This window comes from Onychostruthus taczanowskii, unplaced genomic scaffold (assembly GCF_017590055.1).
Source record: "Onychostruthus taczanowskii isolate IOZ18803 unplaced genomic scaffold, ASM1759005v1 scaffold67, whole genome shotgun sequence".
Classification (NCBI taxonomy): Eukaryota; Metazoa; Chordata; class Aves; order Passeriformes; family Passeridae; genus Onychostruthus; species Onychostruthus taczanowskii.
This window is the reverse complement of record NW_024504455.1, coordinates 4791039-5944471: the sequence shown is the minus strand read 5'-3', so window position 1 is coordinate 5944471 and position 1153433 is coordinate 4791039. Positions and strand designations below refer to the sequence as shown.

Here is a 1153433-nt window from a genome sequence, read left to right as displayed (position 1 = left end):
ATGGAGATGGAGGAATGTAGATTGACCATGTGACATAATAAATCCATTGGGATTAGTGACGATGTATATCACTTTCATGCTTGTGAGAGCACTGACACTGTGATATTACTCATTGATAATGATCCAGCATCTGCACCTCATTTCTGTGGAATATTTCTCTACATCAGCTTTTTCTACTAACTAGAACAACGGTTTGAGGGTTGTGTTTCCAGTTTTCTCCTGTTATTTTCAAAGTTACACACAGTTTGGGGAATGCTTCAGCCAGCAGCCTCATCATACTGACCAATATTTCTTTGGCTTCATGTTTGCTATATCACAGCTTTCATTTTATACTTGATGTGCTATGAATCTCCCTCTGCATATGTGACCATGTGGGCTTTGATGATAGCACTCTACCAATTACTGCTCACAGCTGCAGATCTTTCCCAATGGCATTTTCTTGATGCACAGCATCTTAGGCTCTTTTTCAGGGCATGCCTCACACCAGTTGTGTTGCAAACATGTTATAGGAAGAGCTAATTGGCACATCCCAATTTTGGCTAATATTTCTCTAAGACTTTGCCAGTTGCATCACTCTTTTTTATTTATTACAATTACATGTCATAAGGGTCAAGAAGAGGTATGAGAAGGGTATTACAGATAATTCCTGTTTAAGTAATTTACTGGATTTGCCAGTGCTCTCTTTACAGTAAAGCATCATTGATGGGGACAAGAAAAAATAGCAGGTCATGCTATTTTTATGGTCATGTGTCAGGCTTAAGCCCTAAGATGAAGCATAGGGGGGAATGTGAGGATCTGGTCTTCAGTGATTTCTGTCAAAGAATTCACAGTATTTGAGGAGATTGAGGGCAGACCTTCAAGTGATTGTGAAGAGGCAGCACCCCTCAGCCTGTTCCCAGACTGACTCTCCTCCCAGGCCTTACTGAAAAGACAGTTCCTTGTTTCAAGTTAGGAGATCCTGAGTCCCTGATTCCAAGCATATTTGTGTTAACTGTTTTCAGCCATTGCCAGAGGGGTAACACATGGGACATGAGACAGCTTCCTGGCCTGTCAGCCAACATGGGTACAAGGCAGGCAAAGCTATGGCATGGTTTAGCTCCTTCCAGTAGTCAGATATCCTCATATATTTACATCTATAAATCTCAGGTGTTGTCCTGCTAAAGGAACGCTGATTGTCTCAAAGCAGGTTGTAGAAGTATGTATGGAAGACCTCTCTGAATAGGCATGGTGAAAGAGCACAGATGAAATGCATGTGAATGGTCTGAATTTTCACAAGCGAGCTTTAAGAGTATGGGCTGTGATGTAATACATAAATTCACAAAGAAGAAAAGAACATATTGTTAGAGAAAACACGTATATGCAAAAATAAAATTGACAAGAAGTTTTATTCTGTCAGTTACAGAGCACCATTGGCAGATTATGTTATGGGAGAAAATGCTTCACTAATGCAGTTAATGTGGTATTATCTCAGATGTATCTAAATTGCTGTCATTATTCTACACCACACAGCCTGAATGCTCCTATTTTGTCATGTCCTTGTTTGCTGGGCTGTTTTCAGCTTGCAGCCAGAGAGACCAAGAACTAGAAATGAAATTCTCAAACATGTGTAGATGTCATGTAAGAAGGTGTAAGCATTTTCTCCTGCTAACAACTGGGTATTTTTATATTAGCTGGATTTGAAGAATTATTTAGGTAGGTATTTGCAGTCCATTCAAGGTAGCTGGTGGTTGTCCTTGTTCAGTATCTGAGTATTTCTAAGATGTATTTATTTTATAATATCCAGGAAAGTAATGAGTCTCTATGAACCCTTATTTAAATACATTGTACAAGCTTAAACATTTTGTGCCACCTACAGTGGATTAAAAATCTTTTGTCCTGTTTTATTTCAACTCTGGTTCTTCATTTCTTATTTTCAGGGTAATTTTGTTTCAGCTGAAGCTATTGTATTCCAAACTACAGCAGGAGGTGGTACAGAAGCTCTATCAGACACTGGATAGAAAGATCTCATAGCTCAGAAGACAGGTAGGAGCATCAGTGCTTCAGCTTCCCAATACTGAATAGCTAAGGAATCTGTTCCAATGGCATAATGCAAATCCTACCTGCTTCTAAGCTGTTTTAACCTCTAATTATAAATCTGCTCTGGGTCTGAAGCTATAGAGGGACGCACTGAAAATACAATCATTTCAGAATTGAAATACCTTGGAATGTAGGACTGAGTCTTTACCAACGTTCATGGCCAATATTTTGGAAAAGCAAGCAACCCTTTACCACTCTTACCTTTCCTTAATCCAGCTCCTGAGATGCACAAAAGGGTTGTGTAAGCAAGCCCCCAGCTGAGAGGGGAGCTGGTGGTGGGAGAAGTGCTCCTGCCTTTCCCTGTCTGCCCAGCTGCTTCACACCCAGCTCTGGGAGCAGAAAACCAAGACTGAAAATGGCTCCAGGTGTGTGGTGGTGAAATTTTCTTCAAAGACACAAACAGGAAAAGAAGCATAGAGCCATAGAAACCCACTAGGCTGCTTTTTCCTAGTAGTTTTTAAAATTTCTTTTAGCATCTAAACCAAACAAAGTAACTTTCTGATGCCTTACATCTGAGGTTGTCTCTTACTGCAGCATGGCTTGCATTATATTGCACTGGTTTAGTCACTTATTTATCAGTGTTAATCAGTTTCCCCACTTATTAAGTAGAATTTCTTCACCTGCCTTGCAGAGGAAATGGTGATTGGGTTGAAAAGGGGGAAAAACCCAAACAACAACAAACTCAGAGCCACTACTGTATATTTATTTAGAAACAGAAACAAATGTTGCCCAATTCCAGTACACTTGGTGTTTACCAAGAACACTGACGCCTCAGTTCAGTTGTTTGTGTTACTCATCTTTGTGCACTCATTAAAACGAAATATGGTAAATGGATGCAAAGGCAGCCCAAAATGACAGCTCATGTGTGAGGAAGGGTAATTGACCTTTATGCCTTAATCCCTCATATATGCATTTAAGGGGGTGTCTCCCTAGATACTAAGTAACCATTGTATGGCTCCTTATCATCACATCCAGAGGATTTTGTTAATTTTGAAATCTTCTTTACCTGAAGAATCATTCTGCTCTCCCTTTGTCTTTGAGATAATGATATTTATCCCTAAACCCCCTTGGTTTAATTTCTCACTTTGGTCTGTATCTCACGGGACCTTTTTTCTTCCTTTCCTTTTTTTTAATTTTTTTTTAAACTCTTTTATTTAGAAATAGTTATTGGCCTATAAATTAACAGAATCTTAAACTAATCTAAGGATTCTGAAGATACCAATAAAATAAACTACTAATCATTTAGGTCCTATAAAGAAGACTCCTTTGCTCATTTCTCTTTTATAAAAAATTCTGTTCTATGAAATTAATTTCTATTGTAAACTTATGTATGAACAGTGTTGTAACAATGTACAATTACATTGCTATGTACAGTTTTTGTAGTAACAGAGATTTGTACACTGTATCACAACTCTGCCTAAAAGGTTTTAACCTTTTCAAGCTATACATAGGTCATAGTAAAACCCTGGATTTTTAGTCACTGGATAATAATTTAAACTTTTAAATAGTGTTACTCTCACTGTGGATCTTAGAAGTATTCAAAATATTAATCTTTTTGACTTTTGGGTTTTTACACCCATCTAGTTGGAAAATCACCAAGACCCTATTACAGGAAAAAGTAGATTATTCACAGAATTGGAGGACAAAAATCTTGTAACTGAAAAAAGTTATCTGAACCTACCACCCCAAATGAAATTATTATAATGTCCAAGTCCTGAGAGCTGTGAGTCATGTGTCTAATGACAGATTTGCATTAGTTTGCTGGTCTGGATTTGACCCACAGAGTAATTCAATAGTCCTCCACTTTTTGTTACAGAAAATTTATGAGTGTAGGATGAAGGGGTATTAGATATCGGCATTTATCCCTCTGGTGGTTTGGGATCTATTTTAAAAGACCCTTACTGCTGACATTATTAGTGAATTAATTGCTTCTACTTAGTCTCTTCTTAGACAATTATGTAGGATTGCCTCTCAGAAGTCTGTAATGAAAGTAGTGATGAAACCCCAGCACTGCAAAAAACATTTTTCTGGTTTTGAGCCAAATGACAGAGCGTTTTACATGTGAAGGAGGAGCTTTGTGGGGCTTACTTTTAAATTTAGAAAATTGTATATTGAATCTATAAAAAAATATGTTGGAGCTAAACAACCAAGCAATTCAAAACTCAGCTTTTTTTTTTATTTATTTATTTTTTTATTTTTTATTTTGGGTGTTGCATGTACACACATGCATATATATTTTACAGATTTTGAGCTACTATCAATATTTATGAATATTCTGTACATTTATTGGAGTAATAGTATAGTTTTTCTACAGTTACAGAAAAAAAAATTCTGAATTGAACCATCTTTTAATTACTAATCAAAACTCATAGAGATTATTTCTAGTAGGAGGACACCTACAATGAACATAGCCCAATAATATCTACTCTTCTTAATGTGGCAGTTCACTTCATTAATGTGCCAAAACTAGATGAAACATAGGTCTATAATTATGCTATTAAAGACAACTAGAAGTGGATAGATCATGTATGCCTCAAAGACTCCATCTTTTAAAACAAGGAGTGGGAAAAAAAGAATACAATAAGATCAGAGTATGTTAGATAGAGAATAATCTTATAGTGCAAGTATCCACAGCTGAAGGAAATTGAACAAAAGCAAGTATTTTTCATTATTCTATCATGGACACTGGAACCTTCATAATCCTAGTGTGGTGCTAATAAATTAATAAAAAACATTTTTAAAATGTATCCAAGAATTATTTTTTTAAAGTTGGAAGTGGGAGTAAAAGAAAACATAAAGGAAAGAAGCACAGAAGAAAGAAAAGGAAACAAAATTTGATATCCACAGTAGCAGCTGGATAGAAGATTGTGAAAAATTAAATGACCAAAGGCAGCTTCTAAATGAGAAATTATAAAACTGCAGGCTTGATTCATAAATCTAGTCTGTGAAATCAAAATAATTTAGCCGTAAAGTTTAGTTTGATATTCATTATAGTTAAGTTTGATATTCATTTATGAAAAGTTCTGAATGAAGGTCTCACTAAGGATAATAAATAGGACTAGAAAGAAACCATGATTAGAAAAATAAGTATTCTTGAAAGGAAGCAAAAGGTGTACTGAAATAACACAGTAAGGAGATTGTGGAAGAAATAAAGGAGAATTTAAAAAATATGGTATGTATAAGTTCAGCAAAAAGGCCTTATGCTATGCTTGGAATTACCCACCAGCAAAATGTTTGGCTATACGGCTCCCCTGATGCTAAAAAATCACTTTGCATGGGAAAAAAAACACAAAATAAGAGAAAAATCAATCCCAGATAGTAGAGGAACAATAATAAATTCAAAATAGGTCTGTCTCTTATGTTAAGAAATCTCTGTAGAGCTGTGAAGAAATAAAGAAGCTTTAGTTCTAATAAGGATAAAGCTTTTTAAGAAAAAGCTGATGACTGAGAAAATGCAGAGAAGATGCTTCCCTCCCCAACTTCTCTGAAAACCCATTCAAACAAAATAAAACCTGATAACGTGTAATATTTCATAAGGGATGTTTACACACCAGAAAAGGGACACAGCTTACATCTCACATGTGACAGATCCTCGAGAACCCATACGTGCATTTCCTGTTTATCTTCGAGATGCGGCAGCTTGGATGGGAAAGATAACATCCGGAAACTTTGCTGGCTCTATCAGAACCTGGCATAAATATGAACGGCTTCAAAGGCTTCAGATGACAAATAAATTCCTCAGGCAAGTGAACAAGGTACCAGGATTATCCTGTTAAAGTCTTGGGGCACGTCTGTGGTTGTCATGGTCTAACCCCAGCTGGCAGCTGAGCCCCACCCGGCCACTCTCACTCTCCCCTGGTGGGATGTGGAGAGAGTCAGGAGGGTGAAAGTGAGAAGTCTCGTGGGTGGATTTTAATAGTAAGGCAAAAGTCAGGCATGTAAGCAAAGAAAAATGGGAAATTCATTCACCACTTCCCATGGGCAGGCAGGTGTTCAGCCATCCCTAGAAAGCTGGGCTCTAACACATATAATAGTGACTTAGGAAAATGAATGCCATCACTCCAAACATCCCACCCTTCCTCCTTCCTTGTGAGCTAAGCATGATGACATATGGGACATCTCTTGGGACAGATCAGGTCAGCTGTCCTCACTGGGTCTCTTCCCAATTCGTTGTCTTCACTGCTGGAGTGGTGTGAGAAGAGAAAAGGCCTTGGCTCTGTGTAGCCCCTGCTCAGCAGTCAGGAAATATTATCAATACAAGCACAAAAGGAAGTATTATCAATGCAAATCCAAATCACAGCCCCGTGCTGGTTACTGTGAAGAATCTTAACTCTATCCCACCCCCAAACCAATAAAATTGTACATTGCAAATGGAAATATTTCTCCAAATTAATTTCTTTAGATTCTCTGTTGACATCTTGACAAAAAAATTCTGAACCGTTTGATAAACAGTGGTATATAGATGATATAGGTCTTTCAGGAGAATCTAAGTGGAATTTTCAGAATCATAGAAATTTCTACTTTAAGAAAAGTTATTTGGGCCACTCCTGCTAAGAACATTCATGACTAAGAAGCAGAGATTCACATAACTGAATACCTCATTCTAGTAGAGAAGTGACTGTCTGAAAGTTTGTTAACAGGAGTAACAAATACCTGTCAACTACTGAAAGAGCCACATGTACGGATAATGATTAATAATCATATATTATAAAATAGAGAAATACATAAAAGAGCTAGGTGACTAGTCAGTTTTTCTACCACATTAATAAAACTAGTTCATATTTTTGCACAGTATTCTTGGGTGAATTTTGGGTGTGAGTTTAAAAGAAATCAACAAACATTAGATGAGATAATGCAAATGGCTAGAGCAGAATAATTTAATAATATGTCTTTGCAAAATAGCTCAAATTATCTCATTCCATTTCTCAGAAAGAATTCTGGTAAGAATCTGCAGATTTTTAAAAGGAACAAAATAGGAACTCTGAAAATCCATACAATTTCAAAGTGATAGAGAGCTTTTCTGAAGTTTTCCTTTTTAATCATACTGTTATGTGTTACAGAAGACACTTTTTTTCTCTGTTATATTTTGTGGGATACAGATTAAAAATTTGCAGGAGACGGTTTTGTGCAAAGAGCACTACATTTTCTTCCATGCACCTTGCCTTTAAGGTTGTCCTTTTTCCTGGCTGAAGAACCACTCCTGAAAACTGCCCATCTCAACACCAGCTCCAGTTTTCAGCATGAAACCCTGGGCAGCTGCAGAGACCCCTCCTAGGGGAGGGTGGGAAGAATCACAATTTTATTAATTAATAAATATTAACGATCATAATATTAATGTTAACATGATTATATATATGATATTTTAAGAAATGTACAGCCACCTATCAAACAATTGGATGATTAAATATATATATATATATGAAGCCTGAAAGGAATATATTTTGAAAAAGGGCAGCAGGAAACAAAAGTAGTGACCATGTTTCGCTGCCAGCAGCATCAAGCCTGTGTGATTAGAAGGTCAATATGTCTGTAGCAGCAAAAAAGTATATATTGTGAGAAATTATGGAAGCTATGTTGTCATGTCAATCCCCTTCACGCAGTGAAAGGTCAGTGATGCACTGTGGAAGAAAGATGACAATTTCTGTGTAAGACTGACTGACAGCACAGGTGCTGTTGGACATCCTGTCTGGTGTCAAAAGACCAGCGGACAATAAAGCAGTTTTAGCTTTATTTTAGATTTTAGAGCCAAGAGCATAGTAAAGTCATGTTCGACTTTCAAGAAAAATGGCACCTGAAACATTTTGTTACATATTTATAACCCCTAATAACCCTTGTGATTAACTGTGTCAATAACCCTTCCAGAGGAAAGGGACAGGGTTGCTTTCTGCGCACAGTTTAGTCCTGCAGCTTTCAGTGTAGCTATTGACAGGCAAGAGGAAAATCTGTGGCTGTCAGAGCAGTTTACATTGGCCAACTGGAAGGGAAAGGAGTAAATGTGAGCAATAAGTAGTATTGTAATGAACCATACCATGTCCTGCTTTACCTCACTTTCTGTGTGTTTGGGGTAGAGGGATTTGATTTCACCTGTAAATTTCTGAAGAGCTTGTTCTCCGAAACTCAAAGGTCCTGATTGTCTTTAGATGAATAAGTCACATGACAAGTAATGCAAAATAAGTTTAAGGAGAATCAAATCCTTACTTTCCAGCTGTCCCCGGCACTTGTATAAAATGTAGCTCAGAATTCTCTTTTACCTGTGAGTCAGTCTCACAAACACAGGGCCTCTTTACTGTCCTTGAGGAATGTTTTAGAGCTCCATCAGGCTTATTCAAACAATGCGTAAGAGTTCTTAAGCAGAACTCAATTACTGTTCAAGTGGAAGAATAGGTAATTGGACAACACTCATCAGTTTTGGAATAAATGATATTAGGTGCCAGATCTGAAAAGCAAACCTTTGGGTTATACTAGAAAAGGGAGATTAATTTAATGAAAGACAAAAATTTCCAGTTCTCCTAGGTTAGGAATAATGAAACAAAAACTTTTCACTGTATTTCAGATAGTAGTAAAAGAGAAAGTGCATGTACATTTGGCATTTTAAATTATCTAAGCTGCTTTCAAATGAGAAAAGGAACTATGGTTAGAAGTTTCTCAAATTATTCTTGTATCAAAAAAGGTTTCATCCCTATGTAACCTTTATCAAACTATGACTCAGAAGAAGTATTAATATGAAGTTTTATGAGTGCAGATGGGAAACTGAAATCTATTCACTAATTGTATTCTACTTTAATTTCTAAATAGAAGCATCGGTACAAACATACATGAATGGAGGCGTGTGTATATATTTTCTCAAATGTACTTTTAGTGTACTGTACATATTTTCTCAAATGTACTCTCATTACAATGTGTAAAAGTAATGAGGACAAGTGATTTTCAGATGAAGCAAAAAAAATAGGGACTCCTAAACTGTTTATAAAAGGAAGAGACAAAGTTATAAGAGAAATATAGCCTATATTTCCATATTTAATCTATATTAATCTATAATCTATATTTAATCCATATGGTTAACATATGGTTACTAAAATAGAAGGGATATGTTGCATGATTATTGCTCCTTTTAAATATACTAAAACTGAAATGTTAATCAAACCACCCAAAATATGGAATATGATACCTGAAGTAACGTCAGTTCACATCTTGAAATACAGTAATAAAATATTTCAAAGGAAGCTGAGGTTAATGAAAAGTAGTGGTGATATGCATAAGGTCACAGCTAATTTTTGTGAAAATAAGATTCTGAATAAATACAAGATTCAGTGTGCAACTACATAATCAAGTATATTTGGCTCTGTACTTTTTACTCAGAAAGAATGCAGCTTCTAAGGCATCTAATTTACTTTTTATGAATTCACAGTCCCAATGGAGCCATGTTGCCAAGACTATATACTGTGTGTATATATATATAATATATAATCAAACTTTATAGATAAATGTTTGATATAGATGGGTGATTTATATTTTCAGATATAAATAAAGACACTAATAATTAAAGACAATATAAAAGCTATGGGTAGTTGAAACACATACATTTTACAATAATCAATTAAGGAGCCCACAAAATTGATATGGTCAAGTGTTTAAAAAAAAAAACCTGATAAAACCACAATAAATACATTAATTTAAAGGATGATTCAAAATAGTGCAGGCTCCTTTTTGCTGTTGCAGATGTTGTTACATTTCATATGGTATAGTAAAATATTAATTTCACTATACCATCCAAAATGAGGATAGGATAGTGAAACAAATACTTCACTGAGGGCTGGATGTGACCTTGGAGTCTAATGACTTGTGCAGTTACCCAGGATGAGGAAAAGTGGGGTTTCAGTTCCTGCACTAATGAATCTTCGTGTTCTATATTCAACAATAATTGTACAAAATGCATAAATATTCATAGGGTTGAGACTCTCTCTCCTTTTAGATGAGTGTTCTCATGCTCAGGTGAAAGCCATGCTCGATTTTCTTGTCAGTGTGTGTGATTTGACCTCATGGTTTCTCTGGTGATGAGGTGGGAGAGGTCAGTGCTTTGGCAACTCCTGAGTTCACTGCTCATTTCAATTGGGCTTTGTTAAAAGAGAAAATGCACACAGATTTACATGTACCCTCTTCCTTAATATGTTATTCCATCCTAACAGGATATTGTATTTCCAATACCCTATTGATCCCACGGTACTTTGGGAATTTAAAGGTATGGATCAAATTTTAAGAGAGATCCAAATAAAGAAAAAGAAGGCACATCAGAGGAAATATATTCCTGTGAGTGACATAAAGACCAAATCAGAATGTTCACAGACCAAGTATATGTTGCATTTCATCTATTTTCCACAGTACAGAGTTCCTTTTGAAAACTGCAAGTAAAAAAAAAAAATAAATAAAAAATTCTGGTTTTACTGGAAGAAAAACTGAAGTAAAAATTCCTAACTTTTTGTCAAGTTTACAAACCACTTTCCCCTGTACAAGTACTGAGAAAGCAAGTTACAACTTTGCTTTTACTCTCTTCAGAACAGAGGTTTCTGAATAGCAAGTTAACTTTAGCAGCAGGGTCAGTAACATTGCCATATTGATCAAAAATGGTGTCTCACTTCTTTTCGTTCCTCTTTTTATTATCATTCAGCAGAGACACTCCCCATCCATTACATTTTTCACAAAAATTGTTTGCTGACTGTAGCAAGACACACATTTGTGCACAATTCGCCAGTACAATCCCTTGGAGATGCTGCAAAGGCTGTGAGAAACGGGATACACCCCCTTCATGTTCTCTTTATTTTAGTCTATTTTCTAACTTCCCCTTCTAAAGATCCTCTACCAGAGTTGCTCTCTTAACTGATATCAACTCCCTCTGCTTCTTGTATTTGGTTTAATCTATCCCCAGTCTCTCTTGCCAGCTGTAAAATGTTCCACGGTTATTTGAGAATAGCAAGTTTAAAAGAGGGATGGAGAAGGTTAATTACAATAGCATAATTAATATAGTTCCTACTGAAGTAAATGGCAGTTTTGTCATTTTATGTAACACAAGCAGGATTACACTAATTATAATTTCATAATCTCCCCATTAGAGAAGCACAACAGCAACTCCATTAAAACATATTGCTTAACATTACATTCCCTGCTGACAGGATCCATAAAATAGGACTTTAGATGTGCAAAACATGAGATATGTAACATAATCCTATGCCAGGCAATAGCCATGCTCTTTTGGAACTATTCTAATAATTCCCATTATGTAAAATTCATACTTTTTCCTAATTTAATCTCAAAAAAAAAAAAATCACACCATATCTCAACTCTTTTCCTGAATATACTGTGTGGAATTCTCAGCTTAATTTTTTCCCTTTGTAGTGTAGGAATTTAAGCCTAATAAGAGAAGAAAGAGCTCAGCATTAATTTGGCATGAGCAATTTTGCAACTGTGGGGATAAACATACTGAAAAGTGCAGTCTTCTAACCCATTACCAATTATTCTACTTTTTTTAACCCTATTTCACCCCCTTATTTTACATAAATAAAAAAAAAGAAATCAATTTATTATTATGGCATTTGGAAAACAATCCTACTTCCAGGGCTAGGCTTTGCATTATTCATGTACAAGGAGGCCTGTAATGCCCTTTCAAAGCACTGCACAGCTTTGATTTCTAGATCTTTCAGGAGGTACATTTTCACTGAAGTTAACAATGCTAACTCAGCACAAAACTTGATGACAGATTCCAAACACCTGTGGAAAGTAGGTCAGAATTAGAACTCACATGACCAAAAAAAACCCAAAAAAAACACCACCCAACAAGCAAATCCCCCTCTCTGCAAACCTCATTTAATTATGTCAGCTACCAAAGTGATGCCATAAGTAGAACAGTCCTTATAATGTTTTTTTAAATCCAAAAGATACCGTGGAGAGATTGTCAGGAGATGGATCAACCCACCTACAGTAGTTTCACTTCAATGAAAATTTGCCAAGATCTACAGATTTAGAAGGAACCACATATTTTTTGAGGCATATAACCATATAAGAATTTCTCCTGTTCTGCTAGTTCATCACATTAATTCAATAATATGGATATTTTTACACAGATTTTATTCCCTCTTTAGCTATGGCATCAATAACATATTTTATATTTTCCCTGCTAACCTGGATTTAGCACTTTTGTTCTTTGTATTCAGAATCATAAGGTTTTACAAACATAACAGGTAATTTAAAAATAAAAACTGTCAGGAGTTTTGTAGGTAGTCACTGTTTAAGTATTTATTTTTTGCCTACATTCTACCCCCTAGACTTCTGTGCCTGGTTTTTACCCTCAATTTTACATAAAGTTGATGAGACGTAGATATTCACAGAACAAAAAAAACTCATATAAAGTGAACCTGTATTCACTATATGCTCATAATTACACTTTGGCTCACAAATGCAGAGGGTTCTATGACTTAAATGAACACAGTCTAAGTGCATCTTAAAGCAAATGGTGATGCACCAATGTTGAGAGTTATTTTTGGAAATCTTATTTCAATGTTGTGTCTAATAAAGTAAAATGCTAAACAGAACTGAGTTACAAAATAATTAAATGAGAACATTAACATCATATAAATATTCACATTAGTTCATCACCTTGAAAAATCCCTGAGCTCTCAAAATTTCTAAGTTTCTACAAATATTTTTAATTTCTACTCTACAGTTTTCTTTAGCTTTGTCAAAACCTGCTGAATAGATGTGCAAACATGGCTCAAAATTGGCATCTGAAGACTAAATTCTAAATAGTAAATAAAGTATATGTATTTACCCACATATAAGTGTATTACATATATAAAGACTTACAGCAGGCCCACTGAAGTTATATATATTAATAAAATAGTAGCCTAAACCATTAGTACACATTTTTAAGAATGTCAATACATACTTAGACTGAAAATACTTGAAATAAATTTCCAGAGAAATCAGATTCTTTCAGAATTTGCTTCAAATAGGGTAACTCATGCCTGGCTGAGCACAATCCTGGTCACAGTGAAGAGCTGGGCTTCTGTTCAGCTTCTCTGCTGAGGACCCCTCACTCAGCCAAGGGCAGAAACAACAGATCACCAGAGAAGCTTTTAGAATTTTACTATTGTAAAATATAGGTTTTTTTTCTTGATCAAGAGGCAATTTCACCTCTGTGTATGCAGTTTCTAGGGAGGTTTATTTTATTTTAATTTAGTGAAGAAAGCTGAAAACTACTAACAGTGTTCATAATGGAACCATATGCTAAACTAAAAAAGAAATAAAATGTGTAATTGCATCACTATGTCTGAGATTCACCAAATGTTTCAAATTCATTTTTTTAATGTGCAGAATGTTAAACTCAAACCCTGTACATCAGTACTGAAATGTTTAAATACATTATTTTCATATTTATAGCTTAGCACAAAGCAATAGGAGAAATTTTGCAATGCATTACCCACATATGCAAGCAAACCACAGCATGGAATCAAAGGTGGGTTTTTTTTGCCTGTTTACTTTGCAAAATGAGTTCATTTGGAGAATACAGGACTCTGATGAAACTTTAATGATGAAAGGGACACTTGGAAATTGAAAAGCTGTAATTTCTCCCTGTAAATATATGAATCCTGCTATAAGCACTCCTGGAAAGCTGCAGCTCTTTAGGAACCCTGTAACACTCCAGGAACATAAAACCATGGGACCTCTTCCTCTGCATTGCCAAAATACGCAATTCTCGGTAATTAAAAACCAGCAAATCTGTTTATTGTTAGTGGCACAAAAGAAGTAAAAAGCCTGCAAGAGCATGGGCAGGAACTAAAAAGCCTGCAAGAGCTTTCATGTTGGTGCCTGGCAGAAGGAGATTGCCAATGATAGAAGTTACCTGTCTTTCAGAATCACAGAGCGAGATAGGTTTTAGTGAAAGCTGAACATTTAGATAACGGGGAAAGTTGGCAAGGCAGCCCTGGGGGATTGCTGTTACTCAAACCTATCCATCCATCCATCCACCCATCCATCCATCCTTTAAATCCCCTCCCTAAGCAAGTTACTTAGCAATAATCTCATAAATTCTGCCAGACTACAGTAAAAGTAAATTGATGTCTTACTACAGCTCCCCCACAAGCAAAGGAAATACTTCTCTGAGACTGTACCTTACAAAAAAATCCCATGTTTAGAGTCTGGCATGCAAAGAAAACCTATTAATGAAGATTCTTTTAATTAAATGCTCTCAAAGTATCATGGGAGAGTAAGAGAAAGAGTTTGAAAAGCAAATAACATCATAGCTTGGTCACATATTTAAGACCAAGACCAAGTTTCATTTCTTGTGTTGAGTTATGGAAAAAAGGTCTTGGACTTGGCTCCTTGACATCTCTGGTAATATCATCTCTGGTAATATTCATGATATGGTCACCTTAGTTTCCCTCTTTTGCTGACTTACCACAATTAGCTTCAAAAAGTGAAATCTCAGTTAGTTGGGTTGGCTTTTTTTGGTTTTTGTTTGTTTGTTTGTTTGTTTATTTGTTTTGGGGTTTTTTTGTTTGTTTTTAAATTACAAATATATGTTACCCAACCTTATTAGTTAGTTCAGTGGAATTTCAGAGAGGCTAAACTTAAACTGACAAATAGAGTTGTGGAAAACGATCTCTCTCTTGATAATGTTATCCATTACAGCTCTCACCATGACAGTCCTGTGAGTATTGCCTACAGGATGTTTTCTGCCTGGCCAAATATAATTCATTTGTATGTTGTTATTGAAGATATATTATGAGCATCTGGTAATATTTATATGTCTAATTTTTCTAACATATGAATTGCGTTTAAAAATAAAAAGTCTACCTTAACCAGAAAAGCTCCTTTTAAATACTTCCTGTTATCTCTCATCTCTCCCCATGACTCTCAGCATGCTTTTGTGGTGGGCTTTAGATCTAAAACATGTAAGTCTTGAAAGGCAAATTTATGTGCATTCATAACACTAAGCTGTGCATAATTAGATTTAAAGAATGCAACTGATAAAACACGTCTACTTTCTATGTTGTTGTGGATATTTATAGCTGGCACATGGAATTAAATATGGATCATTACTCTCTCTGGATTTTATATATTAGCTATGGTTATGGTATTACCCCAGTACTTCTTGATGTAAAATATTTTTGAGCTGTACATATTAGAAAAATTATTTTCATCACATTTGTCTTACGTTAATAGAAGAAGACAAAGTTTTACTTCACCATAGCAATGCATTATATCTGTCTTTTAATATAATTCTAATATCAGGCACAACACATCATTTCTATTGAGCCAACCATCTCCAGTGTGGAAACATCTGCAAACCATTCATGGATTTTAAACAGCAGGCTGTTTGTGTGTATTGCTTCATAGCATTTCATGCCACCATTTATTTAAGAACAAGCCCTCAAGGTGAATTAAAATATTATTTCATTTAAAAGTGATTCAAACTCAACCCCCCATCCACTGACACTGTTTGCATCATTTGTAAGCACTTGAATTTTAAATAGTATTTAATCTAGCCAAGCTAAACCACTATGCTACATTTTTAAGATCTCATCTTTGATAAATATTATCCTTTTTACTGTAATCCTTCAGAGATTTTTGCCCATCTCTTAAAATTTTAAATTTAAAATATATTACCAAAGTCATTGGAAATAGTAACATTGATTAATAAAATATAGAAAATATGCTTTTAAGACAAAAGTATTCACATGGATGTAACAAGATTGCTATACTCCTAAAAATATAACCTCTCCCTAAATACTTATAACATCTTAGAATTTAAATATATCCTTCAAAGATTTTATTTAGTACACTCTCTAACCCATTGTTAGAGAGATGCAAATAAATGTTTTTTACCTTCTCTGAATAACCAAGGATTCTTCTTTCTCTAAGACTCACTTAAAAGAGGGACTCCATCTTTTCCATAACCCCACAAAATTTTATATTAGTCTTTTAATGTGGTGACAAATTTTATGTTTATTCTTTGTTATACTAGATATTTTTTATGGTATGAAAAATTATGGGTGAACAGGGTCCAGAAATCTTCCTACTTGACATAGTCCTCAAAGTTGCATGTAAAATGAGGGAAAAAAAAGAGAGAGAGAGAGAATAAAAACCTTCAACTCCTTAAGGCTTAATGATATATGTGCTATACTAAAGACTTTAACATGTTTTCTTTTCAGTATGCAGCACTGAATAATACTTTCCACTATTTAAAAGCCTAAGCAGTGTGAAAACTGTTGAAAGAAGAAAATACACAAAGCTAACTAAGCTGATAAGGCTGTGATGACTGAAAGTATCAATAGAGAGGAAAAATTCCCATCTTAGTAGCGTGCCTTATAAACACCATGCATTTTTTCCCACATGGGTTCACTCCTTTTAACTAGAAAATAGTACATAACTTGCACTCATCTCCCTCCTAGTCAGACTTGCTCATGACAGAAATATTCAACTTGCTTGGCATGCAGTAGTCCTGAAACTGATATAAATATAAATATTAATAAAAAAAAAGCTAAAAACTTTATTTAGTCCAATAAAATCTGTGTAAACATCAGTGATGATTCAAATAAATTTTTGTGAATAGTGTTCCTTAAAACAAAACAAAGAAGTTTGAGGGCTGTTAATATTAGATGCTAACAACTTTTCCAAGCTGTGAACGTATAGTAGTGACAGAAATTAAAAAGCAGATGTCCTCCCACGCTGAAATTCCCCCCAACTTACTTCAAGATTACATGGTTGATGAAAGTACAGCAAGTTCTAATTTCTAGGGGGAACAATGACTTGTAGTTGCAATTATTTAAGGAATAATGTACCCCAACTGTACTTAATAAGGCCGTTACTCCATCAAAGCCTTCCAGGGATGTCATAAACCATGAGAGTGAAACTCAAGTGGTTTCTTCATGTCACCAGAAGGCTGAGATGGAAATACAGTTTGAATTTATATTCATTTTGAAGGAGACTTATTTAATATTGCACATTGATCATGATAAATGCCTTTGGAACTGCCAAAAACTATTAGGGGTGTTCATGGTCTTTTGAAGCCACCAAAAGTCAATTATGCCACTGCCTAGTGGTTCTCAGCAATTCCTTTATTTTAAAGATGTGGTTTGGCCAGCACAAATTGTTTAAGCATGCTAACATTAACATCAATTTGGTCATATATTTTTAATACTTTTCTTCTTCATATTGAACGAAAGTGGGAAATATTTCTTCTGTCTATGTGCATAGCTCTTTATAGAATTTCATTGCAAACTAAGGGGCAAATTAATTGGAATCATTTGGCTAATTTAGCCATTGAGCATCATGGAATGCATATACTTTTATTAAACAGATTTTTCACTTAAATGCCAATAATATGTCCATATCCTATGTGAGCTAACTGAATAGGGAGGAACTTTAGTAACAGGAGAAATATATTTTTTTTTTTCTGTAAGACTGCAGGTAATCTGTTTTTAAATGAAGGATTGTATGGAACAGCTCAGAGAGCCAGAGATGAAAAGCTGTGGAAAAAAACAGAAGGGGAAATCTGGCTCTTAAAAAATGTGTGAATCAAAGTTCCTAGAGGTGAAATAATTTTGAGGGTAATCCTTCAAATTTCTGTTATTCATTTTTGGACTTGACACTGCTGTCTGCCTCCAATTCCTTCCCTAGGACAGGAATCCCAATGCCCATTTCTTAAAGGACAGCTACTCAAAAATGTGGTGTGTTGTGATCTCCTGCTGAATATCCTTACTTGCCTAAGCATAAGGACTTAGTGTCTTTGGGATGCCCTTTGGTGTGACCTCTGGACTCAAGATTTTCCTCTCCTGAAGTGTGTCCACAGTTCCAATGTTTTGTTCCAATATTTGCCAGCTGCTTGTGGATTTCTTAGATATCACAGGGGATCTAATACAGCAGAAGATGCCTTTATTTAGATAATGGCATTAAGCCAAAACGTTTACATGTGTCAGAGAACCTGCCATAAAATGTATTTCCCCGGAGATGACAGTGTGTCAATTTCTGAAATTCCTAGTGCTGAGTAGCTGATTTGATTTACACTTCTGAACAGAAAACACGTCAGGGTAATCTCAGCTCCTCTTTACACAATATATTCCAAGTAGAGGATTTATTTGTAATTTGTTAAGATCAGATACAGATAGAAATAAGTCACATACAAATCCTGTTGAAAGTCTTTTGGCCAATTTCTAAGATGATGGTGGAGCAAATTGATCTTTAAAGCCAAAAACATGACAGCATAGTAATCAGTTACATGGTACTTTTTAGCAAGATAAATATATATTCCATACCCCAAGCTTAAAAGGCATCATTAAAATGTAACAAAAAAAAAATGCAGTGTTATTTGCTTCAAGTACAACAATCCCATTTGGCTTTCGAAGGAGATTTTCTCAAACCCAGGGTCCAATTCTAAATGTTGCCTTGGGAAAACCACAGCATGGAAACCCTCTGATCCTTGTACGGACCATTAAAACCATTTAAACAAAATGGAATACAACAAAAAGTCAAACTAGATTGGGTTAGGTTTTCACATGATATGTGAAGAAATGTCCCTTGGCATTTGATGTTTTGAATGCTGAGGACTCAACATAGGATGTTAGAACAAATGAAAAGAAGAAAAATCCAATCAGGATACCGGCTGAGAAATTCTCAGAGACAAAAATTTTTGGAGGCTGAGAAAAAGTTCAGGTTTAATGCTATAGGGGTGTCTTGTTCACACTTCCCTTGGCTTTTGGTTTTGGACAAAGTCATATGAACTTTTTGTCTGCAATAACCCAAGAGTGGTGATGGTAGCGTCCCTTTCCCCACAGCAAATGTCAAACCCTGGCTTTGTTTCCTGAGATGGATTGAAAGTTTTTCAGTTTTTATATGTAACATTTGCAATTAATGCCAAATTACTCGTATATGCCATCCTTTCCATCAGGAAAATAAGAGTATTTCTGTAGGTCTAGCTGAGACTTATAGGTCAAAATGAAGGTATTTTAATTTGGTGGTGATTCTTTTTCCCTCCACATAAATCCAGCTATAAAAAAATGCATTGTGGGAGGTATTCTGAGGAAAAAGTATATTTGTGTGTAAATATATAAATATATAAATATATAAGTGTAATAGACATGCATATCTGTGTACACCTGTACAAATATAGCTGCACACAGTGGACCAATAATAACAAAGTATGATGTGGTGACATTCTGTGTGATGAAAAAAATAATTAAATTCATGAAGGAATTATAGACATGTTAAATCTTTGGTACAGAGGATTCACAAGAAAAGGAAAGAGTGGTGTGAGAGGATATCTTTGTTATACCTCTTTCTAATAAAAGTTTTCAAGATTTCTAGTTAATTGATCTCTGGAGAATACAGAGTAAATTGTTTTATACTTCCCACGTATTTCAACTTATTCTAATTGAGCACAAACAGAGAGAAAACACTTTTCCTCTCTCACACTCTGTTACTTGTCTCAAAGGGCCACCACCACAGATAAAGGACCTTTGAATCTCTCCATCAGCTCAGTCTTCTCAGGGCATCATCAGAACCTGTTTGTACAGACATAGACATGTCTCAATTAACTGATGAACTCAATCTGGAACAAATACAGCTGGCATCTCCTGGACCCTGTGTAGCTCACTAACTCAACACTACTCCATAAAATTCCTATTAAAGGACACCCATTTGGAGCTCACACTGGAGTTCCAGCCTGCCCAGTACAGCAAGCACTGGCCATGCGCCCCCAGTGCTGTCCCCAAAACATTCCCAGTCCCAGCAGAGTGGGGTGATCAGCAGCACAGCACTGCAGCAAGAAGTGAAAGCAAAAATCAGCCCCTAAAAAGCACCAGACTCAGGCAAAGGAGCCCCGTGGCAAGCACAGGAGCTGTCCATTAATAACTGAACAGAAAAACAGCTATGGATTCTATCCAGCACATTCCAATCTGATCTGTCATTGACTTGAACCCTTTGTCACACACACTGGGTGCCCAAAAGGGCTCTCGTGGTTTAACCCCAGTCAGCAGCTCAGCCTCACCCCACCAGCAGGGTGGGGAGAGAATCAGGAGGGGAAGAGCTGGAAAACTCATGGGTTGGGATACAGACAATTTAATAGGGAAAGCAAAAGTTCTGCACACAAGCAAAACAAAGCAAGGAATTCACTCCCCATTTCCTGTGGGCAGGCAGAGGCTCAGCCATCCCAAGGAGAACAGGGTTCCCTCATGTCTAGTGGGGATTTAGAGTCACAAATCACTCTGAAGGTCACCCTGCTCCTTCTTCTTCTCCCAGCTTCATATGCTGAGTGTGGTGCTACATGGTCTGGGATATCCCCTGAGGTCACCTGTCCTGGCTGTATTCTCTCCCATCTCCTTTTGCTCCTCCCCGAGCCCATTTGCTGAAGAGGTGGGAAGCAGAAAAGGCCTTGGCAATGTGCAATTGCTGCTCAGCCATAATGAAAACATCCCTGAATTACCAACACTGTTTCCAGCAGCCAGTTATCAGCTACTGTGAAGAAAATTAGCTCTACCCCACCCAAAACCAGCACAATATCTCATGTAAGTGCTTAATCCATCTCTAAAAATATTAGTAGAACTTTAATCCCAACTGAGTGAACAAAACTGTCATTAACATTCACAAGGATGGAGTTCCTGAATGGCTAAAGGAGATCTCCTGTTTAATTTAGAAATATATGTGTAACTACAGTTCAGTAAATTCTTCCTATGTATTAGCAGATTTTCTTTTTGTGAGGGTTAGGTATTTGAGATACCAGTGATTCAAAAGGAGCTGGAAGATGTCAGAAATATATTTCCTAGCAAAATATAGATCACTGAGGTGCTGATTTTTTTTTTTAACCCTGCCTTTACTCTTGGAACAGATCTCTATTTTTCATTAAGTGCTTTCTAGAATACCCAGGAACTTCTTTTCCCTGAGTGTAATGAAGCCTGAGGCGTCCAAGGAGGTGTTGGTAAAAAACATAAACTACAATTAATTTTTCAGGTGTAGCTCTCTCAACTGTCATGTTCTGTTTTCTTTATTTGTGTATGAATCACAATTTCCATTAGTTTTTCTTTCTTAATATGAAACTGTTTTATACATTTAAAAAAATTTTGGTTTTTTTTTTTTTTTTTTTTTGTTTGTTTTTTTTTGGGGTTTTTTTTGAGTTTTTTTATGGTTTGAAATTGTATCATAGATTCAGGGGAAAAAATATAAATTACTTACCATAAGACAGTGCCTTATGACATAATAGGTATATAATTCAACTCTTGCAACTGCCTCTTCTTTTTAATTTTTTTTCCTTGCCATAGCTTTTTCCTCTCATTCTCCCATAACATTTTCAACTCAGAGTATAACCCTTATATAATTTCCCTCTAGATTTGAATCCAATGGCTGGACAGATCCATTAGTACAGAAAGCAAATTTCCACACCTTTCAGATTAAGATTTGTAAAGGCTTCTTATTGACAACATCATTAGATATTAGGAAAAAAATTATGTAAAGATTTCTTCAGTGACACTCCTTGAAAAAAATCTTACTAAAAGTTTATTTCCTTACTTGCTCCATCTAATCAATATTTCTGATGATCAGAGTCTGATTCAGGATATTGAGCCCATTTTTTTTTTTGTTGCTCTGTACATCCTCAGCTTCTGGGATACTGAAAAAGCTGATATGTCTCTGACACCTACAAAAGTGAAAGAACAGAACATGTCTTTTCCTCCACTCCATCCAGCCCCCCATTAATTACATATCACTCCAGTTATTTGGGTTTTTGTGATTTTCCCCTACTACATGGGAAACACAGCACTTACAAATGTGGGCCCATGCTAGGCAGGTGATAGATGGTCCCTCTGCCAGTGTCCAGACTGAGAAAATGCACATTTCCTACTCACAGAAAAATAATAATACAAAATAAAATAACAGAAAAAGTTGATGATTTTTCACAAACCTTCCCAAGCCTTCCAGTTTTCAGTAAAACTGATGTCCTTGTCAGATTCATTGTTAAGAGCACTGGATATTTGCTCAGCTGTAGAAATCTGGAGAAAAAGATTGTAGGTTCAATGAAATAGCATTTTCCAATTAAACTGTGTTTTGCTGGAAGTTCCCCAAGCTCTACCAAACACCATGGTTATACATCCTATGTAAACTACAGATTTGCATCATTTTTGCATGACAGATTTTTGAATACATACGGCTTGGGAGAACAAAGCTTTGCAAGGTGAACATTGCAAAATGCCCAGTGATTTTTTCTTTCTCCCACAGGTTTTCCTGTAGGCATGCATAATAGGGACATTAGTTATTAAATTGGCACTGGGTCTTTCTCTATTTCTCTATCATTTTCAAACAGGTTAATTAAAGCTCATTTATATGCCAGTTAAATAGAAGGTAAGTTGAGTCAGAGGAAACATCAGCATACATTTTATTATAAATCCTCCTGAACTTATAAATGACCTTCAACCACTTTAAATATCTGCCTCTTGAATGGTACAAACACCTGCTTCTTCATTTTTTTTTCAAAACCAAACAAAAAAAAGGAAATATTTTAATTTTTGTTTTAGATGGGACTTCCTTTTCCAGAATCCTGTGTAGCGACTGTCAATAAGTTCAAAAGAAGAAATTATTTTGCACAGTTACCATTCATGAAGTGTGAGAAGGAAAAATAAAACACTCTCCTGACATTAAAAACAAAATAACTGCTTACCACGTAGTTCACTGGCTGATGTGCAAATGCACCAGCATTGGGCACTTCAATGTACTTTTATCCTAGGTGATATGCAGGTGAACAAAGCAAGCATTTCATCCTCAGCCTCTCAGTTCCTTTGGAGACAGATGCTGACAAAACTGCAAGTGGAATTTCTGTGTACAGATCTAGCAGAGATCGAAAGCCCCAGGTACTGCTGGTATGCAAAAAAACTAATTAGCCACAAGTACACAAAACTTGGTTGTATCTGTTTGTGCTGCTCAAGGCTCAAAACCAGAACATCAGGGCTCGCTTATATCAAGGTGCATTTCTGTTTCCTCTGTTTGTGCTCTTTACCAACAGCAAAACAAGACAAAACCACATGGCTCAATCTTCTCTCACAGTTTCAAGCTTTTAGATATATTTTAATGTGAAGATGTACATAACCATTTTGGAGCATCAGGAGCAAGGGGTATTAACTTTCCAGGCAGGGTGCTTGTAAACACTCTTCCAGTCATAAAACTCTTTCATTCTACAGATCTGGTTTTACATATTTTCTTAGATTTCTCTTTTCCCTTTAATCTGCTAAGCTCCATGAAACTCTGCCACTGAAAAATCATAAAAATGGTGTGTCTGTGAAGCTAATAACCAGATTGTTTTTTTGCTATGATATCCCCAAAGACTCTCATAGAATATTCTAGAATAAAACAACTTGGATCATATGTAACCATTGATTTTTAGTCATAGTTCCTCACTGATTTCAGTGGGGAGTTCTTATTAGGCATCCCTGGCATGAAATGGCCACTTGGATTAGATTTTTTTTAAAAAAAATACACAGTTGGCAAAAATAATAGAAACAGGCATGCAGAAATTTGTCCCATATTGTGAGCAATCACAGCAATGAAGTTATCTATCCTGCACCACAGAATAATTGCAGCATAAAAGAAAACAAAACTTTTTCTTTCTTTTTCTTTCTTTTTAAAAAAATTTATTTAATAAACATCAATCCTCAGGAGCTGAAAGTGGACAGATTAAACCATATTATTTGGGATTAGCTTCTGAAGAATTAAAAAAAGAAACCTTCGGAGCCTGGAGTTTCTCACTGTGGGAGCCATCTTGTGGAGGGAAATTATTTTTCCCTGTGATAGCTTAAAAGCAGATTTGCTTTCCTTTAATTGGAAAAATATAGATGGGATGTAAAAGGCACACAGTCATAAGTATATCTTCCTTTCACAGCTTTAAAAGAAGAAAAAATAGACAGATGACTCAGGATAATGTTTTTGGGTCTTTTTATACCCATTATTGGATGTTCATTCCCTAAAGGGTTCTGTGCATGATCCCAGATATACTAGAGGGAAAATGTTAAATTCCGAGGTTAAAAAAAAAAAAAACATTGCTTTTTTTTTTTTTTTTGCTTTTTTTTTTTTTTTTTCAGAAAAACACATGATGTTCACTCTTTAGAATTAGGATATGAATGTTTCTTATGCCATATTACAAAAAATCTCATGACATGCAGCTCATTGCTTTTATCACTGTCTTATTTTCTGAAGAGTTTGTTATACCTAAAGGACATTTTTACTCACATGTGGCAAGTTATTACCTGTCCCCATTTCCTAGATAGCAAGGAGGATTAAAATAGAGCATATAAGAAATTTGTGGAAGAGGCTAGACTCAACCTGGAGAAGTTTTCCACTTCTCAAGCCACAAGCTGAAACAATGAGCTGCGCTGTTTTCCATTAGCAATTACAATTTGTTTATACAATTCCTCAATCTGTTATTCCCTCAGCAATATAACTTAACAATTTATGAGCAGCACACCTGATCTGGCTGGCAGTTCTGGCTGCAGGACTTCACAAGCTCTTTTTCTCTCACAGCAGGGCTTGGAGGTGCTTCTTTTCCCAGCCAGTTGAGCATCACTGATGGGGAAATCACATCAGTCCTGGTTGCCTTTGCTCCAGCCAAAGTGTGGATTTGATCTGAACATCTTTTATCTTGATCCTTCCTTTTGCTGGTGAGTGCTTTGCTTTTTCAGTGAGCTCGTTCCAGCTGTGGTTTTCATGGGTCATGTTTGGTATCTGAGGTTGTAATTCAGTCTGGCGAGCTGGAATCCACTCCTGCAGAAAAGGCAGCACCATTGTCTCACTTCTGTGCTTGCAGTTAATTTCTTTAATGATCTGACCATTGTTCTCCTTCGTTTCTGCCTCTGCAAGCTGACCTGGAGCCTCACTGCTGCTGCCTGAGGAGGGAGAGAGGGCCCTGCTGCCTCTGGAAGGAATTGGGTAAGAATGGCCACTGTTAGGAAAACAGGTTTCTCTTTCTGACAGATTATTATTTAGTCCTCCCTTTTATCCTAGGTGCATTTATCCCATCTTTCTCACCTTACAGAGATGGGCTCTTCATAGGAATTTTTACAAAGAATCATGAGGTATTGCTCTTTTGGCTATTCTGCTGCCTCTGACATTGTCTTTCTAGAACACTCAAAAGGTTTTAGAGTCTCTTTCATCTCCAGATTTTGTTCCATGTTGTCCATAGACTTAAAAATTTTAAGTGCGAAAAACAAGACCAGCAGTCACAAAATTCAACTGATTTCCCATGGGGCCATACCTAATCCCATTATGTAGCACACAGGAATATTCCAGACCACCTCATTTTTGAAAATTAGCAAAAATAGAATCATTGGAAAGTTTTACAAAACTATAAAATAATATGAAAGATGAGTTCAGTAGTGTTCCAGAGAACTGAGTTTTGGATTTTTCTAAGTTTTTGGCAAGTGTTTTGTGCTTGGTGCAATGTCTATTTTCTTTTTTATATTATACCATCAAAGCAACTCAATTTCACAATATCTTCTTTACTCCTTTGGTCTGTCACTGACTTTGATATTCTCATTGTAGGGTCAGCTCTAAGAAGTCAGAGCTTTCCCCTAAAGACAAAATTTTATCATTTCTACTAGGTTTGCTGACCCAGAAAAATTCTAAACCTGCAAGTAATATGAACAAAGCAGACATTTAGTCCACCAAAAAAAAAAAAAAAAGTACAGATCCCAAGACAGAAATGCAGTCAAGGACAGAGGCATTGCTAAGGAACAAGGAGAAAGGAATTGCTGGGAAAAAATTACGTCCAAAACTGTCAAGACCTGCAGATAAAGCAGGGGGTGAAGTAAAAGAAGGGATATTTTTTGAAAGATTTCATCCCTGCACCTTGCACCCATATTTTTCTTTAATGCTGCAAAATAGAATGTGGTAACAAAATACACATGAATCTTTCATAAAAAATATCTATGACCAAGCAGAAAAGTCATTCAATAATGTCTATGTTCTTGAGATATAGATAAAGTGTTAAAAATTTCTTCCCAAACCTTGTAATTTCTGCTTCAGTGATAAAAGCGACACTGATGTTTTCAGTTTTCCTGTTAACATACTCAGTTTGAGGCAGCTTTCTGTCCACTTGAGTTCTTTCAAAGTACCTTTGGTTTTGTTTAAACAGCAACAGAACTCAGGCATTTCTTACATATTTAGTTATGTCGTATATGATATTCATCATGTTAAGCAGGCTACTCACTCCATTTAAAGAATGTTGTTGATTTTTCAGTGTTTGTGCAGCCATAGTAGAGCTGACCTAAAACTCATTTAAATGAAAGACGTCTATTGAATCCATGGACTTCAGGGCATAAACCAGTCAGCCTTTCACTGACTCACTGAAATGCTGTAGTCAGATATATGATTCATGTTTCTTTCCAATGCCTTGGACTTGAATGTGGTTATTCAAGGAGTTAGTAATCACAAGGCCAGTGTTTTATAAGCTGTGAATGTCATACGAATGCAGATATATCAACTCAGTACTGTTCTTTCTGAAAAGGATGATTTTTTTTAACAGTGCAATACAGATTCAAAAAGAAATGTAAGGAAAAATTTCAGAAGGACAGATAAAAGCTGTGTTAAAATTGCTGTTCAAAACTGGAATTTACAAGTGTTTGCTTTCACAACAATTGATATTAGGAAAACAATAAAGGTAGATAAGGTGTTTGCTTGCATAAACAGATAACTAAGGAAGTGTCAAAGGGATTTAAATAGAGAAGAAATCTATGGAGCACATTTTTTATTACATTGCTGTTTATTGACATTACCACTAGGATTTACTAGCTAGATTTATGTAAAATGGCAGTAGATTTGGTAAATGTGAGTGTAGATTATTTTGAGAATGTATACTAATGGGCTATGTAGAGGGCAAAAACCCACCAACCACCAAGATAATTATCCCAATTATATAAAATCTGTCATTATTTTCAATAAATAAATTGATAGTTTATCTAGTTATGGCTATATGAGGACAAATATTAATGAAGGACAGACATTAACTTGCCTTTTACTGATTTGTCACACTCTCCCTCCAGTTTACTAGAAAAATACATTAATATTTTTCCTAGTTATTGTTAATTAATATTCCTTTATGTATTCATTAACTAAATTACTAAATTTAGCAAGAATTAATTAATATAAAAATCCTGCTTTTAAATACAGGCAACAGATTTTAGAAAATGGTTACATTTTTTCTGCCTGAGTCTGTGTTTATCAGTTGTTACCTAAAGTGCATCATTCAAGAGTTTTATGTTGTTAAACTAAATCCTAGCGCTGAAAACATTAGTAGAGTTGCATAATATATGTGATAAGCATTTCCCTGGGAATTATTACAGAACACAAGAAAGTTCTTCTTCTTTTACTTGGCTTTCAGGAATTTCACTACGGTCCCCTTAACTTTGTAGAGGGAATAGAAAGTTGAGTTACAGCCACAGATAAGGAGGCCTTCAAGTTTATAGAGCAGATTTCAATCCTTCCTTGCTAGACAACTAATGTGAGGAATGATTGCCATCTGTGAAACCTTTAATCTGCACCACCAAGAGAAATAAAAAGGGAGCAATCAAAATTTTCAGGATACCCTTCACACAGTATCACCCATGGCCAAATTACCTGTTTTCATAAGATTAAACCACACTTTAGGATATTTCTGAAAGGATGTGATAGAAACACACTGTACAGCCAGGGTATGAAGCACTGGTATTTCAGACTTATATAGAGTAAAGCTTTAAACAGACATTTTTTTCCCTGTCAGAGGAAGGAAATGATGAACCAAGAAATCTGTCTCTGCAATGTGTCAGAAGGTGATCCCAAGGGGGAAAAGTATAAGTAGAAAAAGGAGCTCTGCCTTAGTTTCTTAGATATATAAAGCAGCAATGCTAGAGGACAATTTCATGCCCCTGTGAAGAAACCTGAGTTGAAACTCATGTCACAATTAGCAGCAGAGTTTCTGTGAATTGCTCAAGTTGCAGCAAAAGGAACTACACTTGGGCGAGTGCTCTTTCCACTGGAAGCAAAAAGGACTCTTGGATTCTACTTTCCTTGGAAATCTTGCAAATTTTTCAAACCCAGCCTGAGCTTTCTGCGTGTGACAGAATAATTTCCAGACAGTCCTTGTTTCGAGGCCACTAGGTGATGACTTGGCTTCTGTCACTGCCATGCAGGTGACAATCATTCTTACTCCTTGTTTTTAAGCAGGTAACACCACAGAAGGCCAAATCCACACCCAGTGATAGGTGTGTGTCACAGAAAACCCCTCATTCCTAATCAGCCAGAATGGCACTGTTGGAAAGGTTCCAACTGTGCCCAAAATTCCTTCCAGAAAAGGAGCTGCTGATCAGGAGGGGAAAGGGCTGGAGCATTCCCAGATCTCACTTCAAGAAGGAGTTTAGGGCATGAGGTTGGACCTGAAGGCTCAGAAACAGAGAGGTGGACAGCTGAGATATAGTCCCACAGTCTGCAGGATGGTGACCTATAAATCACTTAATCCCTAAAAATAGGATAAAAATGTGGTGCTTTCATAGTCATATATTAATAGATCATAAAAGCCCTTTCTGTCAATTCTCCATGCTCAGTACAACACAAAATTGCAATTTTTAAAAAATATGTTGGAGACTTTGTGAAATCAATTATTGCTACTAATGAAGTAGAAGGTAAAGGTTTCAATTGTCTTGTTTTGTTATGCTCTTTCCTGCAAAAATATGTATTTTGAATAAGACAAATTGAATATTTATGTGTTTGTGTATATATATATACAAAAATATGTATCAAAGGTAGATATTTCTTCTTTTTGTTGATGAGGAATTGTAGAACAGAGAGTTGACACATCGCCAGAGTGTACATATAAAAATCACAATATTAGCCTTCTCAGTTCCAAGAATCCAATGTCACCCTGTTGTTTATCCCTAAAATATGCAGGAGAACATTATTGTCCCATATATGAATCACTATTTGCTCCCCACAGGACCTCACTACCACACACTGTGTCCCTTCTCCACCAAGTCAGCATGCTGGTCACTCTGTGCTGGTTTGGTTTTTTTTGAACTTTGAAGCAAGATGGAGAGTTTCTATGCTGTAAAATAACAGACTAAAATGGCTGAAATGTTTTTATGTGTAGTTACCTGGCAGTTTTTTTTCTTTTAGCAGGCTAGGCAAAGATTATGAAGGTTAGAAAACAGGACAGAAATAATAATAAAAGGAAAACTAATAATTTTATGAGTTTTAGAGGACTTGTAGTGATAGTGTGCACTGAGATATCCAGTACATACCGAAAATCATAGTCAATGGCTAGGAATACATAATATATAACATTTATATAGTGTTACACAGCTTCAAAAAACTATACAAACATAAATTAATTAATCCTCAGGATTTTAAGATCTCTATTTAGATAGGTAGATTCCTCTCAGAAAGTTCTCTGTAACACAGATGATTACATCTACTTACAAAATAGGACAAACAACAGCAATAATATCACTGGCTTTGTGATTCAGTTAAGCACTGTTATCCCTCTTCTGCTGATGGGAAAGCTGAGGTTTAGTTATCAGGAAATTTCTGTGAGGCATGCCAATGAGAGAGCTGAAATTAAATTTTTGGAATGGCCTATCTTTTGACTCTTATTTTCTGCCTGCTAGGTAAATGTAAGGAACAATATAGCTTAGTGATGTGAGACAGATAAATAAATTTAAATTAAAAAGTTTAGAGTTACGATATTTCTTTTCTCATAACATTTCCATCCCAATAGTGCACTTTGGTGATGTTTTTGAAAATTACTTCAAAAGTAATGTTGGGGTATGGGAAAAGATATAGGAAAAATGTTCAACATAATATTGTCAGATTCTGACCACTACCAAAGAACAGACCTTTTAAAAGTTCTCTATTAACTTATCATTGTGATGTCTCTGAAAATTCATTTCTTTATTGTCCGTTGTTTCAGATTTTCAAACACAGCTAACACATACATGTTCAATAAAGTCTGATGTGATGCAGAAATGTCCACCAGAGTCTGTAGAGATCCTGTAATAACATTGATCCCACTTAGGAGTTAACTCAGAGGCCTGATGATAATTAAAAATGTCAACATCATTACATACTGTGTTTCTCAAATATGAAAGAAGAGGTTGAGTCTCATATTTGCATAATTTACATAACAGCCATCTAATTTTGGTGATTGAATTGGTGACACCTGGGATTGCTAAGCCTTTGGGTTTTTTCTTTCTACAAGTCCACAGTGTCATACCCAGAGAACTTCTCAAATCCTATCAGTGTATTGAAGTTCCACTACGGGTACTGAAATCCAAAAAGCCTGAGAAATAAAATCTTATTGGGGTTGTTCACATCATTTGTTTTAAATATGATGGCAGCTGATAGGGATGGAACTCAGAGAGCTTTTCTCACTTTATTGTTCTCGCTTGACTCCTGCTAGGAAGATAAATGGCAATGTTGTCAGTCAAAAATATTTTAATATTAAGTTTTGTCTCTCAAGTGGGACCAAATGATATTACAGCTTTGCATCAATTATCTTATTACTAGCTTTTAGGAACTGTAAATTGTGTTTTCCAAAATGAACTCAGTTCCACAGAACCAACCATTAATATTGCAACCTGGCTACTTTCTGTCTTACTTTAATTCATCTCTAATTTTGGTAAACTAAAAATAACCAAGGAGTACATCCAAGAAGACCCTTCATGATTTAGGTAACTAACTTAAATTCCATTTTGAACCTTTGCCACATAATTTACAATGCTAAATCTTTCAAGGTTTACATTATAAATGTTTTTCTGGTGTTATCAGCTGGAGTTTTGTGGAGGGAGGCAGTTGCCCTTTATTTTTACATTAATATTATAATATATAGATGGAGAGTGTTTATATTAAATACTAAATTGTTTTGTTAGCGTTGCTGTAAAGAATTAAAAAACCACTATGGCCTAGGGTAATATCTCACCTCATGGGAAATTCAGCTGTCAGGGGACAAGAGGGGAGGTCTTCTCATGAATAGCTTAAACAGTAGGATTAAGTGATCAGCTTCAACAAAAGTAGAGGTTTAACAGCAGAGTCCCTCAGGGAGCTCTGCTGGGATATCTGCTGCTCAACATAAATGATCTAGAAAAAAGGGAATAATGAGGTGACTAAATGTTCTGGTGACATAAAATTGTTTAAAATAATAGTGATGAAAACTGGCTACCAGGAGTAGCAGTGGTTTTCAAGGTATCAATCAACTATGGGACAAGGAGCAAATGAACATCACTGTGGATAGGAGTAAGATAATGTACATGAAAGAGGGAAAATCTCTTTATTATAGATACAGAGTGATGGTCACTAGCCAAGCTGTTATCATTCTGAAGAGATATTTAATTGTCATTGCCCATAATCCTAGGAAAACATTAATAGCCTGACACTCAGTGACAGGCAAAGGCTGAGAAGAATAAGAAAAAAAGCATTTAAGGGAAAGAATAGAGAGTAAAAGAAACCACCATTATGGCATCACGTACAGTCATGACACAGTCATATAGTGAATTACAAATTCATTTCAGTTTCCTCAGTTAAAAGCCAGGATTGTCAATGAAATACAAGACAAAGATTTCAATTGTCTCATTTTTCTATGCACTTTCTGGCAAAAAAATGTAGTTTGAATAAGATAAATTGAATATTTTTGTTTGTGTGTATATATATAAAGGCAGGGCTAAAAAAACCCCAAAAGTCTGGATTGCTCTCAGTACTAAATAAACCCTGACATACTGGTTTGGCAAAGTGAACCCTTAGACATTTAAAATCATGAATAAAGAATGATTATTTATATTTTTTACATCAAAATTACAAAACCCAAAGTTAGTAGACAGAAGCATTAATACCAAAATACATACTTTTTCAGTGTAATTGTGGAGTTTGTTGCCATTTGTTGCAATGCTTTGGATCTTCAATGGGCTTAAAATCTGCATCATGGAAAAGGGGCCCCAGCAGGCTACTCTTAAAATGCTAAATTAGTGCCTTCAGCTGAAATGCCAGGTCAGGAAAAGAAATAAATAGGAGGAAAGGCATAAGAAATATCTGGAGAGGTCCTACTTATGCATCAGGAGCAAAAGGTTGGCTTGATGAAAGTTTCAGTCAAAGTGGTTTTATTATCTTGGGTGGTTTCTTTCTAATTACAGCATGTCTGCTTCCCATCTGTGAAATGGGGCTAAAAATACATACTACTCTTACTTTGGAAGCATGTTAAAATTTGTGATTTTCTGTGATGTCTTTAAAGGTGCCTAAGGTACAGAAGTGGGGGTTTTGTTTGATTGCAAAAATACTCTGACATTTGCTTGTGATTAAATGATTTTAAACATCTTCTAAATAGCTTGGAGACAACTTCATCTAGTTATAGTGACTTCTAAGGAGAAATGACTTTGAGTAGAAATTGTATTGACATGCTCATTCTGCACTCCATCCTTTGTGTTTATTGAGGTGAGGCTGTTAATGTTCTCTTTGGGCCAGCCTCTGCCTACATATGCAGAAATCTATAAAATCACAATTAGACTGCATTTTGGTATAAAGAAATGGCAAGCATTCTGCTATTCCCAGGACACTTTAACTCGAGCATTTTTCAGACTCCTGTTTCCCCTGTCCTTAGCGCAGAGGTGGTGGATCCTAAAGACTCTCTCTCAGCTGCAGCATTTTCCAAAGCCTCTTTTTGCAGCAACTGCTCAAATATCTGCCTGATGAATTTTTTTCTAACTTGCCTGCTAATGAAGGAGGTGGAGAAAAGCCATTGTGTCTATTACTTGGCATGCAAGCACCATTTTCAAGGGAGTGGTGCCTTGACCTGCAAAAGTAAGATTTCCATATTCCCTCTAAAATGTGATTGCTGCCAGCCTTGTTCAGAGGGATTCATCTCTGCTAAAAACTTCTGGAATTTACTCTCTGGGCAGCTGGAAGGCTATAGAACAAAGGGGTTTTTTAATACATCATAATTACGCAAACACCTGTGTCGAGCAACCTTGCACTGAGTTCCCCAAATTTTTTTTCAGCTGTTCATCAATGCTCAACACTCCTCATCTGCAATTTGGTGGTCTAATGGCTGAGCACAGGATGCAGTGAAGTACAGATGTGACTTCTAGATCCAAGACATTTAGAGAAAAGTGCCCAGAAATACCTGCTCACATTATTGATTTTGATATAGTTTTACAACTTGCTTTGTAACATAAAACTGCTTAATTTCAATGTAAGGGCAAAACTAGAACTAGACATAATGTAATTTACAGGTGCTCTCTTCAGATTAAGTAAAAAAACCTTAAAAGATTATTTGTTTGACTCAATATATGAGTGCCACCCTGCACAGTACTGTGTGCAAAGTGTCTTTTTAAAGATTTTGTTTACTTTTCCAGATTGTTCAAGTGGCTTTTAGAATCATACAAATTTTAGAGTTTCCAAATCTCAAAGCTGTTCTTTACCAAAGATATTCCTAGTATCACATTCTTTTGTGAAGTCATCTTTAAAAAGATAAATATTCAACACTGGATTTGAAAGTTCATCACAGTGATTTTTTGAGAATGTATTTAGTGATCCATTTTGTCTTCAGCCACTAAATAGAATTCATTTTAGATGGGCAATAACTCTTTCCCTATGTCTGAACTTCTCTCTAAAACTTGCTAAGAACAGGAACATCTTAACAAATTAGTATATTCTTAGTTTTTCTCACATTAACATTATCTGGTATCATCAACATAGACTAATCAAACACTTTTAACATTATTAACACAGGAGACTTCCTTCTCTTCACACTAACTTACAGCATTTTTTTTTTACTGTGATTCAAATTATTTGAAAATCGAAGCCTACTAATGAGCTTAAACGTTGAGATTTTTTAAAGAACAGGATCTTTCAATTCAGCATTAATGTAATTTTCTTTTAAGAGCAACACTAGTTCTGGAAATCAGAATGTTCAAAATTCTCACAACATTAAAGCAACTAAAAATCTGTGTATTGACATAAAGTTTTTGACCTGAAGCTGGCGTGAAATTGGAGAGATTAATTTGAATAATGTCAGAATTTGTGTGAGAAACTGTAGGAATAAAAAAACAGACCATCCTGCCCAGATTTCTCTCTACAGCAGGGTATTCCTCCAGAATACAAGTCCAAAACCAGAGCAATAATTTTCCAGGGCACTCTTACAACCTCCTACACCACAAAGGATTTCCAATGCTAAGGTGGTCCCTTTGTACTAAGCATGCTTAATTTAGTTTTTTTTTCACTCAGATTTGCCCAAGTACTTTTTGAATCCATGAAGACATTCAGCATTACCTTTTAGAAAATTAGGAGTAATCACAAAGATTAGAGGTTTGGCTCAGTTTTTTCTGTCTTGGTTTTTAATCTGTTTAGTAAAGAATCTGCCTACTACAAATCATGGGGATAGGGAATATCATTACAAAAACCCAATCTGTTAAACCATGAGGCTGACAAGGGATTAATTCCTAAAGATTGCCTAGGGCTTGCAGAGGATTTTAACAGTTTGGAATTAAAGACTGATGGAGTGGTTGCAGCTCAGCCATGATGTGTTTTGTCCCAGAATGTGACTTGTGCCCAAACAAGCTGCAGTCAGAGAAGGGTGACACTAAGCTAAAGCAGAAGAGGTCTCTCTCTTTAAAGTTTTCTTCTAGAGTTTCAGGTCTCACAGAAAGTCAACTTTCCCATTCAAGTCAGAAAAAATAAGCAAAATATTTCTATGTTGTACTCACTGTACTTAACAAAGACAGGCTTTTTCATACATGTGGAGGAAACTGAAAACACTCTTTGTCCTACTTGTTCTCACAACTCCTTTTAGTTTTGGCATGCTGAATTCAGTTTTACTGTTCTCTGCATCCTTTACTTTTCATTGAAGTACTCAGTGATTGTTTTAGATTACTACATAGGCACACATTTTTCATAATTCACAAGAACTTGTTCTGAAAACACACACCTATTCAGACATAATTCTGGAATAAATAACATCATTCACAGCACTATCCAACAATAAAACAAAGCAATACTCAAAATTGGACTATGGGGGTTTGCATGGTTGGGGTTTCTTTAAAAAACAAGCCTTCAACCAAAAGTGTTATGATTTTAAATATATATTTGCAAAGAACAAAATTACTGTGTATGAGAAATATTATGGCATTGACCTAAGAGTTATGTTATTTAAATTAAAAATGCAGTTATAAGATTTACCTTTTTTTTTTTTTTTAATGTTGGATTTTTACTTATCTTATTCTCATATTAGCTACTTAACATCACAGGTAAAATACTTTTTTCTCCTGGTAGAATTCTAGTCCAGACACTTGATTTCCAGTTTGACATTACTCTGTAGTAAGATAGCTACACCTGTGAACTTTCACTTGAGTTATATATGTTTTTCCTTTAAATGATAAACCTCTTTGAGCACAGTTCTCCTTGCAGATTTTCTCTTCTTCTCATCTTGCTACTATTTGACTCTCAAATGTAATAAGTTTGAAGAATCTGCATATGGTACAAAAAGACTTAATGATTAATATTTAATTCAGAATCTTTTGTAGCATACAGAAACAGAAATATTCTTCAATTTTATCTCTCAAAGTCAGATATTTTCAATACCATTAATTCACTTTCTTACTTTTTTTAATCTTCCCTGTGAATTATCCTATGTCAGTACTGGCATTGTATGTACACATAGTACAGTAAAGAAATTATATTTCCTTATGACAGTGAAACTTTTTGGTTTGGGGTGTTGGAAAGGTATTTTTTTTAATTCATTTTATTTTAAACAATGATACAATTAATAAACTGAAAAAGATCTGTTGAGCTTTAACATTTCATTCCATCAGCTTGCGTTTGACTGGAAGGCAGTTATTGAAATAGACATCTCCTTTCATTAAGAGTGTTCAAAAGTTAATTCATGTGTAACCTGCAATTAGGCTATAAAAGATGCTTATGCTCACAACAGGGTAAGATTTTCTGAGTAAGAATCCTTCATTTTGCCACTGATAGCTGTCTAGGTTTTAGGGACCAGCACTTTGTGCTGCTTACTGGTGGGAAAAAAAATAAAATTACTCATAAAGGAGAAAACCAGAATGAACTCACGTCTATGACACTAAAATTTTCAAATGAAAAGACCTATGAAAAAATGAAGATGTTATAGATATAACAACACTGTTGGACATTGTTCCTTTTTCGAATTTAAATAGTAAGTCTTTCTAATCTGACTGAAGGGAAGTGATGATGCTTTTAGCAGCAGATGGGAAAAGACAGAAGACAGACAATAGTATTTCAAAGCAGTACAGCTTGTTCTGTGTGCTTGCAGCACAGCTTGTTCCACAGCACTGGGGGCAAATAGTTCTACATCTAAAAGCTCTTCAGCCCTTTAGGGGAAACTTGCCAGATCTCCAAGAAAAAGAAATTGCCTGGGAAGAAATATGTTGGGGTGTGGGAGAAGCAGACACAGGTCAAATAATCCAAGATGAGGGGGAAATCTGTGTGATTTATCCCTTCTATAGTGAGAATATCCCAAAGACACCAGATAACTACTCTCTGGTAAGTTGTATTTATAAATTTTGTCAAAGTAAAACATATCTGACGCCCTTGAAAAACAGCACAAATGTTAAAAATAATACAAAAGTCACTACAGGGTTACAAAACTGAAGAAGTCAGTGAAAAAACTGTATCACAAGTTTTCTGCCCATAAAAATATCCTTTGATCATAATTATCTTCTGAATCATCAACATGGCCTTATATTTAGCAACAATTTTACAAAATATAATCATGCTTTAAAATCTCAAATTTCATACCAACAAACCTTGACTGGCAAAAATTAAAGTACTAGAGGGAACGAATACCATGTACTTGGAATCTGTCACAACTTGACAGACATTTCTGTAAGACAGATATATTAAACACAAAGTCAGATTCATTTCTCATGAGAACATGGACACAAAATTAAATAATTTGATCTCATGAAAAGGACTACAGCACAATAAAAATAGGTATCCCATTTCAAAAGGTAACAAAATCCTCCTTACAGAGTCTGCTCTAAACTAGAAGAAATTTAGTAAGTTGTTTTTTATAACTATCCTTGCTGAATCATTATTAAACCATTGCTTACTCTCATTAAAGGGTTCAAACATATTCTGACTACAACACACTTTCTCCACCGTGTCATTTGAGGTCATAACACATTAATTTATGCCATTTCTGTAAGCAATATTTAGGCTAGGAGAATTAAAGCTGACAGAAGTCATCCTCTCATAAAATGCTTTTGAGGAGACTGAAGAACGGGATCAGATCACATGCAAGGCTGTCTAGAAAAAAAACAGGAAAGCTGTTTCTTTTCAATAAAATTTAGCCAAAAAAACCTACATTCTACCATTTTGCATAAGTCAGATTTTCTACAGAGCATCCTTGTATTTAAACCAGTAGAACCAAACAGTACAATTAACAGCCTGTTACATATAAGCTGCATTTCAGTTGCCTTTGATTGACCAACACATTTGACCTATAAATTGTCCTGAGTTGGAAGGAACCAAGCAGGGTCACTGAGTGAATCTCCTGGCCCTGCACAGGACACCCCAGGAGTCACACCACGTGCCTGAGAGCATTGTCCAAACATTTCTTGAACTCTGTCAGGCCTGGTGCTGTGCCCACTTCCCTGGCGAGCCTGTTTCAGTGCCCAACCACCGTCTGGGTGAAGAATCTTTTCCCAATATCCATCCTAAACCTGCCCTGACACACCCTTGTGCCACTGCTTATGTCACCAGGATGCAGAACAATTAATTTTAGAGGGGCGGTATAATTATGAAACAGCGACACATTTCTTTCTTATTTTTAAACTGCTATACAAATGTATAAAGTATCCGAGAAAAGAACTTGGGAAAAATTCAATCTCTACAACAATGACATTAAGAGCTCCTGTATTTGTAAAGTGTAAGTTATAAATATTAGAGTTATAATTCCTTTATTAATCATTAATTGCTGTTAAATTAGTAACCAATTAATAAACAACTATTTTTAATAATTATCATTAATAAGTCTTAAATATTGATAATATTGTGGTTTGCTTTTTTCCCACACCTTTGCAAGACTATCACAGAGAAATAATTGCTTGCAAAGGACCCAATTACAAGTTTTAAATCAGATGAAATAATTTTGAGGAAATATCAAACAGCATATGTTTGCATTTCTTGAATTCAAATTTGTAAAACAGTTCAACAGTTGGATGGTTTAAAAAATTATTCTGAAATACGTAATTAATATGCCCTGGGTTACACTCATGGAGTTCAAAACATAATTGCCTTTCTAGAAGTGAGAAAAGTGTGGGATGGCATAGGAAGGATACAGAAAACACCTTCCATAGCTTGGGAGGAGAAACAACCAAATATAACTATTCTAGTTCAGAATTTTGTACTTCAGAGCACATTGTCTCTTCCAGTGGAGTACTATTTCCTTTTCAATGGAAGATTTGTAGTATGGAATCTGCATCATATCTTACTGAACTGGGACTCTGGTTCAAATTAAACATTAGTTAAAAGAGATCATGTTATACTGAAAGGAGCTAAAAATGCAGTTTTGAAGGGATTTTTTTGTGGTTGCTGTTTGAGTGTTTAAAGGTCTAAAAAAATCATTAGAAATATGTGTTTTAATGACTAAGATAGTTTTGCCCTCAGTAACAGCAAAGGAAAAGCTTTGCAAACTAGAATTTATGATGAATGAGTTTGTAACCAATGACATTTAAACCTCTTGTGAGTGAATGATATCTCTAGCAGTTAATAATTGGGAGATCTTGGAGAAAGCCTGTTAGTAATAAGTAAAACTTAATGAGAGAAGTTATGGATGTGATTCCTATCCCTGTATTTAGGCATCAGTCACAATAAATTTAGTTTAAAATTCTTTACTCAATGACCTGCAAAGCACAGTTTGGTGTACTCTATTTCTATGAACAAGAAGTTGAAAAGTAGAAATTGAATTATTTGAAGCAACTAGACTTATCTTTCCTCTAACTGTAAGCACAATAAACAGCCATTATAGCCCTTCATTAACGCATTAATATTATTTATTATTTCTATGTATCACTTCACAAAAATATAGCTTGTTTTATATTGTTTTGTTAGTGCAATGTTTATTCCCTGTATCTTGAGTTACAAAATATAAATGTATTTTAGTAGTACATTGTATTTTATCTATGCAGTAGAGGGATTTTATTGAAAGTATATATAAATGTTATTTCTTTTGTTGGTTATGGCTTTAGAAATTGTTGATATAAAACTTGGAACCTGAATTTTAGGTGCACATGCTAGTTCTTCCATTACTTTCCTTTCTAGAGAAACTTTCATTTGTTCAATGTACTACAGGAGACAGATGAAATGAGACAATGCCAAGGTAAAAAGAAAGGAAGAAATGTAAAATTAATTAAGCAACAATTAATTGTCTGTTAAAGTAGCCACAAATGGGAATATTTTATTTCAAAGCAAAGTTTAAATTTATTTGCAGAGAGTTTCAGTCATTCAATAGCAGGAAATTAAAAAAGAGGGAACCTGGATGCACCTCTGAAGACTTCAACTGTTCTTTGTAAGTTTATAGTTTCACTTGAAAATTGTCTTACTGAAGTTCATAAGGAGTCACAGGATGAAAATGTAAACCCTCAAGTGTGTCAGGCATACTAAGTAGTGCTGTAATGACAGATTGCATTTTCAAACTAAGTTTTTTTCTTTATCCTTACAAGTTAAACCTACTAGAGGTATGTAATTTCATAGAAGTAGAAAAAAAACTTCAGTTGGGCAATTAGATTAATACAGAATAGTATTTACTTCTATTGAAATATACTGACACATTGAAGTTTAGCTTCTCATATAATTTTGCTGATTCAGGAATTAGATATTGCATAATTTATCAGTCATAATTAAGATTTTCATAGCTGCTGAGGAGATTTAGTCACATTTATTTCCCTTCCATGTATGTCTGAAGTCCCTCAAATAGCATTAAAAGCATTTTAAAAAATCTGTCAATGCCTAATTTATGCGTATGCAATGGTCCAAACAAGAAAATGCAAATAGATGAAAATATCACACTCATTTGCCCTTTCATGTATAAGTCTTGTTCTATACAATTGCATTTATTTTATGGTATAAAGGTTATGTACTATCTACTAAAATACAGTTAGAGATTCCTGAATAGCTGGGTTATTTTTCAATTAAATCTCTTAATAATATGCACAAAGCAAGCAGAAATGTTTATTGTGTTATTGAAGGGAGATTCAGGGAGGTGATTTTCCCCCTTTACTCAGCCCCAGTGAGGTCATGCCTCAAATATTGTATCCAGTTCTGGTCTCCACAGTTCAAGAAAGACAAGGAGTTACTGGAGTGGATGCAGCAGAGGCCACAAAATGATTAAAGGGCTGGAGCACCTCTCTAATTAGGAGAGACTGTGGGAGCTGGGCCTATTCAGCGTGGAGAAGAGAAGCCTGAGAGGGGATCTCATCAATGCATATAAATATCTCAAAATCAGGGGCGAAGAGGGTGCTGCCAGACTTCTCAGCGGTGCCCAGTGACAGGACAGGGGGTAAAAGCCATAAAAGAGGACTCAAGATGTTTCATGCCAACATGGGGAAGAACTTTTGTATATTGAGAGCTGCAGAGCCCTGGAATAGCTGCCCAGGGGGGTTGTGGGGTCTCCCTCTCTGGAGACATCCGAACCCACCTGGACGTGTTCCTGTGTCACCCGCTTGAGGTGACCCTGCCTCTCGGGTTCCCTAACATCGGGATGACCCCGAGCCAGCCTGATGGTCAAAGAAAGAGTCAGAGTTCTTAGTTTGTAGTTCCCAAGGTCGTTTATTGTTGCTTATCTAAGATGTTTTTTCTCCAGCCCACCACAGGCCTGTCTGGCAGGTCGGTCTGAGGCACACTACACGCCTCACGGGCTGGTGCTATCTTTTATACTAAAAACTATGTATACTATGTTTACAGTTATTTTCCAATACCTATCACCTATGTTAGACAGTGACTTTCTACTCTAAACCAATCTGTAAGTGCCAACATCATCCTGAACATGGATGCCAGGGAGAAGAAAGGAGGAGGACAGGGCACACCCAAATCCCTCCATCTTGGAACCCCTGACCCCCATGTACAGAATTTCAAAACCCCCTGTACAAGGTTCTAAAACCCCCTGTACAAGGTTCTAAGCCCCCCTGTACATGGTTCCAAAATTTTCCCTTCACTCCATGCTTACTACTACAATGCTACTTAGACTTTTGTGACCTGTGGCTCTTCATACAAGGTTGGTAATTTCTCCCAGGGGCTAAGATTGAATTCCCAAGTGTTTTTTGCCTTCTGCCAGTGCTCATCAGCCCCCTGCCAGGGGCCCAAGACATCCAGGTCACCCAGAGGGGTGTCCTCGGCTCCGACAACCCTCTTGGCAGAGGGGCTGGGCTGGATGATCTCCAGGGATCCCTTCCAGCCCCAACTATTCAGTGATCCAGCTTCTGAGTGTTAAAGCGGGACAAAGATGGACTCAATTGGGAAGGCACGAACCAGAATTTGCAAAATCAGCAGAGTTTCACTGCCAGGTGTAAATGAAGCTGTGAGGCCTCAGTTGCCACTAGATCACAATTGAACTTCTGGAGTACTGACGCGTGAATTACTCGGAGCAGACCATCATAAGAACAAAGTGGAGCTTGACTCTCCTGTGGGTAAGTGGCATTTGTAGTAAAATCAATAAGAACACAGTGAGTTTCATTTTACATGAGGTGCTTTTGCAGCGCTATCAGCAACTGTTCAAGCACTGTGGTTTCCAGAAGGGCCACTTACAGGAAGGACAACCAGCTACGCGGCCGTGAACAAAGAGAGAGTGCCTTTGACTTTCCTACTTAAAAACAATTTTTCTAATGAATTATTCTAAATGGGAAACAATGAAATTACTCTAAATGAAGAGAATAAACAGAAAATTAATGCGACTTGCAATATGCTGATGCACAACAAAGAATGACTGATAAAATAAAATTTTGCATGTAAATGGCATGTAATCTAGCTATATACATAAAACGTGTGCAAGTATATAATGCTCAAATTTGTTATCAATTTGTTTAATTATGTTTTACTTGTTCTTCATATATTTTCACAGTTTAAAAAACTAATCTTATTCTTTACCAGGATAAAGTCAAGACATTTTCACAAAGAAAATTTGCAGAAAATCCCATCCTAAAATAACTTCTAATTTAGCATGTCACCAGAACTGTATGTACTGAAACAGCAGTGTTCGTTTTTCCTAACTTTAACAATCAATATAAAATGTACAGTTTAAGCTACTTGGCCAGAATTCAGGTTTTCAGCAGAAAGACTATGTTTGCACGACTCTCTCCACCCTTCAGAACTGAAGAAATACCTTTCTATTCTGATTAAAAAAGAAACTCAAACTAAGCCATTTTAGTTATTACATAAATTTTACTTCTTAATATTCCTTATTTACATTTTTCCTCATCACCAATTTCAAAGACATCCCTCAAATTTTAATTACTGTATACCTGGCTTTTTATGTGTATATGTACATAAAAAAATAATATATCTGAAGATATATATCTCTCAGATAAGCCAGAGGAATCAATGATTCTCCCTGCAAGTATGGACTGTGCTTATGGATCCTTCATTTTTATACATTTTTTCTTCAATTGTCACTCTCCATGTTTCTGTTAATGGGCCAGGACTTGTCATGTTAGCCAGAAAATGAGTTTTCATGCATTGCTTTGAAATCGTTGAAAGTACAATCATTGACTGATATTATGTACAGGTTTGGAGAATTAAATCTGCCCATTTCTTGAGACCATCCCTGCATTTCAGTTTAGTTTTAGTTTTCAGGTATTACTGCTTATCATATTTATAACATTTTCTGGATGCATAAACCACTATAGAAATCCTTTTCTTTAGCATTGATTCAAACATTTTTCTTTTTCTTAAATTAATTGACGATGAAATGACCATGGGTGTGCAAAGTCATGTTTCAAGAAAACAATAAAAGTGAAGCTACAATAATAATCCTACAACAAATTTCCAATCAATAAACCACTTTTCTTCCAAGCAAGCATTAGCACTAAACTGGCACAGCCTTTATAGTTTTTTTTATTATAGCTATAACCCTTTTAACTAAGGCTTATTTGCTCTTAGTTGACCATTTCTTCTTCCATGTCAGTAGAGACAACCTTTGAGTGTGACCAGAAAATATCTCATATACAAGAAATACTGAATAAAAGAAGCTTTAGACACAGCTTGTTTTTTATTTAAAATTATTCAGCTTTTCAGCTTAACAGAGTCACTTGCATAATTGTCATAACTGGAAAAAAAAAATAACCTCAGAACTGACAGGTTTGAGGCATTGGCCACCTCTCTCTCTCCTGGGAGCCTGTTCTAGTGTTTGACCATTTTCTCTCTAAATGAATGTTTCCTCTTGTTCAGTCTGAGCCTCCCTTAAACAACTTTGAGGCTCAGCACTTAAGGCTTCTAATACAGAACATATCAGGAGACACTGAAATTGGAAGTTTTCTCTGCATGGTTGATTGACTATCAGTAGGGTTTGAGAAGGGGAGGGAGTCCTAGTGACAATTTTTTGGGGGGAGGTTATTATTTGCATTTAAAAAGGTGGTCATTAACAAAATTGTAAGGCAGATTTACTTGGCTTGGAATAAATGTGAAGGGATAGCTCTTCTGTGAACAAGACTTTTAGCTAGCACATATTATTTGAGTTTGAATATGTGTTCAGTTAAATAAAAAGTAGAAGGTGGATGATAATGTGTCCTTGGTATTATTCAATAACCTTATTACTGGCCTGCAGTACATTAAAATAAAAAAGCCAAACAAAAACAGGGAACACGTCAGCCTTTTTCGTAACAGTGATCTTTTTTCCTCTGTGGGCCAACTTTCCTATCTTCCCCTCTCTTGTCCTTCCCCAAAAGGGATAATATGAAAGAAATCATGATACTATAATTTTATTCCAAGTATGCTTTTTTTTTTTTTTTTAGCACTTCTATGTGATTAGCCTAAGGGGTGTTTTCACACATGCCATGAAAGGCAAATCCTACAAGGACTGTAACAAACATACTGCTAATTTTGAGGATTTAATTTTCTTCATCCTACAAGACAAATCTCCAGCCCAAATACCAGTCAAGTATCCACACACCATTCTGCAAAGCCCCACAAAAGTAATTTGAAAAATCCACTAAAAACATTATGCTAAAACAATGCAGTTCTATGCCATATAATTTACAACCCCCAATCAATTATAAGTAATAGAAAAGAAATGAAAGGGCAAGAGAAATCTTAAGCTGTCTAATGTTAAACCTGCATATTTTTCCACAAAAAATGTAAATTGACACATATTTTACTCTCCCATGCTAGGGCAGATGTGATTTCCCATAAGTAACACTGCTTGTCACGTTTTCTTAATTAAAAAGATAAATTTATCTTTCCTTTACTGAGTTACTACTAAAAAAACCCCAAAACAACCACCCAACAAACAGCTATTCATGTTAATCTGAGTTTGTGTTATCACTTATTTATGAAATAATTCATAATCCTATCATTCTTTAGCTGGATTTTACGACTTGTTTCCAAAATATCCTGTTGAGATAAAAAAATGGGAAGTAGTTATGAGAAAACTAATCAGCAATAGTAATGTCTTCCACAACTACCAATTTCTCAAAAAAACTATGTAAATCTCAAAAGGTGTCTACTTTTTACTGTCAAAATCATCAAAATATATTCTGATTTCAAGCAGATTTTGGGTTGTTTTTTAATTTTAAGCAAAACATTTCTCTTTGTTTGATGATTTGAGCTTGACAAAGTTGGTGTAGACAAAAGGTTCTAATTCCCTGAATTCAGAATCATTCAAAAGCATAGGCACTGTATATAGAAATATTATTTTGCAGTACTTCAGCCCAAAAATTCTGTAACAGCATGACCACATCTATTTTTTATGACTGAAACTGTTTCCAATGAGATCCATACTTAAATAGTCCTGCACTACTCCAGAGAAAGGAGAATTGGATGTTAAAGTAGTGCCTGGAATTCAGGATGCTCACCTTCTTGGAAGTAAAGAATTTATTATTTATTACTATTATTTATTTAATATTCAATTAAATAAAGGGAAGAAAGCCTGATAACACAGCTAATCACACATTATGCAACCTAGATAAATTTGATATAGAGATGTACAGCTTGCTAAGGCTACTTTCCCATTCATTATCTAAGCCATTATGGCTTTATAGTTTCATCATGAGTAAGGGAGTCACTGATTGCTAGTTTTGGAGGAACACACTGAGTGATATTCCCTGGTTAAAGAAGGGAGTAAATACCCAAGATACATCAGGTGTATAAAGCAATGAGAACTTTCCAGGAGTAAATCATGGTTCAAACAATTTTAGCCTTTGTATTAAAGTTAGAGGAGGTAAGTTCAATTATTAGAATTTTAAGAAACAGAAAACTGGAATCTATCAGTTAACAATTAAAAATAGCATGGGTAAAATTCCCTGTATATTCAGAATTCCCCATAGTTGAAAGTATAACTTTCATTATACAATAAAAAAATTTTAGTAGTGAGGCTCAAAAGACACAGTCTTTCTCCCCAATTTGTTTTTTTGCCACAAAAAAATTCACCAAAGTAAGAGAAGCTTCATGTTATTTAAAATTATTGAAAGAGGTTTGTTTATCAGTATTAAACATTGGAAAACTTTGAAATATTTATTTTTTGAATGCTTGCCATGGAGCAGAAAGTGGAACAAATATTTTAGAGGCAACAAGCCTGTAGGAATTTACATGAGCTCCTGGACTGTATAAACATATAGATAAATAAATAAGTTATAGCAAGTTCTAGCAAAGTGAAACCTGAGGGAATCTCCTCAGAGCGGAAAAAAACCACCCCGAGACAGAATTAATTTAACACACAGTGAAAAAAACCCACTTTATGTAAATAACAGGTATGTGCTTTTAGTTAATACGAATGCAGAAGTCTTGGGTTTAGATGCACTGCTCCTAAAACACGTTTATAATAACTTTCAGTCTCAACAAGGACCATGATCCATTCACAGCAACTGCTACCCTGTTCTTCTGTACTCACTTTAGCTGCTGTAAAGAACTGACTGCACAGCAGCAGACTAGGCATAAACTCTCCATTAATTCCACACCTCAAAGCTGGAAGCAGTTTCATGCCTCTCTTCTCCCTCTTCTTTCCACAGAGTGGAAAGGCAAATGACAGTAACCACAGTGATAAATTATTTTTTGTTGGGCTCTCTGCACGAAATCTTTTAAAATCCTAGAGTTTTGAAGCTCTTTGCTGTCTCTTGTCATGCACACCAAATTAGAAAATTTCCTTTATTAAAAGCTGCTATCATAACCACACTCTGACCCTGGAAATTAAATGAATAAAATACTCATTAAAAAATGAGCTTCCTACATGGGTCATTCATTTTTACTGTAATCTTGCTATAATATTGGAGCTGACAAAGTTGCCTGACTTCAGAGTACCAGTCCTGTTAATGCTCAACCTCTTGTAAACAATTATAAAACTTAACATTATTAATGAAATAATATACTTAATATAGATTTTATATCACCATTTTAGTTCCATTAGGAAACACTCAAAAAATACCCCTTCCTAGGAAAATTAACATGCAAAAAGCCTAAAACATGAAGACCTATTTTAAGTCAGAAAGCTATCAAAATGCTCCTATAGGAGCTATCAGAATAGCTCCTATTAAAAATTCCCATCTAAATCCATACTGACATATTTAAAATTGAATGCCACAAATTCCCCTAAAAATTAATGTGTTATTCATTAGCCTAGGTATCAACAAGCAATAATTTCAGAAAAAATAATGCAGGAGCCTCAGTAGAACTTCTGTCAGTATCTGAGCTTTCTGGCATCCTAGAGATAGAGGGAAAAAAAAAATTGAAAGACATTCTGTCTAACCATGAAGCAATTTGATCTAATATAGAAGTGCTTGGGTACAACTGAAGAACAATTCCATTCATCCTGCTAATAGAAACAGACTAGATTTTCATCCATATCTGTGGTAAGGACATGATATAGATGAAAAAATCTTAGAGAAGGTCATAGCCATGAACATAGAGTAAAGCAAAACTGCTGTCTTCTGAGGGCTGAGGCTTTCTGTAATAATGAAAAACTGGCAGCTGGACTGGTGCTATGAGAGACAAAAGGTTTTGTGGGGATGCAAATAAAAGTGGGGAACAAAGGCATGAAAGCAAAAGTGCCGAATACTGATTGAAAGTAGCCTGATCACTTACATTGTTGCCTCAAGACTCTCCACCTGCAACACATTTAGTATTTACTGAAACAATAATGTTTACAACAGGAGCCATTAATTCCCAAACTCTCTTAAAAAAAAAAAAAATATATATATATATAAGGACCCAATGTTCAGCTGTTGAGGTGCGCTGGAAACTATTTATCCCTTCCTCATATGAAATAAGAAGAGTGTCTAGAGTTGTCTACATGAATTTTTTTCAGTGTTTTCAGAAAACTCCAACTGTAATTTTGTGGTGGCTAAATCCTATTGGAAAAATGTTCAGTATGCCACTAGTCAATAAAAAAATAATATTGGTTACAGAACAGAATCTAAACTAACACAGGAAAGATAGAGAGTGAGTTTTGAATTTTATCAATATAAATCAATATATATATCAATAGATGGTACAATGAGAGGAGAAAAAAATAAAGGGAGTTTATTTATTTATGGGCAAGGACAAAGGGAAACAATACAGAACTGGTTTATAGAAAAGACAAAAGGGAATAGACATAATTATTTCATTGAAAGCAAACTGAAGAGGTTTTATTCAGAATAAGTAAGCAACATGCAGGAAGAGGTGATAAAGAGGATATGGAAGTCCTTGATGAGAAAGAAAAAAAAAAAGAAATTAAAAGAAAGAAACAGCGTGGTCTCTTCTCCTCTCATTTCTTGAGGACATTTTGTGCTATCAGTTTACATCTTCTGCTGCCTATTTTTCCTTCAAATACAAAGCCCTGAATTAAAGAAGAATGATATTTCAACACTTAAATTATTCATAATCAAGGTGAAGAGAGGATAAGTACAATAGGCATGGGTGATATTTTGCTTGAGAGATGATAAAAAGAACTTAGAACAAACAGCCCTAATTCAGTGAATCTGGCAGGCACATATTTATTAAATTCTTTCAGAATCCAAGAAAAATCTTCCATATTTATTTATAATTGCTGCATATTTTGTGCATGCTTGTACATACTTCAGGAAGTTCAGAATGAAGTTTGAATTCTTAAATGATGTAGGCACTTAAAAAACTTTCTGATGGGTTTGACACTTCTGGATTTACAAGGCTGTCTAAAAAAATTACAGAAATGACAGAAATCTTAGAAGCACAGATATGAAGAAGTGAAGGGAGCTACATTTGGCCTGTACCACATGGACAAAAGTTCCAACTTTGTTTCTTCTTATAACTAACCAATATTTAAATAATGATATTATAATACCATCTCCAATCCATTACTTTACTTGAGGCTTTAGAACCTTCGACATCTGCTCCAGCAATGTTACACAATTTGAGCTTTATCTGATATCTGAAAAAATATATATATATTATTTGCAGGATCACAAAGTAAGGGAAGAGGAAATAAAGTACAGCAAGCAAACTTCAAAATAAGTAATTTGAAAAAATGGCCACATTAAGTAATTGGATTATACTTTAGGAGAAAATCCACACCTACATACTGGATTCCAAAAAATCTCTATTTGCCACCAGGCCTAGAATACTAAATAGCAAATGGTCTTAAAAATTACACCTAAATCCTACAAATGACATAGAAGACTGACGACATGCCTAAATTGCCAATAGACTCCCTATTTTAAATAATGCATGGAATATGCTGCCTTGCACAAGCTGCCTGATAACTGTTAGGATATGACAACTTGATAACTTTTTAATTATATTGATCCTTAAATATTTTGTTTCACTTTGAAGAAACCTGATCTGCAATAGCAAAGTATACTTCTCACAGAGGTCGAGATGGTGACAATGGACTTTTCAACATCCAGGTAAAACAGGGGGAGGCTATAAACTGATACAGCCCATCTACAAGGTGGGGTGGCTACTCAAATGCATGTCAAAAAGGAGTGATCAGGAGTACAAGCACCAGCTGCTGTCAGGAAACCACGAATCCTCAGCCAGCCTTTATTAAACATGACAGGTCAAAGTTTAGACGTAGTAAAAGAGTTCTGATCAGAAAAAGAGGCATTCACTGTTAACTTGGTTTTCAATAAGTAAAGGACTTGCAGAGCTCAGTAACAGAAGAAGGTTTATTAAAATTAGGATTGGGACATGGCAGGCAGATTGCATTTCTTGTACAGAACAAATGCCTTATTCTTACCATTGTATATAATCTCCAAAACTGGACACTGGGGGCATGAGTACCATGCATAAGTAATGGTGATTTTTTTTCCCCCTTCTCATTTATAAATATGTAAACACTTCTGCCTTAAAAGAAACTGAATTAAACAAACAAAACCAAAAATTATTAAGGAAATGTGTATAATACAAACCGTATCTAAAATGCTCTATTAAATCATGAAGCCAGAAATAAACCCAAAATAATATTATTTCACAAATTATCAGTCCAAGACAACCTTAAGTGTGTTTGGCATAGACTTGGATAAAAATTTCCTTATTGGTTTGCAACAATATTTACATCTAGGGGTTCCTTGTCCAGAGTTGATTCAAACAACTCTCCAGGACATTTTAATGACTATTAATCAGCTATTCTGGAACATTTGTAATCAGGGGATTTTTCTGTATTTAAAAAATTTGGGATAAATCCATCAAATGTGCTAAAATAAAATGAATAACTTTGGTGTGTTAAATCCCTGTGTAGAGGTGCTAACTAGAAAATAACTTAGTTCATGCTGCACGCATTTGTTCACTTGTCTCAACTTTCACACATTTCAGATTCTTCTCCTTACTGAAGAGGTAAAAGAGAAGTAATTTCTATCACTATAAACAGATTTTTAGGCAGAACAGTCTAAAACTTTTCCTTAATGAAGAAAAGAAATAATGTTTGCAACTTGCCACATACCTGTGATAGGTATTCCAGGATTTCAATAAATACAGGAACTGTGAAAGAGAAATCACCACATTTATAAATTCATTTGATATTACCAGCAGAATAAGTCTTGGAACTGTTACTTTAACCTTTTTTTAAAAAATGACATTTCTGAACCTTTTGTCTCTGTAAGCCTACAAAACATAGTTTGGGGGGGAAGGGGGAATAACAAAAACCCAAAAGGGTTGGGGCAAGGGGGACATGTAATTTAAGGAAAAAATATTGAAGACATAACCCTTCACAATGTTTCAGTCTCTGGAAATCAGTGATTTCATACTGAATCTGAAGATGTATTTAAAAATTAAATATCCCAGGCAAGGATAAATGGCATTAGGCAGTTTTTGCCAATAGGCTTTTCTAAATTGATTGTGTTATACTCTAAAGTGAAATTTCTCAAGATCTTTACAGAAGTTCACCTATTTCTGAACACTTTGGTAGACAAACATAGATGAAAAAAGAGAAACATAAAAGCCTAACTTTCACACGAAAGAAAAAAAAAATTAAGGAGTTGGGGAGGGAATTCACCTTCATTCTTCACACTGTAGGAATGATACTGATGCGTTACACAGTTGACAAAATAAAAGAAAGGGAGAAGAAAAGAGAGAGAAAAGAAAGAAGCAGAATAAATTCTAAGGAAGCTCTAACGTTTAAAAACCATAAATCAGTTAGAGATCCATTGATTCTGTGCAGAACCCATCATGTGCCCCTCCACATCTGCTGGAATGATTTAAGAGTTAGATAACAGCTCGATGTTTTACCACACCAGTGCAGAGTCTTAGGCAGTAAAAATTCTTAGTTTCCTTGAAGTCATTAGGTTCGTCATGTTTAAATCCTACTGCACAACCTTATACTCTTCCTCCATGTAACAGTTGTAACAGAAAACAGAGAAGGTGCCTAACTCCAATTGTAAGGGGAAATGGGCTTTACGTCACTAATTCCTTTGAGTTTTTCCATAGTATCAATATGCTGAACAAACCTGTACTAACTAATGAAACAAAACTCTTAAATTATGTGAGCATAGGCCATGTCTTCTATTTCAAGCATTGATAATTCCTCAGTTTGACTTAAGCCAAAGCCAATGAAGATAAGAGCAATCAAGCAAAGTCTGATGAGTTGCAAATCTTGCAATATGCAGAGGGTTTTTTAAAATTTTTAAGTATTTTTAAAAACCTAATTCCAGAAATGACTCTACTCAAAATGTCTCACCTCTTCCTTGGCACTGGTTTGCTGTGGGCCCCAGGTACATGAGTGATTAGAGACCAACGCTGCTGCACCTCAGGTAAGACACCCACCCCCTCAGAGGGAGCTTCATTAAAAGTCAAGAAAAAAATCATGAGGAGTCTATGCCTAGCCCTACTTTTTCAAAACTGCCATTTTTTTCAAGTTCTTTACAGAGTTATGAAGAAAAAATAAAGACTGAAAATTAGAAATCAAAATTTTGCTGAAATACATTAAGCAGGACAGTCAGACTTCTAATAAAGGCCTACAGCTATGTGGTATTGAGGTTCTGATTTGATAACGTTTTACATGACTAACATAGATAACTGTGAGAAATTGCAAAGTGCTAATTTGTAGGGAAAGGTCCTCACTTTTCTGTCAGTGTTGTGGACATATGCAGGATGTGCAGTGACATTAACACAGAAGGAATTTTTTTTTCTTCCTGCAAAAAAGTAGTAAGTGCAATAGATTTTCAAAATTCAAATTCTAGACAAGTATCTTTTATAATAAATAATCATCTGTTGTTTGAGATCTACAGTTAACTAGATTTACAACACTTGGTACAAAATGCAAATTTTTACAAGCAAAAATATTTTGATAAATTGAATGTTTAACTATAAATTATTTTTGTTCAAAAAGCAGTCTGTTCCCCTGTTTAGTTTCAGAGTTTCACTAAAGAAACAATAACCTTGAATACAAAATGTGAACATCAGAGATGGCCTTCACGTGTCTGTTATCCTTTCCTGACATTACAAATAAAAACATAACAAATTTACATTTCTTTGTCTTGCCATGCTTCTAAAGAAGAAATGTACACTCAGGCAAAAATTAAATGCAGAAAAAATCCATTGGATACACTGCTGAAAGAAGTCAAGCTGAAGAGATTAGACACTTTGCTTAGGGAGGGTTCTCCCTTTGCATCTTTAAACTGACCTAACTTTGGGCTTTCTAGAGCACTGTTTAAAGGGTTACCTGAAAATTATACCTTGAAGAAAAAACAGCACCATAACATCCATGTGAAGTAAGAATTCCTTTTGGAAAATATTAAATACCACAGATATGAGCAATTTGTCATTCAGTTTCCATGCTTCAAGGTCCATTTTATTTATTGGAAGAAATATTTTGTGAATATTTGACTTTTAGAAAAGGAAAGTGAAGAAAACATTCCTTTTCTGCAACAAGAGTTCTCCTGCTTTCTCCCCAAGAGATTTTTTTGTGAAACACCTCAAGTGCTGTTACAAAGGTTCCATGTTTGATCAAGCATTGGACATAATTTAAACAAATGGTGTTATGGATTTACAGAGAGCTGAAATGGTTTGCCTCCTTTGAAGGAACAAGGGTGTGTCTCAGTTGATAGCAAGATACCTCTAGGCATTGTGAAAACAAACAATATGCTGGTACTCACACGAGTATTATTTACTGTTCAGCTATAGTGAAGAACTGAAATAACCACAGACAAGATACTCTAAAAATGCAAATGAGTAAGTGTATCTGCATTAATATATCTATAAAAATAAGGAATAGATGGACATATTTCAAAGACAATACATTTCACTATTAATCAAAACATTTTCACTTCCCACAAATATGTGTTCTACAAGGCTTTTTGCTGCTTTTTTTTGTGGTTGTTTGTCCTTTGGCCATCAAATCAATTATTCCCCATAGCCTCCAAACACAAAGATAGATTAATTGTACTAATCAATGTTACAAAATGGGCATAGGCTAAAGTAAAAAATATCTTTAAAGTTACTTTTCCCACAGAGATCCATCCTCTGGGTATTCCAGGGGAAGTGCTAAATGCTTCACATGCCTGATAGCCAGCCAGTCCCTTTTCTCTGGTACTGAAATACAAAGAAATTCGCACAGCTGGGAGGCAAATCGCTGTGGAGTCACTGCATTTTTTCCTTTTTGAACCTTTTTTCCTAAATGTTTTATGCATGTTGTGTTTGTTAATAGTGTTGGTCTGATAGAAGAGATCCATTTTATTTATGGAAACATAAAGTTTCAATCATGGCTGTACTCTCTCTCCTAATCTATTATTACACATCAATCCAGGTGGCTTGAGGAATTAGTTTTATCTCCAAAATCTGTTCAGTTGTTTTGCCTGGTGTTGCCATCTCTGGTGCTGTACAGTGCCCCTCATGCTGTTGAAAAATTTAAGCACTGACATTGCCTGGAACTGAGCCTACTTTATTTTCAAGTATGAACAATAAATGTTCAAAAGACATCTGAACATGGCACTTGGATACATGGGTTGGACTTGAAGATCTGAGAGGTTTTTACCAACTTTAATATTGCGTGATTCTAATAAACCATAAACTTTTTATTTCTAGGAGTTGTTACTTACCATTTTGTGGTCAATCATACCTGAAGCAACTGCAGTACTTACCACCTTATACATATGCACATAAGTTAAAGACCACACAGCTCCAAAAAACAACCTTTCCATGGAATTTTGGCCAGCAGATAAACTGAAAATATCTATAAGACACTTGGCATTCCAATATTTCACCAACCCATCTGCCATTAATTTTACCAAACTCAACTCTATGGATTAAAACTGATTTTGCCAGTGACAGCTTCACACTGTGAATTTTTAGAAAACATAACTCAAACCAGTTTGGCAGTTCCTGAAAAGAAGAAACCAAGTCCTGCTGCATGTGTTAAATAATTCACTCTCTGCTCATTTTCCCCATAAATTCAGTGGGAAGTGTTTCCATGCTGGAGAAATAGACTTTGCAGTTTAAACCACTAGAACGGAAGACTGTGGTTTGCACTTCATCCATCCACTTAAATATTTTACCAGAACAAGAGAGAGTTTCTGAAGCATCTCTCCCTATCACCCACGTACTGTGCCTCGTGTCAGTCTGTGGAGAGGTCTGGGAGTAAACAAACTGGATTCCTTACAGACAAAAATAAATTTTTAGATGTGTTACAGGAATACATCAGATATGCTCCAAATGCTAATACTCCCTCAGTCTACATTCCTGACTATAGCTGGTTTGAAGAAAAACTCCTGAAATATATATGAAATTGTCATTAAATTCAGTTCCCCAAAAAATCTGCCATCCTGCTCTGTGTGACTCAGAATCAAGTATTTGCTTTTAGCATTCACAGACTTTTTTCTAAGTCATGAGCTGACTTTTTTAATATGAGCTGGCTAAGAACACAATCTTAAGGTAACAGGAGCTAGTAAGAGACTTATAGAGAAGAAAATAAATATCATAATGGGTCTTCTTCCCCTTAGAGCTTCAGCAAGCTAAAATACATAACTTCCCAAAGAAATGAGGGAAGTACCCTTTTTCATATTCCCCATGATATGACAGTGATGCTCAAAAGGTAAGCAAGAAACATTCTAACTTTAGTCAGAAAAAATAAGAAGGAGAAATCATTCTTTAAAATCTACAGGAAGGTTGCTGTCTCTCCAAAAAGCTACTCATTTCTGAAAATGGCAGAATGCAACCAGTCATGAGGCAAGGAAACAGTTACAGTTTTAGCAGTTATAGCTCAAATTGTAAAGCTTTGTTTGCTTTGTTTCATTTTTATTTGAACAGACTGTTTTAACCAAAATCCTATATGCATAATGACAGCTGCATAGGCACCATGGACTAAAACAGAGAATAAACAGAAAAAAAAATTTAGCCAAGATTGCCCAGCCAGCTCTGTAAGTGAACTGAGAATTTTGCAGAGGGAAGAGGATCCTGGAAGACAGAGATTACCATTGAAAAACTGTATCCAAAATTCATATGAACCAGAAAGTAAATTTTAATTATGTAGGCTATCTCAATTTTGGCTTACAATATTTCACAAGAATTTCAAATGGACACTTCTTTTAATGGATCTGTCCTGACCATGGAAAACCCCTTGATCATTTCACTCTGCATAATTGCTTTTCCTCTACTTGATGAACTGATAAAGTACACCTTTCTTTGATAGAGATTTTGTTACACCTTTTTTAAAGTGTGTTTAAAATATTGCCAGATATTTCATAAGAATGCTTTTTAATTTGTTCTGGTAAAGATCTTTACAATATTAACATTTCCGAGCATGGAGCCTCTATGGAGATCAGCTGAACCTGTTATCTGCCACTTAAGTTTACTAAAGTCTTTTTCTCTGCTTTTGCACCACACTAAAAATCAGTGATTTCTATAAATGCTCAGCTTAGATTTGCAATGTCAGCAAGTAGTCTGTTTTCATCTTCATTTTTTTTCTTTTAACACATGAGTGAAGGATAGTGTATATTTGCACATTTCTTAATTTATGGTAGGTTTTCTACTCCTCCTGTCTCTCATATCATCTTGCTCCCTGAGGAAGGGGGAATAAATGAGTAAAATAAAACCCTTCAGTAGGGTAAAATACATCCATGCCAGGAATCATTTGGATTTTCACATCTGTCAGAAAAGTTGACAGGACTTTTAACACATTTGTTCATTATGAATAGAAAAAAGAGTTTTATCACTCAAAAATAAGAAAAGGGGGGGGGGGGGGGGACCAAATATAAGCTGTTTTCTGACAGGCTTTGACAACTATGAAGAGATAAAAACCTAAAAAGTGAGAAGAGTATTTAGCAACAAAAATAAACATACCAGTTTGAGAAAATTTGTCATAAATTTTTCAATTTAGAAAAAAGTGGAAAGTTTTTATTTAAACTGGGAAGCAAAAGGTAAAAAGAAAAGCAGAATGTAATTTGTAACCCTTTCCACAAAAAATTACAGAAATCATCATCAAAATAAACCTATTGAAGTACTACAGATAAAACCAGATCTGTCTCTGATTGGAAGGAAAATATCTTCTATTTTATCAAGTTCATGTTCTAAGGCATTATCATATAAACTAATTATAATAGTTCTGAACACCAACCGCTATAAAATCATGAAGCATTCAAGTTTTTCGCATTTCCAAGGCCTCTACTTTTTATGTCACTGCCTATCCAAAAGAACAGCTACAATTTGTCACCTCTGAGCTTCTCCTAAATTGCAGCATTTCGTTCACTCGAACAGTCACACACAAGTGTGAAAAATTAACATCAGGACAAAGGGAACCTCACACTCCAAAGACAAAATTGCCACGTGTCAGCTTCCTTCTTATCCCACTGCTTTTTTTATTCCTCTTGTTACTTTTATGAAATACTGCCATAGACTTTTTAAATACTTGATACATCTGAGACCAAAGTTTTTATATGAAGTTAAAGCACACATTTATATGCACTTATATATTTTATATGCATTGTATATTAATATAAAATTCAAAAGATATATATTATACACAAACATATCAAGTGTATAATAAAGAGAAACCTTTTTCATAAACTGTTGGTTTGTGAAAAAAACAGGCACATAGGTCTTTGCAACATCTTAAACATTCAAGAAGTTTTCTCACAACAGAGGTTTTTGTAGCTCTTTTCTTCTAATATTACCCATGAAGGAAGATTTATATGGTCACATAGTGTTTCTTAAAAGATTAATTAATATATTTACTAAAAAGAACCCTCAAAGTTTGTAGTTGCAAAATTTTACTCTTTTCCCAGGTTAACAGAAAAAGTAGAAATTTCAAAATATGAACAAATTTCAAGTAGTTATTCTAACTTTACCTTTGTTATGTTACTCAAACTATTTTTGTCACATTGGGAAAAAAAGAAAATTAGCAATCTTAGGATCTCTAAACTGTTATTCAAACCTGGAACTGTAAAATATATCATTGCTTTGGTTATTTTGGTTTGGAGTTTGTTTTTTGTTTGTTGGTTTTTTTTTTTTATTATTATTTTGTTTTTGTTTTTGTTTTTTGGGGTTTTTTTTGGTTTTTTTTTTTTTTTGTTTTTTGGTTTTTTTTTTTTTTTTTGGTTTTTGGTTTTTTGGTTTTTTTGGTTTTTTTTCCCCCAGGGCTAAAACAGGTCTCTAGTTATGCACAGTGCAGGAAATTTGAAAACAAAGTTAATGTAAAAACTTACTCCTTTCTTTCTTCTGCTCCTACTTTCCCCTTTTAAGAACTCTCCTAGCCAAGATGTTGATTTTCCTTTTGCCTTTGATTTCTTGGGTAGCTTGTATGCACTTGTAGAACTAGTGCTATTACTTCAACTTGTCTTGTGATTGAAAGACTTTCATAATAGCTTAAAACACCTGTTTTAAACCACCTCTGAAGAAAACATCAATATGATTCATTCTTTGATCAATGATACCAATTAAATCTCAAACACAAAAGACATAAGGGAAATAATTTCTTCACTTGGAGATGTTAAGTTCCTGAAGGTGTTATTCCTGCTGTTGACACTACTGGGGTGCAGAGGCAAGGAAATGAGAAATAGCTGCTCCTGTAAGCATTACAGCATGAGTAATTGCTCCTTTATTGCTGCTTCACTTGCACTATATATCCCAAAACATCATTCTCTGAACAGCTGTTTTCACCCTGGGTTTTGATCTATTTAAGAATAAAGTATTGTCTAAGATATTAGACACTGTCATTTTTACTATGTTCCTGTTGCACCTAGTTCCAGTTGGTCTAATCTATTTACATTTAGTAGTCAGGCAGGCTTATTCTCCCCTCTGTAATCTTTTCTTTGAGAAACTTAATGAATTGCAGCTCTTTCAAATCTTTTCAAAAGACTTTGACATTTCTTTTGCAACATTTGACCCTGAAGTAGTGAATACTTTTCATCTCTTCTGACAAAAACAGACTTTTGCATGTTGAAAGATGGGAATAACAAACTGATGTTTGGCTGTTTGGTTTAATCCTATTTTTTCTAATAAGCAACAAAAAAAGGGGAAGACAGCCTTTTCACTCAGCCTAAAGAGTCAAAAAGCAACAATATGTCAAAGCTACAGTGGAAAAGAATTGAGAAGGTAGGTGACATCTAATTAAAGCCAAATCCAACCACAACACAAGTCTGTAACAAACCCTTTCATCAGTAAAATGAAGCTGAGTGAACACATTTAAATGGTGCTCACAGTGGTGGCAGCAAACACATAGAGAGCTTTTCATAGCTAGAAAGGAAAAGGAGACTGCTGGGGAGGTTATCAGACAGTCTGCCACAGCTGTGGGGCACATGAGAAATGCCAGGAAAGTGTCTGTCCAGAGGTTTAGCAGGGAAGAGATGGCAAATAATATTACTTACAAGCTGGGAACCAAAAGTGATTTCTCAGAACTGGAAAACAAGTTTATAGGAAGAGAAGAGTCTTAAGGAGCCTTGAAAGTAGAATCAAAACACATGATATGTTAAAAAGGGAGGCAGAGTGGAAGAGATGTAAGAGTTCTCACAACTAATCCAATCAAAATTATAAATTAGGAAAGGGATCCTTGCTGTGGAAGTCAGGATGAATATGAGTGAGGCAAAAGTGCCCTTTACAGGCTCAAAAAGAATACAATTACTAAGGATGTTTCTGTTACTGTGTGAACAGTAGTTGTTAGATGCATTGAAAATTCACTTCTGTGAGTGCAGGTAAACTGAGGGTTTGAAACCAATGGCGGAAAAAAACAATCCTGATTTTCAGTGCTTGGCTGTGCTCCTCTTCCAGAACAGCCGCAGCTCGTGCCTGTCACTGCACACGCCTCCACGTGCTCGTGCTTTCATACCAGCACATCCAACTCTCAGAGCTGATGCTCTGCAAAGTTCTCTTTTGTTACTCAGATCTCTTCCCACTCCTCAGCTTTCTGCCTCCTTGGGTGGCACGGACAAATGTGTCGCTCTCTCGGCAATTAGGATCGCGCAGCCGCGGTTTTCATTGGCTGCTATTTTTCACTTCTGCTCTAAAAAAGGTATTAGCCTTTTTTTTATTGCTGGGTAGTTTGGTTTATGTTTATGCATGAGCTTGTACATAGCCACATATGCTGAGCTAAAAAAGTTAACTCGGTGCTTGTCACTCCCTAATTGAAGCTTAGCAAGTATTGCTAGAATTGGAATGTCTGAAAACAGAATACATCTGAAATAAATATGCGTGCATAAAAAGGGAAAATAAATGGATACAGGAGGGCAGTTGCTCTGCTGTTCCATTATCTTGCTCAACATTTCAATTTTTTTTATTTTTCTGTGACACAAATGCTGAAAACTTCTAACACTTTTTCTTAAATCTTGAGGCCATGAAGAGGTGTATTTCCCACTCTGCAATAACCAAGAACTATAAAATATTTACTGACCAGGTGGAAAATCTTTCTTCAGTCTATTTCTTGACTTACTGTCAGCAAAATCAATGCTTAACCTTCATAAAAATTCTAGCACTAAATTTACCAAAAAAAAAGTGTTGCCTTAAAGATACCAACCCAAAATGGTGAATTTGAAGAAAGTTTTCACAACCACATTGCACAACTTATGAAAACCACCTGATGTGTATGAAGTTGAGGTTCAGTTCCAGTTTTGAATTAGAATGAAGAAATTGTCTATTTTTTTCCAAATCTTGTAGCAGTGCATAATAATTACTCTTTGGAATTAGTTCAGATCAATTATATTTACCTACTAAGGTGTACAGGCCACAGACAAAGAATTCAGGTAGCTCTGCTCTGGAAACCTCAGCCTGGGCAGTGTAATGTCCACCTGAACTTTCAAGGACTAAGCCATTATCCTAAACTTGCTCAGTTCTGCAATACCTCTGTCTCTGCTTCTCTATCTTATGAGCAGAAATTCCACCTTGAATGTGAGAAACTACCACTACTCCCATTTGATCTGTACAAATGTTTTTCCCCCAAAACAGCTTTGCATTCATTAAATAACATTCCCATAAAAATAAAAAATATATGCTGCAAAGAAAAAAAGTCATAGAACATAGTAGAACACTTATAAATGGCTGAGAATATATGAAGTATGGTTGATCTAACTTTTGAAACAAAGTTGATTGTTGTTCTATTTGCTTTGCATAAAATCCACAATCCTTTTGATGCATAGAATCAAATTCTGTGTTTCATGTGCTAGAGGAATCACTAGAGCTGTAAGGAGCAGCTAATTGGCAGCTACTGTCCCTGTTACCAAGATCACTAACTCTTGCCAGTACCCAAAGAGACATCATGTCCAATGATCCTTAAGGCTTCAATTTTATGTTTTCCCAAAAACTCAAAAAAAACCCCAAAAAACAACCAAAACCAAAAAACCTGCTTTTGGCTCTGTTGTGCTCTGTAGCACAGAGCAGAGCTCCAGCAGGATGTGCTTCCCTGCTGTCCTCACCCACAACGGGTAAGCCAGCAGTTGTTCTCAGAGCCTGCTCTAAAAATCACTCCCTGCTCCAAGAACAACACTTGATCTTGCCATCCCAGTGCTCCTTACCCAGTTCTTTCTCTTCTTTCCTCTGTCATTTATTTCTGAATCTTGAAATAATTTTTTGGAAATGAAGACATTTCAAGGAAAGGCTCTGAAACTGTTTTCCCATATGCAAGACTTGTCTTAACCTGGCCATTAACACAAGCTATAGTAAGAGATTTAAGTGACCAAATATTCAGGAAAAGAGTGGAAAAACATCCAGAGAACCCACTGGTATTAAGGATGAAGGGAAAGGGTTGGAAAAAAAGTATCACATACTGTTCTGGCCATGTTTTGCAGCAAACATGACAGCTGCCATGCTGTTTTGTGAGAGCTGTGCCCTTGTCGTGGTATGTTCTACATGCTCTGACTGCACCTCCAGGATTCCATCCCTCAGGGGAAGCTCATGCAGGAAATACAATATTGTTGAGTCTCGTGATATTTGAGTGTGAGACAGCAGTCTGTCTCAGCTGGGCGTTTGATTCCCTAGGCTCAGATATTTCTGAGATGCTATCTTTATATCTCGTGCAGAGAGAAGAGAGCATGAGCTTGTTCTGCCATGCAGATTAAAGCCCAAAACACTGAACTTCCAGTTCAGAATGCATCAAACCAGGTGGGGGCTTGACAAGTTAACTGCAGCAACAAAAAACATGCACTCAATGCAAGTAATACCCATGTCACAGAGGGTAAATGACAGCTTGCTTGGAAGGCAAAAAGAGATGTGGAGCTGTGTAGAGGATATTTGTTTGAACTGCACTGTGCTGATTCCTTCAGGGCAATATGGGAGAGGCTGAGGATAGCATAAAGCAAGTCAGGGGACTGTAGTCTCCAAGGTTATACCCTCTGGGACAACAAGAAAGAATGTGGATGGGTATAAAAGAAACTCACATTTTCCTTGTTTCCATTTCTTCTCTTTTTCTTCCTGTTTCACACAAGTGAAGCTGTGCAGCGCCATCTTTGTATCATGGCTGTCATCATACAACAATATTTCCTGAAGGACAAATGTCCTTTTTGAAATTCCAGGGAGTTCAGTAGTCTGTGTTTCAATGATAAAACATACAGCAAACTACTTTCAGACTTTTCACCCAACATATACCTGCCTTGCAAACAGAAACCCCAGTATGCTTGTGGACTTCTTGAATTTGCAACAAAATTTAAGTTCTTCCTCACTGTTTTTTTTTTCAAATTCTTTTTAAAAATATAATTCGTCCAACAAAAAATGACTTTTATATCATATACTCAGTCAGAGTTTAACAATCCACTTGAAAAGCCAAGAACTGAGATTTGACTGTCAGACTAAAAAACTGTGTGACTGAGAGAACATTTCATAGGCAAAATTCTGTTTTTATCTTGAGGGCTAGCTATATCACGAATATATAATTAGGACACACTAGGAAACTTTAAAAATCTTATTCTGTGGTCAAGTCTTAAAAAAAAGTTAAGAATCTATGTCCTTGACAGCAGACCACTCATCACAGTTGTCTTAGTGGTAATATTTCTCTTGCTTTGGTCATTGTCACAGACATCTTTCCTTTGAAAGATGGATTTCCTTTCTATGAGACATAGAAACCATTCCCCACCTATTCCATCTCCAACTCCCTTGGCCAGCTGCAGAAGCAGGCTGGTGGTTTAGCAGCTCCCACACCAGGAATCTGTCCCACTTTTTGTACTGCTGGATGAGATTTTGGAAAAATAGGCATTAGAAACATGCAATGTCATCACAGTTTGAGGTGTTTTGGTGACTGTACATTTTTGGTTCAACATTTGAGTAGGAACATTTGAAGCCTAGAAAATAAAACCCCTAAGCTCTCTCTGCACTAACCACAAAAATTATTTCACACAAGAATGTCTGCTGTAGCTACTGCTAAATCTGGCCTGAATAATGGTACTTAAAATACTTGGGGTTTTTCTTAAGCTGAAGCCACCCAGGCCAAGAAAGTATGAAATAACAATTCATTCTCTTTTTGTATGTCTCCCATTGCTAACATATCAGTTCAACAACTTTCTTCACTATGCATGAAGAGAAATATCTCTCCATACATTTTGAAATCATCATATTCTCTTTCATTGCTGGCAGATTCATACTGTGCCACAATAAAATCTATAAATGCAACAATAAAATAATGCATCACCACCTGTGATGTGTGTTCAAAACAATTTTATAGTAGATTTACTGCCTAGATTCTGGGTTGAAGAATTTTGCTGAAATATCCAAACAAAATTTAGGTGTATTATTATTACGCATGACAATTACAGGCATATATTATACATTAATTACATACATTTATGATATATTGCACATGACTTATAGATTATATAGGCAGGTATATATACTTCAGTCTTTATTATTTATATAAAAACAGAAAGATCTTTTTCATATTTTCAGGATTCAAGAAATTACTCTATTGATGACATAGGTTTTGCCTGTATGCTCAACAAACAGACCTTATTCATGAGGAAAAACTTATATACATGACCAAGCAGGCAAAATATTTAAAATTAATTTTAATCTTAATATCCTTAGACTTATGATCAATATATTAGTGAAATTATCTAAATTTTTTTTTACATATACTTTCTGAAGATTACCAGAAACTACTTTATAAACTAACATGAAGAACCCCAATATAATTTTAACATAAAGTTTTTACCAATTTATTTGTGATTTTGCCAGGTGTTGAAAAGTGATTGCAGCCAATTTTCTATCTGAGATGGCTGCTCAGGATAAAATAGTCTTATCTTTTGAGGGGGCTATTTGATTAACAGGAGTCACTGAGCTAATTGCAGTAATTTTGGGGGCATTCTTTCTTTTATCCTGGATGATTTCCTTATTTTAAAGAGAAATAAACTCCCTTTGGGCATGAAACTGTATTTACTTTGATGTAAATATGTTTATAAAGGAAATAAAAGACATTTTGTAGTCCGCATGGTGCTCTAACAATAATTTGTATGTCATGTTTTGAAATACACATAAAAGTAAAGATCACGTTAATTTTTATTAATATTTTACATGGAATCTTTAAATGAAAATGGTAAATGGTATAAATAATAGCATGCGATCCTAAAAGCCTTTTATGAAAAGAAAAAGAGATGCACCACTTAGGTTACCTTCTGCAAAACTAATAATTTTTTTTCCTCATAATATTTATTCAGTAGTTCTATTTTAAGTAAAAGCAGTTGTTCAAATTCAAGCAGATTTTAGCATGGATAATTCAGAAATATAAAATTTGGGGAATATGCTAACAAAAGCTATAAACATTACTGTAAAAGCAGAGCGTTTTCACCATACATTTCAACTAAAAATAATCTTAAAACAATCATAAGAATCATTATATTTCAGAGAATGCCTTATATGAAGGCATTGAAAGCATCCACTTCTTTAACATTAAAGGATTATTTTATCTTTGGAAGATATTTAGGTTATTGCAATCACTTGTTCTTTCTTAATGGTGAAAAAAAATGGAAATACATAAATATTCAAGTCTTTGGAAGATATTTAGGTTATTGCAATCACTTGTTCTTTCTTAATGGTGAAAAAAATGCAAATACGTAAATATTCAAAGCATAAACCTCTCAAGTGTTACACTTAGAAACATTTTGTATGTAAATTCAGATAACTGGTAATAACATCTTAATATTGGTGCTATGCAAGCAATAAAATATTTTATATTCCAGTATGTAGGGCAGTGGCTGCATTACAACTGGTTGTGAGTTTAAAAAAGCTATTTGAGTATAAAGCATTTGTCTTAATTAGGAAGATAATTAGGTATTTAGAAATGTGTAAGTAGCTTAGTGCAAAAGCAAAAAGAACAGAAGACAATGATCTAAAAATTATTAAGGAAAAGAAGGGCTTCCTGAATGACTCTGTGCAGTTTATAACTTGTTTAATAAGTTAAGTTCAAAAAGTCTATTTTCTGATCAGGTAAACTATTCAAATTAATAAAATTTTCTTGAGTTCTGACAAATACTGAAGGGTTTCCTCATTAAATGTACATACCAAGATTATGAAACAAACTGTAAATATTTGAGGTGTTGTTGCAGATTTGTCCCCAAAAAGAAAAAAATACTGATGGTTTGCTTGTTCATGAGCTGATCCTTCTAATACCACATCCCATACTGTCATTTTATTGCATTTTCCATTTGCTTTTTTTTTTCTAATAACTTTCTCCTTCCAAACCAAATCTGAAGCAATTTCTTATTGAACCTTGAAAGTATGCATTAAATAAATTATTCTGCTTTTATTTATTTCTTGTTGGTTGGTCTAGAAAGGTCATTTTTGTTGAGTTTGGCGAGGAGAGAGGAGCGTTACTGGTTTTCTAGACTAAAGCTCTACCATTTTATGCAAAAATCAATATCCTTCCCACCTAATAACCCTAACAGTGTACACAACAAGAGAGTCTCAAGGGCTCAATGGCAATAACCCCCAAATCTGATCCAAACCTTTATTAAGAATAACACCAAAGTTAACACAACTGCAAATTATGCATACTGCAGAAAAGAACCACTTGCATAAGTTGTCACATGAGGTCAATATTCACAAAATTAAAATGCCTCTAATGTTCAGCATTAGCTCTGAAGAAATAACTTTCAGATTTCCCTTCTCACCAGTAACAAAATCACCTGGACTAGAGCACCCACCAGTGAAACAAAACTTAGCATAGCTAAAGGAAAGAAATGTCTTTTGTTCTTATAACATAGTGTATTCAATAGAAAATCTAAATTCTGTTGTGTTTAGAAATTTAGGACAATAACTGTGTCTTACATAACAGTGTCAAATTACAAATCTTCAAGTTAGGTTATGCTGGCAAGGACGCATTAATTAATTTTGGTAAACAGAGAGAAACATTTGAACTTAATTGCAATTCAAGGCTATTTTCTACTCCCTAATTGTTTGTTGCAAGAACACACATTTAATGACTTCTTTTAATTAACTGGTCTAAATTCTTTATTTGGTTACATGGACTTGATGAGATGGCTCAGTAGTCCACTATACATTTTCTAGGCTATTCTTTGTAAATTGAAGAGAATTCTCCACCCATTAAACAAAGCTCTTTAGCCCATGAAGAACTTGAGCTAAATTGTCTGAGGCATAAGAAGACAGGATACATTGATTTCAGAGAAAAATTTTCTTTAAATTTAATTTACTTACAAAGGAGATACTCGACTCAATGTATTCTTGCCTCTAAAGATGATATATCCTTGTTGATAACAAAACACACAGGTGAAGAAAACAGCATTTACTCCTTGTGTTCCTGTTGCTCTCCTTTTTCCTGCTTTTATTGGAAGTCATTACAGCTATTTTGCTTGTCTTCACTTAGATTGTTCTCTAAGACAGCAAACATTAATCTAATGTGAATAAAATACTGAGACACATCCTCTGTGTGACTCAAGGACACTATTTTTGAGCTTTGCCCTGTGTATTTCCTGATATTTTAGGACCATGCATATTAGTAATGTCAGAGCAAATCCTTTGGAAAAAAGTTTGCCTGTAAGGGATTTGACCATGTATCCATAGCCTCTTTGCAACTTATTGTTCAGTGCTCTTATTTTTTTCCTGCTGCAGCACAAAACATAAATACACCAATATTTTGTTCAGTTCACAAAGAGAAATCTTTCAAACAGGTTCAGGAAATTTAATATTGCTTGCAGGAGGCAGAATGAGTGTTGAAAAAGAGCAGCTCGAGACATCATTCAAGGAAGACTTCAACAAGCTCTTTCTAAACTGAAGAAGAGTCAGATGTACACACATAGAAACAGGGTTATTTTGTGCTCTTCTGCCACAGTTCATCCAGGAGGGTCCCATAGGAGGCATTTCTTCCCAGGGATGGCTTTTTTTGGTAGCAAAATCTTTTCACCACACCTTCACTTTTTCCTGATGAGAAAATGTAAAAATCTCTTGTTCTCAACAAAGTGGGTGTTGTGGTGGTAAAATGGATTAGTATTTCTGAGTACAGTTTACTTTCAATACCTCAGTAAAGTGCGCAGCTGGAATTTTACTTTACTTATTATATCATGTCCCAGTAAAGCTAATGCTGAACAAGGCTCAAGGTCTTGGTCTTTTGAAAAGAATAAGGTCTTCAGCTCCTTCATTAGTGTAAAAGAACAAGGTTTGCTGACTCCAAAATGGTAAAATTAACTTTCTAAATGTCATTTGCACTGGGTCTGGGTCACCCCCTTCTTGTGGCTCTTATCCAGAATATTTTTCCTCTCAGTTTCAATATTCAACTTTTCTTCACCTTAAATTTCTAGAGGTCAGATTGTACTCATTATACTGCAAAGTATATATTACAAAAAAAAAAAATAAATCCCTAAAACCTACAGAAGAAACACCCAAAATTCTTCAAAACCCCCCCAAAAAACCCCCACTCAACCAAACAAAAAACCAACCAAACAAAAAACCACCCCACATATGTACAACCCAGTTCCTAATGTTTGCTTGTCACTCTGCAGAAAAATACCAGGAATACTGATAGCACTACTACAAATTTATTGAAAAATAAGCTTAAGTTCCTGTCTTTCAAAGGTAACTACATTTAGTGTTTATTCCATGGAAAAATCTCCTGTGCAAAAACAAATTAACTCCAAAATTCAAAACCCCTGGTATTAATTGATGTTTGTGTGTAACACATATAATTATGCATAACTGTTCTCTAGGATTCATATGTAAGAGAAAAAAAAAATTAAATTAAATTGAAATAAAAAAGGTTTTCAAACAAAGAATTTTCCTCATAGTTGTTTCCTTAGTACTTACATGTATCTGGTGTGGTAATTTAGTCTTTAAAAAGTAACAAAATTAATTTTTCACATTTTTAATGTTGTTTCCTTGCTTGAAATGCCGTATCCCAAAATTTTTGTCTGAATTAGGAAAAAAGAAAAAGAGAGAATACAGACATTTATTCTGTATTTACAATTTTACTGTGGGACAAGCTAAAATTACGTGACAACCAGTGCAGATGATCTAAAATTCTGTCCTACTGCATTGTAATTCAGCATCGAGATGAGAAATTTACTACATGTGAAAACTAGAATGACTTTCAAAACAATATTTCTTCTTTTAATATTAAAATGAAGTTTATCATTGTAGGAGGCACTCTTTGTCACTTTAAAGCACTAACTGACAGGTATTAAAAAGAAGCAAGTAAAAATTGCAAGCAAGCAGGAGATGACAAAATATTTTCACAAAACGCTGTTTAAAGATTTGAAAGTTCAAAAGCAAAAAAAAATTGGTACTGAAAATGACTAAGAGTAACACATAAGGTAAATTTTAAAATAAAGGTAAATTTAAAAATAAAACCCAAGGTAAATAAATAGAATCAGATTAGTTTTGTGATACAGACCCAAAAATAAAACCAACAGTAAATAGATCGTGTTGGAAAAAGGTAAAGAGGGAAATAAGTCATCTTTAGTAAACATTTTTGAGGAAAAAAAAGCTGTTAGAAAATATAACAAACAATGGGAAAAAATCAGCATTACTTTTAAAGTAGCATATGTTTAACTGTTTTGTTTTTTTTTAAAAAAAAAGTTGAATTGATAACACAGTCTAGAGAAAAAAACATCTTTTACAGTCATTCATGCTTTTATGCCTGTGCTTGTCTTAATCATCCCTGTGAAGAAATCTTTCACCCTCTGCTTGCAAAGAAGTGTTCCCAGATTTCTAATAATCTATCCCAGAGCCATCTTTACTTTTGAAGTAGAGAAAATGGAAACTACACAACATCATGTCTACATGCAAAGAGTGCATGACAGAATTATAACACTGTAATTTTCTCTGCTATTTTAAAAAATATTTTGATGTTTTCATATATTTGTTTTATGTGATAGCATCACCATACACCAAGGAGACTTTTTACTGAAGTAAATACAATAATTTGCTTATCTGTTTGCTGTTTGTGTTTTTTTTCCACTCAGTGCCCTTAAGCTATTTTTCTAGTACAAAAACTTGTATGAATAGATTAAATTATTCCTGTGCTTGGGTATTTTCACGCTTGTATCAAAATCCAATTGACAATTATTTTTATTAAACATTTCAGTTATGTTTGTGATTCTTCCAACAGTATACAAAATTTCCTCTAATTTCACTTATCTAGAATTTTATCACATTTTCCAGTCCTAATATTATAGATCTTGTAAAATATATTAAATTACATCAAATTTTAAATATTGGGCAATTTTCCATCATCAGGCTGTATTAAAAGCAAACAAAATCACACAAAAAAACCCTCTCCCCCAGAAAAAGAATCCACTTTTCTTATTACTTGGGCAATTTTCCATCATCAGGCTGTATTAAAAGCAAACAAAATCATACAAAAAAAACCCTCTCCCCCAGAAAAACAATCCACTTTTCTTATTACATCAATTTTTGCAATACTTTACATATTTAGTTTCCTTGTCTTAAGCAGCAGTTAACTCTTATTTTAAAAATTTAGGCCCAATTTCACACCTACATATTTTATCAGCTATTAATGCCACAGTGATATATTCACACTACAGAACATTAAAAACAGCCTTTGAGAGATAAAAAGTAAAGTTTCTATGATGGATTTTGTGGAGCATTTTGCCAGAGTGCCAATGTGGATTACTATTAATACCTTTGAATATACCAATAAACTTTTTTGTTGATATAATCACAGTATTTTGGTATGTTGAGGGTACCTCTTCACTTTTAGATAGCAACACTGATTTATTCCTATAAAATTGCCCTGGATCAAATTAAACCAACTTTCTTTTCTCAACTAAGTAATTCTATACTTGACTAGGGCTAAATAGCCTGAAGTTACCCAAGCACCAAGCATGGCAATTAATTAGAAATTTTGATTATATAGCAAATTTCTTTAGATCCAAGAGAAGTCTTTTATTCTGATACAAAATTTTAAGAAGTCTTTTGAAAAAGTTGGTGGAAACATCATGTCTCGCTTAGCCAAGACTTACCTGTGTGAGCTTTGCGCCATGTGTAACATCCACACACGTGGGGGAAACCAGGAGTTTTCACGGTATGGAATAAGAGCTTTACAGTCTCCATTTGTGTTTACATGAGGCAAGAGTTTTGACTCCTCTTAAGGTTTGGTCTCTGTTCCAAAAACACCTTAGTCCCTTGGATATAATCAGAGAGGTAATTCCTGGCCTAGACCAAGGACACTTGGCTTCCCAATTTCACAGACAGCTGTCACTGCAAGAATGCATCAGCCAAAAATCTACAGAAAGATATTTTGGAAAAAAAAAAAAATCAAACATACTAAATATTTTCTCCTGGTTTACTATCTTGACAGCAGGCTCTGTTCTCACAGCACTGGGAGGGGCACAGTTGCATGGCCGGGGTGAGGAGTGAGGAGCAGAATCCTTCCTTCAAGCAGCTTTTAGCCACCATTTTAGCTGGTGAAATCAAACAGCACCATAAATTAATTCCAATAAGGAATCACTTTGCCTTTCAGATTGTTTTTCTATTGCTTCCATCTGGAAAACCTCTTATTTTATGCAAAACAGGTGTTAAATGGTACCAAATGTAATCGTACTTGTACTGTTACACTCACTATGAAATGGAATAAGCACCTATACAGGCTGCAAGGAAGTAGAGATCTAAATTTATTTAAATTAAATGTATGTGAACAGAATGTATCCTGCATTCATGTCTGCAGCTCGTCTTTACAAAACACCACCATACTCTTTCAAGTGTGCCAAAGTTTGTTATTTCTTTTCACTCACATGAAACATTTTTAAAATAAAGCTCTCCTTTAGAATTGTGAGCAGTTCTTAAATATTTACTGCAATGTACTCTCACATTTAGGAGCCCAGGGTTTTTCTGGGCTCAGCCAGATTATCTGACTCTGGGCTCTGTCATTTATCTGACTCTTGATAGTGACTTCAGTACTGCCTTGCTGCAATTACTGTGGATGACAACCATGCAAGGATTGTTTAGACTGAAGCCATTGCTGGACATGTCCATTGCTTTGATTTGCTGCCTTGGAAGAAAAAGGGACATACATTGATTCCTTGCTGAAATTAAAAACTATTGCACTAACTTCTTCATTAGCATTGTGACCTTGTTTGTTGCAGAATTGTTTTGCCTCACATTTCCTCCAAGAGTTATATTCCATATCAGAGAAATGAAATAAATATGAGCCAAAAAAAAAAAAAAAAAAAAAGGAATTGAGGAATTAAATGTTAGAAAATAATAGCTCACTGTTTGTGTTAAAAATAGTTAGGGCTTAAAAAAATTGTTGTTTTCTGTTGATATTTTCTGGTAAAATGGTGGTTTCCCTCTAAAACTGAATTTTTCTCTATTCACTGAGCTGACAACTGACTGCTGCAGCTTATAGAAGTGGGCAAGACCTACACTTATAGCCAAAGAACTTTAGGTTCTTGCTTTCATGAGACCAGAATTCAGTTAGGATACACTGTTGAGTCTCTGACTCTCTAATACATTTTTCTAAATAATTTCTTTCAATATGCTTTCCTATGTTCTTGTTTGGTTTATTTTCTTTAATTGATTTAGATATATTTGTAAACTCACATAGCATAAATATGTCCTGCAATACAACATGAAAAGGAAACAGGAAAAAAAAAAGGATAAAAAATATAATATTGAAAATAATATATTAAAAGGAAAATATATATTAACAAATGTTATATTCTAATTTATACCATAAACTCCATATCTTATCTTTCATTCGAAACAATTATTGTACAGGAACTGTGGCTCACTGAAAATCTGAAATTCCTAAAATAAAAAGAATATCTTAAGAGAAAACTAACAAACAAACCAATCAAAAAAACAACTCCCAGCAATACAAACCAGACTCTACAGACATTGTTCAGTGCAACATTGTAATTAGCAAATATAGCTGAAAAACACAATTTTGATTATCTGTAATTTGAAAATTAAATATGATGTGGAGGTTGTGAAATACAAATTTTTATACATTGTTATCTCAGCTCTGATTGTAATTTAGCATCCAAAATAGATTAAAATTGGATTGGTCTGTAATAAAAAGTAATAATTCCATACTGTGTTCACTTCAGAGCCTGTTCTGCAATGTAAATCTTGTTTGTCAGGTCCATACAAATATTCTGGGCTATAGGATGTAGTTACCATCATAAGATGATGGCTAGAATGATGAAGGAGGACCTGTGGCCTTAAAAACAGAAAGCATGGAAATTCCAGGAATTACACACATGAAGTGAACATAAGGAATGAGAGGAAACTGCTTCATACAAGCACAGAGTTTGAGCTGTGAGAGAAGTTTGGTTCTGCTCTGTGAGAACTGTTAGTAAATTCTGTACCAGCCCCGCTCTGCCAGCACTTCACAAGAGAGAAGCTGCTCTTGCTGTGGTGCTCCCCTGTGCACAGCTACAACCACCAATTCCGACTTTTAGATCTACCAGGCAGAGATGTAGCATACAACAAATTTCCTCCAAGGACACATTTAGCCCTTGTTTTCAGAAACTCCCCAAGCAACACCGAGTTATTTTCAGTATATTGTCAAACACTGATACGAAGTTTGTTGATTTTCATGTTCCATGTAGCATAAAGGATGCTTCTCAAAAGAGACTTTCCTCTCTGGTAGTGGAGCTGTTATCTGTCACAACAAGGCTGAAATACAAGTCTGGATACGACACTTTTCTTCTCCAGCATTGCACAAAACACACTCAAGGTTCATACAAACCCATCTGCGGCTGATTCCAGACCAGATGCCCTGATTCTTCTTGGATATAGTGCTACAGTTTTTCCCACGTGTAATTGCATGGAAGTTCATTGCATGCAGTAAATGGGAACAGCAGCAGGGATTAGACCTGATCTTAATACAACCACTGAAATGTAAAATGCATTTCTGCTTCTGTAACATTGTCTAAAGACACAGACACATCTGAGATTAGAGCTAAACTCCAAAAAGGAATGGGAAAAGAGATGGAGCTAATCCTCAGTTATCTTTTTATAATAACTGCTAGGAGAAATGATTTTCTGGAACATTCATACGAGATATGTGTGAAAGAAACTATACATTTCTAAAGTCTCATGGACTATAACATTTTATGGCAGCCATTGTACCTAAGAGCACTTATTATGGACTGTGAATTAGTTTGTATGGTGAAACTAGTCCAGAAAGTGTATGAATTTTAATACATGAAAGAAATACAGTTTACAGTCTAGGAAGCTATAGTTTGCAAACCAAGAAACACAATTTTAAGACTTAAATTTCAAGGAAAAATGGTTGGCAAAAATTATAATCTAATACTCTTAAAATGCATAAACAGTTGAATGATAAGCAGGCTTAATCCAGCAATTTTATCTTCATTAGTAGTGGTGGTGAAGGTGACCATGGAAAATGACATCCAGCTGCACCTGCCTAGTTTCTAAAGTGGACACTTAAAACATGGAGTGTGTATCACACTAATGACTAATGAAAAAAAAAATAATGGCAGCACAAAGATTTACACTTTTTGTGAAATGACACAGTGATGAAAACTTTGAAAGACTTGTGACAGATCATAAATATTTATTGAGGAAAAATGATGCCTAACCATAGCTTTTTAGTCCAGCAAAGCGTCAGGCCAAGAAGCTGTGGATATTAAGGTTAGGCACATGTAACTGGTGCTGAAATAGTTATCCATCAGAAGAAGCTGCTTTGCAATATTATGGATTTTCCCAGTTGTGATGACTTCCCATCAAGTTTAGAAGTCATTCTAGAAAACCTGGGTTTGCTGTGTACAAATTATTGAACCTAATATTGTGTTAATTACATGAAAGCAGATGGCTTTTTCCTACAGTCACACTAGTCTTCCAGTAAATCTATATATCCCTCATTTTTTATGAATTCAAAACAGAAAGAACAAAATGATCAAAGAATGCTGTCTGAGGGAATATTTTCATTGACATGAGAAAGCAGTGCTATCTGGTTAATTAATATTATTAAAATTCTTTCTTTGGCTAATTGCTTTCCTATAAAGGATACAGTAAGACACAGTAAGTGCAACTGCTAAGTTACATTTCCAGTTTAAATATATCTTCATTTGATTTGGACAAACTATTGCAGGTAAAAGACATTAAAACTCTAGAACTACTATCTCCCTAGCTCTGGATGATATCTGAAATCATATTTTGTAGCAGCTTGCTCAAACAGGTCTAATTTAGCTCTATGTAGTTGTTTCAGGCAGACTGTATGTACTTCTCACAGGCCAAAAAAACTGATGTTTTTAAAATTGCCACCTTCTAAATCAATATTTCTCGTTCTTCATTCTAACACTTTATAAAGAATTAGAGATTGCAACTATTTCTTCTTTTAATAAAGGGGATATAACTAACTAAAAAAGAATATTTCAGTCCTCTATTAAAAACATGATTCCTACATCTCCTTTTACACAATGTATCATAATTCTGCTAAAACCCCACATGACTTACATGGAGTTTCTGTCATTAAACTTGCTGTTGGCTTCATTTCTACTCCTATATCTTCTGCCAGTCACTACGATTTAAATTGATCATCTAGGTGTCTAGGTGATTTTTTTTTTTTTTTTTTTTTTTTTTTTTTTTTTTATTGTGAGCAGGATAGGAAAGTTAATGACACATGGAGTTTTATTCTCTCAGGTATTGGGCCAGGTACCAAGCCTGGATTCTGAAAGCTCATAAGCCCATGCTTGAATCCATTCCTATGCAGAACATTAAGCGAGTTGTTCCACCTGGGAATGTTTTCATGTGTCAGTGCCCAGGCCATTTATTTTACAGGGAAGGGTGTTATCTACAAGGAGAAAATCTTAGATGTGTCATATTAAGTCAAAAATACAGTATGTCTGGAAAGAAGCCTCCCAGTGCTCTACAAGCAGCAACTTAAAGGTAAAGAACTCCTAAAAAGTAAAGAATATCAAATTAGACATTTTTCCTGATGCTATCAGAAAGGTCCTGTGCTACCAAATAATTAATTTTGAATGCGTATAAGTAGGATTTTTTTAGTTGAATTATATAGCTAGAGTTCAAATTGAACTCTTCTAGTTAAAGGACTAGCAAAATATATTATTATAGCCCTTCTCTCTTAGGCTGGCTCTTCTGCCCAAAGTCAAAGTGAATTTCAAGAAGGTTAACTAAGGCTAAATTCAGACACTCCCCTGGTTCCCAGGGCATAAGTTACTAATCAACTTATTATTTTGTTTTTCAAATAAAAAATACTACTTTTCTGTGCTCACGGTTCCTGGGAGCAGAGTTTTAGGATACCCCACGCTAGGGTGACACTGAAGGAAAGGAGCTGGTTTTCAGATGTGGAAATTTTATAAAATAATGCACAATATTACTATAATTATCTAAGTGTAGAATCAGTACTTTATTCTGCAATCACCAGAAAAAAACACCTGCCACTATTTTTCTGGTAAATATTAAATAATTACTAAAACAGGCTGAATTTTAATTTTACTATGTTCTCCTACTAGGCACTGGACTTTAAAAGTACAGTTGATAGAGCAAGAAAATATACAATTTTAGAATTATGACTGTCCAAAGTTTTTTTTAAACTGAATAATACCTCTTAGGTAGGCTAAACATTTATTATGTGTTTACAATCCAATAAAGATACTTGAAAATTGTATTCTTCAATATTTATCAAGATTAGATTCATTGGGACTCTGAGCCCTTTCTGAGTTTTTGGGAAAGATATATAAGCTATAAGGGTTTTATAAAAAGTTATGTAAGAGCCTAGAGCTCATCTACATTGCATTTATTCATCTCTAATCCATACAATTTTATTAATATTAGCCAGAGACACTTGTATTTCATTTCTTAATTAATTAATATCCCCTTACATCTTTATCCTGGTTATCATACAATACTTGCTCTTCATTTTAGATGCCAGGTCTGGTCTTCTCTAATCTCCAGAAGAAGTGATTCCAAATGAATCAGGATTTTTAGTAGCATCTCTGTTCTTTTGTTTGGCCTCATGGGAGGATTTGGACTTTGCTCTTCCTGCAAACTGCAATTCTACTGAGAAAAAAAAAATCTCTTGTATCACTGTATAAACACTCAATTCAGAAGAAATTTGACATGCATGCTCTAATTCCCCTGTTCAGGGCTGTGTTCTTTTACAAACTATCTGATTTTGGTGCTTTTTGACTTGATAGATGCACAAGTGCCCTCATTGTCAAAGATATTTGCCGGATCTGGCATAATATGGGGTTGTTGTAGTGTCCATATCCAAAGTTCCTGATGGATTATCTGTCATCATTCATTTCCTGAGAGCCAGAGTTAGAATCAGTCTTTTTATGTGGTACTAGTCTTAAAAATCCTGTCACCCTACTTGAGAAAATGAAGAATAATAATTTTGATAACATACAAGAACTGAAAGACCTATTCCAGTTTTCAGTGTGTGAACTCATTGGATGCATGGGTGTAAATTTGTGCAGCAGTTATATTAGAAATGTCTGCGTAGGAATCCTGTTATTATTTAACACCCACGTTTCTTGTAAACTAATAACAGGATTTGTGTTGTCTTCTGTACACTGTTCAGAAAATTTACCCTACATCCTCCACTTTACCCTTTAAAAATTTAATCAAGCATCTGTCATTTCATAGCCTTCTCAAAGCCCTCTATGTTGCTGCAAAGAGTCCAGATAATTCCGTGATTATTAGGAGGAACAGGTTGCCTCTCAGTTTAGTTTGCCTCAGCATGAACAATCTCTCATCTAACATCTGAAAATACAATAAATGTACCATGTGTGTATATGTTTAAGGGGATAGATGAAAAGAAAAGAAGAGATAAAAAAAAAAAAAACTATAAACCTTTTTGCTATAATTCCTTATGCTTTTTTTTCCCCTCTGTATGCTAAAAGCATCATCAGAACGTTGATTAATTTTTTCTCCCTAGTAGGCAAGTCTGGATAGGCTTGATCATATGACTAAACATTACCCAGATGAGTGATCTGAAGTTATCTTCTTGCATAATCTAGGGGATTTTCATACTACCCTTCCAAAATGCTCTCTACCTTTTCACATGTCAAGCATGCCTGAGTTGGCATGGCTGCACAGCCTCTCATTCCTACTATATTGCATATAGCCATAAGTCCTCTCCATGCATATTTCCAGGATTTTCAAAACCAAAGTCATGTAAGAAAGGGTTTCCACTTCTCGACACACTGTGGAGAGGATGTGGGAAAATTATCTGCTGAAAACCATGATGATAATTTAGAAGTCAATGAGACTTAAGTAGAAGCAGCTGTACTACTAGGGTTGGTGACAGGATCCAGAGAGATGAGCAGACACCTGCTACCCACCTCGCAAGATATTGTTAGACTTAATTAGTCAGTGTTGAAAAGCACTTTAAAATCTACTGAAAAAAGGGCAAGTATTATTAATTTTTATTGTAATTACCATAATTATCTCTATTATTGTTATGCAAAATGCACTGTGTGAGAAGGCACAAGATTACAACAAGTGCTTTTCATAGGAGATACAAAATATTGGTTTCAAAATTCTCTAAATTATAGCCATGTCTACGCTGTCAATTTGGCTAATGTCTCATTTTAGTCTTTGGTCCCACTTCTCTGTTATTCTCATTCATGAGAGTTTGCTCCTGGGCTGGTGTTTGAAGCAAATCTTGTGAAAACACGTTGCCAGCCACATCAACTCAAAGCTCAGAAGTCCCTGAAGATGAGATCATTAATGACAACTGCCAGCCAGAGGTCTGGAGCAGCCTGGCTTGCACAACCAGGGCAGGACCTTGGGGGCCATCACAAAAAAGGTTTTGTGGCAAATGCTCAGCCTTCCTAGTGTCTGACTGAGGGCAGAAAGCAAGGCGGGAAGGGGCAGGGGGCACTGGCTGTGTTTGGGGAAGTCAAGGCGTGACAGGGAGCAGGGTGAAACAAGCAGGGCACAGGGGACACAAGGGAACAACAGCTTCTGTACCTGGCAGCCTCCCATCACCAGCTTACCTCTCTGCCTCCAGAAAGCAGGTCTGCATGACAGAAAGCTGCATCACAGCTCTGGCCAGGAGCAGAGAGTGAGACTGATAAACCACAGCCATACACATTTCTGAACATCAAGAACAAAGAGGCATCTACAAACAGTGCAAAAACATAAGTTGCCAGGCATCCACTCTGCACAGGTCAGAGAGCAAGTGCAACTTTCACAGTGACACTCAGATACTCAGATGAAAAAAAAAAAAAAAAAAAAAGGGCATTCACTGAGTTTTGAAGTAAAGGACTATGCTCCTGAGACTGTGCTCACTGGATTTACAGAGCCCTAACATCTGCCTCACACAATCTTCCCTCTCTCCCTATTTTCCTCTGGTGATATTCCAGGCTGAATGATATCGTATCCTGACTTCTCTTCTCTGTCCCCCTGCCTCATAAACACCCATTAAGGTGCAGGTACACCACTGTGGCTATCCCATTCTGTGTTTTTTTTTCCTCTCAGAGCTTGGAATGGTTGGTATAAAGTCACAGAAGGATCTCTGATTTGCCAAAATGCAGGGGAAATTGTATGTTGAGGCACCCAAACATCAAATACCAGGGCAGCCAGTTATTCCACTCATGACCTTCCCTGGCAGTCTCTGACTTCCTGCTTCATATAAAGGGAGGGTGAGACATTTGAGCTTTTATAGGGATACCACATGGGAATGTAAATCCCATAGATAGCCACCGTTCTTCAAAGCCCTGAAAGGCACCTGGAGAAATTGCTGATGAATTCTACTCATGGATCAGGCAATCTGGTGGAGTTTTCCAGACCTCTACTCTGGTCACACCTGTGAAGAAATGATTTCACAGTAGCCAGTAAAATCTGTGCTTGGCAAGCATCAGAGGTTCAGCAGTGAGCTTTTGTCGAGCTGTCATTAGGGCCTAAGAGAAGGATGCACTCCACCTTGATTGTGATGCTCATCCTGACACAGAGTCTGAAATGTGATCCTCTGCACATAAAAGATGCACACACAAATTAATTCTCCCTAGAGTTTTGTCCCAGTGTCTGTAAGCAGGATTTCCTCCCATTTTGGAAGGTCTCCAGAGCAGAGGAGGAAGCGGCACACCCAGTGATGTGCTCAAGATGATGCCCTGACCACTTGAGCAACAACAGCAGCAAATAAAAGAGTAGAGAGGCAGCAGAGAGTAACATTCAGGGCTCTGAATTAAACAGGTTTGTGAAGGGTGCTGATTTCTCTTATAGATCATGACAATGCAGAGTGGGAGGAGGAAGAGCATGTCCAACACTGTGTGCCTGTTATCCCACACAGGGACACCCCTAGTGAGCTGCAAAGGGCTGTGGAGCAGCTGCTGAGCCAGCCAGGATTAGGGAGAGGAGGCAAGGCCTGCCTGTCAGAGGATTTGTCTTCAGCAGTGTGAACACAAGCTGTTCCATATCTATCACTACAGCAATGGAAATCTCTCTTGTATAAATTCCATCCCTATGGCCTAAATCCCCTTAAATATCACCGTTTTTCTCCTTATCTAATGCCTCTGTTCGCTCAGATTTTAATGTTATTTGATAAAGTTATCAAATAATCAAACATTTCCAACTGGCTAGCATATCAAAACTTCATGACTCATGCATAAAATCTTCTAGCAATTACAAATTAGAGAGTTTGAGGGAAAAAAAAATCTATTCTTTTTCTAAAAACGAACCAAAAATACCTCTTTGCAGAAGTCCGTATTTTTAACTGGGCTAGCTAATGAACAGCAAAGTATATATGCAGAATATATATATATATACACACACACACACACACATATATATATATATATATATACACACATATTTATTTATTGTGGAAGGCTCTACCACAGCAATCAATCAAAATGTTAAGCACCCACTGTACCTAAATGGAGTGATAGTTAAAACCTACCTGTTATTTTCTCCCCCAGCTGAATGAGAACAGACACATCTAGAAAGTTCTCCAAATTATCATCTTTTTAAATGTACCTATTGGCTTTCATTACATGAGAGATTCCCAAATCTCACCTTATACAGTTTAACTACTATTTAAAATTAAGGTAAACCAAATAACAATCAATTTTCTTTAAGTTATTCTTCCAAACAAGCAGCTAGTCAGGCTTACCAGCACAATAGTCCTTGCCAGCTAAGGCTAATCTGTACTAGCAGGCTTCCCACACCATCTCATTCCCTTAGGAACTGTGATCATCTAAATGTCAGTGTTCCAGGCTCTCACAGTGGGATTGTCTCCTGCCTGATAGTCTTGATTTTTTTCTCCTGTCTAAAGACTGAGATAGAATTATGAAAACTTGTAAGTCAAACAGTGACCAAATATTTAGGCCTGAAATACACAGATGCAAAATTCACTGTTGCAATAAGCTGAAAGAGAACATAGAAACACATTGTCATCCTACATAGTCTTTCAGGATCTTAGGTCTGCCTGCAACATCACACTGTAAAGTACACTGGGCTCCAGGTATGAGCCTTCACTTGGACAGGTTGGGGCACAAGAAGCAGCAAAAATCAATCTAACTGCTACTTTTTAATTAAAAATGCAAAATGCCCTTTAGCATCTGCATAGCTGAAACATGGAAATAAACCTTCTTTAACAGAATAGCCAGGGAATCTGAACTGTCTGCTCCTTATGGGATGATAAGTGAATATTTTCCATATTCCATACCTAAACAGAGTTACCAGGCTGTTACATGGACCAAGCTCACCTGTGGCTGAGCTTGGTCCATGTAGTCTATGATAATGTCTCTGGAAATGACTGACAGTGATGATTTAACCAGTGAAGATTATTTAAATAGAGAATAAAAACAGGATAGCGTGATAGTTCCAATATTGGCAGCCTTGCACCCCAACTACCTGAGACAAGGATTTTTCTGAGCTAGAAGAATATCTTTACCATGTGTTTGAATTTTCAAAAAGTATTTTATTCCGCTAGTTAATTTCATCATTTTTAAAGTGCACTTTGACATATATTACATTTTGGGGCAAATGTTCTGGGATTAATTCTTACATTATGCAAAAAGAAATTATCTCTATTCTGTTTTAATAAAATTAGAGAAACTGCAAATTGTCTTTGCTCAAAACTAGGATTCAGGTATGAATTTCCAAGCAGAGAGTGTAACATACTGGAACAGTTAAAAATTAACTACCAGAATTTGTCAGGACATTTCAGTCACAAACACATACCAACAAACTACTTCTAGTGTCTCTTTAGGTTATGATTCTCATAGAGCAGTCTACACTTCTGTAAATCCTTTACTGATAGGCATTTTAGAAACACAAAACTGAGGAGTTTTTGCCTTAAAACAATAAAGAATATTTAGGATTTCCTTTTATTTCAATGTACTTATCCAATCTATCTGATTTTGCAAACAGCTACTTTGACTCTGAGGCTACAAAAACTGCATATTAATTTAGTAAATTATATAAAAACATTAGGGGAATGTGTCATATCATCATTATTACATATTATAACCAGGCTGAACTTTGATAATATATTAAAACAATATTATCAAGTTGGTAATTAAGAGGTTTAAAAAAAAAATATTCCAAATCCATCACATAATTTAAAAAAAGTACAAGACTGTCATAAATTCATTATAGAAGTTTTTCATATTCCCCCCTGAGCAGTTCTGCAAAGTGAAACTGCAACACTCTTCATCATGAAATGAGGTTTTAAGGGGATGGGATGTCACATGTGTTGGTGAATGAAGGCAGGAAAAATCAGTGTGCACCCTGATGCTCTGAGCTCTTCCTCCTACATTTCCCATGTCAGAGTCCTGCCAGCCAGGGCAAATGGCAACCCTCATCCCCAAGTCTTTTCTTGTTGAGTTCTGCACCTGCTTTTCCTCCTGGGTGCAAATCTGTGAAAACCAAAACCCCCTGACTGCTCCTGCTTTGCCAGTCCAATTTTCACCAAAAGGAAAAGAGTGAAACAGCATCTCTGAGGAATTGCTGCACCACACGTCTGGAGAGAACAATAAAGAAGCAAGACACTTTCATCTGTACTTTAGCTATTTATATCAATGCTTGACATGTATCTTAGGGCTTGATAATACCCACATAATATTTAAGAGATTTATTGATACCTTTCCTTATTGCAAGCATCAGTCTATCCTAGAGTACTTTATTAGAACTTTATTTTTACCAGACTTCCTTTGTGTACCCTCACAGATGCAAGAAAGACTGCTTTTAACAAAATTCTGGAAGTACAGGTAGGAAAACCTGTTATTAAGACTTTTCTTCTTAAACATATGATTTTAAGTCTATGTTTTTCTATACCATGACTTTGTAGTTTAATTTCTGACTTGGACTTTGTAGAAATATGTATTTTGCTTTTTTAGGTCCTGATCTCATGATCTGAAACTTTTAAAAAAAATGCATTTTTTCTTATGGAATCCTGAGAGAAAATGGAACTATTTATTTGACATTAAACTGCCAGTGCTTCAAATTAATTATTCTAGCTGCCTGTACTAAGTTAGAAATGGTAGTCTGTAATCCTTCAAGGCAACAAAGCCAATCCACACTCTAAACACCGAACTGAATATATTGCTAAAAATCAAACCAAATCAAAGCTTGCTACTCATCAGAGCTGATGCTCATGAAGCATTAGCTGTTCATGCTCTTGTAAGGTTCACAGACACTCACGTCATCATGTCTAGGAACATCCCTCAGATCCAAGGCTTTGGATTTAATCTCACCATACTTTGAAGAAATTCAGATTTTTCAAAGCTTGCCACTTTTATGGTTGTATGACCTAGTTATGTTCAAGTGACTAAAAACATGCTACTCATGAAGAATTTAGAAGCCTCCGTTGAAAGAATCACTGCAACTCTTGGCTTTGCCCCTAATTTTATTTGCTACAGAGGACCACAAATCTCAACTACAGCTATATTTGCATACACAGCTCTCTGCCTTGGAAGAGTGATAAAAATTGTGACTATAACAACAGCTGACATCCTTGGAGGTTGATTTAGATTTTGGGTTCTGTTGGTGAGTTAATTCAGGCCATCTGAAAAGAAATTTTCTAGTGCTTATATCAGCTTTTGACATTTACTGTTGTACACCAATCTAAAAAAAAAAAAAATTAAAAAAAAATCAAGTTTTGGTCACTTCCAAGAATAGGCCTTAAAGACATTGTTCTAGGAGAGGCTTTTTTTTTTTTTTTCATAAATTTTTGACAGTTTCAAAATGAACACCAATACGAGCATAGGCATGGGGTTGTTTTATTAGTGCTGTTTTGCAGTTTTTTTACTCTAAATGCATTGCAAAATATATTTCCCTTTCTAAGATTCCACTTCTTACATTGCTGATTCAAGTCACAGAGATATTGTTAGGTTTTTTGGGTTTGGGTGTAGGGTTTTGTGGGTTTCGGTTTTTGTTCGAGAATTCAAAACTGTCCATTTTCATTTGGTGTCTAATCCATTTCTCTCTCCAGAAACAGAAGGTAATATTTGTTGCAATATGGACCTTGATGTTAGAAAAAGAAAAGCAAAGTAAAATAATGTAAAGAAATCAACTTCACTCTTTCTTAAACTGATTTTACAGTTGAATAACTTCAAATGTAGTGTAAACAAAGCTCCATGACAAATCTATCATCTGCCATAATGCTTTATACAAGTCAATGTACAGTAAATCTAAGTTATGTGGGAAAAGTAGTAACTATTTTTTTTTTGGAGAAATGACAGGTACAGATGTTAAAATTAACAAATTTATAAGTAAAACTTTTTTTTTTTATTGCCTTGTGTTCATTGATGAACATCAAAAAGGAATGATACCTGATATTGGTACTTAAACACAACATGACTCCTTGTGCAGAAGACTCTAAACTTCTAGCCTGTCCTTCATGAAACTGCACCATAACAAAAGATGTACATTTTGTGATGCTGTTTCAGTAAAAATCTTTTTAATATCCCAACCTACAAGAAAATACTATTTGGAAGAGCAAAATTGAAATAAATTTTAGAAAATAAATACATGAGATAGCGTAGTATGAAAAAGATAAAATTAACTCAATAGGTATTTCCTTTTTAAAATTTACAGTTAGACCCCAAGATCCTTCAAACCTTATTTAATTTGCATTTCATTCATAGCCCATCTGCTGTATTTCCAATTTCTTCTTTGCCATCTGGTTTTCTAATGCTGTATCTACCACATAAATTTTTCTGCATGTGAGGCCTCTAAATTGTAGCTGATTGATTAAAACATATTACAAAATAAATATGTTTAGGCTTCTTCTAAGAGCTAGCTCACTACTTAAAATTAATTACACACCCTAAATCACCCTTGGTAGCTGATAAGGTGAATAATGACTATAGAGTTGACTCCTACAAAGAACGGAAGAAAAGAAGAAGCTACAGCAAAAGACATAACCAGAGAAATCAAAGGAGAGGTCCCAGAAAGGTTATGAAAAGAAAAGATAAATCCCAAAGCAGTCCAGCAGAATGGAGATATTGATGAGAATACATGACTGGGAGGAAATTTGACAGTCCCAGAATGTGTCCTGCAGTGTGATAAGAGAAGCAGAAGCAGCTGGTGCATGTTAAACAGCACTTTACTCTGCAACTGGTCCCACTAATTTTAATAGGATAGATTTCTATTCACTGATGTCTCATAATCTCTCCTTTGTGATGAATCCAATAATTTTGCCTCTTCATACACCCCAGGACTCTTAGACTGTTTTAGTTGTCTGTCTCAGCTGCTGTGATTTTTGTCTAACTGTTGCTTGCTTTCCCCAGCAGACACTCCAAGTCGTTCAATCCAACAGCTGCTACAAACACTTCTATTTTTGGCACAGCAGCCCAACAGTTTCAAGAGGTTTACTCAAAGAGTAGGTGGGTCAGAATCTATATTTCTGTAAAATGTGCTACACATCTGATCTTACACAATACTTGGGATACAAATGGCTCTTCTGTTTTCTAAGGGTCCTGAAAACATTTTAATTTTGGCTGTTATATTTTCATTTCTATGAAGGTACTCACCCAAAAAACGGGTAAGTCATTGCAAAGTGGCATAAATACATTATTTGCCTGACTGGGCATGTAAATAGGCAATGGGATAGTGAACAGGCTGTCAGCTTGATTTCTAGGAGTGTTAAATGAAAATAAAGCTCTGAATTGAGAGGAACACAGTGCCACACCAGTAGTTACCCATTGTAAAGATACTTAGGAAGGAAGTAAAGGAGCATTATAAAGGTTAAAGAGTCCAGAGATGACATAGAAAAACTTTTATGGGAAACATTCAGAAAAAGCACTTAATGTAAACATCAACAAAGGGGTTTTTTTTCCCAGAATTAGGCCAGTTGCTCTAGAAGGACATATTCGGATCTCTGATTTCTACCTCTCACTTGAAAAGTACTAAAGCAAAATCCAAAACCTCCTCCTGTTCCTCATTGCAGCACTTCACCAAATTCCATTTAGCTGTCTCAAAAATGAAGCTAAAACTGCTCATTTCAAACAATTTGCACTCCTAAAGAACATCTTTCTGACAAGAAATGCTAATTACAAAGTGACTCCATTCAACTACCTTTTCTCATGTTACTTAGCACTTTGTCAACAATCCCTGCTGGAAGTTTTTTCATGGAGAGTATGAGGACTGTTTTTAAGAGCTTTTATTTCCTCCTGATTTCTTCTGTGATAAAAATACATACAGCTTACAGCAATGCAGAAGGCCACACAAAATATTAAACAAGATTTTTTTTCACTAAATCTCAAAAAATTTTAGATATTTTCTTACTTGCAGATCCTAAGCAAGAAAAAGAGATAACGATCTAAATTGCTCCAGGAAAACAGCAATCATCATATGACACCTACTGTACTCATCCTAAAGTATTTTTTTCTACAGCAATCAGTTCATGCAAGGATGCTGACATCAGAGGAGATGCTCATTTGGACTGGAACAGCACTCTAAGGCAGATACACTAAAAGCACAATAATTCTGGTTTGGAATGGGAAAATTAGTCAAAAAAGGAAGGAAATATTTCTGCTCAGTGACAGCATAAATTTGCATCAGGATGCAACAGAGCTCAGTGTTTCTCAGTGTTTCAACCTATCCAGATGAGACGTGCACTGGAGATCTTCCCATTTTAGGGAATGGAAAAGAAAGGGGCAAATTGAAATACCTCAGTGATGCTAAGCTGCATCCTTCAGACAGAATTACATCTGATATTAGGAGACCTTGACAAAAACTTTAATCATGCTGAGGTGTGTTTTCATTAGCGTACACACACAGCTGAAAGTTTCTTTTAATTGTCCCTTGAAATTCAAGTAGTAAGTCACAACATAATTTACTACGTAGATTAAATTAAAATACTTTCAGCAAAATAACATGTAAAAGTTACCAGGCTACTCCATAGTCCATGGACAAACCACCAGCACATTATTATTTTTATTTGCAAAGAAACACCTTGCTTGCAGAGCAACTATACACTGTTACTATGTTCTTCTTTCAAATTCAAAGCATCAATTTTAGAGCACAACTACAGTGTTAAGTACACAATACTTTCCTATTGGGCTGGGGAGAGACTGATTCTTTTTGATGTCAATGTACTTCTGTTTAATGACTTGGCATTTGCCAAACATTCACCAAATATATTCAGGAGTGGAAGAAAGCAATAAACCTTAAAATTCAAATAAAAACCAAGTTGCAAAGAGATGCATAATTCTATAGGAATTTCATGGCTTGGAGACTTGATGTAATAAATACACTTCTGGATTACATTCTTGATTAAATAAATTAAGTATCCCAAACTTTCTTGCTCTTGTATGAAAATGATAGGCATTCCCTTGAAACATTTGTTTCCTTACTCAGAATCATTTACCCAGAACACAGGACCTCTCAGTACATGTTCATCCTCATCTAAAATCACACACAAATTAACTTTCACATTCATGTTCCAGGTTAGTTCTGTCCTGATTAATTGTCAGAAACAAATAGAAAGAGGTGCAAGTACAAAAACTAAAATATTATATATATTTCTACAGACTTCTACTGCCATTTCCAGAAACAAATTTTTTCAAAAACTTCACCCTCTTTTCCAATTTGTATAATGAAATAGACTGGTACAGACTGGAAAACTGAACTTCACTGTCCCACTGGCTCACAGTTTATGATAAAGAGTTCCCGGGACACTAATTAATTCTCGGATGAATCTGATCACTGCATCTTCTGGACTGCAGACTCTTGTCTTGTACAACTGAAAGCAGAAAATACAGGATGGGATAATAAAATGCCTTATTTGCGTTCTCCTCCATTCAAAGATATGGATGTGTCATCCAGAACAATTTGCTACTTATCTCTACTGATATCTTGATACAGGTCTACTACAGTTTCTACAGGCCCATGACATGTGAACTAATTTATAAATAATAAATCATATTAAAATGCATTCAGGTAATAAATGCACATTTTTACATAGAAAACACTTGCTAAAAACCACTAAATACTAGCAATAAAATTATATTGTCCGATTTTTTGACAATATCTGGATCAAAGAAAATTCGCACTATGACTAAACCCCTAATTTTGAAGGCTAAAATGGATTTGACACTAAGGGCAAATCACACCTGGCACTTGTTTACTCTTGAAATCTCTTTAACAAGATACAATCTCTGCTGCCTCTAACTTCTTCACTATTAGAAACTCCTGCGCTGCCACAGTGACTGCAACATGTTCATAGTTTGTCGAGACCTAAAATCTCTCAGTTGTTGTTCCTCTCATTACATTGATTGTTTTTCCTCCCCATATTTTCAATGTCTGTCCCCTCATTACATGAAAATGTCTTCTGTCATAAAATCTGAGTGATCTTTAGAATGGCCAGATTACTTCAGGGGGATGGAAATTTCACTCCTAGTTATCACCAAAATTCAGAAAAAATAATTCTGACTCCCTCGCACTGCCTATAACTTCACTGTTATTGATTAGTTGGAATCTTCATGGCAAAGGTTAATTTAACAAGGACAGAGAGAGCAGAACTGCATCTTCATTGCCTAGTCTAGAAAATAACTGAATTTTCCTGGGTATGACAATTGGATCATGCTGACAGAGGCTGCCTTAAACTGGCTTTGTTATCAAAACATGAAGAAACAGGGAGAATGATAGCATGAAAACAGAGGAGAAAAATCAAAACATGCTAAATTCAATGTAAACAGATAGTGCAGTTCAGATCAGCTCCCTGGCTAGAGGTGCTGAGGGACAGATGTCTGAATTTGGCTGATCAAAATGAAGGAAATTGGCACAAAGAGCAAAATGTCTGAAAAGTATAACTGATCTAGGAGCAGAATTCTGTGCATTAAAGGCATCCATTGGAGGGTATCAAAGCCTTCTTTCTTTCTGTTACTGCTCCACCTTATAATCCCAGCTGATATGAAGTAAAGTGCTGCTATTAAAAATTAACTCATTTATTCTGAACATATTCCTTCCTTCATATTTGTTTTTAACATTGCTATTAAAAGCTTTAGCATACTTTTTCACTTGACACTAAGCTTCCATTTCCTCCCTCCAGGCTTATGGCAGGTCCCCATGTGATGCACAGATATGTTCAAGTCAGTGCACGTTTTGAAACTGCAAATCACAGAATGCAATGCTCTTAGCACATGCTTTCCTTGACACTTTGCTCTTGCACATAAAGTAGAAAGCTCCCAGGGGCTATTTTTGCCATTGAATATCAAAAAAGGTTACTGCTACGAGGGGAAGAAAACAACAACAACAACAAAAAAAACAACACAAAACTCCCCGAATTATTAAGTTACAGACAGCATAAAACAGAAAACAGTGTCACATATCACGAAATGATGATCACAACTTGTGTGGGAAAACTGTCAAAGCAGTTTACTGAATTTAGTGAAAATTTCAGTACAGTTTATACTAAATTTCAAACTTCAAGCAATTTATTTAGTTATTTAAAATATACATTAAAATGAAAATCATTCAGTAGCAACAAAGACAAAACCATAGTTTTCACTGAATAGTGACTTTCCTTGGGTTGTTTTCACTAACTTATAGATTTTTTTTATCTTTCTTAAAAATATATTGAAATTAAAATTAAAATCCCCTCAAATAGCTCTGAAATTCAGTACCTAAAAATTTATATATACCTGTGCTCTTCAACACAAAAAGATGCTCAAATTCACTTGCTACTAAAATTGAGTTACATCATGCTTCATAAAATCTTGTGATCACTTCAATAACTTTTTCATTTTATTTTAGAAACATTGAAACAGAATCCCTACTGCACAAAAATTTGGGTTTCACTTTCATGCAGAGGATCCAATACAAAGATAGAAATTAGAAAATTAGCATATTAACAAATCAGCTACTTTGCAGAGTGATTGCACAAAGCACTAGAGGATCAAGTTCCACTCAACAATTAATTTTCAATTTGGTGACAAATCATATACAAATTGTGTACAATTCCTTTTATATCACATTTTGATTTCAATCTACCTACACTCACAGAGAAATAGTGATGCTAGAAATATGTAGGATCAAAGTTTAGATGTGCACATTGGTACAGGAATAATTTGATACATATATTTATTAGAGGAAAAAAATGCATATGTTTGCAGTAGTGACGGCAAACAATGTGCTTTTGTAGAAAATTCTTGCCATCTGGAAGGGTGTTAAATGAACTCTCTTTTAGGTTATTGTTTTGTTGATAGCCAGAGCATTTATTTTCTATCTTTGGCATTTATTGTTCTTTGCAAATTGCTTTCCTCAGCCACTATAACAATAAAATTTAACACTACTTAAAATATATTCTCACTTGTAGTTGGAAAACATTGACAAAAAAATGAATAAATTAATCATCACAAATTCCCAAAAGTCATTAGGATGGAATTTAGTCTCCTATATCAAGGGTTCAGCTGTCTACTAGAAATATAGCAAGTAAAATTTAGCACAAACAACTTGAAACATTTATCTTTTGCTTAATAATAATGTTTAGAACAGATGACACACTGTTAATATGGTAAGTGGGTCATTGTATTGATTACAAAATGAAGCACAGAAAATTCTATACACTTACACAGATTTCTTACAGATACCTGTATTTACATTCACTCTTAAATGTTTTCCATGGAAAAGAATAAATTATTAGGGAAAAAGAATCATATTAAGGAAAAATTAAAAGTTAGATAAAAAAAAACCCAAAAAACAAAAAAACCCCAAGTTATGATAGATGGCACACACACCAAAGTTATTCACATGGACACACTTCAGATCTGATTGTGATCTTTGACCAGCACAGCTTGGTAGAACACCAGGCCAAATTTGGGATTTCAAGCCGAAGAACAACCAGATATATTTTTATTCTTTCTTTTCTGTACAGAGCACACAAACTATGCTGCTTTACCATTTTCCCTCACAGATATGCATGGTATTTAGCTCTTTGTGCAATGATACAACTTCAAATGCAACCCCTTACCTAAGCACTTAATTTTAAGCACACCATTGATCTAATTGGAACCAAATGAACATCAGCACATTTCAGCTTAAATGTTTTAATAAATCCTTTGTTACTAAGCAGAGAGTTTCTGCAATGAAGTGGACTACCAGGAAAGGAACAATATAAATTTACATCCATTTATCTGTAGATTTGGTCCAACATAAGTTGGACCAGCAAGAGCTGGATTAAGTTTTCCACCCCTCCTGTTATGTTTCCCACTCAATTATGCAAGGAGTTCTGATGTCTCAAATCTTAGTGTAATAAATCAGATTTGCAGTTTGATTACAGTAAGTGGCTTCAAATATAATAAATTATTTCACAATTAGCAGAGTTAATGAAACTTGGTGTGTATTTCATATAAATTTATCTGTCCATGCACAGGCATTCTTGTCTCAGGGATTCACAATAACATCATACTCATGGTATAACCAGTTCACATACAATTCGTTGTTTTATTAAGTCAGATTAAAAGCACAGGTACCATTTACAATTGCAGCTTCTGTATATTTAGGATTTAGAACAGATTATGTTCTCCTTCAATGACAAGTAGTTATTTTCTACGGCTGTTTCCTACTCTGAAGTGAAAATGCTGTAAAATACAACTGGACCAATAAAACCCAAAGATACAGTACTACTGCATGTTTCCAGGTGAAGTGTAGCATATGCAACATCAGCAGTAAAAAAATCTATAATTCTACTATGTCATACTATTATATGTATATCAAGATATAAATACATGATGTCCTACTTATGTCTTTAAAATAAGACAAAAATTGTTAACGTTCTAAAAAAATACTTCCAGACTGCTAAAATTTATAAAGTTTTACAACTGAAAATGGGGTTTAATGAAATTATTTTATGTAGTTTTTAATTATATTCTGAAATGGTATAGCACTTACTTTGAGAAGAAGGATAATCTACTATGCAGCTGCAGTAATTTTATATCTGTCACTAGATATAAGAGAACTATTCAAATCTGTCTGGAAAAAAATTCCCTTTTGGCAAAATTCTAACTCTGCTTTATTCCTATTCATGCTGTGGAACACATGAGAAAGTAGAATAAGGCAAGAAATTAAAAAACAAACAACACAACTTTGTATTTTGAAGTTCTTCGTCACTCTTGTATCTGTACAATTTGTACCTTGAATTTATCAAAAATCTGCACTCAAAATACTTTTAATAAAGATGAATCAAAAAAACCAAATCTTCTACTATCCTGAACTAAATTCTGAAATATTTTTGGGGGGGATTATTAGTTCTTAAAATTGTCTTGATTTAAACTATTCATTAGCATGAGCTTGAAGAGCTAAAAAAATGGATCTATAAACAGCCTGTAATTTTTTAACATAAAATATCTTTGGGGCTACAGAGTTTTCCTCTAAAAAAATGACATGCCCAAATCTTATGACTGTTAGAAATGTATTGCTCGTTTAACTAAATATTAACTCTATTGAATATTTTCTGCCCCAAGATAATAAACTCTGAGTAACCATTACTACTTGGGATACTCAATTTTTCTCCCCTCTTTAAAGCAGGCAAAATGGTTTTCAGTCTTCTGTGTTTCCAAGTTGAGTATTGAACATTCAGCCTGGCCATGTGAAAACAGACAATATTGTAGTCCATGAGCAAATCAATATGGCTGTTCTAATATGGAAGGAAAATTGCTTTTTCAGCAAGGACTGAGAAAGAGGGCAGTCTTCACACACCCAGAGGAATGGAGGATGTGGTCAAGTCACTGCCATGAATTACCTGTCCAGACAATGAAATCAGTTTCAGTCATCCCAAGATAAACGCACACATCATCCTACTGTTAGTTACCTGATTTTCCATAAACCTTGTCTATTTTGGACCAGGAATTCCAGCCTGAAGTGAAACACTGAGTTTTATTTTCTTATTGAATTTCTTTAGAGTTTTGATGTCATTAATTTGCATGTGAGAATGAACATTTTCTGTTAAAGCTGTAGCATAAAATCCATTGCAGGACAATTTCACTAACTCTCAAAACTGAAACCAAACTTTAAGTTAATTTAGCTTGAACACCAGCTATGATCTGAGCAACTGGGAGCCAGATTCTGCCTAGATTCCCAGTAAATCAGCACCAAGGCAAGGTTCCAACTTTTCTATGTTAATTCAAGGTAGTTGAACTTCTATTCAAACATTTTGTGAGTTTGCAGAAATGATCATTGTAATAGGCATGTGCTAGAGATTTACACATCTGAGCTGCAGAAAAAAAATTTCTATTTTAAAGCAGAGATTGTGAAATTTTCATGCCCTGTTAAAAATGAACCTTTTGGCCAAAAAAATCATGACAAAAGTTTTATTTAAACTAGTCAACTGAAGAATGGGGAGTTACTTTCCTATCTCTGACTGTGGCTGATACCATATGCTCCAGATACCTGATAAGAAGAAAATTTGTTTGTGCAGTTTTGTTTTCATTCAGTTGTTTAAATTTCAGTGCCAATGGGAATTATTTCCTCCGTGGTGATAATAACTTTTTCATATCAGAGGTATGAAAAAATCCAGTCACTCCTTCCAGTTAGGATTTTCTTACATCTGTAATGTGAATTACATTACCTGTCCATCTGCCTATTCATCTAACCTTGTTATTACTTCAGAATGTTTTCAGGATTCATTATGCTTGACTACTCTCAACAATTTAGTGTCAACTCTAAATTTTTTCTTATCTGAAGGCCTTTCTTCAGTTTTCACATGTCATATAATTATCTCAAAAAAATGTGACATGGGAAATATCCTAACAACTGTTAGCCTTTAGATGAACTAAAGGTGTGATTTACACTCACATTTTCTGGTGTCTGCTTTCCATTTCTCATTTTTAATCATCACCGTTAATTTAGTTCCAGTATTTGACAGCCTTCTCCAAATCAACCCATGGAAAGATTTAGCTCTGAAACAGTTAAATTATTTGATTTTTTTAAACACAAGCATATGGTCATCCTGTAAGAGTTTTAAAGACACTGTATCTGTATCTAAACACAAATACAAGCCATATTTCTTACGTTTTAAAAATGATAGCTTTACCTCTCCTTCCTTGGAAGCTGCTCACCTTTCATGTATGTGTACAAGTACACACATGTATACACATATAAAAATTTAGCCTTGTATACTTAAGATCAAGGTCACACAGTCCTTCTGACAGGAAGCATGCAAGTCCCATCCTCTCCCAACTTTTTTAAGACGAACCAAAATCATATTACCCAATGGGAACCCCTGACCATCTCCATTTTAATGTATTATTTTACTTATCCATATTGATATGGACTCAAATATGCACATCCAACAATAAACAAGGCAGATTTAATTATTATAGCCATATAGTGGACTGAAACATGAATTATTGATGATAATTGAATGTTTTGGTGGGTGTTGAACTTCTGAAGGTAGTTATTTAATCACCTTGTGAGGCAGTTTTTTGGGCTTTTTTACTTTTTTCTATTCAGTCTCAATTTTCTTGACTTTCACTTGATCCAGTGAAAGTCCATAGCATGGACTATACCATAGCATGCTAAAATTTTGTTAGGTCTGAATATTTCCTACTTAAGTTTTCCTATAATGGAACTACAATTCCTGCCTAACCTTTTACTAGATATTATTTGTACAGTACTTCTGAAGGAAATGATCTTTTGAAACCTGTCATTTAACCATTTATTCTCTCAAGTTTTAATCAAGTCTTTATGCTTTTGCTAATAGACTTAACCTTCCCAAACCTAAGAATTTCTAGTTTTGCATTTCTCTTTGATACTTATTTATTGAGGATTAGACTTAACCTGTTATTTACTCATTTTTAATTCTTGAACCTCCAGTGTTCTATTTCTAGGTTATTTTTATATGTGCACAGTTTATCCACCAGTAAGATAAACTTAATTCTATTAAAGCCATCTCAACTGCTACAAGCAAGCGTTCTTTGAACTTTCATGAGCATTTCTTTATAATGCTATAAAATTTAAGGAGTTGTTTTCTTATATAACTTGATAAAAAAGTGAATAATTTCCTTTTAGTCAGAGCCTTCTAGGAATGACAATCAAGTGACATTTGAAGCATTTTTAATGTTTTTTCAAGTTCCTTATTGATATTAACTTGTATTTTCTTGAGCAAAATTCAAGCTAGACAGGACCCTCTGTGTTTTGGAATCTACTCAATATGCAGTACAAAGATGGAAATATTAGAAAATTTGACAATACAGTGCTCTAGATGGAATTATTTAAGTCGTGCAGTCTTCAGATTGCAGTGAAAAAAACCAAAACTTAGAACATCTAATTTGGTTTGTACTGCTGGTAGAACAGCCAAAGCCATGAAATGCTTTCTTTGTTTACAATCACTTTTAGCCCAGGAAAAAACAACAAAAAATGGGTGATTTTATAAATTCTATAATATGGTCAAATGAGATTTGTAATTAGTATGTGAAGAGCCTTGTAGGCCATCCTACACTCAGACCTTGAGAAGAATGAGCAGTTCCACACATACTAAACCCTGAGGGATGTCTGAGCTCACCCAACACAACACACACACAAACACCCCCACATTTCCACTGCAGGGCATGCCACACAAATACCTGTAGGTGCCACAGAATTCTGTTCTCATTACAAAAAGTTCTTTACTACAGCTGCACTAAGGGAGCACTTCAGAGAAAATTTGAAAATAGCAGAGGTCACAGTACATTAACAAAGATAAGCCCCATGAGGTTATTACCTTTTTTTTTCACTGCAGCCTAACAGGACATACACGAAGCTTAGATCCCATTTCATAATGAAATAACAAGGTTGTGTTATAGCTGCTCAGAGGGAACACTACAAATGTGACCAAACTGCTAATTCTGCTATAACTGCCCAAAGTGCCTAAAGGGCCATTTATTAAAAATAAAAAATAAATTGCTTCTGCCACTGAATAAATCCCCAAACATACAAGGTCTGAGGGCAGCATTTTGAAGGAGAAATATTTAAATGTTAGAAGCAAAATTTACTTAATGAGAAACATTGGATTTTCATTTGTTTATAACAGAGCTACACATGCCCATTTCAAATTATGATATTATGCTGTTGAAGTCAAAAATGAGTATCATAAAACAAAGTCCACAGTACATCAAAACACTGTACCTAGACACACTCCATTTGCAAAGTACTTTATTTATTACAGCTAGTGATAATCCCAATTGCCAAAGGAGAAAAGATGCTTTCTATTGAAAAATTCCATTCTCTCAGTTCCACATTGCAGCTAAAGCATCAGATAATAAGAATGATTACTTGGAAATTTAAACCATCAATTCAAGTTGGTTCACTTTTTTTAACTGAAGATTGGAAAACTACAAAACCTTCTAGTGATCATTCCACTGCTGTCAACTGACATAGTTTCTTACACTGTAAAAGGTTACTTAGTGCAGGACAAGTGTAGACCAGACTGCTTTGATTCCAAGTTAATGCAATTTTAAAGTACTTACATGTAACTGATTAAACATACACAATATTTGTGCTAAAAATTGCAGAAGTTTATAAATTAATCCCTGTCTTTGTAGCTGCATTGACATTTATAAAAATTAATAATAATATATTAAACACAACCTGGTGATAAACATCTTACAAGTGTCTATAAAGAAAGAAGTAAATAAAAAGAACATTTTAAACACACAACAGTATCGTCACTATTCCCATGAAATACACACAGATCTGTTCAGCCCTTTCTCTTCTTTTCAGTGTCATAAATACTATGCAGTGGTATTTTGTTATAGTAGCACTTCTGCTTTTGTCAAAAGAGATTATGTGTTGTGAATACATGTGGAAAGACAGCTCCCACTCCAAAATGACCTCATATATTAAAAGCCAAGGTTTGAAAACTTATTCCCCAGTCCCAGTTCTGTCATCCAGCAAAAATGTTTGCCTTTTTTCCCTTTTGACTGTTTTAATTATAAAGTTATTACAAATATACTCACAAAAAATAGTCACAGTTATGTTCCCTTCCAAAACAAAAGGAAATGTGATTAATATGAGTACAGAGAGAAGACGAAAACACAGACTAAAGCCTCTTTTTCTGTAGCAGTCCTAGGGTCTGTACACTGCATGCTGAGGAGCTCTTAAAGTCAAAGAAAGGAAGAAATACCATTCTATTTCTCAAAGATTTCTATAAACCACATTTTGCCCTCTCTCAGTTGCTTCCCTTTTACTACTTCTTCCTACAGAAAAACATTATGCTGGATTTGTGACACAATTTTCATGACTGCAATGCCACACATAGGATTAGGACTTAACCAAAGGATCAGGGAGAAAATAAGCTGTGAGGGGAGGCTGTGAGCTTTTCTGCTGGATTAAAGAACAAATCTTCAACAGTAGTGCAAAGAACATCAACACTGCTAACCAAGAATGTTGCTTTTACTATGAACATTCTCACTTAGACTTGCTCCACTATGACAGCTCACCTGATCACCATCCAGACAGATAAAATTAGAAATGCCACAGACAGCCTGAATACATCTATTTTTTTTTTCCTTTCTACATTTTTTGACCCATCTGACAAAGGACAGTTCCTGCTCTGCAGGACAGAGAGACTCCTTCACCTGCCAGTTCTTACTTTACCTTGATAACAATGTACAGTTGGGATCTTTAAGCACCTCCCATCCTTGTACTTCACTGCAGATTAAAAACTGGACTTCAGCATTGGATAACTAATAAAGAAACCATAGCAAATTAACTGTCTGCCTGTATCATTTGTCAAAAAGTAACAGTCACACAGAGATTTAAATATTTACCTCTGTCTTTCTTTAAGAAAAAAAAAAAATCTGAAGTCTTCATTTGAAAGTGAAAGCAAGCTGTGCTCACAGATAAGAATGTTCTATGTTATGAATACCCGTGCAAGTGGTTAGAGAGACTTTACACATCCATTATTCTCTTTCTCAGGATTGAGAACAGAGGAGCCGTGGGTCCAGAGACACTTTCCCAGGCTGTTACAAACAAGAATAGATGCTGACATTGAAAACTAGTGCTTTACAAACTACAACATTTAGGTTTAGTATGAGTTCCCATAACCTGCATTGTCAGTGTCTCAAGCAACAAGGACAGCACAGTTCCACTTTTACTGGTATAATCTTCATGTGCAAATGACTGCTTATCACACTATGAAATAGTCTGCAATACTGAGAATTTAAAAAGAGATGCCCAATAACAAGCTGAGGGGTTTTTTGCCATGTAGGATTACAGGTGCATTGGAATAGAGGAGGCTGAGCGAGGTGATAAAAAGGAGAAAAAAACCTACAGAGAAAAATGGAGATAAAATGCAATGTTGGATTTCATAATACATGTTCTGAATCCATGATCCAATCCCAAAACATTTCTTCAGTGACAATTCAACAGCTGGAGGACATTTGTTAGGGTTATTTTTATTAGATTAAGAGGCAAAATTTAAGGTAGCTGCTTTGTAAACTTTCAAGACTTCAAACCACCTAAAGAAGGTAATATCAATATGGCACAAAACTGTCTGCTTTTTACTAAACTGCTATGGGAAACTTTTTTAGGAAAGTCACCGTCACTAGGCAGAGCAACAGTACTACAAATTAACAACCCTATTGTTAAATTCACATTTGGAAGAAATTCCAATTCTGAGATAATAGAGTCAGTTGGAAATCATCAAAAACTGTGAAGTGCTGCAAAGGAGAAGAGGGTTTTTTTCTCTACCCCTTACCTAGTACCAAGGAAAGTAAGGTCTCCCCAAAGAGATATTCATAGATTAGTGCTGTGAAATGAGTCTTATTTAAAAGGAGGTAAACTACTGTTAGAGCTCCTAGGGACATTCTAAAAACCTCAGACAAAAAAACTCACAGTCAATTCTAAAGGAACCACCAGCAGAAATAAACTCATTTCAAGTATCATGCAGTGCATGGGTAAGTAGGAAGGAAAAATGGAGAAAGAGGAAATGATTACCCCTTGAAAATTACAGTGAGCAAGATGAACAAGTTGACCTCCTCTAAAAAGATTCATTGTTTCTACAAGGGGACAGATATTAGAACAATAATCCTGAGTTTATGCACCTTAGAATTTCAAGATCTTAAGAATCTATTAAAAAAACCCAAACAAACTGCAATAACAACAACAAGATATAAGAATTGAAAAATTTCCTGTGAATAGGAATACATGCTTTATAGGAGTTTTTCATTTTGGTTTCAAGGATGAAGAGTCCACAGCAGCTTTTATCCAGAAAGAATCTCAAAGTTATCCTTGTAAACATTTAATCACAAGGGGTTCTAAAAGTCCAGCTACAGCAGCTCAAAACAGCAGCTAATTTCCTCCAACCATGACCTTTTCCATCTTATTGTACACAGATATAACATAAATGCACAGCCTAAAGGCTTTTACTGCATCTTCCTCTTCCCAAAGGTTTTGGCAGCCCCAGCTCAGGACTAAAAGGAAAAAAGACACAAGAGCAAGCAGGTGAACATTAACAAAGTCCACATTCCTTCCCTGCGGTCTGCTTTTAAACTGAAGCTCTCAAGATTGGCTTCACCTGTAGACAATACACTACACCTGTGTTGCAGACTTAGCACACCCCAGCATTTCCCCATCCATCCATCCATCCATCCATCCATCCATCCATCCATCCATCCATCCATCCATCCATCCCTGCCCCTGACCCACAGAGTGGCTTTTCCTTGGATCTGTTTCATCACTCTAACCTTGCCCTCCACTCTGGAAATGTGTCTGACCATTCCCTCTCCTGATGCTGTCCCAGCCCAGGGGCTGCTTTTGGAGCTGAGCCCAGGCCATCAGCAGCCCTGGCCCAGCCCAGCCCAGCCCAGCCCAGCCCAGCCCAGCCCAGATTCCCTCCCTTGACTGGGGAGGATGGGCACTGCACTGTCCCCAGGCTTGGCACAGCAGCCCATGACGTGGGCCTGGCACAATCTGAGCACTGTTCATCCCCAAACCATCTTCTGTCATGGTCTGAAAATGCCCCTAACTGACAACACAAAAACTGAAAATAAGAATTTTGCAAAGATTTCAGATTTATCCCTTACAAAGAGGAAAGGTCTAATATCCCAAAAATATTGCTCCTTAAATCCCTGTGGATATGTATGTGCCTCATTCAGCAGCTGGACTGACAGGAAACCATTTTTCCACTTTCTTTCGTATAGAAAGGGTGCCACTGTCATAAAACTGATAAATCAGGATTTATTTTGTTTTATTTCATACTTAACCAAAATTGCAGACCTAATAAAAGCCACACAGATGTACTTCACAGGATGATAGTGAATCAGTGCACCATTCTCCTACCTCCAGGAGCTTGAGGGAATGCCACAATCTTAAGCTGCAAGTTAAATGAGGACAGTGAATTCATCCTTGTCTACTCTAACTCACATGATGCATTTCTTCTTGTACAGCTATTTAAACTCCTGTACCTCCATCAACTTCAGTAGATTTCCTCCAGAATCACAGTGGAGAAGGGCATATCTAGGCTGTAGGATTGAACAGAAATATCAACAAATGCGGTCACTGTAGCCAGTATATGAGGAAAGAGTTCCCAAGGACAGTGTTCAAAAATGGGATGCAATGGCTCATTTCATTGTGGTGTAAACTAGAGGGCATTCAGTTGGCATTAGGGTTGAATTTTTCTGTCAGATTTAGAAAATTATTCAAAGAAAGATGATGTGCAATTGCTGAAAGACATTGCTTGTAATTCCTGAGAAATGGAGTGATGCTGATCTCACCACAATTTATCTGAAAGAAGAATTTGATCTGTAACTTCCACAGATAATAAGAAAAGCATCACCAGTAGCTATTATATTGCAGCATTTGTTCCCATTAATTTAATGAAACAATTCATTATAACACATCAAATAAAAAATATATCCAAAAGCTCATATTTTAAAGCGTAACTACTTTTAAATAGACTTACAATTTAATTCATGGGAAGAAATTGTAGACAGATTTGACATGCTAGTTAAAAGGTAATTCCATACAGACAGCCTTTTGGTGCTAATATGCCATTTAAAACACATGCTCTATACACTTCAGTAAGACTGGGTTTTGAAACAGAGCACAGGCATTTTGTTTTTCTTCCAATTAACCTTTTATGTAGGTATTTGGTTGCAAAGCTCAATATGTTAGAAGAGTTTTGTGTCTAGAACAAGATAAAATAAAATGGCAGCAATTATATATTTAGAAATCAGTCTGGATGACGTCAAATTAGTTAAGGAAAATATTGTACTGCTTTTGGGGCTAATAAGATTGATTCCAGGCAATCATGTCTTATGTTTCATTGTAGAATGAGTTGTTTTTCCATGCTGAGTCTTTGCACAAAGTGTGTGAGATGCTGACACGATCAATAGTCTTTTCCCTACAAAATATAGTTCAAAGGCTCTATGTGAATAAAATTATCCTATATTCTCAAAATCCTTCCTAGCATCAAGTAGTATGGCCACAGAAAGGGATTCCAGCTGATTTTTAACATTGAAAAAAAACAATTTATGAGGACTCAGCTGACCAGCAGGTAGCACAGAAATGGCACACTCTTTCCTGAAACTAAATTGGCTAAAGTCAATAGTCTCAGATAATTTAGGGTAACTAAGCCCTTACTTTTTAGCAATAATTCTTGATCAGGTCTTCACTCCTAAAAGACCAAGTAACATCTGTCATCACCAATAAAACAAGAAGGAAGGAAACCTGTTTCTTTTTGTTGGATTTATTGTGGGTTTATGGGGTATTTTTTGTTTGTTTGTTTTCTGATGGCAAAATAAATAATAAAAAAGCATAAAAATAAATTTCCTCTGGTCAGTTTTTTTTAGTGTATGCACTCAATTTTTTCTGTCAATACTTTATATTATAGTATTTTGGTTTGCTGTAGGATTTTTTCATTACTGTTTTGCTATAATTTTTAATTAGACATGTTCTAGTGTAACTTTTGATCTGAAGAAAACAAGTGCTTGCTGATATACCCCTGTGTACATCTGGGCTTAACTGCTTTGTGACTGTACATGGGCTGATATTCCAAGTTGAATAGGTCAATATTTAGTCTAAGTCTAAATCCATATGCTCCTTTTAATGAAAATATTTTTGCCATATTCATTACTAAAGCATGACATGATTTGTCTAATGAATTTTTTTATTGATTTCATTAAAAAAAGATGATAAAGAATCATCTAAAGAAAGTTTCAAAGCTATTTAAAATATAATACCATTATTTAGGAAGAAAAGGAAAGAAGGAAATTTCTACCTATGGAAGATTTGATTTGTTTGAAATTTTTTCTTTCCCTCCTAAATAAATTTTTCATGTTTTCAGTTCAACAGAAACATAAAATTAGACACAAAAGTTCATTTTTAGACATAGAAATTACACAATTTTTCACTGCACATAGTGATGATTGTCAGTAACAAATGACAATTATGTCTACAGCTGAAACTATTTTAATGATGATGGGATGGATACTTTATTTGGGAGTTTAATTTTGTGCACAGGTATAGCTACTCCTTCTCTATTCTTATATTTTTCTAAATAAATAGAAAGACAACCTGGACTGAGTTGCTCAGGGAGAGAATATTTCAGAGACCAAATGATTGAGCAGGCTCAGATCAAGATGCTTTTATTAACAGGGCCTTGAATGGGACATGAAGATCTTCTTAGAATTGAAAGGGAAATGGGAACTCTTTGTTGGAGATTAAAAATCATTGATTTCCTGAAAGCAAGGATTCATTGGGCTGGGGAAAATTGTACATAATCCATTATTACTCCAGTTTTCTCTTCCCTAATAGATGAACATTCTCTGTTTGAAAAGACTAAATAGTCAACCTAATTTTCTAGCAAAAATTTTTAAAGTATTTAGCAAACCTTTGATTTTCTAGGGGACTGGAGACACAACTTGACATACCTTTCTCAAAGCTTTGACTTAGGTATTACAGGAGTTGCAAAATCACATTAGAAATAAGAATCATTAACATTTTAGTAGCTCTTTCCAAATGAATTCCAAGGCCCCAAACAAATTCCAAGGTCCCAGAATAGTTTCAAACCTAAAATAAGCTTTCTCAGTATGTGATGTCATGTTCTAGCCCCAGCCAGCTGCTCCTTCACTCCTCTCTGGTGGGATGGGGGAGAGAATCAGAAGAGTTAAGATGAGAAAATGTGTGTTGAGAAAAAGACAGCTCAGCTGGCAGATCAAAATCCATGCATGCAAGTGAAGGAAGGCAAGGAATTCATTCACCACTTCCCATGGTCGGGCAGGTGTTCCGCCATTCCCATCACTGGGAAGACAAATGCCATCACTCTGAGCCTCTCCCCTGCTTTCCTCTTGTTCCCCCAGCTGTATACCCTGAACACAATGCCATTATGGTCTGGGACATCCCTTGGGTCAGCTGGGGTCACCTGTTCCTTCTGTGTCCCTTCCCACCCCTTGTGCCCCCCCAGCCCACTGGCTGGTGTGGTGGAGTGAAGGGCAGAAAAGGCCTTGGCACTGTGTAAGTGCTCCCCAGCAGAAACAAAAATATCCCTGAATTATCCATGCTGTTTCCATTAAAAATCCAAAGCACAACCTCATACTAGCTACTGTGAAGAAAATGAACTCTATCCCAGCAAAACCAGCACAGATGACAAGTACTAGAACTAACATGAAGTTTAAAAAAAAAAAATCCACCGAAACTCAAACAAACAGAAAAAGACCAAACAGAGCTAACACTACTTTTCATATCCAAGCTACAAAAGCTGTGTCACATCACTTTCAAAAACAAAATTACACAAGACAGCTTGAGCCAATCTAACACCTTGTCACTGCTCCCTACTGCATGCTGTCTCTGTTTACCTTGCTTTAGCTGCAACATATATCAGGCCTCTCCATGAGCCAATTTCAGATGGTTTTCTGCTGGGATAGTGCAATCAGTCTTTTGAGCAATGATCTTGGGTAGAGCCTAAAAAGGAGCAGAATGACACCATGTAAGGGAGGGAGGAAGAGCTGTTCCTGCAGCCACAGAAGAGGAAACCTCCCCATCTAGCAGTGGTGGGACCAACTTGGGATCTCACATGGCTCCAGCTGGAGAGGAATCAGGTTACAATGGTTTTGGCAACTTTAGTGCTTAGGATTTGCAAACTTGAGAGAGACTTAAATAGGTATAATGGTGTTGATATAAATAGTGATGTAATGATATAGATATAACGGATATATTGTTCATTCTTTAGATGACTAAATTATGTAGGATTTGTCATTTTACTGGCTGATCCTAGTGTACAGAAAGACCATCAGATGTCAGGTTACACTGCCAAAATTTCAAGAACTCCTGAAGACTGCTGCTGGTTAGGAGTAACATGGCACTGCTGATCTCAGAAGTGTAAAAAGTTATTTGTTATGAGAGCATAGTAGAAATTGTGCTGCCTCTTCCATCAGCAAATCTCAAAGGGCAAGAGCCTCCTCTGTTTTGTAACCACCAGACTGTCTCAGGTGCACAAACAGTAGGTTGAACTGCACTCTTGCAATGCCACAATGTACAACCTCTGCTATCTTCCTACAGTTTTATACAGAAACCCAGCAGGGGAGAAACCATGGGAGGAATTAAATTTAAAAATGTGCTAGTAGAAAGAAAAAAATATTGAAGAAAAGAATATCTATCTGTAGATATTTATGTCTAGATATGTCTTTAATTGCTAAATTGTCAACATTATTTTTTAAGATTATATAGATTTTTTGTAAGTGAAAACAAAAATAATTTATAAGATGTTATGCAAGTGCTGTATTTATTATTAGTGAAATCACAGTTTTATTGAAGTTCTATTGGTACAGGGAAGGTGAAATCACTAAATTCATATGACATTATTTAAAAGCTCTTAAAATATACATGATTAATTTCACGGGAGTTTAGGTTCAGAATTTTAAAATGTTCTTATAGTATAGAAAAGCTGCAACAAGCCAAGACTTGTTGGATTTCACTGAAGAGGTTAAACCACAAGTTCCCATATTAATTTTTTTACCTCATATCAGCACAGCTGAGGGTATACCTCTTTAGATTATGTCAGATCTTGCATATCACAAGAGCAAAGCCTCTCTCATAGACCAGATGACTGATCTTTTCAAAAATGCAAAATAAAGTAACGTGAATATGTCTGGGCATAGAGTGGGATAAAGAAGACAGTAACTGATGATGGGAAAAGTAATTGTAACTATGCATTTTTTCACTTTCTCAGTGGCTCCCTATTAAGATATTTGCATGCTGAAATGAAAGTAATGGAAATAAAGTTACTGAAATACAGTCAGATTCTTTAATGTGTCCTTGTTTTCTGAATCTCATTTTCATTGGGATGCACACACCTCATTCTAGAAAGAAAAAAAACAACACCCCAAATACTTGATTTCTAGAAAAAAAAAATCTAATTTTCTCTATGCATAACGGCCTTGGTCCCATATAAATCCAAATAATGTCCCCTGGAGTAGAGTGCAGAAACATTTCAGAGGGAAGGTCACCTTTCATATGTGACTCTTGGAGATATACATAAAAAAAGACATGAAGAAATCTCAAAATCCTCTGCCTAATCAACCATTTTGCTTCACAGGAACAATCATGTCTGAAAATCATCATGTTTATTTTCACCAGGTGGATGTGGCAGTTACCAAAGGCAGAGCCACTTCTCTTTCCCTCCATGGAACTCCCTAACATGCAGCACAGTTTCCTGCCATAAAACTCCAGAACATTGTGACACAGGCATATTTGTGAAAATGAAGTAAACCCCACTTCCCAGCTGGGAAAAACAATTTCATCGCTTTCAGAATTATACAAAGGTTTTTTTCCTCATTTAAAGCTGTAAATAACTAAGTACACATCCATCTTAGCAAGTGGAGGCTTTTGCATTTTTTTAACAGCACCTGCAAAATGAAAGAGAAGAATGACAAACTAAAGTATGTGTGGGTTGATCACATGTTAGAGGAATGGTTTTACATCCCCTATATGATTTTTAAAAAACGAATTCATGTTGATTTAAAGTGATAAACATTTCTTTCAAAGAAAACTTTGACAGAAAATATCATTTAGGTTTCCATGTTTTAAAGTTGTTTTACTCTGAACTACTTCTCTGCAAAGTTAATGCAAACGGCATTTTACAGTAACCTAAACTAAAATATTTATTATATGCAACTGATAGTTTGTGACCTATTTCTATATAGGTCTTCACTTTGTTCACCTATCATCTTAAGGTATATCAAGATTTTTTTTTCCTTTCATCTTTCACTGAACATGCCCTAAACCAAAAGGCACTTATATAAATCAGAATGATCAAGAAATGTGTTTGAAGTTTAACAATTTTAGCATCTCTGACATAGTTTGTCCATATTAATATTAAAATGAAACAATCTCAGTGAACTACAATTCAATTCATGGAATAATTTAACTCCATAAATATTTTAGCAGACACATTATTAGGTCTCATATGTACCTTATGTATTTATGTAATCAAAATAATTCTAATGCTCTGGGAAAATCCGTGTCCTCCTGAACTGAATGATTGGTCCTACTTGATATATTTTATGTTATGGAATTATAATCATATTATTTTGTCCCTTAAAAGCAAAGTAAGAATTCACTGCCAATATGCAATTCCTTTGCTATGTCAGAAACCTAAATCTGAAACATGAATTGCTCCAGATATTTAGCCCACAAAGTTGGTCTAAATCTAGAGCATGGAGTATAAAATATTCAGATGGAAAATTTCTGATGTACTAGACTGGGAGTTGAGAGATTCGGGTTCTGCCTGTTTCTACGTCACTTCAGATGCTTTCCTGATTTTTTATGTTTCTTGCCTGACATGTCCTCTAAACATATATGATGAGTCATGCTAGCTCATCAGGAAGGAACCCTAATATGATTTATTATTGTTTATTCCAAAATGAGCTCCATATCTGAGTGTTACACAAGCATCTCAGATATATAAAAAAAAAAAAAAAGAGAAAAAAAACAACCAACAAACCAAACATTCCAAAAAAAGATCCTGCAAATCTAAATCAAAATGTGATATCTGTTCAGATATCATATTTTATTTTACATTGTCATATTTACCTTTCTTCCATAAGCCATCATGCAATCAATAATTAAAGAGATACATAAACAGTATTTTCTTGTAAGTGAAGCATTAGCTCATTACACTTTTTTAAACTTAATTTTAAAGTCTGCCACCACTTGGCAGACCTGCTTTTTTCTTTCGCTATCTTCAGGCTCCTAAGTATGTTTCCTTCATTTACTGATCTATGAAAAAATAGATACTGTGATAATTGTGAGGATACTCCAAGGAAAGAGCATGAATTCCAGAACAAAACAGCAGGGTAAGAACTCCTAAGTATCTGTCCTGCTTAATGTCTTTGGCAATAAAAAGGAAACATTACAAACCAGAAAATGTTACTACAGGATTTGTTGGTTTTTGCACAATGCTTTTGGTTTCACTCACATTCCACATCCTTTCCTAAAGCTGTCCTCAACTATTTAACATTTAAGTGCCACAGTCCAGTTCCAGACAGCCTGCAGCATCATAGGAACATAGAATGGTTTGAGCTGGAAAGAACTTTAGAGGTCATCCACTCCCAACCCCTCTGCCATGGGCAGGGATGCCTTCCACTAGCCCAGGTTGCTCAGAGCCCCATCCAACCTGTCCTTCAACACTTCCAGGAATGGAGCAGCTACAACCACCCTGGACAACCTGTTCCAGTGACACTCTGCCCTTTCCACAAATACCTTTTTTCCTAACATCTGATCTAAACCAACCCTCTTTCTGTTTAAAACCATTCACCCCTTCCCCTACCACTGCAGGACGCTATAAAAAGTCCCTGTTTGGCTCCCTTTTAAGCCTACTTCAGATACTGGAATGCTGCCTTAAGGTCTCCTCTGAGCTTTCTCTTCTCCAGGGTGAACAGCCCTAAGTGTCTCAGCCTTTCCTGGCAGGAGAGATTCTCAAGCCCTCTGATCATCTCTGTGGCTTCCTCTGCACTCACTCCAACAGGTCCACATCCTTCCTATGCCAAGGATCTCAGAGTTGGATGCAGTATTGCAGCCAGGCTACTCATGAGAGCAGAGTAGAGGGACAGAGAGCTGCTGGTCACACTTCTGTCAGTGCCATTAAAAAGTCTCTTCAGAACTGGAAAACCTTCATCAGTGGCAACAATCCAAAATATATCATCTTCAGACGCAATCATTGTGGAAGATTCTCCTCACCTAGTTAATAGTCATTCCAAACTTCCCTTGACTTATTAACTTTGTGGGGTTTTTCTCAGGGGCTGCCTAAGAAAGGTCAGTTCCTGCATCTGACAACCAGCTGTTCAGCAACAGAGAACAAATGAGATGGGCTTAGCTGGCTCTTGCATGAGTTATCCTGGAAGTAAACTAGAAGGGAAGAAAAATGGCTGTAATTGGTGTGCATAAAACACTTCTGCCCATCTATCCTGAGTGATGGAAAAGGAGGAAGGAAAACTCTGTCCGTTCTGCAAGGCTGAATTGTTCTCCCACCTCCTTTGCCCAGCTGAGGAACATCTCAGTGCTGCCAGTGCTGCATTGCAGATGGCAAGGGGAATATTAAGTTGATTAATAAGTTGATTAAGGAGAAGTTCCCACTTCTCCTCCTCATGCTGGATAGTGAACTTAAGCCTAGACCACCTCAAAGTACCTCAGCAAGACTGTGTGTTGCACCCATTGCTGTAGCCTTCCTCAGAATGGATTTTAACAAAAAATGCAGCAGTCATGCTGCGCTCCCACCTTGGAAGTATTCATAGTGGATCTGTGGTAATGAGAGGTTTTCCAGAAGCTCTAACAATTGTTTTCTTTATGTACAGCAGCTGATGGCTCGCCTAATCAATTCCCTGTCAAACACAGCTCTGTGAATAGGATCTTACTTCAAAAGTCACCAGGAAAAATCTCTCTTACTTGGCTTTAAAGTTTCTCTGGCAGCGAAGGCTTTTCTCTGCATAGTATCTCCAGCACTTGTTACACAAACAGGGTCACTGATTGATAAGACTTGACTTATTAATTGTGCAAAGGGACCAATTATAACAGATTATTAGGGTGAACCTTCGTCCCTGAAGATGTTAAGGCTAGAATCACAAGAAGTCAAATATTATGACAACTATTCTTTTGGGTTTGGATAGGAGCTTGAAATTTATTGAAATAAAATATCAATGTCTAGACATGCATGTAATATAATTAAATGTATTAAAACAATGCAGAAGTTCCCAAAATATGAGTCACACTTCCGAGCTACTAACAAAAGAAAAGAAATGCTGCTGCTGGAAGGAGCAGTTGGCAAAAAGAGCTGATATACAAAAGTAACCCAAATAAATAGATAATCTTCTCAAACAAGAAAGCATGCAGCTGGATTCTCCTATTACTTTATGACTAAGTAGCATAATAGGGATGAGGAATGTGATACAGAATTCTTTGCTTATACTTCAAAATCTTAGGAAGGATTTCAAATACTGAAGAGATGTTGCTGAGATGAAAGAAGACAATGTTCTGTACTATCATAACGCATCAAATAAAAAAGTTATAGGCTATTACATGTCATAATTAAACCAATCCAACAGCTCACCTGACACCTTGTAATTGAATAAAATATCACTAATATACACTGATTTCTCTACATGTAATTCTTAAGTGTGTAGAATCACAAACCAGTGTGTTTCCAGAAAGTATGTTCAGTCTGTAACACTGTGACCACCTAATGTCAAGCAATATACAAAATATTACTCACAGTAGAGTGTTGTTTTGATGCAGAGTGTGCATTAATGCATTTTTTAAATTAATGAAATAATTTTAGTGTATATGCCTTGCCAATGCTGGTGTTTCAATGGCTCAATATGCATTTTTCTTTCTTTGCGTCTGCATTTCTTCTATTTAGGTGACACTTCATGGATACACAAGTCCAAAAGTAAAAGTTTTTATGCATAAAACTCTGTGATGGACAACCAAAAATATATTATCTCTAGGGGAAAATAGAAAATGAAAGCTAGAAAGATGGAAATATAGTCAGAATGTGGCATAAATTTATTGGAACTCGCTATGTAATTCCTGTCAACAATTTGAACATACATTCCAATAGTATAAATGGTCCAGTAGCAGCATCTGGTTTTAACTGTTTTACTCAATAGGCACATAAATGCATTTCTGAATAGGAAATTATGAATATTTTCCTCTTATCTTTTCTCATATGCAAATAGTTCTGAGAAACAGGCTGCATTCTGAAAATAAAATTTATTTAGTACCTTGTAAAAATTCTCTATAAAATGCAAAGAAAGACTCTAATTAATCTTAAGAGGACTTATTAATATTTTCCTAAGTATTTTTCTTTCTCATTGCTAACCGTAAGTTTTAGTGACCATAAACCATTCGTCTAAAAGAAAAGCCTTAAGGTTGCATATCCCCAGTTTTACTCTGACTTACAATTTTATCAAAATTGAATTTGAAGATTTCTGAAGAAACTGCATGGAGACAAATATAGCAGAAACTTTTATTAGAAAATGATAATGGATATAGTATAATCTTATCTCATTCTTCTTGAAGTTCTTGTACCTTTTTTATGTTGCCATGTATGTGACAATTCTCTTTTGTTATTGCTGGTGCTGTGAGTAAGACAATAGAGGTCACTGCTGACGGTGTAAGCTGAGAGTTGGCCTGAGGTTCCCTTCTTGAGGAGACACTATCATCTGTCCTTTTCAGAAAAAAGGAAATGCTGACATTTTGTAAACAAAATCAACTGGCTAAGCTGACAGCCCCTACAGTGCTCTGTATTCAAAGATGCTTAAAAGCTATTATCTGATGAACATTTGTGGAAAAAATGAACATTACGATACGTAGCATTGTTTTACCATTTTAGTGAGGATATTTGCATGTGGCAGAGACGGGGAGGTTTGTACACAATGTGAAGCTGACATGTTGGCATCACTGAAAAGATAGGGACTAGTCACTTTTGAAAGGTCATTCTTCAAAGGAAATTATTTTCCTCTGTTATCTCACACAAAATTGTTTAGTTTTCAAACTTTCCAAAGGCATTCAGATTTCAGTATAATCACAACAGTGCATTCCATTAACTATGAAAAAGATTAAGAATGACCTTTCATCAGGCAAAAGACACAGAAAAACTGGCAGCTTTATGTATTTATTTTCAATTAGATATAAAAATGCAGCAATGTTCCAATTTTCAGCTACATTCTTGCACAAAGGCAGGTATTTCAGACTTATGTAGGTACTAAGAAAGTGTGAACATTGAATGAAAAATAAATGTATATGAAAAAAAGAGAAATATTTAAAGAAAGAAATTAAAATTTGTTGTGCCAGCAGTGAGAAGACATAGTGTATTTAAACAAACAAAGAAAGAAAAGAAAGTAAACATCTATTTATGGTCACTGCCTGCAGAACTTGCCCTTTTTCATAAAGGTGTTTCCTTGTTTATGCCTTTTTTAGGTACATGTAGCATTCAAATAAGAAAAGCCAAGCCTGACCCACAAATACCCTTTATTCATCCTCCATCAGAGCACAGGCTTGATTAGTCATGGTATCTTCACAAAGTGTGTCAGCTGGTCATAAAATACAGTTTTGGTGAGGTGTGGGCTGAGGGTTCCCATCTTGGCACCTTGATCTGGATGACCTCTTCTTGCCCCCCAGGATTTCTTTGCAGTTGATGCCTGTGGTTGTGTTCAAGGGTCTCCAGGACAAGGGAAGAGATGAGAATCCTGACTCCATGTTTCAGAAGGCTGATTTATTAAATTGTGATATTTTATTATATTAAAATTCTATACTAAGACTATACTAAAAAGAATAGAGAGAAAGAATCCATCAGAAAGATAGAAAGGAATGGAAAGGAATGAATAACAAAAACGCGTGAGTCTCAGAGAGTCTGACACAGCTAGATCGTGGTTGGTCATTAAATAGAAACAATCCACATGGATCAATCAAAGAAGCACCTGTTGGTGAACAACCTCCAGACCACATTCCACAGCCATCAGATAGTTTTTGTTTACATTTCTTTTCTGAGGCTTATCAGCTAGAAAAGGGGAAAAATACTAGCAAAGGATTTTCATAAAAATATCATGGTGACAGATGTCTGTCTGGGACAGGAACAGAGTGGGGAAATGGAGGAAATGGTGCACACACAGCTTTTGTCACAGAGGTGGCTGGTCACAGCTTCCAATTTCAGGATGTATCTGCAGAGCAATAGTTGCTCTCAGTCTGCTCCAAAACCTCTGAGATAGCACTGGGTAGTCAGACAATTAGCTGTGGTGGCATGAAGTTCCTCCTAGGCAATATTCAAAACTTCATTGATCTTTGCTCTACAATCAGCTATCTCTGCAGCAAAGACATACTAAAGGGTTTGGTTATGAAATCCATCTGGATCCCATCAGATTAATCTCATCCAGTGTGCAGCTTTCTCTTCCTTATTAAAGAGTTCAGCCACAGGCAGGGTAAGGAGATTCCTTGATTAAAATATTTTGGGTTGGTTTGTAGCTCCAAGCTTTTCTGGAAGAGACTCTACAACAATTCAAAGAAGAGAGTATTATTATTATTAAATAAATCTCAGTGAAGCAGTGGTCAAATTGAATCTTGAGGCACAAAAGCGTCACATACCATGATCTGCACGGCAGGAATGACCCTAAACCTGAACTTGTTTGGTGAATACCCCCCTGAAGACCATCAATGGCCTGTGCATGGGGCTCTGCTCATTGTCTTTGGGTTCATGCAAAGAGTGACGAGCACACTCTGTGACAGGGGAGCCAATGCCAGCCAGGTAGGACTTGTTCACTGTTTCACTTAATCCTGCAACAGGCTGAGATTTACCTCATGATAGAATCATTCCTCTGAAGTCATCATTCTTTATCAAATTCTAAAAAATCAACTGTGATATACTGTGAGTATTTTTCATTATTACTATCATAATACCAGTTTCGGCAGAAATATAGGATTACAGCTGATTCAAAAAGCAGGAAAAATTCGTCTTATCTTGAGGGATTTGTTTTGTAATAACTTCCCTTCTTTTCTGACAGATATCCCACAGAGAGGAATTCAAGTACGTTTTAAAGGATGTCTGTCAAAATTAAACTGATAAAAGCAATACTGAATTAGCCTGTTTCCTGGATGACCTAACTTTATTTTTTCTTTTGTCAACTCTGCCTATTTGTAGAGCACTGAAAAGCTGTTCTGACACTGTGGTTGTGTTAGTATTGTTAGACACATGCAAAAATATGTGGTTTTCTTTGTAAGAATGTCCTAACTTGAAGGACTGGAATTCAACCTGTTTATACAACACAGAATTCTGAAGGAGGTTGGTCCCTGGAGTATTATAGCCAATGTCAATATCCTCATTATGTTATCATCCAGCACTAACACAAATTAATTGCGATTTATCAGAAAAAAATCACAGATATACAAGTCCTATATCAGACTTTGGAAAATTTGGTTTTTGCATATAACTATAGTGGACAATTTCAGAACTCGTATTCTAAAAGTTTCTACATCAACAAATGTACTCAGGAGAAAAGAATAGATTAAAAAGAACACAAACATAAAAAAAAAATCCCAGTGTCACTATCCCAGCAGTTGCCAGACACCTTCTGTATAAAAGGAACATCTGAAACAGATGCTGGCTTTCAGTCTGGCTTTTCACTATTTAAACCTAAGAGCTTCACTTGAAGGAAGCTTTTGTTAGAGACTTTTTTTTTTAATTTAGTTAGCTTATTTGGTGAAGAAAGGGGGGAAATTGCTTGAAATTTGCAGGTTGAAGTGAGTGACAGTGCTAGCAGCAGCAAGGCCTCATAGGAGGTTTTGTGTGTGCTCCAAAAACAAGTCAGAGTGGATTCATGTAGGGTCCTGGCAGAGTGCGTTCCCTGGCAACTTCTCTTTGACTACAAAATAAATAAAGAAAAGAAAGTGCAGTGAAAGCCTTTATACTTTTAAATTTCTACCTCTGCATCCATCAGCATTAGGTGTACTACTTAGTCAGGATAAACAAAATAATGTGTTCAGCCATTTTAGAAGCTCTGCAGAAAACTTTCTTGGTTAAAACTACAGGTAATAATGGACTCTGATGTGTCCTAGAGACAAATTCCTTGCCTTGTACCAGACCTTTTGCTGTAACAGTTTGATGTTTCCTCCAGTGGCACAAAGCTGGCAGGGCTGGATGGCTCCCTGCCCTGGGCTGTGCACTTTGGGGCACAGTAACCAGGACAGCACAAAGCCCTGCTCTGCCAGGGCAGCCTTGGTGGGGTGTGAAACACATCCACTGGGGGCCTCAATGGTCTGGCAGTATCAATAATAGCAGTATTATTATTATTATTATTATTATTATTATTATTATTATTAATAATAACAATAACAATAACAACAACAACAACAACAATAATAATAATAATAATAATAATAATAATAATAATAATAATAATAATAATAATATTCTATATGAAAATGCAGCGGAAATTAAGGTGGGACAGCCAGCTTCTTGCACGCTCACCAGCTCTTCCCAGACAAAAAATTACTCATGGCACATTTTGCAGTGTTCAAACATTTTTATGCTTATTTGCAAAAGTGTAGCATAAAATGCTCTTGCAGCGCTGTCTAATCTTTTGTGTATGTGTTAAGGTACAGAGACTTCTGCCCAGGCATTTATCAGTTCTCCCTTTTTCCTGTCTTCCTTTCTTTCTTTGTCAAGCTGAACTGGAATTTGATGATTCTTTAGGAATCCATGTCCCCGATCAGGACTTTGGAAACGTGGCTTATTCCTATCATAACACCAAATTTTTTATTTTTGTGTCCTTGAAATACAATTTTTCCATATTACTAATGGGAGAACTCCTAGTTAATTCCACATTGTGCTCCATCAAAATGATTCTGGAAATATTACAGTTTCTACCTATGTAAAATTTTCATTTATATTTATGCAATATTACTATTTCTACTTATATACAATTTCCAAACATTCTGAAATCTTTCCCTCTGCTTATCATGGCTTCTTATCTATCAAAACAGGATTGAAGTGCTCAATTTCCCTCAAAATGCCTATTCTACTGGTCTTTTATTCAGAAATCCAATAGTTATGTCCTACATATACATTCACACACACACAAGGATTTAATTACTCACTCTTGCTACTAGTTTACATATTTGTGCAAAATAAGTGGTACATACGAATGAGTAGAATTGGCATATACACACACACGCATACACAAATACACACATAAACACACACAAATACACACATAAACAAAAAAGGAGAATCAAAAAGACAATACTTAGAAAATGTGCAGGAAGATATTACCAAGGACACAGCCACCTTATCTAGACTGATATGAAAGGACCCATCAGAACTAGCTAACAAAGACATTTATAACAGTAATCCTAGTCTAGACAAGGTCTTATAATTTAAAAGAAGATTTTCAGAATCATCTAAGAGCTATTAGTCCTCTTAAGTCTCAAGATGGGATCCCAGAGGCACCAGTTTCAGGTAAGGGCAAAACATGACAAAACAGTTTAAAGAGGTCAGTCATAGAAGAGACAAAATGAATGAGATACTTTTAGCTGTGTGCTAAACTCAATAATACAAAAAACCCCACCCAAACCCAAGCCAAAACTTGAAAGATTTAAATATTGTTAAGAAATTGGATGTTTAGAAAATCCTTGATATGTGTAAAAAACTTGCACCTGTATTGAAGACTATTGAAAACAAAAAAACCCCAAAATTCTTATAGGAGATTTATTTTCCTAAAATAGATTAAAGCAAAAATCCACCTGCATAAATCAAGTTAAGACTAAAGAAATTATGAAAGACAATTTTTTTCCTATAAGTAAGTTGCCAGTGCCTGACAGCTTTCCTATTGATTTTTATTTTAGAAACTGCTTAGTTCCCCTCTAGCAGTCACAGATAGAGAGAGAGATCTTATTCTCAGGATGCTTCCTAGATGTTTTTTGCTTCTACACTATTTTTTAAAAAGGCAAATATATCAAGGAAAGCAATTCCTATAGGCTGACACCCACAGTTAAAAGAAAATCTGCATTCTTGCTAAACTAAATGACACCATCAGAGACTTCTGTTTCTGGGAAGACCAGGAGAGATAAAAATTACTTTATTTAAAAAGAGGCTACTCACATTAGATGGACATAGAAGATGATTCAATCTCCCCTCTATAAATGCATCCCTAGACACACTTGATGTAAATCTTACAGAAGATGAAAGAGTTATTGAAAGTTTTGTTAACCACGAGGTTTTCTTCAACACCTGAGCTAAAATGTACAAAGCACTGATGAGTTTCAGAAAATCTGGTAATTTTAATAGTAACTGAGACTAACAAGTGCTGTGGTTAAGGATGGGTACAAACAATGTGCAGAAGGAAGGAACCAAGACAGAGTTTGGTCAGGATTTGTATCTCATCTTTTTGCTGCTCTCATGAAAAATGAGCATACTAGACCATTTTTTTCTGTCAGAAGTTTCTTGCTGCCACCTTGCTTTATAAAAGTACATTTATTTAGTCAGGCAGCTGACCTCAGGAGAAGGAGAAAAGACTTGTATATATCCAAGTGTGAGGCAAATATTCCTTCTCTTATATTCCATAAAATATTTTCAACAAAATATTAAGTGGATGAACTTCCTCTCAAATTATATTTTGGATAACACACTAATTTCATTGTGGTGCCCTTCACATTCCATCAGTTTATGCTATGTTGAATAGTAAAACATTAGGCATAGGTCATTTATTTCAACAATAATCATCTGTGTAACAGCTGAAGAGAATGTTACTTCTCTAACAATAGCAACAGGATAACACATCCCACTTCCCTTTCATTTGGCTGCTGAATTGTTGCTCTGCACTAGAAGGATTAAACATCGCATAATAATTGCAATATCAAGATAAATGTGGCTAAGGCAAGGCACATTAAGGCCGTTTCAAGGCACATTTTGTCATTTAATCTTTATACAGAGACTCAGAATCTTGGCTCTTGTAACACATAAAAAACTGGGAAAGTTTTTGGTGCAGAAGATATAAATGCAAAATTTGCACTATTGCATGTTAATTCCGGACATGCAAGCAGCCTAAAAATAATTTTTTTTAAAAAAAGAAGAATTAATTAAAGACTATTTTATCTTATTTTATTTTATATCTGGGAACCATGTGTTATTTTTGTATAGTACCTGATTTGATAGAACTGGAGTATTAATTGCAAATTTTTTGATCAGTCATCAGTTCCCAGAGATAAGCACTAGTAAAGTCAGAGGATTATATACTCCAAAATTTTTGGATCTTGTGTAGCCTATTTCACAAAATACTATTCAGTGGCTATTTTTTCTCAAAAATCAGCCTTTGAATTTTATTTAAGTTCTTATTTGAGCAAAAATTACTCCTGCATCTGAGATTTTCAGTAGGGTCAATATAATGATGATATCATTGATAGGTTATTGCATTTCCTTTCCAACACCTTTTTATCTAAAAAATCCAAATTTTCCCCCGTTGGCCCAACAGTTACATGTTGCATTGTTGAAAAAATTGACTGTGGTGTTTATGTGACAGAAAACCCCACTTTTTTCTTGCAATCACATCATGCAAATAGAAAACCAAAAGTGAGAAACCTGTTGAATCAGAATTTTTGCAACTGGATACAAGACATCTGATTCAAATTTTCTTTAATTAAAATGACTGTAATCTTGACCTACTTAATCCAGTATATGTTTGAACAAAAGTATAAACCACAAATGTAGCGAAAATTGTCAAATGAATGATGCATTAATGAGAGAATACTAGCAAGATGACAATCTTGTAAAAATCACAATTGGTGTAATTCTGAACTATTTTTTTCAAATTATTTATTCAAAATGTTAGATTAAAACTTTAAAAATCTACCACATAGGAATACAACATATGGGAATGCTGGTCATTTTGGTCTTTTTTTTCCTGTTAACTATTTCACTATATACACTCATGAATATTGGTTTTTGTTGCTTTTTTTTTTTTTTCCTTTGTGAAGAGGGAGAATTCTTTAGGACCTGGGGAATTTCATTGTTACAAAATTACAAACTTGATATGAACTTGGAACTATGATAAAATCCAATAGAGACCAACACTTCTGTTAGCTAGGAACTTGGAATGTTTGATATTGTTGCCAGGTCTTTGGAAAATATTTTTCTCTAAGATCAAAAATTCCTTTTCCTGTAATGCATCAGCGCTGAATAATTTCACTTAAAATATGTGCCAGTTACTTCAAATATAACCATGACCTTTTTCTTTTCAATACCTCTTCAATACCAAAACCTTCCATAGCCAGTCCTGCATAACTTATTTCTATGTATGTCAGTTCTGAAGAAAAAAAATAAAGTTGATAGCAGACGTGCTAAGTCACCTGTAGGAATTTTAGGGGGTTTTGAGGAGGTTGTGATGTGGAGAACTTGAGAGTCAGAGGACAAAACCAACCCCTGGTGACAAGACCATGATGAGGAGCTCAACACCAGCAGGGGACCCAGGAAGGACTTGCCTTCAGGAGAACTCGTGGACACTGGGGAGTTTGCTACAGTGCAGAAAACACCAGCAATGAAGGACTAAAATGAAGTGCAGGACCCACAAGAAGACACAGGGGGTAGAAGGAGAGGAAGGTATGCGTCCATTTTACTCTGATCTGGTCAATTTTAAATTTGATATCTTACTTATTTTTATAGGAACAGTTGACTTCCTGATTTTAAAATCTCTTTTTTCTTCCTTGGGGATCCACGACATCTAGTTCTGTTCGTCTCAAAACAGGGACAAGTTTCCCATCTCAGCAGGCTGTGTGTTTGACAATTTCTGGAGTTTTATTTCTATAATGTTTTAGCCTTACTTTCCACTTTGTCAAGGAGACTATCTCCTTCATAATATAAATCCAGGAAGCAAAATACTCTTAAGCTGTTTGCCAAGACTTTCAGAAAACTGTTCTAGTGTTGCAAGATGGCACAGAGACATTCTTCTGTTAATTATTAACTGTAAATTAAGAGAGGTGGGAAGGAAGATACTAATATTAAACTATTTCCATCTATGAAATTTAAATATATATATGCCGAATTTGGGCTAGACTTTTATTTGGTGTGATCAGCATAATTCTTCTGACTTTCCTCCAATCCATCCAGCATGTACAAGTTGATTTGCTTCATTAGTTTTCTTTTCCATGATTACATCTGCCAAAGACAGACTCCAACCACAGCCTCCATGCACTCCATGCTGGGTTATTCCCTATTCTCCAAGACTGGCCATGTAAACCTCTAAGCTATATCCATCAGTTTTGATGAGAAGTCACACAGACACAGGTGTCCTTGTGCCCAAATGTCTTTCTGGAGCAGGAAGAGATTGTATGTTTATCCTTTTCAAAGCCGATACTTACCAAACTCTACAGATTGAGACTATTTTGTTTTTCAGAGCAGCCCTTGTCACATTCGTCAAAGTAACCAACTACTTCTACACTCTTTCATTCATCTTTTTCTGTTTTCCAGATTTTCATTCCATTGTAGCAGTTGCAGTGGATCAGAGCCACATGGCTCTGACTTTTAACTGCTGCAGCAAGCTGCTCTACCACCTGGCAAAGGAGTGATGCCGACGCTGCTCCTTATTTCCAGAAATTCCGTGTCTCCTTTCACAATGACTAGGCTTTTCACAAAGCAGTGAAAGGAAAGAATTCATCTGAACCCACTTAACAGAAGACATACAAAATTTTATATTGATATTTATTGAAAATATGTATCTTTGAAGACTGCATGCAGTACAGGAATTAATTTCTTTTTAATGTCTTAACAGTGCAAAAGTCAAGGATAAATGTAATGATGACCAGAATGTGCTTTGTAGATTTTTCAAGTAATCTTGCATCCAAAAGCAGATGTGTCATTTGATCTTCAAATACCACATATTTCAGAAGATCAATAGCAATGTCTTGAAAAAAATAAAAAAGAAAGCCCTTTTCTTTTTTTTTTATGTTTTTATTTCTAAGACAGTGTAATAGAACCAATGTTTATCCCTTCACCTTAGCTACCTTCCCATATAGCATGCAAAGGTTAGACCATGTGGTCTATCTCAAAATATTCAGTAATGTTTACACTTTTTTTACCCTTTACTACTTCTAAGTGAAATCCATGTGTCATTAACATTTGTACTGTAACCGAGGGGTAGCTTGAAGATCCACATGAAAAAAGAAACCCACCAAAAAAGACCACAAGAGCTCTTAAAAAAAAAAAAAAAAGGAATTAAATACAAGCTCAGTATCTTTACTTGAGGGTGCACTTTGCTGCACATGGAGCAGTGGTAAGCTTCACAAACAGCTTAAAATGTATAAAGTTTCTCTACATGTGTTATGATGCCAAAGCTTCACATTCATCAACACCAGCATTTTGTGGAATTGCATTTTCACCCTTGGAAAATCTGGCTGATCCTTGTTTTTATATTATGCAGATGCCTTGGGGCTTATATTTTTTGCAATTCATTGGTCATAACCTAAAGTAACTGAGTAACAATCTTATTGATTGAAATGCATGTCGCATGAAGAGGAACTATTTGTTTGTTCTCAAAGATTCAACACAACTGTCATTTCTTGTGAGTACGAGAATACTTGGTGAGGACATCCTCAAGGAGTTGAAGGTGAAGGTGAAAATGTTCAGTTAAGATAATTCCTCACATTAGACCATAAGTCACTGACTGCATATGTTTTATAACAAGCCATTTGGGGAAAGGAGGAAAAAAAAAAAAAAAAGAAAAATGAAACATGGAAAGACAGAAAAAGCACTATGGAACAGAAGGAGTGTGAGGATAAATAAGGAAGGCAGGAAGGAAAGACTACAGTTTCAAGAAATGGAGAGTATTGGCTTGCCTGTTGGAAAGGGAACTGTTTATGTTCTAGAGTCTTGGTGAAGGAACAGAATATGGACTCTGCTACAAGCAGTTTCATATAACCACACACAAATGACATTACAGTGACTTCTTACCTCTCCAGGAAACTGGAAATCCTTAAAAGAAAACTTTGTAAGATTGGAGGAGGGGTGCAGGACAAGTTAAACTTATAAGAAAATTATGAGCCCAAATGATTCTGATTAACAACCCATCTTTCACTACTGCTTTATCATGTGCTACTAAAGACCCTTTTAAATTTCACTGGATTGCTGCCAAGTTATAGCATGTTTTAAAGGAGATTTTGACTTGAGTGAAGCCAAACAAACTGAGAAATGTAGAACCTCTTTAAGGTACAGGGGAGCTGCATTACATGCTGTTGCACAGTGAGTTTCATCAGCTCCTCATGATGTGCTGTTAAAGGACACAAAAAGAACTCAGGGGCCTTTTATCCTCTGGAATCCAAGCTAAAATCCAGTATCTTCATGACACCAAATAGAAATAATTCAGTAGCACTTAAGAAGTGGATACTTTTATCTGCTGCTCTGACACCTTCTGGTCATAAGTAGCCTTGACTTGCAGTCCTTGTTGATTTGAAGGGGTTAGATACTGACCACTTCCACTGTGACAGAGGATGAGCTTTTTAGAACTTGGTATTAGTCTTCAGCACTGAAAAATGCCTATTTTAATGATGTCCCAATGGAATGGACTAGGCAATTAAAAGTTTTTTGCTGAAAATCCGGCTATTAAATTATTAACAAGTGGAATTCACAAGGAACAGTGTTATAAATTACCCTGTCCAGCACCTGACATTGACTTCACATGCACAACAAGTTATTGTACTGTGTCATTCTTTACTCTGATGCTTTCATTGTTAAGGAAGACGACTCACAAAACAAAGATTTCCCTCTTTTGCTCCACTTCCAATTTCTTACCTCCCCCATCTTACTCCCCTTTTCCAGAAGCATCAGATTGATCCAGTGTACAAATGCAACACACAAAAGACAAAGAGAGCTCAGGAGCAAAGACTGAATACCTGATTCATTTACACTTGCTCATTAGCTATTTAATTGGCAATTTAATAACTATTTAGCTAATTTCAGTATTTGTGATTTCTGTTGTGAACTAAATTATTGTCATGGTTACCATGCAGTTGATACAATACACACACCCCTTGATTTTTTTACAAATTTTTACCACATCTGGGAAAGAATATCAACAGTAATGGATTGGTGTTCCAATTCAACATACAGAAAATCCCCCAATACAGAAATACTTCTCACGTGGATTATCTTCTAGAATCTGGTAACTACCCCACTTGCCATATTCAGTGACCAAATTATACGTAACAGATGATTTTTCAAAGCATGAAATAGGTTCCTTCAAATGTATAGGCCAGAGATATGTTTGAAAATAATGGGGAAAAAATGCAGTATGCCCAAATGACAGAAGAGGCTATTTGTATATTAAAAGGCAAGAATGAAGTATTTATGGGAAGCAAATGAAAGTTCTGCCATAACTGGGAAAAAGTGGGCAATGATAAAATAAGGGTTTTTTATAAAATCTTGGCACTATTATCAAAAGGAGGAAAAAAGATGCAGTAACATAAGTTAAGGATGCATGATGGTCACTGAACTCTAATTATGGTGTGCTTTTTTTTTTCCTCCTTTTTTCCCCTGTTTAGGCAGAGAGAAACACACATGGCAAATGAGAAGAACATACATTTATTTAGAGGATAGAAGTTAGAAAATACATGTCTAAACTTACTGACGCAGGCAAAACATTAGGTGTTCATGCACCTCTCTGTTAGCATAAGAGTTTGGTTTGGATTTTAAGAGCAGGTTAGTGTAAGTATTTTAAAGGAGACATACATTACTTACTCCATTCAGCTACAGCTTTAAATTGTAGAACATGAAAGCCAAATGATTTTTTAACATCTCGATGTCACTATAGCACTGACTTATGGTAGCAAACTGACAGATGAAAAATATACACACTTGCCTGAGTCAGTGAAATAAGGATATGATAAATATTAAAAACTATAGCAACTTCACATAGGCATGGGTTTATGGGTCCTTGATCAGAAGGGAGGAGAGGAAGTAAAATCACCCATTTGATTATTAATATGACAATACACATTTTGAAATATAAAAGGAATAAAACCTTCACCTTCAGAGATGGCTTCAAAGTGAGCCTTATTCTTGTGTGTCCAATAAAAAGCAGATGCAATATAATTTAAAACATAAGCTTGTGGTCTTGCATTATTATCATAATCAGCTGCCTTAAGAGACTGTGAGGGTTTTTAATCATCCAACATGAAACAAATTGGCTCCTTTATTTTCTTGCTGATCAATGCTTTTCCTTTCAGTGTCACTACCGCAAATGTTTAAAATTTCTCCTTGCTATTGCTTAGATTAGTGCACAAACCAAAAAGATAAACTATCCCTTTCTGAGAGGCTTTCTGCTGGTTTATGAGTTCCAGGTTCATACTCTGATGTAAGGAAAAGCTTGACTGTCATTTTCTGGAGGTATCCCACTCTTTTTTCCTGGTATTATTGAGCTGCAAAAGCAGTTAAAAAAATTTTTTTTACCCTCCTTCCTCAGACAGCAAAAATTTACTTCAGTACATTTACTTTATACAGTTCTTCTTTCTGAATTTTTCAGCATTTCTTCATACTATATTGTTCCTAAGCTAGTTATTTGGCTAGTTATTGTTCCTAAGCTAAGTTAGTTTTTGTGGCCTGTGTTCTCATAACAGTGGAGCTCTGAACTGAAACTCTGGGAAGGTTCATAGATGGAAGATGTGCCTGTCTTCTCAGATAACTTCTATATCCTTCATTCATGTCCACAAAGATCCCAACACTATCTTATTGGATGGTCATATCCTCAATCTTCTTTTTTTTTTTTCCCTTAGATTTTCTCAGTGTTTTCAACTTTTTTCTTTTTATGGGTCTTGCTAAGTTACCTTTCAAAAATCTTGAGGCAGACTTTTACAAAATAATCCATTGGGCAGCTTTGTCAACAATATCCTTCTTTTTCCAGAGAGTCTGTCTTTGAATCTACTGATTACTCAGGAATTAAGAGTTACAAAACATCTTCATTTTTGGGAAAACAACTGCTGCTTGTCACACTCAACATGAGACAGGCCTTTGAAATAATATCCAGCTTATCTCACATAGCTTGCTTTTGAAAAGAATAGAAGACAGACCTGAGGGCCATGTGGAGATTGATCTCATCTTTATTTTAAGGGCACATAAAGAAAAATTAGTATGCTTTTTGGTCTGGAATGTAGTTTTCTGAATACCATGGAATTCTGCATTAAAATTTCCACATGGAGATACAAAAAATTCTATCAATAATTAAAAAAAAATCTTTTAAAACCAAGATAATGTTAAAAATTTAATAGATTTTTTTATATATTGAATATATATCATCTGTCAATAAAAATACCTTCTGAATGTAGGATGGGGCAAAGTTTTTTTTGGTGAAAATGGTTTTGTATGTGCATATTTAGTACTTCAGCACGACTGCATTCTCTCTTACCAATGGTTAGTGGTATGACAGTTTGAAGAAAGTCAAACATATTTAGAGAAGAGGGAATTTGCCAGCTTTACAAAGTGTAAGCTTGTTTTGGCAAAGGTCCACACAAATGGGCATGAATTCACCAGCTTTGTTAAAAAAAGTCACCTAATGAATCAGATATGAGCAGATCAATGGCTCTTCTTCCCTTTTTGATAAAAATCCAAGCTGCCACCGGTGCCAGGCTGGCTCTCACCTAAGCAATCTGCCACCTAGGGCTGGGAAGGGGATGTTCAGTGAGAGGGTAAGGAAGATCCTGCTTTGGAGTTATAAAATTATGTTTTTCTCACCACCAAAAGACTTAGCAAAAAGTGAAATACACAGTACAAGGAGTGCAATGTGCATTGAAAGAGAGCTGATGGACAGCACACAACAATTCCTGCAGTAACCTATTGCAGGTTATATGTGAATTTAACCAGATCTTCCTCAGATTGCTCATCTTCATTAAAACAGCCATTCAATAATTTGATATGCATTACAATTTGAATATTACCCCTATCAATCTTACTTATCTCTCTGATATCTAACTGCTGTGATCTGCACAAAGCAGAAGCTGAGCTATTGTTTGAACAAGAACAGGTCTGGATTTGAAAAAATCCTACATTGGCACCTTTCCATGTTTTTCAACTTCTCTTAATTGCAGGAGTACTTACATAAATCATAGAATCATGTGATCAACTAATGGACCATATCAAGGATACATTTTGAATACAATCAGCTAAAATCTTGTTCTGTCCTGTCCGTCAAGGCTTTTCCTTTCAGAATGCAAGCCCTCACATGTGTTGGAACACCCTGCTTATTATTAAATTTTATAAGTTAATTTGATAGGAAATTTTTCCAATCGTATTTATTATCCACAGAAAAGTCATGTTTCTTCTCCCCCCACTTCTCACCCTAAGGATGAACAATATGACAGATAGATAGACCAGGACATAGTCTACATCTGGAATAAAATACAGCAGCTGCAAATTATTGCTGCTAAAAGTGTGTTGATTACGCTAAACCTCCTCAATGCTTAAAGTAATAAGTAGACATCTTCTCTTCCAGCCTAGAGGGATATCTTTGCAAGCTGATCTGTCTGTGAAACCTCACGGACCATGCTCAGCTTCCAAAACAGATACCTAAGATACTGATAACACACACACAAATCCTAATCCAAATTTGCCTCAACAATAATCACGTTAAAGAGCACTTTCTGTAAATAACCCAGTTAGACGCACAGCTACTCCAGTCAATGCTACCTGACAGAACACTCCTTTGAAGACACATGGGGAAGTAATCATTTGAGCCAAACAAATTAAAGGGAATTAGACATCTTAGAAATCGGTAGGAATTAGTGTTCGTGCCATTACTGTTTAAGGTTTTTTTCCTGCAAGTGTTCTACATTCAGTGGAAAAGGGGATTTATTTGTCAGCCTATAGCATCAAGGTTCCTCTGTCTGTGAATATCTAACAGAAGATTGATTACAGCTGGATGTACAGACTCATTACAGAGGGATGTTTAAAGAGAGTGGTGATGAAAAAAGTCACTCAGAACAAACAACAAAGCTGGAGAAAGAAGGATGTTAACAAAGTAACCCACAGAATGTAATTATATGGGCACAAAAATTAGAGGATCACAAATACAGAAATTACTTTCATGTGTTGGCATTCTTTTAAACACCAGTCAAATTAATCCCTAATTTCCAACTAACTGTGCAGCTTGTTGACACCAGGTGACTCTGTGTAAGTGTAGGTGCTTTTGCCTGGCCAAACAGAGGTTAATACCCTGAGGCTGAAACTCTTACATCCACATTAAGGATTTTTAAATCATATGAAATAAATTATGCAGAAAACCTGGGAAAAGAAAAAAATAAAAAGGTGGAAATAAAAAGCAACCAGCATTTTCAACACATTAAGTACATTAAATTTCAGTAGATGATGACCAGAAAAGCTAAAAAAGGGGATTTTAAAATGTCACTCAAGATTTGAATGATTTTAAATGTTCTGCATCTTTACCACTGTTTAAAGACTGAAAAGTACCTAGGATATCATACAGTTATTTTCCCTATTTAACAGAGTTAATTATTTAAGTCTGATACCCTTTATCTTAACATTATTATATTATTGAAGTAACACTTTGAATTCATAAGACCTCTCTGGTACAAGGTCTCTCTCAACAGGAGAATGTCAAAAAACTGAGCCTACTTAATCAACATTGCATTACTAAAGCTTTATTCTGTATTGAAAACTATCATTTCTGCAATCAGGAGAATGGACAATGAAGGAAGGGACACTAGATGTCTCAGAAAAAAAGTAGCATTTGTCATGACAAATTTTTCAAAACAGATAATAAATGCAAACTTTGGCAAGACTGGATGCTATTAAACTTGTATAAACCAAGGACTTATGAACTAGATGGGTTAGTGTAAAAGTTTGTAGTTATGTAGCTAAAACCTAGATCACAGCCAAACGAATCTTAAAATGTAGGAGGATTTGTTAATTTGTGATTTTTGGTCTTTCTTGCAAATACAGGAATTTCATAGTAAGTAAGGTGTCTGAAATTGAATATCATGGCTGCTTGTATTATCCAGGAACTTGAAAATACAAAATATTTCCTTCTTCCATAAAGTCCTTCGTAAAATACTGTAGAATTTACTGTGTCTATTATGATTGTCTGTTTAAAACAACATAAATATAATTGTAACCATTTGGAGAACTGCAGGAGACCAAGTTTTACTGACCGTCCTTTATTTACACATTCTGAGAAGCTAATTATAGTCAAGCTTCATATTAAAAATACCTCACATTCCCCTCTTAAAGGTAGAAGGGTTCAAAATACACATATGGGCGTGTCAACAACTATAAACATATGGACAACAGTTTCTTCTCAAAGGTGAATCAGACAATAACTCTTAGAAAAATGCAGGTTTTCAGTCTCTAGTTATTAAACAATTGTGAGCCATTGTCTCAAACAGCAATGCCTTTCATGTGGTCAGCTCTGTACTATTAAAAATTGTTGGGAGCTCACACTGAGGCAATTACTGAGGATTACCCACACATCCATCAGTAAACTATTGGAGCTCCCAAAACAGACTCTCCCATCCTCTTAGCTTAACTGTATCAGGTGCATTTGGCTAATTTATGGATATTTCCTAATATTTGGTCTTCTATCCAAGTGACCAGATTTCCCTGCCTTTATACTAAGTCTTACCCCACGGTTCTTTATTATCTCTGACCATCACCAGCAGGACTGTGCATCATCATCTGGATCACTGACTAAAATATCACACAACAAACAAGCTCTGATGTCTGTGAACCCTAGGTGATAGGATTCTCTACATCCTCCTCAACAGCTCCATCATGGTATCTGTCAAGATTTTAATCCATCTAATCAATTCCCTATGTGTGTGTATATATATATATATATATATATAGATATATATATATATATATATAAAATTATGGACTTTCGTATCACGTAGTATCAAGTTGAATGTCAGAAAAATCAAACACTGGATTAACACATTTTCTTTTATGAATCAAACTTCATCTTGGTGGAAAACTTCACACTTCTGTCTAACGTTAATTGTAATTTGCCCACTCTTTGTTTTGTTTACAGGCCACAAAATTATGTTTTCATTTTATGTGTCAGGACAATCTTTCTTGTCTGTCTACATTCTTTTTAAGTACTATTACAAGAGTAAATAATTTTCTGGTTTTTAAAATGTAGTTTAAAATGTAGTTTGATTCAGATCATTTCACAGGTGATTCTTTAATGAAATTTATGTGAACCTATTTATTTTAAATTTTTATGGTTTTTTTTTTCTTGAAATTTAAACAGCTATTAGGAAAACTTTTTAATTGACTCCAGACACAAACAAAAAGGCAAATAAAAATGAAGTTTTATGCTACCATGTCTACCCCTCATCAACCACATCTGAGCTACAAGTATTTAATTTCAAGATGAAAGGAGAAGTATCCAATATAGGTCCATAATTCAATTGCTGCAATATAAGTTTATAAGAAATTTGTATGAAAATTGTGCATTTACTCCTTTTTCCAGCATTACATAGGAGGAGAAAGTGGTAACATTCCCAGCTCCTTTCATAGTAGCAATATTTAGAATACATTCAAGATATGGAAGACACTGTGAAATAACAGAATATATTTAAGCCCAGGTCTTCACCCCTCACCACTATAAAGAGCTTTATAAATTTTATTCCATGACTTTTGATCTAATAAATCTTTCCTGTTCTTCTGCTAACCAAAATAACAAGCAGATGAGAATAGAAAGTATCCTCTTCCTGTCTCCTGTGCAGACATGAAACAAAGTATAAACTGGTGATTGGATATCTGCCTAGAAAGAAAAAAATTGGAGTTTGGACACTACATCTTCTAAAGAGACTAAACTTTTGCACACATGTGATGCCTATTCTGACTAGGTGAGACCTCTTGCAGGATTCAGAGGGGCGAACATCTATGTCAGGAGCATATTTAAGTACTATCTAGCTCAGCACCAAAAAGACTGAATCAGTTTTCGGTCTGAAATGAAACTCTGCCTAATCCCATTTTACATTAAAAAGTAGATTATGTATCTGTCTATCTTATCTCCCCCATTTTTAATCTGTGCCTTCAGATTAGGCTGTAGCTTTATTTGCTTTGAAATCAGTACTAAAATCCTTAGACTGTATTATTAACCTAAAATTCAACTAGGCCAATAGAAGACATAGCAATTTACACCCGATTTTCTGATCTTACATTATCAAGAATTCTTACTACACTAAAAATGTTCTCTAAGTATAAAGTGGTTTTAGATACATATTTTTCCTTGCAATCCGAAATCAGAAGAAAGCCATTGGTTATGAAGCCACAAGAATAAGGATCACATTTATCTCAGACATAAATTCATTCATTTATATTTGGCTTCATATGCTCTGTCTCAACAGTTTTTTTAAAGAACCTCTCCACTGTCTTCCATATCCCCAAAGAAAAGCATCATTTTGTGAGCAGGGGGTAGATTGCTTCCACACGGAAAAACTAGTGAAGCCTCTCGAAATTGCTGATTCACAAATTGTAGTGATTGAAAGTTAATCTCAATTATAGTACTGAGGTGTATTGTTGCACAGTGTGATAATGGTATTTGCTGCCTTAAGTGGATTTTGATTCAAACACCAGCTTCAAATAAAGAAAAGAGGAAAAAAAAAAAAAAGAACCAGACATTTACTATATTCTCATTGTAAACCTAGTAGACAGGGGTTTTTTTAATATTTACAGAAGGTAAATATTAAAAGGACACCTGCACAGAGAGCAGAAACTTGTTTAATTTTTCAAGGTATTTTCTTAAACAGCAATTTTAGATACTTTTAAGAAGGACATGTTGCCATACTAACTTGAAACTAGTTCATTGTCATATAAAAACTGTCCCGGTTAATTATTTGAAGAAACAGAAAATTGTCTACTGATAGCTTGACAGTTGTTTACAGGGGTCAAATAGAGGAAATAAAAATAAAAACAAGACTATGCTCTAAGCAACATGTAGTTTCTAACTCCAACAGAAAAAGTTTTAAAAAGGAGAAAACCCATGAGCAGTTCAGTAGTATTTCTTTGCAAAATAAGAGTTAAAATAAACAAATAAGTGTTGAAAAGGCATAATCTGGAAATAATGGAGTACTATAAAGTTTACTACAATAGGAAATGTAGGAAATATTGCTGCACTCCAGATACAGTACCTAACTCACAAATCCCCAGAGTAAATGGTCAAATAACCTACTATAAAGAACAAGCATTCACCTATTTTTGGCCTTTTTCTCAGAGATTTTCTTTTGCAGTCACTGTCAGAGAAATAGCATGGTTCTTGACATGTCTTTGGTTAAAATAATTATTTTACTGGAATATTTTAAGCTGAGCATGAATCAAGTGTAACATTGCTTTTTGACATTCATTAGAGCACATTATATTATTCATCTTAAACACTGCCAGCAGAGCCTCCTCCTGTCTTCCAAAGCATTCCTGTCTTTCCACCTTCTGACTGAGTTTTTCCTCTTCATAAACAGATATTTGGTACTTTTGAACTCAGTACCAGACAGTGACAAGATAACTTGCTTAGACCCAAAGTGTCTCTCTGCAACACTACTGCCACCATCAATGCTCTCGTACATTAGCAGGCTTCAAAAGAGGAGCACATGGTAAGTGAATTAGTAGAAATTTCAAAAGATGGATTTGTCTTCAGGTGAGCAGCCAGTGTACTAAGCACTCTCTGAATTCCTCTGCAAATATGAGTTAAGCAAGAGAATGGAAAAAGAACGGTTTCAACCAGATTAATTCTGCTGGATACTGAAGTAGCTCCCAGCAATCCGTCAAATGAGGCTTCATTTCACCACATGAGGATCCATCCCCAGGAATACAAATTTAAGGTACTTTAAATGTTACAACAAGGAGAATAAATTTGCAAAGGACAGAAGGGCAAATCATGGTCCAGAGAGAGAAGTGAGCCAGGTGTTTGAATTCCTGCAAAGGAGGCCTAATTATCCAGAGCAAGGAGCTTGTCTTAAATGTCAGCGTTCATAAACCTGGGAAGTCTGTGACTGAGGAACTTTTTAGAAGTTCTGCAGCTGAAATGTATCCAGAAAAATGTGTCTGGAGAACTAGATGTCATTTTAAACACAACTATATAGTTGGGGGGTGTAGGGGAGTGGGGAAAGAATTGCTGTTTATAGGAAGTTAAATACTAGAAAGTCTAATGTGATTTTTGGTCTGTTTTGATTTGTTCATTTTAATACCATTATTCTATTTTTTAAGGAATAGCAAACAAAATAATAAATTCCATTGTTCTTAACAGAGAAGGATATAAAATTGATATTCCTCCCTGAATTGAACATATTGTAGGTGATTATCACTGCCAGGCTGAAATCTGCATTATTGTTATAAGTAGATACATGTTACCTTACACCTTCACAGAAATTGTGCAGATAAAGAAATCATATTTTACAAATTATTTAAATAAAGAAACATAAGGGTCTAATAGAGATTGTATAACAAATATCAGAATTAATTACAGTGATGCAGCCTTCACTTGCCCTACTTTGCTAAGCCATGGCATTGTTGGGACATGAGTCACATTCACAGTTAGAGTCAACGCAGCCAAGGTCAGAGATCCAAAATTCTTATGCAGAAAGGCAGTGGAATTGTTTGCAGAAGTCCTGACATATCAGAATCCTGCTCCTTTTCCTGCCTTTATCATGGATAACTTCACCACATTTTAAATTTGTCAGTGAAATAGGGCAGTACTAGGCTGGATCTTCCCAATTCTTTAATTGTAATTATAAGACTACAACAAGGCCATTTTCTTAACTAAGATGATGTTTGGACAACAGCTAGAGGGACAGAATGTCCTTTCTGAATATTTAGGTGTGCATAGACTACATAGGAAACCTAGTGGAGTTTGGCAGCATTTTCTCTGAATCTGGCTGTACCAAAGCCTTTGGTAATGCAGCAGCTTTAGTGAGGCTATGATGCTCAAAAAGATCTTATCAGCCTCCAATGATGCTCTACTAAGCACATGCTAATTCTGATTTTCAGAGGTTTATACCCCAGCCAAATCAAAAGGAATCTTCTTAGAGATAGAGAAACTCTCTTTGACCCAATGATTATTCATCCAAAAAATTTTGGCCATCTACTGCAAAGCTAAAGAATCACACTTCAAAGAAATTATTTTACAAAAATCTGATACTGGCAAAGGGTCTACTTGGCTTAAGCTAGTGGAGAAAATACAATTGTAAACTATAATGACACAGGTGGGCATATATTTTTACGTCAGTTAACAATTCACTGAAAATGGAAAGTTTCAAGGCGCAAAACTGTCTGCAATTTCATACTCAGCTTCTCCAAAAAAAAAAAAAAGGGGGGGGAAAAAGTTAAACTCCAGTAATCTTTTAGTATTTCCTTTTCCCTTTTGATTGATAGCTTTCCATTTTCATTTTGGGAATGTTTAAAGTATAGTCTGTGTTTAACCTCAAGCTTTAAAAGTAGGTTGAAGAATATTAAATAATACAAATATAAAATTAAAATAGCTGGTTCTTAGTTGAGTTAAAAATCAGTTCGAATAAACCCCACAAAATTTTAATTTCTAAGAAGAAAAATAAAGTTTCAATTCATCCTCTAGTGTTTCTTTCTTTATTTATTTATGTTATCAAGGAAGTTCACAATCTACATTCTTGACACCTGTACTAGTGCCTTGGTACATAATTTCACCAGGCACTGCAAAATACCTTCTCTCAAAACTACCAAGAAGTTGAGATCCTTTCCGTGTTCTTAAACATGTTGTTTACCTTATGCTGGCTCTAATCCTTGCCAGACTGCTGCACTACTCCATTCACTTCACTAAAACGGCATAATACAAACAATTTGGGCTGGTTATGAAAGGTTATGAAAAATAGTGGTTTCCTACTCATTTAGTATATAAAAGAAACCATCACAACTGCTGAGCATGTAAGTTTAGGGTTTTTACATTTTTTCTGAACTAATTAAATTATAAGTTAAATTATATACATCCACTTGTAGATAAGTAAATTTATAGAACAAAAAAATGAAATTCCAGGTAAAAAACAGGGTTATGTTTTCTAAAAAATGTTTCCCAGAAAAACATGAAGCAAGTACTTATTTCTACACTTTGCCAGAAAATTCTTTCATATCTACTTAAAACATGCAAGTTACACATTATGCTAAATGACAGCTCCTAAGAACTTTTTATATTTCTCACATTTCCACTACACATTTTCTCAAACTGAAGTGTGGCAAGCCTTTTTACTTCACTAGGTCTTAATTTCAGACACTTTATTTTCAGTGATGAGTCTGAAGGATTTGAATTTGACGTGAATATCTGGCAATGGATGCAAACAATCATATGTTCATCAGCCTGAACCAATAGCAGCAGGCACAGTGTTGTGAATTCACCAGATTCTGCAGTCTCAAATGAAAGGTCTCTGTGATGAAGTTGAGATAATACACTGCAAGAACCACTAGGGATGATGAATGCTCAAGTGAGCATTTGCTGTTGGCCTTGGACTGTGAAGCTGCAAGAAACACTGGTATGAACAAAGCTAATGCAATTTCTGCTACTTTAGGAGCATTCAGCTGTCTGCTGATGTGAGCAGAGAGCTGATGGACACAACAATCTCTGGCTACTTGCTCCCAAGAGGCAAATAAACTTTACTTGCAGTTCTTTATTGTCCTAAATTTTTAATCTGAGAGTAGTGGTATAGTCCAAGAATCCCCTGGGGGATAATGATTGAAAGTGAAAAAAGTACAGCAAGTTTATTAATTGTTCAGCTGAGCTGGGATGGTTTTTGTTGTAACTGTTTTCTTACATACAGAGTTTCCAATGAGTAGAAACGTGACAGATGTTTACAGGGGCTGAACAACACCTCTTGCAATAGTTTAAAATTAAAGAATTCATCATGAAGTTGTTCCCACCTGAAGTACAGCAGCACTCGCTGTGTCTTTACTTTTGGCTCATAATCCTGGCAGCTGGAGGTTCAGGGTTCAGAGGATTAGTCCCCAGTCAAAGTCTTAAGAGAGTGTGCTCCTTTCAGCAGCACTAGAGAATCTGAGAAAGTCCAAAGCCTAATTGCATTTAGGACCTCAGCATCGTTATCTTCTTTCTGAGGGAAGAATGGCTGTCTCAGGCTCCCACAGGTGAGTCCCACAGACAATGCAGTCACACAAACAATAGTCCCACAGACAGCACTCACCAGGCTGCAGCACAAAATCCATGCTGAAAAGGCACAGAAACCATTCAGGCTGTCCCTCCCAGAAAGGAGCCCTGAAGAGCCAAGTTTTCACAGTTCCAGCACCAGCAGAGCCTAGCTTTTCCCTTTTACACTCTCCCAGCAGTCTTGATTTGTTATAGGAATGGTTCATGAAAGCAATTTGAATTCGGAAATATATTAACCTCCATGTGACTGAAAACTGTACATACATCATTAGAAACATTTTTGAAAATGTCAATTCTTCCTCACTTAATGTTTTGTAGGTGCATGGGTGTGCTGCTTGTGTCCATCAGATGAGTGAGCAACTGATAAATAAATTATTTTGTTTTACTATTTTCCCCTATAGAAAGTCTGTCTTGGACTGTGTTAAGTTTTAGCTATGGAGCAGACTTGCTTGGGTTATTTTTTCACACGGTTTAATTATTGTTCACAAATTATAGGTACGAGCCATGCACCAATATAGCCAAAAGATGACGATGCCTTTTGATGAAAGAGGAGATTAATTAGTGCTTGATGGCTGCTCATGCAGCTATATCAAAGTCCAGTTATTTTTAGGATTTTAGAAAAGGATTTCTTGTCCTTTGGTTTGGAGATTTTTATTCAACTAAACTATGAACACTGAGCTCTTGTGTGCCTCTTGCTACTTTTACAATTTTTCATTTGTTTTCTATTTTCACCCTATTTCTTTCTTTCTTTCTTAATTATATGGGTGATGTTGAAGCTGGAAGGACAGAAGACAAACATGAAGACACAATAAATTGCAAAGTGACCAAAACAGAGTGGAGAAAGACCATCTGCAAGCAAGGAAAAATTTGGCCTTAGTAAATGTAAAACATACTGAGAGGAAATAAATAGCAGAGATACAGAATTAAAGGATATGAACAAGCTGCAGGAACAAGTGGATTTTTTTTTTACTTTCTTTTCTTAATTCTGTTTTAGTAATGTTTTTTCATGTCACCAAACACTACAAATCACAGGTAAAAGTGGTTTGTGGTCATAAAAAGTTTTGTTCTTTACTTTATGTGAGAAGAAAATACAGAAATAACAGAAGAGTTCACAGATTTCAGTACTGGTTGAGATCTAGAAATTCATTTTTAATCCTGCAATATTATTTGTAGAAAACCAAAGTTCACAGTTAGGACACTTTTATCAGTGTGTTATTTTTTTAGATATAAATAGCTTTCAGAAATATACTGCATTTGTACAAGTATTCAGAAGTTACATATAACAGGAAACCTCCTTTCCAGGCATTTCCAACATCATTCCATCTGTACATCCCAGGTCAGCAGGAACAGCGTTCAGGCACCAAGTTCATCAATTTTGTGCCTATTATACATACTTGACAAAATTTCTGTCATTTCTGTGGTGCTGTGATAAAATGAATATACTTCCAGTGTGCAATATATTTATCTCAAATTTATTTACAGCATAGACGCTGGCAAACAGCTTTCTGATGATAGCAACATTTTATTCAATATAGCCTTGTAAAAAAGGTTAACAGCTTCCAGATAACTCAGTGGCATTACTCCAGCAGATCTTGCATTCCAGGGGTTTATGAGTGAGTTTAGTAGATTTAAACTAGTACATTTTCCTGGCCTTTCCAATATGTACTTTATCACACAGATGCCTTTCTTAGATGTCCTCATTTACATGCCCTTAGTCATTTGGGCTCAGCATTGCAGTCCCTGGAAGTAAAGACCCTAAGCAGCCTGATAGTGGTTTCTCCTAATGCCACTTTACACCCTTCTAATAGCAACAGAGCCATAAAAATGATGTAAATATAAATTACTCCTGTTTTAATGTCTCTTTGTATTACCAGAGTGATGCGAAGTGCCCTTCTCACAAATGAGAATGAGGCCTCGGGAGCCTGGATTGATGGAACTCTCATGCTGATGGGTGAGATGGGAACAAAGCAAGCAGATTTAAATCTCTCTGTTTTCCTCAGGGCTGGTTTGATGAGCACCTTCTTGTATTTCCTTTGGCTCCTTGGGCAGTACCTCAGATGCCTTCATGCTCAGACAGCTTCTGAAGAGGATGGATGAGGAGCGTGATGAGATGAGGAGTGTGATGAGATCTTCACCTTTAAACAGGTTATGATTCCAGCCCAGGAACCTCCTCCCCTGCCACATGTCCCAAGAGCAAAGCTGACAATGAGGAAGTGCAAATATTCTGGTGCTGAACCCAGGGTTTGCCTTTCCAGGAGCTGTGAGATGGGGAAGAAATGCAGGGCCTCTGTGTTCACCTGGTGGTGAGCTGTGATTTATCTATCCCCTGAGGGATAAATCACTGTTACCTTCCTCAGAACCTATTCTATCATTACTTCTATTGAGAGAAATTGAGTTCTTTGCACTACTAAGAGCAACGCTTTGAGTATATGTGTTACAATACTCACTTTGCCAACATTCACCCTGTGTGCTTCTTGTTTAAACATTTCAAAGACAGACAACACATTTGGTCAAAAAGTGGTCTATAACAATATCAAAGGATGGCTGAGTGACTATTGAGCTGTAAATAGAAAAATGCAGGTATTTTAACAAAGTAATTAAAGATTTTATTTCATGCAAAGCTTTCCATTCCAAATACAAGTTGCTATTAAAAGTTTATTAAAGCCAACCACAAACGCATAGGAAAACAGCAAATTTTGACATTTCTGCAAGTAGTGAAACTTTTTTTTCGAATCTCACAAATTTCAAAAGCTTCATACTTGTAAGTGTTGGTGAAATATCAACATGTATTTTGGTTATCAAATCTACTTCCACAGTGTAAATATACATAATTTATTATATATTAGTATTAGCCATCATTATAATCCCTTAAGAGATAAAAGCCCAGATAAATCAAGTCTGGCAAAGTAACGAACAGATACCATCACTTTCTCTGTTCAAACAGAATAAAGAATGATATCACATCACTCTAATGTTACAGAAATGTTTCCTCTGAAATTGCCTGTCATAATAATTCTTTGAAACTCTTTTTTTTTTTTTTTTCATAGCAATGCCCTGTGGTGTCACCACAATCTGCCTGGTATGCAGAGAGCAGCTCGGGAATCAGGGAACTTCTGTGCTTTTACCACATTCCACAGCTTTTACACAACAAGTTCAATATCGCAAATTAACATGGCCTCTTTAAGCATTGTAATTGAAAAAATTGGATTCATACCAACTAATGTTATCTTACCACTCTTCTTTTAAGCAGTCACAAATCAAGAGACAGCTATTCGAGCACATTATTTGGGTAAAGAAAAGCTCCTTTCTAAAAACTGTTGGTCTCAGTTCAATAATTTTAAAACATTGTTTCCATAAATCAAGTTATCTTTTCTTTGAAGAAATGTAGTATTTTTAGTGGACAGTACTGAAAGGTTTTTGTTTTTTAAAGCATTCTCCATGGGGCTGCAATTCTGTCATTGTATCATGCAAAATATGCTGGAGTCAAATGGAGTCAGTGTTCTTAAGGTTAGGTGAGTGTTTAATTAAATCAAAACATGAGGTACAATGTTACAGTTTGCAAGGCTGTGCCTCATAGACATGCTAGGAATGCAGTGTTCATCTTATTTGACTATTTAGGAAAAATTCTAATGTAACTACATTTACCCATATTAACAGTGGTATCCTAACGATATCAGATTCATGGTAGGGAAACAGCAGAATTTCCTGCACTCAATAAAAAAATTAGAGCAGACTTGGGTCAGTCTCATTTTTCCATATTGTATTCAATGTCTGAAAAACTCATAAAATATGCTTGTCTTTGTATCTCTGCAAAGACCAGAAAAGAAAGGCCACATTTCTATTTTGTGACTGTTGGCTCTTCAATCTGATCCAGAGAATACTGTGATGAACCTTTGGGCTGCTGTAAGAGGTATTTTTATGATAAAAAGTAAAATTCAATATAAATGAAACATATTCTGAGATTCTAAATTGTCTGTGTCTCTAAAATGCCTTGAGCATGAAGTGTTTCACCTTCAATTTTGGAGATAGCATGTAAAATATTTAGGATGTAAAATGAAGACTAATTCTGGTTACTGACTGCACTACTTAAACAATTTACCATCTGATGTCAGTTTTTAATTGGTCTCCAGATATGTCAGTCTGTATAATGATATGGTAAAAACAGGGAAGTGTCAAACATGGAGAGCTCATCTGGAGACGTTTCAGGTCTAAGGCCTTGACAATGCAAACTTGTGCATTAGTAATTCATGAATATTTGAAACTGCTCTTTGGCACCAAGGCCAACTGGAATGGAGCAGACATTGCAGCACATTTTAAAGACCCCCAGCCTCCACAGCAGCCTGGATGCCTCCAAAGTGTCATTTCAGAACATTTCCTGGTCCAGGCTAACGCCTGGGCTGTGCCTGGGGATAACTAAGGAGGGTGCTACATGGACAGGACCAAAACCTCGTTAGGGACAGGTTACAAATAGCATTGGCAGCTGAGATTCCCACGATCAAAAAGGTTCCCAGGTATTTTTTAAATGGCTCTTATAATAATAAAAACTTATGCCAACAGCTTTACTTAAAGCCTTGAAGAGAACAAAGAAGGTACATTTTATATGGACATGTCTGAATCAATTGTTTAATAAAATTGCTGTTTAACTTCTCTTTCATAAAATATGTAAATTATATTCCTTGGTTCTTTCATTTTAAGATACATTTCCCACTTCTGTAATCATTGTCTTAGCTTCTTTTTGAAATTTTCTCAGGCTACTGAGGTTTTTTATTTTTTAACTGGAATCAATGAGAAATAAAAAATTATTCCTGAATAATAATTGCCAGAGACAAACAAACGAACAACAAATCCCAAACAAACAAACAAGCAAGCAGAAAAAAATCAAAGGAAGGGAATATGGCTTTCATACAACTTGATATCTCTTTCAGACTTCTTCTCAGTTATGACATTGCAGTTGGAACTTGAGTTCAGTTCAACTCATTATTTATCATAAATGCAAGTTTTTTGCAGAGTTTCCATCTTCCAGATATTGTTACATTTTTTTATTCTTAAAAATACAGTTTTACATTATGGCATACTAAAAAATTCGTTGTTCTTTTGCAACCATGACACATTTGTCCTCTTTATTGCATGCTAGTCCTCTGATCCTTGTCCCATCCAGAGATGTTATCAAGAATGATATTTTCTAAATAGTTGTTCAAATTTTTAATTGTGTAAAGAAACTAACACAGTCTTTTGGGTCTTCAGTAGAAATAGGCCTGGAAAAATTTTTAAAATATTAAAAACCCAGGGATATAATTTAGTTTTTCTGGATAGGACATGACCTGTTTATTTCCTTGTGACAGAAATTATTTGTTGAAGATAGAAGTCATATGTATTAAAATATATGCAAAAATATTTATGTATAAAAACTATATGTAAAGCTTCTCCATTTCCAGTTTCTACATCTTGAAGCAATAGCATTGATATCAGCTGCAAACCTCACCAGAATATTATGTGTTATATTTCACACAGTTAGTAAAGGAGAAGGTTCAATCTTGTATTCAACCTAATTTCCATATGCAGAATAAATTGAGGACATTCTTCAGATTATTTTCAAACAGGAAAAACCATAAAATCTATACTGAAATCTGATATTTATTTTAATAGTGTGTTGCTAAGAAAATTACCTGCTGACATTATTTTTATGAGATATTATGGAAAATAAATTCTACTTCGTTTTTTGTTTTTGGGGTTTTTTTTTTTGTGAAAATTGCAAAACAAAACCAAGAAAACCACAGGTTTTGAATGTGTAAATAAGGGCTATAATTTCACCACATGTGCCACACAAGCTGCTCCATAGGGGAAGGGCAGCCAGGGGACAATCAGGACAGGACTGAGAGCACCCACAGCCAACCCAGAGCTCAGTGTGGGTCAGACTCTGGGGATGAGGAAGAGCAGAGGGCAAGGTAGTTGCGTGGGACAGGGGCAGAAATGAGCACAGGGGAGGGGGGGCACATCTCTCTCACACAACACTGAGCCAAGGCTGAGGAGCCACGTGCCAGCACTGACCTTGAGCAGGCAGCAGAGGAGCAGACGTGACCTTGACTCGGGCAGCAGAGCCTTCGGGAGGTATTCTGGATCTCCATAAGCAGTATAGAGAAGACAACTCTATTTTAGTAGGGAAAAAGGCTGTGGGGATGCAAGCTGTGTCATGCCACTTGCCCTCTGGTGCAGCAATTGGTCACATGGAACTTACTGGCACAGAGAGAGCCTGCAGTAGCTGTTTGCTGAAAAACTTGCACAGCAGAGCTCATGCTTAGTCTCTATCACAAAATGTACAACCTGCCAATTAAAACAAGGTCTGTCCGGGTCCTTGCTACAATTTCAGTATGCAGAGCACCTATCTGATCCATTGAGCAGATTTAATTCTAGCACACAGTCAGGAGAAAAACCTGCAAAAAGATGAGGTAATCATTCCATGGATTTCTTGCAGTGTGTTACTCGTGGGATTTCTTTAATGAAATGCCTTCCGAACAGTTTGCCTTGCTATCCAGATGGACACGACTGCACTGTTCGTTTCACATGCACTTGGCAGCTTACCTAAGGTGAAAATAGATATCTCAAGATATCTCACACACCTCAAGAGATGGATGCATTGACAAAGAGAAGATGCTGAAAGGTACAATACCTTTTCATACCTCCACAATCTGTGATTGTCTGTTTTTGTCTCTGGTTTTGATCTTCATTGTCATGTACCATATTGAGCAAGAAGATCAGCAAAGAGCAAGTGGTGCATGGCTTTCATCAGCACATATCTGCAATTTGTCAGTGTTAGCATTTCAGGACTCATCTCTCCTCCAGGTTAATCTGATTAGACTGTGTGTCAAAGCTTCCTGTAAGTCAGCTTGCTGCTAATAGACTACAGCCATGGAAGACTTCATTCCTGCAAAGTGTTCTGCTTCTCTTCCAGCTGGAGTTCCAGTGTGTCATCATTGACATCAAATCAGTTTTCTTCTCCTCTGGATAAAATTCAATAATGTGCAGAAATAATCACATAAAACTTGCCAGTTTCCGCAGCAGAGTTTCAGTTTTAGACAAAACTTGGAATGGTTTTGAGCACACAATTCTTTGAACATTTCCATGCTTTATGTTTTTTCTGTTATACAGCTGTTGTGAATGGTCTTGGGCAGATCGAGCAACCTGTGTATCAGTCAGCTGAATCACAGCAGAGATTTACGAGTCACTCCCATGGGTGATGAGCAGGCACAATGCAGACCTTCCTAATCCCCTTTGTCTTGGCTGGCTGCTGGAACATGGTGCTGGGTCACAGCTCATATGGGAGATGATCAGGCAGATAACGCTGCCATCGGCACAATCTGCTCCTTATCTGCTCAGAAGGCAGAAGGCCCTGTTCCCCATATGCCCACTGAAGCCTACCAGAATGAGAAACCCCTCAGATATGAAGACATCCAGCTCTTGTTATACAGACTTTCTCTTTTCTCTTCCAGGACTGACATATTGCAGGAATTGCACCCAAATTTAAGAGGCACCCTGCAAAAAATAAAGATCATATGCATTCGATGATGATTTATACCTCAACATATTTTTATGATGAATTTTTGCTTCCACTAATTAATTTCTTTCCATTTCAGAAAGCCAGACACTGGAAGATTATGTTCTTTAGAAGTGATTACCTCCACAACAACTTCATGCCTATTCAACAAGTTAATTTTCCATAAGTATGATAATTTTTATTGCACTTGAAGCTTGCTGTTTGCCAGGGAGGTACAGAGATTCAGCTGGTTTTGGACTAACCAATACTCCTTAGACATTCTAAGTCATGCCAGTTACTTCCTTTGGTCACCTTTACATCTTATATTTGGTTAAATCACATCTTTATGTACATAGTGCATTATCCTCTTATTCCAAGTACGCTATAATATCTTCTTCTTTTTTTAATTAAGCTTACAATTCCTTTTAACTATTAACATTATACATTAAAGTGCCTAAAGGAGCAATAACATTTTCTAAATGTAAAATTATTTCATTTCATGAAAAAAAACCAATAATACTGTGTGATAGATATAGGAAAAATGATGAAATCACTTTGAAATGTAAGATAGAATAGAATTCTAGAAACTATTGTAATTTTTGGTGATTAATTGCTAAATTTATACCAAATTATAAAACAAGAAGTAAGTACTTTCCTACATTAACTGTTCTCTATATATGTGTGTCATTTTTCCCAGTGTGGGGCTGATCTCATTCTCATCCAGATCAATAGTAATTTTTCAACTTAGTTCAATGGGTGTTAGATAAGCTTTTCTAGGAAAAGTACTTTCCACAAACCTATAGAAAACAAAGGCATTTTCCATATAAAAAGAAATCTGCATGATTATGCATTAAAGTAACAATGCAATTCTTACATTACAGGTCACAGTTCTAAGGACTTGCACCCAAAGAAGCTGCATTCTCTTGAGACATATCCTCTGCTTTTTGCAATGCCATTTTCTAACATTTCCTTGGCCTAAATGTACAAAAAATTTAGCAGCAGAAGTCACAGTCCTAGAAGCGTAGTGAACACATTTTAGGGTTTTAATGGTGAAGTACCATTTTGCTTCTCAGTGGAGAAGCCACTTCAGTATATTCCATTATTAATTTAAAAATTAATTCAGATCAAGACATCTTCTCTGAAGGACTCTTAGTTGAAGCTATAAATTGGGGGCTTGTTACATCTGTTAAGAAAATATCACTTCACTTTCATCAATTTCATCTTTCATAAAGAATATTTTTGGACTTAAGAAAGAGAATGGAAACTTATCTCTATGTATAAGTCATCTCCTGGCATGTCTAGTACATGGGTTTGTAAAGCAGCATTTATCATAGTTTTGAGTTAGAAGGAACCTTAAAAATCACCCAGTTCCAAACCCCCGGCCCAGGACAGGGACACTTTCCCCCAAACCAGGTTGTTCAGAGCCCTATCCAGCCTGGCCCTTAAAACTTCCAGAGATGGAGTACCCAGAACTTCTCTGGGCAAGCCCAGCTCTTTCAGCCTGTCAAGTTCTTCTATCAACCTTTATGCCATGCTAATATCCAATCATAGACCCACATGCTGACCTGATAGTAGACTTGAATACAAGACTTTGGTAAAGTCACTGCCTTAAAATGAAGATGTAAGAGTCAAGACACTGACAGATCCTTCGTGATGCTCATGTAAAAATATTTGTAGTTGGATTTAACTATAATATAATCCCAGTTTCTGATGCTTAAACCTCAGGAAGTTTTGTATCCAATACCAGGAGGGTGATCTGGTTTTGTTTCTTATGAGTCAAAAATTAAAACACTCCACTATCTCTCCCCAGATGAAAAGGGAGAGTGATAAAATGACTTTGGCAGGCACCTGGTGTACAGATAAGGTCAACCCACCACATTCCTTAAAACTGGAAAGCTATTTGGGACACTCTGTCCAAACTCCTCTAAGTCCCAAACTCTCCTGAGCCCATCCTACTGTAGACCACAAGTCTGAGCAAATTTATTCTTGGATTACTGTACCATTTTTTTTAATCCAAAAAGAGGGAGAAATACAGTTTTCTTTGTGTTGTGTCTGAAATAATATTTTCAACTCAATTCAGTAACACCAAAGCTTCAACTTAATTTTCTCATTAGCACCCTGACTCAGAGGGGTAGGTTCAGTTTTTAGATCAGGAAACTGTGAAACCAAGGATTATAGCTTTGTTTATGGATTAACTACTCCTGTACTTAGTGTGACATGAAAAAGGCCTTTGTGAAGTTAATGATTCATCCAGTGATTTCTGAATCACAGAACACCACCGATAAGCACCTAAGAAACGACAGTTCCAGAGGATGAAGGAGTATTCATTGTGTAATAAAAAGCAGAGTAAAGTGCAGTTTGGGGGCTTGTGTAGTGATATTTCTGTTGATACTGCCTCTTCAGTGCTGAAACCCAGCTCCATAATCTATAGCTCCTTGAAGGAGCATTTTTTTATTTGGCATTTCAGTTTTGCATTCAATTAACAGGCCGTTTTACCCAAAAGCCAGACAAAGTCGAGGCATTGTCTCTGGAACCTGCAGGTTTTGATGTGATATATTTGATCCGACCTCCATTCCCCAAGCAGCATTACCCTTCTGAAAACAAAACAATCCAGAATCACGTACATGACAGAGAGACATTTTCCTCTTATAATAAAAGTGCACATCTTAAAGCTTGCTGAGATGCTATTTGGCATTGTGAAAAAAAAAAAATAAACCCAACACTGTAGCACAGTAGGCATCTCAAAGAGAAAAGGGACATTGAAGGGAAGAGAAAACTGTCTACAAAATCAATGAGACGAAAAGATAAACACTCCACCGAAGCACTGAACGTTCAGAGTGTCTTATACAATTCTTTTAATATAAAAACAGAAACTGACATTTGATTTAACTGAGGAATTAGATAATTTTGACTTCAAAGGAGGAGAAGAAGATTGAACTGACAGACGAAATCAGCTACAAAAGGGTGTTCTTTACCCATCATCAGTAGAAAAGGAACTGAGGATTGAAATCCCTTCCCAGAAATCACTGATGACCAGAAAAACCCAGTTTATTAGGAACATTCTGATTTTGAAAGCACCCTGGTGTAATGCTTAATCTTATTAAAAATATTATTTAATTCTTTTTCTTTTTTTTTTTTTTTCCTTTTTCCTAAATTAGGACTGACACCTCCACAGCTGTATGTTTTTGTCTAGTTCTAATGCAATCTCTCTGTTCATTTCTCTAATTTCCAAAAAGCATTCAGCACCTAGCAGGTATCTACCACAAGCTTTCTTTACCTGTCTCTGAAAAATGAAGAGTCTTGAAATTCATGAAAGTCACTCAGTGAGCTGTTACATTATCAGAATAATTATAAGAAAGTCAGCATAAGAATCCAATTTTTTCTATGCATGGCAGAAGTAAGGAAAAGTTAAATTCCCTGAGACATTTGATTTGCTGCAGCTGTAATGATTCTTAGCTAGAAAAAAAAGGTATAGGATTTTTGTGTTTGGCATCTACTTAGAAAACAATAATGCTACTTCAATTGACTTTTTAAAAATATTATTGCATTTCCAAGTCTTATATGAGCAAAAACAGGCAGGAGGGAAAGACAGATAATTTTTTTTTCTTTATTGTGACTTGTGGGTTTATTGATTTTACTTTTATCTAAACACATGTACTTTCTTTTGATGCAAAAAAACCCCAAATTTCCACAAAATCTTGGGAACTGATGCAGTGATTCAAAAAGAGCTGTATTTTAACACATGCAAGAAATAATTCTACCTTAATTTTACAGGAATGATGGCTAGTTGGCTTATATTTTCTATTTTCATGGCAAGCAAAGCACAGAATATGTTTTTCTCCACAGTTTCGCTGACATCTGCTTTGCATGCATCACATCTGTGCATCTTTTTGATGTGTCATCGTTCTCCTCCTTGTCAGAGGTGAATAAAGGACCTGACCACAAACTTAACCTTAATATCAAATAACCTTAAATATTTGTGCCAAGAATCCCTGCTCTGATTTCTGAGCACTGGAGCGACTAGTCCAAATCCAGGTCTTTTGAAAAGCAGTGCTGATTGTTCCCAGGCTGCAGAGTGTCAGGGCTGTTTGCCTGCCTGACACTAAACAGCAGTTATGCTTTCTTCTGCTTCTATTAAAAAATAATGAGATCAGAAGGACATAAAAAGCTTTGTTGTTCTAAATTGCTTCTAAAGTATTTCCAGAACAGGCCATGTGAGAAAGCCTTTTAGCAGCAGAAATATTGGCATTTGAGAACCTAGAACCCACTTTCCAGAGGTGGTAATGACATTTCCCAGAAGAAAGAGAGAAAATGTCTGAGGAAATTTTCCTAATTAGATGAGAGATAATGAGCCCAAATTGTTGGGAGATAATTTGTGTGGGAAAGGGAATGAGAGAGGAGAGAACAATCCAGAGCAGGTACAGAGTAACTCAGATAAAGCATTTCCTCCAAAGGCTCTCAGAAGTTAGAATTTGAGATCTTGTATTATCTACGCAGGATGCAGGAGGCTTCCCACAGCTCTTTCTCAATGGAAAATAGTTGGGGAAGATTTGATATCTCTATCTTATCTTATAAAGAAATAATTACTTCCTGGGCTGTATTTTGGGCACTAGAGAAGAAGAATGGAGTGCTTAATTTTACTGATTAGAAACAGATTTATTAGTTATATTTAGAATTATTTTCAGCTGGTTTTATGAAAAATATCTGACAAAGAATATAGATGTTAGACTGGAGATGCATATGTTCTGTAATAAAAATCCTACATATGATAATAATTCAGGTTTCTTTAACCTTTAATTTCACACTAAATAGATAAGAGTATTTCCTTATTTGGCACTGAGTAGTTTTACCAACAGCAGCAATGAAAACAGTTCAGAATTTTCTTCGTGTTAAACTACTGTCAAACCAGAACAACTCTGGTCCATCACCCAGTCTAATTCATCCAGTGAAATTAATATACAATATTTACTCACAGCAGTTCTGAATTTTCTGTATTAATTTTAATTAGAAAATCAGAAGTGAAGACAGATTCTTCATGATGTAAAGTAAACTGACCACAGTAATTAAGAAAACTGACATCTTATGCCCCATGTACAAGTCACAGAGGATCACAGAGAGAAATCCTCCTTAAAATAAAACTGACAGAAGAGGCTGTAAAAGAATGTAATAAAAATATAGGAAACAATGAAAGAGCGTTGTGCATCCTTCCCAACAGGAAGAAGCTGCTTCCTGCAGATCTTCAATTATATCTCAAAACATAGTTCTTCAAGAAGAAGCACACTTTGAAAGATCCACAGAGAATGTTTCTGAGGGAAAGGATATACAACATCAAAGTTTTGTCTTCATAAGTGAGTCTAAGAACACAGATAAGGATCTACAGGCAGAACACATGATTAGAAACAATCCTGAAGGTAAAACAAGCCACTATATTTTGTTATGGGTGTTAATTCAGCCATTCATGATAAAGGAACTAGGATTATTTTCAAACATTTACAGATAAAAACCAAATATCATGTTTTGCTGCACTGTTTCTTGTCATCCTGAAAGTCTCATGGGGTTGTAAAAATTGAAACCATCTGGATCCATGATGAAGGAAAAAACCTCTTACATAAAATAACCCAAAAAAACAGATAGATAGATAGATAGATAGATAGATAGATAGATAGATGGATAGGTCTTTGAATTATTTATTTTTATGATAATGAAAGACCAGGTTGCATACAAAGAATGTTACTCTCATATTTACTTTCAACATTTTACTACCAGAACAGGCAGCATTAACTCATACAGAAGCAGTGTTTGGCTCCAACAATGCTGACCACTACTGAGATTTCCAGACAATAAATAGGAACATGGTTTCTGCTCATAGGGTGAAAAGTGCAACTCTTTCTTTGCCTGGCTGACGACTTTTATTTTATATTCACAAAACATGAGCATTTTCATGATGTATAATTTTACTTTTTCTCAGTATGGCATGTGCTAATAATTCAGAAGAAAAGAAATAAGAGCTTTAAAAAAAACACAATCACAGACTAGTTTGGGTTGGAAGGGTCCTGTGGATATCACCCAGTCCAAACTTCCTGCCATGAAGGGTCACCTCAAGCAGGTGACACAGGAACGTGTCCATGTGCATTTGGAATATTTCCAGAGAGGGAGAATCCAGGACCTCCCTGGGCAAGTATTCCAGTGCTCTGCCACCGTCATGGAAAATTCTTCCTTTTGCTGAGATGATGCTTCTTGTGTTTTATTTTATGGTCATTGCTGCTCCTTCTGTCCCTGAGCACCACCAAAAAGAGTCTGGCACCAAGCTCTTGGCACCCACCTTGGAGACATTTATGTGCATTGATGAGATCTCCTCTCAGGCATCTCCAGAGGAAACCAGACAGATTCCACAGCCTCTCCTCACCAAAAGACATCCAGACAAGGATGAGTTTATTAATTTCTGTTATTTAATTGCAAAGCTTATGATATTAGGGAAACTGTGCTAATTTTTTCAAAGTTGAATGCTCACAGAAGAGCCTATTTTTATCAAAACTCAAACTATTCATGGGAGAAAGCAATTTTAGGCCTCTTCTTTTTTTTCTTGTGTTCCAAAATGACAGTTCAAAAGTGTTCCCATCTTGATACATAAAAATTATATTAAAAATGTCATCATATTTTAAGGAATATGATTTTGTTTCTTGTGGGGGAAAAAAAAATCATATTTCGATATTTTAAATTTGCACCCTGAAGGGAACAACGAAAAGGCAGCTACATGGAAGGAATTCATTGGACAAAGATTTCCAGGGGAATTTGAAGGAGGTATGCAAGTGGCTCCAAACGAAGTTAGGATTCAGAAGCCCTGGGGCTGGCAACTTCCAAAGAGGTTGGGTCTATGAGAGATTCAGGAAACTCAAAGTTCCTTTCTTAAACAGCATTAATTCAAATACAGGAACAAATACTTCAGGTTAATTTCATAGAGCTCTATCAAGGAAAGCTATTTTCAGACAGATTAATTTGGGCACATAATAGCAGCAGAAACACTGTTGGTAAGTCAATGATAATGGCAATTACGCTGCCTTGACTCTTGTCACAGTTCACTACCTTTTGTACAACTGCAATATGTCAGTCTCCTCACTAAAACAACTTTCACTGTTCTGTGCCTTACTGACCAGAACTGTGCTGAATATGAAATGAAAACAGGGTCCATGTGGAAGTAAAGAAGTGGCTGTGGAAAAACTCCAAACTGTGTTGTTACTAAACAAATGACATTATCGTAGTGAGTAAGAATATAACAATAGCTTTTGTTTCTGAGGATTAAGCTATGTGCAAGTTTGTTACTATGCTTATATTGTGTATCTACAGGATTTAAAACAAATGCAGCCTTGCAGGATAGCTAGTGAAAATTACTTGTTCCCTGCTCTCACTGCAGGATGCAAAACATTATCAGCTCAGTTACATAAATATATCTTACATACCCAACCAGATCCCAACATGGGTACAAAATTATCTCCTCTGTTTTAAGGTTCTTTGTTTCATTTTCAGTATTAAGAGTCCAGTTTGAAGTATACATACTGTTCTTAACACCAGCAAATGTCTGCAGCAGCAGGCACAATTATAGAAATGTATTGAGAGAAGGGTGTTTCAGAGCCAAATGCACTGTTTCTTAAAAATGTCTGGTTGCTGGATCAAGGTTTTATTGAATGCATCTCTCCTCAGTATTGAATCTGATGACAACATAACCTAATAAAATATAGTTTACCCATTAATGGCATAAAGATTAACTGACCAGAAAGGAATTTCCTTTATAGTTGCTAATTTATTCTGAAGTAAGAGCTGGCACTTCCAGGACAGCTGAAGTCATGGCATGTTCTGTGCTGTTCCACAGATCTGACGGATGTAGATGACCATAACAGCACGTGCTGGATGCACCATGGTTGCACAGGGAGTGGTGCAGCCTTCTGCATCACGCTCAGCTGCCCACATTCTCCTAAAACCAGGAACATTTATTCTCAAGCACCTGAAAATGGCACATGTCCACACAACAGGTTATGGCAGAGTGAAAAGGTACCCAAAGATACAAATGGGCTGCTCCAAAACCATCAGCAGCCCGTCTGCAGCACTCAGTAGCTCACTGTAACTGAAGTTATCCTTTTTGTTTCCAGACATTTCCTCTGAAAGCTCATAGAAAATCAAAGTGTCTCAGAGACATTTGCTTCAAAACAAACCATCTCCTCACACAAAGATCAATATAACATAAAGGAAGGAATGAAATCTTGTTTATAGGTACCAAAGATTGAATACGTATTTCTGTCTTTGCTGTATTTAAGGCACTCTTGCCAAGTTCTGAAAATCAGTTTCCTTCATTACTGGTTTGGGACTAAGGACTAATCATTGCAGGTTCTGTGCTTGTGGCTGGCAGAATCCTTTCTAGACTTCATGGGTCGAGAGATTTTATTGTTCTAGTTCATACCTATTTCACCAAAATATGAAAGCCTTTGAAAATAATTAAAAAAATATTATGTGTGATAATTGGAGTACTATTTTATTTGTATTTACTTTCACTGCAGTTTGAAAGGCCAAATAACATTTGAGGTTTTCCATATTAACAAATTCAACATATTTGGCCTGGATAACAAGGAGCACAAAATAAGGCAACACTGATTATGGCCTGGCAGATGAAAATGCCTTGAGCTGCCTTCAGCTAGAATAGTAAATGGTTGAATAGCCCAAGGTTCCGTTAAACAAATGACCAGCAAAACCTGTCAGCACAAGTATTTTCAAATAATTTTATTTTCAAATAATAAAGTATAGCAAAACAAAAATCAGTGGACAGGTATGCAACATTGTTTTCTTGATATCTTCAAAAGACCCAGTAAAAAAGGATTGAAGAGAAGGAAGAAGAAACAATGTATGGTCTTCAGAAACATTCAGCAGCAAAACAAAAATTTTGGGAAAAGAATGAGAGCAAGAGTGAAAAGTGATTTTTGTCCAAATGTCAGTCATGTGTTAAGAGAAAATATAATAACAAGTGTCCAAACTTCAGTTTATTTTTAACTTCAAGTCTGTGAAGGGGGAGAAGATCACAATGTGAGATAGAACTGTTTGCTAGGAAAAAAGTTAACAATCAATCTGCAATAATAGTTTTCATGGGCTACAACTGAGAAACTGCTATCCCACTTGCAGCATGTTTTCAAAAAAAAATCTCATTATGTCCTTCAGACAGAAGTATTGTACTTAAAACCCAAGACTGAACTCTTGAAGCATATAAAAAAAAAGTGCAGAAAGGGGACTAGCATAAAAATGGATGGTTGGATGAACAGATACACATCTTTCCTTTTAGTCCTTCATGTGTATCCTTCTATGTCAAGTACATACTTTCAGACCAAATGGGATTTCAGTCTTCAGTCTTTCTATCCAGTTCATAGTTCACCAGCTGCTGGTTTTTGTTTTAAGGGAGAGCAAACAAATGAGCAGACACAGAGCAGAATTATGAATTTTTTTATTCACTGAGGGTAGTGGTCAGCTTAAGATTAGTAGTTTTACATGAGAAATATCTTGTATTGCCCAATGACTCTTAATCCTCCAAAACAGTGAAACACAAGAAGGGATATAGAACCTTGCTTCTTTCATGTTGAGTTACCTGTCTGGATGGGGAAAAGCCACTCATTACAGATTTTGGCTGTGTGGAACCCATGAAGTGTTTTTAAAAGAACCAATTAATACTTACTGAGGGCAACATATAATTTGTATCATAATACTAATAATAGAGAAAGAGAAGGAAGAAACCAGAAATTAAAAATAAAATAAAATAATCATTTTAAGTGGGCATTATTCCATTGAAAGCCTATGATGATATCTCTAGACTTTGTGTTCTTGTGTTATGAAAGAAAATGTTTATAACAGCTAGTAAAAAAATATGTTAAACTTCCTTTATTACCCCACCAGCTTTTATACTGACTTTTTTTCTTGCCACCTATTTTTCACTGTTTATGCCCCTCAAGAGTGATGCCTCAAGGTCAAAGCAGTACAAATTCATGCTCACTTCAGCCCCAGTTTTGCTCTTCCAAGCAGTTCAGAGTAAGCTCCAATTCTATTTCCAATTTGTCTCTTGTGGGAAGGATGTTGAGTGTCATTTTTTTTCTCAGTACTGTGATGTGAAATAGATATGTGCTGTCATGCTTCTGAGAGATTTGAGGAAAGGAAGCAACTGATTTTTAAACCAGACTTGTGCATTTATTACCCATCAACATGAAAGTCACAGGGAAATAAATGGGAAATTACAAGATATTGCTGTCCTTCAAAAATGCTGAAAATTCGACACACTCCTCACAAGAATTTTGTGGTTTCCACCCAGTTAGTTGGTATCTTATGATTTCCTGGCTTTTTTAATCTAATAGATATTTGGGGCAGATACTGTTTTGCTTATTTTTGTGCAAAGGCAGTTGTTTGGTTTGAGCTTTTTAAGAATTTTTCTCAGGGCACTGTTAATTTATTAGGTGTTTAAATGTTGGAACTATCATCAGCCATATGCATAAGGGAGATGGGTACTTTCCCTTTTGCTTTTTACTCCCCTTCTTTCTCCAGTATATGTTCTTTTAGGCATTTTGCTCTTAAATGACCTCTGTCTGTCTTTCTCCAGGAGACAGCACAAACAGGATTTCCTAAGAAATGGAAAATTATGTGAATATGGCCCAACAATTCATTCAGTCCAACAGGTAGGAAAATCATCACTCTCCAGGGTAATAAAAAACTGTCTTTTGGCTTCTGTGTCAATAATGAAATGACTCTAAAAAATCAGCGTCAGGAAGGAATCTCATGGGATGTTCATGAATACTGATCTCAGTGTTCGTTTTTTTTTTTTTACTGACTCCTTTTAACAGCACAGCCTTATGCTCCTTTAAATGTTTTGGACAGAATTTACTCTAAATCATGGCACCTAAAAAGCTAAAAAAGGATAGAAAAGGAGACTTCAGGGTATTGGTAGGCAGCAAGCTCAGCATGAGCCAGCAGCATGCCCTGGCAGCCAGAAAAGCCTCCAGCACCCTAAGCAGCATTAACAGGAGCACAGCCAGCACAGCACTGCCTGAAAAAAAAACCCCAAGCATTTATTACTATATCAGGAAAAGAGAAGGGTTGGCAATAGCACAAGACAGTACATTCCACCAGCAATTTGCTTTCTCAAAAAGCCTTCTGGTTGTAAATGTTGCCATGTAAGACACATCCCATGGATCATGTCCTTCCTGGTGCTCTGCTTTGCTGTTTCACCTGGTGCAACCTCTGTATTTAGTTGAGGCATTTTAGTACAAGAGTTAAATAATGTCACATTTACATGGCTATTCTCACACATGTTCTTTACCAAATGAGCAAAAAGAGCCATTATGATACAAAAGGAAGTCATTTCTGCTGTTAGCATATATAGGCAACAAAGAAGCTGAGAGTATTGGATCTTACTTTTTTTTAGCTAGATCAGCTTGGATAGAATGGGAAGAGAAATTTGAATAGACAGAAGGTACAGCAATTGCAATTTGTATGTCTTTTTTTTTTCAAAAATATTGTAATGTATTTCTCATAAATAGAATATTACATAAAAATAGTATGAACTGATAAAATACAGAAAAGCTTTATCCTAAGATAAGAGATTCAGACAGAAATATCATCTTCCTCTGGTTTCCAGCACTAGCTTTTCCAGATAGGATGCGTGACAGAGACCCAAAAGGGGCCCAGAAGTATCTACACAGGCCAGTGAGGTGAGCTCAAAAGCCATAGCCTAATCTCTTAAGGAGATGTTAAGATACACCAGTAAGAGTTCCTACCTAAAAATATTTTATAGTTTACATTAAATCCAACCAAAAAAGCTCCAAGGACTGAACTGGGACAACTTTTCAACCCTTACTGGGAGCCATTTCTGGTCATCTGGCTAATTATGATGATAGTACAGAAAACCCTTGCCTTTTTAATCAAGTGTAAAACTCACAGTATTTTGTAGACATAATTTTCTGGAAAGAAAAGGAAGCACAGTCAGCAGTGATTGCCATTCAAACTAAAAGTGAAACAGCAGGAAATATTCAGGCCATTATGAAACATCCTGACAGCAAAAATATCTGAAAATTGTTGTAAATCCAGGCATGCCATTAAACATATATTTGTGATAAACACAGTGAAACAATTACAATTTTCCATTTTAGAAGTGCCAGTATAATTTCTTTTTTTTTTTTTTTCTGCACTGTCAGATTACAAAGTTCATCTTCTCAAACTATTACTTTGCAGTCTGGTTTTAGAGTTAAATCAGAATCTAGTCACAGTGACAATCTCACCACAAAATTTTTTAAAGACTATTTTAGCAAAGGATCTTAAGCAAATGTTTATCTTGAAAAAATATTAGAAACCATCATTATTTCCAAGAACCTGTATATTCTAAAATGGTTTTAAGGAATATATTCTTGCAGACTGACTTCTGCCTCCTAAAGACATGCACATATGGAATGATGTCTTATACAAATACCAGATTTGTGTGCACAGATGAAGCCATGTGCATGTCTACAAACTCAGATCTGTCTTCAGTTTTCAAAAATTCAGCATTGGAATTTGAGCACCTGATTGAACCTTTCCTGTTTCTGACATGCAGGGTTTCATTTCAGAAGTGGTTTTGTTCCTAGACCATTGTTCCCCAAAAAGGTGTAGTGGTGACATAAGTGCCTCTTTCCTCAGGCACATTTCTTTCTTAGGAATAATTTCATGGATGCAATGTCTAGTTTCCCACTTGAATCACTGGTACTGAGAAAGTGTGGAATGAAATATTGTTTCTGGAGCAGTTGTCAGCGACCCAGAGCCTCTTGAAAGACTCTGAAAAGACTACCCACAAGCTATAGTTTTATCCCAGCATACAAAGACAACTTCCTGTTCACACCATTATGCATTCTAGTGCTTCTTGACCTCTTCCTTGTCACCTCAGCTCTTCAGATTGATATGATTCTATGGATAGAGAGTTTGCTTGTCTATTCCCTTATAGATGGAAGAAAGAATGATTCCATGACTTACATCTGCATGGCAGGGCTGGTGGTAAAGTAGGGTCTGCACAGTCAAGTGAAGAAGTTTCTTATTCTCCTGTCTCCTTTGTGAAGATGATCAAGACAAATCCATTTTATTTAGCTTGCTAGAAAATAAGTTTGTTATAAAGCTTGGCCAGAAATACCATACTTTTTTCTATTGTTTTCCACATTTTTCCCATTTTCCTTTACCCTTGCATTTCTGGTATTTTTCAGTTTCCTAAATCCCAAACATACACCATAACACAAAAGGAGCTACAAATGCTCATACTCATATGGTCATCTGGTGTATTTCTGAGCTAAAAGCAGGTGATGCTACTAAATAAGAATAGAAAATTGTACTATAACAGTTTCAGGAAAGTAAAGACATGGGACATTAAGGAAATTCAGTGGACAAGGATCGAAGCTTGCAGCTGGATGAGCAGGGTAAATTATAACTAGCTTTAGTGAAAGCAACACTAAACAACAGCCTTCACCAAGGAAAATATATTCTGAATGCTGCATATCAGCAATGAACAAAGTCACAGAACAGATTATCCAGGAGTTTAACAACAATGAAATTAGCTTTAGAATCTCCAGAGCTTTACAAACAACATTATAATAAAAACAAAAAAACACAGATAAGGTATTTCTGCCTGCATATAAGGAAACAATGTTATACTACTTCTTTCTTTAGTGTAGAAGTTATGATTTATTTGTAAAATAAAGATAGAATCCATATTCATGGAAGTGCAAACACTGCTATGCATATTGTGAGAGAGAATTTGTTTATTTAAATGGTGAAAATAACAATCAAATCTTATGCATGTAAGACATAAATGTACATTGATAACTACTCAATATAGCACATGCACCCAAAACATCTGAACCAAACAGAATAGTCTTTGCTGGTCAACTCATTCATTTTTGTGGGAAGATATTTTTTAGTACCAGATCCTGTTGATTCTCACTTTAATGTCCTTTCAGGTAAACTAATTCAAAATGGAATAACAACATCATCAATCAGGACAGTCTTTTAACGCCTCTTTTATGGCCCATGTTAACTCTTTGTTGATCTAAAAATATATATAAAAGACAAAAACTTGTGACCAACTTCCATTGACTGTTGGGCAGTTTATCTTTACTCACACGGTACTTTGCCTTCAAAAGCAAAGTACAGGTTAATTAAAACCTATACAAGACCCCACTTAATTCTTGAGATATTGGTAATTATTCCAATAGAGCAGACCTGAGACTCACCAGTACAAAAAACCCCCAAAATGTCATTACTTGAGTACAGTGTACTAATTAAATAGAGAATTATGCTTTCCACAGCTGTTCGTCCAGTGCCTTTCAATAGGACATTCAGCTCAGGTCTTGTAGAGAGAAATAGCTACCTTCACAAAATATGGTACTTAATTTCAGAAAAAAGTGATTCAAATATGTAGAAAAAATTAACTGTCCATTTGTATGATTATTACCACAGGTCTTCAATGACAATAAACCAAGATTATTGGCAGAAGCTTGACTCTAGCTTTGAATTTTTTTTAAATACTAATCAGATAAAATTTCCAATTTTCCCATCTTTTAATGTGAAATATGATTTCTTAGCTGTGAGGTGGCATTTAAAATTTTGCCTTTCACCTAGCTCACTAATGTTAGTAAGTTTAAAGTGTTTCAAAATAAAAGAATGATTGTCACTTGAAAATGAGACTTTTTTGCATAGTCATTGTCCTTTTTATATGCTAGACAATCTCATTGTGATATGATCACATCTTCTCTTCAAACTTTTCAGGGACACAAGATGATGTTAGTAAATGCTTTCCATTTCAGTGCTGCAAAGCCAAGTCAAAGATACAGGGATAAATACATGGAAGCATAATAACACTCTCAAGGCACTAAACAACAGCAGGATAAGAGATCTTAGAATATTAACTGTTTCTCTTCAACCCAGAAGGAATATTTTTTGAAGGAGCCATGTTCTAAAAACATACATCTTGAGAGCTTTTCTGGCTGAATTTCTAGCTTATCTAACAAAGGGTCTTACAAAAAGAATATTTTCTAGGACACAAAAGAGAATTGAGGACTAAAAAGTGAGTAATTTGTTTGACCTTGCAGAAATCTTGAATTACTTTTCCAGAAAACCTGCTTTGTAGGAAGTTTTCACTTACCTCATTACATACAAGGAAAGAGGCATCCTTGTTCTGAATTTCATTTATATCTGAAAACATCATTCATAATTTTCTAGAAAAATACTCTCTCCTCATCAAATCAGGGTTATAGCTGACGTTACTTGTGCTTCCCCAGTTATTTGCCTAAAATAAAAATTTGTAAATGATTACAGGAAGGTTGTAGCTGAAGATGTGACCACAGAAGCCAGGAAAAAAAATGAAAAAGCAGAAAGTGAAGCAAATCAAAATTAAGTAGAATAAGCAGGCTGGAGTCACAGTGAGTCTTTCAGTTCTAGACTGAAAAAGAAAAATATTTTTCTTTCTTTCTTATCCATGGATATTGATGAAGACTTACAGTCAATTTCATTTTTCCTTTGCATAAAAATGGAGATTAGACCAAATCAAATAAAGATAAGGGGAAAAAGTCACAAAAGTAGTTTACAGTTACTGCTGGTTTTGTCTCCTAGGTTAAAGAAATCATTAGGTATGGAAATATTATGGTGAAAAGGACACAGTTCAAGTGTAATGGAAAAGAAAATTAATCTCCCATGAATTTTGTAACAGGAGTTCTGAAAAGTAGAGTTGCTTAAATGTTTCCCCACTAGGTTTCATTCCCAATACTACAAAAATATATCTAGAATATATCTTATGTCTTTATAAGTTGAAGTCATATAATACTATTAATAAACTCATATACTTTCCTTTATAAAATTTAAAAAGCAACAGAAGGAAACAGCTTGCTAATGGAGAAAATAAATTCATTATATTCTTAAGGTTTTTTTCACACACATATAAAACCCTCTTATTCCTTTAAATGTACTTGGTTTCAGAATGAAAAAAAATCATGATTTTAAATCTGACAGGCAAGAAATCATACACAGCTTTCAGGACCTAAAACGTTACCCAGTCTGAGGCTGTATAGAGATCACCACCTCCCTTTTGAGATGGTCCATGTCACAAAGCCTGGATAGAGTCCAAACTCTCACAGAAAGCTCCTGAGGATCATTCACCCTGTTTAGGAAAAGTTATGTGCGGCACGGAATGTTCTCCAAAAAGAGGCTCCATTTGGGATAAAAAATTAATTTTTTTTTTTTTATAATACAAGAGGATGTAGGACACACCACTTTGAGCAGTCAATAGATACTGCTAATTTTGATTTTTCACCTGTAAGAGCCAACACATGATTATATTTTCTGTTATTTCAGAGCAATTTGATTTTTCCAGACTATTTGCCACTTGCTCAGATGATAAATTGTTGTTGCAGTTCCTTGTTTATGCACCTCTTGGTGGTATCTCTGGGTGTCTCTGGCATCTAGATTCCCACAGCTGTCATTCACAGTTTCCAGACGTACTTTTCGAGAAAGTTTCTGATTCACAGCACTACCTCCAGCCCCCAGCTTCCAAACTGAGAGGCCTCCCGCTGTCACTATTTTTCAGGAGATCTTTTCCCTTGTAATTTTACCTCTTTAACCAGGCCACCTTATTCCTGCTTACATCAACATGTTCCAGAGAGCTTAAGGGTTATCTTTGAAGCATTTTCTGCTGTCATCACTACTTATGTAGCCATAGCAAGGTCTGATCACCTAAGACAATCCAGAAAGACTAAGAGGATAAGAGAAAACTGAAAATATTTTCAATTCAAGGTGCACAGATAACGTAAAAGAAAGTCCTTCCCACACTGAGCCATTATTACATATTTTTCTTTTCTTTTCAGTAAAGACTTCAACCCTCAGCATTTGATAGTGAATTTTAATAAATTTGAAAATCCCACTGAACCAGAGAACGGCCTATCAGAAAAAATCTGTGTCAGCAAGTTTGAAGAATGAAACTTTTTTCTTTCTATAATCATCTGAGAGTTAACAGATGCACGTTTGACAATTTGCAGACAGAATAAAAGACTAAGGAAATGGAGAAGCAATTGGTCTAACCATGCAGTCATTTACCCAAGCAAGCTATTTCCATTTAAATCAAAAAGCATTGCTTACCTGAGCAAGTATTTCCCACCTACATAACAACTTGCAAAAATGGAATCGAAATCATCCCAGAAAAGTATTACTTCTGAGCAAAGGGAAAACAGATGAATAATCTTTCAATGAGATAAGCAAAATTTTAACCAAATTTTATATTTGACAGTATATTAAATGTATCACAGAGCAATCCTCCTGAGGAATCAACATTTGAAATAATCTCCAGGCAACAGAGCATTTTCTCCTTGCTGTAGTTATTGTAATGTCTGGTTTTTGAGTTGCAGTTTGTTTGTTTGGACAATTTAATTAAAGAGCTGAGTTTGAAACAAACTTTTCTCCATTGTGAATTCTGTCTAGGATACGATTCTATCCAGTTTTCTTGCCTTGAAAAATCTACTTAGGAACATAGCTGGCATAAACATGTATATACCTTTTAAGTTTATCTAAGCACATAGATGTTCACCTACTGAAGAGTCTCTAATGCTAGGGAAAATCATTTGTGTTCAAACAGAGAGGTAAGGACGGATGTAATTGTGAATTTTGGCAAGAATGGTGTTTCTTTTTTAATAGAATTCCCACAATAGTTGCCTAATTAAGAGCCAGTTTGAGACAAAAGGTACTAATATTGAAAATATGGAACCTTAGGGGTTTCAGGCATAGGAACATTATGATATACTAGCATCGAGGGATGAAAGCATATCCTTTTCACTGTCTTATTTTCAGGAGGTTCAGGAAACCTGAGGGCTGCTTCTGGCAATTCACCTGGATGCCCTTTTTCCCTTTTATCAGTTTCATTGTGTTTTACAGAATGTACAACGGCCTGTGGTGGCATAAGATCACCCACAGAGCCTAAATCTGAGTCTAGCAGTGCACAGAATGCACATATGCAAGGCATCAATCTCAGGAGGGACAGAAAATAACTTCTTCAGAATTAGAAGTAGAAAAGCAGATTGTGACATTGGCCTGCACTGGAGGGGGTATGAAATGGTATTTTCTTGTGGGAAAACACTCTGAGCCTTCCTGATTTCCATAGGAGTTCCCAGTTCATTTTAGTGTGCTTATACCATCATGCCCTGGTATTTCAGTCAGCTCTTCCCCATATATCAAACCAACCATAACATCAAAGGAAAGCAAGAACAAAGGACAGCCTGAAGTGGTGTCACACACACAGGTGGCAACAGATCCTTTTTGCCTTCTTCATTCCTGTGGGTATTCAACAGGGCCAGGAACAATCTGTTGTTTCTCAGGTTCAGCTACACAGGTTTTTTTATTAAAAAAAAACAAACCTTACCTACTTAGAAATAAACCACAGCAAACTAAGTCACCATGAACTTTTTACATCTGTTCAATACATAATAATGAAGTGCAGGCTCATGGAATTCCCTTATTTTGCCAAGTCATTAGTTACATTGGCAAAGATGATTTCAGGGAAAGGCAGTGGTATTGGACTGAAAATGATGTTTACTCTCTTGTTCTGTTACAGTGTTTTATTATTACCAAAGTTTCTAAGCCTCAGATTTCTGGTGTCAGAAAATGTACATGGACAAGCGGGATGGAGGAGTGCCTGTTGTTCCTTGGGAAAATAGGGTCTTGCTCCCACTGCAGAATGAAAATGTTGAGAAGAAAATTAGGTAAATATGCAACACTGTGGAACTTCATGTTAGCAAATTCAGGAGGTTTAAAAGTAAGCTGGCAAAAGGTTGGTACCTTAAACAACCGTGACTCGCTGGTGAAAATTCTTGACTTTACTAATGATGCTTCCCACTCTGCAAATCAGTCATTTGTCATTTTATGGTAAAAAACCTGATGCATTTTCACTCAGAACACCAAAAAAACACACACACACACAAATTGATAAACAACAAACAAGTGAAAAAGCATGTACACAGCAAAGTGCAGAACAAAGAAACCATGCAGTTGTAGCTGCTACCACCTTATTCAGAAAAATAGAGGTGGAATCCACTGAAAGACTTTTCTGAAGAGCAGGGGAGCTAAAAAAATTGGCAGATCTTTAAAGACAACCTTCTCTAAGCACAGGAATAGTCCATTCAAACTAGTAATATAAATAGTAGGCATTATGAGTTGTCGTTTGATCTGTAAATTAGTTCTAACAGAATGGATAATAATTACCTTTGTATTATGTAAATAACCAATCTAATCAAGGGAATGACAGAAATATGGAAAAGAAAAATAAAATCTCTAAATCTAAAGAAAGAACAACTACTCCCATTCTACAAAGGAAGAAATGTGGACTTTGGATAATGCTACACCCTGGCTCTTTTCTCCAGAATATTCCCCAAAGAAACAGAGTTAAACTCTTCTAGCAGTAACTCTCCACCTTTTTTTCCCAAAGTTTGCTCTCACTGCTGTGTTCCTCACCACCCCTATACCCACACCTGAGCTTCTCCACTCTTCCTGTGCCGTTGCTGTGACCATGGGTGCTCTCCCAGCTGCTTGTCCTGGCCCAGTATCCCAGACCACTGACAATCACTCCACAGTGTTACACAGCATGCCTACAGGTGAAGTGTGGCTCCTCATCCCAGAACTCCTCTTGCACCCACCACTGTCTTCATAAGAAGTTGCATCAAACAAGTTATTTGCACATTCAAAGTAACTAAAATTGACTGTGTGCTCTTTCCAATCCAAATATGATGAAATATGTCAGATTCTGTAAACAATCTCCTAAACACGTTGCCTTTGTTCAAATGCCTTCCAAAACATTTGGGGGTTTTTGTGTTTTGATTAATTGACTTTTTAGGTCTCTGGCTTAACACTGACAGCTGAGACAAATTTTATTAAGCATTGGACCCAAGGAAGACCAGGAGTTGTAAAAGACTTGTTGATAACATATTTTTAATGGATTGTCACTTACATTATTTTGCTATAGGATCCTACAAAAGCAGACTTAAATGGGCACAAGATCAAAATTTCTTATATGATGGCCATTACAGCATTATTAATAAAATGACATATTCTTATTTTTAAGTCCCAGGAAGAGCATATTACTCCTCCCATATATTCTATATATAATACATGTTTAGGTGAAATATATTTTATATTTATATAGTTTCAGAATTAAAATGTGTTCTCCATCTGAGGAAATTTGCTCTAAAGGAATGTATCAATCAAAATAAAAATCCACACAAGAAGCCAGCCACAGCACAACTGATACACTGTTTGGAGCTGTTGTCTTTAAGTAACAGTAACTTACCTGGATTAAGAGTTGATTTTTAACAACAAAAAGAATCTTGGAAGAAACTGTGAGAAGTATTTAAACTATTGAACTACTCTTTTTTAACTATAAAATAAAAATTCCCTATCACAGAACTCAAGAGGGAAAGCAGCACAGAAATTTTGTAAGATGGTTTACACTGGGAAGAGGAAAGAAGAAGGGGCTAAGAAGTTAAAGACAGAAGAACAAGGTGCTGTGACTCATAGACCTCTTCCTCCAAAATCCATATGTTTGATTCCTTCAGTTCCCTCTCGTCCAGGGAGAAGATAATATTCCATACTATGCAAGCACTATGAGCCCAATAATAACATCCATTGTCCTGGCCAAGCTATCGAGGCAGATGATGACAGCAGGAGCAGGAAGGGAACAGCACTGTACATAAATCATACAAGACTAGCAGAGAAAAACAAATTATTAAGGGATTTGTTGCAAATTCTGTGCACTGACTTCTCTCCCAGTAAGGGAAGGATGAAAGCTGGGATCTTGGAACTGGTTCTGATATTAACAGAAAGGGCAAGAGAGAGAAGTACAAGTCAAGAAACAAGGTGCTGCAGAAGTTCCATCAATGGAGGAACAAGCTTCAAGAGTAGCAAAAACCAAAAAAAAAAAGCTATTCAAAGAAATTGAACTGTTCTATGTATAGCATGATAGCTAGAGAGTTTAGCAAAGTGTTGGAAGAATAAATGTTTTTCCCTAAAGCAGAAATGTCAGTGTATCCTCACTAGACCTAGTTGTGTGCCAAGAGCTTCAGCAGTTCCAAGAAAGTGCATGACAGTACACAGTCTATCATTTTAAATATAAGAAGGGATTTTCAATCACTGAGGCCCAATATTATAATCTGAAGGTCAAAAGATTACAGAAAAAAAAAAAAGAACATACACTACTGCAGGTAAGAGGTCTGAAAAGGAAACACAGGGAGTGAAGAGAGAAAGGAACAGCACTACATTGATTGTTATGAATTTTCAGTATGAAAACACTAGTGAAGAAAACACAAATTTATCTTAGAAGTTCTCTGTGGCAAAAGTATTCTGCAAGGCAGCAAATAGATGAAAGGTGTTTTTGTTGTGAAAAAAGTTTACAGCCGAAATATTAACACTGTATTGTGTCAAAAGCAAACATTATACAAGTCATATGAGTTAACAGGAAAGACCATAGATAATTAATTTACTCTGGATATTAATAAAAGACTAAATATTCATGTATGCAAATTATTAATATTAAAAAAACATGTTATAACCTGCTTAATTATCATAGATTAATCAATGATAATTAACAAGTGATTAATCAATGGATCTCTATAGAATTGAAAGAAAACAAGTTCCTACCTGAAAACAAGAATGTAGCTAAGCAAACTTCCCAGAAACAAGTGAGTGTACAGAGATGGCTTTTGGCAAGAAATATAATTGAGCCCCAATCCACAGGCAAGTGTGAAGACTGACATCCTTCCAGAGATCTGTGGAGTGGAGAAGGCATGGCAGAGGCACTGCCAGAGCGCCAGGAGGGCTGAGATTGCACAGAATTATATCAATAATTCTGAGAGCAGGGCAGTGGAGACCCTCATGCCAACAAAAGCTTAGACATTTAAATGTGAAATTCAAACTACATGACCCAAATGGATGTCAAGTGTGCTCAGTGGTACAGTACAGTGGTGACTGCGACTCATTGGTCAAAAAAGGCACAAAGAGTTCAATTTCCAGACAAATTTCTACTAAAAAAAAGTATTCAGGTTATGCCATAATATCTGCTGAAGCGGCAAAATGCCTTCAGATATTCAAAATAGGTGCAGGTGCACAATTCAACAGCTTCCCTTTGAGGTGATACAGATGGTGCTTGGCAAAAACTCTGGCATGGGAGGCCAGGGGTCAGGCAAGGCCAGCTGTCAGCACACAGCAGCCCCAGGATGCAGGGGACACGTGCACAATGCCAACACCAGCAGGCAGGGAAAGCCCTGGGTGTTGGAAAGGGGCAGCAGCTGACCAAAATTGCAATTGCTCTGGGGAAGAACACAGTCCTTAGGGAGCTACACCAGAGAAATCTGCAGCTGTGATGAAGGCACAGAGGAGCCTAGGAGTCAGTGCCAAATCAACAGCAGCCAGCTTACACTGCACCTCCTTCTGACCAAAAAAACAAACAAAAAATGTTCCTTATGCAAAATACAAATCAGCAGGAGAAACCTGAGTGAGTCAAAATCGATCATCTCAGTGACAGCCATAGCAAACAAAATACAGAAATCATATTTTTACACATCCAAATATCTTAATAACAAACCATTGTATGAATACAACAGCCACCACTAAGGTGATATGGCATGGTATGACATTCAAGTTGCTATTCAGTGTAAAAGGTGAGCAGGTGATGCCCTGGCAAATGAAGCTGAATTAGAGATGCAGCCTGCTAACCTGCAGCACATCATTTGGCAGATCCTTTGCATCTCATCTGAAGAAAAGGGGAATTTTCTTCGTGCTTTTCCAGAAGGAAGCACATGAGGTCTTAAAGGACTGCACAGAGTGAAAGTCATAACTGACAAAATTCCCAAGTATAAATTCACAAGTCAGCAATACAACAAAAAAATTCATAGCACTGCCTCAAAGTATTGTGTTTGCAGACTACAGCTGAGTCTGCAGTCATGAAAAAGCAAGAGGGAATCACACACTTCAAAAACGTTTTAGGAAAGAGAGATCAGACACGAAGCAAGATGAAGGGGAAAATAATCAGCCGATTTCCCAAGACATCTATAATTTTTTTAATATTTTGGGAGAGAGTTAAAATGCCCAGTGACATGAATTTTTCATGTAAAACTTGACATTTGCAACAGCATCAACACTCAGTTAATGAAAACGCCTAGAACTTGCGCAGTTTCTGTGTCCTGTGGTCCAATGAATATAATTCTCTCTCCAGGCCTGTGCTCCTTACTTTTTGTTACTGCTATTCTACACATTGTGTAAAAAGCAAGGGTTGAAGGCAGAAATAACACTCACTGTGCACTGCTATAAGAGTGACTTCAAAATACCTGGTATGCTTTGGAGTAAAAGGAAATCCCAGAACAAATTAACTTTTTTAGGCTCCTCCTGCAGAAAAGACTATTACAACTGTGTTTTTCCAATGTATAGAAGCTTAAAACATTTCAAAGTCAGGAAATTTACAGAATTGGGATTCTGCTGTTGCATGATTACTTTTCAGAGTCTTCATTTCTACTATATTTTAAATCTAACCCCTATGCTTCCTAGATTAAAGAAAATAGATTAATATGTCAGCCCTAAAGAAGATTTTCAAGCTTGTAAAATCCCATTAAATTAAACAATCTTTTCCAATATATATCACAGTATTAGTAAGTACAAAAGGAAATATTAGTTGCTATGCAATAGATTTCAAATAATTTCAGAGGCTATAGAGATTAACATAATCTTTATGAGCAAATCCATCATTGAGGGTAGCCTTAAAAACATCTGGTTGTGAATAAAAACAGGAAAAATAGTGGTTTTTCAGTAAAAGAAAAAAAAAGATTTTGAGGAGAATTTGGTTTCTTCCAAAGGAAAAGCATGGATTCATCATCAGCATTTTCTGGGAAGATGAGGAAGTTGACAAGGAATAATTTTCATTTACAGCAAAGACATATGTAGGACATCAGGAGAAATATTTTCTAACAAGAAATGTTGAAATACAAAAACAAGTCCATAGCTTGGAAAAAAAAAAAACCCACAGAGATGGATTAGATAATTTTTTGCCATTGAATAGAATAAGATAATATCTTGAAGCAATTTTGAATCCTGTGTTACTTTAATTCCCAGAAGAAATTCTGGGTTTGTTACATTTCTTTCATTTAATAATTAATCTTTTAATAAGTAATTTCTTTTTTTTATATTTGGGGATTTTTCCCTGCAACTGATTAATGTTCCCCCTTTTTAGCTATATATTGAAGCGGAGATTATATTAGAGATAAAAATATATATTTTGTGACTTTTCATGGTTTTTTACCACCAAATTACTAATAAGTAATTCTACTTCTAGGTTTTATTTAAATTAGAATGATTTGTCAGCCAAATCTTAATCTACTGCACCTTTGTTAAAGGTATAGTATTCTGTACAGATTATATCTACTCATCTTTGAGTTCTTCTCAATTTCAGTATTACAGTCATTCACTCTGAGTGTAAATTTATTTTAATGAATTTATTTCAGTGATATAAATGTATATCTAGTCTTAGAGCCTTGCTACTGCTGATCTTTGTTTTTGACATGCCACAGTACTTTGCAGAGTACTGGCACTGAAAAGAAACTTATCGAGGCAATTTTGTCTTCTTTATTTTCTTTTCATATGTAAAACTTGTAGAGACTTGAGAGCAATCTCACTTGCAATAAAATTCTGGAGAGGAGGATATAGCCACAAAATAAAAACTTTTTTGGAGTAGTCTAAGTAAGACCTTGCCTCCAGAGGAAAACAGAGAGCAAACACATCCTTGTGCAGAGAAGGATGGCACCAAAACAACAAATTCAGCAAGAACAGCTGTTATCCAGAGTGAACAGCAGAGTCAACACACAGTCTAAATCCATAGGAAACAAAATGTTAAAAGAAACAAAAGTGTTTGCAGAGCCAAGGCTATTTTTCAAGACTGTGAAAGAAAAGAAATGGATTAATAGTAGGTTACTACAAATCATACTTAATGCTTTATTCTTCCCTATATAGAAGACTCTCTGGAATATGATGATGAAGCAATTGAGTGAAGGATTGTGTTATCTGTGTATTACGTAGAAAGAAGAATTTAATGTTCTATGAATGTATGAGATTATTACCAATAGAATACTTGGCATGCTTAGGGCAGGTACAACCAGTACTGGGGCATGAACAGCTTCTGTGCTTGTCACAGGGGCTGGAGTAGCCACAAATAGTTTCCAAACCCTAAACAACATTTGAACCACATCCAAAAACATGCTGCTTCCCAGCAATAAGGCCATGCTGTTTTCAACAGTCCAAGGATATTCAAATTTTACAAATTCTCAAATGCTATTGCAATTAGCCTGAGAAGAAGGGGCACATAAAAAGAAACATTTCCTATAATACCTAAAATTATGATAACTTCAAACAATGTGCTACAGAATGGCAAATCCTTCAAGATTTAAACCTAATGAAATCAAAGCTACATAGGCTTAAAACTACTGTTCACATTCAGTCAGCCATACTATTAACTTAGTTGGATATTTTTCATGTTGAATAGATTCTGCTCATAAATGTCACCACAGGGATGTTTGTTCACCAGAACGTGTGTTAGCAATTTCAAACCTTTGAGCAAAGGTTCCCTGTTGTGGCACTTCTGCTGCATTCAGGATGTCAGTGGGTTTTGGGATTGCAGCTAAAATCCTGAGTGGAGGTGAAGATTCATTTACCAGTTTTTAATAACTCAGGAAGGAAGAAAAGACTGACAGAAAGAAAGAGCAACTAGCTTTCTTCATCCAGCAGAAAGCTATTCCTTAAACCAGTGGACGCATCTCAGTAGAATACACTGAAGTCCCTTGCCTCAAGCACCTTTCATTTTAAAGCCAAATGACCCAGATACCCCACCATAAATTGGAATTGTCATTCAATTAATAATAGGTATAAAGAAGCATAAGACTGTATAACAGTTACCACAATGCTTGATTTGTCTGATTTATTCTTGCTGTTTTCTAGTCAGTGTGGAATGGTGAATGCTTTCTTTTCATTATTGTCTGCTTGAAGTTATGCTTCTAATTTTCTCTCTTGACAAAAGGTGAGAATTCATGTTTAGCACAATTGAATTATCAAAAAAAAATCAAACATGATTTTTAACTATAGATGAATGTATTATTCTTCTTTATTCCTACCTTCTTTCCTCCTATGAAACCCTGCCAGCCCTTCTCCCACAATGACAGCACCTTCTTTGCATGAGCAAAATACAATAGAATTAGTTACAGACTTTTTTTTTCTTTTTTTTTCTTTTTTTTCTTTTTTCTTTTTTTTTTTATTTAGGGGCATTTCTAGTTGCAGAAATGCTTAAAACAACTGTTTTAGACTTAGGGTTTAATCTGCTGTGAAGTTTATGTATTAAAAATTCTAACATGAAAGAAAAGGGTGATGTTTTGTCCTTTGGTCTGTCTTTTCTAGTGATTTCACTGGATTATAAATTCTCTCACAAAGATGATATTTTTTATTCAAGGGACCCAGTAATTTGAAAATTATCTTGTCTTACAAATAATTTTATCTCCTGTCTATGTGTGATTTCACAGGGAAGGCTTCATGCAAATTAGGTCAGTGCAAAACCAGTTTCCAAATTCTTCAAGTCAGCCTAACTAATGATTTTAGTCTTGATCTTTTGCTGGGCTTCATGCAATGAATTCTCGGCATATACCAAGCCCCATCAGTATTAGCACTGGCTTTGGGGCTGTACTTGTTCTTCAAATCATTGTGCACTACTGCCAATTAAATTCACTGGACTGAAATCAAGATGGCATTTCGGGAAGTTGGTATGGTTTTCTGTGCTTCAGAAACCAAGTGAGAAATTCTGAGAAGGGAAAACAAATGAATAGAATGCAGTGTGAGCAGCAGCAGTATTCATGATCTCCTCCTTCAGTTTTTCTCTCGGTGTTTCTACAGCGTGTCCAAACTCCCACATAATCCCTCTTTGACTTCAACTTTTCTGCCAATGCTCCCAGACCATGACATCTTTTATTTTATCAGTTCAGTCTCCAATTTTTGAAACAGAATATAATACTGGAAGCGTAGCTTCAGTTTTAAAGGAAACAAAGGCAAATTATTCCTGCCTTCCTAAGAAAACCTCAGTTACCCCTTTAAAAGAAAGCAGAGTTGGAATTTGTCTGCTTAATGCCAGGGTGGCTTTGCTTCTGCTGAAAGCTGCTTACAGGACAGGTAACCTTCTGTGACTGTGCCTCTCAATGTGTCTGCCAGCTTTGTTGGAGAGGTTGCCAGGGCTGGCTTGCAACAAAGCTGGAGGAAAGAATCACGTAGATGTCAAAAGTTTAGGGGACATTTCCACTACAATTTCTTGAAAGGGAATCCTTTAAGCTTTTCCTTGATTATTCTGCTACAGTTTAGAAGTTTTGAACCCCTCTCTTAAAATCAGCATGTTATAGCTGCAAGTCCCCTGTACATTTCCTAAGGTGCCCCTATGCAAATACATTGATAACTCCATATAATCAATTATACTGTTTGCCTCTTAATATAAACATATACATTTAATTAAAAAGTAGACAATGTGTATTTATTACTAACTAACAAATATGTAGCAAGAATTCATAGTGTCTTTCCAATCTCCATATCCATCCCAGCTGTTTTCCAATTACCCATGTCCACCATAATCTTTCTTAGTCTCGTTTGCTCAGTCCTAGGCACAGTATTACAGCATGAGTTACTCTTCCTTTTCGCTTGTAGGACAGAGAGATAGCTACTGCCTTTTGATCTACTTTTACCATCTGCTTCTAAAAAGTTCTTCTTTCAAAAAAGTTCCCTTTTTGAAACCATAATAGAAGTTAAAGGTTCCACCTTTGGGATGATTTAAACATCTGTAACTGCTGTCACTGCATTAAGATGTGTGACTGCCCCTGCTATTCCCTAATTGTTGTCCAGGACTATCATCTCTCCACCAGAGAGTGACCCAAAAACAAATGCTGCTGACAAGAAGCCCTTATTTAAGCATTTATGTATTCAATTACAATCTTACAGGAGGCACAAATACAAACAGCATCATGGCTTCTAGAAAGAGAGATCTCAAGAAATTTCTTCCTATTCTTTCAGTGAAAGAAGTCTGTCTCAAGATATAATGGCCAGATGTGAGGTTAAGAACCCAGAAGCAAGCATACAAATGGATTACAGCCACCTTGCCAGCATCTGTGATGTCTCACCTTAAGGGGAATGGAGCACTCATCATTCATAGATGCTCAGGGTTGAAAGGAAAAACAGAAGTCATAGGGTTCCCAATAACTCACAAAGTTTTGTTATCAAATTACACATTTGGCATGGAAAATGGTAGGTTAGTCCCTGAGATGCTATATAAGGGGTTTGGATAAAGGGATAGGGCAAAAGTGAAAGAGAGTAAGGGAGAAAGAAAGGGCTTCAGGGGGTTCTGGTGGTCTTGTTGCCCCCCTACAGTTCATGCCTACTTCTTGATCTGATGCCTTAGGTTTTAGCTTTTATATTTTTCAGATTCTGTGCTGCTTTAGTGTGTAGTTCTGAGCTTCTTATTAAAGGATGGTATGCTCTTCACAGAGTAGCTAGAGAAAAAAATATTCCTTCTCTATCTGGGGACCAAGGACAATCAATTCAAATTTCAGGCCCAAGCGCATAAACAACTGAAGAGAAAAGAACAAGAAGGATGGGACTTCATAACCTAAAGCTGTAATTGGACAGTTAACTCCAATATGCAAATGGACCAAAACTTATAAAAGTGAGAGACCCCGTGACCAGTCATCCTTTTTTGTGACCATTTTTGTGACCACTTTGGGTGTTGCCCTGTCTAGGCTCTTTTACTCCCCAAGGTGTAGCCATTGAGGCTTTTTAATAAAATGCTACTTTATTCTTTAACTATGTCTAACCTCTGTTCTAGGTCAGCCTTTACAAGGCATCAGATCTCATTCCTGTGCCTGTACTGTACTGTGCTGTGCTTATCTGTAGGAACAAGAACAGCGTGTTTGTCCCAGAAAAGTGCTGCCCTACCTCCCAATGGCTCCTTTCTCCACCTACATCCTGCTCTTTCTCACAGTGTGCTATTACCAACAATCCTTGCCTCTTGGTGCCAACAATTCCTGTTTGGCCTCACAGCAATCCAGCTATTGCTGTTTGAGACACACACAAAAGTCCCTTATCGTTTGGGCTTCTACAACATCTTAACAAGATACATTGGTATTGAATTGGTATTGAATACCAAAGAGAGTGATGATGCTTCCACAAGAATTGTCAGTCTTGACTTTTCATATGATGTATCTTGCAGGCAGGTAATGTGTTTACATACACACTCCCACATAGCGAGCACACCATGCGTGTAACGCAGTCCTGGAATTTAACTGAGGTTATATGCCAGCTTTTTAGCAATGCACAGTATCACTATGAAAGCCATCTGTTAAAACTGTGGTAAGATTATAGGCAGTTAAACTGCTAAATGTTATTCGTCCGTCTTTTTTAGTCCCCTTCTGTTCACTGAGACTCACTGGAGCATGTGCAGGTGCTGTAACTCCCCAATATAAGAGGCACTGCAATCAGACTAGTCTCCTATCAGGGGAGCACAATCACTGTGTCATTTCTTCTAAGAATTTTCCTTAAGTCTCAGAAAAATTAAGAATGATGCTACCTGCAGATTTCTAGTCCCTCCAGCAATGGCCAGCTCAGAATTTGAGAACTTACATGGCATTACTCATCCCAAATGCATGCTTGCTCTTCAGGTATGAAAAAGACAAATCTGAACTGTTGGATATCAATTCTGCTCGTCTCATTAACATTTTATTCGTATGAGAGTTCTTTAGAAAGACTGATGTAATCTCCTTCAAGGAACTGGGTGACCATCTGCTAATTAATCAAGGTAGCTCAGCAAAACCAAATCAAGTTGGAAAGAAAGCAGAACTTCAAGAGGAAGGTAGTGCAATTCAAAACCATCACATTATGAGTTTTCTTCTCTGTATCTCAAAGAAAAACTCCAAAAACTAGAAAATAAAAGTTATGCAGAGAAGTGGTAGATTTAAGGCTAAATTGAATGATATCTCTGAAAACCAAGGGCGCTTATGGAAATTGCTGCACCTTTCTCGCCTAAGAAACTTTCAGAGGTTTTATTTGTTCCCCAAATAAATTACACTTGCAAGAAGTCATCACTTTGAAATGTTCAACCCATCCGATGCTTAATCTTAAATCCATGCTTCTGTTTGGATTCCTCTACAAGGTATGTAAAACATTCTTAGAAAACTGAAACCTCATTCTCTTTCAAGATATCAGCCAACCAAACTATGAGGCCTAACACAGTATACATAGTTTGCAGGTAAGGTATCAAATGTTACCTCACCAGGACAGGCTGTAAAATATAAAGCCCCACATTTTGAGTGCCATAAGTAAGTATTTTTAACACTACTAGCAAGTTGTTTTTTTTTTTTTTTCCAAAAACTCAGTATTCCAGAACTGAAAGTTAATGCAAGTCTGCACAAAATTCATTGAAAGCTTAGTTTTTAAGTTTTTAATACAGATTTTAAAAAAAGGAAAAAAAAAAAAAGAAAAAAAAAAGATTGCTTGAATTCATCTTCTTTTTAACTATGGGAGGAAAACAAGAATAATGTGAAATAAAAACATGGCTTCTTAAGCTAATTTCAGATTGCTCTAGCTACATCTTCAGGTGCTGCATACACCAGCTTTGCTTCAAATGTTGTCTGCAAATTACTTTTTACAATTAGGTCTTCAAACTGTTTGAAGACACTTCCACTAGAAACAGACCAAAAAAGGGAGGTTATATCTACATTCTATTTGAGTCCTGTAATAAAGAGGCACCTACAAATGTAAGTCACTAAAACAAAAGAGTATTTTCCAACATGGTCACAGGATTTTCACACAGACCTTGCCAGTTGCTACAAACCCAAGGTCCTAATCCCTCAAATTTTAACACATAGTCTCAATTTCACTGCTGTGCATTCCATTGAATTGAGTAATGCTTTTTAAATTGGGAAGCAGATGCATAAATACTCACAGGATTGTTGACTAATTCTGCACAGAACAACTTGTTAGATAGGGAGAGAAGGAAACAAGCACCCTCGTAGTCAAATCTAGGCACAGAAAGTGGTGACATATTCCAGCAAACTCCTGAGAAACATATAGTGACACATCCAAGATTTACAGAGTCCCTAAAAAACCACCAGACCTGTTTTCTGACAACCCAAATAATAGGCTTAATATTTGCCTGAAAAGGACACGTATGGAATCTGAAAGTAAGCACTAGAGTTGAACAAATTGCATATGTAGAGGGATTGGCAGGGTCTGTCTGTCCACTAAACTCCATGGAAGATACAGCAGAGGACACAGATCTCCTGACTTTGTACAAAGATATTTCTTTATGTAAGATGAGTCAGACGAATTCCAACTGTTTCAATGAGAAATTAAATTCTTATATACCCTATAATTTTTGGATAAGAAAGTATCCCAGAATTCCTGGGCAACTTTAATGATTAATGTTTGTGATGTCTATACATATACCTCTCAAGGGCAAATTTTCTGCATGGTTCATTATTAATGGAAATTGCATGCCTAACTCCCCATACACCATGCAGAAAATGTACTTCTTTATGACTATCCTGATACAAAAAGTAGGAAAATATTTATTTTCCTATTTTAAAATTATATTCAAAGTATCTCTGATAAGAAGCTAATAAATATGCAAAACAGCTGGAGAGAAAAATAAGCAAAAGTGGAAAGAGGTTCTAGCAACAATTTATTCTTAACACAATAAGATTATTTCCAATATCTTAATGTAAATAAAAACATTCTTAAGGTTGTATCTCCTTATACCTGCACAAGACCGAGTATATTTACTTTGTTTCTCCCTTAGTAATTATAGAAGGTTGTATAATGCATATCATGTACTTAAAATTACTACTATAGAAGCAAAGAAAAAAAAATTGCAAACTTTTTTAAATGTTACTGAAACATGAGAGCCTTTATAGACAAAGAAAGGTGTAGAACCTCAGCAGCTTATTAAGTCTCAGTGTGAAGGAGTCCCCTATATTTAAAAATATTGACGCTTGGATTGGACAGGTTCCCTGCAAAATACCAGTGATTTAAATGTTCAGTTTCTCAATAGCATTACTGAAGTCCAAACCAAACCTTCTCACTGGCTTACATATGAAAAAAAAAAAAAAAAAAGTGAATAAAAACCCCATAGAATCATAAAATATCTCAGGTTAGAAGAGACCTGTAAGGATCATGATGTCCAACTCCTTGTTCCTTATAGGACCCCCTAAAAGTAAATCATAAACTCATAAATCATAAAAAGAGTGTCATCCAGATGGTTTTTGAACTCTGAGAGCTTAGTACTGTGATAGCTTCCCTGTAGAGCCTGTAGTAAAATAAATGTGAGGTAAGTGCCACCAGGTAAAAGAAAGTGTAATTTAACTGACAGAAACTGCAATATCACAGAACATCTATCACAATATTAAGCAGTACATCAAACATATGGCCTGGGAAAAGAGTGGGTTTTTTTGAAATTAATAAAATATTGTCTACAACAAGAAATACATACAAATATACCATGAAAATAAGATAAATGACAGTAGAAGACAGAAAAAAAATCCCCAAAAAATAATATTGTAGCAGAAACAAAGACTGAGAAAGTGGGATACTCCAAGACTAACAGGAAGCAAACCATGGTTACTATTTGCTTATGGAGGATGGGATGGGAGAATGATGTGGCAAAGCCCCTGTTGTTTCAAAGTAGTCAGAAGAGGCAAAGCTAGAACAGATTCCTAACAATTACTGCAAACCTACTGCCTACCTGATTCCCAAGCTACTTCCAGACATTTGAGCATCACTGCCCAGAGGGTGATTCTTAAAGCTGCTAAGGATGATTCTGTTAGATGTTAATTAAGGAACCTCAGTGTCATCTTAGCACTCTCCTATGAAGTTTCCAGCTCTGATAAGACCAGGCTAAAACCAGATGTTTTAGCAAAATCAGGGAGGAAAAGGGAAAAGGAAAATAACTTAAAGCTCTCATTAGGGGTTTGTGTAACAAAATCAAGTAGAATGCAGTAAAATGTATAAAGTCATTGATCTGCTCTGAACCAGAATAAATCAGTAACCATGTCTTGTAATAAGCCAAGTTTCTGGATGGTCTCTGGATGTCATGTTATGTCCTATAAATTATGCAATCTTGAAAAACCCAAACAAATCCTAGGCTGGCATTGTTTTCTTCCTCTCTGGACATCCAAACACTGGAATTATTTGCTTTCCCTTTTTAAGTGACCTCTGGTTATGCAATACAAATGAGAAAGTTTGGTCATAAATTCCTCTAGTTTGGAACTTAGCACTTCAAATACTTCCACAGAAGACAAAATTAATTCAAACTGTTTATTTTGACTAAACCCATATAGTCATTTTTCATCAGCTTTTTTTTTTTAACAGAATTAAAATTCTGTTTGTGACAACTTCTAGGAAAGTACTAAGCAGGATGAAATTAAACAGCAGCTGTAACACTCATGCAAAATTTAATATGCAAAAAGTTGAAGAATCTGATCTTTCCATTTTAATTTCTATACCAAAAAGTAAGCATGGTGGTTGAATTATGAAGTAATCTGGTTTGATATGGAAAAGATAAACATTTCTCCCTGTTTCTCTTGAGTGTTTCATAGTTGTGAAAGCAGAAAAAAAATTACTGAGAGTTTATTATTTTATCTAATTTTTCTCTCTACTACTCTTTGTCAGAACCTTGCTTGAAGTATGGTCTCTTGGTTACATGAATTTATTTTTTGGATCTAGAAGATTTGGTTGGCTGAGAGACACTGCAAATACTTATGCCAGATTCTCTGCACAACCAGTCCTTGGTTATCTAGAGCCTCCATTCAGATTAACACAGGCTACACACTGGATTTCTGGCTGCAATAAAGTTTAGCACATCAATATTTAAAACAGCCCACATCCAGCCCACACCTGTAGCATTTTTCTGATTGGATTTCCCACATACATCCCCATCAACATTAGGACTTAAATGCTTTTAAATCCACACCCCAGTCCTGACCACTGCTTGGTCTTTATCTGGTGCAAAGAAAAATACTCCTCAGAGGCACAAGATGGAAAAGTAGCAGCAATTGCAGAACCCATATTCTCCTGGCTCTGGTTTCCCACTCCCCCCATTAAGTTCAGCCTGGTTGGTACAAAGGGCTTGAACTCCACCTAAGTGGGATGAGGATGAACACTCCAAACAAGCACCCACAGCCACAGAAATCAGCATTCTTTTTCCTGACACTTAGGGCCCTGGAAGCTCTGCTCTTCTGCAAAATCTTTGTCTCAGCATCAGCCCTGGCCTCACCCTGAGCCCAGGGACACCTCTTAGAGCAGGTCCCAGCACTAACCCATGTCCCCAAGGGCCACATCCACACAGTTGTTAAACCTCTTTCTGAACACTATTCTGTGAATGAAAAAAATGTACTGAATTATGTACTGCATCCATGGATGCATCACAGATAATGCTGAAGAAATTTCTCTGCAATAGTATAATTTCAAAACTGTACTTGAATATTTTTTAGAGTCCTTATCCCTTTCACTAGAACTAAGAAATTGTGAAGGAAACCACTGGGATGCAGGGAATCAAAACTATTTTTCACTCAAATAGGTAAGAAAATTTACATCTTACTTAGGAAAAAAACCTTAAAAATCAAGAAAATAAAGTATCAGCTAGTGTAGTAGCAAACCAGATGAATTTTCTATTAATAATCTCCTTTCTGCCATGTACCACTTCATGACAGTGGCTCTAATTTTTAGGCAATGCTTCCTAATGAGTAGTCCCTTCCTAATTGTAGGGCTCCTAAGTAAGAAACACTGGATACTTGGTTTAGAAATGCATAATTTGCCCCAGTTTATTATTATTATCTTTGGAAAGTAATATCAGTACCAAAATCAACAGGAACTTTTATCACTGAACACTAATAAGATAAGTTTCCTGACACTGAATTTTTAGACTACAACACTATTGTGCATCATTTGTAGGGCTGGAATTTTAACTCAACACATTCCTTCCACATGCTGAGATTCTCAGATGAGGAGAAGACAAATTCTCAAGAAGCATAAAAGAGCAACTTCATAGCAAAAAAGTAATTAAACACTCAAAACCAGATGGGAGAGAAGCTGGTAAATCAAAATGACAGCTTGATCATGGACAAATGTACACCAAAAGAAGAGAGCCTAGCAATTTCAGAGAAATTTCTGATTGTTTAAGCATGAACCTCAATGAAATCGTGTGTGGAAGGTGGATGATACTGTGCATCGCTGACTGTATTGCCAAGCCTTTTTCAAGTGGGACAAATAGTAAATGTCAGCTGTATTATACAACAGCCACATTCAGGACATGCTTTAACAACACTATTCCATAACAAAAGGTCACAGAGACATCACTTCAAAAGGGAGGCCCTTCTTAAAACATTGTAGAGAAAAATCTACTCTGTCGATAAAATAGACAAACAATTGAGTTGCACTGTCCAGTGTGAAACAATGGTGCCTTGTGCACCTAAGAATGCAAATGTTAAGCATTTAAAACCAGAACTACATGCCCATAACAATTATTTCCTTCACAAAACCCCTCCCAAAAAAAACCCAAAAAAACACCAAAACCAAAACAAAATAAAACAAAAACAAAAACAAAACAAAACAAAACAAAAAAAAACAAACCCAAAAAAAAAAAAAAATAAAAAAGAACCCCAAAACCAAAAACAAAACAAAACAAAAATCTCTGAAATAACTTATATACACGGGGAGTATTACCAGGGAAGTACAGAACAACTCAATTGCTCAGTTTTGGACTATTTATTGTATCCTATCCAGTGAATGTTTCTCACTATTATTTGTTACTGAATTCAAATATCTGAAATGTAATTTTATTGCTTTAATGTAAGGAAAATTTATCATCTTAACTTCTCAGTAGAAATCACATACTACACTGAGGTCAATATATTTCAAGAAAATTATTTTACTTCATATTACTGTATGAGCACTTTCATGTCAAAATTCCTGCTTCCAGAAATCTGAAAATTTGAAAGAAAAAGAGCTGTATACACATTGCAAGGCTAGATTTTCTTAATGAAAAATCTGTATTTTCCACAACAAAAGGAAAAAGAATTCCACATCTTGACTTATTAAAATTATTCTTAAAATTGCAATCTGAGATGTTTTTCTGTTGCTGATTTAATGAGGTTTGTTTGGATTTGACAGAAAAGACTTATGGGCATATCAGCTGGTCCACTAAGTTGACCCAAGTGTGTGGCAATACCGTGAGTCTCTGAGAAAGAGAAATTAATTTAGAAGCAGAGAGAGAATGTGCACCCTAACAAGTATTTTGTAAATTCCTCATTGGAGTGTCAGTCAAACCCTGCTGTGAGGACTGTCACAATTTCTGCAGCAATAAGAGAAAGACAGATGAGAGACACAGAAGGAGAGACAATCGCCACCTGAGCTACAGATCCTGTTGGGTACTGTTTTCAGGAAATAAATGACATTCCAAGCCAGAGGATCACAGAATTCCCAGTGTAACTCAAAGGGGGCTTTTCTCCATTCCTTGGTAAATTGAAGAAAAAGTATTTTGCTTAAACTGCTCTGTGCCACAATATCAAAGCTTCCACCCCAAAACAATCAGCCAGGATCATCCCGTTCCCTATGGGAAGAAGCTGAGGTGAAAACCAGCACCAAGCAATGTGTGTTTTTCTTATAAATATTCAGTACTTTCACTTTAGCTTTAAATTCTTCCTCTATTGAGCTATTATGGCCACATATCTATTATTTGTTTGCTCTGAGTGATATTTGTTATAACTCTGTATATTAGTCTGAATACTTCCTTGCCAGTTTGCAGGATTTTAATCAGCTTTCCAAGACACTCTGCTTCTGGTCAAGTGATAGTTTTCTCCAAAGAGGATGCCAAGCAGATCTTAGTCACAACATGGTCATGCAAAAAAAAAACCCAAAAAGCAACTTTCCAGATCATGATGACCCAAGCAGCACAGTGAGAAGAGGGAAAAAGCTTAGGCTAATTTCATTAGGTGAAGTAGCAAACCGTTTTCCTATGGAGTCTGACATGAATTTGAGCTGCTACATGGAAAAATCCAGGACCTGATAGTTGTTGATTTTCCTGTGTTGAAAATAAGGAGGCGTTTAACTCATTTACAAAGTCCTATGGTTTGTGAAAAAATAAGAAACCAAGGAAAAACATGTTTTGAAAAGAAATTAATTTAATACAAGTAACCTTCTGAAGGAAAAGTTCAACTCACAATGAAGAAAGAAAATTTCCTACTAGGTCCCACAAAAATCTTTGCAAATCTAATGCTTTTTTTGTTCCCCCCTGAATTTCTAAAAAGCACCAAAACCCCATTATGCTTTCAATAATGAAATTTATACAATTCTTTTGAAAAAATCCCTGTAAGTAAGGATGGGGTTATGCCACCAAGCAAGAAAACAAAATAAGAATGGCTCTGCAGAACAAAACCATTCATTTTGAAAATAAGCACATGGGTGCAGGGGGGTTCCTTAGACTAACTGTAATCTGGTTTTGTGTATTAAAAAGCCCATGAGGTGGTGAAGTGTGTAAACTCCATTCTCAAGCTTGCATTGTGATTTTTTTTCATAAAGAAGAAATCCAGCTTTTATAATCCCATGACCACTCTCTGAAGCTGCACAGAGCACAGTAACTATGGATGATCTGGAGGTTCACACAGGATCAAAAATGAAACAAATCAGGGTAAACACACCCTAATGTTTCCAGAAAGTCAGAAATTAGAGAAAGGTCTGCATAGTTTTAAGTACATGAATGGTCTCAATAGTCTTAGAAAAGTTTGGCTGAGTTTATAACTATATGCTTTGTTAAAATACATATTCAGTTGGTTAAAATGGTTTTTACATTGCAAGTCCTAGTAGAATTTTAACCTAAATTATAACTTTTGAAATTCAGAAACATCCTACCCTTTCTTAATATTTCTGTAGAACATTCAGTTACCCAGCTATTTTATTTCCTTTACGGTTCAGAAGTACTTTCAGGACAGAGGTCTTAATAAAAACAAGTATGGCAACATCCTCCTAATCTTCCCTCAAAATTGTTAAAGGCAAAAGACATCAAAATATTTCAATTTCAAGACACTCAGGGAATGAGATAAGTTTATTTTACTTCTCATTTTTTCATCATCTATAGACCCCTGTGGACTATCACAGCCATCAGGGAGTATAGTCAGGTAACTGTACGATTCATTTCAAAATGGTAACATTCTGCTGATAGATGTCTGCATTCAAGTCTCCAGTTTTGCTACACCAAAAAAAAAAGTGTTGCTTTATACTACTGATCCATATAGCTAGACAATGAGACTATGGGAACACTACAAAATGGAAATAAAGACTGAGAGTGAGCCATTTCACGGTCACATTTGGAAGTGCAAATTATGGTCTTTGAAGACAAACAAAACACTTTTATTGGCATAATTCAAAGTGTCAGACACTTGATTTCCATACGCTATGACACAATAAAAATTGTAAATCTTCAGCCTTACTCATGACTGTAACCAACAGTGAGTGACTAATGATAACACATTAACACCACAGTTTCAACTCAACTGACTTTATATGATAATTTATGTAGTTCAGATAAATGTGTTGGCTAAATGTAAATCAATTGTTTCATGGAATTAGTCAAAGACCTAATGCTCACTGGAACTTGCAAAGTCTTATCTGGGTCTCCTTTCAGAATACTGTCAAAAGGATTGTCAGAAGACCTTACATATTTTTATCAAATTAGACTGTCTAACCTCTCAAAGAGGTGGTGAAGTCCAACAGTCACAGGCTAGAGAGGTTAAAGAGATTCCTTAAACAGTAAGAACTGCAAAACCTCACATAGCAAATATATCCCAATAATCCCTGGAGAAAATCAGGCCAAAATATAGTAAGCATAGCTCTCCTGAGGTCAAACTAGTGAGCATAGCTCTCCTAAGGTCAAACCCCTGGAAACTATTTTAGCTTTCTAATTCTGTTACTGTTCTTAGTATAAAAGAATAATGAATGATGTACTTAAACTATCTAAATCTGCTGGATGTGATAACACAAAAACTTAGAAAAATTATGTTTTTGAAAATATTTGGCTGTGAAGGCCAGGCAATTAATGAACATGCTTAAGCTAGGAGAGAAAACTAGACTAGCAGCTACAGGAAAATATGGACAGCTTAGCAGCTGTCCCAGATTGTTCTGGTGCTTTCACTTACAGAGTCTTTAGGGTCATCTTGAAATAACAGAGATTTCAGTCTTGGTCTGTCCCTGTATTTTGTTAACACCCTCAGAGTATGCTTGCAAACGGGAGTCACAAAAGGAATGTCTCACATCAGACCAGATTCTGATGAGTCATTTAGTAAATTTCATTCCCATTCACAATCCATTATCACTTGTGGAAATGTATGTGAAACCAGTATGAAAAACAGAGAGAATCCCTACTCCATCAGTTTAATCTTATTAAATATCGTAAATAAAATTAATTATTTTTAAAAAAGTTTAAGTGTGGGATTCATAATGTTATAATGATAATTGGTTTTGATGTGATGAAGCATTTTCATATATTACCTGAAGTATGAATATTGGAAAAGTGTCCAGTCTTACCTTCTATTTTCCACATATAAAAGATGCCTTAACAGAACCTAAGAACTGAACATAAAGTTTTTTATTTTTCTTCTTCAACTTACCTTTTATATAGTAAACAGTTATTGTATACTGTTAAAGTGAAATATTGAAATTATTTAATTAACCTTTTTTGACCTCTGCAAAATGCAAAAGCTATAAATATGGAGCAAATCAAATTGAATCCTGCTGTAGGCAAGAAACCAGCCTCCAGTGGATTGCCTGCTGCTCAGATAGCATTTGCTAATTTCAGTCTTTATACTTCCACAGAAAAAAACTGAGGGTACACACTCAGTACAGTTGTGTTTAGTGATTTTCTATAGTTTGGTGATATAAAAATCATTCTGGTCTTAAGGAGGCATAGCTTAATCCAATTAATTCAGGTAGAGTTAAATCTCTGTTGTAAGTGAAAAGTTTCAGACAACTAAAATCCAGAAGAATTTTTTAAATGACATTTTGTATGTGTGCCTACTTACCACTATTTCCATACACAGCCTCTAGCAAGGGGTAATTTTCAGCTCATTCTAATCTTATCATCTGTCACTGGAAAAATCACTGACAATAGGCTACAACACAGTACTGATATTAATAAAAAAAACTCAGGACCCATAATTTAGAGCCATAAGAACCAAAAATCTTACTTTACTTGTCATTATTTTAAAGTTAGTACCATCTTCTAACAACTGAAGTATTAATGGCAACTGAATGCACTTGCCAAAACCCATTTTTTTTATTATTAGAGAATTTAGATTTGCTTTAACAAGTACATGCACCTTGAAAACCTTTTTATGGTATCTTTTGCTCCTCTGTCATAAATATGTTCCTTTAGAACTCTTGTATCTCCCTGCTTTAGAAACTTGAATTTTGGATGCTAATCCATTAAACCTTCTGTATAAAAGTTTTTTATGGCTGCAACATAACTTTTTTTAAATTCTTAATTCTGTTTTTCACTTAGGAGCAAGCTCCGATTCCATTGTCCTGTATCACAATGACAAGTGATAGAATAAATCACTTTACAGCATTGCTATGTTTTCAAGGCATTAAAAACTATGCTGTTTCACTTCTTAATATGCCATGTTCATTAAACAACGTATTAGCAGGCCTAGAACCACATTTCATAAAAGAAAAATCCAGAAAACTTATAAATGTTTGTATTCCATATATTTCTGTGATTCACATGCATTTCAATGTGATCCTGAATAACGACATTCTGCTTTAAAAAAAAAAAAAAAAAGGTTTATTACATGCAAAATAATGTAGCAATTACAGTAACAAATACCTCTCACCTACTCTGAAACAACAGTTCAACAGACTGACAAGTTGTTGCATTTTGCATAATTCCTTCTGGTTTTCTTTTCCAATATATTTCCACTATTTTTTTCCAAAGATGGGTGAAGTCAATTCCACAGTTTGAGCCAGTAACAAACTGCAATGTAAGTCATTATTTACCTTAGTAGTCATAATGTCTGTGTCCGTTTGTGATTTATTGGATTAATACAAGAGATTCGCACTCCTCAGGGTAAAAAAAAAAGTCCTGGAACTTTCACTGACTTCATTCATGATGATTATACTTCTGAGATATAACAGATTTAAAGTGTTAGGCAAATATTTCAGAAGAGCAACTACATCAAAGCTAGTAAGCTAATAAAAAAAAAAAAAGTAAATAACTGAATCTTAATAAATGGCCAATAGGTATACAAAGCCATGTTAACATCACTAAAATTGAAAAATCAAAGGCTTAAGAAATGCCAGGATTCAGAACTGCCTATGCATCTTTAATTTGTCCTCGTTCTGCAGATACATTATAATGAAGTATTTAATTAAGATTAATGTCAAAGGTAACCACTAATTCCAAGTGGCCAATTTTCATTACACAGCTCTGCGTGTTCTTAGTCCAGTTTGCACCGGCTTTAGGATGTCTGCAGCACTTCACATTTCTGCAGATAAGACTCTTTGGTATGAAGTTAGGAACTGAGAAAATGAGCATTAATATCAATTTATTAGCACTGTAAAAACATTTGGTCTGAGTGACTTACCTAACATCAGAGAGGAACTCTGAGGCACAGTGAAACATAATCCAATTCTCAAAGGCCTCATTTAGTTACTCAGAGACCATCTTTTCCTCTTTTGTCATGCCTCTGCCATATTGAATACATATTTTCTGGTTTTTCTTCCGTTAATGAATTAGAGGATCTATCTATCAGTGTCTTCCTTCTCCCCAGACCCATGAATCATCCCCAGAGCCTCTTCTTGGGCTGACTGAGCCCAAGGCCTTGTGTGTTGTGGAGGAGGGGTAGAACAGGACAACAGACGGACAAGGCAAGGAAGGAAACAGAAGGAAGAGCTGCCAGGCAGTTTTAGTTCATCGTATAAAAATGCAAAAGCAACATAAAGTTTGTATAACTAACAAGTTCATTTCTTTCATTATGACCATTTCCTAGCTGTAAGATCTTTATGTACAGTAAATGTACGTATTTCCCTAAAATTTATGGAAGTGAATGAAGGAGAAAAAATGTTCTCACATTGATATCCATATAGAGCCTTTAAATCCACCAGACATCTTTTCATTTGCGCTCATCAGTTAAGGAGTGGTATAGAAAATTACTGTTTCCTAGAGGAGACAGTAACTTCATAAATACTTGATCATGAATCTCAGGTATTTATTAAAAGTAGATGCATTATGAAAGTGAGATACAATGAGTTTCAGGCCCTGCAAAACAATTTGGATACTGACATTTCTTTCTTTTATTTAAAGTCTGAAGTTTTGTTATTCTCCTTGTTTGTCTCATCTATTAGTAGCCACTTTTATCATTCCCCTTTCCATTCCTCCAGCTTCTCATCTCATGCTTTCGAAGTTGTGCCATTTAAATCTTGATTTTTTTCTATGTTTTGTGTCATCTTTTTTCTGCTCTCACCTTTTTTTATTGTTGGACTTTATTTTCTGGTTTTTCATCACCACGCAGTTCCCTTTGTTACCTGTTTTCTGGTCTTGACTCATGCTCCCCATCCTGGAGCTCCTCAGTCCATTTTCTGGACCCAGGAATTCAAAGTTCCTATTTGAAGCTTTGTTCTGCCTTCAGATTTATCTTATCCTTCTTATTTCCCAGATAATCTGCTGGTCCTAAATTCCTCACCTGGAGGACCACAAACTCCTTCCATTCTGGGGTCTCAACATGTTCTCATCACCTTAGTTGTCCTTACTAACAATTTTTCTTCCCTCAGATTTCAACCTCAGCATTATGCCAGCCTTTTTCATACATTCAACCTATAAAGTCCTAATTTTACCCTGACCTCCCATCACACTTGTACTTTTCTAGAGCTAGTCTCCCAAAATAATTTGTCTGAATATACTTTACCTTGCTCCCTAGTGGATTTTTCCTCTGCTCTTTTTTTTTTTTTTTTTTTTTTTTGTACCACATGACATCCTTTTGATTCTGCCTAGCGTCAGCAGATCAAAAGATGACACAAATCTCTGAAACCAAAGACCTGGATCTATTTCCAACTCCTTGGGAACTGTGGTCTCTCAGACTACATCTGCTGGGAAATAACAAGAGCAGGGCTGTTTCCTAAGGAAAGGTGAGCCAGCCCATGAGGACAGAGGCCTCAGCACCCACAGTTCAGTCTCACAGTGCTGGAACAAGGACAGACCCAGAGGTTACCGCAAAGCCCAGCCAGGAGCCCAGGCTGAAAGGCAACATCACAGCACTGGAGCAGGTCAGAGATCACACTGAAAAGGCCAAGGTTAGGATCAGTGCTCACAGCATCAAGCAGTCAATTGAAATCTGGCTCAAAGTCTTCCATAACCAAATAGGAGTAGGACTAAGCTAGAGACATGCACTCTCCTAACACAGCTCAGCTTAAACAGAGCTCCTGAGCCCATGGGTGTGTGTGGAGACCCCAAGTGAACAGGATCATGAGAGGTTACTAATGTTCCTGACTGAACAGAAGAGAAAAAACTGGAGCACACAATTTCTCATATTCACTAGGTTTTTTTGTTTCTTTGTTTGTTTGTTTGGGGTTTTGTGTGTGTGTGTGTGCAAGCCAGGACACAATGAAGCAGGTCTTCAATAAGGGTGGTTGTGGCATCAGAGCTGGTTAGACACAGGTCAAGCAGAGTCTGCTCTTTCTGTTCCTAATTGTGGTACCTAACACCACCCATCTGACAGAATTACAGTCTCATTCCCATTGCTGGAAAGAGCACTGGTAATCCAGTCTAGCTGCATTTCACTGCTAGATCATCTAATTCTTAGGAGACTGTTAAGCAGAGACAGAATACATAGAAATAATAAAGGCTATAATCTTTAAAGTCAGTTGTGTGCATATTTTTATTTCCCTGAGGCTTATGCTGTGGGCCAATTTTCATAAAGATAACAAAAGAGATGCTCTTTTCAGAAAGGTCCTCTGAATTCTTTGAGCCTTGTTTTAAAAAGCATGGATGTGCTCAAACAAATATTTTAGGAGTTTTTAGTAAGGGCAAACTGATGCATTTGTTCAATTCTATGAGTCTTACTCCGGATCAGTTAAAATACTTTGACTTGTATTTGAAAACATTTTCAACTTAGGATGCACTAATATAAAAATCTTAGTCTGAAAAACCCATATGTAGGATTTAAATGTCTAGAGCCTCCTTTATACTATCAGAACATGTGAGAAAATCATTGTACGATGTTGGTAATCAAAGCTGTTCAGAAAGTAAAATGGATGACATGATGTTCTACAGAAGGAACAATTCCCTTCTTACTGAGTTTTTGAATACTTTTTTGTCACTTCAGCTGAGTTCAAGAGAAGTTTTGTGCTACATATCACATAACCTCTGTATAAGTAATAAAAGGCAAAGCAATTAAAAATTACAAAATATTATGAATAAAAAATAATTAGATAATTGGATAAATACTTATTCCAAAGATGTTAGATGTATTCTAAACTATATGCAAATCTGTTCAAACATATTTAAAACACAATTAGTGTCTACTTAATTCCATGAATTAATATGTTTTTATGGCCAACTGTAACATGCATTACACAGAATCATAGGAATATCCTGTACTGGAAGGGCCCCACAAGGATCATAGAAGCAGAAAATCAGAAAATATCCTGAGTTGGAAGGGTGCCATCAGGGTCATTGAGTCCAACTCCTGACCCTGCACAGGACACCCTAAGAGTCACCCCATGTGGCTCAGGGACTTGTCCAAATGCTTCTTGAGCTCTGTCAGGCTTGATGCTGTAACCACTGCCCTGGGGTTCCAGTGCCCAACCACCCTCTGCATTTCATAGTGTGGCTGGAATATTTTAAAAATCATAAGGGAATAATGTTATAAAAGCTGTTAAGGTTGTATAACTCCCCAGTTCTGTCATTTTGGGTAGGGAAGTAACATTTCTTCAAGTAGCTGCTTCTTGGCTGAGGGTGAGAAGGCATAGGAAAGCACACACTTCTGCTAATTATCAAACACTCTAGGAAGTGGGAGACCTAACTAGAATATATGGAGAATCATGTTAACAGCACCATTTTTTCTGTGTCTTCATTCCACAAATTATATGGATGAGAGGTCAGGTAATGAATAAGATAATTCTGCTTCCACTCATCATTGGTAATTCTCTTCTGCAATTATATTCACCAACTCAAAATGTAGATTAGGTATTTTTCAATGAGAATTATACCAGTGAGGTTTGACCTTGGTTTACTTTGCATTGGCATTGCATTGACAGGGTTGTTTTATAGACTTTTTTCTACTCCAAAAGTCTGTGAAATATCTCACATTTATAATTGCTTTATAAATGGGACTTCATCCCACACATATTTTATATGTAGTATTCACAGCATGCAATTCCTTTTACTTGCTTCATCTTACTAACTAACACAGAACAAAAATTTCACTGAATTCATAATATTGCTCTGGAACTGATACATTCTGTATATTTACCCACCAATATGTTTTATGGAAATGAACACATTTCTTCTCTGGAGCATATTTTCAAACTTCAATTGCTCTTTACTGAAGCCAATTTTTTTTTTTTTTCAAACAAAAAAAAAAGTGCAATGCGTTTCATGTCTATATATTTTTATTCACGCCAATATATTTTCACAGTTGGATAGATTTAACTAAATTAGTAGTTACAGTATTTGTTCAAACCATTGCATTTTTGCTGGCATCTGGTAAGTAAATGTTATCTGGGTTTTTTTTTTATTTTAGTAATCAGCTTCCACCAAACCCAAACCATTAAAAACAACAGCGACTTACCTCAACCACTCAAAATTTCTCACCCCAAAGAGCAACAAAAACAAACAAAACCCCAGTCCTTCTGCTGCAGCTGCTGAAACACGGTAAAGGCAGTGTAGAAGGGAAATGCACAGACTCCAGGGATGAGCTCTGGTGCTCAGATTTCCACATAGGCCAGGAATGGTGCACTGGGCAGGGAAATGCACTTCCTGTGATCCCTCCTGGATCTACGGACCTTCCACAAGAGGGAAGCTCATGGTGGGGCAAATGGAAGCATTTATTAAGGACAAATGCAAGAGGCTGCTATACAGCCAGAAATTTCTTCAAGGCGAGGGGGCAGCTGCAGTGGGGTTTTCTCACAAGTTTTTTTTCCTACCGAGCCATGTAAATAAATCTTACTTTCCAAACTGCTGTTTTCAATGTGATCATGAGTGATTAGCACTTTTGCAACTCATGATAGAATCTGTCTCTAACTTGGATCACTAGCAGCTTACCTTCTCCTTATTTCCTGTGGGGTTTTTTAGTTGGTTTTGGTACTCTGAACCATATGGTGACTACTTCTTTGCTACCCTCTTGATTATACAACATTCACTTTAAAATATATATTATAGGACATAGCACAGAACAATTGCTTCTAGAGCTATGTTTCCCAGCTTGTAACACCGGAAGTTTCTCTCTCCATAAATTTTCTATACATCTTCCATTTTTTGATGAATTCAACAAAACCATAATATTTTGCCACATATATGTTTTCCTTGGGTTTCCCCTCCCTAATCACTGACCACTGATGCTATCAAGGAGCATCATTAAAAAACAAGACTATCCCTTCAGATTTTGTTTGTCCTTCAGGGCAAAATCTAGAGGTATTCTAACCCAACACAGATGGGTCCATTTAGAAGAAGTGGAGTTTAGCTGTTCTCTTGGGGTGATTTTATGATAAGTTGGGGAACTTGTTTTACCAATTCAGTGAAAGGAAATACCTGAGGACTCTTTCTGAATCGTGTTTGGGGATTAAACTATGTTGCTTTGTTTAGCATCAGGAATATTTTTACATATCAACATTTGTACACGTCATCTTGGTGAATAACAGGATAATGCAGAAGAACATTTTTCTGCTCCTGATAAAATGTTTGCCCTCTACATCTGATCTTCTCTTCTACATCTGATGTTATCTCTTGGTATTTTAGGGTATTACTCTTTCCTCTGTTCTGAAGTGTGTTTTCTGAAGAATCCCTCTTGCTCTTTTGGTCTGGAAGCAATGGAGCTTCTGGCCATGCTGCTCTGCAGACCAATTGCAAAGTTAGTTTAGATGTCACAAGATGTGCTACTATGCTGACAGAAACCATCAAATTAACAAAGCTGAGTTAATCAGAAGTATGGCATCATATCTGGCAGTTGTAATAATTTTAATCACACATTTTTCAGAAATGTAGTTAGTAAAAAAATCCTGGGGACTTTTATTGGGATTCTTTTTTCCTCTATCAACGCATTGCTAGCTCATTTCAGACCCCCTTGATCCAGAAAAGAATGGCAAGAACCAGTATTTCTGGTTACGCTCCTATGAGGTGTGACATGATGTCCATGTCACTGAATCCTGGGAAGAAAAGGTCAGCTGGTGTTTCTAAACACTCAGATCAGCTTCCCCAAGTGTACTGATATGGCAAAGACTTGAAACAGCTACGATGTACAGACAGGCACTTCGTTCCTAACCTGCCAGAGGACTCCTTTCTACAGCTTTTAATCACTAAGCTAGGAAGACTCTTGTATCTTTCCTATAATGTTTCCTGGAACAAGACTACAACCAAAAGTATGTCTTGTCAAAAGTACAGAGCTATCAGCTGTCATAATTAATGCAAAAGCACTTCAGGATGGATTACAGTCCTGCCTTAGTGAAGGATTTGTGGGAATTGTTTTTTAATTTCCTCCACCACCAACCAAAAAAAGAATCCACACCAACATTTGCTGACATTTAGAGGGGTGCCTTAAAAATGATTACTTGATCCTTTCTGTAAGTCTTCTAAAATATTTTGATAATCATTCCCCATTCATTACTGCTGCACCTGCACTGGACCCTAAGAGAACAGTTGTAAAAACTTTGCATGTTGCGTCTTTTTTTCACTAAGAAAAAATCCCAAACAAACAAAACAAAACCAAGTAAAGCAAATATCTACTCATGCATTAAAGGCAGACTCCAAATGGTTCCCTGTTCTAGGGGACATTCCAGTGCTACATCCTCTATAGTGTTAACATAACCCTCCAAAGGCATGGAGATGGATGTGATGGTCCTTTGCTACCAAACCATACAAATGCTAGAACTTTAAAAGGTGATTCTTTGATTTGATTGTGTATTTTATGTGAGCATCTTTGGGAGACCGGGGGAACTTGGTATAAATCCTGATGCAGTCTCAACTGCTGCCAGGCATAATCATCACTTGCTAATGAACAAAGTGGAGGATACGACTGCAGAATGCAAAACCTCTCCGATCCCACTCCTGTGCAAGCTCTTCAAGGTGAAGTTGACAGCTGATTGCATTTCCTTGACGATCTGAGACCATGCCCCCTTCAGAGAAATGAGCTTTTAAAGAGCTTCCCTCTCCTGTAGGGAAGACTATTTCACCACTTATCTCAGCAAAGCTCTTTGCTGTCAAAGCCAGGGACATCAAGGTGGAAACTCAGAGAGTTACTGTGGGAAACATGCTGCATGGTGTTGGAGAAAAAACCTCAACAGGAAAAGGATGGAACCGGAACTGGAGAAATGCCTGATCATTATTTGGGTGCAGGTGAATCCTGCTTTCTATGGGATAAGGCAACACAATTCCTCCACAGGATGTTTACAGACACATCCAGCAATTTCAAACCCTGGCATTCTGATTTCACTTGTGCAAAAGGTGGCTCATACTGTGCTAAACCCCAAATACACAAACGAGAGGTGGCTGCCTGCCTTCTTGCATTTCTCGTGGCACTCAGCGCTTTATCTTTTGGAACATAAGCAATTCCGGACCACGAGCCGAATGCCACCAACCCTCCCAAGAAACCCTCCAAAGAAAAAGCTTTCTCCACGCCATGCAGAGTCCGGCCAACACCGCCCGGAGTCCAGGAAGTTTTTTATCGCCATTGCTCGGGGGCCGACCTCATCGCCACCGCCTCAAGGCACCTGCGCGGGATTCGTCCCCACGAGCACGGAGACGCAGCCAGCCCTCCTTTCATCCGCTGTTTTCCTGAGGAGGAGCAGACGGAGGAGAAGGGGTTTCAGGAGAAGGGCCGGCCGAAGGGGCCGTGCCCCCGGCAAGCCCCGGGCCGGGCCCGCGTCCCGCGGCGCTCCCGCCCGGCGCCGCCGCCGCTTCAGCACCGGCCCTGGACAGCGCCCGCTCCCGCCCCGCCCCCGCCGCTCTCGCCGCCCATTGGCTGCGGCGCCGCCGCGCGGCCGTCGCTCCCCGCGATTGGCCCGGGGCGGCTGTCACTCTGAGGCGCGCGAGGCGGGCCCGGCCCCCGAGCTCGCCCCTTTGGTTCGTAACGCGGCTCCTCATTGGCTGCCCGGGCCACTCCGGGCTGCGGCCATTGGGCAGCGCCACGCGCCAGTCACGCGCCCACCCGAGGGGCCGGGCCCGGGGTGAGGGGCGGGGCCTGACCGGAGGGGGCGTGTCGAAATGGACCGTGGGGGCGTGGCTGCGGCGCAGGGAGGGTCGGGGTGTGGCTGGAGGGCGGGATAGGGGGCGGGGCCAGGCACAGAAGGGGCGGGGCGAGCGGAGGTTGCCCTTGTGTCTCGCGCCGGGAAGCGGCTGGAGCGGAGCGGGAGCAGAGCGGGATCGGAGCCCCTGCGCATCCCCCCCGCCTCCGCCGCCCCGCGGCGGCACGGCACGGGACAGCCTGGCATAGGCGAGCGGAGAGGCGGACGGGCGGACGGACACGCCGGCAGGGGCAAGGGGAGCCAGCGGGGGCACCTGGCACCGCTCCGCGGTGGGAACCTGAACCTGCCCAGCAGCGCCGGAGCCAGCGGAGAGAGCCGCTCTTTCCTCCTCCTCCTCCTCCTCCTGCTCCCTCCCCAATCCACCCCCGCGACCCTGGTCCTCCTCCTCCTCCTCCTCCTCCTCACCCCACTGGATACAGCGAGGGAGACACTGCGGCGGAGGCGGCGGCGGCGGCGGCTCCTGCGGGGGGAAGGAAGCGCCCGGAGAGCGGAGCGGCGGGAGGCTGCGGATCTGCGTGCCTGGCGCCCACCCAGCCCGAGGGGAGCCCCCAGGATGCGGCTGAAGCCCGGCGCGCTCCTGCGCTTCTACAGCCTCTGCGGGATCCTCGTACAAGGTACCGCCTCCTCCCCACCCCTGCCCCACGCGCGGGGAGGGAGCGACGCCGGGGGGGCACCGCTGCGGCCCGGGGCATCCCAGATTTCCCCCCCGCCCCACTCCTGACCCTCTCCCTCCCTCTCCCCTCTCCCGGCTTTCCCCCCTCGCCGTGCGCCCCCAGCCTCCCGCTCGGGTAGCGCTATCCAGCGCTGAAGCGCCGCACGGCTGTTAACCCTTCCCGCCCTCCTTCGCCCTCCTCGCTTCTTCCCCACCTACCCCTCACCCCGCCGCCGCCAGCCGCTCGCCGACCCCCGCAGCCGCCCCGCGACTGGCCGTCACCTCCTCGCCCGCCCGCCCGCCGCGAACGTGCCCCCGAAAGTGCGAGTGCAGCCGCAGCAGCGGCGTGTGCGCTGCAACAACATCCCGGGGAAACGTGCGGGCTCCAGCCGTGCCCCCCCGGCGGGGGGCGGCGGGATGGGGGGGTGCCCGCGCCTCGCTGCGCCGCCGCCGCCGGGAGTGCGTGTCTGTGTGTGAGGCATCAAATGTGCACGTAGGGTAATCGGATGAGCCGGGGGTTGAGCGGCGGATCCCTTCGCCATCCTGCTCCAGGCGGCTCATCCTGCAGCTAGTTTCCAGACTGGATGTATTCCCCTCTCCCTGCTCCCCGCCGCCGCTCCCCGCCGTTCCCGTTATCCGGCCAAGTGGGATGGAGCGGCCGCCGCGCAGGGAAGCCCCGCGACGCGCTGCGAGGTGACCGCCCGCCGCGGCCGCCTGCGGGGAGCCTCCCGCACACCTCTCCCGCTCCGGCGGGAGCCGAGCCGACAGCCAAGCCCGCTAAGCAGCGCTGCCGCCGGGAGTTTGTCCCCTCGCTCCCAGAGCGGCCCTCCGGCCACCCCGCTCGGCGGGGACCCCACGGTGCGAGGCGGCGGGCGGGAGCGGGCGGCGGCCCCGGCCCGGCGGGTGCGGAGGGGGCCGGGAGCCACTCCGCTGCAACTCGCTGGCGGACCTCCGGGAGGATGCGGGGCATCTCCCAGCCCTTCCCTCGCTCGGCGTGCGGGGTGTTTCGGTGTGGGAAGGAGAAGCGAAGAGTCGATTAAACTAAGTGGCCTTGTAGGTTTTGGTTTTTTTTTTTTCCTTCTATTCCCCCCCCCGCCCCGCTCGCCTCCGTCATGCCATTTCACGTCAAGTTTAATATATTTCGCGTTTCACATGGCTGCGTCATGTGTCGGGCGATCTCTCCGGAGGGAGCCGCGGCTGGCAGCCTGGAGCAGGGGCACCGGCAGCAGCCCGGGTTCCCGAAACACGGGAGCCTCACCGCCTGCCATCCCCATCGCCCAGACACCCCCGAGTGCCCCCGCTCCACCTCGCGGGGAAGTTCCCGGCCGAGGACGCGAGAAGGAATGGGAGGGGAAGGGAGTGCGCTGGGCAGCCGCGAAGGACGGGTCCGTCGGGCGGATTATTTGTATTCTTTCCCGATGTTTATGGGTTGCCCGGTACGTCACAGCACAAGGAGCTGCTGTGTTGGTGCTATACAGGATTATTTATGGGGGCATGTGCAGCGCGCTGCACCTGGGGGCTGGCTCCTCTCTGCCTTTTACATTTCCCTGTGAATTGTCAATTCATTGCCCTGCAACGGAGCTGGGGGTGGGAAGCCTCTGGACTGACTTTCTGTCACCAATAAAATCGGGGTTGCTGCTGGAGGAGGAGGATTTGATCTTTCCTAAGATGCAATCAGCTGCATTCAGCGCAGCGCAGCTTTAAGAGTAAACCAGTGATTAAAAACAGTGATGTCTTTCACTGCAGTTTAGAGAGCGTGCCAGGCAGAATGTAACTCTGTGAACTGCATCAGGTAAAAAACGTGTTGCAAACAAATGGGGTGTAGTGCAAAATCTGACTGTGACTGTGTGAAAATAACCAGATTGGGCCTGTCCTTGCAGATGGGGAAAAGTGATGCCTAACACATTATCCATCTTGCCCTCTGCATGTGTAAAACATCTCCCCTCTCTTCAGTTTCTCACACAATTATTTTTTCAGCTCCTGATTAAAACTTCAATCAGAAATACTTAGGCTCTCTGTGTACCACACTTCAGCAGAGCGTTCTTTCAAGGGGATGTAACGAACCTGTAACACTCAGGCAGAAGTGAGAGGAAGTAATTTCTCCAACCCTTATTTCCTGAGGTAAAGGAGAATGGAGGAGATGAATAAATATATTCCAATAGACTGTCCTCAGTGGCAGCTGTATCCAACAGAATATCAAATCCCTTCAATCCACCTTAAAGTGCAACTTCATAAATGTTGTTTTGTTAGTTTCTGCCATTTATTTTGACAGAAGTAGCAGACACAGTTACCATTAGACACATTTCTTGTTGATAGCTTAATAGCTGCATTTAAAAGTAGTTTTTCCTTTGGCTTGATTTACTTCCCCAAACTGTATTGTGAAGTGGCTCAATGGATTTATTAGATTCCTTCAATTTTTTGTTTGTGGGCCATGGGACATGCAGGTTTTTCTGTCAGCTCTGATGGGAATAATGTCTTTGTCCTGAGGATCTGAAGCACTCCTGAACTGTAATTACTGATGGTTTCTGATGGTGAAACTGAACCTAATTAAAGACAAGATGACAAAGAGTCAAGCTGACATGTGTCCTGTATGGAAGTTTGCCTTTCTGGCAAGATCTGTGGGGAGATTTGCTTAAGGAATCTGTCCAGGCTATTGATGAAGCATCAGCTGAGGGAAGAGGACATAGAATAATGCTTCTCAGCTTGTGCATGGAATAGCATTAGCAGCAAGCAGTCCCTTCAGAGAGGAGGCAAACAAGAAGTAAAAGAGCCCAGTGTCAGCTGCTTGCTGTGAAAGGGGAGCCACGGAGGTGGGAGAGGGAGTAATAACATGTGGAGCTGGGAAGCGGTTTGTCAGCTGAGTTCAGGGATGGTATTCCTCTGCTCTGCCTTCTCCAGCATTTGCTGTGAAAATAGTGGGATCTCTGGCGCTGCTGTTCTTAACTTGAGCGCTGTAATGAGCCTGGAGTACATAAATGATGTCCCGAGGGGTTAACCTGTTATTTATGTTTACAGACAGCCTTGCTTTTTTTTTTTTTTTTCTTCTTTCTGTTCTGATTGTCTTTTTACTTCACGAATGTAGTCTTAGACAAAATTTAACAGTTGTACGGGGGGCATGTTTTTAGAATAACTCAAGTGCTTCATCTGTGCTTTTTTTATGCAACCTGACGGGTAAGGTCGTTATTGTCAAGAGTCGCCACGTGAGAAACTGTTACAATAAAAATAGTTCTACTGGATTCATAGGATACGGATACAGGTTAGGATTATCCTGGAATTGTAGCTGCTGTAGCCCCCTGCTGTGTGATAATGCAAATGGCATCTAATGCCTTAATGTGCTCGGCTCAGAGAAGGCACTGGGTAGTGCCATGTGTGGGAGCAAACGATCCATTTCCAAGATTTTGCCAACACTGGACAAATCTTCTCAGTGCGGTTGCTTCAGACACTTCAAATGTGTGCAACCTGTCTACTAATGAGAGTTATGTAGGGACTCTTTAATTTGTCAGAAACTGTGGCCACTGATGCAACAAATCAGCCAAGACAGGTAATTGCTTGTGGGTGAGACTCTTTTCATTAGCCCGGATCTGTTACAAGCAGAATAAAAAAACCTGCAAACAAACCTGGACAAACATGGATATGACTACTTACGAGATCGCCTAAGCTGATTTAAGATGAAGTTGTTTCACATTACTCAATATCTTGTGTATTTAGATCTTGTTTTGAATTTCCACTTGGATTTCTGTTAGCAAAACCTTGGCAACCCAAGGCTGCCTGCACAGGGGTTGTCTTGACAGCTAAGTGTTCATATGCTAATACAGTGTACAGCCAGTCAAATGCATGGAGTTTTAATTCTGTAGGTACTGTGAGGGCATACACAATTGCATAATAAAAGACAGTAGTTTTAGTACAGTCTCTTTTAGACACAATTTGAAACATAAAATTTTTCACTTTACTTGATGGTGTCTGTCTTTATAGGATTTCCATCAATTTAATGAGGGCTTGGTAGGCTTATTAGCTGCTTGGTTCTCGGCTAGTTCATATTTTATGAATTATTTTGCTTGATTTCTTCATGACTTTTTATTGTTAGTTATTCTATAGTGGTTCTGGTTTAGAACATGAAGTAACTAAAAAATCCAGATTCCCATTGATGCTGCCCCACAACTTCCCTGTGGAGTACATGAATAGGGATTACTCACTCAAATATTTATCACTCTGGCACTCAGTTTATCAAGTTTCTCCCATGCAATCAACAGTAAACAGTTTTGAAGTTTGTCACCAAAGAAGTAACTCCGTGGAAGTGCTGATCAACAGAAGCACCTCTGCTGAAGCAAATGCATTTTTCTTTTTTCTTGTCTACTTTCCTGTTAGTTTTGTTCTTCTTTTTAAAAATTTTTAGTTCAGAAATGTAGAACAGAGAATCTGCCTCTGCTTTCAAATTTACTTTTCAGTTGCAATTTCATGATAATGTACTACAAATGTCTCTAAGTTATAGTTTATTATTACAGAAGCTTTAGCTCTTATAATTAGCTTTCTCATCCCTCTGGCCTGATCCTACTATTGACAAAAGGTGTTGAATGAGATTACCCTTACTCTTTCTACCAAATAATTATTCTCTTAATAGGAGTTATTCTCTTAATATTGCTATGTAAATTGAAGCTTGGATTTTGAGGTGTTTTTGATTTTTTTTTCCTTTTTCTCTCCTGTGCATTACAAATGTTGGTTAAGTAACTGGTAACAGCAGTTATGTATGGTATGGACGTGGACATCAGGTGCTTGCCAAAAAGAACAGCAGTATAACCAACCAGAATGTGGTTGACTGAGCTAGAACAGTGACTCCCTCTCCATCTTACATTTAAAAATGTATAAATGGGAGGTGTTGTCATCGTCCTCTTAATGCCTTCTCCAAGAGAAAGGATTACTTCAATTTGGTTTTAATTGAGTTGAACAGCAGGCAGAAACTCCTAAAAGTTTGGGCCTCTCAAAACAATGCAGGATCTTCTGTAGAGAGATTGCCCCTGACATGCTTTTTAAAATACACATCCTAAAACAAATGCAGAATGGTAAAACTATTAGACACAGTTTAGTGTATGTATCCTCTGGGATTGCATAGATATTAAGTATGATCTAAATGAGCATATCCCTTCTTCCCAAGGAGTTCTTGAGGTGTGTTTGAAAGGAAGAAAGGCAAATATCACGTTCCAGTGGCAAGGAATAAATTGTAAAATCATTATTTCTCTCAGGAATTTGCCCTTGAGCAATTATCCTTCTACATAATGGAAACATTTTGGAAAGAACTGAGTATTTTCAGAAATGAATGTGGGTGTCTTTGCAAGGGTCCTTAATGTTGTGGGTTTCTTTTTTTGTTTGTTTTTGGTTTTTGTGGGTTTTTTTTTGTTTTTTTTCCCCTTTTTTTTCCCTCTGAACCTATTTCAGGATCTTTTCCCTTCATTTTATAAATGAAAATTAAAGAAAAAGCCCAAATGTTTGCAGTTTCTTTTATGTTAATGCATACTAAGCTCAGGATGGGTGCTTTAAATATCAATGCATAAGCCACTATCATAATAGCATCTTAAGGGGGTTGAAAGAAGGAGAGAACATTTATTTCAGGGACAAAACACTGGGGGCTGTGTAGCTGTTCTTCTAGTGCTCTCCTTTAATGCTGGAATTTGGTGTGTAGGACTTGTTAGCATGTGGAACTCAGAACAGCTACAGAGGGGTTAGTGAACAATGTAGGTGGTTTGTCTACCTGTTTTCCCATCTCCTTTCCCTTTAATCTGTAAATGTGAGGGAAAAAAAATCATACTTACATCCTTTTCTATAATTTTATTTGCAAAATAGAGACATTGGGACCTTTGTAAGTCTTATTTAGGAATGCTTTTGCTGTCTTGACAAGTTTAGGATTTTTGAGGGAAAGACAAATTCCTCCCAACAGTGACTTGTGTTTACTGGTTTCTAGTTTAATCAAATGGTTTTTGGAGGCTGTGAGTGCTTTTTATAACTTTTGCATTTAAAGTAGCAGCAAATCAATTTTAATATAGTTTTACATTACTATGACTTCATGCATTCATCTTTTTTTCTGGTTTGTAATACTCAATTTAGATTTATCCTTTTTTTTTCTCTAAATAGCTAGTAAAGATTATTAACTGTCCATAGGCAGCTGCTCTTCAGTTTCAGAAAAAATAATTATAGTGTATGTTCCTCCATTCAAACCCCTAAAGTTCTTTCAGAGCTGAAAATTTTGCTGTATAAGTTTTGTTCGTGTGGAGATACATTCCTGAACCACTCTACAGCTTTCCCTTTGTTTTGTGAATGGGGTTGGCAAGGTTTAGGTTTTTTGTAAAACAGCATGTGTCATCACATATCCAGTATGGAGGTTGTTTAAATAGCTAGAATATCTATTCTAGGGAATAGATATTCCCTCTATCATCATCTTTGTGTAAGCAGTTTGTTGGGAAGGATAGTGCAGGAGAGATTGTTTTCTTACGTTAGAGGTAAAAATATCCTGGTGATATTTTAAACCTCTTATATGCCACAGTATTAATCAAACAACGGTTCTAATCATGGTAATTCAATTACTAAACGTTAAGTGAAGGAACCAGAGTCTGCTGCTACATGCAAAAAATATCTGTGACCACTTATGAAGATGCAGTTACACCTTTATCATCAATATATGATGCACTCCATTATTGCTGCTGCTTCTGGCAGAAGCTGAGTAGGCAGTGCAGCTGTACAGACCCATTGGAGTCTTAAAACTCTTGTTTTTTCCCAAGTTCAGCATTGGAGATTCAAGAACTGCCACTGACTGACAGCTCTGAAGAGAGTAAGACCAAATTACTTCACAGCAGCAGTTGTAGTAGGCACGGGCACTGTGGTATTTTCTGTCTGTTCAGATATTTATCCTAAACTGACCTACATCTGCTGGATTAACAGTGTAGCTTGACCTGCTTTTATTCCTGCTATGCTGTAAGGCAGAAAGGCTGTTCTGGTTAGTCCCTAACCAGGGGAAAAGCTGTACTAGTTGAAGCAGAAGCAATCAAATTTATTTTAATTAAAAGATTGTAAAAAGTATGTTCTGGCATCAAATTAATTTCATATTTATCCCTTTGAAAGTGGTTTTTTTTTCTTCTTCCCTGATTGTCAATATGTTTTTATATGTGAAGTTAAAATCTTGACATGCTAGTTGGTGCTTTATTGTGGTACACTGAAGAACAGTGAAGAATTCTCCATTGATTTGCTCAGTTTATACAGAGAAAGTAAGACTTAATTTCATAAACGAAAACACTTATTTTCGCTCTTGAATTTATTTCAACCAAATGAGATTTTTTATGTCTTCAGATACACAAAAACATTGAACTGCAGCCATTTGCAAATTGGCGAATAAATGCAGTGATTAGAAATATTACTCACTAAACTGATTACTAATTAAGGATTAACAAAGTATCCCAAATCTGTGACAGGTCATCAAATGGTATAACATATTGAAGTATTCCATTTATATGAATTCTTTTGTTAGCAACTAAGATAATCATAGCGAGAATGAAAGAACTTCTTGTCTTTGGAGGATACCTTAAGTGGCTAACATGCCACTTCTGAAATTACATGTGAAGCATCTTCTTGGCATTGAGTTTTCTCTTAACTTTACAGTTATTTAACTTTTCAATTGCAGGTTTCTAATAATGTTACTGATGCCTTCAGTAACTGATGCCCTTGAATTTTAACTTAAAACCAATTGTAGCAAAAATGGTAACACCTAACACTGAGGAGCTTTTCAGAACTTAAATATCAAGTCAGATAATTGACAGGACATTGTATATTTAAAAAAAGTTTGTCTCATCTCTTGGTATAAAACCAAATTAGCAGTGAATTACCTTTAAACACTGTGTTTTCTCTGAAGGCTGGAGTCCTCAGGCTAATGTCTTACGGCAAAACTTGACTGCTCCTTATGTAAACACAGTCAAGATGGTGTGGTTTTGAACATAGGCAGGGTATAAGTAATTTAAGTATGGGTTAAAATGACTATTTGCCATTCTTCTTATTATATGGATTTTTTGTTAAGTATGTGGCATGTCACTCCTCAGTAAATGTAAAGTTTGTGGTTTACAAACTTCTGGTTAATGCTTCTTTTTGGTGTGTAAAATGCAAAATTGGTTCTTAGAGTGAATAAATCTCATAAATTCCTTAAATATTAGTCCTAAGCTCACATAATTTCAGTACCTTCCCCATAAAATAAGCCTGAGATTTAGAATTAGACCAGAATAAAATTAAAATGTTTTCAGTTTCCTAAGCCATCTTTGTTTTGCAAATTATAAATTATTACTGCTTTGCTGCATTCTGAATGGAGAATTTGGGAGCCACTGGGAAACCGTATAATCAATAGAAATGTATGGGCCATTTGTTTTTATTTATGATAGATAAAAAACCTCACTGGCTTGTAAACTTATTTATGGGACTGCCACATGCTTAGTACATAAGATTAATGTAATTTCAAAATAGCTTGGAATATAACATTGGTTTAAGAGATTCGGCTTTTATACATTTTGTGGAAGCAATGTCTGGGGGCAGGGGGAGGAGAAGAGTTCTTGAAAACCGTGGGGTTGTAGAATTTTCCAAGCTGTCTTTGGATTTTGAGTAAAAGAGTTATGCCAGATTTTGTACAGATCTGCTTTTGTCTGTTAGAAGTGATACTTCTGTTCTATAAAAGAACAATTTCTTCCTGATCTGATGCAAAATGGAATAACAGGAAATCTGGATAAAGAAGGCAGTTGAACATGTGCTATGAAGGGTATTCTTCATTTACTGTGATATCTGTACCACAGGATTTGGAAGTGCAGATGCACTTAATGTTCATTAGACTATGTCTGCTGCAAACTGAAATATACAAGAAATCCCAATAGGAAAACAGAATCTAGTAGTCTTTATCATTTCAAGTAAACAAATGAAAAGATTTTTGTTTAAAATTAATATCATAGGATTTTTTTTTCCTTTTAATTGGTTGAACTTTTTATAGAAAGTAAATATCTCCAGAAGTAAATTTCAAAATATGTGACTGGCTGGCCACAGATAAATGCAGAATAATCTCCCTCTAGGCCTTGTCTGCACAGGATACCTGCCAATAAAAAAAAAAAAAAGAAACCCAAAAATCTTCCTCTTTTTTGCTTCTGCTTGCTGCTTCAAGGTTTATGGTGAGGAAACAGCAGTAGCCCTGCTCTGTATGCATGAGGGATTTGCTTTCTTAAGATTGTGAGGATAAAGACCTCAAATTTGGATCCTGTCTAATCTGTTTACATTGATGTGTCAATTCTGCAAGGAGTGAGCTGTGCCAGGACAGCGCCTGGGTGTTCTTCATGGATGGTACATGGAGATGTGGATGGAGGGAGCACAGGGCATGTGGAGAGCTCATTTTCTCTAGGAATGAAACATCCCTTCTGGAGTTAACACAGAAGCCTTTGCTGTGAAGGACCAAGACATCAGTGAAGATCAGGCTGGAAGAAGCCCTGTATGACTGCGGGTTTGCAGGATGCAGAGGGACTTTTCACCTCTTCCCCTCTGCAGGAAATGGAATGAAACAAGTCAAGATTTTAGGGGAAGTGCATTCTGTAGAAGCTATGAGAGGACATCCTTCTTCCTACTTTGAGGAGAGACTACCTGAGATGGATGTGATAGCAGGGTTAGAATTTTTTTTTTTTTTTTTTTTTTTTTTTTTTTTTTTTTAGCGGGAGTTTGGTTTAGTTTTATTTTTAATTCTTAGTGTTTTCTACCCACTACTTCTCTGCCTTCCTCAAATGTGTACTGACAGAGGTGAGGAGGAGAGCCAGCTGGAGTCAGTCCCTGGCACTGGAGCCTGCCTCCTGCCAGGGACACTGGTTTCAAATGCTTTTTACAAGGGTGGTCATAAAGCTCCAGTCTCTTTTGTCCATTCATCTGATTTTTTTGGTGTCAGCAAAACATGGAAGACTTCCTACAGGCATAAGTAGGACAGGGTAAATATGAGAGCTGAAAATACTTCTGAAGTCACCATAGGAAAACCAGGAACTGAGATGAAATTTCTGCAGATTGGTACAAATGTACTGCATGAGAGCATTTCAGCATAGCCCCATTTAATTTTCCTCATTCAGAGTTAAGAGAAATCAATTGCTTGATTTGAGCATCTCATTCAAATGCAGCTAAAGCACTTTGTAGGTGCAGTTAACTCCCATTTTCTCTCTAATGTTACAAGACAAGCCATTTCACTGTAGAATGCAGTGCGACCCAGAATACTCAAAGTATCAATGTCACTTGTACTCTGTTTGAATTAAGAGGCTTACAGAAAAGATTCAGTGAAATGTATATGAGTATGAGAAATTGGAGTTGACTTATGAATATCAATGTCAAAACAGAAGATATCTTCAGAAATACTGTTCCACTGCTATTATGTCCTCTTGATCTGAGTGAGAACTTAGGAATCTAGCATGTCTAGAAAAATGGAATAACTTCTCTGCATGTGTAGCACCGTGCTTGTCAAATTTAAACACTGGCAGCCACGCTACTACAATTTGGGTAAGATGTTTGAATAGTAGGAGTAGGCAGTTTCTTGGGTGCTGCTCTTGCCTCCTGGTAAACTTCTGGATTGTCCCAATCCAGCACTCATTCAATTCCCCTCTAAAAGGGGAATTTTTCACATGAAAACTTACAGTTCAGCTAACACCTGAAATATCTACTCCATTTCTAAAAGGCTTCTGCTGCTTGCAGAATAGAGAAGTAACTACGAAACAACTGGCCAAAAGTTTTTTAAACACATTTCTGAGGCTCTGGGGCTGTCTGTGTCATGAATATATTTTTTGTATCTGGAACATGTGGAACTCTATCAAGTGTCAGACTATTGTACAGGGGAATCAATACAAACACAGTGTTTGGCTAAATTAGGGAAATAGTACCAAGAGTAGAATTAAGAAAAGATGAGCAATCCATCCAGTGTTTCTGGTGCTTCAGAATAAGATTTGGATTATTGCAAGTCTCTGCCATTCTTGCATGTGCAAATTGTTTTTGATTTTTTTTTTCACAGTATAGCCTTGTAAAGCATCTATATCAGATGCTTTAATAACTCCTGACAAACTTGTTAGTATTGTTTCCTGTGGCAGTGTGACAGATTTTATTGCAGAATACACACGCATATGTGAATTTAGATTACAAAAATAAATCAGTGGATGATGATATTTGAAAACTTTTAAATAGAGAACTAGGTGGTGCTGTTCTTTCATCTTTGTTGCTTAGCTGAATTCTTAAGTATGGACTGAGAACACCAGGCTACTACTTTTCAAAAATTAATTTAGCTGTCTTAAATATTAGAAGAAGTGGTTGTTTCATATTTCATTGAGAATGCTACTTTAACAGCTAATAATGGCTCAATGCAACACTTTTTACTTCACGGAAAAGAACTTTTGCATTGAATGAATGGTGTAGTTTTATTCAGCCTGCTGATATACTGCCTTTTATTTTCAGTTCAAATGACTTTGGAGTTAATTCAAATAACTTTTTAGATTCAGTACTTGGTGTTATATTTAGCATTATTTGTTCTAATCAGTTTAACTTGTTTAGATGTGTGAACCTTTTTAATCCTTTTCCACTGTTGGTTTCTTAAACACTTGGGGACTAATTTGCTAACAGCACAATGAGATCATCAATAATTGCTGGAAGAAATTTGTTGTAATTCGGTAGTAGCAGTATATAAACCACAATTAATTAAACAAGAAAACCAATTTATTAAGTTTTATTCCATTTACAAAAAATATAAATTTTTAATCACTGTCTTGTCTCAATGCCATTAATGCTGCAATAGGAATAGTGAAGCTAGATTATAATGAACTGCCTAAGAGCAAGATAGATTTGTTTTATTAGTGTTCAGTGTTGCAGCAGAATAATAAATGTCTAATTAGACTCCAACTCCAGTATGTAGCACTCCGGTAGAGAGTGCCTCTCATTGACCACTGCTTAAACTCAAACGGTGAAAGAACAGATGGAAGATAAAGAAATAAGGGGAAAATATACTTCTGCACTGAAAAAGAAATGAAAATGTGTTCTGGCTAGGTCAGAGTTTTAAATGTGTTTGCTCTAAGTATGTAATTACTTATACTTGAAAAATAAGCTGCAGCTGTTAATGGAGGCGTGTGAAAACTCTTTTTTTCATGGAATTTGTTTCCTCTATTCCTTCTATAGTGCTGGAATCTCAAACAGAAAGTTGGGTTTGTACTTTATGCTTAATTATAAACAATCAAAAATGCTTTTACTTAACACAAATTAGAGATTTAGTTAAATATTCAAATAATACCCATACAATTGGAAATTCATATCTACCAATGTTAAAATCAACAATTCATTTTATGTTGATTTTTGTGAGATTTTAGTGTCATCAAAGTAGCTATTCCAATGTTCGAAAAGCAACAAAAGATGTTTCAATTTATTTCTGGAAATAGGGAAGAAAGCCAAAACAACTCCAATTCACAAAGAATTTTTTAAAAATCCCTTTTTATTCCTGACAAGCAAATACTCTTAGCCTTGAAGCAGAAGTCACATTTATTATGCTCTGTGTGGTAATGGACTTTGTACAGTGTTTTTTGTTTTAATTTTTACCGTTAAAAACTACTAATAAAAAGTCACTGCCAGAGTTACTTTAGTTCTTAGCACTTGTGTATTGCAGAATTGCATCTCAGAGATAGTGGTCCAATTTGCATGGGTTAGCAGACTATTTACTTTTAAAAGGGGTGTGTTAATAGATTTAGTGTTCCTAACTATAATTGGGTACAAGTGTGCAGAAGATTTCTGAATGCATATTGTAAATTTAAATTTATCAAACCAGCTACCTTCAGAAGTTTCTACCTTCTCCCACAGCCCATAGTTTGGCCTGCAGATCAGCACATACTCAAAATTATTGCAAGTACTTAATTTTTACAGTATATTCCTCTTTTTCTCAACAAGTGTTGGACCACTGAATCAAGTCATTCTATGTGCAAGTGATCTCTTAGAGAAATATTTGACTGGAAAGAGAGAGAATTTATTATAAATAGTTAATTCTTTTCAAGTGCTGTGATTCAAAACCACTAAAATTGATCATTTATGTACTGTGTTGGAGGTGGGCTGTCAATAAATAAATGAAGGACCACTTATATATCTTTCTGCACCAGCCCACTCCTTTCAAAGCAGCTAAGCATGAGCATGTGAAGGAGTGAGGTGTTAGAACCAGAGCTGCTGCTGTTTCACTGATTTTTCTAAGTTGCAGATGCTATTTAAGAATCTAATTTAAACCAGGTGCAGTGAAAGTATCCTGTGATTTCTACAACATTCTGCAACACTCCAAAATAACTTTTAAAAAATAGATGCTCCTTGATCCTTAGATCTGAGGAAGGGAGAGGGATATTATTGTTTCAAAACAGAGGAAATATGATTAAAATGGTCTTTATTTCTTTTGTTCTTTTTAGGTTCTGGGATTCACATTGATTCCAAAAGCATGAAAGGTGTCCTTGCCCATGGCAGGGAGGTTGGAAATAAATGATCTTTCAAGTCCCTTCCAACCCAGGCCATTCTCTGTTTCTGTGGTTCTGTGATCACTAAAGCTCAGATTTGCTTTCTTAGTACATTGAAATAATACTAAGTTCTTTTTTTTGTTTTCCCCCCCTAGTGAGTGTTACCAGTATGGGGAGAGATCTGAACAAGGTACTGAGTTTTAAGTAACTTCTGTTTGAAATCATTTAGATTGGCACAGTAGGTTTTTTCCCTTGGCTTACATTGCAATGAATAATTCATACCTGAAGTGCAAGATGACACCATATATAAGGTTACTTTTCTAATCCAGGAAAATGCCACAATGTAAAGGAGCCATACAATACTTGGCATTCCTATTTGTGAGAAAATTATATTATTTTTTCCAACATTCTTTGATTTAGGTTTTGTATTCCACTTTCAGGTTTTCTTCTCCTTTAATCTGTGACTTTATATATTCTTTCTCCATTGTCTAAGCTTTTACATTTTTGTTCTGTTTTGTTCTTATGGCAGTTGCCATAAGTCTTGATATTTTAAATTTATTAAATCAGCTGAAAAATAATTCTGAATAAACATGAAATTGCTGCATGTTTTGGGCCAAAAGCATGAGGGGCCCATTGTCACCTGTTACCAGAGTGCTTTTTTTTATTTTTATTTTGGTGTTTGTTGGTTTTTTTTCTCTTTCTTTTGTTTGGATTTGAGTAAGGATAATGTGGTAACACTAAACATTAATGTCTGATTTAGTAAAATAGACAACTACATCAAACTTAACTTCCATGGTATCTATGGAAGGGTTGTAAGAAGGGGGCAATAGAGAACTACCTCGTTTTGTACAACATCCCAGCTTTTGCTGCATCTGCACCACTTTTAAGATCTTATATACTTTCTTCTGATATTTAGTAGTACTTTCCCTTTGTTTTCATAATGTTTCAGTTGCCACAGTTACAGTAATTGTTTTATTTCAAATGTAGTCAAAGCAAGACTCTCTAGTATGACTCCAGTGTAGGGTGTGACTGGTTTGTTTCTTCAGCACGCCTTTAGACGGCTCACACTTCAGAGCTCAGATGAAAACTAAACAGATATGTAAATAAAGAGAATTTAACCTGAAGTCTTTCTTACAAGTATGGGATTTAGAGGAAGTAATTAATATTTAGAGTAAACAGTGCTTTCTCTTTTTTTCTGATAGTGGGATCTCAGAAACTTTGAATTTAACTTTTTAAAATTAACACTAACTAAACTGAGTTCAAAGGCTACTCAGGCTAGTATCATGATAGTGATACAGTTTTTTTGAGAGTTGTTTCATAGTATTTGTCATGATTAATTAATCTTGAAAACCTCTATCTGTGCATAACATTGCAAACATAGCAGAATTAAATGGAAATTATCAGATAGGCAAAGAATTATTTGTGTACATCTGTTTATATCCATACTGAAAATAAGTGATCAAGAAGATAGGGCAATTATTGCATGATATTTGATGAACCTAATTCAGTTATGTATCTGACTCTATGAAAATATTCCAAGCACCGAGAAAAGAAATTTTTTTTGGTGTTTCTTTTTGCCAGCCACCCTTCTGTCTCTCCACGTCCCTGAAGAATTTGAAGTGTTCATGAAACTTACCAACAACACTTAAAAGTACCAATAAAATTCTGAAGTCCAGCTCTTCTTTCATGAAACAAGTTGTTTAAGCTGAAGCAAAGATTATTGTGGTTTTCATCTCTGCGGGACTGTGTTATTTGGGATTCTGTTCATTTTCATTGCGAAACACATAAGTAATAGGTATCAGTTCTCAGATAATATCAAGGTGATTTTTTTTACTGTAATTTGTGTGTTCTCTATGATTTTTTACAGTAGGAATTGTAGACATGCCCATGTGTCTGCTCTGTGAAAATTCAAAGGTGCAGTCACAGCATGCGAAAAGTCATTCAGTCCCACAAGTGTGTTGGCATTTTTTTCAACTTGCTGAGTGTATAAGCTGTAAATTTTAAGTAATTGCCATGTAGAAACCTCATGCATATAACAGGACCATTTTATCTATGCCTATTTGTCAGCAGCTGCATCCCAGAGTGGATTTGTTAGATAAGTACCGCTGTTCTGCAGTCTGCACTTGTACGTGCTTTTAAGTTGCCTGATGATCTCAGCAAATCAAAAACTCTTCCCCCACCCCACCAAATAGTCTTCTGAGATTGTGTAAATACTAAAATTTGTTCAGAAAAGTGATATAATAAGTGAGGCATTCAGCCACCTAAAGTGTTGGCTAATTTTTTCACTGTTGGTTCATTAAACCTTTTGTCTTGTTGCTGGCACTGCTGGCAAGTATCTTTGAAAATCTTCATTTTTGGGGCTTTCTCATCACAAAATGCCATGACAAACAAAGTACCAAGTAAACTGAGCTCTTCTTTCTGCACTAACCCTTTGAGTTGAGCCTGTCTTACTCCATGAGCAGCTACAGTTCAGCAGCTTATAGCAAGGGTAAGGGGCTGAAAGAGGAGTTCTCCAAAGAAGTCCTTGAGCTGGAAACATCATGGGGCTGTGGCTGGGCTAATTAGCCTTGTGTAATTCATTTTCAGTACATTGGTTTTCCTTACTCTTCTCTTTGCAAACACAACCATTTAACTTTTTGTTAATACATGTCCCATTCTTCTCAGCGAGAGTTTTTAGTATCATCTCGTCCTAGCACTGTACTAAACCGGATCTAGTCATCAGTCTTGGTGTAGACTGCTAAAAATGCATCTTGAAATCCAGAGTTTTGTGTGAGATGTAGTCCACTTAAAAATGCCACACCCGCTGTGGTCAGTAGAAATTCATGTTCAGAAGTTTGGAAAAAAGTCAGGTTTCATTTTCTATTATTTAAGAAAAAATACATGGTATAGACATTGTATTTATTTAATATGTTTTAACTATAATTGTAACTATATTTGTGCATAAACATCTAGAATAAGTTTAACTCTATGTAATCATATATATATATATATATATATGTATATATATAATCACTTGATTTGCACTGCATTCAAAGCTAATAAATTAAATATCCATGCCTGAGTTGGATTCTGATGAGAAAGCTGCCCAAAACAAAAGACAACTTACTTGCAATAACTGAAATGTTCTGAAAGTGAAATGTGACAACATCCCACCAAAATGTGTGTTTTTGCTCTCTGTAAATAGAAGCCACATCAAAAATGTGTACTATTTTTTATTATTTTTAAGTGTTGATGTCAATGCAGCTGAGTTATGGAAGAGCTGGTACTGGCTTGCTCAACAGGGTCAGAATTCTGCTGTTCCAGGTCATTGTGGGTCATCTGGTTAATGCTGGATGTGAAAGGCTGTGCTACATTCCAGCCTTTGTCCTACTTTCGTGAAACAGATGCTCTTCACTGAGGAGACACAATTAATTTCTATGAAACGGATGAGTGTCCACTTGCCATTCCTTAAATGCAACTATTCTGTTAGTTTTGGTTAAATTTTTTGCTGTTTTTAGCTGCAGGAGTTCATATTTTGAGGTTGTGAATTTCTTAGACTCCAAGAGAAGCTGAACAAATGGAAATACAAATGCTTTCAGTGCTTTTAAGCTTTTTGCTTATTTTGCAAGCAGTTGAGTTTATTAACCCTAAAAAAGTAATCTGAAATGGTAACAAATATAAGTGTTAATGCAACCTCCTCTTTCATGAAAAGAACCTGAAATTTCCCACACCAGGTCACTCAAAATACCTCTAGCTCCACACTGAATGTGGTTTAATGAACGCTTTCTTTCTTTCTTTGAGGGTTTTTTGTTAAGCAGTAATTCTCCTGTAGAAGATTAAGCTATTTACTAGCAAGAATAAAAGGTGATACATCTAAAAAACATGAGAACATGAATTTCATTGTGCATGTGAAGCGCATCCACTAAATTTTCTGAGGCAGATGTGTTGTTTTTATTATTGGCTTCCATAGGCTGGAGTGAGGGGAGCTGCCAAACATGATCTTCTGTGGGCACCACCTCGCTGATCCTGGAGTTTCAAGGCTAATCTCAAATCACCTACAGGTCTGAGTGTGCACATTTAGGTGGGGGAAGCATCCAGGCAGGATTTGCAAGGCTGGGAGACACCGGTGTAGTCATGTGGAAGAGGCTTCAGATGGAATCCAGGCTTGGGTTGGTTTTGTCTCTCCTGGGCAGCACAAAGCTGGATTCACACAGCAGCTTTGGTAGGATGTTATGGTGAGCCAGGAAATGGGGAAATGCAGAGAGTTCTGAAATGCTGGATAGAAAGGAGGGATAGGACTGATGTACAATGATAAGGTAGAAGGGAGAGAAACAGGACATGTGATTTGAGGCATGAAGGGTGGACTGCCTGCTGTAAACTACAGGGAAATAACACAATTTCAGATGTGGACAAAGATCCCTGCCACGTGTAGCTGGTTCAGCCTCGCTACACAGTTCAGTCCTAATCAAATTTCAACTTAAAATGTGTTCTAAGTTCTTCATTAAAATTAAGTTACATGTCTTGAACATGCTTCAGCTTTGAATACTTTCTGTAATAAAAGAATAAAATAATTTTCAGGGTGAAACATTAAATATCAGTGTAATGGTATTAAATACCAATGCTTATAAATTGATTTTTCTTACAAAAATATTGTGCAAATTCATATTATCTCATTTATTCACCTTCTTTTTTTTTCTCTCTGTGGCATCTCTTCAATAATGATATTTTTGTTCCTGTGGTTGGTTCTTCCTGTGCCTGATTTCAGAAGAGCAGCTTGAGTGACTTCCTCAATTCAGTTTTTATATAGTGACAAGCATCTCATGCTTCTAATCCAAATGCTGTGTGCTTGACTAGCCTCAATCCAGAGGGTGAATATCCTGCTATGAACAGAGCCTATTCTAATAGTTTTCAGAATAAATATTAGCACTTTTCTGCTATTCTAAGCTGCCACATGCTATAGTCCCTTTTATGAACCAAGGATTCATTTATAAATAAGATTAGGAATTTATTGTTACTAATCCTTCCATATTTTTAATGTCCACTGCTGCTGGGTTACTCTGCTTGTCATTTACAGGAACTGTAATATTTGGAACACACTTTTTTTTTTTTTTTTTTTTTTTTTTTTTTTGTGCTTCCAAGTCTTAAACCAGAAACTTGAAACAGGAAACTCTCTATATCATGCAGGAGGAATGAATAGCTACCATTTCTCATTTTGGACTGCTGTATTGGTCCAGTATTTTAAGTCATGAAATTTTTTTAGATGTTAAATTGTGCTTTTTCTCTACAGTGATAGTTCTACCGAGTGTATCATCAATCAATTCAATTAGCACAGTCCTACCTATTTGGTAATTGTTGCTTATGGGAATGTTAAATTAATTTTATCCAAAGATCAAGCTTAGGTTCTCCAGAAATAAGCAGAAGCTAGTGGAGTTTGATTTCCATTTCATATATGAGATATTTATTGTCTTAGGAAGATCTGAGAATATTTGGTTCCTACCTTCTATTTGTGTTAAAAAATGATAGGTTGTTTTTTTTTTTTAATTTATGTGACCAACATTGTAATTATCACACTATATAAATATTTGTCTTCTGATACACAACTTGAAATTTACTTTCAAATCAAAGTTTAATTCATATTGCATTTAAAAAAAAATATACAGATGGAAATATTTTTCCTTCTTCAATCTTCCTTACATTTTTGTCGCAAGACCTTACTTGTAAACTGTTCTTTTCATCCTCCTTGTAAGCATTATTTTATTCTTGCCTTGTTTCATTTTTATGATTTCATTTTTTGTAATGTATTCAACAGGTTTAGGTGAAAATTGATCAAAGAGGTCTCTTGTTGTAGCTGTCTATTCATTAAAGTCAGAAGCTTCTCAATAGGTGTTTGGGTTTCTGCCCATGGATTATGATTGTCTTTCCAGAGAAACTCTTGTGAAAGTGCTGACTCTGAGTATTTGCTGCATTTAATTGTAGATGCTTCAAGTCTTCATTTTGTCTTTCTGAAATGAAAAGTTTGATAGTTTTTGTTCTAGTTCATCAGAAATGTTTTTCTAGTTGTGCAGTCCAAGGTTATGTATTCTGGCCTCTGATTTAGCTTCTTGACAAAGCAACGTGTGAGATAATATGAAGTCTAGTTGATGCTTTGTGGCAAAAAACCCCAACAAATAAATCCCTTCTCAATCAGATTTCTGTATTCCCAGTACTGGTACTCAATGTTTTTGAATGTATATCTGTAGAGTTGAAAATGTATTAATTTCTAGTGGTATCTGCTGACAGACCAAACCCACCAAGCAGTCAAAAGAGACTGAATTTGAAAAGGAAGCTTTTCTACAGGACTTGCAAAGTTCTTCTGGGGGTTGAAGTCACAAAAGAGAGAAAACAGTTTGCATTTTATTTTTACTCTTCAATTAACTATAAACATGTAAAAACATGTATAAACATGTATAAACTTCTGCCTTTGAATAATATTTTTAAATATGGCTTTTGCAGACCTGCAAAATTATGGCTTTGGAATATCATGTAAAGTTATTTCACAGTAGAATAGAGAAATCACTGCTTAGTATAATTTTAATCTTTTTACGAAACCAAAGCTCTTAACCTGAAATATTATTTTGGCATTTCATTCATTTAACAAGAGTTCATTGATTCTTAGTACATATAGTTCTGAAATTGATTCTTGACTATCTGTACTTTGTGTAAAAAAAGTTGAGTTTTAAATTTATAAAAGCGTCTTATGACAGAAATTGCATTAATCTGGTACATATATTTGTGTGTGGTTAGGAATGTGTGGTATATTGAATTAAACTTTTTTCATTTTCACTCTTCTTGAAAAGGAAAATATGTCTTTGAATCTCTTTATTCATGGCTGTTTCATGTAATGTGACCAAGCCTGAAGTTTTTTTGGCTTACATTTCTTCCCCTAAAAGTTCATGATGGTTCATTAAAAGTAACTTTTAGAAAGCAGGTAGTGGACTAAAGTAACTTAAATAACTCTTAAGTGCTTGTGCATCTTCTGTAGCATACAGAAATGAAGTGTGCATACATATGTAAATTCTTTAGAATATTTTGCAGGCATGTTATTGAACATTTAATTTAATAGGTATTCAGGAACAGTCTTCTGTTTCTGCTTTGCTTAGTCACACTCCTAAAGTGCTTCCTCTGCAGAGCCTATTACAGCAAATCTTTTGAAGTGTTTCATCAGAAGCTGCAGGTGCCTAAGACAAGTGAGACACCCGAATGGCTGCCTTATGAGATCTGCTCATCATGTGATATTCACACAGATTCATGTTTGTTTACAAGTCAATTTAAAATTCAGTTCTTGCAGTAAGCACCAAGACAATGGTTAAAGATTTATTCCCATCATAGTTACTGAAGAAAGAAAAACCAATAGGATCAGCTAACTGATCTATTTTCACTACACTCTTTTCAAAGGTTCACTTTACTGTTGGAGCAGATGAGGAAGCAATAGCTAAAAAAGGCTCAAAGTTGTCATTATTTGCTGTGTTTACCACAAAGGGCACATGCTAAAATCTTACTAAATCCAGGTGCACATTTAAGAAGTCACTTAACTTATTTAAATTATTAAACTGGGGATGACAAATTAAAAGACTGATTCGTTGTTTATTTTCACAGCATCAGTTGCCAGAAAAATTGCCATCCTCCCCCATTGTTTCTAAACATTTTTGCTTGGGAGAGTGACCAAATTTTTCATCATTTCTGACTTTGCCAGGATGCATTTGTTCTGCGACTTAAAGCTGTTAGATATGCTCTAAATACTCTGAAAATTACAGATCGCTTGGATGGCACTGTTAGTCAGCATCTTCAGCTGCCGTGTCTCCCAGAAGCTGTTTCAGGGTGATGGGTGGAGCACACAGCCGTGCTCAGCTCTTGGGTTTGGCCCTGTGCCCTGGTGGGGATTTTCCTGCTGGCATCCTTTGTGTGCCTGGCAGCTCTGAGGAACACAGAGCTATCCAGAGGGAGCAGCTTGCTCCATCTCTGTCCGTTGGATCCTCCATCTCTGTCCCTTGGATCCTCCACTTGCCCATATGCAGCTGGGGCAGGGGGAAGGAGGGTGGCACAGCTGCTTTTGGGGGCTTGGGAAGGGTGGGAGAGGGGGTGTTGGGAAGAGGAAACATGATGGTGCCTGCAGTAGAGGAAAATGGAAGAGGATATGGCAGCAGGACGGGATGAGAGCAAGAGGGAAGAGAAGCTGCAGGAGGGTGTGGTGGGGAGACCAGGCTCTGTGGAATATAACGAGGAGGAGGAGAAAGAAATGGCCACGGGCCTCTTTAGAGAAAAGCAAAACAAATCTCTCAGGCACTGTGCTTAGAACCCTGCTCCATTTGTGTGTTCTCACACTGTTGTCAGCAGCATTAAAGTCATTCAAGCAAGAACACACACAAAGGTGATGATATCTCCTTTGTTCTGATGATGTAGCGACATCACCAGATAATCCTGGAAGTTTAATCCCTGACTTTGGAGTTCAGGACACAGCCAGCCTGCTGCTGTCCTGTGAGTGTGTGTCTTTGCACTTGGAGATGCTTCTGGGACACTGATGGTTTTGCTCCAAATTTAGGACATCCTAAAACGTCTGTTTTCCTGGTAGAACAGTTTTACAGCTGCCAACATTTTCAAGCTTGACAGCATCATAGAGTTTGTTTCACTTGTGAATTAACTTCTAAAGTGTATCCTAACTAGAAACACTAAAAGTTTATATGTCTGTATGTCCTTATTTTTTATTTATTTTGAATTGTATTGTTTAGACTGTTCCACACATTGCAAAAAAATTCAACATAAATTAGAAGTATAGTTGAATTGAGACTTTGGTAGTGTGCCAAATATGACTGAGTTAAAAAAAGTTTCAAATATGGATATTGTATTAATTAGAAAGAATACAATATATAAAACAAACCAATATTATTGTTTCATTAATGTATGTATAGAAATAGATTGTCTAAATATGTATTTATATAAGATTCTGAGCCCTTATGTTGTTCTAAACTGTGCAGCAAACACAGTCATCCTGCAAAAATCAGGAAGAGTTTCTGTCTAGCTCTTTTCTCATCTTCACGTCTGGCTTTTGCATGAGCTAAGAATTCTCTTTAGTTATCCGTCCTTGCAGCCTGTCTGAAATTGTCCATTTTAAAAGTTAAAAAAACCCCAAAACATCCAAAGCCCAGAGCCCTCTCCTTCCTTTTTTGCATATCTTAAATCATTTAAGTGAAAGTGAAAAATACAACAGTAGAAGACAGAGCAAACTCCTGTCACTGATTTTTCCCTCATTTATCAGTGTGATATTTGGGAGGGGACAGAGGGAATCTTCGTGTATCCTTCTGTGAATGCAGCTTCCCCCTGGCTTATGAGAACTATTTTGCCAGGTTTATTTCTTCTTTTAGCTGTCTCCAAGTTTATGGCCCATCTGTTGGACATAAACAAGCCAACAAGTTGTCTTGGGTTGCAAGAACTGCCTGATTCAATGGCAAATTGAAGCAGAGCACGCTGTTGGGCAGGGAGGATGTTGCATGCAAGGATTAGACGTGTGCAGCATTGAAGAGGCTTTTGTAATATAACAGGTATTGGGGAGTAGCAAATTTGAGTGACTTGTGGCTGGAGAAAAGGAAGAGTGACAGATTCTGCTTAGAGCTTCTTCTTGCCGTGGTCTGTTGTCAGAATCTCTAAATCAGCCACATGCCAGCATCCTTGAAAATGCTTACTATCTTTAAGGTCCTGCATAGAAATAATTGAAATATTCAGTTTCAGGGCATCAGGATTCAGCAGGTTCATAAGTTTTATGAAGTCAGAAGTTCTCTGCCATCAGTCCCTGATGTAAGGAGTTGTATGGATTATCTGGAATTCAGCTGCAGCTCCAAGGCCCTGTCCTTCCCCATGGTGGCCTTGCAGATAGGTGTTTTGATGCTGAAAGTGTCAATGCTCCTTCTGCTGCATCTGTTGTCAGCTCCATGTGCCAGCACATTACTGGGCTGTAATGCAAGGCTTGGAGAGTTTTATTTATGAAATAGCCCAATTTTAATATCTGTGCTTACTTGGTTCCAAAACTCTCAAATTGTCTTTTGAGAACGGTGTTTTTTACATAGTAAAACTGCTACAGCAGAGTAGTTTTATGTCAGAATATACTCCATATTTGTAAGGACAAATGTATTCAGTATATTGACAATGAACACTATTAGCTTTGGTAATAAACACTTTTAGCTTTGTTGCTGGGCCCCAGTGGTTATAGACGATCTTTTTGGACATTAAGCTTTTATGTATTGGAGTTTTATTAAGCTTTCATGGTTTTCTGAGTCATCTTAAAAAGTGCTTCAACCTGCTGTCAGTTGGTCAAATAAAATACAAAAGAGAGATAAGTAAATTTAAGTTAGTGCATATCTGGAACTTGCAAGCCTGGGACAGAGAGGTCAGCATTTACATAACCTAAGAAATCAGAGGTGCCTAAAGAAACGTGTCGAAAACTTACTCTTGCATGCTAGGATATGCACTGATTCTCATCATTGTGGCTGAATTTGTAAAATTTGATTTGGTGAAATGTGGGCAGAACTATTTGCCTATTCATACAGAGGCAATCTGATGTTAGTACAGTCCAGAAAAATCATTGCTTTAGGCTGATGTGCTCATTTTATCTACAAGTTTGAGGCAAATTCTGTATATCAAAACGTCCTTTATTTTCATTGGGGTTTTTTTATTTATTTGTTTGGGTCGCTTAATTATTTTCACTCTTCTGAGGAATTTCTTCCTAGCAGATGTAGTATTTAAGCAGATAAAAACTAACTAACAGGGACACTGTGGAGTCTTGAGTTTTCTGTGCAAACCAATTTTTTTGACCCACTTCCCAAGTAGTTAGATCTCTTCTTTTAGTGTTTTCGGGGTTTTGTTTATTTGTTTGGGGTTTTGTTTGTTTGCTTTTTTTTTTTTTTTTTTTTTTTTTTTGTGGTTTTAATACTTGGCTTTCACTATTCTGTGCTATCACAGCAGCACTGAGAAAATTTTTAAACCACAACTTGCCAAAACAGAAGATCATGTTGATGGTTAAGGACAGAAGTGGTCTCTGATCTTGCTACTGTCAAATTGGTGTCTGTAATTGTGTATCAATTCACCTTTCCAGATTTTGATATGAAATTGACTGTGTAGCATTTTGAGTTGCTTTCTTCCATTCACTTCTATTTTCAAGATTCCATTTAATTACTTGGCTTAGACTAATACATGGTTTTGTTCTTACATCCAGAAAGTATAGTTTTACTTTAATTGTTGTATCTGATTTCACATTAGTGTGCTGTATCCTAGCAACTTATTTCTGTGGTAATTTTTCTTACTTTGTTGTTATTATTTCTGCAGTTTGACCAACCTTTTCTTTTTATTCTGTTACAATGAGAATCTAAACATGGTTCTGTCTAATCTGCCATTCATTTCTTCAGTAAAATGGAGAATATGCAGCTATAAGAAATGGAGTGTAGATTAGTCAAGTCTACTGAAAAGTGATGCATTGTGGATCTTCTTGCTGTGTTAATGGATTTCTATTTTTTATTGTACATTCAGATGAGGTAAATGCAGCTTTTTGCCCTGAAATCTCTCTCGACCCTGAAAAACTGTTTTTTAATCTTTGCTGCATACAGAGTTACGTTTTGCAGAATTGACATTCACACTGGAGAAGTTGTCCTGACAAGTGTGTGTTTATATCTCCAAGGCTGTTACTTTGGGAAACTAAATGGAAAGAACTCTTATTTCTGCATATGCCTGATGTGGTAGCAAATGGGTTCTGCTTATTGGGTAGCTGTACAGGTTTCTGTTAGACTGTATTTTCATTTTGGGATTTTTTTTCTCTTAGATTTTGCATGTTTGTAATGATTGGTCATGTCTATTGTTGAAGTGACATATATATTATAATTTATTTAGCATCACTTTTCTTCTGGGTAGTCCCCTTTATCAGAGTACTTTTTGGAAAGAAATTTGTTTATGTTTTGGGGCCTTAGAAAACAAACGTCATCCTGGATGTAAGATTAACATCAAGCTTGGAGAAAATAGGATTGGAGTGCTGTGCAGCTGGAATTATTTGAAAGTGTATTGGGCTGAGGAATTAAAGGACAGATGTTCTTCCATGTAAACTAATATGGATGTATTAAATATGAGAGTAGTGTTCACATATTTATAAAAATAAAAAGTACACTATATATATATCTCTTTATACTGAGAAGAATTTTGAACCTTTTCTGACATTACAAAGTTAAACATCCAAATAAATAAAATTCGTTAAACCTATGCATAGTATTTTGTTACCAAAGTGCTCACTAACATGGGGATCATCTTCAGAACTGTAGCTTGAATTGCTGAATTTCACTCTTTGGCTGTGAGGAATTTGTAAGTAACAAAGGGGACTAAGCTATTTCTGGCAACAGGGAGAATGCCTATGCTACTTGATAATGTTTGATTAATAAAATTCAAAATGTCTTTGGGGAAAAGAGTGCCTTGTTAGAAAAGGCACTGCTGTAAATACCTGTTACCTCAGTATACTTGTCCTAGAGGCTGTAAAGTCAGAGACCCAAGAAAACTGGAGTTCTTGAGAATCCCTGTGGTCAGAAGTAGATGTACAGAGAATTCCAACTGCACCTTCTGGCTGCTGCTGGGCATTGGAAGTCCTTGGGGAAAGCAGTAAAGCATACTAAAGTTCATGTCACAAATCTGCTGTGGAAGGGATAAGGCACTGCTTCAGCTTGAGCTCTGCAATTCTGTGCTCTGCAAACATAGACATGACTATATTTTGCCTTCCCTATATCCCCACTTTCCTGAGATTCTGGATTTTTATCTTTGTATATAATATTTACTCAGTAATTAATCTTTTCAGTTGTTGGATTGAATGCTTGTGCCAGTTAATGAGCAAAGTAATTTTTTTTAAATCACCCCAATGGAAGATTCCTCACCAGTCCCTTCTCCTTATGCTTTCAGTTCTAAGAGTGTTAAGAAAATGTGTAGTTATTATTAGAATTCCCATGAAAAGAAAGAAAAGTTGATCTGCATGTTAGATTAAGGATAGAAAATACTCAAGTGAAAAAAAATTAGTAATCAGGATATTTAACACTTCCTAAATTGTAGCTCTTACTAATGAAATTTGATTTAATGTATCAACATATTTTTCCAGGCACAAATGAAGAAAAATAGAGATCCAGTTTGTTTTAATCAATTTTTATTAATTTTGCCCTGAAGCTCTTCATGATTTCAGCATGGAACACAAACATGCAGAGCAGCAGACAGAGGGGAAATCTGTCTCATTAATCTCTTTTGGACAGAGCATGGTGGAGAGTCATTTAGGATGCAGACAGGTTTTATGGATAACATGCTGTCTGTTTCCACCCAGGCCAGAAAGGCTTTTCTGTCCTGGTCCAAAAAGGTGCCAAGCTGTGAGGACAGAGAGAACAGTCAGGGAAGGGGTGAATAAAGTTTCCTGTCTTCATCTTGGGAGGTGGGGGGAAAAGGCCAAGGTCTCAGGATTTTTCTTCTATGAAAGGAGTGATTGATATTAAACTATGTAACTATGTCTTATCAGAGGCTTCAGTGCTAGTTACAGGCATCTTTATTTCCAATTCATGAGAAATATTTGTAAAACTGTAAATAGCTGATTTTAAAAGGTTTTTTTGTTTAAGTTTTGGTTTTCCAATTTGAGATTAAATATTTTCTCATGTTTGCTTTTAGGATTAAAAATTCCAACAATAATTGAAGAAATAAGTATTATGGGAAATACCTTTAAAAAGACAGAAAATCAAACCCCACACAGACCCTCACATCTGGAGGAAACAGTAGTCAGTGTTTTAATGAATAGCAGATTTTAATGTGCAGCAGATGGGAAGAACTTGATGTGCTGAATAGTTTGAGGCTTTTCAAGGCAGTTTGCTCAGAGTTATCTACAAACTAGAAATCTCCTAGTTCTTCAGCCAGGAGCTGGAATTCTTCATGTACCAGGCTCCAGCTCTGAACTTTCATGTGCTCTTGAGCAGAGGCACTCTGAGATTTCAGTGCTCCAGGGAAAAGAGACATGGGAACTTGGGCACAGAAAGGCTGTTCCCTGCCAGTTCTCACAAGCTGATAAATAATTGCTGATGTGATGGCACCATGTCCAGGAATTGCCAGCAGGGGAAGGCAACCTCCCCAGCTCGTGTGCCCTGAAGTTTCTGATTTCATAAAAGGTTAATCAGCTTTGAGACATTTTGATAGTATTTAGCATTTTCCAGAAAACCATTAGAAAATAATCAGCTCTATTTAGAATTGGTATTGAAATGAAACATATTACGGCTGTGCTAAGTGAGGTACTAGCCTGTCTCTCCAATGTGGAATACAATTTATATATTACATTTTATAAGTTATTTTCCAAAGGAAACTAATATATGATTAGCTACAGAATGCCTATGTTCTGTAACAGACCTCAAAACTATTCCTGTTCTTACAGGGAAGCACAGATTGAAGTTTTGTGTATTACTGGCCATACACTCTGTATTCCTAACCTCTGCCCCCCAAAAAGTAGCTTTGCTTCATGGAGTGTTAATTTTATTTAGTAGCATTTTTTCCAATCTTTTCAAGAGAACAGATTAGGAGAGGAAAAATCTCAGCTGACACCTCCCTTTTAGTTTGGCTTGATAGATTATAAACTGGTTCTTAAGTATCTGCTTGTTTGTTTCCCTCCTCCGATATTACTGAGTTTATTTTTATTTTTATGAGGGAGTACAGTATGTACAGTATATTTTAATGAGTACAGGAACAGTGCCTAGTAGTTATAAAAGTAAACCACTGAGGAATTACATGGAAATTTGCAAAGAATTTGCTTTTTTTTTTTTTTTTTTTTTTTTTTTTTTTTTTTTTTTTTTGGTAGTGTGTCTGAGTGCTAAGTCACCATTTTAAACCCTATTTACTGCGACTCTTCCAAAAAGTTAATGTAAAGGAGGATTACAGCCATCATCTTTTGATGTTTCACTACATAATATTGTAGAAATTGTCTGTCTGGGTTCCCAAAGTGTCTTTCCTGCCAGATGAAAGTCATCAGGAAATTATCAGTATACTTTTTGGTTTAGTCTGCTGCCATCTCCTTTTGGGCAGGAAACTCAAGCCCAGGCTGGTAGAACAACACTGGAGTAGGAAGGAAATGTCTGAGGGGTGATCTGTAGCTACTTGTCCAGGAGTCTAGATATGAAGGAAAATCAGAGTGCACTAAATGAGCTTCTGAAACACCTCCTATTGTACAAGAGAAAGGACCACCACTTTCATATCTCATCATCTCTTTCATGCCAAATCAGAGAGCAGACTCCCCCCTCAGCCGTCAGGGGCTCCTGGCAGGTGTCACCTGTCTGAGATAAGTGCTTTAAGCAGAGGGCTTGGAGAATGCTGCTCCATGAGTTCCCTCTCTAGAACAGCAGGTAATAAAGTGTTAGCTACTCAATGTTACAATTCTGATAAGAGTGTGAAGTAAAATAACTTACTTCACTTGCTAAAAGAGCTTAATATTCCCTTGGTGAGACAGGATGGATTCAAACTCTTCTGTCTGAGTAGTGACTCTCTTCTTTACCATTTTTTGATTATTTAAACCACTGCACTTTTGGGATTCCGTACATCCCACTTAAATGGTAGTGGATCAGCAATACCCTGTTCCCTTTGGCTTTTTGTGATGGTTATTTGAAATACAAAAAGGTTCCTCATTTTTTCAATTCCATTTCTAGTGATGGCAAATTCTAGACCTGCTTACTTGATAATGTTAGATTCTAAAGACAGATGCTTAAACCTCCAAGACCTGTGGAATGAAGTGTATTCTGTCATCCAGCTTGTATATTTTACTCTAAATTGCATTCTCTGCTCTTAAATTTTTTCTGCTCTTAAACTCTTTTCTCTGAATGTTCTATGCAAATTGGACCCTTCCTGTTGACTTGGGTAATAAAGTCACTTAAATAATTGCAGTGTAAATGCTGAGTAACATTACTCTGAAGTACTATAGTTACCTGACTCTGTTAAAGATAGCTTTTGCAAGATTTAAATTTTTAACTATTTTATTTTATTTGAGCTTGAGAAGTTCTTCATAATGTCTTCATAGGCTTCTCAAAATCATACATTTTTCACATTTTTTTTTCCTGAAAAAGCTAATACCTGCCAAAGGAAGTGCTGTGATTACTCATCACTGCTGGAGAAAAGAATTGGCTCAGTTCAGTGCAAACCCCAGGTAATATTTGTACAAAGAGAGAAGCAACAAGAGAAATCAGGAGTTATGGTAATGGCAGTTCTGAATGGCATTTGAAAATTCAGTCTACAGCTGGGATGTATTGGGAAAAACAAATTAATTTTCCATAGATCCTGCTGTAAGGATATAGGTCTTTTCTTCTGACCACCAAAGTGAATGTTCCAGGCTTATGTTACAGCATGATTAACTCACTGGAATATAAATTTGCTTGTAGAAGTATTTTTAATAGGTGCTCACAGCCTAAAAATTACAAACCAGTTTTAAGTGAGATTTCTGTGAAATTTTTCATGGTTCAATACCTTCATTCTCCACAGCTTAGCTGTCCACCATGGATTTGTGCACAATGGAAGGACATTGAGCTGAAATTGAGCTAAATGAGAGAGAAAAAAGAGGTTCTATGATTTTTCATTGACAGGAAAAAAATTCCTGTCCTTTGGAATTATTCCTCTTTTCCTTATGAGGCTCCTGATTGCAAAAAACCCCCTTTTTCTAGCCATGGCATTTGAAGGAAGCAGTCAGTGGACTTCTGAACTAAACTCAGGGGACTTATTTCAAGGATACTGTCATTATTGTTCTCTTTCTTATGTTTTCAGCAATGAACATTTGTCAGTATGTTTCAATTGAAATAATTTAACTGACTGTTAACTTGAGTCTTTTCTAGGTGTTCGTATTGGTGACTTTCACTAACTTACTGATGTAGCTTTATTAGAATTATATATATTTTGTAATTCCATTTGATCTAGATGTATTCAGAACCCTCATAAACAATATCTTGGTATCCCAGTTGGCTGATTAAAAATAAGTATGAATGAAAATTCTGTCACTCTTCTCATATCCTTAATTCATACAACATTCTAAAACCATTCACTTCCTAAATATTTTTTAATTAGTTGGAACTTGTAAATGGTGTGTTAGGTTTATGCAATAAAGTCTTTTATATTAGAAATACTCTATAATTACATTTTTTCAGTCATGAAAAATGAATTAGTGCTGCATTTTATGTGATGACAAATTTTCCTGTTTGTTCTAATTTTACTGAATAGCATGCTGTAACTTCTTGGCACAGCCTAGAATAACTCTATTTAGCCATGAAAGTAAGAACTGTTCTTAGTACCAGAAAAGGCCAATATTGTGTGTAAACAATTAACTTACATGAAAGCAAAGCAAAACTGCTGTGAGAAGGATGGCCCAAGGAATTGGCTATCAGACACCAGTACACCAGTTTGTCCAGACAACTGGGATCAATGAAAGTGCTTGAAATGGAGCTTCAGCAGGACTGAGGGGCAAGTGCAGACATTTTCTCTTCTGGGAATATCACTTTATCCCTGTCTAACTTTGTTTTGATAGTAGAGAAGTAGGAGATGGAGGACATCAGGGCTTTTTTTTTTTTCTTCATTGCTGAAAAATCTGATGAGAGACATAACCAAGCTTATGTTTTATTTTGTCCTATGGGAAACAGTTGTTTTTGTTTTGTCCATTCCAGATGAAAACGGAAAATACCCGAGAGACAAATTCTCGAAAGAAAACACATTTCGGTTCTGTCAAAACACTTTGTTTGGATAAGTGTGCTCTCCTGCTTTATTGTTTTTAACCTTTATTAAAGATTGGTAATCAGGTTGCCTGCTATTTGATGTAGTCTCTCTAGCCATTCTTCTTGATGCTTCCTTGGTTCTTGTGAAGTGTCAGATGGAGCCAACCAACCATGGTCTTGTTGAACTCCAGAGAATTGGAAACGCGTCAAACAAACAAACAAACCCACCCGTCTGGGTCCACCCAATCACCTCCTTTTCATGCAGTTTTCTGAACTAGATCCAACTAATAAGTGAAAAGAAGGATTTTAGACAGGAGAGAGAGAGAGATAATAATAACTATTAATCTGATTCCTGAATTAGATTGCTCTTCTAGTGCTGCCGTCTAATGTTCAGGTTAATATCTAGTTATTTGCTTTTCTTTCTGCCATGTGTATGCTTTTTTGCCATTGAGAATCCCTGCTTCTTTGTAATACACATAAAAAGTTCAGAATGCTTTTTATGTTATAACTAATGTAATAAATGCATTGTTCAAATAGGACAGAATATTCCATGCTTGTGTATATTATTTGCGATGCCAGATGAATCTCTTGAGTCACTTAACTCAGTTTTTACTTGTCAACTGGAAGGCTTCCTCAGCTTTTAAATCTGAATGCTGTGTCAGACGTTCAAAAGCTTTCCAAAAGTCAATGTACATTGCATTCACTGTGCTTCCCTTATCTGCATAGACAGTCACTTTGTCACAGGGGGAAATTAGGTTGGTCGAGCATGATTTGCTTTTTGTGAATCCATGTTGACTGCTCCTGATTGACCTTTTAAAGCATGTTTTGAAATGGATTGTGAGGATTTACAATCTGTGGCTTATGCCTTTCTTGTTATCTCAGGTGGTTTCCTGATTTTCTTTTAAAACACAACAAACCCAAATCCCATAATGAATGATTTTGGCTTTGTTTAAAAGCCTTTGAAAATCTTCGTAAATTCCTTAGATGGAACATCATTAACTTATGCTGTTGTTCCTCACAAAACTGCATTATTTTTCCAGGCTTTTCTTCAAAAACCCATGTTGACTCTTCCAATATAAATCACATTTATCCACACATTTCACTAACTCTGCTCTCTTTGTGTTCCTTGCTGTTTTGCCTAATGTAGCGATCAGGAGCCTGGACCTACAGCTCCCTTCATAAACCATGGAACCATTTAAAGATTTTTTTATAATTATTTTTTTAATAACTGTCATTTCCACTTTATAGTTAGGAAGGTAATTTAAAATGTGATTTTATTGTGCAAGCTGTGATGTAATGCACAGCAAGCAATACACTGTGCTAGATGGGTGGTTCCCTACCAACTTCAGCATTTGTGGGAGTATCTTTGCTGGGTTTTTAAGAATTTTTATATGGTTCAGACTGCCTTGAGGATCCATTATCAGTTCCTGGCACTGATCAAGACATTAATTTGATCCTGGCTAAATATGATTCTCAAAAAGTAGTTTCCATCCTAATTTAGCAGCTTCAGGCTGTTCCTCAAGGCTTAAGGTGAAATGTGTGATGCAGTTATCCAATATTAGTGACCAATGGAGGACAAAAAGTGCTTTGGACAGGAAAGTTTATGATGTTCTGACTTTTCCCAGACCAGAAGAGGTTGTTGACACATCAGACACCAGGCACTACAGAAGCAGAAATCTTCCCAGCACAAAACTTGTCACAAAATAATACAGCAGAAGCAATTTTGTAAATATACTAACTGAAACAGCTGTCTCCGTTTTTCTAATATGACCTCTCTACTAATATACACAGTTTAAACTGAGTCTAAATGAATTGGATAAGTAGCCAAATGATGCAAGCAATCTGAAATTCTCTAAGTGTTGCAAAAGCAGTCTCACTGCAATTAGGTGCCTGCCTTGCCCAAAGTAAGACACTTTTTTTCATCTTTAAATACTTTTTTTCCCCTTTAAACAGGATGCATATTTCTAGCTGAGTTTAATGGTTAGTCACTTGGGAATTTGTGCTGCTCCAGCTGATGTGAATTCCTAAGCAGAATCTGTTGGTGGCTTTTCCATATAGAATGTAAGACTGGTTGCGCCCACAACAGGAGTAAAAAAAAAAAAGATGGCAAAAGAAAGCAAAAAGCAAGGTGAACATCTTTGGTGGAACTTCTCCGGAATATTATCCTAATCCCCGATAAATTGTGTTACAGGTGATATTTCCTCTTTAATTAGGTGTTTGGTTCATGTTCAGTCATCTTATCTTCAATAGCTGACTTTAATCAGCAAACTTGATTGCTTTCCTATTCATCTCTTCTTTGAGATAATTTAATAATGGACCATCCAGTTACTATCTTAGAGCACTTAATTGAATATCTCCAATTTCAGTATCCATCCTTGCAGTGACTTCTCCTTGCTGTGAACTGTGACCATGTGCTACTGCACTTCTCCTTAGCCAGATATTTTCTCCTGCTGGATTTTACACCTGGAAGCAGCTTTGTTCCTTTAAGCACCTGGGGAAGGGGCATTTTTGAAAGCCTTTTGTATAAATACACCCCTGTCCATAGCTTTTTAACACCTTGGCAAGACCAAAATAGCTTTCTGAAGTATCAGTCCCCTTTACAAAAACCAGGAATGCCTGGCTTTAAATTAAATTAAACCTTCTACCTCAATTTTAATACCAGTTTCTATTAATCTACTCAAAAATACATCAAATTCATGGAGATATAAGGGTTTGCTTGCCTCTATACTGTCTGCAAAGATGCACTCTTTTGAGCTTCCTTTCAGCTGCTTTTTTTTTTTCTTTTAAATCAAATGTTCTTGTTCCTTGACAATTAGCCCAACACGAATATTGCTGATAAAAGATTAAGAAAAATATGTAAAGCACTATTTCGGTACTAATCCTCATAGTTCATCTGCTTAATGCTTGTTGTGGTGTTTAAATGGCATTTTATTTCAATACTAATTAAACCCTGGTGGACAGAAAGGTCCCCGTTTAAACAAATTTTGTCAAAACTCACTTTAATTAGTGGTGAGTGGAATAAGCTGAAAAAAATCTGTCGGGGGCCCCAAGGACACTGAGAGCCCTTGATTGCCCTGAGCAGCATCACCTGGCACTGGAGCCTCACCCTCTGCCCTGAGCCATGGGCTCCATTTAAGCTCAGCCCAGGCAGCTGATCCTGTCCTGGGTCTGTCCCTGGCTTTGCTCCTGAGCATTAGTGGGACTTCCCTGCTTGTTCCTGGCTTATTCCTTTCCCTGCTGCTCCCTGGGGTGTGTTGGTGGCACCTTGACCAGCACTTTGTGTCCCTGCTTGCTGTGTTCAGGCACTTCAGGACTCTTCGCCTTTTGTGCTGGGATCATCCACAGCTCCTTGCCTGGGGAGTAGCCTGGCTCTTGCTGCTTCCTGTCAGTCAGTTTGGTGAGTTTTATAGATTTAAAGCAATTGAACTGCCATTAAAGGTAGGGGTTTTTTTTTTGTTGTTGTTTTTGGGTTGTTTGTTTGGTTTTTTTTTGTTTTTTTTTTTTTGGTTTTTTTCTTAATTATGAAGGAAGATAAGCTCAAAAAACAATGATGTAGTGCATTTTGCAAAAAAGCAGCAGTGGCAGAGTGTTCTGTGACTTCATGAGTCCCGTTTCCCTGATTTCCCACCTGCAGCCTGTGGTACTGAAGCTTAGCATACTTTTAATTTTTTTTATGGAGGTCTTGTATGTCTATTTTGGATTTGCCTTCGCATTGTTACAATATTTTTTTTTTCAGACATTTAATTGCAAATGCTTCATAAGTGTATCATTTTCAAGGACCACTAACAAGAGCTTCTAGTTTTGGGCTCTCATTTTTCTTCCTTTTGTTTTCTGTATTTACAGTTTCTGTAGCTAAATCAAAAGGTTGTTGTGATATTCCCTCACAAACAGACAATTATGTTCTAGGTTGTTCAGATAACAAGCTATTGGACAAGAGGAAACAGCCTCAAGTTTCACTGGGGGGGTTTAGGTTGAATATTAGGAAAGCTTTTCCTTGAAATTTGGTCAGACATGGGAACAGACTGCCCAGGGAAGTGGGGGGATCCTTGTCCCTGGAATTGTGCAGAAAATTGTTGATGCTGTGCTGAGGGACACGGCTCAAGGATGTACTTGGCAGTGTCAGGTTAATGGCCAGGCTGGATGATCCTGGAGCTCTCTTCCAACCTAAATGTTTGTATGTTTTTGTTTTTTTTTTAATTATTTTTGATGTTATTTGTTTTATATCTTTTCGTTTCACCTGTGAAGGTTTAGTGGCTCTAGGCATCACTGAAAGTCCCACCTGATGTGGGAAAAGCAGGAATGTGCTATCCATGACGTCCTGGTAGCTGAACAGTGAGAGCAAGAGTTTCAGCCCTGTCCCTTATTGAGAAGAGGTGATGATCCAGTCTGCAGGATACCTCCAGGCCTCCTCTGTTAGTGCAGGGCAAGGACTGTTTTCTTCTTCATAAACACACCTCAGAAAAGCTTTCTTAAAAAAAAACAAAACTTAAAACTTATTACTAGTGTTTTTGACTTAAGGTGTTTTTTTCTTAGGCAACACTGCATAGATTAAGTTTCTGTGTTCTGTATATGATACTGGGTTGTGTCGTTAATTAAATGGTGTATATTGTGGGCAGAGATGAGCTAGACTTTCCCTGCTCTTAAAACCAGCTGTAAACAATGGATGTTTAAATTGATGTATCCTGTGTTTCAGCATGAATTACTGCTTTTGGTCTGACATTGTCCATCTGCTCAGTGGGCAGAGCTAATGCTGTCAGAGGAAATAGGTTCATATCTGCCTACAAAAATCCATTCTAGGCTGGATGGTTTGAATTGTGTTGTAAAAGTTGGCAAGGCATAGTGAGTCAATATTTTATAGTAATTAAAAAAAACACTTGGGTTCTGTCATGATTGGTGCATGCTCAGAAAATGCTGGAAATCATGTACAGCTGCAAAAAAAAAAAAATTGCTGCTGTTTGAAACATACAGGTGAGCAGCTTGGATGTGCAAACATCTCTGTAATTGAATAAATGCAGAATTAGAGGCAGTAGAAGATAATTGAAAGATGATGTTCCTTTTTACCTTTTCCCTCTATTTATTTAGTTTTCAGCTTGGCAAAAGTTTTGCCTGAGTTCTCTGAGAGCTAACTAGATCTGCTTCAATTTGGGAACAATCTGCTGCTTCATCTTGGTACCGAGCTCCTCCCCTGGCTGCCCGTGCTGCTGCTCTCTGTGCTGCGTGAGAGCTGTGTCTGTGCAAGCAGGATTTCACAGCTGCTCCAGCTGAATGTGAGCAGTGCCTGTTGGGTTGTGTTTGCAGCAGCTCCCTGCAGAGGGAGGTTTCACAGGCAGCAGCAAAGAAGTTTCTCTCTGAGAAATTTTTTGCTGTGAATAATTCAGAGTAGTCCTAACTCAATGTGGAGGCTGTTGGTGTAGTTGCAGGCTAAAAATATCTTAGTCTTTTATTGTGCACTGAACAATCTCCTTCTGTTGCTCTCAAAAGTAATGAATCAGTCCAGGTTACTGTAAGGGCGCTGTTTTTGAGGTAAGTTTTGTGTTTTAGGCTTGATATATTTGAAAAGAGCAAATTTTGTAGGCATGTCACACAACTGCCACAAGAACAGACTACAAAGAAGTTCACTGTTTAAAAAGTTATATTTGTCTGAAATCAAGGAGTAAATTGATCTAAGAATAAATATGAGGTGAAAATAAATGTATTAAAGCAAATATGCAATTAAAGAAATACATTTAAAAACACTGCAACTTTAAGTGAGGTCTGTTTCTACTTGTAGGAGCTACTCTCACATGAACAGCTCTGCTTTTGAGTGCTTAGACACCTATTGCAATTCACATCACTTTCTAACTATGGCTCTGTCAAACTTCAAGTGGGATTACTCAAGATGGATTACTTAGAATAGCAGGGTATTTTCATTTGTTTTCCTTCCACATGTAGTTGTCAGAGCTTCTCTTTGCATTGCAACCTCTGGTGCTCGGAATTAATCTGTGCCAATTATTAAGGATTCAGTTGCCAGCAGGAACTGAAGTTAAACTGGTGTTGCTCCCAGTCATTCACCAGACTAGGGTCTGGCATTCTGATAAAAGGCCAGTGGAAGATTTAGGGAAATTGAGTAGAAAATGTGACTTCCTGCACTAAGATGTGAAGAACTCTCTTAATTTATTCTGGCATCACCTCCTTTTTACTATTACCTACATTCTTCTCCACCTCCTTACAGCTGTAGAGAAATCCCTTCTCAAGCAAACTCACTTTATTTTATTTGGTATAGCTAGGGATTTTGAAAATACGGAATTATATTGTAAAATACTTTCTCTCTACAAGCTCTTTAGGTTTTAGTTCTTATTTCAGCCAATGACTGAAGTATTTACAATCAGTACTCAGTGATGCTATATTTGTTTACATTTTTTTTAATGCATGAACTATTTAATTTTTTTTTCCAGAGTTTACTAAACTTCCCTCTTCAATGGGTGCACATTTCAGTAGATGTGCAGTAAAACCTTGTAAAACCCATGCTTTGTTTCAGCAGTGAGCCACAGCTCCTACTTATCTCAGACTGTCAGATGTGCTAATACTGCAGCTATGTAATTTTGACATGTATGTTTCTTGGAGGCTCATTCAGAAGCGTATTTGGGTTTGGTGCATGGCTCAGGGCTTTAAATATAAAAGGATAGAATCTGGCAGCCTTTGCTTCAAAGACAAATGAAGTGATTTCATGTTTATTAGCCGTTGTTTCTTGGCTGTCACTGTTGTGATGTAAAATACTGTCTTTGAAGATTATTTGTTTTAATTGAACAGTTCTTCCCCTTCTCTTGAATAGTTGTTTGGAAATCTTTAAACCTGTCGTTGCTGGTTGTTTCAGTGGTTTCTTTGGTTTAAAGATGCTTGGCTTAGATCTGTGTGTACAAACAGGACGACCGAATTTTCTGAGCATCAAATTATGGGTGAGAAAATTTCTTACTTTGTATATATTCTTCAAGTTTTAAATGTAGAAAAGTATATGTTTCTTGTTGTCTTGCATTAATTAGAAGAGCAAATGCGATCCAAAGAAATACAGAGTTAAAATGGAATGTGGAAACTTGCAAAAATGTTATCTATAAAGCTGCCTTTTTTTCACTGCCTTCACAGACACAAGCTTTTTTCCAAGTACAGTGGGTTTTTGTAAGAAACATTTTTGGTTGGTGGTCCAACAGCAAGGCCAGAGAAAGTGTTTCTGCGATGGCACAGGTTCTGAGAATTTGCAGATTACAGCTAATCATTCTGCTAGGTTATTTTGTGCATGGATCCCTTCCACAGTCCAGAAGCCAGCAGTCAGAGTGTGGGTGGCACAGCAGCAGGGATGAACAAAATGGAATTACAGGGAGAGATGAAATTCCTTCTTTCAGCTCCTTACAGTGTCTAAATTGGTGTGGAGTTACAAAGTAATGGAGACAGACGAGCTTATTTGACCTGCCAAGTCAACACTTTTGAAATGTGGGAATGCCTTACATTTCACCTTATAATTTTATTTCTTTCTGCCTTTGAAGATTTATGTAGAAATACTTAAATTTTCCTTTGGTAAGGGAGGCTGGCGGCTTTCAATTTCAAACATTGGCTGAAGGTGTATTTCAACACCCAATACTTGCAGTTAAATTAGGTTTTCATTTGCTCAGGCATGAGTGAAAACTTGGGCATGTTCTCCTCTGATTACTGGTTGGTGTTTTTTATTAGTTTGTTTTATTATTTCTACTTCTTTATTTAAACAATGCAGCTGCATTTGAATTGTAAATACTCTGGAAGACATCCAATTGAAGCAGATGTTTCTACTGTAATCTGTTTAATTACAAAAAAACCCAGTTTAATTGATTTTTAAATTTGGGAATTCTGAAGTTTAAATTGGCCTGGTCATAGTTATTTGCAAATACTTCGATTTAAAAAAAAAAAAAAAAAAAACCAACAAAAACACCAACCCACTTAAAACTGGGAAATATAAAAAAAGAGACAATTGAATATTTCTTGTTCGTTTTCACTACTTTAATGAGACTACCGAAGAGAGGATGTCATTCCCTTCAGTTAGTCAGCAATTTCAGTTTATTGAATACTTGTAAATAAGAAATTACTGTATTTAGTCATACTAAAAATGTTCTGCTCCTTGGGTATTGCAAGTTAATGGATAGATGACATTTGATTGAGAAAGTATTTTATACCCACAATTTCTAATATGCTAGCACAGGGTAGTATACTTCCACTTGGGAGGTTCCTTTGGAGATTTCTAACTCATCCCCCTGCTTTCAAAGCAGCATCAGCTGTAAGGTCTGACCAGGTTACTCAGCTCTTGATCCAGTAGGATTTTGAAAACTTCCGAGGACAGATTGTCACTGTAGCTGGTTTGAACCTCCTTTATTTCAGTTTATTCCCATGGTCTCTTTTGTTCTAGCAGGCAGCACTGGCTACTTTGGGCATCTACCTGCTCTGCTTTGGGAGCCTTCCTGGGCTGTGGATGGGGATCTCCTCCCCTGTGCCCTCCCTGGGCTGCAGAGGCACGACTGCTTCACCTGGTACTGTTGGGTACCAGGGGCTGCAGGGTAATCTCAGCTCTGGCACCTTGGAGCACCTCCTGCCCCTCCTTCCCTTGCTGTCTGCAGAGTTGTTCCTCTCTCTCACTCCTCTCTCCCACTGCTGGTTATACTGTGCAGGTTTTCCCCCTCCTTCTCAAATCTGTTGCCTCAGAGTTGCTGCTGTTCCTGACTGGCTCAGCCTTGACCCCAGTGGGTTCACCTTGGACTCAGCAGAGCCTGGCATTGGCTCTGTCACACATGGGGGAAGAAGCTTCTGGCAGCTCCTCGCTGCAGCCACACCTGTAGCACCCCTGGCTACCAAAACCTTGGTTTTGGTACCCAACACAGGCAGCTATTGCTTGGTTCTGGCCAGTTGTTTTCCAAAAGGGGGTAGCTTGATAAAACTGAAGTCATTTGTGTGGGTAGTGCTGCTAGGTCTCAATGTACATCAGCCAAGATGGTGTGTTGTTTTTCTAAGGATATTTGGTGGTTTCTGTGAGTCTCTACCAGAGTTCTGTGAGGATGAGAACAAGAGCAAACTGCTGTGATTGTAATAATGGGCTAAAGCCTTGAAATAGAAACCAGAATGGAGGTTGGCAAATTATGCAAAAGAACCATCGAAAACCAGTTTTGTGTATAAGATTGTCACAGCCTCTGGGCAGGAGTTGTGTCTCCTGTCAGAGTATCTGGTGCACATTGCTTTTTAGAACACAGCTGTTGCCTTGGAACTCCAGACAGGAATGCTTGAAGCTGTACCATAGAGGATGAATATTTTATTTGCAAGGACCCTCATGGCAGGGAGGAATGATGGATCTGACTCATGTTCTCAGAGGGCTAATTTATTATATTACTATATAATATTAAAGAATACAGAAAGGATACTTACTAAATGCTAAAAAAAATAATAATGAAAACTCACGATTCTTTCCAGAGTCTCGGCACAGCTTGGCACTGATTGGCCAATGAGTCAAAATATCTCACACCAGAATCCAATGAAACAATCTCCAAACACATTCCACATGTGAGCACAACACAGGAGAAGCAAATGAGATAAGAATTGTTTTCCTTTTTCTGAGGCTTCCCAGCTTCCTACGAGAAAAATCCTGGGTGAAGGGGTTTTTCAGAGAATGTGAATGCCGCAGAGGATCACAAGCAGGCTTACTGCTTCCACAGCTGGTGCTTGGAAGATCAAGTGGTGTTATGAAGGTGGATTAATGAGGATGTAGTGTTGCTCTGGTTCTCCATTCCTTTTGCCTAGTAAGGCAGCTTTGTAATAGGACATCTGACTGTGTAGCAGCACTGTGGCCCCATGTCCACATCAGGGCCATGGCTCTCTGTGTTTGTCAGCATTTTGAAAGATAGCTGCTATTTCTAAAGTGTTATGAAAAGTGATTTAAATAAGCTTTTTCAAGAAGCTATACTGCCCATTCAAAAGAAAAAAAATAAAAAGCGTGACAAATGATTGTCACGATTTTACACAGAATTTTTGAGATTTATGTATCTTGTGCATTAACTCTTTTGAAAAGCGAAACTCTAACCTAAAATATAAGCAGTCAAATAGATGATGGTTATATTTCACACTGCTTCATTTTCAAGCTCAATAAAAAATTTTATAGCAGGTTCTCTTTATAAGAAGTCAAGTTTAGTGTGGATTTTTTTTGTTTGCTTTATAGTATTCTGCCACTTTACACTTTTTTTACAATCACTTTTTTTTCCCCACTCTTCCATATATGCAAAATTGCATTGCCTTAGTTGTTTCACACAGGATTTCTCAATGAAAGTGATCTCTGAGGAGTTATTGAGTCAAAAAATGTCCCAAAAAAGGGACTTCAACTTGAAATCAGTAAGGTTAGTTGGGAAAACAAGTGTGATCATTGAAGTTTAAAGTATTTTTTTTTTTTTAGTTTCCTTGCCTTTTCAGTGGAATTGGATGTATTTTTGGATGATTATCTTTCAGTATTATTGGATGGTGTGGGAGCAAAGTGTATTTCAGTCCCAGAGATAAATTTTGCACAAGTTGATTGATATTGGACTGTTGCTTTTGGTCATAGAGCGATAATTTGATTTCTTTGACATAAATCCAAGAAAACCTCTGTCACTTCTCTCAGCTACTTCCTAGTGGGCAGTTTTTCAACATTTTTGTACTGGATGCATGGTTCTGGGGTTTGAGTTCCATTTTTTAAATTTGCTTCTGACAGTTTTTAAAGTGGTGTCTTCTGCTAAAATTGCTGAGAAACAGCTTTTTAAGGAATAACAGGAGGTAAGAGAGGCAAAAGACAACTAGGGAAGGGGAGTCCTACCCCACTGCAACACTTGTCCAGATCTGGAAGTGGCTGTGTTTTCCTAAAAGCCCTACCTCTGCTTTTGCTGCCAGCATCCGTGGATTTATGGCACTTGGATCTGTCAGCCTTCTTTATCAGGACTTCAGATCCCTGCCAGCAGAAAGGAAAAGGCTGTGTGGAGTTAAACCCTCTGCTAGGAGGGTATTTAGTTCAGATGAGCCTGTGCGTGTCAGAGCTGCCCTGGAATCCTTTTGCCTGCTCGTGACCCTGAGTGCTTTGGGGAGCTGCCACTGCCAGGCTGGCTGCCCAGTCCCTGCCTCTCCACAGGGCTGGGCACAGCCTGGCCTGTCTGCCACCTGGGAATAGCACAGCAGTTTGCACCTCAGACATCCTGGTGGCATTGCCCCAGAAAATTTGTTCCTATCCGTGGAACAAGCGGCCAACGATGAACTTCTGTGGATGCCTGGGGAGAAATGAAAAGCAGGAAAAGGGAAACAATGAGCACAACACTTTCAGTATCACTTGATTCTAATTGGGATGAGTTTTAAATTTTACAGAAACGCTGGGAGAGTTAAGTCAAGGGTGAGCTGGTGACATCAGGTGTAGGAGCCTGAGCCACAGTGCACAGGGGGTGTCAAGGGCACCTGCGGGGTGGCCAGGACTGCCCTGTGCTGGCCCAGCTGAGCTCACAGCCACCGTGGTCATGCCTCGGGGACAGCTGGATCAGGGGAGGGTGGCACTGCCTGGTGGTGAAGGGAAAAAGGTGAGGAACAGCTTTGAGAGCCCCAAACACAGGGACAGGGAGAGCAGGAGATGCATGAGCAGGGATTCCTCTGCAGATCCCAGTGAAATTGTTGGGGGGCAAATATTCCCTGGCAGCCTGTGGACAGGACCATAGCAGAGCAAATCCCCCCACTGCATCCATGGCCCCAGAGGAATATTTTTATCCCTGCAGCCAGTGGGTGGGTCCCATGCTGGAACAAAGGAAAAGTGTAAGGAGGAAGAAGCAGCAAAGAAGAGCTGGGGACTGACCTTAAAATGCTGTCCAAGCTCCTCAGGGAGGGTGGAGATTGAGGAGCCAGGAATGAGGGAGCAGAGGTGAGCAATGAGGAGGAGATAGGGTGTAGTTTTGGTCTTTTTTCTCACTGTGTTACTCTAGTTTATTTGGTAATAAATTAATTTTCCCCAGGAAGAATCTGTTTTTTGTGATGCTAATTTGTAAATGATCTCTGTCTTCCTCTCAACTCATGGGCTTTTCCATCTTATCTTCTCCACTGGTGAGAAGGGGGAATGAGAGCAGCTGGGTGGGTGCCTGGCAGCTGGCCAAGGTCACCTCATCAGGAAGTTAAAATCCATATGTGCTCTTGAGGGTATTTAGCACAAGGGTTTAATTTCAATTGCTTTCCTATTAAAGCATTTTCATAATTGGTGTGTTCAAATGTAGCTTATCTGTGAGATCAGCAAAATGTGAGTGATGTTTTATTTAAAATTTTGAAGAAGCTCTTGAACAGTACATCCTTTTTCAGCTATGGCATGGAAAAGGCCATTCAGTTCTAGGGTGCCATGCCAGTTAAAGTTTGTTCAATAGAAGCAGCTCATGTGTTTTCATAGCTGTTTCCAACGAGATAAATTAATATTTGGCAAATGGAAACAACTTGATGTGGTAAATAGTAAGCTTCTGGAGAGGTTTGAAATAAATATTGTAATAAAAAATATGTTGAGAATTGTCCTAGAGTGTCTCCATTTACAGAGAACAGATGGCCTGGAGATTATTAATGGTATACAAAGCTTTTTACCTCTTGGTTGTGAGTTTGAACTGCCATGAGGCTGGACACGACTGAAAGTTGTGGCCATCTGTCTAATGGCCTACATGAAATGAGTTACTTGTCTAAATCCAGTTGCTAAAGAGCATCACCTTCATCATCACATCGATATCACAAAAAATATCCATTTTTTTTCTTTGATCAGTTTGCCTTTTGAAAAGGAAACGGCTTTCAAAAATAGCCAAATCTCCTATGGTTTGCAAATTTATTTTTGCCATAATTTAAATTTGCTTTGTTTTTCCACAGATATGTGACTGAACACATTAATTTAAAATATCCTGGTTTTAAGGAAATATATTCATGTGCTGGTTTATTGTGTTGAAAGAGGCATTTTATTTCTCTTGGCAGCTGCCAAGAGTCTTAATCTGACTCTGATCCCACAGTTATGCCACTGCAGTACCTGTGCTGTGCTCTGTTTTCACACAGATGGAGTGTTCCAAAGGTTTTAAGGCCAATTTTATTAATTTTCAACTCAACATTCTGGCTCTCTAAAACTCAGAATGATATTAGCAAACTCCGTGCGTGGTTCACCTTGCAAAGCAAATGTTGCTGTTTTTCTTTTGGATACTTGATTGATGTCAAACAAATAAAACCTTTTTTTTTTTAAGCAGATGTTTGTAAGAATGCCTGATATGAAAATCTGAGCCTTTTCATTCTTTAGCTTTCAGATCATAGACTTAATTTGCAGAGAGGAAAAATTCGTAAATGGGGGAAAAAATACTGCCTTGAGAAGAAATGAAAAAAAAAAAACCTTTGCGTCCCTAACTGTTGTCTTTGATGTGCTTACTGTATGCACTGTTGAGAAGAATTTTTTATACAGAGCTGGAAAGTTTATTAAGATATTTGATGTATTTCATTATAAATAGCTTTTGGAAAGGCTTGAAATGCTGACTGCTTTCTTTTAGAGGATTATAAAAACACCACAGGTCATGCTGAGGATTCCTATCCTCTGTCTGGAATGCTAATAAGCATTTGAAAGGAATCAATGGACTTCACTACTCATGTGCATCAGTACTTATATGTTTTTCCTGTTTTTTTAGTGACCTGCTTCTTAGTAGGTTACCACACAGTGAAGGAAAGAGAAGCTATAAGGGGATAGGAAGATTAATCTAAATCCACTTTATCATAGCCAGATGTTTTTATTTCACTGGAAATATTTGTGAGTACTTGTTTTATTTCTGTTGCATTAATGAATAGAAACCACAACTGAACTCAATAGATAGAATCCCAAGTAATTTGTTCTTTTACAGTTTGATCCTAACTAGCTTGTGCTTTTTAACTCTCATTAAGATTATTTTGTAAAATATGTGTAGCATACTGGTTTTGGCTAGATAAGTTGATGCATGCACTGGCTGTGGAAGGAATTCTGAAATAACCAGATTTTCTGCACCCTCAGTGTCTTCCCTTGTTTAGAGATTAACTTGTACCATATCCAGTGAAAGGGAGGCTTTTCTGGTGTGCTGAATAATAATTGATTCAAATAATATTGCTTCAGATAATAATAACACTCCAGATAATATTGCATGTTCTGTAGCCACTCTGCATTGTGAAGAATAGTGGGAGAGCTGGGGATGAGCTGGCTTATATCATCAAAACTAAAATTCTTGCTGGACAAGACATGGTGAAGCAAGGGGTAATTGAGTGTTTCCCCCTGAAAAGTTGAAATTCAACTGTTCTCTGTATTTCCAAGTTGCCATTACTTCAAATGGGGAAGAACGCTTATTACAACCTGGGGAAGAGTGATAGCTTTTTGCAGTCGGAAATCCCTTTTCTCTATTTCTTCTTTTGGTTGTAAGTCGGTCAAAAAACCACTAAAATCCGTGGAAGAAGAGTTTACTGAAGTTATAAAGAAACCCTGCTAAAATTCTGTTAGTTACATCCATCCACTTCCTCTGAAACCATTCTGAATATTCAAGATCATGGAGAGGCAAAATACTATTTATTTGCTCTTAAGTAGTAGACTTGTTAGCTGCAGCACCATAAAAGGGCCACAGTGATGTGCTGAGATCCTACAGGGAAAGAAATGAAATAGTTTATTTTTATACCGAATGAAAGCCTGTGGTGTCACTGTCATCTTTCTTTGTCATGATAGTCATGGTCAGAAATGTTGGTTGTACTTTCCTAGTGGTTAAAGTACTTCAAGTTTTGCTCTGGAATTAACATGAGAGGGACATTGCTTGGGGGACATCCTCCTCTCAACTCCAGAAGCATCAGTTAAATTGTCACAACAGGACACTTCTCCCCTAGTCCATAACAAAATAAACCCTGTGTCAATTGCCTAGATCTAATATTATCAGTACATTTTGTTTTAATGGTGTATTTGCAGATCAAGTCTAGATGCTGTTCAAATGTTTGCTTTTTAGGGGTTATTGATGCAGTTACAGGCTCTGTTGCAGACTTAGTGAAATTTTGGCATGTTATGTGAGGGAAGGCAAATCTTAAAGGATTCATTTGGTTTGAGCATGGTGCTAATAAGGCCAGAGTTCTGGGTTTGATCCCTGTATGGGCCACTCACATTACAGTTGGACTTGATGATCCTGGTGGGTCTTTTCCAACTGGGAATATTCTGTGATTTGTGGCAGGTAAACCTCCCAAGCGTGTATATATTCACTTTTCTTTGTTTACTCCTCCTGAGTAGAACGGTGAAAGCAGAGTTTCCCTGTGATCATGTGCAGGATTTCTTTAACTTGGCACTGACAAAGCTGTGTGTCAGTAAGAACCAGCTGTTGAGTTTGCAGGAAGGAAATGTGTGTCATTATCTGGGGATGTTTTATGAGGCTTCTGAAGCAACGTTGGGCAGTGCCAGCCAGCGCCATTCTGGTGTGCTCTGCGCTGTCTGCGGTGTCAGTGCTGTTCTGAAGCTGCTGAAAGTGTCAGGCTTCAAACACACTGCGACTTAAGCTGCTGCTGGGATGGAAATAACACGGTTTCGTTTTTGCAGATAGAATATTGCCCATTAATATGCAAGCAGATACCCAGTTATTATTTGTCCTGCTGTGTGTGGTTCAGGCAGACTGTCAGTGTTGGGATTGGAAACAAGCTCCGTGGTGTGAAAGGTCTCTCTGGTTTGAGAACAGCTCTGACATGCATGCTGACTTTGTAAGGCTTCTTCAGTCATTAGACACTGTTAAATGTATTGCTTTTTTGGTAATTTTGAGGGTGTTTAAAAATTAATTTTGCTACAGCATTTGAAATGGTAGAGCTAATATCTTTCAAGATACTTGATGTATTGCTATTTTTTTGAGGTGACTTGTAAAAGTATGCTGATAAAATTAATATAAACTAAGAACAATAAAAGATTCTCAGGTAGTTGAAAAATACAGTTGGGTTTTGGCTGAGTCTAAAAGCTACTTGATTAGAAGTAATGCAAGATAATATTTTACAATTCCATGAGAGCTGTGTCTACAGAATTATCAGCTTCTGTAAAAATGACTAACTAGGTGGTGCAGAAAATACAGGTTAGCTTATTAGAAAAAACTAGTGGGGAAGAAAGGATCAGATGCTAAACAAAAATACTTAGTCTTGGTCAAAAAAAGCACATGTAAAAGTTTTCTGTGTATTCTGCTTCATTTCCAGTCTTGAGCTGAACTAGATGCATGTGGGCTTTTTTTTTTTTTGGCATGTTTTTTTACTTTGTTCACTGGTTTCACTGATGATAAAACCTGTTTCCTTCGTGCTAGCAACAGATTTACTGGATAACAGAACCAGCCTTGTACTTCTGTACATCTAGAACTAACTTTGTCCATGTTAGAGGACTTCAGGCAAAGGTAATTGTTCATTTTAAGTTCTTCAAATAACTTTTTAAAAAATATTACTGTATTGGCTTAAAACAGATATTGATTTTTTTTCTTGATCAAGGATAAGAACTGTAGCTACTAAGAATGTTTGTTGCTCCTCTGTCAGTCCTTGTCTTGGACAGAAATGCCTGCCTGAGAGGATGTTTAGAGTTTGAGATATTTTCTGCCTAAATGTGCAGCAAGATGTGAATTTTTCTTCCTGAAGAAAAGGTGGTTAATATATTTTACTTGGAAAGGAAGCTGATATGGCACTGGTAGTCATTACAACTCAATTTATTCTTCTACACAGGGATCCTAGTAACATTCCTCTGGCTGATTAGTTTTGTTCTGAAAGAGTAGTTTTGTGGCAGAAGTTTGTTGTGGTTTATTACCACACTTTCACAGAAGCTTTGAAGGGCATTTTTTATATTTTGGGTTGATCCTGGATGATGACTGAGGCATCTGTTTCTGTGATTAAGCTTGCCAGACCTTCGTGCTAAAGTGTATTTGTACTATCTTGCTTTGCTGAGGAGATGTACTTGCTGGGATTTTCCAAGGTCTTTGAAATTTGAGATTAAATAGATTGATAAATAATTTTGGAGCTGAGGCTCTGCTGGGTTTTCTGCAGCCCTTACTGAATTAATGGGGACTTTGTTAATTTTGAATTCCATGGAAGCAGGTAGGCTGCTGTTTGAGAAGGAAGTATCCTGTTTGAGAAGTACTCCCAAATGGGTCTAATGTTTTATTTTGAGTAGAGTGGAGCATCATCTGCTGTAAGAATGCACTAAGGCTATGGGCTTTCACAGTTCATGATGCTCTTTATGGTCCCCAGGTAGACCCTTAAAGAATTTTATTTTAAAGGCAAAATTAAATAACATCATTTTCTTTCCTCTTGATGACTTTAATTCTTGTTAGAGCTGTGAAATGTAACCTTCTGCTAAGAGATGTTTGATGTTAATCTGCACTCTTGATCACAGTATTTACAGCATTCCCAAACTATTTATAGTGAGCAGATCTGTTTATCACATTCTGAAGTGATATTTTTCGTTATCAAAGAGGTTCTTGAGGTTTTGTTGTAAGTGCAGCAGGATCAGTAAGTGCAGCAGTGAGATAGTGAGGAACATTAAGTTCTCTCCCACCAAATATGTGTTAAGGTGTTACCTCATGTATATAAAAGGTGGTTAAACAAATTTGGCTTACCATGGTGAGGTTGGCCCCATTTATATTCTTACAGTTTTTGAATCATCTTTTGGCTTCAGATGAAGCGGAATGTTAAATTTAGCTGTGAATATCTTCTGAAATGTGGTAAAATCCAAGTGATAAAAGACACTTTTTTGGTGCCTTTTTTGTGGCTACATCCTTTTTAAGCATAATGCCCTCTAATTTGGGGATATTTATAAGGAAAATGTGTAAAAGATACCACTACACAAGAGCATGAATGATGAGATTATTTCTTACTTCATTGACTCAAGGTGTTGTTTTTTTCTTTTTAATTTTTGTCCTTTGTGATGCTGCTTTTTTTCTGAATTCGTTCAGAAACTTAGTTGTGTTCATAGAATGCAGGTCTAACTTAGATCCTGAATGCTATCTGATGATCTTATTTGATTTCTTTAGTTGCTCTCATAGTACTTAGTTAAACTGATACTTTTAGTAGTATTTTTTTGAATCCCAAAATAGATTTAAGAGTCAAGGGGGAAAAAAAAAAGAAACTATATCATTGCAGCTTTCTAATTTAGAGAACTCATGAGTGGTGGTCTGATATAGTTCATAAATCTATAAATATATAATTATAATAATATAAATACTCTATTTAAATATTAATATGGAATAATATAATATTATATATTGTGATATAATCTATTTATAATGTATTATAATACAATACATGTAAATAGAAATATTTATATCATCTGTTTATGTATAATCTATATCTCTAATGTAATATATTATTCTTATAATATTATAATAGATTCATGTTGGTCTAAATTTCATGTCACGACATGGCATTGTGACAGAAGGTGCACCTGTCTCTCTAGGCTGGTTCTAGATAACTACAGCATTTCTGACTCCAGTCCTCTGTGGTGAAAACCTTTCCATGGCTATTCTGTTTAAGCCTTGCAATGAACAGCAGACATCCTTAACTATCGCCTTTGTGTGGCTGGCATCTTTACCTACAGTGTTTTCCCCTGAAAGATTAATTTCAAATGAATTTCAAAAGAGGTGAATCATGTTGAAATTGGGAAGGATTTATTTTCCCTATTTCTATTGTGCTGTCTTGCTGTGGACCAAAAGGAATTCACAGAGTGTAGACAGGGCCGACAATTTACTGTTAGTCCCGATAACATTTTTAACAGTCTAAAATCCAAACTACCTAATTAATATAGAAAAATCTCAAATGCTGTCTTCATCTGTATCCATGTAACCAGTAGCCTACATGTATCAGAAAACCAGAAGTGGATTTGGTTTTGATGTGGTAAATGAATCTTCATCTTGCAGCTCGTTTAATGAGGTTTATTTTGCAATTTGTATGCTGCACTTATGGGCTGGGGCAGAGAGGATTGAGTGATTCTGGGTTCTATTGAAAATTTATGAACATAACAAAAGAGGGCTTGTGCTACTGCATTAGCTGCAGCTCAGTGCAGCAGACATCCATATTTGAGGGAAGAGGAGAGATGATGGAAATGAAAGACATGCAGACACAAATTGGGTAGCTGCTCAGGTTCAGTCATTCTGCACCCACAAAACATAATTTCAGTGTGTGACTTACTAAGCAGGTGTTACTTCATGGGAGCACACCTTATTTGGATTGTATTGAGTCAGTTTAAAGTAGCTTTTCAGTTTCGATTTAAGTTAAAAAATTTGTAAATATCATGTTTTGGTTTGTTTTTGTTATCAGACTCTTAAATTTAACAAGGTTAATGGTATGATGAAGAAATCCCATTCTTTCAACAGTGGAGACATCAATATGAAAAAGGACAAAATGTTTGTATTTTTTTTTAAACAATCCAAAATATAATTGAAACCTGTGCCAATGTATATTTCTGTTTCTTCATTGAAAAAGTGTTTGCACAATAGGTTTAAATTACTTGGAATGTTGTGCCCTAAGCTTGTTAGTTAAGTGAAATTAATCAACCTTTGTCTAATGAATCCCTTGGCAGCTGTGCAAGCTACTTCTTTAAAGAAGGAATTAATATAAGAGTGGGATCTGAATCTTGTTGTACCTCCATTATTTAGGAGAGTAATTTACTAAACTTGTGGCAGGCCTTTCAAAAGCTTCATTCCTCCTGTCTGTTGTGACCCAGGTGGATGTGAATTTCTCTGTAGCTCACCAGGATATAAAGGAACTTTTGAAAAGTAATAGATCTTGCTAGTTCTGGACTATGTTTCTGCACTAATATAAAACCAGTAAGAGAAATACTGGTTTAATTTCAGCTTGAGCCTTATTTTTCTTTTGAGACTTAGGATTTGTTCTTTCTGTGGTGGTTTTTTTGACTTCTAAAACCTGCGTTTTATCGTATGACATTCCCCAAAACTACTCATGTTCATATGTGTTTATGTACAGTTGTTGTGTTTTCAGTCAATGGTTGGAAAAAAAAAGTTTAATTCCAGCAGTGGGCAAAGAATTATTAGTAAGAAAAAAAAAAGAAATATTCAAATTAATTTCTGTAGTTTTTAGAAATAATTTTAAAAGGGAATAAAATGGTCTGAATCAGAGGGATCAAATGGCAGGAGCAGTGGTGTGAGTTGGGGAAGAAAATAAAGAGTTCAAATGTGTTGAACTATGTGTGTTTCAGATGTTCAGGTGCACAGCTTTACTTTTCAGTTTCTGAAGTAAAGATAAATTATGCAAATTGAAATAACAGGGATCAGCAAAGGAAATGCTAGGATTTTTGAGCTATAAAGAGTTCTCAAAATAAGGCTTTTGTATGAACTTTGCTGTAAGGGAAATATTGTTATGGGTGGTATTATGCTGATTTGGAATTTATTTTTATGAAGCAGTGAGAAATACTTGCTGAGATTTAGACTTGTGAAAGAATGTGTAATGACCAGTATCTACCCAGACAGTGGCATCGCACTCTGAGCCTTAAAATTTAACAGGATCAGTGAGTGTGAATACTGAATTTGCGAAGGAGAGCTGGCAGAGTATTTAATATATAATTGTTGGCTACACTTCTTGAAGCTCAGGGACACGCTGGTTTTGTTGGCTGTTAGCCTGCAGCCATAGTTAAGGTGACAGTAAGCACTCAGGAAATGCAGAGAAACTTTGTTTGCTCATCAGATAACACGCTCTGTAATCTGTGCAAGTGTGCTGCACTGAAAATCAGATCAGTGCTGCTGGCACCAGTCTGTCAGGCAAGCACAGAGAACACTGACAGAGCTGGTACTTGGAGGCAGCTGCTGACTTGCTGCTTCATCTGAAATTTAAGTGAGTCACACCAAGGAAAGTGTTGAGCATGTAGTTCTGTAAAACAGCATCTGATGATGGGCTGCAGCGTGCTGGAGAGCAGCTTCACAATAGAAGGTTCAGCATTGTATTACTAAGCTAAAAATGACAAAAGATCAACCAGTCCAATTGCATAGTTAGCTTTCACAAGAAAAGTTGGTTTCTTTATGTAGAAGATTTTAGACCATTTTCTATTTAAATAATGGTTAGAGACTTAGTTGACAAGGATGCTCACATGAAAACAAGACTCTGTTTGGCTGTGTTCTGTCTAATCAGACTTGTTACTAATAATTGGAGATGGCAAATTTCAGTCTGGATCATTCAGTGAATCATGCTTCAAATGCCTCCTGATGGGTTGTTTGCTTTATTGACTAAAAACCTGAATGTTGACTGAATCTGGTTAGCAAAAAATTCCAAGATCCTTTACGTATAACAAACAACATGCACCATTGTCTGACGATTGTTGCACAGCAAAAGTGATGGTGTGCTTAAGGCTTAAAGGCAAAGTTCAAGTAATGAAATAGTTTTTCTCAGTTGGAAAAGGTGTGAAAGAGGTCATACTCTTCCTTTTTTGTGTGTGATTAGGTCATAATAAAATTATTACAGCTGAGATACTGGGTGGGGACTTCATAAATTATCCATGCTGCTTGATATTACATCTTGAATTGTATCAAGAAATTCTAAGCAGAAAGAAAGGAAAGCTGATTTGATGTAATTAGTGACTACTAGAGAATGCTCATTGAAAAGTTACTGTAGTACTGCACCTACAGAAAATCTCTGGAACGATTGCCAAGATTGCAGATATTTTGCTATGAAAGAAATGAGCCTAATGAGGGACTGTCTCAGCTGACTGAAACAAAGGAAACTTCCCAGCGGGTAGCAATTGAGACAAATAACCGGGTTAACATGTGAGAACGTGTGGTAAGGTTTGCTGGGTGAAATGAAGCAGTGCAGTCTATTTCTGATTTCTCAGTTTCCGAATGTTAAGGTGTGATATAAAAGTATTGGATTTTGCTTATCCACTAGGAGAAGTAGTATTTGTCTGGATACAGTGAAGCATTAAGTACTGGAAGTAGTTTCTAAATTTAAAGAATGTGGAATTCTTACGTATCCCTTTTTTTCTGAATTGATATGGCCACAATGCCATCTAAATTAGGAATATGTTACGGAGTTGTCAAAAATGCTATTATTAATTTCTCCCACTTTTTCAGGTTTCCATAAGTTTTTTGTTGTCTTATATTGAGCTAATAGTAGGAAACTTCAACAGAGGGTGTCTTTAGTTCCAACTGTGTTGCCAGGTTACACAAACATACAAGGAAGCAGAAATGCAAAAATTCAATTCAACCTGCAATTTTCCTTCAGCAACTCATCCCAGAGTTTTATCAAGCCAGCACAGTCCTTCCACATCTGCCTCTTCCTTTATCTGGAAGATGTGAAAGTAGGGCTTGTTAAATAAAAATTTGACCAAAAAGATATTATATTGTCATAGGAATGTTCTCTGTTCTCTTTTTTCCAGAGAACCTATACAACAGGTCTGAAGCAGTAAGGATGACATAAGTGTTCAAGGCCATACTTAAATGTTTAAGGAAGAAAGTTTGCTGGGCCTTCCTTCCAACCAACAATGTGTTTTGGAGTAATTCTGGGCTCACTTCAAAAAAAGATCCTCTAAAACAGAAGGCAAGCAAACTGACAAACTCTCTTTTGATACGGTTCAAAAAGAGTTATAGGTTTTTTTCAGATAGATCAGGTAAAGCTCTTTGGTCTGAAAATTGTGTGGGGTTTTTTTTGGATTAAGACAAATTGTTCTGTTTGTTGACAAGGACTAAGAAAGCAGCTATTTGGTGCACAAGGCTGCTTGATGATTTGTAAATACTAGCAAACTACAGAAGCTGAAAATTGTTTGCTTTTTTGATTTTTACCTCACGTAGGGCAGTTTGTGGTTGAAGTGGCACATCAGTCTGTGTTTCACTTGAGACAGCAGCTGATGCTGATTTACAGCTTAAGCTTTTCATCCTGCTTTGTGGTCCTAACTACCAAAGTACAGAAAACTTTGTAACTCGCATGCAGAAGAACACGTCTGGACTGAATCAGGCTTAAAGACCATAGATCATTCTCCTCTTTCCAGCAGTGAACACAGTAGCCCAAGTATTTATGACACTGCCCTTAATATCCCTATCTTAATTTCATAAATTTTTAGAGCCACATGTGGGGGTTTACGTAATTGGCTACCCTCTTTTGATTATTATTCCAAGAATTTGCCTAGCCCCTAGTGTAATAGTGAGCTTTCACTTATCTTCTTGCAGGGAGTATGGTGGGTTTATCTCCCATTGCAGGCAAACTGCTTCCTTTTGTTTTAAATTACAAATTGATTTTGATAAGTACTGGCTAACATAGTACAGTGTACAGTGATACTTAACTGCTCTCTGTGCCATGGGTGACTATGGAGAGTTGTAGTCATGGCTTTTAAATGAATTTGCTACTGCTGCATGATTTTGTCATTGCTGTTGCTCATGGGGTTTCTCCCAATATTTTTTCCCCCTGTATCCTTGTAGATGAGGTGATCAGAGCTTAACACAGTAGTCAAGATGCTGATAAATTTGGTTTAGACTGTAGTCCAATAATTACTTCTGTTTTCTTTGGTTTGTCTAATAATCATTCCATTTAATTTATTGGGAGTAAAAAAAAAAAAAATATTGGCTTGATTTTTTTTAAGAGCATTATCTAGCATTATACAAGAGCCTCATTCCTGAAGGGAAATAGTCAATTTAGCCTCCAAAAGTGCATTCGTGAAGTTTAGGATTTTTGCCATGTTTGTAATGACTGGTGCTGAAATTCATGTACTGTTTCACTGGAAGTCACAAGGTCTCATTAAGAGAATTTGCAAGTCTTCATTTGCCTGTTGTACTTGCTGTTGAAAGTAATAGCAACATGTGTTTGTGCATCTTTTTCTAGATAATGTGTGTATTTTGGTTTACTGCTATCTATAAACTTTGCTTTTATAAACCCTGGGATTAGAATTGTCACAATGGTAATTTACTAACTATTTATGGCATGGGTCTCTGCCCGTGGTGTCAGAAAAAACATATTTCCTTTTGTTTGTTAAAGTCCCTGAGGTTGTTCCTGCTCAATATCAAGGTTTCTCTTTGTCCTTTATACTAAGCCAGCTCCATTTCCTGGTTGTTTGCACTTATAAACTTTTTCCCTCACTGTTCTTCAGGTGTCTGAGCAGCTCTCCATCAACATAAGCCAGCTGTGTCACAGAACTACTCTCAGTTCCACATAAATCCTTTTCCAGTGACTCCTGGAAAAACAGCCTTTGACTAGTTTCAAGTCATTACATCTTTATTCAGCTTCTGTGAAATTGCACTGAAACACCTCTGCTTGATATTCTGTTCCTTTCTCCTCAGACACCTCCTTTTTTTTTTTTTCTTTTTCCCCCCGAACCTTTTTTTTTTTTTTTTTTTTTTTTTTCTTGGAGACGTGCTAAATCAGTAGGCATCATAGTAGGAGCTTGGTCTGTATTTTGTGAACTCTACTGCCACAGGCAGATGAAGTTATACAGAAAGCAGCGGCTGCCACTGCATGTAGGGGAAGACCTTCTGTAATCATGTGCATTAATAAGGGTGCTTACTGTAGTTATGGGAACTGAGATTCTAATTTTATCTCTGTTGTGCCATTCGGCTTTCAGGTGAAGTTTAAAAAAAAAATCAAAACAACTAAGTATTTATCTTTTGCTGATTTGTTTCCTAAGACATTGTAATGTGAATTATGAACAGTAAGCATGGTAGGAGCTGGGTTTTATTTTCCTGCGCTCTTGTTTTTGGGGGTTGGCATTTTACTTGATCTGAATGCTTAAATTATAATAGGATCCCTGGAAGATGCCACGTTAATTTGTAAAGAAATTCAGCCATCTGTGAGGTGTATGTTGAAGAGAGGAAGCAGTTGGGTTTCAGTGAGGCTGCATTGATGTTTGAAGTCAGGTTAGGTGATGGGGTGCTCTGCATTTGGGTGAGGAAATGGGCCTGCTGTGCTCAGCTGAAGTGGGAAGTAGGAACGTAATATAGAGGGGGTAAGCCACTAGGAATTGAACCAAGATTTTTATTTGGTAATGATCATCTTCATTAGGGGAGACAGATGCAAAAGGTCTTGAACTTCTTGAAGAATCTGGAAGTGAATCCAGAATTCCTGAGTCTCAGACTTGGTCAGGTGTTGGCAAGTAGCCATGAAATCCACTAAGAGCAAACACGTGCTCCATTTCTCTCTTGCTGGTTCACACAGCTGCTGCAGGTTATAATCTTTGGTCACTTAGGACTGTCAGCATTCATGTGACTTCTTCAATTTTAATTTGCCCCCCATTCTCCCTCTGAGTATGTATTATAATTGTCTTTAATTACACGTTCACACACTGTCTTTCATTGGATTCTTACTCAATTTAATGGGTGGTATTTGGAGAATGAGAGCTGTACAGTTAATGAAGCTGTTGTCTCTAGGGTTTCTGCTGTAGCTTGGTGTAGAGATAAAGTCATGTAGTGAATGAAACAGATGAATTACGGAGAAGAAAAATAATGGTCTACCAGTGTGAATTATTCCAGATCACGTTTCTCATGGCTTCCTATTCTGAAAATTATTAAGCTTCCTATTCTGTTTAAACCAGTTTTTCATTTGTCTCCAAATCATTGCTCACAAAAGTGACTTTCGTTCTTGGCACTTCCATGGAAGGCGTCTTGGAATGGCTTTCCTGACACACTAGCACAGGAAGGACTTCAGTTACCTCGCTTGGATATCTGAAGGAAGAAAATTCTTTGAGCTCACAGCTACAGATGGTGCTGTGTTGTGCCAGGGATCACAGTCCTAAACTTGTGGGATGCTGATGAATCCATATTCTACTTCAAGAGGGAAGGGGGCTTCAGAGATTTCTAAATCAGGACTGTGACTACTTTTTCTCTTTTTTCCTCCGATCAGTTTTGAGGGAAACTTGAAAGTGTGCCCCATCCTGTTCTAAGCTGGTCTGTCCTTAAGTTGTTTTTTCATATAAATCCACTGGAAGGAAATGAGAAAACACAACTGTTCACTACTCTGTTTATTCAGTAATAGAGGGTATTTGATGCTTTTGTACTCCTTGGGAAATAAGTCTATCTACAAGAGAGTGGCATGAAAGCTAAATGGTGGATAGAACGACTCTTCTTGTCAGTGACAGCAGACTTATGGTATGAGCTGCATTTGCATGGTAAAAACAGTCGTATTTATGTACTGAAAATAGATTTCTTGATATCCCTTGGGCATTTTGTAGCAGCTGTGCTTTTGTGCCAAAATCTTAGATTTAGAAGTGCACAGGGCTGCCCAGCATTGTTCCTTGGCTCTAATTCTAGAACCAAAACACTGAGTCTGAAGCCTGGGTTCTCCAGCATGGATCCCATCACTCTGGGGCTTTCTGGCTGTAGGACACTTGTTGCCCTGGCACAAAGTCATGCCGTGCTAAATGGAAACACAATACCCTTCCTCACCATCTGTGTCTGATACTGGCTGAATTGAATGGAGCTGTGACTAGGCTGATATCCCCGCATGAGAGGAAGGCAAAATAAGAGTGGACTGTAAATCTTGCATGCTGTGAAATGTTGTTGCATTTAAACTAGTCACTGATTTTTTTTTCTCACTTTTGGTAAATTATATTTTTAAACAGCATGTGGAAAAGCACCTTGTAACTAATCAAGCAGTTGTTAATCTTCCTGAAATGACCTTCACAAAAACCTTTTCTCTGGCAAATTGTTCATCACCAAACACTGCTAGAAATGCTAGCACATTTATACCATCATAACCTAAAAAAAGTTAAATCCAGGAAGAGGTTTGCTATGAACACAGAAAATAGTTTCTCTGCAGTGTTTGTGTGCGGGGGATTGTTGGTGGTTGTGAGGTTACAGAAATTTTAATGGGCCATTGTAAACATCTTCTCCAATTGTAACTGTGATGTTTTATTTTCCAAATCTTTGAAGAGAGTTATATCAACATATACCTTTACTTAATGGGAATTTTTTTTGTAAAAATAAATCATAAATAAGTGAAATGTTTCTAGAGTGCTGAGATATATTGATGAAGATGAATGAACACAAGTCCTTAATTCACAGAAAGACAGTTATTTTTTCAGTAAGTGATTTTTAGGAATGCATTTAAGGGTGAGGACAGTTCTAAGGTTCATCTACTTTATGGCCTGAACTTTCAAGGTTTTCTTATGTAATAGTCTTCTATTTTTAATAGTCTTCTTTTAATGTGTTATATGTAACATACGTAGGTGTAAGCCTTTTTAAGAACTTTCTCTCTAAATTTTGACATTGGGTAGTTAGGCTTGATGATATACCATTATTGTAAAAGGAACATTAAAAGAATATATACTTTATGGTACCATATTATTTTCTTTTTGATATAATTTAGAGAAGAAATAAGTAACCCCCCCACTTGTAGGTGAAAAACTGGGGAAGTTTTGCTTGCCAATTTTCTTTTAAATTATTTTTTTTTACATAAAATTCTCAACTATTTTTAACAAAGTTGGAACAATAGCACAATAGACAATAGCACATGGAGAATAAAAGCAATAAAACAGAATGTAAATTTTAAAATGTTTACACTGATTCCAACTGCTCAGTTATTAGGGGGCTTAGAATTCTTGAGGATGACCTTTAGTTAAGTTGTTAACCAGTTCTATGCAGTTTTCTTCTAATTAAGTGAAGAGCACTTACAACCTGATATTTCCAAGTGTGAGAAAATCAAAGCTAACCTTTCACCTTGTTTTAGGCTTATTTTTTTATCATTAATGATTTTTGCTTTTCTCAAATTGTCTTCTGAATCACTGGCCTTGTTTCAAAGTGATAATACCATTGTGTATTGACAAACTGATTTCAACAGAGTTGGTGTTAACCTGCTATTTGTTAAAAGTTTGAGGAAAATGAACAGAATAAAGGAAGGGGCTGTGGCATTTTGTGGAATGGAGCTTATTTTAAGTAGGGAGCTGTACTTTTGCTAGGATTTCCCTCTTTCCCCCCCCCCCCCCCCCCCACCAAACAGGAGTATGTTTGCACACCCTGTCAAATACATGCATGGCAAACTTGGCTGTGCTCAAACTTTGTGCTTTCGCTGAAAAAAATGTCTGTAAGAAAATTCTCAAGGATTGCTTATAGTTTAGCTTTTTTTAGCACAGTTAGTCCATTTCAATTCAATTAACAGGAGGCTCTGGCCACGATAACCACACTGTGTACCTGCAGGTCCCCTGTGAAGTTGGTGCCATGGGGCATCAGCTCCTGTGTCTGCACGACCATTTCCAGCTGGAGCTTTCAAACATCTTCGTCCTCATTAGCACAGCTCTCTGATGCAGCTCCTGGGGAGATGGGAAGGGATATGTGTCATTTTCCTCAGTATATTAGGAGTATTTTCCATGTATATTAGGCCCTATATTTTAATTTTTCTGCAAGGCTCTCCCAGAGAACAAGTGCTTTGCATTTTGTAGCTACCAAAGGATGCCTTATCTGATAGTGTGCTGTTTTCCAAACCCTAAGTATTTATGGGGAGAAGGGAAGTTTATTATTTATTCTTTAACTCGGAATCCTGTGGTGGCCTTTTTGGGTCTCTTATGTTTTTCAGGCTGAAGGGTCAGTTATTTATTCCACACAGATAATTTGGTACCTTGTTAGTCTGAAGTATATTTCCAGCTCAGCTGCTGGAAGAACAAACTGAGTTAAGACACATCTAAGCTGGTTCAGATTTTGAGTACAAGTAGGGGGAAATGAGATTTAAGGCTTACCAATACCTTTTAGGTCCAGCTGAAATCAACCATCATAAAAAATATATTTGTCTTTTGTTTTTCTTTCACCCATCCTATTCAGGATATTACTGTGAATCCTGATCTAAGCCTTATCCACTGTGAACCAGATCCTAATGTGGTAAGACTGGATCTTTAGAGTTTGAATTTACCACAGTAACAGATTGGAAACAAGACTGTTATTTTTGATCTGGAATTTAGTTTAACCTTGTTGCTTTACTGCCTGTGAAAGACTGAATTTGCCACTCAGTACATTTGACTTCCTTGGCTGAAGGTTTCTGAGATCAACATATGTCATTTAAAACCCTTCACAGGAGTGAGAATCTAATAACCAGTGAAGTCCATAACAATCAGGATTTTTACTGAAAAAAATACTGCTGTACTTAAATGCCTGAGAGCGTTTTGATTTGTGATGTTTTAGGAAAAAATAGAGCACAAAATATGAGACTGAAGTGCTTTGTGATTCTGCAAAGTTGGTAAACATAGACACTGTAGTGCTCCTCCTTTTTGAGTAGCAAGAAAACAGAAAGGGAGGTTAAGGCAGTAAAGTTGTGCAGTTGCTAGTGGTTTGTTGTCTTTTTTTGTTTTTCCCCCTAGAATTGTAAGATGAAATTTAAGAAAAAATTTGTGAAATTATTCTTCATCTCTATTCCACCATTGTTGTCATGTTTCTTTCCAGTTCATGGTTTGCATTAGGACCAACAATTCATAAAAGTAAACTATTTCCCATTTCAACATTTAGAAGGCCTCTAAACTGTTAGAAACTCAGATAAACTTTGTAGTCTAACAGGACAAAAAAGAGGTTTTAAGTTTGCATGCCAACTTCAGCTTTCTGGCTTTCTTGTATTGTATTAACGTTTCGCTCTCCAGGTACTTGAGAGAGGTTAGGTGTTCAGCAGAGCCTCATATCCCTGTAGCATGTGTTGGACTATGAGGTTGTCTCTTCTCAGCCACCTTTTTCTTCTAAACATCAGTGTAAATATTGATTCTGGGAAGATGTATGTGCAAAACAAAATTTATATAACATTAGGAATCAACTTTGAGGCAGGCTGGTAATTTTCAGTAATCAATCTGCTTTTAAAAATTAAACTGTAACATTTCTTCTATTACAATTCTTTGGTTTTGTTATGTTTTTGTCATGGCTCTTCTGCTCAGAAATATTTTCAGTGCTTAAAATTATTTTAGTGAATCTGCAATTGAGCAAGTCAAATTTATCTCTTGTCCTGCAAACCAATTATAGTAAATTACAGTCATTCAGAACCTAAAAACTGTAATAACTCTGACAGAATTATGAGCAAACTAATGGGTCATTTATTATCAGATAAGTTTGCTTTCATTGGAAATGAATATACACTTGGCTATTTTTCCTTCTAACTCAAGAATGGCTGTTAAACAAAAAAAAACTTGAATGAAAGCCTGCTATATTGCTGTAGTACAGTTCTATCTCATACTGTGCTAACAAAGATCTATTAGATTGGAATGATATTTCACCACTAACAGAACTGACCAAGTTAATTTTTATTTCAATGGAGCACTTGTTAACACTTGATAGTTTTCTGTCAGCCTGGATAATAGTACCCAGGGGAAAAAAATATGAGCCAATTTTATTGTTGCTAAAAAGAGTATTCATATTAAAGACTCTTCTCACCATTTCAAGTTGTCTTGCTCACCAGAAAGGAGAGGTTGTTTTTGTTTAGTAACTTTGAAGTGTATATCTGTAGAGTGAACTTTCAACATCAAAGCAGTCCTCATGGAGAGAGTTGGGGGTTGTTCCCCAAAAATGTGGCAAATTAAACTATCATTGTGTTTGTAGATAAATTTGAGGATGCATATATTGATATCAGGTATGAGTGATTCATTGTTTATTATACAGCAGCAGTAGTAACACATGCAAATCTGGATATGCGTTCTGTAAAGTTGGTTTGGTTTCTGTACAGAATGCTAAAACACAAATAATTTAGGTTCTGAGTAATGCCAGTGTTTTTATCCACGTTGCTTTTTGGGTTATGGACTTTCCTAGGTACATACTGGTCTGTTACTTGCTCTAAAATTCAAAAGTCTCTTAAATCTGTGATGCTTCAGATACATTTCAGAGAAATGTGACACTTCTTTGATCAATATATCTGATCTAATTTGAAATTTAGGTTTGAGCTTTGTGTTTAATTGTGTGCTTAGGAGGGCAAGAACATCAGTTGTCTATAGCTAGAGGCAGTTTTGAGAAATGTTTTAATAGGGTAATCGATTGATGTGATCAGCCAGCATCATCTATAAAATCTCAGAGAGATGGAAGAGGCTTTTTTCATAAAGGTTTAGAAGGGTTTAAAACCAAATGATGAATATCAGTAAGTGGCAGGAGAATCTAAGCCTCAAGAGTGCCAAGGAGATAGGCTGTTACTTCTGCTGAACTTAATCCAAGGGGACTTCAGGCAGGATGATAGAATTTGGAGTTAATAATTTTTTTAATTCAATTTATGAGACCGCAGGAAACTAAACAAAGGGTGGAGGGAGACATGAAGGTGTAAGTAATTGAAATACCTTATTTTCTTCCAAATTATTGGAAGAAATAAAATATCTGGAATCACTAAAACACTGGGCATGGAATAGTACCCAAACAGTGCTTGAAACTAAGGTGTCTCACAATCACCTCCCTTCTGTGTAAGGGCAGGTACAGAGAAAATGCAAAACGTGGTTATTATTCACTGTGGCACTGAGACATCCAGCTTGGAAATGTGGTGTGGTGCTGGATGTGACAGTGCCTTTTCCAATGTAATAATTTTGTGTATTGCTGATTAAAAAACTCAGTGAGCCACTGTCAGTTTGCCAAGATGAGGGAAAGAAAAATACCTCCTAGGAAAAGTAAATTTTAGGAGATGAGAGGCCTATGGGGAAGAGGTCTATGGTGAAATTGTATTTATCAGCTGGGCTCTTTAGTTAACTGAGGTCTCATTTGAACCTCAGTTAACTTAGGCAGAGTGATTCCTCTGGTACAGGTGTATTTGCAGTTCAGTTTTGCTCAAGTTCTCTTTCTCTTTTTGTCTTTTTTTTTTTTTGTTGTTGTTGTGGTTTGGGTTTTTTGTTGTTGCTTTGGTTTTTTTGTTGGCTTTTTTTTCTATTCTGTTGCCCTTCAATACTAGGGCTCTTGAGCAGCTATAATGTGCGTAAATATATATTTCACATACTGGTTTGTGATTAAGAACTTTTTTCTTCCTCTTAGTTTTGTGTGGCAAAGTAACCTATATCAGTGTCATGTTGTGGTAAAGCTTTTTATATAAGTCTGCATTTTTATTTTAGCACATTGTCGTTTTTAATGACATCTTTAGCTGTTAATTATGTTTGTGGAAAAAAAATCAGGGAAGTTAGCTGGTATTAATATTTAAATATTTTTCATAAAGGCATGGGAAAAAAACAAGTTACAGACCACTTTAATAAGCAATTTTATCTTTGAAAGAGAAAATGAAATGGACAAAGCTTCAAAATTGATAAATTCAATCTCCAAATAAATATGAAACACCAAACTTATCTGTGGTTAAATTCTTTCTTGCTGATAATTGGATATTTGCAGCGGTTTGCTGATTACACATGAAATTAATTGGGCTGTAACATTTAGATAACTCTATTTTCTGCAATGATGATGAAGCACTACCGTAGTCATCATTTAGTCATTCCAGTAATTATTATGTAATAGTCTGTATCTTCTATACAAAATTCATAATTTAGCTTATAATGAAGGAACAGGGGGGTTTTCTTTTCCTTTTGGCTCTTTGGAGTTCTGAAGTATTCTTAAAGTGTTTATTTAATTCACTGATTAAAATACCTTAAAGCAGCATTTCTGGTTCTTGACACTTAGAGCTTATGATTTTTGGGTATTAGTTTTTATTCACGAAGAAAACAAATACTAAATGCTATGCAGTTGCAAAGTGGGTCTTGAGTTTCGTTGGCAAATCATTTACTGAAAGGTCTGCAAAAAATTTAGTCCTCAAATGCACTGTAAGCCACAGGAGAGTATAAGCTTGGTTTCTTTTTCTAACCTTTAAAGGAAGGCAGGAGGAATCTGTTGCTGAAGACAGGTTTTTAAAATGATGAGTAGGTAAACTGACAAGAATTCTGCTGCTGTAGGGACCGTGGGCTATAATGAAAATATATCAATGTATTAAATAGATGATAGCAGGTGTGAAGAGAAAATTAGGCTGCAAAGGAAAGAAGGGCCCTTGCCAACTCAGACTCTTAGGTTTTGCTCTTTAGAATTGTGCAAGCTTGTGTTATCTAATGATGAAAATGCTGTATAGTTGAATGACAATTGAAGAAGATGAAGATATAAGAAATAATAATATAAGAATTAATTGGATAGGAAGAATTTAAATTATTGCTAAGGACTTAGGGTTTTTTACTGGACATTATTTCAAGTTTTTGAGAAGAACAAGAATGTAGATGCCCACATGGTATCAATGTTATACATGTGTTCTTATGTTTTAGTTCATTTAATTGCTGACTTCATTCAGAGTCCTTTATTTCATGGTTTTGGGAGACTGGGTGAAGTATCCCCCATACTGTAATTATTTTCCCACTCTTGTTATTATTATATTTATTTCTATCTATATACATAAATAGCTAGATGACCTTTGTCTCTGTGGTGAAGAAGCTAAGATAATATTCCAAGCTAGAAATAAGAATGTGACTGTCTAAATTAGAAATCCATGGACCAAACACTGGTGGGTCAATGCCATCCCCATCAGTGTTTGAGGCATTTGGAAAATGCCCTAAATAATGTGTTTTAATGTTTAGTCACCCTGAACTGGTCAGGCAGTTGGACTAGGAGGTCCAGCTTAAAAACTCTTTTCTATTCCAATTAACATTGTTATTATCTAACTCACAGGCTGAGAAGAACATTTTTGAGCCATGAATTACCTTTAAAAACAGAAGGGGATGAACAAACATGCTGACATGCCTCAAAACGCCTCAGGCTTGCTTAGTTTTCTTTCTTACCTTATTCACAGTATATTTATAAGTAGTAATATCATTGTATTTGACTTAAAATGACAAACAATGCTGTTATTGAACTTTTTTTTTTCCAATCAGAACTGCTTGCCGAGTGTTACTATAGCTGATGGTCACTTTCTCCTCAAGCTGTCTTGCTTTTAGAATCTAAAATCCTTAATTGCAGGTTTTCTGCCTGACAAAAGGCATACTTAAAAATGGAAGAGGACATGGAAGACTGTCACTAAAAGCACATAACAAATAGCAATTATGATTTCTGTGCTTTTAGTTTAAAATAGAAAGTGAACAAGTCTGAGATGCCTATAGACAAAACTTATTTTAAGGCAGAAGTGTAGAACTTTATTCCCACACTAGATCAAGGCACAATCAGAATCTCTATTGTTCCAGTACAATCCACAAGTAGAAAATTCTTTCTTAGTCTCTTCTGTTTCACTGTAAGCTGTTTTACTTTTTATACATGTCAGCAAATCCTTTGAGATACCATGCACCCAATTACATTTTCCTAGACTTCTTGTACTCTTGTTTCTTTTTCAGAAGTTTTTTCCCTCATATTTTTGGAGGTCAAGTAGCATTAAATTGAACTTAATCGTTTTGATGATAAAATAGTTTTATTTAGTCAAATAATTTCTATTTAAAATATTCCCTTGTGGGTTTCGCTATTACTGTGAACTGTATGCAGCCTATCAGTAATTGATTACTTTTGTCTCACACTGAAATAAGTATTACTCTTTTTTTGTTATTCAGTAAAGAGTTAGGGCATTTTACAGTCAAAGGCAAAAAGGAAAAGATTCTGTTAAGTCTTGTTTTTTGTAGTGATTTGCTGAAGTTGGGCAGGACTTGTGTATTTAAAGTTCCTGGCATCATTCTTACCTTCCTAGGTGTGTGCCATTGACTGGTTAAGTATTTCCAATGAACTTTGGCCTGTGGATAAATTGTTCTCTTTATGTGAAATATTTTCAGTTTATTATATGGTGTTAAGAGCTTCAAACTAACTTTCTTTGGTCAGATCTGCTATGAAGCAGAAACATTGATGTACCTCAGATGGTTACTTCAGTGCGAGTTTAAGGCAATTATGCAAGACATTAAGCTCTAGTTTACACCAAAATGCTGATCATAACATTGTAGTAAGACTATATTCTGATGGCCACAATAAAAGCAGCTTCTGTTAGTCAACCACAAAATATTTTTAGAGAAAATATTTTTAGAGAAAAGAAAGATGCACATTTAAACAAAGCCCGAGTCCCAGGAGAGATTATGTGCATATAGAAAGATCATCTAATCTTTTTTCCTTGAGAACAGTAGATGGGATGTTTTGCAAGAAACAGAAACACTAACTTTTTAGTGCCTTTCATAGTTGATATACACTAGTTAAAAAAAAAAAAAAACTGTAGAAAAAGAACATGATGACTGTGCTTTTACTTTTTGTATGTTAATCTTGTTTAATTTTAAGAACTGAAGTATCATTCTGTAAACATGGAAAATACTGTATTCACCGTTTGGGTTCTTACCTAAACTTTTTTCAAAGCAAGTCACCTACCCAAGTAGCTTTTGATTTCTCTAGAAGATGGCAAAAGATTCAAGGACTCATGGCAAAGTACACAAGTGGTGAGAAAGAATGGCTGCTGCTAACTGGCTGCGTGAAACAGCTTTACTGAAAGATGTTTCTATGAAGAAGCTGATGCCTCCTCCTGTGAACATTTGGTTACCTGGATAAATGCCCATTCTTTGCACTTAAGGCTGCAAAACTTGCAAATATATTTAATTACCCATTGATAGCCTCTAATGGTTATGCTAATATGATTAGTGAGAATTTGAAATTTTAGGGTTTTTTTTAATGTTTTTTTGGCAGGGTTTTTGGGCTGGTGACTCACATGCTGTGACTGCATTACTTTTCTTTGGTTTGGACTCCTTGAGAGGTCTCTGGATACACAAATTCAATGTGTTTGATTTTTTCAGGTCCCCTTTCCATGTGTGTTTTTCACAGTTAACAGTGTGATGTGACCTTTGGATTCCTGCACATGCTGTTGCTGACACTGTTTGGGTTTCTCCTAGGCTGTTCTTGAGTCTCAAGGATTCTGCATAGGTAGCAATTCTCTCTGGAGTATGAAGTGTGTATTATTAGCCAACAAAGCATGTTTGTCTGCAAAGTCCTGACACTTTTGCACAGTCAGCCGTTTTATTTTTTCCTTTGACCTGTCTCTCCACTGTGCCTTAAAAGAGGAGCTTAGAACACAAAACTGCTGGGTAGCACTACCTTTGTGAAACTCGCTTTGTAAGTTGATTTTTTGCACTGTTTAGCTGTATTTTGTATTGGCTTGCTTTGAGATCAGTTTGTCTGGATCTAGACCATTGTTTGTAGCCTGCAAACCATTCCTGTGGAGCACAAGTCCTGTGTGGGAGCTGTTCACATCATGTCAGCCCAATATTGGTCTGAATTTACTGCCCTGTGGAGTAACTGCAGGTGGTTACCTGGGGCATTGCCTTTGTCATGGGATTTTCAGGTCAGAATTATCTTGTGTGAGCATGGATGTGATTACATCATAACCAGATGTAGAACGAGTCCTGCCAAGGAACCCATTTGAAAAAAAATTCTGATTCTGAAGCAACTGAGATTTTGCTAATTTTATGAGGGCAGTTAATGTATTTCTATCTGGTGTATGTGTTATAGGAGATCCTGAGCTCAAGCCTCTTGTTGCCTTTAATCCAAATACTCAATATAATTTCTGCCCTCTCTCCTGAATTTCTGGTCGGTTTTGCATGGGAATTAGAGTACTACAGGGAAAACATACTGAAAATAAGTTTGTGTTAGTCTGATGCATAGTGTTCCTCCTCCTAAATTACTGTTTTTTGCTCCAAAGCACACTAACCATGTTGTCTTACATACACCCATGTCTCTTCTTCAGAGACCTATATCTTATGTCCATATTGCCATTGACCTGTCTTTAAGAACAATTGTGAGGCTTGTTGTAACAAAGGCAAAGCAAGTACAAACCCTGTAGGCTGTGTTTTGGGAAGGTTGTCAGCTGCTGTTGTGCTTCAAAACAGATGTTGCTTCAGCTCTTCTGAAAGAAATGCCTTTAAAAATGGAAGTAAAATGAAGTGCTTCAGGTGGGGAAAAAAAAAAGGCAAAAAAAAACCCACTAAGCTCAATGCAGATATGATGAGTTTGCCTGAGAGCACTAGGAGGAAGCCAGGCATAAAAATTAAATGCCTATCTGCTTTTTGTCTTGGAGAGATATCTTAAAAGCTGGTGTGGTGGAAATGACCAGAAAAATGGTCCAGAGCCTCACTACATTCTTCCTAAGAGCTGCTTTTCTAAAGCTCTGTTAAATTTTATCTTCTGTCATGCCTCAGCTGAAGTTCTAAATGTGTCAAGTATGTGGCTTCCTTGGTTCTCAGCCTCCCACAAATGTTCCCTGCCTTGTGCAGAACTGTGACTTGTTCAGGGAAACAAGATTTTCTAGGTGACTTTGTACAGACCTCAAGCTGATATTTAGTTACATATAAATGTAACTAGACCAAGAACTTACAGTACTTCAGGAACATCTACCAAGCTGGTCTTTACAAGCCTTGCTTCAGTTTTGTGGATTCAAAAAAAAAAAAAAAAAATTGTTACTCATGTGTAACATACCTTACAAAAACCATCTTGTTGAATGGCTTTACACTCTGTCCATTTTAAATTTTAGATTTCCTCTTTGTCTAGAGCAAATGTAAACAATTTTCAGATTCTTGCAGCTATAACTATCTGTTTCATAAAGGATGAATCTGGATTCTTCTGTAGTCCTGTGCTTCTGTGTGTGGTGACTTTTAGTTGGTCTTGTCTGCGATGAACTCTGCAGACAATATACAGCAAAATGGACATTATGGTCAGGGAATTTGTACATCCAAACTGAATAGAACTAACACACATGGTAGGTATGAGTACTACCAGAGCATTTCAGGTTCTTAATTCTTAGCTGGATTTTTATTGTCCATGATGTATGAGTTGGAATTGCCAGTGAGATGACAGTGTGGGGAATGCACTCAGATTACCTAAAAAACTTGTGCAAAGCATGTTCCACACATGACACTGAAATCCAAGGTAATCATTATCACAAAGGCTTTGCTTCAACAGAAACTACAAAAAAGAAAAAAGCAAAGAAAAAACCAAACCTGGGTAATTAGTAAGGGGGTTTTTTTGGGTTTTTTTTTGGGTTCTTATTTTGTCTTGGTTTGGCAGTATCATTTTGCTAGTACTTTAAATGTGATGGGGTTTTATTTGGTGGAGTTTTTTCTTTTTTTTTTCTTTCTTTTTTTTTCTTTTGGAGAGGTACACTACAAGTTCAGTTCTTGCTTCTCTAATGGGCTGTAGTTCATGAGAAGAAAACTGGTGCAAGGGTAGCGCCACAACACTGAAGAGATGGGGGAGGACCCAGTCTAAACAAAAAAACCCCTTTTAATTGTTGAATATACTCTAAAAAGTTATGACACCCTGATTAAGCATACTTGTATTTACCTGAGAAGCATCAGATGTGGTCTGCTGTGAGACGTGGGGAGTGCCTAAAGGTTATTACCTTTAAAAAAGGGAGGAGAGGGAAGAAAGTAGCAGAGGATGAGGAGGGTTTTTCATGTACTCAGTCTATGTGCTACTACACCAGCACAATGTGATCTGTGGTGATCTGATTAAGTCTGAAGAACACTCCTAGGCAGATGAGGAGGAAAGTCTACAAGACCATAGTGAAGACCAGCTCTAAACAGAGATTAGGACTGGTAAATGGAAGTTCTGTCTCCAGTTCAGAAGCTTTTGTGAATATTGGGTTTTATAAACCTGTGAGAATTTGTGATAAAAATTAACTGGGAGAAGACCTCATCAGTTGCTTCTGTTGGTAATGGTTGCCCATAATATCTACCTGAGTAAATGTATGCAAATTTCTTCATTCAGGGGCTACATAGTGTTGGAAAATGCCCACAAATGTGAACATGTATAAGAATATTCCTCCCTCACTTTGGTGACTGATGAAGAAATTTTTTTTTTATTACTGATAGTGGCTGCGAAGATATATCTAGTGCTCAGCATGAAACCTGAATTGGTCAATTACACTGTAAAAGTTTTCTGTGCTAAAGATATTTTGAGGTAGTTACTTCATAAATTAGGGTGCTAGAACACTGAAAACAGTCTCATTTAATTTTCTATTTCCGGAAAATATGCAGAAATCCAATATATTTCCTTTAATTCACTTTAATTTTTTTTTTTTTTTTTTTTTTTTTAGCAAGATCTGCAAGGTAAATTATCTTTCTATAGTGGACTAAAGCACCACTTTAGGTATTGAAAAGATTCCTATGTGTTAAGTGGACAACTTTGATTCAAAAAGTAGCAAAACAGCTTACAAGTTTTTGAGTAAGAAAATCTGAAGCTCATTCTGAAGAAAACAAGTCCAAGGAAATCTCCATTTAGTATATTTTTGTAGTTTGCTTGGTTTTTGGTGATAGTGTGTTGTGGATTTTTTGCTGTTGACTTTTTTGATGGGAGGGGGCTGTGAGATTTTTGCTTGTTGTTTTCTTGTTTGATTGTTTTTAGTTTTTTGGTTTTTTTTTTTTAATCTTAGTTTGGATTACACTACATTTTTTCCAATTCTATGTAGTCTGTGAGCCCTTGACTGTCTCTTCTGGCCAAACTAGACATTACAACGACCAAGGAGAAATCAAGTAGAGACACTTTGCTCTTTCTTTATTCTGCTGGAAAGTGGGCCTGGCAATTTTTTAAGTCATTTCCCAGCAGAGTAAAATGTCCTTGCTACTGTCCCTTCCCAGCCTTTGTTTTTATTTTTAGAGCTTTCAAAATTTTGTACATTCTGAGGTTTTGTTTTTCTCTTTCAATAATGAAGTAATCAAGTGAATTCTTTTACCATGAGTATTGTGGATGCAGACTAAAATTAGCAATTTTTGAGAACTATTATACTGTTAAAATTACAAATACTGGTGTAATGCTTGTAATTTTTAAGCGTTATCAATCTCACAAGTTTCCACTTGGAAATACTTAGTCTTTCAGTATTTGAAGTTTTGAGAAACTGGAAAAGACCCCAGAATCACGGTAGTAAATGTGTGAATAAACATGTGAAGGAGATTGAAATCATGCTTAATTAAATTCTGTGACTTTATATTTATGGAGAGGATTTGTTGACGTTAATTAGTTCATTTGCAAGACAGTCATATTGGCAAATAATTCCTTTCTTTTTAAAAGGCTAGATGTTAAAGTAGAAATAGGTGGGGGAAACCCAAGACTGCAACAGTGGTTTAGCAGACCTGATGTCAAGTCCTGGTTCTGTGCATTTACTGTTAGCCACAGCCCTGTATATTTTCCAGGCTGTGCATTGTTTTGATAGTGACCTAATCATTGGAAAACTTTCCTTTTTTACAAGTAAAAAGTTGAAGACAGAGGTGAGTTCTGATATGCTGAAAAACAAAAGCTTTCCTCATTCTGTGCACACCTTATGGAACATTTGTACCAAATTCGTGGCATCGGATTAAGAAACTGTGGGTATAAGTTTATCATAAAATAGGAATAAACTGTTTCTCAGCTCAGTTGTAAATCATTCCTAGGCTGCTGGAGGGAAAGGAACATGCCTCCTAATTTTGGGGTTTTTTCCTCCCATCCCATGATGTTTTAAAAGTGGGGTAGAGTTCTAGGGAAAAGAAGAAACAGGTTGCTTATCCCTTCATTTGAGACTTAGCACATTTTTCCTTGAAATTAATTAATATGTGTGTGTTAGTACAAATGGTTATTTAATTTGCCTTCCTGCCTTTCACTGAGCCAGCCTGAAGTGCTCAGCTCGGAAGATGCAGACCTAGGCTGGCCTTGAGCTCCACTGAGTGCATGGCTCCAGTCTTACAACCTAAACCAGCCTTTTCCAACTCAGCTCTTGTGCATTCCTGCTTTGCAGGAATTTGCAGTGGTAGTTTTTGGATTTGGGGCAACAAACTGAGGAGTTGAGTGTTTTTTTTTTTTTGAAATTAAACTGAAGGTAAGTCAATCCCCTTCTTTTCTCACCATCTTTATTACTTTTGTTTTTTGTCTGGAAAGCAGTGTTCTCACATTGATCTCTTCCCTCCCCCTGTGAACTCAATATCAAGTAAATAGCACAAGCATATGTAAAAGAAATGTTGTGTTGCAGCTGTTTCTTCTTACTCATTGATGTAGTTATTCCACACCAGAGAAAATGAGATTAGTTAAGCAATACTATGTTATCAGATCTGTTTTAATTTTGAATATGATGGCCATTTATCAACATCCCTTTTTTCAATAATAAAGCCATGCCTTTTTTTTTTGTTGTTGTTTTGAGCCTTGCTGAGAGTCTGAAATTGTTTATCAGCACTTGTCAAAATAGTCCCCAATTCTGAGGCAAAGAGGTGATTAAATGATTGAGCAAAGTGTCATGCTAAGTATCTGCTAACAACAAATTCCTGTCTTGGGCACTATATGCTCTTTCTTCATTTAATGCATATAAATACCAATTTATTACTGGAGATGAGCTCAGAATACTGGGCAAGAAAATCCCCCTAATAGAAAATGGAAGATATGTACATTTCTGTGCTGTCAGTGCTTTAAAAGGAGGGATGAATAGAGGCAATTCCTGCTAAGACAGAAATGGTGTTTTTAAGCACAAGTGAAAAGATGTAAAGGTTTTTCTCAAACTGTGAGTGGTTGGCTTGCTTTTCAGAGCTCAAACCTGCAAGGCACAGTGACTTGTAGAGCCGGGGCTGTTGAGTGCCACCACTCAGAGCTGTTCAAGCTTGGGAAGGCCTTTTCATGCCTGGATGAAGCTGGATCTAGCTGTTAACTAGTTAAGTATGAAGTATCAGGTTTTCTGTGCAGTGCACAGGCAGAAAATGGAAGTGGCCGGAAGCAGGTTACATAGCATCAGCAAAAGCAAGTTCAAATCCAAATGGCCAGTTTAAAAAAAAAAAAAAAACAAAAAAACAAAAAAAAACCCAGTTAAAAGAAATTTTGAGCTTTAGGTAGGTCAAAAGTAGGGTGGGAAAAGAGAAGGAACCAGAATGAGCAAGAGAAAAATGGATGGGCTGCCATGTGGCCACTAGGCCCTCAGACTGAGGGGAGGGGTGCATGAGGTAGCCTTGCTCTGCTCTGTGATTGGGCTGTGATAAAGGTATAATTGGCCAAGTACCTTTTTTTTCTCTTGTTCCTTCCATCATTTTGACCTGGATTGACATTCTCTGTGTGAAACTATTTCTTGTCACCTGCAGGAGTTCAGAATGGACAGATCTGGTGGTCCTTTCTGGGCTTCTAATTATAAAACTACCTTATGTCAAATGTAAATGTGCATAAAACAAATTAAGGGCCCTCAGTGAGATTTGAGAGTGCGCTGCTGGTTAAAGTAAGAGTAAGTATTGAATGTGGATGTTTTGGCTAGGAAGCCTCCTGAAATGAGATCTGTTGTGGGTTTAGTGCTGCCATCTTCATGGTTCTGAACTCAGAATGGCCACACAATCATTCTCAAAATAATTGTATGTCACAAAGACCTAAAAACACTGTACTGTTAGTGTGTGTTTGGGGAGACTTTTCCTTGTGTGCTGCTGGGAAATTCGGTGCACGTCTCGTCTCAAGGTTGTGCGCCGCAGCCACCGCTCTTCCCCGGACTGCAGGGAACAATCCTGGCTATACGTCAGGGTTCCCATCCTGCCTGGGGATGTCTCTCTGAGCAGGGCTGACTGACAGCTTACACAAGGTCATTTCAGGTAGAGCTGGGAGGGAAGCCAAGCCGTGCTGCATGCTGGCAGAGCGTGGCTCTGCGTTACCCCTCGGCGCTGCCGATCAACGCGTGACACAGCTGCTGTTCCCCTGCAAGGGGATTTGTTTGCTCCTTGAACCCACGTCCACTCCTTGACTTACCTTGAGCAGAGCTGTTGTGTTACGTAGCTGTGACAACTGAGCCGTGGTTCCTTCCAAGAGCAGAGGGAAATCCTGGAGTATATATTATTTAAGGTTTAGTTGCTGTGTGTGTTTGTTTGGCACCCTTTAATGTAAATCGGTGTTTTTCGTGCTCTCCGAAGGGAAGAGCAGGACAGGTGTTTGTTGCTGCCTGGAATTATACCTGTGCATAACATGATGTATTTACACATGGAAGTGTCAACTTTCATGCTATAGCTTTAATACTTTCATGCTATAGCTTTAATATACTCTGTTTTATCTTGTGGTGTTTTATTTGCTAGTGTTTTTGGGTTGCGTTTTGCTTGTTTTGTTTCTTTCAGGAGTTGTTTATTTCAGTTGTTGTTTTCCCTTTTTTTCTTTTTTTTTTTTAGGTCAAGTACAGATGAATGTTTCACTCTCTTGGGTTCTTTACCATGAAGTCTTTCAGCTATAGCCAAAATGATTTTACTATCTTACTTTCATAAGATGGCAGAATTGTTGTCTTACACACTTAACTAAGGATGGGGAAACAAAAGGTGATAATAGGGCACTTCAGTGGCAGCGATCTCAGAAGAGTGTTGCCACAGATACAAAAGCAGTTGAAAAATGTTCTTGGGAGGCTCAGATAATGTAGAGAACAGAGTCAAAAATGGCACTTAGATGATAGGAATGAATGACTGGGAAGCAGATTCAAGAGGGCAGAGAAGGAACTCACTATTTTCTCCTTGTTTTTTTCTGACAAAATAAGTTGGAAAATAATATCTGTTCCATAGGAAATCCTGTTTTTTATTTGTCTTACAAATTTAGGGCCAAAATTTTGTTAACCAGGGAAATAATACACCAATAATTTAGTATTGGGTGTATTCAAGTCTTTTTCACAAACTGATGTTGAATCATTCCTGTTTAATTTTGAAAAAATCAAATCATTATAGACTGAAATACATGAAAATTCAAACAGAAAAGTCCCGTTTTAGCAAAACTAAAAAATCCTAGTCAAGTGTTTTGAAGCTTAGAAAACATTTTCAAGCTGTACTTGAACAAAACCAATTTTGACAAAAAATACTTTTTTGATGAAAAAGTGTGTAACTTTCTCTTACTGTTTTTAAGTCCTGTAGGCTGTATCACACAGAGATGAAAATGAGGTAGCTGAAACTGTTATCAGACACTTGTAGCTAGAAGAGGTGGGAGGCTGAGATGGCATCCTGCTTCTGCCACATTCCCGTGTTGCTGCTGAGCATCAGAATACCCATTTAAAAAGGTACAACAGTTCTTGTATGGCTCACAATAGACATCAGCTCCATGTTTTAAAGGTCCAGACTTGTCATGTTGAACTGAAATTTTCTTGTCACAGCAAGAGTTTCAATGGATGACAATCAGGCTGTTGGTAGAGAAGTCCACAGGGTTAGTTTGCATTTGTTTGTCTGAAACAACTCGAGGTGAGGGAGTTCTTTTTTTGCCTAAGTAGCTTTTAAGGGATTAATGTAAGGAGATCTCCTGCAAAGCTCGCTGGAGAATTGACACAGAAACAATCAGTTCTATGTTTGTGTACTTTTGCATGGAGTTGTACTGTCAACAAAAGCAGTAAAACAGACTTTGCAAATGTCTGTAATCCCTGAGGAATGTGCAGAAATTGTACAGGGCTGGTGATACATTTAATGATATAGGTGTAAATGCAAATAGGAGGAGAGAGTTTTGTATCCTTGCTGTAGAAATAGCAAAACATGGGTGGGCAACAAACTAACAAAAAAGCAAGACCAAGAATTCCTGCTTCTTGTTTCAAAACAAGTTTGTTTGTAGTACATGAAGTCTTTAGGCAACAGTGAAGAAAAATGCTTTAGAACTTCTCGTAACAGGTCAAACTTGAATTTGTAGAGTGGAGCTTCAGAATATATTTTGGGGTTTTCTGTATGTGTTTCTTTTCTTCTGTGTTGATATTGTTTGCCAAGATTCCTAATGGAATACATTGATGGGAAATAAACCATCAGGTAACACTATGAATGCTCTGTTATCTGCCCATTCCAGTGTGCTTTCATTAATATTTCTGCACTTAAATTTTAGGATACAATTTTTGGTAACTGTCATTATACCTTGTAACTTAAAGATATGACACTGACTCCTATATAATGAGTGTATGTGATTTCAGCCCATGTAACAGCAATCAGATATGATTGCAGAGATATTGAAGTGCCCACAAGTACTGGCTTCCTTGTAACTTTGTTGTAGGTATTGTATAAGCAAATAACTTGAGATAATGTTGATAAACAAGTACTGATTGTCTTTTATCTTACCTAAGAGAAAAAAATAGGCTGGTAGAGGCTTATTTCCCTAATTTGAGAGCATGTGCCAATTGGTCTGAGTGATTACCAAGCCTTTATGAAGTAGTAAGCCAAATCAAAGAAAGCATCAAATCCCAAAAGTTGAAATATATTTCAAACGTTGAAATGTACATAAAGTAACACAGTCTTTAATGTAATTCAATTCTGTATCAGCTTTTTAATGTGTTGGTATCTGGGGGGGGGGGTTGTATTGTGCTTTTTGTTTTATCAGTGGGTCTATGGTTTGATTTGTGATTTAGTATTTTTCCTTGGTGCTGGTTTTTTCTTTTGTCTCCACCCTTTTCCCAGAAATGTCGTCAGCTGGTTTCTTTTGCTCCAAACTGTACCCTTTTCCTAAGACTGTTTTTCTTCCTTGGAAGCTTATTGGTTCGCTCCTGTTATTCCCCGCCTGGGTTTTTACTCCCAACTCTCCTGATTTGTTGGAAGTTGGGTCTGCCCCTGCCTTTCCCCTGAGATATAAGTCTTTGTCGGCCCCTTAGTCGGCGTAGTCGGCACCCAGGAAGAAAGAGGGGAAGAAACACCATCAAATAAAGTTTCCCTGGGACCCGTGTGCGCTGCCTGTGTTTTATACTGCGCCGAATTGACTGACAGCTGGGATTCAATGGAGCTCCAGGGGGAAAAACTGCCGCCCCCCACTCTCAACATCAGCTAGCCAGGGGAAGAGAAGCGGCAGGGGGGTTTCATGGTAATTCGGTGTTTTCTGTGTTTGGATTTCTGGAGTTTATATTGTGGGTGAGGAGAGTAGTATTAAGGTGGTGGATGATGTTTTTTTCTTCTCTAATTTCTCCTAACTTTAATAAACTAATATGTTTACCTAGAAAAAGACAAGCTGCCAATCCTTACCAAGAAGACAGTGATGCTGTATTTGTAGTTTTTTATCAAACTCTAAAGATACGTAAAGGTCAAAAATATTGTTTTGCCCTGGGAGATATCTTTATGTATTATGTCATAGGCGACATTACAATTCTGATCTTTCAGTAAACTCTTTGATTTCAGTAGAGATTATACTCATTTCAGGAAGGAAATACACTATTAAAAAATATTTATGTAAGTATGTATTAAAGAAGTGGTGCTTTATTCTGTTTTCTCAATAATTAGCCAATTTTCCCACTCTGAAGCAGAATGTTACTAAATTGTTCCTGGAATACTGCCTCTTACTTTCAAACATTTACGCTCAGTGTATTGTTCATTTACATAGCTCTTGTTCATTCATGGACAATCTCTTAAAATTTAATTGCTATCAAATAATAAAACATGCTTTTTATCAGTTGATGATTTGTAAGTAAGAATAACATTTATTTCTGAGTTTATTTAGAGTGAATCAAGCAACTTAGGAAGCTCTTAATAGTCAGCAATTATTGTAGAGTTAGGGTCTGTGGTTGTAGATTCCTGGAATACGAAGGAGCATTTATCTCAGTCTCTTTGACTGCTTCATTTTTTGTTCAGAAATTCAATTTTAGAGAGCATGTTTTTCTGAAACATTCAGCTGATTCTGCAGAGATAATTTATTGATAATCCAAGTCCTATTCCTAGTGGACTTTTTTGTCTTTTTTCAGTGTGAAAACCTTGATTCTGAGCAGAGGTTTGACCTTCCTGCATGGGAGATGTTGAGTGATTCAGCCACAGTCTGACTTTTATTTTCTCAAGAGAAATAAAACCCTTAGGTAAATAACAGGAATAGTAATAATATATTGGAAAGCTCACTAATATTTTTGGATTTTTCTGAACCTTAATATTTTGAATAGCCTGGCCTTCAAATGGTTTTCATACTGTCTAGTTATTATGAAATTCAAGAGTGTTTATCCTGTGTATATATTTTTACATAGAAATATGTAAATTTTTTCAGTGTGATTGTCACACTTATTAAGTAAATCAGACCTTTAATTGAAGTTCCTATTCACTGCCAATGCTGATCTTTCTAAGAGATGTGGAGGCAGAGGAGAAAGTTTGTTGTAGATCTTTTACTTCCTAGGATAGGCTGTATCAAAAGGACAGTTTTAGATGTATTTTGCAAGTAAATCCTTTTAATTTATTAGCTTTTACCTATTTTGCTTGTTCCACACCCACACCTGTATTACCACAAATATACTGAATGTGTGGAAAGCGCTAATATTTTGTGTGTCTTGGTTTTCGTCCTTTAATTGTTTGTTTACTGAGTCCCAGTGCAAAATTGAGCAGGACCATTGAATTGTAGTTAAGGTGTGACACATTTGTGGCCTTGTTGGCGATGCTGCTGAGGGCATTGTGCTGCCTGAGAGGTCAGACTAATGTGCTGTGGTTCTGTTCAGGTGACCCGTCAAGGATGAAGGTGGTTGGACTCTGAGAAGACAGAAGTAAACATGTTGTTTCTGCTGTACCTAAATTGCAGCATTATATATATTTATTATTATTATTACTTCATTATTATGTCTGAAAGTGACAAATATATCATAGCTAGATGCTCATCATGTGGGAAAGGACATTCATGCTGGAAAATGTGTTTTTTGCAGAATATTTGGAAGGAACATTGTACTTTTGCAGTCATGTTTTTTTCTTTTGTTATGTTAGCAACCGGGCTTTCTGCTAACTACAGAAACCTTTAGATATTTTTCTCCTACTTTACTAGAATGTACTTGTCTGCTGGGAGGTGGAGGTTAACTTGATTTCTGACTTGAATTGAAAATCAATTCAACTACCCCTTAGTCATAATGCTATAAACTACATTTGAGAAGCTGATCTAGTGTTGAATTATATGTGAGTTTGTGCTGGGAATTGAGTCCTAGCTTCCTGAAATGGAAGTTTTCGTACAATGACAGGCTTTTTTTCCTCTTTTTTCTTTTAAAAGCATCTGCCTTTATGAGAAGAAACTACAAATTATATTTTACCAAAAGATGGAGGGTGTAGAATTTCTTGACTGTGCTTAGTTTTCAGGTTTTGGAGTTTTAGTGATTTTTGGTTTTGATTGTGTGGATTTTGCTTGCATGGATACAGAATAATGCCCTTTTTTTTTAATCTGTGTGTGTGAGAGAGTTTTCTGAGGGTCTTTTCATTAAATGCTTGTGGTCAGGTAGCAGCTCATAGACAAATTAAGTAAACACGCAGAAATGCTAAATGGAAGAATAATGCTTGGTTGTCCATAACACAGACATTATAAATTCTTTTGGGGTGTTCTTGTTTTGATCAGGCTTTGTTAAGGTGAATTTGTCAGAGACTAGTTTTCCTGATGAAATCTCTTGTTGTAAAACAAATCTAAAAAGATCCATTAGTTCTGTTAGGGTTTGTTCTTTCTTCATTCTTATCTGCCAGTGACTTTGGAAGTGAAGTTTATTCAACTCGGCCATTTGAGTCCTTTCCCTTTCATGCTTCACTTGGACTTTTTGGTCACCTTGTGAATTGGCGTAAACTTGAGAGAAAATAAATACTCCCCTTAGTTTCAGTAGAGATCATAGTTGTTCGCTGTATTTGTTGCTGGCTAATTAAATCTATGATTCTACATGATTCAGCACATCTTTATTTTGAGTTAACTGTGGCAGGCAGCTGGTGCTGCAGTTCAGGGTGTGATTATGAGTGGTGGAAGAGACAAGGATGATATGGAAGCTGGTGGGAATAAAGTGTGTTCATGTGGAAGAGTTCATAGAAGAAGTTTTGGTTTTTTGAGTGGAAATACAGGGTTCTAATCCTGAGGAGGCTGAATTACTTGAGTTTGATGGCTCAGCTTGATGTTGTGTGGTTTACACTTGGGTGGAACTGTGGACTACCTCTGGAGAAGTAACAGAGAAGTCTGTGTGATAGTGGGCATCTTATGGTTTGGGTGCTCTTCAAAGTGTCTCATTTTTTATGAATATGTGGCAGTGAGAGGCACAGAGCATAAGCATGAACAGCATGGGGAGCCTTAAAGAGAACAGTGTATTCAGTTTGCTCTTTAATTACGTCATGTTTGTATTAATATAAATCAGTCAAATTTATTGAAAAAATGGCAGTCTTTATTGACTTCATGGTGGTCTTCAAGGATATGTTCTCAGTTTTATGCTTAGGTGTATTCATAGTCAGCTATGATATAGAATATGAATTCTTGTTGGTTTTTTTGGGGGGGAGGAGAAGAGAACAAAAACCTCAAGCACTGATGAAGTTTGCAGCCTAGTGTTTAGGTTTTTTTTTTCTGATTTCTTCAACCTGTGATCTGGAAACTTCGAAGTTACCTCATAGATCATGGTGAACTCATGCTATTAAGAAGAACCACACAGCAGTATTGTCATTACATCATGCTGTTGAATGGATCTGTTTTGTTCTAATGTTGAAGCTGTGACAGCCAGGAATTTCTTTTTGTGAGGTTTTATTACCACAAACTCAAGTAGGTACACATTCTGTGTTTGAAGGCACCAGAAGTTAGGCACGTATAAACTACTGGTATAGCACTTCTTTCCCAAAAAAACTCTCAAAAATCTACCAAACTGGCCAAAGTGGAAGACCAAGAGATTATTTTTTTTAATTTTAATTTTCTAATGGCTGTTTTGTCTATATTAAGTTTTTGCCCAATCTCTTTTATGGTCAATTCTCTTGTATTTTTTGTGAATTTAGTAGCAAGAGGTTAAAAAAAAATAGCTTGCCCAGATTTGTTGAGGTGATTTGCTTTGATCTAGTAAAGACACTCTGATTTGATATGTTGTAAATGAGACAATTTGGTCCTCATTTACAACATATCAAATGTTCATATTCTATGACTAGGAAAAAGCCACTTGATTTTTTTTTTTTTTTTGGTTTCCCATCTGTTAAGGGATGACTGCTGCCTTTTATCACCTGCAGGACAGTAATACTTAAAATATGTCCTAAAACCTGTGCTTGTAAAGTATTCTATGGGCTTTTGTTATTTCAAGCACGATAAAAATGCAACTTAGTTATAGTAGTTATAAGAATGAGTAGTAAATATATGTATAATGTCAATAGCATATGATTAATTTAGAGCAGTGAGTAGTTTCAGTTCATTAAATGGATTACAGTACTCACTTGGCATAGACTGTGTATTATCCACCTCTTCTGTAGACAAAACTTTGTGCAGCTACATGAAATACAAAGGCAATTATTTCATCTTGGCCTTTCATGAGTTTGTTCATGTTGGTGAAAAGCATGACCATATCTCACTGTTTTTCAGGATAAGAAAAGCCTTGATGGAGTAGTTTTAGTTTGTTGTTTTTTTGGGGTTTTTTTTTTTTGGGTTTTTTTTTTTTTTTTTTGGTAGGTTAGTCAGGACTTTTTTGGTTGCTGTTTCTCTTGTCTTTGCTGAGTTGCTTCCATGCAGCTGTGAGGTTCTCTGGGCCTTAATTTTTGTGTACACCACAGTTTTGATTGGAAAGCCCTTTCCTTTCATGAAATAAGAATAAAAAAAGACAACTGATATGTTACTGTATATTCTTGTCCAATAAAAAGCAATTGTATTGGCACACAACCAGTGTAATGACTTTCTGCTTTATTACCTGTTTTGGCTCAGTTATGTTCATTCTATCCCCATGCAATCTACTTGATTGTCTTTTTAGGACATAGAATAAACACAGAAAACCATTTGCTACAGAGCTTTACAAGACAACACTTGTGGTAGCAGTACATAATACCAATTGAAATACTGTTTACTGCATAAAACACGATTTTTTTCTTTTAAATCTCATAGTAAGTAGAAAATGTATGATAAAGATACAATTTTGTAATCACTTAAATCAGAAAGTGACAAGTTCTAAAAAAGACCAAATTTTAGGATTTTTATCCAGGATGTGTTCTGAAATTTTAAAACAGATTGTATGCAATTTGAGCCTTTGTGGTAGAACTGAAACAAATGTCAGTGTTACGATTTTCTGAAGTTTACGTGCTTTTAGAGGAGTTATCTTCAATATCTCTTTTACTTTTGTTAATGAAAAAAATCATCTTAGGGTTTGGTTGTTTTTTTTTTTTTTTAATTTAAGAATGGTAGTCTCCTTTCTCCCAAACTGTAGAGCCTACTAGGAATTGGAAGGAAGAAAGCAGTCTAGCCTAAGTAACGTCTTCTCTCATATGGTTCATGTGAATTCTGATTCTTTTGTCCCAATTATCAGTGACAATCAATGACAACAGGAGTCAAGTTAGATTACCTTTTGGAAAGTGGTGGGGGGTTTTGTTGGTTTTCTTTGTTTTCTTTCTTAAAAGAAAATGTAGTCCATTTTTTTTTAAATTAAAAAATTAATGCAAAATCCACTTGAGCACAATGTGCAGTTGTGTCCTCTTAATTTCAAGCAAGATTTGGTGAAATTGGAGAAAATGGGGAGAAGCTGGTATATTATCAAGGGTGAGGAGTAGCTGCCAGTGAAGAGAGGAGCCTCAGTTTTTTAGTCTGGAGTGAGGAATAGGGCTAAAGTTAAAAAAAAAAAAAAAAAAAAAAAGAAAAATTGTTTAAGTGGTAAGGCAAATGCAGAACTGATTGGGAAATAATGTCAGTACTGGGGACATCTGATGAAATGAGCAGAGATGTGTAAAACAGATGTAAAAGTATTTTTATTTACACTGGTTTGTGCCCTTCTGGAAGTTGCTGCCACAGGATGTTTGTGGGAAATGGTACCAGTGTGTTGAAAGAAGGATATGATGAATTTGTGGGCAACAGAGGGATACCAAAAGGCCTAGGCAGGAGGATATACCTGTAACACACCACAGAATCATCAGGTTTGGGAAAGACCTAGTACAGCTTGTGACAACACCATGCATGTAAAGCCACATTGTGAGGTTATGTGGTTACTTGGTTTTTGAACACTTCCAGGTGAGGAGTTGAGTATGCGAGACAGGAACTCTGGGTAGAGGTTAAGTTGCTGTGCTTTTAGTGCTGACAGAACTGGGTTAGCTAAGCTATTGGCTTGATCCAAGGGAGGATTTCATAGGTAACAATGAATTCATAGCAGAACTTTGAGAATGAACACTAATTCTTTTGTCTTTAATGATTTACAGAAAGTTTTTCAGTATGAGGCTGCATGTTCTGTCATTTTGAATGCTGAGACACCTCAAGCCTTAAAGGAAAATTGCTAATGTTTGGGACAGAAGTCTCTGAAACAAACCAAACCTGCTACAGATTCTTTAGGAAGTTTTCTAAACCTCTTTCTTGACAATCCTACTTGGTAAGACTGGGGGATTGGGGGATTTTTGCAGTAGTCATTGTTGAAGTTCAGGTATTGGGAGGTCAAATTACTTCTCCCTCTTTCCTTCTCCTATTTTGAGGCTTTGATTTGTGAAATCTTGGAAAAACCTTGAAACCCTGTGAGCTTTTATTTGTCAGTGCAGTAAACTAACCAGTGTGGGGAGACTTCTCCTCTTAACCCCAAACTGCAGTATTCTTACAGTACGTGGCATGTTCTCCTTTTGGGTAGTTTGTTTTTGTAGAGGTGTTGTGGTTTCACCCCGGTCAGCCACTTGCTCACTCCCCTACCAGTGGGATCAGGGAGAGAATCTGAAGGGTAAAAGCTGGAAAACTCATGGGTTGAGATAAAGGCACTTCAATGGGGAGGGCCACAGCTTCACACACCAGCAGAACAAAACAAAGCATTGATTCCCTTCTTCCCATGGTTGGGCAGGTGTTCAGCCACCTCCAGGGGAGCAGGGCTCCATCACACATAAGGGTGACTTGGGCAGACAAATGTCATCACTCCAAATGTCCCCCACTTCCTCCTTCTTTCCCCAGTTTGTATGCTGAGCATGTTGTCACATGGTCTGGAATATCCCTTTGGGTCACCTGTCCTGGCTGTGTCTCCTCCCAAGCACCCCCAGCCTCTCTGCCATCATGGCAATATGAAAATCAAAAAAAGGCCTTGGCCCTGTGCAAGCTCTGCACATCAACAACAAAAACATCGCTGTATTATCTACCCTTGTTCAGCACAAAATCAAAATACAGCCCCATACCAGCCCCTGAGAAGAAATCTAGCTCTACCCCAGCCAAAACCAGCACAAGAGGCCACACCTTTTCCTGGGTATTATGAGGGCAACAGCCCCTCTGTGTTCCCTTCCCTATCAGATTAATTTTGGATCTAATAAAGCAGACCGGTTAGTTCCTCCATCGCAGAGGAATCCAGGAGTTGCAGAACAGGATAGAAAGAGTTGTTGCTGGGATGGATTAGCAGTAGGCTATTTATTGATTGGTGCTTCCATGTGGTACCTTATTTAAGTTAAACTGCATCCATACTATTGTCTGCCAGTGTGGTGTTCAAGGCAATGACTAAATTGAACCACTTACAGATATGTGGTTTGAATTTATTAGCAGTGTTTTACTTGAATATAAAAGGAATCCTGACTCAAATATGCTTTGTTTGAGAAGCTGTGTAACTGTTTTGTTTGTCGAACAGTACATCCTATTTGACTTTATTTCCTTTCAGTGTCTTTTGAAAACCTTTTCAGGTGTTCAGTAGGAACACAGCCAAATCCACAACGGACAGGAGCAGTAGTTGAGTGCACTTACCCTTGTTGTTGTGTGCAGTACATCAAATATAATGAGAACATAACAATGTACTGTTGTATACAGTGATTTTTTTTTTTAAATCAGCCTCTTTAATAATAACTTGTAATGTTATGGTTTTCACAACTTATAGTTTGCTGTACTATTCTTTTTACAAGTCTAATACTTGCTTCCCCATAATTTCAAGAATTTGAAATTGCATTCTGTGTGGTAGGTTTTTTGGGGTTTTTTTAAACAAAACCCTCTTGTGTGAACTAGTCATTAAAATTATGGATGTAGGTGTGATTTATTAGTGTTGTCCCTATTTGATTTAGTGGCTTTTTCATATTCCAAGTGCCTGAATGTAAGTGATAAAGGAAAAAGATTATTTTTGGAAGAGGGTTTAATAATGCCATTCTTCTGTTAGAGCCATGAGATGCTGCAGAGGAGAATTGACATCAGAACTGTGGTAGGTGGCTGCTTGCAGGGGGGTTACTGCACAAGTGGAGCCATAATGTTTATTCAGTCTTCACTTTTTCTTGTATTACATGGGTTTATTATTTAAGTCAAATGTCGTTTTTCTGTGTTCTGTGTCAGGCACTGTCAAAATCCATTGTACATTAGTGTAACACTTTGCTCACTTCAAAGCAACTTGCTTTGGGGACTAGCTTTTTTTTTTTTTTTTCATCAGTCTAGACCACTACCACTGCACACTAGTGTGGACATTGAATTTCCATCTCTTTAATTTTCCTAGAATTGATTTTGGATGAGTTTTCCTTGCTGCTTCTTAATTAACGTTTCCTTTAGGTTTCAGATTATGTTTTTCCTTGTTTTGAGATACTTAATTTTCTTTGAATTGGTTTCACAACAGAGGCATTCAAAAAGTGTTTCTAACTGTCTTGCTTGAGATTTACCAGAGGGACCCTTAGTTGTGGAGGGATGCCATCAATACTAAGCTGTTTATTTCAGGCTGGATTTTAAGGTTTGTTTTTATTAAAAGTAGAAAAGTAAGATTACTTATATCCATTCCTCTATTAAATATCATCCAACATTTAAATAAAAGACCAAGGTGTGTTTGTGTCACTGAGCAGGGGGTAATTTAGGCAGCTTGGGTGGGAAGTAACCTGTATGTGCCAGAGATCCCAAAGTGGGACTCTGGCTGTGGCCTTGGAAGGGGATTTCTCTGTCTCTTCCAGAGGCATAACTTTCCAACGGTGTGTGAATTGTAGACTTCAAGGGAGTGGTCAATTACAGGCAGAACTGCTTTGATCTTTTTAACTGGAGGACTTTTCTCTGAATACCACAGTTCTGATGTGAAGGGGAAAACTTTCATTGTGTGATAAACTAAATTCTGTTAGTGTTGAGACCTTGGGTACGTAGTAAAGCCTTAAGGCAGAATCGTGAAAAGAATGGACACAACTCAGAAGTCAAAAGAAAAATTACTTGGTTTGGCATTGTGTCATTTTTAATCTAATCAGGAAGTTAGACTACTGGGAAAGCTGCAAAATTATTAGACCATGGGAGTCTTAAAATATTACATTACTAAAGCAGAAACAACTCACACTTGCTTAATGGGATTTATTTTTGAGTCATGCAACCCTTACACCTGATTTTAGGGGTGGTCCCAAGGTGGACCCACTGCTGGCCAAGGTTCAGTCCCTCAGCAAGGGTGGCAGCATCTCTAGGATAACATATGTAAGGAAGGAGAGGTAAATAAATCATGTTAAAGTAAGCTTGATAATAAGATATTATAGTAATCACAGTCTCTAAATTAGCTACTGTTATTACTTGAGGGAAACAAAAACCAGCCTTATGGAGCCATTACAGATAGTTGTCCAAAAACATCAACATTAGCTCCTCTTACTCAATTTCAGAAGGGAAATGGAATCAAGAACAAGAGAGGAAAGATCAGAATGTCACTACAAATTCATGAGCAACACTATCTTGGAAAGCCATAAATTAAATTGGGGAAGTTGCGCAGCAGGATAGCAAAAATGTTAATTTTGGAAAGGTTTCCATTTCAGGTGAGATTAAACATACTGGTGTGCACTATGACCTGGAAGAGAGGCAATTGAGAAGGGTGTAACAGTAGCATGCAGCGATGAAGTTCATGGAGAAGAGGAACAAAGAAATTTTATTCACAAAATAATAGCTATAATAGAAATTAAATCTCAGGCAACTGGCTTAAGTTTACAAATGCCTAGTCACAAATTAAGCAATTATTGTTAATTTCACAGATTCAGAATACCGTAGTTGACCAAACAAACTCAGAAAGCTTTTACATAAATTAGCACACACATCTACTTAATGAGTATTCATACCAATTACATGCGTGTAACTGAACAGAGAGTTAATTGGGGATAATGCAGATCCCTCTGTCGCAAAAGAACCCTGTGTTTTACCTTATTTCTTCTTTGGGCACCTGTCAGGGCATGATTGAGAGTGTGGAGATTGGTTTTCAGTCTGTTCCTTGTGGAGGAAATTATGCTACTTAAGAAGAATAACTGTTGCTCTGAATTCCCGCTTCACCCATACTTTGACCACTTAGTATAGATTGGTAGCTATTCAGAAGCAAAATCTGCCCATTACTATACATTCACAGTTTTGCAGGACTGTGGTACTTGAATTTTCTGTGCAGGAAAGCCAAGAAAGCTCAAGAAAAGTTATCAAACTCCCAAGGCAAAATAGTATATGAACAGCATCATTCAGTTGTAACCTGGTGAGCAGGACTGTCAGCCTTCAAAGTATTGCTTAATGAGCCTTAAAGTAAGTTGTTTTTCTTGTACTAGATAAATCTTCAGTTGGTTTTATAGTTCTAAAGCATGCTGTAGTAAAAAGAAAAATTGAAAATTTCATTTACTAAGCAGATAAAAGAATCATTTGCACTAAGTTTGCCTCAAAAAATGGTGTGCTGGGTGAAAAAAGGTGGTTGGTTTCTGCGCTTTAGTTGACTGATCTACAGTTGAAGGTTTATATGACATAGTGTAAGATCAACTGCTCTAGCAATCTTAGTTTTCATCATTGTTTCTGCATCTTTCTCTTAATGAATTCAGCTCTACGAAGTATTTTCTCAATTGAAAGGTCACCATGTTGTCTATGCACCAGCTTCACATTCTCAAGTGCTAATAAAACCAGAGAGCCCTTCAGTGTAAACACAGCCTTGCTGTTGTGTGCTGGTACAGAGCACAGCTATCAGCAGCATCAAGCTCCCTTCCTAAACTTCAGTTTCAGGAAGAGCTGAAGTTCAGCGAACTTGAAATATTGGCAGAGCATATAATCTCTCTATGAGATGTGAGTCTATAATAACTCACTTCTTCAATTTTACGTATCTTAAAAATAATTATTTATTTTGATGTAGCTCCTAGAGATCCTGAGAAGCCTCTTCCTGAATATAGAAGAATACATTTTCTTTGCTCTTTTTATTCTTAATTTTTGTGATATGGAAATGTTTATAAAACCTATAATGTTAAAATCTGAATGACATTTGCCCGTCTAAGTGATCAGAAAAAGCCTTATAGAATACAGGAACATTTTAAGGCTAGGAGTGAGGTATTAAGAAAAAATAGGTGGAGTGCTTTTTGAAATTGTTTGGCATCTGTCTTGTTAGCTTGAGTTGCTATGATAATGGTAAGAAAATATAACTAAAAGTATGACGTTTTGAATTCCTGCAGCTCTGAGAGAAATCTGCCTGTAAAGACCAAAATTTTTTTTCATCGCATTTCCTTTAAAATGTTTTTTGCTTTGTTGTAGAAGGGAACTTGCGCAACTCAGTAGGATTCACAGGAGTAAAATTCAACTTGCAACCAAGTTCTTAAAATGGAAGGAGGAATAAATTAAAGGATTCAAAAATTTAACTGATTTCAAAGGTCATCATAGTGGTAAACGATCTTCCAGTTTCAGTGGGCTTAAGATTTCATCTTCAGCCCTTGTGATAGTGGCTATGTTCTAACAAATCAAACTTGTACTTGTGTTGATGAAGTTTATTTGGCATTTTCAATATAGTGAAAATCCCAATGATGGCATAGCTGCTACTGGTAGAACATGTGATATGCTTTGCTATAGCCAAACTTGTTGTTCTTGTTCTTTTTTGGTCTCTTAAGTTGAAAATTGGAAAAAGGGAGAAAATTTAATAGGCTTATCAGAATGAAGGAATGATGTGACTGTGTTTTGGTATGCATACAAATTTTCACTTACCACTGATAAGACTTGGTAGGTATTTTTAATATCCCTGCATTTCTGGAGGTAGTGTTTTGTGGTTTTTTTTGTAGTTGATAATTGGAATGTATAATGTGTTCCTGTTTAAAAATACAAAATTAATTCAGTTGAATTATATAAACTAGCAGTTGGAATATGTTTTCAAATTGGTTTTATAAATTTTTCATATGTTGTAGTTTGCAAAAGGTGATCCGTAAAGGTTTTTTCCAGATGATACAAACAAAAATTATTCTTTCAAATTTAAATATTTAGCTTAGCACAAGTTGCATTGTGGATAGAGGCAGAGGATTAAAACATTAGAGATTAAAATCTGTCAGATTTGGTTAATCAACAGACTCATTTATTGAACCATGAAAACATGTTTATTTTCCATGACAGAATCGCTCATTAAAATTAACGTTGTACATAAATAGCCATGTCACACAGAAAACTGTAAAATGTTTGTTCATTGTGTAGTGTTCTGTTCATAATTGTAGCATTCAGTCAAATATCATATTACAGTATAATTCCAGAAGAAGCACTGCTTCAAAATGTCTTGTATCCAATGAATATTCCCACTCGTTTACAAAAAGGCTGTAAAATGAGTTATCTCCTGTTATATATGCATACACACATATTTACATATGTTTTCAAGAAAATAGAATGCAAAATGCTAGGCAGTATAGTAAATTAATACAAAACTTTCAATCACTATTTTTTGAAATCATATAAATGTTTTTTATGCCCAAGATTAATAGGTATATGGAAATGTCAGTGGAACAGTATATATTTACTTTGTCAGTAAATAAGCTAATAATTAAAGATCATATCCCCTAGTTGGCCTAGGGTAATTAAGACAATCCAGATAATACCAACTCCTTAAACAAGAGATGCCAAACAAAACAATCTACCCAAACAAGCAAACCAAAGCAAAGAAAAAAAAAAGGGAAGGACAACAAAATTCAAAGCCTTGCAAAAACCAGAAACCAACCTCCAGAAAATACCCTTTCTGTGCTGCTCAGTATCGATTTGATGGTTAATCAAGTGGGCCTCAACAAACTACTTTGGTCAAAATTCTCATTTAATGTATTATGAAAACGAATGACAAAGAAATTGTTCTGATTTTTGTTATTGCCTGTGTCTGGGGCTTTTTTTTTTTTGTGGCGTGGTTTTATTTTTTTTTTGTCTTCTCAGAGTTTGTCATCAGTGATCATTCCAGGGCATTCTGAAAACACTTGTTCATAAGTCATTTTCATTAAGAAGATTGTTTAGTAACTTTGGAAGAGAAATTGAAGAAATGGAGAAATGGGACACTTGTTCATAAGTCATTTTAATAAGATTGTTTAGTAACTTTGGGAGAGAAATTGAAGAAATGGAGAAATGGAGACTTGGGGCTACCAGGAGCTGCTTTTGTTAGCTCAGCACTTCACCCCTTGTCTCATGGGTGTTTCTGGTGTCACCTCTGAAGTTCAGCTGTCATTGTGCAGAGAGTCCCAGGTCACTTTTGGAAGCTGATTCAAAATGCCTTTTACTTTGTTTTTGGACAAACCAAAGCGGTGAAGAGCCCTTAGATTTGGGAGTTCTGGGTGCTTCTCTGTTTTCCTTTACAGAGAGTTGTGTGGCAGTCAGAGAGATGTATGGGAGAGGGTTAGAAGAGTGAGGCTCTAGGGGAGGGAGCTGGGGAAGGCACTCTGAGTGATAAATGCCTGAGTGGGAGGCTATTCTTCAGGGTCTGCCTTTCTTGTGTGTTCACCAGACTTGTGTGTGTGTCTAGTGGTGTACTGCCTTTCTTCTGATAAATCCATCAGTGTGTACATCCACCAGGACCATGTTTCCAATATTTGTGGAGCAAGGGGGGCTTAAATTATTCTTATTTGTTTTTATTCATTGCCTCACTGTGTTGGAATTTCAGGTGCCAAACTCTGCAATCTTGATTCAAATCAAGACTTCTCCAGGAGTTATGAGGAAAAAAGTTCTTCATAATGTAAAACTATATTTGTATTGGATTTTTTTTTGTTTTCTCATGAAAGGTGGCAAAATAGCACATTTCTCAAAAGTAAGCACTATGGAAATTGTGGCATTCATTCATCATTACTAATGTCAACATTACAGGTTGGAATCATGAAGCTGATACTAAAATAACTTTGGTAATTCTTTTTTTGTTAAAAACTGCTGGGTTTTTCCCCATCTCAGAAATTAGATAGCTTTGAACTTGTTAAAAGTAAAAGGAAAACTGGCTCTTAAAGGCAAATATTAGGTATAATCTGTATGGATCTGCTTTACCACTATTGATAACATTTGTTAATTGAACTACAACAGCGAGATGGACAGTGTCCATTGTAATTCCATGCTTGACTGTCAGGCACTACTGTAGAGATCTGTACACTTCCTGTTTGGTTCCTTGGAGTTGGGTGCTTTAATCTTTTAGAGCATCACATGCATGTAATGAAGAATCTATTAAAAAGAATGCTTGGGAAATTCAAAGGAAAGGAAGGTGTCACTAATTGTCTGTGGAGAAGATAAGAGGTTACCAAGTCCTGTGACGAAAGAAATTAGGGGTGAATTTTCCTTTACATACAAGACCTGGTGAAACAAGAGTCATCCAAGTCAACAACTTCGTACCTCTTTAGTAGTTCAAGTAAAACTACAAAACACAACATGTTATATGTGAAGTATTAATCAGTAGAAGTAATTCAGTATCATAACGTGCCTGATTTTGGTGTCAATTGTGTTAACATATATATGAGAAATTTGTACATGGGAGCAGATCTCTTTTCCTTAAGATGTTGTGTAATTTTATAACACTAAAACTATGGATGACCTTGTGTACCCAATTACATAATATTATTCTGCCCAACCTGTTAATGGGTTTTGCTTCTCTAACATTTTGAGCCCTATCAACTAAGCCAGTAGTGTCTTATAAAAGAAGTGTGATTCTTTTTCAGTACCACAAATATGGAAGCAGTAGCAAGAAGGTTAAATGAGATGAATTTCAATATCTAGAAAACCCCATAACCCATCAACAAGAAAAAATAACCAATGAACAAAAGCCTACCCAAACAAACAAAACCAAGAAAACCACAAAAAATAAAATAATCCCATACAAGTAAATCTGACTATTTAAAGTATTTCAGGTTAGTTAAAAATAGAAATTTTATGTGATTAATTAGCAGTACAAACACAAAAGATAATATTTTTATTATTGCTTCAGACTCATTAAAGAATTGTTGTCTTTGTTTTAAGAGAACAGTATTTGTGTAATTTAGCAGAAAAACAACAGAATTTATAAAACTCAAGTTCAACTTTTTTTCTTTAACTCAGTAGCATTTGTGATTTCAAATGTTATGTATTGTCTGACTTTGTTTAGAAAATTTCACATGGTACTTTACCTGTTAAAATTGCTTATTAAAGGTAGTTTTACTTCTGTAAAACTTTACTTTACTTGGAACCAGTGTTGTGTGCTTACAGCTTGCAGGTCCCCTGTAGGACTTGAATGTTTACTATTTTGGTAGTATGTTTTTTGCTCCCTGTGTAAAACAAAAATACATAGTAATTGGAATAATTCACCATGAAACAGTTTTTAATTTTTGGGGTTTTTTTAAATCTCAGGACTCTAAAGGAATGTGAATTTAATTTTAGGCATGATGAGCCTTTGAATTGTCTGTCATATCAATACGTTAATGCAGGTAAACTTCTAATTTGAAGTCAAACAAATGTGTTTACTGAAGCTTGTTCTCACCTGTTGTAGTTACTAAACCAGAAATACATTAAATGCCTGCATGCTAAATGGCATAAAGACTCTGTGATAATGATATTCATGGAGTTTAACTCTTGAGCAGGGTGAGTGCTTTGCATGAAAGGCGCAGGTGCGAAGAAGGTGTGTAACATCAGCTTTGCTCTGTTGCAGTTGCTGTGCACTGCCTTTAACACAGGAAAAAAAAAAGTGATCTGTGGAGCAGTCAACACAGCTAGAAATCTATATCTGGAATATTATGAAGGAAAAAAAAAACTCTGCTCACCTTTTTGGGATGAGAAAAATGACTTTCAAACTTGGAACTGTAGAGGGAAGTTTTTAGGGACTTGGTGTTTCTACAATTCCTGTAAAGAATTAAGAACAGCATCTAAGTTGAGATATGTAGAAGTGTTACTTTAGACACAAAAAAGCCTGTGAAGGAGTAGAACCTCTTCCACTGAAAGTCAATTTTAAAGGAATGTGGGAAAATATGGTTAAGAAAACAGAAATGTAGATTTTATCTAATACATGTAAAAGTATTTCTGCATATTTTGATTCCATGCTTTTAATTTTCCTCAAATACCATTGCATTAGGAATAAGTGTATATGCCTTGATTTCTGCTGTCATTTGGTACATAAAATGTTGATTTCTTTCAGCAGACATTTCATTATACATGGAATTAAAATATTATGTTTATTACTTTTGAGTCATAGAGTATCTTAATAACTTGCAGAAATATTAAACAGAAGAAAATATCAAAATTTAGACTGAATTATATTTTTAAAATCCATGTTTTTTTTAGTAAATTTTAAGTGGCTTGACTGTTAAAGGGTAATGAATTTCTGTTGGTCTACTTGAATTCATTTGTTGGTATTCAGGGATTCAGACCCATTCAGTCTTAAACTGGCTCTTCCCTCTTCCCCTATGGCCTTTAGTTCTAAGGCTTCTCCTTTCAAATAGTGGAAGGAAATGAGAATTGGAAAGGCAGTGATTAATTTATTGCTTTACTTCATGGTTGAACTGTTGGGGATTATAGGAAGTTGGCATCATTGCTTGTTTTCCTGGAACTGTGGATGGTTACTAATTCAGTTGATTCTCTACGTTTTTTGTGTGCATCTATGTATTGTCAGGGAATTTTCAATTCAGATTTTCAAACATGTCAGAATTTTTCATGAATTTGGCAGAGAACTAACAGTATTTGATCATGTTCCACTGGCACAATTCCACCCTGAGTTAGAGACTTTCTAAAAGAAAACTACTGTCTTCTCTGGTTTTTAGCTATACTTTATCTCTGTCTTTGGAATCTGTGTAGACATTTCAGAATGGAAGCTTGTCATTCTTGCTTTATTTTTTTAAGTATCTTTTTATATGTACAAACATGCATATATATTTGTAGTCTGAAGATTCCTTTAGTTCTTACTCAGTGTTTGTTGAAATTTCAGATTATCAGTTCTTGACAGAGGTGTTTTTTGTAGGTTTTTTTTTCTTTTTGTGAGAGGCACAATGTTATGAATAACTTGGGATGAAATGCAGGTAACCATTGGAGAGTCAATTGTTTTTAAATTGCTGCCCTGGTTGTCTTCTGAATATTGTCCTGTAACTGCCAGAGGAACAAAATGCATTTTATTATTAGCTCTCAGGTCTCTTGAGGGTCATAAATTATGCTGTCTTCCCTGTCTAATTGTGGGATCATGTCATGTTTCATGCCTAGGTGGGTCCCTGAACCAATTTCTGAAGTGGTGGTTCTGAAGTCCTGGCTTAACTGCTGATGCTGAAGTTTTTCTCCTGTCTTTATCAAGGTGTTGTTTGAATGATTAGTCACATCAAAATACAGTGATGTCGATGAAGGAAACCTGCAAGGTACTATTTACCAGAACTAATAAGGATGCTGGAGCTCTTCCCTTGGAATGCTCAGTTACAGGAGCTGTGGATGCCTAGGTTTTCCCTACATTGACTTGCTTCTTGGCAGGGCACCAGAGAGATGATGTGCTGGCCAGCTTTGGGCAGTTGGTTCCTTTTTTGTTCCTTGTCCAGAATCCTTTCTTTGACTCCAGATTTGTGTTTTGCTTGGTCTTTAGTGTGATCTCTCAGGCATGGGTTTAAATATCCTTGTCTATAGCCCTTAGTCAATAGGCAGAAAAAATGAAACCTCGTTTTATCAGTAAATATTTTTCTCCTTGTTGACTAACAATTCATAAAAGGGATTTATGAGTCCAGGAATTTCAGAAGCTTTCTACTAATAGTGATTGAGGGAATGAGATCTGTTCCAATGTATGTAGAATTCTCATTGTTTTAGAAACTCACGCAAAAGACCTAGATTGCCTTTATTCACTTTCTCTCTTTTGAGTGATTTTTTTGGTTTTTTTTTAATCTTTTCCCATGTAGGAAAATATTTGATAGAATGTGAAGTCATGATCATGTTTTAGGTTAGACTGAGTTTCTAGCCTGAACCGACCCTACAGCTTTTTGTCCTGTTGTGTTTCACCCAAAAAAATAATAATAATAATAAAACACAAAACAAACAAAAAACAAAAAAAAAAAACCCCAAAAAAAGCCCTCAAGAAAATCCTAAAGACTCAAACCCATGTGAATGCATTTTTCTGACCGCCTAGAACTCTTGAAGTATCATTAGAAAAATTATTAAACCTGATGAAATTCTCAAGGTGATCTGTCAACTCTTCATACTATATTCAGTAACAATAAATAGAAGAAGTTAGTGAACATTTTCTTCACTAATGAAATAGTTCACTAAACTCTGTATTGAATAATAGATATACAATTTAAACATCTGCATGCTCAACAGTAGCCTCAGAATATGAGATCAGCTGTGCTGTTCTTACATGTGCTGAGTGGTGTAGCTTGCCTGCTGTGAGTTCAGCCACTTGATTATACTTCAAGCCTGAGTAATATGTCCAGAGTAGTTGTTATAAATTCATCTTACATTGTTTTGACTGTATTTTGCCGTTTAGTGAGGCAACCATCCTGCCAAGCAGCCTTTCCACATGGATATTTTAGCGACTCCTTTGAGCACTTTGATGTGAAAATGCCCAGGATTTTAAGCTTAGAAAATGTGCTTACTCTTTTGTTATTTTTTTGATGACTTTCACAGTGAGGTTTTTTTTACTACTCCAAAATGAAGCCTGCAGAACTGACTTGAGCCCTTTTTTCTTGGTTTGGCATGGCAGAAACTTGAAGGTTATGTCAAGTTGCGTTTTATCTGTGATAAATAAGCGCTTAGAAGTTTTCTGTTCGGCTGTAGTACAGGGGACTTTCTAACTGGACACGTGGCTCATGCAGAGTGGTTTCTGGACAGCATTTGTTGGACTTGTCATGAAGATAAAGCTTTGAGTTCTTCCCCTGTGTGTGTGCTACTGGAAAAAAAAAAGAAAAAAATAATTGATCTGAAAGTCTCTAGCCTAAAAGCTACCATCCCCAACCCCACAAAAGTTTCTCCTGCTCTAAGGAAGTTCTAGAGGAATAAACAAACCACTAGTAAAGGCATCTGCGAGAGGAGCCAGAAGCAGTGTAGCAGGTTCACAGATTTAATCTAAGGCTTCTAAGTCTCTGGTGTGACTCTTGAAACTTTCCCACTATTATTAAACTATTTTTTTCCTACAATAATGGCTTTTAGGAGTTTTTTGTTTTTTTTTAAATCTGGAGACTGTATGTTACACACACACTATGTGTTATATGGATCCAGATCAAGTGACTTGTTCCATTTTTGCAGGTGATGTACTGTGGCAGAAATGAAATAAAACAATCAGCTGGGCTGCTTTTTGTGAGAGGCAGATGTGGGACAGGGAATAAACCAGATGTTTGGTCCAAAGAGTCACTGCAAATGCAGTGGAAGAAAAGGTAGAGCTTTTACAGTAATTATATGAGAGTGCAAGTAAGGATGCTGGTAGTGACAAACCAGTTTAAAATAATTAAAATGCAGAAGAAAGCACTAAATTTTAGATTTCCGTTAAATTTGCATGTAAGTGAAGTAAAGGAAAAAAGGATGAGGTGCTGCTTGTAAGTGGTGACTTTGAGCTGTGACAGGCAGCAGTGGGACAGAACCTCCTTCCTGAGTAGATGATTTTGCAATTCTCTTTCTCTAGTAACTTTGGTTTATTTTTCTGGGAGTTCTCTTGCTGGGTTTTATTGGATCAAGATTTTATTTCAGCCTGTGCTCTTCTTGTGGAGTGCTAATTCCTTTAGATTGAACATAGAGCTTGTAAACATAGCAAGAAGAGAAAAAATTTTGCCAATTAAATCTGTTAGCACAACTCATAGATTGCAACACATTTATTTTGGAAAATTTACAGGATAGGCCAAGTCGTCATGTACAATCTGTGGTGGTTCTTCTGGGGAAGATCTGGTTTTATATTTACATTTACCCATTAAGATCTTCAATTCAAAAGATCTTAAAAGTAACCTGGCCAGGGATTGGAACCCAATTTTAACAAGAGGAGGATGCGAGGAGTAGCGAGGAGGAGGGGGTGTGACACTTATATCAAGAATTTGGACAATAGAAAGGTGCAGAAATGTTTTTAATTGGAGAATAAGGAGTAAAAGGTTAAGTGACAGGCATACTTGTTACTTCCACATACAGCAAACTACCCTTTTCCTAACTGACTCACCAAACCGTACACAAATTAGGAAATTAATTCAGCAGAAAGGCAGGTTGTTTCTTTTTCTTTTTGTTTTAAAATTAGGTTAGATCCATTTAGTCATGTATTTTCAAGAATTTGTACATAACTGAACTGTTCATATGTGAAACCATTTGGAAGAAGGACCTCAACATTTTTTTCTCATTATTGGGAAAAAAACCCCATTTATCTGTCTAAGCTACTCTCTGTATAAAAAAAACTATATAATTTGGGTTTTTTATGGCTGTTGTGGTCCTATATGGAATTGCTTGAAAGGGTGTGAACTTGATAAAAAGAAAACCCAACACAAACAGAAGAGCAGCCAGCATATCTGGGCCTGCTGTGCTGTGGAAATGGTCAACAAGGAAATTGGGGCTGATCTGTGTAAAAAGGCATCAAACCAACAGCAGTGACACCCAGGGCTGGCAGCAGGATTGACATGAGCAAACAGGAGCAGTGTGATGTCTGTGAAGATTTTACTGGATTAATAATAAATAGCTATACATAAATAATTAGTTTTTTGACAGTTTCAATGACAAGTCATCCAAGGGGAAAAAACATCTGCATATTTGGAGTTGAAAAATGACAAGTTGGAGATGACAGAGGGAAAGAGGTTTTTGGGAACAGAGACAGGCAGCTTGTCTAAATATGTGTAATGCTAAATGCAGGTGATTATTTTATTTGAAATTAAAAATAAGCCTTTGATTCAGTTATTTTTAAATTGTTAGGCCTTCTCAGCTGCAAATTTTGCCAGGTGCTAGAAGTTTTAACACCAAGTGCATAACTTATTACTTAAAAGTGACATTCCTGGGCATCAGTGAATATCTTTCTACTAATGAAATGCTGTTTAATGTGGTGAAAAGGAAATTTCCCTTTTTTCCCCCATGTAATTAAGATAATTTGTGGAACTGTGTGTTTCAGAAGCAACAGCGAGGTTTTTAAAATATTGCCTTTTTCAAATTAATATATCACTCAATTGGGTAACTTGTACGTGCTATGGATTTTTTTTTTTTTATATCTAGAGCTGAATGAAGGAACACTCTTTTTAGCTTGCCAACAATGCTTTAAAATATCACAGCCTCAGAGAATATCCATAGTTGGAAGGGACCCACAAGGATCATCGAGTCAAACTCCTGGCCCTGCACAGCACCATCCCCAAGAATCACATAATGTGCCCAAGAGTATTGTCCAAGTGCTTCTGTAACTCTGTCAGGCTTGGGGCTGTGCCCACTTCCCTGGAGAGCCAAAGAATCTGACATAAATTTGTAAATATTACTGTTTCCCATTGTTTTATCTCGGCAATCTCACTCACCTTACTGAAGCTTAAAGTGCTGTGTAAATCAGTAGGCAAAAAATAAAAACCTATACTTCAAGTTGACACATGACTCCTAAAAAAGAAAAAAAAAAAAATCTAAGTACGTACAGGACACTCTAAACATGTAAAACCCCCTTTATTCCCTCTTTGGTCTGTTACCAGTGGGATGAATTGATCATTATTGGAAAATTAAGTCAAGAAAGCCTCAGGAACTTGACAGGAGATGCAGTTGTTGAGGTCCGATGTCTGTGCTGTCATGGAGCCAGAAGAAGGCAGGTGTTGGAGCAGTGGTGGTGGTTGCAGGTGAATCTGCTCCTCATTATATTACTTTATAATGCCCAACTTTGATGAGCCCAGTGTGAGTCTGACAAAAAAGGAGGAATATTTTATTGCTGTCTGGAAGATTATCTTACCACCTCTTGTTGCAGGAGGTGATGGTAAGAATCCTCTTCCAAATTTATTTTTGAACTCAATTTCTTTTTTTTTTTTAATCTTGGTATTGAAAAAATAAGAGGCTTGTAAAGTCTATAATGAAATAAAGAATATCTTATAAATTTAAATACTTATGAATTTGTAAAAAGTACCTTTTAGGTAATGATGGGTGAATTTTTTACCACTGCATAATGCAGTATTCCAGCATCTCATCTTAACATACTGCTCTCAGTTTTGGTTTGCAGCAAGTGAAAGAGGTCTAATACATTATCTGCAAGCTATTTATCTGCTCAAACTTTTAGTAATGACTAGACAATGCTCAGCTTAGGTAAGCTTGTTTAGCTATCATATGTGTCAGGCCTCCAGTTAGCTAAGGATTACTTCAGGAGGCTTGTTGTTTTACTTAGAGATGTGTCAAAAATAAACCTCTGAAGACGATACTTCAAGAGCCACCACCCATAAGCTTTAACATGTTTTATTTTTGTGTCTTGATTTGAAATGTTATATGATAAATACTAAACTTAGGAAGGAAACCTGGGCTCCCTTTTAATCTTTGACTTTAAATGCTGTCAACTTTCATAGAGCAAAACCTATTGAATCTGTGTGTTGTGGTGTGATGCTGATCTCACTGTGGTTGTCACTAGACTAAAGGTTTTATTCAGTGATACACAGATCTTTAAAGTATCAGATCTGGTGTGTTTTAAAGAATTCCTCTGTAGCACTGGGTGTGTGTGTTTGTCTGGCTGTGTCTGAATATACGTGAGCGCTTTTATATTTTTATATTATAGAGTTTGTTTCCAAATAGATTTTGACAAAAATGTGAGAGCTTTGATCAATGCTTAAATTTCATCATATATTTGATTTTTTGATAATTGCAGTTGCTTTCTAGTATACTCATATCCATATTGTGCAATAGATGAAAGAAGCACACTGTGTTTGGAAAAGACAGCACAAAAATAGCCTTGTATCTCTTAAGATTATTATGCAAAATATAAGGAGCTAATTCTTGACAAAATTGTATTTCTAAATAGTTCTGATTGCTTTTAAGCAATTCTTGGAAGGAGTTTTGATGTTTAGAAGGTGAGTTCATGTAGCTAAACTGAAAAACTTTCAGCTTGGGATGAGTTTTAACTAGAGTGAAGTTAGTTTTTTATTTTAGATTTGTGTTGATTTCTCCTACCACCTTGCAAAAACTAGATGAGCTTTCCACAGAATGAGTTAGCTACGTAATGAGTTTACATTTTTTGACTCTGTCATTAACCACCAGCTTCTTGTCCCATAATCAGATCACCAAAATGAAGCTCATTTGTCATGGCCCACAGCATGCCAGGGTTTTAGTTCCTGTCATGCACCTCCCTGCTTGAGGGTCTTTCCTGCTTCTCAGGGCAGTGGTCTGTCATTCCTGCTGCTGCTGTATTCCATATATTCTGAATATCCCGTAAAACATGGCAGCAGTGCTGTTGTGGATCTTTAGCAGGTTTCTTGCATGAGTGAAAGAAGCAGTACAGCTCTAATGGCAAATACCTGTTGTTTACTCAAAATTTTGGGTTTAGTGTTTGATGGAAAACACTTAGTAGTTAATGAAAAAATCCCATCCTTGCTCCTGGTTGCCATAAAAATTAGTATTACAAGCAGATGAAATCAATAGTTAAATTATGCTTGACCCAAGATGACATGCCAAGAGATATTATCCATTTTGGAAGAGCATTGGTGTGTGCAAGTTGTGTGAAGAATGTCATTGCTCAGCCTTTTGTGAAGGATATATGTTATCTAGGACAACTAAAATGATGTTCATTTGTCTTTAAATCATTAAAGTTTTCATTAAGCTTAATTGCACTGGAAGTTTGAAGAGTCTGTACAAAGATAATTGGAAAAGAAATATACCTCAATTTTTTGCAGTCTTATAAAGAACTTACTTCAATTAGTTAAATGATTTCTTAAATATCTAATTGACTAGAAAGTTTTTGGGAATTAATCTTTGCCATTAATATGCAACTGTCACATCATTTTTCATATATAGCCAGCTGAATTCTGGCTTTAGGTGTGCACCTCAACCTAAATTCTGGATTTTTCTACAATTGAAGGCCACATAACATGGAGTGTTTTCTGTTTAAATTTTCATGTAGATTACATCATCTGTTGAGTAGGTAACATTTCTGTCTTGTGCACTGAGCAGATGCTTACAGAAGGTACCCTAGTGCTTTAATGACTTCTTGAACTGCCTCTATGCTTTATGTGAAGTTTAAACTTACAAATTGGTACCTGTTAAAAAAACACCTGTTTGTTTTTGACCTAAGTTACAGCAGAGAGGGATTGTCTGCCTTGCTGTGTCATACTCTGGTTTTACTCATAGTGTGATTCCTTGTCTTTTGTGACCTGGATTTTGAGCAAGACAGTGTACTTAAAAGATGTTTAGAAGCAAAAAACCTAAAATCCTATACTTTAAGTAGTCAAGTGAAACTTAAAGGATCTGTGTTGTTGGAATTAAGTATATGTTTCTTTGCTGTTTCTTTTAAATGCTCAACATTTACTAATAGTGACCTTTAAAAATTATTTTAATTTCCTTTTAAGGAAATACATCTGTTTGCCTTAAGCTGTTTCAAGTATCTTTCATTTGAAAGCTAATTTTAGCTCTCAGAGTGGAATTTATCATTATGGCTATAAGATTAACTGTAGATATATGTCTCTTCCTTCAGTGAAATTAGACAAGTAGTATTTATTTACACACAGGAACACAAAGAGAACTGCTAGATAGTAAAAAAAAAAAACAAAAAACCAACAAACCACAAAACCAAAACCCAACAACTTTTCAGAGAAGTTATGTGATGCACCTCTCCTCTCTAAAAAGTAACACAGATACAATTTTGTGCTATCAATTTTTTAAATCACTTGCCTGTTGTCCTACTTGCCAAAGAAGGAAAGAAATAAAATTAGTCATTTGTATCATATTCTGTCCCTTCTCCTCCCCATCACACCAAGCCACACAATGTATTAAAATTCTGAAGAAGAGTGAAGTTCAGCCAGCTCTCTGGTATTTTTTCTTTCTGATAGGTGCTTTTGGAATTACAAAGCTTTTATGTAGTATTCCAATTAAAAATTGTGTGGACAGTTGAAATTTTCATGTGTAGTTATCCCATACTATAGCAATGCAATTGCTGTGCATGCACACCCATAGCATTACATTTTCTTGATGATCTTGAAATTTTTTTAATATTTCTATCTGGCTACACTTAAGTTCAGATTTCATGTATAGTACCACATACATTGGAAAGTAACACATGAGTACAGAATTAAAAATGAAAAAAGTTAATTTTGAAGTATAATTTAACTTTTTAATTGAAGTATGATTTGGTTTAGTCAGGAGCAATCATGAAACAGCAATTGTTCTGGCTGTCAATATTGTACAAGACAGTCTCAAGGTCACTTGAAGAATGTAAACCATTTTATTCACTGTTTTTGACTAATGACTACAATTTGCTGTCACATTAATAGTCTGACACTGGGAAATCACAAAAGCATAACGTTGGAAAATGCAGTTGCTTAGAAGATTTTTCACTGCAGCGTTGATGTAATTTGAAGGACTTTATGAAAGAAGTTAGAGGGCTTTAGTCTCTAGATTAAATTACTGTATAGCAATTGATTTTAAGAGTGATTTTTATTTAAAACAATAAAAAACTATCACCTCTTAATAATATTGCATCAACAAAAGCAATGTAGCATATGTTAGAACTTCACAACCCCTTTCTTTGCTGGTGAGTGATGTTTTCTTTGCCCTTATGGAAACTGGATGTAGAGCACACTTCATGGTTTGGTTTCATAATAAATTTGATGCATAACATTAAACCATGTGGTAATGGTGAATAAATATTTTAAATGATTTTTTCATTGTTTTTCAATTGCTTGTTAAGGAAAAAGCTTTGTCTCACTAGTGCTTTATACAGCTGCCATTTAATGTTCTGAAGTTAGGTAAGCATTATCCTTGCAAAGAGATTACAAATACTGCTACTTTGGAATGTAAACTGGAGGAGTCCACAATTATGCATGAACTGACAGCACTTGAAGGACTTCTTACAGGTAGTATTAAACAAGTTATAAGGAGTAAATAGATGGTTTATGGTTGCTAGTTTAGTTACCTTTACCTGATACATTCAGGAGTTCCACAGCCATCGGCAGAAATTAATCCTCTCTGTATGAACATGGGCAAGTTTTGTGCTCAACTGGATTATTACCTGTTCAAGAGAGATACTCAGGGCTTCATTCCCTGCATTTTTAAAACTTGCTTAAGAATTGCTTGAAGTTGTGCCAAGTGAGTTTCAGGGTGGATATTTGGCAGAATTGCTTCACTGCAAGAGTGGTGAAGCATTGGAACAGATTGCTGAGAGAGGTGGTGGAGTCACCATTCTGTGAAGTGTTCAAAAAATGAGTGGATGCAGCAATCCATGATATGGTTTAGTGGCCATGGTGGTATTCAGTTCAAGGCTGGACACTTGATGATCTTGGAGCTTTTTTCCCTACCATAATGTTTCAATGAATCTCTCTTGGACCTTCAGCCATACATTTTTTTTTCTGCAGTGTCGTCTTAAATGGTGGAATGGTGTGGACCTGATCTCGCTGTAGACCCAACTTATGTACTTAGGTCTTGGATCTTGAGATGCATCATTATGAACTTCATTAAAGAATATCTATTGCCCTGCAGGAGTACTTAAAATTTCAGTCATAAAACATGCTATGTACTTTTTCATATGTTTACACTATTCCACTCAGTAGTTATGCACTAGAGAAATGTAAAATAAAGAGAAAACGGCTTTTCTTAAACCTTGCATGTGTAAGAACCTACAGTGGCATCTAAGAGCAGCTGGGATATAAAGTTTTGTTAGGTTATCCACAGTAAGACAGTCTAACCTTCTGTTGATGATATTTACAAGTTTTTTTGCTGAAGAATTTGTGCAAGAGACCTGTGTTTGTACAATGAAGGGTGGCAGGGGTACAGCAGGACCAGTTTTAACAGTACTCTCCATACCACTGGAAATTCTTGTGGATTATGCAAAGCACCAAGTAATCCTCCTTGGTCTGGACGGCTTTGCATCTCACTTTCCCTTCAGCAGTCTGGGTGCTGAAGTGAGCTTTGTGGGATGCACTGAAATGTGGAAGTGTGTCACTAGTGTCCCCTGAGTGGGCAGCTGGGATGTTTGGGGCTTCATGAGTGACATTTCTGAGGAACTACATTTTAGATTGCTTGTATTCCACTAATGGAACACACTGCACTAATGTGGAGTAGGTAGGTTTTTCAGATATGCTCAGTTTCTAGCAACTTCCAATTTATTACAGCCTTTGAAGTTTAATTCATTGGCAAATCTCCCAAATTTGAAGGCACAGCCTTTCCTGAAGCTTATGCAGTTTTGTGTAACATACTATAGGAAGATATTAATGTTCTTGGTCAAGATTTTGCTGGGTTTTTTTTTCTGTCTGTTGTAAACATTTGAGATCTCAGACCTTTTTTGATCCATGTAGCTTATATGTATACACTGATGAAGAAAACTTTTATTCTGATATTCAGTTGTTTTCCATTCATGCTGCTCATTAATAATTGCTGAATTCATTAAATCTCTGGAAGAACATATAATCGTTAATAATCATTTGGCATTACTTACAGCACAGTGTGTTCACCATTCTGTTAAAGAGAGAATACTGTAAAATATATAAATGTGCCAGTTCAGAAAAGTTGTCTTAATTTTATCAGGCAAAACTTCAGATCTTCCCCCAGCTTCAAACCATGAAAGTGATTATGGTAGTCACAAAAGTGAATTACCTTTGTAACTGTGTTCTGTTAAAATCTTGCTTTAGGCAGTGTATTCTGAACTCAAAATCTTTATCCATTTTGGTTTTCAAAGATTTTGGCACTCCTCTTGTCATAGCAGAGCAGAATTGTGGCAGTGCTCCAGCTGAATGAGCTGCTTGGATTTTACACAAATGCAACTTCTACCAAATTGTCGTTTTGTCATCCTCTTTGCTGTGAAACATTTCCATCTCCACCCTTTAAACTTGCATTCAAAGACATTTTAATTCAAACATCTCATGAACATGGAAGCTAATGTACTTTCCCAATTCACTCTGTCATGTTCTTCCTCCCACCAAGTGTGCTTATCCCTTTCTCTTATTTTTCCTAGGTGAGTAACTGAAGGTTAACAGAATTCCTGCTTGCCAACAATGCTCATTGCTTTTTTGTAGTATGTGGTGGGTAAGTAAGAAAGATACCTTTTAATATTTTGTTGGTTCTTTTTTTCTTAATGAGCACACAAGCAAAAATGAATCATTTGTAATAACTCCTGCAATGGCATTTTAATCCTTATTGGTGTGTGCCACAATTGGCTGCTACATTAACATGGCATAAAAATGTGCAGAAGATTTCAAAATATGTTTTACATGGGGAAGCTTGGCTTGGATTGGATACTCAGTTTCATGGAGTTGTCTGTCTGTGATGTGTTGTTGAAAATATGTCTATAGGGCAGGCTTGCAAACTTTTAGAATTGTAGATGTGAAAATGGTTTGTGTAGAAACAAGTGGTCCATGAAAGACTAAGATTCACAGTCATGAAAACTAATTCAGAAAATTATTTCACAGATTTAGATAACTGTTTTGGGCTTATGGCTGCAAAACTTATGAATAAATGTGTTGTATTTTGAATTTAATTAATGTTTAACGTTATGCTTTGGAGTTATATTTCCTCTGCAAAAGTTATTAGGAAAAAATTTGTTTGGAGGTTAATACTCAACTTATATATTTCTTCATTTGGATTTGCATAATTTATATTTTTTCTAACGGGAATTTATTTTTTTTCTGGAAGACTTTCAACCAAAGTGTTTTGCCTATTCTGGATTTACTTTTTATCAACAACTGAATGTATGATGGAAAAAAATGGCAGTTAAGACTTTTGCTGTAATCCCAGCCTTACTAGGTTGCATTGTACATTACCAGCAACTCTGGGGGCAACAGTTTTCATTGGAAATGTCTGTTATATCAGTCAGAAATTACAATTATTAGAAACATAGCTTTACAAAAAATACACCTAAACATTGCCAATGCATAAAAACTAGTTCTGACTTGACATAATTTGGTGTTTATTTAAATGTTAGTTAAAATGCTTTAGTTTGTGAGATTTGAGTTTTTTCCTGCTAATTTAGTGGTTCTTTTATGTCTGAAAGTGTGCTATTGACATGGATGCTTAAATTGTCAAATGCCCAGTTGGTTTATAAGATGGAAGGAGGAGGAAGTGTTTAAAATAAGCCTCAGACATGGTTCCAGATTCTCCAGGAAGCCTGGTATGTGTTCTAAACGGAGTAGGGTTTATTCAGTTATACCTGTACAGTGATACTTAGGAAAGATGAAAAGAGCATGCTTCTAGGAAATGAGACTTTTGAGGGGGGGGGTTTTAAGCCTGGGAAACTTAGAAGTTTATTTTTAAAATGCTGAGTAGTCCCATGTGATGCATGTCTTGTGTATAGAAGGATACCTGAGAACAGCAAACAGCAAAGAAGCGCTCAACAATCATGAATTCAAAACCTCAAGGCAGAGGATTTATATTAAAAATGTAGTGAATGGGATAAATTCAGGATGCCTCATAACCATTTTGTTATGGCTTTCTTATTTGGGCTCTACAATTTTTTGCCACAACCATGACTTATTCAACTGTTAAAGTTTTTCTTTAAATGTTTAAAAACAACTTCTACAAAAAGTGGAAGAAAGGTTATAGATGTTTTGTCTGATTTTATATTCTTAGGTAGCAGGTTAACTTTTCAAGAGCTATTAAAACAGCCTTGAAATTCAGATGTCTTGCAGAAACAATAAGCAGTGTTTTCCTCCAATTTGGAGACTGTGTTTTTGTAAAACTTATGCTATCAAATCTCAAACTGATTGCTTCAATTGAGATACAGAGAAGCCAGTGATAAGCTTTATGGAACTGAATGGAAATCTTGATTTTGAGGGTCAGTAATTCATCCTGTAGGAAAGTATTCAGTGGTTTTCATTGTTTTCTTTATTTTTCATTCAGTGATACCTTAATAGTAGCTACAATGTAGAGAATATGGATGGAATAAAAATTGTTTCAAAGGTGACAATTTGTAGACTTTAAAGGTAATTTTGGATACTTTCCAACTGCCTGGGTGTCTAAAGGTACCAAATGAAGTAACTAAAGTATGATTTATTGTTTGCTCTCTTACCAGTTCTGTTGTTGGGAGCTAGTCACAGTTGCATGGATCTTATGAACATACTTAAGGCAAGTTCATGGAAGGAAATATGAAGGCCATTGATTTCTGTTCTAGGTTGGATTCCATTTAGAAGCATAGCTTTGAATATGGTACTACTGGAATAAGAAAATTAATAAGGAACAAAAATCTTCCTTATTCTATGAGTAATTGCTAACGTAAAAGCAGGACTTCAAAAAGCCTGGAATTTTTATGTCAGCATTAATTCGCTACCAGAGAAGCCTCTGATAGTATAAGAATAGATCCAAATATTGGTGACTTACATCTCTTGAATGTAGAGTAGACTGTATTGATCTTATATGCTGTATAGAAATAATGTGAATTGCATTTAATGAAGTTGAAAAGCTAAGCAAAATGCAGTGAAACTTCAACATAGATATGTTAATAAACAGTATTAGGAACAAATCAGTTGCAAAATACCAGTGCCATTTTCATTTTAAGCAACTACTAAATGTGGATGGATAGTGTGTGCAATCCAAATAGAGAATTTTATAAATAAGCTGAGTTGCATTTTAAAATAATAGCTTCCTTTAAAAGTTTCTGCAGGAATATCTTCTGACACCTTGATTAATTACATCAGCTTTGCTTACATACTAAAATTGGTCTTTATATCTTTCTATGGGTAGACTTCTGTTACTAATTACAGCAGTAATGGCTTTTTTAAGTATTGTCGACCCCCTATTGTACTATTTAAAAAAGAAAATACAGTTTTAACTCCCATTTTTGTAGCCAGGTTGCCATTTCTTTCTAATTTATGTAGAGCTTGATGTGAACCCTTCATTGGCTTGTAGTTAACGGTGCTTAGATCTTTGGTTCTGTAAACCAGAGCATATCCATCCTTCCACCCTACTGTTCCTATTCTCCATCCTCCCCATGGCATTTAGGTTTGGCTTGTGGTATTAATTGAACCATAAAATGCCTGAAAATGAGAATAACCGATGACAACAGCAGCATGTTCCGAAATCGTTTGATGAGCAGATTTAAAATTCAGGTGAAAGAGAAGCAGGCATAGCACTTCTTCTGAAAACCCAGAGGCATTGCATTCATGCTGACTCCCCTGCAGCTACAAAATCAAGGTGCAGCCAAACTGCACAATTCCTGAAGTACCTCAACAATTTGAGCACTCAGGACCGTGTCTAATAAAGGTGTGTTTCAAATATATACCTTGATAAAGGATTTTCTCATCTGCAGGTAACTTTAATGCTTCATTATTTGCCCCAGTTTGAGATGAAATTTGAATTTAATAGGCTTTTGAATACTGTGACTGCACCTTGTTTTATTCTGACTGAAGGGAAATTAAACTGCAGAAATAATGTTTTGATAACCTGTTACTTGTTTTCCTCTTGGAGCTAGCTTTTTGTTGTTTTTGTTTGTTTGGGAGTGGTTTTTTTGTGTGTTGGTTGGTTGGAGTTTTTTTCCCCACACTTCCAAACAAATGGGCATTGTGAATTTAAAAAAACCTGCCCCCCGCCCCATTTTGTTCCTAGGGCAAACAACTTCTTTATAATGCCTGCATTGTACTTCGAAGTGAAATTAGAGAATAGAACGTCTAACACTTCAGACTTGATAGGAGTTTTTTTAATATATGCAAGTGCTACTTGTGGAGCATTTCTGAGATCTCAGCAATTACAAAGTTATTTATTCAATTGCATATACAAGTCCTTTGAAACAAAAATCTGTTTGAAGCTTCTGTGCTTTATATACTGTGTAAAAGACTATTTTGACACGAGTTTTGTTTGGGTATCCCTAAATAAAAGTTATTCTTTGGGTGTGTTTTTTAAATGCTTTTTTGCTAGTACATGCATATACAGAAGAGGGGTTTTGTAGAGTGCTTAAAATCAGATTTTATTCCTTTCAATTGCTGCGTTCTACGTTTAGCATGGTTCTCTGTGGTTTTTTTTATTTGTTTATTATCTTGAGTTTTGTATATACACTAGATAGAATATGGTAATTCACTGTGTGGACTAACACACCTCAACTTGCAGGTGGTTTTGTGGCTTTCTGTTGAAAGGTGACAAATCAGCCTTTAGCTGATGTGGCTAGATTAAGATGCTTGGAGATGAGCTGTTTGTGTAGTATTCCTTATTTATGTGAAGTTGACTCTGTCTAGGGTTTCATGTACGTGATATAAATGATATAAATTACTGGGGCCAGTCATGCTGGCCTGGGAAACATGGAATAGAGCAGCTGATCTGAACAACAAACTGAAGAACCATTCAGTCTCAAACTGAAGGGCTGAAGTCATGGCAGTCATAAATGAAAATGCATCAGCTGATGGACAAGATGTGAGGCTGGAAAGCTGGGACATCCAGAATGGCAGCATGAGGAATAGAAGCAAGCAAAGCTAGAGCATCAGCAGCTGGGTTAGGAACAGGGCTGGGCGCTGGGGTGGATGTGGCAGAGCTGAGGATCAAAGTGCAGAGAAGGTGCAGCAGGAGAAACTTAAGCCAAGGGATGAGCTGCCCTCTGCAGAATGGGGAATGAGGCAGCTCCACATGCCTGAGGGGCTGGGAATGCCTCCAAGGCTGATTCTGACCAGCAGCATGGGATGACCTCCAGCTTGTTCCCAGGTGGACCAGGCAGGAGCAAAGAGCATGTGGAGCTGGAGTTCAGAGAGGAAAATACACCTCAGTGTTTATAATAGCCCTGCTGAGAGTTTGCTGGTGCAGCTTTGTGCATAGGTATATATGACACTAAATATTTTTCCATATCAAAGCTACCATCTAAAGACAACATGAATTAAACAGGGTAATTACCAAGAGAAACTTCAAGATTTGTCATGACTGCAGCATTTTTCTGTGCACTGAATGGGAGGTGTTGCTATGGGGCATGATGTACTTTGTCTGTGATCTGCGGCTTAATTGAACATCTTGTTATGTTTTTGTTTGATTGCTTACAGTGCAGGAAACATGCAATGTGACTTCTAAAATGAATAAAATTATTTTATCCTTCAGCTTGCAAGATGCAGTGTAAGGAAGGAGTAAGGTGATAAAAAGAAACCAGGGCAGGGAGTATAAATGAGGTGGTGTTCATTGGGAGCTGAAAGTGTGTGTTGATAGAAGAACTCTTGATTTGATGTTAATGGAATAAATAAGTAAAAATCCTTGAGGTTTTTTTATTTCACAAGTTACACATCTTCCAGAAGACAGACGTTAACCTGGTGCCTGTGTTAGCTCAGGAAAGGCAGCAGAATAATTAAGCTGCCACAGAATATCTTGAATTGAAGTTGCTACTCGAAGTTCTTGCAGGTAACTCTAGTCCAGAATTCCAACACAGTTTGTGCTATTTATCAGGATAGGATGAAAACTACTGATTAATGAAGCTGCCAGAGGGTCTTTCTGGCTACCTGCATGCTGTTTTTAATGGTGCTCATACTTTTTTTTTTTTTTTTTTTTGCAGTGGAGGCATACAAAGCCAAACTGTCTGATTGATAGGACTGTGATTGTTAGGTGTCTGTTCAGTGACGGTCAGTGAGCTATTTGCTCACCTTCCTAACTCCAGGCCTTTTCTATTCTTTTTTAGCTTTCATCTACTAAAACCCATTTTATGCCTTCTCAGTTGCCTCCCATGCCTTTGTTTATATGCACTATTTACTTGGCTTTGTTTGTTTGCTTGTTTTTGAGGATTTTTTTTAAAGGAAGGAAGCATAAATTCTCTTCTGAAAGAAATGAGAAAAGACTTAGTTTATTTCTGTCCAGAAATTTCAGTCTCCTCTCTTTTTGTATAGCTAAAAACATGTGAGACCACATAAGAAGATGAATCAGATGAAGAGTTTAGTAGTTTCCTTTTTTTGCATTGTGTGTGGAAACTCTGAGACAAATATAATTTTTTAGGAAGTGCCAGGTGCTTCTAAAGGAATGAAAAATACTTTTCAGAGAATAGAAGTTCCAGCCAATCTGTGTGTGGATATCTGAGGTTTTAATGCCCTCCTATGTCCATCAGAATAGGAGCCAAAACATGGTTTTACAAAATTCAAGGTCATGAGCAACATGGTGTTAATGCTGGCATGAAGTAGTTTTGTCTGTGCTTTTGGACAGTATCGTGGTTTGATGAAAACTGACCAAAATCTAGTTTTAATTAGAGAGGAATTTTTCAAACTGCTACATTTTCCAGATAATAACAGCAGTAAAAATTATTAGACTTCAATAAATAGTAATTTTTAATGACAAGCTAATGGCTAATTCAATTCTCATACTCCAACAACAGTAGCAAGATTCTGCATGGAGTTTATCTTCCTATGCTACTATGCTATAGATACAGTATATGGAGTATTTTATATCTCTTGGCTTTTTAACATTAGAACGCTTCTTAAATATTTTTACTCCTAGAATATTTTAGACTTTTCCATACCATTTTCAGTTGCTTACCTTGGATTTTCTTTTTCTTTTCAGGCTTGCAACCATGAGCTATAAGTAGAAAACTATAAGCAACTTAATTTTGTGTCATTGAGGTCCCCGATTCCTTGCACATAATTTTTTCTAAAAGGCAGCTAGGTACTGTCTTGTTCTAAATAGTTAAAATGTATCTAGTGAGCATGACTGTTAAACCATAGTCAGTGAGATGAGCTTTAATTTATTGGCAAATCAATTACATATTTGTGTTATGTAAGCTACTCTTCAGGTTTATAGAACTTCCAGGAAAAGAGAATAATGAAAATCACTATCCAGTATTTAAAAGAAAGAGACCTATGCTTTTTACTCATGTACAACAGACTTGTTTAAGATTTTTTTTTTCTCTGATGCAGGTCAGCAGGGGTTTGTTGGTGGTTTTTGGCTTTTTTTATTTTGTACTGTTATGTGTCAGGTGGCTTTACTGACTCTTTTTGTCCCTGCTGAATAACCTGAATAAATGACATCGTTTCACTTACTGCTGTTTTAGGGATGTAATAACAGGTTTCAGATATGATTGTGGTCTCTTGAATATAGTCCATTAAACAGAATGAAAACCAGGGCCCTTTTTTGATAATATTATGGTTTATTAATAAAATGTCACCCCTTATTGTGAATTTATTCAGGAAAATTGTCTTGAGCTCAGTCTTGTTGAATAAAAACACTGGCACAGCTTCAGATGCATTTACTGAACTGGATTCAGCCTAATGAACTCCTGAGGTTTTGTGGGACAGATAGGCAAAAAACCCAAGTGTCTCCTTGTAGATCCAGTTTGTAATTAATTGGTATTATTATAGTTCATGTACTTATAGTTCTTACTGGTTGGAGGAGGTTCTTTTTGAAGTGAATTATTATTACTCCTCCTTGTAAGGTAAATTATTCTAGGCACTTCCTGTCTCTTCATTTATACATTCACTATTTCATTTTTGTCTTTGGAATGACTGCACTTGATGCAGTGTTAGAAATTTATATTTTGCAATTATATTTTCTTGTGACATGTTGTAGCTTCTCAATCCAGTGTCTATATTCTATTTTCTCTGTACAAATTCTGACACACACATCCTTAGCTTTCTGAGCTACTTCTTTTATGCTTTGTAGCAATGCTCTTTCTGCTATTTATTCAGTATTTCTCCCTAGCACATTTTAATTTTCCTTTCTCCTCTTGTATATGTGGTGGCTTTATTTTTCTAGACCACTTTGTAGTTTCAGCAGACAGTGAGAAAAAGTAATTGAGACTTTGATCCTGCATTAAGCAATTCTCTCATTATTTGAGGGGAAAAGTGACTCAGTACAGAATAAAGCTGCATAATATTACATTTATTTCATGGATTAAGTAGTGCTGAAATGTTAACTGTGTTAACACTAAAGATCACTTTTAAATTCTTAATTATTAACTTGCTTAGTCCAATGTCAACTGCTATCATGCCTCTATTTTTAAAAATTATTTCAGCTGCAACAATAATATTGGGACAGTTGGCAAGTCAAATCTATCTTGAAATGCTTCTCAGGACATTTTTGAGACAGAGGAGATACATTATAGAACAATCAAACCCAGAAAATTGTAAGATAAGTCTTGCTTTTGAAGGTCTTCTGGGTGGACAAAGTTAGTCACTATGAGCTTAAAACTTTTTTCTGATCAATTATTGTTTCCTTGAAAGTAGAATAAGGCAAATTCTTTAAAATTACAACAGGAAGATGATGTTTTTATTAATGCAGCCACTTATTGGGATATTTGCTTAGATAGCCAAAGCTTAACACATGGATTTTACTACTCACTATCAGCCAAGGCACACAGTTGGCAAGCTCAACCCATTTTAGGGTGCAGATGGATTATTTCTCTAGAAGTTAAATGCAGTTTTTTTAAATGTCTGCCACCTCACTGGTGATTAGCACTTTTGCAGATGAATTAACAGGATGTCTGAATTTTTGTTCCTTAAATCAGAGTGCAGCTCCTAGCAAGTCCAAATAACTCTGTGCTGAAGTGGCCAGACTCTGTAATGAGCATCTGGAGGAGTAAGTTTTCAATCATCCCAGCTCACTGTGCCAAAATTCATCTTTCTATGCCCTTAGTCATCGATTTTGCTGGGCTTTTTGCTCATTGACTCATGGCAGTGTTGCAATAGAAAGTCCTGACTGGCTAAATCAAAACCCTTCTTAGATAGGTAGTCGTGGAATGACAAGATGAAGGAAAGAAAAAAAAAAGATAAATTAAGGGGAATCTGAGAGAGGGCAAAAATGCTGGTGTTAAACTCTGGATCAGTTTCAGAAAGGAGCCAGACATCAATAGGAGCTTCAAGTGCTTTGAAAAACCTCTGCATCCCCCTCTGGTTTGTTTGATCTGGACTAGAACAAAAGTGCCAAAGACAGAGCAACCATTCCTCAGATCCCAAAAGATGACTGAGTGGCATTCTTCCTCATTTTAGACATGTTTTCATCAGTGCCAGCCTGGAGTAATTTTTTTCTGTTTACACCTGGGACAGAAAGCCAGATTTACAATACGTAAAACCTGTCCTACTCTTTCCTCCCTTCACTCACTACTTAGGTCACATTTTTTTCACACTTGGATCATGGATTTTTGCTAGTATTTCTGTTGTTGTTGTTGCAACCACTTTTCTGTTAACTCAGACTCAATGGTTTCAATAGGAAAAATTCAATCTATCGTTATTTTATTCTGGCTGCTAATGGAGAATTTTGACAAGTACAAAAGTGAATAGCACAGGTTAAAAGCAGCCATGCTAGTTCCCTGTGAAGTGACTTTCTCTACCAGCTTTGACAGGACAGTGCTGTGCATTCACCTCACGTGGCATCCCAGAGATAAATGATACCTTTCTCTTGCCTTCCTTTTCTTATAAATGAAGATTTATTCCACAAATAAAGTCAAAGGAGTCTGATGCTTTCCCTGCCATAGTGAACTCTTTCAGCAGATTGTTCTCTTATGCTCTGATAATCTGTTTTGGATTAGATATTCAGTAAATAGTCTCTAATGCATCATACAGTTGATAATGTCGAGTGACTTTTCAGCAGTTGGTGTTTTCTGTCCCTGTTGTTAGTCTGGGTGGGTTTTCTTTGTTGGTGTGGGTTTTCTTTTTTTTTTTGGTTTTTTTTGAGTTGTTTTTCTAACAATAATTCACTATTTGTGGGACTGTGAACATGCTTTATATCATCAATACCTGACTCAATCTTAAATTTTGTATAAATGCCTACTATAAATTTGCATGTTCCTATGCACCTGTATTCTGTTCAGATTGCAGTGGGCATTTTCCTCTCCTCTCACTGGAAAAATCTCCGTTTTCTGGGACATTGTTACTCAGGAATTCCACAAGACTTGGAAATGTGAGGGAAACTAATATTCTTAAATAAGGCAATTACCAAATTTAGCCTATCATTGATAGAGAAATCTTGAGGTGTGGATTTTTTGCTTTTACTTATGAACCTATGTCTGTGGTGCATATGTATGTGTAATGAATTATACGAAGTTTCTTTTTTTTGAGGGGACTCTTTAGTCTCTTTTGTCTCCTAATTTGATGTTCTAAACATAGCCTAAAACACCTCTTATGTTCTTTGAGGTTGGTTTTCTTTTGTTTTTAGTAAATGAAAGAGAAGGAAGTTGGATGATTTTGCCAATGCTGTATTGAAAAGTTAAAAAAAAATTATAACTTTTTGTGGCTGCAATGTTGTACTTCCACTCCATTGCATGAAAGAATTGCTGTCCACTGCATGGATGGACTTCTCAGTTACTTAAAAAGCTGAGAAAACAATTTCCAGGTGGCTTCCTCCTTTAAGCACTTCCATGCACTACACCCAGGGAGATTGTTCAGCACACAGCGAATGCTGCAGTTCCTTGCAGGTGTCTTCATTTAACATCCAGCACAAAAGAACCCAAACAAAAAACCCCAAAAAACTCTCAGCAGTTTGACACATCCATCCAAAATTAAACTTCTTAAATACAAATATATGTCTGAGACCTCTTAGTGACTTCAGGATACATTCAGTTTTGGATGAGTTGGTGCTGTTATGGTCTAAAAGTTGCATTATTTGCTGTGTCTGTGAGAGAACTTGTGTGTTGATAGCTACACACTGAAGCAATTTTTTACTAATCATCTGAAAGAAACTTAGTTCAAAGGCAGGTGATTTATAGATTCTAAATATCTGGGGAGTCCTTAAGTGTCATGGTCAATACATCTCAGTCCTATGGTTCAGTTTGTGAAAATCAAGGGGATGTTAGGACAGCCTGAGGTCTGCTGACTCTGTCTCCTGAATAGGCTTTGTTGTAGTATTTGGGAGATAAAATTGTCTGGAAAAATGCCTCAAAAAATATCTGAGATGGAATGAAAGGATTCATCCAAAAATTGATCTGGCCCCAAGACTTGTTTGTCCTCCCAATGTGGGAAAAAAGCCAAATTATTTTGTTCTTGCAGAGTAACTTATTAAAGAATAGCAGAGCTTGGGTATGTGGGGAAAATAATTTTCAAGTGAGAAATTTCTCAAGAAATATTTACCTCTGATGGCTACTGAATGTAGTTTTAAGCTCATAAGATGTGTTATAAATAATTGTTCATAAAGAAGAGAGTATAAGAGTATCACTAAGAATTTTCAGTACTAAAGCAGCTGAGAGCCCTCTTCTTAAAAAATAATAATGTTTTTATTGAGCAATGAAAATTATTTCTGTGTGCAGAAGGTAGGTAGGGCACTATTACCTTTTTTTATCCTTCTTGGAGACCCAGCTGTTCTGGGTGGTCTTTTGGTTAGCAGTCCCCATTTCCATTAAGGAAAGCAAAGGAAAACTTCCCATCTCCCTGTGCCCATACTTGAGGCATAGAATCCTTTTGCAAGCAGTAGAAAATGTGTCTGAGGGGTGTTTCCCTGTGGGATTTAAAGGCTGTTCCAGAGCGGATTGGCAGGGAGCAATAACTGGAGCTCTAGGGGGAGGTAGATTGAAGACCACTCACTTTTGCTCAGCTAAGGTGTTTCTGCAGCTATTCCAGGTGCAGGAGTTTTACTCAGAGAAGTCCCTGGAATACTTGCAATTCCTGAGTCATCGAACATTGGCCTTGCTCTGGTAATCCCTCGGGAAATCTAATTGCTAGCAGCTTCTTAGAGGTCAATATTATGGATTGCTTTTTACAGAAAGATCAAGGAAAAGATCAAGCTGTACTTCTTGTTTGAAGATGGGAGGGAGGAAGGACAGGTAGGAAAGGGCAGGGAGCTCAATAAGAGAATGTGATCTGTGCACTGGGGCACTGAAGCAGCTTTTCATTGTAACCTTGTATTTGATTATGGTGCTTCAGAAGTAAAGCCCAAGGGTGAAAACAGGAGGGAATGATTAAGCACCAGCTCTGTTAAACAAATAATTTCCCATGGAGAAAGAGTTGAATGGTGAAACTTTTTTATTATTCAAACAATTTTATTTTTGTTTTCTGCAGCCAAATTGTATTTTCAAGCTCAATTACTATAATTTTTAATTAAAAGCAAATTAGATTTTGTTTTTGAGGAAGGGACTGTACCATCTCAGTTCTGTTTGATGTGGCAAATATAGGACATAGATTTATTGAACATATAGATTTATATAATAGCAAAAATGAATTTAATTTTCTTCCTGTTATAAAATTATGAGGAATACCTTATTCCATAAGTCAGACATGGACTTTGTCTTATTTTCCTGTGTAGGTTTTTTTCTTGTTTTATATCTCTTCTGAGTTTTTCAGTCCATATATTGTGGCAGTGCTTTAAGTAACCATATGGGTTGAACACAGTATTGAGCAGTAGGGGCAAGCAGATAAAGTGAGTATGCAGCATAGATAAATAAGGCCACAGGAGAATGGTTTTTAATGTTAAATTGTTAATGAGTGCCTTTACTTCTTATCTGAGGCTGCATTAAAAGGCAAACCAAGTAGCAACCTGAAGCTATGAAATTAGTTGCTTTGCAGAATCTGTTGGCTGATTGTTTCAAGAATAAAATATTAGTAGGTAAATATTTCAATTTATATAACCAAAATGCAAAAATCATCATCTGCTCAATAGAACAAAAAAGCAGGTGTGATACCAAGAGCACAGACTCTTTGAGTTCTGCTGCATGACCAGGCAAGCTCTTGGTTGGATTTCAGTTGAATATGTCTGAAGAATGCAAGAAAAACTGAATTTCTAAACTCCATTTTCTGTCTGAAAAAGAGTACTTGTAGAATGGCTTGATAGACCATAGATGAAGACGATCATGCTTCATTTTGGGTTTTTTTTTAGTTTTTAGGGTGAGATAACAGAAGTTGATCTAGATTTAGTTCACATTTAAGGGGGACTATTTAACCTAGAGGCCTCTTTTATTGTCCATGTAAGACAGCACTGGACACCTCAGCAATAGCACTGTAGTATCAGAATTCTGTACGTATCATTAATAGTTTTGGTTGTCACTGCACTTTTGAGATAAATAATCCCGGGTTTAAAATGCCCCTGTCTGCAATATCTGGCCTTTTATGCCTGATTTCTTTTGTTTCCCCACAGTCCAGCCTGGAGTAATTAATGCAGCAGCTTCTCCTTTGCAGTGAGGAGCTGGAGACAGATCCACTGCTCTGGCATCATTGCCTGCCTGGTTTTTCCTCAGAGCTGTGTCCCTCTAGCTGTTGTGTGTTTGGGACTGAGCTCCTGAGGAGGGAAGGAAGAAAGGAGAGGAGGGTGGAATGTGATTAATTGGGGAATGTGGTGTTGGAGACGTCAACAGTATGAAACATTTTCAGTTTTACTTTTCAGTACAGTGTTTGGTCAAGACCTCACCTTCATCTTTTATAAACTGCCCAGTGAAATTAGTTATACCATGCTCCTCTTGAAATTCTTCAGAATTTTTCTTAATATTGAGGCATGCTATTCAAGTTTGTGAGTGACAGTGAATTAAAGAATGTAAAGAAGTATAATTTTTCAGTATGCACCTACTTAGATCTGGGAAACTTAAGTCCTCAAGTATCTCATAACATGCAAAGAAGTAAAAGGTGGTAGGTTTAAAAGGGTTCACAGGACATGTCACCAGACAATACCACAGCTCATCAGTGCTCTACAATCAACTTTATTGAAGCCTGAAAATCAGGAATGTAATGGGACAGCAAGGGAAAAAATACAAAAGACCATCATTGGTATCTTGGGTCCCTGCAGAAGCAGGACCCTGTTAAGCAAATTAGAGCTCATTTTAGCAAGGATTGAACAAATCTGCAGAGGTGAGTCTGTTCTGCCTGAACCACAGGGGGATGAATGCAGGAGACCCCTGATTTTTGTGCAGTTGTAATTTCAAGGGTTTCCCTGGATGTTTGCTATGCTTTGCTTTCACAGTTAGCAGTGTGCTGTCTTGCCATCCCAGGCTTTATAAAATCTTTCCTTGAGTGAATGTTTTTCTATTTGCCATTTTGTTCCAATTATCTTTGAACAGTGCATCTTAAATAATGCTCCTCTGTAAGACAAATATTATTCAGGTACAGTGATCTGTCAAAAAATGTTAGGATATCATAGTGTAAATTTTATCACAGGTGTCCTACATCCTGGCTTAACTAGTTTAGCATTTATTGTGCTGTAATGATTTCCATTTTCAGCTTGTTCAAATAAGCCTTTGTATTTCATGCATCTAAGTTCTGACACTGGATATTTACTCTAATATGCATTTTGATAAAGTATAGAGCAATTAGAAGGAAGATGACACTTATGAGAGAAGACAAGTAGTTTTCACTAGACAATATAATTTATCATGCTTTTATTAGAAAAAGATAGAAAAGCTGTGTACAGTTCTGGACTGAGGGCAGTGGAGTGTAGAACCATGTGCCCCTGTCAAATTGATAGAGTAAAGATGTTGAGGGAGATAATGGAAACTTTCTATTCATTGAGGAGTGGAATAAAGAAACCATTTCTAGTTGTTCTTCAGCAGTGATTGCCTTCATGCTTTAGGCTTAGATCAGAACTTGCACATAATGAAGAGAAAGTTGAACAAATATGGAGATCCAGTTTGGAAAACATACTTAGATGAAGCTGATCTTTTGGTGTGGAGACATCAGGAAAATATTTAACACGGAACTTTAATGGAGGTGGTAACTACAGTAGTGATAATACAAAGGAAAAAGCTGCAGACAGCAGCACTAATAAAATGTGAAACATTTAGTGTGTAGTGGAATCAGTGGTCTAGTGAAAAACATATGGTTCCATATCTCTGCTTTGACCTTATTACAAGGCAACAAAGCCACAAAATAAACCTACACTTCAGCTGTGGCAGTTCATAGCGGTTGTGTATTTGGGTATGTCAGGATTCACTTCAGTTCTGTTCACACCTGGCTGTACCAGTCAGACACTTCAATGTTCTACAGCTGCTTGTACCTTGCCTCTGCAATCACTGAGGCAGCAATTGGTATATCAAATTAATCACTTAGCAATTTTATTATGCAACCTTCTGAAGTTTTAGTGTACTAATATCTTCAAGCAGTGTCATTATGGTTACCTGCTGGGGCATTTTATGTGCAGTTTTTATGATGCCTTGGTATTGATTATTTGTAGTTTAGGGTTGTCCAGGAGACTGGATTTTGCTAGGCTTAGTACAAGAACATAGGAGCACAAAGACTTGGAGTCAGAACATCTGAAAGCAAATGACAGAGAAATAAGCAATCAGAACAGCTGTTGCTGTAACATGTTCAAGAATTTGCTGTTCCTGCATCACGCTTACATTATTTGCAAAATATTAATTACTATCAATTGACACTGGTTTTATTAGCCTGGGTCAGGAATGTTCATTACAGTAGAAGTGGTGATTGCTGTTGCTGAGAGTAACTTAGAATTTCTGTGAGTCACACAGTGCAGATTTCATCAGTCTGGAATTTATTCTTCCACAGGACAAAAAAACATGTGTGAGTTGGTGTATAAATAGAACAGAAAACCACCATAGTATTATGCAAAATGTTATGTTTTTTCACTAAAGGGTGGGGGGCTTGAAGCAAGATTAGAAGACAAAATTGCAGGTAGTTGGAAGAGTTTTTCACCAAAACGTGTTTCTAAATGGAGAAGGCTGTAAACTATAAAAGGGCTTGAAGCAAGATTAGAAGACAAAATTGCAGGTAGTTGGAAGAGAGTTTTTCACGGAAACGTGTTTCTAAATGGAGAAGGTTGTAAACTATAAAACAATAAGAACAACACAAAAAAAAAAGGAAATGTTCATCAGCATGTGATCTAAGGGTGAAATAAAAGTTGAATTATTCAACTTTTCTAATTCTTCTGAACTATTGGGTTTTTTTGTGATTTTTCTTTTCCTTTTCTGTCATTGTCCTCCTCTTACACCTGAAAAGTTGTTTTAAAAAATTGTAGGAGATACCGAAATTATCCATAATTCGGGATTTGTTATTTTGTAATTGGTTAATTTGTTAGTATGTTCACTAATAGATCTATTTTTGTTATTTCAATGTGATATTGGAGGAAGTAAGGTAGAGAGGTTGACCGTCAGAGAGGTTTCATTAATGTCTTCTCTTCTTTAGCCTACTATTTAATGAGAAAATACATCATTTGGGTCGATCTGATTTTTACAGCACACTTTAAGTGGTTGTTACCCATCAAAGCTGCTATTTAAAGTGTCTAATTCCCACTTTTTAGGACCAGTTATTTTTATTCCTTGCTTCAAGTCAGAATTGGCTTGTATACTGTTTTTCCTGCATTATTTTCAGTATTTGCTCTTCAACTTTGCAACATTTTTAATGCTTTCATGTTTTGACTTCCAAGGTTTCTTGTCTAAATTTTAATTTAAAAATATAATGTTTTCAATAAGATTCAGGCTACTGCAAGCAAGCAGTATTTACAATATTGCTTAAACATGCAAATATCAGAAGGGAGGAATTTTCTATTAAAATCTCTCATTGTAACAGAACTGGCTGTATTATGGTAAAAAACCTGTTTCCTAGCATGCTTTCCACTGTCTTGTTAGGTATTCCCATCAATTAATATTGTCATATGCTAGGGTATCTCTGTTTGTGTAATGAAAGAATGAAAGATATTAGTAGCCTAAATCTAATTAGTTCCTGTATCTAAAATCTGCTTGAGACGAAATTTTTTTAAGTGTAAAATAAGCACTGGGAATCAGTAGCCTTTTAAGCATTGTTATGAATCATGGCAATGGGACCAAATATTTATTGAAGACATGATAGAAATACTAAACAAGTGGGAACATAGTAATGGGATCCAGTGTATTAGCCAGGAATATCCATTATTTTTGCTTTATAAAATTATTTTTTCTCAAATACCTTCATGCATTTCAGCCCTGTTGTCTTGTTTACCTGTTGCTTTAGTAGCATGTCCCTTCTACACTAAAGATCTCTCTCTGCAAGAGATTCATGAGGTTAACCTTCATATAAGCCTAATTTGTGAAAAAGGTATTAATCTCCCATTAAAACAACCAAAATACATTAAGGAATAATATTTCATATTTCAGGTGTTTTCATTTAATAACTTTGTTGGAATGTTTCATAATATTTCCAAGAGTGATGGCAGTTGTTAATGTTGGAGTACTAACATATATTGAAGAGTAAAGTATAATAGAAAAAATGTTTTATGAGATACTTGGTCTGATTTTGATGTCCTTGAGATACAAAGAATCAACTTCCTGGAATTTTTCAGTGTGCAAGATGGGAGAACTTTCAGTGCCCAACTGGGGAGACTTGTTATTTTTAATTTTATTTTAATAGCCATTCAATAATTAATTCAGTTGCTAACAGTAAGAAAAACAGCCAGAAACAAAAACAGGGAGGGAGAAATGGGGGGTGGGGAGAAGTAGCAACACAATTTTATTCTTGTAGTAATACTAGCTTTTTCATCCATTTAATGACTTTTATTGGCAGGCCTAATGTGTTGTGATAGTCTGAATACAGTGTGTCTGCTGTTTGTAATGACCATTACACCTGTCACCGTCTTAAATCCGAATTGTTAAATGAAATCGAATATCTTTAACATAGGTATAAAGGAAAAGTGTATTTATATGCCAATATAGGTATTTGGAACACAGGAATAGGAAGACAGACTTACTGAATTCTGTTTTGTTTAGTTTTGCCCAGAGGAGGGGAGTACTGAGTTGTTAACAATAGGTTCTGTGAGAGTTTTAACAACTTAATGCTAACAGTGTTTCTTAGTGCTAAACTATCTCCCCTTGATTTGAGGGAAGGTTACTCTGACAATCACTTTGAGATCTCTGAACTTTATCTGTTTCTAAAAAATTGGGTGAAAAATGCATTTGCTGACCTCCACTAACTAAGATGTCATTTGGCTTTTTCTTTTTGATTGTCTTATTTTGATGGGTTTTATAAACTACCAATTGTATTTTATTGGATTCTCATCTTCCATTTACCCTATTTTCTTTTATTGGACTTTTACTGGCCTGTCATGATCTTTATTGGATTAAATTATTTTTAGCCTGAATGCTTCACTGTTGCTGAGGAAGCTGGGAAGATGGCACAGGGAAGAACACTTTTAGCAGGATGAAGAGATGTGTCTTTGTCCTGATGTGTTGGGCTCTCCTGGGGCAGTAGATCAAAAGGAAGCTGTTTATGTGAGCTTAGTAATTTCCTGACAAATAATGAAAAGTTAGCTCTCTGATGTTCAGCAGAGCACACTGTCAAGTCCTGAGCTTCTTGTGACTTGTAAAGTCACGAATGCTCCTTGCCACCAATCTTGATGTGAATTGAACTTCCCTTTCTGGGGGAACATGTCAGCATATTCCACTTAATTGTTATTTGGGAGTTCGACTATCAGAATACTTCATAAGACTTGAGCTGTTCCTTTATTAGCTTGCATAAAGACTGATTACCTAAAATTTACTGTTGCTGTTCTGTAGTTTTGGGCCTTTTATTGGCAAAGGTGACTGAGAGAGGGACTTCTTTAAATAACTGGGGAGATGCTGGTAGCAGTCTGTAATTGTGAGAGACATCTGACTTAAGGTTTTTCTATCTCAATTTCACCAGCATCTGAATTTGTTCATCTGCCTGAACACAAGTTCACTCTCTTCCTTCCCTTCTCCCCATTCTCTCCTGCCCAGCACATGTAAATACTCTTCATGTGCTGTTGAGGAACAAGTAGTTTGAGAATTTTCTTTGTTGCAGGCAAATTGCTTTGTGTTTCTACTCATTTAATATAATACAGACATGTATTTAATGGCAATTTTTAATGGATTTGAGTAGCGACACAAACTTCCGAAGAAGAGAAAGGGCAGACTCCTTTCAATGTGAGGAATTGATAGTCTGGATTTGAGGAGAGGGGAGAAAAGTGGCTTTCATATGTGTGCTGTCAATCTGGGTATGTTTTCAGTGGGTAATGAGTGACTGTTGTTACCAGCTGATGGCTGTGTGGTGACCTGGGTGAAAGCGATTGCAATTGTGTTTGGTTTCAGGTGCCGACACTGCAGAATAAACCAACAGAACTGACAGTAATTGGCATTGGATTCAGCAGGCTCTGCAAAGGGTCAAGGACAATCCAGCATTCCAGGACATTGCTGGGGCAGTTTGGAGCTGTTGTCTGAGCAAATTTCTGTGATTTTCCCAAGCTCTAACTCCACTGAGGATCAAGAGAGTTTTGGTTTCCAGGAATGATGAATGTCAGTTCCACAGTCTTCAGAAGGACTGTATTTCCTTTTAAAAACACAAATAGTTGAAGAGAGGAGGGCAAAATAATAATCTCATTACAAAAGTATTAATTACTTTCTATAAATACCCTATTGGAAGTGTATCTTTCACTTTCCATTAAATGAAATTGGAAATTAGCTTCTAATAGTGGTTTTGATTTCCATCTTAATAAAGAACAATGAGATTTAATAGCTGGTTTTTTGAACATGTGTGTGTATGTGTGTAAACACACGAGGGTTTTATGTACAGCAATTAAGCTCAGCATATTGTGTGTAATTGGTGATTTACTACAGAAAGTAGCACAATTAATAACAATTAAATGCCAATAAATGCTTAATTGCACCTTATGCTCTATATAACTGCTCAGTAGTTTCTTTTTGTGTTTACTGAAGATTCAGCTATCAAGAAAACTTCTAAAGTCTGTCATGCACCTGTGTATTTTGTGGGTATGAAGTGATTTTGGGTATTTTCTTTTATTTGTGTTGGAGGGTTCTTGTTTTGAGTGTGAGTTCTGAAAGATGATTTCTTGGTTATTTTGATTAGAGAATAAATTAGGGGTTTTTAGCCTCACCCTTGTTGTCTTGTTCAGTGATAGTTCAAGAAGTGGCAGCAGAAGTTTGCTATTTTCATGTTTACATGTTGCTGTGTTGGACTTGTGGCAAGGACAGCTGGAAGAGACTCGTCTGGTGTTTAATGTATTGTTCTGCCTTCCAATATTTTTATTCTTTGGAGAGAAAGACACTGGAAAGAGAAGTGAGGAATTTGCTTCTGTCCAGTATAAACCCAGGTGTTTGAATGAATGATTACATCAGGATGCTGTTAACCCAGCATCTTGCAAAATGATAAAGCCTGGGATCTTTTCAGCTGAGAAAGTCTTCCTCTTTTCCAGGTGTTTGGATTAGAGCTGATCCTAATGTTTACAGCCCCTCCCCCTTTGTGCAAGACAGTTATGGGTGCATTCCTTTCTCCAAGAATTTTACCGGATTAAATTCATGTGACATTTTAATAGCATCAGCAAAACAGATATATTAATTAATTCATTATGCATTTTTATTTTTCTTTTTAGTGCTGAGTACCACAAATATTTAATCAGCTAGCTGTAAGTACTCTTTAAATCAAAACTTGTGCCAACTCTTAAAAATCAAAACATAATTTCAGAAAAGGAAAAAAACCCCACACCATTGGAAATAGAATTTATATCTATCATAAATTATTATGACAGATGATTATGATTATCTTTTTTGGTTTATCTTTCCTCCACAATTTTAGAATCCCAGAGGTTACTGCTGAATTTGCAGGGCTCTTTAAAAGTCCTTTTACGTTTAGGAATAAAATCCATCTGTCTTTCTACTGTCGTGAGTTATATTTGATGAATTTGTTCATCACATAAGTTGAAGATTTTAACTTGAACATTTAGCATATAATTATATGTTTATAAATAAAAGTATTAATACATAGTGCTAAAAGATTAAGCTTTGTCTGAACCAGCATTTAACTCTGAAGAGAATTTGGTATTTGAGTCCTTCAGGTGCCTTGCATGAATATTAATGTAGCCTTGTATTAATTTGGAAGCAGTAACTTCAATTTTTTTCCTCTCTTTTTTCTCCTGGATCTTTTCTGTCTTTGTCTTCCTTCTTTTCCCTTTGCACTTTTTAACTGTAACACAGAAACACTGGTGGGCTTTTGTAATGAAATAGTGTCATTAGAAGAGATTTTATTAATTTCTAGTCCCATGGCATAGGAAACAGATATTTGTGCTAGATTGCAATTGAAGCAGTAAAGCAATTTTGGCTGGATTGCCAAAGTCTGGATGCTTACTCAACTTCCCAGACCTGGCATGAATTTTATTTGTTGTTAGTTTAGACAACTTAGGATGAAGACACAGTACATCCAGGTACTTCTAGCTGTTAAAGTATTCACTGAGAAAGTATAAATAGCTGTAGGCTGTCAATGTTATTAAACTGTTGATGCATCTAATTCAAGTGATTCACATCAATGTTCTCTCTCTTTGTGTTTCAATGCTGAGCAATATCTTATTTTTGTTACCATGCATTTACATAGAACCAATAAATGCCTTCCAGAAGTATATTAATGCTGTGGTTTTGAAAGAGAGAGCAAATTCTTAAGATATCCTGTTATGAACAGCTTATAAACAAAACAAAGGTGCATGAAAGACAAGTATTTTCTCTGGATGTTAGTGCCTGTAAGAGATCTATTTTGAGCTCTTTAAGACTGACCCTGGGGTACAAGTAGGAAAGGAGAAATGTACTGATGAATGAGGACAGATATATTTCTAGAAATGTAAAGCAGTGCTCTCATGGCAGAATAGTTAAGGAAAATGAAATATTTGGGAAATGCATGGAAAAAAATCATTGAAAGAAAACTACTTTGGATGCATGTCCAATCTGGGTTGTGTGCAGAACCAAGGCGATAGAGAAACTCCATTTCAGGGCTCAAGAGGAGGTTTGGGAAGCTAGGATGGACTGCAGGGTTTGGATGGTGGAATAGAATTCCACTCCATAGCAATTCAATCAGAAATAGCATTTTGGGAAGGGAGTAAAATAAGACTTTGTTAAATTGTTTTACTTAAATGATGCATTCAGAAGTCTGAAGAGCTCACCCAACAAGAGAAGCTAAGGCATGCTAATCTTTTATAGGGGCTATTGGAGAAGCAAGTGCTATGATCATCCTTTGATTTCTCCAAAATAGAAATCAAAGTTCAAATAGCCAGGCTCTCATTCATGTGTGGATTAAAAAGGAATAGTTTTTCACATATGTTCAGAACAAGGCTGATGCATCAGTGACTTTGTGATGAGATGCATTAACTGTGTGTTACTGATATAAAAATGAGTTTAAAGGTAACCCAAATGTATTGCAGCCCTTTCTAATTGAACTGTGTTCGCAGAAATTTCAGTCACAAGAGAAACAACACTCTTCTGATTATGAAGTGGCACATTATAAACCTGTCATGGATCAATAAAAAGTAGTATGCAATATAATTTGTAACTATGTGATCTATCATCACATGTAAGTGTTAAAAGAGAGCATCTCTTTGCTTAGTCTTCGCCTTCTTTATTTTTGTCTTGAAAATTTAAAAAGTTGTTTTAATGTTGAGCAACCTCTTTGCTCAAATAAGAGGGTTTTTAGATTTTTTTCGTTTTGTATGTTTCTGTGTTAGTTTACTTTTGAGTCTTTCCAGTTTTTTTCCTTTGCCAATTTCTTTTCTGTTTCTGACAGCGGACTTGATATGTAGCTTGTATTTTTACATATTTCAATGGGTTGGAGGAAGCCCAGGTGAAACTCATTTTACTGCTTGCATGCAAAGGCATTTTGATTCTTGTTATATCCCTTGAATCAATTGCATGTTTTTCTCTGTTTGAATTTGATGCTACGTTTTACTATAATATTTACAGACGATCTAAGATATCTTTGATCGGTATCAATTTTGTTCCCTTGTGGAGTGGATTCCAACTTCTCTGAATGTACCACAAAATCAATCATTAAATGAAAAATTGTTCTTGGCTTTTATTTTATGATGAGGGAAAGGTTCAGTTTGTCACAATATGAGACAGACCTCATGACACTGAAAACTTGGTTATGGAGGATGTTTTCCCCCTTCTATTCATATGGAAAGATGTTATTGTGGAAAAAGTAGAATCTGAGTTTAAGACTAACAGCTTTATAATTTTTAAATTGCTCTCTCCTATTGTAGTAGAAATTAAGCATTCAGAGTTATATCTGTAGATGAAGAGATTTTGGTTCAGTTGAAGCAGCCCAGCCTTTATTACGAGTCATCCTCTCTTTTGTGGTCTCTGGTGGGAGATAACCCTTGTTGAACTGGTGTTAGAGCTGAACAGACAAGAGCTGCTCAACAGCCCAGAAGATGTGTGAAGAAATTTATTGGTTTAGTAGCTGGATATCAAAAAATATTAGGATATTTTTCCTGTGCTTTGCTTTAGAAATTGGCTGCTACTTATTTTTGTTTTACACAAGTGGTTCGATTTACATGGGTTTAAGTGGTATGGGGCTGGAGAGAAGAGTCAATACTGCCTTTTCTCTGCTAGGCAGCATCCTTAGGGGAAAAGCCAAACTTCTGAAATCCATTGACTTTTGTCTGAGGTTTTCCATTTAATTTTATTAACTATATGTTTGATTTGTACTTTGGATGAAATATCGCATGAGAAACTTATGATGATTCCTCATCTTTTGTAATTACTGCGTGTGAAATTTCAGAATGATTTACAGCAAGAAAATAAATCTAAACTACAGGGGTTTTTTTAGGCTTCTTCATGCAGTATTTGAAGGTGAGTTCAACAGCTCCTTGTGCTGTTTGCACATCTGAGTGTACACATGTGCAAATATATATATATATATATGTGCACGTATATATATATATATACGTGTGTCCTACTTCCTAAATGGCTGGAAGGCTATAGAAGTATTTTTGTAACATCAAGTAAAAATAAAATATGTCTTTAGAACATATGAAGGTGATTCCATATATATTTTATTGATGCTTTTGACTGTAACATTTTATGTGTAAGGCCCTTGATCACCTTCAATGATGTAAGATATATTAAAGGTTTAGGACTTAACTTTCCTCAAGCAGTGCCACTTAAACGTGAAATGTACTGCAGACATTGCTAATTAGTCATTATTATTCTCAGATATTACTGCCTTTTAACTACAGCAATGCTTTGAAAAATTGTGGTTTCCCCAGTACAGTCATCCCTCACTTTTTATGTATCATCTTTTTTCATTGCAGTTTATTGTGACATATTTACTGGGATGTCTTAGTTTTGATTGCTATCATGCCCTACTTGTGAGATGATAGATTTTATTGCACTGAAGATTTTTAGATTGGATGTTATAAAATATTAGCTTCTATTGAAATATCTCTTGTTTCAATTTGCATTTTTAATGTGAGTGCTTGATACTCTGAAGTTTGGAAACAGCTGTTTGCAGGAAAGGACATTGTGCTTTGGTTTCTTTCAAGACACAGCCCTCTAACTTCCTGACATGACTGCAGTCACTCCTGCTGTGAGTGTGGCTTTGGCCCAGATAACTTCTGAATGTCCCTTCCAGTTTAGTCTGTCATCTTCTCCATCCTCAGAGAGTTGCCAAAATCCTTAAGGAATTTAAGCTTGTAGATACTCCTGTCAGTAAGAGTAAGGGGAAAAGCTGGCAAAGGAATTCTTCATCTAGTCAGTGCTCATTCGTCATCCAGGGCTGTGCTCAATTGCTCTCACTTCTAGCTCTTTTCCAAATTCTGTGGAATGGTATTGTTTAATGCAGGAAATGTTTACCCATGAGAAGTTCTGCCATTTTTTTTCTTTCGTTCTTCTATATATTTGTCAGGATGATTCAAATTTTGGAGGGAGTTTGTTGTTTCACTGCTGTGATTTCTGTTTTATTGTTTCTCAGTTCATTGCTGTGATTGTGTATGGGACTCTGAGGAAAAGTTTAAAACCTAAAATAAAGCCTGACTTTTAGCATGTGACTTTTTTCCTCCCTGCTAATAATTTTTGAAGTTTGAAACATGAGTTTCCTGCCCAAAATTTTAATTTATGACACTTAATATTTTATAGCTTTTTTAAACTTATCTATATTTTATTTACAGAGTGGTTAGTGTAGCTGCTGTAATATGCTAGGCTCACTGATTGAGAATTTGAAATCTAAGATTCCCTTCATGGTCCATTTTAAAATAAAAATTGTTGGAAGATATGATGGTCACTGCAATTTATTTTTGACAAATAATACTTATTATAATGAGCTTGGAGGTCATTGTGTGTGAGGTACAGTGCTATATAAATGTCTACTATTATTTTTTATTACCGAGTAATTTACAATTCCCTTGTCAGTCAGTGACCCATGTAGAAGCACTTCTGTATACCAGTCAAAGCAGATCTTTTCTTTCACAGGAAAAAAAAAAAATCCAGTTCTCATTGCCTTACAATATTTTCTGACAAAATAAGTTATCATGAAATAATTGATTGTGCTGGAGAATTACAAATGTTGCAGCACCACCAGGGTCATCTAAACCTCAGCAATGTGGGTTATGATAAGAGTGCTTTGTTCAGAAATATTTCTATTGCAAAATGGTTTAATAGTAGCACAAAGAGGATGTTCAGAATTTGAAAAAAGCCATGCTTTGAGAGAAATGCTGCCCAGAAGCAAAACCCATCCTGTCAGTGGTAATGGTTTAGTGGGATGCCATGGGTGATAAAAATGCTAATGACTAGAAGTTAAGTATCCTATAGGAAGTCCATGCAGTTTGCAGTCTGATCTTTGCCTTTGGAAACAACTTGGATTTTTGAAGTGTGTTCCAGGAGCAGAACATGTGATTAAGCTTTCTAAATCTCAAATATTTAAATTCAGTGTGCCAATGATTCTAACAATAGTCTGATGACACTTAAGAGGTCAGAATAACTTTGTTTAATTGGCAGGATTTCTGTCATTCCTGAGTAGATAATTTACCCTAAGTATATTGTAATAGCAATTCAAGCTGTGGCAGATTCATCTCTCTGTCTGTGGCAACAGAGAGCACAATGATTGATTTTAGTTGTGTCATTAGAATGTACTGATAAAAAGAAAATGGTATAACCAGGATAAACTTGGTGTGCAAAAGCATGTGTCACAGAAAACCAGAGGAGCGGTGATCCAATTCGTTTATTTCTCTGTTCAAGAGAATATGTCTACATTCCATATACTTACACTGTGCTTGTGTGAAAGGAGGGTATTGGGTTGAGAATTAATGTGTTAGAGGGGATTTGAATGTTAGAGGACTGGGGGGAGGAGGAGGAGTGTTTTGAAAGTGTTCTATTGTGGATTGTTGTGTGTGTGTAGTAGTATTCCTCTTCCTTTTTGTGTCTGTGTAGATTAATAAAGTGTTGGTTTTTTTCCCCTCCATTCCCAAGTTAGAGCCTGCTTTGTTCTCTTCCTGAGTCACATCTCACAATGAACATTTTGAAGGATACACCTTTCATGGGGGCACTGGCACTGTGCCAGAGTCAATCCATGACAACTGGCAAATTAATTTAGATTGGAAAGAATATCCTTCTGTGTAACTAATACTGCTACTGCAATGAGCAACTCTAGTGGGGTCCTGATTAATGTAAAAATACATTAGCATCCAGAAACTTTTGCTGATAGATGGTGCTTTCATTCCATACTTTCTGCATCAGGAGCTTCAGTAGTTTTGAAATCAAGTATTATTACATAATATTTTTAGGAACCTTATTTATGCCCTTAGGACTACTATGCATTGATCTTGTATCCAACAATTAATCATTTTCATTGAGCAAATTTCAAAGCTGAGTTCTGAATTTGTTTCAGAGCATGTATTTTCACCTTTAAAGATCTGAAACCAGCTTTTGCAGCATGTAATCTGCAGAATCTTTCTGAACAGAAATTATATCACTCTCTAGTCCTCATGTAAGACAATATGTACGTGTTCTGATGTTCCTTCACTCACTCATTTGTGAATCCCATAAATCCCAGTTTGTGGGATTCATGTTCATCATTCATGTGGGTTATCTCTTGGCCAGTGCTGTGGAGGCCTTGCTGATTCATTTGCAGTCTTGGTGGGTGTGGAGAAGAAAATACGAGGGCTGAGTAGAACTTCTTTAACTTGATGTGCCAAATGCTCCATTGCTTGTTTTGCTCACATGAAAACTTAAGGTAGCAGGTCTCTTTGGGAATGGGATTTTTTTTTTTTTTGGTCATTTATGGCATTGAGAAGCTTTGTCTTATTGTGGGGGGTGGGGGGAGGGGGGGAAGTGAGTAAACAGATCAAGCCAAGATACCAAGAAACATGACCAGACTGTGAAGTTAAAGTGTAAAGCCCACATGTCTGAGCTCTTTCTCTGGTATAAATTACTTGACTCTTTAAATTGCCTTTATGAACAAAACTATAATCCTTTAAAAAAAAAAAAAAAACCATTATCAGCATGCAGGTTGAATTTCTGTTATGAGAGATTTGACAGCAATAGTGGGTTTACATGGCAAGAAGTAGTCTTAGGCTTGAGGCCTCTGACATGATTTCTGATGGAAGTAATGTTTGTGATACACAGCTAGGTAGCAGTGGTGAGTGGGTGGTCACACATGACCTCAGGATTACAGCAGTTATTGTTGGCAGGGTCTGAAACCACTAATTTTTCTGTTTGTGTTGCTATCCATTCCCATTGCATAAGCCTTCATTCCTCCTGATCTTCTACCTTGTAGGCTGTGGTTTGAAATTATAAATTTTATAAGTAAAATATTTTGATTAGCGAAATCTTAAAACTCTGATCAGCATTAAAGGTTATTAGTGTTTGGTCCATTGAATTTCTAGTAATATGTTTTCAAACTGCTGCTACTGAAATGCTGTGGCACATCTACTCACATCAAACAGTTTCTGGAGGTATGACAGATGCTTATTTGAACAATTCAAAATCTGTGCTGGAGGGGGATTACACAACAATATTGAAAACTGAAGGGACAGTAGGATCAAGAGACAGTTGTGATTAAGGACAGAACAAAGAATCACAGAATGGCTGGGCTTAAGGAAGGGACCTTAAAGGTCATCTTATATTGACTCACCTGCCACGAGCAAGGACACCTTCCACTAGACCAGATTGCTCCAAGCTCCATCCAACCTGGCCTTGAACATTCCCAGGAATGGGGCAGCTGCAGGTTCTCCAGAACCTCACCACCCTCACAGTAAAGAATTCCTAATATTTAACCCAAAGCTACTTTTTCATTTTCAAGTCCTTTCTCCTTGTTTTGTCAATACATGTATTGCAAAAATTCCCCCTCTAAATTCTCTTGTAGGTCCCTTGAGATAATGGAAGGTGCTTGGAGGCCTCCCTGCGAAATCTCTTCTCCAGGCTCAGATGTCCCAACTCCCTCATCTTCAGAGGAGAGCAACTCCAACCCTCTGATTAATTTAGGCTGTGTTTGATTACTAGGCTTTATGGTTTTATGCCTAAGAGAATATGACAAGTGGTGGTTTTATTCTTCACAAGAACTGTTCACTAGTTGATAGTATTTTGAGGTAATCACTAATACTGTGCTGCCGTCTTCACTATGGCATTTTAAATGACAGTCATTTCAGTCAATTTTAGTTTCTCACTACTCTGAACAAATTTTGATTTCGTTTGGGTATTTGGCGCTGTCAAGGGTAGCTGCAAAGAAATAAAAGTTATGCTATCATAGGAGGTTTTTTTTTTAGTTTTTTTTTTCTAAGTATAACAAGAGTGAATACTAATTCAGAGACTCATCTCCATCAGTGTGGGAATGTCAAAGGGTCACTGCCATGTGGTGATAGCTGCAACCAATGCTACATTGGTTACATATAATGAGGTATCAGGTGATAACTTGAGTTTGCAATGAATGACTGGAGTTGAGAAGTCATTTCACTGACTGGAGCTGTGTAGTATTTGAAGGATAAATTGCTTTTTTTGTTTCTTGTCATCTTTAATTTACTTTCTAAATGCTGTTTTTCCTCATATATCATCCTTGCATAGTTAGAGAGCTACTCAAATTGAATTCTCTTATTTCTCAAATTTTAATTACAATAGAAAATTGAAGATTTTCTTGTAGTTAATTATAAAAAACCTCTGTGGATATTACTTGAGGTTTATTTATTTTCTCTTGTTAGGTACAGTTTTGCTCTTCTGCCTGTTCATCCTCCTCTAAATAGTCATTTGTGTAGCTTCATCAAAATTATTAACTTTATCTAACTTCTTGAATATATGTTCATCTTTACTTTCACTTAGTAGAATTTTGTTCTTTTTCAGTTTGAGTTGAGGGCTCAGGTTTGAAGTTAAGGGTAGGGATGGCCTGCTCTGTTGTCTCAGGGTTGATACAGGGATTACTTTTTAACCTAATTGTGTGGGGTCTCACTATCATTGTCATTTACCCAAGTAGGGTGAGATGCGTTTCTGTCAGGTGTGTATTTAGCAAACAGGTGAACGGATTTTGGTCAGATGACCCTATAGCCAGTCCTGCATCCTTCTTCTTTGAAGGGTGGGTGTAGGACATTGTGGATTTCAGTTTCCTTGTCAGAACTGCTGCCTGCAAAGCTGGTCCCCTTGCTAGCTGTGTGTTCCTCTGCTGGCCAGCCACACTTGTCATTTAATGCTAGAATTTCTGGTCTGTTTTCCAATATTAGGTCACTTTTTGGATTTTGGTAAAGTTTTTGGTACCGTCTGTCACAGGATCCTTCTGGACAAAATGTCCATCCCCCAGCTGGATAGCAGTTGGCTATCATGGGTTTGGCACAAAGAGTTACAGTGACTGGGGTGACAGATTGGTGACCTGCCACCAGTGAGGTTCCACAGGGCCCCATCCTCAGCTCTTCAACATCTTCATAAGCAACTTGGACACAGGACTCAAAGGTATTGTAAGAAAATTTGATGATAATACTACACTGGGAGGAGCTGCTGTCTCCCTGGAGGACAGGAATGCCCTGCAGAGAGGCAAATCACTTGGCTGGGCAGTCACCAGACTTAGGAAGTTTAGCAAGGGCAAGTGCTGGATTCTGCACCTGAGATGGGATATGCCTGGATGTGTGAGGTACCGTGGGGAACAAGAGGCTGGAAAGCAGTGGAAAGGGACTGGGGGGTCCTGGGGAGTCAGCAGTGCCCTGGCAGCCAGGAGGGACATCCCTGTCCTGAGGCCAATATTATTTCCTGCTTTCATTTTTCTACAAAACCTTTACATACTCTTAGAAAGTCTTAATCTGAATTGTTATTCTGTCCTTTTTCTTTACAGTGATTATAGATATCTTTCTTTAAACATCTTGACCCTATAAGTTGGATCTTCATATTTGTTTTAACTTTGATGTTTAATCTTATTTGATTATCCCAAATATCATGAATCCTTTTTAAGACATTTCCTACTCTTTTTTTTCTGATGAGCTAAAATTTCTAGAAGATATAACTCTGAAGATTGTTGTCTTTAGTTACTATGCATGTTGACTGATTATATATTATTTTCTATATTATTATTCGTGGCAGTGCTTGACACCAGTTACTGTGAACACTGAGGGAGCTAAGCCTATCTTTTAAGAGATGACCCAATACAACATATGTCTTCATATGTAGTGACCCACTGGAGTGGAATTTCATCCTCTAGTATTCTATGGTTACACAGCACTTCCCAGAGTGTTTTTCACTTTTTTTCTGGAGTGTTCAGTGGGAATACAGCCTTGCTCATTGCCCTCTTGCGAGAAAGGCTTTCAAGTGAAGATGGCTTTTCACAACTAACAGAAAGCAATATTGCTTTTGCCCTCAGTATCACTGAACCTTTGGCAAAGAATCAACACCTCTGAGAAGAGCTGCTAAACATGCTTTATCTTCTGCCAGAAGACGAAGGGAAAGGGTAGGAATTGTCCAGATTGGTTGAAGCTCCTTAGGAATGAAGTCCACATCAATAAGACTGGGGAATCTCCTGCCATCTAGCAGGTGGTGAAAGTCTATGCCAAGCCATCCAGATGACCACATGGACCCACCTTTACCAATGCCAAGTCAGTGTGAGTTTTGTGGAGTTAATTCTGTGTTTGTTCTGCATTTCTTAAGGAATAGCAACCTTTGCTGAGTCAGACTCAAGGTTTCTAAAGAGCAGCCTTTGTGAGCTCTGTCACTCAGTTTCACATCAACACCTGTGGACTTCTGCCTTCCTCTACTCTGAGTGCTCAATCTACCACATCAGAATAAAGCTGTCCTTTATGGGGAGAAATGCCTCTGAATACACTTAAACAGTGTTTCTTTTCTCCAAACAGTTTGGGACTAGAAATAAATGACTTTTCAGAAGCTGAAATCTGTTGATATTGTACTACAAAGCTTAAGCCTCTATTGTGACTTTGCTTTTTCCCTTGTCTTTCTCTGCAAGCTGCCGGAAACCCAGTGAGTTTGCTGTGCTACATCTGCTGATAGGCCACCATCCTTCCTTGTGGAGGACCAAAAGCTCCCACTACAAACCTGACACTTGGCCATTTGCTTGTCATGTTTAACTAAGCTTGTGGAACAAGGAAAAGTTACCAAAACACAATGTAGCTCCTAGCCTTGAGGTTAATTCTTTTCCCAAAAGGTGTTTTAGAGCAAGAAAACCCTTTTGAAATAGACTACTGACAGTTTGCTTTTTTTATTGGAGCTTATTCTTCCTTTTTGCAGAGACAGGGAAAGGTTTAAAAGTGTCTGTAGACTGACACAAGAACCAGTGTTAAAAATGTTTCTCAGAACTTCAAAAGAACCTTAACATACTGCCATTCAATAATATAAAGCAGAGAGTCACTTTTAGTACAGACAGCTGTTCCAGAAGTGGTAGTGTGTCTGTTGTTCATGTTTTCTGTTTTGTTAATGTGAGAACTATCAACTTGTCTTAAATTCTTCCTTTCCCTTAATATGAGTGAGAGAAGAGTCACAAAAGGTGACTCATATATTCATATTCATCTGTACCTTACCTGGAGTGCAGTAATTCATCCCAGAAAGAGAACTTCTTTCTTATAGGATGTTTACTCAGTAATTGATACAGTGTTTTCAGAGTCTTAAAAACCTAAAAAATACTGAAATTAAAAATATAGAATGCAGTTTTAAATTAAGTTTTAATGTTAATCAAAATTGCTTACATTTTGGCAATATACTTACTTTCAGTGAATGTAGAAAAAGTTGTGTAAGACCCATTCAAGGATTTTTTTTACACATTACATACAATAAAATAGTAATCTCTCCTAAGCAAAGATTAGTTTCTGTAATAAAATTCATGTTATATGAATATAATAGCTTTCATCCAAAGCAAATTATCACTTGTCTAGAGAGGGGGACAAGAAAATGGGACAAAAGAAAACCTGGGATGCAGACAAAAATAGCATTTAGACCATTTTATCTGATTAAGAGAATATGAGAACCTGTTTCCTGAGCTGAAATCTGCCATCAGTGAAATAAAACCCCTGTACATGAACTACAGGTGCATCCCCAAAACTGTCAGCTCACATGTAACAGGTGCTTCCAGATACCTGCTTCTCAAGGAGTAGGGAGAAGTGTTAATTTCAACTTTGCAGGACAGAAGTCAGCATAGATCGTCTTTAATGTAAAGGGCAATAGATAATGAAAATTTACTGATTCAGAAATCCTAAAGACTAGGAGGGAAATGAAGCATTTTCCTTTCTCCTGTGCAAGTTTCACTCTAGACAGGTTTTGTTCCTGTGGTCTAGAAAAAATGAATGTCTCTCTGGTCTCCTTCCTTTCTTCTCTCTCATAGTTGTGCTCATTTAACAAAAAAAAATCTGAACTTGCCAGTAACTTTTCACATTCATTTGAAATATAGCTGGATTCTGTATTATTTAGGTGCAGAATTTTAATTCACCCATCTCCAAAACAGCAATATGTAAAAGCTTAGTTATCTGTGTTATAATTTGATATAATGGACAGTTTTTAAGGAACAAAATATAATTGAGCCAGGATCTCTCATGCAACATGTATCAGTTGATGAAAATATTTTTTGTGTATGGAAGCTTTTTGTGACCCACAAAAAGGACTAATTTGTATTTTTTTTGTTCTCATCCTGTAAGTGACATATACTGAAAAACATATTGCGGAGAGTTTCAGGTTGGTTTTTCCTTTTTTTTTTTTTTTTTTTTTAAAGAAAATTGCTGGAGTTTTCCCATACTGTATGAAACATAAAAGCTAGAAAAAAATACCTGTCTAATGGAAAAAAAAGGTCTGGGTGTTTTTCCAACATACTTTAATTATTATATTTTGTAGTCAATATACTGTAACATGATGAAATCTTTAGAATATAAAGGCATAACAGTGAAGTGGTGGAATATGCATTATGTTGATGTTCATATGCCTTCATATAATAGACATATAATTTTCATTCTATTTCTCCATGCATCTCAATTCAGAGTTTCACATATTTTATATCAGGATAAATTGCCTAAAGTAGTGATTTACGGCCCTTACTAGCTATGATTTATTTCCCACAAATTTCATTTCAGTGGAATGATGTGCTGTAATGTGGCATTTAGCGTCATCTAAAAGACCTGCTTTATTTGGGTTAGAAAAATGATGTTTTCTGTATATGGACTTCCATTTTTAATTTTTTTTTTTTTGCAGTAGCTTAAGTGTTAAAGCCTGAAAGGATTTAGAAAGCTGCAGTGAATGTGTTAAGACTGTTAATGAAGCCTCTGAATCTAAGGACAAAATTAGCTCTCACACCCACACTGCGCAAAGTACAGCAACTGTCTGATGGAATTGCATCATGACTTTTACCTGGGGACACGGGTATTATGTTCACTTGAAATGATGGAATTGGGAAGACAGATGTCCCCAGCGGACACTTTAAGGAGTTTGTACCTACATAAATTGCTTGACAAAAATCCCTGAAATTTGAACATGAAACCTGTGCAAAAATGCTTATTAAGTGTGAGCAGTGGGTAATGCATTCCCTCGTGCAATATCTGCTTTTAAGTGTGTAGAGGAATATACTTTTGATACAGAATAACCTGAGACAGAGAACAAAAGGAACTTTTGACAGCAAGGACTTTGAGCTGCTTTATTTTGTTGGAGGGAAAGATAAATCTGCCTATGAGACTCTGATTCATCAGAATCAAGCTCTAGAGAATGAAAAAGGAGCAGATTCGCATTTCCTCCATTTCAGTGAGTGGGAAACATGCCTGTGGCTGTAGTCATGAAGAAGGACAATCTCCAAGATCTAGAATATCCTGTTCTTCTCACCTCTCAGCCCACACAATCTCCTTCTTTCAGGTGTAGCACAGCCATCAGGCCCGGGAGATGGTGAAAAACAAGACCAGGAGAACAGCCTCTGAGAGCACATTTCTAGTCCTGTGTTGCTGATTTGATGTGTTGCTTGTTGATTTTATATAAATTATTTGTGCAAGATCATGACTGAATAGCAGTTGGCACAATGCTGCAATGTGGTCTTGGAATAGGATGTGAGAAAACACTACAGCAGGAAGCAGGGAGGAAGGAATAGGATCAGATTCCCAGAGAGAGCACTGAAGTCAAAATATTCTGGCTAGAGGTCAGTGATGGAAAATAGGTACAGATATGCCAGTGGATGTAGCTGGCAGTATAAAAGCACAAAGTAAAATTGCTAATTACAAGAGCAAAAAAATTACAATTGCAATGTTTGTACCTGAAATTCTTTGCAGTAAGTGAAATCTCTTCATTCACTTTACCCAGAAATATAGGAAGTTATCTGCAGATCAGATGTTTGCCAGCAACACAGTGGTGCTTGTTGTCAAGAAGATAACAGATAAGCAGGACTTATAAACTCATTTTTTCCCTTCTTTTAACAGAAAATGTCTTTGAATGGGAGTCTTAAGCAGGCAGTAATTGAGAAGAACATTAGTATCAATGAAAAAAGAAGGATATTTGCAGGCAATTAATAAAATTAAATGAGTAAGCTTGAAATTGTCAGCCTTCAAGATTAAATAGAATTTCTTCGTAATGGGGTACTGAGTGTGCTGATGATGAGAAGAAAGCACTTCATAAAGAAGGGTTTGGGTATTTCTTTATGAAGTGTGTTGACTCCAATAGCACAGAACTAAACCTTTCTGTATCATGCCTCTTCACATATCTCTAATTTCCACAGTACTGGAAAACCCACTCACTGCTTCCTTCTTGAAAAGGAAAACATGTTATTTATAATAAAACTGGTTGTATTTCATGTCCATTATTATATTAATTCTTACAGAGAGTCTTATGTGTATCAAGATAATATCAGACCTTTGCTTTATTAAAGTGAATATTAGTAAAACTGCATAGTTCATCATGGTGAGACTGGAGTTTTATATCTGATTTTTGTGGGTCTTCTTAGAACCCTGTGTAAAATTAAAGTGTGTTTGGAGATACTAAATGCTATTTGCAGTCTTCAAAATTCAGGGTGATTTTGCATAATGTAGTAATATGAGGGCTTCAAGGTTTAGAAATTTATTTTGGAAGAATTTTAGAAATGAGGAGTTTAGGGTATGTGAGAACTGATATTTTAGAAGTGGTTGATAAATTATAACTGTTATCACTACTTTTTAGATGCAGTATTTTATAAACATGACAATAAGTTGAAGTCAGCTAAAAATCTTCACAGATCCATTTTACAGCTATGGGTTAAGGCATGTGCACACAAAATCCTAGACAAATTACCAAATATAGGAGATCACTTGCCTGGGATACTGAAATCAATTTTAAGTAGGTCTCTTTGACAAGGCAAATTGAGAAAAAGCATTTATGATTAGCAAATTAGTAAGTTAAAATCCTGTAAAATAATTAATAGTTTTCAGATAAAAATCAATAAATTGAATAAATGAAAAATGCCTTTTAACTACATGTACAGTCACACAGGAAGGTGAAATTATTCCTTATTTACTATTTACTCAGCAATTGACATCTACTATGACTTTTGATATTTACCTTTACAATTTCTGTCATGAAGGCTGGATCTCCTTTATGTTGAAAATGGATTTGTTTGGTCTTAACTGCATTTCTATAGAGCTACAGTATCCTACAACTTGCTCTGAAATCCTGTCAGTGGTCATACAGATTAATTTCCTGGCTAAACCTACTTTTGCTTTCTCTGTGGAGCCTGAGGCTATAGTCCTTACCACTTTTTAGTCATCAGATCAGTACTTGGCAAGGCAGTGTCTACAACAGCACTGCCTGTCACTTCTAAAATGCAAGAAGCTGTGAAGTAAATGTAAAATACCAGGAAAAAAAAGCAAATGTAGTACTGAGAATTGTATACAAATTGCAAAGGATATAACAGAACAAATACAGAGCATATAGCTGTAAATTAAGTTGGTAAATAAAGCTTACTCTTTGAGTTGATTCAAAAACCTACAAAATTTGGGGGAGGCGAATGCAGAAGAAATCAATGTAGTAATTTTGGTTTTTTGCAAAAGCTTGGCTGTTGCTTTGCTAAGCCTGACTTGCAAAATTAATTCAAATTGGCTTGGATAAGAGCACTGTCATGTGGATTAAAAGCTGGCTGAAACACTACAAACAAAGGGTGTCTTGAGGGTACCACAGGGATCACTGCTAGAACCAGTCATTTTTAATGTCTTCATTCATGATCTGGGAGAGAGCGTTTAACAACATGCTAATAGAATTAACGTGTAATACTAAACTATGAGGAGATGGAAATACCTGAAAGTTTAGAAAAAGGAAAAATATGCCAGGTCCACAGAGAGACTAGAAACACTGCAGAAGTGCCACAGTGAGCTTCAGCTTCAAGGAAATGCAGTCCAATTAGATCTCACGAGGAGAATTTGGGAGACGGATAACATAATTAAAGACACTTGGAAGCAGTTAGGTAGGGGGAAAGACAAAAGGCTGAAAAGGAAGAGTGATAATCAACAGCAAACCAAATGTGCATAAACCATGTAAGTGTGGCAAAGGAGGCTGATGGCAGCTGGAGCAGCCCAGGGGACCCTGGGGCTGTGGGTTGGGCTCTCAGCAGCTACATTGAAATTTTTAAGTTTGTTAGAGCAGGCAACTGGTAAATGTTGCAGTGGGGAATAGCCATAAAGTGACAGATTAGTTGTTTATGTGTTTTCTTCCTACTTCCTTTGGATCTGCTATGATGTTCTAAATTGTGCATTGCTTAAATATTGCAGCTGTGCAGTATGAGCATTTGAGCTAATAGTGAATAGTGATGGAGTTAAACTTTAACTCCTAAAGTAGCAATGGTAAGTATTTGGCAGAATCTTCAAGTAATAAATCCAATCACAAATAAATAATGGAAAATACAATAGTATTGAATACCTCTGGGAGTGAAAGCAATTTTGTGCACATAGAGCAGCAACTAAACAATCTTGAGATCTCAAGAATTTGATATTTCTGTAAGTGAAGTACAAACACTTCTTGTGTCAGAATAAATGATGACTGAGTCATGGTTGCATGACATACTTAGTTCTAAATTCTTGAAGAAATAGATTGGTTTTCTATATATGTTATTCAGATCACCTCAACAACTAATGAACTGCTTTTGGAAATCTTCACTTGTGGCTTACCAATTTACAAGTCTTTAAAATTGTATTGTAAAAATATCTCCCCCCACTTCAGCTGTGTTAGTGTTAACAGGCAGCTTTTGTTCTATTTTACTACATACTTCTAAGATTGATATTTAGAATTGGGAAAAATAACCTAGTGTTTTGGAGGCTTAACTATCATATAAAAACATGCCATATAAATTATTATATCTACATTGATCATTTAACTAATAATGTCTTTATTTGAGACCTTAATTTTTATTTAAATGAAATTCTACTTTTTTTCCAGCTGGATTAGCTTGCATACACACTGATAATGTGCTTTGCTTGATGGGAGCAGGTGCTTATTGCTGGTTGTTTTCTTAGTTATGTTTAAGGAAGGTTTTCCAGACTGCTTGTTTTCTCTCACAGAACTCCACAAAAGTTTGAGCATTCTGGATTCTCCTTATTTGTAGCCTTTTCAAATCTGAGAATCAACCCATCTATGTTAGGAATCAATCACATAAACGTTTTAAAAATACTCATGTTCTTATTTGTGTTTGAAATAATCTTCCTAACAAGTTGTCGAGTTGCAGTAAAAAGAATCTGTGTAATTCTTTAGCAGTGTTCAGTTTGGTTTTCCAGCTTCCAACAGCTTATGGGAGGCAAGATTTGCTGTGGAAATGTGTGAGACACAGATAGCAGATCATCTTTGCCAGCTGTTTCTTCTTACATATTTGCTTCCAGTTGGCCCACACTTCTTGTTCTGGACATCGCCAAACAGCCCACATTGTTGGAAAAGCATTTGCATTGATTTTGAAGCTGTTCATTCAGGAAGAATGTTTGAATCAGCAGTGATAGGCTGGGAAACCTTTACTGCCTTTATTGTTTGTGGAAATAAAGGTAATAGACTTTGGAAAATTGATCTGTCTGAACAGTAATTTTTTTTTTTTTTTTTTAGTTTTAAAGCAGTTTATGTAGCATGGTTATGCATGAGATATGGCATCAAGCAGTGATTATCTCTTGTAGCTCTGTTGCTTAATTGAGAGGAAGTTGGAGGTGTCTCTGTCACCTCTGATGGGATCTATATCTGTAGCCTGAATTGAGGCTTTTTGGGGTACAGGGATATAACTAAGCATTTTTTTATCACATGAATTACTGTGAAATAGTGAACAGAAAGTAGACAAGAAAATGCTAGGAAAAAAACCCACAACATGAGTGCTAACTCATTTATCAGCTCTTTGTAAAATAGCAGAAGTTTCCATCTTGCATGAAACCCTGAAAATGAAGTCGGCACCGCTCAGAGTGGTGTTGGTTGTGGTTCCAGTAATCTCTTTAGTATTCTCCTGAACCCTGGGGCTGTCTGAGTGCCCTCTATCAATAACAAAGGCTCAGTTGTTTTATTTGTTTAGCAGTTTGCGCCAGCTTTAGTCAGCACATTGAAATCTACATTTTGAGTGCTTTTCTGAAACATTAGTGAAATAGATTTTTGCCTTCTGTTGATGATTAAGGTAACATGGTACAGTTTCAGACTGCAAGAAAATGCAATGGGTTTTATTTGTGATTAAATAGATGCAAATCTGCATATATACTTTTCCCCATATTTTTTAACTTCAAACTGTGAGGCTACTTGGTCTATGGGAATATTTTTTCCACTGTAGTACTGGTATAAGCAAATAAAAAGCTGGGCATGAAATTAGATTTTGATCAGAAAATGGAGTTCTGCTTATGTATTTTTTATGTGTGCAGTAGTATTATAGATTTACAATATTTGAGGGGACAAATATAATATGCATGCTAATTTCCAAAGACTGAAGTATATCTTTGTCACACCTGTAAACATAAACAAATTGAGTTCATGAAGTGAAGTTTATAAACAACTCAAACTTGCAAGGTCACTTTGCAAGTCTTTTGGAAGTTTTTAATCTTTTAAAGGTTTTAAAATAATAGCTATCTAATCCTTTCAAAAGCTCAGTGAGGAAAGCAGTGAGTACAGTCCCACCACTGAGCTCCAGACAGAGTGAGGTTCCACTACAGCAGCCAGGAGCTTGTCTAACTCTGGATTTAAGCCCTGGCTCTGAGTTGGTCTAGGCTCACTTTGGCATGGCAGGATTTTGAGGAGATTGCCTGATTTTGGAGCTTGCCTGACTCTGGATTCAAGCCTGTGCCCTGATTCTGAGTTGATCTAGGCCCACTTTGGTTTTAAGGAGAACCAGTGCTCCTCACAGATGGCAAACACCATGGAGCATCCTCCAGAGAGCACCACAAGCTCTTCCTTCCCTGGAGCCTCATCCTGGCTTAAAGTTACCCAGAGCAGATCAGAGACAGCCAGTGAAATGAAGTGTCATTATTCCTGTTCCAATGGGGAGGGTGTTTTTATCCAAGTGTTTAAGCAAGGAAGCAATCATTAGAATGTTCTGCTTGTTAACAGCAGTGATTGCTCTTTCTTGAGGACTGTGTATTGCTTATACTTATTGACATACTCTAGAAGTATGACCTGGTATTAATGAAAAGGCACTTGGCAGAATCAATTAACACAGATGTTTGTTTGATTTATTATTGTTGCTCTTTGCTGTTCTATCAGTTATTTGCTGAACATGATTGATTAGCCTGTTCTCCTTTGTTTCCATTTAGTAAAATCTTCTGAAGAGCTTGTTTAAACCTTTCATTTTGACACATAAAGCTAATAAAACTAAGAAGATGCACTGTGCAAGATCTCTTCAGAAAATTCTCTGCAGTGTAGTAGTACAGAGTTGAAGAAGGAAGGTTAAACCATCTGATTCTGCATTTAATTCACAGAGGAGTGTGCTAGACATTGGTGGTTGTCTGGAGAACTGATGATAAAAACAGGATGATATTGCAACTGATGTGCCAGATAAAATAAAACATAGGAAGACCAAGACTGGCATCTCTAGAAGGGAATACAGATTACCTAGCTTATCACTGGAAAAGACACCATTTGTTTTCTCTTTTCCCTGCAAAGAGGTAGGAACGTTGTACTTGTGGGTTGGGTATTTATAGTTTTATATATGTGAAGAGTTTTTTTGCCCCGCCTGGTGTTTTTGTTGTTGTTGGGTTTTTTGTTTTTGTTTGTTTGTTTGTTTGTTTTTTAACATGAGAAAACATCAAGCCTCAAAAAGGGAAAAGAAAAAAAATGACAATTGCTTTAGGTGAAATTGGTAATAGAGCACTGTTTTGATGATTTCTGTAGCGTGAAGACTTGTACTGTGGACACGCAGGTGCCAGAATCATTTTGGATTTAGGGAATTTTTATAGCTTATCCATTGTGTGCAAGGTGTGTTGTTGCTTTTAACAAGTTTTCATAGGTTTTGCTGTTTGATAGCATTTGCTAGTAATTTCCTACAGTTGAAAGAACTGTGTAGCGTAAAACCACTTCATATTGTATCCTTTAATTGACTGTAATCAACAATTTACCACACATTGTTTGAAAAGGACTCTGTAATCTCAGCTAAGAATATTGCTTATAGGATGAAGCTCCTGCACAAATTGCTGTCTCAAAATTATAATCAGTTTTAAATATCTACAACAAATTTTGTGAAATTATGTGGTATTGTGCGCACTATGTTATAACAGTACCTTATTTAAATGAGTGGGATATTTGAATATTGATAGCACCTCGTGGGGAATTTTATTACAGAGTAGTTGAGAACTTAAAGGGTAAGTGGTATTTCAAAATAACAATTAAGATACTGTCAGAAACAATGGCTATATTTGAAAAACCATCTAAGTTACCCACATGGGTAACTTGTGGGCAGCCCTGTTATCCATAGGCTGCTCAGGCTATGGGTTATGTGGGAAGGACTAGAAATATTCTTTTTTGGTCTCCAGCCTGTGTTTGCTACCTCCTGGATGCTGCTGGACCAAGGGGCACCAGGCCTGTCCCACGGTCAGGTTCTCTCTGGAGGGTAGAACTGTGCTGAGGCAGAGGTGGCTGCTCCTGGGGGAGAGCAAACAGCAGAACAAAAATGTTTTAAATACGTTTAGGCTTGAAATAATGAAATGCAACAGGATTTAAGTTGGTGGAGAACCAGGGCAAGTCCAGCATTTTGTGCTTCATTCACTTTACAGGGGTCATGTATTCTTTTTATGAGGGTAGGTGAATATGAAACAAAAGGCAAGGTTTTCAAACTTAGAGGGTGAGTTTATATTAGATATTAAGAAGAAATTCTTCACTGTGAGGGTGGTGAGGCACTGGAATAGGTTGCCCAGAGAAGTTGTGGATGCCCCATCCCTGAAAGTGTTCAGGCCAGGTTGGATGTACCTCTGAGCAGCCTGGTCTAGTGGAAGGTGTCCCTGTCCATGACAAGGGGTTTGGAACGAAATTATCTTTAAGGTCCTTTCCAGCCCAAACCATTCTATGATTTGTGTCCTGTTTGAATGACAGCTGCTCGTGAGCCCTTGGTGGTCAGTACCAGCATAATAGCATAATTTTATAACCAGTGCACTGTAAATAAGAAGGGATTTTTTTTTTTTCCCCTTCAGGACTTTGTTTCATTGATTCCATTGGTCCTGTCATGCCACAACAGGCAGTCCCATAAATTTGTCTGTTCCTCTTGTGCATGTCTTGGAATAAGAGTAATAATACTCTGAACCCTAGATGAGGAATTATTCATTGCTCCTTGCCACCTCCAGCAGCCTTTGGTAGAATGTTGCCTTCTCCATCCACTGTGCAGCTCCTTGCTGCTGCATTCAGTAACAAGAGATTCACCAGTGACTATTTCCTTCTGCCGTGTTCAGCAGCAGAACGATTACTGCTGACTTTTAAATCGTTATCGTTTTGCGTTTTCATTAGCACCTGCTTTGACAAACAGGATGGGTTCACACCTCAGAGTGGCTGTGTCAGCCTGTCTGCAGCCCTCTGCAGGTACCACTGCAAACCAAACCTGTTATTGTCGCTGTCTCTGACGTACAGACTGCAGAATTTGGGACTGGCACAGCTAAGGCTGTGCAGTGCAGTTGTGAAGGAACCTAAACTAGAAAGGATAATTAAGAAGGGCTTTTCTGCAGCTGCGTAATTGCTTTGTACAGCAGGTCATGGCTGTGCTGCAGTAATAAATTGTAATGTTGTCCATGCCTTTTAAAACTTTATCTTTGCTTTTGCATGCAAGAAAATAACAAATAAGATGTATTCCAATTTGCAGGTAATCCAGCTCATTTAATTCTAGTTTGCATGCATCACATTTTAGTTGAATTTGTCACCTCGTAGAAGGCAAAGTCTGACTAATTCTGACTAATCTTGGCCATGGCGCAAGCAATGTTTTTATTTACATTAGGTTTTGTTGCCATGTCTAACTTCTCAATTTTTTAAAAAATAATTATTAAAGGGGTTTTTTTTTTATATTTATTTCTGCAGCTTATAGAATCAATCATTGTTTCACAATAAACCTTATTTTCTTAGAACTGTTTTCAAGATATTTGGGAGCAGTTCACTAACAGAATGTTACAAGCATAAACCTATATGGTTCCATGCCACCCATGGCAGCATACTTTTAGCAATAAAGAATTCACTATAATTTGAATTATTTTAATACATATTTTAGAATAGTCTTACTATCACTTATATCACTTCTGTGATATTTTTCTTTTCTAAAAGTGAAATAGTTCCTTTTATTTTAATAGAGTTTTAACTATTTAACAAATGCTTTTTCTTATTACTGAGCATTTGATTCAAAGCTTTTGCTTTAGTCTTAAAGATAATAAAGTTCTGAAATAACTGAATTTAAATGTGAAATGAAATTTCTTAATACATGGCCATTGAGTTTTCACTGAAGAACTATATACTGGAAAAGTAAATATGCTGAAATATCATCTGTAATTTAAAGCCAAATCCAGCTATAAGTGTTGTCTTGTGGCATTTAATCATCAGAGCTAATGTCTATGCATTTCCCTTGGCAAACTGTATCAGAAGAACCAACAGGGACTTCTATCCAAGCATGCAGGAAGTGTTTCTGCTGAGAGGGGCAAAAATAGGGCTGTGTTGGGGTATTTTTTGAGTTCTTTTTTTTTCACATACATGTCATCACTCTTTTATGTCCCATTATTAATTTCAAGTACCTAGTAAAATTTTTTCTGTTGTTGGGTTAGAATGAGCTTTTTCCCACAGCAAGGGAACCTCAAACCTTTATTAGAGTGAAGCAAAGACTATATGTATGTATTTGGTTAAAAAAAATGAAATAAAAACCCCCAAATTGAGATGCAAGCCTTTCCAAATGGATAAATGACTGCTTGGGGTAAATGGGAGCTGGTTTGCCTAAATACTCAGCATTGTGTGGTAACAAATAATGATCATTTCTGCAGTTTGATAGCATGGGTAGGCTTATCACTGTGTAGATGTAAATGTGTCACTGTCATATGTTTCTCCTGTACCTGTGCTAAGTCTTATCTCTCTCTTAAAAATTAAATTAGACAATAACCCAAGTTTCTTTTTTGGACTTCAAAGGAGCTCTGACCTTTTTCCTTGTCTCCTTAGTATCCAATGTTCAAATGTTTTAAGCTTGCATGTTTTCACTAGGCAAGTGAAAAGCAAATTTAATATGAAAACATGAGATTTGGTGTCCATTCTTGAAGTATTTAATGGATTTAGCAACTCTGCTTCAGACCGACTGCCCATTTTCCAGTGACTTCTGTATCAACTTTCTTTCCCCCTCGAAGGGCAAACACAACTTTTCATTCCTCCCTTGGCAAAGACTGAAATGTAGGTGCTTAGATTCAAACTGTTTTATTTGTTGTTTTGTGATTGTTTTTTGGGGTTTCTTTCCAGCAGTTTTAATGAATCAAATATCTGTTTGAGGTGTCCTGCCCTGCTGTGGTGTCCAGGTTTTCCCAAAAGTTGATGGATATCCCTCTTGCCAAAGAAATGCTCATTTATTAAATTGATGGTTAATTTGTTTCCTTTGTTACAATTATTTCAGAAAAAGCCTCATCTTTTAAGAAGTGCCTTTTCTGTGGATGAGGGTCAAATCAAATTGCTACTCTGCAGGTAAAACTGTCGGTTCATCTACGGCTTAAACTGTAATGCCAGGAACAGAGAACTGTGAAAGAAAACAGCATTGTTTTCGTCCTCCTGTTGTTCCTAAAACTTTCTGTTCCTATATCTACTCACTACACAATTTCAGATGCTGAATATAGGGGACTATCTTCCTTCACACTAAGAAATAAACAATTAATTTTTTTCCAGTTTGTATAGTGACTGTCACTGAGTAATTGAATCTGAATTATTCATATACCAACTAGTGACATGAAGTGTGTTACAAGTTTTCCAAGTATACATAAAATATATTTTTCCAAGCTGTATTGTATTAATTTGTGGTGAAGGTAACAAATTCAATTTGCCTCACTGAGAAAGCAAACCCGAAAGTTAATTCCGTTTTCAGTTAGCATGTGAAATCAGCGGAATAATAAAACATAGGAAGGAGAAGCAAATCTAAAAACTTGATTCAAAACTTGAGGAAATAACCGAGGAACACAATTTTGGGGTCATGCAGCTAGAGCAAGTTTATATCCGATAAAATGTGTGGTATATAATGGGGGAAAATAAAAAGTGAGGGGATCTTGGACAAGGCATTTGATGCCCGCGGTGCTGGGGCTGCAGTATTGGGGCACATGGGGAAGTGAGAGCAGCCCAGCCCATCTGTGTGGCTGCTGGGCCGCATGTGTGGTGGCCAAGGGGTGCTGAAGCAACACTTGAGAGTCTTGGGTTGTGATTAAAACAAATCAAAGACAGAAGCCTGAGAAAGAACTTGTTTGGTCCGGAAGAAATGCCGGAAATACTGATTTGGAGAATGGTGTAGATAAATGTTAGATAGTGTTTAAAAAGTCAGATATGAACTACATTGCTGTTGCTCATAAATCCTCTTTTTCTCCTTAATAATACCTTATAGGTCCTATTATGTAGTTGTTTTTAACGACTCGTCTCTTTCATAGAGGGGAAAAAACCCAGCTTTGTTGATCCTAGGATTTTTTGTTGTCTTACTTAGTTTCTTGGACAAAGTGGAAGAAAGGGGTAGTTAACAATGTGCCAGAGTGAAATGGGCTTTCTGAACTAACAGAATTGATAGTGTAACACACACTGAACATGGGGAAAAGGGAGTCTCAGTCAAAACCAGTGAAAGTCTGACAAAGAATCAATGCATTTGCAAAATACTTCAAGGACGAAATGGATCTGGATAGAGGGATCCATTCTTTCGACTAAAGAACAGCACAGATTGTTCCAGTTCCTGCTGTTGGGGCTCTGCAGACAAATATTTTGGAAGGCCTGTAAGGCCAGATAAAGAACAAATGATAATTTATATCCAAATTGTTTCTCCTGCAGATTTCTCTCTTAAAAAATGCTGGGGGAAAAAAGTTAATTTAAGCTGTGCTAGGATCTTTTTCACAATGATTAAAGAAGAGAAATTCCCAGAGTAAAGAACCTCTGGTCAAAATTGAGTTTTAAGTCAAGTTTTAGACTTCTGTCTAAGGAAATGCTTGTTTTTGATAAGTGGACAGCAGACTATTAGGAGAGATACTTATTTAATAAGCAGAAAGTTGGAGACATACTAAAATGAAGAAAATAACTGCTTTCATCATCAATGAAATCTAAAATATAAATTGTTGCAAGAATTTCTTTATTTTTCTACCTGTTTTTCATGTGTGAACCTGAAACTTTGCAAATGTTTCCATTTTCCTGTCCGTTTAGGCAGGCAGGTATTTAACAGAAGTAAGAAATTAAGCAAACCAAACTCATTCAATACCGGATTGAACGCTTTTGTGCCTGTCTCCTCTGCAGCAGCTGAAGTAAAGCAAATGAAGTGTTTCTGGTCGCACTCAGTTTGTCAAGCATAACAAACTTGTATTTCAAGTAAAATCAAGCTGGCACCAGAACAACATAAGCTAGGATGGTGCTTGTCTTGAGCTCCATGACATTAATTCTAGTCCAGAAGCATTGTCAGTTCACAGCTCCTTAAAATAACCACTTTGCCTGTGTCTTTGACTGGATAAAACTGCATCTGCTTATTAGTTTCAGCACAGAAAAGCGAACAAAAGCTCATCCAGAATTTGTTTTGGTAGCTAGTTGTGAAACGCTTTGACTTTATTCTGCCTTCCCTCCACCATGAGCACTGCTGGGAGCTGAGACATCTTGATTGCAAAACTCCTGAGAGAGTATCAGAGGTCAGGTAGACCATCACATCAAATTCAAGGTAATTAGCATTTAAGAGGTAATAATTTTTGTAACTGCACAGACCATTTATTTGTTTTGTCAGTGGCTGTATGAGGTGTAACAGATATTAAAACCATCCTAGAAAGTGAATGTGATTGACTTGACCTTAATCTAACCCAGTGGTTAAAGTGGAAGTTGAGTTCTGTACCTTGCCAGGTGGTGACTGATGGGACAAGCAGGCTTGTCTAAGTACAAGAAATCTGCCCAAAATACTCAAGGCAAAGTAATTGGCATTTCCCTCTGTCTGCTCAGTCTTGTGACTGCTGGGCCCAAAGATCCATCAGCACTAATGCAATTATGTGAATGCCTGGAATCCTTTCTGCCCAAAGTGGTTTTAATCAGCATGCAAATAAGGTAAATAAATGCAAACCTGAACCACTCAAGAAAAGAAGCGTCGCCACACCTTTTTTTTTCCCATTATTTTATTGTTATGCCTGTTTTTATGCCATTATGTATCCATATCATACCATTCCTTTATTCTTTTTGATTTTGGATGCTTTAAATTTGGCAAGACAAGTTTGTGCACAAATTGCAAAACCAGTATGACCTGAATTAATAAATTTTCCATGAGCTGGGCTCACTTTCTAACTTAGCTGTAAGAAATCTACTCAAAATATGCTTTTTTTTTTTAGTGTGTTGTGCTAAATGTAAGCCTTTGATCAGACAGTACATGAATAAGGAATGTTGTTTTTCTGCAATTAAGTGGAAATGAGGCCTAAGGCAGCCTGCTGTTAGGATCATAAGTACTAAATAAAATATGAACTAGTTAAACTTTGCAACCTTCCAAGGACAGGCATAAATTCATATATTGAAGGAAATCTTATATAATAAATCAAGTGATTTATTTTACATCATGTCATGTACGTGTAGTTACAGCTTTAAATACAATATGGAAATTTATAAGTGCTACAGTCTTAGAATATAGAATTTTTAAAAACATGTACTTCCTCTCAATTAACACTTTTTTTAAAGTTGTCACAATATTCTTTTACCCTTGTATTTTTGCTCTTCATTAAAGAAATGCTTTGTAGTTCTACTTGTATTTCCTTCTTCGTGGCCTAAAGGCCTAAAAAAAAAAAAAAAAAAAGAAAAAGAATTGATTCCTTATTCAGTATTATTTGTTTTTTACATTCTTTTTTCTTTTATTTCCTATGTCTTGCTGCTACAGCAAATTGGAACAGAGATGTGTCTTGAAGATGTGATGACCAAAAAGTGAATGAACTATTTAGCAATATTTTTTCACATTCTTGGAATTATTATGATTTTCAGCCTCCATTAGGTACCTCCATATGTACCATTCATACTCTTCTCTTGGAATTCATCACCTTTGCATTTTTTGTTTTTCTTAATATTCCTCTGCTGTTGGTTTTCTTCCTCCTGTTTCATGGTCTTTATATTTGTTTTATAATTTCTCAATTTATCAGCTATGTTATGTGCATCTAAATTTTGGTTACAAATCTAAGATTTTTGAACTTTGATGTCCATTATTCCATAACAGTGACAAGAACAGAGCAACTATTCTGTACAGCTCCCCACTCTCCCTCCACATGTGACCACAGACAACACCTGTTTTGTTTTGGTTTTATTTAATTTTATTTTCCTGGGCATGCTTAGCTGGATACATGCCTTCAGTGTCTGTCTAGGCTTGCACAAACGAGATGTCACTGAAATCCCTGAAGACAAATTTCTGTTTGTCTGTTAGACTGTTTCTTTGGCTACTCAGGTTTCTGGAAGTATTCTGATTCACTCTTTGCGGCCTTGTTCTCTCATGTGGACTTATTGTATCTTGTATTAGGTGGAAAACTGATGGAACATTTTAGGTGCAGTTTTGTAGTTTTTTAGCAGCATTCGAAGTATGTCTGTTCATTAAATGCTTTATTAGAAATATTTCATTCTTAGTACAAAACTTTCAAATTAATAAGTAGAAACTGCTCCAGGTGTTCTGGTTCAAAACTGGGGATAATTGTCTGTAACTTTGTGTCCTGTTTTTATTCTGTGCACTATTTAGGTAAATTATTGCCCATTATGCACGTCTTATTTTAAAAGATCAGTAAATATGTGTAATATTTTCTTGTGCTGCATTATCAATGGCAGTTCATAGAAGCCATTTCTCATTTCTTATTGGAGATTTTAAAGTTTCAGCCTCCCATGAAAACGTAGCCCATAATATTGTAGCTCATATTAAGTTTAGTATTTTTTCTAATGACAGAGATGTTAAAAGTTTTTCATTTGCAAAGAAGCTTTGCTTGCTTAATCTAATAATCCCACCTTAATAAAATACAAATCCATTTGAGACAGGGCTTCATCACTTAAAGGAAAATAAGATGGCTTAGGTATTGATTAATTTTCCTGTGTAGTTGTCAATAATGCCACAAAATGAGTACAAATTAGCTTAGCATCTTTAGGTATATCTGCCATTTATTATGTTCTCTGAAACTGCTACCACAGCCATTTTATTTTATTTCAACATTATTACAGTCATTACACTCTGGGAGCTTTGCTGTATGTAGAGAAACAACACAAGTGATTGCAAAGATGGTGACAATGACAGGGCTGCTTGACCTTTCTGCCCAGGACCTCTCCTGCTGCTGCTCCTCTGTGGAGTTTGATACTGTGGTGATGGAACAGCATGGGGCAGGTGATGAGGAGACCAAAACTTCTACAGATTTTCATTAAAACCTAAAATACTGCCTTAATTCATAATTTTGATCTTGTTCAAAGCAGTACACACCAAATTAAAGCAGTTTAAACTGGTTCAAATGGTTGGATCTGGTTGAAACCTGTTCAAACGGACTGGATCTGGTCGAAACTGGATTGAATTATTCAGAACTGGTTGGATGTGGTCCAAACTGGTTGTATCTGGATCTGGTCCAAACCTGTAGAACTGGTTGGATCAGATCAAAACCATTTTTGAACCAGTTAGAACTGTTTTGAACCAGTTGAAACCTGTCTGAAGCAGTCAGAAATGGTCAGATCCAGTTAAAACTGGTTTCAACCAGTCAAAACCAGTTTGTTCCAGGCTGAACTGGTTTGATCCTGTTTAAAAACAGTCTGAACTGTTTTGAACTTGTTTAGAATGGTCAGAACTGGTTATATCTGGTTGAAACTGTTCAGTTTTTCATTACTGATTCCATTGGGAAGAGATGTAGTTCTTGGCTGCTGTTAATAATGTGTGTCTTTTAAGGAAGGTGTTCTGGAGAGCAGCCATCAGCTTTTTCTTCTAATTCAATTATTTGTAGGGTCAAAAGGATAAAGATGCAAATTAGGCTTCTGGGCAAGTTTTTCTCATCTCAAGCCACAACTTTGCATCTTAACTATAATCTTTAAGGGAAGGGTATGTGTCAAGCACCCTGTGTTAGTGTGGCCTAAAGAAACACACTGTAACTGCAAAACCAGCATTTGTTGTTAATCTCATTAAAGTCTTAAGTCTACTCAGAGAACTATTTGTCTTGGTATAATGATATTAATTCTTATAGACCAAATTATGCAACTGTTACAAGTCATTCCCAAAAATGGGACAATCAGAACTGATGGAAAGAGACCTTCTATATGTAGTCCTTTCTACAAGACTAGAAGTGTTAACCTTACCTTTCATAAAAAGTCTTGGCAAAAAGATTAATGATGATAATTCAGTAGAAAAGCAGTATGGCTTTATGGGAAGTGGTCAGCACCTCACACTCTACGCCAGAAATCACTGATATTGATCATTCTTTCTTCTCTTGGTTGGGAAGAGTGGGATGTCGACTTAGAATGCTTCTTCCTCCACAGTTGGAGGCTGCTTTGGTTCATTTATATTGTATGGCAAACACAGTTTATTAACTTGATCTTTATTGACTTGTAAAACCATTCTTTTTTTGCTTCAGCTCACAAACCCATGCTCCCTTAGCGACTATAATTGACCATTTCTGATTTGTGTTTGTAGCCTTGGCAGCTTTGCCATCATCCCTTTTCTCTCTTTCATGGCATTTGCTGTCATCTGGTGTTTGTATTTTTGGGAAACCTCTGCTTAAATCTCGTGGTTTTCTTCAAGGTGTATCTTTTTCTGGTAGTCTGAGTAAGGTGTCAGTAACACAAACTCATCACATGTACATCTTTTGTTATAACACCATGAGAAGGACCAATCTATTTGTGCCTCAACATTTGTTTACATATATGTTACACGAGCTAAAAGCCGATGCCCACAAAGAGCTGGGTTTCTTGTGGTAATGCTGTCCCTGTTTCTTTCCCTCTCTCTCTTTTTCCTCTCTCTTCTTCTTTTCTCCTTTTCCTATCCCCCTTTAGTGAGAATGCTTACCCCCTTTTTTTTCAATAAATTGTTCTCAGATGTAATATTGTCGCGTTTACGCTTTATTTTCATCCGAAAAACCTAATAAAAAATTATCCTCCCCAACTCCTGCTTTTATAGTAGAATGGGACACCCCAGTAACAATCCACTTGACAACAATGACGATCTGTTAGAAGACACTCATCCACAAAGTAATATGAAGCCTCAACAATATTTTTGCCATGCTCAAGCCATGCTGTTGTTAAAGGGAATGCACTTGAACCACACCTTTAATCTTGTCTCTCAAATGTCTTTGCTGGTGTTTAGCATGGCAGAGGAAGTGCCAAGACAGAGAGCATGGGAATATGGAAAAGGCTTCTGACAGTCACAGGGAACTGTCAGCAAGAGGAAAGGAGGGGTGGAAGATTTTGTGCTAAGAAAAGTTTGAAGCTCTGAGATGACTTTGAGATGCATTGATTTATAGGAAAGCTATGAACAGTGAGAAGTGAAATAGAAGAGTAAGAAATGCCATGTGAAAATATTTTTTTTGTTTTTTTTAGTAGCAAGGGGATAATTTTGTGCATGTGTTTTTGTTATTTTTCTAGGTCCATATATTCCTTTATGCTGCTAGGTAAAGCTGTACTGGGTTTTATAGGTACTGTGCTTTCTTTCACCCTGAATCTAAAGTAAATGTGGAACAGAAATTCCGGTATATTATTAGAAATAAGGTCAACACTGGTCTTGGAGGCCTAAAACAGTTTTACTTTTGGGCTGCTTTCCTGTCGAATATTAATAGACAGATGTCACAACCAGGAAATATGCCAAGAGGCTCAGGATTGAAAAGGGGGACAGATTAATATAGTAATCTTGTACACTGCAAGACAGCTTTGGAGTTGGAGGCATTGTAGCTTCAGACATTTTATCTTCAGACAAAATTATGGGGTATACAACTTGACCTAAGTAGCTTTGCTGGCAACAGGGCTTGCTGGCTTCTCAGAGCACTGGGGGATGGCATCGGCTGTGGCCTGATCATTCCTGCAGAGCTTGTGTGTGAGTTGAACTTGAATCGGCAGAAAGACACCCACTCAGTGCCTGCAATCCACAGAAACTACAGCGACTCTGTGCATAAGACATTGCACAGGAACAGCTCATCCATCTGCTCTTTGTGTTAGAAGTTATAAGAAGAAAAGGGAACAAACAGAGTTCTTGTTTGGTTCTGTTCAGTACTTCCAGCTTGTACAGGTTAGGCAAACATGGTTGCAACAGTGCAGTTGAACTATGTCTTCAATCAGCTCTACATAAGCTTTGTTTGGGATCAAGGAGCCTTTAAACGTTTGGGGTATTTAGTTTTTCTGAGGAAAATTTTTGGTGCTGGGAACTTAATTTGTAAGCTACAGATTGAGGTGCAGCTCGAGCTCTGGGTGTGGGAGCCCAAGACAAAAGGCCTTGAGAACAGAGGGCATGAACCTGAGTGTCCAGCCAGGTGGATGTACGCTGGGAGATAGAGCAGGAGAGGGGAACTTGGGAAGAAGAGTAAGACCATGGCATGCTTGTACTGTGAGGGGATAAAGCTCAGGGGTTTCTTTGGGATCTCTCAGAGGGGCCATCTCAGGCTGATTGTGTCTTACTGCAGCTTTATGGAATGAGATGTGTGGCACTCTGCTTTGGGAAACATGGGATCAAGCTGGTGAGGAAACCTGGCCTGACTGTGAGTGGGGAGACCAGTGGGAACCCACCAGGTCACTGGGGCCACCACTGTGGAGGGGCTTTGGTCTCAGCAGTGAAAATCTGTGACATTGGGAGTGTGGCTGTCAGGGAGTCTTGTGAATGGTGACACTTGGAAGTTTCCTTTACAGGTTTTTTTTTGTGGTTTTTTTTTTTTTTTTTTTTTTTTTTTTTTTCAAAAGCAGAAGGATTTTTAGCATTTTTTCAATGTTGATGTGGTCTGAAAGCTTTTTGTAAAAGCTGCTCCTACTTCAAAATTTGAACTTGTGTGTGTGAAGTGACTCACTCTGAACAGCCTGGCTTGTGGCTGTCCCTGTGGGACAGAACCTCTTCTCCCCACTCACTGCTTTGAACCACAGCAACACCAGTAATTGTGGGTCACAGTGTGAAGACCTAACATTATAACTGTCTTTGCATGTAGAGTGATTATAACTGAGTCACAAGTAATATTGGGAGTGTACTTGAATATTTTTCTGAGAAAATGACAAAAACTGTCTGAAGGATATGTAAGGAACCTTTTGTTTTTATGCTTTGGTAAATTCTTTCACTTTCTTCTTTTCTTTTTTTTTTTTTTTTCTTTTTCAGACATTTTGATTAGCTGGTGTTAAATGGGACTCGGTGTTATTTTTTGTGTTCACTCACTCAATATCTTTCAGACAAGTGTTTTAAAGTGCATCACACATTTGTGGCAGAACCCATGACTGAAACTCAAATTTCCTGGCACATTTAGCATCTAATTAGTGGCCTTGGTTTCAAATGGATGCATATGGGTAGGATAATACACATGTATTAAACTCTGTAGAGTAAAACAGAACTGAGCTGAGTATTTACATTTGTACTTGTAGGAGCAGGTTCCAAATTTGATTTTATTTTCTCAAATATTGCATAACAGCCACTGAGAAAAGGAGAAGCAATTAAATATGATTAACCTGTCATTGTGTTAATTATGTACAAGGTGCAAGGTTGGGATGGCAGCAACAACTCATCAGTTTTGTTTCCAACACAAGTCTTCCTGGCAAGTGAGGATTTAGTAAGTTTAATTCCATCACACATGCTGAGGTTAAGCTCAGTTGGAAGAACTTTATCCCTGAAATTTTTAGTCAAAGCTTAATCACTCGATTAACTTCCTGAAACTAGAGGATTGACCTCAAATCCTCATCCTTAATAAGAACTTTGCAGTAGATAAGATTCAGTAGAAAACACTTCACTATCTCCAGAAAGGCTTTTCTTTACATTTTTTAATGAAACTGGAATGATGCAGTTACCCTTCCATTATCAAATCAACCTTCGCTGAAATTCAGACTTCATGACTGGTGCCACTGAAATTGTAGTCCACTTGTTATTTGGCTTTTCAGACTTCTTACTTCTTCTCAGTGTGAAAATACAATTACTTATTTACTTGTTTAGTTAATGCTGCCTGCCTCATTTCAGTTCAAGGGATGCAGCATCCACACTGCTCTTAGTCACCAGTTTCTTGTTGAGACGGAAACATTGCTATGAGTTTCTTGTGGTGCCCTACAATATTCATAATGACTGAGCTTTGGGATGCTTTTTGTGGGAAAAAAAAAGTCAAAACTATCACCCGCCTTCAAAAAATGTGTCAGAATAGATCTTTGCTTGTATTTTGTATTGTTATTTCCTCAGCTAAAGTGATTCTCCAGGGTCAGATGAGGATTTATTCAACTGGAGCTTTTCCAGATTTGATGGCATGCCTGGAATGCTCCTTCATATTGACACTTGTGGAGTAGGATGATGGAGTTCCTTTGACAGTTTGGTAAATGATTACTTTGTTTACAAAAAAAGCAGAAGGGTAGCTTGGCTTGAGTTGCCAGTCAAGCAGTTTTGTGGTAGCTTGGCTTGAGTTGCCAGTCAAGCGGTTTTGTAGTATCTAGATTTTCCCTCTCCATTATCCTTGTTGGTTTTGCTTTAGTTTTTGTTCCGAATATTCTTGCTATTTTACCTAAGGTTAAAATTTATTCTTAAAAGTACTTTGCAGTTGGTTTTAAGTGCACTTATGTTCTCTTCTTTCCCCTCTCTGTAAAACATTTACTGGATCTTTCAGGTTTGATGATCTGTTGCTTCTAATATGCAGCATGGGAGAACAAGGTCTCTCTCCTTTGTTTACTTATCCTACTTTGGAATTATACTGGCAGCTTTTTCATGTCATTCTTTGCAATGTCGCATAACATTTGGAGTGATCAAAAATCCCTAACTGTTAGGTGCTTGGATTCCACTTAATTACAGTGAGATTTGTATTCCTAAATCACATAGTACAGATTGCCACATGCCCGGGCGTTAACACAAAGCAGTCAGCATACCTGAAGAAGCATCTACTGGGCAAGAAATTGGACTTTTTCCAGCCAATTACCAAATGCTAATTAGTAGATGAAGTAGGTCAAATGAGAATGGATAACTTCTTGTGCTCATCTTTGCTCAAGTTCTTTGAGCAGGCTCACAGGCAAGGCTTGGGAGGTATCACAGCTTCCACAGGCAGATGTTCTATGTGCCCTGGCTCATTTCACTACAGCTCTTCTATACCATGTGCTTCCTGTCACTAGGGCTCATCTAATTGCCGTGTGATTGATAATTCCTCCCAGGGTCCCTTAATTCACACTTCTTTGTAGTGTGGTACTGGTAATTCCATAGGTTGTCACATTCACTTTTTCTGAAAAATCCCTTCGCCCAGGATTTTTCTCCTGCAAAGCTGAGAAACCTCTGAGAAAAAGGAAAACAATTCTTGTCTCATTTGCTTCTCCTGTGTTTTACTCACATGTGGGATGTGTTTGGAGATTGTTTACCCACAGGTGATTGTTTCATTGGATTCTGGTGTGTGTTTTGTCTCATTGGCCAATCAGTGTCAAGCTGTGTCGAGACTCTCAAAAGAGTTACGAGTTTTCATTATCATCTTTTAAGCACTCTCTAAGTATCCTTTCTGTATTCTTTAGTATAGTTAGTTTAGTGTTCTTTTAATATAATATGATAAAATAATAAATTAACCTTCTGAGAACATGGAGTCAGATTCATCATTCCTCCCTGCCATTGGGGATCTCTGTAAATACAATAACAGGTCATTCCTAAATGCCTCCTAAAAGTTGAGCCAGACCGGAACTGGTATGGGAAAGCAAATTTAGAGCCAGTAGAAAATAACATCTGAACTTATGTGGTAGTAAATGAGACAAGGAATATGCTTCTATGCTTTGTGAGCTATGTACAGTTTTAGGAAAATCTTCTTGATCCATCCAGTGAATGGTATTCAACAGTGCAATTTGAAGTGTATAATACTGAGGGTGCTATAGAATTTAGGGTGTTTAAAAGATTTGATGTTTACAGGTGGTCTAGCTGTACAAAAAACTTTGAATTTCACTCATCTGTATTTATGGAGTGAAGGAGTGCAGAAGATGTTGGAGCTCTGTGAACAACTGAAGCTTTCAAGATGTCTAAAAAGTAACAAAAAATGAGAGTATGTTTTCAAGCTTTAGTTTAGATTTCAGTTTCTGAGTTTTATTTTCAGTAGTATAAGGTCGTTTTCTGCTAGTTACTACCTATGTAATGCCATTTCAATAAGTTACACCATTTCTACAGTGTTTTCCCACTTTTATTTATGATAACTTTTTATACTCCTCAGGAAGGCCAAGACCTCTCCCTCCCAGAAGGAAAAAATGTAGGTTTTATTTTTTTTCCCTTCTGCTTTTCTTGAATCCTGATCTTATGAATTCTTTTGGATGTTGTGGTTTTATTTGTTTTTTTGGGTTTTTTTACATTTTAAGTCTAGTAGTTCTAACAGATAGAATTTAAACTTGGTCAACTTTATAACAGTATTGAAAAAGAGAGGTTTTGAAGGGAAAAATGAAGCAGACATGAACATGTTAAATTTCAAAAATGCGATAATTTGACTTTAATTTTTTTTGAAGAGAAAGAATGACATCTGGTAGGTGCCTGGAGCTGGGAAGACATCTCCCCTTGAGACTTTCTTATATCTTCCGAAACACCTTATTATGTCAATGTCACAGATGGAGCATCCTATTAGGCTTCTTATACTGTAATTTTTGTATTTTATCTATGAAGTGCAACTCTAAAGGAATCATGGCAGGAGAAAAAAAAGCACATCTTGAAATACAATGAGCTCATCAATGAGTAAGCCTTTAATAAGATTAGAAATATGCATAAATATCTTCCTGAGTAAAGTCCGTGGTATGTAGAATAATGTAAAAATCCTACTGAAATCCTTCCTGCATGAATGAGAGATCACTTTTTTATTTAGTGCTTGGCATTTTATTTCTTTGCTTGACACTGTAGAAATATCTATTTTTTAATTTGAACACTTTTTAAATGGTAGTATTTTGGAGCATTTTGTTGTGTTAAAGTAGGCTGAGAAATTATTCTTCCTACAAGTTCTGTCACAACAAAATTATGGGTTTTTTGCATCTGGAAGTCTAAAAGCAAGGACTGAAGCTTTCTACTTTTATGATGAAAGGCAAATGAGTTGTTATTCTAATTATAAATTTAAAATATCAATAGAAGTACTCACTAAGTAGCAATAAACATCTCTCTTTAAATTTCTTATTCTATCGATTGTATCTTTTATGATAACCCATTAACTGATTGCTGTTGATCAGCAAAATGAAGTGAGATTAGATTTATTGCTTTTCACTGGTGGCTCTCATAATAGATTATTATGGTAAACATGAAAGGCAGAAAGGAGTAATTGCTGCTTCATTTATGTTAATTATTCATTATTTTTAATATCAAACTCTTAAAACATATATATGGAATAAATTAAATCACCAGTTTATTATTGTACAATTAAAATGCAACAGTTGTTTGCTTGTTTGAGGCTTTGAAAACAACTGATTTATGTGATTTTGCTCCCTACAGTTCTGCAGCTCTCACGTTACAGGATAGTTTAACTTATTCCTATGTCAGGAAAAAAATGCTAAGAATGATAGTGTGGCTGCTGTTCATATGTGTAATTGCTGACCTTGGTGACACTTTCGTTTTGCATTGACAATTCCGGCTTAGAAGGTCAGCCTGCTGATTTCCAACACAGACAGAGCATAGACTTACTTTCAGCTTTCTGAGCTACTTTATTAGCAGGCTGATTGGTGGAAGAGGCTCTGTTGCCTTGATGCATCCGTTTTTCTGTTTTGCTCAGTCTATTTTACGTGCCATTGCTGTTGTTACAGTCTGCAGAGATCCTTATATTACCCTCACCTCTGTCACCTGAATGTCACCAGTCACATTGCCAGAGTAGCCTGTTTTCCAAGCACTGAACTAATGCAAATGCAAAATAATAAAATATTTGCCTGGCTTTTTGTGCTTGGGTCAAATTCAAATGTCCTGCGTCTGGCAACAGGAAAATAAATGACCAGGCCATAGTGAATTTAACTCCAGATTTCAGTGTTGTGCACTCATCTATGTCTCATGTATCAATAATCATTTTATGTACTGCAAATTACCATATTAATAAGATATTTTAGAACAGAAACCAGTGGCTAGGTCTTCATTGCCATCTGAACTGGTTCTGAAGCTTTTCACAGTGAGCACTAAAACCATTATTTATGTCTTTATCTTCCATTGGAACTAGATTATCTTTAATGTCCCCTTGAGTTGTATGTAAAATTGAAGCATAATTCCTATATTTCACAATGTAACCAGTGTGCCTGTACCTTTCTGACAAACAGAACAAACAAATAAAACTATCACTTATGTTGAATTAGCACTTACCCCAGTGGCAGCCAAAGGTAAGTGTAGTTTTATGTCAGCTCTAGGAAATCCCTCTCTGTGTGAACAGCAGTACACCATGGGCTGTAATGGGAATTTTACAAAACCCTCCCTGCAGGGGTTTACATTGTCAGTAGTCTCCTGCATATAATATGCTGTAATTGAAAGTCAGGTTTTTTCCTCCAAATTATACGATAATATTGTTTTACATGTCTTGTGAAAGTATGTGTTTTTATGGTTTGTGTATATATACTTTCAGCAAATCAAAGTGGTGGTAATTTTTTTGCTGTTTTTGTTGCTAAGTATAGTTTGTTACGTCTTAAACACTGTGTTTCATGCCATGAGGTTGTTTTCCATAACCTACGTGGCAGTCTAGCTTAGTCAGAAACAGGTATAGCATTGAAACCCAAGCTGGCTGGACTGAAAAGAATGGACTATCACACAGCTAATTTTTAGTGAAGTGTGAGTCCATGTCTTTTACCATGCATTTATTTCTGGCAGAAATGGATAATTTCTGTGCTGCTGATGGAATAATTGTATTTCTTAAATAGCCTGAATTACATATACTCACAGATGATAAAGGTGTCTAGAAAACTGGGTAAACCAAAATGAGAATTAAAATGGTAAAAAAATACTGTAGAGGTTGGAAACCTTGACATATTTGTGGTGATCACAAAGATTGAAATCTTGGGTTGGTCTATCAAGGCAAAATCATCTTGCAAATTTAATAACATGTTCTGAAAATCGAATCACTGATGGGCCCCATGGCCCTTGTGGTTTGTCATCAGTAATTTCTGTAACAGGTTTTTCCAGCTGCTGAAACCCCAGAATAATGTGAAATTTGCTCAGCCTCCAAGAAGGAAGCAAATCTCCACAGTACAATCTATCCACACACTTCTGAGGGCAAAAAGATTGAGAGCCAAGCACTGGGAAGTCATCCCCAGCAAGCTGTGGTGGTCTGCAAGCATGGGATAAACATCAGAACATCCTGCAGGAATACAAGTTGGGAAGATGCTCCACAGCTCTGGGCAAAACCCTCTGGTGCCAGATGTGGCTTTGAAATTTGCTTTCACAACAGCAGAGTTAAGGAGAAGTGATGTTGACAGGATGCCATTGTTGTGTGAACCACCTCAAGGGCAGCTGAAAGGGGAGAAAAGAGACACAGAAGACCTGAGGAGAAATTTAAAGTTTTGATCTTGGAATTTTACTATAAGAATAGGTAGGAAAAAAAAAGGTCAGATCTTAGACTTCCTCCTGGCTTGTCAATAAATGGTATAGATGACAATACAGGAAACAAACTTATCGGATGGCTGAGTAGCTTACCCCTTCCTTTCTGGGTTACTCAGCACCTTGGAGTTCCATCAAGAGTCTCCTCCAATGAGACTCATCCAATGAGGTTGTAACTGTTCTGCTGGATAACCAACTGTGAGCCTCTGACCAGCTTTAATTGTATGATATATAAGCTGAAGGCTGGTAGATGGAAATTAGGAAGGTAATGTTGATTTTGCAGATAACTGCTAAAGCAGTTACTGCCATAATATACCTATTTTTCAGTGTCTATTCATAAAAGTCTTAAGGAGCTGGAAAGGTTGAACAGACTTACAGGATGTTTTAGGAATAGAATTCATTCAACTGCAGTCTAAGAAAACTCCATACTCACAGTTTATCAAGGGAGGGGACAAAACATTGCTTTTATAACAATTGTTCTATGTATTCTGTGGTGCTGTCTGTGTAGACTGCAGTTGTCTCCCCTAAGGTTTTCTGAATTTTATTTAACTCAAAAAGACCTTGCGGCGGAAAGAAGAGTATAAAACTATCTGGGAGTATTTCTTGACTGTTAAGGTGGGCTTCTTCTTGTGTGTAGAAATTGCCTGTTGAAGGCTGAGGGGAGGTGTTTGTAAGTGTATTAATGAAATAATTTTGGAACAAGAAACATGCTGACAGAGGGCTGGAAGCTACAAGATTTGCTCTGTCATTCCTCATCTGCTTCCCTGGTCTTCTTCACACCTGTGTTGTTTACCCTTAATAGCAACATTTCAGTTTTTGTACCTAAATGGTCAAATTTTCTTCAGCAGTTTATAAGTTGATGTTACTTTTTTAATTTGTTGACTTTGCATATAAGATTCTTTTTAATGCAACACTCAAGGCAAAGAAAATACAACTTGTTTTTTTTTAACCCTTAAGAGTTCCATTTTGTTCAATTTTAGATTCAAGTTTGTGATTCATGTAAGGGAGGCCTTTCAAAAAGTCTTCAAAGTGGACATTTCATATGCTATACATTTCTATAATACTTCTCCACAGGGACTTGTTTTCAGATTGCATCAGTCTCCTTTAAAAATAGGGAATCTCAAAACCATAGAATCATGTGGGGTTACAAAGACCTTTAAGATCATTGTGTCCAACCATTAACCATATCCACCAATAAACCATGACCAGAATTGGCATGTTTGTACATCTATGAATGCCTTCAGGATTGGTGTTTAGGACCTCAGGACTCACCCCCCTCCCTTGGCAGCCTGTTCCAATTTTTGACAACATTTCTGGTGAAGAAATTTTTCCTAATGCCTGATCTAAGTTTCCTCTGGCACAACTTGAGACCATTTAGTCTTGTTTGTTACCAAAGCGTCACCCCATGCTGAAAATAGGAGTGTTGAGCAGTGAAGCAGTACAATAATTTATATTGGGAAAAAAGTAGAAATTTGAACTCAGCTGGATATGACTTAGCAAAGCCATATTTCTGTTCTAAAATGTATTGTAAGAATAATTGGATTTCTGGACTTTAATTAGTTAAATTCACAACAGAACAAACAACAACAAAAAAGTTTTTAGCTCAGATACAGGATTATAAATTTTTAAAGATGAGTTGGCATATCTTGTGCACTTACCTCAAGACTTGTACTCCAGTAAAGGAGACCCACTATTTTTTACCCCAAAGTAAAAATAAAGCAGAAGTTGTGGTAGGTTTTTAACAGTGTTTCATAATCTTAGAAATAAGAGGATTGTGATACATTTTCTACAAAATCTGTATTTCCTCACAATAAAGTTTTTAATATACCAGTTTTTAATGTATTTTATATAAACTCCTTTAACATAGGGATTACTTTAAGCACAACAGAAAATGAAAATGCCATTCATATTTTTCAAACACTGGAGTGTTACACGTTTTATTTTTAAAACGGTATTAAATGCATGCTACAAACAGAAGCAACTTCTAAAATGCTGAAATGTGCAATCACAGAGGAAAAAAAAACACAGGTTTTTTTTGACATCCAAATCTTTCTTCCTCGATGCCAGGAACAGCCAAATTATATTGGTAGGAGACCTTTCCATATTTTTCCCTCACGGTCTGCTGTTTTAGGGCTAGACTAATGTGGTGGCATGCCAGGCAGTCAGCAAGAAAACAGCGGATAACAGAAAAAAACCTTGAAAATACCCACACTGTTGGGATGTGCAGCGCAGCCCAGCATGGAAGATGTCATATGGGCCCAGCTTATTAGTGCTGGCTCCTTTCCATGCCAGCAGGACCCAGGCTGGCTCCTGCTGGCTCATCCCCCTGTTCCCTCTGTGTTTTGGATCCAGAAGGAGCTTATTAGCTCAGGTGCGTCGCCTTGCCGGGCCAGGTTTTGCCTGGGATTAAGCAGAGGCTAATAGGAACCCGGAGCTCCCCGGAGTCAGCTGGAGCCTTGCCAGGAGCAGCTGTGCTTCTGATCTGGCCCAGGCATCTGCTCAGGACTCTGCTAAACCCTCCTCCTGCTCCGGGGCTGCCTCTGCACGCTGCCAGCTCCGATGGCTCAGCATCTGCGGTGCGTGTCGTCCGCGGTCCGAAGGAGCTGTCTGCGGGTATTTCTGGGCTGAGGGTGTTTTTTTTAAACACCTTCAAACACCACTAAACCATCTCTGGCTCTTTGGTGCCTTCCTCTTTCTCCTGTTGGCAGTTTGTAGCTTGGCTGGGAGGGCAGTGAAGGTTGAGCTAGGATCAGGGAGGCTCTGGTCAGCACCTAATTACCAGCTAGTTCATAATTACTCCAAGCCTGTCTCTAGCTGGGAGTGCTTGATGTTGCTTACTCATGTTTGAGGCATTTTGGAGGCTAAAATTGATGTCTGATCTGGGTATTGCCATGAGCTGTCTGCTCCAAACCATTTTAAAATCAATAAAGTAAAGGTGTATTCACCCACAGTCTGCTGAACCACGCACGGTGTGTGGATTAATGTACCCACGTACCCTTCTGATATTGTAATAGTTTGTTACTTCAGTAAACGTGTCATTCGGAAATTAAACCTATCTTGCCACTTTGGTCAACTGGGCAGCTCTCAATGTTGGATGTTAACAGAGAGAAGAGCAAATAACAATGTTGCATTACTTCAAAAATGAAAAAATGTTTTCTGTTCCTTCAGTGATTTACAGTCTTCCTATCATAACATTATGTATTTTTATTGGCATAAAATAATAATATTGTATATTATTATTGATGCCTAATAATAATTACTAAAACCAAGATGCACTAGAAAAGAAAAATCAAAAAAAAGCTTATAAGTATGTTAAAAATTAGTTTTGTTTTTCTTTTAAAGCTCTATGAAAAACAGCTGGAACTTACTAGTTAAGAAGTAAGAATAACCATTTTTACTCTCCCCAGCTTCTCTTCCACATACCATTTTCCACTTGCCTTTAGGGAACATTAGCTTTAAGAGTGATTTCCTCATTTTTCTCTGCTTTCTGTGCTTTTGAGAGTACCATGAGACATTAAACACAGGGTTGATCACAGCAGTTAATGTTTATATTGGTGGTTTCTGTTGTCCTGCCAAGTCTTGCTGAATCCACAGGTGGCCTTCAAGTTTGGACAGTTTTAATTTTTTCCCAAATTCAATATTTTATATTAATGAATGCATAACATAATGCAATTAGATATATTTTGTGAATTATTATCAGCATCCTGCTTATTTTTGTTTCCTCAAAAGATGCTTAAATTTTCAAAAGCATGTCTAAAAATAAATATGCCAAAAAAGTATAGTGAGGGGAGCCAAGTCATTATTTTTCTTTGATATACAGATTTGCTTTATACAAATTGTTTTCTGTTTCTGGTCATAACCATGGGATTCTTACAAGGGGAATCATCTATGTCAGATAAGATGGTAAAAAACTCACTTGTTTTTAAAATTAAATTTTATTATTCTAGACACCAGTACAACTCTCATTAGCAGATCTTCAAACCAATTTGCCCATCTTTGTTTTGTGGACTCCTGTATGTTCTGGTTGTCATTATCAGAAATTTTGGAAAAAAATCCTTTGAAAAGGAGGGAGGAATTTTATTTTAAAGTGGGACTCCTAATAACATTTCTGTGAGTTTTTTCCTCCTTTTTTGATTATCTTCTGATGTTATACACTTAATATAGTCTAAGTGCCTGTTGCTGCTTCATTCTTTTCTCTCCTTTTTTGATTATCTTCTGATGTTATACACTTAATATAGTCTCAGTGCCTGTTGCTGCTTCATTCTTTTCCTTCCACCTTTCATTATCTAGTCTGCTTTTGTAAACATAAATGTCCCTCCCTGCAAAAGCAGTCCTGTCAAAACACTTCCTACTAGCCACTGATCTGTGGTGGGATTCTATTGCAATCCAAGGGATTGCTCTTTTAAGAATCTCATTAAAGTCTGAACAAATAACATGAAATGAAAAATCCTTCCCCAAGGCACAGAGGCTATAGACAATACTGCATTGCAAAGCTAGATAGGTGAGATGATATTAGACAGGAGATAATGAAAATATCAGAAAGATTTCATAGCTAAAAACGTGTAACAGTTAAGGCCAAGGAAGTGGCCCATGTTCTGATTTTAAAATTTAAATATCATTCAGAGATGAGAAAGCATAAACACACAAAATCTTTCCTGATAAGGCATTGGTCAGAGGTGACATTTCTCACAGAATTTTTTGTACATCTACTCAGACTTTTACAGTGATCTTTACATTAAATATCCCCACCAAAAAGATCACAAAAGTTGGGTTTTAATCTTTTTTTTTAAAAAAAAAAAAAGTTCAAACAAAAAATGTCATTATACTAGTTTTTAAAGTTCACATTCTATAACTATTAATAATTAGGTTGGTTTTTTTTTTTTTTTTTTGGGGGGGGGTGGTAGGGTGCTGTTTGTCTCCATATCCCACTAATGTGTAATTTCTGGATTTACTCTTAAGACATTAAAAAAGGTTATATCAACAGATTTCATTCACTGAAAGAGGAAGGTTCAGCTATTGACACACTGTCAATTAAGACAAATAGTTATTGGCTGGTGGGAAGCTAGTGAGCAAATAAATACAAGAGATGTTCCCTGTTGAACCACCACATATAATCCATCGGATTTCACATTATGTGGATTAGGCTGATAAATTGATTTTCATTGTTTGCACCCAGAGCCCTTTAAGGGCTCTTGCACTTTTACAATTTTGTTTGCTTATGCAGCTGGGGAAGATTTTTGTTTAAATTAATTTAAATCATTATGAAGTGACCTGAGAAAATTATATGGAATCAAAGCTCCTACTTAACATCTGGCTGAAGGCTGGGCTGCCCATGTGTGGCTGGGAAATGCCATTTGCTCCCATCTCCTGTAGACCAGAGCAGGGACTGCAGAATAATCAAGAAGTGGTAATTGCCTCTTTCCAATTAATTACTTACCAAGTAGCACAAGGCAGGAAGTCCAGGGAAGGCAATTCCAAGCCAGGGGCCATAGGTGAGTCAAAGCAGGCAGTGACTTTCTCAAAATCCCAAGGTGGTTTACTTTTGTCTGCTGTTTACAGAGAAAAGGTGTAAGTAGGGTTTTGAGTCCGCACTGTGAAGATACAAGTTTTCATGCCACACATCAGTTTAAAGATTCTGTTTCCACAACCAAACACATTCAAGTGATTTTATATCTTTAAAAAAAAAAAAAAAAAAAAAAAAAAAAAGAACCTAGAAATATTGGCAATATTAAAGACACACCGGTCAGAAAAATCCCGGCAAGTACAAAACTGTAAATTTTTTCTATGCTCTGACACAATTTTTTTCCTATTTAGATAGAAATCACTGGCCATGTAGAATTTGGACATAAGCACGTCAACAATCATTATCAATCCCATAGAAAAGAGACGAAATGATGGTATTAACTGTTTTAGTGCAGAGGTTATTTCTTTAGTGTTCAATGTTGGAGCTATAAATGGAAGTAAAAAAGAACTTGTGTGCATTCATATTGTAGAATAAATGGAGTAAATATTAAAGACAAGAACTTGAGAAAACAGAGGACAAAAAAAATCAAGTGACAGTGAATGGATACATCTGGCACTATTGTGTTAAAAGTAATTGATTTTTATTTGCAGTTGCAAGTGAAAACCCAGACACTACCAGTCAGTCTTCTATGTGACTGCTCACAAATCTCACACCATGTATGAACACAACATACAGGAAAAGGAAATGTGTAATTATATGGTCAGGATTAGGAGAAGTCTTAGGCCAGACTAGGGCCTTTGCACTTTATTTTTTTCTTTTTAATCAGTGTTTAGAGATTTGGGGACAATAAGGAAAGGAGAAACACAGGCAGAGACTTGTAGCACACCTCTTGGCTTCAAAGGGCTGCTTTATTTTCCATAGATATCTTGGATGTTCCTTTAGGGAAAACAAGGCCAGCTGTGTAATCCATTCATGAAGCTGAACTTAAATTTCCCTGTGGTTCATCCTCTGCTTGCACTGACAGGAGCAACAGTGAATAGTGAAGTTTGCCTTGATTCAGGGCATATTCACCCAAACTGCTGGGGCAGTTAATCCTTAATGGCCTAATAATAAAGTTTGAATTGTTTCTGACTAACAGAAACAATTCTGTAATTTCTAATTGTTACGAACTCGTTCCTCTGTGGTTTTTGGCTGCAATTTTTTTGTTTGTTTGTTTTGTTTGGTTGGGGTTTTTTTTGTGTTTTTTTTTTACGATGTCAGGTCAAACTGTGGTGTCTTGTTTAGATGGAGATAATTTTTTGCCTTTTTTTTTGCATATGTCTGATTAGGAATACATGAATAAGGGCAAATACAGAATTGCTCTTGTTCTATTTTGTAATAAATCTGTTTCAGGAACATTATTCTGAACTCTGTGGGCCTTATAATACTGGATTATTTGCATGGTATACAAAATATCTGAATTTTTCTTAACAAGACAGAAATCCTGTGGGCTGGATCAACATGTCGCCTTTGATTTAAAGGGGTGATTTTCTAAAAAGAGAACTTACAGAATGATCCATCTGTGTAGGCATATTTTGTGTCTAATAATGCAGTACAGTATCAATATATCTGATTTTTAGTGAGGATGAGCTGTACTTTGTGTTTAGACCAATCTATAAATCTTTCTGTCTGAGCTGTCCTGTTTACTGTGGGAAGTTGGGTTGCATAAATGCAGTGCAGTCCTTGCTGGATCCACCAGCAGGCCATACTGAAGCAGTTTGTGGCTTCTTGTTTGGAAGTTTTGGGGGTTTTTTTGTGTTTTTTTCTTTTTTTTTATTCTCTTTTAAAAATTTTTTTAAGGTTTTTTTTGTTGTTGTTGTTTTTTTTTTTTTTTTTTTTTTTTTTTTTTTTTTTTTTTTTTTTTTTTTTTTTTTTTTTTTTGTTTTTTATTTCCTGGATGAACTGATGCAATTTGGTTGAGCTGTAGAAGCACCCGGAACTAAAAGGTACCAAACACTGGATAAGTGAGAAATGAGGTTGTTCATAACTTTGAGTGAGACTTGTTAAGGTTTCATTATGATGTTTCCAGGGCTTTTCCTGTGGTTTTGGGAGTCTTGGCTGATTTTAGCTCTGGAGAAGCTGAAACTGGAGCCTTGTTACAGAGGAATTTGCCACACTGATGATTAAATTTAAGGCACTCTGATATTGTCCTAGGATGCTGAACCACCCCAGGACTTTTCCCTGCCCATGTTTTGTTGAGCACATTAAAAGATAACCAAACACATTTTCCAAAGGTGTGACAGCAGAAACATGTCTCCTTTTACTGTAGATATTTACATTTTAAAAATATTTTTATGCATCAGGCTACTTTTCTTCCCCTCCCCACTCCCCAAGAGTTATATTGTGGAGTGAATTTGGGTATAACATGAGTACATCATCAGTGTGTTGTTCAGTTGTTTTAAATTAAAACCTTAGTCAGTCAGATCTCATTAGGCATCTTACATGTCGTTAATCTATAAAGAAAATACCACATGTATTAAAACATAATTCTGGTTAATGCATAGCAACTAAAATTATTCATGATTTTTTTATGATAGCCATTTCTTTTCAAACCTCTTTCTTTGTGGAAATTTACAGAGGCTGAAATAGCAGTGCACTGTATGAACTACAATATCTATCAGAAATTAGTGAGGATGTGCCACAACAGTGACCAACATCTGTGATAAAGCTCCACCATCTCTGTTTCTGCTCCAACAAAGCAGGCAAACTTCTGTAGACTGCTTTTGGTGCATTTATTTAGATGTGTATGAGAGTAGAATGCTTTGCACATGACTATACAGGAATGCATTTAGGAAAAACAGATGAAACTTGGACTGCAGTTTGGTGGAAAATAGGTTGATGGAGAAGTATGCGGTTGAGGAAAAAAATTACTCTATTCCAGAGTGTTGCCATCATAGTTCACTCTGTGAGGTGTAAATTCAGTTCAGATTGAAGCTAATAGATCAATAGATATAAAAAGATATAGAGATGGCAGCTTGCAAGAGCTGGGGTTTTCCATTAGTAACAAGTAAAATACAGAACATCCTGTCCTTTATGTGTAACCCCTTGGATTGTTTCAAAATTTTTCATTGTTGCTTTGACCAGGCTCTGTTCTGTACATTCTGGTGGAGGTGTTGGTAACATCATCACTGACTTCAGCAGTCCAAGTGACATCTCCTGCCTCCTGTTTGGAGATAAAACATTGTTCCAGCTGCTCACTTGGAACCAGGAGACTGCTTCTGCAAAAAGAGGCTATCAGCATTTATTATCATGGCATTCTTTGCAAGCCTAAGACAAATGAAACATTTAAAAGGAATGGAGAGTGTTGGGTTCTCTGAGAGGGAGAAGATGCTTTTCTCTTTGACTTGTACATAGACATATATGTGCTTCCACCTATGTGCAGACCAGGTAAAACTTCATGTTTACAAATCAAGGTTTCCTTGTTAGTGGGTTTTACTAACTCAGAATTGTTACATTTTAACACTTTGAGCTTGACCGTGGTTTTGAAATTAACGGTTCATAACTTTTGGAAAGAAAGCGAAGGGAGTTTATTGCCTTAATTGCACTGTAATGTTCATATTAAATATATTTATATTTTAAAATTCCAATTTTAAGGAGACTTTAATAGAAGCTGGAGCTGATGAGGCAAAGCAATTGAAAAAGACTGTTCCAGATGGCATTCATCCAGAGGGACACATTTGTGTATTGACAACGGTGGAAATATATGAAAAGAGAAATAAACAGTGAATGTGAAACTAGTGAATAGAATCCAAGTGAGAATAGTCCAGGACTCAATCTGTTGTTGCAAGGAAAGGAGTAGCAGTATTCTCTGCATGCTGTAATCGAATCACAGGGAAAGATACTGAAAATAGTATTTCAGTCAAGCAGTAGGGAATGGAGCAGTGAGTCAGCAGGACAGTCGTAGCTGAAATTCCAGAGTGGGAGAATAAACTTTTGCAAAACTGGGAGAAAAGAGGGAAGATGAATTTATAGTGAAAGTCAGTCCTGAGGTGATGATAGAGATATAAAGATAATTTTTTATGGATTAAAATCCAAAAAGGCTACATTGCGTGGGGCTTTAGTTACTCTCATGGCTAATTTGGTGAACCAGGGGTATAATCTGGCATCATGGTGATTCTTCCTTGTGTTGGAGGATACTTTTCTTCAAGGAAACCTCTCTGAAAAGCAAAATGTTTACATTTGACTTACTGCATGTAGTTCAAAAATTTAATTGAAAGAAATATAAAAAAAACTATATTTAGTGCTTAAAGTCTTTCCCATTCCTTTTTCATGTTGTTTAAAGTGACACCACCAATTCTAGGAAATACCTTATAACTAGCTCAGGCAAAGGTTAGAGCTAGATATTGTGTCAAGGAAAGCAGGCTTTTTAGTTAAAAGCAAATGCCAGCTGCTGCCTTTGATTTTAGAGGAGAGTTTTCCTTGCTAAATGCCTCATTATAGTGTTGTGTATCTGCTCCCCTTCCATGCAACGTTTGTTCAGGCTTCCTTTTCTGAAGCTCCTTCAGAATTTATTATTCAATTTTTAACCCAGTGCTATTTGGATATTTTGCTTTAGGTGTTAATTTCTTCCTCATGTGCTTATTTTCCTCTGTGCTGTAGAGAGTCTTGAGTGTCATGCCATAGGCACAGTGCACCAAGGGATGAATTTTTTCACCTCCCCAGTGACCAGCCAAGCAAAGGCTCCCTGGGAAGACTCCTGGGAGCGTGGAGAGTTTCATAAATTGCAGATTAATTAAGAATTGCCCTGCTTGGGAAAGTAGATGTGCTGCCTTGTATTTCTATAGCTTCCATCTGCTGTCTCCTATCCACCAGGAAAACATCCTCACACTGACTCTGCTGCCCAGAATATTGGCCTCTGCTTGGCTGACCAATTGTTCTTTAAAATTCAGATTAAAGGAGAACATGGAGTTTTTTTAGTCACCTTCTGATAGTAATAGAGGTTTTTGTTCTGCAGTGGAAAGTAGGTTGACTTGTTGAATTGAAAATTTAAAAGAGTAAACGCAGTGAATTAAACTCTGCTGTTTGTAACTTGGAACTTAAATATTGGAGCTTCTTTTTACTCTTTTCCAAAGAGTTGCATCCCTTATGAAGTTAAAGCAACTGTTTTATAATGAAAATTGTTATGAGATGGTAGGGACATGGTTCAGTGGCTGTATCATTGCCATCTTATCAACTTTCTGAAAGTGCTATCCATCCATCAGCTGCTGATTCATTTTTCCCTTATTAAAATGACACACAATGCAAAAAAGACACTGATACATTAAAAAAAAAATCTGCTGTGAGAGTGGTTTTTTTCAATCAGAAAATGTGGGCTTTGTGTTATCCTGGTTTATTGTAGTGTGTGTTATATTGTATTCCTGAATTTTTAGCACCTTTCCTTAATATGAGAAATATGAAATGCAGCAAGATTTAGTTGCCAGAGTTTTTGCAGAGAATGGACTGTTTGAGAAACCATTCTGAGCTGTAAGGCAAGGTGTAAACTTAATGCATTGAGCTTTTGAAGGGGAAATTCTTCAAGGGCACAAAGGGAAGGGAAGGAGCTCAACTGTCCTGCCATCAAAGGGCTCTGGTTGAATGGTGTGGGAGGGTTGCAAGTACTGCCCCAAGTCCCACATGTGCTGGGAAATTGGGAACCCCAGGGCTGCTGGTGGACCAGACATGGGAAGGAAAAAGGAGGGTAAAAAACATTATCCAGTATTAGTGGAGAAAAAACCCAAACGAAAAATATTTTTGTTGATATTTGCTTAAACGGAGCTGTTTCTTAGAGGTTTCTTCAGAGTCATGGCATATTGGATATGGTTTTCACTTTACACTGATGTAAGCTGCAGGGTCTAAATTATTATTGCTTCGCTGTATAAAAAAGGTGGAGCTGCCCTCTGAAAAGAGCCTACTAATACAAGCTTGTAATTTCAATTTTTCACGCATTTTTCATTCTGTGTTTCACTAAAAATCTAATCTACCCAATCATTGCTTTAGGCTAATGGCCTGTAATACAGTATAGTGTCAAAAATGCCAAACTTAATAAAAAAGAGGAATCATAAATATTTAGTGAAACCACTTCTTTGAATACTTTTTTTTCAGAAGATCTAGGTTTTGTGGAATATGTACTAATCAAATCTAAAATAAAAAGGGAAAAGTGTACAGCCATGAGATTCTTCTATGGCTAAGGTATGTATTAAAGCTATAAATCTATATAATATAGTTTTGGGAAATCATTGACAGAAAATCTAGTAGAAGGTTTTATGCTATGCATGTCAGATACATTTCACTGTGTCCTTGTTGGGGCTTCTACTTGACCTTTTTCAAATGAAAACCTGAAATTTTTCACCATCTGTTGGGCAAGGTGGTTGAATTCTTTGCTATTAAAACACTTTAAAATTTCTGTTGGAAATTTAGAAGGAGAGAAGGAGTAGATTCTACAGTATTCATGCTATTTAATTGCAACAAATAGTTTAATTACGTGACTCATCCGACTATGACAAACCCCTGAAATCTCTGAGGTGCTATAATGGTCCATGTGAGATGAAACACCTGCATGTCAGTAGTTGGGTCCATTTGCATAACTCCCTTAAACAGGGAGGCCATGGAAAATCAGCAGCAGTGATTTAACAAGTCTTTGTGTTCATTGCTGTCCTTCCATCTCTCCCATTAATATTTGTTTTGTTTTTCTCCTTCATGCTACAGCAGTAATGCTGATGATGCAACCCCAGACAGTCATTTCTGTGTAATAGCTTTGGGCATGAAATGCTTGATTTGCGCTCCTGAGCAGCTACCACAGGCTCTGCTCCCCAGGTTTGGATGGATGAGGCATCAAGGAAATGAGCAATTTTCATAAACCTAAGAGTGGAGGATGTAATGCACAGGGTAAAAAAGGAAAAGAGTGAAGGAATAATGCCACCACAGTGCAGCTGAAAACAGGAATAAGAAACTTTCTGCTCAAACTAAGAGATTTATTTTATTCAACTTTTGGATGAAAATAAACCAGTGTAATACAAAAAAAGAAACAGATTATTCTTAGTCTACCCTACCATAGCTAAAAAAAACAAAAAGAAAAAAAAATCCCAGACTGTAAAAATAAATAAAGAATAACATTTTATCTTCTGGAGGAGGACTGTCTGGACTTGTGGCAGCTTTCTCCGTAGTCATTTAGGTAGTAAATGTGGAACAGATTAATATATGTCAATATATTAAATATTCTACTTTTGAAAACTCTCAGAAAGGTCAAGAATTTATAGCATTGATAATTCTGTTTTTTCTTTCATGTAGTATTTAACAACTTCCTCCCCTTCCCCCTTCTCAATATGTGTTCAAGAGATTTTAAAACTTTCATTTAAATCCTCTGTAATGGTCTTAACTAATGCAGTAAATGTCAAGCATCTTTGAAAAACTTCTGAAAAACTTCTGTCACAAAACGAAATTGAGGCTGAGCAATTTGAATGTTTTTTCTGTTCATGTAATTGAACTTCAGCGGAAAAAAAAAAGTTCCATAAATAAAAATTAAATTTTCTGTTGCAATACATAAAATCATTTTACCTTGATGAAAATTAGTCCATGGGCAGAAGAAAGAACACCTGTCATTTTACTCATTATCTTGGCATGATAACCAAGAGTGTGCTAGTAAAGTATATTGCTGCCTTTATGCCAATTTACTCCTCTATCAATAGATTGCAAAATGTGCTGTATCCCTAAAGTGCCCAAATCATCATTCAGCAACATTTAGTCAGATTTGCCCTGTTGTTTGCAATTTTTTTGCCAAAAGGTCGAGGTTGGTATTTTGAAGAATAAAATAAGTGGAAATGTTCAAGCCATGGGAGTAACACAGTATACAGACATCACTAATGTCAGCATTCTCCACTGATGGCATTTCCAAATGCACTTTGTTTCTATGTAACAAGGCCAGAAAATTACTCTGTTTTCACTTTACTTGGAAGAAATATCCAGACTTTGGTCTTGAGCTTGGTTTTATGAGCTCATCTCCACCCCCCATCCCCATCATTAGTTCATCACTAATTGGGAGAGTTGTGAAAAAGTCACTGATGAGGTTATTCTTAACCATCTGCCCAAAATGTCTCTACCCTGGAAGTTCACATGTGCATGCAACCAAGATACACACCACAGGGTCACTGTCCTTCTGTAACAAGCTGCTTAGGCACAACTGAATGAACAGGATTAACTGCATTTCTCTACAGACATTTATTCGTGCTTGAAGCTAGATGCAAAATAAAATTCGTATATTTATGAATTTAATTCAGTACTACTGGATTTCTGCAGTGAAAAGTTTTTGTTTGCTTTAAAATAGAGCTGGCTGCATTTTCTGCAATTTAAAAAAATGTTTTGATTTGGTTAAAGGGCACACTTTTGAGTAGGAATTTTTTGGGAGGACTACTGTTCCAAGAATGCTGCTTCATCATATTAAGGTATTCTATCTTCTTAACCAACAGGCTTACCTGTTAAATAACTAAGTTTATAGTCAGTAACCTACCAAATAAGTGGCCTGGTTTTGGGTTTTAATGACAGATTTCCCTTTAGCCTTTGCTAAAAAGGGAGGGGGTTGGTTGAGTAATTTCTACACCTTTCAGTGTATTAAACTCTTAGCAGTGTTACTCAGATATTGTTTTAGAGCATTGCTTATGGTAGTATCAAAATGTTATATTCATTAAGAAGTGCCTAATAAATTCTTTTGACTTCAGGGAAAGTCAGGGTGACTCAGCATCTGTGGCAAACTGGCTTTAAGACGTGCCTGTGGCTGTGTATTTGTGTATAGGATGTCAGAAGCCTAATCCATGCCAAATCCATGAATCATTAGATGATGGTATTTTAACCTATTTTCTACCAATTAGGACATGAGCATTTCTAAATGAAATGCATCTTTTAAGTGAAATCAATACACCAGAGTCTATTATAGGATGCCAAAGGAAAAAAAAAAGAAAGGGATTTGTTACGCTGGGTTTTTTGTTGGTTTTTTTTTGTTTGTTTGAGAAATTGTGGTCTAAAATGAAGAGCCTCTTTCCAATGTAGTACTTTGTAGCAGGAATGGGGAAAAAAAAAAATTGAAAGAACTGGGATGTTCATGTTTTGACTGAACCAAAACCTTCACGTTTTTTGTAACAGAAAAACAAAAACAAAAAAAACCCTAGTGCAAATAAAAAGGAGTTTGATTCTAATAAAAATTTTAATATTATGCTTCAAATCCTTATCTTTTAAAACATTAATTTAAGAAAATTTCAAAAAGAAGTTTTATTTTCATGAAATATTTGTCTTTTTTCTTACGTTGATATGAAAGGCTAAAAGCAAGGAGTAACTTTCTGTTCATTAAGGATAATGTAATTCTCATCAGAAGTATCTTAGTCTCAGGAGGCAAGTACAGTTATCATTGAATTCCTGACTGTGCAGTTCTTGAAGAGTGTTGATGCTCTTCAGTTTACTCCTTTCTAATTCTTAATGGAATTTCTTTCAGGTATAATCAATGTATATATGATGACACCATACACAAATCTGTTGCAATGTAGAAAAAAACTGAAAATAGAAATAGCTAATTTTTTAAATTTTCCATAGCCATGAACAGTGGTAACAGAACAATTAAACTGTGGTATCAATAGTGTATCCAACAAAAGAACCAATCAAAGGTTGATCAGCACTAATATGTTTGTATGTATATTGTCAGTGTTTCAATTGAAATATGAGAATTTGTGTGTGTGTGTGTATCTCCTTACTCTAGGAGGGCATTTTTGCACTGCAGCCATTGTGTTGTTGGGAAAAACATCTGAAATTAAGTTGGCAGGTGTGGAAGTGTTCAAAACCTGTACTAAGTAAATAATTTTACTTTTCAACAAAAAAATAAGCAAACAAAAAAAAAGGCAAAATAAAACCCGAAAACACCCACACAACCCACCATACCATTAAAAAAAAAACCAAAAAACAAGCAAAGAAAAGTCAAAACAGTTGGTGTAATGATTGTACAGTGTACTGATTAAGTTTCCTTTTAAATATGGACTCAAATGCAGCTTGAGAATGTCTTCAGTTCTTTTTTTTCTGAAATCACTGTTGCAAAGACATAGATTTTTCCGGCTGGTTCTTGTGTTGAAAAATATTTTTGAATTAACTTCTTACAGAAGGGTGTGAATTATTCTTAGATTTGAATTAAGTTTGGAATGAAGAAGAGGGAAGTTAATTTACTGTCTAAAGTACAAGATGCAGAATGTAGCCTCTGTTGTTTTATTTTTTTAATATTAACTTACATGATATGGTTTTACTCAATAGCCATGCCAAAAAGATGCTATTTTATAGCTATTTAGAAGTCACTTTCCAGTACTAAAATCTTGGTACAGAACCACATAATTTCAAGAACAAAGGCTCATAAGTGCCATGGCGTGTTCTTTCCAATATGTAGGTTGCATAAAATGTCAAATTATAAAATTTTATGTATTATAAAGTATATGTTACTAAGTAAAAGTTATAAATATACCCTTTTGATGTAGGAGTATCATGATGTGGGTGTGTTCTGGAGGATAGGAGTGATGAATTTTTTTATTTGGTGCACTGGTGATCACTGAGTGGGAGATTTGAGGTGAGATTAAGATGCTGCAATGCCTTTGTGTGTTTTGGGGTGCTGGAGATTTTGGTTGAGGTGTCCCCACCCTTAGATCAATTGAGTTATTCTCCTACAAAAGTGTTGGCAGAATATGAGTTTAAAGACAGGCTGAGATGTATTACACAAATTGCTAGTACTTTTACCACCATTTAAATCAATTAAAGAAATCCAGTGCTTTTGAAATTCTGTTCTTCTATTGATTTCAGGGACATTGGTGAGATACTATGCTAAAAAAAACCAAAAACAAACAAAAAAAAACTCCAAAAAACAAACTGGGAATGAAACCCAAATATATTCAGGTGCTTTTCCCTTTTAAGGATAAGGTATTTTGTCATTTGAGGGATTAAGACAAATTTCTTTATTTCACTCAGGTCTTCACTTGCATCATCTAAAAGAGAAAGCATTATAAATTTATTATATCTGTGAAGAGACATTAAATTAATCAGTAATTTCTCTATTCCATTACAATCATTTTATTTCAACTATGTTTTAACCTGAAATTTAATTTTTGAATAAGTAAATAAACATAGTTTTTTTAAGATTTGTATTTTTTGTGTGTGTGTTTGATGCAATATATTTCAAGACATTTTGAAGGGCTTGGGGTTTTTTAATTTTTATTTTTCAGAGAGTGTTTTCAAAAATACATGCTACATGCCCAAATGCACATAACAAATGGATGAGAAAAATTTTTACTTTTTAATGAGAATTGGCTGTGAAATATTTATAGTTAAAGATTTTATACCGGGCATGCACAATGTGGTGGGTTTTTTTCTTTGTTTGTTTGTTTGGTTTTTTTTACTTTTATCAAATATGTAATGCACTAAATTTTTGGTGTCAGGAATTACAAAAGACCAGACATCATTAGTTTGACAAAAATGGCAAACTGTGGGCTTTGGGAAATCTTCAGTTCTGAGGAGAAAGATCTTCTTTACAAAGAAGTGGAACTAGTTCTGGGAAGAATGATCCAATAGTTTCTTCTCTCCTGGACTTTCCCTGTTTGATAATTTGGGTGATTTTAAGAAATTAGAGTCTGTATTACAGCATTAGAATTAGGGAAAGAAATTGTAGCATAACATCAGAAAGCAAGATGATTGGGGGGCGGGGGGAATCTTAGATTAAGCGAAGAAACTCGGGATTTTTTGCACATTCTCAATTCTATCTGTCAGCTTCCTAATTCTGGTGTGTCTTCTCAGGTGTTGCTATTTGTTGCTATTTGTATTTATTACTATTTATATTGCTTCTCAGGTGTTGCTGTTTATTTCTATATTGCTTTATAAACATAAAGGCTATGTGCAAGTTGTCTGAGAAAAAAGAGAGGAGGCTGAAGCTGACACAGAGAGAAAGCATAAGTAGACTATAGGATAAATAAACAGTTTATGTGCTCTGACATTATATATGTAGAAACAAAGTCTGTTTCTGTAATCTATGAACCTGAATAGTTAGAATAGTGTTGAATCATTCAGAGGCTGATTTTTTTGTTTCATAATAGCACCCTGTTTTGTATGAATTCTCATTCTCTCTGACCAGTGCATTGGTCATTCGTTTTTTTGAGATTTAGCTGAGATAGACAAAAATGAACGGTGTTAGAAAAATATTGGAATTTCAGGTTTATAGAACAGCCTGTGTAAACTCCACGAAGATTAAAGTTGAAGAAAAAATGTAAATCCTAATCAGGTTTCATCCCAACATTTTCTGTCTATGGTAGAAATACTGAGAAGCATTTTAAAATAATGTTTTAGTCTTGTAGCTGCCCTCCAGTCTCCTGAAGATGAATTCTGAATATAGAATACTCTTGCTAATATTAAAGTATTGATGCTGTTATGTTCAACAAAGAAATAGTTTGGGCATTTTCTTCTGGTTGTAGATAGTTTAGAAATAGCATGTTCAGGCACCATTCTACCTGTACCTCAAGTTTGCTTATAAAAAAGTACAGAGCAATTTTAAACTATGAACTTGTACGATCTGTTGGACACCTTTTTTTCACTCTGTCTTCTCTATCTCCTGTTTTCTTTTTCACGTGTTTGTTCTTTTCTGCCTGTGTATCCTTCAGGTCAAGCTACATTAGAGTGTCTGCTAGGAAACATCAGAAGAAAATCCTGAATGCTTGTTGAGTCAGATTAAAGACTGTTTCCGTGGGGCTGCAGTAGCCTCAGGTCAGCTCCTCCTGATGAGATTTATAGGATGGTTTTCCTGAGCTCGCTGTGTCCTCTCATTAAACCCGCTGTGCTGACACGGTGTCATGGGTACAATTGAAATGTGGGTGTGCGAGAGCCACCACAGCTGTTTTGTGTCTGAAACTCACACTTCAGCTGGCCCTAGGCATCCCTCCTGTGCTCCTGAGGTGTCTGGGCAGCAGTGAGACAGCGCTGGGCAGACTGTGGCCATTGGGTGGATTTGGCAAGGAGTTGCATGCTCTGGCTCCTGGATGGAGAAGCTTTATCTTGTTTTAGCTGACAACTTTCTCTCTGCTTGCATAATCAGAGTAATTAACTGGGTGCCTGCTTCAGAGTTTCAAGACTGCCTCTTGGACTTTAGCTATTTTAAAATTTGGGATCTAGCAGAGGGACAAAATACCAGCAGAAAGTGGTGTGGTCGCTGCAGTGAGTACCACATCAGTTGTCATTGCCATCACCATCCGCTAGCGTGTGGTTTCTGATTTTGTAAAAGCCTTTTCATGTGGGGTACTAAAGTCAGCACCACATGAACTGCAGTAAGAGGGAATTCTAACAGAAGGGTATGTGATAATAGATATCTAATTATGCTAGTAGTGTTATCTGTAAGAGAAGTCTTGAGAAATCTTGTCTTCTATGTACATTTTTTTAATGTAAAGGTTATTTCTAAAATGAATTCTCATGGTTTTATAGATCAGGGAAAGCCACTTTGTAGAATTAGCAGGGTATGAAGAGAGAATTGTTACATCAAAGGAGAAAAGAGAAGCCTCCTTTTAGTAGCTATCTTCATAAAATAAAATTCAGTACTTGAACCATTCTAGTTTCAAGCTACACCCACTCAACCTATGCACCATACCCTGATAAATAATTTTCTGTGTGGGTTTGCTGGTTAGGTTTTTTTTTGGTTTTGTTGTTGTTGGGTTTTTGTTTTGTTTTTTATTGTCTATTTTTTGGGGTTTTTTTTTTTGAGTGAAGACATGTTTGTGTCTTCTGTAGGAGAAGACTTAAGGAATACAAAATATGTCTTAAATCAGTTTTGCAGAGGAAGGAAATTTCAGCTGTAAGAAATCTGGGGTACACAGTAACCTGCAAGTCTTGACAGAATTAAATCTGTTTGATGTTCATATTGAGGATTAACGTTTCTGTTTGCCATGAAATAATTGTGTTACTTGCAGAAAAGGAATTTTACTGTCTGCATCTCAAAATGAAATACAGTACATATTGTAGTGTTGAGCTGTGTTTATTTTTCATTCCAAAATTTAACATGGAAAGCATTTGTAATAGTTAAGCATCAAAACGTTTACGGAAGCTGCACATTCAGATCTTGTCTTTTCTCAGTAGGCTGGTATCAATGGAAAATCCCATAGGTATCTGTCAAAATTAAACTTTCAGGGACATGAGTCATTACCAGCCAAGAATCTTTATAGCCTTTGCAGTCATTTCAATCTGCAGTCTTAGTTCTGCTTTACTCAATATCATACATATATTATTTAACATATACCAAACAATTTCTACATTTATTCTTTGTTCTCCCCAGTTTCTCATTTTCTCTGAAAACAAAGCATTGCAGGAAAAGTCTTTGAGATAAAACAAAATAACTATCTGGGAGAAATGATGCCAGGTAAGGCGAAGAGTGTCTCCAGGCTAACAGTATTGATTAGCATTTTTAGAGTTTGATAGATAATAGTTTAACTTTTTTTTAGCACAAATCCTCTGATTTAACATGACAGCCACATTATTAATTAACAGAGATTGGAATGAGCGACTTCAACTAACTGCTAGATGCATAATTTATTAATTTATATACAGTATAAATAGTTCTGGGTGTGTGCCAAAGGAATTAATAATCATAGGAAGAATATCACGAAACATTCATATCAAGGAGACATGGTAATGCTTTATTACGACGTTTGAATTAATGTGAAAAATTAACATCCTTATTGTATGCTGTGTTTATTATAATTTAGAGAGAAACTGATAGCGTTACAGGCCTGGAATTAGGAGACTGCAGCTCTGGAAAACGCACACAAATTTAAAGGTTGCCTTTCACTTTGCAGTTGTGGAATATGTGTAGTGGAAGGAAGCCTAACATTATGTTCTTTGGTTGGATGCCTGGTGATTAAAAAAGAAAAAAACACAAAACCAAAGCAAAAACTAAACCCAAGCCTGCTATGAATGGCCTGTATTTATACCTTATTGAGCTCTTATGTATCTCATAATTTTGTGAGTATTAGGGAAGAAAGTTAATATTTTGCCACACATGCTTAGCTAATAATTATGCTAATAATATTTGTTATTTAACGATGACGGGGTGATTAGCATATTTTTGTTGTGTTTCGCATTCTCTGATGTTTGAATCTGTGACACTTGAATATTCTAATGAGTCCTGGTTGTTAATTTCTGCTGTCCAGATTTAAACAACTCACTTTTGAAGTACTTTGCCTGTTTAATTATTACTTCTCCAAGTAGACTATATGTAGAAACAGGACTTATTGAAGGCAGACATCACCTGGGCTTTTACTCTGTGTTTTGTTATATTAAATCATTATTTTGCTCTCCTTTGATGGCACACAACAACTTTTCACATTCTGATTTTGTCTGCTCTGCTTCTGGGCTCTCTCATATGGCCACATCAGAAGCCAAAGAACAGAGCTGAAACTATATATTAAAGCTGTGTTTTGTCAGCATCAAAATAATGGCAAATAATGGCTGCCAGAGCAGTCCTAGGAGGGTTATGAACTATCTGTGGTCAGAACCAAGTCAGTATGTGATGATATATTTATAATCTGCTTTTGAAAAGTTGTGTGTATATTGCTTTTCCAGCTATTATCTAATGGATGGGTGAGGTTTCTTTCTAAGAATGGACTTCAAAGTTTTCATACTGAGTTTCGATGAAATTCCCATTCTGAGGCATCTGTGCAATCTTTTTCTTAAAAAAAAAGAAGTCTTGGGACTTTCTTCTCTAGTCTCAAGAAAGACTTGAGAAATCCATCCTTATTAGGCAGATTTGATTTTTCAAATACAATTTCTTCTGCAGAACAAGAATTTTGCCTTTTCTCCTGTTATGTTGTGATTTTACTGTGCACTTTTTTATAAATTTTAGTTTATCTCCATAGATGAATTACTTTTGTTTCAGATGTGTTTAGTGTTGTATTTTAACTGCACTATTTTCTTAGTATTAATTAAATCCTTGCATGGAATGTAATTGCAGCAATTTTGTGTGAAGTGTGTGGATTTCCAAGAGTAGCAAATAAAATAGCTTTTGTTACTTGGCTGTCTCTTAAATTCCCTCAGACTGACAATATTAGAATTCATGTAGAGCACCAAAGTCCTACAAATTTCAGGCAAAAAAATTAAAAAATATGGAATTGTTAACAAAGAATCAGGTGTGGCTCTTTTGTTCAGAGGTCTGGTGCTGAAGATGATAGGAATAATCTGAGAGGCATTCAGAAGGCAGCAGTCTATTTCTCAGCTAAGTCAGGAGCCAGGACAGCACACAGGGTGTTGCTCCTCTGCATGACTCACTCACACCTATTTATTAAATCATCAACAGCTTTGCCATTAAAAAGACTTCTAAAGGACCCTTTGCTTAGTTAATCCTCATCTAGTAAAAAGCAACACTAAAGACTGTACAGCCCTTCTAATCTTCCTTTTCTGGTCAATTTGTTTGGCTTATTCCTTCTGATGATCTCAGAATTATAGAACAGCAGTTTGGAAGGGACTTGGGACATAACCTTCACAGAATTAAAGAATCACTGGGTTGGAAGAGACCTCCAAGATCATTGAGTCCAACCCAGCCCCAACACCTCAACTAAACCATGGCACCCAGTGCCACATCCAGTCTTTTTTAAACACATCCAGGGATGGTGTCTCCACCACCTCTCTCATCTCCTCCAGTGTTTCTTGGCAAAAGCACAGCCTAGATTTGTTGGCTCAGCCTCTTGTCCAGCTGGATTTTAAGGATTTGGCGTTGAGGAATCCAGCATTTCCCTGGGGAGATATTTGCAGCAGCTGATTGGGCTCTTTTTGAATAATTGGCCTCTTGTGCCCAGCTGGAATGTCCCCAGAAGTAACTCACACCCATTACCCTTTATCTTCTCTGTGGGACTCCCTGTAAAAAGAGAGTTTCCTTCTTTTTAGGTGCTCTTTGAGCCTGGTGCCAAGGTCTGCTCTAAGCCTTCTTGTCTCAAGGCTGCTCAAACCCAGTTCTCTCCCATGCCAGCCGTCTCAGGCCTTTGCTCATCTTTGTGATTATGCTTTTGTCTTTGTGATAATGTATTTTTTTAATGTGATCAGAAGGATGACTTTATTTTTGCTCTAGAACAATGCTTTTGACTAAGCATTCAGCAAAATGCTATGTGTTTTCCATGGGTTTATGTTTTATTGCAATTACTCATTTTGTTCTGATGAGTATTTTGAAGCTTTGAATATCAAGTTTGTAAGTGAATATTGAAATAATGAAATAGGATTTTTTTTTGAAATTTCTATAACATGTAAGAGAATTTTCTATTAACACTCGTAGAAATAAATATTATCTTGGTGCTTCCCTCTGGTTGTTTTTTTTTTTTTTTTTTCCGTTGCAAAGAACTTGAAGTTGTAACCTGAAGTTTGCCTCTCCTTCAGTATGTTCTGTGCTACTTTTAGACAGGTAATCACAGAAACAATTAGGATGTTGTCCTGAGGCTCCTGTACTGCAGGTGCAACTGTGTGATTGCTGTTTTGTAATTGCTGTATAATTTTAACCACGCATATGCATCAGATAAATTGTACAGTGTACTTCAAATAAGTGAAAGCCCCTTTTCAAGCTCAAGCACTTAATAATTTAGGTTGCTGTGTTATTAAGTCTCAGATCTACTCCTTGGTATGTTTTTTTTAGTTTGTGAAACTTGGAGCTAATGGAGAATTTGTCATGCAATTGGTTAAATTGTTGCAGAAAACTGTTGAATAACAGTGCTGATTAAAACACTGAAATTAAAATTCCTTGAAATATGCAAAAAAGCTTTAAATTATTACAGAGGCAATGCCAACTTTAGTATTTTTGTTTTTGAAGTCTTTGAAGTCTGACTTTGCAGAACAGATTGTGAATCCCTGGCCCATTACACACCTGCAGAGATTTTGGTGTTTTATTTCTCTTGGGTGAAACAGCAGAAGCCCAAACCATGTTAATCACTGTCAGAACCACTTGTATAAAATGCCAAAATGCATTGAACCAGGAACTTCATAATAAATATGACAATACAGTTTAAAGTGTTGTTTTGTTAGGCTTGCAATTTGTTGTAATTTATCACCTATGATAGTACTTGAAGAGGAAAATATCTGGGACTTTCAAGTGCTCCTTTCTCTTGGAAGAAATGTTTCTGTATCTGTATGCTGTTATAAAGATGAAGGAAGGAAAAATGAAGTGCAGCTATGAGGTATGTAACACATGTAGTTTTAGAAACATAAAATTAAAATGCACTACAATTACCTATTAATATCTACTTAACAGATGGGTTCTGTTTGGGATAAGATAGATAAGTTGCATCTTGTTTATGGAAAGGGGCCTATATCCTATTATCCTTTTAAAAGCCATCAGATTTACCACATGAGAGTATTGGATTTTATATTGCAAAAATGACACCACTAAAAGATGAAGAGAGGAATGGTGCTCAGGTGCACAAATAGAATCTGCTATTTTTTGTTGTTTCAGTATCTGTACTGCTCTGTTAAGTGAATTATTTTATCAAAAGTTACTTCTCAATGTACTTTCTGAGTAAATTTATAAAATAATTTTCAGAACATCTTCTGGAAAAGAAATTGCTCCATTTCAGCTGCCTTGACAGGGAGTGACAGTGTTGTTCTAGAACAGAACAGGATTGTTTTCTCATTACACTGCCATACATAAAAGTACAGTTCTTATCCTCTGGCCTGGAGAATTCCTGGGTTACCCAGGGTTTACTCAGGGGTAAGTTTTCCAGTGATGGCAGATTGCTCTAAAGCATTTAATTAAGAATACAGATGCATTATGGCTGATTCTAACAATTTAGATTCAGATTCTGATCTTTAACATGCACAAGTTTATGCAGATGTTTAACTTAAAGCACAGGAGTAAGCAGGTTTACTTCACTGGAGCTATATCTAAATAGGTAAAACTTTGCCAGATTCAATTTCTAATGTACTTTTCCTCATGCCTTTGCTGTTGTCTGTTGGCTACACATTCCAAAGGTACCTTGTAGGCAGCTGTGGAAGGTTACTCATTCCAAAGGTACCTTGTGGGCAGCTGTTGAATGTTCTTGCTTTGTTCCTGCAGGAAATTTTCACTGCTTCTGGCATAGTCCTAGTGGAACTGCTGACCACAGAAGTTTTGCCTCTGGCTGTGTCTCTGTTTGTTGCTCCTCCTGCTGTGACAGCTTCTTCCATCATGTAGCTGTATTATGCTCCTGCTGAATCCCTCTGCCTCTTGGTCTCATTGTAGCCCCTGAGTTGGGTCATTGGCAGTTTAAACACTAGGGTATGACATAATTTCAGAGGTACTTGTAGCTCCTGCTCTCAAATAAGTGATCAATTACATGCTCTTTTAAGTAATTTTCAGCAGGGAATCCTGACACAATAAGAATAGGGTAAACATGCCTTGAGGAAGAGTACACATGATCTCCCTGGGAGGGAATCAGAAGAAGAAAAATCACCCAAAACCTACCCCTGAAATATTTTATCAAGTTGGATGATTTTCCTGGTTTTTGTTTCTTGTTTTGTTTTCGCTTGAGAAGGTTTTCTCAGTCAGTGGTATGTAACTATGTTTGTCTGCAAGGCCCATTTTTTTAAATTGTTATAATTAGTTGTTAATTGTTGAGCTACTAATTTCCATAGACTATATCCCAAGTGGAGCTTTGAAATGGATACAAATTATTTATTGCATCCTGAGTTGGCTAGGAAGGATATGTCCCTTGGAAGAGTGGTGAAATAAATTCCCCTCTCTATCATATTTCCCAGTGGATCTGTATTAGTCATGTAGTAGAATCAATCACTCTTCAAAACCTCAGGCAAGTCCTTCACATGGAGCCATAATATTATTTATGATACTTAACTGAGTTTCTTGCTGGGACTCACCTGAAATCATTGGTACTTGATGAAAATATGGATAAGAGTTCGCACTGTGAGCATTCTTGCCAAGTCCAAGTTCAGAATTTTAGGTCAAAAAACAATGTAGATTGAACAGTTGGCCTCACTTAACTATATTTGAAATCTACAACTTTTTCAAATATATCTCTATATTAGAATAACCCATTTGGATTACTGTCTAAGAGCTCTGGCTTTTAATGCATGAGATTGAAAATATATTTGTCACATTCCATTCTTGAAAAAATTTCCCCTCATGAGAGCCTAATGTTCTCAAACTTTTCTTGATTTTTGAATGTTGTTAAGTTCAAAACTTTCTTCTCCCACAAGAATAATTGCAACAGTGCTGAGTTTCTCTAGGTCAGTCCCTAGAGAAGCAGTCTCTTTTCACTAAGGAATGGGCCAAGATATTCCCTGTGAGGAAGCCACTGCTGTGATCTTACTCTCTGAGGCACATGGCTTTTATCCAGATCCCCCTTTTAGTGTCACCCATTATTATGACTTTTAATAGTTTCCTTCCTTGAGAAATAAGTACTTTCTAAGCCTATAATTTGTTACCAAAAGTACCTGAATTTGCTCTGAACAGGCAAAGTTTTGATTTTAGGAAGCTTTCATATTCACAATAATTTCTTCTTAGGTTTCCTACTAAGGGTGAGACCTACCCTTACTTCATTCATGATCAGACTAATGAAAGTAAATTGCATTGCTGTTGTTTTGCTGAAAATCTTCTCTCCTAACATAATAATGGGATAGAGCATTCTTATTACCTGAACATCTGTTCTGGTATGGCAGGTTCTTTGTGATTTCTCCTGAAAGCCCCAGAAGATTTTGCTGTGAAGTAGATCTCTGCTGAATGGATCTGAGTTGTAACAAGGTCTCAAGATAGTGACTTTAATCTGGTTCCCTGTTTGCTTCTTGTTATCTACTTTTATCTCCCATTTTGTCAGAGGTGTGATTTTTTTCCCCTTTTTTCTGTTACATCTGCTGCACCTGTGTGATAAGGTCTCTTATGTTTGTTTATCTTTTGATGAATGAGTTCTAAAAGTCTTTTGCTTGAAAGTCAAACAACAGTCTTGTTTGAAAGTGCCTTGTCTGAAATACCATTTTGGGATCCTGCTGTTCTCTTTGAATTTGGCTTTAAATGAACTCAGGAAAGGATTGAATATCTATGTGAATGGCTGACTGACTTTTTACTTGCCTTTTCTGAGCCTTTCACTGTGAAAATCCCTCACTTCAGGGGGGTAAAAAAAAAGGTCTGTGTGACATGCTTATGAAGTAAGTAGGATTTACATGTTTAGGTAGTACCCCTGTATGGCAGAAAGCATGAGCCTGTTAGGCTCTATAACCAGGAAAATGAAAGGGGAAATGGCCATAAGGTAATGGGGTTGTCTAACTTGAGCTCCTCCTCAGGAATCTCCCTCTTTCCAGGGGGTTCCTGCCTTAGCCTGGGCTATAGAAGTGAAGCTGAATTGCAACTGTACAGCAGAAATCTGTCTTTAAACCAGCACACCACTGGTGTGAGGAGCTCCTTGGTGCAGGATTTTGTATATGTCAAAGGTTTGTGTAAGTTAAAAAGGCAGCAGTTGAGTTAGAGATGAGAAAGGACTCTCAGGGCCATTAGATTGAAAGATACAAGCATTGGCATAGCATATCCTTGAGTGACACCTTTCTGCATGATACCTGAAAATTCTGGGAAAGCTTAAACATTTAAATTCTTATTCAAACAAAAGGCATTGTTTTCATTCTCAGGTGTGTCTCCCTGTATACCTCTGGAAATCTGCAATGATGGTGGGAGTGGTCCTGCTTAATTTTCAATGATAAGTTTTAAACACAGGATCAATTCATACCAATTAATGAAGTCTGGCTTGTGTTCCCTACTATCCAATAATAATTCAGTAAAAAATAATTTTAAAATGTAATTATTTACAGTACAGTATGCAAAAATGGATTTAATTTATTCTGAGTGAATTAATATATATGAAAGAATCATCCAACTGAAGACCAATTTGAATGTATTCTTAAATTTGCATCTTAGTTCTGACTTTCTAATATGATATTAAAGTGATTATTAAAATACAATTTTTAATTTTAACCACATGTCTTGAACACTGTTAATGTTCAGGTTTCTCACCTGCACTCCAGTCAGGGTTTATAAATCTACTGTTGAGCTGTGACAGGACTATTGTGCCCTTCACAGGCCACCAGCTCCTGATAATCTCATTTTATCTTTGGAGCTTGTGTACAAGAAGGATCACATAACTCTGGTGCTATTGAGTGATGCCATGGCTGCTGAGAAGGAGGTGTTTGGGGCCGGGCTGGTGCTCCAGCAGAAGGGTGGGGAGCCCTCCTGTGTAAGGAGGGCTGAGGTAGGAGGCTCCCCAATTGCTTTTTAGGAGTTAATTCTTTCACTCAGGCTGTCTCCCTGCACTCCCAAAAGGCTTCACATACACGGTATTTCTAATGAACTTCACAGCCTCTTTGAGGTCAGCCTGTGCACTTTTCCAGCAGTAATAATGCTGGAGTGTCTGGTCACATTAGTCTGAAATTATTTTTCTCCTTTCTTAAATGAAATTTTAATGTCAGTATCACCAATAATAAATTGGCCGTTGTTGATGCTCAGTGCCAGTAACAGTGAACAGCTGAGAAGTCTGGGCTAAAATAGTTTAGCATCAATTAGTATTTCAGCGTGCTGTATTTGTTTATGACTTGAGAACATCTTAAACTCTAAAACTTGGTACAGAGAGAGCTGTTGAGTGAAGGGAAGGGAAGGTGAGAAGAGGTTGTCAAAGAATAAGTAAGAGCTTAAGGCAACTAAAGGTAAAAAATACAGTTTACTTGGGTGGAAAACTAAATTTAGATTAGTTATAGCATTCAAGAGACTGGAGATTTGATGGACTCAGTTATTTTTTTTCTTGCTAATCCTTTGCAAAGCATTTGTGTAACAAAAGTATTGTTGGTGTAGATGAGGTGTAAGACCTAAGCACATGTCCACATAGACGCTGAAACACTGGTGGCAGGTCAAGTCTATCTAATACTGTGGTTTTAAAGGAGTATTTGACAGTTTATGGGAGTTGATAGTTTATAGTTCTTGAGGGAAAAAAAAATGAAGGCCATTACTGTGGCTCTGGAATCAGAAAGAAACAGGAGTTATATCCTCATAGGCCCTCAGTCTAGAGGGGGAAAAAAAAAACCACAACCCAAAAAACCCCAGAAAAAAAACCAACAAAAACTTAGGGGAGGAAAAAAAAGAAGAAAAATAAAAAATAGTAGGGGTAAATGCAGACCACAACCAAATTTTATCCATCAATTTCTGGGTAAAGCAAAAAGCAGAATGACATATATAGGTTGTAAAATAGGTGATGTAAACATCTTTCAACCTTGAATTAAAAGCAGAGCAAACAAAAATCCCTATTCTGTAAATATTAGACATTGAGTATATAATATATTAAATCTCTCAATCAGGGAATTTTTTTCATGTATTTTCTCCGTTATGCTCCCTTGACACTATAATAATGAACAAGTTATTTAGTTAATGAAGAAAGCATCTTGTATTTAAAGATCTACATATTAATGTGACCTTCCTTTGTTCATGGCTGTTAATATTTATTGCCTTTTCTCATTGAGATTTTATTTGGTGTTCTGTGACAAACAAGAGTATGATTAGTGAAGCTGTAAAGTTCTCATGGTGGCTGCCTGTGTTCCCAAGATAGCAGCATTAGTGTCTGCAGAAGCAGTTAATGCTGTTTATCATTAGTGACAGAGGCTGGGAAGGACCTTCTGTAGCTTTTATCTTTCACCTTGCCAACAGAAGTTGATGAGCTCTGTGATTTAAATGCATAGGTGTTATTGTAATATTTATATTCATTTCACATAGGCAGGAGCACAAGTAAACTGATCTTGTTGATGGAGATTAATTAAAACCACGTTACTGTACAACTGGACAGCTATGAATTGTTATACTTGGGGAAAAAGAAATGGCCATCAGCTCTTCATTTACTTTTCCTTTAATTAAGCTAAAGTTTTCAGAGTTTTTAAAAATATACATACAGGTTAGGATTTTATACCTGTTCTTCCACTGGTTTTGAGTTTAGAATCTTGAACTCTGCATCTCACATCCACAATTTAGGATAAAAAATTTTTGCAACTTGTTGCAATGGACTCTACTTTGGAAAATAGACAAAATACCATGTAAAATTATGTGCCTTATGGACCTTCATATTCAGAGCTCCTTTTGTATGTACATGTCTGAGTACCTCACATTTCCTCTGTTTCCAACTCCATGCAGGATATTTCAACATTCAGCTTTCTCAATATTTAACTGTGCATATCTGGGAAATAGATGATAAACACGGTTGTTGTGCCAGTCTCATCATACAATTCTCCTTAGAGAAAAAGCTGTTATTTTCTGAGACTTGTATTTTACTCCTGAAATTCCATTTCAAAGTAAAGTAAGTTGGCAGTCTACATTTTGTGGGGTCTCATTTTCAAAGGAAAACTTGTAATAAAAATTAAAAAAAAAAGAAACCCCAAAACAAACAAACAAACAAAAACAATAAAATCCCACCAAAAACTGAAAACACCTTGGATAACAAAAATTTTTTGCATTATTTGTATACATGTTAATATAGACTTTAAAACAATCCTCTAGCTGTTTCAAAAATGCTTCTTTGGAGAGGAAAATTCAGGAGGTAGCCGTTCAGGACTATTGCCCAAAGGAGGTAGAGACTGCTAACTTTGCTGTGATCCTTACTTGTGTTTTGGGAATAATAGGGTATTTTATTGGTTCCATAGTAATCCAAAAAGATAAAAGGTGATATATAGGTGATAAAAGGTGACACTATCCACAGGAAATGTTCTGAGATGAACTCCTTACTAAAAGCTAAGCATAAACCTGTATGAAGTACATGGGCCTTTCCTATCAGCTCAGAGAATAAAGTGCCAGGGTATGAGTTACCTTTTGTACAAAGTACCTTGTTTGGTGATAGTTATCACCAAAGTACCTTTTTTTGGTGATAGTTATACTTCTTTTTCTGGCTGCAACTGCTTCAAGCATTGATGATTTACAAGTATTTATAGTTTGGTGATTATAATAATCCAGAGTATGTCTTGTGCTCTTTTTCCTAATTATTTTAAACAGATTACAGATTAATTATTTAACCACATTAATAATGTATAGTTGCCTATAAAATCTTTGTATCTAGATAGCTGTAGTTGCTTTGATAGTCAAGGTGAAAAGGAATTAAAGTGGTGCATGGGGTGGAGGATTTAGTGATATATCAAGCAGCAGCTACTTAAAAATGAAAAATAATAGTAATGTTTCTTGCTAGTTTACATTATTACAATGTTTCTGAATTTGTGTGAAGGACCAAGTTTAAGGACCAAATATTACATCTTTTTGTAGCAGCTTAGTTTCACAAGGCAAAGTATAATGAAGCAGTATTGCAAAAGAGAGGTATGGGATGAAATACACACCAAAATATAATTGCTTATGTACTGGATTATTTCAGATACTTTATATTAATTTCTTCTGGCTTCAAAGTGCTTCTTGCTTCAAATATTTTAAGAGTTATGTTTTAATTGCCTGTTATTTGTAGCTTTCACAAGGTAGAAATCAGGCTGGGTGATCTTCTCGTACATCCCATGTCAACTGCAGAAGCAAGGCAAGCTTTCCAGCTTGACATCCATGAATTTGAATCTGATCCTTGCTTAGACAATGTAATTCTTATGTTTGAGGGGGGTGGGGGGATGTGGGAAGTTTTCTACTTTGCTCCTTTTGCTGTTTGATGTCTTCCAACTTTTACACTATTTGTAAGGGTAGCTTAGGCAAGAAGCAAAAGTATTTTTGCAGAAGCTCATTTCCACGAAGAATGCCACTTCCTGCACTCCTGTTGTAGTCACTGGTGAAGTAGAAGCTTCTCCATTGAATTACTTAAAATATTTGAGTTATGCCATCACCTGAATAGCGTCTTTTTTGGGTTTTTTTCTCTTTGGGGAAGACAGCTTAGTTAACCTGTCACTGTATTTAAAACTCATAGCCGAGAAGAGAATGATGCTTGCATGTCTTAAATATGTTGATAAAACATGTAAAGGCTCATAAAATACACGTAAAACAAAGAGTGCATTTGCATGGATAGTAATCTATCACTACAAGGGCAGCCAGAAAGCTTAAAAACTTCATATTCTAAGCTTGGAAATTTACCTGGAGGATTACTGCCAGATGACCTTCTGCTAAGGGAAGTGCTACCAACCTCACCTAAATGGACAGATGAAATTGCAAAGAAGGTATTAAAATATTTGCAGATGAAAACCTTTGCTTTAATCTATCTTTAATGCAGGAGGAGCAGAATATCAAGGGAAAGCCTATTTTAATGATTATGTCACTAATATGAAATTGTCTAAATTTTATATACGAGGCAACCCAATGTTGCTAAGAGAAGCTTTTACAATGAGCACCTTGACTCAGTCAGCTTTCCTGCAGAAAATTCCAGTTTGATTTTCATTTTGGTTCTTTTGATTTCTGAGGTTTTTTTCAGTGTTCCTTTTTTTTTTTTCTGAGCCATCATCTATATTCTTTTTAATCTCTTTCCAGTGTTATTTCGTGCTGTCTAATAAGCCAAGGATGAAAGATTGAGGTTAAGAAAGTTCTATGCTGCTCTGCAGTTTGGTTTTTCACACTGAATCTTCTTCTAGACAGAAGGTGAGGGGAAAAATCTCGGTCACAATTACCTTTTTTTGAGTACCCCCACTTATGGACTCATAGTGTCATGAATCCAGTACCTACAGCAAAAGTAATTTCTTTCCAAGTGGTAGAAGATCTTTGATCACCCCAGCCACTTCCTTCAGCTTGCATGAAAAGACCAGTATTGATAGAGGCTGTTCTGTTCTTTGTTTGATATAAAGAGGACTGAGGATTCCTAATGGCTAAGAATTAAAAAACCATTATGATAATTTGTTGAGCTTTGACTGGAAAGTGAATTATTGGCATTTGCAAGTTTAGAAAATGGTTGAGTTAACTGAGGATAAATAAATGTAATAAATTTGCTGCATAACTCATATAACTAATAATAGCTGTAATATGAAATACCCATCTGGAAGAAAATATAGCATACTCCTATTACATTTTCTCACAAATATTTTTCATTAAGCTGAAGATAAAAGTCTGCACCCATATGCCACAATACATTTAACTGCCAAAGGTTCCAGGTATTTTACCATCCAGAGCAGAGGCAAATGAAAAACTCTCTGGTCTCAAGTTCTTCTCCCTGTTATAACATGGAGACATTTGATTCTATCTCTTCCAATGAACTGGATTAATAAGGGTAATTATTTTATAAAACATTTCCATAATCGGTGTATTTCACCTCCCTATGCCACACAAACAAATCTTTGTTTCTTTCCTTGTTCCAACATTGAAAATCACGTAAGTTGCTAAACTTTGCTCAGTCATATGACTGAAAGGGTTTATGGAGAAAAAGTTGGTAATTTGATTTTCATGTAGAACTCTTTAATCATTTTATATTCCATTGTTGTAACATGGATTTAATGTCTTTAATTATACAAGCTTTTTTTTGGACTAAATTACCTCTGCTCTAATCTAATTAATAGACTTTATGTGGTTGGTGGGGGATTTGTAGATAACAATTAGTCTAGGTAATACCAAATTTAATGGTAAGAGGAATGGAATTCTTTAAGTTCAGTGCTAATGCTACATTAGTTATGCCTGAAATTGATACATAAGGGGAAAACACTGAATTAAATGAAATTTTAATGTCAGTTACCACCAGTAATGGATTGATTGTTGTTGATGCTCAGTGCAAGTAACAGTGAGCAGCAGAGAAGTCTGGGCTAAAATAATTTAACATCAATTAGTATTTCAGTGTGCTGAATTTGTTTATGGCTTGAGAACATCTTAAACCGTAAACCAAATACAAGGAAATTTTAATTCAGCAAGGAGAAGGCAGGAGGTTGATGCTTAAGCTTCTCAGCTTCTACATTTATTTAACTATTTTTCATACAATCAGGATTATAAAGAATGGTTCAAAACCAAATTTATACATCATATGAGAAAAATCAATGCTATGAAGGTGATACTTACATTTTTCTTGAAGTGCCAGCCTACTCTTTCTCCACAGTGAAACCAATATGTAGCTTATGCTGCTTTGTTTGAAATTCTCATTTCTTCACCTGGCAATCACTTTGGCAGTACATTGTAGGATGAATTTCATCTTATTCACTTCTGTTTGTTTTGTGAACACCTCTGTCACTTTTCCCTTTTTCGACAGGCTCCAAAGCCCTGCTAGAATCCAAACTGTCTTTTTTTTAAATATAGTTATATGGTGCTTTTAGTGTACTTTCTACATCTCTATTTTGTATGAGGTGTTGTAAATAACAGCCTGCTGCTCCTTAGCTGTTTTAAGGAAGGCTCTGTGGAAGCCTCCACCATCCAACCTGGAAGAGCTTGTGCTCACTTCCCTGGTGTGTTTGCTCAGGTCACTGACCTGCTGTGGAGGAGATGGCAAAGCTCTTCTGTCCCAAGAAGCTGCTATTGATATAAATGATTTCCTACCTAAAATGAAAATAAGGTGCTGGTAAATAGAGGAGCATTTGTGGCTTGGAGTCTAAGGAAGTTTCTTGTTAATCAGTTCAGTTTTATCAGGATTTGTTTTTTACTCATGTCTTCATGGGACTGACTGTAGCACTTATTTAAGGAGTTGGAGAGGAAGGAGGAAAAGAACTGTCCATTATCAGATATTAGTAGGGTTGGGGTTTTTTTAAAGTTTTTAGACATAAATGGGAGAGAAAGATGAAGTCTCAGTGAGAAAAATGCATTGTATTTGTGAATGTACAAAATTGCCAAATTGTTGCTGTTTATGGTAGGATGTGCTCCCTTTAAGAGGAAGCTTTCTTCCACATTGAACCAGTCTCTTACATTTTTTTTTTCTGCTAATTCTCCCCAGGATACTCTTGGAACAATGATGAACTTTATTTTTCTGTTAAGTACTTTAAACAATTTCCTTTGTGCACCGGATTAGCAGAATGCCAATTAGAAAGAGTTCTTCAGAGGGAATCTTTTCTTTTTCCCTCTGCATCTTTTTGAACCTGTCATTGCCCAAACACAGCTGCTTTTTGATGTAAATACCTTTTGTTTAAAATGATTGTATAAAACTGCCAGTCAGCAACATTGTGATCAAAGAATAAACCTGAGCTCTGGGTTTTATTCCTGTCATCTCTTTGAATGGCAGATATGAGTAGCTTCAACCAGTTCTGGATGCTGATTTTTTGTTTGAGAAATGTGCTTCAAAATCAAATACTTTGTAATTTTCTTAAAGTTACCATATAGTACAGAGGAGGCTTTGTATTAGCACACATTAAATTAAGCAATGCAAGGTATAGTTATATTTGATTTGGTTATATCATGTGTTTGACTTTGTCATGTTAAGAAATAAAAATTTTTCAGAGCCATATGAACCACTTGAGGAAAAGAGACTGCAGAATTGGATGCAAGATAAAGACTTATAAATGACTGTAATCCTCTGGTCTGCATGGAGTATAATTCATTTTAACCATATGAGACTATTTTGGAAATGCCTATAATTTATATATATGTATATATAACCAAAGCTGACTCGTTGGTTTGTATTTTGGAAGTGAAATAAATTTGTAGTAACATACAATTTTTCAGAAGCTGATACCAATACATTATTTGATGGTTTATCCAACTAATAGATAGATAGAATGATATTAGTTGGAAGGGGAAATCTCAGGAGGGTTCCAGTTAAATCTCCAGCTCAAGCAAGGTTGCTTATGGGGTCAGACCTGGCTGTTCAGGGGTTTCTGTAGTCTGGACTTCTCAGGCTGTACAACCACAACCTCTTTGGGTAACCTGCTTCACTGTTTACCTGTCCTCATAAGTGATTTTTTTTTTTTTTCCTCCCTACTAGATGGAATTCCTAAATTAAAATGATGCCTTTTGGGAGAAAAAAAAAAAAAAAAAAACAAAAAAACCCCCCAAAAAAACCAAAAAAACAAAAAAAACAAAAACCAAAACAAAAAAAAAAAAAAAACCCCACAAAAACCAAAACCCCAACAACAACAAAAAAAAAACAAAACAACAACAACTAAAAAAATCCAACAAAACAAAACTCAGACATAATTAAAAAATCTCATATTGAAAGTCTTTCTATTTAATGTAGAAGTGAAGAATGCAGGAATCAGTTCTAAGGATACGTGGAGTTTGTTTAGGGTTTTTCTTTTTTCTGCTCGTGGTGTTTTTAGTTTGTTTGTTTGTGGTTTTGGATTTTTTTTTTGTTTGGTTTGTTTTGCTAGTTGTGTGTTTATATGAAAAGCAATATTGTACTTTGGTGAGACTGTATAGAGTACAAACCTATGGATGTAGATTTCTGTTTGCTCAATGGAATGACCTTTTGGAACCGTTTCCTCACGTTTCTTGATGACCAAATAAACACCCTCTAAAACCATTTAGGAATGTCTTTCAGTATATTTTATTTTGTATTGGTACAGCTAAGAACTTTGCTGGTTCATTACAGTTCATAGGCTGGTCCTTCCGTGTTAGAAAGCTTTGGTGTATGTGGGAGAAATGATTATTTTAAAGACAGTAAACATTTCAGACATCTCAGTATATTTTAGGATTCCTGGTGGAAATCAAATGGTAAATAGAATTAAATGAGATTAAGCTGTCAAAAAAAAAATTAGAAACTCATGAATGAAACTGCTGTTTATTTGCTAAATGGTGGGGGAAGGGTTTATCATGATCATATTAGGCACAGTTTATTTTATTTTTTCAATTGTTTGTGGCAATTTTTATTGGTTTTCTTACTGTTTGTGAAGACTTCTTTGACTATTATTTAATATTAGAAGCAGAAGGCATCTCATATAATTAGAATTTGGGTTTTTCCTCTGGGGTGTGAGGAGGTTGAAACAAAGCCAAACTTGCTTTTTTTTCTCTCCTAATAATAGGGTCATGATATATCTTGGGTGAAGCCAACAGCTATAATTCTCTGACATTAGTTCATTCATTTGAAGCCTAAACACTGTCCTAGTTTTTCATGATGATCTATTCGCTGTCTATACTGAATTTTATTTCAGTGTATATTTTTTCTCAATTAGATTCAGATCATTTGATCTTGAATAGTATTTATGGATCTGTTGTACCTATGGCTGTCTGTTTTCTGGAATGCATGCCTAAAGACTAACCAAAACAATTAAAACCATAAGAAAAATAAGTACTGGCAGTCCCTCTGAATTGGAATATAACTGTTGAAGAGTAGCCTCATATTTAAAAGTGCTCTCTTCAAGAGAGAAAAGTGTCACAGCTTCTAAGTAATAATAAGTGCATTCAGGTATTATATATTGCCAACCAAAAAGGCTGCTGAACGTTCCCCCTCATCTCCCAAATGTGTGCATACACCTGTTATGGTAATGTAGCCAAATGTAGAGGATGCTTAGGAAATACCAGGGGAAAACAGTCAAACTGGCATCTGTTTACAAGCTCAGATTTCTGGGATGATGCAGTTTAGGATCTTCCTGAGGTAGAGAACATTTGCCTGCACCATAGCCTTGGAGAGATTTTTATGCCATGACCTGAAGTCGATTCTCTTATGGAATTTGTGTCTGTTGTTTGTCATCCAGAGCTGTGTGAATGACAAAGATTTGTAGAGTTGGGCTACACATTGTGTAGAAAAAGGACTGACTCCCTCCCTCCATTACTTGTTGATTTCTTATAATGGTTTCCAGTTTTGCATTGTGAGCAATAGTGAGTTGCTTATTTACTCATTCAGTAATAAAGATGATATACTCTGCCATATTCATCATTAAAAAATGTTAAAAAAATAAAAGAAGCTGTTTTAAACATACCAGGACTTGAAGTGTGAAGACCTTCATCATATGAAGGCTAAGTGTAAAGGAAGTTTGCTTGATTATTTTTGAAAAACCAATTTATCTAGTTTAATATTGTTATGCATTGTTTTTATACAATGGTGATCTCAGCAAAAAGTGTGATTAACTCGAAGCTGACAACCATTATTTATATGAAAATCTACTTGTATTCAAGAGTGGTATCATCTCTCATTGTTCCTGGGATAAGTGCTGCTTCAGCAAGAACTCAGCAAATGAGAATTTCCACAGTTTTGCAAAGTACCAGATGCCCATTGTAGTGGTTGTGCTTTTGTTTCTGCTTGCTCTAACTGTTCAATTAAATGAGTTTACATTTGGAACAGGATGAGATCTTGTACCCCATCAGTTGCAAAGCTCCAGGTGACAGGTGGTAATTTCTGAAGCAATAGGAAGCTGAGTGCCTTTGATCCATAACCTTTGCTTCCCTGACTGCTGCAGTCCTTGTTAGAGTCCTCCCAACTTCGGATGTCTATAAACCACCCATTTCTCATGCTAAAATCACAGTCTACCTTTCCCTGACCAGCTGTGCCTGGACTGTAAGTCCTTACGTACTATGCAAAACGTATTCAGAAAGTCTAATTTTGGGTCAGGACTGCTTCTTTCTGAAGGATTGCATTAAGTAAAAAAATTATTTCAAAGGCTAAACTATCTATTAGTGAGACAAATTATTTTGGAGAAAACATATCTTGAAAAGCAAGGAAAACCAAGGAATCCTAAATCAGTCTGTACAGCCACCAACACCTAAACAATGACCTCTTCTTAAAGAAACTGGAGAAATTGAAGTACAAGGCTATAGGGGTAGCTGAATATCCAATATAACTAGAATTAAGAGACACATCTCATGATGTCTTAACTTTTTCCAAGCTTCTTCAGAGTTTTCCCAGGTCAGCTTTTCTTTCTCAAAATTGACAAAAATGTCCTTGAAATGTAATTCTCCTTCCTTACAAGGATTTGTATACTTGAAGGTTTCTCCATCCTTATGCTTTCAATCTAGCAAAAATTATTGGTTTAATATATAGCTAAGGAAAATGATGTTGTCTTTCAAATCTGTGCTTGTTGTTTTATTGAAAGAGGTGGCAATGTCTTCCTGAGCAGATTGCATTCATTTTAAGAATTATAGGCATATGGTGAGCATCCCAACTGTTTTAGCATAACATATTTAAACCAAAAGTGTTGGTGCCTCATCATAGTCACAGAGTTATCTCACAGACTACATTCACAAAATTGTTATATTTCAATATTCATAATGCTGCTACAATTTCCATATCCATTATCTTTCTATATAATACAATTTACAGGAATCTGTTTTCAATGTCAGTGGAGAGGCTTTTAACATTTCTGATAAAAGTATAAAGGTAAAATGAAAGTCTAGATTTATCTTCATGGAACTACGCAAGACAGTCAAAAGAACTCAACAAAACTAGGAGGAATACAGATTATTTTTCTTTTCAATGAGAGGGAAATCTTTAAAAATTTTAAAATGCCTTTTTGGAGTGGGAGACAGTAAAAACATCAAACTATACTTGGTTTTATAAATTGGCTTTAGTTATATTTCTTAGGGGGCATGTTTCTGATTGGAACTAAGCCTACTGAAGCTTTCATTGCAGTATAACCTGACCTGTGGCTGCTTCTCTGGAAAGGCTGGAAGGGTGAGAGCTCCCTGCAGTCCTTTTTTCATGGGCAACAGAGGGCAAATCCCAGGCTGGTGTGGGCAAGGCACAGGGTGCTTGATGCCTGCAGTTCAGGCTCTACTTCAGGCTGTTTGTCAGCAGTTCATCTCAAGAACATTACCTGCAAACATTTTTTTTTAATTATTTTTTCATGTTGATGTTTACAACACAGCACAGTCCCTCCCATCCTAATTCACTGCAGGAAAACAGAGAATATTTCAGCAAGTTACTCAGTTGCAACAAATGTACACAGCAGATGTCGTGTGAATTTTCACAGAACAAAAAGAGGTTGTCAAGTTTATACAATCATAGTATCTTGTAAATGACCTGTAGATGGATGGGTTCAATTTAGAAGTGTGTATCAACTTTAAATATCCCATTTCTTCCTTATAGAATAATGCAATGATTCTGTTCTACATTAATTACCTGTGTATTTATCCAATGGTTTCTATGTTAACAACCTACACCCTATCAACCATTAGGATTAAAAAAAAAAAAAAAAAAAAGAGGCAGGAAAGGCTTTTGTAATTTTAAGTCTTGTGAAGGGTATGCAGACTTTGGCCTAGTCAAAATTCTAAGCTAGAATATTTGGGACTCTTTTAGGACAGGGATCACCTCTGACTGATTGGGTGATTTAAAAGGAGTCAGGAGCAGGGATTCAACACATAGAACAAATTGCTGGGGCAGAAAAGAAAACTTCAAGTGTGTCAATATTTGCTATGGAAACCTCAAGAACCAAGAGGAAGCTTTGTGTCATGACAACTGCTTCGCACAGAAGATGATTTCTTAAGGCATGTCCCATCATGTTAAGCATGATTGTTGAGCACATTTTTAGGCCCTTTACAAATAAGAACAGTTATTGCTAGGTACGCATCCAGAAGTGGATCACAACAATGTTGAACCTGAAAAGCATGTAGACTATTTCATTATTTCTTGTTTCTGTGCCTCTTTGAAAAGCAAAGCAGTGCACAAGTCAAAAGTGAATTGAATCTGACATTGCTCTCCATCCTCCTTTTTCTCCTTAAGTCTAGATCATGGGAACTATTGATGCTCAGAAAGACCCTGCAGATCTAGTTCAGACATTTGTGAAAACACTGCAGAGTGCTTTCTCTTTAACTCACCCAGAACCTTCCAACAGTAATGCAAAGGATATTTGAAACTTGGAACATCAGAATTGAATCAAAGTTCTGAATCAAGCTGTGGTTGCTTTCCTTCCTGCTTCGTCACTGGGCCATCACCACTTCATTGGCGACTGTGAGCAGAAGTTAGCAGCATCCTTCTGGAATTAGAGCAGTGCTGTTGAGCAGGGTCCTCTGAAATGCACAGTCTCCACCGGTCTCTCAGGAGTGTGTTTAAGAGAAGGTTTTGTTGACAGTGACTGCATTCATATTCTATTCCTTTAACTTTTTCTAAAGCCATGAGACCAAAGCACTGGACTTCATTAGTGAGGGCGGCCATTGAGCTGAATGGAAGATGTGAGGCAAAAATTGTTCCCGAAGAATTTCTAAAGGGGAGAGGATTTAGGAAAATAGCATTAAAGCATAAGTTCACACCCCAGTGTCCTCAACTGACCACAATGCTTGAATTGACAGCATTCAATTAAGGTGATCATAGACTTTTGGTTATATTATTTCAAAGTTCTCTTCTTTAGATCCCCATGAGTGACATTTTATAACATAGAGAAGCTTAAGTGAAGTTTAGAATCAAGGTTTCTGTAAGTATATCAAGCTAGATCCTACAAGATTCCTTAGAGGAGTACAACTTTTCCTGTCTGGACTCCTGCTGCTCCCTCTGTGTCTCCACGTGACAGTAGCATAGCCCCAGTTCAGAACACAAGATATAATTTCTTCCTTTATACCAAAGGACATATGATAATTAGCATGATTTATGTCACAGTTTAATTTTACCCCCTCAGCTGTTGCAGATATGAAGCCTTACTCCATTACAAGAGGGAATTTTTAAAGGGTTATTAACCTTCTTACTACTGCTGTGCTATGTCTCCACGACTCCTTTTCCCATTCCTCCTTTTCTCCAATCCCATGGAACTCACCACCTTCAACTTCCTCCTCTGGGTGCAGTAAAATAAAAAATCCTAGATCAAGCAATCTACAACCAAAACAAAATCAACCCAAAACAATCACTGTGGATGCTGAGTGGGAAAGGGGGAAGAGAAACGTTAGGAAATGGTAAGGGTTAAAAAGGAATATGGAGGAGGAATATTCTCCTGTTGAGTCACAAAGTTCAGAGTAGACCCCTGGGCTAAACTGAGCCCCCACCTGGCCAACAGTTTATGCCTAAAGTCCCAACAGCACTTAAACCTTACCAGGAGTGGGGGAGGTATCAGCCCAGGATCCACTGAAGTCAAAGGAAGGTAATGCCTCATTTATGGAATTGATTATTTCTGCAAAGCATTTCCCATGCTGCTGTTCACAACCTCCACTTAGCTGACAAAAATTCTTTCTGGCGTGCCAGTTTTAAGAAAATAGCTTGAAAATTCTGTTTGTAAGTGGTAATCTCGTCTGGTGTTTCTTGGAAGTCTAGTCCTAGTAGCTCGTTTGAAGAGACCCTGAGATACAGATGGTGCTTTGAAACTGAGAGCAGGAGAACTTTCAGATACACTGTTTGGTGTGTTAGGAATTAATTTCATTATGTCAGAAAAATAAAACTTTGAAAAGAGTACATTGCAAAAGGCATACTTAGGAATTCACAAATGGATGAATTATTGATTATGCCTATCAATGCAGAAAGCAAATTAAAGATAAAGGGAAAAATATTTGGAAAGCGTGTTCATTCCAAATTCATTATAATCATGGTGTAAATACTTAGAGAAAAGCACAAATATTTTTAAAAGGCAAGACAGTCACACTGCTTCAGATCCATCTTTCTGGCAGTTGTTAAGACAGCTGCTATACATGAAAATGCATTTTGAAACGGTGCGTGGATATCTGACAGGAGAAAAGGCTTAATGTTAAAACACAGAATACAAGGCTATGGGAGTCTAAAATTAATTAAAAGTGAGAAGAAGGTGGTTCTTTCTAAACAGGCATGCATGAGAACAAAATGTGTTTGCAGCTTTCAGTCCCCAAAGAGTTTGGTTATGGAAAGAGGCAGGCTATGAACATTTGAAAAGTGCACTCTGCAAGTGATGCCAGTATTCACTGCAGTGTGATGAGGCCCACTCGGGAATAAAATAATTACAGAGGGAAACTACACCAGTCCAAAGAAAAATGGTAACCTCCTCTCATCTATTATTTGAAATAACTTGCTGAAGTTCCATCATCAGCACTTTTTTTTAAAACTAAATATATTAAGTGAAATATTTTTAATATAACTGACATAGCTTCATTTTAGTGCTGTATGTTAAATAGACATGTCATTTATAATTAATATATTGGGAACAAGTCCTCCTTTTTACAGTCAAAATGTGCTTTTAAACATGTCCATTTGTCTTACAAAGTCTTTCTAAGCAATGTCAACTAAACTGATTTGAAATCTTGTCAAAAAAGAAAATACCTTTAGTCTGTATTTAATTTAATTCTATTTACACAGAAGCTGCTAGAGCGTATGATGGCTTCAAGAGTGGGAATTTTATAACACATCTGCAAATTATTATGCATAAAATCCATCTCTTAACTAATTAGCAGTCTCAACATGTCTCCTGAAGTATAAATGAATTATTAAATGTTGGCTCTGATGAGGAATGATTGAAAAGAGATAATTATTTCTTTAGCCATTATGAATGAGGATCAGAAAAAAGACAAGCTAATTCTACATCAATAAATAAATAAAAGGAAAAGTGTAGATCAGTTTGATTTTGTTGATTTCCAGCTGTGCTTCCCAAAAGAAGCATCCTGCATCTGTCCCTTTGACAATTCTGCCCAAAGAAAGGAAAGGTTTCACACAGAAATAAAATTGCAAAATTCTGAGGTAATACCATAGCACTCATTTTTACATATTTTCTCTTATACATTTAACTTTTTATAAATCCATGTGGTCTTTTGAGTACAGAGAGTAATAATTTGACTGCTGCTACTTTTTTGACAATATTTCAGAGGGCAAAATATGTAAAACCTCATAGCTTTGAATTTTGTCTTTATGGTCGTGCTGTGCAAGGCTGTGCTCCGTGTTTCCTGCTTGTTTGGTCAGGGGAGCATATTTTTCTCAATGAAATGCTGAGGTCTGGCATAAGATTATGACTTCATTAAATACATGAAATGAAGGGCCGGACTGTGGCAGGGAAACAATGTCAGAGCAAACTGTGGCTTTACACTTTGGGCTGGTATCTCACCAGAGGTTGCTGTTAAGGCCCAGTTCACCTCAAAATTCACACTGGGTTTGAAGTAACATCACTTGATGTCCTTGCCTGTACCATAGCTCTGATCCAAAATCTCTTTGTCACCATGTGTTTGATGAAACAATCAATCTGAATCCCTTGAGGGGTGATCTTTGGGGAGAAATGGTGTTCCACCACCAGTAAAGGGAGTTGTAAATGGGTTTCAAATGGGTGTTGTTCTAGGGCAAAGAGAAGAATTCACCCTGTAAAAAGCATTTATGCTGAAAAATGCATTGCAGGAGAGAAAGATGTGTTAGGAGGCATAGTGTCAGTATTGTTATAATTTCAGATAAAGACTGTATATTTTAAGGTAATGACTATTGGTGTGAGTTGCACTGCATATTTTAATACATTATTCTTTTTCTTACTAAACTTACTTGATACTTCATCTTGATTTGGTCATTTATTGTTACTCTCTTTAATCTGCATCCTTATGCTGTTTATCAGAATTGCTTTTATGTATGATTGACTTTAAGGAGAAGCACTGGAAGAAACTCAGTTCCTCTAAAGTAATTGTATCATTAATTATGAATCTCACAAAATTCACAGCCTTGCATTTTTAACTTCTTTGTTACCTATATACTTTCAAGTAAACAATATATAACCTGTATTCATTTTGCATTGTTTTGGATCAGCTGAGAATGATGGGAAATCATCTTACTTGAAGGAGAGACTTGTAGAGAATTTCTCTCTATTTAATATGGAGAAACTTAAAGTTTAAAGGGGTATTGATATAAATCATAAATTTTAATTTTCTTCTTGATTTGATAAAAGGATGTACTTCATATTTTAGCAACTTTTAAAGGTGCAGGAGGTCTCTAAAGAATAATGAAGTAAATGTAAGTAACTCTTATTTTCAATCAGTTCTGTCCTATTCTCTGTGAATCAGGAATAATCATCTAATGCCACTTAAGCATCAAAGCTTAGTTAGGAAGAACATTATCTGAAGTAGAAATACAGTGTAGCTGTCAAAACAATCTTACTGCTGGTCTTTGAAAAATAGAACTTTTTGGATTGTTTAATATTTTTGGTCATTTTCCTTTCTTTATAAATCTAGACAGTAAATGCAAAGTATTTTTATTTTTTCTCTTATATTAAAGACTTTTAATGCATTTTTTCAGTTTATAGGTTCTAGCCAACATTTAGCTTCCTTTTATATAATTGTGAATGAGGATTATTAAATATGCTGGTGGGCCATAGTAGAAATTGATTTAAAACATCAAGCATTCTTCTAAGTTTCACGGTACCTTTTTTTGTTTCATGTTTTTTCTTTTAATAATTATATTTGGGTTTTGCACTTTATCCTGGTAACAAAGTTTTGATTACTTGGCTGCTACTATATCTAGCCAGCAGAATATTGCAATTTTCTCTTCCTTTTCCCATTTTCAGCTGGAAATCCCTCTGTATTTTGGGTTAGCAGTTTCAATAAACTGCTGTGCCCTGGTTCTGAGTGTGAGGTGTTCAGCTGCCTGCCAGGTTAAATTACCTCAGTCCTTCCAGGAGAGTTTTCTACCCCAAAGTGAATAACTGGGCACTCTGAGGAGCTCCAGGTGATGCTGCCATCCCAGCACCTGCTTTGTCATCCTCTGACCTGGTTTGTCATCCTGTGGAGAGGGTAGGGGAACACAGCCATGGAATTTTTTCCAGAATACAACAGCACAGATGCTTCTATGGAGGAGTCATTTTGTCAGTCCTGGCCACATTTATCACTAATTGTTGAATCCAGCAGTATCACGTTGAGATTGATACAGGGCTGTGCTGTCCACAGTGGAAGAAAATAGAAGAGTGTTCAGTTTGGCCTGTGGAAATCCTTAATGTGCAAGCTCTAAAATATGTACCAAAGGTACCACAGATAACAAAGTGGTTCTGTCTCTTGTTCTGTTATTCACACAAGCTACTCACGGAAAGAAAGCAATCAAAATGGAAAAAAAAAAAAACAACCAAAAAAACAACCAACCAACAAAAAAAGGCATGAGCAATCAAAATGGAAAAAAAAAAAAACCAAAAAAACAATCAACCAACAAAAAAAGGCATGGGTGTAGTCCCCATTATCATAGACAGGGCATGTTTTCACATTTTTCTTCAAAGGCATTGCATTGAGTGCTTTATTTTGGTGAGCTGAGGTGAAGTGTTTGTAGGACTGTGGCAACAGCATGTGTTCATTCAGGAGAGAATTGCACAGCATTTTGTGTGGTTTGTCCACTCAAGAAATAATTTGGCTTTTGACCAGCGTTTGTCAGATTTTTTTTTCAGGGTTTTTTTACATTTGAAAATAAATTCTCAGCCTTAAGAAATTTTTTGTTTTGTTTTTTCGAGACAGAAGGTAAACTGATGATGAGGCTTTCCCACAGCCTCATAAAAGTTGTCAGATTTGGGAACCTCAGGACAAAATGTAATTTTCTTGTAGCTTTTAAGGTATTGCTGTTTCTCTGTAAGCTGTATAAACCAAAAAGCAAAATATCTTTTTGAATTATTTTAGTTTCTAATGACCAAGGGACTATAAAATATAAATACACCTTTTATTTAAATTGTACAGTTTGAATTAGGAAATGTAATCATCCCTTAACAGGAGCAGATAACAGTTATTTTTACATTAATAAGTTTTGTTTGTTTAGTTTGGTTTTAATTATGTATTAGGTACATTCTGTAAAATCTGAGGTAGAATCTTATTTCTTTATACATTTTCATTTCAGACATTTGAATGCTTTCTATCTAGGGGAATAGATTATATTTTTTTTTAGCTTGTGCATGACCATTAGTTGGCAACTCTGTTCCTATTCCTTCTCTTCCTGAGCTCATTAGGTTATATTTGGCGGCCCATGCCTCTGTCTACAAGCACTACTGGATTGGTGAGGCTGGTCTCAATTTAGGACATTCAGGTGAAAGTGTGCTTCCCTGAGAATTTTTTAATTACAACACGAAAGAAAGCTACAGCAAAAGAAAATAATAAAGATAATTAATTCTATTTGAAAAAAAAAACAACCGAACAAACACCAATAAAACCAAAACCAAATAACAAAATTCTGTGTACATATTTTCAGAATTTCTTCTGTGATATGTTTATACAACAGCCACACAAAAATTAGGGTAATTTTGTGGCTTGTGGATCTTCCTCATTTTAAATGATGTAGTGAATCAGGATAGGTTTATGTGCTTTATCAGCACACTCCTGTCTTCAGTAAGAATTTATGATACAGCTGTTGAACCACAAGCTCCTTGCAAATTTCCCTGAATAAAGGATTCGTTTTTGTGGTGGAAGTTATTCCATCCCAATACAAGCAAACCTTTATTCAGTGATTTTGTATGTGTAGCTCTTCATAAAAGATTTTAAAAAGTTTGCTGAGAAATCTTTTGGGATAATTTGCTTTTTTTTTCATCTCAAAAAGCTGCAAAGTTCCTGACTGGAGAGGAAGCACCCCCAAAGCAAAATGCTTCTGATTAATTGGTTTGTCTCAGTGAACTGTTTCAGGAGTGGGGGAGGAAATCAGCCTGCTGCAAGGGAGAAGTTGTTCTTTTCAACCAGTGCTTAATGTGACACTCTATCTCACCATCTGTTTTTTGAGCAGGAACTCCAGTAAAGCAGATTGTAAAGGTGGGGTGTTCAGGGATGTAAAAAAACCCAAAAAAAACCAAAAAACAACTGTTAAGTTTTGATCTCTTGGGGACCAATCTTCAGATGCTGTGAAATCTGTTTATTCTTTTGACTTTAGTGGAGCTCTAAGGATGTCTATCAGTTCAGGATCTTGTTCTCTTCCCTGTCTACATTTCGACCAAGTCAAGTGAGAAATAAATCCTTGCTGGAGAGGCAAGCAATTCCCTTTTACTCCTCTCTTGATTTGGATAAGATCTGGCACTTTGAAGAATTTATTAGATTTATAATGTCCTTTGGTTCTCTTTTTATGTATGGCAAAAAAGGCATCATTTCACCTCTGTTCCTGTTTCTGTAGGGTTTTTTGTTATAAACAATCTGTGCACTTATTAACAGATTAAATTTAACCTGAAATGAATATTTTTCTGCCAGTCTGTTCTGTTGGTCAACCAGTGTTCAAAACCAGAAAAATCCTCATCTAACCTCTAATTTAGGAAAGAGGAAATAATGTATAAAGAATTGCATCAAGCACAAAACCTGCTTTGGCAACAAATTATTCCTAACTGCAAGAGTCCTATAATAAGTTTTTCCACACTGCAAAATGTATTCACAATTAAAATTATGTAGTTGGTCAAAGTAAAAAGCTAGCCTTTACATTCAGGGAGGAAAATGATAAAAAAAAATTGGTTAAATACCAAATAATCTTATTTTGAAGGGAATATATGGTAAATGTTTATATATTCTCAAAAAAAAAAAAAGGCAGAATTTTCTTTTGACAGGATTAATTTAAATATTTTTTGCTTAAAATAAGGTGTCTAATGCCATTTAAGATGCTTTAATATAGCCAAGAGATGCGCCTGGAGTAGATCAACATGACACAAATTTTTGTGAAGCTTGAGACTGTCTGGTCAAGGTAGCCCTGGCTTGTTTTATGGCACAGGACACTTGTGTTTGAGTAGCAGAACCACTCCCAGAATAACTCAGCCACTGGATAACCCTTTGTGCAATCTCTGCATTTTAATTAAATATAACTAAATAGTAATTTGTGTGGTTTTAAATTAGTTCAGCTTTTAAGACATATTCTAACTTTCACTTTCTTTTAGTCCCAGAGTTAACTTATAAAAGCTTTGGAAGTCTGGATTTCTCAGAAACCTGGACTATAGAGGAAGCTGTTTTGATAAAAGAAAACACACAGTTGAAAGCAATAGTATCAGGACAGGAAGGCACAATAAGCATTGTATCAAACCTGAGTGAGCTGATTATAGTGCTCCCTGTGATGGGGATAGCTCTTTGCCAAAAAAAAACAAAAACAAAAACAAAAAAAAAACCCTAAAAAAAAAAAGATATGAGCCCTAAGATGTGTTCTGGTATCAGACAGACAGCGGTTCCTTAATATCTCTGTTAAGATACAGCTTTCCAAAAAAATCCTAGTCCACTTCATGAATTTTGAGTTTTACAGGCAATTTTCATGCTGCTTAAACGTTGTTGTTCATTCATTAATTGAAATGTGAAAACCAAACTACTGCACTTTCAAATGAGAGATATTTTGCTATCACTAATACTTTTGATGTCCTAGAAAGCATCACAAAGTTTCCTGTCAGTTTAGACATGTGAGAAATGTCTATTTACATAGGAAGTGATAGATCATCTGCATTAGCTGTAGTGGAACAAGAGAAAAAAGAATAAAATGAAAAAAAAATAATGTCAGACAGATGACTGTCAAAGCAGTCTCTCTCCACATAAAAATCAGGGAAGTATGTGAATTATAGCTGCTTGATGGCATGTGATTGGGTCTGGACAAACATTTTGGAAGGAGTCATATTTTAAATATTGAGTGCTATCTCTCTCCTAGAGGAGAGGTCCTACTACAGTCCAGCTGTTCCTTCCTCAGAGCTTGGTAATATTAGCTCCCCTCTACAGGTAATATATTCTAAATCTGTTTTTCAGTTCTACAAAGCATAATTCTTATAAAACCTGGCACTTTTTTCCCCCAAAACATTTTCTTCTAAAGGTATTGTTCTACTTCTAATAACTGTCATTTGTTTCTCATGTAAAATGAAAATATTCCTTTCCCTTTATATTATGTTGAAATATTGATGAAATAGTGTTCACTGGAATGCTGACATTTCTTCTTATAATAGTTTTAAGTTTTCGTAGTTTTAGTCAGAACTTACTGTGTCCTCCCCTAATATTTTATTATTTTCAGAAGAAAGAAATAAGACTTAAGTCTGGTTTAAAGCAATACTTTTCTGAAAATGCATTATAAATTTTCTAATTTGTTTTAAGATAAACCAGGTAATATTTTTGCTTCTTTGGTCATTAAAAAAAATGCATGTATTTGTGTCTAGATGTGAATGTGTGAGCCAGCATGTATGTGCATGAGCAACCGGAATTGTGCCCACTCTCTGTATCCTGGTATCCTCTGTTTTGTTGACTCTTCATTCATTATGTGCAGTCAAATAACAAGGGAAGTTAATTAACTAACTGTCTGTAGAGAGTAATTATAACAGTGAACAGGAAAAAGAAATAGAAAGGTATATTTTTCATTCTTCAACTACTGCTTGGCACCGCTTACCATTCCTCTACTAAACATTTTTATTTTCTGTTTTATCTTCAAGTGTAATGTTTCTGCAGAAAATGATTTTGGATTGCCTTATGTGTAGTGGTTATTATCCACCTGTCTCTCTTCTGCCTGAGCAGATAGATTTCAGAAACATGTTTGACTCTAAAGTTTTTCCTACAAAAGCCTTCACTCTTATTTGTAACCCGGCCCAGGAGCTTTAATTTTCAAGTGTCTCTTGGAGACACCTCTTTTACTTTGGGTTGCCTTGGTCTTACTGTATTTCCTATGTTGTGATATTTTATAGATTACATCAGACTGCATCACAGAATCAATTAGGTTGGAATAAAGCTCTGAGATTATCATAGAGTCCCACCCATGGCTAAACACCCCATGCCAATGAAACCAAGGCACTGAGTGCCACGTCCAGTCTTGCCTTAAACACCCCCTGGGACAGGAACTCCAACACCTCCCTAGGCAGCCCATTCCAATATCTGATCACCTTCTCTGTGAAAAGAGAAAGAAAAGAAAAAATTCTTCCTAGTGTCCAACCTAAACTTCCCCTGCCACAGCTGAATATGATATCCTGTCATCCTGATTTTCTGACAAATTATCAATTCTGCTTTAGGAAAGTGTTTGAGTAACAAGCACAATAGATTTCTCATGCAGAATGGAAAAATGAGGAAAACAAACTGAATTTCTGACACCTTCGGATATGGTTCTGAAGATTCACATGCAAGCCTGGAGAAGTACATAGGGAGCAGTACATTGTTTGAGCATCAATCTCAGGAAGCCACTGAGACAGACAACTAGCAAAGAGTATAAACCCAAGGGAGTGCCAGGGACTGCTCATCCCTTGATGATTTATATTTCAGAAATGAATATTCTGTCTCTGCTTGGCATCTTTAGTCAATTCAGTGCAAATAGCCCATGAACATGAGTATGCAAGACTGTATATATCTACATAAAGCCTTATGAAAATGTGCCCTGCTCCTTCTTCTTCTTTTTTTTTTTTTTTTTTTTTTTAATAATACAGTTTATGCCTTTAACAGAATAGAGAAAAAAGGTTCTTTATGTATCTTTAATATGCCTTCCATTTTAATGTTGTAGCACTAACAAATGCTAGCAATCCTTCTTTCTGGAAAAATGATAGGCAAACCTATGCAAATCTTTCTTTGTCACTCTCTTTGGATCTTTCTGGTTTTTGGGTTAACAAACAGGGCCATTTCTTAGCCTTGTCCTTTATTTTCGTAAGCTGTTACCTTTGTCTTGATTATTAAGTTATTTTAACCTAATGTACCTTTATCAACAGCAAGTATCAATAATTCCTCTGTCACTTTGGCCTTGGAGACACCAGTGCCAGGGTCTGTAGTCACCAACTGAGCAACTTCTCCTGGCTTCAGCACCTCAGGTCCCCAGAACATGTTGTCACAACTGTGCCCTGAAAAATTATTTGGAGCACCCCATAGCAATGATTTACTAGGAATTATGCTTGAAAGAGGTCTTGTTTACAAAGAAGATTGTGTTCAGAACTGAGGGAGTCATCACAAGAAGAAATATAATTTAGGTGTGAGGGGCAAAGGTTTCTGTCCTATCTGTTCCAGCGATCTGGGGAAGGTTGGAGAGATGTTTCTCATAAAGTTTATATTGTTTTTCCTCCGGACCAAGGTGATTGTTGGCCTGATAACAGTTCTATGGTACGATTTTTAGAGTTTATATCACCCCTTTGTACCACTAGCCTTTTCAGAGTTTATCCTTACATGTGTGCACGCCCCACAGCCCCTGGGGCTGACACCAGAAAATCCCTTTGTTGCTGAAGTTCAATTTCCAAGGAAAGAGCATTTCAGACTACAAGGCCAGTAAAGTCCATCTCCTTCCTTCCTCAGGCTGCAGAAAGGCCATGAAAGTGATAGGAAGGAAATATTGTCCCACAGCTCTGTCAGCTGTGACAAGGGAGGGCTTGTTGATGATTTGACAGGTCTTGCAGGAGCTGATAGATTTGACGCAGGTCAGTTCCCAGCTCAGACTTCAAAGTTCTCCAGACACCAGCACTGCTTGATGGAGGAGCCTGAAAGAATTCAGCTCAAAAAGAAATCAACCAGAACAAGTTTTCAGCCTACAGGGTGGCGGGGGGAAGAAAGGTAAATACTGAGAGCACTCTCTGGAATGCACTTGGTTATTTCAGAAATATGAAGAAATGATAACACTAATTTAGCTTCTGCTTTTCAAAGGCAATTCAAAATTATGCTGCAATCTGGAGGATGGATTTATTAGGTAAATTGAAAAGTAAGCATAAAATTTAACACGTGTTAAGCAGGGGGAAGTCTTTATCAACTCCTTCAAAACTGAGGAACTATGTGTAAGTTTTGCCTGGGTAATTAATAATCATTCTTTTTAGCCATTATGGAAGAGTGAGTTTAAGGCAGTGAATACAGTGAATTTAAAATTGGGTGTTGAACAAAGCAGATGAATCAGTCTTTGTAGTCTAACCCTACAATTCAGGTTGTTACAATGCTACACAGAGGGTCCAGCTGTGGGAAGCTTTTGTTGAATACATTTTCTTTAAATTGTAATCCTACATGAACTCCCAGCAAACTGTAATGAGAATAGATTCAATCATCAATTATTTGGAAAAAAAATACACTCTTTATTGGTTGTCTGCTGGTCATTATTTTGTCAATAATGAGCAGGCATGAAGGAAAGGGGGTAATTTTGATGCCAGCATTCCGGTAGTGCTGCAGCCTGTCTTGCTGTGCATGGCTCATGGCTGTGAGCTGAAGAGGTTAACATGAAAAACAAATTACTGTGCTATTCTGTGGTCTCCATTAATGATGTACTTCACCAGAAAAAGAAAGTGACAACAAGTGGGAATGGTACCAGCTTTGCAGGCTGAATTGGTATTCTGCTGTGCATGGTGCTTTTTACTCACTGGCAGAAAGAGGACTTGTTTTTTCCAATTTTTGGTGGTAAAGGGTCAGGAAACAGCGTTAACTAAGGCAAGTGATTAGAAAGAATTAAATTGAAAACTTTTCTCTGCCCAGCAGAAGTCAGCACGAAAACTTTCTTGCTTTGCTCAAGACTGATTTATCATTTCTTCCTCTCCCCCAACCCCGCGATGATAAAACCCAAGTGCCACACACACACAAAGGATCTCATTTGATCCTCAAAGTTGTTGCTTTTTATTCAGGTGGGAAAATGTTTCTAAACATATACTTTGAGGTATTTCAAGTGTTCATTTTCGTATGTGCAATAAGCCTTGCTCTAGCCCTTGTAATTTTTAAGGAATGATGTAATATATTTAATCATTCCTTGTATATCTAAAAAAATACGTTTTCTGACCTCTATATTGTCCAATAACTCAGCATTCTGAAGACTATTTGGGGAAGTCAATATGGCAGCAGATACAGAATAGCAGAATTGGCTTTCTTATTATTATAGTATTTCTTTTCTCTCCTCAGTTTTTCAAGACTGGCACAAAATTTTGTGCTTTCTGTCCTCCTGACAGTTGGTATCAGACATTTTCAAGTTTCCATTGTCTCAGATCCTCTTTAATGATAGTCCTTTTAGAGAAAATCTACAGAAAGTTTCATCATTTATTTTTTCAGTAAATGTCAGTATTTTGTTCTTCTCTTTATGGTGTAAAATGCACAGGTGATTTACACTGGCTTTTCCAAACTTGACTGTTCTTGTGTAATGAATGGCAAAGTTAATAAGAAATATTGAATTAATGCCAATGAAACCTTTTGAAATCTTTATAAGGCAGGTTTTATTGGGGTGAAAATTTCACCTTTACAAATTACAGTATTTTGATTTCTCTGTTTTGTAGGAAAATATTGTTAATGGAATTTTTCTCATTTAATTCCCATGTTTCCATTTTTTGGATCGTGGAAGGAAGGGTATTTTTTGCCTTTTCCTTCTATTAAGATTTTGGTTTAGTATATGCTGAGGTAGACAAGTAGTAACCAGATCAGCTCTTCTAAAATTCAGTATTGAAACAACTAATCTGTTTGTTTTGTTCTTTGGGTTTTTTTAACTGACTACACTCTCTGCCTCTAAAATTGTTCTCTTGGGACCCACCACCCACACACGTGCCCCAAATGCATATTTTACAAAATTAAAGCATACAATGAAGCAGTTAATCCTGTCAGTTTTAACATTTTCAAGAACATAAAATTATAAAGAACATTTGTGCCATCAAATACAGTCCTTTTCAGTAACCATGGGAACTAGAACTGTGCAGTATTCCCCTTAATGCATTTGGGGGTGTCCACTATGGGCAAAGAATAGATAAATAATAATGTATGTTTGTTGTTCTTTCAGGAAAAAAAAAACCCACATTGCTATTTTTTAGGTTTATTTTTTTTTTTTGTTCAGAAGAGTCCTCAGAACATTTGCTTCCCTAGTGATTTTACAAATTAAAATTTTCATTTGTGAAAACTAAAATCAAAATTCTTAACAGGATTTTAGGGAGGAACTTTTATACTGTGACTGGGAAAAAAACCCCGCAAGTTTTCAATTCATGATGAATACTTATTTAGAAAAAATGGCCTGTACACTTTCTTTGGGTTATAGGGGTGCTTTCTATAAAAGCACATTGCTGTAAAACCATCTGTGTACTTTCAGAATTGACATCTATAGATTACTGAAGATGTTGTTTCCTTATCAGTTTTTCTGTATAATTGACCAGAACTTGAAACTTGAAGAGATGATTTTATCAAAACCTGGTCAAAGAAACATTTTTACAGACTGTGTGCTGCATATGACTCTGTAAAACATGAGTACATTCTTTAGAAAATAAGATTTTACCAGGCTGTCTTTTAATGGTTTTTTTTTGTCACAGATTGGTTTTAAAAATGTAAAACTTTTTTGCTGGTTTGTCTATTTATAAATACATTGCTCTTAAAAATCCAAAGCTGAGGAACTTCATCTCCTCCTAACTTCTGTTTTATCACCAAATATAACCTACAATGGATTCTGTATTGTATATTTTTATAAAGAAATGTTTCCAAGCAGAGCATGTCACCTCATTGATGCCCAAGCTCACGTCAGACCTTATTGCTGCCAGTGGAAATGGGACTTTTTCTTGCTGTTTATACTTTGCTTTCATTGTTTTGCTTACTAAGGGGTTCCTGGACACCTCACAGGCACAAGTATATAAAGGTAAATAGAGAGGGGAGTTAGTTAATGCTGAGTTCCATTTAAACTGTTTCCGCCTGTTAAAATTGGAACCAAGTGGTAAAATAAATTCAGCAGAGTGCTTCTGGAGTATTACATCTTGCAATTAAACTGTGAGATTTGTTAAGACTTGCAAATACAATTGATTTTCTTTTACTAGCACATATTAAGGGCTTTTCTATTACCTTGCATTTATTAATAAGCCAGATGACACATTTCTAATAAGATTTTGCATCTTATAAATTATCCTCACTGTGCTTAAACAAACTACCTCTAAATGGGAAAAGCACTACAAGTTTCAGAAAAGAATGCCAAACCCAAATTTGCTCCATTTCCCCCTCTGTCTCTTGAGACCCTTGATATCTGCTCTCAGGCACTTAAGCCATTTTTCTTTCACTGTTTTGCCCTATTTAAAGAAATAAATCACCTTGCACAGACTATACAGTCATGTCATTTAAACTGATTTTTTTTTCTTATCTAATGTTTTTAGAATTTAATAGAATTATCCACTGGGTGCTTTCCTGAGAAAATTAAATTCTGGGAAGGCTTCCAGTTCTTGTCACCTCTTACTTGTGGTGGCTACCACTACTGAGAAGAAGGATAACATTACTAAATTTGTGCCAGTCTTGGCAGGCTTCCATTAGTTCTAATGTAGTCATGAGATTGTTGTGGATGTATAAGCTGTTTTCTTATTTCTCTTTGTAGTCTTTTGCTCTTGGAGCCCATTTCATTCCTCCCTTCCTTCTTTCCCCCCCCCCCCCCCCCCCTTTTTACGTCAGGTAAATTCAAATTATAGCTATTATGATATTCAAGCTGTGCTTTTCTGGTGACCATGTCTGTTAAACTGTTCCATTCAAAACTGCCACATGCAAATCCATCCACAGTAAAATTCACACATTTCCCCATTATGGAAATAATTTTTTCTAGATTACTTTATCTAAGGATGTGAAGATACTAGAAAGTTGACATGTTTTCTTTGGCAATCTGACTTTGTGATGCAAGTTTTCATTCATGAGCTGCAGGTGTAAACAACATTAGTCAAATTAAGTATGACTTTTCTTATGCAGTCACTACAAATATTTTCTTCTTCAGGCATTCTAATTTTCCAGAAGTTGTAATACTTATGAGTTTAGTTTGATTCATAATGCCTGTATTCCCAACCCATACTGGTTGTTAAAGAAAAAAAACAACAAAATAGTGCCTTCCTTATGTGTACTTGTTTTGTCATGTAAATTGTAAATATTATCAGATAGTGTGGAAGATACAGAGAAATGGGTTTTGTAATGAGCTTGTAGAATTTCTGAAGTAAACCTGAATTTTGAATATATATTTGTAATTTTAAAATATTGTTAGTGAAATACGCAGAGCTAAATTTGGAAGCAAAGTTTTAGTCTGCCTCTTTTCCAGTGTGTTCTGCATGACTTCCACATCTTCTGCAGAAGACTGAGGGACATGAAAAAATTTCTTAGCCAATAAGGTGAAATTTTTTTTGTGACTTGAGAGCTCATAGGGACAGATATGCACGATTTCAAATGTATACAGACTTTTAGAGAAACTTAGCTAAAAAGATATAAATATTTATTTTGAATGAAAAAAGAAACCTAACAGATTTTAGAAAAAGCTTTTCCATGATATCTACTGCAGCAAGATAATGCATCATGTTATTTTAGAGTATTTGATTCAAAGATAATTATATTTTGAGACAGTGTTTTGTTGATCCATTTTAATCTCCATTTTAATCTCTTAAAATCAGTTCAGTGATTTGGATGTTAACATTCTATGCTGCTATTGTGCAGAAACTGCAGCATCAGGAAAGTTATCAGACAGGTGAAGTCTGTGGTTAGAGGTGGAGATTTTTTCCAAAATTAGATCTGGATCACAAGGTGATAAACAAGCTGAAAAAAAAATTTGAAGTTATCAAAAAATTAAAAATTAAAGCAAAAATCTACTGCACTTTTGTCTGGTGTGCTGAGAAATAAAGGAAGAGATTTAAGGCGTCTGTACAAGTGTGATTGCACTTTATCACCTGCTGGTCCTAGACAGAGTTCAACAGGTAATTAACACTTAGCAATAACATAAAGTGAGCTTTTGGAACTGTGTTTGGGAGGAGGGTAGGAGCTGAGTTAACACAGAAGTGACAAACAGTGGATTGCAGTTAGTTTGAAACTCTAATTTATGTCTCTTTAAATTTTCTCAAATATGCTTGAGCATGAGGTTCACCCACCAAGTAATAATATGCATATAAGAAGAATAAGGTAAATTAAACTGTTTTTTCCCCCAGCTACTCATCCAAGTAGCTTTTTTTTGATGCTACAGTGGCTATAAACTTGCACAGAGTAAAGTAAGATCTATCTCCTTAGAGGTATCAGCTCTTCACCTCATCTTAGCAGAAAGCTTCTGTTTCCCTCTTCAGATTTGTTATCATGTCAAGGACTCTTAATATTTAGAAATGTCTTCACTTCATACAAAATTTTTGCCCCAAATGTATGACAGGTCTGTAATGCTATATAGAAGAGACAAAAGAAACCCTGAAAAACCAAACAACAAGAAACAAAAAAAAAAAAAAAAACCAAAAAAAAAAAAAAAAAACAAAAAAACAAAACCAAAACCACAACAAAACAACAAAAATAGTGTGGATAAATAGTGTGTTTTTATGTTACTACTTTTTTTTTGTTTGTTTGTTTTTGTCAGGTGGAGTACAGATCTGCAATAATGAAATATAAATTATTTTCTAAACCTACAGTATACAAAGAACATCCTGGAGATAATCTCATGAATAAAGGTGATTCATGTATATTTTTGTTACACCCTTAGGAAAATGCATTGCACAGGCATCCTTCTAGAAGGAAAAGTGCAGCACTGCTTAATGAGACTTTTGAATATACAGACACAGCATTAAAATAAAATAGAAAGACTGTTAACATTCCCTGCTTTACTTCAGAGACAGAATAATGATACACTTTAAGCCATCATCAAATACACATTTTCTGTTTGGCAGCTGGAGATATCAGCCTGTGTAGAGCTGGTGTGGTGCATTTGGGAGTGATTTGTCTGGGTGTAGCAGCCAGCTTCACAGCCAAGGGGGGTTTGTGGCTGGAGAAAAGAGGGAACTGGGGGGCAGGACCAAAGCCTGGTGAGCAGGCAGGCATGGGGGAGATGGAAAGGTTGCTCAGCAACTTAACAAAAAGGAGATGCAAATGTGATGATGAAATTCATACCCCATCAAGAGGTGGTGCAAAAAGAGTGGATGAAAAGTTGGTTGCTGTTCCTGGAAGTTAAAAAAACCCACATTATGCAATTTCTTTAGATATTTCTAGTAACAAATGAAACTGTTAACATTCCAGAATCAAATTACTGTGCTTGTTTGTGGAACTGAATTATGCCATATAATTGTGTTTTGGTTTCTATGCACTTAACATGAGTTAAGTGCATAGAAAAAAATCTATTGTCCTGTCTGCAGAGTAGATGATATCCTTCTCTTGAAAAATCCTTGTGAAACCTAACCTACTTTCTCCTTAAGAATCCTCTGGGTTTTTCAGTAACTCTCATATTTATAAATTTTCTGCCCTTTGGGAGATATATAAAATCTTTTTTGGAGGACAGTTATGGGAGAATGTTTCCTACTCACTGTTCTCAGTCACAGCCGGGCACTGTTATGTGAAATAATGTTCAGCCTTTGGACAGCTCCAAATGTTTGCCTGCAATGGCAAATTACCTATCATTATAGATGCCTCTCTGTTAAAATTGTTGTGGGAATACTTTTATTTGTGGCATTACAAAAGTATTGGCTATAATGTGCAGGTTCAAGTGTGATATTGGAACAGATTAAAGTTTGTCACTGACATTATGCCAGAGTTGCTTTTATTCTGTTTTTCCATACAGTATAGCCACACTACATTAAGCAGTTCCTCACTTTGCAAATGGTACAAGGTAAGGATAAAGCATATCTGTTCCGGTTTATACAAAACTTGAATATTTGCATCCAGTGAAAACTGTTGATAGCTTCAGCAAACAGATTTAATACAATATTAATTTGCTGTAATTAACTGGCTACTAGCCAGTGATGAAAGCAAGAGATCAGATAGCTTACAATGTTAAAATTTTTGCTTTATTTCAGTTAATAACTTTGGTAAACAAGCATTTTATACATCAGTTTAGGACTCAAAATATTTTCCTTATTTTTTGGTGCTTCACAGCCTAACAGGAGATTCATGACGTTGCTTCCTTCCTCTAAAAAATAACAGTTCTTTTTGACCCTGCTTTGTATGTTCTTCCAAAGTCTGATATGTAACTGTTTTGATGTAATTGCATTCCTTTACTGCCTGAACATGTAATCCCTTTCAAGACTCTAATGGGAAATATTGGGGCTGGATTAGTTAAATGGTCACGTGTATCATCACATACTCTTAGTATGCAATCTCTTGATTGGCACCAAAAATTGGTACTGGAAAACAAATATCTAGAGATAAAGGATGAAATAAAACAGTATGGAATTGTAATTATCTGCTCATGACCCTGAACTGTGTGTTCTTGTCTCTGAAGCAGGAGATCACTGCATTTATGTTATGGTTTGTATGGGGGTGTTTTCTGGAAACTGCAGGGATAAAATTGAAGTGCTTTGAAGAGTGGATAGTGACAGAAATTAATTTGTTTACTGTGGGACAGAATAGAGACCTGTCCTTACCAGCTGAGAAACAGGAATATTCCCAAGCTTCACCTACAGTGGGTGACATGGGATTAGGACATGTGTGACTTGCAACTCACTGTCATCTCCTGTGCTGGGTGCCTCTGTCCCTTTGCTTAAGTAGCTCTGCAGCAGCAGAGCTCTCTGAGCTGCCTGCTAGTCCTTGTGGCTCTTTCTACAGCTGCAGCAAAAATGCAAGGTGTTGAATTGTCCTTTTTTTTTCCTCTTGTCATACCCTCTATATGGAATGTCTGGGGTAATGCCTGCCTGCCTTCCTTGGCTGCTAAAGAATCCCTCCTGTAGGAGATCTCATTTTGATTATGCAGTAACTTCTTAAAGCAAGCAGCATGCAAACTAACCCCCTCCACTTTCCCTAAAACCTGAAAGTTGTTAACAAGGTATTGCTCAGCAAGTTGTCTCATCCATACATGTTACTGGAGGACAAAATATTCTCTGGAGTCTTCTTCCCATCAGTTTGGATTTCTACAAAATTTCCCACAAAGAAAATGAGACTTCAGTTGCAGAAGAAAAAACAACCCAACTTTTATTCAATTTCTGGGATTTTTTTCTTTTAATTATGTATTTTCATGGAAAAATGATCAATCCTAATGATATTCAGGCATCCAAAATCAGCCCCACATTTCATCTCAATTATGCCAATTCTGTTTTCAGTACCTCTGTCTGAACCCCTTAATAGAGTTTTTGGAAATCCCAGGTCACTCAGGCTGCAGAAAGCCGGGGCATAATTGTGACAACGTTTTTGTGACCATGTTTGAGGTACCCTTTTACAGTGCCTGTAAGATCTCCTGCCGGGTATGGAGATCTGATAGTGGGAGCACAAACCAGGGTTGCACATGGTTCCAGTATACACACAATTACAGAATTAGGAAATTGATTTCCCAACAAGATAATTGTTGTCCAAACTTCTGCCTATTTTGTCTAAATTAAAATCCATTTAATATGCAAATAATTACAATATGGGAATACTCTGTAAGTCTGAGCTTTTGCTTTAGCTCCAGATCACTAAAGGAGTGACCTTGAAAAGAAATAAATCTGCCTAATCTGTTCTCCTCAATATTCCATAAATATCTGAAGGAATAAAATGTCTGTCAGAGATACGAGATTCTATCAGCAGTATAAAATGCACATAGAAAGCCAGAAAGGAGTTTTTGCAGCTTTGTTTTTGCTGCCTCCTTTGCTTTTTGAGGGAGTGAGTGGACTGGTTTTAACCCTGATCTGTTCTGCAGGATGGTTCACAGTGGGATCTTAGTGCTGTTTCAATTCCTTTTGTTTGATAGTCTTGCACAATGCCTACTTAAATTATTTTTTAATGGCTAATAAAAAGCATAGTATTTAAGATTTAAGTATTGTTTTTACTCTGATGTAGATTTTAAATGATTAATGCTACTTTAACTGGATCTCTGCATAATGGCGTGAATTCAGAATGAGCAAGGAGGTGAATTTAAAGTTCAACATCTATGCTGCATTTACAAGGTAGATTAACCCAAACTACACAAGGTGCTTCTAGGTCAGAGTAAGAGCTGTGAGCCATGAGCTCTGTTGATTCCTGCTGAGCAGATAAGAAGTATCTGGCTGGTGTCTGTCCTTCTTGTCCCACATCTGGCAGTTTCTTTCCCAGGAGTGGGGTTGAGGGAACAGTGACATTTCTGCTCTAGAGCCATGGTAGTATTTAGGTAAACCAAGGGACATTTCAGTTTATATATGAGACAATAAGCCATGGCACCTGAGAGGGCTGACTTACAGTCCCTGCAGGATTTAGCTGCAACAAGGTAAGAAATTAAGTTCTGTGTCCTCTTCATTTGTTTGAACTCTCTGATTGGGATGGGACAGTAACCTCTTCAGCTGCTGCAACTTAATCAGGCACGAGTCATGAATCAGAGCCACAGAGCTGCTCAGCTGGGAATTAGGGAAGTGGGGTTCATTTACATTCTGGTTTATTCACCCAGCCTTCCTGTTTGACACCCTTGGGTGAACTTGCCCCGGATCCACAGTACCAGGTTGCTGGCTCAGGGAGCAGTAGCTCCCTCATGAAGCAAAACTTGCTAGCCTGTCATCCATGCCAGATTCCAGTCCTGCAGGAGAGAGGGATACAACTTGTACCAGCTTCAGTGGGCCAGGAGCAGGCACACAGTGAGAAGGGGACAGTCTCTGTATCCCATGGTTTTGAATTCTCTGGGTTCTCCTGGAGGGGCCTGTGGTTTGGTCTGAGCTTTGTGGGAGATCAGTCACACAACCATTTACATTGAAAAAGACCCCTAAAATCATTGAGTCCAACCAGAACCCAGCAGTGCCATGCTCACCTCTAAATCACATCCCACATCTACACAGCTGTTAAATGCCTCCAGGGATGGTGATTCCATCACTTCCCAGGACAGCCTGTTGCAATGCCTGATCACCCTCCAGTGAAGAGATTTTTTCCCCATACCTAACCTGAACCTCCCCTAGTGCAACTTGAGGCCATTTCTTCAGTGACCAGGCCATTTTCAGCTCTGACTAAGTTATTGACTGCCTGCCAGGGTTGAGTGAGACTTGTTTCAGAGGAGCAGTTCAATGGAGAATCCTTAAAGAATGATCTTCTATCTGTTGTAGAATGACTTAAGCCTACAAAGTGGTTTTCTTATTCTGTACATGCATGCTGCGTGTGTCTGAAAGAAAGATTTGTTTAGAAATTCAGTGTTTGGGGCTTTTTTCTTAAATATTTTGTGTTGTACAAAGACAATATAAGGACTCAGGTGCTGTAAGTTTCACATCACATGGTTCTGAGATTGAATTTCTCTTCTGTATCATCCAAACTTTTTTTGAGTGCGAGTAGATGGGTTCTTGACATGGCATTAAGGAAATGTCAAAGTAGACATCTATTCCTAGTCTATAAGTCATTATTTAACAACTTCAAAGGTTTGACAACTACAAAGAAATGAAGCACAAACACCTTGGTATTGATTTTGTCTTTTGCTTTGTATCTACTCCATTAAATTCTATTGGCATTGACAACTGCTGAACTCTTCTTCAAAATTCTGTGAGCTTTCAGTCTTTAAGGACAGCTTTATTTCATTTTCCACACCTTTTTCCTTCTAAAAATCTCTCTGTCATTAAACTATTACTGCAATATCAAGAAGAATTCTTTGAAATGAAAACTCTTGAAGATTATCCTTCCCTAATGTCTGTGCTGAAAGATAATCCTATGGTAACATGTCATTGTTGAGTTTAAGGGTGCTTGCTATCAGTGAATATTTGACATTAGATTTAGTTACCCAATGTAAGGACTAATAATGTGTCACAAATGTTCAGTTTCATATAAAATAGATGATAATAAAGAACAGTTCCTTAAAAAAGATGCTTTCAACTGTATTCCAAAGTGCATATAATAATACTAGCTGGGAGGAAAAAAACCAGTTATACTTAATTAGAAATCATTATAGTAGTTTGTAGGTTGCTAGCTGGGATTATATTTGATTTTAAAATGAAGAATAAATAAATATCATTAAGCAGTTTCAGAAATATCATCTCACAGTGCAAGATGACCATCAAAAACCAGCAAAGGCCTTGTACACGCTTCAAGTCACTTTGCTCTGGGTCTCTTCCACAATTTACAGTGTCTGAATCTATAGAGCTGGTTTTTTCCTACTTAAGGCCCCAGTGCATAAAATATCAAGGCTCTTTTCACTGACCAACTTTTTACTTTGTAACATGAATATAAAAGTGATGCTCTGTGCTGTGGCTGGACACAAAATGTGCCAAGTTGGTTTTGAAAGGTTCTCTTGGGTGATGGGAGGCAATTGCCTCTGATGTCACCTGTGCTGTGTCCTGAGAGCAGAGCTGGGAATAAATTCTCGGAAAAAAAATGGACAGACGTTTTACTTTGTGTATAGCTGGGTTGTTCCTTCCAGAAGAGAGTCTGGGATAACAGTAACAAGCAGTGTGAGCGAGCAGGGATGATTCAATGCTCAGTGTCACTATTAGACATGTTTTATGTTCAGTGCAGGTGCCCCTTCAGGGAAGCCTACAAACAATTTTAATGTGGAGGCACTCAGAGAGTGCTGCAAACTATTGATAAAACAAGCATAAACTAGGGAGAGTCTGGAAACCGTGGTTGTATTTTATTTATTCTTGTTTTAGAAGAAACTAGAGATGGTTTTGCACTAAGCATCTATCTCATAATATGCATGTTATTTCCTTGACCTCTATAAACAGGAAACCCCACAACATTCTCAGCAAGTTTTCTCACATTGCCCACTTTTGGAATAAGGAACATAGTGCAGAATGAGTGGGAAAACCTGAGATTACTCATTCTGAGAGGGAGAGAGAGATGAGATGTATGTTAAGGTGAGCAAAAGTAATATTTCTTCTTGGGGGTTGAGAAGAAAAGAAATAGCAGGAGGTGGTATTCACAGATTATATTTTAACTGCCGTTCAAGAACTGTGACTGATTTTAATTTTCCCAGCCCTGGAGATACTTCAAATCATCTTTCTCTAGTTTTGTGAATCCAGACCCTTACTGCCTTTGCATCCATTTTTCACATTTAATTTCATATCAACTGGAACATATTAGGAAGGGATAAGCCTTTACTTTGGAAAGGTTAGGATGAGAAGAAAAAAATTAGAACTTTTAAACCTAAGTTTGATCTGATCAAAAATTATAATTGAAATTTTTTTATTTGTTTGCACATAAAACAGTATTAAACAGAGAGCTGCTTATTGCTATAGTTTCAAAATGCCTTCCAAGTTTCTTTTGGGTCAAGATTTAAGTGCTCCTTATGACTTTTATCTGTCTGTTTATTTTATGGAGCAAAGTTGGAGTCACTGAGAAAACACTGTAGAATACTACAGTAAGCTGTGTTCTGAATTACAAAACAATTTTTAAAGGGGTTGTTTTGTGATAATAACATTTAGCTACAATAGAAAACACTTGAATTTCAGCCAAGTACTGAATGTATTTCAACATTCTCCAGCTTTAAGGAATGTAAGCATTTTCATTTCTGTTTTAGGTGAAGTTTCAGTGACTGTGGATAAAAAAGCAATGACTTTTTTTTAAACTGTGTTTTACCTGCATTCCAGCCAGAATAAAACAAAAGTAATTGAATGAACGCTATAATGTCTCTTTTACATATCTACCTACGTAATTAAAACACTGTGAATGAAAAAAAGACCCTGCTTATCATTTGTATGGAAATGACCATAATTCTCCAGTTCCTTGATCCTTTCCAGGTAATACTCTGTAAGGGGTCAATGAATTTCTTAGCTGACATTTCTCAGAATAAATTGTATTGGATAGTGAGGTGTCAAAAAGTCTTTGAAATGCTTCTAATAGTTTAGGACATAAATATTTCTGTGTGCATTTTATTACATCAAATTGAGTAAGACAAATAGTTTTAAATCTATTTGAAACCATTGGCTTATATCAGATTTTTTTTTTTTATTTCTGAAAAGAACTGCTAGCAAACAGAATGAAGTTGCTAGTATTGGAGGCTCTATGGAGAGTGTAATTTTTTTTTTCCAGTTGTAGAGGAGAATCTGATAATCTTATTTTGCCTGTTTTAATTATTCTTCAATTTAATAATTGATAAAGTGACAAAATCTAATTTGGATATTGTCATGAAGTAATAAGCAGTTAAATCATTCTGCCTAATTCTTGTGTCCTTTAAGAAGGTGCCATTGTTTGGGTTTCCAGAAAGGTGAGAACAATAAGCTGAGAAGCAGAAAATTTTTCAGCTGTCAAATTGAAACCTACATCTAACATCACTTAGGCCAGATTCAGAATCATTTAGGTAGAAAGGGACCTCTAAGATCACCAAGTCCAAATAAATCTAACACTGTCCAGTCCACTGCTAAACCTCATCCCTAAAACCATCACTTGAGAAACACCAGTGTGGAGGTACAAAGGCAGATTGTCATGAAAAATGTAGCAAAGTTTAGAGTTACAAATATAGGACCTAAAAGTAAATTTAATTTGACTTTGTGTTTTCAGGTAGTTAATTTGAAACTAACCTGTAGGAATTAAATGCTTTCTCCCGGCCAGATGAGAGTTCTTGTCAAGTTGGCTGACCAGTTAAGTGCTGCTTGTTTTGGGAGGCAGGAAGGAAGAACCTAACACTAAGTTTTTAGGGGGCTGATTTAGCTTTGCTCCCAGCTTGTCTCAAATTACAGGCACTTCTGTGTTCATCTGGCTTGAGTTACTGCTCTCTACTTTCACCTAAACTCCTGCCTGCATCTCATTCTGCTGGAAAGATGCAGAATTTGCTTGCAAGCAATGAGCAACGTGAAATTGGCTCTTAAAGCAATTTTGTTCTGGCATTTACTTTTTAGGGACCGGGGGGACAGATACTAATACATGTCACAGCATCTAGAAAGTAGTTTGCTAGTTCACACACTACTTGATAGACTACCTCATCAACAGGAACTTCGGCTGCTGTTTCTCTAATGAGAAGCATCATCTCTTCTTAGAACCACAATCCAAACTTGCAGCAAGACTTGTTTCAGTTCCTTTAAAGCACGTAGCTTTGCACTTCTCTCTCATACAATGTTGACAATCAAAGAAATGTTTTTTTCAACCTAAACAATTTTTATTCTAATTGCACATGGATATTTTCTGCTTATGGAGCCTGAAAGAATAGCATTAAATGTTACTGTGCTTTATTTTGGTATCACAGAGGAGTTTTTTGGTTGGGGTTTTTTGGGTTGTTTTTTTTTTTGGTTTTTTTTTTTTGGTTGGTTTTTTTTTTTTTTTTTTTTTTTTTTTTTTTTTTTTTTAATGGACTCGGCTGCCTGTAGAATTACAAAGGAATAGTCTTAATTAAGCTGCTCAAAATATCAGCCCCAATTTTAACATTCAAAAGCTTCCTACAGTTTTCTAGTACAGAAGGCAACCTGATATCATTACAGAAGAGTCAATAAATCCAGGCTAAAGGGACATTCCGTTTCTGAGTCAAGGGGCTTTGACAGTGAATGCCCTTTTAGGAGGTCCCACTTCACTAAATTGACAGAACTCTAGCACAAATTTCTCTGCACGACCATCACACAACAGAGAAAATGTCCCTCAAGTACCCTTTTTCTAGTCATTTAAAGGTCAAAACTAACTCCTTTGGTTTCATTTGAAAGCCCACAGGTGTGGTAAGCAGCTTAGGTTACAAAGCTAATGACTGATAAAGTTGACTCTGCATGACAGAAGGAATACAGAGATTTCTCAAACAAGCTTTAGTTTGTTATCTCTATTGCTAGCCCTGCTATTTTGACCTCCAGTAATTATGTGACAGCCGTCCAGATTTGCTAACAGATGTGTGAAAGTAAAGCAACTTAATGCACTTAAGACTTGGCTATTGAAACAAGGCAAGGTTGTGGGGAGGATTAGGGAAGGAGCTACCACTTTCTTTCTGGCTATAAATAGGTGTCATACAAAGTTGTGCAGTGCAGAAAGTTTTCCTCTCCTCCATCTGGGCTTCTCTGTTTTCTGTCATGGTTGGATTGCCACAGGGCCACTCACCATGGTTTTGTTTCTCAAGTTTTATCTTAAAGAAAAAAAAAACCAAACCAACAAAACAGTAATTCTTAGAATAGGGAAAGAAAAGGGAAAGCATGAAGAAGAGGAAACCTTTCTGTAAAAATGAAGTGATTTCTGGTCCTGAGTCCCCTGGCTGCTGGGACACCTGAGCACCTCAGCTCTGCACAGCCGTACGAGGCTCCGAGTGGAGCTGACCACTTCCACTCTGGCTGTCAGCAGAGCTGTGGGATTTTTAGAAGACTGGGAAGTGAAATTCCGCAGGGGCTGGATAGACACACTGTCAAAGGACCAGAGAGGATAACTGTCAGGAATGGCCCAGCACTGTATTTCATTTTGACAGCTGAGTACCTTGGCTCGGTTGTGACGGACCTGCGGGGTCTGGTGGGGAAAGTGTGTGGTGGAAAATCCATCACCAGTTCCAGCAGAGGGATAAATAGGTGGGGAGGGTTCCCCACTTGTAGAAGTGGTAAATCTGCAAAGCCTCTCCCCTCTCTCTGGGTATAGTTGTGCTGTAGAGCCAGTCAGGAAAGGTAAGATCTCACTAAAATTTGCTGGGTTACTGGTAGGCAGGAAGGGTACAACAAAATTTCACCTGGCAAGCAAGTTCAATTTTTAATCAGGGATTGTGCTTGAAGAAATCTGTTAAAAGTAGTCTAAGCTAAAGGCAAAAAGAGGCAGAAGTTGCTTGGTGAATGGATGAAAACAGAGGAGGAGAAAAGAGCTGGAAGAGGAAGGCTTCAGGGAGCATAAAGGAGAGCCAAGCTGCAGTTAAGGAGGCAATCTGAGTCCTACCTTCTTGTCTCTTTGTATTTGCCTAAAAAAATGCTTCTTTGTCCTTTAAAAGTTATTAGTCTTATTTTTTCCAATGTATTACAGCCACTGAAATGGGGTGGCACACACTGAGTGCAGAAACTAATCTTTCTAGTAATTTTCCAATTTTTTAATGCTTTAAGTGATTAACAGACTACTTTGTTTTCCCAAGATGGTATTTTAAGTTGAATTTATTTTTATTTGAACGTGGCTGATTTTTTTAATATTAAATCCTTTTGTTGCTGGTGGTGATTGGACATTTGAGATTAAGAAACTGCAATAACGGTGTCACTTTTTTCCTGGTTAGTGTCATTGTTTTTTTATTGCAATGCAATTTCATTGAGGGTACTTGCTTAGAATTGTGACCATCTCAGATGATCAATAACCAGATGTGGTGACTGACAAAATTGACATATAGAAAATCACAATATTGTAAATACATTGGAGTATTCTTATCATGGGAGGTCTTTAAACATAATAAAATTACTCAGAAGGCAACAGCCAAAAGCACCATAGTAAATTAAAATGTGGCATTAACAAGAAAGTGTACCCCAGAGCTGTCTGTATGGAAAATCAAGACTCACCAGAGCAACACTAACCACTTTAATTTCTCCTCATATATTTCTAGCATTAAGATATGACAACCAAATTGTTTTCACCACATTGTTTCTGAGTGTATAGATGCTTTATCCTTATCTGATAAGCATGAGGTTGAGAGGGAAACAACATTTTTACAGCTGCCTTTAGTAGGTGTGAAGACTTCAGATCCATTATGCTTTAATACATATATATATATGTGTATTTCCTACTTTTTTAATATGCATTTTGTTGTTGGTGGTGGTTTGTTGTTTTGGGGTTTTTTTGTTGTTTTTGTTGGTTTTGTTTTGTTTTGGGGGTTTTTTGGGTTTTTTTTGTTTTTTTTTTTTTTAATATTCTGATAATTCTTTGATTCTGAAAGAGAAGTGTGAGAAACACCACAGAAGAATTTGTTTCCTTATATTTAATTTATTTAATTCAAAGGCCTACAGTCTATTGGAGATGTTCTGATTATGGGAACATCAGAAATGATTTAGTGATGGCTGGGAATCCCATATGAAACAGAACACACACAGTGTGGCCTAGCATTCTTATGTTTGCACATAAATTAGATTTTTGTTGAAGATTGCAGTGTAAGTAGAATGATGTGGAAGATAAGAATGAATGTCAGCTGAAGGTAAGAAAATTAATAAATCTTGGTGAAGATCATGGAATAACACAATTTTTCATATGCTACTCTGAAGCATATATGTGAGCATGTGTGCATGAAAAGTTTGTGTGCGCTATCCTATTAATGTGTATCAGAAATAGATTGAATGCCAGCACTTAGAAAAGCAACAGTGTTGTTTTTATAGTGACATTAAAAGTCACTCTAATGACTTTTAGGGATCAGTCAGCCTTTATAAAGATTTGTGTCTCTAGGCTGAGCTGCAGTATTCTTTCTGTTCTATTCCTGAATTAAGGCAGGGGAAGGCTTCAGCTTTTTTTAATTTCCTCTCCTCCCTCCCTTAGCATTGTTTGCATTGATGTTCAGCATCTCAGCTTAGGAAAATCCTATCTGGTCTGTATGGTCATGACACTTGTTCCAAGATGATTCATTGGTGCCTTTTCTTGAAGAATATCTCTACATCTCTATTTTAGCAGAGCTGGCCATCCTACATTGTCTTTCCTGACAAATTCTCACTTCTGATGTAAAACCAGCTGTTTCTTGACCCCCACCCCCGCCCCCCCCATCCTCAATTCCAAGGACTGGGCTGCTGTCTGGAGCCACGCTGACTGAGGCAGACAAGGTTGGACAGGAATATATCTCTTCAAGCGAGTGTAGGTTAGCTGGACAGCAAAGCATGGAAAATGAGTGCCAGAAGCTCTGAAGAAGCCAGAAGCAGAGCTCATCAACATGCTGCTCATCAGGGGGAGTAGGGGTGGCCCTGCAGCTCTTGGCTTACACCAGAACTGCCAACAAAGGGGATAATTGTGATGAGCTCCTTGATGGGATGAACTGTCCACCAACACCAGGGAACAAGCAGCTGCCACACAGGAAGTCTTTTAGGTAACAAACACCTGTGGCCCCATTTGAAATTACAATTAGCTGCATTGTTGGGAAGTGCTTCCTAATTCCAGAGGATATCTACTTCCTTTTTTTCTACAGTTGCGGGCATGTGGTTATATTATGTAATTTTTCTGTAATTTGTTGTTGCTTATCAATGCATGCCAATCATTTACTAGGTCTGCTTTTGAGGGACTAAGAAACTTTTTTCTCTGGATGTTGAACTTGGGTTTGATTTTTCAGCGGCATAGCATGAATGGAGATGTATTTTTTTGTTGTTAGCATGTTTGAATCCTTTCTTTTCTCGGGCCATGAAACATTAGTATTTGTGACAGCATAGTTTCATTTCAGAGAATTAACACATTTAAAATACAATAAGAACATACAATAAACTGTAAGCAGGCTATAAGCTTTCTGTTCTTCTCATTGCAATATCTACAAAAGGAAGAAAGCAGGGAAGAGAAAAGCAACATTTTCTTTCCTGCAAGGTGTACCCTTTAAATAAGGTCCAAACAAGAAGGTACAGTAGCTGAAATATCCACAATTCTGGCACTGAAGGGGAAACAGGTGGATTTGAGAAACTGTAATGAGAGAGTTTGACAATTAGATCAATTGACTTAGCAATATGTTTGTTTGGTTTGGAGCTGTTGCTGCCATTTTTCCATTTGATGTTTAGTGATTTGTTAAGATCCAAGGAATTTTCTAGCAAGGAAGCATCTCTCCAGGTGGTGAGATTCTCTTTTGCAGGGAAAACTTGGAGGTCCTGTAAATCAGCTGCATAACCTGCTTGAATCAGTACCTGAGAGCAACAGCTAATGTGAAATGAAGTTTGATCTCCTATTTCCTCATCAGCTTCTTAAATGAACTCAGAGCTGTCTCAGAGTTCCCATGCAATTTCTTGTGCATTCCTGAGTGAGGTGTGGCAGGCTCTGTACCTAGGCGGAGCTCAGTGGGATCTTGGAGCTCTTAAGGCTCCCAGTGAGGAGCTGCAAGCAGCCATTGAATACAGATAGAGGAAAACTCCTCACTCTGAAACTCATAGAGCTTCCAAAAAGATTTTTTTTTTCTCTCACTGGGACAAATGAAGCCTTTTCAAAATCATGTGTGTGAGTTTATGGATAAGTAATTTCTATTTTTGTTTTGTTTTGATATGAAGGAAGAAAATTAAGGAAATTTTCTGCTAGAAGTGTGAGTTCATACAGCAGAAATGGTAACAAATGTTCACCCAAGTTCCTGTCTTAAAAACTGCTTGCTTGCTGACTAGATGTGAGTGTCCCCTTTCAAATTTGAGCTTGTTAATCATTTGGACATAGTAACAGATTAGTATTTAGAAGATCAGAGGTATTAAATAAAATAATAATATAATAATTCTTCTATAGTAGAAGTCCTACTTTAAAAAATGTGGTATTAATCCAAACTTAATAATGGTGTGGATCATAAAAAGTTCCTTAAAATTAAACTTTTTTTGTGTTTTAAAGCAAATACAATGCAGTTTTCATGTTGTTTTTATCTCTGTGCTCTGTCTTTGGGGAAAGAAAGTGGAAAACAAACATGACAGTACCTTAATTCATTGTTTCAGTAAAAGATCAGATACATTCAAAATGCACATTTGTTTTCCTTCTTTGACTTTATTCAGTGCAATAGGGGAAAAGACCAGCTTTCTGGTAGTAGATGAATGTTGCAAGTACATAATAAACCCAGATCTCTAAACACATCAGTCATGTGTCATCTGAAATATGCATTGTGTCTCACATTGCAATTGCTTCCCCAATATTCATGAAATATTCATGCTGGATATATGCAGTACGTGCCACATGGATGGATGTGACACGAAGCAGCAGCAATAATCAAGGCTTTGGTAGAAGGAGGCCAAAGCAGAAGCAGAACAGCTTCCATTTCACCTTTGCATAAGGAAGAAAATGGGTCAGAAATGAAGTGGGAAAGGCTTCCCTTCTTACACCTGTGTGTGAACACACCAACACACAAATACAGGTGCACAGAGGGGCTCTGTCTTCTCTGTCAGTCAAGTCAGTGAAGAGTTCAGTGTCTAGTAAATGTTTTTTTCCCTTACTAAAAGGGGATGATGTGGCTCTCTAATCATGGAGCAATCTTGGTTATTAATGGTGAGTTTAGCTTCTTAAGCTCATGGAGCAATTGGATGTAAAAGAACATCCACACCTTAAGCCCACTATTTGAATTACAACTCTCTTTTCCCTGTTCACTTGGTCTGTCCTGTTTATTTTGCTTGGAAGCTGAAAAGAGAAATGAGTCTGTGCTATGTTTTGTCATCACCCATAAATCCTCGGGAGGATGGAGTAATAAATTTCATTTCATAGGTAGATGGTGGAGTTTGTTTTTATTTAAATTATTTTTATATAGCTTCATGCCTAGATGCCAGGCACATTTGGATGACCTGAAAGAATTTCCAGATGTCAAGGTCTGGTCAGATTCTACAGACAAAGCCCAGGGGAGCTCGACTCAGCCCAGAGGGGATGCAATCTTTGCAGGTGTTTTCAGTTGTAAATTTCTTGTTTTGTTTTAGAAAACCAGAAAAGAAATACTAACATAATGAAAAAGGGCTCTGAGTCATGGCATTTCATTATCCATAGTGCAGTTGCCTTCCTTGAGTGTTCAAATATTTTCTCTGGTTTTATCAAGTGATCTAGGAACTAGAACTCTGAGCTACTTGTGAAGTACTTGAAATGATTACACCCCATTTTAATCCTTTTTGCAGCTAAAAGAGTGAAATGGGATAGGACTGGAAATGTCTCTAATAGTGACAGCTGATGGGCACCAAACATGAATGTCTTAAAAGAGGCTTTGAAGCCATCAAGGGTGACCTTCCAGAAGAGCAATGCAACACTTCCTAAACCAAACTTTTATTGATGGCACATGGCCTTTTGAATACCAGGTAACATGGAGGGGGACCCAAGATTTTAGCCGTCTGCATTGAGCAGTCCTTGTCCTCACAGCACAAGTAATGCTAAGCATAGGTTTTTGACACAGTCTATAATCTAATCCCCAAATCCACATTTAATAGAAATTATTATAGATTTTACCTTGCAGCCATGGATAACAAAATAACAAATAATAAAATACTTGTGAAGCACTACTTCAAAAGGAGAATTATTTTTTTCAAAGGGAAAAGTATTAGTATGACTTTTTCAGATTTATTTTATTAACCCAGCCACTGATTTTTACTCCTACAGTGGACAAAGCAAAAGAGATATTTGCTCATTCATACCACTGAATTCATAGTAAGGGGCTTCCTTCTATGTGAAGAGAAGTTTTCTAAACGGTGAGTGCTTGTCATTCTTTAACTGACTTAGAGAAGGCATTATTTTGAAAATTACCATGTCAATTTAACTGTGACAGTAACAGAGGCAGGTACCAGCAGTTTTCTTCTGATTATGTTAAAATCTCATCTATTATTTAGTTTGAAACTGACAGCATATATTAAGCCTTAATGAAGGCTTTCAGTAATTTAAAAGATGAGATTTATCTTTGCAGATTTTGGGATGTTTCTGTCATTTATGAGCTTTAGGATTCTAACAAAAGCTAATCTTAGGAGGAGTTTCAGCCAAATTATTTTTACTTTGAAATAAGGAACTTTGAATTTCTTAAAAAAAGAAAAAATAGTTTTTTGAAAATTACTACCTCTAGTCTTGTTTAAAAAGTCACCAAAATGGTGGTATTTTTTATCCTTTCTCTTTTTTTTTTTTTTTTTTTTTTTTTTTTTTTTTTTTTTTTTTTTTTTAGGAATATATTAAAATAACATTAAAAAGTAATAGAACATCATGAGCAAAAGTTGGAAGCTCAGACTGGTTTATGAAAATGAATCTTCTACATAGACTTCATAGTGCTCATTAAAATTGACTGAATTTAAATGAATATGTCGCCTGGAGTAAGGAGAATTTTTGAATTTCATACTTCTGAAGCATAGCTCAGAGGCAAGACAGTTTCCATTTTATTTGTTAAGGTAACAGTGAGGTTTTTTGCTTGGTTGGTTTGGGGTTTTTTTAGTGGGGTTTTGGTTTTTAAAGGAAGAGTTATGCAACTTTTCAGTGTGACTTTGCATGGCTCTGTCTTCCTCTGAAAAAATCCAAAGCATTTGGCTGATTTCAGTCAAATTTGACAGAAGGCTGCAGGTCCCCAAGGTAATTACGTTCGTTTCAATTTCATAAAGACAGTCAGAAAAAAGAATGAGTTTTGAACTATAATAAATTTGCCTCAAGAACTTTTGTTCTTGTTTTGGGAGAGCAATTTTAAGGAAATAGGAAGAAATTATATTGGGAAAAAAAGTGAAATGTATAAGCATATGCAAAATTGATGAAAAATCTTTACACGATCAAGTGAAAATGAAAACCAAACAAAAGCCATAAAGTGTTAGGAAAGCAGGGCTTTTTCTTTTCCTTATTCTACTGCATTGCCTTATTTTAGCAGAGGGAAGGGAAAAGTTAGTGCAGCTGCCATAAAACATCATTAACTCATCTTATGAGAGAGATAAGAACTGAGATATAGAGAGGATGACTTTTTTATGAACTGCATTTCTAAACTAAGGCAGTACTTGACAGAAAAATAAATTCCGCTTTTGAAGAGTGTTATCTTTTTTCAAACACTCAGAATTCCATATTTTTCTAATTGCATACTTTGTATGATGGCAGACATATGTATTAATCTTTAAAATTGAGCAAGAATTATGTTTCGTATTTAATTTTTGCTGTCAGCTGCAGAGAAAAGGAGCCACAAGTGGTTATGAATCTTTAAGTACTTTTTATAAATAAGCAATTTCGAGATTAATATCTGGGAAGAAGTGAAACCTGCATTTATGTTGTTCTTCTGCATATATTCCTGCCATTAGCATTTCCTCTTTTGCACAGCAACACGCAGCTGAATTTCAACCTTATAGACAGTGATAAATCATCAGAATTGACCTTGCAGGATGGGTTTGGAATGTTACAATTAATGTGTGGCCAGCATACTTCTTTCTTTTTTTTTTTTTTTAGTTTTTGTAGTCTCAAACCTTGGAAACAACCAAAAGCCATCCAAACATGGCTCTGAGCAATTAGCCCCAAGTTGAGCTTTTTGAGGCAAGGGATTGGTCCAGATGACCTGCAAAGGTCAAAGAAATTCTGTGATTCTGTAAAACTATATATTATGTAGTTTTTCCTTCCCTTGTCACAGTTTCATTTTTGCTATTAGTCGGGGAAAGACTCAACCATAAAATGCTTGGAATATTTGAGATTTGAAAGGGAAATAGTAGCAGCCAAGAGGAACTGGGGCTTGTGATGTGGATCGTGTAAGGTCATTTGCTAATCCTGCTGGTAGCAGGTATCTGGGATGGCAAGTAAATATGGGTCAAATATGTTGAAATATCTGTAGAATGAATGCAGAAACAATGAGTTTCACTCATGTGGTAAGGAAGTATGTAGGGCAGATATTGCATTGATCTATTTTATCTTATTTACTTTACATAATAAAACTTCAAAGTCCTATGTTTCAATTATTTTGTGAAATCAAAGAGTTGGTTAATAATTGAGTTATTCTCTGAAACTTCTTAATGAAGGGCAACCCCTTTCCCAGAGGTGGGAATATCAGCCACTGCTGCTCACAGGTAGCATTCACACCATGCCAAGCTTCAGTGAGATGGCAGCTCTCTTTCCCAAAGGCTCCCTGTGTCTTCTGAGGGATTAGGAGAAATAAAAAGGATGTCATCCTGGTAGTCCCTGCCAAAGTTGCCTGTGGACAAGCCTTTCGTGATCATAGAGAGGAGTGGAATAATTACAATTTCAAGAAAGTCAAAATTCTGGCTATAATAAGGAAAAAATATTTTTAATTGTATTTTTTACTAAGTGCATTAGTTATTTCAAATTATGTAGAACACTGGAAAACTAGCAATTTGTTAGTGAAAGAAATAATACAGAAGTGAGCAAGTGCAGAAGCCCAATTCTTATGAGACCCTGTGTTTAATTATGTTTAATTCATAAGCTAAGTGACAGATTTAGTTAAAATCCTGAGAAAATTCAATCTTTAATTACAGTGTGTCCTTTGAGCGGAGAAGGTGTTATAATATATCCTTCAAATAAAACGAAGAGGATAATTCCTTTTTTTTTTTTTTAATACAAATATCTGAAGTCAATCTTTATACAGGGATTGTTTATGTAATATGACATTAAAAGGAATGAAAATTAACATATGCCAAGGCTACTTCAAGGTGGCGAGGCAAGCTCTGGCAGCCTAGGAAACACTGATGAGGATTGCCTATGCAACCCTGATTTGTCCCCTGCAGGCAGGGACACTAATACAGGCTTTAATTACCTGCTCACCTCACAGCATTAACTTCTGCTGAGGACTGCATGAGCTGCTATTCAGAATTTCCTTCCAGCTTCCCCATGGCCTTCCTGCATGTAATATTTACAGCCTCAGTCCAGCCTTCACACTGAACACAGACGGAATTATTGATTTCCTCATCTGCTTTTTTTTCCAAGTATTTCAGCTTTTATATCTTACAACTTGATCCTCAAAGGGATGGAGGTATTTTGCCTAATTTGTAGGTGTCTGGCTCTCTGCTTAGCTTGTACAACCCCGACTTAAATTCCCTTTTCAGCGCATGGACGCCTCGGGGTATTGCTGCTACAGGCTTTTCCACAGAGCAGGGAATCCTTGGCTTGGTTTAAGTGACAGGAATACTTGCACTGGTGCAGGCTCATCCGCACACATCCAGCTTCCTCTGCCATCCTTGGATTTAGCTCCTGGTGCCCATTGAGGGATTGGGAGGCAATCCATCGCTGCATAGGTTGACCATTGGTGTTTGTACATATAAGGGATGCTTTTGTGTTGGGTCTGAACCCAGGTGTCTTTAGCTACTCCTGGCTCATTGACAGATAACAAATCCAGGGCTGAATGCCTAAAGCCTTTATTGGTTTAACAGATTGCCCAGGGAATTTGTGGACGTCCCAGCCTTGTCAATGTTCAAGGCCAAATTATTTAAGACCTTGAGCAAACTTGTCTGGTGGAAGGTGTCCCCAGCCATGGCAGCAAGGGTTGGGGCTAGATAATCTTTAAAGTCATCCTTAACATTCTGTGATTCCATTTCTGTAAGAAATGGTCCTGACTCTTTTCCTGTGGAGATGTTAAAACCTCTGTCCTCTTGCTCTTACATGACGGCTCCTAGTTAGAAACTCAAATTGCAGGACACCAAGGTTTACTTCTCACCTTTTTTGGATGAGCCTTCTTATGTGCAAATGCAGCCTTTTTGGGATAATCTCGTTAATAATAACCAGATGATGCTGGAGTGGGAGCCCTGCCAACACCTCCTGCCAAGTGCCACCAGAGCTCACTGCTGAACCTGAATGGGGCTGGGTGTCACTTGCAGCCTGGGATAGGGTGGGTGTGGTAGTTGAAGGACATAAACAGGTGGGCTGGGGATTAGGGTCTGGGGGATGCTTGGGGTCAAGCCTGATGGTTCTGGGGTTGAGGGACAGCTCTGGGTCACAGCCCCAGGACTGGGAGCAACGCAGCAGGCAGGGCAGTGCTCTCAGCAGCGGTAGCCCTGTCCCACAGCAGCCATCTGGGCAAGCCAGGCAGGTCAGGGGATAGTGGGAATACCTAGCCAAGGGATCATGTGCTGTGGCTGTAGGAACCAGGAGGGACAAGGCTGGGTCGGGTCAGGGTCCGGCTCAGCAGGAGTCATGGCCAGGAACTGGCAGGGTTGTGGCAGCACAGCTCAGACAGGGATCTAGGATGAGAGGCTCAGCATAAAAGCAGCTCTCAAGGGAACGGGGAGCCTTCCCAGCTGAGGTTTCTTCTCTCTTTCTTCACGGTGGCTGTCTCCAAGGTCACCAGCTGTGCTTTGTGTTGGCTTTGAGTCTAGCTAGACAAAGCCCCAGGAGGTGAGATGCATTTGGGGTCCTGACAGCTTTGTTCAGCCTGAAAAGCTTCCAAGTGTCAGAAAGGAGAGGAAAGATCATGAGCACGTCATTGATTGCAAGGAATCAAACCCGAGTTTTTCTGTTGCAAGAGAATTTTATTGTAAAATACATGTCCATGTGACAAATCCAGTTTTAAAGTTCCTCTGTGGTTTGAAGCCATATTAATATTATTCTTAAATTGTGCAAGGCAAACAGAGGCATGGACAATGTATGTCCAGCAATTTAAAAGCATCAGTTGGGTCTTCATTTGGACACTCCCACCATGTGTGTAGAGGTTTATGTGTTGATAGTAGCATTCTCTTTCTTTGTGGTGTTGTTGTGAGTGCTTGTGTCTGCAGATTATATCCCAGGTGCCTCAAATTAATTGCCCCCAAATACAGAATGGACAATTAGCAGCCATGAGGAGCACTTTGATTTAATATTTTTTGATTACAATGTAGAGGTAGAATAGACTGCTGCTTTCAGCTATAAGACTATTCTTCTATGGTTATTGCTTCTTTCCTTCTCACTGGACAGCTGCGAGCTCCCTTATGGATGTGATGTGGATGGTAGAAGTTCAGTCTTTCCCAGGTGATAGTTCTGCTGTAAATGGGCAGAATTCCATGCAGGGAATGGATGACTTGAACAGAGGCAGTCCAGCTCTCCAGGGAGCTGGACCATGACTGACCAAAGGAGCATAGTGCTGGTGTTTAGGTCAATAACCACATATTGTTTAAAAATAGTTGTTTTACATAGCAGTAGGTAATGTCTTCTGTCTATACCAGCAATCTGTTCCTGTTTCATTATTGATATATTTTTGGGGGGAAATTATATAAAGAGACTTATATACTTCTACATATATAGAGAGAGAGACAAAGACATATAAAGGAAAAGAAAGTTTTAAAGTGCAAACAGAAGATTCACTCATCACCAAGACTTACACACCCCCACCTGCATTTTACAGGCCAAAAAACATAACCTACAGCTCTGTCAAGCACTGTCTGGAAAAGTCTGAGATGATGTAAAAACAAGGATTTTCAGAGGGGTTAAAATGTTAATTGCATTACAATAAGAAGGGAGAGTGAGAGAATTGGAAATGCCCTAGGTACGTATAATGAGTAAGTAATGGGAAAGACTGAAATGCATTAATATTAAACCTTCACTGTATAACTCATCCTTATTGGACACAGCTGTCGATAAAATATGCCCTTACTCTTGACAAGTAACTCCTGTGTTTTGCTTGTAGATTAGCTTGCAGCCCTGCTCTGTATTCTTTATCTTCATCACTGCACCAGTCCTTTAATTAGGCAGTGAAATCTTCTGCATGGTGATTAGGAAATCACAGTTAAGAAGGTGTTACAAAGAGAGCCCCTGGAAGCTGCTCAAAATAGCTTTCAGCTTTGGAAATTCCTCCATCTACTGTGGGAAGGAAACACATGTAGGATCCAGAAGGGTGTGAAAACGAACCTTTGCTCAGTTGCTGCAGAGAATTGTCGGCCTTTAGTATAAAGATATCATGCTTAATAAAAAATTATCTTCATATGAGGAGCTAGCACTTGCTCACTCAGAAATAATTAATGTTAGAAATTTTACTGAGATTGCATATAGGAATTAAAGATGTGTTTAACAGCTTCATGCTGATGAAGATTTTTTGATTTCAAGAGAAATTATCTGGCATTCTATCCAAATTGATTCAGAGCTTCAGCTGTTGGCACTTAAGTAAAATCTAGATTTGTTTTTCACAGCACTGCTTTTGGTAATGCAACCCACTGTTATTGGTTGGTTTTATTTTTTTACTTTTGAGAACATTTGTACTTCAGCTCCTGGCAATTGGCTTGTGTTACCTTTGAGAAAAAAGGCTTTCTAACATACCTGTGTGGGGGCAGAAGATGATGGAGATCATCTGTTGAGGGAGAGATTGACGCTCTTGCTATATGTGGAGAAAAAGAGGAAGCCACCATTTTGCAAGGTATCAGGTATCTCCTGCCTTGCTTTGTTTCATGTTCTTATATCTACATGTAACATATAAATGTCTGCCTTTACCCTTGCTCGTATTCTGTGCCAGTATATCTTAAATCAGAAAATAGAATGCTAAAATGCACATTTCGCAGTAGAGAATTCTGGGGTTCTCTTCATTAATCATATCTGGGATGAAACATATACTTTGCCACATAAAGGTGTTCTAAATTCTGTCACATTAAATGGAAAAGTTGGACAATACAGAGTCAAATTAAAGGAAGCAACATGCTGAGCAACAAAGTATAGCTCAGGGTCAATGCATAGGACCAATATTTCTATGTTGAAGAGGAAAATATGAAAAAGAGTTGAGTGGAATAGGAAAAAAGGAAATGGAGAAGGTTCTGATATTTTTCTCCATTCCTGGTATAAGTGCCAACTTGATGACTCCCTCCCTCCTTCCATTTTTTCTTTTCCTTCCTTCTCTCCCTCCTTTCCTTTTCCGTTTTCCTTCCTTCTCTCCCTTCTTTCCTTTTTTCCTTTCTTCCCTTTCCCTGAATTATTAGATATACAGTAGGTAAGTTGCATGTCATAGAAAGTGCTCATTTCTATAATTTTCCAGAGAACATGCTGTGCTTTTTTTTTTTTTTAATATTTCTAGTAAAATATATAGCAATATAGATACCAAGAGTTATGAACCAAGACTTTATATTTAGGTTTCTGAATAATAGTGATTTTACAATAACAAATTGGATCCTCCAGAAAATGTTGATTTCTGGTAATATTTGCATTTGATTAACAGAGTGTGTGTTGCAAAACTTAAAAAAAAAGACAAACCACTTAACAAAGGCAAAAACAAGCCCTGATTTTTGAGGCCGGAGCTCATAGTACTCCTTTGACTTTTTCTCTAATTTTACACTATAACTTGTGGCAATTCTACCTTTTGTTTTTGTGAACCTCATTCACCTCTGGTAAATGTTTAACATTCACCAGGAATGTTAAACACCTGAAATGTCTTAGTGTGGGCATAGGGCCATAAATAATGTTCTGTTGATTTACAGCTTGAAAAGGTAAGATGTTGAGATGTGATGGCTTTGCCAAGAACTGATTTTTCACACTTACATTTTAGGATGGTAGTTTCTTTTTGAAAAGAAGATAGTCAGTGCCAGACTGCCTGAAAGCTTGATTGCCTGTGTGGAGTCTGCTGCAGGAAGTATAGGGCAAATGGGGTAGGGTAATTCTGTATACACTACATGAAAACACTCATAAGTTTTTCCTTTGGAATAATGCATTAGTTGGATAACCTGAGAGTATGTTTTTGTGTTGCTGCTTTACTTTAGAAAAAACATTAGAAAACAAATGAAGGAACAGTTCATGGCAATGTAGGTTTCTGTGTTGAATTAATTTCACTTTCTCTCTGAGATTGAAAAGAAATAGATAGTGGTAGTGTAGCCTTGTAACAGTTAGACATATATATTAACAAAAAAGAAACTCTGAGAAATCCAATATTCCTGAAAAAACCTTCCTTGTATTGTCATTGAATTAATGCACAAACAGATTTTCTTAAGCATAACATTCACACTCACATAGTCACAAATATGTTCTAGGGCTGTGGTTTTTTCCACCTTTCCCATCAATATTGTTCCTTTTGAAGTTTGTCTCACCTGCTGTTTTCTTTAGTAGATACTTGTGTGGGGTGAGGATGAAAGAGCCTGATCTTCTCATCTTCCTTTTAGGACGCACACTAGACCTTGATGACATTAGTCCAAATTTGATCACATTTCTAAGCCAGCCTAATAAAAACATTTTTTGCTACTCATTTATCTTGATAAAATTCAGTTCTTCAAATATAATAAAACCACATTGTCTACAGCAGATCTTCCATGCAAAAGATTCAGTTATGTTGTAGCACTCATGTGTAGCAGTATTTTATTTTAAAATTTATACGTCCTTTTGAACGCACGGTGTGAAACATAATAAATGCCTCTTAGTCAGGCTTTGCAAAGTTCAAATTTTCCCAATGACAAAAAAAAAAAAAAAAAAAACAAAAAAAAACAAAACGAAACAACTTCATTTGCACTCTAAAAAAATACTAAATTGAAGCAGTCAGCTGGTCTGCTGAGTCATAAAAAATGATGTGAAAATGCTCTTTGGCCTCTAGCAGGCAATAGTGGAAAATGAGTTTGTCACTCAATGAATTGAGACTTTTTGCCCCAAGACAGAAGTATTAGGTGTTCATTTTGCCTTTGCAAAGGTGCCTTTACACCTTTGAGGTTAGGTGCCCTGTCACTTAATCCTCCGCTCCTTTCTTTACTAATGGCTGTAGTGTACAACTTCAAGTCTACTTTTTAAACTTTCATTTCCAATAGTTGTTGTTGTCCAGCTTTATTTGCCTGGTTTTATTTTTCCAGTTATTTAAGTAATGGCATTATAAGTATTTTATCTCTATATGTCTTGACAAAGTAAACGTAGCAGGAAAAAACCCCATTTTTCTTAAAAAACTCAGTTAAACTAATTAAAAATAAGCCATATATATATATGTATATATATATATATAATTTTTTTTTTTAATTGCAATGTGCCAGACACTGCTGTTTCTCATTGCTGTACAGCTCTTCTAGATAAAAGATCCACATGGCGTAGTCATCAGGCCACAGTACGTGGAGGTTTTAGCACTGCAGGATGCACTGAATAGCTTAATAGCTTCTGGAGAATGCTTAGGGGCACTTTCAATAGTGCCATTGAAATAATTTTATGTTTAAAGTGAATTGCACTCCACACATCAGATTTTAACCCTGAGTTGCTCCCACACTTTGAAGGTAAGCCTGTTTTGAAAGCCTGAAGCTGGACAGTGGAGTTTTTTTTCTTGGATCAAGTGAAAAGCATTGGAGATAAAGGCAAGTCATTGTGGAGGAATTATTTTCAATAGATCATGAGAAAGATGTGAAAATTATGGTAAAAAGAAAGGGTGGTGAAGGAGAATGGATGATGCCACAACTATTCATAGTCCTAATTCATAGCAAGTGTATAGTGGACAAAATGGGCAGAACAAGTCAGTAAAATGGCTTTCTGGTGGATTTAACTCCTTGCCTAAATCTGGAGGTGAAGATGTTGCATAAATGAGGAGAGTAGATAATTTATTTGCATATTTTTAGCAAAGTGGTTTTGACAATTAAGACTGGAACTAAGTGCAGCTGAAATTAAATATTCATGTACATTTAATGGCTTGATCATTATTGTTACAGAAATTATTTAACCCTTGGGATGTCAGGTATTTCTGGCATTTCCATTACTAGCCAACAGCAGGAGAGTCAGCTGCCACTGCAAAATATTTGTGTGCCAGAGATAGGATTTATTTGGTGCAGACATAAATATCTAGGAGTCACTTCCTTGGCTTTTTAGGTAGGTGGAGACTTCTCTAACCACTGAGATATAAAAATGCAAGCCTAAGTTCTTTTACTTCGTCCTTCCCCTTCCCCCTCCCCACAGGTACTAGTTCCCTATTGATCATTGCAGAATGAATTCAGATATTTTGAGTAATGTTCATTTTTAACCATAAACAGAGAACCTTGGCTGTACAGAGATGCCTAATAAACATTTGCTCCTGGAAAAAGCTTAACCACATGGTTAATGGCAAAGCATCTCATGAGGCACCCTAAAAACTTTCTTTTTATTCCAGGTGTGGTTGGTATATGTGTCCAAGTCATAGGCAAATTAGAAGTAGATTACCTTGAAAGCATATTAGGGGTCATTTAATGTGATGTACCTCTTAGTGTCTACTCCATGCTACTAAATCACCCCAGAAACCATTTGGGGTTTTCTGGAAGAAAAAGCACTGCACTATTAGGTGTAGATGTGTCTATACCATGCTGGAGGTTTTGTGCTGCCAGTTATTATTTCTCAAACCTGGTAACTTTTGTTATAACCTCAACTGCTGTTTCCACAAGCAGTTTCTGTCAACGTGAGGGCTACAATGGTGAGATAAACAACAATAGAAACAAGTATTTGCTCCCAAATGCCACCACATTTCTTAACAATTTTCCTCTTCAAGCACATAAATCCAAATCAAAGTACTTGTGCAGATGTACTTACAAAAGGAGTACTTAAAGAAACTAGCATGTGTCCTGAGAAAAACAAACTTTTAACACTGGAGAGAGAAGAAAAAGAAAGAAGAATAAATTCACTGCACTGTTTTTGTGTCCTGAATATAATTATAATTCATTAAAGTGCTCTCATGGTGTATCATGGTGGCATTACATGCGAATCCCAGATATCTATAAGTCTATAAAACACACAGTCTGTATTCACAAAGACACAATTCCACAGTCTGGAGAAGGGAAAGGGGAGAGAAGAGACAAGGTTCATCATCATGGTGAGATTCTTGGGGTGCCCTGCATGAGGCCAGGAGTTAGACTTCATGATCCTGATGGATCCCTTCCAACTCACTGTATTCTATGACTCTATGTTTTCAAAAATCTGGGCCAGTGAAAAGAAATAAAATCAGCTGCTAAACTAGGAAGAATTTTTTTTTTTTCTTTAAAAGCAGTATATCCAAAACTATTAATGCTAGAAAATGTATCGAGAAAATGAGAACATAATCTTTAACCAACAGCCAGCAAGGACAGTCCAGAAGGAGTTTAAACATAGGAGCAAAAGGAATCCTAATGATTTTTATTATAAATAGTAACCTGTTAAGAAGGATGTGGAAGAGATACAAGGACTAGATAATGCATTTGCATTTGGGGGAGGAAGAAAAGCAGACAGCTAATGCAGTCACATTACATACTGCTGAAATACTTTGTATTCTAGGAGGTAAGGGATGCTAATGGCTGTGAAAGCAAAACCATGCTGAGTATTGCTCCAAAGTGCCTTAAGAGGAGATGGAGGTGAGTCACGTAGTTGTGGAACCAGTATTTCTCCCTTTCCTTCATTACTGGGCTGCTTTGCTCTATGAATTCAGCCTAAGAAGATCTCCAGGTCCCTGGAAAAAATCAGGAATCTCTCTCTCTCTCTTTCTCCTCTGCACACTTGTTTTGTCCACCTCTGTGCGAGTTCATCCAGCTTCTCCAGCCCCAGCCTGGATCTGAAGGAGCTGCCTCTAATTGCTGATTAGCTTGCATCTATCAATCTTATTATTAGGAGGATTGACAGTTGGGGCAGATGTCCAAGCTTAGTCAATTAAAGTTCCAGTTGCATCCTTTGCCAACCTTATGTCAGGTCAGTCCCTTCAAATGCAATTTGCAAGGCTTCAAGCAGAAGCTTTTCACATAAATTTCCAAATCTGTTCTTTAGAAATATTTTTTACAATTTTCCCTTATTTTTTCTGAGTGTGGTTGGAATCTAATTTTAATTTTATCTTAATTTTGTTCTGTGCTGGTCTAAAGCATAGACTCATTATATTTTTGCAGCATGAACTCACTTAAGTGTGCCAGGTTAATGCGTCATGATTCTGTAGTCAATATCCATAGATGGCATTTCCAAAGGTATTATTGCCTACTGCAGGTAAACAATTCATTTTATTTATTTTTAAATTCAAATCCGTTATATGAATCCCACAAAAGAGATTAGTTTCTCATTGAAATAAATGAATCTCTAGCAAGATAAAATCTACTTGCAGTGTGACTATTAAGGTGATGAGTAAATGCCTTTTGTACATAAGAAGGATTTCATTAGCAAGTCAGAAAGGGCATTTTGACTTGTTTCCAACTTGGTGTAGGTCTTTTTCATTCTCACTGATCAACACAAAGACAAGCAAGAGATTTTTCTTCATAGTGTTTCAGAAAGCCACAACAAAAAGATGTGTATTTTTCTTTTTTTTTTTTAATTACACTGGAATGGGGGTGGAGGATGAACCTAGCTGTTTTGTCTCCTGAAAAATTTTGAATTATTTCAAAAGCACTGGAATTCTTCTGCAAATGTTTTGTTACAAGTGCCCTCATGAGCAGTCTATTGATGCCATTAGCCCTCTTTGTGAGCTGGAAGGAAGCTGTACCTCAAAAGAAGCTGAAAAGGATTAAAAATGCTAAAAGAAAAATAAGTAGAGATTAGAACATCAATGATTCTTCTTTCTTTGTAGAATGCTGGAGTGCTACAATTGATGAAAATAAAAGATGCAGCATAGCATTTCATAACTCTGAGGGAAGTGATCTAACAGGTAGCTGAACTGAGAATAATAATTTCTTCCAGAGGCGTGCAGATCACCATTTTAATTTTTCTTTCTTGTGTTCACTGTAGCACCATCACATTGTTATATTTTCAGAAACAACAAAAAGCCACATTTTGATTCAGTCTTTTTGCCCTCTTTTCTACTGTCCTTTCTTCACTCAAAGGGGTTGCATAGCAGTGGAGAGCCTGTATATGTAAATTATTTTAAGGCTTTCAGTGTCCAAAGGAAGGGAAAGGAGTTGAGAGAGATATTTAATTTCATCTTTTTACTGGTACCAGGCAGTTCAGCTGTATCTGTAAAGCAGTCACTGGCATGCCTCTGTTGGATAATTGAAATGCTCAGTGCAAAATTCCCTGCACAATGTATTTGCAGGTATTTCATTTTACTTCATCACATTTCCTTGAAAATCCGATTTCATTTCATGTTGGTGTTCTAGTTTGGGTTTATGGGTATATCTGCTTTTTCTTTTATGTGATACAAGTGTTCTATTTTTGGAGACTCATTTTTCCTTAGACTGAACTGGAGCTCTAATTGGTTCCATAGCTCATATCTAGCATCATCTTTCAAAACTACCACAGAAGTTATGACTATATCCTACAATGCTGCCCGCTGGACTTTAATCAAACTGAATTTTAAATATATTAAAAATACAATATGTATCATGCCTTAAGCCTATTTAACTTTTCAAGTTGTATCAGTAATAATGCCTGGATGAGTTAAAAAAAAAAATAATTCCTTCCTTGTTGATACAAGTTTTTTTTCTCATGAGAAGAAGTTTTTTGTGGGTTTTTTTTTTGCTTGGTTCTTTTTTTATTCTTCACTTTCAAAATAACCTTGAAAATGTATAGGCTGAACAAGCAGGGCATACTTACTGACAGTGTTCAGGGTCAGAAATTGAAAACTCATTGCTTTATAGCATCCCAGGAGTTTACGTAGAAGTTTTATGTCTTCCTTTATTCCAGGGTACACAAAGCCGCCTGAGTTTTCTCTTTTCTGCTACAGAATAACAGCATCGGACTTTTGTCCTTTTTTTATCCTTGTGTACAACCAAGGCCTCAAAAGCAAAGGAGAGTTTTTGGGTTAGTTTTATGAAACACCATGAATTGGCTTACCTGGCTACTTTGTGCATGTGTGTGTTGCTTCTAACCTTTTCCTGTGATATTCACCATTTGCATGGGTGTTGCGTTTGACAGGCAGTACCTGGCTAGGGACAGTGAAGAGGTTAAAAAGCTCATTGGCATTTGAATAGGTCCACTTGGGCACTACAGTGGATATAGGGAAGAAGCTGGCCAAGCAAAGCAACAGCTTTGCCAAGTGGGCCAGCGACCAGCTGAGGGTTCATCTAGCGTGCTTTGACAAGAGGCATTCTAACAAAACTGACTGCCAGGTTATTTGACAGGGACTGGACACCCACAGCTTGGGGAGGGAGAATGCTGGACACAAGCAGAGGTGCTAAGAGAGCCTCCTGTCTTAGGATGGAAGCCAGGACCTGCACCAAAATGAGGAGAGTGAGCACATTTACTGATTTTGACCACATACTGCACTGCAGCCGAGGGTAATGAGTGACGCCAAGGAAGCACTTGTAGATGTGCCATGGTTTGACCACATCTGAGCAGTAGGGCTGCATTAAGTACAATTGAAAAGAGAACATCTGAAAATTACTTTTAGGTTCAGTAGAGGCTTAGAAAATTTAGCTACAAACCTAGAGCTCTGATTTGTGGTGCTTAGTTGGCCAGGGCTTGTAAGTAAATACAGGAGAGACCAGAAAAGGTATTGCTGTTCTTTTTTTTTTTTTTTTTTTCCCTTTGATATGGTGAGAAACTGGAAACTTTTTTTTTTTTTTTTTTTTTTTTTTTTTTTTTTGGTAGCTTTATTTTCCAAGAGAATTTCTTCTTAAAAACTTTTCTGGAAATCCCAAAATCAGAGGCTGCATCTGATCTCTTTTCACACAGAGGAAGCTTAGCACTGGATCCTGTCTGGGACACAGGCATAGCAGCACAGCCAGATTCAATCACAGGAAAGCTTTACTAGAACTAATGTCAGGCAGAGGCGGAATTAAGCTGCTTGTTTCAGCTCTGGAACAGAACATTCTGAAACTCACGATTTAAGACTTGTCGATTCCCAACCTGAGTTGAGTCACTTATTTTATTTTATCCAGTTACACTCAGGGCATTCTAACTTCAAAAGGTTTATTGGCACAGCAGAGCAGCATGCTAATGTGGCTAGGCTGCTTCCAGAACAGGACAGATCATTTCCAGCAGTGCTGTGTGGACTTGCTATTCTGGGACCTCTCTCCTGATCTTCCTTCCGTGCTCTAATTACGTAGCCACTAATTCGTCTGCATCCTTCGTTCCGAGAAAGCTCTGTCATGCCACTAATTTAATAATATGCACTGCGTCCTTATAGTGTTTAAGATGCATCAGTCAGTACTTCAGAATTTAAGTAACTGAAATTAGTTGCTGTAACTAGAAACCTGATCATTTTTAATGGTTTGGGGTTTGTTCAGCTTGGGGCTGGGAAGGACGGTGTGAGGTGCTGCTCAGTTTGCATTTCAGCAGATTAGAACTGCAGGTGGTCAGTCTGTTGATACACAGGTAACAAGGAATAAGGTTCTAGGAATTGAGCTTCAGGCCCTGTATTTTGTATTTCTCTGCGTCACTTTTTTTTGGTCAATTATAAATGAGAACACAATGACGTACACTGGAGCGTTACTGCCAAATTCAGGGATACTTTTCAGTGATAGTGACAAGTAGCAAGAACAGTGTCTAAGTAGGCATATATAACTTTTGAGCACTGTCTGCTCTTGTAGAACAAGAGGGCAGTTCCATTGCATGAACTTGCGTTTTAGCTAACACTATGTACAACTAAAGTTCAAGAGGGTTCCAGTCACCACTGACTGGGTGGTTAATGGCCACATGGTAAAGATAACATTAATTTCTCTCAAAAAAATCATCAACATAGTCTTTAAGTATGATTTTAGTTCAAGTGAGGGAGAGTACATGTATCTGAAATAAGGGATATTTCTTTTGTAAGCAAATTGAGTTTTTCTCCCTTTTTCTTCAGACTGCTTTAGAGTTCTTACAATATCTTGCCACCAATGAAATATCTTATTGAAAAAAAATACATGGATGGAAGAGTGGAATTTGGAAGGATGGTGCCAAGATCATTTTGTCTCCTGTTATCCAAAAGTTTTTGCACTGCGCATATGATAGAGTTCACAAGTAAAAAGTGAAGCACTTCACCTGTGATGAAAATCTGATAAGATTGAACTATGAGCTTCTGGGTTTTTGTGACTCAGCTGGGCAAGAGCCAAAGAAAAGTCTTGTTTTGCACTTATTTCTACCTACTGTTCATAATGCCAGCTCCACAGATCCTGTGAAGAGAACTGTGTAAATGGTAAAATGTTAATGGTAGGGTGGTAAAAGAGGCTCTTGTGTCTGAAAAATTACACTTTTTATAGTGGAGATTGCCAAATGTATAGGATCACGCAAGTTTGAAACAAGGATTTATGATTGCACTGTTTTTAAAAGGACAGTATTTTGAGGGGAAATGTATTTTCCCTACTAAACCCAGTATCTCTTGCTGAGTGGAAGTTTTCATTTACTTTTGGTCCATGATTTATACCCAGATAGGTAAAAGACCAAAAAAACAAAAATTGGAGGGCTTCCCTTAAAGGTGATTGTGGATAGGTCCTTGAATCTCATTATGGTAATTTTCTAGTTAACAGAATTTTCAGCAAGCTTGTGTTGTGAATGATGTTTGGTAGAAGTGGCCATTACTGAATGTCTGTGATCACTTCTGCTTCGGTCCTGAAGAAGGCATAGTCTGTGCCAGCTTTACTGGATAGCAGAGGAGGTTTGACTCCTTCAGAGTTTCTGGCTCTTTTTCAAATAATTGCACACCCACTTGTTCACTATATTCATTCCCCATAGAAAGTGGTTGCTCCCTCACCTGCTCTATCTCTACATAAGGACTTGCCTTGAGTTGGAGGGAGCGTTTATGAGGAAAAGTTGTGAGCAGAATACAAGGTTGCTTTGCAGCTGAATTAGTTCTTCCCTGGTATTCAGTCTGCAGCCACCAAAGTGCTGGTTGTATACAAAGTAAGTGGTGTTATGGGGGCCAGAAGAAACAGGAACAGCAACTCCTTTTGAAGAGTTAATTGGGGAAAGAGCAGTTTCAGCCATCAGACTACAAGGCTTGTTACTATATTAATTAGTCTCTTGTTATTACCTTTTTTTTTTTTTTTTTTTTTTGGTCTTCTTAAAAGGGCGCTGCAACTGTTCTTTTCCTGAAGTCTGGCAATCTGGTACTGGGGGTTATCCATTTATCCATGAATCCTCATTGTCTGCTGACCAAACCACCTCCATGTATTTCTGAGGTGGCTTCTGCCTGATTACTCACTAGTTCTAGTGATCCTTCTTCAGCACCTCCAGAAATCCAGCTTCTTACCATAAGCTCCTGCTTTACTTTAATATGTCCAGACCCTCTCAAGAAACAAAAATTGCCTTTGCTTCTGCTTCTTTTTCTCATTTGGCTGCAAAATTTCAGCCTTTCCTGAAACCCACTCCTCATTATGCAAGTTCAGCCTGCTCATTGCCTCAGCCTCTCACCTCAGCTAACAAGCTGGCATCCATTTACTCCTTAGACACCTGCAGCTTCCATTTGCTCCATCCAGCACAGCTTGAAGCAGTTTGTTTTGCTATAAATTGGAGTTTATGGTAACATACAATGCATTTGCAAATGTCACAATATTTAAATAACAAACGTACATAGTCGTAAATAACTGAAAGAACTAGAAGCAGTGGTAACAATAGGACTCTGTTTCTGCTGTCTTAATGATTTACATAGGTCTTTGTAACTGGAATCTTTTTAGGAAACCATAAACTTTTGATTTTTGTCTTCGGTCTTAGATCAGGCCATATGGTTTTAGACAGGCTTCCAAACCACCCACCCTCATCCATCTTCATCTCCTATTTGTTTGTATTGTGACAACTTCAAGTTACATTTTTCCTATTTTATTCTCAGAATTTACTTTGCTTCTACAACAATCTCTTTAGACAAAGTATTTGCAAAGAAACAGATGGTAGTCTTATTTTCTGTGCTGTGAAAGGGCAGCGGTTCTGAGTTTAGTGAGAGAGATCCTTGTGTATTTAGAAGTTGCATTTAGAAGGATAAATCAAGAATCAGAACGCAGATAATCCCTTTTCCATTAATCACTATAGCACCAGCTATATGTTATTTCTGCAAAACAGCAGAGTTGCATCTTGCCAGTTGATACAAAGCGAGAGTCAGTAAAGCCACATTGTTCCCACTGACCACTAAACCATTTTCAGAAGAGAAAAAAAAAAAAAAAAAAAAAAAAAAAAAAAAAGAGGATATTTGTATTCAGGAACCACCACTAAAACTATTCCATTTAAACTGAAAGAGGACAGATTAGCTGTCAGGGACAAATTCTTTACTGTGAGGGTGGTGAGCCACTGGAACAGGTTTTCCAGAGGACTGTGGCTGCCCCATCTCTGGAAGTGTTCAAGGCCAGGCTGGATGGGGCTCTGAGCAACCTGGGATAGTTGAAGGCATCCCTGCCCATGGAAGGGGGTTGGAACTTGATGATGTTTAATGTCTCTTCCAATCCAGTCAATTTCATGATGATTTATGACTCTTCCATTTCCAATGCTGGGAGCACAAAGCATAAAATAACAGTTTACCATTGGGTAAAGCACCTTGTGGTATACGGTATCTTTGCAGATGAGTGGGTTAATTATTTTATTTTCTTTATCTTAAATTTCAACTAGGAGAATAAAGATCCCTCTGATCATGAAATATAGATCAATAAGAATGCTATTTCTGAAAGTCTTGTTCTATGGGAGGAAAGTCTAGAGAATGGAGATACTTGATCCTTTTTTTCCAATCAAATCACTTAGATGTTTATTCATACTTAATAAACTATGTTACAGGGTTTCTTTCTGCTTTTATTAACTGTCATTCCACATCTTGAGGTGATATGCTTTCTAATAACTAGGACATGGTCTTTTTTTATTTTTGCTTTCTTCTGAAGAGTGTCCCTCTTCATGATAACTCTCAAAAATGAAAAGGCAAAATGCTCTTCATGTTTTTACACATATATAATGATATATGAAAGCCTAACATATCTATTTAATTTGGTTTTGGGTGTTTTTTTGTTTTTTTGGGGGCAGATTGAATGTTTTAGAAGTCACACTAAGGGCAGCTTATTAAGTAAAATGCAGTTCCCAAGTGTCTGAAACTTAAAAAGAAAAATTAGGACAAAGTCTTTGTTTTTAAAAAGAAATATTTACAACCAGCTAAAAGTTAAACATGAGTTCCTGGGATGGTGAATGTGAAGTTCAATAACTGCAGATGATAAAAATAATAACTGCTTTGCATAGTTATATGTGATGAGAGACATGGTAATAAATATCCCAGCACATTCAATAACAACAGTACTTGTTATTCTTGGAATAGCTACTCCTTCTTTATTCAAGGTGAGATTTAAGAACAGTGTAAATTTGAGTTAGTGCAACAAAGAACTGTGCTTGCTAACCCAGAAGATGTGTTTATGTCAGTGTAAAGTCAGTAGGATTTTGTATTTAGTTTCAGTAAAGATCTTGAAAGGGAAATTTTGCAAAATCATGGCTTATGTCTTTACCAGTTCTGACTAGTGTAGCATATCCGATAAGCACTGCAGCAATTGCTAAACATGATATTGAACTGAAATATATTCACAATGGTTTATTTATTTCCTGTTTGCAGATCATTTATTTCTTTATATATGTCTCCTTTCCTTTTTGTTTATAATTCAAGACTGCTGCAAGGCAACAGATGCATTTTAGAATAGACATCTGATTTTTGTTCTTATGTTCCCAAACCTTATTACTGAGTTTGGTTCTTCTGCTGAATTTAGCTGACAAAATTATGGGGTTGTTTTGTTTTTTTTTTGGTCAGAACTATTTATACAGACCCAAGTGCATGTCTAGATTTATAGTAAAATTATTCTACAGTGCTCTGCTGCCCCTCTACCTGAGCATTTGCAGAATAACTCCTCCAATTTTTTTTTTTTTTAAGTTAACCTATTTGTGTAGTTATGGACTCTAGATTTCTATACACTGCTTCCAGTAATGGCTGGATAATTATTTCTAAACATGTAGTTCAAATGCCCATTGACAACATAAGGGAATAAGAAATAAAATATAAAATAGCTTGGAATTTTATTTCATGTTTGTCTGCATGGTATTAATTACTCATCTAAAATTGTTGACAAGTTATCTTTTCTGTCTGACAGCAGAAATAAAGCTTATCTCAGGCTGTGTATACTGCAGTGCTAGGTACCAATGAGAGAGCTGTAGTCACAATCAGCCCGTGAAGTCACCACTGTTCTGCTGCCTGTATTTAACTGCCTCTTATTTTAAATCATTTCATGAAAGCATATGTCAAATAACACTTAATGCAAAGTCCAGCAGTGACAAAGTGGCAACATAATCACCTCGTTATAATATATGGTGTAGCTCCTGGCTCCAGGAGAAATGCAACCAGTTAATTTGCTTAATGTATTTTTCTGACAAAAAGATCTGCAGGAGTTCTGCTAAAAAAACTTAGGAATGGTAAAAGGTGCTAAAAGATCACAGAAAATGAACTCGGTGCCCTTGGGATCCTGAAGCTTTTGTCAGCTAGAAATATGATGATATTTACTGTAACATTTTTTTTCTTGACCATCTTTTACATTTCTGGGAGTGAACTTGATTTGCCAGTCAGCAGAACTGCTCGAAATGTTACCTCGAGATGTGTGTTTATGCACTTAGAAAAGAGGCATTGTATGAATATTACCAAGAGGATGTAGACAATTTACTTCATAAAGTAGAAAATTGAGTACATATTTGCTTCTTTTATGCTACTTTATATTTATACAGATGTGTGCATATATCCACAGTGTTGCTTAGTAAATGCATTATGTTTTAAAAGAGGGAGAAAATAGACTATTTTAATGTATCAGTGGTTTTTTTTTATAAAATGTATTGATACATTAGTAGTTAATAAAACAGTATTTCTCAGAGGAAAGTGTTTAAAATTATTTTTTGCAGTCTTCTGCCTTTACCCAGTTGTAGTTTTGAATATAATAATAAATTACCTTGTACTTATTTTGTTCAGTATGAAAATATAATTTATAATCTTCTGACAATTAGCTTTTCTCCTTAGTTGTATTTTGGAGGCATTCATTGCTGTTCTAAAAACTATTAAGAGAAGACAATACAGACTGTTGGACTTCTTTGCTTAATTTTCCTTGAGAATATCACACAGTGCTTCTCCCAGTAAGCCAGAAGGAGAGAGAATGTAATTTGTACTTTCCAATGCTTTTGATTTGAGCTGATTGGTATATTCTTTGCAAAAAAAGCTGAGTAAGTACAAACACGACCTTCAGGGAAAAGTTAAAGACAACTTTACCCAACTTCTTTCTCAAGCACTCCTAAAGAAACATTTGAGAAATGGCTGCGCTCATCTCCTCAGGTAAGCAGCCCTTGGTTGGCTGGTACTGGCGTGGCCACTATTATCAGACAAACAAGAACACACAATCAACAAATTAAACTGAAATGCCGGAATTAAGATGTCGCTAGTTAACTTTTATGGCTAATGAGGAGATTTTTGTGGTCACACTGGTAGTTGCAAGTGGTTTAATGGGATCTTTTCTGGGGTTTTATAGTTACAAGATCATGTGGTTAATTTATTTCAAGCATGTTAATGTGATCTTCATTCTTTTCACCTTTCACACGAGGAGACTCATTACTTTTCTCCAGGGATCCAGTATGATAGACAAAATGTCAGAAATAATTAAAACTGATGATCGCCACAGAGAGAGAAATGTTGAGTAGGAATTCAGTCTATCTGGCATCAAGAATTCCCCCTGGAAATTTCAAATGAAATTCTTCCCAGTTGAATTTGGAGGCTTTCTCGTCAGCCTCCTGGTTTCATCAGTTTGATAGTGTGGTACTTCTTTGGCATCCTGATTTATTGGCTTATGGGAAAGAGGTCAAACACTTTATGGCCTTGCATTGTTTAGGCTGTTTTTATAACTCCCTGGATAGAATGATTGTTTTGTAACAGGAGTGCCTCCAGTTTAAAATTCAGCATCCTGAAATTTGTTGTCATGGTCCCCAGGTCTCTTTGGCAATAAGAACTATGTTTCTCTGTGCTGTAACTTGAAGTGGCTTTTATATAAAAAAAAAAAAATATGTTATTTTAAAACATAAATTGGGATTATTTGCAATTCTGACTCATTGTATGTACTCCAGAAGTTTTACCTTCATTAGGGTCTGGGCAGATTTCCATAACAGCCATATAAGCAATAAGGTTTTCTATAATACTAAGTAGTTACATCATAGCACTCCACATATACAAAATCTTGACTCCAGATGTTCTATTCAGAATATGAAGGAATTATAATAAGATATTGTCTTCAAGTGGAATATGAGCACTCGGCTCTTAGACTTTCAAAATCTTTCCCTGAAATTGCTGATTCCCTTTCTTAGCACTGCTTGTAGCTTGGACAAGCTGTGATTGGTAAGGGCAACTGGATTAATAAAACAAACCAAAAAACCCCTGTGAATTGATAATGAGAGGCTCTGCTGTTTTTGGGTGGATATGCTGGGCAAAGGCCATTCACTCACAGTCAGGGGCTCCTTTTATTTGCACCTCTTAGTTTTTCCTCAGCTATGAGGGACATATGCCACTTCATTTGGTCATGGGATAGGGGAGAGCTGCAATTTACAGCCAAGGTTTTCAGGACATCTGCTTGTCTGGCACATCTGTTTGCTTCAAGCCTGGCACCACAGCATGGGCAAGGAGTGATCCAGCTGTGGAACTAGGGATGGGAGAACGAAAATATCAAGTTCTGTTGATACCTTGAGGTAAATTGTGTCCCTCAAATTGTAAGTGTTGGATGCTGTAGTTAGATTGATTTGGAATTAATACTAGCAATATTAGCTGCATCTTTCAAATCATAATTGTTTCAGGATCTCCACTGGAAATCTTGTTTCTGTAATTTTTTTAGCTAATGTGAAAAGTCTAGGAAAAAGAACTAAGCATGGTAATACTTAAATATTGGTTTTGAAAATAATGTTTACTTTAGCTTCTGAATCTCCCTACTCAGGGACCAAAATTGAGAAACTCTAAATCCAAGTGAAATGGTTACAAATGTTCTTAATTCCAAATGCATGAGAATCTCTGAGTGCATGTCTATTTCTGTCTTTTTAAAATTCATTTCACCTGTTTCATATGAGACACATACAAAGAAAGCTCGGAAGGTGGAGTATTTTGAAGACTGAAATATTACCGACTTGGTTCCTTGCATACTTAGACTTCTTATTTGTAATATATGTCATTTTTATTGAAGACTTATTAATACAAGTGAAGTGAGCGTTAAGAATGGTCCTTGCTTCACCTAGAGCTATCAGGGCTCCTTTCCTTTCCCAGTATCAGGAGTAGTGCTCATTTATCTTGTGATGCTGAATCCCCATCTTTCACACTTGATGAAGCCTTGCTTCAGGATAAATCTTGTGTCATGCTACTTCGTCTTTCATAAATGAAATGCTGTTAATAAACCAAGTGCACTCAGGTTGCATGGCATTGCTAGCAAACTACCCTATCTACCTGCGAGTTTAAAAGATGTTACTTTTAATTTTGCTTATCAGATCTAACTTATCTCCCTGTCTTTCTGATGGCTGTGACTGCAGTGGAAATTGATTCTAGCTTTTAAGATCACTTCGTCATTAGGTTTGAGTTGCTATATTGAAAAAACACAGATAAAAGGGGCTGATGGACGAGGTGCAAGGATTAAAACTATGCCCTATTTGTGTTTCTGTGAGGCAATAGATCTGCAAGATTGAGTTTATTTTCTCCTTGCTATTGTTAATGCTGTTCTGGAAGATGAAAATAGAACCTGCTTCTTCTTCAGTATTTTTTTTTCTTAAGTGCATTTCCATTTGTGAGAATGTTCACCAGTGCTAACACATCATGCCCTATTTTTTTTTTTTTTTTTTTTTTTTTTTAAAAGAGAATATTTATATCTGCAGAGCACTACCAGTGAAATGTAAGAGAAAATACAGGAAGAATACATGAAGTTTTACACTCAACATGGAGGTGAAGCACCAAGCTTCCAAAAAAGAAAAAAAAAAAAATTAACAGTTAAGCTTTGATTAGAGAATATACAAAAACCACTAAGCATTCCTGACAGGCTAAATAGCAACTTCCACTTTCACCCACACAAAACTATGAGCCAGCATTGGTTTGTTCTTCTTCCATTTGGAAACCTGAAGTCTTAACTCTCTTCGCCTTCAAGTAAATCTTTTGCCACTGCAGTGCTAAAGAATAGATTGTGGGATGTGGTTGAGTTCAGACCTTGAAAAGAAAACAAAATTGCTCAATTAGACCCTCCAGAACAGGTTCATTTGTTGTAGTGAATTACACTGGTCACTGGCTACCAGTGGGAAAGGAAAAGGGAAGGAACAAGGGATCACACGTTCAGAACAGGTCAGATTAAACCAGACAGAAAGGTTCATGGTGTCATAAACATTGCAGAGAGTGAAAAAGGACTTTGATAGCTGATAACTTAATTATCTGCCACTATCAGTTTGGAAGGGCTTTTAAATATGTCCAAAGTGTCTACCAAAATTTCCAGCAGGAGTGACAGCAGATTTTTAAGTAAGGATAAAAATGCAGCAGTCTTTCTGGAATAAGAGTCTGGCAGACTATGATGAATTACCTTATTATAGTTGTTCGCATGACAAATGTACTTGATCAGTGTTTCTTCTTGGGAATAGTTGAGCTTATCCAGAGGCAAACGTTGAAAGGAAATGGAAGCTAACTAGTAATCCTAAGTGTAATACATCAGAATTTCTAGCAACAGAAGCTGAGAAACCTAATCAATTATTGTGTATGTCAATAACAAAACAATCTTCGTGTCCCCCATAGTGTTACTTCTTCCTTCATCTGTTTAGTGTTATTGATAGAAATTTCACAAACACATACTTTTATAATTGACTCAGAGGTCTACTTAAAGCAAAATGCTGGATAAATAGCAGGATTTAGCCTTTTTCTCGGCTACAGGAGCAGTCACAGCACTAACTCAGAGTGCCTGTCTTGTGCACAGAGACTGACAGAGGAATTGAGATGGGGCACATCTGCCTGATGACAAATTACAGCTGATTGTGTTGCCCAGCTTCCCCAGAGAATTTTCAGCCTTGTGAGCCCTGGTTATGAAGTCAGTCTGGGGTTCTGCAGGGGTGCAGGTGCCCAGGCTCTGGCAGCCAGACCTGATCCTTGCTGGACACAGCAGGATCCAGCCGACCCAGAGCAGGGCACAGCAGAGCCCACAGCCAGGAATGTGAGGAAAAATGTGACAGAGAGTCCTGAGAGTCCCAAGGGGAGAGCAGGAGGAGGTGATCCAAGTTCCCCTCCCTGCAGACCTCATGGAAAACTCCATGCTGGAACCAGGGTTGAAAGCATGAGGAGGAAGGAGTGGCAGAGGGGAATTGCTGTGGATTGACCGCAGCTCACATTCCCCAGCCTTGCTCCAGTGGAGGAGGCGGAGGATTTGGGATTGAAGAAGTGAGTGCTTTGTGCTTTTTGTCTTTGTTTCTTACCATACAACTCTGTTTCAACTTCCAGTAAATTAAATTAGTTTTCCCCGAGTTTTTGTTTGTGGGGAAAAAAAAAAACAACAAAAAACAAAAAAGGCATTTTCCTCTTATTCTTTCATTCCTGTCCTGTTTTGGACACCATCAGCTGGGGGTTGGCATCTGGCAGCCAGCCAAGGTCACCTCACCACAGCTTCTCTGGGTTTTCATGTGTCTTGCTATTGTATCTCAATCCAGGCCTATATCTAGCACACACATATTTCCTCTTATTATTTCCCATGTGTTTCTACATTAACATAAGGCATTGTGTGTAATTTAGAATCATATTCAGACTTTGTAGCTGCCATTTCTTAAAGTAACTAAAGTTGGTATATCAGTATAGATGGGACACAGTAGTTGTTACTGTTTTAATTTCTACATCATTTCAGAAGAAACTCATGGCATAGGACCTAATACATCATTATTAGAGCTATCCTAACCTGTAGTTTTACAATTTGCCTACCTCACAATTTAAGCATGAAAGTAGTGGAGAGAGATCCTACTCCAGAATTCAGAGTTTGCAAATAAGCTTTTAAACATTGATTTCTCTAAAGGTTTAAATTAGGCTGTTACCCCAAATTACAGTTGAGAGCCTAATCTGGCCCATCTGACTTTGAGAAACAAGGCTACAATCCAGTCTGTCAGGACACAGAATCTACAAAATAGAAGTGTGAAGTTCAGGTGGAAAAAAGTCCCAGTATTTTTGACCAATTAGATACTTTGGGTTGACTCTACTTTTTTTTTTTTTCTTTTTTTTTTTTTTTTTTTTTTTTTTTTTTTTTTTTTTTAACTTGGCATATGCATTTAAAACACTCTCAACTTTTTTGTTTGGTTAATCCTTAAGCAAAGAATATCTGGTTCTGATATCTCCTAACACTTCTTACAAGATCGTGCCATAGTAAGTTGATTAATATACTGAAGATACATTTTTGTGACCCTTATATCTTTGATATGTGTTTTTTTCTTAATATATTATTGCTATTCCTCTGAATTAGTCATTGGTAATGCTTTTTCTAGCCAGCAGTGTGAATTGGGGGTATTTTCCTTTGTTTCTAGTTATATATAATTATTATGTTCCAAGGCATGATTTGAAAATCAACCATGCGTGCATGCAAAAAAAAAAAGCTTGCACTGTAGTTTGTCTTAGCTTTAGAGGACAGATAAGTACATCTGCATCCAAGCTCTCAAAACTTGTCAGAAAATCATTTAATAAAGAAGAATTACTTCTGTTAATGCTTACATGGCAATTGTGGAAAATAGACATTTGTTATTGCATGTGCTTTGCAATACTGAGCACATAAAGTGCTAAGCAAACTTCAATGTCCTTGATCACATTAAAATAATATAGTTAATGGGAGATGTAGTCAGCTATTTTGAGAGCAACATTGATGGCATAACACATTTTTTCTCATTGTTTTCTTTGATTTGTTCTAGTGTTTCTGTGATTTAGAGGACAGGAGTGGGACAGTATTTGGATCAAAAGACATATTTATTTATCCCTATGAGTATCTTTCCAGACTTTGTATGAATATGATTGCTCTGAGAAAATTGGCACCTCTCACCTTTGCCAGGAAGTGGCAAACTATAGGTTTTACTAAGTTAGCTTGATTACTGGAAGAATGTCTCCACAACTATAAGGAATTCTACTTATGTGGGAACATAAGTAGAAAGTGTTTGCTAAAGCACATTGGGTTTTTTTCCTTATGGGGAGGAAAAAAGAAAAGGAAGGAGCAAAGCATCTTTTTCTCCACAGGACCCCAGGCTGATCACCACCTTTCTATAAAAACATACTCCTAAAGGCTTATTGATCATCTTCTTTACACTCACCCATGTTTTGTCTTAGTGCTTTTCCTCTTACTCTGGTGGCTTTGAGAAGTGAGTTCTTGCATTATTTGGTTAGGAAAGTACACATGCAGTAGCTGTCATCTCTACTGAGAACTTAGTACATATTTACTAGTAATTAAAAAATCTGTCTGAAAATTAAAATGCTCTGTAGTTTCCATACCAGCATTTGATTGGTTCTTTTTTGATCCATCTGTATCTCAAGCAGCATTTAAGGTGGAAAAATTGATTGGATAGAGAAAGCAGGTGGGGGTTCCTTGATGTAGCTGAGGACAAAGCTGCAGCACTTCACCCTGATTAGGACTGGTTTCATGTCATATTTGGGCTCACATGTTATTTGGGTTGAATTCTATCAGAGTACAACAAAAAAAAAATTGTTAGTTTCTTGCAAGGTCTTCTATGCCTTTTCCCCATGAAGACTTTTATAATTTATACATTTGCTCCTTCTTTTAGTTATTGAATATTTTTCTGTCTCTTTATGAGGGGATTTTTAATATATATTTATAAAATAACAACTTTTAAAATTGACAGTAAAGAGCAAGTGCATACATTTGAAAGTAAACCAGAAAAAAATTGAATTTTGTTTGTTTGTTTTTACTAGGTCTTGTTGTGCAGAATTATTTATTTTGTCCTTTATTTCAGATATTTATCTTACTGATGTGTGTAGCATAAATTCAGTCATATGGTACTTCTGTCGAAATTTTGACAAAGCAGTTAAACAGAAGAGTGGGTAAAACTGCAAATTAATTGAATGGATATACTTGGGTCTAATGCTTCTTTAGCTGTCATTTGCTTGTTTTGTTCTGCTTAATTTAGCTGCTTTTCAGCTCATAAACTTCAAAGTCAACTCAAAGTCGAGCTCAAGGAGAATTCATATGATGCAAACAGGCCTGATCAGCCTGAGAGCTGTGAGCAAAGCTTGGATCTGTGCAGTCTGCATAACTCTGGTGAAGATGTAAATATTTATGTTTTTGTATTCTACATTTGAGCTCAAAGGATAAATTTATAATAAGAAATTAAGGAGGTTGCTAAGACTGAATATATAAAATCACTATTTAAAAATTTTAAATGTCATCTGTTTTAAGGGAAGGTAATTTAGTAGTTTGACTCATTAGTAGTGATCACAATCATGAGTTTTTCCCATTACTCTGGATTATTTTATAATGTATTTTCCCAGCTGGGTTTTTAGAGCAAAGTATCTGTTTATTCAAGGCTACTCTTGTACTCTGCTATTGGTATAGGACTGCTGTTGATTTCTATTTGGTCAGATATTTGTTGAACTCAGCTTGTTCCTGGTTCATTGATCATAAAACTTTCAATTTAAACCTGAATTGTAAACTCTGATCTGTCTAAATAATACGGAAATTAACTCTAAACCTTTATAAAAATCTCCAGTGGTGCTTTTCTCTTACGCCATTCCCTGTTTCTTCAGGGAATTGTGTTCTTTCTTGTGTACATGACACAAGATTCTTCTTTGGTCTACTTTTCTCTGTTCCCTGTGTCAAACCAGAGCATGCCAGTGCCATTTTGTTATTCCACACTAAAGCGACTTTCTTTACTAATTATTACATTAAATCACTTGTTGCTCATGAACATCTGCTGCTTAGTTTGACAGCTGAAAATACAGGGTATAATATTATACCCTATTTTTTTTTTCTTTTCTCTTACATGTGTCTCAGCTACTAAAACCTGCAGATGTTTTGGTATTTCACATGACAGCAATAAATCCCTGTATACACCTTTAAAATCTGTTTCTCTTTTCCAAAGACCATTTTAAGTTTTCTCTCACACAACAGGAAAAAGACCATGCTGGTGGCTGCAGTTGTGAAACAGAATAGAAACAGAAGAATACACATAAATCCTAAGTTAAACTCATTTTGGATTCTGCAGATTGATAAGAGGAGTAGAAAGGAAGAAAAAGAGTTTAACTCTGGGGCTCCTCTTTTTCTGTCTTAGACAAGTGGCATGGCCACTGAACAGGGAGGATTTTTAGAACTTTGACTACATTGGCAAAAGTAGGAATTTCGTGTGGCAAAGCCTTCCTTTCTCAGAACATGCTTTGCATGCCCTGATGTAAGTCAATTTTTTTTTTTTAATCTTGAAATATTTTCATATGACAGCACTTTTGTATCCTTCCTGAAAGTGTTTCACAATCTCTAAATGAAATACATTAACATTTGAAGATCTAAATACTTTGTTGTTTAACAAAACCTAAGAGTTTATATTCTTGCCAGAATATTCTATAATTCTTCAAGTGTAGTAAACCTTTACTGGAATTTGTGAGGATGAAGCCAAGCAACTTTTCTCTAGAATAAAATCTGATAGACACTAGAAACCATTTACCATTGGGAATGTTATTTTTTTTTCCCCCTCCTCTCTACCCCAAGACCGTCACTCAACCCAACTGAATCAAAGAAAATCAAAGAAAATCTACAAAAATAGCTAAGTTAATTATTAAGAAGATAATGAGCTCAACAGAGGGAACAGGAAAAGAGTTTGTTTTAAAGAAAGCTCTGTTCCACAGGTTTCAATAGCAGAGGAGAAAAAAACCCAAAAAAGTTAGTTTTTCTATCCCATAGCTGTTCACTGAGAAAACCACTTAGATTGCCTAATGGATAAACAGAATTAGGTTAAAGGAAAGGTTGGGATCATCTGCCAGCAAAGCTTTCTCCACTGAGAGTTATCACACTCTCTGTTGTGCCATTTCAGGCATTGCTGTTACCAGAAACTAACCCAGACCTGTCTAAATGATCTAGTTTAAAAAGTAAACAGAAAACTGTTTTTCAGGTTTAAATGGTTTGAAGTTTAGAGTGGGGAATGTCACCGAGAAGTTTTGGGTCAGTGCATGGCTGCACAAACAGAGCATGAAGAAACTGCAGCATCTGGGGGGAGAAAGGAAGAAGCAGATCCACACTTGATGCTGGTATAAAAATGTACCCAACCTGTGCTTGCTGGATGTGTCAGTGATACTGGGCCAGGACCAGTGAGAAATATTTTACTGGTGGATTTTAAATAATCTGAAAACTATTGTGTGTTGAAGACATGAATTGGCTGGGTTTGTGTTCATTTTTGCTGTGTTGCTCATAAGCTAAACTAAATGTCAAACCTAAAATTTAAAATCATAAATATGGTAGTTGATGGTGTATGGCTGCAACTCTAAACTAAGAGATATTTTGCTTCCTTTTTGTCATGAGGAAAACTTCGGTGAAAAGTTAACAGTTCTGTGGTCTTGGTTGAGACTCCAATAATCCACACAAGTGTTAATAAATAGCTTGTAGGAAGAAACTTTCAGTTGTTACAGGAATCCTTATATTCCATAGTTCAAGCAGTTGAAAGAAATTTCCTTGTTGTTGGCATTATTAAGGTGACATTACTTTACTTAAAAGAATGTGTACAATTTAAAGGTTAAATTGCTTGAAAACGTATGTATTTACTAGTTTATAAACACTTGATGAACAGAAAATGCCGCTACTACTTCAGACATTCCTTTAGCTTCAAGGTTACTTCTGACAAAATTTTATGGGACATTTGTCATTGTTGAAAAAGAAAATGGAAGACAAAATGAAACCAAAGTATTTCTTATAGTATCGTTACGCCAAAAAAACAAAAAACCCACACAAACAAAAGAACAAAACAAAACCAAAGAACAAAACTCTGAAGAGTGAGGTTTATAGAAGTCTTTGAATTTCTGCTTTCAAAGAAAAACTTGTATGTGCATGTACACGTGGTGCACGTTAACCAAGTTTGAAAGTTAAAAACCTGAATCACACCAAGATAAATGCAAACATGGAACTTGGATTTTACATGGCTTTTAACCTTCCTTGATGGAAAATACAGAGATTTTAATCATCTAAGGAGAGAAAATGGCAAATCTTCTGTGAAAGAAGATTATGCCAAATATCTTGGATTTATTTAATACTAAAGACCATTTACCACTATAGTCTAAACTGAATTTGTTGGTTGTATGTAGTTCATTTTTCTTTAATTTGCAAAATGTATGATTTGAACAATGCTATGAATTAATCTAAAACAATTTCTCTTTTGTGTTCTAGGTAAGAGAATATCAGGTTTCTCACACTATAATCAGACTACAGCAAGGTAACATATTTCAGGTATCTGAAGTCTGTGATGAGGATAAAATTGTGTGTGTGTGTGTGTGAACACCAGATCCCCTTCCATACGAAAAGTGTCTGAATCAGTAAAATATTTGATTTCCAAATGAGAAGTAGCCAACCTTAGCAGATATTTAACAAACCTTGAAAATATATTCTGAACTACTGTGTCATATATATAGATACTGTTATAAATATATATATATATATTCTGAGCTACTGTTCTTCTTTTCTTCTGTGAAAACTATTTAATTCATGTTGTTACCATACTGGATGTATTTTGTGTGTCTGTATATTTACAAAGCAAGGATAAGACAACAATATTGTCACTTTGTGAAATGATTTTGAAAATTAAAAGGAAAAAAGGAAGGAAAAAATTGTTTGATGCAAATAGTAACAAAGTATGGAGTTGCATGTGTAGTTCACAATATCAAGATTAATGTCAAAAGATCCTGAAATACTATTGTGCCATAAGGCTGCTTCATATTCATTTCTGCTTGTAGATGGTCTTTATAGGCTGACATTTTGCTAGGAGGTGGGATTGGCACAGCTTGACAGTGCTGCGTGGACTGATGTGCTCAAGCAGCCAAAATATTTTTTATTTGATTATGTGTTAATATTGGATGTGGACAACTCAAAAAAGAAACCAAACAAGCTTGGTTTCCTTTTACATCCTTGGTGTTAATCAACATTTATGGATATTACTTCTGTAAAAATCTTGTATTTTAAATAGACAATGGAATCGTATTTATTTTTTAACCTGTGATTATTGACACAAAATACAATGGATTACAGTAGCTTCAGCCAAGATCCAGTACTAGAATGTCTGTCATCTACAGCCTTCTAAGAGTCTCCTGGAAAATGTAATTAAAATTGTTTCATGTTTTTCCCCTCACCAACAACCTGTGCTTTTGTGGTCCTTTCTGTGGCTGTTTTCCAGCAAGAATAGAGTATAGCCTCTTGAAAAATACTGGAACATTTCAGAGGTCTTTGTTTCCTTGATTGCATCCTGCCTCTAAAAATGCACCTTTAAAATGAATGATAGTACTGGGGTATCCTTAATAATGTTGAATTCACATTTGAGCAATGATTTTTTTGTTGTTGTTGCTGCCAGTGTCTGCACTGTTGGATACTGGGATGCATAAAATCCTGCAGCTACACAAAGACAAGTAAACAACATAAATCCTTTACTGCTAGACAGAATGGTGTGATGAATCTAAATGGCTTTTTAAAGGTAAGGGTTGCTGAGGTGTCCAGAGGTTTCAAGATTATTTTGCTAAATCACCCAGAGTTCCATGAATAACTTTGGGATAGGAGGACCTTTCCTTGTCCAGCTGCATTTTGAATGCCTTGTCAGTGCCACTGGATCAGCATAAGATTGATAATTATTTGGTGTAGTAACATCTGTTTTTTCTGCAATGTACTTCCAGCAGGTGCTCTTGCTTTAAATGTAATATGCTTTTTGTTTTAATCTTGGAGCATGTTACCTGTAGCAGGTAAATGGTACTAAAGCTGAGGTGCAAGTTTGAAACCATGAATTGCTTATCTCTGATCAGATTGATACCTGTAAATTGTGCAGAGCATCATTAAGTTCGATAAGGACAGCAGTTGGATCAGTTTCTGATTTATTCCTCAGATTGGCACACAGAATCCTTCTGACTGTAGGGGAATTTATGCTTTCATATTTTCTTTTTATTTCCTTCTCTCCCTTCCATCTCTCCCTGCCCCCAGTAGCCATCCTTTTTTTAGTTCCTGGTGAATTCATGAAACTGCATAGGCACAAATTTGTCACTGTTTTTCCCTCTTACGCTGTATGAAGAGTTGTAATGAGAGAAATGTGAAATGCTCAGATCTGTGACCTAATTGACTTTGCATGTATAGCATGCTGGCAAGTGGTCTAGACTAAGATCATTTTAAGATAATCAGTGTTTCCTTCTTTATGTAAATGCATGATAGCACATATTTATTTAAGATAAAATGGGGATGACACCAGGCATTTCTGTAGTAAAAGGAAAGTTTTGTGTAAAAAAAAAAAGATCCTTTTCCAGCGGGAACACTTCAACTAGAATATTTTACAATGCAATGCTCTTAAATAAGTTTGCACAGCAGGCATCCCATGTTTCTTAGTGTTAACAAGTCCACTTGGAAGTACCATTTCCTTTTTTCCAAGGAGTGGCTTGCTATTACTTGTATGCAAATCCTGTTTTCTGTTGCAGAGTTACAGCAATCAAGATATTCTCACGTAATGATGGCATCTGCTGAATGTTGTTAAAATTCTTCATACAAGCACAGACAAAAAATAGAAAAAAAGAAAGGGTTGCTGTAGATACTTCTTTGCATGTTGCTGGCTATTTCATCATTAAGCAACCTGAAGTTACTTTCCTGTTTAAATTTTTTAGTGACTGAAAATTTCTTAGTCATAATAAGTCTGCATGATTGTGTTTTACCCAAAGAGAATGAAAGAAGTTGTATAAGGCAATTTAGCAGCTCCTTTTCCTGTGTCTTTCTCCAAACTGAAGTCTTTGCTCAGTACACTTGCAATACCTGTGTTGAAAATTTGATCTCTTTTAGGGCTCTGTGTGGAAGCAGAAAATTCTGGAATTTCTTTGACTGTAGGAAGCTCAGTCCAGGCTTTATATGGGGTTTAATTTTGTTGTTTGATTTGGTTTGGTTTTGGCTGCTGTTGGATTTTTTTGTTTGGGTTTTTTGGGTTGTTGGGATTTTTTTTTTTTGTTTGTTTTTTTTTTTTTTTTTTTTTTTTTTTTTTTTTTTTGTTTTTTTTTTTTTTTTTTTTTTTTTTGTTGTTTTTGGTTTTTTTTTGGTTTTGTCTTTGGTTTTTTTTGTTTTTTTTTTTTCCCCCAAATATTAACTCTGCTTCTCTGTCAAATAGATGATTATGTTATAATAGCTGTCTTCTTGGGCTAAATAGTCATCTACCATGTTGTGGTCTAACCCCAGCCAGCAACTAAGCACCAAGCAGTCATTCATTCACTACTTCCCTCCCTCCCAGCAGCATGGAGGGACAGAAACAAAAGGGTAAAAGTGAAAAAAGTCAGGGGACTTGAGATAAAAAGAGTTTAATAATTGAAATGATATAATAATAATCATCAGATCATTTGTAAATAAAAGGGAAATGACAGAGAAATAAACCCCAAAGAAGGCTAGTGACACAAACAAGAGCAGTTGTTCACCACCACCTGATCGGTGAATCCTCTCCCAATTTCTTGTGCATCCCACCCAGCCCTCTTCCTGGGGTGGGAAGCAGAAAAAGCCTTGGCTTTGTGCAAGCTGTGCCCAGCAGGAAGGAAAACATCCCTGCATTATCAGCACTGCGTCCAGCACAAATCCAAAACACTGCCCCATGCTAGCTACTGTGAAGAAAATTAACTCTATTCCAGCCACGAGCAGCACACCTGTACCAAAAGAGATGCTATTAAAGTTCTTAGGAGATCTCTTGCTTTGGGTCCATTAAGATTAATAGAGGTTTTGAGCAGTTTGATGAAATAGCATATTAATACAGTATAATGTTATATAAAGCTACATGATGCTTAACCAAAACTACTCAGGATAATTTGTGACAAAGACTATTATAATCCATTAGCCATAATTTCCAAGGCAATGTTTAGTCACTTTTAAGTTGTGACAACAGTTTGCGCTGTAAATTGTTATATGAATTGCAGAGATTCTTGGGTTTTTTTAATATCATTTTCACATACAACTATGCTATAAGCACTGTGTTTATAGGTGAGGTTACATTAGGGCAACTTGGATTTTTGTCTCTCTACCTCTTGTGAATGGAGGTATGGTCTCTTTGTGATAAAAATGGGTAGGGATAATGGAAAATCCTTCCTTTTAAGCTGCATCTCTAGTTTAGGGAAAAAGTAATTAAATATAAGACTTAAATTCACAAGTAAAATAAATTACCTTCAGTCTATAAGATTTCTTGCCAGTGCAGGGCTTAAATGAAATTTAGGACTATAAGTAGATTTATGAGGTTAAAAGCACATGGAATTTCCCCTTGCTGTAAACTGCCTTCGCCATGAATGAAGAGGGAGTTGTGCAGAAACACTAATATAAGATTAAACTGTTAAAGCACACACCTGTATTAAATATGCATGTGATATCACAGGGAAGATTATGTGGAAATTGTGGGCTTCTTTTTGCAAACCTTCTTTTGGTACTTAATTTTTCAAAATTTAACATTTTGCGTGATGGTTTCTGTGTGTGTTTCTTAAATCCATCTCCAAATTTAGTTTCTCTTACAGAAGATGAACAATTAAAAAGGAAAAGAACAAAGTTCTAAATTGCCTATGATATCACTTACAGTGAGAAAAATAATGATATCTTTCAAAAGTGTTATTCCACAGAATCACAGAATAGTTGGGGTTGGAAGGGACCTCTGGAGATCATCCAGCCCAGCCCCTCTGCCAAGAGGGTCACCTCAAGCAGGTGACACAGGAACCTGTCCAGGTGAGGTTTTAATGTCTCCAGAGAGGGAGAATCCACACCCTCCCTGGGCAGCTGTTCCAGTGCTCTGCGGCTCTCAATGTAAAAAAGTTCTTCCTCATGTTGAATGGAACTTCTGGTGTTTTATTTTATGGCCATTGTTCCTTGCCCTGTTGCTGGGCACCACCAAAAATGTTTGGCAGTGTCCTCCTGATGGGCAGTGATCTCGAATGGTCTGTCTGCTCCTTAGATTGCTGGCAGGGTAACCCCAAATCCTTGGCCAGAATTCCTCCACAAGCAGTGCCCCATTGCATTGTCCTTGACAAGGGTGACATTATTGTATCACATTTTAGCTTTTAGTGAAAGACCATAAAATCCTAATCAATGTGCACACAAATCAAAAACAAGCTGAAGCAAAGCTCATTTCTATAGTGGTCAAATCAGTCAGTAGAAAAGCTGGCAAAATTACTGTAGTGGTGTGCTAATAAAGAAAAGCATATTACTTTACAAATTGTACCATTTTAGTAGAAATAAAGCTAGAAAGCTAAATCAAAACTGTTTCCACATCAATCAAACACCAGTTAATTTTTAATGAGATTATTTAAGAAGAAACCTTCAAAATTAAGCTTCTATTAATGCATTAAAAAGTAAATGCAAATATGTTGCTTTCCAGATCATAGGGTTTGAAACCAAATAGCAAATTCTAGTGGAATGCAGTCAACTAATTTTTCCTCATCTGAGTAATTCAACTTTTCATCAGCGCTCTTTTTGTTCCCCTTGATTTGACTATTCAAAAATTCCGTTGCTGTCACCCAGTCATAATTTTTGTGTTCTTTTTCTCTTTTTTAAAATTTTGTTTGAAGAAGTTCAGTGTGGTAAGGAGCAACACCATGGTGTGTTTTGTCATGACTGATGGGTGTTCCCACACAGGTGACACTATGATTGAAGGCACAGATCTCTGATGAGACTGCTCAAGCCAAACATGTAATGTTGGTGGGCATTTTGGGTTTAGATCAATACAAAATTATTTGTGAATGAATGCAGAAAATATCTTAGCAGTCTTGTCTAAGGATGTTTTCTGTACAATTATGTTGCTCATGTGGAAGATGAATTGGACAATAAAATGACTTACAAATAGGAGAATAAAATGCTCTAAGAGACACAACACATAACTTCTTAATGTTATATTTCAGTATCTAAATCTGCATACCCGGAGCTTTTGTTTTCAGAATATTCTTGCTATTTCTGTTGAAAAATTGGCCAAACATTTCAGTTATTGACCAGAAATATATCAGCCTCCAGGGAAATCTACCAATAATTCTTGTATTGTTAGAAGAAAATCTTATTAGTTTATCAGTATTACCACTTGAAGAAGTAAAAGGGATTTTTTTTTTTTTTTTTTTTTTTTTTTGGTCTATGTTCCGCTCTAAAAATCCCAGGAAGACTCTCTGCTGAAAACTCTTCTGTGAAATGCTGTTCATTTCTTCATTTCTCTTTGGAAAGAATTCATCTAAAAAGAGTTGCGTTCTGGGATAATATGAAATATCAAGGAATTGAAACCTGCAAGGTGGCTACTACTCATTCAGATGAAAAATATGTATTGAGAACTAATAGCAAATGTTTGACATGTGGTGCAAAACTCCTGAAATAGTTCCACATTCCAGTCACCTTTCTTCATTAAGTATTCTTTGTTGGTATTTGCAGAGCAGAGTGATCCTGGCCCTGTGCAGCTTCAGCACTGACAAAGGAGCGAATGACAGCTTCTCAATGATTTTCAGTTAATCAGTCTAATTACCTTTCACTCCCTTGCAGTGGCAACATCAAGCTTGTGAAGGAAAACTCTTCCAGAAGTGTCCAGGTTTCTCCTGTTGTGTTTTCTGCAGGCAGGCTCTGTTGCAAGAATTCATTTTAGCATTTACTTCATCCACTCCTCAAGGTCAGAGGAGGTACCAGCTTGTTCTGACATCCTCTGAATGGATGGAGCTGGGTACTCAAGAGCTTCCCTGAGCTGCAGTCTGGTAGTGAGGATGGAATTAAAACCTTTGCTTTGCAAGCCATGAGCTTCAGTGGGCCAGTACAGGATTAGAGAATCATAGAACATTTTGAGTTGGAAGGAACTCATAAGGATAATCCAGTGCAAGTCCCTGCTTCTCACTGGTGTCATCTTGTCTTCATGTACCCTTATCCTCACAGAGGCTGAGCCTTTGGACAGTGAGGCAGTCTGGCATTGACCTGGCACATTTTAAATTCAACCACCTGTAATTTAAGTCCACATTTTTACATTAGACTTGCCCAGAGGTGAGGAGGGAGGGTTTTCAGAATCCATGGTGTCTGTTCTGGGTTTGGCCATGTTTCATTTTTGTGGATGCTCACAGTGAAGCCTCACATGGCAGCCATTGGTTAATATGTCTGTAGCTGTATTATCTGTGTTTTATCTTTTTTCATATAACTCTACAACCTTAATTAGAATCTCCTGGTTCAGAGACAGCTCATAAAATTTTATTTTGTTCTTTTTTACTTCTGTGGTCCTCACTCTTCTTTTATGATTCTGGCAGATGTTTGTGTATTGCTCCCTTAAATCTGTTTTCTTCTGTCATTTTAATTTTGCTGTAGTTCAATTTAGTGATAACAGGTAGAAAGGAAGTAAAATTTTTGTTAACAGTGCAAACCATCAGAGGATGAAAGCTGCTCACAATAAACACAATTGCATAATTTGTGATATTCAGACAAAAGTTAGAAGATTAGTAAATAAGCCTGAAGTCAGAGATCCTTCTCTTTATCATTACCTGGCCTTATTTGGATAGTTAGTTTGGGGTTTTTTAACATTTGTTTTTGAAAATTGATTTTCTGGATGACTAAAAAAGCCTATGCCAGAAACCAAATTATTTGTTTTCTCCTGAGTGATGTATTAGATTCACATTTGTCCCCATTTGTGAAGTCTTTGCTTTGACCCATTTATTTTGATTCTCTTCTCAGCATGTTTTCACAGGCACGTAAACAATTCAAATAACAATAATATGTGTAAAGAAAGTACACCAAGATACCTCAGGTGCTCTATTTAGATAGAATATGCATCTAAATTGATTCAGAAGTAATATGCACTCTGGCAAAGTGCCATGATTTTCAGACTTATCTGTAGGAAGAATCAGCAGTGAAACATAATCAAGACAAAGAGAAGACAAAGAAATCCAGATTGTCTTTTTGTGCATGCTGAATTAAAAAACAAAAAACAAAACAAACCATAAAAAACACATGTGATTATATATATGTGGTTATATTTTATATTAAATATATAAATATATATTTTATATGTATATATAAAATTATACACTATTGTATAATTTTATTGGAAATGCAGAATGATGCAAACCAGCATATTCTGTTAACCATCAGCAATACTAATTCAGGCTCTTTTTGTGATGCCTTCTGTCCTCTGTATTTGAGTCAGTGGTGGTCAGTTTGTACATGTAGATGCAGGGAAGTCTGTTTGGACTATGCCACCCAGCCTACTGGTTGTGCACCACACTGGACCTTGCATTTCTACCCTCAACAATCCCATAATTTCCAATTAGAAACTCAGGATGGTGCCAGTCCCACAGTCACCATGTGCTGGATCGGTCCGTGTCTCACAAACGGGATGGGACTCTGGTTGCAGACCTAGGATTTATTATCTGTCTGTATCATACAAGTAAAAAGCAAGAGAGACAGGAAAATAACAACATCCATGCAAATCCAGATCAAAGACAAGATGGCAGCTTGTGCAAAACCTTTTTCTACATATTCTTTGAACCAATAGCATAAAAGAAAAGGTGAAAAGTCATTATACTCTAACCAATAAGAAAGGAACCTACGTGGGTTTAACATTAACAAAAGGACTTCTATAAACCTCAAACAATACACAATAATTCATTATTTAAGATTAAAACTTTTTCTATCTTTGCAAAGCATATATCTAGAATTTTTCACATCTTGAACTATCAATATGTTCTTGTTCTTTCTTGTTCGTTATGATAAATATAAATGTATTCACTTGGTTTTTAACTTCCTAGTTTCCCATAAGAAGGTTTAGAAATTTCCCAGGCTTTCTTAGTTTTTTGTCTACTTTCTGAGGCCTTTTTGTGCTTTCTAAAGTCTTTTACCTCTTTATATTCCTACAATTCCCCCTCTCTCTTTCAACTTTAAATAAACTATCTTTGACTTGTTAATTATTTACTACCTTGTGTTATATAGCTTCACTACTGTATATATTTCTTACCTTAGGAAAAAAAATGCTATAAACTTTCTATATGAAGGCCATGAGAGAACAACTCTGCAGCCCAGGGCTCTGCAGCCCAACAACTCTGTTGCCCCTGTGCCTGTTCATAAACTGACTCCTGTGATCACATTCTCCCAAGGGTGTTCAGCACCCCATGGCACGGACAGCTCTCTGCCTTTCCTCAGAGACCCTCCCATTCCATCTGTTTTTTACCTCCTTGGGGTAGAAGGTAAGCCTTTGCCAAAACCTGGAGGATTTACCTGCCACTGTATTAAAAGAAGGAGTGAGTCTTGGAGAGCACTAGGAAACCTGAGAATAAAAATCTGTCAAAAGAATAATGTTCTTTTTAAAGAGCTCTATCCACATGACAATGTGATAACTTGCTCTGTCATGCACATTTGTGTATATTGTCTGTCATATTTGTTATACACCTTAAATCACACAGGACGCTCTTGTCTCTCAAGGCGCTCTTTAAAACACTAACAATATTTTTAATTTAAAAGTGTTTGAGATAAAACCCCATAGTTTAAGTACTATATTCAATGATAATATTCTTAGCTTTGCAAGGCCTCTTAATTCAATATAAATTCATAAATGCTACTTTTTTCCATTTTATACATTTGTGTAACTCCACAAAAAATCCGGTAGATTTTTTGAATGCTGTTGCATCTGCCAAACATATGTGTCATAAACAGTGCAGAAGGACAAAATCTCAGTTTTTATTGATTGGCACAGCTTAAGTGAAGGTAGAGGATGAGTGGCAGCATGGGGCATGGCCCAACCATTTTAACAAAACAACTTGTATAAAAATTGATGGATCACTTCTCTTACTGCACAGTCAGTATTGCTGGTGTTTTAAAGCTGGGTATAATGTACTTCAGTCACTGATCAGTAGACAAAAATAAAGCTCCTTAGTTTTTTGCCTTCAAAATGAATAATGTAAAGGATTCTTCTGATGCTCCTTTTCTTCCTTTTTTATTTATTTTTTTTTTTTTTTACCTCACTGTTGCTGTATTTTACTCAGTGAATAGTAAGAGTAATGGTTACAGTCCATACAGCTGCAGGATATCACTGGGAGGATATCTGTATCTTGAAGTATTTTTCAGTCGAGATTATTACCTCTAATTTATGATTTTTACAATAGTTGTCAACTACAAGATAGATAAATATTAACATGAAACTAGGCTATAATTTCTAAGAAATTTTAAAGGATTTAGATAATTCTTATTTGCAGCTATGTAATTCTGAAGAAATTAACTCAGAGATCCTATTTACCTTTTTTAAATGTCGTTGAGTACCTTGTGTCTTTAGTGCATTTTCTCCTCCCCTAAAGGTAAAGCCTGATAAAAAATGGAGTAGTGTTCATTAAACTTCTGTAATGAATTGTTTCTCTTGAAAACAAGAGAAAATTGATGTGTCCTGAATACAAATTGCATCCTACATTTATCGAAACAAGTTTAGATTCTATCAGAGGTTTCACTCCAGTAATTTTTTTCATTATTCAAGTTAGTGAAGACTTCAAGTGTTGGCTTTTTTAATAAATACCTTTGTTTAGCTTTAACAGAGGTCAGCTGTCTTGTCATTCTGGTTTCCAGGCTTGTTTGTTGTTGATGCTTCTTTCCATGTGTGACCTAAGAGACACCCTTTCATTTCTGGAACTACTGAATAAATCAATTCCTCCCATGCAGAGCATTTAATGCATCACATCTGCAGCTTTGGCAGCAGAACTTTTGTTATTTATAAAGAAAATTAGTTTTATATTTTCCAACTTTTACTGCCTTTTTTTTTTCAGTTATAAAGTGCCCGTGTGCTCATGCAGGACATGCATATTCCCTGTTCTGTGTTTTATTGGCCACACTCTGCTCCTTTGACCCTTTTAACCCTGAAAAGTGGTACTGTGTCCTGGGTACTCTGTCCTGCTCTGCAGCGGGCATGCACACTCAAGAACACATTTTTATCACAACTGAATAATTTACCTTTTTTTTATAGCATTCAGCTTTCATTCAATAGGTCATTTGTTTCTGTGTTAAGGCTGGCACCAGCCTTTAGTGATAAAAGCAAACTGAAGGTGAGCAATCAAAGAAACACAGGTGCATGTAACTAAAGCAGCAACTTTGTTCTCTGAAAAAATGATGTGACTTTGTAATAGGAGATTTGGCATGTCTCTTGAGTAAAACAAAGTGACTCCTGCAGTGCTAAGTCCTCTAATGGAAATGAATGATGTTTGCTCTTGAGGGCTCTTTGGTTTGCACTGTGGGGCTAAACTGCTTGTTGAAGTACCCAGGATGGCTGAGCACCTTGTGAGTGCATGCCTGCTCCGGGGGAAGGACAGGGAGAAGGAAACAAGAGTCTGCTGAATGTTTACTTCATTTCCTCAGTCAGACTTTCTATGGAAGTGTTGGAGGTTGAGCTATTCAGACCTTGACAGGTTATATATCCCCTCAGCTCCCATTTAATTAACGGAAAAGAACTCCGAACAATATTTTGGTTTGAGAACCTTCACAAGAAGAGGTCTCAGAAGCCAAGCCTATTATCCACCTTATCTGCTCTCTAATCTTCTGTCTCCTCTGCTCATCAAGCACAGATTCAGTGCCTCATCATTCCCTTTGGCGCATCCTTCTGACCCATAGGGTCTGCTTCCATCCTGATATGGGTCAATCAGTCATGGATGGATTGCTGACTGCGCTGCAGGAGGTTAAAATGCTTCCCAGGGTTCAGTGGTGGGATGAGAGAGAGGAGGCAGGGGAAGTCTCATGTAACATACATTAGTGCAGAATTTCACTCAAAGGGGTGTTTTAATTTAAATACTTCTATTAAGAGTTTAATAGAGTTGTAGCTTCTATCCCCACTGTGCTGACACATAACTATTTTTCTCCCCGTCTCTTCACAAAGACATTATTTACACTCATTTCTCCAAAAATGTCTTTTTCCTTGGATTAATAGAGATATACTGGAATTGCTGTATATCTCTTGTAAGAATTCGAATTATAACAGGAAATATTTTTGCTTTCAGAAACAAGCATGTGGAAGAGTGATGCTTAAAAATGAGAGGATTTTGTAGGCTTCAAGGACAACTCTGTGAGTGCAAGCAGTATGCAAAACTGTGTGTACTAAAAGGAATAGAATGAAAGTAGTAGAGACAAAGTTAAAGAGTAAACATGCCTCACACCTCCTTGAAGATAGTCACATATCTCTCATTGAAAAGAAGTCTGAAATTAAATTGAGCTTTGCTGTAAAGTAGATAGCTGAAATGATAGGTAGGTACCGCAGAAAACATGACTTGGAGGTAACAGTGTGGTAGTATGGAAATGTAGAGCAAAATACTGGCAGAGAAGTATACATTTTAGGAAATAAGTAGAAAGAACCTAGTAAAGAAGTCTGTCAAAGTGTCACAGAAACACTTGTACCATTACTGTAAGCAGGTTAAAACAATTCTGCAAATTAGTATTTCCTGGTATGTTCATGTTTTCTCAAGACCAAATCTAGGATTCCTGTTGTGTTCAGAAAAAAGAATTTTCCATAGGCTCCTTGTACATATAAATGACTTCTCTATCAAGTAAATAGTGATTGGATCCTCAGCTTCCCCTCCAAGCATTAACTGTCTGGAAGATCCCGAGCCTTCACTGACACTCTGACTCAGATCGATCAGCAAATTCCTAAACACATGTACATTCAATTACTGTTTTCAAAGTTTATTTTAGCTGTTAGATAATCTCATCCATAAACTTTATGCTTATACATACACCTGTAAAGTACTCTTAAAAAGAAGTTATATGTGAGAGGCTAAATTTGGTCTTGTTCCTGTAAGCATTCTGAAGCAATTCAACTTCCAAGTGCCTTTCCTAGTGTATCTAGCCAAATTCTGAACAATTATAAGGCATAACATGCTGAAATGGGGCATTTAGAGTAATTTACTTTGTGTCTCTGTAATGTTTCAGTGTGATCAGGTAGATTATAGAATGCAGTTTTTCAGTCTTCTGCCTTGTTTGATGCAGGTTGTCAAATATATATCATTAAGGACAATATGTTTATGATATAAATTTGGTGAGTATTCATTCTACTAAACCACTAGTGTCCCTGGCATGTTGAGACATAGGAATTACAGGGCAAAGTCCTTCTTCTGCCACCAGGAGGGAAATGAGGGTTGCTCATTTTGAAGCAGAGGAATAGTGGTGCAAATTGTTGTACAGACTTGGGCCTTGCTTTTAAGCAGACTGTTGGCATAGAGTGTTTGCAGAAGGAGCTGTGCATGCAGTTGTGAAGAAAATATGGAATTTTTCAAAAGATCTACAAGTGATGTTGAAACACCAGGTCTCCTACAGGTGGCCTGTTTTTGTAGGCACTTCCTGCTATTCTTCAACCTAAAACTTGCCTTTGTTTTTCTTTTTTCTTTTTGTACCTCCCTATAGTATTTGTTACCTCTTTACTCATTTTTCTTATTTCTGACAATAGTATTTTGACTTGTAAAGAAGTTCTGTGTGTATTATGGGAATGTGCACATGAGAAAAATCAATACTCTTGAACACCCTGTGCAAAGCCGAGCCCATGCAGTTAGCACTATAGCTCAGCTCCAGCTGGCTAAAATGTCTGTATTTATGTGAATTCATACAGCATGTTAGAGTTACTGTTTCCCAGCTTTATGTTGCATCTTTAATTAGTCCTGGCTCTCTTAATTCATAAATTAAAGGCTGCCCTTTCTTCTGTTGACAGGAGCACCAGTTACAAATTTTAGTAGCTGAATCCTGTTGCACTGTAAATCAACATTAGGCAAATAGATTTTCAATTATTGACTGATCAAATCAGCTTATTTTTCTTCAATGTATTGTTTCACACACTGGCAGCATCATTAAATTGGAATTAGCTGGTAGCCTTGAAACTCCTACTGCTTAATTTGTAAATGTGACTTTTCTGTGGTATATTTTATCACAGCCTGGACAGTGTTTTTTATTCATTATTCTTGGTAGATGTGTTCATTTGCTGTCTCTATCCTGTATGGAGCCCCATGCCATGTTTACCTTACATTTCTTGATCTGCAAAGTGGCCAAAGGGTAAGATCCTTTCCTCTCCACCAGGGTTTCAGTGATCTCCATGGAATTCCATGTATGCTAAGGGTATGTCTCACTCCTTTTACATGATCAGACCTGGAGTTCACCCTTGGAGAACACTTTGGGCATTGTAAGAGCATTTCCCTCTTCTGGAGGACAGATCAGAGGCTGCCTTTGCAGCTGATATATAAGGAGCTCCGTAGGTCCCCTACAGAATGCTGCAGTCTGGTATCCTCTGTGCTGTGAACCATGGAGGGGGAAATCATTAGCTCGTGCTCAAGCTAAACTGCTGCATAAAACAGCAAGAAATTCAGGGCTTTAAAATCTTTCTCTGCCATGTGTGTGTATATATATGTACACACACCTACACATATACATACATAGATAGAGAAATATAAGAAATGGAGTTCATTATGTCCTCAAGTATGTGGAGTTCATTTTATATTTACAGACGCTCACATTTTATATGCAAATGACTCATTATACTTTAGAAAATGAATATATTAATTTGATTAATTTCTTACCTTATTTAAATCTTTGGAAATGTCACCTGCCATTCAATCTACACACCAGTTATGACAAAACAACAAATATGACAAAGAGGTGAAGCATTAAATTTCTCCTAATCACAAGACAGACATGACAGGTCTCAGTTTATGCACACAGACATTGCTGAGTGTGCTGAAAATACAGAGATATTTAGCTCCCTTTACAAAACTCATTAGAATAAAACCTTTGGTTTTAAATCTGTAACTGAAAATTGGTTTTTTCTGTCTTGTGGAAAACAAACACAGGATTCTACAATTTTTTTTAAATTTTCTGGTGAGACTGTGAGATAGATTTGAGGGGTTTTTAGATAAGGGAAGATATACATGAACTACTGAATATCTGGAAAGTTCAGGAGGGGATTGTTTGGTTTGAAATTTTTTATGTTGATGCTTTTTTGTGACTTTTTAGAAACTTTGGGTTTGAAGTTTGATGTCTACCAATAAGAAATAAATTCCTCTGTGCCTTTATTATATAGTAAAATACTGTACCATTGTGTCTTTCCTGGAGTATCCAGTGGGTAGCCTGTCAGTTCCATTATTGCAAGAAGGCTTAGCCCAGCAGTCATTAGCTATCTCTCATACTTTGCTGTAGAATTCTCTTTAAAACCTCTTGAATTCAGCATCTTCTCTGTAAGAAAACCATATTTTTATGTGTTATTACAATATTTAGAGCTTTAACATCTAGATTCAGTTTACCATACTGGTTTGAGACAGGGCCTATTAACTGTTCTATTCCAAAGCTTTATTACTATGGCATAAATTATTGCAGCCTTTTTAGGAATTTTGTGAAACATAATGACTTTTAATGCTTTCAAGTTAGTTTATTTTCTTTTAATGCAAGTGATGCACAATTCTAGTGTGATAATAGTATTGTTGTGATGTTGTGTTTGTGTTTAGCACCACAAACTCCACTGGAGATTTGTGGTGCTAAACCTCGCTGCAATCTTCTGTTCAAGATATTTGCATCACCAGATGTTTCCTGAGACTGGCAAAATCCAACATGAGCTTGCATTTAAGTTTCATACATGCATGTAGAGATTTCTAACCACATATAAAACACAGCTGCTAACTGAAACAATCTCAGAGTTTTTGAGAAAGTGATTCTCAGTTTGAGTGTTCTATGCATTATTTTCTTTCTTGAGCAACTTACTTATATCACTGAAAATATGAGAAGTTAAAATGACCTTGAGTAGAAAATATGCAGTGTTTCCTTAGTTAAATATGCATTTGAAAAAGTTTACTTCAAAAACTACTCCATGTGAAAGTAATGTCTACCTACATTAATAGTTTTATTATTAATGGCTTTGGACTATATTATATCATTTAATTGGTGTTTATAAATAGCTTCCTTCCCTGTGGTTATGAAATATAACATTTACCAAACTTCTTCTTTGATGGAATTTACATATGGCACATCATGATGATTAAAAGCCAGCCGTCTTTTCACAGCATGGCAAGAAATAGGATTTGATTTATCTTCGTTGCTCGCCTACCACTCGCTGTGACTGTACTTTTGAAATTTTAATATTCTCATTTCTCAAAAGGAGCTTGTTATGTAAAGTATTATGTAAATATCTTTTATGCTTTGTTTTTGCCTTTCTGTGTAAAAAAATTGAAATTTTAATGTGATGAGCAAACAAAGCATGAAGGTGGGAATGAAAAGTCTCAGCCAAAGAGATTTTGTGTCAAAAGAGGCATATTTATTTATACTTCGAAATCTGAAATAATTTAAGTACAGTGTAATGTCAGCAGTGTTTTAAATCCCTTTCGTATGAACTATTGATCCATAATGAGTTGAAATGTGTCACTTCCAGATTCCCAATCCTTTTATAGATTAGTATGGGTACAGGGTGTTTTTCCAAGACAAACAAGGGAGTACAAACCTGTTGTGTGTGGGCAGACAGATTCCTTTTCCTGCCCTCCTTCCTCATGCTCCCCTCTCACAAATGACTCCCCAGCAGTAAACATGTGAGTCCAGAGCTCAGGCTGGTCAGGCAGTGATGGGATGACCTTTATGGGGTGGAGGTGCAGCAGCTCCATCTGCATCTGCTACAGCAAAACACATTTAAAAGAGCAGGGATTGTGTGTTCCTGTTGCATCTGCTCGGATTTTAACACTCCCCTTTTTAATGTTGGCCTTTGCAATGCAAGAGATTTGATCAAGGTGTTCTTCAAAATTCAGTGCCACGCTGGGAAAGTCTAGTATAAGGCTGTTGTCTGTCACCTCCTAATTCTTTTTAAGCAATTAAGCACCTGCTGATTCTCTGAGGTTACACCAGGATTTTTACTTTGATTTTTCTCCATATTTTAGCTCAGTTCTTTTCTTCTTTTGCTTGGTTCAGCAAGGGAGCTAAAACGACTTTGACTCTCCTCCTTTCCCTTCTTGTGAGACAGCCTGTGCCTACTAAACATCTGTTCCTTAGAAAAATTAAAATAAAGATGAATTAAATGCACTCAGTGCTACGGTTTAGAAAACTGAATACAGAACTATGTATCCAATTCAAATAGAATATTGTCTAAAACTGCACACAAGAGAGAGAATTAACCAACACCTGTACCAAAGCTTTGAAGCAGGAGGTGCACAGTGGGTGGTTCATATCAAATGCAGCCCACAGATAGATTGGGATGGATTTTTTGTTTGTTTGTTTTCAATGGGTGGGGGTTTTTTCCTGGGTTGTAAGGTTTTTGTTGTTGTTTTTTAGTTTTTTGGGTTTTTTTTTTTTGGTTGGTTTGTTTGGGTATTTTTGGGTGTTTTTTTATTGTTTTTTTTTTGTTTGTTTGTTTGTTTGTTTGGTTTGGGGGGTTTTTTTGTGGTTTTTTTGGGGTTTTTTGTTTGTTTGTTTTTTTTTTTTAAATTAGAGAACCTCCTAAAAACTTTTAAGGTATTTGATCTGTCAAGGAAGAAGGAATAAGTACACCAAGGGTAAATTATATATATACATATATATATTCAATATATATAGTTCTGATGGTTTGAACTGGTAAAGAAAAAGAAATACTGTCCCCTGTAGAACACAGTCCTACTCTGATACACCATTAGAAAATAAGAGGAAGCAATCATATCCCTCTCCTAATTTTTAATAGAATATTTAATATACTTGTCAGTTTTCTTTGCCAGTTTTTAGAAATTAGTATGGCAGAAGAATGAGTAATTATCAGTTCTAAAAATAACAGATAAAATCATCCCAGAAGTGGAGCCCTGCTGGGGCTGTAAAGCTGGTTAAAATGGGGTTTGTCTTGGAATGCTCTCAGGCCCTGCCCCATGAGATGTACGTCCTTAAATCCTGTTGGATCTCAGTGGTAAAAGGGATTAAATGTTCTGCAAGGCACAGTAAATGACTTCCAGTCTCAGGAAGAAAAAACATATAAAAGTAGTGCAAAATGTATTTTTCTTGCTCTGTGCATTGTTATAAATGCTATTTGTTGTGATAAACAATATATACAAATAGATTGTAACCACATTCCCTTGACTGAAACTTGTTTGCTAACTATAGAAGAAAAAAAATGAGGATTAGGTAGGACTCCTTAGGATTTAGTTTACAAACTGTAAACTGTATCAAATCTCCATTTTAATAATTCTTGAAGAAAGCATGACACTCAAGAATTTCAAATTCAGAAGTTTCTCACTTGGTAGATGCGTTAGCAGTAGTAAATTCGTGATGTTTCCAAAGAAATAAAAATGTTAAGCAACAGGCTGCTCTGTCTTGAATACTAAAGGCTTCTAATCTTTCAGATGGCAATTTCAGACACTTCAGATACTTTTTTTTTCTATATCTTTTCACTTAAACCATGGTATAGAAGACTGTAATTAAGCAAAAACCTATGACCTGAATATTTACTAATTAGACTAATAAATATATTGTCATTTATTGTCTTCAACACACACTTTCAAATCATGGTGAAGACTTTCAAGGTGTTGGTTGTGTAATGGTAAATTAAAAGACAAATAATTTTCTGTGTCCAAAGGATGTGCTATAATGGAAATAAAACAGTATAAATGACCTATGGCTGATCTTTTGTAGCCTTTAAAGAGTATTGTAACAAGTTAGAAAAGCCTTCCTTTTGTGTCCATTGTAGTTTTATAAGATGACTGTTAGGATGCTGAACTGGCAAACATTCAATTTCTGTTCAGGCATTTCAAATGTTGTTATATAATCCTAACATTTAAGCTGGGATAAATATCTTTTTATTCCAATCATATATTCATTTTTTGTTGAAACATAAAAATGAGCTTATCTTCTTCTTGCAGAACAGAATAATTTGTATTTACCATTACTGAGGAGGGCTGTAATTACACTTGTGCAGATTAAGACACTGATGAAAAATGAAGGGCCTTTTCACTGCACATACCAGGTAGGGCACAGACTACACAAGCATGCTGACAGTGTTCCACTGCTGATCTCAGCCATGCCCTGCTCCAACAGAGGATTTCTTCTTCCTACAGAAGAAAAAATAGGTGCTGCAGCGTGTCTGATAATTCTGTGTTTTGTGCGTGGGAAACAATGAAGTGTACGTGGTCTCACAGCGGCAGGAATAGTAACAGACAGATGGCTTTAGTTTACCCCTGCAGTGGCTACCCCGTGAGCACAAGTGAGTTCTATTTGGCCTTGTTTTCATAAATCTGTTTCACTGCATTTATTCAAGATGCGAGTTGGCTCAGAACAGCAGTAACAAGTGTATAAACAAAGCAACAAAACAAAACAACCAAAGGACAACCCCCAGATCTATTATTTCTAATTGTGGATTGTTAAATGATTGTAAAGATGTGGACAGTACTTTTCAGGACATCTGTACAGTACTACTAAAATATGAGTATTGCCTGGCTTAGTCATGGTGTGGATTCATGGTAGGCATCAGCTATCCTGACACCTGAATGTATCCCTCAGGTGTAATGAAGCGTTTTTACATTTCATTGCTTTGCTTTGCGATTGAAGCATTGAACGTTCCGACCTTACAGACACTTGGTTCAATCTGAGATGTTTAGCTAAAATGAAAATGGTTTGTCCTGTGGCTCAGCTTACAGGCAAGTGCATGCCATAGAGAGCTTAGAATTGTTTAAAAGGTAGGGAGAGGAAGGAGGAAAAATACTTTCCCTGCTCTTGGAAGCATGTGAGACACAGGTAGTGTCTAGCAGTGTTTCTAAATCAAGATTATCTCTGGCAATTTGTCGTAAGAGTTTTGCCTTGCAGTCTCAATAGTCATATGTGTTAAATGGTGACACTTCCTACACCTTCTGCTGTGCTCTGATGGGACATTTGCCATCCCCTATCTCTCTGGGGCCCTGACAGGTTCAGGCAGGCTTGGAGGGAAGAGTGGGTTGCAGTGAGTCACCAGCGTTCTGTGCCCTTCACTAGGACAAGTATATTATAAATGCTTTGTTTCCCCTCTCACTAGAGTTCATTTGAGGCTGATAGAACTTATTGCTGCAACACCTTATCCATTTTTCCACTGGTTTACAGTCCCCCATTCCATCCTAGCTGTCATGTTTTACAAATACTGTATTTTTGTTTTTTTTTTTCTTATGATCCAGATCTCAAAGTTGTATTTGTTAGTGACCAGTAATTGGTTACCAAATATTTTTTTTCTACAGTCCTGGGTGTTCTGTCTGTACTTTCAAAGCCTTTGCTCTCATTTAATGACTTCACTCCTCTGTCTGCATTTTTATACTAGATTAATAAGTAGTTTGCTGGATGAGGACTAACAACTAGCTACTGTTTTGCATTATTGCTAAAAATATTTCAGGGTATCAAAAACAGTGGGGTTTACACCCCACCACTGTACAAAGCTAAACCAAACCAAATCAAGTGGGAGTTACCTGATTATGAGAGCATTGCTGTCACTGTTTATTATGCTAAAATAATGTTCTAGGTGAGCCTAAAACAAGCCTAGACAAAACTTGTTATGTCCTTGCAAAGTCACCCAGCAGTGGTGACAACTTTACTCGGTTAGAGAGCTGCACAGCAGCTTCATGACTTGATGCCATTCAGTACTGCTATTCACATTATTTCACCAGGAAATCACATAATTATGTGTTTTTTGCCTCCTCCCTCTTTGTAATTTTTGGGGTTGCTTTTCTGCATTTGGAATTTCAGATTGTATTAGGCTAGTTCCCTCCTATTCTGAAAACACTAGGTAGCAAGTCAGCCTAGGAATATGTTTGCTGTGTCTTAAATATTTCTGGGGTTTGTTTGGTTTTGTTCTACTTCAAAATAGTATATTACAAGCTAAATCAAGGCAATAATACCTTGAAAAGGTAGTCTCTCCCAGTAACCTCCAAGAAATAATAACTGGAGGTTGCCTTCTCAAGTTTTGTCAGTTGCCTCAAGCAGACTGTAAATTGAGCTACATCCCTTCTCCTTTTCCCCCCAAACAGGCCAAAAACTCCCCCTGTGGAAATTCTCTTAACATGTTTGTCAAAAAAAAAAAAAAAAAAAAAAAAACAAAAAAAAAAAAAAAACAACCAAAAAAACCCCAAAGAACCAAAAAACAAAACCAGACAAAAATCCTATCCTCAGCCTTCACTAACACAGTTTAAGTTGCCTAATTTCATCACATCTCGGGACGTAGTTTAGTAAAACGCAACACCAGGAAGAAAAAAGGGCTAAGGCAAAAAATAAAATAAAAACAAAACAACTTTAATTCTGTGCCTCTTGAAGTTAATAGGAAGTACCTATGAGCAATCCAGCCTCACCTGTGAGGGATCCCAGTCCAGCATTCCAGGGGGCAATTACAGCAGCCTGGCAAATTAGGATGTGATAGGAAACACATGAGAGTGTGACACTTAATGCTTTGTATGGTCACTACAAAAAGGTGTGTGCCCCTAAAAGGGATTCGTTAGCTCTTTTTTAGGGCTGCTTTGTGTGTTTTGGGCCAGGGGTTGAGCCTGTTGTCATCTGAAGAGCTTTCTAACAATTAATCTCTGCGTTCTGGAGGTTGAATGCTTGGTAAGTGAAATTACAGATTTAATATGGATTGTGTGCTTATGGGCAAGGAAGGTGTAGAATGGGGAAAATACTTGGAAAATATATTTTCTGTAGAATGGGCTGGAAATGAATGATGACTAAGGAAGGATCTGTAGCAGAGAGGAATATTAAAATAGTGAGTCCTTAAAAAAATCGTAATGTTAGAATTAAAATTTATGGTTTACTTTAGGTGCTGAATGATGATTTCTTGGTTATTAACAAATAGGTAAATTAGGAAAAAAAAAACCCCAAAAGAGCATACTTTTTTTCAGATTAAAGTAAAAAACTGTTACAACTTGTTGCTATAGAGTAATGTGGATGGTGAAAATCTGGCTGTATTGGAAAAAAATATAAACCAGATAGATAAATGGAAAATAAATCAAACAACTCACCAGGGGTTTCTTAACAGTTCTTTTTTCTGGGGACTTCTTAGACCTCAGACTGTGTGGAAGCTACTAAAAACTATTTTATTCTTATAGTCCTCCCCTGCTTATTACTTGCAGGTGTCTACAACTCACAGCTCCTTGTTCACATGGGGAAAAACTGAAATGCAGAGAGCTGTTCTGGAAGGGGCCTGGGTGTCTGTCCACCAAGGAGAGGGAAATATAGACCTTAATATTTCCCACTCTTTATTTTTTAACCTTTATTTATCCTCTCTTCCAAGATTTATTCTTTATTCCTTGACCCCTAGTCCTTCTCCGTAGTAGCCAAATTCACCCATAGTATCTGAGTCCTGCCTCTCATTTCAGCTTTCTGAGTGCCCTTCCTTTTTCACCTGCCTGTGTTCAAATACTAATTCATAACTGTATAAATGAGAGCTATACTGTTGCAAATAACTTAATGAAAATTAGCCATGGTTTCTTTGAAAGAAACTGTGTGGACCCCTTATTTTAAGGGGAAAAAAATCTGCAAAACATTTGTGAAGTAAGGTCAGCATTTTCTCTCAAAACCAAAAAGTCTTTCATCAAGACTTGCAGAGTATTTTCACAGGGGCTGAAATCTGTACAAGCAGGTTTTCAGTCTTTGGCACCTGTTGCAAGATTTATGAGGTAGGTTTCTATTTCATTTTAGAAATGACTGCCAAAGGTAAGGCTTGGGTAGAAACATTTTTTTTTTCCCCCCTGAAGTAAGCTGGGACACATCAATCTGTGTGGGTGAAGCAATTTATACTATTAAACTTTTATACAACAGCATTGAAAGTGAAAGAATTTTGAGGCACACTATTTTTTTTTTTAAATTCTGCCATAGGCCTCCTTCTTTTGGTAATGAGCAGAATCTGCTGCAATCAATGAACTTGTTAAAGAATAATTATCCACATCTGTGTTAATGTAATTTGAGTTACTTGTGTGTTTGTTATAGGTGCCACAGTATTGATGTCTCTACTATATTAAACACAGGAAAACTAAAATAATAGACAGCATTTTAACTGTATTGAATTGGAATTTTGCTGACATCAGGAGAGCAGAAAAATCCTCCAATACAGTGATAAATAACAAGGCATCATTACTGTGTATTTGAGGGCTGACAGTTATTGTTTAGACAATTATTATTAGAGGAGTACATTATATACTGTAGGAGTTAACTTGTCAATTGCACGTACAGCACATTACTTTTGCTTATTACTTATACCAAAAATAAAGACAGAAGGAGCAGTAAATGTCAAGTTAGGACTTTTTTGCAACTATAAATTGGTTTATATTTGGAGATATATGCAGAGATTTTGCATGCTCAGCTTAGGCACAAAGCTAGTCTGCTTAACCCGCTTCTACAGATGATGTATGTGGACTATCAAATGATTGGCTCTAAGTGAAAACACTAATCCATCAAATAAAAGGCCTAATTTTCTAAACAATAAACTTTTTTTTTTTATCTCCCCTTGCTGGCTGTTGTTCACAGATAGGCATGGCTGCTTGCAGAGGCTGTGTGGAAAAAGTGAGAGGAAGGGAACCATACTGCCTGTGTGGGTTTGCCAAGTGATTCTTCTTTGCACTTCATGCAAAGCTTCTAACAAACCAAGGTTTATAAATGTTGAAATGTCTAAGCTGTTGAAAAGTTTGTATCTAGCTGGACAAGTAACTTTGAGTCTTTTGTTTGTGGATTGAGGTGTTAATTATGAATGCTGTTTTAAGGTATATATAAGTAGAGCAAAACACCTTTTCCAAATCAAGAATAGGAACTAATCTTGTAGTATATACTTGCTTACCACTCTTAGAAGTTTGAACCCAGAGCTGGAGCTAAGAAATTGCTTGTGTTACCCTGTGGTATTTCTACATCTTGGAGCTTGTGGAGTCTGTTCTCTCATGCTAAGAGAGGCTGTCAGCCCATTAAAAGCAATTTCTTTGTGTAACTTTTATTACTATTATTGATTTGTTTTATCTTTTGGGCTCCCTTTTTGCAAAGATAGAGCTCTAAGAGCTCCTAATGATGTACTGGGCAAAGTCGCTGGGAGTGCTAAGTGTGTCTTTGTTGGCTGTGATAGTTAAGCATAATCTTTAATGATGGGGTTAGTATGTTGTCATGCCTTTTTCTTATAGCTCACACTTAGATTTAATTTTTTTTGAAGTCTTGTCTATTGACAAAGATAGCTTTGAGTAATGGCCATGATATTTTTTTTTATATGGGGGACACATATGTTATTTGGAATCAAGGTATCTGCTACCTGCTGGCTCATGCTATGCCCAGAACTCTTTGTGGAGATCCAGTATGAGGCCTAAGAATGTCAGGTCTTGGTAAGCAGCATTGTTTACCAAAGGAACTGAAATTTGCCTGAAATAGGGGTTTCTTCTCAACCTAACAGAACAGGAAAATGTTGGGGTTGATGCTTGAGCCACTGCTTCTAGTTGGATGTGTCTGGTTCCCCAGAGCTCTCTCATTGCTCCTCTGCTCAGCAGCTGGGTTTCTGACTGGGTCAGTTTTGCCTCATTACTGCAGCCTCTGCCTCCAGGTTTTTCTGGCCTGATTGCCAACTCACACATCTTGGTCTAATTTCACACGTGAACACATAATCTCAACTTTTGTACATCCCTTCCTTTTCTCTCTCCTATCTACTTATGACTGCAGCAATTTTGAACAAAAGATGATAAATTCCATGAAAGGAATTTCTAATGTTTATTAATTTCCTCTATCTTCTAATCACAGCAGACTACAGGAAAAATGGCTTTTTGTGTCATCATCTGTTCAAATATGTAGTTACTACTTGTCCTTCCTGTTCTTGCTCCCTTAGTTCTGAATTGTCTGGGTTTATTTATGACCGTGTGCTCTGTGCTGCTGTTACAACACATCCAGGCCCTTCAAGGGATCAGCCTGTGTTTGTACATCTGTTGGCACAATCAGGATACAGACCTGGTCAGAGCTGTGTGCACTGGCAGAATGTAATCTGGTAGGCAGGTTTTTCAGGCCATTTTTCTCAGCAAGATGTTGAGTGAATAAGTAAGTCAATTGTTTTTGTTTCCCTCAATGTGTTTTTCAGCTTTTCAAGTCTTTAACTGTATAATGGAAAAATGGAGGGGATAAAGCTATGCTGATATTGAATGTGTCTTGCACTCTGAGATTTTGATAAAACTGTACACAGAAGAGTATTTTAATAAATCCAATCTCAGCTGGATTGCATGGTAGGTGATGGAAAAAAAAAATCAGAAAACCGCAAACAACCCAAATAACATTTAACCTGCTTGTTATGTTGAAGAATTTCAAGGAATATTAAAACAGAACTTAGCATTTACTTTTATTAGGCAGCAAGTAAAACTGTGTAGTGCTAAATAGTTGAAAATTTTAAGTTTTAAGCAATTGTATTTTTTAGTAAAAACCCAAGACCTAGTCTCATTGAGATGTTGCTAATGGCTTGACCAATTGTTCTTATCAGCTCAGTAAATATTTTTTACTCTCTGACTATCTCAAGTTATTTGCTACACTTCGGTGCCCAGCATCAGAATAGTGCAGCTCCAGATATGACTGATAGGAGCTGAAAATTGGTTTCAATGAGTTTCATCAATTTAAGGACACTGGTGTTTTGTCTGACAACAGAGGAACATAAATTGACAGCTATAATTTCAGCTATAGCCCACTAAGTTGCTGAACAATGAAATCCTGCAGAAAGTTAGTTACTTTATTTTTTTCCCCCCTCAACTGGCTTTGCTTACAATTTTGAGTATTATGAGAGTGAAATATATTTCTCCAACTCTAATTCAGCAGAAGCACAGAATAAAACAAACTGTGTTAGATTGACAAGTCAAGTTACCAGCTAAAATGATTCTGTGGAAAGGCAGCAGAGCTATGCAGTTCTAGCAAGGCTCATATCTGCTTAAATGTTCTGGGTGTTTGTTGTTTTTGTTGGTAGGTTGTTTTTGTGCTTGGGGTTTTTGTCGGGGGTTGTTTGATTGTGGTTTTTTTTGGTTGGGTTTTTTTTTTTTTTTTTTGGTTGGTTGGTTTTTTTGGTTGGTTGCATTTTTTTTGTTTGCTTTTAATATTTGGTTTTCCATTTTGTAGAAATGTTCCACCTGGAATATCAGGACAGAGAAAGACCACCTGAATCTTATTTTTCTTAGGTATTTTTGCTAAGGCTTTGTCTGAAATGAATGGGTAGATCTACACAGCTTTACAGAATATACTAGCTATTGAACATAAATATGAATATTGCATTGTAGGTATGTCCAGAATGCAAATGACACTTAATGCAATGAACATAGATCATGCTGATACAGTACCTCATATTTTATTAAAATCTTAGACAAATGGACTTAATGAGTACTTCTTTTAAAATTATCAAAGTGTGCACTATTAAAACAAGGAAGTTCTGCTAGAGAGAACGCAATACTAAATTGGCTTTCATCAAAACTGTGCAAAAAAAGAAAATCAATTATAGCAATCATATTATCTTTCAAGTATGTCCAATGAAATCAGTTAATGGATATAATTTATTCTTTATGGAATTACTCTTTAAATGTACTGGAAGGCACTTAAACACAGGAAACACTAAGGCAATTAAGATTTCACTTTGTATGAAATTCTCAGTTTATGAATGCATAAACAGCCTAAACTGGTTTTAAGAGTTCTACCAAAGTAAGTTTTTGGGGTTTTTTTCTAAACAAAGGAAAAAAAAAACCACACAATCTGTAGCTACGACTTCCTTTGCTTGATTAAAGATCCTTAATTATTATATATTGCCTGAGGTAATAGATTTTGACAATTTTTCCCACTTGCACTCTTCTCAGTCTTCCTAACTTTTTCCTGTAATAATGCAGTAGAAGTGTATTTATAAAAGTATGTCAGCCAGTAAATTACTTAAATCTTCTGCAGTTGTTTCCCCTGCACCTCTTTTTCCAGGTGAATTGGGATTGAAGTGAAATTAGGCACCCTCTTGTACCAGTCATGTTTGCATTGGAAGCTAGGAAGTAGATGAGAACTCTACCTACTCTCTGTTGGTTTTTTGGGGGGGAAGGTGTTCAAACTGATTCTTTGCTTAGCCCACTTGAAATATTTTCTGGCTAGAAGAAGAGTTGTGTTAAGGAGTGTGCAAAATTAAGATGTCACGTGAAGTGACTGCTCTTGGCAAGTGAGATTCTGTTGTGTGAACAATAAGGTCAGATAGCTGAAAGGCAAAGCTTCAGCAAGGAAAAAAATATTGAAAACAGGCTAGGGGATATTGAGAAATAGAAGGGAAGAAGGTGGGACGTGAGACAAGCTCATCAGGCTGTAAGTACGAGTAAAATGATACCATGTCCACTTTAACTTCCTGTTTTTATATTCATGCTTTAAAGCATATATGTTCATAATTATAAACAAATAATAATACATGCTCTCAAGCAGTGAAATCCAAACTTCATGAAAAGATTACTTTTTATTATTATTTTATACTCTGCTGAAAATATATGCCTGACACGGTCCCTTATGCAAAAGGTAAAATGGCAAACACAGAAGAAATGCATTAGTTCAACTTTTTCATTCTTCTGCTGGAATGTATCACTGCTTCTGCTCCATTCCTGGGAGCTCTGCAGTTCACAGAAAGGCCTTGATACCTGTTCATGCACAGAAGTTTGCCTGGAGATTTACAAATCAAGATAGGCACTGACATTTCCAGCCTTAGAAAATTGCTGCTCTATGTCCATGTGAATAAATTTTGACCTACTTTCCAAGAACAATCTTAGTCCAATGAAGCAAGGGTTTTATTCATGAATACACTTCATTGCTGCTCAAGAAATATGCCTACTGAAATAAGGGCTATTTGGTTGATATTTCAGCTTTTTTATCCTCATGTGCTTCTGTAATGTGCTGCTGACTGCAAAAATCATGTAAAGCTTAAGGGACAGGGAGAAAAAATAATCTGGTAAATAAGTGTGGGTTGTTTGGGTTTTTTTGGTTTGTTTTTTTTTTTTACTTCTATCAAAGTATATTTTAAATTTGTTTCTATCCATGTTCTGCAGTATAGATTACTTGTTGAATATATTTATATTACCTTTTCAAACTGTTGAGCAACAAGGGTGTATAGCAACAAACGAGTCTTTGAAGAGAAGCTGGAAATCAGCCCCATAGTTCGGTTTTTCTTCACAGTAGATTATTACTAACACATTGTCCTAGCATTAAATATAAGAATTTAAAAATTAAGGAAATATAATTGCAATTATAGCTTCTTGGTGGCTTTGTTTTGTGTTGTGGTGTTTTGTGGGGTTTTTTTTATGTTTTTTGGGTGTTTTTTTAGGTTTTTTTTTGTTGGGTTTTTTTTTTTAATTTTTAGGGGACCATGGTTTGTATGAGCATTTCTGGACAAAGCAAAGCATGTAAAATATACAACTGGATAAAGAAGAATTTTTCTTCTGTTTCAGTAGGCTTAGTATTCTGTATAAGGCCTTCATTTTTTACTATTTGCAGTAAAATATACAAATAAACTGAAAGATGTTTACAGTTCCTCATGTAGTGTACAGATGGCATCTTTACCCCAATCTGTATCCTTGTCCTTTCAAGGATATCCCTCTAGGTACCTTGCCTTCATAGAAACCAATTCATTTTTGGAAAGAGATGGTCTTTAAAATTTAATTTTAATCAAAATAAACTGGATCTCTTGAGTACAAAATGTTTGCCAGAAACAATTTTATTCATTTCTCACTTTTTTTTTTTTTTTTTTTTTTTTTAATTTTGTAGCCAGGCCTGTTTGCAAAGGCCAAGTAAACAATTGCTAACTGTGCATGATATATAAGAGTTACTATTTCTGCCTTGGCTGTGGAGTGTTTTGGCCCTCATCTTCCCATGAATTCCAAATAGATGGACAGCTATTTCCCCACAGTAGAAAATGAGCCTGGAGGAAAGTGAGGTTGAGTTACTTACAGTTAATTTCTGTGTCATGGTTTGTTTTTTGGGTTTTCTTTTTTTCATGTGTGGCTTGGCAAAGTTGGGTTTGCTTTCTTTCTCTTTTATTATCCTGTGATGATGTGGTAATAGATTTTAATGGTTGGAGACTCTGATATCCGAAGGTTCCTCTCAACTGTTTTTGGCAGGATGCAGGTCTGTAAATTTGACTTCAGTTAAGTGAGGAAATAGGATACAACAGGAGAAGCAGCTAACCTCTTTATTTAATAGACAAATATTTATTAGCTAAAGCTCTTTCATCCATAGGAGAAATAAGTTTTGAGCTGTGTTCTGGTCTGCTGCTGGTTGAAGTGACAAAGACCAAAAGTTGATGAATTTCTCAAAGGGATTAAATCTTACCTGTAATACTTTGAGTTCATGTCTGCACAAGGTGCAAAGATACAATGGCAAAAATGCTATGATTGTGACTTCTGGGACTGTGAGAACTTGTTTCAACCAGTGATAAAATGCCAAACAAGAGAAATGTTTGTCAAGGAAGGATCAGCAGGCCTACAATGTTGAGTTTTAGGGAAAAATCTTATACCTACCAAATGTATCACATGCCTGCTTGCCCCAGTAAAAGACCAAGAACTATATGTGGAAGGAAATACTAAGAGTGGAATTGTCCAAGCCATTATCAAGACAAGGAAGTAGGGTCAAATAAGTGGTGAAATTATTACTATTTTTTTAATAACCATCTTTTTTTTTTTTTTTCAGTTTCTGCCACTAACTCTTCTCAGCAATTCAGGTTTATTCACTGAACTGTGTTTCCATTTTTGAACATGTCACTGATGAGGAAAATGAAGTTGCTCTCAGACACTTTCTTGATACTGAATACATCTGTAATAATCAGTGTACCCTTAGAAAAGGGTTTAGCATGTAGCTTCTGTTTTCTGGAGCAGTATTCTCTGACCTTGTTGGAAGTGCAGTTGCTGCTGATGTAGGAATAGACCCTGTACCGTATATATTCTTTTGCCCTTCTGAATAATTTAATTTTTCATTAAGTAGAGTTTGTTAAATCAACTTGGCTTTTTATGTGAATGGCAATAAGGTCCTATTTGAAGAAAATTAGCCCCTTTATGCTGAAAGAAATTAGGGTGCCAGGAGATGAAATAATAAATCTGCAAACTCTACATGAATGCTTATGTTTGTGCACAACCATAGCACTGCAAAACTATTGAAAAATTACTTTGCTGCAGAACAGATTTCTCCCACTATGATTTTATGTATGTTGTAGGAATATAGTTATTGAGATGTAAAGGCACAAACCCCTCAGCCCAACCAGACAAACAGCACTAATAAATCTATTCAGCTTTTCTTCTTTTGGAACTGTTCTGTTCTCAGTTCTTAAAGAGAATGGGCTTCACACTGAAAGGAAACTGGGCATCAAAAGCTGTGGGCTGGTCTGGAGCTCTTGGGGTTGATGTCTTTCATGGCTGGGATAAGTGGAAGACTTACTGTGGGCTTGATAATTTTCTTTCTCTAGAGAATTAATGCACTAAAAAAAAAATTGTCTGTGCCAGGAGACACAGAAAATCTTGGATGGACTTTAGTAAAACACTTGTGTTTGCATTTATTTATTTGGTTGATGCTGCTCTGAACTATCCCACAACCTTGGCATAGATGTTTGCCTTTGTTACTGTTCTGTTTTCACATACTGAGATCATATTATAGGGTTGTGGTGCTTCTTTTGTTGTTAATGCTTGTTTGGTTTGGCGCGGTGTTTTGTTTTGTTTTTAACTGAATTGTCAAATGCAGTTTGGATATGGCTTAGTTTTGGGTTTTTTTTCTTCTTAGTCAAAATTTGCACCAGGAAGCCTTTTACAATATGAAGCTTTACACATTTAGTGTTTGTACCATATATGTAATGTGTAGGTGGTTTTGCATTTGACATGTTATATTGGAAAATTATTTTGTGGGAAAAAATCACACAGGAAGACACATCAATAAAGGGCTGGAGTTTCAGGCCCTGTGGCTGCAGAATATGTCAGTACAGTAGGCATTTGTATATTTATAATATTTGGGGTTTTTTAGTTATTTTAGTTGTTTGTTTGTTTTTTTTTTTTTAACACACGGATACCAAAATTTTTTTTTGTCACTCAGGATGTTAGGCAGCAGAAGTGAGTTTTCTGTGCATTGAAGCAAAGGCCAGTGATGCCTCTCTTCCCTTCCTTTTTTCCCCTGCATGCTTCCTGCACAGCAGCTCTGGGATCAGTATCTGGCACACCCTAATGCAAAAAGGGATTAGGACCTGCTGCTGCTTCTCTTTCTTGACAACCTTGGAGTAACAATTGGTTTATCCAAAAAAAGTCCCTTCTGAGAACTGTAAACTTCACTGATTTTTCACTCAAACTAGCTCTGACTTGCTTAAGAAAGGAAGAAGCAGCACTGCTGGATGGAAGGAGGGTGGAGGGAAAGATGCAGTGTGATTTATCTGCGCATTTCCTGTTTTAACTGACAAAATGCAGAGGCAATGCAGGTGCAGCTGGAGATCAAGTGCCCATTCCCTGATAGGATCCTATTCACTGGTCTAAAGAATTTTTTTGTGTCTGATAAGATGCAGACTCCCATCAGAGTCCTGTTTCTCATTATGTTTTCTTGAATTTTCTACCAAAAGAAAGTAGCAAATTCAGGATCTACTTATGGGAAAAATCAGATTTCCTGTTGTCTGTGCCACCCATTAGGTGTGTCTCTTCATTATTGGTCCTTAGGATATTCTAAGTTGAATCTTCTTTCATCATTCCTGTTCATCTTCTGCTTTTCTCCGTCCTCAATTGCCTTGCAGTTCCAGTGTTCTCTGGAGACAGAGACTGAGGCTCTTAGCAATTTGGAATCACTTTTAAAATGTGGGTACAGCAGAGGAAAAATTCTGTTGTTTTTCCAAGGCTATATAAAATTACACAAGTGAGTGTAGATGTTGTAATATCTTGGGCACAAGGTCTGTGGTGGTGACCTGAGAGAATGCTGTGGTGTCCTGGGTGTGTTTTAGGCTGTAACACTTAATGTATTTTTACTTATTGCCAAACAAAAATGGTTATTCCTGTCCTTGACAGTCAAATATCAACTACAAAATAACAAGAACCACTTCTAGGGAAGGCCTTCTATCTGCCACACTTTATCTATAATGTAGAAATTGAAATAATAGGGCCATAGTTTGGGACAGACTGAAAATATGAAAAGTAATGCTGGATATACAGAACAAGTGAGGTTTTTGGGGTTCTGTCTTCCCTTGTTTTTGTAGTGCCAGTTTCAGTATCCTGGAAAATTTTCCTTTGAGAGCCTGAAAACAGAAGTACAAAGTACTTTCTGGGTGACTTGTTAAAGTCCTGTGATTCTTACAGTGTTTTCCTGTTAGAAATTATAAAAGTGTTCAGAAGATCTGAGTAAAAGATGCACCTTTAACAACCACAGAGCTCTTCAAATTTAAAAAAAAAAAAAAGGCAAGGAAAAACCACTGCAATAGTTTGCTGAAACTAAGTCCTAACTTTTTACTTCTGAAATGTAGATGTATTCAAATCCTTCCAGAGTGTGTGGACAGAAGTTACTGGAAGAAAGAAAGAAAAAGCAGCTGCTTGCCTACCTTCTGTTATCTCTGAAACTTTAGTTTGAGACACACAAAATACGGTGAAACACAGCTGGTTGAAGGAGGCATCTTTGTCTTGGCAAGCTGTCACCTATCAGTTGGTTATCAGTGAAACCCCTGCATTCTGCTGTAGGTAAACGTGTTTCAGTAAGTAACTCCTGCAGATGGGGGGAGTCTGAGGCAAAGAACACAATTCTGGAAATCCACACCTGTTCCTCTCCCAGGATGAAGGTGTGGTGGCAGTCTAATGGGAATATGAAGTACAAGGCAGTGAAATATTGCTTAGAAAGAGGGTCTTTACTGCAGACTGTACATAAACAAATTTTTGACACCTTGTGCAGTTGTTTCCATTTTGATCAGTCTGTTTTGTCATTATAAGAAAAACTCAGCTCCAAAGAACCTATCTAGAGATTTTCAGGTTTTTTTTGTTTTGTTTTTCAGTCATGCATTATCAGGCAATCTAGAGGAAGAGCACTCTTTTTCCCCCTGACAGTTGTGAATCAGCAAATGTGACCTTAGAGCAGGAGAAAGTACTCTTACTGCTAGAATCTCCTGTGAACTTGTTCAGTTGTTTGCTATCTTTACTCTCAAATACAGTGGATAAATGATGTATACACCATAAGGCTATTAGCTTGATTCATTCTTCAGACTGGTTGTTACAGGCTTTTGGAGAGAGTAGTGTTTAAGCCCTTGGTAAACTGAAGCAGTCAATGGATAGTGTTTCTTGATGTGAGGGGTTAGATGTTTGTATCAGGAAGGCAAATCTAAGAGAAATCAACAATGCAGAGTAAAGTTATTATTTTGTATATGGAAAAATCATAGATCCTCTGAGACAAATATTTAAACCTGCCCAGCCTCTAGATTTTCTTTCTTTCTTTCCAGAGTAAATGTGAAATGCAGATAATGAATTCTTTATTTAGCCGTGTTTTCCAAAGAGGCCAGATGAGCTCAATCACTGGAAGGCAGTGCTTGTAATTTCTGTCAAGATGTTGCCTGAAACCTGTGGAATTTTAAATGATTCTTTGCTGGCTGAAATGCTTCCTTCCTTTGCTTGACATGATAGAAACAAAGGTCAAGTGATGAGCTGGCAGTAACCATCTCTTCATGCATCATATGAAAAAGCAAAATGCAGGGTTTTTTTTTTTTCTAATGAAGGCGTGGTTTTCAACTCTGCCACCTCTCTTCTGTGCTTGTCCATATAATTGCAAATTTGTTTTTGCTTCAGACTGTTGTAAAACATATCTTTGGTCTGAGGTTTATACATGGTAAGAAAAGAGAGAAGATAATACCCTCTAGAGAACCTGCCCATAAGGAATTTTTTTACTAATTTTTATTTGGTTCCTCTTCTACCTTCTTAGGAAAAACAAATTATACAAGATTGTCAGTGGGATGATTATAAAAAATACAAATTCAAGTATCCATATGATCAATGAAAAATCATTGGATACAATCAAATATGCATGAGAATGTAACAAATACCAGTAGCAGAGCATGGGGGGAAGAATTCAGATTTCCTTTCTTATTCTCCTAAGTGCAACTGATACATTCAGTCTTATAATGTAGAGGTAGGATTATTTTTGTGTGTGTGTCTGGTTTTTTTCCTTGATAATTGCTTTCTCTTTTAGGGAGCTTGAAAAATTAATATTTGCTCACTTGTGCTACTACCTAGGTCAGATAGCTTGACCTTCTTAGTAACTTACTAGTGGAATATATGTTAGCAGTATACCAATTCTCACATAGTTATTTTAGTGTCATGATGAACATGGTTTGATTCAAGGCCACCTCAAGTACAAAAAAATCAGTCACAAACTGCAGACAATGAAAGTTTTTTGGGTTTTGATGGTTTGATTTTGTTTTGTTGTTGCTGGGATTGTTTGTTTGTTTTTGGCTTTTTGTTTTGGTTTTTATGATGAATCATTTCAGGAGCTTGTCTTTGGGCAACAGTTGTAGTGGACTTTCGTGGAGGAGAAGGGAAGGATTTTCTTAGGTTGTAACTGTCATAAATAGGTAAAAGCAATCATTTAGGTGAAGTTGAGGAGGCTGTAAGAATTTAAGGTATTTGACAGTTTCCTAAACTTCCTAATATACTTAAATAATTTGTTTGAATTCATGTGTTTTGATGCATATTAGTTGGAATTCCTTTTCACAGCTTGTCCTATGTTCTATTTAGCAATTAAATTGTATTAAATGCATCATGAGAAAAATGCCTGAATAGAAATTTAAAAAAAAATTCTCTTAATATAAGCAAAAATGAATTAGTTGTATTAAAATGTTCATTTTGGCCAATGTCCCAGTTTAATTTGGGGAAATGGCTCTTCCTTTGGTGATCACCAAGCCTTGGTTTCCATTTTTCCCGTGCTATGTACTTGAGGAACTCCAATGTAGAGGACATAAATGAGAAGGTGGAAATTGGAAAGCTTTTCTGTAGGACTGTGTAGAAAAGGCCAAACTGAAAATATGTGCACATTATTGCTGTGAGCTCCAAGGCCATCTCTGCCTTATCAATTGGCATTAGAGAAAGGGGGCAGTTGATTGAAGGGCTGGTGCTGAGGGCCTGCTCTTGCCTTTTTGAAAACTTGTGTTGTATGGACTGGAGCATCTGGCAGGCTGGAGAGAGCTACAGGTGCTCATGGAGTACATCCAGCTCAGTTTCATCTTCAAGAAGTCTATGTGTGCCTCTCAGGACTGCTGATAGATTGAACCAAAGTGTTGTAAGTGGGAATGATCAGATTTGTTCTGAGAAAGTGCTGCTCATATAAACTAACACAGTTGCATAGGACTCACCCGGAGATAGGCACATAGGAGATTTGATTCTAATCCATTTCTGTACTCAAATTACGAGCAACTTCTTGTTAAACAGGTGAATGTCTGAGTTTGAATTTCTGTCTGAAGGAAGCAGATTGCTAGCCAGAATATTTTCTCAGCCCATCTAGATAAAGACCACTTCTAGAAGAATTGTGCTAATCTTTTTAGTGCTTTGAGCGAGCAGTTAGCAGAGGAAGCTCAGAACAAAGGATGTAAGCCTGACTTTGCCCAAGTCAGCTATGAACTATTATTGACTTGAGAGGCATGTTCTGAGGGATGAATTCTGCCCTTTCCCCATCTGCTGTGGTTTCAGCTGCCAGGAAACTGTCCTGGTGTCTGACTGGCCCTATTTCAGATGTTCTGGGGGTTTTACTTTCACAGTCCTGATGGAATTAGGGAACCATTCCTCTTGTCTGCTAAAATCTAAAATTTATCCTTCCCCTTGCATTTCTAAACTTTAAACAATTTGAATTTACGTGCTGTTATTTCTACCATTTTTCATTTTCAGTCTTGGCTTTCTTTTTGCTCTCCCCTCTTCTTCTCCTTCTCTGTTTATTATTAATGAAATTTTTTTGCTAAGGGAAATGTGCTGTGGTTTTGGGCTTGTTTCTTTGTTTTTATTTTTTGTTTTGTTTTTGTTTTTTGGGTTTTGTGTTTTGGCGTTTTTTTAAGTGGTTTTTTTCCCTTGGTTTTTTTGTTTTGTTTTTGGGTATTTTGGGGGCTTGTTTGGTTTTTTGTTGGGTTTTTTTTTTGGGGGAGGGGGGGCGATTTGTCATTTATTCTGTGTTTTTTTTATCCCTGGAATAAGTATCAAATCTCAAAGACAGTGTAATTAGATAAAGCAAAAGTGCTGTCCCTGTACTCTGTGACAGTTTACGTAGTGCAGGAAGAGATGATTAGAGGGAAGAAGAGGCTTTTGGCTTCTTTACCACTTCCTATGTTTTGCATCCAATTTTGGCTACATCAGGACTTGTGGAAGTATGAAATGCATGATAATGGAGAAGAATCTGCTCCCACTTTCCCTGTCCCAGGGCAGAAACTGAGCTCAGGCAGGATTGTTCCAAGTAACGCTTGACCCAGGGACCAGATGATGTAAGGGATATTTCTCAGGGCCTCAGTTTGATGGGAAATTGTTTCCTCTGATTATGGGACTCACTGTCATGTCACACATCAATGACTATCATTGGATCAGTCTTCTTTTTGAGAGGAGATAATATCGGGAAACTTTAAAATCAATCTTCTTTAGTTCATTACCCAAAGTATTTAGGAAGAGTGGATTTCCTTCCAATTACATCTTCTGTGAAGAAAGTGTAAAATTTGTATCTCTGAATACAGAAGGCAAGCAGTTGTCAGCCTGAGCATGCTTCAGGGAGGCCTTAAATTCACATTTTGGTTCTACAGATTGGAGGAGCCTGCAGAAAGTCAGTCTCACTGGGTGGTAATATTAAACAGTGGAGCCTACAAGCGTGCTGATCTCCAGAGACAACTTGAAATCCACAGGGAATACACCCAAGTTAGCTGCATGACAGTGCCAATTGAATCTCTGTCAAAACTGCAACTTGCCAGATGTTTGTATCTGAAACACACCCCTAAGACACCAGAGTGATTATTGTGCCAGAGCAAAGGCCTTTGCAGGACATGAAATATGCTTTTATCATACAGGTAGAGGTATTTCAAGGAAGAGTAACTAATTGAAGTGGGGTAAAGTTGCATTTTCTCATTTTGTAGGGAGGCTGGCAGTGGAAATGGATGCCCTCTAGAATCAGACTCACCAACTAAGAGCCGACTTTCCATGTATTATGAGGTGTGTGCTGCTGACATGGTTTGGGACACATTGTTTGTGATGTGGAGACTTAAATGGAGTGTCAAACGATTGGATTGTATGTGCTGACTTTTACACATTAAAGGATTTCCATGCCTTGCAAGAGGACAGGTGATCTGGCAGAGAAGGTGTTCATGCCAGCATAAAGATTTTACCCAGAACATGCTCATCCTGATTTCAGGGTTTCAGGGTCGCCTGGGCCATGCCCATTTGTATGTTTTCTTTCAGAGTCCCTTTTTCTTCTTTTATGTGTACCCTCGGAATCTTAGATATCCTTAAGTTTAACTGAAGCTGTTCCCTCTGTGTGTCTCCAGGAGCACTTTCCAGAGTTTCCACCCAGGTTTTTGTCCTGGGGAACCTTCCATCTGCTGCCCCTGTGCTGGCTGCTGTCACTCACCCATCTGAGTGCTGTGGTGCCATGACAGTGCTTTTTTGGTGTTGGTACCATGACTAAAGACTGGGAACTGTGCTGGCTTTAGCAGTGATGATGAGATGCCCTGGCAGCAGCTGGCTCTTTCCTGGGGACTCCTGTTGCGGGGTTTTGAGGCGGCTGATTGAGTTTGAGGATCAGATTCACATCCCTTCTGCTTCACTTGTGACAGTTGTGCTCCTCCAGGCTTTCTGTGGGGTGGCTGTGAGTAAGAATACTTTCAGTCACACAGGTGAAATGACTCAGGATCTGTATAAAACCTGGATGCACTGTAGGGAAGAGGTAAGCTAATGGAAGATGAGAATGCCTCTCAGTGGGTTCGGTGTGCCTTGAAAAGGAATGCTGTTCAGTTTATTTCTTTTAATGTGTTTTAAGCATCTGTGAAGGCATAATGCTGCCAATAGGTATAAAAGTGCTATCAATAGCTAAAATTCAGTTATTTAATCCCCTTTATGGAATTTGCAGTAATTTACTTTAGAACTGTTGACTGACTTGTTACAATGTACCCATAAGTGTGCATTTTTTGTTGACATATGAGCAAAATAGAAAGTCTTCAATAAAATGGTTTCACATATTGGTCCCCTTTAAAATTATTAGTTATTAATTAGTTGAGAAATGGTAGGAAAATAGACAGAAGGTGGTTCTATTTGTTCTTTCAGTATAGCAACAGCTGCTTTGCAAATGCAAGAGATTGAAGCTAAGTTAAGTGTGGAAGTAATAACAATTAAAATAGTATGATTTATGTTTATGCTTCTTTTATCTTTGGTTCAAAGGGTCGTACACTATCTCTGTAGCTGTTTCTTGAAGAGTTTTAAAATATATTTGAAAACCCTTGGAAAGGGAGTCCTTTGAATTTATATGAAAGTGTTGTTATTTATTGTGGCCAATGAAGTGGTTTTTTTTCACTATCCAAAGTATAAAACTTCAAGAGAGATCTGCTGTAAAACTAATTTTTCAGTGTTCTGTGTTTTGAAATGATTTTGTTTTCTGCTATTTGATTTAAAACAAGATGAAATCATCCATGACATTGCAATTAAATAATGAGACACAGAAAGAATGAAGGCAAAATGAGGTAATCAACATGTATAAACAGTAAATCATGCAGGTGTCTGATAGGCACTGACGTGGAGGATTTCTACTTTGGCTGGCTGTGGCTCATAAAGAAGGTGTGCAGCATTGAATAGGTCTAGAATTAAGAATGTTGGATTCAGGTGAGTTTTCCTCTGTCATTTTAATCACAGCCAGCAACCAAATACCTCAAAACCACTTACTCTTCCCTCCCAGGCAGCTGAGCTGTCCTGGTCATGCTCCCTTCCAGCTCCTTGTGCCGTGTCTCACCAGCCAAGCATGGAAACTGAGATGTTCTTGACTTAGTTGTTAGAAAGTAGTGCTTCATCTAAAACATCAGCATATTATCAACATTATTCTTACTTTAAATTCAAAATACAGCTCAGCTACTAGGATGAAAATTAACTCTATCCCAGATGAAACCAGGACACCCTACAGATGTTCCATGTGGCTGCCAGAAATTGGGACTTAGAGCTGTAAAACAGATTCAAGAATAATGCTTAATTTCATAAAGAGAGTTTTTGAAAATAATTCTGTGAGGTTTGTGAAGTTCTTAAATACATCAGCAGAACATGGTAGAAATGTTCACAAGGAAAAATTTATCTACCACATAATAGATACAGGCTTGTGTTTTTAGGCACAGGACTGTACAGTGAGCATAAGGATGAAAGTAAGTTTGTAGTGATCTCTTTCACTGCAATGTGCAGGAGTCCTGGTGACTAAAGGTAATATTTTACTCTTCAGTTAGATATGGTATTATAGTAGACAAGAACCGTTTTTTTCAGGCTACCTTGAGTCTGGCATTTCCTCCTTTTGAATATTTTGCTTAGCAACCATTTCTTTGTATGATTTTGTGGAGGCAATTTAATATTTATGTAATGATGGTGCCCATGGGCTTGATCATGATCAAAGACTTGTTGTACTAACATGCATATAGACACAATTTCTTTGCTCTTAACTGTTTCTCAACTGAAGCTTCTAATTCAGTGTCATCACGTTAAAGCTCCAGGGAAAATATGCCACCTTACAGCTGGTTTTTAAGTTAACAAAACTGCATTATGACTTTTTAGAGAGTAATATTTAAATTCTGTGGGAGATACTTGGGATATATGAACTTCCCTGAAGGTGAAATTAAGGAGTGCTGAAAACAAAGGTTCCCCATAAGAACAAAATCACTTTTTTTTTGGCAGGGTTGCATAGGGACAATTATGGATGAATATCTGCTTTAAAATCTTTCTTTCCTATAAGATGGTTAACTGGGATGTAATGGGCTTCAGATTTTCAACAAAATGGCAGGTTTTTTCTCTTTGCCCACTTGGTACAGCGTGAATCAGTATAAAAAACATAAAGTAAGTAGAGAGAAAAAAGGTGCCTGAGCATTATCCACATTCAAAAGATACAATCCTTAGCTTTTTGGATGCAATGTTTAGAGCAAATCCCAGGCTGAAGTTTTCAGTACTACTTCTTAGATAATTTCTCTTCAGTGTTCAAAGAGAAAAAACTTAAAATCATACCAGGCTTCAAAGATTTAATTTATGAAGAAAGATGAAGAGGCTGATTGAAAAAGAATATATTTTATGGGTATTTTAGTGAAATTGATGTATTTGAAGGGCTAATGTTAAATGAACTCTTTGTTCGTGCAGAAAGCAAAAAGGGGGAAATGGAAAGATATTAAGAAAGGTTGAGAAAAAGCTTGAGTGAAAAACTGTTACACATAGAAGAATAAATGTGTGGAAAAATAGTGGAAAGTTTATTGAAGTGCAATGAGTTGATAGATTCTAAAGGTGTTCAGTTTCTGAGTATAAGAAGATATGGAAGTGAAATAGTTGAATAGAAGTGAGGAAAGCATAAATAAGATGCCAAGTTTAAGTTATGTTGTTTGCGGGTTTTTCCCCTCTTTTCTTGAAATATAAGTATTTGATGTAAGGGAAATATATTTTAAAGGAAACTATTCTGTTTTTTCTCTCTCTCAAAACCTCTTTTAAAGATGAAAGCGAGATTTGAATCTCTCATTCATACTGTTCTTTGAACCTTACCTCTAAATCTTGGTAACTGCCATGAAGTCTTACAACAAATTATGACACAAAATGTAATGCAATACCATTTAAAGAAGATTTAAAATTAGCTAATTGTGTTTAGTGATTTTCAAGCGTTATGTGAATGCGGCGCAAAGTTTTCTGTATTGTAGTAACATGTCTAGGTCACTTACACCAAGAACCTCAAAATGCAAAGAAAAATACCCAAAAAATTGCTTAAAAATAAACTGCAATCAAAACTGTTTAAGGAACACAGTTTAAGGAACCTACTGAAGTAAGTAGTGGTATTTATATGTGAAATATTGGCACTTGACGATAGTTTTGTCGAAACAAGATGTTTCAGTGCAAGATTTAAATCATTGGGGGTTGGCTTGCTTCTCTTTTTTGGGTGTAGGAACACAGATTTAAAAAACTTGATGCTTTGTTTTTTCTGCTTGGTAGACCAGAAGAGCCATGTAGATCTCAATTCATAGCGTGATGTTTTGATAGTCAGGATGTGCTGTTTGTATGAAGTGACTGGAATGGGCTGTGTCTAGACAGCAGTGCATGTTTGAGGTCAGATCTTGTGAAGAAGCTCATTAAATTTTTGAACCTGCTACCTGATTTGTGTCTTCCAGAGGCTCATGTAATAAGGGCATTTTATTCCAATGGAAAAATCCCAGATTACAATCTCATGGTTTTAGACTTTTGAAATGTCCTCAAAAATGTTTTGTCAGCTGTTCAGATGTGCTGGAAATCAGCACTCAAGCCAGCATCTTCTAGCCATGGTGTTAATTTTGGACCAGCCTTTACCTTTCCTGCACATAGAGCTGAGGTAATCCATCATCACACTAAAGCCAGGGAAATTCAATTCATCACTGCTGGATTCTGATACAGGGCTGTAAGGGGGATGCAAGTCATCTTCCCAGTAGTAATCAAACAGCTGTGATACATGCCACTTTAAGCTTGTATCATCCCATAATAGATGGGTTTCTTCTACATGGGAGCCTGCTGCAAAATCTTCTGACAGATGGACTGTCTTGCAGAGGTTTCTTTTTGCAGAATTTAAGGCTGTGAACTAGTTATTGACAAATACTGCATCATCAGTTCCAGCTGAAGACACAGACTAATAAGTAGAACATTGGCACTAATCCTTATTTAATCAGCCTTAAAATGGTAATTTCAAATTGATGAGGGCACAGGGAATAGATTTTATACTTTTAAAGTGCTTCTAAAAATACCAGGAATGTGTGTATACAACCCAAGGATGAAATTAAAGTGCATTCTGCATGTATGGTGAGTGAAGCATGCTACAGAAAGCTGAGGTTGGAGTCATTCTGGCACCAAAGAATTTCTTGTTTTAAAAACAATGCGTTCCCACTCCAGGTTTCAGAGCGTCTGAAGGAGCACTGCTGGTTTATTTTTCTGTGGCTTTTTGTTATTTACTCAAGCCCTTTCGGAAGTTGTTAAAGCATGCTAAATCATTAAGAAACTTTAATATGAAAAGCTCCAAAACTGTAGCAAGCTAAAGCATCAGAACTCATTATTCTGAATTCAGTTATGTCTAATGTAGTCTCAGTACTGACAATATTGACAATAATTTTCCACTTGTCTTTCCTGTATATTTAGAGAACCTGAGACTGATAGCTAAACCTTTGATTTTTACAGTTTAACACACTGATTTCTATAAAGCTTTTATTTGTTTAATAGTGGTACTGGCTACTATTATTAAATATTACCAAGTAGTATTCATATGAAAACAGAAATAATTTGTAGCCACTTTGAGAGCTTCAGCACAAACAAACAGAGTGCAGCAGGAGAAGATTTGCTGTTCAGGTGGAGTAATACAAATATTTAATAAGCCTTACTGAGTGCATTAGTGTGGAAACATCAGTCTCAATCTATTTTGAAACTAAGGAAGGTAAGCCATGGAACATGTATCAGCCATGCAGGTGCTTTGGTTGGTTTTTGGAGTTTACTAACTTGATTGTTTTTCAGATGTGAGATTTAACTAAATACAGTTAATTAATCACCTAATGATGGAAAGTAGCTTTGTGGAAACTGAGGCCAGGGATGTTAACAGGCACCAAATAAAAGGTGGCCACAAGCTATTTAAAGTATGAGTGGTGTCATTTTATAGGCCTGAGCTATTGGAGTGCAAGTGTTCACCTAACTCAAGGAGAAAAACTTACTCTGGGCTGCCTTGCTCTGGCAAGAGCTGAGGTCAGTTCATCCAGTGCTGAAGCTTGTGCCCCATAAAGAAAACTGCTCTTGGCACTTGCATTCTTTAATCTAGGTTAGAATAGCTTGTTGCACTGCAGCACGGAGTCATTCTGAGGCAAGGATGGAGAATGCAGTGTCTAGAAATTACCTCAGTATTTCTATATAGAGATTGTTATATGGATAGCAGATTATATTACTGTGGACAATATCTTGCCTGCTCTGTGAGGAAATGAGACTAAATCAGTAGTAACTTTTGCAACCCTTACATTTAGCAGCAGTTCAAAACAAATAATTAAGCCTAGTAATTTGAAAAGGCAGCAAAAAATGGGGTTGTGTTAATGGACTGAACCCTCTGTTTTCCTTTTAGTTCTTGTCCCAAACCAGCAAGCAGAGTTGGAGTGTTTTTATAAATCTTCTGATAGTTGGTACAGAAAATCTGCTAGAGATCATTCTGCACTCTTAAAATATATTTAAACTGTACCTTTTTTTCTTCAGTGAAATAATCAGTAGATTGACTTGCATAGATTTTTATCTATTTGATAATCTCTTCATCCAGCAGTTCTGGAGTTACCTTACAGACACAATTACCAAAAGAAGAAAAGGAAGTGCACCTGAACCTTATTTTCAAAAGATTATGCCAGGAATACTGGGAGATAGAGAGAGCCTAAAGCATTTGATGTGACACCTGGACTACTGAAGATAACCAAAGGAGATAGAGAGGAATGGGTTATGCCCTTTGGTAAGCAGCAGAATTTTGTTGGCCTGTTATAAGCTTATGATGCTTTTCTCCCTTTCTCTTTTGAAAACACTTCAAACCTAACAAACACCCAGTATGCAGGTAAAAAAAAAATCCACAAACTAGGCAGTTTTATTTTGAAAAACTCTTGGAATGTACTGGATGTGACCACCTTCTTTGGCAGTATCTTGCTGTGAGTAAAAAAAGGTGAATGCTGCACACAAACAAATATAAAACCCCTTTGTTGTTGTGAGTATATATTTTGAAAGTCTTTTAGAAGTACAGCCCTGGTGCAGCCATTTAGACCATCACCATCCCCAGCAATTTCCCTCTATCTTCTGCCTCTGATGTCACCTCATAAGAGGAAACCTGAGGCGCTGTGTGGTATTATCCTGCTTAGGGTGTTATCCTTGTTTTGTAGAAAACAGGAATTTATGCTTTGTAATTGCTTTCTAATCTTTGAGGTGAGAATTGATTGTGTGTCCTTCCAAATACTAAATGTAGATCAAATAGCTTATGGAAGTGGAGGGAAAGGGTAAAGAAGTAAAAATGTGATGTACCAACCTTGTGTTGTACAGAATGTTACAACTGTAGCAGTGCTTCTGGTAGAACATAAGAAAAGCGGTGGCGAACAATTCTGAAAATGTTTTAGTACTTAGTGCATAACAAAAAGCTGGGAATAAACAGAAGATGATTTGCAGGAGCAGATTCAGACTTAGTGAGAGCAATTTAGGCAAAATATGCATGTTGAGTAAACCTCTAGAAGTAACAAATATAAACTATGAAATACCTTTAGCAATAGTACAATTAGGTGGGACACACGCAGTATTTCATACTCATAGGCTGGAGTTCTGGAAATCATATTTTCCATACTGTAAAAAAATTCAACAAATGAGTGAATGATTTCTTCTGGGTCTTTTCTGAACTATGTTGGTTGATGAAAGCTAAGACTTTACATATATTATCCAATATTAATGATTTTTATTTCTGGGGACAGTTTTTATTAATATTTTTAATCAGTTGTCATTGTTGGGTTTTTTTCCTAACACAGGTATTATAAAATAATAACTAAAAGTGTTGTATACTAGCCAAAATAGAGCAGTTCTAGTGTTATTTTCTAGCTCTGTTTGTTGAAGCCAGAGGCCCATAATTGTAGTGAATTGGTTAGATACAGGGAAGTGTGTTGCTTTGTGTTCTATCATAAGTTTATATGAGCAGTGTAGAGGTTTATCCATCTTCTGGCCAAAAAACTTGAAGTCACGTGATGTTGAATACTAAACCAAGAGACCTTGTTACGTCATACCACACTTCAAGGATGTTATGAAGATTGATTTGTTCATAACAGTCTCCAGTTCCAAGTATCTGTATATTAAAAGGTTGGTTTGAGCTTAGAAAAGGATAAATTACCTTTTATCAAAGGAAATATTCCAGAAGTTGTAACAATTGGCTCACAGAAATTTAGACCTAGGCTTGGCCTTGATCCTACTTTATTGGGGTTTTTGTTTTGGACAATACCATCCAAGTAAAAACTCTTTCCAAAGGTTGGTTGCTGTGGTCCAAAGAGGACAAGTTTGAACTCGGTGACAATTTCAAGATCTTGTGTTTTACTTTTCTGAGAACATCTTTGAGGTAGTAACTCAAGTAGAGTGACAAAAAATATTTGGGGTTTATGTTTAAAATAAAAGCATATATTTGAAGTTTTGTCCTTTGCTGCAATGCCTTTTTGTAACCATTCCATGTCGTGAAGTCAATTGATGACTTTTCTTTTGTATTTGCAGGCACAAAAAGACACTGTCTCTCTAATAAAAAAGACAGGAAAGCTTCTTCCAGAGTCTCCTGAGTTACTCTGACATGTCATTTATAAACATTAAGCCTTATTTAGTAGGTCTAAAAGTTCAAGCTTTTGAGAAAGCTTCCAAATTGCTTCCATGCCTAACTCATGAAAGGCTTCTTATAATCTAGAACAGATAAGGCAGCTGCAAGGAGGGTAGCACAGTGCCTGCTAGCAAGGGGAAGGATTTTATTCCAGATAATGTGCTTTGTGGGAACTGACAGAGATCTGGCTCTCCCTCCATCAGGAAATACCTCCATCAAGATAAGATCCTGATAGTCAGTCTCTGAGCCTGCCAGGGGAAGGCTACTGGCTCTCATTGTTCATCTTTAGAAGGAATAGCTTCCAAGAGCTGCAAATATTTCAAATTAGCTACCAGGGAGCAATAGCGTGCTCTTTTTAGTCTGTTTGCTGCAATTTCCCTGTTACCACTGTGAAAGTCAGCAGTCAAATTCATTTAAAATTTCCACGTCTGCAAAATGTCTTAAGAGGGAGCAAAGAAGCTGGAGAGGTTCTTTACCAACTTTGGTGGGGTTGTGTTTGCCATCTTAAAAGTAAATTCAGAGAAGCTATTCATGTTTGGTAGCAATCCTTTAATATTAACAAAGCTTGTTCTAGCTTCCTCACATCTCTAATTGTTTGGTTCAACTGTGTTTTGAGAACTCTCCTGTGACAAATCTAGAGAAGGAAGTTTGGAAAATACTAACAAGTCCTGCTTATCCATACTGAAAGTAGTTCAAATTTAGATGAAAATATCAGCACAAAGTTTAAGTAGCAAATAAATTTACTTCTCCTAAGCACACTTGCTTCCATCTCCTGTCTGAAGAAGTAAAGTTTGGGTAACAGATGAAATGTAAGTGCAGGGATGGCTTGTTGGAAGCAGCCTTCATTTCAGGTGTCAGTGTAACTAATACTCTGCAGCCTTCACTTTCATGTAAGACATGCATGTCTTCAGCTGATAGTTAGCTCTAATGGCATGAAGAACTCTCAGTAATTAGAGGGAGTGAAACTTGAGCGTTCTGAAAAATGAATTTGAATGTAGAGACTCTTGTCTCTTACTGACAGTTATTTTCTGTGCTGATTCATATAAGTGTGTGTTCCTGTTGGAAAAGGTGAAGATAATAATTGTTGATGGGAATGGATGGATGTTGATTGGTTAATTTGTTTCACTGATGCTTGGAAGTTTCCATCATCTTTCTCAGGAGCACCAGCATAGTATCTGTATAAGCAGATGTCTTGCAAGAGCCTGACTGTGAGTGTTGTATTATTGAACAGATAATTTAAATATTAACTGGATTTTTATTTTTTAAATTCAAGTTGCTCAGTATACTGGAAACTATGTAGGTGGGATCTCAAATAGGCAATATAGTTTTGCAAAATTTCCATTTAGATCTTCTAATTTCCTTTGTCAAAAATCTCCTCAAGCCCTCTGACACTTGTGCTGTTTATACCACTGCAACTGTATTAAGATTGTGGAGGAAGTGCCAATAGTTGCACTGTAATTAAACCTGCATATAAAGTAAGAAAAGGTTGGAGAGGGGAGAGAGAAATTTTGGATGAGAACCCAAATGGAAAAAAGTTATTATTAATATATTTTACTTCACTTATTTATACCTCCTTCTGTGAGAAAAAGGAGGACGAGGGAACCAGCTTTCACAGTGTGCTGTTTGATGAGCTGGTATTTCAGTGCTGGATTCCCTTTCTGACCCTTTCCCCTGGCCACACAGCAAATCTCTGACTACTACATGTTCCTGCAGACCTGCCTACCAAATTGGTGATGACATTTTATCTGAATGATGGAAGTCAGGAGAAAAAAATCATAGAGAAAACTGATGATTGTGTCTGTCACACAACCATTGACTTGACTTTCTCAGAGTCACTGTGTTGGGTTTTCTCTCCACTTCTGAATTAGAGCAGCTTTATGAGCAGCAAGGCTGAGGACTGGGATGAGCTCCAAGGTATTTGGCAGCTCCTGAGGGAGAAAATGAGAACTGCAAAAGAGGAAGAGGAAGATCCAACTTCACATGATCCATAAGTCCTCTGGAAATATAGGTTTAAAATGTGGCATTTTTGCTCCATACTGACTAATACCCAGTTTAGATTTCAGAAAATTAATGTCCTCATTATAGGATAATTTAGCAACATATGGAGAAACTTCAGGCACTGAAAATCTTGAGCAGCAACCTATTGGTAGCTTAGTGCTTAGTTACTTCTCACTGGCTGTTACTCGTGCTTGTACAGGATGTGGAAAATGTGCATGATGGAAATTACATTCCAAGGAAATTACGTATCCATTTATAAAGTGCCTGTTTCAAATAACTTTATGCATTTAAACAAAGGAAAACTTTCTTCATTTAAACAAAAGAAAAAATCATTGTATAGGGTATTAGTCCATGGCATTCTTATTAAATCACTGCTTTGAAGGTCTAAAGAGCTATCACATCCATTTTCTTCATTAGCAATTTTTTTGTATTTGTAACTCTTAGCAGTGTTTAGTGTACATATATGAATAAATATTGTGTGTATATATTAATTGTGTATGCATACAAGTTTTAGAAAGTCCAAGTTTTAGTGCTCCAATGGGAAAAAAAAAGTAAACAAGAAAAATCTAGGACTAATAAAATGGAAAAACACCCAACATAATCTCTGCTGGGAGATGGATCTCAGTTTATTAAATTGTTGGGGTCTGTAAACTCTTTTTTAAAATATTTTTTTACCTTCTTTGCGGGGCTACTTTGAGGGGGCACACTGTGTTCATCCATGTGGGATTACAGTCTTTCATAAAATCAGAAGTGTGAAGGATGATCGTCATAGCAGAACAGCAAAAAGACATGAAAATGATACATAGTTAACCAAAGGTACAGTAGTAAAAGGTTTGTTCTGAATGCTCCAGCAAAGGACTCTTTTTCCCTTCTCCTCCCCGAAACTGCTTTTTCATGTTATCTCAGCCTCAAACCTCTTCTCTCTGCTCCTTAAGCTTCAGCAGGGAAATCATCAAAAGGCAGGAAGCTGTGGCTGTAGAAGCTTGAAAAAAATTCTAAGGGAATGAGACTAATGCAGTCATAGGGACAGAAAGAAATTATTTCTTGGGGGAGTGATCTCTGCCCCCATGTTTATTCTTAATTTTTAGAGAATGCAATATCTTAGTGGTGAATTTGATAACAGTTTTATTATCTAAGGCTTAAAACTGACTATGACTTTCAATAACGTTATGTTAGAGATGGTGGTTGTTTTAATGAGGAATGCATTTCCTTTTCCCCAGATAAAAAAAATGTTACATCTCTGTGTGCTCTTTTTAATAAGAACTTGTTGACAGTTGCAAGTCAGAAAGTCTACGTCCAGAGATTTTTTTTGATTTTTATCTTGTTTCTCTGGGGGGGGGGTGGGGTTGAAATTACTTTGCTTAGTTTTTATGTGGAGATCATCACTGCAGAACTTAGTTATCCTCCTGCAATGCAGCAGAAGCAAATAGGACCCTGTGTAGGTCATGGTGTTAAAACATTCATTTTCATCTTTTAAGAACAGCACAAAGATTGCCAAAAAATTGTGTAGGATGAGCTGAATTACAAAGTAAAAAATGGTTTCCATTTTAGTTTGAGAGTTATGCTTGATGCTGTTCTTAATGCAGCTTCTAACATGCTCATTGCTTTTATATAACTCAAGTTCTAAATTTGTAAATGTATAATCACTATGAACAGATAACCTGATATTTACTGTTAGATTTATCTAACAGTAGTAGTTCAGAAGGAATAATCTTTTAAAAATGCTTTTTAATATAACTAATTTGTGACTCTTTGTTGACCCACCTCTTCTATATAATGATCATGGGAAAAGTCTTCATCTTTTTCTTCCATCTACCTAGTTCCAGGAAAGGAGAGATTTTGCTAAATGAAAATCTGTCTCTAAAAGAAACCCATATATTATGTATTTATAATATGCAGAATTCTGCATAAAAACACAACAACACAAAGAAGATGACATAACAATAACGTACAGAGGATTTCAAGAACTCTCCTAAAAAAAAAAAAAATAGAGAGAAAACAAAAGTTGCAAGCCGTTACAACTGGAAATGAAAACTTACTAGTCTTACTGCATTTGCGAGTTCTTAACAATCAATGGTAAATTGTGCTTTTCCATTATTTGCAAAATAAACATTATTTAAACAGCTGTTCCAGAAGGTGAATTTGCAATTTGTGATGCATGATTTCATCACTCAAAAATAAACTATCACTTTGAATCTTCTTTCTTGAATCATCTTCACCAGGCAGTCCCAGCTTGACATTACTTGTTTATTTTGTTAACAGAGTATTTTGAGAGGGCAGTGAAATGAGAAGGAGCAAATATCAACAGAGAGATAAAGTGTTTGCTTCAAACTGTGGTCTGTAATAGCCACAACCCAATTTTTCTATTGCTGAAATTAAATTGAGATTATCTTTACTGGATAGATCTCTATTAAGGAAAGAATGACAGAATATATTTCAGCAACAAAACTATCTCAAAGAATTTTTAATCAGATTATAATAGAAGATCCTGGTAGTTCTCCAGTCTTTAAAGAAAATTGAAGAGCACAAAACTAGCATCAAAAGTAATTTTTTGTACTAAAAAGCAACCTGGCAAGAGAAATATGGCCTTGTACACAAATTTTGAACTTGCTCAGCAAATGACCTATTATATAATTTTTTCAAGAAGATCAAGGAAATTAAGTGGGATGTTATTAGAATAGCACATACTGCAGGTATAAAAGAGCTACAATAACAAATATTAATACTCTGACTTACATCAAAACAAAAATGTGGCAAATTTAAAAGTTTTTAATTTTGACACATCAAAGCCTTTTCATTTCCAGTAAGTGTTGTTTCCTGTTTTTCACTAATCATCATTTCCACAGCATTTTAAAATTTATCATTCTTTCTTTTGAAAAAAGCTTAAAATAATAGCAGCCAGCAGATATTCATATAATTGCAAGTGTCAGTCACCTCGTCATGTGTATCAAATACATTTTGAATCCAGGACACTGTTTTGAAGTTGTAGATTTAATTTTCCTGTGGTTGTTTTTTTTTTTTTTTTTTTTTTTTTTTTTTTTTTTTTTTTTTTTTTTCCTGCAGTTATGCTTGAACCCAGCTACCGTACACAGGGTACAGAATTTGTGTATCATTGGATCCACAATGTACTTAAAAATCAACAAAACTATTGCTAGTAAAAACTATTATTAATCAAACAATAACTTTTGGCAAATTAATGGTGTATGAAAAGTGTAGCAGATATTGATAACTAACCTGTCCTACTCCTCAAGTTCAGCCCCCAAAAATGGAAGAGTAGCTTGTAAATAGGGAAAAAAATCAAAATCTGCATTTTCTTTTGAAGCTTTAAAATTACATGGGGAAAGAAATGGAAAGTCAATGGTCGTTCTAGTCCATTTAATCTAGTTTCTTTCATCTTTGTTTGGGATGAACTTTCCTTTGTTTAGGAAAGTTTTTATTTCTGCAGATTGCAAGGGATGGCAGTAGCACTGGGACTAGGAAACAAGCCTAGACCAACTTGTGGGCAGAGGCAAATACAGAGTAATAAGAATAAATATATCTAAAAAGGGTAATTTTAGAATCATCATACATCTCTAATATTGTGTCAGGAAAATGGAGATTTGTTAAAAATTTATGCTTGCATTTTTTTCAAATATGGTGCTCAAATGTGGTGATTTTCTTTTCAGACCTTGTCGGGTTTTTTTCTCTATTTTGTCATTCTTTTAAGGGTTTTATTAAATAAAATAATAATAGACAGTGTTTTTTTCTGAAATGGCAGTTTTCATTATATGAAAATTAAATATATTCATTTAGCCTGATGATAAAGTGTCTGTACAGCACACTGCCCACAGGGAGACCAGCTGCCACATGAATTATCTGTCTCCCTTTGCCTCTTCTGGGAAAAGCAAAGCAAAGCTGTTCTGTGACTGGTGGAAGAGTCTGAAAAGATTTTATCTCCAGTTCAGTGAACACTGCCATTTCAAGACTGAGAAATCTCAGATATAAGTGAGCATCTTGTAAAGCTTGGGGGGGGGCTTATGTTAATTTTTCCTGAAAAGTATTTCCTTCAAATTTGGAATCCAGAGAAATGTGCCAGTAATACAGGAAGCAGTAGAAATGCAAGACAAACATTAAAAGCAAAAAGGATATTTTGTATTTCTCTCAGGAAGTGTCCCTCTTTCCTGAGGGAGAAGAGTTCCCATGAAAAAGCACTTCCAAAATGCAGAAATAATCTGCTGTCCAGTCAGTGAGTGACGTGTAACAGAGCCACATATAGATGGAAAATGGAAAAATATAACTATATAGGACTTATTTTAGTAAACTTTAATATATATATGGCATATATATATAGGCATATATCTATATATAGCATATATCTATATATAGCATATATGTATGAAATAGCATAGTATGCTAGAGGAGGAACACAGAATTTCCCCCATGCCTCTCCATTTGGATCTACAGTTAGCTGATTCACTTTGTTTGCTCTCCTATGGTAAACCTGGAGACTTTCACTTCCTCCATAATGGGAAAGTTATTTTCTTTAATTTAGTGATGTGATGTGGTTTGAACCGGTGCTTGTTTTTAAAGCAGTCTGGGAATTCATGAGCCAGAAGATTCATAATTGTTTGACAAAAAGGTTAGAGGTCTTCAAAATACTGCTCAGAATACCATGAAAGCAGCCAAGGCACAAAAATTGTAGTATCTGACTGTGGCTGAGGTAGAAAGAATCATTATTTGTCTTCTATTTCAAAGCAGCTGCCTCACTGGTTAGTGCAAATATCCCAAGTAGAAAATCAGCTCCTGTCTAATCAGGGCATGTGTTGGACCTTTCTTCCAGTGGGTATTCCATGGATAAAGAAATGTTTATGTCAGAGCAAAGAGATTTAGTAAGAAGAGGAAAAAAAAAAAAAAAAAAACACCCCACAACTGTTTAAATCCTTACTGAATTGGAACCCTCTGGAAAATTGTATTGGAATGTTTTTTAAGGAGAAGGGTAGAGTTATAATTTGAATTGGAAGGATCTCCAATGGCCATGGAGTCCAAGTGCCTGCTCCCAGTATCAGGTTAGGTCAGGTTGCTCAGGGTCAGCTTGATGGCCCAGCACTGATGATCATTCCAGTATCTTTCTTATACTGGGAGTCTTAAAGAGGATTTTTGTGTGGCCTCACATAGGGAAGTGGACTCACTTAGCTGCATTTTGAATTCTCTACATGTAAAAAATAGCCCATCCTGTTCTTCACAGGAAATAATAAAAAATGGAAGTCACTTCTCTTTTTTATTATTTTTTTTTAATTTGGTGACAGGGAGCTTGGACAGATTTTGTATTTCTTCTTTTTAATTTTGCACATTTGACTTGTTTTAATTAAATTTCTGATAAATTTTGTTCTATCTGTTTGTTGGTGGAACATATTTTGTATTCTGGAATGATCACCTGCAGGTTTGTGGTAGTTTTTTTTCTTTTAAATATTCTTCCACCCCAGTGTGGATGTAAACCATGACAGAGCATTACAGTATGTTCTGTTTTAGATCACAGGAGCAGTAAATTACTTTTAAGCTCATACTGGACACTAGTTTGTTTTTTAACCTTAAAAACGCTTACTTTATGTGCTCAGGAAAATACTTCCAGTGAAATCATGTTCTGTGTCTGATGACTTTTTTTTTTTTTTTCCCCTTCTTTTCTCATTATTTTTACCTATTCATTAAAATCACCAGCTGGGTAGCTTCTTTAATTTACCTCTGAATCTCTTCGGAAAGCTCTTCTAACAGTAATACTTCACCTCATGCATGTATAAAACCAGCTGCTGACCAGAGAGCAGCTTATGGCTGACAGAGTGTCAGCCTTATGTGCAACACCTGCCTCAGCTTTTTATGTGCTGTAAACAACAAGGTGAGAAATAAGCACACTACGGAGCAATTGAAACGCAAAAGGAATTTTAATGCAATGTGGATAACTCAGATTGTGGGTAAAAAAAGCCCCACAAAGGTGCAAAATAAGTCAGTAAAAAAAAAAAAGAAAAAGGAATGTTGTGTACATTCTCCGCCTGCATTTTCCACTGCAATGGCAAAGTTAGTTTACTGCATCTTTTAATCCTGATATATAGGTAGAAGACTAAAATTCATTTTTCTAACAACAAATGTTGGTGGTATTTGATGTAAGTCTGTTGGTGTTATTTGAGTTTTTTTTTCCAAACATGGATGCTCTTCCTGAATCACAAAAAGTAAGGGTTGGATGTGGCTTAAGTGTTTACTTATCTTAACCCCCTACATAACCATGGAACCTTTATATTGGTTGTCAAGAACATTCAGTAAGAGAGATTGTGCAGTGGGTTGAGATCATCTCTGAATGCTTTAGCTCTTTTATGAATGGATTTTCCTTCTCATGTCTTCCAGACAGCACAAAAGGGAATCCTGTGTTGCAAACCAGGTCCATCTCTTTGTGCCCTCCAACAGAGAAAGGGCAAAGAATTGAACACCTGTTCTCACAACTTTTTGTGTATCAGGAACCTTTGAGTCCAAAAAGCAAGCATTTTATGAGACACACGCACAAAAAAAAAAGTTTTCTTTTTCCTTTTCTTGAAAATCATGCATTTTGATTCATGTATCCTTTGAAAGCTTTTTCCTATGTAGGTTTACACTTGAGTTTAGATAATGTGTTCTTCAAGGAATACCATGTAGAATAAATATCTGCTTCTTTGGTCAGAAGATGACAAATTCAAAGGGTTTTATACATATTTTGCTGCACATGGTAGTGGACAGTCAGCAAGTTGCAAATAAAGAATATTTAAGGCTGACTCCCATGTTGAGAATCCAGACCAGACTCAGTAATTTTGTCATGACTGGTACAAGTGCTGGCCTAATGAATTGGAAATTTCTTGGTGGAAGAAATGCTAGTTGCTGTTTTAGTATGCTCAATTCCAAACTTTGACTGATGAAAAGTGCACTCTGTGTGAGCATGGGTATGTATCCACAAATATCTTGCCTAGTTTTTCTTTCACCAGTTTCAATTATTGTAGTTATTTTGCTTTTCTTCTCTCTATAAAGCATTTTGTCTGGACATACTTTTTTGGAGGCATTGCTGGGGGTTGTTCTTTTTCTATCTTTAGATGCCAGTTCTGTGTAAAACTAATGATAAAATTTGTAATTGTAGGAACCTCCTTAAACAAGTATAATTTCTTATAAACTTTTTCCTCATACGTATGTGTACCTGATGTGCCACTGAGCCAGATTTCTCTTTTGAATTAATTTCCATATCAGAATCTTCATTCAGGCTTTCAGTATAATGGGGACAACACCAAAATCAGTGATTTATTGCTAGTCAGAAGGTAGTGTGACCTATCCAGCTGTTGCACATCTAAGCAGTTAAAATTAGCTCCTGTCTGGCCATTTTGACAGGTGTATGGAAATAACAAAACAAGTTCAGACTCTGTCTGGGTCTCTGGTAGAACTTCCTGTCTTGTGATTGCAGACTGTCACTGATGCTTACATTTCTATTTTTATCACTGGAAATCCAGTAAACAGTACAGATTATTAATTTAAGAAATGTATTTATATGCAATCTAGTTAGCCATTATTTCTTACTGTACCTCAAATAAACATGATTAGAGAGACATTTAAGAAAAGGTGTAATATTTTTTAGTGCCTCTGCTCAAGTCTAAAAACTCTGTTCAGTGTGAAAGTTATATTATTTCTGACAAAAATCAGGTATTTCACATTTTTTTATTACTGTTATATTCATTTTTCCACTAAAACATTTTGTGTCAGTACCAGCTTAAGGGTTTCTAGGACACAAAAACCCATGAAGAACTTGGGAAGCATTGGGCTTTCAGAACTTTCACTGATTGTATCTCTTCATGTAATTTGTTTTATCTCCAGATATTTGCTAATGAAAGTTCTCAAATAGTTTGTGAGGGCCTGAAAAGAATTTTTCTGTGTGTCAATCATTATTTCAAGGGTAAGAAATATACAATAACAACAAAAAAAAATTTACAAAATACGCTCAATAATGCTTTTTCCTTTCACCGTTAGGGTAATTAGAACGTTTTGCATGCTGCTTCATGTTTTTCAAAGCATGTCTTTATATTTTTTCTGTAAAATGTAAAGTCCTAAATCAGTACTTTTAGTTCCAAATCTAACAGGTTTTAGTGTACATTTTCCAAATGAGTTAGCAAAATCTGGCACCTACTTTTCTTCAACAGCACATGTTTTTTATAAACTTCAGGTAAACCTCTCCACTGAAGATTTTCTTAGACCTGAAGTAACCAAGAAATTCTTTGATTACTTCAGAATCCCTGTTGATCTTCAGGCTGTGTTTTCCCTTGCCTTGTAGGGATTTTCTGTTCTGTTAGGGTGACACAGCAATGAGAACATTTTCGCTTTTAACTGTTTAGTGTGTTCTTACAGAATGAACATGCACACATCTTGTGCAAAATAAATTACTGGTGAAGTTTTGCTGTGTTTAGAAGCAGTAATACTGAAAAAAAAAGAAAAAGAGCAGACTAACATTGTCAAGATTGCATTTCTGCTTTTGGTAATATAAATGAAAACTTAGCAGAGATTTTGCATTTTTGTTTAATTTAATCTATTCATCAGTTTTATTGAAAGTAATATAAAGTGGCAATTAATTCTATCATATTTGGCTAATACGTAACTCAGCTGTCATGCTCCCAGAGAGATTCTTCAGGGTGTTCAGCTGTCATGTGTAATCTATAATGCAGTTTTGTTGCATGAGAGAGGCAAATTTAAAGCTGACTGTATTTGTTTTTGTTTCTCTGACTGGAGAGGAAGGATCTGATAAGAGTCTTTAAAACTTCATGTATTTGTTTTGATGATACTGACCTCAGACTTCTGTAACAGAAAAAGATTCAACAACTCAATAAAAAATGGTAGTTGCAAAAGCATTCTCTGAGATGCCTTTTACACACCTGCTGTTGAGAAGAAGAGGTCTGAAGCAGTAGAAGAGATCAGATTATATCAAAGTAACAACTCACCCAATGAAATAATGATAAACACAGCCATTCATGTCATTCGCTGAGAGTTGTATCTCTTTGCCAGCTCTTAGTAGGTTTTCTCACGTGTCCCCTCCTATACTTGGTACTCAAAATATTGATTTAAACAGTATAATTTATGATTAAAGGAAATTAATCTCAGTGGAATAAATCAAATATGTCACCCATGAAGGGTAATCATCTTTCTTTTTCTCAGCTCTTGTTCCATCCTGGATTTCTTTCTTCTCATACTTGTGAAGTAAGTATAATAAGATATAAATAAGATGCTACTTCTATATATGATAAAATAAACATTTCAGTGTTTTAAACATATTAAAATTATGTTGAATAAGGAGAACTGATAGCAGAACTTTTAAAAATACTTTATTTTTACAATAGCCAACCCATGTTTTTTTATAAAATTTTTGTTTTAGTTTCTAGGCAACTTTTCATCACAAATAAACCAGACTCTCATAATAATGTATTTCAAGGTTGTTTTGGTACCTAATTCTTCTATTGTGATTTTAGCAATTTATCCAACCTCAAGAACAATGTCTGTAGAAGTAGCATGGGTAGCAAAACATCTATTTGGGTGTGGTGATTTATCAGCTGTCTTGCTGGGGTTTTTTGTCTGATGTACTGTGCAAAGGACAATGAGGTCGTATTAAAAAAAAAAAAAAATCTTCCATCCTTTAACTCCAAATTTCCTAAAATATATGAACACCAGTGTCGTATGTGAAACTACATCAATGTAAAGGAACATTTTCTCCTGAGACATGTATTGTTTTGAAACGTTTGGAAGAAGAAAAGCGACTTTGCCTTGTGGCTGATATGCTCTTTGTTCTTAATGAACTATTACACCACCAGGGCAGTTTTACATTGCATAATTTGTACCAACTAGAAAGAGACAAATTGGTGAAGAATATAAATAATTGAATGATGAACTAAGAAACTACATTTCACCTGTCTTTCAAATCATTCTTGATAAGCAAGACTAGTTTTACTGAGATCACACCACATGCTGTGTTCCTGGAATGACAGGTTTAGCATCTGAGTGATGGCTGCCCTGACCCTCCATACACTGCTCTAAAACATCTTTGCTCCTTAATCAAGAAAACAAACAAAAAGCCCCTAACCCATCCAAAACAAAACAAAAAAACAAACAAACAAAAAAAAAAAAAACACCAAAAAGCCGAAAAAAAAAAAAATACCCACACATACAAGGAAAAATATAGGATATGTTGAGCAATATTTGCATTGATTTTTATTTTTAAATTTCCATGACAGCTTTTGTGTCAACTCAGTCAGATTTTTAAATGTTGTGTTTCCATTATTAATCAGAAAGAAAACACTGACATCATAAGTCATTAATTGAATATGGCAGGTTTTTTTTTTCAGTTGCTTATTCCAAATGTAAAAGAGAAAAAATACAGGTTATTTTTGACAGCCTTGTAATATTGAGTCGATATTCATGTTACATTTCATGAAGGCAATTAAATATCTTCCCACTGAATGTATAGATATCTCTAGGATTTCCAGGATAGAGTGTGATGAATGTTTTTTTTACTGGTATTCAATGTTAAAATGAGATTTCAGTTTGCATCTTTTTTTGTGTGTAATTATTTTTCTTTTACTTTTTCTCCATTTATAACCTATTTGTAATTCATAATCCATGTTCTCTCAGAAGTGTCTCTTGTCTACTGTGTTTTCAAGTATGTTTAGCTTGGGTGAGCTTCACTTAAAACTTCTACGTTCTTGCAGATAAAAATCAGTGAAGCAGAAATTATTACAGCTTCTGATTTTGTGCAACTAACTGCAGAATGAGGAAACCTTTCCGTTCTCTTGATTTATGTCTCAAAAATTGTTTACATATTTTGTATACAGAGGAATAATTAGAGCAGGTTTCAACTCAGAATATCTTCACACATGTTAATTAGGACAATTATTTTGCTGTAGTATGATTAGTCAGACCCTCATGTTCTGTTAAATGAAAAGCAAAGATGTAATATTTTTGTGAAGTTAAAATATTTGTGGTGGTTTCCAATAATATTTTTGATCAGGACTTAATTACACGATCAGATTATTTTGACATGAGGCATCTTGCTGGATACTTGAAAGATTAACATGGATGTGAGCAAGCAATTTACACAGCTACTGAGAACTGGGTGACTTACTGTGTTTACAAGTGTGGTAAAAAATTAATTTGGAAAGGAGGAGAGAATCTGTTTGAGGAGGAGATCCTTAGCTTGCTTTCAATATCGCACCATCATGTTCTGCCACACTATCGAACAGGTAAACAAGAACAGAATGAGATCTTATTGGAAAATAACTGCTTCACTAGAAGTAAAAGCATTTAGAATTTTCTCCCCAATTTCCTGCTACATTGAACCTGTGATTTCTGAGTAGAATTGCCACATGTGGAACAAAAGCCCACAACCCAGTAAAAGGTGTAAAGATTGTTAATTTACCTCTGTTCAAATCTTGCTCATATCTTCATCATTACCAATTTGGTTGCTATTGGCCAAAATAATTTTATGTGTCTTCCTTTTGAACTCCATGGTCTGTTTTTTTTTTTCTCCAAGTTCCTGAAGAGAAATGTTAGAGATTAGGTTTAGAGGATTTGTATGATTTTTTTGTATGCCTCTGGCAGTATATTACCAATATATCTCTTAAACTAGAAAACTTCCATTTGATTATTTTAGGCTGTTAATGGGAAATTGCTTTTTAACTAACTTTGGATTTGACAGATTTATTGGGAAACAAGGATTTCAGTTTGAAAGATTGAAAAAGTCACTTCACCTCAAAGGATGTGTAAGTGTTTAATGGAGAGTAATGTGAGAAAGTACCTGAGGCACTGAAGAATTTTACTTTTTTTAAATGCAGGTGAACTCTCAGAACCACCAGAAATATTCATCCAACAAATGTATCAACAAATGTGCAGTAGCATTAAAAACAGTTCCACAGTGATTTTTATGATCACAGATGCATAAAAACTAAATTTTTACCAAACTTCTAGTCACTACAGTTTGGTTGCTAGTAAGTAGAGTATTCATTTGAAGGTAAGGGAATGATAGCAAGCTTCATTACTTCTAAATTTCATACGAAATCTGATGTATAATTCATGATAAAGGGTCTGAAGTTCATATCTTGCCTTAGCATAATTTGTTTGTTCTTCACAAGTAAGCTTGTCAACATCCTGATTCCTCACTTCATTTAAGTTATGATTTTTATATTAAATTATAGACACAAATCATTCCAGTGATTTGTTATGTGAACTGGCAGAGGCAGTTATTGGAGCAATGGCTAGAACGAAGACTTTGGAGAACTATTTTTCTCAACAAATAAATTGAATTGGCTGGGAAAATTTGTTTCCCCAAGAAATACAACCCATGATTTTCTCTTGTATTCTGGCGTTCTACAAAAAAAAAGGATAAACCCCATCTGTTACTGGTTTTCTGGTTTGACATCAGATTTTCTTGTTTAGTCTTTTTTAAGTTTCTTCATAGAATATGTCCTTGTTTTTCAGAACCTATTCATTCTTTGTGAAGAGACCAAATAGATGGATTTAGTTAAGCCCCTGGTGTTTGGCATTTGATCACTTAATACTCAAACTGAATTGTAGAGTTGTTTTCCTCTTTGATGGACAAGAGTGGTTGTGCTCTAATTTCAGACAGATGCAATCTTTAGTTTTATTTCCTTGATGTTTGAAAAGTAGCTGGTTTAATAGATATCATCTCAACTGTATGTTTCAAGTGCTTTGAAAACTGTGTGTCTCTCTCTCTGGAAAATTTATTTCTTCCTCAAGTTTTTCTTCAGTAAGCATTAAGTTTTTAAGTTATACCTTCAGTGTACATGTAATTTATACTATAACTATAACTTAAATTTGAAAAGACACCTTTTTTCATTAGTTGGTCTAGACCTAGGAGTTCAGGTGAATGCAGAATGTTTCACCAATAGAATTACAGCAAAGGAGTTTAAGGGAAGAATATTTCTTGAAGAGCACTGCTGGCAAAACTAAGCAGTGCTTTCTCATGTGGATTCCATTCAAATGCCTTAATAATTTTCTGACTGTGCTTTTGAAATAACTGCCAAATTCGCAAATAGCCAAGTTTAGATTGTGCCTGTGATAACAGCAAAATTAAAGATTGGGTATTGATTCCAAAGTCCTTTAATCTTGTGTTTTTAAGGATGTTTTGGTAAGCTTCTGGTATTTCTGTTGTGAACATTAGATAGGAAACGTGCATTTGATTAAAAATAAGTGTCATATCCAATACTCTATAATGGACAACACCTCTAATATTCTATCAGAAGGAAAATGTTTAATCCATTTCACTTGCACTTGAAACTAGCTTGTGTTTTTGTTGTAGAATATAATACAGGGTATGTCAAATGTCACAAAGTCTGCATTTCCATGTTTTGTAAGGTTTCAGAGTTACCTTTATTAGTTTCTTGTCCCAAATTCAACTTCAGGAAAATTAAGAATACATTTTATGCATAATTATTTTACTAAGGAAAATTAAAGAACAGGTAGACAGAATGTGCTTGCTACGATTTCATGGCAGCTGGTAAAGAGAATAGAGTTTGCCTCACCTTTTAGATTTTGATTCTTATTAAGATATAACAAATGCTGAAGCTGCAATTACTTTTTTTTTCTATAATTATTATACTGATGATGAATTTGTAAAACTTTTGACAGTAATAATGGTTATGAGCTATCAGTCATTTTTGTTATGAAAGGCTCCAGAGCAAGGGTGCTACTCAAAACTGGAAATCCATGACACCAAAGATTTGGTGACACTATTAGTGCCTTTAGTATTTACCCTCCTCTGTCAAAACCCTTCCACTTCTAATGTTCCATTAGAAGCATTCAACTGAAAATCAGAATGGATAGATGAGAGGAAAAAACCCAAGAATTAATAGCAATTCAATTAAATCAGCAACTTTTGGAAATTTTTATAGAGACAAAGAAAGATTATATACAGAAGAGACACATCCCAGTATCAGCTATTTTTGTTTGCAAGTTGCAGCTGGCTAGACAATTTATTTCAGGGGGGATCTACAAAAAATTGAAGTTTGTAACAAAGCCTCATGGTTTGAATTTCTTTATCAAATTATTTATAAATGAAGTATTTAAAATTTCTTTGTGAAGAATCCTAGTAATTTTTTGAGCTTAATGACATCTTTCAAAAGTCTATAATACAAAAACAAGATTTTTAAAAGTGAGAAGTAATGGTAAAAGAAAAAAATCTAAGTATTTTGTAGGAAAAGTTCCTAGTAAAATGTTTTTTACAGGTTCTGAATGTTTTTTTTTTTTCCTTTGAAATGCATTTTCTCTAAAATCAACCCATTTATATTAATAATTTAAGCTGCACTTTATGTAAGAGTTGTTCCTGAATCCTTTTTTTATGCCCCAGTATCTTCAGCAGGGTATTTAGACCACACATTTTTTTAGTAAATCAGGTGTAAATGCTTGTTGGTGTGCCTCTTTCCCTGCCGTGGGAGCTGCAGCAGTGCCACCTCGTACCACTTTGTCCTTTCCCCCTGCTGTGGATCTGCTCTGCTGTGCTGCAGACCTGCAGGTCTGGAAGGGTGGAGGTGGAAAGCAAGGAGGCAAGCTGTGCTTTTCAGGATTTCACTTCACTGAGCACGTTCTGTTCCTTCTCTGCAATGCCTCCCAAGTGATTTTAAGCCATCCTCAGAGGTGCAGTTTATTCCCTGCTGCTGCTCCCCCGCTCATGCTCTCCCTATGTGTTGTGTTGGAATTGAAGGTTTGAGTCTGCATTGCACAGGGAACTGCATATAATGCATGGCTGGGGGGAGATGGGGATCTGGAGTGATAATCCTCGAAGACAAAGGATGGCTTGAATAATTTCAGTCAGGTGGCTGCATCAAATGTAAGCCAGAGGAAACATAAACAAGGAAACAGGGACTATATTATGGCCTTAAGCTGCAACAGGGAGAGTGTCACAGACATATTTTATGACAAATCCTTTTGCCAGGATCTTTTCTCCTGAGAAGCTGGGAAGCTTCAGCTTCTCCATGTTTTACTGCTTTGGAATGTGATTTGGAGAATTGTTTAAATGTGAAATTGTTTTTACTTGATGACCAATGACAGCCACCTGTGTAGAGGCTGTGAGCAGTCACAAGATTTTGTTATTCATTCCTTTGCTTTTCTTTTCCAGCCTTCTGATGGATCCTTTCTATCTATTCTTTTTAGTATAGTTTAGTATAGCGATTTATTATAATATCATAATATAATAAATCAGCCTTCTGAAACATGGAGTCAAGATTCTCATCTCTTCCCTCATCCTGGGACCCTCAAACACAACCATAGGAGAGTTTAGGTTAGACATCAGAAAAAATTCTTCATTGGAAGAGTGATTGGGCACTGGAATTATCTGTCCAGGGAGGTGGTGGAGTCACCATCCCTGGATGTGTTTAAAAGCAGACTGGATGTGGCACTCAGTGCCATGGTCTATTTGATGAGGATATGTTAGGTCATAGGTTGGACTTGATGATCTCAGAGGTCTTTTCCCACCTAGCTGATTCTGTGATTCTTTTGTAGGGAAGGGATTTTGCAGGGTTATGCCTAATCTGAGTTTTGTTTATCAAAGCATGCTTGGACTTTGGTCAGAAACTGGTGTGGTAGCTGTAATGATATATTTTTCAGGGCATTAGCTCTCTGTCTATCTCTTAGTGAAACTCATGTAGGCAGGCTCTGCAGAAGCCAGGTAGTGAGGAGCAGCAGAGAGTTAGAGGGTCCAGAAGGCTGCCCTCGAGTCAGATAAGGAAAAATACAGGTAGAAACTGCATGTTAATAACTTCACAGAAACAAAATATAGCATAACTTCTTTCTCTTTCCTATTTCTCTGGTACTTCAGAAAAAAATGAAACTACATAGTCTGAATTTCTTTATTCCAGTTCAACTTGTTTATCCCACGTTATGTAATTTCTTTTTTTTTTCTTTTTTTTTGCTCATGAGCTGAAGTTCTACTTCAAGTTTGCCCTGAAGATCCTGGTTGTTAAAATTCTGTGTTGCTTTGTTCATCCTTTTCCATTTTTTTTTCCTATGAGAATTTATTTTTTAAATTGCTTTGTGTTTTTTAATGTAACATTATGTACTCCTTGAACTTTACTGTTATTAGTACCAGAACTTCTATCCATGTTCCCTCTGAAGCCACATACAATTCTATGGAGTTTTTATTCAGGGTGCTGCCACAATAGTGAAAATTAGGATTGTTGTTAAAAGCACTGAAATATGAAAGAAATAATTATGAGGATGTAATGCACAATATCAGTTTCTTAACACTAAAGTCCCCATTTGCAAATGTGAGTGAAAGACTGACTTTGTTTCCAGAGATGATTAGCTGCCAGCTCTAATCAAATTGAGAAGTAATTAGCAAATCAAAACTTGATTAGCTCTTTGCTTGATTTACTAAAATTACAGTTTATGCAGTTTAAATGATGGGGGAGGGGAAATATCTCTCCTCTGCATGCATCCCACTGCTCTGTACCAGGGGAGCAGGAGAGGGGGATCATTGCTTGTGTGCTCAGCTGTCAGTCCCCAGCACCAATACTTGAGGGAAAGTGATGCTGGAGAAGCAAAGACTTCATCCCTTTCCATCTGTGGAGTAAACGTGTTGTGAGCAGCTGTTGAAAGTTGCTTGGGATGCAGGTGACCCAGATAAACTGAATTTGCTTTTCCAGTGCTCTTCTTCCTTCAAGAAGTGCTTCAGAGTTCTTACAGTTATTAAAATGTGAAACCTGTGCATGTGATTCTGCAATGGAATAAGTTATCTAATTGATGCATATGCTGTAACAATACAGGCAAGGTTGAAAGTGACAACAACTCATCTTGACAGTGTGAAAATTCAGTTTTCATCTCTGTCGTCTACTGGCTATGGGATATTTGCCTTTGCTTAATTTCTGTTTTTCCTCTCTGTGGAGCAGGTACCATACATTTTGTTCTTTTACCTTGTTGAACTTTGAGTTTCTGATGGAAAAATAAATAATCAAAATGTAATCAAAAATGCTCTAATAGGCACCCCTCTAACGATGTAAATCAAATACAAAATATTATATTTTTATCTTCATGAGACCAAAACTGTCTGTTTCTTCAAGTATGCAGTTTGTTAGAGTCTTCCTTGTCTGTTTTCTCCTTGAGATTACATAGCTGTAATGCTCTCTGCATTTACATTGGGACCAAGACACGTTTTAATGCATCTTTTATACTTCAGTCTTATTTGTTACTGAAGTAACTGCAGTGGAGAGCTTCTCAGAATTAATTTAATGGCAGAATTAGCAGGCAAGCTGTAATCCCATTGAAGTACCTAAAATCTGCGCTTTTTGGAGGTAGCTTTATTGAAAAGCAAGAGGTTTAAAACAAGTTCAGAATACAGTGTAAGATGGTATTTTTTTCCCCTGGAATGCTGTGCCAATATCTTAAAAATAAAAAGTACAATTTAATTAAACAGAAGACTAGAGAGATAAGCCTAGTGATATTACAGTATTGCAGAACTACTGATAGAGAGCCGAATTCTGCTCTTAAATGCTAGGTATGAAGCACTGATTAAAGCAATTTGAATCTTCCTTGTGTTTGTATATCTGAAAGCCAAATGGTTTTCTCATATAGTCTGCATTTCAGAGTACATTCCAGCAAAGTTGAAGGAAAAAAAAATAGATGCTCTTTTCAAGGGACTTTTTTTTTTCCTTTTAGTTTTTAGGGCACTTTATTTTCAGACATGGGTTGTTTATATAACAATTTAATATATTGAGTATTTTTGCCTCAGGCTGCAAGGCTGTGGCATGGCAGCTGATCTATTTCTCTTTTGGATTAAGTATTTAATCCATAAAATTTTCCTTACTCTAGGGGACTTCAGTAGCTTTAAACATTACTCTTGGGCTTTCCAACTTGTATAGACTATTAAATGAACTGGTGTGTATTTTTTATCAAAAGCTTTATTTACTTTTTCTCAAGCTCTCAGGAACTGCACTGCGCTTACTTTCCCTGACAACTTTCCTCCTGTAGACTCAATCTGCTGTTAGGTTGAGTCTACAGGAAAAGACATGTTGTCTTTTCCTGCATCTGCTGATAAGGAAATCTTTTTCCCCATGGGCTGAAGAGTGGCCCCACCATCAGCTAGCAGGGATTGTCACAGGGTGTCACCTCCAGTGCAGCCCTGGCACACAGTGAAGCACAATTTCTTTACCTTCAGCTGGAATGTGCTGTTGGAGGAGGCAGATCTCAAGAGGAGCAGGAGTGGCAGGAATCCTTGACAAGCCAAGCTGATGTTTGATACCTCTGTGAATGGGATTTGTATGATGAGTGCTGAGATAGGGGAGGGATTAAGCTGATCTCTCTGATGTCCCATCCAGTGCTCAATTCCAGGTGCCTGATAGCTGGAACTTAAAGCCTAGAGAATTTGTACACTTAGAAGGAGAAACATTTCACTTAATAATTTTCAGATAAAGTTCTTAAAGGAATAAGCAGAAAAAAAATCCAAGTGAAACAAAACCACACCTTTTTTTTTTTTTTTTTTTTTTTTTTTAATGTAATGGCAATGGGTCTGTTGCAACTGTGTTGCTGTCAAGGCTGATTTTAGTTACAGAAAACTGAGTTTTCATTTTAAGGCGTGTGGAGTTTGTTTTATTGCTTGGAAGTGTTGTGATGGGAGACAGCAACATTGAATAAAAATATGTATTTGTCAAAGAATAGAAGATATTGTTTTGACAATGAGAATGGGGAGTATGTAACTGAAACTAATTTCAGAACTGTTTGCTATTGTTTTCTCTCAGAGTTTTATTTGCTTACATTTCCAACTGCTTACAGCTTTTGGTCTGAATTACATCGTTTGTAGTCATTGTTTTACTGATAGATTTTTTTTTTTAATAAAAAGAATAGTTTAGCTAATTTCACTTTTTTAAAATAAGAAGATTGTTAGAAAAGCATTGGAATTAATCTCAAGTTTTCTTTCAGGCAGTAGGTTTATAAGCTGTGATAGAGGTCTGAAAGGCATTAAGAGATCTAAGGAATGTTTTTGTCTCATGGGTGGCTTGGTTCGGGATGTTTGTATCACAGAAAGTAGCAATCTTTCAGGCTGATTTTTGGCATTGTTTTAAATATATAGGTGTCTTTTTTGAGTGGAATGACTGTGTTTTCCATTCAGTTTGTACTGGGACAAGTAGCTTTCTTCAGAGCAGCCCGTGTGGTGCTGTGCTTTGCATTTGTGACTAAGCCAGTGTTGGTAAAACAGCAATGTTTTGGTGTTGTTTAGTGCAAAACCTTGGTTTTATCCAGCCCCATAGAGACTGGAAGGCTGGGAACGGGCAAGAGGTTGGGAGGAGACACAGGACAGCAGGGCCTGGCTCACCAAGGGGAAATCCCATCCAAATCCATCCCATCCCATCCATGTGGCGTGCCCAGACATAAAAGCTCAGGGCAGGAGGAAGAAGGGACATTCAGGTTAAAGGTGTCTGTTTTCCTAACAGCCATTAATGTGCTCTGAGTCTCTGCTTGCCTGGGAGGTGGTGAGCATCTGCCTCCCGATGGGAAGCAGGGGATTTTACTGCACACACATCTTTTGATTTTCCTTATTAACCTGCCCTTTTCTCATTCCAAGAGTCTTTTTGCCTTGCTTCTGTTTTCTCCTTACCCCACAAAAGAGTGGAGTGAGCAAGAGGCAGGGTGACTATTTGGCTGCTGGTCAGGGTCAGGATCCTGCATAAATGATGGAGGTGAAAGAAGTTGCTCTCCTTGGCTGGCTTAAAGGAGGTACTCACAGCCGTCAAGGGGAAATCCTTGGGAAGTTCCAGGTCCTTTCCTCAGTCTTCAGCTTTTTTTGATTCTAGTATATTATTAATATGAACTTCAGAGTTTAAACTTGAGTTCCCTGTCAGAAAATCCACCATAGTCAGCAGCAGCTGTAGCTGCAGCCATGAAATTGTAGTGGCAGAAAATGCCTGATCTGTTCTGATCCGCTCTGGCCCTCAGGCAGCCACTGCTATAGCAGTGCTATGGCAATCCTCTGGTCCCTTCTCCCTGGCTCTTCTATGTTTTCAGTGGGAATTCTCTGTGAAATAAGATGATTATTTGGTAAACAATCCAGTGTTAGGGAAACGCCAAACTCCCATTTATAAGTATTGCATTAAAAGACTGATTGTAATGGCATCCCAAATTTCAAATATGAGCAGCAGTTTAGTAGGTAGATAAAAGTCTGAGAGGTTTTAGCCTTACAAACATTGTGTCTCAACAGATGTGATGCTGCTTCATGTTGTGTGTTGCCGTAATTAAGAAGCATTCAGAGGCTGTTTCTCTTTCAGAGATTTTAGACATGTTCTTGCGATTCAAATTTTAGTGAGGATCATAACCTGTACTCCAATAGCACAATTAAGGTAATTGACAAAGGCAAAACTAGTTTACAAAGTTAATTAGATTTTTCCATCTCCTCACTTTCAATTAAGCTTGTTGGTCTGATGCATTTCTTCCTGTTTAATTGCCTTTTTTTTTTTACACACAGTATACAGGTTGTAGTAGTCTGGTAAGTAGTGGTAATTGAAGTAATCATGAAGCTGAACTATTTTTTCCCAAGTTGTGATTGTCCTACTCTATTTGAGCCAGAAGTTTCATAATTAATATTTACTTTGTTTATGTAACAGTTTTGATTTGTGCTTTGAAGTACATTAGGTTTTTTTGTTGTGTGGGGGTTTTGTTTTGTTTTATTTTTTCCAGAGAACAAGAACTCTACTCTATTGCAGAAGCAGATACAGCACATTAAAACAACTATAATTACAGTAGATGAAATATTAAGAGACTATAAATCCTTTAAACTGTTCATGATTTAGGTTAGAAATTATAGCAGAGCTGAATGTTAAACCTGACAGTGTCAGAAAAATATTTATGGCTTGGGTAACACAGCAGTATTAAAAGTTGGATTGCTGCCCTGCAGATCATACAGTTCTGTCAAACACTTTTCATGGGCAACTATGTTAGGATTCAGCTGAATAATTCACTCTTTTCAGAATATGTAGTGGTTTGCAAAACCATTGATAAATTTATTCTTTTGATTGTCATGTAGGTGAAAGGATGACAAATACAGCTAAAGATTAGATGCAGATCACAGCTACTGTTCATAAAGCGTATATAAATACATATTTTAAAACCAAAATGTTTGTTCAACGTGTGTATACAAGCATCTCTCTAGTCCCTGCAATCATAAGATAACAGAATTTCTTGGTTCAGTTAAGTACCTTCAGAGAGTGAAAAGTAAAAATTCCTGGTTCTCTTGAATGTGATGCCATTTGTGCGTTTTAGTGAAAATCTGTGGTTTGACAAATTTGAGAACAGAAACAACAACTCATATGTCAATATTCTCCACTGTGCTCTTCCCTCCTGTATCTTACACCTCACAAGCCTGGACTGAGCTTCCCTAAATGCTGCCATCCCTTCATCTGCTGCACCTGGCAGGGATTTTTACCGTTCTGTAGCTGATCTCCACATAAACATCTCCATCCCAGGGGTCACTCAGCAGTCGTGCTGTGGCTGTAGCTGTCCTGGCTGTGCCACAGGCCAACTCTGAGGCTGCTGCTCTAAAATACAGTCCTGTCATGTCAGCTTTATTCCACAAGGGTCTGTGGGTTGTGAGCCTTGTCATCCCATGGGACATGAGGTGGCTTTCTGCTGATGGTCTGGAGTTCTCACAAGGGATGTGAACTGCAGCTGGGCAAATTAATTCTTGTCATACCATTGAGTGGCTTAAGATCCTAATGGAAAACACAGCTGTATGTTCATGGTTTATCACTTTTTTATTTTATTTTGTAAAATTAACTTGGCTTTCTGTTGTTTCATTTGTAAACCCTCCCAGTCCAGCTCACTGGAAATTTACAGATTACTATTGTACACATTGGTCCAGGAGTCAGGGCATATGAAATGTTACAATCTTTTGGGTGAACGTCCCTTCATTTTTGAGCAATATGCCCATTCCATTGTCTGAATCTGAATAGTTTCTGAGTCGAATCTTATCTAATAGAAAATTATTTGCTTCTTTGAGACCAGTCCTCTACTAAAGGTGATGTAAGAACATGTAAGAGCAGATGATTTTGCTCTCTGTAGGCATTTGCAGCGATACATACATCTTTAAAATAATTGAGAGTTGGCTAGGCACCTAGATTTGTATTTCAGCTGTTGTTCAGTAAAGTTTAAGGGTCCGGATTGCTTCTTTATTCAGTAGAAGGGACTGCATAAGACCATAAGAAGGCTGATGGGTTTTATATCTATGTTTCCCTAGATAAGATGGATGAAAACAGAAAGCTTTATATTTTACATATCTCTGATGTATATAGAGATCTTTCTCAGTCACAATGTTAACATCCATAGTGATCCATTAGGCACTTGTCTTGCATAATTATGTTTCAAATGTCTTGACATGTCAAAAATATTTAGCTTTCATCTTACATTTACTCAGCTTTCTAAAGGACTGTGATCTTCCCATCAGGAGGATGAGCTGGTCAAATTAAAAAGTCCAAGGACAGTGGTTTTGGGAAACAATTGGGAAGTGTACAGTCTGCAAGGCTTTTGATTTATAGGATTTTTTGTTTCCAACAAACGTGTTTCGTTTTCCATGCCAGATAGCTAATAGAGAGTCCTCAGAGAATTAAATGTACAAATAGGAGGATCTTGGAAAACTTCTGAATTTTTTTCATGCTTTCGAATTCCTTTTGGGCAGAGATGATAGCTCAGAAGTGAATTGATCTGTGGCATGCAGGAGGGAAGGTGTTTCTTAAATTGATTGTTTTGTGGAGTAAGAACCTAATCTGTTTTATTTTGGGGTATGTGAAGGTGAGAGGGCACATCTTCATAACACAAGTCAGCATGCATTCTTTTCTGCAAATGTTATCACCTGTATCTATGCCAGCTTTTTTTTTTAAAGCTGAATTTGTCATGCCATATATCTGTGCTGCTCAGATGGCTGGTTTTGTTTTCTTTATAGCATTGATTAGATGATAAGTTAAAACTCCATAAAGATCAGCAAAATGAAAACCGTATTTCTCAAGCAATCCCTCCAAACAGGGAAATGCAAGGATTCTGAATGCTCAGACTGTAATGCAGGTAATGCACTGGTAGAACAGGCTCTTTCTTTTGAGGGCACAATAAATGCACTGTGCTTCTGGGTCCTGCAGAAGAGACCATTCAAAAGATTCCAAACAGAATATTTTCTTCCCGTTATCGAGATATCAGTCTGTTTACCTCACTTAAAAAGGCTTATCAGTGTGTGATCCATTCACTGCTTTTCCTCTGAGTTTACCTGGCAGACACTGCTGCTATTTTATGGGTTGAGGGAAGGAACACCAGCTTCGACACATTCCTCTGGTGGTTTAGTTTATTAGGGAAATGATGCATTTAACACCCCTACAAACAAATAGGCTGTGTCATGGGATATTAACTTTCTCTTGCCTGAATTAATGAAATCTGTGTGAGGATATTTTTTTACCCAACATCAAGTGCCTTAAACAGAAGGTTATTTTCTGGCAGAAGAAAATGCAGTTCACATATGCAATAAACTGCAAGGTCTAGTGACTGAACCACAAAATATTAAAGCTAAAATGATGTTGAATGTTAATTCAGAATTCTCCTCTATGGAGTAATTCCATGGCAATCTGGCAGCCATGTCAATATTTTGTTTCTCTGTGCAGCAGTTTTAGAAGAACCTGAATTCAAAAAAGAAAGCCTGGAGGGAAGGGGAAATAAGGCAGAAGGGGATAAATCTCTGAATTTCTAGGCAGACAAATGCAAATATCCAGAAAACAAAGTATAAATTTTGGGTTTGACATTACCTTCTGCACCAGCCACTGCCCAGGGAGCTAGTGCAGGAGAGAGCTTGTTTCTTGTACTTCTCATTGATATTCCTGAGTGATACTCACGCTTGTAGGTCAAGTAAAAGGTCACTCAGCCAAAGCAGAAGAGAAGATGCCTGCCAGCCTCAGGTTAGTACTGCCTCTGGAGGTTTATATGTCAGCCACTTGGATTTCACTGTATACCTTTATTAAATACTAGAGCTGCTATGTAGTCATTCAGGAATTAATGAAAATTGTGTAAACACTTGTACATACTCCAGGTATATCATAGTTTTGATGTATGTGACTGAGAAAGTGTCTGAAGTTTGAACTGTAGGAGTTCTGTATATCTTTGTCTCTTTCTCGAGAGCTAAACCAGAGATACTTATTTACATATCAGTCTGAAACTTGTTAACCAAATTTCTCTGGAAAAAAACCAAAACGGATTTCCGAACTGAGTATAAAGTATGAGGTATCAGCAAAGCCACAACTCTGACTTTTTGTTTTGTTGCTGCCATATTGTGTTCTGAATGCTGCTGGGAAATAGATGGAGCAGTCAGCTGCCAGCAGAAATCTCCAAAGGATCACTTATGTTTGCTTCCTCAGCTGCTGCCAGTGTGGTGTTTTTCAGTTTGTCTCTATAGGAAAAGGTTCAGAAAGGGTGTGAGAAGAAGAGTTGGTGTTAACAGTGACCTGTTTGTGTTCTATTCTGGTGAAAATCAAGCCTCTATCTTGAAACCAGAAAAAACATACAAAAAATGGAAAAAAAAATCCAGGCTTTTAATAAGCATTTGAGAGATTTAAGAATACCCTTCACTATGGTAAACATACAATGAATTTTTAACTAACCTTTTCATGAGCATCATTATTCATAAGTACTTTTAACAAACTTGTAAATAAATTTGAAAATTTCTGTTAATGTCATGTTTTTGAGTAAAGCCAAACTGATTTTTCCTTTCTTTAGCAACTTTAGGAGCTGAAAGTACTGAGTGAATGGAAGGAAAAAAGTAAAAGGGAACAAAAAAAATAATGGAAATAGAGGAAAGCTGAAGGCTGTCTGTGTTCTAATGTACCATTGCAAAGTTTAGGTTTTGGTGCTTCCACTACAGAATGAAAACATTAGTATCAGTGGAGAGATTTCCCTCAAGTATTCCTGTAATGATATTTGCTGTCCTTAGGAGGTACAGACTTATATGGGAAATAGGAAAAAGAATTATAGCTGTGATGATAGAACTGCTTAAGGTGAGGAGAAGGACTGTCTTTGCCTTTGCTTATTTTCTAGTGCTTTAAGTCCTTTATGGAATTTCTGTGTTAGCTTTGTGATCAGGATTTTTTTTCCCCTCATTCTGGGGTCAACACAGGAAAAAAAAAAAAAAAAGAAAATCCAGTTTATAGGACAATTATTGATGCCATATTAAAAAAAGGAGGAGGAAGCATAATAAAGTAGTACTCAATTTTGGGTCACCTACAAAGGCCCCATCTTTCAGTTTTCAAAAATCCACCTTCAATTTCATTTGTGAAAGAAGGCTTTAAGTGTCTGTTCTCTTGATTAAGAAACCTTTACGCTTGCCTTTTCAGATATACAGAATTGAAGAATAAATTAAATAATTGTTCTCATTAATAAATTTCAGTATACCATTTCAGTATAGATGTACATTATATGTTTTATAAACTTATTTCTTGTTGTGTCAGCTCAGATTATACTAATTGCAGTAAAAAATAGGATATAATTATGGTTCAGTAAGAAAGAAGATATAAATTGTACAGAAAATGGACTTCCCTCAGGTTTTCAATTACTTGGACTAATTTCAGTTTTCTTTTATTCTTTAAATAGCAAGGCTTGTTTTCTGTAGTTTAAGTATTAGTTCAATCCTCGTTTTGCTACCGTATTCATTAAACAACATTTATTTTGAATTTTTGTTCATCATGACTCTTATTCCCATCAATACCAAGAGCCTAATATTATGTTTTGACCTCTTGTTAGTATTCTCACCATACTAAATAGAAGAATATTTCCTCAATAATTGATAAGATAAAAAAATGTAATGTTCTGCAACTACCTCATTTTTCCTCATTTGGCTCCCTTATAAAGATGCTGTGCAGCCATCTTCCTAAGCAGAGAGCACATTCCTTGCCTAAGGCCAAAACAATTATCTGCCATCATAAAGAAGTTAAACCAGTGTGGACGAGGGGGAGAAAAGGCTTGAAGTACTACTTATAAATTCTAGCCGCAAATCTGCAGGAAAGTGAAAAGAATCCATAAGGGTACCTCTTGAAAGCAAAGCCATGTCCCATTTGGCATGAAAAGCTCTGGGCTGCAGAGTTAGGACAAGCTGAAAGGGTAAGCGTGCTGCAAGGTCTTTGCATGTTTGCTGCTTTAAATGACTTGAGAAACAGTTTGGCTGAAGATAGACGTGGTTTTAGATCTCTCTGTCTAGTTAGACATATAAAAGGGAAGCACTGCCAATGAGAAACTGTGTCTTGATATATTATGAGGGAGTGTTTTGGCTTATGAATCTATTTGTCCTTTACTGGTTTAAGTTGCTCTGTTATTTTTATTTCCTTTGTAGTTATAGCATTTGAAGTAATGCCTTTGTCACTGCTATTAGGCAGAGGCTTGTATCTTAACGAGCAGTACTTTGTGAAACAGCAGAGTTACCAAAAATGCAGTGTTGCTTTCATCCATATGATTGCAGAAAGTGAGGTCTTAAGAGACATTTGTGTTCTCGCACAATTTGTCTGCTTTCCTTTAAGCCATGTATAAGCATGCTAATCAACTTGTTTTTTTTTTTTTTTTGGTAAAGGATTTTTCTCAGGGGTCCATTAATTTTGGTGTCACATAGCTGATCTCGTGGATAAACTGCTTGTTTATGGATGCTGAATGTCTAAATAATCAAGAGACCAGAATATAAAATACATGACGAAGAACTTTTTTTTTTTTTTTCCTTGGGATAGAAAGTTCTTGTATGAGCATAAGTATTAACTGTTCACTGCACTGTCAGCTAGACATAGCTTTTAAGAGAAAATATTTAAGAATCATTTTGCTACAGAAGAATGCTGATTTTATAAAATTCTTCCCTTTTCCCCCTTCCTGCCCTCCCTTGCCTCTTTCTGTTATAGATGTGTCTAATATTTTGATATAGCTTTTATTTATAAAAGAGGTTGTAAAATATAAGTCACACTCTAGCTGTTTCTCAGACTGGCTGTATTTTTATTGAGATTAAGAAGGATCTTGTCACAGTGAGGTTTTTAGTTAATTTACATTACTATTTTCCATTCATTCACTGTGTAAGTGATAAGACTGTGGTGTACTACTTGATCTATAAACACAAAAAGGTAATAGATGGTCTGTGTCTTTCAAGAATAGAAAAGGTAGTTAAGCAGGAAAAAACAAAGATCGAACAGAGAAATAGACTCAGTAAGATGGTGTTACAGTCCTGTTTGGCACAGTGGGCTGTAGGTTGAGTGGTGTGAGAGCCTTTGTTGTGATCCTGGCAGCATGAGGAAGGTGGACTTAAGATGTTGTTTGAAGAAGACCAACGCTTTAGGTTTGTAGAACTGCCCTTTCTATTAAAATTGGCTTTGGAGCCTTCCAGCTTTGGTTGAGAAGTAGAAATTGGTATCAGTGTTGAGGTGGAGAAGGGGATAGAGCAAGAAGGCTGAGGAAATGAAGAAAGCTTACATTTACGCCATAAAGAAAATTACGTAAATGTATTTTCCAATGTGTTGATGCACAGGTGAGATTCCCTGGGGCTCTGCTTAGTTGTAGAGGGGTTTAAAATGCAAGACTGTGCTGCTTCCCTGAGGTGATCCAGAGGATACACACTGGAGCAGCCACTGCTAATGGAATACTGCACTATTTATCTGCACTGATAATTTTTTTCTCTGGTGGTAGCCACATCTGGAACAGATTGGAACCAAGCAAAACTGCACTGGTTTAGGCCAAAACAAGGAATGCAGCTATGCAGAAGACAGGATGAGCTTTTTTTATTTTCTTTTTTAAAGTTTTTTTTTCCCTTTTTCTCTCTCCAAAAAGATTAGAAGGACTATTACTATGCAAGAAACATCTGCAGACCAAAATGACAAAGGACTTATCATAGGTATAGTGATTTAAGTCACATTTAGAAGGCTGAGATGCAGGTGGTTATTACTATAGAAAGTATTCATGAAAGAGATTTGAAAAGGGGGGTGGGGAGGAAGGGATGGTGCAGGATTAAAAGCTTAGTTGAGCTGTAATATATCTGAAATACATGCTAGACATCCATAACAAAAGACCAGAGGAAGAGGATAACGAAATTTTAATTTGGATGTGTTAGAGAGGGAATAAAGAGGTAGATTGGTGAGACAGGTAGTTAAAGCTGTTACATTCACTCATGTTATATGAGTTTGTGGGTGGGATTATGCACAAGAGACCTCTGTTAAATACAGTGGGCTTGGAGAATCTTGCAGAGAGATCGGGGGAAATAAGAAGGCTCTGATGAAGGTCACAAAAAAAACCAGAAGACAGAAATGAAGCAGTGAAAAAACAAGGTGTGACAAAACTTTGTTTGTTTTAAACCTGAAATTTAGGTTATTTAGACTTCAAAAACTTAGACAAAAGTGGTGCAGCTGGAATTAAAACAAAATGAGAAGGGGTAATAGTTGAGTAGTTACTTTTTTTTGTTTGTGAAGACCACAGATAGGAAACAGCTTCTTTTAGAAGCAAGAATTGAAGCTCTTCACTGACCCTCTGAATTCAAGATAAATGTGTAAGGAATGAAGGCCCTACCAAGGAAGTATTTTCTGTAGGATTGGGAGTGAGTTTCTTGTTTTTAAAGTAATAAATACTTGGGGTTTGTTTGATATAGGAAGCAAAAGTTTTATTCTGAATTTAATATTTATATACCTATAATAAATTTCCATAATTATTTTTATTGGCATCTTATTTTATACAGTCTCTCTAACTGCTGTAGAGAATCCTGCTTATACAATTAAAAGGTTTCTCTAAGTAACTTGGCTGTGACTAATAAGAAATTTGCTTGTTTTCCTGTTACACTCTTTTAAATAACCTCTTAAAATTCAGTTGCACAAGGCTTTGCCAGTTTATGTGCAAGCCCATATGATATCTAATAGGATGTAAATATAAAACAAACAAACAAAAAATATAAAGCAAACAAAAAAATAAAAAAGCTTTCTCTTGTTTTTTTTTTTTTTTTTTTTTTTCACTTTTTAATGGGCTTCAAAAAACCCATCAATAATAATGAAGTCCAGAATTTTTTTCACAAGGTATTCCTTAAGATTCAGCTACGAATTCATTATTCACTCTTCTGAAAGCTCTTAAAATTTCATAACTGCAAGTCTTTACATTTGAGAAACACACATGTATATACATATCTGTATATAAATATGTGCATATATGTAGCATTCTGAATGTATAAAAGGTCTGTCACATTCAAAAGACAAAGACTGCGGAGAAAAATATCAGCTTTTCAGTCTAACACTTTCTTCCCAAATGTGAATGTTTCACCATTGTCACCTGGAATACATCAGATATTAAAAAGTGAGAATTTTAGAAGACAAAGATGAAATAGTGAATGTCTGTTGTTCTCATCTGTCAAGAAAAAGTAATTTGAAGCATGACAGTGATTGAATTTTTAATATGCACTTAATTCAATAATTTGTGTTAATGTGTCCAAAATGCATGTCAGACAAGGCAACAAGTATGATTATGTCAAATTTGGTTACAATAAATATTTCCTACCACCCTAATAGAACAAGCATTACATAAGCCTGATTCTTCTGAAACTCCTGCTTTTAGAACTGAAAATGTCTTTTCACATCAGATAACTGCACCTGGGGTTGTTTACTTGAGATTTGGACAGCAATTTTACATCACAGTTTCTGGGGCAGTTTTGCTGGTTTTAAAGTCATTGTTTGCCTTAATATATTAATATTAAATATTTGTGAATTTTACATTATTTCTATAAAGTGGTCAAAACCTGTGTCTAAAGCATTTTCCTGACCTCTCCCTTTCTCAAAGCTGGTGTTTTGCTTCCCAGCTATTTCAGCAGTTTAGGGTCATCACTACCATATTGTCAGGTCACCAAGATTTCTGGTTTTATAGTTGTTTTTGGGTTTTTTCCCTATAATTTATTCTTCCATTTGCAAATTAAATTTAATGTGTGGGCATGAAAATTACTACATCATGTAATGCTGTCTTGAGGCAAGTCATCATTTGCTGATGCTGTCCAGTTGTTCAGTACTGGAGCTAGAAATGTCAGTTTTTCCTTCCATCAGCACAAACCCTATTTTTTATTAATAAGCATGGTGTGATTAAGACACAATATTAATTTAAATGCCTTTTCCAATTTTGTTCTCTTAACACAGGGAGAGCAATCTCACTCGCCAGTGCTGAATGCCAGTGCTGTTCCTTTGGTAGGGAATGGAGACGTGATTTTTCTCTCTCTCTGCACTTGTAGAGGGAGGCTGAGTATTTGCCCAATTCCTTTGCCCCTTGTTAAGTTTTCCTCTGTCAGTGGAAAAAATGGATCTGCTCCAAAAAATTATTTTCCCCAACTTAGAGAAGAGAAACAAAGAGCTATGATTCATTCCTCCAGGGGTTCGTTAAAATGCATTTTATATGACTGTGGTGGTTAAATATTCCTGTTTCAGTTAGTGGAAGTTCATACTGGCTTTGAAAACTTTCAGGTAATAAAAATTTTTACTCTGAAAAATCCTTCTTTAGTTCTGTGTATGAAGCTGAAAGTATTTTATTACCAGCAAAGTGCTCCTGGAGGGAATTTGTTGGAGCGCAGAACCAGGCCACCGAAGAATGCAAAAATCCTTTTGTTTGGTGGGCAAATAACAGATGGGAGGTCGTGTGTGACACCTCAGCCCAAGCCTGGCCAGGACCCCATATCCTGGCTTCCATAAAGCAAGTAGGGAAAAACAGAAAAAAAAAAAAAATCCTACTTGTTATTTTAAGCTTGCTGTGAGGAGTTGGTTTGCAGAAGAAAACATAAAATTAATACCCAAACTAGGTTTTATAGCTTCCCTATAGCTTGTGAAGTGCTTGCATGTAGATGAGAGTGGGATATGCATTTTCAGCAGTTGGCTTCCTGTCACTCATAAATATTTTTTTTCCTCAGGGTATCCTCAATCAGTGTATCTTTTTATTGAAAACTTTGCTTTGGATGTCTGAGCAGGAGTGTCAGGCTTAGTCAGAAAAATCTGATGCCTGTTGATTTTGATGTCAGAAAGAAAAAGCAAACTTATCTGTAGATGCTCTTAATGAGTCCATCTGATAGTTTTGGATTCAGAGTTCCTGAGCTAATGTAGTATGAAAAGAGAAAGCCATCAAATTGTCTTTGGTGGAGATGGATTTTATTTTGTGAAATGTAATTGGGTTTCCTGGTGTCAGCCACAGATGATAGTGCCATTGCAAATTAGTGTTTCAATTTTCTTGACTGCAATGGTGAGAATATCAGTGGTTAACTCTGTTTTGTTTTTTTCTCACAAATATTTTTTAAACAATTAACAAAAATATATTTTTTAAATGTTAACTGCAAACTGATTTAGGTCATGATGGTAATAGTATTCTCAGGAATATCTTACAAAACGAACTATCAAGTGACTAGAGCTCTTATATCAAGAGTCAATTTACTGAGAAAAAAATCAGATAATTAACAGTATATACCATAATATTGCGATCTTTGTTAAATTCTGTGGTTATTCTGTGCAAATAGTTGTAAAATATTTTATATTATTAAAATCTGCTTTGAATCTAAGTGTCTTTCAGGGGAAAAAAAAGCTCAGTTTTATATTCTGTGTGAGAATCCCTTGCCAGAAGCCATTTAATATCACCTTTTGACTAACTCTGAGCTTTGTATGTATTTTATACTCAGTGAAATTTTGCTGGCTTTCTACTGGTGGGTGTTCCAGAAGTATAAGTGGAGAAAAATCTCTTTTTTTTTTTTTTGTCAGATCTGCAAGAACAGCAATCAGTATCAACAAAAATTTTTGCTGACCAGGCGCTGGTTGCTGAAAAAGATATCGTGTAGCTTATTACTAGGTCCCATAAAGGTTTGGTTTAATGGAATAATTAAAGATCTGTGTACAAGGTGGTGCCAAGGGGCAGGAGTACTGGTGCAGGCACAAATGGGTAGCACTGAAGAAAAGGCAGAAGACTGGAATCTCTTAGGCGTGAGATACTGGGAAGAGTTGAGTAAGGAGCTGAAATCAGAAGAATAATTCTGTGACATCTTGAATAATGAAATAGGCAGCCTAACTATGAGACTAAGATGAGAATTTATTATGATTAGAATTGATTTCATACACCTGGAAGGAGGCTTTGCCCTCAAGGGAGAGAGGTTTCTGTATTAAACTGTAGTGCAAGCAGAGTGTAGATATTGTCATTAAAATAAGGTCATTCTTTCTGGTTTCCTCATGTCAGTGACAGGCAAAGCAAAGAGTAGAATTAATATTCTGAGCCCGCCTGTCTTTATGGAGCAGATTGGGTCACATCTCATTCCACTGATCATATGGCTTTTCACTTTGCACAGTGCATCAGTGTTGAAAAATTGAAAAGTGATTTTGGATTCTTATTATCAGTCTCTGGCTTCACGTGAGACAAACTCAGACTTTAAATATGAAGAGAAATATTAGACAGTTATGGCATCACCATCTCGTATTGCTTACTAAATGGGATTTATACAATAATGACTAACTTGTGAAGTGGTAAACAACTGCTACCTTATATTTCTATCATATTCTCATCTCCCTCCTCTTTACGTTGAACGAGTAAGAGCAAAGCCAATAAGTAATTTGATTTATTACCTTCAATTTGTGCGTCAGTATCTTTAGCCTCATTTCCAGTAATGAATGTTTTTGGGTCTTGTCCTAATTTTACCATACTAAATATTCCAAAAATATACACACCGTGGCTTCCCCATTCTGAATTTGAGGTGGAACTATGACAGGTTACTTATTATTTGCTCTACAAAAGAGAAATCCTCCTACCATAGCCTGTTCCTTTGGAAACATTTACCCAATGAAATCTCTTTCCAAGCCATTAATTTGCTCACTGTCCTTTTATTATAGAGAAGTTTCACTGGGGACTGGCTGTTAAGGCTCTGATATTCTACCAGTTTTAGTAATTCTTAGTTCCATTTCTCTTTTTTTCTTGGCAGAAGATTTACAGTTTGGCTATAGATAGACCCTTGCACTGGCTCTGCCTGGCATGGAGCTAATTTTCTTCATAGCAGCCTGTGTGGTTCTGTGCCTTGGATTTGTGACTGAAACAGTTTGTTGGCTCTTACTGAGCAGTGCCTGGTTTGCAGGTTTTTTTTCACTTTTCTCCAATTCATTTGGAGTTTGGTTTTTTCATTTGTTTTTCTTCCCTGAAATTTCTTTATTTCAATGCACTTTTTTTTTTTTCCTTGCTTTTGTCTGTCCTTTGCTCTCCCCCATCCTGCTGGGGAAGAGTGAGCTGGATGGAGGCTTAGGTGCGGTTTGGGGTCAGCCCATCTCACCATTCTTCAGATACCAGGTATAAAAGATGATTATGGTGCTAGAATCTGGAAAATCCATCTATTTGTCTTTTTCTTGGAGAACAGTTTATCCTGCAATCATATTTAAGAACAAAGCATATCTTTTGTTATCTGGTGGTGTCCTTCATCTTACTTGTTAAGGTGGCTAATACCTTTGCCTTGTATTATGGTCATTTGTTTGAATAAATGTCATCATTATACTGATTAATGTCCTGCCTTTCATAAAACCTATAAAATTTCCTGTCTAAAATCTCAGTGTCCTATCTTCAGTGATGCAGAGCTACTACTTTTCATATTTAGCACACTGAAAATCAGCTTGGGAAAAGGACTAAAGGAGAGGAACAAACTTTTTAAAAATTGTTTTATTCTTAGGAGTTATTGAAATAAGGCCAAAAGGTGGTGCAAGAATTAGGCAGCCGCTAAAATCTGGGCAACAGAGGTTTTCCCCTTATTGCATGGTGGAATCAAGATGGAGCACCCACAAACTCTCTGGAAGTGGAAGTGCCCGGTGTTGCTGAGCACAAATTTCAGCAGACCTGAGCTGGGCTGCAGATTCGGGCACAGAGGGGTTGTTCTGAAATTGGCATGCAGCTTTTCATGCCCCATTTTGCTGTCTGTGATATTATTCTCCACAGAGCATATCTGACAAGAAACATAAAGTCTAATGTGTCATTTCAATCCAGCTCTCTGGCCCTTCTGCACTAAAGGCAGCTCTGGAGTTTAGTGTCAGTAGGACCAAGAGTACCATAATCAAGCAAGAGAAGAGTATAAAACAACTCCAAACCTGCCTTTGAAATACTTATAACAAAGGGGCTAAACTGTTTACTTCTCTTTATACAAACATGTATTGTCAGATGATCTGGATGACATGATAGGTTATGACAGATTCAGCAAAAAAAAGATTTTCCCTGATCAATTTGTTGTTTTCTGCAGAGGATAAGGTTTTAATGTTTTGTGTCTCTTCTCAAGGACTTCTGCTAAGGACTGAGCCCGAGTCCTTTGTATGTCATGCCCTACTTTCTAGTGTCCAAATATATAAATGAAGAGAGAGAGTTTTAGGTGACATCTGAACTGTTTTAACTTCGGTGGATCCTTACTGGTCTCAAGTTCTAGGATGATTCTTTGTTCTTAACCAGTCCTTTGAGCTTTTCTTTGCTTTTGTAGCACAGTGGGACAACTGGGTCTCATGGCTTACAGATGGCAGTAGCAAATGTTTTTCCTGCTTCAGGGAATGGCTGCTGACCACTTCTCCTGGGTCAGCTGCTAAGTCAGATAGCTTGGACACCGGCTTCTCTCAGCAGCTTCTCCTCTTTGAGCTGAGCTCCAGTGGTGCTGAACTCCTCCTGCCGCTGCTTTGCCAGCACAGGCTAGAAACTGCTCTGCAGAGGTGTCAGTCAGATTTTGCACAGCCGTTCTTGCTGCACTTCTCTCTCCTCTCCTGGCTCAGAGCATGGGCACAGGTGCTGCCAGCACAGTTTAAAGCGCTGTTGGTTGAGCTCCTGCTTAAAGCTGTGTGAGCTCTTCTGTCCCTCAGGAGGGCAGGGATACCCATTCACACACCTATGGGACATTTCCATGCTGGTGTCTTTGAAAGCTGCTCCTCAGCCCCCACCTGGCTCTGGACTTTCACCTCTAACACTGATTAACCCTTTCTCCGTGCTCTGCTCATGTTCCCACTACTGTTTTAATTCTGAGGGTTCTTGCACAGTGGGTTTTATTTTTTCCCCTCATTGCTTCTCCATAATGGGCCTCTCTTATAGTGTGTGCCTACATTTTTCTGATGAAATTGGAACTCTATTCTTTCAGATGGGGATATATATAAAAAAATTATGAAATTGCATACTTACTGTGATTATAGCTACTAAATTAATTCTTTTGCTTTTTTTCTTTCATGAAATGCCTTCCAATCCAGAATATGGTTTCATAAATATTGCTGATCATATTATCTGAGGATAATAAATTATCCACCTATTTATTGAAACAGAAAGATATCCTTGTTTGCTCCCTGAAGAATGGTGAAGATGTATTCTAGATCATATGGTTTTAAGGAAGTAAGAATTACTTGAAATTTCAAAGCTTTGGAGTCTGAAAATTGATAGCCCTATGATGGATTTCTTTTCCTGAGTAGATAACCCTTACTTCGTGCCACTTACTTATACCTGTTAATTGTTTTGTAAATGTCTGTCAGTGAGAGTGTGTATGAATATACACTATTTTCTTCAGATTCAACAGTTTTGAATAGTCTGGTTTTGTTAGCCAATATCTTTTATTTTATTTTGCAATCATTTAAGTGTAGTTGACAAATTCAGGATGCCATTTTTTGCATCTTGCTTTGAGTTTTGTCTCATAAAAAGTAGTTGGCTGAGTGCAGATATTAAATAATCCCTCAAAATATCATAAATAATTACTGCTGCATATGGGGATCATTTAGGGATGTTCATACATGAAATAGTGATTTTCATAAAAGTATATCATAAATAAATAATTGCACTAATAGCAAGACCATGAAAAAATATCAATCATGGTCAGTGTTATTGCAGTGTGTTGTGTTCATGCAAGTGGCAGAAGTGCATTACAAATGCTGATTAAGCTGGGAAATAAACCAAAAGGAAAGCTGAATGTCACTGCAAGCATATTTATGAGAGCTTTTGATTGAATCTTGCCCACTAAGTGCTGCAGGTGAATTGAGAGGAGCTTTCACTTGTAGAGCTATAGTGATATTTAATGAACACTTTGGTGTTTTAGTCACTGGAGCTCCAAGGAATTTCAGTGTTAATCTTTATAAAGCAGAGCTTCCAGGTGTCTCCATGTTGCAGGCCTTGCCAAGCAGTCATTGAAAGGCTCTTTAAAGAAATGCAAAAACTATGTATTATAGTTTTAAATACATTTTTACTTTCATAGGCTTCATTTTTTTTCCTATACATAAATTTTATTTTCCTTCTTGTGGATAGTTAAAATATTGGATTTCGCAGATTTTATTTTTCTAAGTGCAACAGCTTATTTTAGCCACTTTGGAGTTAGAAAGATCCATCATGCAACATATGTTCCTCTATGCTACAAATAATATTTGTAAATAGAAAGCATTTCTCAACCTGCTGCCACTGAAAGTGGTATAGCTGGCTTCAGCTTCCAGTGAATCTGATTTTTGTCAGGCAGGAATAAAGGAATGGCCCTTTGTCTCCTGTTCTAAACGTTTTATTCCCTGTGCATATCTGATGGACATATGCAGACAGGCTGACAACAGATTTCTTATCTACAGGCCAGCAGAAAAATTAAATAATACGAGAAGGAGTCTAAGGAGGAGTGAGTGCACAATAAAAACTGACAAGCCCTCAAAAAGAGCTGAAAGAAAAGGGGAGCTCTTTGATAATCCTGGCCTTTGTTGGCCTACATGTTCTTTTTTGATAGAACAAATATTTAAATTAAAAATCCATATAAAATATTTTGTGTTTCTAGAACAAGTGTGGGGTTTTTTTTCTTTTCTTCCCCTTATGTGCTATTTGGGAAAATAATCAAGTTTTATTAATGTATTTAAGTATTTTCAACGTCTGGGCTTGCTCTGCAGTAAAGGAAGTATGAGCAACAAAATGGGGATGTGTTTGTATTCAGTTGTTGTTAAGCCTGGGATTAGTGGCCTTTATCTGGTCTAAGGTTCCATCTGTGTAGATCTTTGCAAGGAGGTGCTTCCTCTGCCTCCTAACTTGACAGGAGGATAATCTGTCCTTAGAGTGTTTTACTTGTGATTATTGCACAATTTTATTATATTATTTCTTAGCTAATAGCTTTTTTTTTTTTTCCCCAAATAATAGCTGGTTAAAGCAGTCTTACAGGAAACAATTTGTTATACAAGACAGAACATCTACAGAGGTAAAACATACACTTGTTTCCTATTTTTTTCCCAGTTTCTACTCAACATTCCTTTGCCAGGCAAAGGGAAAAAAAAAAGAAAAAAGATAGTTCATGAAGAGATACCAAAGGATTTCAATAAAGAAATGGCAGATGATTATCAAAGATGAACTTGTGTCTGTTGCTTTTGTTATTTTTGTAGTAGCAGCCTAATTAAGCAAAGGCATGGTGGCTGTGGTTTTTAGGCTTATCACATGGGTTGGGTGCAAACTGACTTAGAAAATATGGACTCACCATCACATAACTTTGTATTTATTATTTTTGGACAATTTCTCAGAAATTTCGAGAATGCCATGACCCCTCTTCAGTAAGTTAATTTGTGCAATGTGTCCAAATCACTGCAATAACACACAGAAAAGGTCATATATGAACATATGATTGGTGTTTTCATGCTTTGATCCTGCCCTGGCTTCCTTTGACAAGAGTGGAAGACATTGTCAGGAAGCTAAGCAAAAGCTGTGTAGGAAATTATTTCATATTGCTCAGACCTCTGTTTTCTACCTTGCTCACCCTCATTCCTCCCAAGAAGAATAAATAAAAAACCTTGAGAGTGACTCAAGAGAGGCTTAGACTTCTCAGAAACATGGTTAGGGAGTGAGCTTCTGGAGCCTGAAGGAACCTTCCAGACATTATTCAGTCTAAACCCAGATTTCATTAAGGGTTTTTATTAACTCTCATTTTTTTAGTTGCTGTTGAATCTGAATGCTATTGAGTCTTTTTTTTTCCCTAGTCAATTAACCAGGATATCCTCAGCCATATTTATCCTGCTAACTTTCTGTCTCCTCTTGCTTTGCTTTATAGCAATCTTCTGCTGTTTTCTGCTCATCTTTTTTTCTCAGAAACACCCTTCTCATTTCCCCAGTCATACATTCTGCTCCTTTCTTGTAAAGAAACATGTGCTAAGGGCCTACAGAACTTTCTTCATCATTTGGCTCTCTTGGGCAGTATTAACAGCTCTTACCAGGGATTAACAGTTCTATGGATAGGGATTTTCTGTCCTGATATTGGTATAGTGCTCACTGTAGTAAGATTTGTAACCATAGTGAGGTCCTTACCCTCTGCTTTTTTGCACATGGAAGTGAGCATCCAAATTCCAGTTTACAATCCAGCCATTTGTTGCTGTTTTAAAGAAAATTAATAAAGCTGCACCCTATTTTAACCAACCACTTCAGCTGCATGCATGCATTTCTTGCAGTTTGATGTGGAAACCTTGTGACAGGCATTTTTGCAAATTCTTTCTTCTTTCCTGTAAATTGGTATTGAATGGTGGTGTCCTCAGAGTCTTTAAAAAAAAAAAATAACCCTTTAATGCCATGAACACATTTGAGGAAATATCCATGTCACCTCCCCATAAGCAGGAGTTTTAAGAGATACTTTCACAGACTGAAAGACAGATTCTCCTAAAGGGCAAGTTGGAGAGGAAGCCTAAACTAAAACTCCATTTTTCCACTAAGTAAGACATCTTTGGTTTTGGTTTTTTTGGGGTTGTGTTTGTTTTTGGGGTTTTGTTTTATGTGTTGAAAGTCAGACATCTCAGTGAAGTGACTGAGTTTGAGTGGCACAAATGCACAACTCTTCCCTTTCCACATCTCTCCATCCTGCTCACCCAAAAGGTTCCAAGCCTGGCCCCTCATTCCAGAGCAGCCAGAGTTACCCTGGATGAGGATGAGTAAGAAGCAGGATGAGGATGAAGCACAACCATAAAGACACAGGTGTGTGTGCTCAGTGCTGGCCTTCACACCCAACAGTGCAATTCCCCAATCTGCAAAGAAAACGAGCAGATTAATCTTGCATCAATTTCTACAGTCAGGAGACTTTTCTGTCAGGCTCCAATATGTTCCAGGTGCTTAATCAATATCAGTGTTAAACTGCCACCCATAACCATTTCCAGGGATATTTTTCTTTGCTTTTCTGACTTTCTCACATAATGCCATATGTGTCTTAGTGGATTAAAAATTGGAAGAATACATGTGTAGATGTTTTTGATTAATAGGATCTTTAGTAGAAATTTAATAGCCTCGGATGTAAAATATTGATCTTGTTCTTGCTCTTATAAATTCCTTTAAAACTAAGTTTTCTTTGGTTTGTTTTTTTGGGTTTTTTTTTTTTTGTTTTTTTTTTTTTTTTTGGTTGGGGGTTATTTTTTAGTTTCAAATACATAGGAAGACAAACACAGTCTTGCTACCTATAACCTAGCATGTGGCTTGATGCAATACACATTTTTCAGCACTGAAGGTCAGGAACTTGAATGTTATTTATTAGGGAGAGAGAATGTGTCAGGAGGGTGTATTTTTAGGGAGAAATGGAACAACAGGGAGAGAATTCATGACATTTTCAATACCACAGACCTTGTTTAGTGGCTATGGAAATTAAGTACATTGATGAATTTTAGTAAAAGCATTGACAGAAACATTAAGAAATACTTGAGAAGTCTGTGTCACGTACACTTTGGAAGCATTTGATGATGAGCATAAGCTCCTATAAAATTGCTAATAAAAGGCAGTGTTAAGCAATCTGGGCTGCTGCTGGTCCTGATGTGGCATGGGAAGGGTCTCTGGTTTATCCGAGCTGGTTGGACTAAGTCAGCCTTTGGAACAGTGGAGAGTGTATGCTGTTGTGGCAGTATAACAATTACAGCTGGAGTTAGTTTTGTTTGTTATTGACTACACCGTGGAATGCAACGGTTTCAGGCCTCTGTAGCTGTAGAGCTCTCCTGGCTAAGTCTTACCATCTTTCTAGCAGAATTATCCATTACCCAAAATATCTTGTTAGCAGCCTTTTATACTTAGCTACTCTGAGGAACAGTTTGATGCTAAAGGCACTGCAAGACTGTTCAGTCTCTTGGGTCTTCAGATTGCCAAACTTTTGGGTTTGATGAGATGCCTCAGTGTTTGCTTAGTGCTGTAAATCACCCTCGACATAAACTACTTAGCAGTTTTATGTAAAATGAATAAACTATTTAAAAGTTCTAACCATGGAGAACATATTTACAATTTAATGGAACAAATACTGGTTTTACGTCTTTCTAATCTACTGAAACTCTGTATCATCTGTCTAATAACCTGTTTGTAATTCAAGAGAAAAGGCTGCTTCTTATAAAAATTCTTAATTTGCCAGCAGAGGGGAAAAAATTCCTTTTATACAAAACCCCATGTTAGGTTCTGTGTCTATTCAAATCTTAATTCCATCAAGAATAATATCTCTAAATCCTAATATAATTTAGGAATGTTTTTTGTTTTGTTTTTTTTTTCTTGAAGTGTTTACAAACAATGACAATTAGTAAATATTAGAAGAACTGCAATTGTATAGGGAGATAAAGTATTCCTTTTCCTACTGTGATCAAGTCATATTAGTGTCTCAGTGTACCCAATATGTAATTTATTAATAAAATACCCAAGGTGAAGAGTTGATGATGAGTTCATTGTGTGTAAAATGGAGTGACTCCAAGAAATTAAGGTTCTTGAGTTCCTCTTGCACCCTGTCCCAGTGTTCAACTGCCCTCATGAAGAAAGTTTCCATCTGCTGCAAGAACAGCCCATGATAATGACATTTTCTGAGGTGAGGATTGCCTGGAGTACCCAGCTCCTCTCTCACCCAAGGATTACATGAGAGCACATGTGCAGAATTTATTAGAGAAAAACACACCAGTGATGGTTCCAATGCTCTCAGCCAGTGAGCAGCCTCCCTGTCCTGGGTGTTGCTGTGCCAGGTTTGCAGCTGGCACATCTGCAGTCACACAGTGCTAAGATAGAAGTAATGCTTAGAGTTTAAAAAGAGTTATAAAACTCAGGTGGAGATTAAAGGATGATGATCTTTTCTTATGAGCCACAGGACAGCCTGGATATTCTACCACACTCTGCTGAATGCACACTGATTTTATTTTTAAAGCCCTCCATGGCCTTAGGAACACTAAGAGTAAAAACTATAACTATCCCTACTTTACTAATCCACTTTTATTTCCTGGTGCTTTTTTTTTTTTTTTTTCATTAATGGTAAATGCATGTTACTTTTTTCCATGTCTACAACCTGATTTAATAAAAGATTTTTCTTCCACCTACAAATTAGAGGAAGTTCCTCTTCCATTGTTACAGGAACTTCATCAGAGTCAGAGAACAGTTTAAGTTGGGATAGACCTTGGGACTCATTTGGTCTAATTCCAGGTCAAAACATTTTCAGTTATGCAGCTGTTGTCAGAAATATATGAAATTAAACACTAAAAGTAATTGTATCTGTGTTGTTCTTCTACATTTGACATAAAAATAACTTATCAACCCTAGAATAAAATTAAATAATCAGCTGTTATAACAGAAAATGTTTTGACCAAACTCCTGAATTTTAAAAATGGATAAATAAATGATGGATGACAAATGGAGTGAACAAAGCTCTGAATCTGGCTGTCTGCTGAAAATGGTCTTTTATATAGGTCTGTTAATAATCCTGAAGGTCACTCTTAAACCCAAATAGATAGGATAACTATTAATCTGTTAGAACTAAACCTATCATTATTGCTTTCAACAATAAGAGGGAGGTGGGATTTTAGATTTTTTGTTGTTATTGTAGATAACTGCTTTTAACTCTCGAGTAAAAGAATAGAAGGAACTGTTTCAAAAAACCTCTTGGTTTAGCTTTTTAATTTTGTTGTCTTTCTATAGTTGAGTTGAAAATTCCTCAGGAAGAAAGTGAGTTCCTGGGGTTTTGCTTTTGTTTTTGTTTTGTTTGGTGGGTGGTTTGGTTTTTGTTTGTAGCATTTTTTTACTATTTGAACTCTGAATATAGATATAACTTATAGAAACTGCAGACAGAGTAACTCGGGGACATTGTGCTGTTGTGGCTGCAGATGGCAACTTCTGAAAGCCTTGGGAGTATAGAAGAATATTGAATCTGACTTGAAATGCTTTTACTCAGGCCCTTGTTATAGGGGTTCTGCAAACTGTTTGTAGTTGCTGGTGCTGATGTCACTTGTTTGTGAGAGCAGACAGTGCCAGAGGTTGAGGAAGCACATGGCCTTGCTCTCAGAGTGAGCAGCTCTCTCCTGGCTGCTCTGTGCAGTAATTGGAAAGAAAGCAGCAGTGTGCCCATTCTGAGCAGCCTCACTGATGCAGTCCAGTGGCATCACAGGATTCAGGGATTTTCAGCTTTGACTCCTTAATGATGAATGTCTTACTGGTGGTGATGAGGGAAGAATCAATAATGCAGCCACCTGGATTTCAGGTGTGGGTCAGCTGCCAGTGGGTTGCAGAACTTTGCAGGCTGTCCTTGGAAGTATTGCATTGCAAAGTATGAAAAATTCTCATCACGAAGTATGGCATGGACTTTACCTACTTTATTGGCTTTGTGCTGCTTCACTCACCATTTCCTTCAGGAGTGGTGTTTGCCATTTTTGGGAATGTATATTTCTAGGGCTTAGTGGTTTCAAGCAATATTGTTCAACTGCTTTTGCTATTTTAATTTTAGTGTGTGTATTCATGAAAATATGTGCCTGAAAGTGATCAGAATTTGGCATCGTATTTTTTGGGGTGAAACTCTGAAATTCTCCAATTGTTTATAACTAAGTACAAAATACTATTAACTTTTTGTGTTTGTCTTTTCTTTGTCTTTTCTTGTCTTGCCACTTACTGTGAAGTATTATGAGATATGTTGTCTGGACTCATTATTTTTTATGCTAAATACAAGGAGAACGAAAGGACAGTCAAATTTTTTACACATATGTGTTCTTCCTTCCACTTTGCCTCCTTTTTATTATTTTTTGCTGGATAAAAGGCTCTTATTCACATTTTCTAAAGTTTTAGTTTATTGAAGTGTTTTAGAACAGAGGAAGATGTAGAAATATTACAGCAGGAAATAATGTGTGCAGGTTACAATGCCAGTGCTCAAATATATTTTTAAAAATGGAAACACAGCCACCTCCATACTGAGTTAACCCATGGATTTCTCTTGGCTGTGGCTAAATGTGGTTAAAAGGTGGCCAAATAAGACAGCTAAGAGTTAACATTTATGGGTTGAAGAAAATGCTATTAGTAATAGTTCATGCTGGACTTGGAGCAAAGGGATTCTATTTTGTACCCTGAAGCATGAGATTTAATTACTCTTACGATCATTGTCTTTGCTTACAAAGCTGCCACTGTTGTTTATCATCAGAAAATTATCCAGCCCTCTTAAAAAACAGTTTTAGTATTTGTCTCAATGAACTTTCACAGCAGTAACTCCATAAATTAATTAAACACTGCCTTGGAAATTGGCTCCTTTTTGCAGTGGAAAGTTAAACATGATTTCAGAGTAGCAGATTTTTCACACTTGGGGAATAAAGTTCAAAAGAAATTGGGTAGTTTAACTATGCCCTTCATTATTTTTTATACTTTTTTCACAGTTGATAAATTAATTGACCAATTACATGAATTAAGTGGGCTTCATCCTCCCATAGCCCCTCCCCCTACCCAGCCACTCACCTTCTTTATGGTCCAGTTCAGTCCAAATCTGCAAAAAGTCTATAAATTACAGTAATCTTGTATTAAGTTGCTGTATTACTGATACCATATTCATGATCTGTCATAAGTATATTCTTCTAAAGCTAAAACTTGAAAGTTAACCTTCAATCAAATTCAGCAAATTCACTGAGTTAATTAATATCATCTTAAACATCTCCTGTTTGCGGATGCTGAAAGTTTCAAGTTGTGTGCTATTTTAGTTTGTTTTTCTCATGTTAGCATCAATTTCTATTTATGACACTAGGTGAAGATTGTATCTGAGAGCTATTCAGTGTCCCTGATATTAACTGTAATGCATTTTAGAAAATATTTTTAGATTAAAGATGTGAGGAGAGGTTAGTATTTCTTTTTGTGAGAGTGAAGTACATCACAGTTATAGTTAAGTACAATGAAGGAATTTAGGTGCCAATTAAATTAAAAAAGAGAACTGAAGCCACAACAGAAATGCAAAGAAATGGGTTTCAGCTACGTTAGTTTCTTCATTAAATTCTTCATGTAGTTTGAAATGCACTGGCATAAAAGGGGAGGGGGAATCACAAGTGCTTGGGGGTTGGACAGAGGAAAGGAACATTCATTCAAATTTATGGTCACTTAATTCAAAATGGTCCCAATGTAAAAAGGCTTAATGTTAAAAAAATGTATGATGTCAAGATTATTATCTTCTGGTATTTAATGTTCCTTATTACTATTATACTTTTATGTGTCTAATGTCTTCTCCAGTGCTTTGAGCTTCATGTTTTTAAATTACCTGGGATTATTGTTAGTGTAGATTTTCCTGGAATTTTGATGACTGTGCACTCAGCATGGCACTAAGCTTGGAGAGGACCTTCATCTGTCTTTCTTACATATAATTAAATATATTAAAAAGACCCTGTGTTCATATAAACCAGGTGCTTTAACTCTTCCCAAAATCTAGCATAACAAAGAGTTTTCTATGCTTGAACGAACTACACAGCTCTTAGAAACTTCATTCCCTGACAAAACTGCATGGTGCTTCTTAGTAGATGCATTCCTGGGTTTTAGGGTTAAAGTATGAAATGGCATGTGGCAGTCTAGGGAGCAAAATTATGGCATTGACAGCCAGTGATCACCTTCCTTGGAGGTTCCCTTTTAGCTAAACTGGTGTCCAGAATAACTGATGTGAGCAACAGCTCAGCCACCTGTGACACCTGTAGAGACAGACAATCTCATGGCTGCTTGCTCTGTTTCTTAGAGATTCCATTTCATTATGTTTTCCTCCTATAAAGTTTGTGAGGTGGCTGTTTGCTGTGACAGTATTGGTTGTCTGTTGATTCCTGGATCTTATTGTGTGAGTCACCACTTTGTCTGGGTAGCAATTCTTTGAAGAAATTTGGTTTATTTGTTGTGAATATTCTCTCTGATAACATTTCTCGGTTAATTTATTTTATCAGGAGTCTGTAATGTACAATAATCATCCATCTTGGCTGCTAAGTATATAATAATATGTGCATGTGACTACTGATAATTGCAGCATTACAGGATGCTGAAAAATGCAATTCCACCTAGCCAAGGTTGATATCAGATTATATGGGTTATTCTAGGGCTATTTCCTTTTTTCCATTTATTTTTTCTAAATAACTGTTATTTTTCTTTCAGTAATGTAATGGTATAATTATTGCTTGATTCATGGCTTACTAAAGTCAATAGAAATATCCCTGTCATATTCAGTGGGTAATAGACTTTTTTAGCCTGGATTTGCTTCCTATACAAATACTTTTTGTTAAAATACTTTTTCATTCATTCATGCTGCACAGGCCAATATTTTTCCTTCTTACCCTTTCTCTTTGAATGGCAGATTTCAAGTCTGATTGAAAACCATATAAAATCCATTGAAAGACTGGTGGTTTTCTTTTGCTTGGAGGACAAAACAAAAAGGAATAGGAAACTTACATCATTAAAAGAAACAAAATGCTAGAATTGTAGAAGGAAAACCTGTGTTAACTAAAAAAATTATTTTTCAACAAATGTATATATTCATATGACTCATTGTAGAGAGTTTTTTTTCATGGCTTATGATAAATTTTCTGATCAACTGTCATTGATAGGTACTTTATCCATATGTTACATATTTCAGCTTATGCAGAGGAATACTTAGTAACAAAAATATCTCTGGAATTGTTTGCCATGTGATGAAATATGGAAGGTCATGCAGTGTTGTCTCTGTGCAAATGATATTTCTGTTCCTTACAGTATTAGAAATGCAGAACACAAAAAAATACTGAGTCTGATATGGATTTAGCACTTGTATGTTTGCCATAAGTTGTTTTAGAGCACAAATATTTATACTTGTGTTACTTTCTGATTGACAGCTTCTCTCAGAACTGATACCAGCATTTTACCTTGAGTGACACTTTTTTGTCAGCATTCTTTTTGTTTCTTTGAAGGGAATCTAATTTGAAATTGCAGTTTGAAACAATATTCAGCTTAGGGTACTTGGTTCTCAGTGTAGCTTGGTAGACAGTGTGCTGACTGTAGAAGCTCTTTTGTTTTTCTTTTTGAAAGTATTGTTATGAACTGAAACTTGTCAAAATATTGTTAAAGCAAAGAAAATACCATGGTAATTTCTCTTTTCTGTATGTGTACTTCAGTTGTGGGTTAAAGCAGAGAGAAGGAAGGTGGAATAAATTAGTCTTCAGATAATGTTTGTGTATGTTTCAGAAATTGTTCTTTGAAGCATCATCTTTTCCATGTTATTCTTTTTATCCTAGAGCTCCTTTTTTCCTTACTGGGAATCAGTACTAAAATACATGAGAATGTATTTTACTGTTAATGTGCCACCTGACAGTTTAACCAAGTGTTTGTGTGGTTTTCATAGTGATATAAGGAGAGAAACTAGAAATATTTATCTTTCATGTGATAACAGGCAGGATGTCAAGTTGCTGTGTCTGTCTTGATCCATTCTCTGACTTCTGAACAATATCACCAAACTTGGTTTAGGTATTTAGTTTTTGTCAGTCTGTTCTTAGGCAGACCATATGCACATATTTAGAACACCATTGTTTGGTGTTCACTTTATTATTACTTGCCTGTTTTCAGAACATCACTTACCTGTTGTACTAAGGTGATGATCAAAAACTAAACTGAATAGACAAAAGAATATTTCTAAAAGTATGTTTTTAGCCATGAAGATTCCTGATTAGCTAGAAAGATGTAAGGCAGGGGTTTGCCTTAACAACACAGTCTTATTCTTCTCCTTTAAAAAGCAAAACAAAACAAAAAAAAAACCCCACAACTTTAAACTGTTAATTTCTGGTGTATGCAGAACAAGTTATGGCACTACAGTATTTGCTTTCCCTGTTTTATATGTAAAATTTGATCATGTGTTTCACAAAGTTCAGTTTATAACGCTTAATAAATTATTCAGTCATTCTGAATAAACTTGCAGTCATCCACTATTTTTGCTTTGCCACTGGTATTGGCTAAAATCATTCAATAATCTGATTGTGCTCTTTTCATGCTTTCCCAGTTATAATCATATGCTTCAATTATAAAATAGAAAAAGCAAAAAGAGAATTTGCTGAAGGAAATCTTAATGAATATAAATAGAAATATCAGAAGGTAGCACCTTTTCTGGGGCTAAAGCATTTCTTTTCATTCAAATGATATATTGGTCTTGTGACAAGACAGCATTTATTTACTTTAAAAGTGATGGAGGAATGGGAAAGTTGGCTTTGGGCAGGGTAAAAACATAAAACATCTATGAAACAGAGCTGGACAAAATAACGCTGTAAAAGTTCATTTCTTGACACCCTTGGAGCTCGTCAATCCAAAGTATTGTTTTCCTTTATTTAAATAACTCTAACTTACAGATTCTTTGCCACTGTGTAGTTGTAAATCTAATAATGTGATTGAAATTGCTCGATAATCTCTTGTCTCGAGCTTTTCTTCATTGTGTCAATTATTAAACCCAGCTGTTGATGCTTTTGAACAAACTGATTTCTGAATTAACTCTGCATTGTGTTCTATAATAATGCCACTTCTGAATTATCATGGGCTGATCCCAATTTACTTTTCGATAATTAAAGGCTGTCTTTATTTCTATCCAAGTTGCCAGTTTTATTTCCCAGAACACAAGGATGTGATTTCATTCATGCTGCTCTAGGGGGTCTGAAGTTGATAATAATTTTTCTACATCTGCCCCCATCAGCGTCATCTTCCAATATCTGATGCTCCAGCATTTTTCCTTGGCTTTACTCATTAGCATTCACAGAGCTGGTGCTGTGTTGTGCTAGTCTGCCACAAGCCATTCCCTATTGTTTTCCTGAGAAATCCGTAGAGGACCTGTGGAATACTCTCATTCCTGGAGTACATTCCTCTTCTTTCTATTACCTTCACATAATATCTTCCTTTCAAAATTAGTGTTACCTTAAAATCATGCATTACTTAAAGAGATTGTATATCAATTATTATGAGCATCATTGGGCTCTTTGTAGTGTGTCTCCTGTATGGTGCATATACTAATTATTAAATTGAATTTAAAGACTTAAAATTAAGACCTCAATATAATATATTCTGGATAACTGATTCATGTGCTTCTCATATCTGCAAATAAGAACGATATCTTTGTTCCTTTAAAAAGAAAAAAAAATCAGTAAAGCAAACCAAACAGAAAAAAACAAGATGGACTTCAAATAAAAATACTTGTTTCAATTTGAGGTCATACATAATATTTTGCTTCATTCTTTCACCAAAACATGTCATTGTTAAATACAATAGGAGAACAAAAATCTAGGGGAAAAAAAAGGAAAAGTGTAAAGGATTTACAGTAAACCCCCATGACAATTTAAAAGAATTATCTTGTTTATCCCCACTAAGGTTCATTTCAGGACATTCTAGGCTCTTAATAGTCTTTTTAAAATTAGTATTGACCTCAATTTATGAGAGTTGTACATATTTCCCCTTGGCAAGAGCAAGAATTTTAGTCTAATCCTACAGCTTTTTCCCTTGCTGACGTAAAATACTTCTCCATTTGCTAATTGAGATCTTTGTGGACTATTTTTTTCCTTTTTCTTAAATTCTTTTGAGGGATTCTTGTGGTAGTTTTCAGTGTAGTAGCAAGCCTGAGCAATGGCCCTGGCAAACAGTGATCCTCACTTTACTAATCAATAGGACTAATAAAACAGGGTAAAAATTTGGTGTCCAAGGTGTAGCTATTTGCTTAAAAATGTAGTGGCAAGATCTTTCATGTTAGTGGTGCCTCGACAGAGAAACTGCTTTTACCTACTTGATTTTAAAGGTTGAGCTCAATGATCTCAGAGGTCTTTTCCAATCTAAATGGTTTTGTGATTTCATGTAGCTGTGTATGAGTAGGTTAAACCTTTGCACTACTTGCCAGTGGGTTTTCCGTTTACTTCCTTCCTTTTTATATAGGATTTTCCTCTATTATCCCTCAAGAGGCAGCACTGCTAGGATGCTGTGTAAAATTTTCAGACAAGTGCTAAGCCCTCTTAACAAAAACACGCGTCTTATTTATGATGTGTCAAATTACTGTTCTGAGAGTAGACCTTTTAGGTTGCATTCAGCCTTTAATTTGACTGAATTTAAATAGCATAAAATGCCTTTTAGTTGGAACTTGGCTTGCATATTACGTCTCTCATTTCAATGGAAAACATTCAGATGCAAATACGGTTTGTTTGGACTGAGTACAAATGCCACTATCATGACTGATGAAGGCTTTTGATCACACATCTACAAACTGAAACCTTAAAAAGGAAGAGGCTATTTGGACTGGCATCTGCAGTGCCATGAATTATTTAGTTCCTATTATTCATAAATCTCTTTGAAGAGAAGGCGTATGAGGTTTTTAAGGAGGAGTAGTCATAGTTGTGTTGCCAGTTTCTATTTATGCTGTGACTGACTGCGTGTGCAAACTTCTTCTAAACTGCAAGGATTGTGCTGAATGGGAAGGAGTTGAGTGGCTGAAGTGATCAGAAATGGCTCTGACAGCCTTTTTTAATTTCCTGGTATAACAGTGGGGATGTTCTGTTCCTCCTGTCTGCTTTGGTGGGCTACAAGAGGTGTGTGCAAGGCAAGAACATGCCAGTAATATTTGCTGTGCTATGCACTTAGTGGTTAAGGATCTGGTTGACTCTTGCAGGGCACTTGTTAACAGCCTGAGTTTTTCTGTACTCATTCACTGAAGTACAAATGTCTTTGGGCTGTGCCCTGACAGCCAGGCAAAAATAGCAACACCTCCCTCCTTTTTGCCTTCTTTCGCTCAGTATCTTTTATTGTGCAGTGCTTGTGCTACAAACGGATGGCATTCCAAAATATTTCCTCCCTTTCCAGTGATGATGGAAGCTAAACACTGGGTGTAAACAGAATTTCTGCTCTAAAAGGAGTCTGTGTGCTTGTTTAGCTCAGCGTAATTGTGTAATAATGTTGTCTAGAAGATGCATGTTGGCAGAGATGTCAAGGAACGAGTTAGAAATACCCAACAGTGTCTTGGTTATTTGCCTTGCAGACTCGCTTGGTGTCTGGGGAAGTGAGGGATATTGGGGGGGGTGGGGTGGTGTATGCATTTTTGGGATTTGTTTGTTTGTTTTTCAGTAGGATTTCAGACTGCATTGCTGAGGAATACCTTGAGAAATTATTTGCCTGGCATATGTCCTTTCAGCGTGTTATAAAATTCACATTGGGGGTCAAAGTACTGCGAAGACTCAAATGCAGCTGCTGTACAATTCAGAAATGTACAGGGTTCACAAATCATTTCTTTACCATAACAAATTCATCATTGTAAGAGTAGTAAGAATAGTTTAGTTCCTAAGTCTTAATTAAGAGGATTACCTGAAGAATCACATAATTTTCTGTAAATAATCACTATGACTAGACTTAGACTTTAATTTCCTAAAATGATATTTTTGTGATATTATTCAAAAGTTTCTCAAAAGTATTTAATTTTGTCGTCTTTCCACATTATCATTTTTAATTTTCAATTGACTGTACACATTTCTTTTTTACCTCCCTGTATTTTAATTTTTCTTGTTAGCTTTGAAGAACTGTTTTTTTTTTTTTTGGTCATCTATAATTTTCAACATCTATAATTTTCAACTAAGTTGAAACTAACTCTCCACCAGTCCTAGACTCAGTTTTTAAAGATCCTGTGCTACATACAAACCAAAATCCTTCAGTCTTTTCTTTTTCATTCCACCAAAGCAGCAGAACTTGCAGAATGTTGTTTTTCTCCATTAATTTCTGCAGTCACTCAGAAGCTCTTGTTTGGTGCTGCATCCACAGTGGTCCATGGAGCATTGTTGATGTGTCTGTTTGCCAGCATGCTGACTACATTTTCACTGTGAATACACACCCTGCTAAAGGTCTTCTCTAATAAGTCCTTATTTTGGTGACTCTCTGGCAAAACTCAGCTGTCCATGAGATGTATCTGCTCTGGTTTTAAGCTATGGCCAATGTGTTTATCTGCTGTAAACATAGATCAGTTCATAAATTATTCTTGCCTACAAACAATTTCAGTACAGTGGCAGCATAATGCAAGGAGGAAAAGAAATGTGTTTAATGGTCAGAGCGAATCAAAATGGGCTTCTTGTCAATATTAAAATTATAATATGTAGAACACTTATAGCTTTCTTTTTTTTGAAACTTTAATTTCTAAGGTTTGTAAACAATGTTCGAAATTATTAATTGATACTAGGTTTTTTGAGGTTTTTTCCTCTCTGAAAAACATAATGGCTGTTTTATTAGTTTTCATATTCTGGTATATGCCAGGTATATGCTTGTAGATTCTGGTATTCATTCATCCATCTCATTGTAATTCTTGGCTTGTGTTTCTTTATATAAAAATTGTGGGGGCAGGCATGAAATCCTAAGCCTGGAATTGTGAATTTCTTGAATTTGTGAATTTTCAGCTGTATTTTTAATAACTGTGAGAAAATTGTAGAATAGCTGAGTAACTCTATTACTTTGTATATTCAGCACACATATGCATATATATTTAAAACTTTAGGATAAGATTAGAACTATATACAGGAAATAGTGTTGGTTTTGGTTTTTGCTTTTTTGTTATGAGTAGTTGATTACTAAGTCAGGTGAAATTTCAGATATGCAATGTAAAATGGTGTCAGGTCAAAAAGATCAATAGTAAGGATGAAATTTATCTCTGGACTGTGAATTCCTGTAAAAATAATTCCTCATTTGTGTGTCTCATCCAATCTACAAAAGTCCTGCTTAGTAAATCTTGCCAAGGAGGCATCAAATTTGATATTGGCTGACAAAACAGTGTGGTGTTATGACTCTTGTTTCTAGTATTGAAGTCTCTTGTTGTAAAGCTACATATAAGGAAAAAGATAGCAGTTATCCTTATTTTTTGCATGATTATGGGTAGCAGATGATAAATTGAAGTTAAATATTTGAACTTTGGGTACAGCATGCAGTCTTAATGTTTTTGGGGTGGTTTTTTTTTTTTTTCACTTGTGTTTCTTGAACTGTTGGGAAAAAATATAAAAAAACAGCAGCAAATCACACTAAAAAGCCCACGAGTTTTGTTTTATCTTTCTTTGTTTTTTTTTTTTTTTTTAATTTTAATGTTACTTCACTAATAGCATTATGATAGAGGTGAAAGATTCACCTTATGTTCCCCATTATCTAAACTGGGATATATACTATAAATGAATCACATAGAATGCAATGTCTTTTCCTACCATGTTTATGAGGTTAAATGGCAAAGCGTGTGTTTGAAACAGAATCATTTGCCTATGGTTAGTACTATTTTGGGGTTGTGGGTTATATTTTTTGTGTTTAGGGGTCTGAAAAAATACAATATTTGATTTGCTAATGGATCTGAAATTCCAATTCTTCACTTATAGAAATACTTAGATTTAGGTTACAGATGTCCATTTGAACCTAAGAAAATCCAATTGTCTGAGCTCTGCACTGAGTTTATTATGGTATTTTTTTCATCAGTCTTGTCAGTTATCTAAGTTTGTCTCTTAATATCTGAAAAAGTCTAAATAGATAGTATTTGGAGGATAAAAAAATATTATTTTTCTGTTTAAGGTTTTAATTGTCTGCCCTTTAAGAAATGTGCTTATTTTCACATGCTTCAAGCATTGCCCCAGTGGTTTATACATAGATTATAATACATAGATTAACCTTATTAAGAAAGCATTTCGTACAGATTATCTGTATGGTTGTGTTGTAACACTTCTTATACAGAGATACCAAAGGCTATAATTTTAAATAAATAAATAAATAAATAGGGAAAGTAACCATGCAAAAGCCACCAGATCTTCTGCCTTTTGCTGAACATCTTAGAACTTCCAGTAGATTATTTAGTTGTAAGCAAAGGCAATATAAGGAGAACCCCAGCTGTTTGTCTGCCTGCATTGCTCCTTCCCCTGGATGGTACAGGATCTTTTTGTGGGTTTTGTTGTTGTTTTTTGGTTTTGTTTTTTATTTGTTTGTTTGGTTTTGGGTTTTGTTGTCATTTTTGTTTGGTTGGTTTTGTTTGCTTCATGCAGGTTGCATAGAAACTTATTTTCAAACACGAGAACTTTTAAACTTTTGTGGGTTATCAGACCTGTGGACTGTGACCATAAAGGAATGCATATAAGCATAGTAGACCCAGGAAATTTCTATTTGTGATATTGTAGGATAGCATATAGTTCATCAAAAACCAAACCTACGTGAGACATGAATGTCACAGGTTGCTCTTGGATTTGGTAAAATGGACAAGGCATTATTTGAGGTGTTTTGCATGCATGGATCTGCAGATGTGGAAAGAGACAAAAGCTCACTGCTTACATCTGCTTGTGTCACACTTACCTGATGACAGATGAATACTTTGCTAAGTGTTTCCAAGAAGGATCTTTTTCCTTTGTCTTTATTCTGGAAACCTGACAAAAACACAGAATCGGGACATGTTTGTGTGTATGCACACTCTGTATGACTAACAATTTTGGTAGCTTTTTTGAGGGAATGGATGAATGAATATTAAAGCTTTTCAAATATTTAAGTTTTTCAATAACTGTGAAAGAGATCTGAGAGCAGAACTGAGGTCTTGTACCTCTGCCTGACACAATCCTGCTTACACCCTATTGCAGTGCTTAATTCTACTACTCCAGAGCTGTCTTTATCCATACTTCTTAAAACATTCTGTTACCTTGGTAAAATGAAATATAAAAATTGTATTTACTCTTCTTCATGAGCTAGAATATTGATTTGCAAGTGAAATTTCTCCAATGTTTTATGTAAACCCAGTTTATGATAAAATAAAATTGCTTAGTAGCAACTTGCATTGGTTGTAGAAGTTACATGTCCAGCTGTATTAAAACATGCATAAAGTTGGTATTTTAGGATGGGCAAATAGTGTTATCTTAATATTTTTAAGAGGACCCTTTAGGGCATGATTATATTCATCCTCTATTTTCCCTATTCTGTAATATACTGTGTTTTGTGTCTCCAGCTGCTAATGTGAATCAGCTACAGCTGGAATCCTGAACTCTAGTGATGTTTAGATTATAAGATGCTTCTGTTGATCTCCATCATGCCAGTCATAATGAGTATTGAGAACAAAATTACTATATTTATACCCTACTTTTCAGAAAGAAAATGGAGCTGCATGTTTTTCAATATTTTGCGATTAGTATCGCATGATAAATGTTCTTGCATGTCATAAGCTAGTCACAGTTTTAAAACTGAGGAAGGCAATAAAGTGCAACTTGGAAAACTTATCTTGAGGAGGTTTTGATTATTTTTAAGCATACAACAGGAATAATAAATCTCCAGGTTTGCAAAGTGCAACATTAAAGAAGTATGCAGTTTGTAATTTCAACTTCTGGAAGGTATGAGAAGGGTGAAGGAATTGCACCAGTCTCCTACATATAATGGTTAAGTTATATAACAGCAAAACAATTTACTGTTGAGAGGGACTGAAAGAAGTGGTCTGGAGAGCTTTTGAAGTCCCCATCACCAAAGGTTTTAACACTATATTAGGCAATCTGTTAAGATGGGTCCAAAGATAACTCACGATGCTTCAAACCCACAGGATGCAGTGGCTGACATCCTCAGAATCCTTCCAATTTGCATTTTTGTCCCTTTTTCAGTTGTATCTTCAAGACTATTTTATGTTTCTAAGGGAAATTACCTGATGTCATTTTGGGGACTTGTGTTTGTAGATACAATGACGCAGAGATAGAACACAGAATAAACAGAATACAAGAAGGTCACGTGTTTGAATCCCATTTGGTTACATATGCATGACTGCACAGTTTTTTAAGGTTATATCCTTAAACAGAGGAAGGTTTATCTAGGAATATATGCATTCTGATTATATCTGAAAATGCCACCATCTGATGTTTTAGGACTCTCCATGAGAAGAGTGTGCAGAACTTGTGTAAGAATGATATTCACTATAAAATGCAACAGCACAGCAATCAAGGGAATCTAGGGAAAGGTCAGAAAATCAGAAGCAAACAAATTTAGATCCCATGTTTTTGTGTCATCTGTTGGCCACTCTTTAAGTATAAGCAGCAATGTATTCCTGATTTCAGGAGACTCAAATTCCCGCCATGAATTTCAGGCGATGGTGGTGGTTTGTTTCTCCTTCAGTGGCTTTTGGAAAATGCTGGTTTTGAAAAGGAGGGTGGGAAGGATTTGCATTGCAGCACATGTGGGTGTCCTTGTTTGAATGGGTCTCTAGTCTGTGAGAGCCTAATAATTTTCATTATTTTCTGGAGGAAATGATCCTGCTAAGGCCTTCTGTCACACAGAGGAGCTTTTCCAGTCAGAGATTCAGAGCTGGCATTTAGGTGACCTAAATGATCAGTGATAATCCGTCCATTTATCCAAAGGGGAAAAATGCAGTTGTTGTCATCATCATCATGCTAGAATTTAAGAGAAAATTCTAAATGTAGGCAGTATAAAAATAAGTAGTTTTTTGGGGGTTTTTTTGTTTGATTTTTTGTTTTTTCTTTAAACTGGCAATCTGAATTACATATTGAATATGTTGGGGTGCAGGGCTATGTGGTTGTTGGTGTTTGTTTCCTCCTACTTTGTGGGGCGGAGGATTTTTATTTATGCTGCTGTTCTGATCATTTTTCATGATCCTAAAAGATTTTAAAGCTGGAGCAAAAATACAGATGAATAAGTGCATCCGTGCGACTGGTGATATGTTAATTTTTTTATTGAAGATGAGAGGACCTCCAGAATTGCTGGAACTGCAGGTTACTGAATTTGGGAGAAAATCAATGCAATGTACTTCATGAATGTGACTTTTTTTTTTTTTTCTCTTGACTACAGTATTTAGTCATTATAAAATTTAAATATTTTACTCTTTGTTCCTCTGTCTGTGATCTTAGTGCATCCAACAGGTGAAATCAGAACAAGACTGACCTCAAACCTTTCACTTACCTTTTTCTTCCCCCTTATTTTTTGAAATACAAGGTTAGGTTAGTTGGATGTCTGGGGGAAATGCTTTTTCCCTTTTTTTATTTTATTGAGCTATTGAAGTAATTGGACGGATATGGTTTTCTCTAAAGACAAAAGACAAAACTCCAAATCGAATAATAAATCACATATAAGAGAAAAATAAAATAAAAGCTATATCAAATCTGTCTAAAAGTGTCTGCAAAATTGAACAGTGTAGAGCGGCTGAGTGTGGAGAAAAATATTGAACAACTTGTAGCCACCATTTATCAAAGAATGTAATTTAACAATTGTTGGCATACAAAAAGCAAGAAGTCAGAAAGATGTATCACAGAAAATAAAGCACAATATATTATTGATATTTGAGAGCAAGGGTATATTAGGATTTTTGAAATTTAAATCTAGGTTTTTACATTCAGACAATGATTTTTAAAAGATCACTTCAACAGCATGGCTACGACAGGATTACTTTTCTGATTTAAAAATGCCCTAAAAACATTTGTACTGTGAAATTTAGCTGCACCTGGCAGTTTCCTTCCCCTTTCTGGACCTCTCATAGTGGGACTCCCCTGAGATCACTGATCTTGGGTTCTTGCTGTTCTGTGATGCCCTCACTCACAGACCTTTCCCTGGTGGCCAACCCTTTAGTTTTACATATGCTGTGACAACAGGAGCCTTCCAAAAATACAGTGCTGTTTAACCTTGCTAGAGAAAATAGAGGAGATTTACTTCTCGGCCTTACCTAGAAATATAGTAGCTCTGTCTTGCCTTTCAACCTGACTTCTGAAAATATGGTCTTTCTTCCTACTGTAGTGGTTTTTGTTCACTAATTTGAGATTTTTTCCAGCCAATGCTCTAATTAATGTAGTAGGTTCAGTGCTGGCTAAACACCAGTGCACCCACTAAAATTTATTTACTCATTTCCTGGTGTGAGATAGGATTAGGAGGAAGCCACAGTGGGCTCAAAACTTTAAAAGGGCATAAAGAAAGTTTATTAACAGTACCTAAAAGAAAGAATAATAAGAATCTGAGTAAAACCTTTAGAACACTTCTCCCCCCTACAACCTTTCCTTTCCCACTAACAATGTACAGAAAAAATTCAGTCAGTTTATCACTTCTAGAATACTCTTATTTCAGTTCACTTAGGGAGAGGAGTCCCTCTTATCAATTTATGGAGACTTCTCCACAAGAAAACAGTTCTTTCATGGTTTCAGTTTCCATGAATAACAGCTGCCCTGGTATCTGCAATTGTGAAGTCTCTCCCATCTTTCACAGTTTTCTCACACTGTGTTTATGGGCCATGTCAAGTTAAGGGGTACTGTTTTAAAGATGACCTGTTCAAGAGCAAAGCTTCTCTTTAACTATCTCTGAGATCATTTTCATCCCTGGAAACAGAGATCTTCTTCTCTCCCTGGGGGCAGTAGGGTCTTCTTCACTCTTCTCTCTCTGTCCAAATTTCTCATGAGATCACAGCTACTTCAACATCTGCTTACTTTAGCATGGAGGCCTTTGCTCATATCTACAATTGTAACACTTAATCTCCCCATACTTTCAACAAGTTACAGGGAAAAGGAATCTGATGTATCAGTTCCTTTCCATAGCTTTTATAAAGTATTTCAGCTCCAAAATCAAGGCATCTCCTCATCCCTCCTATCTGCAACTTGACTCTTTCTTCACTGACCTTGGTGTCTTCGTGTTGCTCCTCTACATGTTCTCACTCTGTCCTTTTCCCTCAACGGAGGGAGGTTTTAAGGTCTGAAAACCTTATCTGTGCACTGAAAGAGTTCATGTCGTGCCTGGGGCCTGCAGATTGTTATATGACCTGGCTGAGATGGGAGCAGGGCCAGCCTTGTTACCTGCTCTCAGGCTGGAAGGAATAGAGAGTTTCCCAGGATTTTTTTCATCTTTAGTATGTGTATTCTTAGAGGTGTGTCCAGCTTTCTCAGTGGTTTAACAGATTGTCAGTTCTCAAAGCTAATTACTGATTGGTTTTTTTTGTCAGACACAGAGGAAACTGCGAGCAGCTTCTCTTAGAAAGTCACTTCCATGAATGGCTCCAGTGCAAAACCAGCATACCTGCTTTGTCTTTCCTTCTTCTCTGGTCTTTAAAAATTTTCCTTAAGTTCCAAAAAGGTGACTGTTCATGCTTTTCTGTAGTATGCCTTCCTGTCCAGAATAATTTTCCCAAGACAAAGCAGGGTCACTAAAGAAAAGTGCTCTAATAAATGCTCTTTTTTTACAGATATCCCTGAACATAAGGAAATATCAGAAGTCATTCCTTTTTATCCACTTATTGATTGGCTTCTTAATGTAGACAACGTGTGCCAGACATATACAGCAGATTTTAGGTTATATTGTGCCCAAAAAGAATTACTGGCCAGTCCTAAATCATTTGATTTTTATTACAGAAGTCTCAAATCAGTGTCCTGGTATAGTAATATATACATATACTACTTTAAGGTGAGGTAGACTCACTGCCTTGAAGAGTTTTTTTCTTTTTTCAGGAAGCAAGGAAGTCTAGGTGGGAAAAAAGAGAATGTGTTATGTGAAATGTGGACAAATCATCTGACTTGCTGAAGATTTAAAGCAAAAGTGGATTCTTTGACTGTAATGTTGTTTTTTGAAACGTACAGTCTTTTGTCACTCACATGGGGCACAAAAAGATGAGTTTTCCCATATCTGATGCTCCAACCAAAATCTCAGCTTCCCTTTGCTAAATTTCAGTCTTGATGCTCATTCAAAACATTTGTCTATGCTTGTCTTCTGTGGCTTTTCATGTAATAATAAGAGGTGCGTAAAATTTTTCAAACATAATGTAAATAGGTTGAAAATTGTCTTCTTTTTACAGAGTGACAAGGTGAGTGAAGAGGGAAGAGAGGAAAATTCTTTCAGCTTTGAAAGAAAGAAAAACTTACCTCAATGATAGCAATGAAAGGGAGTTTTCCTTCATGCTAAGTATTAGAAAGATGGAAAAAGCTGTAGCTAGTTGCCTTCTGCAGGCAGAATTATATTTTGTAAGACCATTTTCGGCTAATTTGGCTGTTGTGCAGTTTGAACTTTATGAATTGACTTGTAATTGGACGATGCTGTCAATGGGAAAATTTACAAGTATTGAACATGACATTTTTAAGAAGGTTACTGTCATCTAGTCCTCTATTAGTGGGTTTGCAGAGAGTTATAATTGGCCTAACAAGCCTAGTAACCTGTCCTACTTCCAATTATAATGTACAATCTCATTTAATACTTTTCTTTATTTACTGATAGGTAATAATTCTCTGTCTAGTGCACATGCTTCAAAATAAAGCTGTCTCATCATGGAATGTGTGGGTTCTTTTCATATACATACATATATGTGCCCATACACATAAATTATATCACTTACATATGCATGTAACTGTGTGTATATATATTCTGAAGAGTTCAAGTACATATATTTTTTAATATATGTATTTATATATATACACAAACATTTTTTTTCTGTTTAATTAAGTACAAAGTCTCCTGTTGCTTTTAAATTTCTGGTGTGGACAGGGAGATACTGTTTTCTCCAGACCTTTGTTAAGTTTATGTGAATATTCTGGCTAGAAGTGTTAATACATTCATGTAGATGTAATTCTTGGGACTGGAAAAAAAAAGGGGGAAGTGTAATAAAATGAACAGGTTGAGGAACTCAGTGCATTCATTATCAACTTAGATTTGCATGAAGGAGAAACTGTTCACTTCTTATAAAATTAGAATGGCATCATTAATTTTGTTTAATACACAAGCAATTTTTAGTGCGTGTAAGATTTACGGGCAGTTTGCAGGCGAATAAGTCTTGTTGAACAGCCCTTTGGAAAGAGCTCTGCAGAAGCATCTGCACTCATTGTACCTCCCCAAAGCAGAATTTTTTGTGTTGTTTTCACTGCAAGGGGAATATTGACAAATCACAATGGTGAACTTGGAAGTAAAGGAGGGACCATTGAAAAAAATTAAAAAAAATAAATAAAGGCAGCCAGGGAACTGATATTTTGATGCATTCACAAAGTTAAAAGCTTCAGGTTTTCAACAATTTCTTCATATATGGCAACTTGGTCTTCTAATGCTATGCACTCCTTTTTTGTTTTAGTAAGACTGACTGGTGAGACACCAGACCAAAAAGAAAAAAACAAATCAAGCAAACAAGCCTTTTAGATAGGAAAAAGAGAAGCAAAGCCACCAGGAAAGGGTTTGGTCTTTCTCCTTTTCTTTCATATCTTCTGGTCTCAAGCATAGCTGCCTTTGAATTGTTAATGTAGTTCTGCCCTCGGAGAAGGGCCAGCAGAAGAGGAATTACATATTTTGTTGGGGTTTTTTTATGGAGATGCTCTTGAATGAATGCCTTCTCAGTGTACTTGAGAATTTAGAGAGGTTTAGATGGCCTCTTTTTTGAGTAATTTAGTTAATTCCATTAACAGAGTGATTCCATTCTAACTTTGGGTTCTGAGTAATATTTTATTTCAACAACATTATCCTTGAGCTTCAGAAAACAGAAGACAATGGTTCTGTTTATTTTGGTGATAGTGTGGTTGTTAGAGAAACATCTTAAACTACAGTGTTTGTTTTTGTTACCCTGCTGGGCATGAAGAACTACCAGCATGAAACTATGTAGATTCAGGATACTCAAGGAAGGCTGTAGTGTCTGTCCCTGTTTCTGTGAGTTTGAACACTGATCACTGTTGGTTAAAATATCATCTGTTCCTTTGGTTTGCATGCTCCATTAGGGTGCAAGAACAATCTGAAGTTATAGGTTTCAATGAAGAAAAATAGTGATCATACAACAGATTATAACTCATTGGTGTATCTGCAGATTAACTGATGCTTATTTGCATCAGCTTCACAGAAAAATGATGTTTCAAGAAATAGGAGCAAGGGGATGGCATAAGATTTAGGTTCTTCAGAATGTAATTTTGGCAAGGCAAATTGTGCTTTATGTTTTAGAATTCACTAATGTGTGTGCACGTGTTCTCACCTACTTGTGACTAATGATCCATGATTTTTCTTCAATTCTCACTGTGCTTTGTTGAGTGTGTATTCTGGTGTATTTTCCAACTTCTCAACCCAGAGTTTCTGACAGAATCATAGATCTGAACTCTCTCACAGCACAGCAGTGTCTCTAATAAATAGGTCAAATAATCTTAGAAACGGTGTTTGTTAGTTTTGAATCGATAGTGATGAAGTTTCTCTGTGTTCTTGCTTGCTCAAACTTCTGTCTAATCTATCTTTGTTCTCTTCTTCTTGTGCAATCTTTTCCTTGCTTCCAGTGGCTGCTACAAAGAACAAAGCTAGAGGTGAGTTTCTGCCTGCACCCTTCAATTTGCATTGCATGGTTCTGCAGCCCACGCATTTTCTCCCAAGGTTGTTTCTGCTTCTTCAAACAAAGAAAAATATCTTTAGGTCCTATGGTACGATAGATTAGTTCTTTACAATTTTGAATTTACACCTAAATGCATTGTTTATCAATCAGAACTGCTCATGCTGTATTTTGTTAATTGCTTTAATTTGGGAAGTTTTCAGGAAAAATATAAAACCAAGTGCTCTGTAGTTAGATTTCTGACTTGCATTATAGTAATGTAGGGATATTGATGGCATTTTAATCGAAATGAAGATATTGCATAAAAATGCTCATAAATATGTAAATGTAATTTATATTTTTTATTTCTAGTTATAGTCCTAAATATCTGAACAGCGAACAATGAGCTCCTAAGTGTCTCCTAAGCATTTCCTGTCTTTTCACACTAGTATAAATGATCATCACTGCTCCTGATAGCATACCAATATATAGAAAGGCATACTATGATATCTGCAGAGATTTATGGCTTCAGAGCAGCAAGGTGATTGCCACAAATCAGTGTGACAAAGAAGTAAACCTTTCGGAACTAATCATGTAAGGTCAGCAGTGCTGTAAACCATTTCCTGAATTTCAACGAAGCAGTGATGAAATAAATTGGGCAGGAGCTCTTTCTCCTTTTTAATGCCTTTATTAAAGAGATTCAGCTCAGGTGGGATGAAATCACCGGGCTGCCCCCACGCCGCCGCTGTCCCCAAGAGTGGCACGGAGGAGGAGGGTGATGCAGCTCTGTCCGCTGGTCTGCAGGCAGAGCTGGGGACTGCGTCCTCACGGGAGATTCGCAGATTCCTGCTTTTCGGTCCAACACTTTGGGTCCCCTCCTTAGTGAACATCCTTTAGGTCAGGGTGAGAAGCAAAAAGGATCCAAGCAGGCACTGGACTTCGTGCCCATCCTTAGACATCACCTAGGGTCCCCTAATTCTATATTGGTTCGTGGTTTTAGGGGTTTTCTTGGAAAATGGGAAGATTTTGGAGCAGTGCATTTCTCATCTGCATACGTGGTCTCAGGCCACTCCTATTTTCCTGATACTGCCTGTCCAGGTGTTGCTCCCGGGCAAGCATCAGGAGGACAATGGCTAAATCACCAACCATTGACGGGCAATTAAAGAAGAACTCTTAACAATTAAGCTAATTTAACAGCAACCGGTCCAACCGGTTTTAGCTCTGTAACCTTAAACAAAAATAGATAACTTTTTATTCATAACAAGTGATGTAGCAAATGTAACCTGAGGGGTGTATTTTGACTTACAGATACACATAAATCAATGCATACATGTTTATATATACAGATGCATGTGCATTTATATGTATGAACATATATTTGCATAAAAATAATGAAAATAGGTATTTTACTATCATTTTTCTATTATTTCTGGTAGATAAATTTGACTTGTCTTATAATTAAACATCAGATTTTAAGGCAGAAATCCCTGCTAGTTTACATGTGTTTTGGAAGTCAAGATTCACAAGGTTTGCAGAGTTCAAATCCATACATTGCTTAGTTTGAGGTTGTAGTACAATAATAATAATCAAAGAAAATACAGCCAGTTGAGAGTGTTTATGCATTGGAATAATTAAACCAATCATTAAAATACAGCTGGGGTTTGTTTTTTTTTTTTTTTTTTTTAAACCCTTGCATGGCTTTTTGCAAGATCTTTTTCTCAGAAACTTTGCATGCATTGGGTGACGTGAATGAGGGGAGTGAACAAAATCAAATTCATATATTTGCCTATGCATGCTTTAAAATTTGCTCTACTCCTTTCTGTACTGTTATGTATTCAGCTGTGGTGCTGCGTAACAGCGGTCAAGACTTTGAGACCTTCATAATTAACGAAACAAGCTCAACCCAAAACAACATCTACAGAAGCCGCTTTTCAGCACAAATAAACACGATCTCATCAGTACTCAGTGATTAGCTGATACTCCCATATATTACCATTCAAACATAAACTGCTCTGGAGGCACAGGAATTGTAGGATGAGTCAGAATTACTCATGGGTACCGCTCATCTGTGAGCATTAACACACCCTTATTTCAGAAGTGCACATGCATATTGAATGCACAGCTGAAACTCTATATAGTGAAAGAGGTTTGACACTGTGATCTGCCTTGTATTTGGAGATCTCTTGCTCAGCTGCGCAGTGCCTTCAAGAAGTCCTCGGCTTTTCCTTTGGAGCTGAACAGCCCTGTGATGAAAGCACCCAATATCCACAAGGAATTCAGTCCTGCAATAGTTCTGTCTTTTACCAAAAGCCTAGGACCTATTTTATGATCTCCTGTGGTGGAAGACATGAAGTGGATGATGCCTTACTGCTTTTCTCATTACTCTGTCTAAGCAGTAAAGAAAGGTCTGTTCCTCCTTTTCAAGTCTAACACACTTAACTGGCAAACAGTTCTCTAATACAGCACTGGAAACATCCATTCACAACTGAGAGAATTCTCAGGAGGAGTTTCTCTTTTGGCACTTATAGTATGAAATCCAGCAGTCCTTTGTGTCTTTGCTCTTATATATGGGTCTTCATCTTTCCGTTCTGAAAGTCTGGAATTGGTGCTGCCATTTTCAGCAAGGCACAGTTGACCTCATGCCTACCCTAAGATCTAAGAGTTCCAGAGCACATTATTAAATTATATTCTGTGGGATCACCTGTCTTTTGTTTGTGCATTGTTAGCATGGGAAAACTCCAGCTGGTCTCCACTTCCCTCCCCCTCCTTGTTGGATTGTCTGTAAGCTGAACAACAGAGCCTTTGCTCTCAAACATTGCATTCAATGCTATTTCCTAAAGTATTCTCTCAGTCTTTGTCAAAGACTGCTTGTATTAAGTGCTGTAAAGCAGCTGTTGAACTCTCTACTTTAGCCTTGCTTTGAGGCACTTAGAATCAATTTAGGTTGAAAGGTCATCTGGTCTGCAGGTCATTTGGACTGAGCTACCCTGTAAGTAACACCCACTTAAATCTGTTTGCTCACAGCCTTCCAGTCAAATTGAAGTATCTCAAGGATTTCACAGCTACGGGATAGATTTCCACTGTGATTGCTTGATTTTACCATGGTTTTCTTTCTTAGACTTTTGATGACTTAGAAGAAGCTGCATAAAGTTTTTTATGTCTGCAGAGTAGGTAAATACTTGGATTTTGCACAGGACCGGTATTCCTTTGGACTCCTGGGCAGATGCTGCCACAAGATGCTTGTGGGCAGAATACTTGGGACATTTCCAAGAAGTCTGGTTCAGAAGGGTTTGAAAGGTTGAAGGGGGCAAAATGAAACATGAAAATGGTCGTTTATGGCACTTAATTTGATGAAGCAGAAACTGAAGATGCCACCTGAAAATCTCAGACTATCAGAGGTATTTTCAATGCACTAATATTTTAAGGACTGTTTCTTAATGCACCAGATGAGATTTGGTTAACTTGATCTCTATAAATGAACATTTCCTCTAGCAGAGCACCTATTAGAAGACTGCTTGACCTCTTAAGGAGTGCTATTGTGACAATTTCTGGACACTATTGTTGCAGATCTTTTCTGGCAGCAGGTAGCAATGGTTTCCAGCCTGGATGGTCTTACCAGATCTGCTAATGATGTGTCAGTTTTCAACCAGCAAGTGGAAGAGAGGGCCAAGTGTCTTCATTCAAATGTAATTGGTTGAGAAATAGAGTTCTGTGTTCCTCATTTTCACTTCTTTGATACACTCCAGGTCATCTGCTAATAAAAAGTTTTTGTCAGATCTGTTCCAAACCTCCTGAAGTTAGACAATTGGCTTTTAACCCTTTAAAGTATAAATCAGAATTTCTGATAATTTTGATTGTGGGGTTTGTTTTTTGGGGTTTTTTTTTGGTTTTTTGGGTTTTTTTTTTTTTTGGTTAGGAATACTGAGTATGACTATGGCAACTTCTTATAAAGAAAATAGACTATAAAGTCTATTTATAGACTTTATTTCTATTGCAATTTCTATTGCAGGAGGGGAAAGCAAGCCCTCCAGAAAGATCTCTTATAATCTGCTTGTTTAGAAGTACAACATTTCTTTCTCTTCCTAAGTTTCATCTGGCCCACAGATTAGAAATGGTGACATTTCCGAGAAGATTCCTAAGTCCCCAAGAAGAGACATCTTGCAGAGGGCAAGATGTGTCTGCTTTAATTTTGCAGAATTCATACTATCCAATCTTTATAAAAACCTGTTGGATTGGTAGCTATTTCTGACATGCTTCTTTCTCACATTTAACTGTGTATGAAGCTCTGGTTTTAATTTTTTTCTCAGGGAAAAATTTGTATCACAGTGACACTGTTTCTCATAGCAAAGTATTGCTGTAGTACCCACACAATGCTATATTCTCTCTCCAAAACTGGCATAAAAGCTGTACTTTTGATGGTTCTAGGGGAAGTCCTTTTAATGGGAGATACCATCAAACTTTTTTTCTACTTTAGTATTACAGTTTTAAGTACTGTAAATGCCTTGAACTGTATCTCACTTGCCTCGCAAGTTGGGTAACAGGACTGTAACAGGACTATTTTTTGTAGCCTGGTGGATACCCAGGGGATTTTTGAGTTGTTTCTTTTTCTTGACTTTCATTGCATCTGTATCCCAAAGAAACTCTCTTTATTTTTGAGAACCACGGAAAAGCATTTTTTTCTTTCAGTCATTTCTTCTACAAATGCAGAAGTATATTGGTTCTGCCTTACTTTTAAAAGAGGAGAGTGATTCTCCTTCAGAAGCATAAGATTAAATTTAGCTTTTAAAATGCTACTTAAGGCTTACATCTCAGTCTGTAATATAAATCATCGTAGCAGTTGATGCGCTGTCTAAAAGCATCTTATCCAGGAGGCAAAGATCACTCTGGACTTTATTCACTTGATTTACTTTGTTTGTTCTCATTATGTCAATGAAATTGGTATCAGCTTATCTGAAGCTTAAGTCAGGATGGATCATGGGAAGAGTGTTGAACCAACATACTCTTTTATTGCCTGGATAGTTGTGCAGTTACTCATGTTATCTTTTAGTTAAGAATCAATTTTTTTCTCTGGACTTCACCAGATCTTCATCACTGGTCATGTTCTACCCAGCCATCTCTCTGATTTTCTCACAGCATATGATAAAGTTTATTGTATATAATCTACATAAGTATATTTTTAAATATGTAGGTAAAGAAGAGGTTTCATTCATTACCAGAGTTTTGGTACAAACCAGGAGAAATTGTGTTGGCCAGAACTTGTCAACACAATTGCAAGACCTGCAGGGTCTAAACCTACCAGTTTAAGTCCTCTCTTTAGTACATGTAATTAGCCAAGCATATTTCTCATTCAGAAAATTATCATAGAATTAAGTCAGTAACACAGCAGCTGTCCATGTAAGGAGCAGGATGATATAAATGTACACAAAGGAGACCCAAACACTATTTTTCTTATTTGCATTATCTTCACAAAGTTCTCAGCTATGTAGTTTACTGACATTAGTCAGGCATTAGCTTTGCTGTTGGTTTTTTTCTTTTTCTATTTTTTTTTTTTTTTTTTTTGGTTGAGGAATAGCTAACTCAGGGTATCATCTGCAAAAATGACATTCTGCAACATATGATGGCAAAAGCTGCAAACAAGTGGAAGTGTATAGATGTTGAAAGTGTGAATCCAATATAGAGCCTGGGGAAACTCCATAAATCAGTGGTTTGGAAGAGCATTTATTTATGGTTATAAGCTTTCACCCCTGAGACATGTAGAAATAAAAACCTGTCATATTCCACCTTTACTACAAGGTCATTACAAAAAGCTTGCCAAGACTGTTGTAGTAGCATAGCGGGATCTGAAACCTGATTGAAATTTTTCAGATATTCTAGTGCTATTGAAGTAGAGGAGCTCTGCTTTGTAAAATCGTATGATGTTTTTATTCAAAGTACAGTTTCAACTTCTAAAGGTAGAATTTTCATATGTCACTTAAAGGTATTAAAAGCACCTTTAGTATTTGTAAGTGATTGTACTTTCAGAGAGAATAACAAAGCCAATGTAGCCTTAATAACCATTCCTTTACTGTCTCTCTGGTATTTCCTCCCCTGTAGTTTAGTCTCTGCTTCCAGTTTATAAAGCCTGTTCGTTCCTCCAAGGATTAAATTCTGTCCACTTGTTAAACTTGTGAGACTGAAACATACGGATTTCAGTTTTCCTCCATGATTTCTCATGGATGTCAAGGGTCAGAGTTTTCTCATATTCAGCATTTCTGATGAGGAAGAAAGTGGTGATGTAGAACCAAATTTCATGCTTTTCTCTGAAGGCAGTCCACAGAGAAACAAAAAGCCAGAAAAGTTTGGAAGTGAAAAAGTTTTGAAAATGACCATGTTTATAGTGCAGGAAGACTGTGAAGGTTTAAATCTAAAATTGTGTTGGGTCTTGTTGATTTTTTTTATGTCCTCTTAAATGCAAAATTCATGTTAGATCAAGACAATAGATTATTTCACGGTTTAGTTTTCCATTAGATAATGTAAGATATTATAATTATGTCTCAAAAAATCATGCATATCTAAGTATATTTTATATATGCCATTTGTCCTAGAAGATTTGGGAGAGAAAGCAGTTGCCTGAGCTCTAGAGCATTTTTTAGAAAACTCACAAAAGTTCCTGTCTTTTTTTTCTTCCTTATAAACTCCAGCTGTGATCCTCATGGAGAAAAACTGGAATCATAATGATGACAATAACTCTTGACAAAGTTGCTGACTGCTCTTTACTCTTTGTAATTATACTTGGAAAATGCTTGACCCTAACATCAGTAAGATCTTTCCAATATTGAGAAAGCTGAGATTTCCACATGATGCCATGTACACAGTCACAACACTCACCATTAGTTCCTGCCAGAATTCTTCTGCCATTCAAGTTCCCAAGTCCTGCTACATAGTAAGGAGACCAAAAAAACATGAATCAGCTTTTCATTTTTTAGATGGAGCAGCTCTGGAAGCAGCAGTTTGATGAGCCCATGTGTCCTCTTTACGGCTTTTAATGCATTTTATTCTGTTTTCCAGAACAGATGCAAAAACCCCAGTATTAACAGTTGTGGTCATATGACACTCACTAAAGTTTCAGGTTATTATGTAATAGAGCTGCTCTAACAGCACAGAAATAGCAAAGGAAGGTACAAAGCCTCCCTGAAATGACATCTGTAAGGGCAGGCTATTGCTGTCAACATGTCCTTTATATTTCAGAAGCATCTACACTGAGCCAATGTGTCAGTCATTTATTGACTGGATGGTTTTTTTAGCCAGTGCAGAAGAATTTGGGATGGAATAAGGACAATGTCTGTTTTCACGCTTGTGAAGTGCAGCACAGCTGTGGGAGAGGAACTCTAGAGAGGATGTTCCATTCTGAGGTGGACCTGGTTATCATTGACTAAAGCATTTTGTCAGTTCTGATTCCCCAGTTTTCAGACGGGCCACTCTTCCCTCCACAATGTTTAATGCAAATTCTGATTGCCTTTTTTTTTTTTTTTTTTTTCAATTTATCTGTGCTCATTTGGGTGTTAAGCATGTGAGACTGTCAAAAGCAGTGTATTAGGAAAGCTTGCCATACTTGACTAGAACTCTGCTGGAAATGTGGTTGCTTTATTTGCTATTTGAATGGATGTGCTGCTGTAAATCTGGTCATGGTTTTGAGCATTGAGCCCTTATGACTCTCTGCAAAGAATTTCCAAAGGCAGCACATTGCATTTCAGACACATATTGCTGTGTGCTGGCTCAGTTAAATAATTTGTCAGATTCCAGTCAGACAAAACACTTGGCTTCAGAGTCTAGACTGTTGATTTAGGTACAATCAAAAGGATATAGTGAGTTCCTAAGGTGTGTTCATCATATTTTGTTCATCCTGTGGAATTGTTTGGCACGAGTGCCTAATATCTGGCAGTTGGTTGGAGCTGCTGCTCTGAGGCAGGTTGTCAATTTCTTTGTCCTAAATATCAAAATTTCTCAACTTCTATGAAGTTTGATGGTTTTTTTCAAAATTTCATGGAGAGAAAGGGACTTGATAATGATACTGAAATACAGGAGAAAGATAACAGTTCGTGTACAGGTTAAACTCATGGTCACTGACTTTTATTTTTCTGAAGATATAGACACTTTTAAAAATACAGGCTTTTCTTTCAGGCTTGGGTTTGTTCCAGTGCGCTTTTATGACAAAAGGAAGCGAAAAAAGTGCTTTAAGTATAAGGAATTTTTTTTCCTCAAATCCTCTTTTGAAAACCAGGGAGCTTATAATGATTCTCCACATTAGGTCAGATCTCAAGATTTGTTCCTTAAATCTCTGTATGGGATCAGATCTTGAAAGAATTTGTTTTACTTTAGTGGTCAGTGAAACACTCAGTGTTTAAATGGCTGAGGATTCACCATCGCTGCTACCATTTGTGGTTTTATGTTAATTCTAACTTGGTTTCTTGGTTGAAGCATAAAGGCCTAAATCAGCTAACACTTTTTCATGTGTGCTGTTATAGTTTCATAGGGATCTCTAGCTCTTTGTAAGTAAGGATTATGCTCAGCATTCTTCTGGGGTTCTTTCAAGGGCTAATAACTTCAAGGTCTTCCTCACATTTTAATTATGGGCTGCATATAAAGGAAAGGTAGTGGAAAACACTTGAGCAGTGTACTTGGGAGGGATTTTTGTTCCTGTGCTGTTGGTACGCTACTATTTTAAAAAATCTGCTGTGATTAGAGATGGTCATGGGATGATTTATGTTGATCTGTTGACCACAAGGTCTGAAGGATCATTAGAGATAAAGGAGAGAGAAATACTCAGTGTTTGTTTACCATGCACCTTAAATTGTTGATTCTGAATTAACATCCTCAATCACTACTCACCCCATTGCAGAACTCCCAACTCCTTCTCTGTCAAGCTGATAAAGCGATGTTCATCTCTTATAAAAAACTAGCTGGCAAAATCACATTGTCTTTATGCAGCTTCTCAGCTCATGTAATAGAACCAGAGCTCTGTTTGGAGTATCACAAATATTAGCAAATTTCAGAAGGAACCTCTGCCATTTATGTTTTGGAAGCTGTTGCTGCCCCCCAGGAAGCCAAACAGATGTATGTGTCTGTTCTTCACAGATTGCTGCAACTCAAAGTATGCCAGTACCAGCACTCCAGAAAAGAAAAAACCCTCAGGTTTTCCTTTTTAGGATTCTAATTCTATGAATCTATGATTCTATGAAATCAGATCTGGAAGCTAAATAGATTAATAACATGTAGTAATTAAAAAAAAAAAAAAAAACACCCAAAACACTGTAAATTTTGGATCTTTTCATTTGTTGTTTCAGCATTCTGTTAATGGCCACCCTAGAGACCCACTAGCTGAAAGTCATGATTCCAACTTAGTCTTCTAAGTTTAAAGAATATTATACAAATCTTTAAAACACTATAAGGTGACAAAAATTATTCAAAGGAAAATAAGCAAGTGAATTAAGGGGTTTGAAATAAAATCAACTGTAGCTATCAGGAGGGAGGGAAACACTGGAAAGAAGACCACTGGAAAGGAATAGTGCAGTTGGCCTTTGCAGCAGCCAGCAGTGGATGTTCTTCTTAGGCTTTGCAGGTCCCCAGGTGTCTGATTGAAATCAGTTTGCAAAAATCTGGTTTAAAGGATGCAAACAAAGATAAGAGTATAAACTCCTGATTTATGTCAGTACCTGTGCACATAGAATGCATCCAACTGTTTTCCCACAGACTCACTCTTCTCTTGTTAACTGGTACTGAGAGTGCTGTAGTCCTTTTCCTTTTGTGAAGGGTGATTATCTTTTTCTTTTTCTTTTTTTTTTTTTTTTTCTAATAGGTATTCTTATTTCTATATGCAGACATAATATGTGCTGCGTGTGGAATATCCAGAGAAAAAAGATTTATTTTAGTTGATGAAGAAACAATTCTATATAACTAAGTTTTTCAAGGTAGAAAAACTTTTTGTGCTTTTTTCTGTAGTTTCCCTTCTCATTCAAAAAGCCTGTCATTGGAAATCCCTTTGTTTCATTACTTGATTTCCTTCAGAAGTAGCTGTTAGCATTTGTTTTAGGGAGCAGTATTTATTTTGTTTATTCATCATTGATTTCTGGAAACATAAATTGTGTCAGCTAATGCTTTCCAAATAGAAGCTCAGAAATGAAGGGAGAATATCAATCCCTGCATTAATGTCCATTTGCATTTTAGGAATTTTTAAATGTCTAACACTAATGAGCTAATAATTCAGTGTTCTTTTCAGATAATGTTATGTACAGAAATGAATAGAATGAATGGGCTTCCCTACCATGATTTGGCTTCTCTTACAGAATTAAATTTTTGGAATGATTATTGTAATGGACTACCCATCCCACTCTGACAATAAATATTCCCCAGAAGGCAGACTAGTAAAAATGCTTTTCCAGAGCAGACATAGTAGAATTCCCCTGATTTTTTGCTTTCCCTCTCTTCAAAAGCCCAAGAGGAAAAGTGGGCCTTGGAGCTTTGTTGAGATAGGTTTCTGGGGTTTGGGACACCAGCAGTGAGCAAGGCCCAGTATTTCTCTCTAATATCTGATCTAAACCTACTCTCTTTAATTTGATTCCATTCCCCCTTGTCCTGTAGAGATGCTCTTGTAAATAGTCTTCCTTTATTCAGCTGCCATCTTGATCTGATCTAAACACCTTCCAAAATGCATCCAGTCATTTGTGTAGGTTAGTGACAACTAATAACTTTACATTTTTAAAAATAAATTTTGCTTTCTTTAGTGCTTCTGTGAGGAGCAAAGTGTTATTTCCAGTCACAATTACTCTAAAGAAGATGTCATATCAGCGATTTTGGCAGTAAAGCTGTCAGTCTTACCTGGAAAATGTTAACATGTTTCCCAAAATATGTGAATTTGGTAGAGTTTTTAAAACACAGTATTCAAGCCCTTTGGCTGATTCTAAAATGCAAGTTGAACATGTACAGCTGTGGAGGTATTCTTGATCATCAAGACCAATCTCTATAGGTATCACATATCTCCTCCTCTGTCTTCATTCTCCTGAAAAGCTGTGGATTTGTTGGTTTTTGTTTGGTGTTGGTTGGTTTGATTTTGATTTGTCTTCCTTCTCAGCTGGTTATTTAATGAGGGAAGCTCTGAACCCTTCCCTTACAATGACAGGTGTACTCTTCTAATTTCCAGAAGCAGCATATTCACATAAGTTTTTATTTCGTCAAGATTAATTATAAACATCTTCTCACGTGTAATTTTTTCTCACTGTGAATAATACACATCTATATTTCTTTCTTCCAGTCATCATGTTGGTAGACAGATATTTTTCAGTCTCTTCTATTTCCAGGATGATATTTTTCTAGTGTGGCATGGTGTGAATTGGCTGCTGTTGACTGAGCTGAGTAGAAAATTCTCCAGTGTTTTACCTGGGATTCACTGCATCTTTTCTATCCAGCCTTCCTACATCTACCAGAAATACTTCAGCTGTCTTATAACTGCTTCCCTTGAAGCTGCTCCATATTGGTCATTTGTACTCATCCGGTGATAAATTAGAAAATTTGTCTTCTTCCTGCTCAGATGTTCTCAGCTAATGAGATTCTAGGTTATAGCTGAAGTTTCAATTTTTAATCCCCAAGTGCATGGGGATTTTTCCTCATTTCTATTACTGCAGTCCTAAAGATTGTCCAGCACTTTCTGTGAGATGTATCAGCCCTCTTCTGTATGAATGATACTCTTAAATTTCACCTCTTCCTGGTCATTTGCAGGGAACAAATTCACTTATCTTTCCCAATCTCCACAAGGTGACTTGGAGGTGGGTTTGTTAACTGGGGTTTTTTGGTCAAGACATGGATATTTAGCAAGTGTAATGCTGCTTGGTGGTGGTAAAGAAGGCAAGCAGTGAGATACAAAACAAAAAACAAAACAATAAGAACAACAAAAAAATTTTTAATCTTACATAAATTATACCTATACTACATAGAAAATAATTTCCTGATAGGTGGGGTTTTTTTGTATTTTTTTTACCATAATTTTTCGCTGGTCATTTTTTAATGAACTTTCTAGTCATGTCATTACTTCATCTGTATCCTAAGTACCTAAAATAATTGTGCTCTGTGCCAGCAGAATTGTATTTGGACTAGCTGTGTATCCTTTAAAGACTTTATTGGACATTTCCTGCTTTTTGCACCATTTTGTGTTTGATTCCTGAATTGTCTTATGTCTGTCTTCCAGAGCATTCCAATCTGCTACAGATATTGTAAATCCTATTCCAGGGTTCCTGTTTGCTTGTTGGTCACATTCTCTAGCTTATCAATACCACACTGATGGACTTTAGAATTATTATATATTTTTCCTTTTCTTTTTTCCCCCCCCAGGCACTTAGGGCATTATTTGACATTATAAAATCTTTCCCTTGGGAATTCTTTTATTCAGACATGCTCCTTGTTTTCGCAGTGATCCATGACAGCCAGGGAATGATTTTTTTTTCTTTCTTTTTTTTTTTTTTTTTTTGAATATGTGCAGCATCACGCAGTACCAAACTTGCTGCTCCTGTAGAGGCACAACTTGTTGCTCTGTCAGCAGCTCAGGGAGCTCAACACCTCTTCCTGTGACCAGCAGAGATTAACATTTTCTATGTCAGGTCATTTACTTGGCTTGTCAGAGTGCAAGATTATGGCTGAAAGGGTATATTGACCTGAAAACATAAGTTTATGAATTTATGGAACAAAGTTGCAAAAGTATGCGGCATAATATAGTTTTGAGTTGGAGTATAAACGTAACAGAGTCTATCTGCCTCCCTCATTGGCAGTAAAGGAATCTGTTATGGTCTTGACATGTGGCTTCTTCTGATTAGACTGGCTTTAAGATGCTTTCTCCATGCTTGGGGCAGAAAAGAGGCCTGTTAAAGTCTTATGATTTCACTAGTTGGATGTTTCTTTTCTAATATCACAAATGACTTCCTAGGAAAACAGATTCTGTATCTTGCGCTCTTTTTTTTCTTTTTCTTTTCTTTTTTTTTTAATTTTTTTTGATTTTTATTATTATTATTATTTTCTTTTGTGAGACAGGGTTGTCCAAACCCTTTCCATGGATTCTGGTCAAAGCCTGTTACAGAAAAGAAGGTAAAACAAGAGTTTAATATACTTGAGGCCTGTGAGAAAGGTGATGGCAGGAAGGAACTCCTGAAAGGAGGAAGATGGCACTGATTTAAGTAGGAAAGGATTTTTAATTAAATGCTTACAGAAATGTTACATATCAATTAAACTAAACCATATTTCTGCTGGTCAGATTGCATAGTGATTTGAATTTCAGAATTTTTTCTGGTAAGCCATCCCCTGGCCTCCCGCTGCCAAGGATTTTTTGTGGGCTTTTTTTCCCATTTTCAGTGTTCTGTCACTTGTTTCACTCGAGTATTAAAGTCTTGTGGCTAAAGAGGTCTCTGCAATGGAGCTTGCTGGGTTGTTCATGGCAAATTATTTTACAAACATGTTGTTTCTCTGTTTCTCTCTGCTTTGTTTCCTTGAGTGTGTGATGTGAGCTTCTATTAGACACAAATTGTGTATCCTGAGGCAGCATAATAGAAAACCACAAAACACCAGTCACTCTGAAACCTTTTGCAGCCATGCCTAGTACATACGTGGGACAAGTGGGGATTCTTAGAGGAGGAACTGCTGTGCTGGGGGAGAGATCCTGGCTGGTGACAGGAGGATGCCAAGACAAGGCTTCTCAGCTTGTGCCTTGTGATTGAAATTAGCCATTTAGACTTAAAACCTGTTGAGATTTGTGTTTCAGCCATTGCTGTTCCCTTTTCTACAGTATGGCAGTGATTAGGATGTTGGATGCATTACAGCGTGAAGTCAGATTGTAGCATGAAAGTTCACTAAAATAGATTTGCTTTTTTTTTCCAAATCAGTGTGAAACTAAGCAGAATTTTTTTGGATCTTGAACTCTGTGAGCCTCCAAAATGCACAGATGCTGCCTTAGATACCTTTAGATTCATTCTTGAACAGAAGAAACTGGCAGCTGAGACGTACTTGGGCAGCCCAGGAAGCCTAGAAAATTGATATGAAACAGAAGCTGAAGAGAAGCAGTACCTCCAACTTATTTTATTTTCCATTGATTTAAATTTTCTATCAAAAAGTAATGATCACAGTGTTTTCTAGTGGGGATTGACATCTATTTTTCTAAGAATAAAGGGCAAAAATGACATTTGGATTCCAGAAGAAATGTCATTTAGCTGTGTCAGAGAAAGTATCTGGGACTCTAATGACCTACTTTCCTGTTAAGTCTCTAGGCCATTGCTGAAGTTAGGAGCATAGGGAAAATACATTTCATCTTCAAAGACTTCAAGATGAGGTTTATAACTTTCTTAAAGAGAAAAAAAAAATGAATCCTCTCTCCTGAATTGAGACAGATAAAGTTTCAGCCCAAGATGGATATTTGTCCCTGAAGATTTGAAAATTCAACCACCTGCTTTAAATGAGAAGTTAGAAAAAATGCACTGTGTTAAGCCAGTGTATTCACTTTGAAACGAAGGTGAAAATTATATACTTTTACTTCTCTATAGGTCTAAATAAATAGAAAAGGCTTTGGATAACACAAATAGCACAAGGACTGAAAAATACTCTCATATATCCATGGGTCCTAAGGGTAGTGACAGATGAAGTGGCTAAGTCATTATATTTTAGAAGTTGTGACAAGGTGGTGAAGTTCCCACTGGCTGCAAAAAAGGAAATATAACCCTCATTTTTGGCAAAAAAGGGAAAGATCTATTAGACTTCAATCTGAAAGAGCCTAGTTTTAGATTAGATTTTAGGAGGAAATTCTTTACTGTCAGAGAGAAGCTGAGCATGTTCCATCCCTGGAAGTGTTCAAGCCCAGGCTGGATGGGGCTTTGAGCAACCTGGTCTGATGGAAGGTGTCCTGCCTGTGGCGGGATTGTTGGAACCAGAGGATCCTTAAGGGCCCTTCCAACCCAAAACATTGTGTGGTATGATTCCATGGTATTTGAATTGGAATCAGAACCGCTTTGGAGTATTTGGGAGAAAACTACACTTCATATTTTCCTGACATGTCATATTAAGGCAGGTTGAGTATCAAGTGTATTTCATATTTTTAGCTGAATCTGATGGCTTCTCTACAGGCTTTCATCCCTCTGCCTTAGGAAACAATAAAGTGCTCACAGCCATGAGTCCACAGGTGTATCAGGTAACCAAGCAGGCTCACAATGACTCTGCATGTGGGGGTTTCAGATTGGTTTCCCATCCTCTGGAACGAGCCAGATGACAGACTGCTGTGTCCTTATGTGCTTCCAATTTGAATGGGAAAACCTGCACTTGGTTTTGACTGTGCCTGCTAAAAATCACTCTCACTCTCTCACTCCAGTTTGTGGAGTTCCGTGAGGCAACCAGAGAGAGATGCTGACTTAGGTGTTGAACCAGAAATAGTACAGTTAGGGCATAGCTGTGCATCAAAGCAGTCTAGGCACATGGATATAAGAGGAACAGATGGCTTCTGGATCTCACTGTCTCAGAGCTGGGAAGAGCTGTTGCATTGTGCTTCATTGGGCCACGAAGATATTCCCCAAACTTCACTACTACTTCAGATTCTTTGGAGCTTTTACTATAAATGAACCTGTTCTGAAGCCACCCTTAGTATGAAAGAAGCAAAAGGGTTTTTATTTTTGAAAATTACCTGTCCATGATGGAGGAAATATTCAAATTGACGTACTGTGCTGGATCTTGAATTCTCAAATGCCTTTTTTTGCTCATGAAATTTACTGCATCACTGCAATCAGTACTTCAAAGCTTTATGTAGCTGTATCACTTGAGGAAGGGATATGTGGTGAGGGGGAGGTAGGTGAGATGGAAAAAAAATGGAAAGAGGTGGATAAGACAATAATTTTATCTTTTTCAGTATATTCATTTTTGTGTTAGTGGCAATTACTCTTCACAAAATGTTGGACCTGAGTAAAAGAAAAAGGAAAAAAGGTAATATTGTCTCCCACTTATTCAATGGCTCTCAAGGCCTCCTGTACATGAACTCCAGCACCTTAGCACAGTTGTGTTGGAGCTTCCTGCATAATTCATCATAAAAGAACATGAGGCATTCAGCAGTCAGTGCTCATTCAGAGATGTTCTGCATTACTAGCAGCACTGGTAAATATGCCTGCTCCATACATAATTTATGGTTCTCAGCAGAGATAGTTTTATGCTTCATAATAGGCTAGCTTTGATCCCTTAAAATTTGTTTGTTCAACTTAGGGGTTGGGTGCAAAACAAAGACTTTAAAATCTCATTCTTGCATTGCTTCTTTCAACAGTCGTCATTTCCCCATCCCGTTAACAAGGTTGAAATTGTTTCTGACCCACTTTTGGGGAAATGAGCCTTCCTGTAATGGATTTTGTGTGTAAGACTTTTTATTAGCCAATTCCCTCCACACACAACTTGAAGTGGAATGAAAATTGGTTTAGAAACCTTAGTATAGTCTATTCTGTGCTTCTGCTTAAAGAATTTATTGTTATTTCTTTTGAACTGTAGGAGGAAAATGTAGATAGACCTTGTGTTCTGTGAATCCCTCTTTTAATGCTGTGCTACAGCTAGAGACTATATATAAATGTGTAAGTGAATGTGTTGGAACTCATTGAGACAATTCCATTCTTTCAATTCAGTAAGTTCTTAAGGTCAAAAAAACCCAAACCAAGCAAAACAAAAACAAACAAACAAAAAACAAAGAAACAAACAAAAAAAAATTTCCAGCAGTATTTCAAAACAAAATAACAACCAACTATTCATTTCTAAATGAAAAAAATCTCATTGCTCCTCTCTGCATTTTAAAGACTGTGAAGTTTGGGCATTTTTTTTAAACAAAGAATTAGAATTGTTAGTTAGAATTGATGAATTTCTTTGAACATGTATCAATTTGCCATTTAAGTATTTTCTGATGGAGTTGTTCTTTCATCTTTCTCCTGCTTGATGCAATTTTCCCTGTCCTGTTCGCTGTTTGGTTTGGTTGAGTTTTTTCCCCAGTGATTGCTATACTTTAACTTATTATTATTCTTTATTATTAAAAGCCTTCTTCCTACCCAAGCTATTTTAGCTGTAAAATTTCAGAATTGCTACGTGGTTTTTATTTCTTCAGCAAATAGTAAAACCTTCCCTTTGGAAATTCCGTCCCTTTTTTACATGTCAAGTTAGGCATGTTAAAGACTCATTTCAAGTTTCTTGTCACTGTTCAGACTTCTTGTCATAAGTGTTTTTTTTTTTTTCCTCCAATTTCTGATGTTTCAGTCCTTTGCAGGTAGTCTGCCCAAGGAATGATGTAAATATTCTCTCTGTCTCCAGTTCAATTTCTTTTTTCTGGTTTTCTCTCCACTAGCCCGGGATTATGGCCCTTCCTACATCAGATTTCAGTTGTGTAGTGTCATCAGCCAGGCATAACAACATTTTAGTCCCTCCCTACTTTCTGCTGTTACACTTTAGTGTTTTAAATATTGGGTTTTTTATTTGTTTGTTTTTTGAGTTGTTGTTTTTTTTTTTACATAATGTGGATTCTTGGCTATTTTAATGATATTAAATGAAGCCTACATATACACCATAAATTCAAGGTGGAAAATGGGATAGAGCAAGCTTTTTTGCCATACTTTTGATTTTTCTTCTGTAGTCATGAATCTGTGTGTCATCATACACCAGGAAAGCTTTTTTCTGACTTTTTAGGAATGTGTTTGCTTGGAGAACAGCTTTTCTACCTCATCTCTAATAGCACAGTGACACTAGAAAAGCTGTCTTCTACTATTTACCTCCATTTGCTATTTTAATACTTTTGGCCAGCTCATCTGTAAGTGTATGAGGGAGAACAAATAAGAAATTTACTTACTTATCTAAGTTTCTTGTCTGGCAGAGCTAGCAAATGTTGCTGGTAGCAGTGAGGAGGAATCAGTTTCTCATTGTATAAATGTGTTGGAACAGATGTTGTGAGATGTTGTGATTTGTTTCATTAAATGTCTATGATTTCTGTAATTTTGGAGCAAAAATTTGATTTAATCTCTCTTGCAATAATCTCTGTGTTTGCATTTGTTCATGCAGAGTGTGCTGCACGGGCTCCGAGGGCTTTCTGCAGTCACTGGGTTTGCCATGCATTTTGTTCCAATCTATTGGAACAGTTTCCCATGTCCAAACAAATGTGATATTGCTTTGGGGAGCGAGAGGGGCTGCTGGTTGTGTTGATTTTTTTTCTTTGTTTGTTTTTCTTTTCCTTCTTCCCCATGATGCTGGCCTTCTGTATATGGAGCCTGAAGCAAGAGTATTTGTAACACCAGTAGTTAGAGCAGTCAAAAGCAAGTGAGTTTTCTGTATCATTGTACAAGTTTCAAATACAGACTGGGATAGAACTTTTGGACTTTTCCTTGCCCTTGTGCCATCATCTTAGTGCATTTGATGTGGCTTTTGGAACAGAAGAATCAGATTGCAGCAGCATTACAACATACAGTCGTTTCTTTCACATTTTCATTCGTATCTGAAAAAAAAAAATAGTTCTTATCTCTTGCTGCTCTGTTTGGTGTTACATTTCTTTTCTTAATTAAAACTCCAGGTCTCAGAATTGCTGGATTATATTTCTTTTTTCCCAAATGGCACTGCATAAAAAATTGGAAATATTTATGCAAATCAAAAATCATAATTTTAGTCATTGGTTTTGCCACCTCATTTTCATTCTTTCTTGGAGAAGATTAGTTTGCTTAAAAGTTTTGGGGTTTTTTTTGGTATTTTTTGATAGTATTTTTGGATGGAGCTGTTCTACCTGTTTTAAAGTAAAGTTAGTAAAAAAAAAATACTCTTTATGATCTGGTGCAGGTCTACAAGAACTGTATATAAATGGTTCTTACTGAGAACCTATGGAGGGTCTAGTTTTTGGTTTTATTTTTTTTTTTCCCCTCTTATCCCAACACAAAGCCATTAAAAGCTATTTATATAGAGGGCATCTTCTAAGAGCCTGCATATACTCCTAGAAAAGAAGGTTTCTGTGCATGGGGAATGAGATGCTCTAGCTACAGTAAATTTATTATTTTGGAATAATTGCCCAGAGACAGTGGAAATAATGTTAGAGTCTTTCAGTGAAACAGACTCTGCAATGTTGGCTTGTTTGGAAATCATAACAGTTACCTTGTTTTGTTTTTTCCCTGTGGAAACACAGGGCCAGAATTATTCTTGGCCTTTTAAGTATGTAAACTTAATGTTTTTGAAATGTTATTGTGAGTTGTTTCTGTAAGTGAGCTTAGTGTAATATTTAAGAGAACTCTGGCTGAGTTTTGACTCTTCTTTTGCAATCCTACTGCATTGTTATTCTGCCCCATGCATCTGTTTGCATATAAGTAGTTCCTGCACACAAGAAATAACAGATATGTGGTTCAGTAATGATTTTCTTTCTTACAAGCTGATGTCAGAGAAGTTCCTCCCAGTCCCCATGACCTGGGTTGCACTGATTCAGTTGTCTGCCATCCAGCCTGGGACAGCTGAAACCCACTCATGTCACAGATTGAGTTCAGGGTCTGGCCAGCCTGACAGCTGAAGTGGTACAGCAGCACACAGGGTGAGGGAAGCAGCATTTGGCAAGGGAAATAAGCATCTGGAGGGGAGCAGCAGAGATATTCTAGACTGCTGTCAGCGACAGAGGAAGGTAGATTGACCAATCCAAATCTCTCATACAGGAGGAGCATGCTTGACAAAAGGCTTCAAGGCAACTGCTTTCCATGGCTGAACGTATAAATTTTAAATGGATGTCTAAATTAGAAATTATTTAATTACATGTGAAATTGAGACGATCAACTTTTCTTTTATGCCCCTGATTTTTTTACGCATGGATTATTTTACAGCAAGAAACACTTCTAACTTTTGACTCATATTGGCATTACTATGCTGATAAATCCATGTTCATCATTCTGGGAGAGCTAAAGAATGGGAAGCCCAACAAATGGTATAAGAAAGATTTATAAGTGCATGTAATAACCTGTAATTCCATGGGGCTCAGGAGAACTTGCTCAGGCTTTTTATACAGTGCATGAGAGTAAAAGATGTCTTCACTGCTATCATTCTTTCTGTTCCTTTGATTCTCAGAGTCGAGCAGAAGGAGCAACATCTAAAAGTGAGTAAAACAGCACTTGAAAGCTAGGCTTTTACTAAGGGTTTGGAAAGAATTTGTTATGGATTTTCTGTACCTTCTCGAAGTGGGGGATACATAACTATTGAGATTAAGATTAAATAAGCAATATAATGATGTTGCAGAGCACAGTGATCTCTATTCCATAGCTGCCTGGCCCAAAGGAGAGATATGGAAGATATACACTGGTGATAGAATTTAACTTACCTCAGTCATTTATGTTGATATGATTTTTTTTTCCCCTCATGGTTCCGTGAAAGAAACTCAGGAAGATCAGTAAAAGTGATGGTTACACTGTGAATTGGGGTATAGTGTGGAGATGGCTGTGCTTGCTCTAGGTCAGAAATGGAGAAACAGAAAAGTGAAGCCTTGTAGGACTTGTCCTGTGGCCATTTTCCACTGCCTGTTTTGAAGAGAAAGCACTAAGCACTGGACTACAGTGCTGAAAAGAAAAAGAGCCCAAGTGTGACAGATGCCTCGAGCCTGAGTATTGACGGAGAAGATTTGAATCATGGACAAAGTCACCCCTTGTGCTGTTGTGTGTTCTCTGTGCTCAGAGGTGTAGAACTTTGTGCACTCTTTTTAAGCTGTATGGCTTCATCATGGAAAATCCCCACTGCATCTTCAGCTCCCCTTGCCAAATAAAACACTTTTCAAGTCTTTAGAATCTTAGCTAACTACTCCACACCAAAAGCAGTTACTCTGCAATGGCTGCAAAGGAGTCCACATCTACAAACACATAGATGTGTGTGGTATAAAATTTGCAGTAGCAGTGTTGATAAAGCACAGTGTGTTCTGAGCACTTGCTCATTTGCTTTGTCAGTGTTCATAAACAAGTGCACGGTCTTGAGAATACAGAAATCTTGATACTCAAAACAAAGGCACTTGGTGGACGGGATCAGTTCTCTTGCCTTCCTCTCATATATGGTGTTTCAAGAAGGGATTCTGATAGCTCTGTGGAAGAATGCCAAGAATGAGATGCTTTGTGCAAACAGCAAGGAAAAAAATATTTATATGTAAGCAGGAAACAAGATGTAGAAATATGCATGCTGCATTTTCTTCCCTGTAGGTTCAAAAAACTAACAAAGACCAGCTACGGGAAAAAAAAAAACCCTAAACTTATTTTACTCAAATATAGGACAGGCTGTGCTTGAAAGTTACTAAAATTATTATGTTCATTCTGAAGACCTAAACTCAAGAGCTGTTGTATGTTATGTGTTTTCAAAGCTTACCTTAAAATTCCTAAGTTCAGAAACTCCCATTTAACTTCTATTACTCCACTTTGAAAATATTAATTCACTGTAATGCTCTTTAATTTCTTCACCTGAGAAATGCACTCTGCTGTCTGGAAAAAAAAGTCTTATTATCTCAATCTGTTCAACAGATGTTTGTCATTGTGTCTCCTCCTCCCCTCTCCTGCCCTCCCCTGATATGCAAATATGGTCTTTGACATTTATATTTCCCTAATGGGGAAATATGTTTCCCTGCTTAGGGTAGGTGTTGTAACTGTTCAAAAAAAGATTAAAATCTCTATATTAAAGCTAGTATATCAGTTTTGTAAATTTTATTATATATCCTCCTCTGCCATGTAATTTTTCTTGTAAAATGTAGGAGGTGAGGTAATGTTAGTGTGACCAGGAACAGAATTTTTGTCTATCCTGTAAATTTTGCTGGAGCAGACATTTTCTCAAGCATGAAGAGAGTTAAATGTGTGGGGTTTTTTCTCTTTTCTGGAAGACAACATTAGGTTAGGTACCAAATAACCTTTATAATAATTCGGTAAATTATAAAATAAAAGGCTTTGACTAAATATTCTTACAGCCAAGTGAGGAATCTAATCAACCATTACTGACATTGATTCACTGACCTAGAAAATTATTTTAATGCACATATCAATTTACTTGCTGATTTCTTACATTCCAGTGGATTTAAATAATATATATTACTTTGCAAAACTGTTATTGTTGAGAGCCCTCATGGATCATGTATTATAAAATTCACTATTTTTTTAATATTAAATCAATTATAGAGTTATTGTAGCCTCTTAGGTTAAACTTTTAATTTTTTTTTTAAGCTGAACTTAGCTGTACAGATATGAGAGTATTTATATGGAGCTGATTAATTTGATTCTTTGCTTTTTGAATACAGTTAATTTAACTGTGATTCTCATTCCAGATCTGTAAGGGATTCTTTGTGCAAGATGACATACCTAAATATGATTTTAAGGAAGACAAAAAAATTTCCTAAGAAAGATGCAGTTTTCTAATTGAAAGCATTTGATGAATAAAGTTATTTTGTCAGCCTGTTGGACAGAAATTAGACTTTTTTGTTAAAAAAGACAAAGGCTTCAGCCCAGATGGCACTGAAACTAATGCTAATACTACTTGTGGAAATTCAGAAGTCACTTCTGAGTTCCACTGACTTCACATATGTGCCCTTATCCTGTCCCTTTTTGTACTTTCTGAGAGTCATAATTTAATTGTCTCATGAGAGAGGAATAATTAATGCCTATATATAAAAATATTTTTCATAAATGCATAAAGAGATCTGGAATTTTTTTATTGGCTGATCCCTATTGTTAAACTAAATTATTACCTTTAAGAGCAGTAAGGACAAGAATTTCAAGCAAATATGATATTTGGGTTGAAGTTTTTTATTCATAGACAACTGGAAATGACAGACTTCATGTTGAATTCTCACAAATAAAAGGGATCCAAAGGTCAAAATGAAAAAAGAAACACATTCTAGAATAAGAACTTAGAGATTTTGAAGAGACTGCTCCTACCACCCACTGCTAAAGTGAGGTCAAGTGATGAAAAAAATAAGGTTTCAAAAAGCAGTTTTTGAGGACAGCTAGAGAATTCAGGAATATAATTTCCTTTAAATTACCATATAATCATAGAAACAGAGAATGGTTTGGATTCTAAGGGACCTTTAAGTTCATCCAGTTCCAACCCCCTGCCCTGGGCAGGGACACCTTTTACTGTCCCAGGTTGCTCAGAGCCCCACCCAGCCTGGCCTGGGACACTTCCAGGGACAGGCCATCCACAGCTTCTCTGTTCCATATTTATATTAAATTTTAAAAAATTTAAATTGTTCTTTTCCTAAATCCCCTTAACAGTTTCCATTGTCACAGTGTACAATCTGTTATGGGCACGATGCTGAATGCAACTTGCATTTAGGCATTTCTGAATTTATGTTGGCAGGGAAATAAAGACCAACATATGAGTGTATCTTTCTAATTTACATCTGTGTATTAACCTAAGGGGAAGTTTAGGGGATGTTTTAAAGAACGCAGGTTTGTGTTTAGCTACATGTGAGGAGCATGAAATTTGTAAATAATGCTCTTAGAGAGGACTGGAAAAAAAAAAATGCAATCATTATACAGCACCACACTCAGTGAGGCCACAGCAGCTTTTTCCTGTCTCTGCTGCTACATGGCACACATCCAGATATCTGCTGTATTAACATTTGCTCCTGGGAGGAGATGAAGAAAAAAGGGTCCATAAGGTTTCCATTGGCCTAGACAACTGAAACATCTGCTAGATTCATGAGCAGCTTGCTGGCCTAAGTCAGCAGGGAGAACTGCTGCAGATCAGCACTGCCATATCAATGGATATTTCATAGACCACAGGGAGGAAGAGAGAAAGTCAGGAGTGTAAGTGATTTTATTTCAAAGTACACGAAGTCTGATGCAGTTTTGCATGGAGTGATATCTAAATTGCACAAAATTAGAGCCACATCTACAAGTGATCTGCATACAAGACTCATTAGGGAAACAGGTACATGAAAGAATAGCAGGATCCAATCCTAATCTTCTAATATCTGCTAATAGGAACAATTCTCCTGGTTCCAGATGAAATTTGGCAGAAAGCAATCACATGAGAAAACATTCTCTTCACTCAGAAGGTTGCACAGGAAGAAGCCTCCTTGTATTTCATTCTGAAATACAAATAGTGTTAGAAGGGAAAGGGCAATTCTTTGTTGGGACACACAGCAGAGGGAAAGAGCAAGTGTTGAAGCAAGAAGGGGAGAGGGCAGAGTGGAATTATCCATCCTTGTTTGGTGTAAACTGCCTTTCATTTTTGTAGGTCAAGCCTGGCTTCTGACGCCTGAAAGTGTAGTCTGGCCTAAGTAATTTTGTTGTTTATAGTTTGGTGTCACTTAGACTCAAAAAGGCTGCTAGAATTGTATAAAAAAGTTATTGTCCAGACCAATTCCTGGCCTTATTTTATTGTGCAAACCAAGAGAAGAGAAAACAACCCATCAAGTACAAAGTCAGTTTTAAAACTGTTCTTTTGTACTTGAACTTTCATGAGCTTGAATAGAGCTGTGATCTCCTCTGCACAAGAAAAAGAGTCAAACATCAAAGAAGGTAGATATCGACAGGATGGGTGAAATCATCAGGAGTGAAAACTTTTTGAATATACAGATGATCAGAAGTGGAAAACACTTTATTAATCATTCTGACTTTTCCTTTGTGAGAATCAGAACTGCTTTCTTCAGGGAACATTCCCAGCTGGCCAGGATGTGTTTAGGTATTGATCAACACAAGGTCATTAAGGGAAGTGCCTGTTCAGATCAAACTGCATGCAGCATATTTCCCATCTTTAACACAGGGTTTCTTTTGTGTGTAAAAACACAACTCTTCACGATAGTTTTTATATTTATGAAAGGGATTTTTTCAAAAGTATCGAAGTAAGCTTGTCCATATTTTGTTCCATTGACAGAATTCAAAGATCTGACCCCTGTATATTGATCCCCATTTACTGCTAGAATAGTTTTATCAGTACTACTTACAACTACAGAGTATTTCACTGAAAAACACCAGTGATGTAGTAATCAGAACAGATAAGTCTCTGATCAAAATCTGTTTTCTCCACCTTTGCTTTTTTTTTTCATTTGCCTTTGAGGATGACATGTCACCTGAAGCAAACTGAGCAGTGGAAGTGTTGGAAGTCCAGGTAGCAAAGATTTATTTAATGTGCTGTTGCAATGACAGGTGATTCTTATTCAGACTTGTTTGCAAAGCAGGGGTGGTAAGATCAGTGTTTAAATGTGCTGTTCTAGTCTAATTAAAATATACTGAAGTAAAAAGAAGTTAAATTCACAGAAACAAGCTGGGGTTTATTAGCAATTTTATAACTTTTCTTTGTTCACCTCTACTGTGTGGGCGTATATGTGTAAATGTGTACAAGATGTGTTTAGTTCTATTTTTTTTAACAAGAATGAAGCTACTGCAGACAAATACTAAGGCAAACCTAGAACAGTTTTAATTTTCACTTTTGCTCAGCTGTTCAATACAGTGAAAAGTTCAGGCTTCCATTTAAACCCAGGAGATTCCATTTGGTGAGCGAGCTCTTGCCATGCGTGTTTATAACTAACAATAAGTGCACTTATGGTGCATTTTGGGGGATTGCTGAATCTTTTCTGAGGTCACAAACATTCAAACAACAGCACTACTTGGAGCTGATTTGTGTAGCTGCCTCTTCTCTGCCTTTTAACTTCTCTTTGAATGGCATTTCAGAAGTTGGTGAAACAAAGTTAAAAGTGGAAGGATTTTAAACCTTGGTTGTGTTCTGCTGAGATAGAAAAAAAAGGTCAAACAGAGAACGAAGAGAAATAGGTGTATCATAAGAAAGTCCTTGCTAGCTGGGTTACCTGCATGTTGGACTTCAAATACCATAATTTTCTTTAAGGATGAAGGAAGGAGGAAAAATGTATTCCTAGTGAGGCAAATATATTTTCTTTTATAGAACTCAATAGCTGGAAAGCCTAAGAGAGCTTTTTTTTTTCAATAGATTTACAATTTTTCACAAATAAGAGAAAGGAAATCATGAAAGGGATTGTAGCAAAATGAGGAGGGAAAAGATCAACCAAATCTACTGATACATTTTTTCTTCTTTGTGTAATTACCTTTCAGTTGAATGTTGGATTTGAAAAATTAAAAACAAAAATATTTTGATTTTTACTGAAGAAAAATTGTTTTAATACTGTGCGAAAAGTTAATGTTTCTTATTATCTTTTCTTCTAGCCAAAATTTTCCTAATTACTTTGTAATTTCTAGTAATTTCTGTCTTCTATACACATTACTTATTTTCAATAAAAGTATTTTTTTAATATATTTTCCCCCAGCATTAATGTTAAATTATATTTGTATTTACTCTTAAATTACTCTGGGTAATTTGCCCAAAGTATTTTAAACCAGGATTAAAATAGAGGAGAATTGTGGGAAAGACTGTGGTTGGCTTTCTGAATAACTGGGAGATTAGCAAAAGTATCTTTGTTATATATTACAGATTAGGAATAGAAATAAGGTGACAATGAGGCCCAGATCCTGAAAAAAATTAGTGTCCAATTCCTTACTCTTCATGTCAGGACTGCATGCTGTCCTGCTTTTAGAGAAGAAGTACTTTTCAATTTTTTAAGGCACAAAGAATTGAGAATAATGCTTTAAAGTGACAAGCGGCACAAAGCTCTGAGCCATATTTACCATTGTGAGAACCAGAAAATTCATCAGTTTGTTACAACTTTTGTGGGAAGATGAGGTTCACTTCAATTATGTTTGGATTTATAACTTCCTCAGGAATTCAAAGTGGTGGAAGAGAATGCCTTTCAAAAAATGATAACTGAAGAAAATCACTGGATACCCTTCCCCATTGACAAGCAAGTAATACCATGGTGACAACCTGAAAAGAGTAAAAAATAGGCACTTAGGCAAGGTTCCTAGGAAACAGCCCTGTTTGTGCCCACTTTTTTTTTGGTTTTCCCCCTATTGTCTCTCTCATACTTTTTCCTGTTTATCATTGTGGAATAATTTTATTTCAATATGTTTTTTGGATTTTTTTTTTTCCCAATTTATATCTGCAATCTCTTTCACTGTGGTATAGTCAAAATTAATTATATTTTGAGTTCGCTGCTGGTTTGGAAACATACACCTGAAACACATGGAGTGAAAGGAGGAAGAAGTGGCTTCTTCCTTTTCTATTTTTGCTGTCAGACATAAATTTCATAGTCTGAAATCAGAGACTCTTGTCCTTTGCCTTTGGATTATTTTAGTATTGCTGAAACATTTAAAAAGGCTCAGTGACCTTGAATGCACAATCTGGGGTTAACAGAAATTCTCTGCATTATTTCTTCTCTCTTTCCTAAGCCTGTCATTCTGTAGTAAGTTTCTTCAGTGTTCTCATTAATTCCAGTGTTCTCTGCAAGAGGTTTTGTTACTGGAGTATGTAACAGTTATTAGAGGACACAATTTTGTTTGGTTTGTTTCTTTTTTTAAACAATGTTTCTTCAGTGAGCAAACAACTTAAACATACACTCAACAGCATAACTGCATAAACTCAAAAAGTATTTACAATCCAGATACAGAACTAAATTACTTCTATTTAAAACAGCAAGTTCAGGAAGGTGAATTTATCCAGTCAAGGACTCTGTGTATCAAATAATGCTCAGGCAATCTTTTGTTCTTTAAAAATGCTGTGTGAATGCAGTTTAGCATGCAGGCACATTGCTGTATTTTCTTTTAGAATAAAGCAAAGCAGGTAGTTATGCATTAGGAGTTAAAATGCCTTTTTTAATCTGTCATCGATATTTTTACCACACTCTTAAGGACTGTTCTAAAAAAAATTTCAAAATAGTAAAGGCAACAACTTCTGTAGTTTCTTCCTTCAGAATTTCCAGGACACGAACTTTCAATCTGGTCTCCATGCTGACAAAATAGAGAAGCAGATAATTCCCATTGCAAAATCAGAAGAAGCACACAGTTGCACAGCAATGCAGATCTCTGATTGCTGAAATGCAATCCACAATATCGTCGCTCTTTAAATTAGGTAAAGACAAGCTAATAACACTTTGTCTCCTTGGAGAGATGTTTGCATTATTTCATATATAAATTAAGTGAGAAAGCCAGGAAAGTGATTCAGTATATTAGATATTTCATCATAACGGCTTTTTTGCCCCCTAATGTTTTAGTTTCTTTACTAAGAAAGAAGGCCAAAATTAGTCTAGTTTCCCTATAGATGCAAGCTGCTATTTGAAGTAGTAAGCTGCTTTCCCTCACACCCAAACATTTACTTTGATTTTAGGGCCTGGTCCTGTTAAAATCAATATTAAATATCAGACTGTTTTGAAAAATTATTTGCTCAAATTTGTTGGGTTTTTGTTTTGTTTTGGGTTTTTTTTTTTTTTTTTTTAATTTCCGCTGCCAAACCTTTGCATTTGTATGGGCTCTGGTTTTGGATGACACCATGCTATAGAGGTATTGAATAAAAGGCCCATGTATTTGTGGTTCCATGCAAGACTGAAAAGGATAAATCTCTGCTATAAAACTTTATACTCTACTTTGTCCCTCTTACATGCTGATAAACTTAATTTACCTCATGGGGACACTGGTCTGCCAGGCTCTCAAAAGTAGAACCAATGTCGCAAAACATTGATAATTCACTGCTGTCTCTCTCACCTCTTTTCCAGGCCACACTCTCTAACTAAAACCATTTCTTTTTCTGCCTTTCTGATACAGAGTGGCAAAGCTTGCTGCCCTGATAATGCGAAATGCTCTTAATTTGTGACATAACTGTTTGCTTTACAAAAAGAGACCTTTACAGAAACAAAACTAAAGAAAGAATTATGTTTTCTTAGTGCTTACAGCCACCTAGTCACATTTATAATTAGCCTGGTAAATTGATTAGAATGTATCACCTAAGCATCAAGTGGGAGTGTTAAACTCATTAAAGAGCTTTCATTGTAATTGCAAAAAGAAAAAAAAAAACCAAACAAAACAAAACAACAAAAACCAAAGCCACAAAACTAAGCACAAAACCTAACCCAAGCATAAGCAAAAAAACATGAGGTGAACTCACATGATGAATGTTTGCAAACTGGACCAAATAATGATAATTATTCTACATAGACTTGACACATAATGAGATAAAAATCAGGACTAAATATAAAAGCAGTTTAGCCATGATTTCTGTGTGGGAAAGGAGAAAAATAAAAAGCCTTTCTTGACAGGAAACAGCTTGTGGCTAATGAGATATGCGGACTGGTCCTCCACAAAGCATTGCGGAAACAGCCTGTGGTAGAATATACTTCAACAGAGCTCCATCTAGTCCAAAAAGTTGAAATAATGTTGCTAAGAAAGCTTTTAAAATTAGCAAAGGGGCTGGGATACAACATGATGACAATGATACCTTGATGCAGCCTCCTTTTTGCAGTAATATCACTTCTTGTTGTAATTTACCTTTGCATAACCTTGTAGGTTTGTTGGGTTTTTTTTTCGTTTTCAGATGCAAGGGAGTTGTTAATGTGGGCCATGGCCATCAGGTTTTTCTTTTTTTTTATTAAGTCTTTTTTAGTGTATTCCATACAAGCAGTAATATATATATATGTGTGTGTGTGTGTGTTTGCTGACTTGACTTGTTGGTGGAGGTTGGAAATGTCATCCATTTCCAGCCGCTTGTTGGGAGGATTGCAAGTAAGCTGGATGGGTAACCCCTGTCTTTAGGATGGTCAGCATCCCTGTCATATTCATTATCTCAATTATACCTGTCAATCATCTCAGTTAAATAGGAAATAAATTCTACTGAACTTACCTGAAAAGCTGTGTTCAGTGCAGTGAAGAGAACTGGAAGGGTGTCTGAGGAAAAATGCCAGCTCCATGGTAAACCTTCAGCCACACCTGGGTCTGACCATGGGGCCAAGGGACTCTTTTTAAGTGCAAACAAGAATACCAAAGACTGGCAGAGCAGTGGCATCACCTTTGGGTTTCTGCCTTCTGTGACTGCAGTAGGGGGGCTTCCAGGGCTGGGCTGCACACTTCAGAAAGGAGAGGACACATGGAAGAGGGCACGGAGAGGAGGCACAGACTAATTAAAGGATTAGAAAAATGAGATTTCTGCAGAAAGACTTAAGAGCTCAATTTGTTTAGATTATCAAAAAGAAGGTTAATGGGTGATATGATCACAGTCTCTAAGTACCTACAAGAGAAATTTCATAAGAGAGGACTCTTCAGAGCAGGGGAAAAGATACAAGAGCCAGTAGAAGCTGAGTGCTACAGCAAGACAAATGCAGAGCAGAAGTGGATTTTGTGGTTTTGTTTGAACAATGGTGATTGTTACTCCTCGAAATAAGTCACTGAAGGGGCCAGTAAATTTTCCATTACTGGACTTGTTAAGTCAAGATGGAATGCTTTTGTTAGGGGACATTAACAGAAACAAGGGCTCTCCCACAAAATATTGTCAGATCCTCAAGAACCAGGAGTCTCTAGTAGCATAAACCACTTCTCTGACACTTTACTGTAGTTAAAGGGCAGGATGCTGATGCTTTATTTGGTGTTCACATGTTTCATATAGGGCTTTACAACCTTCTCCTGTCCTTCCAGCCCTATTTCAGTATCCCAAGTTAGATGTAAACAGTAAAGTAAATCTCATAAGTTTTTCTTTGTCTTAGTTTTCCCATCACTTGCTAATAATTTTTGTCTTCATTAAGAGGAGTGCAGTATCCATTCATTTGGACTTGCTTTATATAATTTTCTCTGTCCTGCAAAGACTCCCTTCTTTCTACTCAGGCTACCTTCCATATTACATTTTCTCTCATTTTCTCTGTACCTCTTTTTCAGTCCAAACTTCCCATGAAGGTCTGTGCAACTTCTCCAGAACCATACAGATTCTCTGTGGGCAAGAGATAAGACAAACGTTTTGGTCTTATTTTTATATTCTAAATTAATTCTTGTTTCCAAATCATCAGCAATCACTAGGTTGGCCAGAGAAAAGAAAATTCTTCTGACCTATTCAGGTTATGGCATCTATAGTTTCCATTTATATGGTTGATCAGAATAGTTTACTTCTTGACCAGAGATGAGTCTATGACTTGGCAGTCATTAGCAAATGATGGAGTGCATGTACACTGGCACCTTCATGACAAGAGCTGTAATATCAGACAGAGAACACAGAGTAATTATGGGGAGATCTCCTGATCTGTGTTAATAGGGTCCTGAATCATTACAGCAGGTTCTTTATTAAACTACCTCCCATTCCTGTTCTTTAATGTAAGTGACAGATTTCACTGTGCTAATATCTGGCACTAGGTTCTGTTTTATGCTTCTTGTAGGCAAAAAGTGTTTAAGCCCACACAGCCTCCTATTCACAGTTCATACTTTAGAAGGTTATTTCTTTGGTAAGTTGCCTGTAATTTAGTGAAAGTAATAACAGCCTGTGTGCATTTTTCTGGATTAAAAAAAAATTCTAATTTATATGATAAGCAATTTATGCAATATCTCAAAGTTCCTTGACACATTGGAATTGAAAGAGCAGAAATGGAAGGAAATTACAAATCTTTTCTGTTTTCTTTTTTTTTTTCCCATCCTTGTTTATGATTTTTCTCTCATCATATATTTCTCTATGTGTGGTTTTCAAGAAGCAGGGTTTGATTAATGAAGTGTCAGATACAGAGGATGTCATGAGAATTTTGGCATTTATTATTCGCAGCATTTAAATTAGCTATGGTATTTTTAGTATTCCTAATTTTTTTACTATATCTGTTATCCTGTTGGTAGTAAATACCCTCTTAGAGTAAATACCAGTACATTCTAAATCTTAATCTTTAGATATCTGATATTTATACAAAAATTATACCAGTTATTCAGATCTGCATTTTGATTGAAATATTTTATTTATTTCACAGATGGGTGTGGTTTTGTTCCATGTCTAAGGCCATCGAGATTATTTTACATAGGGAAATCCAAATCTGGCTAGAATTCTGTTTTGTGCAATATCAGTAGGTCAAATAGAAGTTCAGGTTTTAATCTTTTATTTAGTACTTCCTTCCTCTGGTCATCTGCAAACCTCTATCCTAGATAATAGATTTTTGTATTATCATGCTTTTGTATAGAAGACATGCCTCAGTTTAACTTAGTTGGGAACAAGTCTGATGAGAGCCCCTAAAATAGGATATTTCTCTGAAGGTTTTATGCTGGGTTTATGATTTTGTATTGTATCATTAATGGATATTGTATATATTATTTCCTTGATGTGCTTGTGACACATCTATGAACTTGTTCCCTCCTGTAGGACTGTAGAGAGGTTTTTAATTTCTGACACATCCCACTTGAGTGTCAATCTTGGCATTACATTTCTTATGCAAGCATCTCTACCTACTCTTCAGTGCTTCTTTTAATAGAACCTCTACAAAAGCAGAAGAAAGAAGCATATATTTCATTTGGAGTATTAGGTTGTCTTTCTTTTGCATTGTACCATTGAATAAATAATATATCTCCTAGATAACAACCATATGTTCAATGAAGTGTCTTGTTTATTATTGAAGATTTCTTTTCTCTTTCCCCACCCATGTTAAAAACCACTTCCATGGTTTTTTCTGTGCTCACTTCTTGCAGTCCTGTTTGTCAGAATGTGTTGTGCTGTTTGACAAGGGGCGTGCGATCCTCACGCTACATAAACACTTTAGTCTAACTATGACATTGGAAATGCTTGTGATTCAAGAACCTGACTGATACTGCTCCTGCATTGTGTAGAGGCATTTGGAAACCTTCCCAGTGACTTTTCAGCAGGCACTTAAAGTGATTGATAATGCTCTGGGATAGAATCACAGATGTGAAAGAGACCTACTACATCACCTCTTCCATTTTCATATGTGATCAGGTTATATTCCCCCAACAGAGCATGCATCAAGTGTTTGATTCACACTACATTTGCTCTCCAACAACTTTCCAAACCTGACACAGAAAGCATCATCCTGAGAGGCCTGCAAAATGTATAAAAAAGAAACAGGGAGTCAAGGTTGCCCCATCCCTCTCTGTTAAAAGCTCTGTGGATTTTTGTGTTATGTTCTCAGTGATGTTTTCAACTATGATTTAACTGCATTGCCTGCACTAAGTTGTCTTCGGTATGTCTGAGGAGACAAAAATGCTGAGTATTTCTTTGGAACTAAAGAGTATGACTCACAGAGGGGGGAAAAAGAGGGGGGGGGAAACCCTTATTTCTTAATTCATACAGCTGTTTCTTGGTTACAGGGAATATATTGTAAATGCAGTTTTAAAAAATTTATTGTGCTACCTTTCTTTGGTCAGAATAGATCACATTGAATTCTGGGTCTATCATCTGTGGGAAGCTGCTGCAATAAATTCAGTCCTGCAACTTAAGTATTTTCTTTTTTTTTCTCGTCTTCCTGTCTGCATCCCTTCCCTCCCTCCTCAGGCAGTCAAGGGCAGTTCCCACTCACACAGAACGTCACAGTTGTTGAAGGTGGAACAGCAAATTTGACCTGCAGGGTCGATCAAAATGATAACACCTCCCTCCAGTGGTCAAATCCAGCTCAACAGACACTGTACTTCGATGACAAGAAAGGTAAATTCTTTCCTGAACTCATGCTTCTGCACTGTGTTTTTTTATAAGAAAAAAATGTTTAAAACCATTTCTCTTTAATACTCTGATGAGAATATATTTCCCATATATTCTAGGAATTTATGTCTTCCATTATAATTATTATGTGATTTTATTTTTTTGACTGGGATTCACTGAAATATTCTCTTGCACATTATATTATGTTTAAATTATTAAAGAACAAGAATAGGATTTGAAAGGCTTCTTTTAAGATAATTTTGCATTGTTGAAAAATATATTGGAAGAGCATTTATGAGTGGCGAAATAAGTAGTAGCCCATAAAAATTGTGACTCATTTTTATTAGTGTGTATGCATAAATATATATTCTATATATTTTTACATTTATGTATATAATCCCACAGTTTGCCACTAGTGTACAGCAGTCTGGTTGTTGGTGCAATGAACAGTTGCTATGATAGCTGCTCTTAACAGCTAACAAAAATGCTTGGATTTTGTGTCCAGATGTTTCCAATGTTTCCATGCAGAGATTTTTTACATTTTAGTTAAATTAGTGAAGAACAAAAGACAGGAAAACATCCATTCCTTACAAAAATAAGGACATTATTAAGTGCTATGTATTTGTAGATGTCAAATTGAACTGCAAAAGCATTGCATTTTACATAATATAATGTTAATGTAATGATTGTAGTAGATTCTGTAAAGAAATTAAAGTTAAGACTAATTAATTCATCATTTAGCTTTAAAAATGTAAAAGCTTTGGTGTGATTTCAGTGGTACAAAAGTTCAACAGTAAATTCTGGTGCTTGAATTTATTTTGAAAGGTGCTACATACTCTAGAACATATTTTAACAAGTGCAGTTATTACTCTGCTCAAAATTAAAGAACTGATGTCCAAATGCTTTGCTGAATGATTACAAGAGTGTAAAATACCTTGTAGGACTGAAAACACTTTGTGGATCTGTGCACTTCAATAAAAGAGAATCTAAAACCTGTCATTTTATACCTGCAGAAGCTACAATCAAAATATGTTTTTTTACTATTAATATAATAGCTGAATAGAATCTCTTGATGGTGTTGAAGTGGTTCCTTTCTCTTTTATCTAATTTCCTGTAGCGTGTAATCATTTGATTTGCAATTTCTTTGAAATCATAAGTACCTTTTGAATGTGGGATTGAAGATGAGAGGTTTATAAGGTGCAAACTTTCCAGCTGTAAGTCCTGTGCTGTCACCTTTGCCCGCATGCAGCCCTTCATTTCAGCTGTAATCATTAGTGATTTGGGACGGGTAAGTAATGTCTGCAAAACTAAAAGCAGAGACACCTTGTGTGTTGATAGGGCACATCAATACTCAGAAAATCTATATCTTTTATAAAATAAGTGACATTTTAAAGGATGCTGGGAAGGACATGTAAGGACTGCAAATACATTAATTTGAGCGTTGTAGCCATTTTGGTGTGAGTTGAATTTTCTGTGTGCTTTAGCGAAACCTCTACTTTTACAACAAATAATTGAAATTTGTATTAGTTTTGAATATAATGAATTAAAGCAACAGTTTGAATGGCATTCAGAGTAGTAAGTACTAGAAGCAATTTATATTCCCCACAGGAAATGTGCAGAGCTCAAGTGTGTGAATTTAAGGGACCAGAGTCTTTATTGAACTTTTAGCTTGTCCCATGACTTGAAGGAATATTTGATGATTAATTGTATGGAGGAATTACTCTGCATCTATTACACATGGAAATGTCTTCATTTGGTGAAGAAAACTTCAGATCCTTTAGCTGGACATATCAAGTCTTATGTCAGCAGCAGTTTGCACTCTGTGTGATATTTCCACTCTCAAGAATTGGAGTGAGCAGTACATCCAATTCCTGCATGCAAAACATTCTGCCACTTCTGAAAGGGAAGCTACAGCTTCCACTGGCAATTTTCCCTGTTTGTATATGTATGGGTTTCTATAAGTAAGAAAGATATTTCCTTCACATGCTTTTGATGGTTGCATTATTGAGCCAAAATGGAGAGAGATATTTATTAGTGGTTTTGTCAGGAAATGATGGCAAGTGAAAATGTAAAGCCTTCCCCTTTTTTTTTTTTCTTTCCTCATTTCCCACTTCTCCCAGCCAGGAATACAATTTGGCTATAAAAAAAGCAGCTTTCTACTACAACCAGTCATTGCATTTAATTTATTGACAGCAATGCCTCTGCCAGAGTCTATTCAAACCTGTCTCTTATTGTTAGCCAAAACCAACCTCCAGGTCTTACTTGTCCTTTCATCACCATGAACATTGCTTTTTAATAGCTGTGTTTCTCAAACCCTTGAAATTAATGGAAGCTTGAATAGCTATAGAGTTATGTTCTCTGTGGAAAACAGAAGCTTAGACAAGCAGCATCACCAGCAGCCTTTTCTCACCATCAGAGCTGAGTAACTCTGTGTTGCCATGTTCAGAAATAAATCAAATTTGCTTACTTTGAACTTTACTTCCCCTCAATAGGTTATTTATATGACTGGCACATATAGGAGTGAGAGTATGTTTTTTTCATATCTGGGAGCATAAAACAAATTCAAGAAACCTTTTTTTATAGCTATATATTTTAATAATTATGAGAGAGTCAAATGGTAAAATGAAGGAATGCATGTAAGTGTCAAAAGAGGTGGGAGAGTCCAGCAGAATATGAGGGAGGTGAGAGCTTCCAGTATATATAATAACTAAGGTTAGAAAAGGCTTTAAGATCTCATCAAGTCCAACCATAGACCTTAGGAGCACCACCACATGGCAGAACAGGTGCCAAAAATAGAGGAAATTGTCCATGGAGTGAAAATCTCTCCCTTGCTGGATTGTCCTTGACGAGACCCCTTCCATGCTCATGCTCATTTCTCAAGCAAGTTGGTTCCCCTGTCTTGCAAAGCCATTTTCTGACCAAAATAGAACTTCTGGTGAAAAAGGAAAAGAGAGTCAGTCACCTGGAAGAAATGTGGCCTTCAAATTCCTGTGCGTCTCCACAAGGGGTGAATTATTAATCTTCAGTTTATTAAAAATGCATGGAACAAATATTATGAAAATCACACTCATGTAATTTTGCATTCTTCTGAACTGTGGTGCAATCATTAACACTGAAGTTAGGAGTCATTCTTCCTTTTCTCTTCTAGATATTCTAAAGTACAGAAGTGCAATGAACCAGATACACTAATACCAAAACCACATTATTAAAATTACTCTTCTGCTTCCCCTCACATACTCCTTTGGCCACCTCTTTCTAAGAGGTGTTTTTCTCAGTTAGGAGGATTGTGTAGCTGGAAGAACACTTCCACCCCCAACTTTCACATCAAATTAATATTTATTTATTATTTATGAAGGAGACAGGTGCTATTTTTAACTTGGGACATTTCTGGCAGTTGGCCTATACAGCCTTAAAATTATGTAGACAAAAAATTAGGAGAGCCTTGTTTCAGAAAAGGCAACACTGAATTTAGAGAAAGTGAAATCACAGTTCAGAGGCTGTTTCCAGGTCTTCGTAACTTGCAGTACATCTGCTTTGTTTTTGTTGTAAATTTAGGCCTAAAATGTGTTGGACTCGTAGTGATGGGAATAAGGAAGAGAAAAAAATCCTAATTTCCTACAGGAAATTAGGTTATAGCTTTTTTTTTATTATCTAACCAAGGTGAAACCACTGCTTCCCTCCAATCTTTCTTTGACACTCTAAAATATATTAAGATCCAAAATAACTTTGTCCTCATTATTATTCTAACACAGAGTAGCTAAAATATATGAAAATATAAATGTTTGATCTGGTGGACTTGGTCTCACTGATGACCTGTCGCCTTGCTGTCCTTTTTGGTACTTCTGTCTTTTTCTGGTTCCTCTACCTCAGAGATTCAAGGGCATTGTGTATCAATTGTATTTTTAAATCTTTCTCTTTCATTTAAATCATCACATCTTTACCAGACAGTAAAAAATACTGTACTGAATAAGTGGATATATACTTCTAAATGTTAATAAGCTTAACAACCTTACCTTGGTCTCCCACCCCCTGCTGCCCCCTGAGAATTTTAAAGATTGTGTCTTCCTGAAAAATAGGAGTTCACAACTCACCCTAAGGAAGTCCAGATTCTCTGGGAAAAAAAAATGCAAATTGCATGCTGCACTTGAAATGAGTCTTTCCCTACACAATTTTCAATTAAAATGAATAATTGCCATAGAAACCTCCATATCACTTTATGCACCCAAGTACTTATAATTGCATAGCTGCCTTTGGAAGAAGCACAATGTGCAACAGTGTAGAACTGGCAGATATTATTATAAATTAATATAGGTTATTTTATTTTATCTTCACTGGTGTCACTTCTTAAGGTTTTTGAGAGGGCAATAAATGCAGAGAGACATAAATATGAATGCAGAGCTATAAGAAAAAGGCCATAGCATGCAAACACCAAGATATTTGATAGAGAGAAGACTAAAAAGAACCTTTATGCAACTTACTATAGCAGCCATCTCATATTCCCATTCAGTATGGAATATAGATAAATATGTAGCAGGATATTGAGTTATAAAGGAGAAATGTACAACAGAACAATGACTGTTGATATCAAAGGTGTTTAATCTCCTCAGTATAAAAATGTGTAATCGGACCACCAAAAGGAAGAGAATCTGTACCTGGTGTGTACAGACCTAGCAGTTTTGCTCAGTCAAGCAAGTGCAAGTGTAAAATAGCTGCTCTCCACCTTAACAGGGAAGTTTTCAGGTCCCTTGATAATAAAACAAGGGTGTGTTGACATTGACCATGATAAGTTTGCCACAAACTGACACAGATTTCGATGAGACATGTGCCTGATTCTAATCATAGGTGGGTACATGTCCCCTGTGCTTTCATCGAGTAGTAGCACTTTCATGTCTTACTGAAAAATTAGAAAGGATATTCCAGCCTCAGAATTATTCATGCCTCAGCAGCAGAATATGTTTCTTTAGATGACCTTTGATTTTTCACGTGTAAGAGTGCTTGGCATTTATGTAGCTCCCTATCATCTCAATGCCTTTCAGAGATAGTGGTGCACTTGGCAAGGGTTGTGAGAGGCCACTGCTCTTGCAAAGCCCTCAAGAGCTTCCCTGATAGGCACAGTGCCTCAGGTGATCTTGGGAACATGTTTGGGTACAGCAGCAGCCCTTGAGGTTCAGCATTTGTTCCCTCACAAGGGTGGCAATATTGTGCTGGAATTTTCATGTGAGTTTAGGGAGTTTGGGCCGTGTCTCCAATCAAACCATTGTGACTGTTGGGAGGTGCTATCAGCTCCATGAAAACAGCTGCTGACTTTTTTCTTTCTCAATAGGAAGATATTTAGAGGGAGTCGCAAATTCACTGTGTGCAAGGCATGGAATTTCAATTCCAGTACCATGTATGTCAGTTTGGAAGGATTCATTAGTACAGAGAATTTTTTTACTCTAACACTAAAATGGTGATCGAATTGCCAGTCAAAAGGCTGGTCCTTTTAGTTATGGAAATCCTGTCTTTTTGATGGTATAGATACTGAAATCCGTCCTAGATAGCTGTATTTATTCTTTGACTTGCTTTGTGGCAGCCAGGCTCCGGCTATTGAATTTAAGTATAAACCAAATCTACACCATTCTCTGGTGATTCAGCCTCAGATTCTAATCTGCATAAACAAGCAGAGGTACTTGTGAGTTACAAAAATAATTTGAGGATATTTTTGACTGGGGAGAAATTGTGAACTTACCTCTTGTAGACATTTAATGATTCTAGTGAGTAGTTGAATTTAAGATGTAGGTGAGCGTGTAGACAAAAGGAATAGGCTTGTACAAAACATGAGTCAGAGAAGCAAAAAAAAAATGTTTATTTTTTGCAGTAGAAAGGAAAGCAGAACATACATGGTTTAAATTAGTTATGCAAGACAGGGAGGCAGACAAGCTGTATTGTTGGGAGGATGGAGAGCATTAGCATTTAGGTAATGTGAAATCGAGTAGCAATGATGAATGGACTTACGTCTCCACCTTCACATGCTCTGTTTCCTGTTATATAATTGAGTGGAGATGCTATCACACAGGAGATGATGACCAAGCTTAACCCCATCCTAGGGTACACATATAAATTAGATTCACTGTTACTTAGAGTTTAATAGACCCTTTCAAGGAGAGAATACCTTGTAGTCAACCTATGAAGTAGCATGAAAAGCAATGGGGAAAATGCAAGGAAACTATGCAGGTAATTATTGAAGGATTATTTTACAGCCAGATAAGTTTGGGAGAAGTTAGTGTATAGAGATAGGATTTTATTTTATCTTCTTTTTTCTCCCTGACCTGAATAGCAATAGTCTGTAAATGCTTTATAATATTTAGGAAGTTTCTAGCACTTAACAAAAAAAAAAAAAAAAAAAGAGTACATGGTAGAAATGCAATTTTCACAATGAGCTTTCCATAAAAATCTTTTAGAGTAGTCATTCCAAGGTATGTAGTTGAGGTAATCTTTTTCTGTTAGTCAGATCTGTTGATTTCCAGCTGTGCCAGACAATTATCAGTAGCTGTCTGGCCAGATCTTATCTTTTCTTGAGACCCACAGTATCATATATGGGGGCAGATAACCTGGGTTAAGTTGTTCAGCTGCAATTTTCTTTCTTACTAATGGGTTCTTGCTCTCACTCCCTTGCAAAGGGGGTAGGAGAGAGAATCAGAAGGGCAAAACCAAGAAAAACTTACAGATCAATGTTAAGAGAGTTTAATAAGAGAAGGAAATAGGAATAAAAAAATTCCAAGTAATGGAAAGGCAGTGACTCACTCTGTCCTACCAGCAGTGTGGTGCACCAGTCAGTCTCCAAACAGTCCCTACTTGGTGGAAAACAACTCCCAAGTGTTTTATTGCTGTATTTATGGACGGTTCCATGGTCAGATTGGGTCAGCAGTCCTGGCTGTGTACTTTCCCAACTTCTTGACCCCCCCCCCCCAACCTTCTCACTGTGGGTGCAGAGTGAGAAACAGAGAAGGCCTTGAGAGTGCTCAGCGATATTCAGTGCTGATGAAAACACTGATGTGTTTTCCACACTGTTTTGGTCATGAACCCAAAACACAGCACCATACAGGTTGCTATGAAGAAAATTAATTCCATCCCTACCAAACTCAATGCAGCTTCCCTCTGGGTCATGGATAGTAAACAAGCTTAAATAATTTTGGTTGGTAGTTCCATAGTGCTCTGGGGAAGGAAAGAAGCTGTCTTAGAGCTTTTGAGATAAGTGTCTCTCTTTATCCTCAAAACCCCATGGTTTCAAAACAGGCTGCCACTTTTGAAACCTGGAATGTTTGTGTTCATGCGTTTTAAAAAAGATAACATGATAAAAAGGACCAGGAGTCTATTAAAATATCTTGACAGCTATTGTCTGCTTGAATATGAAAATTACATTTTAAAAATGTATTACAATGCATTAGAATATTATTTCATTGCAATAAATTAGTAGAACTACTCCCACTTCCAGCATTTATTTTTCCATTTCTTAGCAGAATTAAGGGAGTAAATGGCTGTATTGTAGAGATGGTTAGAAAGTGTAGGAGTTTGCATTATATTGTGCTGAAGTGTGGGTATGTGCAGAAATTGAGTTTACCAGCACTCAAGCTAAATGGAGAATGAAGCTGATACATTGGTATATGATGAATTGAAGCAGTAGTTGTGATGACACTGCTCAGATTACTCTGTAATGAAGTTTCATGATACTCAGGCTGCTGGCTATTTTTGTTTTAAGTGGCAAAGAATATTTTATGAGTGAGAATCCCTTTTTTTTTTTAAGGGGGGGTGAAGTTGAAAAGAGGTGCAAAGAGAAATTTCTTATATCCACACTCTCTGCACTAGTTGTTTACGGGGATGAGCCAAACTTCCTGGGATTTCTGAAGAAAATGGACCTGTTACATTAAATTCTGAACCCGTTGGGTTTTTTTGAGACAGCTCTTGGAGCAAATGATAGCAAGAAACAATTGGAGTGCAGGGAAGGGCAAGAGGGACAATACACTCACGATGATAAGCGGTAGATCCCGGAGCAGTGGAGCTCAGCATTGTACATCATAAGAAATGTGAAGGTAGGCAGAAAAAAGACATTTTGTTTTTAATCAGGAGCACAGCAAGGAGTGTTCCTTAGGGAAGGTGAAGGTTATTTTTTTTTTTTTTTGAGAAACTATGTGACAGGCAAGAATGCTGATTGTTATATCACGGCGTATTCAGTACAGTGGAGTCATAGGAATAAGAGGGTCACCAGACAGACCAGAACCGCAATGTTTTGTCATATAAGTGATTGTTAAATCCAAAAAAACCCTGAACTATGGAGAACAGAAAGAACTGACTTTGAAAACTGAATTTTCACCTGATATTTTCAGGTCTGGTGAAAATGATGCTTCTCAGAGGAAAACAGCAACATTGGAAAATGTTGAAGTGCAAATATTTAGAAACGTCATATCAGTGTATAAATATACCAGTATATAAATGAGTAGCTTTAGGATAAAAGCATAAGAATAGTTATGATTAAAAGGGAAAGACAATCATGGAACATTCAGATATTCCCCAGACAAAAATGTGCGATGTTGGATACAGAAAAAGAAATAATTCACACCATAAGTGTAGTCATGACTTTGTATCTGGAAGACAAAAATCTTCCAAGGGCAAAGCAGAAACCCCTGAAAACGTGACAGTATCTGCGTGGCACAGTGCCATGAAGAGACATCTGAGCTAGCTAAGATATTGCAGACAGATCTGTGCAGGTTCCAAAGGGTTTCTCCAAGCAAATTAGATCAGCTGAAAAAAACATTTTTAGGATGGCTCATAGACACAGATGCAACTTAACACATTTAAAATTTAAGATTCTGCACCACTCTGGTAGTGGTACTGGAAACAGTCAATCAAAAGCTGACTTTGAAACAGGAACTGAAATGAAATGCAATATAATCTCAGCAGTCCTACCCTAACAGCAGGTGGTACAGTCACTGCCATTCCAGCTGCTTTTAGAAGGGTTAACGTAGAGATTAACAGTCAGTAAATGTTGCAGGAATAAAAAAAAACACAGCAGGTCAAGGAGAAATGTAGTTCAGAGTGATTCAACAACACATTTTTAGAGAATTACCCAAGTGGATGGAAAAGAACTCCAAAGAATATGACTGAAGGACAGTGACTGTCAGGTAGGAAAATATTAATGGAATAGGAAAAGCCTCTTCTATCAGCATGATTCAGAATTCCCACTCTGCCTTACCTAGACCTGAGACAACTAGATTGATTCCAAACCTGCTCCAGAACCTGGTTTGATAACAGAGCTCTACCTGTGGGCTCCAGCCCTGTGTCCTCTGAAATTACATCTTCTCTGGGAGACGGAGGCATGCCAGGTTGTGGAGACATTTCCATCTTGCTCAGGCAAATAGGGTGGAGATATCCCAGAGATGTTCTGTCCCCACAATGCTGAATTAGCAGGGTTTAGGAGCCTGTTGGCTCAGGGAGATAAATCCTCTCTGAGTTAGAGCTGGCTGCAATACAGTGAGTATGAGCATCCCTGTAGCAGGCTTTTCTCCACACACTTAGCAAGGGTGAGGACAGCTTGTGTCTCTTTTCACTGAGTATGTTAAATATATATATAATATACCCACTAAAACAAATTTGTAAAAGATGTGTACTAAATCTAAGAGAAATTTTTGAACCCCTCCTGTGCATTAGAGTCACACCTTGTCATGTGGATAGAAATTATGCTCTATTAGCAAAAATAGAATACCATATTTCAATGTCTGTCAGCAGTGGGAAATAAATTAAAGGCAATTTTTACCAAATCTAATACCAGATGTTATGAAGCCAATCCAAAAGCCAGATGAATATCTTACAGGAGGATCATGGTATTAAGGTCAGGCAAACTGAGGATTTTAATATATCCAAAGATTTAAATAAAGGCAGTAAATGTATGCTTTCATAGTGCCTGAATGTGCCATTAAAAATAATACTGTTTTCAATTTCTGAGGTGGAAGCATGGGATCTCCCATTATTAGAAGTGCTCATCTTTCCTCTCCCTTTCTGGTAGAAACTTATTTAAGGAACATGATTGTTTCAGCACAGAAATTGTAACAAATCATTGTGTCCTGGATCTTTAAGGATCTGTGTGCAGAAAAGTAATTGCTGATGAGCTGCTGATATGGGGTGAAAATCCTCAATACCTCAGTGAGAGACTCTGCAATGTTCTGCTGTGAGCCAAAGAAAATAACTTTAAATTTAACTGAAACAAGAACTGAATCAACCTGAATGAGATTACTTTCAAAGGCTTGTTCTCTGGGTAAAAGGAGCTTGAGGAAACACAAAAACCAAAAGGCAATTGTGTAAATGGAGAAGAGGAAAAAACAAACCAACAAACAAATAGCAGAGAGAGTTTAACCTCATATTAACAGATGTTTAAAAAAAAAAAAGGTTAAAATGCCTTTAACAGTTAATCTACAATAAGTAACAGGTAATTATTGGCATTTATATATTCATTGTCAAATATCAATAGGTTTTCAGTATGCTGTTTAGATAATATCAAATAATTACAAAACTGGGTAAAAAATTAAGCTTCTGAAATCTAAAATAAAACCAAGGTGTAAAATAAGTGGGTAGACAGTAACAGAAATATTTTTTTAAAGAAATAATGCAGATGAGAATTTCCATCTTGGAGTCTGAGATGGTGAAAAGCATTTCTTGTATGTGGCAACTATATTAAGTCTGGAGCAGAATCCCAAGTGCCTACTATTTCACTGAGATACATCCAAAGCGTTGGAACAACCATTATCTTTTCCTTCCTTGAACCTCAGCTTGGCTTTGGAAGCACAGGCCCATTGATCAGTCTGATCAAGCATTTTAAGTGTAACCTGTCACAAGCTGTTACTGTTTTGTTCCTATCTGTAGCTCTATTGTCCAGCAGCAGCCTGAGAGAATAATAATGTCATGCAATTACACTGATGGCTCGCATGTAGGTTAGATGGAAGGAAAGCAACTTAAATAGAATTTCTCATTATTTAAAATAACATTTAGAAGCAAAAAATACAAAATCATCTTACTAGATGGGTCTTCCCATAAGGGTCATGACTTAGTTTATTCCAGTAAACAAAAGCTTAGTTTATAAAATGTACAGTGCAATGTACAGTCTTAGCACATGTGTATTTATTTCTTTTTCTTCATGCAGGATGTGTTTCCTGACATTCTTCAGATTTTTCCAGTCTTTTTTTTTTTTTTCCCCTAAAAAATAAAGCAGGTATCATTTGTATCTTCCCATTCCTGAATGAAATTATCATTAGTCTCAGTGCAAGTCTCATTCTTTCTGTTTTAATACCAAGGTTGTGCTGCTTATTAGCACAGAGGAGAAAACTTGTCTGCATTGAACTGTGTTCAGAAAATGAGTCAAACTTGAGCAGACTTACATGATATGGGTGCAGAGAATTAGTACTTATATTAATTGTAAATAATAAAATAAGTGCAGACAAGGCTTAAAATCTGCCTCCTTAAAAGGAAGAAGAAATTCCAATGACTTGCAAGTCAATCCATAGCATATGATTCTCAGAATAGTACTTTGAAATCCTTTTTACCTCAGTTACAGAGACAGTAAATTGTGTCAGCCACTACAACAGCAGAAAGGAAACAGTGGCACTATTTATACTGGAATCAAACAGTTTTGGGTCTGCGTGCTGTTTGAGCAATTGAGTGGTGAGCAAGCTTTAAAAATGTTATTGTATTATTAAACATACATATGAATAATTCAATCTCTTAATTGTCAAAGGTTGCTAAGGAGAAAAAGAACAGTCACATTCCATTTCTTTTAGCAGCATGATAGGAAGTTTTTGTACACAATTAATGCAATGCTTATCTGAAAATAAGAGATATGGTCTGAGAAGTAAAGAATTGCCTCTGTTGAGTTGAACCATGGGGAATTTCTAGAAGATTTACAATTGTACTGGCTCATTGCTTAATCGGATGGCAGAAAGATGTTCTCAGTATGTATTCCTTTCTTTAATGAAAGAGGTGATTAACCCATGCCAAATGCTGTCTTTAAAGACTTTTTTTTCTCCAACTACCTAGCAAAATTATATTTAATCCATCTGCAGATGCACAGTATGTTCTGCTGATATAGTTGATAAAAGACATTTTTGTTAATTTTTAATTTTTGAACAGTAAATGTTTATCACGGTCACATCTTGTGAGAAAAGCAGAAGAGACATGAAGGACTTTCTACAAATGAGCTCTTGGCCAGTCTAGGAGCAGCACTCTAAAACACCTCTGTCTCCAGTTGTCTGCCCTGCCCCACTGCCAGATGTTATTTAATGGCCTTGTGAAAGCAGCAGCAGAAGGGAATTTGCTCTTTGCCAGCTCGTTTCTATCTGATTTTGTTCCTTTGTTCTGATTCTGTTATGGGAGTGGTAATTGCTAGTGCTGGGAATAGAATCCGAGGCTGTTCCTTAAACCACCATTACTAATTCCATCAAAGCACTTACGCCACAACTCAGACTGCTACAGAATAGCTCTGCTCTGCAATCCTCAGCTCTGCCTGGGGAACTCTCCTGACAGTTCTGATCCACTGGAAAAGTAGAAATGTCAACTTAAAAAGTTAGACTTGTATCTGCATTAGTCAGAGCTTTCTTAGCAACTGACTCACACACACGGAATTTTCTCTCTGCGCAGATAAGCCAGGATTGTGAATGGGTATTTTTTTTCTGACCTGTTGAAGGCTTCAGTTTCCCCTTATTAGCATAAAAACATTTTCTTATCATTTTCTTCCTCAGCGCCTTGATGCTGCCTGGCCAATGTTTTGAATTTTAAATGGCTGTTTCCCCATGCCTGAGCATCTGTCAGGGTGGGCAGGGTGGTGGGGCACGGAAAGGGGAGGGCTTGTTCCTTTTTTAGTTTGTTTCAGTGTACAGTTTCGTACTGGAATTATTCTTGCACTCACCTGGGAGGGTCACCTTAGAGCTGAGGCAAGTAGGAGCCTTGAAATCATGCGAGGTGCTGTTCCTCTCAGTCAGGAGGCTGAGCACCACCTGAGGTGTTCTTGTTAAAATACCTGTGTCAGCCTCTGTTCACTAGCTCTTGGGGAAGTGTTTGAGAGACCTCATGGGTGCCAGGTCCTTCTGTCTGACAAGGATCCCTCCTGCGTGTTTTCCAGGTAAATTGGTTGCTCACCAGTCACAGTTATAAATAAAGTATCAAGGCTTCACATGAATTACACCTGACTGATCTTTCACCCCGAATTAGCTTCTGGAAAAGACTATGAAAAGACAGCATTTTTGACAGTGAAGGACAGAAGATGTCTGAAAAAAGTATTAGGCCACTGTACCCCCACTTTCTGTAACAGACATCCTTCCTTAGTCATTAAGACACCTTTGTTTGTCTTTCAGGCATAGCTGTGGATTGGTGCTTAATAAGCTTCTTTGCTGAAGCTTTTGAGTGTTAATAATGAAACTTCATGTCTCTTTTAAAGTTATTCTTCTTCAAAACTGAACTGCAGTGAGATCTGGATTTGCTGTTTTTCAGGAAATATCACCATTTTAATATTCTTCTCTTCAAAATGTATCATTAAGTATCAAACTTGATCTGGGGGAGGGAAGAGAAATTGCCTGATGTAAGCATATTATCTTTTAAATATAATTTTAAAGTGTCTATTTCAGTTCAGTTTTATAGGTATGGAATGGAAACTTGTTCTGAACTGAAATATCAATCTATGTTCAGCACAAAAACAAAACACGGCCCTGTTCCAGCCACTATGGAGAAACTTAATTCCATCCCAGCCAAAACCAGCACACCATTCTAGCATCACAAGTTTTTGGTTTTTTTTTAATAGAAAGCCATTTTAAAATAAAGTTTTAAAATAGAAAGTAGAAAATGAGGCATTACTACATCAATTAATTAGTGATTTTCTCAATATGATGATTTTGTCAATGTGGGCTTTTTGCTCGTTTTGTGTGAAACACATCAGCCTATCTGTACAGATCACTGATAAAGCATCTTTCCTTTCATTGGCTCTATTCAAGAGCCTCTTATTGGAAAACTGAATATAATTTAGAGTTTGGTTTTATTGCCTCACATGCCCATAACAAGCGAGGTCCATTGGAACCATGGAAAGGTCTGCTTCAAGAATCAGGTTCATACGTGTAGGAGTTGACCTAAAACTGAATTTCACCCTCTTGGGAAATAGGGGTAAGGCATAAACCTTGGCACTACAGAGCACACACCACCAGCACAAACTTCTTCTTAGAATGACTCTTCCCTTCAAGTATTACCTTAGTGTCAGAAGAACACCCCATTCTGACAGAGGGGAGCTCAGGGCCTGGGTCAGAGCTGTGAGCTCATTCCCTGCTCCATCACAGATCCACTCAGGGCTAAGGCACCTGTGAGTGCCTGGCTGCAGAAAGTGAAGGTAATGTGTACAAGGTAAAGTGTTGCTAAACAACATTACTTTGTGTTGTGGAAAGCTTTACTAGTAGGGTAACTGCGTATTTTGGTTTCTTTTTTGTGCCAGTTTCTGGGGGGATTTGTTCCTAGAAGAAGAAAAGATGTCACCTGCTTTCTCTCTGGGGCATCTTGAGGTTTTTTATGCTCATTTTCAGAAAGCGAGCAGCCTCAATGGGGACAAAAGAAAGGTACAGTTTACAAGTCCTTTAAACATTTTTTTGCCTTGCTTATGAAAAATTGTGCACACCTGTCTGCTAAAATAGGAGGGTAAAAAAGCAACGCGTATCTTTGTTTTGATGCCCTGCTCTTTTGCTGAACTCTTCAGCTCCTGAGAAAATGAAAACTATGGTATGGAACATGTTGTGGCTTTGTGTAAAATAATCTACTTCTGTAGTGAGTTAGACTTTTAAAATCCAGTTTGGTTTGAGTGTTGAAGTTACCAAGGACGTGCATACTTTTACCCATTTACAGATGACAGTGTGCTAAGCAGAGAGACGTATTTTATCCATTCCTGCCAGCTACATCCTTGCTTTATTACTCACATTATTCTCTGACTGTACTGCAGTTAAGGTGATGTAAGAAAAGTTTATTCCAACCATATTTCTCTGTTCTGCCTTTGCTCCTCAAGCCAGAGTTCATCATCCCAGGATGATGCAGGGCCACATCAGCACACAATGCAGAGGCTCCTGACGACAGCTGGAAATGCTCTCCTATCATGTTATGTTTGAACCACTTCTTTTGAGAGGCTGTAGGGGAATTCAGAAAAGTTAATGCAACTCAGGTCAGCCTGTGCTATTTCCAAGGTTTTTAAGCCTGGATGAGCTTGGACTCATGCTCCAGATCGATGTGTCCTAAAGTGTATATCATTGCTTTTTCAAAAATGAGAGGATTTACTGTCCAAAAAATGTCAGCCTTGCTGCTGAAGGCTTTAAGAGGTGCAGTTCATCGATGTTTAACAAAATCTGCTGGCAATGATGATGTCAATTTGCAAGGAGGTAAGTTAAGGGGTCTGCGTACAATCTATCAGTGCACTGCACCTTCCTCAGAGGATGGTTTTTACACTGGTCAGTAATAAACTCACTTTGCTGAAAAAAAAAACCCCACGCCCTTATTAATATAGATTTTCTCTTTCTGATTGTGACATGATCTTCCCTTTTCTTCTAAGACAGTCAAGCAGCCTACATCTGTGTTTATGTTTTCAAACATGGCAGAGAGTAGCAAGGAAAAGATCAAATGGCAGTGATATGAAAATGTCCTTATTCGTTTTATGTGCTTTGCAACAATTTTGAAGGAAGATATTCCAGCGGTCATATTTCCTTTCCTTCTTTTATCTACAACAATAAATGGGTATTTTTTTACATCAAGCTGATCAAGGCACAGTGGATCAGAGTTGTCCTTCAAGTTGTTATAGAGGTGATAAGGATTAATTTCTTATTTTAAAATGTGCAAATTATCTCCTTGTCTGAGAGCAGTATGTCACCAAGCCATCCCCCCATTACCACGGTCTAACTTATGATAAAAAGGGTCTTGCATCTTACTGCACGGGCATGACATGAAGGAGACCTATTAGTAAAGATTTAATAGGCCTGGAATAGAGGGTAATAGAAATTGAATTGATGTAATTTATGTGGCACTGAAAACAATAACATCTGAGGATCTTCAAAGGTTTTCCTTTCCTCAGTGGCTAGAAATGATCAGGTATTTTCAAGTCATGCTCCTGCAAGGGGTGTGCTGTCAGTGAGGTTTTCTTAGACTTGTTCTGGGATTTTGTGAGTGTGCATTTAATCTAAAGTGCTGGAAGAAAAAGCATTTTTAGCTGGTGCTCCTAGTGAATTGTACTATATGATTGCACCGTCATTTAACTCACATTTTCTTCTTCCAAATGCTCCCTCATTATTATGTTGTCCAGTTCCAATCTGTTTTAAAGAAAGTACGAGTACCAAATATCTATAAATTCGTGGGTATTAGGAGCATGGAAAAAAGTGATCTAAATATATTCTGCCACTGCAAGAAAGGCAGGTAGAATTTTTTTTTTTCTTCTCCACTTGAAGAGGCAGAGACTGACCAGGCAGCTGAGAGAAGAGAATGAGGCAGCTGTAGACCAGGAGGGTAAGTCCCAATTCTTTCTTACCCAGCAGGAAAAGATGGACAAAAAAGCTGAGAATTTTTATAAAGGGGTAAATTAAACAGAGCAGGTGTGAATTCTTGGGATTTCATGTTTCATAAACTCTTTGCTGAATAATTGACTAAAAAACCCACAAAGAGCTAGTTCTTTAAAACTCTTTGTGTGTTCAAGAAATTAAGATATAATTTATCACTCCCAACAGTGCCTTATAGGCAAGTTTTGTCTGTGACAGATCAAATCATGACACAGAGTAGCAGATACAACTCTGCCCTCTGCAGTGGCTTTAACTTGCTTATGTAAGGAGGTAACGTGGTGCTGCAATTCTAAGTGTGAAATTGTGCACCAGGCTGCTGAAGTCTGTACTACACAAACGTGAATATGTTCTCTTTACTGGAGCTCTGCTGGAACCTTATTCATCTGCTGTTGAAATAAATATAAACAAGTGCTCCCTGCAAGACAGGGTTTATTTCCAAGATAACGATCTTGACTTTCCTTCTGAAATTTTAAGCAATTTCACAACAGACTAGGAAAAAAGGAGCTATTAAATATCCATATTAATGATATAAACTGTCTGTGAAAGTAAAATGGATATTTTGACAGTGTAAGGTTGAGCATTCTTACAAAAAAAGAAGTACAGTTAAAAGATTGTGTAAGTAATGAGGATTTCACCCACTGCTAAAAAAAAATCCTTGGGGTTAAACAGAAAATCAAAACCATTGAACAGAATAATTCACTATTTTATGCTTAAAAATTATCAAAACCTACCTTAGCCATGTTACTACTACCAGATTGCAGCTTTTTGGACTTGAATACCAGGCTTGAAAAATCACTTTTTTGATATGCCCTCCACCAGAAACAGGTAGTTGTCCTTGTTGTTATAGTTGTTATTGTTATTATTACTACTACTATTATTATTATTACTATTATTATTGTTATAATATTAGCATAAGAAGTGGGAGCCTAAAAGGATTAAATGAATTATAGGAAACTTTACTTCTCAGTTTATGATGTTATCTTTTTGAGGTTAAGATAACAAACCAAATCTGCTAGTTTGCTTTGAATCTGTGCTATACTTGGCTGTGATGTCATGTTTTACAAGACAGACTTTTATTTGATCATTGCATGAATGGGAGCCTTGTGATAGTTTTTAGGAGGAGGATGATGATGATAATGTTGGAGATTTACTAGCAAAAATTTTGAACGCCTATACACCCCACCAATTTAAAACCCAATTTAGTTTTAAATTATTATTTCAGAATACAGGTGCTGAAATTGAGTATTTTGGATGAGATGGACATTATTGGGACCCTGGCTGTGACCCTTCCTACAGCATTTACAAGGTGCAATTTTAGTTGAACAGAAAGCTTTTAACATACTTTAGAATCTTTGAACACCTATTTTTTGTCTGATTTTTTGTTTTAATATATAATTCTGAGATGGTGATACAAAAGATGTACAACTACATTGGGAAAATTGAAGTGCCTCGCTCTCACTGCAGACAGATCCACTTCACTGTTCCCCACCAGGACCTTCTTTAGGAAAAGAATTTCTGGCAGTTAGCCATACTTCAAATGGTGCTTGACATCAGGAATTGAGTTTTGCATCCTAATCCTAAAACAAATGGACTCCTAGATGATAATTACTTGCCCCAGGCGCTGAGGCAATGAGTTTCAAAGACAGAATGAAAAACCAGGAATCCCTGCCTTGTAAGTACCTTGATGCACAAGGTATTCTCCCAGATATTTTCCAAATAATAGTTTATAGAAGTAATTGATATAGCAGTAGCAGTGCATTGTTTTTGATTGATGAATCATATTTGTTTATATGCAAGACCTAGGAATTACTTACGAAGTTTCTGTATTAAGGCCCTTTTCTTCACAGGCAGTTTAACACAGCATGTCAGTCCTTTTGTCTTTTGAGGTAATGACTTGAATCTTATTCTGTAAGTGTCATCCAGAGAATAATTATCTTTGTGTAACTATTCAAAAACAGAGTTTGGTTGATTTCTTTTAGCTTGACAGCCATGTTTCTTTGGTTCAATAAATGTTATCAGGCATTCTTTGGCTGCTCCTATTGCATCAACTTTAATTAGTTTTTGATTGCTGTTAATTTCACAGCTTTTTCTCCTTAATAAATTGCATCAAAAATGCTTGAGTTTTTTGTTGCATCAAGTTTAATTAGTTTTGTGCTTTGCTTACTCTGTTTTGCTTGCTCTTTTTAAAGAAACTCCCCCACAGCTTCTCCCTCTGAATACATCTGAGTCACTGATTCTGATGTTGATGATTAAAGGAGATTTTAGAACCTCTGATCATTGAACCTGTCTCTCTCCAGAACAATGAGAACTCTCCTGTCTCACCAGGTTGTTCTGGTGAACATGGAGTGTCACAGAAAGGTCACCAAAGGGCTTTGTACACTGGTGCCATTTGCAGTGACATTCTCACGGCACACCAGCAAGAAGAACTCTTGGGTTCTTGATCTCAACAAATTCATGCTGTAAACAAGTTGTTTATTCTAAACAACTCAAAAGGAAAGCAATGCCTTCAAACTGAAACGTTCAAGTGAACTGCATGTTCACTAACTTGTGCCAGTGCTGGGCTTGTGCTCTAATCCTTTAAATATAATCAGGTGCTTCTGGAAGGCCATGTTTGGTGGGACTGATAGGATATTTCATGAGAACTATCAACCCCCACCCTAATGTTCTAGTCCTAAAGAATTTAAGTTCAAATGCATAGACTTGGAATTAGATTCTTGTCATTCTCTAGTTTTTCTAACTCATCACTTTATGGATAAAGTTTAGTTGTCACCAAGCTCCATTTAACACATTTTAAAGATTGTCTTTTTAATCTCACATCATCTGGAAGTCTCTGTGCTCCTTGTTGCTCTCTTCATTTTTGCACAGTTTCACTGAAGATTTCTGTAGGACTCAAGATTTTAAGTAGTGAGTGTCCAAATGGTCCTCAAAGAACACCAGGAGGTGAGATTTCAGTACTCTATTCCTTTAGGCTCCTTCTTTCTGTAGAAGAATGTGGGGATTTCAAAGAGAAAAGGGAGTCAAAAGACATACCTGGGAAGAAAAATGGGGAATGAAGAAGGAACATAGATGGCTTCAAAGGAGATCAGAAGAACATCTAAAAGAACACTGTCAGAAAGAAAAAAACTCGTCTTAAATCACTTTGTGCTACTGTAGGTATCAGTAGCAGTATGAATTCTGAGTAAGACGCTGTGAGGACAGAAACTGGCTGAGGGGAAACTGATAATTACAGAAAAATTATTTTTATGCCTAAAGTGCTGTGTTAGGAGTGATGAAATGTGGTGTTGATTTCTCTTCCAGTCAAACTTTTCTTATGTAGCCTTTGGTGAATAAGATGGGCTATCATCCATTTAGGATGGATGGAAGGATTCATGTCTCAACTTTCTTTTTTTTTTTTTGTTTGCTTTTTTGTTGTTTTGTTTTGTTTTTTTTGGTTTTTTTTTTGTTTTGTTTTGGTTTTTTTGTTTTGTTTTGTTTTTTTTTTAATTAATGAAGGCAATAGTAAGGTTTAGCCATGTTTCTGCAGCATTTCTCTGGTTCAAACATGAATAAGCATTAAAACAAATCCTACTTTGATGATTTAATATTCAATGCCGTCTTCCATCTGAAAGTTTCCAAATTTACATTTCTAATTACACAGAAAATATCTTTGACCATCAGATAAAAGATTTTGAGGGCTTTGATCACTTCTTTAAAAAAATATTGTCTCTTGATAGTAACAAGTGCTTTTTGCATCTGTTCCTTATGAAATTGTGGTCTAGAGAAAATGAATGTTCAGGATTTTTTATAAGGGTTTTTCTGGGGGAGGGGGATTTGACAGAGAGTGAGAAACACTTGCCTCTCTGGAAGTCTAGGGAGTTGGTCAGGTGAGGGTTTTGTTTTGTCAAACAAGCACTTTTGCAAATATGGCCATCAATCTCTTTCAGCTTCTGCCTGATGCCTGTGCTTTGGAGGATTGAAATGTCTGTGCCTTCTTTCTCTGCTTTGCCTCATATATATGTATCATTATATTATACCTTTGAGGGCAGGGTATCTTCATCTTTGTTAGTGCACAATGACTCTAAATTAAAGGTGTGGGTTTAGCTATCCTGTAACAAGCAGAGTAATTGTTGTTTTCTTAGCAGCTGCCTTTGAGACTGCTTTGTGTTATCCAAGTGGAAAGTGTGTAGATATATTGGATAACCCACAGCAAATGTGGTAATATGGGTTATCTTCCATATAGGTTCTTTCAGAGTTTCTGTGGTTTCAGAGAGGATGGATTATTTAGTTCACATACAAGGCTTTACAAGTAAGCTTTTCTCCATGTGAATTTATGAGTTTCTATCTCAGTATTTCCCTTAGCAACATCACATATAAAATTATTGCCAATGTTTAAATTGCTAATTTATTCTGAGCAATGGCAACAAGGCCCAATATTTGAGGTGTAGAACTGGAATTTTGGAAGTCATACTATTACCATAAAACTTAGTTGGCATTTCTAGCATTCAGAGTCTAAGAGCATTTTGTTACAGTCTTCTGTTAGGAATGAATGAGTTTTTCACAGGAGCTTTCAGTATGTGTCTTGCAACATTCCTATGAATCAAGTCAGGGAATAATCAGATGTGTGGGACTGACTTCACTGCCTAAAAGCAGTGTAGGTTCTTCCTGAGTTAGCTGACCAGTAGATGTAGGGGAAAACTCACAACAGATCTGCAAATAACAGAATTTTAAAAATAATAAATTAAAAAAAAATAAAAAAAGGCAAAGTACTCTGTGTTTAAAGTTCCTTCTCAGAATTCTAATTCCAGATTTCTGGCTCCTAATGTCTCCTGATGCCACAGAGGAATTGCTTAATGATGGTTTCTCTATCACAACCTTTTTGAAATGTGATCACTTCCCATCAGTGAGGTTTCCAGGCTCAGCCATGGCACTTTTCATTTGCTTTCCTCTGTTTTCCCCTCCTCTGTTAAATGAGCTCAATTGCCCCGTGACCAGACTCAGCATGCTGTCTTTTCCTCAGAAGTATTTTGGCTGTGTCACAGAAATTCTCCTTTGTTAATGAAATTGAGTAAATAATTTGTAGCAATTTTAATGCAGCAGTTTGCTAAAGTTGCTAATTGAAATGTTTCCTGTGATTTTGTAGCAGATGCTAAAGGTCACAGATGTTTCCATACCAGAGATTTTTCTTCTTTATGTATATGTAGAATCAGTGTTTCCTTTTCCAAGAAGGAAGATCTGGCTAGAAGCAAATATTTTTTCCAAGGTAAAAATAAAATTTTAGGTCACATGCAAGTAAGGTGGTTATAGGCTAAGTTGCTGTTTAAGGGAAACATATCAAGAAGTAGTTGAATGTTGAAGGTGTATATTTTTATATTTGGGGATTATTATTTATGGTGCTTTGCAGAAAAAAAAAAAAAATAAAAACCAAGCAGGGTAAAAAGTGGAAAGGCAGTGGTCTAGGGAGGTTTCTTTTTTGTTTTACTTGCAAGTTGTACATGTTTGTATGATGTGGTTGGAAAAAACAAAATAGAATTTTACATAAATTCTTAATATTGCCATCCCTGAAATACCAAACTATACCTTAAAATCCTAGTTTTTTTGAGACTTTTTAATTCTAAAACTAAAAATCTAGAATGTTGATAATGTCAGACCATCACCAGGTTTAAAAGCTCTCACATGAAATTTGCACAGAGAGCTCAATTCCAGCAAAGCATCATTAAGTGATGATAAAAGGCAGGGGGAGAGGAGTAATACTTATTATAAAATTTCAAACATACTTTTGAAAGAGCTCTTTAGTAGTTGTTTTCCTAGGCAGGTTTGGTTTGTTTTTTTTTTTTCCCCTCTCATGCTTTTGCGATGGGTAATAACTTGAGATAAGAAATGCTCAAAGAAACTGTAAATACTGTAGCAAAAGTATTAACACAAACAAAGATGTGCTTATTTTCCTGAAGGCTGTTTCTGGGGGTTATCGTGACATCCTTTCTTCCTTTGACCAGTCATAATGTGTGGAGTCTATTTTTCTCCCTCCACTTCTAAGCTTTGGCATTATATACAATTTCTTGTACAAACAGGATCAGAAAGAGTTTCCTGGGTTTTATTTGTAATGGAAAGTTTATCCTTTTTTATTACTTTCACTATTGACTCTTGGTGTGCTCTTGCCTCTCTACAAATGCTGCTGAAATAGCTGTTGTCATCCATTCTGTGATAGGTTTTGGTTGGACAGGTGCTTTAGGGTCAAATGATAGCTCATTCAGTCAAAACTGTGGTAGCAACAATTGCCAGCCTCAGGCCAGTTCCTGAAGCTCACATTGTCAGGGTTGCAATCCATGACTGCTTGTAGTTCTGAAACTTCCACCAAATGTTAGTCTTCATTAATTATAGAGATATGTGTGTGTGTGTGTGTGTGTATTTATATATGTCTATATATGTGTATATATATATGTATGTGTGTGTATATGTATGTGTATATATGTAGATATATATATGTATGTGTGTGTATATATATATACACACACACATATATAGATACACGTATATATATATACCTACATATATATATATGTATATATATAATGAGCTCTCTAAAAAGCTCTGGTGATAAACTTCCACCCATCTTCTAAACCAGAGGATGAATGTGATAGTACTTGCTGTCAGGAACTGATTAAACTTCAGTGACTGCCAGAATCTCAGGGTTCAAACAAACACCTGGTATTTTCAGCTGCTGTTTATGGGATTAATTCATGAATGAATTAATTCATTGAGTAAGTTAATCCATAGGAGTTGACAGTTCCACAAACTCAAACACATCTTGTGTATTTCCTTCTTATGCTGACAAATTCCCTTCATCAGAATATATTATTTTAGAATTTAATTTATAGTGTATTCATTTTAATATTTTAAGTAATGACATTTTTTAATGCAATTTCCAAAAGTGAAGAGTTTATTTTCTTTTTAGAAAATCAGGAGGGCCAAATTACCCTGTAGGAACTTCAAAAATGTTTTGTTAAATTCTAATATTAAATGTTAAATAATTATTTGGATAGCTCATCAGGTTGTTGGGAAGCTGTATCCACCAAAATCAAAAGGATTACACATTAATACCCTAACCCTGAGAATTTAGTTGGTAAAATCCTGGCATATTTTTTATTGCAGTTCTTGAATTCTGAATTTCCCTAAATTATCAGCTCAAATAAGGACAGAATATAGTCAAGTGTATGCAATTTTTGCTTCTGAACTTCTTTTTTTATAAGTGTCAAAAGAGGCTTCATCTTACCCTCTTATCTATTTCCCCTTACAAAACAGTCATTCAAATTTTGTACCAACAGTGTACAGATGATGAAGCTTTGCTTGTCTACTGAATGAGGCACTGTTCTATTTTTCCACAAGTCACATAAACAGGATAATATTTTTATATTCATTAATATTTTAATGAAAGCTTCATAATTATATGGACCATTTTATTTTCTTACAATATGCATTTCCTTAACATTTTTTACTGATGCTTACTCAAGTAGATAAAAGAAAGTAATACAACTCACAAAGAATATTTGAGAAGTCTACAACTAAAATTTGAATTTGTTGTCATAACATTGTTTATCTTTACTGAATGTTGTTTATAATTTGTTCCACTTTTATTTAAGTTATTTTTTTATAAATGTGGTTACTGTTGTCACTTTCAAGATTAACACGTACTAAAAATAGTGACAGTGGCATTAAGAATTGCCATGAGGCTCTGAAGGATTTTGTGACTCAGTTATCATCCTGGGGTAGGACTTTTTCTAGAACTTTAACATTTCAAGTTTATGTGCCCATTTTAATGTTCTTACAGTGATAATAAGATATCATCCATATGAGTAAGTGTTTGCATGAAGTGCTTAGAAAAACTGGCACAGCTGGCTTGGACCTTATCCTCTGCCATTAAATAGCTTTTAAAACATCTGCTTCCCAGCTGACTGAGATTAAAAGGGAAGACTTTTCCACAGGCTTTTCCAAAGCTTCATTCTTTCTATTCTCTGAATGGTCCTAATGTACTTCAGTTAAAAATAGGGATCCCTGAAGCACTCAGGAACAATGACTTTAATTTTTGTGATGAATTTCAAAAAATTTATGTTGAGCATTAATAAAACCTGTGTGACTCATTATGACTTTAAAATATAGCAGCCATTGTCATAATGGATTTTTTTGCTTCTAAATACAGATAGAATAGTAATATTTTATATTGTTCCCTCCATTATTTTAGTACTCTACACCCTCATTTATCCTTTTTACAGAAATTAAGCATGCTTTTAACATCTGGGTATCCAAAACTTGGATAGACTTAGAGTTTTACAGAAAAAAAATCCAGATGGATCATACATTAATCTAGGAATTCTACCTTCTTAGTAGGCGCTGAAACAGCCTAGTATTAATTGCAAATGCAAAAAGAACTCTTCTCCCTCCTAGTTATTAGTTATTATTAACTGCTCCCCAGACAAATTTATTTCAGAAGTAGGTCTGTCAATATTGTCAGACATTTTTATCGGCTTCTCAAAGTCCCAAAGTCACAGAATGGGTCAGGTTGGAAGGGACCACAGTGATTCATCTGGTCCAATGCCCCTGCTCAAGCAGGGTCATCCCAGAGCACATTGCACAGGATTATGTCCAGAGAATCCTTGAATATCTCCAGTGAGGGAGATTGACTAACAGGAGAGTGAAAAAAAAATATTCTATATCAACAAGATAGTGGTACCTCTTTAAACTACTTCTAAAATGTATGTCTCAATTCTTTGAGTTATAATTTTAGAATAGTTGGCATCTCTAACAATCTCTGTGCTGGCTCAAGGACAAGTTAAAAGCACTGTTTTTTATTGTTTTTTCCACCATCATACTGTAATTTTCAAAAAGAAAAGGCTGTTAGCCCCACTCCATTCCATGAACAGGCACAATCCTTGTGGCATTATCCAAGTGCTCTTTGAAGGGTCCTGCAGTCACCTGAGGTCTGCCTGCCTGGAGTTAGAAATACAGGATTTATACCTTTCTGCCCTCTTGGGAAGAGCAGGTGAGGCACTTCACAGCAGGTGTTAAACCAAGCAAGATATTAAGGGGTTACTCACCTTTTGTAAGGAAAAATCTATAGATTGATTGATTGATTGATCAATTGGTTGATAGGTATGTTGAAAGAGAGCAGGGCTCTGCATGAGAGAGCATCTGAGGTAGAAAGTATTTGTGTAAAATTGCCTTCTCATTGCGTCAGAGAAATAAACCATTAGATAGTAGCCAACTGCAATGGTAATTGATAAGCAGCTTAGCTGGTGAGCTCTCCTCATCTATGTGAAAAGAAGCAGTATAAAAGAGCATGTGCCTTTCATTATTTTGGAAGCAAATCTGCAGTAGCTATCTTAATTTTTGTAAAGGCTAAGGAGAAAATTATGAATCCAAATACTCACATTTTTTCCTTATAACAATTTTTAATAGGAAAAATAGGAGCCAGGGCTGTTATAAATACATAGAACTCACATGCCCATACTTTGCAATAGTCAGTGCAGTAAAACAGTGCTGTTATACAGATTCTGGAACAGTAGCAAGTCTTTCATAGATTTTGCATTAGTGGAGTGTTATGAATTCCTAGGTCTTAGATATTACCTAGAAAAAGTTTTTAAGTTGAGGACCAAGCATCCAAATGACTTGTTGAAGCAAAGTTCTAAAAGTTACTGTGAGCTTCTGCATTGCAGTACTCATGATATTGCCAAGCAAATCAACTGTTCATTTAGAGTACTTGTAGGAAAGGAGATTTCTCACATAGGAATTAAATTTAGGGAAAATGAAAAGAATTCATTCTCTCTCCCTGCCTTTTGGAGCTTCATACAAAAGAATGAGGAGATGCTAACATATGCATCAAATGTCACCTCTGTTTCAATTCTCTCATCTGCTTAATGCATAATACTTATCATTAGGTAAACCTTAGGGAAAGGGTTGAATGTATGGAGATGGACCTTTTCATCTTCTTTCATTTGGCAGCGTGGAGCATGAATGCTTGATGCCCAAGTGTGTCATTCATCTGACAGGTTCTGCTGACATGGAATGAATCAAGGCTGGCTCATCACAAAACAATTTTAGAGGACAGCAGTTCATTCAGTGTTCTGTGATCCCAGTGTTTTCTTTAATCACATCTGAGGATGCCCCTCTTTGCTGCTTTTTTTTTTTTTTTGGATAGGTATTTGTAATAGCCCAATGCAGATTGCTGTGCCCATATCCTGTGTGACCTGAGGCAGCTGCACATTTCTTCTGAGAGCATGACAGTCTTATTCTCAGCTCCACCTTATTTCCAAAGATTATACAGTTGGTTTGGTGATGTCTTAATTTAAGAGCTTTAGGCACAAGGAAATGAGTGATGTATTGAGTAGGTTTTTTGGATAATCTTAGGCCAAAGTGGTGTTAGCTGAGGCTGGACAAGGGCAAACTCATCTTCATAGAATCACTTCGTTTGGAAAAGACCTCCAGGATCACCAAGTCCAACTTTGACCAGTCAACACCTTACCAACCAGACCCTGGCACTGAGTGTCAGGTCCAGTCATTTTTTGAACACCTCCAGGGATGGTGACTCAGCCTTGGTGAGGCTGAAGACTTTGCCCACAAAAATATGACATCTGTGTATTCATAAAACATAGTTAATCTATTTCTTCACTGAATTCTGCCTCCGTTCCAGTTCAAGATTTTTATTATTTTTGGAAATACTTTCCTAGTGTTTTATTCAGTTTAATTTTGGATTTTACCCACACAAGATCATCTGGTGTTTTTCTACAGAAATATTCTCTCGCCAAACTCATTTATTTAGGAAACCTTCTATTCTTACTTAGGCTAAAGATGTAGTTCATCCCAGAAAATAGCCCTCATTTTATCTATGGTTAGCTAAAACAAGAAACAGACTTCTAGCTAGAGTGAAAGAAATGTTATCAGCTTGTCATTTCTTACAATCCCAGTGTCATCAGCCAGAAATGCATCCATTATCACACATCATGTCTTGTACGTTGGATATTTAGGATAACAGACCAAAGGATCAACTGAAAATGCATCACTGAGCTCCTTAATCCTTATACAGTTGTGGATACTAGAAATATGATAAGAGAATGAATAATAATCAAGTGTGCATTTTTATTCTAATAGAGGACATTTAATTTATTTCTGATTAAATTGTGTCTGAGTCAATCAGAAAAATCCAGTGTTATTGGCAGGAAACATCTCAGAGATTGTGTGTTGTGATGTAAAATTTTATTTTCATACACTCAATATCTTTCAGTGAATTGAAGGTCTCATTAATTAGTAAGAGTTTTATAAATATTTTAAAAAGAAAAAAAAACCCCAAACTGGCACTTCTTCTGTGGCTTTGTTACAGAGAATGCTTTTTCTCTTACTTTTAATGTACTAAAATTTTATGAAGAAACAAAAAGAACAATTTGACAGAGCATGCTGTTTTCATGGCATAATATAATTGCATAACAGTCACAGAACAGGAAGAAATAATTAGACTACTAGTATAAGTATCATCAGAAATAGAAAACTTGTCAATTTTCATAACATTTTGAGAGTAACTGAAAAGATTGAAGAAAATTAATAAATGTAAGAGAAAACTGGGATTTTGCCTCCCATGGTTATTTTGCACTCTAATGGAACTATGGATTCATAGCATTAGCAAAATAATTATCATTAGAAAAGGAGGTAAGAGTCAAGAGCCTTCAGTCAAAAAATAAAAGGAAATGGTTCAATAAACTAATTAGTAAAATATTTTTTTCACTATTTGGTATATTAAATATGGATTGTAGAATTGTACCTCTGAGATGGTGTTTTTAAAAAAATATTAGAACAAAGCCCTGCTACTTTATTTACAAGAATGAAATCAGAGCCAGACAGAGTGAATTATTTGCCACTCAGTATTCTACTCATGGGGTCAGTTTCATGTACACAAGTTTTTTATGTACAAAAAAAGACAGTTTAGAACAGAAATATATTTGCAGAGGGAAGGAGGGACTGAGAAAAAAAAAACCCAAACAGATGGGAGAAAGACAGTAGTGAACAAAGATTCCTTAAAATATCTGCCATGAAATTATTTGCTCCTGTTCTTGTTGCCAATTAGGAAATTGTTGTCTTTTGCAAATTCTGAAAATGAAGTGGGTTTACGAAACTAATGTTTTAAGGTGTCTAAAGGGGAACTTCAGCATTAACACAGGCCTACCAGACACATATTGTTATATAGGGGAGAAGACTGGGCATCTTCCCTTGCTGTGCAGTCACTGTGTCTGTGTCTTATGCAGGCAGCATTGCTCTGAATTCATTGTTCCATCTCCTTTCCATGTCATACCACAAGAAATTCGATTGACATCTGAAATATCCCACTTTAAATTCAGATAGTTAGTTGTCAGAGTGTTTCAGTTGTTAAAAAAGTATTTCCATGGATTTGTATTTTCAACATTGTTATTGAAATAAATCAAAAAAAAAGAACATGTGAAAATATGAGGAGAAAGAGACAGGGAATCTGAGCCATGACAGGTTATGTGCTTTTCAAATGTCTTTAATGCAAGTGTCCCAGAAAACATGCAGTTATTTACTATTTAGTTCCCTTTGTGTTATCTTTTCTCCTAATGTGCTTGTCACTCTAGTGTGAACAAATGGCAGTTTGCAATGTATTTAAATTGTGTGAAAGCCATGGCCACCATTGTCTTGGCCACCACCATTTTACAAACCTTGCAATGACTATTAAAGGGAAAGGCTAACGTAATAACAGTGCAATTAAACTGAAAGCACAATTGAGTAATTAAATTGTTACTACAGAAAAAAAAAATAAAAATAAAAAGCCTAGATTAAGGCTGAGTCCTCCTTCTAAATTCAGATACCTTCTTTAGAATGCGTGGTGGCTTTGCTCCTACTCTGTACTTCAGCACACTGTAACAGTGCAGAGACATGAAAGTAGAAAAAGGGAAAACAAAAGGAATAAAAAAGCAGAAGGTAATAATAAAGAGGCAGAATAAAAACCAGGCTAGCAAAACTGTGTAAAACAAAACGCATTTATGAAGTACAGTGACATAAGAAAGGAGAAGAGAATGAAAACATAAGGCAGGAAAATAGCATGTGGAAAGGAGGCTTGAAACAACTGGAATAATCATAAAATTTTTAAGGCTTGATTTATCAAATCTAAAATGGCGTGCCAGCCAGAGAGAGCAAAGTAAAAGAAGAGGCATTATTATTCAAGGAGAAAGTAACTCAGAAGCTTTTGAGCAGCATAAATTGCATTGAAATAGAACAGGACTACTCTAAGATTATTGATGAAGGATTTTATGTCACTAACTTCCTATTCAATGAAAGTAATATAGTCTAGTATACCCTTGAGATGTGTTTTGAAGAGCATTTCTTGCAAAATCAGTGCTACCAATATTTAATGTGAACTAGGGAAGTCATGATTTTAACTTCAAGGAAAAGAAAAAAGTTGTTTTGAGCATACCTACAAGTACTTAAGGGTGTTTTTTTATGTATTTATATATCCATCTTAGAGATTGCATGTCTACATTGCCTTGGAGTTTGAAAGATAATGTCATGTTTATGACGTTTCTTCTCCTAAGCACTGCCTTCCTCAGTGGCCCAGAACATTTGCATCATGCAGGTCTCCATCTTAGATAAAAACCAGGTAAATCTTGCAAATTCTCTTGATCCATCAGTTAATCTAATGATAATTCATCAAAACTATGCCCTTATCCCAACCTGAGTAAAATGCTGCAGTCCTCTCAGGGTGCTTCTCCCTTCCATTCATCTCAAAAAAAGGAGAAAACAATCTCAGCAGTTAAATGAAGACCTATCTAGGCTATCATAAATATAATTTCTAAGTAAACATGTCCAATCTCTGTTTCTCTGTGAGTTAGGCTACCTTAGGATACAAAAATCCTGCACAAAGCTACCTGCCATGGGGCTAATATGCCCAAGGATCTGCTACTTGAGCTGCAAGTCCTTGAGGAAATGTGTTATGCTGAAATTCTCCCGTTGGGAGCAGGAGGTGAGTGAAGGTGTCCCTCCCAGTCAAACTGTGACATACTTGGACCAAAGGCTGCCATAGGCAGGAATTGCCTGGTAATTGATTGCAGCAGGGCTTCCTGCTGATTAAGATGCTTCTTGATGTGAATAATAGTGACAGATTGTCTTTGACTGAAGGAGTGTTTAGTTGGAAATGTTTAGTGTCAGTTTTAGAGGGCTCTCAGTGATCTTAGCCTTCCATCGGGTCATAGAATAATAGAAAATGTTGAGTTGGAAAGGACCCATCAGGGTCATCGAGTCCAACTCTTGGCCTCGCACAGGACACCCCAAAAGTCACACCATGTGCTCTCAGGAGTGTTGTCCAAATGCTCTCTGAAGTCAAACAGGCTGATGCTGTGACCACATCCCTGGTTCAAACACCTTTTCCTGATATCCAGCCTAAATGTCCCCTGACTCAGCTTCATGCTGTTTCCTGTCACTGGTCACAGAGTGAAGAGGTCAGTTCCTGCCCCTCATGAGGGTGTTCAAGAGCACAATGAGGTCTCCCCTCATTCTCCTCCGGGCTGAACAGACCAAGTGACCTCAGCCATTTGTCAGAAGGCCTCCCCTCCAGTCCCTTCACCACCCTCGTGGCCTCCTTTGGACCCTCTCCAATGGCTCCATGTATTTTTTATATTGTGGCACCCGGAACTGCCCCAGGACTGGAGGTGATGCCACCCCATCCCAGACCAGAGTGGGCCGATCCCCTCCCTTGCCCAGCTGGCAATGCTGGGCCTGGTGCTCCCCAGGACAGGGATGTCCCTCCTGGCTGCCAGGGCACTGCTGGCTCAGATTTAGCATCCACCAGGACCCCCAGGGCCCTTGCCATGGCAGTGCTCTCCAGCCTCTCATTCCCCAGGCTATACACACAACAAGGGCTGTCCTGTCCCAGCTGCACAATCCAGCACCTGCCCTTGTTAAACTTCATGCTGTTGGTGATCACTCATCTCTAATTTCTCAAGGTCTCTCTGCCCTCAAGCAAGGTGACAGCTCCTTCCAATTTAGAATTGTTGTCAAACTTAGTATTCCTGTGAGTCCTGCATCCAAGACATTAATGAGAATGTTGAAGAGAACTTGGCCAGTGCCATCTAGAACCCCCCTCGAGCCCAGGTCCAGTAGTGTGGAGTAAAAAGTGCAAACAGCACTGGTTCTAGCACTGCTACAGTGGGTAACTTGCCTATGGCTGGCAGAAGTTTTGTAAAATACAACCATGTCTGAGCTGCAGAACTGTAGCAATCAGCTCTGTCTGCTCATGTCAGGTCAATATGAGACCTGTCTGCTAATTCACAGAGTAGTTTTCTTTCCCCTTTGAAAAGTAATTAAGCTTATCTGTGATGTATATTCTCTATGTCAAACGATCTTTTATGGTGCTTTGGCTCAGGTGGTCTGATTAGCAAAAACATCACCTTGAAATGAAAAATGGAAAATAATTTCTGCTTTATCTTTCTGGTTATAGACATAAGAGTCACTTTTTATTCTATGCTGTAAAAACTTATTTGAAGAACTATTCCCAATATGATTTGCTGATATAATGAGCATAAGAAAACTACTTAAATATAAAATAAATATTGCAATAGATGAATGATGAAGACTGATCAAATATTTAGGCAATTAATGGTCCTGTAAATCGTTACTGTGAATTCTGATGCACTCTTGCTAGTCCTGCTGGACAATTATAATCCACTTTGTAATGGCATAGTACAGTATCTGAAGAATAAAAGGTTTCCTTAACGTGAAGGTTACACATAATTAGTTACAAGAATAAAACAGTTCTCTGTCTTGTGGGGGTTTTTTTTCAGCAATCAATGTGCCAGTAAAATCAGATTCAACTCAGTAAATAGGAAAAAAAAAACCTTGGAAATTTCCCACAGTGAATTACAACATTGCTGTGTTAGTGGGAAAAAAAGCCTTGCAAAGAGCCTTGAAAAATGTCAGTCAGGAAGCAGAGATACCAGCTGAGATATGCAGCCAAGGGCAGGACTGTGCAGAAATACCAGCACAGGTTCTTGGCGTGGTATAACCACATCACTGTGCTTACACTGCTGTTGCTGAATTCAGCTGCTGCAGCCTGACTGATGTCAGATCCCTCTGCACCCTGCCATTAGTGGCATGCTGGCTCTGATATTCCTCCTGTGGTACTGCATTTTTCACTGCAGAACCAGCTTTGGTGGGGACTGTACTGCTGTTCCTTCCTATACCTGATGCATTCTTTGTGGCACCTTACTTTGAGGCTGTTCCAAAGGTCATGAACAAAAGCCACAATCACCAAGAAGTACATTTGTATGCAGAAACACATTTTTATTGTTTATTACATCCTGATTCCCCTGACTTCTGCCTACAGCTTAGCCTGGCTAAGTCTTTCAGGGGACTCTTTTAGTCCAGCCCCATGCAGTGGCACTTTGCCGTGTCCAGTGACATTCCACATTTGCAGTGTGTGTTGTTCCTGTGCATCCAAAGGGACCCTGAGGTGGTACCTGCTTCAGCCAGGTAACAAACACAGTAATAAACTGCTTCCCAAGTGCTTCCCTCTCATCATATTGAGCATTTCAGATGCCAGGCATGCCCAAAGAAGGAAACACTTCTCTGGGACTGTTCATGTACCAGATGTTGCTTCTGTGGCTGAGGAGCAGAGAATAGCTGGTCCAGAGAGTTGTTCTGGATCAACAACACCATGCACATCTGTGGCAATTGCAGTTTGTAGTTATATTTAGGTACAAGCCACGGAAAAATGGAATAGTGTTGTCCAGATTTTCCCCAAGGAGCTCCAGGCTGTGGAAATGGCTCCCAATTCCTATTAGAAAAAATAGAGGTCTACCAGTCCTTAAAATATCCTGAATTATAAGGTTTTTTTTATTATTCTTTGTTGGGGAATTTTGTTTCTTTCTTTTTCTTTTTTTTAATTGTGGTTTTTTACCCTGTGAGATAATAAGTTGTGGAGCTCTGATAGTTGCGATGCTATGACATGGGTTTTTTTCCTACTTTGAGTTTTTTTTTATTGTGGTTTTTTACGCTGTGAGATAATAAGTTGTGGAGCTCTGAGATAGTTGCGATGCTATGACATGGTTTTTTTTCCTACTTTGAATCTAGTTTGCTAATTTACTTGATTTTAAACATTCTCAGATTATTTGATTGGCAATAAATTAAATTAATTTCCCCAGGTCAATCCTGTTTTGCCCATGATAGCAATTGCTGAGTCATTTCTCCCTGCCCTTATCCTGACCCATGAGCCTTATGTTACATACTCTCTCCCAGGAATACAATGTCACTTTTCTTTTTGGTTATAACAATAAATCATGTTTTCTTTAGCTCTTTCTTCTTTTTTTTTTTTTTCCTATTAATGGACCCAGTATCTCTTGGGCTGCTAGTAAACATCATGTGCTTTTCTGAAATAGAAGTAGAACATAAAACCCAGGTTTATCAAAGACTTTACAGACTGGCATAAATTTTGAGATAAGAGTGTTCAATTCCTACCTCTAAGGCATTTTTTTCATGTCTCATTTTTGTCAAAGCCTTTTAGACCAGTTTAGAGCTATTTTATTCCCAGTACCAGTGTTTGTTTACATGTTGCATGTGGCTGTGAGTGTAATTTGCATTTGATGTTGTAAAAGTTGTTAATATTATTTTAGCCAAGCACTTGAAATTTTGAGCTAGAAACTTAACTGATACAATGTCAGCTGAGAATCTGTTTATGATGAGCAATGTTAGAGCAGGAATTATATCTGAGTAGTTCTGACTGAGTGATTCCTTTCGCTGTTATTTTGGTCAAGATCACATTCTTACATAGTCAGAATAAAGCTGCTTTGACAGGAGGCTGACATCAGAGTCTAAAGGACGTAGTGCTTTCAGGCTCTCCTGCAATATTTTAAGGGTGCCCTTGAAACCACAGGTTTGTTTAAATGCATTAATTTAATTGTTGCTACGTTTCACTGTGGAGTGTGGCACAGGCAGAAAAGTAGAAAAGAAGTGAACAGTTTTGTGGCTGTATGTTTAAATGGTAGTGCATCATGTTTCTGTTTTAAACACAGGAGACTGAAATGTGTTATCAGAAAGTTCTTTGTTACACTATTAAAAATAACGAGATGTACCTATTTTATGAAAAAGAAAATGCAGACAAAATAAGGACAGAGTTTTATATTAAAAGGCAGAAGTCTCTCCATTAAATTTCAGGAGATGTGCTTGTAAGAGCTGCTCATCTCTTAAGAAGGTTAATGACTATGCTACAGTAGGAAGAAGCAGTTCAGCTAATGCACACTTCAGTAAATTAAAAACCCCTCTGTTGCACTCAGGCATTTCATCCACATATTTTCCTCTTGCCTTGTCCCAAGGAAGACAAGATGGCTGAAACTTCAGCAGATTACTGCACCTAAAATAACAATAAAAACCTCTGTTGCCACCAGAAACATGTGAGTGGAATGCAGGAAAAAGATGTGGAGGAGGAGTTACCTGCTGCCAGGTTCAGTGGCTGGACAGGTTTCCTGCATTACTGAAGTAATGAGACATGATGGGGTGTGCATTTCTGAGCTTTGGGAGTTTTCAGGTGCTGTGTCGTGATGCCAGAGAGAAATAACTTCAACAGCTGCAATAATGTGCTTGAAGCACAGTGGTGCACACTGACACATGTCTCATTAAAAAATATATAACTGCATTGTGATGCAGGTGTAGTGCTGGAAAGAGAAAGAGGGGGGAGTTTTTTGATTGTCCTTCACTTTATGAATTGTTCTCCTTACGTTGGCCAGTGTTAAGTATAGTGCTGAAACACAACCTTAAAGCAAAATGATTTGCTGGGTGTTGTAAAATAAGAACATTATCAGTCAAAATCACTGAAATTATGGAAAGGAAGATGCACTGGTTTGTAGTCAGTGAGGAGAATGGAGTTGAATCCATCTCAAATGACACAATAGCAAGCACATGACATAAAGCCGTGAGACTTAAAAATGTTTTCAAATGCCTGTTCAGTTCAGCTGTTCCAGAAAAACTCTTTGTTCCTGTTCTTGTTGCTGCTGCCCCAGCACTCGGCAACCAGGAGATGAACAGAGCTGTTAACACTCAGCCAATTTGTGTTTCTGTGTCAATAAATAAATGTTTTCCAGTTTATTCTGGAATGAGAGCTGAATCTCCCTCCACCCTTCTTGGTTACCTTGCCTTTTCCCTAATAACACTTTACAGCAAATGCGTAGATAGAAGGGAAAGTCACTGTGACTGCATGGGGTTAGAAGTCATGGGCTCAGTGAGGTAAAAATGACTGCAGACAAGGTCAAACCACAAACCAGGAACCAAAGTAGAAGCAGTTTAGTGTTTCTCAGGAGCACATTTGGTGCTTTGGAGAGGAGCATGCCAGCCTCAGTGGGAAATAGATTGCTCACTCCTCAGGAGTTTTTTGTGCCTCTCAGTGTTAGTTTCTATATGAGAGATGAATCAGGAGATGGATGAATCAGGAATTAAAGGTCCTGTCTATTTGGTTTTAGAAGAAAAAACATCTCTTGCAACTCTTAAAGGTGTACCTTGCTAGTATAGGTCTGTGCAACCCCTCCAGTGAAAGGAATTAATTGTAAGGCATTGTGGCCTTATAGGGTCCCTTCTTCAACTGTATAATGTTCTTGAGCAATAAAGAAAAGTGATTTGAGTTTCAGTGGCATTGCATCCTTGTGTGGGAAAATTTTACAAATGCTGTCTCCTGTGTTTTTAATAACAGAGAGTTACTACTTCCCCCTTGAATTATTCTGCAGATCTCTGAAAAATACTTGGTTCATCTCTGAGTATTTTCTGCAAGTTGTTTCTTACTAAGTAACTGGGACAATAACCACAAAAGTCACTTTATTTCCACCAACACTTCACTGTGTAGATTGTTCCTTGTTCCTCTCTTTGTAGGTTTACCTGCCTTACAAGATGTATGTGCTAAAATTAAATGGTGCTGCTTCAGTGTTGTGCTCTACAGAGACCTGTGTCACTTACCATTTTTAGCAGTTAGGAGCTGATGTGGCAGGACGCATTTAGGCTTTGTTTTCTGAGACAGCTAAAAATAGAATTGTTTGATAATATGCCATTATTCACCATGATGCTACCTAAGGGGCTATGCAAAAGTTAGTTTTGTTTTCAACGAAGTTGGACAATTGTCCAGAAGCTGATACCTAATTACATGGCATTGCAATATCAGCAAATATAACTACTGAACATGAATTTGAAAAAGCAATGATAGTTTAAAAAACCCAAAGTTGTATCAAAAGTTTGTGGGAGTTCACAAAGGTAATGCAGAAAAAGGCAATAACAAATAAGCCACCCCTAAATCCATCAATACATTTTTCAGAGTGCAAGCTGAATGCCTAGAACTGTCCCTGTGTCTGTTCTGTCAGTCTCCAACCTCCTTTTATTAGTCCTAGATAGAAGATAAACAACAAGACTGACAGCTTTGTGTCCTTTGGCACTTTTGTGTCACCATCACAGAATAAGAGGGTATTATGTCATCACTCAAGCCTGTCAGGTTTAGTTTAGTCTGCTGTTTGTCTTAACGATTGTTTTCCTCATTTTTTTTCCTCTCAGTTGATACACATACCCTGTATAGATTGTATATTGTTGATGTTACCAGAATCCATTTTTCAGAGGAGAGGTGTTTTTAACTTCAGCCATAGAAATGTCACCCTCTTTGTTGCTGTACACCAAAATAGAAATTAGATAAAGAAGCATCTTCTGCACTCCATGTTCTGGTCTGTGCAGAACTTTTTCATAACTCAGATATTCAAACATTATTTGTACTAATATTACAAGCAGCAAGGACTCCTAGATTTTTATTTTATTAAGGCTTTGTTTAGGAAAGTTCATTATGTATAAGTGCTGTGGAATCTCTGTAGGTTTCAGCACTGTACATTGATGACTGGTGCCCAGTACCTACCTTTAATTGCATCATTTATGGATGAAATAAAAGAGAATCTTTAGCTGGGGTTTGTCTTTTGAAAACAGTCAAATAGGTGTGATGGGAGATTCAATAGTCAACACTTGGCTTTTGTTAATGACTTTGTAGCGTGTGGAAAGTACTGGTTTTCCTCACAAGGGAAGCCATAGGCTGCTTCCACAAAGAAAGCAGAGGTACCTATAGGAAGTATCTGCCTCAGATTATACATTCAAGCTTTCTGAGAAATATTTAGAAAGAGCAAGAAAAATTAGGAGCAGACTACTCTAAAGATAGCAAGCTGAAGAGGAAGGCATCTAAGCTAAATATTATGAAGTCCTAATAAGAGGGAATAAAACCTGGACAACCAATTTCAACCTAAAGGATTCTGTCCAGTGCTTCTTGGGACTCTTCACTTTTCCCTAAAAGTAACATGTAAGGCAGGTCAGATCTTGCTCACGCTGAAACAAAGACACAGAGAAGAGGCTGCTGAGTCTAGCTGGTAGCCAGATAGCTGGGTCAGTCAGTGTTAAGGGATGGGAAGGAAGGGACAAACTTTTAGTTGTCACAATCCCTAATGCAAGCCAGTAATAAGACCTTTTGTCCACCAGTCTTTTCAGAGAATTTTGTAACCATCTGGGCCTTGTACTTTCTTAAAGAATTTTGCTCACTCCTTTACCTACCAAAGCTATGCCACTACAAATATTCACAGTAGGAGGCAGGAAAAAAAAAGAAAAGAACTAGTAGGTAGGAAACACAAGAAAATGCTTAAATCTTTCCTTTAATTATAATTCACTTTATGTGATAATAATTCACTTTATGTGAATACAGACATTACGCATATAAATATAAATACATACTTTAATTAGTATGTATTTATATTTATATGGGTAATGTCTGTATTCACATAAAGTAAGACACTTTTAAAGGAGACTTTAAATGACAGATGTCCCAAAGTCCAGCAGTGATGGCATGCAAATAGATGGTCAATTGAGGTGGAAGTTCTGGAATGTGCCCCTTCTGAGCAGGGCTGTCTAACCAGGTCCCTGTGGGTAACAGTGCATTTTGGGACAATCACAGGCAGGTTTGGGACAATCACAGTTTGCCAGAGGAGATCCATCAGGTAATTCTGGGGATGTCTGGTGGGTGAGCTCCTGGGTAAAATCAACAGAGCAGAACTTTCTTTGGGAGTTGCCCTGATGCAGAAACAGGATCTGTCCTGCACTCCCAATCCAGTTAAATGACCCAGGAGAATTCAGGCAGTTGCCTGGAGGAATTTGCACTTTCTGAGAGATTTGAGCTTAGCAACTCAGCTAGATACTTGTCATTGAATAATTGAAGAATTTCAGCAGAGCCCAAAGTTTTTTCTTAGGCACAAAGAGTCCTGTTTCTGATGTTTGCTGTAGCTTTGTTTGGGGTTTTTTTGATAGGTTTTGTTTTTGGTTTTTTGGGGTATTTTTTGGTGGGTTTTTTTTTTTTTTTTTTTTTTTTTTTGGTGTGTGTTTTTTTTTGGTGTGTGTGTTAAGTTCATCCCCAGCTGGAGCTAGATGCCATTCCTTAATAAATTGCCAGAAATATCAGAGACCAGATAACAGTTCAGAGTGCCATTGAGCCTCCTAGGTGTTGCTGTAGTGGCTCTTTGACGCGTCTGTCTCTGCTGTCAAATTTATTCCAGTAGAGATCACCTTACAAGATGATACTTGATTTACATTACCTGATTTGTTCTGTAATGGGGGAGAACAGATTCGAGTCCTTGATTTCATTTTCACAGGGAACAATAGATCTTTAATTTTAAAATGGATGATCAGCTCCTATATTCAGAAAAGCTGGCTACCGCAATCCCCATTGCAGAGCAGCGTAATCATCATTCCCATCCTACTTTGTCTGTTGCAGTCAGAAATGTTTCATCTTGTCTCATTTGTAGCTGTCTGTCTTGGATCTAGATAGACACGCCTGGGCCAGATCCTCAAGTAGTCCCACAGTCTTTCCCCTTCCCTTTCCCTTCCTCTGAATTTATGCAGTCTCCAAGGAACCTTATCCTCTAAAGTGCTATTGGGGAAGACAAAGGCATTTTTTGCTCCTTTTTTTTGGCTTTAATCAATTTATTTTTTCATATCTGCTGGCAGAATTAGGAAGACAGATTTGCACTTGAGGAAAAAATTTTGTCTTCATCCCTTGGAGATAAACCTGGTGGCAGACTATTCCAATTATTGGTGTAAAGCTCATGATCAAGATTTTACAGTTGGAAGCTCCCTATGGTCTCCTATACAACTTTAGAGTTCCTCTGAGTTAGTGTTAATCCATATGGCTCTGATTACCCTTCACCTGCATGTGAAATTAAATCTGCTGCTATCTTTGAATTTATAGGATTGCAGTTTTCTGTGCAAGAACAGTTTGATAATTTTTATTTTATGTTACTTTATTTTATTGGTGGTAGTGGATTGTTTTATTCTTATCTATCACTGTTTGGTGATATTTTCTAGGATTCAGCTAGACAAAATTTAATCTGCAAAGAAAGTTTAAAATGTAGGACATACTAGAGAACTTAGCTCTGAGCATTTTTCTACAAAGTTATTATTTGTTTCGTTGGTTGGTTGGGTTTTATTGTTCAGCTTTTAAAGCAAGGGTTTAATAAGTTCTGTATGATTTAATTTTTCTTTTCCTGATCTCAGAATGGACATCTTGGAAATAAAAGTAATACATTACGGTTATTTTCTATTCAAACATATAGGTTTAAAAAATTTATTCAGTCAGTCAGTATTTGAAGATCTAAGTTGCCAGAGCTTCCAAAACTCAGTGATGGTTGTTTTTTCTGCCCATGATGCTGTAATTCAGTGTTGAGGCAGAAGTTTTCTTGGGAAGCTCAAGCTTGTGTTATTCTCCTACAAGTGGCAAAAGCAGCTCAGGCCAGATGACAGCCCCATAGAACAGGAGCATGTGAGAGCTCACCTGTGTGTACTCAGACAAATATCAGGGTCCCCTTTTTTTCACCTTTTCACTTTCTGTTGTTCTATCTGGAAAGATTTTCACTGATACAATCAAATGTTTTCAAAATTCTTTTCTATTCTGGAAAAAGACATGACTGTGGGAGGGCCTACCCAGAACAGCGCTCAATTCCAGAGTTGATCACATTAATCTGTCAACATTTTCCCTGTAGCAGGTAAGACTTATTTCTATGGATGGATGGTCTTCAAACATTTTTCTTTATTACAGTTCGGCAGAGCACTCTGTAGGGTATCAGTTTTTAATTATACGAAAGCAATTTCAAAGCCAAAAAGGTGGAGAGTAATGCCTGAGAAGTTTTTGTTTGTTTGCTTTATTTTTCTGTAGCATTTTGGTACAGGTGAAAGCTGTTTGAATCAGAGAGTCCTCCAAGGAACCTCTGGAGATCCTGCAGTCCAACTGCCCTGCTCAGGCTGGATCGGCCAGGACAGGTTGCCCCAGACCGTGTCCACTCAGATTTTGAGTATGTAAAGCTGGAGACTTTACAGGTTTTTTTGGGATCCTGTACAGTAAATACAGTGCCATAGTTCTTTCTGTGATTAAGTTTAAAGTTTGTGGAGGACTATCTCCAATGCTGGAGCAGAAGAGTGTGAGGAGCCCTCCCACTGAGGAGGAAGCAGCAGCACAAAGACTGAGTGATGAACTCCATAACATTCACAAGAGGGACCTCTCTCCCTAAATGAACTGAAGAAAAACTATATTAGAGGTGGTAAACTGACTGAAATTTTAGGTTTCTTTACATTGTCAGTGGGAAAGAAAAGGTTTTAGGGGGAGGAGAAGTGTCCTGAAGGTTTTGTTCTGATTCTTATTACTCTTTCTTTCAGTTACTGTTAATATTTTTTTCTTTATACTCTTTTAAAGTTTTGAACCTGCTTTGCCTTTCTCCTAATCCTATATCACAGCAGGAAATAAGTGGATTCTAGTGAGTGCACTGGTGATTAGCCAGCACTGAACTCACCACATGAACTGGCCACAGCCCCCATTCTGTCCCTCTGTGCTGCTGGGAAAGAGGGGTTCAGAGAATATTGGGAGAAAAACTAAGCCTGAAAAGAAGGGAGGGTTGGAAGATAGGTGTTTTGATATTTGATATTATTTCTCATTATGCTACTCTGATTTGGTTGGTAATAAATTAATTTTGCCAAGTCTGTTTTGCCCATGACAGTAACTGTTGAGCAATCTCTCCCTCTCCTCATCCTGACTCATGAGCCTTTCATTATATTTTCTCTCTGTCCAGTTGAGGAGGAGAGTGATAGAGCAGCTCTGATGGGCACCTGGCACTCAAGTCAACCCACAAAAATGATTGATGTTGCCTTTATGACCCTGCTCCAGTATGACCCTGGCTCTGTTCCACTGGGTGAGCCCAGAACTGGGCACCACACTTCAGGTGTGATCCCCCCAGTGCTGAGGAGACTGCAGGGATCCTCTGCTTGGGCCTGCTGGCAATGCTCTTCCTAATACAGCTCAGGATGCTGATAAGTGTGAAGTAATTTAAATTTACAATTGTTACATTTTTGAACTCCTGCAACAGATAAAATGTACTTGGGAGTTTATATTTGGGAATATAAATTAATAAGTTAATTTGATGTACTCTTCCCTTTTAAAGAGTTGCTGATCAGTATTCCTGCTGTATATGTAATTGGTTTACCCTGTTCTTCTTTAATTTTGTTTCCAGTAGCTTCATTCTCACAGAAAACCTGTCTAGCACACAGAGGAAATAAAATTATTTACTACAGAAAATAGGAAAAATGTTATTAATATAGATGACAATAGAGTTTTTTATTAATTAAAGATTGATGAGGAGAAGAGGAAGAGACTTGAAGGATTAAAAACTGGAGTAAAGGACAGTTTATTCCAAAGATTGACAAGACCCATCTAGGTGTGCGATCAGGAAAGATTTCCAAGAAAGCTTAGGAAAAGCTAAAGAAGATTAATCTTTGTGAATCTACCAAAGAGCTTTTTAGTTGACACTTCAAGATGGGTCACACTTCTGAATTTCGTGATATGCAGGTTCTTTAGCACAAATACATCCAGAATGACAGGATGCCAGAGTGTTACACATTGGAAAGGGCCTCTGGAGGTCATCTAGTCCAGCTTGGTTCTCTCACTATGCTGGGGCAGCTTCCTATGAAAATTAGAGCTCTAGATCTGCTGCCAGGCTTTTTTTTTTTTTTTTTTTTTTTTTTTTTTGGGGGGGGGGGTGTTTTTTTTTTTTTTTTTTTTTTTTTTTTTTTTTTTGGGGGGGGGTTTTTTTTTTGTTGTTTTTTTTTTTTTTGTTGTTGTTGGTTTTTTGTTGTTGTTGTTGGTTTTGTTGGGGTTTTTTTTTGTGTGTTTTTGTTTGTTTGTTTGTTTGTTTGGTTTTTTTTGGTATGGTTTTTTTTTGTTTTTCTTTTTTTCCTTTTGAATCTGGATTAACACCAGGATTCTCTGATCTTCTTGCTAAACAATCCCAAGTCTCTTAGCCTCAACTTGTGTGAGTGAGGCTCCAACCCTTTAATTTTGTTTTGACACCACTTCTCACTAACAGGTTCCTTCACAGCACATCAGCATGTGGAAAACTAAGACAAATCCCACAAAAGAGGGAGCATCTGTGTTCTTGTGGCGGAGAGACAGATTGTCTGCTGCTCAGCTGCGTGAAAGACATCATAAAACTTTAAGGGCTCTATCATAAAAGATGTTGCAGCCATCAAAGAGCTTTCTGGAATCCTCCCTGGAATTGCACTAGACTCATCTCAGACGTCTCCTGTTACTTTGTTCCACATTTCAATTCCCTCCTAGTGAGATGTGTGAGTCATCCCTAACAGCACTAATCTCTTTGGTATTGATGTATACATTAGGCTTTGGCTCTTCATTGATACTGGGATCAATTGCTAGGTTGATTGCAGATACGTTCATCAATCATTGACGATTTCTTGGCTGTTTTGTCCAGGTTCTGTAATGTTTTCAAGGCAGTGACCTGTTCTTAACTGGCCGCTGGAGGAAGATGACTTGCTCCACTGGCTGCAGCAGGAGTTTAGGGAGTCTGTGTGCTTAATGTCGTTAGGAAGAATGAGTATTCCTGTGTTGGCATCCGTAGCCAACATAGCCATCTGCTACAGGACGGATGATGTTCATTTCTGTGTCCAAGAAGTGCAGGAAGAACAGGGGCATCTTATAGCTGTTCTCAGGTAGAGAAAAAGTCTTTTTTAGACCATCAAAAAGTGAGAAGGTCTCTCCATCTTCTGTTGAAATAATAGGTTTGAACAGGACTGCACTCTTCAGAAGACTCCAAGTTTCAAAGATTATGAAGCAGAACCATAAACATGACTACCATGAGTAATACTAATTCATGGCTCTAAAAATGCTTCCAGCGTCATGGGGTCATTAAGCTTAGCTAGTGAATGGGCAGAACTGTAACATCACCATCTGCAAGGTCAGGGAAATGCAGCTCTTCAGCTTCCTTTAGGCATGGTCAGCTGGAGAAGCACACACAAAAAGTGTATTGTATTTGGGACAGGCCTGAGTAGAACCTGGTTGCGCAGCAGTGCTAAAAGTGTAAAGTCTGGCTGAGTTATTCTGTGCCCCCTGTCCTTTAGGAGTCCTTTCATTCAAAGCTGACTAAAGCCAGTGCATGAAGGTCACCAGCAGTGACTGTGAAGAGCAGACTCTTCACAAGGAGAAAGAGTATTATAGAACTGATGTTCTTTAAAATACATAGATGGCCTTGGTAGAGCTCTGTGCTGTTTGGCCAGACAGTTTTTAATGTCTACATAAGCTTAACACTGCCTTGGTTAGGAGTCTTTAAATGCTGCTAACATACTGATTAGTATCAACATCAGTAGCATGAGGAAAAATTACCTGGTCTGATCTTCACAGAAGGACAATCTGGAAATCTGTGTAGCTTTGTTTTGGCTTGTGCAAGGGGACTACTATTTATTTCTCACTTCTACTTCCATAAAATCATTGTCTAACATTTCTCACTCACAGTGAAGTCCCATTTAACCTGACACATATAGGAAAAAAAAATTCTAATTTCTGTTAGTCTTTCCTTAGGTACATGTGGACTTATTACAGCTCTCAATTGTATTATTTTCATTTTGTTAGTATTATTTTTGCAGCAGTAGTCCATCAGTAGGCCTTCAGAAATTCTCTTCCCAACTGAGAGACTTCTGTTTCTGTCTGTAATTTACAATATATGGCACAGTGTGATGTATGCTATTTTGGAAAGTTGTAGCATTTTCTTTTACCATAATTGCAAGGATCAGTACAACCCAGAATAGGATTCATCTTTTTAGAGTGGTGCTGCATTTGAACATATAGTTAAATAATTTCCTCTATAATCCTCAGACCTCTTTTCCTGCATTACTGTTTTCATAACATTCATCTTCAACTTGGTACATAAGACTACCAATTACTTTTATCTATTGAATCTCATTTATTTTAATTCTGTCCATCTCTAACTTTGCCAGATCATTTTGCAGTTTTAAGTTTTGCAGCTGTATATTTGAGAAGCATGATTTTTAAATATTTTCTAGGCTACTGTGCTGTGGTACATGTCCAGTTGCATTAGGATAATAGGAAATCTTGTAATTCCCTGTTGAACAAGGAACCAGACGAGCAGACCTTGTAAGACAATGTTTCATCCTGACTAATGTGATTTTTGTTTTATTATTTGGAGTTATGATTAAGTATTATTTCAACACAGTAAAACAGTAAAGCATCTTAATATTTCAAAGCCTGTGTGCTTTGCAAAGATTTGAAACTTAAATTTCTTATGGGAAAGAGAGTCAGGCCTCAGACTTTCTCAGAAAATAAATATCGTCCTTGATTCTCAAAACGCAAGAAGAAAATAAGTTCACTGTTTGTTTAATACAAGAAACAGGCATTACAAACACCCTAGAAGGCAAGTTTTTCCTCTCTTTTTGCATATTGCCATGTTTCTTGAGTGCTCTGAAAAACAAAGAAGCCAATACAGAGTGTGATTGTGAGGGAAAAGGTAGCTCAGCGCAGAAAATCTGCCATGCAGGAAAGTTTTCTGTATTCCATCCATGAAGGTCATGTTGTCATCTTGGCCTTCATTTGTCACTTGGCAACAGTTGGTGAAACCTCAACTCAGCAGCTGTGTTCAAGATCATAACTCCTTGTAAGTCACCTTAAACTCTTTTTCATTTCATCCAGATTGCAGGAAATAGAGAATGTTTGTTGTTGCACTGAAGAAATTACCTTTCTGTTTGGGTTTTCCTCATAAGCATCTAAGGCTGTGCGCCCTGATAAATAATAGATAAGGTTGTACAGACAGGTTCTCAGTCCCCAGTGCTTTGGCCTTTCCAAGGCAAGCACAGGGTAGGTGCCTCTCTTAGTGAGGCTGTCAGTGCCCCTCCTGATGAAGGGAGTTTGCTGCATGTCTTTGGCAGGTGCATTATGCAACATGCAAAAATTCCGAAAAATTTCAAAAGGAGGAAGCAGCTTGCTGTTGAACGTTGTTCTCTAACTAACATAGTCAAACATTTCAGCAGTGTATCTCTGCTGAAAACAATCTAGTCTTTTCCTATTAGACTGCAATCCACCGCATAAACTAGAAGATGGCCAGATGATTACAGGTGGAAGAAGTATGTTTTGATTGACCCCCATTTTTTCTTCCTTTTGATCACCAAATACTTTAGAAATGCACTGGAATGAAAGTAAAACCTATCTCCAAGGATTCTTACGTAGTTTTTCAATTTCTAAACCTTTACTTAGTACGTTTTATGAAGCTCAGTGATGCCCCAAATTTATTAAGTACATGAATGGGTTTAAAAATCCAGTGATATTGAAGTATTCTCAGCATCCAAGTGACTGACAACTGTGAAAGACAGTGTTTGGAATGTCTGTTTGAACTCATCTGTGTTATTAATCACTTTCCTAATGAGGGAAAAGCCATGATGAATTTGCAAATTGGTTAGACTGTTCCACAGCCAATTAGCCAAAGATCCCTCCACAGTATTGCAACCTTCAGTTTATTATTTATTATCAGTGATTTCCACTGATTTTACCTATAAATGATGTCACCTTTAAAGGAGACCAATGGTACATATGTCAGCCAATTTGATAGATTGCATAGAAAATCCTAATTCTTTTCCCTCTACATTAGCATTACCTGTGAAAGTAGACTCAGTTTGAGGACTTCTGTCCCAGGGGGAAAAAAAGTGATAGCTTCACGAATGCAGTGCTGTGAACAGGTAAGAATTGCCTCCACTGGGAGGTAAAAACAGCCTCAACACATGCCAAAGTAGAAATAGAAAACATGGGATTATTAAAAATTCACACTGCCACCCTTGTGTAATTGCATGAAAGTAATCAACTTGCATGACTGGAAATGAAAGAGGAAGGAAATAGATTTTCTTTCCATGTGAAAAAACAACTGAGAAGTCTTAAAGTCTTAGGAATTCAGATACCATGCAAGTATGGACTAGATAGGTTAGGCATGAATAGAATAACTGTGTATTAGTCCTTCTTCTTTTTAAAGAAATGTGAATGTTTTGAAAAGAAACATGAATGTTTACAAGACACAGAATAACACTACTAGTTTGATTTGTTCCATTTATTCCTGTTCTGTCTCTCTTCTTTCTTCCTCTGGTGATGCACAACTATAAGCAAATTCTGTAGATCATCCCATGGAGACCTTGGTATATTGAATTCATTAGAAGCAAAGAAAAAGTGCCTTCTCTTAAATCCCTTTAAATCTATTTCAGATTATGGTACTGCCTTCAGAATGTTGGAATCTGAAAATCAGAGGGATTGTTTCAGTTTCATAAATATTAGAATTCTGGGAGTTGACCATGACCTGTAGAGTATCTGAAATCCTTCTGGTTCCAACTAATGTTATGTTATTCCCATGAGAATGGGAAGAGCTCCAACATAAGGAAGAAAATTTTGTTGAGTGAATCCCAGGATGGCAGCATATGTCAAGTTAGTATTCTCAAAATATGAGCAAATTCCTCTAGAGAATTTGGGGATTTTGTTGTTTGTTTTTTTTCCCCCCATTCTTCAAATATATGACTCAAAATACTACAAAGATGTGGTCATTTTAGATGAAATGGCATTAGAGTTGCTGCTGTGTGGCTACTATGTCTAACAGGTCCAACTCTTTTCTTCATGGTATGAAATGTGAAATTTTTTTTTCTATTTTTTTTACAAATTTTTAAGGTTCCATTGTCTTTCTGTTATAATTCCTGTTGTAGGATTTCTCTTCGATAACATATGATCATTATATTATTTATTCAAAAATTAAAGTACAGCTTTGTTTGATTATGACCAGGGTGGCCAGTTTATTGTGATGGTCATCAGTTTCAATAATTACTAATCAATGCAGCTGAAATACATGACTGTATCTCTTACTCATAATTACCTCAACTATACAAATTATCAAGGTTGCTTGTTTCTGTGTCAGAGAACATTCTGAAAGGAAGTCTATTCCACAGGAAAAGAGAATGACAGGTAAAATAAATGAAGTGTGTCTGCTTAGGAACGAGTGTTTTGTGCATAATTATTTCATGCCTTGCAAATTAACTACATCATATGTGCCTGGGAATTACAGAAAACTGAAGTAATGTACCTAGGGCATATTGGAATTTACTATGTAATTATATTTCTTGTTGCATTTTGTATTTTTCAAACAGCTTGCAACATGAGAATCCAGAAAAGTGATGCCAGTGCTGGTATTCTCTATTACTGCTTTTGGCATATGTGTATTTCCCAGAAGTCAAATAAATATTCTGTTTATTTATCCTTTTTCTAGTATCTCTGTAGGTATGCAAATTATGGATAGGATAATTATTCAGCAATGTAGGTTAAAACCCCCAGGAAGAGGCCAGAAGGGTCTGTTTGGCTTCTAACAAAGTGAAATGTTAAAAACAAAGGAGTTTCTAAGAAGGTTCCAAAAAAGAGCAGTGTTCTACTTTTTTTGTGTTAAAGTGCTAATTAAAAGTGATGGAACATTTTGTATTTTACTTTATGGAGTTTTATTTGAACTGCTGTGGTGGAGCTGCTTGCCACTTGGTACCTTTCTGTAGCTGCCTTCTGTCCAGGCTCTGTGGGCTGCTTTGCTTCATGAGCCAGCCTTGGCAGGGTTTTCTGCCATGAGCAAGACCCTGCTCCACTCACTCACAATGCCTGGATGTCATGAGTTGCTAGAATTGCTCTTGGTTTCTCCACTGTTGCTGTTGTTTCCATCACCCTTTTAAGCAAAATGTACCTAAGACAGAAAATGGAAACAAACCAGTTCTGGCATTCATCACAGCTATCAATTTCATGATGAGATACTGGTGTATTTCTAAACAGATGAGGATATAGAAACAGGAATACAATTTGAAAATAAGATTCTAAAACGTCTCTGTAAGTGCTCACTTTGTCTAAGCTGCAGCAGTAAAATTTGGTTTGTCTGTCACCTGCGTAGACAGGAAACTTATAAATATTCAGGTTTGAAAATGATGGAAGAGATAATTGTTTTTAGACCCAGCACTTACAAAAGTGCTTCTGACAAGCAGCTTTCCTGCAAAGGAATATTATGTCGGTGCTCTTTGCAGCATTTATTGCAAAGGCTGCGTTGATATTTCCCTTACAAAACTTTCTTGCAGTTCTTTCGATAAAAATCCACTCCATAATGAAACATGGAACATCTGATCTCATCTCTTGACCAGTGATTGTTCTTACCAGCTTTCCACAAAATTGACTGAGCTGAGGTTTTTATATTTTACAAAGGTTAAAAAAGGTGTGGAGCGGAGGAGGGGAGGGAGGGGAGCAGTAACAATGTAGTTGATGGAAACAGTTTGTTTTCCAATTTTAGGATCAAAACGATGTGCTCTTGACATCATCTGTAGGCCAGTTGTGCTGTAGTGGAATTCATTACTGTTCTTCTTGGGGCATGAACTTTTACACATTGTCCCATCTGTAGGAAAATATTTCAACAGATACATAAATCTTTATCACATGGCAGTAACAACTGAAAATGATAACGAAGTAAAATACTATGTAAGATGATATAGTGCATTATTTTTTAAATAATTTCAGATTACAGGGAGGAAAAAAAATCACCACTTCCAAATTATGGAGTGCTGAGAGGCTTTTTAGTCTTGGTCTGTTGTTTTGTTTGATTTGTTTGGTTTGTTTTTCCATTTTTTCTGCTGTTGTCAAATTATATAAACAGGTGTGGTGGTGATCAAACCATTTGGAAACACTTGAATTTATTTTTTTTTTGGGAAGGTCAGTAATTGAAATAAGCTACAATTCTTATGTCTGCTCATTGCATCTGACTAGAATTGACAATCTGAGAAAGGAATACTGAGTCCCCATCTACTTGGTCAAAGATAGCAACATCTTCACTGTTGTGAGGAGTTTTGGCTGCTAAAGCCACAATGATCAGCTTTGCTGCTATTTGGGGTTGATTTATGTGCTTTTTTGTTTTCCTGAACTTGTTTTTCTCAGCTGTTCTGTCAGCTTTGCATTTTGTGGCTTCTGGTTTGCTTGCTTGTTTGCTTTAAGGTTGCTCCTATTTTCATCATTATATGGACTTGATATTATAAACTAAATAATTGTGGTTTTTTTTTTCTTGTTGTGGCTGGCCATATGACCTCTCAGTTCTCTTTGGAATGTGTCCATTACACACAACCTCAGTCCCTTTGACGTGCCTTGAAGGAGTTCATGGCATGCCTTTACGTTAGGCATGATTAAGGTGCCACCTTTCAGTGCTCAGACCCTGCAAAGAAGAAGCTGATCTTTAGCTGGCCTACCCTGAAATAATCAGCAAATTCAGCTGAAATTTTCTGGTGAGAACAAACCTAAGTGGCAGCCTTAGAAGAAGACAAAATCAAGTGACACTTTTGCTGAATCTTCGCTGTATCTTCTTATTTTGGTGTAAATCTTCCTGGATCGACTTAGTAAATAAATAGTAAAACTATTTATTTATTTTTATCATTAGAAGAGGTATACTAGACAAATCTAAGAGTCTTTGGAGACTTTAGAAAGAGGTGAGCGAGAGCAGCATTAGGGACTGGAACACCTTTGTTCTTCTCTCAAATGCAGGTGTAACTGTCTCGATAAATATCACAGTCCCAGTTTACTTTTAACTTTCAGAAGTTTGCTGTAAAAATAGACTCACTGAAGTTTCACACACCTTCAGGTTAGACCTTTCAATCTAGAGGTATACAGCTAAACTTCCTGAGTTACAGAGCCTTTTTAATTGTTTTCTTAGGAGAATTACAGTGTTTGATCACTTATGATATTAGTATTTCCATGCTGTGGAAAGGCTTGGATAATATATGCAGATTCCTGAAGCAACTTTACTGCAGAAAAATAGAATGTTTGGGAATGTTTGTCAGTTTTTCAATAGCAAATGGAGGTTAATCTGAGTATGGGTTATGAAATATTTTCAATTTCAAAGCATTAACTAAAGCGACATTTTGAATTTAAGTGAATCTGCATGCTCCTTCTACCTCATTGCCTCCATGCAAACAGAAGAGATTGAATTTTTATTCATAATCCTAAATAGAAATCCACTATATTGAATTACCTCAAATTGTTAAATGTACTACATATGCATGTATAAGTAGAACTTTCAGTCTATTAGTAAAAATAAATAATTATTTATTTTTAAGAATTTGAGAAATCTAATAGTCCAGTTCAATATTAGTAGTAATGAACATGAGAAAAATCTGTAGACAAACTATACAGGGTTAGATACAGGATTCTCAACATCTGTAAGTACGTGACAAACAGGCTGGTTTTGGGAAGGTTTTATTTTAGGCACTGAACAAATCTGTGAGGGGGCAGAAATCAAGGCCATTGTTGGGATTTTTAGAGTAAGGCCAGAGTTAACTCAAGTCCTGTAGTTTCTAGGTTTATATATGTTAAACACCACTCAATACACCCTTCAAAATCTTGCTAAACTCTTCCACTTTATCCCACAGGGAAAACAAACTGCCCTGCGTAGACAACTGTATCCACACCCCTGTGTTCTAGGGCCTGGTTTCTCTAGGAACCTTCATGGAGCCTCTTGTACAACACCCCTCTCTTTGTCCACGTGCTGGATCCAGCAGTAACGTCAATTTTTTTTTGTTGTTTTTCAGCTCTGAGGGACAACAGAATCGAGCTGGTGCGAGCGTCGTGGCACGAGCTGAGTATCAGTGTCAGCGACGTGTCCCTGTCGGACGAAGGGCAGTACACCTGCTCTTTGTTCACCATGCCTGTCAAAACTTCCAAGGCTTTCCTCACCGTCCTCGGTAAGCACAGACCCAGCTGAGCAGAAAGAAGCAAGTGTTAAACTCCTCAGGCTCTGGCAAATTATGATAAGAAGCAACTTTTCTAAGGCTTGGCAGAAGATAAATGTAAACGTCTGATCTAGTTTCCCCTGATGTTTATTGTTTCATATTGCTGGGCTGAAAAATAACGTGCCTCTTACTGTTTGCACCGTGGCAGGGTAATGAGGTAGGGAGCACACAAACACCACGGAACGAGTGCTCCATAAAATGGACATAACCTCTACATCCTGAGCACCACGAGTGCACAGAAGGTGCATGTGTTCATCTCCTGACAATCTATTGGATAGGGCAAAGGGGAGAAAATCAGAAAGCATGAAATCAAAATGGGCTTTAGAGCTTTATCATTTTTCCTTAGCTGTGCATTTTCTTTTGGCTCATTCTGCTTTCTCTCTCTCTCTCTTTTTTTTTTTTTTTTTTTTTTTTTTTGTCTGTAAAGTGCAAATTTTCACTGGGTTTGCCGCTTCTTTTATGCTTTATCCTCTAAGTGCTCTGCTGTTTTCCCCAAAGGTTATAGAAACACATAGAAAAGCAATAGAATTCAAGAGATGCCCAGGAAATAAAGTTTCTGCTTGAAGCTTTATATGATTCTATGAATGTCAGTAGCCCAATCAGCCAAAATTGCTATAGTTCACTAAAACACACCTACGAACCTAAGAGGCTATATGATTTTAAAGATTGATTTTTATTCTTTTTTCCTTTTTTCTGTCCCTGAACATGACTCTTTCTTTCTTTTTGTTTTATTTTTATATGTGGATGGGCAGACAGTTGAATTTAATAGAACTAATGTAAGATATTCTCTGTGGCAGTAATATTCACATTAATCCAGCCAGGGAATTGGTTTTGTGCTTAGGATATGAAATACATCTCCCTTTCAGTCCCTGTGAGACTATTTTACAAAAATCTTCACAACTTTGGCATTAAGGCTAAAAAGTACCCATTCAAAGCAAAATATTCTGGAAGAGCAACTGCCTATGCTTCATCTTCCTTCTGTAGAGAGGCATTTCATGATCTAAACAATTGAGGAGTGCACCAGTTCGACCTTTTAAATGGCAGAAAGACCTAGGAAGGTGTTACAAAGACAAGAAAACTCCCAAAATATCTAGCGAATATTTATTAATAAAAGTAGCTTGATCCTTAACAGTCCTTTAAGCTCTACCTTTGTTTTGGGGGAGGGTTTAATGAAGCTTTCCCAACATCCTTTACTTACCTTCCAAGAGAGAAAGCTGCAGTTTAGAATTCCTGCCTTTTTTCATTTTGTATTTGTAATTTCCTATTTTAAAGGAACATTTTAAACTCTTAAAACATTTTCTGCCAGAGAAGGGGATCTTTACCACTGAACTGTATTGCATCTTTTAATCAGATAAACTATCCTTTTATGTACTAATAATCTCTTTATTGACTGCTCTGCTTTTGATTAGAAATTCAAGGTATTGTGTCGAGGTATTGTAGTAGACACCATTTTCTGTCCTAAAAGAGAGGACTAGGTTTATTAAAGAGATGTACTGTGCAATAGGTGATGCTGCTTTGCTTTTATGTACATAATCTGTCATTTTGGAAAAGAGATGTAGAAAAACTGAATTGTTAAATGCAGGGCACAAGATCAATTACTGTGACCGAGCCCTTTATCTTGCCACAAATGTGAATGCACCAAAGCAGTATAGCTGCAAGATATAACTGACATTTTTGGAGATTTTAAAATTATTTTTAAAAAGTCATCAGTATTACTTTAAAATAAGTTATTCTTGTGTCTTCATTAGTTAAATGGATTTATGCATGCAGTGATCAAAACTCTCCCAATTTTCTTTGTGTTTTATTTTTTTTTGTTTTGTTTTGTTTTGTTTTTTGTTTTTTTGGGGTTTTTTTTTGTTAATCTTCCATGGTTCACTGAAAAGCAACAATTTTCATGTTGAATATTATGTGTGTGGTATGTCCAAATCATATGATCTGCTTTGAAGAACTAGTATTTAGCTGAAAAACTCTCCATAGTCGATGGAGCTGTGATTATACCTCATGGTGTTTTGGCTTTGTTTCTCTGAAGATAAAGTGACTCCAGTATTTATTTTCACCTTCCCTTTTCCATTAAAGTCTTTATTATTCAGGTGTAAATATCTGTTCTCAACTTAGGTCAGTTCAGCTTTTTGTTGCCAGTTTAATGTTTAATTTTCACAGCTGTGCTTCTAATGTGCTTTGTCATCCTGCTTGCTGTGCTGAGCAGTTTAAATATTGTAACAAGTCAGACTAGACCTGCATGCAGAATATACAGAGATAAGAAATTTATTAAAATGCAAACTGTTTCTCTTAGAAAATTAGGTAATTTCTGTTTTCTTTATTTATTTAGACTCAACTACCTTTCAGATTGATGGATAATTTACAATAGGAAAAAGGTTTAACTGACAAGGCACGAGGAAGTAATTATCCTGTTTCCAGAATTTAGAGCATATGAAGAAATTAACTTTAAGTTGGTCGTGCATTTGTGGCAGCAGCTGACACTATCAGAGACATTTTGCTTGTTTGCTTGCTAGGTGTTCCTGAGAAGCCACAAATTACTGGATTTACCTCACCAATTATGGAGGGAGAGAGGATGCAGCTCACTTGCAAGACATCTGGTAGTAAGCCAGCGGCTGATATCAGATGGTTCAAGAACGACAAAGAAGTTAAAGGTATTTCAAAGGATTTTGGTGTCATTTGGTCCAATTGTGAAAACTATACCTTCTGCAGAATTATGGTTTTTCAATCTGTGTTTGTAAAGTTGCTCCTATTGGCTCATGAAGTGAGTAGGGGATAGCACACAAATGAAGAATTCATTGTAATTTACTGTAGTGGTCATCTAACCATCTTTTAATTGTTTTTTCAAATAGTAAAAACTGATGTTTTGGACTGCTTAGAACTCTGTGCAGCATAATCATCTCAACTATGAGGATTCATAGAGAAATGTTTTCCGGATTATTATCACAGTCAGACCACTCATCCCTGATATTTTCCCTTTTCATTTCCCTTGTGCCATTCCAGCATGGGGTATGTCTGACTTAGTTAATTCCCAGATTTAGGTTACACTCCCCTAAAAAATGTGACCAAGTGAGGCAGAACAGAAGAATGTGACCAGGAGGAGGCAGAAGAATTTCGGGTTCCCATAGGAGACCTATGGAGCCCTGCTCTGGTGAGGGAGAGCCAGGATGTAGCAACTGGGGGAATCTCAGCTGGGAAACTTGAAATCTTCAGCTGAGGCAAGGATGCTGACAGTCTGCAGCTAGGAGGAGGGAGATGGACTTCAAAGGGGATTGGGAAAACTTCACAGGGGCTGGGCGGAGTTGGGCAAAGTCTGCTGTAACTGAAAAGCCATTGAGTGACTAAAACCAAAGCTGACAGCAAGGATTTGCCTTCAAGGATGGAGCAAGCTAGGAAAGAGCTGCATATAAAAAGCTGTTTATTTTCTTTCCATCTTCTCTTTCACTTGGTATGCTCTTTGCTTAGAGCTTAGTTTTCTACTCCATATTCTTAAAAATGCTGGAATAGTTTTAAATCCTCATTGGTGAATGAGTGAGTGAAGAGAGATTCCTGATGCAGAAGACTGTCACTGTTCCAAGCCAGTTGAGATGCCCATTATAAAGTAGATGGATAAAAAGGATAAGGCATTGGTATTTGTTCGTGTCACCTCTATTCATTCTGCTATTAGACCAGATAAATAAACGATTCAGAATCCACCTTTTCTGTGCAGCTTTAAAAAACAAAAACAAACAAACAAGAAACCACCCTTCATTTATCTGATTTGTCTAATATTTTGGATTTCAGTAGCTCAATAAACTGCCTCAAGCAAAGTTACAGAGTTAATTACAGAACCATTTACCTTCCTTTACTATTCTTCACCAAGTTCAGTGTGCAAAAGTAGAGCCCTGGTATAAAATTGGTGAATAAAGGAGATTACAGATGATTGCCTAAAGAATCCTCTTCATTCTAGAGGTGTTCTTATATTTCTAATAAAAATGAGATTAGTACTGAAAGGAACAAGCATTTTAGACTGGAATAATTTGAAATGTGTAACAAGGATAGAAAATGAGTAAACAGAATAATTATTTTCAGTACTGGGAAATTTGAGGAAATTGATGAAAGAAAGGCATCATCTAATCAAATGCAAGTAAAAAGAAGAATTAAACAGCCCAGCTAACACACATGGCACAGCATAGATTGTGTCCTCCAGAAAAGATGGCAGGATGGATATCCATATTCAAGGCATGTTAAGATTGGAAATAACTCCAAGCAATGTCAATACTATAACAGAAACACTGATACAGATGGCCTAACAGCAAGGCAACATATATTTGAAAATATGTTATTTTAAAAGTTATGTTTTAAAATCTGGTGTAATACCTTTGCCTTTCCTTCAGCTGACAATAATTGAAGCCAGCAAGCAATTTGTTGATTTGACTATTTAATTTATTTTTCTCAATGGTTCCTAAAAGGATTTATAAAAAAAAAAAAACAAAAACCAAAAGAGGATGGGGGAAAAAAAGGTATATTAAAAAGCACGGTAAAAGGGAAAAAAACCCCAACAACCAGAAATAGGAGGAAAGTACTGGGAACATTCATTTCAGTTCAGTTTTCTAGGTCTTCTGAAGAGCACATTGCCATTTCTCAAAGGTTAGAAATAAAATAACCTAACCGGTCTGCAGTGGCATCAGCAGAAGTTACATTAGCTTTGTGCAGTGTAAAAGGTGAAATGATAAATCTGAGAAAATAGATATGAAATGATATGCTAATGCAGCTGACATTAAAGGTTAGAAGTTCGTCTGTCTAGCACCAGTAAATCCAATTGTGTTCCACTGTATTATACATGCTGCAAACGAATATAAATGATGCACTGAGATCAGAGTTGCACCAGAGGGGAAAAAGCCACTCTAAAATTGTAGCTCCATTGCTATGACTCAAAAAAGGAATCATCATCTGATAGAGGAATAGTGTTTGATAAAGTAAGTGTGAGTAATGAGAGAGACTGGATGTGAAGCACTGGGTGCCACACCTTTTAGTTCAGTGTTCTGTCACTCATATATGCACCAACTTAACAAAGGGATCTGCAGTTTAGCATTCTGGTGACATTTCTGGAAGATTATTAAGAACAAAAATAATGGAGAAGCTAAATGCAAATTTTTCATTTTGAAATTATCTTTCTCAACAAAATTTGTTAACATGCTCTTTCAACAAAATTATATAAATATCTTTTTTTAGGCTTCAGGAATATTTTGAATGGATTTTCTTCTTTTTTTTTTTTCTTTTCTTTTCCTAGGTGGACTGCATTTTAAAAATAATTAAGATTTTGTTGCAGCAGGTTAAGATACTTTGAGTAAGTTTCTTTAATTTTAGTATACACAAAGATTTCAGAGAGGTACTGATCATCATCTTGAGAAACCTCTAAAGCAAAGATGATTTTTTTTTATTATTTTTAGATAAAAAGGCCATTTCATGTCAGAACTTGTGTTTAAATGCAAACAAAAATTATATCTGCCATGTAAAACCAGAAAAACTGTCTTTTTAAAAGATGAATATTTCTGTGAGCTACAGGTGTGTGCTTTTATAAATAGCTTGCAATGAGCAAAGAATGATGGACATTCCATCATTTCCATTTATTATTTTCCCTATCAAACATCCATACCTATGAGATATAACCCTGTATTAGTTGATACAGTCATATCTTTATGTGCACCCTTCTGAAAGTCATGGAAGTGGGCCCAAAGCTGATCCCCAGGTTTTGTCTGGCCCAACATCTATCCCAAGGCTGAATCAAGTGGCTAAAGGTCTTCTTCAATTCATATTTGAAAAGTTTCCCAGGAAAGAAATTCCATAGAAACATTTCTGTCTGGGCTAGATTTTTCAGCATTCCAAACCACTCTTGTATAGTGTTTCCATTATTTGTAGATATTTCATGATATATAATCCAAATTTGTCTAAGTGTAACTTCTGTTTGTGCTCATCAGCTTTTGTTGTACATCTCTAAGGGGATTCTGGCTTTCTTTCTTTATGGCCATAATTTATGTACTTTAAAGCAACAGTTTGGTCTGGTTTTAGTCTTCTCTTCCTTGGGTTAGATAATATCAACATTAAGATGTCCTTGTACAGCTCCACTGAACGCAGTGTTTTTCAAAAGGTTTGTGGTACTTTTTTAATTTTTTTTCAGAAAGCCCAAAACTGGGCCTGATACTCTCAGTGTAGCCATGCACGTGCCAAAGAGAGAAGGATCACTTCCCCTGGCGTTCTGGCTGTGCTTTTGCTAATGCAAGGCAGTGGGTTTTAGCTTCCAGCCCTGCAAGGGCACGCTGTTCACAATGTTCAACGTGTCCTGCAACCCCTAGGTCCTCCTCTATAAAGCTGTATCCCTTCAGCCTGTTCCATTACAGTGCATCCCACACAAAATGCATGTGTCATGGATTTCTTTTCAACCTTTTCTTCAAGACAATATTTAGGAGAGAGAGGAGAAGCAAGAAAACAAATTAAACAGTAGGCTACAACTGACATATTAAAAAATCTGTAAAATATCCTGAGTGATGGTGTGTACCCAGTAGCTGATGTCCACCATTCTTACATCCAGTTGGGTTTGCATTCAGTTAGAACATATTACAATCACACCTTCATTTGCCATGAAGGAACATCTGAGAAAATACAGCTGGTAAGGAAGACAAGCTAAAAATTTCTGTTGGTGGGGATGCTAACAGTTTGTAGAATCTTATCACTCCCCTTTTTGCACAGGAAGTTGAACTCTTTCACATAGTAGATAACTAGAGAAGGACTTCTCAACCTCAGTTTGGGAAATTAACTGCTTTTCTTCTTCTAAAGGTTTAAAAATCCACAACATCTCAATAAAATTGAAGTTGTTGATGTTTTCAGGAGTCTTCTGTCCCCCACCTGAAGTCAGCAAGCAAAGGGATGTGCACATTACTTACAAGCAGAATGTAACCTATATAGGTGCTTATTATTGGATGTGGAAACCTAACTCTGGGAACAAAATCACATGTGTTTGCTTTAAATATTAGTGAAGACATTTGTTGTTTGATTATAATAACTTTGCTTTACCTCTGGTCAATATATCACTTACCTACTAATCCCTAAATATTAATAGTGACCATGACAGAAATGGAAATCTTTTAAAGCTTAGCAGCAAACAGGCAGAAAAATTCTCATATGCAAGAAATAATTATTTTTAGGGAAAAATGGAAACTGTATAACTACACAGTGTCCTTGTCTGTCTGGAGACAATGATAAACACCACCTCTCTGATGTCAGAGGTATTTTTAATCTAAAGTGATGTAGCTTAAGCCATTGAAGATTTGGTTTCTAAAATTGATATTTCATGGAAATTTTATTTAGGTCATTCTGTTCTCTAATGGGATTTAGTATAATTTGTAAAACTGAAACCTCTCACTTTTTTTAGGGCACAGAGGACATATGAAATCTCAGTGTAATTTAATATATATGTTTAAGTATTTATAGATGTCTTTTCAAGCTTTCACTGCAATAAATCAATACAACAAGCTTACCATTTTTCTGAAATAAACTAAAATCAATAAGTATCACAAGTAGTTGGGAACCAAGTAAAACAATTCTTAAGTATGTGTAAGAAGATCTCATGTTCCAGTTAATACATTCAGACATTTTAACTCAAATGCTCAGTCTTTTGGATCTTCATTTCTGATCTAGCATGTATTTCTTACAACAAAATGTTCTGAATGTGAATCTTAACCTTGAGCTGAGATGATGCTTCCTAAGCATAGCTGAAAACTCCCTCCACTGCAATGTCAGGTCTGAAAACTCAGATTTTTGACTGGATTTGCACAAAAGTATCAGGTCAGTTTAGAATGGTATAAAGCAGTGAGTGGAAGTTCTCTGCAGTAATTTTATTTCTGGTAGTCTTGGGACTCATTTGTATATTCCAGTTAATACTGTGACATGCTCTATTTACAGCTGTTTATTACCATTGATGACTATACCTGGTTCTATCAGTAAATTAGCATAATTCTAACCAAACAACAGAATAAGCAATGAATAAAGTAAACACAGGATTAATCTGTGTGCACGTGGCTTCAGTAATGTCCATGTATTGCATTACTGTGAGAGGCTGTAAGAACGAACTTGGGAAATTTTATGTCCAGTGACACTGTGAATATGTAAGGTGATGAGGGTGGGACAAGATCACCATCTTTTTCAGATGACCGACAGAGAACATTTATACCAAATATGGACCTAAACATTCGAGAGGTATTAATGAATGGAATTTCTGTTTGAATGCAGTATCATGGAACCAGTTTTAAAATTTTCTCTTTCAATATGTATCTCTACTCTGACAATGAGAGCAAATTGAGGAATAACTAATTACCTTGATATTAAAGAGACCAACAATGAAAGATGGTTTTATTCCAACAACTGTGGTGGAAAATTTAGCTGTGTAATGCTGGACTACTTTTTTTTCCAAAAAATATTGGAAAGATAACTAACAGTTTACTCTTTCTTTCAGATGTTAAATATTTAAAAGAAGAAGATGCAAATCGTAAAACATTCACAGTCAGCAGCACGCTGGATTTCCTAGCAGATCGCAGTGATGATGGTGCAGTTGTAAGTTGCAGAGTAGATCATGAGTCCCTAAACTCTACACCTCAGATAGCAATGCAGGTTCTAGAAATCCACTGTAAGTAATACACATTATACATGCTTGCTTTTATAGTTTTGTTTTGTTTCAGAGTGTCTGTTGGAGCAAAGTTCTCTGGTGTTGTGCAGATAGATAACATCTTTTTTTAGCCGAATTCTGTGGTTTGTATTTGGTTGGTTGAGTGTGGTTTTTATTTTATTTTTACAGGAGTGACTCAAAATAGTTTAATGAAATCTTTACCATTGAGAGCACTATGGGATTAAGTTCTTGGTTTTCTTTGACAAGTAGTGGAAAGAAAATGCATTTATCTTTTTTGGTTATCATTGAAGCAATGTAAATGTGTTATTAACATCAAGAGCATTCTAATTCACAGTTTTCCTTGAAATTTTCTCGAAACTTGAAACAAAGGTATAAATAAGCAAAGTCTGTAGCAGATCACCTCAATGATGCTGAATCCTGCTAAAGAAACCCACTAGTGTTGTTGATAGCACAGACTCAGGAAGAAAAGCTCTTTATTTTTAGGCCTGGCCCACACAAATTTTTAATCTAGTTAATCCAAACTTCAGTTGTATTGTATCTTTATATATTGGCTATTTTTAAATTTCAAACAGCATTTCTGGAGAAGATGTTTTCCACAGTGCATTGTTCCAAAGCTGAATGACTCTGGTTTTCTATCTGTGTGCCCTACTCTGAAGTCAGGTTGTCCTTTGAGTCAGTGGGATTTTGTCTCTTATAAACTGTGAGAGACACCATCAGCTGACATTTTCATATTCATTTGTATTATATCCACCATTTTTCAGGGCATAGCTGAAGGGGTTTTTTGGGTGGGGTGTTTTTTTGTTTTTGGTTTTTTTTGTTTTTTTTTTTTTTTTTCTGGAGAACACCTGTACATCTCGTTGCCTAGCTAGCAGCAGCAGGCATCTGCAAAATGCAGACCAAAGGAAGGCAAAAGACCTTTCATGAATCTCTTTCTAGATCAGGTACAATCAATCTGTTATAAACCAGACAAGTTGTCCCTGAAGCAGGCAAGTGTTCAGTGACTGCAACCAGTTCCTGGGGAACCATGTCAAGGACTGCTGCCATATGTAACTTGTTTCTAAACAGGGATATTTCTATAAGCATCTAAGACTTGCAGCACATGTAAAATGCAGGAATGGCAAAAGCACTCTGTACACAGAAGCTGACAACTTTGCTAAAAATGCCATCTGCAAAAAAAAAAAAATCTGAAAAAGAAGAGAATGTGGATTAGCATATGTGCTAAAAATGTTTCTGAAACATTCTTGCCATCATTTTTCTGAGGGAGATCAGGGCCTTTCTTCAGCAAATGGCTATTAAACACTTCTCCTAATATATTCAAATGCATCTGTGCTGGCAACATGAATCAACAACTTTCTTTCCTTGAATTCTAAATTGCACAGCCATCAGCCACTGAACTCGCCCATGCCTTCACTTCCTAATTCTTTGCTCTTTCTTCAGTGCCTTGCTCAAGATGTTGGCACCACGGGAGATGAACCAAATTTAATGGAACACTAGATGTAGAAATTGAACAGCTAAAAAGAGTTTAAAATGGCTGCAATATAGTGTAATGTGCCTGAAAATAAAGGCAGGGCTCTGATTTACATGACCTTCATATGGCAAAAAAGTCTTTTTTGTGGCCTTTTGTATATAAAACTTCCTGAATATTTGTTGTTTCCTTCCAGTTTTCACCCTTATAGTAAGGCACTACCTTGTTAAATAGCAGTGAGGTGCATCTTCCTCTAGGCTTGTTTCTCCAAAATTTGAACAAGTCCCTTCTCCCTCTTCTCTGGCCTCCCTGAAGTTCTCCAACAAGGTCAGACTGCACTGGGTGTTTCCATTACTGGTGTGCTTTATGTTTGTGTCCCGCCAGACTTCCAGCTTATCAAAAGCCATAATGCACAAGTAATTGTTCTCTATCATTCCTGCTTGCTCCATTAATTTTCCACCAATCAATTTAATACTCTCTAGCACTGGTATAGAGTCGTTACACATAGAAAGAGAAGTGATAAATGTGCCAAAAGAAGCTGAAGTTTAGGGCAGAGAGTGGAAGAACCCTTTAAAGCTATGGAGAAAGAAATATTCTGTTATTGGTGACAAGAACACTAAGATCAGTCTTTTGTTGTCCTTGTCCTTGCCACCTACATTTCCATGGTCGGCATGCTCAGGAGTCTTAATGCTGGTCAAATTTTGAAAGGAAACTTTATAAAAAGAGAAGAAGAGGTGTGAAATGATTACTGGGGCAATACCAAACGCTCCAAGTGGAGTACATTACACTGGACCTGGGCTCCTTGATTTTATTCTCCTTGTGTTGCTCACCATTGTCATGGATATTACTGCAGCCACTGGGAGCTGCTTTTTTTTCTGTCAGTCCATAAGATTTCAAACGTATAAAAGATATCTTGTTTATATCAACAAGAATCATGCTCGCAGCACCTTGTGGAAGCTGATCCAACATATATCCTCAATGCCACCAAGCAGCATGGGTAAAATAGTGCTGGCAAAGTTGATGAATTATGGGACCCCAAAGTCAGGAGAATTTGTTAATCTGACAATCTGTAGGCTCCAAAGTCACAACCAAGTTAGTGTGGCATTGCCACATGCTCTTAATGTCCCAGAAATCTATAAAATTAGCAGACAACTGTGAGAGAATGATAAGCAAGTCTCTTAAAATGGTCAAACAGAACAGCATGGGTGAGGATCAGTTTGGCAGGGAATGAATGCACAAAGATGAGGCATCACTCACCAGAACTGCACTTGAGTTTTAAGCACCTTCTTAAAATCTGAAAATTTTTATCTGTGGTACATGGATGCTCCTCATGAATTATCAGTGTCTCATGACTAATTAGAAGGAAAGGGCAATAAGAACTTGTCTAGGCATTTCTGCCCTGTATAATTATGCCTGAAAGTTGAAAAGCCTGGTTTGTTTCAAGCAACTAGCCCCTGACAACGGACAAAATTTGTGGTTCCATCAAAACAAACAAACAAACCTAAAAGCAAAGGAAAATAAAAGAGAACAGTAGGAAGTGCAGGGTTGTGTTTGCATCCAGTGCAATCTGGATAGGTATTGCATAGGTAGAGGGAAAAAAAGCAAAATAATGGAATGAAATGACAGGTTTTGATATATGCCTAGTGAAAGATAGAATGAAATTAAATCTGCCTTAGATGCTGGGACTGTGTGAAACAGATATTGGTAATTAGTCCATGGAGAGATGTAGATAGAAGTGCTTATGAGCCCACACAGCTGCTTTTATCATCAACTTCAGTAGGAAGTAAACTTAACAAAATTAAAGCCATCAGATATAGAATATGTTTATTCCCACTTCTTCCCCTTACACGAATCTTATGTTTTATTATTGTGATAGAGCAAATAAGCTTTCCTAGTAGTGTTACAGTGTATGAAATGAAGCTGAGGACTAAACTTTTACACTCAAAGTATTTTTTTTCTGTTATTCATATTTATGTGTATGTGATAGAAATAGTGCCTAAGTCCTTCTGCTGCTCTTTGCTTTACTTTCATTCTTATAGTTCAGTCTGGCAGTTGAGATTATCTATATTATTATCTTGAAGGAGGGTGTGGTCAATCCTTTTTTTTACAGGGCTTCACAGATTAATTTTGCAAACTCAAAATATTAAAATAAAAGGGGAAAGCATAACATACCCCCCCTCCAATTACGGGATAATTAGCTCCTCCAATCTTCTGATTTGTGTGTAATATATGTTGTGTCTCACTTGTGTTCATCTGAACAATCCTGTTCATCTGTATGTTGTGCTCTGTGCACTGCAGGGCAGCCCAATTGCCCAAGTCTTTCTGCTGTGCTGAAAGGTTGGACTGTAATTTAGTTTCTGCTTGGCCAGCAGAGGTTTGTGGTAGCATGACACTGCTTGCTGAGTTTATTTTTCTTGTAACCCTTACTGTCAATAGCAAACCTAAAATAGACTTGTATCCCCTCTGGCTTTGCTCTGAAGTTTGCTTGTCAGCCTAGCTGCCACTGATTATTAGGAAGTGCTTCTTGTAAGTGAGAAATACAAATCTCAAAGGGATATTTAATTTCATTGTTTACTTCTATGTTCAGACTAAACAAAGAATATATTCTTTGTTCCCGTATTAAAGAATGATGGGTACAGTGCTTCAATTTTGAAAGCTTCTCAGTACAATGTTTAAGAGATTGTCTAAGTCCTTATGCATGCTGAAAAGATGTGAAAAAGTCTATGTCCTTATGCATGCTGAAAAAATGTGAAAAGACATTTTGAGGGCATGTACAATTTCTCGTCCACATCTGGGAAGTCAATGAATTCTTCTTATCCCTCCTCAGTGTTGCAGATATGTTGTGGTTCCCAAAAGCAGCATCTTCTCTTCCTTCCAGGTCTTATCTGAGCAGCAACCAGCCAACATGTTGCTTCATACTGAACAGAGTGCCATAAAATTACCCAGTGGTAATTACCTTACCTTAGTGAAGATTCTCTGACTACAGTAAATTACCCAGCAGACCTCAGTAAAAATTAATTGTGTAAATCTACCCCAGAGGCTGCTTTTGAAGCCTTAAAGTGAAATCAAATCATTTGAACTTCAAACCTAATCATCGTGCTTCTAAAATGGCAGCTGCGATGTGATCCGTGCTAATGGACTCAGTGAGATTTTGCTCAAAAGCTGACCACACTCCCAAATGACAGCACTAATAAGCTAAATATGTGTTATGTAAAGAAGTGTCTAGAGAGGCAATTCTGAGTAAATTCCATATTGGCAGACACAGATGTGCAGTGAATTGTCAGCCTGACAAATCTATAGCCGTCAGCTAACTTGCTTCCACAGGCTATTCCAACATGTTTGTGTGATAGGCACACTTCTTTTGTGGGCTGTTATTAGATTCTTTTGCAATGAACAGCTGGACTTTAAAATTAGGCAGTCATTCCATGAGAATGTTGGAATCTTTGTCCTGGAAATAAAGGTATTGATTTTGCATTAAGTAAAGATAGCCCTGGGAGTGCAGCAGGCTGCGGATGGGATCAGCCACGCGCTGGTGCGGCCGTGTAGAACACGGGGTGTCCGTGTGTGCATGTGTGTCTGACAGCACCCTGCCCCTCTCACTCCTGATGTACCAACAAATGGAGGCTTCCCTGATGGCAAGATGGGTCTGGAATTTCTGCTGCTGCAAGCAGAGTAATTTCATCAAAGAGTTCCCTGATGCTCGCAAGGATGGTTTAGTGCATTTTTTCTGCTTGGCTGCTTTCAAGTTTTTGTTGGAACAGAGCTTCTAAAATACACATTCTGAACAAAAATTAGTAAAATTGTGTGTGAATATATAAAATATATATTAATTGTAGTATATAACATACTGCACCTTTATATAGCAGACCATTTCACCTTCATGAAATAAGGCGTTCTGAAAAAAAGGCAATAAAAGGTCGTGAATGGTTGGGTGCTGGACTCTGGGTATATGATGAATGTCTAAAAGACTCAGAGATGCCCATCAGAACAGTACATAGAGACAAAAAATCCTTAAGTCTTAGTGTCCAATTCTAATGAATGTCACATGTTAAATATGTTAGTGGCTCTTCAAGATGCCTGTCTCTATCCAGACTTGCTGACTTTTTGTAGCTCAGAAAGGGCAGATGTGTGCCCATGCAAAAGCACACAGAAATGGGATACTTCTTAGCTGTGATAAAATAGGAGAGGAAAGGAAAACTTTTCTCTGCTGCCTACATATGGTCCTTCTGCACTGTAAATGAGTAAAATATGTGTCACACATTCATTTTCTTTAGGCTATGTGGCCATTTGTCTTTTTTGAAGTTGATTTTAATTTTCTCTTCATGTGTTCCTTTCTTTTTACTTACTTTTGTTGTTTCTCCCAATTTTGTGCTTAAAAAAAAAATCTTTGCTTTTGCACTTTGGCATACCTCCTTTTCTCATTTGCTTTGAAGTTATTTACTTTTTGTTTGTTTTTGACTAGTGGTATGTCTCCCAGAACTCTCCCAGCGTTAAGTGGCACCTATACTTTAGGAACAAGGACATATCTCTCTTTTTTTGGAAGAAGCTTTTACTCTATAGGCAGAGAATAAGTTTTTCTGAAGTGAAGAAAATATGAGAGTTAAAAGAAATTTCCTTCACTGTTGCTGATTTCTTTGGTTTCTGACCAGTCAACAGAGCTTGTCATTCTCGTTTGCTTGTGACCATCTCTTCATTACACCCTGTGACACCCTGACAGGCGCACTGGCTAGGAGTAAAATCTGGTAACATTTGGTGTGATTTCACGCTGCTACAATCTTTGTATGGAGAATCTGGCAAGAGATGCATCCCCAGATTCAGAAAATGCTTTGTTAACTAGGATAATAAGGTGTCACAGCATAGCATTCCAATTTTTCTTTGATTTTTTTTTTTAACATGACCCCAAAATACTAGGTGAACTCAATAAAATAACCTGTGTGTTGAATCAGGAGTGAAAATAGTTGCAATTCTTGTGAGAATTGAAACTTGTTTTGATGTTGCCAAGAGAGAAAATGTCTGTGTAATGATGACTTCAATGAATGAGTTTAACCACTCAATTCTCCAATAACTTCTGATACAGTGAAAAGACCTGGATTTTCCAGGGGCATAATTCCCAAGAGTCACAAAAAAAAAAAAAAAAAAGAAAGAACTCACATGACATTTGCACATCAAGGGCTTTGCAGTTCTCTATTTTAAACTGGCACGATTTGCTCTCTTCCTACAACCATTTTATCATGGTATAATTTGAGTAGTTTAGAACTGTGATAGCTCAGAGACCTCTGGAACTTGTGGAAGGAGGCCAGCATTTGAAGCCTGGTCTTAATGATTAAAGCCCCCTTTTGTTCCAGCTTAAGAAGCAACAGGGGGCTGTATTTTCTGTCTGATGTGCAGACAGGACCTTGGTTTCTCACAAAGCCTCTGATCACAGACGATCTCTGTAAGCCTAAGCAAGCAGGGATGTCCTTCACTTCCAGTGAAAACCTGGGAGCTGCTCAGGTCCTGTAGCTCATGAGGAAAAGCTGGATGTTTTCATAAATGACTCCCTGAATCTGAAAGGAGATCAAACTTGTGAGCACTGTTCCTGCTTTTCTCTTTCACTGAAGATTCTGCTGGGCTGCTGTGACCTTGAGGAGACAATTCTGCTGTCTTCCAGTTGGCTCTCTCTCATACAAGTTTATCCTTTTTACACATTCAGGTTCCCATCCCAGACTCACCCATGTTGTGAGTCTCAGCCAACCCAAACAGGTTTGGGTTTTGTTCCTGAATTCACCCTGTGAATGTTAATATGGAAAATAAATATATCTCAATACAGTACTTTGAAGACCAGCTGTTGGTCTATCTCCCTTAAAGGAGGGATGTTTCTATACTTACCAGAGTAAGATGCAGATAAAAACAGTATTAATAAGAATGCAATTTAAAAGCTACAGTCTCAGTACTCTACATTTCTTCATATTGAATGAAAATTAAGTAAAATGTTAATTATATAGCTCAATAATTATGTAAGCACTTTGTTAATTAGTAGAGTTACATTTATTAAACTTTTCGTACTGGTGAATGCTTGAAACAAATGAAACTTGAAGGATAGTTACTGTACACAGTAAAGGATGATATCTGTGAACAGAAAAGTTCACTGCTAGAATTTGCATGTTTAAATGAGATCAATTAGGTTAATGACAGATGAAAATAAGAAATACCTTATTTAAATGCAAAATAATTCATAAACTTGTAAGTCCATTTACTGCCAAACTTTCATCTTTCAAAGGGGGTATCCAGTTCAAAGGGTTAATGTACAATCCTGACCTTTACCATCTGGAGGTTTATCTTCAAATACAGTTTACAAGTGAAATATAATCGAATTTATTTCTCTGTAAAATCTTCTGTAGAAAATCCACAGGGTGGCTTGTCTACTCTGCATAAAAACTTTGAAATCTAGTGTGGGCAGGATATTCTATGTGCCTGTAGTGTGACTAAGAGAGGGCTGCAGAAGGTTTTAAAGGAAGCTTGGGAGGGAGGGTTTAATAATATTAAAAGTAGGAATGACTAGCAAGCAGGTAAGACAGTCTGGAGGAAAACATAAAAAACAAATGTAGAGACCACTACCAGAACCTCCCAAGGAAGAGAAGTTTGCCATTCATGAGAGTGGGATTAATATTTTCAAGAAGCAAATGATGCTCATTTCCTGATGCTACTGCTTAGTTATTTTTATATAGACTAAATTTTTATGGTGTATAATATCTGATATGCATGTCAAAGAAAAGACTGAAGAGATATTTGGAAATGCTGAGCATACAGAGCTCTTCTTTAACTTCTCCAACAGTTATGGATGTGCCACTGTTCTTAAGCCATATTCAAGATAATTTAAGTCAGACAGAACAGAACAATGAAGGCTTTAAACAAAAGAATCTGAGAAAGCAGAAGATAAAGTTACGCTGAAAGGTCATGTGCTCTCTCAAAGTTCAACATTTCTTTAAAATGTGGTTTAGGCAGAAGACTTTTCTTTGTCTTTTCTCTTTTTTTGCCTTCTCTTAACAGCAGAAGTGAGATAAAAGCAGAAGTTGGAGAGAGCACAGTGTAAGGCAATGGAGAGGCTAAATGGAACAGATTTTACTGTTTACTCTGAAAAAGTGGCATGACAAAAATAATTAAACAAGATGAAAGTTGTAAAACTAAGCTTCACTGCTTGCATTCACTGGAGAAAACAGAACTGGTTTGCAAAGAAAATATTGTTTCCACCATATCATACATGTGTGGATGTGACTTAATGCATAATTCAGAAACCAGTGACCCATTCTGCAAAGCCTTGTAAAGGGGAGTGGCTGTTGTCTGGTGCTGTCTCCACAGAGTGGCACACACTCAGCACTGTGGGAACAGAGTGGTAACAGTGCCACTCTGTCCTCCACTTAATTCAGCAGGGGCGACTGATGTGCTCACATTTATCTCTGCCTGTTTTAAGGCCAAGCACAAAGGTAGGTAAGAATGATCAAAAAGCTCATTACGTGACAAAGGCAGGGTAAAGTTGTAAACATTTGAAATGGAGCAGGGAGGAACTGTGGCGCTTTGGTGTTGTACTTCCAGCTTCTTTTTCACCCTCCCAAAACCCCAAGCCACATGTTATGTGCTACCACATTTTCCTTCCTTTATTGTGTTTTAGTAATTGTGGTGAGGGAGCCTGGCATGACCCGCTGGTGAGGTGCTGAAGCCAGTCCAATGGATATCTTTAACAAAGTACCACATAATCAATGCCCACAGAATTAGTAACCTAAATGGTTTCCTGCCAGGCTGGTGCTCAAATTCAGGCACTCATGTGAGAGTCAGGAGGGAATATTTGACTGATCAATCTTTCTTTTCCCCCACACTGGCATCCACTTTCTTGTTTTGCATCCAGGAAAGTGTATTTACACTCTTCTGTTACAAGCTGTTATTACTCTTTCCTACAACAAACGTAATTTTAAAATAAACCAGATGAGATTAAGGATGACACAACAGAATTCATCAAAGAATCTCAGGTAACAAAGGGACCATATGCTGTTTCTGGTCCTGCTTAACTGTAAAGCAGTTTTAAAGGAGTGAAAAAGAAGACATTGGAATATCCATGTGGATATGGTACCATATTCTATGTGCCTGTAGTGTGACTAAGAGAGGGCCGCAGAAGGTTTTAAAGGAAGCTTGGTTGAACGAGCCTGACTCACCCACAAATATTACTAATTAAATAATTTTTCAGATACATAATATTGATTTTTTTTTCTCTCATCCATTTAAGCAATGAGTTATTCATTCTCTTCTGAAGCAGAGCATCAAACTTACTGTATCTCCAGACTTGCACCTAAGTGCTTATTCAAGGCAGCAGTGCACAGACAGAAGCCATGCTGCTTGCCATTTACAAAATAAGCCAAATTTGGGGAAATGCTGATTCACAGCTGTAGGATGCACAGCTGGTAAGTGTAAAAGCTATTAAAAATGGTGAGCACTTGCACAGAGCTGATTAAAGTGCTCCTCTCTCCTCTTTCTCGTCTCATTTAGGATATCCAATCTGATGCTTATTTTTGTGCATGCTGGAGTGGTTTGTCCTTGGAATTTACTTTTAAAATCTCTTCTTTCCTAAGGCTATTTTTTAATGTTTTTTTAGAAATGAGGATGAAATTATGTAGGACTACAGAATTTTCAATGAGCTTTGTAATTGCTATCCATGTATGAAAATTATAATCTCATGGTTTCTGAAGGAAAAATAAAGGTTCCTGAAACTTGCCTGTGCTTTCTCCAGTGCTAATTAATTTAGAAAGTAGATACATCATCATTTTCAGAGGTATCTGCTTATTTTATCTTTGCATCTGGAAATGATGGAAAGGTTCCACGGATATAAGAGAGAGAAAAAACGCAATGAAAAATGTAGAAGGCTGTGACATAAATAGATTTCACAAACATGCATTTTGAAAAAAAAAAAACAGACAAAAATGGGTAGACAATAAATTAATTAGTCTCTCAGGAAAAACTTTTAAAATCTTATCATCTGGCAGCCATTTATTACTAGGTAGCAATAATCTTTTATTATCAGACTGTTAGTTTTTTATAACATTTTTTAAAATGATAGCACCAGAACTGTTGTTGTTCACTGCCACACTAAAATATCTGAGAAATTTATGAAAGCTTTTCAGTATTCAGAAGGTTTGTGGTCATAAAATAGAACCATGAAGTAAGGACATGCTGTTGGTAGCTCATAATTTAGCTAAACCTGTAAGAAGAAAAATATGTTGTAATGAACCAGTTATAGTAACTTGCACTCTGGTACAAAGAGAAAATGGTGGCTTGTGATCAAATCAAAAAACAACAAGGTAAATATATTTATTAAAGAAGGTGGAGTAAATCTGAGTATTACAGATGCAGGCAGGAGGTGCTGCTGCACAAGATTAAGTGATTAGTTCTGAACTCGGAGTACTCTGGAAACAGTCAGTAATGGGAGGAAGGTGGGGTTATCCTTTTCCTTGCCAGATGATCTGGCAGCCATGGCACAGATGTTACACCGTAGGAAAGGTCTGTGTGTTTTATCTGGGCTGCCTGGAGCTCAGCTGAGTGTATTCTGAACTGGCAAGTAATTAGTAAGAGGTTCCCTGTGTTGCTTAGGGTCCAGGAAGGTAAAACCTGGCATTCATGGGATGCTCAGTGATCACAGTGGGAAGAACTGCTCTGTCACACAAGCACAGCTTTCTTCCTGAGTGGATCCTTCATCATATTCCACACTGTTGGATCCAGTCCTCACCTAGTTTGTTAAACAAAGCCTTTTCTTGCTAGCAGTACTTTTAAGGCTTTTTAAATCCTTGAGTATAGGAGAAATTTTCTAGTGACTAAAGGTAGTTAAAACCATCTACTTATCATCCTAAAAGATTAAATAAGAAGGTGGTATCAGTGCTTTTAGCAGGAGGATTGTAAGTAACACTTGTAGCACATCCTGATGTATTGTGAGCTCTTGCTTCCCCTGACAAACGCAGCCAGAGAAGTGTTTGCCCCTCCCTGGACCTTTCCTGTGTCTTTCCTTTTGCTGTTAACATAATTTGCACTAAAACAGCAAGTCCAGCAAGGATCACAGGTTTCAGTACAACAAACTCAGCTTCTTGCTGCAGCTAGTGAGACGTTCATAACATAATCTACAGAGAGAGAATCACTTTTAAAGAAAGATGCATCAGAATCAAAGTATTCCAACAGAGTCTTAGGGTCAAATGATGTTAATGAGCTGCTTTCAATTATTTATGACACAATTAGGGACAGGATTGTTTCTGCCCTGGTTTTGAGATAGACACCTGACAATTTGGCTGCACGAAAACTAATCAGTTAGAAGAGCCTTGTTTTGGAGGTTTAATATATTTGTTGTAGTGATGTGTTGTGTAGAGCTGTTAAGTTTTTCTTCATCACATGCAAATGTTTGACCAGCTGTGCCTCCTTTTTTCTACAGTTTTCACAAGGTTTAGCTCTTTTTACTAGAACTTTCAAGACCAAGTAGGACACTGTGAAAAAAAGAGAGAAAATAAGTACTGACTCCCTTGTGTTTTAAGAAAAAGAGATTTAGGCAGCATATATCACACTGATGTGTGCCATGCATACAGGAAAGAACCTGACCAATGGATTTTTCCTTTTGAGCCCCAAAGACTCATAAACTAAAATAATTTAAAAGATTTATCTTTCTCTCTGCACCTTGTATATATTGAACACAATATGTTACTGTCACCAAATGGGACATTTTTTCTGTGCCAGGTCTTTTAATATTCTACAAACCAGAAAAAAATGCTTTTGTTGGTGAAGGAAAAACAGAGGAAGTCAAGAGAAATGTCATTTCTGCTTGACACTATGTCCTGGGTTGACTAGTCCACCACTATCACCCATTTTCTTAAAATTATGCAAAACAACCTAACCAAAACTAAAAGTTGAGACCAATACCACTTTATGAATTGATCATTACTTAAACAGCAAAATAAAAAAAATTGATTTTAAATATTAATTATTGACTTTATGAATTGATCATTACTTAAACAGCAAAAAAAAATTTTGATTTTAAATATTAATTATTTGATTGCTTTGATCTTGAGAAAATCATGCTAAACATGTAAAAAGAGAAGATCCAAATGTTTGGCAAAATTACTGTATAGTATGTGAGACCTTAAATGGATAATACTGCAGGAGATTTTAATTGAAATGTGGTAGAACCCACATCTTCTGTGATGCCATTTCACTTTGGGAAGGGAAGTAGGACTCACAGACTTCATGCAATAAAGGAGTTTAAAAATACTTGAGTGGACACTGCATTTTATATGAAATGATAGTGTGGAAACATAATTGCTCTAGCTGAGTATATATTTGTTACCAGTTTGGACAAGGTTTTCCTAAGTTTGTGTTGGCATTAGTAAAATATCTAAGATCTGCTTATGGCATTGTGTTTACATTTAATTATTTTGTTTTTAAAAAAATAATTATTATTCAAAAATATTGTCATGTTTGACATGTAAGAAAGCTACTCCGAGGCCACCAGCCCAAAAAGTACTTAAAAATAATTAAGTAAGTTTTTTGCATGTGAAGCCCAAGAATGGATGTACCAAAACCACTCGATGCTAAGAATTGACACATTCTTAGGAACAGGTGGGGATTTTTAAAGTTTTATGAGTTTTTCTTTTTGCGAATATCCTAATCGGCTCTGGAAAGCTTTTCTAAATGTAAAGTGAAGGGTATATTCTGTTTTATGTTGGCACTGAATGTAAATAGAGACAATGTGCACAGTACTGAATTGCTTGAGGAATTCTAATTCATTATGTGTATTGGGCAAAAAATGTTCTAATACCTGGCTTTTTTTTAGTGTGTCAGAATATCTTGATTTATCCAAACTAGGAAATAGGTAGGAGAAAAAGCCTTTTCAAAGTGAAATCTTAGTTTAAAATCTGGCTGGAAGGAAGACCTTAGCATTCCTGGCTGACCTCTGCTATTGCATGGGATGTCCTTGCACTCTGAACCAGACCAAACCCTTAATCCATGAACTCCGAAGGCTGAATGTTCTAATCTCTAAATTACTGCCAAATAAGTATTTTACTGGATCTGATCAACATAGTGTGGATATTTCAGTACTCAGTGGAATAAGTAACCTCTTTTTCTCATAAATCACTGCATGGGGTCTAATGACTGATCTTGATGGATTGATTAGCACTTCTCACAAAAATCAAATTATGTCTGAGTGAGGGAGTATAGAATTGGCTTCCTGAGTCATGGAGGTAGAACAGGCTTCTAAAATGTTGACTGCTGAAGTACAGGATCCTTGGGATTAGTAATGCTACCCTTGTAGGGGAAAAGAAGGAGGTGAACTTGTTCTTGTCTGCTTTCTGACGATTCAGCCACATTGGAAGATATTTGGGGTGCTAAGTTTAAATGTCATAGTACATTATTGCATTTATTTCTTTTTTTAAAAAAAATCCATAATTCAGCAGAAAATTTGCAAATTAGGAGCCCTGACTTGGATCTGTACATCTGATCCAATATTCCTATGTAAATTTCTGCAGGGGAGAACCACTAAGACTTTTTCTGTTAATCCTCCTTTCACTGGAACACCAGTGGAGGCTGAGATTTACCTTTTAACAAAATGTGTAGAGAAATCTAGTGGCAAGAAGTTTATATTACAGCTAAAGTAATACTTATATCAAAATTACCTGGAGGAAAGACTGCTGCATGGCTCTTTGCACAGGTGCATTTTCAGCACTCTTGGAATTCTGATGACTACAAGATCATGAATATTCCTACTCCTGAATAGTCTACTGCTTCGAATTGTTGTTTCTTAACAGTACCAATGAAATATATGTGCTCCACCCACCCTAACTCCTGCCCAAGGAAAAATGTGGTCTTATTTTCTGTTTCTGGGATTGTAATTACATTGACTGAAGATGATTACATTAGAGAGGGATTATTTGATAAAACAGCATGTTCCTATCATAACTTGATATTAATGCTACCACTTTGTCTCACAAAATTATTTTTCATGTGCTTATTCCTACACACCTGTCGCTGATGAATGCCCTAGGATGCAAAGGGTTATACTTTGATTTAGTGACCCAGCCAGAGCTGTGAGTTCCATGAAAGGTTTTGCTGAGAACTGATGAGACCAAGGACTTCTGAAGATATGTATGAAAAATAGGCCAAATTACACTTCTACTATCTTGACACTAAGAAGAAAATACAGAGATTAATTGTCTGATTCTGTTGTTAGCCTGTTTCATGATCTTAGCAAATTTGTTTATTTTTATGAACTCAGTTTTCCAGTTTTACACTGTGTTTGTCGAGGGTTTGCACGTGAAGTATAACATAACTTATCAGGAGGGATTTTTTCCAGCAACTTTCATGTGATTACTTTATATGAGTAAATTTGTGTGAACGAATTTAATCCTGCATGTTACCTTATAAAGGCTTGGTGATAAAATAATATTAATATACACTGAAGTCTGTTTTGCTTCAAGCAGTGTAAAAACAACAAGTACATTCTGAAGGCGAACACACCTTTAAGCAAAGATCTGATTAAGAGCAAAGGTCTAGTGACTGATGAGAACCACCTTTATTTTGAAAATAGCTTCAAAGAGATTAAATCAGTCAGTTATGCAGTTCCACAAGGTATGAGTGTTGCCATCAGTTGCTGCTAAAAGTAAAACAAAAGTCAAGTGTTGAAGTGTTTATTTCTTCATGCAGCAGATCAGATTTTTTACCAGTATAAGCTGGTACCAATTTTCCACACATGTTTACTGATTTTTTCTGTTGCTGAAGATGACATAGCCTGATCAAAAATAGATCAATCTTCCCAAAACTTTGAAATGGGTTTCCCAGGCTATTGAGATGAGATGAGTCCAAATCCTAGAAAGATGGATGAAGCAGAATCACTCAGTGGAACTTTTGCCTTTGGTCTGCTGAATCACGAAAGATTATACAAAAAAAAAAAAAAAAAGCCCCATGCCATAAATCTTACCTGTAGCTGGTATGTCCAGAAAGAAATGAGCAGATTCTGTGCTCATGGAGGGTAGAAGATATGTTAAGACATGTTTGAACCTCAGTTCAGGTTGGTGGTAGCAGTCAGTTTTAGCTCATAAGTACCTCGTTACTCAAACTAAAGCCTGGAGGGCCAAAGAGGCTCTCGCTGCTGGAGATGGATGTAACTAAAAAAGCCACTGAAAGGGTACTGAAAGCAGTGTGTTGTACTGAGAGAACTTGCTGTGGTGCTTACATCCACATAAACCACTGGGTTTTTTTATAGAATTGGACTTTCCCAAAGCTTATTCTTTTTTTTGGAGTACTTATCTCCTCCATAATATTCTTAGACCTTAGGATAAGGCGATATTTGTAGATAATGTAAAGAAACTGTAGTCACCACTCCCTGGTTCAGAAGAATTTTGCTTTGAATAATGACCCATGGTATTTTATTTTCATGAAATTGCTGGGCTACATACAAAAAAATATGCAAGTTATTAAATTACAGGTAAGTTCAGCTGGTACACATTGGTATTTTTCTACTGGGTTTAGAGGAGGAGAAAAAGATCTGACCCCCATTACTCTTGAGTCTACTCCTTTGTTCTGGTTGTAGAAGGAGTTGTTTGGGGTTTTTTTGGCATATCTACATTATTTATAACAAGCTGATAAACATATCTGAAAAGAAATCAGCCTCTTTCTGTATTAGTTCTTGCTTTTCTGTAAAGTTCTTGCTTTTCTTTCTTCAGGCTGTTTTCTAGTGTTGATGTTTGCTGGAGATCATGTGATGTTCCAGTTGTTATGATTAATATTTGAAGTGTGACAGGTCAAAACTCACAATATTGATAGAGTACATTTATACTTTTTAAGTTCTTCTAAAATGAGGAGTCACAGCAGGAGGTAGTGTTTTGTAATAGCATTTTGTGTTCTGGAAAAGTACCAGTCAGCAGGGTTCTATCATCTTTGTAAAAATAAGATATTTAGGTTAGTTTTGATTCAATTCAACTATTCTGAAGATTTCTTCTCATTTAAATTATTGATATGAATGTGAAAATAGAGGGCAGGTTTATCTTAAAAGTTTTCCCTTTTTAAGTGTACACTTTAATTCTGGAGAGAAATCAAGCATGGCCTAAAAATAAAAAATAGAAACAGTAATACTGAGAATAAAGCAGTCAAAATAGAATATCTAGTTTTTAAAAAGAATCATTAAAAAAATGCAAAGATTTTCCATTGTTGTCTTCCCTAAAAATTATATATTGAATTAAACCCTGTGTTTCCTGCTTTAGAGAAATAAGTAGTTACTGTTTAAGTCAATTAGCAGGGAAAACCACTAGGGAATGTATTTCCTACACCACTTTGTTGTGCCTTAGAGGGTGAAACATAAATATAAGACCTTTCTGTGTTAGTAAGCTCTGTTTAAAAGTGCATGGAGAACAGAGAGCTGCCTGGTGGATTAAAGTAGGAATGGGAACTTCAAGTAGGGGCAAGCAGCACTGCATTGATCCATGCAAATGGAAGCTTAATTGTCTGGAATCCTCTCTTCAATTTTATTTGGGTCATTTACAGTATTGCATAAAATGCTGATAATTTTTTAAATATTTAAGCCAGGAATAATAGCTAGATGGCCCTTTAATTTCTTCCTTCACCTGTGGCTGTCAGGATTACTTGCATCAAAGTTTTGCTCTCTCATATTTCTCTGAAAACCTCTTGATCTCATTGCATTAGTTGTCTCCCTCCCTCAGTTAAATTCTTCATGTATTCCTATCTGATACTAATTTGCTCCTCTGGTTGAATGTATAGTCAAGAGAGTAATTTATTCATCTTCAACAGCACCACTGAAATCACAGAAGTACTTGATGCCCTGATTTATTAAGGCACTTGAGGTCAGTGCCTTAAGCATGTGCTAAAAATGAAGAAAATGCCAGCCTGGCCTCCAAAGGATTAGTCACCTGCATAATGGTTTGCAGGGTCCTTAAAAATATGAATTTGTGGAACAGATTTGCTACTGGTATAAGGTTAGAGCAGCTGTTCTGGAAAGCTGAATGATGCTGGAAATACTTTCAGTGGAATTACAGAGTCTGCACTAAGTCCTTCCCTCTTCCTGTCCTGTGCTGTATAAAAATAAAAAAATCAAAAGTTAGAAAAATTTTCCATAATTTTAACAGTTCAGATGCCATTTGCATAGCAGGACTATTGGCATCTCAATAAGAGGATATCTTTTTAATTTTCTTTTTGTTTGATTTTGTGGGGTCATATTATTGTGCTCTTTCACATTTGCTTAATAACAGGACATGAGTGGTTTCACTGCTAAGGGTACCAGCAACTGCAAACTTAGTGAGACAAAACTTAGGTATCCTAGATTTGCAGGGTAAAGTGGTTTGTATTAGGAAGCTATAGAGAAAGAAACCATGAGGAAAAAAATAGAAATTTTTCCACTCAACCTGACTTTTTTTTCACTGTGACAGTGAACTTTGTTTTTCCTCTTCCTAACGAAAAAATGTGTTACATTCCTTTCTTTATCGTCTTTTTTTTTTTTTTTTTTGTAAAGGTGCCCCTCTAAGTCATATGTTGACTATAAAAATATATTCTTGCAAGCTAGGTGGCATTTTTTTTAAAAGTTAAAGATCTACTTCAAATGCTCTATTTGGCATGAATTCACAGTAGCTCTATTGTGTATCTTTTTGCAATTAAAACTATAAAACTAATCCAATCACTTTGGACAGATTGCAGATTCTTCTGTAGTGCTTTTTGAAGATATTTGAAACATTCTCTTTGCAAATTCTGTTTAAGATTGTTATGGTTTAGGGGCAGCTTTATTGCATTTCAGAAATAATATCCTGTAAAATGTCTGTAACAAGGTATTTTATCTGAAAGCCCATTGTAGCTTTCTTATTATGAGTTTCAAGATTCTGCAACAACAAAAGGGTTCTTATTCAAATGTACACTATTGCATTCATTCCTCTAATAGCAGCATTCCATCATATCAGCCTAAAAATAGGCAAACAATTGCATGGAGTACTTGTTATTCATCCCAGATGTTGTTTTTTTTTTTTCTTTATTTTGTTGTTAGATATCAGACTTTTTGTTAGTCATATGGAGTATTTGCATCAAATACAGAAATAAAAAATTGTTTTCTCTTGGTATACACATGCTTTCTATCTGTGTCTCCGAGGGATATAAAAAGTTACTGGTTTAGTTACATTGGTCATTTTTATTGCCTTCCTGAAGACAATGGAAACTGCACAAGGCTCCATATGAAACTGTCTCCAAGTGTAAATTAAATCTGTGGTTTAGTCTGTTGTAAATAGAGAAGAATGTACTCTTAGATAATAAATCTTTTTTGTGTATATCAACAAGTTGTCTATTTTTTTCTTCCTAGATACACCTTTAGTTAAAATCATTTCTTCCAATTCATGGCCTGAAGAAGGACAATCTATAATTTTGACTTGTGAATCCAAAGGAAAACCAGTGTAAGTGATTTAACAAGTAATATGTTCTTTGTTATTTTACTTATTCTGCTGTGACTGCAATCCTCAGCTGCAGAAATCTACTGGCTTTGTCTCCTCCTGGTGTGTAAAGTGCTCTCTGGTATAAAAAACCTCTTGAAGCCTGTCTTCATTAAGTGTCGATAGAAGATTGCTCTTTTACTTTGTCATCTATTTTAGTTTTCAGGAAGAATGCCAGCTGTGAGATTTTTTTTCCCCCCGTCAGGTATATCAACCTGAAAGGTGTGCAGGTTTAATCTATCTCTGTTTACATCACTAAATTGATGCTAGAGGAGGAAACATCTCATGAAAATCTTCCTACATCAACCACCCTCAGAAAAAATATATTGAAATTTGGCTGCCATTTACAGGGGAGTTTGAAGTTTAATTATATGTGCAAGTTGGCTGCCTGTTTCAACCAGGATTTGGAAAGGTGTAGCCTGCTTTAAGAATTTGTTTTCCTTAGGAATTCATTTCTTTGCTATGAATATCTTTAAAGACAAATCTGCAGAGGTTAACCCTTGCACAGAATCTACTACTTAAATAGACTTGACTCTTGAAAACAGCAACTGCTCGGAGGAGCATCTATATATTTACTCATACATACATATGTGTGTATATATATATATATAAACTAATTGCTTAATATTAGGTTATTATGAATCAAGTTTCTTAAATATTGACCTTCTGCTCAAAGGATCAATCTATAGTGTCGTGATGATACACAGATTTAGAATGGTCTCTTGAAAATGGTAATGGAATAATATTTTGGACCTAGAAAAGGTGCAAATTACATGACAAAATTATGTCACTTATGGCTAAATTTCTCTCTGGTGTAGCTTTAGTGACTTCGTGGAATTGCTTTATTTAGGAACCTAAAGTCAGATTTAGGTCAAGTAAGGCATTTAAGTACAAAATTTCTATTTTGGAAAGCTCTTCTGAATTATGTCTGGCATAATTTTAACTCTGACGGTTTTTTGGTTTTGTTTTTTTTTTTTATTTTTTATTTTTATTATGTGCCTGCATCATTTTAAAGCAACTTCTCCATGCAGATCTTGACTGGGTGAGCACCTAGATCATGCTTCTTCCCTGCTTGACACCAAAACACTGAAGTCCATCTAATTAGTCTGACCTGATGCTCCATGTAATTGGTCTTTTCTGTACCTGTGTACTTCTGATGTTTCTGTGTTTCTGAGAAAAAAACTTATGTCAATAGCACAAAAATCCATTGTGAGTCCTCTCTTGCTTTTATAATGTATCTGAAGGGGAAGGAATTATTCTTTTATCTCATATCCCTTGAACATTCCCCTGAGTATAAAGAGGTGGAGTCTGTTTGCCCCTTATTTTCAAAATCTGCTGAAGATGTGCAAGTGCTTAATTTTAGGAAAGAGGTCAGCACTGATTGCTCTGAGTGCACCATTGGCTGGGTGACATTTAGCATTTTCCTCATGATTTAACAGGCGAAGTGCTCTTTTTTGGCTAATAGACTTGGGGCATTCTAGCCCCACTCAGCTCCTCACTCACAGCAGGATCAGGGAAAGAATCAGAGGAGTAAAAGTGAGATACCTTGGCATACACAATATTTTCTATTTGGTATGCATAATATTCTGGACAGACTTTTAACATTAGGAGGCACTAGTTATAACTTAGTAATTACAAAAGAGCTCCAATTAAGGTGTTTACTGATTTGTTTATTTATTTTAAGTAAAGTTGTGTTCTGTCCTTAAAGGATTCAAATGCAAAACTTACATGTGATTTTGAAAGAGGGAAAAACAAAATCTTCACATTACAGAATTATCAAGACAGGGGACCTGCATGTGGTAACCTTTGGGGCACAAATATTTTGCCAATAACTGCACCTCTAATTGTCCAGGCCACAGGCACTGCCAACTTCAGCTGTTCTGCATTGCTTCATTAGGTCAGTCTTTCATGGCACAGGGCCAGCAATGAATAGGCATCCTCCTGGGAGTAGTTTGCAGTGGCTTAGCTTGAGAAACAGGAATGTCAGTGCTCCCAGCCTGCATTGTGAGTACCTCTGGCTGGGAGAGAGAGAGGAATTGGAGAGGTCCACTGAGCCCAGATATGTCAGTGTCACAAGGTAAGTGATGAACTGTGGCTTTGTGGAGAGCTCAGGGCCAGCCGTGGTCCTTCACAGCTGTTTGCACACTGTGGGTTAATTTCTGTATATTTTATCTCAGTCTCTCCTGTTTTCTGCAGGCAGCAGTAAATGAACACTTACTTAGAGGTGCTTTTCTCTTGCATCCCAGAACAATTTTCACAAGCTTCCAAGCTGCATTTGAGATGAAAACTGAGAAAGGGTGAAGCCAGGTGGTGGCTGTGGTGACATTGATGCTACCAATAGCTGCTGCTGAGGAATTATTTTCCAAAGGGGAAAAGCAGGATGAGGCTAAAGCTGGAATGCACTTATAGCATCATACAGCTCATACACCATCATAAGTGTGATACTTACAGCATCATACACCAGCTCATCACACTGAAAGGTGAATCACCTTCCTGGAAGGGATTCTGTCCCTCAAACCACGTGCATCGTTGTTACCCTGATGCTGTGTTTCCAATCTACAAAAGTCCTGAGGGAAAGCCCTTTCTAACTTACAGTCCTGTAGCAGCAAATGGGAGGGAAGACTCGCTGAAACCAACACCTCTGAGAAAGCAACTGCACTTTGCATCTCTTGCTGAAACAGCAGCAGAGGGACAGAGAACAACTACAAAAAACAACTGTTCTGGGGGTTACATATAGGGCCCTGCTGAGGTTTCACAGTTTAGGGTATAAGATTTCTCTTGGCCAGTCATTAGCCATGACTTTGGACAGGAGAAAAAATGTCCTCGGACCCTTGGATGTGAGCAGCATCAGTTGTCACAGGGTGTGAGATGGGCTGGGATTATCCCAGCCTCTGGGGTTCCCAGTTGCTATGGATGAGTAAAGATCTTGGTAAAGAGATCCCAGTGTTGGAACAGGGATGCTGAGGGTGGGCTAAGGGGGAGAAGTTGGGGCATGGGAGAGGGGTGGAGAGGAAGATAGAAATGTGATCTAGTGAGGCAACATCAGAGGGTGTAAGGCAGACTGTGCTAATTCTGTAACTGTGCTGTTTTGCCTCTCTGCTCATCACTGGGAGGATGAGGATGGCTCTAGCTCCAGTCAGGCCCTGTGCTAATTTCTGTTGCTTTGAGGCAGGAGCTGAAAATGACCTTCTTTTGGGTAACCACTGTGTTGCTGCTCTCCAAGTGGGATGATACCAATAAAAAGAGCAGGCCAGGCTTCCTGCCTGTTCTGTGATGCTTTTGCAGAGGCAGGCCACATGGATTTGGTGATGTTCTGACCCAGTTGTGTAGCACTTCAGGCACCAGCTCTAAGAAACAGCAGCAGAGGGCTGGTGTTTGGAATAGTGTATGAATAAATCTGTGACATTTTCAATTAAATTTTTCTGTTGATGCGAAGGAAAAAAATGAAATATATTCATCCGTTTACTACAAATAAACATGACTCACTCCAGGAGTATACCCTATTATGTGTAATATTGCAAGGGATCTTGAGATATAGCATTTGTGAGGATTTTGTCCAATTGATAAATGCCAAGTTGGCATAAAAAAATAAGAGTTTACTTTTGGGAAACTTTGAATATGTGTGTATTTGTGTTCAGCTTCCTGTTGCAAGACTCAGCCACTGGTTTCTTCACACTGTTGACAGTTTTGATAATATTGATGTCCAAGGTTATTGTGGTTTGGGCTTTTTTTCTCCAAATTACAGGTAAAAATGTATTTAGTCATTTTTCTGCATAACTGAAGTCAAGACGCTTGGTATGACTATTCAACAGCATTCCTTTTTTTGGAGGTACTGTTGTGCAGTTTCAAACCAAATTGAATCTCTTCCTTTCTTAATTCTTAGCACTGCTTTTTTTTTCCAGTGTTTTTGGCTGGATCCTTGGACAGCTGTCAGTCTGTAATATTTTAATCAATGAGCTTGCCTAATATATATGAAAGGTGTTGTTGCATCTTAATTTATTTCATCTTTTAGCATAATATAGTTTTATCAAGACTTTGTTTATTTTCCAAAGAAGGAAATGTAATTAAACTTCAGAAATCCTAGACATCCTTTTTATGTAATGTCTAGACTCTTCTGAAATCATATTGCCTGACAGTATTTTGAGTATTTTAATATAAACATGAGGTAGATGTAAAAAAATATAGAAAGTAAAGAACAAAATGATCATTTACAGTCATCCTTGCTTACAAAATTTTATAAAAGCCAATGTTTTCTTATTGCAAGCTGTAACTTCTATACGCTGTTGTGTCTTAACAATGTAGTCTAGTGACCCAAAACTGCCACAAAAGTAAATTCAGAAACTGACCCATAATGAAAGAAAGGTTCAATATTTAGTATTCTTAGTCAGTACTCTCATCAAAGCATGCATGAAATATGTGAGTTTTTTAAGTCAGTGTCATTTCAGGAGAAAGGACGTCAAAATATAATGGAATAATTAGGGCACAGGAAACAAAGAAAAAGTTAGCTGTCTCCTGTGTGCTTTAGAGAAATGTCTTTCCATTCCATGCAGCTCAGGGGAATCACAGTACAGTTGGTTGACAAATGTAAAGTGAATATTTGGCCTTGTTTGAGATAAATAGGGAAGATTTTTATTTCAGAAAACTCACATAGGTATCCTTCATTAGAATAACATTATTCGTGAGCTCATGAAAGTTGTAGAGAAAAGCACAACCAAAACCAACCACTAATGTGTACAGAGCAGTATAAAGTATGGACAAATAAACATTTTAATGTAAGAAAAAGTGTTCAGGTGTTCACTTTTAATAATGAGTGCACACAAAAGAGCCAGTTTTGGGTTATAAAGTAATGGTAAATGATGTGTGTGGTATCTCCACACAGTGTCCTGGCTTTTCCAGCATCTGTTTAAAGAAGACTTCCCTTGAGTGAGACAAACATTTTGCAAAGGTTGGTGAAAACAAATACTAATGATAACAGGAAACACACACCACCCAGGGAACCCAGAGAGAGAGAGTGGCTGATTCATTTGAGAAGGACCTGGCAGGGCTCTAGGTGAGACAGAGGAAAGCCAGTGAAGGGAATTAACTCATATCCAAACCTGAAACCAGCAGAGCCTGGACTCAACTGGCTCTAGCCAGTCTGTTAGCCACGACTTCCAGGTTCTTCTCAGCTTAGATGTAGGATTTTATATCCTTGCTGAAGTTCCCTGCCTCCCATGAGGAACCTGTTGGCCCATTCCTCCAGGCCACAGAAACCCCCCTGGACAGTGGCCTGCCCTCAGATGAATGACTGCAGCTTAAGGAACACATTTCACCAGGCCTTTGGTATTAGAGAGTTAAACAGGACCAGAATAGACTCCTGAAGAAATCTGCTTTTGACCATCCCCTGGATAGAGTGTTTCTTCAGCTCCATCAATGGTCCAGCCAGTTTTTCACCCATGGAGTGGTAGAAACACCCAGGTGACAGTGACATCCCAGCCTAGGTACAGTGAATGTACTGGAGACTGTCACCAAAGACTTGCTAGAGTCACAGTAAGCATGCACTGTCTTCATCACCTACAGATCCTGCCATCTCTGCAGAGTTTTCACATGTTTTGTGGCTGAAAAAATTATAGAAAAATTTATCTCATGAATCATTTTGTCACAGGCTTAAGGATGAAAGGTATTGTGAAGAAAAGAGGAGAAAATCTCTTCCTTCCTCTGAATACTTGCCTTAGTTCAAACTAATTCCAAGTGGAAAGACATCCGAACCTAAGGAAGGCATTTTTGAGAAATACTAGGAGGGACACATTTGAATTTCCTGATTTTCTTTGTATAATTTCAGAAATCTCACATACGTATCCTTCATTAGAATAACATTATTCGTGAGCTCATGAAAGTTATAGAGAAAAGAACAACCAAAACCAAACATGATAATGATTTTCTTCCTGAAAACTGTGGCAGAGGATTCTTGACTCCTTCAGTGAAACAGTAATTATGAATGGTAGTTTAGCTAAGAATGATCTGTATGTCTTATTTGATGTATACCCTCAGAGAAGAGAATTAGTGTTCCTTCATACTGGTCATATTATTTTGGGTTTTGTTTGTTTTTTATTTTTTTATTTCCCATAGTATCTAAGAACTTAGCAAATATTTAAATGTTTATTTTTTTACCACACCTTTGCATGATTAGATTATTCACTTGCCTCAAATTTACAGCTGGGAACTGAAGCAGCAAAAAGTCCTAAGTTCAAAATTGACAAATAGGTGGTGAGTATTTCATGTCTAACATTGATCACAGTACCTATTTTCCCAAGAGTATTTTGGAGTGACACAACATCCCACTCAGGACACAGCTCATCCTTGGTTTGAGTTGTAACAGTGAGTTCTTAGCACTCCTACAAACCCGTGCTCGAGATTGAAATCAGAATCTGGGGCAGAAAATTGCAGAAACCCACTTGACATTCAGCCATTAACGTTTTGTGTGAGCAGTTTGCCAATATTGCTTGGAAACTGCATCCTAATGGCAGGTTTAGCCTCTGAGTCATTAGTCTAATGGCCAGCCTTTTGTCCATGGACAGTTTTTTCTGTCCTGCTTTGATATGATGTACTTCCTGGCTTCTCGGCAGGTGAGATGGAGGTTCTGTAAGAAATAATCTCATTTTCCACACAGATTTTATTCACTGCTCTCTGGGTTTGTGCCATGAGTACCTAGCATTCCTAGAAAGGAATGCTGGTATCAATTCTGCCTATATGAATTATCATAATGAATCTGCAAAAACATCCATGTTTCTGTGTTTATAAATCACTGTGCAGAATGAATCCACAACTCCAACTGGAAGCTCAGGCAGTATCAATAAATACTAATAATTTGGAAAATTGGATGGATTTGTCCATACCCACGATGAAATATTACTCTTGTAAAACATGAATGTGGTATCCAAGTATTTCTCCTTAAGCTTTACACACATTTGTACATAAGAAATCCTGAATTGTAAGTCTCTGGTTTCTCTAGAAAGGACCAACTACAAGTGAAATCATCTAAGTGGGGGGAAAAAAGGGGGGGGGGGGAAATTAGGTGCTAGGTACTGGAGTTTCACTGCTTTTTGTTTAAATCTTTGTCCTAGCAGAATGGTGGATGGTTCTGAACAAAATACTGTGCATTTAACTAACCAGGAGCCTCCCTGATGTTCTCTGCTTGCCTTGATCCCAGAATTAGGGTTAGCTGAAATCTCTTTGTCTGATTTATGCCTTCTGAATGCTCTGAGTTTACAGTGAAGTTTCCAGGGACACATTTCACACACAGCTTTGGGCAAGGTTCTGTAAATATATGCTTGAATAAATGCCTACATATACAGGACAGGGCGATGTATCTGTGGATACAGACTTGAAGAAGGGTAAGAAACCCTCCTCACAGTTCTCAGCCCTGTGTTCCCTGTCACTGGGAACAGCTGTCAGGACAGCTCAGGCTCTCCTAGTCCTGTCTTTTGTCTTGCTCTCTGTCCATTCCAAGTTGTCTTTCTTTGAATGTGGCTTGTTCAGCAGTTAGATAGAGCCTGTCTTCTGCAAATACCGCTGGTATCTCTGTCCTGCCTGTCTCTTCGCCCTTGTTATAGTTTCTTGAAATGTTCTTACTTTGTCTTTTTTTTTTTTTAAACATTGCTTTTTCATCTCTATATCTTTATCCCATTTAGGCTGTCTGGTTTTTTTTTTTTTTTTTTCCTGTTTGAAGAAGTGTGAGCTTCTACTTCTCCAAAAGGAGTTTTCTCTGTTTGAGTAGATGGTTGTTAACTCAATTCCAGCCTCCTGTTAATTAGATCTGATGTGATACATCCCATGTCAGCTGATGTTAATCACTGTGTTTCCTGTGGTTATTGTCAACCACAGAGAAATGTTGACCAATTTTTGAATTATTGTCATTTTGAAGGAGTTTATGCTAGTGATATCTCCTGCCTTGATTTAGTGCACATCTATAATATGCTCTCTTTAATGAGTGATCATTTTCAATAAAATGTTCTAAAATATTATGAAGAATATCATATGAATTGTAGGAAAAAATCTGCTTGGTGAAACTTTCCAGATAGGTAGTTTGTCTTCACAGCTAAAAGCAATTATTTTAAAGGATTGTGTAAATATTCAGCTTGAGACTTTCTACACCAATATTTCATTGACATTACGCCTCCACTGTAGAATTATACCATGATGTAGTAGATAACATATTATGAAGCAGGTAACATTTTTTGCTGAGATACAGTATGTATATTCAATAGATTAAATTTCATTTTGTATTAAACATCCTGTCCTTCTGGGAGTTTGTATCTTCTTTTCACAGCTGGGACATTCTACACTTTTTTTGTAATTTTTCTTTTCCCAGTATTTTGCAGAAAGCAGGGAAATTGGTGTTATAAAAAGTGTGACACAAAAAAGAAGCAGGTGGGAGCATTAGTGGCTGTCTGAAAATTACACTTTACAATAAAGCCTCCTGCAGTGCTTAAGAACTTCCCCTTTAGTGTTCTGTAAAATGATCACATTGCCTAATAGGCTCAATTCAATAATTGCTTTTCCTCTTTTTTAAGCATCCCTTTTTTGCCGTGTTTACCCATAAAAGTGCAGAAAGTACAGTATGAAAAACAACTGCACGCAGCATTTTTAGTGCTCGTTAAATCCATTTTGCATGTGTATGGCTTTTGAAATAATTCTTTTCCTTGCTCTCAGGTGGAAACACATGCTAAAATAAAAAAGGCCTGTGGGATAGAATAATAGATAAAATTGAAATACAGAGCAGGTAATTCTAAGTAAGTACTAGACTGCAAGTTGAAACATGAGAAAGAAGTTTTGGAAAAGGGCGTGACATTCGACCTTCTAGATACCTAGATTCTGTAGACAAGTGTTTAGTTACAGTTGCACATAAAATTATCGAGTCTTTGAATCAACCACTACCACTAGAACACAAAAAGGCACCTTAGTATAACTTTTTCAGTGTAAGTCATGCTGGTTATACTGATTATGTTTCACAATTCAGGAATCTGTGTAGCAGATGTTATGAAGAACACCCAATGTCATGGGGAGCACCTGTTCATTGAATATCTACATTTTTACCCCACATTTACAGCAGCAGAATACCTTGAGAACATGTATGTGGTGTAAGATAGCAGGGTAAAGCACCATCCTAGAGGAGCTTAACTCTGCTCTTTGATGAGCAGAACCTCAGAAAAAATGGAGATCACAAAATAAATGGGGTAGTGGTTCTGACAGGCATGACAGTAAACACAGAAGAGAAGTAATAGATTGTGTTAATTTGTTATTAGTGTAACAAATTATTCATTGTTTGGCTGAGCTAGTCTTTGCATTGCAAGGACGATCTTGGAGATTTCTCAGACCTAAGTTTGGCTGGTTAAAAATTTCCACATCCATATTATTCTAAGTACCACGTTTCCAAAACTTACATTATTTAAGAGCTGAGGAAAGACTCAGAAGAGTCTGAGATTCGCAGTCTTGCACAGGAGTATGCTGCTCCAGAGTATTTTCCTCCAGGGGCTGCAGGACAACCCCTGCTCCTGCACCTGGATCACCTCTTCCCATTGCTTTTGTTTATTCCTGCTTAGGAACACTGGTTTGATCACTTTAAGATGGAATTGTAAAGGTTTACCAGGGGTTAAGAAGTGCTGGTGGGAGGGACTGTGATACCCTGTGGTAGGAGGGAGGTAAGGAACACAGATCAGTGTTTCTATTTACTATCGCTTTTTGATTATGATTTTTTTGTTGGATTTGTTTGTTTGTTTGTGGGGGGGTTTGGTTTTTTTTTTTGTTGGTTTGTTTTGTTTTTACTTTTTATTGCTCTCAAATATCCCCAACCTAACTTTCTACCTTGTATACACAATTTCTAGAATCTTCCAAAGGGTGGCACAGACTGAGGGAGCTCTTAGCGTCATCTTCATTCAGCTTGTACTTTAAAATTGTTTATTTGCTCTTTGCACCTAGAGGCAAAAAATAAAGTTTGGGCAATTATATGGTAATCAACATCAAAAAGGGGAACTACATAATAATGAAGAATCTTGTTAAGAAGGAGTTATAAAGGGGCAACTAAGAGAATTAAATCTTTCCAGGCAGCCTGAGGACTATGTTAGAAAAATAAAAATAGAGTTTAGTACCACAGGGTCAATACATATCACCTAGCAGAATTCCTTGAGAAGAAGAAGTTGGTGAGGCTAAACAGAAGAGAAATCAAAGTAATAATAAGGGCAAAAGCTATAATTTGAAAAGCTGAAATTGTTTTCCAAAGGAAAAGAAGATTCTTAGATCTTGGCAGATTAAATATAAAAATTCAGTAAGCCAAACCACCAAAAAACCACAATATTAAAGGAATAACTAGAAAAGAAACTTGAAAATGAAAGTTTGGGTTGTTTGTTTTTTTTTAATTAAATAATGGAAAGTTTGTCAGTACATTTTTAACTGAGAATCAAGGTTTACAGAGAAGTCAGATGGATTTGCTACGTCCATGTTTTCTGTGGCAGAGGAAACTGGGTACATTAAAGAGTGATTCCCTCTTTTCTCAGGTGCTCACCAGCAAGATTTAAATGGGCTGTGGAGGTGGTTGTGGAACAAACAGGCAAAATAAGCAGTAGGAAGTCAGCAGGACCAGAAGGTTTTACCCCAGCATTCCAAGGGAATTCAAGGATGAGACTGATGAATTATGAACTGTGACTTAACAACACCTGGCTAGATCAGGACAACAGAGCTTCAGGAGAGATCCCAGAATCTGTAGAACTGACATCTCAGATACTAAAATTTATAAAAAGGACTAGAATTAGCAGACATCTGAATTTAAAAAAAAAAAAAAAAAAAAAAAACCAAAACATTTCATGGGGTGTAAATTCCTTTTGCAGAGGGAAAAGTCTACTTTATAAACATTTTTTAAACAATCCTTGAAGAACACATAAAATACAGCATGTAGTAGCCTACTTGGTATAGAAGGGAAACATTGCTGGTGTTTCCAAAATTGCAGATGGTACAGAGCTAGTTGTTAAGGACTGCTAGTTCATTCTCTCTACAAATAAGACTAAGTCAAACTAATAAGAACTAGCTTTGTTGCTGAGAAAGAACATAATATTTCATAACATGACTGGTGAACTTTGGGAATTTGTTGTTGATGGATATGACAGATGGCGAAAATTTGCAGTAATTCAAGGGAAAACTGCCTAAGTTCATGAAAAGGCAAGTCCTTAAGGTTTGCAGAGTATTTTTAAACTGTGCTTGGGATCAGAAGTGCCTGAGATCTGTGCTTGGCCTGTTCCCTAGACGTCTACTTATCCCTGGTGTTGGAGATAAGGACTGGGCTAGCTGAACTTTTTGTCTGACTTGGTGCAGCTGCTCCTTCTCTGCTAAGCACTGAACATAGGCTGTTGTGGCTTGCTGGGACTAGATGCTAATGGAGCTGGAGCCCATGGAGAGCTTGAGGATATCTCCTTTACAGTGCTAAAATTATTACCGTGAAGGTACTAATGAATAATTTTCTGTGTGAGAGAAGTTTGTGTGAACTAAAGCACTCCCCTCTGTCTGGAGATAATAACACATTGGGGAAAAGAAAACAAACTTCTCTAAGTAAATAATGTTTGTCTCTTTTTCCCTTTATTGTATTACCATTTCAGAAGTTACTTTTAAATGCAAAAGAAATTGACACAAACCATGCTGTAAAACTTAGATCTGAAATACAAATACTTGTAAGTTCACAGTGTATTATTGTTAGGATATTGTTATATTATCTTGAAAGCATAAAACATTTTATTATTCATTATGGTTGAATACAGTGTGCTTCAACATCAGCTTTTTTTAACAATGGTGAAAAAATAACTGAGGTACAAAAATTTTATGGTGCATTTTCATTCCTATGGTGCTCCTATAAACTTGTATATAGCAACAAATATTTACTTGCTGAGAAGACACAATTCAACAGAAGATCTTAGAAATGTCATTGCTGTGGCTAGTTATTAATGGTTTCTTATCTGGTGAAAAGAAGATATTTTGCTTCATCTCCCAGATTCATGATGTTCTTACATTCATTGAAAGTCAATAAGTGCATACCTTGGTTAATGAGGGTTGGTACTGAAGTCCTTGCTTGTCATCCAAGATGCAGCACTGGTGCTTTTATCAGCTCTCTGGGTGTTGTCACTGCACCTCAAGCGCAGGAAAGAATTTTAGTTTAATGAGGCTTCTCCTTGACTGTGTCTTACATCAACAGCAAATGATTTCAAACAAGTAGTATTTGGACAAGCAAATAACTGTGAATGAGATTTTCAACTGTTTACTTAATAGAAAAAGCAGAAATGAATCAGCCACTCTTCATTTTCCTCTTTGATTCTTGTGCCAGCAAGCATTTGACCTTAACTCAGAAAACGCAGCTGGCGTTTCTTAGATGGGATTTCTCAGCTTATTGTAATAACAGAGACGAAGTTTCTTGTGAATGTTGGGACATAGTGAAGGCAAATTCAAAACAGTGCAAATTAGGCATGTGAACATCCATCAGTGTGGCAGCCTGAAATATCTAAGCAGTTGAAAATCCGGACTTGTCAAAGGGGAAAAAACCCCCTCATAATAATATTTGCTCATTAATTCCATGATGCACCCTTCAGACCTCAACTGGCATTGGGGATATGACAACAGACATAATGAAAAAGGACCTGAAAATGTGGTGTGATAGCAGTTACTGCCTGTTTCTTGTTTTTTGCAGTCCCAGCCATTATCTCTATGTGGCACTTCATCATAGCCTATGTAAACCAGGCTATCTTTAGAAAATGTACCTTAATCCTGTAACATGAAAATGTAAAGCACTTAAAATCAGTGCTGTTGAAGGTCTTTCTGCTATTTTTTCTCTTTTATACCTGATAAATCATTATTTTCCTCAGTGCTTTCTCCCCTGGCTGGGGATGCAACATGCTTATAAACTGCTGTGAGGAGACACGGTGTTAGAAACAGGTCTGAGGATGTGCCAGATGAGAAGATGTTATTTTCTTCTGTTCTATGACATGCATAGTAACTAAGGTGTGCACATCCTATCATTATGCTTTTCTGCAGCATTCCTATCCTCAGCAGTACTTCATTAACATTAAGAACATAGTTCCTGGTTAATCCCAGTAATTTTCAGCAGCCATTCTGATGCATCCACTTGAGCACCATATTATCTTAATACTGCTGACATTTGCATGTCTTTGAAATACATTTTTTTCCAGATATTGTCCTTTTAATCCATGGCAGTTTCCATCATCCTTTGTTCTTATAACTGATGAAAAAGAATAATCTACTAATTCCTCAATAGCTCTAAAAGGTTAAGCAGGAATCAACAAGGTGTAAACAGCAGCATAGGAAGCCCAAAGATTTAGCTGTTTGAATACTGACTACATAATTAGAAACATATCGAGCTAGAATTATAGTGAAACCAGGCTATTGAGATTTCAATATTTAATCAACAATTTTTCATGTGAATAAAATTGTTACATGCTATTTATCATTTCGGTTGTACTCTGACAGGAAAGAAAAAACCTTTAGGAGCAGTGGTAAAATATTTAAGGAAGGTTTGACAATTGTTCTTTAATATTCACTTATCTGTATATAGTCTCTCCTCTCTTCCCTTCCCTGCTCTTATCTGAGAGTGTAGGTCTTAGCTTATGAGACTGAAAGGGATTTGTCTTTGCAATTTGCACATCAATATATGGCACCAGTCCCAGACAGAACAGTGGAAGGGCGTATATTATTGACGTGCTCCGGTGCTGATCCAAAGTACTTTCAGCTCCAGAATTTTAAAGAAGCTTTCAAGGCATCATTGTTTTTCTGTGAGTGCACCTCACTTCTTTCCCTGTGCGAGATTGCCTGGCCATCAGTTTGGTACTTGGATCTGCTGGATTTCCATTCTCCGGATGAAGGGGCAGCTTCACAGTTCTCTGCTGCCTTCCCCTACTGCAGCAATAAGGGAGATGCACCTTCTAGAGGTTTCTATCCCCTTTCTTTCTTACACAGTCTCCTGAAAACAAGGCTTTAATTACTGATATGTCATTAGGCGTGTCTTATCCATTGCCTGTGAGAGCTGCTGAAGGATGGCATGGCAGATAATGCATCGTGCATCCCCCTGAACAGGTGCAGCATCGTGCATTATGCCCATATCAGCCTTCAGTACAAGAATTCTGATACAAAACCAGCATCCTTGCTGCTTTATAGAAATTGGAAAACACCTTATCTAATCTGTGGCTGAGTGCAGGCCAACCTGCAGGTGTTTCCTGTGAAGTGTTGCTTACTGCTTTGTCCTTGAGATTTTGCCAGTTAGCTCACAGTGGCCATCACTCCTGCAAGGCCTCCACTCCCCAGCAAGTGAGGCAGGATTTACGACATAAGATTGTTTAATGTGATAAAGGTTTTTTTGTTTGCTTGGTTTTTGCTTTTGGTTTTTTTTTGGTTGTTTTGTTTTGTTGTTTTTGTTTGTTAGGTTTTTTGTTTTGTTTTTTTTTTTTTGTTTGTTTGTTTTGGTTTGGTTTTTTTTGGTTTTTTTTGTCTTTTCTGCTGCTGTACTGGCTTTCACCTCTCCTTCTGCCTTTTTAGCCTCAGGAATCTTTTTGTAAGACATGTTATACTTCTGTGGAGGACTTTTCTTTTTTTCTAGTTAAAATTTAAAAGGAATATAAATTATTTATAAACTGGTGACATAAAATGATCAGTATAGCCATACATACCATTGTTTTTTAAAGCAGGCTGCTTATTAAAGCTGTTCACAAACTGTAGAGGTTATAGTGTTTCCTCTGAACTTAAGGTGTTTTGAGCCTCAGACTTTAAAATATATATTTTAAAAATTGTGGTTATTAGCTGGCTACTGAAAGTGTCCCAAAATACTTGTCATTTTGATTTGAACTGCTAAAAATGCATTGAACTGTCCGGGGTTTTTTCAGATTTATTGTGAGGGGACAAAAAAAAAAAGTCAGTGCCTATTTCCTGACCTGATGGTGTCTTTAAAAGAGGATTACCCATCTTCTTTATGGTAAACATAAGTTTAAAAGTAGTCTTCAGTTCTATTTGCTCCTAAGTGGTGGCCTGGCCTTGAACATTTGGAAATATGGCAACCTCTTCCTCCTCCATTTTTTGCTTCTAGATTCATAATTGATGGGAAGCATAAATTAATTTGTTCAACAAATTTTTCTTTTCATGGATACAACTGCTTGCCTTGTGCAGAAATGTCTGCAGAAGTAATAATGGAGCACAAATGCCCAATCTGTTATTTGGGAAGTTGGTCAGATCAGAGAAATTAAAAAAAAAAAAAAAATAATGGAGGGGGGATGAAATGAGACACCAGAAGTTTGACAGCAGGTGTAGTGCATGAAAATGTGGGAGAGATTTGTGTGAAATACCAGAAGGGCAGGTTATAGGATGGCAACTCCTTCCTATGGCATCTCCCTCACAAACTCTTGTTGGGTTTGTTTTTTGTTGTTTTTTCTTTTTTTCTTTTTAGATAATCTTTTTGTCCATTTCTAGCCTCCCTGCTGCTTAGAATAGTAGAATACAAGGAATATTTCTGGTGCAATTCACCGATAAGTTGTCTTCTGATTTCACATAAGTTCTCTTGTTGATCTGTGTTGTAACTATGAGAAAGCCATTCCCCAAAATGTTATTCACAGCAGGGTTTTTGTACTTCTCTGAGGAGATTGTGAATAATACTAGAATTAGGTAAGCAGCTACACATATATATGTGGATTAGGCACTTTTCAGAATTTTGGTCTGATATTGTCTTGGCTTCTTGAAAATGACTAACAAAGGAAATGGAGGTGTTTTTGGGGAGGGGGTGAGGAGGGGGTACATGATATGCACAAAGGGAAAAACTAGAGTTAAGTAACTTCAAAGAAGTTACAATTATAATGGCTTGATGATCAGGTGGGAAAATCTCTCCAGACAGAGAGCAGCAGCATTGCACAGTTGTGTTAAAGGTGGAAAGCCTTAGGTCAAGGTGTGCCCTAGACTCTAAGGGTCCTGGAGGATAAAAGGAACTGAATTATCAGTCTGATGAGAGGAAATACAAAAAAAAAAAAAAAAAAAAAAAAAAAAAGGGGGGTAAATAAAAAAAAAAAAAAAAAAAAGGAGAGTTAATTCAGAAAGAGAACAGTCAGCTTCCCACAGGCAACTTTCAGGTTTTAGACCTGAAATGAACCTTAATACCAATTGCAAGGAAATATTTGAGTGCAGATAGGAGGAAATATGAATATGAAAACTTAGTCTTTTACCCTCTAACATGATATACTTTGTGTAGAAGAATAAATATCTTTGCTTTGAAAAGATTTGTGATGCACTTTAATCAGTTGCTGTAATAGTCTGCTGAGGGATAAGGGCTTTCAGCTGCAAATTTAGTTTGTCATATCAGCATGGTTTGCACCTGTAATCCAGCGAGGGTGAGAGGACTGCCTGATTTATCCAAAGTAAGGCACAGGCAGGGAGGTTTGTCACCTAAGTAAAGTTGTGATGAACAAAGCAAAGGCTTTATCTATCTTGGAAAAAAGGTAAGGAATGAAGAGTCTTTGGTTTTTAGCTGGTTTGGTTTCTTTGCTTGCCTTCTTGCTTTCCTCTTCTGCTATCTTTTTCTTTTTTTCTTTTTAGTATTCTCTTTTTTTTCCCTGTGAATGATGAATATTAGCACCATTTGAGATTTGTTTACCTCTTTATGTTTATTATTTGAGCACCTTTTCCCCATAATACACTGCAGCTGCTTCCAAAACTTCTTGTTGTTCTTGTTGTCTTTATAGCTGTAAATTCCTGTCAAATTTTTATGATATAAAAAGTTGAAATGTATGTTTCTATATAGTTGACACCTAATTTTTTAACACATTTGGGTAATTAAATTCTTGACCATTTAGAAAGCATTGGTATAGGACATTAAAATATTTTTAGACTATATTATGTCTGCTGAGAATGCTTAAAAAAGAAAAGCAGAGGCAAATATAATAATCAACTCAGATGTTCAAAGCTTCTTTCTCAAAAAATAAGAGAACTTTATGAAAGATACTTTCGACATTCTTTACTAATTCTACTGCTGAGAAAAACACTCTGTGAAGGTTACTTGGGTTTTTCAGAACTAGAAAATCACAGAGTGTTATCTCATAAAATAAAATCTATCTATCCAAGCCTTTTATGAAAGGCTAGAGACTGTGGATATTGATGTTTTTGATAGATGAAATGCTCCCAAACCAGTTCATTCCAATATGACTCCTCAGACTGAGACTTTATATAAACAAGAGGTTCCCCCAAGGTTTAGACTTTCAAGTGGGTGATTAACTGACAAAGCTAAAAAATCCAATTTCTTGATACAAAAGAGCTATAAGTTTCAAATTAATGAAGCAATCATTCCCTTAGATGATTTTTAACATTGCACCAGGTTTTCAATAAGAAACACTCTGCTAAATCTTGCGGCACCTTTTCCACTACTCATTTGAGCATATCCACTAGATTATGTTTTTTATGGACTTCAGTGAATACAAGAGTGCCCCTGTTTGAAGAACTAAAAGGTATTGTTGGAGAGGGCCCTACTCAAAAATATGAATTTATATTTATCTCATTGGTGTTCCTCAAATTCTTCTTCTTCTATCTTTATTTTTACCCAAATTTGCTACAAAATTTTTACAGCATGCCTGGATACCCAGTTGTGTGATAATATCCCCAGTGAGACTGGACATGTAAAAAGGTGGCTTTGGTTTTTTGGGGGTTTTTTTGTTGTTCTTGTTTTGGTTGGTCATGGGATTTTTGGAGTGTGATCTTATGGAAATGAAAAAGTTATTCTCTGCTATTATAATGGACCAGTAAATTGTCCAAGTGTTGTTTACTAAGGACTCATTGAAGAATACATTGTACATGAAATTTTTGTGCACAAAAATTTAAAAAGGGCAACAAAAATGCATAGAGCCAAAAAGTTTCAAGTGAAAATGGGTTGCATTGCCTAAATTCACTTTGTTCAAAAAGAAAACATATAGCTATATATATATAGATATAAAACATATAAATATATATATATATATATAATTTTTAAATGGAGGGTAAGTTGACTATTACAGTTATATATAAAGATATCACTAGAGAGAAGGATTATAAGAAAACACTGAAACATCACTGTCCTTAAGGTTAAGGGTGGAGAAAGGGACAGAAAATTGCCAATGTTGTGTTAAAATACTCCTGTGTAATTTCAAAGATCTTAGCTAAAAATATATATATATATATAAATGTAGACAAATATAATTGTTGACTTTTATATTATGTAAACACTTCTTGAAAAGGTAAGGCAGTACCTAGGTGTTGTTTTCTAATCAAGAGTGTGGTTTTTAATTTATTTTTTTCCAACATGTTTCAGTTTGCCCCTACCTTTCTCTCTGACTTGTTTTGAAAGAAAAGGTTTTCTACTCTCAAGGCCAGAAAAATAGCTTTGCTGTATTTACCATTTCTTTTAGTTACTTGAAAAGTACCACAATAAAAAACATGAATCACTGTGGAACTTCACACTAATGTTTTATACCTTCATTTTAATCCCATTTCATTCTGACTGGAAAAGAGTACCAAATTATGTTGGTCCTATGTCAGGTTTTGAGGCTAACATGAAGACAGTTACCAAACTCAGATTTCTGTACTGAAAACCAGTTCCTTTTTCTAAGGCTTTCACTGAATGCACAAATGGAAGGTACTGTTTGTTCCCTGTTTGTTCCAGTTCAAATAGGAATTGACAATGTTGTGACAAGTCATTAGTATTTAAAAATACCTTAATTCTGCAATGTTAGAGACGTATGCAATAGAGAAAAATGTGCAATATTAGGAGTGTACATATTTGCCAGGTGTTTTATCATGTCAAACATAAGTATCCCTTTCAAAATGTTGAGTAAGAGCAAGAACCTCTGTCTGGGTCTTCACCTGTGGAAGGGTTTCAGTAGGATAAACTGTGGGGAACTCACACTTGTCTGTGCCTTGTGACAGAGAAGGAAAGCTGTTTCAGGGTTTCAGCTTTGGACAATGAAGGTACTAAGGCAATTATGAAAGAATACCCAATGTGCTCTAAAGTTAAGATTCCTTTCCCCTTTTTTTGTGTAGGTTTTTTTTTTTTTTTTTTTTTCTCCCCATCTGATAATCTCAGAAGGTGAGATTCTAACAAACAGGTGAGATTCTAACAAACACAAAGGTGAGATTCTCAAATTCTAACAAACAGAGAAAAAAGGGGAGGGACAGGCCTGCTAAGTTCTAGGTTGTCATAACTTACAATAAGGTTATATTGGGAAGGAGTGCTATTTACCATGTCCTGCAATATTCATTGCCACTTCCAGGAGATGAGTGAAAGATAAAGCAAATACCATTTTGCATGGCAGGTAGGGACCTTCCAGAATTAGTTGCTACAGGAGGTATAGTTCATGGACATCATAAGCAGATTCCAAAAGATATTGGTCTTGATATTATTTAGACCTGTGCCTATGAATGGGATACAAAAGAGAGCACAAGATGTGGCCTGCAGCACCCCTGACAGGATGATTGCTGTTGCTGGCAGAGTGCAGGAGGAATGGACAGCAGAAAATGGATGTACTCCCATGCTTCCCTTAAAAAGCCATCCTGCTGCTGCTGACCACGGCAGCGTGATGCCCTGGGTGCAGGGGCATGTCTCATGTTCTTAGCCCGCTTCTGCCGAACCAGTGAATTGTGTAGACCAAGTGTCTCAAAGCTTCCCAGCAGTGCAGGCAGAATTTCATTCCGTGGCTGTGACAGAATTGCTGCTTTAGGCAGTGGTGAGGTGGAGGGAGAGCTGTGCCCGGCCACCAGGATATGTTGGCTCTGGGTCTGCTGCCCTGGGATTGTTCTGCTGCTGCCACAAATACAGCACAGGATGGCTGAATATTCACTCTGGATTAGCAGCTTCCCCAACAACCAGAGAATGCAAATCTGCCTCTCTCTAAGCCCTGGATTTTCTGCCACACATTATTTTGCAACCACAGCTGTGTATAAGACTAGAGTTGGTGTATTACAATGTGACAGAGCTCCCTGAATAATTTATATCTACTGCTCCATTTCATACTTATTTGTTATCCTATAGGTTTTCCCCTAGGATATGCCATCTAGTTTCAATTTAAAACCTAAGTTCCATAAATTACCGCTGCACAGAAGTTGCTTTAACACGCCATTTATGCAGGTAATGGTGCACATTGTAGCTGAAGTGGTTCAGAGTCCCCACTCCTGGGATTGCAGATCCACAGTAAGTTGGTAAATGGGAAACAATGCGGAGTTGGCTGGAAAATTGAACAAATCCACCTTAAAATATCACAGCAAATCACAGCTTAATGCTGGGAACTCTGTAGGGCAATGCTTCTACACCAGCGTGGACATCTGGATTCCCTGCTTGCATTAAACAGAAAGAAAGTGCGCACATTGTGTATCATGTGTGCATGGATACCAGCTCATAAAAATGAGCTTAGGAAGAGGATTAAGACATATTTATGTTAAGACATAAATAAGACACATCACCCTATCAGGTCTTAATTCTTGCTTTCATTCTCTGAGCATCTGATTTTTTGGGAAAAAATCAAAACTTTGGAGTACAGCCAAGTACTACGTTCAACAACACTTTAACAGGGTGTCATCCAAAATATTACTAAAATGAGTGTAAATTTATAATATTTCAGAATAAATATTTTTCTTTAAAGACTAATTTGAATTTTGTGGAAGTAAGTGCATTTCAGAAAAATTCCCTCTATTTACATGTGTTGCTTAACTCAAAAGAAAATAATGTCATTACAGCCATTAGAGCTATTTTTATTTTTATGAGGCCACATTTTGGCTAAATGTTTCTCCTGAAGTATTTAGCTTTAATTCTTTTTCTTAGCACTTATATCTAATAGGCCTTAAGCACCTGTTTTAAATTAGTGAAATTAAGTGTTTCTGGAGTGCGACTAGTGACTAACCTGGCAACTGCTAATTTTATAACAGTGTATTATATTTTGGTTTATTACTGAGTCACACAACTGGCATGTTTGGATATGAGATTGATATGTGGCTTAGACTGCACAAAGCTACAAGCAAGGTAGCGTGGAATCCCCAGGCTGTGAATATCCTGCTGAAGTGATTGGTGTAAAAGGGTCTGAGATGCTCTGTCTGCTCCTTACATAGACCAGATTCAGTAAACCAACCTTTCATTCCCAGTTACAGTCCTGTCTTGGTGATTTCCCTCATGTAAATTTGAAAGTATACCTTGTTACAGGCAAGTAAAGGCTCTGTGTGGGTAATAAATACATCGTGCTGGCTGTGGGGCACATCTCATGGGCTGTGGAGCTTCTTGAGAGTCTCTAGGAAGGAGTTAGGTATGCCTTGCCAGAGGGAAGATGTGTGTGAACCTTCAGGACTGCCAGTTCCCTTCTTTGTGGTGCCCTTACCTTGCCTAGGGGTTCATCACTGCCAGGGCATTGCCCTTGGCCTGTTTGATGTGAGTGCATCAGGCAAAAGAGGAAAGGCTTCGCAAAAGAAGAAAATCCGGGATTTCAAGTTAAATTTTACATTGCTCGTGATAACATGTGGAACAAGGAATTATTTAAGGGAAGGATGAAGAAAAGGTGGGAAAAGGGGTGGGCTGTGACACAATGCAGCAAAAGAAACAAGTTTAGGTTGTGTGCAACACGTGCTACATTGGAACTGATACACCTGGTTCAGGCAAATTACTCAGTGCATTCAAGTTCACTCGTGAATATGAATGGTCTAAGTAATTTAAGAATCCATTTTCAAACCACTTACACCCAAATCATCCTATTTGCATTTACCTTGCCAAGCACCTGTGGTCCCTGAAACCTTACAAGAGCTATTTTTTTAATTTAGGAAAGATCTTGGCCTGTTGCAGTACCATTCTGCTTCCTTTTTTATTTATCTTCTTTCTTATTTCTCTGCTCGTTCTTTCACTTTCTTTAGCAGTTCACATCCAGGATGGTAAGGTTGTCACAGTGATGGTTCATTAGATCCAGTAATTCAAATATTCTTGGGGTGGTAGGTGACTGTTCGTAAGTTGCTGATGGTGTTATTTCTGATGTACATGTTGCATACACTTGTTTCATGTGTCTAAATAAATGCCACACTTTGATCCAACAGGCCAGAACCAGTTCTGTGGACAAAGGACGGTGGAGAACTACCAGATCCAGAGAGAATGGTTGTCAATGGCAGGGTTCTAAGCATCAGCTTCCTAAACAAAACAGACAATGGCACATATCGATGTGAAGCAAAAAATCCCATTGGCCGAAACAGCACAGAATATGTCCTGATAGTACATGGTGAGTGTGCTCTCCTTAGTGCATTCTCTGCATATTTAACATTTCCAGCTGATACAATCAGGTTCCTATGATCATTATGGAAAGAATAGCAAGAAAATTTGGAAGTGTAATTGCACTTTTATTGATGCTATCGTCTAGTTGTGGGGAGCCTGTTGTCTTTCTTTTATTGGCATGTCTCTTTTCTCACAGTTTGACCAAAATATATTCACTTCTGCTGTCAACTTTTTTGCTAAGTAAGCACCTGTAAAAATGTTTTGCAGTGTGTGGGTACTGTTTCATAAATACTTGCCTCAGGCCCAGGTGTTCAGATAAAGCTGGTTACAAAAGGTTATATGAAGAGAAATAACAGACAGATGTGTGCTTGAGGTTTTCTGCTTAGCTTTTTATAGACCACCAAAGACAGGACATTGGATACTTCACACAAGTTACAGCCTGCTACTGAGAAAATTCAGGTCATACAAGTTAGCTGGTATCACCTGGCCCATCATTAGAGTCAGACCTCAAAACTGTGTCATGTCCTAAATGTGTTATTCTACTTCCAATAAAATGGAAAAATAGGAAAGGTCACATTAAATTACAGTTGGTCTTTTTTTTCCCCTTATAAATTAAGAAACAGTATGTGTCATGTGAAAAAACTAGCTGCCTTCCACATTGATAATGAAATAGATTGATATAACTCAGCTGAAGGGGAAACTGTTATATAAAATTAGCATTTGTCTTTAATACAGCTTGTCAATTCCGATCTAGGAGTCTCAAAACAAGATGTTCTCTTACCACAGGTACTTTCTGGAAGGTTATGATTTCCATAATTTGAATTTTAATATAAGAGAATATAGAGGCAGAACCTCCATTTTAGCTCATGATGGTACTTTATTCCCTCTATTTTTTTAAGTGCAATTTCTTATATCTATGCCAAAATAAAATGAAAAAATCTAATGCAAATTTCAGTCTTTAAATAGACAAGAGAATTATGTAGATTTTATTAGCTCATGATGAACTCAGTTACAGCAAGTATACATTTCCTTGGTGGTTGTAAGGTATCAGAAACCTTTTTCACGATAGGTTTACTTGCCTCTAGGTATTTGGCATAAAACTTCTAGTAAGTGCTGTTTTCAATAATGAGATATTTATTGGCACTGTTGATGAAACATCATTTATCAAAAGAAACACTTAGATTACTTTTCATTTTTCTTAAAGTTCATCATTAGTTTATGTAGGATTAGTGACACAAATAAGGAGGAGATCTTTGCATGAGGAACACAGAGCCTGTACTGCTGCGTGAGTATTTCTGTGTTAAAGACAAACAGGAAAACTAAACCCTCTAACCTCTATTTACATTGTCTGCTACAAGAAGAGGAAAAGAAAAAATGTCTTTTGCATCCCAGAGGCAGTGGTGTGGTGGTTGTTGGCTGCAGGCACAAAGTGCTCTGCCTTTGATGAGGTAACAGCTTCTGCACTTACCATGTGTTGAAACTTCTGTCATTTGTGTTTTCTGCCCAATTTATTTATGTCATTATTTCTGAAAATATGTCCTTTTATAATGGGGGATCTTTTTCCATCAGTGGTGGCTCTGCAATAGAACTCTATCAAAGAATATTTCACTGTTCCCAGTCTTGCACAGTGGTGTGTCCCCTGGTGATCTGATTATCTTGCATCAACTTCCTGGCAGTCTGTAAAATCATTCATTATCAGGGAGGCATTCTGTTATGTTTGGCAGCACATTAGGCATGTTATCAGGTTTAGCTTGCTCATTGCTGACCTTTTCTGTTATGAGTACCTGGGTTTTCCTAATTGCATTTCTGCAATTCTAGCGCTGGAGCTACAGAAGGTAAATGTCAGGTGATTTCCAGCTTTCTGAAACAATCAGAGTTATGTGACAGAGCATGAGATGATGTTTAGTACTTAACAACTTACTGAGGTTCAGAGTTGTAAGGTTAATTTTAAGTAAAAAGGAGACCGACACAATTGTTTTATCAAGTGTATCACAATCCGTTGTATAGATAAATTTAAGCAGCCTTACCCCTTCTTTAGCTCATTACATTCATGAATGTCTCTAGTGAACCATAATCCTCCTAAAATTATACAATATTTTTCTTCTCTCTCTCTGGGGGCTAGAAAACCTACTTTTTATCATTTTTCTGAGATGCATCCTTCTGTTTAATAGAGGATGTATTTTTTATCTTCCTAAATATATCTGGAAGCATCCTTTGATTTCTCATCCCTTCCCCTGTGCTTAACATCTTGACATAATTTTTTGTCCTACTCCTTTGTTAGAGCTCATTAATCATATGACTTCTTACCTTAAATATCGGGTTTCTGAGACAAGGTACATGCCAGATTTCCCAAATGAGCTTGTGTGAGGAAACAGGGAACATCAGTGGAAGTTATCCTCTGTAGAGGCAGGGAAGGGCAACATGATTCACAGCTTTCATTTTCTTATATGTACTGTGATTTTCATACATTTTATTCCTTTTTTTCCTCTTCAACAGATTTTTATCTCTTTCTGTGTGTTAATGGTGTAAGAGCTTCATCTGGCTTCTCTCCTTTATTTTTGTCTCCCCTTAAGAAATCCCCCTTTCAGTGATACTCAATCTACTAATTCTCTCCATTTTTTAAGTTATCTCCCTAACCCAGAGAAGATTTAGAGAAGGGAGGACATTGACCAAAAATGGAATACATAGTTTATCATAATTAGATATTAGGTGCAAGCAAAGTATTTATACATATTAATTATACATACCAAGCAAAGAGTGTCTCATGGCTTTAACTGGACCCATCTAAGCACAAAATGATACAGAAGAGTAGTGGTTTTTTCCCATTGTGATGATGAGTGGTGGTGATGAGGTAATATGGTTTTGATGTTAACTGATGGAGAGAAAATAAATATTGCCGTAAGCAGATGAATGGAAATGTGTCCAACACAATCAGTATCTGACAACATAAAAATTATTTTTAGATTTTTTTGTATAATTAAAGAAACCAGACTTCAGAGAAATTGAATCTATTTGAATAAGGTTAAAGGCTTGGGCTATTAAATATGCTCATGCTGCTTTACCGAATCAATGTGACTGCTAATTTCCTTTTTCTTAACATTTATTGTTAATAATAAATGTCAAAAAGTACTCTGTGAAGCAGGAAGGTGGGTACAAAGTCAGAGTTTATAGGCAGAAGCACAAAGGCAAGACGTGTAGTTTGCTCAAGCATTTGTTTCATGCAGTAACAAAGGCAAAGGCTTTAATGCCTGTAGCTGTTGTCATTTCTGTATTCTAATTGGCAAGCTTAGTGCTTTAGAAGTGCACATTCTGGCTAGATATATTGCACCCTTTCTTTGGTAATGGGCCCCAGGCAATTTTCACTCTCTTCCAATTTATTAAGAATTTTTGTTTACCTTTGTCCAAATACTAGTCATTAATCACCAGCAAACGGAGCAAACTGTCAAACTCGTGTTGCTCAACCCAAAAACATAGACTGTGCTTGCAGAGCTCCAGTAATAACTGCAGTGATTTAGCTGGAGTGGAGGGAGGAGGTGTTCCATCATGATCAACCTGAGGACACAGCTGCTGTGTTTGGAGGAGTAGCTCAGAACCTCTGGGTGCCACTGGCAGAGACTCAGTTCAGCGCTGCCTTGGAGTGAGTGACAGGAGTCCCCATCACTGAGAAACATCCTTTGTGCAAACAGCAGCAGTTGATAATTTGCAGCCCTATTTGAAACAGAGCACCTTGGTGAAATATCCTGATATGCCAGTCTACAGCCAGGCATTAAATTAGTTGAAATATTCAGAGTTATAATGTGTTCTGCAGCAGTTATATGGAGGAGCAGTGTGGAAATGAACGTGAATCAGCAGCTGTGGATGGTCAAGGCAATTCTTCTTGGCCAAATTTTAACTAGGAAAGCATTTGAGCCAGCAACTTAGGATCTCTGAGGAATAAAAAGTGGCATGACATATTCTTTTGTCTTCAGCCTCTCAATTTTGTATTTTTTTCCTTGGGCAAGCAATATTTTTGCAAATAAAGGCAACTGAAAGACCAAGTCACAACCTCATTAGATCTCCTACAATGTGTAAGACCAGAAGTCCTGCTGCACCTTTCCTAACTATAGCATTATTTATATTCCACCTGCTTCTCCAGTCCCATTTCAAAACATTTGTCATCTTAGCTTCCACAGTAACCTGTGGCAACAAGATTCTGAATTTAGTTATGTGCTTTGAGGGAAAAGTATTCTCTTTTGTTTGTTTAAGCCTGTTGCTTGATCTCTTCACTTTCCAGCCTTATAAACTATTTGGCCTCTTTTGCTGTTTGTGCTGGAAGTTTGGATTTAAAATTTGCTGCTTCCCTTCAATAGGTTCTCAAGTATTTCCGCATTGGTCTCTACTTCTCATTAATTGTGATCTTAAACTCTGCATTTCCTGGAATTCTCTCCCATATATCCATTCTCCTTCTTTCATGGTCTTTTTTTTTTTTCTCCTCTTCTTCATTTTTTGATATAGGTCTAAATCTCTGTGACTGACTGTTCTCCATATCTGGAACATCACTATGCCAAATCTGCAGCAGACACCTTGGTTTATTAAATCCTACCTCTAAATATATTTATAGAGATTCATCTTCCATGCCCAACAATAATTCCAGCACCATGCACTTGTACATCTGTATAAGTTTTGGTTGTTGTTTTTTTTTTTTTTTTTAAATTGGTGGAAACTCTGTGGAATCCAAAACACATGAGGTTAAACAAACTCCTTCTACCTCTATCTGTTATAGATTATTTTGTCTTTGTCAGTTCATTTTCCAGCAATCAGATTTTTTATTCTGTTTCATTTCTGTTTTGATGTCCTCACAGGGGGCCTCCTCTTTCCTTTATTTCTTGAACTCACTTGTGCATATCTCTCTGTAAAGGTAGAAACTGAATAGAGCAGAAAATTGAAAAAAAAAAAACCTGAGGAGGTGAGGATATATTCTGCTTTCTTTCAAAATTAAGCTTAATGAATAGGCAATAGATCTTTCAGTTTGCAAATATTTTCACTACAGACCTCTGGTAAATCTTGCACAGTGTTTTTGGACACTTGATAAACCTTTATAAACATGTAACAAAAACCACATAAAAATTTTGGGAGAGAAAGGAAGCATGTGGAGCAGCACACATCAGTAATCTTGGCTGCTCTGAGTTTTGTTGTTAAGATTCTACAAGTTGAGATGACTGGACTTTTTTAAAAGTTTCCTTCTTTAAAGTTTTCTGAGTTGAAGTGTCTCATTTACACACACACACTTCAGGCTTTCTTTTCCTATGGGAACATTTTGACTTTATGTGAATAAAGCTTGAGCTTTGCAAAAAGATCATTGAGCAGAGTATTGGAACAATAATAACATTTATTGTGTGATGTAACAATAATAACATTTATAGCTGCAATTATGGGGGGATTTGGTAAATAACCCCAACATTGCCCTTACAGCAATCAGGCATATCAAGAATATGAGACTCAGAAGATTTCTTATGACTTAATTAGAAATTCACTGTATGTGACTATGTGTGCCTTTTGAGATTTTTGGGTTTTTGTATCTTTGAATTAAAATAAAGAAGTCTCAGTACTGACTCCTTAAAACAAAGGTGAAAAGTTTTTACTATTCCCATTTTATATGAAGTAAAAGTAAATGAAAAAGTACAGAAAATAACTTGCAGAATAAAGGAGCCTGAGCTTTCAGTTGGAAAATAAATAAATAAAAGCATGCTCATGAGTGCTTGCTCAGTCTCAAAAGCCTTCCTTCCCCCAAAACTATCTTCTTCAAACCATAGCCCTTCAAATGGTGTTGAAATACTCTAATTTTACATCAGTGTTGTGAAATGACATTAAGGCATTAAATCATTACCACAGCATTAAAGTTGACTTCTCCAGCTGACTTTTGGTTGGGCTGGAAGAGGTGGTCCAGACTTTAAAGCAGAACGCAGATGAATTTCCTGCAGTCAGATGAATTAAGAAATTGTGCAACAGAGCTTTTGTTATTGGGCTGAAGAAGAATAGTGTATAGTTGACATTTTCAGGTATGAGAAGTCTGTCAAGGAACTTGTGGTGGAGTTGTTGGCTTAATTTTATGGATGAATTGTCCAGCTATTATTCCTGAACACTCTCAAGGCAGCTACTTTGAAATTGCTTTCTGTTGATAAATACTTGAATAGTGGGGTGTATGGTTGAGCTGTGTGAACTATCTTTCTTCATTTATGGTGACTTTAGAAAAATAAGATACAAATTTCTTTTCCAGATAAGCTTAAAAGTATTTTGGAAAGGTCAAGAAAATAACATTCCAAACTACACTAATACTTCTGAGGAATATGTTTAGCACTTCTACATTTTTACATTAAAATACTGTTTCTCATTTAAGAAAACTTTTGAAATTATGTGATTTTTTTATATAACATACAAAAGATTTTTTTTTAAAATTTTGTATTGGATTAATCATTGAAATTGAATGCAGACTATTTCAGCAGCAGGAAATCTCTCCCCAAGTCCTTTCACAATGGAACAATAACAATATATACAATATATCAATATAATTTTTAACAATATATTCTAATATGTAAAGCTTCTTCTTATTTGAATATATATTTTATGTGTTCTAAAACCTGTGGTTTTGGATAATAACTTGAATAAGACATAACTCTTGAAAATATTTTATTTTCTCTGTGCACATGAAATGTGATATGATAGTTCTAATGGGATTTCTGAAAAGGAAAAGATTGTGTGGATTTACCAAATATGTCATTCTTGCTTTTTTGACTGTTTTAACTGACCTTCAGTACTGTTGAGTTTGTTATCACTGATTTGCTGCAGTGGCAAAGATTGCTCTCTAATTTTTCACTCTTTGCTATTGCTTATACCCCCAACTTTCCTGAACTTTACTTCAATTTACCCTTTTTTTTCTTTGAGATGCCAGCTTGTAAAGTTACTGTGTCTATGAATATCATATGCTGTCTTCATGAAGTAAATATTAACTCAATGATTTCACTTGAGACTGACGATGAAGTTATAATCTAACAGTTGCTAATTATTTTCTGTTTCCATCTAGTCATTTATTTTTCAGGAAACTCAAGCCATAAAGACAATATTAAAGTGATTAATGATTTTTCTAAATTGAAGCCTTTCCTGACCATAAGGTGGTGCATGCAGATAAGGGTGTCCTGTCTCTGTCTTTCTCACACGGTGCTTCCACAACTTACCTTTCTTTTGAGAATGAGTTCCTCAGTGTTTCACTTCAATCAGGAAAGAAAATAGAACATTATCTAAGTGATATTGCTTAAAATGACCACTGGTCACACCATGTGGTGCATCAGAACTGTGCTTTGCTCCAGCTGAGATTGTGAATCCTCTTGGAGATAGATGCAAATGCCTTGGAGGCTGAGAGGGGTAGGGAAAAGCTTCTGCACATCTGCATTTCTCTTAGTGAATTTTGAGAACTTTTGTATCTGATCCCTCTTGATCACAGATGAAAATGAGCATGGAGGCTCAGATAGAAGTAGGTAATTACCTTATCCCAAACTATTCATATTTCTAACATCCATAACTTTATATTAATAATTATTAGTGCTTACTATTTTATTTTTGCTATATAATTTTTAATTATCAATTGCTTGGTGAATTTTTCTGGAGTTTATCTTAGCCTGTGTTTCTATGTTATATAAAGGAAAAATATTCAAAATGTTTCTTACATGAATTAACATTTTTCCTAGAGCAAGCAAGGTATTTCTCCACTTGGTTCCAGTATGTAATTATTTCAGTATTGAAACTGACACGAATTTGAAATATCCTTAAACCCTAAAACTCAAAAATCTTCCTAACATCACTCTTCACAGCGTAGGTTCAATCTAAATATGTCCTGGGACCTGAGGTGTCTTTAGCCCCTCCTCTATGCTGCAATCACAAACTAATTTTTCTAGCTCTTACTGCTTGAATTCTTGATGCAACATAATAAAATTCTCTTAGCTTTGTAATTAAAGGCACGATTTTTATTGCTGAATCCTATCACAGACTTTCTGCATTGGCTCTAACTCTGACTAGTTATGCCTCAATATGAATCACTTTTCTTTGTCTCAGAGATTCCAGAGTGTTTTGGCAACTTTCACAAAAGCTCATGGCATCAATCTTTCTCTGTGATTCCCACAGAAAGGGGAGCAGACAGCAAAAACAACCAGGAGGACAGTAAGGGTGTAACTCAAAACCACCCTCATGTTCAAAGAGAAAAAAAAAAAAAAACAAAGCAAAAACCCATTAAAACCATTGCTAGCAAAGCTGAAGAAGCTTGGAATCTGCCATATCAGGATTTCCCAAAATGCCCTGACTTCTTTCACCAGGCTGTGGTTCCCTCACTGAGAAAGTTCTAACCCCACATGAAGGAACTCTCCTGGCAGGTGCTTGGGAAGAGGTCTCCAGATGTGTCATGTAAGCTGATGTGTCATTTGTGACAAATACCCCAAGAGTTTTCAGTCAGGACCCTTTGCTTTCCCTCCACTGCTATCCACACTGATTGTTTACTCCCTTGAAGAAAAAAAAAAATTGTTTTTCTTGGCAACCTCATGCCTGAGGCAGATTTATCTTCCAGCTGAAACTGCCCTTATTAATCCTCATGGCAAGTTTAGAAACAAACAAATCAAATGTTGAGGACTCTCCGTGTGTTGAGACACGAGGCTTGACTCCATTTCAGAAGGCTGATTTATTATGTTAAATATTATATTAAAATACTACATTAAAACTATACTAAAGAACAGAGAGATCAGAAGGCTACAACAAGAAAGAACAGAATAGAATAGAATAACAAAATCCTGTGACTGCTCACAGCCTTGGCACAGGTGGCTGTGATTGGTCATCAATGGAAAACAATCCACATGGACCAATCACGGATGCACCTGTTGCATTCCACAGCAGCAGATAGTAATTGTTTACATTTCTCTCCTGAGGCTCCTCAGCTTCTCAGGAGGGGAAAAATCCCAGCAAAGGATTTTTCATAATATCATGGCTACAATCAAAGGAAAGGAGGAAGGACAGAAGAAAGTTTGGCAGGGAAAAGCTCAAGGAGTGGACAAAGTGTTTATTTTTCAGGTGTTACTGCGGGTCATTGCACCAGTGGATTTGGTTTCCACCCAGTGGTTTTGTAGTTTACATTTTCTGCAGGTTTCCCAACCCTTGATTGGTGGGAAGCAGGGAGGATTGAGGGATGCTGACATGTTGAAGTGCCTGATGGAGGAGAGCTCTGGGTGGCTTTCATCATTTTGGAGCAGGAACTGAAATCTCTTTCTTTGTGTATCACTTTGTTTAAAATAAATTAGCAGATATGGCCAAGTATTCTTTATAAAAAGCCCTGTGATTTTCACTGGTGAGCTATCCTGCTTGGTGGCATAATAGTTAAGGCACTAAATATCTGCCACCCTGAAGGGAAGATGGGTAGTTTTAACAAAATTAAATCTTGACAATATTTCATGGATCCCACCATTCATAGTTATGTGTTATACAAAGGAAAAGAATCATGGTAGGAATTCAACTACATGTACACAACTGTTTTGAGGACAAAAAACCCCAGACCCCCAAAAAACAGAGCAAAAAGATTGACAGCTGGAAAGTTAGGGTCTTATTTTCTCAGGTAGTGTACTTTGGTGATAGGAATGTGAGAATTAAGTGTATTAGTCAGAGACAGTGCAATGAAGTGCAAAAATCTATGTTTTAGGTTGCACAGTGCCTGTCACTTTCCCAAGGTGATTTTCAATAAGATACAGCAATCCCACTGTGATAAAGTGTTTCAGATTAGTGCTGGACCCTTTGATTTTATTTTGAAATAAACTTATTTGAAATAAATAACAGTCCTTGTTATCTCTCTTCACTAACCTTAGAATTATTGCCGTGAGTTTGCAGTTGTTTAAGCAACTTCAGTGATCTGCTCTGAATTTCTCAGTGAAATGAAAGTAGCAGCTGTAATAAAATAGAGATCACCAATCTGTTTACCTCTATTTAGTTTCAACACATCCCCATAATAAGGAAATTTTGGAAAATTCTCTTTATTTTCTTTCTTCTCAGTGCAATTCTGGCTGAGCTTTTGGATTTTTTTTTTTTTTTTTTTTTTTTTTTTTTGGTGTGTCTGTGTGTGCAGAAAGAGTCAAGTGTCATTCTGAGGAAGCTGTCATCTTTGTTCAAGGCTGCTGGGTGTCAGAATTTGTATTGTGCATTAGCTTTTCCTTATAGGTTTTCAAGGGCCAGCTGCTGGTACTTTATTTCATTTAATTTTGAATACTCCTATTTTATGGCTCGGCAAAACAAGGAAATATGGCTTGGCTGCTTACTTAAAAAGAATAAAAATGAACATCACAGCCTTAATGTGATTTTTAAGCAGTGGCAATGGGCCTAGAACACCATATTAATAGTGATAGAATGGTGTGCTTCTGGGGAAAATTGTGCTGGCTTTATTCATACAAGATGTTTGGTGGCTTTTGTGGTAACATTTTGTCCTGAATGCAGAGAAATTTGCGCTGCAGGTATAAGGACAACTGCTTTTTTAAATGCAATTTTATTTTCTTTTAAGGCTTTGATTTTTTTAGGGTTTTTTTTTTAGCAGAGTATTAAAATGAACCTCAGGAGATCTGTTCTGAACTCCCCTGTCAGGCTCAGAAGTCTGTAAAATATAAGGCATTCCACTTAATTCTCCTGTGTTCATTTCCCCAGCTGTGAAAGGGGAATAGTACTGTATTTTTTGCCTAAACTTTGGTCTTTACTGCCCAAAAAATAATCTTACAGATCTTCAAGGCAGAGGTCCATTCTTTACTGTTTCTGTATTTGTTAATGTAGAGCTGTGAACAAAATTGAGACATACATATATATATATATATATATATATATATGCCTTTTTATAAGTAAGGTATCTTTATTTGAGTCTGTGGTCTCAAACAATGCTCTAAAACTTTTCCTTTTTATTTATTTAAAGTGTTGAATTACCAAATTCAGGCAAGTTGCATATGCTTCAGTGCAGTATTTATAGCTACTTTAATGAGAAAAGTGAGGTTTGATACAACACAGATTAACTCCTTTAAAACAGTAGGCTTTGTTATTATTAATGCTATTGAATTGGAAAGGAATTTTTTAACTGCTGACAAAACTTGTACTAAGTTTGGGGAAAAAAAATAGGTCTTACAGTGCCCCTGGAGTAAATTTGTTTATGTTATATTCATATAACTCCAGAACATTGAAGCTTAATCTTTCTGTTGAATGTTTGGTTTGATTTGTCCTTAAAGGTAAATCTTGCACTAATAACCATTAATAAAGTAAAACTTAGAGGGCTTGAAAACCGATTCTTCAGTATTAAATAATTTTCCTACTTGAGAATTACAATTTTTCTCGCACTAAAATAATTTTCAATATTTAATTACCTGGTTATTATTTTGTTAAATTTATCTATTTTAGAATTCTCTGTGTCACCTGGTTTTAGCAGAAATAGAAATTAAGAAATGAGGCCTTACATCTTATTAGTTTCCTACATTCTAAATGCTGCAGATAATACAATCTTCCCCACCAAAACTGAGCAGCAATAGGTAAATATATTGTGAGACAGTACATTATGTCATGTTTTATTCTTCTGCTTCACTGGGAGCAGGGACAGGGAGCTTTTTAAATGGCTGGGCTGGTGACAAACAATGAGTCTGACGGGCAGTGAAATGGGAACGTGTTCCAGCATCTCCAGGCCTTCATTGCAAACTTCTCTCTCTGTTCCAAGGGAGCTGCAGCCAGACTGCTTTTGCTGATAGCAAATTCAGTGGAGTGCTGTGGGGAGCAAAACAGTCCCTAAAGTAAGCACTGAGGGCTTCAAAGGGCAGACCCGACATTTTCAGAGCTATGAGCCACCAGTGCAACTCTCAGATGTTTGTGTGAGATGCTTTCCTGTGAAATGCTCGATTCAGATTTCCTGGAGTCCCTCTGTGCAGCTCCACCAACTGTGAGTGCAGCAGACTTCTCCAGTCTCCAGGTGACAAAGATACATTTGTGGCAACATCTGGTGCTGTGCAGAAAGGTCATGTTTTAATATCCATTAAAAAAAAAAAAAAAAAAAAAAAAAAAAAAAAAAAAAAAAAAAGACCAAAAAAAAAAAAAACCAAAAGACCTTTCCTTTCAGTGTTTATTGCTACTCTTATAATTTTTTGCCAGCATCCACAAGCCTAATAAAGCACATAGTCCCAGTGTCTACTAAATCCTAGATTCTGATTGTGCAAGCAAAGGGTGGGCACTGCCTCTACTCGGCATATTCTGCTTCTTCGGGTGATGCCTTGTGAAGGCTGACCTAGAATAGAGACTAGATGGAGTTAAAGAATAAAGTAGGTATTTGTTAAAAGGCCTCAGTGGATACATCTTGGGCAATACAGGAGCCTGGCCAGGGCTACACAAAAGATGAGCCAAAATGGTCACAAAATGGACCACCGGTCTTGGGGTCTCTCACTTTTGTAAATTCTGCACCATTTGCATATTAGAGTCAATTGTCCAGTTACAGCTTTAGGTTATGAAGTTCCATCCTTCTTGTTTTTCTCTCTTCAGTACTTGTTGTTTATGCTATTGGGCCTGAAATGTGGATCCTTGTTCCCCAGCTAGAGAAGGAGTTGTTTTGTCAACATATTCTGTGAAGGGAGCTTACTATCCCCTAATGAGAAGCTCAGAACTACACGCTAAAGCAGCACAGAATCTGAAAAATACAAAAGCTAAAACCTGAGGCCCAAGGGTGCCCACAGAAGGTGGCAGAGGGAGATTTTACCTAAATACCCAAATACCCCTCTTGCCTTCCTGGCCCAGGGCCCCACAGCTCTGCTGGAAGCTGATCTGGATCTGGGCAGATGCATCTTGAGCGAGGAGAGAAGTCAATGCTGGTCACTGCTCTCAGCCCTGCAAGCTTGTCCTCCCTTCCCATGTCTTCCTACCACACTAAGGTACTTCCATCCCCCTGCTTCTTCCTTCTCACCTGCCTGAGCTCCACAGCTGCTTTTTTTGTGGCAGCTCTCACATCTGTCCTGAGCGTGACCTGGCTTTACTTGTGGAAAATCAGCCTTTCACACACCTGTGGTCTTTGTGAGTCCTGCTGTTGCTCTGGTGCACAAAATAAATGAGATATTCGCTACAGGAGTTCTTTCTAGACAATTTAGGGCAGCTAACTTCTTCATATTTCAGTGTCAAATGAGATGGCATAATCAGAAATAACTTGCTACTACACCTTGTTTTTTCATATTCATCGCATTTTTTATTTTGTCACAAGCAATTCTGGTCAGAGCATGTGTTGTAAATGGTGCCACAGTGTGATATCAGACCCTCATTTTAAGTGATTTGGGATGACACCATACTACCAGTACTAAATACTGATATTGAAATGTGCTTTGGTCTTCTGAGTTATATACTTAACTTTCTAAGCGCAGAATTTGGGCCAGGGATGTGCAGATTCCAAGTTTTTGCTTGGGTCTTTGAGAGCAGAAGGAAACAGGCTTTTTTTTTTTTTTTTGCTGTAATTTTTAATGCTTCATCCTCCTTCAACTGAAACATTTTGCTTTTGAAATAAGGGAAAAAAACCTAAAAAAAAACCACAAATGAGCCAGCAAGCTACAAAACTTTCTGCAAGAAAACTATTGTCCTTTTCAGTTTCTGATTTGTTCTTTCCAGTTAGTCCAACTGTATGTCTTGCAATATGAACTCATCCACTTGAAGATTTTATTGGTATAACTAAAGATATAGATCTACATGGAGCTTTTGTTAAAAGGGTTTGGATATTTTTAATGACATCTGATTTGCTAGCAAAAATGTCAAGCACATAATTGCCATTTCAGAGTTTCATAAATCTGAATCAATTAGTAAAAAGAACCCCTTGACCTTGTGTCCATGAGCATTCATGATCATTCAGTCTAAGTGCTAAGGAGCTATTGGCACATGATGTTCAAGCAGAGTGATCCTTTTGTTCAATCCCATTTTCTTGAAGCAAGGTAAATGCAGCTCCCTTTGAATTTAAAACCTTGCTAAATTATTTAGTGCTACATATCACAGACTGATTAAATTTTTCACAGAGTAGTGAGATTGTTTCCCAGGTAGGTCATCACTCAGTTCAGTTTACCACTTAAAATTTCTTTCATTCTCAGTCAAAATACAGCAAGGACCATCCATCATTATCACTCTGTCCTTTAATTTTTCTGTCAGCCTTTGTCAGGCTTGAAACAAAAGCTTTACATTTTTATCAGCTGCAGCTATTGTTGTCTGATTTGTACTCAGTCATGTCAAAATATCGGTTGTGTTTTTACCAAAAAAGTCAAATATTTTCAATAGGTCAGATCTATCTTTCACATAAGCCCACTAAACCAAACAGAACCATTTCTCATTTCTTTGGAAATGGAGAGTAAAAATGCTCAGGGCCAAATTGGCAGGGAGAGTAAATTATCCAGGCTCCCTGCACTTAAATGGATTGATGTCTTCTGCCTTAGCAAGGAGAAGGCAGAATCAATTCAAGCAAGGAGAAGGAAATTTTGGGCAGGTGGGACTCGACACTGCTTGGACACTGCCCTGCCACTCCTAAGCAGTTTGCATCCGTGCCTCTGCTGAAGAGCAGCTTCCACACCCGGCCAGTTTGCCTGCTCCTCCTTTTCCCCCCATCCCCTGGGAATCAGCCTTCAGCTCTCCCCTGGCTCCTGCCCCTGGTATGTCAGCGGGCAGCAGTGCCACGAGGAACGCCTTTCCAGAGCTTTGCTCAGTCTGCTCTCTTGCAGCACCAAGCTCTGACATTATGTCAGGTCCTCACTGACATGAGGGTTCTTGGCTCCCTGTGCCACCAGAGAGGGGGCAGAAGCCCATCTCTCCTACTGGATGTCCAGTTCCATCCTCACCTCAATAACCTGTGCAACAGAAGTGACAAAGAGTCCATGGGAGTCCCTTGGCATGAAGGTCAACCCCTTTTCTATTTCCAACAGCTTTTATGGAAACAATTAGTTCTCCATGAGTTGTTTGCATTTCAGAGCTAGCAAGATGATGAAGTTAATACCAACTTAATTACATTATTGGATTTTTGACTGAATATCTGTCTGTCAACAAACATCCAGTTTAGAAGTGAGGTTTCAAAATTAATGGAGACAATTATTGCTTGACTTCTAGATTTCCTGAGCATGGCTTTTCTATCTTCTTTGGGTCCCCATCTGCAAAATATAGCTATTTTCTGCTTCACAGGAGGCTAAGGATTAATACCTTAGTATTATTGAAATAGCAATCTGGCACAGTGATTTGGGTATGGCTACTTGAATTAAAAAGTTCCGCTCTGCAAGGTCTCTTGGTCATAATGATCCTTGGTATTTAGTGGCATGAGAGGCATAAAGAAAAATTCATTTTCAACTGAACATTGTGTACAACTAGGTTCATAAATTGCAAGACAAGGAAGTGGAGTTTTGTTTCACTGCAGCACAGATTTCTTGGGCAGAAATCTGCAAATCTATTCTGTTAAGATCCTCCCTGACAGAAAGCTCAAGAGGACAAATCTGCATTGTCCCTATGATAGCATGTCCTGAGCAGCTGCCAGCAGGGAGCTCTGAGTGACAACGTGTGCCTCGCTAGTGAAATAAGATAGGTTTACCTTGCACTAAAAAAAGAAATGACCAAAAGTCCTGCAGGAATCAAAACAGGCCAAATTGTAATTCTCTTTTCTGGCATGAAATGGAGCAGCACACCTTCTATGAAGCACAGTGATTCATATGGCTTAAACAGAATCCTGTGCTGGTAAGTATATTTTTTTTTATCCATAGTCTGTGTGCTTTTGGGAACTTCCAAACCCGTTCCAATCCCATCCTACACCTGCAATGCATGATGAGAGAATGAGGAACATTGGACATTGCTTCTAGTTTATTTCTTGAACTGCATATTCTGTATTCTCTTATACAAAAGCCTTTTCAAGTCAAAGTTTTCATAAGAATCCATAAATCTCAGAAGAACTGATAGGAATCATTCTGTAAGACTCAGCAGGCACCATACACACAGGTCTTTTCAATGTAAGGATCATTTCAGAATTCTTGGATCTGGATCCAGATCTTCTCTGGATTTAAGGATGAGGTATGATCCAGGCATTCCAAAAAGCATTGTCTGGAGAGCTCTGAGTTATTTGGTTACTTTGCACATTCCTGTTGCAGACTCTCATGTTATTAATGGAGTATTCCACTGGACAGAGCCTTGAATGTAAACTGGTACAAACCAGTTTACATGGATTTTACCAGTTTACATGGAGTTTACTTTCTGGATCCAAAACAGACTTAGATTTCATTGCCTGGGCAATGTGATGCTCCTCAGGCTGCTGATTCCTGATTTCTCTCATGTGCTGGGGTCTTTAGGAGCAAGTCCTGGTGTTGCTGTGAGCAAAGCAGACAGACTGCAGTCATATGCACGGTGAAATTCACCTCACTCTGCAAAGAAACCAAATGCTATTCCTTGTTTTTGCATCCCTTTTGAGAAGACACATTTTCTTTGAGTCTTCTGCCAGGCTTCCATTTTGATGTTTGGCATCAGAATTTGTGACTTTCATCAGGAAATGAATATCTGCACAAGTTTTCATTATTCTTAATCTGATGAGATCGCATAAAACACTGACATAGCCTAGTTCGTGTTAGCTAGAATGCTGTAGCCTTTCATTTAAAATAAGAAATCTTGTTTGAAATGCTTTAATATGAAGAGAAACCAGAAAGTTCTAAGTTAACCAGTGATTCATGTAAGCTATTTGGTAAAATAGGTAAACAGCATGCTTGCAGATTGGATAGCACTGTCATAAAACCATCACTTGTCATTTCAGTCTTAAGTAATTGGTATTTAAGAAAGATAATGAATGGAACCATGAGTCACACTAATTACTGTTACGTACAGGAATGATGTATACAGCTTTCCTAATAAGCAAGGTTTTGCTCTCCTTATGAAGTAGGTGGATTTTTTTTTTCTCTTTGATTTAATTTTTAACAGATACTTATCAGGGAAGGAGTTTCCCTTTATGAGAAGAAATTGCATAGATCAGTACATGTGACATGTATCTTTTTAACACGTTAATTTATTTCTAATGCTTGTTATACTCAGTTCTATTTCATTATTGTGGTACTCACACTCCAGGTATTACTATCATTATTCTTGGTGATGAATATGGCTACAACTGTGAGTGTTTTTAAATGACTGTTCTAATTTTTCTGTCTTGAGAATATTTTATACTGGGAATTAGATTAAAAATCAGTGTACATTAGATTAAAAATCAGTGTACAGATGAAAGATGGATCTTTGTTTTCTCATGGTTTCAGAAGTAAAACATCACACAGGTATAGATTCTAGAGAGCATAGTGGTGTTTTTTATCAAAACTAGAGGAATACAGAAAATAATAGATGACTTATAGAGTAACTAACGAGGAGACTTTTAATTTTGGAAAATAATCTGTCATCCAGCATGGAAATAAGGTAAGCATGCTGCTTTGAAACCTTAAGAGAATAATTATGCAATGCTGAATTCAAGGATTCTGTGTCTGAAGTGTGTTCTGTAGGGCCCAATACTGAAAAGCTCTGAGCTACTTCAGCTTCCATTGATTTCAGTCTGAATTGATGGTACTCAGGGACCAATTGCATTTCTTTCCAAAGCAAGGGAAGACAGATTGTGGGTCAGACTTTTGCTCTTTTATTGCACTGAATAGCACCCTTCAGAAATATTTTCAGTGAAATCAGTATGGAATGGGTCACTCACCATCAGCTGCTGAGAAACGAGTCCTTCCCTTTCAAACCTGAGATATAAATAATCTGAAAAGTGTCAGATGCTCATGTCTTCTCAGAAGTGCTTTTCTCTACTTCTCTTCAAAGCTTTTGTGTTTTTTGTCCTTTAAAACCCGCAATCACCTTATAGGCAAAGTCCTATTGGTCTTTATTGCTTTTGGAAGTGTGAGCAAAGTATTTTCTATGTGTACATCTGGTTACGTTGTGCCCTGTGCTGGAGCATTCTGCATCAGGTGTTGTTGGCTCCTCTGCAGAGAAGCAGTCATGCTCCTAATTTTGACATTCCTGCACTTGCTTGAGCAAAGCTTGAAGGATTTTATGGGATGCTGGCATCATTTTTTGTATGATTTTTTTCTGACTTGCATGCATGGCTTTTTTATCAGTAATATTATTATAATTTCTGATTTTTAGTTTGAAGGTGTTTTAGAAAAATACTGATGTGTACTAACAATAAATTGTAAGCATTAAGGATAACTGAAAGATGACTGTGCCTGAAAATTTAGGGTAAAGATTTTGAAATATACTCTGCTCTGGATCTTAGCAGACAACTGTGTCTTAAGCAAATGTGTGGGAAGAAGAAAAGCAATCCGGAAAAAGCAGCTCTTATAGTTAGTAGAATTTTCTCCCCTTTTTCCCTCCATTGAGTCTGTCTGAAAGTGGGTGTTTTAACATACAGCCATTTCTCGTTAACATGTGTGTGTTTATTTTAGCATGATGGTGTTGTTTTTTTCATCTCCCACTCTGACACAGCATGTTTCATCTGTATATGGTTTCTACTGTGTGAGACATTTAAAATGGCTCAGCGAAGAAATGGATTCTTGTCACTTAAACTGTCACTCTCTCGTTCTGTGGAAATGTGGTCGTTTTAACAGAGTTTTAAATTCTGTGTACTCAAAGATTGACTATAAAATTTGAGAGTGATAAATGTCAAGAATTTAAAGGTACCCTGTTGTACCTGTAATAATTTATGTTAATCATGTTTTAATTTAGTCATTTTCAACATACTTGTATTTACAAATTAAACCACTATTATGGTTCTCCTTTGTTTGCATGATATGATTTTATTTTATATTTTTTTTTCCACTCACCAGATGTTTTCAGCACTTTGCTTCCCACTACTGTCATCCCCTCCCTTACCACTGCAACAGTCACAACCAATGTAGCCTTAACAGCCAGCACAACCACATCGGCAACAGCCACCAGCATCAGAGGTACAGTATTCTTCTTTGTTATGGCCTGGGAAGCACATGCTAAATAGGAAATTAGAGCTTTGACTTTGATTTTTTTTTTTTTTTAACAAGGATACAAATTGCTGAAGAGAGGGTGCAAGCGTTCAGCTCAGCATATATTTAACAGAATAATCCAAAGGGTGATAGGTGGGGGAAGAAAGATTTTGCATGACCTTGAATGTTGCCATTGCTCTAGCAGTGTGTATGTGAACTTTGACAGGATGCTTAAATTATTTGTATACATTTGCATTTAATTTTTTAAGGTTAGTAAATTAACTTTAATGTAAAATGCAAGCAAGCTATTTTTAAATAAACGTGACTTTTTAAGACTGGTTATTTTGGGTGCTACCATTTAAAACAAGCTAGGTGTCTCAGCACTGGAATTTCTGTTGATGAAATCTTGCTTGATAACAAAGAGGCACTGTGATGCATCACCCTTGTTAGCCTTTTACAGTTTAAGGCATTCCTAATTTAGGGGTGTTGTTATCTCACCAGAGCTAAAGTAAATGAGCTAAAAGTTCTCTCTCCCCTCCCTGACCCCCATCTGTTGGGGTTTTTTCTGTTACAGCTTTTCAAATGTTTCTAGTAATGCTTCATTTCTTTATGAGCAAAATATAAAGGTTATTTTACTCTTTTATTCAGTGGCTGATCAGATAACTGTTAAATAGGGAAGATGTGTGCAGAAGGTTTTGCAGATTATCATCTTCTGGGTACAAATCTCTTGTGGTAAAGGAAATGGCAGAAGGTTCCTATGTGGTCTCTTGAAAGCTTTCCTTGCACAAGAAGAGAGGAAATTATATGATTTTACCACACTACAAGTATTGACATGATGAGGTGCACTTAGGCCAGGAAAGTTAAGACAGTTATGATATCTTTTCTTTCTGGATGTGTTGTTGTTTGTCAGTTGTAGAGGCCTGCCTAACTTGCAAGACTAAAAATTGTCATCGTATCAGATCACCTAAATTATTCCTCCACAGGACACAGATATTTTAATAATGTGGCCTTCATGTGATAAACTGACATCAGACCTTAAATTACATTTTCTAATCTTTAATTTGTCTTTTAATGTGAAATTGCTGTTATTTTAATGAAGAGAAGAAGTGTTGTAGTAGTCCTTTTCCTTCAGAAAGAGAAAGCTAGACCATGGAAAACAGCCCAGTGTTCATGGGTCTAAGAGGTTGCAGGAGGAACATTTCCTGAAAAGGAGCAGAATGACAGGAATTGATATGTCTTTATAAAAGAGTGGTTTGTGTAAAGCACAGAAGCTTCCAAGTTTCTGAGGGCTCACATCCTGGAAGGACGATGCTCTTGGTGTGCTGTGCTGAAGTTTGCTGCCCTTCATGAATTGTTTTCTTCTGCTTGTTATGTGGCCATAACTATGTCATCGTTATGATTGTGCTGATGTTTGTAATGCATTGTCTCACCTCCTAAGTGTGGTTTTTGGCCTTATTTTCTTTCCTGTGGGGTGTTCATTTTCACTGTTTGTGTGTCCAGCATCAATAGAATGGTCTGAAATGGGGGAACTCTTCATGTGTTTCAGCTCTAACACATGGGAGAATGCATGCAATTTGATGCTACGCTTACAGAGGTGCTGCTTTAATAGAAAGTAAAAGAAAGGAAATTGGGTGATCAATTGCTGAAACATGAGCACTCACTTTCCCCAGAAAGAAAGAAAGAAGTGAATGCAGCAAAATGGCTGAAAAGATGAGACCGTTTCAATCTCAAGGAAGTGGTAGATAGAGTCTGTTGGGGAGATAATCAAAGGGACAAATGAGTGTGGGAAGTCCGTTTCCTCAAAATCTTGTATTGAAAGGAAAGTGATAGTTTATCCCAATGCAGAGAGAAAATACCATATACGTAATAAACTAATGAAGTTGGGTTTTTTAACGATCTAATATATCAAACCTCACTAAGACAGAAAAACAAGGTTACTATAAACATAAATCATGGAAGATAATATGAAAGAAATATGAAAACGGGCATGAAAACAGGTGCAAAATGAAATTGGGCAAGTTGCGAGGCATTCAACAAAACAAAAGTGTGAAGAAATACACTAGATGAATAACAAAAATAAAGAAATTAATAGTGAATAATGAAGAAAAGGCTGAAGTAATTGGTGTTTTAGCCAACAGTGGAAGACAACAGGAGTGCTGTTTCTAATGCGGGGTAGGAGGGGATGTCACACTGAAAAATGACCACAAATGGAGACAGATCAAAGAACAAGGACAGAAACATAGATATTCTCTGCAAAGAAGCTGAAGGCACAAGCTTGTTTGGTTTTGCTTTAAAAACAGAAGTCAATATGACCCTGATGAAGAGTAATTTTCCAAGTTCAATGGGAAAAATTATTCCCTGTATTAGTGGCATTTAGCACAGTCACTTTGTAAATGCATGGGAGACAGTGACTTCAGATATTCAGCTATTCAAGTTCTATGACTTTCTTCATCCTGACTTTCTTTCAAAATGCCTTATTTACATGGCAGAGGGAACTGAACAAGGTGCACCTCCTTGGGTCTCCTCATCCCCTATCTGTCTTGGACACATAAACAAATAATGTTCACAGACTTTCAGTGCCTGATGTGGAGTTCTCTCATCCTGAAATACAAGACTGAACCTCATCTCCAATGTCCACTCCACCCCACAGAAGTACAAATGACATAAGAGCCATTGCAGAGATCAGGTTTTTCAGTGCTATCTGCTGCCAGCTGAGCAAAAAGTACCACATAAACATATTTTCCTTTGACACCTCTGCTTCATATTACAACAAGATTTTTGACATGAAAGAATCAATAAGGACATTAAGTTGAGAAACTATCCATATATTCTCAACCATCAAAACTTTTTTTGTTTTGTTTTTTTTCTTTGCCTCATTTTGTTGGATCATGTCTTAAGGAAACATGTTTTCCACAGATCATAGTAGTGTATGCTATTTGATAGTATTTTTGAACTAGGTTTCCCGTAGCTGGCATAATTAACTTCCTAGACGGATTTTACTGATTGTGTTCTGAAATTAGTGCTTAATACTTAAGAATCTCCTCAGGTAAGTTTTACAAGACATTCCTCTGTTCTGCATGACTTTTGCGTAGTCCAATTTGAGTATGCATTGCTTCACATTCAGTCTCAGGGAATGTCTTTGCAGGCATAAGATACAGGGCGTAAAAAACTAATGGAATCTGTGAATCCAAGGCATTTGGCATTCTGATTATTGTACCTCCTCTTTGCCAAAAGCCTTAACTCTTGGGAAAGAAGATTCTCCAAAGTCATCAGCTAATTCTGGAACCATGTGATTCATTGCTGTCCTAATTTGCCTGGCATTTAGTAAACAACATGAAAAAGGCTACTGATCCAGTTGGATCACAGCATGATAATTCATGAACTTTCTGTTTAGTCAAAGTTTTCACTTTCTCAGAAAACGTATGCTTGTTTTTGTGCTCAGTCCTTCAGGAATTAATTATTCTTTTACTGGTACATTACCTACTAACTCAAAAAACCCTAAACATAATTTGATGCCAGTGAGGAATATTACCCTTTATATATTTGTCAAGGGTATCTTAAAGCCTAATAACCGTGATGAGAAATGTACAACAAAATGAGAATAAAATGTATGAGAAGAAACAAATCTGGAGGACTACTGAAAGAATAATTATACACTGTGTGAGTATGTACATCAGTCTTTCTATCAGATTTATGTAATGTTATTTGTGAAAGCTGTGCATGGATCCATGCAATTTTTCCCTTTTATGATTGGGAAGAGGCACAAGAGGATTGTGGATTTGCCCCAACAGTGAAACAAGGGATGCTGCCATTGGAGAAATTCTTTGTTAGTGTAAAGTGAACTTAGGTGGTGCTGTGCCAACCTTTCCAAGTCCTGTAGGGGTGAGGGGGTGTGATTAACAGTCTAGGAGAAGCCACCTCAAGCCAGAACAGAACTGTGTTTCTGTATTCACAGAGGGAAAAAGCCTGTGCACACAAATGTACATAAAGCCTTCCCATGGGCTGTCATTATGTTAATCACACACACACACACACAAACGGATAATTTGTTTTGTTTTGTTTAAATCCTATTTCTATCAAGGAACAAAAAAAGTCAAAGAGGTTATAAAACTTGCTTATTTTTACTTATTACTGAAGACTGAAACCTCACCTCCACCACCCAAACAGGTGGAAATTTAAGAATGTCAAACCCAATCTCAAAAGACAGATCTTTTCAGTTTGATGGCACATCTCAGAGTGATTCAGGCTCAGCTGACTCACTTGGATGGTGACTGTACCAGAATGTTCAAAGCTTTATATAGCAACGCCTGAAAACATCTCCAGAAGTTGTGTGCAGCACAGACGTGATGCTGCTCCCAGGCAGCAACACTGGGGAGATCAAGAGTTTATTTGTCAGGGTGACCACAAAGGCAAAAAACTGCACACATATATCAGTGAAATCCCTGCCTTATTATAATCCACTTTGCTTTTGTTGGGTTTAGCTTGGATATAAAATAAAGATTTCTTAAAGGAAATCTGTGGAGCTGAAATTAGGAGTTTACAGTGGCAGAAGGAGGGGTTTGAGGTTGTAATAATTTTAAAAATATTGTGACTTTAAGTGTGAATATTTCTATTTAATAGCAAAAATGACAATCATCCCAGCTAAAAAATTGTTACTTTTTTTTCCCTAGTTTTACCTTGAAGTCTCTATTAAAAAACAAAACAAAACAAAACAAAAAAAAAAAACCCACCACAAACCCAAAACAAAAAAAAAAAAAAAAAAAAAAAAAAAATAAAACAAACCCAAAAAAAAAAAAAAAAAACCCCCCAAAAACAAAAAAAAAAAAAAAAAAAAAAAAAAAAAAAAAAAAAAAAAAAACCCCACCAAAAAAAAAAAAAAAAAAAAAAAAAAAAAAAAAACAAAAAAAAAAAACTAAACCCAACCCTAATAGAATAACTGTGTCATTATAGGCAGCTTAAATAGAAAAAACTACTAGAATAGAACTTGTAGTCCTCATACTTCTTCCTATCAAAAAATATTAAACATTACCAGTTCTTTCCTTATGATTTTATTTTTCTTTCTTATAATCTGATTAGTAAAACTTGGCAGGCTGAGATATTGAAAAAGAAAGAAACAACAAAGCAAGGAAAAGCTATAGAATATGTGAGGGGCAAAGGAGATAAGGGTAGACTTACACTTTAAATATAGTTGTACGTGCTTACTTGCAGTCAGCTCTGATAGTAAACATGATCATTTTCTAATGTTAAGCAGTTTCCTATGACAGCCAGCTAAAAGCCAGTTCATTTATATACTACATTATAGCTGTAGCAGTAACATAAAACCTAATTTGTGGCTGGGTTTATTCAAACTGTATAGGAAAATTAGAACTCTCTATTTTTTCTCCCTACATTTACACTAGTCTCCCAGTGGCTTACCCAAGGTCTAGATTTATCAGAAAGATGAACAATTTGAGATTAAAACAACAGTGCATTTGCTGTTTTTTTGTTTTTTTTTTTCCATTAGCCGTTCAAGTCTTCATCATCCATCTTTCAATAACTGCAATCTCTTGATTTTATACTGATTTCTTTCATTACCATTATTTTTGCAATCTACTTGTTCCTCAGATGTATAGATGGTGTGTTAAAAAATCACCATGAACCTATGTTAGACCATGATGAGATCTCAAACTTATTTTCCAGCCCTCTTTTTCAAAATCTCTGAACAGGACTGTCTTGGTCGGAGCTGTTACCCAGGAGAAACATCCACAAGCTACAGCTGAGTAATGGCTGGAAAACTTTCCCTAGCATCTGCAACCAGCTGGTAGACCAAACTGTTGGATATTTTAATATCAAAATATACCTGTTGTGAACAGGACTTGGAGTTTCTTAAGTTCTACAGCAATATTTTCATGAGGCTTAGTCATCCACAGTGCCCGTTTTAGGGGTTGCACAGTTTTGTTCCTTTTCTGAAGTGCCATTTAATTAGGGTTTCATTCCACTAGTCAGGCTTAGTGGTGCAATTAGTGCTGTGAATTCTCAAAGCTCACAGATTTAAGATCAACAGAGGAGCTTGTAGCATCTGTTCTAACTCAAAGAGCTCTTTGGTTTTCAGGTCTGATAGATACAGAGCCAGGAAAACCTTCTTATAGCATAATCTGGAAAAAAAAAAAAAAGGGAAAATTAAACTCCTCCCTTCATCACCCCTTCCTCCAAAAAAACAACAACAAAAAAAGCCATAAAACCCTATAAATATTCTCAAACAGTTTTATATTTTTTTGGCTAGATTCCTACAGATTTCTGTGTCCCCATAGAATTAGAATAATAGCAAACATTATGTGTTTACATGCATGGTGATCACAGACTAAAACCATGCCAGGTCCAAGCAAGAGGTTGTACAAACATAGTATGAAAATAATGTTTTGATTTTTTTTTTTTAATTTAAGGCTAGGAATTTGAGGTATTGGTGCATCCACATGAGATATCTTCCTGTGTCTCAGAGGCAACAGGGGAGTAAGTAGCAGCAGAATGTGGTTATCGAAGGAGGAAATGTTTCATGCAGTGTGAAACTAAATATAAAACTGCATTATCATTACATGCTGAAAAATGGAACAGGAAATACCCTGATGTCTGTTGTGAGCAGACCAAAATCCAACCCAAATGCTTCTGCGTGAAATTTCCAGTTCTCAGATGCTTTTAAAATATGTTTTATAGTTGCAATATCAATCCAAGAGTAATCCTCAAGGCACCATGTACATAATTCATGCAGCCTAGCCACCAAAAAAAATTCTGGCAACATGACCCACCTGAGGCTAGTTACCTCCATTGCCATGAAAAGTACTTGTTCTTTGCAATTTTTACCTTGACAAACTAAAGCAGAGACCTGTGCCATTTATAAAATGGCAGTTTTCTGTGCTTAACAGCCATTATGATGTAAGATGAAGACCGTAGTCATTATTGCACATTATTTGGTCATATTATTCATGAAATGAGGCTGTTGCATTCTGGAACAAATAAAGATAGATTTCATGATCTGAATAGTTTGCCATGCAAATGAATATAATAAATGAGACATAGATTAAGCTACAGGCATGCTGAATACATGAAAGAAAATATCATAATATCATATATTAGGAACCTGCTCTTTGTGTCTGGGACAAATATTTCTAGTGCTAACAAATCCATCCAGCTGTCAGCTTGCAGTAATGAAGTAGGCAACTTAAAAAGTACACAATGATTTCCAGCCTTGATGGATTATCACTTAACCCAAAATGCAAGGCTGTGGAGATAAGTATCACAATTGGTTGATGGTCTGATAAAGATTCCATTATATAGCTGAGCTCAGAAGAGGCTTCAGCAATGCATCAGGAATTCAAACATTCCCAGCCTAAGCTTTGATCACATTGGGGGCTTTTTCGGCTTTTTTTTTTTTTTTTCTTTTTTTTTTTTTTTTTTTTAACTGCGTATGAATTATGCAGTCTGGCAGTCTCTATTGTAAACTGGCAGTGCAGGAGGTTCTCCAGATTAAGAGTCCCTTCTGCTGGAAGCAATTTTCCTGCCTGCCAAGAGCATCCTTTGCACCGAGTTCAGCCTCAGACCTCGCCTCAGGTGCCACGGGCTGTAAGGTGTCAGCTCTCCTTCTGCTCAGCCCCCACGTGCAGCTAGCAGGGAAGCACAGGCATTTCCAAAAAAGTCCCTGGGAAGAAGGACTGAAGTGATCAGTGTCACCATCTCTGTGTAAACTGCTACACCAGAGCCAGCGTGTACTGATGTCACACTGACCATTTCCATCTGACCTCTGGTTGGGTGCTGACCTCAAGTTAGTGGTTTTCAACATTCCTGTGTAAACAAGATATGAAAACTATATTATTCATACTAACTTCCTGCTCTCTGCAGGCTTAAAATGTCATTTTCAAAATAATAACTTTTTAAAAAAACAGGTTTCTGTACCTCCTGCTTTAAAAGCCAGAATTCTACTGATTTCAAGAGATTTTGGTGACCTAGTATTTGCATCTCTACAAGCAGTTTGGTTAAAAGAGTTTATCCCATCTCACTTGCAGGTACCTCTGAAGCGAATGTATCTGGATTTTCCAGTCCAAAGAGAGACAGGCAATTTTTAGTGTATTATCAGTGCTGTCCCATAAGCTTGACAATGGTTTGCAGACATCCAAAGTATTTCCTCCACAGAAAACTAGGCTGTACTTTCCATTCTTCCAAGTAAAACTTTACGTATAGATAAGCTCATTAATTTTCAGTGGGACTGTATGTAGTTTTGGTGTGTTATTCACGGATAAAATCTGCGATCTGCTCATCTGGAGGGACCTGCTGGGTCAGTTAGTCTAAATTCTTGTATGGTTTCCTGTCTCACAGATTTATAATGAGACACAGAAACCCTTACTTTATTAAAGAGCATGCATCAGAACATATGTAGACTTAATTTAGGACCTGAGGAAACAGAAAATCTGCAATTCCTCTTGGTGTTTCTCTTCAGCACTTAGTTATCCTCACTGTTTCAAACTTGAGCCTTGCTTCTGCCTTCAGTGTCTTTGAGGTTAACAACCATAGATTGATTCTTGAAGGCTTCACATTCCATATGCATTTTCTTCTCAAAAGTGAATATTTATTGTAAAGGAGACTCTGTAAATATGCTTTGAAATTGATTCTTGAATTTCATTTGAAAGAATTGAATCTATGATCTCTAGGATCTTATTAAGATTTTGATTTGGTTTGTTTTAAAGGTGTTGTCAAGCACATCTTTAATGATGAGTTTTAAGGGCAATATATTGGATTTCTTACAGCAGGGAGAAAGATTAAGCAAATGGTTGCTGTTGAATGTCCTTCACTGTTGCTGTATTTATATGGTATCACAAAGCTTAGTTTTACTTTATTTAGAGAGGCGTTTGTGCTATTTTAAAGGCACTACCCGCAAAAACTGATATCTCTTTTTTTTATATTTATTACTCGGTAAGGCAGATTTTGGCAAGTTCTGTGGTGTCAGGGTATTGATAAAGTGTTTCACTGTTACAGGCAAAAGTATACAACTAGATATTGTTATAGCTAACAGCAAGGACATCTAGAGCAACTGTTCCAGTGCCATGTGGGATGTTAAAAAAAAAGACTGAAGTGGTGCCAAGTTCTAGAAATGAGGAAAGAAAAGAAAAAAGAGACAAAAATGCTTATAGTTTCAAATGTATTGCTAACACCTTTAATAAAAATGCACGTCTTTCTCACTAGCCAGTGAACTAAAGTCATCAACTGTGCCTTTGAAGCTGAAAAGATTACTCTCTCTGCCCTTCGTTTCTCTGACACTCCACTTGAAACACAGTTAATAACTTCCAGTGTGAGCCTCACAAAATGCAGAATTGATACTAATTATATTAAGTTTTTTTGGATGAAAGATGACCTTGGTGAAACTTGAAGCTATAGCATTCCCAGAACAAAAAAAAAAAAAAAAATAAAAGCAAAATCTACAGAGAGTGACTTTGGAGATTATTTAACCCGACCTATTAATTTTTTGCATGTGAAGTTATTCAGACTGTGAATACAAAAAAGGGTATTCTTAAGGTATTTTTTTATTTTTTTTTAGCATTTTTCAGAGCATAGAAATAAGTTGCTGTATGACATGCCTGGTTATTTTTTTTTCTGTGTTAGTCATCTGAGATGTCTTTTCTGTGTCAGATTCAGGGAGTGCACTGTGGAGAAAAGGGGGTGCCACAGTGCTTGAAGGGGCTGGCACGTGTGTGTGTGTCAGCAGTCAACAAAGGCAAACAGGTGAACAAAAATCAAATGCCAGTGTTTTAAAAGATTAGCTTCAAACACACCTTTAAAGGAAAGGAGTGGAAGAGAAGCCTGGTTTGAAGTCCACGGTCTCGTAATCACAGCTGAGTTCATTTTTTGTCACTGCAAAATTGAGAAAAAGAGAGAATTACAAACTCATCTACTCTGAGAAATACAGGGTGGAAAACCTTATTCAATAACACTTGACTCACTGTTTGGCTGACTATAAAAGACCGAACAGGGAAGCAGAACTGGAACTGACTGAAAAAATGAAATTCAGAACCAACACAAGGAAGTACTTTTCACTCAAAAAGAAATACAATTTTTCAATAGCCTACTGAGCCAAGTTTGGAGTTGGAGGCACTGGGGTCATTAAAGAAGAAGGGAGATGCTATTCTGAAGAACTGTGTTAACCAGGATGACTTGCAATGGGCTGAATGGCCTTTTCCTTTTCCCCAAATTTATGTTCTTTTTGAAAAACTTTGATTACAAGTCATCCTGCTGTGATTTAGATAGCATGAATTTGAAAAGAATGTATCAAATCTTTTCAATCAAGATGCTTGGGTTTCTTTCCAGTCTGAATTCTTGCAAGACTGTAATAGAAAACCATCAGTCAAGGGAAAGAAGTATCAGGAGTAGCAATTTACCTTAATGTACAATTTCTTTTTCTGGCATAAAGGGTAAGAGACAAGTATCCCAGACAACAAAGGCCAGAATATAAATCTTTATGGGAATATATCAAAAAAGGGGAAAAATATATAGAAAAATCCCCCAGATTGGCAATTTGAGGAATACACTTTATTTCTTTTGTATGCTTCTTTTCTTGTGGCTAACAAGTCTCTACTGTATACACATCAGGTCATGAAGTGCATTCAGCACCCAACAGAGAAGAGACAAGTTTCATTTTAATGAATTCATAGTGCTGTAATGGACTTTTAGCATTGACTTTGGACCAGGTCCCTGGACATACTTGACAGAAGCTGGCTTTTAAAGCTATATTAATTTGTTAGACAATGGGAATATCACAGAAAATGAATATGTAAAGCTTTTTTTTTTTTTTTTTTTTTTTTTTTTTTAAAGTTTTTTTTTTTTTTTTTTTTTTTTTTTTTTTTTTTTTTTTGGTGCAGTTTTCTGTACAGAGGAACATTTCAGATGTTTAGCTTTGAGTTTCACTCAGTTACTGCATCCAGTGCAGGAATCCACTCTGTTGCTGGGCTGACTTGCAAATATGGGCACACTTTGAGATCCTTTGGCACAATTACAGCCATCAATCCTGAACTCCTTTATCACCTACAATGCAGTTTTGTTAGTGTGAATGCCGAGTTGCCATTGTGTGTGTGGACATCCATACGTCAGACTGTTGTTGTGGGGTTTTGGGCTAAACTTTGTGTGGTTTTGAAAACAATAGCAGCCCTGGGTCATTTAAGTTTTTAAGGATTGCCTAATTCCAGAGCCCTACCCCATCCAGTTTATCTCAGAAGCATCTGTTCCCAATATTTCTGGAGTTAGTAACACTCAGAAGAAATTAGACTTATATTGCATTCAGGTTGGCTCTCCTCCACCACAGGACCTTGTGCCAAGTAATCTGTGAGTGGTTTTATGGATTCCCAGTCCCCATGGGATTTTTTTGTTGTATTTGTTTTTTATTGTAAGTCCCTGTATTATAGTGTGACTGTGGGGAAGTGTGTTAATTGTTTTTGGCTGATGAAAATTTTCACCTTTTTACTTTTGGGGGCTTTTGAATAGTATTCACTAATTCTTGCCAAATAATTTCTGTGAAAAATTTACTTCAAATTACTACTATGACACTCAGAGATTGCAGTCTTGTTTTCCCATGCAGAATGTGCTTCTTTATATTAAGAAATGTGAGTGGACTATAGGATTGCTGCATAGTTCTACTCAACCAAATAAACTTTCAGGGGAATTATTCATAACAACAGAAATTTGCAGTAGTGTGGGCTTGTCTTCAACCCTATAATGAAATAGATGGCTTGTATGCAGTCTGAAACATCTTGCTCCTGTTATATTTGCAGTGTTATGGAGAAATTAAGAACATCGGGAAAGTTCAAGGCCAGGAGAATTTTTTTTCTGGGTTTTTGTTTTGTTTCATTTTTTATATAGGCACTGCCTGCATGCACTTTTATATAATAACAGAAAAATAATGCTCATAATATGAACAACACATGGGTCAGTCTAAAACACATTCTCAAATATGAGTGTTTTATTAAAAAAGTGATGAACTGTTAAGCTGCATTCTGAAGACAGAACACATGGAGCAGATTCAAGGGCTTTGGAAGTTAATGCTGCTCAAATACATTAAGAAGGGTTTTTAAAACATTTTTTTTTTACTGTTGACAATGTGTTTTCTTTTTTTATAGGCTTCTAAATCTATTAGTAACTCTCCTGGTTTCTAGACAGAACAACTTTCAAAATCCTACCATATTAAACCATTTTGTGAAGAATTTTTGATCTATGGTTGGTTGATACATGGCAGTATTTGAGTCTAGTTCAGTATTCAAACACAATCCTATATTACATTTTTGTCTCTCAATGTAAATGAAATTAAACATACTCAACACCTAGCATTTAAACAGAGATCACATACAACAGTCTTCATTCCTTTTGTGGTCATCTGATTTGGTTTTGTAGGATTTGACATGTTTTAAACCTTTCTCTTTTGTTGGCTACAGAATGAGGCTGCTAATTCTTTATGCTTTCACAAACTTCAGTAAAGAATCCAGGCAAACTCTTAATGAGCATTTAAAGTCACAAGTGTCTAAATTTCAATGGGTCTGTCATTGGCCAAGATGGTTGAGGAAGGCAATAGGAAAAACAAAACTGGATAAAAGAAAATTAGTGGTTTCTTCTGTGCATGGTAACCTCTTCAATTTCCCTATTGCTGCCCATTTTAACCTCATATTTCTTTATCACACTTTTTCTTATTATCACTCACTTTTTATTTATCTCACTTTTATTATTGATTAACTGATTTTAAAAAAGAATGTACTCAGGGTTATATTGTGGACATGCCATATTTCAATTGCCTTCCTCATTCCGAGTCAGAATTGTCATTAATCCACTGAATTGAATTCTGGGCTTGTCTAATCTGGAGAAAAAGAGGCTGATCCTGAGGAAGGAAAGTGGAGAGGGAAGTGCAGATGTCTTCCTTGGCATCCAGTGCCAGGAATGGTTCAGAGCTGCAGCAGGAGAGATTTTGAGTGGACATTAAGAAACATTTCTTTAGCAAGAGAGTGGTCAAGCACTGAAAAAGCCTTCCTGGAGAGAGCGGTGGTAGATGCCCCATCCCTGTCAGAGTTTAGGAGGCTTTGGACAATGCCATCAATCAAGTTGAGAGTCAGGCCTGAAGCAATCAGACAGTTGGGCTGGATGATCACTGTGGGTCCCTTTCACCATGGCTTTTCTGTTCTATTTTGTTCCATTGTATTCTATTCATCCCTAGCATTTATATCATGGCAGCCGCAGCAGATGCCTAAGGTTGCACTGGAACACACAAGCCTCCAGTGGAGAGAGGTTCCTGGAAAGATCTAAGCTTTGCATTTGATATCACACGTGAAAATTTAGGTCATCTTTCCTTCCAAATAAATTATAATCAAAGCGTTCAAGTTGTGGAATAATGTAATTTTTAAAAGACACATAAACTTTTAGAAGAGTTACAGTCATACGTTTCCCCATCTGTTGCTGGATCCCTTCAATAAATGGCTTTTTAATGCTTGGAAAAGCTATTTTAATTCTCTTTATAAGGGTTAGAAGAGGGTCTTTTGTACTGTGTTCAAAAGATCAGTGTTGGAAAAGGGCAGTTATTTTAGCCATATTGCAATATTAGAAGTATGTTAAAAGGATGGCTGCTGAAAAAGGAAAAAAGGAAAATGGCAGTCAAATAATCTCAGTCTTGGTCAGTTGAGAGTTCCAAGAATCAGCTTCATTAGCCCTGAACATCAACTGAAGCTTAACTTCAGACATCAGATCTAGGTCAAAAATTGCTGTGGATTAGTTATTTATTAGCAAATGTAGTAAATGGAATTTTCCAAATGGAATGCACACTTTTTCTGCCAAAAAGCACCTATTATTTTTTTTTTAATTGATTGGCCCATGTCAATAAATTTATTCTTTCCATCAATATGTTATATCTTAAGACCTCAGTTTTATCTGCTGATATTTCATTTTCATTAATTATTGGTTTTGCATTGCCTGTATTGTAATGAAAGAAAAATACAGGTAAAAACCTAAAAATGAAAGTATATAGGACTGAAAAAAGTGGTTTTTTAAGACTGTAATGTAATAAGTCCCAGAAAAGCTCCTGACGCCCACTCACTGTTGTAGGAATGTGAGCTAATCCTGTCTGCATTCCACAGATTTTCTTTCAGCAATCAAAAGGAAAATGATGTATCAGCAGCAGAGCTGTGCTGCATTGGCAGCACCCCTTACATACATAGCAGGGCAAGAGCATGGCAAAGGATGGGACCTGCAGTCCAGCAGAGTGTTACTCAGCCTGAACTTTACATTTTGTCAGGCCTGTGCTAAAATTTAAGAACTTTTTGTCAGCTTCACATGACAGTCAACATCCATTAGGATTACATATTAATTGAATTTGTTTGTCACTACATAAAAATGCAAAATATTCTTAACATTAACACTTTCTAGATGCCTTCCCGTGACCTCATTTCTTGTCTTCTGGACAAGGGGCAGTAGTCAGGCTGCAGGTACTGCCCTGATCACCCATGTTGTGCTGTGTCAGCAGTCCCATGGAAATCAGGGAAGCTACATCTGGTTTTTAATTCAAATGCATGTGTGTCTGTGGGACATTAGGACCCTTTTTGATATTAGGGGTAAACCCCATTCTTTGAACTTTTCTTCAGAAAGTTTATTTGGAAGGTTGTCTTGAAGGCCACTGTGGTGTAATCACACCCAAATATTCCATTAATTTGCTTCTTTTTTTTTTTTCCACTTACCCATTGCATACTGAGAAAAGTAGAACAAAAATGAGGGGTTTTGGTTTGTTCTTTTTTTCTTGGCACCCAGTCTGTGTTATTATAGATAAATAATTTTTTCATGATAAGCTTAAAGCATTTATATTGTTATGTACTTATCAAGCATTTACTCTATTTGCTCATTTTATGTAGCACTTCACAACTTTGATAAGGTGTGAATATTAAGATAAGACCCAATTTCTGTCTGAAGTGTCTGCAGAACCTGCTTCAAAGAAAGAAAAAGTAATTGGACTTCAAATTTTTACTCATTTTCCAAGTACTTATCTGAACATCTGCAGTACCATAGTAGATAATGCTACATATTACTGCTGCTAGAAAGCAGTTGTGCAGCTACCTTTTTAAGACAGAAATTTAAAACAAATTAAAACTATTTACTCATATGCTGAACATTCCCCTTTTCTATTCCATAGATTTTTTTTAAAGTAGTGAGAGTATTTAGCAGAAAAGTATGGTCACCTTGCAGCTCATGTAACATTTGAAATCACTTTTATGATTAAATTCAGAAAGGTTCATAATCTCAGTGTCAAAGTATGTATAAAAATCTATGAGAGAGTATGCATATTTTTCCTTCACATTATGAAGGGGATCCCCCCTTATCCCTCCTGCCCAGTAGGGCTATTTTCACAAGCCACTTGTAAAATGCCTTGAGATATTTCAAGACTGTGAAGAGCACAAAAATCTTTCATTTGGTACTTGAAATGGTATTAATTATTTCACTACCAGGAAAGAAGTGATAGAGCCCTCTGGTGTCACCTGACCCTGCAGCACTCTTGTCTTTTGCTGGAGAGAAAGGATGATTTTCAAGCAAGGAGAGGGGCAGAAACCCAAACAGAAATCGCTGCTTTGTCACTTCATAAATGTGGGGTGGACCTTAAGGAGTGCCCCTTAGGGTGTGCCTTCCATGCTTTGGAAATACTGCACCTCTGCTTTGGAAATGCAGCATGGAGTTCTGCTCATCCAGCAGCAAAAAACAAAAAAAAAAAAAAAAAAAAAAAAAAAAACCAAAAAAAAAAAAAAAGTGATCGAAATGAGGGGGGGGAAAAAAGTGAGAAGGATGGCTGATCTTTGAAAATGGTGTCTCTGCTAAGAGAGATTAAACACACCAGCCCTCTTCACCTTGGAGAAGAGCTGGAGAGAGAGGTGGCAGCAGTTAAATTAAATTAGAAATGACATGAAAAAAGTGAATGATGTGAATACAGCCACCAATGCAGAAAGTTTCTAGACTCTGGAGTCAAAAAATGGGTAAGTGAGCAAGGGAAACTTTAAGTATTCCATTTTTCATTTGGTTGTAAATTAAATTGGACTAGATGGAGATGTTTTCCCACCTAGTACAGACATTTCTATTTTCTCAGATTTGTCTGCACAGGAAAAAACTTTTAAATGTCCTATTTGTCATGGTTTAAATGAAGAAAAACATAACAAGCTAAAATCATAGCTTTAATTACTACTCAAAACAATAAAATTGTTAAATCAAAACGTGCTTTTCCAAAAGTTGACTAAAATAACTAGATTATAAGGTTATTTTTGTTGCAATGTTTTTAAAAACAAATTTAGATCTACTAATTTTATAACCACAGGTAAAATACTTTAAAGTGCTAAGATGACTAAATCCCAACTGTAATATACCTCTTCATTCATCCAGTCTACTTAAAATAAATCTTGTAACAGCATAATTTATTATTAAAGCATTTTTGGTGTACAGGCAATATAAATATGCTGCTATGCATAGCAGAGTTCATATACCACAGCAAATGTAGGTAAAAACCATTTGATACAGGTCTTAAAAAAATCAGACCAAGGCAGTAATCATTACACAAATCATCAGAATTTTTAAACACCACTGTGTACCCCCTTTTTCTTATGAACTTGCCCTTTAGAAATTTCTGTTGGCTTAGGATATTTTTTTAAAAGGCTTCCAGCATTTTTTGGCAAAGTGAGGTTTAGCAGGGAGAGATGCTAGAGAAACACTTTCGTGCAACATGTGAACATTTTTGTCATCCTGCCCACCCTGTCTCCAGCACCACCTGGAAAACATGGTCTCAGTACATTGTTTGGAACTCTAAACTAAAACAATTTCTCTCCTAATTGTCTGGTAAAAAGAAAAAAAATGTTTCAGTCTCAATTGGAGGCTGTCTTGTTATAAAGCTAGGTTGTTTAAGTAGTCTGCATTATTGTGAAAGGTTATTTTTACAAAGTTACATTTATTTGTTTGTGTAAGATGTAAACACTAGGACATGGCTAGGCTTGAAAAATAGGAAATGCTGGAACTTTTTGTCACAGAGAATCATTTCTCAAAGGTACTATGTTGTATTTTAATTAGGCCTCAACCCTGAAAATATAAAAGTACACAGGCAACTGATTATGCATGTAGTCATAAAAGTCTTTCGTGCTTTCCTAAAGGATGTTTTAGAATAAAGTATGTTTTCTTTTGCTGTTACAGAATTTGTAAGTTTTCCCTCTAAATTTAAGATTGCATTTGTAAGCTAAATAAAAGTCTCATGGTTGTGGAGGAGACAGAGATGCTTGAGAATGCAGCTTAATCCCCCCATTATTGCCATAAATAAGAGTGATGTAACACATCTTAACAAAATGAATTACTAATTTGGACTCTTTATCACCAAGTCACTCAGCTTCAAAGACATTGTAAAACCATAAAACCAAGTTATGAATTTTCCTCCTTCCAAATAAATGCAAATAAAAATTACAGATGAAAAAGGCATTTACTCATCTTACAATATAATTCACTTTATCGGGGGAAAAAAAAAAGATAGCATCTGATGAGAATGCTCATCAAATGTGAGTCTTATTGCTATAAAGGAAAAAAAAATTCTCTCTACGGCTGGCTACTGTGTGAGTTGAGTGGTTAAATGATTATCAAACTATTTGGCAATTGCACTGGTGGTGTGGGCAAAGAAATACTGTCTGGGTGGCTCAAGGTTGTAATAGCAGTAATGGCTCCACAATTACAAAAGTGATAGTGGAAGCCCAAAGAGCATCTGTTACAATAATGACAGGAATAAGGAACATAAAGCAGAGAGAGGGGTAATACAAATTCAGATTTTATAACCACAGATAAAAATACGGAATATTGCAAGATGATTAAATCAAAACTGCTACAATGCTCTACCTTAATCCAACATTGTTAACTTAAATCTTCTAGCAGTATAATTTACTGCTAGAATCCTCCTGATGTACAAACCATGTAAACATGCTGCTGGGTAAGTCACCGCTCATTTACCGTGGCAAACACAGGTAAAAAATTGGGTACAGTTTTTACAGAATCAGATCAAGTAGGTGGCTATTAGACAAATCTAAATTTACGCCTAGTACCAATGAAGGAAGATTTATATGACCTCAATGGAGGAAGATTTATATGATCACGAAGAACATTGTGAATAATTTATATATATGCATTTTTCAATATTCAGAAGTTACAAAATACATGAATGGAGCCTTAAAAATAAGAAATTTGTATGGTGGGTGGGTTAAAGGAAACAATACTGTGAGTTTTCATTGGGTTTAGATTTTGGTTTTGATTTTTCTTTGGGAAAATATGCTGTGCCATTAGAGACCTTTTTTTGGTATTTTTTTCCACATAAAATTCAAGCTGCTTTTCATGTTCAGGAAGGTCATGGAGCAGATATGAAGATGTGCTCTGGTTCTTGGACAGAGAAAGGAGAACCTGCTGCTCTGCAGGTACCTCTGCTGAAGACCAGCTGGGATGTTGCTGTGGTTCTTTCCTTAGCAGAATGTCATTTCTGACCCTGCATTTCCTCAAATGCCTGGTGTGGAACTCTGGCTGCCAAGAGGATACACATCCCTGTCAGTCTCCCTCTGGTACAGAGGCAGGAGAAGGCATAGCCAGTCATGAATCAGAAATGCTCAGTTTTAGCCCTGACAATGTAAAAGTGTGTGGATTTTACTCTTGTTTTTTGTCAATGCTCACCCATTTATGAGTGAGAGAAAAATGACAGGAAACACCCTGAGAGGTGTCAGTGGGTAGAAGTTCATAATCTGTGGAGACATTTTCATCCAAGTTATTTGGTTTTACATATCCTGAACAGGCTCTTAGCTCTTCACATCAGTGAAGGCTTTTAAAGTGGAGACATTTTCATCCAAGTTATTTGGTTTTACATACCCTGAACAGGCTCTTAGCTTCTACACATCAGTGAAGGCTTTTAACGAACAGTGGCTTAGAGGGCTGCAGCCCTGTGAGTCTAACCCAGTAAATCCATGCATAAAATATTCCATGTGTAAAATTGTGCATGTTGCACTGACTATACGAAGGGAATATTCAGGATTGAACAGTTTGGGGCATTAGGATGGGCGGGTGAAGAAGGTATTGAGCTGATTTTATGGCCATCCGTTAAATGTGTCCCACTTGTATCTCCTGGTGCTAAGGAAAAAAACTGTGATACCTCAGCTTAATGCAGTGCTACAGCTGTACTAATACACAGGGTCCTTGAGGTATGTTAAAGGATATACAGCAGACATTTATCAGCACTTCGCCTCCACTGGGTGATGCAGAGAAGGCTCTGCCCCTGTGTGTGTATTCAGGCAATTGAACTGAGCACACACTCTCCAAGGCACGCTTTTGTTTGCAGTAGGGATGTTAACGTTTCATTTCAGCAGTCTCTTGCCTGCTTCAGGCAAAAATTGCAATCCTGGCTTGGTCCCAGCAACTTGAAAAGAGTCTGATGCCTATACAAATATACATAATGGCAGTCTTAATCATTAGGAATTATGTTATTTTTCTGTTTCTCCAGTAGTGTTTCATAATGAATCAAAATGAGCTAGATGGTTCGCTATCAGTTTGAATGCTAATTAAATGGAGACCTTCAGCAGTCTGTGACCACTTCTAATGCTTCTAATTTCTGTTTGTTTATATTTCTCTTTATCACTGGGGCTTGTGTTTTAGAAAACCCCAGCATAACAGAAGAATCTTAATTTCTTGCTTTTTCTTTCCTTTTTCCAGAAGCAAAGCTTCCAAATCTACAGTAAACTCTTCCTACTCAGACATCAGTGCAACTCAGACTATGCCAACAGGGCTTTTTATCTCCCTGAAGTAGGGATTCAGAATATTAAGCAGTTTGGAGTAGGATTTACAAGGATTTTACCTGCCTAGTTGCCCCATCATTTTCTCACTTCTTTTCTTCAGTTCTGCTTCAGTGGACAGAAAATGAAATTCTTTGAAAACAAAAGGAATTTAGCAACAGCAAAGCAACCAGCTAATTGGGGAAAAAAGAGAAGAAAAAAAGGGAAAGCATGCAAAAATATGTATTGTTTGTCCACCTGTTTTTTGCTAATCATGCAACAGTGACTAGAGCATTGACTGGTATTCAGCCTTAAAATCTGTTTTTGCTGGTCAAAATTTCATGCTGGCCTAATAGGCGCTGACCATTGGAGCTATTCCCATCCTCACTCTTCACAGAGAGGATGTCATTCCATGTTTCAGCACCCTCTCACTGATAATACCAAATACTTGGGCACACACAGCAAATCCAAAGCAGAGGCTCTGTTCTTCCCTGTATTTATTTCTTTTTTTGTATTCTTCTGTCTTTAAATGCATTAAGGATAGAAAGGGGCAGTAGTGAAAACCAAGGAAAGATATATATTTTATTTCCTATCCCTATTTAAAGAGCCCCCTCATAGTTTATTTTAAATGGTGGCCAAAGGGGCAGCATTTGGAGGAAGCAAGCACAAGTCCAGTTTATAACACTAATTCTAATTTTCCCAAATGGTAAAGAGAGCTATATATGTTAAATAAAACTGGTACTCCTGCTGCTAATACCAACAACAGTAACTAACAGAAGGGCATGCTGATTTTAATTCATTATTCTAAGAAGATCTGAAAATCTGCCTTTCCCCACCTCTGCCAAACAGAGAGAACAAATCTACCCAGTACTTTTTCTTGGTCCTGGTTGGTTTCACCCACAAAGGTACAGTGAGTCTTTCTGCTGAATTTTAGTGCATTCTGTCATGTAAGAAGCACCAACAGTCATGGTTACATCACTGTGACTCAACAATGTTTATGAACTGAAGTGAAGAAAAATAGGCAGAAAAAGGTTTGCATTCTTAGGGCAGATTCTTTTGCCCCTTTCATAGTCTTTCCCATCTCTCCTGTTTCTTAAAAATATCTTAAAATATTTTGTTTATGTTCTTGTGTAAAAAAAAAAAGTTAATAAGCACAAAATACTGGGAAGAAAACATTACTTTGCTTTTTCCAAATTTCCACAACCAGTGCAACATTTCTTTTGTTATAATTGATTTTCAAGTTTGTTTAAAATGTTTCACAAGGTGTAGCATATTGAAGTGAGTCATGCAGTTTTCAGGGTGTTCTTGGAATAAAAGGTTCCTGTGCAATATAGGTGTAAAAACACTATTAAAATGTTAGCAGTAGAATAACTCTCCCTAAACGTGTTAAAAATGGTTTGATGGTTTGGCTTTTTTTTTTTTATTTGAAAGAACAGTTCAACTCACCATCAATTACACTCAGAGCTCATTATGTTTGTGCTGTTATAATTATCAGTCCTTTTATGTCTTGGGCCTTTCTTGTAGCTCCTTGGAAGAACATTTTGCTTTTGATGCACAGCTGCTTGTTTCACACAGGTCCTGCCTCAAAAAGCCAGATCTGATATCAAATGCTGTTGTCAGTTACAAAAAAGCCAATCCCAGACACCATTTTTTGTGTTGCCTCAGAAGGCACATACGAGACATTTCAAAGTGTTGTATTGGAGTGCTTCACAACACTTTTTCCTCTTTAAGCAACCCACTGAACATGTACTTTGTAGTGTCATGGATCCTCTACACACTGTTGCTCCTTTAAAGGACCATACTCTGGAGTTCTTTCAGTTCTCCAGTAACCCTATCCAGCCTGCTGGCACGTGAAGAGATGGAATAATTTAAAGTCACATTCTGGGAACTGATAATGAAGAGGAGGGATTTTATCTGTCACTTCCCTCAGTATTTGTTTCTCTGTGTTAGCCTATGGACTAAAAAATTATTATTTCTTTTAAAATTTGTTTTGCGTGTCAGCATTTTCAACAAGGATTTCTGCAATAGATGATTATAAAGCTTGTCCCTAAAAAAAAAACAATAAAAATAAATAAATAAATAAATCACTCCTCCCCAAAAAGGAGTTATAGCAAAATATGTGATTTGAAATGATCAATATGATCTTTCCTGAAGTTTTACTGCTTAGACCTGGGGGTTTACCAGCACAAGGTGGTACTTTGCCACCAGGCTGGAGATAATTCAAGAGTTTGTTCTCTAACAAGACAGGCTTCCATTAAAGATTACAAATCTGGTTCAAGAAGCCTTCTCGGTGACACTATGTTTATAGACATGCCAGGCCATCACATCAATATGTGCACAAGAAAAATACCTTTTCAGTGCTTTGCAGAATGGGATTTGTATTCTCCATACAAAGAAACACATCTCTGAGCACTTCACACTAAGAAGGTCCCAGAAGTAGTTTGGATTGGATGAAAACCATCTCTGTCAGCCAACAGTTCTTAGTGGTAGTTTTAAGATGTTTTAAATATTTAAAAGCTTGAAATTTATATTGAGTCTGATGGGACAAGACTGCATCCTTAGACACTGAAAGCAAAGCAAGCATGAAGCAAACACAATGTTAAACTGTTCAGTGCTAAGCCTCTGATGAGGGACTCAAATACTCAGTCATGATAGTATTTGTTTAAAGAGTTGGCTGGTGTAGTTTCTTTTGGATGTGGAGAAAAGAGAAACTTTTTGTTTTGTTTGGGCAAGGTTTTTTGGGATTTTTTTTTTTCTCCAGCATATTTCAGAAAAAGGGAAGTCAATTTATTTTCGTTGCATCTGTTCTGTGAAATGACAGACATCTCTTCAGGCAAAAAAATCTTGCTGTAATTTGTCTGACTCTCAGCAGACAGGTAAATACAGCTTGAAAAGCAGATGTTTCAAAGAACAAAATTAAGCAACACTAGACAATGTGATTTACATTTAACTGTGCATCATGGCTTCTGCAGATTGCCTATTAATAACTGGAAGATAAATTCTGTGGAAAAGCAGTGCTTAGAAGAAAACCTTCCAAGGTTTCACATACATTGCTTTCTTCTGTGTTCTCATAAAAGTGTTAAGATGTTAATAGTATAGAAAATTAGTCAATTAACTATAAATTCCTGTCATAAGATGCTAAAAGGGAATTGTTTAAACTAAATAGTGGTGAATGCAAATGATTGATATACCCTATCAACTAAATGTACATGTGCTTCAAACATCATGTTTTAAATCAACAGCTGTGACAGAAATGCACACCCCTGAAGAGATGTAGGATGGAGAGAGAGGGAGGCTTTTAACTGAATGTATTCTCCTGAATGCACAGTGAGGCATCAAACTAATCATTACAGTAAGGAGAGGAATATATTGATGGTGCCATGTGCTTCGCATGGGATATCTTCAATGCAGAGTTCCATGTTCCACTTCATTCACATGTGAGCTGTGGTTAAGGAACCACTCTGCTGGCTGTAGTTTATTTCTTGTTAAGAGTTCTGGAACATTTTGATCATGGGCAGGACTAAATCACGCCATTGCTGGTCAGTGTGCACTGGCTCATGCACGAAAGGGAGATGAGATAGCGGATGTGTCACTGCATCCATCTTCTGGGTTATTTTCCCAGGAGGAATTTGCCTCCCTACGTGCAACCAGTCAAAAGAGGACAAAGCCAAGGAGACATTCAGTGCCTGATGCTAGGCAGCTAGCTAAGGAAGGGGAGGTTAGTGCTGAATGAGGCATTTCAAAGAGGCCTTTGGGTACAGTGATGCCTTAAGCTTTCATATTTTCAGATTCTGTACTGCATTAGTGTGTGACTCTGAACTTCACATAAAGAGTTAGCAAGTTTTCTCCACAGTTCGGTCAGACAAAACAATCCTTTTCCAGCCCGAGAACCAAGGACACCGTTGCAGGTGTCAAAAAGGCCAAAAAAGTATAAACAACAGTGAATTGAGGAGAGCAATCTAGGAGGTTGGGACTTCATAACCTGAAGCTGAAACTGGACAATTAACTCCAATATGCAAATGGACCAAAACTTATAAAAGTGTGAAAACTCATGACCCATCATCCATCTTTGGTGTAGCCTTGGCCAGGCTCTTGCACTGCCCAAGGTTTATCCTTTAAAGGCCTTTTTAATAAATACCTACTTTATTCTTTTAACTCTGTCTAGCCTCTCTAGGCACCAACTTTCCTGTGTTTATCCAATTCTCCAAGACAGTTCTACTCTAAAGGGGTGGTTTTTTTAAATTAAAGTCACAAAGTCCTACTTCTTCCAAAACATCGCTGTCCACTTCTGGGCACTTCATTTCTGTCTCTTAGTGCAAAGGTAGTCATGCAATATCAGTGTAATTGACATGTAATTTTGTTGTGGTAGTTCCCTTAATATTTCTGGGGGTTTCACCCTCTTTTGTGCATGGAGGAATTATATTTATTTTAATATTTTTGTTAATTTCTACATCCCTAGTGAAACATAATGATTCTGTTCCCCTTCATGTTGCATCTTGAATAAAATAACTGTGGTTAGGACATTTTGTTTTAATTCAGTGTTTTCAAGTGCATATTTAACACTCTTGAGGTAAAGCAAATTGCTTGGGCCCTCAGGCAACCTAGGGCTAGAAACACCTACTTTGTGAATTTAAATCAACTTTTTGGGGCAAGCAGGTCCACAGGTAGAAAAAAAAAAGGCATGCTGCCTCTAGGCACATGCAGTACAGCATATCAGTTATCCAAGGATGTATTTTCAGGGATGCATTTGTCTTGCTGTCCTTTAAATGGCTTAAGCCACTCTTCTGTGAACACTCTTCATGACTTTGCTGGTCAAATTTGCCTGAAGATGTACTAAAGATACTTAAATGTTCATTTGGCTCTCATCTTGAGTAGGCATTCACATTGAATAGAAAAAAAATTGCCAGAGGTCTCCTGGAGCCTACTTTTGTGGGATCTGGAAAGGTTCTTCACTTCCAAAACAATAGCAGAAAGTAACAGAAACAAAATAATAAGGCAATAACAGGATTTGTGGAGATGCTTGCTACACTGGTGAAATAATTTTAAATGACAGCATTGCTGAAGCTGTACGAGCATCTTTCATGGAAAAGTAGCAGAGGAAAAGGATGGTGAGAGAGAGCTGTGGAAGGCAGGAGACACAGAAAACTGTGTAACTCCTAGATAGAGTTGTGACACAATATCATCAACAGATGTTCTGAGAAATTTTCCTCTCCTTGAAGTCAAGTTATGTCACCAGAGAGGAAGGGATATGGGAAAATGGAAGGAAAAGAGAGATGGCTGATGCTCTCCAGAATGTTTTCCCACAGGAAACTCAGGGGAGAGAGAAATTTCAGGCCAGAATTTTTGCAGCAGGATTTTTATCTCCTCAGGGTTGGGGAGAAGATTTGGACAATGTATTTAGTTGTCAGATTGTTAGATGAGGGCTTCCATGTGGTAGTTCCATCAGAGCCCCTGCTGTGTTTGGGGTCTGCAGTGTACTTTGAAAAACGCATGCTCACTGCTATTGCATGGAGATAAGATTCAGTATATTTTTATCTACAAAATGTTTTGTGCATTGAATATCAACTGTGACAGTCAGAGAAGCAATTTCTGTGGTTGCTGGCTCTTACTCCCTACTATTACAGAGAGACACCACCATCCAGAGTTTTACTTGCATGACAATTTCTCTACTGAGTAAAGCGATACAAGATATTTCAAATGAGTTGACCTCACTATAAATAAACCTAGCTATACCTGAGGAAAACAGAATTACACTAGTTTTGTCAAGCTGGCCATAAAACTGAAATCCTGACTGAAAATACTGCAATTGCCACAGAATGCTGAAATGTCAGCTCATTTCTTTGCAAATCTAACCTCTCGGTAATTGTAAACATAATTTGATGGAAAGTCCATTGGAACAATTTGCTGATCTCTGACATTCTCATTATGTATAATGCTGTGTAAAGCATTCTCTGAAATAATCTGGTGTAGAATTTATACTTTGTTTGGGTTTAGGTTTTTTTTGGTTTGGTTTTTTTTTTTTTTTTTTGTTTGTTTGTTTGTTTGGGTTTTTTTTTTCCCCCTAGAATTCTGAGACCCTCTTTGTGAGATTAAAACCAAATTATTTTGATTACAAAATTGTGACAGGAAGACAAGACCCTTTAGAACACATAGAGTTTTCCTCTACTAACGAACACCTGCTTTCTGTGCTATAATTTCTAAGGTTTTATGTGAACTCCTGCTCCCTGATTCTTGTATGTCCATCACTAGAAGATAGCAGAAAAGTAATTGTGGAGCCTTTTGTATTTTTTGCAGTATGGATAGAAGAGTGATGGTAGAAATGTAAGACAACGCAGAAAGAACATCATGAACTAAAGCAGTAGCAGGGTCTTGGCATCCTCCTGGATGCTGGTTTATTAACTGTTCATTTTAAGATGCAGAAAACTGGAAAATTTTTCTTTTTTTTTGGCATGTATTCTTCATTTTGGTGCTTATGGCCTATTTCCTAGAACTGTAGAATGATAAAAGTTTTAACAGACCTCTGGAGATCAGCTGGTCCAAGCCCAGCTTAGAGCAGGGTTGTGATCCATCAGATTGCTCAGGGCCTCATTCAGGTGAATTTTTTCATATGTCCATGCATGGAAAACCCAGCATTTCTGGCTAACTTGTTCCAGTGTTTGAGCATCCTTGTGGTGAATAAGACTTTCTTGACAGCTAGTTTGAGCTTTTTATGTCCCAGCTTGTGTCCACTTCCTCTCTTCTTTGCACACCTCTAACAAAAGCCTGGCTCCACCATCTCTTCTCCTTCCCCTGTAGTAGAAGACGGCAAGAGTGCATCCTCCTTCAACTCTCTCTCCTTCAGCATGTAATTCTCCCAGCATCTCCTCATTCATTGTGTGAAATATATTGTATTATGGCTTATACCTGTAGAGTCATGGTAGGTTTTGGAACAATAGCGGTTGATGAAGATTTAACCATGTGGCAGCAATGAAAGGCACAATGGTCTCTATAAATACCTAACTTGTTCATGCCAGAATGGTTACTTATTAAGAGAAGTCACTCTACCTGTACACACATTATTCTAAAACATTAACATTTTATGGCTCTTTTTTTGTCACTGCTATGGTTGCTTTTGTTACTCAGTGGTGACAAAAATGATAATACCTTATTGTTCCCTGAAACCTTGACCACTAGATGCAGGTTTTGATTGCTTCATGTAATTTTAAAGTTCCAAACTGTGTTGTTGCATTTGATTAGCATACAAATAAAGCATTAATATTTGAATGCTCCCCTGAGATTTTAGGTAACTTTGTGTAACTAAATATAAGGACGTTTTAATAATAATTTTCTAAGTTTAATTGTAATGCATAAATTATTAGCAGTTGTGGGAAAGTAGACATTACTAGGATGAAAAAGAAAACTGAAGCCAGGAGAGTATAGCTGTTCATTGTTTTAAATATTAATTCTATGGTACCTTCTTGTATCAGCTGACATACATCTTCAATGATTCTATTATTAAAATAGAACATCCTTTCTTATTAAATTCAAGGCGGTTTATGAACCCAAGGGTTCATGTTGACCTGTTTAACAATGTTTAACAGCATCCCTAATACTCCTCAGTTTGTTTCCATAATCTGGAAGTAGTCATCCTATTTCTGGCTTATTCCCATATTTCTGTTTATTTTTATCTTTATCAGTTATCTGGTGTGAATTACTTCCAGTGGCGTAACTGCATGAGCCTGTCTTGTTCAGTCTCACCTCTCTGAAATAAAAGCATTTAGCTTTTTATTTCTTCATTATGCAAAATCGTAATAATAGATACTCAGTTTTGTTTATACAAGAAAGAAAAGATATATATATATCTCACCAACAAAGAGCTTAATAAAAAGTAAACCCACATAAGTTAATTTCAAATGTTTTAAAATACTATCATATAGAATATTTTGCATAAAGGCAGGTGATAGGCCTGCCTTACCAATACTACTGTGGTATCTAAAATCATTCTTTTATAATTCCTTCTGTGAGTCAAGGTAACACATTGTTCCTGAGCCTCACTTTGTTTCAGAGCAACTGAGGCTCAGATAAAAAGCAGAACACTTTGCCAAAGTGCACTTCAAGGCATTTGTTGAATGGCAAGGATTTCAATCTGATTTTCCATGCTTATTCCCTGAAAAACACCTTGCTCCCAAGGGGTGCCACCAGCATGCTGTCCTGGAGGAGCACCTCCCCACCCTCTGAGCCTTACGTGCTGCTGTCCGCAGACCAAGCAGAGCAAGCGCAAGGTTTCCTGATTTTGCTCGGCCGTGAGGTGCAAAAAACCCCTTTCCACTTTAAGTATTGAAATGGATGTTGAAGGAACAGACCCCGTGCTGCCTCCTTGGCCCAGGTGACAAGAGCAGGGCTTTGATGAGAGGCTGCTCCCAGCGAGGGGAACTCTGTGATTTTGCTCTGCCCAGCACCACGGGCTCGCTGCTGCCGCTGGCACCGGACCCAGACGTGCTGGTGTCAGAGAAAAGCTGTCACAGTGGGCTCTGAATTCATGAATCTCAACTCCATGGGAGGAGGAGCAGCCTGCTAAAGGTTTCCAGAAGGCAAGGAAGGCAAAAAACACTGCTTCTCAGAGCTCAAAGATTCCTAGCTGTTTCTTTAATGTGCCTGTGTCTCCTCTAGCTAGTGTCTTGTAAACTGGAGCTGGGGTTTAACAGCCCGGTTTCAAATCAACAAAAGCACTAAATCATGTCTTAGGTCTCAAAACCTGCTTACATGTTTTACTGAATTAAGGGCTCTAACACCCTTGAAATACCCACACTTGGCTTCACAGCTCTCACTAACAATTTCTGGTTTTCAGCAGAAAGTAATGTCTGCTACTTGCATGTCGGTAACGGTATTGTTAGAAATGTTGATTAGATAGTCATAACCAAAATTTCACTGACTAGCAAAAGCTTCTGCATCAAAGAGGGTGTCATCATGTTTTTGAAAGGCATCTTTATTTTTAATCAGTTTCAGCATTCAGAATACTTCAGAGAGAAATATCACGTCCCTTACACATCTGTAATGTAAAGGCAACAGACTTATTAGGGAAGAAGGGAAGAAGGGAAGAAGAAAAATTTCTCAGCAGGCATTAGGAAAAGTTGTGTTAGTTCCAGATTTGTTTAGAACATTATTTTCTACTTTCACAATTTGTCTTCTTGACTTCCTAAAGGGAGGACTAAGTTTTTAGAGGTCTTTTAAAAAGGAAATGTCATTTAATGAACCACTTCAGTTAAGTAAGAGTGGATGCTAAGTGAGGCAGACTAATGAGACAATTTAAGGTGAAGGGTTTATATAGCAAATCTCATGCAGTTAGAATAAGAACTGAGTAGGGAAAGAAAGGAAAAGTTGTTGGGATGATCACATAGGAGATGAGAAGAATATTTCTAGATTTTTCTTAGGCTCATAATGATTCCAAGACCTTTTTTCCAGACATATGTCTAGGTGGAAAAAAAATTTAACCACTGCAGTACAAAAATTCTTTTCTTTTAAGAGCAGTACAACAGTAAGAGTGTATTGCTCAGCTTTAGAGCAAGAATTTACAAGGCCAAAACTCTCCTTGATTTATACAGTGTCCTGCTACACTTTCTGGGCAGAATGAATGTGCAATAAGAACCATGACAATGTAATAGGGTAGACCAGAAATATCCATCCTTTGACTAGGAGATGATATTTGGCTTTTTCTTTTTAAATAAGCCTTATATTCTCAATTTTGAATTAATTTTGTTGTTGATCTGTGAGCTATAAAGCTCAAGAAACTGTAAATCATAAGAAAAGCCCTTCAAACAATTAGCTGCTCTGTGAATGTCCTCCAGATATTTTTTCCCCAACCTTTCTTTCTTAAGTTTTTAAAAGACCTTCAGTAATGTACTATATTTTGATTGTCTACATGTTGCAGCCACTATTGCAAGGAGAGCTGTAAAATAAATAATGAAATGGCAGCATCGTTGGCGATTTTTTCCTTTTAATTTGTGTTATTGTGTTTTTGAGGTTTCTGGTTGGGATTTTTCTTAAATGAACTATATGAATTTCCCTGAACTACGGAATTTTTATTTTCTTTTCTGCAGACAGTATATAATTTGAAACTATTGACATATTTTGTAGGATTTTTCTCATTTTTAAAGTTCTCCTCTAGAACTTTACTGATACTTATTTCCCCAGTGTTAGACTTTCTACAGCTTTCCAGCATCTGGAACAAGCTCAGGCTGCTATTAAATTGGGTCTGCCATCTTCAAACAGTGTGAGCACAATCAGTATTTAGTAAAATAAACATGGCCCCATTATTTCTTAATGCCTTGCTTAACAGCTTTAAGATTAGACCACATCCCCCATGCTCCCAGTAGGCAGCACTTTAACAGTGAGTAATATTTCTGTCTGCCGTTGTCAAGTAATCCCAAATGTAAGTAATTTACAGGCTGGCATTAGGAACTGTTACAAGAGACATATTGTAATATGTCACTGAAAATCAGCCTGCCTCTGCACATTTGATCAACAGCCAGATGGAGGCTTTTATCACATTTATTTAATCTGAAATATACATAGTAATTACAGTGGACCTCTGGATTCTCGGTCCTCATCGCTGTCTCAGGAGAAGGTAGGAAATGAATCTGTCAGCTGCAGGCTGCTGGGGATGTGACCCCCTTGGTAGAATCTGGGTGTGTTACAGCTAGTGGTGCTGACAGTGGAGATCATGCTACTGGAAATTATTGCATGTTGCAAAGTTAAAAAAAAAAAAAAAAAAAAAAGGGGCCCATAAACCAAAGACTGCGGAACTTTATTTTTTAATGAATACAGAAAGCCTTTAGGAAAGCAAAGACCAGTGTTACTCTTAGCAAACCCATTACCAATCGATGGCTTTAAGAGCAAACAATCTCTTACTAATAGCTGGATGGTATTTAACTTAAAGGCATCTGAAAACAACAGGCTTAATGTTCCCAGAGGAGAATTTGGTTAAGATATTGAATTCCATCAAGCATGTCATTATTAAAAGGGGAAAATATTGTTGTTTCCATTAGTACAGGGTTGGCATATAAAGAACAGATAGCATTCGATTAAACCACAAGGGAAAAAATCAAACAAATTGAAGGTGGTTTTATCTATTGGGCAGGAACTTCACAAATGGATTTGCCATTGTCACAAAGAATTTTATAAGATTTTGTGCCCTAATTAGAGCAGCTATAGAAGATGCCTCACATATTAATGGTGGTGCTGACCTTATAAATAATTTACCCCTCATTTCTGTTGCTCTGTGCATTACAGCAGGCTATCTCTGCTAATGTCTCCCTCATCTCTCTTTCTGAGATGAGCTGGATCAGTCAACATCCTCTTTTGGATCAGTTACTACCCTAACCACAAGCATGCATGGCTAATCTGGAGATCCATTGACAGATAAAATATACTATTGACTGCCAAAGAGGCTCTTCTATTACAGTTACTCTCACTGAGTAGTCCCATGACAGATTAAATTGCTGTTCAGCCTGAATAAGGTGTCAGATTCTGGCTGTAAGTGGCTGGTTTACTGGGGTGTTTTGATGTCATTATAGGCTTATAATTAGTCTAATCTGATTTGGTAAGAAAAAAATTAGTATGACAAGCATAAAGAATTCATTTGAACAATAGGTTTTCTTCCACCACAGAACTAAGTTTTAATTAGAGCTGTTCTTCAGTTAAATTAAATCTGCCCTTCTTGGTTTTAAACCTCTCATGAACATATTCAGTACAACATACCTTGTACAACTGTGAGTCTGTTGTTGCCTCTCTGATCTTTACCCATCTTTACCTGTTCTCAACTAACTTTACATGGGTGGCTCTGCCTTACTTTGACAAAACTTCTCCTCCCCAGCTTCTGCCATCAGGACCAGCTTTGTCTCTCTCTCTCTCTCCTGATCCTCTCCATCCATTTGTTTCATGACTGAAAGTGTGTCATTCTCCCACTGCCTACTTGTGGTGGTGTTTACTATTTGAGCTCTGCAGCGGTACTGATTAGCTCTGAGAAGAGTGAGGGAGTTCCTTTAACAGTTAGCATGGAAAACAAGGTGGTAAAAAAGCCACAGTGGAAATATTTATGCCACTTTCCAGTGGGTTTTAGCTCCTGGGGCTTACTTCAGTTAGCAGGGGAAGCTTTGAGCGATCCCTTCAGTGCTTTGAGTGATCACTCTCTCAGCAATCTCCTTGTAATTCCTAATGTGCATTATGGTGATAATGAGTTGCTTTTCCCTGAAATGTGAATGCTGAGACTGCCAGGGACCATCTGAGTCTGGCCCCAGCCCCTGTGATGGCAGCCAGCAGCAGATGCCCACGCTCAGTCTGCTCCCTTCCCACCCGTCCTGGTCATGTTTGCTCCAGCAAATCAAGGTCTGTGGGAAGTGACCAAAAGCCACAGATTAAAGATGCTCTAAGAAAGGGAGAAGAAAGTGGCATCTCCAGTTTCTGTATTAATGAGAGAATGATTTATTATTTACATAAATAATTAACTTCTGGTGACAGGAAAAGGAGCTGTGTGCACACTAACTCCATCTGGTCTCTGGTCTTTTTTGACAAAGAAAACCAAGAGCAGGGATTTTCCTGTATTAATTGATGGAAAGTCATCAAAAGAAAGATGACACTTCCAAAATGTGGTTTTTTCTCCCAAAGTAGGAAGTCATGATTCTCATTTTTCTAGACAGAGGTTCTTCTTTGGTTTTTGGTGTTTGTGGGTCTTTTTTTCTTTTTGTTTGTTTGTTTTTGGGGTTTTTTTGTTGTTTAGGTTTTTTTACTAGTGCCTAATAGGTGGATGTTTCCAAAGTCCAATCTTTTTTTACTGCAATGAAGGCACTGAGCATTCTGGAGCTTCACAAGATGAAAATTAAAATGCTGGAACAGTTGACTCATTCAACTTAACAGGGAAATTTTCATGTCATTTGTGCCAGTTGTGTCTTTTCCTACAGCCTACAGAAGTTATAGCTGGATGGACAAGTATTTCTTCAAACCCAGAATTGACTTAATTATCCTCTACAGAAAATAAGAGGAAGGCAAAATATTGCAGATTTCAGTTCTTTTTTTCCTAAGACAAAGTCTGAAGCAATTAATTAGTTTATTGACAGCCAAAAATATAATGTTGTCAATAAGAAAAGTCTTTTATGTGCTCTAATTAGAGGAACTGTTCCCTTCAGGAAACTGGAGCTGTTACAGCAGCATTAAGGAAAAAAAGAAGAGAAAGGAAAAAAATCTTACAAAAAAATAACACAGGCACAAAATAGGGAAGAAGGCTCTAAAAAAAGCCTGAAAAATATTGTTAAACTTTTCATCTTAATGTTGTAGGTATACAGCTCTCTTCTAAGCATTAAAATAAAATACATTTGCAAAATAAATAGATATGGGTAATGCTTTTATTCACTTTGACAAGGGCTACCTGCTCACAAATATATATCAGGACACATTTGCATTTTTCTCTCCACTGAAAGAAGTCTTGGCTTCATGAGAACAACAGGAGCTCTTCGAAAGGAGCTGTGGTTTCAGCTGCTGAAATATTAGTGTAGAACTTTTATCTTTCTGGGACATAGGCTCTTCTTAATAGGAATGTATATAAAATTCAGTACTGTGAAAAAAAACATAACACCCCACTTAGAGGCAAAATGGGCCAAATGTGCTACTGCAGTAGCATGGGAAGAAAAGGCTAGCAATTCTTTTGAAGGTTTAGAAGTATTTTTTTCTGCCTGTCTTTGCTATGGTTGATGATGTTCTACTATTAAAATAGCAGTTTATATGTGTTGTATATTAGTGCAATGTTTTGTTCTTCTTTGCTTCAGGCACTGAAGGATAAAGAAGCTTGTCACGTATTTTAAGTTCGGAATTGGTTAATAACAAAACGCATTTTCAACAAATTTCACAACCAGCCCCTTTGGGCAGCTACTCTTTGCAATTCAAATGAAGGTGCAGAAAGTTTCTTTTCCCTCTTAACAATAGTTTCACAAGTTTGGCATACATGTACTTTAATGGTTAGTAGTATATTACCAAAAGAGATTAAAAACACCTGTTTCAGCCTTCCAGGCCATGCAAGAGAAATTGAACTCTGGGGTGCCCAAATTAAGATGCTAAAATGGGTAAATTCTACTTAATTAGCATTTATCACAGACAGCACTACTGCCACTTTTCCTAAGGCAAATACCTTGTCAGCTATCACTTCTGTCTAACCTTCTATCCATAATGTGATACAATTCCCACTTTAGTCTTTTTTCCTACTGATGTAAAACCAGATCTTTGAGGTTCTGTTTTGAGGGTTTTGTTTCGAGGTTTTTTTGTTTGGAGGTTTTTAGCTTGTTTGTTTTGATTTTTTTTAAGTTTTACCTTTCCCCCCGCCCCCCCCCCCAAACTTGCACTGGTGGGACAATTAAATATTTTATGAACCCTATGGCTATATCTTGGCAATGACATTAGTCTGAATACATTTCAGTACCCAAGTTTGTGCCATAAGCTGCAAAAAGAAATCTTCTCTGGTTTCCATGAGATTGTGGCTTGTGACTTTTTAACTGAATTATGGAAATACTGTAGTGTGAGCTGAGATGAGAAGGAAGAGAAGCATGAAGGGTGGGCTTTGGGGAAAGGAGAAAAAGGTGAGGAAGCAAGGGCTCAGAGGTTATAAATGCCACCTAGCCATGTGAAAACTTCAAACAGGATCTGTGCCACTGGACACCAAAGTATTTGCAATGGAGAGAAACCTCTAATGAAAAATTGATTCTTGGGCAGAGATTTTCACGGAAGCTTTTGTCTCTATTAGGGCTTTTATACAGGCACCCTTCCTACACATTGCCTGATATCTAATAAGCTCTGAGCCCCTGCTGCAAGCTGTCGTCTCAGGTTAGTTACAAGAAAACAAAACTCTTAAGTTCTTTACTGTTTCTTAGAACTTGTAATGGAACCATGGTTCATTTACAACCTTTACACGGTTGTAAAGGAATTTGAACAGAGTGAAAGAGAATAATCACACAAGCTCTCCTTTCCTTGGGAAATTAAGCTGATATGAAGAAAAAATTGACTGGGGAATATTTCTAGTGTAATTTACATTCACTGATGGACTCCATAAATCCTGTAACTACTCTTCCCCCATAGTTGTTGCAGTTTGGTCTCTGCTGGTTAAGACACTTCAAAGGAGTGCAGGTTTAGAAATCTCATGATTTGAACCTTCTTGATAGATTTTCTCCCGAAATCTTCACAGTCTACCACCACTCATTTGCACATTTACTTGCACTGTTTCAACAGCCTTTCAAATAAGACAGAGCTATTTATTTAATTTTTGCACTATTTGGGGTTTCCCACCCTAAAATGCACGTTGCTTTACTGATCGGATTTGGGCAAAGCACTTAAAACAATACCTTTTGCAAAAATATGAAATATTAGTGAGTTGTACTGAGGGTTATAACAAGTCCCTGAATAAAAAGGAATCAGGAGTCATTTTAAGAGATTTTTCTGCCATATAAATTGTAACACAGAGCTATGCCAAAGGATTCCTTATTGGAGCAATTCTGCTTTGCAACAGCATTTGATTATTCATGAAATCAGTAGAAGTGACTGTAGGCTGGTGGTTTCACTACTTGTGTGAGAAATGGGACAGCCCTTTCTTTTCCCAGCCTTAAGGAACAGTAATTTATGAATTATACATATACTTAATAATTCTTCACTTTGTGAATGCTATTTAAGCTCCACAGCAAATTAGGCTATTTCCAATTTTTTGTATAGTAGAAATGGTCAAAACAAATTATTATTTTGGATGCCTCAAAACCTAGGTCATCTCATGCTCAGAGTGACTTTTTTAAAACTTCCGTATATGAGCCAAAAATACATATTGATAAAGTTCTGCAAAAGAGAGGCCTACTTGAGCACATATTCCCCAAAATATGCCATTTCAGCATTGACAAATGTTGTTGTTTTGCCTTTGCTCAGGAAAGGGTTATCTGACCCATTCCTGCAGCCTGCTCAGTCAAGTCAACTCTGCATAAATAAGAAGGAAAATTATGCATGAAGAAACTGAAATTAGGTGAATAATTAACATACACTTTATGCAAAAGCATGAAAAACTATTCCAAAATTTCTCTGCATAACTAAAGTGTGAGTTCATATTAAAATATTCTACATTGAAACTTTGTCAGCAGGTCACAAAAAGCACATATCTACTTATTTATTAAGTCTAAGGTTTATCTGATGTGTTTCATCTCTTAAAAAATGAGGGGTTTTTCCCCTCTTAGTCATTTTAAGAGTGTTATTTTAGTGTGTGTTATTTAATTTAAGTGTATTCACAGTTTGTGAACAAACAGTAACAGGGAAACCCCAGAAGCTGAAAATGGGGAAATTTTTGCAGCACTGGCAATCAGTACTTTGAAGACAGTTTCTAAATTTGGGGGGGAGGGGGAGGGGAAGAGCAAATAAAAGAGAATGGTGAGGTTTTGTGTCACTTTTTTTTTTAGTTTCTTAGTTTCATCAAAGGACGAAATAAGCAGAAAAAATAACTGATCTCTGAAGATACAGTCTGATTGCAAAATTGTATTTCCACTGTTTCAGGCCATAGGTACTGTAGCTGCCTGTGTTCATGCAGTAAAAAACAGTATGTATTAAAACAGTAACAGTGTAATATTTTTTATTATTATTATTTAATGGAAACAGCTGAATTATAAGTATTTCTTGCACAGTTGCATACCTAAGATTTCAATTTGCTGGAGTTGTGTGTATGGCAGGGTAGGATTTACTTGGTAAATTCCATTAAGTTTAAAATGTGAATTTAAAAATAATCTGAATAGTATTCTGTTTTTTGGAAAGCACACTGTGGAGTGGTCAGTGGTTTCAGGAACTTTACTGGCAGTTACTAAGACTCGTGCCCAGAACACTTGAATGATTATGCATGTTCATTGTAGATACTAAAATACAAAAAAGTGTAGCTTCCAAATCCCTGTATTTCTGTCTTTCAGATACTGCTTGGGCACATTTTGAAATAGTAATTATTTATACCATGATAGAAAGCCCCAAATCTATAATTCACTCATGGGGCTTAGGTCGCTTCATGAAAGGCAAAAGTATGGTGCATTTCTCTGTATGCATAATGTAGAGCATGTTTATATTTAATGCTAGCATTATTTTTCTATGAGGAGACTATTCATGAGGTATGCTTCCTGTTCAGAATATTGTTTATGTTGTGTAGATTTTCATTTTGAGATGGAAAAAAGGTTTGTTTCCAAAGAAAATATTGGCCGCTTTTAAGAATCTTTATTTCCTTTGCTTCCATCTTTTCCTTTCTCTTCTTCCTTTCCTTTGTCCTTTTTAACAAAGGAATTGTTTGCTGGTAATATAGTAGTAATAGGTTATGCATAACTTTTTGGGGGTTTTCTCTGGACAAACTTCTCCATCAATACCAACCAATCTAATCTGGCTTTGGTAGCAAGGTTGAAAATAGAGTAAAAAATATGCTGCTACTTTTGTAGTCCAATGAATACCTTCATTAATTTTAATGTTAAAAAAATTCAGCCTATGGCAGTATTGGAATCTCATTAATCCACACTAATAGGTGGAAGCCTTGTGTTTAGGCTGGCTTTGGGTCACCTCCTGTAGTCACAGCAGGTGTGTCAGAGGAGGAGTGAGTCACTCTGAGTTGGAAGCACCAGAGGATAAAAAAACAGAGATGTATTTATCTCAGTGTATTGTGAGGGTTTTTATCTGTAATGTTTATTACAGCTCACACAGGACATGTGTTGTAAGTCTGGGTATTGAGCTAAGGCTGTGCACTTCAATCAGCTTTGCAAAAATGCCTGTAGATAAAGTTCTGTGCTAACCCTTCTCTGGATTATGCTCTGCATCAGGAAGTATATTATCCCTTAAAAGATCTCCTTCTATTTTTCAGTGTTACTGGCAGCACACCAGCAGGAGCCAGTTTTTAGTGGGAAAACATGTTCATGCTGCTCCTGCCCCAGTGCTGCCAAAGAGCATCTCCTGCAGGTCACACACTGCAGGGCCTGGGGACATGGGTGGTCCTCAGAGTCCAAATGGGTCCTGTCCTTTTGCATCTTCTAGATGGCTCAAGCTGACACTCCTGCAGCAAGCTGTCACCTTCCATCTTCTCAAGCAAGCAGCCACCTCGTCCTTGCTCTGCTTGAAAAACAAAGCCCCTGCAAGGCAAGGGAGAGGAAGGCTGAATGCTCCAAGCTCCTGCTTTGGGAAGGCAATGCTCCAGCTCTCTTGATTTCCCCTGTGAGTCTGCTGGTGCACAGGATTTGGGGTCAGATTTAATGACCAAAATGGAACCTATGTCCTGCTGGACGGGTGATGTGTACTCAGCATGGTGCCACCACCAGCAGCACCATGCCAGGAGGATGTGGAGATGGAAGAGGATGCAGGAGACACTTTATAACAGGAGACACTTTATAAAGTGTTTCTAGCTTTTTTGATGCCAAATACCTATTTTTTGCCATCATATCCACAGAAGTTCTATGACCAGTTTCCCCAAAATCCTTGTGGCAGCCAGAAGAGAAAGGCATGGGAGCTCAAAAAGCCAGTGATAAGCGACAAAGTCCTGCCTAACAAGTCCAGTGACTGTTAAGAGCAGAACTGAATCTGTACCAGTGGCTACACCACTCTGTGCTCCAGCAGGCCAGAGAATGTATTTGAAGAATGCTTCACAGTTTGCAAAAGGAAGGGAAAACAGGATTCTTTTCTTTCATCTGTGCAAACTTATATTTATATACATGTGCATTTGTAGATCTTGGAATCATAGAATGGCTTGAGTTGGAAGGGACCTTAAAGATCATCTAGTTCCATAGGCAGGGACACCTTCCACTAGACCAGGTTGCTCAGAGCTCCATCCATCCTGGTCTTGAGCACTTCCAGGGATGGGGCAGCCACACCTTCTCTGGGAAACCTGTGCCAGCACCTCACTGCCCCCACAGTGAAAAATTTCTTACTAAAATCTACTCTAAACCTGCTCTTAGTTTGAAGCTATTTCTCCTTGTCCTATCACTACACACCCTTGTAAATAGCGTCTCTCCATCTTTCTTGCAGGCTCCCTTCAGGTACTGGAAGGCCACAGTTAGGTCACCAGAAAGCCATGTTTTCTCCAGGCTGAACAATCCCAATGCTCTCAGCCTTTTCTCATAGGAGAGGTGCCCAATCCCTCACATAAACTTGGTGGTCTCCTCTGGATTCACTCCAACAGGTCCATGTCCTTCCTGTGCGGGAAACCCCAGAACTGGATGCAGTTCTCCAGATGGGGTCTCAGAAGAGTGGCTCAGAGGGACAGAATCCCAGAATCCCCTCCCTGGCCCTGCTGCCCACAGTGCTTTGGATGCAGCCCAGGACACATTTGGCTTTCTGGGCTGCAAGAGCACAAGGGCAGCTCACCCACCAGCACCCCCAAGTCCTTTTCAGCCAGACTGCTTTGGATCTGTTCATCCCCCAGAAGAGGATTTGCCCTGACCTGGGTGCAGCACCAGCACTTAGCCTTGTTACACCTCGTGAGACTCCCATATCAGATGTACCCACACATCCTACTGCCATGTAGCAGTCCTGGTCAGCAGAAAGTAGTCGTGGTATTATGGAATCACACCTCCTCAGCAGTATCAGAGGCCTTTCTATCATCTTCACAGAGTTACCCTCTTTTATGTGTAAATATTGTTCCTGCCTTTCCCTTTTGCAAAGCAAAGAAGTCGTTTGCAAACTATTTGAAGAATATAAACAACTCCTACAAAGGAAATTCCCTTGCAGCAGTGAGTGGAATGATTGCAGCATACAGTACATGCTAATAACATCTTCAGAGAATTACTATTACTTCATAGCAGAGGCATTTTCATTATAATAGGAACCATGTCATGAACCTCAGATTAAAACTTTACCTTCTGCATTTATCTGTTGAGTCAACAGTCACAGGTTACTGGTTTGTTGTTAAAAACTTGGAAGAATTACTCACCCCAAAGCAGTGCCATTTCCCATGATTGTCTCAGCAACTTTTGTGACACATCGGGCAAACAGAACAGGCAAATGACCAGCACAGAACATTTGAATCTGACAGTATTCCCAGTGCTCTGAGCTGGAAATAGGAACCTGCTGATTCACTCTGCCAATAGCAAATGTGTAGATGACGCCAATTTGTGGGGGGGTGTTGATCTTTTGGAGGGTAGGAGGGTTCTGCAGAGGGACCTGGACAGGCTGGTCGATGGGCTGAATACAACAGCATGAGGTCTAACAACACCAAAGTGCAAGCTGTGCCAGAGGAGGCTTAATTTGGACATTGGGAAGAAGTTCTTCACAGAAAGAGTGATTGGGCTGGCTAGGGAAGTGGTGGAGTCACCATCCCAGGAGGTGTTTAAGTGACTGGATGTGGCACTCAGTGCCATGGACTGCTTGACAAGGTCGTGTTGCTTTATTTGTTGGGCTTGATGATCTCAAAGATATTTTCCATCCCAGCTGACTCTGTGATTCTGTGATATCTATTACAGCTTGGTGTAATAGATATCACACACTGGGTGTTAATTGAGCATTTGTAGGAAATTCACAAACTGATGCTTGAGTCTGAATGCTGAGTTTCAGTTTGCCTGATACCTTTATCTAACCAAATCCATGCAGACTCAGCCATGTGCAGAGGAACTTGGCACAGCTGCACTTTATCTGCCTTTTCATTTCTGGTGCAAGAGGGTAGGAATGAGAGGAAGAGAACATATAAGGGTTCCCCACTGAGAATCAATTCTATAAATTATTTATTATGCAGACACTATTCTGCTGATGCTATCTGATCCCCAATTCTCACTTCCTTGTTTTTCCTTCTATAAATAGCTGGGGCCAGGTTTTCAGTTGTAAAATGACTAGGACAAAGCTAGGGACCTTTTTCATTTAATAACCTCTGCCAAAGAAGAATAGGGTAATATTTTTCATAACTGTGATGTCCTCAGGGTTTTAACAATCTGGGAATACAAGCAGCACTGTGCTGTTGATAAGATACTGGGAGTAAAAGTGGGAATAACGGTGCTGAATATTAAAGAGGGAAATGCCCTATTTTCAGGATGATCACTATAAAACTTGGTATTGTGAATTTTCCTGTCATTTTTTTTTTCTCTGTGTGGGACCACTTTTGCTTTTTTGTCTCTCCCTCTAGATCCAAATGCTTTGGCTGGACAGACTGGACCTGATCACGCTCTTATAGGAGGAATAGTGGCTGTAGTTGTCTTTGTAACACTATGTTCTATAATTCTCCTTGGTCGGTACCTGGCAAGACATAAAGGTAGGACACATTTGATGGAAGTTCAATCACTCTTGAAAGCAAGACATGATTTCACCTGGGAGTGCCATTGCCTTTCAACTTCCCCCCCTCTGCTGAATGATTGGAAGAAAAAATAGTTCTCAGTCCAGTCACAAGTGAAGTCCGTGTGAATTTTAACCAGGTTTCCAGTGGGCTGGCCAAGGCAAAGGACATGGAGTTAGTGCATGCCTAAGGTCATCTTATAAATCAGTGATGTAGAGAGACCGAGGGGTAAGATTGCCCCTTGGTTTTGCATCTTAACTCCTGATACTTGATTACATGTTCTCATCATGTTCTCATAGTTTTAACTACCATATCAGCTCAGCAGAATATATATGCGTTGAGTGAACAAAATTTACATTTTAATGGATTTTGCTAGTATTTCAAGTATATGTTTAAAAGATAATATTAGAAGCCAGTAGTGAGTTTTCAAATCAGTTTATCAATGATCCTGCTGGAATAAGGGGTTCATTCCTGGGGCTAGCTTTAGTTTATTCTGTGGTTTTACCTTGATAATTCTGGTCCCTTCATTTTCAGTCCCCTCTACCTAAAGATAACAGGAATGGAGTGACACTGACTTCTGACTTCTCTGTGATTTGATTTTGACCTAGTTAGTTCCAAAATCATGCCTTGAGATTTAGCCTTTGTACAGCTTGCAGGCCTATTGCTAAAACTCAGTTGATTCCCTTTCCACCCCCCTCAAAAAAAAAAAAAAAAAAAAATCGAGAATGAAGGCTGGTATTAATTCAGTAACTCTCCTTATCGGTAGGATAATCATACACCTAACAAACATGAATTGATAAAAAATATTTTTAGAATTTGATTATTCTACCTGGGAGAAAATCAGAATTTTTTTTAATGAGCCAGTGAAAGTGTGTCTCTTTTGTTTTACTTTCCTGAATGAACGGTTGTACATCTTATGCCAGCACAAATAATGATTTTCACTAAGGGAAATTTTATTATTGTACACATTTCTTCTTTTCTTTCATTTCCAGAGTATAAAAATAGCTGTGATAATATAATATGAGTTGGTTCAGTTACTAAAACTGCCTCAATTTTGTAACTCTTGGAACCTACTATGATACAATTCTGTAAAAATAAAGCATAGATGTGATCAAGAAAAAACAGAAATACAAATGATCAGTGGCCATTAAAGAGAAAAAAAAAGCACTTTTATGAATCTCTAAGTCTTCAAAATTGTCTTGTTTTTGATGGATAACTATTTCATGAAATAACCAAGATTTTATCACTTATTGTATATTTTAAAAATATGTTGCATATTACTGCAGTTGGATAAAGTGGAGTTTTATTAAAATATTTCCTTAATTTGTTGTGGATATACTAGAGTTTGCATATATGCCTTTACCAGTGTAAATATCTGTGTAAATATTTCTTAAGCAAATTGGAAAGCTGAACACACCATTATGATGTATACTAAAAACTGTGTAAAAATATTTTTCATTCATTAAAAAATTGGAGTACATTGTTTGAAATGTACTTCCTATAATGCAGTGTAAAAAAAAAAAAAAACCAAACCTAATCTTTCTCCTTTTCTTTTCTTTTCTCTTGTACTGATCCCTACAGGAACATATTTAACAAATGAAGCAAAAGGAGCTGAAGATGCACCTGATGCCGACACAGCCATTATCAATGCAGAAGGCAGCCAAGTCAATGCAGAGGAGAAAAAAGAGTATTTCATTTAGATGCAGAGCTAGAATCTTGGAGTTTTACTTATCAGGCTGACTGCTGGAGAAAACTGGCTATCATTTCTTAGAATTCATTTCTGCCATCTTCTGCTATCTTTATTAACTCACATACCTGCTATAAGTAGCCAGTTTATGCCAACAATCAGCTGTTGACATCATCATTCTATAATTACAGTATCATGCATAAAACAGGACATTTCTTATTGCCTAAAAATCATATCCACTGCTCTCTTAACATACAGTGCTTGAATATACAGCCTTAACAATGTTAATCATCTTCTTAATCCAAGTTTTCTACATCTTTAAGTGTTATGCAGCTTTCTTTTCCGGTTTTCTTTTATCATGTCCCTACTAGTATGTCATAGAACAAAATTCATAACAAGTACTATTAGGTAAGGTCCTAATTTACTTACAGAAAATGTTAAGTCTAAGATTAGAGGTTTACAAAGAATCATTTATATTGGTCTATCTATAGTTCAAAAAGCAACTTGTTTTTGAAACATATGCCCTTGGAAACACAAATTGAACTCTGTTTAGTATAGTTTCTCATTTGTTTGGATTTGGTAGGTAAAAAGATCAGTCCAGTGAATTTTTTGGGGTGTTTTGCTTTGTTTTGTTATGATTTAAATGGTACCTTGACAACAGTGCCATGTTTCAGTGGTGAAAACATGCTGAATAGATATACAGATTCTACAAAGTTAGGTTAATAGAGCTTCTTTTGAAACAATTTGTCCTGCCCTTTTACTGGCTTTTGGTATCACAAAGATTAGAGAACTTGCTGAGTAATTTATGTTTTTATAATTTATTTGCTAAACATGAACTCACCTGCCTACTCAAATTTGATGTGTTCATGGGGCACAATTGCAAGGCATTTTAGTATCTGTATATAGTGCATATAATAAATTCAATTAAACATTATTTGATACATATTCAACTTTTTTGGCAGTAGCTGAGTCAGTCACAAGTAAGCATTTTCTAATGTCCATTATATCCCTTTAGATATGACTCAAAATCAATATTCTGAGTAGATAACATGTGTTAGTATTTTTTTGTCTGTATGTCCTAGCACTGTTCAGCAGCAAACTTTTCTAGTTCTTGTTAATTTTTTCTTTGTTATACAATGGAAGCACAATGTTATATGGAAAGGTAGTTTTAAGCTAACAACCAGTGCACAGCCTCAGGTTTTAAATTACAACCACATTTGATTACTATCCTTAAAAAGTACTATTGAGTTGCTAAAATTCTCAGTTTTAATTTGGCAGTTCCAGAGCTGCTTCTCTATGTTGGTTTGCCAAAAAAAAAAAAAAAAAAAAAAACAAAAAAAAAAGTAAAAATAGAAGTGTTAAAACAAAAGATATATGTTTTGTGTATACAGTAAATGGACTAATTCTTTATATTAAATTCCTGTCTATGCATTTTGTGAGGTACAAACTTATGTCACCGTGAATGATAGAGAATTCCTGCCATGCTTTTAGCTCCACAGTGAAGGTCTCTGTTTGGATTATTTCTGAATTTTTTTTTTTTTTTTGTGTAATTGACAGCTGAAAAATCACATGCTCTTAAATATGACAACAAAACACTGTAAGCCCATCGGCTTATTTCCTCTTCCAATGAAAAGAAAAGGTTGCCATAACAGGTCTTGGAAATGATTCTACACTGGAGAATGCAAGTTAAGTCTAGTTGGAGCTCGCTTTGCTCCTGTGATTTGCACCTTTGACAAAAGTATTTCTCTCTGGTTGATGTGTATGTGAAGCGTAAAAGCATGATGGTCTGCTGTAAAGGACTTTCTCCTTGGATTTTATTTTTGTGTGGGGAAGGGAGAATTTGGAATACGACATCATGTGGTATGGTAAAATGGAAGATAAAGGTGCTGTGACAGATTATTTATCAGAAGAATATAAACCTTTTAAGGACAATATTAGAGTATTTTAATTGTTTTTGTTGAAGCATTTATCTTGTTAATTTCTAAGAAAAAAGGGTGACGTCAATCAAAGCAGCACTTTTTTTCAAAATATACAGACATAAATAATATGATGTGGTTGAGTGTTAACATAATAAATCATATACAGTATGACATTTTAAAGAAATAAGTCTGCATTGATGTGATTGCATGCTTGTTTTTACAGTTCACTCCATACCCATCTGTGGAAAAATGCAATAATATGTTAATATAATATGGTAGTTTGAGAGAACCAGGTAGGTGCTACTAGACACATTGAAAACTAGTATAGGTTTACAAGATATTCATGTCTTTCAAAACATAAACATGTAAAAGGCTGGCAAAGGAAGTCATTCAGTTTAATACCAAAAACATGGGTTCTTGTCACACCAGTAAGTTACATTAGCTGTAGTACAGTATTAAAGTTTTATTTCAGGACCTGGGGCCCAGTTCAACAAAGCTTTTAAGCACATAGCTTCAGGTGTCAGAGGAGTTCCCTTGGAGTATAAGGCACTGTTCATATGCTTAAAAACGAAGTGCTTCCCTGGATGAGGGCCTTATTTGCTCCAGTGGAGTTCCCCAGCAGCGTGGTGTTTACACCTTTCTTCATCCTTCCTAACTCCAGCTCGCTTGAATAGTAGGGTTGTTACTTGAACCATTACCCAGCCAAGGTCAGGCAGGGCCTTCAAAAGCAGGATTGGCCTTGTGGTAACCATTTCAAACCATATTCTCCAGTGGCATACAAACAGCATTTATTTCAACTTAGCAAAAAAAAAAAAAAAAAAAAACCAAAAAAAACAGATATAAACCTGTACTGTTAAGACCAGTTTGTTTGCTTTTTTTTTTTTTTTTTTTCCCATTGGCTTTCAATTAAAACTGCTCACATGTGCTCATTTGTAACCCATTTGATCTTCCATTGTCTTGCACCTGGTGATGTCCCTTGCAGCTGTGCACAGCAGGTGTGAAAAGCCCCACACAGAGCGTTCTACCTGGATAGCACTTTGCAGACCTGTCTGGTCTTTACGGGTTCCGATTACTGCACTGGGTGTAAGGAGGCATCCCTCTTTTCTGTAAGCAGAGTCATGGCTCAACATTAATGACGTTAAGTAGGCTAAAAGCCAGTTGTCCATTCCTTTCGCCCGAGTTCCCATTCTGAAAAGAAGAAAAAAATGTTTTTATGATGGTGTGAGGCACCAGCGAGTGTGTAAAATGGAGGGTCTGAATGGGAACCACCTTCACTAAAATGTATGTGACATCCTCTCCCTCACTCGCTTGCAGAGTAGTTTTCTCCAGACCAGGTAGCTAGTTTCTGCCAGTGTACTGTTTACAGTGTCGATTGCTGATTATTTTTAAACTTTTTTGATGTAGACTTTATTTTTTCTTCTTGTTTTGTTTTTGGTTTGTTGTTTTTTTTTTTTTTGTTGTTGCTTTTGTTTTTTGGGGTTTTTTTAATGTTTCAAGAACATTCTCATGATTTGAACAAGGAAGCGGTGCATCAGAAGACAAGGGGTGCATCATCCCACTCTTTTAGTGTCATCTGACAAACCAAGAGACAGTTTAAGGAACCTGATGTTTAACTTGAGGCTCAGAGTTTAAGCTAGAACATCTCAAAAAGTTTCCACATTACTTAAGGATGGTTCGTCTTGCACTGAGACTCCCTCTCTAAAGGAACACGTGAAGAAAACCAACTTTTCTAAGTGAGACATGAAAGTTAACATCTTGTGTGTTTTCATTGCAGTATAATATATATATAAATATATATATATATATAGCTATTCCAATGAAAAGAAAGGACAGAATCATCTGTAATTATGTAATTCATGATTGTAACAGCACTGAAGTTACCATGTACGCACATGTACAGTAGCTCTTTCAACAGTTACAGTGTAGTTACATGTAATTCCCTGTAACATAGCAGTTCTAGTGTAATTTAGTGCCACTTATTGTAAAGTGTTACCAAAAGGAAAACGGACTTCTTACCTTTAGAATTCCGTTCCAATTAAAGGTAAGTTTATTAAATTAGCATCATTAAATCTGATATTGCGTTTCTTAATTAAGGAGGTGATTTAAAACTTTCATGTTCACACTGCAGCTTCCCCCCATGGCTTACCCAGACTCCTCCAAATGTCTAATCTCTACACTCCTAGGGACTGGTAATCTGTGATGAACATACCAAAAATCCCAGCTACTCCAACTTTAATTGAACAAGCTGTCTAATAAAGAAAAACAGCAACAGCAAAAATGATGAGTAATGCTTTTTATTAAGTGGCACAAAGTACACACTAAAAACTATGCAAAAATATAGGTAAATACAGTGTACTTACATGTAAGTATCTTGTACTTGCTGTGTATGGATATTGGAAAACCATGTAATTATAATATGCATTTTGATTATTTCAAGCAAGGCGTGACCCCCAACAGTCACACGGGAAAAGTGGAAGGTACATCTACAAGCAGTGGATATCCTAATGCAATATGTGTAATTCCTCTAGTTGCAACTAGTTTATAAAAATACTGCTCCTCATTCTCACCAGCTTTGCTTTCCATTTCTTGGAGCACCATTAAATACCACTGAAACACCTTTAGGCAAAGTAAGACACTGACTCCTCTAATGGCTTTGCTGCCAGCACTCTGAATGCCTGGCAACATGTTCTGTAACCTTATTGCTGGCTCAACAGCACAAGTTTCATCTTTTTTTCTGTCCTCAAGGGAGCCTAATATGTTAAGATGCTGAAATATGCTGCCATATGCCCTGGTATTTTTAGCATGAACAACAGAGAAAGAGAGAGAGAGAGAGAGAAAGAGAGAGAAACCTGCATTCTTCTGATCCCTCTTTTGCTGAATCACTTCACCTGGAATTTCCACTGCTTGCACAGTAATGCCAGGTAATCTTAAATTGTAAGTACAAAATGCTTCCATTATAGTACAGAGGATGCCCTAAATGATAAAGCTAATGTTTTTGTAAACGTGAAGTTTTGTATTGTAGATCTTTTTCCTTCTTGACACTTTTCCGTCATGCCCTTCCAGAAGAAATGCACCAAAAGGTAGATAACGTAGAATAGCAAAAGAAGACAAGAAATTTTTTTGTAAACCTTCTTGTGGTTGTCATTGCTATCACCCTCCTTTGTGTCCTGTGTAACAGGAAAATAAATGTATTTAGCAACTACCATTAGCATCATTCCATACTATACTATTCCTAGAATATGACATCTACCTCTTAGTCTAAATACTAGCTATGAGATATTTGTATACATTTTAAATACTATTGAATCTTTGCTTTAGTCTTGAAATGAAATCACTGTATTATTATTTTTTTCTGTTAAAATAGGTAAAAATATTTTCTGGGTTCATAATTCTTGCCCTGTTCTTATTAATTTTGGTATAGTTGTAGCTTTTTAACAGGGCATAAGGACACAGCCTCAGCTGGTATAAATCAGCTTCACTCTGTTGCCTTAAATGTGGGCCAATTTACGCTGGCTGGGGATTCATCCCAAACAGCTTAAAAATAAACCGCTATAACACATCAATATTTAGTCAGCTCTAGTTAATGATTTGCAATCCAACTGCAACACAATTCTTCCAAGTAAAACATGCACGTATGAAGAGAAACTTTAAAAAGCACATGCAAGCTTTTGAATTAAATATGCACTATTAACACTGTTGAGATATCCTGACTTGTCTCTCACTTATTTAAATATAATATTGCCAGGGCATGTTTACATTAAAAACACTCAATGCATGGGGAGCAGAGAAGGACTATTGCAAACAGCAGGAGAAAATTAAATTAATAGAGAAGTCTTTGATGTCAACAGAACAGAGTAGAAACTCTTTTGAGAGTAGGACTTCCTACAGGGTTTTTCAGGGTGGACCTAAGTCCTCTAAAACACGTGAAAGTTGTTTACTTGGCATTAAGAGAAGCTAGCACAGTTCCTTCTTGCTGTCGAGGAATCCTATCCAGCACTCTGCACTTCTTTTAACTCAGGAGAAAATAAGGGTACAAACATGGTTGAACAGCACACTTCTGTATCACTCCACATCCTCAGGATGCTCCAAGCCTTGTGCGCTTCCAGCAGCCCTTAAGAGAATTCTTCCAACATCTAGGAATCATCCTGTTGCTGAGCAGTGTTCATTTTCTTCAGCGATGTTTAATCTACTCACAACCAGAAGGTGTGAAGCCAATTTGAATGAGTCTGCAGTTCTAGGGGCTTCCAGAGCCTTGCAGTAGATGGGGAAAAAATTTTTAAAAAATTAAAAAAAATTCTTCATGGCTTCTGTGTTTACTGTAGGTCTGCCCTCCACATTCTGTGTCATAGGTAATTTATTCTCTGCTGGGCTAAAAGCAGCGGTCTAATTGGAAAGGAGAAAGGAAAAGTATCTCCTCTGAAAGGAGCAGTCTGTGCTACTTTTAAAGAAAAGTTCAAGGGTTTTTGTTTCTTCCCTTTTTTTAAGATTTCAGGTGCAAAGCCAAGCCTGTTGGGGTCAGCACTTTAGCACTTTCCCTGTGTTCAGGGTCAAGCCAGCAGTGTTTCATGTGTGAGCTCTGATCTCATGTTTCAGCACAAACTACAGACAGCCTTAGCCTGCCCTTATGCATAGTGCTGAAAATCACCAATGCTATTTTCTTCTAAACATAATCATTTTCTCAGTCTTGTTCTAAAATGAAATATTGAAGGGTTTTTATAGTAGGTGTAAAGGGAGGGAGTTTAAAGTAATAGCTTGTAAATAAGATTGTAAGGATGATCATCAACTCTTTTTTATAAAGAGGAGGATAGTCTTTAATTGCTGGGCTGATTTCTTTATCATTTCCTCTTTCTCTCCTTTCTATGCATATTGATTAATGTTAGTAAATATGCAGTTGCACGTTGTCCTTTTTCAGTGAAAGCAAATTTGCTTATACCCCTATATAGCTTTCATAGAAATATGCAAATATAACCTACAGTCATCTGTTTCTGCCAAAACAGTGAGCCAAGAGAGGGAAATCACGGATTACTGGATTCATATATGTCCTGCTTCCATCAAAATTGAGTACAGTACGCCTATTGATCTCAAAAGAACAAGGTTCAAGTCCTTAATGCACATGTTTGAGTTGCTATTTAGCTCTTTTTCAAAAGAATTATAAAGCAATCCTTGTGCATCCTTTACTTTTAGCCTAGATATTTTATAACTACAAAACCCCTTCAGTTCACCAGGAAGTTTCCTAGAATAAATAATAAGGCATAATTTGTGAAAAGACTATAACAAATTCATCTATTCATGGTCAGTGTAAGTGTATTCTCCTAAGAATTCTGGTATACTTTGCTTTTACACTGGCAATTTAGGGCCCTGAGGATATATTTGAATGGTTCAGAAATACAACCACTAACCTGTAAAAATAAAATCCATGGGAATTAAACATATTGCACTGATGATGAGACACATCAATTTCATTTTATTTCCTCATGAAAAACTTTAAACAAACAAAATGCATATTGTAATGTTGGGTACATGACACTTGCATGTTGCTATGCCTATATACTTACAAAGTATTCAATGTGTACTTGGTGGCGCTTAAAAATGTCATGTACAATTCTTCTAAACATTCTTACAGGGTTCCCATTTGCACTTCATCTTTCAGAAAAGTCTTGTCAGAAAATTGTCTGATGAATATTATTGAAAAAAAAATAAAATTTCAATTTTAGTTATCTGTTGGACATTCCTGAATTGTCTATTCATTTTATATATTACCTGGTGCTTGCCAGTTTGGCAGTGGAGTTGATTTAGACCAGTGGCTGTACACACAGACTGTTCACTGAGCAGATTTTGCTGTTTCCAGTAGCATTGTTGCAATCATATTCTTATTGAAATATTAATTCTGATATTTTAAACAGTAATCCAAAGAAATAATCTGTGAGACAGAATTACAAATTCTATTATTTGATTTGATGTTTATATACTATTTATTGTGTATTGCTTTATAGTTTCATCTGACTGACAAAGTAACAACTGTCGGATGCCATCCTCACTGTAGGGGAAATTCATCCTTGTGAAGAGGTCAAGTGATGAAAAGCATTTAAACCAGTGGGACATAAATGGTATATTAGCCCTCTTGAAGGAGCTATGGAATTCATGCAAGGTTGTCTGCAGCACTTACCATGTTTGAGTTGATGGTGTAAAGGGCAAGAAGGCCACCACTCTCAAAGGGAGAGGGACAAATGTCAGAGGGAAGAAGAAATCCTGAGTGTGTCTGTGTTTTTGAAAAAGAAATCAGTCCCAGACTGGTACCCCTGTGCAGAGGGTTTACAGTGGTCTTGTACATCTCAGTTTTCCTGTGACCTGAACTAAGCACACATTTGACAAATGTAGATTCCTGTTGGATTCAGTGGATTTGTTCTTATCTTTATTGCATCTTTTCACTAAACCAAAATATGTCCTCTTCACCAGTTTTTAAAGTGCACTAAGAAGCTTTTTAAATATAGCAACAATACAGATTTTTGTTTTTTCCTCAGTCACATGCCCATGATTTTTAGGACAAAGCATGCTGGAAGTCTACAGTGTACCCAAGCAAAATGACACAATCCAAAAAATTATACAGTCCAGCAAAAAATGAAATCCACCCCTGGATTAAGAGTTTTCTGCATTCAAGCTGCAATTTTAGCACTCTCCTTGTTTGTGTCACCACCCAAAAATTTACCCAGAGGTTTTGCTCTCTGCCTTTCCCTGTTTGAGAGTAGATTCTTACAGTTATCACTCAAACCTGGTATGTCCCTCACATGGTTCCCTTTAAAAAAGTCCTAAATCTGTAAATGCTGCTAAAGATTCTTTTCTTCAACAGCCAACAAATCCCAGCCCTCTTTCCCACTTTCTGTTGTAATAAACAATGAGAGTCCCTTTTTCCATGGGTTTTTGGTTTGATTTGGTTTGATTTGGTTTTGTTGGTTCTTAGTTTGGAGTTTTGTGGGGTTTTGTTTGTTTGTCTCTTTTCAAAAGGGAGAACAAACAGGCTTTCTTTTAAACTACAAAGACTGCCAGAAATTACACTGAATACTGAGAATAATTTCATTGAATGCAGAGTCTCTGTACCAGCCTGTCATGGCATTATACACATTAAACAGTGATGTGTAAGAGGGGCTCCTTGCCCCTTTTAACAGTCATCAGGCACCTGCATGAGGATACACAGAGTTTTTCAAAAGTAATGTTACAGAGGAACACTTGGCCCAGCCCCTTTGGTAAGTGTAAGGTAAAGGTAAGTGCAATTAGTGAAATTCTGAGATAATTAAGTGGGGATAATGAAGATGGTTCCTTCCTTGACAAAGAGTCATAGTGTGCTGCCTTCTGGTCCTGCTCCAAGCACTTGGCAACATCCTGAGCCATGGGAGGGCACTTTTGATTATCTCTGGGCTCCTTGCTTGCCCTAGCTCTTCCTCCTGCTGAGTTTGCAGCAATAGCTTCTCTGCTGCTCAGGGCTAAGAGCTGGGGCCTTATTGATTCTTCAAGCTGCACACAGGAAGAAAAGAAGACAAGAGAGTGTTTTTAAGCAAGCCGGAAAGATTTTTTAGAAAGAGGCCTCTCCTTTATTCTGTGGCAACTTACAGGAAATTAGCACTGATGTCAGCTGGTGAGGGTAGCAACCATCCCTGCTTGGAGTGCTGAGGGGGAGGACATCCTCTGGGCTGTGCCAGCTGGGTGGAGGGGAGAGGGAGCAGAGAGAGGAGGAAAATTGCACATGCCAGGAACATGGGAGACAGGTTTGTCTCTCTCTAGTAGTAGGACCAAAAGGGAGCCTGTGACTTTTCTTTTCAGGCTGTATTCATGGCTAGAGGTGCAAAAAGAGACTGATCCAACCCGGAGATTTGCAAAGCCACTGAACAGCAAAAAGGTCTCAAATGATGATGCCATCACCCCGCAAGAAAGCAGTGCTTCCCACTTCAAGGACTTTGAGTTGATTGAACTTAGACACAGGTGGGAATTTACAAAAGACAAAGAAAAGGAGAAGAGGGAAGAAAATCAGAATTGGAACCTTGACAGATAAGGTTGGACAGAAAGCACAAGGAACAGAAAAGAAAATAATACCATTTGCAAGGGCTTTTAGTCCTGTATCAAGGCATTAGCTAGTCCCGTCTCAGGACAAATAAAATATTTTATATAATTCTGTAATTTTTTCAGTGCATTTTCTTTTTTTCTGGAGCATCTAATGGTAACCTCAGAGACAAAAGCACATATACCATCATGTGATCCAGTTAAAGTACATCATTATATTGCACTCGCTCACATGGGATGAGATTACCCTCCAGAACAGCAGTAAGCAACATGACTAAGAGCTGTCATATCTATTTCCTCATTCACACCCCATGAAGGAATATGTGTGCAATGGAGCATTGTGGTTTAGTTTTTTGTTTATTTATATATTTTCATATTTCCTTAATGTTTATGTAAGAACTTCATATTTTTAAAAGCACTTTGTACTTGAAGATTAAACCAATGCAGTTTGTGATTGTTCCTTCTTCCTGTGAGATTCAATGCTCCAGTTTTAGCAAATTCTCCCTGTAAAGCCTTCAGCAGGACAGAGGAATAATGTTCTTGATGATGGTCTACATTTATGATCTCTAGCAAGATCTTTAACTCGACTCAAATCCAACCTTTAAAGTAAAGTCCAGGACCTTGGAATAAATTCTGAGAAGCTGATGTAGGCTGTGGGAAGCAGGCTGAGCTTGTTTAAGGAGAAGATGCATCCAAGTTTTCCATGCCTTTGATGGTGAATGAGGACATTCCTCATGGCCAGCCATCCTGCATGACTCTCACCCACCTGAGAGGTGACACAGATGAATTGCTGCCACCAGCTTCACATTAATTTATTGCCTGAAGGTGGTGACAAGTCATGGTGACAAGCTGCTGGAGAGGAGGGTAGCAATCCTTCTGTTGGGAGTGTAGCAATGTCTCTGTGTCAGTTTGGGGCTGGTTTTGGCATTCTCTGGGAGCAGACTGATTCCTAAATTTTATTTACCTGGACACAGGTGAGGCTGGTACCCTCTTCATGCAGGTAGCACAGGATTGCAGTGCCTCTGACCAAGCCTTGTCTGCACAGGAAGCTGAAGATGGTGTATGAGAGGGTTATCCCATAGGACTGAACAGATTCAATTACTGAAATATGAATACAAGGTTCTGCATGAAATTAGTGATGGGCTCTAAGTTAGGGGGTCTATTTTTCAAGTTGAGTTCATAATCAACAGGCACAGCTGCACAGAAATGGACACACACACAAGCACAACACTTCCTATATTTTTCTATGCCTTTTTCCTGTCCTGGTAGACAATTTCTACATTCTCTGATCCTCCAAGTTCATGATTTTGTAACTACCATAGTTCTTAGGACACAGCTTCCTCTTTTTCCTATTTGTTTTATATCTGCCTGGCTGCTAATGATGCTTTGTGTGCTACAGACAAATTAAGTTTACTCATTGATCAACAGGTTTCTCTGTATTGTTCACACATATATTTGTAACTCTGTCACCTATAGTATTAGGGAATAATTTTTCCAGTAATTTTCCATGGTTTTTCCCTAGGCAGAAAGAAAAACAAATTCCAGAGCTCCAATCCCCAGGAGGTGCAAGGCTCTGTGCTATCTTGGCTCTTTCTGGGAGCCAAGGCTGAGAACAACTCTTTGGACACATTCTCATGTTAAAAGCACAGCCAGTGCTGAATGGGGGCTCCAGAGAAGGGGCTTGATCTGAGAGGGAATTTCATCACCACTTGTCCTCCTAATTGGTGCTTTTTATCAATTATGCTAATTTCCTAAAACCTATAAAAATGTCTTTACTAAAATTATCTTGAGTTTCATTTCCAGGTTGGGAAAAAGGCAACAGTGGAAAATATTATGGATTTTCCCACTATACTCAGTACAGCTAGGCAGTATCCACTGAAGTGGGAGAGAGATTCAGCATCAGCTCCTGAAGGTGCTGGTAGCTAAACCAAGGATGGGAAGGAAGCTGGTGTGTGGCTGTTTTTGGCTGTGCTGCTGTTTGGCAGAATGTGTGTGTCAGCAGAAGCACCAGATCAGGGCATTATATGACCACCAAATCACACATTTTTCTCTGCCAACACCACTCTCTATTTCCTTCAAAGTGGGAGGGAAATAGCAATGCTTTTTTCAATGCCCCTGTGGCATTGAATCTATGTTCTCATTCAGGAAATGAATCATGATCATCGTGCCCTTTTGCAGGGCAAAACCAGACGAAGTGGTATTTCCCTTTAATGCTCAAAGCTAATACAGAACTTGTAAGGAACTAGGAAGAGGGGGAAGAGAATTATATGGGCTCTGTGGGGTGAAGAGGAATGAGAAATACAACAAAAGTGAGAAAAAGAAAGGTGTTGGCAGGAGGAAATGCTGCAATACCTCTTCCAGCACTGAAAGTCTCACAGTTAAATTGTGAGTGTGAGGTTCACAGTTAAAGAAGGGGGGCATAGCTAAAGATTCCGATACAACAGCAAAAACTGTTAAGGGTTTAGGGAGGGAATGAAAGAAATTTCAGAGAAAAGCCCAAGAGAGAAAAAGGAAAAGGACGATGGCAGACTGAGAGTGCCACTTTGACACTGCTGGGATGCCCTGAAGTCCCCAGAGCTGGGACTGAGGAGGCATCACGTCAGATTCCCAACAGAAAGGACTTCCACTGTCACTCACAGGCAGCCTTGGAGCTGATCAAAGGGTACTGCTAAAAACCCACACTGAACTCAGGAGCCCAAGAGAGAGCAGATTGACTACAGGCAACACCTTGAGAATAAAATCTGTTAGAGACAATAAGGTAAAAGGGAAGAGCTTGAGGCTCCTGTAGCCACCAGAAGCCCTCTCCCCATAACTGATGGGAAATGATAATGTGGTCTAAAGAATTCCCTACTCTTTTGGGGTAAAAATATACCAGCAGCTTCAATTGGAACGGGGATATTTGATATAAATATTTACATCTTCATAACTGCTCTCTCAAAGCTCTACTGGAGACACAAGAAAGTCAGCAGCAACTGCTCAAGGCCAAAGCTCTGCTCCAGCTATCACAGGAAAATGGCAAGTGCAGTCACAGCCTTTGTCACCAGCTGCCACCCACTTACTCGGGTGCTTGCAAAAAAGAATGACAGACAGTTACTCCCTGACAATGGCAGTGGCATTCTCACTCCTCCACGGCTAAAAGGAACTCTAAAATCCCTCTGTTAAATTCGTACTGAAAGAGGTTAAACCTTGATGCACTATTAATAAGCTCAAGAGGCAAAACTTGGAAATCTCTCACCTCCTTATATACCTCAGGCAGGAATTTCTTTCCCAGAAATAATCTCCTTTATAACCAGCCAATGAAATTTTGTTACAATTAACCAAAAGAAAGGAGTGAAGGCCATTGTCAAGGTTTCATGAGCTGCAGAGTTCATTGTACAAGCCATGAAATTCTCTTGCAAATGGAAATCAAGTACTCTGTAGAAGCAGGGATCATTATAAAAGAATATAAAGGAAAGCCCTTGCTGCTCTATATCCCTAACGAGCCAGCTAATTTATGGGTTTAGTTTTTCTAATGACCAACAGTGATTTGGCAGGCATCACCTATGTATGAAACAAGGTGAAACTGAGAACCATAGAAATAAGGCTGAGTTATACCAAAGCTAGTTCAGTTTAAAATCAGCCTAACTCCCCCAGACCTCTATGAAATTACTCCTGATTCATTTGGATGTACTTCAGCATAAAACCCAATTATTGTTTTTCCAAAGTGTTGAATGTAGTGTCATGCTGGGGCAAGGACTGAAGAAAGGCTTGTTTCAGCCTTTTTTTTTTTTTATTTCTTTCCTCATTGTTTTTTTTCTTTTTTTTTCCCCTTTGAATGACTTTTTATGCCAAAGTTCTCATTAGGCAGCATCAGAGATGTCAAAAAAAAACTGCATGAAGTGTTACAGTACTGACTCAAACCGCCTCTAGCCTCTGTAAAAATGCATGTTAATGCACTGACCTCTCACAAGAAGCAGGAACAAGTCTACAGCTTGTTTCTGAGCTAATGCATAGAAATTGGAGCGGGAGGATATTGGGAAGGATCAGTGTCTGGCACAGCCATATACTGGTAGTGAATTGCCCATGTATCAAGTTAGAAAATGCGCAATTACAGCTGGACAGAAAAAAAAAACCTGAAAATAATAGAGGAACTCAGTATTTGCTTTATCTTTGTTTTCTCTGAAGGCTTATATATTTACTAGTAGTCATGGGAATGCAGGGTGTTTTTTGGGTTTGTTTTTTTTTGGTGAAAGGCTACAGGAGGAATTGTCAAACACGATAAGGGAAAACCATGAGCAGATATTCCTAAGAAGTTGTTATGTGAGTGAAATGTGGGCCTGCAGGGAAAGGCCTGGGAATTAAATGTCCTCATAAAATCCGCTGGGCACAGCTGCTTTCAGTGGCTGTGCTAAGCTGCAAGAAATGCAAATGACTGATTTCTAAAGAAGCAAAGCCCCTGGTAGAGTGTGACTAACCCACATCCCCTTGCTCCTTGCTGGCCAAACACTCACTCTAGTTGCTCTAGTCACTCAGCTTGCTGTGAAAAACCACCCCCTCTGCTGGTACAGAGCTGGCACCAAGAACCAGCTAAAATTTTGTTTTAGTTTAGTTTTTTTGTGGGGCTGATCCAGCAGTTTCATCTGGCTGGTACAGGATTACAGCAGCATTTCCTCAGTGGAGATCTGGGCTTTAAACCAAAAGCAGAAGTGTCTCTGTAAGACTGCTGCGTGAAAAGTCCCTTTGCAAATCATTTCTCACCAGAAGATATGCTTTTGCTCATTAATTGATCAAAACATACTAATAAAATTTTTCAAAACATTATTGAGGTGATGCCTTAGTTTCTTGCACTTGCCTATTGCTTCCTAAATTTATTTGTACCAGGTAACATTCTTTAGCAAAGTTCTGATAATCAAAAGAGGGGAGAAAAAAGAAACCAAGAAAAAGGGGTAAGAAAGAAAGGTTTAAATAGTATTCAAAGTTTTGCTTTATTTGTTTGGTTTTTAAACACAGTCTGGAAGTACCTGGATTTCTTACTGCTTCCTACTGTAATGAATTAGAAAGTTGAAACACATCTTGCAAACCAGCATTTCAGATGTTACTTGATCTGTGATGAGTGAGGCCAAGACTTGCCTATCTTACAGTGTGCCTGTGCCTCTTTTTAACCAAAAATGTGGCTAAAGAGTACAGATCTGCATCTGATCTGATCTCCAAATAGATTTGAGATATATATATGCTGATATCTCTATATTTATTCAGTATCCCTAGGCACCTTTTAGTCCCTGACTCTCTCTGTGTCAGTACAAATCTATTATGTTGTCAACATGTTTGGGTCAGGAGGAGTTACTTTAGGGGGTTTTCTCTTCCCCAAATCCCTTTAGCTGACAGGAGCAAAATCAATATCAGGTTACCTAGGCTGTACTGCCTTTTGAGCAAGTCTCGTATCCATTCCATGTCTTCCATGTGTGAAATGATGTTAATATTTAAGGCACATTTTTAAAACCCTTTAAAGATTGTGATGTCAAAAATTAGCCTTTGCCTCTCACTAATATGTTAGTTTAACATGTATTAGAAATCCCATTAGATTTTCACTTAGGTGGTCTCAGGGGAGCAAACGTCTGTGCCAGCCACCGATGTAGAAAGAAACTGAATTCAGCAGCATCCACTAAATTTGCTAATAAACCCAGCTCAGATGCCTGTCAGAGCTGGAATGGCAGCCTCTAGTCTGGAAATGAGCAGGCATCCCAGACTGCTGACACTGGAGGAGAGTGTTCTCCCCAGGACAGCTCGGCTCCCGCTGCCGCGCCTTCCGTGTCTGCAGCAGCGCGGAGCAAAACAACTTTGGAAACAGATGGGCTGTGTGACAGTCAGATGTGTCAGTAATCGACTCAAGAGAATAGGAGGTTGTAATTAAGGTTTTGCCTCAGTGCAGGAGTTTTAACAGCATAGATATTTTCCCTGGTATTTGTTTCAAACAGAAATCAGTAACTTACAGGGAACTGACAGTAGTGACAGGAATTGAAGAGACAAAACCTACTGGAGACCTCGCTCTGACTTTTGCTGCTTCTATAAAATGTTTGCATAGCCTGGGTATAGGGTAATGCAACCCTCTTTGTCCATTCAAGAAAGATAAATTATTGTGTGAGTTAATTAATAATAATAATATTAATTATTCAAAAATATTATCTGACACTAAGATACAACCTGATTGCATAAAGTTCCTGTACAGACAAATTTCTCCGGTTTTTGACTTTAGCTCTAGAGCATTGTTCTGTGCTTTATTTAAAAATCACAAAATCGTTGTTTTCTACTCTGTCAGTACTCTTACTGATATGGACTAAACAACTTATTAGAAAACATGGGATTATAACAATACATCCTTATTTGAGCTATTGCCAAGTTAGAAATCCTGCATCAACACTTCTATCACACTCTTAAAACTTGAAAAGTAGTGTTTCAGCCTGTGTGGTTAGTTCAAAAGATTGCAAATGCAAAGTTTACAGAAGTGTGTGACAATGATATATTTGCCAGCAGCAAATTAGTCCAAGTGAGTTGTAAAGCTTGCTCTGACATATATAATTCTTAGCAGGTTTCAAACTGTCTCCTCCAGGCTGTGATTAATTTCATTAGATATTCTTAAAGTTAAGAAAAAAAGAAAGAGTAATAAGGTAGTCTGTCAATCACAAGTTCTAAAACAAGAAAATATATCTCAGATTAAGTAATCTTTCCATTCTGCGGAATTGATTCTCATCTCACTGACATGTAAATGGTTCTGCTGCACTCATAACCCACACATTTAAGCAGATGAAGATTTAATTTTAGCACCAAGCACTGATGTCTGATGTGTTTATCTCAAAAGATCTCCAAAATGGAGATTATGCAACAAAGTGTTTCAAATTTACCTGTCCCCAAATAATGTGAAATGCCATATAAGTGATGAAATTATGTGCCCGTAGAAAAATGCCATTACATAATCAATGTGGAAAATTATTTATATTGTGCATAAAGGTATTTATGCCATAAGTGAGAGATATAAACACTAATTTAAAGCTAGAATTATGCTTTATTATGGTCAAGTTATGAAGGAAATTTTTACATTCATCACAAAGATATCACAATGACAGAAGTTATGTGGGAAGGCAATTTACAGCCTGAGCACCTAACAATAGGAATCATCATTAAGGTGGCTCATGGCTAATGACAACATGGCTTTTGTTAACCCTTGATGATTAAATATTACTTTATTTTCCTCTGGTGATTCCATCACTGATTGAATCCCCAAAAGAAGCTTGATCTAATGACAGCAGTGCTATTTTTTAAAGAAGAGAGACACCATTTCTCTTCTCTGGTAAGGCCCAGCTTGCTGTCTTCTGCACACAGGTTTTGCTCATCACTTTCTGACAGGGCTGATTTTCCTCTCTGCTCAGGACACACAGTTTTGGCTTTGCCCTGGTGATGCCTGGCACCTGGCTATCACTGGCCTCAGCTGCGGCCATTTCACTAAATGTGGCCATTTAGTGAGTGTGGGAGGAAAGAAAAAAATCAAATTGCCTATTTCTTACCTGTACCCACAGCCCACTCTTGCTCAAATGCTGTTTCCCACAGCTTCCAGCGCCTCTTTCTGAAGGCAGACAACAGCAACATGGTAGTGAGTACCAATAACCTTTATTCACTACAGCATCCAAATTTTCTATGAGCTTACTGCTTTTATTCTCCCAAGACACCTGTGATAAAGGTTGGGTTGTGGTTTCATGTCACAGAGAGGAATCTCAGAACAAAGAAGTGGATTGGTAAAGGGGTTTAAGGATTGAAATTGTGTGTTTTGATATCTAACCTTTAGTGTCTCCCTGCTATAGCAGAGTCCAGAGCTCTGTTTTAAATCTGTGTGAATGCCTAGGGCATGGATCTGGGTGTCTAAGATGTAGCTGCTTAGCCCACTGAAAAGGGATGCATTTAAAATAGTTGTGGAGTGTTGGATGGCATGAGATGCTTGCAAAAGGGCTATTTCTGAACTTCCACCTTTTTCTGAGGCTTTGCCAAGTTAGCTGAGTGTATCATAAATCAGCTATTCTTTTGGGCTCAGTACTGGAAGCTATTGCCTGAACTTCTTCCAGAAATCAGGTCAAACAGCAGGCTTACCAGGAGGGGTAATGGGGTTGTGTGGTCCCTGGTGTCAGTGTTTTCAGCTCTGGCATGAGTGCTCTTCTGTGAAGTGATAGGGCTGCAGAGGTGTCCACGTTTGCTTCAGGGTTTGTTTGTCACCACTCTCAGAAGAATAAGATTACGTCTTTACTGGGTCAATGATGATGAGAATAACTCTTAAGGTTAACAGCTAGGGACCTAACTCATTCTTTTGCAAAGTCACATCACCCAAGAAAGAAGGGGAAGATCACATTCCTGCACTTTGCCAGCACAGCTTTGTTTTAGCTCTGTGGTTGTGGTGCAGGAGCTTGAAGATGCAGGCTGGAATTACCCCAGGCAGAGTGGCCTTCTCCCAGATCTTTTCTGAAGCAAAATGAGACCTTTTTCATAGCAGGTGACTTCTTTACCCGCTTAGACCTATGTAAGGTGTGAAGGCACTGTTGCTGCTGCTTTTTGTCTGATTGCTGAGACCTAATAAGTCCTGACAATTGTTCTCCTCCACACTAAAATGTACAAAGGACAAGGCCATCATTCTCTTGCCATCTGTCTCGGTTGTGAATAGTTTAAGGATGACCAGAGTTTTTCTCACATGGGAAACACATCAGCCAGCCCAGAAGGGAGTTTTATACACTCAGCTCAGGCAAGCTGCAATTTTCCACTTGGCACTGCCCTCTTGGGATTTGCCATGAGTGCCAGTATCGGCCTGGGCACTGGCTCAGGAAAGGGGCTTTACTTTGTACACCCCTCTGCACCCTCACTCAGGCCCTTCTCATCACAGCAGAGGCTTTTCAGTCACCCATGGATGCTGTCACTTGGGTAACAGCACAAACTAATTCTTTTGATTTCCGTGTGGCCCTACAGTACAGTGGGAATACAAGAGCTAATAGAAATGCTTAAGCAGACAAATGGGAGCTGGGCTTTTTGCCACTTTCTCACTCTAGCTCCTCCCATGCCTCTCACTCCTGCTTTGCAATAACCCTGCTACTCCCATCACGTGTGTCTTGGTCAGACTGTCAGTCATGGTTTCAGGGTGCCAGATGTGATGTTATGTTATGCCAAGTGTAGCCTGAACTGACTCACCATCAAACTATTTTCTGTGAGGCAAACAAGATTTAAAAATATGCGGAAAAAACAGACAAACAAAAAGGACCTCAAGAAAAATACTAAGAGGGAGGGGAATGGTGATTTTAGACATGACTGTTTTGTATATTGGTTGGGTCTGTTGAGTTAGCTCCTATGCAAGTTAAAAAGAAGTATATTTACTAGCTTTTGTTTTTACACAAGTTAACAGTGAGAGGTCCAAAATAATATGGGAGGAATATAGCCTGAAATGAAGATTTTTTTTTTTAAATGTAAAAGCACATGGATTTTGGCACATGGGGTTGTCTAGTGCAATTTCACAGAAACAAGAGAAGATTAAAGGAGGTAATGACATGTTTGTAATTTCATTCCTAAGGCTCATGATGTCCTTCCCCCTGTCTAGTTTTCAGCCTGGAGATAAATCAAGGGTTTCAATTTCCAAATCTGTCATAGACGCTTCTCAAATAAAAACGCTGACAAAAAATATCTGCTTTTAAATGGCTACTTGCAAGCACTGACAACTAGCAGTTTATAGATCTTTCACCTTACAGGGAAGAGAAGCACTGTGCATTGCCAGGAAAAATGAAGAGCAGAAATGCACTGCTCCTAAAGTTAAAGTAATCTAAGAGTATGACAATAATAAACCATTTACAGTCATGTTTTGAATGCTAGATGAAAATAGATTTTAGGTGTTATATTAACAAAGTCTCAGAGCTGCCTGGTGCGGAAAAAGAATGGATGTGGCATTGGAATAAGAAGCAGAGAAGCCATGTGCACAAGAAATTCCTTCCCAGCTACTGTGGCTGTTCCACATGTGCTCCTCTGTCCCCACAGAATGACTGGGGAAGAGTGGGAAAGAGGCAGCATGAAAACCAGTGCAGATGATGCTGGTTAATGCTGAATAATTTGCTGTGTCTGTTAGCTGCAGGCTCTAGCTTTTGCAGGGTATGAATTCCAATTATAAGTGAGAGCTGGAGCAGCTGATAGTAAGAGGCAAACTAGGCTATTTTGCTGAAACTTGGGGTGATGGAGCTGAGGAGTGCTTCTCCTGGGGCACTGCAGAGTCCCTGACCCCACAAAAAGTCCCCACACAGGGATTGGTGTTTGATGTTCACACCTATAGTCTCCTTGTTTGTGGGACTCAATTCTGTAAACAAAATTGCACAGCCACACTGTGCTTTTGAATACCCCCCCCCCCACAAACTCTTGGTGATTTTAGAGGCAGAATAGGATGAGTCAGCCCCTCCCTGCTGTGGCTTCATGATGTATTGGACCTGCTTCAGCCTAAAGCCAGAGGATAACGGCATGCAGACTGTGTGGGGCTCTGGTCTGGATGCAAGATCTGAGCTCCTGTGGCAGAATAATTGCACCCATCTGTCCATCCAGAACAGTGCTGGTTCTTCACCCTCTGCCAACATGCACCTCTGTGTCTTTGCTGCCTTTCAGTCAACCCATCTCTTTAAGGCTTCAGCCTGGTAAATTCTGAAAAGAGATGTCCAGCAGTTCTCGTATCCAGGGGGTGGAATGAATGAAACGTGCTTTAGGCAGTTGAAGTGCCTTATGTAAATTTCTTCCATGCATAACCCTGTCATCCTTGTGCTGTGTGGCCCCCAGGATTTGCTGTGGGCAGGCTCTGTGGTAGCCGCAGTCCCTGTTCCAGCAGGAGCAGTGCTCGTGTCCTGCCTAACAGGCAAATCGCCACAGCTGGTCTGAAGGTGATTTGTAAGGCAGAAAAAGAGAACATGCCAAGGGGAACTTGTCTAGTGTAGCTCTACAAGTGAGAAAGGATAAGACATGAAAGATAGAGGATCATGTTGTCTAGCTAGAATATGGATTTTTTTGAATGCATGAGAACTGCCTGTGGGACATAATAGCTTTCTAGGGCAGGGAACTTTACACTTGCCTCTGCCATCCATCTGCTCAAGACAGTGATTATCTTCATCACTGCAGCCTTTGTCAGCTGGTTGGATTCAGAATGAGTCTGGAGAAGGTGCATGCTCTCATTTTGCTCTTCACAATTTATGCTTTGAGGTCAACTGAGCGCTGTGAACCTCACTGTTCTAATTTTGCTTCTGGTTTTATCACAGTTGTAACAGGAAGGGTTAGAAAAAGTTTTTTACTTCAAGTGGAGGACTTGCCACCTCAGAGGCACTGAGAGACGAGGCTCAGTAAGCAGCTACCACTGAGTTTTTTATTTCAGGGAACATTTTGGAAAAGGAATACTTTAATCTGTTGGTCTGGAAAGTCATCTGTGAATAAGGGCAAAAAGGGTTAGTATTTTTAGGACATATTATATGTTCAAAGAGCTGGGCACAGTGCTAATGCACAGCCATTAACAAATTGATCTTCAGCCCCTGTGCACAGTTAAGTAGGAATATTTTACAGCTGGGGAGACTGAGACAAAGCATCTTGCTTCAGGCTGCCCAGCAACAGAACTGGCTTTAGAAGTCAGCATCTCCTGTCTCCCTGTGTCATTCCCCCAGACAGCACTGCCAAGCAGCAAAAAGCTGAATCAGAGGCACCTTTCTGTGAGGCTTAAAAAGCATGACCGTGAAATAAATATTTAACAGTTAAAGCAGAAGGCAGTCCAAACATTGCTGCTGCATTTTGAGTGCTGGGGTCTGCAGAGTAAAGGCATTGATAGTTTGGTAAAACTAACACCAAAGACATTAAATTTTATTATCAATATCAGATCATTGCCCATCTTAGTAATCACTGGACTATGTGTTTGATAAAAGAATGTTTGAGAACAGCTAGGGTGTTATTATATATAATTGCTCTTTACAATGACTGGATATCTCCAGCAAAAATGAATCGGTGATCTCCACTGTAGCAGAATTTATTAAATAATTGGAGAGCATGACTGGTATCTTTGATGTTGAAAGGAAGAAATTCAATAAGCAGTCTCATCAGGCTTTCTAACACAGCAGAAAAAAAGGGCTGCAGGCAGGAACATACTGACACTACAGGTCAGTGAAGGTTTATGGATTTGTGTGCCTTAGAAAGGAGGCAGAACCTACTGTACAGGACTGTTGAACCATTAGATACCTCAGGGTGTCAGAGTATTTTTGTATAGCCTTCTAAAAATATAAATGGTAGGGCCAGACATCAAAAGTCTCTCCCCTGCCCATGTTTTATGGGAATATCATGTGTCCTGAGGAGATGTCAGAACAGAGCTTCAGCTGTTTTGCTATTTGACAGTGGCACATTATCCTTAGAGGATTCATTTTCACATTTATTAACCCATCTCTTCCTCACAGACTCACATCTCTCCATCAAAGAAGTGCCAGCTTGAATTAATAGCTTACATGTATGTAGTGGCCTTCAAAAAAAAAAAAGGCATTCAGCTCCCTCTGCCAAATGTAAAACAGCTGGCAGGTACTTAGTACATCACCCTGGGAGGAGAGCTGGCTGAAGAAAGCACAAAAAGTCCTTATTCTCTTGTAACAAGAGGTACCCAGGGACATTTAATGTGACCATGGGACCAGCTTTTACTGCCTCCTCTGATAAAACTGCACACAATGCACCTCAGGATGCACTCTTTATCTGCAAGGCTGAAGGAGGGAAATGGATCAAGGGGCTCTGAGGATTAAATTATCCCTCTCTAATGTTCATAGCAGCATTTGTGCTGGCATTAGGCCACAGAAGGGATATTTGGTGAAACAGTTGACACGATGGGGTTGGTTGGTCATTTCCTTTGTACAGATGTGCAGTGAAAGAGAGCTCAGCACCCCAGGTGCAGGCAGTCAATGCTCCTGCCATGCACTGGGGGTAGATGGTGCACGATGCTGGGACAGTGTCAGTGGCCTGCCCCACTGTGGGGAGCCCATTCCTCACCACACCTCAGTGCTCCCACCTGAGAGAAATTTCTTTCAGGCAAGTTGAAGGAAGCTGGGCAGGAGGAAGCGCAAACACTCTGTGGAGACTTGGAGCAGAAGGCCAACCTCCCTTGTGATGCTGACCGTGTCCAGGGCCGGTGGTGACACAGTGAGGAACATGGTGTTGTCAGGGGGTGTGAGAGAGCTGGAGGGACCTCATCACTTTTAAATCCCTTTATCAATCCCAAAGCTGTGTGGCAAAGGCTTGGGTGCAGGCAATAAAATGGGGTCACCCCAGTGGCTTCCTAGGCAGACATCCAAATCCCCTGACCTGCAGGCTGTTTGTGGAGCTGCTGTCTCAATGTGGCATTGAAAATCCTCTGGATAGCATTATGCACTATCCAGACCTATTATACAGCATTTTTCAGTATCTCTCAAGGAGCCCACATTATTATTGTTCCGTATCTCATATCCATTGCCTGCTTATTTCAAAAATCATATAAACATAGCAAATGTTGAATGCAAATTTTTCAGTTATAAGGTCTAAATTTGTTATCTTATTCAAAAGGTTTCCACCTTTAGTGAGACACATTTCCGGTACAATGTGATGATTTAATTTTTTTTTTTTTTTTTTACTTTATGTTGAACTGTGAGAAAGGTCTAGAATATGGATTTATAATACATAAGTTAATGCATTTTCAGAAGTCTCAAATGAAGCTGGTTTGCTGTGAAACCATTTTTGTCATTAAAAATTCTTCTCTTCCTTGTCCACCTTTTTTAAGCTTAAGCAAATTAAATGAAGAATTCATACACAGATCAAAGAGAATGCTAAAGAGTAATTCCTGGCTTACTTTCTCTTTTAGGAGAAACTAGTAACTTTTAGGAGAAAGCAGTAACTTTTCATCTCAGATGTCGTGTCTTGATTAGCTTTTTTTCTTGCATCTATGCTGTGCTACAGTATTCCTATTAAAATGAATTTGCAGCTTCATAACTCCCCAATAATGCAAGTGGCTGAAGGCTCTGTGCTGTAGAAGTGAAGCTTTGCTTGGAGTATGTGATTAAAAAGAGCAGATGAATACAGTAAAGCAAGATAATCACAAAGCCCTACCAAGATTCAGACAATCCATGCTTTGGACACTTCATAAGGCATCTTTTACAGCAGCTGGATTCTGTAGGAAAAGTGTAGTAGGTTTTTTTTTTGGGCCAGCTTCCAAGATCCCCCAGTATTCCCACACTTGAGGTTTTCCAGTGCACACTCTGCCACAACAGGGCTGATAATCTGTGTCAGAGTGCAGCTGTAGATAAATTAGGGGTTCAGAGCCTGCACTTCTTTGAGGGTCAGGGCTTTAAATCTCTTGTGAGTCTGCATTTAACAGAGAGCCAGAACTGGCCAGTGCATGCTCAGCTGGTCCTGCAATGGGCTGCTGGGACTCTGTAGTGCCCAGTTGTTTTGAGGCATCCGTGCTCACTGCACTGCACAGCATTCCAGCTATTCTCTCTCTCTCAAACAGCATGCTCCTGTTATGTTTCTATTTTTTTTATAACCTCTGCTGTGTCTTTCAACTGAAAGAAATGATGGCCTGCATTTTTTAATTTGTACTTAGACGTGTATTTTTCCTTTAATGCCAAACAATGAAGTCTTTGCTGTCGGTTCCAATTTATGAAACCTAAAAACCAGATTTTGATTCCTTTTTGACCTGTGCCACCTCAGCGTCCTGCAATCCTCACCTCTCTGGCCTGGCTTAGACACCAACCCCCAGGAGCACTGAGGAGGCTTTGGTCTCCCTTCCCTGTGGGAGGCACTGGGTTAGGAGCAGGACAAAAGAAAGGAGCTCCATCCCTGCATCACAGGGCTCTGCCATTCCCCCAGCAGGATATTTTGGGAGCCACATTGCTCTTGCCACTTGCAATGAGCCTGAGTGTCCCACATTGTAATGATGATAAGACTGCAGTGTTCAAAAGCTGCTCTTGCTCCTGTGCCCCAGCTCCAAAAGCAGACCAAGGACCTTGTGATACCTTGGCTGATGGAGGAAATAAGCCTGTGTAAAATGGCTTTTCTCTCCTTGGCTTAGAAAATCACTGAACAAAAATTATTTTAATAATTTCTTATTTTAATAATTTATATAATTTTTAATAATAAATTTTAATTATTTAAATTATTTTAATAATTTCTTAGAGGTACTTTTTCTAAAAGCCTGTGCTTTCTGTAATTCAGATATGCTTTTTATCTCATCAGCACTTCAGTACAAAGACCATCAATGTTTTAAATTGGCTCATTTTATGTTTATGAAGGCTTTCTATATTTTGAAAAAAGTCAATTAGAAAGCTCACTGGTTTATGCTGCTGCTTCAAAAGGAGTAGAGAAAGATGTATGTTTTAGATGGTCAGGACTCCTGGGGTGAGTTTGGTTTAATATTTTGACAGGGAGAGTTTCCATTAAATCCATATAATTATCATGAAAAAAGGGTTTTCTCCTTTATTAAAAAGATTAACATTCTATCACCTGTAACAAGAAGATGGATTTTTTTTTCTGATGATATCCACATTATATTTAGACTATTGAATGTGTAGTCCTCTGCTGCTGTAATATTAATGTGCACCCTCAATTTATCAGAGAACATTTTGTTTTCCACAATCCCAGTTCACTTGCCTCAGATGATTTGGGGTTGGGATTTCATGATTATCATGAATACTTTTCACCTTATTGTATGATTTCAAGAACTTAATAATGTGGAAAATGATAATTTAAAATCATCTGATTTTTTTTAATGCTGTCTTATGAACATTTAAATTAATTAAAAGAGATTCACAGCTCTGTCAAGACATTCCTGAAAATGAGCAGCACCAGCTGACCTCTGTGTACATTCCAAATGCCACGCAGCCTGTTTTTATGTCAGTGATAGTGTGCATCGTTGTGGAAAACATGGAGCTGCAATAATATGTGCTCAGCTGGCTCCTAGTTCATGGGCGGAGTAATGTTGGCTCTACTTCTGGCTGCCACAAAGCTCCTGCAAATTAACCAGTCAGGGTGGGAAGAGCTTGGCTCTTTGGAATGATTTAAGATAAAGGAAAGTAGAAAGGCGACTTTATGCCCCAAGCAATTTAGAATCTGATTTTTAGAAGAATATGATACACAGGATAAGAGTGAAACTGTAAGATAGGGTGTGATACTGACAGCATTTAGAGCACTACTGTCAATCTCAGTGAAATGTAGGTTATATGGAGGGATTTGAAGGAAGAAAATGAGTGTGCTTTGCTGGCAAGGGAGAAGGGTGGTTTTTTTTAAGTAAAAGAACTTTGCTTTGAAGAGGACAGCAAGTTTAGAAGAGGAATAGACAGAAAAAAGGAAGATGTATGAATGGTGGTATTATGATGATGCTAATATCTGTAATGTTTAAGAAATAATGAGCTTAATGGCATATTTGAAAATTCTTTTGAAAAGTATTGCAGGGAAACTTAAAAATATGTTTCTAATGGTTAGCACTTGCTAAATCCAGCTCTCTGCCTCAGAGTTTCCTTCAATGGGTTACAGAATCAGCTATTGCTCTGAATGTATTTGGAGTTTAAATAATATGCCTTCATTATTTTCCCTTTTTAAGAAGGGAATGACAAAGGAAAAAGTCAAGGCATTTTGGAAATTATTCTAGATTTGTATTTTCAAAGTAGTTAAACACAGGACTGCATAAAAGTGTCATCTGCTTACTCATCTACTTCATCAAATCACTATATTTGCTTGTTTTTCTGCTTTAATTTAAATTCTTTCAGGGTGGACCCTAAATTGAGTAATGAGAGAGAAAAATACATTTGTATTATGTTTTTGTATCAGAACACTGAGCAGTTCTTTGCTTCTTTACTTTTAAAGACCCTTCCTCAGCTGCAGTTCTTGGCCACAATGATGCAGAAAAGAGAAATAGGGTGAGCTAGAAGTATTTTTAACCTGGTTGAGTTGGACAGGGAACTCTGAAGAGTGAGAGAAAGGTGGGATTCTGGAGAGTCAGCTTTAGAAGCCACAGTCAGTCCTAGGCAGCTGTGCAAACACTTTGTCTCATTCTTCCTTTGTGATACCTGGCCGTGCCTCCATTTGTTCAGAGAGGAACTTCTATTCTCTGATGCTGTGCCTCCTCCAGCTCAAGTTTTATGCATTTGGGTACAAATTCATGCTATAACCCCTAATGAAATGTTTTCAGCTGGGAGGCACCTTGGAAAGCCAAGAGCAAGTTATGAGGGAACAGCAGACACATGTGACCTGCGGGAGTTTAGGATCCAAAATCACGTTGAGGATTTCTGATGGTGCACCAGACCTGTCCCTGCAAACTTGCTTGGCTCTTTCTGGTACAGTGGTGTAATGAAAAGAGCAGCAAAACTTTGGCTTCACCAGTTAAATGTGTGCTGGTGTTCTGTGCTGGTGAGACAGGCATTATGTCTTAATGGCATAAGCCAGCCAGAACTATTGTCACTTGTTCAGCTGTTCCTGGTCAGGGTTAGAGGGCTGCAGAGTGAGCCCAGGCAGCAGGAAACCTCTTGGGTATACAAATAACTTAATCAAGGCTGCTTCCTGCCTGACAAGTGTAGTGGCCAGTGTGGAACAAATGGCTGGCACAAAACCCCTCAATTCTGCCCAGGCAGTTGTTCCTTTAGGGGATGTAAACATGGGACAAAGAGAGGATCCTGTTAAATCTGTAAGGATACAGAGTTTTCTGTAGGAAAGTTCCTCTCTCAAAATACTATCAAGCCAAAAAGTAAGAGCTCAGCTAGTTTTGAAGACCCACATTTCACAGAGTTGAAAGCGGAAAACACATTGCAGATTTCTTACAGTGATTTCTGTGAATGTGTCTCCCTGATTACTCTGATTTAATAACAGCCTGGTGCTCAGTGCTTCAATCCACCTGTGCACAGGTGTGCAAATGCTGAGCTTTTACTCAGTCTTCAGCTGTTTATTTCTTATTTATTTCTCCTCATGATTTGACACTGAAAAGATCATTCTGCTTCATTCATTTCTGCATTTCAGAAGACCTCTATTTCTGAGCAGAGCTGTTTCAGATATGGGTGAAGTTTTATGCAAGAATAAGCTTGAAAAGCAGTCAAAAGGTTTAAAGGAGGAGTATTTTCTTGCCTCCTGGATTGAATGTAACAACACAGCAGAGGAAAAAAAATGGTGTGTAGAACTTCCCCTTTTTTTTACATTTTAAAAGGGAGCAGGACAATTAATCTAGATCACCAGTTCTGTGGTGTGCATGTGTGGCAATTGAACTAGAATAAACATTTTGAGAACTTTTACTAGAAACACACAAATTTTTTAATAGTTAATATTTTGTTGCTTTTGGTTGACAAGTTTCTAAGTGAGTTGATGTTCTTTCCTAGACTTAAATGACTTTAAATGTGTCATCCTAGTTTTGCCTCTGAATGTGATGGAAATCTACTCTGACCTTGAAACCAGCAAAAACATTGCCTTTAAAAGTTTATTTTTATTTCTGTGTATCAGTTATTTATTTGCATAAATATACATATAATGCCTTGCTGTATGTTGCCTTTCTAATCTGTAATTTTTTCCCTTGCCTTTATCTTCTTTTGATACAAATTAATTTTATTCTTCTGAGTTGTCCTCTTGGAGAACGCTGACTGAGTTTGCAATTCCCTCCTAATGAATTTGCCTTGCTAAGTAGTCTTCACTTTCTCTGCAAGGGATGCTGTGTCCCAGCAATGACTCTAGTTTTTAATACTCCTCACAAAGAAAAAGAGGGCTAGACCAAACAATAATTGATATACATGGGAACTAAATATATTCTCTCCTCAACTCTGAGTTTATAATCTAGAACTCCGTGATGGGTGCACAGGCAGGGTTGCCTTCTTTCACGTGTGCATTTTATAGCCACTTAAAAGTGTCATGCTGGGCATCCAGCTGCCTTTTGCTAGCAAATGGAAACCTCGGAGGATGTGATCAACTCTCTTATGACACGTGGAGCAAAAGTGATGACTTCAATGCAAACCACCAAGTCCCATTTCCTAAGACCTTTAGTTCACAGCTCTGGACTAAGGCTGGTCTTTAATAGGCATCTACTGAAAGAGGTGTGGAGGAGGTGGAGGGTATCACTCCCTATTATCTGGTAATTTAGAATGTACTCTCATCCTCTGCCTGAGGGAATGAAAATAGCTACTTACCTTTTACCTGAATGCTGCTTTAGTAACTGCTCTCCTTTTCCAATTCATTTTCACACACCTCCAAAATCCTTTGGGACAGGGAAAGAAAAAGAAAAAAACTTTGTCAATCTATGTGAAAATGTTTCCTGGAAGTGGAAGAACTGAGGTTTGTGGTCAGCAGCTGCTTGCTCTTTGAGGTGTATTATGTGATGTATAGAACTCTTGTGAGGAATTATTGAAAGAGACAAATCATTCATCACCTTCCTCTCCCTCTGCTAAGGAGCACAGATGGGCTTCTCCTTGCTCACACGTGTGAGTTCATCCTTGAACTTACAGAAGACTGCTTATTTGTAGCTTCTTCCCCTTGACTCCAAGTTTTGGAGGTGTTTTGGGTTGTATTTTGGAAAAGGTGTGGAATCCTTTAAATGTTTTAGCCATTGGCTTAATGCTTCTCTTCCTCTCTCTCCCTCCACCTCTTTTTTTTACCAAAGAAAATGAAGACTAATGCTTTAGATGATTTCTCAAGGCTGAATTTCATGCTTACAGTTTGAGGTTTTCTGTTTGGCTTTTTATGTTCAGTTGGCTCATCAGGACTTTCTCTTTCCCAGTAATTAGTTTATGTATGTCTTTATTTCATCCTTTTAAAGATATATCTGACCTCAAACTGGGGTTTTTTTCTGCCTTATAAAGATTGTTCCTCTGTGTAATACAACCTTTTTTTTGCATTCTGAAACCTTCATATATTAGTGATGTTTTGAGGATTGCATTTTAAGTGCAAAAAAAAAAAAAAAAACCTACAGTAAGCCCTATATGAAGTCTTAATAAAAAAAAAAATTCCCTTTCAAATTTCTTTTTGAAGTTTAGCTAGATTTAGTTTATAGGAATGAAAGGAAGAGAAGGGATTTATTGAGTAAATGTGCTGTTAAGCTCCTACAGCTTAAGAATGCATCTGATGTTTACTGTGTTGACCAATTTGTTCTGGCAGCTCTAATTCCCTGCTCATAAGGTATTTTGGCTTTACCCTTTGGAGAAAAAACTCTAGGGCATAAAGGCTTACTTCTTGTGTATGGTCAGTAAATATCAATTAAAATTATTCTTGAAGGCTTTTGACACTTGTTTTACACCCTTGGCAATCAGATTGACATGAAAGACTATAATAGCTCCTGAGCAGCTGTTAAATTCCATTGCACTGATGATCTGTGAACTAAACAGAAGTTGACTGATAGGCTGGAGTTCGATTTGAAGGAGATCATGGGCCATTGGGTCAAAAATGGTCTGTTAAGAAGGAGCCTAAGTATAAATTCATAACTCCTTGAAAGGAAAATTAGGCTGCCTCAAGCCTATTTGGATTGTGTTTCAAAACTTTAAATGCTTTTCGGAGTGTAAAGCCTTAGAAATGGTATCTGTAAAGCACCGAGCACATCTGCAGTGAACAATTGTCATCCACCCTGGTGGTGTATGAGCATCTAAATCTCTAGGAGGGATTGGTCTCTCACCCCAGGGCTGTGTGGCATCCCCTTGTTCATGTCCAGACTGCATAAGCAGATTAGACAAATGCGTGCTTAGGTGGTCCTAGGACCTGGGATTCCTCTGGGCCCCCAGGACTGCTTTGCTACAAAATAGTTTGTGTGGCTTTCTCAGTCTGAAACATTTCCTATCACATCCAATTGTAGCTGTCTGGAAAACTGGTTTTCTTTGTCCTGAGCTTTCTCACTAATAAATAACTGTGTAGAGAAAAGAATCCAAGTTCTGTGGAATGCCATCTTTGTCATCTCTGGAGTGGGCTCCATCCCTGGATGTATGTGGGCAGTGTGATGGATGTGTAGAGTTGAAATAGCCAAACCAGATAGAAAAGAGCCAGTTTGCACGATCAGGATCCTCTGCCCAAACTTGTTTCCTTGTCATTTTTTACAGAATGACAGCCACAGCTGTGTGTCTCTTTGTGCCACCCCCCTGCCAGTACAGTAACAGCAATAAAGTTCTATTCAGAAGTCTGCATTATTGTAGGATTTTTATTTTTTTCTCTGCATTACTGAGTAAAGCACTTAGTGAGTGTCTGCTGTCATACACTCTCCACACCTGGCCTATTGCATTTGGAGCCAGCTAATGAAATTCCCATTCAGGGCTGTCTTGGGAAGGTGTAGAAAGGAAACAGCTGGCTGTGACAGACAGTGCTTTGTGTGCTTCTGAAAGGTGCTAAGCATTACAGAAGAGCAAGGATTGTATGGGGGGAAAAAAAAATCACAAATCAGATGTTTTACTAAATGGAGAAGGCAAAATGAGTTTTACATTTGGCTGTTGCAATATTCCTTTAGACACATAAACCAAGCCAGTGGTAAGCCTCTTTGGAAAATTGGTAGCAGGGCTCTGTGGCAATTTCTGCCATAACATCAGTAACCCCTGCTTGTGCAGCTGTTGCAGAACTAAAGGATAGAAAGATAGTGTAGTGTGCTTATGTGCCAGAGTATTCCTTACCCCAACAAAATTAGGGAATTCCTCTTTTTGCCCTGTTACCTGTCATTTTTGTCTAGCCTGGGATCAGAGAAGTGTGCATGTAAGGGCAGTGAGGAGGTTCTGTTGACCTGTGGCAGGTGCAGTTTAAATGAACTCAGCTGCCTTTGATGCAAATTTTCAAATTGGGCTCTGTTCTCCTCTGCTACTTGTGGTTTGTAGTGGTTGTAGAGAATGCACTTTCCATGCTTAGCTGTCCTTCTGAAAAGAATAAGTTGTTTGTGGCTGGAAGAATTGTCCGAAAGATCAGTTATTTATTCCTAAGTAAATTGCTATGAATTAGAAAAAAGTCAGTAAGATTAATAGTCTTAATTATCCACTCTAATTAATAACCACAGGGAAGTTTTCCCTAGCTACTTGCACAAAAATTTGTTTCAAAGTACTGAAGATCTCCCCATAATGCTAATTGGTTATGAGTTTATGCATCTAGAGTTGCTCATCCTTGGACCTATAATGAGGTTGCATCTGTGTGTTGAAAAGTGGAGCAAGCACTTCCTTTTTTTAGTAGAACCACATAAAGCTGATGAATGGTGAGTGATTTGCTTATGAAAAATATCCTGAAGTATGACAACTGACAAACAAAACTTTCTCTTCTTGAGTCCTGTAGAGAGTTCTTAGAAGCAATGAATGCATGCTTTTGTTCATGACAATGTATTAAAAAAGGAAGCTGCTGAATACCAAGAACGATTTTCTCCTGAAGACGCACAGAGAAAGCTGACAAATGCCAAATGGATTCTTCTGTTATAATGAAATGAGGAGAAAGCTAACAGCTACAGCATAGCTGGTTTGCCCTATGCTTATTAAAATTTATAGAGGAGAAACTAATTGTTCACTTGCAGAGGCTCAGTCAATGGGGCAAAAATATTTGCATTATTATGAATATTCTTGAACACGTGGTACTAGTGTACACTCCTTGTTAGGCTGAGGATTTTGCCTGGCTGCTTGTTTGCCAGAAGAAGGGATGAAACTGTTTTTGCTCTTGGTTATGCAGAGATGTTCCAGGAGCACCTCACAAATAAGGCCTTTTTACTAGCAGGTAGTTCTTACTGCTTGGCTGAATTAGAGCAGTATGAAAGCATGATAATGTTAAAGAGTTACAGGCCTGAATTAGAGCAAACCAGCTGATTTTTACTGGGTTTATGCAGCTTTACTTAACCAATACTGTTAAGATAGTTTGACAGGCATGGAGGGGGGATGGAAAAAGGTTTTCCAGAAATGGTTAGAATTGTTCATTGCTGTGGGTTTGACAATAAAAAATCCTCCATGAATCTCTGGTATTAAAGTCACTGCAGTCTATAGCACAGATGTGTCAGATGAGAAACAAGGATTGCTGAAGATGAAAGGGCAGGATAGGAAGTTGAGTCCTGCCTGTAGTGCCCCTTCATCCCTTGGAGCAGACAAGATTTGACTTCCCTGGTCCACAGTACGTCTGTGACTTCAGGGAAGGCATTAAGTGATTTAAGAGTTCAGGCTTATCTCTTTCTGAGTAGCATTTACTTCTTTACTCTGGGGTTTCTGCTAGAAGTCTTTTATTTTTTGAATGCTTGTGACTTATTTGGTACAGTGGATATGGTTTTTACTTTGCACACTCCATTTTTTTTTGTTCTGGGAAGGGATTCATTGTGACCAGTGTGGATTTTGGAGGGAGGGTGGGAGGCTGGTTTCACTGCAGCAAGCAGCAGATGGACCACGGAGGGGGCAGAGCAAGAGGTGGCTAGAGGAAGAAAGCAGAATAAAGACAAGGAAATTAGTTAGGGCAGCAGAAACACAGTTGTGCCAGCAGCCTGGCCCAAGAGGATGTAGAGTGCAGGAGAAGTCAGAAATGAATTTTTTTTGCTAACCAATCTCTCACTGGCAGATCTGAGCTGTGAGAGGTAGTGCTTGCTCTGATAAGACACTCTGTTAGCACTTGCTGTTAAGGGGAATCTTTCATACTTCAAGACTGTTAACTGAGGATAGCAGCACTACAGCATTTAAGCTCTTTCAGGCAGAGAAAAGACTTTTTTTTTTTCTTTGTTTATCTCTTGACACATTTATGATAGTATATTAATTTTTGTTTGAGTTAAAGCAAATAGAGAACACTTGGAACACTCCATATCTCAGGTACATTTTCCAGGTCATTTCCAAATTATTCAAGATATGCGTAAGACTTAAGGAGTGAAAAGGAGAGTGGGAAATGCCATAAAATTTTCTTCTAAAAGCAAAAGTGAATTTTGCCTCTTGGTCCCCATTCTTGGCTTGTTAACTCAGAATGATAATATTCCAGAATAAAGGATCCCCACCATCATCTTTGATCCAGAGCTTGTATCCTCCTTGTTTCAGATAGCCACTTGTGCTGTGCAGCCAGGAAAGAGACGTGTCAGCTGTCTGATGATACAGCAGTATCTACTATTCAGATGTAAAATCTGCAAGAACAATAGCTATAACACTGTTTGATCACAATTTGGTCATAAAATATGGATTGCATAACTGAAACAAGTAGATCACAGCTCTGCTGTTCAGCCTGAGACTCAGCTAGTCTTAAATGCACAGTGGCTTGACATAAGTATCTGCATTTCTTTTTCTTTCTTGATAGAAATGACATGACTTGTATAAGACACAGCCCATCCCTTCCTCCACCATCTTAACGCCAACTTTTAAGTTCTCCTAATATGCATTCTGGGGAGGTCCTGAAATGTGGCTGTGTCTTCTCCTGTCAGCAGTCTGCCCTCCTAATGCCATCTTTTGGCTGTGCCATAGGGAAACTCATGAGGGGGCTCGTTACTGGTGCCAGCTCCTTCTGGTGAAGGGATGAGGAGATTTTCTGATAAGGAGAGGGATCTGTGTCCTTCATTGGGGGAGGAAGATGGCCCGGTGTCACTGCACTGCCCTGGCCTGTTTAAGGCAGCCTTTGGAGGCTCCAAGGTCATGTTTGCCATGTGCAAGAGCCATATTCAAACAGACATTTCTCCTGGCATGTTCTGGACTGTTCTTTCAGCCTTTTCTGTCCTGCCACATTTTGGCTGCAGCATGACAGCCCTGAGTCACAAGCCCAAGAATGTACACTGGGGTGACTTCTTGTGAGAAGGAAATCAGCAGGCAGCCTCCCATCCTGCAAAATCATGTGCCTTCCTAACAGTCCCCAGGGGCATCATCTTTTCCTAAAAACATCCTTTTGACTTCTTTCACTTCTTGTTTCACTTTCATAGATACTGAAAAGGGTATTTCTGTGCAGAGTTCTTATGCATAATACAATTTACAGAGTTGGTTAAGCTGCCTTTAAATCTGAAGGCAAAAGGGTTACTTTTTCTTTGCTCCACCTACAAGGAGAATTTAAATTTCCTCTAGAAAAAACTGCAGTCACTGGATTGGGGTCATTCCTGCCTTATTATTCTCCCATCCATGTCTCTGCAAAAGCATGTAAGGAGAGCTGCATTAGGAGAAGCCTATAATCCAAGTCCCATCACGGAAATCTTCAGCAAGTCTGTCTCATTCTAGGCAGCTCCTGGTATTTGGCCATTTATTTCCTTCATTCTTCCTCCTGAAATAACACATAATGGATGCACCTGTCCAGTCATGCAGAGAAAATGAGGTCACTGCTTGTAAGTTAAGTAATGATTCTCTCACCCTAAATGCATCCCCCAGTGCTTTGGTCCCCTGCATGCAGTGGTGTTTTTTTTTGTTTGATTTTTTTTTTTTTTGTCTTTCTCTTTTAAAGCAAGACTCAATTTAATTCCCTCTGAAGTGTCAACTGCTGTGATTGCTTTATTACACAATCCTATGCCACTCATAGCTTATCAGATTTTAAATTACCATATAAATCTACATAGTTTGACAATACAAGAAACATCTAATCTCATTTTCCAAGTTAGATAAGAAACAATCAACACTTTAGAATGAAAGTGATACCCCTAAGCTAGCAACCTAACAAAATTATCTACACTAATCATCATTAACTATAATAATACTTACAAAACAAAAAGCAGTGGTATAATTAATTGCAACACCTAGAGGGCAAAAAGGGCCAGACAAAACCCAAAATCCTTGGATTACATGTTGTTTGCTGATTCTACAACATGGTAATATGAGGGTTTCCTAATTATATATGTTAATGGTGCTGAAGTTTCAGCAGAATATTTGTAGTGTACTGCATATATTATAATGTAGTAGGCACAGCACAACCTCTGTGAATTTGAACTCCCTAAGTGGAGGAAAAAAACTAAGCCAGCAAGGAGGTTTGGCTGGAAATCTGTCTACAATTACCTCGTGGTCAGCAAAAAGCAAGCCTGCTGCAAGACCTGGGAGTAATGCTTAATTAATATGTGGGAGGAAGATGGTTTGGAAGAAACTTTTGCCTGCCTTGGGAGGGGAGCTTTGGCAGGAGCTGAACAGGGAATACAGTACCAAAGAAACAAATCAGGAAGCCTTGTTTTGAATTTTATTAGTTGCTTGAAAGCAAGCTCTCCAAAGTCCCATTACTGAGAAAAGGAATCTGAATGCCTCGGTGAGAAAAGGAATGGAGATAAACAGGCCTGAGGCAAGAGCAGCCAAGGTGTCTTACAGTAAACATGACTTGGGCTGTGTAGACCTGGGCCTTAGAAGCAGGGTCTCTTCTCAGGTTCTCTGTGTTCAGGATGACCTCGAGAGTCTCTTTTTCTCAGTTTGATGGTCGAAGAAAGAGTTGGAATTCTTCAGCTCTGGTTTACAAGGTTTGTTGTTGATTATTTAAAGCATTCTTTTTCAGACCCGCAGAGTTCTGTCTTGCAGGTATGTCAAGGGCACACTGCCCGCCCCTGGGCTGGTGTCTACATTTTATACTATGAATTATGTGTACTTTATCATTATTCTCTAATACCTGTCACTTATGTTAGACTCTAAACCAATCCACATGTGCCAACATCACTAAGAAGATGTAGGCTAGGATGAAGAAGGAAGAGGAATACGACAATGCCCAAATCCCTCCATCTTGTCTTCTAGACTCTTATACTAAAAATTCCCAAAATTCCACTTTTCACCCTGTGATTAATTCATTATCACTGTACTTAAACTTTTGCGACTTGTGATTCTTCATACAAGGTTGGTAATTTGTTCCATGGGTTAAGATCGAAATCCCAAGTGTCTTTGGCTTCCTGCCAGGACTCCCCAGCCCCCTGCCAGGGGCACCCAGAGGGGTGTCTTGGCTTCTGACAGTCTCTGAGGGCTGGGAGGTACACAGACCAAAGAGACACTTGACCTCCTGTGGTCCCAGCAGGGCTTGCACAGGTGGCATCAGTTCTTTGCTGCCTTAAGCGCTCGCTTGTGGCCGCGGCGCTTGGGAGCACTTCGGGCTGCTGTTCTATAAATTCCTGTTCTGGCCACACAGCGAGGGGATTGCTGTGCTTCCTCAAGTGCTTACAGAGGTTTGCCCTCCCCTGGTTCTGATTCCTAAACATTTGCCCACCCCTGGTTCTGATTCCTAAACATTCAGCGTGTGTCTGGGCATGCAAAGCTTTCTTTTGTTAAAAGGACTGTTCAGCTGTGCGAATAAGGATTGACACGGGTGATTGAAGCTTAAAGTAATGTGGCTTGGCCCAACACATGTGAAATGAAATAGAAGTAAGCTGAAAGGGATGGAACTTCTGAGGAGAGCTGGTAGTGCTGCCCATCAGCTTTGTGCTACAAAAGCCTGTCTTCACCTGCATATAACTTCTGTTTTTAGGAGTCATAGGAAAGGTTTCTATAGACCTACATCTGCTTTAGTGTGATAAATGCATATGACTGCATTTAAAAGTTTCAGATGGTCTATATTTTGTCAAAAAAGGAAAAACATTGTTTTTCTCTACCTGAGCTAAAGAAGAGAGCCTGACTGAGAAGCAAAGCCCTATGATAAAAGGAATAAACCCGCTGGGTTTACTCAGGGGAAATTCCTGAATTCTGCGGCTGATGCTCCATACAAGAGCAGCTTATGGTCAGATGTCTGCCTCTTGAGCCCTGGGAGATGAATCTGCAGCAGGTTGCACTGGGGGCTGATTGCTCCCAGTTAACTGCATGGGAGGGAAACTGGAAAGGGGAATGCTCATGCTTCAGGCTTGGCTGATTAGAGCGACTGTGCCACACAAAATCAACTTGTTCTTTCCCTCCTTTCCCACCTCTGCCTCCAGGAGCTGCACGTGGGGCGTGAAAGGCCAGACAGCCCGTGCCCACAGGAGAGAGAGGGAGGGAAGGGAGGGAATGGCTGGTCATGCCTGACAGAAGCTGTCAGCTCTCGCCTCTCTGCTCTCCTCCACGGGCACCTGCAGAGCCTGTGGGCAAACAGCGCTCCCTGCCCTGCTGGCTGCTGTCAGGGAGGCTGGGAGAGATCCCTCTGCCATCCCCACTGCCCAAAGCCTCTCTGGGGCCAGGGGTTTGCCAGGCCCTGGTGCAGCCTTTACCTGAACAAAAAAGGTCACCAACCAGTTCTGGAAAAATATTCATAAGGGTGGTATGGCCAAGCCTCCAAAGGCAACTGGGGGGAAAAAAACACCACATTTTTCCCTGATTGTCACAGCACGAGGCAAAGTCCCCAGTGGCTCTAAACTCATTTGGCTCTACTACTTTATTAGAGCTGTGCTGGTTTATCCGGGCTGATGAACTCCATCAGATGTAGATAGTGTCCAAGTTTCAAATTACTAGGCTTGTAAACAATTGGAAAGCACCCGTACTTACAGTGGGGAACATTTAAAATGAGTTTTAATTGCAAGAACCTCTGCTTTGCATTTTAGCCGTTTGTTTTGCCTGTAGTTTCCCAGCACTTCAAAATCTGTTTATTTTTGATAGGATGTATTTTGTAAAAATAACCATAGTTACCCTAAAATCTCATAGAGCTTAATTTTAAGAAGTCTTCTGCTGTGTTTTTCTTTTTTTATATTTTTCAAAAATAAGGAGACCCTCTCCTTCCCCCCCCACCCTGCTTACTCTTCCCCTTTTTTCCGCTTTCTCCTTATAATGGAAATTCTGTGTATAAATTGCTGTTTTACAAAAGTAATTCTGGCTGACTCCATCCATTTTTTTCACTTATGATTATGCACTGTGTTTGAAAATGCAAACCTACTACAAAGTGAACAGGGAGCTGGGCACTTTTTACTTTGATGTTAGTTCTGCTTTTTTGGAAAACTTGCAGAACATGAGCTCAATCTGTCTAGCATGCAAACTTGAGTGTGATATATGTATAAATTTGTATAATGTTTCTACTGAAACCTAGTAGAACTTATGAACTGCAAAGTGGTCAGCCCGGTCTTATCTCTAAATATCAATGTTGATTAGATATTCTGAGATGAGACGTAAAAGGCAAGTGTAGAGGGATGTCTAATAGAAATAATAAGCTATTAGAGTGATGGTTTCAACAGAATAAAGTGGGATAAGGTGCTGTTTTGAAGTAAGTATATGGCATGTCGTCTTCTTTTCATCTGATGAATGTTTCATTCGCATCTTGTTCACCATCTCTGGTCATCATGAATCATTGGATTTTTTTTGTTGTTTTACTTCTTGGGTTGTTGCTTTTTGTCCCCCTCTCTGACTAGCTCAGATGACCAGGCTTGAGATTCAAGAGACACAAAAAAAATCAAGGATATGTATTGCTCTAGTCGCTTCTGTTCTGTATTGTGACAGATTTTCTTTCTGATATTCATTTTCTTTCTGACACCTTATGAGATTACTGCAACTTATTTTTAGCCTGGGAAATTGAATGAAAAGTTGAGGCCACTGTGTGAAGTAGCCCTGCTTTTTAACTGATAGTAGGTGGAAGAGGCACTTGCTATGATGTAAATAATGTAAGTTGCCTCTACTGCTCAGCCACTTTTCACTTGTCGGTCCCCAGCCTTTGCTGCTGCCTGAAGTTATTTTCTTCCAGGCTCAGAAGTTTCCTTATGTCCTTGTTAAACTCCCTGAGTTTTCTTGTTGGCTAGTCCCCCTGTTATCCAGCTCATGGGTGGGAATATTTAACACTGTCACCTCAGAAGTCAGCAAAGATGAAAGGATGGCAGAAGGGTCCTTGCCAGCTGGCTCTGAAAGCAAGCCTGTGAAGACCCTTCCTAGAAAACAAACAGCTGCTCAGACGGGTAATACCTGAGCAAAGGGCCTGTCCCATTACTTGAGTCTATTTTACTGCTTAGGCAGGGAAATTTTTTGTGTCTTGTACTTAAAACCCCAAAGCAATCAAGCACCAATTTCAACAAACTTTTTTTCTCAAGTCTCTTCCTGGACTTTATGAATGAATAATTCTTTAATTTTCTTTCTCCATTTCCCTTCTGTACCTCCCCTCCTAGTTTGCTTCTTTTTTGTTGTTGTTGTTTCTGCTTTTTGTTTGAGATCAATGCATGGAGTAAGTTGTTCTGTGCTGCTCAGGTGATGTGGCACCAAAGAAGTTTTACATCAGCATTCCTCTGCATCCCCAGCAGGGAAGATGACTGGGTTGCTCTGTTAATGCATTATTGCTGTTATCAGTTATGAAAAATCTGCTTGGGGTTATTGACATTTTGCACACAAACCAGGACTGTTCCCACCAACCCTCAACAAGGAAGGGAGAGCAAATGAAAGTAACATCTCAGGTTAATTAGACTGATAAAGAAGTGCTCATCACTCTGTGTGTTGTTTTTCTCCCCTTAGTAGTTCCTTCTGCTTTAGAAAGATCTCTCAAATACCTAAAATGTCTACAACTGTGATGTAATTCATACTCAGGCAATAACAAAAAAAATTAAGGCAATAATAATAAAAAAGTGACTTTTGGTATTGTTTGTTTCTCTGAGGATTCTTTTCTTTAGATTTTTTGCTGGATTTTCTGGTTTGCATTTGTTTTTCCCTCCCCCACCCTCCTCAAGTTCTAGGACTTGATTTCATCTCTTTTAAACCTAAAAATTTAACTTTTGGAGTTGTAACAATACACTTAATTGCAGATGCTTTTTCACAAACTGAGGTTACCAACCTGAATTGTAATTACAAGAGTAGTGAACCTCCAGAATGTCTATGTAATCAAAAATAAATTTTAAACTACAGATGACTTTTATCCACCTTGCCAAAGAAATTTTTATTTGAGTTGGGTTTGGGTATTTTTTGTTACAGTGTGTAACATAATATAGAGGATAGAAAAATATATTTTAACAGGTTTATTTTTTTGGTGGAATTATGGGTTAGGGAACTCGTGCTTCTAGGCTTTTCATCCAACTGCAATTAGTAACATATATATTTTTTAATACCATTTTTTTCCCTGCAATATATATTGCTTTAACTATAATTCATTTCCAGATTGACTGTTATGCTACAGTTTTTTTCTAATTGTGCAGAGGTGGTTCAGATTAGTGCATGCATGCTTGTATTTAACCAAGGTCTGACTATCTCCAATATGGTCAAAGCAGGTGGGACTTTTCTTGTTGAATTCTGTGTCTGGTTTCATTAAAAGTTTCACAGAAAACAATGCAAATAACCCTGCTACTGTTGTTGCATAGGTTTACTTTTTTTTTGTTTTTGCTTTCATAGGATATTCTGATTAATGATATTTATACCGTTAAAGAGGTACAATTTCATTTCAATGTTTCAAAAAAATTGGTCTCTTGTAGTCAGTTTCTTTTTTTTTTTCTTTATCAACTGTTAGCAATATGGTTGGTCTTTGAGCACATCTCTTTTCTCTCTGATCTCATGGAATCATAGAAGGGCTTGGCTTGGAAGGGACCCCCAAGCAAAGTGCCAGCGATGGAGGTCTGACATTGACTCCAGCCAACTGTGACTTATTGATTGTTTTTAAAGATTATATGCCATGGCTGTGCAAAAAGCAAGAATGTTTTTACGCTTCTACCCTCACCTCTCTTTCCAGGGGTTGAGGGACAAACCCTTGCTATCATTAACATGGCTGTGTGATTTGGCTTAGCTTGTTGTTTTGGGGGCAGAATGGAACTGGCAAAGGGGTCTTATTCCTCTGCAAAATAAAATGCCTGACTGGTATTTTGTAGCTTGTAGGTCTTTCAGGTGAGACACTGCCAGGCTTTTCTGGCAGCATTAATGTAACTGGGGCATTCTTTCCCAGCATGGAAAGGTGAATAGAAATTCAAGCATGTATTTCTACTGATTAGGAAGGGGAGAATCCTGCATGCCAAATGTACCAATTTTTCTCTTTTTTGCCTGGTGAGATGACATCTGCCATGTTTGCTCTTGGAGCTGATTTTGAATAATAAATCTTCATGCCTTTTTTTTTTTTTTACCTGAGGGTTAAATGTTAACTTGCTCTGTGGGACTGTACCTTGAAGTCATTTGTAAGCTGGATACAAGCTCCAAAACTGTTGCTTATTATGAATTGCTCTGCCCACATCTAAAGACTTATCAAGAATTATGTCAGCTATTCTGATGTTAAGGTTTAAGCTAAGCCTCTAAGATTTGACTTAATGCAATGTTAGGCCTCCCTTTGTATTAAAAGTAACAGAAAAGAGGAAGATCTCAGAGGACCTGTGACATGACAAACAATATCAGTTTTTCCAAAGCCATTATCATTTCTCATGTCACTGCAAACAAATAAGGAACCTTTAATCCAAGGGCAAACATCATGTAACACTTTTATCTGTCATCTCAATATACATTTTCACACTTAAAATTATCACTCAACATTAGCAACCTATTGTACCGCATACTAAAAAGATTGTCAAAAAGTCATCAGGGCATGTATTAACTGTCTGTGAAGACTCATTACTTTAAATTTAGTTAATATTTCTAATTGAAGTTGATTGTTGATTTCTCTTGTTTTGTTGTTTGAAAGGACAACTACCTGTAGAGGTGACTTGTAACAGTATATGTTATGTAATACAACAGATAAAAAAACTTATTCAAGACAAAATAGCAAGAATTTGAGACAGAAATCTTAATCACAGCTATCACAAATTAGGAAAAAGTGGTTTTTTGTTTTGGTTTTTTTTTTTTTTTAGCAGGGCTAAAACTTCCTACTGCATTTGACGTATCTTTCCCCTCATTGTGTAAATAATTGTAAGAAAATTGTTTACTTTTTTAAAAAATGAGGCAAAGATACATGTTCAATAATCTCTGAAACTCCTTTTGGCAGCTCAGTAATGGCCTCAGATTCACAGCTTGAGGGATATAGTGTTTCCTCTTACAAAATAATAGCCCGGGTCAAGAAATGAAAGAAATTGTTGTATTCCCTATAATAATAGCCTGGGTCAAGGAATCGAAAATGTCTGTCCATCTCGGCTCGAGACAGCAGCAACGGAGTTGATCTTGATGCTGAGCACAAAATAGCAACATTTTAGGGGTAGCTTGAAATACTGTATGACTAAGAAAGTCCAGAAGTCACTGTGATCTAGACAATTCTCTGAATCATTGCTCATCCTGCTTGTTTGGAGGGGGTAAGAATTTACTTTTACCCTAGTGAGATAAATTGCAAACTTTTTTTCCCAACTCTTCTTTGCTCAGCTGCTTTCATCAATGAGTTGGAGGAGATGCAAGGGGGGCAGTCAGCAAGTGCTCTTTTCTCTTCTAAAACATGCTGATAAGCCAGGTAGCTTGAGGTTGATTTCCCTTGTGTGACTGTACAACCTGAGACAGAATTGAGTCTGACTAAAGCTGTTCTCAAGAACAGAAATTATTTACTCTGCTTTTTCCAAAAACAAGCAGAGCTGAAAATGCACAGTGGATTATCTTTTTCCTACTGATTTTGTTTGTTGGGTTCAGGGTTTGTTGGTTTCTTTTTTCCCTCAGTTAAAGAAAATTTCCCTTCTGCATCTATACACTGCTCCTTAGCCTCTAGGAAATGGAGTATAAAGATATCCATCACAGTACTTTCAACATTTTCAAGTCACTGCTTGAACCATGCAAATTCCTCTCCATTGCATGGTTGCAGCTGGGAGCTGGTGTTTGTGTTCTTTGCCTTAGTGTGCAGGTAGCATCTGCTGTCACACAAACCACTTCATAGCAGTGGAGTCATTTTGAGCTTAAATGCTTATAGCTACTGAAAAGAAAGGTTACAAAGAGTCCTGGACCATGGGTACACTCCACCAGTTTATTTTTCACTATCTGCTTAAAAAAAAAGGTGTATTTTGTCCCTTCCTATTTTTTTTTTCAATTTAATATGTTGCATTGTTTAGTTTGCTCCCATTCAGTCTCCCAAATGTTTTCTTTTTCCTCTAGTAATAATTTTGTTAGAATCAGAAAAAAAGTGTTAAAACGAGCAGTCCTTGACACTCTGAAACATTTTCATGATCTGTTGGCATTCTCCATTTTCTTCTCCCAAGTCTCCCTCTTTTTTCTTCAAAAGCTTTATTCCCACCCATGTTTCCCCTTATTCTCACTCAGTCTATCCTTTGCTCCTTATCTCACAAGTCTCAGTGTTCTTTCAACTCACAGTCCTTCCCCTGCCATCAATTTCTTTTTCACCTTTTCTTTCCCTTGGGGTTTTCCTCTTGCTCATTGCAGACTGACTCCCCCATTTCCCACGTGGATGATGGCCTGAGGATGTGCAGGCATCAGCCCCCACAAGTTGTGGGGAGAGCTCAGAGGTGAAGGGAGAGGGGGAGCAGGGACCTGCAGGGCTCTCTGTGACTCCCTCGCATCTCTTGAGTGTAGCATCACTTCAGTAGCTCAAGTAGGAAGAGAGAGTTGCTTGGTTCATCCCACAGCTTCTATTTCCTTCCCACACCTTCCCTTCTTTTCTCTCCCCAGCCAGCAGGAGTAGGTATTCATGCCCCTGAAGCAGAAAAGGGTGTGTGGGCAAAGGAAAAAATGTTTTTCCTCCACTAGACTCCCTGTTGTAATATTTAGGTTCTTAATATGTTTTTCTGTAATAATCAGTGTGCAATTCCTGGGGAGAGGGTGAAGAACGGTAAAAACATTTTTTTACTTCCCCAGGGATTGGTTTGTCCTCTATTGGTCTTATGCAGTAACATGAATATATGATGCAACATGGGGAATAACACTTTAGACAAACACCAAAATTATTTCCCTGTGTTAGATTCTTGGCTGAGAACTGGCTGGCTGAGGGGAATGAGCCACTCTTTCCCTTACAAGTGGGTGCCTCCAGCTGCACAGGAAAGGAACATGTGCTATATAAATTCTGTGCAAAGACAAAGGGCCTCACTGTTCAAGAGCCTTTATGATTGTTTTAAAGTGGTTTGGCATTCTGAAAAAAGAAAAAAAAGGCAAGAAAAAACAAGCCCAACCCCCAGAGCAGCAAAATATTAAATACATTTGAAGGGAATAATGGAATGTAAAATGAAGGAAAATAGGAGTTAAGTCTTGCTTGTTGCCAAACTGTGCAGTATGTAGATAGTGTAAGTATCTCTAACGTGGAGTTTTGTGCTCCCTGCTCTCCCTATCCCTGGAGAACTAGAGTGCTACTCTCTACTAAAAAAGTTAAACTAAGTGCCAATTCTAATTAACCACTGAGAGTTTTGCTGTTGACTTTCATGGTAGCAGAATGTCACTCCATGTGCTTCCTCACAGGAGCAGACCTTCCAGAGCTCTGGAGAGAAATAGAGATTTCTCCGGGGGAAGAGAGAAAAAGACACCCTAGTTTCTAGTCAAGGTCATGAACCATTCTGAGGGGGCTTGCCCAGCACAGAGTGACACCCAGGTATTCCCAGCTCCATCACTTTGGGAAGTTCCCTGCTGGCAATAGGATCAGGAGGATTTAGACTCTTCCAGGTGACTTTTTTCAGCTTCCTCATAGATGTAAGAGTAACATCCATACGCTGGGCAAGGCAGACTCAGCTTTCTAACACAAAACACCCTGGGAGTGTTTTGCCAAGGGAGGTGTTTCACAGAAACAGTGATGAGTTGGGTCATGATGGTGGAGAATCAGGAATCTCACCTGGGACCAAGATCCTTGGTGTGAGACAGTGAGAGGTGATGGATGTGACCTGTTCCTGCTGAATTCTGAGTGGGTTTGTTTAAACAGAAAACTTATTAAAAAAAGAGTATAATTTGCCACAGCTGTATGCACTACTTCAAGCACTGCACAGTGAAAGAGAGACAACAGCAGAGCCAAGCAGCATATCTGTTAAAATACAGCCTGCTGCGGAAATCGGTGCCCTGTGGTTGACTCAGGCTGCACTCCAATAAATCAAATCTGGCATTTTTTGTAAGAGTTTAATTTTGCTTTGGGAAGGATGAGTTTTTCACCTCTTTTAAAACATTCTGTAGTGTGTGATTCTTTGAGGGAAGGAGGAGGGAGAGTAAGGGCATCATGCAAACCTCTGTCCTGAGGCTGAGAGTAATGACATTGAATAAATCCTGGGCTCCTTAAAACGATAAATGGATATGAGAAGGCTTGGTCTGAAATTACATGCCTAAATGTATAATCCCACCTCTGTGAAAATGGAGGTAGCTAGCTGAATGAAATGTTCTGTCTCATACCATTTATTTTTCCTCCCTCAAAAATATACTGAAATAGAAGAACTGCACAGGTGCTGTCTGTTTGTTTTATTTCTGTAACAAAAGACCTGATGAAATACAGAAAGAAACAAGATGAAGCAAAGATGAGCATGGTCTTTGTGTTCCACAAATTGCAGCTCTCCTGTACCTCTTCTGTTCAATAAATGGACCTAGAACCATCTGCCTTCTGTATTTGAGCAGTTTTAGTACTTTTAGTCACACTCAGTAAGAAAAAGTGAAATAAAGAAATCTATTGAAGGCTGAGTAAGCCAAATCCTGTTCTCACCACCTTAAAGCATTCACCAAGGTTTTTCTTGAATTATGTTGGGAAAACTTCATGTACAACCTTGCCAATTTTCTATTTCCAGAGTTTCCATGCTGAAGTTCCCAAAATGGTTGTAAGAAAGGTTTGCCCTTGTATAAATTTAGCATAGAACACTTGTAAACTCTGGGAAAAAAATGCTGTCCGAAAGCACCCTCTGACCTTTCATTTTTAGTTTTTCCTTTGTGTTTGTTGGGCATGGGTTGCAGTACTTGTTGAATGAAAAGGGGCTGCGATTTGAATTGTTCCCAGTAGCACCTGTGAAAGCTGCTGGCATCAGAGGCAAGAGCACAAAGCTTGAATGAAGTCTTCTCACTGTTAGATCCTGACTTGTCAATAACTGGTGAAGTGAGAGAGAAAATAACATTTACATTTTCTCTCTGATTTAATGAGAAATGAAAAGACAAGATGAGGGAGAGTTTGGTTAATTTTCCATTCAGCATTGACTTCAATGCTTCTACAAGGACAAGCTAAGAAAGCGGGAAGCTGTAGAAGGTAATAAATTTAGAGCTGCTTGGGTAGCTGGGAGAGGATTCTGTGGTGCTGAGTTCTGGGGTACAATCCTGTAATTCAGTGGCTCCAGCCCAGTGAGTGCCACATTGCTTTCCAAGAAGCTCATTTATGATCCCAAACAGCTTTTTGCTGTCAGTTCCTATTTGCATCTTCTCTTCACCTCTTTTTTTTCCTTTTTCTTCTATCTCCCCTGTCACATTTCATCTTAATTCTAGTTTCTTGTCATCTTTTCTTGAGCTGCTTCAACTTTTTCTTTTTTTTTCCCTGCTATCACCCACCATTTCCATTATAGAGGGGCTAAGAAAGCAAACCACCTTTAGCACCAGCACAGGTTCTTTGAGTACTTGCTATTTCTCATATGCCTAGTTTTTGCAGCTAAACTAGGACCTCTGCTTCTTTCTCACACCAAGCTTCCAACAGGAGATTCTCAGTGATGGAATCCTTACAGGAGTCAGTGGAGCCCCACGGCCAGTAAATGTTCTGGGACTGGCACAACTGGTAATGGTTTGTGCTAAATATGGATGTAGTCTACTTCAGTCTGATATTTCTTGATCTCCCTTTTCTGTTTAACACTTTTACATTCTTGAAGCAGTCAGATTAATCTTCATCTCCTTGTCGTCTACAGTTTCTTGAGACTAGACACTCATTGCAAATTGATTTTAATCTGAGTATCTCTGGGTTATTATTTGGCTTCATCTTCTAACTAAACAAGTAGCAAATGGTTGGTGTTTTTCTGAGCCTGCAACTTGAACAGGTGTGTGCCATTGCTGTTTTCCATAATTTCCTGCTAGTTTTACACTGTTCCTCTTGAGCAAATTCCATTCCCATCCCCACATTAGTCATGTGTAATCTTATCACCATGAAACTTTCCCTTGGCTTGGTCAGTGACGCAGTCATGTAATTCTCCTTGGCAGTCCTGTCACTCACTGTTTCAACAAGCACACTCTTTCAGATAATATATTCTTCTGTCAGAATTTTCCAGTGTTTTTCCACCACATCTCACTCAGTGGTTTCACAAATTTTCACATTATCTCATCCCAGTCCAGCTGTCAGCACCTTTTTGCAGTCCTGTTGATCTTTCTGGTCTTTGCATTCTGTGCCATAAGATACAATGAGGTACAGCAATAGCAGAAGAATGGAGTTGGGTTATTAGGGTTTTTTTTTTTTTGAGAGAGACATCCCCAGTGCAGTACTTCAGTGGGAGCTGATGGGCAGGAGGCACAATCTCTGAATCCTGATGGTCCTTTTGCTCTGGTAGCTGAAGAGTTAGCTACAAGGAGTGGAGATTCTTAGGAGTGCACCATTTTCAGGATCTCTTCCCCAAAAACCTGTATTTCAGCAGTGGGAGGGTAAGAAATTTCCCAGTAGTTAGCACTCATGGAGTCATCTTGTATAGCTGACATGTAACTGGTAGCATCATCAGAATACATTTCATTTCCATTGGACAAATTTTTTTTGTTACCCTTAAATGGGATTTTTTGGTTTTGTTCAAGTACTTGTGAAGAGTTTTGGAATGATATGGTTTCAAGTGAGTTTTGTGCACAGATTAGTACAATATGTTTTTAGGAATGTTGTGTATTTGTAGGTAAACTGGAAGGGTCATCTTTTTATAACATTTAGGGAAGGAGGTACTTGGAAAGAGTTTCATGCTGATGTTACTGATTCTATAATCAAATGTGAGAAATTTCTCCCAAACCTTTAAATTCAGGAATTCTTTAAAAGCATGAACACAGTACATGCTCTTGTATGAAAGTTACTCCTTGTTGTGTAGAGAGCCAACTCTTTAAGTTATTTTTCTTTCAGGTAAAAATTATTTTGGATATATGTTTTGAGACGTTTACAAATTGTGCAATGAGACAACCTCCGGGGAGGGTGGAGGAAATTTAGAATATTTAGAAGCTATGAATGAAGCATTTCAAACAAGAAAATATGGTAATTTAGTAAACTCTTTGGCATGGTGTATCTTACTTTTTTCCATTCCTTTTAAGTTTTATTTAGTTTCGTTTTCCAGACCTCTTGATAGCCAGTAGTGGTGTGTTCTGGGTGGCCCTGTCTTAGAATTCTGTGTATAAATGGCTTTAAAAAAACAACCAAACAAAATCAAAACCCAACACTTTGGTATTGCTTTAGCCTAAGTGACAGGAAAGAGAAAATATGCTCCCATTTAGGCAGTAGCTCGGTGACTGCGTGAAATATTCAAGACTGTGTGGTGATTACCTCAAGGTAGGATACAGGAGATTTTAATCACCTAAATAATAAGAAAAATACTGGATTTCATTGATTATAAACTATTCTCTGCAACAGATGACTTTGTCTTTTGCTTTTGTAAGAAACGGAAATAATTCAGAGGCCAATATTGTCAATGCTTGAAAAATGTTGCTTTTTAAAACTTTTCTTTCTATTAGTGTTATTTTTATCAAGTTTTTTTTTTTTTTTTCTCAGCTAGGAAATGTCACAGTAGAAGTGGAAACAGACCATGACCCACATCACTTCAGCAAATCCTGTCATACTCATATCTGACAATCATACTAATTGGAGCAGTTACCAAAAAATATAGCCTTTTAAAAAATATTTCCATCACATTTTTTTGAGGGTAGCAAAAGGAAACATTGTGACTCTAGTAAATTCTTTGAATGGGCAGGGAACTGACTTCAAATAATAGATTATAGATTTTAAAGGGATTTCAGAATGCCCTGAGGGAAGACAGTGCAGAAAATTACAAGACAGAGTTTGTCTGCATTTCCTGAAAAATGCTTCTCTTGCCTGTTCTTAAAAAAAACATGATGAAGGAAAGTGGATTTCCATGGCTGCAGTTTCAACCTGTTGTTTGGTTTTTTCTTCCTTGATGGACACAGAGGATAAATTTTTCTTTGTTTCTGCAACAACCTGTAATTTACTTGAAGACTTTTTCAGTTAGCAACCCCGATTTGTTTGGCCTTTCCTTGTAGGTTTTGTGTCTTAGACCTCTGATCCTCAGGGATCTCTGCAAGCAACCCACACTTTTATGGATGGCTGATACCCAAAGCTGAACCCACTGCTCCAGCAAAACTGTGAAAGCTGGGGAAGACAGGAGCAGTGCAGTTTATGCTGTTGTCCCTAATCCTCCTTCTATGTCCACCTTTTTTTGCTAGTGAAGGCTATTGTTGATTCATGTTCCTTCTGTGATCCACTGTAATACCACGTATTTGTCTGGCTTTTAGCAGGTTGCTCTCCAGGCTGAGCTTGTGCAATCTTTTTATTTTACTTTTTTTGAACCGTAGCTGTCTGTGTAAAAAGCCATTCTCTAGGGGGACAAAGAAGGCCCTCATATATATGTGTGTGTATATATATATGTGTATGCAAAATATCTTCATGGGGTTTCCTGTGACTTCCCATAAGCAGCACAGACTCAGTGCATGATTTATCAGTCTCTGTCACAGAAATCTTAAGGTCAGAAGATCTGTTGTATCACCAGATAAAGATACTGGATAGATTTGATAAGAATTGTTCTTCCCAATTTCTCTTGTCCTTGTTTCCTTGCTAGATCTTAAAAGTTGTTTGGGTGTACTGAAAGGTTTTCAGGTAGTAGGTTAAGATGACTGATGTATAACTTCTACCATTTTTCTTTTCTATCTCAGAAATACATTTTATATTTGATCTCTTCTAGCTTTCTAGAGTTGTGCCATTTCCCAGAGCTCCTGAAAGAACAGCTATTGATGGGAAAGTTCTTCCAACTTCAGATGTTTTAAATTCCCCAAAATAAAGTTTATTAGGCTTATGAAATCTGAAAACAAATCATAAGTCTCTCTGATCTGTTGATTCCCTTTTCTAGCTTTTTGCTGCCTACTTCAATTATGCATCATTTTTCTAGTGAAGACTGACAGCCAAGAAAGCAGGCAGTACCTCAGCTCTGTGGGCATTCTCTCACTATGAAAAGGGCAGTATTTTTATTGTTTTTAACCTTAAATTAGTGCATTCTAGGATGATTTCTTGTTATCTTTTATGTTCTTTGCCTAGTAATCTCTGCTTCGCATTCTCCCTATGTATTAAAGCTCTTCTTTTACTACCATCTTTAGTAATCTTGTGTAGCTTCCTCTAAAATGACGTCAATGAAGAACTTTTGATTTACACAACAGGGGTCTAATTAAATTTCCTATCCCTCCTTTATACTGGGTTAGTTTGGTTTTGTGCTTTTGTTGTTTCTTTTAGGAATTTTTAGCTCTCCAGAATTTCTTGAGGCTTATCTCATCCTTGTGATTGTACGATATACTAGTTCTCTGAGTATTTTACCCTTCTTTATCAAATTTACGATGCTAATTTTTTTGTCCTTCTCAAAACCTATGCTTCTAATAGCAGTTAATTTTTCAATTTTCAGTCCCAAATTATTTATCTGTTTTTTTTTTTTTTTTTTTCTTGCTGGATAGAATTGTATTTAAATCACTCAACTTTTCTGTAAAGAAAATCAAGAATTCTCAAAAGTAACTTTAAGGAGTGTACTGATCTCCCTTAATACTCAGCAGCTCACAGGATTCAGTGTCAAGCTGCTTATACAGTTTCTGCAGGATTTGATAAATTCCTTGTGTCTGGAAGAATACTAAGACCTGAAGCAAAATATGGTCTGTGGCCTTAAGGGTTTGACATCATGTTGCCAAGCAGAGATCCTATGAGATACTTTAAACAATTGTAATTCTTTTTCCATTCCACCTATCTAATGTGCTGTTCTTGTTTCTCCTCTGTGTGTTTTTTTTTTTTTTTTTTTTTTTTTTTTTCATACCATGGAATTCCAGAATGGTTTGGGTTTGAAAGGACCCTAAAGGTTATTTACTTCCAACTCTGCTGCTGTGGGCAGAGACAGCTCCCACTGGACCAGTGTTTTCAAAGCTCCATCCAGCCTGGCCTAGAAATATTTCCAGGGATGGGGCATCCACAGCTTCTCTGGGCAAACTCCTTTGCCTCACCACCCTTACGGGAAAGAATTTTTTCCTATTATGTAATCTAAATCTACTCTCTTTTAGTTTAAGGCCATCCCTCCCTTGTCCAATCCCTACCTGCCCTTGGGAAAAGCTCCTCTCCAGCTTTGCTGTAAATCCTCTTTAGGCACTGAAGGCTACAGTGAGGTCTCCATGGAGCCTTCTCTTCTCCAGGCTGAGCAGCCCCAACTCTCTGAGCCTGTTTTCGGAGCAGAGATGCTCCAGTCCCCAGATCACTTCTGTGTCCTCCACAGCAGCTCCACTTTCCTGTGGTGAGGATCCCAGAGCTGGATGCAGCACTGCAGGTAGGGATTCATGGAAGAGCAGGAGGGCAGAATCCCCTCCCTCAAGTGCTGGCCACGCTGCTTTGGATGCAGCCCAGGATGTTTTTGGCTTTCTGAGCTGTGAGCACACACTGCCAGCCCCTGTGAGGTCCTCACCAACCCACACCCCCAGTCAGGGCTGCTCTCAATCAGTTCTCCCCCCAGCCTGTTTGGAAAAACTTTGTATTACTGATTAATTTCAAAAAGAGTAAGTAACACAGTAGCATCTCTAAATCTGTGCAGTCCCAAAGACAATTTCCAGATGCATTTCCCACATATATTTTTCTAAGACAAGATCTTTTAACTTTCTTTCTTCTCATGTGCACACATGTACCATCATAAGCAGTCTTCAGCAGAATCGGGTCAGTGATGAGGACAGAAGTAATAAATTCTTTATCTCTGGATTTCATGGAAGCAACACCTTTTAAAATACATTTTTTCTCTTGACTTCTTTCATGACGTGTTGCTGACTGATTTAAGCAATGGAGCACCGTGGTCAATTGAATTTCCTAAAATCTAATATTAAAAGATGGAAGGGAAGGACCTTTGTGTCAGCAGAATAAACTGAGGAGTGTTCAGGAAGCATCAGTAATCCTCTCTGAGAAAAGCAGAAAAATTTATTTGTGTTTTACTATTTTCTTCCAATGCTTGTTACTGACTTTGATTCATTAATGCTACAGCTTTTTTATTTTTTCCTAATGAATATGGTGTCTATTCTAGATACTTTTTTTTGAATGGTAGAAATGTATAATAGAGCCGCATTTCTATATTGATAAAGATCTCCTATTAAATTTTTTTTTTTGCTTTGTGCAAAGTGAAAGAGAACCTAACATTTCTGGAGTGAAAATAAATTTGAGACAAGGAGAAAAATGAGAAACAATTCTGTAGCAACTAGAAAAAGCTAATTTTTACTTTATTTACTTTTACTTTATTCACAGTTTCACCCTACTACTGAAATTTTCCCACAATGCCTCCCTTCCAAATGCACTGATGCTGTAATGCAGTTATAAGGGTCTGGTGTGCTCCGCCCTTTTGTAGGAAGAATTTTTCTAGTCACACTTTTCAGATGCATCTCAGCCAGCAGAGATATTAGAACATATTATAAGAAATTGAGTTGGCTGGGACTCATCAGGGTCATCGAGTCCACCCCTGGCCCTGCACAGGACACTCCAAGGGTCACACCATGTGCCTGAGAGCAGTGTCTAAACACTTCTTGAACTCTGAGTCTTGGTGCTGTGACCACTGCCCTGGGGAGCCTCTTCCAGTGCCCAAACACCCTCTTGGTGCCAGTCTTGCTTAATACCCATTTTGGCAGTGAGGAAGCTTCTTATTTTAATATTGAATTACTAAAGGTGTTTCTATGCAGACAAAACAATTCCAGGAAACTCAGCACACAAAAGCCTCCAATTTCTCTGATTCACCTTGCATCAAAAGCAGTGTTTCATCTCCATTTATCCGTTTCAGGCTGAAGAGTTTTCATATTCATTTCCTTATGTGTCATTGTGCATAGATAAGTGCCTACATTTGTTTTTACTGTAAAGATATTAGCAGAACAGCATGGTGCACTTTTGCATTTTTCACAGAATTTACTCACAGGGCTACTCAGGTTTTTTTCTTTTTCTTTTTCTTTTTTTTTTTATTTTTTTGGTTGGTGTTGTTGGCCTTGTCTTCAAGGTTAGTTATGTGCTGACATAAATGGGTATTGTGGAATGAATGGCTTCATTTGTCCCTTACTTTCTTGAAAAGCAGAGACCAGGTTTGGTTCCTATTTAGTGTTGATGCTTGGAATGTGATTAATTATTATTTTAAAATAATAGCCAAGATTGCTGTAAGTGTTTCCTCTTTGATGAAAAGAGACATGTAAAAGGCTAGGCCATGCATTTCCTGCAGGCACTGAAGCACATATTTTCTGACACATCAGGGCTTCAGCGTTAGAGAACCTTCATACTAACAAAAAGCTTCCAGCAGATAATTTCTGCCTGTGACCCTGGTGCAGAGTACAGGCACATTCTGTGTCACTTTTCCAAATCCATGTACAACAGCTGGGAATAAGGGAGCACTTGATGACTTTCCTGGAGACTCCATCCTGATGGAGTTCTTCTTCCAGTTTATAAGCCTGATATATTGGATGAGTTTTTAGACAGGCCTTCTAAGTCCTTTAAAACAGAGTGCTGTATTGGAAGGATGACATCTACATTCCTCCAATCTTAAAAGCAAGAAAACATCATATTTGGTGTTTGAGTACTCTTGGTCTCTGCAGTCAGTAACTGCATGAATGAGAAGTATTCCTTTCCAAGCAAATATGAACAGAAGATTTGTTTTAATTCTTAATGTGCACTTTGCTTATGCCAGTATTATTTTTGGTGTAAAGACACCCTATTTAAACACATCTGTGCAGTGGCAACAAGGAATGCCTGGCAGTGGGATCCCTTGGAAAGGTTGTGCCTTGGGGAATACTAATTCATACCAAACCTCTCTGAGATGCCCCCAGGCAGGATGAGGTTCCACAGTGTCCCACACACAATTAATTCTGGGTGACCCTGGGCTGTGGAAAGGAGGTTTCTTTTCTGAACACTCCTCAGCAGAGCCCTACTTCCCTTTTGGGTAGTTGGCCTTGCTCTGGGAAGGGAGAGGTGGCAGCTCCAAGGGCTTTGCTGCTGTGTTTCTGTGAGTGCAGAGCCTGCCCTTGTGACTCTTTTGCACGAAGGGAATGCAGCAGGGGCTGGTGCCTTTCCCTGCTCCTCTGCCTCCCTTCACCTGCGCCCCAGGACACTCTCTTGAGGGCCACTCATGCTCTGGGCCCCAGGATTTGCTTGCAGCACTGTTCTCTGAGCACAGAGGTGCTGTATTTGTGCATGCCAAGGAATTACAGTTATGCATTGCAGCAGATGCTTTATGGTAGTTCTGTAATTAGCGCTCTGCACTGTTATGCCAGAGGCACAGATTTGATCTCTTGCTCTCTGAGCTGGCAGGGGATGGGAGCACTGCTTAGGCAGTGTGCAAAACCCCAGATGGGCAGGGAAAAGGAATATTTTTCCATTGCTCTGCAGTGGCCCTTACAGCTAATGATGATGGTATTTTGTGCTCTTATGCCTTTCATTTAAGGATCTCCGAGTGCTCTGCAGGCATTAAGCAAGACATTCTGTTCCCCAGTGGAACAGGCAGCGTGGGGAACGGGCATCTCTCCATCAATTACCTCTGGGCCATAACACAGCAGCTGTCCAGCAAGACACAGCAGAATCAGTCAATATTTTAGGATGGACAGTAAGCAATACAGCTTTCAATTAAAACCACAGGGAAAATCGTGGTAGGAAGAGCGCAGTGGAACTCGCACTTAGCTGGAGCATTTGGGCCAATGTATCTATTTAGAGGGGAGATTGCTGGATTTCTTAATCCAAACACGTCTCCCATCAGCAGCAGCCCCTCCCAACCCCTGACAGGATGATGGGTCTTTGGCTTAGTGATTCAGTGAGAAAAATGCCATTCCCTGCCTGACCAGAGGCTCACAGACTGGCAGGGGGAATTTCAGAAGAGCCAGACAAACAATCTGACACTCCACCACTCAGAATTCAAGACTTGCATCAGCAAATATGGATTAAGGCCCTTGTGCAGCAGCCATCTCATCAAGCTTCCAGCTCCATTTAGCAGCTCCTCAGTTTGTAGTTTTTGAATTTTTGTTGGCTTTCTCCACTATTTCCTTCAAACTCTTTAGGCCTGTGTTATACTTCTTATGCTCAACTTAGATTTTCCAACTCAGATGTTCAGCAGCCCTTCTTTGGTAAATTTAGAAAGCTCCAAGATGTTCATTAAATTTGCTGAGCTAAATGATCTGTGTGAGGGTTTTTGATTTACCCTTTCTTTCATTTATCACCCTCTTCTCTCATCTATTATGTGCCTGTCTTCATTTCTCTCCTTGGTTCTATTTATTTTTCTTGCATAGATTATTTTATTGTGATCAGTTATACTCTTATGCTTTAGCCATAGGTCAAAAAATAATATCTAATTCTCTTTGTGTTTATCTGGGATCAATGCAGAGACATACATTTTATACCTGTCATGTTTTTTTCTCCTATATAACAGATTTTGTGGCTGTGTTCATGTAGCCATTCATGTCGCACTGTTTTGTGATTCAGGATTTTTAGGCTTTTTTATATTTCTGCAAGACTTTTTTTTTTTTTTAATGTAACACTTGAATGTAGGTCTTCACTTTTGTGTTGCTACTGTGTGGTTACAAGTGCCAGTGTTGATTCTTTGTTGATCTCTGCTGTTCAACAAGTGCAGCAGCTGCAAGCAGGTTGGTATTTCCATCTCAAATGCTTGAAATCCAATACAAACTGTAGACTGAAAAGCCAATGTATTATGATTTGTTTAGCTAAGTTGTTGACTACTTCTCCAGAAACAATCAGCAATCAGAGGACATTGCAGAATTTGAGTCTGGGAACTCTGAATGATAAATGACAAATGTAGCCATTCAGCACAGCACATCAGAATCATATTACCACTGGCTACCACCAAATTTTCCTCCTGCGTGTCTAAAGCCTGGTGGGGTGATCCAAATTGTCCATGCTTGATTTGTTTTGATTATAATATGAACTAATATCAGGCTTGCTGAAATGGCCTTGTTGTCTTCAATGCAGAGTGATGATGCTGTAGCGTTTCCTTCCTTTGGCGTCCCGCTTGCTAGCACCGTGGTCTGGTGGAAACAGAGCACAGATGCTTTCTTTGCACATGGATGATTTGGGAATAACTCCATTGAAACCTCATGTCAGTTGTAGATCAGCAATTGTACCAACAGCAAAAGGTGCCTCTGCCAGGTTCCTCTGCAAGGGGGAAAAAAAAATAGAGCCACTGTGACATTTTAACCTTTGCTTTCTGCAGTTTTTCAGTCATCTGGTGAAATCAGAGATATTACTGTGTCTCTTTCTGTCTCTTCTGCATGTTGTTATGAATGCATTTCTCAGTCAGGAAATATGACATTGTAAAATCACAATACTGAAATATTTTTACTCTGTAGCTCTACTCTGAGCAATATTGGTACAATTGCCTGGCAAAGTTTTCCTGCTATACTTTCAAGAAGATGTCTACACACTCCTCTGAAGGCAGCCAGCTTTCATTCTCTTGCCTACCTTTTCATGTTATTTTTTTCTGCAAAGCCACAAAAGAGCAGCGAGATCTGAAGGTGCTGCTTGAGATACTGTGGCACAAAGTATGCAGAAGACTGTGGCCATCCCATTAATTCTTTCTGCTATTTCCAACTGAGATGTGACAATTTAATAAATACAAAATCTACTACAAGTTTATCCATCTGACATGTTCAGTTTATGATGTTCCCTGTACACTGGGAATGAAGTGAGTGTACTTGGAGCACCTTTTCCCTTCCCTCATCACCACACATGGTGGTGAGCAGGCTGCACAGATGTGTACTTAAGTGCTGTATCTAATTGCTACACGTTGTTATGCACCACTCAAATGCCTCTGCACAGAAGACACCAAGGCAAGTTCAAATGCTGTCTTGTTTCCATGGATGGGGGATCAATTCCAAGATAACACTGTTCCTGCTGTTGAAGCTTTATCAATCCAGGAAAATTGCTGACATTTTCTTTGGTGCCTGTTGTGGTCCTGTTAAAAGGGATAAGAACTGTAACTTTTGGGAGAAAGATATCCCCTGTTGTGCTGTGCTAGAACGTTCTGATCCAGCTTTGCAGGGTCCTGGCACTGAGGCACAACATTTAACAGGCTGGGCTCGGTGAGCAGCAGCTCATCAGCCACCAACAGGGACCCAACCTGCAGGTGGGCTGGCACCTTGCTCTTGTTCTCATCCTAGAGATCAAGGAGATACTTTGGGCTTCTGGATCCTATCTATGAATATCAAAGGCTGCTGTGGTCACTTTGTCAATACTTGGATAATTTCAATATATTGATTTATGTATTAATTGGGGCTCTCGTGGGTTCCTCTGTGTGAAAGTGGGCCATGCTCCACAGGGAGAAACTGAGCTGTTTTGCTACAGAGTGTGACTGCTATATAAATATATGTGAGTTTAATGTTCCATTGGTGCTACCTTTGACATGCTGCAAAGAAGACTATTGTAAATATTGCTGACTTATTGTGAAATAACTACTTTCCCTAAGGCAGCATCACGAGCTAGATAAGTAAGAGTTAAACAGCATAAATACACTTTTATCCCTTCTTTCAAGTTGCCCATGTATTTGATTTCTTCCGTGTTATTCTTTCATATCCTTCCATGATTATTTATATCTGGCTTCGAAGCCAGAGCTTCAGTGTTCTGGGCATTGCACAAACACAGAACAAAGGCAGAGCCCCTGTGACAGAGGCTTTGCTTTTATTTCATCTGTTTGTTGTAGCCTCTCATGGAAAGGCTGCCTTTTGACAGCTAAAGACAAAGTGTGTGTGCACCTGGAAATTTAATGGAAACTTGTGTTCCTCCCACCCCCTATTTCAGCCCTCACTAAAGTAATTTGTTCTAACTTTGGCTATAAAGAGAACAAATTTTCTTGGCATTTTTCAAATTCAATTACACAAGATATGAAATTCTCTTGTTTGCTTTTAGAAGGAAATAATTAGGAGACATTCCTGTTTTCCACATGGATCTTAGTATTCTGCAAAGAAGATGACATTATACCTGGGTAAACAGCAAAGTGATTATCAAAACAAAGTCAAATAAAACAAAGGAGAATTTCCCTTGCTTTCAGAAAATCCTGGTACTCTGCAGCAGCATTTCATGTGTAACTGAATCTTTTCTTCTCAGATTAATTTCTGTTGTTGTACATGTGGCTAAATATAGAATAATTGAAGCAGTTTTAAAAGTAGTAATTTATTTACAATAATTTTATTTTCCTTAATTCCCTTGTGATTACATTGGGTTGAATTTGTGCTACAGCAGCCTGCGTGCAGAAGAGTAGCTTTAATGATTTTTTGTTTTGGAGCTTTATTTTGCATCGTGTTTTGTTCTTTGGAATTTAGCAATGACCATTCCTCCTCTTCCTAAGGTCAGAGTGCTTTGAGCTTCAACTAGTTATTTAGAGAGATCTGATAAAGAAATTTCATCTCTGTGGATGCTGGCCAGTGATGAACAGAGCCCTGGGTTTCAATAGAGACTAATCTCAACTCAGGAGGGAAAATTCGGGAGGGGAAAAGCAATCTGCTCTTCAGTGACAGATCACTGACAATTTGCTTCCACTAGCCACCTCTCTCTTCCTGCCTAAACTGTCAGAGTGCCATGGAAGAAAAAGTCCTTTGTGCCTGTCTGCAGAAAGTGACTGTCATCACCATTATCAATGGTATTTTACATAGGGCTTGTAAAGATCAGCAATTACTTCATCCTTCCTGCCTCTTCTTTATGCTGGTTTCTCTTCGTGCTGCACCCAGCTGAGGTTCAGCCCAAAGCACATCTGCTTCCCTGCTGAGTGAGTCCCCCTAAGAGTCTGCCTCATACTCCAGCTCCTTCTTTCTGCTCATCTTCCCAAATCTGCAGGGGGGGGAACAGCTTTTCCATCTCTCCCAGCAGGCTGGGACCAAGATTGTACCTCTGTTTTTGACTTAGAGACCTAACTCAGGCTGAGGTGCAATTCTAGTTGCTGCCCTTGGCTGCTTGAAGCCCCAGGAGCTCCTGCAGGGATGGGAGAGATGATGGGAGAAGTGACAATGGGTGCATTTGGGGAGGACCAAGGGTTGGAAAAGAAAGGGCATGTTAAGGATGGGTGATGTTGTGAATGGTCATAGGGGCATAAAAGTTGGATGGTACCCAAAGTGATGTGAAGGAGTTTGAAAACTGATTTCAAAATCTTGGTTTTTTCCTGGATTAAGAGGAAAATAAAATTATTCTTATAGTGAAAAATGCAAAAAAACCCGGAGCTTTCAAAAGTTTTTAGGCTGGGTGTTACATTGTTCCTGCCTGAGCAGGGCCAGCACCTTATGAAAAGTAAAACTGAGCTCCTTTTCCACTTTGGCTCAGATTTGGGCTCAAACTACATCTCTTTCAGGCATTAAAGTCTTATGAGTCAGACGATGTGTTTAAGAGTTTAATTGGGGGGCTTGCTGTGGTGTGCAAATGTAGCTGGAGCTCAGTAAAGGTACCTACAGTGAAAAGGTGAGCTCTAGAACGAGCAAATTTCTCTGGTGAGGTGTCCTGGCAGCTCTGGGAAATAGAATATTGGTGAATCCAAAATGAAGGGACATTTTTGGTTTAAAAACACAACAGTGTTTTGTTTCAGATCAAATTGTCTCCAAAGTCCTCCTTTCTTCCATCCTGAAATAGAAAACATAAAACATTGACGTAATAACGATTTTCCCATAGAAAGCATCTGCATTAGGCAGGACACTCTGACTTCCACTGAATAGATTTGTCACTGTAAAATTCCCAGTCTCTGCTAGTCAGTGGGTCAGACAAGTGTGGTGAATAGGGGTGAGTTAGGGGTTTTATGACACAGCAGTGAGTGAAGATTGATGTGATGAAGGTACCTCTGGTGTGAGTGAAATGGGTGTTGAAATGACTTTGTGTAGATAAAGCTTCTGAGAGGGATGTCTGTCAAAAAGATTCCAGGAACCTTTCTTTTGCATAAGAAAGGACAGTCCTTGTGAACAGCCAGGGAAGATTTTGACTCCTCACATGTTTCAGTAGCTCTTTCCCACACTTATTTTGAACCACGTGAATTTTAAGATAAAGGCTTTTCTTGTTTTCAAGAAATCATTTAATATGTAGGTGATTTTTTAAAATTTTAGACAAAAGACAGCCAGTATATTTACAGATAGTTGATGGAGACCCTATTAGTTACATGAACAAATTGTTTCCCAGGTTCTGTGTATTACAGAGAAACTATTAAAAGGTCAAATTATCATCTGAATTTAATAAAAATCTTACAAATTAGGAAGTAGCACATTTCAAACACAGAGGATAGGAAATCCTTTGATTGCACCTTTGGGTGCAATTCCTACAGTTAAGAAAAGCAGGATCTTATCAGTCAGGCTGTTTACCTATGAGAATCAGGGTTTCACTGGTACTTCATGTTTTTCTACTATTATAGCAAATGGGTTTTGCATTATTTTCCCCTTATTTAAATTTCATCTCTTTATTCTTTCTGCATTGTATTCATTCTGAGGTATTTATCTCATTTCCTTTTTAATTATTTGAACAATTGTCCTTCTAAATATTCTTCTTGTTGTTTTAATTTCTTTGGAATCGTTTAATGTTGGTCCATGTTCTTTACTGGTTGTTTCCAAGGAGATAATTAGTTTCAGTCTCCTGCAAATTTTCTGGATTTTTCTTACTAATTTGTAATACAAACATAATTATTTTTAAAGTGTTTCGTGAGACTATTTACTTTTTTTTTAATTTGCAAAATAAATTGCTGTTCGCATTTATAAAGTACCTTGACAACCTCTCTGAAGTAAGGGTGAAATACTGAGGAATCTGGAGGAGAAAAGAGGTCATCTTTAAACTCTCTCAGAACTGGTAAATTTGTTTGCTAGAGCGCAGCATCAAAACAAATTCCACTGTGTAGTGTTTTAAATAGAGAGAAGGACTTTACAGCAGCAAAAAACACGATTTGCATGTACTGAGCATGTGAGGAAATTGTGGTGACACTCTTCAGTCTAAACTAAGCTTTTGTTTTCTATGCAGTGGTGCATAAGCTCTGGTTGTGATACAGGTGCTGCAGAGTGAAATGTTAGTGTCCTCTGAGACACGAGCCTGAGGACACGCCTGCCCTGTCACAAGTGAGCTCCAAAGTTCCAGGAGATGGGGAGGACTGTGTGTGCTGTCCAGCACCCGGAGCAGAGCAGCTCTGTCCCCTGGGCACAGTGCCTGGGGCAGTAATCCATGGCCACCGAGCCTGAGCTGGTGTGTCCAGCCTGGCTTGTGCCACCTGGGGTTACTGCCACCAGCAGGTGACACCTCCAAGGTCTTCACACCACACCTTGCTGGGGGTGCTCACAAGAGAAGGGTGTGAAGGTCCTTCAGAACTCTGCAGAGGGGCAGGAGCTCAGTCTCTGCTAGAAAGGATTTCTATTGCCATTTCCAGCACCTAGAGTTGCCTCCTAAAGCAAGAAACACAAAGTTTCCTCAGGGAATATCCCCTGCAGGTCTAAAGCAAGATGCAGCATTTTCACTCCCACTCAGCAGGTGGTAAACCTAAAGTTCTTTGATTCCACTGGGTTTTGGTTTTTTATATTTTGTTGGGTTTTTTTTGTTTTAATTGACTCCATGATTTTGGGCAAAGCAGTGAGCTTGCTATCCTGAGGTTTCAGCCTTGCAAACTTAGAGGACTAATAACATGCTTCCTGAAGCTGGGAGGATTCTTCTTTTTGAGGAAAGTATCACTACTTTATGTTGTATTATACCATCTTGTAAGTTCTTACTGTTTATTGCAGTAGCACCGGGTCTCATGATATTTCAAATTCCTTTTTCTCTTAACATCCCAGATGCATGGCTGTATAAAAAATTCAACTTTAGCTGAAATAAGTTTCTAGCTCTTCTGATTGTCAGGAAAGAGAAACCTTGATAAAGTCTCTCCCTGAAGACTTAAAAAAAGACTACACAAAAAGTAAGAGGACCCAAACTCTGTTCCTTCTTGAAATCAGTAATACATTGGGAGTCTAAGCTGTGTGTGTGTGTGTCTGTGTGTCAGGTCTGGCAGTATTACAAACATGAACAGCAAGGTGGGACTGTAAATGTTAAGTATGTGCAGCCAGGCTGATAATTAGAGAGTTCTCAGCAATTTGTCTTCAATTCAGAGGAAACATTTCTTGATCAGAGAGTGTAACTGAACACAGATCCAGGAAAGGGTAGCAACAGAAAGGATGCTTTTTCACCCTCCTCTTCCTCTGCCTCTCTATCCCTTTGGCATATTGTATCAGAGGCCTTAAGCGCAATGTTTTCTCTCCTTTTTTTATACAACTTTTCATTCTTACTGGCAATTAGAAATTTATAGGCTTATTTTGCCTTCAGTATTTAAATTTTTTCATATGCTGAGCACTATTTTAAAACTGCATCTATGTGACCTGGGTAACCTTGCAAATAGTTAACTAGTGTATCTTTACTGTGGGTAGTACAAGTAGCTGTAGTAATGTTGGTTTCATAGCATTGCTTTTTGTTTTTTCTTTTTTTTTTTTTCCCCAACTTTCTGTCTGGACTGGATCTCGCATGTTTTAGATGAAAAATACCTCTATCCTTGTACATCCACTAGTATTTTTATGGTCATGCTGTCAACATAATTGAAAAAAATAGAGCAAATAACAACCTGATATTTAACAAAATAATGTTTAAAAAATAATGATCGCTTGCATACATCATTAAAAAGAAAAGGAGTATAAATGACTTTCAACATTGCCTTTAAAACATATTAAAGGGACAAATCCCTGTGTGGAATAAATTGAACATGTACTATTGAAATCAATGGAGCTACACAGGTTTAAAGCAATTTGGTATCTGGCACTCTATTGGAAATGCTAGATTAAGTTGGAAAGCCATGTACTTGAAAAAGCACACCTCTCACTTGGGAATCTATAATGATCCTAAAAAAGCTGAAATACTCCCCAAAATGTGCTTTGCACAAACTCCAACCAGCTCTGCTTTATATCTTTGTACTGCTTTTACCTGGAATGATATACTCCAAGTAGTTCTCAAAATGACTGAAGCAAATCTGACAATTTATCATAATTGAAAGTGTCTTAGGAAAATGTCTTGGAGGCTCAGTTTCCTGCTGAGAAGGGGAATGTCACTGTTGTCACTGACCTGTGGCTGTAAGAAGCACATGATCAAGACTTATTAATTACAACATAAAATGCCAAATATATGAGACACCGCAGACATTTTATTGGATGTGGGAACTAATCAACTTGCTACAGAAGTAATTCAATTCCATGCAGGTTTATTATTCAAGCACTTTAAAGCTCAAGGAGTGACAGCTGATATATATGGAGGAAAACTAAGAGAGACAGCAATAGTTCCTTTTAATTGTATTTATTGTATTGGATAAAAGTGATATACAGCTTTCCTTTCTGGTCTTGAAGTGATTTGTCTCATGCTTAATTATCACTAAATTATCAATGACCAGGATGGAGAAAGAACAGCCACGCTGAAAACCACAAATTTGTGGGTGAGTTGCACGGGTACCCTGCTGCCTTTAGGTTACCCAGCTCTGGTTCCTACAATTTTCCAGGGCTCAGCAGAGCAAGGAAGGAGGTGAGCTGAGGTGTGCCCTCAGTGCCATCACAGGCAGCAGCTGCCCATCCCCATGCTGGGCTCTCCAGGCAGGAGCTGAGCACTAAATATTTAATTTAGCTCCTGGCCCTCTGGAAAAAGCGAGTGCGTGCTTTTGCCTCCTCGCACACAGAGAAATTTCTGCAGCCAAACTCATGTTTAGTTACCCAGGGATCAGTGCTGTGTGCTGATGGGACCAGTCAGCCTGGTGAGCTGGAGCCCTCTTGTCAGCTGAAACAGTGTTTTCCACAGGCTCTGTTTGCTTGTGAAACATGTGGGATTTGGGTAGGTACACAAAAGAAAAACCTGCTGAATTATGTACCTCTGCAAGTACAAAGATCTCTGGTTTGTGGAGCACGATGACCATCTCAGAAGGACAGGATTCTTGGTGGTAGACATCTATTTTTTTTCCCCCCATGGAAATGTATTACATGCCATATGTGAGAAACTGTGCAACTTAGTGAAAATGGAAAGATGCTCATGTTCTGGAAGGATGAACTAGATGGAGTCCTCACAGATGATGCATCTCCTTCAAATGGGAATAATATGACTTTATAATAGACTAAAGCAGACAAAACTGATTCTTCCCCAGTCCTCAGGGACTGGATGGTTATGATTTGAATTCTTAAAAACATTTCTTATTTGTACTTTAAGTTTGAAAGCAAGATGTGTCCTTGGCTCAGGAACGAAACTTAGCAGGAGAACATGCATTTACTTAGCCTCTGAGGCTGAAATTTTATGCAAAAATTTGTTCTGTGCTTTAGTTTTGATTTTGAAATGCAGACTTCATTTCTGTTTATCCTAAGTTCAGTCATTCATGATCATATTGATACAAGTACTAAAGCTATGGAAACAGAGAGAGTTTGGGGTCTTTTTTTAATGTAACTTGAAAATACCTTGTTGTTTTTCTACCTAGCGTGGTAGTAGAAGGACTGAAGTTTTGTTTAAGGGTTTTCTTGGTTTGGAGATTTTGGTTTTTTATTTTTTGTTTTTGCTGGGTTTTTGGGTTGGGTTTTTTAGTTTTTTGTTGTTGTTGGTTAGTTGGCTGGGAATATTTTGGTTGCTGGGTTTGTTTTTGCTTTTTAGTTTTGGTTTATTCTTAATGCAATAGCAAGTCCAGAGAGACCAATAAAAAAAATCCCTGTGGTTTTATTTTTGCTTATGTTATGGCTGCTCATCTCTATAAATATAGAGTGTCCATTTATTTGCTGTCCAAAGATTTTTCTGAAACAAAATAATTATGGTATTTGTAGATTTATTTTCATTCTTTTTATACTGGTTTGAATATAACACCTCTTTGAAAAATTTACAATCCTCTTTGTGTTTAAAATGCGTTACCAAATTATTCCTTGTGTTAGTACCTGAAGCTTTACCTGTAGATCAGGTTGGAGTTGGGAAAGAAGGCAAATATTCACAGCAGCGTTTAGGGCTGCATAAAATCCTTGTGGCAGTTAAGTCATATGCTTGCACAGTTAGCAGTGTTAAAAATAAACTAGAAAATGATAAGCAAATTATTTTTTAACTTCTTTTTACAGGTGATTAAACCACAGGAAATAAGGGAAAAGTGCTAGCATAATTAGATAAGCATTTCACTTGTAGTTAACAGCGATAAACACAGTGATACCAGCTAAATTTTGAGTTGGAATTTTAGGCAGCATGCTAGCAAGGGGAAATGTGCCCACAGGGATATTTCTGTTACTCATTCCTAATGGAGCTTGGCTAAGGAAAGGCAGTGGGTGTCATCTTCATTCAGTGCCTCCTGGCCAGAACCAGCAATAAAAACACATAATAGATTTAATGCAGTTTGGCTGTCCTCTGACCAGCAAGTTGGCCACTGGCAGGAGCAAAAAGTACACTGAAATTCTTCAGCCTTTGTCTTCAGGCTTTTCTCACCATTGTCTGATGCAGTGGACAGAAGCTGGGCTGAAAAGTGATCCACAGAACATATGAAAATGCAGATTAGGATAATGGTAAAAGCATGAACACTACCAGAAATGTAAGCAATTTTGCGCTGAAAAAGAACTTCAAAATACATCTGTTAATTTAATACATTGTTCTTAAGGATATGACTATCTACTCCCTGAGTGTTTTCTATTTGAGAGTGTCACAATTTGGTATTTTTGAGGAGAGTTGGAAAGCAAAAAGTTCTGGCCCCACTCTGAGATATTTAACCCAAGGCAGAGATCTTGATGATATGAGCATTGAGCAGTGTTGCTGTAGCCATGAATGGGTGAAGCTGATTACAGGAAAACTTAATAGTTAAAGAAATCTAGAAATTATTTAGATTCCAGCCATCAGCATCTAATGGGTAAATTACAAATACATTTGCATGAAAAAGGCAGACCTTAGTCACCCATCCAAGGAGTCCAATCCAAAATCCCTCTCTAATACCAAAATCAGAACAACCATGCAGACTTCTCTTTCATACAGTGTTAGCTTCTTTTTAAATGGAAATGAGATTGTCTGATTTATGCTGGTGATGTCTTGAGCAGGTTTGTGCCCACTTGCTTACCTGGTTTACAAGAGATGTATTTTTCTTCTGGGCCAAATGTTGTAGTCCCTGTAAAACAAAGGTTATGGCACTAACACAAGCTATTTCCTTGAGGCCAGATTCTACCCATAGCTTCTTGAATGCAAATCACTGGCATTACACATGGGTAACTGAAATCTGAATTTACCCTTGAGTGCTCAGTTCAGTCAAAATTATTTTGCAGCTTCCCTGCTGATGGCTAAGAAATCATCCAACACCAGCAGTATAGCTACCTTTTATTCAGAATTCTCTTCACAAATATAGCATAAGAGTTGCTTATAAATATACATGCTTTTGTTGAAAATTGCTGTTTAAATTCATTGCTTTGCATACTACAGGTATAGTGAAAGAAATCTCTGAAAGCTCATAATTAAACATTCCTTTTGTTCAGACAATGCAAAGTGAGAGTAGTTCTCAGACATTATATGCAAGATGCCATGTCCAAACTGTTTTCAGCTATTCTTCACACAATTTTGATTGGTTTAGGGCAGAGCTGTGCTAGTTAACATTCCTGGTCATCCTTATCACTGCCAATGCATGGTCGTGTGCTTCAGATCAAATCCTCTTGCTCTGAGCACAAATAATTCAACTCCCCACTGTAAATCTTTTCTAATTAGGTTATTTTTGTCTTTTAATCTCTTACTCTGAGAGCCATTAATGATTTTGAATTGAGACGTGTATAATCTGTAACAATTTAACTTATCTGGCTTTTTAAGACCATTTATTTTGCTTTTAATCTTTAGCAACCTTGTTTGGATTTAAGACTATGTGCGCTAAATGATAAAAGTGGAAACACTTTTGGCATCGTTATGCAATTCTTAACCTGATGCTGAGACCTGCAGCTGCAAAGTTTATGATGCCATCCATGAATGAATTTAAAAAGAAAATCCATTCCAAACCAAGAGAAGAGGTTGAAATCTTAGACAAAAAAGGTAGTAGTGTGTCATATGTTCATTACTTGTTCTGCTGCAGTATCAAATATCAAACTTGGTGGTTTTCTCTTGCCTCCTTGAACTGGTAGCTTTAGCCTAGTTTTCCTTGGTGAAACAATGTGGACTACTAGAATTTTTTTTAATCTAACCTTTCAGAGATCTTACGGACTTCAGGCTAACCCAAACAAACTGCTATTAGTGCACCTTGTTTGATTAGCAATGCAGAAATTTGTTTTAGTGGAAAAGAATAGTGAATTACCTCAGCCATATATGAGAATATGATCACTACAATGGACAGTAATTGGAAATCAGAGTGGAAAGACCAAGGTTTTAATTAATTTTCATGATCCTACCACATTAGGTTGCTAGATGCTCCTCTACAATATGAAATATGGATTTGGCAGTCAAATAGAGTTTAAAAGCCCTGGACGTGTGTCATATATTTTAAAGGGATGGGTAGAATTATTTTGCAGTGTGTTATATGTTACCCTCTACTGCCTGTCTGGGATGTTACTGTGCTACAAACAGTTTTGATTAATCAACCACTGCTGTTAAGATGGGGTGTTTAGCAAAGCTGGATAAATACCTCAACTATGGAGGGCCCTTTACTCAAATGAACTGTACAAGTATTTTCACAGCTGTATCAGAATCAGTCAACCAGTGATTTTTTTTTTTTTTTTTTTTTTTTTTTTTTTTTTTTTTTTTTTTTTTTTTTTTTTAAGAAAGACTTGGTTGCATGCAAGTGCAGGCATTTTTTTTTTGTTGCAGTGAAATGCAACAAGGGAAAAGTTTCAGATCTGTTTGGTTTATTTAACCTTCCCACCACTTTTGCTCTGTGCAGTCAGACAAATGCATGCTCGTGAACCTTTAAGAGCCATGAAGGGTGCCAGTTCACAGGAAACAGCACTTAGACATGTGCTCAGTCCCACTGGATTTCAAGTCAAGCCTGGGAAGGGTGACCAGTTTTCTCTTGAAGTTGCCCCCTGACTCCCTGGAAAGGATAATTTTGCACAGTCAAATAGAATGGATGAATGTAGAGCAACTTGAGAAAAAACAATATAAGATATGACATAATGAGTTATTCATGCCCATCTGTAGGGATTTCTATTGATTTCTGACTAATCTAGTCATCTTTGAAAATCCCAAATTGGTACGAAAAAACAATGCTTTGTAAGTAAACACATCTAAACACAGGTTTAGATATTTACACTCTATGCAAAACCAGATTTAACAGTAAAAGGAAAGAGCTTTTTGTTAAAAATTACAATTTTTTTTTCTTTTGCTATGGCAAGTCTTTTAAGTGTTAACAGGGACTAAATCCCTGTTGTTGGTAATTTCACAATGGCCTTGAGTAGTGCAGGGAGTGTGACAATGCCAGGCACAGCGTTGTGCTCCTTTCCTCACCAGTCCTGTCCTACAGCTCCTGGCAAGGCAAGCTGAATTCTCACTGACCAGGCAGTGGGAAATGATGTTAAAATAGCTTTCTGGGCTGGGGAAGACTTGGAAAAAATAGGTTTGTGGGAGGATAGGTGGATCTGTCCATTACCTTGCTGCTTTTTTCTCAATTATTATCACAAAACACAAATTGCCTCCCATCCTGAATCCATGTTATTGCAGGCTTTCACTGGATCTATTCCTTCAAATGCCAAATCTTGCTGGAGTTGTAAGGCAAGAGAAATAGGGATTAAAAAAAAAAAAGGCAGAAAGTTTTTTGGGTTTGGTATTTTGTTTGCAGTTTTTGTTTTGTTTTTTGGTTCTTTTTTTTTTTTTTTTTTTTTTTTTTTTTTTGGGGGGTTTTTTTTTTGGTTTTTGTTTTTGTTTTTTGTTTTTTTTTTTTGGTTTGGGTTTTTTTGTTGTTTTATTTGTTTTTTTTTCATTATCATCAGGAAAGCCTGATGATAGTTCTGGTTCATTGGGGTGCAGAGTCAGAGCACATGTGGACATAACCCCACCTGAGTACACCAGCACTGGAGAACTGTCTTGAACTTAGAGGAAGACAAGGATATGTTCTTCATGCTTGACAGTTCAGAGAAAACGAGCTGTGCTGGTGACAACAACTGATTTTCAGCACCTCTAGAGGCTCCAGCAGGGCATGATGCTTCCACTGGCACCACACAGGCTATGCTTTCTCTTTTCCTCTCCATCCAATTTTATTTGCCTGTGTGGCAGAGACTTTTCTGAGGACTGAAGTCCTCTTGTGAATGGCAGCTTTTCCCTTGCTTGAAATCTAAGAAGGAGCTTAACTGCTGCTTTCTGTGCCCAGTCTCTTAACAAAGAAAACAAGTTTTATTCTGAAAATCTCCCTTTTTGCTGGAAGGTCCACACGTGTTAAAATCCTCTGGTTTAATAATATCTTTGGTCAGAGCTTAGTGTCTAAATTCGCTGGAAATAAGCAGAAAGACCCTTCTTTAAAGTGGGAAGAAGGTTGGCTTAAGAAGTAGACCTTAATATTCTAGAGTCCTTTTTTATTAACTTCACATTTGAGGAAAAAAAAAAAATCTTATGACTTATGTCAGGATCTTTTGTTCACTTAATGAATTTTTCAAGGTATTAAAAATAATTTGTGCAATGTGATGACTATTAAGCTAGTAGGTGAAGATGGGAGTAGAATATAATTTCAATTAATATCCCATCTGAAATAAAAAGAACATTCTTAAAGATTTAAGGAAAAAAAAAAAAGGAAATCTTTACTTATGCAGAACAGAGTCTCATCTTTGTTGGAAACTAAGCCACAGGACATGGCAATAACAGCTCCACAGGAAGAGTGGGAAGCATGCTAAAGATCAGTCTTTACATTTAACACTTCAAAAAAATGAACCTCAGTGAAGACACCAGGCAGCCATGCTTCTCATGCGCACTTATATGTGTGAGGATATATATATGTACACACACCTCCTCATCTTGCTGATTTCTGTGGGTGTTATAATTACAGACCAGGAAGAGATTAAACCCCAGAGCACAGCCACACGGTGGCTCTAAGCAAGTTTACTTTGGAAGTGTTAAATGGGTGAAGTGATCTCCAATATATGCAAATGAAAAGCTTCTGGGAGTACTGTGCATGCAATGAAAAGAAAATATAGCCTTCTGCAGATGGAAAAAGCTATCTTATTAGGAATTAATAACTGTCTCAGTCCTAGGGAAATAAGAGAAAATGGTGCATCTATTCTCACTACAGCAAAATGTAATTAACATGAAGGTCAGAGGGCAAGGACATAGCATGCAATTAAGTCTTTCTCAATCTTCACTACACAGGTAAACACAACATAAGTTTAATAATGAACAAATCCTCTGGTATCTAGCACACGTTTTTAGAGCTCTCATTTACATGAACTCTGTGGGGAATCTTGTTTCTAGCTATAGTATATTTTGCAGTTCTATATAGAAAATTTAGGAGGACTCTAAGGACATTTCCCTCACATCTTTCTTGAGGTTTCCTCTGATCCCTCTACCACTGAAGCACTGCTGTAGCTCATTTTTCTGCATGTTACCTGAGATTTTGTGCTACTGCAGATAAGGCAAAGCTGTAAGAAGGCTGCTGCTAACATGTGAAATCTGTGCTTTGAAGTGACAGTGCAATGAATACCTATGTTAGCTACTGTTGGATGCATCCTGTACCTTGCATATGTCAAGTTACTTTAGGATGTGATTAACTTTTTTTTTTGGACCAGGACACTTGCTTGAGGATATGGTATTCATTACATGCCTGTTCACAAATGCAGAGTGGGAATGGATTCAGCTCTGACTGTGCTTTGAGCCAGAGGTTGGAGCAGATGACCTCCCAAGGTCACTTCCAACCTGAATTAATCTATAAGCCTAAGATTTGCATGCAGGTCTCTGTTAGTTTTTTACAGTTCTTTTAGGAAAGAAAAATATTTCTGCTAAATATTGGATTTCACCTGCAGTATATTCAAGTTCTCAGAAGAGGTCTGTTTTGTGCTCATGCCCCTCTGCCCCCACTTTACTTTGTCTCGTCTCATTTTCTGCCAAGAGCTCCAGGACTTGCCCTTGATTTCTGCCTCATAGCAAACCTGACTAAAACCCACTTCCCTTCTGGTTTCTAAATTCTCTTTTCTCCGTGGCTCTGAGCCCAGGGAGCAACGTATGAAATGCTGCAAACCATGACACAGAGACCCAGCCCCTTGCAGAATGCAGCGTAATGGAACAGCACCAGCAGAAGGGACTGCTGTATTGTGGGCTTACCTTTCTGGGCAGCATCAGATAAGATTTAAGCAAAGGGGCTCTCTGGACTTGGTGACATCAAGAAACAAATCAAAAGGGCAAATACAAGCACTAAATCATCCCCTAACCCCTCACATCAGACCTCCCAATCTTACGCTGTGTATAACTATGAATGGCAAGATAGAAGTTAACCTGAAAACTCTGTAGTCAGATTAAGGAGAAGTGCAAAACTGATTCATCTTTTCTCTCATCAGTGGAGAAGGCCCTTGCCATAAATGCCACAGGATTTTTTTGGTTTTGTTTTTTTTCTTATGGACAGGATTCCTTGGGAGAAGATAGGAGACTACAGTAGGGTCAATGCCCTTCTCACAGACAATATATGAACAAGAAAGGGGAGGATAAAAAAATTGAATGGGGACAAGAACATGGATTGATTATAAAATTAGTGCAGATAGTATGATTTTTCTCAAAATAGCTCTGGTTTTTGAGCTCTCAGCTTGTAACCTTGGAGTAACAGTAGGTGATCATTTTCAAAATTGGGGGAATTCCTGTTCAGTCTAAATCCTCCTGAGATGAGAATAAAAGCCTCTGCAGAAAACAATTTTGGTCTCAATTAAGATGGAAACACAGGGAGAAGAAGAAGAAAGACATTTTTGTCTCTTTTGTTAAAACAAGCCTGAAATTCGGGTAGTAGGTCCTATTCTGCCAGGTGTATGGGATGTGAGGCAGCAAAAGAATAAGTGCCAGTGTGTGATATGAGCTTACCCCCTTGCACTCCCTTTTTCCAAATGATGTGAACAGAATTTCATACACTCAGCTGCTAAAAAAAAGGTGGGGTTTTCTTTCCCAGACATTCCTACCTTTTGCTGCTTCAAAGCAAGAAGAAATGAAGAGTCGATGTAGCAGCCAGCAAGGAGCAGTGCAGAGGGTGAATCCGGGGTTACCTTTTGAGAAAAGGCCACAACAACCCTGTGCAGCACATCCACCTCTACCCTGGCCCCATCCTCGCTGCCTTGCACCTGCCTGTGCTGCCTTGGATCTTGGGGGGAGCTTTTCTTCTGCTTTTTTGGGGTGCCAAAGGGGGCTGATCCTAGAGGCCACCCCCCCTCCCGGGCAGGGTGTGCCCTGGCTGACTCCTTCCACTGGCAAGGCTGCAGGAGCTGCCAGAGGGGCACAGGAGCTTGGAGAATACAGCCCTAAATAAGGCAAGAGCTCTGCAAAACCTCCCTTTCTACTTTAACTTTCAAGCTCATTTACTCTTTTCATACGTGTCAAAACATGTCAGATATTTTGAGCGTGATCTCTTGAGAACATGCTAATTCATGACTCCCTTAATATTCCAGCTCTTTTTATTGAATGATTGTGGTATATTTTACCCTCATCTTTTGCTCACTTGCTTTCCCTGGTATAAGTTGAGGTTATGTTTGTTTTCAGGGGTATGACTATATTTTGTCTGACAGAAAATGGGTGGTTAGTTTGAAATATCTGTAATTCTGAACATCCCCCTTTTCTCCCTGAGAAAAATAGGGAGGTAGGAGATGATTGTACTGCAGTGCTTGCATTAGCAGGGGCAAGAGTACAGGTACTCTTGGTTTACTGAATACTGCATACATGATGGATAAAAAACCCTCAAATGAATCATAAGTAATTTACAAACAGAATCGGAGTAAAATTATAATGCGTTTGAGCAATCTTAGAGAAGGTAGCACAGATGGATTCAATATTTTAAAATTAATGTGAGAAAATGTTTTCTTGAACTTGTGGATTTGGTGGGGAGGAGGAGATGCTTTAATATTAATAATCCCCACATAGCTCCATAAAGCAAATGGTGATAGGGGAAATAACCTTACCAATACTCAGTAGTGTACATAAAGAGACTGATATTTACAGTTCTTTAGACCTATATTAATTTTACAGAGGAAATCTCATCCTTTTTTTTCCTTTTGTGTTGGTATTTGCAATTTATTACGATCACTAAGAGCAAAATTAGACTCCTGCACATAAGTTTTTCTTGTGAATCTCCTAACTGAAGAAGGATGGAGATAATCTGACCAAGTTTTTAATTTTCGCATGTAATCAAAGCCCACTTTCAGTCATTTTACTTATAAAATGAATGCTGATATTAGGGAATGTATTCTCTTCATTATGGTTCAGACATCATTCTGAGATAGCTGTACAGAAGTGTACTGCACTTCTTATCTGAATGTGGTGACTCAGAAAAGACATTAATAATAACTGAGAAGTTTTCTTCTTATACTGACTGAGGGATTTGTTCCTGCTTGTTTTATCAGAAAGGAAAAAAAACCAACACCCTGCATCAGACTGAAAGGAATTTTGCCTGAGCAAAAACTACAGGTTGCAGTCCAAATGAGACTATTTCTTTCAGCGCACATTGTTTTCATTTTCTGAAGTATCTATATTTTGATAGCATTTATGGGAGTGGCTTTAATTTGAGGCTTAAAATTACTCCTTTAGGAGACCAAAGTGCTGCACTGATTGTTGAGCTCTTAAGCTTTTTCTGAGGCTCTGCTCTGTTGCCTACCTGAAATCTTGGGAGTTGCTAGTGTTATTTGAAGTCCTGGTGAATAGCTGGGAGGATTTTATGCGATGGAGAGGAGGAAAAAACAGCAGCTGCATCCACAGAAACTTTTACTTCACATAAGGGCATTCACCCATGACAGGCACCCTCCACCCTGACTCGGGACAAAGGTCTTGCTAATGATGCTCCTATCCAGGGCACTGAAGGCTTTGGGCACGCTGCACAACTGCAGGTTGGCAAGGACGTGACACTATTAACCAAAGCTGTCTCTCACATCTCAACTGACCTCAATACCAGAGTGGAACTTGCAGCGAGTCCTTGCTCCCTTCAGGCGCAGATCAGTTCTCTCTAAGTGTGTGGGAATGCAGGGTTCCTTGTAGCACAATTCACAAAATGTATTACCCAGTACAGAGAAATTGAAGAAAACTGCACAGAATGCTAGATTTAAGACAAAGAAGTACTTCATCGCTTAGGTATTTTCTTTTAATCTATATGTTTTTAAATATGTGCATGTAAGTAATAGATGTTTCTGGCAGATATATATATGTACAACGAGCTCATGCAAATCTCGGCAAAAGATATTAAAAATGGCTGTTTATAAATATAAATAGCCAAAGCAGATATTTGCTTTACCATTACTCCACCTACTGGTATTGTGCTAAACTGACTGAGGTTTCAGAGCTTACTCAATCAAATGAAAGAAATACATGTATCCCCAGAGCATGGGCACTGAGTGATTGAATTAAACAGGAATTTTGGAGAATGATGGTTTTAAGGAACACTTAATTATTTATTTTAGATCGGTGGAGGTTGCTCTACACCTTACTATCCATAAATATAAATTAGTAGTTTCCTTGCCATTAAAAATGTCTAAAACTTAATTTGAGAAGAGTCAATGTTATAACACATGTATCTGACAATATATTTATAACAGAAATGTGTGCACATATATTATTTGAATAATGGTGTAGCATTACCTTAGAACAATCAAATATCAATTACAATTAAATCTTCCAAAAGCCACAGCAATGTGAGTAAATAGAGCATGACAGTGTCTGAAAAATTACAGCAGGGAAAACAAACACTGTCACAAACAGACGATGAGCAGCTACTTGGGGCTGAAGTTTACAGGAGATTATTTCTTATCACAGTGTAATTGCTGGAGGAGCCTCAGCTCCAAAATGTGTTTCAGACAGCCCATGGAAGCTGTCAGCCCTGTGTGCCACACAGCCTCTCTTCGAGGGCAGTGGCTCCTTGTGACATCTAAATGAAGTCAGGTAATTTAAACACAACTGGAGGACCACCCTGGGCTCTGCAGCAGAAAAGAAAATGCAGCAATGTTTTACTTTCAGAGAGTCTGTAGCTCCAAAGTAGCCTTGTGGTTTCCTGGTTTTTCATTCTTTCCACCTTCTCTGCACCAAAGTAATGCATCCTTTTGCTGGAGCTATCATAAAGAGCCCACCATGCAGTGAGAGCTCTGGGAACCTTCTTCATCAGCAAATTTCCCAGACAAGCTTCTCTGGTTTTTAACGTTTTAAGAAAAAAATTAATCCACGGTTGTTTGGCAATTCTGCCTGTATTATATGTGCCCATCACAAAATGTACAGCATAGATATGCTCATGGCCACTGCCCCTATTTCTTTTCTGTCAATTACCATTTTCTTAATAGGTGCTAAGAAATGTGCTTATTTTAGCAAATTTTGTAGCAGTATAAATATGCAAAACAAGTTCTTCATTTCTGTGGCATGGTTTCCTGCAAAGGCCTGGCAGTAAAACATTTTGTTTGTTTTTGTAGCTGAAAGGGTGCTGAGGCCACAGTCAGCTTTTTCTCTGCTGTACCTCCTGATAGCAACTCTAAAAGAATCTTTCTAGAGCTGGTTTAAGGACTGTTTCTTTTCCTTTTCTGCAGAGGACTGCATGCATGCAAGAGCAAAGTAAACCCTGATCCCTCCTCCAAAGGGACTGGGAATCCATGATGGATTTCCACTGTGAGGTGTAGCCAGGTAGTTGATTGAAACCAGACTTCTCAGCTCAGCCTGAATCAAGGGTGAGGGGGAGAGGACATTCTCCACTCTCCTTGTTGTGGCTCTGTATGCAGTGCTCTTCTGAATACTGATTTACAGTACAGAAATGTGGGTATCTGGAGCCCATGGCAGGCACAGCGTGCTCTGCTCAGATTCTCACCCATATGACAAATCCCCAGGACACTGGAACACGCTGTGGTGCTGGATTCTCCTCTTCTTTCCAGCTTCTCACATGTTTCCTTTATTTAAATTGTCTGGAGCCTTGGAGCAGGAAGTGTCACTCAATTACCCTGGAAAGTTTCCCAGGAGGATCAGGAAGAGAGACACCCAAGGAGAGGAGGGTGAAATGACTCTTTTGGAGCTGGAAAATATCCCTCCTTTACCCCTGGGAGGAAGACTGGAGGCTAGGCCCCAAGGAGGGAGCAGTTCTTTGGGAGGTGTCATTACAGCATGAGGGGCTAATTGGGTGAGTTTGCTCCTGCTCTGTCCTGCACACAGTGCTGATTGTCAGCGCTGCACAGGTCTGAGTGCTCATCCAAGGGATACACCATCAGCCAGAGCCAAAGAGCTCACTCCTGTGGATTCCTGATGGAAAAACCCTCTTGGCTGAGCTCAAGTCAGATCTTTTTCTGTGGAGCACAGACGGTGCCTCAGGTTTTAGATTTTATACTTTTTTTTTTTTCAGGTTCTGTACTGCATTAATGTATACTTAACAAGTTTATATCAGGGGATGGTAAGCTCTCTTCACGTAGTAGACAAAAAACCTTTTGTCTAGTTGGGGATTAAGGATAAATGATGTAAATTTCAGGCTTAGGAGCATAAACAAAGGTGGACTGAAGAGAGAAAAAGAAGAAGGATGTGATTTCATAAGTTAAAGCTACAATTGGCCCATTAACTCCAGTATGTAAATGGACCACAGCTTATAAAAGTGTGAGACCCTGTGACTGGTCATCATGGATCAGTCATCATTTTGTGACCATTTTGGGTTTATCTTGGGTGCAGCCCTGGCTGGGCTCTTGTGCTTCCCAAGGTGTATCCATTGAGGCTTTCTAATAAATACCTACATTATTCTTTAGCTCTGTCCAGTCTCTGTTCTGGGTCAGCCTTCACAGGCATCACAGAAATGCTGTGATGAAAGAACACCAATGCAGCTGGTTGCTAGCATCTTGATAAGAGATGGATGAACTAGTTTGGATAAAACAGCAACTGGTCTGACTGCACAGAGACCTCCAGCTGTGCCTGAATTTGGAAGGGTCAAAGCAATACAAAGCTTATATTATTATTTTCATTCTTACACACTGTTGTTTGTCTGTAGTTCCTGGCTGCAGCAAAACTACTGAAAGACACTGGAAGGATGGCACATTTCTTGGCTGACTGGAAAGAAAGAGGTCCCTTGGTCTCTCTGTCACCAGACATGTTTCTAGATAAGAGATGTTTTTCCTCTGAACCCAAGCAGTCATCAAAAAACATTAACATTTGCTTGTTTCTATTGTATTCAACCTGTAGCAGTTAAGAGAAAAGTCCCTACCGCTGATAGGTTTCCTTTTGAAGTGTCTGTGAATTTTCTGTACAGGAGGTTGGTCAGGGCTGGAGCACTGGAAATTTCCATGTGGACCCTTGCCAGTGCTTTCTCAACGTGCTCAGGATGCACAAGACCCTTTGCATGTCACCGCCAAGGGGAGGTGGAGCCTCTTGCTCAGTCATGTAAATGACATTTTGGCGATGCTCAAGCACTGTGGCTTTGTGGGAGCGCCGTGGAAATGTTTGGATTCTGATTTAAAGTGAGCAGCCACCTGGCAGTTGTGCTGGAACATGTGTTTCCTGAAAATGTATCTCAGTCTTTCGCACAATAAAATACTGGTTTTGTCCAAAAGATCCCTTAAAATACATTAATAGATAAAGTTTGGTATTCTTATTGAATATATGCATGTAGGCCTTTTTTTCACAGTCTTTTTTAATTTCATGAAGATAGAATGTAGGAAATCCTGTTCTGTAGTCCTTCATTTAAACCATGTAACTAATCTTTGGAGAGCTATATTTTACAGTGAAAGCTGCTATTTAACATACATAATAAGATTTTTTTCCCCTTTAATTGCACAGAAGGGATTGTTTCCAGTAAATTAAAATTTCTTTGACACCAATTATTTGGCAATATGAAGATGTAGTATTTTGCTTTCATTTAATTTCCTCTAAATTAATCTAATGATGATTAGATTTAAATAATAAAAATAATGGGTTGTTTCCCTCCCTAAATTGCTTCTTTGTCATGTGTGTTTCCCTTTGTATTGAACTTGGTGACTTATTTGCTTTTAGTAGTTCTGAAATATTCTGACACTAATTGCATTTTGAAATATAACCTTCCAACTATGTTTCTTCTGTTTTTCACTCTTTTCAGATTGGTTTATAGGCATTGACTTGTTATGTTATTGCTGAATATTGAAGCTGAGAGTCACATTCCATATATCAGTGTGCTTTCTTTTCCATCTTTAGCTTAGTTAATTAAATTCTGTATTCTCTATATTGCTCATGATTTGTAATGTTTGTTGCCAAATCCCAGGCACTGCAATGTGAAATCTATTCAACGTAAATATTTTATTTGTCCAAATGTTTTTTAAAACTAGTTTGGCCATAATCTCTAGCATTTTCTTTCCTTGCAGTGTACTAAACAACCATTACACTATCTAAAAAATCAGAAGGAAATATTCTGACTACTCCATGCAAAAATAAAAGATTAAGTATATGTTTGTCCTGCTGCTAGTAAAAATGGAGAGAGTTGTGTTATTAAGTTTTCTGAGCTATATGTGACAGAAATATAGCAGATTATATAGCATAAAGCAGATGAGATCAGTGTTCCTTCAGAGCACTGGGCATGGGACAAACCCCCAGTATCGAGTGGCAGGGAGTTACAAATAACTTTTCATTCTTCACTTGTAATATATTTAATACACAGGGGGAAATATTAATGTGTTTCAGGTTCCATGCCTTGTACCCTAAAGCCACAAACACATAAAGACAAACACTGGATCAGACCAAAAGTTCTGCAGTCCAACCCTGTAGGAGCCTATAAGTGAATGTTTAGGGAAGAGTAAAACCAGAGTAAAGATGGGGAATGTTTTCATTCACTATTTCTAATTGAATTGGTTCCAGTCAGAAAACTCTGTATGCCAAGTCTATCTCCTCCTGCTTAGTAGCTGTCAGTGGATTTCTCTTCTAGGGTCTGTCTCCTCTTGAACCCAGATTTTGCATCCCACAGCATGTGTGAGGAATCTCCTGCTACCTTAATTTTGTGCCCCTAGTTCTGATTCAGTTAAGAAAAATTCAACAGTTTATTCCTGGCTGCTCTTTTCTTGCCAGCAAGGATAGTGTAAATTTTTCTCATATCACTCAGTCACTTAATTTCCATGGCAGAGATTCTTAGCTTAATTGTGCCCTATACAAAAGCTGACCTACACCTTTGATTTTTTTTGCAGTTTGGGTTTTTTTTCTCCACTTATTTTATATTGCTGTATTTTTTCTGAGGTTAAGGAATAGCCAACATTCAAGATATGGGGATCATGGGTTTATACAATGAAATAATGGAGTTCTCCATTTCTTTTTCTCTTCATTTTGAAATAGTTTGTAACTATGATTTGTCTTTTTCAACTACTATTGAGGACTGAGCAGGCATTTTCAGGGCATTGTCTATCACAATTGAAAGATCACACTCTGAAGCTGCAATGCTCAGCTCAGCAGCCATCACTTTAAATGTGGAGTTGAGATTATTTTTCTCCTGTCTGACTAACTGTACTTTTACCTATATTGAACAGCATCTGACATTTTATTGCTCAGCCTCTTCTCAGCTCAGTCTCATAATATCCTCCTGCAATTTTTCATGAGTCTTGTCCTTCTTACTTTAATAACTCAGTATTGTCAGCAAACTTTGTCAGCTCACCACTGGCCCCCTTTGGGAGGCTATATTTATGGCCATATAGAACAGCAGGGGTCCCAGGGAAATTTCACTGATGATTTTCTTTCACTGCTTGAGACCCAGCCCTATTACATCTTCTTCATCCCATCATTATGCCTATTATTGAGACAGGAATTCTTCCCTTGCATGTGTCCATCTAGTTCTCAAAAAAAATTTTTTGAAAGACTTTGTTGAAAAAATTTTTGAAAGGCTAAATAGGTCATATATGGTCTTTATCTTGATTTCTGCTGAAATCCAACAAAGAGAACCTAAAAAGGTCTTTAAGGCACTGCCTCTTTGAAAAGACACATTGCCAAGTAGATCATGCTTGTTCAAGTTTCTATTAATCCTGTCTTTTATTAAGGCTTTACTAATTGGACATGTGCAGGCACCAGACTTCCATCTTATTCCTTTAACTTATTTTCTTTGTCTTAATTTTATTTTATTTTCTAATGACACCCTATTTTTATCTTCACATATTAGCACAGTTTTATAACAATTTATAACCTGCTGTTTGTCTGCTTCATCCTCAGGTTCCCTGGAAACTCCTGGGTGGACACCATCTGGTCCAGGTGAGCCCCTACTGCTCATGTTGTCCATTTGTGTCTTGACTTTTCTTGCAATGATTTCAATTTCATATGGACCCTCTGACAAGTCTCACAGTCAAAAGGACTTGACCATGGTGGTCTGGGGTGTTTTCCAGCTTAACAGCTGTGTTAAAAATTAATTTGGCTTCTCTGCTATATGTTTGCACCTTCATTGAGTATATTTTTTGTTGCCTTTTCATTAATTGGTCATACAGTCATTTTGTTCATTTCATGTCCCTGCTGGAGGAAGGATTTATTATTAATTATTGTTGCATGTTTATATTGAGTCTGTCACTTTGATTTGCGTGAGTATATGTGTTTTCATTAACAGGGCTCAGCCTGTTCAGGGGAAGTCTTATCTCAAGCCCCACTGCCTTCCTCCTGCTCTTTTAGACATGTTTTTTTTTAAGAGGGTTTATATGTGTTCCAGAAAACTTTATGTATTTGCTGGGATGTTCAGTTTGTTTGAAATACAGTTGCCAAGACTGTTGAGTAATCTGTGACAAAATATGCATAAGCAGTTAATTCTTTCATCAGATATATAGAGCAGCCTGTAAGTGGCGTTTATGTATTTTTTCAAATTAATCCAATTGTAGTAGAGCTAGTGAGGAGTATCTAGAATTCTAATCAGGTGATTTCTTGTTAATTTGAATCAGTATATAAACAAACTTTAAATGAAAAGGGATATGGAAATTATTCAGCGAGGGAGACCCACAGAGACTTCTATGATTGCTGTAAACATGAGGGATTCCAGATGGGGTCCTCCACAGGAGATAATGGATGGAAACCTGAACATTGTGCAGGTTCTGTAAGAATTCAGTTGAGTCAAGATGCTGGTTTTTTTTTTCCTCTGTTGCTTACCCATCTCATTGCAACTTAAAAAAAAAAAAAAAAAAAAAAAAAGAAAAGAAGATAAACATTGTCAAGGTTAAATTCCTGTCTTGTCACAACTGAAAAATTATTGAACACCTCTGGCAACTCCACACAATATTGTTTTTTGTAAGGTATGTGATGTGTAATGAGGTCATAGTGTGGGCAGCCTTTCCCTCTGTTTTGGGAGGCTACTTCCAATTGGAATTTCACATTATGCTGTCGTTTACAGAAATTATTCATGATTTCTCAGGAATGCAAATAGGATTGTTTTTTGATTTTGATTCCAAGAGAGGGGAAGGGAAGCAGTCCTGGAGTCCAAGGCTGTGGGAACAAAGGATTGGGAAAAGCTCTTGTTTAAGGGATGGGCTAAGAGAAAATTGAAATGGAAAGGAAAAGTTTCCTATCCCCTCTGGGGAAAGAGAGACAGAGAACTGGGCCAAGAGTCCTGAAAGCAGCACGGCTAATGAGGAGAGGGATGAGAGTGGACGTGGTAACAGCACCCACCCCATGTTATCTGCAGCCATCTCTCAGAAAAGCACTTCAAAGAGGAGCTGGTTGTTCAGACTTCTTAGCCCTCACGTCAAATTAATGAGTCCTGCCTAATCTGAATGGATAAATCTTAAATCCAGAGGGTCTTTTTCAATCCAGATACAAATGCTTCCACAACCACAAACTGAGATTTGCTTAGTTTGTTCATTTGCTTGACTTGTTCTCTTAAACAGAATAAAGATACCTCACAAGCCTGTGAACAGGGACATTACTCAATGAGAAGTGAATGCCTAAAATTCTACAGAGTGAACACTTGCATCAATTACTCATTTTTGAATTAGCTTGATTATTGAGCCCCCAAGTATGAAAAAATCTTGACTGTGGCATGAGGATAAGCAGGTCTGCCCTTGTAATGAAATGTCACCTTTAAAAATAGACATAATTGTTTTATTTTTAGGCATGCAGTAAGTTAGATTCCCATGTTGAATATTGTCAATGGTTGCTGTGTTCCCTCTGCAACATGGGAGAAGGCTAAAGGCCATTAATGCAGCTCCCAGGTGAGGAATACTTAAGTGCCATGATGCTTCATTTTTATCTCTGGTTTGATTTTGTGAGGGTACTTTTGTGTGTAGTAACACTCATAAGTGTTATGGGTTTGGCAAATGGAGCTATAGAGGCTTTAATTAGCCCTAGCTACATCAAAATCAATTCCTATCAGGGCATTTTTTCCCTTCTCTCTGAAGAAAAGCTAAGCAGTGTTAGTATCAAACTTGGAAATTAGCATGAAAAAAGACGTAAAAAGCATAGATATTTGTTGCTTAAGGTCACAAGGTTATTAATTTCTCTCTCCCAAGTATCATTCCTCAGTTTCTCCATTTGCAATATTATTATTTAGAAACCTAAATAGTAGAAGTGTTAAGAAGTAGCAAAGTTTTCTAGTAAAAAAAAACCACGGAAACACGAGTGAGAAAACTGGGGATATACCTTGGGTAACAACAACCCCATGCACTGCTACAGGCTTGGGATAGGGTGGCTGGAAAGCTGCCCAGTGGAAAAAGGCCTGGGGTGCTGCTTGACAGCGACTGAACTGAGCCAGGTGTGCCCGGGGGGTCAGGGAGGCCAATGGCATCCTGGCCTGGAGCAGCAATGGAGTGACCAGCAAGAGCAGGGCAGGGATTGTCCCTCTGTACTCAGCATTGGTGAGGCCAGGCCTCAAATCCTGGTGCTCAGTTTTGGGCTCCTCACTTTGAGAAAGGCATTGAGGGGTTGGAGAGCGTCCAGAGAAGGGAACGGAACTGGAGCACAAGTCTGATGGGAGGCTGAAGGTTCTGGAAAAAGTGGGCTCAGGGAGGATCTTATACTCTACAACTCCCTGAAAGGAAGATGTGGTGTGGTGGGTGTTGATCACTTCTCCCAGGTAACAAGGAAGGATAAGAGGAAATACCCTTAAGTTGCCCTGGGGTATGTTTGTATTGGACATTGGGAAAAAGAAAATTCTTCACTAAAAGGGTAGTTAGGCATTGGAACAGGCTGTCCAAGGAAGTGGTTGAGTCACCAACCTGAAAGTGTTCAAGAAATGACTGGACATGGCACCTGGGGACATGGATTAGTGGCAACTTGGCAGTGCAAGCTGAATAATTAGACTTGATGATCTTAAAGATTTTTTACAAGTGTAACGATTCTATGATTTCTGAAAATTCAAATGAGGTAAAATGAGGAAAGCAAGGCAAGCAGAGACAAGCAAAATCATTCCCAAGGCAGTCAGTGAAGTCAGTGAACACTAGTTAAATGCTAACATGGAACAAGATACAGCATTTCATTGATTTTGTTTTATTGGTAAAAGGAAGCCTTGTGTATGTGTGTATACTACATTTCTGCAGGTTAATCTTGGGGACATATATTTTTAAGACATATGGGAGCATGTATGAACTGTAAAGTCAGAAGCAATATATATATTTCATAGAGAATAATTCTCACTCCTCTGCTATTCAAGAGATAAGAGCTGAAATTCAGCTTGGAGAGAGACCCAGGGGAGTAACGTGCCTTGGAACTTTATGTACAGGAGCAAGAACAAGTCCCATTTCAATGGAAAGTCCTCTCGCAAGGTTATGTTAAAGAACGAGGTCATTCCACATTTATTCAAGTTAACAGAGCACTCCAAAATCTCCTGAAGAATATGAAGCATAAGATTAATTAATATACTAGGGAGAGGTGCTTCTGTCTGGAAGACAAATAGTGCAACTTATGCAGGGGCAGCAGCAGGCAGGCTGTCAGTTTTCTACTCGGAAAAGGAGTTTTCTCTGAATTTTCCAACTTTTTTTTTACAAATAAGAGAGCTAACTGCAAAAGAGGAATAAAAGTGCAATAGCACCAACAGATGCCTGCCTACAGTGCTGTGTTTGCATACATTGAGGACACCTCCCTACCCTGTTGCTGGTACTGTGTTGATTTGTGGTTTAAGCTGGCATCAGGCACCCATTGGGTTTCATGCGTAGATAATGAGGAATTCAGAGAATTGGCAGCTCGCAGGGATAACACCACAGCTCCTCTGCAAAGGGCTCTCTGCTGGCACTGCAGCTTGGCAGGCAGCACTGCTGTGGTGGAGAAGGGCTGCACAGCTGAATCATGGCCCTGGGTCTCTTGCTCCCATGCCTGGCAGGATGCACATGCTTTTGGGATGACCTGCCACAATGAAAATGAAGTTCTGAGGCTTCACTTGGTCGGTGCTCAAAAGTGGGCTCCTGCCCAGCCTCTTGATAGGCTTCAGAGGAAGCTGCTTACTGACTCCTCCAGCAAAAAAAGGGAAACTTCATGTTCATGCTAATGTAAATTTTTGGAGATGTGGCAGAGGAAAAGGGGTGGGAGAAAGTTCTCATGTCACCTTCACATGGATGTAGATAAGGAAAGACTGATAGACTAATCATAGCCAAGAAGCCTCACTGGTCTCTTCTGGAGGATGAGTTGATTAAAACCTTGTGTAATTATATTTCACTTTAAATTCTCTCTCTCCCTGCAAATTTTTTTGCATCTTCAGTGTCAAATTCGAGTTAGAAAATGCTCCTTTTCTTACAGGATCAAAAGAGTGGCTTGGCTTGTCTTGTTTTGAACTTTCCTGCATTTAACCTTACTAATATTAGTGTACCTGCTATATGGGTCCTGTGAATACTGCTCCTCATAACATACTAGAATCTTATTTTAAGAAAACTAAAGGGATTCACTTGCTTCCAAATGTTGGGTTTCCATTGAATAAAGGATTAAAAAGTTGCCTTGTAGGCGCTTTGCCTTTTCTTTGTTTTTCTCTGCTTCATTAAGAGGACTTTAATTTGCCCTCTTTGCCTCAGTATATGATACTTTTTACTTGCTCTCCTCTTCCCCCTTCTAAAAGGATCACTGGACATGGTTGGATTAGCCCCAAAATATTGCCATTCCTTTTCATGTGGAGATTGCACACACAATCATTGAGTAATAATCTTATAAGCTTCCTTTAAGTGAGGTGTGGATGAGAATAACTGTGATGATTGGAATATGATTAGAGAACTTTGTTTCTTATCAGTTGCAAAGAGAAGGATAAGAGATTGGAGTGCCTAGGCTTGAACTGAGGAAAAGACACTAGATTTCTACATTTCTAGAAAATCATCTTCAACCTAAAGATGATTTTCTAGACCTCTTATAAAATGCAAGGAGAAGGGCCTTTTAAACAGACAGATAGTGGTTGTAATGGTTTTAAACTGACAGAGGGCAGTTTAGATTAGATGTTGGGAAGAAATTATTTTCTCAGAGGTGGTGAGGGCCTGGCACAAGTTGCGGAGAAAAGTTGTTGGCTACTCCATCCCTGGAAGAGTTCAAGGCCAGGCTGGACAGGGCCCTGAGGAACCTTATCTAGTGGAAGGTGATCCTGCCCATGGCAGGGGGATTGGAACTGGATGATCTTTGCTGTCCCAGTCCAAACTGTTTTGTGATTCTGCAAGCATAGATCTAAAAAAATAGATTGGGGTATAGCAGTGCTATGGCTCAGCACTGATTTCAGCTCATATCTCACACATTTGGCTGGAAAATGAATCCAAGAGATTTGTTTTGCTAATCTTAAAAACAGTATTTCAAACCACTGCTGTCATCTCTGAAAACAGGACATACATATTTATGACAGAAATAAGCACTGTCTGATTAATGGCATGCCTAATGCTAAAGGGGACTTGTCCATGACTTTGTATGGGCTCCTCCCTCCTAAAAAGCTTCTTCTCTTCATGAACAAATAAATAAATCCCCATCTGTGTAAACTGTATTATAAGGCAATTAATGGTGTTGTACCACTGAGGTCATTCATCAGCCTATGAGCGTCTCAAAAATTTAACATATTGATCCTTCTTTGTTCCATTTTCCTCTACATCCAATATCTTCCACACAGTTGCTAATTATTTATTTTGGTAAAAACACAAATGCTCCAGTGATCATTGCCAACAGTTCAGCACTAATGAGCAGCTCTCTTGTAACGAACAAACACTGTGTGCATCCAATATGAGAAGCCAAATTGGTAAGGAAAAAGCTTTAAGCGATGTTGTGCTGCTGTAGATAATAGCGAGGAACAAAATCTTATCTTTGCAATTATTAAAAAGTATCTATCATCCTGAGAACTGAAACTTAATGGACTATAAATATTATCACTACTGGTACTATTATTATTGCTATTGGGGCAGCAATCTTTTGTTCATGGTGAAATAAAAAGGCAGTGGAGAAGCACTAACACTGCAGCAGGTATTTCTGGCTGAACAGAGAATAAGGAAAGCTTTTATTTTATCTTTAATTGCAGTTCAAGACGGCCTGTAGTTCCAAGACATTTTTATCTCTGTCAGATATATCAGTCATGTCAGAACTCTGTAGCAAATCTTTGAGGTGTGAGTAGAAAGTTGTAAATTTCCAGAAAGTTAATTAATTTAGCAGAGGAGAGATTCGGATAGCAAACGGTTTATTCAGCTTCACTGGAACTTTCTTCTTCAGTGTCTGCACTAGAAGTCAAGACCCCTTTTTATCACCTGTTCTGACCACCCACATATCCTTTGACTTCACTGGTTTAACAACTTGTATAATAAGGGGGTCCTGAGATAGGAATTCTTGTAAGATGCTGTGGCTTGAACCCAGACTTCAGCCTTTCAGCAGGACCATCAGAAAGATTGCATTCCTTGCCTCCTTTTTTTCATAGAAATTTCAAGAATTAATTTTTTTGAAGGACATCAGCCAAATTTGAAAGGTTGGCACACAAGCCACACATCTTCATTTTGAGATGTCCAGCATTCCTGTATCTGCCATGAAGTATGTACTGGAGCTAGGTGCATGAATTCCAACAGCTCTCTCATCCATGCTGGGACCACTCATCTTCTCCTGTCTCCAAGGACTTCATTAGGGCTTTTAACAGTAATATTGTGTTCACAGCTGATGAACAGGCATTCTCTGACCTCATCTTCAACTGAGTCATTATTTTCATGGCTGTGATCCCCAAATGTTTAAACCTCAGCCTGCAATACACATATCTGGGTATTACTCTGAATTTTTGGCTGACTTAAATAGACACTAATGGATGACTATTGTTTAACCAAGAGCTACATTTCACTCTTTAATACTCTGCTGCATCTCATTGTTACCCATTAATCCTTCTGTGCTCTGTAGATTCTAGTGTTTATGCCCTTGTCCAATAGTTAGCATGGATGCTTATAATATTTTAAAAGTGTAGCTATTTAATTTTTTATTGTAATGTAGGAATCCTGTATCCCAGTACACCATATTATTTCTTCCAATTGTTCAAAGTTGGGTGTAACAGAGAGCTTCAAAACATAGATCTGAAGGTGAGGTAAGGTCCTTCTCCAAAAGAATTTATATTTATTATTAATTGAAATATTCCCTATGTTTGTGTTTTACAAGAATGTGGCAACTGAGATGCCCCCTCAGTCGAGCTCACTGATGAGTAATTCCTCAAATCTTAGTGAAAAGATAGATATAGATATAGATGATATAGATATAGATATTTTGGCAATTTCATCCAATATTAAGTTTCTTTCTGGGTGACTTTTTAACGTACTATACATTTCAAAAGTATTTGTCTAATTGGGTTTTCAATTATTTATTTTGCATCATTTTTGTTTCAAAATAAGTGTTAATTAAGTTAAATTAGACTGAATCTTTCATGACTAGGCTTTTCATTAGTACGTAAGTCTTACAACATCCCAGCTTTGTTCAGATTCTTTATTTCCTTCAAATGAATGGTGAATGGTAACTCTGAATTTAGTCCCACTTTTTATGAATGTTATAATGTAAAATCTTTTCCATTTATGGTCTTTTCTTCAGCCTGGACGCTAGTGGGTGTGTCTTGTAGTGATGAACGATGCTGCAGCTGCTCTGCAGAGAGCTTCCTGCTGGCCTGCTGCCTCACCAGTGCCAGCAGCCACCTGTAGCCACTGGAAAGGTGGCACTGTACTCAGATCACCTATATTTCAGCCCCTCTGTGTGCTGTAGCTACTGTATTTGGAGCTCCTCTGTTTCCATTTATTAGCTGTGATGTAATGGATGTGTTCTCAGGGGCAACCCTCACCTCTCCTGCTCACAAACCCACAGGAGTGGCAACCACCTGCTCGGAGTGACAATGCATTGCTGAAGGTGTCAGTGGAAAAATCAGAAACTTTTAAACCTGAAAAAATACGATTGTAGGAAAAAGCTTTGTAGATTTGTGCTGATAATGCACAGCTTCTTTGTTGCAAGCTAAAAATATTTCCAGAAATGATGCAGACAGGCCTTTTCAATGAACTGATTTCCCTCCCCACCCCATACCACCAAAGAACCATTCCCTAATCTCTGTGAAAGCAGTGGGTTTACAGAGTTTAGGATAAAGGGTACTTGTTTATTCTGCTGATTTACTGTGTGGCAGAAGTGACTCTCAGCATGATCCAGCCCCTTCCTGAATATCATCACAGCTGCAGTATGTGCTTTACCCACATAATCTCTCTGGGTCTTGGGCATCGTTGTGGTTCAGCTGGCACTCAGCCATGCTCACACAGAGAATGAAGGCAGAGAAATCAGAATGTTCCTTGTAAACAATGAATTATAATGGTTTGGGGTGTGTGCTGACTTTGTGATTTCTGTCTGCTGTCATGAATGTCAAGGTGAGGAAATATATTTACACAGTAGTGAAAGGATTTGTAATTCAGATAGAAATGAAACTTAAGAATGATTTGGGAAAGGAGTGGTGGTGCTTACCTCATTTACATCCATTACTTTAGAGAGGTCACTGGGGAAGCCCTAAAACAAAGAGGAACTCAGATCAGATTTGGTTTTGCTTTGCAAGTTCTACAATGTCAGATAACAAACAACGTGTTTAGGCATAATAAATTATTTTTATGAATGCAAGCAGCCTTTTGTCCATGTTCTCTTTGGACAACTTCTGAATTTTCTAAGAATGTTTAACAGACTCTGTTAGGTTTTGTTGAATTGGCATTTTAATAATTTAAATTGATTAGAGCTTAACATCAGCTTGTTGAAGTTGTTGCTGTGGAGCAATCTGTAAGAAGAGGAATTCTTGTTGCCCTTAGGCAAGGAGAAGGAATATAGGTTTTGGACCCAGCCCAAACCCATCAACTATTAATAGCTCAGATACAGACACTGGTATCTAAAACATATATTGAAGGAAAAAAAGCAGGCTTAAAAGTTTTTAGATGAAGCAAAGATACAAAAAATCTTTCACAGGTCCTTTGTCATGCTTTTAGTCCATCGGGGCTTTTTAACCAAAACAGCTTCTATATTCTGCTAAGCTTCAGATTAAAATAACCCTGAAGCGAAAGCATTGTAAGGAGATGATGTCCCTTTGTTAAAGACAGTTCCTGCTGAGGAGCAGTCTGGCTCTCTTCCTGCAGTAACTTCTGTGGGCACATAGAAATGGAAGCGTTTCCTCGAGTTTGAATGGGGTGGAAGAAAGCGCAGCGGGAGGACAGCAGCATTCACCTTCCCACCCTCGCCAGCCCCCGCTCTCCACATCCTTACCCACCCCCACAGATGGAAGCTCTCTCAGGGCTCATTTAACTGAGCAGATAAGAGGGTTGATTCTCACTGATGAAGCCAAAACCTGGTTTTTGTAGAGCTTTCATTCTCAGCCTCATACCTTTACTGTAATATTTTCTTTTCAGAGCTGTAGGCGTTATCGAGAAGCTTTTTGTCTGTGCTGGGCTGGGGACTGTGGAAGCACCTGCCTGGATGCAGAAACCTCCCTTGTGCCTGAAATATCCCTGTTGCACAGGCACATTGTGCAGCCTCTCCTCTGTGTTATGGAGAGAAGGATGCCCCAGAGAGCAGCTGAATCTGTGTGGAACTTTTCTGGTTTTCTGGTTCTGGCTGCTGTGCACTGCAGCATCACCTCACTCTGTGGTTCCTCCTGTGATGGCTCACAATCACAGAATTGTGGAACATCCTGAGCTGGAAGGGACCCATAGGGATCATGGAAGTCTAGCTCCTGGGATCCCTCTCAGCAGGATAAAATTAAGTTGAGCTGCTGGAGGTAGTGTGATCTTGGGGCCACAGTCTGGGGTGTAATAGGAAGGAGAGGGATATCCTAGCAGGAAGTGTAAAGAAGTGAGGCAGGGAAAAGAGAAGGAGGCAACAAAGGTCTCCTCTTTGCCTTTTTGCACATCTACACAGAGCTGGGGGTGAGCACTGCTAGTGATGGTGAAACGTGCTGCAGCCAGTGATACCCAAGCAAAGAAAGCTGGGAAACCTCTTTCTGAGCTTTTTCATCTTTGTAGAAGTATTTCAGTTCTGTTTCAGGCTGAACAAACTCAATTCTGTATTTCCCATCTCCTTGAGGAGAGTCAATTACAGGCTGTTCTGGAGAAAAAAAAAAAAATCACACTACACTCTTCATGGTGAGGCTGTTCCAATTTTCAGAAAGCACTGTAAACTTTCTTAGACCACACAGAAGAAGCGAATGACATGTACAGACTATTTGTTGGGCATTTCATGACAGAAAAGAGATAAAAGTTTTGGTCCCTGCTTCACATAGTGTCACTTGCATTTCCAAATACTGTAAAATAGATTAAAAAACAAATCTTCAGAATGAGTCAGTTATTTCTAGTCAAGATAATTGATCTTGAAATTCTGAACCCAATAGTTTACAAGGTTAATTGTTGATGTGTCAAGAGCTGCTGAGATTTCTTTTCATGCTGATTTCTTGTGCTTGTCTTTAAGTCAGTGACACATGAAAAGATAGGGGGTTAGGGCAAAGGCACAAGAATTCTTTGAGAAGTGTTTAGGGGAACTTCCTAAGTCTCAGAACTAACAGTGTCCTGTTAGTTTTGCAGTGATTTTTTTTTTTTTTTTGTATAGTTCTTTCTATAATACTTCTTTCTGTAGTATTATTTTCTGTTTTCCTTCCAAAAAGATTATTTTCATTTTCTTTTTCCTTTGGCTTGGATTTCCTCCCATAGAAATATTTAGCTGTGCTTGGCAGTGTATGAGCCTAACTTAGAGACTCTTTAAAGATGCATGATTTTTCTACTACCTTATGTAGGAAGCTTGGGAGGATTAAGGTTTTACCTCATCAAATTGCAGATTTCTACAGTATCTAGATCTGTGCTAGTTTTCTAGACCCCACTTATCATCAGGGGAGAGAAATGTCAGTATAAGAAGTTATTTGACTCATTCTAAGTGAAAGAAAGTGGATCAGAGGAGCCACTGCATGGAAGTAAATGTTTCTCTGTACTGAGTGTGAATATTCCACGTCCACACAGACCTGTATCAGGGTGTACTCCATTGCCAAATATCTGTGCTTCCAGTCAAGGGGAAGAAGAAAGGGCATAATTACCAGTTTAACAAGAACCTCAGGAGCACAGGAGCATGTGCCAGCTTTTATCAGGAAAGGCAACAGATCCCCAGGTACAGGAACTCATCAGAAACCGGGAGCCAGGAGGGGCTGCCTCTCGCAGAGTAAAATGCTGTTAATCACCAGCTCTCTGGGCAGCCTCTTTGCTGTGCCCAGAGGAGCCCAGGAGGCCCCTAACTCTTATCTGCCTGTGTCTGTGTGAGACAGCAACTCCCTAGGAGTTTCTGCACATGTTCCTCTCCTCCTCAAAGTGCAGCGCTCCCGGGAAAGTTTAAACTTTTTGTTTGTTTTCTTTTTAAGCATGTACCCAGTGCTTCTCTGCTTGGTGTGTGTTGAACAAAGTGGAGGTATGCAAGAGCTGAAGCTGCAAGTGTTTTAGGTCCTGATCTGACTTCAAGTCCTGCTGTGCTCTCAAGTGCAGACTGAGGTTTGGTTGCAAAAGGTTGAGTTTCTTCTGTGGCTGAGGCTGAGGGCATACAGCGTGTGTGTTTGAGGTTCTTTGGACATCTCAACAGTCAAACATCAGGATGTGCAGTGCAACACCCTTGCACTGCACATCCTGAGCAAGATTTAAAAAGCCATCATGTTGCCCGGTACCATACAAAAGTATTAATTAGGATCCCAGAACCCAAAGGGCTGTAACAGGCACTCTGACTAATAAATTTCTCCAGCTCCAGCAGGATTTGTCATTCTGTTTCCAGCTGCAGACCCTGCAGCAGTCAGTGCCAGCACAGCGGGCTGTGACCTTCCCACAGTAAGTGGCAAAGGGGAACAAGGCACAGTAACTTCCAGGAGCATTCAAATATTGCTTCCAGAGCTTCAGCAGGCACAGAATGTCGTGTAACCAGCCATGCAGTGTTTCCAGGGCAAAGTGTTGTGGCCAAAGTGGTGATTGTGAAAATGATCTTAGAAAATTCCAGACAGGAAAGGAAGATGTACCTCATCTTTGCTTGAGAATAGGGTGAATGGTAGAGTAGCCTAAAAATTTGCACTCCCACTGGGAAAGAGAGAAATGGAATCTTACTGAGTGTCAAATTTAAATGTATATCAAGAGGGGAAAAAAAAAAAAAAAGACTAAAGCCTCCCTAGAGACACATGCTATAAATCATAGAGTCCTTTTGATAGCATCAGTTCAATAACTACAACAACAAAGAAGATTATTTTTAATAACTTGGCCTCCAACTAGGCCAGTACCTTGTAAAATCAAGAGAACGACTGACAGACACAACTATCTAGAGCTGCTTTTTAATAATGCATGTTTAAATTATAAATCATTTCATGGTCTTTGCCCAGAGAAATCCCATGTCACAGGCCTCTCTTAAAGTAGCCTGTGGCTCAACACCTATGCTGCCAACACAGCTGCTCAGATACCAGATTTCCCTTTCTTGGTGTGGGCAATTTCCTCATCATTTATTCCTCTGTCAGTTAATTGTTTGGAGACCTGATTCCAGATCAGATAGCCCTCATGGAAAAATATTACTGCAGAAAAGAAATCATGGGAGCTTCTTAGGAGGAATTACTCTTCTTTAGGATCCCTTTTAAAGTTTGTTAGACTGCCTTTGGGCATTATCTATGTCCTTTGAGGGAAGCACATGTGAAAGTAATGTTAACCTGATATGTTGTCCAAGTCAGGGCAGTCACAACCTCTGAGCTTAATAATTCCTCCATCCACCCTGTGTCCCACTGCCAAAGGACACTGGGATTGTTCATGCCCTTTATGCATTCTGGATAAGCAGGGTTTCCTCTCAGCTCACTGTGGATATTCTGCACTTGTTTACTGTCCATGCCAACACTACCCATAGAGGAACCTCCTGCATCCTCTCTTCTTTCAGAAGACCAGCTTCTGAGGAACTCGTATTTCCCCTTCTTCCTTTTAATTCCTCCTTAAAATGCTGTCTGAGGTGCTCAGTGTGGAAAAGGAAAACAATGCAGAGGCAGTCCTTCCTGCAATCCTACTGCATGATTTGAGGAAGGCAAGGATGGGAGAGCATTTCCTTGATTACCACTTCTGGGAAGACAGCAGCACCTGCCAGCTGTGATATGCTTGAGCAAGGACATATGAGTCTTCCTTGGCACATGACTACCAGACAGTAAAAAGAGCTGACAATAGGACAAGGCAGATAATAAATGAGCAATTTTACACATCCCAAGCATTAACAAATCTGGTGATACCTTGAAGCATGAGTGATACTTTAAAAATAATACTTTGAGGTTTGGTTTGGTTTTTTTTTTTTTTTCCCTGGGTTTTTTTTTTTTTCTCTTTATTTCTTTGTTGTTAGTTTGCATGATAATTGTATTTTACTCTTGTTCTCAAAAATGTGTCAGCTGGAAATTGGTCTTAAAGAGGAAAGAAGATAGCTGACATATTCACACATTCTGATAATGCTGGCACTGAGTACTACTTGGAGGAATAGAAACAAAACCAACCAAAAGGAACAGAACTATCAGGACTCCATGAGACTACCAAGTCTCCAAGATTGTCAGTCTTGCCTGAGTTCCCTCAGTTTATATTTCTGGAACCTTTTGCTGTCTTAGTGAAATTGTTGCCCAGCAGTAAAGGAAGAATGACTTTTTTTTAGTTAGCAAGTGTTTGAAATAGCATGTCACTACCAAAATCTTTCTTACCACTCTCAGCCAGTCCCTTTTTCCTCACTCTACTTAATGAGCTTGAGACTTACATAAGTATGTAGTCAGTTCCCTTTCATAAGATGGGGATGCCATGATGAGCAGAAGCACATTTTCTGCAATGACAAACTTTGATCCAGATTTCACTGCACTTCTGAGATTAAATAGTCTATTTTCTGTCCTTAGTTGAGGACTGCAGTAGTTTTTCATAAGTGTTGGTTTATCCAGCAGTATTTAAACCCTCTTTGTGCATGTCTGTGTGAAAATGAAAATACTGTGTTACACAACTAAAGGGTTTAAAGAAATTCAAGACCAAGAAGCATATTGAATAGACAAAATGCATGGCTTTTTCTCCTGAGGGTATCTTCAGCATTTCTGTTTCTGTAAAATATAATCCTCCCAGAAAACCCCAAAAAAAAAATGAAATGCCACTTTGGAAATTTAGAGCTGTTGCCTGACTCTCATACAGAGGAGAAAAAAAAGATATAGTGAGGTGCTGTATTCCCTCAGCCAGAACATGTTTCTGAGATGTTTCTAGTGGGTGGTAATAGTTTGTTAGTGGGATGATGTATGTTCCCTTGTGGAGGCAACAGTGTACTGTCATTTCTGCAGTTTGTCCAGAGAATTTTTGCCAACCATACTATTTTTCTGAACAGAGCATAACTACCCATTCCAGTCTGACAGGGCAGGATGTGCTGATACAAATCACAGTGTGCTTCCTGAGCTCCGATGAATCTCATAAAATGAGAGGATAGTCTGCTGTAATTAAATTTTGGAGCAGTCCCTATAGAAAAACATACTTCCCTTAAGGTATAATAAGCTTTTAATAAAAAGGATAGATCTCAATGCATCCCATTCTCTCCCAGCTGCCTGGCAGTGTTTAGGTATTCAGGATGTTCAATCAAACCCTTGCAATAGCAAAATTGGAAGTCTGAGATGCCGTATTTCTTTTTGATGAGGAACTAATTGTGCCATATCACTGACATGCTGGAAAAATGTTGCTGAAAGATCAAGTTCCAACATCAGTAAGCACTTTTTAAAGTCACACACTTTCGACTGGGAGAAGAGGACCTGTGTGTGATCAGCCTGTTATGTTAGATAGTGATTTTCAAAATTACAGCCAGAAATCTATTGAGATAACAACTGGAAATATGTTGGTCTTTTCAGGTCTGATTGCTTTACTTATTAATTTTTAATTTTAATAAGTACTTTACAGAATCATTGAAGACGATTGATATAAAATAGTTCCTATAAAGCAACCTGGCTAATTAAAAGCTGTAAAAACCCTACAAACAGCACAGCCGATATCTATCACCATCAGAGACCTTAATTTCATTAAAAAGAAGCCCTCCAGTGAAATTTCAGTGGTGGCTGGCTAAGTGGACCCTTTAATTTACTTGTCTCCTTTGAGAGTTTTAATAATGAATGCCACTCTAGCACCTTGAAATGTTCATTTGTGCACATGTGGCTGCACATACACACACACTTGAAAAATCTCCACACAAGGAAAGACCTGGCCTTTGCCACCTGGAAACAACATATGGAATTATGCACTTGAACGTGGCCCTTCTTCTTGTATAAAGGCCAAAACTAAAGTCATGTGTGCAGCTGGAAAGGAATTTTCCATTTTGACTCTCTGGTAGGTTGTTTTTTGGTTTTATTCTTTCCCAGCAGGGCAGAGTAAAAGGCTGAATCACTCTTATCTATGTTGTCTGAATTGTAAACTGCATCAGGCTGCTTCACTCTGGCTTCCTGCGAGGTCATGTTTAAGGAACAGCACTGACTCATCTTCAGCTGGCTGCCCAAAGTGCCAATTCATTATAAAATCACACAGGGCAGGACGGGGGCTGCCTATTTCCAGTTTTGTAACCACTTTCTCTGCCCTTTTCATGGATTATACTTTTTGAGTATTACCAGTTGGAATGGGAAGGTGGACAGTTAAGAAAGAAGAACAACCCTGTAGATCTCTTTACATGCTATGGTGTCTGAGCAATTCCTATTCTCTACCACAGTTAACTTCACAAAATTTTAGTGTGGAACATACTTTTTGCCTGCATTTCACTGGCTGGAGCTGAGAACCTGGCAGTGTCTATGTGCAGATGGACAGATTGCTGTTAGGTCTGCCTTTTATGCAGAAATGTCATGTTCAGAGCCCTTCTCTGGGAGATTCAGCCTGAAAAGACTGATTTTCCACCAATCTAGCTCTCCTGGGAGTGCCACAAAGGCAGGACTTGGGCAGCTAGGCTGAGACAGGAGCATGGACTCGGTTCTCCTGTGGCAGGAGACACAGGATGTACCACAGAGTGAAAGATTCAGGATTCTAGGGAAAGATATTGAAAAAACAATGACCTGACATTCCAACCTGGTGATGACTGATCTCTCTCAGAAGTCTGTTTGAGACTGTGTTCTGTGCCCAGGGGACTGCACCAGAATTTCTCAAATTGAGCATCTTTGAGTGAAATGCATTAACTGGTCCAGTTGCAGTGCTGAGAAGCAGGGATGGCTCTGCTTGAACCTATTTTAAATGAAGTTAAAAATAGGCTGACCAAAATCAAAACTGAAGAGTGGGGGTGTGTTATGATGGACTGCCTTCTCTTAGTTTCCCATCAGGGTTCCTTGAGGTAAGGGTTGAAGAAGTGGGTGCTTTTACCTCATCACTGGTTTGTTTTTTGTGGTTTTAAACAGGAATCCACATAGCCTTAAAGACAGAGCTGTAGTGCCAATCAGTGAAGATCAAAAATACCTCAAACAGCAAAAGGACAAACCAAATTAGATACTGAGCCAAATCCAAAACCACTCTGAGCAATGGTTTGTGAATTCATCCTGGCTTTGCCCTTTCTGTCCCTGTTTTTCCAGCTGACTGTAAGGACTGTGCTGCAGCACTTCAGGGCCAGGGGGCCACTTAGCAATGCACCATTTATGCACTGTTACGCAAGGGACATTGTTCCATCAGGACTTGTGATTTAAAAAACCAATTTTTTTTTTTTTTTTTTTTTTTTTTTCTTTTTTTTTTATTGTGGGGGAAAAAAGTTTGAGAGACCAGCTGTTGATGATTGATAAACATAATTGTTTTGGGGGGTTAGTATTTACCGTACACCATGACCAGAACTACAGAATATGTTTGTTACCAAGATGCTGTCTCTGAGCAGACAGAAAGACAGAAAAAAACCTGTATTTCAATAAAAAAAATATTGAGCTCAGTCTCATCCTGCTTCTCAAAATACTCTTGTTGGGTAGCCATAATATTCTGTGTATTTGATTAGTTGCTTTCAATCTGCTTAATTTATTATGGATTTTATTTTCTTTAATTGTGTGGGGACCTAACTTTGCTGACATGCTGATATGAATTAATAAACCTTGAGGATTAAATCCCTACTGATGCTGAGTCTCTGAAGTTGCAGCAGCTTCGTTCTTCTCCTGTATTGTTGTGCTGTGATCCCCTGTGCTGCTGAACCACTTCCAAAGATCACTGCAGCCATGTCTGTGTTTTAATTGCAGGTGAAATGATCCGTGCCTGCAGTTTGTTAAACACTTTGACATGCTTTTGATTTAAAGGTGTTATAAAAATGGGAGATTGTTATGTGGTTTTAGATTCCCAAACATCTTCTATAAGTATTTGAATATTGATAAACTCGTGGCTTGGAAATGCTGCGATTGCAACTTCAGAAGTTTCTTCTGTTCCAGTTTGTTTAAGCAAAGCTTGTTTAACATTAAATATTTAGCAAATTTCTTTCTTCAGATCAGCATACTCATTAATAACTTAAAGTATAAACTATCATACATTAAAGATGCAAAGCAGACTTTTTATTCAAACTGGATCCTCAGTCTCCTACATCGTTATGATAAATAGCACCTTCTGCAGTGAGTCACAGATTCTGTCAGAAATTACCCCTTGAGCAAGAAGGAAGGCAGAATAAGGCAGCAGTCTGGCTGTATCTGTGGCCAGTGCTGACTGCCTGTCACAACACACCTTCAAACTTTTGGCCTCTGTTTCCCAGTTACCAGGCTCTGGGAATGTCTTATATTTAACTCACTTCAGAGTGTTTTACATGGGGACAGTAATATATATATATATTTTTTTTTTTTTTTTCTATTATGGAGATTTTTTGGCAGCTTGAGCTGTGGCACGTTCACAAAATTGTTGCTACAAAAAGCAGTGCTATTTGAATGTTATTAATGAGCATGCTGTCCATTCTGGGAATAGTGGAAGCTGAGGACCAGCCAGGCTGTTTCAAGCTACAGTTCTGTGAGAGGAAGAGACAGTGGAATATGTGAATGTCTGGGGGAAGAGGATTTCATGGTGCTGGCAGAGTGCCTATGGGTACATATAAGACAAACTGACTATCTTAATCACTAAGAGGCACAATCAGAGATCCTTGGGTATACAGGGAAGACACCAACCTCACAGGAAAATTGGAAGGGTCACAGTGAAATAAAATCAAAACCAAACTACACAGAGTTTTTCTTTTTCCTCTGAGTGAAGCATTTGTAATAGGTTTTTGAAAAGGGTTCCCAAAGGATTGTGAAAGATTGGTAAAGTCTACAGGAGCTATTCAACTCTTGGGGGAATTAGATATTGATGAAAATAGGGATAGACACCGAATGGTGTTGACTTTGAAATAAGCTACTATTTTGTATAAACAAATTAGATCCTGGAAATAGTAAGTAATTCCATCCAAGCCTATTAAATAAAAAAATGATTGATCTTTTTAGGGAAAAAGGCATTTCAAAGAGACATTTAATACAACCTGCCAATTCAGCTTGTTTTGGCAAGGAGGAAAACTGAGGCAATGCTTTATTCCAGTTCTAAAATGAGCAAGCTCCTGGCTGAGAGCATTTGTTGTTTGTCTTACTAAGCCCAGTCAAAATGCTGAGTTTTCTATTCACATCACTTCAGGATTTAATCAATATGCTGTTCTTCTGCCTTTAGCACAGCCTCTCTGCTTCTATGCACTGCCACCAGGCCAATGGTGAGCGCTCAACAATTTCTTACATTATGTGACATAAAAAAGAAAAAAAGTGGTTTCACACTGATGCCTTTTTTGTTAACATGAAACAATTATTCCTAAGGATTTTTAGTAAGAATTACCATAAAATACTAGAATTACTTGAATATGTGGTTATTCCATTCTGAAAATGATGTGGTTTTAATATTTGTTTTGGTTGAGGCCATGCTCTTTCACAGAATCCTTATTTGCAGAAAAGAATTTCATCAGCTTTAGGCAATGCTGCGTCATATTCTTATTATACATTGTGTTTAAGTTTGTATGGCCCAGGCCATAAGACTAACAGACAGAGGAAGACTCATAGAAGGAAGGAAAATATTAGAAGGACGTGGGTTGTATTAGATTCTACCCTGGATTTTAATTCAGATGTACTTTCTGGTGATTGGCAGTCTTAGTTTGACTCTGGCATGACACTGGAAAATGGCACCCCTAAATTCTGAAAACTCTACAGTCTGAAAAGTCATGACTTGATTTATATCTGAGCTCTTTGTTTTAAGCTGTATGGCTCTCATCTGGTTATCTTCTTTGTCCTAGGTTTCATACCAGTGTTATTATTAAAACAGAAAGGGTTTGAGCCTTGCCCTTCAGCTTTCAGAGTTTTTGGCTAAATGGCTATCACACTACAGGTTGCCTTTTCTTTCAAGCTATTTGTATTGCATCTGAGTATAGAAATTGTTTAGTGCACTACAGCCGTGTGAAAACTGTTGTTTTCCTTAATTCTTTATTTTCCTTTCATCCTAACTGATTACCACCTCTGTCAGAATTTATCAGCACTGCTCTGTGCACTGGACTGTGTGACCTAAATTTTATGACCTTGCGTCCAAATCTAATTCTCTGGTACAAACTCATATTTTTTTGTTGATCTTTTAAAGACATTTTCCTCATTAGCATGGCAGGAAAGCATGTGGAAGCCAAGCAAAACAATATGCAATTTTGCATTGCACTCAAATTCCTTGCTGCAGTGCACTCAACTAACCTCCCATTAAAATTGTATTTTCCCTCCATATCCTTGCTTTCTCTTTTGCCAACAAATAATCTGTCAGTGCTAAGGAGTTATTTATTTTGTTCATCTTTGATTATTCCTGTTGCTTACCAGCCTTCAATTTGTCCATTTTTCTATGACTACTCAAGTAATCACAGTGCCATCAAAGCCTTTCCAGGACTTGAAAAACCCCAGCAACTGTGTTTCTACTGCAATGTATCTTTATTCAAAATTGCAATATTAACAAGAAATTATATACAATAACAAAAGAAATCTAATTCTCACTTGTGCAGAAATCTGATAAGTGATTGTAAGTGGAAGCTTTTTTTTGTGTCCCACAAGAATTCTTCAAGAATTTAGATTGTTTTAATAAATATGAAACTGAGGATCTCTCCCAGGCATTTATATATCCATTCTTAGGCAAAAAAATGTGTTTGTATGTAGCTGTCAATGCAATTTTTTCTGGCCATGTCACATCCTGATAGACCATGGCCAGACATGACACACATGCTTATGGGTCACTTGCAAAGCTGTGTAACAAATATCCCTCCAGAAATAGCCAGGAACATCAGCTGAACAACTTAAGATGAAATGCAAGATGCTCTTTAACATCACAATATCTCATAAACCACATGCAGTCATGAAAAATAGGGTTTGTACTTCAATTTGTGTAGAAAAATCACCCCGGTAAAATTTGGAAATAAACTGAAAAAGAATGAAGGGCATCTAAAGGATTTTGCTGTGATGCATGGTGTAAACTCGGGCTGATAGGATTTCATTTTTACTTCTTGGAGAATTTACTGTTGGTATTTAATCAGATGTTAGTGTCACACAACATTCAGAATCACTGAATTGGGGAAAAAAACGTTGCTTCCCAGCCTTATGTTCCTCTCTAAGGTATTGTCTGGCTCTGGAAAATAGCGTGTAAGTGTTATGATCCAAGTTTTTTCCTACTCAATACAGCACAATTTACAGGAACAAAACACAGGTGGGGTTTATGCCCTCATTCATATGTGGAGACCACTTTTCTTGTTCTGTGGTACATACAGCATGTATTGAGTAACTGGAAAAATTAGTAGTATTAGAGCTGCCTGGGAGAGAGGAACACACTGATGGTAAAAATACTCGATATTTAGACATTTCCATGGTTTTGTTGCAATGAATTGGCAGATCCTGAGGCTCTCTACAATATAATGTGGTCATTTTCTAGACAGTACGAGTTAGAAAGTTAGGGAAGCCTAAAGCACAGCTCCCTTTTCCCCCTTTTGTTTCCTGCCATTAAAATCTATGCAGCTTTACAAGCTTCAGATAAACTTTTCAGTGTTCACAGTTTATTCAGCAGATAATAATGCACTTGATTATATGTGACCTCCTGTTAAATTCATTGGCTCTTGCTGAGTTAAGGAGGGTTGACTTGTGTGCACGCTGAACTGGATACCTTTGTTTTGTGTTTTAGTCATTTTTATTAAGTTCCGTATCCCAAGGTTTCCTGCTGTCACTCAGAAGTGACAAAAGCTCCTTCCTTGTTCTTCGTCAGAAGTATCCTGTGAGGCCCCAGTTCCCATCATCTCTCCTATCTGGAAATGACCCTCCAGTATCTTGCCAACAGCAGCATCCCAGGCAAGCTGCATAACCCTGCAGTGGCCAAATGCAAGCACTGATTTAGCTGACACACGCTGGGATATGAATTCCAAGATCCACAGCATCGTTTCAATTTCAAGAATGCAAATACCTCTGTTTTGAAATAATTGCCTACAGAAGCCTTCAAAGCATAAATAATAACAAGACAATGCACAGTGTTTGCTATGGCAACATGAGTTCAAAAGGCAGCAGTGCAGTAATGATGCCTCTGAAAAGAAAAATGTGGAATTGCTCTGGAAGGCAAGTGTCTCAGCACTGCTTGGAAGTAGATCCAGACCTCCCCTGGGTCCCACAGCTGCACCTTAAACAAGGTTATTTGTATGTGAGTGGCTTCTTGCCTAATTCAGAATGTCTGGAATATTGTTAAAGACTATAAATGAAGTTTGTTTGGCTTTTTCCTAGCGTGAGAGCCAAAAGTCTGCACTGTGTGCTTTGGATCACAGCAGGAAGGGCACATTTTAGGATGCACTGGATACTGTGATATAGTATTGGAGGATTACACATAGTGAGAAGAACCAAAGCAGCACAGTCTTATCCACAAAAGCAAAATGTAGGTAAATGTTCCTGGAGTAAAATATTTTAAACAACTCAGTTTTGTTTTGGTGGAAACTGGTTGGCTGACTTCAAGAACCTAGAGTTGAATTGATTTGTGTCCAGTTTGGACAAGCAGGGTACCAGAACTCAGGGCTGAACTCTGAAGTTTATCACAAAGATGACAAACCCTTGGTTGTGTTTTCTTCTCTATTCATCTGTGGAAAGAAAGCATTTACATGTTTCTATATAAAATTCAGTCTGAGTGCTGCACTCCCAAGAGGAACCATTTGCAAATGTTTTTATAAGGCTGGATAGAAATCAAAGGCCAAAAGCACATCAGAAGCTTCTGATGTATCTTTCATAATTTCTAGAGCCACGGTGTCTTGAGTGACAATAAAAATTATTTCAAACACAGCTAACATCAGACCAGGACTTTGTGCTGCAAAAGAGAGAGTTGAACGAGTCAGATTGTTCTGATAGCTGAATGATCACAACCTCACTCATGTTGACTAGCGTGGCATTTCAGCAAGATTTGAAAAATTATTGTCAGAACCCATCTGCTTCCACAGCTAGTGGGGTTCACGTGTTGACTGCAATTAAAGAAGCAGAGCTGTCCTCTCCTATTAGATGCTTAACAGGCTCTCAGCTCAGTCACTGAAAAAGGCCTGGGTGTGCACCAGGTGAACGGTGTTTGCATCATTTCTCCGAAGCATCCACACAGCAAGAACTGCTGGAAAACAAACAAAGCAGCTCCTGCTGGCTCTTTAGCAATGTAAATTAATAACAGATGTTCTAACAGAGTTATGACATGCTATGTGCATAGTTAGAGCAGCAATCAGCCATTAGTGCTGTCAAAACAGATCTGGAGAAATGGATAAAACCCCATGACTTCTGTGAGGGTGATTTGACAGGAGCTGAAAGTGTCACCTTGATCCTAGAGCCCATCATCACAGTTCCTTGGGACAAAGGAATTCCCAAAGTTCTGGGGATGTTATGGAATTATATTAATGTCACTGAAAGTCACCAGCCCTGGACTGGCAGCTCGTTGGTAACAGCAGTGAATACTTGAGAGTGGCTAAACACCTAGATATTGTGAGCTTTAATTGTTTTGTTTCTCTGGGGGCACACACACGGAGGGCAGCAGTGGGAAGGAAAAGATGTTCATTTCTTGCAGGGAGCTGTGTGTTCAGTTCCAGATGCAAGATCTGTTCCCATGAGGAAGCCCAGAAAATTAAGATTTACAGTGGATTCTGTAATTCTGGGTCTATAATATGGCAGGGAGAGAGGGGCACACAGGTAGGGGGTAACAGCACTTCTGATAAACCTTTAGAAGGCAAATCCTTGCAATTTACCCCCCGCCTGTGAAGTCCTCAAGTACAAGGATTTGAAAATGTGTGCTTGAGAAGATATTAGTGGGTGTTCTGTTATAAATCAGAAGGGTATTAAATATGCTGGTGTATGAGATTACCAGCTGAAAATTGAAGACAGTAAAATGTGATTCCCCCATGTGGTTGAAGCTGTGCAAAACCAGGTATTCATTACTGTCAGCACTAGCAGAGGAATACCTTACAATACCCAGCAATTTCAAATGGTTAGTGAAAGAATCTGCTCAGCTGCTTGTGATATTATCAGTGTTCAGAAGTCTGCCCCTCTGGGGAGGATGTCAATCAACTCATTATCATTAAAGAAAGAAGTAGAGAGAAAAGTTTGAAACGTGAATTCTGCCACTCTGAATTTATCATGTTTTTGACATTGGCTTTGTTCATTAAAAACAATTAATCTGTTTTTGCTGGAGCTGATTTAATTTTGAAACTGTTGCAAATATCTTGTTTTGTATAGAGCCACACATTTTATTGCAATATGTGTAATATTTTTGTGGTGACTTTTATCTATTCCTATTGGCTAATTACCTTCAATAAACTCAAAAAGTTCACAACAGTGTAAGGAGATAGTGACTAGTGACAGTTTTTAAAATGGGCTATCTGAAGCACAGTTAAGAGGTGTGACCTTTGCTCAAAAATATCGTGGAGAGGAGTAGGTTCATGATTACCAAAAGGAAGAAATCAGAATATGTGGTATACCCAAGAATATGTGTATGTTTCGTGAAAGCTTTGTTTGATAAACTTTCAAAAGGAGCTATAAAACTCCAAGATTGGGACATTTCTGAATGTGGTAGCAGAGATCAAAGGGAAAATCATAATGTTATATATACAAAAGCACTTCTATCTCTGAAATACATTACTCAGTCCTGGTAAGCAACCCACTTTAGATTCCATGATTACTTGAAAAACACTTTGTGGCTTACATGGAGCAGACATAGCACTTGAGATAGTCTGTCATTTATATATTGTAGGAAACAAGCTTGGAACTGCATAAAAATCTTGCACATATTGCATAGGAAATCAGCTAGGAGGCTTAACAGTAGAGATTGCATTAAGATGTCAAAGGCAGCCCTGTTCAAGGATCTTTTAAGGGTTTTATTTTAAACTTCACAAAATGGAGTTCTGAGACACAGAAGATAATGTGTGTTCTGCTGGGTCAATGACCTTGGTCAGGGACAGGAGGCATTACAAAGTCTTCAATTCACATCCTCACAGCACTTGTTACAACAGCAGATAATAAAAAGTACAGAGAGAGTTCCCATTTGTATCTTTCTCCATATGAAGAAATACTTCAAGAATTAAAAGTAATAAGAATGACTAGGAAAAAAAAAATAGATTTTTTCCCCGGAGCAATTGTAATTGTGAGTGTTTAGTAAATTCAACACACTAAACAGACATTTTGTCGACATGGTGATGTTACTTTTGAAGACCATGTCTACATAATTACCTGTGTAAGAGGAGAGAGTGGGAGAAAAAAAACACCTCATTTTGTATAGCCAATGTTTAGGCAAAGCTATGGATGGAGAAAAGAGTGGTGTCATAGAAAGAGCAACCAATCATCTATTCTTACTTTTTTATAAAGTTCTTTAAAAGTTCAAATCACTAAATACTGAACAATCTGTATTAATAAAAGTGGTTTTAACTCCTCATGGATCTTTTGGATAGTGTTAATACAAGTTATTTCTGTTGTGTTTTATTTTTTTTATGGTTTGGTGTTTTGGTGGGTTTTTTTTTCCCCCTGCAATATTGCAATCTCATAACCTTGTATGATTATCTTGATCCATTTTACCAGAAGAAGTATTTTTTCACTCATGTCTGATTAGTCATTTATAAAAACATGTTGACTGGATCTTGTGAATGGAAAGTTCAGTTTCTCACTCTTTTCTTCTTTTCTCTCTTCTGGGTTCTACCAGCAAACTTCTCTTATGGTTTCGTGTTTTAGTGGTAACTTGTGATGGATTTGGAGCTGCTTGGTAAGAAGGATGTGGTAGATTTGAAGCAAGATCTGGAGCTGTTCAGAAATAATGTATTAGTTCAGTGAGGAGAGTAGTCCATTTTCTTCTTGATAAGAAAGTGTTTTCAGCTTCTCTTCATAGAAAGCACTGTAATGGTCCATGACTGAAAATCTGTCCTGTGTGGAACTGGCACATCCATTTTCAGTCTGGTGATTTCTTCTCTTGCCCTCAGCACTGAGAGGCTTTCTCAGTGGAGCACATAAGTGAGTCTGCTTTTTGTACTGCATACCTTATCTCTTACTACTTTCTAATTTATAAAATAATTAACATTGGCTAGTATTTTTAGGACTAAAATCTCAAAATCTGCATGAAAAACTCCTTGATTGCATTATGTGTCAATTTTAACCCCAGAGTGACAAAATGTAAGCTGCTGCTCCCTTCATTTCCCTTCCTGGCAGAGGTACTAAGAGGTGTCCATAGTCATGGTATATGTGGCAATTCTTTGTTTCTTTCTTTAACTTGATTATTGTTGTCCCTTTCACCATTTGCTGGATCTAGTTTTCTTTCTCCTTGTCTTTTTTTTTTTTTCCTGCCCTTTTCCAGCTTCTCATCCTAAAAATTGTACATGGAAATTCCTTTTCTCCTCTGCTTGCTCTCCTTCATCACTACCTGGGTAGCACTATTTCACATTCCTGTCCAGAAATGTGCCTTCTGCATCTTAGTTCAGAGGCAAACAGTGAATCATGCCAGAACCTCTGCCTATAAATCTTTGGTGCATTTGAGTATCAGTGACATGACCAGACTTAGCAAATTCTATTCCATGAAGTCCTTTAAGGAAAAGTTCACAGAGGAGCAGGAGGTTTCTGGTTGTGTATTCTCTTGTGCTCCAGAGGATTGTGTTTCCGTGCTGAATCACAGACTTAAAGCAGTGAACTCTTTTTTAGATGTGGTCAGAGGGTCAAGAAATCTAAGGCTATGTAATGTTATTTCTTCACATATACTTCAACTGAATTAGAAATACTGTACAGCAGGTAGTGTAACTCTGAATCTCTAAGCAGTGGATAGCTACGACTTGTTTTCTACAGAGGGATGCTTTTATATTGTTTAAATGTCTTGTGTATTTCCAAAAGGTGATGCATTTTTTCCCCCCATTTTTAAATCCCTTGGAAATTACAAAGTAAAATACATGACACAAACCAGTCCATTATGGTGAAAAAGTTTTATTTTAGATTAAAAAAACCTTGTGTTTTTGTGGCCAGAGGGAAAAAAATTCCTGGAGAGGGAGTTCTCCCCATTATGGAGTGGGTGTTGAGGGTTTATAGCTAATTTCTCATATTGTAATCTGAAGCCAGCTATCAGCTGGCCAACAAGACAGCTGGGGAATGGCATGATCCTTCAGTTTTGAACTATTTCCCCTGTTTGCAGTGCTGAGGTTGCATAGGCTGCTGTTTTCAAAAGGTTTTGTATTTACGTGGCTAACCAGAGACAAAAAAGGATTCTTTAGCAGGTATCTCACTAAAAACATGAGTGTTGCTGCAAACTGCACCACTACTGAAACCCCAGCCCTGTGGATAGTGGAAGTTTATGTAATGAGTGTGTTGCAGCTTTGAAAGCTGCTGGACTTCTCAAAGTCACTGAGCACTGAACTAGCTAGCTCCCTCAGCTGCTGAGAGCTCTTTTCCATTCACTTGAAGCAGTGCTCAGTCAATACAGTGCCTTTGAAAGCATCATCCATTCCAAATTTACCACCCATTTCACAGCTCCAGCATATCTCCTTTTCCCTTTTTTTTTTCCCCTACATTGTGATGTGTCTCTGTCTTCTTTGTTGTCTTATTTAATAAAGATGTTCAGAGTTAGCATCTTATCTGATGATGACTAGAGTCAATTTCTCCACACCTGAGGAGTTCCTGGCCTGATTTGTTTTACTTCACCATCTGCTTTGCATTTTCTGGTTTAGAGGTCCTTTCTTTGAGGTGTTTTCTGTGGAGAACATTCAGTATTAATATATCATTGCTACTCTGTTTTATGTTTGTCTCTGACTTGCTGGGTTTTATTGAACAGCTATCTCTAAAGACATAAACTCTTTTAAGGTTTGTGCAGATATCTGATGTGTCTCAGAATTTAAAATTCAACAAATTATTTCCTTTTTTTTTTTTGCATGCACAAAGATACAAAACCTTTTGTGGCAGATTGAGGATAACGAGATCTCATAGAAATGTCTGCATGTAATATGGCAGCAAATTACTTTGATTTATTGCAGCCTAATTGTATAGAAAGCCAATGAATTGCTATGTCATACACTCAAAGTAATACAATTTAACTACAACAATTATGCAGCTAAGTAGAATTAGAACGTGATTGCTAGTCTATAATAACCTCTCATAACAGAAAAATCTCTTATTTATCCTTTTTTAAGCAATAATGAAAGTAAAGATGGTTTCTTCACACTTCAGGGAGGGAAAGCAGAAGAGGAAAAAATGAAGGGAAGATGGAGATTTGAACTCAAGAAATCTGGTTTTATCCAGTGCTGTTTACTTTCTCTGTTTACATGGATAGATAAAACCAAAACAAACAAAACCACAATATCACCCCCCAAAACCAACCATAAACCCTCAAAAAATCCAAACGAAATCCAAACAAAAAAAATCCAAACAAAAAATCCTTCCTAAAATGAAAGTCCAAAAATGAAAAATTGGGGTTTATTTTCCCCAATATTCTGGTTGAAGCCCAAGACGCAACCAAATCCAAAAACCCTAGCTGTAACCTGAGTGGATAATTCATGTTATGTGCCATTTTAATGCAAGGCTGTACTTAATAGGTACTGACAGTTCTCCTAACTCAGGTTGAAGAATCAGGTGTGTGGTGGTGTGAAAAATGTATTGTGCAAAGCCTGTTGTCATTGTGCTTAAAACTACATGTTATGGTTGTACTTTGTGCCAGAGGAAGGAAAAGGCTGGGAAATACCAGGGACAGATTTTTCCAAGGTATGTTTTCAAGTTTCAGCAGCAATCACGCTTGCTCTTTATTGGCAAGTCTGTGTTTTATGTACTGACTTTTGAAGGAAGTGAACCTCAGGAAAAGCACCAGGGCTAAAGCAGGGGACTGATGGACACGAGGACCTTTACCTCACTGTAGCATCAAATTCTTTGTGCCTTCTGTGGCTACACCTCTGAAGCTAATTTCTGATCTGTGGTGTGCCGCTGTGTCGAGGCAAAACAGGTTGCAATTATTCACAGCTACTCCACGAAATACTCATTTAACAGTTTTTGAAAGGTGTAGGGTCCCTGCTGATGTGTCACATACATCCTACAGCACCAATTTTTAGGCTGGTTCTGTGATTTATGCAATCCCTCTGAGGGCCTTGATGGTGCAGGATCAAAGGGAGAAGGGGCTGGGTGTGATGCAGAGGAATGCAGTGCCCTTGATTACAATCTCCTGTTGCAAAGCAATGAGTCTCACCCTCTATCTCTGGGAGGAAGGTTTTTTTCTTGAGGCAGTGGAACAGAGAGGCACCCAGGTTACTGCATGGCACAACCCACAAATGTGAGGGTCCAGCATCTTCCTCAATATCAGTAAAATGAACACCAGAGGTGCCTTTTGCCAACAGATTCCCACTGAGCCAGTGGAGTAGGAAGGAAGCAATTAACTGACATGTACTGCCAGTAATAGCTGCTCTAGGCAGCACATTAAGCAGCGCATTAATTGATGTATTAATTGATTTATAAACACCAGCTTCCTGATTAGCTTGATTATTGCTATTGTACTGGGATGAGGAGGATGGTGGGGGTCTCAGTAAGCCTTAGTGGCAGTGTAATTAAACATTTCTTTTGTTACACTCTCTGTGACATTCACTAGAACAGCACAGGAATGATGTGTTTTTCTCTGCTCAAGTAATGCATTGGATTCATTTCAGCAAACTTTACAATGCTCAGAATTACATAAGGGTTTTCTGAACTGTGACTTATCTAAAAAAAGAAGGTGTTTTAGTGAAATGAACAATGAAAAGATGCAGGGGTCTGGGAGGCAGAGAAGGGCTAAGAACCAGATATTTAACTGTAATAAAATGTGTAAGGAAAGTTCTTCTGCTCACTGTCACACCTGGACCTTGGAATGTCCTGATGAGGGGCTTTCCAGATCCCTTTTTTGAGATGAACCTCATGCTTCAGCTGGTCACAAGGAACTAAGTTATGGCTTTGTGCCACAACTTAGTTCCACATGGATTCTGCTTTTACTTACAGTGCAGGTGTTGCCCTTCCATGCTCTGGGTATTTCCACTGGCAGGAGGCAAAGGGGAAACCAAGAGAAACTGATAGCCCTGATCAATCCCTTCTCTGATGCTGGGCTCAGGGACAACTGCAAGGGTGTAAATTGCACCCTTCAAAGGCCTCAGGAGAGAGTGTGTGTGAGACAACACAGCTATATATTTCTTCTCAGCAGAGGTTGTACCTCAAAGTTTGGGCTAAATTTGTGCTCTTTCTCTGCAGCATCCTTTGCCCACCTTCCCTCTGCAGCCTCTTCCTCGCTATCTGTCTCTGCAGCCTGCTCCTCCCTTCCCAGTGGATCAGCAGGAGCTGTGAGTCATTCCACAGCTCATACTAAACTCAGAACAATATTTAATCCCTTGACATCCCCCTCAAGTTGTTAATGGACTGTGTTCCCTCTCCTTTTGCCCTCTCATCACGGCAGGGGCAGAGAAGCATCTCTGGGGTCTGTCAACACTTTGCTCAGGCAGTTGATTGGGCATTGCCTCGGTGTCAGGCATTAACACAGAATCCTGAATGTAGGGAGCATTCCATTCCAGCTTTGAAGGGATGCAGTGTTGCAGCTTAAAAAACAGATGCAGTGTGTAGATGGGGTGTCATGGAATCACTGGTAAGTGGCTGACTAGGGAAATCAGAAAAAAAGTTGTATATGTGCTTCCCTCTGCCCCCCATACCACTTCAAACACCCCATTGATTGTTTCTGAGGTGAAAGGGTTTGTCATTGCCTGAAAAATGATGATGAAAAGAAGCTGCAGTGGAAACAGAATAATAGTACTCACATTAAAAAAATCTTTATTCCAAGATTTTTCTTTGCATATCTTTTCAATTAGATGTCCTACACAAACTTTCAGCAGTTCAAGATATGGGTGAGCTTCATGGAAATGAGGTTCCAGTGGTCATGCTCTGTATTTTTATGAGCCAGGTGTATTGGCTGTCCCAGGGAGGTTTCATTCTCGAGGCATTGACATATCCCTGCCCCATGGACAAATGCTTGAGGGCAGCTTAGTGTGCAGGGCATGAAACTCCTGCAGCTGGACTTAATCTTCCCAAGTTTCTAGATGTTATTAATATTTGGGCAGTGTAGGAAACTACCAAGTCTAATTTAGGGAAATGCTGCAGATATTTGTAATCGAGGTACAGAAACTAATATCTTAGGTGAAAATAATATTTTAGACTTAATGAGGAGAGTGGAAAGCAACCAGGAGAAAAAATCCCATTCATTTCAGTAGAATTTGTGTTGCTGAAATCTCTTAGAAATTCTTGAAAATCCATCTCTTGCTTAATTAAAAATATTGAAAGACGAAACATCAGGTATGTTTCTATGCAAAATAACTCTGCAGAGTCTACCTTTTCACGTTTATTGCAACTGACAATGAGTAGTCTTTTGTTGCTTGGGTGGTTGGCACTGTCTGAAAAATTTGGGGCAAGAAGCAGAATAACTTCAGTAATGTTTATTTTTCATTTATTTTCATAGGATCTGTCCCCATAGGACTGTAAATGATGTAGAGTCTGTTTCTTGTGTTACAGCAACACCATTAGGAGTCCACTGGTGGAAGAGAGGTCCTGGGTACAGAGGGAATGTGGCTGGGAAGCAAGGTTCACAGGCTAATGCCAGGGTTCAGCTTGAAATGGAAGCACAGGGATGACTCTCTGCTCTGTTTGCCATTTTGCTCACCTCCAAACCTGGGCTATTTTTCCTGCATGCTTCATATTTCTGTTTTCACATTAGTAAGAAAGCAATAGCTGGAGCAATACAATCATCTGGGCCCTCAGTAAATGCACCATGACCCCTGATATTACAAATGAATAAGACACAGAACAAACTGTGTGTAGCTCAATACTTTACATGAGACATCTTGTCTCTAGACAGTTCATTTCTATCTCTGTTATTGTTGAGACAGTTCTTCTGGCTCATTCTCTCTTTACAAGAGTCCTTCCCTGTAATAAATGGTAACTGTCCTCCAATTGCTCACAATGATTGTGGTAAAAAACAAATTTATTCTTTAAAAATGCCCAGAAGATAATATGAAGTTTAAACCTCTCATATTGTACCACTTTTTTTTTGTTTTCTTTTGTTTTGTCCTAAATGCTCCAGAGGTACTAAATGCTGGCTTTTCAATACTACTAGAATGGTTTATGTTGTATTAATAGTAATCATCTGTTAATACATTGTTTGACTGACAGTGTCACTTAAGAGTGCAGATTTCCTTACTGTGGGCATACCTGAAAAACTGATCTGAATCTGGGGGCAGGTGTGTGGATTATTTTGTGTAAGTTATTGTATGGACATCACATAAGTATTGTTGAGAAATGTTAATTTTCGTCTCTTAAACTGAATGATTAATATATCCAGTCTGTATTCCTGTATTCTGTAACCTTAGGACTAACATGCCTGAGGTGGTGCCCTTTAGTAATTTGGTTGCTTATATGTTGCTGGTGCTCTGCACTTGCCATACAGGGAGCCAGGTGTGTTCAATCTAGAGAACTGCTGGAATAGCTCAGGGTCCTCTGAATTTGATGCTACAGTAATCACAACACCAGTTTTAACCTGCTTAGCAAGTGATCCCATCTTAGGCAACCTGTGGAGTGAGAATAAGCAGATTAAAGATTGTCAGGGGTTTAGGGATGATGGAAATGGGGTGTCTCAGATGGTTCTGGAAAAATGTAATGCTTTTTTTTTTTCTGTGCTACTGGGAATTAGCATTAGTAGCATTCATTGGCATCCAGTCTGTCCAAGTCCACTTGAGCCACAGAGCAGTGATTGTGATTCTGACAGGCCAAAGGTGGGAACAGGGTTTGTTGTTAGGGTCCAGTTTCCACCAAGAGCCCTGCTCCTAGAAGTGCTCCTTGTAGGTTTTCTGGAGTTCTGGACATTCTGCCATCCTTTCCTGGTGTGTGGTAGAACAGTTGCTGAGCTGTCCTTAAAAAACAGCAATGCTGTTGATATTTCAGGGGAATAAAATATAACGGTGATTCTTCAGCCCACCAGACACATTAATATGTTTTCTGATTATTAATTCAGTTTGCTGTAATACCAGCAGCCTCCTCTTGTGACAGCAGTCAGAGGCAAAGGCTCTGACTGTAATTACAATTGAAATTGTAAATGAGCTCCTCTAGACTAAATGGGCATTAGATCAGGTACTCTTTGAGAGGTAAACAGCAAAGACTGAAGGGCCTGATTGATGTCTTATCTGGTTTTGTCTCATTTTGCTGTCTCTAAATCACTGCCATTGTTATGCTGAGATTTTCCCAGTCATGGGAAGATTTGAAAAAAGGAACATTCTTGAGGGTTCATTGGTATGATGAAAAGGGCAGAAGCATATGCTGGTGAGTTAAGTTTTCATTCTCTTGGCTAGTGATGCAGTATTGGAGATTGTAAAAATGTCAGTTTAGGACATATAGCTCCAAATAATTACTCTTCTGTAAGTCTGGATAAAACAATATAATGAAATTACTGCTAATACAGTGAATTATGGTTTAGATTAATGTTCACAGGAAATGTCTGTTGGGTTTTTTTCTCTTCCCTCCCCCCCTGTTTATTTTCTCCTGTTTCCCCTGTAAGCAAGGCATTGTGATTTCAAGTTTAATAATCTCTAATAGCTTCCTTTTTAAGGTCTGCTAAACTAACAGTATGAGGTAACTACCATTGATCTTAGCTTGATTTATGGTCTATAGATGACCAAGCAAAGACTTGAAAAACTACTTTGCACTAAAGAATAGCTATAAACCCCACTTTTCCATCAGAACGAATTTTCTTAGTCTGAAGATCCTGGTAGAAAAAACCTTGATATCATGCTCACAGATAATAAATTATCTGCAACCTTTCCCAGCCTGCAATCAATATGTTATTCGCTATTTATTTCCCAATTTTAATCAAATCCAGAGACAGAAAACTCAGAAAAGTCAACCCAGGACAAAACTGATGATAACAATGACATTTATTGACATTTCTGAGGCACAAGGAGATTTAAATGAAGTTAAAAAACCTCTCAGCAAATGACAAGGAGTCTAATGAAAACCCAGCGAACACAATAAAATATGCACCGTCAGCTGCATGCAGGTCAAAGCTGGAATTTACATAAAAGTAAGATAACTTTGCTTTTCTGGCAGTTTATCCTGCTGCTAGACAGCTCCTTGGTTGATGCAAACCACTGCAATAACGTTGTCCTGCCCAGGCCACACAGCCTAACTTCTGATTATGTAAAAGAGAAGGACACTGAAAGGCAGGGTTGAGGGGCAGAGATGATCCAGCAGCTGAAACTCAAAGATCTTTAGGTACTCTTTTATTTGTTTATGACATATATTTAACTGGATTACTGTTTGCTAACAGATCCCTTTAATTACTTCTCTGATTCTGGTGGGCATGTGCATTTCAACATCCTAAATGTTTGGCCCTTACATTCATGATACATTTTATAATGTCCCACCAGGTCTTCTGCATGTACAACTGTTACTGAGCCCACTTGCAACCCAGAAGTATTTTATTACCCCAATCTCACCAGAAACATTGCTTTCTGCTCAGTATAAAACTCTCAAAATATCTGAAAAGTTCCTTCCCATGTTCCTGTGTTTGTTATGGAAACAGTCTTGGAAGCAAGGCTTGCAAACATCTGTAATCTAAAGCACTTGCTGGATTGCTGTTTCAATTAATTTATTAGGCAAATTTCATGCTGCTATTAAAAAAAAATTCCTGTGGCTGAAGACAGAATCAGGCAATATGAGGAGAAAATGGTGAATATTTTTTATTTGTGTACCTGAAAGCAGACAAGGTAACAGTCAACTCATGGAGTTTCTGGGCTGATGATTTGGAAGAGAATACGTGGGAGAGTAAGTTTGCAGCACTTTTCAGAGGTTTGAGAGAACATTGTACATTTGCACAACTTAGGTTTCTGTTTGCAGACTCCTCAGAGCAGGTAGTGACTGTTATTTGTTCTCCTGGTGCTTGAAGGTCTTAATTCTGGAACACCAGCAGTAATTTAGCAGTGTGGAGGCGTGGAGAGGTCTTCTTGATTATATCTTCCATGAGGGCCTTCCACACAACCCTGGGACATGCTTGAGGGAAGCAGCAGGAGAGTCCAGAACTTCAAGTAGCATTTAAACAGAACCAGGTAGGGCTGAATTTGCAACTTTATTCAAATACCTCCAGATTGTACATCATAAGGCTCTGCCAAACATTGCATTGCTATTGAAGTACAGCACAATAAGAACTTTTCTGTTACAATCCATCCAAACTGCTTTAAGCAGAACTGTAAGTCCAATAACAAGTTTTTTTAAAAAAATTATGGGAGTATCTTCAATTTTCACAGCCCTATCATGGATGGTCAGAGAATTCAGGTTTTATTTAGAAGTGCAGTGGTGTTTAGAATCTAGGTACTACAATTGCAGATCTGGATTTCATGCTGCTACACACTAAATAATAGCAATTAAAATAAAAACAGGTCCTTGTCTCATCTTTAAATTCAAAATGACACAAAGAAATAGAGCAATACTATGATATTATATTGGTAGCTGATGCAAAAAGATGTTCAGTAGACTTTTTGAGCCTTGGATACACACAGCCACTCTATCTTGTTTATCAGTCTTTGTAGCTGCTATAGTGAGTCTTATTCTGTTAGTATCCATTTTGTATGAATGTGTAAAATGAAATATGTATAATTACTCCTTTGTAAACAGAGAAGAAAAACATACAATCAAGCAAAATTGTCATTTTACCTTTTTTTTCCTAGGCTGGCATAAAATGCCTAATTTTGTCATTTTAGAGGTATAGTTTTGATATTCTTCCATTCAAATGAAATGAGCTGATGTAACTCAAATGACAGCTTCTGGAGGGATACCTCAATTTACTTAATTCTGTCTCTTTTTTTTACTCTTTCCTATTGTATAGCTTGCTTTGATGGCTTGCTTTTAAACCTGCTAATTTGTATGAATTGTGTGAATACTTTTAGTGTTCCATGCATCTGCAGAAATATTTTTACAGTTAGGCAGCTGAGAGCATCAGCTTTCCTTTTATTATAGGTCAGGCTTTTGCATTTGTCTCTGCTACTTTGTGCTCTCCTTCGATCTCTTTCTGTCCTGATAAGCAGGAAATCACAATGAAATAAAATTTAGATTGATTTTATATTTATACTTCTCATCCTACATCATACAGCTTGTCAAGAGGGGAGCTGTAGTAAAGCTGCTGCTGTACCTACTAAAGTCATTACACCACAGATCTGTTGTGCTGTTTTACGAGCCCATAATCTGCTTCCTTATGAGGCAACCAGATTAGTGCCCCATAAAAATGGCAGAAGCATCACTATTACTGTTCTACAAGTTTTTATGCTTTGCTGAATTTTATCATTATTATTGTTATTTTACTGTTACCGTGGCCTAGTGAAGCTGTGGATTCAAGAGAGAATCCTTTGTCTAAAAAAAAAAAAACTCCAACTCAGTAGCTTGAGAGAAGCGTGACCCCCTTGGACAGAAGCAGGAGTTTTATCTGTAGGTTTGGGTTAGGATACCTGCCCAACCTGCAAGTCTTGTCCATGATGCTGTTCATTGGGCTAGGTGGTTTGTGAGGCCAAATAAATTTGCAAGTCTGGGTTTTGAAGTGGGGTGAAATAGTTGACGTCAAAATTATTAAAGTGATAAAAGTGTATTTCCTCGTTTAGTTATTCAAATATCTAGAGCAGCATTTGAATACTAAACTTCTATAGCTCTTATAAAGACCTTTTCTTGTCCCTCTTGACACACAAATTTATTGGCATATACCAGTGGTTTTGAAACTGCAACTTGTTTTTCAGTATCTCTATTTCCAGGTAGCAGTCATGACAACAGAAGACTGAACTTGTGAAAAAAGGGGGGTAAGCAAGCAGAATTATACCCATTTGGGCTGTGGAAATTCTCTAAGAAACTGAGGGAGTTTTATCTGTTTATTTGCATATGTATTATATTGCTCTGAGAAAGTCATGAACACTCTTGGTTTTCCCCTAAGTGTGCCCTCAATTTTAGAAAAACAGGATAATCACAAGGACAGTGCTCCAGAAGTTTTAATGAGAATTCCTGCAGATGCAGAATGATAGAAATTATGTTCTGTGTGCCAGGGGAGGAAGAGAAATCCTTGGAATGAGAGGCAAGGCAATTTATCTGTCCCTGCAGCTTTTGAGGCAGAAAGGACATCTTACAGGGTCAGAGAACTGTAGGTTCTGGTGGGCAGCCAGGCAGGGGGAAAGCTGAAACAGAAGCACCTTGGGGGCAGGGGGTGATGCCCATGTCCCTTGTCCCATGTCCCTTGCTCTGGGAACTTGGCCTTTGCCAGGACACTGTGGGGCTGACCCCTGTAAAGGCTTTTAGATGCAAGGAGCTGGGATAGCCCCAGAAAATCCTCACTGCCACACAGCTGAGTCAAAATCCAAGAAATGTCTTTCTTTGGAACTGTCTGCTAACTGATGGGAACCTTTTAGTTATCCTCTGGTGCTGCTGTTTCTGAATGCCTCACGTTATAAAGGTCATTTTTCTTCTGTTCTATCTGGTGCAATATATTGAGTATAAATTATAATTGCAAACAAAAAATAGGGATATTTATCTTGACATCACTTTAAGTGTATTTTAGCAGAGTGACTCCAGAGTGCCCATTCAGCAAAATACATTCTTTCAGGTGGGATCATTTGCTTTTCCTGAGTCTGTCAGACAGAAGACTATTTCAGCTTTTGTCTCAATAACTCAGGGCTCTCTTAATTTAAATTTATTAGAAGCCAGGGAAGGTGCCCTGCTGCAGTATAACCTTGGATGTCTTACAGGTTTTTCAGCTGCAGTATAAGGGCAATGCCCTGAGTAGATACAAATTTAACTAGACATGAGAAATTGCAAAATCCTTTTTTTTATCACCAGTTTTCAAGTCCCTTGATTCGACCATCAGAATAAATTTTCTATGATCTCATAACTTCAAAAGCTCTCCTTGCTCCCTTCTTCCCCCATCTGTTTAACCAATAACCTACTCTCACAAACACTGAAAATCACATTATGAGCAAAGTTGTCTTGATGGGTCTGGAATGTACTGGGGATCCATGCTGAATTAAGTTATATGTGTGCTGAGACTAGGCAGGGTAGAATAAAAGTGGCACCCTTTTTTTTTTTTTTTTTTTCTTTTCTTAAAGGTAGACTTTTTAAAAAACTTTTTTTTTCAACAAAGATAATAAAATTGGATTTGGGACTAACTAAAAAATTGAGATGATTTATATAGCTGAAATTGAGGGATTTTTTATCAAAAATATTTTTAATCAAGAAATATGGAAGCAAGATTTTTCCCACCATTTCAGGTCAGGATTGTAACTTTGACTTATATATATTGTTTCCCGAAATAATTTAAGGTGATGTCGCCAATCTTAGTGGATACACATAGAGTATTCAAGATCTGAATCCACTTGTAGGAATGAGACCAGTGTGGTGTTGTCAGAGATGGTTGTTATCATAAAGGACACCAAGATCCCTATTTTGGGAACTGAAGGAGCCAATGAAAAAAAAAGTTTTTTGAAATATGTTAGACCAAAGTTGCATTTAAATAATGGACATTTTTGGGGGAAACAATAGTTTCAACCAACCTACTTTGCTTCTACATCACGCCAGGGAAAAGTACTGAATCCCTTGTGCCTTGACTTTGGGAAGTCTTCTGACCCTGTCTCTCCATGTATCCTCAAAAGTGAAGAAAGCACAGTCTGCAGAGATCTGTGACAGGGTGTGTATGTGTGTGTGTGTAAAATTGTTTGAAACTTCTACACAGAAGGCAATTATCAGCTTTCCCATCAAAAGAGTGGTGTTGGGGCTGCCCTGTGCTTCTGGTTGTTCATTAATGATCCCCACCCTCAAGGTGTGGGCAAATTGGGAGGGAGGAAGATGCGTGCACTGGGCAGCGAGAGCAGAATTCGAAATGATCCTTGCAACCTGGGGAATGTCAGCTGAAATGGAAGAGGGGGAAGTGCATGATCCTTCACGTAGGCAAGCTGAGTCAACTGCATAAATAAAGTATGAGGAGCAGCTGGCTGGGAAGCTGTTATACAGAAAAGGGTCAGGGGTTGTGCTGAACCACCAGCAAATACGTCTGAGTCATGAGTTAAAAATGTCACACTGCTCTGGTGAATCCAAATGCCATACTGGGAGGCAGCAGGGCATTTGAGGGGCGGTTTCCATTCTGCTCAACTTTGATAAAGATCCCTGGGCCTCAAGGCTAAAGGGTTATACTGAATTTGGGGCACTTGCTTAAAGAAAGATCTGGATTAGATGGAGACATTTTAACAGGAAGTTCCAAGAATGATTAGATTCCTAGAAACTGCCATCTGAGATCAGAGACCAGACTGAAATTGCATAGCCAAAATAAAAAAAGGAAAATAGAGGGAGCACATAATGTTTTTTAAAACTACAAAAATTTCTGGTATGAAGGAAAAATGTATCTCTTCTCCCTGCTTATGGGCTAAAACTCACAGTCTGTAGTGAGCTACAGCCATAGCAGAGTAAGTACAATTTATTGAAAGATGCAGAAATTTAAGGAGGACTCTGAGAAAGGGAAGTGTTCAGAAGTTTATTGACTGTGTAAACGAGGATTAGAAATTGTTTGTCTTATCAGGCAAAAGGTAGCATAATGCCACTGGCAATCAGTAAGAAGGTGGGATGGTTAATCTCCATCCTTCCCAGGTGCATAAAAGTTCCAGATAAGTTCTGCTGATGTGTAGAATATGGGTATTGGCAATTTGGAATGTGACAGAAAGGAAAATGTGACAAGGAAAAATCTGTTAGGTCAAATTAACCAGAAAAACCAGAAAAATAAAGGGCAGACTATTTATAGAGGAAGAAGAAATTCAGCTGAGGAAGGAATATTGCTACATTACGAACATGAAAGGTTTATGTGGAGACTTGTTTTGAACATCTCCCTGTTTTAAAAGACAAGGAATTAATGTGCTGCTTTTGAAGTTTTAGGAGCTTGAAGACACTCAGGAGGGACTAGACCAGTCTCTGGCAACTTTTACTTCCTATTGGAGAAAGTAGTCACTGCACAAAGTATGTATGCTGGCACTTACTACAGTTCCACCTTTGTTGTGCTTTGTAGACATCCCCTGAGAGAAAGACCAGTCCCAGTGGGCAGAAATAGAGGACCAGGCAAATATCATCTTTAGTTTATACCCCACTCAAAAATCATGATCTGTGTCTTGGCTTGGATTAGAGCAAATACCAAACTCAGCAGGTGAAAACAAAATCTCAGGTTACACTGTCAAAGCAAAACAGAAAAATATGAGGGATAAACAAATCCAAAAAAAACCCTCAAAAAGTAAAATGGTATCTGACTGATGCAACAAAACATTTCTGACTCTTTGGTTGGCTGGAGAGAAGAGAGGTTAAAGATAAAAGTTGGGAGGAGAGATGGAAGAGGGAACAGGGGATGCACTTTCTATATCCATCATGGACTTCGGCCAGAATGGTGAGTAAGAGAATTTGGGCTGTGGCTGCAGCAAGAAGCTCTCTCTTTCTCTGGTGAGATTTCTTCATTACCATCTTTCTTTTGTAAGGGGAAGACTATTTTACTATTTTTTTTACTATTCAGCTATTGATCATCCAAGTATCAGTTTGGCAATGTGACACAGTTCTGTGTCCCATGCTGCTGTTTCCATGGCTCAGAGGAAAAAAAAAATCACTGTCAAGCCAGGTAAGGATGGGTAAAAACATAATAATAAAACACATGGAGCCATCAGCCTGTGCTTTTTATGGAGACCAGGTCTGACCCAAACAGAAACCTCAGTCCTGAATAAATTATAATTCAGCCCTCTAGCCATGTAGGTTTTGGGATGGGTTGTTCTTTCTTAGATTTTTTAAAACAGCATCACCTTAAAGTGCCTGGACACTGCACATATCCATAAAGATTTTGCTCTTGCTGAGATCAAGAAGGCTCTACAGTCTCCTAAAACAATGGCTGAATTCTAAGCAAGTAAGACAGGGAAAGGAAAAGGGGAAATAGAAAAGAGAACTTGTCACTTTCTTGAGATGAAGATGCCATTTGTCACAAAACTATGAAATTGTAGAATGATTTGGGTGGAAGGGACCATAAACATCTATTTCCAAACCCTTCTGCCATGGGCAGGGGCACTAGTCTCACTAGACCAGCTCACTCTAGTTTCACTAGACCAGCTTGCTCATAGCTCCATCCAACCCATCCTTGAACACTTCCAGGGATGGGGCATCCACAGCTTTTTTGGGCAGCCTGTTCCAGTGCCTCACCACCCTCACAGTAAAGAATTTCTTTCAAACAGCTAATCTAAATCTGCATGCTGGTGGAAAAAGAACCTCCCCATATTTCTTGTAGGCTTCCTTAAGGCACTGGAAGGCCACAATGAGTTCTTCCCTCCAAAGATATTGAGCTGTTGACCACAATTTTAGGTGCAACCATCCAGCCAATTCCTTCTCCACCGGGGGGTCCATTAATCAAATCCAGGCCTCCACAGTTTATAGACAAACATGTCACACAGGACAATGTCAAATGCTCTGCGCAGCTCCAGGTAAATGACACTTCTTGTTCTTCCTTTACCCCCAATGCTGTTTTAGGTCACTAAATTTGGCAGGTATGATTTAGGCCCTTAGTGAAACCATGTTGGCAGTTACCAATCCCTTCCTTATTTTCCATGTGCTTTAGCATAGCTTCCAGAGTGATATCAGTCTACCATTAATTCTCTCACACTGAGGAAAGGCTGTGTGAAAAGTGATAGCTCTTCAGCTCTTTCATTATCTTTTTAGCCATGTGTCTTCTGAGAAACTTCAGTGTTTTTCTGACCCAAACATAGCGATGAGATAACCTCACATCTTATTAGCACTGACAGAGGTACCTTGTCTCCACAGACCTCACAGTTGCCACTTCTTTTAGCATTGTACATCACAGAGTCCTTGCATGAACATCTCAAGGATATGCAGCAGCCTGCTTTCAGATGTGTCCTTTAAGGCTTTTCAATCTTTCATATCGCTCCCCCAACCTCTGGAGGTGATGTATTTTCCAATTCCTCACATTAAGAATTTACCATTCCTTGGAATGCCATGCTGGCATCCATCCCCTGTGATGCTTAAAAAGACAGCAGTATTTCCTAGCTTTAGTCACTGTAAGAGTAACCTACTTTCACACAATTTTGAATTGGAGTGAGCTTTAAAAATTATTTGAACTCACCCCCTGACCTGAATATTCACATTCTTGTCACATTAATCCATTTTGATATAATGATGTCGTAAGAGATTTGGGGAAGACTCAGGCAAGTGTCTTTTCAACTTAAGTAAGTCTGGAGAATTCTTTCTTCATAAGACCTAAAGCACATTAAGCCACATAGTGCAGGAGCTGGGCAATGCAGCTCTGTGTGCTTAAAACAAAAGATTTAGCATTGAAAAAGCACTGAACACAGTGGAAAAGATGAGATTTGGAAACAGTCTGTGCCACCCACTGAAGACAAGAAAAGGGTATTCAGGTCTCTATTATTGTGATAATAGTGTCTCCAGTGATAAAATTGAGATTATTTATCTACACTTTCAACCAAAAATCATAAGAAATAAAATGTGTCAGGGAGGTGCAGCAAAATAATGGAGTGCAAATAAAGGATAAATATAGTAACTTAATATTGGCTTTTTTTTTTTACCAATATCCTGCCATTTAATTACACAGTGTCAGTGTTCTTCACTGCCATACTAGTAATTTTGTTTTCTTTTGGGGTATTGTACTTTTTGTGGCTTATTGTAGACTGCATTCTGCCATCCATGTCACTACTGTATAACTCAGATTCTGCCCTCCCAGTTACAGCAGGAATATAAAGGGAGTGAGAGACTAATCAGAGTGAGCACAAAAGGAGACAGAATGTGTCCCTGAACGCTTAAACTCATCAAGAGAAGGCCTGCTGCCTTTTCTATTTTGAATGCACAGTTGGTGCCCGATATCAAATACTTTTCCTTTGGTAGTGAGGTCTGTGGTTGCCTGCACAGAAAGCATTATGATCCAAGCACTAATTCTTGTTCCCTATTCTATTCTACTAAAAGTTGTCAGTGCTTGCATGTGCCCATTGAAGTGGTTTAATCCTACTGCCTTTCTGACACCTGAATGAAGCCAGACTCCCTGCATGGCTTAAGGGGATGAGCAGATGTTTCCACAAGGCAGAAATGAAAACAGGAATATCCAGGTCAATGGCATTGCAGAGATAGTAGTCAAGGGCCATGAGAGACGTGAGGTGTAGCAGCAAGTTAAAGTGAAAGGTGTCTGGTAGCCCTACCAAATATATATATTAAAATATAAATAAAGAGGTGAACAAGGGAGTTTCCACAAGTTACATATAACTCTCCATTTATTTGCACGTGCAAAAGGAGGAGCACGCTTTCCCTTGGACATAGCTATAAAAGCACCAATGTACCACAAAAAGGTAACTTCACCAGAGACCAGGAAAATGGATATATGCAATGGATCTCTTAGGCACATGCAGCGCTCTGAAATTTAGCAGGATCAGGCACAGGGAAGCCAGAAAAAGGCCAATAAAGGAAGAAGGTAATGTAGAGATAAAGCATTTGAGTATTTTTCCAAGCAAAAAAAGATTGGAAACACTTTTCAAAAGATGGTATTCACTATGTGAACAAAGGTATTGGGATAGTTTTTGAAAATAACTTTTTCATTTAAAGGCCTAGCAATAAAGGAGGAGAATATTAGAGCCATTAGTTATGCACTACCTCTTAATATCAGTGATAGAATTTCAGCTGTCATAAAGCCACAATATGAGAAAATGAAGGTCGTGACAACAAAGACAAATCTACAGATCTAGGTAATTAAAATAAAACAGGCTGTATCAAGACATGCTTCACAAACAGCAGTGACAATTCAGTCTGAGTCCCAGCTTTTAAGAAGAGTTCTCATAAACCAGTCAAACACAGAAAGTGTAAAAGTGCAGAAAGGTGTAGCCCCATGTAGAAATGCAATTTTGCCAGTTTCAAATGTCTCCCACCTGCACTGTACTTTCACAGGGGTAAGGGAACAGTTGTAATATCAGTGTACCTGACACGTGCCTTCTGCTTTGTTGCCTTCTGGTGTTACATGCCAAGGACAACGCATCTTTCTTTGGGAGATAGCTGTGCTCTTGTGTACAGAGATGCCATTTTTATGCTTCATGTTAAAAATCATCATTTTGCAGGAACAGTTCAAAAGCCCTTCCTGAAGGTTTCTGGGAAGAAAGGTTTTCTTTTCATCATCCTGATCAGCTCTCTTCCTGCATCCTTCCCTTGGCTCCTCTGGGCCTTCACACAAATAACTGAGTCAAAGTGAGGCCCTTGTGCCTTCCTCAGCCCTTTTTCATCCTCCAGAGCAATATGTCAGCCCCAGTCAGCACGTCTGGAGTGATTTAGTGACATCCTCTCTTCTGTCCCCCCCTTAACCAGAGCCCCCTTGAGAAGTTTCCTTTTTCTCTGCACGCTTGGCCTTCCTGCGGGATTGCTCTGACATGGCAGGCTCCTGGGTACATTCCATGAAACCCTTCCTCCTCAAATAATTTCTCAGAAAATACTTTAGGGCTTGCTTCCTTTCCACAGAAATCTAAAAATTTGTGTTTTCTCTGCCAGGTTGGGCTGGCAGGGAATAACTCCCCTGTTTTCTGGTGGGCTTAGGAAAAAAGCTTTTGCTGGCCTGAGAGGGAAGAATGGCAAAGAACAAAAATAATGTTGAATTCTTAAGTTCTGGATCAAAGTACTGCAGATTATTGTGGGCTAAAATCATCTAAAGCCTTTATCTCACCAATTTTTTGGGGTGAATTTTTGGTACTATCCCTACTATGACAGATATACACATGTCCACCATCCTTCTCTATTTCTAATAGATGGCAGTGAAAAATCAGGAAAACTGACATTTCCTGTATCCCTAAATGGTGCTGGACAAGCACTGTGCTCTCTTCAGCAAGGTCATGACTGACTGTCTGCAGAATATATTGCTTTTTTCCTGTTGTGGAATGCTTGCCCCACTTCCTCCTCTAATGCTTACCTTCAATGAAATATCTAGATTTATTAAGAAACATATTAGCAGAATTGTAGGTGCTCAAACAGCACCCAAACTCTTGATATAATTTGTTTATATGGCAATTAATGGCAATATTCTGGCCATCACACTGTAAAAAAGTGGGCAATTCAGTACTGTTAAGATCTTGTAGGGCCTCTCTGATTTGAGCAGACTCTTGGTAAATGTTCATGAATGCTCTTGTATCTGGATGTTGAAAATTAACAAGAAAATTTTCTAATTTTAATGAACTTTTAACCTCTGCTGCTAATAGTCACCTCAGCTTACAGAGATGATTCACTACACTGTACATAGCAATCAGAAACATTAACTTTGCTAATATCAGTCTGACTCAAGACACATTAAAATTTCCATTCAGAAAGCTAAAAATATATTAAAATTGATCTGATTTGAAGTTCTCAAATCTTTGAATCTTTGTGGTATTACTCAGATATCTCTTTTGTGGGCCCAAAATGAGAGAAGCAAAGACTAAAATTGCCCTTGATATTGAAATTCAGGAAATGTGGAGAGCTTAAAAAAAAGAAAAAAGATCCTCACTTGCATCTTCTGAAAATGACTTATGTTTCTAAGGATGTAAGGGTGATGTTATCCACCAATTTTGGCTAGCCAGCACAGAGATTCAGTGAAATGTTCCCACTTGAGACAGGTGCTTACACAACTGAATAAAATTAACAGCTCTCCTGTTTATGTAGTCATAGGGGGAAAAAAATCTCATTAGGATATGGGTCCTATCTCACACTGCATTACACTTCAGGAAGCTGCTTCCTTCTGACTTTGTACAGAAAAATGGAAATACTGGCCTTGCTTAGAGTGCATGCAGTGCACCCCAAGGTGACACACCAAGGGTCTCTGCTATTTCATGATCAAAGAAATGAAAGGACAAATTCACACACAAATGCTGTGATAATGGTGTGGTGAGGCAGTGGTGGTTTGATTCTGAAGGGAAAGGAAACAAATGAAAACAGTTCTTAACTGGTGAATGTGAACTTAGCTGAACTTTTTAAAAGTAGAAAAAACATAAATGTTGTTTCAGGCTTTTTTTCTCTTTTTTTTTTTTCCCTTTTTTTTAAATCCTTTTGAAAGGAAACCATGTACCAGTTATAATCCTTTAAAATAGCAAAATTCTTTAAAATAAATTGTCAGGAGAGATCAAAGAATGAGTCAGGGATGTAGGAAAGGCTATGTCATATCCAATAAATAATGAGTGTTTCTTTAGCATGTTGCCAAAGGCAGCCAGGATCTGGTCTTTTACAAAAACCACTGGAAGCCTTGGTGCAAGTGTTAGGCAAACAGGCTTGGAGAAATGAGGAGGGAAAAGTAAAACCAAGGCAATTTTTAGCATCTATAATCTTTGGTTATAGATTATTTTTCATAATCTGTTATTTGATCAGCTGCTGGGACTGCTCAGACATAGTAGTACAATAACATTTATAATAGTAGATATTACCATGGATGGAAGAAATGCCCCAGATGGGGAAGGAAGGAGCTGAGAGCAGTGGCAGCATGAAGATGACTCATCTATAAACAACACAGGCAGTGGGAAAAACTGCTTGTCTGTACAGCTGAAATTAAAAACATAAAAATATCGGGAGCAATCTCACCAGACCTCTCTTTTTTCTTTTTTTTTTTTTTTTGGTTGTTTTTTGTTTTTTTGTTTGTTTGTTTGTTTTTGGTTTTTTGGTTGTTTTTTTTTGTTTGTTTGTTTGTTTGTTTTGGGTTTTTTGTTGTTGTTGTTGGTTTTGGGGGTTTTTTGTTGTTGTTGTTGTTTTCTTGCAGCTCTGAATTTTCTGGAGTTTTGGAGTTGTTTTTCTTCATTCTGTTACACCCAGGTGTCCCACCTTTAGCAGGCCAGCTGCTTTTCTGTGTGTTACATCTGACAATGCAGAGCTCTAGTAGTTGTCTTGTGTGAGAGTGAACAACCTGGTCTCTGCCTCTTCCAAAACAGAGACATGGTTTGAAACACAAAATTTTCACACACCACCCCCACCCCATCCTCTCCCGTGCAAAAGGACCCATCAAGTGGCAGCCCTGGAAGAACCTGAGGGCTGAAATCAAACAGAAACTAAGTTGGAAAAGCCCTTTGAGATCATCAAGTCCATTGCATCCTTGCAAATGTTTCTCTCTTTCCCCACCCACATCACCTTGTGTCTGCTGTGTTTGCCAGGCATCCTGAGGAGACACTTTGGAGGCTGCAGGTGGGCTACAGCATCACCACTGTGCACAGCCAAGAGTTGGTGGAAATCCCTGTTAGTGGTGTCCCAAAAAAGCAAAGCTTAATGTCACCACTGGATGCCCTTTTGGCTACCAAGGTAAAACTGCTGATGTTAAGCCCAGCTTAAGCAGGGTAATATGAGGGGTGCATACCACAAGTCATTCAGTGCAGAAAGATAAACAGGATTTAAATGATTGAATGCTCTTCCAAATACAGCTGTGCACCAGAACCAAGACAAATCTAAAGCTTGGCCTTTGATATTTCTGTGTGCTCACCTGCCACAGGATTAGAGCAGGTTTGGGTTGGGTACCAGCAGAGTTTCTGTGGTTGCTCTGTTTCAGGAGAGTGGTGGGTCATTGCAGAACAGAACAAGTCAGAAATTGTGATCTGTGTATTTGTGGCAGGCTGCAGGGCTGGAAGTCTGCTGGGTGGGTGTGTGAAGAGCCTGGCAAATATAAATCATGAGGTGGGAGTGAATGTTCCCATCTGATGGGAATATAATAGGGAAAATAGGGACTTTAATTAGCTAAAAATATTAGTTCTTTTACCATAATACAAAAAAAAAAAAAAAAAAATAGAAGAGAGGAGGATTAATGGAACGCATTCCTATGAGCCAGTGGCAATATCCAGCTAGGTATAGAGGATTGGTTTTGCTTTGGTTATTTTTTCCTTGATGAGATATCAGAAAGCCTTTCCTCATCTGATTTTCTTGGAAAAAGCACACATTCCCAGGGTGGGAAAACAATTATATATATATTGTTATAGTTAGAAAAAATAGAAAAATGAATGAAGACATCAATACAGTTATATTTGGCTAAATAGTTTCATTTCAGAATATATATTTTGCTTAGAGTCACATAATTCAATGCTGCTTTTCCAGGCAAGCAACAGTATATGATCCTGTTCTGTCTCAGTGTTGCTTGCACTTATTTCTGAAACTGCTACCCAGTTCAGCCAAGACTTAGATGGATTAGAGGATCTCAAAGATGAGAGTCCTATTTTGTGAAAACTCATTCAGGAGAAAAACTGGAGTCTTTGCTTCTGTGGAGGAAAATTCACAGCACCAGGTCAATAGCTGATTGGCCTGGTGGCCTCTTCTCAAAGTAAGTCCAGGGCTTAGGAGAAGTGCTAAGGCTGACTTTGGAGGGAAAGAAAATAATAGGGCCCTGTTGACACAGGGAATAGGGGTTCAGGTCATATGCAGAATTAGGAGTATGCTGGTAACAGAGGGATACTGAAACCTGTCTCCGGAAAGAACTGCTTATCATGGAGCAAGTTGTGTCTTCCCTTTCTTTTCAGCCCAGATGGTAAAGCCAGTTCCCACATGGAGATAAAATTATATTTCTGTTTCTTTTTTTAATTGTTTTTTAAAATGGTGTTAGTCCTACTTTACCATGGATTCTGTGGTGGTGAATTAAGGTCTGCACTCCAGAGAAATTCCTTCAATTCTCTGTGGACTTATTTCCATCTCCAGTGTTTGTGCACCACACTGTGGTAGTGTCATACAAACAATACAACACTAAGCCTGTGAAGGAGTCACAGTAGGAGATGATTAATTTATAAGCATGAAGATTTTATTAAATTTATTTCCTATCCAGCAAAGACAAGTTCCCGTTTAATAACCCCTCTTAATTCTCTATGTCAATTTTCTGATATTGGACCGGACTTTTCTGATATTAACTCTTTCTTAAGTGGACAGAGGAATTTTTCTGTGCATCTCTTTCATGTCTGGAGTGCCTGGAAGCAGGGAAAAAGTGAAAATCCTGAAGGCAGGTGAGTGCAGGGGGGTGGTAGGTTCTGTTTTCTCTCACCTGCTCTGCTCCATGAGCTGCTCTCACGTCTCTGTAGCTGCTGCTGAGCCCTGGCCCGGGGTAGGACCTGCTCTGCCAGAGCCTTGCAGGGACAGCTTGATGAGATGCTCCTGCAGCCATCACCTGCAGAGAGAAGCAGGGAGAGGAGCATTAAAAAGCAAACAAACCTAGCAAACCCAGGGCTGGCTGCACCTGTGTACAAAAGAGGATGGCAGGAATTTCCCTGCCCTGTGAGACCACTGGTCCATTGCCTCCCGTGTCCAGCTTCAAATCCCAGCCAACACCAGATGCTCCAAAGTGTGGAACAAGGCACAGTGCAGCAGGCAGCCATACAGGCAGGAGGTGTCACTATTAATACTCACCTGTTTAATCTTTCTTCTGCTTCTTCTCTTTTTCTACTTCTCCTCTCTAACTCAATCATTTAATTTCAGCACATTCTTTTCTCCTAATTTTTCCTCAAAAAAGGGTTTGATTCTCCTACTGTAACACCAGTTTCCAGTCATCTTTGCTAAGCAGCTGAAGAATTCACTGTGTTCTCTTAATAGCAGATTAATTCTGTAGGTATTGATAGCTGGGGGAATTTATCTGCAGTTGGATCTGCTCTTTGGCTGTGTGTAGTAACTTCTCAGGCAGGTCATGTACTCCATTCCACTGCTATCTCCTGTTCCTCTGTATATTTTTCTGCATTTTGCATTATCATTTGTTAAATACATTCCAACCTGCAATTTATCTTAGTCAGCAATTTTAGGACCTTTGTGTCTCTCTGCACACACAGGGAATTTAGAAATAAATCACTGTTCTTGCTGGTTGTTTTTAATGCAAAAAATGTTTTAGAGAAAGTCAAGAGAGGCTTGGTCAATATTGTCTGGACTCTCCTGTGCAATAAAACATTTTCCATATGTTTTCCCAAGTGATAGGAGAATCCTGATTCGATTCAATTCAATTTTCTGTACTTGCTATTTTTAATTTTTAATATGTATGGTTTTCATTGAATTCAAGCTCTGCTGGTTAAATTTCATGTGTTGGAGGTAATGCAGGCACTAGTCAAAATTATTTTCTACTACTTATGCATTGATTTTTGTTGCCAGGTTTTACATAAAAAGAATCTTTCTGAAATATTTGGTAGGTTAGATAATGCAGAATAAGCTAAGAAAACAAGAAAGTGCACAGCTTTGTTAGGCAGGATTTCTTAGATATTTAAAGACAGAACCTGTTTTTAATAAGACATTTCCTAAACTACATTGCTTTGCTGAGATGGAAACTGCATTAATGTAAGAAAAAACATGACTCTTCTTTAAAATCTGTCAAAAAGCAGGGTTCTTTGAAATGAGCAGAAGGATTTACATAAAGATCTAGGTCTCCCTCCTGCACCACTGAAACAAGTGAAAGTCTTTGTGCATCCGAGTCTGATTTTATGCTGGTGTGGGGTGGAGATCCTGCTCCCAGTGCAGTGAATCACCCTTGCTAGGCTCACCTGCCTTCTCTAATTATTAGTGGGAGGCGTACAGGGGCTCCTTTGGTGCTCAGTGTAAGCATCCCTGCCTCTGTGCTCCTCTGCATCAGCACCAGAGCACCTGGCACTGCCAGGGCTGTGCCACACCCATGGCCCTGCTGTCCCCTGGCTGCTGTATGGGGTGGTGGAGCACCTCTCTCCTCACCAGACACACTCCAGAGCCTCAGCTGAGGATGTTTAGGGGCAGAGGCTGCTTGCCCATCAATTTGTCTGGGGCTCTCAGCAGGGCGAGTCCTCCGCAGCGCTGGGAGTCACCGAGCACTCGGGTAATAATGCGAAATAAATGATCACGGAGTAAAACTTTGTTGTGGGGATTGTGTAAAATTGATTCAAATGGGAGGCAGTTGTCACAACTCCTTTCAAAAACAAAAGCAGGGCTTTTAACAGACCTGTGGCTATAATGCTTCATTATCACAATCAAGTTTCTGTCAAGAGCTAAGAAAGGCTGGGAGCTCATGGGGACCCCTCTTGATAAAGAAGTAACATTCACTTTTTGTCTGTGATATTAGCCTACAGGTTTAACAAATTATAAATAATTGCTAAAATTAAAAATTACTGAATAATACATTCAAGGGACAGTTTTCATATTAGCAAACATGTCTGGTGTACATTCAGAGGAATTTTCTGCCATGTTATTTAGCAGCAGGGATCAGAAATATTCATTTCCTCACAGTAAGATGCATCTAACAGTTTCCTTAATTTGGAGACAATAAAGACTGGAATGTGGAGGGACTGTTGCAGTGAAGTGACTCATGCTACACTTATTGGGGAACAATAAGATTACTTTACCTTCTGAAGCAAAACTAAATCTCCAAACTACTTATTTTTAAATAACTGAAGACTATATATGAATAGGGATAATCGGATTCAGGAGATTTTTCTGTTACTGAACCAACAAGAAGCTGACACATCTATTTGCTGTGCCTGAACAAAAAATAAGAATAAACCCAACAGTCTAGAGAAAATGACTTAAGTTTATAAGTACAACTGTTACTGAACCAACAAGAAGCTGACACATCTATTTGCTGTGTCTGAAAAAAAAAAAAAGAATAAACCAAACAGTCTAGAGAAAATGACTTAAGTTTATAAGTACAACTGATCTTTACATGTTTGTGTTAATACTTTTAGGGTGCTTTTTGAAGTTCTCCAAGCGTTGGTAAGATGAAGTTATTTCAACTGAGTCAGTGGGCAGAACTTTGCAGCTTGTGCCTCCTTATCTACATATCTGATATCTACAGGCAAATTCTGAAAGAAGGCAGCTGTTAACCTGCCAATATGCCTACCCTTACCTATTTTTTATGTGGCAGGCTGCTCTAAATATGAATTTATAGTACACTGCTACTCTGCCTCCAGCTGGATGGACGTCCTCTCCTCAAACATGTTCCCTCTTCAGACAGGCACAAGACTTTCACATGGTCATCTTTCTGCCTGATCAATCTAAAAGCCATCATCATATATTTTGCCAGAAAGTTCATTTGCTCAGAAATCAAGAGATGCTTTTTGGGTTTTATCGATTTATTGGCGTAGACCAAATTTCAAATACAATTGTTCATGCGGGCTTCCGAGATAAAAATTTTACTAATAAAACTTCTCATGACACAAATAAATTTTGGACAGAATTAGGGAGTCATTGAAATAGGAGATGCCAGCAAAAATAGGGTCGAAAATCAGAGTGGGACTGTCCCATGCAGCCTTTGTGGTTTCTTTGTCCTTCGCTGAACTTCAAGTGTAGTAAGAGACTAGAAGGAAAGAAGAGGTGAAGTCTGGACAGAGGAAGAGCTTTACAGAGATGTGAGGTCAGAGCTTCTGAACTGGACAGGTGAGAGGGAGAGCATGGGAAAAGGATTGTGACCTTGCTATAGCCACAGCAAGAAAGGAAGAAGAACTTGTCCTGGAGGCAGGGAGAGAGCAGGGAAAGTGGGACGAGGAGTTGCAGCCATTGCATAATGAAGAGCTGGCTTAGCAATAGGAATAGTGATGAATAATCAGCTGTACAACCCAGAGCCAGAGGGAGCTACTGGGCAGAGGAGGCTGCAGAGGTAGCTACAGGGGGAGGAAGATGGAGAGATAATTACAGAGAAGTAACTCACAAAGCAATATGTCTGTATAAAGAATTTAGGGAAGAATTCAGTAAAGAATAAGGTTTTTTAAAATGCATTTCCCGATATATTTCAGATCAAATAGAATTACTTTACATATTTGCTTTATTTTAAGGATGAACGAGGAAGTTCCTTGCACCATCCTTCCAAGGGAAGAGTGTTATGACATTTGCTAGAAAGTACAAGGATTTTTAGAAGATAGTTTTCCTATTTACAATCAAGGTCTCAAGAGAATCTGAAAGGTTTTAAGGCATCAATACAGTAGCCAATAGCACGCTGTTTGAATTCTTTCAAATTCATCATTTTTTACAGATGTAATGGTTGGACACTGAACAGGTTTTGAAAGTGTGTCCTACAGTAGTCACACCATCTAAAAATCAGCTCCTTGACAAAAAATCTCCTCCTTTTCTCCTGAGATTTTTGTCTTTTTTTTCCTTCATATTTATTAAAATAGAAGAACCTAAGGAAATTTTATTTATTTTGCCCAGTGACTTCAGGCAATAACACTATCACTAGAGATTATTGTTTCATACCCAAAACCACATCCTACCAGAAATGGGATGAATACCTGGTAAAAAGTAAATTCAGCATGATCTCACAAAAGTCATCTGAACTGATAGGCTCTGACCCCCACAACTGGATTTATTACAATTGGGGTTGCTTTGAAATCACAGAAGAGTTGTTCATTGCTTTTAAAAACTATATTAGCAAAAGAGCTTTATAGAACAACAACAAAAAGCTATGAGTTGCAGGAGCTTTGCAATAACTTCACTTAAGATTCCTTTTTACTTGTCTAGCTGTGCTGATCACTGTGATCCTAAATGTAGAAGATTTTAGGAAAAGCAATTTCCTTATCCAATTTCTCAGGGGGGAAAAAAGCACAAGAAAAATACTAACATTCAAAAACTAAAAATGTAGGGAGCTCATGACTCTGTTTGCATCCAGCTGTGAGCCATTACTCACATGAGTACTCTCACTGATTGCAGAGGGTCTATTTGTGGATGCTGGAGCTTACACCTGGAAGCAGAGGCAGCAAAGACACAGGAATCAGGCACCAGTTTGGGGAGGCAGGCTGGAGCAGGAAAAGGCTGTTCTGACTGTCCTGGAGGATGTGATTCTACAGTCTCAGGCTCTGGTGGCATCAATTTCCGCAAGGTTTGAGGGCAGTTTGTGCTTTACTGCCCTGGAGCCTCTGCTCTGCACCTCCTCACTGGCCCAGAGGCAACAGGAGCAGTAAGCAAGGGATTGTGAGAGTAAAAACAACATAACAGAAGGGAGAACAACAGAAGCTGAAGGTGAAATTCCCAAGCTGATCTTTCTTCTCCCCTCACTTATCTGGTTCTTCTACTGACAGCCCTCTGTGCCTTTCCTACTCTATTCACTCTTCTCCACGCAGACCCCCAAATCTCCCTTTTCCACCTTTCCATACCTCTCCTTTATCCAATACACTACAACCCTCTCTCACTCACCTGTAGTCTTTTCTGCCACATGGAGAGACTCAAATTTTATTGCATTCCTGTTACCACACAGATATCATTTTCTCCCTCCTTTTGCCCTTCCTGGCCCTCCAAACCCTGCCCTTCACCACAACACACACACACCTGTCAGCAGGTGACTCCTTCAAATCCTGTCACTTCTGCTGCTGAATTGAATTTGCTTGAAGGATCTTTGGAAGGACAAAGCTGAATTTGTAGCTAAGAAGCCTTGAGCTTTCCCATCTGTAAAAGAGGCTGAGGGAAGAAAAAGATTCAAAATCCAGCTTTTAGTGATTCATATGTGAAATAAGTTTCATGGAGAAGTCTTAAGTGGGGCATGGAATAAAATTCGGATATCACAGCTAATAGCTCAAAGCCAAAAGAATAAGAAAAATGTGTTAAATCTCCTAGCTAAAATCTACTCACCTATTCTAATTACAGAGATATCTCATCAGGACACTGACATACGGTGTAGAACCCAGTCTTCAATTTTATTTTTTTTATAGTGGAAGAAATTTTTTGTGAGTTCACTGGAGAAGACATGTGACAGATGAAAGAGAATAAAAATGCCCTTCACCCTTGTTGTATTTCTTCCCTTGGATTTAGGGCTTGGGGTGGGTCTGCTTTTGCTAAATATGCAGAGTATGGTGGGCAGCTACTATAAATGCCTGCTGTCACATGGCTGTGGAAAACTGGAAGGATAACTGGCCAAAGGTTATTCTCTTTGATTTTCCTTTTTTCTCACATTGCTACCCCTAATATTTCTTAAAACGGCATCTTTTTCCTGGTATAGAGTACAACTGAAAAGACCAAAAAGGTCTATACAAACAAATACAGTTGGAAGTTTTGGCTGGCTTCAAAGAGTCCCTGGGAAACAAATATCCTGTTCTAGGAAAATATCTTCATTCAATACAATTACAAAGTAATTACAAAAATACTTAAGTCTATGATAAAATAAATACTTCCATGGATCAGAGATCAAGATCATGATAAACACCTAATTCCAATTGATTTTTTCTTTAAATGCTCAAAGTATATCTGCAGGGAATGTGGGCATTTTAAGATAGCTGTCACTTCATGTAAATCATGTGATTTTAAAAGTATTTTTTCCATATCATCTGAATTGTTCATGTTTGTTTCTGGAGTTTATTTCTCCATCTACAAAGCTAGAGATGATCCAGATGATTCAGTTCTCTTATTTAATGGCTTTCTTGGCATTCAAATCACTTGAGTTCAGTGCTCTGTCCCAGCTGTAGAAATTTTCTGTTCTTTCATATGAGAAAGAACACAAGGATTTGTGCATCTCTGTATTCATATTTGTTTTTGTAAGAGCAAAGTGCATGGAGAGCCCTTCAGAAAGCATTGAATAGCTCATTGAAGGTCTAGACTATTAAAAGTTTGCCTCATGGAGCCTAATCCTGATGAGGATTTAGTTCTGATCAGCTGTGTTGTGATCAACAAAGAAATGTTTCTCCATCTCTTGCCTTAGTGGCCAAATCCACTGTGTGTCAAAGCAAATCTGCATGAAGACTTCTCACACAAAAGATGGCAGATCATGGCAGACATACTATTCCTTTTTTGTTTTCCCTTACTATCAGGATAAAAAGTAACATTCTCTCAGGTGTCCTCTTTCCCTCCCTTTTTCAGACCCAGTTACCAGTTATTTATTCAATACAAACTGAACTATTTCTAGCACTGAAAGTGAGCTCCTCTGATCACTCCTGATTACCCGTCACTCACTGCTAGAACACCTTCCTTGAAGCTAGAGAATGCAGGTTAGAACAATCTTAAATGGCATTCCCCCGATTTCTGTTTATAAACTTGAAAATGTCTGCAGACCCACCAGGCTGTGCATCTGCTGAGCCCAGCAATCCCAGAATGTGTCAGATTTAATCTGTGTGGTATCCAGCATGTCTAAGTGAACTCAGAGCACATTTGCTCCAAGTTGATCCTGAATCTACAGTGGCATTTGTCTGGCACTTTGGGGCATCCAGACTTATTGCTCAGATGTCCAAAGTCCTCATGTTCTGTGGGATGGAAAGATAATTTCTCTGAAAAAAACCACAAAAACTCCAATAGTTTGACTCAAAAGGAAAAATATTCTGGGCATGCCAAAAACCTCACTTTGCATATGCAAGGAGTTAAATATGTGTAAGACTCTGACAGATGATGTGGTGGACTTTGGCAGAGAAATGTAATCATTAAATACAGAGCAGCCATTACCACAGCCTCAACCTTTTGACAAACAGCAGATCTTGACACCTGTAATTCCAAAATGAGGGAAAGAGTCTTAATCCCAGAGAGACACCTCTCTGAATCTAGTTATAATGCACATGCATGTCTTGGAAAAGCATAAATGTGTGTTTTGAGAGGCTTAGGTGACTCCTTCAGCAAACTGAGGTTGGTGAAATCCATATATTTACACCAATTTCTTCCAAGGTCCTGCATGTACTCCTCACCCTGGGCAGGGGATTGCAGTACACAGCAAAGAATCTAAATTTGGAAATTCAGCCTAAGGCTGGAATTTATGGTCTTACAGGTAGCTGAGTTGATCTTGTGTCTTTCATCCGAAAGGAAGTGAGCTCACTTTTTCCTCCTTCATACAGAACTTGGATACCTCTCAGATGCTTTTGAAAGTAGTGTTCAACTTTTCATCTTCTGGTAGAAGAGGATTTTGAGAGCAGCTCACAAAATGTCTTGTACAGCTCTACTTCACAGACTATGAACAGCAAGCAAAAATTACTTGTCTTAATGGATGTCCACACTAAAAAACAAGGAGGTAAATTCCAGTAATGGAGATAAGTATTGCAGACAATACTGGCTGGATTATTATCTAAGAGTGATAAAATATTTCAGACAATGATCTAGGATTCTGGAAGGCAACATCTTCAAATTGTATATTATGTGTTGATCACAGCTGATAGCAAATGTATGTATTGGCTGAACTGGGTACCCTCAGAAAAGCTGAATATTTTTACTCAATTATTGAATGTAGTTTTGCACATCATGCAAAGATGAGTAATCCTATATGTGCCCTCACAGACCAGATGAGGCTTTTCACATCTAAAAAGAGCTGTGTTCAAGTCAGATGTAAATAAGACTTTCTATTGTTTTAGATTCCCTAGCCTTACTAAGAATAATGAATATGGTATTGGATATCATGCATTAAAATCTGTTATTTAAAAGATGATACATGATATACCCAGTGAAAATTAACCTGACGAGGGAAAAGAATTACCAAGAGATGATAAAAACTGTAAGTCACACATGAATTACCCAGAGAATGAAACTTTCTTCTATTGTATATAACTTTTATAAAGATAGTGGTCCCACTGAAGATTTCATATTGCTAGCACTAAAATACAACTGCTCGCACGAGCTTATGATAATGTAAAAATGTTAGAAGGGGAGTTAATTCACTCCTTTATAATGGTGAAGTTATTGAGCTATGATAATAATTTCTGAGGATTATATATTTATTGGGGGGAAAAATGTGCTCTGGATGGTTGCTTATTGGGCTGAGAGGGATCTGGGTTTGTTCATTCTGGCTGTTCTCCCAGAAATAGATGGTTGACCTAGAAGATATTCAAATCCGAGGGTTTTTGGACAGAAGCCCATTTCAAGCTGCAGACCTTGCTGGTGTCCTAGAGCTTGGTGAGAGGGAAGCCTTGACCTCTTGCCCAAATTGTGCCACTTCTTGCCATGGGTGTAGGTTGTGTCCTGACAGCGCATGGGGGGCAGAGGAGTACAGCCTGCCCAAGCCTGCTCTGCAGAACAGATTTGCTCTTGGACTCACAGCAACTAATTCTCCAATTCTTTGTCACTTTTCTTCCTTTTTGATCATTCATCCCATTTCATTGGTATTTATGTGACAGCGAGTACAAGAGCACTTGTAAAACGCCTACAGCAGATTCGATCTCATCAGAGTCTTCAAGGCACCACTCTTACACAGGTAAGTTAATAATGACATTAATAACCTCAGAGAACTTGTGACAAGGCCCTGCAAATTTGTAACCAAAATATCGAACCCAAGGTGCCTTCTTGATTGTGTTTTAGTTTACCACAGCAACGTGAAAGCACTGTGTCTCTCAAACGCCCTTCAGCTGGAGGGCTCTCCTCATGTAAAATATAGTCAAAGCCATCACCGTTCTGTAGAGCTTAAAAGCTCCTTTTCCTCTCAATTTTCTTGGAAATTACCTTTGAGACAACACTTTACCCCTCACTCCTATTAAATGATTTTATAGCAAGAGTTGTTTCTTAAGCGGGATGAAGTTTGTGGATATGTAGCACTATTTTTCCTAGGGATTTTTTTTTTTTTTTTAGTAAATATTTGGAGTCCCTCAATTTGGTTCTTTGTTAGACATTATGACATTATGCTACACATGTGGGCTCTGGCAAGTTGAGGGCTGTGGGAGCAATTCTGATCTGAAACAGCCTCTGGTAAACACAAAAATGAGTGTATACCAATTTCAGAACCTCTCTATCTCGAATTACCAAAACAAACAGCTTTGAAACTGGAAACGTGTTTACCCTGGCCCTTCAGTCTGGCAGAGCAACCTTGGCCCCATGGAATGGAAATGATGCATTTGAAACACCAGAAGCACTATAAAGGTTTGGAGACCAAATATGGAGAAGGCTGTGAGCTTTCGGGATTGAAATATATTAGGAAGGGAGGAAAGAGCTGGCTGGATCCACAAGATAATGCAAGACCCTTCTGCTGTACAGGGTTAGCCTCAAACCTCTTCATTTTTCAATGCAAACAATCCCTGTTATTTCAACGGTCTGGAATTCCTTAAATTCTATAGTAACACTAATTATTTTTTAAAGGCATTGCAAATGTAACGGGAACCACAGCATGATTTTGTCTGTACTGTCTGTTTGTTGGCAATAAAATAAGTGACAGGATTTGTTTTTAATGCTACCGTTATCAAACTTGGAACTTTTTGACAAAACCTAATCCGCCATGCTTTAGAATTTAAATTATTAAAATGTGAGTTAGAATTGCCAAGTTTGCAAATTAAGTGTACACAGGGAAAAAAAATCATGACTGCTGACTTTAATGACTAAATAGTTTTATTAGATCCTCTGAAAAGATTATGGAAAATACTAATAATCTGAAAAAGGTTAAATCCAGAATTTTTGTGCACGGTTAAAACACATGCACTTGGCATAAATTTTAAATGTTGTGTTGTTGTCAGGGCTGACAACTATTTTACACCCATAATGGGCCAAAGCTGACTGAAAATAGTTTATCTTGATATTATCTATGGACTAAGTGGTTAAACATATTGTAGCTAAATTCAGTGTATTTATGGGGATCCTAAGAAGCAGGTAATTAGTGCATTGCAATTTTATTTCCAACATCAACCAGAAATATGAGTCTGTGAGCCAACTTCACAGATGGCATAGTCAACTTTAACTCCATTTATTTCATTGTGATGTCCTTATTTAATCCCCTGATTATTTCAGAATCAAACAATATTTTGGAATCAAGTCTATAATTTCATCTTTTTCCTTGATGATCCTGAACCATTCTAACCAGTGCTGTCCCACTGATTTGTAGTCATAGTCTGGATTGCATTCAAGTTGCACCTGAGAGCTAGTCCTATTTCTCTGCAGATACATTTAGGCAAAGCAGAAAATTACAGTCCTCCCCAAAGTTGTGTGTATCTGATCAGGATAAGTTACACAATGGAGAAGCTCAGTGTGGAAAAGCAGATGTAGCTGAAGACTCAGCATTCTTGTGTTTGCCTTTGGTCTGGCTCCAGACTGATCCCATGGACTGAACACCGTGGCTGAGGCATGTAAGGAGAGCTCACAATGCTTTAGTTAATTTGATCCAGAATGCAGAAATGTGCTCACTGAGTCTGCTTTGGTATGCAGACCAAGGCACGGTGAATAGCGACTGCCAAGATTTAATTGCTGGCCTGAACCAAAATGCTTTTGTAACACATTCTGTAAAATATATTCAAAATCACCGTGAGCCTGGAGAGCAGTTTGGACAATTTCACCTTTCAGCAGTCGAGTTTCAAGTCAGAATCTAGAGTCTAACTTCTATGTATGAGAGGTAACCCATGACACAGTTCTGGAATTCCTTCCAAAGTTCTCCAATTATCTTCCCTCTTTTTTTGTTTTTTAATGTCCAGCCATGCCTACCTTTAGTGAAGGAAAGATGTACTGATTTGAGGTTTTTCTTTTCTTTAATACTGTCAAAAAAAGACTAAGGTGTGAACATAATTTACTCCAAAAAATACAGTGAAAGAAAGAAAGGCAATGAATCTTCCAAAGACATGATAATGCTATGGAAGAAAAATTAGATAGAAGAAAAAGTAAGAACTATTCAGGACTTCTTCACCTAAGATTTTACAGTATAGAGAAATCAATGGAGTACAAGTTTTTTTGCATTTGTGGTGATATCCAAGCTGCAATAACTGTGTAAGTCTGCTGAGATGACTTTGTAAGAAAAGCTTAGGCAGTCCTTGTCTTTGAATTAATTGCAGTGTTAATGAACAAGTCTTCACAAATCTCATACAAACACTTCAGCCTGATACACTCCAAATCTCTGAAAGGCTTTACTCTGTTGCAGCCAATGAGCACTTTAATAAAATATTGCCTCATACTTCTTCATTGAAGCACTTATGAGAGCTTTAGTAAAGTAAGGAGCACCAACCTGGTTGAGACAGTGATGAGCTGAATTTTTATAATGGAAAAATGGTGTCAAGTCCTTGACTCAGGGTTTTTAGGTGAATAATATCTGAACAACTTTCCCTGGCAGGTCCAATATTGGTTCTTGCATGTTCTAGCATGACAGCACAACAGTGAAGGCAGGTGCCCCATTTGAGCATAGACTACCAAATCAAGCCTAACACTTCCAATAGCTGTCAGACTTCTAAGATGTTTTTTCAACTCTTTGAAAAAACTCCGGCCAGTTCTTCAATTGAAGTAAAGTTTCCATGCAAGCAGCAAGCAAACCCACTCAGCTCTATGGTAACAATAGATTTACAAATCTCATAACGTGTAAGGGAAAATTATTTATATACAGTTGCTTGAAAAGTAATTTGATTTGATATATCATTTGGCACCTCATGAAATTCTTTTCACCATTATGTGAAAGTACAGTCTCATCAATTGTTATCTGCTTTTTCTTGGTCACTGCAATGTGCATCATTCATGTCACCTTCATCATATATTGCATCTTATTTTCTCATACTTGATACGTTCAGGTATGTCTTTGTGTGTATGTATCCTATGCATTATATTTCTACATCCACATACATGTGTGTGTGTAAAAGTATGTTTACAGAGAGAGAGAATCGGTGTGTGTGTCTGTGTGTACAGAAGGAATGAACCTGAAATTAATGTTTCATGGTGTGGTTGTTGTTCTTTCTGGCATGAGGGATGATCACATAACACATTTGCCAAGATGCTGTGGAATAATTTCTTTGTGGGTTCTGTGAAAGGCTTGCCTGTATTTAACCTCTTTGTGAGTGTATTCTTACAAACGAAACAGGCTGAAAAACACTGTAAATAGGACATGGATTTCACATACTGTATTAATTTTACTCTTTGCTGTGATATCATCTTTTCTTTTTTTTTTAATTTTGGTGATGTTTTGGTCTTTCTGTTCGTTATTACAATACAGACACTTCCAACAAAATTTGAAGTAATTTTTAGACTTATTTCATATACTTAGGAAGGTGAGACACTGGCTGCATTCTCCAAGGGCTTTTTGCCTTTTATAATTTTCTACAGCATCATCAGTCACAGATGAGGTGAACCTTGCACTCTGCAGCCAGCTGCTAAGGATTTCTGCTGCTGTGACTACATGCAGAACTTTTCATCACTGGGTGTCTTCCTGACTGCAAATTGGTAATTTTTGGTTTCATTTCTCTACTTCAATTCTATTGTTTCACAGGTTTGTTTTCTGGGAGTGCCACATTGGTTTCTAATTCTCTCTTTGAGGCATGAGCTCTGTCACAGCTGAGCATGTATAGCATCCCTTGTGGTGTGTGAGACATAGAATGGTCACTCCTGCTTTAAACTTAGAGAGCTCAAATAAATCCTCTGTCGCTTTGTGCCTCTCTTTAGTTTCTTTGCAGAGAAACAGCATTGAGAGGAAAACTGCAGACCATGACTGCAAACGACCATAAAACCTGTAATAAAGCAAAATGAACTTAAATACTTCAGGCTTACATTTTACCAAGCTGCAGGAGTCTTCATCCATTATCTCTATAATTCTACCTGCTAATGAGCTCTGTGGCTTGCTTCTGGACCAAAATGTGGCTTATCAACATTAGTGAACCTTTATCACTTTTCCCTTAAAAAGTTTGTGATCTGAGCCTTTGGGCTGCAGGAGTGTTGCTAAGACAGATGCTTTACAAAGAGCTGTTAGTCTTGTGCTGCCAAAGGTACGACAACCTAAGGGGTTACTGAGACCATTTTCCAGTGTCATTTCACATTCCTTAGGCATCTCCTTCAGGGAAAAGGAAAGATATGATACCCAGCCTAGTTTTCTCCCTAACCTGAGAGACATTATGGAAAAAGTATTTATTTTATTACAGGTCAAGACAGGACATTTCATCTAAGTGTTTTCTAGAAATTATTTTTACACTATTGCATCTCAAGCCTTGCAAATATATCAGCATACAAACATGAATGGTAGTTGACATAAAAATGCCTGCATTTGTGTTTCTTAGACAAGCTACCTAATCAGCTTAAGGAGTTATTTATTCAAACACTTATTCAGAAGCTGAAAAAATTTCAGGCTTGGAGGTGCATTATTTTATGGATTGAATTTAAAACTGCAGCTGACTTCACACTGAGGTATAGGTCCTGGTTTAAAGAATGAGAGGCAGACTATACTTTTTCCTGACATCTTTGATTGGATTAACATTGGATACAAATACAACTATTCCGTATCTCTGAACATACACATTTTTCAGAAGGACAAAAATGCATGCTGTTTAAATATTAGTTATCCATGTCAAATGCTCCTTTTGTACATATTCTCCCAGTATATTGGCATTATCCAGGTTTAACTTACCGCATTTCTACTCGAGGAATCCAAAAACCATTATTTGCCGGCTTCGGTTTTTTAACATAGATAGTTTTGTCACGTCATTCATTACACCCTTCTGCTTCTCTTTGGGAAGCATTACTCCACTGGAAAGGAGCAATAGGATTTCATGACAGCAGCACGTTAGCCAAGACAATCGATTACAGCTGTAATTTCTCACAGATGTTTTAACCCGGTGGGTTTAAATTGATATCCAAGTAAGTTTTAAGAGACTTCATGGAATGGAGGTGCATTGCTACTTTACATAGGCTTGTCTTTCTGACAGTACAACATATTATCTGTAAGGAAGCACCATATGGCTTCAACTCAGATGAGACAGCACCACTGTGTACTAGATGAATTTCTCTGAAGCTGAGCAGCAAAACTATAATGCACCATGCTAAAGTGCATATGTGAGGAAACCAAGAGTGTTATAAACACAGGTGACAGCCTGGCAGGCTTTCCTGGAAGTATCACCTGTCCTCTCAAGATGATGCATGATGAATAGATATTGGCTGTACTCATTCTTTACTACTTAGTGCTTGGTGGTGTTTATGCTACTTATCCTTGGGTTATGCTACTTGTGCTTGAGTTCTTTGGTAATACAATTAATAATGTCAGTTTTGACCTCTAAAGACCTCTGCAGTAAATTACATTCCTTCATTTTAGCTGCTTGACTCTAAATTTGTGGGAAATGCATGTACTATAGAGAAGGATTCTTAAAAGTTGTGTTTCCCACTGGGCTGTCACAACAGTTGACATATGGCCTCATGTTATGTGTAAAAGTTAGCACTGCACAAAACCCACTCCAACTCACATGAAATCTATAAACAGTTGGCTTAAATGAGAAATCTTACAGAGAAATTCAAGTACAGGCATTTTTCCTGGGGTCATGGAGGGATTTGGGTTTTGCTAATGTTATTCAGTAAGTTGCTTGTGCCTTGGCTTTTGCAAACTGATGCCTTGCCACTTTTCACCAAAATATCCTGATGTTTGATATTGTGCTGAAATATCTGTGGAAAATTTTGTCAAAGTGGGTTATGGTGTAATGCTTCCAGTGGGGAAGTAAAGTTTAAGAGAAGGAACAAAATGGGTTTCTTATATAAGACAACTTTTCTGTTCAAAATGCAAATAGCAAGGTCACTAAAGGCAAGTTTAACACATTTCTTTTGAGCCTAGCTGGTGATACTTTTGCAATGGGATGCGTTTCCAGGTGAGACATCCCTGCCTTTGCAAAAAATAAGATTTTCTTGAGGTACTGTTGAAAATATGCTATTTCTTTAACCCAAGTGTTGGCTACTGGTTGATTAATTTTGACTGATGTCTTTTTTCCCCCTCATTTTTATTGTACACTAGGAGTGTTTGTTTTGATGTTGTTGTTGGATTTTTTTTTTAATCCTATATCAACTGTGATATCTCAAGTGCTAGGGCAACATTTTCCAGTAGACTGAATTTAAAATTTTACAACTGAACCAGCACTCAGGCTGTCAGTTACCCAGTCCCAACACAACACACTGTCAAACAACTCTAATTTATGCAACCTTTGTGAGGTATGGTGGAAAAATAGCTCCCTGACACATCTGTTACCATCATTCTCCTTCATCACTGATATCACCTGTGAAAACACAGTCCACAACTTCAGTGCTCCCACCTTTTGTACAGAACTGATGCCAATTCCATTTGCAGAGTAGGGAGACATGGAGAAAAAATATCCTAAAAGCAGTGAGTGTTCTCTCATTCTTTGCTGGAGTATTTTTTGAGAAAGTGGTGTCATTATCTAGTACGTTAAAGCAGAAGTATAGCTTAACGTGTTAACAATAAGACATTGAATATTAGGGTACTGAAGACCTGACATTGACAGGTGTGAAACAGTTGTTCTGCAGGTCTGGCCAAATTTTCATCAGTTCTTTGCTGAACATCCTAATGTGGCCCAGAATCTTTTAAGCTTTCTTGTTCCCCTGCAGCCACTTGAGCAAAAGACCTCAGTGCTCTTCTGAACAGCTCAATCATAAGAAGGCTTAGGCAGTATGGAAAGGAAAACAGATCTGGTAAAGCAAAAAAAAGTGGTTTATGCCCTTAGTGAATGCTAGTGATTCACCTCAAACACTGTGTAGTTTACATGCTGCCTATGAAAAAACAGCTGTAGAAAATATTAAGTTCATTGGGGAATAAACAAAAGTCACACAAAGTTGAATGACAAGATAAAATTTTTAAAAAAATGCACATGTTCAGGGTTTTTGGTTTTTTTTTTTTATCATAGTGCCAAACTGACCTTGGTTTTCATTGCCACAGGTTGAATAAACAGAGAGATATTGATGTAGAAGAAAGTATAAGAAGATACAGGCAGTTCTCCATTTAGATGGCATATTGTTGTTTTCTGCTTATAGCAGCATAAATTCTTATGAAGACTCTTTGACTTCATGCTTCAAGACAGGAAAAAAAATTACGCCTTTATTTAAAATACTTGATATACAGAAAACAAAAACAGATCATTGATTTGGTCCATGATATGATTATTATTTACTCTAGGCATTATTTTACTAATAATTCTAAAATCTTTGAAGTGCCTTGTTCAGGTTAGATGTGTTTTGTTTTAATTGCACAGAATAATCTTAATAAGAATGTCTTAATCATCTTTTAATGTCAAAAACTAAGGATAAATAATAATGACTTTATGTATAGCAATGAAGCTTCGTGATATCAGGATGTATATTTTCGTTTTCTTCTACTTTGTTAGTTGGAGGTCAACACTAACAGATTAAATTTGAAATTGTGTCAGTCCTGAAAAAAAATTCAACAATTTTTTTTCCCATAAAAATAAGAGCTCTAATTCAACAGCCCTGACTGCCTCAGTAGCTACAAGAAAAGAGCAGAACCGTCTGTCACAATAATTCTCACACAAACAGTGAGGAGCCAGAACTCTTCCTGTAGGTATATGTTTTATGACCATCCTTTGTGAAATGTTTCATGCTCCAAGATAATATATCAAGCAAGCACAGTGACTAATAGCTACAGTTTTTTTGATATTTTTGGATTTATTTTGACTAATTTTGAAAAGTGTTATAAAGGTGCTCAATTTTCATGTTTTGGGTTGGAGTTTGCTCATTCAGAGGCTTGGAGTTTGCTCATTTGGCTTCTCATTTTCTAAGAAATTTCTTTTTCTTATACAGCTTCTTTCAGTTGATTTCCAAAAAGATGAACGTTTATGTTGGATATCTAAAGTGATGATAACATGTCTTCAGTATTAATGCATTGATTGCCATGACAATTGCAGAAATTTATCATGAGGTCTGTAAATTAAGAGATTGTATTAGTGGTACTCATTTCCTTTGGCTTTTAGACTCATGAAGATGAATAAATTTCTCCCCTGAGTTCCAGATAACAATATCTGCCTGCACTCTTGAGAGGTAACAGTCTCAGCAAGCAACAGTGGTTGTGTGGGCAGAGTTCCCCTGGTCTTCCAAACTGACAGAATTTTCTGCCTGATATTTGTTTATCCATACACTCATGACTGAATGAAATATATTTTAAATTATGCAGTTTTCCTGAGTATTGAAAATGCATAGAGGTTGTCTCATACATTTACAGCTAACATGTCTGGTGGTTATTACAAAAAAACTCTGTAATCTGCCTTATTAGGCCAAATATTGCCTAGGTATTTTGGTTAATTTGCAGATATCACTGTGAGCAAAATGAAATCTTTTAAAGAGAATTTGGATGGGCTGACCAAATAAGCAGCATAAAATAAATAATTGCACAGATTTCTTTAATCTGTTTCCCCTTCCTGCTGCCCCTCTCCTTCCAGTTCCTTGAGGTTCATTCCTTCTTTTCTTTTTTTACTTACATTTATTTATGGCTTTCTCCACCAGTCTCTCTTCTCCTTTGCATCTCTCAGGTTTCCTCCAAGGACAGCCTTCATGTGTTTAACCATCATTTTTTCAGGGCACACGCTCTGAATGTATACATTGAGAAACAGAAATAATTTACTGTCACTATCTCTGCAGGCTATATGTGTTCCATTTTCACATTGCCATTTATGTTTTTAAACCCCTCAGATTCATCTCCACGCAGGTCTGCTTCCTTTTAGGATCCCTGGCACAGCAGAAGAATGTGACTGTTCAAGGAACTGCAATCCAGGTTAAAAGTGGAGATAAACACAAAACATTTCTGTGGAGGGCCAAGAAAGTATAGAGTAGAGAAATTCACAGCAGGGAGTCAGGCTGAGGAGGCAAACACCAAGAACCAACCAAAACCCCATAAATGGTCTGACCAAGATGTTTGAGAGTTCCCTGCATCATGCCTGTGGCTGCATTTCCAGATAGTTCACTAACACATACATTCCATCTGGAATGGGAGCTTGTTCTCACCAGCATCTTTCACTTTTTTGGCACCAACCTTTCACGAGGAAAATGCTTCTTGTGCTTCCTCATCCATGATGCAGCAAAAAGCAGCTGGTAAGTAGAGCTTGACACATAGTCCAACATAGTTTCCAATGAAAAATTTTTACACTAAGAAGGGTTAAAATATCTAATTTCTACACCACTGTCCCAAACAGTACCACTATCTGTCTTTCTCTTTTATATATTCCTTCTTTTTGTTCCTCTGCTTTATTTAGGTTTCCAGTCCTATCCAAGGTGGAAAACACTCCTAACAGGGAAGCTGATGTGAACAGACATTTCACATGACTGTACAGGAGGAAAGAGCTGTAGCAGGTAGGAAAAACAAAGTGTAATATAATGCTAAAAGATATCTTCTGTTCAGGATGTCCACACAGTTTAAAACACAATGAAATCAGTAAATGGCAATTTGATAGAAAAATCACCTATAACTACCATTATGTTTTACAGTGGTTTTCAGTATTTTTTTTTTACTCTTCTGAGGGGGGATTGCAATCTTCTTCTGATCATCTAAAAGCATTTCCATTCTACTCTCGTTCACTTTAAATACATTTCACTGCTCAGGCCTTTAAGTAGCTCAGTAAAACGTTTCAGATCTGAACTCTATCACTCCATTGACTGAACTTTGCAATTTAAAACTAATGTGCTGTTGCACTGTCTACAGGCACTCCTAATGGACAACTTTAACATTGTTTAGATGCCAGGTAATTTGTTACAACCTGAATTTCCTCTTCTACTTAATGGTTGAAAGTTAAATGTTTGCCAGCCAAACCAGTGGTCTGTTGAACATTGATCCATGTGAGAACAGTGAACCTATGTCTCTGCAAATTTGTAAGTCATCTAAGAGGCAAAGCAAAGCTGACCTCGTAATGTCAAATCCCATTTAGAGCTGGTGAATAGGTTGGAAAGAAGGTACTTGATATCTTTTGAGCAGTATTAAAAATACACCACTGTGCAGAAGGATGAAAGCCTCAGTAAATTAATGTAGGGAGTCTGGCCTTTCCAAATAATTTATAGTTGAATTTTGTCTTTTAGGAGGAATGGGATGCAGTTAATAAGTGTTGTGACTTCAGTAAACAGTTTCTGAGTACACAGGCTTCCAGATAAGTGTTAGAAGCTGTAGCTTTGCCCTTCTGCAATTTTAAATTGTCTTTCCTTAAACCTCATTAGAAATTGCTTTCTAACTTCATTCAAAAGTGGTAACCCACATCACTTAACTAAAGCATCCATTTGGAGTTGAAATAAAAATCTAACTGCATTTTACTAAAATATTAAGTTTTTGTTTAGTCTATATTTTACTTAAATTCTTCTTATTCACTGGTTACAGGCCACAGGAGCACCTAGGTATAGGCTCATGAGGCTGGGGCTGATGTCTCACTCTAGACTAGTGTTTCCATTTCCCTGCCAGCTGTCTGCATTGTCCTCACTCAATAAATTCACCCTCCTGAATGTCAGCTATGAAACTTTTGGGGCTTCCAGACTTGCACCTTTAAGATCTTACTCACACAGCTTGCAATTTGCTGTATAATTTACTGGATAGCTACCCACTTTATTTGGCTAAACCAGGAGGCATTGTTGCTGTTTAACATTCATTTTTGCATAATGGGAATTAAATTTTTAAGGACTTTTTAAAATGGAAAAGTTTAATAACTGCAAACAAAATGTTTAGGTAGTAAAGCTTTTGCTTATAGGGCTTGCAAAGGCTCTGAGCAAATGCAAGAAAAACCTGCATCCACTCTCTTTCCAGAGTGTCACTGCACTCTTTTAAACACATATATGCTGGCAACACCCAGGGCAGGATTTGAAATGGAAATCAAAAGTTCTTTTGAAGGGCAGTAGCAATTTATCAGAATTGTCTGAGACCAGTGAAGAGGATGGTTGCTGGATATAAAAACAAGATGTGACTCTGATGATTGTGTGTGCTAATATATTTATGAATTTGGGCAGAAAGATGATCGGACACTTCATCTGTGCCTAATGCAATTTCATGCAGATTCTCACCAGTTGTGACCTCTTTGCGTTGCTCCAGAATGTTATGCCTGAAATAGCTTGCCCTCTTCATCCCAGTATTTCTTATTAGGCTTCTGCTGTGGCCAAAACCTACAAAATCTAACTATGCAGCCTGTGGAGTGCAGTGCTTTCCGAGGAATTTAAATGGAGCCAACAACCAGGCTCCAATTAGACAGCTTGCTACATTCTCACCATGGAGAGGAGACAGCATGTAAACTACCCACATGCATTAATTATAATCTCCTCCCCTGCTTTCCATTTTTCAGCTTGCCAACTCTCTCTCCCCAAAATGAATTCTCCTGCCCTTCCTTTGTGGCTAAGATTAGGAGGTTTTGCTCCCTGAAATTAAAAGGAGATGGGCACAGCCAAAAAAGGCTGGTCTGTGAGGATCCAATCAGGCTGGCGTGTGTGGTTTTTTGTTGTTCTTGTTTTGTTTTGTTTTGCTTTTTCACTGAGTCATCGGTGGTTAAGAGTGACAGTGGGGAACAATTAGTGCTTTCATAAAACTTAGACCTAGGGCTGAGGAGAGAGCAGGAAGCAATATATCTGTGGTGAGTAAGCCTCAAGAGCCATAATTTCCCTGTTTGTTTCAGTTCAGATGAGTGCCACCCTGTTGTTTGTTTTAAATTTCAGTTCAGATGAGTGCCACCCTGTTGTTTGTTTTATAAACTGTTTAATAAACTGTAATGTTTATTAACAGTAATCCATTAAGATCATCTCCTTTGAGACCTTTCCTGTACAGTCAGTGCTCTGCACTTCAGTGAGGAACCCAGGTTTATTTTCCTCTTGTTTCTTGTTTTGCACCAATTCAGAAACTTTAATGATTTTATCTGAACTTTTATACCATGCTGCATAGAGAAAGAGATCTTAAAGCTGTTTAGGCAACCTCTGCCACCTTCAGACGTGTCAAACAGAAAAATAATGAAGTCTAAAATATGTGAATGTGAGCCCCATCATCTGAAATTGTAACAGCTCAATTTCCTTGCTAGGATGTGGGAAAATTGGCTGTGCTATGTCATGTGGTGGATCAAGGTGGGAGGTAGCACAGGTGGTCATAACAACTGCAAAGGTTTTATTACAGAAGGCTCTGCTCATTTTTAATAAAATTGTCCTTGAAACCCAGCTAGCCAGAAATTAATAGGAAGCTTGCAATGACTTTTTTTTTTTCCCTCAGGATAGCAACTCTGAAATTTCACATAGTGAAAACCACTTATCAGTGCATCTAAACCGAGTTTTATTTTAAAATACAGTTTTTAATTAAAGTTTGCAATTCTGAGCCTGTTGCTAGTACCTGATATCTTGCTAAAGGTCACAGCACTGGTGGCATTAATGGCATGAGAGCCTGATATAGGAGATTATGGGTGTTCAAATTGCCTTTCAGTGCTGGTTTATCATTAGGAGGGATCGCAGGCATTCCTGGCTGAGGGCTGGTTTAGTGATGGAAGTGAGGTGCTCGTTCTTTGGCATGGCTGTTGCCACAGGAACCAGGCCTTTTCCCAGGGTGGGCATGAGCAGGGAAGGGGCAAATTCTTGTCCATGGTCTCAGCTCCCTCCTTTGAGGAGGGTGTTGCTCCAGCAGAGGTGTGGTGAGCAGGCTGGGGGTGGTGACTGGGAGCAGTATTCTCCAAGTCCTGGAGATAACAGGGGCACAAACACCCCCTCCCTGCCCAAGCCTTATGAGTTGTCCTTACCAAGAGCAGGAGCTGCCTCATGTACCTCGTGTCACTCACTCCTCAGGTGACAAAAGTGACTTTGCCTGTACTGCTGGAAAGCGTTCAACTGGATTGGTTCCAGTTGTATCTTGAGATGTAAACAGAAGATGCTTGAGCTGCTTTACTGCAGCTGACAGCGATACAGGGGGACTGTGGAGCTTTGGGCACTTGCCAGAGGAGAGAGGAGATGCAGCTGTTCTCAGAGTGGTGTTGCAGAGAGCTAAGGAGGAGCAAGTTCAAAGTGGAAGCTTGAAAGGTCCTCACCAAGTGAGGCAGAAATAGATGTTTTTTGCTGGGGGAGGCTGGCATTGCTCTATTCTGAGCTCCTGAGGCAGCCCAGTATCACACCTCCTGCCTCTGGAGCATATCTGAATTAAAGCAGAGTGATGAAATTTGCACAGCAACGTGAGTAACTTTGGTGCTGCCTGAGCCAGCAACCTGAAGCTGCTGCTGTGCAGGGCAGGCAAAGGACAAGACTTGAAAATCCTCCAGTTTGGCTTGAAGGAAGATGCTAAGGAGGCCTTAGAGCCAACGTTCTCCAGCAGTGAGCACAAGACTAAGCTGTCTGCAAACAACCCCAAGGATAGATTGGGCACAGCCTTATTACTCTGGTCATAACTCTGAATTACTATTACTTTAAAAATATATTGGTCTAGTGAAAGCTGAAATTAAGTGGAACATATTGCCACTGGCCTCAGGGATCTGGCATGGAACCACCACTGAAAGCAGAAATGATCATTTGCAAACAGAACAGAAACCAGAGCTCTGAGAGTCAGAGGCACTTGCTTCAGAACATCTGCCAGATGAGCCGTGGCATAAGCTGCAGCCTCAGATTATATGTGTTGGGCTGTTGGGTTTTGTTGCTATTTTCTTTTAAAATTGCTGTTTGGTCTCATATAAAGCCACGAATCTTTGCCAAAGAATGTTGAGGGTGAAGATCTAGATGAAGTAATTATGTCTAGCACAGGGTCTCTGAGAGAATATATTTCCAAACTTGTGTTATCAATATGAAAGCGAGTCAGCCATAGCAGATTTTTATAAGTACAAAGGTGGTCAGAATGCTTCAGGAAATAAACAAATAAATAAAAGGGCACCTTTAAAAGGTTTTTGGTAAGGAATGCAAAATCTGAGCCATGGCTTCAGCCATATTGAGGAAACCACCATGCCAAAAAATGCTACCTGCAATTGTTAAAAGTAGCTATAGAGTAAGATTTTTAAAGTAGTCTCTCTGTTTACTTTTCTTGCATAAAGAAAAAAACTGCTTGTTATAAAAACAATTATTCTTATTTTTATGAAGTATCCTTTCTGTAAGAAGATAAACCAAGTAAACTTTCTAATTTGGAGCCTTGGGAACTACAGCATGTTCCAAAGAAGTCGTCTATGGAAATCAGTCATGACAAATAGAGACCTTAGATAGGTCACAGTGATATCAAAAAGGGACTTTTGTCATTGCAGAGAAATTCTTGCTCAGGCAGAAGAGGTTATGTCAGTGTAAGGCAAAATGGGAGGGAAGCAAAGGTCTTTGTACCCAAGACAGTTTTATATGGGCAATAACCTTCCCTTGATGAGCTGGCTGAGCCTGGGGACGTGATTTATCTGATGCTAATGAGCTTTCTGCTGCCTCCAAACACCTGAGAGAACACAGTGTGTCTCAGAGATTAGCTGACTACTGTTAGGAACTTGCTTTCTCGTGCTGGAGACTTTTTATTATGCTGACTGCCATTAGGGCTGTGTTTGGTTGAGGAAGGTGGAAGAAGTGGAAAACTGTTATTCTAAGAAGATCTTTGTGCAGAGGTCTGTGTTAGAGGTTCAAGGCCAAGCAATAGATCTTAGAAACTGAATGAGTTTCTCAACACAGCTTTTGTGTTGCTCAGCAGCCAGGAAAACAACCTAAGGATAATGGCTTTTGAGAAAGGTAAAGACTAAATAACTTTCGGTTTTCTCATTAAAATCTTCTCATTATTTAGAAAGATATTCGCCTAAGACAGCAAAATACTGTTTTGTACTTTAGACTTCCTCTGAACTTGGGCCTCTGAAAAGTTTATACTGTTAAGCAGACAGAAAGAACAAAAAAAAGGAAGGAACTGCTTGCTCCAGCTAACAAAGCAGGAATTAAATCCAGGCTGCATTACTCCCCCTCCTTACATGCAGCCTGAGGATGCTGATTTGGCCAGAACCAGGCTACTCTGTATTAGTGAGTGACACATAGTCTTTATACTTTTGAAAAAAAGTACAGTCACTGATAAGCCTCTCGATATGCCTTGTCCTTTCAACAACAAAGTTAACCAGTGGAGGAGGCTTTGCATGTAAATGAGTTTCTCTTCAGGTTTCAAATCTAATCAAAGTGGAAATTCAACTTTCTTCTAAAGGATATGCAAAACCAGTTGGTCAAACATCCTTCAACCTCTTCAGCCTGACATCAGTCTGGAAATCCCAACTTTCTTAAGAGATGATAAATGTTATCTGCCAATCTCTTCCACTGAATAAACTCTGTTTGATCTGCATTAATCACACTTGGCAGAAGCTGTTCAAGCCTGCTAGCAGCAATCCTGGTGAACAGCTTGGCATCATTGCTTAATAATGAAGTGGAACAGTATGAAAAAAAGCCATGAAGGAGCCTCCTTTTCATTGCCACCCCAAAGTTAATGAAACACACATTAAAATGTATGTTTTGAAATATTCAATAGATCTGAAACTGCCTTCTTGTAATCATATTATTGCTCTCAAGGGCAAAACATATCCCTTTCTTTTTCCCTTTTCTGCTATAATGCTATGTGTCAGAAGTGCACAGAAAGAGAAATACCAGATACTTCTGTAATTTTTCATACTTTTTATCATTTTAATAAATGAGTGTTCAATGTCCTGAATTAATCTTCACAAATTTTGCCCAAGAATGTTTGAGTCGTCATCGCTTTCGCTCCAACACGACCAAGCACAGTTCAGAGCTCCACAATTCCTGCCATTTTCCTTAGTAAGGAGAGAGGGCCTGGGACAGGTCTGTGCATCACTTCAGCCCAGCAAACTCTCTTTTGGGGTGGGCTCTCCGGATATTTAAGCAGTGATTGGAACACATGCTGAGTGTTTCCACAAAAATGCTCTGTCTGCTTGCAGGTTCTCATCCAGCAAATGCTTCAAAACCTTTTTTCAGTGACTTTTCTTGGGTGTGTGGCTGCACTAAACTCAGTGCTGACCTGGGGAAAGTCTGGCACAGAAATAAGGAATTGATAGAAACCTCTATTACAAATAGATGAATAGAGAAATGTGCTCCTGAGGGGTTACATTGCCCCTGCCTTGGTTTGGAATAAACTGGAAGAGGGAGTAATAAAGAAAGTGAGTATAGAGGGAAGTACAGAAAGTGGAGTCACAGCACTGAAAAATGAGATGTAAGAATGGAAGGGAAAGGAACAGAGGAGACAAAGTGAAAACAATGAAAGTATTTCGTTTGCTTGCAGCTGGATGGGGAAAATAATGTTTTTAAGAAGGGGAAGATCTTCTCCAAAACCTTCCATACAGTTTCTGGGTGTGCAGGGCCTGCTCAGCAATTACTCACAATGTTCTACTGAGGAATCTCTCTTGTGAAAAAGAACATTGGCAAAACTAGTGTGATTGACAAAGGAAAAAACACCAATTAACTTTCCCCCCTAAAAAAGATAGTAGACTTCTCCAGAGACATTAAAAATATTTGCATGTTAGGAGTGGGCAAGGATGTAAGGATAACATAGCTGATCTTTATAAGTGTCCATTCATCTCAGCTGAAGCCTTGAATTTTTGAAACTAAAAGACAACTTAAACATAGGTTTTTTCAAAACATCACGATCATTTTGTGATTCTCTGGGCCTTTTCCTAAACTTTTATTTCTGAAGGTCAAAGTTGCTTTAAAACATATTAATAAGTTAAAAAAAAAAAAAAAAAAACCAAAACAAAAAAAACCAAAAAAGCATATTCCATCCTTGTATTCCAACAGATTTAGTGAATCCATCCTGGTAAAACATAAACTTCTTCCTCTAGCCCATAATGTCTACTACTACTGGGATTTTTCTAATTAAAAACTGTGTAATTTGAATCCTGAGAGACACATGTCCTCTGAAATCATGTAACATTGTAGTTAAAGTAACAATGAACCTTCTTTTTTGCAGGAATTTATTGCACTGCACAAAAGTTTATTACAGAAGGGAAAGGTTTACAATGAATACAAAATTAAGAAATAAGGACATAAACATACATTAGGTAAGATATTAGCATGATGTATGACATTTTTTTCTGAAATTTATATATTCAGACAAAGAAATTAAGAAGGAATTGACTAAGTTATCACATTTTGGAAGATATTTCTAAATACTTCAGTTTAGTGGTGGCCACATAAGCTACTTTCATTCTTAAAACAAATAAGTTAATTCCTGAAATTTCACTTTGATGCTTGAACTTTCACATTAGACATTTAGAAATTTATGAAGATATTTAATTAATTACTAGTGGGCCAAAGTATTTCCTATTACTGGTAATGTGTTTTCTTACTTGTAGACACCTACATATGTATATATTTGGAAATACACTTTTGGGTATGCTTACAAATAACTTACATTTTAAATTCTATTTCATTAAAGAATTGCAGTATCCATATGGCAATATATATGTAATGCATACTATATTAATTCAAATTACTCTCCCCTCTCTAAGAAACTGTCAGGTTAATGAGACATCACAAATAAAGTGCAATCTGAAAAAAAAATCTCTCACCTATAATTGCTCAAAGCATGCATTCTCTCTCCAAGCTTCATTTTCACTGCATGTGTAATGTTTTTAAAGTGGTGTTGAATGAAATGTCTTTTACTCTGAACACTTTTCACTTCCTGGCTCAACTTTCCTTCTTGATATAAGAGGGAAAAGCTGAAATTTCTTCCAGACATGTAGGGAGAACACCAGAATGCAGATTGAATTTTTTACAAGGGTTTGATAAGTTAGGAGTGCACTATCTCACAAGCAGTTAGGCTAATCAATAATGAAGCAATGTTAATTAATTCATGTACTTGTTGTACTGGAACATCCTTTTACAAACATATGTATAAATATATATATATATATATGTATATATTTGTATAAATATATGAAGTGACTAAGGCCACATTCTTTTGTCTCTGTTACTCAAAGGAGCATTTTCTAAAGCCTCTACTGAAAACTGAATCTGTCCACACAAAACAGGAAGAATATAATAAAAAGAAAGAATGTATATGACAAGAAAGAAATGTATGAAAGACGACCTATGAAAAAAACATGGACCCAGAATAAGGGCCAATGTGGAAACAAAAAATATGGATAAAGTCTTCAAAAGCATTTTATTGCTTTTGTGGTTCCAAAATGGTAGACTACACTGAATTGAATTTTACATCCATCTGCTGGAATATCTGCTCTCAGACATATTTTAAACCCAGGAGTCTAAAAGAAACTATTGCCCAAATGCATTTTTGTTAGGAACTTTTGTATCTAAATGTAGATGGTGAGACAAAGGGTAATTTATAATAGCATGATATATACATATTGGTAACCACAGTGTCTCAAATTCTTTTTTCTTTTAATGTTTTTGGGGGTATGTGTAAATGGCAAGGTTCCTGCAATTTCAGTTCCCTTAAAAGAGCTGTATGGTTGGAAAAGTATAATTTATGAGGAGCAGTGCTGTTGTGGAAACATGCAGCTTTTAGTATCAATCTGAATTTTTCAGATAAATGGCAAAAATTGTATTGAGTAATATAGAAAACAGAAGACCTTTTCAAAGGTTAATGTAAATAGCAGCAAACCATTTAGACCATCTTTTTGATTATTATTTTGTTTATTAAGATTAAAGGACTTATTGCTGTTCTGAAGTGAAACTTCAGTACCCTGGGGAAGGAAAAACACTTGGCTTAGGAATTCAGGTACTGCTTAAAGACACATGCTCCATGGTGTAAAATATCTGAGGATACTCCTACAGAGGATGCTTAAAAACTTGCAAGATGATTGGAAAGCCATGTATTTATACCTTAGACAAAATGGTTGTTATTTATGGATAAATTCACTTAGCAAATCCAAATTAATATGGTAAATACTCTGCTGTCTTTCTTTCAAAACATCTCATCATTGCAGGATAGACAGAACTGTGAAGGACCTGCAGATGAGGAGGTGATCTCAGGAAAATGAACGATGAACACATGTGCATGCTGGCTAGATGGACTTGATCAAGATGTTATAAACTTCACTGTCAAGGAGGTGTAAAAGTGGTGAAAACACACTTCTGAAGATGGCTCACCAGGATTTCTGGTAAGCACATTTTTTGGCTTCATTTTCTGCTCTAATCTTTGGCATGGACAACCAAATCATTCCCCAGATTTTAACTTTACAGGCAGCTGGAATGCTGAAGTAAATGTATTTATCTTCCCAAGGGAAGAAACCACGCATTGCCAATGACAGCTCAAGAGCTACCAGTCTGAATTTTCCTACTGTAGGGAATTGACTCTCTGGGTAACCTGCCAGGTCTCTCTCCTCATCTCTTTTTCTTTTTCTCAAGTCTCAAGTTTGCTGTTGGTGCTCTCTTGTTCTTGTTAAAACCCTGTCACTCCTGGTGACCACAGCTGTTTTTACTGTAAATTTATCCAGAACTTCTGATGCAACTTGAAGTGTAAACAAGTAAACAAATAAGCAAATAAGTCTGGTCAGAGTGATGGCAGATTTACTTGTCTTCCGGGTAGCTGACAGTGACTCATTTCTTTCCAAATAAATGCCAGCTTTCTTTGAGCAAAACCACATTAGAGTAGATGAAATGACATGAGAACCTTTAAAAAACACAAGCATAGCATAAAAATGCATTGCCACTGAAAAATTCCAATTAAAAATGAAAAAGAAACAGACATAGTATACTTGAGGTATTGGATTACATATGCTGCATATAAAACTAACAAAGCATCACCTGACTTGTGGAACAGAAAAGAAACCTTGTTTGAACATAAACAAATGAATCTGACAGGATTATTTTTGGTCTGTTTTTAGAGGAGCAGAAAGGCAGACAGCTGACTACAACAAATTAATTCAGAAGCAATGCTTAGAATCATTGCTCTTGATAATTAGAAACAATTGCAATTTTTTTTCAATATTGAGATATAATGACAAGCACCCAGGAGTAATATTTTTCCTTTTCTTTGACACATGGGAAATTTTTAACTTTTATTTTAACAGTGAGAGTTACACTATGGAATCTAGAATTTGGAAGAACATGGATTTGAACATGTACAAGTGCAGTTTTAATATTTCTTTTAATACAAATAGCCAAGATTCTTTTTCCTCTTGGTTTAACCCTCACATACGGTCATGGGTTTTCCTTGCAATTATTTTGTGCCTTCATTACTTAGGGAAAAAAGCATCAAAATGTGAATGTGTCAGAGTTCTGATGGTGAATGCAAGGACCTGTCTTGGCAGTGTTGCATCTTTGTAAAAATGCTTGCCAAAAAGATGTGATAATACTGCCACTTCAGATCTCTTAGCCAACACAGATTCCCTTTAAGAACCTTGGCTACTATTTCTTCAGGGAGGTGATTTGATGGCTTATAGGCCTAGGAGCTCACACAGCAGGTCTTCCTCTGTTTTTACTCATGGGATTTTCAAACACTCCCCAGTTTTCTGGAGATAAACTGGACACATATATGTAAGCTCATTTGATTATTTGTTATGACAAAGTTAATTTGATTATTATGACTTTGAGGTTTTGAGGTCCAACTTTGTCATCATTATCTCACCAGGTGATGCTTTTTTCCTAAGAATTTCAAAAATAGAACCAGGCCAGGGGTAACTGTATGCTTGACTTCCCACAGTGTTTATTCCAAGGTATCTCACTCAGGCATCTGACCACTAGCAGTCTCCTTTATCCCTGTGGCCTTCATCCCTGGCTGTGAAGATGAGTTTATGCGTTAAACACCTTGCCATAATCAGCTTAACAACTCTGAATTTAAGTTACTTTCTGCAGTTCCTGTTGTCTCTCAGGGCTGACAGAGTTAATGGCAGCCTTCATAAAATGCACCAGTGTTTTTCCTGTAAGGAAATAATAACTGCAAGGAAAATAAAACAGTGAAGCTAGGAACAAGATGATTAAACAAGCATCTTTAAACAAGGCATGATACATAGCAGGTAATAGCTGTGAAACAACTGAGACCTTGTTTCCTGCTTTGTCTTCAGATACATGTCCTGCTGTGAGCTCGTGGCTAATTGTTTAAAATATTTCTCTCTAGCTTCTTCCTTTATTTTTTTTTTAATTCCTTCTATATTCATGACCAGCTACTGCTTCTCACTGGTACAAGCAGTCAAGTCTGAATAAGTCTCAGACTGATCAATTCCTTGTAGTCCTTATCCTTAAAGTCCTTATAGCAATGGACACAGAGAAGTTTCATCTTTAACTGAATTTGTGGAAAAGAGAATCAAATTTTCCATGATGTAATTGCACCTGAGCTCTTTAATAGAGACAATGAAAGGAGCATACATTTGTTATTGACTGGGGAAGGAAAGCTAAATGCTCTGCCATCTGGGGATTTTATCGAGCAGCACTTTGAAATATTCTAAAATGAAAGTGAGCAGCCTGATCCATGTGTTGGCAAAGGAGAGAATGACTTGAATTAAATTTGCTACTCTGGGTTCTAAGACAGTATTGGTCATCATAATCTTGGAGGTAAAAGAGGTGTAATTGCTTTCCTGCAATTACAGGTGGAGTTCATACAGAAATAGTTCCTAAAAAGACAAAAGAAGTCAATCAACAGGCAACTATTGCAAGCCAAATTATCTGCCCATAGAAATAGATACAACCCCATTGACACTAGAGGAGTTTTACCCACTTACAATAGCAAAGATCTGCCTCCTTACTGAGGTTTGTTGTTGTACACAGTCTGCCCCGGGGTCACTCTGTAATTACTATAGAAAATAGTGTACTCACTTGATAACTTCTTTGAGCAGAAAAGCAATTAGCCTGCCAAGTGACTTGATGTTCCTAAGAAGGTACTGGAGTTTTGGAAGCTGGAGGTTTTAGCAGAATTAAGTAGAAGAGGGGAAAATTCTGGCTGGCAGAGTACAAAGGAGAGGTCTGCCTAGGGAGACAGAGATGACCACTTCAGGAATTACAGCTCCCAATGAAAACTCAAAGCTTTGATGCAACACCAAACTCAGAAAAATACTTTGCTGACAGCTAATGGTACAGGGTCCTTGCAATAGTGGGAATAACAACTGGAGCTTCTGCCTGAACAATTTCTCCAGACTATTCTAGGCTGGTGAGCAGTAGCCACATTCTACAAATCAGTTGTCACATCTTTCTGACCTAAAATATTATTGGTGCAAAAAGGAAAGAGATATTTCTGTACAGAAGCATTATTATTTTATTAATATCATAGCTAATGTGTAAAAAGCTACTTGACCAGTGCTTCAGCCAAATCTGAGTTACTGGATTAGGATGGTGCTGGTGAAATCTCAGTTTATTGGGCACAAAGGCAGAGATGGAAATGTTAGTGGATATCTCAGATTGTTGCAGTATTGTTATCACAATAGCACAAAGTATTATTTTGTTATGGAAATCAAGACAATTTCTCTCAAACAGAAAATAGATGCAACACATGATGGACTGTGCAACGTCTGAAAAAACTGCTTAGGCAGTTGGGAATTGAAGAATAAATTAAAGTGCAGCAACCCTAAAGAATAATAACCATTTTTTGACTCTATTAGAGGGGAAAATGATTTTGCAAAGTGTGATTTACCTGGTTCCATGGAGCAGGCTGTATTGCAAGCCTCTGTTGCATTTTCTTTTCTCGTTATAACTCTCAAAAAACAATTTTGAATCAATATGATGTGGAATATTGGAATGTCAGTATCTATTGAAAATGAACTGGTTTATGCTGATCTGATCTAATTAAAATCAATGCAGATATCTTCAGAAAAATATTTTCTTTTGGGGATGAAGCCATATAGGGTTATTTGGTAAATAAAATGCTCCCAATTGTCTGCTTTTTTAGAGAAAATGTTTATATGATTGAATGTCTGTTTATCAATAGCTAATGTTCTTTTTTATTCCATCCAGGCTAGATTAAAAATGAAAATGCTGTTAATTCACAGTCAAATTTATTTTAAGAGATGGGACTGTCTGTATATAAATATGTAAAATTGGTTTTTTTCAGACCTGCACATTACTGACATTAGTTGGAGCAAATAGAATGCTAAGTCCATGTATATGTAAAAGCTTTATGTTTCTAGATGCAGGAGAAATAGTAAGATTGTATTTCCCCATCTACTTTCAAAAAATTAAAACAAAACACCAGCCACTTAATAATACAAACTCATTTTAAAATCCCAGTCAAGTTCCTAGAAGGCTCCTACCACCCTGATTTGAGTTTTGTAAAAGTTATTGTAAATTCAAAAGAAAGTAAATCTGTGCAATGTAATGCCTCTGAGGAGACAAGGAATGCAGACTAGGTATGAGGAAAAGGAGGTTATTTTTCTTCTTCAGATTAGAATGCACATTCTCTAAATTCATAAATTCTTCTTGAAATCTTCACTTTTTAAGGTAGAAAAAAAGGGAGGGGTGGGAAACAGCTGCAAGTTGATATTTTTTAAGGGAAACTTTTAAAATTTGTTTTCACTTTCATTTTAAAAGAAGAAATATACTTTCTGTGTTCAAGAAAGTAAATTCTGGTCAAATTTAAGTGGCCATCAAGCAGTTGCAAGACAGAATTCACTTCATGCATCATCTCAGAGGATGTATGGCATCAGGAGATCTCACTACTCTTCAGAGACTGCAGCTGGTAGGAGGCTCCCTGAGAAACAGGAGCACAAGAAATCCAGAATGTCTCATAAGCACCAACGATTTTATCCTTTCCTATTTTCTAGCTTTTGTTGGGACAAAATCCTGCAGACTCATGTGCAGGGATCCTACAGAGCTCACCTAAAAGAGTGAAATCTCCAAGGTAAGGAGAACACTTACAGGTAGAGTTTTATAATAGATGCATATTTTTGAGCATGTATCACTTTTCAGGGATATAAGATGTAAGAACAAATGTAATGAACTAGTTAAGTTCAAGTGTAAGCCTGTCATTGCTGCAAGCTGGGAGTAAGAGTTGTAGCCAGCAGAGTTCAGTCTGCAAGTATTTGACATTCATATGCAATGTCAAATAATTTTCTAGGGCCAGATAGTCATGAATAAAAGTTCATAGATTAATTCCACAGTTTTCTCTGCTACAATTTTTAATGAGTTCTCTCACTTAGAGATTTACATAAGGCAGCCTGTTAAAAATTAAATTGAGATGCTTCCACCATAAATCTGAACATGCTGTAACATCAAACTCTACTTGGGTAAAGTAAACTTTTAGAGGGGTTTTTTTAGCAACATTTAGTTTTTTTGCATTGGTTTTGGGATGCAATTTAATGAAAGTTTTTGATCTTGTAAAGGTTCTTTAGATACCTTGAAGAAAACTTTGTTTTCAGTCTACACTCTGCTGTAATGACTGTAATGACATTGCATTTGTCCCTCAGCCCCTTTCACTCCAGTATAAAACATTTAGTGGTGAGGCTTGTACAAGGTAGGCTGTGTACATTCACAGGTAAAAACAGTTTTAATGGAATTAAGTCAGCTAATTGTGAGAGCACAACTTGGAGTAATGCTTGTCCTGTCACTGTAGAAAACTGTACCCAAGGGGAAAATGTCATGGGATTATCAGAGGTGACTCCTGATACAAGGAGTCTTGTCTACTTTCTTTATTTCCACCTATGGAAGTTTCACAAACTCACTCTCTTGTAAATCACTGAGCTTGCTTTGATGCATGCCCTGCTTTGGATTGCATTTACATCAGCTTTTCTTCTCTCATTCCTTCTCATTCTTCTCATTCCACATGCGCTCCCAAATTGCCCATCCTGACAGCTGTTTGCAGTGAGCCAGCATCACAGTTTTAACGAGCTGGTTTGTGAAATTTACTTTTTTTTTATTTCTCTCTGAAGACATATCAGGCATTGCAGACCTCTAATTAGTGGTACTTAAAGTTCAATAGTCAAGTCTTTTGAGGCATTAAGAGATTATATTCTTTAATAGCTCTGAAATTAATGAAAAACATCCTTTTTGCTTCTAATTTCTCAGCTTTACCAATATCAGGATATAATTTTGTGTCATGGAATGTGTGCATTATGTCTTCAAGAGGCTGTACTGTGCATTGGCATGTCACCAGAACGGGGAAAAAGCTCTTGTCTATCAAAGAACAATGAAACCCAAAAATTGAGTGAATCAAAATCAATGTGTGTGTTTTTGTTTCTATCAAGGAGAACTTCTACTTTTTTATCCTTGGCTATGATCTTGCAATAGATCAAGTTGTCCCTTCTCTTTCATTTGACTGACAGCAGAGCCAACACTTGCTGAAACTTTTTTTCATTCCTCACGTTTCCTTTCACCTTTTTTTTTAACTTCATTTTTCTCTCTTCCTCTCCAGAGATCCATCACAGCAGCATGCAGCTCCCAAGTGTAATCTTTGATTTGTTTGGCAGTGTATGTCTAAATCAAAGAGAAGGGGCAGAAAAGTATCCTGACTGATGTGCAACCTTATAATGATTTTCTTCCATAATCCCTCACAGAGTGTCATTCAAGGAAAAGCCAAATAATTACTTTAAAACAAGACCTCAGAGTTCTGCATGTCAAAAGCTCATTCCGTATCTCAGTTGCAAGAAATAGTCTATCTTGTCAAACAGTCAGTCAATTAAAGAAAAAACAAACAACCAAACAAGTCAAAATCCATAACAAGAAGGAGCCAAAAACTTGAAATATTCCTTAACAAATCAGTGATACCAGCCAGTTGAAGGAGTCATAAAAATTGATCCCAGACACCCCAAATATTCCTTTCTGTGATTAATGTGTTAGAGCAAAAGTCAATGAAGACTGCCTTGAGTTACTTTCCCACCAAATTAAGGGTATTGAGTTGTCAATACACCTTAGGCTTTACAGATCTTATCAGATGTAGCTAAAATCTGCAGTGTAAGAGCATTTTTTTTCCTACTGTAGTGTTCAATTGAAGAGTGATTTCAAGTGTTTGTTGTCAACATCAAAAACATTCAGAAAATTTTAGGCTCTTTTTCTTCAAGGAAGTTGGTTTGTAATTATGGAGTATATTTATTTATCTGTAAGGTTTGCAATTCTACTTCCAACATGCCTCTTTATTAGCTATATAACTTTGCTTAACCTATTGCAGCATATTTTGTCACATTTAAAGAAGAACCCCTCAGTCCTTGAATGCAGCTCTCCCAGGTTTTAAGCAAGTATAAAGGAAACATCCCAGTGCATCTGCATGGTCTACACTCCTGTGATAAGCTTGTGGCAGAAGAAAAGGTGTCAACATGTGCATTTCTTCAAAGGTGAATTCATTTTTTCTCTTTGAGTTCCTCACAATTTTTTATATACTTTTGGCTTTGGCCATGTACCCTGCTGGACAGCCTCAAGTGCCACAGGAGAACACTTGTAAGCTGAGCCATAAATCCCCAAATGTCCATTTCAGTCTGGAGACCCCCTTGGCACCCAAGCTTTTATCTTCTGAGCTGTTTGAGTTCTGTGAATACCCAGCAGCACAGCCATCACACCTGAGCTAATGGCAACAATTTCATGCCCTAGGACCATTTTCTACGCTTTGAGAAGTTTGTTCTACTGGGCAAATTCAGAGTACTGCCTTTGCAATTGCAGCAGTGACAGGCACTTCAAAACTGTAACCAGAGGAAATTACATCAGTCTCTAATTTTTGAGCAATTTAACATATCTCCTGCCTAGGAAAGGAAAGACTTCCTATCTTAAATATCACTTTATATTGCTTTCCTACTAGATAATCATCCTTATTAATAATTAGAATCACGGTTGTCTTCATTTCCCCTTTATTGTCTGTTTAGCCCTCTGAATCTTGGATATTTTTGTAGTATGGTGGCTATAAAGTGTTTCTTTGCCTCAGACCAGTGAGCATCTCTCTGCATAGAGCATCACACAGGAAGGGCAAAGCTATGAACTTACACTACTGGTGACCAAGGAAGATGAAGAATTGTACTTTTACTCTCAGGTAATTTTATCTTGGCATAATTGTAGGGTAGAAATAACAAGTTACATTGTTATTTTATTGTCCTAGAACCAAGTCATCCTCCTCAAAAATTCACTTTGTGTGAATTCCACATGCAGGAATGCATTTCCTATATAGATTATAAGACTATAGCCCTGGATCAACATTTCAAATGCACATTTCTTTTGGGAGCACTTGTGCTGTTTGGGGTGTTGTGAATCTCCCTGTTAGTTGGAAGTCTCATTGTCTTTGTTCACTTAGGAGAGAATTCTTGCCCTAAGCTGAATTATGAGCACAGAATTTGGCACTAGCTTGCTCTGGCCTTTTATTTGCACACATTCACTGTAAATGCAATCAGAAACCCAGATTGCTGAACTATGGACATGGCCATCATTTCTGCCAGACTTGACTGGGCTGTATTAAATAATTATGCAAGCATGAAAAAATAGCCATAGAGACAATGGTGAAAGACCTCAAAGTACCAGAGGAATGAAAGTTAATTTCATTCTCTTTTCTACTAGAATATTCAGAAATATTCTGGAGTACTTTATGGAATAATTAAATAATGCTTATTTTATGTCCCTATACCATTTAAAATTGTCTAATAACGTAATTATCAGTTATTATTATTTCTTTTTTTCATGGTGTGTATATGTGAACTAGACTTTGCTGTTATTTGTAATTCAGCTGGTGTGTAAAATTATAGAAGACTGAATAAAAGTAGAATCCAACTTGTTTAATGCTTTTTGTATTCAAGTCATCCCAAAGTAGTGTATAGAATATGTTGTTGTTAGGTATCATTAAAGACCTTCCATTAACTAGGAAAAGCTGTTTGATGGCTTCAAAGATAATTGAGAAGAAGTTTCTTAACAGAAGACTAAAAAGACAAAGCACTCTCAAACAAATTTATCCTATAGAGAAAAAGCTGAGGAGAGAACTGACTTTTGTCCTCTCTTCGTCAATAGATGCTATTAAATCTCTAAAATCATATTAAACAATATTTTAGGGAACTGACTTAAATCCACAAGGGGAATAAAAAAGAATGAAGGCAGATATTTATTCTGAAATTTCATACTCTTGCAACTGCATTTCAGAGGCTGATGATATACCATGAGCATGTTATTATTCACTTTGGTCAGACAGCAAGGGTTAAGATAGGAATATCATCCCAGGCATTAGCCATTAATCTGGGTATCTCATTGCTTTACTAAGGTTTAGGTTATACAGATAATAACTCCAGGCCATATTCTGACACCTTTATTCATGCTGAATGGCATCTGAGGCAGCATCAGGTCCCACAAAAATCAGAGGGTTATTTACAGGGAAATGCATTAGTCAATGTAGCAGAATATTGTCCTTTGGCAACATCTGCAGATGGAATTGTGCTGTAAAACATTACTGCACCAGCCAGAGCAGGGTGTCATAATGGCTTTGTATACAAATTTGAAACAGATTCTGCGATAGTGGCTCCTGATAATGTCATTTTTCTCTCTTTTTCAACTTGTGATTCCATGCCACAGAGGTGTAATGACAGTACAACACTAACATTTTATCAAAGAATGACAGTCAAATCATGGATAGGAGTTATCAAAGTTATAACACTGAGACATGTTTGGGACTCAAAGTCAGGAAGAAATTCACTGTGTTGATCTTAAAAACTGTTTTAGTTTAACGTAGACTGCTTTGTGATTGTGTCTTCTTTTCATGGTTTTATTGCTTTATTCTGCAAACAAAATCACAGACTATTCTTTTAAAACATACTTTAAACTTCTTTTGGAAGTAAATTAGACTGTTTTGGAGTCATTTCAGTGTACTTGAATCTGTGTGATAGCCATAATATTGAAAAATATTATTGTGAGGAACAGTAATATTTGCAAATGGTAAGTCCCACTTTAATAACCTGAAAGAACTACACTTACAAGAAACTGGCTTTTGGGGAACTTAAAATAGCAGAGGAAAGAAATGGCAAAAATTAGCAAGGGAAAACCTGCGCTTCAAGAGACAACAGAAAGACCATTTTATTTGATTTAGTCAGATATCTAGTTTCAGCACAATGATAGTAGTTTGTGTAATCAAAATCCCTCACATCAACAGCTAATAGAAAATAACCAATTATTGTGTACTTCCTGATAGTACAAAAATGAGTGCACTCCAAGTACTCCTGCCAGCAGATGATCAATTTTGACTTCAAGAACAGGAGCTCCAGGAGAACCTTTGGTCTGACTTCAGGCACTTCTGCCATTTGGATCTCATGGTGCTACACCTGTGTCTTCAGCAAGATTTCTGAGGGAGAGAGAGGTACCTGTGCATCTGAGAACATCCTAGGATGTCTTATAAGGAACTGAGGGAAATGAAGTAGAAAAAGTCCTGCATTTCTGCCTGTGTCTTTCAGAGGTTTCCAGCACTGCAAACAGCGTGGGAAGGAGCTGATCAGATGCTGATGGGAGCTGCTCTGTTCTCCCAGGCAACATTTGGTCCTCTAGTGCTGTACAGCACATTACCAAGCTGACAAGGTTAGTCCATATATTGTCACTTTTGTTAACACAGGACAAAGAGCTTACATTGCTTGTAGGAGCTGGGAAAACCTTTCTGGAGCCTTTCCAATGTTTTTGGCCCAAGAGGTCAGACCTCTTGCCTGAGAGTGTTGAACCCTGTTAAGATGTGTGGGCTCCTGAAGGAGCTCTCTGGACAGAAGTTCACAGCCCAAAAAAGTGAGGTATTTGAACAGTCCCTCTGCCTGGAGTAAAAATGGGTTCTTGCTTCAAGGAGAGGTACAGTGGGCATGGGGATTTATCAAGCGCGCTGAGGAGAGCCACCAGGCACTGAAACACTCCAGAGGACATCTCCCTCCCACTCAGACAAGAAAATTTGGGTTTTGATAAGGTGTTTCAGGAGCATTGCTGAGAACTTCTGCACCGCTTAGTTTATCAGTCATGGACAAAAGGGATGTGGCTGTAAAAAATGATCTCATCCACACCTTCCTTCATCAGACAGTTCACCCAGCGTTTTGATAAGGTGTTTCAGGAGCATTGCTTTTTCTCATGCTGAGAACTTCTTCACCGCTTAGTTTCTCAGTCATGGACAAAAGGGATGTGGCTGTAAAAAATGATCTCATCCACACCTTCCTTCATCAGACAGTTCACCCAGCAGAAATTCTCATGCTTCACCTCCCTGGTTTTCTCATTCTTTTAAAGGAAACTGTTAGATGATCCTCAGAGAGTTTATGTGCTCCTTTGCTCTGCTGACATCATGCTGTCAGCCTCTGTCACTGTCTTCTGCTTTAGCCAACAACTGCTGTCTCCTCTGAAGGTCTTTTCTGCTTTCTGTCTCTATTGCTGCCTTCTTTTCCTTGTCTCCCCTCAAAAATTGCTCATCTAGCATATGAAAATGAGATTTTTCAGAAGTTCAGGCTTGTCTGGTTGTGACTCTTTTTCATGGAATAACAGTGAAGTGTCCATTACACAAAGACGACTGTCTCTCTTGTCCCACTCTGTACCATCTGCTACTGCTGTCACCTTGCCAAGTTTCTGCAGAGCAAATAAAACTTAGAGCTTTTCAACCCAACAATGGGAAAGCCTTATCCTGCCCCTCAAAACAGCTAAAACAATTTGTCTGAAAATCCCCTCTCCCTTATCCCAAAGATGTAAATCCACATGAAAACTTGGTCCAAAGGAGACACAAGCAGTTTGGAAAGTTTCATTTTAAGTGAAAGGACCATGACAACATCCAAAAATGAGAAGTGTTGTGCTGTTTTAAGATTGGCTAAAACTAAAAGCAGAACTTTTAATTAGAATCTAGATAGTGAGAACAGGCCAGCTACTGATACCAGGGCTAAAATCTGCTCTTGGATACTATTTTGTAAGGAGTTCCTATCAGCTTTCAGCAGAAACATTTGCACTGATCCAGCTATGAATTTCAGCCTGGATTTGCACAAAGTCCTGTTAGATTTTGATGCTGGCATCATTATAAGTCAAAGCTGAAATCATTTCTGCCATTATATATTCCATGCTATGAGGAGAATAGATAGCAGCAGCACATCAGGATGATAAAAAAGATGAAAAATTTTAAGCATAATTACTTTAAAATATAATCAGATTACACTCTTGGGCATTAAAATACTTCATGACATGCACAGTGCCACAGATGGAAATTTTAATTTTTACTATTGATAAATTACTACTTTATTATTTCCTTGAAATTTTTGATTCCTCTTATGGGAGAATGGAAACAAATCTGAAGTGAACAGAGTTGAAATTTGCAACTTGGGTGATGAAATGGCCAAGTTGATCAATTTGTTCTGGGTTTAGTGGTTGTAGACAATTCTCTTTGATTTATTAAAAGTAAAGAATGTACATTAAAATAATTGAGACCCCAGTAAGTAGAAGGAATAAAAGATAGGACTTTCTTTGGTAGACACAGAGCTGCAAATATAATATTAATGTTTAGTATAGGTAAAGTAATAAATTGTCTGCTAAACAAATCTGACTGCATTGGGAATCTGAGCCTTTCCAGGAATTGATACTAAAGCCAAATCAATTTGTGTTCTATACATAATATGAGTTATAGGAGAGAAAAGCAAATTGAACACTTCTATTGTGGCTTAGTAATTAAATTCTGTCTTAAGACATAGTCCCACCACAAAAGTATTTTCAAATAAATGAGTGGCCTATAAGTGCAGCTTTAATAACATTGACTTAGCTACATCCAGCTGACCACTATATACCTGTGCTTTTAAAACTTAAGGCAATGTTTCTAGTTAATCCTCTTTAACACAACTGGAATTTCTAAAACATTTACTCTGAGATTCTGCATTAATTTTAGTCGTTGAACTTTTGTCTGGCAATCAAAGAACCACTGCATCATATTGATTGCTGCTGCCAAGTACTTCTCAGTCCTTAAGACTGAGCAATTTTCTTGGGGAATTGGAGCTAACTAGGGCTAGTACCAGCTCACCTCTGTCTCAGTCTCTGGCTGTTGGTGAAAGAAACTTCTCCAGTGACTTGAAGTCTTTGATCTGCTCCTCACAGCAAGCAACAATTTAAGGGTAATCTGCCTTATCTATTGCCTCTCTTTAAGATGACCTCCAAATTCAGCTCACAGATTTAAGCCTAAGACTTCTCTGACTGCAAGGCCATTCCACAATCCTAACCCTCCTTTACCCCCTTTATTCTTCCAACAGCTCTGAAGTGATTTGACTACAGGACTTTTTAATAGGACCATCTCCATCCTGAGTGTAGTCCTATATGCTGTGATTTTGTAAATACCTGTGATCTTTGTCTAAGGAGATGAGAAGTGTCTGCTCTCATCAGAGCAGGAGAGCTCATGCACTTCAAAAATCTGATCACTTTTTTGCTACAACACTTCCCACAATAAAACACATCCCCTCTCTCATAAGATCCTGCCAAGTTATTCTGGGCAAAATAACTTCCTACAGCAGGACTTGCTCCTCTGATCACTGATGTGAGAGACCAGAGTAGCTAGCAAGGAGAAGTTGCATTCTCTACAATGCAGAGGCAAATTTAATCTTATGAGGTGTAGGCATCAATCTTAAGATGCCATGCTGAAAGCAATAATAGCAATTTAGTCAACAGAAGAAACAAATACATTTATGAAGTCTTGGTCCCATTGAAGTCAATGGCAAAACTTCTGTTAACTTTAGAGTATTCTCTTTACAAATACTGTGAAGTACAGAAAAAATGGGGCCTGAGAAATATCTGCACCACCCAGACACAAAAGGCCAGCCGCTCCATTCCCCTTTAAGGGCAGTTTCTTGCATCCATCAGCTCCTGCCATCAACCTTCCAATTTGGAAGCTGTGTCTAAGATCACAGGTAGCATTACAAATGATGTGATGTTTTCCTTCTGTTAAAACTGCTTTTGAACTGCCTGCCTGCACAGCCTGAACCAACCTAGGACAGAACAAAGGAAATGCTCCCAAAAGTACCCCCCAGTCTGCAGTGTTGATGTGAAATAGGGATTGATTTCTTCCATACACATCACCATCACTGCACATTATCATTTGCTGTCCTTTGTTCATGGGGTAAAGATGTTTGCAAGCAGCACAGGATCAGCCCAACTGAATCCCTTTCTTTAGCAGTGCTGTAAGTAGCACTTTTGCTGGAGTTTTGTTTGGTTGGTTTATTTGTATGTTTTATTTTTCTTTGTGTCTTGTTATTTTTAAATATCCTATATGTGCTTGATCTCTTCTCCTTTAAATAAATAGCAGTGGCACTTGGGAAGTCAAGAGGAAGAGCAAACAAAGTTTGTTAGCACTAAAGCCTTTATTTTTGTCATCCTGTCAGCTCTACTACATGACAGGGGATAAGGTTTAGATGAAACAGCAGGACTGATCCTACATCAAAATAAGGAATGAGCCCTTCTGCTTAAAACTGCTTATATGAATGCAACCATTGAATGGTAAGTGGATCTTTGAAGTTGAAAGCTTAAAAATAAGATTTCAGGCATTTAAAAATACACACACACGAATCTTTCTGAGAATTTGACACTTTATTCTTACTGCATTGTTGGTGACAATTGGATGGCCAACCAAGCGCTCCAAGCACAAACATCCAAAACAGCAAATTCATAAATAACTGTGTCAAGCAGGGCAGAGAGGACTTGGGAGTTCTCTGCAGACATCTCTAGTAGTTTAAAAACAAACAAACAAAAACCCAAAAAGATATCCCCTACCTGTTGTTGAGAAGAAAAAAGAAGGATACATAAAGCAGTGAAAACTCGATACAAGTATCTGAGTGAAATTTTGTAAGAACTTTTTGGCCATGGGTGCTGATTACTCAGTACTGTGACTTTCCTTAGAAGCTTCTTTTTGCATTTGGATGGTTTATGTATTTAGTGCAAGACATTTTCATACAATGTTTCCTTTTTTTGGTTGGCTATCTGAGTCCTTTTTTCAAAGAGTATAGCATGGCAGTAAAGCAATAGATGTGGTGTTTATAATAAGCTCTACAATGAGGCAAATATAAGTGTTTTGATCAAAGTCATGGCTGAAGTGATAAGAAGCCAGTGTTCCCATAATATCCAGTATAGGGTTTAATGTCTTTGTATCAGTTCTTAATCTCTGAACACAAAAACAAAGAGGAACAAGGTGATCAACTCTGGTTTTTATATCACAGAAAAGAGGCTGGTTTTATCTCTAGGAGCTCTGCAAGGTTTATTGCTGTTATCCCAAAAGCCAGCACGGGTGTCACTATTGCCATATCTGCTCTGTTAATATTAAGTCACACTCAGCCATGGCCACAGTGCTGCATGAAAGTGGGAATGGATTTGGTTTGGAGTTGTGCACACAGGATTCAGGCAGTGGATGGAGAAGAGAACAGAGGGATAGAAAAGCCATGTCACCTTTCAGCCAAAAATGCTCAAGATGACATAAAGCCATGCATACAAACAAAAAAAACACCCCCCCCCCCCAAAAAAAAAAAAAAAAAAAAGAGAGACACTAGAAGGAGCACAGCCAGGTGAAAGTTGGATGAATTGAAAGGATCCAAAAAAATTAGAAGATATTGTGCCATTGTTAAAGTTTCCATTCTCATCTCTGCTTTTTTTCCCCTGTTGCACTAGACTGGTTACTGACTGACAAGGTGATTAGGCTTTTGGTCTTTTGATTTCACAGCAGAAAATGCAAAGTTATTTCAGTGCTTCTCATTTCCCACCTCAGTCACTTCATATCTTTACAAGTTTAGGATTGTTTTGCTTCCTCCCCTTCTTTATCATACCTTTCTCCATTAACAAGATTCTGCATACTGCAGTTCTGTGCCCCACTGATGTGCAATCTGCACTAATATACAATTAGGTGATCTTTTACTCCCTTTTTTTGGTAGTAAGATATCTGTCTTATGATGCTTTTTGTCTACTGCCACTGCAAGCATCCATGTTTGTTAAGCTATATCTTTTGTAACAATAAGAAGAAATAACTGAAATCAGATTCAAAATGAAGACATGTTAAATACAACTGGGTCTTTTATATTCCTTACAAGTTTTATCCATCTTTACCGTGGTTCCAGAGATTTTGCTTCACTATGATTCTTCATTGTGGTTCTGTAAATCAAAATTATTTAAACTTCAAGTTAGAAAAATAAATAAAGAAGGAAGAAATTACCTAAAATGAGAATTCATCTCTTATTCCAAAAGATTGTTTTATATACAGCTCCTAGCAATTCGTCACTGTGCCACATTGCACTTTCATGTCTTTATAGGATTATTACTTAACTATTTTATTGAAATTTTTGATGCAGCATAAAGACAAGACAAGCAAAGCCCAAGGGACAAAGCATTTGATTTATGTATGCTTATCTTCTGTGTGACAATAAACAAACAAACCAAAAAAAGCAAATATATTTCTCCGCCAGATGTATGAAAGTAAACACAGAGGAAGAAGTTTCAAAGGAGAACAGCATTAATGGCAAGTTAAACATAACCAAACCATCAAAGGAATCTGTGGTGCAGTATTTCTTTAACAAGAATAGTGAAGAATTTGCTACAAGGAAAAAACCACCCAACTTCTTGTCACAGTGAAATGATGACAGAGCCTGCAGAGCATGCTAAAAGGAGCAAACTAAACATGGTAATTAGACTTTTTGCTTGTCAGTGCAGCCTCTGAAGACTTAAGCAGGCTGAGCTAAAATATCAAACCAGAGGAGAAATTGCCTTCAACAGCTATAATGGTGGAATGACATTGGAATATGTTCAGGATTTAAGTTTTTGTGGATTTTTCCCCTTTTTTTATCACAGTCCAAATAGTTTATCTCTGTCCCCCTGCTGCCATTGCCAGTATTTTGGGACTTTCTGGCTCTGTGAAGTGTCTTTGTGAGGTTTGCTCTCCAAGGGTGGCACCCACGGGCACAGCTCCCCATGCTGGGGATTGCCACGTGGAAATGTCGTCATGCCACTGCTGCTTCCAACCGGTGGCCAGAGCAAACAGCTTATTGCACACCTTTAAACAAGAGGACTGTGTTTCACCACCAGAAGGCCAGCCATCTGGAATTCTGCTCGGTTTTGTATTCCACTGGAATAATTCCCGTGGCATGGTCAGAGAGGTGACACCAAGTTTCTCAGTTATTCCAGTTTAATGATCAAGGAGCCATTGTAGCTTGCACCAGCATACTCAAACTGAAAGTTCATTTATTCTGAGAGTCACTTCCCACTTTCTGGTCATGGTGATTATGTCACAGAGGCAGCTGCCCACTTTGGAGAGTGCATCCCAAAGTGCTCAATGGCAGCATTGATGTTCACCCTGGGCCACACACAGGTGCCCTGTATATGGAGCCCTTCAGCTGCTTGGAATGAGCTCTGGTAGAAGTAATTTGTGCCACAAATTGCAAGAATGCTGAAAATATCTCTTCAATTTACCAGGTTCCTTGCTGCCAAGAGGATTTATTATGTCAACGACTCATTCTGCACTCTGGCACATCAGTGTGAGTAGCTGATGTTTCTGCAGCAGCCTCAGAGCTATGACAGAGTGACTCCCACAGTGCTGAAACTTTGGGTCCAAGTGATTCAGCCACAGAGGGGTACTGGTGCTCCTGCTGTATATTTGCTGAGAATTTAGGTGATCAAGTACATTTTAAATATATTTCTTCCTCTGCTGTCCCTGATACTCTTTCTGATCTATTAATAATGGAGTTTTTGTCCAGTTGAGGCAGCTTTTCTCTCAGTATTTCTCTGGGATCCCCCATGATATCAGCAGTTTTCACCATTTCACCATTAGCAGCCATTTCAGCCTGCTTCCTTGGAAGTCCTGGGAATGCAGCCCTGTGGCCTCCTCTCATCCCTCCTGCCAAGCTAGCTCAGGTCTCTCAGCCATCCTTCTTTCGACAGCAAAAATCGAGTGGAATCAAAGCTCTATAGGAACAAATTGGCCCTGCTTTATATTTCCTGAGGTCCTGTTATACATACGTCTCTCTTCTGACTCCTCACCCAACCACTTCACTTCTTTTTTTTTACTCCTTTCTGTAATTGTATCACCCCACAGTACTCTTCTTCCTCAACATAAATTTTTACACGTGTATGTCACTTCATCCGACTCTCTTGGGTCATGTTGATCTACGAAAACACCTCCTGTTCCCTTTCCAACTCTCAGGCAGCAGAAGCTTCTGCAAGAGAGATCTGAAGAACTTCCCCCCTTGACTTTAAATTGGTTTTGCATGTCTTGTTTTCAGTGAAGAACTTGGACAAGCAGATGAAAATAAGAAGTGTTAACGTTAAGAGGTTTTACTGCTGTGGTACTGGTCATAGAAATCCTGAGATTAGTCTTCAGACTACAGACTATTTTACTCTTTAGAAAATGAAAGTAAAGTATGAATAAATGTAGCAATCCATCAAAGCATAGTTAAGTATAAACTAAAGGCCACAATTATAGCAGAGTGAATTGTTTTTTCTGTCTCATCACATCTGTCACACTCAAGAAGTTCATGAATTCTGAAGAAGTCTTCTCATTTAAAACAGAGGGAATATCTCCTATATACTGAGACATTGTTTTTAAGGACAGAGATTACATGGGAACTGCTGTACATCTACAATGGAAAAAAAAAATAACATATTTCAAAATAATGACTCTTAGAATTAGCCAAATCTGAAAAATTAAATAAAAGGTGCTTATACAAGATCAAGGTATGTGTTCATGCCCCCAGTTGCTTTTCTTGGGGATACAGTAATGCACCAGTCAGGTCTGTTTCTACAAATTTGCAGCTGCTGCTTCTGATTTGTTCTGCCTTGATATAATCAATCTGAATTCATGGTCTCACCCTGTGCTGCCACAGAGGTGACTCCTGGAACAGAGCAAAATGCAACAGATCCTGCCCCAGTGCTAATGGCTGTGACATGGCGTCTCCACTACAAGGTCAGTCAGTTAAGAGCTGAGTGCCTCTAACCTTCCTCTTGCTTGTAAATTTAATTGCTTTGGTTGTTAGCTAATGTCCTGAAGAAAAAATAATGGAAAGGATGTAACCAGCTGATTTATATTTATTTATTCTGTATTGGAATGTTTTACCGATTAAGAAAGTCATTGCCTGAAATTGTGAGTGCTGCTCGAACAAGAATATTTGCAGTGCTGACACACCAGGTTAGCTGAGTGCAATATTGCATTTTCAGTGGATTGTCTATGCATGTCCTAATTCAAGAATACACCAAACAATGCTGTCCTGACTGCCCATATGTTTGGATGCTACTTATGTTTACATTTAAGCATACTGTCCAGTGCTGGGATGAGTTCCTAAAAACCTCCCTCCCTCATAAACAAAGCAGAGACTGAGAGGCTTTAAAATTCAAATTATGGGATTCACATGGATTCAGTCGCACTGGTGTGAAACTGTGTTGTTATGCATACTTTTTCTGCCCTATATGCAGATGGGCAGGAGGGTAAGGGAAGCACTGAGACTGTGATTTTTAAACAGTTAGATTTAATCTTTCGGGTTTATCTGACTTCCTTAAAATTACAAAAAAAAAAAAAAAAAAAAAAAAAAAAAAAAAAAAAAAAAAGTAGTGTGTGCTATTCCTTTCCCAATTTACTTAGTCACATGAAGTGAAACCAAGCACTAAGGTATATCTGGCCTGAAAATTGAACAATGAGATGATTTAAATGCAACAGGAGATGGTCCACAACTGTGTATTGGCTTTGTTTGCAAAATTTTTTCTGTTGTGATGTTCGCTTTGTTGAATAGTCTTGCACCTAGGCAGGAATGTTACTGCCTTGAAAATCACTGAGGCCAAGTTCCCAGAAACCTGTTCCAGACACTTTTTGCAAGTCTGACTGCATGAAAATGTCGGTCACTCTAGTGACACTGTCAGGGAAAAAAAAAAGTCACCCCAGAGACACCCCAGTAGATAGGAACATTGTTAATTAGCAGTGGGAAATGGGAGTAAAAACAATTTTCTTTTCACAGGGAAGACATTAGGTTTTTGTTTTTTACTTGGATATTAGTGCCATAAAGCCTTGATATGTTAATTTGTTGGATGTGAATGTGCTTAGGCTCCGTGATGAAGCTGTTTTGACATTGGGTGATGGGGATGTTTTGATAGTGCATTCCTGAGGTTGTGCTGTTTTGACACAAAAGGCTTTGACAAGATATTTGTAAGGTCACTGTGACCTACCACTGCTGTTATGTGGAAGTGATGGAAATGTAAATGCTCTGATGTCTAATCAATGGAATGAAGCACTGTGGGATATATGTAAATTGAGATGCAAATCAGCTGGTTTGGGTTATAAATGAGCATGTTAGAAAAATGCTTGATGGGAGCTTTCTTGGCCATCTTGGTTTTCCAAGATGTATGTAGAAGAGTATTTAACTTAGAAAACCTCATGAGGCCTTATGGTGGCCTTCCACTACTTAACAGGGGCTTCCAGGAAAGATGGAGAAGGATGGTTTATCAGGAAATCTACTGACAGGAAAAGAGGTAGCAGGTTTACATTGAAATAGGTAGAGTTAGATAAGATATTATCTAGCCTGGTCTAGTGGTTCCATGGCAGGGAAGTAAGAACTGAATACCCTCTAACTGAATACTCTCTAAGGCTCCCTCTAACCCCAAACTTTCTTTGATTCTACGACAATAAGAAAGAAATGTTTGGCTTTTCATAGCTGTCTGTTTCCACTGATTAAGACAGAAAAAAAAAACCCTACATTTTTATTTCCATTAAAGGAAACTTGTGACTGTAATAACCTAATAACAAATTTGAATTGAAAAAAGCAACCAACTTTAACTGGGCCTTGCACAATCTCAGCCTAATTTCTGGTCAGCCCCCAGCGGGAAAGCTGGTTTAGTGGTGTAGAATCCACATCACAAAATTCATTTTCCCTCTCAAAAAAGAGGCTGCTGCCACTTCTGCTTCTGAGATGACCCCTGGGTGAGGCAGGCAGTCAGCAATGCAAACTGCTGGGCTGGCAAGCAGAGGGAGACAGTGAGGAACTCCTGGGGAAAGCAGGCTGCCCAGGGCTGTTGGATGGATGCTTGTGGCTGTCTTTTCTTTTACTATTTTGTGCCAGGCCAGACAATTGTTGGAGAATTTACAAGGGGCTGCCTCACAAACAGAGCAGCCTGTTGTATTGTGGGAATTAATGCCTTAACAGGAGATGGATCAATATGATAACAGGAGAGGTAAGGAATCCAAGAATAGTCACAGAAGGTGAAAAGGGAGAAGAGGCTAGAAGAGGAATGAAGAAAGGTTCCTCCTTTTCTTCAGAAATAATTTTATTCCTATTTTTTTTTTTTTTGTCTTTTCGATTTGGCCTGTGTGCTTGTACATATTTGGGATTTGCTGGAGGGCTTTTGCCAGTGTCTTTTTTTGTTTGTTTGGGTTTTGGTTTTTTTTTTAATTTTTGTAATCGTGTATCTGCTTTATTGCTCTAAAACCTGCCAGAACTTGATGTCAGAACATTGCTGCCCGAAGAGCTTGTACTGGCCTCTATTTCCAATCCTGTACAATCTCAGTTTAATCACTATGGCAGTCAGCTCAGAAGTGCCTGTAGGTGGAAAACATCACTGTAACATGATGCAGTTGATTTTTCTTCAGCATGGCCTTGAGACAAGTCACACTGGCACATGGAATGTGTGTAGTAACTCCTCTTTCTCTGCACCAATTCACACACATTTGGAGGTATAAGATTGCCCTTTCTGAAAACAGTTTCAGAAAATGTACAATAAGCCACCATTTTTAGAAGATATGAGCAAATATTAAACAGATTGCAAACAAGGCAGCCTAACAGAGAAACTTAAGATGGATATCCCATTAAGCAAACACATCTTTCCTTGCTCCTTTCTGTGCCCTTTCACCAATCTTATCACTTCCATCAATCTTCAATCAGTCTAATCATCTCTTTCCAGCCTCTGCAACCTGCAAAGAGTTTAAAAAGCCCTGCACTGGCTTGGTGGTTTAATTTCACTTCTCTTTGCTCCCAGCAGCACAAATAAGTGATTTCCCAGCTATTGGGAAGGGAGAGCAGAGGGAAAAAAGATTTAACCTACCTCATCTAATCAGAAGCTCCTAACAGATGGAGGGAAACTGCTCCCTGAGCCCAACAAGGAACTGAGCCAGGGTTCTTCCCTCATCACCAGCTGCTGCCAGCTAAACATCTGAATTTCCTCTCTTCTGGAAGCTTATAAAAGCTCTAATCCAAGAAATGGCACCTCATTCTCTCCTCTCCCCTCCCTCATGCCATCTCCCTCTCCCACAGCACATGGTGCTACACCCTTCCAGACAGATGAGTTTCAACATTGTGACAATGTCTCAGTCACCTTTTTCCACCCACTGTCAAATCCACTGAAAAAACAGCCAAAAATCAAAACAAAACAAAAAAAAACCCCAAAAAAAAAAAAAAAAAAAAAAAAAAAAAAAAGACCAAGAAAACCAGCAAAAACTGCTAACACTTCCTGCTTCTACATGTCCTCTCAAGGTTTCTTTTGTCCAGAAGGTTCAGAGCACCACTGAGGACCATACTCTCTGAAATATCATGAAGAACCACATTTTATATCAGCAGGGTAAAAATCAAGTGTCTCTCTGGCAAAAGGTAGCATCTAATAGCCAGGCTCTTGCATTTTTGTGGGCTTGCCTCTCCTTTTTGGAACACAAATTTCATCCTGCACCTGACTGACCTTCAAAAGTGAAGGTGGTACCTTGGTCCCGGTCAGAGCACCAACTTTGGTTGCCAAAATTGAATTGCCCATTACACCAATTACTCATTTCCAGCTATGTGCTGTGTCTGGGCTGAGGGGAAGGTGTACATGTTAGCATATTTCAGATCCAGCTCCTGCCTGGTCATCCAGATGGGAAACCCAGCCAGTACTCCTTGGCTCCTTTCCTACAAAACATCACTGTGTGTAGAGGATGGGGCTGTTGGATTACCCAAATGAGGGGCTTGGAGTAGTCAGCCCCAAGGGCTGGAAAGGCTGCAGTGCTCCCCTGGAGCTTTACAAGCCAGAGTAAGGAAAGTTTTGTAGACAATGGAAGGAAAATATCATCAGTGTTCAGTCCCAGGGAGGCCAGTGAGTTAACTAGCTGCTTAAACATAAAACATAAAAGCTTAAACATAAAATCCAACTTTACCTTCTGACCAAGTAGGATCTCTGGGCCTTTATTGCAAAAGATCTGCCCAATGCAATCCACCTGCTGAAGTTAAACAGAATGACCCTTGATAAAAATTCAGGTACAATTCGCTTCATTTGACAGGTGGTCAGTATTTTGTATTTCATCTTCATTAAAGGAAGGAGAACCCCTTTGAATACAAGTTAAAGGAAGAAGAACCCCTTGAATACCAGGTAAATTGTCAGCTGGGCCCTAAGAACTTTCTGAGGAAGGGTATAAAATCATGGAATTCACCAAGTTTTAGTTTTGCAATTATTTGAGTGTGATAATCTTTTGGTAGTTGACACAATGCTGCTGTTCAAATGCTGTACCAGAGATTCCTCCTGGGTTCTCCCATGTTCAGTTTTGAGACTGGCACACAAAATTATTCTAAGTTTCACCTATGTTTTTTTCAGAGACCTAATGTGCATACAACTATACACATATGCATCTGCACCTCCCACTGAAAAGGAATCTAAGAGTAGGAAACGAACAAGTAAATTCTCCTAAAGTTTTAGAAGAAAGCACAAGAACAATACTATAATTTCTCTCTTAATATTCACTATGATATAAATTATTCTATGGCTTTTATTCCAACCTTCACTGGCAAATAATTCCTTTATTTATGTGTATAGATGATGTATTTGTCATAAACATTGAAGTGAATAAGACATTATTTTTATTTCATAAGGATTTTGACATGTCCAGTAGTACACATATCTAGGTTGATGTGACAAGTGCACTTTGTCACCTTCTGAGGAAAAACAGGTGCACTTTTTGTAGCTGTTTTATTTTCCCTGCAGAATATACCTTGGCAAGAAATCTGTTTTGTGAGTGTAATGAGATGTGACTTTCAAAAGTAGTAAATGGGCACAAATTGAAATATAAAACATTCTTTTTAAACAAAAGAAAAAGAAAGTCACTTCTGGGTTGTTTTTTTTTTCCCTCTCTGAGAGTGCTTGAGCTCTGTCACAGGCTGCCCAGATAAAACAGAGACAGAGGCTGCTCAGTCTCTGTCATTGGAGATATTCAAACCCCAACTGGGCATGATCCCAAGCAATGTGTCTGTAGGTGACACTGCTTTGAGCACAGGGTTGGACTCGACAATTTCCAGAGATGCCTTCCAGCCTCAGCTACTCTGTGCATCTAAACAGTTGTGTTTTCTGTACAGCCACAAAGGGGTAGTTTCTTTTTAGGTTGTTGCATAAATTCCTCCCGTTGTCAGATTCAACAGCATCAGTCATCTCTCTGTTGTTGTGATAGCTGAGCTTGTCAGAAATAAGAGGGACAATTCAGAGGTGATTTCCACCTTTCCAGGAGAGAGGGCTGAAATGAAGATTAGCTGCGAAGCTGTTGCAAATTATGGAAGCTGAGTTAGAGATAACAGAATACACCTTCTTTAAGTGGGAGTTATTTACAATCTTTCATGTTAATAGTTCTTAATGTTTCAAGACTCTCCATCCTTTGAAAGCAAAAATCTTCCAGGTAAATTAGAAATAGGGAGAGTTAATGTGCTAAATGATTGAGACAAAACAGCCAAAATGAAAAATTGTGTTCCTCAAACTGCATCCTAATCTGACATTCTTCAAAGGGATGAAACTAAAAAGGGAGGATAAAATGTGTTTGGATCAAAAGTATAACTACTGTCTCAAATGTGTTCAATAAGCCATTGAAAGAGAATATGATGTACTGTGAAGGATAATTACTAATGAAAAAAATAAGCACAAAAAAGGGGAAGAAATAGAAAGGGGAACTCTGGAGTTTGTAACGACTGAATGCAGTTTGCTTAGGGGACTATTGCCACACATCTGCTTTGTGACAAGCAGAGTAAAATTAGTTATGGATCATCAAAGTGATTCCTAACACTTAACAAAATGAGACCAAAAGTGCCTTTTTTCCCCAGGTTCAGACATCTGGGAAAACATTAATCAAACATACAGATTCAGTGGGAGGAAAAATTTGGAAAACAGCGATGTTGAAAAAGACTGAGTGGATAACACTGGCAGAAATTAGATGTGAATCTGCAATGCAGCATCACAGAAAACCAGCCATTTTTGCATTTTATTTGTTTTTTATTTTTACAGTCTGCCTGCGAAGAACCATCATACTCCTACTGAGGAAGGACAATATCTCTGTTCTGTTCAAGAATGGTGAAATGGAAAATCTTGGTTGATTCTGCAAGATGTTTAATGTTTCCTACTAAATGCCCTTGGGTCCCTGTGATGCAGAAGGGAGAACACAGAGTATGGGGCTGGGCAACCCCTCAACTTGATGTTGCAGAGCAGTAGGGAAAGAAATTTAAAAAAAAAAAATAATGCAATGCTGGTGATTACTGAAGGGACTGGCTTACAAGAAAAGATTAAAACTTGTCTGATTACATCTGTGCCTGGTGGGATGCAGTGAGGATCTTCCTAAGAACTAGGCAGAAAAAATAAAAAGTTCTGTGATATTGGCCACTGCATAAGAGCTGATTCCTCATTTGGGGAAGAGAGTTGGCTCTTGTTTCTCTGGTGTGTAGAAGCAATCTCGGGCAGAGATTTCATCTTGGTTTTTGTCTAATTTGCTTTATCTTGAACACTTCTTAAACTAATTTAAATTGGCAAATTTTAGACTCTGGATTTTTCTTTTAATCGATGCATTCAATTATTATTTCTAGTGAGTAGCAGATGATATCAAATAAACAGTTACAAGTACAAAAAAGGGAGAAGAGTCACTGTGCAAATAGGTATAAGGAAGAGCAAGGGAATAATGCTCAGAAAGGGACAGTTGGCTTTGAATACCAGCAGAAATAGCTTTTCTCAGGCCTGCCTACATGACCTGCTTGGTTTGCACAAGAGTGTGACCCCTTTAGCAGTTGCATATTCAGTTCTCCACTATATCTGTCTCAGTGCACTTGCTTCCACCTCCCCACCCACTCAGATCTATTTTTTGTGTGTAGGCGATAAGCATTGTGATTTTTTGTTCTTTCTTTGGTGTGCTGTGAATCCTCCTCTCTGCAACTGCAATTCTGGGACCAAATTCACACATCTCCATTCCTAGATCTGCCCGTTTGACAATTTGGTGGCTTTGCAAGCTATTTTGAAAAAAAAAGCTGTCCAGTAAACAGCTAAGAAAGCAGAGAAATGAAGAAAAACTTTTTCCTCAAAATAACATTTTCCCTGGACACTTAATCACTTAATCAGAGAAGACTCCTATGGTCTATATGGAGGATGATAAAAAATTCAGAGCTATATGATTTCCCCTCCTTTTCTTTTTATTTTCTTTTTGGTGTGTAGTATTTTCTTGTGCATTTGATCAAACTTTAGTAGATTATTTCTTAAGGATTTCACAGGCTGCTTTGTGAAGGTGCAGGGGTATTGAAAAAAGACCTTTTAAAGTGGGGGAATACTGCTTTCATTGTGTGTGATGTGGTTATGTTCCCACTGTTGTCCCATTTTGTTTTAATATTAGCCTATTGGACCATGAAAAAATTCAAAGTATGAGAAACGTACTTTTTCTTTTATGTAGCTGCTATTATGAGCCTCATAAAAAAACAAATCTCAGATGACTAAACAAAATATTTATTTTTGCAAAACACAATTAGGAAGACATAACTATTTAGAAGATATAACTGCTTCAAAAAACTGTGCAAATTACACAGGTTGCAACCACCGTGTTGTTCCATATCCATGGGTAGAAATGAGGCTGGGTTTCCCAAAGGCTGTGGGTTGAGCCACCCTGTCCTTCAGCATGTTTCAGTCTTCCACCAGCTCTGCATTTTCCCAAAGTTTCTGCATTTATGAAACCTCATGTTCTTTGTCAGGTTTGGCTGCAATGCTACTGTCAGTTCAAAGACTGTGGAAAGGGAAGGAGGAAAGACAAGCATGAAGGTGGAAAGAAAATTTCCTTGTATGAGCCTCCTTTCCAAAGGAAACCACTGAAGGTAAGAAAGGATCACAGGGGGCCATAACAGTGCTACATTTCAAAATGATCCGTTCACAAAGAAAAGAGAAAAAAGGTGCAGCTTTTACTCCTCCTGTTGCCATGAACTCTTCTCCCTCTCGCCTTGGATTTGCTGTCCAACACAGTTCGTGTCACACCTCTCAAGGACAGGCACAAAGGACACAGAGCAACTGTGCTTTGGAATAACTGTCAGAACACCAGGGGTTAATGATGCCCAGAGCCTCCTGCCTCGCTGCTCCCTAAGTCTGTGCATTTCTTATGCAGAGCTGATTTGCAGCTGCACTGCTAAGTTTTATCCTGGGAAAAAGCCTCAAAAATATGTTTCTGCTACAGCAATTCTGCCCTTTGTAATTGGGGAGGAAAATGCCTCTGAAATATGCCATAGAGCTCGATGGTGCTGCATTCTGAAATGTTCTTCATTGCATTCCATGAAAGCTGGAACTTCAAAACCCATTGATTAAAATGAGAGCATTACTGTACTCTGCTAATTAGGATATAGTACTTAACACTATTCTTAGTTTGAACTGTGCACAGTAAGTACACTTCTATTAATAGTTTTTGGGGGGTAGGGAGGCAGTGTTTATCTTTTTTCTTTTTTTTTTTTTTTTTTTTTTTTTTTTAATAGCATGAAAAAGCAGGAGCCAGCAGTCACATTTTAAAACTGCTCTGGTAAGAGAAGATTTCCTACCGGGAGAAGCCAAATGAATGGAAGGAGAAAATATATGTCAGATGGCAGAAGAGGGGAACAGACCAGTTGAGGGATGGATAGCTGAGATACAGTGAACTACTACATCCTCACAATCTTTTTTAACCAGTATTTCTGGGTTTGAACAGGGAAAACACTTACCCTTTTGAACATTTTGGAGAAAGGGTTATCATTGTGAATGAAATAAAATAGGGCTTGTGAAAATCCATACAAACACCCATTTGATAGTCAGAGTGGGAGCAGGAAATTTTAAATGCACACAACCAGCAGCAAGTCTAAGTAGTGTTTTCTCTGCCACAGTCACTGAGGAAAGGTTAAAACTTCAAACAGCTACAAGTCTCCAGCAGATACATGGAAAAACAGATCCTGGAGGTGTGTTGAAATATCTAATATTTGTTGCAACTAATAGAAGCATAAGGAAAGTTGAAAGTAAGAAAAATAAAGGAAAAAAATTGCCACAAGTCCAGCTCAGTTTCTTGGTAACAAGCTGCCTATGCAAAGTGATGACAGGTTTTATACCAGTGGTGTAAAAAGATTCATGCTGGGCTCTCACTTGAGAGCAGAAGAGCAGAAAAAACCCTGCACTGACCCCTCAGCAAATCAGCCACCTGAAGAGAGAGCCTTGCAGCCACATTTCCTCACCCAGCAGCCTGAACCTTCACCTTTTCTCCTCTGGGCTGGCTCTCCCACCGCAGGCAGGCCATGCCCTTGTGCCAAAGCAGTCATATGAGCTGGGGGTGTCACCAAGGTGACCCCTGGGTTGTGTTTCCCCCCGCCAAGGGCTCTTTCCAGCATTCCAGAGGGAGCAGCTCCTGCTGGGAAGACGCAGGCAGGAGCTGCCCGTGGCCCAGCTGCACCCAAGGAATATTAGCATACTTTCACTTAATGCACTCTGAATCTGCCAGGGTTCCAAAAGAAGCAGAGAATATATTTTCTCTCAGCAGTTAATGCACGCTGAGATTTGTGCTGTGCGAATGCAGGTCATCCGGACGCGCAGAAACTAAAATGGAAAGGAATGTGAAGGGAGTCCCTGCTCCCCTGTGTAAACAAGTTCTTAATCTTTCTAGTCTCCACCTGAGAAAGGATTTAGGAGCTGATCCTCAATTTTTTCAGTCTCCTCTCCATCATCTGTGGGTGTTTACCAAAGCACCAGGTTGGTTACATAATGTTTCACATTATTCTCACAGGCTGTCCAATGTATGAAGTCTGTCTTTAATTGAAGTTTCTATTTGCATGCTTCACAACCCTTAAAATATTCTGCTTGGAATGTCAGATGAGGTTAATTGAGGACCCTCTTGATGATGGTATTATTGTAGTTTGAACTCGGAGAATCCAATATTAATTCTAGGAGGATTCTGTAAGATTTATTTTTCCTCTTTAGGTTTTATCTTTGTATTGAGAATTAGTTTGCAGTTTAAATTCAAAACGATTTTCAATATAGTGAAATTCATCATGTTCTAATGAACTCTAGAAATTATTCTGTTCCTAGAAATAGGATAATAACATTGCCTTTAAATATTACTATTTGGATTCTACCACATAGGAGACTGAATTATACCCTTTTTTGGCTGGTATGATTTGAGGAATTTTTATTTCCTCTTGGCTATGTGCAAGAAACTATTTCTCAAATGTGGCTGAGATCAGCTGTAATTACTATTCTAGTCTGTTGCCTCCCTGTGCCTGGAGTTGTAGAATACTTTTGGAAAACTGTCTGTAAAAGTTTTTTACCTAACATAATGTTGTTTAAGAATAGCCTGGTTTTGATTTTCCTTGACATTTTTTTTTTAGCAGACAGGACATTCCATGAGAAATGGTGTTTGCCCCAATTTAAAATACTGAGTAATATGATAATAACCTCAGTGGAAGGCACCTTTGTCAGAGAACTGAGGCATCCAGTCAGATCTGCAAATGCAAATTTTATCACTCATAAGTTATGGAAACTTTTTTTTTTTCCCCTGAGCATATCTTGGCATCCATTTTTAAGTTGTCATAGTAAGCCTCTGTCCTGTTGAAGCATTTTTACCTTCTGGTGGCAATATTTCCCATGTTCACACTGGATACAGCCATACAAATTCTGTAACACAGGGAAGTAATGGCACACCATATAAATCTAAATTCCTTATCCTATTTAAAACTGAAACTTACAATTTCAAAGAATATGTGTTACAGCTTCTAGTCCAGAGTTTTGTGAGGTCATTTACAGCCTAATATAAAGGATAGTTTAAAAAATGCTTTTAAGTCACCACTAACTAAATATCAACATATTTACTTCAAAGTTTCAAAGTCCTGTGATATAATTCTCAATCAATTGATTTATTTTAAAAGGGAAACTTGAATATTTATTTCCTAGCACATCATATTCTGCTTCCATAGAACTGAAATGGAATTTGGACATAGCTGTGATATTCTTTCACTGAGTCATTAGAGACAGTGTTTAAAAATCGGTATTTCAGGCAATACTTTTACACAGATTTGTTACTTCAATTTCTGTGTCTGATCCCTCAGAAAGAAAAAGAGGCAGACTTTTACCTCCATGTGGAGTCAATGGCTGTATTCTAAGGGTCATCTGCAGGGGATTGTTTCAAAACACCAATTTCATGCTCACGCTCATATCAGTTCTTGAACCGATGTTCACGTTCATATCAATTTTATACAGTATGGCTTTTCTTTGCTCTGCTGGACTGTTCAACAAACTATCTTTCTTTGGTTTTTAACTTAATATTCTGGCCTTTCAGTTTTATTTCTCTGCACACCTGGATTTGAGTCACGCGCTGAGAAAAAACGAGACAATATTTTATTGTAGCAGCATCCAGAAAGAGTTTTCCTGCTGCCCAGCCATTCCTGTTGTTTCTGTGCAGAGGGTACTAATTATCCAGTATGTGAAATTACAATGGCAGAAAATAGTGAACATCTCAAACAGGGAAGTAATTGCAATGTAAGACAAATTATATGGTTCCATTTGTTTTTTAAAAAAATGTTGTGAAAAGTTTTCTTTTTATTTTTTTATTTCTTTCATTTTTTTTTCTTTTCTCCTAAAGGCTCTGTGCTCACCTCTGTTTTACCATACTGGGAATAGCAAGCTTGGAATGCTCAGATCCCCATGGATCACAATCCTGTTGGTATTGAGTGCAGATCATTCTGGAACATGTCTAGCCAGGAGCAAGAGGAGCTGTGGTGAGCGGCAGGTGTCCATATGGATCTTTCTGCTCTTTATGCATATGCAGGGCATTTCCCCTCAGATTTTCCAGCTGCTTCTTATCCTTTTCCCTTTAGATGGGATCTTACATGTGTCTTCCTCTGCTGGCCCTCTCCCTAAGGTGCTACAGCAGAGGGAGGTGATTTGTCCACAGGTTATTAGAGCAGACACCACATACACTAGGAATTCCCAGTGCATAAATAATGTCCTTGCTAATTAATTTATTTTTGTTTGAGCCTCTCGTCCTGTCCTGTTACTGGCACTTGTGATTATTAGAACAGAAAGCCCAAGTCCTTTCCCAGTCCTTTGTCAGATGGCTGCCTCTTGTGTTAACTATTGGGCTGCTCTGTGCACCATCCTTGGAATGAAAAATAGCTGCTCTGCAAAAAGGCAACAGCAGGGGAAGAATAGAAATTATGGAGTCTGAAACTCCACAAAAATTAAAAATAAAAAGAAATTGCTGTCGCGGTAAGCCTGGAGATAAACTAGGAAGTCACACAAAACCCCAAACAAAGGTGTGCCCTTGTCCTTGGCCAGGCCTGAGCAGTCAGGAGACAAGACCTTCCCTCGGAGATGGGATATATGAACAGGACACTAAGGAATGGCAATGCTTGTCTGAGCACTGATACCACTGCTAGCCACTGCCACTACGTGGATTTCCAGTAGCTACAAGAAATGCAACTAGATCTGGTCTGGCAGGTGTTCCAAGCACTGTGGCAGAGTCTTGTCCAGGTGAAAAAGACAAAAAAATAAAGGTTTATCAAAGAGTTCTGATTGCTAAAGAATAGTCCCCCTGGCTCCTAATGGAAAGTTACATTTTGCAGAACAATCTATAGATGCTATCTCACGGCTGTCACAGTGAAATTACCTTCAGAGAGGTGAGCCAGAGTCTGCTAGGAGTCACAGAATGTGCAAATGTCCTGAATCTGAGTGCCTCAGAGGTGCAGTTATATCTCATCTTCATTAAAGAAAAAGTGCAGTGAGGAAAGATTTCACATCATTCTTTAAGATAACATGAAAACCACATCAATTCTGGACTGTAATATTCTTATTCTACCCAAAGATAATTTGTTTTCTCTGCATAAGTAGAGCTGCTATTTCCTTTTGTGCATCCTCAGAGGTGTGTATTTTTTTCTTGTTCAACAGAAAACTCTGAGTGAAAGCAAATATATGAACTACCCCTACCTCTGTAAAGTAACTATGCAGAGTGCCTCACCTACAGTTCAGAAGGCTGAGAAAAAATGCTCTTTGTTTTGCATTTAGAGTTTGGGTTGGGTTTTGTTTGTTTGTTTGTTTTTTCTGAACAGTGTCTATGCTGAGAGCTATGGAAGGAATCAACAAACCAAAGAGACAAGCAACAATAGCCACCACAGGGAAGTTCAGAAAAATCTAACTGATGAAAATGTTTAGCAAACAGCCTGGAGAAAATACATGGGAAATGGTAAGTGGTTTTTCCCCTCTTTATTTTCTGTGAGTGATAAGCAGAATGATGCAAAAATATGTGACTCGGGAGTTTTGTTTTCCCAGAGACTGGACATGTGCAAGAAGCAAAAATGGCCTAAAATAAGGGTGAAAATGTAGACTGTCGAGTGGACAGTTCTACAGGAAAGCATTTTGTAACTGAAAACTGCTAGGGAAGTAAAAAAACCCTAGCTATTGAATGTAAAAATGCACACAAACTAAAATTCCATACAAAGCCCTGAAGAATTCAGAAGCCACAAGCCTTGGCTTTAGATTTTTAGTCTAAAACCAGAAATTTATTTTCCACTTATCCAGCAATACATGGGTCAAACAGGCATTCACTGTTTTTTTTTTAATATATGTATATATAAAAGCTGTATATATGTTCCAGAAAAGTCCAAATCTGGACAAGGATACCAAACCAGTTTTGGTTTTAAGACCAAAACTGCAACATTTAAAGTTGTTTTAGTAAGATGTGGAGACAGAGAAAAGACTGTGGACTAAGGCAATGGCTGAAGTTGCTGTACCTTAATGAAGAGCTGTCAGTACCAGGTTATTACTCAATCTTTTGCTGCTTTGGGCAGAATATTCAAAAGATAGACAAGTTCTGACAGGCAGTAATCCTGTGTTTAGATGTATTTAGATGCTTCAGGAGATTTATCACAGCTGCCAAAACTGGATTCACAATCAGTGGGTTTCAAAAAGAAAGAGAGATTTTGCCCGTTCTTGCTTTGGGAAAAGGGGAAAATATTCTCATTCCTTCCTCCTTTTCTTTGCCTACATCTTTTTCACCTACTTCTGGCTGGACTCAGCTCAGTGATAAACCATCCACAGGAGTAGCCAGGGCTTCTTGTGGCTCTTTCCTAGTGAGGAAGCTGAGCTGAGCCACACCTCCTGTAAAATGCACACAGCAACTGAGTTTTCCTATCAGGCATCTCAGGCATTCCGTGCTGGAAAATGACAGACAGGGCTGCAGAGTGACTGGAGGAGGAGGGGAGAGGAGACAGTGCTTTGTTTAATTATCCCACTTCAGCCTGATTGCCGGTGTGTTATCTTGACAGTGAAAAGATTTGGGAACTAGATTCCTGGTAATTAATGTTCAGAATATTGTAATGCCAGCACCCAGCATCTTTCACTGAGGATTTACTCACTCTGGGATTAAATAGCCAGGCTCTCACATCCTCTGATCTCCTCACACGTGCTGGCAGACAGGATCTCTGGGCTCAGGATCAGGTAGCAAAGAGGGTACCCTGTGTCTGCCGGGGCTGGGGGCAGACCCATCTCCTCTGGGCTGCACCAGAGTGTTTGCAGGCACTGCTGTCACCACATCCTGATGAAACTCTGCTGTCATTGACTGCCTCGGCTGAGGCTGGAGTCCAGCACACATAATAGGAAGGAGCTTTAAGCAAGTAGCCAAGAATGAAGGGAGGGTGAGTGTCAGATATTGATGACACAGGGTGCCCAGTCTGCAGCTGCACTGCAGGGGGAGACCAAAAGAAAGCATCACAAAAGCAACAGGCATCACAGATTGCCTTTCACAGTGGGAGGTGAGCTGCACTCTTACCTGGACAGAAGATATATTTAGATAATAATTCACAAGGAATTAGACTGTATGAACTCTCTTGAGGGACCGTGCATGTAACACAGCCAATGGTAAAATATCAGCCAAAGCTGGGCAACTACCCCAGGCAGCACGAGCTGTCTGAGACAGAGCAGAACAAACCACTTGGATCCCCAAAATGACTGCCCACTTGAGACCACAACCTTCTGACCACTCCCTGGGTTTGTACCCATTTCAGGGAATGTTCTAAGTATATGTTGGATGCACAAGCAAACATATACATCAAAACCAAGGAGTTTGCCAAAGAGAAAGAGAGGAAACTTGCTACCCACCAGCTGTGATCCTGGCCAGGAGCTTGGGCAGTAGCACATGAACACCTGTTTTCATTTGCTGAGTGGTGCTGTGACACTGGGGTGAGCGGTGACATGAGGCTTTTCATGGCCGTGATCTGCTTTCAAAGCTCTGCAAACAGCCCTCAGCTGAAAATATCATGTAGCTTTTTTTTTTACCCTTTGTTGCACGCAGTTCATCCTCAGAGGAAGAAGAGCCCCTGTGCTCATCTGGGCTTGGGAACAGCAACTCCCCTGAAAACAGCAGGCATTCAACCTGAGGCTGAGCAGGTTCAGGCACTGAGCCACGAAGCTTTAAGTGTGCGGGCTCGCCTTGCATAAAGAGGGAATTATGAGTTGTGAGCAGTGGGAGATATCTGCTAGTTGGAAATAAGAGAAAATGCGTTAATAGAAATTCAATTTAAGTTAAAAAAAAAAAAAAAAAAAAAAAAAAAAAAAAAAAAAAAAAAAAAAAAGAGAGAGACCAACCTAGTTAATTTCATAAGGATTCATGAGTCAAAATGTAAGACCTTTAGTCAGGAAATAATTGCACACTTATGACCTGAGGAAACAGTCAGAACTTGCTGAAAAAAAAAAACTGGCACATGTCATTAAATTTAATAATTCTTAATTATAGAATCATAAATATTTGAGATTGGAAAGGCCCAGCAAGTCACTTAAATCCCCCTTACCAATGCAAGGTTGCTCCCTCTTGCATATATGCTGGTATGTTTTCTGCAGACTATTAGAACTCATTGTCAGGAGGATTTGCCTTAGATTTCTCAATTCTGTATTTCTTAATTTCATCCCATTACTCCCTGATATACCTGCTTGTTTCCTGCTAAGTAATTCCTTTCCTTCCCTAGTGTCTGTGTCAGTCAAATATTTGTAGATGGTTGGAATGCCTCTCCGTAGTTATCACTTAGCCAAACTAGACATATTTATTTAGTTCTTTTAATCTTCCTCATAGGTAAATCCCTCTAGTCCCTTAATTATTTTGTTGCTCTTTTCTGAACTCTGTCTTTCCAAACCTTTCTTGTAGTCACATTAAATGCAGTATCCTAGTTCATGTCATCCACAGCCATGGAAAAATCAGGGGTGCTGCTGCATCTCTGTTACAATGCGATGTGTCTTTTTATCTGACCCACTATAATATTTTTTCCCCTGATCTATCATGCTGAGCACCATGCAAGGCTGGAGAGAGGTCAAGACAACCTCTGTTTTTAAAATTCTGCCCTGCAGCTATTCCTTACGGTGCTGTCAGCAGGGAAGACATTTCGTCTTCTAAAACCTTACTTCTGATAGTTTTTCCATCTGAAGATGTTGTAAGTTGAGCCTTCTTCTGCATTGGGCAATAACTTCACTTACACTTCTCTCTCTCTCTGTGCTTCTTTACTGTCCTCTGTCCCATGTGTTTCAGAGATCAGTAAGAATGGCAGAACAGACAGAGCAAGAACAAAAAAACCCAAAATGTAGTTTACTGCACAAAAAGCTTTGTCTCCTGGGTTTATCATCCCACAGATTAGTAGCCCAGGATGAAGAAAAGGCTCTAGGGAGACACTGTGATGAAAATTCAAGAATGAAGACTGAAGTAAGGAGACAGAGTAGTACAGAAATAACTCAGAGGGCCAAGCTGTCAGGGGAGATGAAAACAGGACAGACAGTGCATGTATTATCTCCCTGACCATCACCCAGCAGCAGATTCTGTTCTTGAGTAATTGGTGCTACACTGATTGCTTCAGAGGGCTCTGTTTGACTTTTCCTTGTCAGTTTTGATATTTCCATTTACATTGAAACACTTCCTTCTTCCTCAGACCTTGGTTCCATGGAGTTGAAAGGTGGGCCTTCCGTGCAGACTCTGACTTTGCTGTCCTGGCAGGTCCTCTGCCCTTGCCACAAGGTCCCCAAATAGTGACATCCATCTCTTTAGTGTGCACTCAACAGGGAGGGGTTTCTACGGCACACTGTAGACAACTTAGGGGCTTTATGATAACCTGGTTGATGCCCAGGGCTAGAAAGAGATTAGTCAGCATCCATTCTCTTGAGGCCTTACCTGGTTAAATGAAACTAAATATTAAATAAAAAATATTAAATGGTAAGTAAATACTGCCCAAGAAGCACTAGATTAAAACAATAATCAGTTGTATCGGTGTTCAAGCCAAGGGATTTTGTAATGTTTGCTTTATCCTTATCTTTTACATTTTTCATTTTGCCTTGTAAAATTGTGGCAATTGGCAGAGCTGTGCAGGAATGCAAAAAGTAAATGTGAAAATCTGCAAATGTAAAGGTATATATGTAAATATTCCAACAAAGGAATGAGTGTCTGCAAAGAAGACAACATGTTTCTTCTTTTCTTCTGGAAGTTCTCATCTGGCTTGTTTTGTTGTGGTTTTTGTTTCCTTGAAAATAATGAAATTGTTGTGTCTCATACTTTTTAAACAACTATTCATATGACAGTTGCCATGATATTTGTTACAATTAATAGGAAATACCTTTTTTAAGTTATTTTTCATGTAGCTGCCAGTGATCTCTGTTGCATACATACATCTGACAAATCATTATCAGAGTAACTGTCTGAAATCATTCCATGGGAGGAAACTGACCCTTGAGAGAAATTTATTTCAAACAATAGATGAAAAACATAAACAAGGAGTTTTTTCGTCTTTAATACAATAGTTTCCAACCCAGCTATCAATTTTTTATGCATCCAGCCCTACACAAAAGAGTGCCTGTGTGCATGTTCAGATGAATAATGAGAGCCTGAAGATGACAGGATTCATGGAAGCCATCACCTGCCTGTGGAAATCATGGTGCTCAAACATGAAGAGCTCTCCTGATCAAAACATTTTACAGTTGCACAGGTACAAGCAGTAGCCACAGAGGCAAAGAGAGCAGGGTATTGTGAGACCATGCTTTTCCAGGGTGGGCTTGGCTCTTGTTGTCCACGACCCCAGGAGGATTCCCCTCCCATTCTTTCTGGGTGCTACAGGAACCTAAATAAAGCTGAAAACTGAATTCCTGAGGCAAACTCAGATGATGGATCCTGAAAGCTTTTGCCTTTCTCTGACTTACCTAATATGTCAGGCAGTCAGCATGACACAGAAAGAAAGGTGTTTATGCAGCATTTTTCCCAACTTACATCATTTTCTCAGCCTATATCCAAAACACTCTGACACTTTAAGTTGTTTCTTCCCCCAAAAAGGTTTTGAGACATTTTTGGAAAAAAAGAAAGTATGCAAAACATGCAGAGATTAAACTCCAGTCTCCAAATCTCTTTATTTTAGATCTTCGTTTTGGTGGCTCAGAAAATGAAGGCTATGGGTTCTTGGACTATGTAAACTGACATGGAACATTTTGTTTCATTTTCTTCAGAGTGTATGCATCAACTTACCCATAAACTATTGATTGCAGGGGGCTGAAGCTGTCTGCAAGTGCTGGCTGATTTTAGAAGAGATTTTATTTGCAATTCTGCCTCAAAAGCAAGGTGTTGCAGTTACTTATAACAGGAAGTACGTGGTGTTGAAGACATGCAGGTGTCTGTGGGAGAGGGGCCTGCACTCCAATGCCCAAGTTTGTGTCTTTATGCGCAGTATCTGTGAAAACATGAGGAAGTCATCACACTTGAGTCATCCTTCTGGGGCAAATTGCATTCAAAGCTTTGTTTTCCCTGCTACATCTGCTATCCTGCTTGCTCTCTCTGTTTTCCACACATCTATATCTGCAAGGGATTTCCCAGGCAGAAGCGTGTAGCTACGTGCCAAACCCTTGTTCTGTGCACAAACAGCAAAGATAACATTCCAGGGATGGATCACACCCTGAGCTCACTCTCAGCACATCCAGCAAACACGGCTGGAAGGCTCAGCCTGGGCGAGCAGAGCTGCCTGGCACAACCACAGAACCCCTGAGCACCTCTGTGTCCGCCTGGCCCGTGGCCACAGCTCAGACCTGACACCTCTGAGAGGACCAGAGCTGTGGCAGAGCTCAAATTCTCAGAGTGCTGGGAAAATCTTCAAAGTCTTTGATAGAAGCTGCATGAAACTTCTTCAGACAAAAGGCTGTTTCTAAGAGATCCACGGCCACCACCTGGATTGTGACACAAGAGTCAATGGAGGGATTGGTCCCATCCTATCATTTCCTTGAGGAGAGGGCCCCCAGCGCTGCCTCCAACCCCTGGTTTAGGGTCACAGGTGGTGAATACAAAGGTACATATTTTTATTTTTGATCTGCTCCAGTGCCCTCGAGCACCAGGTGGCCTGACAGCAGTGCTGGGAATGAGCTGGCAGAGCTGATCCCTGCTCCTCCCTCCTTTTAGAAATGTTTGCTTGCTCAGCTGGCCCTTGTGGCCTCTTCAGCCCCAGCTTGAGAGGCAGGAGCACAAAAACCACGGGGGTTTCTGCAGCCGGGGCTGGGGCTGGGGCTGCTGCCTTGCCGAAGGATGCTCGCAGATCTCAAACAGCTCCCCGATGTTTCAAACGGGCTTTTAAATTATTTCCTACCTGCATTCAGGACAGGTCCGACTTTTCCCTAGCGACACAAACACGCTCTTGCCTGACTCCCGAAAGGCGCTAAGCTTTTCCGAAGTTTCCTAGCGCTGCCGGAGATTGCGTTAGAGGCGAAATGTCCGTGGCTGCCAGTTGGATTTTCCCCGTTCCCGCGGCGCTTTTGCTGCCTTGTGGCTCCTCGGAGCGGCGGGCGCCGGCAGTGCCGCCCGGCCGGGCCCGGAGCGCTCGGCTGACCCACATTTCGGGGCTCCGTGCCAAAAAAAGGGACAGCGCCCATTAGTCCTGATGGCTGGGCTAGCAAAGTGCTTGTGTAGAGAAGAATCTGTGGGTTTTGCTGTGTCTCTGTGCTGTGGTTCTGTGCTCTGTGGCTTGCACTTTCTCTATGCGGAGCATACGAGTTTATTTTATTCTATTTTACGCATCTTAATTTGTCACGCCCATATCTCACTATTTAAAAAAAAAAAAAAAAGATTTCTCAAAACCAGAGTGGTCTAGGTGATTAATGAATCTCACATATTCTTTCATAAACACTCATTTCACGTTGCAGCAGCTTCTTGTGCTCCTATTTTAGGGAGTCAGCGTTCGCACCACGAAAGACAGCATCAGTCACTTTCTCAGATTTTGCAGCCCATCTGCCCTGCACTGGAGATCCCTGGAGGTGTCATTACTGAAGTGATGAGACATTCTGGTTTAAGTGCTCATGGTCTCTGCAGAGCGCAGGGTTGGGAATTAAGCATGCATCTTATGCACACTAGTGCAGAACAGCATCAATAAATTACTATTCTCCTCCAAAATGTTTACTTTTAGATTCAGAGGGACTACAAGCAACTACTGCTGGGCCAGAACTCCTGATTTTTAATTCCTGCTCAGGCCTGGATTGGTACTGCTGAACTCCATTGTGCCTCTGGGAAATGGACACAATACTTGCATTTATCATTGAGCTGTTGTGCTGACCAGGTACTGCCCAGGAAGATTTTTGAGAGTAGAAGTGCTAAATGGGAAGAAAGGTTTGTGGCTGTAATGTAACATGGTTTCAGTAATGATTCTTGGCTAAGGTGAGGCTATCAGCCCTGTCCAGTGAAATCCTGGGTAGTTTGCCAATTGTCTCAGATGGATAATTATTCTATTTTTCATGTTATTTCCTCAGCTGCAAATACCTCTATGCAACATGCCAAGTAAACATGTCTGTGTGTGCTCTGCAGCAGGTTCTATGATTTTTGGTTTTTTGGCTTGGATGACACACTAAAACACAGAGGAATAATCTGATGGCAAGGTAAGCTTTGTGTTGAGGCTAGCACTAATATATAGCAAGAACTCCTTGTGCTTAAAACACAGCTGTGGTAGCTGAATTATTGTCCCTGTGCAGTTTTCACAGTTATTACTTGGTAGGTTGCCTCTTCAGTGTCAAATTAGAAGTCATTCGGCCAGAACCATTGCAGTGGTGCCTCTTGAGGTTTGTAGGTCCACACGCTCGAAGTATATTACATATTTTTCTGAACAGTTGTGCTTTCACAGGGGTCTGTATTAGAACAGCATGAAATCTGCTGCTGTTTACATGGGTTTCATCTAAACCTCACTGGTGGGTTTGCTTTATGCAGTGTCAGCAGCACTGAGAGTCAAACTCTGTTTCAGACAAAGTTGAAACTTCAAAGAAAACTTGGACTCAGCTGCTTAAATCTCTTCCAGTATCTTTCTCTTTTCCATTCTTTTCTTCAAGGGCAAATTTGCTTTTAGCTTTCTGATACTGTGTGAACACCAAGCAGCTTCTTTTCCTCCTTTTCAAGAGCCATTTCATTTTGCAGTTTTGCTTGCACACACTTATCCCTGTCACACACTTGCTGGGGTGTACAGAAAGCAGGATGGGAAGCAAGTATAGATTTAATTCACCTTTTTTTTTAAACATATTTATGGCCATGGAGGATGAATTTTCTATGTTCAAGTGTTTGTTAAAATGCTGGCTGTGGAGACCATAAAAAAAGAGGAAAGAATAGAAGGGTTGATGAAAACGTTCAAGGAACTTTACTCACCTTATTCAGGTGAAGAAGAATTTCAGGGAAGAAATGCTTACCCATTATACTGGGCATAAAGTTAGAAAGTCTTTTTCTGTCCCTTAGTAATTAATAATTGGACTGGCTGGTGAAGCAGAGAAGTGTTGTGGTTCTCATTTCACTGCTAAGGGATCTAAAGCTGTGAAAAATGAAGGCAGACATGAGAGAGATATCTAACCAGTTTAAATTTGTGTAGAAACATGACAAAAGGCTTAAATGTGGAACTAAGCAAAATAGTGATGAATTTTCTTTTCTTCAGGTGCTTGTGCTATTTTTAATTGTATTTGGTCTTACCTGTTTTTTTTAAAAATATTTTTAAATAAATAATACAAGTGTTGTCTTATCCTTTAAACTTGTCTGAAAACCAGCCTTATTTTTCATGTAGTGCTTTTGCCTGAAAATTGTCACTACAATGTCTTCTGGCAAATGAGAGAGCAATTAGAGTATGGAAAAAGACAAATCTGTGTATGGATTAAAACAGAGAATTCCAGTCTCCCCACAGGATTCTCAATCTTAGAAAGTAAAACCCAGATGAGATTAAAAGGAATTATATAGCAAATAGAGTTAATGCTTTTATCTAACACAAAAGGAAGGGAAAATTTTAGACACAGACAATTAGTTTTACTTAAAATAATTAAAACTGATCTTTTTATATATACGTGCATATATTTTATATTCTACAATGCATGCTAAAATGGGGCAGGGAACCTCTTAAAGTTCAAGACTCAAAATAAAAAACTGACTGAAATTTCAGCCTTGATCATGGTTGTTAAAACACATATCATGAACCTGAAATGGTCCTTGTACAGTTTAATTCCTTTGTGTAAGAAGATGAACTGTCACAAACTTTGGTTTAATGCTCCTTTAACTTTTCTGGAGAAAAGCTGATAACATTTCCCTCTACTGCAGCTTATGTTTGCAAAGTATTATGGATAAGTGGGTTTAAAGTGACCAAGATCCACTAAAATACTTCCATTATATGTTGTGTCATTTTTTTAATGTGAAATCATAACAGATTGTAACAATCTGAAGAGAATCCCTATAACCCTTTTTCCATGACAAGGAGAGGCATAAATGTGGCAGTTACTTTGTCAGACAGAAGAGTTTATAAAAGCAGCACCTCCTCTAATTTCTTTCTCTGTATAACCACAGCCATACACATGCAGGAACACACATCACATTTTTCTTCAAAAGGCCTTTCTTCCATCCTGCCCAACATTTTACCTGTGTATCTTTCAATGAATTTGTATTTCTGCTGGGAACTAATATTACTTCTGATAATAAACAGCTCTATCCAGAGTAGGGATTGAGTTGTATTGTCTAAGAGGGAGTTTTGGTGGATAAGAGTGATTAATATGGAATGAAACTCTTGGGACAATCCTTTCAGAGCTTCTCTTTGGGTGCACCCACACACCAGTGCATCAAACAGAAAGAAGAGAGCACCATTCTGCTGTTGGATCTTGAAATGCTGGGCAGGGAAAGTCAGAAGTTTCCTCCATCCCCAGTGCAGATCCAGCAGGGATTACAGCAGACTGGGCACTCTCTCCAAAAGGCTTTGGCACGCCCTCAGTGGGAGCGTGTGGCTGTAGCTACACCTCTGAAACCTGCCCAGAGACATTTTCGTCCATAACATATGATGTGCTGGCCCAAATCTTGAAAGTTTTACCAAGCATCTGCTCAGCCTTCCCAACAGGGAAGTCGTGCTTACACGGGAAGGTGCTGGGCAGAGTCTGCTGTGAGATTAATGAGGGCAAGTGGAAGTTTAACAGAAATGACAAAAAGAAGTATCAAATGAAATCTTCTCCAGGCCTCTCCTGTCTGCAGAGTGTAGCTCAAACCCCTCAGCCACATAAGAAACAAAAATAAATTCTTTCTAGGTCATTTTATTGTTGAAGATTAACTTGAGATCAGAGACTCGCGTCACGCTGTGCCGATGCCTCTGTATTTTGCAATATAGTTATTGGTACAGATTTTTGAGGACTAAATTGTCAAAATAGCTCAGTAGTTGTGTGAAATCTAATAATTTTGTACAGATTACAGTACCTCTGTGTTTGAAATGGATTTTTAAATTCCAGTTGCTGAGACTGCGTCTTTAGCTGCTCCCTGATTGTTTGTAGGTATTGTGAATGCCTTTGGATCATGCCAGAGTGATAATGACTTTGAGCACAGAAATGGACTTGCAGGTGGATTCCCAGGAGAGCTTTCTACACAGGGTAATAGCTCACATATGGAAATGTGCTGACCAAAGAGGTGCTAGGGAAGCAGCAAAGAGAACCCAGATTTGCCTGCAAAATGGGGATTAGAAAAAAGAGCAGGTAAAATGAATCTATTTTCTCACAGAAGTTCTAGTAAAACCCAAACCCCATTATTTTCATCATTAATTATAGGCCAGGATCTGCATCCATTGTTGAAGGTACCCATTACCTTGTTCCCATGCAATTCCATATATTACAGTATGTGTCAAAGAAACATGGACAATTGTTCTTCCCAGGCTAAACTGCTGCATAGCACAAGTGTCAGAAATGTTGAGCCTTTATTAAGATCCTAAGTTCTTCATATGATATAACCAGCCTAAGCAGAAATAGCCAATGTCAGTAGATTTTATTTGCAAAAAGAACAGCATGAAAGGATCTGTGCTGCATTGATGTCTTCTTTTCTGTTGCTGTGGAGTTGAAAGCCCATCCATCTGTCCTTCTTATTATGTTAAATTCATTCTGGAGTCACTTAACTGAAGTATCCTTAACCCAGTGCTTCTGCAAACTAGTACATCCACATAGAAAATAGTTATTAAAATAAACATCTCATTAAGAGCAGCCTAATGCAGTACCATTGTGACTAATCAATGAGGTCTCTGGCAATCATGGGAATTATACAATATAATTGAGTTATTTATAATAAAATCACTGAAGAGTTGATGGCTTTCCCAGTTAAACATTTTTTTTCTTTCTTTTATACAGCTTGCTGATCTTGCTCTGAGTTTTCAGCACATTCTATTTTCTTTTTGTCCTGTCATAACTTTAGAATAGAAATATATTAACCTAAGCACAGGTTTATAAAAGATCATGAAGTCACATAACAGAACAACATTGTGTTCCTTAAGCTTTAAAAACATCACTTCAGGTAAGAATTTTATGCTATCTTCCAAAATGAAATAGAAGCTGAAAAGATACAGTACAAAATTTTTTTATGTGTTGCTTCCACCTCATGCTGACAGTTTATATTTTGCCCCTTTTGCTTTAGTCTCTTTGTCAGCCATGCAGTAAAATGGGTTTGAATCCCCTGCACACTCATTACAGAGAGCATGTAAGAGTCAGGGCAATGCTGAAGCCTCAGCACTGGGTAAATAAATATAGGAATAAGAAGCCTTCAGCAGATACCATAAAGGCATACAAATGCCTTTGCTCTGCAAGCCTGCGCCCCCCTCCTCATTTTTTCCTTCTCTTCCACTGGTCATTACCCACAGACAGAAGTGCTGGTACAAAGTGGCTACTCCTCCTCTAGATATCTCTACCTTAGCTTAAACTGGTGGTGGGGGTGCTGTAAAATAACCTTGCAGATTTTATCCAAAAATGAATGAAGGTTCATGTTCTTCAGTTTCAGGAGTGATCTCTACCAGCTGGGTGTTGGTAATCATCTGGAAGTAGTAAAGTTATTAACCACATCCAACACTGGGTGTTTGCCCACTCCTACCTGGAAAGGGAAGGGGTATACAGGTAGCTGTGATCTTGCTCTCTAGACTGTCTGACATTGTAGAACACAAATGCACTGGATATTTCTACATTTATCACAAATATTCTCTCCTCTCCATCAGATGCCCTGGCAAATATTTGGACCCTCAGAATAAGATGGCCATTGAAATTCATAGTTCAGGTTTTCATCAGCACAACTCAGCTGTGAGACCATTGATATCAGGGCTTTTTTAGGAGGCACGAGTCTTGTCCCCTTTCCTGTGGATATAAGGTTTACAATGCTGTGCTCTGGTTCAAGATTGAGAGGTGAGAATGCACACAAGCCACCAGTGTGAAAATTAAAGGAATAAAATTCAGAGGTCCAGTTCTATGCCATGAAAAATATCCAGAGAGCAGCAGCGGAAGCTCATGTGTTTGTTTATCAGGGAGATGAATTTGTAGGTAGGCTGACTCCAAGCTGTACAGAAGCTGGGGAGCTTTTCTGTTGAGTGACAGCAATGAGCTGGGAACACCTCAGAAGTCAGGTGGGAAAAAACTGCTCTCTGCAGGCTCAGGAGTCCTTCCAAACAGAGGACACCATGTGTCTGGGAGGAGGATGGGAGAGTTAAAACACGGTCATGACTGCTGTGAAACACGAGTTAGACCTAGATTCCCCCAGGTCTCCAGCCAGCCTGAGAGATAGACAAGGACAAATCACATGAAGGCTTGCAGGAGATGCTGCCTTGCACCTTTTTTAATACACAGGAGCGGTGATGGAGGAAGGCTCTCGCCAGCTTTTTTCCCCTCATTTGAGGGGAAAGCTGTGCTGCTGTGTTTCATTTTACTTAATGCAAAAGTGGCAGAAGGAGGAAGGCAGAAGAAAAGCATCTATATCAGACACAACAGAAGGAAATATGGGAGGAGGGTGGGGAGGTGGGTTGGTGGTGTCTGGTTTATGGCCCTTCTGTGCCATCTGAATGGTACAAAAGGCTAAAAAACAGCCTGAGCATCTGTGTTGCTCTCTGCACCACTATGATAATGAAAATCCACACATGCTTAGAGGAATAAACAACATTTCAAGTTTCCTGAGGTTATATAAAAGAAATATTTATTCTATCTGAAAAAGACTATGCAGAGAAGTATTGGAGTTTAAAAAAAAAAAGTCATAATATGTTCGCAATATGAGAGAGAAGAGCAGCACAGCAAGCAACCTTAACTGGGGTGTTTCCAAACTTTTGACTGCCTAACCATGCAGCTTTAATGCTCTGTTACCATATTTGTCATGCACACAGTATTATATAGGTATATATAATACCAACTGTCTGGCTAGATATAGATATCTTATTTTTATTGGAATTTTATCCTCAGTCTCCTCTCTGCTTCTCTTTTCACAGTTTTTCTTAAGCAGAATATGAAACTAATACTTTCAAATTTCAGCTGCACTTTTGAACTCATGATATTTGAAAGCAATTTTTTTCTCATCACAACTTGAAACTGATATGTTGTTACACAGGAAATGTTGCACATCTCAAAACTCTCTACTCACACAAGAGGCTGAATGTATCCTTTTGAAGGTGTGGGATGCACGTGAAAAAAGTATCAAGATTACTCCTTGGAAATTATCACCGCAACTCTTCTCTCTGCCTCTCTTTTTCTTTACACAAGTGCCAAAATTGTCTCTTAAAAGTGCTTAGAATTCATCTTCTGTCATGTAGATGCTGGAGTTTATTTTGAGATGCAAGCTTGTCCGAGAAAGCTGTGTGATGCATGTGTTTATGCTACATAAAAATATTAACATGAACTAAATCCAAACTCAGGTCCATGATTAGATCTAAGAAAGGAATTACCCAAGCACTTAAGTGATCCCCAAGGTTAAATCCTTGAAATGCCCAATGAAAGCCATTGACACAGGAGCCCTCCAAGGTCTGTGATGATCAAAGGATCTTAGCACCCAAGTAGTCTCAAAGATTTAGGTACCTAAATCTGCCATCTATAGATGGACAATTTCTTCCTATTTTGTTACAAAGGAATTTGATTTTGGTGACAAAGAGAAGGGGCAGAAAATGGAGCACAGTCCTCCAGCCCAGTGAGGTCCGTGTCTTGAATTTTTGGCAGTTAAATGAAACTACAAAACAGTCTTCAAAGCAAGGAGAATCCTCATCCAGAAGGGAATATCAGGAGAGAGATTGCTTTTTGTCACTTCTGAGCAGGAAGATAGGAACACCAGGGAACTTTCTGGTGAGCATCCAAATATCTTTATCCTTTGGGATGCCAGCAAGGTTAAGAAAGGGTTTTGTGAATTGTGGTTTTGGATTCAATGTCTAAATCTGACATAAAACCTACCCAGGAAATCTAGCTGCCTCTGCTGAATTGATTTTGTTTCCTACTGCTTTTTCCTGATTACTTATATATATATATATATTTATATTCCTTACAAGTGTGCATTTTAACCCTATAACTGCTGATGTGGCAAATCAAATTTTGATAAAGGTGAGACCAAACTCTTAATTTCTCTTCACTCCTAGAGTTCAGTAACTCTGGATGGGAAACATTTGTCATGCATAAAAGTGTTGATTCCATCTCCAGTAATCAACCACCCAAATAATCCATCATCCTCAACCCGATTATATATAAATCTGATTAGCTCACATAAGAATGTAAAGGGGTTTCTTACTCCCTTTGGTAAACACATCACCCAATGGCCTGGACATCAACAGAAAGAAGCTTTACATTTTACAGGGGAGAATCAATAATCCTAAGGATATGCTCATTATAAGTGCTCACAGCCACCAGGAAGGCTGTAGGCAGTTTGTGAGAGAAATCCTTCATCTCTTAAACTGGTCAGACCCACAGATTTGCTTGGTTAGCTGATCATGCTGTCTTCAGAAGACCTGACTGCTTAATGCAGCAGCTCAATAAAGCAGCATTAATTTTAATTAGCAAATTGCTTGTACACCTACAGCTCTATCACATTGTCGCTGTAGCCAGGGTTAGGAAATTGTCCGAAGAAAATAAATTTGAAGCAACTCAGGCACAGGTAAATAACCTGTTATTATCCACCAGCCATTGTCATTATGGTCATTTCTGAAAAATCATGTGTATCCCATGGTTCATTAAATCTGTTTTACTGCCTGGATAAATGAGCCACTTTGAGGTGTCAGCAACAACCCCAAGCAGGAGGTTTTATTCTGCTAAGAAGGATGGCAATCAGCAGCAAGAAAGGCAATTCAGAAAACATCTTATACAAAATTCATGGGTTTATTAATTCATAATGTTAAATGTTTTTGGCAGCTAACTAGTCACAGAATTTCATCAAGATGTGCACTTATAAACAAAGGGAAAGCAATAGCTTTTCTTTAGCAACTTTGCTCTGATACTTTTACTCCATGTGGAAATTTTCTGTTTCAGCAAGCCTGTCTACCAGATTGTCAGAAAATGTCTTCAAAATGGACAGCATGAGGCTTCTACCAAGATTTATCAACAAATGAGTCAGAAAAACCCCGCATTATGGAACCAGGAAAAGGTAAGAAAGGAGAAGGGGAGGAGACAATGTGCCCATTTCAGCCAGGGATTTGTGCTGCCCTTGCCACAAAAACAGATTTTAGAGCAGGCCAGGCTGGTTAACGTGGCTTTAATTCCTCAGCAGGCACTTACACAATGGCACGTGGAATTTATTTCATGAGATAGCATTACAGGAATGCTGTGACGAGGGAGAACAGAGACAAAAGTTGGCGCTGGTGCCTGTGCTGTGGTTTGGAGGGGAACACCCTAGAAATAAGAGAGGAAGGGGAGCTACACCTTCCATTAGAGCATCCAAACAAGCCAGACTCCCAGTTCCTCTGGAGGGAAGGGCAGGACAAGTGGTGGGAGGAGTGGATACTGGAGAATTTCTGAAGGGAGCAAGAGGCTACTGCAGAGGAGGGCAGATGTACAGGAAGCCTCAGAAATGGCAGAAATTGGCCTTGAGGACTCCAAAGTATCTCAAACACAAAAGCACTGAAAGTTGCTAAAAATTTGAAAGAAATCCTGGAGAAAAGGACCCATTCTTCTCAAGAGGGATATTTGTTTTCCAGTTCTTCATACATTTTACTCCTCCCATTTTCGATTCTGAATTTTTCCTGCTTAGCCTGCTATCTTGCTTTGCTCTGTGTGATGTGTTCAGAATTTTCCCCCCCTAATTAATCCTAAATTAAAAGGTTACAGAACCTTTCAGATTAGTGAGAAAGGTTTTCTTTTTATTTCAAGGTCCTAGTGATGCAATTCCTGTGAGCAGGTAACCCTACAGCACCAGTTGTAGCTGTCAGTACTGACAAACCCCACAAAAGCAGAGGATAGGTAAAGAATAATTTTGAATTACTTTAGGAGGGCTGCACAGGGCCCAGGAGAGGAAACTCTTCCCCCCTTCCTCTCTAAAATCTGCAAGCAGATATGTGCTTATAAGCAGATGTGTAGCTAAGTGATGCTGCCTATCCTCTTGCATCTTTCAAAGACAAAAATCTAGCTGTGCATGTGCGTGCAGTAGAAAACTGCATGGACACGTGCATGCAGTAGAAAACTGACAATGAGGAGACAAGGAATCAGTTGCTAGAAATCAATGAATGACAGCCCTAAATCTGCCTGTGACTTACTTGAAGGTGTACAGTGAAAAGATTCCTGTTGGTGTGTATCCATTTTACATGGTGGCCTTTTGCAGCCTCCCCAGCAAAGCAGAAACCTGCTTGTGACCCAACACTGCCTGTGGGGCAGCCTGGCCTCCAAACCAGCCACACTCAGGATATTGAACACGCAATTTTTTTCCCCCTGAGTGCAACAGGGTACATGTGGAATATTGTCTTGATTTCCAGCCACCTGCCAGAGTTCGATGGCAGGAAATTTGCACGGCTCTTGTTGTAACCAAGTGACAGATAATAAGTGAGAGGTGCCATTGTTGGAACTATCACTATCAGATTTTCTAATGCAGCTCTGGTATAATGAGATCATACACATTGCTCAAGCTTCAATCAGAGCTTCCACTGAAGGAACAAGCCTGAATAATAATAAAAGCAGAAAGCATTTTAAGTAAATAGAATTTCCCAGATACTGCATAATGGTGTTTGTTATTGCTATCTTTTATGAGCCTCGAGAAATATTTTGTATAAGAATGGTTTCCTTCAATATAAGCTGTTATCATGAAGGTCTCCTATGTCAATTCTTATTTAAAATATATTTCCTTACAGTCCCAACATTATGAAAGCACAAATTAATGCGACCTCTTTGCTTCCATTCCATGTTCTTATAAAACCTCGCCGCAGCTCTCCAAAGAACAGTTACGTGCTGCATTGTACAAATGTAGCCTAAACCACTCCAAATAATAAGATCCATTTTGGCAGTAAACATTTATTCTATGTACATCTTTCCAAGCCCCTGAAAAGCCAAGGTCTCTCAGTGAGGACTGCAAGGAGGTTTTTTTTTTTTTTTCCCCCTAAGCTTGAGTGTTCAGAAGCGCGGAGCCAGTATCCCGCTCCGCTCTCCTGATGGAAAACCTCCACCAGCCTGAGCAAACCACACTTCTACTGAAGAGCTCATGGGAGCACAAACAGGGATCCTGACAGAGCAGGCAGCCAGTGCAGAAACACCCCAGCAACTGTACAAGGGAGGGCAGATTATTTTCATGAACTACAGTATTATTTCCTTCTTGCCTAAAGCTTGCCATTGGCAAAAGGACAAAGCCAAAACAGTGCGCACATTCCTGTTTAACATTTCCCTACTGAGACCATTTTCCTGTTTTGCACAGTTTGCTTTTTGTTTTAGTATGTATTTATTATTGCTGGCAGCAGAAAAAAATTATTTCATTATTTCATTATATGAAGTTCTGACCACTGGATCTCCATACACTGTTTTCTGCTAGTGTAAAAGTGCTGCATGATTTCAAAATTTCTTCCCTAAGTAGTTAAAATCTTGTTTACAGGCAAAGAGGAAACATACCTTATACATAAAGTCCAAATTTATCATTAGTACAATTGAAATCCTAAGAGTCTCATCCAAGAATTGTTATTATTCCACATATAATTGTTTTGGAAAGAGAAAGAATACATCAAGAAAATATTCACTAATGAAAATAATACTGCAGTTAAATTTTTGCATATGCACTTAGTTTCTACCTCTTTTCATGGTGTTCTGCTCACCCTTCTGGTGTTCCTCTTACCCCTTGGTTTGGGGGTTTCTTTCTCATGGTGGCTGTGTTCCCAGCGAGTTGTCAACACCCAAAGTCCTTTGCCAGGAGCAATACAAAGTTCACTTTGAAGTTTATCTCTTTCTCTGTGTTGGATTCTTTTGGGATCACTTTTATACGTCTGCTAACATGCTTTTACAGCCAGGATTTACTTCACTGATCTGCACCTCTGAGTTACAGCCATTTTTAAAGGTGGATTTACATGTGCTGAATGCTAATTCTTTGTTTGCTTGCTTATCCTAAAAAGCAGAGTACCCAGCTCCAGGCCTGCATTTCTTTAGCTGTGGGGCCTTTGGTGTCAAGTTTGTGTTCCATATTCCATCATCCCAAGTCTCTGTCCCTCCACACTGAGCTCTGTGCCTCTCTGATCCTGCCTGGCCCACATTTACCAGAACTGGTTAAACCATGGTGGCACCACAGAAAAATAAACAAAAGTAAAGTAAATCTGTCAGAAAGTCCTGAAGAGTTGGAGAAATTGCCATCACAACCAAACCAACTGAGAAAAGGCTGCAGGCAGGTCAAGAGAAGTTCAGACAGAGCAAGTCCTGACACTTTGCAGACTCAGTGCAAAGTTTATGGCCACAGCAACGCAGTATTACAGATCAATATAATGACAGCATGTTCTTACATAATATCTTTTCACTTTTCCTAAAGTGAAGCAGGTTTATCTTCTTTATGCTTCTAATTGTAAAACATGAATTTTACCCCCTAAGTAGTTCTACAATTCTCATAAATGCTTTGTTTTCGTTTGTGATCTTCAGTAAAATGATGGTGACAACAAAATAGTAATATAATATAACATGCATAGCTTGGTTAAATGTATCATAAGGGACAAGATGCTAAATTTCCTGGTTGTCACCTTTCTAGACAGTATTTCTTGCAATTTTAGATTCTAGTATTTTTTATTCTGTGATTCAAAATGTCTAAAAACAAACCTAGAAATTGTAACATATAAAGAAATGAAAAAAGCTGATAGGGGCTGAGCTTTATATAAGCAAAGGCAACAACTGGTGAGACTATTCTGTGCAATGTACTTTAAAAAGAAGGAAATACCCAGAGCCCACCAATGGATTATCCAGCACGTGTCCACCACAATTAGATTTAGTGAAAATTTATACTCTTATTTCCTAAATAATGGCATTTGAAATCATGGTATCTCTCTGAATACATTGTTTTGATCTGTTTCCTCTTCCTTCCACAAAGTTTTTGGACTATTTCCCATACTTCATCTATTTAAGAACAGGGTAAATCATCCCAGAAACTACTGATTTCTTACTGAGGAAACATGGGTTTAATCCTTATAAAACACAAGATAATCCCATCAAATACAAGAAAAAAACAGACACAAATCTGCATCACTCTGGTCTTTGCTGGGCTGCTTCTCAGGGAACATCTTGCTGGCCAGTTAATGGATGGCTGGGCAGTGCTCAGGGCTAACCATTGCAACAACTCTTATCCAGGTGGAAAAAAATTGCTAGGAAAAACAGTACAAAGCCATGAAGTATCTGGTGGATTTTTCAGTCATAAGTATCCCTTCTGTTTCCTTGGGGTTTTTGCTTCCACCTAATTTCCACTAATTATTTAATTATGAGATTTCATATTGGAAAGCATTTATTTTCTCTGTGGCAGATGCACAGATATCTTACCATCAAATTCTGTATTTGTGATCTGTTCTGAGTGAAGAAAACCAATTCTTATTCTGTTGGTACTTCTCTACTTCAACAAGTTCTAGATATCCCAGGCAGAGGGAGAGTACAATACTGAGAGATGCTGCCAAAATACACAGTGAGCAGCAGCTTCTGTCCTGATAAATCTATGGTTATCCACTCCATTTATCTCAATGAGAAGTGAACTTTTAAATTTGCATGGTCCATTAGGGCCTCAAGTGAGCAAGGCACTTAAGCATGTGCTTAAATCCATCTGTATTCAGGAAACCAATTAAGTACATGCTTAATTTTAATGATGGATCCTGTACTGAGGGCTGTAAAGCTAAACTGCCTTTAAACTTGGACAAAGTCCCCTTTCTCTTGATTTCAAAAGAAAACAAAGGAGTTCAAAGAGGTGGTGTTAGTGCAAAACAAGGCTTTTCAGTTTCAGCTATCAGGAATTGAAACAGTGAGGCTGAGCTGTAATAACTTTAACCTAGAACAAGTAGGGTTAATTCACAAAACTCTGCCTAATGAGACAGAGCAGCTCTGAGTGGCAACACAAGGCTTCTGCCTCTTCTCTGACTACAGAGGCAGCCTAGAGAGACCAGCACAACTAGAGTGCAGCAAGCAGTCATGCTGGATTTGTGCAGCCAGGCCTAGAATTTCACAGTCTCCCACAGGAGACACTATAAAAGTACAAAGCAAATTAGCTAATGGAACATTTCTTCTCCTGTGCATTTTCATCTGCAGCTTTAATCATTCCATTAACAGTGTCATAGATGCCTCTATTTTGTTTGCTAAGCACTGCTATCATCAGGACTCACCTAAGCTATAAAGTTGTTATTTCACACTGAGATATGTATGATGCCTATTGATGTTGAAATTAAAGGTTTCTGAAGAAACAGTGCTGCAAAATTATTATTCATTCGCTTAATTGCTCATCTGATTGGAATTGCCTATGACATTTCATAATATATTCTATTTCACCCTCTTCACCACACTGTGCAGGGCAGCTAAGTACTTTGAAAGCTCTGAGGAGGTATTTCTATTCATGAGGGCAAAAGCAATATGTAGGCATTCCTTAACAAAGTAGGTCTGAATCAGCATTAAAAAAAGTTAGAAAAGAAGCAGCAGCTTATTAAAAAGGAGCTTTATTGACAGATGAGTTTAGCAAAGCCACCAGTATTTGAAATTACTGGGAAGTACACAGCAACACTACAAAATTGCATGAGGAGACAAACACCACAGCCTGTCCCTGCAGGTGAGAGAAGTAACAAGCCAAGGCTGGCCTATCCCTGAAGGACTAATTTTGACCTGTATTAACTGCTTAATCCAGGGAGTTCAGTTTAACACCATTAGAAAAAGCAGAGCACAAATTTAACAAGTGAACAGACAAAAAAAAATACCTCAAAGCTTCAGCTCAGCTTGTACTACTCAATAGAGCTGTTAGAGCAACACTGGCCTGGGGCACATGACAAGTGGTAGAACAAGAAGATAAAGAGGTCAGCAATACATTTACAGATACTAACATTACACTTCTGGAGAGTATTTTGTGTTCCCTTCTGAAATGTAGACACTGGCAAAAAGGTAAAGATTAATTTCTGAGCAGCGCATTGATGGGCTGATTTTTTTATTTTTTTTTTTTGTCAGGAGACAACTATAATAAGAAGGACATTTTTAGTAGCATTTGTGCCCAAAATTCTGCAGCATGTGGATGTGCAATGGCAGGAAAACTAATTCTTACTTTGTCCCTCCCCAGCCTCTTTGTTAACTTTTCCATTCTGTACCCAGATTCCCTCTTCTTTTCCAACCACCAAGTAAATTGGTCCAGACCTACATGCGTGCAGTGTTTCATGTCCTTGGCAGCAAGAACTTGTGGTGGCAGCCAGCAAGAGCCCACGTGAGTACTGGGGTCTTCAATTATCCCCCAGGAGCCAGGAGAGCTCTCACGATTCCCTTTTTCTTCCTTGCAATCTTCAGGATTTGGCTGGGTTTGCAATGTGGCAATTATTCCCAGAGAAATGGAAGAGACCTCATGTTTGCCTTGGTGAGAAATAGTTAAATATTTGCTGGGTCACAGACACAAAGCAAATGTGCTGCATTTCTCTTAAATTAACCCAAGGTGCAGTGGGCCAGAAAAGAAAGAGAAGGTCCCTCATTTCCAAGGGTGTTTATCCAATGCTGGCTTATTCCAAAGCACAGAAAACACTGCTGCAGTCCTGGGAGCAGCTCCCATTTTCTTGTCTGTTGGGTGTCTGCCCACACAACGAGGCTGCTGTGTGAAAGGGGGGCCCACCTCCTCCTTTGGCCATCTTTTAAAAGAAAACCACCTGTTCCCTCTGTATCCTCTACATGCCCTCCAAAAACCCACGGATCAGTCCTCATTTGGAGGGAGGCTTTGTTTCTAGGCCCCAGCTGACACCAGCTCTGCTTTGAGCCTTTGAGAAATGCAGCATTTCTTTATATACCTACAGAGACGTGAGAAAGTTGCCAGTGGTGTTTGGGTAGGGCCAGAATTAGGATGCTGCTCAGTGGGTTTGCTCCAGGGGGCTTGGATGTGGGTTTGGATCGTGTCCCTAAGCTTGCACGTAGGCAGGAGCTGTGTGGGAGCTCTTGTCAGCATTTCTCACTGCAGGAACCTTCAGCCTTTGCCACAGAATCTCAGCTTTTTTCTTTTTGCCTCTTATGTTTCTGAAAACGTTCTAAAAACATATGCTTTTAATCTCCTTTGAGTCATCAAAGAGTTTAAAACAGCACTCCTGAGAGCCTGGGGACAGAAGTGATGCTGTGCCACCATGAAATCTGACATTTTGCTAAGGTACCACATGAGTCAGTGTTTTACTGCAGATTTAATTATTTTGCTGCAATCAGAAGTCTGAACACATTAACTTTTCAGAGCCCATTCTCGAGTGAGACTGGGTATGGCTGCATCTTGCTCTGCATTCTTCCCTGCAAAAGAGGAAGATATTGATGGTGGTGGGGAGGTGAGAACTAAAGCTGTGTCACTGAGTCTAGGAAAAAAAAAGAGAGAGCAAAGAAAGCAGAAATATCTTTCTACTAACCCTATTTGGACTTTGGTGAGAGAGATGATATCCTGACAAGCAGAGGAGAAAATAGTCCTTAACATCTGCCGTGACTGTAGGATAGGGAGAACAAAAGAAAACCCTGTGTATCCTTTCCCGTTGCCCTGTGTGTCCACAGCCATCCAGCACTTGGATTCTGTTGCAGCTCTGTCTTCACTGTGTGAAGGCTTTGTTTCTTTGATCTTGGTGGATTTCTGTTCTTTGAATGATTTTTTTCCTTGGGTAATAAACAGCCCACATGTTTCTACAAGTAAGATTTTATGCACGCCACTTCAGAACAGGTGCTAAATAATAACTGCAACATGAAAAGGAAAGTTTGATCCTGATAAAGTCATCCAGTGGACAAATGACCTCAGACATGTGCCCAGGAATGTGTTGGATCTGCAGCCAGAGCTGAAAAGAGTGTGGGTGCCATGGGCTGCTATTAAACTGTGCTGCTGTGCTGAACTGCACGGGTGTTCTCCACCTGTGGAGCTGCTCCAAGGTCAGGAAGGAAGGATCAGGGCAATAATTAGACATCCTGTTTTTCAATTAGAAGCCACACAGTAATGAAAAGCTTTCCAGAAGATCACTTACTGTATTATTGGGTTGGGTTTTCTAATTGGCTCTTAAAATGAGTTCTGCTTAAGCGACTAGCTGGGCAGTCACTATTCAGCTTGGGAAGTGCAAACAGGCTGGGGTAACCAAAGCAAAAAGCACTGAATTGATTTTCATATTAATAGGAGAGTTCATTCTAGAGAGAAAAGGTTAATTTGCTTTTCAGTGAGTTTATGGAGGAAGTGCTTGTGGTCAGGGTGATAATTTGTAGCTAAATCACATGTTTAAAAGCAAAAGTGATTGCAGAAAAGCTAGGGTGACAGCATTTTCAGTATTATGCAATGGAACTGTCAACAGTGTTTTCTGTGCTTTCTTCTTCCCCAAGCACAAGGATCTGAGAAAGAAGACAGGACAATAGCGCTGTCATCTGTGGCCATTTTTTTCCTCTGCACATCAGATATATTAACAAATGCAGAAATAGAGACAGTGTTGTCTCACCCAACTTTCATGCTGGTCATGTTTATGGTCTGGGAGCTCTCCTCAAATACACATGGCTTTTGTTGGGTTTGGCTTCCCCACAAAGGTGCTGTCCGTAGGTATTGAATTTTTAATTTTTTTTTTTTGTTAGCATTATAATTCTTGAGATTTGTGAATTTTTAGAGATGCAAGTGAAACAATTTATGCTTAACATGATGATTTGACATAGATAAAATTATTGCAAATATGGGTTGGGGTTTCTTTCTTTCATTGTAGCCAAGAAGAATCTATGATATTTGAGCAACTGAGTATGAGATGGGCTGACTTGTTTCTTTGATATGTCTGAGTTTAGGAGTTGAAATTTTGGCTAGTCACCTCCAAGGCTAAGAAGTAACAGTGGTAACTGTGCTGGCGATTTAAGAAGTCATGTAACAAATGTGACTTGAGGAGCAGTGACAGCAGCTTGCCCATCCTACCTTTGATGCTTTATTAAAGGCTTAAGCAAACATGCAAACCTAGACAAGCTCAGCAAACAAATGCCCAGCAGTGTCTGCACTTTGGGTTTTTTTAAATAAAAAATGCTAACACAGCACCTTTAGAACTGTGAGGTTTTCTACACCTGATGTACACCATCCTTGCACAGGGATGGAATGAAAAGCCCAAGTCAGAGAAACATCCAAAAGGCCACATTTATATTTCTGTCCCTTCTTGTGTGAGAACTTGAATTTGCAGTTCAAACCACTTGGAAGTAAACTTTTTGTTGTAGCTGTTCTGTGTTATCCTGGCCCATGACTGAGGCTTCTTTCTGGTCTCTGCTCCTGTGTGGGGGAGGTCAGAGCATGGTTCCACTGGTCCATCTCCTTGGCTTAACCTTTCTCCCCCTCTCAGCTCTGCCACTGGGCTGGACAGATCATTCACCTGGTCACACCTTACACAGCTTTCATCTCCTGCTGTCCATTGCCACTGCCAGGTTCTGGCATTCCCTGCAGTCTGAGACTTTGGCATCTGCATATTTTCCTGAGGACTCCATCTGTGAGGTTATCTGAGCCTGGTTATATGGGGGTACTTCAGACTAGAACCACTTTAAACCCATTTTGTAGTACAGAAACATCCCTGAAGAAATGAGGCAAAAAAAAAGAAAGCAGACCTCCGCTTTATAAGCACTCTTGGATGACGTGTACAAAAGTGCAGGTATTTTCACAGACTATAAAAAAATAGAGTTCAAACTGACCAAGAAACAGATAAAACCAGTAATCTTCAGAATGCTATCTGCAGTAAAGAGTATGTATTGCAGATTAAAATCTATGCTAAAAAGGGTATCTTCTTTGCTGTGGCAAAAGAATGGCTGAACCTTCCACATTTCCAAGCTCACATGTGGGCATGATAAAATCTTAACAACATGCCATTAAATATGCCTTTACAACATCTATTCTGCCTTGGCTAGATATATCTGTTAATCCTCCCTTTGCACTGGAGATTAAATAAACTCCCTGGACAGCTGAGAAGAATTAAAGTATGACCTGATAGTTTCTCTGCCTGACAATAATATTGTCTGTCAGTTTGTGCTGTAGCCAAGATACTGTTCTCTGGTTCATGATCAGAAAACAGATATTGATGGGTTTAGCTGATTAGCATCTCTACATCATTTGTCCTTTTAGTCTCAAAATATATTTTACAAAATATTGCAGCAGGTGCTTTCTAGACTGCACAGTGGTGCTCAATGCAAGTATTTTCATGTATTCCCTAGCTAAACCCTTGAAAGTTTTTTTCTGCCTTAGACAAACAGTAGTGCTGTCACATTTGGCCACTGGAGCCCAACATTTTGACTGAGACAAGTTTTACATCCTGTAAGAAGATATGGGAAGGTTGTCTGACCCCAAGCCTCTCTTATAGGACAGAATGTCAGCTTCTAGCTGGTCTAAATGCCAATGTGAAGATACTCCAGTAATTTAGGGTTAGGCACCTGGACAGGTGATAACACAGGGAAGGAACTCTCTGCTACATGCTTTGAAGCATATTGACGCTTCTTAAAAATAACCATGGTCTTACCTGTCACAAAAGTGGAATACCCAAACAGTTTTAGTTTAGTGTTCGTCAGGTTGTGAGAAGGGAGAGGCTGTGAGTGTTCCTTTGGAAAAGGACAGAGGAAAGCTGGATACAGAGCTGCTTATGGGCAACTCCCTGCCATGTGGTGCCTTTAAGAAAATGTTTACTTATGCATTGTTTATTTAATAAAACCTTCAGACCTTTCATTTATTTAGGCTTTACATCAAAATCACTTGGAATTCCTTTAAACAATGGTATTTTGCCCATAGGTGAAAGGAGCAGGTAAATGTGATGTGTCCCACAGGAACCATCACTCACCTCCAAGGCTGGTGAGGAGAGAAGGGGAATGCAGATTTGGGGAAACCAAGAGAGCACAGATGGGTTTGTCATCCATTGCCTTTCTTATCCTAAACAGATGGCCCACTCCCAAAAATAAGGGCCTGTATCCATTTTCAGATTTTGGGTCTGTGCCAAAATTAAAATTCACACTTCCCATGAAAAGGAAAACAGTGACAGCATCCTCAGAGACTTTCCCTCCTCAACCACTCTGTGGAAAATGGATGGAAATTCTAGGAAATAGGAAGCAGGCAGCAGGAACAGCTCAACTCCCTCCAGGCCCCTGGACCTAGCAGAGCTGAAAAGCTGAGCATCACCCACTGATAACAACTCAGGCTGGCTCTGCAGGAGCTGAGGATGAAAGGCACAGCCATGAAGTGCCCAGGTCCTGTACTAAACACAGCACAGCTGGGCAGTGATTTGGGCACTGCTGAGACCCCTCCCAACACCAGCACTTGGCCCCAGACCTTCGGAGAGAACCAGGGCAGAGAGTGAGGGAGGAGGCAGCTGTGGTGTTCTGGCTCCTGCTTGTTTTCAGTTTATGTCCAAGATGTGCTGTTCCAGCTTCCTGGAGCCAGGAAGCCATGCAGATGGAACCTGCATGGAAAGCAGTGAAAAGGGGCTAAAGTGTGTGGTGGCATAACACAGATGATGAAATACAATCATGGCTGCATAATAATGGTATATATTCTAGTAGGCATAACAATGAATTAAGGCTGCAATGAAAATATATAAATTCTCTTCTTTTTATTTTTTTTTTTAATTTTATTTTCATTAACTTCTGCTGACTTGGGAGCCATTCTAGTACACACTTCCAAATGCCATAAAGTCATTTATGCACCACTGGAAATTATTGTAGATATTCAGGCCCATATTACTACAAACTGCCAGTTGATGATCAAACTATAGCTTTAGAATCCAATTTGAATTGGCTATTTTAGCACAAAGCTACACACTTTTGTTATTGCAAATGGATAGAGGAGTTATTCTCCATCGTAAAGCAAATTATATTTTGTTTATCTAGCATTTAAATGTCCAGTGTTAAAAGAATACAAAAATTTTTGAAAAAACAGACCTGAGGTAACAAACTAAGGAACATCATAGATTGGCATTTTCCTCCAGCATGACAATTTTAAAGCACTTTTTTTCCCTCCACTTTCAGACACATTCTAACCTTTCATAGCAAACTGCTCATATTTGAATTCATCTTTCTTAGCTATGGCTGATTACAGCTGGAGACAGTAGTGCAGATGAGGTCTAAGCAGTACCCTGTAAAATGGCATGAACTCTCCCTCATCCTTGCTGAAAGGAGCCTGTCAGAGGCATTTTTGGATTGTCATTGCCTTTTCACAGCACTGGTGGCTCTCAGTTGTCCTATGGCCAGTACCCCCAGATCCTTCTCAGCATCGGCCATCCCTAGCTAATGACCTCCCACTATAGAGCAAAAAAGTGATAATAGTGCCCAAGCCCATTTACCTTCTGCACTATAAAATTTAATTCCACTTCTATTACTTTTCCCCTGAGATCGTGCAATTCTCCCTCCCGTGACAGCCTGATGCTCTTTACACTAGTGCCTCCTCATGGTGCCATCAGCCAAGTTCATTTGTGCCCTTTGTGGCCATGCCAGTGCCCCTGACATAAATATTAAAATAAATATTTAAAAATATATATTAAATAAAACCAGACCTACTCTCCATTGCACTGCTTTATGAACAGCAAACCATGAAATTATTAACATGAAACTAAAGTCCATTCCTTTAACAAGGATGTTGAACAAGAAAAGAGCTTAGCCAAGTGCAGACATCCCAGACATCCCTACAAAGGCCCCCCTTGCCATCACAGATCCAAAAACATCAACCCCACCTGGCTGCCAGGAGCAGGGCCAACCCACAGCAGCAGCCACAGAGCCCATGGGAGGAAGCAGAGGCAGGACACAGGTTCTGCAGGGGGTGAACACACCAGGTGTCTCAGATTTCCATTCTGATGATCTCCAGCTCATCTTGCCACTGGCTCCAAATGCCCACATGCAGGAGAAACATCTTCATCCTCCTCCAGCTTTCTCCCCGGCCATGTAATACACACAATTTAATCTGAAGGAAGCCCAAGTAAGTGAAACTCTTATGGCCTTGACTTTTATTCTGAGCACCCCATGCAGGCTTTCTGAAAAAGGACTGTTATAAAGATTTTTCAGAGAAATTGGGGTCACCTGCTGCAGTGAACTGAACATAATTGGGAAGTACTGTAGATATCCTCTGTTTGGAAATGCATTGTGTGTGGATGTGGCTAGTTCAGTTTTGTATGTGTTTCTGGCTTCACACGCTATTTTTAAGAGCTGTAAATGGAGCAGGTCTTGCCCCCCTCCTTCCACCCTCTCCTCCTACTCACTGATTTCTCATCTTAAATTAAATTGGGTACAAACACTGTAACAAATAATTTTCTCCCTACATTATAAGAAGATAGGCATAGACAGAAGTTCAGAAACATACAGCATGTAGCATCTTTACAAGATAAGATCAGCACTGTGGCTTTCTGTCACAGGGTTTGCCTTTAAAAATTGTAATCATCAGCTCAGAATGTTTATCATCCTGTGAGAGGGATACTCTTACCACTGCCTGTGAAGAGAGATGTCTGTGATAGAACATTGTCTTTATGAGAACCTTTTAATTGCCCACAGCAGGCAATCTTTGAGGATCTAAACTGTGGTCCTTACAAGCATTTACACCAAAAAAGAAAGTTGCCACTATCATTTGAGAAGATGTACATGCTAAAAAGGATGCATCTCCTCCAGCCTAAATTTAAACCTGGAGCTAAGGGGTTGCTGGCTTCCCCAGCTTCCTTTGCCTTCAGAGGAGAGAGGAGCTAGAAACCAAATATCCCTGCCCTGCTAGCTTTTGCTGCTTTCAGCTTTTTGCACTACTTAGGCAAGTCCAGCAGTCCAGGTTTGCTGGATCAGGAGATTGATAACAGCAGAGCAGACATCCCTCTTTTCTCCCCCAGCCTTTCATGAGTGTCAGCCCCAAAACAATTTGCAGAAGCTGACAGTTCCACCTTGCTGATTTAGCTCAAACTTATGTCTTTCTAACTTGTGCCAGCTATTGCCTGTTTTGGTGAGCCAGATGCCAGGTGGAAACGGGATGTCCCAAACTCCTTGTGTCATTTCATGCAGAAAAAAGCACTGCACAGAAGAGCATCCTTTGAGGTGCAGAGAGTGCTCCAGGTGTCTTTAGAGCACAGGTTGAGGTGATTGGGTATTATTGCTGTAAATCAGACCTTCCAAGCAGCTGCCATTTCTTTACACCTCTCCCCTGAATTCTTGACACTTTTTCTTCCATTTATCACAGTCCTCAGGGCCATTTCCATGCTTGGTCCAAGTGGTCAAGCAAAAGATTCAGGGTCTTACAGTCTGTTTCATCCAGGAGAGGAAATTGATGAGGGCATCAGATAACTTGTGCACCTTCTCAAGGAAAGGCAAAGTCTCCTTTCCTACGATTTTAGGGGAATTGAAAAACACACTCAAATCTGAAAGGGCCTCCCAGGGCCTTTCCTTGGGCCAGACTCACTTTGCACACCTGGGCAGTGCTGGTACAATAATCACTGGCTGCCTGTGATGTCTGTGTGTCACCTCAACACTCCAGCTCTTCACAGAATTGAAATGTAAGTCCTCTGTTCTGGCCAGTGGGGTTCCAGTTGCTCACATCTCTGGTTTGAACAGGGATGGGGCTCCTTCCTGGCCTTTGGAGGTCACCATTAACTCAGCTCTCTGCTTTAAGGTGCTCTAGAACTCCTTGCAGCCAAGGACAATGATCTTTCCCACCATTTTGACCCAATCTGCAGCAACATCCATGGTGCATGTTCCCAGAGCCACAAGGCAAGGGAATGGCAATCCCTGGCTCTGTAACTTGCAGCCACCTTGCAAGACACAATTGAGCAGCTGTGATGTCTGCTTCTTAAAAAGTGTTGGCTGATTCCAGGTAGCAGGGAGATCATTCTGGATCTAAAGCGTTTATTTGCTGTTTTCCTGAGGAATAACTGAACAATTTGAACTTGAGACAAAGGTTCTTGCTGAAATCCCATTTCAAAAGCTGCAAGAGTGTTCTTATTCCTTTGCTGCTCCTCACACAAACTGTACTTCCATCTACTTGCCCTTCAGTGCTTGGCAGCTTTTTCTACATTCAGCCCAGCAAAACACAGGTGCAACTACAGCAGATGGTGGCAAACTCCACCTAACAGAGGCAACTTTCAGGGCACCTTCTTCAGGAAAAGCAGATTTTTGCTCAAGAAATAGAATATGAAAGGGTCCAGATACCAAGGGTTATGAATCTAGCAATAACATAGCTCTGCTGATAATGACAATGTTTTGAATAATTTTATTTTGAATAGATCTGCCTGCATTACCAATATCTATGGTGTTGCTTGGTAACTATTTCCTGATACCCGGAGACTGAAAAACATTTTTTCAAAACTAAATTACAATTCTGATATTAAATTTCACATTTTAGTGGTTTCAGTCTCTTCTGTATGGCTGTTTAGCCACAGCAATATTCCTGGTAATATTTTTTTATATTATCCACTTTTTTTTTCTTTTTTTTTTACTTTCTTTCCTTTCCCAAAGGTGCTAAGTGAGGTTACAAGTAAATATTTCATACTCCTTCCTTGGAAATATGTTGATATTTTAAGAAGAGTCAGTAAAACTGTAAAGTGAGAATACAGGTGATCTCAGACTCAAGTTGTATAATTCAGGATGAGTTTCAAAATTCAAGTAGAAAGCAAGTCTAAATTATCAGTGGGTGGAAATAAAATTACCACATAAAGCAGTAAAGCAAATGGTATTAAAGTGTTGCATGGAAAATAGGTGAATATGTTTAAATATTAGTCACACTTCTCTGTATTTGTTTTGCTCTAAGTGAAGTGCCAGCATTCACTTATTTTCCAGAAGCTGCATTGTGTGGTCATGAACATAAAGGAAAATAATAATAATAATAACAATAACAAATGTAATACTGTTGATGGGATCATAATTCAATAATTAATAAAATACCACAATGCTCTACTAAATTACTTGTCAAAATTTACCTCAGAAAATAAAAAGGCTAATTAAAAAGAGAAAGGAACAAACCCCACTATGCTGCAGTTTTAGAAGTGTATCTGCTGGTTTCCTCATGTTGCAAATTTTAGTTACAAAGTCATGCCTTCCCTGTTTTTTGAGGATTAACAAATTCACTTCTGCCTTCTCTGCTAACGAGGACAGCACTACAGAAGGTGGTAGGATGCTTGTAAATGCCAGGGTTCTGTTGATTTGTGGATACTTCTGTGACTAAAGGAATGTAGCAGTTGTGTGAGACGACCCCTATTATCTCTTTTGCTCCCTGACAATGCCAGATTGTGAAGGGAGCTGTGCTTGAAAATGAAATTCCCACCTCCCCAAATATATGCACAGTGACTTTCTGTAACACGATTTTCACAACAAGTACCCACACTTTGTTCATTTGCTTTCTCAGTGGCCTCTTTTGACTGAAGGCTTGAAACTGGCAGCTCAGAACTGTAGAAGGTCAGAAGAAAGCAAATAACATTTGTTTAACAGCTATTGGTACTAGCAAAAGTTTAGCTGTGGGTAAGTGATTGCATCAATTCTACTCCATAGCTCTTACAAAAGAAAATAGATCTTGAGATCACTTTGGAATACCCTTTCTCTGGCTTTGAGGAAACAGCAAATTCTGCATGGTAGATGACTGACGAGTTCTGATTCCTACAGAAGTCCTCAGCCACTGAATGCACTTCCTAAGAAATCCTCAATTACAGCAAACTAGACAATTTGGAGAGGACTAGGCATTTCCATCAAGGCTGTAAAATGTAGAACACCTGTAGAAAAAGTTGCAAAGTAAAACTCGCACAGTTCGTTGCCAGGTGAAACTGACTTCTGACATTTAAAAAAAATGAAATGGAAGGTTTGTTTGTCCCCACGGCCCAACTGTGTCCTAAGTGCCACATTCCTATGGGGGCTATGGAACCTTCAGCACTGGAAATCTTGAAAAAAGATTATCAGAGCTGTCTGGAGTGACATCTGCAGGCAAGCTTGCTGTAAGACAAAGGAACCCAAAAGCCCTGGTCTCACTCCTGTCATTAGATTTCTAATATTATTAATATCATTTAGTAATAGTTGCACTAAAAGATTTGTCCATTTTACTGCAATTATGGGAAGCATTTAAGCCAAGGCCAGCTACCTTCCAGAAGGAATTTTATGTTTCACATATTCTGGGCTTCAGGAGAGACTCCCGAGGAGATTTTTGGTCTGTGCTACAGAAAAGGACAAGCCCCACGGCTGCAATGACCCCAAATAATTCCAAATTCACAGAATATATCACAGCAGTTGTTTATTCATTGTTTAAGTACAGATATAGTTAATATTGCCCAAAACCAGACACCATGGGTGTGGCACATCCTCAGTCTATCCCCTCTCACCCAGGAGTGAGGCACCTGTGATTCCTCAAATGGCTGTGGTGTGGTTTGTTCAATCACACAGGAAATAACTGGGACAATAACATGTCTCAGGTGTAGTCTCCAGGGTACTACCATCCTAAAATACTAAAAAAAAAATGTATGAACTCCATGCCAAGAAACAACAGTTGAGAAATTGTGGGTTCTCTTCTTTTGCTTGGGGTTGTGGGGTGAAACTCCTAGGGGTCACATCAACAATTTTTATAAAAACCACAAAGTTCTCCTGAGGCTGTATAACTCAGTCTGGTGGAGCTCGTCAAACAGCTTTATCCTAGAGTGAGCCATGCTGCTGAAAAATTAAAAAAATTATTCCCCTTTTGTTGAGGAGAAAAAGAGCATATTGTTGGGTGGCTTGGTGCTTCATAGGTGTGATAAGCTAAGAACTCAATACTCCTCCCAGTTTCTGGAAATTTAACATCTCAAGGCCTCAGTCCTTGCAGAACCAGAAATTACTGGTGTTACTTCGGTGATCTTTTACAATTAGACATTTTCCTAGTTTGTTTTTTATGCTTTTGATCGCTAATATTGCACTGTTTATCTCTCTGCTTTTATTACTGTCAAGGCTAAAATAATTTGTGGGAGACAAATGTGCTCAGAAAAGACAGACTCTAGTTTTATTCCTCTGCTCACACTGCAAAATACAGCACACAACAAATCTGCAAGCAAATCTGGATTTGTGACTTATGTGGGCCATTAATATTTAATACATGCAGCACCTACTCTTTTGCAGGTTTGTCCATATTCTATTATAATGTCCTGTAAACAGTCTCCAGGTAATTTCTGACATCTCTGGAGCAAGAAACTGCTATGTATACGAAATTCAACCTGTGCTGGAGATGAGAAATGATGGCAGAAATAAGTGTTAGAGCCCTTTGATCCCCCTTCCTCTCTGCAGCAATAAATATATTCAGAAAGGCAGTGCTGTAGATTTATAAATGTTAGCACTCTGAGTGAAGTCAAACTAATTTACTCTATGAACTTCTCTGACATTATGAAAACTTTACAAAGAGATCATTGCATGTGAAGTACTAAAATACTATAATTTTAACTTAAAAACCCCACTCACCAGACATTCAAGTTCCCTTCTGTATATCTGCTGTGTTTTGAAGTGTTTCAGGAATAAGTGGGAACACCATAAAGATGGCAAAATAAATTATGCCTCTTGAAGTTTAGGAATAACACCAACATAAAATAAAATTGTGTGAATCCATTTTTATGGGTTGAGACTCTAGCAGTGAGGGAGAGGAAGAGTAGAAGGGGATTGTTCTGAAGGAAGGGATGGTGATGAGGAAGAGACAAGTGGCACTGGAAATGTCTAACACGGTGACAGGGGTTGAGCCTTGTCTCAAGGTCGTGCATCATTTGTCCTGGGGAAAAGTTAATTGATTGGGAAAATTCAGGAATGAAGTAGCTGCAGATTTGAGAGTGGTGAGTACATCTCACCATCAGCACTGTGCCACTTTTGAGGTTTTTGGCTTGAAGGTGCAAGAGGCAGAACCTGGCTGCAGTGGGGAAGGAGGGCACTCAGCACCACGGCAGCCTGGGCAGGAGCACCAACTGCACCTGACACAGGAAATAACTGGGACAATAACATGTCTCAGGTGTAGTCTCCAGGGTACTACCATCCTAAAATACTAAAAAAAAAATGTATGAACTCCATGCCAAGAAACAACAGTTGAGAAATTGTGGGTTCTCTTCTTTTGCTTGGGGTTGTGGGGTGAAACTCCTAGGGGTCACATCAACAATTTTTATAAAAACCACAAAGTTCTCCTGAGGCTGTATAACTCAGTCTGGTGGAGCTCGTCAAACAGCTTTATCCTAGAGTGAGCCATGCTGCTGAAAAATTAAAAAAATTATTCCCCTTTTGTTGAGGAGAAAAAGAGCATATTGTTGGGTGGCTTGGTGCTTCATAGGTGTGATAAGCTAAGAACTCAATACTCCTCCCAGTTTCTGGAAATTTAACATCTCAAGGCCTCAGTCCTTGCAGAACCAGAAATTACTGGTGTTACTTCGGTGATCTTTTACAATTAGACATTTTCCTAGTTTGTTTTTTATGCTTTTGATCGCTAATATTGCACTGTTTATCTCTCTGCTTTTATTACTGTCAAGGCTAAAATAATAAGCACCAACTGCACCTTCAGCTTCAGACCTTCCCCTCTGCTGATGGATGGAACAGAGGGAACGTCTCCAAAGGAAACAAAGCCCAGAGGCTGGCTCTGAGCAGGTGACCATGTCAGTCAGGGAGGAGGATAAATAATGGCTAGGGGAGTACTTTCCCTCCTGGTGTGAAGCTCTCTGCTGGCAGCAATTGTAGACACCACTTTCCTAGCTTCTTTAACAAATCATTGATGCCTTCATTAGCTCAGAATGGTGCTCTGCATCTTTTGGCCTGCTACGCACCTGTAGGAGCTTTGCTCCCCTCCCTGCAGTGATGCCCCATCGATTTTAAAATCCTGTCCTACCCTTGGTTCTCATCTTAGAAGGTCTCAGCAGACACCTGGGACTGAGCTAAAGGTCACACAAAACATCTTCATTTTCTGGTGCTTGCCTGGAGGACCTGACCTCTTCCATGTGCTGATCAGATGATGGCTCCCACCACTTTGCAATCCTAAGGGGAATAATCGAGTGCAATCCTAACCAGTGATGTAGCCCTGCTTTGTTCAGCTAACAAAGGTGGCTATCCAAATTTCAGCACCCAGGTTAGGCTGCTGAGACTTTGCTTGGACGCTTTTCTCCACAGCACCATCTAGTGCTGCTTATGCAACCCACAAGTTTCTTTGTCCTTCCCTTCTCTCACATAAATCCACAAAAACACATACATTTTAAAATAAATGCAGAATGGACTCCAGACCTTCAAAAAAATTATGCTTGAATAAATACTGAGGAGTTCTTTACCCCTGAGGAAATGAGAGAAAAAAAAAAAAATCACACCAATAGATGTGCAGGGACTTGTCTAGAAACAATGCTGGTGAAATTGTTACAAGAACCTCAGCAAAGCAGGAAGCTAAACTAAACTAAACTATAAAATGGAATAAAATGCTGCTTCTTTAACTATGTCTTTTGTCTGGACTAAGAAACTGTGTGTGGTTAAGGGTGGGTTTGCCTAGATGGACTCCCTTGCCTTTTACATGCCTTGCCCACATTTTGTAACCTCAGAAACTTTTTCTAACCTCTAACCTTCTGCTTAACATAGTTAAAACATGTTTAACTTCACTAAATAATGAATGCCAAAGATTGTCTTTGCCAATACCTCAACAAGTTTTATCAATTACAGTGTGAGTCCTTGCAGGAAACTCAGGAAACTTTCCCTCCTTGATGATCATTGCTACAAGAGACAAAAATCCCACAGCCTCTCCCCCAAAATTTGATTTGTCCTTTGCTATGTAAAAGTAAATGGAAAAATGTTATATAAAAGTAAAAAAAAAAAAAAAAAAAAAAAAAAAAAAAAAAAAAAAACACGTGAAGGGGAAAATGGACAAAAGGAAAAGGGGAAAAGAATAAAAGGAAAGAGGAGGGAAAGGGGGAAAAGCAGAAAAGCAGAAGAGGACAAGGAAAGGGAAAGTGAGAAAAAGCAAATACAGCCTAGCAAGAAAAATGTTTATTTTATTTTATTTTTAATTCTGATTATAGCAATTTAACTTTTTCAACCATTCTGAAAATTACCAAAATATGGATGGGGAAAGCAGCCAGACATTTGCCACAGGGTTTTTCCCATGATCACCTTGTACTGCTACAATAAATTCCTATGGAATCTGCTGGAGATCACAGTGGGAACCAGGTGGAGAAAGATGCAGTGAATGCCAGAGCACTGCATATTGATGGGAGTTGGATGTATGATCACCTTGTACTGCTACAATAAATTCCTATGGAATCTGCTGGAGATCACAGTGGGAACCAGTGGAGAAAGATGCAGCGAATGCCAGAGCAGTGCATATTGATGGGAGTTGGATGGGCAAGTGTTCTCCCTCCACTAAACAGTGTCTAGTTGAGTCTCATATTCATTTATTGCAACTTTGTAATTTGACCTTGACAGCTTGTAAATTTTCAGGACACTATTCTTAAAAGCAATTCAGTCGTGTTAGGCTTTCAAATCACTGGTTTCATGGCTGGACTTTATGGGCAAAGGTACATGTTTTAAATAGCTTTTGTGTAAAATCCCTGCAGGCTATGCCAGAGGCAAACTAATGACCACTGGTGGAGCTGCAAATGGAATTGGATAATATATTGATACCAGCAGTAAACAGTATTCGATTTTAACAGCAACTAGTATAGAATAACATGTCTAATTTAATTTATGAACCTAATTTAAGCATTGGAGAGACTTGACACAGAAAAACTAGTCACTGTGTTGTTCCTGCACTTTTATTTTCTGCCCATCAGAAAAGGGGAAGGATGTTACAGCAGTTGATGTTAATTTGTTCATCTGCTTATGCTGTTGGTATTTCTTGCCTGCTCATGGCACTTTTGCAAGTAACTCTAGCTGCTCCTAATCCTGATTCAAAGAAACAATTGATTTTCTTGTTATGATTTATTATCATTGATCAGGGTGCAAATAACACAATTTTGCTTTTGGCACCTTGCACAGCCAACCAAAGTTACCAGCCTTTTTCTATTTCTCTCTGCAGGGAAGAACTATGGCTCCAGAAGTGCAAATGTTCTTTCTTTGTGAGCAGCTTTGCCCACACAAGTAAATCAAGTAAGAAAATTCACATGCACAAGACTTTGCTACCTGGGACCAGGATGATTGTGTACAGCTCAACTCGAAAGTTGCTAATTCTCCTTTTCTTTATGACGCACATTTTTAAAGATTTTCAAACTATTTATATTAATAATTGAGAAAGCTGAGGATCTGAGCCTGCCTGAACTGCAGCTGTAGTATAATTTTGAAGGAGAACTAGGGGTCTTTACTATGAACAAACAAAAATATCCAGCTTTGTTGTATTTCAGTATTTGAATTATGACCTTTTGAAGTATATTGAAATGAAAGAAGGAAGCATTCTCCAAAGATTTTGTACAGAATAAAATAAGCATTACTAACTTCTGTCTCATTTTCAGGTCTTATAGGCCTGTCTTGCTTTACATGTACCTTTGCTAAATAAAAATGCTCACTATATTCTTGTAAAACATAGTTAAATGGGAAGATTTCGCTCTAGTAACCACTGAAAGAACATAAAACCATACCATAAAACCATAAAGTACCATAAAACATAAATATATTCACTAGAAGATACCTTTTACTGACTAATAAGGAAAACATTTCTGACTTTCATAGGGAGAATAATATTAACGCTTTTTTAAATTATCCTTTCTGCTGGTTAAGTGTGGCTTTTGCTTGGCTTAAGTATCAAACTTCTCCAAGAACTCTCCATCCTGTACAGAATTAGAATTCCCCAGTTACTGAGAGTGAAAGGGAGGAGGTGTTTGACCTTCTGTGGCCCCCAAACAAGGGATCTAAATTTATGGGCTTTACCTGGATTTTCTATGTACATTTTTTGGCTTTCAAGAGCAGCCCCTTCCTCCAGGTGATTCGTTGGAATTGTGGCTGTGGGTCAAGATGATACTGATAAAGAAAACAGCACTGCAGAACAATCAAACACTCTTCCAGCTGTCCCCATGGCATTTTTGGTGGGCAATGTTTTTCTCAGTGGAGCTCTACTGCATGTGCTTGGATACTTCCAAAGCTCAGCACGGCAATGCCAGGGAGTTCCTGCGCTTTAGCAAAGTAGCTTTTAACAAAGCATTTGCAGCTAAAGGTAGGTTTACTAAAATCAGAAAAGAGTGACCAATATCTTGATGACCATCTGGTTTTAATAATAGCAGGAACTGGCACAGCACAGGAATTCTCCTGCAATGCTTCATTTATGGGATCAGACTTTTCTGACCAAAATAAAAAACAAACTTACTTTAGGGAAATTATTTTATAGCTCATCTACTTCTGCTTCCCAAACTGTGCCTAATGAAAAGGAAGATGACAATTATTCCCGATCTGAAAACTGGAATTTGTAACACTCAGAGTCTTTTTCCCTTTACAAATCTACACTGGGACATTGAGAACTGGGCTACTGATTCATGTACACTATTTGAGACAACACTTAAAATCATAGGTATTTCAGGCTTGGTAGCAGTAAAAGGAAAAAAAAAACCAAAAACCTCTGAATCATCAATTGCTGAAAGTAGAAATTCTTTGCATACATGCAGAGAAAAAATAGATTTGGAGTGGAAACTTTTTTGACAAGTATGAGTCTAACAGTATTTGAAGTAGATGAGATATTGATTCCCCAAAATAAATAAATAAATTCAAATGCCCAACCATTTTAAACTTCAAAACTATCTGTAAAGTTAACAATGTCACACTCAGAAAACTGATAACAAAAGAAGTCTTTCCTATACAATTTCCATGAAAAAGGATTTCTGTCACTTTTCCTTTCTGAGGACAGCAGCATGCATGGCTGGAGAAAAAGTGCACAACCTCAGGAGTGGTTCCTGGACTTTGTGGTCCAGGTCAAGCCAATTTGATAAACAAATTGTTAAAAAATCTGCAGTCAGTGTGCAGTCACTGTCCAGACTGGCTACTAAAATAGCAACAACAGAAAAAAATAAAAAAATCCCAACTCTCCAGCATATCTCACTCAGGCTGAAGTTTCAACCCTTTCTCTGGACTGTTCCTGGGAGCTGAATTCTGTTAATTTGGTAGCACACATGTGATGAGGGCAATGAGGAGATGTTTTCAGACTGACAGCAGGTCTGAGCGGTGCTGCACGCTCTGTGTTCTCCAGCTGGGAATCAGTTCCAGCCCACAAACCACAAACCTGTGCTCAAGCCCCAAGCTGGTGTCCTTTCCCTTTCAGCTGCATTTTGTGCCTCCACACCAAGCTCCTTGTTCTCAGGCTGTAAAGCTCAAGAGGAGCTGTTGGCACCTGGCTGCCCTGACTCGTGGCAGCAGCACTTTTATTAGCATTTTTATTATTCCTCTGCAGGACCCCGCTGCTCATGCAGAGTTTGTGTGCAATAGCTCAGCTTGCAGCTGGGCAGTGATTTGGAATCAGCAGCAGCTCTGATTTGAAACCCAAGGGCCAGCAGCCCTGTGGGTCACAGCTGGGCTCAGGGATGCTCCATTCCTGCCCCCAGGGCTCAGCAAGATCCAGGCACATCTCCAGGCGAGCAGAAATATCTCCATACGTGTGGAGTTCTCAAAATCTTACCAAAAAATGTAGGTGGAAGTATAGACATAAATGGAGGCTTTGAATTAAGACCTTAGAACAGACTTATTAGAATAAATAGTAACTACTACTGAATTTGACTTACATCTTTGAATAGACCAAATCTTTTACAGCATTAAAATTGCTGTAGTGTAAAATAGCAACACTTAAAGCAAGCAAGAAAAGTGCCTTAAACAAGAAAAAAGAAACACATTGAGTAGTGAGAGACTTTAAATTTTGCTGATATATCTTTGTGTAGAAAACTTGTAACATTGTTTTGCTAAATAAATAAATATGTACTATAGTAGAGCTATGTAACACAAATGACAAAGTTAAGGGAGTTTCTTTGTAGTTGTATCAAGAGGGGGAATTGTGGGAAACACAGTAAAGGTAAGAAGACTTTCAGACAGCTGTGAAAGCAGGCCTCACAAACAGAAAGAGCAGAGAACTTAGGGCTGCAAAGTCTGAAAGTAGGAAGGATACAATAGTACAGCAAGTAAGGACATGAAACAATAGCTTGAGTTGTAGGCTTGGCTAAGATAGACTTTAAGACTGCAGAAAAATATGCCTAGCAACATAGTAGAAGGTTTTAAGCTTAATAATGGAGTATTGTGTATTGTTAATAGAAAGCAGAGAAGCAAGCATTGTGTGAAGCAGGTGTACATGTACTTTTAGTGATTAACTAGAACAATTCTCTGTAAGCTTAACAATATGTTATTGGCTAGAAAGTTTTTTTTAAAATGCTCTGTGACAAAGAAATCTTTGGCAGGACATGAGCTGTTGCCATCTTCCAGTTGTCTCAACCATGTAATGAGACTTGTTCTGCAAGCAAAGCTCGAGGAACTTATCCCAGCAGTCCTGTCCCATTTGTGCACCCTTCAACACATATATCTGTCAGTTTTCAGACCAGAGCTCAGGGCTGGGATGGAAATAAGAGGGAAGGAGAGAGAGAGAGAGAATGAAATTGCCAATAAAGCTCAGTAATCTGAGAGGGACACATCGTGTAGCTGAGCTGAAAGGCTCAGTTAGTTCTCCCAGGTTTATTTCATTAAAAGACTGCAGAAGCATTTCAGCTGCAGCAACAAGAGGAACCAGAAGGCTTTGCCAGGGGCAGGTTTTGGTAGCAGGGGGGCTGCAGGGGTGGCTCCTGTGAGAAGCTGCCAAAATCTTCCTCCATGTCCAGCAGATCCAGTCCCTGGTGGCTCCAAAGACGGGCGTGCTGCTGGCCAAGGTTGAGCCTAGCAGGAATGGTGGGAATGCCTCTTAACAGATTTAAGAAGAATTAAAAAATAGTTGCACAGGTGTCATTGTGGCCAGAGAAGAGCAGGACGAGAACATGTGAGAGGAGCAGCTCTGCTGACGCCCAGGTCAGTGCAGAAGGAGGGGCAGGAGGTGCTGTGGTCCAGCTGATAACAGGTCAAAGATGAGACTCAATGATCTTAGGGGATTTTTCCAAATTAAATTATCCTTTATTAATAAATTTAGTCATTTAGTGAACTGAACATAATTTACAATGAAAGAGAAAGCAGTTTTGAATCTTAAAATTGTCATTTCTTTGAAATTAAAAGCAGAGCCCTGGCCTACACAAAAGTATAAGTTGTCACAGAAAGACAAGCAGGTATTATGAAAAGATATCTCTGTATGCAAATATAGTGCAGATTATGTGGAAAGACAAAGGTAAATCAAATAAAATCCATTTAGAAAATAAACTGCCACTGCAATTCTTCTGGGGAGGGGGTGGATGAGGAACAGGAGGAAGAGAATTAAAATGTGAACCACTTCTAAATCCCTCCTTGTGGCCTGGAGTTCCCTCCTCCACTTGCTGTGGGTGTTTTGATATTGATTTCCCAACCCTGGCAGGCCATTATGGATGAAGCAGAGCTGCACCCTGACACACTCAGTGCTGGGAATTGTGAGCAGCCTTTTGAAATGTTGCTACCAGGTGGCTGCAGCTTTGCAAAGCACCTGCTGCAAGGCTGAGCCCTTCTGGCTCTGCTTTGGGTGGACTTTTGGATTTAGCTTATCACAATAGACTATCACTGGGGTTTTTTGTACCCGGGGACTTGTTTAAATTGTGTCTGATAAAAATGAAAAAAAAAAAAGAAAAAAGAATTTGCATTTATTAACTTGTGAAACAAATTTAATAAGTAGGAGCTTAATAGTTCCTACAGAGCCCTGTGAAGGTTCTGTGGTCAGGGTGAAAAATCCAGAGTTCACAATTACACACTTAAAGATCAATAAATTTGAGTGTACTGTCAGATACCTGATGAATCATGCCCTTGGAATATAAAAGCTTTCTGTTGACATTTTTTCCCTTCAGCTCCAAAAATTGAAGTCTCTGTATCTCAGTTTCTGAAATGTGGTCTTCTCAGAAATACATTTTCCCAAAAAGAGAGTTAAGGCAGGCAAGCATTTCAGGTATTCTTCTTCAATAATCTCTCATGAAAAACTACAATTTTTCTGTCATTGACTCACTATAAAGCAACTCTGGATTTATTGTGGCCAGTAAGCCTCAAGGATAAGCACATGTTCAACTGTGAAATATGAAACAGAAATGAAGAAGGAAAAATATCCATCCAAAACATATCAGAAGGCACTGGCCATCATACTAGGGCTGCTGCGTGACAGATTGTGGTTTGCAGGGTGTGTGCTGGTAAATGGTCTCTGTATAGAGATTTTTATAAAGTACTACTTGAACTAGGACAATTAGCAGGCAGTAGTATGAGGATTTTTTTTTTAACATCAGAATTGGAGAGATATAAAAAAGAGAAATCTGGCTCTATTTGGTTTGTTAAGTTTCTGTTTCCTTGAAGAGCTGGAATCTCTCTCTGGCTTGTTACCTACATCTTGCTACAATGCACAACATTTTAATTATGTGGTCCCTTTGTGAGCACTTCAACTCTGATGTATTTCAAAAGGTTTTGTGCTTTTGAAAAGCTGGTGTTCAGCATCTTCACATCCACTAGATGTCACTCAATAGTCATCATTTCCAGCACTGACATAAACACACACACACACACACACACACACACACTCAAGAAAAAAAAAAAAAGGCAACAAATATATTTTTTTTCTTAAGACTCAAAACAATGTTCTTTCAAAAAAAAAATTTATTCGCTGTTTAAAGTTAATATGTGGTGTCTGAAAGGTTTTCATCATCACTTCAAAAATTAAAACTTTTAGATTATTCTGTTAGAAGCCTGGAATGCCACCTGGAAGTTACATATTCCTTTAGCATAGTTCTTTCAAAGAAAGAGATTAAAAAGGTAATTTGGAGGGTGGTGGACTTGATGTTAAAGGATAATTGTGCCTCTGGACCACGACCACACTGTTCAACATTTTCTTCTGTGTGATGCCTAATGATGTTCATCTTCAGTGATATTTTCTAGCTTTTGTGTCCATGTCCTGTGGGGTTTTGCCTCTAGCAGCTGCTTTGAATCCATAACCCCCAAAACAGCCAGGATGGATGGAGTTTCTCTTACTCTGCTTGCAGTGGTGGATTCCTACCTGGGCATTCTCTAGCTCTCAGTTCAAGGCATTTGTTCTTGCACACTGTCAGAACTGCATCACATCACAATGCTTTTCTTCACTAACTAAACAAAGAAAAATTTTTCCAGACCTCAAACAATTTCCTTGTCTTTTTCCATGCTCCCTCAAGCTTCCTGAAGACAGATAAGAGGAGGACCAGGGGGCTCCCTGAAGAATCCACTGGACTTGGATGCCCAGAGGGGAATTAAGGGAAAGTCAGGAATGATCTCAGCAAATCTCACTGGTGAGTGCAACTCTGGGGAGTAAAACATGGCAGGATGCTCAGGGAGGGCATTGAAAGAGGAAAAGGAAATTTGAAAGAGGGTCTTGGCTATAGGTATGACAATCCCAAAATACCTCTGATGGGTCCTTTGGGAGCATGCTGAGGTGGTTTGGACATTCTCCCAGAGGTAGCTGAGGACATGGATGTCCAGAGGGGACAATATGGTTTGGGAAAGGATTGGTCAAAGAGGCAAGTCGAGAAATATTTTTAAGGCAAATAGGAGTGGGAGGCTGTGTGGTAAGGAAAGAACTGGGAATTTCTCTGCCTTATCTTCAAACTCTGCAGTCTAACACAGAGCCACTGCACGTCTTCTGCATTCCTGGCTTCCAGGAGAGGGAAAATAACCAGGGAGGTACTGTCCCTGCACCCCCAGCCCTCCCCAGGCCATTATGAAGGCAGGGTGGAGGATTTGGGTTTCTCTGCTTGCTATTCAGGACTTTAGGGGGTTTCTCTATAGTGACCAGGCGTGAGAGCTCACAGGCAGTGGGAGCAGGGCTGGAGAGGTGGCAGAGTGGAATCTCTTCTAGGAATTGGATAGAAAAGCATCTCAGGAATATAAAAAGATATGAAAGAAAGGATGAGGGAAAGGCAAAGGTTCAGACAAGGATAATGGCACAGTTTTCACAGCTCCCAACAGGAAAAAGTGCAGGGAGCCCAAGACCAAAGGGAAGGGGGTGAACACCAGGACAGTGACTGGGAAGGAATCAACGTGCCATTTGTAAAAAAGAACATTAAAAATTGATTGTTCAGGGTGTCAGGATTGTACCAGGGGCTCACCACACTGCAGCCATTGTTGGACCAAGAAGGGTTTCCTGGTAGGCACAGGAGCTTCTCTGTCTGATTTGAATTTTATGCCACAGGGGGAACAATTGTTCAGATGTTCTTTTGAGAAGAGGGAAAGATGAGCAGGTGCATTTGGTTCAAGCACTGTTGGTGAATGTGTGTGTGGATGGGAATGAGCACTGTGTGTGTTACATCCACAGCTGCCTCTGCCCATTCCCTTCAAACACATTGTACAGAGTTAGGAGAGGCCAGGAAGAATGAGATATGAACAGTAAGTTGGCTTGTGAACACTGAATTTTTTCTCTAACAATATTAATCACTTTTTGGCTTTTTTTTACCCAGTTTGAGGCTCTGTACTGACTTTTGTGTGCAGCAAAATTGAAGGGCTACCATGATCCAGGTGAGTTCTCTGGCTTGCTCAGATCCTGCTGCTGAGGAGCCAGCTCCTCAAGAAGGAGATGGATGGAGGAACCTGGCAGGGACGGAAGCTGTGGGAGAGCCTGCCTCACATCCCTGCCCCTGCCAGCCTGGTAATGATGGATGCAGCACCTCAGGGCTTGCCTGAGGTCATGGGAGTTACTTGAGGCCATTTGAGATCACTTGAAGTCTTTGGGGACTCTGAGAGTGGTTACCTGAGCTCTTTTGGGTTTATTTGAGGTCATTGGAGTCCTTGGAGCGCACGGCACTCCCCGAACTCAGGTGGCAATGCCCTCTTCTTCTCTCTGTCTCCTCCCTCTCTTTCTCTGTCTCTCCCCTCATTCTTTTCCCATTTTTCTTCCTCTTGCTCTCTCTTTTCCAGCCTTCTTTAGTAGGGTAATTCCTTTGTGTTTTGGTTTTTTGGTCACCAATAATGGTTCCTGACCATCCATTACTAGAAGAACTCCTCGCAGCTCCCCACAGTGGAATGTGACATCTGAGGCCACTGCAGCTCCTGGGAGAGGTTACTTGAGATCATTAGATCAATTTTTAAATTGATCCAGGGGTTATTTGAGGTCATTTGGGGTTACTTTAGGTCATTTCTGTTCCTGATGGGGTCACTTTAGGTCACAGAGGTTACTTGAGGTCATTGGAGCTTTTTTGGGTTGATCATGGGGTTACTTAAGGTCATTTGAGGCTGTGCTCGGGGTTATTTGAGGTCACTGAGGGGTCACGTGAGGTCATTTGAGGTCCTGATGGGGTTACTTGAGGTCACAGGGGTTACTTGAGGTCATTGGAGCTTTTTTTTTGGTTGATCCAGGGGTAACTTAAGGTCATTTGAGGCCCTGATCAAGGTCATTTGGGTCATTTGGGGTTACTTTAGGTCACAGGGGTTACTTGAGGTCATTTGATATCCTGATCAGGGTTATTTGAGGTGACAGGGGTCACTTGAGGTGTTTTTTTGGGTTTTTTTTTGGTTTTTTTGGTTTGTTTTTTTTTTTTTTTTAGTTGATCCAGGGGTTACTTGAGACCCTGGTCAGGGTTACTTGAGGTCATTTCTGGCCCTGATGGGGTTACTTTAATTCACAGGGGTTACTTGAGGTCATTTGGGGTTTTTTTTTTGGTTGAGCCAGGGGTTACTTGAGGTCATTTGAGACCCTGACTGGGGTTACTTGAGGTCATTTGGGGTTACTTGAGGTCATTTCTGGCCCTGATGGGGTTACTTTAGGTCATAGGGGTTACTTTAGGTCATTGATGTCTTTTTTTTATTCAAATAAAGTTGCAGGACTCCTCTGTCTCCCTTTTTGGACATAAACCCCTGGTGTTTGTGGATTTTTCTAACAAGTACATATTGACAATTCACCTATTCCCCCAAATCTCAGAGGAAGCCATAAAACTTTGTCATTTCTTACCCTGATCACCAGCAACAGTGACATTTTCAAATATGTGCTACAAAGACATGAAACAAATTCTGCCCAGCTTCATATTCAACCCTCACACTCAGAACAAGGAACACTAAAAATATTTATTAACTTATTTATTATTCTGTGCAAATCACTCCTGGCACACACATTAAACTCACAATGTGATGAAAGGAAAAGACATGGGAGGTAGAGAATTAAATAACTTTCTTCAGCTTCTGTTTTTCCCTCTCTATTTTGTCACCAGAGTTTTAACACAAAAAGGATGCTGTTTGGCAAATCTATCAGAGGGTGCTAACAAGGGAAATAACTAATGGGCCTTTTGATGGCAAAGAAAAACAGATGCTGAAGTGAGCTGAATGCTTTGTTGCCACTGCTGTTTCTGGTCCAGCTTGATCATCTTTCCTCAAAGACAAAACAAGCCCAAAAAAGGGCAGAAAATAAAAAGAATGTGGAGATTTAAAAAATGCAGCAGCTGTTTCTAAGGCTGTGTCTCACCTGCTATCAGAGAGTGGCAAGTTCCCAGCACCAGGTCTTACCTTTTGTCATCAGATCTGACAAACCCCCACAAAACAGTCTATTTAAAGCTGTGCTCAAGCAGCTTTTGTGATCACAGGCTCTCTGACTTGCTACAAAACAATCCTAGCTACCAAGGCCCAAAAAACTTGGAAAAAAGGAAAAAGAGAGGGAGAAAAGGGAAGAAATACACAATACATTGGGAAATAGCGGGGGCGGGGGGAAATATGGGGGATTGGGATGGGAAGGAAGATTAGCACCTCAGCTCTCATAGTTGGGCTCCAACTGGAATTTTTCTGAAGCCAATGGAGATGTTGGTGGCACGTGGGTTCATTTTGGCTACCCAGAGCAGTAAGGACATCAAGACAAGGATGCTGGCTCCAGTTGAGCTGTATTTTTGGTGTGAGGTCTCACTGTCCTCTGGCACTGTTCCCTGGACACAAAGATGGACTGATGGATTAAACATCTCAAGCTTTCCTCACCCTGGTTACTATTAAACTGAATTCTCAGCATTACAATATTGCTCCATCAATTTTATTCACATACCAGCTATTTACTCAACTTAATATCACCACAACTGGTCATCTTATTTTGACTGGAATAATTCACATTTGTCCACTTTGAGCCCATGGGCTGAAGTGAAGCATTTTTTGTTTTAGAAGACTTATAGCAGTAGCCCCCAAGGAAGCCTGAGGCCACAGGATGCAACAACTGGAACTGCACATCATTTTAATCCAAACCACAAAACTGCACTTGCTATCAGACAAAGCTATTTATTCCTGTGGAATTGGAAGGAAACGGGTGGGAGCTGCAACGTTTCACAGCTTTGTTTAAATGAGGCATATTTTAAGTTACCTGGAGACTCCAAGCAAAACAGAGTTTGCACAAACAAGTACAGAAATGGTTTCTCCTCCACAGAGTTATTACAGTACAGAAGTAGGCACACAGTCAAGAAGCACAAGGAAAAACATTCTAAATTGGCCCAAGTCAATGAGCCATTTGATAGATTTCTGACTTCCACTTCAGTGCTTTATCTGTCCCACACTGATAGGAAATGAGTATTGAGGGCAATCTTACTGCTTTTTGAAATAATGGAGATTTGCTTTTCTAGTAGTTAAATCAATGCAGAATCTATTTTCTGAACAGCAGTAGATGTTTCATCTGGCTTACGTGGCTGATGGATTTGATCAGAACACATCCATTGTCCTGGGAAAGATGCAGAACACAGCGTGGTGAGGGGAATTACAGCACTCACAAAAAAAGTAAGCATGTAGCAAGGAAAAAGTAAAAATCAACAGCTCAACTTTGCTATAATTCCTTTGTCACTGCAGTGCAAGGTTGGAAAGAACAGTCAATGATGTGAAAGTCAGCATGTAAAAATAATTATCAAATGAGCCCAAGTCTGAGATGAAGGAAATAACTGAGTGAAAACTCTTTCCACTGAAGCAGCTGTTAATTGCATTCACCAGCCCAGTGAATGTAAGGGAAAATTTAATGAACTGCTGACCAACAACTCTTTGATTAATTTCTTTCTTCCATTCTCATTCACTGTGCCTGTTCCCAGTGCCTGAGCTAAAAATGATAAATTTGGTGCAGGCTCTGAGTCTTTAATATGGGCATTACTTTTTGGACCTGCATCACTTTTTCACCACTTCTTCTCTGCAGGATTTGTGATAAGACAAATGCAGTCCAGCACTAAGGCAGAAGCCACCTGTCTCTTGAAATTAATGCCTCATACCTGCCCTGAGAACAGAGAGTGCTCCAGGAGCTGAGCCCAACACAGCACAGAGAGTCTCTGGGCTGGTGCTGAAGGAAATAACTCAACCTCTTACCTGTCTGTATTCAAAGTGGAGGCAGTTAATTCAACAAGTGTAGAGAGAGAGTGAAGTTTTGTGGCAAAACCCATTCACCAGATGCCACGATCCTTTTCTTCAAAAAACCATTTCCTCTCAGCAAAATTCCTCTATTGTTGTTTCTGGTGTGTTTTTCCTTCCCCTTCCCCTTCCCTTTCCTTTCCTTCCCTTTTTTCTTTCTTTAATCTTCACAGCTTAAGGACTTTATTATAATCTTATCATCAGCATAGATCTAAGACATGCATATTGAGAATAGGAAAATGTGAAACCAAGTCTTCAGTGACTGCCACAAGGCTTCTCTCAAGACAAAACTTGGCTACCACCCCCTGGGGACCCTGAAAGCTGACATCTGAACTCCACCAGGATGTTCCCTGTGCAAGGGATGAGACCCAGACATCCCAGCCCTCCTGGCCAGGTAACCACACCAAGCACACACAGGTAAGCTCTTCACAGCTCCAGACACCAGAGGAGGGAGACACTTCACAAAAGAATTGCAGATGTAATTTCTCAGGACACCCTTTTTTCCCACCTCCCACCTCTTCACAGCCACACTCTGTGAAATAAGTATTTGACAGTGGAAAGTATCCCAGACCAGAGAGACCTCTTAATCTGTGCCTATCTTAAGTAGCTGTTTCTAATCTTTATAATAGCAGAGCATCAAATTTCCCATTGTTTTTCAAGAAGTCAGAGAGAAAAAAAAAATAAATCACAAGATTCAAACATATAATTGTTCCTAAAAACTTTAAGAGCAAGGACATCAGCCTCTAAATTAACTCAAAACCTACAATAATTACACAAAAGGTATTAGAATATTATGAAAACCTGAATTGTCTTAAGAACTTCAAAACTGATTATAAAGGAGATGCTGTCAAAAGGACTACTCTGTTAAAGGCAAGATTTTCTTTTAAAAGGCAACAGACTGGTGAGCACAAAATGAAAGCAGCTTTTAAGGAGCACCCTGAAACTCTTACATTGCTGAGCTTTGTACAAGGGCAACAGAGATCCGTGGAATAGGGAGTGCTTGGTGCTAGCTAAAGTATTCAAAGGACAGCTCTAAAATTTAGATTTACAGATGATTTCATTAGTCGATCACTGAGCAAGGTATACAGCAGATATTAAAACTCTATCTGTACTAGAACTACAAAAGAAAATCTCTTAATCCTTCTTTTGGTTAGGCAAATGTGTATCTTTCCCACACTCTGCATCTTTGCAGCAGTAAGTGGCTAAGCAGTAAGGGTAATTAAGTAGTAGTTAGGAATCTGCTGAGTGTTGCATGTCCTTAATGTGCTTTAAGGAAATTCTAGCATTACAGATGCATGGCATTCCTATTACTTGATAATTGCATTTTAAAGTCTGGCATTTTAATTATGCTAATATGCATGGGGTTATATTTTAAATTTAGTATCTTATTTTATCTTCCAAGTGCTAGAAGTTCTTGCCCCTAGACAAGTAAAATTTCATGGAAATCTGAACTGTAACATCCCATCACTTTACCCTCATAGCCTAATTAAATGCTGACATTGGTTAAATGAGTTAAATCGAGTATTTTGATTTTGTGTGTGTTTCGCTAACTCAAAGCAAATTTAAATTAAGAGCCTTTATGAGAGTTCTGTACTCCTTCTGGCACATGGCATTATCATATCATAATAGATGCAATTTAGAAGATTATATCATTCCCTAATTCATTCTCCCAGTTGTTAAGGAGACAAATTTGGGCCCATCAATTTGAGTTGGATTTTTTTTTTCCTGTCTCAGCTATGTAAGTAACCAAATAAGTCTCAGTGATTCACTTTTAAAATCTGAGCACAGGCAACAGCAGGATGCTGTGGTGGGGCCTGTGTTTTCAAAATGGGCAGGTGACCCAAATTCCAGTTTAATTCCTGAAACTCCTGTCCTAAGAAACAAGCAAACAAGCCCCCTTTTTAGAACAGGGGTGCTTCACATTTTCTAGAAATTCACAGCACTCTCAGTTTTCTCAAGTCAGGCAGCCAATATGATTAGCTGTTTCAAAAGCTTAGGCTAAAAAGTAATTAAAAGTGAAATTCTTACAACTGATTATCCTTCTTAAACTGGCTTACATGCTCACAAACACTGGCTCTAGGCTGTACTCTGCTATCTACTTTTAAAATCTGCTTATAACCTACAGCTGAAAAATAAATTGGGACAATCAGTTATGTCCTGTCTGTTTTAATTCTGCAATTGTATCAAAACAGATGGATGGATAAAGATGATTTGGCAACAAGAGTGTGGCACCACTTCAGTGGATCAGGAACCTTCAAAGGTGAGAGGAAGGGCAAGAGAAGGGGAACTTACTCTTCTATATTAATGTAAGAAAAGCAGCATACCATAATTCTGTGGTAGTTTTAATCATACTAAAATAAAATTATTAGTCCCTCCAGGTAGGAAGGAGTTGAAAGAAAGTAAATAAAAGCAGGGAAAAGAAAGGGAGGATAGTGAAAAACCAGAAAACACTCTGAATAGCAAAACCACCACCCATCTAAGTGATTGATGAATTCAAATATGACAAAAAGAAAAAATACAGCAAAGCCATTCTGAGTGAAAGTAGATATTAAAGTTTCAGGTTCCTTTTAACAAACTGATCATCAGCTCTGGAGACCACTTAGCATAGGGAAGACTGTCCCTCATTTGAAGCAATTGCTTGTCTACAAGAGGGATGCTTAATCAAATCAAGCCAAATCAACTGCTGCCATCCAGGTAATGTCTGCATTCAACCATCATCTCTCAATTTCTTTTTGTTCCTACTGACCTGACCCATGTTACTGGAATGAAAAGAACTAAGAGGAAAAAATGAAACTTACCTGAAATTTTTCACATTTTTGCAAATTTACCATTTCATTTAGATCATATTTCCCATTCTTCACACTAACAAAAATCTTCAGAAATCTCCAAACATGACTCTCTTATTAGCTTCCTCCTACCATCTGGCATTTAATTGCAGTGGGGAGAATGCAGAGCTAGGAACAATTGTGCATCTTCATCACAAGGGTTTCTCATCAAAAAACCTTAAGGAGGAAACTGAGAACAAGAACCAGGAAGATATATTACTTTTCCTTGCCACAATGAAAAAACTGAAACTAAAGTTAAGATGCTTCTATAGAGAGAGCTGGTTTTTGTCTCCCACCTGACATCCCAGAAAGAGAGGGAAGGTTCTTCCTAGCACAGAACAGACACTTCCCTTCTCCCTACTCACAATGAAGAGATAGCAGCATTCTATTTCCTGAAAGAGCTTACTCCTTGCTCACAGTGCAATATCCAGTCTGAACAGTCAAAGAAACTTGCACAAAATGTATTCCAAAGTAATTAATCCTAGTAATCATCTTCTACCTGTTAGCCTTTCCCCACTGGCAGCAGCCAGTTCAAACCTAGACCAGCCTAGATTGAGCAAACATTTATCATTCATTCATGCTAGGCAGGGACAAAGTGGAACAAATTAAAATGCCCAAATCACACTTCATTTCATGTTTCCTGGCTTTTGATTACTTTATGAACCTCTTTAACCAGAATTCAATGGTGAGCACTGAAAATGGTGTGCTAGAAGTACCTGCATCCTAAATTCCTGGGAGAATGCAGTCTGGACCCCACTGATTGCCATTTGTGCAGCAGGTCTGAGCTTCCAGTCACTTTTTGGGTCACTTTATCCCTGTGATAAAGATACAAATGCAGAGATACAGAGATCATCACTCCAGACTTAATGGCAAGAGTTGCAATGCTTTGTCACAGGGCCTTGTTGGGGCTAGAAGAACTTTCTCTGCTTTCATTCTCTTACATGGCCACACCAGGACCACTCACTCTGTGGCCTTTCTGATCGAGCTGAAATTGCATTTTATTTCAGACTCCATAAGCAGTGAAATTGTCCAGTGTTCTATGTCTGTGTCTGTACCAACATTCATTCAATCTTGCCTAATGCAGCTATTAAATTAAAAGACTGGTTCTAATTGGACTTCCTGAGTCAAAGTGTTTCTCCATCCCACTTTAGGTAAAACTCCATAAAGGGTCTATTTATAAATGTTGCCAGCGTGGTTAATGCTTTTGACCTTTGATGGGGAGCAATTCTAATAATTGTGCAACGCAGCAGCAACATTTTTTGTTACTGTTCTGAATGTTCCTGTTCAGGAACAGTCTGATGGCCTCTATTTCCCTCTCTCTTTCTCTGTTTTTTAAAGTCTGCCAAATAAAAGGATTTATTTACTCAGAGTGCAGACCAGCTGAGTTTAGCAGAAGCTCATGAGCAGTAATCCACAGAGCAGTTCACATACCAGCTTCTGAGAATCCACCCCATCAAAACACACAGTCCTTGTGACTGGTATTTTTAACAATTTCAGCCAAAATGGACACATGGGGAGGACAAGCACACATGTCCATGGAATAAAGAAGCTGCAGTTACATCTTCTCCTAGAGTGATGCAATTAGCTCCTGGATTCTGATTTAGGACAGCTGAGGGGAAATTAAGGAGGCCCACCTTAAAGAGCTTAAACAAGGCATTTGCTTAAATTGTAAACTGGTCTACATGAAGCAACAATAAATAAAATTTTGAAAAAAATATTATAATTATTTGAAAAAATATTAAAAATATTTGAAAAAATATTGCATCATTCCATTATGTTTTCATCAACCCTTGTATTTTATTTTCATTCACTGCTTTAGAAGCGCCCTACAGCTCTAACCTAACTAGGTTTTTTTAATGTGTGATGGAAAGACTGGTGCATACATTATTTCAGAGGGGTGGGAAGCAATAGTGACACATCCTGATCAGAACAATGCTTTTTTGTCTGTCTGGGTGGAGAAAGCCTTGGGGAGCAGAAGAGAAGGGTTTGGCTGGGTAAAGTCATAGTTAAATCCCTCTCATGTAGGTGAGTGCAAGGGAGATGTGCTGCAAAACAGATGGGTGTGAGGGGATAGAGGCATTCCTCCTCACCACCAGCACAGCACAGAGCATTTGCTTTCAATGTCCTCTGCAGAAAACTGAGTTCCTGGTTTCCTACTTTCCTGAAATTTCGATTCAAGATTCTTTTCCTGTTTTAGCTGTATTGGAATTAGATTTAAACCCTTGGTTTGAGTCACAGAAGAGGGAATTGGTGATGAAAGAAATGTTGGCAATCATCCTTTTTTGAGCTGCTGGAGTGAAGCATTTCTAATTGTTTGAGTTTGCAGCAAAAAAAAAAAAAAAAAAACCCTCAGGATTCCCAGCATACATTCAGGTCTGGGAAAAGGAGTCAGGAACACCATGCCAACCCCATGTCATCACTTACTGGCAATCTGCCACAGCAGAAACTGCACAGTTGAAAACTGTTTGGTTACCCCAGCAGTTCATATTTTCTTGCTGGAAGGAGGCTCATCTCCTGTACTGAACATTTAAAAAACTGTAACAACTCTAACCCTGGTATTTTCCTAAGTGGGAGGATGGTGAACAAATAAAAATTATTTTTTCTATATAATATCCTTCCTAGATTGCTCCTGGGATACTGAAGATAAGAATAAGAGAATAGTGTGTACCCTTTACAGACAAGTGAACCAAAGCTGGACTAAAGTAAGGACTACACGTCAGAGAAGCTCTGAAGATGCCACTTTTGCCAGCAATCCCAGATGTGCAGTTTAAATGCTCAAGGAGCAGGACACCACAAGCATTTCCATGCTCTGTGGAGTGATGCAGCTATTTTCCCTCCTGCCTTGGGAATGCTGTCTCATAAGCACTCTTGGCTGTGCTTCAGTCCAGACCAGGAATGTCACAGTTCACACACAGTGGCCTTCAGGTGACTCTGTCCCACAGGAAGAGGACAAGGTGTGCACCTGGTGCTCCCCAGTGCTAATGGGCTCTCTGCCCACAGCCCAGAACTGGTGCCAGTCCAGGGGACACCCCTCCACCTGAGTGACTGCTGCCTCCTCTGCACCACAGCCTTGCTCTACAAACCCACCCCTCTAGGGCTACAGTTTGCTGAGAGACCCTAAAACACAACTGCACAGCACCTACAGGGTTTTCTCTGTTAAAAACAAGCCTTCAGAAGGGATCCAGGCCACACCTCTGCAATCCTGAGCTGTCTGTGATGCCCAGCCATGCTCACCGCTGTCTCCCTAGAGAAGGGCTTAGCCACAAGCACTCCTTTCCCCAAGTGCTGCTGCTTTGAGGAGCTGAAATCTTCCCTGAATGGGTAGCCAGGAGAATTACATGGTAGCCAAAGACATTTCCCCGAGGAGAGGCTCTGCTCACAGCCTGGGGGTGACTTGTGATGCACCACACAGCAGGAGATATTGACCTCCTTGGCTTTAGGAAGAAAACCCGAGATTCCCCAGCACTGGCATCCACAGACCAGCTGCCTGAGATGCTGTTGAGGTAACATAGCCTGGGACTCCCCTAAAAATACATCCATGAGCACAGAATGCACCTGGGCCATGCTTCCTGCAGTCACAAAAGGCACAGCTGGACTTTCCTGCCTGTTTCCAGCTCCTGCTGTCTGGAGCTGTGCCCCAGTTGTCCTTTGGGGCATGGACCTCCCCTTGTGCACTGGGCAGGCACTTTGAGCACCTGCATGAAGTTGTTTCAAATTCCACTCCTGGAATTTTAGCTCCCTAAAATTTAAGTTCAGTTATGTTCAGCAGAACTACTCTCAAACACACTGGTGGATCTGGGCCAGCACCACAGGTCCAGAAACAGAACCAAAACCAGGATTGAACTCAGACAGTCAAAATAAGCAAAGCAAATGCCTAAATTATAGTCTCATATACACAGGTCACAGACCAAGGCGAGTGCAGTAGGAGCACACTGCCTTCCTTTCATTTGCACGGAACAACCAAAAAGAAAAGGTATTTTTCAAATGCCAGACTAGAATTTGGTTGTTGTTGCTGTTGTTGATCTCCACCACACTGACAGCCTTTAATTCAGAGTGAATTTGAGTCCATAAGAGGCTGAGTGTGGCAAGAAAGGAGCCCAGATTGGGATCCTGACATAGTTCTTGCAATATTTGGCCTCCAAGGACACCCCTACCCAATGTCAGGACCTTCTTCAGCTGGGAATTTCAGCCTGGGAATTTCAGTACACCTTCATCTGTAAGGTTACAGACAGCAGAATGACTTAGTCCACATGCCCCAGTAACGGGACTAAGAGATTCATGGAAAAAGGAGTAATTGACAGCATTTCTTCACACTCCTAGCCAGACAACATCTGTTCAAATTACATTTTGTGAATTTGATGCTATCTGAACAGCAGGTCTGGTCCATAAGCCACCAATAACCCTTTTTTCTTCCCTCTCCCTTCTCTAATGAAACAATCAGCTGTAAAACAGTATCCTTGGAAAGAGATATGTGCAAATGGATTTTTTTTTATGCCAAATAGAGCTTTACTAACACCAGTAGGTATAAGGGATTGCTCATTAAAAGGTGGAATCTCTATATTCTGTTCTTCTGAGAACTGAAATATGTTAAAGACAAACGTATTTCTTATTCATCTTTTCTCCCTGGTGACAAGTTTCTATTGGACACCTTATTTAATAGTTTCACAGACACTCCCTGCAAAGAAGAGTGAGAAAATTTATCTCATCTGAAAATGGATTTTCTTCAAGTGGGAAAATCCATGGATCTGGCTCACTTGGCATGAGGATCTTAATTCTGAGACAAGCTTAAATTGTCACATCCATCCAAACAGGTTTGGGCTGGGTCTTTTAGCCAGAATGCTTAGAAATAGAAAGGGAAAAGGTATCCCACAGTTTAAGTTTCCTTGAATTGTAATTCTTCCTCTTTCTTTCTCACTGAAGAAAGGAAAATTAAAGAAAGATGAATCTCTTTATTTAATTTTACTACTAAAATTCACTAAATGCAACTTTCTGTGCCTCTTGCAGAATACTTCCTGCAGACAAAACAAGAAAATCTTATGCATGAATCAGAAACACTGGCATATTTATTTAAGCACTGTAAAATACACTCTGTTAACAGGCATGTAAGAGAAAAAGAACAATTATACCAGGCCAGATCAAAGACCCATCTGCTCAGCCTGCAGTTTCTGAGAGCAACAAGTAGGGGATATCTACAGATAATGCACAGAGTGACACTTCCCCTGCATTGTCTTTAGACAATAGGGCAATTAAAAACATTCACCATCTCCATCAGATCCTCCTAACAAGACCAAATTAAATTCTGACCTGGCTATTTGCATCCCACTGGCAGAAAAAATATAAGCCAAAACAAGTCATTTATCACCCTGATTTATTTGGTCATCTAAAACTATTGGAATAGATGAGATTATCTACATATTTTTTTCTTAGCTAGTAATTACACTTCACATAAAGTAAATTATTTCTTTCATGGCCAGCTACAAGTTAGAAAACTTCTGGGACATCTGTAATCTTAGATCAACTTCTGAGGACAAGGACAGTTTCTTTCAGCACTTTAACAGGAATTATTTTCCCTTCTAGGCTAATCCAGATCAGCAAATCAATACCACAAAGCTTATGTTATGCCTCCTTTTGCTAAAAAACAGCAAGCTATTGATGTTTTGCTTTTTATAAATGGCTCATTCTATTAATAAAGAAGTCGCATATTGTCTCTCTCTCCAATCATTGTGCCTTTAGGATTTTTCTCCCTTAATGCAGTATAGTGGCTCTTGAATCTATTGGTTGGAAGAAAGTTGGTTTTATGTAAAAAAAATCCAGGAATTTACAGATGATTTCATGTATATGGCATCTTTGTCATGTTAGGATTGAAAATACTCCCCCATAGTTACTGATGAGGGTTCTCAGCTTTTGAAAATGCCATTCGGTTTATCATTTTTTATGCTAAGCAAGGAATGTCATGTAGCAATAAAAATTAAGCTGCTTACAGGAAATGTGCAATAATCCACCCTCCGTCAAGACAGCTAACGAAAACTGGGATTCATCAAATTCTGCTGATATTAGAGACTAACTACACATCCAGAACACATTCATGTAGCAACATATAATTGCACAGTCTCTCTTTTGATTAGAAAATCTGTCTCTGCCTCTTTGATCCCATGAGGCATAAACATTAATAAAAAGTAGCTGCATTCTGTATGTACTGACTTAGAAGTCCACTGAACAGGAGGGACACTTCCAAGTCCAAGGCCCTTTTGGTTGGCAATCAAGACTTCTGTGCTAAAAAAAAAAAAAAAAAAAAAACCATTCAAAAGAGGAATCCCTAAACAAGCTCATAATTAAAAGGACAATCTAATATTTAAAATTATTAGGCAAGAAGAATTAAAAGCAGTCTGACCTCTCCTTCTGCTGGAGAAGCAGCAGCAGCAACACTCCAGAAGAAGAGGTTTAAGGACACTCTGAAATGTAGGCATGAAGTCCATCTGCTGCCAAAGAGCAAGTGTAGTGGAGGGGAAAACTCAAAAGGGAGTGGCAGAGCCATCATTTGGAAACACACAGAGAGGGAGAAGCTTCCCTACTGCCACAGCCTGTGCTGGAGTCAGTGGTGGAAGAGAAAGCAGCAGCTGAATCACCCCAGAGCCAAAAAATGAAGCAGAGGACCTGGGCAAAAACACTTGGCTGTTTCAGGTGCGACTGCTTAGGGGGCAGAGAGCTGCTGCCCCTGCAGTCCTGCTCTGCTTTAGCTGGCTATCAGGCAGAAACACAGGAGCTGGATGTGGGTGGCTCTTGTTCTCTGTCCATTCTCTCCCTTTTCCTGCTTCTCTGCATTTATCTGTCCTTCCCTCCCTCTCCTCCTCCACCAAGTTTTATTTCTTGGCTCTACCCATCATACCCTGAGATTATTTTTCATTCAGCTGCACAGGAAAGGCGGAATATTTGTAATGTCAGGCTCTGGTGGGGATGAAAGAGTAAATGAAGCTGGAGGCCATCCATGCAACAACTTGAGAATTTCTATCATAGATCCTATTGTAAGGAACAATAACAGAAACTCCTTTTGTCCTTAATGAAAAGGGGGGGAGGGGGAAGGAGGTATATTACACTTTAAATTTGCAGCTAGTAGAGGAGGGCAAAGAAATATTTTAGTAACATTATAAAGAATAAACAAAAATGCGGTTTGCTGCTCCGTCACCCATGGCAAATCAAACCCAATCTTACTTATGTTAATATATATCCTACATAGGTGTGTATACTTACATAGGGAGAGAGAGTATATTTTTGTATATACAGGGCCATTGCTTTGGAATTGCTGCACAGGGACATGAGTTTGCTGAGAGGGGAGAAAAGTGGAGCCTTGTCTTACATTCCTAGGTTGTGGCAAAGCCATTCCTGGAGCTGCAGCAGGGACCTGATTGCCTCATGCCCCGGTAAATCAGATTCGGCAATGCCTGCTCTGACTGACTTCCAGAAAAGCAGCAGTAAAACACAGCCAGTATGTTAAGAACAATGAAATAAGGCATTTCTAGACTGCTATAATAAATACTCCCTGACACTTTGCATTGGTTTAGCAAAAACCATAAAAATCAACACCTTTGACTCCATTAATCCATACCCAAGCTGCTTGGAAATTCCTCTAACCCAAGCTATACACTTGGTAAACAATCCTTCTTATTACATTGGCACAGGAAATGTGCCAACATACTGGCTACTGGACTATGGAAATATTTCCATGTATTTTCTTCCAGTTACACACACGGTACATTACAAATATATTTGTAAAACATGAGAAGCAAGAAGATGTAGACAGTACAAGTCATATATTAATTGGAAATCTGAGGTGATTTTCTTTTTTAATTGCTTGAACAAACCTTTGATAACAACTAAATATTCACAGGTAAGACCTAACCTGGAATGCTGTCTGATTATAAGACCAAGTGCTGTTTTAAATTCATATCTCAGTGTTTTTAAGAAGTACATCTTGGTTTCTGTGTTTTCAATATAAAGGAGGAGCTGTAAATCTCAATTCTAATTTCAAGTAGCTCTTGCTGGGAGACAAGTCTTCTAAACCTGCCCAACTACATGCAACATTTCCCAATTTTCTTCTTTACTCTGACAAATTTTATGTGACAGGATAATACCAGAGACACTGTGGCACTCTGCCACATGCTAAAAGAGTGCACATGGTCTCTCACAACACTTGAGCACAACACCTCTAGGCTTTGGGGATGCAAATCTCCAGGGCAATACATTTCATCTGAGGTGAGAAAATTTTAATTCTGGAAGGTGGAAGACAGCAAGGATGCCAGCCTCAGCAGAAACTGAAATTTTGAATCCAGATTCTTTAAATGTGGCACAGTTAAATATGAACTATGCAGATATCCAGACTGCAGATTCAGAGGGAGAGCCAAGGATGGTGGTGATTTGCACCATTTTCACATTATTTCACTGTAAATTATTGGGGAACCAGAAAAAAAATATGTTATCTTTACAAAGAGAAAAGCAATTTTCACTTGATAAAAATTTTAATGACCTCTGAGAGAATTCTCCTGTTTATTTCTTTCTTTCCACAAGTTTTGATCTTGTAAAAATATTCAGTAGTCTATAGTAGTTCAGTAGTTCAAATATTTTTTCTATTCATTTCTGTATTGCTGCTACCAAAAATACAACACAAACAGAACATAAATCAAAAAGAACTCTGCTGCACAATTTAATACCAGTTTCTTACAGAAATGCAATTATTATCTTTTATAGAGGGGGAAAAATATTTTAAAATAACTGCAAAGAATTCAGGGCATCTCTCAGTCCCTCAGGTTCAGTTCTGGCCCTGTAACCCCCGAGTGTGACTCCTTCCAAGGCACTGTGAAGTGCCCAGGTTCACCACCCTTACACTAATTATTACACTGTACATCCCTTATTGTCATTACAATAACTCTTAATCTCAGTGTATTCACAAAGAGAGAGTTACAGATTTCATTTACAAATTAATTTCCTAATAACAGGATTGAAAGTCTCTCAGCAGTGTTCTTGCCAGCTAAAAGCCAGAAAAGGAATTTCCCTCTCGTCTGTGCCAAGGCTTGGTTCACAAAAATGTGAACATTAGGACAGAGAAAAGTTTATTAAAGAATGTTGTGGCAAGGTATAAAAGGCTACAAAACTGTACTTGGGGTTTCTCATGACAGATACAAAGGTTCTGATGCTGAAGCACCAGAAATCAAGATCTGAGATGGGTTTTAAGCTCACTCCAACCCCTTTCTGATTTTGTGTCAGCCAGCATTTTTTCTATTGCTTTTTTCTGCCACACTGCCCATCTCTGTCCCCTGATGAGGAAAACAGATTTGATACTTCCTTTTTGTGTCTCCAGATTGTTTTTCTTTTAGAAGTGCTTAATAAAGAGGGTTGTTTCTGCTCAGCACATCTCCTCACATGTGTTTCACCAAGTGCATTTTCATGATGTGAGCTATCAAACTATGGGCCAAACTCTCTTTTAAGAGAGTCCTTGACACCAAAGCTTGTTAACCAACCCATTGAAGAATGAGAAGTGGAATGCTACCTAAAGTAGTATTTCTGAAGCTGCAGAATACCTCCCAGTTGACTGATTGTACAGTGACTGTTGTTCCACATGCAAAACTGTTACATGCTACAGAAACAGGAAAAAATGTGAAGTCACATCCCTAAAGAAGAATGGAGAGAAAATAGGTTACTTCCCTCCTCTGCTTATTAAAAGAAAAACTAAAATTTTACATTAGTTAAAAAACAGATAGAGTTTTGTTCCAGCTCTTTAAAAAACTTTGAGAGGAAGAATTGGAAGTTTTCACTTTGGCAGTATCACATAAAGACAACTTCTAGCTTTTCTTTGCCATTGAACTATTTACCAAGTTTAATCTGAGTTGACATAGTACTTAGCTGCAATTTTAAGAGGTAAATCTACCATTTCTGTGAAATGCAGTTTCCACCATTCCATTTCCACATCAGCAGTAGATACATTGGCCTAAAAGTGAATTAACTTCTCTATCAATAATCCCGAGGCAAAGCTCATCAATCACTGGGACACAGGACAAAGGAAAGCTACACACTCATCTCTGGCTATTTTTCTCTGAGATAGAGTACAGTTCAAATATAGATTACAAGTTTGATGAAGGAATTACAAGGTGTTATGGTCTGAGTTAGACGGGAGATAAAATACAATTATGTTGGTTCATTTGAGGTTTCACTCTCAAAGCTTCTGTCAACCCAGTCTATCACAAAAGGCAACATCCTATCCATGCAAATTAAGAATATCCAAACCAGGGGAATATCATAGAAAATAATGAAGCCACTGTTTACATTTCCCTAGTTAGTGGAAGTTAAACACTAGAAAGTAAAAAATTTGAAATTACATAGCAACCTGTTGAAAAATAGGGAAATCTTTTTGCAGGTATGAACCAATAAATCGTTTTTGTGGAATATAACAGCATTGGAGACACAGATCAAGGAGTTTAAACAAAGCAAACCAACATGCTAAGGAATTTTAAATTTAAAAAAAAAAAATGTGAATAGTAAGTCAGGTAGATAAATTCAGTAAAGTAGATTCAAACCAAGAAGATCAATGCATTCAGAAGGCACAGGACATAGTGCTTGTTTATTTACTGTTGTGACTTCAGAATACAAAGGATCTCTGATGATGCCAGTTGCAAATAACATCAGCAGAAGGATTTACAGCCACGCAGAATGGTGATGTATTTCAAAATCTGAGCATCCCCACATTTAAGATATTTATTACAAAGGCTATTCAAGGTCTATGTGGCTCTTCCCTTACCCTGGTATCAGTGAAAGGCAGCACTATCTCAGCTAGAAAATTTGCTAGCTAGGACTTGAAAGCCTTGTGCTGAGGGATTTTGTCTTCACAGGAGTTAAAACATTTCGTTTAACTTTTTGATATTCAACTCAGGGGGTTGGGAGAAGTTTCCTGGGGAAGAAATGTAATTTATGACATGCTTCTTATAACTTTATGCTGAAAAGGTGCTAGCAGGGAGGCTAGGATAATTTCACAAGTCGATGGCTGTGCTGCCGCAGGTTTTATAGCTGCAGGTCGGGAAAAGCTGTTTAGAGCCTCGTCCAGGAGGTGGCAGGAGAAGTTAACCAAAGTTTCAATGGTCCCTTCCTGCCAAGCCCTAATTCACAGAACCTGTATGAGCTAAGAGTTACCATAAGGAAAGGTGATAAAATCTGGTTACTGAAAAACACGAAAGCCTCTCGCTGAATATTTCTTCCTTGAATCTGATATCTGTGCCTGTGTAATGTGTCCAGTTATAAACACACTGCATTTTAAAGAAATCCAATTTGCAGCAGCATTCCAGCACTGTTATTAATACCCGGAGCACAAGTTCATTTTTATTCCAATTTCATTTCTGCTCCATTCTAAAGAAAGAGCTTTTGCAATACTCAATTTACCCGAAAGGAACCAATTTAAAGGAATCCAGTGGCAAAAAAATTAAAAAAAAAAAAAAAAAAAAAGAAAAGAAAAATCAGTGACCCAACTGAAAACCATCCATCACTGATGTTCACACTTTGTAGCTGGAACATTGGAATACCAACTATTTTTATTGAGAAACCTCATTAGTACTTTTATATTTAGCCATATTGCAGCAACAAGGGAGCCCAAGCCACAACACTAGATTTGGTACAGAAAAAGTCGTTCCCTAATTTGAGTTAAAAATAAAAAGAATGAGTAATGCAAAAATCAGCCTCTGCCCATATTTCCTAGAATCTGTGCCTTGTTCATCCTCTTTTAATTATTTCAAACCCTATTTGTCACTCAGTACATTTTCCTTTTCTTTCACAACCACCGTGCACGAGAAAAAGGATCAGTCTCTTGGGAAGTCTATATTGGTTAGACACCAGCCATTAATTAAAATGAATCAAGTTTTCTGACGTTGTAGCACTTTTTTTTTTTTGCTCCAGTATAACAAAAAGTAAACTCAGAGAAATTATTCAAATTTAGGCAAAATACCAGCCTTGAGGAAAAAAATACACAGAAAAATGTCTTTTATAAGTTGGTAACCCACACAAATGGACAGCCTGGCATGAGAATGCTTAATATTACTATTTATTCAGATTTTTAAGTGATGATTTTTTGTATTTGTTTCCAGAAGCACAGCTACTGTGGTATGCAATTTGCAGCAGCAGCAGAAGTATGAAGCAAACAAGTTCTCTTTTGTTATATGCAGCACAGAATGCTGTCCCCAACGTGCAGTGAGCAGTTTAGGAAGCCAAAAGCCTTAGGAAATATCAAGCCCCTATGATAGCAGATCAAAGCATGCCACAGGAAGGCTGTGACAGAGCTCTACTGCAGATTCCTGTGTGCCCTTGCAAGAGAAAACTTGTTAGATGGTGGTGCCTTAGCAATTAGAAACTCTCACCCAAGTTAAATGGTAGAGAAGAAGTCTGCATGGCATTTTCTCAAGCATCCCCCTTACGTTTTCAGTTTGGAAAAAAGGAATTAAAACAAAATAAAGGCATTTTCTCCAGAAACATGAGGTTTTGTAGGGAAGTTATCAGGACTTCTCTGGGTTCTCCCTCCAGTGTAGTTCACTGAACTTGCTGAGATCTCCAGCAGCCTGTCAAATGGAGTGCTGGCACCTCTGTCACTACAGGACAGACACAAGGTGGCACACAGTGTCAGAGACCTCACCAATGCACTGCAGGGCCAGTTTTCCCCACAAAACAACAGAAAGCTGGTAGGCAAGATGCAGCTTGGAAACATCATGGCAGCAGTGGGAACAGCAGCCCTGAAATCAGATTTTATCTCCTTCAATATTAGCAATCCATACTGGGGAACAGGAATAAAGCTCTGCTGGGCCAAGGTCATCTTAGGTGCATCCATGGGCAGAAGCACTGGGTGTGATGAGATCACAGGGGCAGGAGACACAGCTTTAACCAAAGCAGAGCATCCAGGTGTATTCCCAATTCCTCAACTCTGGGAGTGCTTCACAGCCAGAGAGAAAACTCATTGCTGAGCACTTGTGAGAGGGGAAAAAGTAGAAGTAGGGACGCCAGAGATGGCGGCAAGCCTGATATCCAGAGCAGAAGTTGTAACATTCTTTCCCTAGCCCAGCCTCATCTTCAGATCATCAGATGCATTTTATTGCATCATTGGTGCTTTGCTTCTAATCACATGGATTTGATTCTCTCATTACCACTGCTCTGTCTGACGAGAGCTGCTCTGGAAGTGCCAGATCCGCAGCACACGGAGATGTGTTTGCCATTTACTGCACGCTCACAGTGCAGCCCTTTGATCCCAACCAAAGGCAAAGCCATCGCTTCTGTAATATTAAAAATATTGGGGTTTTCCCTTTCATGAATTTACTTCTTCCTTAGGAATAGAAGAGCTCAGCCTCACACTATACTGCTTTGGTCTCCTAATGACACCAGTATGCTAAATTCTGCTCCAGAGGGGAGGGAGGTCATGAAGCATTCATTTTTTCCAAAATATAATAAATGTGTTGTCTTTGCAGTATTTTCTCCATTTGCATCAGAACTGAATGCACTAAAGGGTAAACTGCTTTGCTTTGCCATTAACTTTAAAAGCATGCAATTTCAGTACTCCACCAGAGCAGAGAGGCTATAAATTAATCTGTGTTCAGCAGAGGAGTGGTGGCCACATCTGAAGTTCCCCCAGCTCTTGTGTCCATGGGAGACCTCTCTGCAGCTGCTCCCTTGGTTGGCTACAGAAAAAAACATATCAGCCCCTGCTAACTGCCCTCTCAGAGAAGGGAACTTTGTGTCTGGATGTTGGGAAGACCCAATGGTGGCCTGGGTCACCTTCTTTTTGGGAATGAGAACTGAGTGGCAGTTATGTAAAAAACAAAAGCCCAAACCCAACCAAATCACTTAAAAGAGTTGTCAGCAATTTATTTTCTAAACGGAAGGGAAAGAACTGTGCAGGGAGATGGTTTGGATGTGTTGCAGGTAGTAGTTATCTATAGAAAGCTGAATAAGGTATGGGACAGTGTCCTTAGTTTGGAACCCCAGCAAGGACTTCAAATGCAAGAAGATACAGGTGGCACTAAGTAGTAGTTGGGTGGCAGAGGGGGAAAGCTTCAAAATACAGTGCAAAACTTCAAAATTCCTCCAAACAACCAGCACTGAACATTGTGTTTGGGCAAGGAGAACCAAGTGCACAAAACAGGATGGGAGACTGGTCAGGAAACAACTTTGGTGAAGATGACCTGGGATTAGAGAAGATTGCCTAATAAAATAATGCAAGATAACTCCCCAAACAAAACAAACAAACCCTGAGATATAGAAACAGAAAGTCTAATAGTCTCATACAGTAATTCTTACGTTTTATCCTGAACTGACAGAGCCCGTGCTGAAATATGTAGGTTTCAACATCTTGCTTAAAAAATAATGGAGAATAATTAAAGAAGAGGTTTGACAATTATTACAGGCATAGAAAAAAATTATTTATGAAGAAAGATCAACACTTTTCCTTACTTCTCCTCTTATGAGAAGTGTATTAAACTAATTAAGTCTTCAGATACAGAATGATTTTAGCAATGTTATTTCGCCACATTGAGGCATTCAAGGAACCAGAAAAGTGTGGATCCCTTGTGCTAGATCAGAAATGTGTTAGACATCTAAGATAATATAGGTAAGGGTCTGTTACAAACTTCCCTCATAGCTTCAGAGACAATAGTTAAAATTCTATCATTAAAAGGCATTAGCTTCCTCTATGGAGAATAGAGAGCAAATGTAAGTAATAAAATGCTCAAAAGCATTTGAGCATAATGGAAAGTTATCTTTGGGCATTCACTAAGGAAACAATGTTTTAGGTTAAGATAAAGCAGGTTTAGAAAGATTTTTGAAAGGTAGCATAACACGGACCTCAGAGAAAACCTGATTATAAAAATGATCCTGAATAGTCCAACCACAAGTTTGTAACATGACAGATCATAGAATCATGCTTATTATTTCAAAAAGGCAAATCTGAAAAGTCAGGGAATTCATTTGGACTGAAAACTCAAACAAGTAAATGAGAACTTAACCAAGTGCACCCTGATGAAGGAGATAAATGATGTGGCCTCAGCCTCATGTAAACTCAACACAGGACCAAACGTAATTAAAATGTGAAAAGGATTAGGATAGCAGAAATAAGGATACAGCTACAAAGATCAGCAAAGAAACTAATCACTAGGGAGACCTTTAAGTGGGGGAACAACACAAGAATTTCTAGAAGTGCAGTCAGAATTTATGAAGCAAATTACTAGTAAAAACAAATGGTTCAGTGGCTGTACACTAGGGAAAAAGTGCTAAAAAGAAGTTTGTTTATCATGTAGTAGAGGGGAAAGTTTAAGACAAAAATAAATCCACTCATATTCTAAGGCAAGATTAATATTCTGCCTCCATTTTCAATGAAATAATTTTAATACAGAATGTGAGATGAGGAGCTAGCAAGATGAGGAGTCATTCTCTTGTAATAGACAAGCACATTGCCAAAGATTGCCCTGCAACACATTCCCATCAGAAGGCTTGTATCCTTTCTTCTTAAAATGCTGACAGATTTTATGTTTGAAATCCCAGATCCTGTAGAAAGGGCTTGAGAGATGGGATTTTGTGCTTTAAAAGATGTCAGACTAAAGGCAGCTTAAGAAAAACAAGGGCCAATAATACTTCTCCATAAAAAGGACAGTAATATTCAAGAGCTATGAAAAAGTCTTGGAGGAGATAATTAGAAACAGGGATAAACAGGGAAAAGGGAGAAAATGCAGCATGTGTTCACTAAAGCTATGGTTGATAAGCAACTTGTATTTTATTAAGATATCAGTTTGACCAGAAAAGGAGCTGCTTTAAGCCAAAATATGCTCAGCCTTTTGGATGAAATTAATTGTCAAATGCAAAAAGGTCTGGAACACTCCAGGACTGAGGTAAGTGAAATGAAACAGAAAATTAAATCAAAGATCATTCACTTGGCATTTGATAAGAATATTTCCTACAAGTCCACACTCATGAACCAAAATAGTCCAAGAAGGAGGAAGCCCTAGAGAATGATGAATCCACCAATGATGTATCACTGTGAAAGGACAAATATGACACATCAGACTACCTTTCCCACAGAAAAAAAGAAAGCACAAAACACTGTTAAGCTCTTTCTTACAGATATAAAAAACCTGAACCATGAGCAAGGTAACCCAAAACAAAACATGGCTGTAAACCTCTCTGACCACTAGCTCTATAATCAGAAAGTCTGTAGGACAGAGTGATTCACTAGGCCTGCTAAGATGAAAAGGTTGCTGCCTATCCTGATGAAATAGAACCACCAGGGAAGAAGGAAACTCATTTAAGCTAAGGAACAGCATCACCCAATAAGCTTTAGGAGACCATCAATTAATTATAACAAACTTGAAAAAGGTCAAGACATAAGGAAAGGGATATTCTGAAGGAGGTATTTATCAAAAGCACTCAGGACAAGAAATCACAGTAGTATGGTTCATAAAAGAGATAAACGACATGAATGCCCATGGCAGAAAAAAAAAATGTTTCTTTGTCTAGGTCTCTTTTAGGGTGCACACTCCAGATTGGAATAAGAACCTGTGTCCTTTTGTATTAAGAACAGCCAGCATAGTTGTGAAAGGTTCTCTGAACGATTCCAAGTTTTATAGGTTAATTTTGACTTGGGAGTTGGGTCAATCTTCTCTTCAGAGTTGTTTTTCTTCTCTTCTCCATCTTAAATATGATTCACTTATTGTTAACATGTGCTGTGTCTGAGTAGCAGGAGGAAACAGTTCTGCCTCTGAAGCACAGGATAAAAAAAAAATACAGCTGGCTTGTGTATACACTTGAAAAAAAAAAATGTTCTTGCTGGTTTTACTCCTTTAGAAGTGTTGGGCAGCTTGTACTTTTAATGCCATATCATTCTTTGAAGGCAGATTCTGATATCTGTGCCAGGAGAAGAAATAACTTTCATCTTTTAAAAGAATTAGTTGCTGGTGTAAGAGGTCATTACAACATTTTCCTGTGAATCATGAGCTGGATAATAAAGCCAATAGTCTAACAAGACTTTGCATCCCACTATTGCCCTGGGACTCTGAAGAATGCACATCGAAAAACCCAAATGCAAATTATCTGTGACTGCACTCCACACAACTGCGATCGTGAAAAAAAAAAAAAAAGTAAAATTCTAGAGGGAGATAGAAATACTTATCAGATTAGCAACAGAGAAAAAGAAACGGACTGGGGAGCACAATTTTTTTCAATTTTTTTTAATGTAAATAACTGGATATGATCAAAAATATTTATATCACTTTATGTTCATAGCCTGCAAAGTCACAGTGGAGCTGTCTTGGGCCCTAGGAACTATTAGAAGGTTTACCTATTCAGGCAAGCATCCAGCTATGACTGTCTTATTCACTGTACAATTTCCCCTCTAGTCAAAAATCCTGAGGTACACCATATCATTCAAGCAATAACCTACAGCAGAAGTCCAGCTCAAGGCTGAAACTGTGGCAAAATTTATTTATGAGGCACAAGGTCAATAAATTATTATTTCACATTTGGGAGGAAACATAACTAAGATGTAGGAATCAAGGAACCATTAAAATAACAATAATTACCAAAGTTAATATGCATCAAACCTGATTTTTTTTTTCCTTTTTAAAAAGGAAATGTACAAACAACACATATTCGATCACACCTCCTGTTTTCTTTGTGTTCCCAACACACAGGCCCAAATACTGGCTGACTTCGCCAGGAGCTCTCCCCCCTCTTTCCCAACACCCAGAGATTAACCTATATTTGGCACTTTATCACAGGGGCTAGAATCCCTTAGTCCTAAATGTTAAGAAGGTGACTAAAACCACCCAGTCTGCCTTGCAAAAAGCTCAGAAATGTGGCCATGGGTATGCTGTAGGAGAATCCTGGATGGGAGCTGGAGGTGAGGTCGGCCCATCCTTCTCTCTTCTGATAATGTGTAGCTGCATCAAGAGTCAAACTACACTAAATCACCTTTTTTTTTTCTTGGCAAAATGCTTTGCATGTCAGCCATTAGAAAGAAAATCACCACAGTGAAAAAGAGGAGTATCAGCTGATCTTCCTCTGTGATTAAAAAAAAATGATTTTTGAATCTAAGTTCAACTTTGTCTTCTCCTTTCAAAGTGACTTTTAAATGTTGACAATATTTCCATAATTTCAGGCGTTTTTTAAAGTAATTTTCTTTTCTTAAAGGCAAAATTATCAAATTACTAAATATCCTTTCATACCATGGTGAACTTCTCTAAAAATTCTTAGCAATTAGTTGGCAATATTTAAAATGCTAGAGCAGAATGTCACCCAGAGGAGACACTTCCCAGATTTGCAAGCTTTCTTTTTCTAGTTTTTGCTCATAACAGTAAAGATTTTATTTTAGGGGCTTTGATAAAATCTCCAAAGAAATAAGTTTTTGAAGGCTAATATGTAAGTCATGAAGCATTGATCTTTCTTCCCTTGTGTTTCTGCTCAGGTAGGCAAGTAGATGAGAAAACAGTGATTCTAACCCAGGGCACGCTTCATCTTGAGAGAAGCAAAATCTGAAAAATGGAATTCTTCCTTATATGGAATTATGAATCCATGGCCAGCTCTCACAGTTTCACCCTCTTTGCAAGCACCATTCTCACAATGGTGTAAAGCACTGAGGCACAGCTACTCCTAGGCAGAACATCACAAGCTTTGCTGACTGATATTTCCATCAATTCTAGCTTTCATACAGATGCCTCACTGAATAAAATTTTCATTTTGTCTAGAACTATGGCAACCTGGGCAGCTGCCAGAAGGCAGCTTTGGTTGACAAGTTGTAAGAGTGATTCTCAGGCAAAACAATTAGTGGCAACTGCTCTTTTCCAGGGAGGCAGACTTCTTGGCAAATTGCACAGCTAAGTCAGAGAATTCAGACGAGGAGCAATCCAGCCTGCTTTGCCCAAAGGAAGGAATGCAGGTTTTTATAGCACGGAAGGAGGAATTCTTTTGGTTTCTCACTGTAGCTCCAAATAGCAAAGCTGCCTGTGGCAAGGGTCTGCCCTGGAGGGTGATCTGTGGTGGCAGGGTAGGCACCAGCAGGGCTATCCAGGGTGCCACAACATCAGCCCTGAAGCTTTCCTGGGGATGAATCAGCCCTGCAGTGACAGACTTGCTCCTGCCAGGCCTGGAGCTGCCCACCCAGGCACACCAGCTCTCAGCTGGGTGATGTATCCCTGCACTGTGCTGCAGGAAGCAGCGCACATCGTCCCCTGCCAGAAGGGTCAAGCCCATCCTTAGGGGGCTGGTTTTGGGGTAGGAGCCCATCACAGCTCCAACCAGAGTGAGATTTAGAGCTACAAGAAGCCTAAACCACCTTAGAGTCCCACAAAGCCTTTCCCTTTCTCGCTCTTGCTCCTCCAGTGCTGCCAGGCAGAGCCAGCCACAGCTAGGGAAACTGCTTTACTCATTACCAGCACAGTAGCAATTGCAGGTGAAACACTTCCAACGAATTTGCTTAAATCATGCTTGGAGAGTGGCTGAAATTGCTTGTGAATTGCTGAGCTTAGACCCAGGCTTTCCTTACTTCCCTGTGCTTGACTTGCAAATTGCTTTTTGGTCTGACTTTCCCCTTCTCGTGTCCCCGCCACACACATCAGCAATTTCCAGCTTTTTCCATGAACAAGCACTGAGAGGCAGTGCCCACTTGTAAACACCTCCCTGCTCTACTTGTGATTCAGTGGCCTTGATGAAGATGCCCATGTGTTACATTTCTTTTACATGTTTGTTGCCTTTTTAAATATTTCAAACCTACAGCGTTTTTGTTGGTATCTTTTATGAGATACCTCTCCAGAAACAGTTTACAAGTGCAGCCCAAACTTACAGGCCAGTTTAAACATGCTGTAAGGGAAAACAATTAAGAGGATTCTCTCCCCAGGGAGTTTGCAGTGTCACTCATACACAAACAGTGTTGGCTTATTTCCAGCTAGGAGTCAGAAATCTAATGCTCTTTAATAGGACCTGCATGCACAGAGAAATTTTTGTCCATTCAAATTGTCCTTTTTAAACAAGAGGGATTTTTATTTTCCTTCCTATATATTTTAATTTAATAATTTGCATAATTTTGCTTCCATAACACCCAATAACAGCTAATAATATTACTTGCTCTCCATTTGTTTTTGTTTCCTGCTGTTGAATGAACAATCCATGTTTACAGATTAGCAGCAGTTGTAAAGTGCCCTGACTTTCTCTCCCATTTCAAAGTTATGAGCGAGAAGCACATTATATTGGTTGCTCTGGCATTTTTGGAGTAGCTCAGGCATTCACAGTGCAAACCACTGTTATTCATACTGTTATAATTCCTCTGCAGTTAAGTCATTACTAGCAATCAGAGCAGGCTTGTAGTACAATTCCTTATTTGGGAATGTCATGTGAGATGCCCAGAGCAATATGAAAAAAATAAAGGCCAACTTGTCTGGCTGTGGAGGGATTTATGGCAGGCCCACTGGCAGAGATCTGCTGGGAAGTATTAAGAGCTCCTGCTTAGCTGATCATATAAACACCCGAGCCAGCAGGTGCACTACATTTGTACACTATCTTTTTCCTTCAGGTGCAGTATTAAAAATCCTGTCATCACAGCATGTTTATAGAAACGTGAATTATAGTGGCCTTTTCCTGCAGATGGTTGGGCTGAAGTTTTTCTCTAGGTAAACGTGAAATTAATTTAAAATCACTTAAATGTTTTTGTTCTGCTCTTTAACAAATGGCAATGTTGCTAAGATAAATTCTTCTTTGGACAATATGTTTCTTTTAGTAAGAAAGAAGCCTCTCTTGGAGCAGAAATATCTGATTAGTAGTTACTAAAGACAACATCTGAAGGTGTTTATTTCCAAACAGCTGCTCTCAAATCAGACTCCCTCCTTCACAAAACATGGGCATCTCACCCAAATGCGAAAATTTGGATAAGTCACTTTAAATTTGACTCAAACCTATAACTGATATTGTAAGCAAATATCCATATTATTTTAATGTGCAGAACATTTGATCAGATTAAAACATTATCTACTTCATAATAATCATTCCCTAGGGAAAGCCAAGACTGTAGTTAATGAATGAAATTTTTTGTGGTTAAGGATACAGTAATAATTAAATTATTAGGAACGACTTAAAACTTGCTATTTTGCATGAGAAAAACCCACCCACCCCATGTTAATGCAACCATCTGCTTGGACAGTCAAAGAATTATAGCCAGGAAATGGATAAATTAATGGTTTATATGTAATTTTAGCTTAGCTCCCCATCTCAAGTGCTCGAATACAGAGACTTTAATTGCACAATCACATTCTTTTCCGCTCTCCACAGCAGCCCTATGTAATACATAACTATTTTCTACTGTAATGCTTGATGAGTCACTACTGTAGAAGGAACTGAGTATGTTTGGGAGCATGTGTATTTAATGGAACTATAATCAAAAAATTCTCTCTTCCTGTAGTCTCCTTTTATGGAATTCAGAACAACAAAATAGAACAAAAGCTTAGGAGAGGGAGGAAGGATGATCCCAAATGTACAGTGTCATCCTCACCCTTCAAGACTTGCACTCAATCTCAAACCCATTCTGTTCAGCTCCTGCCCTGCTGCAACCTGAGCTAAGGCACTTTAGGAGAAGTTTTGCAGCATGGTTTCTTCCTTTTTGCTTTTGAACAAGTGGAAGTGTTGCTAAGAAAAGCCCCACTTCAGAAAATCATTACCCGTTACCAAACGAAGGTTCTCTTTCTGTAACAGAAATAGCCCCACTTCTTGCATACTTTTTTGCTTCAAGTTGCCATCGCCTCTCTTGCCCTCACCCTAGCTATTTCCTGAACCCCACTGACAGAAAATCAATCAGCAAGAGAGAGGAACACATTTCTTTCAGTTTAGAGAGCAGAATTACCCAAACTCATCATGGTGTGAGCTGAATCCCAGTACCAGCCCAAGAGAAGTGAGGAAATGATTTTCACAAAGCAGCAAGTTACCAGGTGGCCAAACTTGGTACCTTATTTTGACTCTCTAAGTCTCATATCACCCCCTGTGACCATTCATTACTTTGTGGGGACTTTCTGAGGGTAAACATGCCATGGGTTACAGTGTACTTGCTACAAATACAGGAGCCCTACACAGCCACTGGATAAATTGTTTTACTGCACTGGTATGTCATGTTCTACAGAGGGAGAGTTTGTACATGAACTAATCTTCTTCGTTAGCTTGTTGTGGCATTGCTGGTGTTCTACCTCCAAGCTGTTTTCCATGGTGTTTCAGAAGATCTAGCATTTATTAGAAGCAAGAGGCTTGCACATGTAGCACTGCTCAGGGTTTAATTTTCAGAGACAAGCACCTCTTTCCAAAGAACTTGGTACAAGGAAAGTCTGTGTCAGATCATATGTGTTGCTCTAGAGATCTCCTCACTCAGCACCACCTGAAGCATCTTTTCCCACCTCCCCCAGCAAAAGTCATCCTGGCCCTTAGCATTTGTGTTGCAGTGAACCAGACACCCTCTTGCTCTCTAACCTCATCTGTTATGCTGATTCTCCCATCTGTGATCTGCTCACCAGCTGCTCCTGCTGCAGGAGGGCCCCAAGGAGGAGGCACAGGGCTCTGCAGCATGGCCATGGCAGGGCTCACCACAGCCTGGCCTTCCTCACACCCGGCAATGTCCCCCTCTCCCGTGCAGCTGGGAGTGCCCCCAGCACATGGGGTATCGGTTCCAGAGGGGAAAAACAGCTGAGGTCTCAGCAAAGACTACAGGAAAGCAGACAGAAATAGCCCAACACACTCCAGTGTGAGTCCCAGAGGCTGTGCCAGCTCAAGGAGTGAATTTGGTGACAGTGGAAGCCCTGCACATGGTGTTTGCTAGCTGCCCTGTGTGTGCAAATGCTCAAGGTCTCTAACCTAGGGGATTTAAAAGGCATTGAGTGGGAGTACAGGGTAGGTGTTTATGAGCTGGAGAAGCCTCTCTGTAAAGGGTGATCTTCCTTACCCAAGGCATTTGCTGGTGTGAGGGCAGTGCTGGGTGTCCCCAAGCTGTTCCTCCCTCACAGACCTTGGATGACAAGCCAGGCCATTGGGGTTTAGTGACCTGGTGGGCATGCTGGATCTTTAACCTTCTGTCTGTAGATCACATCAGCTAGAAGTTGTCAGACCTGATCTTTCCCTGGCAGAAAAGGACCTGGGGGTGCTGGTCAGCAGGGCCTGACCACGAGCCAGAGTGTGCCCAGGTGGCCGAAAAGGCCAATGGCACCCGGCCTGGGTGAGGAATGGAGTGACCAGCAGAGGCAGGGCAGGGATTGTCCCTCTGTGCTCAGCACTGGTGAGGCCACAGCTCAAGTCCTGTGTTCAGTTTTGGGCCCCTCACTCGGAGAAAAGCATTGAGGGGCTGGAGTGAGTCCAGAGGAGGGAACGGAGCTGGGGAAGGGTCTGGAGCACAAGCCTGATCAGGAGTGGCTGAGTGTGTTTAGCCTGGAGAAAAGAGGGCTCAGGCCTGGAAGTGTTCAAAAACAGCATGGATGTGGCATTTGGGGACATGGCTTAGTGGTGGAGCTGTAAACCATGTGAAGTTTACAATTGGACTCAGTGATCTTAAAGGTTTTTTCCAACCCAAACAACTCCATGATTCTGTATTATTGGCAAGAGAGTAGAAGATGAAGTATCTGTAAGAGGAGAAGGAGGATTTTAAGGGGTATAATGGAAGAATCTGCACAGAAAGGGTGTATTTTGCAAGGTTGGAAAGAACTGAATTCATGTTGGCCTAGAAGATAAATGAAGCATGGCTTTCCTCACAGCAGAGGGAATGCAGGATAAGACAGGAATGGTTTCCTTCAGGGTAAAAAAGACCAAAAATTTTATCATCTCTGAGACAAAGTGATCACTGTTTGAGTCTGGCCAAAAGGAGTGATTCCTTGGCCTTCTTGTCAGGAAACAAGGACTAAGACTGGATGAATCAGGGACAGTACCTTTTCTACTAGTCAATGGCTAGAACTGCATCCCTTTGGTGGACTATTTTGCTCATTGTGCTAGTTCAGGTGAGTTTTTCTCTAATTTTCCAATAACTTTCAATCATCATCACCTCACCCTGTGCCTGAAGCATGCACTATACAAGTACTAAGTGACAGATTACAGAAATTTCTCTATTTGAAAGAGATTTTTTCCTTTAATTTGATGTATCAAATTTATGTCATGAAGTACAAGTGCTAACATTTTGCCTACATACAACTTTCAAGCATTTAAAAAGATTTTTTTATGCTTCAGCAAAAGCTCCAATTTTACTCAGGTAAAGCAAAGTAATGAGGATAAAATAAAATCAAAAGAAAAAAACCCACAAAAACTAAAGAATAAGAACATGAACACTACTTTTAGACTGAAAAACTTGGTTTTCTCCCCACAGATAAAATGTGCAAAATTAATTCTGTGAATTGGGACGCCAAGCGCTTTACCCCAGAACAGCTTTACTGGCACTGGTGGAGAGCTTTACAAATGCACAACCTCTCTGCTCTGCTTGCTGTGCTATCATTACCAATTTGCACTTGTGAGGGGTCCAGCAACCTCCCAGGCACGGAGCAAATGGGTGGTGGGGGAACAGCTGTACCCTGGAAGCTCCTCACAGTTGGCTGGGAGTTCAGCCTCCATAACTGCTGCAAGCTCAATCCCCTCTCGCTGGAGCTGAGCTGCAGGCTCCAGGCTTTCATTAGCTGTTTTCCAGTTTAATGGTGAAAATGTGAGGCTGATGGTGGTGGCTGAGTGAGGACGGAGTCTCCGTAAACTTCCCTTTGGAGCTCAGCTGAGCTTCCTCTCCCAACCCAAAGGAGCCGCAGCCTTGCACAACTTGGGGTCTCCTGAGGAGAAATCACAGCTCATGCCAAACTGCAGACAGTGTAATGGCAAGGTGGGGAAATACTAATTAGGTGTCAGATTGAGACCACCAGCCTTATTTAACTGTGAGGTCAAGCTGACTGAAACCTTGTCTCCAAATTAGATGTAGACAAACTGTTTTGTGAGCAACATTTCTGATAAAGTCTCCTTTTTCTTCTGTTTACACAGAGGAAACAGACTAAAACTCTCAGAAATGTAGAAATATGTTCTTAGTTGTTCCTTGAACTGATTTTTTTTTTTTTTTTTTTTTTTTTTTTTTTTTTTTTGTGACTAGAGAGGAATGAGTAAGGGCTAGACTGTCTGGTTTTCTTTGTCCTGTCAGCCCCCCAAAACATGATCAGATCCAAAAGTTAATTCATGCCTTCTCTGTCTTTCTAGACTCAAAAATATTAAAAAAAAAAAAATAGTATTTGGAGAGCATTTGTATCCATCCAGACAGTACAGGGCATTTTGATCTTAACCCCTTGGCAGGAATAGATTGCACTGCAAGAAAGTTGGGCTTGGAGACACATTTTGTACCAACTTTTATGGCCCAGGAAAAAGCCTCTCAAGGCCCCTCTGTTACTGGTGGTGTCTTTGGCATAGCCCTGAAGGGTCCAATGCTGTGCCCCTCCATTCTGAGCACAGCCTTTGACCAAAAAAAAAAAAAAAAAATTAAAAATAATCAAAAATAATTTTTAAAACAATTGCTCTGAGGGAGTTGGCTTCCATCAGTGACAGAACCACTTGTGCAGCTACCGTGTGGATGAGTTTCCTGCTAAACACAACACAACTACCTCATGTAAGGTAGCCATAAAAATCTCAACAGAGACCACAATCAATTGGAAGCCCTGGATGCCCAAACAAAGAAACATGCTTCTTTGGATAATGGAAGTGACAAGGGGGCTGCACAGGGCCATAAAGCTGAAAAGTCTAACAAGAAGAATATTGTTTTCTTCTTCCCTCTCTTTTTTAAAGACTTTCTCTCCAGAGGACAGGAAACCAGTATAATTCCAATGATATAATACTGCCTAAACTGGCTGTGGTTCAGCTCCTTGTAGTGACAGCACTGTAAAGCTATGCCTTTTTTTTGAGCTAAGCTTGTCTGACTTAAGCTTTCACTTCAAAGATGTTGACTGTTTAAAAGGGAAACAGACAATGTAAATTCTATTTTACAAGTTCACTAATGATCTAATTCTAAACTATAATAAATGAAAGAATCAGAGAGGGAACATTCATGTTAACCTCTGAGAACCAGGTGAAGGAAGACTTCTCTTTCATAAAGTATAAAACCTTCACACAAAAGAAAAAGAAAAAAAAATGCACCTATTAGTAAATTTTTACAGCACGGGAACCTCAAAGTCCCTTCCTTCCAGAAGAATGAACACATCCTTAAGCTATCTTTCTGTCATAAGTCCAAATGCTACTCAGTACAAAATTTTAAAAGTTACCAAATAGTCTGATTTAGACTATATGTGTCTGGTATTTGAGAAATGGGACAGATCTCATAACATGCACAAGTAATTGCTTTCCTCATGAAATTGCCACAGAAGGAAAACTTAAGGCTATTTTGCAGATCATTTGAACAAATGAATTTTCCTTCAGACACAATTATTGCTTTCTCCCAGCACATCACAGGGAATAAACAGAGATTGTTTGCTTTGCTGTGCTGTGTGGAGGTATGAGGGCTCTCAGTTTTGATGTGCTTCCCTTGACTTAGCTTCTTTTCAATTTCAACCAGTCACTGTAAATTGCATCTTTGAAGGAGAACCAATTTTACAAGCACCAAATGGTAAGGAAACGGGGTTTGTCTTTTTCATATAGTTAGAAGTTTCCCATATATTTTTCAGTATATGTTGGAAAATAGTTAGATGAAAATGAGTAAAAGCTAATTGGATAGCTCTCTCCTTAGATTTACAGACAAATAAATTGTCCAAACTTTGAAGCAAAAAATTAATTAAAAAGTCAGTGTGCTTTTTACTCTGCTAAGATAATTCATGTCAGATTCAACACTGAAAAAAGAGATTCAACAGATTCTACATTAAAATAAGAGAGATCTCTGATTTATTCTTGTATTTGCTGCCTGTAGAGGAGCAATATTCCCCAGACTATGTCCCTTGTTTTCTAGAACAGCTGTATTCATGAACACAAAACCGGAGGAACTAGTTGGAATTTCTTCCCCAGATAAAAAACAACCAGAGAAAAATCATGTAAATTTCTCCATTTCTATTTCTTTCACCTTTTGGTTGAAAAATGGAAAAATGTTATGAACCTCTAGTTTTGTCACTATTTTTGTCACAGTATTTTTCTATGGTGAGAAAGTGGAAGCTTTCTGTGAATGCTCATTGAACGAAAAACAGGAAAAAAATTGTCATCAGTCTTCCAAAGATTTCTTGCCAGCTATTTAAGCAACTTTTGCCATGGCACATACATCCTCTTTGATTTAGAAACCCCATTTTGACAGAATGGTAACTCAGCATCTCTTTAGGTGACCCAAATCCTCCCAGCTACTGTACACCATATTTTACATTGCTTAGGTTCACCAGATATCCATGCACCACTTCCCCGAGTCAATGCAGAAGGATTCTTGGGGCTGGTCTCAGGACAGTGGCATTTGGGGGAATCTCAGTTATGCAGGGCATTCACAAATGTATGTGGTGCCACTCACTGCATGCCACAAAGGGCCTATTTTTTAAACTGTCAAAGAAACACTTGTGGCACGGCGGAAACCAGAGAAAAGCTGTCAATTCTATTATTAAATTGACATTCCACACATGCTACTTTGAGATGATAGTCCATAATAAAGTTGCCCTATTTCTTTGCCCTCTATTCATGTCACTACCTAAAGTTTTCTCTTGCATCTTCCTCAGACACTGAGTGATAGAACATCAGACGTGTGAGCTCAACAAGAGGTCGTCATTGTGGAGCAGTGACAGATGTTTACAACACCTGAAAAAAAGGAGGAGACCATGGTCCTAAAGCACCCTGGCACTCCAGGCTATTACAATGCATGGAGCAAGGACAGTGACATCTCCCAGGGTATTGTCAATCAAGGAGTGCTGAAACAAAGGGAGACAACAGGGACCATTGTAATCCCACTGGAGGGAAGAGGGGGAAAAAAAAGCATAACAAGGCTTTGTCCTGGTCTTCAGAACACAGACCCATCTGTGTGTCTCTCTAGCTGCTGCAAGCTAATGGGATAACATGAGCTGATCTAACCCTAATGGGAACTGATACAAATTGGATGCTAATTCCATTGTGTCCAGTCCTACAGTGAGGCCTTCTCAAAGAGCAAGGAGCTCCCACTTTCCATACTTGTTTGTTTTTAGACTTGTCTAAAAAGATAGAGGTTGCAGGAGCCTGGGTTTCCCAGGTAAGCTGTCCCACCACGCTTCCAGCTGGGAAGCTTCTGTGAAAATAAGAAGACAACGGAGACTCTCACCCTCAGGGGTGTCTGATTTAGTAAGGGTCTGTGATTGACAGCTGTTAAAGGGAATGACAAGATATTTTACATCTGTTTGGTGTCCTGACTGTCACCCATTCCTTCCCACACTGGCTATTGTCATTCTTCCTATATCCAGGAATCCTACTGCTGCCAATGCAAATGTCAGACCACTGTGGAGCTATAGTGCCACGCGGCATACATTTCACAAGAAATGAGAAGTGGATCAGGGTCATTGCATAGGGAATGCAACTAGTCCAAAGTATGTTCATTATCCCAGACCTAACATTTTGGACCAATAATTGGACCACCAGCTACTCAGTTGTGCATGCCAGATCAGAGAATAAATCCAACACACACAGAGTTTTCTCTACATTTTTGTTCTTTTCCCTTGCAATTTATTTATTATAAATAAAAATATTTATTTATAAGGTAACTTAAAAATACCTTGAGCCTTCCTCCAGTGATGATAAATGAATAATGCAGCACATCCACAGTGCTTATTATGCACAGAAAACTCATATTTCTCTATTCCTATAGCATTCATAGGGAGATTGGATTTCTATGTTTTGTTTTTTTTTTATATCCACATCAAAATTGCAAAGTGTGAAGCAGTACTTTTGGTATCCTTTTGGACAGAAACAGCATATAAAGTATGCTATACATACTTTATACACCACACACTCATTTTGGAGAAACCACTAATTTTATCATGGCTTGAAATACCACTGACAATGACAGACAAAACTGAAGTACATTCTGCAAGGATGTTTTGTCCAGTTAATGAGGACAATGGTTTTTGCTATAAATCTGGCCCAACAAATGCAAGTAAAGAAAAGAAATAAAGCTCACAATGCAAAACCTGCCCAGTGAAGGCTATCCAAACTAGAAGAGATGTATAACTGATTAAAATAAATAGCTACACTGAATCCATTCTGTCTTCATCACTCTTCAACCCACTCCAAGCCAAAATACTGTGTAAATTGTGAGCTCTGCAGCATGCCTGGCATGTTAGCAAGCCTGGGCCCTGGAGCAGTGGTGGCAAGTGAACTATAGGGTGAAGCATCCTTCACAGGGTTTCAGTTAGCTTCAAAAGTATCATCACCCTTCAGCCAAAAATACCTCAAACTATTTTAAGCAAACCTAAATTCAGCCCACCAGTTTTTCCCCCAGAAGGGTAAACTATAGAGTACCTATATGCTACATTCTTAGTGCAGAATTCTAAAGCATGAGGAACACCGTACTTCCAAATTGTCCTTGCACCACAAGCATCATCAAATTTCCAGCTAGAAGTGGTCTGGATAACACCTCCAAGATCTTGTTGGTGGCCTTTTCAAGCCAAGGAGCCATGTCAATATTGTTTATTTCAGGAGTTAACAACTGAATTGCTCGGAACAAAACTTCTGGGATCCTGCATTCATGTTAGTCTACTATGGACTAACGAAATGAGATACAGCCTCATTTCTGAAAGGGTGTACCTTTTTACAAGGGATGTAACAGTCTTTTGAGAATCTCTGAAATACAGCATCTTCAGCAGAGAAACTCAATTCAGATGATAAACCCTGTGGATCGGGTGTTGTGTATTTACCAGTCAGCAGAAAAGGGGCTTTTCTACTAATTTCTATCTCTTTAATTCATTCTCAGTGATATTCTTCATGATGGAAAGAAAAACATAGAAATTTGTACTATTTTTCCTGTGGCTTGTGTTTCTTTTGCTCCAACTTTTCTCTCTTCCCCTGTGCCACTGGGACAGATGGTGAAAACAAAGCCCTCAAGCACAGGTGCAGTGGACACTCAACAGGTCACTTGGTCCACACATCATTGACAGAGCTGCTACTGAAGACCCATTTCTTACACATTACTAAAACACTGTCAGCCAGGCTTTAACTGCTGATTGGAACTCCGTTCAATTATTAAATCTGAAATAATCAAATATTTGGTAACAAAAGTTCAGTGTAACTTCTACCTGACCTGCAGCCTAGTCAGATCTCAGCATAAACAATGCTGCACAGCCTAACAATCCTAATATGTTCTCATTGCTGCACCTACTAAATAACTAAAGAAGATGAGTTCTTCTGAATGCACTTATAAAACATAATGATACTGAGAGAAGGCAGTTTTGCTCTCCAAGCCTTGAGGTCCACAGAGAAGACTTTGGCTCTGGATTTATTTCTCCAGCAGGCAGTTTTGTTTTTCCCATAGAACATCGCTGTTGGCATAACAGAAGAACAGGAGGCTGGCAAAGTGGTATGAAACAAACAGCCCAGATCTTTCCCAAGCTGTTCCTGCTCCCACTGCATAACCAAGAGTTTAATAAAATGTGCTACCAAGATGCAAACATCTTGCATGCATTCAAGCATTTTCTTTATTAACTTAAGTGATAAACCTGCCCATTCAATGCACATGTTCAAATGCAAGCAATCTCGACCATCTGAGCCAGAATCTAATATAAAAAGACAAAGTGATTTTCAGACAATGATAATAACATCCAAAGTACTCTTTCCCCAGTTCAAACATAAGAAGATGGAACAAGATTCCTACAGTCTGCTGGCTCACAAGAGAGAAGAAACTATTGTGTGTATTTGAACTCTAGTGTGTTGCCTTTAAGCATTTGGTGGTACTCACTACTGCTTAAGAAGATATTTAGAATTCCAACATGAAAGGTCTGTTTCATATTTTAAGCCCAATAAATCTCGATCACAGCTCCCAATTGAGACAGCAGTCTGGCAAAACTACATGGACAGCAGACACTTTACTGTGGCTCTTTCTCCCCACTCAGCCTCTCCCTCCCCCACCTCCTTCAAATTTAATTTTATTGTTGCCAGAAAAAACAAGAAACAGCATATCTGAAATTTAATCTTCCTTAAATTTGCAGAGCAAGCCTACAGAGAAGATTAACCATATAAGCAGGGCATACTTTCTGATTCCTCTTGGGGTATGTGTCATGCTTTTCCCCCCACCCAGTGTTTTCTGTTGTTATTGATCATCGAGTTTCACCCCTCAGCCAGGCCAGTCTTAGCAAAGTTAGTACTCTTTTGTTAGGTGGGATTTTTTTTTCTCCTTTTTAACACACTTTTGCTATGAAAATAAAACTTGTTTGATGCAGCTGCTGCTGGGGAGATATTGTTGAGAGACGAATACACTGGTAGAAGACAGCAACTTATTTGATGCCTAATTAAAACACACTAATTACAATGAAATCACCAAGGGTGTTACAAAGCACAACTTTTCAGTATAATTCAGAAATTTATCTAATTAAAGCTTTCAGCTGGCCCAAGAAGCAGACAGTTTTTTTGTCCCTCTCCTTGCCCACCAAGGCTCCTCTGACAAGGATACTGGGTAGATACCTGCAGGGTAGCTGGGTGATACAGTGGTTTTAACTGATATTATGCTTTTTTGAGACCAAAACCTGCTCAGGCAATATCTGGAGCCTGATGAAACTTGTGAAAACCCTCAGAAAGCCTCAGAGGGTTTTGGGAAATAGGTAGATTTATGGAGTTGAATCAAGGTTATTAATGGAGCACTTGATGATCTTCCTGGTGATTATCTCTTACAGCTTACACAGAGAGGGTGTTAGAATACCCTGTGAGGTATTGAGGTTCCCTTGTTCTCACTGGAGGGGCATTCCTCAGGAGAGCTACCAGTGCAAGTACAGTCAAAACGTGGCAGCAGAGTTTGCCAGCAGATTGATGTTGTTGTTTCATTTCAAACGACAGAAAGTTAGCATTTAGTTAGGCAGGAAAAAATACAAAGACTGAGGCATGTAACATGTAAGTGCGAGTTTGCTTGCATAGATTCACTGCTGCTTACATGAGAAAACACAGCATTGAACATCTCACACCCATCACAGGCTAACAGAGGATACAGCTTTGCATCACCTAATTCCTAAATCAACCCTTTAACTTTCCTCTGACTGAGACCATTTCTCTGTGGAAGTCCTGGTTTCAATATCCTCAGAAATGAATTATCGATCAGAGATAAGTTATTACTACAATCAGAGGCTAAACTAAAAGCAGTAACATCTTGTGTAAGCATGTGTAGGGCCAAACAATTTTAATTTTGGCAGGAAAAAAAAAAAGACACACTAACTACCACTTTTAATGTTGGCTCTGCTTTACCATACCCATATGGCACATGTGAGAACCCGTGTGAGTCCAAAATAACAGGAGGAAAAGAAAACCTAAATCCAAGCAAGTTTCACCCAGTTTGTGCTTCAAACTTCCTGCAGATCTGGATGCAGAACTGCAGTTTTACTTGCATGACTGATTTAACAGTATGTGAGGACAAACTCATGCTATCCATGATTCTGGCAATTTTATAAGGTGAGCTATTTGTGCTCAGGGAAAAATCACAGGGGCCAGTTAGAAAGGCTGCTCTGGATGTTAAGGGAAGACCCCTACTCTGGAAAAGGGCCCATTCATAGCAATTCTTCAGTTTGTGCTTATTTCCCACTAAAGTCAACAGGCTGAAGAGCAGATCCCATTGCAAAGGAGATTTGAGCACGAGGCTTCACCCAAAAGTGATTCCCGGGGCATTAACACAGGCATAAAAGTGGGAATGCTCAGAAGTATTTTGAGGTAAAGAGGAAAAGGGGTGATACCAAGATCTTGGGCCCTACACATCTGGACCATTGCAGTGTCATGAAAGGCTATGGAGAGAGTTCAGCTCCCCATCTGAAAGTTAATTTTGAAACACACAAGGAAGTTACACATAGGAGTAACTCTCTGTGCAGAGTGTGAAGAAAGTGGTCTGCTTTCCACCTGGCCTGATTTGTCATGTTCTTCAAGTATCCTGAAAAGAGAGACTTGCAAGGAGGTGCAGAGAGGATTAATTACATATCAACTGGATAAAAACCCAAACCAGATTACAACAACCATCTTTCTTCCAGCTGATGACTGAAAGAACCCCTCCAGCTTGTTTTGGGCTCTGGGTTTTGGTTCTGATTTGGTTTTTTATTTGAATATGTTGTCCTCAAGGTTTTGGTACCACACACAAGAACTTCCAGCCCTTTCATTTTATGGCAAATATCACTTCAGTCCAAGAAAAATGTGACATCTGCTGAATTCACTGTCTCTACTCCATCCCTGTCACAATTTGATGCAATTTTTATGTTAAAAGTAATGCAAGGCCACATTTAATACAGAATCTATGTTTTTCCCAGGAGAACTGTTTAAATCAGAGAATGTTAGTGTGATTTTCCTTTTCTCTTAAAGGCAGAAGAGAATGAAGGAAGAATATGGAAATTATAGTTTTTTCCATGAATAGTTTTCATGGAAATATTCTATCGGCTACAGGCTGTGGTTTGCAAAACAATTTTTCTTTTAAACCATCTAATAAAAAGAGGGGGGTACTCCTCTTAGCAGAATTAAAGAACCCCAAAGAACTTTTTTTCCTGATCAGCAGCATTCAGAAGTCACTCAGATTAAGTGCTCTATAAAGCTGTTACAGTACTGCAGGCCAGATTAAAGGGAATTTTCCAAGTCCTAGTTCTCCTTAGATCTAAATCTGCCTTTAGATGACCTTCCTGATTTAATCCAGATCATGAGCATGCTCAACACTTTTCTATATATTTGGTATAAGCCAGTGAAATGGAATGCAGTATCAGAGCTGCCCTTATTTTTAATTTGTCTGGGAGGTGTTCCTATAGATGATAAGCACAACTCTCCTTTTTTTTTTTTTTCTGTTATGCTTTTATGAAAGGCTCATCTAACTTATTGATATCCTGAATAGGTGTTCCATTATAAAGGACATGGTGTTTTTGCTATTGTAATATTGTGGATGCTTTTTCTGCAAAAGGTATTAAGTTTTTGAACTTAAAACTACTAGGAGGGGAAAAAAGAGAAAACTCAAAGAATTAAAAATAAAGAGAAACAGCTCTTTCTCTGGAATATTTTTCTCTTTTTTTACTAGAATCATTCTATGTTTAGATGCTATGGGTCCAAACACAGTCTTTATTTCTAGACCTTACATCACTTTAAGTTCCTTGTCCTCTATACCTGAGTCAAATAAGCAAGACTCAGAGAAATACAATATTTAGACATGACAAAATGTACTGTTATGCTACTGTACTGTTTCCATGCAGAGTTTTTCTTCCAGAACCTAGATCTTGTAGGTTGAAAGTTCCTCAGAAAAAAAATGTTTCTTTAATCCCTTAATTAATCCCTTAATTCAGCCTTGTGGCAACAAAGTGAGGGTTTCAAAAGGCATGGAAGAAACAGGACTTTTTAAAAAAGCATGGATCAAATAAAAGGAGAATCCTGCATCTGATGCTCTTAAATTTCTGTCTTTTAGAAACACACTCTTTACAGATTAGTTACTGGTATTATTGTTTTTCCCACAACCTGACATTACAGAATTAAGCTTTACCAAAGGAAGACCAATGATGCTCCACAATGATCCACACAACCCACAGATACACAAGAAGGTGCTGAAAAGTTTTGTACCAAGTACAACCCAAATTAGAAATGGCCATGGCAACAAAGAGAAGGAGAGGCAGAGAAATTAAATGCTTAATGCTCACTAATGCACTCAAACATATGATCATAGCTATTTTCCCCAGACTGCACACCATTTTCTGTCATTATAATAATTACAATATTAAATGTCTTTCTGTTGGACTGAGGGAATGCCTCTGTTTAAGCTTCTGTTTAAATGATTGCTGGAAGAGCAGTTCTCAGCCAAGAGACCACAGCACTAAAGCTGAGCACTGCATTTGAACTCTGTTAGGAGCTATGTGGGCAAGAGTTTTTAATACACATTTTAGACTGAGTAATTTTCAGAAAAGCAGTCCATGACCTTGTTGACTGTGAAAGGAAAATTTTCCTGTGAAGACAAATTTTGCAATCAGAGGATTGCAGCACCTTATTAATTCTGAGTGCCCAGGATCCCCTGGGTACAGCTTATAGGAAAAGATTGAAGGTGTACCTTGGGAAACCCAAGGAAAGAGATATTCCTAATACAATTTGCTATATTGTGCTCAGCTCAGATATGAAATATATCCATGACAGACAGATGACCAAATATAAGAATTAATGTCACAACCCACAATGATATATATATTTCCACTTACATCCAATGCTAAATTGGAATAAGGGTATAGATTCAACCCATTGTTCATGAAGAAGAATAAGGTGCTCATCATACAAGAGAAAAACAAGTGTATTACTGATGGCAGGAGTTCTCTGACCCAACCTTCAGATTTGAACATCCAGCCTAGTTTGACACTATAAACACACTTGGAGAAGGCAGCAGATGTGTCTAAATAACTGCAATTTGCTACAACACTGGAAGATACAAAATATGAAAAGCTCTTCAGAAAACATCCCTAGTATTATGTCATTAAAATGTTTCTCAGTTAGTGATTCAAGAAATTAAGGCTCTAAAAAGACGGCTGTGGTGGAGGACCAGAGAACCCAAGTCTATTGCTGACTTCTGGTTCCAGGAAGGAACCAGAAAATATACACTTGTTTTCTCTCTCTCCTTTCAACTTGCAATTTGCTTCCCAGCTGAAGAATCATCTTCTTTCTCAGCAGATCTATAACCTTGTCCCAGTGTCTGTCCTTATTCTTTGCTTCCTTACATACCTGTTCCATTTTTTTTCATCTTCAGCTTGTATCCACCACTGACTGTGCAACGCACCAAAGGCTGAGTTCACTGGGGGGGTTTGGTCCAAAGTGAGGGATGGAGTGAGTCCTTTCACTAAGAGTGCTCATGGCAGAGACAAGATATCCTTTGTGAACTTTCTATACTCAGTGCAGTAATGCAGGTAGTCACACTTTTTCAACCAACGCACTTTTCTGCAAAAGAAGGGAAAGGCCTCTCCTGAAATGGATCCTTTTGGAGACGTGTTTTGCTCTGGTTTTTCTCTTTTGTATATAGGTAAAGGAGGCCAAAATATTTCAACTGGGCTCCTAAAATATAGGATTTTATGGAAACATTTTAAATAATTAGAAAATAAATCTGGACTTCTCAGTGCTCAGCTGCTCTAGCTGAACCTTTCTGTTGATATTTGCAAATAAAGAATTTCTGAAGATTTTCTTTTGCATTTTCTTACAATTTTTCTAATCAATCCCAGTTCTAAGAGCTAGGCCTTTGGGCTGAGGAATCAAGGAACCTTCTGGAGACAGTGAGCCCAAAAAGGCCGAATTCTCTCCGAGGCTGGCCAAAGATCTTTGCATTCCCATAGATTCCTCCTGGCCTCAGCTTGCTGCTCCTCCAAAGCCAGCTCTTACCAGTTCTGCTTCAGAGCAAGCATGCAGACAGCGTATCAAAAGAAGCTTTCAGCAGCCTGCTCTTAAGCTTGGTTTCCACATAGATGGGCAGAAGACATTTGGCTCTTTTTTTACACAACTAAGGGACTCAGGCCGCATTGTCTTGAAGAACCGCTTCAAGTACCGAGAGTTGTTGAAATTATCCGAGGCTTTCTGGTTGCTGAAATATTCCCTCCCATATGCTGAGTGTCCACTTTGAAAACCTTGCTCATTCTTTCCTGCATCTGGCATAGATTTCCAGGGGGGTGGGGCGGGCTCTGCGGTCGGCATGAGATGAGCCCGGCTTCGCAGCTGCTCTTTCCTTCCTCTGACAATGCAAAAAATATCTTCAAGGAGGGAATCCCATTTAACATGCAAGTGGTGATACCAAAGATGCTTCAGCTTCTCATCCTCTCTGTGACAGGGTCCTGAAGCAAACAGTGCAGCTGATATTAACCCATAAGCTGCCCTCCTCCAGTCTGCATTCTTAACTTCTATCATGACTGAGCTCAGCGTAAACACCATAAAATTAAAATATAGTTTAGTAATTCATAGTGAACAATTCTCTTTGGTGAGCTTCATCCCCTTTCAGATTTTTTTTTCCAGACAGTTTTGATTTTTACACGTCCATTTACATTCAGTTGATATGTGCCAAGTAGAATTCCAGTCACAGACTATTTTTCCCTACTTTTAATAGTATTTCTGCATCCTGGCAAAACTGGCTCCATAGAATGTTTTGCAGTAGGGTAAAGAAATCATACAAGGGTCAGGGTATTGTCCATACATCTAATGGAAACACTGAATGTTATGATCAAAACAAAAGGGACAGAGGCACCAACAGATGTTAAAGTTTAATCAGAGTCTCTTAGAGAGCTTATGTAGCTAAAACTTACACCCAACTTGAGGACACTTAGGTGTAGCAGACCTCAGCCTTGTTATGCTCTGTATGGAAAGGGATTTGCTTATTTGATTAGAATATATACAAGAAGAAGATTGCATTTAGCTGCAGGTGGGCAAGCATTTTTAGGAACATCAACCACAGCCATATTGTGCCCAAAGAGGGATTTTTTTTTCCTATACCTTGCCCTGGCTCTTCAACAGAAACATTATTGTGTGATAACAAATCACCACTCTTTAGGGCATCTGTGGAAACTGCTGGTGTGGGGTCTCTCTTTGTAGGCAGAGATGTAGCCAAGGATGGTTTACCAGGACCCTCTGTGTATCAGAGTTGGAAGGGACCCTCAAGGATCATCAAGTCCAACTCACAATCTCATACAGGGATTGAACCCCCAGTGCTGGTGCTATTGACACCATGCTCTAACCAGCTAAGCCCACCTCAGGACCACATAACACCTCCCAGAGCAGGGTACAGACAACTCATTTTTGATCCTCCTAAAAATTTCAGTGAGGTGCTGCTGACCTTACCCAAAATATACTAATGGGACGAAAAACAGAAAATTAGATGTATTCCATATATAGGCTAAGAGATAGCAATGCAGTTTCTCCAGTCCATGCAGAGTGAGGATTATCCTGAGCTTAAAGGAGAAAACTGATGGAATGGGTCAGGTTTAGCTGGGGGGTGTGGACTTTGCTCAGCCAAACTTAAACTAGATCTGTCTGTCAAGATTAAACCCACAGCCAGGACATTTCTCTGGGCATGTCAACACAGCCACAGAGCAGCACCTGATCTGGGCATTTCAGGAAGGGTCTTAGGGCACGCTCAGGGAGAAACAGCGAGCACTAGGGCTAAGGGGGGGAATAGGGATTGCAGAGCAATATCCTTGGCTCCTATTTAACCCAATTTCTTCCCAGCCCATTCCTCTGCACAGCCCTGGGCAGTGGGGAAAGCATCAGCACCATCAGGCAGGTCTGACATCTGTCCCAGGACTCAGCAGGGAGCAGTAGAGGTTTTCCTTCCTCGTGCTCCCACAGCCCAGCTGGGCCCAGCTGGCCCTACACGCTCACAGGACTGGGAAAACAGATGAATTACAGTCACTTAGACTACCTGAATTAAGCACTGAGGGTCTAAGTGCTTTAGAAGAGTTTTGCCTTTAGAATAGTTTTCTCTGCCTGTTATTTCTCAGCAAGAACATTTTTGATCCAACTGCTAGTCCAGCTTATTTTCCATGGGGCTATAATTTTCAGTGCCTTTCTACCAGTGCTTGTTATCTACTTAGATAGGAATGCCTGTTCATCTTTTCCAAGCAATGTAAAAACTATACAAGCAAGTGCATTTTAGTCCAAATGCAAAAAGCTGGTTCAAAAGATGCATAAATCTTAAGCTACCCCCATGCACCGAGCAGTCAGCCTTCATTACATCTATTGGTTTTGTGTTATTTGCACCTGAATTTAAGCCAGGAGAAGTGTTACCATGGTTGACCAATTTTTAAGTGAGGAGAGACCATTTCAAGGGAAAAAAAAACTTATTTAAAAAAAAATATCTTAATATAGCAATGATCAAATGCATTCAGTGCAAGGAATTACTATCTGCCTGCGAATTGCTCAGCCTGGAGGGATCCCAATGAGCCCTGGGTGACTGAAGATAAATGTATTAATTTCTCTGTTTTCTTCTACTGGAAAGATTATTTGTGGATAATTTCTGCAGAGGTTTTCCCTCCTTGGCCCTTCCCAAGCTGTTTATCCTTAGTTGTATGGAACCTACCTCCTGCTATTGTGAATCTGGAGCAGTTTGATTTAACATCTGCTAATTACTGTATGTGGGTTCCTTACATCTAAACAAAATTAAAATGCTATTCCAGTGACAGAGTGGTCAGCTCTCATTCAATAGCAGAGTTTAACACATAAGAACACACAGCTGAAGCAAAAATGAATCTTCACAGAGTGAAATAAATGCATTAAGAAGAAGATTAAGGATGGCTGAGTGCTTGTGGATTTGGTTTGGGGTTTGTTTTTTTTTGCTTTGGATTGTTTGTTGGGGTTTTTTTGATGGTGATTGTTTATTTGGTTGGGGTTTTTCTAAGATGTTCAGGTATTGAAATCAAGAGTGAAAAATATATTCCTCCCTTTTACACTCTTCTTCCTAACAAAAGTCAGACCATTTCAAGGGGGAGAAGAAGTAGTAAACAAAGAATATTTCTTGCTGATGGGTCAGCCACAGTTTCATGTAGGCTGAAAAGTAGATTGTAATCCTGTGAAACAGCAGCATACTTTTGTTCCTCCCTCCCTGCCCCCATCCTGAAAACACACATGGCTTGACAAAATGCCACTAGAACGTGCTTGAAAACAGTGATCTCATTGTGAAGGCTGAAAACTCAGGGCTCAGTATAGCTGGATGATTGAGAAGCACAACATGCTCAACAGATGTAAAAACTGTTTAATTCATGACTTTCTCAAGTGGGGAATGAGCTTCCACAGCCAGTTACTAAACCGCTGCAAGAGGTGTAAAATATCCAGCGATTTCCTACGCGAGTGCACCAACTATTTCAGATATGCACATACTACTTGTGAGTTTTGGCCAGTGGTCACCGAGGTTATTTCTCTCTGCTCTGTTCCGTGCTTGTTTTGGGGTATTCTAATAAGAGAGGAGAGACTCAGCATTTTATCCTTCATTTTCCTATTAAATGGCAGGAAGGTGGGGGGAAGGGAACAAGCAAACAAACTCCAAGAAACTTAAGTCCAGAGAAAACTTAAAAGGAGATTACAAACCTCGGACTTCCCACTTGTCTTAGTGAGCTGGCAGGAAAGCCAGTTTAATCCAACTGGGTTTGTTGCTCCCTTGGGTCTGCAATCCTGCACAGACCTCCCTGGCAGGCTCCGCAATTTTGGAAAGTTAACTGAGGCTCGCACGATCCCTTTTCATTTTTTTTTTCCAAAGAGTTTCCATCCCTTGCTTTCTTCTGAACCTCAGAACCCAAAGCAACTCATTTCTGAAACTTTTTTTTTTTTAAATTTCCATATTTTCTTCCTTTAAGCAGCTCTCTCTGCTACTGCACATAGTTTCTGCAGGGCCTCACAGGGGAAGGCTGCTGAAATTTCTTGCTTCCAGATCCAGCAGGCAGCTGGAAGACATTTTACCTTTCCATGCTACAGGTTAGAACCATGTCAAGGCTGCTCTGAATCGTGCCCAGAGGACTTCTTGCCCACTAAGGACTGTCATTCCCATCCTGGCTGCACTTTCTCCAGCTCCAGACATATTCCCCCAAATAAGAACAGCCATCCCCACCTTTCTAAAACTACTTTGTCTCAATGCTCTTAATAGAGCTATGTGCCATAAAATTAAAGAAAAAAAATAATTTGTGCATTAGTACAATCCTGGGTGCCAGATTGCCAGCATCTTGTCAGAAAATAGGGAATTAGCCTGGGAAACAGGAGAAGAAAAAAATATCAATCTTTGCCCACCAACTGTGCCCCAATATATATAAGTTTTGAAAGAGGATCTCTTCACAAGAAGAACATGAATGAGACAGAATTATGGCACATCCAGTCCACCACCTCCCAGAGTTTTGAAGAAGTCTTTCCAAATCAATATTCCTTTTCAGTTTAGACTGCAAAGAGCCTTCTAGGCAGCTCCCCAGCCTTCACAGCTGTTGGCAGGTAGAAGATGATGGAGATAAGAGCAGAAGAGTGAATATTCCTTTTGGGAATATGCAGCCTCTGAAAGCAGAGGCTGATTTAGAGATTTCATTTGGCACCTGACAGAGGTTATTGTGATGCTCCCAATGGCTGTCCCCCTTTTCACTGCTGACATGCAGTAGCTATTTGGGACAGTACTTTCATGCAAAACCTCACTTAAAAACTTGTGGCTTCCCCTCCCTCTTTACTATTTTGGGCAAAAATTTCTCATACTCACTGAATGCCCAAAGTGCTTTATTATTTCTGACCACATCTGAACACGTCCACATGTAAAAAAATCATAGGTAGTCCAGCTGTTACATATGGTTAAATTCTTTGAGATAGAATAAATCATCTTCCCTTCTCTCCTCCCTCTCTTTTTCTAAGGTTTCAGATTTGGCAGGTACCTACTACTGAATGCTGAACTATTGCCTTGTCCCAGTCAAAGAATTTTCATTTCATATAACACAGGGATAGCATGTCAGGTGTAGTGAAATTTAACTATGCAATTAGTTTTCCTTTTTCCACTCGGACCTCATGGAAACAGAGCAAGGTGCTTGACTCCAAGGAGGTGCTGAATCACAATAGACAAACAGTCTCACTGGCTGGAAAACGCAAAGCTTTCTATCCCTGTCCCAGGAGAATGAGGGGTTCCCCCTCTCCAAATAATCTTCATGCTGCAATTAAAAACACCTTTGCCTTTCTCATTTTGATCTCCTTACTCCAATTTAAGAAACAGTCACACAAATTCATGCACAGAACAAACAACTACCAAAAAAAAGAAAAAACCCAAAAAAATCAGTGCAGATCCTTATCTTTGAGTCAATATTACAGAACTGTAAATATAGACAACCTCCCTGCCAATTTTGCAGGCATGAACATGCCACATTATTGTAGGTGATAGTTTGGTGAGGCTGAAGTAGCAGGTAAAATGGTTGCAGAGCTTTGGCTTTCCTGCAGAGTTCACATGTTAAGCTGCCTAATTTATCATTTGGAGACATTGCCAAAAACTAAATACACATTTTATCCCAAGTTGGCATTAGTATTTTAGATAATAAATAAAAAAGGAAATTTAAAATATTTCTTTTTCATAAGATTCCTACCTGAATTCAATCCATATTCTCCACGCCTAATTCTTGTATTCCATGACCAGGGACACTCATCAGAAAACTGCCAATTTTAACAAAGATTCTCAACTTTGTCAGACAAACAACTCAATGACTTACATCCTAAAACCTCTGATCTTTATAAACACATATTTATTGTCACAAGTGACATGAAATACTAAGACTGCAAGATGCTATTACTTAGTGATAATTGTATGAGAAAATTTGTACTATGCAGACATTGCTGACCAAAATCATAAAAACCCTTCGTGATTTTCCTGGTTCAGAAAGGACAAGAAACCCAGAAAGACAAGAATTTAAAGCACAACTTCATTTAGCTGACAATCAAAGTGTATTTTTGCTGTGCCTTATTACTGAATAGTGACAACACATGCACTAATATGTGGCAAGTCCACTGCTGAGGAAGTCATTGTGATTTTTTTTTTTTTCATTTCAGTGCTTCTACAGTTGAGATGGCTTACACAGCCCAATCACAGCTGATCCACCTCAAAGAGGTTTGCTTGAAGTGTAAGACACACTAGGGAGATGTTTATTTTCATCCTCAGGTTCACTGTGAGAAATCCCTTGAGTTGCAGTTTGGGCACAACCCAACTGCTCTGATGCCAGTGGGGTTTGTCCACTCCATTGTGGGCAATGCCATTGACTTCAGTGGAGCCAAACACAATTTGTGACTATTTCATTAAAGCAAAGACACACAAAGTTAGCCCTTCCCTGCATGTGCAGAATTAAGAAAACAACCATTGCCATAATTTGCTTATCATCTGTGTGGTCTCTTGAGTTTGTCTCAAGAACAGGGTATATCTCTTTAATTAAGTAAAAAAAATATGGTTATTGTGCATTTTTGTTCATGTTTCCCCTCTCCAGAAGAGTTGCAGTTAAAAATGAGAAGATAGATCATCCATCTCCATGGAAACCAGGAGGAAAAGCCAGTGCTGAAGGATATATTTCACATGGATTGAATCAGGTAGCTCGTGCTGGTGTTGGTGCTTCACCCTGAAGCTGTTGCATTTTCTGGCTGTATTAACTGGCACTGGCTCTCCCCTTGTTTAACAGCAAGAGTTAAACCTCCCAGTACAGATGCTTCAAGTCAATCTGGAGGACTCTCTTCTTTCCCAGAGGCAGGGATGACACAGGAAGGAATTCTAGGGGACAAAAATCATACTCTGAAGGTGTGATTTGACTGTCTTGCTGTGGTCTGAAGCTTGGCAGCCTGTGAAATTATCTTGGAGTTACTGCTACAGTCCAAACAGGCAGGACTACCAATGTTATTGGGGTCCCTGCTGCAGAAAGGACAATAGTAGGGATGATGTTTCCATCCAGGGTCACTCATCCCCTCCTCATTCATCTCAGGTCCTCACCAAAATCCATTCACTTTCAAGGGACCTTGCCAAACAACTTTACCTGCTAAAACTCTTGGTAAGAGGAAAACTAGGAGGAAAACAAGGTAAATCATAAAAATACTAGAAGAGATTTGTCTTCTTGCCTGTTACTTATGTTTGGGAATCTGGCATAATCTGAAAGGCCTTGCCATTATTTATATTTGTCCTGTATTTATAATCATTTGTATAAGTATCTGGTGTTTGAGGACAGGCACTTTAAAAGCAAAACTAAACATTGGCTCAGACCCTATTCCCAAATATTCTAAATAACAAAGTCTTTCTGAAAGCATATTGTGACCTTGCTTGGCATTGCTGCAGCAATGCTCCATTCTCTCACAAGGGGAGGTGAAAGTTGGATACTTCAGTCAAAATAAGCAGCCTGGCTTGCTTGAAGACCCACTAAAAGTAAAGACTACTTAAAGACTTACTAAAGCAAACCCAAAATAATGAACTAACTTTGATTGTTAAATAAACATCTTTGAGATTGTTATTTTAACACATCTGGTAACATGAAATGACCTATTCTGAGTCGGTCAAGCATCCATGTGTGCAAGTCCCAAGTCCTCATAAGCACAAAAGAAGCCACTCCACATTCTTATTTTCCTATTTGTCTTCTGGTTGGGATAAATTTAACCAAAAAGTGTCGCTGAGCCTACAACACTTGTTTAAGTAAGTGATTGAAGAGGAAATAAGCATAAAGGACAAATGAAGAGTAAATCCCTGCAGATTAAGGATGAGGGAATAATTGCTGGGGTCTGCAAAATACTTCCATCATATGGGCAAACCCAAAAACAAAGCAATAATCTTTATTCCTAGAACCATTCAAATTCACAGCACCTATTCACTGCAGTGCACTTCTGGAGAATGTCACTGGTGGTGTCCAGGTCTGGCAAGAAGGTACGAGCTGCTCCAAAGGATCTCCTGCACTCAGAGGAACTCTTGTCTGCTGAAAAAGTCATCCAAGACCATCACTGCATGGTGTTGGCCTACTGTGTGAAGAAAAAAGTAAAAATTCTCAAACCCCGTGAGGGTACCTAACAGAAATTTCCTAAAGTGCTTAAATTGACTGGTTATATATTAATAATTCTTCTGAACGGAGAGCAATTCAGATATACGGCTGTTTAAGTTCGTCTTAAAATATTCCAGAGGTGAAATTTCTTGAAAGACAATTAAAAAAATATGTGTGTAAAGTTTGGGTGAATAAAAACTGCAGGGTTCCCATTTGCAAGAAACAATATATCAAATTATGGCAAGTCAGATTATTGTAAGGTCTTTGTATACAGTAATACAACATATTACACTATTGGTCTCATGCTCAGCTTCTGTATTTATAATTTGGAGGCATTATAGAGCTATGAATTCCTCATATTATTTTTAGGTTTCCACAACTTCTGCCTTCTGTAACTCTCAGCAATCAAAACTAATCCTGAAGTCAGAAAATCAGTTGGTAGTATATTAACATGGTTCAAAAATGCTTTTGGGGATAGTACCTTTTTTAAATATGTATCAAAATACATATGCACACAATGTATACCCATCCTATGCTACTCTTTAAACACACATGCATTGATTAAAAAACTCCAACTTCCAAACTCAGTTTCTCCATTTCCTTTGCAAATACATCTTTATATATATTTTATAAACAAAGGCAATAGTTAACTTTCATTCTGCTGTAAATCTTGAGGTTATTTTTACAGAATATTAAAGTGACAGTAAATTTTTTACTTTATAATACCATAAAGTAAGCCTTTCTTCCCTGAAACCCTAAATTTCATGTGACCTTGTAAATCCTATATTAATTTGTTAGATTTGTGGCCTGGAATAATATGAATGATTTCCAGAAAAACTCATTTTTCTCTTGAATTGGTATAACGAGCTTTACTAGCCTCAAACTCAGACCCACCCTTTTCAGTGAATATTATTTCAGTGCAGCTAAGGAAGAATCTGTTACCAAAATGCAAGTGGATACTATATCCTGAGGACTTCCAGACACTCTTTCCAATATTAATAAATATTCCCCCAAAAGTATTTAACTTGGTTATCCTAGCTCACTGGAAAAAAAAAAAATTATTGTAAAATCTTTTCCACTTATGCAGTGGGGCTGATACACAATAAAATTCTACAGCTCTTTCAGACAAATGTCTGGCTTGCGAAAAAGCATCAAACTTTAGATCTAAACAAAGCAGGTTTTTGTCACTAATACCAGTGTGGTCTCTACTTACAGGCCAGGGAAATATTGCTAATTTGTAAGATGGCACTATCAGTCCCCTGAACCATCTTTCTGCCTGCGTGGTGACAGTGAATCAGGGAAGAAAAGGGAAGTAATTCTTTGATGGTCCTACCAAGGGCTGGCTGCTAGTAAAAAATAAAAAATGAAAAAAAAAAGATGGCTCTATGAAACAAGTCTTGTGAGTTGTACCAGGTGTTTCAGCCCATAAATCTCACCACTTACATGGGAAACATTATCATTGAAATATGAATATTTTAATTTATTAGTATTTCACACATCTCTACATAACAAACAATGTCACTCAATGATATCAACATAAAACCAGCAACCAGGAGCTAACTCAGTAAAGGCAGAACCACCTCCTGCCTTTTGCTTCCTGCTCTGCAGCTACAATTTTCAGAATTCCCATCAAATCAGTCTAAAACAAGCAGCTGGTCCTCTGTGATCCCAGGGAAAGTTAATGACTCGCTTTAAACTGTGGTAATTGATAAACATGCTTTTCATTTAAAGGAAAGCAAGTATTTTCTTCACATTTCCAGGACACAGGGAATGCCTAAAGCTAAATCTCCTCCATAAATTACTGTGGCTGGATAGCTAGACCTGTTTCTATTGAATTTCCTCATCCTGAGTAGTTCCCATATATTACAAAATATGAGTCAACATGAGCGAAGGTGGCAAAGACTGGCTACTATGGCTGGGTTAATCCCTGCAGTAGCAGGGTTGAAATGCCAATTTATACCAGAATTTGGGCAGCCAACAGAGTAATTCAGGGCTGCTCTGGTACCCCTACACAACACCTGCACCACAGAGGATGGCTGAGCATTGCACAGACAAAGCTGCTCCCTCAGCAGGAGGAGGAGAAGATTGTTGCATGTTCAGTTTACTCTGGTTCAGGATCACAAGAGTCATGGAATGAGATCTCAAAGCCCTTCTTGGTTTCCTCAATGACTTTACTGCTCTGTTTCAGGGGAACTGGGAGAAGAACAGTGATTCAAGGATGTTACTGGAATTCTGCAGTGACTTGGCTCAGAGTTTAATCCCCATTACCCACAGGTGCCAGGCTGAGATCATCACACTGAACAGAAATAATTGGCCAGAATCAAACCCAAGCAGAAAGAAAGAAATTATGTTATGTTTGCAAGAGAAAGCAAATATCCTTTCTGGGAAGCAGTTGCTGCAGAGCTGTATCCAGGGGTTGAGGTTGTGCACCAAAAGATCCTGGAGGACAGACCACGAGTTCAGGACCTGCATTCCTGTCTGACAGGCTACACTTCCTGTAAGAGACCAAGGAAGGTCAGAGTGCCCATCAGCTCCTCAGCCAGCAAAGATCTGACTCCAATTACACCAGTTCTTGTCTTTCCATTCAAGATTACAGATGTGGAATTTAACAGAGAAATCATTAACTGCAAAACAAACTGCAAAACCTGAGATTTTCTCCTGTTGCTTCTCCAATAATCCTGAAGTTTAAGTCTTCCCTTTCCTGACAGCCTTCAAGGTTAGGCTTGGGTCCACCTATGCACTCAAGTTTTTCACTGTGTTCTCATTTGCTATGAGAAGCTTGATTTGGCACTGACAGCAGTTGAAGAGAGGTGCTTCATCTTTGCCAGGCTCAGGACAAAATTCCCTGGAATCCCTGCTGACAGCAGCCCTAAGGCACTGACACTTTGGTGGGTCTGTACAGACACTGCTAGATCTAAACAAGCAATCAGGTAAGCAAATACCTCAGCAACTTTTCTAAGGAAAGAGATGGTGACAGAACTTTATCCACTGGGTTGGCTTTAAATTCACCAACAGAGGTCATCTGATTCATTTCTAGCAGGGGAGGGCACTCAGATTCTTCCATGCTAAAGACAAGACATTGCACAGAACAGAATTTTTAACTACAGGTGCTTGGCTGTCGGGCTGAAATACATTTTTTTTGTTAGACACCAAGTAGTTCTTCTAAGGAATTTCAAGTCCATAACAGGTGGCAGCAGGAACCCAGGACTCCAGTGTTTAATTTGTTGCATACTCACTTTCTGAGATTTAAGAGCACAAAGGAACCACAAACAAAAGTCAGACTTGCCTGACAAAGCTGTCAATGCTATATGCAGTAAAGGTGCATGCATGACTGTACAACATGTGAAATAATAAAATAATATATAGTCTTTACACAGGTTTTGCACCCACCTTAAAGCACAGGCCTTCGGAAGACAAGAATGCATGTTAACCACATATTCCAGAAAAGAACATCCTTGGGATCCCAAGAGTTTTTGTTTGTAAATTTGGAAGATGAATATCCAATTCCCAAGGGACTGCTTTAAAAATTTCAGCTGCTAAGAAATAGTAACAAAAAGCAGCAAATAACAAACAAGCCTGAATTTAAAGGACCTTAACTGTCAACTGACAAAAATCAATATGAAAATCATATCCCAAATTAATTAGAAAGAATCAACTATGCACTGTTTGGGGTTTTTTGCCCCATAAAATCGAGCTAATGAGAAGGCACATAGATAGAAGAAGTGAGGGACTGACTGATGTAAAAATAAACCACTCTTGCTACAACCAAACACCATTTTAAGGTGCCCGTGCAGTTGCTTTATAATACAGCTCAATTCTGATCTGTCACTTCAGAGGGGCATTTTTTACGTGTTTTTCTCCATATTGTTTTCTGGAAATCTCAGTGTGTCACCTTTCCTCAACACATGAGCCACTCAGAGGAAGAAACAATTCGGACATTTAGTTGTTGCTTCAGTTCCCTGTGATTCTCCCGCGTTTGCACAGCGAGGAGGCAGGAGGAGGAGGTGGCACAAGGGCCTGTAGGTTCCTGACACTCTTAGTGATAACCCCCACTTCAAATGGGATTTTAAAGTGCATGGGAAAGGCTGTGGTCACATTTAAACTCTTTTCCTGTCCAAAGGCCACTACCACCATGTGTGCCCCTCCCCAGCAGGCTGTGCGTGGAGTCACATTAAATTAACAATAAATTCACCTTCTTTGCTCATTTTTGAGCCTCATCTTATTCCTCAAGAAGAGCTGTGCAGGCAAAACAGCCTGGAGGCAGACCCAGAGTGAAACCAAAAATTCTGGTGCTCAGACATCATGCAGGAGCTGGGGCCACAACCCAGGACAGCTCTGGTTTTGCCATAATCTGCAATTTCTCAGCAGGAAACCCTGTCCTGGCTGTAACTTTACCACAGGACATCACATGGTTTTTGTAGATGGGTCTCACAACTTTTCAGCACAGCCTTCTCCACCAGGCAAGATGCTGCAGCAGTTTTTGTACCAACACCTTTCCAGGATCATGCTCATCCTTGAGTTCACCTGCGCTCCAGGGTGGACAGGAGCACCTTTTTTAAGTGTTCTTTCCCAAAGTTTCTGCAGCCATCCATTGTGATGGCAGCACCTGCATGTGGAGGCACCATTTGTTGTTTCTGCAGAATCCCAGCCAGGTTGTTGACTCAGTAAATCACCATGGCACCAGACAAATGGCTTTCAGGGAAAAGCACCTAAAGCTGGCCTGCATGTCAGCTCAACCATTTTGACATTTGTCATTACTGTGGATTCAGACTGAAAGAAATCCAATTTTTTTCACAGAAAGGAAATCCTGAAAATAATTAGTCTGGCCCTGAATTAAATATTCATTTGGTTCAAACAAGGCCCACTTATGCTGAGTGACTACTTTTCCAATTAGAGACAGATTAACAAAGGGAAGAAGGAAAGAAGAAATTGTGGATGTGTATTTTGGGGCAAACAAATAGAATATTTTAGTCAAAAAATGCTATACAACCCACCCACCCCCAACAAGGTCTGAAACTTATATCTGCTAAATGCTTTTATTTTGACAAATTACCATTTTCTAGGAGAGGAACAACCACCAGCTGTGCAGAACTGTATTCACAAGACCCACTGCCCAGAAATAATTGCTACATTGGTACCCAGCACTGAAATAAGCAAAAAGCAGAAAATCAGAGGTGAAAAATAGCAAAAGAGGAAACACTAGGCCAAGTAAGCCTGCTACAAACACTCAGATTCAAGTAGTCTGTGTCTTGGGTCAGGCAAATAATAGTTTAAACTTCTAGAACAAAAGGACTCAGGGTGTTGGATAATTAAGCCTTTATGCAAAAAGACATTGATTTCTGACCTGGGCAGTGATTTCTTTTGCAGAGGAAGGGGTTGAAACAGCAAACTAGATTATGGAGAACAAATAATTGCAGATAAATAGTGTTGCACCAGCAACATTATTAGATACTCGTGTCCCCTGGGACACAACAAGGACAGGTATTTCTAAAGGCCCACACAGGCAGTAGAAAACACTGCACACAGACAAGCTGCACAGATGTCTCTTTAAAAAAAAAAAAAAAAATCTACCAGGCTGCAAGGGGAAAGGATGGCTTTACTTCTCAAGGTGTTACTTCTCTGTCTTCATTAATCAGCCTGCCAGAATTGCTGCCATCTCCACAGGCTGCACATCCAACAGCTCCACATCCCTGGGCATAGGCTCACTGGCTCTAGAATTTAATGCAAAGCATGCTTTCAGCATATTTTTGGGACCCTGAAGAAAAGTTGCAAAGTTGCCTGCCTTCTGTTCTTAAAACAAATGGGATTGTTCCATATTCCCAGAATATGGGGTATTTATCTCATAACAGTGGCGTATTACAGTGATGTATGTTCACAATAAAAAAATGCTGAAGTGATGTATTTCCTAATTACATTCTCAAAGAATTCACATCCAATGCTAGATTCTGAACCACCTCCCAGAAGTAATAACAGGGGTCCTCTCCACTGGCCTGGGAAGGAAAATAAGCCCACATGTCAGAAAATTATATTTAAAATTCTTTCTAGAGGGTAAAGTGCCCTCTTAGGTGGCTCTTCAATAAATGGAAAGGAGCCCACAGGATTCCTGTCGTTAATTTTGACAGGGTTTGGATCTGTCCCTATTGTTTCATTAAAAACTGGAAATAAGTCTTGTCTACTCAGATAATTTGAACCATACTGTAGCTATGCAAGTATAATTCACTGCAGTCCCAGCCTCCTGTGGGGATAGAGGCATAAATTCATATTATGTGAAAGGGACATAATCCATAACTGCATCCACAAGATGGCTCTGGCCAGAAGAGCATTTATTGATCAGAAAACCACCTGCCTTCTCCTTTCCCAACCCCTCATGCACATGGCACAGCAGCTGTTCCTCGGGGCCCTTCTTTCCCACACTCCTCCTAATTTGTGCCTATCACCCATGAGCATGCACACAGAGCCCTTCAGCTCCCATTTGCAAGGTCTCTCTGCTAATCCAGAAAGTCAAATATATGAGGGGAAAAAAAAAAAGGCAAGCAGCCAAAATATTTCACATAGACTTGAACTGCTGATGCTACTTCTGGATATGGCCTGTGTGCCTCACAATGGGCATCTCTGACACATTCCTTGTAAGTAAGGAAATGCTTGAGTGCCTAACAGGAGGACACATTTTAAAAGAAAAAAAAAAGATTAAAAAAAAAAAAAAAAAAACAGAAAAAAAAAAATAACACACACACAAAAAAACCCCCCAAACATTGGGAAAACAAAAAAGATATTGGCCAGTTGCCTTCTGATCTGAAAAACCCAGAGATGTTGTGGAGGTTTTCATCTTGGAGATATTCAAAAGTTGTCTGGACAGAGTCCTGAGCAGCCAAGTCCAGGTGATGCTGTTTGAGCAGGAAGGCTACACAAGGTGACACACAAGGGTCCTTTCTAACGTCAAGCATTCTGCAAAAAAGTGGCTTAGCCCAAGTCCATATGGGTCTTTGGAGCCACCTCTAATATTCTGAACAAAAGCAGTAACTGGAGATGTACTGTGATTATTTCCAAATCACTGTCTCCTTTTCTCTCCCTCACTGAAACTCAAAGTTGCCTCCTATAAGCTTTAAAGATTGTTTTGAAATAACTGTCCAAAAATATGCACATGTTGTGCATAGCCCTACAGAGCTTGCTGCAAAGCAAATTATAGTCTGGGGTGGATGAAGGAAGCTGAAGCAAAACATATCTCTGTACAAAATGCTTGTGGCTTAGCAAAAGTTGTCTTTTTCTTTCCTCTCGTGGTTAAAATATATTGTGTTATGAGCCAGTGTCATGCTATGAACCACAGAGAAGAAACCATACTGGTCTTTTAAACAGAGAGTTTTGGGACCAAAGCTAATCCACAGAACATTCCAAATAGCTTTGAAATGGAAGAGCTACACTGCTGTCTCTCTTCAGATGTCTGACAAACAGCCTCATACTAAATGTTATCATCATGCTCATAACATTATGTTATGCACAACATTATGCATTTTAACAGCATTCAGAGACAGGGAGAGGAGAAAACATCTCTGAATTCTGACCAGAGTCCTTTCCAAGCTAATTTGAAAGGTCAAGTTCTACTCTCAAACCAACCAACAAACAGGTGCAGCTGCAGGTTGTGCTGGTGCAGAACACAACCAGATTCTCTCAGGCACAGATATTTGAATATCACAGAGTTCAGTGCAGACCAAAACTCACTGGTACTTGGACCTGACCCCACTAAAACCAGTCTGTGGGGCTTCCAGGGCCCTGGCTCCCCCAGTGCCCTGACTACATTATGACCAGAGAAGGTTTTTTAATCCCTTAGGCTCATATTTCAGCTCTAAACTTGGTGTCTCTGGTTCATCACCCAGACATGAAAGCCTGAGTCTTTCAGTAACAGAAAGGCTGAGCAATTCATGCTGGCATTAGCAATTTCTGCTATGAAAATGGCCTGGATAATATTAAGTTTCCAGGTATCTTCCATAAGATAATCTATAGCACCAAATGCAGCTGGGTGCTCAAGCAAGCAGCAGAAATTTTGTGCACCAAACTGGAAATGATTTGTTGCCCCTGAGAGTCAGGTGTGACACAAGCCACTTGGCTGATCCCCCTCATACAGACAGGTCACATTTTGAAAGGTTCCTCACAAGGAGTCATTGGACAACATTTGCACCAATCACGTGGCCTTAACTTCTGTTTTGGCACCTCACCTCCCTGCATTCCTAGTGTTGAATAGCTGGCCGTGATTTTCACTCCATTCCATATTAAAAGGTGCCAGAATACAGCTCCAGAAGGAAAGAATCTACACTCTGCTTATTTTTAATAGGCAGATATTACTCCAAGTACAGTTCTTCATGGATTTGTGTAGTACTGCATTTGCAGATCCTCAAAACAAGGAATTTTTCTAAAGTAAATAAATAAATATCAAATCTTGTGCTTCACAGTCACCATTCTAGTCCACTTAGACTAAAATCCATCCTCTCTCAGCAATCTGTGTTTTTCTTTAGATTTTTAAGCCTTAATAACAAAAAGAAATCTTTTAGCACAATTAAAATAAGCCAAACCAAAATGACCACAGCTCAGCTTTAAGACTGATATCTTAAAAATTCAAAAGTTTCAATATTCAGCATGGTTTTTTCTAGGTAAACATGCCTGGGGAGGGGGAACTACAGTTTTTTGTTTGTTTGCTTTTTAATTGGTGCAGATAGAGCAGATAGATGAGCAAAAGCTTTCTCAGAGCATCTCATGTCTTGTGCTACACTATATGGTATGCCCACTTCAGAGGCAGCCAACTGTTTTTAATCATCGCAGTAGGAGACCATCTTATTCCTAGCAGAAAAGCTTCAGGGGAAGAAAAAATAAAAGGCAAAAAATAATTTTAAAAAATGAGAAAAACTTCAAGCTGGCAAAGGCACTGTTATCCAGATAAAGTTTTACACTGGGGTCCATCTATTCATCCATTGCTGAATGCTGTCTTGTGGGAGTCAGTTTATGTAGAGAAAACAAGGGTCAGCTCAGGGTCCTCCCCAGCATCCCCAGAGCTTGGCTTGCTTGCTTTGGGCTGTGCAAGAGCAACCGCTCAGCACAGAGGGACAGATGGATTTGTCTGAAAGGTGTCTCTGCACCAGCACCATGAAAGAGGCTGCTTTGGGCCAAACTACAAGTTAAAGGCGTTTAGTTCACAGTTAAATCCAAGAATGCATATTTAAAAATAAGTATTTTTACGGAATTATTATCCATAAATACGTAATCTCTCAACATCTCCTGCCACACTCAGCTCCCTGCCTCCCCTCATTTCTGTCTCTGTGGAGCAAGAATTGGATTTCTCATCCTGAAATGATGCTTAGGATGCATCCTGGAGGCAAGGGAGGGCCAGGCCAGAGCAGAGGAGTGTCACTGGGACACTGGTGACCCTCAACAGCAACAGTAGCACTTTTTAAGCTCCTCTGATTTATGCCAGAGACTTGGTTTGCCTTTGAAGAGGGTGGCTTTAAAGTTCCATTCAGCCTTCCATTAAGCAACTAAACCACATCTTGTGTTCTCTAAATCTGCTGGATGTTTTAAACAGATTTATTCCTCCAAAAAAGTCACTGAGTCACTGAAGGTGAAATGATTTCCCACTCTGGAAAGTATTATCTCCCTAGAGTACCTACACAAGCTCCAGTGTAATTTTCTACACCCTGTGCCCGCAGTACTCTTGTTGAAACATCTGAGGCCCAAATTTATGCTGGAACATGTGCAATAGGAGACAAAATTTGGCTCCCCAAGTGTGAAATAGCTCAGTTGTCTACTGACTCTACATCAAAAAAAAACAAAAACATCAGCTTCTTGGAAAGGATTAATTTGAAAAACCCAAAGTAATAAGGAGATGAGGAGAGAGAAAAAAAGAAAAGAAAAAACCACTTAATTTTTCACAGCCAATATCCATTTATAATGCTCTGTTGAAAACACTGACTTGGTAAACTTCTTTTCCCCCAAAATAAAGCAAAATATTTTCCTGCTATCTTGAATTTCTCTTTCATCTTCCTAGCTAATGTTTATAAAGCAGTTGTTGATACAATCAGGCTTAATTACAATTCACAGGAGCAATGCTCATCACACCATCTGCATTCAGGTATGTCTGAGAGCCAGCAGGAGCCAAGTCCTGCATTCGACTGGAGCAGCAGCAGCTTTTATGCTTATTTTCAGTTTATATTTAAAAAGAAACCAGACTTAGCTTCCCAATACTCCGATAGAAATGAAAACAGGGATGATTCAATGAGATTTGAACCCAGTTCAAGCAAAACCAGGACCGTTCTGGGCACTCTGCAGGACTCTGGGCTGGAGAGGAGCTGCTGCTCCTGCTGCACATTCCCAGCCAGGCAGCCTGTGCTGTCACCCAAGCCTGGGGAAAGGCAGCTTTCCTAAAGGTGCAGCCAAACCTGCACCACAAAAGCCCTGCTGACAACCCCAGGTTCCAAGCGCTGTGACATTTTCCTGGCTCGTGTGCGGACACGGATGGCGTTTAAAGAGAGTAAACGGCCCGCGGTCTCTGCGCGCAGCAGAAATCGGATTGCTGTGGGAGATGGGAGCAGTGGGACCCGCACCTGAGCACATCCCTCTGCTCCACCACAGAGACACCTCGGTGTCCCAGTGAACCTGGCTCCCAAACCAGCTCTTAGCCCTGGCTTTGCTCATCCCTCCCGCCTTGCATTCCTGCCTCCCGCCATAAACACGGAGAGCAAAGCCTGGGGATTGCTCTGAGCAGAGCTCTGAGTGCAGGGGATAAAGCTGTAGGACCCGATACCCCTTACATGAAAGCAGAAGATGCCAAAGTCTTAAAGTGCTTTGGCAGAAAGCTAGCTCTGTATAACGAAGAATGCAAGCTCTGTGGTTACTTTAATCCCTGGAATAGCTCTGCAGATTTCTGAGTAATATTGCACAGGGCAAGTTTGGCCGTAATTTTTTTTTTTTATGTATCTTTAAATTACTTACTGGTGTATAGCCCTTTCTTTCCTTTATATGAGCTTTCTTCTAAAACATACAGGAGAGGTGAGGGAGAAAAAAAAAAAGTATCTGTCTGAAAACAACTCCTACTATAGAAAATTTGAATCCTGGGAGAGAAATTAGTTCCAGTAGATGCCCAAGCAGCCATGCAGCCCCATCTAGAAAGGATACATCTGCTGCCTCAAGGAAAGGAGCATAAAAATATTTTTATTAGTTTTATTGCTACTTTTATTGTCATTAATTGATTCTGAAGCTGTCAGATCTGCACCAACCTGTTCCTGTGTTATTGTCACTCTTCTGTGTCTAGAGAAATAATGTCAGGACAGAGATGGAATAGAAAGGGGAATTGGAGTTGCACGAATTGTACAGATGAGTTGGAGTTATTATAGGGTATTTCAAAAATATTCTCTCTTCCCCCCCCCCCCCCCCCCCCTTTCTTCAAACATAGGCTTAGCATCTGAATACAAAACTTTAGTTTAACAGAGAAAAGAGAGAGAAATGTTTTATGATTTCCATATGTTTTGGTACCTTTAAAATAAAGGCATGGTAATACTTAAATAGTATTAAGCTTCAAACAGCTGGTACTGTGTTTGTTACTGTAATCATCTCTCTAATTATAGTGGAATGTGACCAAAAAAAAGTAAAAAAGGAGGTTGCTTTGACAGCTCTGCACTCAGGGCTCCCAACAGGCCACCAATTAGAACCTGGAAAAAGGAAGGAACTTATAAAAACTAATGACTGCTCAGCAATGGGATATAGGTCTATTTTTGTTATAAAAGTTCTTTTTCCCCTTACAATAAATCTAGCCTCCTTTAGCTACAGCAACTTTATTTAGGTCACATTCATGATATATAGACAAAATTAAAGATCTTTTTGTCAGTCAACACTTTCTTCTGTCTTTTCAACTCTATCCCATGGTTTCTATAAACAAGCAAAACCTGTCATGAACCTAAAAGTGAGTTCCTGATGATGAATGAAGAATATTCTGATTTCCAGGAGTTCATGATCGGTCTGAAGGGCTTTAGTCAGTGATTCTGTGTAAATTTGAACAAAATGATCCACATCCCACAGCATTCAGAGAACAGGTTTACAATGCACTTATCCAACCTCTAACCATCAGTGAAGATATATTTTCTCTCAGGCTCAGTGTTATCTCCCATGCTTAAGGAAAAAAAATCCTACTATATTCACTACATAACATATAGAGAAATGCTGAGCACTACCAATGTTACTTAAGGCAGCATGAAAGAGCTTAACACACAGAATGAGATGCAGAATATGATCCCCTAAGGAAGTCAGTTATCCCAGTGCAAAGTTTAATCCAGCTGCACAGAGGTTAATGGGTATCTTTTCTCTCACTCCAGTGCAGTTGGATTTGGCCTAAAGTACTTTCTCTGTAATGAAAAGAGCTTTTTGCCTCCGCTGCATTTCTGTTACTGCTGCTCTGTAGCTTCCATATCTTGTCTTTTCCACCACTCTCTTGTTGACATTTTAAAATAAAATTACATTTCCAATGTACAAGCATAATAGTATGTGAATTCAAAACTCATTTAAGTGAAGGTAAATAAAGCTTTTCAAATGGTTTCAGATCTTGGTTTTGGTGCTTGTCTGAGTCTATTCCATAATACTTGGCAATTCAATTTTCTGTTTTGAAATTGCACAGAATGTTTTTCCACAGACAAGACTTGCCTAGGAAGTTCAAAGAAAGCCAAGATTGAACAGGCATTTTTTTTATTTTTAAACCCCTGCATTGAGGTTATTTGTACCCAGGAGCTCTGCTCAATGACAGCCACACAATGAGAGCCTCAGCTGGAGGAAGGGTTTTGCTGGTATTGTCTGTCATTTCAATGTGAGATGGTTCTAGCAAGAACCACTTATCTATAAACACACACGGCATACAAGTAATTTTGGCCTCATAGCCAAAAGACTCCTTTTAATTTAGCATTTAGAAACACAGCTGTTGATGGGAGAGGCTCCTCTTTTTTGGTTGGGGGGTTCATTGGTTGCTCAGTGGCTTAATCCAGTTTAAGAGCAAAGACCCTGATTCAGCCAAGGACTCCTGCCTAAATACAATCACTTATATAAACTGCAAAGTTGTCCCAAGTTTAGATGATGGGCTGAAAAGCTGTAAATTTGTAGAAGAAAAATACAGTTTATACTCAAATACGTGTGAAAAAATCTATAAGGAGTAATCAAATTGACCTTTCAATAAGATTTTTCTACTGCCATTTTCTTCAGTTCTTTAAGGCTCCTATTTTCCACTGAACTTCCTTCTCCATTTTGTCTAGATATGATGAAGTCCACACACCTTTGAATGCCTTGCAATGAAAATCAAAAGTAATAGCCTCTTGAAGGTGTATAGGGTTGTTTTTAGTGCTTTTAATATTTGTATTAAAAGAGAGAATGTATAAAGAGATGAGAGTGTCATCTTGAATACCTGCTACAATTTAGAATATGCTATAAAAGTCCCATCAGTTAGTTTATCTCATTGGCCCATCAGTTATTAGTATGGAACAAATGTTCAATTGCTCCATTTCTCTTCACGGCATACCTTTGGTCACCAAAATTTTTGTATTTATATCAGCAATTATAGCAGTGGAAGACATTTCCTGAGAGAAGTCACAGAAATTTAAGAGAGTATTAATTTTTAATGACTCACTATTTTCTTACCATTGCACATAATAGGCATTTTGAGAATACATCCTTGAAACTGCTCTAATACATATTTCCTATTATTTCCAACATTGGAACAGGCACTCAGAAAGCTCTGCAAGAATCTCAAATGTTAGCAGGATGTGTTCCTACACTGTAACATTCCTTCCAGTTTCTGCTGTGAGGTTAAAATCTATGTGGTTCTGGAAGTCCAGCTTGTGAAAGCAGTTCATTAGTTAATGTAGTTTTTTCCCATTAACGGTTTCACTGGACAGACAGAAATTACTGTCAAAAACTAACATTGCCTCCTTCCACACTCTGCAGCTTCTTTCCTCTTCCCATGCAGCACTGTGACAGTGGTTGACAAACAAAGATTTGTGGGCCACAAGAGTAAAACCCTTTCCTTTATCAAAAGGTGTCTTGGTCTTATTAAGGCCTTGATTGCAAAGGAAGCTGCTTCTGAAGTTCACACTACATATAATTTTAATCTAAAAGTGTAAACTGAAGATAAGCTCTTAACAACTACACAGCAAACTTGCATAAAGCCTCTTGGGAAGCCTTATTTCCACTCAGATCCTTGTGCCTGCCTGGTGGCCCCTGGGGATGTGCCCAGCCCGGCACATCAGCTTAGCCATGCTTGTCTCCTAACAAGCATAAACCTAGAGCAATGCACCATCCCAGTGGCTCACAACCTTTTCTGAGCTCCAAACCCAGCCCTGGTGTAAGGGGTTACTGTCCAACATGAGCAAAATGCAAGGCTCAAAAAGAGACAGATATGCAAAGGGTATTTTTTCCTTTTCTCAAACGTGTAGGACTGGATGTTTCCACTAAACCTCCTGGAGGTGGACTGATACATCAGAGATTTCCATGCAACTAGTTAAATCATGGTTTCTTCTTGTTTCACACAGATGGAGCTGCAAGAAAAAAAAATTTAAAAACCAAAACAACAACAACACAGAAAATATGTCAGAGAGGGAATGTGGTCTGCTGGCCTTTTCTAATGGTGCTGCAGCCAATCTAAAGAGGCTCAAATAGGATCTTTTCAGAACAAAAACAAAAAAAATTGCAAAAAGTGATAATCAACAACACTGATAGAAATGACAGTATGGGGAGGGTTTGAACACATTCTGAAAAAAAAAAAAAAAAGCCAGAAAAGGCTGACATCTCAAAGAACACCTGCAGGGGGACATGGAGATCCACACCCCACAAGGATGGCTGAGCTGCCCCTTCCTTCAGCCTCCCCCAGCAGCAGAGCTGTGCACAGGCTGCTCCCAGGCACCACTTTCCTGGTGTTGCAGGTCTAGCTCAGGGAAGCTATCCCACACAGAGAGCTTTCTTCTCACTTCAAAAGCCATACAACTTTCATTCTTTCCCCTGTTGCATTTCCCTTCCTGCACACACACCTAGTTTTTAACCAAAGTAAAAAATTTCATTTATAGTGCCACCTCTGAGACCATGCTGTGCACCTCTACTGGCATAACGAGTTGGTTACAATGGCACAGATTTATTCTGCAGTGTAAAAGAATAAAATCTCAGAGCAAACCAGAGAGAGCTGTAAAAGAAGATACGGGTAAAGCACACAGCTTTACTGAATGACCAGTTTCACAGTAAGGTACATCACTATCAATTTCACCTCCTGCTCATCAGCTTTCCCCTGCCTTGTTTCCCAGCTTGAACTCTTGAGATGAGATCAGCTCATAAATACCCAGCTCATAAACAGCTGGAGAGATTTACCCTGCTGTGAAGGAAACTTTGTTTGTGTCACTCAGGACAATTAGCTCAATCTTAATTCCTCTGCTAAGGACAGAAAAGCAGCCTGATGTAACAGTGCACCACAAAAGCTAAATACATATACAGATGTCCTTGAAATAGCTGGTAAATATGAGAGCCTGTACATGGTTTTTAATGGTAGACTTACAGTTTAAACCACTAAACCTTAAAAAAATGAAGACAAAACCTCTATAGGTATATTCAGTCCAAAGCCATTTCCTTTCACTGTGGTTATACAGCTACTTTTCATGTTAAGTTCAGCAAAAATGCTATTGCCTTCAATAATAATTAGAGAGGTGGCAGCAAGGATTTTCTAATTAAAACAGATTTAACTGTTGTATGTTAATTACTCTCAGTATCAATCAAATAAAGGAATAATGGGGTCGTTTCACATTTAAATCACAGAAGCTTCAAGCATAAGCTGCCTTAGAGGAAATTAGCGTGTAATTTAACAGTGTTATTAATAATTGCTTGTAAATGGTAACAGCCAAGCTGTTGTGCAGGCTGTGCCTGGTGGTTACAATTATAACCATCCACACAAAAATTGACAGAGGTAAATTCTAAATAATCTCTTTTCAGGATTTCACTCTGCTCATTTTGTTTACATCTCCTGCCTTCGTAATTAGCGTTATCCATCACTGCCTGTCAGCAAGGCATTCGTTTCACAGGGCATCCCTGCCTGTGCTCACCTGCCTGCCGACAGCAGGGGGACCTCCCTGTTCTCCCAGCTGCTCTCTGCTGCACTCACGGGCAATTTCCCAGCGTAAGGAGCTGCTTTTACATGCAGCAGCTAAGGCACAGTGAGGCTCTGCTCACACCACAGCCCCAAATGTACCACTGCACTGTGAGAACTAATTAATAGTATTGTCCACTGACACATTTAAACTTCCTTTTGCCTGTGCAGTCTCTATTAGTAGACTAAATATATAATCAGGCAACTGGTACATGTTGTCCACAGGGAAAAAAAAAAGATATTTATCTTCATAATAAGCTTAAAGCCTTAAGTTTTGTGTAGTGTTTTCTGAAGGGGTGCGCAGAATGGGTACACATCTCACAACTAGATAGGAGCAGTTTGAGAAAGCAGGTCAAAACTGATATCAAAATTATGTTTACCTTCAGCTCAGCTATAATTTTACTCAAGGACTTTGGCAGCAGGAGATTTTGTGCTATCCCATTCCAAGAAGCAACACCTATTATTGTACAGCCACCAAAATAAAAGACTGCCCCCCTTAAAGAGTTCATTTCAAATGCAATCTGTTCTAAAAATTGCCCAGGGGGAAAAACCCCAAAAAATTATAAACATAAAAAAAAATAGTGGGGTGGGGAGAACCTTTAATCCACAAGGCTGCATGACTCCCTCAGTAAAGAAACTACACACATAAGTACAACAAAACACAAGAAACACATCATGTTATGCCTCTAAGCTTTCTCCTACTTAACAATTTCAGCCAACTTTCAAAAGTTTTACTAAATGAGCAAGAGAGTTGCTGCAAAGCCAAGTAACATCATCAACTACAGCAACAGAATCACAGAAAATAGAAGACCCATAGCTTAGCAGTTTTAGCTGATTTTAGTGCTCCTGACAAGACCCTACAGAAAACAAAGAAGGCAATTTTACTGGTGAAAAATAGATGAAAACTTACCTGAGTTGTAAGCATTTTTCAGGAACAGTCAGGAGAAATATTACAAAATCATTTATCTCTTTCTTCAACTTGGTCAGCAGTCAGCTCAGCTGTATATTTCTATGTAAGTACTCTGACCTTCAATTAAAAAAAAAATAAGCTTTTCCTTATAGTATAATACACTGATCACAAAGTATAATGTTTATTTCTATCCTAGAACTGAATTCTCCTTGAATAATGCTCATTCAGTGAGCCACCACCTACAAAACCAGAGCAACCTCCACCACCCTGCGTTTCCCAACCAACGCTTCCTCCCTCCAGACATTATATCAGGGTGCTAAGAAATCTGTCTACATTCAGCTGTGTACTGAAAAAGGCAACACCTGTTACAGAGCTCTGATGTGCACAAAACAGAACCAAGGGTGGTACTGCTTTTTGGGGGTTTTTTTCTTGATAACTTTTGGGTATTAAAGCACTTCCATAGCAGGACAGAAAGAACAAAGTAGAGGAATTGTTTTGCTGAACTGCTGGGAAGTTTTCATAGACAGCTTCCCCTTAGCAAGTCAGTTTATAGGCTGAGATGGAAAAACATAATCTAAAATCTGCTTTCTTCTACCAATTTGAACTTTTAGGAGCCATGACTAGGATAGGAACCTGGAGAAAAGCACATATGGCTGAGGAGCAGTACTGACAGAGAGAGCTGCACTCCTGTACAGCTCCTGGCTCTTTGCAGGGGTTGTGCAAAGCTGTGTCTTTTTCAGAGCCTGACCACTGTTTGTAGCAGACACAAATTGCATTTGGATCCCACATTTCCTCTACCATGGCATCACATTTTTCTGTCCTGTAAATATTATTTCAGAGCTCAGTAAGTTGCTCTCTCTTAGGCCACTTTTTTCCTGAGATTTATTTTAAGTTCTCTCCTTCCTCGAGCCTGTGGTGCTGCTCTCAGGGAGGGACAGGGAATGCTATCGATGCACCTGCTCAGAGATCACAGTAAGGCACTTGCAGCTTCCCATATGGGAATGAATCTCTTAAACCTACAGACAGCAGAAAAACACATGAAAATGTATGGCTCTGAGAGACCAGGCCAGCCTCACCCCACTGAGAGTGGTTTGTTTTTTTTTTTTTAAATTTATAATTTACAAAGATAGTGCTGGGCAGCAATTTGTTAAAGGTAAAAGTCAATTCCCCTCCCCCCCCCCCCCCCCTTTTTTTTTTTTTTTTTTCAGACCTTGAAAGAAAGCAGTGTAGAAAGCAGATTGGGCTGGCTGGATGCAGCTCCCTCACCTCACTCACACTGCACAGTGTGGGAGGTGACAGGGATGCGATCCACGGCAATGGCACATCTGTCCTGAGGAGCCAGCAGGATGCTGGGGATGATTTTCTGCCTTTTGTCCACTTTCAGGCTACTTAACGTCAGCGTTAAGTGAGTGTGAATGAGCATAAGCAGCGCTGAGTGGGGACATTTCGCACCCACTTGGTGCAGGTGCAAAGAACTGTGCAAAGTGCAGAGCAGGGAGCACAACACAACCCTCACACAATCCTGCTAAGGCTGGGAACAGTACACGAGGAAATCATCCCTTGGTGAGAGTGAGTTTTGGTGCATTTAAACCTAAATCTTTTTTACTCTTTCCAACAGGGCTGTACTTCCCAGATTAATGAGAGTGACATGAGTTGGATTTGGCCTCTACTCTTTACGCTCTGTCCTTTCCAGGCTTCCTGTGATAATACTGCCAATACAGCTCTGACTTCTTGGGTTTCCTGTTGAAGTTAGGATCTTGGCCCCCAAAATGGGTGGGGGAGAAAAGCCCAAAACAACTTAAACATCTCCAGGCCTTTCCTTTCTCCCACAGTAGCCAAATTATTACAACTGCAGCAGCACGGTTCCATTTCACCTTGATCCAAAGATGGATGTAAAGCTGGATCTTCTGAGCTATTTTGGAGGACAAGGATCTGATGAACCACTTCTAAAATTGTTTCCAATTTGTGCTGTTGTACAACATGTCCAGTAACCACAGAACAACAAGAGTGTAACTCAATTCTTGTGCACTGCAAGGGTTCAGATGGCTTAATGACAGATAATAGCTCACAGTTCACAAATGTCTTATTCTCTTAGGTTTAGCTTAGTTCAAGAACATTCTGTCTACAGATATACGCAGTCAAATTATATGTGAGGAGAAAAAATACAAGGTGGATAAACACCAACGTGACAGTGTCAGCCACAGGAGATTGCAATGATACAGGACTGTCACTTCAGAGCAGAAAAATTCACCTCCCAATGACTACATAATATTAGCACTCTCAAAAGTCATGATGCAAAGGACAAAAGCTTTATTGCTATCTGTCTTAGCCCAGGTTGCTGATATTAATATTGAAAGACCCCAAACAACAAACCAACATACACCACCCCAGCAGAAATCTCCCATTAAATGGAAAAAAACCCAGATATCAGGAAGGCCTAGCAGTCAAACTTCACATTGACAATGAAAAATTGCACTCTTCATGCAAATACACTGGCTTGTGTAAGAAGATTTGAGTTTTAGACCACTTTGGATAGTCATTTATGGTTCCTGAAGATTCCAAGCTTGGTGCAAGCAGAAGGAATGGCCACTCTTACAAAGACTAAGGAGAAGCAGGAAGATGCACAAGCTCACAGCAGTGGTTCCAGCTCTCACAGGCTGAATCCTTGTGGGAAGGACTGCTTCAAAAAGCAGTAGTAGTGTTGGTATCCCTGAGGAGCCACTGGTGTTGGACATGAAGCAACAATCTCATCCCTGCTGGGAGGGTTTGAGTCACGGCTCCTGGTGTCCCTCCTAAGAAGCTCTGCTTCCAGGCCTTTTTCATCATCTGGGGTTATTAATGATGGGGCCATAAATTAACCCAGATTATAAAAGCAATACATCCTGACAGGTACTGGGAGTGATGGCTGCAGCCCCTGCCATGTGGTGTGACAGTCACAAAGCCCTGCCAGTGTGACATATTGTGACTGTCAGCTGCAGAGCCACCCACCCCCTCACACCAAAACCAACGGAGACTCACTGAGGCCCAGCAAAAAGCAGCACATAATTCAGTGAATAATTCTCTCTGAAAAGCCCTTGAGTATGGCTAAATAATGACCTTGTTTACCTCATTTAGCCCCAAGTTCTCCAAGTAAGAGTTGGCCATGAAGAGTTTTTGCACTCGCTGATATCCAGCCGGGACAACGTGTCCTGTCTTTGTTTTCAGCCATCAGGCTTGTGTCAAACACACCCTGACAGCTGCAAAATTTTTTGGTGAAAACAATAATTCCACTTTTCCTTTCCATCTGCCTGCAGATGGTTTAAATCTGACCCATCAAACAGCAAAGAAAAAAAAAAAAAAGAAAAATAATATTCCAGCTGAAATGAAATTACGATGATTACTGATTTCAAAAAAAGAAAATATGAAATCTCAGGTCTAGGATTTGCATAAGAGTCCTTGTAATGGTGAATTAAGCTGTGCACAGGAGAACTGGAGGTTTTATCAGTTGATCTGGGTTCTCTATACTTCCTCTCAGACCTCTGCAAACTAGCAAACAGCAACATGGAAAATAATCAGCAATGTCTGTCATGGATGACAGCTGCATCTTCTCCTTCACTAGGGAGAACCTTTGTTAGGAACCACAGAAATACGGCCCAAAATATTAGAAGGGAATTTCTGAAGGCACAGATCTGAAGCTTGGGCAACACATTCACTTTCGGTGTTAAGTTTCTCCACGTTTCAAATCCAAATAAAAAAAAATTATGTGATTGTCAGTTTGTTATCAATTCCCTGCACCACAAACGCTGTTTTTCAATTGCCCGCTGTGAATGATAGTTTGTCCATGAAGAACATCGAGGTTTTGCTGGTCAGGCATTGTCCAACTGGTTCCAGTGCCTGTTTGACAGGACCAGCACACACTGCAAAGTATCATAGACACAAAAGAAATTCCTTCCTGCCCAGGGAACTGGGGGGGAAGGATGAAATGCCATGTCTTGTGCTGGTCTCACCACAATGTGTAGGCATTGGAAGGAAGAGGAAAGAAAGAAGTTCAGCATCCCATTCTTGACTGTTTCTGCCTCTCTGTTTGGCTCACCCAAATCTGGCACAAGTAGGGTATTCTGGTCTTTTGGTGTCTACCTTCATGCAAAAGCAACTTCTCCATCACTGATGAGAACAGAAAACCTGGCCACATGTGAGACACAAAGCAGTAACATATTTTTTGAGCCATGGGCTTTAACAGTGATTTCAAAGACTCTACTGCATCATCCAGACTGGTAGCAATTTCTGGTCATTTCCAGGCGAAACTGGAGGTGGAATATATGCAGTCACTGGAAGATTTTATGTGGAGTAAGAGCTGAGGAAAAGAGTTCACTTGAAAGCTCTGTAAAGTAGGAGAATGTAGCATTAAAGAATTGCAAATTGCTACAGATTGCCAGAGTGTCCATCCCCACAGTGATGGGGACACAGGTAAGGTGACATTACAACACAGGTCAGGTGATGATGAGGTTCAGTACTAGATCTCATAAAGATCTCCTCAAGGATGTTCACAGAGAAATGTCAGTGACATCAAGGCAAAGACTGCCTGGGAGCAAAGAGAATGAGCAGCAGCAAATCTGATACACTTAAGATATTTCCCTGGACAGAATAAATGAGACTTTTCCTGAGGGAGCCAAAAGTCTCCTGAGCTGCTGTACTTCCACTTTGTCCTTCACCCAGGCTGCTGTTCCTGCCAAGCACTTCCATTTGCTGTGACTGAAACCACCAAGCAAACAGAAGGAGCTTGCACTTGTTCTGCACCTTTGGACATTTGCACATCCATGTGTCCCAGCTGATGGACAGGACAAACTCAGTGTGCACAAAGGAGGGTGACACAGAGCTGCTGCCCCAAGGGCCTGGACATCCACAGTGGCAGACAGCCAGGAGTTTGGAATACTGCCCTTAAAGCAGTGGGACTGGAAAACAAGAGCAAGGAAAGAGGTGGAAAAAAAATCAGTGAAAACAACAGGTGGCTAAGTCACACCAAATATCCTGTAGAACTTGCAAGTGGTACAGTTACTATGCATAGAGGATTAATTACCCTCCGGAAGGGTGTCTAAAAAGCAGCATAATGCTCAATTAAAAAAAAAATGTTAAGAGTTTCAGTGATTTTATTTTTTCCTTCTCACTGCAGTGCACTGACATGGGGATGCAGGCTTCAGCTCTCCTTGGCTAAATAAAGGCTAAATTGAGGTTGCAAAACTGTCGTCCTCTCCTAAGCAACAGATTCAGCTCAGGAAATGGAGCTCCGTGCGCTGGTGACTAATGCTGCTGACACGCTCCTTGCGCTGCCCAAGGACGGCTCCGCTCTCCCGCTGCCCCTCCTGAAGGGCCAAGTCCAGGCAGGCCCAGCACTGTCCCACCTCCAGAGAGAAGGGATTCCTCTGTGCTGCACTCAGGTGCTCCGTGGAAAGCAGTTCCACGGTTCACCAGGAGGTTCTTCACAGGATTTCAGGCAGATTTCAGGGGAATCGCTCCGGTCTCCTCCCTCTCTGTCCAGTGGGAATCACAGATTATCTTGGAACAGACACAGATGCTTTAAAAAAAAAAAAAAAAGACAGGATGGTGGAAAAAAACATTACACAAAGCCTCCTCACGTGAGCAATGAGTACACCCCACAGCTGTCAGCTTTGTTTTGCATATTTTACATATTTACATACACAAGATATTTCCAAACATCCTTGTGTTTATTTAAAACTCCATCAGAAACATGTCTGGTAAAACAGATCCAGTGCAAATATATTTACTGGATGCCACTTCCCTGCATTGTTTTTAAAATACATTGGGGTCCAAGGCTCAAAAAAAAAAAAAAAAAAAAGAAGTCACAGTTTTCCAAATGAGGAAGAGCTAACCCTGTAATCCTTCAGCATTCACCTTACAGCAAAGGCCTTCAGCCAAACAGTCTGCAAATGAATGAAGCAACACTTCTAAAACAAGAACAGCTGCTACATTAGAGAAAGGGCTTTTTCTGCTTGCATGTCACACATGCCAGTTGCTTATGGGTGGGTGGTGGGGGTGGGCTGGAATGGGAATAAGTCCTTCGAAGGAAAGGCTGAATAGCCCTCCTCAGATGGTGTAGAGAAGTTAAAAAAATCCAAGTTCAAGATCAGAAAAGGGGGATGGGTGTAGGTGTGTGCCTCCTCCTAAAGGCATGTCCTAGCTTAAAAACGGCAGTGACACCCACGTGCACGCTCATCTTCAGGGAGTATTAACTCCCATCCAGAAAAGGTCAGACCACCACCTGAGGAAGAGCTTCACCACAAACTTTTCTGCTTTTTCTTTTGACAGCGTCCTTTCTCTCCCAGCCCATCCAGCCAGCCACGGGCCTGGCCAGCCCCACTGCCCAGAGCCACTCTCTGAGGGCAAAACACGGCTGGGAAGTCACGGGAAAGAGCACAGGGATGACTTCCCACATCCTCCCCCAGTGAGAAAACCAAGAGGGTAGGAGGGATCATGGGCTGCCTGCTGCTCCACCTTACCCCATCATGCTGCCTTGTCAGGTGGAGCAGGGCTCTGTCCCTCAGAGCCAAGGGAGTAACTTCTCCACAAGAGCAAACCAGAAAGAAAAGGGTGCAGAGCGAGCAGGGGTAGCTGGGCAATTTGTTGCATTCCCATTCAGCATGGGCCCTGTTGCTCACAAGACAGACAGGGCAGTGCAGGAAAAACACACCAGCAAGTAGGGAAGATTTATCCAGACTGCAACCCCAAAAGGGCTTTACTGATGGCATTCTACAGAAGCCTCCTCATTTGGCTTCTACACAGATGCCAAAAAATAAGTGCATACCTTTTACACTGGCCATTTGAGAGAGACCAGGGAGTTTCCCACTGAGAAACTGGCTTCCTTAAAGTTGACTTTTCTCTTTATCCATCTCCATCAGAAAAGAATAGAGTGCTATTCTTAAAAGGGAACAGATTTTTTGGTTTTGGCCAGAGATAGAAATCTTTGTTGCTATATTTGGCTTCCAATGCAGGACTCTCTGCTTGCTGGTGGGAGGAGGAAATTAGAGCTGGTGTTATTCATAACTAAATGGGCACAGAAAACAAACCACCTCCCTTTGAACCTCGGTGCTACTATGGGCATTCACATAACAAATCATTTTCAAAGCCTGTGATACCTCTGTACATGCAACAGCCAACATCAAAACTTTATTACCCACTCATTTTCCCATAGTGATAAACTGTTGCAGATGTACAGTTACTGTCAAGGCAAACACATTGGGGCAGTTCCTGGTGTTGGTTTGTTGTTTTGTTTTTTTGTTTTTTTGTTTTTTTTTTTTTTTAATATAATTTCTTTCTTGTCTTCAAAGAAAGCAAAAGTGATATTTTGAAGGAGAGACAGTTACTGGAAGGCTGTGGCATCCAGCCCCCCTCCTCCTCCTCCTCCCAGCAACCCCAAAAAAGAAATCAGCTAAATTACTCGGCATCCCAGCCCAACGCACAGCTCAGCCGTGAGGAATTCTCACCAGATGTCTTGGTCCCCACCCGGCCTCCCACGTCACGCAGGCAGCATAACCCCTTGGAGCCGGAGCTCCTGCTGGGACAGCCAGCCCCACCACGCCTGCAGTGTCCACCAGGCTGGTGACACCCCTGTCCCACCAGGGACGCCCAGCCACAGCCCCAGGCCTGGCCAGGCTTCTCTGCTCCTCCAGCACGGAGGAGTCTGGTCCCACTCCTCTCCTTTTTTGTGACCTTCCCTTGCTCCAGGTGAGCTGAGCACCCCTGGAGTCACCCAGTCAGACCCTGGCTCCAAGGGAGAGTCCCATGCACCCATCTGGGACCCGGTTTCCAGCTGAAAACACACAAAACACGATTTATCTGGATGTAACTGATACGATTCTCCACGGGTGTTAAGTTCACTAAAACCAACAGAGTGCCAATGATTCACTCTAACGGAGGATGCGGATCGTCATTAATAAAATCAGTCACAAAATAATGTATCACTTCCCCTGCTTTCATTTCTTGATGCAATGAGAGCATAGAAATAACCCCTGTGAGCACCTGGCAAGCCAGGTGTGGGGCAATGCAGCTGGAGACCAGCTCTTGCAAGAGCAGTAGTTACAGGGAGAAGAAAAAGCACTTCAGGTATCTCATTTCCCAGCTTAACACCCTCCTGCTTCCTGAAGTACATTTCTCTCTGGGTGGTTGTCTTAAACTAAAGGGATCCCATGCCTCTTCTCACTGACTAAACCACACCTTACTTCAAAGAAAGGCATTTTCTGCAATGTTTATCCTATGTTTTCCTTCCAAATTTCTAAGTCCTCACATTATTCTGGTATTTTTTGATAGCTGCCACATCCCACTCTAGGTCATTCATCATGAGGCATAATTTGCTTATTTTCCAGCAGTTCGCATCCCATCTTCATCTCCACTATTGAGATTGTTCCTGTCCCAAGAGCTATCAACACCATTCTCTCCTACACAAAGATTTTTGAACCCTCTCTCTTCCTTTCCTGGGCTCCCTCTCCTGGAGTTTTTGGCTGCCAGCTCTCTCCATCTCTTCCTCACAGCCTGAGAAAGAACAACACAGTGAGTCTGCACAAAGTGCCCTGCTCGCTGCCTGGTCCGGGACAAAGGGCCCAGAGCAGGACGTATGGGAAAAATCCTGCTCATCTCCCTGTGCTCTGAAACAGAGTACATCCCATATGGTCAGGATCTTCAGAGGGTTTTGCAACTAAATTCTTAACAGCTCCCTGCTGATTGCGTGCAAGTGGCAATTTTTCAAAAGCTGAGTGCTTGGCCAAAGCTTGGAGGTTTTTTTCCCCCCCACTGCTGGAGCAGTAAATGATGTATCTGTGACCAAAACACCAAACCTTCAGCCCTTGAGCGAGAAGACAGACAAGCAAACATTTCCTAATTAAACAGTTGTAAAATAATTTTAGCAAGGGCAGTTACCTCCTTAGTGGGAATTACTGGACTTTGCTAAAAAAAAAAAATCAATTTGAGGTAAATAAATTGCATGGAAAATCTCTGCCTGTCAAAACTGCCAGGAAACAAAAGAATAAAAAAAGGGTCTTACACTAAGAAGTCTCAGGCTGTGATTCCACTAGGTCTGACTGTAAAATGGCGTTAATGTAATTTAAAAAAAGATGTTAAGAATTAAAGAGGACATTGTAGCACAAGCATTTGACAGTGTCTGAGAAGGCAAGCCTGTGTCTTCATGAGATCTCTGCTTGAAATCCTTTCCATGCAAGGCTTTCACTCTGTTTAATTTTAGTACAGAACCAGTTTAGAACACTTGTTTTACAACATTTTCAACAGAAGACAAATCCTTGGTTCTAATTAATCTCATGCAAAGAATAGAATCTCAGGATGCAGAAATTTACAAAGAGATTTATGAGTTCTTCAGTTGCATAATAAAAAGAAAGAATTAGCTAATTGTTGAGAAATACAGACCAAACTGAAAATGCTACATAAAAATGTAACAATAAAATTCACATTAAATTATTTATTCAGTAATAAACAGTGACACTTTTCTTTATACAAAGCCCCCCACAAACCCCCCATCAGTTTTGATGAGAGGGGCAAAAATTTCAATGGAGTTTTGAGGGAAGCAAGGTGGGAAAACAGGTGGGGGGAAGAGAGGGACCCTGATTTGACTGATGGCTTTAAACAACAGCTACAAAGAGCCAGCAGGGAAAGTGCAGCACAGTTCTGCAGATACTTCACTCATTACTGTAAACCTCAAACTCCTATAAACACTGCTTGTCTATAGGTACCACATACCTGAGCCCCAGCTCACCAGAATCAAGGCTGGACCAGCCCAGGCCACCCCTGGACTGCAATTCAGGAATTCAAGGCTGGTCCCAACCACCTCAAAGCCACTGAAGGTTTCCAAGGACACTAAGAGGAGGAACCAGCATTCAGGCTTCTGTAGGCAAACAGCCACAGTGAACAGCTGGCTTATATTGGAGGCTTGAGCCCTTGAGCAGGTGCATGAAATAACTGGAGTGTTTTAGTGACCCCCATCCCTAAATTTTCTTTATTGGGAGCTGAAGAAAAAAAAAAAAAAAAAAAAAAAAAAAAGAAAGAAAAGAGAAAAAAAGAAAAAGGTGCATTTCCCAGGGAACTCCAGCCCAGGTTTCTGAGATCCCACCAGAGTGGCATGGAGACTGCAGAGCAAGAACTGGGAGAGGATCACAGGCACTGAGCAGACCAAGGGTAGCTAAAACGTGGCTAAAGGGGCTAAAACATGGCTTTCCAGGGACATCTACAGTTCCCCTTAGCAACCAGTTCACCCCATAAGTATAAACCTGCTAACACAGCCTAAATTTAATGTATTGAGCAGTGACTGCCCAACCATGTACACACAGTTCTGGAGAGGATCATCCCTGCCCTCAGCTCCACCAGCTCAACTTTTCCAAGACCCCTCCTGCCTCTCCTGGATTTTGAACTCGCTCAGGCAAGAGAACCTCACTTTTTAGAGGAGCATCTTCCTGCACCACAACTCTCAGATTGTGCCCATAGGGCTAATATGTAAAAGCAGTATTTATTTTTAAATACTTTCCCTCTTTACATGAGATTTTAGTTCCAAACAACATGCATCAACTTTTTTTAAAAACCCACACACAAACAATATTTATCATCCAAATACCCTTTAGAAGCTCAAAGGCTGACATACCAAGAATTCCACTTGAAAAATATATGTATTTCTAAATGGTTTATGAGGAAATATGTATGTTGCTGGTCCATTGATATGGAGCAAAAGCTTGTACCTGAAATTAATTAAAATAATCATATTCAGAGATAGGCTTGTCTGCTGAAACACAATATATTGCACCTCTCTACATAACTGCTGATTTCATGATCATCTTTATAGACACAAATCCGGTGAGGTGAAAGGGGTTTTTTTAATGTGTTTTTGTGGTGTTTGTGTTTTTTAACAAGTAAGGAAAAAATTCACTCCTGAGTTAACAGAGAATGCAATAAAATGCCTACATTTTCCATCCCAGATGAGATTTGATGAAGTCATTCACTTAATTTCCAAAGGACATGCATTTGAGGCAGGAGAGTGTAACGGAGGGAACAGGTACAGCTACCTGTGAATGTGTATAAATATATCTGCATAAAAATATATCCATACACATGAAGAATTGTGGGAGAGGGACAGCAAGACATATGTAACAGCCTGGAAGCAGAAAGGCAGGGTGAGGCAAGGCAATCCTAAGGGCAGGTTGGAGGAAATGTGACATTCCCTTCCCTCTCTGAATGCTGTGGTGAGAGATCTGTTCTCAAAGCGTTTTGATGCAGGTGTGGATGACTGAGACAAAGCTGTCATTCACTGAGGACCACCTGAACCTGTGTGTCTGGTGAGGGAAGGAATCAGAACAGAGTCCATTTTACTATTGCCAAGTGCAGCTTATTCAGCTCTCCAGAAATTCCAGAAATCCAATCTCCTGGGCAGTCAGCGGCTGCATTATTCCATCTTCTTGTTGGGATGGAAATGGGCCATTGGAAAAAACTGGCATCTGCCTCTGAAAAACTGGTGCACAACTTGAACCCTTCCAGTCTTCAAATGAAGACATAAAAACTGATGTCAGATTTCTCAACATTAACAGGAATAAAATAAAATCCTGGACAACTTCAAGGAGGTCAGTATTTTGAGTTTCTTGAAATAAAACAATAATTTCCCTATGTTCTCCCAGAAACAGTGACAGAGTACAACATGTTTTATAAGCCCTCTCAAAATGAATCATCCACTTTCTTGGGACAGCATCAGAACACACCACACATAAAAAGAATGAAACAACTCCTTTAGTAATGCATTAAGACACAACTTATCTGTGACCTGATTTCAAGGGCCTTTTTTTTTTCCTATCTGCAGAAACACGAGCAGGCTCAACCTTTCTGCTCCTTCTGGCTGCCATGGATTCTCCACCACTGCAGGCGAGTGCTCCTCTCCTCTTCCAAGAGCAAAACCATGGCAGCATCTGCTTCTCATAAGCACTTCTGTGCGTGTGTGTAAGAGTGCGTGTATGGGAGAGGGAGACAAGGAAATCTGCTGAATTTAACTGAAAAGTTTGTCACAGGGAAGGGTGGGTTTGTTGTTGTTTTTTTTTTTTTTTTTTTTTTCCTTTTCCATCCCTCAAATAGTAGAAGTAGGGCTACTGCTTCACACTTAGGCTTTTCCTTTCTCACTTGTTAGCACAGGGGACAATTAGTGACTGAAGGGAAAAGAAGAATTTATTTCACTTTTGAAGTTGACAGACTGGTGCATGAATGGCTACAGACAACAGCAGGTTTTCATTAGCATGTGTGACCCAGAGCTTGCAGAAGTTCCACCAGGTCAGTCCCAGGTTCAGCAGCAGAAACTCTGTGCAGAACAGCAGTCCTGGAGGTGAAGAGGCAACAGCTTCCCCAGTTCTTCATCCCCCCTAACCAACAACTAGAGATACAATCCAGAAAGAAATTCCAGTGCAAACTGTGGGCCTGCTTTGTTCCTGTCCTGTTTTGCTCTGACATCTATAGGGAACCAGAGGAGGTCCCCCATACTATGGGCTGGTGAACGGGAAGGCAGTGAGCAGACCGCTCTTGTTAGGCTTTAAACTATTTCAGGAAATCAAACACACCTCAAAAAGAAATGCTGTCTTTTCTTTTGCTTCCCCTGCCACCCAAACTCTCCATCCCTAAAGTTCAAAGAGGACACACCATCACTTTAATTTCCAATTTTACCGAGTACAAAGGGGAAAAAAAATGAAAGAAAAAAAAAAGCTTAAGATCTTTTTTTCCTCCCAGTATTTCAAATACTGTCAACATTCCTAAGCCAGAACTCTTTTTCTTGAGATATTTCCTGAACTGTACCGTCCTGATAAGAAAGTGACCTGTGGCAGCTGGCACTTCATTCTTTCCCATAGTTTTCCCACTGCATTATGAATTTATTGACAAATTGAGGAGCTAGCTCCACCAGAGCTGCAATAATATAGAGAACTGCCATAAGAGTGAAATTTATTGAGAGAAGGAAATACTGATGGACTACAAAGATGAGGAAAAAAACCCCACCACATTTAATTCATCATCCCAACACAGAGACTACAACCTTATTACTTTAAAGCAATATTTAAGCATAGTCCATTCAGCATTTATACACCATCTCAAACTTCAAATCAGCAAGCCAGAGACTTAAGGGTCTTGCCAAATTGTGATATAATCCTAATGCCTCTATTGCCAGCATGTCAAGCCCCCTCCCTTGACAAGGGAGAATGCTCAACACCTCACAGGATCAAGTTCAAACAGCCTGGAGGGAAGCAGCAGTGCAGGGAACCTTGGAGTGGCAGGCACTTGCCAACCCCCCCCCCCCCCCCCTTTCACACACACATCCATGTGGTTTCCACCTGACAAAACTACATTTACAACACTCAGTGCCTTAAAATTAAACTCCTCCTTATCTCAGCCATGTGTCTGTATCTTGGTTTTTCCACTTGGCCGGCACGTCTTTCAAACAGGGATGTCTGAGAGCAGCGGTGACAGAAATATAATGCTCTGTAAGAGCCTGAGGAAATACTACAGAGGGACCCTGGGTGCACAGAGAAGAAGGGGAACATCTCCAAGCCACAGCCAGGACTCAGCAACCCCGGTCCTGACCCTGGGCTCCCCTCAGTGCCACCTCAGCCCACGCTGGCCCTCGCTGAGTCCCCGAGGGCTGGGCACAGACACCGACCCAGTTCCGGCCCTCACTCAGGATGTGATGGCGCCCACCTTGGCTCCAACCAAAGCCTTTATTACCAAGTCAGAGCCCAGGCCAGGGGGGTTTCCCAAGCACAGGGGCTGTGGCTCCCCGTGCCCACGCTGCTGTTGCCAGGCCAGGCCCCAGTGCATGCAGGCCTGGCTGGTTACGAATGCGGCGCTGCAGCTGGGGTCCCGTGAGCCCCAGGGCACAGCCCAGCCCTGAACTCAACTGGAGTTCCCCTTGTGCCCTCCTTGAGCTGCTCAGGCCAGCTGAAAACCTTTTGTTTCCACAAGCCACACATTTCTATAAACCTGGATTTTTTTTTTTTTTTTGTTCATTTTCCCTGAATATTGGTATTGTAAGTAACCGCTTTGAAATGGCTTAGCTGAAAGTCCTGCCCGTAAGATTTTACTGGTATTTATGAGCACCATAACCCACAGGGAACTGTGTCCAACAGCTTCAATGGATCATAGATGAGGCCCATATTCGTGTCTGATTTAAGAGTATTTGGTCCATTTTGAAAGAATGGATGTGCTCTATGCTAAAGGTGTTTGCAAGCTTCTGACAGTCAGCACAGCACAAAGCCACCTTCAGAAGCAAGAAAAACAAAAACACTTTTACTACAATTTAACACCAGGAAAAAAATATTTGGCTGAAACTTCAGGTGCGAATTATACTTGCTTAAGCTAGAACAAAAGGACAAAATCATCAGAATCTAGTAATGTGGAAACAAAGGAGTTTAGCTCTTTAAAAGAAAAGAAAGATAGACATTTGAGGTAACAAACAAAAAAACCCAAAATGCACAAACACATCACAGACATCTAAAAATAGCATTTTATACATTTTTGCCAGTGCTTCTCTGAGAGCAAGTTCTTTAAACAGAACTTAACAATTTTACAATTTTTTTTAAAAAAATATGTCATCCTAAAATAGCCCATCAATCCTTACCCAAACTTTCTGTATTTCTACAAAAATAGATGCACAAAGAGCTACAAAATACTGTATTCCTGAAAGAAGGCGCACTGTAGTCAAGGGAGAGTCTTTTTCCTGACTATTGAGACTGTTCATAAAAATATCAAGCTGAACAAAACGAAACACTGTTAAAGGAGCAGAAAGGAGTTAGGTTGCCCAGCTGCAGCAGGCTCAGATGAGGAAAGAAAGAAAAGTTAGGTTTCTGTTTTTTTTGGTTTTTTTTCCAACACTGTGGGACCCATAAATGGCCTTACAAATAAAAGGCTCAATAGCAAAACCAGAATAGCTGGCTCTTCATCTTCATGTGTGTCCTTTGCTCCACGCAGAAGGAGTCAGCCACTGCTGTATCACCCGCCCAGCTCCGCTGACTCCAGCTCTAGCTGGTCTTAATTTCTCTGCACCTCAGAACCAAGCGGTTTCCTTGCTCTTGTCCTGATGCTGTAGACCTACATTTCAGAAAAGAAAAGGAAAATTATTAATATCAATAAATATTAAATTAATAAATCAGATGGTTTCTTCTTTCCCCTCCCCAAGCAACTGAAGTAAAGAAACACAAGTTTTGAATTTTAAAAAAAAAATTTAAAAGAAAAAGAAACGAATGACAATTTAACAGTTTAAAGGACTTGTTAGCAACAGTGTTACTGCTCCAAAACTTTTATTTTATGAGGGGTAAAATTAAACCATACTAAAATTTGATTCTGGCTCAACCATTTCAAAAATGGTGATAAAATTCCTGCATGCGCTTCCTTGGCTTGAGCTCATGTGGAACACAGCATGAAGTGAAAAAACCCTCCATAAAGGTCTGCATCAATTATCCAGTAGGCAGCAGAGCAATATTTCCAGGCAGGGTCCAGCCACAGACACCATCTCCTCTAGAAAATGCCTGGGACACTTCAGGATTTCAGTTTCTGTGGCATTTCACCTCGCCGAGGAGAAAGGGAAAACGCTCCTGCAGCAGGCAAAATATCCCAAATAATTTCACCTACAGAGTGCAAGATTTCCAGCCAAGAATGGCTTGTGCTTCCACATGGGAAAAATTAATCGTTTTCAGCTTGCATTTGTTATGAGTTCCTCTAACATTTTCCTTTGTAAAAAAGTGAGGACTATCTAATAAATGTGGTGCTATGTTGTGGTTCTAGCGTTATAGACTTGGAACCTGCATAATAATCTGGGATTTCTCTGCTCCAGAGGGATCCAATCTCTCTATTCACACCTAACAGGGCATAAACCTCAAATCCAGACAATAGAAGGGCAGGTGCAGATTAAATTTCTCCAAGAAGATACATTCTTGCTCATTTATAGGGAAAGTAAAGGACAGAGATGCAGGCACGTATTTTCTGAGGCAGTGAGGGACTCAAGTCTCAATGATTTAAAACCTGCCCTTTGATGTTTTGAGGCAAGTAAATCACATTCCATGAAATGAAGGTACATTTTCCACTACAAGTCATCATTCCTGCTCTGCAATGTACCAAGGCACCTGACTTGCTAAGAATTTAGGGTTAATTTCATCACTAATGTAAATAGGTGCAACTCCAGACCTCTGTGATGTTGTAACCACCAGAGCTCTGTGTTCACTTGATGTTGAACTGTGTGCTAGGCGTGGATCTCATTTCCAAATCCAATCACACATTGACTATTAAGGACGACCCATAAGTTTTCAGAGAACTTACAGGCAGGCAGGGTTCTGATCTGACAACTACCTCCTTGCTTTAAGATTATGAGCAGTTAAATATTTAATGATGATCAACATTTCAGAGCTGAGCTGCAAAGCAATTAGCACTCACATGACAGATGAGAGCATATGGCTCTATCCTTGTGAGGATTTCCAAGCAGGGTACAAACACTTGTGTGTCCAGCAGTGAAGAGAAAGGGAAAGCAGAGCCCATAGGTGTGCTGCACCAAAACTTGTTTAATGCTTTCTGCTCCATTTCATGTGCACTTGTACCTGTTTCTACAGATTGGAAAAACTGAGATATCCCTCAGCTAGCGCATGCCTATTAAAACATGTTCAGAGGCTCTTTATTCAGTGAAGATGTCTCCTTGTTGCTTAAGAGCTATTTGTTTCCCTGGCAGCATCACACACAGACAGTCATAATGAACTGCTGTTCCCTTCAAAGCTCCCTCAAAGCTAGTGATGACAATTTGGGGCTATTTTTCCTTTGGTGCTTACAATTTGTTTAAACAAAGATGACCCACCCCCCCCCCCAAAAAAAAAAAAAAAAAAAGTCAGAGAGCAGAAAACTTTCAGAGCATAAAGAAGCCATTTAGGTTCACCAGAGGACCACTAAAGGACACCAGAGGCCATGGGAGCCTGTAAGAAGAGAAACAGGTTATGTGGCTCCTAGCAGCTTAAAAAAATGACACACACACGTGTTTAAGAGATCTTCCACCTGACAGCAGCAAGTGGTAGAAAGGGAATAACTAGCTGAACAGGCACCTGCCTACGCAGGTGTCTTTGCAAGGCACAAATAACTGTAACAAGGAGGTTTAAGGTATAGCTACAGACTCTAAACAGCAAGAGAAAACAATCCAAAAAAACCAAAGTTGTCCTATTTACAGAACTGAATGTGGAACACTTTCCATGCCTTCTCCTGATTATATTCCTATCTCCTTCAAGGCAAGGCCATTTGCAGTCCTAACACAGAATCCAAGGTCTGCTACTCACCCAGAGCTTCCACCTGCAGTGCTTTCCTTTTAGCAAGGAAATCCTCACTTGCACTGCATGACCCAGCACTGCCACTCCAGCAAATCCCCCTTCCCTGGGCCACCAACAGTAGAGCTAATTGCCACACAAACATTATGCAGGTTCTGTGGGAACATCTCAGCAAATTTAATGAGTTGTGACAAACTTGTGGGATGGGTGTGAACAGAGACAAATGTACAGAAGGGATTGGACTGGTCCCTCAAACTCCAAATTCAATGTATCACACTGACATACAGGCATTTCCAAAAGGGTATTTTTCCACAGGAAACCAGGACAAAAGGATGGTGATTAATTCATCTAAATTTGAAGTTATCCACCGCAATGTGCGTAACTTTATAGGATGAAGAACGCACACCTCGATTTTAATAGATTTACAGCCATCACTGATGCCAAAGTCCTGCTTTGCTTTTAGTGTGCTGGGGCTGCAGGAAGCCTCCTCCAGCACATCTGTCCCACAGCAGGACAGGATATCCTCCTAGGCTCTGCAGTGGCAAGGCAAGGTGCTCTGCTCTCCTCCCCACGGGCTGCCTGCAGCACAGCCAAACGCCACTGATCACCTGAAGGGCCTGGGGTGCAAGACACCTCCCACCCCGCTCCCGAGGGAAGCACTGATGGCTACAACCACCAGCAACACTGAGAGACAGAAATTCTCCTCCCCAAACCCTGATCTTAAGGGCTGGATGTGGCTTAAGCACAAGCAAAAAGCTTTAGTGGTGACACTGGATAAAAACTACAACTCTGAGCTGCAGGCAGAGCTGGTGACAGCCAAACCCTGCTTTGCTTGACACCAGCAACTGAGCCCTAAATCCAAACAATGTGTACTTATTCCAATGTGTTTATATCAATGCTTGACATGAAATGTACTCTTCCATTGAGCATTGTAGCTGGTGCACTTTGGAAAGACACTACACACCAGCAGACACAAACCTAGCAGGTTCTAACAGCTCTTGATGCAGACCAGCACTTTCTTTAATTGCACTGGGACTGATACAGAAGCTACTAAAAGGGTTAATTTGCAGCCTACAATGTAAGGATCAAGCCACATTTAATGGCAATCAGGTAGCTAAATCCTTCTTCATCCCCTAAAACAGAACCATGTAAGCTCAAACAGATGTGCCAGACAGATCAATAGCTTGTCAGCTCTGTGAAGGGTGCTGTGCTGCTGTCCCACACAAAGTGTTCTGAACCATAAATTCCCAAACTACACCGTGCATGCAGTGGGAACCTCCTCTTAACCTCTGAAGTGATTCAGCATCATCCATTCTTGAGATCGATTATTTGGCATGGCATGGCAGAGATGCAACAATGTAGCTGGAAGAGGGTAAGATTACAGCCAGCCTGCCCTGATCCCAACACCACCATTCCACATAATTCAGCATGAGGAATTTTGCAGATGTTCCTACAATCCATGTGACAGAAGCACAAGAAATGTGACCCATGGTAAGAAGAAGGAGAATCAGTTTATAAGTGAAGGACTCCAAAAGACAATGTCCAGGTATAGACCAAATGAACTTTTTTAACAAAAATCACCTGAAGCTCATGGAATCCGATACATTGACAGCTCCACAGGTTATTTTCTCCAGGGATATATGAGCAAACACTTTCAGAGCTGACATATTCTTGCCACTGTGTCCTTACCCTACTCTGGAGAAAGCACTTTATGTCACTAAAAGCCAGTTCACTCTTCCAGGCTCTTGAGTTTGTAGCCTCTCTCGAGATAGCTCTTTGATATTGGAGTTAAATGCAATGAAATGCTGTGTGACGTGGAGATTTATCCAGTATAATCTGCTTTCCCTGAAGTGCACATGAAGCAGGTGCTGGATGTGACTCTGTGTGGTACTCCAGCAACCCTCTCCTCTCCCCACACTTTCCCTGGGATGATTCTGCTGGATGTGCACACAAAACCCTAAAGCAATTAAGCTTCCTCTTCCCTCCATGCCTCGAGTGCCTGTAACCAAAGCATTTGTCTCAACAGCACAAGCTGCAGGCAAGGCTGAAAAGGGAGCTCAGCCTTCCTGCCCTTCCCAGCAAGCCTCTGCTTGGAAAGCAGGAGAGGGATGAGTGTGCAGGGCAAGAGAGCAAGTAATTGTAATGTCACAGGTTTCCACTGCCTGCTGTGTTTCAATGCTCGCATCCTGGTTTCCAAAACTGGGGCTGCCTAACAGGGTTTTGCTGTTGTGTTTCAGTGTGTGACCCTTTTGAATAGTCTCAAACTAATGAGCCACTGGTCTGCTGAGATTCTGTGTTTCTTCAAACCAGTCACATGTTTCCCCTCCTTCTTTTTCCCCACAGGAACTCAGAGACTTAAAACCCACACAATCAGGCATGGGTCAGAAGTGAACAGTTCAGATCTTTTCCACTGTCTCCCATGCTGAGCAACCAAATGACATGCAAAGCACTGCCAAACCAGGATCCTGACAAAATTAGCACCCAACTGTACCCATCCACCGGGATTTTCACAGGGAGCAGGCAGCACCAAGCCAAAGCTGTGTTTGATCTCTAAGGCAGTGCTAGGACCCAGTCCTTTTTGAGGTACTTGCTCTTAAAGAGAAAGAACTAACAGGCTGGACTTGTACCTAAGCCAGGCAGTGGTTTCTCCTGACTAATTCCATACACAGCTCTCTGTTCCACCCCCAAAAGGTTAACCCAAATACCAGGACTCTGCAGATGGGGCTGGGTCCAGGAGGCCTTGTCCCTTACACCTGTGGCAGTGACAGTCTGCTCGTGCTTCAGATAAGGCAGCTCACTCCCCTTATGGGGTTTGCCACAAAGGAAAAATCTCAAGATCCCAGTCTGGTTAGTTTATCATTTTGTACCCAAAAGCATAAAATATAATTATTCTTGATTCGCTGATTTAGCTAGAAATGTTATTTACATATAAATTGTCCACTGTTAAGTATACTGATAAGCTTTTTCTTAGTTTTATTGACATCAAGACAGCAAATGGTATAGTATTTAGAGGAGATTACTGGTTCCCAGTTGCTTTAAAGGGAGGAGACAGATTTGAATGAGGTTAATAGAATTTCATCTTTAAGAAACAGCCTTTTTTCCCCCATCGATTCTTTGCTCCCTTGCCCACTAATCAAGACAAAGAAGTGGTTCTCACACATTGAACCAGTCAGAGAGTGCTATCAAAAATGGAGACAAATAGATACTTTGAGGAAAAGGGAACAAACATACAAACCTAATGTTTCCTTAATCAGATAACACACTGTCTTTAAAAAGTACTAATCTGCAAGGATTGCTGCTGGTGAGATCAATATCAAACCGAAAAAGGAGCCCTCACAGTGGGGCCCATGAGCTCCAGGATGGCTGCACTGGGAACTGTCACCTGACAGCAAGAAACGGCAAACCCTGAGGGCTGCCAGACTGCTTCTGATGCTGAGACGAGAGACTGCCACTCAAGGCTCACAGACACAGATGGAGTTCATGGTCTGCAGCTCAGACTACAGACCCTGCAGTGAAATGAATTAACTCACATACCTCTGTCTCTGCCCTACAGAAAGATATTTCATTGGATGGCAAGCACAGCTCAATCAGCACCTGTATTCTTCATGTGACACCTGGATACTACACAGGAAGGAAATGCTGAGTCATTCCACTGCAAGATGCAGTCCTCACATACTGCAAGTTATTAGTTTATTGGTGCTGCATATTGGTGGATGCACATATGAACTAGCTGAACAAACGGAGAACTTCCCCATGGAAGCATAATTAATATTTTCCCACAATATTTCAATAAAAAGAAACAAAAAATGCAGATTGCGTCATCTGGCTTGAATGAGACTAAGGCAGATAAAGGTCTCTCAGCAGAAGTCAGGAAGAACTGCCCTGACAGCAATTACAGGAGCGATTCCTGTATTTGTAGGAATCACTTGGACACGGCTCTGAGAGCCAGCCCCGCTGGGAGTTCACGCCTCTGCTAAAACAAGTCACAGACGACAACGACGACAACAACAAAACCATCTTACCTGTATCAAAGCCAAAGCTCGGCACGATGTCCACTGTTCCGTGGAAGGCTCCGGCCCAGGCTGAGGTAGCGCCGGCAGCAGCAGCGGGCTCGGCCTTTGTCCCGTCACACGGGGCAGCAGGAATCCTGGCGGCGCGCACCGAGGGCACCAGCAGCGAGCCGTAGCGCGGGTCGCGGTGCGAGCCGGCGTGGGGATGGTGGTGGTGGTGCACGTGGGCGTGAGGGTGGTGGCGGTGCACGTACACATCGTGCATGTGTGCGTACGAGGGGCTCACCTGAGACGCTAAGGGGTAGTGCCAGGACTCGGAGGCGGCGGGGGGAGGAGCTGGGGCAGTCTGGTGGAGGCCGTGTCCTGGCCAGCTGCTGGGATCTGGTGCTGGGAAGGTGCCTGGTGCAGTCACAGGGAAATCGGGGTGCACTCCGCTTAAGCAGGGTGGAGGAGGAGGCTGGTAAGAGCTGGCCCAGAACGAGGTTGGGAATCCGCTCCTTTGGCTTGAAATTGTTGAGCTTTCTGGCGGGGAGGAAAGAAGAGAAGTGTGACTGAAGGTGAACAACGCATTCCAGGACAAAAACCCCACAGTGATTTGCTGCTCTCTGAGGTTTGTAACGCTGAACTCAAGCTTCCTCAGTAAATACAGAATCACGGGACATTTGAGGGAGGAAGATTGCCTAGTCTAATTCCCCTGTTCAAGTGGGGTCACCTGGAGCAGTTGTCCAGGACCATGTCCAGTCAGATTTTGAGTGAGCTCCAGACTATGCAGCCCTTCAAAAATAATCCCCAAAAGCAACAAGCAACCTAAAAAATCCAACAAAACAAAGTTTTCTTGTATTCAGATGGAATTTCCTGTTTTCTAATCTCAGCCTATTGCCTCCTGTTCTGTCAGCAAGCATTGGTGAAGGGAGCCTGGCTCCCCCATCTTCATTCCCTCCCATCAGATTTCTACATACATAAGATCCCACCCGAGAAGATTTTTCTTCTTCAGACTGTAGAGTCAGAGCCCTCTCAGGATCTTGGTACAGAAATTGTGAGCAGATGCTAACTCCTGCCCAGACTAGAGCACATCATTTAGAAAGGCAGCTGTTGTGGCTGCAAATGCTTCAGAGGAAAGACAACCAGCCCACACCACACTGCAGAACAGGAAACATTTGGCTAAAAGAATACCTGATTTTCTCAAACTAATTGCATGCTCTGATGGGATAAAGGTCATATCTAACACAGCTTATGTTACTCCTTCACAGAATATATCATGATGCCCTCTACCCAACAGGATCATAGAAGCAGAACCATCTATGTAGCTCAAAAAGGTTTTTGTCAGAACTAAAAGACTTGCTGCTTCTTACAGCTAGGGCTCAGATTATATTTAAATGGATTCCAATACCTCTACATTATGAAATCACATTCTAAAAATTCCTCTTTTGAAGGAGCACTTAGTATTTTTGATGTGTAGCAAAGTCTTGGCTTCTCCATTAGTATTTTTGATGTGTAGCAAAATCTTGGCTTCTCCATTCTCACAATCCTCTTGCCAGCTCATGCTAGAAAGTACTGCTTCATGCAATATTTCTCAGCTCCAATAGGACTTTTTTCTTTGGTCAAAGATGGAAACATAAAAATACAGAACTTCACTTCTGATGAAAGAACAGTCATAAAAATAGCCTATGGAGAAATAAAGCCAGGGAAGTTTAGCATTTGATGAGGCGAAGAATCCTCTGTTCCTCATAACTTTTGTAAAAGTATTTTATTTTTTTTAAATCACCTTTGGTTTTGTGTTGTTTAATAAGCAGCTGGAATGAGACTTTGGTGAAGACACCATTGAGAATGAACAGATTCTTCAAACACTCCCGCCTCTGAACTTTGCTTATACAAAAATATTTTGGAAGTAAAAAACTTTAAAGTTTTTCTGACTGCATCACTAGGACACTCGTGTCTCTGTTTTAAAATCCATTAAAATCACAGAAATTTTTCCACACATCAGTTGGCTTTGATTTAGGCAGGTTTTTGAGTCTGATTAACTTCCGATATTGGAAACAAACTTTGCAAATATACCATGGACAAACGTTGTGGATGCTTTTGCCAAAATGCTTCAGAGGCTGAAAACTTATCTGGCAAGCTGCACTCCATGGGTTTCTTCAAAAGGTTGGGTTGTTTTTAGCAAGGTATTTTTATTGCAATTCATGCTTGAAGACTACAGAGAGCTTCGAGCATATTACAGAAGCCACAGCACTCCTCCAAAATTGGTATTGTTCCTTGTTTGTAAACCATTCCTTGTAAAAAGGGATTACACTGAGATGGAGAGTATGTATGGCTTGTGCTGTTGGCAGCAGGGCTGATACAAAAAAAAAAAAAGCAAACTTCATGTCCACTCTGTTGTTTTCCACCCTAGTTAACAGAGGAGCATAGCCTGACAATGCTCTGCCAGTATTCTGGAAAATTAACCTCTGCAATCGAGTTTTTGAAAACTATCTGGCTGTTATCTGCATGGAAAAGCCCTAAATCCAAAGCCCTGCACTTCAAAAAAGCACAGAAAACCACAAAGTATCTGCAGGACAGCTTTAGTAACAGGAGAGAGCACTTTAAACCACTGAATCTGCCAACGTGAATTCATCCCAGATTGCATAACAGCTTGGCTTTACCAGTCATGCAGGAGGTCCAGGCCACAGCAAACGTGTTTGGTCATCTCCATTTTTCAAACCTATGCAGGTTTCAGGCATCCCTGCTGCCTGACACTGTCACAAGCCAGCCCCCACTGGCATCAGTGTGGCCACTCTCACTGGGAAAGGTCAGTCCTGTCACTGGACAAAAAGGCTCAGTCCATGTCACATACACATGCAGGAAAATTTCAGCCACCCTGAGCGCTCAGGGATACCTGGCCTCTATGGCACATGGAGAAACAGCCATGTCCACACTGCTCTTAAGAAAGAAAAAAATAATAATTCAAAAATCTCTGCACTTCCATGAGGCATTTAACAAAAACTGTCTGCCAAGAAAGATACTACAGTCACCACAATTATCCTACCCTAAGTACAGGGAGGCAGGGACAAGGCAACATCCCAGGGACCACGCAGTTGTAGCTGATGCAAATGCTCACGGTGGCCAACCCAAATGTTCACAACACACACTGAAAACATGCCAGAAGTGCACACACTGGAAAGGAGACAACATAAGGAGCGTTCCGTAGTACAACATCAGCTCTCACTTAAGGCGTGAGGAAAGAAAAGTAAGATAGAAAAACAACCCAACACTTTCAGCAAGGAAAAACATGTTGATAAAAATACCATTAAAGTAACATTAGTGTCAAGGTATCATTAGCACCAGCAAAATAATTCAATATTCACTTTACTCGAGCCTGACATACAGAACTGTATTTTATGAAAAAATCAGTTTTCAAAATAATTTTAGCCTAACCTGATCAACAAGCAAATGATAAAAAATTGCTCTTTTCAGAACAACAGGCTCTAGTTTTTATATGTAAGCAAAATCCCTCCTGAAAACAAGCAAAAAAAACCCTGCAATATCACCTTAATGATAAAATCAGTTTGCATTTTCATCAGAACACCTTAAAAAAAAAAAGATGAAAAAAGAAGTCAAAAACATTGCTAATCTCTCCTTTCAGATAAAGGAGAAAATGCAGTGAGCTGGGGAGCCAGTTCATGCTCACACACTTTCCACTGAAACCTGCATCTCCCAAAACCACTATTAGAAAAAGTATTTTTCTTTCTAATTTATTTCTGAGTAAGAAATTGACACAATTCTGACTACCCATGAAGCTTATTTATGGAAGAACCACAAGCTAATGATCATTTAACTTCTTTAGGTAATGGGACACAAGCTCACATTCTCAAGATGCTCAAGGTGGAACTGAGCATCTTTGATATTGTGCACAAACCAGAAGACCAAGCTGACAGTGTTGGTCCTTCCACCTTGCTTTCAAGCACAAATATATCAGAAATCCATTTGGGCCTGATAAAGCTCCTGTCAGCTTCTCTTCTCTGGAGCAGCAAATGCCCTCAGCTCTCTCAGCTCCCAGGGATTTTCATGCCCCTCCAGCAGGTGCAGGGATGGCACAGGGCGTATCTCCTTACTGTATTCCCAGAAGTTGTTCAGGACACGCCGACCTCCATTCCCCACTGAGGGCATGGGGCACATGGGGTCAGGAGGCAGTATGGCTGGAGAACCCTCACACCAAGACACTCATGTCCCCTGCAGAGCCCTCTGGGGATGGTTGTGAAGCCACAGAGGGGGGGACAGGGATAAACAACAGGGAATGTCTGAGGCCAAAGGGAAGACACGCGACCGCATCCACAGAACATCCCCAAGCTCACTGAAGAGGGCTTGCTGTGGGCATGGGGTCTCTGGGGACTGCCTTAATCCTGTTGCTAAAACATTTATAGCCTGTCTGGGCCATTTATAAATGCTCCAGTCTCCTTTTTAGTAAGCATAGGTTCAATCCTGCTCTCAGTCGAGTCAACGGAAAATTTCCCATTAACATTAATGGTCCCAGCTCAAGCCATAAATTCCTCCAGCTCCCTAGCCACTTGTGCTGACCTTTGCTTAAACTTCCTTGGATTTGTCATCATCCTTCTGGAAAGCAAGCTCTTCTGTGCTATTTTTCTCTTCACAGTTGTTTCCAAATATCCCATCTCTCTTTAGTATCTGTGGCTATCATCAATGCAGTCTCACCTCCACATCACTGATTAGGAACACCACTGCCCCTGCTCAGATCCCACCAGTACCTCTCTCATCAACCCAGTGTAAGGCCATTGCTCACCATTACTCATTTGCTTAGTTTGCACCCCTCTCTGCCAGTCCACATAAGGATGTGATCGGAAACAATGCAGCTGTGGGGATCTTAAACACCCAGACTGCCACATCCAACAAAATGGAAACAGCATCTTCCTGCCATGCTTTTTCCAATTTGGAAGTCTTGTCTGTAAGGGCTACCCAGTGTCTCTGGCAAGATCTGCTCTTTGTCACAGCAGTACATATGAAGTATATAAGCATTTATGTGCATAACAAGAGGACAGTGTTGTTACTCTCTGTGTTAGGACAGTGAGAAAATGCCTCGAAGAACCTCGGGCTCCCTGCTTGGAGGCTGAGTAATGTCATGCCCATTTTACACTCAGCAAGCCACATATCATCTGTACCTCTCCCACAAGCAAGCTGCAAAGGAAAACACCACGTGGCTGCAGCCACAGGAGCCAGGGCTTGCCCCCCAGCCCATTCCATCCTGCGCTGGCTCCTCCCTGCCTGGAAAGCGGCTGTGGACAAATCCTGATCACCTGGCAAAGCCACCCGAGCAGGCTGCATAGGTTTCCTTCACATCCAAGGCCAGCACCCCAAAAAGCTTTGCACAGGCCAAGTTTCACACTTGGAGCTAAAAAAAAAAGAGCCTCCAACCTCGCAGCAGACGTTTGTGAAGCCCCTTCCCTCCCAGCCCCTGGCAGAGACAGGATATGGCAGGAGCTGGAGATGCCTGCTCCTTTCATGCCTTTGGCTGCTCTCTCCCCCTTTAACACCTCAGATCACTCAACCCAAGAAGCTCCTCAGCTCTTGGAGATTTGAGGGGGATTTTTCCACTTCCACAGAGAAGCAGAATTTCAGGGGCAATGCAATGTGTGTTTCTGCAACGCAGCCCGAGTAAGCCCCACCACAAAAAGCAAGTTCCTGCCCCTCTTACCTCTCCAGAGAGGATTCAGCCCTGCCTTGCTTTTGGAAAGGGCAGTCTCTGAACTGAAGCTACTGGCTTGGCTCAAAGCTCTCGAGAAGTGTTCATCCACCACTGAACCAATGTCTCCCTGGAAGTAAGTGAACAGGACACAGCGAGAGTTCAGGTACTCCATCTCGGCAGGCTGCTCTTTCTCATCCTCCTCTTGCTTGCTGGGAAGGGTCACTTCCAGAGACTCCTGCATCTTGTTGTACACAGCTAACTTCTTCTGGGATTAGAAACAAAACAAACAAGAGATGTATCAGTGATGGCATTCAGAGGAAGCTCAAATAACTGAGTGTATTCCGTTATTTAACTAAAAATAACTGAATACACCGAATAACTGATTATTCATTTTGTAATTAAATTTGGACTACCTGGATACTTGACACTGGCATTTCACAAAGAAGAGGATACCAGTGCTTGCTTAAGAGTCTCTATTCCTCTCACACAGATGGACCTGCTTCTCAGGCATGTTTCACAACCACAATTTATCAGCACCAGCTTTCACTCAATACTTTCAAAAGACAGCAGACAGGCTCTAACAATTCCCTCCTGACTCCCACCTGGAGAGGACATTCCATCAATAAAGGCTACAGAGGTCAAGCCCAGCCCTGTGGAAGGGTGGCCAGATAGACAGCATGTGCATTTCACACATCCAGCTGGGCAAGCACCAGGTTTCTGGGCACACTCCTCCAGCTGAGCATACAGGGCCCTCCGGATTCCCTGCACTTACTGCTGAAGCTGTAAAGGTGGGAGTTTCCTGCTTCCTGAAAATTTTTCTACTGTATTATCAAAATCCACAAAATGCATAAATTTTCACTCACTGACAACAGAATTTTTATCACAGGAAGTTATACCTTGGGGTGGTGACTGGGGGCTGGTCAGGGGTTTGAGAGCTTGGTTTTTTGGTTGTTTTGGGGTGGTTTGTTGTTGTTTTGAGGTTAGGGTGGAAGGGGTTTCTTTTCCCTTTTTTTTTTTTTTTTTTTTTTAACACCAGCTTTTGGGAAAAGGGAAAAAAAAATTCAAGTCATAAAAAATTAAACATGTGATCTGGGGGAAGAGGGGGATTGACAAGTCCGCAAACACATGCAGAAAAATCCACCCCAAACCAAAAACACAGAGAAGCATATAAAAAGCTAAAACCCTCACAAGCCATCTGTGAATGGCTATTTCAGAATATTCTCTCTCTCTCTCAAATCAAACCTAAATGTCAAAATAAATGTGTGTGAAGATCCATTTTGCATGGAACATATTTTTCAGATGTTCCACTTTACAACTGTTTTCACAGGGAAAAAACCTCTCCCCACAACAGTCAAGCTGCAGGAATCATAGCTTTTAGCTAGCCAGCCATTTCCACAGCTGACTTTACACACAAGCACTTTCAGGAACCCAAAAACAACTACAGTCCATATGCAAAAGTATTTCATAGCATTCCTATAGAATTACAGCTTGACTTATCTTTAATGGTTTGCTTGGCAACACTCTAGCGCCATCAGAATCTCTTTAAGTTTATGGCATTTTTACCCTTTTTCCGAAGTAGTTGTATAGAAAAAGTTAAACAACTGCACAGTCTATAAAGTTTCATTTTTACAATAAATATGCTTGTACAATTTAGAAATAATCGAAAGTCATTTTCTGACCTTTTGTACCATCGATACATTTAAATTCAGTGCTTTCTAAAATCATATAATCTGACACAAATTATCTCACTGTAGTACAAAATAAATGCTCTGAGGCAAAGTCTTAATTACGAATGGTTATTTAAAAAAATTACCTGTAAGAAAGAGCTATTGACAAGTGGAATTAAAACCTATTTATACTTAAAGCTCACGGCAACTTAAGCAACGTATCTGATATTCCAGTGGGTTAACTGATAAAGCAGCTCAGTGATACCATTAATTCAGATGCTGTTGCACAAACTGCAGTGAGGGACACACGCAATTTTATTTCATTTGGGGACATCAGGAAATGACCTGGATTTCCAGTGAATCTGTGCTTCACAGAGCAAGTTCTACTGTGGCTCAGTTTAGCACAATATTACTTAAGACTATTGGGAGAACCACTGGGATTCACTTATAAAAATAAACAAACAAAAATATGGAAACAGCAAAATAAAGCAGTTTTACTAGAAACTAGAACTGCTAAAATGAAACAGTCTGAGGCTGTAAACATATTTTTGCAAATGCAGAATTTGGGGCAACGTACACTTTTTCTGGAAGTGCTTCGTGCCTTCTGTAAGCAAACATCTCAGGAAGTTCTCCTAATATCTGTTACCCAAATGCTTACTAGGATATCACTCAAAGCAAGCTTCGTGGTTTTGCCTGAGGAATCACAGACCCCTGAGACCTCAGTAAGACAGAAACAGTTCTAGCAATGCTGCACATAAAGGAGACACATGCACTGGAAACCTGCAACGCATCCACCTCGACAACTTGGCCATTCCTGAAGCTGCACCACAACTCAGATCCTCTTAAAAATGCTTTTCTCATTTTTGGTTTTGCTTGGGCTTTGTTTTTTACGCAGAGACACAGTATGAAAGAGATCCTCTGGAGAAATCCAAACAGGTCTGTTACATGCCAGACCTTGAAGAGAGGCAGCACACATCCAGTGCTGACTCCCATCCCTACAGGTGCTTGCACTGATGCTGCAGTTATGCAAATGCAGACACAAGCACGCAATTACAGACAGACACACACCGCTAACACAGCCCCTGGCTTGACTTGGTGATCAGGAAGGAAGTCTTCCAATGTTCCTATACAGGGACTGGAGTTCAGGAAATTAAAACTTATCTCCAGAGTCGCTTCTCTGCGCAGGAATGTTCCCCCTTCCACAGCTTAAGAATCTAATTCGTTTTCCATTTCAACTCTCTTCCCTCCCCTCCAGTCCACGGACAGTCATTACAAGATGCTCTGAGCACTTGCTCCTTTCAAAAGCACTAAATCTGACCTTTTTTTAATGTAAAAAAAAAAAAAAATTCTAATGCAACAAAAAAAAAAAAAGATAGTAGGACTGATGGACAAGAACAGGGCCTTGTGTGTGAATGATTATTTACAGTGCAAAGCTGTGGTTTGCAGTGAGTTATTTGCAAAGGATAAGAGTTCTAAATTAAAAGATTTTTCAAAACAGCAAGCCTGTGATCAGATACAGATCTAATTAATTTGCATTTCAGGAAGAAATTATCAGCCTGTAATTGCAAAACTCTTTAAGCAAGACACTACAGTGAGAGAAAGTTATTCAGCAAGTCTTCCTTGTATGCAGTGTACATACATCCTTTCCAGTGTATGCATCCTTTGACAATGTGAGGGTTTTTCCCCCCAACTCACCTAAAATACCCTGTTTGCACATAAATTTCCTAATTTTTGTTCTGACCTTAACAGTACTCTCACCATATTTTTGACTGCAGTTGTGTGAGTGGAAAACTATGCAAAATCATCAGCGCTAAATGAATTTGTCCCACAATCATGGGATGTGAGGGAACAAAAACAAAAAAGCCCATAAACACCAGGGTAGGTTTATGGCCACTAACCTCAGCTAGTCCAGTTTAACTTGTACTTTTTCATTTGAACAGTTCTAGCATATACTTTATCAGCCAACTGCATCTGTAAGATCTTTACCAAGTGTTTTCTGACCAAACACAGTGTTATGTCTTGTCAACGTTCAGTACTTTAATATATTCATGAAATACACCTCTCCCTTCCTTACACTAGAGACTTGATATTAAGCAGCCTCTGAAAAACAAAACAAACACCAAAAATCTTCTCTTGGCCAAGACACAGGATACAGAATTTAAATTCAGAATACAGAATTTAAGTGGAAAAGAGGGAAATTCAGTGTCTATACCCTTTTGATAACAGACTCTAGTTCATGGCTGAAATGGCACAATCTCTGGGTAAATACAGCTGTACAGCCTAGGCTGAATTCAGCTTCAACCAACATTACCTTATTTTTATTTCATATATTCACAAACAGGCAATTCCAAAGAAAATCTAAACCCTTCACTTCAAATCGTACAACAAAAGGAAACTGAAGGTCAACATATCACTGATGATATGGGAATATTAAAAAGAAAGTTTATTCTAAACAATCATTAGCCTGTCTTCCTGAGCACTTTTAGACCAAGAAAACATTCAGTCCAAAATCTCACACAAAATCCTTGCCTTGAAGATTCCTGTTATTTTCTGACATACCCTACCCAGAACCAAGCACAAAGGTTCTCATGCAGCAAAATGCTGGCCACATTAAAGCCTGTGGCAAAAGTCCAACTGACTTCAAGGGTCCCGGGTCTCACCCAGAGTGTCTGGTAAAAATGTCAGAACATTCCTCTTTGCAAATAGAAAAAAAACTCACTTCCAGCAGAAAGCAGTTAGTAGCCAGCAAAACAACAACAACAAAATAAAACAACCACACTTTGAGAACAGAGAAGGTTTTACTTCAGCCAAGTTTGAATCGAAAATTCAGACCAGCTCTTACTTTTCACATAAACTGGTTGCCTTTTCCTACAATTTATTATCTCCATACATGCCACCATACAGCATATGGTCCTTTATGCTCCCAAGCATGAAAGTCTGGTGTGCCTGTGGCCACCTGTTACAGATTTTCCATTATGAGAAAAAGAACAGGAACCAAAAATAAAGAATAACTACGCTGAGGTAACACTATATGACCCTACCCTGAGAAAAAGGCTGTCATTTGACATAAGCTTCTGAGAAGGAATTCCAGCAACAAACTCGTGGCAAATCCTCAGACAGTCCTCCATTTGTGGAGCTGTCTGCCAAGCAGGCTCCTATTGATAACACAGAAAGAATTCAAGGAAGAAGACAATTCCAAGCAAGCAGGGTACTAAATGCTGGGCCTGAAAGATGTGTTTATGGCACTGCCCTAAAAACATGAAACAGTAACTTCCACCCACACAAATGAGCAAGGTGAGAGCTTCTTTTCAGCTGGGCCACTGGATTTGTAGAGGTAGAGCATGGAGGTGCTGCTGTGCTCTGCTGATGGAGGGACATGGTGAAAAAAGAATGCATTCATACACCTTTTGCTGCACATGTAAACAGAGATGTACCCTAAAGGTTTAAAGGTCTAATTTTATGCAGCTAGAGGCAGATCAAGTAGAATTTGGTCCCAGTCAGCATGACAGAGTAAAGCAAGGCAAACTTTTTTAATCAGTGATGTCCCGTGGGATTGAACCAAATAAAACCAACCAAGAAAACCTAGCACACAGGGCAGGACATAACCCAGGTTTGACACCCTGTGACTGTGAGAATAGATGAGTTATACAGGTTATATAGCTTCCAGAGAAGTTAGTAGAGCAAACAGCAAAGGAATAGCCCTGAGAAAGAATCTGCACTGCAAAAATTGGATGTGAAGCCACGCTCTGCTGTTACCTGCCGTCAGACATTGCAGACTGCCACAAAGCATAAGCAGAATAACAAGCCCATCCTCAAAAGCTGGGAGCACATGATGCAAAGAATTCCACTGAAAAAACAAGTTGCAGTATGTGAATTGGGGTTTAGCTGCAGCCAGCTGACACAGCATCAAAAGTGACCTGTCCTTGTCTGCAACTCTGTCAGTTTGGAAGGAAGAGCGGAGTTAGTGACCTAAATTGCTAATGAAGACAAGGCTGTCTACAGCACTGCCAGCAGAAAGTCTGATTTGAGCATATCACAACTCCTTATGCAAGACTTGATTTAGCAAGGACAGCTTTGGCTTAGATGTTGGCTTGCCTCTACATACCATGGAGAAATTCCAAAACTACCATTTACTGTAACTTCTCCTTCCAGAGGTCTTTAGCTGGTGTGTTAGTGAGCCTGGGTGAGTCCTACCTGAGCCTCAGCCCTGCAGCTGGCTGTGCCCAGCCTGTCGTGACAGGACAAGCCATCCCCGTGTGCCGGGAATACAATGGGATTCTGCTCCAATTACATGTTCCCAAATCCTCTCCGAATTTCGTTACACCCATTCCTCACCCAACCCATAGGAAAGCCAAAGTTCACTATTCCAGCTGCACAGCCCCTCAGCAAAGTGAGCAGCAAAGAGCATTTTAATTTTGCCACTCTGCAGGGTTTTACCCTCACGCCTGCAGAGCTCCCCACCAGACACAGAAACACGTTCGTATCCTAACACCGGCACACGCTCGATCCGTCTTTTGGCAAAGGAGTACGGAAATCCCGATTTATCTGTAAAATCAGGGCCACACCCCATTTTCATCAGCTCATTCTGGCACCATATGAGCATGTATATATCCGTGTTTCGCTTACTTCCCTCCAGCAAGCACCCTGGACTTGAGCAATCGCAAAGATCTAAGGTGCTAAGCCTCCACTCCCATTAACATTCAAGAGGAATTCAGGCTTCAGTCCACTAAGAGCTTTAAAAAAGAAAAAAATTCCATCTAAATTAATTTGCCAGCAAGTCCTTTCCTGGCTAAGGATGGTGAAAGCTACATTTCCAGAAATTCCACCTTTCTGTGCAAGGCAAAAATCAATTCCGTGCTGATTTTAAGGGCAAAAAAAATACAGACACAGAAATGCAGGAATAACTTTAGCGTGGGGAAACTTTAAAAAGGCACAATGGACCACCCCCTAAAGCTACACTTCTGCACAACCCAGGTGCACACTAGTCCACCATTTAAAAGCAGTCTGAGACTTTCCATTAAAAATAAAAATAAAAAAGGAGACAAGCATTTGAACCCACTTCGTCTTGCTGCAGGCACTGCCGCTGACCCAAAGAAACACGATGGGTTTGGCTCTCCAGAGAGATCCCAGAGCGCAGACATTTGAGCTCCACAGCTGAAGAGCTGCTTTGCTCCATAAAGCACACAAAACTGATGTCCAAAGCATAACCAGTTACACATTTGAGATGACTTTACTACAAATACCTGTGGAGATGCACAGGCTTTAGTTAGAGTGACACACCTGCATCTCGTTGCCCTGAGAAGAAAATGAAAGCCAACAGCAGCAGAGGATGGAAGAGCCTTCTCTCTCAGAAAACAAACTGAAAGACACCAGTGTAGTACAATACCACTGAAAAATGCCTTGGTGGAGTCCTTGGATATTTTAAGGGTGAGCTCCATTTTATCATCGCCAATGCAGAGACTTATTTTTAAGGTATCCCACTAATTCATCTTCCCTCACTGTTATTTTTAAACCACAGATTTAATTCCAACAAAGAGGAACATTCTTTAAAATGGTCATCATCCTCACAAAGAGTGCAGGAGCGTTTTACATGTTGAACACATGTGTAAGAACCAAAAACCTGGCAACAGATTCTTCATCTTTTTTTGTTACGTTCTCTACCAGTTGATTAAGCATCTCTGACAGGACAATTCTGAAGGAACAGAGACTTGCAAAACATCATTTGTTACGCAAACAATAAATCTTGACGCTTGAGGAGCTCATTCTATGCTTACTTTTTTTTTTCTAAATTTAGAAAACATTGGATTTAGAGAAAATACACAAACCACTCTAAAGTTAGCAGTTAGAAGTAGAGGGGGCAACACTTTCTTCAGCAACAACAGCATGGCTTTTCAGTCTGGCATCTGAGTAGCTTGTGAAGACCCTTCAGCTCCAAGTGTGTCAGGAAAACCAGTGCAACCAGGATTCATTAAATTAAATTGTTCATAACACATAGGATAGCCATGTTTAGAAAGCTTTTAGGTGGAAATGCGGTATATGGCCAGCTCAAGACCTCTACTGGCTTACCAGAGCTATCTACGTTTCTTGCCTTTCTTATCTACCTCTACTTAAACAGCTTAACCCCCAAGAACTCAGTTTGTTTAAAATAAAATTTCAAGAAACTTCAGTGTTCATTAGGGTGCCCCTAGAACATTTGATACACAGCCCTGCTTTTGGAGGAAGAAATTTCATACCTATGCTTAAAAATAAAAAGGACTAGCACTTGAACGTGACACGGTAATTTAATAGAATTCCCCATACCAAGTGTTCTACAGATCTGGAAGAGAAATAGAGACAACCACTTCAGAGTTAAACGTCAGGAGGTTCAGCAGAGCTTTGATTACTGTTTTCTACTTCTAGGTCTCTCAGCCACAGAATCAGGCTATTAGTTTTTACTTATTCATTTTCTCGTCAAAGCACACAGGCTATGAACTGGACCTCCAGATACCCAAACACAAACTTCTTAAGTAAAATTACTGCATAGACAGAAGCTTTGCAAGCTCTGACCAAGATTAGAGAAGAAATAATAGCAAAGGCACTCTGCAAGAGGCAGAAATCGAAAGTTTTCCAGAGCTCACATTTAGAGTGAACATGAGCAACCTGGACAAGTTCACTGGGGTATCATTTCTGCAAACGGGCTCTGTCTCCCAACAAAAAAAGAAAAAAACCAGCAACAGACGATCGGAATTTTAATGTTTTAGCCCATACTCGTGTCTCCCAGGCAAGTTGATACTAGGGGTCACTTCCCATGTACGGAGAAAACAATCTTCATGGATAATAATGATAAAACCTTATGGAATGCAGCAACAACCAAAAAATGTATTCTCAGATGACTACATTAGGGCCAAGTCAATATTAGTCCCACTTCACCCACGCACTGCATAGTCTAAAAATGCTGTCAGCCTGATAAGAATTTCCTGATTCACTTGAAAAAAAAAATAAAAATAATACATCTGATCACCAAATTCAGCTGGAAAGTCGCCGCAGACGATCTTCCAGGAGCGCCGGGAGGAGCGGCGGTGAGGAGCAGCGCGGATCCCCGCACCGCGCCGGGCTAAGGCGCTGCCCCGCGCCGGCCAACGGGGCGAGCGGGGAGAGCCAGCAAGGAAGGCACGACGGCGGGGAGAAGGGGGAGAGGAGTAAGGAAATAACTTTTCCCTCCTGCCCCACGCCAGATGAGCAAGCCAACACCCACCCGCCAGATGCAAGAATCTGGGGGGGGAAATGTTTTTTATTTCTTAGGAAAGGTCTTACCAGGCTCCGCTGCTCCGGGGCACCCTCAGCAGCTCCCCGCATCTCCAAATCAGGCCGGGGGCTGCGGAGCGCATCGCTGGCTGGCCGGAGCGGAGGTCTCCGCCCAGGGCAGCCAGCGATGCGCCATGCACCCGCCGAGGGAGGGCCTCCCCAAAAAACCCCGCACCTCCCAGTCCTCCGCACCGCGGGCACAGGCAGCCCTGCCCTCCCCGCGGCTCACCTGCGCGCAGCCCGCCGCGGGCGCGGCCGGATAGCGGGGCGCCCCGCACGCCGCCGGGGCGGGCTGCTGCATGGCCACGTCCGAGCAGCTCATGGCCGCGGCCGCCCCGCGCCACCGCCGTCTCCCCCTTCCTCTTCTTCCTCCTTCTTCTTCTTCTGCTGCTGCTCCCGCTCCCCGGCGCGGGGCGGCCGCGGCCAGGCGCCGCGAGCACCTGCCCAGCCCAGCCCAGCCCAGCCCCGCCCGCCGCGCCGAGCGCCCCGCGGGTAACATCTGCGGGATCACGGAGCGCGGCCCCGCCGCTGCCGGCTGCGAGCGGGAGGCGCTCCCGGGAGCTTTTTTGGAGCAGCGAGGGCTCGCTGGAGTAGGTGTCACCTGTATGAGCCACGCTTCCACCTCCAGGGATTCATCCTGGAAATTCATCTGGGAGGAAGGGGGAACCTACGTGTTCCACAGGATGTATGTTGGATGCAGGCTGAACTAGCCAGGAGTCTCTCTTCCTTCCCCACATTTGTACCACAATGTTTTCCCCACAAAAAAAAAAAAAAAAAAAAAAAAAAAAAAAAAAAAAAAAAAAGTGTACTTCTCAGCTTGAAAAATATGTGGAAAACTCGGATCTGGTTGTAATGACTTCAGTTGTATTCAAATATTTTCCTGGCCTACCTCTGTGTGCACACTTGTGCCAGCGAGCTGCCCTGCTGCAGAGCTGCACTTGGAGGCTTTTGATGCCATTCCTCACATGGAAAAGACTATGGCTTGTTAGCATTATCCCAGCTTATGAGCCTGGGAAGGATTTACACTTCTTTGCTCTTGTATTCTTCTCATCAGGTCTAAAAGGAATTAGCTGAAGTTTCTTTTTCACAAAATTTGTTTTGAAGTTTACCTACATTTAATAAGGTGGCCAGAAATTGAAGTCTTTGATCAAAAATTCTAAATTTATACTCTCTCCCTCTCTTTGCATATATATGCACACAAACACACAGACACATCCCCTTGGCCAGAACAGTTAGATGAATACACAAGGTTAAAATAGCTCTGTCTGACCCCAGTAGGATTCCCCGTTTGTAGAAAGTGTATCTCCAAAACATTCAAACTGCAATACTTTGAACAAAGATCCAATTTCCTGCAGACATGCTTAATTTTTTTCTTTTTTTTTTTTCTTTTTTTTTTTTTTTTTAAGTTTTGTGCATACAGATTTTAAGGTAGCTATATACTTTTTAACTAGCACTCTGATAGCCCATTCTTTTTGTATTTTGTAGATCTATGTGAATGAACTCCAGCTGAAGCACTCACCTTTGCAGTCACTGCGAAGTTCCTGCAAGGGTAAAATGCATATACCAAATGCATGGGCTCCTGACTGGTTTCTTTGTCAAAACAGAAAATCCAGGTGCCGATTGCTATCTACAAATCTCTGCTTGGTCCCTATTAATTTTAGAAATCTGTTTCCCCTCATTTCCTACTGCAGCAAGCCTAAGGCAGGACATGATCCCGCCAGCGGCGCTCGCAGGACCGCAGGCCGGCAATAGCAAGCACCACGTTCTGATGCGCGCTGTTCCTGGCCACCAGCCTGCTCCTGACTCCTGACCTGGAGGGTTTTACCGCAAGCACATGGCCAGGCTGCCTCCAGGCATTCCTCTGGCACCTGGCCTCCTCGCCTCTGGACTGCTGGCTGCTGTCCACCCTCGCAGATCCTCCCCGGGAAGCGTGTGCCGCTCGCCGCAGAGGATTGTGAAACATGTTTCCTGGTTTAGGGAGGATGTGTTTAGCACCGTTCTGTCTGAGGTAAAACGCTCTCACATGCAGTGAGAACAAGGCCTGGTGTTAGTTTATAAAAAACGACCCCCGAAAAACCCAGAACAAAACCCTCCTACGCTTAATAACAGTAAGAAAACAACCCTGTAAAATCACAAATAGAAACAAATTCTTTCAATACCAATTGATCATTTTTAGGAGAAAATCCAATATTGGTCCTTAAAGCAGAACAGACTAAAATAGAAAATGATTTATCGTTTATTATGTTAATGTGACACATTGAAGTGGGAGTACATCAGTGATCATTTTTCACCCAAGTACATGAGGCATTTGGAAGAGATTTATAAATGCACTAACACAGAGATCACTGTTTCCACAAAATGCCAAAATGCTCCACTATTCAGTTAGTACACATTTCTTATTATCAGATCCTGACAGAATTCCTATCAGATGCCTTTGGGCGTGGTACAGTGGCATGATGCATCCTATCAAAAAGCAGATCAGGACCATTATCAGGCAGATGTTTGACACCATGCATCATGTTACTCAGCCCGTGGCACACTGCCATTGCTCAAAAGGATTTTGACATGATACAGTGTGCCAATGTTGTAGCACAAAACCAGCGTGTTCCAAAAATAGGGACAAATTCACCTCTGGCATAAGGAGAATTAACTGCAGTGACTTCATTAGATTTGCATCTGCTTATGTCAACAGTGAGTTTGGCTGGTAATCTCAAATTTATATAAAAGAGTGGTAGATGGCTGCATTTTCAGGTATCTGTTATATTGTTTTCTACTCCCAGCATTCAAGCATCATGAGACAGCTGGGGTGAAATCGCCACCTTTCTCAGCTCCTTCCCCTCCACCCCACAAGAAGCAGCATCAGATTTCTGGTTTTAACAGTGTAACAATACCTCAGAGTACATAGAAGGCCACTCTTTTCAAAAGCTTGGGAGGTTGTGAGTTGGGAATTTCACAAGGAATAGGAATTTTAAAAAAAGAGGAGAGGATCTACTTTCTGCCTCCGTACTATTTCTCAACAGTAGCTGCAAGTGCCAGGTGCACAACAGCAGCAAAATAAATTTTGAGTGGCAATTAGAGTAAGAGTAAAAGAATGACATGAGGGTGAAATGTGAGATCTGATAAGATTTGAAGACTTCTTAAAAGGCATTGTAATTTATTGTTGTTCCCTTTCATCACTCTGGAATGAAAAGCACAGCTTGCTAATGCAGATGCATAACACTGACAAAAGAAGAGGAGAGGAACCAGCTAAGGTATGACTGGTGTGAGATCTTTACAGAAGAGAAACATCCCAGCTCTCTGCCTCAGTCTGTTTCTTTAGTGAGGAAAAGAACTGACTGGTTCTATTTTAAATAAAGCTCATTCATGTTTGCTGTGTGTTCTAGCTTCTTAAATCCACCAGGGTACAACTGATTCTTGGACCAGCTGAACTTCGGTGATGCTAAGAATAACCAGAAGGAATAAAGACCAGAAAATCCTCAGAGAGCACTCAGTAAATGCCACCACCAAACATGACTTGGTACAGCAGCTACATGGGTTGTAACATCAAGGGAAAACGGCTTGTCTGATACACTGGAGAGCTGAAGGAGAGAGGAGGAGCACCTCTAAATGAAACAGTAAATCTTGTCTGCTCCCAGACAAGATTTACTGTTTCATTTAGAGGTGCTCTCACCCCTTCCACAGATCAGAAAAGTTATATAGAGGTCTAAATAAATTCTGGAAACAGTTGCAAGCATCTCAAACCTTTTGAGCAATATCAGCAAGAAGTAAGGGTCTTTCCCCCCTCTTCTCACTGCTATACAATTATTCCCAAATATTTCTTTGAGGAGACAGCTCTGTACAGTGAGCAGTCTCCCAGAGGTTACAGCAGCCAAAACAACCCCTCCACTGCTGTATCCTATCCCCCCTCCTCCTTGTTTCACCCTCTGGTGGTATTCTGTAAGTACTTAAATCATTGGAAACCACACCCCATCTAGCCTGTTTACAGGCAAATCCTCTTGGCTTTGCTGTTATGGCCTGCCCAATAGCCAAAAATATAACATGCTATTTTTTCCTCCAGGAGACCAAATTGGAAGATACACATCGCATGCCAAGGAAATACACTCTAGGCATTACTTATGCCTTATGTATAAAGGAATAGGAAGGTTAAAAACAATGTTTGTTCACAACTAGCTGGGGATTCTCTTATGAGATGGACGATGAATTTTTTTTTTCAAGAAGTCATCTTTAATGAAACAGATTTTTTTTTTTTTTTTTTTTTTTGTGGAGAACAATCAATCTTGAAAAAAAAAAGTCTGTAAAGCAAGTTAAATTTCTGGTGAAATCTGCCATCACACAAATTTCTAAAGGTTTCACACCAAACTGCATTGTACTGGGTAGCCCAGCTGTGAGGACTATCTTGACCTCAGGACTCAGGGGTGCAAGGCAGGTTCCTCTAAAACTGCAGTGCCATTACCACTGAGATCTACACTTCCAGCTGATCCACTGCAAGTTCCAGAAGATCAGGAGGCAACAGAGAGCTCAGAAGCTCCTGGATTGAGCTGTCTTTCCTCATTCCCCAGGGAAGAAGCACAAGCTATAGACAGTTGCTTTCATTTCTGAAGGAAAGGAAGGGAAAGAGCCTGCCTCAAATACTTGAAGAGGGAGAGAAGAATGAGAGTTACCTCCATTCTGGAGTATAAAGCTTCTCTCTGTACATCCTTATATTGCACCAATTTGAAACAATCCAAAAATTGAAGGGTTGAATGTTTAAAGCAAAGTGTTCAATTCATGCAATGCCATTTTAATTCACACAGCACCTTGTGAATACAGGAAATATTTTCCTTATACCTGTAGCCATACACCCTCACCACCAAGGTTTTGACCACACTGGAATAGGAGGCAGCATCTTGTGTGTGGCAAATACATTACCTGAGATTTTAGGATCTCTTGATTCAAAAAGCAGCAAACCACAGGCCAAACTTATGAACTTGAGATGCACTGTAATCTCTCCACAGAATGTGAGGATCTGGACACCTCTCTGGTCATCTCCTTCATATTTTGTAATAAAACCAAAGCTGCAGTGCCAATTACAGCAAATATCTTTCTTCAAACCACTAACAGCTTTCACATTTCATGCCTGTAATCTTCAGCAAATAGATCAAGGACTGTTATTCATTTTAATGCCTGAATGCATTATATTTATTCTTGTTATAATATGTTCTGTTACCACAGAAAATATTTGGCTCCCAAAGAAAAAGAGGGAATTGTGTCAAAAGTCCAAATTCTTCCTTAAAATGCAAACATTTTTAATGGCTTTAATGGAAGATATGCATTGGAATCCCAGGGCACAATCTGGCACTAAAATCCTCCATCTAAACTGGAATTTTTCACCATGTCTTTTTCATAATCTATTATTAAGCATATTTCCATCTCAGCAGCTGAAATCTGGGGCCCTGTTGCATCTGAGAGGGAAGTGCAAAGCAGCTGGAAAGTGACTAAAGGAGAAGCAGAAAACTGATTGAAACCCTCATATGCTGGATGATGCTGCTCTTCTCCATCCTTCTCCCCAGGGAAAAAAAAAAAAAACAAAACGCATGTTGGGGTGATCCCAAAAGTTCTAGCTGGAGCAGTAGCAGCATCTGACACAGTGCAGGGCAGTTTCAGTGTTGTTCACAGTCACCCCAAGGGCTTCTTTTCTCCCTAACTGGCCACAGATTGAGCACAGACTCCGTTCCTGCTTCCCTGATGAAGCTCTCAGGCTGCAGCAAAGGTGAATGTGCAGTGATTGAGGATGAAGCCCAGCAGCTCCTGGCTGCTGAAAAGCCTGGGAGAACTGGTTTTCCTGCTCTGGAGCCTTGGTGGCCAGTCCATGGGCACTGACTGATGCCTGGCTCTGGCATCAGTGCTGTTGTCAGTGTAGCCACTCACAGAATATCCCAGCAAATCCTCCAGGGTTTGGCACAGCCCCTGTCATTGGGGACTGATGTGTATGGACACCTTTTGGATGAATTAGCCAGAATATGATACAGAATGTCTGCCAGTTTTATGCACATGTGTCTAAATGGTTAACAGGACAGAGACACCAGTACAAACTGAGTCTAAGGCAGTGAAATATTGATCCCTTTGATCTTGGACTAATTCTTAGTTTGAAAAAAAAAACCCCTCACAGTCTTAGAGTCTAGCTCCCCTCTGCTCAAACGATGCTTAAGTGTCCTACAACCATTCCTGCTGGCACAGCTAACATCCCTGCCCCTGTCTTGCATTCCAACATGGCAATCTTCAGGAGGAGTGACTTTGCATTCCTCTTCACCCTCAGACCAATATCACACTCCAACAGCTTGTCACCAAACATTGAAAGTCCATCTTTCCCAAGAACCTTCTGACAAAACAAGGGAATTGCAGTTCTGTGTCCAGTTGAGCTGCATTCGCTTAACTTTCTCCTCCTTCCCCCTTTGCTTGACATAAGTGGTTTTAATAATATTCCAGCATATAACACTCCTTATGGTTTACTGGGTGTGAGTAGTGACTATAGGAATACTTGATGAATGCTCTGGTTTGCAGAAACAGGGCAGTGTGAACCCTTTCTTTGGCTTGCAGGACATTTACTAGCAGGAACACTGCCATGCTTTTAATACCACATATGATTTCCCAACTCTAAATAAATATATGTTAAATGCAAGTGAAAAGTTGTTTTGCTGCAGTTTCATAAATTCCTTTAAAAATTTAACAATTGTTTGGGGTTTTTTTGGGTGTGCTTTTTTTTACTCCTTTTGCCAAGAGTGTGTATTAGAGTAATAGCACAATTTCCTTTTATTCTAGATTATTATAATAATCAAGACTGTCAGCATTTCCCAGTTTCTTTTCATATTGCTCTTGGGATTTCATTATCATAGGTTTTTCACTAGCTTTGCTCATCAAAAGAACTTGTGTGTTCAGTAAAGGAAAAGGCTAGAAAAATACCTCTAGAGTATTACCCGTCTCTCAATAAATAAAATACAGCCATCAGTAACACTTAGCCAGTTCTTTTCTCTGTGACATTGTTCCTTTCCCATCACAGTGGGAAAGCAAGTAATTTATTCCTAGGTGAAATAGCATGTGGCATAGTAAAATGTGTAAAATATTTATATATGATTGCACTAATTCTCACAATGACCATGGTGAGCTATCACCACATTTTTTCTCAGAGCTGGAGATACAGAAGTTGTGGGCTTAATTAGCTCAAATCGTGGCCAGAACTTTTTGTCATTCAGGCTTGGGCTTCAGTCATGCAACTTGTTTAGCTTCTTGTAGGGAGCGATTTATTGTCATGATTATTTCCTACTCTATGGGTATCTCTGTGCTTAGGGTGTGATTGCCTCAACAAAAGAAAAGGTCTTTAAGTGAGCAAAGACAACGTCCTGAAACTGGAAAAACTAACTTAGAAGGAAGATGTTGCTCACAATGATGATTTGTCACTTCCCAGAAAGCCAGAAGAGGTGGGAAAGGCAGGAGAATTTTGCTTGCACAAAAACCAGAGCACACTGTCAAATAGACATAATATTCCCAAATTCAGGGATAAGAGAGCTGAAGATTGAGCTCCATGTTCTTTTTCCATAATAGAATTTTCTCACCAGGTAAACAGCCTTTGCCTCTATACACACACACACATTATCTCTAACACCTAGAGGAAATGCTGTGCCCGTCTTAAAAGTACAGACAATGGTGTTCTGGAGGAAATAGGTCCAATGCAACAGTACTCAGTGTTTTACTTTGTTAGTGTAAACTTTTGTAGTAGAAAAAAGATATATTAATCACTTCTAAATTCATCTTTTGTATTTCAAAGTGAGACAGAGAATTATCACCTCTGGAAAGGTACATTTGAGCCAAAATAACAAACAGAGCTAAGAGCTCTGGAATAGCCCTTGTAGCTCAGCATAAGTAAAATATGTATTTCTCCAAGTGTATCAGTACCAGAGTTCACATAAACACCATCAGTTTTTGTGAGTTTGAGGGTTTGGGTTTGTTATTTTTTAAGCTTGCAACAACAGAGAAATAGGAAGTGGTTAACAACACTAAGAATAAACCCAGGCATTTTGAATGGCACACTATAGTTTATTTTAGAGGCATCTTTACAATTTTGGTAGAGCTAACTGGGGAGTCTCTTTGCAGCCCCAATTCCCTTAATTTAAATAAGTACTAATTGCCTTCCACATGACAGAAGGCTGCACCACTGAATCATAGCATGGCATGGGTTGGAAGGGACCTTGAAGATCTCCTATTCCCACTCCTCAGTCATGGGAGGGACACTCCCTCTAGACCAGGCTGCTCAAGGCCCCATCCAGCTTGGCCTTGAACACTGCCATGCTCTTTTACTGGAAGCAACTTATTCTTTGCAGACCTCTCCCAGAGACACCAAGCACCAACCTTTTTTGCTTCCTATTGCCCTCCATCCCAGCCCAAACAAGCAAGCAGTAAAGAGAAGTTGCTCACCTGTTCTTGAAATTCTTGCAGAGAAGAGCCATGTGAGAAGGATACACAGGCAGCAGCGGAGGAGAATTTCTTCTCCCAGGACAGGGAGCACAGCAACACCCCTTCCAACATCATTTTCCTTGGAAGGAGAATAGGAGCCTATTTGTCTTCTCTGTCCTTACACCTAAACCCTGGGGTCCAAGTGTGTTGCTGTAAGTCCAGGCTAGAGGTGGCAAAGACCTTTCACTAACTAAAGGCAGCTATTTCTTCCACCAATGACATCTGCATATTCCCAATCAGGGAACGCTTTAATAAGCTGCTGCATCTGAGAAAGGTGGGCTGCAGGGTCCTAATTAAATAGCGACTGACATATCACTTTTCAAACTAAATATCCAGCTGGGATGCTCAGTGTGGCACACTTGGTTTGTAAACAACAGCACAGAGCACTCCACAGAGCAGCCCTGTGCACTTTCTGCCATGAAACACTGTAGAGGCTCCCTGCGCCCTTGTAAGAAATGATCTAATGATTCTCAGGAGGAGGAAACAAGGCTGATTTGTAGCTCTCTTCAAGAGGCTGAGCCAGTTAAGCAAGGCTTCTTAATTGCCTGCCCTTTATTATTTAATGCATAAGTTTTAAAAAAAAAATCCTTAGGGCCAGATCCCAAAAAGGTATTGAGGTATCCAAGGCAGGCAGAAGTCAGCTGCAATTACGAACAGTGATACTAAAAACTTCTGCTCAGCTGCTGCCCATCTCAGAAGGCTCTTAAACATAAGTAGGTACCTATTTCAATTTTGAGGTTCTCCAGGTGCCCAGCATTCAGCTCCTGCACGTGCCAAGAAACATTTCATTCCTGACAGTGCTGAGGAATCTCATGCTGGCCCAGTGCTGAACCTCTTAAGAGCCAGGACAAGCCCAGGAGGTTTCAGTCCCAATGAATGTTCACCTGGTGGACAGAAGCACCTGAAAGCCTACCCGTGTCTCTTGAATGAGTTATAAATAATTTCAGCCTAACTATAAGTTAAAATGTGGCCAGCAGACAGGCCTGCTCAAAGACATGTCACAGATCCAGTAGGTACACTAAGGAAAGCAAAGCAGCAGAGAGGCAATCTCAATATTCTCAGAAATATTCAGAGCTGCAACTTGTTAAGAACAAATGAGCCAGGTACCTCACCCACAGCAAGGCAAGAAACATGCTTTTAAAAGACAGCAGCTTCTCTCTTCAGACAGCACTGTGGGAACATTGATCCTTTAAGTGAGTTGCACTGAAGTCAGACTAACATTTGAAGTTCATCAGCTGTGGGGTCTGAAAACAGTGGGGCAGCCCCGGCAGCCTTGGCCCACTCAGGCTGCTGCCAGGACGGTGGGGACAGAGATAGGAATGAGAGCAGGAACACTTTGTCCCCTCTTCTCACATATCCTATCAGTGGCTCTATACACAGATCATTTGAAAAACCTCGCTTTCCCAAAGAATGGCATTCGTGCTGTGCAGTTTAGATATCACCATTTTGAAAAAAAAGTTTGTTGTTCTCTTTTGCTGCACATAATCTTATTCTCTTTGATATCTACTCGAGAGGGATACAGCTCGCTCAGGAGAGCCATTGGGACTGTGTTCCATGTACAAAAACAGCTAATAAGATTTATTGCCATATTTCCTTGTTTTGTTGTAAATTCAGGTACTGCGCTAATGGAACAATGAGAGAGACCCTTGACTTGGTAAATACAGAGCCAGAAGGAAAAAAGGCTTATGTAAGAGCCTATAAAAACAAGATGGTTCAGAACTCAAGCAGCTGCTCTATTCTTGATTCCTTTCATTGTGCCTTGGGATGGACAGACGTCAGCCAGCCAGATCTCTTCCATGCATTATTGTGTGCTGTGAAGTTTGGGCATAACAGAAACAATGGCAGAGATGAAATGGCAATGTTAACTTTTCTGTTCATCCTCCGACACACTTTAAGTCACTTCACGTGGCATTGCACTCCTAGGAGATTTGATTACTTTTGAAATTAATATTGTGTAAGGAAAAAAAAAATGTCCCTTAGGCCTGTTGCAGTATTTATAAAGGTAATTTCTGTGTTCTCAGAATATTCAACCTTGGCAAAGATATTCTCCCTTGTTGTGAATAGCATCTATAGAGCTAAACAATACAAAAATCATTTTAGGGTCCAGGAGTAGTTTTTTTCAGTTCCACCTGTTGTCATGGCCAGTGCCTGGAGATGACTCCAAGATAATGGAAATTCTAATGCTCCATACTGAAAACTGCTTGGAAGCAAAGCCTGTCTTTCATGAGGCTTCTGCCTCCTCAGAGTGAGGGGAGAGCTCCCATAGTTCCAGAATGAAGGGGACATAAATGTCTACAGAAGACAGAACTTTCTGCAGATAAAAATGTGAAAGGCTGCACCAGAGTCCTTGCAAATGTCAATAACGATTCCATCAGATACGAGAAATTGTTTTCGGAAACATTCACAGAGACTGGTATAGCTATATTAGTAATTCAACCAACTCTTTCTGTCCCCACGTTTACCTCTCTAAAGGGAATAAAAACATCACCATGCACAGCTGAGCAGCTGAAAGCTGCTCAGACATTATTGTCATTTTTATATTTCTGTATACAAGGAATAGAAATGGTGTTTTATGAATAGTACTAACTTCAGTAATTTATATTTTTAATGTGCTAAAGTAAATGAAGTTTTTGCATTCATTCATGGCTTCCTCTCAAAAAAAAAGAAAGCTGAGTGCACATAATGATGCATTAATTTTAAATTAGTCAAATCAAGAAGTTCATCCATTGCATATAGCTAAGCACAGACACACACCAACACATCACTACCAATCGTCTCACTATTTATTTGGCTTTTGAAATGTCCAAATGTCACCTTGAGTAGGGTTTTACTGATTTTCCCTGTTTAAAGTACTCGTTGAACATGGTTAGAATTAAAATTTGTTGAGAGCAGTGAGCATTTTTCATAGGGAAGTGCCAAGTTGGAAACCATGAAGCTTCTGGGTAGAGATTCCCATTTCAGAGGAAGTTCCTTGCTCTAGCAAGAGTACAAAACATCACAAGAGGAAAATGCCTTGTCCATCAATTTTTAAGCGAAGTGAATGGTTTGGGATGCTGCTCCACTCATTCTGCAGAGCATTAGGGACAGAACAGCTCAGTGGGTAAGTAATTAGCCTGATGTGGGTACTCGAAGGAGAAAACACACACAGCAGGACACCCAGTGCTCAGAGGCCATCAAAGCAGGACTTACAGCCACGCTCCAGTTACACTGTGGTTACTGCACTTGTGTTAAACAGCTGAAGAGAGTGATCACTCTGCTGGCTGGGATTCAGAAACACGGATCAGTTCAGGCAGACAGCATCAGTGAAGAGAGGCTCCAGGGAGAAGAGAGGACTGCAGCATATAGGCATCAACAGTGCAACCTTTCCATGCTGACATGAGGGGAGGATGTGAAATGCAGCAGGATTCCCATTTCTGGCAGTGCAACACTTTGGTTTGGTACTGCACTACACTTTTGGATGATTTTTGATTAGATGGTCTCAAAACAATGTGACATTTTCAAGAGGGTATTATAATTTTTTGCTTGTTCTCTGACCCATGTTTAATCCCATGGATTATGGTTGGCAACCTGATGAGGGACTTGGCATGCTCTGAATTATTCATCATAAATAAAACTGATATAGAGTTAATCATGCAAATTCAAGCTTTTACCTCTCTGTTTCATAGGGTTCCTATTTTTAAATACAGCTCAGGTACACTATGCAATTATATATGCCAGTTGTGCATCTCCTAGGCAGCAAGATCTAGTTGAGTAAAAAGTAAAAAGATTAATTCCAGTCTCTCAGGAATATTTTCTGGTGTGATGTCTTCTAAAACAAATGGAAAGCTTTAAACAATTATTTTTAAGATTGATCCTGTCTGATTTTTTTGTTAGAATTATGAGGGCTTCTGAGCCTTTGGGTTCATTCTGGTTTGAGCTTTATTCGTGTTGGATCATTTGGAAAACACTGCTTGGATGTTTCCTCAGTAACTGTGAGAACAAAATTTCATTTGCATTTTAAATGAAAAGTAAGGAATGTAAAAAAAAAAAATCACGTGACTCAAAGAATAGATGTGCAAAGCAAATATTGTGTGATTTGAAACAAGAATAAATTTTTTTTGTAAAACTGTTAGAAGCAAATTTTATTTTCTTTATGTTTGAGGTTCATATTTGGCATTAGACACTCAGGTTCTTTGGTAAATATATGGGAATGCATACCTCTGCTTGAATTATTTCTAAACCAAGGGTTGAGCTATAAAAGTCCCTTTTGCATAACATGCAAGATAAGCTTAGCATTGTCTGAATCTCAGTGCCTTCTGATTTCAAAAACAGAACTGAACTCACCAGTGGATTTCTCCAAGAAATCCTGGAATACACTGAACCTCAGAAAATGGCATTTTGCAACAGCAGCATGGAAATGCAGACCAGGCTGAAGGTAGGAATGAATTAATATAGTAGCAATTGGAAAACTGCAGGATCAGAGAGGTGATAAATTCACTTTATGAGGTCAACCATCAGTTTCTTACATGACTAGTGCTTCCACGATCAGGTTCTGGTTTGAACATCCTGTTAGTGAACTCCACAGAGCATCACTGACTGGAGAAGCCTTTTTTTCTAGCAAGGTGCTAAGCAGCAGCTCAGCCCAACTCTGGCTCTGCCAGCAGGCTGGAAAAAGAACATAATGCCTGTGGGGACACTTGCTGGTTTTTGTGGGCCAAACTTCATAATCCTGAGGATCGAGGGACAATTCATTAGTGAACCAACCTGCATTTAGTGTGGTTTTCAAGAAAAGCAAACAAGGAGCTTTAATCAAAGAGCCATTTTTGTTTCTTGAAGAGGAAGTATAAATACTGTTCATACCAGTTCCTGCTTCTAGACCACAGCCATGCAACCTTCTGCTTAAATCAATAATATTCTGAAAGACAAACATTCATTAAAAAATGAATTAACATCCAGGCTGCAAAATTTTAATAAAATTACAACTTAAATAGATAAAGGGCAAGACTTCCAAAACACATGAAATTAAATTGCTTTTTTATTTCCTTTTTCATCCTATAGCCTTACCTCAATATTTTCATTATAATTCCATCAGCAGTTTTGTATTGTTCTTTGAAGTTAATCTTTCATAACTCAGGCTAGCCATGAATAATTTTGTTTCTAGAATGAAAAACCAAAACCTGGTCTATTTTAAGTGGGTTATATGACCACTGTTTTTCAAGGAAAATAGAAATACCGCTCCTCACTTTGGCCCAGAGTCATACTGAATATGCCTTTCCATGCTTGGTGAGAGGAAGTTGCTCATCATGGGAGGAGAAATTCAGATGTTGACCTTAAACCCTAGAGTTCAGCAGAGCTGTGGAGTAATTGATCCTGACTCCTCAGTCTCCCAAGGCAAAACTGCATTTTTCTGGGAGCACAGAAACTACAAGAAACAGAGAAAGGGGAACTACTAAAGTATTCCTCTCTGAACAACTACAGGAAACACCTGAAAACTGTCTGATTTCAGTCTTGATAAGACAGCCTGAATTGCAGCAGGAGACAGAATTAAAAATGAGTCTGTGCCTTCTTTGACTCTTATAGGTAAATAAAGTCACTTTGGTTGAAATAGATCTGAATTCCTGATGGATACCATCAAATGTGACCATAAAAAAGTCTCTTAAATATTGAAACTATGAGTAAGTTTTATTGTACATTGCAATAATTTATTTTTTTTAAGGGGACACCTCTATAACCACACTGGACCTTAATCAGTTGTCAGCAACATTCATGCAAGATTAAGAAAGCCTACTGAGGATAAGAGCAGGTGCTGAAGAAAATATCTTATCTGATTAAAAATGAGTGATAAGGGCATGCCAAATTGCTGGGGAGTAGTTGCCACAGGACAGTCAGTGACATGATATCAGTCAGGGGTGCAGCAGAGAAATCCACAGTGATGACTTAGTGATGGAAAGCCCAGAGAAAACTCCAAGTCTCTGCTAGGCATCTATAACATGGATTTATAAGTACAAAATTAAATGCCCACAGTGACGGAAAGCCCAGAGAAAACTCCAAGTCTCTGCTAGGCATCTGTAACATGGACTTATAAGTACAAAATGAAATGAAAACTACCCAAGTCAGGTGAATTTTATTCAATCATACCTTTTGCCTATTTACCTACTTTTCTTTTAAGCTTATTCATCTATCATTTTCATATTCATTCTGTAACTGGGAGCAAGGTTTCCTTTGAATGATGATTTCATTAGGAAATGTTCTGCCAGATAGTGATGCCTCCAGAGTTATGTACTACATTAATTCTGTCACTTCTTTTACCTTCTGTTTTTATTTCACACAAATTATGGAAAAAAATAAATAACAACCTACATGCTGATAAGGAGAAGATGCTATTTTCATGTATTTGGCATAATTTAGATGAAAGTTGAACCTTCAAATAATACAGAGTTCACAAAGTAGGACTGCTTACCACACTAACTGAATGAGGCTGTAGATTATCAGAAAATTATTACAAAAGACAAGAATTACTTTATTTAAAGTCAGAGCCAAGACAGTCCTCACTACCTTTAGGAGTTCTTGGAGAAGTCAGCTCTTTCAAAATACCCTTTGGTGCAAGCTCTACGTGCTCCTTACCACGATCCAGTCATTCCTGCAGTTATATTAAACAGCTCTCTCCATATGAGAAAAACTATGAGAGAAAGCTTACGATAAATCATGGAGTCACCAGAAAACTATGTAATAGCAACAAACTCAGTTTATCTGCCCTGGTGTATCTGCCCCTCCCATCAGAAAGGCGATGGAAGAGGACACACTCAGTATGAGGACTGTGCACTCAAAACAAGCTGGAGCATCTACGTTGCCTCACTATGAAGAGGCACTTGCTGTCCAAAACCAAAAGTGACTTAGAGACTACTTCTATCTCTATTCCAGCAAAGAAATTCTGCCAGTTCAGTCAGAGCAAGAATATCTGGGTAATTCTCATGTAGCGACCACTTGCCAACAGAGCCCATGGAATAAAATGTAGTGCACTAACCTATTTTTCCCTGCACTACAGTCTTTTGCCCACCAAGAATCCTGGGGAAAAGGCATAGTATGGGAGGGGACAGAATGGACAATTCATCACATTTCGCAATCCTTTTAGGCTTTCACCAGCATCATCTGCTGTCACAAGTCTCCTCCAGAGAAGAGGGTTCTGACCACCAGGAAACAGCACCATCCATCAGGATACCACAGTGCTGAGCTAAACCCCGCTGTCCAAAAGAAGCATTTCACATTCCTGCATCAAGGACACTGAAGGCAGCTCTATACAGAAAAATGATTGGTCTTATTAGGAAGAAAAATGAGCTTGCTTTTAAAAGTTATTACCTATGTTATGTTAGCTCCAATTTGAAGTAGGAAACAGAGATGATGGAGTAAGTAAAATTTGTTGAAAACAGGTAAAGCATTTGTGGTTTTCCCAGTAGTAGCCAGGTACTCCTCACCCAGGCTTACATTTTGGGCTGTGTTAGAGACTGATTAATAGCTTCTCATCTCTGCAAGTACAAAGTGATGATTTTGTTCCAAGCACACAAGGCATTGAGACATTAAACACATGGAACTGCATCACCCCCTCTGCAACTCTGCATCAGCCTCTGCATCATCCCTGGATAACTGACAGACTCAACTCAAATTCAGTCCCCAAAGGAGTGACATTTTCAGTTCAATGGGTAGGATTTTGTTGATGACACAGTACGAGATTTTGACCCTGCAATACATGGAAGCCCTTTCCTTATACTAAAATGTGAAGTTTTAATGGGCTACAGAGGCTCTTTCTGACTTTGTGCCATGACATCTCCAGGGGAGGTTTCACCCTGCTGTGCTGCTTCTGTTGATGTATGGCCATGGAGTAAGGCCCAGTAACCTGTGAAGAACCCCAGTGAATAGCCTTACACCAACACACACCAACAAAGGGTTCAGAAAGCCTCTGGAGGAATTACTGCACCCTCCTAACCTGCTTAAACACTGCAGGAACAGGCCCCAGCTATTTGCTTTCCTCTTGTGCTGTTACATCAAGGTTTGTTGCTAGCTAGGGACAGCTTTTAGATTCTTCTGCTCTTCCCTCTCTGAATCCAGGCCACTGATCAAACACGGAAGGTGAAAAGTAACCTAAGAAATCACCACTCAGTGAACTTGCAGAAACAGAACTTTTATTTCTTTATATTTTTTCTTGTTCTCTGGCACAAAAAAAAAAAAAAAAAAGCAAGATTATAAGACTATTGCCATAAATAATAAATGTATAAGAAAATAATTATATAATAAGTTCAAATCAGCATCTGATGTGTCTTCTCATTTTTTAGGGTATTACACTGAGTACAATATGAAAAACAAAGTCTATGAAACAGTCAGACAGCTCATAAATAAGAATGTTGAGTCAAGCCTTACTGACCAAGCACTGATAGGGGAAAAAAAAACTATTAAAATCCTCTTAGTAAAATCCTCTTACAGCACTCCAGCGGAGAAGAGTCAGCAATCACAGACAGTTCTCATCAGATTTTTGCTGGTGGATAAGTTGTTTAGAGGTTGGCACTAGTATTTATTTAGTGAGGTCAGGTAAAGGTAAATACTGAAGTCTGAGAATGAGAGCTGGAACACCTTGAGTAACTTCCATCTTTTTTACTCTGATCACATGAGAACTCTGGGATAAAGTCCTCAGCACAGATGGGAATGCATCAGCATGCTGATGGTAAATGACAGAGAGAGTCAGAGGGAGAAAGAAAAGCCAGTGAGAAATACAAATCAAGGCAGGTGAGACAGTGCTCAGCTAAGCCCTGACTGTGCCAAACCCTTCCAGGCAGTTTGAAGGGGGTCAGTGTTGGCTCTTTTAAGTCATTCCTCAGAATGAAAACAACTTCCTGCTTAAAAAGACTGAAGGTTTTAAATTCAGTCATTGCAAGACAGCAAAATGAGTAACAATGTTGTCATACCCCCATAAAATGGTTAAAAAGAATACCCTGCCAAAAACCAGTGCCATGTGGAAGTGCCCTGACCATCACAAACATTAAATTTGCAGAGCTCCATAAGAAAATTTTAGAATGTCAAATTCTTAAAACAAGGACAGACGATGTGAGGTTCTTTAAAGAGCTTCAGTACAAGAGACTGCAGTCTTGACTCCCTTCAGAGGAGGGGAGAAATGGTTGCTTGAAGGATGTAGCTACTCACATCCTATGGTAGGTGGCTTAAATAAATTTGATATAATTGAACACTGCTGGGATATGAAGATACAGGTATGAATAGAAAATGCCTAACTTATAGAAGTTTCAAAATAAACCCTCTTTCATTCAAAGTACTCAACCTTAGCACAGGTGGGGAAAAAAAAAAGCCTCAAACTTTCATTCAATGCAGCATTTCTTTAAGAACAAAAAAAAGGCACAAAATTGATGCAGGTCTACAGATTGCTGCATTAAGTCTGCTATACACAACCCACACACAGTAACATAAGGGTAATGTAAAAACATGCATTAGGGATGAAGATCCCTCTCTCCCCCTATGAAAGGATGAGCTGAGAGTCGATGGTGGGTGTGTACTGCTAGCAAAGCAAACACTTCACTCTCTGTGGGTGAACATTTCATGCATGCTCTTTATTATAAAGCCCACTGAAAACTTGAAGCTGCTTTCCTGAAGGAGCTGTTGTGTAACTCTGACATCTGGGATTTTCAGTTGCTGCCGTGTTTGAACTGGTTATGGAACACGTTAAACTCAGAAGGCCCCACTTCAGCTGCTTGTAAACCTTCCCCTCTCCTTCAACAGCCCATCTTTTTCAACAGGCTCCAGCTCAGGGCTGGGACTGGAGGCTCAGGCCTGGCTTTGTTATGTGTTAGATAGCACCATGGACTGCAGCAGGAAGCAGGCCTTGTTTAAAACATCACATTTTCTCAGAAGTTTAATGCACTGCTACAGCTTTGGATCCACCCAAACAAGCTGCTCTGACTACAAAAATGATCTTTGATTCCACATACATGTGTAACTATGTAAGCCCATAACTCATATAACTTTCCTGGTTACATACACCATTCATTGTATGGTTTGTGTTTCATTATTATAGTCAGAGACCAGGCAGCAGGTCCACGCATATCATGCCAATAGCCCTACTAAAAAATTCAAGTGAATAAATCAAATCAAATCAAGCCCTCTTTTCTGTTCACAGCTCATAAACACACTTTGAATTTGTTGCTCAAAATAGCCGTGCATTTATCTGTGCAGTTCTCCACATGCACACAAGGTGCTCACAGCAACCCCATGCACATATCAGAGCTTCAGAATTCCTGTGAAGGGAACAGGCTGTCACAAAGTGTTTTGGAAGCTGAGACTGTAGGGATTCAAAATCAGCTAGATAACTTTGCAAAGGAAAATCACCACAAGTTTCTATTAAACCCAAGACTCTGGGATCTTTGAATTCCAAATCACTGAAACCTTTGGAAAAGTACTGGAAAAGTAGTAGCATTATAGGTGCTCCCTCTGTTTATCATCTACCTTAAGCAGCAAGGTGAGCATTGGAAAGAGGTGACTGGATGAAACCTGTGACTGGCCATACCTTTATTTGGCCCACCTCTGCCTTTCTTGTCTTTCAGTGCCTTATGACAGAGAAGTATCATTCTACTTTTCTTATTTTTCATGTTTTTTGTAGGTATCTGCTACACTAAAAAGTCAAACTATTGACATATATTTATGGTAGAAATTCTCTTTTATAAAGCATTCAAAAAGCTTGCTTGTCTCTGTGTAACTATGATGTTTAAGCTGATTTTTTCCATTCCAGCCTCACCATGGGAGTTTGTGATAACAGAGAATATCAATAGGCTCAAAAAGCAGCTGCACATAATCATGGACAACAGGTCCATAAATGGGCAATAAGAGGAACAGGCAGGAATGTTCCCTTGATATCCCTAAAGACAAAAGTTTTGACTCAGGGACAGAGGAAGGGAATGAAGCTCAGGATGTGAGCAGACATGTCAAAAGCTATGTCAGACTTCATGTTCAAAACCTTCATGGCAGTGTTAGTTTTTCCTTCTAATGAGGTCTACAAGACTCCATGAAGTGTAGTGTGGGAACCCAAAGCGGATAATACAATGGATTAGCCAAGAGAAAGGAGGAACAGCACATAAAAACTTACTATATAAAACATCACTATTCTTTACAAAATTAAAAACTATGTTTAAGGATGCAAGACTTTATATTTCTAAAAAAAAGTTAATACCTGTGAACAGCTGCCAATGTATAATCATCTCATTAACTAAGACTTAACACTAGTCATACTACAGACAGGAAATTATGCAAATAATTGCATAGAAATTTATAAGCATGTGGATAACACTGTGGTTTTCACAGAAATGATAGGCACTTGGACTTGAGACTTCATCTACCCTAAACAAAAAGGCTTGACTGCAGCTTAAGTAACTCTGCCCAAACTGATTTAAGTAGGTCAGGCGGTAAGAGCTGTGTAGCTACAGTGGCATGGATCTCAGCTGGAGAGGAACCAAACCTCCCTGGCAGCTGCACTAGGTTCTGTGAAGTAGCAGCTATTTTCTTAGAGGGACCCAGCAATTAGTCAAAAGCTAATTTGGGAAAAACTACGTGAGCAGCAGTAACATCATGAAATAGCAGAGTGGTGTTTGGTACTGTGCCACTTGTTACTTTCCTGGTACTGAGGAAGAGGACACTTGGAACCAAACAACTCTGCCAGACAAAACACTTTAGGCCTACAAACACATTTATAGATAAAGAAAATGAATTAAAATTTACCTGCAGATGTAAGAATTGTTATAGCTCTCAATGAAGCGCAGCATATTTTGAGCCACTAACCATTAATTGCCCAGTCTCTCAGTTTCTGCTTTGCCCATCAGCTCATCTCTGCAACTGAACCGACTCTGATTTCAGTTCTGCCCCTTTGAAGGAAAGGAGCTGTTCCAGCACAGAGTCAGAGCAAAGTCAGAATTGTGTGCTTCTCACTGCAGTGCCTACATGCTGAAAGGATGTTATGAAACCACAAAACCATTCCAAAATGGCACACATCACATTTCTTGGTATATGAAATGTATTCTACAATAAGCTAATTGTTGATAAAAGCCTCTATCATGTTGCTAATTTTATCTGTAGAAAAGCCACTGAGAAGAATGACAGTCCTGACAGGTAGATTCTTGAGTGATGTGAAGTACTGAAGTACGTACAGGATGCTGTGCTTTTATTACCTAAGCACTAATGGCAATTTCAGAAGAGGAATTCAGGTAAAGTGGCACATAAGAGTAGATCAGTCAGAAGAGTAATAAGTCAGGATGCTGACTTACACTGGCAGGAATATAACCAGTCAGCTGGCTGTGGTTTTAAAGAAGTTAGGTAGCACATTTACTGTATTAAACAAAGACGATATTAAAGGATTTGGTGGAACAAAAAACATTTACATCAGCAAGATCAAAGTCTATCATATTATCACTCTGTTTTACAGAATCCAGGAGATGTAAGGAGTCTTCTAAAAAGTCAAGCAGAACATCAAGATTCAAGATTAGTTCAGGAATCTCGCCTCCCTGTGGTGTGTGTGTGTGTGTGCCTTACTTACCTGATGACAGTGACAGGAGCTGTCCTTTGTGGGGAAGAGAGCACAATTTTCTACCTTGCCTGATATATCACAGGCTGTGTTTTCATAGAGCTGATCATAACCTAGTCAGTAATAACCTAATAATAAAAAAAACATTTCTTTAAAGAAATTAAATGTTCCCTTCAACAACAGAATTCCTCTTCAAAATGCAACTCTGCTGCGGGTTCCATAACAGGAACAAGTACTGCGAAACACTGGATCCAGTCAGTCTATAAACACACTGTATAAGCACACCACTATTTTTGCCTTTGGGAAACACAATTAAATTTTTCTAATTTATTCATTCTCAGTCATTTCACAGCTGATTTTTCCAATGCATAAGAACTCAGCTGTCTTTTGGGAGTGCAACAACACAGCTGCCTTTTTATGTGGGGAGGAGTAGAAAGTAACCAATACCTCTCACATGCAGCCCTCTGTGGACTGGTTTTTGCAAACACATGGCCACTTAGGGCCCTAAGTGCCTTCTTTCATGAGGTATGTCCGTGCCTGCCATGCACACACAGCAAGTCCTGATTTACCATGGACTTTCTCAGTGCATGGAATGATTCCACGGGTCTGCTGGAGGATGCCTGGCTTGTGAGTAAAGCAAAGATTTGGTTCACGTGCACAGCTCACTTGCTCCCTGCCTGTGGGAGCAGCACTTGAAAAGAAGCTAGCAAGGGGCTACTTTGGTCAAACATTCCTCCAGCCTGAGGCCTGCTAGGGCACAGGTCCTGTAAATACTTGTGTGTTTAATGCTCTGCTAAGGTGTTTAATGCTGCCCTGCCATGGGCATCTGTTTGGCCATCACACATTTCCAAACAGTTCCTAAATACAGTTCAGGGCTTGGGGTCATCCTCCCTGTAGGATCCAGGACACAATGACAAAGCATTCACACCCTGTCCTTTATCCTCTACTCTCTGCTGTATTTGCTAAGCATCAGTGTTCTTACCAAACTGAGATCATCCAAGCATAAAATTAAAATTACACACTTTAAACGATGTGTGGCAGTTTCCTATTCACTTTCACAAATCTAAGCACTATAATAATTGGTTTTTATACAGTCAAAACAAAATCCAACCAAAGCAACAAATTTCAGTCAATCCAAACCCAGAATGTTACAAAAAAAGTTTATAATTCACAGAGATTAGCCAGAAGCATTTTTCACCTCGTCCTTACCTCTGCCCCTGCTCAGGTTAGGAAGCAGGGAATTCCATTGCTGCAGGCAGTCTGGTATCCAGCTTTGAGAGTGAAACCTGCAAGACAAGGGCTCTGTAAAGGAGTGGTACATGATCAAGAAGACACAGGAGCATAACAAATGCAGATTTCTAGAAATGTGCTGCAAGATTAATTTCTTTCCCTGAGTTTATTTTGGGACAAACAGTGAGAGCCTTCGAGCAAACAGAAACCTTCTTCAGTGAAGCTGTAAATGCCATTTCCCACATAGATTGCATACAAATCATGAGAGGAGTTCTAAGCCATTCAAATAATTACCATGTTATTTCAAGTATTCATTTATTATACTGCTTATTTAGCAAGTCAGTCTTCACACTTTGCAAATGAAATGCTTTTATGTAGGAATGGATAGGTAGGAATTTCTTGATGAATTTAAGAGAGCCAAAACCTGTACAGTGACCACCACAAAGCAGTTTGCAGGGCATGACTGGTGATATGAGCCCTCAGTCAGGGCACAAGGAATCAGAATGGAAGAGGCAGCTTCCAGAGCATTCACTATGGTGCAAGTCTGAAGCCTGCAGCATGCCAGGTGATGGTACTGGGGGCAAGATGATTTTGGCAAATGTCATCTGGTGTGTAATGTCTATGGTGATGGTTGTACAGGTATTAATGAGAAAGTTTGTAACCACTTAAAGGAAATGGCACTTATGAATTTTAATCAGCTAATAAATCATGCCAGAGACCCTAACAAAGTACTTGAGAAAATCATAAAGACTTCTGAAATGGAAGCATAGCACATATATATGTAGATTTCATTAAAGTATCTGGCACAGGTAATCACACCTTTATATGTAAAAACATCTTTTTTATTTAATGACAGAAGCCAGCTTTATGGGTACAATTATTATTGCTAGATTGATGATTTTCAAAAATAACTGGATTACCCACAGCAGACAGGGCCCCCTGGCAGAAAAAAAATGAAAGGTTAATGCTAAGTTAGAAGACAAAATTTCCCTAGAAAAGGATATGTAGCACTACTTGCCTGGCAAAAACTGTAGGGTGTACATCTGGACTGCACCACTGATAGTTCTACCTTTTCATGACTGCTGTGGTGGGAAGAGATGCAGCCCTCTTGAAAAGTAAGTGGCATCAGGTGGGATGACAGTGGGATAAAAGATATGGTCCACCCTTTTTTTAAGGTTGCAGTACATTAATTGAGAGATGAGTAACTCAGTAATGATGTATAAAAACAGTGAAAATTGATGATCCTTTCAAGGACAGGCCATGCAAGCAATGACTGAGAGTGATTTTCATCTGAGAGCTCTTTACATGCTTACATGAATTAAATTTTTCTGTTTCCAATGATGGGATGTTGCCATCCAGAAATCCTCACAGCTGGCAACTTCAATAGAGTTTGAAAAGTAACTGCATCCAGACCCCACCTTTATCTGCACGGAGATACTTATTTGGGGTCAAGTCCCACAAGTGGGACATCAGAAAGGTAGCACAGGGAAATGTCTCTCAGTTGTACATACTGGGACTGTATGGATAGAGAGAAAGTCATGGTTCAAAGCTGGTGTTTATTAAAGCTTCTATAATTAGAGAATACAGATGTTTTCTTTATGTGCATAATGTAAACTCTACATTGTGTAAATGCAGTAACAGTGAAGTGAAAGTTTCCAGCACATAATTTTTCTATGCGACTATTCTAAACTATTTTAACTATTATTTTCAAAAAACACCTATGAAGATAATAAACTGTCTGCAAGGAAAGCTGATTGACTATGGTGCAGTGAATCTCACTCTCTCTTGCTGAAAAGAGAACATTATCGGTTTGCTATAAAAGCACTGCATAAGTACTAAGAAGCCTCCTGTATAATTTGTTTTCGTAACACAGCGTGTTGACAGAGAATTCTTGGTCTCAAAGGATATGATTAATTGTGGGCTGAGGGGATGTTTCCTTGGTTTTACTGGTCCTGCAGAACACATTGGAACAGGTTTGGCCCCATAATAACTTCACTGAGCTCCCAAGCAGAGGCAGCTTGCATCCAGGCTGCTCGAACTGATTGTGCTCTTATGGATGGGCTGTAAGGACTTGGCCGCAGCACCAGAGGGAGTCAGGAGGAGAACAGGACAGCCTAACCCAGCTGCAGATGAAGCTGGTAACATAAACATCTGTCTTATGCTGGACTATTCCTGCCTTGGTATGATCAGAACTCACAAAAGAGGGACCACTGCTGCCTGTAGGCACCAAGGCATGGCAGAGAGGTGTCCAAATTATCTTTCAGCGTAGCAGCTCTGGCACTGCAGTGGAGACATTACAATGCAGAGACCCTGGCTTCTCAGCAGAGGGATTTCATCTGCAAGGGCTCTGTGCTCCTGCCACTGCCAAGGAGGCACGCCCGAACTGTTTCTCTTGAACTTCGCCTGTTTTATATTAATGGGTTTCACTGCTTGAGGTATTTTAATTGTGTTCTATTGCCAAAGGCTTTGCAATACCTTGATGATGTTTTATGTAGAAGCAGAAGTTTCTGGTTGCTTGAAGACTGAGATGACACTCTGAGTAATTGCACAGCTTAGGAAGACGATATTTGAGCATATGCCCGACAATTTCACATTCGCATTTGATAACCTCATAATTTATATGAATAATCTAAAACCACAACAGAAATGCCCCAGTGACTCTGATGCATTTATTTTTAAAAGCAATTAGCATACAGGCTTCCAGAGTCTCCCAGCTATCTAACCAGCTTTTGATACAAATTAACTGGATGCTGATAAAGAATAAAACAGCTCCATGTGGCTGGTCTCCCCTGAATTGTCCTTCAATGGTCCTGTTTTGCTATGTGAGATACCCATTGAAGCATGGTCACTTTCTGGCAGGGTAGTATTTGGTGAGGTGACAATTTCAAATCATCTATTCTGCTTTATTTTAATGTAGACAACACCTCAATCCAGGTCACAGGATTGTCCCAAAAACAGCTTGAAAGATGGGGATGAGATCTGTGCCACAGCAGTGGAAGCAAGTTGGGAAGCTGGCTGCCTAACATTGCTTAGCATTTTGTCCTGAAAAATATGCTACATTAGCACAGTTCCTAAGGAAGGATATTTCCTTATTTTCCTTATCCTACTTTATATTCAAAAGAGAGTAGAATATATTTTCCTGCCTTTTATCTTTTTTTTTTTTTTATTTTCCATGAAAGCTTGTTCTGTAATAACACCATCTTAAAGTCTGAAACAGAACACGTGAATAAAGTTAAGTGGAAAATATAATTTATAGATCTTATAGATGAATGAAGATGCTTTAATCCTCCCTTCCAGCCTTACTAGCACTGTTGAGTAAAATACTCTTTTCTCTCACATATGACACGGTCACACTATGCAGCTGAGCAGCATTCCTGTTTAGATGAAGACTTCATCCAGTCCTGATAAAACTACTGGTAATTCATGCAACACAGATACTGCTCTCATTGAAACCCATCTCGTATGCTCATTATATTTATAATATATGTACAAAGCCGACCACAAAAGCCAAAGGAATGCTGTATGGCAAGCTTGAAATTTTATTATTTACAGAGATTGTGCCACTATGTAATTTCAGTTTTCGCCCCTTGATGGTTTTTGCAGACCTTTGTGTGAAGACATACAGATAAGATGCTCAGATAGTGGAAACCTGAATGTCTGGCCCAAGTCAGAACTAAATCAGTTACCTCAAGATTTGGTCCAGGCTTTTGTTGTTCAAAAGCTTCTTGTTTCTCGCTGAAGCCAGCATTCAGATTTTGCAGTATTACCATGTGCTGCTTTAAAGATAGTCTGGTTGCCAGAAACAGGGAAGGATGTCTGTATGAAAGGAATAAGCAGCAGGAGCAGAGGAACCTTTAACCTGTAAGGGCTCACAATTTTCAGGAAAAGGTACTTAGTAATTAAAACCAAATGGAAATATATGATGAAAATTATGTATTAACAGAACGGGCTTTTTAGAAATTTTCTTGGGTTTTTTGCCCCCACTATTTATCAGCAAGTCTAACAAAACTTAATTAAAAAATTATTTAGATGACTATATGAATTAATCAACATGGAAATAGATGAAAAAGCTGAGGTAAAAACATATGATGAGTAAGTGTCCAAAATCCAGAACAAAGCACGATATAAAAACTGACTTGCTATTATTAAATGACATTTGTAGAGTCTATTATTCTATATTCAGCTAAATATGACTTCAATTTTCTATTCCTTCCAAAATTCAAACTACTGTGCATTTCCCTTTTTTTGGCACAAAGAACCCCAAACACCATTAAAGTACACAAATGAGTCAAAGCTCCCATGGAGTTTTACTACATCAATACATTTTAAAGGATTCTCTTTAGTTTTGCATTTTAAATAAAGTTGATGGTTTTTTTCTGCTTAGAGACTGGGATGACTTCCAAAGTCAAACTCAAAGTTTTCACTTCCAAAACTTCTTACCTTTGTTTGAACTGTTCCACCAGTATTAATCCTTCCTCTCTGGTTTTTAACTATTCAGGATCTTATTAGCAGATTAAAAATGCTGATGATTTTTAAGCAGTTGATACATTTTCCTTCATCTTTTCTAACTTGATATGGATGTTGCTCCTTAAGAATGACATTGTGAAAGCTGTTAATTATCCTTTACTGAATCCCACGGCCTCCTTGGTAAAGAGAGATTTGAAAAAAAGTCCATTTCTAAATAGTTATTCTAGTCCTTAGATGAAGAGATTTATATTGCTACAAGAAAGAAGGGCAACAAAAGGTAGCAAGTAATTTTCAAATAAATGTATTTAGCAATCAAAAAAATTAATTCTCCTTGATGTAAAATGGCCATCATCCACTGCAGGCACCAATAAGCTTAAGGGTTTATAAATGTAAGTCCACTTACTGACCAGAATTTAAGTTTTAAGATCTGTCTATAGCAAGGAAATGTACCATATTTTAAAAGGCACGTGCATCAGATATATATATCTTCTCATGCCACATATTTTACTGTATTAAAGAAATAGAGAAGGGGAAGAAATGCTCATTTAAAAGAAATAGTTACTGCTGGTCATACACAAAAGACAGTACATACTACTAGTTAGATACCATTAAAATATGTAATTAGGAACAACTTCTGTAACACTTCCAGAGGCTTAAGTTTACAGAATTGTCCCAGTGAAAAAATATTTTTCTATATGTGAGCAATCCTTTGAATTTCAGTAGTCTATAAACCCCTCCTTACCTTGCCAAAGCACGAAAAAAGGAAAGAGAATTATATTCCATCTCCTGTTTAGATTTATTACTGGTTTATTTGACATTTCTTGTCAGAGCAAATGGCCTTCAGCAATACACACAACAGTTAAACAAATGCCAAGTAAAATCAGATAATTCTGCCATGGGTCCTTAGCTTTCAGTTGTGTCCTTGGCTGAAAAATTCTTCCATGTAACTTGGAAAGCAATAGTGTTGTCTTATCAGTCCCACTAAAAACCTGAAAATAATTTCCTCCTATTAGCAAGGATTTTATCTGTATTTTCATAAATACAAATATTCACTGAAAGTTCTGGTTTAGTGGATACACAAAGCCCAGTCTAATGCCATTTGAAATCTGCAGACATAATGAAGCGCAAAGCCAGATAATTCAACATTCCAAAAGTTGTATAAATTCATTTTTTAAAAATGCTGTGTTCTTTTATACTTCTTATAGAATAAGTCTATTTTTTTAAAAAATAAATTTAAAGAAGGACAACATACATGAAGCTCTAACTTTAACAAAATTTATTAAATTTCTCAAAACATAACTGAGATTTAACGTCTTGAGCAGTTCATGTTTGTGTAATAGGCCAAACCTCAGCATCAATGGGAAAAGTCATTAAGTAGACTGAAACTCTATCAAAGTGATATTTCTGAGGTTTTGCAGCAGCTGCCTCACTTGCAGGTGTAAAGAACATTCCTCCAATGCAATTATTTCAATATCCATCTCATACAAATTTGTGAGCTAATTGGTAACTTAGTTCAGCAAGACTCACTTTTCTTTTTTACTCTAAAAACTGTAGTAAGAGGTTGTCAGTTCAGAAAATGGATAAATGCAGTAACCATAATGTGCCTGTTTACTAATCACATATAATGTTTCCTCTGGAGTAGAAGCAGAGCAAGAAAGTTGCAATTCAAGAAAACTTTTAAATGTTTTAGAAATTTGATGTTATTTTTCAATGTTTTCTCTACGTTTTCAAGGAATCCACTTTGGAATAATGTATACTTGGGTGCAAACTAATTCAACCTAATACCCTTTCAGTAGTTAATGCTCTTATTGCTGATTCTCAATGGTCATTCATGATTGTCTAATAAAATTAAATTATTAAAAAAGGCAAAAGACATCTACTGCATTTCATAAATTCTTTAAAAATATTAATAATATTTCCCATTTAATATTTCCCTTAGGAAATATGAGCTTTGTACTCACTTGCAATTGAAACCTTTAATGGCTGCAAGAGAGAGGAAATCTACTTCCACACAGAGAAATGATCAAGGCAAGTTTAGAACCATTATTTGATTTTTAGTCTTCTGCTTGATTAGAATCATCAATAAAAACATCACTTAAGTTGAACCTTTGCAGGTTTTATTGCAGTGCAATCAGTGTTGCTTGAGTCACAGCTGAGACATTGCAGTGTGGAGATATCATGTTTATAACTCACCTGTACCAAATCCCAATACTCAAGAAACTGAAAGGGTCAGACTAGAGATGGTCAGAAGAGCATTTTGGTTTGGGAACTACAGACTTAGTGTGGGGACACCAAACATGCTTGGCCTTTGATCTAATCTTAATTTTCACGAGAACCAAAACTATCTGCTTAGTTTTTCAGGCAGGATCCACCAATGAAATGCCCAGTGGATGAAACTGCTGTCAAGAACGCATATCTACAAGGTCACCAATTTTAACATAATTATGTATCAGAGGAAAACATTTCAGCCAGGAACTTAGCGAGGGTTATCCTGGCCAGTGCAGAGCTGGAAATGCTTTAAACCAAGGTTACTGCCAGCCCTCTCCAAGCCACAGCCTTCATCAGAGACATTTCCATGCCACAATTTTAAAAATAAATACAGCTACCAAACAACACATCTCTGTGCCCCCTTCACCTGCTGTTTGGTAGCACGTCCCCCTTGTACCACCCCCTCCCTGGCATGCCCCAAACACATCCAATGTGCAAATTCTGGCAGCTTTGTTAAAATTAACAGCCCGGGGGCTGGAGGGATGTAAACTCAGCCTCCTCTCTCGGATGTGGATCACTGATAACCCTCCCTGAGCTCGAGCAAACAAACAAACGCAAGAAATGCCAACCATGTGTCATGGAGTTACTTCTTCACGTAACCATGGCAAAGTGTGGGCAGTAAGCAAAGCTGTGATCATTTGGAATGGTTTAAAATATTCTTATTGTCATGAGGGAGGCCAACGGATGGCCAAAACACAAAGAGGGCCCAGACCAGCCATGTGATCCAGGATTAGGGAGCAAACCGGGGCTGGTGTTTCTCTTTGCATTGAACCTTGTCAGAAAATGTCAATCTAATGAGAAAATTCAGAATTATGTTTAATTTTTACACAGCTCATTTCCCTTTATCTTCCAGGATCTAAATCTCTAAGCATCCAGGACCACGATATCAAAGTAAAAGGGACACGGTGCAGGTCCCTTTGTCCCCTCTTTAAAAAGCCATCATGGGCAGCCTGTTTGCTCCCTGGGCATTTCTGCATAACTAAGCCAATGATGACACATTTAGGAAAATGATCCTATGAAGATTTTGCTGGTTAGCAGCTATTACTGTTAGGAAGTCTAATGGTAAACTAACATTCAGTGTAACATAACTGCACATTTTTATGGCTTCTTGAAAACTTCTTAGTACCTCATCTGAGCCATGATTTTTCCGTACCATTTCTATTTTAATAACAGTGTCTCCACACCAGCTGACAACTTTGGCATGTTTTATTTTTCCCCTCTGTGTTGCAACATGACCAAGGTTATTGCAAACTGCCATTCTCTTCTTATTTTATTTTTACATCCATCTTATCTAATATTACTCATCTGTTACAGCTGCAAAGCCACATCAGTAAAGCAGGCAGCTATGGAACTGCACAGCCCAGCAGAAAAAACTTAAATTTATGTACATGAGGGCCCTTTGGAATTTTTTTTTTTTTTGATAGGAAGATGAGTAAAGCAGAGACACAGGTGCCTGCTGCCACTTGAGAAAATTGTGGCCTTTCTCTTGGCTCTGTTGAGTCACTCTGAGTCGCAGGACTCACGGACATTTGGCTGTGTGGGCCCTGTTCAACAGCATTCCGAGAAGGAAAAATGGCTGAATGGCATCCATATGGCTGACAGCTTGCTATGACGAGCAGCCAGCTCAACAATTTGTCAGCAGAAGAGGGCAAAAAATACATTCTGAATAGAACTCTTTCAACATATTCATTTAGGAGGAGTAGGTAGTTATCCAACATGCTGTATGTTCATCTGGTGGAGAACAACTACCAACAAAGCCCATTGTTTTCTGAATGTGCAATACCTGAATAGTTTGAGGGAGTTGTCATCATGGTGAGACCTACAGCCAGAAATTGAAAATAGCAATGTGGCTTACAGGGTGCTGAGCTGTTGGTACAAAATCAGTAGATTGGAGGTAGAGAATAACGTCACTGGAGTGAAAATACTGAATACAAAATAGGATCCTAAAATTTTGCACCCTTTATGTCTTTCAAGAGATTGTTTCCATATTGTATAATGAGCCCATGTATGCACAGCATGTTTATATAACTCAGTATCAGCCTTGATGCCTCAAATGTCTTCATACATCAAAAATCTTAGTTTAAGATCATACCTGCTCTGCCTTCTCACTTATATACATGCACAATCCATCTGAAAATGTTACCAGTCTTCATTTTCTCAGTCTCAGACAGTACCTGACATCTTTTCCTCTCAATTACCTTTGAGTATTATCATCTATGAACATTATCTTCCTCTCAATTATCTTTTGCATACTGGAGATATGCAAAACACTTAAACAAAAATAAAGTAACACTGGCCAACCTCCTCCCTATCTCTTTTCTCTGTCCTCTCCAAGATCCCTGTGTCTTAAACATTATTTAGGGGGGGGGGGGGGGGGGGGGGGGAAGGTGGAATTCTTTAGTGATGTCTGTGATATGGAAGTACTAATAGCACCTATGGGAACAATATTTTCTTTATTATTTTATCAACTCTGAGCTAGAGGATGATCAACACTAACAATCTCTCAAAAAAAAATTACAGAAATAAATCGAGGAGAAGTTACAGAAGAAGTAAAAGTGATATATTCATTCTTCTATCTTCTTTCCTTCATGGAATGCTAGCCTTCTTTTTATCACTCCTATCCCTGAATTATAATAGAACAGGAACCTGCAAATTAGAATGCTTGACAGAGTGATTTATACTTTCTCATCTCCATACAACACTCTGGGTTAAGGAACCCTCATTTCTGGTGCAATAGCCTACCAATTCATGGTATTTTTTAGAAGGTCTGATTTTCATCACTGATATTTTTTGATACAAAATTTTACACTCACAAGTAATTGAAGACATAGTTTTGCTCTATTCAGCAAACATTTTGAGGCCCATTTTAGAATAATCAATTGACCTATTACTTGCTGCCTTTGCAATCAAGCAACTAATGCTAGGTGACCAAATTTCAGAAATCTAATCCAAAAGCTGCTATTATCCAGCTCATTATTATTTTCAAGGGTATGCCAGCTAAGTCCAAGAGATGCCACAAAGAAAATCAAGTTTTGCTATCAATGTGCTTGCCACCATGCAAGATGGCAAGGGAATTGCAGTAGCACTGATTAAATGTGAATTTGTGCAGGATTTGCTTTTAGTCCAAATCATAACAAGGGCACAAAAGTACAGGTATAGAAGAAGTATCAGAGAATGGTGATCCTTAATCAAAGTAGCTTTTTACTGGATTCTCTCCCATAGCTTCATCTCTTTTGTACTGACAAAAAGCACAGAAAAATTATGCAAAAATTAATTTTGATTTAAAAAAACAACAAAAGCAATTTCTTATGCTAATTTCAGACTTAGAAGAAGAATTGGTTTTTTTAATCAGCCTCTAAATAACAGATGAACTTAAGGAAAAAAGTTATCTACAGTCAAATGAGAAGAATATTTACTGTAACAGATGCTAGATTAAAATGTCTCTTCAGTAACAATGGATAAGTCTTAGAAGCAGAGGAAGAATGGTTTAGGCATATATTCATGATTATTAAGAATAAATATTTAGTTTCTTGATACATTTGTCATGTTCTTATTCTTTTAGTCTTCATTCTGTCTCCTCATACAGCTTATTAAAGACAACAAAACCAGTTACTGCTGAGCCTCCACAAACCAAAATTCAAATCCAGTAAAACTCGTAAGTGACAGTCCAGACCAACTAAAAAGTCCTTCTGTAATTCTGCACATGCACACTTCCATGTTTTACACAAGGACCCGGATCAGTCTGGTTTTTTCAGACACTAGATATGAAAGAAGAGCCTTAATAAATTACTTAATGCAGCATCTAACTGCTACTAAATGTCCAAGTTTTATAACAAGGGTTATTTCACCTCTTTGCATGTTCTCTCAGCACATGGGCTTTCACTGATTTGTGCTCTGTATTCTGTTTATTCATTAAATCAAAGCATGTGACTGTTAGAAGACAAGGATCTCTCATTTTTCTGAAGTGCAGGGGTTTGAAAACACAGAACATGTGTTACTCATCAGCAGTAGTAGAAAAGAATATTTGAAATTCTCCCTTTTTATTTGTCTGTAAGACAACACACGTAAACTTTTTCTCATTTGCTGTGCAACACTTAGATATGGAACAGCAAAAATGTTTTTGGAGTTAGTCACTACTTAACAAATGGCAGATATTAATTCCAAACACTTTAAGAGCATCACATAGCCATAAATAGAATTAAAAGTTATGCACAAATATCTGTGACCACAATAAATTCCCTAGGAAAGTTCTGAAACAGCATTAAGCATCGTGTGAACAAGAGAGTACAGGTGATTCTGACTGAGATCACAAGAAACACAAGGAGCTGTGTGGCACTTGTTAATAGCAATCAGTGCCCAAATGTATAGAAATATTTGCCTTCAATGGAGCAGTTCAGTGTGGATACTTCCCAACAGTGCACAAGCAAAGAAGCCTGCTTGCTAAGCTGAATTTATCAACCTCATCCCCAACTACAACAAGCCAATAGAACAGGAATAATCTTAGCCTTTGCCTGTACTTTTAGGCAGCTGCCCTCAGTAGGCTCAGATTTAGTTGAAAAAGCAAAAAAACAAAGGTATCATGGAGAAGGCTGGTAGATGTTTGCTTGGGGACCTTCATAAAAGTACATTATAAATTTCTCACTTTAAGTAGAGAGCTATCAAATTCAAAATTATAGGTATCAACGACAGGTATCAATGACCCAGAAGGATTTCTTCAGTGACCTACATGAATGATTACACTTCAGTTATTGGGATTTTTCTTTCCTTTTTAAAAGAAAAAAGTTTTGAAGGAATATAAAATATTATTTTTAAAAGGCAACATGCACCTCATCAGAGACATTCTTCCAGTCTGGAAATTTCCACAATGGATCAATTTGGACTTGATTTCATTGTGAGATGGATTCTGAGTGTCTAAACATAAGGGAAAACTCTATAAGAGACAATATTTGTTTCTAAACTCTGAGGTCTCCTTTCACAGGGGCAGTTAGGCAGTGGAAGTACACATTCATTTCTATGGAGGCTGAAGGTCTTTATAGGACAAGGAAATCTAACATCCCTATATAAGGCAAGTCAAGGCTGCTTATGCTTTGTTATCAGTGAAAGGCACCTTGTAAGGCAATTCTTCTGCTACTCTACTGCTATCATTTTGCTGAAAGACTTATTAAATCAAAATTGAACCCGAAGTGTCTCTACAATCTGTAAAATTACAGAGACAGTCCTATATCCAAAAGTGCTCTAGGAGTCTTCTGGAAAACCAAGCTAAATGTTTAAATCACTCATGTTAGTCTGAATTAATTTTTTAACCTGTTTAATTAAGTTATAGGCTGCTTTTATGCCCATAGTTATACACTGAGTACCAAGGAAACATTTGTATGCTGCCTACAGGATAATGAAAGAAAAAATTCATATGAGACTGAGGCACAAGGTTGTTTTATAGGTTTTTCCTCCTCATCCCTCCTCCACACTGTCCTTCCTTCTTGAAGCACAATAGGCCATCAGTTCAGAGTAACTTATTCTTTTGCCGCATGAGCCTCTCTGAGCTAGTCACATGTGAGAATGCAAAGATAATAGAAAAAGGAACAATAAAAATTAATCTCCTAGTTATAGTCCACAAGGGGGAAGTTTACACTTAGAGATGCTTCCCTAGCCCTCTTTTTACCTTTGCTCCTACCATGGTGCACAAAGCTCTGAAAACCAAGTAAATTTGTGTGTAAATCAGAACCAAGGAGGCCTGACCCTGTAAAGATTTGTGGTTCAATCTAACAACTGATAACGAACCACGCAGTCCCCAACTCCCTGCCCTCCTCCCTGCCAGTGTCCCCAACAGCTCACTTAATTGCTTGTTGTTACTCTTTGGTCATTGACAAGAAACTTGTGGCCACGTGTTCAGCTTATTTATCCACATCTGAGTAGTTCTGGCCTAGAAATTATTCATTTTGGCCCAGGTGACCACAGAGCCACAGGACTGTGAGAGCAGTGTAAGGGAGGAAGCAGTAATGCATGGCTTCTTCTCTCCAGGAACAGCCCATGTTTTTCTTGAGGTTAAGCTAAGCTGCAAACTGTAAATATATCTGAAACATCTAACCTTTTGTCAAAATTTATTAACATCAATAATAGACTGAAAACATGAGGTAGGAGCCTGAGACATGATAAGAGAATCACAGAATATGCTGAGATGGAAGAAACCCACAAGGATCACCAAGCCCAACTCTTGGCCCCGCACAGAGCACCCCAAGGGTCACACCATGTACCTGAGAGCAGTGTCCAAACACTTGAACTCTGTGAATCTTAATGCTGTGACCACTGCCCTGGAGACCCTGTTCAGTTCCGAAACACCCTCTGGGTGATATCTTCCCAATACCTTCTGGGTACCTTTTCCCAATATCCAAAACCCAAACCTTCCCTGACACCTTCAGGCCAATCCTTTGGGTCCTGTCCCTGGCCATCCCAGGGCAGAGATCAGTGCCTGTCCCTCCCCTTCTCCTCAAGACAGTGTTGCAGCCCACAACGAGGTCTCCCCTCAGTCTCCTCTTGCCCAGGCTGAGCAGACCAAGTGAACTCAGCTGCTCCTGACACAGCTTCCCCTCGAGGCCTTTCACCATCAGGAATGCAGAGGTTGCATCGGGCTAACAATGTTTTGTGCAAAAAAAATGTGGAAAAATTATTCTGCTGTCCCAGGACAATAAGAAAACCAGACTACAGACTGAAACTGCACATCACTGCTAGCTGGCATGACTTTTTAAATAAATCTAACAAGATAGGAACTTCTTGATATTTAACTGTTTGAATCACAACATTAAGAACTATGTATTCCTTGCTGCATGAAAAGGAAGTTTCTATCACTAAGAAATGCAAAAAAAACCCTTAAAAAACAAACAGACTTTTAATACATTTTGGTTTTTCAAATCATAATAATACGGCCAAGTGACCAATTTCCCTCAGGAAAGGGAATAGAAACAGACCTAATTTCTGAATGGCCATAGTTAGAAGTTCCAAGCACATGAAAAGTTTAAATTTGGAATACTGTCACTCACTTGACAGATAACAAAAAAACCACACATTCATGAAGACTGAAAGTAAAGGCATGGAATTTCATCAAAAACAGAAAAGAAATTAATTTTTGGTCAATAAGCATTTAGCTGGAGCAGTTTCTGGAGCATTTAATTTCTTGGTTACTGAAAACATAACATGTTTTTATTTTCAGCAGATGTTGTTTAGTTGTTCAGAATCTCACTATTTTGAAATTCAAGGAAAAACAGCAACCTAGCTTCCAAAACTCTTAGACAAGTTTCAATGTCATGAAGTTTGTGATTCTTTAGCTTTGACTTTTTCACTTCTGACTTTTGAATCAACAGAATACAATCAATTCAATATTTAAAGAGCTCCTCTGCAAAGGCAGACTGCAGACATTCTTACAGTATTTAACTTTATAACAATGTTCTCAGTGCAATTTATTGATTCCAGAGCCTTTACAGAAAACGCCCAAATCACAAAATTTATGAACAAAGCTGAAAAGAACACTTATAGATTTGGGGGAGGGGACTTAAAATACTTGGTTTTATAAATGCTTTCAAAAAGCACAAGATGACACCATCAAAGTTTTAATATCATCACAATCAAATCACAAGAGGGAGACTGAACTGATTAGAGAGGCTGTCTCTTCCAAAAGCTGGGTACCATTGGATATTGTGGTTTTATCACTTATTAGAGAAAAGTGATCCCACACTTATCACTTATTAGAGAAACTACTTCCAGAGCACCGGCATTTGCATATGAAATTAAGATTTCTTTCAAAGTAACTTGAATATCTCTGAAAATATCCTTCCTATGAGTTCTATAAGCTGTTACACTTTCTTTTCAAGTTACACCTCATAGAGACAATATTATAATTATCCTGAATCCAACTGTTTGGAATGGGGAAAGGAAAATGCTATTGCCAATTCAAAATACTGGAAAACCTCCTTGCATGCCCTATATATTCCTAATGCCCAGTCACTGTTGTAGACAGTCCATAAAAATGCCTTGCCTGAATTAAACCCTCGGCTCCAAAGCTCTCTAAACCAGAGATGATGTTAAGAGCCTTTACTGCTGAAATCCAGGTGGTTTGGTTTTGTTTTCTTTCTTCTAGAAACAACATTTTTTCCCCATCACAAAATGTGATAAAATATATGCTAAATCAAAAAGATATGCAGCTTCTTCTCCCTTTATTTCACAACATAAAATAAACATAGTGCTTTCTTTTTACTAAAAGATGAAAAAATATATATAATAAATATGACTTCTTTAGGATGGGAAAAATAGTCTTTTTTCTTAAACTTCAGCAATGTTAGCAACCTCTGTCAAGAGATGGCCAACTTGATTTTCAGGGGTCAAAGGCTGTGATTGAGATGTGCAGGTACATTTGTAATAAAGTCTGTGCACGACTGAAAAGGCACCTTTAACAGAGCCCACTAATCAGTGTTGGCAGAATGTAAATTGAAATATATTGCTGCATTTCCAAAATCATTTGAACCAAGACTTGCCAGAGTTTTACCCACCAGAATACACCAAGAACTTTTAAGCATTTAAAAATGTAGAAATGCCAACTGATACAAGAGCCACCAGAGGGAGCGTCTCCAGCTCCATAAATGTGATCCAACCCAACAAAGCCTGGCCAAGAGCTTGACATACTTAAACACTACCATACTTTAAAGCACAAAGTTGCATGGTTCAAAGTGCAATACAGGCTCCAATCTGATCTTTGTTTATACAGTCTAAGGTGTTTGAGAAATAAGATTTCATGTATTCTTTCCTCCTGTAAAAGCAGAAAGATAGCACCCTCCATCATATATTTATCCATTCCTAATATGAATTTTTATAAACTGTGCCACAACAAATGGTGCTTATGTATTAAAAAAAGCTATAAACAGCTGAGATTGCCATGGCAACACCTTGGCTCCCCAATTTACATAAATCCTGGGTAACATTCTGACAAATCCCAAAAGAAGCATTTCAAAGGTAGCAAAGGTAGGACTCTTTGCCAAAAGAGATCTTGGGACATCTGTGCACAAGGAACAACTGGAATTATTACTACTCGTGCCTGTCCCACTGGTGAAGTCAAGCCATTTAATCTCTGCTGAAGGCACCACTGGTTGACATTTATAACATCACAGCATAAATGTTAAATGCTGCAATTAGATTTTACGCTATTTATAATTCTTGTGCATTGCTTTCATCTTCTGTTCTAATTCTCACACCTGGAGCTTTATCTTATTTTTAAAGACAAGGCTATCAATGGCATTTTCACAAATGTTTCAGCCACTCAAGTTCTTCTCTGAAAAAGCTTTAAAAACCCCATATGTTCTAAACAGTAATTCCAAAAGGGGTGTTTGGGGTTTGCTGCTATAACTAAAACACAAGCCTGATCTTCTGCTTTCCAGAATTTTTGATTTTCTTACTATATATGATGTCACACATATTCTTTTAATTGTAACAGAAGTCATACACCCAGCACAATGGGTGTCCTAAAGAACAGAGACCAACCAGTTTAAAAATTTTATAGAAAATCTGATGGTACGTGCACATAAGATGAAGAGAACACAGAAGTATGGGGCAATATGTAAAAAGCTTATTAATACAAGGTTTCTCCACTCAATGAATAAATTAGAAGGAACATACCAATATCTGTTAAGTTTCTGTCAAGATCATGAAGAAGATAGTAAAAAATGATCCCTTACCTGTAATAAAAATGACAGCAATAAAGATATGGAGTGTGAAAGCTCTCAGATCAGAGATTTATCCCTGGGAACAGCAATAAAACTAGGTACTGCAATTTAATTATGAAAGGGAAACGTCTTGGACAACAAATTTATAATGAGGTTCCAGCACACAATTTAAGGTACAATATTTTGTATCTCGTAGAATTATTTCTACTCACCATAAATCAATAGAGGATGAAGTTCATGTAAGACCCAAAGCAAAGATAATCAGAAAGCTACCACTGCCTTCTTGGGGTTACAAAGCAAGTCGTTAACTCAGAAACTTTCCTTTAGATTCAGAGGAACAGGAACAGCTGCACCTTTTTTTTTCTCCCAAGATATTCTCAAATAGTAAAGGAGTGCATGCAAGAGAACTGCTGGCTTCTTTCTTTCTCAAAAGGTCTGATTAAAGAAAAGAACTATGACATAAAAATCAAGGACACCTCACAAGCCTATAAAATATGCTGAGAGTTGCAAAGTTTGGGTTGGGTTTTTCTCTAGATTTTAGAAATGGTATTTCTTTTTCTGAAGCTTTCACTCTGACCCTTAGCTTTTTATTCCATGAACAGCATAAGTAAGAAGTGCTGAATTCCAGAATTCTGAGCAAAAATTTGGACTTATATTCACTCATTTTGGACTTCTTCAGTGGTGTTGTTAGGGACTCAAATTGTAATTATGTGTGCGCTAAAGGAAATCTAAGGCTTTCTGGAAAACTTTTAAGAATGCAAAGGCCTGATGCTGCTCCCTGTTAACTTAGAGCAAAAATTCCATCAACTTTCATTGTGTCTTTGAAATCAGTCCTAAAATGAAGAATAATTTCTTTCTACACTACTAATGATTTCCAGCAGCTTGAAACCAATTCAAACAAAATATCTATAATTTTTAATTAAACCCTATCTAAGCAAAGGGCTAACAAAGCTTAATAAAGTGGGTATTTATTAACATTTTCTGATTTTTCAACCTTTCCTTGCACATAACCCAGCCTGACTAGAGATTAAGTACTTGATGAAATCAGACTGGATTTGAGCATATGCTTAAGCAGCAGGTTGATACAGGCCTTGGGGATCTCTAAACAGGATTTATTATGGAACAATACATTTATTTTACTTCTGCTGAGGAAAGATCTGTCTGTTCTGGAACACACTTCATTATGATCCACAAGAGGATTTGGATGGTGTTCTGGTTGCTGTCCCTTGATGCACATCCCTGCTGGATTTCCATCTTATTAAGTTTTCACTTTAAACTCTTCCCTAATCCAGTTTAAAGAAGTGTAGTGTGAATGGACAGCAAGCCAGTGACTTAAGCACTCAGTGAAGTGGGGAAATCAGAGCAGCTGTGCAGAACTCAACTGCATCATAACAGATTCATTTTAGCTACTTTTTATATTCTCCAATTCTCTCTTACACTATTATTCTAATTACCCAGCTACATATCCTCAATGACAAGCTGAACTAAAACACAACTGAAATGCCTGTGGTGATAAAAATACCTCCAGAAAAAAAAAAAAAAAAAGGAAAAAAAAAAGCATTGAGTGTAAAGGAAGTTCACTTTGCATTTGTTACTAAACACTCTCTCTGCTTTTTGCACCCTAACAGCAGAGTTTTCATTGGTGCTCTGCAAGTTAAGCTTGTGTTTGTACTCAGTCACCACAAAGAATTTGGAATAATACTGCTGTTCTCCTATGAGAAAAAAAAAAATCCTCGTTCCAAATTTTACTGACATTTGATTTAGTCACACATTTTTTGACTGACATAATCAGTCAACAACTGGTGAGGCCAAGCAATTCAGTAGTAATATTTTAGAGACTCTTTGCATGAGTTACACATGGATCATGCAGGGAAGACAACCCTGGGCTCTCCAAAGCATTCAGGCAGATAAACATCTTTATACCATGGCTGGCCTTGCAAAATAAAAATTTGTTCTCCCCACATATGGTCAGGTTCAAGAAAGATGACTAAAGGACTGGAGCATCTCCTATGAAGAGAGGCTGCAGAAGGATCAAGGGGGATATTATCAATATGCATAAATGAGGTGATGGAGGCAGACACCTCTCAGTAGCACAAATTGAAATACAGGAAATTCCATTCAAACGGAAGTAAAAAACCCTTTGCATTGCAAGGATGGTGGACACAGCATAGCCTGAGTTTTCTCTCTCTTCCACACTACCTAATCAAAGCTGGATGTCTGCATGGCTTAGCATCCATCCCTTCAAAAGTATATAATGGTTCCTTTAAACTCTATGTTGAACTTTGTTTCTTTGTGACTTTTGGCTTTCTCTCCAAGCAGCTCTTATTCCTGACACATTCTCAGCCGTGTCTCATTCTGAAAATCTAATTAGCAATTCAGATAATACAGGAGAAGGTAGCTGCTGTGTCATTATTTTTATCAGTTGATGGGGTTCTCTACAGTCTTGAGGATGTATCTTAAAGGTGCAGAATACAACAAAAACTTACTGTAAATCTGAGAGAAGAGAAAGGTAGAGTTTCCAGAAATCAGTACAGTATGCTTTTTATTCAAATTACCTCATTACACCAATTTTCAAACTGCATTTCACCTCTTCACTATTGTATGCATCTGTGCCTTTTCTGCTTAAATTATTCAAATTCAGCTTTGACTTAAAAACCCCTTGAAAATCAAGAGTCATTTAATACACTAGCAGGAATATTACAGGTTAAATTATGAATATGTATTCTTATAATTTGTTTCACTGCACAAGTAGGCAAGCACAGATCTTAAGCGCTATTATAAGACACTAGGAATTTAAATAAAATATTAATTAGAAAGCAATTACTGGATTTAGCAGCAGAGAGGTCTGGACAAGAGTTTGCATTAGGAGTTGCTTCTGAGCCACAGGAGAAAAGGGGACTGATGGTGCCATCTGTTGGTCAATTCAAAATGGACATTGTTAATGGAGCTCTGTGGTCTCCTAGACCGCAGGTAACTTCAAAAGCTCACCCCTGAGCACTCTTAATTGTGACCCTCTCTGTTCTCAGTCCAGAAGTGTGTGCAGAGCACAGCGGAGCCACAACAGACCAGTCAGGGAACTGCAGCTCTGCCCCAACGCACGCAGCTGGCCTGATACAACATCCCAAAGTATTTTTTACACAATGGAAAAGGTGAAGTGACAGCCAGGTCATTACAGCCACGGTCACACCCATGACATGTTTGTGTTTTGCTGTTTGCTTCACACACCATCTTTGTGTCTCACTCTTCACACATCCCATTACCTGCTGTGCCCTGTCTGTATTCATTTCCACACACACTGAGAATCACTTTGGCTCTTGCAGGAAATAAAGTTTTCCTTTGAACAGTTTTGCTGACCAGATTCTCCCAATCATATTTTGGCCTTTTCTCCTTAGCAAGCAGGTGTTTTCTTTGCAATGAAGTAGCAGGGATTTGGGGAAATGCTGTCATGAGGCTGCCACAGCAGAATCACTTTCCAAATAGATGTTTTCTGTCTTTGCATGGGAGAAAGGTGTGAAGAGATCTGCCAGTAAAGGAACATTCAAATCCAGCCATCCATAGAGGATGTTGGCAAATTGTTATAGACACCATGTCTCGCAGAAAGGCAACCACAATCTGATTGCATTTCAGAACTAAATACAAATAAGCCCATTTGGTTGGCCATGAGAGCATAAGTCATGTCTATGTCCAGACGTGGACAATTTCAGCAATACAAGGAAACCATGAGGAGTAAAGGTGTACCACACACTCTCTGAACACAGTGGACTTGTGGATGTCTTCTGGAGACTCTGGTCAGAATTCTCCCATGATACAATTGCTCATCACAAAGTGATTGGCTACTGACCACTGGGAGTGGTGGTTCACTGTGCTCTGTAGGAGTAGTCTTTTAAACCCAGAAACAGATTCATGGAATTGCATCTTGTGACGCTCCAGCTCTGGTGTCAGCTCACAGGAGACAGCACTGACATCTTTAGCCTGAAGATCTGCACTCACTGCTGTTTTCCCCACATCCCCAGGACTGAGTTCATTACCCAGGCCCAGTTCATTACCCATTACCTCCTGCCAGCTGAGGACATGGCAATCTCTTGGCAAGGACTTACTGTCAGTGTCCACCAGACAACAGAACATTTCAGATGGAGAGAAACGTCTCCTGATGTGAGGGACCTTTCCAGATGAACTGACAAAGCCTCAGAAGTGTTTCTCCAGGAAGCACATGTTTGCCCAGTGCCAAGACTCAGCATCAGAAGGTTGTTGATTGTGCACTTTGTAAAGATGCAGGAAGAGAAGCAGAGCAATAACAAAAGGAAGAGCAGAAATAAAATTTGGGTTGCATGGGCATACAACCCATATGCACGTACATAATTACAGCCAAACATTCTTTCTCTGTCACATAGGAATTAAAAGATTAAAAAGCTAATGAATATTCTGGCAGCAAGTATGAGCAGTAATAGGCTTAGGTAGGATGCTGGGCAGCAGCATTATGTGAAGACTGAGTGAGGATCTTTTACAGATTTAATGTCAAGGACATCACTTTTGAAATGCATTTACATATTTAGATTTACCACTGGTCTCTGTTCTCTTTTTCCATCCATTGCCAATTTTTGCACCTAAGCCATTAACCATGGTATGGGCAGGGAGGAGTGTAGAAAATGGTGATTAGTGAGGGAATAAAACAGACATTAACAAGTTATGAATTTCATTTAAATCCATAAAAGAAAAAGAAAACACAAAACAAAACAAACAAACCCCCCCCCCCCCCCAAAAAACCCAACTATCTTATTTCTCTTTAAGTACAATAACTTTTCAGTGACTATTAGTGTGCCTGTCTATATAAAATTAAGTCCTAGCAGGGGGAGGGGAGGAAACTTCTCTACAAAACTCCCTTTTTGTATGTATATGAAGTAAATCTAAAATATCACCGTTTTGAATTCTCAACTCAAAATACATACAACAGCCTCTTGCATAAGAAACTGTCAGTGCACTCTATTGTGAAAAAGGGTGAGGGAGTACAGCAGTATGTTATACTCCATAACAGTTTTTGGTAAAATCATCAAAGTATATAAAGACTGGAAAAGTATTTTCATAGTTTCACCAAATTCAGTTTGTTGACCTCTTACATTTTCCATAGCAAATGTTACCAAGCATTTTTTCTTTCTTTCTTCAATTTATTTAAATAAGGAGTAGAATAAATTGAAGAGGGTGGGGGGCAGAGACAGGGAGGGAAAGGAGCTTTAGGCAATTGAATTTTCCAAATTGTTTGGAGAGATAATTGGAAAATGGATTGAAAATGCTGCCAATCACCTTAATAGATGCACAAAATCACAGGAGATACTCCTGTGGGACACTGGGAAAGAACTTCACTCTATTTGTTTCCATTGAAAAGAAATTTCAGGCTACACCAAAATTTCATTAAACTCCATTGGACTCCATGTCTACTCCCAATCATACTGCTAATTATTACAACCATTATTATATTCTACAGCACAGGAAAACATTAAAATGTAAACACACTTTTAAGAATTCTGTAGCATGAGAACTTCCCTGATGTGGAGACAATCACAGTGGCCAAAAGAAAAAAATTTAAAAAAAAAAAAAAATTAAAAAAAAAGTGGTAGAAGAGATTGCTTGTGATATTCTTGTAATATTTCACTATTTCTTTACAATTTTCCCCTCAAATCCCTGGTGTAAAACTGTTCCAAGTCTTTGGTCAATCTTCACTTTTCTATTGTCTAGAGGACACTTTCACCAACTACAGAACCACTATTTTTTCTTGCATCTCTGCATATACTGAAACCAGGGATACAAGATCCAATGTTACAGATACTACCACAGTGTTTTGAATTTAATAAGATAATGGAAATTTTAACAGGTTTTTCTTTTTCTTTTAAGATTTACACACAGAAAAAATTTGAATTAAGAAAAACAAGTGTGTTAAGCACCTACATAAAATGATTGAGCAATCTCTCTTTTACCAATTCACTTCTTTTTCTACACAGTTTACCTTCACTTAATATTTGGAATTCATTTTCTTATATATTTGGGTTAGTCTTCTCTGGCTAAATATCAAAAAAAAAAAGGAATAAACATCACAAAAAATAGACCTTCTACCCTAATTGGTATGTTTTTCAAAAGAGATGTTATAGAAAACAGAGAAGGAAATGGACAATGTGCTGATCCCATCCAGCTGAAAGTGTAGAAATTGAATCAAGCAAAGTGGCAGCACAGAAACTTGCATAGAATAACTGTTAATTTTCAGAAGAGCAGGTGGCTCACTATGTATGTATGAGAGTCCTGACTTAAAATATAGTTTTCTCTAAGCCCTGCTGACAGTTAGCACAAGCCACATTTGTCAGTGAAGGCAAACCATGGCACATCCTGCTCTTTATTCAGCTCCTGTAATCCTGTCTCAAGCCTTTGGTGCACATCAAGAAGAGGAGTGCATTTATATGCCAGACTAACACATTGTACAGGAAAACATTGTACTGAGCTGTCATTCTTCATATGCAAAAATGAAACATGAGATTTACCACTGCCATCCTCAGTGACCTGGAGTAGAGCAAACCCAACAGCAGGGGTTCAGCTGTTTTGATTTAGCTCTTATCTAGGAAACTCACATAAACCCCATTCTGCATGTCTAAATCTCCAACAAGATGATGCTGAGTAAAATTGCGGAGCAAAAGAGGGCTCCAGTGTTTGAGCACTGAAAATGCCTGGGCAGAGACGTTATCCAGGATCACAGGAGTTACCCAGGATCACACAAAACCCTGGTAAATGCCAGGCTGTGTGTCTGCTGTCTGACAACAGCTCACACACCGACTGCAGGCTAGCACATTTCTGAGCTCAGGCAGAAGCTGTTTGGCTGCCACAGAACAAAAAGGCAGCAGCACACATATGTACAAAGAGAGCCACAGAATCCAGTCCCCCCTCTCCAATGGCAGTTTGAATGCCAGCAGCTTAGTTTAATTTTTAATTAGATTTTACTGTAACAAATAACATAGATTGTGCTACAGCTTGCATACATGAGTACTGCTGCCAAGACTGCTAATAAAATATTATGTCTTTTCACAATTTAGATAATCACAAATCTGCCCTTTTCTTTCAGCCAAAACCCATTCTTAAAATTCAGAATGAAAGGTTGTTTTAAGTTGATGAAATAGGCAAGATAATTGCAGAAACAGCTCATTTCTCTCAGAGATGATAAAAAGGATACAATGACCATCCCTCACCCACAAAATCCTATTTATTATTGCTTAGGACATTTGCTCAGATTCTGGAATGCAGCTTTATGATGCCATTTCTTTTTACCATGCTGTTACATCCTCTTTCACACAGTATTTTGAAACACATTCATGTTAGACCCTTTTGTCTTCTACACAGAATATTTACAAAAGGTTTTTACTGCAAGTCATAAATTAATTAAAAAGTATAGACTGTAATACCAAAAGACAAAAAACAGCCACCGTAAAATACTACCTTCTCAAAGAAGTTAATGACACTCCTTTAGACAAGATACCAACCTATCAGAGATGACATTTCTATCCTGAAAGAAATTGCTTAGAGCACCTGTGGGGTTATTTTTATACATTCAGAATCTTTAACATGATGATATACTCCATAAAGGACATCTGAATAAAATAAAGAACTAATTTGGATGTGTTATTGCCCAGTCATGAAGCTGGACCTAATGTCTTTATGACAAGGAAAAACTTTGTTTCTGATGCATTGAAATAATTTTGTAGAATAATTTTCTGAAGCTGCCATTTTTCAAATGTCATACAGATTCTTTACAGAAGGACAGTGGTTTCCAGATAATAATAGCTACTTCTGTGTCTTTCTTTCAAAATACGTCTCAGTTGCCCACTAAATGCTGAAGTTTTATACTCCTCTTTCAGATACCTGTTAAGGACACTTACATTTAGTTGCAATCTATCATATATTAATTGCTTGATGCAATTTATATCAATATTAATATTCTATATGTTGATGCAGAGGGTTTTTTTTTCTAATATAATCAGTTCTAAATGTAAGATGACATCACAGTACAAAACACTGATTAACTGGTTAAATTGAGAACTACATCAGTTTAAAAGCATTTTTTCAAATATAAAATGTTTCTTTCATTGAGTTAATAAAACAAAGGGGCTGATTTGGGGAAGGTTTGTTGGTTTTGGGTTTTTTTATATTGTCAATGCTTTGGCTGAGGTGATTAATAACTTTTATAACCACTCTTGTGGCTTATGGATGCCTACAGAGATCTGCTTTGCTTCAGTGAGTTGGAAAACACTAGAGAGTTGAGATTGTTCAGCCTGGAGATGTGAGGGCTCCAGGAAGATCAACTGGCAGCATTCCAGTGCCTAAAGGGGGCCTGCAAGAAAGCTGGAGAAGGACTTTTCCCAAGGGCATGCAGTGACAGGACAAGGGGAATGGCACTAAGCTGAAAGAGGGCAGGTTTGAATTAAGTGTTAGGAAGAAATTCTTTACTGTGACAGTGGTGAGGCACTGGCAGTGGTTGCTCAGGCAAGCTGTAGATGCTCCATCCCTTGATGGGTTTTGAGCAACCTGGTCTATTGGAAGATGTTCCTGCCCATGGAAGGGAGGTTGGAATGAGATGACCTTTAGGTTAAAAAGTTAAAAATTTTGAGATTCACTGCTTTTAAATTAGGTGTAGAGCTTCAAGGCAAATGAAAATTTGGATTTTTAAAATTTATTTACAGAGGAATTTTTAAAAATTAAAGATTCACTAAACAAACCCTCACAATTTTCCAGATGTATTCATTTAGGGGACAAGATTCTTTCTCTTCCAGCTTCCACCAATCTAAATTAGAACAACTGAAATTAAACCAAATGGCAGCATTGTAACAAAAGCATAAATTAAAAAGGCTGTTAATTTTATTGCCACAGCCTTCAGAAAACTGGAGACAATACAAGAAACACAGAATGTGTGAAAAGCCCTGCATAATACTTCATCTTCCCGCCAGCCCTGGGTGCAATCTCAGCAGTGCTCTGAGTGAGCTGTGCATCATCTATCACTCCAGCACTTGAGAAAATCCAAATCACATCTCAAATCACGCAATATCCCAGATGCCAGTGATTAACAGAGGTAACTGTTTTATCCAGATCTCTGCGGGCATGAAAATGTGCAATTGTCTAGGAAAGCTAAATCTGGGCAAACAACTCTATTTCAAGCTGGAGGGAGGTAGCACAAGGGTTAAGAAAAACTTTACCAGCCCGTGTTGTATTAGAGCAATCACTGTAATGCCAGTGCTCTGGGCAATGACAATCTGTTAGGTCTTTTCTAAACCCAGTACAAACATTTGTAATGCAAATGCTGGCACACTGAATATATCACGCTGTTCCTACATCCATTGATACCAGCAAGGGGAGGAATCATGCGGCCCCATCCTCCTTCCTAAGCAGCTTGTTCCCTTTAGCTCTTCTTTACTTCCCTATGTTTCCTCTAATCTAGTTCTAAAGGTCTTTAAGCACAGTGTTTGTTGTTCGGGACTAGTTACAGTATGTTAACCTATTTTCTCCCCTTTTGTGTGATTTTAAACTCGGTTTTGTTGAGCTGTGTTTGTGGTACCCCGACTTCAGCACTCTATGAATAATCCTCCTGTTCAGAAATTGAAAACAGGAATAAAGGCCAAGAGTTGTCAGAAATTTATGGCTCTATTTCCCTGGAATCTGGTAAAGTACTTATACTTGGTAAAGTACTTAGAAAAACTGGGAAACCGGGTCTCCAACGGAGAAAAGTTCAAAGACAAAGAAGAATAGTCTAAAGGAAAATTATTATCTTTTGATATTGCCATTCAGTTGGCTGTACAAAATAAACAGATTAAATAACACACATACAGCCTCTTGTGTGCATCACCAACTCATTTGCTCTGGCTCACAACCATTTTTTAGAAGCCACCATCAGAATTTTACCACAATGTGTTGAACACTTGAAAAATCAATTTAAGCCCACCACAGCTTATCTTTCTGACTGACTTTTAATGGATGTGCTAGAAACAGGCCTCAAGTTTGCTGAGGGACCTGT

The 1153433-nt window shown here is 37.9% G+C and overlaps 2 protein-coding genes across 3 annotated transcripts; one reads left to right on the top strand and one right to left on the bottom strand.

Annotated features, from left to right (window-relative positions):
* Positions 1–190643: 190643 nt before the first annotated feature.
* Positions 190644–766215, top strand: CADM2 (cell adhesion molecule 2). Its single transcript, XM_041420933.1, has 10 exons — positions 190644–190841; positions 568012–568038; positions 601389–601538; positions 653093–653245; positions 655807–655944; positions 661782–661952; positions 680768–680858; positions 702987–703165; positions 763050–763175; positions 764778–766215. The coding sequence occupies exons 1-10, from the start codon at positions 190781–190783 to the stop codon at positions 764894–764896; spliced, it is 1215 nt and encodes a 404-aa protein (XP_041276867.1). The 5' UTR covers positions 190644–190780; the 3' UTR covers positions 764897–766215.
* Positions 766216–1083245: 317030 nt separating this feature from the next.
* VGLL3 (vestigial like family member 3) lies at positions 1083246–1105049 on the bottom strand. 2 transcript variants are annotated; one of them, XM_041420964.1, is made up of 4 exons: positions 1104927–1105049; positions 1095756–1096011; positions 1090082–1090591; positions 1083246–1083852 (listed from the first exon to the last, which is right to left on the bottom strand). In XM_041420964.1, exons 1-4 carry the CDS (start codon positions 1105017–1105019, stop codon positions 1083809–1083811), a joined length of 903 nt encoding a protein of 300 aa, XP_041276898.1. In that variant the 5' UTR covers positions 1105020–1105049; the 3' UTR covers positions 1083246–1083808. The 2 variants fall into 2 exon arrangements, with proteins under 2 accessions (XP_041276898.1, XP_041276899.1); XM_041420965.1 differs by having other exon boundaries at positions 1095756–1096008; positions 1104927–1105029.
* Positions 1105050–1153433: the final 48384 nt, after the last annotated feature.

Bases quoted from the DNA above. Each gene is read 5' to 3' on its own strand.
- CADM2 (XM_041420933.1), top strand. From the start codon at position 190,781: ATGCGGCTGAAGCCCGGCGCGCTCCTGCGCTTCTACAGCCTCTGCGGG. The intron at 653,246-655,806 runs GTAAGCACAGAC...TTTGCTTGCTAG, and splicing joins GGCTTTCCTCACCGTCCTCG to GTGTTCCTGAGAAGCCACAA. The intron at 680,859-702,986 runs GTAAGTGATTTA...TTGATCCAACAG, and splicing joins GAATCCAAAGGAAAACCAGT to GCCAGAACCAGTTCTGTGGA.
- VGLL3 (XM_041420964.1), bottom strand. From the start codon at position 1,105,019: ATGAGCTGCTCGGACGTGGCCATGCAGCAGCCCGCCCCGGCGGCGTGC. The intron at 1,096,012-1,104,926 runs GTGAGCCGCGGG...TTCTAATCCCAG, and splicing joins CCGCGGCGGGCTGCGCGCAG to AAGAAGTTAGCTGTGTACAA. The intron at 1,090,592-1,095,755 runs GTAAGAGGGGCA...CCTCCCCGCCAG, and splicing joins GCTGAATCCTCTCTGGAGAG to AAAGCTCAACAATTTCAAGC.